General features: G+C 46.9%; 8 protein-coding genes, 1 long non-coding RNA gene and 1 pseudogene across 22 annotated transcripts; 4 read left to right on the top strand and 6 right to left on the bottom strand.

Moving 5' to 3' along the window:
- Positions 1 to 159,016: 159,016 nt before the first annotated feature.
- CC1H1orf94 (chromosome C1 C1orf94 homolog) lies at positions 159,017 to 195,690 on the bottom strand. The gene is made up of 7 exons (XM_042952466.1): positions 194,542 to 195,690; positions 176,549 to 177,237; positions 173,456 to 173,716; positions 172,248 to 172,423; positions 167,889 to 167,966; positions 163,626 to 163,822; positions 159,017 to 159,457 (listed from the first exon to the last, which is right to left on the bottom strand). The coding sequence occupies exons 1-7, from the start codon at positions 194,868 to 194,870 to the stop codon at positions 159,382 to 159,384; spliced, it is 1,806 nt and encodes a 601-aa protein (XP_042808400.1). The 5' UTR covers positions 194,871 to 195,690; the 3' UTR covers positions 159,017 to 159,381.
- Positions 195,691 to 268,042: 72,352 nt separating this feature from the next.
- Positions 268,043 to 808,888, top strand: CSMD2 (CUB and Sushi multiple domains 2). Its single transcript, XM_042948549.1, is given in 72 exon segments — positions 268,043 to 268,055; positions 268,809 to 269,025; positions 315,164 to 315,276; positions 409,318 to 409,512; positions 422,506 to 422,713; positions 491,857 to 491,969; positions 505,836 to 505,913; positions 510,952 to 511,039; positions 511,741 to 511,865; positions 521,170 to 521,291; positions 538,488 to 538,591; positions 541,706 to 541,818; positions 558,732 to 558,914; positions 582,200 to 582,526; positions 586,638 to 586,832; positions 596,400 to 596,538; positions 597,551 to 597,738; positions 598,512 to 598,700; positions 598,908 to 599,024; positions 605,505 to 605,720; positions 607,142 to 607,330; positions 612,096 to 612,265; positions 622,026 to 622,182; positions 623,957 to 624,148; positions 629,038 to 629,164; positions 652,215 to 652,417; positions 657,463 to 657,654; positions 663,157 to 663,295; positions 667,250 to 667,437; positions 678,355 to 678,549; positions 679,452 to 679,568; positions 682,279 to 682,392; positions 689,155 to 689,250; positions 690,420 to 690,623; positions 690,971 to 691,095; positions 692,047 to 692,143; positions 693,459 to 693,563; positions 698,098 to 698,216; positions 698,735 to 698,804; positions 700,836 to 700,952; positions 704,561 to 704,770; positions 710,032 to 710,220; positions 712,463 to 712,640; positions 714,027 to 714,172; positions 722,557 to 722,637; positions 723,126 to 723,239; positions 732,966 to 733,154; positions 736,059 to 736,205; positions 738,724 to 738,912; positions 744,787 to 744,972; positions 746,051 to 746,245; positions 747,921 to 748,094; positions 749,158 to 749,331; positions 754,876 to 755,049; positions 758,004 to 758,192; positions 771,383 to 771,556; positions 776,019 to 776,201; positions 779,975 to 780,151; positions 781,365 to 781,544; positions 781,979 to 782,152; positions 786,713 to 786,886; positions 787,224 to 787,297; positions 790,840 to 790,951; positions 791,522 to 791,701; positions 798,630 to 798,695; positions 799,390 to 799,551; positions 801,039 to 801,151; positions 802,540 to 802,627; positions 804,047 to 804,127; positions 804,329 to 804,544; positions 806,837 to 807,006; positions 807,008 to 808,888. Coding segments are annotated over 72 exon segments (10,860 nt in total). The 3' UTR covers positions 807,050 to 808,888.
- Positions 473,065 to 474,179, bottom strand: HMGB4 (high mobility group box 4). Its single transcript, XM_042954177.1, has one exon. It carries the CDS (start codon positions 473,667 to 473,669, stop codon positions 473,088 to 473,090), a length of 582 nt encoding a protein of 193 aa, XP_042810111.1. The 5' UTR covers positions 473,670 to 474,179; the 3' UTR covers positions 473,065 to 473,087.
- A 16,127-nt stretch (positions 808,889 to 825,015) lies between the features above and the next one.
- ZSCAN20 (zinc finger and SCAN domain containing 20) lies at positions 825,016 to 851,700 on the bottom strand. 7 transcript variants are annotated; one of them, XM_042951270.1, is made up of 8 exons: positions 851,629 to 851,700; positions 843,086 to 843,606; positions 838,216 to 838,402; positions 837,688 to 837,764; positions 837,323 to 837,407; positions 833,291 to 833,977; positions 831,211 to 831,639; positions 825,016 to 830,425 (listed from the first exon to the last, which is right to left on the bottom strand). In XM_042951270.1, exons 2-8 carry the CDS (start codon positions 843,494 to 843,496, stop codon positions 829,170 to 829,172), a joined length of 3,132 nt encoding a protein of 1,043 aa, XP_042807204.1. In that variant the 5' UTR covers positions 843,497 to 843,606; positions 851,629 to 851,700; the 3' UTR covers positions 825,016 to 829,169. The 7 variants fall into 7 exon arrangements, with proteins under 7 accessions (XP_042807204.1, XP_042807210.1, XP_042807206.1 ...); XM_042951276.1 differs by having other exon boundaries at positions 831,211 to 831,636; XM_042951272.1 differs by having other exon boundaries at positions 851,633 to 851,692.
- Positions 851,701 to 881,914: 30,214 nt separating this feature from the next.
- PHC2 (polyhomeotic homolog 2) lies at positions 881,915 to 997,896 on the top strand. Of its 4 annotated transcripts, none has more exons than XM_042949479.1 (15): positions 881,915 to 882,373; positions 944,285 to 944,497; positions 947,099 to 947,257; positions 948,290 to 948,367; positions 948,802 to 948,966; positions 950,844 to 950,996; positions 952,122 to 952,434; positions 966,419 to 966,819; positions 967,071 to 967,236; positions 984,922 to 985,124; positions 986,839 to 986,968; positions 987,813 to 987,927; positions 991,882 to 992,023; positions 993,150 to 993,426; positions 996,500 to 997,896. In XM_042949479.1, exons 2-15 carry the CDS (start codon positions 944,339 to 944,341, stop codon positions 996,652 to 996,654), a joined length of 2,616 nt encoding a protein of 871 aa, XP_042805413.1. In that variant the 5' UTR covers positions 881,915 to 882,373; positions 944,285 to 944,338; the 3' UTR covers positions 996,655 to 997,896. The 4 variants fall into 4 exon arrangements, with proteins under 4 accessions (XP_042805413.1, XP_042805414.1, XP_042805417.1 ...); XM_042949480.1 differs by having other exon boundaries at positions 881,917 to 882,373; positions 950,910 to 950,996; XM_042949483.1 differs by lacking the exons at positions 881,915 to 882,373; positions 944,285 to 944,497; positions 947,099 to 947,257; ... (4 more) ...; positions 966,419 to 966,819; positions 967,071 to 967,236 and adding an exon at positions 971,565 to 971,702.
- LOC122225847 lies at positions 892,286 to 893,540 on the bottom strand (annotated as a pseudogene).
- LOC122226402 lies at positions 952,359 to 954,440 on the bottom strand. Its single transcript, XR_006205613.1, has 3 exons — positions 954,097 to 954,440; positions 953,803 to 953,994; positions 952,359 to 953,103 (listed from the first exon to the last, which is right to left on the bottom strand). It is a non-coding gene; the product is annotated as an uncharacterized LOC122226402 (long non-coding RNA).
- Positions 997,897 to 1,016,540: 18,644 nt separating the features above from the next.
- Positions 1,016,541 to 1,018,828, top strand: A3GALT2 (alpha 1,3-galactosyltransferase 2). The gene is made up of 4 exons (XM_042948548.1): positions 1,016,541 to 1,016,644; positions 1,016,824 to 1,016,913; positions 1,017,195 to 1,017,332; positions 1,018,141 to 1,018,828. The coding sequence occupies exons 1-4, from the start codon at positions 1,016,541 to 1,016,543 to the stop codon at positions 1,018,826 to 1,018,828; spliced, it is 1,020 nt and encodes a 339-aa protein (XP_042804482.1).
- A 3,966-nt stretch (positions 1,018,829 to 1,022,794) lies between these two features.
- ZNF362 (zinc finger protein 362) lies at positions 1,022,795 to 1,062,923 on the bottom strand. 2 transcript variants are annotated; one of them, XM_042951402.1, is made up of 9 exons: positions 1,062,812 to 1,062,923; positions 1,048,979 to 1,049,104; positions 1,043,581 to 1,043,644; positions 1,043,140 to 1,043,386; positions 1,038,668 to 1,038,989; positions 1,037,685 to 1,037,909; positions 1,028,540 to 1,028,618; positions 1,028,270 to 1,028,428; positions 1,022,795 to 1,024,602 (listed from the first exon to the last, which is right to left on the bottom strand). In XM_042951402.1, exons 2-9 carry the CDS (start codon positions 1,049,014 to 1,049,016, stop codon positions 1,024,486 to 1,024,488), a joined length of 1,251 nt encoding a protein of 416 aa, XP_042807336.1. In that variant the 5' UTR covers positions 1,049,017 to 1,049,104; positions 1,062,812 to 1,062,923; the 3' UTR covers positions 1,022,795 to 1,024,485. The 2 variants fall into 2 exon arrangements, with proteins under 2 accessions (XP_042807336.1, XP_042807335.1); XM_042951401.1 differs by lacking the exons at positions 1,048,979 to 1,049,104; positions 1,062,812 to 1,062,923 and adding an exon at positions 1,047,253 to 1,048,001.
- A 58,847-nt stretch (positions 1,062,924 to 1,121,770) lies between these two features.
- On the top strand, positions 1,121,771 to 1,152,769 carry TRIM62 (tripartite motif containing 62). Of its 4 annotated transcripts, none has more exons than XM_042951669.1 (6): positions 1,121,771 to 1,121,858; positions 1,122,389 to 1,122,822; positions 1,134,639 to 1,134,734; positions 1,139,593 to 1,139,849; positions 1,140,674 to 1,140,789; positions 1,150,476 to 1,152,769. In XM_042951669.1, the coding sequence occupies exons 2-6, from the start codon at positions 1,122,415 to 1,122,417 to the stop codon at positions 1,151,024 to 1,151,026; spliced, it is 1,428 nt and encodes a 475-aa protein (XP_042807603.1). In that variant the 5' UTR covers positions 1,121,771 to 1,121,858; positions 1,122,389 to 1,122,414; the 3' UTR covers positions 1,151,027 to 1,152,769. The 4 variants fall into 4 exon arrangements, with proteins under 4 accessions (XP_042807603.1, XP_042807602.1, XP_042807604.1 ...); XM_042951668.1 differs by having other exon boundaries at positions 1,121,786 to 1,121,858; positions 1,122,373 to 1,122,822; XM_042951670.1 differs by having other exon boundaries at positions 1,121,831 to 1,121,858; positions 1,122,411 to 1,122,822.
- Positions 1,152,770 to 1,153,433: the final 664 nt, after the last annotated feature.

Below are 1,153,433 nucleotides of genomic sequence, written 5' to 3'. Positions count from 1 at the left end.
TTACATATATCTGATATTTTATTTGCTACTTTCTCAAGTATGACAAACATTTTTCCACACAAATAAGTTCTATACTAAAGCCCAATTTTAATTAATACATAAGATTTGATTATGAGGTGCACCAAACTTTACTCTGCTCATTCTCTCTTGTTGGACATTCGTGTTATTTCCCATTTTTCACTGTCTTATAAACACCTACCACATATGTTTACTCTATTAGCTAAATGCATGCATTCCTACTTATTTCTTTAGAATACTTTCCTAGATGCAGACAAATGGCTTGCAAGTTAATATACATTTATTAATTACCCTCCAAATTATCCTCCTATCAGCAGATTATGAATACCCTTTCCGTAGCACCCTTATTAAGCATTATCTATCTACTTACCACAGAGTATTATCATTGCATTTAATCTTTGCCAGGTTTCTAGGCAAACAATGTTATCTCATTGCTTTAATTGGCTATTCTTTGATTTTAAGTGAGGTTGAACATTTCCTTGACTGCATCGATTGACTCTTCCCTAGTCATTACTCCGGTCACAGTTCACCTGTGCTGGCATGAAGGCTAGACTAGGTGAGGGGGCGGGGCATTTCTACTGCAACTGACAAACAACCCAACTAACATAATCGAAAAGTCCAAGGGTAGAAAAGCCATATTCAGGTCTAATTGGATTCAGGACTCAAAGGATATTTTCTGGGCTTCATTTGTCACTGTCGTTTTTAGTTCTGGCTTCTACAGTGTTCAGTTTTTTGGTCTCGGGATCATTATGGTACCTCTGTGGTGGTGGCCATGGCAGAGCTTACTCCTCTCAGCATCAAGCAGAGCTGGCAAAAGCACCTGCCTCTGCCTGGAAACCCCACCCAAAGCCTCAGGCATGCCATTGGGTCTGAGGGCTGAGCTACCAATCCCGATCCAAGCCTGGGGAGGGTGGGGCTCTCATTACTTTGGATCTGGGGCATGTGTTCTGCCCTTAGGACTAGGGGTAGAGGCAGCCTCATCTGAAATGGACAGGGAAAAGGAAAATGGGGAGTCCCAACTGGACATTGAGGTGCTATTACCACTTTGGAGCAAAAATAGGAAGCTTCTACCACAGAGGAAATAAATTGCCCTTCTCTCTCTCTACCCTCTCAGATTACCTGAAGTCATCAAGGACTCTTTTCCTAACATGTATGGCTCTTGGCTGGCCATGAACAGAGAGTGGCTAACCAGCCTCGTCTTCAGTTTAATGCCATGTAGTATATATTTATTGATTATATACAATAGGCAAAGAAATAACCATGGTGCTGGAGAGGAAGGAGGAAGATACCAGGGTTTCTTAGACATGGTCTCACCCCTTAGTGAGTTTTCACTGAAAGAGGCAGACACAAACAGCCATAATTAAAAATGAAATTGAAGTGAGGTCTAAATGCAGGTGAAATGACTCAGGGAGGCTAGATAAACCAGCAGAGGGGGGGACAATCTAGGAAGGCTCTGAAGGGGCAGTGCTTCAACTGAGCCCTCAAGCCTGAGCTGGTTTTCCATAGGTAGAGAGAATGGTGATGACACCCCAGAGCCCACAGCATTCAATATATGGCTTCCAAACCCTTTCTCGCAGAGCTTTGTGCAAATGATGACTTGTAAATTACAGGGAATTAATTGCATCATTTATATTCCCTACAGATCCAAGCCAGATCTGGTCTCAGCCTCTTTAAAGCAAACGGCACGGCCACTTTCCTCCCCTATGGCAGATACTGCTTCTATCGAGAATTTAAGCTCATTTGCACCCAATGCTGGGGCTCAGCCACCCAGATAGGCACTCTGGCCGATGCCTCAGGTCACCAGGAGTGCCAGGAAGTCAGGTGAGGCAGCACCAGGCTGGCCCCAGCTGCGTTCGGTCTGATTCTGATTGGGAAAGACTTGTTAGTCAACAACCTTCCTAATAGTTACTGTTTTAAATTTCTCCTGAAATATCGGCAGGAGAAGGCTGCAGGAGAAAAATGAACCTCGAGAGATTATTCACGGACACAAGGTGCAGCCATGCTCACAGCCATGCCAGGTTGCCCTATCAAAGGCTGCTCTGTCCATTCCCTCTCCCCAGTTCCCATCAATAACCCACTAACAATGACAAATTGCTACATGACATCCCCACTGTGCAGTTGGGGCTAAGCACCTGATGAGGTGTTTGCAGGAAACCTGACTCCTTTCCTTTCCTGTTCCTATTTCATAGAGTCCACAAATATTTATGCAGTGTGCACCTCGGGCCAGGCACATAGCAACCAAGGCTGGGAAGGACCCTCCCTCTGTGATACTTACATTCTATCATTCTCTGGAGGGACACAGACCCAGACGAAGAAAAACAAACTTGCCACTCTGCAGTGACAAAGGCTGCAGAGGAAACAGAATGGGCTGGTGTGAGAGGGATCACTGGGCACTGAGGGAGGGAGACTATGTCCTATTGAGTGGTTAAGGGTGAACCAGGGGAAGAACAGTCCAGAAAGAAGAGATGAGCCAGGAATGTGGGGGATGAGATGAGAGGGTTGGGGGCTGAGCTGTCGTGGGCTGAGGGAGGGGTGAAGCCATGGGGCACATGCCCTCTTCATCATCCTCTCTCTAACCACCACCCCACTTGTCCCCATACCCTCCTTTGCCTACAGGATTCCTCTCTGTCATCCCTCGGTCTGTATCCTCCACACTCACTGACTTCTGGGAGTCCAAGATATTGGGGTTTTTTTTTTTTTTTTTTTTTTTTTTTTTTTTTAAAGTTTGGTTCTTGGCAAAGAGCCAGCGCTATTTCCATCTTGTGTGGAAAATATAGAATTACCGTGAATTATATTGAAAAATTAGATTCATTCACTGCTGTGATAATTTATCTCCCAATCTGTCTCAGAGAGTTAGCAGCTGGTGAGAAAATAAAATGTAATTTAGGCAAAAAAAAAAAATCACTTTTAATCTATGTCTGGCGGGGAGAGAGCCTATTAAGTGAGTTTACTCTTTGCCAATCAGGTGGTTTTCTTTCGCACCCCCTCAAATGAAATGTTGTGACGGAGATTAACGGGTGGCTTGTTTCCTTGGATGGGCCCTGCCGACCGTGGGTTGAGAAGTGAGGCCACACTTAAAATTCAGGGCTTCCTAATGAGGCACTCCTCCCAGAGCTCATCTCCCACGATCCTACAGGACTCGCCCTGCTAAGAGAAGGATACACTTTATAGCACTGGGGTTTTCCATGATAGTCTCTGCTTTACAAAGGAGGAGAAACAGCCCCCAACTTTAAGCCTTATCGATTTAAGGTGTTTGAAATAGTCCTCTCCAATTGGTAATGACGGTCATTTTTCTTCTCCGGAGTGCCTGATTATGTGCCCTGGAATTATCCTGACATCACTGCATGAGTCAGAACACTGAGCTAATCGTACTCTGCCCAGAGTTGAGTCCAGAGCTCCCCGTCTCTGTGAGTCAGCCCTCCCATTAGCAGGCCAGGCAAGGCCACTCGGGAATGGCAGGCTCCAGGCTGCACCTTTTGAGACATTGACCAACGCCCCTCCCCGCTGCATCCTGTAGCATCTGAGCAGGCTTCTCCCGCTCCTTGCAAGGGTCCTGGCCTCCCGGAGCAGATCAGGGCAAGGTTAGTGCAGCCCACCTGCTTCCTGGAGAATGAATTCCCTGGGTGGCAAGGCTGGAGGGGCTGGGTAGCAGGCAGTTGCTGTTTTCCTTCTCCCTAGCCTAGAATCCTGCATCCTTGGGGAAACTGAGGCACTACTGAGCAGGAGTGTTCTGAACTGGAATCAAGAGACTGGGGATAAAGTGGAGGTTCCACCATTTGCATATCATATGACCTTGGTGGGGAGTCTTCCCTTCACTTTACTGGAGCTGCCTCTTCTATAAAGTGAGGAGCCTGAGCAAGATGGGCACATTCCCTTCAGCTCAGAGTTTATTAATCTGTGAATTTGGAATTCAGGCTACACAGATAGGTGCCCAGCTCCACTCTCCCCCCACTGGGCAGAGCAGAGATCTTGCATCTGCATGCAAGCCTACCTGGAGTCCTTGCTCAAAAGACAGTGTCTCAGGTGACTTCAGGGAATGGGGGCGGCTTTCATTTGGGAGGTACCAAGTAGAGGGGCACACCAACTTCTCAGTGATTGCTTACACACTGGGTGCATCTGACAGGATAACTCACTGTGTCGACGGTTGGTTTTCTCCAGGTGACCTAGGGACTTCTCTTCAGCAGCCAGTGGGACCTTCCTGATTGGCAACAGTGACAGGGAGCTGTGGAGGGCCCTTCTAGAAGTCACCTGACCCAGCAGGTGTCACTCGAGACAGAACTGTGCCTCCTCCAGTTCCCTAAACATCTCGACAACTTCTTGAACGTGACCTTTGAGGTCAGGCAAAGAGAGAAGGGTTTGATTTAGATTCAGTTTGAACTGGCAAGAAAGTCAGAGCTGTCATTAGAAATTCCACTGGCCCCGCCTCCTCCCTCCAGCCCTGGTCAGGTTAAAATTACCAGTGGAATATAAAAGCAGGGAGAACGTACACTGGTGCTGTAAAGTAGGCAAAGCTGATGGAAATGTAGGGAGACTTTTGAAACATAGAAGGCAGGCTGGCCAGATGGAAGGAGGGCTGACAGTGCCTGCAAAGGAATGGGCTACATCTATTCACGCATCCAACAAGCACTTACTATATGCCAAGCACTACTCTAGGCATTGGGGATGCAAGCAGGAACAGGAAAGGCACCTTCTTTGTTGTCATGAAGGTTCTGTTCCAGTTTGGGGAGACAGACAGAAAACTAATACATAAAGATGTAAACGGGGTATTTCAGAGTAAGAAGCCCTGTGAGACCTAACGGAAAGAGTGTGTGGGTAGGCAGGGCCAGCCTTTCAGGGGAGGTGAGCTTTGGGCTAAGACTTGATAGATAAGAAGGAGCCAGTCATGCAGACAACAAGGGGCAGGATATTCCCAGTGGTTTCTGAGATGGAAGCAGCCCGAGTGCTGGAGGAACAGAGGGGAGGGCAGAGTGGCCGAGGTGTGGGGAGGTAGGTGAGGAAGAGGGCCAAGAAAGTAAACAGGCCAATCGTGTAGGGCCCTGCAGGCCATGGTGAGAAATCTGGCTTTTATTTTAAGAGTGATGGGGAGACACTGAAAGGTTTAAACAGAATAAATAACTGGTTTATATTTTTTACCAAGCACTCAGTCTATGGAGGATAGATTTAGTGCCCTCCTAAGTTAAAGCAAGAGATCCTGGCAAAAGCCCACTATTATCAGCCCCTCCCCCTTTTCAAAGGGAAGGCCTGAAGGTAAGGGTGGACTGTGGGCGTGTCAGGGGCCTCTACGGATCCGGCCAGGGCTCAGGAAGCATGCCAGAGTCATGGGGGCCTCACTGTGCTGGGAGTCACAAGTGATATCGGTTCCTGACTGGGTCCGAGGAAGTAAGAGCCACTGCCCCATTACTTTGGGACACCTTGCCAGAAACATTCAGACCACCTTTTGGAGCTTCGACAAAGAGTCTCAAAGCATCTGTGTCTCTCCTCCCTTCCTCCTCCAAAATGCAGAGTCTCTAATCACCTAGGACATTTACAGTCAACCTGTTCTTTCCTCTTCTTCTTTCTGCTCAAACCTGACAGATTAGAACAGGGGCCCATCTTGACCATCTCCACCAGAACTGATCTCACCTCTCAATACTGAGTGAACCAGACTTGCCCCCGGAAAGGCAAAGGGGCTGAAAATAACCAGACACAGAGAAAGAAACTAAAGTTCAAAAGAAGGTGTCCGTCTGGGACATTGGATAACAGGTCTTCCTAAATAGTAAAATTACGGGAAGAAGTGGGAGATAATTTTAGACAACTTTTAATATTCCTCTCAACGAGATTCAAAATGTCATTGCATCTATGAATCTAAAGCAGAAGTTCAGCCGTGAAACTATGAAGAGAGGACAAATTAGGACAAACTGGGCTAGAAGACCACGCTGGGCGAGGGTGAGGAGGCTCAGCTGAGAACAGCTTCATGTTTTCTGGGTCTATGGTCCTGGACAAGTTCCAGAACTCATCAATTTCCCATGAATTGGGGATTTAAAATAAAGCTTCTTCCTAGAGCATTGCACATCTTAAACCCGACACTAGCGTAGGATCCATTCTTAGCACGATGCCAGGCCATGGAGAAGCACCCAACACACATTATTCCTCTTGAGAAAGTATGCAAAACAGAATGTGACTGCCTGATGGATAGATCACTCTGAGGACAAAGAACAGCGGGTTAGATTCTGTAGAAAACCAACTGCAGAGTAGAAATCAAGTTTAGGACTCTTCTCTGATTTGAAGGAAAAGTAATAAGAAATGAAAATACTAAGGTGTTTTTAAAAAAAGAGCTATAAGTCACAGGGGCAGTAGATACAAGACAGAGAGAGCAGGTTGAGTAGGTGAAAACAGAGCAAATGAAGATGGATTAATTATTTTTTATAAAATAAGAGACCATTTTATGCTATTTCTGCAAATTGAAAGAACTGACAGCCACAGGAAAGGAAAACGGACTGACTAGAAACATCCTCGTAGAAGTCTTGAATCGCAGAGCAAAGAAAAAAGATTTGCCGAAGGTAAAAGAAATACAAAAGAAGTTTATTACAAAGGAAGAAAATCAGGCTTGCCTTAGATCTCTCCACAAAACCAAACAGCGGACGAGAGGCAACACCAGAAGAAATGTACAATGGAAAATTCTGATTGTCATTCCAGATTATCATTCCTGTGAGGGCAGCAGAAAGGTTTTCTCATACATGAAAAGACTCAGAAGTACACCTCTTATGGGACTGGGATAAAAAAATCACTTGAAGACATGGCCTAATGCTTAAGAAATGAATTAAATGTAGAATTTAAGACTGTGGAAGACATAATTTGAAGAACAGGAAAATAAACTATGAGATGGAGTTAAAGCTAACTGATTATCCTTAATAGCATTTCACAATATGCAAATATAAGAAATAAACCTGAAAATAAGTTACTACTAACTCAGGCTTGCAATCCTGCATTTCTTTTGCATTTTTCTGATGATTGAGCCTTGATTGATGATGTTGAACATCTTTTCATGCATCTGTTGGCCATCTGTGTATCTTCTTTGGAGACATGTCTGTTCATGTCCTCTGCCCATTTTTAAATTGGATTATTTTGTCTTTTGTTTTGCTTTTTTGGTTTGTTTTATTTGGTGTTGAGTTCTTTACATATTTTGGATATTAACCCCTTAGCATATGTCATTTGCAAATATCTTCTCCCATTCAGTAGGTTGTCTTTTTGTTTTGTTGACTATTTCCTTTGCTGTGCAGAAGCTTTTTATTTTGATGTAATTCCAGTAGTTTATTTTTGCTTTTGTTTCCCTTGCCTTCAGAGACATACTTATAAGAGCCAAGATATGGAAGCAACCCAAGTACCCATTGATAGGTAAATGGATAAAGAAGATGTGGCATACACACACACACACACACACACACACACACACACACAATGGAATATTACTCAGCCACAAAAAAGAATGAAATCTTGGTATTTGCAACAACATGGATGAAGCTAGAGAGTATAATGCTAAGTGAAATAAGTCAGTCAGAGAAAGACAAATACTGTATGATCTCACTCATATGTGGAATTTAAGAAATAAAACAAATGAATAAAGAAAAAAGAGACCAAAGAAACCCCACTCTTAAATATAGAGAAGAAATTAATGTTTATCAGAGGGAAGGCGGGTGGGGGGATGGGGAAACATGTGAAGGGGATTAAGAGTACATTTGTGAGGAATACTGAGTAACGTATAGAATTGTTGAATCTCTATATTGTACACCTGAAACTAGTATAACACTGTATGTTGACTATACTGGAGTTAAAAGTAATAATAAAAGGCTATTTCAATTAAAAAAAGAAAAAAACCCTGCATTTCTTTTAAAAAGGTTTTATTGAGGTATAATTGATGCATAACATTACATTAGTTTCAGGTGTACAACATAATGATCTGATATGTATATATATTGTGAAGCAATCACCACAATAAATCTAGTTAACATCCATCACCACAAATAGTTACAAAAATGTTTTTCTTGTGCTGAGAACTTTTAAGTCTACTCTCTTAGCAACTTTCAAATACACAGTATAATATTATTAACTATAGTCACTATGCTACAGCACATCCCCATGACTTATTTATTTTATAATTGGAAGTTTGTACCTTTTGACCCTCTTCACCCATTTCACACGCCCTCCACACCCCTGACTCTGGCAACCACCAGTCTGTTCTTTGTATCTATGAGTTTGGTTTGGTTTTAGATTCCACATATAAGTGAGTACATTTGGTATTGGTACTTACTTCACTTAGCACAATGCCCTCAAGGACCACCCATGTTGTTGCAAATGGCAAGATTTCCTTCTTTTTTATGGCTTAATAATACTCCATTGACATATATGTCACATCTTCTTTATCCATTTATCCATCAGTGGACCCTTAGACTGCTTCTATGTCTTAGCTGTTGCAAATAATGTTTCAATGAACATAGGGATGCATATGTCTTTTTTGAGTTAGTGTTTTCATTTTCTTTGGATAAATACCCAGAAGTGGAATTGCTGGATCATATGGGAGTTCTATTTCTAATTTTTTGAGGAACCTCCATACTGTTTTCCAGAGTGGCTGCACCAGTTTGCATTCCCATCAACAGGGCACAAGCGTTCCCTTTTCTTCACAACCTCACAAATACTTGTTGTTTCTTGACTTTTTGATAATAACCAATCAGCCAGGTTCTTTTTTTAAGCTGAGGAATGGGGGTGATAGAAAAGAAGCTGAACTTTATTAGATTTTTCCTCTTTTCACAAGGAAGTATTGATAAAGTGTTTCTTTTTTGACTTGAAGTAGGGAGGAGCTGGTCATTTTTACATTGGAAAACAAGTTTTCAGGACAAAAACAGGGTGGAAATTTCAAATTCGTCAGACAAAAACAGAAAAAAAAAATGCATTTCCAGAGAGCAACAACAAAAGAGAACAAAGAATAATACACAACCATTGAAAACAAAAGCTTAAAATGACAGAAATAAAACCACCTATTTTTTCATTGTGAAAACAGCTATGAATGAGCTCAGCTCCTTTGTTAAAATTAAAAGACTCTCAATGAAATAATGAATTGAAATCCATCAAGTTTACACCACAGGAAAGTTAAAACAGTGCTCTAAGATGTAAAAGAAAGTGAATTAATGACAAAATGTACCATGTCCCTGGATAAGCAATCTCAACATCTTAAAGATTCAATTTATTTCTAATTAATTCATACATAAAATATCATTCTAATAAACATGCAAATAGAATTTTTTGGAACTTGGCAAAATTGTTTAAAGTTATTTTAGAAGAATAAACATGGGAAAAATCAAAGTAAAAATTAAAAAAAATGAAGCAGTGGAATAAAGGAAACACTTATATTTTTTATATTAAAACATATTTTAAAGGTACATTAATTAAGAGAATGTGTATGGATATGAAAATGAAGATATCACTGCAATGTACTAGAAACCCCAGAACAGATCCACATAAGTAAGGCAGCATTGCATGCAGTTGGGTTAAGAATAAGTTATTCAGCAGTGCCCGGGTGGCTCAGTCAGTTAAGCATCAAACTTCAGCTCAGGCCATGATCTCACAGTTTGTGAGTTCAAGCCCCCTGTCAGGCTTTGTGCTGACAGTTCAGAGCCTGGAGCCTGCTTCAGATTCTGTCTCCCTCTCTCTGCCCCTCCCCCGCTCGCATTCTGCACTCTGTCTCTCTCTAAAGTAAATAAACATTAAAAAAAATTTTAAAGAGAATAAGTTATTCAATACATCATAGTGAAATAAATTGCTAATTATTTGCTAATTAATAAAAAATTGCATCACTACCACATAGCACATGCCTAATTGAAGACCAGATGGGTTAAAAGATAAATGTAAAGGTAGAATCATAAAACAACTAAAATAAAATAAACGTAAAACAAAGATAAATGCTTGCTTGATCTCTGGGCAAAGAAGGGATTTCTAGACCCCAAGAACAGGAAGATAAAAAACACAATAGAAGAAAATGTAGGAGAACCTCATTATACTATATAAATATAATAATAATAATAATAATAATAACTCCTCTTTTTGAAAAAGCCCATAAATGAATCTAAAGGAGAATAAACAAGACTAAAAACTAATGTTTACACACACACACACACACACACACACACACACACATTAATACCTTGACTATATAGAAATTAATATTAATTAGAAAAAATATAAGCACCAAACAGGAAAAACTGGGCAAAATACACAACCTGGTGAATTACAAATAAAGAAACATAAGTGGCCAATCAATATGAAAATCAACCAATATCAACCTCAATAGTAAATAAAGATATTCAAATTCAAGCAACATGTCTATTAAATTGGAAAAGATTAAAATATATACAATTACTGAACGCTTGAATGCTGGAGAAACTCCAAGAAACAGACTCCCTTACACCCATGGGTGGAGGTTTTAGCAATATACATCAAAATCCTTATAAACTTCAAGATCTTGGGTATCCCATTCCTAGGAATCTCTCCTAGGTAAACGTCCAAGGATTTGCACTAAGATTTACCTGAAAGGATGATCTTTACAGCCATTTAGAGGCAGGTCAGGATTGATATAACAAATGTAACACCTATTTATTGAGTACATAAAATGGCCAGGCGCTCTGCCAAGCCCTCCACACACATTATCTCATTTTATCCTCAAACAGCCATGTGAGGTCCTTCCCATCCTTACCTCTGTTTTACAGATGAGGGGGTGGAGGATTAGAATGACTTCAATGCCCAGAAGAGGATGGGTACACATGCCATGGAACAAAATTAATATGAATGTAGTATAGCCATGCAAAACCGTATTTCTCAGAGAATATAAAGGGGCATCACTAAATGCTCACAGTACATTTGTAAGTGTGTGTGTGTATGTGTGTGAGTGAGTGTGTGTGTGTGTGAGAGAGAGAGAGACAGAGAGAGAGAGAGAGTAGGGTACCAAACATGTGCCCACGACTGTGGGGGAAAAACATATATAGAACATATGTATCTCCCTAGGAATGAAGATGGAGGGTGAAAAGAAGTAAAGAAGGGGGATGATGGGGAGGGGACAGGAGGAAAGGGGAGGGGAAGAGGGAGACAGTGAGACAGGGAAGTGGGATGGGTGGAGAGAAAGCTGTGAACAAGTGGTTTTCTCTATCAAGGTTATAGAAAGATGATAATACTAATTTTCTTCTTTTTATTATTCTTTGCCTTCAAATTTTCTTCAGTGCACATGCAATTTTCAAATAAAATAGAATTTTATTTAAGGGGGGCAGATAATTGATGTCATTTAAAAGGTCTTTTTAATAGAGAAACAGGATTGTTTTCAGATTTATAGCTGAGCCCTAATGGTTTATCCAGGGTTGCCAGGTCACTAAAGTTCTCAGAGCTACCTGAGCCCAGAAGAAGAATAGGGCTGATTTATTTACCTTGGAATAATTCTACCCTTTGGTCCAGAGAGACTCTGACTTAAAAGACACTCCTTAGATCACTAAGTCCTCCCTCTGGCTAAGGGTTTTGTTCTGAGGCTGAAGCCCTGTGCATTTTCCAGCTAAATATATATGTCTTGATGTTGCATAGTGATATGTCTGAATGCTTCCAACTCTGTATGCTGGTCTGGATGGAGCTACAAATTCCACTGATAATCTCCTGAATTTCCACAAGCCATGGTTTTCACTAATAGGGAAGAAAATCCAAAGATTTCCTGGTCCCGTCATTGTGGCAAGGTAAGTGGGCTGCGGAGAGAGGGGCTTAAACATAGAAGGGGGTGTTAGGTCAAGTTTGGCTGGCTTCAGAAATGCAGCCACCATGATGACTACCAATGGATGGGTCACAGTACGCCCAAGGCCAAAGCCCACAGCCTGGAGGGATCCTTCCAGAAGGGCAGAGCTTCAGAAATCTTATAGGGGATGGTCATCAGGTCAGGGAAATAAAAGGCTGCCTCCTTCTCAAATAAGGCAGAAGAATACCAAAAAGTCTCCTGCTGGCAATGTGTAGTTCTATTTGGTCTTTAAATTCACCTATTCATTCATTCATTCATCCAGCCATTCATTTGTTCAAAAAACATCTATTTAACCCTTGAAATGTGCCAGACACTGGAGACATAGGGATGAACAAAAACAGATAAAATTCCTGCCTTAATGGAAGTTTACAGCCTGATAGAATTAGATACGCAATAAACATGTACACACATAGACAAACAGGTCAACACTCAAATAATGCAATAATTTCAGAAAAGGCTAAGTGCTCAGAAGAAAATAAAACAAGGTAATGAGATGAAAGTGATTGGAGATCACATTCTAGATGGCCATGGAAGGCCAGGCCAGCTGACAGCCAAGCCGAGATGATTGAGCTGGAGAAGCCAGCCATCCTAGACAGCACAAGACTTCCTATTTCCCCCAGCCTATGCCTGTCCACCAGGCCCATCTCCTCTGGGAAACCCTGGAGGACTTGGCCATGTTGCTGTCTTTTTCCCAGAGCACCCAGACTGTGCCACACAAACCATCAGATACATGTGGGTGGCTACGCACACACAACACACACGCATGTCCTGCCCTTCCACTAAGCTACATAGTCAGTGGGTAAGCTAGGGGTACATCCTGCTGGTCAGTCTACAGCTAAGGGGTCTGAGGTCTTCCCAAGCAGTGTCCCGGCTTCCCTGATGCAGCTGGTCACTGAGTGAAGTCACCTGCATCCCCCCAATGCCTTGTGCTTTGTACATCTAGAACTGAATTCATTACTTTCCCCCTTCCCAAGCCTGCTCTTCCTCCTATGTTTCCTGTTTCGGTGACATCTCAGCATTTGTTTCTTTAAGGATCTGTCTCTGGCAGGATCGATGGTGTGGTTGAGCAGTTTGTGCAGTGCACAAAGGCCAAGAAGATGAGTGGAAGCTGAAACCTAAACTGTACTCTCAGTAATCCAGTCCATCCGGCACGAAGCTGGATTCCCCCAAAGGAAGGGGTGCCTTTCTTTGGCCCAGTCCTGCACCACAGGTTGCATTTGCCAGAGAAGGTAGCTTTTTCCAATTTGTACAAAGATGCCAGCTTGCCAGGCCCCAGCTCTCCCCTATAGTGTGATCTTTCCAGCATATCTTTGTATTTCAAGTCAATCAATATATATATTTAACATTACAATCCACTGGGATTTTTTTAAGTTTATTTATTAATTTTGAGAGACAGAGAGAAAGAGAGAGAGAGAAAGAGAGAGAGCAGGGGAAGGGCAGAGAGAGGGAGAGAGAATCCTAAGCACTCTCTGTACCATCAGCACAGAGCCCAACAAGGGGCTTGACCTCGCAAACTGAGAGATCATGACCTGAGCCGAAACCAAGAGTTGGATGCTTGGGGCACCTGGGTGGCTCAGTCGGTTGCCCCTACAACTTTGGCTCAGGTCATAATCTCGCGGTTCATGGGTTCAAGCCCCACATCAGGCTCTGTGCTGACAGCTCAGGACCTGGAGCCTGCTTCAGATTCTGTGTCTCCCACTGTCTCTGCCCCTCCTCCATTCACAGTCTGTCTCTCTCTCCCTCTCTCAAAAATAAATAAACATTAAAAAAAAAAAAAGAGTCAGACACTTAATTGACTGAGCCACCCAGGCATCCCAGTCAATATTTCTTCAACTACCTATACCTTCTCCAACCTTCAAGATCATTAAAATCCTCCTTCTTCCAGGAAGTTCTCCTGTATATGAGCCCACAGTAACCTCTCTCCAGAAGGCACAGCTCAGGCCTCCTGCACTGCTCTCCTCTCCTTGCCCCTACCTTCCATAAGTGAGTCTTGCCACCCCAACTGGACTGGGAGTTTGCAAAGGCTGGGTTTGTGTGTTGGGCCTCAGGGCCATGCAATGAATAATGCATGGATCCTGGAAACCTCAAACATGCTCCCTCTCCCTGCACATGCCTCTCCACGTGGCACTGTTTTCCAGTGTGGCTTCCGCAGACTGTCTGCACCAGAGTCACCTGTATGTTCCTTGGCCCATGCTGGACATACTGCATCAGAATCCCTAGGGAGTGGGTCCCTGGGCTCTGAATAATCAAGAACCTCTCAGGTGGTTCCTCCACACAGTGAAGGGTGAGAACCACTATGTCAGTCGCATGAAATCTCCAGAGAAAAGAGCACCTTGAAATGAAAGGACCAGACTAAGAGGGACCCTGTGGATCACCAGGTGGTGGTTCACTGTTCCTTGCATCATCCTTACATGTTTCCAGCCCTTGGAAAGAATGACAGATACCTCTGCATGCTTATTGGAGCATTCATTTGTTTGTTTGTTTGTTTGTTTGTTTGTTTAGAGAGAGAGAGAGAGCACAAGTGGGAGAGAGAGGGAGAGAGAGAGAAAATCTTAATCACACTCCACACCCAGCATGGAGCTCCATGCGGGGCTTGATCTCACGGACAATCAGATCATGACCCGGACCAAAATCAAGAATCAGACACTTAATCAGCAGAGCCACCCAGGAGCCCCTGGAGCCTTTTTTTTGAGATGTATCTTTAACTTAATAAAAGCAAAGTCCAGACATCAGAAGAGTATGTAGAATGCTGTAATTTGGTACAAATAGTTAGATGATAGATAGATGGGTGGATATACGGATGGATAGATACAGATGTATATGCACATGTTTGGAGGTGCATACGATATCTCTGGAAGGATACATAAGAAGGTAGTAATGGAGGTTGCCTCTAAGGAAAAGAGCTTGTAGGTTAGGGTAGTTGAGAAAAAATTTTCCTCATATACATTTTATAGCCTTTAAATAAAAACAATAATTGTGCAATATAAAATTTCTCCCATAGTGTTATAGCAAACCATTATATAACGAGTACCATGTGCCAGGCACTGGTTTGTGTGGCTTTACCCGATTTAACAATCCTAAGAAATAGATAGTATGATTCTTTTGCCCAAGTTCACACCAGTAATGACCAAATAGGCACTGAGATACAGGCATTCTGGCTCCAGAGGCCATGCCCTTGACCACTGGGCTGCACTGCTCCTAGGGTCTTCAACCCTGGATTGGTCATTGGGAGAAGTTCGTCTGTACTTTGGCCCTAGCAGGGTCCATAAAGTTCCTGACCCAAGTATTTTCTTCTCTCTCCCCAGCTGATGGGCCAATTATAATGCCAGGCACAGGGCTCCAACCCATGTGTAGAATATCTAAAAGTGAATGAATGAATAAATGAATGAATGAATGAAGTCAATCAGTGAAGCAGGAGACCAGTCAATGGAGCAGGTTCTTTTAAAAAGGTCATTAAAAAGCAGACCTCTCTGACAGATGAGGTTGGCCAGGAAAGGGTGAGGGGGGTTGGCCACGTGGAGGTGGAGGAAGTGTACGAATAGAGGTCAGTGTGTCTGGAGTGCGGTGAGGTGGAGCAGATGACTGGAGAGAATGGTTGGAGAAGTAAACAGGGGCCAGCTCGTGCAGGGCTTTACAGAGGATTTTGAAATGTGTCCCAAGAGCCACTGGCGGCCATTGGGAGACTTTAGGAGCACAATGACTTTCCCAGTTAGGCAATGGGGTGAGGTGTCAGCAGTTGGAAACTGCCCTGCATGACAGAGGCTTGCAGTTCAGAGGCTCGTGAAAAACATGAAGAGGGTTGGGGAGTGATTCTGTCTCTAGCACACAAGTGGGGAGCCCAAGAGGATGCCCAAGAGTGTCTGAGGGGCTCTTAGAAAAGAACATGCTAGAATTCCCTACCTCTAACTTATGTGCTGGCTCTGGCCTCCGTCCATCCCACCCCCGTAGTTGGCCTGGACTTGCCTTTTCTCCAGTCAGAATCTTAGCCAAGAGTTGGCCTTCCAGATGGTGGCCTGATTCCCCAGGATTCTGAGTCCTGGGGCCAGTGCTGGGAGAGGTGAGGAGGCCAGACACAGAGATGTCAGCACCTAACAGTCCCTGATCCTGTGGGGCCAGCCAGGCTTCTGCTGGGGTCATGAGGACAAAGAAAATTGAAGCACATAGTCGCCCAGGGAGGGGACAGAAGAAGTGGAGCCCATCCAGGTCCATGAAGCCCTTCAGCCAGAAATATTGCTCTGGCCTTGGCACTTAACTCACACTTGAGCTCTTCTCAAGGCCCCAGCTGCATCAAAGAGCTGCATAGCCCACATCTTTGCAATCACCTTGCCCAAATCAAAAAGCTGGGACACAACTGTAGGTGTGAGACTCAGGGAGAAGTCAATTCATCTCATTACCAGTTGTGCTGTAAGTTCTGCAGGTACAGAGACACACAGTCTTTGCTTCTGGGACCCACAATCTGTGTGAGAAGACAGACTTCTGAGAAACGATCCTCTGACAGAAGTGATAACAAGTAGAATGACAGGACAGATGGGCAGGGGTCCTCCTGCTGGGGGCAGGGGATCAGGGAGATTTGAGACAGAAGGAAACAGTTGAGCTGTACCTTGAAGGTTGAATAGAACTTCAAGGAAACAGGAAGGGGAAGAGCATCAGAGGCACAGGCAGGGAAAGGATAAGCAAAGTCAAGGAGGCATGGGTGTCCTCATTGTTTCAGAAACAGACGAGCAGAATGATGAAGCCATAGGACTCTGAAGCTAGACTGCTAAGGTTGGGATCTGATGGCCACTTACTAGCTGTGTGAGTCTGGGCATGTGACTTAACCTCTCTGTGCCTCCTTTTCTTCATTATTTAAAAGAAAAGGCAGTAATAATAGTAATAATAGTACTGGCTTCATAGGATTGGAGTGGCAGTTTTGAAAGTTACTATACATGAAGTTCTTAGAACAGTATCTGATGTGTTAAGCACTATGGAAGTAGTGGCTGTTACTATTATTGCTATTGTTGTTGCCATCATCTTTGAAGGGCTGCCCAGGGTGGATTCAAGTGAAGCTACAGGTGGACAAGTGGTCAGAAACCAGAACCGGAGAGGGAATGGCAGAGCAGCAAGCATGTCAACCCTCCACTTCCACGGTGATTCTCCGGAGCAGGCCAGAGGCGCAGTCAAGGGGAGGCTTACACGTGCCGGTACCCTGGACCCATGGAACAGAAGCTCCCACAGAGTCGGAGCCCCAGGTTCAACCCCTGCTCTGGCCGTCTGGTGGGCTCAGTGTGTGCTCCAAAGATGACAGAATCACCCACAAGTGCCCCCATTGGTCACGGGGGCCTGAAGGAGAAAGTGCAGGTGGCTTTGTTCAAACAGGACAAACTCAGGTGAGTCCGAAGGGCAGCCTGGAGGTGTGGGAGAACCTAGCTGGGGTCAGGACCTGCCTGCTTCATACACAGAGCTGACTCCTAAAGGAGATCTGGGAGTCCAAGGGCAGGATCGATGTGGGACACAGCTAAGGCCACACGGAGAGTGAGGACTGAAGCAGCAGTACCCATACCGAAGAGGGAATCCCTGGTGTGGGTCTGAGCCCAGCAGAGGCCCTGGTGAGAAGCAGCCTGGATGCCAGGGCCTGCTTCCAGGTGGGGAGTTCTGTGTGGGCTTCTGTCTCACTGGGAAGGTGAAGCATGTAAGATGATGCCCCGAATGAGCAGGATGCCAGGGTGAAAGCAGAAAACAACTTCCTTTCTCTCACACCTGTGCTTTTAATCTCTGCCTTCCTACCTCTTGGGTGATCTCATAATCTGGGCCAATCACTCCTTTACCATCAAGGCCTCTGGGCACTTTCAGGCACCCAAATTATCTTGTTTGTAGTAACTGAAGTGCCCAGCTCAGTATAATAGTTAAAACTCAAAGCTTTAGTTAAGCAGCCTTCCTTCCTTTCTTTCTTCCTTCCTTCCTTCCTTCCTTCCTTCCTTCCTTCCTTCCTTCCCCCAGCTTGGGCCTCCTTCAGTACAGTAGGGGCAAGTGCAGGAGGGTGTGGGGCTGTGTCCTCTCTTACCCTGCTTGCACATCTCCTTTGCCTCATCCATGCCCAGCAAGCTGTCTCTGATTCCTCCAGGGATAAAGCAGGGAATGGGAGAGAAAGTTAGGGCAAGGCCTTACTAGTCCTGCTGCAATCAGTATGGATTCTCTCTGGGATTGGCTGATGTCTGTGCCAGCTCAAGGACGCTTCTTGGGTAAATTCCTTTTTTGTTGTTGTTGTTTTTTAGCTTTTATTTATTTTGAGAGAGACAGAGACAGTGCAAGTGGGGGAGGAGCAGAAACAGAGGGAGAGAGAGAATCCCCAGCAGGCTCCATGCTGTCAGCACAGAGCCCATCGCGGAGCTCAAACTCACAAAACCGAGATCATGACCTGAGCCAAAACCAAGAGTTGGATGCTTAACCGACTGAGCCACCAGGCACCTTGGGTAAATTCCTTTTGAAGATTGCTTCAGGCCAGTGCTCTCCCTGTCCTTGTGACCCACGGGGAATGTGGCCTCCTCCTCACTGATAGAAGTATAGCTAGTCTCCAGTGCAACCTGCCCTCTCTCTCCTTCACCCCACCAGCCAAGATTTGACCTCTTGCTGTAGATTTCTCAGATGAGTGTCAGACACCAGGTCATCATCTCCCCTTATTTCCAAGGAGCACATTTCAAGATTTCCAAGAGGTCCCCTCAAAGTCCTCTTCCCTACTTGGCTTAAGGTGAGGAAGATGTCCCTCCTGTTCCCATAGGGTGGTGGTGGTGGATGCATGTCACATGGACTCTCTAATAAATCACTCTGGCTCTCCCCCTGCAACATTTCAAACTGGACCCTGCATAACCTTGACCTGGATGATGAGCTAAAGTTCTCAAAACTGGTTTGGCCACCCCTTCCCACTAGCAAGTACTGCATGGGCAGTCATCTGCCTCCTTTCTAGATGGAGAGCTCCTGAGGACAAGGGTTGTGTCTATCCACAGCTATCTTCTCAGCTCTCCAAACTGCATTGGACACTCTGTTGCTGTAGTAGGCAGAATAATGGCTCCCCCAAAATATACACGTCCCAACCCAGAGATCCATGAATATGGTAGGATGCATGGCAAAGGGGTTAAAGTTGATCAGACCTTGAGAAGGGAAGATTACTGGACTTTGCACGTGGACACAACATAATCATGAGGGTTCTTTTAGGTGGAAGAAGGAGGCAGAAGATCAGAGTTGGAGAGAGATTTGAAGATGCAACTCTCCTGGCTTTGGAGTTGGAGAGAGCCCCAAACCAAGAAATGAGGGCAGCTTGTAGGAACTGGAAAAGGCAAGAAAACAGATTCTCCCCTGGAGCTTCTGGAAAGAAACACAGCCCTAATGATACCTTGATTTTAGCCCAGTGGAAGCCGGTTGGGATTTCTGATCTTTTCTGAATGTCTGTAAGGTAATATACTTGTGTTGTTTTAAGCTGCTAAATTTGTGGTAGTTTGTTATAGCAGCCACTGAAAACTAACGCCATCGGTGCTCAATAAATATTGGTTGAATTGTGATATTACATTGGAACGGAAAGTTGTCTGAAGAATGGGGAAGGAAGGAAACACATCTGGAAGGCTGTTTCTTCCAGACCACAGGGAGTCTGTTGAACCATCCCTGGATGCTCTGCCTGCCCACATCTGTAGTGACAGGTGTTGAGGTCCCTATGCTCACTGGTGCTCTCCCACCAGCAGTGCTGGATCCACAGTGCCAATTCCTGGTTTGTGAGCTTCTCCCTTTCCAGTCTGCCTGCAGACCACTTTTTTTCTGCAGTGTTGTTGCTGTTTTTCAAAATTATGAATTAATGTATGCACCTGCTGAATGTTTTCCCTGCAATTCAGAGACATTTATAACAGAAAATAGAAGTCTCCCTGCTCCCAACCCTCATGTTTGATCTTGAGAGATAAATGACTGTTATTTCTGAGGATTCTTTTGGAATTTTTCTACACGTATACAAACATACATTTACATATTTCTTTGTGTATGGACATACGTGCACACAAACACACACACATAAAGTATTTTGACGCAAAATGAATCATGGTGTTCTGCAATACTGTTATGCAAATATTGTTCTGCAATATTGCTTTATTCATGTTAAATCTTAGAGACTCTCTCCTGTTGGTACATATAAATACACTTCATTCTTTGGAATGGTTGCATAGTAGTCCACCGTACTACAATTTCTAGAACTTTTGCCACAATGGCATTAAGGCAGATTGGTGTACAATAAAACAGATTCTTTAATATTTAATTACATTCCCCCAAGACCACACATTCATGGGCATTTTGTGACTTTTATAGACCCTGAGTACTCACCGAAGTACACCCACATTCCACATCAAATATAAATTTTTGTTGTAAAAACTGAAAGGATTTTTATGATTTTTGCTTTTGAAATAATTTGGCTCTGAGTAACTTCATTTAATTTATGGTTGACTACAATTTCTCAGCAATCATCATGCAGACTCAGGAATTCTCACAAAGTGAGACACTGTAACCTGCAAATAGTTTGTTAAGTGTGATGACACTTTTGTGGATATTAAATTTAATAATCAATGAATGTGACCTAATGTTACTCTTCACAGACATTTAAATAAACACTTATTCATTTTTGTTTTGCTGTTTTCTTTTTGTTTTTTTAAGGCCAATGGTAGTCTTTGTCAGACCTCACATTTGTCTTAGGGCTTTGAGAAGATTGCATTTTCTAGAAATGATGAGTAGAGTACCCGAGGGGAAAATAGCCTTATTTCCACTATCCCTTCGTCACTGCCTGGGCTCACTTGTGAGGTGAAAGGGCAGGAGAATTTAGGTGTACCTGGGCAGGAAGCTCACAGGGGTCCCCAAATTGGTATTTCTCAAGGTCTGAGGCAGCAGAGCAGTGTATGAACTGGAATGGGTAATAAAGAGGAACGAGAGTCACAGCTAAAGAGTCAAGGGATATAACCCAGGGTTGGCCTTTTATGAAGGGAGACAGACAGGTCAGGACTTGAGTGGATTTCCTCATCCACATATTCCAATATTGTTTCTGAGAGGCTTATTTTATTCATTGTTATGGGGAGGGTCTCCCTCATTTCCCTCCCAAGGGATGGCCAAAACTTTAAGGCCTGGGGGTTTCTAATTTTATGCTCTGCCTACTGTAAAACCAGAGCAGGCGATGGATGGGCAAATGAGGGGTCTCCATCAGGAGGTAAATGTCCCCATCTGCATAGCTACATGTGAAAATGTCATACTGATCAGAGCAGTAAGTGCTCAGGAGGGAAGGGCAACATAATGACAGAGACAATTTGGCATCTCATTTGATTTCCTCACACAAAAAAAATTAACATTTTTGAAAAGATTGACTTTCTCCATGGAAATTCCTCTCCAATGTAAGCACTTGCTCGATGATGGGCTATTATAAATGCTTATGATCATGAGGATGAGATTTCTATAGCATCAGATGCTGTTATTACTTTGAATGAAATCACTGTGAGGACAATTTCAGGTCCTACAAGCAGCTCTTAGCTTTAAGAAGTCCCTGTGGATCAGAACACAATTTTCATAGCTCAGTAACACAGGCAGCCAAGGAGCTGGGCACAGCCATGGGGAGGGGAAGGAGGCCAAGGGCATGGGATGCTGCGTGACCAAGAAAAGAATCAATGAGATGAGACAAAGATGCATAATCCTGTCTCTGGGGTTGTCCCACCTGGGATAGGGAAGAGATCACAATTTCAGGCACACACAGTATTTACCTAGTTTTGTCTTTATAGACTCTGTGGGACTCCCTGGAAGCTTTTTGCCAGGGTCCATGTATACTCTAGATTTTGTTTTTTTGTTTTTTGTTGTTTTTTTTTTTTTTGGCCATCATCTTCCTCCTGTCTGCTATAGGTCACTGGAAATGACTCCTGCCACCAACAGCAAACACATCCTCTCCTATAGTGATGTTTAAGATATCAATATTGCAACTGCTATCCAGACTAGCCTCCAATTCTAGATCAAGATTGATGTCACCCAGTATCAAGGTTGTCTACCCTGGTGTTTTCTTCTTGTGGAAGAGAATGACTGTGGTTCCCCAATACCTATATATATATATCTTTTTTCTTAGTAAAAGAACTCAAACTTTTACCTAGACATATTGCCATCCATCAAGAAGATTGTGGCTTCCTTGTGGCTACATGTAACTGTGAAAGTAAGTTCTTACCAGTAAGATTTAAGCAGAAATTCTGTGAGAGACTTCAGAGACTTCTCAAAATGCTGAGAGTATGAAGGTAACCCTGCCATTTCCCTTTCCTTTCCTTCTTATTTTGCCCCAAATGCAGCAGATGTGATGGCTGGAGCTCTAGCAGCCATTAAAGACCCCAACATGACTTTGAGAATGGAAGCCACATTCTGAGGATGATAGCATCTTGCTCCCTAATGACACCATGGAGCCACCACACCAGCCTGTGTAAGCCACTTTCATTTTTGGATTTGTTCATTCATTCATTTAAAAGCCAAAGTAACTTCTTTCATATTTATTAAATAAGTTCTTAGAAAACACAAATAGGTGTTATCTACCATAACTTGCAGGATCATCTTCATTGTGTTTAATCAATATATAATTGGCATATAACATTGTATTAGTTTCAAGTGTACAGGATAATGATTTGATATTTGTAGATGAACACCACCATAAGTCTAGTTAATATTCACCACCACACATAGTGACAATTTTTTTCCTTTTGATGAGAACTTTTAAGATCTACTGCCTTACCAACCTTCAAATATACAACACAGCACTGTTAACTCAAGTCACCATGATGTATATTGCATTTCCAGGACTTATTTCTCTTATAACTTGAATTTTTTTAACTTTTGACCTCCTTAATCCATTTCATCCACCCTCCTATCCCCCACTTCTGGCAACCACCAGTCTGTTCTCTGTATCTATGAGTTCAGGTTTTTCTTTTCTTCTTTCTTTCTTTCTGTCTTTCTTTCTCAGAATCCAAATATAAATGAGATCAGGCAGTATCTGTCTTTTGCTATCTGAGTTATTTCACTGGGTCTTTGTGTTTTAAGCAAACTGTTTGCTAACTTATACACAGAAATTGCTGTAAAAACTCCTGGTTCCAAAGCTTCTGGAAACCATACAGTGATAGTTCCCTGAGATTTTTCTCAGTGTCCATGGAAGTCTTTTTATCCTGTATCCAGACAGGAGTTCATGGAGGCAAGTGACACTGGATAATAGATGAGGCACTCTGCTAGGCTTTCTGTGTTCTGATAATCACACCCCTGACCACTCACTCACCACATCATACACCTCTACCCAGTCGTTCCTAGGGTGACTCACACCCTATAGGCTCCTCCACCTCCTATCAGAATAGATCTCTGGTGGACCAGCCCCAACAGTTGTTTGGCTCCGCTTTAGTCTCAGGGTGGATACAGTTCATGATAAAGCCATGAGCCTTATTATAGTCTTTCTCCTGTGAAATATATGTGCTTCTTCATTCCTGACCTTCCTTCAAGGTGGCCTCCTTGAAAGATGAGAGGTGGTGGCTTCTTGTAGGCACATTGGACTTCCCCACCTGGCATCTCATACTAGCCCAGCAAGAAGTACGGCTGTGTGTGGGGGGTACTTTTCCCTGTTATAACTGGGGGAGTTTGCCCTTGGGTCAGTGAGTGCTTCTTGATAGTAACTGTGATAGTTAGATATTTGTTCCACAGGTAATTTCTCCCTGTCACCCCCACCTTTGTGAGAGGGATAGAGTCTCACCCACTGATGATAAGCTTCACCAGGTGACTGGCTTTGACCAACAGAATGTCCATAGAAGTGACAGTATGAAAGGTCCAAGTCTTAAGACAATGTGCTTCAGGAGGCATCCCATGCTTCTGCTTGTCCCTCTGGAACATCCCACTTATGCTATGAGAAGAATATTCTGGGCTCCAGAAAGATACAAATGGAACAGGTCTTCTGTAAATAGCCTAGAGTATAAAGCAGAGGCACCCCAGCTGACCAATAGACCTGCAGGCTTGAAAATCAATAAGTACTGTTTTAAGTTCCTAGATTTTGGGGTGATTTCTTAAAGTAGCATTATTTTAGTAAAAGCCTAGCCAATATGATACAATAAGAAGCCCCTCTTGTGCCTTACAACATCTTTCAAGTTCTTTGGTGGATAAAGACCCTTGAATCCACTAGATGTGAATTCAGACCTGTGAATATGGACAGAGTGGACTCGGGTTCTCTGGGGTCCTCTAACTTTTGATTTCTCTCTATACCAAAAGACAAAATGTGTGGATCACAACTCTTGCCTGGAGGAGGGCCTCCTTCATCTGATTTGTTGCTAGTTCCCTCCAAGACCCACCATTCCCATGTGTTTTCATAAGCAGTAGATTCTTTTCAACCCACTCTCCAACACATAGCTAGAGCTGTCATCTCAGCTGGTCTTTGAACATCTTAACTGATCATGTCAGCCTCATGCTTACAACCCATCAGCGGCTCTCTATAAATATTTAGTAAAAGTTCCCATTTCTTAGCTGAAAGGACAAGGCCCTTCATGATCTGGCTCCTCCCTCCTGGGTCTGCCAGTCCACACCAATTCCACCCCTCTAACTCTACAGAGGACCAGTAGTTCCCAAAGGCATCTTGCCAGCCCATGCCAATGCACATGCCTTCCGTGGCTTGCATGCCCTCCCCTCATTCCCTGGGATGTAACCATCCCACGGTGACAATGATAGGATTGATAGAAAGATGCCAGCAGCCATAGGAAAAGAAAATGAGTTTCTTCAATATAAGTTAAAGGATACAGCTAACTACACAGAGCAAGGGATGTAGCAGTGGGCCCCGTCCAAAAGGGCAGTAGTTAGGATCTAGTTTAACTGCTATCACAGAGAGACCCAAATTCCCAATGCATCCTTCAAACCCAACTCAAATCTTACCTCATCAAGCCTTCCTTGGTCTTATTTGCCACCCACTGCCCAAGCTCTGGGCTCCCAAGGTAACTGACACACTATTGCACCGCTGATCTGTGCAGGTCAAAGAACCAGTCTGGGAGCTTGGGGAGGGCAGGTGATCTGTCATGGGCTTTTTTATTCCCCAGACATTACTTGGCATACTGCAGGTGCTCAGTGCCTATTTTATGAGCACCTGGGCTGATTGGGTTGGGGACTGGGAAAGGTAGCCACCCAACTAGTTGATATGTGCCACCTGTATGACCTGCCATGGACTTGGAGGTATGCCCTTGTAGCTGCCTCCCTGCCTCTGGGCTTATCTCCAAAATGCAGCCAAAGCAATTTTCTATAGCACAGAACTGGCCATGTCACTCCCCTTCTTAAAACTTTCCAAGAGTCCCCATTACTCTGAGGCTAAAATCTTAACCCTTCCAAGTGGCCAACATGGGAGGGTTGCTATACTTAGCAAATCAAATAGGACACCCAGTTAAACTTGAATTTCAGGTAAACGGTAAGTAATTTTGATATAATTATGTCCTGCGCAACATTTGGGACATATAATAAAAACAAACTTGTTTATCTGAAATTCAAACTGAGTATCTTGAATTTTAGCTGGCAACCCTATTTGCAAAGCCTTTGGCCCTGCCTTCCTCAGCATTTTCCATCTTCAATAAGCCTTTGCCCCAGCTCTATGAAGCCCTTCATTCCCTCCCTTTCTTCCTCTGTACTTGCTCCTGTGCAGATCAAATGAATTAAGACCCATAAAGTATTTAGAACAGTCCCCATTCTGTTTGGTTCATGGGAGGAGATACTGAAGTTTTGCTGTTAGTACCCACCCTGTTGGGCACTTCCACCCCACCTCATTGCCCTACGTTGCCAGGCTAGCTCTTACCTATCCTAGAGCAGGCTGGTAATCTCAGATCATTGAGTCTCTACCTTAAGAAGCTTTATCCAACCACACTTTGGACAAGATTGGGAGTATATGCCCTCAAGCACCCGGCACTTACTCTGTCACAGCTCTCATCCCCCTGTGTTATACGTTCTTAGTAGTTATAAGTAGTTTAAGTACTATAAGTAGTTTCTGTTTCTGTACCAGACTGTAACTTCCAGAAAGAAGGGATTGTTTCTATCTTGTTCACATCTCTGCCCTTGGTGCCAAGCACAGCACTTAGAGTAAAGGCAGCGCTCAGTACATCTTGAATGAAGAAATGGCACTCTGTGGCCCCTAAATTATTCAGGAGATGGTTTCCTAGATAATTCAATCTCTTTGTGGTCAAGGTCAAGAGAGAGTCTCATGATGCCCAGTTGGGGTGCCTATTCCACTTGGGGTGCTCATTCCCAGGCTTTGTAGAAAGGAGGAAGAATAGCAGAGTTTCTAGTGGGGTTCTACATCACCATCTGCAAACCATGTTTGACATCAGGAAAGTTACTTCTGCACTCTGAATGCGGTGTCCTCACCTGAGATGTGAGGCCATTAAATCCACATGGACAGACTTGGGGGAGGGTGGCAATTAACTCTGGTCATCCCGGTAAGAGGACCTGGCACATAGCAGGTACTCAGCAAAATGCTGTTCCTCTCTCCCAGTAGACTGACCAGGGCCTTTTTTCTTTAGAGGAAATACAAAGTTTGGAAGTAGGTGACTGACACCTGGTCATGTATTTAAAGCAATGTATTTTGGTTTCAGATCAGAACCAAGAAACCCCACACTTTAAAGATGAGAGAGGGAAAATGTGGACACGAGAGAAAGAGAAAGGCCACATGTAGGGACTTGAGAGAAAGAAAAAAGAGTCTGGCAGCAGCAGTTCAATCATCAAGGTGAAGACTTAAAAGATGATTGATTTTTCTCCTTGATGTCCACGTTTCAAGGGCCTTGTGGGATTCCTCCTGAGAAATCAACTTTGAGGCTCATCTGTTGTACAAAGTCATTTCCTCTGAGCTCTGTCTCCAGTGGCTCCCAGACTCTGGGCAGGGAAGAAACATCAGTCCCTTGAGATCAGTAGCCTGATCTTGGGGCCATCCCTTGCTCTTGCCCTGTAGCCCGATGGTGTCCAGAGCACTGAGCTTAGAGTACCTGGGTTCAACCCAGCTGCCTGGCTCTGTGGTCTTTGGTGAGGAGATTCACCTGTTTGACTGACAATTACCAGATAACCTCCAGGGGGCACCAGTGTGTGGCAGAGATAAGTAGACAGGATAGGGATAAGCCAGATGATAGGGACATGTGTCCTTGGGACCCTCAAAGTTAGCACAAGAGAGCCAATGTTTCCCAAGGTAGAGTGCAAGGAGCAAGAAAAATAGGGGTGGAGGTGGGTACAGAGTGAGAAGGGAGTTGAAAAAGTAAAAAGGCCCACGCTTGCTGGGAGATGGGAAAGGCAAGGGGCAGAAGGTCTGGAATGCCCAAGGCCCAAGTTTATCTATCCCTGGTTGAGGTGGGCAAATCTGGCTTAAAAGTCTAGGGTTAAGGTTGATCAGTGAGACTCTGACCCTACAAGGATGGCATGAGGATTACATGAGGTAGCGAATGGGAAGTCCTGTCACATAGGGCTTGATAAATGGGCTGAGTTAGAAGAAAAATATGAGTCAAAGGATGAAAGAATGAATTGAAATTTATCTTCCCTGCCTCAGAAACATGGATTCTCTGCTGGACTCCTGGACACCTCAGGGCTCCTGTGACAAGTGCAACCAGAGCTGACCTGCCCCAAGCAGCAACCCAAGCTAAGCCTTCCTATCAGCAGCCCCTGAAGTAGTATTGGGCTCTTCATCTGATTTCCTAAGGCAACTGGGACCTGTGGACCAAATCTGACCCAATGTCTATTTTTGCAAATAAAGTTTTATCGAAACACAGTCATGCCCAGTCTTTAACATACTGTCTTTGGCTGTTTTCATGCTACAACAGCAGAGTTGAGTCATTACAACAAAGACCATATGGCCTGCAAAACCAGAAGTATTTATTATCTGGCCCTTTACAGAAAGTGTTTGCCAGTCTCCACATTAGGTACATAAATGTTTGTGGGTGAGGCCAGACTCAAGACTTCTTGTCCTGCTCAGGCAATACCGTCTTTTCCCTTTTGGGCTTTGGGAGACTGCAGCTTGGATTTTGTTGTTCAAATCAGAGGAAAAAGGAAAGAAGGAGAATTTCAGGGCTGGAAAGAAGGAATCGTAGAAAAGACAAAAGGAAGTATGCTGGTCTGACAAAAATTTCTATCCTGCTCCCAAAGTGAGGGGCATCTGGGAAAAGAGGCAAATAGGATATAAAAGTTAAGAGCAAGTTGACTCAAGGTCAGTTCCATCCTTCCCTCTCCTTGCTGTGTGATATTCAGCTGTTGCTTAACCTCTATGAGCTTCAATTTCATTTTCTATAAAGTAAGAATAATAGAGAATGAGAATAATAATTCTCACAGAGTGGGGAGTGATGTCATCAATGTGGCTACATAGATTGTTCCTGAATTTACTTCCCCTCACAAGAAGAATGACTAATACCTATTCAAGAACAAGACACCATTGAGGGAATCCTAGAACACAGGAATGAGGCTGAAGCACTCCCTGCACCACAGAGACCAAGACAGACTTCATTAAAAGGGTAAGAGAAGTGGTTACACAATGACCGCACTGCACCTCCCCCATGCAAGCACAGCCCCATGTCAAGAGGCTTCCCCTGAGCCTCCAGCTCCTCCAGTGGGAGACCCAGGGGGGGACAACCAACATCCTCCCCAGCATTGTGGGTCTCTTTGAAGGAGCCCTTACTCTGATCTCACACCACTGGCATTGAAGGGGAATCTATGGGGCTCGACCACTGAGAATCTGACTGTGAAGGAGAAGTGGGTAGAGGCTTGCAACAACCAGCAAGTGGATCGTGGCAGGCCAGGTTCATACCTGTAGTGACCAAGAAGTAATCCCAACCATGGGCTTTACTCATCTGCACAACCAAGTCAGAGGTGTACTCTGACTAGGGAACATGATGGGGAGCAGATCTGCCTGATTCAGATCCTCAAATGAGGAGTTTTGCTGTCCCTAGAGCCTGTTGTGTGTGCCCATGTCAGACAAATGCTAACTCACAGTCCCAGCCACTGTGGAGAGTACCTTCTGGCCCCATCTGACCAGAAGGGCTGATGACAAGTCCTGGAAGCAGTGTAGCCCAGCAGTCCTCGAGTGGAGAAACAGACAGGCAGAGCTGATTGCCTCCAGCACAAAGGGGAGCATCTGGGAGAGTGTCTATTTGGGAAATTGAGCAATCAGCCCCTTCTCCTCCCACCCAGCTGGGGGAACTGTGATATAACCCCACCCACTGTGAAGAATATCTTCTGGCCTCTTCTGACCAAAAGGGCTGGAAACAACTTCTGGAAGCTGTGTGGCCCAGTGGCACCTGAGCAGAGAGTTGGGCAGGCAGAGATGATAGTTTGCAGAGCAAAGCCAATGACCCTATTCAATCAGAGAACTTGGGGTGTGGGTCAACTTGAGTTAAGACAATCAACTAAGAGCTGTACCAGCTTTAAAGCTGCTTCTCCCACTGTACCCAGTCAGGGAATGTGATCCATAGCCCTACTCATTGATGAATACAACCTTCAGACTATTCTACCAGAAAACCTAACCACAGCACACAGGAAGTTCCATAACCCATTCAATGACCCTATGTACAGTGGCATTTGAACAGAGAGCATAGCCCATGGCCTGCTCCATCTGCAGAGCAGAATCAGTGGTTTCACCTGACCAGGAAATTCATTGTACACTCTGGCCTGATTCAGGTCCCCAAACTGTAGCACTGAGTTGCATCCTGCTGCCTTTCCAAGTCAGGAAAGCTAACTCATAGCCCCATCTAGTACTGAGTATAGTACCCAGACCTGACCATCTAGTAAGCCTGACTGGAGAATCTAGGCAACCTTGGAGCCCATCCTACAACCTCACTTGGGCAGGGAATCAAGCCAGCAGTCCTATCCAACTGTTCTCATCCAGTGGCACACATACACATCCCTGTCTTCAGGGCTTCAACTTTAAACTAAAAATGGTAAAAAGAGACAAAGAAAGTCATTATGTAAGATAAAGGTGCAATACATCATGAAGATATAGCAATTATAAATATTTATGTGCCCAACAGTGGAACACCTAAATATATAAAGCAAACACTAACTGAGCTAAAAGGAGAAATATACAGTAATACAATAATAGTTGGGGACTTTAATATCCTACTCTCAACAATGGATAGATCACCCAGACAGAGAATCAATAAGAAAACAGCAGATGTGAACACTATAAACCAAATGGATCTAACAGACATATATGGAATACTCTATCCAACAACAGCAGAATATACATTCTTCTCAAGCAAACATGGAACATTTTCTAGGATAGACTGTATACTAGGTGAAAAAAGCCTTAGTAAATTAAAAAAGATTGAAATCATACCAATCTTCTCTAACCACAATGGAGTGGAACTAGACATCAATAGCAAGAGGAAAACTGGAATATTTATCAACACATATAAATTTTTAAAAAATACTCTCCCGAACAACCAGTGGAACATAGAAGAAATTAAAAGGGAAATAAAGATTTCTTGAGATGGACAAAAGTGGAAACACAACATCCTAGAACTTGCAGGATGTAGCAAAAGCAGCTGTAAGAGGGAAGTTCATAGCAATAAAAGCCTGTATTAAGAATCAAGAAAGATCTCAAAGAAACCAACCTAACTCTACACCTGAAGGGACTAGAAAAAGAACAAACTGAGCCCAAAGTTAGCAGAAGAAAAGAAATAATAAAGATTAGAGTAGAAATAAATGAAATAGAGACAAAAACAATAGAAAAAAATTAACCAAATAAAGAATTGGCTCTTTGAAAAGAAAACAGAAATGAAAAACCCCTAGCTAGACTAACCTAGGAAAAAAAGATAAAGGATCCAAATGAACAAAATTATAAATGAAAAAAAAATTACAATGGATACCACAGAAATTAAAAGAATCATGAGTCTACTATGAACAACTATATGCCAACAAACTGAACAGCCTAGAAGAAATGGAAAAAAATCTTAGAAACATGCAACTTACCAAGACTGAATTATGAAGAAATAGAAACTCTGAGTAGACCAATTACTAGTAAGAATTGAATCAGTAATCAAATATCTTGCACTGAAGAAAAGCTCAGGACCAGTTGGCTTCACTGATGAATTTTAGCAAACATTTAAAGAAGAACTAACACCAATCCTTCATAAACTCTTCCAAAAAATTGAAGAAAAGGGAACACTCCCAAACTCATTTTATGAGTCCACTGTTATCCTAATACCAAAACCAGAAAATGGTGCTACTAGAAAAGAAAACTAGAGGCCAATATCCCTGATGAATATAGTTGCAAATTTCTCAATAAAATACTAGCAACCTGAATTCATCAGCACATTAAAAATATTCACCATGATCAAGTGAGATTTATCCCTCAGATTCAAGGATGGTTCAATATAGGTGGATCAATCAATGAGATACATTACATCAGAATGAAAGAAAAGAATCATGATCATCTCAATCATGATGCAGTAAAAGCACTTGACAAAATTCAACATCCATTCATAATAAAAACTCTTAACAAATCAGGCATACAAGGAACATATTTCAACATAGTAGAGGCCATATATGACAAACCCACAGCTAACGTCGTACTTAATGGTGGAAAGTCAAAACCGTTTCCTCTGAGATTCAGAACAACGGTGCCCACTTCTACCACTCCTATTCAACATAGTACTGGAAGTCCTAGCTAGAACAATCAGACAAGAAAAAAAACTATCAGAACTGGAAAGGAAGAAAATTGTCTATTTGCAGAGGACATGATTTCATAGAGAAAAATCTTAAAGACCCAACCAAAAAAACTTTTAAGCTTAATCAATGAATTCAGTAAAATTACAGGATACAAAATTATCATAAAAAATCAGTAGCATTTCTCTACATGAACAATGAATTTTCTGAAAAAGGAAGAAATTGATTCCATTTACAATAGCATCAAAACCAATAAAATACTTAGAAATAAATTTATGGAAGGAGGTGAAAGATCTCTATTCTGAAACCTACAAGACATTGATGAAGGAAAAAAATTGAAGAAGACACAAATAGAAAGGCTTTTAACTTTTATAGATTGGGAGAACTAGTATTGTTCTCATCAAAAGGAAAAAAGTTTTTTTTTTCAAAATATGAAGTTTATTGTCAAATTGGTTTCCATACAACACCCAGTGTTCATCCCAAAAGGTGCCCTCCTCAATACCCATCACCCACCCTCCCCTCCCTAAAAAAGTTTTTTTTTCCTTTTTTTTCTTTTTTATTGTATCTACATGAGAAGATGCATGGTAGCTGAACCCATTGTGGTCATCATTTCACAATACATGTAAATCAAACCATTGTGGCATAGGTCTTACACTCATACAGTGATAAATGTCAATTATTTCTCAATAAAACTGTGGGGAAAAAGAAAGAAAAAAACAAAGCCAGCCTTACTTTCACTATCTAGATATAACTACTGTTAATATTTTCAGGTATTTTCATCTTGTTTGAATGTTGTGTCTGTTTCTAATTATCATGTTATGATATATTAAAATTAAAGATAGTTTTTAAAAAATAATAGCAATTTTCACAGGGCAAAATGCATGTGAAGTATTTAGCATGGTGCCTGGTACATGGGAAACATTTATAAAATTCCATTATAATCATTGTCACTATAGACAATACTTGAGATGGAGAAAGGGGCCTCTGTTCCTTTCACTCCCAAGTTCCCAAAAGGGAGCCATTTTTGAGTGTTTGAAAAATAAAAATTTCCCCGAGTACAGGAAAGGCTGTAGAAATTGCAAAGCAGAAGTTATGGTTCTACATATTCTGCAACAATGAAGTACTAATAACTGTCCATCACATGACAAAATAAAAGTTACATCTATGTCCATTTGACTGGTGCCACCTACCCTACCCCAAGTTTTTAAATTGGCCAATGGGCATGAGGTGAGGTGCTTCAGCTTCTCCTCCAGTCCCCATTGCAGCTCCAGCAGGAGGGAGACGTCTGCCCTGCCTGCCCTGTTTGTGCCCATCTCACTGCCGTGGAGAGCTCTTCCCAGGCCTGTCCATCTCGCCCCCCTCCCACAGGCTGTGGCCTCCACATGTGGGTGAAGGATGCTGGGGGAAAGAGTCTGAGATCAGCCTCTCTCTCACCAGCCCCCAGTAGGGTGCTGGTTAACCAGCTCTCTGGGGAAAAGGAAAGAACTCTGGTAGCATTTGCTGGTTTCTGCTGTGTAAATACTCCCACCATGGCCAATTTCACACTGTCAATGGCTTGCAAAATACCTGAGCCAATGTGAGCCAGCTGCACCACATCTGTGTCCCTTCTACCCCCCATGCTGTACTTAGCCCTATTTCTCAGCTTCAGCTATCCTATTTGAGGGCATCTCTTTGCACTGCCTCTGGGGAACACCCTCTTGGCTCTGGAGCTCCCATTGAGCTCTTCCAAAGAGTTTGGGCTATTGAGGCTCTGCTCTTTATACCACCTCTGCCCCTGATTCTGGATGGGTCCATACTGTTCCTTACACCAGAGCTAGCCTCCCCTGTGACCCACCAGCTCACAAGCTCATCCCTTCCTCAAAGGCTCACCTGCATCTCCCCCTCTTCTACCCCACCCAGCCATGACCTTCATTCAATCATACCATTTACTCCCAGACTTGGCTGCAGCCTCCTCACTGGTCTCACCAACCCCAGATATTCTCTCCCCAATTTATTGGGAAGAGAGCTCCCCAGAGCTACCTGAGAAGTCATTTTAAATCCCAAACAAAATTTTATCATCCCCTCCTGCTTAAAAAACCTAAAACATAGAACAAAAAACCAAAAAATTGTTTCCTATCCCCTACATGAATAAAGTGAGGAATACTTTTCATTATTAGAGTGGGCTTTTTGTTTTGTTTTGTTTGGGGATCTTTTTTGGATCTCAGATACAAGAGGTCAAGTTATCACATACACTCCTTGCTCTGTGGGATGCTAATGTCATGATCTATGTAAGACCACTCTTGATTTCATTTATTTATGCGTGTTCCTCTCTCACTAATCCTCTCCTTATTAAAGGCAACTGCATGAATACATTTTGTGTGTATTCTTGAATTCCTATGCATCCTTGGAAAATAAGGATTGTTTTAATTTACAGAAGTGGTACTGTGCTAAAGGTCTTTTTATATTTCCTGTCTTTTCACTCAGCACTGGGTCAACTTTTCTCCACTCTGTCATGCATGCACCTGGTTTCATTGCTTCCAATGCTTTTTAAGAACACCTAGCTGACCTCTTACTCCTCTCCCACAAGCCTTGCTGCTATGTGCATTCCTGTGCACGTCCCCTGTGGACTGATGTGAGAATTTTTCTGGGGAATCGTGGAGTCATAGAGTATATGCTTTCTTAGTCGACATGGTCCCACCACATTGCTCTCCAGTACAGTTGCACAGTCTATATCCCAGCAGCCCAAACCCCATCACCATTTGACCTCTGGCCACCTTCCACCCCCATCCTAAGTTTTTGCCACTCAAGATACTCACTCATTTATTGAAGGTGAGTGTGTTTGGAAACTGTTTAGCCCAATTCCCTTATTTTACAGATTAGGATGCAAGTATCAGGAGAGGGGACACCACTGGCTCAAGTTAACCTAGTATAGAATGGCTTAACTAGGAGACCCTGGGTGTCTTGACAATCCAAGACTTTTTTCACCTTACTCCAGGATCAATTTTGTCCCCCATTTTGCAAGAGTGGACAAGGGAGTTCCAGAATAATGAAGTCACCAACTGGGTTACATGAAAAATTATAAGAGGAAAGAAAAGTCATGGCTCTTTTGACCCTGAAATGATCTTCTTTCCTGGCATAGAATAAGTAAGAGCTGGACATTCATGTCAAAGAAGCCTGGGGGTTGTACTGGGCTCACTCCAAATCATGTAACCCAACAATAGCCAGGGCTCAGATGGCCCACCCCACTGTGCTCACCTGTCATCCAGCACCAGACTGAGGTCTGGATGATTGAATGGGTCTTTTATCAGCCTGATCTTCCTGAGGCTTCAGCTAGGGGTAGTGCATTTAGAGTGAAGTTTGTTTCCATGTAATTGTCAATTACTCCAATGGATCAAAGTGGGTTTGGGAAACCCAAGGCTAAATTTAGAAGTCAGTTTAAGCTTATGAAATTGTTTGGGGACAATAATAATGTAAACAAGCTGCCTCTTTAATATATTTTAAATGATTTTTTTTTCATTTTTCATGGGGTTTTCATCTCCTGTGTCCCCTGTACCTTCAGGGCATCATCATTTTTATACTGAAAAAGGTTGGGATGGAGAAAATGGAGTAGAGAACAAAGTGATATGTGGCTGCCTTCCTTGGGGTACCTTTTCAGGCAGACTAGTCACAGGGCACCCTTAGGGGGCTGTCCCTGCACTGAGTCAGAAAGGGAACTCCCCATCTGGACCCCTAGGTACCCATGGTCTGCATGCCCAGATTGTATCGCTTTCCAGCCTCTGCTGTGAGAGGCAGGAAAATGGTCTTCTTTGGTGCCTGATCTTTATGCAAGAACAGCCACATCCTGCCTCCAAACCTCTGCCTCTCCTTGGCTCCCCAAGTCCACCCACAAGTTACAGGCAATTTAACAGGGAGATCTAATCTCACCAAGACTTCAAGTCTATCCCGCCAGTGCATTCTAACTCTGTTTTTCTCTGCCTGTTCTCAGCCTCCTTTTCCTCCTCCTCCTAAACTACATCACCGCAGAGACCTGTCAGGGATCAGAGGCTCTCCCCCTTTTGGCTTTGGCACTTTCCATTGGAATTCACAATGGAGGAATACAAAGTCTTTAGCCTTTCTGGTAAAATGTAGTACAAAATGACTGAAATCATGGACCCTGGAGCCAGGAAGCCTGGTTTTTATGCTTGCTTTCTGAACTTGAGCAAGTTACTTACCTACTCTGTGCCTATGTTCCCCAGTCAGGAAAATGGGAGTATTAACATGTACCTACCTATTAGCAGGACCTACCTCATAGGCTTGTGAGATTTAAATGTGTAACATGCTAAGACCAATGCCTGGTCAATATTAAGTGTCTCATCAGTGTTTGCCATTATGAGCACGATTGATTTTGGTAATAATGGTGATAAAAATAATGGTGATGGTGATGATCAGCTTCAGGAGGGGAAGAGATTGTGGGAATTGGTAGAATTGATTATATGTGGATCATCTCTCTCCATTTTCCTTGGCACTCAGAGAGTCTATGTGTATACAAAGGAACCTCCAGGAAACACGCTTAAGTTGGCTGGAGTGATGTCAGTAGTAGGAAGAAGTCCTGGACTTGGAGGAGAGTGGAGCTCATCTGATACAAGACTTCTGCCCAGATGGCAGGGATTTTATCTTCTTAGGACAGAGAATTAGCATCCTGCCATATGAGGTGTGCTAGTTTTTCACTACTAGTGAAAATTAGTGTGTCTGATAATGAACAGCATGAGCTCCCCCTGGAAGTTTATCAGATATGCAGAATCTCAGGTCCATCCCATATCTACTCAATCAGATGTGCATTTTTAACAAGATGTATGTATTTCAAAGTTTGAGAAGAACTCTTCTTGTCCAAATGCAAGGGGGTGGATTCGGTGGCCCTCCTATAAGGTCCCATTGGACTGTAAGTGCCATGCTGGCATGGACTGTGTCTGTTTTATTCTCACTGTGTCTCTAACGCTGGCATCACCCTTTCACTTGGTGAGCACACATAAATGTCTGGCAGAGGGATAGATGAGTGAGTAACTGAAGAGGACAATAGGTGAATGCATGACTGCTGGGCTCAGGAGCTCTGTTGGTTTGTTTGGTGTTTTTAGTGAGTAGTGCTGGGATATCCCAGCAGGAGGCAAATGCCTGAAGCAGACAGATGTTTCTGCATCACCTAATTCACCACTGAGATAGAGCGAGATTGGCTTGAGAGACATTCTGTTTTGTGTAGCTGGGCACAGCTGGGGCAGCCACGGCCTGACCTCATGTCTACCACATGTCCCTGCTCTCATCCTCAAGTGTCCCTGACAAAGAACGAAATCAGGTCAGTATGACATGACTTGTTCTAAATGTGTTTGTGCAGCCTGACAGGAGCCTTGAGTCCTCATCGGGGCACTCAGCGTCCAGCCCCTACCAGCACTGGATATGCTTTCCTGGGTGCAGACAATGGTTTAGAGAACTCATCCTTTCCAAGGCTTTGAAAATATGAATGACGTTTGCCTGTTTCCAGGCTTTCAGTGGCTACCAGACTTTCATGATTTCTCAAAGATCAACAAATCACAGTTGGGCAATTATTGGCTTTGCAAGTGTTTTTAAATGCCTTAGCATGTCATTTGTCTGGGCCAAGAGGCAAGGGACAAACATAGTAGCTCAGTGTTTGATTGTAGTGACCTCTTCCTCCTCTTTTGGATGTCTTTTATCCCTACTAATATTTGCTCTAACCTTTACAGTCTAAAGATTATGCTAAAGATCTGTCCAAAGGATTGGGGCCTTGTGTGATAGACCCAAGGCTTTTGAAGATCTGTGGACAGCTCAGAGAGAACCCCGCTGTTTAGGGCTCTCTTTATCTTGGTCCCCGCTGGCCCCTTCTCTGTGATTGCTCAATTATAGGAGAATCTTTAAGAAAGGAGGCAGAGGGGAATGTGGTCAAGGTTTGATGCCAAACAGGGCTTGGATGCCAGCTACTGAGGAGCAGACCAGCAGTGAGTGCTGTTCACTGGGCACAAGGGAATCTACGTCCCTGCACACCTGTGAGTGTGAGGCTCTTCCTCTCCTCTCATCTTCCTCCCTGCCTGGCACTTCTCCCAAGCTCTTTCTCAAAGCAAAACATTCTTGCTCCCACTTTGTCACATGAGTTGGTAAGTATGGAGGACATAATTGTTGCCTACCCCCAGTATCCATTACCACCTCTGCCTTGCTCCTCCCCAATGGAACCCTTAGTTTGTTCTAAATCTACCTTCCTTGTGTTGCCCTGTCCCTCGGAGGAGAAGCCTTGGCTGTAAGTCCTAATGAGTCTAAACCAGTCTTGGCTATTCCCATTTCCACTTCCAGGGACTGGGAATCAGTTCTGGACAGTAAAGTGTAAGGGAAGTCTGCAAAAGAGCTTCTGAGAGAGATTCATTTACTCCTGAAATCACACCCATGGAAAAGAAGGTATTGTCTTTTTCTCAATGTCAGCAGGTCTAGATGGGAGGCATGGAAATGGCTGAGGCTTCGGGGAGAACCAGACTTAAGACAAAGCAAAGATATTTTGGATAGCAGACAGAAAGTATAAAAGGAGCCTGGGTCCTTGATGACATCTATGGGCCGCTGAATTAATCAACCTGGGAGCTGCCCTACCTCTGGACTGGTTGTAATATAAGATAATAAATCTTCTTATTGTCTGGAGCTGTTGAGTTGAGTTTGCTGCAGCCAAAAGTGAAAAAAGCAAAATATGTGATTAGATACAGACATCTCAGGAGGAGCTGCTGTACATCTGTCTCCTTTGCGGTGATTGATCTGAAAAGAAATCCAGTCCTCAGTGTCAAGCTTTATGCCTCCCATAAACACACACACACACACACACACACACACGCACACACACTTCATAGACACTCACACAGATGTGTGTGCCCAAAATCAGCCAATAAATGGAAGCAATTATGTAAATATTCTTATGAGAAGAAGCTAGTTATGCTTAAAGTCCAAAGTACAAGGGCCCAGTTTTGTTCAGATCAAGGAAATGAAGCACCACCAGGTAGGTTTGGTGAGAACAAGCCAATTAAATTGTGGCATTTATTAGCATGTTGTCCTTGAGCGCGGGCCTAATTGGTATAAGTTTATCTAAGAGAGGAATTTGGAAAACATAATTCTGTTTCTAAAACTAAAGCTCATCCTTTTGATACAAAAAGTCCTTCTCTTGCTCGGAGTGCATCCTGTAATTTGAGAAATATACACTGTCTGAATTAAAGTTCTTGTGAGAAAGGTAAAGAAGATGGCACCAAGCCTGCCTCACTGAGCCTCATTCATGCCAGCATGTTGTGGCCCCAGGAGTCACCTTGCATCCATCCATTGTTTTCAGCCAAGCAAAATCCAGGACCTTATACCTGTCTTGGGAGATAGAGACTTGCACACAGGAAATCTATTGTGTAGGAATGGGGGCATGGGAGGGTGTGCTGTCAGGAACCCCTGAAGGGAATGAATGAGGGAGACAGGATTAGACAGAAGGGAAGTTTGAGTTGAGGTGTGGTAGTTGTGTCTGAGATCTCAGCAGATACTACAGGGCACTTCGAAACTAGAGTGGCCCTTCTAAGTTGGCCAGAATTAAGGCAAGGGGATTGGGTCTTTGACCCTACTCACAGATCAGTTATGGGATATAGGCTGTCCCTGGAGAAGGCATATCACCTTGGATGAGGCAGCACCCTTTGAAGGAAGGAGGACACCTCTGAAACCTCTGATGTTTGAGCCATCCACTGCCAACATTCCTGACCTCTTGGGGGAATAAGTGACTTAATCCTACAGGGGGCTTTGGGTGGCACACCACAGCATCCACTACACATCTGATGTAGATATTGGAAAGCGCTGAGCAGAAATGCTCTTACTCTCCCTCTATTCCCAACACCTTCCAGAATGCACATTGTAGGTATTTTGCAAACATTCTTGGATAAATAATGATGGACACGCAGGACCCAATTGAGACAAAGATGAAAGCATCCTGTTCCCATCTTCTCTTCCATCTATTACTCCCTTCAGAGGAATCACTGTTCCCTCCAGAGCTGTCAGGTATCATTTAAATTGCATAGATGTGCTTCAGATTAAGAAAGAAAGGATGACATGGCTCTGGGAGGGTTTGTTCACTATTTGGGAAAAAAGTTTAAGTTACAGCAATTACTGTGTAACATACAACAAAATAAAATTCAGAGGTTAAAGAGTTAAATATAAAAGAATTGAAACCATGAAAAATGTTAGAGAAACATTCCAGAGGGATGTTTTTATAAACTTAGGGTGTTTGGGCCTTTCTAAGCATTACCAAGCATTCAAGCGTTTCCAAACAAAAACAATAAAGGAAAAGATTGATGAATTTGATTACTTAAATAGAAAAATCTTCACTGGGTCAAAATCATCATAAGCAAAATTAAAAGGAAATGACGCAGTGGGGGAAAATGTAATAAACATATATTATAGACAAAAGGCTGATCTATAGGTTACGCTCTCAGAAGTCAAAATGGAAAAGATAAGCACCCCCATAAAAATGGGTAATTGACATAAGTAGGCAATTCACTAAAGAAAAATTACAAATAGACAATAAACATAGAAGAAAACATTCAGCCTCACTGGGGACAAAAGATATGCAAATTAAATCCACAATGAGTATGGGAAATTGGGCATTCTTGTACACTGCTGGAGGGAGTGTAGTTTGGTACAAACTTTTCAGAGGGCAATTTGATAATACCTATCAAAAGCCTTAAAAATGTGCATATAGATATTTGACTTAGTAATTGTATTCCTATGAATTTATCTAAATGATTAAAGCAAATATATGTGCAACTATTAATGTGTAAGTACATTCGATAAAGAATTATTTACGTTAATGAAACCTGGAAACAATCTGCATATTCAACCATAGGCAGTTGGTTAAACAATTTATGGAATATCCATACTATGGGATACTATGGAACCATTAAACTGAAGTTATAGAAGAATACTTAGTGACATGTTTGCAACATATGGATGAGTGAGAAAAGCAGGCTACAAAACAATATAGATAACTCCATAAATGTTGTGTGCCTGTGTGTGTGTGTGTATCTAGAAACATGTACTTTCCAAATATTTATGTTTTACTTGATGGTGAATTACTGATTTTTATTTTCCTTGTGTTTTGCAATGTGTTGTCTAAATCTTCTGAATTAATCAAGAACTACTTTTGTATCTAGACAATAAAATGTCATGAACAAAATAATCAGATTTGATAGAATTAGCAAAATTCATATATAGTGTTGACTATCAGTAATGGACCCCTAATTCAAGGTGAGTCACATTGCTACCTGTCTTATGTTTGAAGCTGAGGACTGATAGCCAAAGAGACACTCACCTGAGTTCCACAGAAGATGCCCAGTGTGAAGTGATTGGTGGTATAAGACCATTGGTGGTTTGAGGGCAGGGATGAGTCCCAAGTATCTCTGTGATCTGAATAGGACAGATAATGAGTTGAATAAAGGTATGAGTGAGTGGCATAATTATTAACCCTGCCTCTACCCCTCCCCTGTCATGTGAAGTTTACTACATATAAAAAGGCAAGCCCTATTCCTTGCTCCTGTGGGAACCAGCAGAATGCCCTTGTCACCAGGGCAACCTGATTGTGAACAGAGGTTGTGGCTCTATGGAGGCCACTTTCCACCTTGGTTCTCTTCCCCATGCCTGTCCTTCCTCTCACTCTTTGCCTAAATCTCAGTCTAGGGACTCTACATCAGTCTCATGGTAGAGAGAATTGATTGCTCTACACAAAGAGATTTTGTGTTAATCTTGGATTGAAGACACAGCCACATAACTCCTGAGGCCTCAAATACACACTGTATTGATCCAGCTTTACTACTGGAACAGAGGGTGAAACTGTAGCTAAGCCTGGGTGGATGGATGGGTGGAAGGGTGGCTGGCTGACTGGCTGACTGGATGAGATGTTACATTAATTCTTATGCCAACCAGTTTCTGGTAAGCTCACTTCACATACACCTGAATTTCATTTAGACTCAAGATTGGATCCTTGTTAGAGTTGATATGATTCTTCTCCATTTTACAGATAAAAAAAAAAACAAAACAAAACAAAAAAAAACACCTGAGGGCCAGAGAAGTAAAGGCCCTTGTCCAAAGTCTCACAACTAACAAGTGACAGAGCAGGGATTCAACCCAGGCCTAGTGGATGCTCAAGTCTTTTCTTCTTCCCACTCCACTATCTCCAAGGAAAAATGTTGGAATCTGTGGTTAATGAGGTGCATGACATTGCCTCATGCAGGAGCTACATCATTGTCTGCCCCCCGTAGGATAGGACCTCCCAGACAATGCAGGCATTTCCTGCTTCTCCATTGCCCCCTACATAACAAATCCAAGCTAAAGTTCCCCATGGATGGCCCATCCCAGTAGCTGGTTTGCCTGCCCGTTGGGAGGAGGGTGGCAGCTTCATCTGGTGGAACCAGATTTTCCCCTGCTTACCAGCCAATTTGCATAGTGACATCTGAGAGACCAACTCTGTGCTGTGAGTCCTCCTGACCCCACAGGCTGCCACAGGCTTTCCCAACGATCTCTGGCTTAGAGGAGCAGCAGCCCTGAGTAGCATCTCCATGGGCATCTGGAGAAGATGGGTCAGTCTTTTGGAGTTGTTTCCACTAGTGGGGTAGGAGCCCTTTGGGGTCAGAGGCTCCTGAGAGGGAGTCGTGCCTGCCACATGGATTGGAGATAGGTCTCAGAAGTCCCAAGCCACAGCCTCTTTGTCTTGGGTGTGTGCTTGGTTTCTACTGACAGGCTTCTGATCCAGTCCCTGGTGTTTCCTTCTGCCTCTAACTCCTGAATCATGGCAGATCTGTTGGCTGGGGTCTTGCCTCCCCTCCACCAAGATGCCTCCATGCCTCTCTCCAGACTTGCCTCATTTCCCTGTGCTTTGAGCCGCTATGTGGGTCCTATGGGCCCACATAGTACATTCTCAGCCTGGCATGATCAGGGCCACCAACAGCTGCCTTATTCCTGCTTCTAGGACCAACACTTTGGGTGTTGACCTTGACTCAGCCCAAAGTCCATTGGGCTTCTGAAAATTTGGGGTTGGACTGCTGGCCCCTCTCTCAAGCCCAAGTAGAGTCTCTGCCCTAAATTACTGCCAGGCAGAGCTCTCATTGAGGCTTTCAAGTGGACAGAGCTGAAAACCATGGCTTTGATTTTCAGTGGGAGAGTTTGGAAGCTCCCTCTTGCAGAGGAGAAGATGGGACCTCCATAAACCTACAGCTATGATTCTGTAGATGAGGGGCCAGGTGATGCACAGTGGTGAATGCCAGGCTGGACTCTACCCTGCAAAAATCACTAAACGAGAATTGGGAATTGGCTTCACAAGATTACACACATGTGCGTGCTTGTGTGAATTTTACTAGAGAGGCTTCCATTGCTTTTATTAACAACCACAAACATCTACTCAAACTTACTGTATCCCAGGCACTCTTCAAAGCTCAGACATATTTAGTGATTTAATCCTTATCACACCCTACAAGATGGGTACTATTTTTTTCCTCATTTTATTCACGAAGAAACTAAGGCACAGAGAGGTTGTGTAACATACTCAAGATCACACAGCCAGCAAGAAATGAAAGGGTATTTGAACCCAGATTTTTCTGATCTCAAATCTATGCCTTTAGCCTCTACATTTTATTAAAGACTCAAAGATATGTGTGTCCCAACAAAGGCTAAGAGCCTCATATGAGGTAAAGAAGCTGAAAAGGTAGAAAGGTACCTTGACTGGGTCACGTGCTGAGCAAGGGAGCATTAGAGAAACCAACATCTACTAAACACTAGCAGCATTCTGTCAGGCCTTTGCATACATTTTTTTTGTTTACTCCTTATGACAACTGAGTGTCGCAGGACTCACAAGGCCCATTTTACAGGTGAGTACAGTGTGGCTCAGGGGGGCGCTATAACCTTCCCATGTACAACTTGCTAGTAACACATGGTGGTCAGAAATTCAAACCCAGACCTGCTTGAATCTCAAAGCAGTGCAGTGTGAGAGGTTCAGTTTGCTACCATTGGCTTGCACACCATGGGCAGGGGTGGTAGCGGGAAGAGAAGGGATCCCTGTTCCTCTTTCCTTGGTCCTGCCCATCTTCTCCCCTCCCCTGCACCTCCCACCTCCGCCCCATCCACCACACCTATCCCTCTTCACTTGCTGGGGATTAAGTTAGGAAAACAAAAATGAAATGAACACTGCTCCACCAACCCATCCCTGGAGACGCTGACTTACACGCGTCTGATGCTCTTGATGATGTTCTATCGATTTCCCCTCTAATTGCTGCAGCTGGATCTATATTCATTTTCTGTCTCAAACTTCTCCTTTGTTGGTTCAATCAGCTAAATGAAGGGCCCATTTCTCTCTGCTCCTGTCCTGAAAAGCCAAAGAAGTTTTAAATGAAGAGCTTTATTCAGAATTCAAAGAGGACAGCAGACTTAAGGACAAAGAGGGTCAGAATTAGATGACTTTTGTTGATGACCTGGCAAAGAGCAAGGCTGGAAAACAAAGATCCAGGAGACAGACCCAGGTGGCAAGAAGCAAAACTATCCCACCTTGAATTCACACACACAGCTGTTTACTCACTCATTCAACACTGTTATGGAGCACCTACCATGGACCAGATCCCATGGTGGGATCCAGAAATCTTCAGGACATAGAGCTGCCCTCACGGGGTTAAATGTGAAATGGATGGTGGATATTAGTCAAATAATGTCATGAATAAATAATTTGTGCTATAGAAAATGTCTAGGTCAACCTCAAGCACTACAGGAAGGAAACTCAGGGAAGAAATCAGAATTAGTTCAAGCAAGATGCACCTTTTTCTTTGATAACTCAGGAAGCTTTTGAATTCCACCCAACTCAAGAGACACGATGAAGGCAGCAAAGTACTGAGGGGGATCTCCAATCTGGACAAGAATTGGTACCATTCTCCCAAGAGCTCACTATATTACAGGGAAGCCGAATGCTGAGGCAACTGCACCTTCTTGCATAGGACCTTGAGAAGAGGGTGCAGTGAATACAAAACCAATCCTCTTCCTTTGTGATTTGTATTTGGCTTTGGCCCTTTGGGGAAACGTGGCACTTTCTCTTGGTGCTCATTCCTGACTGTTCCTTCTTTGCTCAAGAGGATTTGATATTCAGTCCCTATGCTTGAAATCTGACCACACCTTATCTTTCCCACTCAGTCAATTGCCAGTTACTGGCCTTTGCCTGGCCATTCTTCTCTCAACCCTTTAATCATCAGGCCAGGTGAGTATATGAGTTATACAGTAGCATTAATCAGAATAAATTAGGTTATGCTGCAGTAACAAATAACCTCAAAATATCAGTGTCTTAACACAACAAAGATTTGTTTTTTACTCATGCAAAGTCTGCAGCAGGTTTAGGGGCCCTCCAGGGCCATTCCTTCCAAGGAGTGATTCAGGATTTGATGGCCTTCCATCAGTGACTCTGGCATCTCAACACATGTTTTCCATGGCAGGGGAGAGGGCTAGAGAGTCCTTTAGGAGTTTTAACTACATTTCCCCCAAAGTGGCACACATTATTTCTGTTTACAATCTCTACCAGAATTAGTCACATGGCATCACCTAACTTCAAAGCTTCCCAGGAAGAAGAAAAGAATCAGATCTGTAGAAGTTCTAGTAATGTTTACTATAATTTGTCCAGCCTCTGAACAGAGAATTTACTTGCAGACATTCTTACCTGGGGATACAAACTTTCAACCATCATAGCCCAGTTTCTTATATCTCATCCTTATTTCTTTGATGTGACCTTAATTCATGGTCCATATCTGTCTTCTCTAGACATATTTATTAGTCAGTAACTGGTAGGCTATGTTTCAAACTCATGGCTGTCTTCAAAAGGAAAATGCACACATTTTCCTCTACCTTAGACTACCTCCATGGGAAAGCTCATGTGCTTGAAGAAATTCTGTTCTTTTGGGGACAGTAATCTTGGGTATATGAAAGGTAGGATAACTCATGTGTCAGGGTATGGAGTTTAGTTCATGAAGTGAGGCACATATAAGTTCAACTATAAACTCTGCCATTTATTATTTGGGTGACCCTCGATGAAATGGCTTAACCTCCCATTTGCACATCTGTAAAATGGGAATTGTAATAGTACTAACTCAGAGTGGCTACGATGCCAAATGAGCTAATATAGTTAGTAAGGGCTCAATAAGCAGTTACTGCTATTAGTATTATTATAGATTTCTAGATGTCAATATCTAATTAAGAGTTTGATAGTGTGTTTCAGACTCAATGCTAGAGATTCTGGGAAAAGAAGGGGAGGGAGGCAGAAGCACTTGGAGATCTGAGTTTTCTGCAGGCTCCAAATAAGTTGTCAGGCAATTAAGCTGCCAAGAAAGTCAGGATGGTGAAGGTATTTCAGGAATGCACCTCAAGAGTAATGGAGCCTGGAGATAGGGGTCGATAAATTTCTGAGTATAAGGAAGAGGTTAGGGGTATGCAGATGTAACCTCTTTTCTCTATTCTGCAACCTTGAACTTGGGCTGGCTCCAACATTGCTTGAATTAAATATCACCATGCTTGTAAAATGCACAGCACAGTCCCAGGCTTATAGCTGATGCTCAATAAATAATAATTATTATCATGATGATAATTATGATTCTCATTCTATCCCAATAAGTTGGCACATTAAACTGGGAGATCATAACAAAGAAGTAATCTCAAAAGAGACTTACTCTATGAATTGCTGGTCTCCACCCACAGCTTGTTAGAGGACCCTATTCAAAAGCAAAGCTTCCCTTAAGTAAAGTGAGTTTAAAACTAAGAAATGCACTGTTACAGACCCTTGAGGAGCTTATGTTCTAGAAATAGAGTTGGATATGGTGTAAAGACTAAGTGTGTGGAGCACCTTGTCTTATATTGTGCACAAAACTAATATGATCTCCAAGCCTCACAGTAGTCAAACAAAGTAGGTCTTATATTTCCCACTTTACAGATGAAGAGAATTAAGCCTCCATTCCTTTAGTCTTAAAACAAGAAACTTCATTGACTTGCTATAAAGATTAGGCATAGCACCTATACAAGGCATGGAATAATTCTAGACACAGTGATATTACAGAAGATGATGGAGGAGTCTCCAGTCACAGAACATTTCTAATTAGTTGTCTGCCTGTACTAGGAAGGAATATCGGAGGGGTGGTTGGTGACCCAGGAGTCTGACAGCTGGAGTAGCGGATAGGAGAGATGTGTTGAGTGAAGGCACAGGCACTGGAGAAGGATGGGGAAATAAAGGAGGGAATGAGTGAGTGAAAGGGTGTGAGGGAGGTGATATAAAGCATGTCAGTTCATCCCTAGGGAGACAAATCTCAGACCTACAGGGCTGGCCAGTTGAAGCTATTGCAGGGTTATGACCTGGGGCAGATTTCTCCCTGTCCCAAACCTCCACTCCAGCCCCCAACCAGGGTCAGGATAATCCGATGGTCACATCCAACTCCTAGCCTGAGATCTAAGGACTGCCTACAACTTTGGCTTCTTGTATTTTCCTTAAGTCTCCTCTGTAACCAGCCAGATCCAGAAATCAATGTGTGGGGCAACTCCAAGTTTCCCTACAACCTACTACTCCCTCCCTCTGTATTAGTTCAGGGTGTAATGTTAGGGTTCTGCCTCTTATTCCCATTAGCTTCATTCTGGAATGTGATTTGGTACCATCACCTTCTCTGCACAGGCTCTGCTATATGTGCATATCTCCTTCCTCTCTGCTCCTGAATATATGACTCAAGGTGACATATTTACAAGACCACAAGGAAGACTTTTGCAAGAATAACAGAGACACACATTTCTCGTGGTTAGCTGGAAATAGCCACCTGTAGGGTGGACTTTTTGGAAGCCCCTTCAGTCCAAAATTCTCCCTTTTGTCTGTAAAAGTTCTATAAATTCCACCATCAGAGATATTTTATTTTAATTTGGATTAAGCTTCCTTTAAAGTGAAAATATTTCTAATAAGGGCAACATGTTATCAGAGTTCAGGCAAAGTCTTAAAAAGAAGGGCATCTTGATGAGGTTGCCCGTGGCAAAGCCAATAATCAGAACATAGCAGGATGGAGACAGCCATCAGCGTGGACTTCATAAAACCAGGACCATGGAGAGTTCCTTCCTGGCTTGTGGCAATTTCAGGAAACTTTCCAGATTTGCATCATCTCTGTAGCCACCATTGCCTGCAGGCCTTCAACAAGAGTTCTCTAGCACAGACATTAGACAATCAGTACTTCATTCCTGGGGAAAGGGAAGGGTCTTTCTTCTGAACAGAGTGACAGCTTGGCTAGTAGTTTGTGCCCAAGAGATTGAATTGGGACCTAGGGATACAGACCCCTTTCCTGGACTTATCTTGATGATCATCATGATGGTGATGGTGGTGATGGAGATGGTAATAGTAATGACAACTAACACTCACTGTATATTTACAATGTTCCAGTGCCACTGTTTCATGTACTTCACATGGGTTATTCACCAAATACTCAGAATAAGCCTAGAAGGTGGGTACTGTCATTCTCATTTCACAGATGAGGAGGCCGATACACAGAGAGGCAGGGCTTTCCTGTGCCACTGCATCACACACATCCAAGTGTCATTCTCCTTGTGGCCTATGTGAATGGTGCCCCTTGGAGTTGTGCAGGGCACAAATTGTGTGGTCTGCAGTAACTTACCTGAGGTCACACTGCTACTAAGAGGTGGACTTAGAACCAGGAAACAAAGTTCTTGAGTTCCTGTTCTTAAGCACTACACTTGATGAGACTCTCTTCATCAGGGCTTTCTCTTCAGGTAAATGTACTGTGGACATAATGGGTCAGGCAGTAGTTTTTAAATTCATTTTTAATCTTTATTTGTTGTTACAAAGATAATACATACTCCAGCGGCAAATTCAAACATTACAAAAGTAATCAATGCAAAGTAAAAATTCTCCCCCCTGGCCCTCTAAATTCACATTCTCCCCATGGATGTCTACCCTACACACTTCCTCCAATGCCCTACTGACAAGAAATAGGAAGGGAAGAGATGATGCTAGACTGATTTGATTCATATTTGGGAAGGGGGTGTTTATATAGGAAGAGAAAGAAATGAAGCTTGAATTTCATGACAACATTTTGGCACTCACGGTAGAAGTCCCACTTGGATCTCTCCCATCTGGAGTGGTGAGACAGGGATTCATCATATATACAACTTTGAGGAGTATTTTTTTAAAAAGCTTAATGAATGGGGCTTTCAGAGCCATCAAATATCACCACCACCTATTAGACCCCAGCTAGGAGATCGAAGCAAGCATCAGTATATCATACCAAGAGCTACATGGCTTCTGCTCTCACTTTATGACTCCAAAGATTGTGTGGCTCTTTTGAGCACTTCCTTGGCCATAACCATAACAGCAACTGCAGGGACATTGCTAACCAAGGGTCATTCACCCTAAGATAACCCTTCTAATCTTAAAAACATATGCATTATTTTCCTTTATCAAAATGAGATTGTACTATATTTGCTATAGTTTTTCTGCTCGACATACCATTACATGTCATGTGCGTCTCCCCACATTGGGACAAAAATCCTATGCTTCTTTCTAATAGGGGTGTGGTGGCCCTCTGTGCAATAGCACTACAATCTTTTTGTCAGCTTCCTGTTGATGGGTATTTAGATTATTTCCAATTTCCTTTTTTAAAAACAGTTTCAAACAGTGCCATTACAATTGTTCTTACATATATCCTTTCATCTTGCACTAATATTTTTGTATGAAGGGGAATTGCTGTGTCAAAGGATATGCAATTGGCCAGTTTTAATGATATAGCCAGATGGCGTGAGAAACAAAGGAGACGCACTCTAATAGGAGGGTGGAGGCGTAACGGCTTGGAAGTGGTCATGAGGAGCGAGGAGAATGCTGACCTGAGTTTTTGTACCTAAGCAGAATGAGCAGTCTCCACTTGAGAGGATTGCGAAGGCGGCAGTGTCCTCTGGGGAGATTTCATTCTCTGTTAAGGTGGGGAGTGCAAGGACTATTCGGGAAAATGTCCAACTATGCAGGGAAGTCTGTTTGGGAAACAGACTGGGAAGGACTGGCAGGGTGGAAGTGGTGAGGCTGGATCAGGGGTGAAGGAGCAGAGAGCAGTGTGGGGATGAGAGGGCAGGAGGAGATAGAGCCTTGAGGGGAGAAAGGTTTCCATCTATGAGGTGCATAGCCACAGACGACAATGCTGTGAGGTTAGGGGATTGTCTGGCCAGGAAATTCAAATGGATCTCAAGTGCTAGTCCCTGAATGGCACCCAGGGCTTAACGACATTTGCAAAACATAGTTTTAGTACAGTGTCTGTCTTGGGTCTGACTCCCTAGAAATAGAGCCTGAGAGATTCGGATGCAAAATCTCTCATTTGTTGAGAGAGGTCTCTTTAGGAAATCCTGTAAACAAAGGAGGGAAGCAGGATAGGGAATGGGAAAGAGCCAAGAAAGTCTGTCGCCTCAGGGAAAGTTTAACCTTGCTTGACCCAAAGGGTACTCTGGAGTGTCACATCACAGAGTGGTCATTCAGTGAGACAAAGGGGCCAGGTATTTGTGTCCTCATGTCAGCCAATTAAGTCATTGGACACCCTTGGAGGAGGGAGTGTAACATCCCAGGCTTCTCCTGACCAGGAAGTTCCTATCAGCCACAGATGCTATATGCAGAGAAGGTCACAGTTATAAGCCATTAGCTATAGCACTTTCAGCAGTTTAGGGAGAGATGAATGAACAGGTAAACGGATCTGGGAGACCTAAAAGTACTACCAGCCAGGAAGGGAATCTCCAGAGCTCTTGGTCTGAGCAAATCCAAACTGACCTTGCTCTCAGTTGGACTAATCTAATAAATATGCCCTCAGAGACATACAAGCCAGACATAGAAGGGGGGCAGGGTTCACTCATTCCCAGGAAGCTTGCCCAAGAATGCCAGTGGGTGGGAGGACTCAGAATTCCTCAGGTGAATGGCTTGCCAAGGACTGGCTTGGGCACACTTTAGAGGAACATTTGTTTTGTGAGGAGTGGCAGTCTGAGAGCCAAGACTAAAGGCTGGTGCTGACATGGGGCATCTGAACTGGTCGTCATCAGAACTGGCTGTCATTTCAGGGCTGTAGAAGGATGTCCAGTGGATCCTGGAAGATGTGAAGTAAACTGCACACAAGGCTAGGGTTGGATACCCCCTTGGGATGTCCCCCTTGGGAGAGAGAATCCCAAGTAGGCTCCACACTGTCAGCATGGAGCCTGATGTGAGTCTCGAACTGGAACTCAGATCATGATCTGAGATAAAATCAAGAGTTGGATGCTTAACTGACTGAGCCACTCAGGTACCCCTGGACTTAGGCTCTTTCTAACTAAATGAGCTTAAGTGAGTTACCTCACCTCTCTGAGTCTCAGGATTCTCATATGAAACATGGATGAGATCGTAATCACATCACCAAGTGGTTGTGCAAATGATATAGTGAGTATAAAACACCAAGTATATAGTGGATGCTCAATAAATGACAGTTGGATATATAGTTGTATCTTTAAATCAATATTATTGTCATAGTTCTGGAGTGTCTATGTCGGCTCTGTCTTTGCCTACAGGTCTAAAAACAGAAGAATTTCTCCCTGTCTATTCCTCGGAAAGTCTTGCCAAGCTCTGCTTCCTAACTCTGTTGGTCCACCTTGACTATTCCTCATTCATGACTGATTGCAAGAGATTTGCATTTTTATGATTTACCCAGAACAGGAAGGAGATAGGACCAGATGGGACCAGGATTGAGCAGGTGGCTGTGCTCTGGGACGGGCATCCCAAAGAGGTCACCATCCATCCTTTATGTGGTACTGATAGAGGCATGGAGAAGTCAGGCTGGACTCCCACAGGCCCCTGCTTAGGAGGAGGAATTCAGCTTCAAGCAACAGAAAAATTGGTTTAAAGTGGTTTAAACAAACAGGAGTTTGTTTTTTTCACACCACAAGGAGCCTAGAGGTAAAAAACTTCTGGAAATAGCTTAATAGCTGGATGATGTCAGAAATGCTTTTGGTCTTTGAAACGCTCTTGGTCTTTATCTTTGCATTTTGCTTTATGATTACAAGATGGCTGCTACAGCTCTGGACATGGCACCCATGCTCAAGTCAAGAATAAGGATGAAGGGGGAAAAGGGAGAGACTGTGTCAACCTGCCTTTCCCCTTTTATCAGGAAGTAGAAGTCTTCCTAGAACCATTCAACAGACTTCCATGCAGGTCCAGTTGGCCTTTGTACAAGAAAAATTCACTCCTATGTTTCTCCTATACTGTCACACTACTACCACACTTCACTATTGCTTACCAAATGCCCAGGGGCTCTCTCTATACATCAATAATTCCCCAAAACTAGCTAAGTGTCTACAATTTAACTCAATTCTGACACTATCTATATGGAGGTAGCATGAGATGCCACAGGTTAAAGGCTGTCCCACAAGACTCTTCCCTACTATTTTATATGCCAATTCTAAGTCCCAGGTTGGCATCTGTACTTCTAACCAACCAGTCGTAAGTCAGGGTCCCCATGACTCCCTCCTTCAGTTTGATAATTTGCTAGAATGGCTCATAGAACTCAGGGAAACACTCACATTTACCAGTTTATTATAAAATAAAGGATATAATAAAGGTACAAGAGAGCAGCTAGATGAAGAAACATATAGGGCCAGGTGCAGAAGGCTCCTGAATATAGGAGCTTATGTCTCCATGGAGTTGAAGTACACTGCTCTCCCAGCACATGAATGTGTTCCCAACCTGGAAGATCTCCAAAACCCATATGTTAGGGGTTTTATGGAAGCTTCATCATTTAGGCATGATCAATCGTCAACTTAATCTCTAACCCTCTCTCTTTCCCAGAAGATGGGGGTGGAGCTGTAAGTTTCAAGCTTCTAATCATGACTTGATCTTTCTGGTGACTGGCCCGCATGTGGAAGCCCACCAAGAGTCACCTCATTAGAACAAAAGAGGCTCCTATAACCCAGGGAATTCCAAGGGATTTAGGAGCTCCTGTGCCAGAAACCAGGGACAGAGACCACTATATATTTGTTTTTTATTATTTCACAACCCAAATAAGTCTAAAGGCCAGGGCTAATTGCCAGGAAAGCTAGGACTAGTATTGTCACATTTGGATTGGAGACTAATTAGAGATCATCTCCAAAGACTGGGCACATTGTTGTTCTGAACAAAATCAGAGTTCAGTGGGCAAGGAGGAAAGAAAGAATGTATATTGAGTAGGCAGTAAACAGAGTCTGCTCACCTTCATACCAAAGGAAGTCAATCATCAAGACTGTAGATCACAGCAGAGAAGCTACAGCTAATGATGGGTAACATCCGGAGTGTGTGAGGCACATGCCCTCACAGCTCTGCCTCAGCTCCCCAGATCCTTGCACCATTTCAATGCACCCAGGCCAGGGTGTGTTTGTTCCCATCCAGCTCCTGTGTCTCTTTGTTAAAGGGCTGTTGTGGGACACAGGAGTTCATTTGCCTGTGCACACAGACACCCAGAAGGCTATAAACACTAGCTCCCTAGCTCCTGATTAGGGCAGCTCTGAGGTGTGACTTGGGTTGTCTTCAGACCCCCTTACAGAATTAAGCCTGTTACCCTAAATAGAATTTTGCTTGAGGTCACACCTTGCCTGGATTCTTTCTTCATTTGCCCCACTTTCCCACTAGCCTGCTAGATTTTCCTGGAAACCCTTGATAATAAATCACTTTCACATGGATCTTCAGGGTCTGATTTTGGGGGACCAAACCTCACATCCTGTGACACTGGTATGATTCAAGTAGTCTGTTAAGAGGAGCCATTGAGAAAAGGGGGCAGGGCAGGGTCCTAGAAAGGCCTGAGCAGTGTGTTAGGGTTGAGCTGAGCAGGCTGGAATTTAGGACAAGTCTCCCAGCTCGGTAGTAACTGTGGGAGAAAGAAGGAAATGGAGGCAGAAGCTTGGGTAGAAGAATAGGAACAGCATCACAGGAACTAATCCCAGGCCACACCTCCCACAGTCTAAGGGACCAGTTGCCTTATAGCCTGGGTCAGGTTGTGCAGGGCTGGGGAATGAAGATACCAGCCCAGAGATCACGCTGAGCACTGTATGCAAGGAGAGTGATAACTCATGCCACCCCAGCTCACGTCACTTAGGTGAACATCAGAGCGAGGGGCAGTTTTTACAGTGCAACTCCCAGAGCCTCTGTGCTTTTAGCATTGAACTTCCATATACAATTGCATTTGAACAAAAGGACCCACTGTTAAGAATAAAGGTTGAGGGGTGCCTGGGTGTCTCAGTTGGTTAAGCGTCTGACTTTGGCTCAGGTCATGATCTCATGGTCCGTGAGTTTGAGCCCTGCGTCAGGCTCTGTGCTGACAGCTTAGAGCCTGGAGCCTGTTTGAGATTCTGTGTCTCCCTCTCTCTCTGACCCTCCCCCGTTCATGCTCTGTCTCTCTCTGTCTCAAAAATAAATAAATGTTAAAAAAAATTTTTAAGAATAAAGTTGAAAATCATCATTGTAGTTCAACCCCTTGGTTGAAAGCTAGTTTCTCCAGTACTCTAAAATTCCACCTGCACCTGTGTTCCCTGAATTTACCAACCTGATAAGTGAGAGTTAAGGTAAAAATAACATTTCAAACCATGGTTCAAAGAGCCATAAATTCAGAGTGAGGGTCGTTCTGCACAAGTGAGTTATCTTGGGTAATTGAGGTAGGATAACCAAGCAGTGAAGAGTGTGGGCTCTGAGTTCAAATCCTGAGTCCAGCACTCACCAGTCATACTACTAAATGATACTAGGGAACCAACCTCTCTGATCTCCCATTCCCCATCAATGAAGGGGAGGGGTGATAAATAAAATTCATAAAGTAAGACCCATACCTAAAAATTATTTGTTAAATGAAGTCTGTGAAGATCAGTAAAACCTGGCAGAGTGGCTCAGACATAATAAATACAGGCGAGATCCAAAATATTTACCAGCTAATATGGCACTAGTGCCAACCAATCAGCGTGCTGCATTGACCAATCAGAGTAGATCCACTATTCAGTAAGAATGGATGCCTGCCTGAACCGACCTCAAACCAACATCCATGGGTTCTCTCTATAACACTTACAGTAGTTTTATAAATGGTGTCCAGCTAGCATGAACTCCTAAAAAATTTTGTTTTGCTCCTTGCTACAGAAATTCCAAAGTGTTCCAGTTAATTTCTGTATCATAGTCAATAAGGACAGACTACTGTTTTCCTGAGTAAGGGTGACTTTCTGTCTTCCTTTTTCCCTAATATGGGCCTCCAATGACTATGGAGAGGGGGGGATCTGAATCATTGCTCCTCAGTCTTAGGCATGCCCTTGTCTGAACCAGAGCAGTGAGAGGAAGATCAACCATGGGAACATCCCCCTGGGACTCCTTCAGCTTCTGTGCTGGGAAGCCAACATCTGGATTAAACTTCTCAATAAGAACAGTGTGTTTCACCCTGTGCCCTTGCTCAGGATTCAAAGTTTAGGGAGACAGAATCTGAAAAGATGAGCTTTATTCATTGGTTTATTTTTGTACCAAGGCACTGAGCAAAAGGATCCACCAGAAGGAGGTAATTCTCCAAAAAGAAACTGAGGTGTTAGAAAAGGGAGATGCCAGAACATTGGGCAGCAAAGAGAGAGAGACAGACAGACAGGCATGTCAAATGTACAGATGAGTCACTCTTTAATGTTCATCCTCTAAGTTATGACAAGACCTCAATTCACCAACTCACTGGAAACCTTATTACATATACTGTATACCATTCAACTCCATTCATTCCAGTGATGGTGACTGGAGGAAGGCAGAGAGATGTCTGTCACCAAGATTTCCTCCAGGTCCTGCCAGTTCCAAGTGCCCAGGTCCTGCCAGTTCCAAGTGTGATTTCTTCTCTACATCTCTTTCAATTTGTGACCCTCAGCAGCCCTCATAGGTTTCTGACAAATGTCTTTTTTCTTTAAGATACCCAACAAACCTTAACTAAAAGATCATAAATAACAGGTTCCCTTCATGCATACAAAATATGACATGATTAATGGACACTTGTTGTACATATAATAACGATTGCACAGTTTGCACAAAGAAAGTCACCCCAAACTTGTTTCTCTACAATCACACCATGACCTTTTTGCCTCCATGACTCAATGCATTTGTCAATGAGACAGTGTCCTGTCTCATTGCAATAGCCATCTCTTGGGGTGAACATCAAGACCATGATGATGCCTCTTCTTATAGAACTTCCCTGGATCAGTGGTGGGGTCTGAACTAGCTGAGCTGCTTCGTCTGGTCCAGCTAAATAAACCAGGAATGAATCTCTGACTCCAGGTGGGGCAATCAGATTCTTCCAGGAATCTGGAATTTTGAAAAGAGATGCCCATGGGTAGAGATGTTGGTGGAGGAGAGTTTGGTCCATGTATGCTCTCTAGAAAAGAAAATCATAGATCCCTGCCACCAATGTCTCCCAAACTTCTGGGGTCTTGCCATTCTTGAGATTTACTTGTTCATCTCTCCCTTGGATTCCTTGAAACAACCAGACCCCTTACAATAACTGTCTTTTATTTAAACTAATCTGTCCATTTTTGTTACTTGCAACCAAAATAACCTTATTAACACCCTCCCAATTCTCTGTTTCTTCAAAACTGCTCTGCCCCTCTTTCTGTGAAGCCATCTTTGGCTCACATCCCCTGGCAAGCAAAATTGGGCCCCTTCCTCTTCTGTGTTCCCATAATACTTGATGCTCACTTGTGCTGAAGCATTTTGTATACTATTATGTAATTTGCTATGTATTTAGACACATGGGTTTTTCAAGAAAAGAGGCAGCTTTATTTACACTGGGGTCCTTAATGCTGATCTTAGTACTTGCAGCATAATAAGTGTTTATTAAATTCTTCTTGATTAACTGATTAAATGAATGAACAATTAGAGCTAAATTGGAGATAGGCTCCATGAAGAGTTAAACCTTATTCCTTTTGTGTGTGTAGGTGAATGCTGCAGAGCGATGTCGGCAGCAAACCTGCTCCATTGAGCTCACATCTCTGCCACAATGAACTCTACAAGCTGTCAGAATCCCTTTGTCCTATTGGAGTGTCTGTTTATTGCATGTTGCTTAGAATGAAAGGCCATCAGATAGGGGACTAGTGATTCCCTTGGCTGTACAGAGATTTCTTGTTTCCAGAGGGCCTGATCTGGCGGACCTTCTGGCTGTCCTATCGACCTCTGGCTGTCTGGAATAGGTCCCAGAGGAGTAGGGAAGGATGCCTCTCTGCCTGGGTAAGGAGGGCTGACAAGAAGCATCAGAGACTCTAGCCAACTTCTTGTTCACAAGGATTTATTCTGAAAGGCTTCTGAGAGATTCCTGGGTGTGACCCTGAGATGATATTTAAAGACAATTGCATCATGGGTGGACATGAGGCTCCTGGCAAAGTCAGGATTCCAGAACAATTGCTCCAATGAATATAACTCTGACCCAAGCTGCACAAAGCAAGTGCAATTATGAAAAAGCAGGGCAAGAGTGGAGAGATGAATCTGATGCTGATCAAAGTTCAAGCACTCAGAACAACTGCTAACTGAAAAGTTGGGCCACAAGGCCATGAGTTGGGCTTCAACTGAGCTGCAGCATCTATAAGAAAAATGCAATCAGCCCCAGGGGGTTGTATTTTTGCCATTTGGGCACTGGATTAGAAAGGTAGAAACAGCCTGAAAGGATAAGTTCTCTGAACCAAGGACCTAGGCAAAGGATGATTAAAATTATGATAAAATAGTGGTGATATATTAACAGTAATAGCGGTGAACATGCCAGACACAGTTCTGAGGTGCTCCAGAGGTATTATCGCATTCAATCCTCACAATATCCTTATGAGATCAATGCCTCTATCATGCAAAACTGAAAACAGCCTTGGACATTCTAGGACTTGTCTAAGCCTACGTAACAGGTGGACTTGAGAAGTTGACCCAGGCAGCCTGAAACCACATGGAGCCAGCCTCCAGGCCATAGATGCTCTTAGCTACTCTGGGCTCTTTCCTGCCTCAAGGCCTTTGGATATGCTGTTGCCTTTGCCTAAGACACTCCCAACGACTGATAATAATGTAGCATGATGGATACTTCCTCCAAGCCTCTGTGCAGTAAATCTCAAGTATTAGCATAGGTTGTGAGATAGGCCAGTCAGTAGAATTCAGTAGAAAAAGCAAAAAACCAGCCAAGTGTGGGCAAAAATAAACTCTTAACCCTTTTGAAGGGTGTAACAGGACTGGTAGAAAAAGGAATTGGGGGAGAGAATATTTTAGAGAGTGAAAACTAAGGTACAGTGATTTTAACTTATCCAAGGTTACCCAAAAAACAGAATTTGGTCTGGGACAGGCTTATGTTGACCTTCAGTTTCTCCTTTATGGCAGCTACGAAACTGTTATTCATCAAAACCATTTCCTTTTGGGAACCCTTGTGCACTGTTGGTGGAAATGTAAATTTCCATTGTGGAAAATAGTAGGAGGGTTCCTTAAAAATAAGAAATAGAAATATCATATGATCCAGTAATTCTACTACTGGGTATTTACTCAAAGAAAATGAAAACGCTAATTCAAAAAGATATATGCTCTCCTATGTTTATTGCAGCATTATTTACAATGACCAAGATATGGAAGCAGTCCAAGTGTCCATCAATAGATGAATGGATAAAGAAGATGTAGTGTGTGCGTATAGACACACACACACACACACACACACACACACACACACACACACACACAATGGAATATTACTCGGCCGTAGAAAAGAATGAGATCTTGCCATTTGCAACAACATGGATGGACCTACAGGTTATTATGCTAAGCAAAATAAGCCAGAGAAAGCCAAATATCATATAATTTCACTTATATATGGAATCTAAGAAACAAAATAAACCAAACAAACAGAAACCAAACAGATTCAAATGCAGAGAGCAAACTGGTTGCCAGAGAGGAGGGGGGAATAGATAGAATAGATAAAGGGGCTTAAAAGGTACAGACTTTCAGTTGTAAAATAAATAAGTCACAGAGATGAAAAGTACAGCATAGGGAATATAGTCAATAAGATTGCAATAATGTTGTGTGGTAACAGATGATGACTACACTTATTGTGGTGACCACTGAGTAATGCATAGAACTGTTCAATCAATATGTTATACACCTGAAATTAATATTGTATGTTAATTATACTTCAATAATTAACTTTTAAAATACTACTATAGTCAGTTTAGGCTGCTTTTTTATTAAAAAGGTAGCATAAACTGAATGCCTCATCAACAACAAAAATTTATTTCTTACAGTTCCAAAGGCTGGAAAAGTCCAAAGTCAAGGTACCATCATATTGGGTGACTGGTGAGGGCCCACTTCCTGGTTCATAGACAGCTATCTTCTTGCTGTATCATTACCTGGTGAAAGGTGGAAGGAAGCTCCCTCTTCTAAGGGCACTAATCCCATTCATGAGGATTCCACCCTCATGACCTCAGCACCTCGCAAAGAGCCCACTTCCTATTATCATCACACTGGGGATTACTTTTCAACATATGTATTTTTCAGGGACACAGGTATTCAGCCTATAGCAAAGACTAGTGAAATAATCCAGGTAGGAGATGATAATAATGTCTTTGGCCAGGGTGTGGCATCAGTGGTGGTGAGAAATAGTCTTATTCGGGCTTGATTTTGAAATGAGAGCCACCAGGATTGGCTGACAAATTGGATCGAGAGGACAGACAGAGGCATTGAGATAATTCCAAGATGTGGAATTTGAACAGCTGGAAGAATCAAGTTGCCATTTTCTGAAATAAAAACCTTATGAGTCAGGTGCTCTTATTACTCCCATTTTGCTGATGAAAATACTGAGACACACAGAGAGATGAGAAGACTTGTCCAAGGCCAAGTAATAAATGACAGAGTTAGAAGTGGCATCTCAGCAGTTATAGCAAAGCACAGAGGCTCTACCATGACCACATGCCTCCCAAACACCCGCAAAAACCACAGAACCCTGGGCTTTGCCATATATCTTGGTGGCTCATGTAAAATCACAGATTTCCTAAATTTGGATACCAGATGGGGAAACACATTCTATTTATTGCCTAATTTATAAAGGGCTCTAACTTAGCTCAAGTTCTGGAGGCATGCTTGTTTAACAGAGGCATTCTACCCCAATTACAAGAGTTGGAAAGGAAAAAGAATGATGGCTGGTAATTCATAGGCAGCAAATGGGGGTGGGAGAAAGTTTGCCTTGATTCCTAAACTTCCTTATGATTAACAATATTGTGACTCAACAGCACATCCACACACACCCACAAACATTTGCATTTTGGTTTTCCAAGGACAGATGCCGCCATATCCACCATGCTTCTCTTTGAGTAACCAGGGAAATGACCTCTTCATCCACCCAGAGATATCAAGGAGGTGCTTCACCTAAATATTTTAAAAAGTAGAATATTATTCCCCTAAATCCTATTTCCTTCAATGGTGTTAATTCCCTGGTTCCCGTGCCCCTTGAGCCCCTGACCATCTTGCCATTTTAAGCAGCTATTTCCAAATGTTTTCCATCTGCTGGGATCCAGCCATCGCTGCTTCATGAAGGTAACCCACCTTTTCCCGTGCATGACTGTTCCTGATGTGACAATATCTTTTTGGTAAAAAGCATCAAATCTCATGTATAAGTGGTTGGAATTGTTAATTTTGCTTTCAGCACTCTTAAGAGGATAAACTGACCCATAAGACTCCTACAGGAAGAAATAGGTCAGTTAGGAAGAGAAGGGCATGATGGAGGTGCTTCAGGGCCCAGGAAAGAGCACAGAACACCAGAACAAAGTCAGCTGGAGATTTAGGTGAGATGGAGAGAGCCAGGGCTGCCTAGAGTGAACCATTTGTTTACGCGAAGGCCCCAGGGGTCTGCTGGGCTAAATTATGGCTACTGGACGTTTTTGATTTTTAAATAGCTCAGCCCATCTAAATAGGGTGGTGAGTGCTGCCTCCTTCCCTTTCAGATTTCTGTCTTGCGTGTGGTGATGACACTGACTGGTACCATCCCTTGGACCCAGGCACTAAAGGCTTATGTCTAGCCCTCCAGCCCCCAGCTCCTGCCATTGCCTGGGTTGCCAGTGTGGACACCGACCCTTCTCCTTCCCTTTCCCAGCCTGCTTGCTTGGAAATGGGGTAACCTCTGAGGACAGCCACCCCATCTCTCTCTCCAACACCAACTTTATAGGAACTGCAGGAGTGTTGTGAGCAGCACAGAGAAGAGAGACAGACAAATGCAGCTCTAGGTGCCCCCAGGGGAAAGAAGTTACATAATGGAGGTCAGCAGTGAATTCAGGAGCCCCAGAAGAGCCCCAGGGAGCATAGCTGAGAGCCTAGGGGAGGAGCAAGCTTCACTGGGCACCCAGCACAGGGCCTGACAGCAGCAGGCTCCAAAATTCTGAGTGGCAAGTTCAAGGCCTGACACATAGCCGTGTCTCTGAAGCTTGCCTTCATGGTGACCTAGAGTGGCTCTCCTGTTGCAATTTTTTTTTGATTTAGTGAAGTAGTACATTTCATTGTTAAGAAATTAAAGAAGTTGGGATAAAGGGCAAAAAATCCTATAATCTCAACATAAAGACAGACACGCTCACATTTTGATATCTTTCCACCAAGACAACTATGTGTATATCTACACATAAATATATTGTACACAGATGGCTTTGTCCTGTATGTACTATTTTATAACCTTCTTTTTCACTTAACAATATGTCATATTCAGTTTCAATGTCAACACACCTAGCCCTACATCATTTTTAATGACTGCACTGCAATCCTTTGGGTAGGTATACTAAAATTCATTTAACCAACCCCCTATTGTTGGATGTTTATACTGCTTTCAATTTTTTTCCTATTACAAACAAAGCTGTGGTGAATATTGTTGGACATACAGTCTGTGCCCTTGAGGAAATCACAGTGTTAGAATTTGGGAGGGGGATTCCATTACTTGAGTTTATAGCAGGTGAGATAGTGTTGTTTTTAATGATAACACTGATAATATAAGCCACCTTCACTGAGCACTTACTTTGTGCCAGACACTGTGCTAGGGGCATTTACACCCATACATCTGCCATTTGATCTTTACACCCACTCTGTGAGGTTGGAATTATTAATGTCCCTGTTTTGCAGAAGAGGAAAGGAAAGCTTGAAGGAGCAAGTGATTTGCCCAAGGTTTACACAAAGAGTGTGTGGAGGAGACAGGATTCAAGCCTAGGTCTGAAGGCTCCAAAGCACAAGCTGTATACCAAACACTAGACTTTCTCTCGACAGTTACTTGGAACCCGTGTTCCTGGATTTTAGCCTCAGATCCACTCTCTATCAGGTTCACTTTGGAATAATGGAACAGCAATGACAGAGCGCTTGTTAGGTGGTTTGTTCCCTCTGTATACGCACTCCTTCTGCACGGCAAAGAGCTTCTCCCTTTGAGTGGAACCTGTTCCTCTAACTCTGGGGTCAGTGTCGGCCTTTGTGGTTTGCTTTAACCAGCAGAATGGGGCAGATGGGATGTTGTGCCCGTTCCAGGCTTTGGCCTCAAAAAGCCCTGCGGCTCCTGCCCTCGTCTGGGAGCCTGCCTCTGTCAAGTGAACACACTCAGGCTAACCTGCTGGAGGATGAGAGCTATGTGGCTCAGTGGCTCTGTGTCCACACTGACAGAAACTAGCTGATGGGCAGGTGACTGAAGCTGTAGGAAGAACCCCAACCAAGCCCAGCACAGCCACCCACCCAGTTGTGAGCTCACAATGCTGGTTGTTTTGAGCTCACAAGCTGTGGGGTGGTTGTCAGGAAGCAAAAGCTGACGGGTCCCGGGTTCAGTTAGTGTGGGTGATGCAGTCCTGGAGAGGGGGGTTCTAGTGGGGGTTGTGAGCCACGTGGCTGGCAAAGCTTCAGAGAAGAGGTGACAGCTCGCGCGTTGCGGGGTGTGCAATAAATAGCAAAGCCTCCTGAAGCAGAACAGGGAGGTGGGCCTGCATGCACAATCAGATAAACCTCACCGCTGAGGCTGCAGGTTGCCCGAGACGTGTCTCCAGAGCCTGAATTAAGCACAAACCTCCCTCTGGCCTGAAAGGCAGCTAGACGTCATTTACACACCAATGCGAAAAATAAAACACCTGGCAGATTCCCTGGCAGCCTCTCAGGTGTGCCCTGAGGGCTGGAGCAGAGATAAGTCAGATGATGGGCTCCCTTTCAAGTGGAGAATTGGAATTCCAGTCTCGGGCCAAAGGAAAATGTTGCTCCTTTTCCTGCATCTCCTCCCGCAGACCGAGGCTTGGCCCTGAGGCATCCTGTGCCCTGGGAAGTCCTGAAGGAACAACTTTCCTCTACCCCCAGACAGGGTATGTAGTGCAGAATGTTTTCAGGAACCCTTACTCACCTGACATAGCAAGGCTGCTCTAAGCTCTGTCTTGATGGAAGAACTGAGTCAAAAAATCTGCCAGAATGAGTGGTTCAACAAGTCATTCATTCATTCATTCATTCACTCACTCAGTCCACAAACAAACACTCCCACAGGGTCTAAGATGCCCCAGAGAAGCTCACAGCCTAGTGTTAAAAGCATATCTTAAAAATTCTGTGCCTTATCTTAACTAAATCTAGTTGGAAAAGCAGGTGGTCCAGAAGGTGGACCAAGAATGGACCCTTCCTGTTCTGGGTTGGTGTTAGAAGCAGTGAGCGCTCTTCTCCAGCATCTAAAGGAGCCTGGGGGCCTGGAAGCATCAGAAAGGAAAGACGAATGGTGAGGGAGTGTGTCCGGATGCTGAATTCAAGCACTTCTAGGTTTAGGTGTCAACGAGAAGGACAGTAGGGACAAGGGAGGAGTTGCTGAGGCTGTGTTCTTGTAGGAAGCCAATGTGATAGGTTGGAGTCCTAAGAGCACTGTCATCTGGTATTGTGCCATCATAGTAAGAGCAACAATTTTTCACACCTGAAAGAATTTTTTAGCTCTCGTTTGTTAATGCTGTATGGTATTGGCCTGGTGGGAGGTGTTGCGAAGCTGAAAAGGATCCTGCCTCCAGAAACTCATGGCCTGTTGGAACACATAGGTCCTCAGACAAGTTACTGTATTCCAAGGTGATAGACACTGTAATGCAAACAAGCCCAAGATGCCCAAGAAGCAGAGGTGAAGGGCCAGGGCAGGGCAGGGCAGAGCAGGGCAGGCTTCATATTGGAGTTGGGTGAGTAGGAGTTTTTCGATGATAAAGGGACATGTCAGGAAGAATAAGGAATTGAACACACCAAGATGCAGTGGAATGAAAAACATAGAACACTTTAGTGTCCCTGAGTGTAAGATGAACAGGGTTCGGTGGGAAGCAGGCTGAAGCATGGCAAGCAGGAGTCAGGCCACCCAGAGGTTTATGGGCCAGTTGGAGGAGACTGAACTTCAACCTGTGGAAAAATGGGGAGCCCTTGAGAGGTTTTGAGCAGAGAATGATGTGGTCAGAGCTGTCTTTTCAAAGGAGTTCTCTGATAGCTGTGTGGGAGATGGTTTAGAGAAGGGGAAGACCAGGGTGGTTTTACCATTTGGGAGATGCTGAAGGAATCTCGGCAAGAGATGATGGTGGCAGATACAGTGGGAGAGCATTACTGCACAATGCTTTTGGTTTTGCACAAAAGCTCTGGAGCCAACCTCAGGGACTCAAAGCTTACCTGGCTCCCTTACCAGCTGTGTGATCTTGGACAAGTTACTTAACCTGTCTGTACCTAACTTTCTTCATCTGTAAACTAAAAATAATAAAAGCAACTACCTCATAGTAGTTGTTCTATGAATAGCATGAAATGGCCCATGTAAAGCACTTGAACCATCCCTGATACATGGCAAATGCTCATGATGACCGATTATTCTCATTCAATACATTAGACCTGATGATTGCACATGGACAGTGAGTGGAGGGTGAGTCTAGACTTGCTTCTACAGAGCTGGTTAGGATGTTGCCATTCCCAGAGATTAGAAATATGAGAATATTGCAGAAAGTTTACTTCTTCCAGGCCCAATGCACAGAACTAAGCTTATGCCCTCCACTTCTCTCTGAACACTCCTAACAGTGTCTAGGTTTTATATAAGTAGACTAGATCCCTGCCCAAGACCAGCAGCAATAATGAACATCAGCAGAAGTTGTCATGCCTACTTATCCTCTTCAAGCCTCGCAATAAGCTTGTAATACTGAGACAGGTACTATTGTCCCCTTTTTACAGATGAAGAAACTGATGCTCAATGCCACTGCCAAGGAAAGATGGCTAAAAAGGGAAAGATCCATGAGTCTGATACTCAGGTCTTCTGACTCCCAAATCCAGTACTCTTCCCATGACCCCAAGTTGCTACCATCATTTTGCTTCCTTGTGAGCTGCTTGCCAACGTCCATGTGACAGCACAGAGCCCACCAAAGCTCCAAACTGTGATCTTCCTGTCTTCCAGCGATGGAAGGGGGACTTCTAAGTACCAAAGAAGGGGTGGAGTAGGAGGGTGTCCCCAGCTTTGCTTGAGCTTCCATAGAAGGAATTCAACCCCTTGAATGCCCTTGCTACAAGCCTGGATGTCACCAGCAACAGCAAGAGGAGAGAGAGATGTGACACTTAGCCACCCTTTAGAGATTGGCCCAAAGAAGATCAGAGAGAGAAGAAAGAGCTGTGATTCTTCTCTGAGTCCCGTGTTCCAGGTGCCAGACATTCATCATCTCATCGACTGCTCATATCCACCATGACATAATCAATATCATTTCCATTTTTCATACAAGGAGACTGAGAGCCAGTGAAGTAAGGTACCTAAATTCTCAATCATTCTCCTATGACAATCCTGCCTTCAGATGGAGAAATAAGGACATAAACCCTGTGTTAGGGCAGCCTCCTCAGACTGGGCATGTTTTCTTATCAACTCTGGAAGGTATTCTACCTCTAATCACTGCTTTTGTGAGGACAACCCAGTAAATTAAGTACTGTTTTTTGTTTTTTTGGTTTTTGGTTTTTGGGTTTTTTTTGTAAATCAAAATTGCACCAGCATTCTTCTCAAAGCTAGAACAAACAATTCTAAAATTTGTATGGAACCACAAAAGACCCCGAATAGCCAAAGTAATATTGAAGAAGAAAACCAAAGTGGGTGGCACCACAATCCCAGACTTTAGCTTCTACTACAAAACTGTAATCATCAAGACAGTATGGTACTGGCACAAAAACAGGCACATAGACCAGTGGAATAGAATAGATAACCCAGAATTGGACCCACAAATGTATGGCCAACTAATCTTTGACAAAGCAGGAAAGAGTATCCAATGGAAAAAAAACAGTCTCTTTAACAAATTAAGTTCTGTTAAAGGGGCTTTGTGGAGTAGTGGGAGTGGGGAAAGGGGTTTGTTTTTTCTCAGGCTCAATGTGTATCCGTCTCTAGCTTGAAGGAATATTTAACTGGAACATATTAACTGCCAAGAATGTGGTAAGTGCTTTATATACATGATTTCATTTACTACCCCCTAACAACCTTATGAACCAAGTTCTTTTATCATCATCCCATTTTTTAGCTGAGACACCTGAGGCTCAGAGTGGTGGAGGAACCTCTTGCTCCAAAGTCATACAGCCACCCACTCAATGGCAGAGCTCAGTCCATTTTCTTAACTGATACCTTCTGAAGAAGAGAATAACCCTGATAGTGACAGGAGAGGGCAGGCATGGTGCATAGCCTGCTTGGGACATGTGGATCCACATTGGAGTCCAGAGGGCAATCCCTGAGGTTACTTAATCTCTGATATGAGCCTAAAACAAGAGTTCTCAACCTTGTTTTTTGTCCCTGAATGGGGATCCACAAGCTAAGAACCCTGTATCATCCCTAACTGGGCTTCACAGACCCTTGCTTAATAGATGGACAGTGACTGCTTATAGGCTAACAGCATTGGCCTGTGATATGAAAGACCTAAGATTCTGGTCCTACTACTTACTAGCTCTTTGACCTTGGGCAAGGGATTTACTTTGTTTGACTCTCAGATTCCTTATCTGTAAAACAAGGCCAATAATAGCACCCAATGTTCTAGTTACTATTGCTTTGTAACAAACTGTCCCTAAACTTCTTAGTTTAGAACAAGCACTTATAACTTTGAGGGTCAGGCATTGAAGAAAGGCAAGGATGGGAAGATCTGCTTGGAGATTCCCATATGACTGCAGTCATAGGTCATCTGGGGCTGCTGCCATGTGAAGGCTCAACTGGGCTGGGAATACATGGCTGGCAGTTAGTACTGGCTGTGGGCTCAAGGCACAGGTGGGCTACTTCTTGAGCACTTACACATGTCCTCTGCAGCTTGGCAGTCTCAGGGTTGGACTCTTTTTATGGTAACTGAAAGCTCCAAAAGGAAGTCTCCTCCAACAAGGGGAAGCCACACCCCCTTTTTATCCAGGAGCCTCAGAAATCACAGAGTCATTTCCACTGCACTCTGTTGATTACAAGTGAATCATGGGGCATCCAGGTTTAAGGGTAGAGAATTACACTCTGCCTCTTAATGGGGTAAGGATCTTGAAGAGCAGGTAAAACAGGAGGTATTGTGGCCACCTTTGGAAAAAATCATGTGCCAAACTTGCATTATGGAATTATACACAGATTAAATAAGACATTGCATGGAAGGTACCTAAGACAACACTTGGCATATAGAAAGTGCTCATAAAGGTTAGATATTGTTAGTAAATGTCGCATGTTTGTGAGATGTCTTTCGATACATCAGGAGATGGAAGGAGTGAGGAAAGACTAAAATTGGTTCAAAGCAATGACAAAGAAAGATTCCTCCTAGAGGTAGAGTCACTTGACCATTTAGCTAATCAATGGCCCAAGGGAAGAGAAAAGGGAGAGTAAAGAAGTGGGTATCAGGTTTATGCTGGCTGAAGGGCTTGAAGTTTTGGTCAGGGGAGGTGTAATCTGGGAGCCAGGCAGGAAGAGATGAGTGAGGATGAGAGCAGGACTGACCAAGGCTGAGGTGAGTGGGAGCAATGCATCCTGGATTCATGGCGCATGAGAAAAAGAGAAGACAAATCGAGGAAGGAAAAAGAGTTGACCAGGTCTGGCTGGGGGTGCAACATTCAGTCTGGGGCTGCCCAGCTCAGTCCATGGAGACTGGGCTTGCATCTTGGCTGACTCCTGATGACAAGGAAGTTGGTCTATAAATGTGTTCACCTTGGGGGACAGGAGGATCTGCTTCTTGGTTTCCTTAAGCATTTCCTAACCTAGGAACTCTCAACAGAGGGTGAAGGTGGCCATATCTGAATTTCCTGACAAGATTCAAGAAAATACTTCACTGTTTTATTATTGCTTTTACAATAAAATCCAAACTCTGTAGCATAGCCTACAAGAATCATTCGGCCTCTGCTAGCTCTGCACTTTCATCTTGAACACTTCTCTTCTACTTACTAGACTTCAGTTCCGTTGAGCTTTCAGATGCTTCAGCTCTAAACTTCTTCTTGCCTCAGGACCTTTGCACCTGTTATTTCCTCTACTTAGAATGGCCCTTCCTCCTCACCTTTACATGGCTGGCCCTTTTTCATCCTCTAGACCTCAGATGGAATGTCACCTCTTCAGTGAGGGCTGTCCCAATCACTCAATCTAAACTGTCTGCTCCTTCTTATTCTCTTTTAATTTTTAAAAAAATATTTATTTATTTTTGAGAGAGAGAGAGAGAGAGAGAGAGAGAGAGAGAGAGAGAAAGACCAGGGGAGGAACAGAGAGAGAGGGAGACACAGAATCTGAAGCAGACTCCAGATTCTGAGCTGTCAGCTCAATGTGGGGCTCAAACTCACGAACCACAAGATCATGACCTGAGCTGAAGTCAGACACTTAACCAACTGAGCCACCCAGGTGCCCCCCTTCTTATTCTTTTTTAAAACATGATATTGTTTCTTTTCGTATCATGTATCACAATTTTGTGTATTTATGTACTGAACTATTTTTCTTGTTTAGTGCCTCCTTTCCTGCCAGATTGTGAGCTATATGAGGGCAGAGCGATGACTTACTTTCACTCTATATCCCTAGCACCCAGCTAAGAGCCTGGTACTCAGCAGCTATTTAGTTAACTATCAGTTGTGAGAAAGTGTGTAATCTCAGTGTGGCTGAGCTAAGGGGTATGGAGTTGGTTCACTCTGCAGCCCCAAAGCTGGGATAGGTTACAATGTACTAGAATGTCGGAAGTGGTGGAGGCTGTGACCTTTCTCGTAAGAACCTGTGGGATTGGAGGGCTGAAGTAATGTTTGTTCCTGAGGGCCAAGACCTTCTGAAGGTGGCCGTGTATGAAGCCGATCTCCCTCTGCTAGTGCGTTTCTTTTGAGATGATTTTCCACAAGACACTTTGCCTGTGCAGATGAATTAGAGCATTTGCTGATGTCAGAAAATGAAAACCACGTTACCCAATGTGCTATTGCCACCAGGAACAAAGTCTCATTTATACGGACATCACTAGTACACACAGGTTAGGCTGCTCTCCTTGGTTCTGATATGTCCTGTCTTTACACTGTGTCCTCTCAGAAGCCTGCATCTCAAAATACCTGGAAGAACACAAATCCACATGTGCGTGTGTGTATGTGCATGTATACACACACACACACACACACACACACACACACACACACCTGTAGACACAAATACATCATAAACTCATCCACACGCGCTCTCATGAATAGTGAGATAGCAAGACTCATTTGATAGTAGGCATTCTGCTTCTGCTGTATTCGTGCCAAGAACTAGGGTAGTTTAGTCTCTTTATAAAAAACAAAGCATCACCATATTTCCTGAGGTAGGTTGTTTGCAACTCCACAGTTATTTCCCTCCGTCCATGCTGGTGGCAAGGTGAGTTTATACATTTTCCCATCTAGAAGTACAGTCTATTTCCTCACCCTCTGAGTCTGGGCTGATTTTATGAATTGCTTTAGCCAACAGGAAGTGATAGAGGTGAGACTGTACCAGTTTCAAGCCTATATCTCAAGAGGCTTTGAACACTCCCATTTCCCCTGTTGGAAACTTGCCCAGCTGCCACGTGAACAAGCTGAGACATTCCTGCTAGAAGATGAAGAACCACACAGGGCAGAGATGAGCCATCCTAGCTGAGCCCCTTCTGGACCAGTCAGTCCCCATAGGACAACAGGCACATGAGTAAAGTCTCCTGCAAGTCGCCTGGCCCAGCTTGGGCCAGAAGAGTTGTCTAGTCAATCAGCAGGCGTATGAGTAATAGTAAGTGGTTGTTGTTTAAAGTCACAATGTTGGAGGTGGCTTGTTACTTGAAAACAGCTAACAGATACACTTCCTTACATGAAGGACGGAATCTGACCTATTCCTGAAAGTAATATGTCTTTACAAGTCAGATGTCTGTATGGGACCCTGAAGCAATTCTACTACTGATTATAAAGCCCCAGTAGGATGTGGTCAAAGAGCACAAGGAAGCAAGGAGATTTAAATCTGTGTCCTGAACTCTGCCACCAACTGACTGTGTGACCTTGGGCAAGTCACTTGACATCTCTGGATCTTGAGTCTTTTATAAATTGAAAGAGCAAGTTTAGCCTATTTTAGGCCTCCAGGCTCTGACACACATTCTGTGGTCTCATGCTTCGCAGTCTCTGCTACTTTCATCTGTAAAGCAAGAAAAAGATAATTCACAATTCTTTCTGTCTTGCAGGGTAATCCAAAAGGATGAAGTGTTATTTCCTCGGTGGCACCTCTGCTTCCAGACACTTTCAAGAATTTGAGTGTCTATGTAGCAGGAACAGACACCCTGAGATGCTGGCTTTGTGATAATTCACTAGGTTTTATCAACATATGTGAACACACAGATTTTCAGTTAATATTAGAGGCGGAGATGGAACTGATGAATGTGATACCCAGGCAGTCTCCACCACACCTCCTGAAAGATGTGCAAGCATCCTATTGAAAGATGCATCCTGCCCCCACCTTCTTTTCTCTTGGGTTCCACTATAGGTTAATAAAACTTTGTTTGTGAGATTGGTTTCCCAGGCCCAAATAGATCCTGGGCAGGCAAAAACATATCACACCATGATTGTAAGGGAAGGTCGTTTAGAGCTGTTTGCTTGCTTCTGACCACACATAGATCAGCATGAATGTTGAGTGGGGTACAATTATTCCTGTGGACGGTTCCAAATGAACTCTCACAATTTGACTGAAATGGGTTCCGGAAATGGTATTTAGTGAGTGCCATAGACACCAAAAGCTAGAGTCTGGCTCAAGACAGTGTTGGTGACTCAGAAGGACTGTGAGTTGTAGGACAGGATTGGGCATTCCTTGAGAGAACACCAAAATCAAGCCCAGCAGAGAGCCACCAGTCAGTCAAGGACTACGCTACACACCCATGGTCAGTACCAATACGAATGCACAACAGAGGATAAAGTAAGTAGGGAATCTTGTGCAGGCAGTGTTTGAAGACAAGATGAATAGTGCATTGTTCACTTTTTTTTTTTTTTTTGACTGCAAATCATAGAAAATCCAATCCCAAATGACTGAATCTCAAAGAGTTTAGTGAATCACAAAACTGAAAAGGTCAAGGAAAAGGACTGTTTTCAGGCATGGCTTCATGCAGGAGTTGAAACAATGTTACCAGGACCCAGTTTTCTCTGCCCTGCTCTCCCCATGTGTTGTAATTGACAGGATCCTACTTTATGAGAACAATGAAGCTACAAACTGCACTAGATCTTTTATCCTCTACAATATACACTGGGTAGGAAGGGAGAGACTCTCATTCTCTCTCTCTCTGTCTCTCTCTCTCTCTCTCTCAACAGAGTGCACCAAGTTCTGGGTCTGACCCTTGTTGGTCCAATTAGGTCACATGATCATACTTGTACCAATCCCAGTGCCTAAATATTGCATACACTGATTGCCTTAGGATGATGAGGGCTTACCCTGAGACCTGGCAGGGGCCAACCCCATCCAAGCCACCGGAACTTAGACAGAAGAAAGAGTACCTCCCCACAGGAAATTCAGGCCCACAGGCATCCACTGCAGGAAGCTATGGATAGAAATGTGAAATAGAATCAAAAACCTTCCAGGCTGAAGGTCAAAGATTTTCTGAAAATAAAGAGTAAAAGGTAATTGCAGATTGGCAAGGGTCTAGATGAAGAATATTAGTAAAATAAGTGAAATCATGGCTACCAATGAGGGAAACAGGCTTCCTGGAGACCTCCTTATGGATTGGAGGCCTCTGGGATTCTAAGAGTCCAGATCTTCTGGAGGTGGTATCCAGAAGAGGGATCTCCCAGCCCAGGTTGAATAGTGTTAGGCAATACATCTGAAACTGTAAAACCAGTTAAATGGAATTGATGTTTCTAGGGACTAGGGCTCAGAGTAAAGATTAGCTACCACGAAAGGGAACAGGTTTGATTTTTTAAAAAATCTAGACATATTTTAAGGCATAGCAAACAGAGCTCTGATTCTTTTGTTCATTGTGTAGACCCCAAATGCAGCCTGAAGATGCAAAGGAGGTCACATTTAATACTCAAATTACCATAGCTCCAAGCTCCCACCTGCTGGATTACAACATTTATAAAACCGGATCATAGTCTTTACTACGACTCCCTCATACCCTGTCACCTAAACCCAAAGCAGTTCCGATTGTCCCCTGAGTCCACAATATCTCTCAACAAAACAATTCAATCAGCTGTTGGCTTTAGTCCTCTAGCCAGTAATGCTTAAACCTAGCATGTGGAAAAACTAGGGAGGAACAAATATCATGGCATCTCTTCCCTCTGTTTCTTCCATCTCTATCCTGTACCTGGACTCCAGTAAAATGCTGTCCTCCTCCCATAGTTTCTCAATAGATACAAATAAATATAAATGGGTGATGGTTCATTCATTAAACTAATATTTATTGAGTATATAATATAGTAGGTACTTGAGTTTACAGTTTAGTGGGAATGACAGAGAATGAAAAAGTAACGATGTGTGTGGGTGTGTGAGTGTGTGTGTGTGTGTGTGTGTGTGTGTATGCATAACTAGGTTAAGTGCTATTAAAAACCACCTGGATAATAATTAATGTAATCCATCACATCAGCTAGCTAAAAAAGAAAAATCGTATGATCGTACTGACAGATGCAGAAAAAACATTTGACAAAATCCAACACTGATTCATAATAAATACTCTTAGCAAAATAGGAGTAGAGGGGAACCTCCTCAACTTGATATAGAACACCCACAAAAACCCTACAGCTAATATCACACTTAATGGTAAGAAACTAGATGATTTTTGCTAAGACCAGGAACAAGGCAAAGATGTCCCCTTTCACCACTCATTTTCAGTTTCATACTGGAAGTCCTATCTAATGTAATAAGACAAAAGAAAAAAGTGTATACAGAGTGTGAAGGAAGATATACAACTGTCTTTGTTTATAGATGACATTATTCTGTGGAATATCTCAGAGAATCATTAATAACAAAAAACTGGAACTAATAAGAGATTACATCAAGGTTTCAGGATACAAGGTTAACATATAAAAGTCAATTACTTTTATATAGACAAGCAATGAACAATTGGAATTTGAAATTTAAAACACAATATCATTTACATTAGCATAAAAATTAAATAGTTTGATATAAATCTAACAGGATATATATAAAATTTGTATGCAGAAAACTAAAAAAGAATTCTGGGAAAAGAAACAAAAGAAGATCTAAACAAGTGGAGAGATATTTCATGCACATGGGGGGGAAGACACAATATTGTCAAGATGTCAATTTCTTACACCCTGATACATAGATTCAGTGCAATGCCAATCAAAATCCCAGCAAGTTCTTCTGTGCTATAGACAAATTGGTTCTAAAGTTTATATGGAGAAGCAAATGACCTAGAATAGCTAACACGATATTGAGGGAGAAGAACAAAGTCAAAGAACTGATACTACCCGACTTTAAGACTTACTATAAAGCTATGAGAAACAAGACAGAGTTGAGTGAAGAACAGACGAATAGATCAATGGAACAGAATAGAGACCAGAAATAGACCCCCACAAATATAGTCAACTGATCTTTGATAAAGGAGCAAAGGCAGTAATACGGAGAAGGGATAGTCTTTTCAACAAATGGGGCTGGAACAGCTGGACATCCACATGCAAAAAAAAAAAAAAAAACAATGACTCTAGACACATACCTTCTGTCTCATAGCTGAATAATATCCCATTATATATAATATATGTAATATTTAATATATTATATATGTAATATAATATTTCTATATATATAGAAAAAAATCAAGAAAGCAAAAACTCATTCTTCAAAAAAATCAACAAAATTGATAAATTTCTAGCAAGACTTAGAAAAATAAAAACAGAAAAGATGCATCAATCACCAATAGTAGAAATAAAATAGAGGCTATCATTGCAGAGCCTGCAGACACATTAAAAAGATAATAGAAGAATATTACAATTTGGTACTCATAAATTTGACAACATGGAAGAAATTAAGCAATTCCCCCAAAGCCACAAACTACCAAAACTCAGCCAAAATGAATAGACAATCTGAATCAGTCCTGAAACCAACAAAGAAATTGAATTCCTAATTCCAAAGCTCCTAAAAAGGAAATATCCAGGCCCAAATGATTTCACTGGAGAATTCTAGCAAATATTTAAAGAAGAATTTGGACGAATTTTACAGAGCCTCTTCAGAAAATAGAAGAGGAGGTTGGTAAGCAGGATAATGATGCTGAAACCTGTTTCTGTTACTTTGCAGGGCAAAAGGGACTCCATTAAGAATTCTGGGATGGGGAGATTCTCTTGGATTATCCAGGTAGGCTCAGTGTAACCACAGGGGACCTTACAAAGTGAAAGAGGGTAGCAGTAGGGTCAGATTCAGAGAGAGATTTGAGGATGCTATGCTGTTGGCTTTGAAGATGAAGGGAGAGGCCATGAGCCAACATCTTCAGTTTAGCCCAGTGAATCTCCCTCCAGACTTCTGACCTCCAAAACTGTAAAATAATAAGTTTCTTACATTGCTAGTGTTAATGTGTTACAGCAGCAATAGGAGACTAATATGAATAGAAAACTAACACAGGAAAGAAACATTTCTCGGCTCATTTTATGAGGTCAGTATTGACACCAAAACCAAACAAACACAGTACAAATAAAGAAAGCAGGCCAATATTTCTTATGAATTTAGACACTCAAATATGAAAGCATTAGTAAATTCAATCCCACAATGTATAAAAATAATTACATGCCAATATATATTGTATATTACCAATATATGCCATGACCAAATGAGACTTATCCCAGGTATGCCAGGCTGGTTCAATATTCAAAATTCAGTGTAACCCACAATACAAACTAAAAAATCATATGATCATATGAACCGATGCAGAAAAAAGCTTTAACAAGATTCAACACTCATTTATGACAAAAATTCTCAGCAAAATGGGAATAGAAGGAAATTATTTAGACTTGATACAAAGCATCTTCAGAAAACCTACAGTTAACATTATACTATTGGTGAAAGTTTGAATCTTTTCTCCCTCAGACTGGGAATAAGACGTTGGGATGTCCACTCTCAATACTTTTACTGAACAGAGCCGGAAGTTCTGGCCACTGCAAAAAGGCAAGAAAAAGGAAATAAAAGGAATACAGGCTTGAAAAGGCAGACATAAAATAATTTGCAGATGAGATGATCAAATACAAGGAAGACCCCCGAAAATCTTCATACAAAAAAAAAAAACCCTCCTAAAGTTAACTAGTAAGTTCAACAGGTTGCAGGATATGAGATCAAGACTCAAAAAGAAATTTTATTTTTACATGCTATCATACACACCTATGAACACGCAGACACCAAAAACTAAAAACACAATACCTTTAAAAAAACAATAGTTTTGCTCTAAAAAAAATAAATTACCTAAATATAAAATTAATAAGGCATGGTATTTGTCTTTCTCTGATTGATTTATTTCACTTAGCATAATACATTCTAGCTCCATCCATGTCATTGCAAATGGCAAGATTTCATTCTCTTTGATGAAATATTCTCTTTGATTAATATAATATTGTGTGTGTGTGTGTGTGTGTGTGTGTACACACACACACACACACACACATATATATATATATATATATATATATATATATATATATACACATACACATACTTGACACATCTTCTTTACCCATTCATTAGTCAATGGACATTTCGGTTCTCTCCGTGGTTTGACTACTGTTGATAATGTTGCTATAAACATTTGGGTGCATGTACCCCTTCAAATCTGTATTTTGTATCCTTTGGGTAAACACCTAATAGTGCAATTTCTGCATTGTAGTGTAGTTCTATTTTTAGTTTTTTGAGGAAACTCCAAGGAAGGAGGCAGGAAGAGAAGAGAGGAAAGCAAGCCACAAGAGACTCTTAATGATAGAGAATAAACTGAGGGTTGATGAAGAGAGGTGGGTGGGAGATGGGCTAGGTGGATGACAGGTATTAAAAGGGGCACTTGTGATGAGCACTGGGTGTGGTAGGTAAGTGGTGAATCACTGAATTCTACTCCTGAAACCGATACTGCACTGTATGTTAACTAAAATTTAAATTAAAAAATTAATAAGGCATGTACAGAATCTGCATACTCGAAATTACAAAATGCTGATGAAATAAAAATCCTAAATAAATGAAGAGTTGTACCATGTTCATAGATTGGGGTTCAACATAATAAAGATGTGAATTGTCCCCAAATTGACCTATAGGTTTAATGCAATTTTTCTAAAAATTTCTGCAAATATTTTCATAAACATAAACAAGACAATTTAAAATTTATATGAAATATATCAATCTTAGAATAGCTAACCAATCTTTACCAAAAAAAGAATAAAGTGGAAGAAATTACCCAATATTAAGTCTTACTATATAGCCACAGTAACCCAAACAGTGTGGTATTGATGAATAGACAGATAAATCAATGGAAAATAATAGAGAATCCAGAAATAAAGCCACACAAATATGCCTAACTGGTTTTTGACAAAAGTGCAAAAGCAATTGAATGGAGGAAAATAGTCTTTTCAATAAGTAATGCTGGAATGATTGGACATGCCTAGGCAAGAAAATGAACTTCAGCCTAAACTCATACTTTAAACAAAAATTAACTTAAGATGGATAACTTACATGGGGTAAGTAAAGCTATAAAACTTAACAAAAAAACATACAAGGATGTAAATCAAACCATCATGCCTTGTGCCTTAAACTTATACAGTGATGTATGTCAACTACTTCTCAGTAAAACTGGGAAAACAATCTTGTTTCATCTTTAACCTATCAATTTTGTATCTAGGAATTTGCTCAAAGGAAATAGAGAAAAAATGCTTGCATTCATATTTAGCTATTAATAATAACAAATTACTTTAAAGCAACCTAAATACACGGTAGGTAAGTTGCCAAACAAAGTTTATTGCATCCTTACATGGAAAAAATGTGAGGATATTTTCAGGATCTAGGGCTAGGCAAAGAGTTTTAAATTTGACACCAACAGCATAATTCCTAAAATGAAAAACTTGATGAATTGAATCTCATCAAAATTTAAAACTTTTGCTCTGTGAGAGGCCATGTGAAAAAGACAAAAATATAAACCTGGGAGAAAACATTTGCAAAACACATATCTAGGAAAGGACCAGTATCTGGAATATATAAAGAACTCTCAAAACTCAACATTTTTTAAAAATTAGAAAATTAGCAAAAGGCATGAACAGATATTCTACCACAGAAGAAATGCAGATGGAAAATAATGTGAAAAGAGGTTGAACATCATCATCCATCAGGCAAATGCAAATTAAAACTACACGGATCAGAAAGGCTAAAATTAAAAGTAGTAGCAACACCAAGTGCTGGCAAGGAAGCGGAGAAACAATCATTCATGCATTTTTCGGGGAATGTAAAATGGTGCAGCCGTTCTGGAAAACAGTCTGGCAGTTTCTTTAAAAAATACACATGCAATTACCATAAAACCTAGCAATCACAGTCTTGGGCATTTATCCCAGAGAAGTGAAATTTTATGTTCACACAAAAATGTCCACATGAATGTTCATAGCACCTTTCTTTGTAATAGCCAGAAACTGGAATCAGCCCAGAACTTCTTCAACATGTGAACGGTGAAACAACTGTGCTACATAGATAGCATGCAATACGACTCAGCAATAAAAAGGAAAAAACTAGTAATACATAACACAACAGAGATGAATCTCCAGGGAATTATGCTGAAGGAAGAAAGCCAATCACAAAATGTTGCAAACTGTATGAATCCATTCATATAACATTTTTGAAATGACCAAAGCTTAGAAAGAGAAGACAAATTTGTGGTGGCCAGGGGTTAGGAAGGGGAGGTGAGGAGGATGGGAGGGAAGTGGGGGTAGTTATAAAAAGATAGCATAAGAGACCTTGTGGTGTAGGAATTGTTTAGTATCTTGACCATGGTGCTGGATACAGGAATTTACATGGACACACACACACACACACACACAGCATACACAAACAAACAAGTACAACTAGAGAAATCTGAATAAGATTGATGGATTGTATCAATGTCCCTATCCTGGTTATGATATTATACTATTGTTTTGCAAAATATTACTATTAGAGAAAACTTGGTAAAAAGTACAAGGGATCTTTCTTTATTATTTATAATAACTCCAAGTGAGTCTACATTGATCTCCATATAAATTTATATTAGAAAATCAATTAACAAACAGTAGACCTAAATTCAAATGTATCAATAATTATGTTAAATATACACGGATTAAACATTTCAGTTGAAAGGCAGATATTTTCAAAATCGATTATAAGAATCATGGCCTACCTATATGCTGTCTATAAAATATACACTTTAAGGGGCGCCTAGGTGGCTCCATCAGTTGGGTGTCTGACTTCAGCTCAGGTCATGATCTCGTGGCTCATGAGTTCAAGCCCCGCATCAGGCTTTGTGCTGACAGCTCAGAGCCAGAGCCTGCTTCAGATTCTGTCTCCCTCTCTCTCTGCCCTTCCCCCACTCGCACTCTGTCTGTGTCTCTCTCAAAAATAAATAAATGTTTTAAAAAATTTTAAAAAATACACTTTAAATGCAAGGAAATGAATCGTTTAAACGTTTATTTATTTATTTTGAGAGGAAAAGAGAGCACAAGCAGGGAGGGGCAGGGAGACAGGGAGCAAGAGAGAATCCTAAGTAGGTTCTGCAATGTCAGTGCAGAGCCTGATGGGAGGCTTGAACTCATGAACCGTGAGATCATGACCTGAGCCAAAACCAAGAGGCAGATCTTAACCAACTTGGCCACCCAGGAGCTCCAAGAGTTTTTTTTTTAAAGAAAAAGAATTTTAAAAAGTAAAATAAAATAAAGAAATAAAAAGGAAAACAATTTCCTAAGCACAAATATATACTTAAAAGTCACCTGGGTGTCTCAGTAAGTTAAGTGTCTGACTCAGCTCGGGTCATGATCTCGCTGTTTGTAAGTTTGAACCCCACATCTGGCAGAACCTACTTCAGATCCTCTGTGCCTCTCTCTACCCCTCCCCAGCTTGCTCTTTCTCTCTCTCAAAAATAAATAAACATTACAACAATAAATAATAAAATAAAAGTGAATAAGTTTCCTTAAAAAAATAATAAAAGGTGAAGTGACATTATAAATATCAGACAAAATAGACTTTAACACAAGGAATATTATCAGAAATACACCTCATAGGATTAAAATGTCACTATTTTAGGAAAATATAAGAAGCATCAATATACATGCACATATTAATAGGGCTTCAAAATACAGGAAGCAAAAACTGATAGAATTAAGGGAGAAATGAGAAAATACATAATCATAGTTCTCTCTTAGGAATTGATAGTATAACCATATGTATATGGTTAATATATATAAATTTTTATTTAAGTATATTATATATATGTATATGTATGTATGTATATGTAGTATCTGTAAAGTTTTAAAGGAACTACGTGATATAGCCAAACCCTTTGACCTAATATGACAGAAAATATATGATTTCAGTGTTCACCAAGACAGACAATATGTTGGGCCATAAAACAAATCTTAAAGTTTTGAAGTATTGAAATCTTACCAAGAATATTCTGTAACTTAGAGATAACTAATAACAAGATACCTAGAAACCATAAATATTTCCAAATTAAATAATCCATTTCAAATCACAGAGAAGGATAGAACTAGTTCACAATGAATGATAATGAAAACACAACATATCAAAATTTATAGAATGCACCTAAGAGCAGGTGCTTAGAGGGAAATCTATAGCTTTAAGTGCTTATATTTATCTACATGGTCAAAAATCAATTATCTAAAGTTGCACCTTAAAAAGCTCTAAAAAAGGTGCCAGTTTGGGGTAAGATGGACTTAGCACCTACACCCTGCCTCTCCTACTGAATGTGTCTATAAAGCCAGAAAGGATATGTGGAGCAGCTATTTGAAGACTCTGGAAAGAAAACAGTAGTGAGCAGATTGGAGAAGACAAGAATGCAAAGCACAACTGGAGGTGAGTTGACCAGAATTTTTTCTCTTCCAGTATCCCTGACTCAATCTCAACACAGTCTCAAAACTCTGAAGTGAGCATTGGGTTGCAGGAAAAGAGAGCTCCAAGAGAATCACTCTAGCTCTGGATCAAAGAGTACAAAAAGAAATTTCTAATACTCATGAGTGAGCACATAAAGTTCTGGTTTAGTCTCGGGATGGTGGGGGCAAAATCTCATTACTTTCTCACTTGCTATCTATCTATCTATCTATCTATCTATCATCTATCTATTTTCATGTAGCTTGGCCTTGGATGTTGGTACAGCTACAGAAGCATGTGGCAGAGTCAGTTAACTAAAGCTGCAACTAGCTGCCCAGAGAACCAAAGAGTGTTCCAAATCCCAAAGAAGGAGGAACTCAAGAAAGAAATCCCATAAAGTTGTTTGGAACTCTTGGGCTCTCCCTCCAGCTACACATGTATGAATCCAACCCAAACCAGCATATCAAAGACTTTGAGGATTAAACTAACATACAGATTAATATCTGGGTCCAAGACTAGCCTCAAGGTGGCACAAGGCGGTGGGGGGGGGGGGGGGGACACTAAAACAGCACTGTGAAGGCTTCGAAAGCTGAACTGACATTGGAACCACAGTCCACAGAAAGCCTGAACTTGAAGCCTGATGCTAACCAGGTTGATTTGCCTGCTAAAACAATAATATCAGCATCTGCACTGGATTTAAACAAGACTCAAACTCTCATAGTATAATATTCAAAATGTCCAGAATACTACCCAAAAATTACTCACTGTACAAAGAAACAGGAAAATCTCAACCCTTGTGGTAAAAGACAGTCAACAGATGCCGGTCAAGATGGCACAAATATTGGAATAATCTGATGGACTAAAGTAGCTCTTACAAAAATTCTCCAACAAGCAATGTAAACATTCTTGAAACAAATGGAAAAATTAAAGATTTCAGCAAAGAAATTTTGACCTGAAAACACAAATGACTGAAATGAAAAACTCAATGGCTGGGCTTAATAGCAGAATGGAAAGAAGGAATTTGAGAATGTATCAATAGAAATGATCTAATCCAAAATAGGAAGAAAAAAGTTTTTAAAAAGTGAAGAACAGAGCCTCAGGGACCTGTAGGACAAAAACAAATGTCTAATATCTGATGCATGCTGCAACATACTCATTAGAAGAGCAGAAATTCAAAGGATTGACAACAAAATATTAAGAAGCAGGTGGAGCCACATACTCTCCTACATTGCTAGTGGGGTTATAAAATAGTACATCTACTTTGGAAGTAGTTCTGGACATTTCTTATAAAGTTAAAAAAAAAAACTAGCTAGAACTACTCTGTGAGCCACTAATTCCAGTTCTGGATATTTATCAAGAGAAATAAAAACAAATGTCCAATCAAAGAGTTGTCATTGGCAACTTTATTCCTAAAGTTATTCCAAAAATAACCCAAATGTACAACAGTATGAGAATGGGCTTTAAAAATTGTGGTATAGTATAATGGAACATTAATCAGCAATATAAGGGTATGCCACTGATACACACAATATGGATAATGATCATAGATACTATAGTGAGCAAAAGAAGCCAGACACAAAAATTTTCATGTTATACTAGCCCATGTATATGAAATTTTAAAATAGACAAAACCAATGATGAAAAAAATCAGAACAGGTGTTTGCCTTTGGGTTGAGGGTGGGAATCAACTGGGAGAAGATATGAGGGAACTTTCTTGATAGGGATGTGGGTAACACAGATGTATTCATTTGCCAAAACTACACGGCTTATATTTGTTTATTTCAATATACGTTACATTTTATTTTAAAAATAAGAACTATTTTTTTAATTACTAAATAAGACATGAAGTAAGAAGGAGTCAGTCATGCATGGTGGGGCAGAAGTATAGCCAAGGTAGATAGAACAGCATCTGTAAAGCCTAACTATAACAAAATGATTGTTCTGTTGAGAAGGTGAAAGGTCCATGGAGACTGGAACAGAGCTGTTTGGAAAAGAATGGAATGAGAACATTACTGAGTTAGACACGTGCACATCATGTATGCCTGGTTAAGCCAGGATAAGTGGTGTTCATTTTCTCTAAAGCGTAGTGGAAAACTACTGGACGTTTTAGCAGGGAAACATCATGGTCCAATTTGTATTTTTTAAAAGACTACCCTTGCTGCTGGGTGGGGAATAAATCAAAGCCAAGAGCCAATCCACAGTAGCCAGAAGAGTCCTGTGCAGTTGTCTGGATAAGAAATTTGAAAGTCACTGGACTAAAAGTCAGCCACATCAGAGAAGGGAGAGTCTGTTGTTTCCAGCTATGTTCAGGAGATGGAAAGAACTGGACTTGATAAAGGATTGGACATGGGGGGAGGGATGGAAAGAGAGGGAGAAAGAAGGATGGCATCCAGGTTTCCAAGCAAGGAGGTTGAGTAGAAGGTGGCACCATTTGCAAAGGTGTGCGAAACTAGGGAAGGTTGGGACGTGGAGAGGAGGAGGATCCTGCAGACATTGGGACATGTTAAATCCAAGGTTGTCAGCTATGCATGCATGAAGGTTTGCTGTGGGGGTTTGAATTAAAGAGTCAGCAGCCTGGGATGCCACTGAAAGCTCTAGAAATGGATGAGAGCGTGAGGAGAGAGCAAAGGTCCCAAGGTGAGACCTGGGGAACACAGAGAAGACAATACAGAAGTCTGACACACAGCAATTGATCAGAGAAGGGGAAACTTTAGAAGTAGCCAGAGGAGAAAGGGAGAAAACGGAAGAAAGTGATGTCATGGAGAGTGTGTTGAGAAGGGAATAATCAACTGTGTTAAATGAAGCCCAGAGGTCAAGAGTAAAATGAAGCATTAAAGTGCAGGATTTAGTAACAAGGAGGTTGCTGGTAACCCTGCCAAAATCAATTACACTTGGAGCAGTGGTAGCTGAATCCAGACCGCAATGAGTAAAAGAATAACTAGGAATTGAGCAAATATAAAGTATATGTGGTCATCTCTTTCTAGAAACTTTGCTTTGAAGAAGCCGAGAGAACAGGCATGGGAGGTTTGCAAGAAGAAAAGCATGAATTAGGTTTCTTAGTGGGAACTGAGGTACCAGGAGAACCATAGGATTGCTGGCTACTGGTGAAGTTCCTCCTTAAGGCAGGGTGATTTTCATGTGGTATCACTAGGATATTTCTTATTGTGAGTCTCAGTGAAGAAAGGGGTAAATTTAAAAATGAAACAAAGAGAAGATGGTCAGCGCAGATGTGTGAGGTATTTAACCTGCTTGGATGCAGACATGGAGAATACAAATGGCCGAGATCACCTGTAGCTGGAATTTTTTCACAAGAGTATGGTAAATGAAGAAAATTGAAAGGAAGTGAGGCTTTTTACAAGGGGGTGGTTATAGCAATAGACCACAAAGTCTCAGTGATAAAAGAAGGTAAGTGATGACTAAAGGGAACTGATGGATGGAGGGAAAGCATACATGTGTTGGAGGAGGTAAGAATCAATCATTGGGTTTTAGAATGAATAGCACTTGAGAAAGTAAATATGGGGATAGCGTGCAGTCAGAAGGCAGGGTGCTGGAATTATCATTTTGGGGGTAGCAGTACCATTTGGGGTGGATATTTTAGCATCCGGGGGACGTTTTGGGCATCAGTTGTGGAATGGAAGCAAGTGTCATCGGAGGATGAGGAAGTGCAAAACCCAAAGACGGGTGTATTAGTTTGCTAGGGCAGCCATCACACACCATTCAGACTGGGAGGTGGAATTTATTTTCCTAACAGGAATTTATTTTGTCAGCGTTCTGGAGGCTCAAGGTCCCAGATCAGGGTGTCAGCACATTTGGTTTCTTCTAAGGCCTCCCTCCTTAGCTTGAAGATGGCTGCTTCCTCACTGTGCCCTCATACAATTGTCCCCCAATCTTTGGGTTTATGTGTGCCCTAATCTCCTCTTCTCATAAGCACACCAGATGTATTGAACCAGGGCTTACCCATTTTACCTTACTCACCTTGTTCAAGGCCCTATCTTGACAAAGATTCTCCTTTGACCAAACTCTACTCTTCTGAACTCTCTTCTCAAAAAGGTCCTTACTTTTGGGCTTCCACGCTCATCTCTACATTGTCCAATTTTAGCAAGAATCCTGTTAAGTCACTCTAATATAATGCCCCACCTTCAATGTCTGATCACCCTCGCTAACTAATCCAATTGTTCATCCTCTAACACCTCCAGGTGATGTCTGATTACTCTGCCCTGCCTCCAGTGAGAATCCCTTTAGGTTATTTAGCCAGAATCCCCCCGTTGCCCCTGTGGCTCCACCTTAGTGACTTTCTATCCACAGACTTACCCCCACCCACCCTGCTTCTCAGCTATAGGACCTCCACTTTTCCTTGTTGTATTAGGAGTTGAGCTTGATCTCTCTCCCTTACTGCAAAACCCCAGTGTGGCACTCCCTACACCTAGCAAAATAGTCCCCCTGAAGACAGTCTGCCTTAGCATTCTTCAACAAGTGTCAAGAATATATTTTTTCTTCAAAAATCTCCAAATACAGTCACATTCTGAGTTACTGACACTCAGGACTTCAACATAGGAACTTGGAGGAGGAACACAATTTAGCCCCTAACAACGGGGTATCCGATGAGTCATTTAAATGGACCTTAAGGTACTCAGCAACTAGGACACAGAGGAAGATGAAGAGTCAGGAGCTAAGTCTTCAGTGAATGGGGCCAGAAGTGGCCAGGCCAGCAGTGGCAGCAAGGCATGTGTGTGTCTGAGCGGAGCAGGGTATATCCTCAGGCATCAGTCATATTTTTACAAAGGCCTAAGTTGGACAGGATGTTGGGAAAAGAGGCTAAGGATACAGGGGAGTTAGCCAATCAGAGCAGGGGTCAACATTAATGGCCTATAGTGTCTGTGTATGTGGACACATGTGTGTATGGTGTGTGTGTGTGTGTGTGTGTGTGTGTGTGTGCACATTCTATCTATTTCCAGACCACCATTCAGCCTTTCCCATATTCCAAGCAATAACTCTCATTTTCTACAGCCTATGTGGGACATTTTCACCACTTCAGATTGGTAGCTGAAAGAACCACACTTACTCAATGGTAACATTGGGCCATCTGTGAAATGACAGCTGACTCTCCCATTGAACTTTCAAATCCATTTGTCAATTTGTTCCTAGTGAGTAGTGCCCCCAAAAGCTCACACAGTCAGCTTTCTTTCCATTATTCCAAGGACAGCTTGAAGTTAAAGAATCACATCTTGGGATTTGGTGTCTCCGCTGGCCTCTCCCATCAAAAGGATCCAATTAAACTGCCAGGGGACAAAATGCTTTTTTATTTCGTTGATGTAAGGCCAGGTGATTCCTCCCTTCAGATTTGTACATTAATGTTCAAAATAAGAAGTCAGCTGCATGCAGTGGCTTAAACTAATCCTACAAGATACATTTAGCTAAATAAGCATGTGCAAATGCAGAAATTTGAGTTTTGAGCCGGAACATCTGAAGGACAGGATGTGCCTGCACGTTTAGTACATTTTACTCCGTGGAATGAGCCAGGCACTTTACTAAGATGATGCATTGCTGAAGACTGTCTAGAAACAGAAAAATGAACCTGAGCCAGGGCAGGCTCAGCTTAAATAGACAGGAATCCAAAATGAGGACCTAAAGGAAATGGGCTGAATTTGAATTATCTTAATCACTAGGAGGAAAAAAAATCAGTTTTTTTTTTTTTTCAAGAAATTGAATGTGAGACTATCTGGGCTTCTCTCTTTATATAATGATTAAATCATCATGTAAATAATTCTATTTTCATTCATTCAACCAGAATTTTTAAAAACCATTTTGTTTCATGTCCTATATTAGGTGCTGGGAATATTGAAAGGCACAACTTCTCTGTCTGAGGATCTCCTAGTCTAGGAGGAAGACAGACAGTTACAGATGGTATGAGTTGCCATTTGTCAATGGTCTAGACTAGATCCTGACAGGATCCTGTAGACAGGATCCTGGGGCAGAGAGCATCCTGATTTGCAAAGTTTTACTGCATGAGGCATTTTCTAGGAAAAAAAATTGTTTCACACATATATATGCTGCTTTAAAGGAGAGTGGATAAAGCTGTGGTTAATAAAAAGAATATTCATCTAAAAGCTTTTCTGAACTCATGGAGTTTCTTGCCATTATGTATTTTTCTTTTTCTAAAATATAATTTATTGTTAAATTAGCTAACATGCATTGCATACAGTGTGCTCTTGGGTTTTGGGGTAAATCAATGGATATTAAAAGTATAGCTACACCTGGCAGATTAGGAAATATGTTGAAGTTCAAAGAGGGGCTTCAAATCAGAAAGAACTAGGAACCAGGGGTCTAGTCACCAGCGTGGAACCTCTGTTTTGAGGGTAATCTTAGCCCAGTGGAGTACAAGGCTAGATGTTTCCTCTGGTTCAAGGCTGAACCCCCGTCTGGGTTCCAGATTCCATGGCCCTCTCCATTTTAGGAATCTCACTGCTGATTACTTCTTCAATTTGATATCTTCACTCTCTCCTTACAAGAGCTTTGCTCTTATCCATATTCATGCTCAAGTCTCTTTATCTTTATAAGACTATTTTCTGTCATGTCAGTTTCACAGACATTTATTGGGCTTGTGTATGACCTCATCTGGAATATCACGGAAAGACTCCCTGAGAAGGTGGAAGTCGACTTCAGAATAATGAGTAAGGATTAACCAGCAAGCAGAGGAGCAGGATGTAGAATGGGTGTTCCAAGCCTTTCACTTTATCTCCTAAAGTGCTGCTCAAAGTCATTTTTCTCCATTTCCAATACCAGCTGGCACAAACTGCCATCAACTCTTGCGTGGATATTATAATGTCCTCGTAACCAGTTTAACTGCAGTCGCTCTTGCTTTCTGTCTGTCTGGTCTCTACTCTGCAGCCAGAGGGGTCTTTTCAAAACGTGACTCTCCCCAACTTCTTGCCACCTCCAGGCCCCTCCAGGGCCCCAGTGGTCCAGCCTCTGCCTGATCCTCCTGCCTCACTGAAAATCCCTTATTCCCTCACTCCTTCCTCCCTAACCCACACTGGCATTCTGGTACTCTTGTGTTTGCTCCACTCACTCCCATCCTAGGAACTTTTCACATGAACTCAGTCTCAACTCAATGGTAAGGAATTTTATTTAATTTTAAGAGTGATAGGAAGTCTTGGAAGCAGAGGAATGGCTATACATGATATGACTTACATTCCTGAAAGACCAGCCTGGCCACTGTGTGAAGAGTGAGCTTGAGGGAGCAGAGGATGATGCAGAGAGACCAAGAGAGAGGTTATTTCTGAGGAGAAATCATGGTGGCTTGGACCCAGGTGCTGGCAGTGTAAATGGAGAAAAGTAAACAGACTTGAGGATTTATTGGGAACTGGAACCAATAGGATTTGGAGATGGATTCAGTGACAGAGAGTGAGAGAAATGGGTTTCTCAAAGATGACTCCTAAGATTTTGTCTTAAGCGATTGAATGGGAGCTGGTTTCATTTACTGAGAGCCTGTGGAAGGGACAGATATGGAGGCCCACTATACCACCTCTACTGAGCACCTGCCCTTTCCAGCTCTTCTCAGGTTGTGAATTATTAAGGTAATTGGGATGTGGAGTGCTTGATTAGCAAACTGAAAGGCACTCCTTAAAGATGAACTTGAGATGTTACCTTGCTGGCCCATGACACAGCATTCATTTCTATTTGTATATCAGCCCCCTCCTGTCTTTCCTTCCTTTCCTATCCAGCCTAGATCCCATTTCTCATCACTTCAGCCTCTCTCTTACCAAATGCCCTTGCCCCACTCTTCCCCCAATTCAACTTCTGGCAAAACACCAACTTGGATGAATCCAGTTATTGCCTGTCTCTGGTTGCTAAGCACTGCTGGAAATCCACACAGATCGGTGTCACCGTAAATCACTGGTGCCACTCTGAATTTATGGTCCCCAACTCCAAATGGACCCTCAGTGCTGCCTGGCAATCCTTCTCTATTTCCCTTGTCAGCTCTCTCTCATTCTCCATGGTGGCTATTTCAGATTTTAACCATTTCTTAAACCCTACTTCCCCATCTCTCTGAGCAGATGAAGTCCCTTCTACTCTTCACAGAGAATATACAAGGCATCAGAATGGAGAACTGCCTCAGCCTTCTCCCATCAACCTATATTGAGTCTAAAACTATCATTTCTTATCCCTCTCCAGTTACATGTTTCTTCCTGAATCTAAAAGTAATTATTCAGCTGGCTCTTTTTACCTTTTACTTTTCAGGAATCTTCTTTATTTATCCCCATTCTTCTCTATATTGTTCAACATTTACCTGCTCCTTCCCAATGGCATTGAAACTTGCTCAGGGCTTCCCCATCTTAAATTTTTTAGAGAATCTATTCTTCTCTCTATTCTTAACTAGTTATTACCAGATTTCTCTTCTTCCTTCTCATTAAAACTTTTTGAAAATGTTGTCAACACTGGTTTTGTTTCCAATTCTCAATGCCCACTCTCTTCATAAACCATGGAAGTCTTACTTTCATCATGAACTGATCTTCACCATTGTCACCAATGACCTCCATATGGAATTCCAATGGTCACCTTTCAGTCACTGTGTTTCTTAGATTCTCAGAAGCCTTGATGCTGTTCACCACATCTCACATCTACAACTCTCTCTCCCCCTTTGGCTTCTTGAACCACACTCTCCTCATTTTCCCATGACCTCTTAGGCTATTGTCCTGTCCGTCCAGTCTGCCTCTTCTTGACCTGGAATGACAGAGTTATGTGCTGGGATTTATTTTCCTTTTCTTCTAGACCTTAATCTTGGATGCATTCTGTGACAGATTATTTGCAAAAAAATGGTACCAATGATCTATCCTTCCTTATATTTGTACTCTTTTTTATATAATTTTGCAATTCTTCCTATGAAGAGATGGAGTCAATTTCTCTACTTCTTGAACCTAGGCAGGCCTTGATTTTTTGACCAAAAGAATATGGTAAACCAATATTGTGCCAGTTCCGAGCCTGGGTCTCACTGTCACGTGAGCAGACCTGGGCTACCCTCCTGGACAATGAGAGTCCTATGGCCCAGCTGCCTCAGCCAATAGCCAACCAAAGAACTGGTGGGTGAGGCCATCTAAAACCAGCCAACCTCGGCCAGTTTCCCAGCTGACCATAGACATATGAACAAGCACATCTGAGATCAGCTGAGCCTGACCCAGATCACAGAACTTACAAACTCTGGAACTGTTACACATGGTTGTTTTAAGCTATTAAGTTTTGGGGTGATTTGCTATGCAGCAAAAGCTAATTGACAGTTTCACCCCCTTTTATGCCTCAGTGGCCATCTTTATGTTGATAATTTCCTAGACTACCTCTCTAACATAGATCTACCTCCTAAGGCCAAATTCACATTTATACTTACCTACTAGACAATTGCATTTATGCAGCTTTTTATATGGTCCACTTGCAATGCTACACACATTTCTCTTCACTTCTCAACCCCCCTAATGTGGTGGATTTTGTTCATTACTCCATCTTACAGGTGAAAAAATGGAAGCAAAAGAAATTTAATAACATGTGCATGATCCTACAGCATAAATTGGTAGGTCTAGGATTTGCACATGGGTCTTCCGGACTTCAAAGTTGATGATTGCCACCATTATATTGCCTTACCCCACTACTTGCATTCCAAGGACATACCACATTCTCATATCTCTCACTTTACTCATGTACTCATGTTGACTTTTCTTCCTTAGATGGTTTACCTTTCTGCCCTTTCTGGATAACTCCTACTCCGTTTCTCTGGCTTCCCCTCAGAACGACTTAGGTGATCTCCCATCCCCTGCCACCACAGCAACCCCTGCATACTTCTACCTACTATCACTGCATGGTGTCATATTGAAGTTGTGTCTCTCTCCCTAGATTGTGAACCCCTTGAGGACAGGGATTCTGGCCCCAGGAAGGTGTCCAGTGGGTTCCAGACTCACTTCACCCAGCCAAGCACCATGATCCAATATATTCCAAAAGAATAGTTGCTCAGATATCACCTTGGCACAGCCCAAAGTCAGATAAGTAGAACTGGAATACCTAAAACTGCTCCAAATTCCAGCTATTCACATAGAAATGGAAATTTCAGTCTATTTGGCAATTTCTAAGACAGTGGGCCTTAGAATGAACTTTTCACAGACAGAGAATTTGCCGAGCCACTCACCCCAAACTCTAATATGTGGCTTGAAGAGAAACTGCAAGAGATTACAGAGTTCCTGCTCTTTCTGCTTTCTTTTGTCAATAGATACTTTCCCATGAAAACACACTTCTGGAAGGTACTGGAAACAAGCGATTTAAGGAATGGATGAATCACGCTAGCCATATCTCAGGCAATGCAAGATTCAAATGGGTCCAAAAGGGCACTTTGCTTTTGGCAATAATAACCCTCTCGGGGCGCCTGGGTGGCTCAGTCGGTTGGGCGGCCGACTTCGGCTCAGGTCATGATCTCGCGGTCCGTGAGTTCGAGCCCCGCGTCAGGCTCTGTGCTGACAGCTCAGAGCCTGGAGCCTGTTTCAGATTCTGTGTCTCCCTCTCTCTGACCCTCCCCCGTTCATGGTCTGTCTCTCTCTGTCTCAAAAATAAATAAACGTTTAAAAAAAAAAAATAAAAAAAAAATAAAAATAAAAAACCCTCTCTAGGGTGACCAGGGCTTCCCCAGAGACCCCTGTCTCAGAAGCTGCTGTCATCAAGCTGGAAAGAGAAGATGCCATATAGTATAGGGCCATCAATTCCACTTCAGGCATCTTTGATGTGATGAGACAGTGATGAAAAACGCTGCCTTCAGGAGAGGAGAGGCCTTAGAGAACAGAATCTTGGGTTCTAGCAAATGTCTCAAGCAATTAAAAAAAACATTTCAAAGTATGCAGGGCGCAAAAATTGATAAGGCGATATAACATGTCTAGAATACATTTTGCAAAGTTTCTCAGAGAAGCAGCTACCTTTTAAACCATGTACCTTTTTAGAGCTTTCTCTTAAAAGTCCTAGATTCTAAAATTAAGCACATACCCATAAGGAACTATGGAGCCAGTATAATCATGTGGGGCTTTGGGTTAGTTTGTCCTTGAGTTACTGGTGTTTGCATTGTAATAATGGTTTGGTATTATTTTGACATGTAGACGTGTTGTACGTAAGTGGAGAATGATTAGTGATGGTTGCACAATGATGTGAATGTATTTAATGTCACTGAACTATACACTGAAAATGGTTAGCTTGGTAAAGTTTATGTTATGTATGTTTTTAAAAATTTAAATAATTTTTAAAAATTTTTAATAAGTTTAAAAAAAATTCCTGCATATGCCCAATCATGCTTTTACTCCCTTCCAACTGGCTGAAATGGAGACAATCTCAAGACAATCTTTGAGGCCAGTGAAAATATCGAAAATGACAGTCTTTATAAGCATGGTTACAAGTACTAGAGATAAGTTTCTATTGTATTTGAACCACTATACATATCAGGGTCTGTATTAATCATTTATTGCTGTGTAACAAATTGCCCCAACTTATAGTGGCTCAAAACAACACCATTGATTATCTCAAAGTTTCTGTGGGTCAGAAATCTAGATGCAGCTTAGCCGTGTCCTCTACTTCAAAGTCCTTTTCAGCCTGAAATTAAGATGTCATCCAGGGCTATCATCATCACAACCTCAACTGGGGAAGAAAGTACCGGCTCCTAAGCTCACTCATGTGAGTGTTGGCAAGATTTATTTCCTCATGGGCTGTTGGCCAGAGACAGTTCTCAGTTCCTGGCTATATGGACCTCTCCATGGGGCAGCTCACAACACAGCAGCTTGCTTCATCACAGCAAGTAAGCCAGAAGAGTCAGAGAGAGTGAGCAAGACAGATATCACCATTTTTTGTAACCTAACCTCAGAAGTGACATCCCATCTTTTTGCTGCTTTTTGTTCATTAGAATCAAGTCACTAGGTCTAGCCCACACTCAAAGGGAGGAAATTACACAAGATTATGAAAGCCAGGTACAGGGATCACTGGATGTTATTTCTGAGTCTTTCTACTACAGGGTCTATTTGTTATAGCAGCTATCCTAACCTGACTGTTACAAGAAGCCTAATAGATCAGTTTGCAACTTTTGTATTAGTGAGAGTTTTGAAGGTTGTTTGAACATTTTATCCCTTGCATCCTGCATATTCCTGGGAACAGAAGCAGAAGTACTCAATTTCAGGTTATTCATAACCGAAGAGATAAGTGATGACATTTTAAAGAGGACTGAGTTTTCCTGGCATGATTCACAGCAGCATGATGACCACAGATGACCAAATCCAAGACCAAGTGGAGAATTAGTTTCTTCTTACTACCAGATGCTCCATCTTCCCTACACCCAGTGACTAAAAACCATGACAGCAGGATTTTCCCCACAGTGGTGGCTTTGCCACCAAGCATTCTGAAGGGTGTGGCCAGTTCCTGATACTTTGAAAGGTGGAGAAGAGCACATGGGTTTGGCTTTCGCAAACCCTGGATCGAAGAGGGGCTGGCCAGACAGCTGTCAGATGCAAGGATCCTCCCTATGTGTATAGTTCAACTTAATTGCTCATCTGGCTAAGCCCCATTCCTCTCCAGATGTTGTATCACGGCACTGTTGGAATTGCTGCTTTCAGCCTCCTCTCATCACCCTAATTAAGCCAAAATAATAAGGCAACATGTTAGACACGATGATCAAGTTTTAATTAGACTTTGATAAACCCAATGTGAATTTGGTCTCGTCAGGTGCAACATTTTTGACAAGCAGTGAGGCCAGTGAATCATGAGATAGTTTTGGTATAAATAGCAGCCATGGTTTCAATCTGATCTATGTGGAGGGAAGCCAGAGATTGGGTATGTGCATAACCATAATAACCCTTTACATTAGAGGAACACTTTACAGTTTGCAAAGTTCTTTCAGCCCATCGTTACGTGATTGTGTAGGCTGAGGCTCATTTGGCAGCAAGATATCCAGGTCCAGATGGGGAGAAGAAGGAAGAAGCTAACATTTAGTCAGTTCCTAAGACATGCCAGGAACTGTGCTGGGAGTGTCATATATGGAATAGAAGTCAAATGTCTCACCCCAAGTCTCAGGACTTATGAAGTGTCAGGGTGAGAACGCCTACCCAGGTCTGTTCATTTCCTTTGGAGGACTCTCTTCTCCACTTCTTGCAAACAGTCTTCCAAAGCCACCCTGAAAGGCAACCATCACAAAGGCAGAGCCACAGAATTAGAGCTGAAAGTGCCCTTAGAGATAGATACAGCCTCTTCATTATACAGATGGGGAAACTGAGGCACAGAAAGGCAAAGGCATGCACCTTGGTCACACAATGATCCGGTGGCAGAAACAGACAAGAACTTAAGTCTGATACTGTTGCTGTCTCTAATTTGTTTGACTCAGTCTGATTCAACAAATATTTGTTGAACATTTACTACATGCCAAGCACTATTTTAGGGATGTATCAATGGATTCAAAGGGATAATCATTCTGGGTGTTGGGTAACTGAGAGTAAACAATAGATAAGTAAATTATAAATATTTTAAGAAAGACTGAGTGCTATGGTCAAAACAAAAAAAGTGGGGCAGGATAAAGGGGACTGAGAATAAAAGAGGTGGGCAAGCTTACATTTAAAACAGGATGGTTAGGGTAGGTCTTATTGTGAGAGAGAAAGCTTCCTAAAGGAAGTTTTTCTCTTTCTTTCTTTCTTTCTTTCTTTCTTTCTTTCTTTCTTTCTTCATTCTCGAGAATTTACTGAACACTTACTTGTGTCCAGTCTTGTGACAGAGGTGGGCAGTGATGTCAGTAGAACCCAGCCAGTCATCTCTCTCAAGGGTCTCTGTTGAATTCCCAGGAACACCACCATGGTCTGAGGCACATTTTTACTAACAAATGGCATTCTCCCAGCTCATGAGCAGCCAAGTGGCTTCAGTGCTACTAACCACTTCTACATGGCATAGAACATCTGGATGCAGCATGAAAAGTTTGATAGCCAAGCTGTGGTTGGGCATGAAAGGAACAAGGCATTCCCAGCCCCAGTGGTGAGCAGGCTGTTTGTCTGCAGGAGCCTTCCTCTCCTCCCTAATGTACCACACATTGCACCCCTACAGGTCTCTCTGGAAAATGCCCTGCCAAACCTTTACCTGCCTCTCTCCTTCAAAATTTCCCTAGACTGGATCGAAGTCCTGTTTGAAATCCTCGGATGTCAGCTAATTACCCCTGTAGGCTACATGAATTTGGATTTGTGGATTCCTGTGTCTCTTCCAGTCTTCTGGTTGGAGTCTACTGACCCCAGACCATTCATTTTTCCCTCCTACTAATTTGTTGAAGTAGCATTCTAGAGATAAGTGGTCTCTGTCAGAGGCCTTCATGTTACACTATGTGGGAGCAATAATCTTTTGCATTCGGACAGAATTTTACAACTGACAAGGCACTTTCATATCCATCATGTTATTTGAGCCTCACAAAAGTGCTGGATCATTATTCCTTTTCTTTTCCCCAGATGAGTAAGCCTATACTCTCAGGAACAAAAGAGTTTTCCAACATCATACAGCCACTGAAATACAACTAGATGTCCAGTGCTGTTTCTAAAGCCCCCAAACTCCTGGCCTTGTAGACAACATTTGGTGGCAGGCCAGGTAGACAAAGTAGAGGTGGCCCAGCCTCAAGTTGGATGAAAAATAATAAAAGAGCATGAAATCTGGGAGCAGTGCAGTATAGTATTTCCCAAACTTTGATGTGTACAAAAATTTGCTGGGGATCCTGTCAAAATGCAGATTCTGGCTCTAAACGTCTGGGAAGAGCCTGTAATTCTACACTTCTTTAAAACTCTCAAGTGATGCCAATACACAGCTGGTCCTCAGGCCACACTTTGGGTAGCAAGAAGGTGACACAAGCCCACACACCAAGTCATCCTATTGGAAGGAGCTCAAATCCCAGTCCTTTAGCTGACTGTGACTTCAGGCAAGTCTCTTCACCACACCAGAACTCAGGGTGGTTGTTATGTTTTTCCCCCAAACTCAGCAACAGAGAAGTGCCATGGTGGGCACTCAAAGGCCTGAGACTATCAGGGAGGGTCAGGCAAGACGTGCCCTGCACCCATGGAAGGGTGCATATTAGCTGAAATCCAGCCTGCATTCTACTCACCATGTAGCATCCTCTGTATAAGGCTGCATCTACACAAGGGTACTACGGGAATCACTGGAGGCTTCTATACCTTGCCACAATCCTTGACATCTTTATGGTATAATCGATCCATATAATTATACCATCCTTATGGTATAATTGATCTGCTTTTATAAGGTTTGATCTAGTTGTCGGGCTTCTTGTTTACACTGTCTCCTTCTCATTCCAATAATGACCTCTGTGACTTCTCTTCCAGGCCTCTGCTAAGTCCCACCCCCATCAGTAGCTTTGCGGTGGGGTCCATGTTCATTCACTAGCATTCATTCATTCAACAGCAAGTATTTATGCAGTGTCTTCTGTATGCCAGGCATGGCTCTAGGCACTGAGAATATAGTCGTGAGCAAAACCAGACAAAACCCCCACCCTTCTGGAACTGCCATTCCTAAAGGAAAGAGACAATCAAATAATGTTTAAGATAATGGCAGGCAATCATATGCATAATGAGGAAAATAGGCAGGAGGTGACATTTGAACAAAACCTGAAGGAGGTGAAGGATAAGCCTTGTGGGCTGGCAGTGAGAAGTGCGGTTTGGGCAGAGGAACAGTCTCTGCAACAGGTCCTAGAGCAGCAGTGTGCTTGGCGTGACCAACAGAGCTGCAAGAAAGCCAGTGTGGCCAGAGAACTGTGCATCAAAGGGAGCCTTTAGGTCATGTGGAGAACTTTGGGTTTTCTTCTAAACATGATGGGATAACATTTAAGAGCTTTATGCCACAGCCATTGCTGCTGCTCAGTTATGCCCCACCCCTTTGTTTCCAGTTTAAATGTTTTAAGGGGATTGGAACATGGCATAATTCATTCAACAAATTCAACATATGCATCTTGAGTCCCAACCATATGCCAAGCACTTTTCCAGGCCCTAATCTAGGTCCTGGGAGTATTAGCAGTGAGCCAGATAGGTGAACTCCCCACCCTGATGGGGCTTACATTTTTTTTTATTGAAGTATAATTAACATACGATGTTATATTAGTTTCTTATATTCATTTCAGGCACACAACATACTGATTCAACAACTCTATACATTACTCAGTGCTCACCATGATAAATGCACTCATCATCTGTCACTATATGTTATTACTATGCTGTAATATCCCCCATGCTGTACTTTTCATCTATGTGACTTATTTATTTTATAACCAGAAGTTAGTACCTCTTAATTGCCTTTATCGATTTCACCCACCCTCTTACCCATATCTCCCTAGCAACCACGAGTTTGTTCTCTGTATTTAAGAGTCTGTTTTTAGTTTATTTATTTCTTTGTTTGTTCATTTGTTTTGTATTTTAGATTCTGCATACAAGTAAAATTATATGGTATTTATTTTTCTCTGTCTGACTTACTTGACTTATTTTTCTCTGTCTACCCATGTTGTTGAAATGGCAAGATTTCATTCTATTTTATGGCTGTGTAATATTCTGTTGTATATTTACACCACTTCTTCTTTATCCATTCATCTATTGACAGACACTTGGGTTGCTTCTCTATCTTGGCTATTATAAATAATACTGCTATAAACATAGGAGTGCATTTATCTCTTCAAATTCATATTTTTGTTTTCTTTGGGTAAATATCCAGTAGTGGGATTCCTAAATTATGTCAATGGGAAATGAATGTCCATACTGCTCTCTTCCTGCTGAGATCCATATGAGGATGAAGGTAAAGAGACTCTGTTTAACAGAGCCACCTTTCTTTAGATTTACAAATTGGCCTGGAGGTGGGACAAGCCATAAAAGGCTGAGGGACACACTACTACCTACACACAAATGCTTTGTGTTGGTGACTCTTATGGAAATCAAGAATAAGAGGTTGATAACATGTTGGGGTCAAGGTGAGGCAGAGAAAAAGAATAGCCCTGGGAAAGAAAAGCCTGTGGGGCTGACCTTCTTAAGGGACCTGGAATTGACCTTGAGAGTGAACATAAGCTTTGGGAATGCACATAAATTCTGGGAAGAGAAGGAATGGGACAGGAAACAACATTGCTTGTATTTGCATGCATGCACGCAAGCATTCTGCCAAATTGGGCTTGTCCTTCAAGATCCAGCTTTAAGGACCATCCTTAAAAACCTTCATCACTCCTGCCTTCCAACAGATTTCTCACCTGGTATCAGTGCTTCCAATGCCTATTACATAACCTGGATCATAGCAGGCACTCAATATTTGCTGAATAATGGGTAGATGGATGGATGGATGGATGGACAGATGATATCATGCCCACTGGGGTATAGTTTTATCTCAGAGTAGCTTGTTGGCTCCAAGTGTATGTCTGTGGAGTAAGGGAACCTGCAGGTAAGATCTGAGACTGATTAATCTCTTTATTCTATAGCACCTAGACTGTGGCCCTATACATAATAAGAGCCCAATAAGTGTGTGCTGAATGAAAGAAGATAAGCTTTGACCAGAAATATGAGCCCAAGGGTTCAGTTTTTCCCATGAAACTTTAATGCCAAAAAGGATTTCTGCATATGAAATTCACCCTTCTCTGCTCACCTTTACATAATTCAAGCAGCATGTGGTTCCTTGGGGACTTCTTGGACATTAAGTTCCCTCTCAGCAGTCCAAGGATTGAACAGCTGCACTTAAGCAATTACCATTGATTTGTCATCACGAAGGGGGTATGGAAGCAGTGGGAAGAAGGGCATGGAGATGAAAGCCAGGGGACAGAGGGAGCCAGTGGCCGAGAAACACGGGGATTGCAGTTGTGGAGGCAGGGGGCTTGAAGAAGTCAGTGCCTCTGGAAGTACCAGAATGCTGGACAAGGCCATTAACACACCCCAGAGACATGAGAGCCTTTAAGCTGTTTCTTGGCATGCTTGTTTCTTTCCCCCTGATCAGTATCTAGCTCATGCCCCTCAACATCTGCTTGACAAGCACATTTCAACAGGCAAGACAGAAAAGGGAAGAGGTCGGAGAAGCCGCCTTTGTTTTGCAGCGCAAAGCCAGGAGATGATGAGGAAAAGCATCGAGGCACTCTAAGGATGGATGGGAGTCCCCAGGGAGCTGTCAGAGGAGCGGAAAATGGCTCAGACAGGGTTTGCCGGCTCCCCCACCCCCCAGCTCCCAGAAACTCAAGCATTGATGACTGCATAAGGAGAGAGGACTTGGTAAGTGTGGATGTCTGGATAAGAATAGATCAAGGTTGGAGGTGATCAGGAGTGCAGAGGAGCAGCTGGCCAGGACCTTCCAGGGGGAAAGATAATAAATGACTCCTGCAGGGCCCCAGAACTCAGAAAGGGGAAGCCCTGAAAAAAAGAGGATTTCCCTTCCCTGACTCCTTGTTGAAAAGGAAATCCCCTCCAGTGGAGGTAGGCTAAGAGAAGAAATCCTTCATCCCATCCCACTTCATTGTGAATTGGTAGTGCTAACCCCTCTTGAGGACAGAGACACCTGGAGAAAAAGTGGGGAGAAAACCAACATTTAACATCCACGCTGCTCTGCAACAAGCAGCTTCACAGACCTTGTCATGTCAAATCCTTACAACAATTCTCTGAAACAAGTCCAATGACACCCATCTGTAGTTTGTTGAATTGTGGCCGCCCCCCCAAAGGTATGTCCTGTGACCGGTCATTGTGATGTTATTTGGAAAAAGGATTTTTGCAGATGGAATTAAGGGTCTTGAGATGAGACCATGCTGGATGGCAAGTGGGCCCTAAATCTGATGACACGTGTCCCTATAAGAGGCAGGACAGAAGACACCCACACAGTGGGGAAGGCCATATGAAGATGAAGGCAGAAGTTGGAACAATGCAGCCGTAAGCCAAGAAACCGGGGCCACCAGAAGCTGGCAGAGGCACAGAAGGATCTTCTCCTAGAGACTTCAGAGGGATTTCAGCTTTGCTCACACCTTGATTTCATATTTCTGGCCTCCAAAACTATAAGAGAATAAGTACTTGTTGTTGTAGGCCCCTAAGTTTGTGGTGATTTATACAGCAACCATGTTACATACTTCATAGATGAGAAAAATGAGACTCAGAGAGGGTGAGCAACTTCTCTAAGGACACCTGGCTCCAGCAAGACAGTTCTGGATTACAGACCTGTGAGTGGAGCAAAAGATTACATTTTCCAAATAACACCTACAGAAAGGGTCCAGAAAGGCCAACTGAATACACCCCCATAGTCAAAAAGTTGGGAAACACTCTGTTTTGAAAGTTCTCTGTGCTAAGTGTGCATGGTAAAAGCTCTCAGAAACCTGCTTATACATTCTTTCCTCAGCTGGGCTTCCCTTCTTTGCACTTACAACTGCAAGCCTAAGAAAATGAATATTTGGAATTTGTTTTTGACTAATGTCTTCCTCCTGAACCAGACCATAATTTTCCGTGAGAAGCAGGACTATGTCCAATTTCTTACCCGTGGTGTTCCTAGTTCTGGGCCCAACACTTGGTACAGGGCAGGTGCCCATTAATATCTGCAAAATGGATGATCAAGAAAAAATTGTTTAACTTTATTTACTCTAAGGTTTTCCAAACTCACATAACCATTAAATCCATCCCACTGTAGCACCTGAGAATATCAGATTTGGGGAAGAGTGGGGGTATCTGCCAGCAAGTAGGTCTGATGACACTGTTTTCCCCTACGGGAGGCTTGAGTACAGAGCTCTCCAACCAAAGGGTCTCTTGACCCAAGGAGAATATGCTCTCTCCTTGGGAAAGAAACACACTCATGAGGCAATGAAATCCAATGATCAGGTGCAAGGAAAGGATTTGGGGGGTGAGGAGGAACAGACAAAGCAATTTAAAGTCTGTAGGGAAAAACAAACACAATACTAGCCAGGAACATTCTGAAATTTAAAGGAAAGAATAAACAAAAATGACAAATATTGCCAGATATTAAGACGTAATAGAAATCTATAATACTTAAAACTGTTTGTACTAAGACAAGCCAGTTGAGTAAAGGAAAATAGAATCCAGACAGAAATCCAAAAACACACAGGAATTTGGTATGTAATGAATATGGTGTTTCAAATCAGGCAAAAAGGATTCTTCACTAGGAGTGTGAAGACAACCAACTTACCATCTGGAGAAAAGTAAAGCTGGATCTCGTCTTCACTTCTCATGTCAAAGCAAATTCCAGATGGAGCGAAAATTCCAACATAAAAAATAAACCCATAAAAATACTAGAAAGGAACAGGGAAAACTTTTTTTTATGACTGTAGAGTGGAGACAGCCTTTCTAAGCAAGATACAACCTCTGAACTGAAAAAATAAAGAATTGATTCATTTGAGTAGAAAAATTAAACTTTTAGAACTTCAAAAAGTACCATAAGTCAATTTAGAAGTCAATCAACAAACTGGGATGAAAAGTATCTGCAACTCATGTGACAAACAAAGGCCTGGTTTACTTAACATATCAAAAGCTCTTACAGATCAATAAGAAAATGACAAATAACCTGACAGGGAAAAAAAGGACAGAAACCAAACCAAAACAAAACGCAGACAACCCAGAGAAAAAGATCTGCAGATAGCTAATGCTGTAAAGATACTTAAAGCACCTTTTACAGTTAAAGAAATGCACACTTAAAATGAGGTGAGCAAACCAGAAATTCAATACGACACAGTGGCAGCATGGGGTAGGGAAATAGGTACTGTAACGCCTATTGGTGGAAATATAAATTGGTGCAGGCCCTTTGGTGGGGAGTTTGGCAATCATCTATCAAAATGAAAAAAGTGAGCCAGATGCTCAACAGATACAGATCACTGCTGTAGCAGTACTTGGCTGAACCCTGGACAGCCACTCTTGGTGTCCCAAGGCCACCTCTCTTCAGCCAACTAACAGCACCCACATCCCCCTTGAAATACGACCAGCACAGGAGACCTCCCTCTACCCCAGACCATCATGGGATTCTGTGCCTCCTGCATGTACTATCCATGCCTCACCCCATGGGGGTGGAAAGGCTTTGGAGAAATCTGTCCTATCTTTTCTTCTCAGATCCCATTAAGAGAGGGAACATGCTGAGAAATCAAAAAGACTGAAGAGCCTACAATGTGGCTGAACTTTCTTCAGAGCACCAAGAAAGAAGCTTACAGCCAATGGGAGGGAGATCAAATCCCGCAAAATGTGCATTTATGCTTTAACAAGGGTGTAAATTTGTTGTTAACAGATATTGCACTACTTGGCTGCTGACCAAATGATCCCCACCTTGGGAATTCTCTAAGATCCATCACCTGCTAAATAGATGTGATCTATCAAAGAACGGAGTGACCATTGAACCAACTTCAGCATGGAACTAACTTCTACAAGAGGTGGCCTAGGAGTCCTTCATGGTAAGGTATCTTTTTTACAAGCACACTCTCAGAAGACAGTGACAGTGGGAGCTAAGCCCCAGGCTGGCTTCCTTATAGCCATGGGGGGTGGCTCCCCTATGCAGTGCATATGCATCATTGGGTCCCCTTTAACTCTTCTATAAGCCATACCAAAACATCTACAATGTTTTCTGAGAACATTTCCACTATTCCTTCCATAAAGGAATCGTGTACGTCTTTGTCAGTACAAAAAATTTACAAGAAAAAGGCCCATCCCGTTTCACTGCAGGCCAACCCCACCCTAACTCTAAGGGAGAGAAGATCTATTCCCTGAAAAGTGAAAATCTTCAGATATGGATCTTCTCTCAACCCAACAGTCTAGAGCATAAAATTGGGCTTTTGTTTAAGGTTCATCATCCAAAATCTGCTTCAGCATCTGGGCTCCCAGCAAGTATAAAATGGAGCTGCTCTGTTCTAGCCAGACCCCTAACTTACAACCGGGAGGCAGAAACCCATTTCTGGGGTACTTATCTCCATTACCAGCTGCCTTCGACACGTGGAATATAGTCTGCAGGGAATACCCAGCACCATCTCCTGGAGTCCTGAGTCAACCTCCTGCATGAACGCAGCCTCCTGGAGTATTTACAATGATACCTGGAGTATCAGGCATCACTTCCTAGAGTGCTGAGCTCTGCCCTCGGGAAAACCAGGTACTACTTGCTAGAGTCATCAGGTCAGCAAACACTGCATGCAGTGCTATTCTCTGGGGTCCTGAGTGCTCTGCCTTGACTGTTGATGGCTGGCTGTCTGGAGCACAGAGCCCTGCTTGCTTGGAGTTCAGAACACTTCTGTCCTGAGCACTTTGCTGCCAGGGACTTGAGCAGGGCCCCTGAGTACTGAGCACCACATGCATGGACCACGGGGTCGAGTGTGCTGAGGGTTTTGAGTGCTGTCTCTTAGAGATGGGATCATTGTGTCTGGCAGACTGGAAAGGATTTCTACCCCCAGCACTACCCCCTCGTCATGAACCACCACTGTTTCAGACGAGATTTTTTCTTCCTGCCATCTGACCTGATCTTCAGCATATTCCCTGGATAGCTCTAGCCTACAAAACAGTAACATATTTATTGAACATCTATTGTGTGCTGGGCACATGACACATGGAAATCTTGTAGGATTGGTACTAATAGCAGAAGACGGGACCTGCTTCCTTGACCCAGGTCTTGCTCAGATGCATGCAGGGTGGTCTGGCGGTTTTCTGAGTTGCTCAGAGTGAGTTTAGCAGCCAGGATATAGATCTTGGCTGGCTAAGCTCCCAGAAAGCTGAGGACTAGAAAGATGGATTGACTTCATTTCAGGAGAGGCCAGAAGATCTCAGATTGGTTGTGAATGTTGATAGATTGGAGCCCAAGATGTGCCAAGTTAGTCTCAATGTGGATCAGGGAAATCCATACGTGTCCTATGGGTCAGAGGCTAGACTAGGGAGTTCAGGGGCATCCAGGCTATGCCACAGTAGCCAAGACCCTGTCTTTCTCCTGTCTTGGCCCCTGCATTGCCCACTCCTTCCCCCAACAACAATTCAGGCTAGAGTTATAATTAAACCACTCCAAGTCATGATTGCAGATTTTGTCAGGTGCTCCCTAGTAGGTGGCATCAGCAGCTGGCTTGCCTCTGGGCTGCCAACCTGGGCACATGGTCAATGGTTAACGTGGTAAATTTAGTAGTCAGTCTCTGCTGGGGGTCACTTTCTCTCCCACTCCTTCCCCATGCTGATCTATATCCCCTGTGCTGACCCAGGCTTTCTGGAGAAAGATGCCTCCAGGCAGTCTCACACCTGCTTGAGATACGTTGCAAATTGTAATATCAACCAGAAAGTTCTGCAGCCATGAATATCAGGTGAGCCACCTCTCATGGTGTCCAGTCGTAACTAAGCATAAGAGAGCCGAAGCCAGGACACCTGGCTGCAAATCTTAGTCACAGAAAATTGCTTAACTTCTTCATGCCTTAGTTTTTTTTTTTTCCCCACTGGCAAAAGGGGATAAAACTCGGATCTATTTCACAGGGTTGTTATGAAGATATAATGAATTCACATATCGAAAAGCACTTAAAACGATGCTGTCACAAACTGTGTGCTCAATAAATATTAGCTAATGTCGCTATTCACAATGATATGCTGCGTCTCAAACACAGTCCTTCACACGCACCATTTTATTAGATTCTCACAGTGCTCAGAGGCAGGTATTATCATCCCCCTTTGATTATAATATTGAGTCACAGTAAAGCAAAGTAACTTGTCCAAGGCCTCATGTCTAGAAAGCAGGGGGGCTGAAATTGGAACCAAGGAAGTTGGTCCCAGAGACCATTTTGACTCTAACCACTGGACTATGCTGCCCAGCAAAACAGCCCCCTCAGATGGGTTTGTTAGAAGCATCACTGGACACCAGGATTCTTCAGAGTCAGGCAGTCTGCAAAAGTCCCCTTCTGGCATGCCATTCCTTCCTTGTGACACAGAAGGTTACTTGGCTGAGGTCACTACAAGAGTAGTTCTTGGTGTCAGTGAGCTGGCTCCAGCAAGTGCAGGGAAATCAGGACAGGTGTAGGCACTCATAACAGCTAGTACTTACCTAGCACTGAGTTATACACTTCCTCCTCATTTAACCTTCAAACTTCAAGTAGCCCTGTGAATTAGATACATTTTTATCCCATTTTATAGATGATGAAGCTGAGACACAGACAAGTTAAGTAATCTACAAGATCACACAGCTAGGAAGTGACAGAACCAGGACTAAACCCCAGAGAGTCTGACTCCAGAGGCCGTGTCTTAAACACTACCCTAAACTGTGTCTGAAGTTGGCAGCCCAGAGCACATGCCCAGAGAGTTAAGCGTTGGCCCACCAGGACCTCCTACACTTCATCAAAGCCAGAAGACTGGAGCCTGAGTGATCCAGGAAAATCCAACAATCCCAACAGGAGCATATATATGGAACCTGCCAGGAGGTGCAGGACGCTGGTCACCCCTTTGTGTTGGACTAAGATCTGCAGCAAGGAGACTGCAGAGCAGAGGGCTGGGGCCTTAGGAACTGGGTTCTTGTTCCAGATGTGTAACCTACAGAGTATCATTTCCCCTCTCTGAGCATCAGTTTTCTTGTTTGTAAATTAAGATGGCCAGTTCTCTTTTGTTCTGCCACTCTATGATGACAAGAGTATTATGGTCCATTCTGGGAACAGAGATTTGTCATGGGTTGATCCATCTGAAGTTGACACTTCCCAGAGAATGGGGATTACCTCTCTGTCTTCAGAGGAGCCTGGCTGGGTATGAAAAATCTCATTAGCATTGGCAGTTGCTGAGAAAGCAATACCTGTACCTCTGATGCCAGTGGTCCTTCAAGGGGCCCAAGAGGTGGGATGAATCCTGGGCAGCTCCTAGGTCAAGGTTTGGGCAGGATGTAGAAGCTGAAATAGTACAGAACTTAGCTCTCTTCAGGAAATTCAGTGTAATGGGTTATCCCTATGAACGAGAGAGCTCCCCGTCACTGAAATTATGCAGAGACTCATTTTCATCTACAAAGGCCTTGCAGAGGAAGTTCTTTCCTTCCTCAATGGATTCTAGACACACCATTTCTTAACCGTTCATTTACTATCATTTATTCTCTCACCCAATGAATATTTAATGAACATCTACTATGTGTCAGGCACTGGGCTAGGAACAATTGATACAAAGATGAATAACAAAGGTGTACCATAGTATCAGGGGTATTAAAAAGGACTCTCAATCACTGAGTTATAACCTTTTGGTGAGTCATGCACCCACTTGAAGAAAGCTTTGGACATGCACGCCTTCACAATATTTTATATCCAAATTTGAAGTCCACAGGGGAATGAGAGACGGTGTCCTGTAGTCCATGCTTCCAACTTGTTAGCCCCATGCTCTCACAGCTGAGCAGAGATTGGCTAGTGGCCAGTGGTGCTGGGAAGATGGCGGATACATCCAGGTACAAGAGTAAGGAGCTAGAAGGGACGTAGGACAACTGTAGATGTCAGTCACGGTGACCGAATCCAAGCTTAAGAGGGCACAAGACCTATTCCACTAGTTTAGGGTCCAAGAGAAATTAACGTTTCTGGCAGGATGAGCAGGGAAAGATGTTTCAAAAGTATAGGGTAGGGACTAGAGGAGAGAGACTCAAAACCAGGAATTTCAGGAGGAAAACCAAAGTAAGCTTATTCTGGGGGCAGTGGGAGTTGAAATCCCAGACAAAACCAGGCTCCTTCAGTCCCTTGAAGGATTAGATGGAGAGGTCTGGTCAGAGAAGAGCAGGCAGGTAGCCCAATCTCCCACAGAGATTTCTCTGCTTTTTCTCTGCAGAGAGAAGTCAAAACTATTTCTATCCCACTGCTGTTTCCAGGACAAAATCTCTTTCCATTGGGCTTAGTGGGAGGATAGGTCTGGCCACAGACCAGGCATACCGAGAGGGGTAGAACTTGAATGGTCAAAGACTGCCAAGAACCTGCAGAAACACTACTAGACTCCAAGCCCAGGGTCAGTCCATGTCATGTGCGGGGCAGGCTGGGGCCTCCAAGCAGCCATCTCGGGGGCAGTCCTGGAGAACAGAGGGCCTGAGACCTCTCCTGAATAGGCCATAGAGATGGCAGAAAACTAGATGAAAGTTGGGATTAGAGACCTGCCTCCCAGACGGAGCTGACCATTGATTCATCTTCCATCAAGAAGGGATTCAAAGAGCTTCTGTCAGGGTGACGTGGTTCCCAGCACTGGTCTTTCATCATGAAAGCCTGGGGTAGCTGCTCTCATCAGCAGGAAAGCCCATAGCACAGAGGCAGCATGTCTCCATCCACCTCGCCATCAACTTTAAAAAGACACAGCCCACAATTTCCCTCCTACTGAATGCCAGACACTTCCAGCCACTTTGCTCACATATCTCCTACAACTCTCAGATACCATTGTTGTCTTTATTAGCCAGGCGGGGGGAGGGGGGGTGGGGAAGAAAAGGGCTGATATGTGGAGCTTCATTAATTGTCTATGATCACAAGTTAATAAGAGTATAGCTGGGACTCAGACCCAGTCAGTCTGGCAGCTGCCTGGGCAACCCTGCCCCCTCATCACTTGTCCTGACCTGTCTCCTCCAGTGATGTTGCAGGGGCACCTTACGTCATGGCTTTTAACACTTTGGCATTTTGATGACCACAACAACCACACTCTTCTTGGTAGGGATCTGGACTCAGCTTCTGGTTGGTCATCTCTCTGGCTTTCTTGCTCAGATGGCCGCATTAGTTCCAGGCGGCTGGCCCACCTACATTTCCACCCCCACTCTGGCTTCCTCCACATGGAAACTGACACCTCCATGCATGGGTCCTTAATGCCAGGGTTCCTTCTTTGGTGATATTTTTCTCCAAACTTCACAACAGTGCTATTGCTCTGCCTATTCCTCACTTGAGTATCAGCCCACCCATAGCTCTGCCAGCTGGGACACTGGAGGCCGGCCGGCTGGACCTGATGCCATCCACTTTGTCTCCCCCTCACAGTAATCCCTCCCTAAATATCTTCTGATGATGTCACAGGCTCTAAGCCTGAGCCTCATCCACATTTAGTGGATCATCTTTTTCCAAAACTGGTTCTGCCAGCTGAGATTTTCTATCCTCAAATGGTCTGCCCAGGATGTCCAAAAATCTGTCTCTAAGTTAACTGAGGTCTGCTCCATTGCATCTCAGCCCAGGGTAGATCTGGAAGTTCAGCATATTGGCCACCAGGATCCATAAGAGGAGACTGACTTACTGTTCCATCTGGCACATTCTGAACAAGCCCAGGCATTTGGACCCTAAACAAAGGCCATTGTGAATTGTGACTTAACTGTTTCTTCTCTTCTCACCTAGATTATAGTATCCTAAAGTTAGTCTCATACTACATGTTCAAAACAACTAACTGAATCAAGGATTGGATGAGGAAGAGAAGGAAACTCTCATTTACTGGACACCTACTTTGAAAAAGGCACTAAGGGACTGCTATGGACTGAAGAGTGTCCCCGTCCAAAGTCAAATATTGAAGTCTTAAACCCCTGTATGATGGTATTTGGAATGAGGCCTTTGGGAGGTGATTAGAGTTAGATGAGGCCATGAGGGTGGGGCTCCGATGATGGGATTAGTGCCCTTGTCAGAAGAGATACTAGAGAGCTCCCCTCTCCCTCTCCTACCTCACCACTTCTCTTTCTCTCTCCCTTTGTCTCTCTCACAGGCACACACAAAGGAGAGGTCACGTGAGCACACAGCAAGATGGCGGGTGTGCAGCACCCGAGAGAAGAGGCCTCAAAATGAAACCTACCTTGCTGGCACTTTGACCTTGGATTTCCCAGCCTCCAGAACTGTGAGAAATAAATATTTGTTGTGTAACCCTCCAAGTCTGTGGTATTTTATTATGGTAGCCCAAACTAGGATAGGGGCAGCATTCCATCTTCTACCTAACAACCATATAAGGTATTAGGGCAGGTTTCTACCTCAAGCCAGTCTGCCTTCTTCCTTAGTTTATAGAACCCCAATTTGCCTTCTGTATTAGGCAAGTCTAATGCACTTGGGAAGGTAGGTCCCTTCTCCATCCTCAGCTTCTCAAATTTCACCAGAATCTAAAGCTGAACTAGTGAACATTGCCTATAGAGCTTGGGCTCTATAGACAAATTCCCTGACTTCACATCTTACCTCTGACAATTATCTGCTAAGTAGCTTTGGGCACAGTTTTTTAAACTCTCCTGCACCTTAGAAATAGCACGTATTTTAAAAAAAATTTTTTTTAATGTTTTATTTATTTCTGAAGGAGAGACAGAGCATAAATGGGGGAGGGGCAGAGAGACAAGGATTCACAGAATCTGAAGCAGGCTCCAGGCCCTGAGCTGTTGGCACAGAGCTTGACATGGGGCTAAAACTCATGAGCTGTGAGATCATGATCTGAGCCCAAGTGGGACGCTTAACCAACTGAGCCATGCAGGAGCCCTTATTGGGGTTGTTTTGAGTATTTAGTTAGCCCATGTAGGTATTTAGAAGGTGCTTGTTATGAACTAAGTAATCCATAAATGTCACCATTATTATTGTTGTTGCCATGACTGGTAATGGGGAAGTCTCCTGGGTGCTTTTATGCAAGATTATACTCCTTGATAGAAAGGGAGATGACAAGAAAGGCTGCCCCCTTCTTTCTGCCTTGAATTTGATTGTGATATGATTTGTTGCCTGCAGCTGCCATCTTGGGATATTGAAACAGTAACTGAAGACCAAAGAAGCAAACACATAGGTATGGTGAGATAGAAACTTGGAACAGCCTATTTCTAAACTTCTCTTTATTTGAGATAATTTGCCATACTATGCTATTTTATTTTTATTTTTGAGAGACAGGGAGAGAGCAGAGAAGGGGCAAAGAATGAAGAAGAGAGACAGAATCCCAAGGAGGCTCTATGCTGTCAGTGCAGAGCCTGATGCTGGACTTGAACCCACTAACTGTGAGATCATGACCTGAGCCGAAATTAAGAGTTGGACGTTTAACTGACTAAGCCACCTAAATGTTCCACAATTTTTCATTTTGATGTTTTGAGTACAGTTGACACACAATGTTACATTGATTTCAGATACACAACATGGTGATTCAACAGGTTTACATTATGTTAGGCTCACCACAATTGTGCTATTCTTATCCTACTGTACCATTGAGGAAACTGAGGCTGGGGGAGGGCTGGATAATGGTTAAGTAGTTTGCTCAGGATCAGCTAGATGGCAGATCTGGGATTCTAAAGCAAAGCCCAGACTTTTCCCTTAGAACCTGTAGGTCTGGAGGCTTGGAGAGAAAAGTGCATGCCTTAGAGAGGAGGTGAGGGAGGGGTATGCTCTGCCTGACTCTGCTTCCTCTGGAAGAGGTGTATTGGAGCAGGTGCCTGCCTGCCTCCAGTGCCTTGGCTGTCAATAAAACCCCCAGCCTGGCTGTGGCAAGCTGCAGATTCATGCAAATTCAGGGCCTATATTTAGCAGTAATTTAGCTGTCATCAGTCAGAGGGAGAAGAAAAGCCCTCCCCAATGTAATGGTTATTCATATCGGCTACCTACTCCTCCGGTGCCTTATAAATCCAACAGAATTTGACTCAGAGTGGTGGTGGTGCTCTTGGGGGCTGGCTGTCTTGGATTATTTGACCCCCACCCCACCCCAGGCAGAGATGATGGGGCAATGGCCTGAGTACAAAGGGAAGGAAGATTCATATTCATTGGAGGGTGATGATAAGGGAGAGAGATGGAGAAAGATGAGTCAATCGTAGAAATCTAATAAAAAACCTGAAACAAGAAGGATGTCAATGAGTCAGAGGCTGTCGGAGCTGGGAGGGCCTTGGGAAATAAAGCAGTCTAACCCCAAGGAAACTGAGGCCAGGGAGGAGAGCAATTACAATAAAAGCTATCATAATTACCATAATTGAAAGTTTGTTCTCTGTGCCAGGTGCAGTACTGACCGCTTCACAGGCAAGTAGTTACTCGGTCCTCCTAGTAACACTACAGGATCAGAATTATTGTCCCCGTTGTACAGAACAAAGACTAGAGATGTGGAGAGATTCAGGCACTTTCCCCAGGCCCAAAAACAGCAGAGCCAGGATTTGAACCCAGATCTGCCTGATGCCACAGTCATTGATCATAACACTAACAACACTGTGTGATCTTGTCAACAGTTTCAGGGTTAATGTCAGAGCTGGACCAGCTCTTGGCTTGACTGACTCCTGGTCCATTTTTTTCCTGGAAGAAGAAGAAAATGAACATGATAGTGGAAGGGAGAGTGGGTTGCGCTTGAGGTGATTGGAAGCTTGAGGGAAAAAATGAATGTGCTGTTTACTCTCTCTGGTGATGTGTCCATTGGACTTATTTGAGGGCATTGTGGGGTGTCTGGGACTGAGAGGAGAGGCTACTTTGGGAAGGATCGAGGCGGGCATGTCAGGGGAGGCAGGATGAGAGGGGGCTTCAGGAACATGGGCATCCAGTGGGTGGAGGCACCAGACCCAGAAACAGAAGACAATGAAGTTAACTCCACCTACTCTTGCCAAAGTTCTTCTGTTCTCTTGCTAAGGCAGACTAGGCATCACCTCTCATGAGGAACTTCAGGAAAAGAGAGAGTCCTAGGAGGGAGTGAGGTGCAGGCAACACATGTGACCATATAATGGTTGGGCCAGGAGGGAGCCATGTCTCTGCTTGTACAGAACCTGACCACAGACTTCAAGAGAATTCAGAATGCACATCCTGAGCTGGTGCCAGGACTCCTCCGTCCCCCCAACACAAGCAGCCCCTCCAGGACTAAGCACATGGACTCTGGGGCCAAAGTGACTGACTTCAAATCCTTATTAGCTGGCTGACCTTGAGCACGTCACGTGACTTTGCCAGCCTCAGTTTCCTCAGCCATACAACAGGAGTAATAATAGTCCCTGCCGGCTAGGGTTGATGTGAGGATGAGACGTGTGAATAAATGTGAGGCGCTTAGCACCACGCCTGGCATGGAGTCTGTGCTGTGTGTTAGCCATCGCTCTTCACCCTGAGATGCTTTTTGTCTGCCAAAGCAGAAGGTCTATGGGACTGAGCGTGTTCCCTCCGTAAACTCAGGATGATTAAATTATGCCCCAGCTATGCCACAGAATATACACACCACTCAGATAATATGCAAAAAATATTATATTTCTATTCCTCTCCTTTTCTATCATTTCTCCCCACCTCATCCCACCCACCACCATATACACCACCTCTTCATCACTACATTTATCTGGATAATGATAGAGAAATAAATCCTCTGCTTTGTCCTCAAATTGCTCAGGTATCTCAAGGCCAGTTCATCTGGGGATACTTCTGCCCAGAATGACTCTGGCCACACTCCTCTTCTGCCTGCATCACCACCCCCAGCCCAGCCTGCTAATATGCCATGTTCTTCCATGCCTGCCTCATGCCACTTGGTGTCATGGGTCACAGACCATCACATCCCTCCTTTCTGCCCTGAAAGTTTTAGACATCCAGTGTGGCTTCATAGTCAGCACTTTATATTCTGAGCAGCCAACAAGAGGGATTGTCACCAATAACCGTGCTAATGGAGGTAATGGAAGGAGGGAGACTGATGTCTCCAGCTCCTGGGAGGGCTGATAGCACAGGCTTGCTGAGGCAAGCCTGGCTTGAACCCTCCAGCCAGCTGCTAGCTTCTAAAAGAGGAACGCTATGGACCAGGCTGCTGATAGCAACTGCATTTCAGGAAGGAGTCCCGCAATGCTCAGGTCTCGGACATTCTGTACATTCTCCTGCCTCCAAAATGCCTCCCCTAGATTCCCTTTTCAACATTCCTCAAAGCAGAGAAGTGCACAGAGAGTAAATGGTAGCATCCATTAGTGGCTCTCAGTGTGCAACCTTGGGCCAGCAGCATCAGCCTCACCTGGGACCTTGTTAGAAATACAAATTCCCAGGTTCCACCCCACATCTGCTAAACACTGAATCAGAAACTCTGGAGGTGGATCCCTGCAATCTGGGTTTTAACAAGCCCTCGAGGGAATTTTGAAGCATGTTCAAGTCTGAGAACCACTGGTCTAGTCAATAGTTCTCAAACTTTGCTGAATATTAGAATCACCTGGGGAGCTTTTAGAACTCCCAGCAGCCAGGCCACACTCCAGCCCAATTAAATCAGAACCCCTCAGGAGGGGATTCAGATATCAGTGTTTTTTAGGTTCCTCCAGGTGATTCTGATATATGTTGAGCGCTGTGAACCACTGATCTAAATATTTAATAGACAAATCCACAAACAACCTTTTAAAAAATATAACTGTGCTTAGTAAAAGCTGTAAAGACAGTTTGCTTCATGCAGGGAAATCGAGTTTATGCTGCATCTATTGGATCTCAAGACGTTACCGTGTCTATTTTACCAAGGCATAAAGGAAGGCATGTATTTGTTAGTAGCTTGTCCAAAGTTAAAAGCAAACCCCTCATAAGGCAAACTAGTCTTAAGCCAGAGCCTCTGGCTAGACTGTAGGTCTGAGGCAGACCACACCGCATACTGAGTAAGAGGTGTGCACCACTATGGTCTCGACAGCAGCGGTTCCTTAAACTACCTCAGCTCTTGTGTAGAAATCACCAGCAACAGACGTCACATACATGCAACCAGTGAGACCTCAGCAAAGCCAAGATCACACACCAGTCAGGCACAGAGAATAGTTTGTCTACACTAACAACACAAGACGGAAACTGAACTGTAGATGTAGAGAGTGTGGCATACTCTACAAAACATGAGAAACTCATTACCTCTGGCTAGTACCTAAGAATATAAATTAGAAATCTTTAAGCGCCACCAATGGAAGATATGATGTTAAAGGCAAGAAATCAAAATCAGATTAGGAAACAGGACTGAAACAGTGGTTTAGTCCTGGCTGACTTCCCACCCCTTCTTGCCTTGGCTCCTCGACTAGTAAGTTTCAGAGCCAGAATCTGAATCCTCCTCCACCTGATCTGAAGGCTCAGCAGTCAATACTACTTTGGAGGATGAATCCTTAGGGAACAATTCCACACAGGCAAAAAACTTCTGGATAAGGGTATTCATTGAAACACTGCCTACAACTGAAAAAAACAAAAAAACAAAAAAACAAAAAAAACACAGTAACAAAAAATTAGTGACAGTACTGGTAGTTTCTATTCTTACTGAGAGTTCCCCATGTTTCTGGGACACTATGTTAAGAACTTTATACGTGTCACTCTATTTTAATTATATGTTATGGAAATTATCAAAATTTTCTAGTTCTCCCTAAGGCCCAGGTAAGATTGTACTTCTGGTCCCCATTGTTAGTGGGTGGGACCAGGTTATTCTGTCAAGATAGCTGTAAACAGTTGACACATAATTTTTCATCAGCCCAAATCCTTAAGTAACTGCAGTGAACAGAACCACAGTACTACCAATGCCTTCCCACCACCAATTAATCCAAGATGCATATGTAACGTGACAAAAGAATAAACCTTTGCCTTGTTTAACTGAGACTTGGGGGTTGCTTGTTAACACAACATAACCTATGTTGACTATTTCTCTCTCTCTCTCTCTCTCTCTCTCTCTCTCTCTATATATATATATATATATATATATATATATATAAAATTTTAACAACATCCCTGAGTGATTAGTAGTGATTCCATTTTATAGATATAGACACTGACGCTCCATGAGTAAGACCATGTTCTCAATCACTACACTAAGGAAATGGTATATCCACTCCAAACGACTATTTTGAAATGATTAAAATAAATAATTTTAAAGATAATGTGGAAACAGAGAAAGAATATGTCTGATGAAATAATAAATGAAATAAGCAGATTACCAAATGGTGGAAACACTGTGTGATATATATGCACATATAGTACGTATATGAACTAAACCAATAAGGAAATATGCAAAAATAGAAATAGTTGTTGTGTTCAAACAATGGGATTATGTGTGACTTGTCAAAAGTTTCTCCAGTGTTATTTCATCACTGTTTCATTAACAAAACAAATCAATCTTTTTCAAATGCCTGCATCTGCACAATGTCAAACACATGGGTAGAAGGTAAAAAGTGCCATCCATCAGCAGCATGCATCTCTTGCCCAACGTCAGACATCTGGAAAGTCTGAATGAGCCAAATGACTGAATTTTGCATGCTTCACTCAAGATTTTGGGGAGTGGGGAGGACAGATCTCTCTGAATAGCTGGTGAGCTTCATGGAGAAACTGACTTAGGTAGAAATGCTATGGACAGCAATGCCCCACTGAAAAAAAGTATGGGAGGGAGGAGAAAGTCTCCCAAGCAAATTGGATGAAAGATGTTTCTCTGTTCAGTCATCTCTACCTCAGGTCCTGGTGAGAAACATGGTCACTGGGGAGTGAACATTGAGCTGGTGATGGTGTTTGGGTTGTGGGTGCTGTCTAGCCAAGCCCTGCAGACCCTCACCTCTGAATATGGGAAGCTCTGAAGACTGTTTCAACCCACCTGAAGGAAATGATATCCAGGTCAATATTAATCAAAATACAGTGCAGATGTAGCCTCCAAACAGTCATGCCCATCACTCCCTTACAATGGAGGCTTCTATAAAAGTTGTCATCTGGTGCAGTGTGACCACCTTCACCAACACCCCAGCTGGTGCTACTACAAGAGAGAACCTAAGCCAAGGGGAAGACAAGCTGCAGGTTTGCCAGTGGCCTCTCGACTTGGTCTAGCCAGGAAGCTCTACTCAAAGAACAATGTCATCTCACAAGACCAAACCAACTCTCTCCAAGGGGAGTATTAACACCCAGTATATAACAGTAATGGAAGTGGAAAAAAAAAACAAAGGGTGAAGCTGAGATGAGACTGTGTTCCAGTCAACATCATGGTGGAGCATTGGACACACTCTTGCCTCTGGGGCAGATGAGCAGTACTAAATGACCCACTATCATTAATCAGTGTTGGATCTGGGAGGATCTTCCAGTTCTGTGCTATCTTCCATTCCCAAAGTTGTGAGGCTGTGTAGCTGGCCCTAGGATACCTTGTTTGGGAATGTTTCCAAGGGTTGTTCCTATAACCTGGGGTCTACTGGACGGACAAGAATATTTGCTCAGGGATTTAGTCTAGGACAGGGATGCCAAAGCAACAATGGAGGGAAGTGACCACCAAGTTCTGCAAGTGCACTTCCATGCATCTAATTTGTTGATCTAGGAATCAGCAAACTCCTGAAAGGGCCATAGTGTAAATATTTTCACTTTGGGGGCCAAATAGATTTTGTTACAATGACTCAACTCTGCTGTTGTGGCTTGAAGTGAGTCACAGACAATCTGTAAATGTTCACTTAAACATAAAGCTTCACTTATAAAAATCGACAGTGCTGGATTTGGCCTGTGGATTGTGGTTTGCTGTCCCCTAGGTTGGACCATCATGTCCCTCCACCTGACAGTAACACATGCATCTCAAGGATATTGTGCCTAAAGCTAATGAATGCCTTTCCTACACACAAGCAACTGACAATGGTAGTGGAGGGATTAGTTCAGCAGAGCAACGACATTAGTCTCCTGCTAATGTCACCTTCTCCCACTTTGTGGCCTATAAGTCTTTTGCAGTTCCTGGATTGCAGGGACAGCCTGATAATGAGGAGATATAGGGATGACAGAGGGCCCTGCCTCTCCTCAAAACTCCTCTGCATTCTGGGAAAAAAACAACTTCTTAAGGTGTGGAAAGATGGTGACTGTTTCAAGAGAAGAAAATACCATCTGTGAAAATCGTCATCCGATAACATTTTCTTTGCTCATGGTGCTCCTTCCACTTTGCTCTCCTTTCTGTTCCTTGAATCCAGCAAGCCCTCTTTAGTCTCCAGACCTTCACACTTGCTGTTCCCCTTGCCTGGAATGCTCTTGCTCTGGTTCTTTGCATAATTGGCTTATTGTCACCACTCAGGTCTCAGTTCACATGCAACCAGCTCATGGAGGCTGCGGTATCTACAACCCAGCCCTAAGTTACTGTCATATCCCCATCCATTTCCTTCATACCCTTTATCTTAGTCTGAAAGGATCATTTTGAATGTTTGTTTACTTGTTTATTGTTGCCTTTTCTGCTAAATTCTAATCTCCAGAAAGACAAAAATCTTGTCGGTCTGCTCTGCTGTTGCCTCTGTGAGTACCTGGCACAGATTCTATGATCAGTGAATAATTTTGGTTGCTTGAATGACTAACCTCACCCCACAACATATGCAGTGGGGTTGGGGGGAGAGCCAGTGGACCTCCTCTCCTTTTCCTTCTCCCTAGTCATTCAGGATTCTTAGTCTTAATTACTTGGCTCGAATTTCCAGCTTATAGAAGGAAGGAAGGGGTGTGTGTGGGGGGGTAGGAACAATTAACAAGAGATCTACCTTCTTAACAAAGTTTTAAGTGTACAGTGCAGTAGCTAACTACAAACACAATGTTATACAGAAGATCTCTAGAACTTACCTTGCATAACTGGCTTTATACCTACTGAATAGCACTCCCTATTTCTCCTTCCCTTCCACCTCCCTGACAGCTTTCTACTTCTATGAGTTTGACTATTTTAGATACTTCAAATAAGTGGTATGATGCAGTATTTTTCCTTCTGTAACTGGTTTATTTAACTTAGCAAAATGTTCTCAAGGTTATCCACACTGTCACATATGGCAGGATTTAAGAAGGGGGTCTTTTTGAAGTGTGCTGGGGGGCCCACATGGACTTTGCTCACCGGTAAGAGCAGGAGGAATCAGACAAGTGAGGATGTGTGAAGCACAAGATCCCAGAACAGCAGTGGTCCCCCATTGGCCTTTTATATCCTTTACTTCAAGGAAATCCCTTGACTGTGAGTTTCAGTATCCCTGTCTAAGATCTACAATAGCTACCTCATGGGGTACTATTGGGATAAATGAAAGAACATACATGAGGCTAACTTGGTGCAGAGAAACTCCAGAAGCTTGGGGCAGGGCTAGTGTTTTAGGATGCTTCCTTGGTAGGCATATTGACCAATGTCACTTCAGAGGAGTCTTCACATTCAAAGACACTCTAAAGGAATACAGGTTTCATGGAGCAGAAACTTTGTTTTGTTGTTGTTGTCTGCCTAGTGTCTACAGCAATACCTGGCACATAGCAGCCACTCAAGATTCAATGAATTTATTAGTGGAAGCCAAGTGTTCTTACTTGTTGTTAGTCAAGACTGAGAGACTGGAATCAGAAAAATTAGTCTGGGGGCTCCTGGGGGCTCAGTCAGTTAAGCATTTGACTCTTGGTTTTGTCTCAGGTCATGATTTCACAGTTCATGGGATTGAGCCCCAAGCTGGGCTCTCCTCTGACAGCATGGAGCCTGCTTGGAATTCTCTCTCTCCCTCTATCTCTGCCCCTCCTCCACTTGTGCCTTCTGTCTCTCAAAATAAATACAGAAACATAAAAAAAGAAAGAAAGAAAAATTAGTGTGGGTTAACACAGCTCAAACCCTCTGTCCTTAGCTTTTTGTTTTGTTTTGTGAGCTTTACACCCAATGTGGGGCTTGAACTCATGACACTGGGATCAAGAGTCACATGCTCTGCTGACTGAGCCAGCCAGGTACCCCTGTCCTTAGTTTCAATTAAAAGGGAAAGGAAAGGGAAAGGGAAAGGGAAAGAGAAAGGGAAAGGGAAAGGGGAAGGGGAAGGGGAAAGGGAAGGGGAAGGGGAAGGGAAGGAAGGAAGGAAGGAAAGGATAGAAAGAGAGAGAAAAGGAAGGAAGGAAGGAAGGAAGGAAGGAAGGAAGGAAGGAAGGAAGGAAGAGTGTAACAGCATGGTCAGGGCTCAGAAGTATCTTGAACTTGTTCAGGAGTTAACTATAGGATTTAGTACCCTGCAGTCTTGTTCTGCTGGACTATTACTGCACCCTTCCCTCATCTCTCTCCTGTTTGGACTCAATATGTTTCCCAGCAGCAAGCTTTCCATATTACTTTTCTACCATGCTTCACTTCCCCTAGACAGACTCTGGGATTAACGTGGGCAATCCATTCTGTTCAGATGAGGGAACTCTTCATTTGGTCTGATCACGTATAAATGCAAGTAAATTATTCCCTCACAATCAGTCACTCTTTGTCGACCATGTTGAGAGCAGCACTCTGGGCTCGAGCCTCCCCACCTCCTGCTCTGGTGCCTGAGGCTGATGGTAATGGGGTCTCCAAAATCGTTTGGTCCTGAGAGCTGCCACTTTCCTTCCAGGTCAGTTCCCAAAGTGAAGCAATTCACGGTAGACATTCAGGTGTCTAGACATAGCCTAAAGCAAAAATCAGGAACTACTACCAGCTTGGGACATGAGCCTGAACTTTCTTAGCAAGGTTCAGTGCATGGATGAAATTGGGGAGAGAGAGAGGAGAATCCCAGAGGTCATCTTATCCCAGCCCCATCCTAACCAGTCCTCAGTTTGCAAATGTCATGAACCTCTGCCTGGGATGCTTCTTCCACAAGAAAGAGTCTCCCTCTCCTTTTTTTGCGGGGGAGGGACTTAGTTGTCCCTCAAGATTTAGCACAGCTACTTCCAGGAAGTCTTCCATGATCTCACTGAGTCAGGGGTGCATCTTCCAATCCTTGTGCTGGCTCCTAACACAGCCTATAACTCACTATCTCCTCCATTACACTGAGAGCACTCCCATGGCAGAGCTTGTCTTATTCCTCTTTGAACACGAGTGTGTAAAACAGGAACTATCACATATTGGCATCAGTGAATCCACTGGGTTTGAATAAATGAAGCAACTTTTTGAAGATCACACAGCCCAGAAGTAGCAAGGCCTGGTATATTAGTCAGCTTTGAAGTATAACACACAGTCCCAAATCTCAAGTCTTCAAACAACATGCACTTACTTTGTGCTTATGTTGCATGTTGGCAGCTGCAAGACATCTGTGGTTCTACTCAGCTTTGCTCTATGCATCTTCTTATTTGGGACCATAGTGGAAGAAGTATCCCTGTTTGGGATACACCTATTCTTAGGGCAGAGGGGAAGATCAAGAAGCTGACATGAGCCACACATTTAAAGCTTTTGCTCAGACATAGTATATGTCAAGTTCACTCACATTATATCAGCCAAAGCAAGTAACACAGCAAAGCCCAAAGTCAATGGGGTGGGGAGATATACTTCTCCTTTGGAGAATATTTAAGTAGAATGAAACAGTCTGCCACACCAGAACAGTATGACTGCAAAGTGGCCCGTTATACCTACCTTCTAGGTTAGAAGCTCCCTCTCTAGACTTGATCCAGATGCAGAGAAGGAGGCTGGTGGTGAAGAATAACTGGAACACCTTTCTGAAAAAGCTGTGTTTATCTTCCATCTTGATGAAAAATTTGCCATATTCACACCATTGATGCACAAGTAGAACAATGACTTAAGTTGCACATCTCCCATAACCGATTTCATGCATTTTTGGCAGCCATATCATGTCTCAAGGAATCATAAATGTTCTTTCTCCTCCAAGAGCCATGTCCTCAAATTACAATGCTTACAGAAATAAAACACATACAACATAAGCTCAATTCTCTTCCTTTATCTACATTTCTGAGCTACAAAACAACAGGTGATGCAAGAAAGAATTGTCCTGAGCTGGTACCTGCAATGCAAGTTAACATCACAATACTCCCATATGGGAGATGGCATGTATCCTCAAGAACATGGGCCTGACTTTCCTTTTCCTTAAATGCCCTGCATCTTATGGCATATGTAACATCAGGGTATCATTTTGACTCCTCAAGGATCTGGGAAGGAGAAGAAATTCAGAGAAGGACTAATGCCTATTGGCAAACAAGACTCCCAACTAGTGACAGGAAACATGAAAAAAATCTGGAGATATTACTAAAAAATCCAGATTTCTGGAACCTAGAAAAATTGGAAAATGAAGCAAGGTTAGTCTTCCTTCTCCTATGGCAATAGCTGGCTAGAGCTGAGTAATGGTGCCATTGAGCTATGACTATCCCCTTTAACTGGGACAGGAGTTCTTGTCTCCAGATGGACATAACCACCCACAAATGTTGAATGTGTACCTACCTACACATTCTAGCCTGCTTCAATCATTTATAGTGCTTGTCAGGCCCCTGTTGGTACGTGTAGTTTTTAACTCCTTATTTATTAAAAGCCTACTGTGTACTGTTCTAGAAGCTGCCTAGACTCCTTTTTCAGTGGCCTTCCCCAAGATCAATGGAAAAGACTTGTTCTTCCTTTCCAAACTTCCTATTAAATTCAATATTTTGCTGAGGGGTTCATGTAATAACTTTGGGTCCAAGATGAATGATATGCCTAAGGTTCAGTGAATGGTCTTCTTTAGACCATTGATTCCATTCCTCTGGAACATTCCCTAATTATTCATCCATGTTAGCCCTCGTAGTTGAAAGAATATAAATTTTTGGTCAAACTGACCTGAACTCAAATTCCAACTCCAAATCACATCAATTCTCCAAACCTGAGTTTTCTCATTTGTAAAATAGGCATATTAATTCAATCTTGGTGGGTTGCTATGAGGACGGAATAAAAGATCGTGTATGTAAAACACAGATCTTCCATTATAAAATATTCAGTAAATGTTAGCTCCCTTCAAAAATCCCATACACTTACAGTCTTAAAAAATATGAATACCTTTTACATGTAATAATTATATAGAGAGAAAGTTAGCTAACAGATATGAGTGGGAATATTCTCTCAAAGGAATAATGAAAAACTAGGTGGGTCCATCTGTTTTAGGAAAGGAATGCACTATTACCCATAAACACCATGTCATATGATGTGGCCTCCTGTGGATGAGCTAGTTCCCTTTGAGGTTGTGAAGGTGTTTTCTTATTTATCATTTGTTTGTGTTATATTTCTGACTGTTGCACTCTGCTTTATGAAGTTTGTTGGGCAGACATTGTCCTATCTTGTAGATAGAGAAAGTAAGGCTCAGGTGTTCTGGCCAAGACTCTTGGGTGCAAAAGCCAAAACTACTCAGGCTAACTCTGGTCGGGTAATCTAATGAACATGCAAGGATTGACACCAGAATACAGCTGAAACTCACAGGGATATAAACTGGCAAGTCAGGGAACCATGCCATTTTTCTCCTTGGTGCTTCACATCAACTCTCTTTTTTTTTTCTGTCATTATTCAGCTTATAATTGGCCCAATATGACCAGCAGCCTACCTCTATCCCCTATCCTTTTTAACTTATCAGCTTACTATAGCCCAAGGTCGAGTTTCTGTCCTGGAGTCTGAGTTTCTTGCCTTGTTGCTGGAAATAGGATGCCAGGTGGAGGACCCTACATTGGATACTACACCTAAATCTATGAGTTTTTCCTCCCCTCTGGCCATTTTTCATAATATAATGGAGTAAAGGAAATAATCAAAGTGATAATAACTTGGAATTTTCCAGAATTGGTAAAGGAATATATTAATATGTGGGTACATCTAAATACATATTGACTGTATAAGTCATAATTATAAGCATAATGCATAATCTGGGATGTTAAAAATACTGAACAACAATAAACCTGAGCAGAAAGAGAGTAATTCTAGTTAAAGTCCTTGAATTTAGGGGGGTGGAAAACATATATTTTGCCTAATCTGTTAAATATGCATAATAAAATGTCTAAAGTAGCACTAAAAGAACAAATATAGGATATGTAACTTCTATAGTACTTGAGGGATAATGGATAAGTTTAGTAGGGAATCAATCTAAAAGAAGGTTAAAAAGTATGGGGCGCCTGGGTGGCTCAGTCAGGCATCCAACTTTAGCTCAGGTCACAATCTCTCGGTTCGTGAGTTTGAGCCCCATATCAGGCTCTGTGCTGACAGCTTGGAGCCTGGAGCCTGCTTCGGTTTCTGGGTCTCCCTCTCTCTTTGCCCCTCCCCCTCTCACACTCTCTCTGTCTCTGTCTCTCTCTCAAAAATAATACAATTTTAAAAATTTGAATAAAATTTTAAATAAAAGAATGTTAAAAAGTAGAACAGAGTGGGAACAAAATTAAAGAAAAGGACAAGAATAATAGGAAGCACAAAATAAATGGTAGTAGAATAAAGTCCAACTCTGTAAGTGATCCCAAAAAATATAAAGTGACTAAATTTTCCAATTTAAATGAAAAGGTTACCAGAATGAAAACAATTTGCTTCTATACGGTATACGAGTCAGAAAGCAAACAGAAGTAAACAGAAACATTAAAGCATAAAGATGGGAAAAGATACATCATATAAATACTAAACAAAAGAAAGCTGATACAGCCATATTAGTATTATCTGATTAAATAGATTTTATTTTTTAAATGTTTATTTATTTTTAAGAGAGAGAGAGAGAGCACAAGCAGAAGAGGGGCAGAGAGAGAGAGGGAGACACAGAATCTGAAGCAGGCTCCAGGCTCTGAGCCTGAGTTGTCAGCACAGAGCCTGATGAGAAGGCCAAACTCACAAACTGTGAGATCATGACTTGAACTGAAGTCAGATGCTCAACCGACTGAGCCATCCAGGTCCCTTTGATTAAATAGATTTTAATGCAAAAAGCATTACTAGAGATAATAAGAGTCATTTCATATTGATAAAAGTTCAATTCACTAGAAAGACTAAATAATTCTAAACTTGTATGCACATGGTATTGCTTCAAAATAAATAAAACAAGAACAGTCCAGGTTGGCAGTGTTTCTGTTCATATAAAATTCTCAAGACTCTGGTTGGCCTCCTGTGCAACTAAATGGGAGAGCAAGCTATTAGACAAGAGAGTCCTCAACATATCTTTCCTAAATAACACCATGTCTGTTCTTGGATTATGCTGAGATGGGTGAATGGGTCCATCAGTCACATTCCTAGTCTCTTTGGAAAATAGTTGTCCAGTTACACCTTTGGCCCCATTTCCAGAGCATGCTTATCTGGATAAGCTGAGATTCTTCCAATCAAATGCTGTATTCTTTTTGCTTAGTAGTTCCTTCCTCAATTTATTTCTGTCTTCTCACAGCAAGGAGACACCATGTTGAAACTTCAACACTTTGCTTGGAAATCTCCTCAGCTAAACATCCAGATTCATCACTTATAAGTTCTTCTCTCCATCTTTCCATCCAAAAAACATAATTCATCCAAGTTCTTTGCCACCTTATAACAAAGATTGTCTTTCCTTCAGTTTCCAATAGCATGTCCCTCATTTCTGTATGAGAACTCACCAAAAGCATCTTTAACATTCACATTTTTAGAAAAATTCTATTCACAATGATATATGTATTCCTTAAGACAACAGAATCTTTCCTTTCTGAGCTCTAACCAGAATCTTCTTTACAATCTGTATTTTTACCAAAGTCTCTTCAAGGCAATGTAAGCTCTAATTCAACCCACAACAATGTTGAAAGTATAATACATTATAAAGTTCTTAAATCAGACGTAAGAAGTTAAAGAAGCATATTATAAATCCCAGGGTATTCACTAAAAAAAGTTTAAAACACTAAAGTATAGTTACTCAGCCAAAATAGAAATGAAATGGAATACTAAAAAATAAGAGAGAGAACTTTGTATAAAAGAAAGTAAGAAAAAGAAAAAGAAAGAGCAGATGGAACAAATAGAAAAAAAAATTACAAGATGATAAATTTAAACCCAACCATATTGATAATTATATTAAGTATAAATAGTCTATGCACTCCAGTTATAAGACAGAGATTGTCAGACTGGATTTAAAAAGAAAAGATTGGAGCAACATCAGAAAGATGAAGGAATAAGAAATTCCAGCTCTTGTCTCCCCACAAAAACACCAATTTAATAGCGATCCATGGATAAAAATACCTTTATGACGGCTCTAGAATCCAGCTGAGAGATTGAAGCACGCCAGTGGACCACAGAAATGAGAAAAGATGTATCAATACGTGTAAGAATAGTTTTTATTCAACCACATCAACCTCCCTCCCATAACCCAACAACATAAAGGAGCACCAAGAGATATCTATCCCTTGTCTCAAGTTATTCCACAGGGGAAAAAGAAAGTGAGCCTGCCTGTGGACTCTGGCACAATTCTGTCCACCTGTGGACCTCAACACCAGGTCTGCACTCCCTCCACCACCATGGGTTCTGCCACCTGGCCTACAGAGTCTCTGGCTAGGCTAACTAGTGAAGCCCTCCCTGCTGAAGCCATTCTGTAAAAACTGGAAAAGGCAACTACTTCTTCAAATGCTCAGACACCAACAGAACACTATAAGAATCATGAAGATTAGAGAAACATAACATCACCAAAGGGTCAAAATAAAGCCTCAATAACTTACCCTAAAGAAATGGTGATCTAGTAACTGACTAACAAGGAATTCAAAATATTCATGAACTACAAAAGAACGCAGACAACTAAATGAAACCAGGAAAACAATACGTGAGCAAAATGAGAAGTTCAATAAATATATAGAAAACATTAAAAAGAGCCAAAAAGAAACTTTGGAGTGGCAGAATACTGTGACTGAACTTTTAAAAATGTAATAGACAGCTTCAACAACAGACTCATCAAGCCAAAAAAAGAATCAGAAAATTCAAAGACAAATGATTTGAAACCATCCAGTCAAAGGAACAAAAAGAAAAAATAACAAAAAAGAGTGAAGAAAGCCTATGGGACTTATAGTACACCATCAAAAAAAATACAAAAACAAAAACCCCAATATGTGCATTATGGGAGTCCCAGAAGGAGAAGAGAAAGAGAAAGAAGCAGAAAGCTTATTTAAAGAAATAATGGCTGAAAACTTCCCAAATCTGGGGATGGACATAGATATCAGACCCATGAAGCCCAAAAGACTCTAAATAGATTGAACATAAAGAAATCTACACCAAGATACACTATAATTGAATTGTCAATAAAGATAGAATTTTGAATACAGCAAGACAAAAGCAACTTATCACATACAAAGACTCCTTAAAAGACAATTAGAATATTTCTTAGCAGAAATCTTGAAGCAAGGAAAGAAGTGGAATAATATATTCAAAGTGCTAAAAGAAAAAACTGCAAACCAAAAATCTTACACCCAGCAAAACTATCCTTCAAAAATGTAGGAAAGACAAAGACTTTCCAAACAAACAAAAACTGAGGGAATCTTTCACCAGTACCCCTGCCTTACAAGTGCTAAAGGGAATTTTTCAAATTGAAATGAAATAAAGCTAAACAAAACACAAAAGTATAAATCCCACTAGTAAAGGTAAATGTAAAGACAATATAGAATAATATAATACTATGATGTTGGTGTACATATCACTTTAGACACAGGTACAAAAGTTAAAAGACAAAAGTGTAAGAATAACTATAGCCACAAAAATTTGTTAATGGATACACAATGTAAAAATAATATAGAGTTTTTGTGTGTGATTGTTACCAGCTTAAAATAGATTCTTATAACTATAATAAGTTTTATGCAAGCCCATGGTAACCACAAAGAGAAAACCTATATTAAATTAGTAGGTGCAAAAAAAAAAGGACAACCCAAGTATATCACTACAAAAAAAATCAAATCACAAAGAAGACAACAAAAGAGAAACAAAAGAACTACAAAACAGAAAGCAATGAACAAAATGGCAATGATAAGTCCGTATCTATCGATAATGAACTTAAATGTAAATGAATTAAGTTCACAAATCAAGAGATATAAAGTGACTGAATGGATAAGAAAATCCACTTATATGCTGTCTGTAAGAGACTCATTTTAGATTTAAAGACACATATAACTGAAAGTGAAGGAACGAAAAGATATTATATGCAAAAGAAAGCAGGGGTGGCTATACTTATATCAGATAAAATAGCATACAATATGGTATACTTATATACTTAGACAAAACAGGCTTTATGTCAAAAACTGTCACAAAAGACAAAGAAGGTCAATTGAATAAAAGAGTCAATTGAACAGGAAAATAAAATGATTACAAATATTTATGCATCCCACAACAGAGGGCCTAAATATATAAAGTAAACATTGACAGATCTGAAGGGAGAAATAGACAGACATAAAACAGTAGTAGGAGACTTTGATACCCCACTTTCAATAAAGGATAGATCACCCAAACAGAAAATCAATAAGAGCAGATATGAACAACACTATAGACCAAATGGACCTAACAGACATAAACAGAACATTCAACCCAACAGCAGTAGAATAAACATTTTTCTCAAGTGCTCACAAAAAATTCTCCAGGATAGATCACATGCTAAATAAAAAAAAATGTCTTGACAAATTTATGAAGGTTGAAAGCAATTTCAAGTATCCTTCCCAATCACTATGGAATAACAAAATGAAAATGGGAAAATTCATAAATGCATGGAAATTAAACAACACATAATAACAGAGTTTCAAAATACATGAAACAAAAATGACAGAACAGAAAGGAGAAATAGACAAATCCACATAGTTGGATATTTCAACAGTTTTGTTTCAGTAATGGATAAAACAAAGGGACAGAATAACAAGTATAGAATACTTGAATAATGCTATCAAAAAACTGAAAATAAGTGGTATTTATAGAACAATCTTTGCAATACCTCAGACCACACATTCTTTTTTTTACATTCAATATTCACCAAGATAAACCATAAATAACAAATTTAAAACAAATTTAATAACAAATTTAAGAGTATTGAAATCATGTAGAGTATATTCTCTGAATAGAAGGAAGTTAAATGAGAAACTACTAACAAATATATGTAGAAAAACCCATGGATATTGGGGGGGAGGAGCCAAGATGGCAGAACAGAGTGGAAGTTTTTTTGGTGTCTCATATCCCTGAAATACAGTCAGATCAACACTAAACCATCCTGCACACCTAGAAAACTGATTTGATGATTGACACAACAATCTGCATAACCTGAACCACAGAACTCAGTAGGTATGTGGCACAGAGAGGTGAATATGGGGAGAGAGAAGTCGTGGAGGGCAAAGAGCTGTTTTTGCATGCAGAGAGAGGACTGAGACAGGGAAGAATACAGGCAAAGCACCCCTCCCGCCAAAAGCAGCTGGAGAGAAAGTGGAAAAGTGGAAACAGCCGCAGGGACTGAACTAAAAAGGGATAAAGGAGAAAGGAGAGGATTTAAATACCATTAAGACTATAAACAGAGGGAGTCCAGAGTCTGAAACTCTGCAGCTCCATACCTGGCAGTTCTCTGGTGAGAAGGGCAAATTCCCAGAAGCAGAGTGGGGTCCGGGAGTCTTCGGGCCACACGGGGAGTGGCGGTTCCCCTGCTGGGACGACATCTGGTAGAGGTGGTGTTGACCCCCTAACAGGCAAGGCCCTAGTGGACCCGGGAGAACAACCACATTCGTGGGTGCTGGAACAAGGTCGCTGGGGTGAAGCCTGGTGCCAGATGTGTGTTGTGATTTGCCATAATCCCTGAGACGCTGCTGCTACAAAATCGCGTGAACTTTCTCTGGGGCAGGCTGACCCCCAGCCGCAGTCTCTGGGCACCAGCAGCACCACATCCCGTGAACGTTCCTGGGTGTGGTGGGCACCTGGGCAGTGCTCGGTGAGACCATCTACAGAGGGGTGGAGAGGGTCAAAGCTGCAGTCCCTCAGATGTAAGGGACCCGGAAACACAGCCGAAACTAAGATAAAAACTCAGGAGGGAGGTGCTGCCTGGGGCTTGGTCACGGACAGTGTAAAAGCAGGGAGAATACAGAAGCCGAAGACAAAGGACAGGTGTGCAATTGCTGATCCTGGAGAACAGAGTTCTGATCCTAGAGACTGGGTACCTGGGTGACGCCCTTTTCACCGCTCCCGCGCATGCGCATGAACACCTACAAGCGCCACAGCAATCCACCCCCAGTAAGCTCAGCAGCGCCATCTAGTGGAGAAAGGAGCCATTACACTAAGCCCCGCCCAACTGGGCCAACCTCACTCTTCAGACACACAAATCTCCCCGCCTGCTTAGTTTACAGACTGTAAAGTGCTTCATAGTTTGACTTCTAGGGGAAAATGAAGTAATTTCAATCGTATTTCAGTGTGTTTGCTGGTCCATCCATTCAATTTCCTTTCTTTTTTTTTCTCTTTCTCTTTTCTTTTTCTTGAATACATAAAGAGAAAAAATTTATTTTTATTTTCAATTTTTATTTAAAATATTTTTCTTTAATTTTTTTCTACTATATTTTTTATTTTTGTGTAATTTTTTTTAATTCTATTTTACTTCCATTATTTTATTTTATTCTATTAAATTGTATTCATTTTTTCAAATTGTCAAACAATTTTTCCTTTTTTTCTTTCCCCTTTTTTCTTTAATATATCAACACCCAGACCAAAACACACCTATGATCTACCATCATTCATTTGATTTTGTGTGTGTGTGTGTTGTTTTTAATTTTTTAATTTTGATTTTTAGAAAAAATTTTTACTGCATTAATTCCTTTTTTACCTTCAAAATGATGAAAAGAAGGAATTCTCCCCAAAACAAAGAGCAGGAAGACATGATAGCCAGAGACTTAGCCAACACAGATACAAGCAAGATGTCTGAACCAGAATTTAGAATAATGATAATAAGAATACTAGCTGGAGTTGAAAATAAACTAGAATCCCTTTTTGAAGAGATAAAAGAAGTAAAATGATGAAATAAATGATGAAATAAAAAATGTTGTAACTGAGCTGTAGTGTCAAATAGATGCCACGGTGGCAAGGATGAATGAGGCAGAACAGAGAATCAGTAATATAGAGGACAAACTTATGGAGAAAAATGAAGCAGAAAAAAAAGAGGGAGACTAAGGCAAAAGAGAAAAATTTAAGAATTAGAGAAATCAGTGACTCATTAAAAAGGAGCAACATCAGAATCATAGGGGTCCCACAGATGAAGAGAGAGAAAAAGGGGTAGAGGGTTATATGAGCAAATCATAGCTGAAAACTTTCTTAACCTGGGGAAAAACACAGACATCAAAATTCAGGAAGCATAGAGGACTCCCATTAGATTCAACAAAAACCAACCATCAACAAGGCATATCATAGTCAAATTCACAAAATACTCAGGCAAGGAAAGAATCATGAAAGCAGCAAGGAGAAAAAAGTCCTTAACCTACAAGGGAAGACAGATCAGGTTTGCAGCAGACGTATCCACAGAAACTTGGCAGGCCAGAAAAGAGTGGCAGGATATATTCAATGTGCTGAATCAGAAAAATTTGCAGCCAAGAAATCTTTATCCAGCAAGTCTGTCATTCAAAATAGAGGGAGAGATTAAAAGTTTCCCAAACAAAACTTAAAGGAGCTCATGACAACTAAACCAGTCCTGCAAGAAATTTTAAGGGGGACTCTCTGAGGGAAGAAAAGACTAAATAAATAAATAAATAAATAAATAAATAAATATCAAAAGCAACAAAGACTAGAAAGGACCAGAGAACACCACCAGAAACTTCAACTCTACAAGCAACACAATGGCAATAAATTCATATCTTTCAGTACTCACTCTAAATGTCAATGGACTAAACACTCCAATCAAAAGACATAGAGTGATAGAATGGATAAGAAAACAAGATGCATCAATATGCTATTTACAAGAAACCCACTTTAGACTTAAAGACACTTTCAGATTGAAAGTAAGGGGATGGAGAACCATCTATCATGCTAAAGGTCACCAAAATAAAGTTGGAGTAGCCATATTATATCACACAATCTAGACTTTAAAATAAAGACTGAAACAAGAGATGAAGAAGGGCATTGTATCATAATTAAGGGGTCTATCCACTAAGAAGATCTAACGATTGTAAACATTTATGCTCCAATCTGAGAGCACCCAAATATATACATCAATTAATCACAAACATAAAGAAACTCATTGATAATAATACCACAATAGTAGGGGTCTTCAACACCCCACTTAAAGCAATGGACAGATCATCTAATCAGAAAATCAACAAGGAAACAATGGCTTTGAATGACACACTGGACCATATGGACTTAACAGATATGTTCAGAACATTTCATCCTAAAGCAACAGAATATACATTCTTCTCCAGTGCACATGCAATGTTTTCCAGAATAGACCACATACTGGGACACAAATCAGCCCTCAACAAGTACAAAAAGATTGAGACCATACTGTGCATATTTTCAGACCACAATGCTATGAAATTCAAAATCAACCACAAGAAAAAATTCGGAAAGGTAACAAATACTTGGAGACTGAAGAACATCCTACTAAAGAATGAATGGGCTAAGCAGAAGTCAAAGAGGAAATTAAAAAGTACATGGAAGCCAATGAAAATGATAACACCACAGCCCAAAACCTCTGGGATGCAGCAAAGGCAGTCATAAGAGGGAAGTACATAGCAATCCAAGCCTTCCTAAAGAAGGAAGAAAGGTCTCAGATACACAACCTAACCTTATAACTTAAAGAGCTGGAAAAAGAACAGCAAATAAAACCCAAAACCAGCAAAAGAAAGGAAATAATAAAGATTAGAGCAGAAATTAATGCTATCAAAACAAAACAAAACAAAAAACCAGTAGAAGGGATCAATGAAACCAGAAGTTAGTTCTTTGAAAGAATTAACAAAATTGATAAACCACTAGCCAGTTTGATCAAAAAGAAAAAGGAAAGGACCCAAATAAAACCAAGAATGCAAGAGGAGAGATCACAACCAACACAGCAGAAATAAAAACAATAATAAGAGAATATTATGAGCAATTATATGCAAAAAAATGGGCAATCTGGAAGAAATGGACAAATTCCTAGAAACATATACACTACCAAAACTGAAACAGGAAGAAAGAGAAAATTTGAACAGACTCATAACCAGTAAAGAAATCGAATTAGTAATCAAAAATCTCCAACAAACAAAAGTCCAGGCCTAGATGGCTTTCCAGGAGAATTCTACCAAACATTTAAGGAAGAGTTAACACCTATTCTCTTGAAGCTGTTCCAAAAAATAGAAACGGAAGGAAAACTTCCAAACTCTTTCTATGAAGCCAGCATTACCTTGATTCCAAAACCAGACAAAGACCCCCACTAAAAAGGAGAACTATAGACCAATTTCCCTGATGAACATGGATGCAAAAATCCTCAACAAGATATCAACCAACTGGATCCAACAATACATTAAAAAAATTATTCACCACAACCAAGCGGGATTTATACCTGGGATGCAGGACTGGTTCAAAATCCGCAAAACGATTAACATGATTCATCACATCAGTAAAAGAAAGGACAAGAACCATATGATTCTCTCAATAGATGCAGAGAAAACATTTGACAAAATATAGCATCCTTTCTTGATAAAAACCCCCAAGAAAGTAGGGATAGAAGGAGCATACCTCAAGATCATAAAAGCCATGTACAAAAGACCCAACACTAATATCATCCTCAATGGGGAGAAACTGAGAGCTTTTCCCCTAAGGTCAGGAACAAGACAGGGATGTCCATTCTTGCCACTGTTATTCAACATAGCATTGGAAGTCTTAGCCTCAGCAATCAGACAACACAAAGAAATAAAAGGCATCCAGATTGGCCAGGAGGAGGTCAAACTTTCACTCTTCTCAGATGGCATGATACTCTATATGGAAAACCCAAAAGATTCCACCAAAAACTACTAGAATGGATTCATGAATTTAGCAAAGTTGCAGGATATAAAATCAATGCACGGAAATCGGTTGCGTTCCTATACACCAACAATGAAGCAACAGAAAGAGAAATCAAGGAATCAATCCCATTTACAGTTGCACCAAAACCCATAAAATACCTAGGAATAAATCTAACCAAAGAGGTGCAAATCTATACACTGAAAACTATAGAAAGATTGTGAAAGAAATTGAAGAAGACACAAAAAAATGGAAAAAATATTCCATGCTCCTGGATAGGAAGAACAAATATTGTTAAAATATCAATACTACCCAAGACAATCTACATATTTAATGCAATCCCTATGAAAATAACACCAGCATTCTTCACAGAGCTAGAGGAAACAATCCTAAAATTTGTATGGAACCAGAAAAGACCCCGAATAGCCAAAGCAATCTTGAAGAAAAAAACCAAAACAGGAGGCATCACAATCCCTGACTTCAAGCTGTATTACAGAGCTGTAATCATCAAGACAGTATGGTACTGGCACAAAAACAGACACTCAGATCAAAGGAACAGAATAGAGAACCCAGAAATGGACCCACAAACGTATGGCCAACTAATCTTTGACAAAGCAGGAAAGAATATCCAATGGAATAAAGACAGTCTCTTCAGTAAGTGGTGCTGGGAAAACTCGACAGCGACATGCAGAAAAATGAACCTGGACCACTTTCTTACACCATACACAAAAATAAACTCAAAATGGATGAAAGCCCTAAATGTAAGACGGGAAGCCATCAAAATTCTCGAGGAGAAAGCACAAATCTCTTTGATCTTGGCCACAGCAACTTCTTACTCAACACGTCTCCAGAGGCAAGGGAAACAAGAGCAAAAATGAACTATTGGGACCTACCTCATCAAAATAAAAAGCTTCTACACAGCAAAGGAAACAATCACCAAAACTAAAAGGCAACCAACAGAATGGGAGAAGATATTTGCAAACAGCATATCAGATAAAGGGTTGGTATCCAAAATCTATAAAGAACTCATCAAACTCAACACCCAAAAAACAAATAATCCAGTGAAGAAATGTGCAAAAGACATGAATAGACACTTCTCCAAAGAAGACATCCAGATGGCCAACTGACACATGAAAAAATGCTCAACATCACTCATCATCAGGGAAATACAAATCAAAACCACAGTGAGATACCACCTCACACCTGTCAGAATAGCTAACATTAGGAACTCAGGCAACAACAGATGATGGCAAGGATGCAGAGAAAGAGGATCTCTTTTGCACTCCTGGTGGGAATGCAAACTGGTGCAGGCATTCTGGAAAACAGCATGAAGGTTCCTCAAAAAATTAAAAATAGAACTACCCTACAACCCAGCAATTGCACTACTAAGTATTTATCCAAGAGGTACAGGTATGCTGTTTTGAAGGGGTACATGCAACCCAATGTTTATAGCAGCATTATTGACAATAGCTAAAGTATGGAAAGAGCCCAAATGTCCATCGATGGATGAATGGATAAAGAAGATGTGGTATACACCACACATACACACACACACACACACACAATGGACTATTACTCAGCAATCAAAAAGAATGAAACCTTCCATTTGCAACCACGTGGATGGAACTAGAGGGTATTATGCTAAGCGAAATTAGTCTGTCAGAGAAAGACAAATATCATATGACTTCACTCATATGAGGACTTTAAGACACAAAACAGATGAACACAATGGAAGGGAAGCAAAAATAATATAAAAATGGAAGAGGACAAAACATAAGAGACTCTTAAATATGGAGAACAAACAGAGGGTTAATAGAGGGGTTGTGGGGGGGATGGGCTAAATGGGTAAGGGGCATTAAGGAATCTACTCTTGAAATCGCTGTTGCACTATATACTAACTTGGATGTAAAATAAATACATAAATACATAAATACATAAATTTAAAAATTTTTAAAAAGAAAATCCATGGATATTTGGAAATTGAAGCAAACTTTCTAAATAATCCATATCAAAGAGGAAAATCGCAAGATAAATTGGAGAATATTTTGAATAGAATAAAAACCAAAACAGAACATATCAAAATTTGTGAGATGCAGCCAAAAGAGCACTTTAAGAAAAATGTATAGCTTATATGCTTGTATTAGAAAAAAGAAAGGACTAAAATCAGTTTCCTAAACCTCTGTTAAAGAAAATATAAAAGGAAGAACATATTAAGACCAAGTAAGTAGAAGGAAAGAAATAATAAAGAGCAGAAATTTATGAAATAGCCCAAATGTCCATCAACTTATATATATATATACACACACACACACAATATAATACAAATATATATTGCAATGATGTGGATGAAGCTAGAATGTACTATGTTAAGCAAAATAAGTCAATCAGAGAATGACAAATACCATATTATTTCATTTATATGTGGAATTTAAGAAACAAAACAGATGAACACATGGGAAGAGAAGAGAAGGAAACAAACCACAAGAGACTCTTAATGATAAAGAACAAACTGAAGGTTGATGGGGGGAAATGGGTGGGAATTGGGCTAAATGGGTGATGGGTATTAAGGAGGACCCTTGTTATGATGAGCACTGGGTATTGTATGTAAGTGATCAACCACCGAATTCTACTGAAGCCAATATTACACTGTATGTTAGCTAACTAAAATTTAAATTAAAAAAAGAAATTAGTGAAGTAGAAAATAGTCTAAAATTTGAAAAAATGAATAGAATCAAAATATGGTTTTTGAAGAAAATTAATACAGTTGTTGATAAAACTATAGTGAGCTTGGTTGATAAATAAAGAGAGAAGACATAAATTACCACTATCAGGAATAAAGAGGGACTCCCTATGTATCCTGTAGGAAATACTATTAACTTTATGCTAACAAAGTCAACACTTGAGATGAAACAGGCAAATTCCTTGAAAGACAAAATATATTAAACTCACTTAAAAAGAAGCAAGAATCTGAATAGTCTTACATCTATTAGTGAAACTGATTTCTTAACTTAAAGCCTTCCTACAAAGAAAACACACGGTTCAGATGGTTTTGCTGGTGAATTCTATAAAATATTTAAGGGGAAAAATAATACCAGCTTTATACAAGATCTTTCAGAAAATGAAATAAGAAGAAACACTTCCCAAATAATTTATGAGTCCAGAATTACCATGAACCAAACTAAACAAAGATATTACAAGAAAAACAAACTATAGGCAAATCTCATTTGTGGGCATAGACACAAAATCCTTTACAAAATACTAGCAAATTCAATTCATCAATATACAATAAGATAATACATCTTGACTAATTTGGATTTATTCCAAAAGGCAATATTGGTTAGCATTAAAAAATCAATGTAATTCAGCATATTAGCAAAATAAAAGAGAAAAACCCTATTATCACCTCAAGAGATAGAGAAAAATACATTTGAAAACTTCAAGACCTAATCATGACACAATCTCTCAGCAAACAAGGAATAAAAAGGAACTTTCTCAACCTGATAAACGATATCTACAAAAAACTCTCCAGCTAGCATCATGCTAAGTAGCAAAAGACTAAATGCATTACCTCCTAAACTGGGAACAAGGCAAAGATGTCTTCTGTCCCTACTTCTATCCAATTTTGTACTGTTGGTCGTAAGCAGTATAAAACATCTGAAAAAGGATAATAAAAGTTCTAAGTAGAAAATCCTCAGCAATGCATAAAAATAATCCAACCAATACTAATAAGTGAGTCTAGCAAGATCAAGATACAAAATAGACTGTACTTATATAAACTGCCAATATTCAATTGAAAATTGGAATAGAAAAACAATGCCATTTATAGTAACATCACAAAACATGAAATTCTGAAGTATAAATGTAATGAAATATGTTCAGACCTATACACTAAAAAGTACAAAATAAAAACAGAAAGTGAAGAAGACTAAATAATGGAGAGATATATCATATTGATGGATCAGGAGTCAATATTGTTAGGATGTTTGTCGATTTTCCCCAAACTGATCTATAGATTCAATGCAATCTCAATAAAAATCCTAGGAGGATTTTATACAAACTTTGAAAAGATGATCTTAAAATTTATATGGACTTGGAAACAACTAGAATAACAAAGACTATTTTTTAAAAGAAGAACAATAGAGGATTAATATCTATTTTTAAGATTTACTATAAAACTAAATATAAAGATATAGTAAGCAAGGAAATATGGCATTGCATAAGGGGATAAAGGTAGACATATAGATCAATAGAACAGTATGGAAATAGATCCACACATATATGGTGAATTAATGGTGCCATATTAGTTTTCCATTGAAGTTATAACAAATTACCACCAATTTTGTGGCTTAAAACAACACAAATTTATTTTATAGATCTGTGAATTAGAAATCCAACACAGAGATCATAGAGTTGAAGTCAAGATGTCAGCAGGGCTATGAGGTTCTAGGAAAGAATCTGTTTCCTTGCCTTGAGGGTGCCCTCAATCCTTGGCTTATGGCCCCTTCTCCCACCTTCAAATTCAGCAGTGCTGGTTAAATACTTTTCATATTACATCACTCTAACTTCTATTCTGTTTCTTTTTTTTTTCCATTGTTAAGGATCTTTCTGATTACATTGAAAAACCCAGACAATCAGGAATAGTCTCCCTATTTTAAGGTCACTCTATTAGCAAAATTAATTCCACCTATAATCTTAATTACCCTTTGTCATGTTACCTAATATTTACATGTTGGGTTAGAACATGGATATCTTTGGTGGTGGGGGCATTATTCTGCCTACCACATACAGATGCCAAGGTAATTCTATGGGGAAAGAGTAACTTTTTCAACATCTGGCATTGGTACAACCAGATATTGATGTGGAAAAAAATGAATCTGATCATTACCTTACCCCACCCACAAAATTACCTTGAAAAAGATCATACAGCTAACATCAAAATGAAAACTATAAAGCTTCCATAAGAAAATCTTTATGACCTAAAGGAGGGCAAAGATTTCTTAGGACACAAAGGACATAAGCTAAAGAAGATCAGCCAATTGTTTTTGCATCAATGTTAAAAATTTTTTATCTTTAAAAGATGATATTTAAAAAGTCAAAAGAAGCCTCAGAGTAGGAGAAAATATTCACGTGTGTATCTGACAAAGAATTTGTATAAGGAGTATATAAAGAATTCTTACAACTCAACAGAAAGACCAAAAAAATACAATTTAAAACACGGACAAAGGTTGGAACAGACATGTCTCCAAAGAAGATATATAATAGAAATTAAGTACATGAGAAGACGATGGACATCATTAATATCCAGGAAAATTAAAATGAAAATCACAGTGAGATGGATGCTTCTAGACATCCATTAGAAAAGCTAAAACTAGTAAGAGTGATAATGCTAAGTGTTGACAAGAATATGGTGTAATCAGAATCCTCAGATTCCAAGGTGGAGGTTTCTTATGTTAAATGTACACTTAACATACAACCCAGCAATTCCACTTCTAGGTATTTACCTAAGAGACATGAATACATATGTCCATACAAAGATTTGTACTTCAATGTTCATAGCTTTATTTAAAACATCCATTAATTAGAAACAATCCAAAGATCCATCTTCAGGAAAATTACAGTGTCTTCATACAATGGGATATAATACAGCAGTGAAAATGAGTTAGTAACTATTAAACACAATGCTGATTGAAAAAAAGACCAGGGGTTCCTGGGTGGGTCAGTCAGTTAAGCATCCAACTTCGGCTCAGGTCATGGTCTCATGGTTCATGAGTTCAAGCCCCACATCGGGCTCTGTGCTGACAGCTCAGAGCCTGGAGCCTGCTTCGGATTCTGTGTCTCCCTCTCTCTCTCTGCCCCTCCCCTTATCACGATTTGTCTCTGTCTCAAAAATAAATAGACTTTAAAAAAAATTTTTTTTAAGAAAAAAGACCAAGTCACAGAAGAATATATACAGAATGGTGTCCATATATAAGATGCATAAACATATAAATCATTTCTTTTAGAAGAATTATTCTAAAAGCCAGGGAAAAATAAACATAAAATGCAACATGGTGTTTACCCCTGGAAGGGTTAGGAAGGAGTATGGGTTCGCAGTGAAGCATGAAGAAAAAGTCAAAAGTCTTGGCAGTGTTCTATCTCTTATGCTGAATGATAGTAATACAGATTTTTATTCTTCCTTATAAGCATACATTATAATTATTCTTTTTGTATAAATATAACACTTATGTTTAAATTTTTAAGGGGCACCTAGATGGCTCAGTTGGTTTAGCATCCAACTTTGGCTCAGGTCATGATCTTGTGGTTCATGAGTTCAAGCCCCGCATTGGGGTCTCTGCTGTCAGCACAGAGCCCACTTTGGATCCTCTGACCAGCCCCTCTCTACCCCTCCTCCACTTGCTCTCTCTCTCTCTCTCTCAAAAATAAATTAAAAAAAGAAAAATTTAAAATCACACCGCATTTCATTTTTATTATTATTTAAATTCAAGTTAACATACAGTGTAGCTTTGGTTTTAGGAGTAGAACCCAGTGATTCATCTCTTACATATGACACCCAGTGCTTATCCCAAAAAGTGCTCTCCTTAATGCCCATCAACTATTTAACGCATCTCCCAATCCACCTCCCTCCAGCAACCCTCAGTTTGTTCTCTGTATTTAAGAGTCTCTTATGGTATGCCTCCCTGTGTTTTTATCCTATTTTTCACACAACGTTTCGATGACAGAACTGGGACTTCACTGCAAGCCTCTTGACCCCCAATCTCATGGAGTCTATGGACCCTGGGCAAGTGGGAGAGAAGCAGATCTTATCTTTCTGCTTCTAGGTTGAATTTGCATTTTGGGGGGAGGTAGGTAGTAAAGCAACTGGCTGGGAAGACAGCTTTTGCCCTGCTCTCTCCATCACCTGTGGATATGATTGACATCATCTGCCTCTTCTCTCCATCAGGTATCTCCTCTAGGTACTAAGACATTGGACAGCAAATTAGATTCTACACAGGTTAGATCCCCACCACAAAGGAGATTTTCTCCTTCTTACTGAAAAGTGATAGACAATGAAGGTGCTGGCTACCAGCAAATGTTTATTGTATGCTGAGTCAGTTGGGATCTCGGGACCAAGCTCTCCATGAGATGAACATTCCACTGGGCTACCTTCCCTGACCACAGGCAGAATGGAAAACCACCTCTGATATGAAGGAAGGGCTCATGAGGCTCTCTGGAAAAGATTGTGTCCATGTGCCACCCACCCTCCTGGTTTGCATGAGGGGCCATTCATTTGTTGCTCCCCTAGGACTATATTAAAATGCACATTCTTTACCTAGGGCAACCTGTTGGCCCTCTCCCATTAGCACATCTACACTGAGGGGATCAAATCTCTTTACAGGCTGCTCCTTCATCCATTCATTAGTCTAACATTTTTAAGCACCTACCAATTGCAAGAGCTGTCTTAGTGGATGGGGCACAAAGATGATAAAGCAGACAAGGTATCTTTGCATAAGGAGCTTATAAAAGGAGAGAAAATGTATCAACCTATAATTATGATGCATTAGATTTGGTGCTAATTGAGTTTTTACAGAAGAAAGAGTAGGAAACTACTGGCCTTGTCAGAGGAGGTGACATTTGATACAGGGTTTGAAAAAGGAGTAAGAATTCACCAGAGGAAGGGGGAGGTGCAGAGACCCTCTGAGAAGGTATGAGAGGTTCTGGCATGCTCTGGAGGAACAAGAGATCCTCATGGCTGGAGCTTGGCTGTATGTAGGAAGATAATGTGCACTTTAGGAGAGCTATAGATAGGAAAGGAAGAGCTATAGATGGGAGAGGGAGATGATGTGCCCTTTAAGAGACCTGAAGGAAAGAAGAAGTTTGGAATTTAAGTTCTAGGCCAATCATCTTCAACCTTGAAGGGCTCATCTGAGACTTTAGGGGGGTCATGAAGTTATGTGGAAGAAATCAACTTCTTACGTGCACTGACTTTTGACTGTTCAATGAATAAATACTGTCAATACATATGCTACTATTTTTAAATAGAAATAAATTCTACAATGATTTTAAAAATTCAGGTACATTTGAAAGTCTCGGTGTTTTGTGGCATTGTGCATTTTTCAAATGACAATTATGGCAAGTTCAACTGTTGTAATGGGCTGAGGTGCAAGGAGGTGTCTAGGAACATTTCTAATGTGAAAGGTGGGGAGTGATGATCCTCCTAACTGAAGTCTAGGCATTCTCTGAGGCAATGAGGAGAAATAAGACAGTTTTAAATAGTGGAAGGACTTACCATACTTCTGTTTTGGAAAGATTGTATAGGCTCCCCCAGGGTGCAGGCTGCATTACAGAAGGTAAGCCTCCCTGGAGACAGAGCCACCAGTTTAGAGATTCTTATAGTGATAAAATGAGAGATACAGGTGACCTGAGCCAGACAGTGGTGAAGGCAGAAGAAAGAGGCATTTCAAGAGGCATTAAAGAGTCAGAATTGTAGGGGAGGGATGAGTAGGCAAAGCATAGAGGATTTTTAGGACAGTGAAAATACTCTGTACGATATTATAATGATGGATGGATGTCATTATTCATTGATCCAAACCCATAGAATGTACAACACCAAAAGTGAGCCCTAATGTAAGCCATAGACTTTGGATAATTACTACGTGTCATTGCAGGTTCATCAATTAAAACAAATGTACCACTCAGGGAGAGGGGCTGTTGATAATGGGGAGGCTCCCTCTCCCTCTTGCTCTCCCTCTTGCTATACATGTTGGGAACAGAGGGGAAATGGCAAACCTTTGTACCTTTCGCTCAGTTGTGCTGTGAACCTAAAATTGCTTTTAAGAAATTAAATCTTGGGGCGCCTGGGTGGCTCAGTCAGTTGAGCGTCCAACTTTGGCTCAGGTCATGATCTCATGGTTCATGAGTTTGAGCCGTGTTGGGCTCTGTGCTGACGGCTTGGAGCCTGGAGCCTGCTTTGGATTCTGTGTCTCCTTGTCTCTCTGTTCCTTTCCTGATCATGCTCTGTCTCTCTCTCTCTCTCTCTCAAAAATAAATAAAGATTAAAAAAAAAGAAATGAAATCTTTAAAAAATAATAAGTAGAAAAAAATCAGAATTGGTGGAATATAGTGGCCAACTGGATATCGGAAGTGAAGGGGATGAAGGAGTCCAGAGTGTCTCCAGGTTTCCAGCTCCAGTAGTAACTGAGGCCATTCATCAAGGCTATCTGCACTATCTCCTGTAATCCTATGATTAATCCCATGCCTGAGATGTCCTGGGCTTTGCATTTGGAAATCACTAAACTCTGAATTAAAAAAAAAAAAAAAAAGCATGAAACCTTGACCAAGTGTTTCAGATGTAAAGAAGCAAAAGAAGCGAAGTGAGAAGATGTAGCTACTGATGAGTCCTTATAGGGGAGAAGAGAATAAATAACACAATTCACTAAATGCAGGTGAGTGGCCATTGTCTGGGTCATGGCCAAACAAACAGGAAACATTCTGAGCCTGGATGTGACCAGTCCTGTCTATTAACTGCTCCTGTTGCTCCTGGGAACGAATGCACTGTTTCAGGATGATAAGGAGGGTAGTGCTGAAGCTGGGCTTAGATTACATCATGTGCATAATGTTTCGCAGCTGGTAAATAGAGAAAGGTTCAAATAATAACACCTAACACTTACAGACCACTCACTAAGTGTCAAAAACTCCTCAGTTCATAACATGCATGAATTGAAGGAGGTGAAGGAGGTGATATTATTATTCTAATTTAATTCATTCATTCATTCATTCATTCCCAGATGAGAAAACTAAGGCCCACAGAGGTTCAATAACTTATCCAAAAGGTCATATGTGGCAAGTGGGGGAAGCTGGGAAGTAGATCCCAGCAACCTGGAACCAAAACTTGCTGTCTTAGCCACTACTCAATACCCCAAGACTGTCTGTCCAACTCTGAGACTGTTTGAGACACTATGCTTAACTACAGAGCCACACTGCCCTGACACAGGAGGGACACCAGGTATAAGGGGAGACAGTAAAACCAGTCCAAGTTCAGGGCAGTGAGGCCTGGAGGAGTGGGGTAGCATCTGGAGGCATCTTTGCCTGGTGAGTTGGGTCTGTGTTGGCCTCTGGATCAAGAGGACCAGCTGCGGCAGGACCGATGGCCACAGCCTCCTCTGGACAATGGCAGGTGAAGGATTGAGAGGTTGCTTACTTCCATCCAAGCTGGAGCAAAGGTGTGGTTGTGGGGAGGGGTTAGGAAACTGAGAGTGCAGAAGTATGTTGAGACTCTATGAGGACACTTCACAAGAATCAGGCTTTCCGGGTCTCATGAAATTGATTTTATTTCTATGTCTTAAGTTTATGCCAGGATGTAATTTCTCAGTTGAATTCCTTCAACCACTTCTATCTCCAAATTATACTCTCATCCTACTCCTGTAGCCATGCATTCATTCCCACGTGCAAACAGGGACTGCAAGCAAACAACCTTGTTTCCTGGAGGCTAATCATGTTGTCAGCCTGTTGGCCTTGACCAAGAAAAGGAGCACTTTCCTGAGTCTCATAACCTGTGTGAAGTTAGACCTTCTCCCTTAACCATCAGTCACTGGTTTTGTTTTTTTCTTTCTTTTTCAAAATTTCTATTTGCCACATCCCACTTTTTTTTTAACTGTAGAAATTCAGTGACTATCCAAGTTTAAAAAGTACCAGGAACACTAACCTTTACTTCCTGCCTTTGGCCTCAACTCACAGGCTCCATCCAAACTTCAGTGCCCTTGGGCAAGGCTACATCCTACTTAAGACTCTACTTGCCCTGGAGCTCTATCTGATAGAAGCAGCCTCAGGAACAAGCATAGGGGAAGGGGAGTAAGGATACATATTTACTGAACCCCAATACTGTACCCAGCAAACACTAGGCATTCTCTAGTTGAGTACTCACATTTATAAGACTCCATGCTAAGTACTTTACAAAAACCACAGTGGTCTTTTTTTTTTTTTTAATATAATTTATTGTCAAATTGGCTAACTTATAGTGTGCAAAGTACGCTCTTGGTTTTTGGGGTAGATTCCCGTGGTTCATCGCTTACATACAACACCCAGTGCTCAGCCCAACAAGTGTCCTCCTCAATGCCCATTACCCATTTTCCCCCTCCCCCATCCCCTCATCCACCCTCAGTTTGTTCTCTATATTTGAGTCTCTTATGGTTTGCCTCCCTCCTTCTCTGTTTGTAACTATTTTTTTCCCTCTTCTCTTCCCCCATGATCCTCTGTTAAGTTTCTCAAGATCACAGTGGTCTTTTTAAATACAAATCTAAGCCTACCACCTTCCTTCTAAAAACCATTCAAGGATTTCCCACTGCTCTTAAGATGAAGTTCAAAGTGGAGTTCTTACCATGGTCTACAAAGGCTCTCTGTGGTCTAGTCCCTGACTATGTCTGTAGCCTCATTGCATCACCCCCTCCTCCTTCAACAACTATCTAAACTCTGCTACTTAATCTTTGGATCTCAGCTCAGAAGCCATAATATATGGAAGGAAGGGGGGTCCAGTGGTTTCAGGCATGGCCCTTGTAGCCAAGTTATCCGGGTTCAAATCCCAGCTCTGGGCCTGGCTGGCCTGGTTGGATCAAGTGTTCATCAATAAGCCAAGCACTGGCCAAGGTGATGGAATACCCAGGGATGCCTCTGGGGTCCAAGAGTGAAATCAATTTTGCTGTGAAAATGTGGCTTAAAATCGGGGAGAGCGATTCACCAAGGCAAATCAGGAAATATTGCCCCAATAAGAGAAAACAGATGTAGGAATAACAAATGTCCACTTTGCTGTTTTACAGACTGTGAGCACTGTGCTCTCTCTGTGATTCTTGCTTTATTCGTGTATCACACACACTATTATTTAATTTTCTGCCACTCCCTTTTTGTACTTAGAGCCTTATTTTAAAATGAATGTATTTATATCAGTGCTGTACATGAAAAACAAATATTACTTGCCATAAATAGGAGATAATCTTATGTATTTTTTACAGTGAAAACAAAACAATGTTATTAAATTCTAGCTAGAGATGGTGGCCTGCTAAAAATGCTCTGGGATTGTGGCCTTGTTCTCTCTTTGTTAAAAAGAGAGATTATCAGGTGTTAGAGAGGCGTAAAGACATACTAACACCAAACTGAGTCTTTCTCCCTGATGTAATCAGAAAGCCTAAGAAAGAATTGAAAAGGAAATTACTTTCTCACTATGTGATTCAATGTGATGTGATGCCATATCCATACAGCATTGAAAAGTCATTTTCCATGCCACTTGCAATCATCTGGTATACCACCAGTGCTACCTCCTCGACACTTTAGGGAACACTGTCTTAGAGTGTTTGAACTTGGTCAAAACTGTTGAATGAATGGCCAAAAACAGTGAGCCCAGGACTAGTTGGTTATCAGAGAGGGTGGGGAAGCAAAACAGCCAGCGCATTTTGACAATAGGAAATTACTCTTTGTCTAATTGGATCTTTTTGATAAGATAGGAAAGAAATTAGTTTAAGTCCTCTTGTTTCTCTCCCTGCTTCCCACCAGCTTCCCCTCCTATAGTCACACACAGTCATTCCAAACTGGTGGCTGCATACTCGTCCTGATGAATGACCCTTCCTTCTGCCCAGCCAGAAAACTGACCTCCATTCTTGACACCCCCTATTCCTTCATCCCCCCTCACCACGACAATTTCCCCCAGCATTTTCAACCATTTCCACTGTCTATTTTCTAAAATCTGTCCACTTCTGTTCCTCTCCACTGCAACCACTGTATTCACACCACCTCTGGACTACTACCAGTGCTCCCTAAGTATCATGCTGCCTCCTCTTTGCCCTCATTCGCCGATCCACTTTCCACCTATCATCCAGAGTGATCTTTTAAGAAAGTGGCTTGGAGTACTCATTGCCTTTTATTAGGACTTCAATGGTTTATTGAGGTTAGAATAAAAGCAATAGTTAAGTCTTCCTGACTGTGTCCTCTGGACCTGCCTCAGTCTCACACCTCACTTCATCCCACACTGGAGCCTCGTCATTCTCCTTCCCAGGACCCTGGGTCAGGTGGCTCCCAGTCTTTGGAGCCCACACTCTGCCCCAGCTCTTCCTCTGCCTCATTCCTTCTCATCCTTCAGTAATACCTTCCCTTGCCCCCAATACAAAGTATATATGTTTATCATAGGACACCATTCTTTACCTTTATAGCATTTTTCACTGTTTTAACCGTGTGTGTGTGTGTGTGTGTGTGTGTGTGTGTTTACCCAATGTCATTCTCTTCCATCTTACTAAAAGCTCCATAAGAAGAGGGAAGAAATCTGTCTTTCTTATTCATTTTTACATCCTCAACCATTGGCTCAGAACCTGGAACTCATCTGTTTGTGGAAAAGCACAAATAAATACTGTCCATAGAGTAAATAATGTCCTTACTGTCTAAAATTGGCTAAGAGGGAAATGCATTGCATCAGAAAAGGAGAACTTATAAGTTAAGCATTAAGTATATTGAATGTATTTGGTAAGAAATTTGGTAGTTGATAAGGTATAATTATGTGGCTAAATATGTTTAGAGATTATTTGTATTTTATGTTTAGCTGATGGAAAATTTTTTAAACCTGTTAAGTTGGGGAATTCAAGAAAATATGAAGAGTTCATTAAAACATTGGACAAAATGGGCAAGACAACTCAGAGTATGCTACATGTTTACCTCCTTGAGATCACAGGCGTGAAGTGAGCCATAGACATGACTGCATTCCAAATTAGTAGAAAAAACGACCTCACAAAGACTAAACCAGTTTACTTTCCCTGTTCCTTCTGCTAATCACACCAGAAATGGAAAATCCCCCTACAAATGGAGGGGTACAACATGGGGTCATGCTAGCTCCATCTCAGAGAGGAATTGGGTAGAAATAGAAAAGATTTGGGGAGACTGTGACATCATATGGGGATGACACTGAGGGGTAATAAATAAATAAATAAATGCACACACACACACACACACACACACACACACACACATATATATATATAGAGAGAGAGAGAGACTTTGTACTTGGGAACATCTTGAGAAAGTTACCTTCCTGCATGTTTCTCCTGCAAGCATGTGACAGCCAGTGTTAATAAATTAAGGATTTGTGAAACCACATTTCCCCCCACTGTTCTCACCACTACTGCTCCTTGGGAGGGAACCCCATGGGGAGAAGGGCAAGGAAAAGTCAATAGTCTCCACCAGCTTTTAAAAGTCAAATATCTTCTTCCCATTGTGCTGATAAGGCCAATAGTTCCAGCAGACATGAAATATAGACAGGATGGGTTCTGATGCAATCAGTATATTCACAGTTGTGTGTGTAGTCGGTGTATAATCCCCAGGACTTAGAAGTAAGATCACTCTTTGTGAGTGGATCTGTTGAAAGTGTCAATGACAATGAGTTTAACCATTAACACAGGGCCCTAACTATGAGGCCCAAACTAGAGGTCTGTTGGAGCCAACTCTCAAACTTCAATTGTTACATTTTCTGAAATTTTGTGAACTTATTGTTAAACACAGACATTATTAAAAATTAAATTCTCTTAACCTACAATTAAATAAATTTTATTGCACAAAAGATAACAATTCAGAACTCATACTTCCTAATTATTTTACATTTTACTACTATCTATGCTTTTGGGGTTATTTACTTCTATTATATCTGTATAGTGGAAACACTACATAACAGTATACTTACTTTCTCTTCCCCACTCAGGATTTAGTGACATCATGTTGGTGGCTTGAAATTGGCCAAAGTGGGAGTATTTTTACCATGGAAACCAGAAAATGTTAAAAAGCACAACTTGATTTATTGTTTGGTTGATTGTCTAGACTTAAGACGGTGATGGAGAAAATATTAATAATGCAGATTAAAACTTGAAAGCCCATTGTGTCTGCAAATGTCACATTGGGAATGGCACAAAACTTGAGGAGATATTCTTCCAGTATTTGGAAACCATTACCTGGTTCAGCAAAGCAGTCACTCATATCACTGACAAACAAATGGAGTCCCAGCATGCTTTTCTTGTTTCACTTTCATCTTACTTGTTAACGTAAAAGAAAATATCAGCCAACATCCATGTCACCATTCACCAGTTCATTCCTTAGGTTGGCTGTGGGTACAAGCATTCAGCAAAAATAAATGAAAGCATTCTATGAGAATCAATTGACTATATGGAATTTACAAGAAATAGTGTTACAATTACATTATTTGCAAATTGCATGCTACACATCCTTTAGGTCAGTAGAATTTTAACAAATTTATGTATATAGGTACACCATGTACATATCTTTTTGAGAGCTGGTTATTGAACACTGACCAGCACATCACTTGGTACATCCCAAACCAAAGCAGAGGAATGAGCATAAGAGGTCACTGGGTTCTAATCAATGACATTGATAGTATTGCAGAAAGAAATGCCAGTGGAAGGAAGCTGAACTTCACAAACCCCAAGAGGATCCACAAAGGGGAATTTCACTCTTTACCCACTCATGTCCAAGTGAGAGGACATGCGGAGACTGGGAGCAATAAGCTTTAGAGAAATCTTTTCTGCTGGGAAAGCAAAGGCTTCCTCAGATTTCACCATTGTCTACACTATGCTTTCTCAAACTTGGTGCCATTTTGGACCAGATAATTCTTAGTTGTGAAAGGCTATCCCATGCATTGCAAGATATTTAGCAGTCTCCCCCAACTGTACCTGCTAGATGCCAGTAGCACCTCCCCAGTTGTGACAACCAAAAATGTCTGCAGACCGTGGCCCTAGGGGTAAAATTGCCCATGGTTGAAGATCACTGGCTTTGATGAAATATACTTTAATTCCATTCAACTCAACAGTTTTTATCACCTGCTATGTGTGAGGCACTGTTCTGGGCAATTGAGATACATAAATGAACAAAACCAACAAAGGGGCATGCTCTTATAGACCTGCCAGTCTACAAGCCTTTGATGACCCACTGAGTTGATTTTCTCCATCATGCAGTGAGCTCCTTGAGAGTAGAAATTGTGTCTCCAGACCTCAGCCTGTTTCAGCACAAAACCTGGCACCCAGGTTGTTGAATTGGAATGACCCCAATACCTTGGGTGGGTGAACACACTGCCTACCTCTGCAACCCACACCTTGGTCCAGCACTGAGCTCCAGCTGCTCTGAGCTGCTGCAGCTTCCCAGTGTCCTCATGCCCTCTTTCTCTTAGAGATCTTTCTTAATGTGACCCCCTGGCTATATTAGTTTTCTGTTGGTGTGTAAAAACTTACTACAAACATAGCAACTTAAAACAACACCCGTTTATTATCCCACGATTTCCGCAGGTCAGAAATCTAGGCACATCGCACCTAGGTTCTCTGCTCAGACTCTCATGAGTCTAAAATCAAGATGTCAGCTGACTGCATTCTCATCGGGGCCTTGGGGCTCTTCTTCCAAACTTATTCAGGATGTTAGCAGAATTCAGTCCCTTGCTGACTGACTGGGAGGATGGGGGTGTGTGCTCAGTGCCAAGAGGTCACTCTCCTGTCCTTGTCACATGGGCCACTCCATCTTCAAAGCCAGCAGTGGAGAACTTGTCACATGTCAGATCCCCCTCATGCTTCGAATCTCTCTTTGATCTCTTTCTCCAGGAAGGACCTCATCCCCTAAGGGCTCCTGTGAGTAGGTCAGGCTCACTGAGGATAGTCTCCCTTCCTTTGCCATGTGTGTCTACAACATAGCCTAATTATGGAAGCAATGTCCCATGATATTCACAGGTAGAGATAGAGGGGGTTACACAGCATGGGGTCATTGGGGATTGTCTTAGACTTCTGCCTGCCACACATGGGCTCCCCTACTCTCCTCAACCCCTCTTCAACTTCATTACCCCAGCCCTCTTGCCTTTTAGGTCTCAGCTTAGGTGTTACTATTTGATGGCAATAGTTTCCTTTTAACGAGTTATTTCTAAAATCTGTGTGCCATACTTTACATACAGTATTGTATTTGCTTTTCACAACAGCCATATGAGATACGTATTATTTTTATTCTTGGCACTTAGAATAATAATCTAATAATCTTCCAGGTAATCTTTATGTTTATTCCTTCACTCCCTTCTGGTCTCCATTCAAATGTCACCTCCTCAGAGAAGCCTTCCCTGATGACCCTATCTAAAAACAGTTCATAATAGAATACCAATTAATGAATGCAGAAGGGATGGTGGGATGAGTAAATCACCACTTGGCAACCATCATATTAGTAATTGATTCAGGCAGGAATCATCAGTGGATGCTAAAACTAGTGAGTAACAGCTTGATGAGGAGCAGGATAATTACCCAGGCTCAAAATACTTATTAATTAGAAAGGAAAAGATAGTGACTTTATGATGGAGAAAGTTGGCAAACCCTACCTTGACTAAAGGATTAGAGTTAATATCACCAGTAATGGCACAAAGTTACCTTGTATGGCTCCTAATATGATGCACTGAGGAGGACACATTACTTCTGTGGTTTTCCTATTTTATCAGATCTGTCCAAATTGAGGAATCACACTGCAAAAATAACTAGGCTTTAATCTTCAAACATGTCAAGACAAAGAAAGCCGAGCAACTATCCCTGATTAAAGAAGATTAAAGAAACATGACAAGTAAGTGGGAGACATGTGATCCTGGATTGGATCCTGGACCAGAAAAGATAAGGGTTGTTGTTTTGTTTTGTTTTGTTTTGTTTTGTTTTGTTTTGTTTTGTATAGGGTACATTACTGGTACAAATGTTAAAACTTTAATAAGGTCTACAGAATAGATAACCATGTTAAGTTAATTTCCTGATTTTGATAATTGTCCTGTGGCTGTGTAAAAAAAAAATGTCCTTGCTTTTAGAAACTATACATTGAAGTATTTAGGAGTAAAAGAGCATCATATATGCAACCTACTGTTCTGAATAGTTCTGAAAATAAATTACAAAATAATGATGAAGCAAATGTTGGTAAAATGTTAACTTCTAGGGGACCTGAGTGAAAGGTATATTGGTGCTTCCTATACTCTTCTTGTAACTTTTCTGTATATTTGAAATCGTTTCTAAATAAAATTTATGAAGAGAAAAGAAAATATAGTAAGAATAGCTCACTGCCCCATTCTTCATAACTTACTCTGTTTTACTTTTCTGCATGGCCATTATTACCCCTGGTTAGAGCATGTACTATATCTAACTTTGGCAACATCATATGAAGTAGGCACTGTTATTATTCTTTGTCTTTATAATGTCCTCTGCCTGGAATGCCCTCTTCCCCAGGTCTCTGCAGGTCACTCCCTCACCTCTTTCTGGCCTCCATTCAGATGTCACTGGTGACAGCAACGATGTTAATTTCTTCCTTCACTAGAGTACAAACCCCATGAGAGCAGGAGCTTTGTTTTGTGGTTGACCCTCATCGCCTTCCATATAGTAGTTATTCAATAAATATGTGTTCAATGGAGCACTCCATTTTAAAATAGTTTTTAATGTTTGTTTCTTTTTGAGAGAGAGAAAGAGAGAGAGAGAGAGAGAGAGAGAGAGGGAGGGGCAGAGAGTCTGAAGCAGGCTCTGTGCTGACAGCAGCGAGCCCGATGTGAGGTTAGAATCCACCATGATCTGAGCTGAAGTCAGACGCTCAACTGACTGAGCCACCCAGGTGCCCCCGAACATGTCCATTTTAAAGAAGAGACTGAGGAAAGATTTAAGTGTTGTATCCAGGCTTTGAATTCAGGCAAAATGGTTCTAGAGTTACTATTAACCACTCTGTTTTACTGTATCCATTGTTCCAGGAAACACCTTAGCTTCTATGTACTCCTCTACTCTTGAATGTGGGCTGGACCTTGTAACTCACTTCTAATGGATAAAATATGGCTAAAGTGATGGTATACCACTTCCATGACTAGGTCCATTGCAAAAAGTCTGTGACTTCCATCTTGCTAGTACTTTTTCTTGCTTATTTGCTGCCTTGTTGTCAGATGATCTATAGAAAGCCCCATGTGGTTAAGAACCAAAGAAAGGCTTCTAACCAGTAGCCAATCTTGCCAACAAATGCATAAATATTCACTTTGGAAGTGGATACTCCCCACTTGGGCCTTCTGATGCAGCAGTAGCCCTAGCAGATGTTTGAACTGCAGCCTGTGAGAGACCCTGAAGCAGAGGACCAGCTGAGCCACACCCAAGTTCCTGACTGACAGAAGCTGTGAGCCATTAAATATTGTTTTAAGTCACTATGTTTTGTAGTAATCTGTTTCACAGCAATAGAAAACTACTACTACAGCCCTCTGTATCCCCACAGCTATGTTCTACGATTGCAGAAACATTTTAAGTGATACTTATCTATATTTTCCACCCTCCCATCACCCATCCTATAAGCTCTTTGTGTGCATGGAATGGGGCTAGTTTATCATTTTATTTGTGCTTCATAGCACGTTGACTGTTTCATACTTGGAGCTCAATAAATGATTGTCAACAATTATTGACAAGTCCCTCATTAGAAATAAATTGGAGTTGGGTTTATACATCAACCTATGAGTTGGTCAGATCTAAGGACCCACATAATGCTCTTGAATTTTCAAAGCTCGGAAGATCAGCCTAAACTGTGGGCATTCACCAGTCTCCCCTTCCCCCACAAGAGGCCCCACCTATGTGGTCAGCTGGCCCCCTAGATGGTGTCTCTCTCAACTTCTTTAGCATCATAATTCTCGAAGCTGATGTTTGGAACACTAAACCACATGAGAGGACAAAGTGACCTGCCCATCCACCTATTCTGATTAATACACTTTTAAACCTCCGAAGAAAAACCATTTTTCCTCCTTCCTTTACACCAAACAAAGATTTAGCCATAAAATTCCGGCTTAGAGTAATCACATCCTGAATCAATGGCTTCTGTTCTGGGCTTAAAAAAATAAAAGAGAGAGAGCCCTCTAACATGTTCATTTTAATTTTAAAAATGCTATTTTAAATGGTAGGGAGCCTTTTAATTCTCCACTCTGGGTTATAAAAAAATAATAGATAGGCAGAAATGTGTTATTAAAGCTATTTTTCTTGGCGTTCTGGTAATTTAATAAACTGCTGAAGCTAAGCCTTGAGACTTTATGATGCAGCAAGAAGACGACTTGTCTGTTGATTAATAGTTTCTGATCATCCCCCACCCAACCCCCCTGCCTCCTGGGGTGATTCCTGAAGGACAACGGGTGATTTCTAAGGAGTGGAGATTTGGAGAAATGTTGTGCAAAAATGTCTTGTTCAAGAAAGTTAAATCTCCAGGAACATCCACACACCATTCTTTAGAACTTGGGGTGCTAGGGAGCTGGTTGAGGTAGGTCCCAGAAGGTAATGTTTAGGGTAGTTATTTCCATATATAACAACTTCAGAGCATTTCACTCATGTCAAGATCACTGGGGAATGTCTGAGTGTACTCGGGTGCCCATGACGAAATACCACAGACTGGGTGGCTTAAAGACAGATAATTATGTCTCAGTTCTGGAAGCTGGGAAGCCTAAGGTCAAGGTGCCAGCAAGGTGGGTTTCATTCTGAGGCCTCTTCTTTTGGGTGGTAGGAAGCTGCTATCTTGCTATGGGCTCACATGACCTCTTTGTGTACATGTGGAGAAAGATAGCAAGCTCTCTGGTGCCACCTCTAATATGGGCACTATTCCCATCATGAGGGCCTCACCCACATGACCTCATCTAACCCTAATTGCCTCCCAAAGGCTTCATTTCCAAATAGCATCACATTGGGAGTTGGGTCTTCAACATATGAACTTGTGATGGGCACAACCATTCAGTCCATAAAAAGACTATTATTAAGTTATTATTACTAATAATTATTAATATTAATATTAACTATGTTATTAATAATAGTTATTAAATATTGTTATTAAGTCTTCATTACTTGGCTTCAAATGAACTCCCAATGATCCCAAACCTCTGCAGAGCACTTTTCTGTTTTGTCTACTGTCTTTCTGTTAGGCTCTGTTGAGAAGGGATACTAAAGGGAGCCCCAAAGCTGGAGGAGATAGAAGGGGCTTGTTCGTTCTTGTTTGGCTCCTATTCTGGTCAGCATCACCTTAGCAACTTTCCAATAGCAACAGTTGTACCCAGGTTGCCATTTTCTCAGCACTTGTCCAATCAGCCTCACTGTGCCTTCTTAGAACACCAACATCAGTAGGCTGATACCTCCTCCTAAGAGGTCTTTATTCCTACCCCTAGGGTCCCTTCCTCTGAATCCAGACTCCAACACGAAACAGTCCCTGGTTCCCAGGCCCAAATATCTGAGTTTCAAATCCTCAGTGCTCTTCCTCTGGGCTTCTAAGTTTTTGTGGGTTTTTTTGTTTTTTTAATTTGTTAAAACATTTATTCATTTTTGAGAGGCAGAGAGAGACAGAGCATGAGTGGGGGAGGAGCAGAGAAAGGGCGAGACACAGAATCTGAAGCAGGCTCCAGGCTCTGAGCTGTCAGCACAGAGCCCGACACGGGACTTGAACTCACTGACTGTGAGATCATGACCTGAGCTGAAGTCAGACGCTTAACCTACTGAGCCACCCAGGCAACCTTGGGCTTCTAAGTTTTAATAAATCCATCCTCTTCTCTTTGGATGGTATCTGCTCTCTGCAGTTGTTACTTCTGTGTTACCCTTGAATTCTTTTTCTTTTCTTTTTTCTTTTTTTACTTTTTTAGTTTTCCAATTCCTTTATTATTTATTTATTTTTTTGCATGTAATCCTTTAAAATGTAGATAGACTAGCATTTTCTAGGCCTGCTTCTCTCCTTGTAAAGGGAAGCAACTGGTAAATACATTTCATGTATGAGACTGACCTCACTAAGTCAAGTTTCTCCTCCTTTTGGGAACTGCTTGGTTGTATGATTGGGACAAGGAAACCTTCCTTGTTGGAAAGTTTTCTCTCTTTAGAGTCAGCTAACTCTGTGATGGCCGAGAATAGGATCGTCCAACTGTGTAACTCAGCACCTAGCCGAATGCCCAATGTACAAGGCAAGTAGTCAATAAACTCCTACTATGTGATGAATGAATAATTGGATGGATGGATGGATGGACCAGTGGATGGATGGATGAGTGGATGGAAGGATGTATGTATATATGTATGTATGAATAAATGAGTGGGCAGATGGATGGATGGATGGATGAAAAGATGACAGTCTGATTTCAAAAACATTTAGTAGTGGGGTGAAATAATCCTTTTTGAAGAAATGGTGTTACTTCCTTTTTGAGTATGTGAATTAGGATCAAGTTTGGCTATGTGGGAAAGAAACCTATATAACCATGGCTTTTAAAAAGAGTTCACTGTCCTCTCACAGAAGCAAAGTTTGGAGACAGACACTCCAGGGCTGGCCCAGGACCTCCACTATTATTACAGGCTCTCTTCTTCCATCTTCTTGCTCTACCTACCAACTTTATACTGTAGCTTTGACCTCTAGAAATCACACAAAACACTTTGCCTACGTCTCATTTGGCTAGAACTAAGTCACATATTCTGGATGGCCATGTGCCAATCTGAAAAATGAAGTTCTATTACTAAGGAAGAAGGGTGAGATGCATGGTAACTGGAAATCTTGTCATACAGAGGAACAAATAACACAAAACTGAGGATGCCTCCCCAAAGGAGAAAGGCTTGGAGAACCCGAAGTCCTGGAGGATGAGTTTCAAGGCTGAGAGTTGATCTCCTTGCTTCAGAGAATCCCTCCCTTCTGGGGCTGCTTCTCTCCCAAGTCTGCAGTTCACACCTCCCACTTCTTACGACAATGGCTTCACACTGGAAAATGACTTAGTTGTCTGAAAACTTAATAGTCATTAACCGTATGATGTAAGATCCAACAAAGGTCATTCACTCTGGGCTGTCTTAATATAAAAAGGGAAGTGAGAAGAAAGTAGGTAAGAACATTGAGTCCCTTACTATGTGACCTTAAATAAGATACTTAATCACTCTGAACCTTAGTTTCTGCATATGTAAGACACATACTACAGTTATTATGAACATTACATCAGATAATAAAGGTGATGTATACAAAAATTTGCCTGCTCCATTGTAAGTGCTCCATGATTAATAGCTGTTATTATTTTATTAAGTATTTCTGAAGCCCACAAAAACATGCTACTCCTCAACTTTGTTGCTTAAACCCCACACGGACTATCATTAGTTTTGAGATTTGCAAAGAAATGTTCTGAGATAGGGGATTGGGGGTTAGAACTTGAGAACATATCAGATGAGAATCAGATGCACGAACCAGAAGTGCTAAAAGAGTGATCACTAACAGAGTGATCTAACACTCTGAACTGGGGTGGGCATCCTGCTATGTGCTCTCATATATCCCCATAATAACTTCATTACTTTTTGCAGTAACTGTGATCCAATGTCTAAGCTTATAACACAGGGGGGCAGGCACTGTGTCCGGCTCACCGCACATCCCTAAGAGTCTCAGTGAGTATGTGCTAGATGAATGGGATGGAGAGCCGGTTGGAAGGGACACAGAGAAGAGCTGGGAGTTTTCAACCCTCTTCAGACCTCACTGTCCAAATCAGGGCAAGCACTCAGTCTCCCTTTCCCCCATTCCCAACCATTTCTAGAATTCCCTGAGAGGTGAGCAGAGTCAGGGAGTGCAACGCACTGGAAAGGCATTGGGCATTGGCTGCAGCCCTCCCTTAACTGTCTCCTCCTGATAAATTTCTTAGGGAAAAAATATTCCTGGGGACTTCTGGAAATCCGACTCTCAGACATCCTGGAATGAAGGCTTGGACAGCGGGTCTGTGTCAGAATGCAGCTCAATACAATTCAACAAGCATTTTTGACACCCAGCATGTGCCAGGCACTCTGTTAAATGGTATTCTATATACAGTTTCTCTTCTTAATAAATGCTTACTTTTATGCACATAGTTTAAAAGCTAACTGGTGCTAAAAAGTCATGAACGAGGCAAGGACTCCTGTACCTCCATCCCTCCCAAACCCATTCTACTTCTCATAGACGACTCCTTCAACTCTTTTGGCTCTTTATTTTGGGATTTACCTCCACATTTCTTGATAATTATGTGTATTCTACTCTCTGGAATCATCTATTTTAGACATTACCTACTGACTTCCTCTTATGGTAAGTGAGGATTTTCGCTTTATTCACACCTCTCTTCTCACCTCCACCCTTTCACTACAGTCATAAACAATTTTTGATGCAGTCTATATTTGAGCTTTTTATTATTATGACCACGTAAATATTGTCCACTGCCAAGTTAACAATTGTTTCATTTTCCACTTGAATTTACAGCTATGTCTTCCCACCCCCACCAACCGCTATAAAACAACTCTCAGCACAATTTTCTACACGGTCAACTCTGTCAGGATAATCTGGCATTTTCTTTTTCTCCAGCCCCTCGGGCCCACTGTAGACATACCTCCTTGGGTCTCCAGCTTCCTGCTGGACGGGTGGTAGTGGCTTCCCAGGCTCTGCCACATGGTTTTGAGCTGAGACCTTCCTCTTTTATCACCACAGATACCTCCTTAGCCTCCCTCCTGCTCACCTTCCATTGGATACTTGCTTCCCACATTCTGTGTCTTTTTCAGCTTATCTACTTGTCTTAGTGGAGACCATCCTCCCTTAATTTGTTGACAAAGGAGCAAAGAGGTAACATTTTTGAGATTTGCATGTCTGAAAACACCTCCATTCTACCTTTACAGATAAAAATTGAGTTTTAAAATTCTAGGTCAAAGATCATTTCTCATCTAAGTAATGGCAGCTTTGTCCTGGGATCTTCTAAGTTCACCATATTACTGTTGAGAAATCTGATCCCGTTCTGATTCTTGCACATTTGTATGTGAGCGGGCTTTTCTGAAATGAGACTCCTACCTTTATCCCTGATATTCTAAAATTTTACAGTGATATGCCTGGGGGGGGGGCGGTTAGATCTTTTTAATTCATTTTGCTGAACACTGGTCTGGGCCATTATATCCGGGAAATTTTCTTGTGCTTTTCTGCTAATACTACCTTCCCCTTTATCTTCACTATTCTGCCTAGAACTCTTGTTAGCCAGATATCTGGTGTCCTGGATTGATCCTCTCATTTTCTCATGTTTTATCTCCTATAATCCATCCCTGTGCCTTTTTTTAGTTCTCTTTTCCATGAGGTCTCTCTGATGTTAGCTTCCAACTTTCTTTGCTAAAAAATATCAACTATCACTGCTTTAATTTCAAAAGCATTTTCTTGTTCTGATTTTTAAAAATAAGTATACAGCATATTGTCTTATTTTCTAAATGTACTATCTTATCTCCCCAAGAATATTATGGTCTGTCTCTTTTTTGGTTCCTTTTTACCTTTGTTTTGATCCATTTCTTTCTTGTTGGGGATTGCCTATTCCTATTAAGACTCAGGTCTTTTGGAAGCCTAGGTGGCTCAGTCGGTTAAGCGTCTGACTCCTGATTTTGGCTCAGGTCATGATCTCACAGTTATGAGATCAAACCCTGCGTCAGGCTCTGTGATGGGCACAGAGCCTGCTTAAGATTCTCTCTCTCCCCCTCTCTCTCTGTCCCTCCCCCACTTGTGCATGCTCTCTCATTAATTAATTAAAACACTCAGGTCGTTAAAAGTTGATTTGCAGCTTTTGTGATGGACATAATCATAGGATAATTTTTATTGGTGCCTTCAAGTGTTTTTGGGTCAGTTCAGCTTCTCCAGAGGATCTCCCAAACCCCTGCCTCTTGGTTAAAATCTAGGTGCTGGCATTAGGTGGGTATGTGTATTTTGCTTAATCCCCATTTTAAATCTGGACTCTCAATTCCACAATCCTTATGCATGGTGTCCAAGTTTCCCCAGAGAAAATGCCTCCTGTCTGCTATACAACTGTCCATGGCCCCTCGCTTTGTGTGGTCAGGATAGAACCTACCTTCTGCATCACATCCTCACTTTCAACCCTCCCCAGCCCACCTTTCACGGTGTCCAGTACCGGACTCCTACTGAGACCTTCAGGGCTCTGCAGAAGAAAATCGTTTGCTTCTTGTTGATCGGTGTCTTTCAGTGGGCATCTCAAGATGATCTTCCCCTGTTCCACTGAGGTATTTACTATTCCTCTATCCCATTTCTGCTTCCGTATATAGTGGATGGGATTGCTGGCTTCTCTTAGTTTCACTGAGAATGGAGTTCATATGGGTTTTCTTGTTCTTGCTATTTGGGGGGCAATTTCAAGACGGACAGAAACATCTTCACTCCACCATTGTAAAATCACATGTCTGCATTTAAGTAGACATAAATCTATATTAAGTCTACATTCTCTTTTAATCCCCACAACTATTCACATAGCCATTCATAGAGCTGAGGTTTAGAGAAGTTAAATTCTCCGCCCAAGGTCAATGTCGGAAAGTGGCTTAGAACCCAGGTCTCGCCAAAGGCAAATCAATGCTTTTTCTCTTACTGTCTTCTATCTCCAAACACCCTGAGATCAAGAGAGGGTGGTAAATGATGGTCCAACTTGTGGTTAATACCTGGAGATACAATGCCAAGAAGCCCTTCAGAAAAGGGGTCCTGAGTTTGTCAGAACTCCTTGGCAACTAGTATCTTTCAGAGTCCATGGCAAATCTAGACTGTTAGCCAAAGGAAAAAATATATATACTAAAAATAGTGTCCAGCCTTGGGGAAAGGGGCTAATGAACTCAGAAGGAATCCTAGACTCAGGCCACAGAAAAGGGAGAGGGCCTAAGTCCTAAGAGAACTTAGAAGATAAATTGATTTCCAGGTTCCCAACAGGAAAGGCCAGTGAGGCTAATGGTGTCACCCTGTAAGGTCAAGAGTCATGCTCTTGTAAGCACAGGGCTAAGGCTGCCCCAAGACATCGGTGACTTCCAGACCCTGACCTGTCATCGCTGTCAGGATTGGGCTCAGCCAGGGTGGGGTTGATCTTTCAGGTAACTAATAAGATTGGTAATAGAGTAACTTATAACTGATACTGTTGGCCTGTCTCATACGTGCATAGCTCATTTTTTTTTTTGACCCAAGAGTAGGTCCCTAAATTAACTCTCTTTAATGTCATCTTGTTAGAATTTTCTAAAGGATGATCCAGGGGTTTCATTTCACAGACCATCCCTGATCAGGGAGGGCCCCCTGAACCACCATGGGGAAAATGATGGTGTGGCTTTTGTCAGGCTGAGGGGAACCGCTGCTTAGCGATGCCACCTGCCATGGGTGTGGGGGAGTTTAGTATGTGTGCTATTGCCAGTTGAGACCATCATCTCTTCCCAGAACTGTGTCCTCCACATGTGTGGTCAGGATGCTCTCAACACCCTTATTCAAGTCACTGATAAAAGCTAATCGAGATAGATCAAAGGGCAGTGCCATCAGGTTCAGTTTTGTCATTGGCCTGGGGCTTGGCATTGATAGACAATCTCTGGATATAGTCCATCACATTTAGGATTATTCTTGGAATTGATTTCCAGATCAAATTTCCCCATCTTGTATCCAAGAGAGACTTTTTCTGTAAAACAGCCACCTGAGCAGGGTGTCCTTCTTTTATGTCCACTCCTGAGATACATCAGTTGGGATGTTGAGAAGTGAGTGGGTCACCGAAGAGAAGAGTAAGCCCTTCAGTTTATGATCCCTGGGCTCCTGTATTTAGACAGCAGCCCTTTGAGAACTCCGGCCTGTGGTTTCTTGTCATGTTCTGGGTAAATGCTGTGTCTCGTGCGTGGGAGAAATGAGCAGTGGAGAGGACACAGAACATCACAAAAATAAATAGGCACACTCCATTTCAAGCAGCTCTCACTTTTATCATAAAATACAAACGTTCTAAAATTAAGTGTCTTATTTCTATTTTACCAACAACAACAAAAACAAAAATCACTCATGTCAGCTAAATACAGGTGCATAGATGGTTGAGCAGGTGAGTGTGAATATGAGGGAGGTGCATGTGTGGCGGGTGGTGTGTGTGAGGGGGGCTATGTGTGTGAGAGAGCTGGTCAACAGATGAGTCTGGTCTTGCTGTTTTCTATGACCTGGTCGGAGCCTTGGCTTCTCCAACTTCATGCCACACTGCTATTACAGAATCCAGAATTCCAGAGCCCTTAGCCCTGATCCAACGGCTAAAGTAGGAGGGGGGAGAAGAGAAGACCATCTAAAAATTTATGCCATTCCCACTGGAGGAAAAATAGGGGCTATTCATCAGGGGCCCACCAGCCGTCGAGCCAAACCTGGAAGAGAGAGAATACAGTGTCATGATGAAACTCCTGATGTTAGCAGAGATATTAGAAAAAGTAATACATTAATTTTGTGGCTGTCAAGGACTGGGTAGATCATGACAGGCTTGAAGGCTAAACGCGTTAGCATAAAAAAAAAAAGCTTTGGCTCTGGGAAAATAAAATATTAAAATGATCCAATTGGGGGGCAATAAAGAGCTTCTTCTGCCCCTTCCTTAAGGCAAGGAGCTCCTGGCAGCCTGTAAGGGACTGCCTCTCTGGGGCCAGTGCTCCCCCAATCTCTAGGACCACACAGCAGGGAGCCTCTCTGGATCTGAGCACCCTACCTGTGGGCCTAAAGCCATTCTACCTGCCTTAGAGGACCCAGGTGTGTCCTTCAGGAATGCCACCACACCGCAGAACTCAGGGCCACGTCCCAGTGGGAGACCACGGAGTCTAGACCATCCCAGGGCTCCCTGACCCCTTATCAACACCAAACGAAATCAGGCTTTCCATTTCAACACCAGAGCGAGGAATAAGCGCTGAGACGTCACTGAGTGCCTGGGACTTCGCTTAGACCAGCAGGGAAGGAAAAGCCGAGAGCATTTGAGCCTCACCTTCCAAGCGCAGAAATATGCACACTTCCGCTTTTTCTCCCCGGCACCACACTCCCGTTCATACTTCAAAAGAGAGTTCAGAAGCCATCTCCTCCGTGACCCCTTCCCTGACCTCTCCAGATGGAATCATTTACTCACACTTCTGGGATCCTATAGCAATTTTTTCACCCATCTGCTAGGATACTTGGAATGAATGGGAACGGAGATCAGTACAAATCGCAGCGGAACAAATGGCTAGATTTAGTCTAATCCAGGGATTCTCGGTCCCTTTTCAGCTGGGCAGATGCATATTACAGAAGACGTTCACGTTCACCACACCCTCCCATGAATTAATGAAACGAGAAGAGGGAGGGGGTGGGGGAGGGAAGAAGGAATGGGAACAAGCCACCACATTAATTTGTAATGCCTCAGCTGGTATCCAGATCTCTCGCTCACAGTGTCATGGGCAAGCAAGGCTTTGGGTTAGTTAGATTCCCCTTTCGTTAAATAAATTCCAAGAGAGCAGGGACCTTATCTGGACTATTTGCCACTTTATGCCCAGGGCCCAGCCCACGACCTGGCACAAGGGAGATGCCTCATAAACAATTATGCTGGCTCTAACCCCCCCTCACCCCACCCTTTTTTCTCCCTTCCAAAAATCACATTGGAAAAGAAATGATGGAAAGTGATATTATAGGGATACACTGGATTCCACTCTGATTTACAAAAAAGACCATACATAGCCCGTACTTCAGCATTTCATAATTACTGGTAACAAATTACTCAGGACACACCTCATATCGGATTGCCACGCCCCATGAATCTAGGCCATTCAGGTTGGGAACTTTCAGTGGGTTCAACTGTCAAGGGCATGGTTTGGACAGGACGTTCATTAGAGAGCCAGGAGGAGAGGTAATCCCCATGGACTAGAGTGATCCAGGAGTGATTCCTGGAGGAAGAGGAGGAGCTTGAACTGCCTTGCACATGGCCAGTTGTCCTGGTTTGCCTGCAACAGTCTCTACACTGGCATTTCCAGTGTGATTATTCTTTGTGCTCCTTTTAACTCTCAAACTTATTGTTGTTTGGAAGATAAACCATGTGGTTATCCTACCCCGATGAATGCATGCAAACTGATGTGGCAAAGGGAGGGGACCGCTCAGGTCCTCCTTCCCTGACAGCCACCTGCTCCTTCCTCTCCCTCTCCATATGGTTTAGTCTCTTGGTTCGCTTCTTTGCTCCTGACCCTACTTGTCTCCCGGACTACCCGGACTACACTCTCCCTCAGGGCCCCTGCATGCTTCCTGCCCAGCGCCGCCTCTCCTAGACCTGTTCCGCCCAGATGACTGGGAACCCCAGACACCACGGCCCTGCCTGGCGCTCCCTGCATCCTAGCCCACGTGCTCACATTGCTCTGTGATCCCTCCCTCTCCCCTCCAGGAAACACCTCCTCCCTGGCCTCCTATACTCCACCCTCACCTATTCCTTCGCCCACCTCACTAACGCTCCCTCTTAGAGCCTCTGCTGCGTCCTCCACAACTCCCCAACCTCCCTACCTGTAGGAGGCCCAGCGCTCAGCCCTTGGGCTTCATCTCCTCTCGATGCACACATACTCCCTGGGCGATCTCATCCCACCCCGTGCCTTTAAATATCATCTATATGCTAATGACTCCCGAATTTATATTGCCAACCCCAGCCTCTCCCTTGAGCCCCAGACTCACACATCCACCTGCCTGTCAACAGCCCCACTCATATGTGTAACGGGCCTCTCAAATTTTGCATATCCAAAACCAAACTGCATCGACAGACCCGTCTTTAAGAGTCATTTTGACCTTAGTATTTTGGCATTTCCACTTGTTCAATTCAAAAACTGAAGAATCATGCTTGGCTTCTCTCTCTCCCTCCTTCCACATCCTGCATCATCAAATCCTGTCAATTCAACCAAGAAAATAAATACTCCAGATCTTTTCACTTATCTCCTTCCCACGGTCTCTGCCCTAGTCCACACCGCCAGCACCTCTTAGTCTGACAGCTGTCAGGGCTCCTATCCTGCTCCCCTGCACCAGTTCTTGGCCCGTGGTCCAGGCTTCATACATTGTCCAACGTCCTCTTCTTTAGACGGAGAATTAGAATACATCCTCCAAAAGTTAAAAGCGTTAATGGCTTCCCACTGCTCTTTTTTTTTTTTAATTTTTTTTAAACATTTTTATTTATTTTTGAGACAGGGAGAGACAGAGCATGAACAGGGGAGGGTCGGAGAGAGGGAGACACAGAATCCGAAACAGGCTCCAGGCTCTGAGCCGTCAGCACAGAGCCCGACGTGGGGCTCGAACTCACAGACCATGAGATCATGACCTGAGCCGAAGTCGGTCGCTTAACCGACTGAGCCACCCAGGCGCCCCTCCCACTGCTCTTAAAACTCCTCACCGTGCCCACCAGGCCCTATCTAGTTTGGCCCTGCATCCTCTCCGATTCCAATCCCACCCACTCCCTCTCCTACGCGCTATGCTCCAGGAACACTTCCTACCTCAGGGCCACTGCGCTTTGTATTTCTGCCCAGAGAGCTCATCACCTATATATAATCCCTCATTTCATTTAGATCTCTGCTCAGGAGACATCCCTTCATTCTCTCTCTCCTAACCTCTGGCCCCTGACACGTGAGCTGCTTGTTTATTTCGGAATTGTCTATTTCTTCCACTGGAATGAGAGAAGGAAAACCTTTGCCTTGTTCCCTCCAGGAATCACTGCCTAGGACAGTGCCAGGCACACACGAGGTCCTCAATAAACACCTTTTGAATGACCAAATCGCCCCTCTCGGGAGACCGGGGCCTGCCCCCACCTTGCCTCACTTTTCCCATCTCCCTTTCCTGAGCATGAATGTTAGTTGAAGATTTGGTGGGTGGGAATGAGCGGCCGCGTGCTGTCATCTTAAAACAACAAACATAACTTTATGGCTGACCAGCAGGTAAAATGTGTGTGGAATTTTCGGCTAAAATGTTGAGTTTGTGTTGGCTGCTTGCGGTTAAATCCTTCTCATCTGCCGTTTGGGGCACTTCGGAGGAGAAGCGTGAGGAGCCCTGATAAGCAATGGAAGCCCCTTCAGCAGGCCTGTTACAAAGTCAACAGGATGTTGGAGAGATTAGCCTGGGAAGGAGCTCAGGGTACAGGAAGTGGGGGGAGAAAGCTGTAAGAAGATCGCCTGGCCGTGTCCTGTTGTAAACCGAGCAAACAGTAAAGGCGGGTGTGTTATGCTTCACAACCTGCCACCTGCTATAGACAGTGCATCGTCATCCACTACAGCTCTGCAGCTACGTTTCTGCAGCCAGACTGTGGGGCCCAGCCCCCCGACGGGCCTAGAAAAGGGGCCCGGCAGGCCCCAGACCGGCCTCACCTCCACACCGGACCGGTCCGCGACCCACATAGCCTCCTGACAAGCACAGGGCCCCTCCCTCCCCCTCCCTCCCCCTCCCTCCCCTCAACCATGGAACGTAGGTACCAAGAACACACCAGCGAGGCCCGGAGCACTCGCCTCCCCTCCCCGGCAGCTTTCTGGGTACCAGGTGGACTCCCAGTGCGAGTTGAGGACTCACCCGTACGCCTGGGGGACGAGGTACTGTGGCCCATCTCCTGCCATGGGGGAAGGGTCTCGGGGATTGGCGGAGAGCTTTGGAGGTGTCCTCTGAGGGTACGGATAGCTGGGCTGCACAAAGGGGATGTAGCCCAGCAGGGGGGTATAGGAAGAGCGGAAAATCTGCTGTCCCATCTGCTGTGGATTGTACGGTGTCACCTGCAGGTCAGAGATGAGAGAGGGGCTGGGTCCCGCAGAGCCCACTGCTTCCAAACCTCACGGTTCCCAGCTCTAACCCCAACCCTAATCCCAGGCGCCACCCCCCCTCCCCCCAGCCCCTTGTTCCTCACTCATTGTGGAAGGCAATGTGTTGAAACGGCAAAAGCACAGGGCTCAGCTGCTGTGTCTGACTGGCAAGGTACTTAATTTATCTGAGCCTCAGTTTCCTCGTCTGTAGAATGGGCAAACGCTCCCCTCCCCCAACGGACTCCCCTGAGTCCGCTGATATAAGTAAAGAGACTGGCACGTAATAAATAGTACATAAATTTTATTCCCATTCTCTGCCCCACCTCCCTACCTGTTCCTCTGTCAATAACCATCCCCAAAGTCCTTGTCTCTTACTTTTACTGTCAAAAAAAGCTGTTGAGATTTATATGTCCCTGGCCTCTACCTCAGGATCTCAACAGATTCCCAATGCAAGACAGCCCTGCCCCGTGGAAATGCCCGTGACAGGTGATGGAGATGTCCCGTGTCTGCACTGCCCAGTATGGTAGCCGCCGGCCCCATGTGGCTATTGACTGACTACTTGAAATGTGACTGCTGTGAATGAGGAACTGAATTTTAAACTTTACTTAATTTTAATTGACTTAAGTTTAAATAGCCACATGTGGCTAGCGGTTACAGTACTGCACAGTGTGAGTCTGGGAGAAAGGGCACAAAAAGGCAGTGGGATTCAGCTCACACTCTGGAGAAAATTAGGAACTCTGTGGGGTTTCAGACACTACCTGGATCTGACTCCTACCAACGGACACGCCAGGGACCCTATCTGTCTTATCTACTGATATCTTCTCAGCCTTAAGACAGTGCCTGGCACACAGTAACTGCTCAATAAACATATAGTAAATGAACGAGTGCAAGAGAGAAAGAGAGAGGAAGAGGAGGGAGGAAAAAAGAGGCCACTAAGTGTCTGCTTGAACACCTAAAGTGATGGGGAGCTCATTACATGTTAAGCACTACGTTCTACTACTGACAGCTCCAAACGTCAGAAAACTCTCTCTTGGACAGCCATCCTCCTGTGTGCCGAAGGGAAAATTGGGGAAACTTCTGGGCTTCCTCTTTGAAAGCAAGAGTCTGGGGTCCAAGCTGCTCAGGGATTCAGCACACAGACAGCCCTCTCTCCAACACTGCACATCCTTATCTAATTAAAAAAAAAAACAAAAAAACTCACAAAGGCTAGGGTTTATTGAGTGCTTAGGGCATGCCCAGCCCTTCATACAGATTCTCTCACTCAAACTCCAAACAGCCCTGGGAGGCAGGACCATTACTATTCCCACTGTAGGAATGAAGAAATGGGGTTCAGAGAAGTTAAGACCTTGCGTAGTAAAGTGCTTCAAGGTGTCAGAGTTGTAGTGGGAAGCCCCAAGGCATGCCGCTGTACCGCACCTCCACGCATGCTCCCTCTGGAGGCTGGAGGTATGCTCCTCCGTCCTGGCCCTCCCCATGTCTCCCCCAGAGGATACATAGGACTGGGTGATGCTGGACATGGGCACCAAAACCCCAAGATGACAAGCTGAAAGTCAGAAAGGGCCAAGGGCTCAAAGAGAGAACCCAGGAAGACACCTCCCAGGACAGACACCTGCAAGAAAATGGCAGAAAATCCCCCTGGTTTTCTTGGGGGTGGGGGTGGTGGGTGGAGTCCCGGACCTGGGAGGGAACTGACGTGAGAGAGGAGACAGGGGTCCTACAGCTGATACAAGCTTTTTTTTTTTTTTTAATTTTTTTAATGTTTATTTATTTTTGAGACAGAGAGAGACAGAGCATGAACGGGGGAGGGTCAGAGAGAGGGAGACACAGAATCTGAAACAGGCTCCAGGCTCTGAGCTGTCAGCACAGAGCCCGATGCGGGGCTTGAACTCACGGACCGCGAGATCATGACCTGAGCCAGAGTCGGACGCTTAACCGACTGAGCCACCCAGGCGCCCCACAAGCTTTCTTTAGAAAGGTACCCTAACTACATGTAACAGCTAAACACCATACAACGGCCACGTATGCTGCCCTGGAACTATCTCCAGGATACACTCTGCTGACAAGACTAATGTTAGAACAGTGTGCCCAGAAAGCAGCATCTGTACAAAATGTTTGTATAAATAGATACCACTGGAAAGATGCTTGAGGAACCAGCAACAGTGACTCTGACATTTTAAAAAATTTTGTACCATGTTCTTATATTACTTTTTCAGATGCACACACGCCCAGAAGGTCGCCTCAGTGCGAACTCTTTGGAGCTAGGTGGGAGGTAGGTGGTTGGTATCACTGTTTGTGGGGTGGGGGTGACTGACTGAGATTCTGTGAGCCGGACTGTCTCCTCTCTGTTCTTCTTCAGGATGTAGATTCCCTACTGCTAGAGAAACAGTTCTGGCCCAGCTAATAAAGTAGGCTCTACCTATGGGCCCTTCTCTACCCTCTGGAACATTCCAACATACTTCAGGTCAGGGGGGCAGTTTGCAGAGAAAGGGTGGGGCTCCCTGGGGGGAGAAAAGAGAGCCAAGGAGTGTAAGTCTGAGTGCGTGTGTGTCGGGGGGTGGGGGGTCTGTCCACCTGTGTGTGAGGGGCCAAGACCAGCCTGGGGATGAAGAGCAGTATTAGCTTCTCTCCTCACACCCCCGTTTCTGCCCCAAGACTCTCAGTCTCTCTGAACACACTTGTGTGTGCAGCCTGGGGGCGTGCATATGACTATATCTTCATGTGTGACTCTGTGTGTTTGCATTTGTCTCTGCTGCTTTATTTTGATACTGTGTTTTTGTGTATCTGTGTCCAAGAGGCAGTAAACCATGGTCATTGGCAGCATGGACTCTGAAGCTGAGCTGCCCAAGGTCAAACTCCCAATTTTGCCGTCGTGTGATTTTTAAGCAGATATCCGCTACCCACGGAAGCAGGGGTGCCAGATTTAGCAAACAAACAAAAAAAGATATCCAGTTAAATCTGAATTGCAGATGAACAGCACATAATTTTTTAATATCGGTGTGGCCCATGCAATATTTGGAGCTAACTTATACTAAAACTCTACCCACTGTCTATCTGAAATTTAAGTTTAACTGGGTGTCTCGTATTTTAACTGACAAACTGACATGGAAGGGTGTGAGTCCCCAGCCCCACTGATGCTGGGCAAACCCATGTGATTTTCCTTGGCCAGTGGAAAGCGGGTAGGCGCACATCGCCACGTGCTGGCTCTACGCCGAGGCGCTCGGAAGCATCACGTGTTTCCGCTCACCCCTCTGGCACTCCGGTCATCCACGTGGCAGGAGCCAAAGCTACCATGTCTTGGTCCCCAAAGGAGGTCACATGAAACAGGCTTGAACCCAACCCCAGCCCAGCTCAACCAACTCAGAGGCCTATGAGTGAAAAATAAGTATTTATTGTTGAAAGCCTCTGAGGTATTGAGGCCATCTGTTGCCACAGGAAAAGCTAACTGGTATGTTAACTTTGTGACCTTGCGCAAGTTATTTAATCTCTCTGTGCCTCAGTGTCCTCATCTTTAATCTATTTCATAGGGCAGTTGTGAAGTTCGTGCAGGTAAAGCCCTTATCTTTTTTTCTCTCTCTCTTTTAAAGTTTATTTATTTTTGAGAGAGAGCTAGCATGCTTGTGTGAGCCGCTGGGGGTGGGGGTAGAGAGAGAAGGGCACAGGGGATCCAAAGTGGGCTCCGTGCTGACAGTAGAGCCCGATGTGGGGTTAGAACTCATGAATTGTGAGATCATGACCTGAGCCGCAGTCGGATGCCCAACCGACTGAACCACCCAGGCGCCCTGCCCTTAGTTTATGCAGGTTAAGCCTGTAGAGAACGGCTGGCACATAGTGAGGGCTCTGCAGGTGCCAGCTCTTATCACCAAGGGACACTGGTTTGTCTCCACATGCACACTGGCCTCTGTGCCTGTTCTCTGGGGCTAAGGGCGGGCCAGGAAATATATGGCCAGTGCCCAGCTGGATAAAGACGAGGCAGCAGATGTCCTTCTGACTTGAAGGCCTTTGTGGAGCTGGGACAGAGGTGGGCAGGTTGTCTACTCACCTGTCGGGAGTAACAGCCCAGCTGGGGGTGCAGGGCCTGCTGATAGGGCATCCTGGCTGCACGCTGTGGATACAGGCCCTGCAGAGAGAAGGGGGAGGCTCAGCAGTGTGGGGAAAAGGGCTCCCAGCCAGCCAGAGAGCGGTAGCCGCTCAGCCCAAAGACCAGCTCACATGCCTGGATCACCAGCCTGCTCGAGTCCGTCCCACCACACTGCCGGCCAGACCCACCCGCCAGTTAGTCCTGTCCAGCCATCAGGCCAAACAAGCACGACTCACCCCACACAGGAAGCCCCTTCTTGGGCAGGATTCATAGCCCTTGGGGTGAGTATTTAAGGTAAGACCTTGAGGAACCTGATTGCCTCTTGAATCCCAGATCTGCCCCTTGGTGGCTGTGTGACTTTGGGAAAATCACTTCACTTCTCTGAGCCTCTTTTCCCTTGTCTACAAAATTATATGTGTTTGAACCTGGAAAGCCTGTGAAAGTAGCTACATTATTCTTTTTGCTATTTCACCCTTTGTCCTTTCCCCAAACCCCATTCCTGCCCCAAGACAGGAGTTATCGATGTACATCTGTGTGCATGTGTGTGTCAGTTTGCATCTGTGTTTATTTAAACACATCAACACGTGTGCTTCCATTTGTGTCTGCAGCTGCGTGTTTCAGGTGCATTAGTTTGGGTCCCTGCTGCTGTGTGTCTATGTGCCACATGTACACCTGAGTCTGTACCTTATGATGAGGATTGGCCCGAAGATCAATGAGCTAGTGCATCGAAAGGGCTTAGAACAGTGCCCAGCACATAGAGAGGATTCTGCAAATGTTAGGGATTTTTAGCATTTCTCACTGCTCCCCACCCCTTGGAGAAGGTGTCTGGCAGTTCAGCCAAATGCAAAGTGGAATCTTTATTCCAAACTCTGTCTGGGGTAGCCTCAGGCATCCATGTATACACACACACGCACACACACATGCACACACACACACACAGACACCCTGCTTCTGTGGGTAGCGTCAGATCATGGCCCCTCTAATCTCAGACTGCCTCTACCTGCCAATTCAGAGTCATCTCCTCAGATGCTGCTCAAAGCACCCCTCAGGCCAGTATGTCTTTCCCGAAAATTCCAAACCCTGAGATGTTGCCTTCATTCTGGGCTCAGCTTGTGGCAACTATCAAAGTGTTGGTGGCTGACACTGTACCCTTGATGACTTCCTCAGAGCCCATGAGCTCCTCATCAAAGGCTCCAGAATTCCTGACATGGGGCCCTATCTTCCAGGTCCCCAAGTTTACACATCCTCTAAGAACCTCTCCTTGGTCTCTGCTCCCAACCAACGGACACAGACCGTGGTCAGGCCCCTCCCGCCTCCACCAGCCCCTTCATCTGCATCCCAGACCCTGCGGCCAGGGCAACCCCTTCACCATGACCACAGCCTAGTCTCTGTGACCCCGGCCGTGGCCTGACCCTGGACAGAGAAGTCGGACAGATGGGGCTGTTCCAGCCGGCAGCCAGCTCCGAGGCCACGTTCTGTGTGTCCGTCTCCCTCCCCATCAGCCTCGGCTCTGTTATACACAGCAGACTCCCCCAGGCCACCATCCCCTCCACATTGGCCTGGGCCGGGCTACCCCTCGGGCCTGTGCAAGACAAACAGCCACCTTCCTGCTCCATCCTGGATGGATTTTCAAGAAGCTGGGCCACATGCATCAGCATGAGCAACACACTATCTGACTTTAAGGATGTTGCTAGTTGTTCAACTTGCAATTCTGGAAAATCGAAAGCAAGGTAAATAAACACTCATTCTTCTTTGCTTGAGGTCATGGCCTCTTTCCACTCTCCCTCCTTAACTGGGAGCAGCATTCCTTTAGGCCAAGCAGCCCAGGGCACTCTGGAGTTCCTTGGTGCTGTGGACTTAGTCTTTCATGGCTCTGCATCGCTCCGCATCGCTCCACAGTAGGGTTCTGAGCAAATTGGCTTTGGGACCTCATCTTTATTCCTAACGCCAAGCAGGAAAAGAGACTAGGATAGACCGTTCCCTGTGTCTCCTCCAGGTCTTTGGAGTTCCCTGACCCTGTTTCCTAGGAAGACCAGGGCTGAATAATAATAAAAACCAACATCTGTATCACAGTTTAGATTTTTCAAAGCTCTTTCTCACCCATGAACTCAATTAACCTTACAAGCGAGTCAAGCGTATGCTGCTGTTGTGGCTGCTGCTTATTATCATGAGCCCATTTCACAAGTGAGGAAACCAGGGCTCAGAGCGTTTAGCTAACTTTAACTTGCCCAAGGCCACACAGCTCGAAGGCAGTAGATTCCTTTAAACCCAAGTCTGCCGATTCCAAAACCTGCCTTCTTTCTATTAAATCAGGCCCCTTGACGAGCTGTCTTGAAGCTGGATGGCATTATGAAATCACGAGGAGCTGGAAGAAGGTAAACTGCACTGTTCCCCATCACTACCTGGGAGGGTGAGCGTCTCCAGCCGAGGCCAGGAAGCCGTGGAAGCAGCCCTGCCCTGCAAACACTGGCATCTCTGAAAACAAAGGGTCTCTGTGCTCAGGTACGTTCGAATCTCCTCCCTCCAAAAAGTCAGGTCAGAAGCGGGTGTCGTAGCAAGGAGCTGCTATCTCCTCTTTATAAAGCAAGCCATCATGAATCAGCTTTATATGCCGAGACGTGAGTGCACTTAGATTGGATCGGTTTACACTGCATAAAAGTATGCAGCTGCTTCTTTCAGAGGTGGGGTGTGCACACAGGGCTGTTCTTTGATTTGTTCCTGACGTGTGCTGGACTGTGAGCTTGTCTGTCATCTTCGAATGCCCTCGCCTGGCCAATGCTTGGCCTCTAGTCAGTGTCGAGCAAAGGTTTTTGAATTACTTAAATGAATGAGTAAACACATAAATAAAAATGAACACATCGGTGAGTCGGTGAATAAATGCCTGAAGAGTAAACAAGCAAACACAAACATGCAAGGGTGAAGAGTACTGGAGAAGGGGTCGGTGAGTGGAGGAGGGCATGCGGGCACTTCTCTCAACACTGATGTAAGGAGGATCCAGATATGGGACCCGAGTGTGAGGCTTTCGATGACTCAGATGTCGTAAGTGAGTGAACTGGAATTCAGGAGGAGAGGGCGGGCCCTTGTCCTCTTTAGCAAACAAACAAACAAAAAAAGGCTTGAAAGCAAAACATCAAAGGGAAAGAAAGCTTAGCTTCTGTTTAAGATTCTGGGGCTAAGGCTGGTGCACCGGCCCAGAGAGGCTTTATATGGGGCAGAGAAGATCTGCCTTCTGCTCAGGGGACATCTAAGCCATAAGGCTTGCTGCTCTGCTATAAAAGAGGGAATGACACAGGGAGCCAAGGAGAAGTGGAAGGGGAAGGGACACAGAGAGAGGACAAGATGACTTTCAGGTGTCTTGTCTTCTCTATTTGCTCTCTCCATGCTTTGCTGGGCCAGGCTGGGCAGCAGGTTCCCAAGGACCTGACTGTTACTAGTTGGCATGTCCCTCCAGTACACCCACGTGCCGCTCTGGAGAGGTGCTGGGGCGGGGGGCCAGAAGACTAAGTAATCCTAGACACTGAGCGCCTTTCCTGGAGAAGCTGAGCACTACCTAAAGGGACTATTTAAGCTACTGAATTGAACTCAAGTTTAAACCAGAGTGGACATTGATTTGATTTTTTTTCTTCCTTCTGCCCAGTGGGCAGCAACTCTTAAGGGAAATTGACTTAAATAGACAAACTAAAGAAACTACATTTTCCTGCATAAGTATGTTCTGTGAGTAAAATTTCCAATCCTGCTACATGTGTTTCTGGTCACTAATTCCCTTTAGGCTATTAGGCTATGAACCCAAGACTGAAAATGTGTATGCCAGGCCACCTTCACTGGTACAAGCTAAGACCACTCAGATGTCGTTGAAATAAGGTGGCCATACAATTTGGCGTCCACACCAGGGCACTTGAGAGTGAAAGGGCGTGCTTTTAATAATTATGCCGGGACAAAAGTCCTAAACCCGGACTGTCCTGAGTACTCTATAGGACACATACCATCCAGGTAACAAGGAAGCACTAGCAGGTGGGTGGGAAGCTGGGACCACACCATCATCCTATGCTGGGAGGCTAAGCACTTAAACGGCCAAAACTAGCAAAGCAGATCTGGAATACACAGCATAGAGTGAACTGGAATTCAGACAATGGAAAATTTAGAAGTGTGTGTGTGTGTGTGTGTGTGTGTGTGTGTGTGTGTGTGTATACACCACACAGTTGGTCTGATGTGGCTGCAATGAAGAGAATAACAAGTCTAAAGCCTCTTTGTGAATCAGGCTCCCCATAAGCCACAGCTTCTCCATGGCTGGAAGCTGGACAGCCAGACCCACTCACTCACCTGATACTGTGGGAAGGTGGAGTGATTTGTGAACACGGGCGGAGGTGGATAGTTGAGGTTGAGCCACAGTGGCTGGTTCAAGGTTGCTGAGGTCCAGGCTGTGGCAAAGCGTGGGGTGAATACATTCCCTGTGTACTTGAGGTTGTTCTCGTCGGCCACTGTCACAGGTGGGTTAACTGCAAGTCACAGGAGAGGTAGAGTATTTCAGGGATTGGAGAAGAAAGAGGCCAGGACACCCTCAGCACCGTGACTCCCCCAGGATTAACACTCTCAGATGTCAGGTCTTTTAAGCTCCAAGACTCGGGTTCTTCAAAGTTTGGGTGACTTTCCAACTACAGAAAAACATCGTTAGCACACACCTGGCCAATTTGGAAGAAGTGAGAATCCCAGCATGGTCTGGCTTAGAGCTCTTTCTCCATCATTCACTAGTAAAGGAGATGGTTTAGCAAGAAAAAACAATAACCCAGGTTGCTATGGCTATATTTCACCTAGGTACAAAACCAAATTCTTTCAAGTGCTTTACAAAAATCCAGTTTTATACCAACAATTGCTATGTCGTTGGAATTCATTCTTACCAAGTTATTAAAGCAGTCCCCTGGGACATGTACTTGGCAACACCGAGAACCTTATATAGGTTATTGTACCTATATTGGAATCACTTTTTAAAAATCTCAAACATTATTTAACTAATATGGTACGACCCCAAGTTAGTCTGAATGAATGAGATTTGGTTGAGTTGTTCTGGGATATAAATCCTAGGTTCTCTCCTTCTATAATACGTCCTGTGAGCTTATCACAGAGTCAGAGCTGGGACCTCAGTTTCCCCTTATGGGCATCTTTTTTGGGAAAGGAGTTCTGACTGAAACAGTTGTAAGGAGAGAAAGCAGGGACACGAATAATCTCAATGTAGAAATAATAGGAAGCATGGATTTTTCTTGGGCTTGAGCAACTTGAGGGCATATGAGGCACCCTGGCTTCGAGTTGTATTCAAATTGACCACTAATGATGCCCATGGGACCCTGAAAGCCACCTGTATTTCCCTAGTAGTTGTATTCCTGATGAGGGACGTAGGAGAAAGTCATTTCCCCATTTTATGAGTTTAGAAACTGACACCCAGAGAAAGACAGTGACTCAAAGGCAGCCATTTGGCGGCAGAGTTTCTGGATTCCCTTCCTCTACAGATGCTCCCCTGGGCACGCTCAACTCACGTTTCAGCTCCAGCCCGTCCACCTCCATTTTGCTGCGAAGCTTCAGCTGCCCGCTGGAGTTTTTGGTGGCCCCAAGAAACTCATAGAGCAGGTTCTTCTCGGCTGGCCATACAGACTTCGTGGATGGCAGGGCCATGGACATGGAGCCTATTGGGTCACTGCAACTCTCCTCACCACCGGTGTCCTTCCGGCTCTGGGGCCACTGACTGAGAAAGAGGCTCTCTCGACCCTTGGTTGGATCCTTGGTGCTAGGGTTCCATTCTACAGCAGGAGAGAAACTGGGTCAATGGCTCTGGAAGGCCAAGTGCTGGATGCTGGGAGAACCCTCTTGTGGACAAAGTGACAGGTCCTCCCTAGCACACACCTGGGACTCAAAGCACTCTGGGTCCTCTCTGCCAGCCCAACCCAGTCCTACTCTGCTCCCTGGAGCCTTTGTGGACCATTGCCCATTCCAATCTTCCCCTCTCATGCATGCATACATGGATCCATCCACCCTCCATTTGTACCTTCCTCCCTTCCATCCATCCATTCTCCCTTTCTTCCATCCAAACTTCCTTCTTCCCAATTACCTTTCTTTTCTTCTCTTCTTTTATTTTCCTCCTTCCCCTTCCTTCCTTTTTCCCTCCTTTCATTCCTATCTTTTTTCTTTTCTCACTCCCTCTTTTTTTCCCTCTCTTCTCTCTATTCATCCACAGTGCCAACCCTGGATACAAAGCTGCCTTCAGGGGGCCCCTGGTTTAGTGGGGGAGACACACATTCCTGCAGAGCACATGGTCTGCACCGAGGTCCAGCCCCTCACCATGGACTCTGCTCCTGCTGTGCCGCTCGCACATGGGCAATGCAGCCCGCCCGTCAGTGCCGGGCCCTGACCTGAGTCCTGAGGACACTGTGATGAGTCAGAGCTAGACTCAGCCCTGCAGGAGCTCACAACAAGGAGGGAGAGAGAGACAGACCCAGAAATAGCTCCAGGACAAGACAGATGGGGACCGTGAGGTGACAGAGGGACACAGTGGGAGAAGAGGGTGGCTGAGACGGCTTCTATCTGAGATGGTCAGAGGGTTTCCGGAAGGAAGTGGGCCTTCAGTGAGGCCTTGCATGCAGGAGTCTGGAAAGGTGGCACTGCGGGAGAGGGTGTCAGGGAGACACGATGAGTCCCTGCATGGGGATGGGGCCAGGCTCAGGTCTCCTGCCAAATAGACTGAGTGGACTGCCAGCGTGAGGATGCTGCCTGGACCATTGTGGAACCCTCCACACCTGTATTTCCTTTTGAGCAAAAGGAACTCATTCTTCAAACATAATTAGCTATGGTTGAAATTATATACATGGGGGTTTGTTTGTTTTTAAGGCATTGTCTGGTTGGAGTAGTGTTCCCCACTCCTACCCCAACCTGGAGGTTTTGCAGGTCTCCCTGGAGCTTGGCTGGGAAACGGCCCTGGACAAACAGCAGGTGCCCTCAGATCATTCCCGTAGTGGCTGGATCGGAGGACCTGAGCTCCCTGTCACCTGTTGAGAGTGGATCTGATCCTACCAGCTCTTGCCCCCACCACAGTCCAGTGGCCTGTGGCTGAGTGTGGACAGAACTGGGCCTGCCCTCCTAGTGCCATCCCAGCCAAGGAAAGAGTGCTATAGTCTGAGCCAATTTAGGAGAAAATGACATTTTTAGCAAAACATGTCCCTAGAGTCTCTTCCAAGAGTTTCTCTGGTTGCCAAGTTTAGCCCCCAGCCAGTGTGCTGAAATAACGGTACCCACTAATAATAGCCCTTTCCCCAGAGACCCACACACCTGCAGTCTCTCACCCACCTCCCATCGCCTTGAACACACTTGCCACTCACTCGGCTCCAAAGCTCCCTCTTCTAACATCTGTGTACACAGACAGACAGACACACATACACACACACTCCTGCCTGTCATTCCTCCGCCTCACTCACACGTACACAACTACGCACACAAGACACACACATTCAGATGCACTCACACCCGCATTTTTTCTAGCAACCATACTCACATCTGTAAAGTTCCCTTTGGCACACCTGTGCCCACACATCTATACACACAGACACACACAGGTAGCGGGCACGGTGGGTGGGAAAGGACTACCTCCAACCCAGCGGCCCCATCCGTCAGGGAGCTATCCATACATCCTTTCTGGAGAAGGAGATGGCAGGAAAGTCCCACCCTCCGGGCAGGGTTCCACCCTCACACGCACAGCCCATGGCTCCAAAGAGGCCACTGGCTCCCAGAGACTCTTCCTAGGACCCAGAGTCCAGCTTGCTGTCCCCAGCTCTGATTTCTCAGCCTTCCGATAATGCTCCAGAACACAGAACACGCACCTATTTTCTTAAGGAGAGGGATCTGAGCCTTCCCAACACAGGGATCTCAGCTCTCCATCCACGCTCACAGCCTGGGGGTAATTTTTCTTTTGGTTGACAGGGGTATGGTCAACTCTCCTAGTAACTGCTGGCTGTGGGCAGATGCCACTGCCATCAGTCTGCCTTGGAATCGTCCAGTCTGAGTGGCTGGATCAGAAGGGGCACAAGATGCAGAACCTGGGAGTGGGATGGGGGGGGAACAGTCCCAGGGAACAAGTCCAGAGCCAAGAGTCTGAACTAAACGTGGAAGGTTTGCACATTCACTCCCAGGGCCCAGAGCGAGGACCAGTCCTCATGGTCAGAACAGGTACCTTTATCGGAAGCCAGATGACACTGTCTGCTAATCAAATTTCCCTCCTATCTGGCTTAAGGCCCCCATGCTGCAGTGACAGCTGGGGTAAACGCTTCCCTCAACGTACTTTGAGTACCTGGATTCAAAAAATGAACCCGTTACCAAATGTGCCTCTATCTCCCCTCAAAGTGCGCTGGGATCAAGGCCACCACGTTTGCTTAGACAAGCTGTGCCCCATACACGGGCCTCCAGCAGAGGGGGCCTGTGGGTGCAAAAAGCAGGCTGCACCTGGGGCCCGCACCCACCAGAGAGACCACTGCCCCCCCACTCTGCACAGAGATGCCATCTGCACCTGCTGCAACCCTGATTGGCTTGCTGGTAAGTCCCTCCCTGCAGGCTCATCTACTGGCCCTGCTCCCAGGCCCACTCACCCGTCAAGAGGTGCCCCTCCATAGCAGAGTCAGCCTCGGGCTTGGAGCAGATCTTCGCAAACACTGGGAGCTGCCTCTTCTGAGGAGGGAGCTCAGGGAGCTTCTCAGGGGGTGCAGACAGAGGCGGAGGCGGTAGCAGTAGGAATGGGCCCAGCCCCATGGGCTCCCTGGGACCTGGGCCACCGAACATGCTGTTCTGCAAGAAGTCCTTGATGACCCTTGTCTCCTCCAACACCATCTTGTTGTCAGGAGCCTTGGACGTTTCTGTGGACTTGAATGGGAACTGAGCCAGGAGCTTGCCGATCTCTGAGTTAGAGGCACCCAGGCTGTGGCCCCCATCTTCTGTCCCCTTGACACTCTTGACCTTAGCAGCACGCAGAATTCCCGTGACAGTAGACATGACAGAATCACAGTCCGGCCGGCTGCTGATGACAGACATGGCCACCTTCGGCTCAAGAAGCGTATCACCAGCAATGATGGAGGTCCCCGGGTACTCACTGCTGTCCGCCACCGGAGGAGGTATGAGAAGGCAGGGAGCCAGCTGTCTGGGTCCCTCGGGAGAGGTGCCGGGGGCCTCCAGCTCCTCCGAGCTCTCTGTGACCAAAATGAGGTGCTCTTTGGTCAGGCTTAAGAACTCCTGCTCCACCAACAGGGAGATCTCATCTTTATCACAGCTGAGCTCCAGAGCTCTGCAAACGGGTCAGAAAGACAGGCAGCTTTAGTGCCAGCTCACTAGGGGTGGCTCCGTGGCAGGGCCCAGGCCCCAGGGAAGGGGGAGGAAGAAAACATGTCTCCAGGCCAAAGAAACCTACTGTTTTCTCAAGACAGAAAATGGACAAACAGTGGGTTCCCAAGAGGTTTCTACACATGCCAGCACCGAGAGCACAGTTCTGGGAATCGGGACACCTGGGTCCTCTCCAGATACTATGTCTTGCTGAGTGAGCTGAGCCTTAATTTCAATCCAGCCCTTCCTGTTCGCTTGTGCCCAGGACCTGAAACAAGGAAAGACCAGCTGCACAGGGGTCAGGAGTGAGCCGACAGCTCTGAGCGTAGAGGCCAGAGTGCTGGGGCTGAGCGCCAGGAAGCCCAAGACTCACTGCCCCGTGGCAGGGGGAGGGAAGGGACTGTGGAGTGGACAGCTGGACTCATGCCCTGCCTCCCTCACTTCCCCGCTGGGACCTTGGGTAGGTTGCTTAGCATCTTGACACCCTGTCTCCTCATCTGGTTAACAGAAATATCATAGATGTACAAAGCACCGTGGACAGCGTCTGGCACAGAGTAAGGGTGACACGAGGGTGTCTACACCTGTGTCAGCTTGGTTGGGCTCTGGATCCTGGAGTCCATACTGCTGCCCCGTGGCTACCCATGTTTCCCCCCCCCCCCCCCCCCCGGTTGGCATGGCCCTCCAATCAGATCACAGTCTCTGGGCTGAGCCCAACTTCCCGTGGGCAGCTGCAGTTGCTTGGTCCGTGCACTGATTCACATGCATCTCCCTGTACCTACACACTGGCCCCTACCTGCACCTCACACAAGAGGATGGCAATCCTGTTGGCCTGGCTTGTGGCCCAGCCTGCCGCACAAGCATCTTTGGCAAGGGGGCATCTTCCTCCCTGGCACTCCCAGAAGGACCATGACTACCTAGCTTAAAACCATCTGCTATCCATATTTGGTGGGCTCCCATAAGAAGTGGATGAGGTGCTCTAGAAAGAGCATTCTGAAAACTTCTCAGTGCTCTCTCCTGGGAGGTGAAGACAATGAAGGGGCAATGGGGGGGTGGGAATGAAAATGCCTCATGAATGGAGCTCTGCCAATGGGGACATCTGGAGCACACCCCTACTCTCACAGTTCATCCCGGGGGCTCAGTGAGTCCCACAAACAGGGACTATGAATGTTCCCAGCAGGGATGTGGCTTCCTGGTAATGTTCTTTGTATATGAGCACATGCACGCTCACCCGTGTGCAAGAGCAAATGCACGCACGTGTGGGTGTATTTGACGCATACACACGTGCAGGCACAAAATGTCTCGCATGTTCCCACACACAGAACCAGGGGGAAAGTCACTGCATTTGACAGCCAATCAGAATGGACATAGGCTACAGTCCCAGAGGCTTCCTCTGTGCCAGGTATTACCCCCTTCGTTGCCAGGCCCTGATGAGGCCCAGAGGGGTGTAGCAAGGTTGCTGGGTGGCCAGGGTAAATGGGAAACATTGGGAAGAGCTGAAGATATGGGAGTGCCTCACTATTCTAACAACCGAGACAGCCATGCCCCCGGTCACCAGCTGTGCACGCAGCCTCAGCAGACTTAGAAGCAGAGAGAGGTGCCAGGAAAAAGCAGACTCTTGGCCAAATGGGTCTGGGTCTCAATAGGGTGCTAGTGTCTATTTCATGCCAGAGCCCAGAACCTCCAGGCCTCCCCTGTAGCACGGGCGTGACACCTGTACCGGCAGTAATGGCATAGGTCTGAGAACGTGGTGAGGTGCCCGGCGCTGGCTGCAGTGGGAGGGTCCTGGGAGCTCAGGAAGGTGGTGTGGCTGCAGGGAGTCTGGGCCATCTTCCATTCAGGCTTTCTTGATCCTTCCATGCTCTCTTCCCCCCTCCTCTCTGCCCTCTCCCATTCTCTTCCTTTCCTCCGTCCCATGTCTAGACTTTGTCTATAAATAGGCCCCACTCTCACTGCTGTGTCCCTGGGAACAATCAGAATAAAAGAGGCTACCAATCTGGGTTTTAGACCCCCTTCTTCTTCTTCATCATCATCCTCAAAGGGAACAGGTGAGTCCTGAGTCACAGACACCAGACATTTAAAGGACCACTTTTTGACTCTCCCCTCTACAAAGCAAGCTATATACCAATAGATTTTCTAGAAAGACCTATTACAATGATATCAATTTTAAAACATTGTGATAATGGTATTGTGGTTTATGCTTAAAAAAAAAACTGAGTCCTTATCTCTTAGAGATACATACAAAGTGTTTACAGATAAAATTATGTTTAAGATTCGCTTTAAACTTAATCCAGCAGGGTTGGAGGGGAAGATGGCAGGGTCATAGATGAAACAAGATGGCCTCACATTGGCCATCACTAAAACTGGGTGACTGATAGGTACATGGGTTCATCACGTGCTATTTGCTCTACTTTTGGCTGTTTTTTTTTTTTTTTAATACAAGTGTTAGACATAGATACACATAGAAAAAAGTCTCACCACTTACTTAAGGCCAACTCTAAGGAGAAGTCGAGGCAGATTCTACAAGACCCTCAGGACCTTGGGGTCCCTGAATCAAAACCCACCCTCAGAATACAGGCAGAAACTGAGTATGAACCCCTATCCTTACTCTGGATACATCACAGCAGTCACAGACCTCTTAGGAAGCTGGCATCCCCAGAAGGGACGGCACAGTGCCAAGAATGGAGGACCCACTCTGTTGTGGGCCCTCCATGTACCCCTGAAAGGCTCCACTCTGGCTGTGGGCCTTCCACGTACCCCTGAAAGGCTGCCCCCGGGCACCGAGGCTTCCCATGGGCCTCCACAAACCCCTATTTCCCTTGCGTCTGTCATAAATCCGCTACAGAACAGACAGGAAGCCAGGCATCCACGTACATGCTTGAATTTAATCCTCTCCACATTCCTGGGCAATAAACAGCATCATCCCCACTTTATGAATGGGAAAAATTAAGCCTGAAAGAGGCCAAGGACCTTGTCACCTAGAAAGGGTGGGGATGCCAGTGGGTCTGGCTGCCTTTGCTGCCTCCTCCTACCGCATCCGGCTTCCTTTCCAGGGTCAGTTATCCAGCAAGGACTCCTACTCCATGGCTGGGCTTCGTTCCCCAATCTGAGTGCGATCAGGGCCATTGCTAGTTTCATTCCATCACTCCAGCCTGTGGAGGATCATTGCGGTGAATCCTGGGTCTGTCATCCATGGCATTAGCTGTCCCTGACAGCTCCATTTCAGCTGCATGTCTGATGAGCACGTCTTTTGGGTCTTTCGCCAATTTATGGATAGAAATGTTGAAGGGAACAAGCCCAGGGCCAAGCCTTGGAGACACTGCCGGAGACCCTCCCCGCAGCCTGACAGTAATCCTGGCTCAACACTTTGGGGGAATAAATCAATCCAGTCACTATCGGCCCATCTCGACTTCTCCAAGACAGCCTTTATCAAGCACCTCTCTGCAATCAAGATTCATCGCACAGTTACAAGTCCCTGATCAAGGGTCTTCCTACCTGCCCCCTCCACTCCCAAGAAAACAAGATTCATTTGCTCTTGTTTGTTCTAGAAAACTGCACGCCTGCAGAGTTAGGACATTCTCAGAACTCAGATCAATCCATTTCTCTGTTTATTAACCTCGTGTTTAAGCCTTAATTTCAATCCATCCCTTCCTGTTCGGTTGTGCCCACTTAAAGTGTTTATTTTCTTCATGGTATTAACCACTACCACACAGCATCTTTTTTTACATCTTTACTTCCCACAACAACATAACTTCCCTGAGGGCAGGAACTGTATCTTGCTCAGCACAGAGCCTCAAGGTCTAGAGCAGTGCCTGGCATACGACTCCAGTTCATCGAGAATTTGTTGAATCAATGGGTGGACTAGATCATGAACTTACCTTGACATCTCTTGGAGCTCTTGACATCAAGAGCTCTATTGCCAAAGACTTCCCAGTTCCTTCCACTGGTTGCAAACTATCTTGCCTTGGTTCCATTTTCTAGCCCCCATGACTAGCCTGGTACCCCTCTAAGCTGGTCAGATGATACTAACCACATGCTCAGCCCCACCCTAAGAACTCCCCACCTCTGCACAGTGGTCCCACAACAGACCCCACATAGAGCCCGCCTGATCTTTGCAACCACCATGGGCTCCCAGAAAGATTTTTCATTCTCCCCACAACTTTGCTGGGTTCATTGTCAAGTCTGTTCCCCTGCATTTCCTGGAATCTATCTTTTCTTCTCTCTTCCTAAGAAGTTTTGCCGATCCTGGCACCTCTCCCATGCTATTTGCTTTCTCCTTTGAGTTGGTAAAAACCATAAAATCTGCCACAGACTGTATCACAGTGAATCACTCAGGGAGGCTAACTCAGCTCCCGGGCGCTGACAAAGAAAGAAGTCAGGACTGGTGCCGTGGCCCCAGGGGCCACCGCCACTTTTGCGTTGCCTACCTCCAGAAGTGACAGGTGCCTGAGTGAGTGCATCATGTCTGCATTCGCAGGGGACAGAGTCATATAAAAATAAAGGCTATTGACTGGTTGGCACCCCTTCCCAGAATAATGACTAAGCAAGCACACTGTTAGCTCCCAACAGCGGTTCTGTGTACATGATAACACAGAGCAAAGATGAAAACTGCTATTCAGCTGAGCCAGACAACAGAAAAACGCAAGCGGAAAATTGTTAGTGCTACAAGAGGACACCAAAACAAATATTTTCTTCCCACCGTGGCATTTCAGAATGACGACAAACACAGTACCCAAGCCCAGCGCCCAGGCAACATGGCTGACTGTGACTGAAGCAAGTGAAGGGCTCCAGGTCTGCCGCAGACCTGAGCCTGAGTGACGGTCCCTCTGCAGACCGACCTCATTGACTGTGGATGAGGTTCTGACTTCCCTACCTGTCTGCATGGCTGGAGCAGCAGAGCGTAGTGGCCAAGAGCTCAGTCCCTGGAAAGAGTCAGAAACAGGACTCAAACCCTCACTGGTTAATGGGGGCCATACCTTAAGCAAGCTGGCTGACACATCTAAGCCTCAGGTTCTAGGCTCACGAAATACTAAGAAGGCTTAGCACTTAATGGAGAGCTCGCAAACCAGCCAGGCACTGTGCTAGGCATTTTCCACGTAAAAGCCTCATTTTAATCCCCACAACAGCCCCGGTGGGGTAGGGTGGTAGACTGATTACAGTGATACCCCCATTTTATCATGCCTTCCTGTATCCAGGCCCTTTGGTAGACCCCACCCATTTGGATTCAGTAATAAGCAGAAATACCTAGGAATAAATTTCACCAAGAAGGTGAAAGACCTGTACTCTGAAAACTATAAGACACGGATGAAAGAAATAGCAGATGACACAAATAAATGGAGAGGTACACAATGCTCAGGTGTTTAATGTTTAATGTTGATAAAATGTCCATACTACCCAAAGCAATCTACAGGTTCAGTGCAATTCCTATCAAAATGCTATCACATAACTAGAACAAATAATCCTAAAATTCATATGAAGTCACAAAAGAACCCGAATGGCCAGAGCAATCTCGATAAAAAAGAACAAAGCTGGAGGTATCACGCTCCCAGATTTCAGACTATACTACAAAGCTATAGTAATCAAAAGTGTATGGTACTGGCACAAAAATAGACACAGAGAGCAGTGGAACAGAACAGACAGCCCAGAAATAAACACACACATATATGGTCAATTAATCTATAGAAAAGAGGCAAGAGTGTACAGTGGAGAAAAGACAGTCTCTTCAATAAACGGTGCTGGGAAGGCTGGACAGCTACACTCAAGAGTGAAACCAGACCACATTCTCATACTACCTATAAAAATAAACTCAAGATGAATCAAAAACTGACATGTAAGACCTGAAACTGTAAAACTCCTAAAAGAAAACCAGCAGTAAACTCTTGGATAACAGTCTTAGCAATATTTTCTTCATTGTCTCCTCAGGCAAGAGCAACAAAAGCAAAAATAAACAATTGGGATTACATCAACCTAAAAAGCTTTTGTACAGTGAAGGAAACTAACAAAATGAAAAGGCAACCTACTGAATAGGAGAAGATATTTGCAAGTGATATACCTGATAAGGGGCTATTATCCAAAATGTACTGAAAACTCATATAGTTCAACACCAAAAAAAAAAAAAACAAACAAAAAAAACCCACCAAATAATCTGAGTAAAAATGGGCAGAGAATGTAAATAGACATTTTTCCAAAGAAGAATACAGATGACCAACAGACACATGAAAAGATATTCAATATCACTCATCATCAGGCAAATGCAAAGCAAAACCACAATGAGAAATCACCTCACAGTTGTCAGAATGGTTAGTATAGAACAGACAAAAAATACCAAGTTTTGGCGAGGATGTGGGGGAAAGGGGACCCTCATGCACTGTTGCTGGGAATGCAAATTGGTGCAGCCACTATGGACAACTATGGTTCCTCAAGAAATAAAAATAAAAATACCATCCAGCCCGGCAATTCTACTTCTGGGTACTTACCTGGAGAAAATGAAGACACTAATTTGGAATGATATATGCCCCTCTATGTTCATTGCAGCATTGTTTACAATAGCCAGATTACAGAAGCACTTTAAGTGTCCACCAACAGATAGATAAAGAAGATGTGGTATACACACACACACAACACACACACAACACATACACACACAAAGATTACTCAGCCATAAAAAAGAATGAAATCTTGCCATTTGTGACAACATGGATGGACCTAAGGGTATTATGCTAAGTAAAATAAGGCAGACAGAGAACAACAAATACCGTAGGATTTCACTTACATGTGAAATCTGAAAAACAACACAAATGAACAAACAAAACAAAATGGAAACAGACTCATAAATAGAGAACAAACTGGTGGTTTTCAGAGGGGCTGGGGGAGGAAGGAATGGGTCAAATTTGTGAAGGGAATTGAATTAAGAGGTACAAACTTTCAGTTATAAAATACCCCCCACAGCTTAGGGACTGGAGTCAATAATACTGTACTGTAATAACTTTGCATGGTGACAAGACTTATGCAGCCCACAGTCACCACTCCACATTGCCCAGAACAGTACAAGTGGGACACAGAACAGGGCCTTTGAGTTCAAACCCCAGCTCTGTCCTTTCAGCAATTCACTTCCCTTCTCTGCGGGAGGCTAGAGGCCAGGGAGCCAGCCAGGAACTAGGAGGTGGCAGAAGGCAGAACTTGGTGGGCAGGTGAGAGGTTGCAAGTGGGGGTGGGGAGGAGACACCAAAGGTCCCCAGCAAAGAGAGGCCTTCATCGTGGAGGCAGGGGCTCTGGCATACAGCCTGGTCCCATCCCTAGTGGGCACCACCCTTGCTTGACCGAGGGTGGTGGACGTTTCTGGGTCTTCCTGTCTGCATGAGGAGCAGAGACTCATTTTCTGTTGCCTTGGCATATTCATCACAGCACCCAGGATGCCCCACCCCACATGGAGGGAAGGGACACGGCCACCTCGGTCAAAGCTGCCTGTGTCTTCATCCGTCTTCCCTCTCCAGGTGTAAGATTCACTGAACCGCCCTGGGGCTCCCTCCTCATGCACACGCCACAGCCATGCACACACACACCAATCCATGTGTACACACAGACATAGTAGTCATGTACACAAACACACTATAGCCATGTACACATACCCAGGTGCACACACCCACACACGTAGCCATGCAACGACCATGCATACAAGGCATGTGCACACACACAACAACCCCACACACACATGCAAACACATGTACCACATCCATGCACATTTGTGCAAACACACCTCACCCATGTGCACTTTCCACACCCACCATACACATATACACCCAACACACACACACACACACACACACACACACACACACACACTGCCACAGCCTTGGGGAAAACTGGCAGGAAGGAAAGGCTTGAAAAGGAGGGTGGATTCCACCCATCACAACCCAGGGTCCCGGGCTCTGAAGGGTCTCAGTTTGGGGCAGAGGGTCACTTGACGGAGGCTGCAAATCTGCCATCCCAGTTCCTGTGCAGCTGGGTCCCAAAGGTCCCTGGAAAGCCGCTGAGCTCTGTCTGTCTGGGGAGCGCAGGGGGCCGGGGTGAGGGCCTTCGGAAAGCTGGCCTCCACCCGTCCTTCGCTTTCGGGCTGTGGGAGGATTAAGTGAGAAGGTGAATGCGAAGCACTTGGTAAACTGTAACCAGCGCTATGCAAATGTTAGCAGCTCAGACCGACGGAGAGAGAGAGCCAGTGGTGTGGGAGAGCCAGCCAGTGGGCTACAGGCGGGAGCCCTGCTGACCCCGCGCTGCCCAAGGCCCGGGCTGGTGGGGCTGGAGAGTGGCGGAAGTCGCTGAAATCTTGTCATCAGCACCGTGCGGATGGCGATACTACCCGGCGTTAGAGGAGGCAACCCTGTGAAATCCCTCAGCTGCCCCGATGCCAAGCCTGGACTTCACGTCCCTCTCATTTCTTCGCAAGGCCTTCACGTAGACTAGAGCCCATTTTTTCTGACGTCCTTGGCACACACTTACAGCTCTCTCAATAAAGCTCAGTCTCCTTCCTTCACGCGCTTCTTTGGAACACCTCCTTCTCAAAGCTATGTCCCTTTTAAATCTGAGGATCTGTCATCTTTGACCCCCAAAGTACCTGAGAACTTTCATACATATGCACAGGAATCAGGAAGGAAACTGTTCCAAATGCAGATCCCTGGGCACTCGTGGGGGGATGGCAGTTCAGCTGGTCCAGAGGAAGGTCTAGGCATCGGCGTTCTGAGCAGGTATCCCTCAGCTACCTTCTGTTTCCGCCCCTCTTGGTTTTGATGCAAATGAGGTGGGAATTTCCTTCAGATACCTTCCAGCTCCTCCCTGCCTGTCCCTTAGGGCAGGTGGGACAGAAAGCCAAGAAGGCAGAGCGAGACACCTCCCCCCTCCCTCCCCCCCACTGCCCGTGGAGGGGACAGGAGGGGACAGGAGAAGCTCAGAACCACCTGGAAGCAGGCAAGGGCGGGGGCTGGCCTGGGACTGGAAGGGTTTGGGGTGGGGGCACTCAGTGGGCTGGAGATTAAGACAGGAGATGCTGGGGAGTGACTACAGCAGTAAAGGAGCTTCGGCTACGGCTGCAGAGCTACAGAGTGATTCGTATTGTTCAAATTATCTTTAAAACTTTTCATTTGAATCTGTTTAATAAGAGAAGGCTTACCCTAAGGAAGAGGTATTTTTTTAATGTGACTTGGGAGCTGAATTGGAAAGAACGTTACAACAAAGATATTAAAAAGGGGATTAAAACAAACCACCGGTGGCCCATCTCTGCAGGCTCCCACAACCTGCGACACAGCTCCTGAAACCATAAAATTAAATTAAAAAGGGGGACACAGGACATGGGACGTTAATCGTGATTCATCTTCCCTCTGCTGCTCATGGCTCCTGGTGCTAAGCAGACACGGAAGATCTATCCCGATGGGATCCCGGTGTCCAGGAAGGAGCTCAGGTCTCGAAGCCTCAGGGGGTTTCTAGCTCTGCTTCGCCCACTCCTAGCATAGCAGGAGGACTCTGGGCAAGTTGCCTGGGCTCTGAGCCTCAGCTTCCTCATCTGTAAAATGGGAGTAATATTGACCATCTACTGGGAAGGGCTGCTAAGACAACGAGATACACAGAAAATTAAAATATAGAGCCTGGCATATATCAGATGTTCAAGAAAACATTAGTTCCTCTCTCTGCAGCTTAAGACAGAGGAGGGAAAAACCCTGCAATGTCTTGCCTTATTGATATTCTGTCCTTGGGTCACTCAATGCTTCCTCTGATGACTGTGACCCATTGCTTGGATCCTGGCCACCTCTGGGCTTCACACTCTCCTTGCAGTGGCATTTTTATGGTTCATCCATCATTCACTTCCTCATTCATTCATACACACCGCATAGCAGCCACCAAGTGCCAGGAACTCAGCTGGGCACTGGGAAGACAAAGATGAGTAAGACACAGTCCTTGCCCTTAAGAAGCCATGGTCAAGTGGGGGTGGAGGGCTTGTTGCCACAAGGCAGTGTGCAATATGTGCCCGATGATCAGAAACCTCACGCCAGAACCTCACTGACAGATCCCATTGGGATGCTGTGGTATCCTCCCGTTCGGCCGATGGTCAACACAAGAGCTGAGCCTGAACCAACTTTTCCATTCCATCACCCTCATATAAAAGCCATATGGTCCTTAGAGCTAGGGAAGCACTGGTCGTTCCTGATGGTCTCTCCTGCTTTCTCCTATTAGATGATACAAGTTATAGAAACCAACTGCTGTGTTTCCACTATTTGTTCTGGCTGCCAAGAATCCCAAAGCAAAATGCTAGCCTCAGCAGAATAATTTCCATTAGCTGAGGTTTTCTGGTCTAAGTCTCCTCTCGCCATACCATCCTTGATTACTTAACGCCTGTTATTTTTTCTTTGATCAGAACAATAATGGTGATGATGATGATGGAAAATAACTTGGGAGCCCTTATCTTATGCCAGGTGCTGCGTGAGTTTTGCATGCACTCTTTCATCAACCTCCAAAAGAATCCTTTAAGGTGGTTCCTCACTAAGACATTTTCCATGTTTCAGAGGAGGAAAACGGGGCACAGAAAGTGTTAGCAAGTTGGTTACAGCTAAGAAGTAGGCAGGGATTCTAATCCAGCTGTTGCCTTATTTTGTTTTCTGAGCCACCGTTAAACTCTGAGGAAAACGAGAAGGCATACGCTTTATTTGAATTAAAAGGAAGAACATGGAAGAGGGTGGAAGAAAACAAAATGTTGAATGGGTGAGCGGTGAAAAATTCAGAAGATGACATACTTATTCTAGGTTTTTAAGGATGGATAGGATTTCAACAGACAGAGATATGGAAGAAAGGCATTCCTGGTAGTGGACTGGTCTGAGCGAGAGCAAGGAGATGTGTGGCTCATCTTGGTTTACAGAGAGTTTGGAGAACAGCAGGACATGCATCTAGACATGAAGGCAGGGCCAACACAAAGATCCTTGAGGACCAGGTCAAGGGGCTCAGAAGACCATGAGGGGAGCCATGGAAGATTCCTGAGCAACACTGTTGACATGCTTCAGGAATATTAAGCAGATGAAGGGTGAAGGACATCCAGGAAGGAAAGAAACCAGACACGGCAAGATAAGATGTTCTGTAAACGGCAGAAGAGAGACCAGCAGAGAGGCAAGGAGTCAGACACCATCATGAAGACGACTGGAAGAGGGAAGGGGTAGGGGGCCTTGAACCTCTGGTCTGCCATTTCGTGCACTAATTCACTTGACAACAAAGATGGGGGGGGGGGTGTCCACATGACTGGGGTCATAGCAGTGGCTGAGACCCAGCCCCAGGAATCTTAAGGGAGGGAGATTCTTAAGTGTCCAGGAGAAAAGGATTCTAACCTGGGGCCCAGGGCATCTTTGACATTTGCAAAGTATGAAAGGATATAAGGATATATTCTTTTAACATTTTTAATGTTTATTTATTTTTGAAAGAGAGAGACAGTGTGTGATCGGGAGAGGAGCAGAGAGAGAGGGAGACACAGAATCCAAAGCAGGCTCCAGGCTCTGAGCTGTCAGCACAGAGCCTGACACACGGCTCAGACTCACGAACCACGAGATCATGACCTGAGCCGAAGTTGGACACCTAACCAACTGAGCCACCCAGGCACCACCCCCTTTTATAAAAAATTTGTTTAGGGGCACCTGGGTGGGTCAGTCGCTAAGCGGCCGACTTCGGCTCAGGTCATGATTTCGTGGTCCCTGAGTTCGAGCCCCACGTCAGGCTCTGTGCTGATAGCTCAGAGCCTGGAGTCTGTTTCAGATTCTGTGTCTCCCTCTCTCTGACCCTCCCCCGTTCATGCTCTGTCTCTCTCTGTCTCAAACATAAATAAACGTTAAAAAAATTTTTTTAAAAATTTGTTTAATGTTTATTTATGTTTGAGAGAGAGAAAGAGACAGAATATGGGGGGGGGGTGCGGAGAGAGAGAGGAAGGAGTATTTCTGCTTTTTAAATATTTAAATGGATTTCCTTTCTTTTATTAGACTTTTCTTCCTTCTTGGGTCTGGTTCAGAGTGACACCCACCAAAGCCTGACTCTACAGACCAAGTTCTGTCTGACTTGGGGACATGGGAAGTTTCAGAAGTGCTGCCTGAGGGCCTGGAAGCAGCCAGAAAAGTGAACCACATCCAGCAAGCTCCTGGCCACCTTTCTGCTCTCCTCCAACCCCACACAGGATATGCCCTCAGCAGGGAGCTTCCTATCCTTCCCAGCACCTGCAGAAAGCTTTCTGTAGGCTACTCCCTCTTCTCAAGACCCAGCTCAGGAGACACCACCATGGAGATCCTTGCAGTGACAATCCTGCCATCCTCTGCCCCCAAGGGGCTGTCTCTCCATCCTTCATCACACTCACAGTGCAGGGGTCTTGACTTTCCTTCCAGCTCGCCTCCCGCAGCCTCCTCCAGGAAGTTTTCCCCCAGCCATGTGCTCCCACAGCACTGGGACTTCACCAGCACATTAACCGTAATACATTGTGATCTGCCTTCCTCAAGACACCAAAGGTCCCTGAAGTTCAGTCCCCATCTTTCCCACCATTGTATTTGTTTCCACACTTTATCAGCATGCAGTAAGTGCACAATAAACACTATTGAATGTCCTTGCTGTCAGATGTATCTGGGTCCCTCCCAGCCACCGGAGTGGGAGCTGTTTGAGAGCAGGGCTCCTGTCCTACACATCTCTGTACCCGTGGGACCCAGCACCGGGCCTGGCACTGAGAAGGCGGCGGTGAGTGTTTGCTGAATGAGCCTGTAAACGAAGGAATGAACAAATGCTCCTTCTGAGTCAGGGCAATGGACTCAACAGCAAATCCAAAACTCCACTCCGAGGCTGTGAAGTTTCAGTAATGAGGGGAATGAGTGAGAAAGTAATCCTAGAATATGAGTCAGTAGTGGTTTGCCACGATTCTCTGAGCCCAAGTTTAAGTCTAATTAAAAGGTAACTGAGTAAGATTCTGCAGTTTAATGAACACTAGACAGAGTTATTGATTTCTGCCCCAAAGCCCATTTCTCCCGTTTCTTCCCCACCTCAGTAAATGGCACACTGTCCAACCAGTGGCTCAGGCCCGAGAACCTCAGGTTAGCCTGGTCATCTCCGTTTGAGTGTCCCCAAACCACCAGCAGGTCTGGTGGCTCTTCAGAAGACACACTGACTCGCCTGCTTTTTCCATCTCCACTGCACTCACTCTGATCCAGCCACCACCGCCGTGGCACCTCACCTGGACTACTGTGGCATCTTTCCAAGGTCTTCCCACGTCCTCTCTCAGGCCCGCACACCCTCTCCACACAGCAGCTGGAGAGGTCTTTAAAAACAAGTGAATCCGCTCATGCTACACCCCCTTCTTAAAATCCCCCAAGTGTGCCCCATCACACGGAGAATCAAGTCCGAACTCATTACAGTGATGCCCCAAGCAGCCTACACCTTGCCGGCCTGCCTTGTCCCATGTCCCATCATACACCTGCCCCTGTCCCTCTCCATGTTCACCCCCACATCGGGCTCTTCTTCGTAGCTGCTCTCCCATCTGCCTGGAGGCCCTTGCCTGGATTTCACCTGACTGGCTCCTTCTCTGGATCCAGGTTTTACATCACATGACCATCTCTCCTCAGACGACCCTTCCCCCACCGCAATCTATCCAAGGGTGTTTTCCCTTGACTTGGTTTTATTTCCATCAGAGTGCTCTTCGCTATCTGAAATTATTTTATGTGTTCATTTTTATGTGTTTGGTTTCCTCCCACTAGAACACCAGTCCTTTTCACATACTGAAACTATCATACTCTTTTATTTACTTGTTTTGTTTCTGTCCCCTTCTTGAATGTAAGCTCCGAGAAGGAGAGCCTTATCCAGTTCCCGACTCTATCCTGCCAGCACAGTGCCAGGCACATAGTTGATGCTTATTAAATATTTGTTGAATGAGTAATAGAATGAAGGAATGAATGAACTTTAAATGTGTCCACAGAATGAAGCTGACTCTTAGAGAAAAGTAAATGTGGCATCAATCACCATTACCATGAATACAGAATAGAAACAGGGAAGATCCAGTCCACACTAACTGGATCATACTTGGATTACTGTACTTGATTCTGGTCACTGCACTACCACGAGGACCAGCAGTGCAGGCAGGAAACTGACCAAGTTGGCACGCGAGGGGAAACTTAGAAGACCAGAGATAATCAGTTGTAGAAATAAGAAATCCTAGGAGGAACAGTGTTGCCATCTTTCAATATCTAAAGAGCTATTGAGAGAAAGAGGGGATTGATTTAGTTTACAGCCCTAAAGGCAGAATCCAGATCTATGGGTATTAGTTTGATAGAGATAGATTCGGCATAGGAAGAAAACGGTCTTTTGACAGCCAGCATTCATAGTAAGGGAAGGGACTACCTCACAAAATGGTGAGCTTTCCATCTAAGAAAGTGTACAAGTGGATAACCACTTGGCAAGAACCTTCAGGAAGAGATTCAAACAGCAGAAGATGGCCTCCAATATCCCTTTCAACCTTGAGTTGTCTGGAGTTTTACGATATGTAGGGATTGAGTCAAGAAAAAAGATTCTGGCTGACAAGAGTTCTAGAACTTACTTCTCTAGTCACCCTGATAGCAAAAAATATCACCAAAACCAGGTCTACAAATTAAGCTGTGGGAACACTAGCTGAGAGGTATCTTGTGGGCTTGCAGCCATCCCAGAAACATACTGTACAGCTCACTGAATTTGAAATCTGTTGTCTATGTGTGACCATTCAGAACACCTGGCTGCCAAATATTGTAATGATCCAAAAAGATGCTTCCATTTCCAGGGGAACATAGACCACAATATCTATTGCACAGTAGCTAAGAATGAACTTGGGTTTGCTTTCTGAAACTCCATCGCTTCCTAACTGTATAGGGCCTTGGGCAGAGAAACGAACCCCTCCAACGCGTGACCTCATCTGCAAAAAGGATTTCATTTAACAAGCGGAGAGGGAGGAATCCAAACAAGAATGGCGCAAATGTGGTAATTAATGGGGCTCTGTGACAGACACACAGACATTCACCACACTATTCTATTTTATGCATGGGAAGCTGCATAATAAAAAGTAAAAAGAGGGGGAGTCTGAAATAGTACCAACCTCATGTAGCAATTGCAGGGCTTAAAGAAATCATCATCATCATTATTATTACAAGGAATTTTTACAAATCCTAGTTATTACCGTTATTACCGGGAATGTTTAAATATCCCATTTAATCATCCCAACAGCCCTCTGAAATGGCGGTAATCATCTCCATTTGGCAGATGAGGAAACTGAAGCTCACAGAAGTTAAACAAATCCCGCAGCTGGCACAGGGCTGCAACGCGATCTGAAACCCAGTATCTGACTCCACCATCACAGCTGCCTTGATGTCAAGAATAGCTCCTCGTGTTCTACTTGGTAGAGATCTACGCGGTTATGACATCGCTTATGCATCTAAGGCAGTGGTTTCCCAGCTCGGTTCTCAGTAGCAGAATCTTTTTTTTTTTTCTCCCCAAACGCAGCTTTTACTCAGGACTCCAGGAAGCAAAACCCCAAAAAGCCAAACAGCCCTGTCTGAAGTGGGGATGGGGGCCCAGCCACTAGGCCCCTTGATTCGAGGGTGGCCCCTGAAGCATTCGGGTCTGTGAGCATAGTGCGAAAAGCCTGTATTTTGAAGCCAGCAACAGCAACAAAACCCCTGAACTCTGAGAATTACATTTAAGGACAGCCTTCTTTGCATAATGCAGCTTTCGGTTTCCTGTCTCTATCACGTGTGATCCTCATTATCGACTCCGTGGTGGACAAGGCAGGGCACAGCACCCTTAATTTGCAGATGAAAAAATCAAGGCCAAATGGAGTTAAGCAACCGGCCAAAGGTGCACCAGTTCACTTTTTGGCCAAGAGCAGACTGGAAGTAGAGTCTGTCTCCATTAACTCAGTGTGACCTGGCACAGGGGGTGCCATCTACTGGAAATTGCCACTGACCCTTGGTCCACAAAGTGGACAATCAGCTTCTTGGCCACTGAGAGCTAAGCACAGCCCCAAGGGCCCCCTGCCAAGGCCCTGTCCCAGAGCAGATGGCCATAGGCAGGGGAGAGGGGCTCAGTGCCACTGGAGGGCTGGACAGCAGGACTTTGGCTATAGACAGGCCATTCCCATCCCAGCCATGTCGTGCTGAGCACAGGGCAGGATACTCAATAATAGCTAAAGAGCGTTCCACCTTCACCTGCAGCCTGAAAGGGGGCAGCAGGTAGGGCGCACCTGGGTAGTGGTTATACTTCACCTTTCTTCCTAGCTCTTTCATAGAAATCCCTGAAACCAGACACATTTGATAATTGCCTAAATTATCCCCCACTCTAGCATCTCTGAGCTGAAGAGGAGCATGTGTTGGAACAGGCGACACTTAATTATCACTTAGTCTTTAATTAGCACTTAATTATTAACACTTAATCCATCTGTAAAATGGGGACACTAATACCTGCCTCATAGGGACTCTGGGAGGATTAATTAATGTTTGCAGCCCACTTGGAAGACGCCAAACATTGAACAAGGGCTCAGCACTGGCATTAATGACCATGGTGGTTTACTTGCTTTTCCTAATGAGCTCTCCCGTCTTCCTCTCCTTGTGGATATCTGTCCCCAACAATATCTGCCCGCCTTTGCCCTGATGGAGAAACATTTAGCTCTGTGTTTCCCAGACACAGGATTTCCCATCCAGGAAAAGGGCTATTTACAGCCATCTTCCCGCACTTTAATTTTCTATTATGTCCTCTGAATATGTCAATGCCTTCCCAGTAAATATTTTGATGTGCGCTCTTGCAGCGGCTTCTGTGGAGGCTGAATGGGACAGCTGCTCCCTGTATTAGGGAATTCCAGATGTGGTTTTAAACCACCAGACTCATCCGTGCCAATGCGTAGCCTTTGGGGGTTGAGAAAGGGAAGTATCACCCAGTTGCTTCCAGGCAAAGCCACGGGCATCTAACCTTCAGCCCTGGCCAGTGTGGGTTTCCGCCTGTGCAAAATGAAAAATGTCCCCGTAGTGGACTGATAAAGGGGCAACAGAAATCCAGCCCTGGTCTGGCCCTGCACCCAGTAAGTCCAGGACCCAGTCACCTCCCTTATAAAGACTGGACGAAGGACCACAACAGATGGAGGGAAAGTATACAGCCTTTACGGTTTAACCAGACTGAACACTGGGCCAGAACGTTCCCCCAGAAGGCCCCACTTCTGCTCTTCCCTCGTCCCTTGGTGCCAGCTACATAGGGGGACACTCACTCTTCTTGGAAGCCGAGCCCGTTGCCTCTTGGAGTCCCAGTCATGGGGGCAGACGGCTGTTCCTTTGAGGTCCTGGGCTGCAAGGCCTCGGGCAGGCCTTGAACTCTCTTCCAGATTTCGTGGCAAGTCTTGTCTAGGCTGTCTTGGGGTGTGTCCTGGTGGATCCAGATGTATCTGGGGAATGGGCCCAGGGCGGAGGGGCGCTTGGCCACCAGGGCCGAGGATGAAGGGAGCCCATTCCCACTGGCCATCCTCCTCCTCTCTTTCCGGAAGCTCCTTTGTCCACCCAGGGCTCCGAGACAGGGGGACCATCCACCACGGCCCCTCATTCACCGGAAGGGGAGAGGAGGAGGGGCAGAAGCAGGTCAGTTCTGTCTGGCTGTTCCTCCAGCAAGGTGACTGTGTTCAGAGGCCTTCGATGTGTGTGTGAGTGGTGGCTGGAGGGCAAGTTTCTTCTGGGGAGGGGGAGCTTAGTTTGCTTTGTTTTTATTTGCTCTCTCCTGACTTTTGCCCCCCTCCCCCTCTCCCTTAGAAGAAAATATTTGAAAGTCAACAAAAACCAGTAGCTTAGTAACCGTGGAATCCCCCTGAGCTCAGGAACCAGGCGCCTGGGCGGGCAGAATGACATCTGGGAACAGCTGGAGGGGGAGGGCGGGCTCTCCCCACAGTCCCTGGCACACCCCCGTCGTGAGGCGCCCCCGACACCTTGCGGAGCCTGTGGCTCAGCCCATTGTCGCCCGCTAAGCCGCGCGGATGGATGGGCGAGAGCCCGGCACTGGGCACCTTGCTAGGCGCCGTGGGGGCGGGGACCCGCCATCAGCTCCTCAGTGGGGCCTTCCCAGGGAAACCTGCGCACCGCCCGGGGCCAACGGCCCGCCGGCCCCGCCTAGCTCGCCCCTCCGCCCGCCCGCGTCCCAGTCGCCTGCGCCGCTCCGCCGCCCGCCGCCTCGGGCAGGAAGGCCCCCGGGAGTGCGGCAGCCCGCAGCCCGCCCCGGCGCCCCCAGCAGACACCTGCCGCGCCCCCCGCGCTGGACTGCGCTCAGCCTCGACCGGCCAGGGGCCCCCCCGCCTCAACAGGGCGCTGTCTCGGCGGGCCGCGCCGGACGTGGCAGCTTGGGCCTATTTGAGTGTCGGTGGCTCCCACACCCTCCCAGTCCAGCGCCAGAATTCCTCTGTGGGTTTCAAACGCAACGGCTCGGTGCGCGGGCCGCCCCGGGTTCGGTGCCCAAGGCCCCACGGCGGGGTGGGGGTGGGGGCCCGGAGGACCCTTGCTGCTGTTGGAAGTCGAGGGCGCCGCGCCCCCGCCTGGCCCCGCCGCTCCGTATGAAACCTCCGCGCCTGCCTGGGCCCTTGGGCCTCATTTTACCCCAAAAGGCCACTGTGTTGGGAGCTTACCGTGTGCCTAGCGCTGGGCTTTCTGTGTCATATGCAACCTAACAAGCTTGTGAAGTTAGCACCACTGTGCCGCGGGGTCGGAAACCCAGTCTCCGAGTCAGAAAGGGGTGTGTCCAAGGCCCTCTTTCTAGCGGATTCAAACCCAGCGCGACCCCCACCCGCCCCAGGCCTGATGCTGAGCGCTCAGCCTTTGAGATCGACCAGTCCCTCCTACGCTGGGGGTGGAGGGTGGGCAGGTAGGAGTGGTGTCAGGGGCTCAGGTGCGGAAAGAAGGGCTAAGTTAGCAGTTTGCCCCCCAGTGGGCTCCCCCCCTCTCACTGGATGGGCTTCGCAGAACTCGGAGCTGACACAGCACCTTCCCCAGGCTCTCCGACCCCACGAATCATTGTTCCGCCCTGGTTTCACCCAGTAAAGGGAGAACCAGATGACTGGAAAGAAGAACGGATGGGAACAGACCAGAGCTGGGTTGAACCCGGACCCTGCCACCACCTAACTGTGTCACACCAGCCAATTTTTTAACGTCTCCCATGCTCCCTCCTTCCTTCATTTCCCAGTAGTGACTGAGCACCTCCTGCTGGGCGTCCGGGCAGGTGAACAAAGCGTCCTGGGGTCCCTGCTCTTATGGAGCCTATATTCCAGAGCAGGGAGACAGGTCACAAACTAGCATAGCAAGTAAATAAGCACCAATTGCAGATGAAATAAGGGCCTTGATGGAAACTAACCAACAAAGGGAGGCAAGGGAGGGGGGAATGTGGCAGAATTAGATGGATATCCAGGTAGGCCTCTTCGGGAGCTAAGGTAACATTGGAGATGAGACAGAAGGAAGAGAAGGAACCGTCTTCTGTAAAATGGTGTTGATAAATTATTATGAAAACCACATTTCTGGCACATAATAGGCACTCAATAAATATGTGCCGGATGAATTAATGGTATACCATACGTAAAGCACCTGGTGGTACAGTAGGTGCCCAACACACATCCTTGCTGTTTGGAGAAGGCCCGTGTTCCTGGAGATGTTGACTCTCAATTTTGAAATCCGAGCTTCGTTCCCCTTTGATTTTCATTATAAAATTGAAGATGTGCTCCTTTGGGGAAAATTCTGAGGATCTAGACTGAATAAAATTATAGTTAAGAATGTAGAAAACCTTTTAAGATAGTGTATTTAAAGGAAAAGTGATCATTTCTGATGAAATATTAATAGTTCTGAAAATGTCACTCAGTGTTTGTGCTGCTTGGCATTTGGTTGGCTAACACCTATGCTTACAGCAGTACACCAACAGCCCAGCACTGCCCAGGCCACAGGATTCTGGAAAGTTAGCCAGCTCACTCGCTCCTGCTCTTTCTCCCCTTCAGCAGGAGACTAGGCAACAGGGGCTAAATTGGAAAGGATTGCAAAAATAATAACAATAATAAAATGTAGCAGGGACAGGGAATAAAGATAGGGACATGTTTCTTGGAGCACACAGCTGAGGTTTCTAGAAGATTCCGCAAGGGAACACCTGGGTGGCTCAGTCAGTTAAGCATCCAACTTTGGCTCGGCATGATCTCACAGTTCATGAGTTCGAGCCCCACATCAGGCTCTGTGCTGACAGCTTAGAGCCTGGAGCCTGCTTCGGATTCTGTGTCTTCCTCTCTCCTTCTGCCTCTCCCCAGCTTGTGCTCGCTCTTTCTCTCTCTCTCAGAAATAATAAATGAATACACTTAATAAAAAATAGAAGATTCTGCAAAAAAACATAAGTGAAGTAATTAGAAATCGCATAAAACTATGTCCAATATGGTAGCCACTTGCCACATGTGGCTATTTTAATTCTATTTTAATGTAAATAAAGTTAAAAATGGTAGCTGCTTAGTTCCATCAGCCACATTTCAAGTGCCATATGAGGCTGGTGGCTACCATTTTGGACAGCACAGAGAACATTTTCGTTGTCCTAAAACACATAGACTCTAGAACCAGACTACCTGGATTCAAATTCTGAGTTCATGTGTTCTGGCGATGTAGATTTAGGCAGGCTACTCTGTGCCTTGGTGTATTAGTTTTCTAGGGCTGCCAGAACAAAGTACCACAAAATGGGTGGCTGAAACAATAGAAATTTATCTCTTCACAGTTCTAGAGGCTAGAAGTTCAAGATCAAGGTGTAGGGAAGGTTGGTTCCTGGTGAGGTCTCTCTCATGGGCTCACGGATGGCTGTCTTCTCCCTGCGTCTTCGAATGGTCTTCCCTCTGTGCGTGTCTGTGTCGTCCCCTTCTCATAAGGACACCAGTCATATTGGAGTAGGACCCACACTAACGATCTCATTTTACCTTTACCACTCTTTGCAGGTTCTATCTCCACTTCTAAGGTATGTGAGGTACTGAGGGTTAGGACTTGAACATATGAATTTGGAGGGACACCATGTAGCTCACAACACTGGTCTCATCTGTAAAATGGGATGATAAGGAACACCTGCTTGGTAGAATTGTAGATATACTATTACTAATGACTATTTAACACATGGAAAGTCCCTAGAATGCCTGGCACATAAGAGGCACATAACAGTGCTGTATTGGGGCGCCTGGGTGGCTCGGTCGGTTAAGCGTCCGACTTAGGCTCAGGTCATGATCTCACGGTCCGTGAGTTCGAGCCCTGCATTGGGCTCTGTGCTGACCGCTCAGAGCCTGAAGCCTGTTTCAGATTCTGTGTCTCCCTCTCTCTCTGCCCCTCCCCTGTTCATGCTCTGTCTCTCTCTGTCTCAAAAATAAATAAACGTTAAAAAAAATTAAAAAAAAAAAAAGTGCTGTATATTACACTGATTCCTTTACAGTTGATTACATTAAAATGTGTGCTACTGGAGTTTCTAAATAACAGCTTTTGTGCTACGTGTAGGGAGGGAGGACTTTAGCTGTACTGGGGAAATTGCTCTGTGATGGAGGGACAGACTCCAATCATCAACTAAGCCTTTCTAGGCTTGGTTCATTTTTGAGCATCTGCCACGGACCAAGATTGTGTGAGGCGCAGGGCTAGGAGGTAAATAAGACCTCTCTCTAGCTTAGAGACTGTTACAGGCAAGCGAAGGGAGCAAAGCATTCCATAGGTGCTTGGTACACAGCAGATGTGGAGGAAACTGAACTTATTCCATTCTTGTTCAGTATAGGTGGCTGTGTTCCTCCAGCACGTATAGATCTGTGTGCCCGGCACATGAAATGGAGTCTATCACCACTGAACACTTCACTTCAAGCTCTGGAAAAGGGCAGGGGACCAGGCCTGTCTTCAGCACCTTGAGCGGTAGGTTCAATTTGTTTGGACAAATTCTTCAATTACCTGTTACTGCCCTTATTACCCTGGGCAGGTTGTTTAACCTCTGCATACCTCAGTTTGCTCATCTGGGAAACAGGGATAATAAACCTCATAGAGTTGTTTTGTGACTGCTGAGATAATGCAGGTGCACAGCTTAGAACAGGTACCCAGTGGATATTAAGCTATCGTTATTTAGGATTCAGGGATTCTTGCTCTTCTATTTAGAAGCAGGGAATCCTCAGGAAGAAGCCAATCTCCCTCCCTAGTCTCCAGCCCAAACCTCCACTTATCCGGCTTCCATCACTGACACTAACATGGACGGGATGGAGAGCTCATCCAGGTTGGGTGTGGCCTGCACTCTGTGAAGACCTTCATAGGCGCAAAACCGGCTTCCTCCTCTAGGCCCTATCCCTCATCTAACATTTTAAACACACCCACCTCTCACCACAAATATAACTTTTTGGCTGTAAAACAATTTGAAAGGCTTTTTGCCATTTTGCTTTTGAAAATTTTTGGCCATGAGTAATTTATTTCTTTTATGGTTGGCTATGATTTCTTACCCATCTTGGTGCCTACCTGGGAAATCTTGCGCAGTGAGAGAAGTCCAACCTGCAAACTGTTATCAAATGAGATGAAATTTTTATGACTACTAAATTCAACAGTTAATGAAGTTGACATAATGTTACATTTCGCATTTAATTGAATATTTACTGATTTTAATGTTGTAGTTTTCTACTTGGTATTGTGGAGCTAATAAAAACATTCTTAGGCTTCAAATTTTCTTGTAGGCTCTTTTAAAAAACCACAGAGAAACCCCTTTTCTTACCAGGCCAATGATGCCTGAATGGGTCAAGCTGCCCAGAGGGGGGCCCATGCATAGGGAGCTCCCAGGTAAATTTCTTGAGCCATGTATCACAGGGACAAGCCTCCCCTGGACATTGTCCTAGCAACTGAACCTGGCCACAGAGCAGCCAGCCATTTCTAGGACTTTGAAAAGGACACCAGAATGCTCTAGAAGCAATGCTATGACTCTGTGACTTCTGTCTCCCAGCAACATCATCAGCAATCCTCACCATTGCCCAGGGAATATCAGCCCTTATTCTTGCCTCCATTCCTTGCCCACATGTGAGGAGATTGTTGAGAGCTTAGGCTGTGGTAGCCAACATATTTGAATTTGAATTCCTGCTCTGCTACTTACTGTGGAGTGGCTTTACACATGCTTAACTTCTCTGGCATTTTATCTTTCATCTGCAAAGTGGTTAAAACAATAGACAGGTTGGGAGGGGGCGAGGTTCAAATAGGAAAACACAAAGTCTCTCAGCACAGTGCCAGGCTTATGGTGTGTGCACAGTAAAAGATACCGATTATCATTATCAGCTATTACAGTGAAAATGGTAGCTTATGGGATCTCCATTTAAAGCTAGGAACAAGGAAGGAATGGAGGAAATGGAGGAAAAGAATACGACTTGGTAGTGGTGGGAAAGTAAGGTAGCAAAAAAGTCAGAATGCATTTGGCCTTTTGCTTCCTGCTCTGGCTTTCCCGCCAGACTCATCATGACAGGTACCCCAAGAATTTCTGGGGTGGCTTTATGTGGGATCCTTCTCAGCTACAAGCTTGGTGTTCTGCCCTCCCTTTCATAACTTCCAGGCCAGGATGTTGGTCACCAATATGCATTCGTTTAAGATTTGGACTAGCTGAGTGCTGAGATGATTTGAGGAAGCTTTCAGATTAAAAAGTAAAAATTACAGCATTGAAGAATAAAGCAAGAACTGACTCCATCTAAAGAAACCAGAAAGAGTTGCTACTCTCAGGCACCTGAATTGGTCAGAACCACGGAGGTAATAAGGTAATAAAACTGAGTTTCCTTATTTGTCAGCTAAAGCAAAAATGGAAACACGTCGGAAGGCAGAGTTTTTATTTTCTGACAGCAGAAAATACACATCTTCATCTGTGGAGACAAAATGTTTCCTGGAAATAACCCCAAGCATGAATTTATCATGAGTCCTTGTATAAAGGACACTGAGTGACATAGTGGGCAATATATTCAATTCTGTTTTCATAAAGACAGAAATGCCATTAAGTTGGTCAGTTTCTCACATCAGGGTTCTCTGAAGACATAGAGCATAACATTAAATCATAACTCAGAGAAGGCATTTCTTTAAGGAACTCCAATAATGAAGACTAGGGGAGACACCTTTGGGTCCATTCCACAAACATTACTGAGCACCTAGTCAAGCATCCATCCATCCTTCCGGCCAGCCAGCCAGCCAGCCAGCAAAGCTCTACTGAATGCCCACCATGTACCAGGCACTCTAAGTGGCACTGGTGAAGATTGCTTGCAAGAGCTGACACCTGGACCGAGTTCTGAAGGACAAACAGGAGGACGCCAGCCACAGCAGGAGGAGGACAGCATTCCAGGCAGAGGGAGCAGCATGCACAAAGGTCCAAGGCGATGGGGAGAGAGAAAGCACGCTCATCTCAGGAGCACAGGGCCTCCAAATGGCTAGAGCATGAGCGGGTGGGTTGGGGGAGCAGGGAGACAGGGGCTAGAAGAACAGGGAGGGGCAGGTAACGGAAGCCCCTATTCAGAGAATCTAGCAGGGAGCTTGGCCTTCACTCTGGAGGTCATGGGGAACCGTCTTGGGAAGGTGTGGGAGCTGTAAAATCAGGGTAGTGCTTTTGAAATCACTGGTGGCAAAGAGGAAGCTACGTTGGATGGGGCGAGAGCAGAGCTGGGGCACTTGTGATGTGGCTGTTGTAAAGAAACTGGAAAGAAAGACCGGGAGGGCCCTCACTGGGCCCTGGGAGATATTAAGGAGGCAGAATTTAGATGATTTGGGGGCTGCCTGGAGTAGGGACTGAGGGGGTCTGGGATGAGGCCCCAGGTTTCCAGTTCAGGAGCCTGTGGACATGGAGGCACTGAGCACAGAGGCGGGGTGTGGTGACAGGTTAGAGGCAGGGGGAGTCAAGGTGTGAGCAGGCTGGGGCACAGTGTCCTGCGGGACATCCAAGAGGAGAGGATGACAGACACTCTGCAGGTACTAGGGACTCAGACCTTCAGGAGGAGGTTTCTGCCAGAGGCAACTCCCAGTCCACCAGGGTACAGGCGGGACAGGGAGAAATCTGACAATTACAGAGCCCAGAGAGTGCATAAGGGAGGTTCTCCGCCCCCCCCCCCCCCCCCATCCTCTGCCAGCATCCTGGGCCTCAGGAGTGCTGCAGAAGCCTCACTCTGTCTCCTGGACAGGGCCACCTCTCACCTGCCTTTCTCCCTAAACTAGGCCCGGAGCCCTCCTCCTTTCCATCCCATGCTGTATCTCTCCCAGAGTAACCAGTCATGCTTCGTTGTTGAACTCCTTCCTCAATAAACTATCAACACCATGAGGGCAGGGCCTACTGGCCAGGCCTTATTCTTCTTCGTATTTGTTACCTCAGCACCCAGCATGGAACCTGGCATGCAGATTAATGTTTCAGACATGAACAAATGAATGAGTGAGTGAGGAGTAAGCCAATGACTACAGAAAAAAACACGAAGGGGTGGGTAAGGGTACTGTTAGCTGCTGTGACACGCTCCCAATATTTCAGTGGCTTAATGCTGTTAGAGATCATTTCTCAGGGGCACCGGGGTGGCTCGATGGGTTGAGCACCCGACTTCAGCTCAGGTCATGATCTCACGGTGTGTGAGTTCAAGCCCCATGTCGGGCTCTGTGCTGATGGCTCAGAGCCTGGAGCCTGCTTCCGATTCTGTGTCTCCCTCTCTCCCTGCCCCTCCCCCACTCACACTCGGTGTCTCTCAAAAATAAAATAAACATTAAAGAATTTTTTAAAAAGATCCTTTCTCAGATCAGGGTGTTTCCGGTGTCCCTGTTGGGTGGTAATTTTCCTCCACACAGTGATTTGGGATCCAAGCTTCTTCCAGCTTGTGGCTCTGCAGTCCCCAAGGGACCCACATGCTCAGCCAGCAGATGGAGGAGGAAGGATGAGAGGGTTTTATGGGGTTAGCCTTGCAGTGGCTCACACCACTTCTGCTTACATTCTTTTGGCCGGCACCTTGTTTCACGACTTCACCCAACTACAAAGGGGACTGACCGGAAAATATAGCCACTTCTCAGTGACGCTTCAGCACTATTGACATTTTGGGCTGAGGAATTTCGGGGGGTGGGGGAGATCTTCCCTGGGCACTGTAGGATGTTTTGCAGCATCCCTGACTTCTACCCCCTAGATGCCAGTAGCACTCTCCAGCTGTGACAGCCAAAGAAGGTTGCAGACATTGTCAAGTGTCCCCTGGGTGGGGGGGGGGCAATATTGCCCCTGATTGAGAGCAGTGCTGCGTGCCATGGAAGGTGAAGCATGCGTTTTTGAGAGCCAGCTAGCTGGCCATGCTGCAAGGGGCATCCAGCAGGGGGAGTGGGGCGCGGTTAGGAAAGGCTACCTGGGAGAGGCGACACTTGAGCTGAGTGATGACTAGGACCATTTACTCCACACAGTGAGAAAAGAATGGTAGTGCAGTCGGAAGAAACAGCATGAGTAAAGGCACGGAGGCGTGATAGCAGAGCTGACTAGAGCTTCAAGTAGAGACGACGGCCTAGAATAGCCCTTGTCCTGTGCATTATGGCCTCTGACAAGCTGAGGAGAATTCTGCCCTCTTTTGCCACTGATGTGAGCGCTGTCCCTTGCCTTGTATCACAAACACATTTTTCTATAAGAAATGTTAAAATTTGGGGCGCCTGGGTGGCGCAGTCGGTTAAGTGTCCGACTTCGGCTCAGGTCACGATCTCGCGGTCCGTGAGTTCAAGCCCCGCGTCGGGCTCTGGGCTGATGGCTCAGAGCCTGGAGCCTGCTTCCGATTCTGTGTCTCCCTCTCTCTCTCTGCCCCTCCCCCGTTCATGCTCTGTCTCTCTCTGTCTCAAAAATAAATAAACGTTAAAAAAAAAAAAAAAAAAGAAATGTTAAAATTTGGTGGCCCCAGAGGAAGGGCTGACTATGGGCCCTTCTCACTTCCCCCTCCTGGATTCTGTGGTCCATAGCCTCATCACGCTTTGTTCTGGGCTTTTCCTTTCTCAACCCTTGCTGTCACCTTTCCCTGGGAAGCAGATCACTGTCATCTCCACAGTGACAGCCTTGCTCTTGGGAAATACTAGCTTCTGTCTGATCATGTTCATGATTTCAAATCCCCACCCTCCACTCAGACCCCAGGCTTTTCCTTTGAGCCCTTGCCTTTGTAGCCCTTCTCTGCAGTCCTGCTCACCCCTCAACATCCATTTCTGCCCTCACTATTTACAGCATAGGATTTGCCCCACCTCCCACCCCTGGGCTTCAGAAAGCTCCTTCATTTTCTTCTTGGGTCAGAATGAAAATTTCAGGGCATCAAGTCTACAGCCCCTGTTTGAATCAGGCTGAGTTCTCCAGCGCATCAGGTCCTGTTTTCTTTCTAAAATGAACTCTGATCTTATCTAGATATTAAGCTTATCTTGGCGAGTCACTATACTGCATTGGGCTTTTTTTGCAACATGATATCGTGGAGACATCTTGACCCGTGGCTGCCTATTGCTCTGGGGAGAACGGAAGGGGCATGTAGGAAGCTAGCCCCCAGGAACTGGGCTAAGAGCCACACTCTCCTAGGCTACAGGGTGGAGGGTTGTTATCACTTCTTGGACTCCTGCCTCTCCCTTGCCCTGCAAATGTTCCTGAGGCTCCCATCTCTGCCTGTGCCCACATCACTTCCAGCAAAGACTACTGCGGTAACCTCCCCAGTGCACTCCACTTTTCTGCCCTGTCCTTCCCAACTCTTCCCTACAGAGAAGTCAGGGCACATGCCAGGCTGTGCCCCTTGGCTTCTACTTCCTAGAAATCAAAGTCCACCTCTCCAGTATTCAGAGCTGTCTACCTTTCCAGGGTATCTCCTGCTAAAGCAGTCACACTACACACAGCCTTAACAAATCTCTCTTTAAATATATATTCTGACCATCATGCATTTGCTTTCTCTCCTCCCTCCACCTGAAAAGTCCTCTCCTGTTATGGGCTGAATTGTGTCTCCTCCCTTAAATTCATATGTTGAAGTCCTAACCCCCAGGACCTCAGAATGAGGCTATATTTGGAGACAGGGTTTTAAAGAGGTAATCAAGTTAAAATGAGATTAGAGTGGGCCCTAAACCAATGACTGGTGTCCTTTTAAGAAGAGGCAATCTGGACACAGACACGTATAGAGGGGAGACAATGTGAAGACATAGGGAGAAGGCCATCTACAAGTCAAAGAGGGAGGATTCAGAAGGAGACAACCCTGTGGACACCTTGAACTCAGACTTCTAGCCTCCAGAATTGTGAGAAAATAAATTTCTGTGATTTAAGCCACACACTGTGTGGTACTTTGTTATGGCAACACTAGCAAACTAACAAACCTCTTATTTCTCACTGCCTAAGACTAAAATCCAAATTTCTCACCATCCCCTGTGATTCTGCATGATCTGGATCCTGTGCTCTCACCTCCTCCCTCACCTCCTGGGTGTCCCCTCTTCCTCACCTTGATGCAGGCCCACACCCCATCTCCTGTGTCCCTATCCCTTTTGGGGGGCCTTGCCCATGACCCCTGTACCAAAAATCCCTTTCCCACCTCTTGGCATGGCTGTGTTGCTTAATTTAGATCCCACTTTCAAGGTCACCGCCTCGGAGAAGTCTTCCCAGACCTCCTATTTAAGTTATGTTCCCTCATATTCTTTCTCATGGCATCATGAACTTTTCCTTCATTGCATCCTTAATTTGTGATGTTATATATATTTATTTATCACCTATCTTCATCAAGCCAGGGACTGTTCACTTGGGTGTCTGTTCATTATCTAGTGTCCAGTGTCCATCATGTAATCATGCTCAATAAATATTTGTTGAGTAAATCTTCACCTTGCCAAAGTCTCTACCCAGGCCTCAGGGTCCAGCCAAAATCCTACTTCCCTCCTCGCACGAGCCTTTCGATTCTCCAAGTCCCAAGACAAGCTTAGTCTTGATATGTCTCTGGAACATGTCCCTTGCGTCATGGTGATCACCACTGCCATGTGTGTGGGGTTCCCACCTGTGCCCCACATCCTCCCCAGCTGGACTACACACTGTCCACATCTGCATTGCCCACAGCATAGGCTGGCACAGGGCCCAGAGCCCAGGAGGCCTCAGTAAAAATGTACGTGGACCCAAATAGATCAGAGAGGGACGAATACTGGATGAAGTAACTGGGCCATTTACAGGAATGAAAAGTGCGCCCCTGCCCTCCACAGCCCCCAAAGAGAAGGATGACAAATACACCTTTTGCTAAGGAAGGTTTGGGGGCAAACCTCAGTTGTGGGCTGCAGCCAGAGAGCAAAGTTCTGGGGAGGGAGAGTCCACTGGGCTGGAGCCCTAGAAGTATAGAGGGGCCCAGACTCTTCTGCCCAGCTGTGGGCTGCTGGGGAGGGCTGGGTATCTGCCAGCTCTTCGAAACTCGCTGGCAGGAGAGGGGGAAGGCCCAAGCTTTGGAGCCAGGAGCCCACCCCAGGGAAGGCCCCAGCCAATAGCCCCCCAAGGCCGCCACCCACTCACCGCAGAGCCAGTCCCTCTCTCCTCCCCAGGACTGGAGGGAACGCCGAGGCCAGTCGTGGCTGGCTGAGCCCTCTCTTTCAGGGGCTGGGCTTGGACAATGGGAAGCGAAAAGCCCCCTCCCCGCCGCCCCGGGGACATAAAGCAGGCCTTTCACTGTGGAGTTCTGGCTGCTTCGGTTGGTTCTTGGCACCCAGCGAGGCAGCTTCAGGAGGGGCGAGAAAGCAAGTGTCTTGGGGGTGGGGATGGGCCGGCGATTCGGAGGAAGCTCGCCGGCCCTGGGCCACCGGGCAGGCTCCCCAGCTGTGGGATGAGCTCATGCAGGGAAACCGGAACAACTTGGGGTGGGGGAGGAGGGGCATCAAGGAGGCTGGGAGATCGTGGCTTTGGGGAGCAAGTTTTTCGTGGGGAGCAAGGACAAGCATCCACTCCTCCGACCCTGCCCAGCCCATCACCCTCCCCATCTGAGATCGACAACCTGAAAGCCCTTTCCAGGCTCTTTCCCAAAAATTCCCAGGCCCCACGGACCGCAGGCCACTGCCCCCTGGGCTCGCAGACACCCGAGCTCCGGCTTGGCCAAACCCCCTAAGCCCGGAGCGCAGCCTCTCCCGGTGCCGTACGCAAAGGGGGTGGGGTGCTCACAGACTGTTGTGCCTTTCCTCTGGGCGCGCCAGCGGGGGCTTTCCCCACCCCCAGCTTTGCCCCTCCGGGTCCCCTCCGGCCTCCCCCCCCCCCCCCCCCCCCCCCGCAGCATCTCTTCCTCCTCGCCCAGAGTTTGGCGTAGACAGCGAAGGAGCCATCGTGACTGACGGAGGAGCCTAGGGAAGGCGAGACAGAAAGGGCGACCGAGTGGGGGTGGGGGATGGGGTGGGGACCGACGCTGAGCCCTAGGGGGCAGGCGGCAGCGGCGACAGGGGAGAGGTGGGGGAGCAACTCACGCCACTGAGAGAAACTCGCCGGGTTTGGGGCCGTGGCTGGGAGGGGTGGGGGAGAAGAAGCAGGGTCCGGCTATTTAATTTTGAGGATAAATTGTACAAGTAACTCTCGCACCGTCCTTCCACCAACCTCACCTGCCCCAGGCACCCCCCTCCACTCCCTCCCCCACCTCAGCGCACACATGCACTCTTCCCTCCATCCCGATTTTGTCTTAGGGCAGGGGTAGGACCGCACTGAGCCAAAGGGACGGGTCGCCACCTCCCTCCCCTCCAATTCTTAACCCTGGATGTGCGCACGCACACCCTTCTCCTGGGATGGGGTAGGAGGCTATTGCGAATGGGGCTCCTAAACATAGTCCTCGGCCCCAGATTGTAAGTTCAAAGCCACCACCCATGATCAGCTCGTAGGAGCCGTGACTTGGGAAACCGCATCCTTCTTTGGTTACCTTTTCCCAGACAGTATTCCAATTTCCAAACGTGGAAGAGGCTGGTGTGTGTGTGTATCACTGTGTGTATGTGCGCGCGCCTGTGTATGGGGGGGTGGTGTATTAATGGGTAATCTTATAAATGGCAACGAGAGGACTGAACTTAAAAGAAACTGGTCAATTGTAAAACAAACAGGAATAAACAACCCTTTAGATGTAATTTGTGGTTTATCTGGAGGTGGAGGTGGCGCTGAAGAGGAACCCCCACCCTCCAATATTTTTTTCCTTTGCTGCGCCTCCACCCCCAGCATTTGGAGCGATGGAGAAGCGGCTCCGGAGTGATTAATCCGGGGATAATTCACCCCCCCCCCCCGCCCCCCGGCGCGAACCCCGCGAAGCGGGATTGGAGCGAGTCATTTCCGAGAGCGCAGCGCGCCTCTCCCCGGCCGGGCGGACACTTGGTTCATTCCAGCCGCAGAAGCTCAGGGCTCCCGCGTACCGGGATTTTTTTCCGAGCAGAAAAAAGCTCCAGAGCTCTCCTGACCTCCTTTCTCCTCGGCGGCGAGCGGAGCCTCTCCCTCGGCGCTGCCGGCCGCGCCATGCCGCGCTCGCTGGGACGGGAGCAGGGGCGCTGCGGCCGCCCCGCGGGGAGGGCTCGCGGCGGAGCCGGGATTTCGGCGCTCGTGCCGGGCGCGGGGAGCCGCTGGGGCCGCCCGCCGCCGCCGCCAACGCCGCCGCCGCTGCTGCTGCTGCTGGGCTGGGGGCTGCTCAGCGCCTCGGCCGCCGCGGGTAAGTCCGGCCGCGCCGGGGAGCCGCGGCGGCCGCGCGCCCCACCCGAGCCCCGTGCCTACCCCTCCCCGACACGGTCCCTGTCCCTTCCCCCGCTCTCCCCCTTAACCTTCCCCACTCCCAGTCGCCCACCCTCCTGCTCAGCCTCGCTTCAGTCGGCCCCCCATCCTCCCCCCGCCCCCCACCTTCAGCGGCGTCCTCACCTCCACCGCCACCCTCACTGCTACCCCCAGCCCCAGCCGCAACTTGGCCGGATCCGGCCGGCGCGGGGGCCTGGGAGACCGACATCCCCGCCAGGGGTTGAGGGGCACCCGGACCGTGGCTTCAGTTGCTCCAACCTCCCAGCCCCCCAAGGTGCCAGGCTTTTCCCCGATAAACTTTCCTGGAGCCCTCCCCCCACCGCCGCCTCCCGATTCCGGTTGGCACACTGGTCCTGGGGGCTGGAGACGAATGGCGTGCCCCTCCGCGTTTCCGCGTTTGCGGGGTCTGCCCTTCCTGCCCCCGCCCATTTTCTGGTGAATGAAGCCCGCGCCCCAGTCGGAGCCGCCTCGAGACTGCGGCCACCACCTCCTCCCCAAGTGTCCCCCTCCCCCGGCGCTCGGGGCTAGAAGGGGGGAATCAGGTGGGCGCGCGCCCAGGGCCGGGGTCCCGCGCACGCCTTGCGGGAGGGCTCAGGTTGGGGGCTGGAGGGTGCTGAGCCACCGGGAGGCGGGGGCGGCGGTTGTGCCCGGGGGCGGGGGAGGGAGTGTCGCCGTCAGGTTCCGCGCCGCCACATTCCCCTCGGTTCCCACTCCGCGCCAAAGTGCCCTTTCCCGCGCCCTGCTGCAGCCGAGCGCCGGGGCTGCGGCTGCGGCGGCGCGGGCGGCGGGACCTGCTCCCTGCGACCGAGTCAGGGAGGGGGGCAGACCCGGCGGGTGCGGCGAGTCCCGGAACTTCGCGGGTGTTTGGCTGCAGCTGGCGTATTGGGGAAGGCACGCGGACCTTCGGGAGAACCCAGTCTCCAGTGGGGATCACTGGCCCCGACTGGTGCCCTTCCACTTTATCTCCTGCACCCCTCTGACGCTCAGCTCTAGCCACAGCCTAGAAAGTTCCGCGTGCCCGGGTGGGGACGGGTCCAACGGGCGATGCCTGGGGCCGCATTTTCATTTAGCCCAGAGGCTGACACTCACTGGGGGAGAAAACTGGTAACACCTGCTGCCTAGGCCTGGACTAGGAACACCTCCGGCCTGGATCCGTGCTGGTTTTGTTTTTGTTTGTTTTCTTGTTTTTTGGTGTTTTGTTTTGTTTTGTTTTTTTTTTCTTTTCTCTTTTAAACCACCGATTGAACCTCTGAAGGCTTGGCCTCCGCCACTCCAGCATCCCAAGTGCTCCCTTCTTAGAAAGTGCGCCCCTTCACGAGAGAGCTTTCCGCCCCGCTCTGAGTTCCAATATCCAGTGAACCCGTACCTGCAGACAGTCACCACCTCCTTAGCCGGGAATGTTCCGGTTGCTGGTCTGGGAAGGCGGCCCAAGCTAGCCTCAGCTTTCCCATCCCGACTTGACAGGACTTTCTGGGTTCTCGTAAGAGTCATAGCTGCCGACACCCAGAGAGGGGCGCCCGCGATGCGCTCGCCTAGGAGCTCAGGCCTCGCGCACACCCACACCCACTGGGTGGCTGCGCTGTTCACCGCGACACTGCTGGTCACCCAGACTTGCCACATGGGCGGTGGGGGAACCGCTGCTATGGACTGTCAGGCCTCTCCGACGTTTGTCCAGGTGGGGCCCTTGCTCTGGCTCAGCAGACTTAGACTGCTCCTGATGTGATGGAACTGTTTTTCTAGCTAGATTTGTCCCTGCCCCTTGGGCATGTCATGTCCCTGGGGAAAGAAAAGGGCCGACTCACAGGAGCTTGCACACTGCTGGGGGATGCCGCAATCTTGCCTTGTAGAGATCCATTGGATTCCAGCTCTGTGGTCAGTAGAGCAGTGGTGGTGGTGGTGGTGAAATGCTGGGGGGAGGGGGCATTCGTTCTCTGGCGGGCACTCTGACTTACGGTGCTTCCAGTGCATTTTTTTTTTTTTTTAAACCTTTCCCGCATTTTGATGTGCTTTTTGGCCTTGCAAGCAGCAGAGATTTGGAAATGGACTTGGTGACAGATGATCGCAGAGTTTGGCACTTTAGAGAGGGAAGCACATTCATTTTGTGTTCTCTTCACTCTGGTGACTTTAAAAGATGCTCAGGACTGAGCTGTCTCCCTTCCTTGGACCAGGGAGGACTGAATAAAATGAATATAAGGATTTGAAAAGGGGGAGCCTCCTCACCCACCTTTCTTGAGACCTCAACCCCTTCCATGTGGGCCCTGCCTCACACTACGCACGCACCCCCCCGCCCCCACTGCAGCCTCCATAGAAACCTCTCATCAACCTCTCTTAACTGTGGGTCAGTCTGTCTCCCTTCTTCTGTTTCCCCTTGGCCTGTGAACAGCTTAATCTTTAATAGAAAACAAGCTAACCAGATTTCTCAGCCTTAGTGACCTTCTGTTTACCATCCCATCTCTTTGCCTTTATGAGCGTCTTCAAAGGGGTCTTCAACTCACTTTCTTTGCTTCCTCTCACTCACTGCAGGCTGCCTTTTGTCCCTAGGATAGGAATTCTCTAGGAAAGATCACCGATGACCATCCTAATTATCAAATCCATCCTGCTTACCCTGTTTATTTTCCTTTACCTCTCTGTGACTTTGAACACTTTGGGTTACTCCTTTCAAAATTTCTCTTCCTTGGGTTTCTGGGCTACGGTGCTTTGCTGATTTCTCTCCTACCTCTTGGTTGTTCCTTCCCAGTCTCTGGTGGAAGCACTTCTTCCCCTCCTGTAAGTGTTTCCTGCAGTGTTCCGTTCCTTGTGTCTTTCTTCATTTCCTTTCACCACTTTGTGGGTGAGCTCACCAGGGCCCATCCCTTCCACTACCACAGTGAAGCTTCCAGACATGCCTCCTGCGAAGACACCTCTGATATATCTATTGGCTTCCTAGTCCATCGAAACTCTGGGTCTAGACAGCCCATATATCCGACTGACTCTTGGATAACTTCACCTAGATGTTCCCCTTCCAAAGCAAGCTCATTACTTCCTTTCCTGAGCCTCCAGTATTCCACTTGTAGGCTGGTAGCACCTGCAGCCTTCCACTTACCCAGCCCAGAAACCTTAGAGTCATTTTCAATGCCTCCCCTACCAGGTGGCCATCTAGTGCCGACCCTCAATTGCTCTTAGCCTAGCTACTTTTCTCTGGATTCAGAGGCTCTGAGCATTGACAAGGCTGTCGTGCCTCCCATACGCTTACTAAGTAACTCAAAATAAAAGCCATATTGAACTGGAAGTATAAGGAATTCCTACAAACTTCTGATTTTTCCCATGCTGACCTCTTCATTGCTTAAAAAAAAAAAAAATCAAATACCAAATTATTAAAAAAAAAAAAAATTCTCCCTGCTTTGCTTGTTCCCTAAGTGCTTGTTTCCAGAGGTTTCTTGCATACTGGGACATTGATCATACCCAATGTTTGATTATAGTACGAATTGAATTGTATTCAAAGTATTTATTTCTTTGTCTCCTGTATTAAACTATGAGCTTCCTGAAGGCTGGAACAGTACTTTATTTCTCTTGATATCACCAGCACTCAGCTCAGGACCTAGCATAGAATTGGAGCCTGATAGATGGTTGTTAAATCAGTGGATGGTTTTTAAATATTTTTTTTTCTTGGACAGTTTTTTAAGGACTGATAAGGAGGCTAAATCAAGAGTTTTAGAGGGCAAGACAGCCAGAGGTGACGAAGATGCCCTGGTCCCCCGTTGCTCTCCCTCTAGAACAAAATATCACAGATTGGTAGATCATTCCTTAGATTTCAGAATCGATGCAACAAGCCTTTAGATATAACTGTCCCCACACCCCCAAGGAAACTGTCCCCACACATCCCCAAGTCTCCAAGGACTTGAACCGCTCAGTCACCAGAGTATGGATTTGAATTTCCATTTGCAATTGAGCAGCAAGTTTATGGTTTTGAAAAAAGAAGCTGAGCATAGCAGATGATGTTGACCGTATCTCCAGCTGGCGAGAACATTGCTTTGTTGAAGGTGAGCCTGGAATCATGTGCAAGGGGACTAGAGAACCAGATTTGCAGGCTCTTAGATTGCAGGGTTTGGGTTTGTCCAGAAGAGTCCAGCAGGTGGCTTCGGCAGCATCACCTTGACCTGCCTCTGCTTCATCATCATTTTCAGGCCAGCAGGTAATCTGATTGCCCAGCAGAGCCAGATGTTCCTTGTGGGAGAACTGGTTGATCTTCAGACCTCTCCAAGCTCATGTTCTCCACTTGGAAAAGGGGCAAGTCATTCCTGCATTGTGGAAAGGACTAGAAATCCGAAATGCACCAGACGCAGTGCATAACCTAGCTCGTCCAGTGTGCCCATTTAGTGGAAGCCAGGGCTGGAGCGGTAACCCTGAGGACAAAGGACTCAGCTGAGAAGCCTGTGATCCCTCACTGTGGCCTGCGCCTCCCCCCACCGCAGCTACCCCCTAGGTATCCAAGGGAGTAACACTAATAGCTGGTGGTCACTGAGTCTTCATCATGTGCTGGTACCATCTCAAGCACTTGCTTGTATTAACTCAACCATCACAGCAATGTGGTCAGGCTGGCAATATTATTATCCCCATTTTGTAGGTGGAGAAATAGGTTCAGAGAGGATATGTAACTTAACCACATAACAAGTCAATGGCCAAGCCAGGGCTTAAAGCCAGTTTGTCCAACTCTGAATATCTTACTCACAACCCCACTGTTGTTCAACTTCTAAGGGGGCCCAGCTGGCGCTACGCCCCCCGGGGATCCTTCTGCCCAGGCTGCGTGCCTCTGCCCTGCTCTTCCCCCTGGGCTGCCCCCACCCCGAGTTATGCTGTGCTGCTGTTGGCACTCAAGGCCTGGACCCCAGACTTCCAGCCCCTCACCTCATGCGGCGCTGGTCCATGCATCTCCACCATAGCTCCTGTGACTGCAAAGATGTCACCTTGGTCTGCTAGTCCCGAACACCCATCTTGATTGAACTCTGCCATGAACTATCACAATCCCCAAGCTCCCCTGTTGTAAAACTCATCAGAACATATTGGGATGTCTTGTTTAGCGAGGTGATACCTGTTTGTATCCCCTGAAGGTCTGTGAACTCGGGCAGGGCAGTGTAGACCAGACCACAGATACTCAATAAGCACCTGTTGAGAAGATCAGAGGCAGGTTCCCTGGAACCCAAGGCTTCCTGACCCTCAGACTGCCTTCTTGGACATTCCCAAGGCGAAGGATTTATGGGAGTGGGAAGGGGGTGAAGACGCATCCCCTAGGTGGGAGGCAGCCCCAGCCCTTCTGGGTCTTACTGATAGCAGCTGCACTTCAGTGAGTCCGGCTAATGCGTCTTAGACATTACTATTCAATTTGCATAACAATCCAGGCACTTTATCAGATTTGAAGAGACAAAGGCTCACAAATTAAGCAGTTTGGCTAAGATTCTAGAGCAGATAGGTAAAGGAGGCAGGATCAACCCTCAGGGCTACCTGACTCCAGGGGCCATTCTCCTAATTCCTGGAAAGCATTGTCACCGTGCAGGACTTGGTTAGTATTCAGTATGTGTTAGATGCTGCCGCCACCGCCACCGCCCACGGCCACCGCCACCACCACCACCACTGGGGCTGCTGCTACTACTTTGTACACCGGCCTCTTAGAATCGTGAGGGGAAGGGTTCTAACACAGCGCCCCTCTGAGGTGCTGCTCTGTGCATCTGCAAGAGTCTTCCCTCCCCGTTCCTCCTGCTGAAAGTACACCCGGCACTTTCAGTGGGGTGGCCCACTCACCCAACCATCACTCCTCTTCCTGGAGGGGTAACAGGGAGGATCCCGTATCTCCCCCTAGAGGTTGGTTGATGTCACTGATACTGTCCTGGGGCCTTGCTCCTTGAGACCAGTATGGCCTCCAAACCCCTACTCTCTGTCTGCGGCACGATTTTCCACAACAGGGGACCATCTGGATGAACCTGAAAATGGAGGATTATTTCAGGGTCCTCTGCCTCACAGAGACACTGTCTTAGGATTCACTGGCTTTGAACAGAACTTGACTCTCCCTTGGACCCACAGAAAGAAAGCAAAGGGTGGCCTATGCAATGTGGGGTTTTCTCAACCTGAAAATGATGGTGTGGTTCTTAGAACTTTTTCCTGGCTCTTGTAAGGTAAGAGAGACAAGGGAGACTCATATTCATTTTCTTTCTGGACTCTTTTTTTTTTTTTAAGTTTATTTATTTATTTTGAGAGAGAGAGTATGTGCGCTTGTGTGTACATGCCTATGGGGGAGGGGCAGAGAGAGAGAGAGAGAGAGAGAGAGAGAGAGAATCCCAGGCAGTCTCTGCACCCATTGTGGGGCTGGAATTCATGACCCATGAGATCATGACCTGAGCTGAAGTCAGATGCTTAACCAACTAAGCCACCCAGGTGCCCTATTTTCTTTCTGGACTCTTGAGAGTTCAGTTCCCTGGACTATCTTTCCATACCTTTCCTTTAAAGATGAGATTCTGTATCTTTTTTTCTCCTCTCCCACTCGGATACACACTCAACTGTTCGATGTTTGGGAGAGGGTGAGACCCTTTGGCTTTCTCACGTAGCTTCATGTAACACAAAGAATGGTCATGCCTCTGTATACAATCACAAACAAGAGCCTTGGCAAAGCAGTGTATGGGAGGGGAGGGAATGTAATGGAATACCATGCTTTGGGATTGAGGAATAAAATAATTTGAGATAGACTGAGATCATATAGGAAGGAATGAGTTGGGGTAGGATCAAGAATGCTGGGGAGGTTTGGGGAATGGGATGGGTAGGATGTATCGGGGTGGATTGGGATGGATGGTGGAATGGAAGGGAATAGGGTTGAGTGAAATACAATGGTTTGAGGTGGGATTGAGAGGGTTAGATAGAGAGTGTTCAGGGGATTGACTGGTAGGATGGGGTGGGTGGGGTAGGAATGGGTTAGAATGAATTGGGGTGGAATGGGATAGGATGGGAGGGGTGGTATTGGGTGTGGTGGAACGGGACAATTGGGATATGGTAGAGTGGAGGTGAATGTGTCCTGGTGGGATGGAGTGGGACGGGGGTGCATCAGGATGTATTGGGACAGCTTGAGTTAGGTGAATGGGATGGGCTACTGGGACATGTGGGGCGGGCACTATAAGGAAACGGAAATGAGCGAGGGCACCAAAAACTACCTGCTTCACGTTATTGTAGCATCTCCTTCTTCCTCCCCAGAGCTCCTCAGGTTTTTATTTACCTGAATTGTGAAATCCCAGCAGATAGAAAATCCCCATCAGCCCTTGCATCCACTCTTGCATGGATTCTAAAATGCTGGAGGCGCCAATCTCCTGCTCTCAGAGGTCACTCTTCAGGGAGAAATTGGGAGTCCTCTGTGGCCATCACCACGAACCCTATCAGAGAAATATGCCAGGCACATGCCAGGAGCCCCCGTGCAGCCTAGCACCAAAGAAGGCACTGTGTCCTCCCTAAAGCTAGGGAGTGGGGTGACTCTTCCCACAAAAAGCAATTTCCTCCGTGGTATAGGGGTTCACCTCAGTAGCACTCCTTTTTTGGAGAGTCTCCCCATTGGAAACTGCCTTTTACTTTCTACCTATTTGTTTCTGTACAATGTCAGAACATTTTAAATGGAATTGGTTTCTCAGAGGATGTCCATCTTATCCTTGAAAATCATCATCATAAGGAACTTTATGATGCTAGAAATAATGTATATATGGTTACATTACTGATAGCACCAAGACAACTCTTAGAAATTTATTTGAAAATCTCCCATGTGGTCTAGAGCAGAAAACAAGGGCTCCTGTTGTGGCACAAATAGCCTTCCTCTTTGCCAATGTCCAATTTATACTCAATTAAGTGCAATTATCATCCAGAAAGCTCAAAAAAAAAAAAAATGATGTGGCCATCTTCTGGGTTTTCAAATCAGAGGTAGACTAAGTTCCATTATTAAGTAGCTACATCTGTGTATTGAATGGAAGTGAGCAAGCGTGATGGTGTTAAGTTTGAAGGGAGAAAGCAGAGAGTTTGAAATGTAGATCATTTGAGATACAAGTCCGTGTTAGAGAATGCACGGGTGGTTTGTGTGGCTTCTTCTAGGATGAGCAGGCGTGGTCGGGTTGACTCAGCCCTGGGAGGTTTGCCTGCTCGTTGCCTGACTGTCCACTCTCAGCCTGGGTCTCACCTACCACTTACTGACCCTCACTGCTTCCTCCCTCACTGTTTCCTGAGTGGGGGCTGAGTATGGAGAGAGGCGGAGAGATTGAGTGAGACTTGGTGAGGGTGTGTGGGCTTCTGGCACGTTCCTTGGCAATAAGAGGAGGTGAGAGTGTAATGATTCATTTTCAATCCACGTTAAAAAGTTCCTAGCATGAAAACAGCCACCTCCGGGATGGCATCCTCTCCTCCGAGGGACCTGTGTGGCCCTGCCCTTCTGCCCCTCTGTCCCTGGTAGCCCTGGAAGGGCTGACCCACAGCAGATCCACCACTGGGAGGAAGATAGTCTCATGTGCTTGATATATGTCTAGAAATTTGGCTTGAGGGTCAGGAAACTAGTATTCCAGTCTCGGTCGTGCCTCTCTAACTTATGCAACCATGATTTCATCTTTGTGGGTCTCTATTTCCTTGCCTATAAAATGGGGATAATATTACTCACTGTGTCTCTGTAATGCTAGACTTGGAAGCTCTTTAATGAACAAAACAAATAGGACCCGGAGATACTAGAATGGGCCATGAGTCTAAGCCCCATCCAGTGGGAGGTCCTGCCCAGTGGCCAGGCTGGCTTGGCTTCCCAGGGATGCAGACCTTCCGGGTACAGGGGTAGTGAGTGAGGAAGGGTGGGCTTGCTGAGCTTCCTGGCCCTGGTCCATTCTTACCCTCCGATGGACTGTGTGGCTGCTCAGGAAAACTTGGAAGGGAGGGGATAAGCAGTTACCACCCCCATCCCATCAGACATATGGTGCAGCCTTCTCTCTACCCACCCACCAGCCCTGGGGCAGCATCGCTGTGCGTTCAGTCTGGGAGAGGTTGATAGCCCAGGCTTCTTCTTCACTAACACATCCATCCAGAGGACACGCTCTTCATTGAGGCCTTTTAACTGTAGCAAGATGAAAGTTCCAAGATCTTATGTTCCAAGACCACTGGGACTCACATCTCCTTTGACAGTTTGCTCCCAGAAACATGGAAAGAGGAAAATGTTACAGAGGTAGTTTTCCTGAGTCACATGGAAGACACAGGTGCTTTTTGTTTTGTGCCTGTTTGTTTGTTTGTTTGTTTGTTTGTTTTGAGCTCAGGTACCTGACATTGGATTAATCCCACCTTCAGACCATGACACTTTATGATCACCTGTCTATGCAAGGCTCCTCTCTTGTTTTATTTAAAATTTTTCCTTTCTTTATCCTCAATCCCAAGGCATTGCTGCCTTCCTTTATCTGTACCCACCCTGACATATTTGACAGATATCTTGAAATATGCATAGATCCTTATAATGTATGTAAGGTTGTTTAGTGTGTTATAGGTATTTTTAATTTACATAGGTGATCTTGAACTATACATTTCTTGCAGTTTCTTACTTTACTCAGCACTGTATTTTAAAGATCTAGCCCTGGGGCACCTGACTGGCTCAGTCAGTTGTGTCTGACTCTTGATATTGGTTCAGATCATGATTCCAGGGTTGTGGGATCAAGCCCCACATCGGGCTCTGCACTAAGCATGAAGCCTGATTAAGATTTTTTCTCTCTCTCCCTCTACCCCTCCCTGATTGATGCACGCACTCTCTCTCAAATAAATGAATAAATAAAAGATCTAGCCCTGCTCCTGTGTTTGTCTGCTTTGTGGTTTCTAACTGCCGTGTTGCATTATGAGCTGTGTTTCCGTCACATTCTGTATATCCATCCCCCCGGGAGAGACCTTGGCTTGGCTATAACTCCTGGCCACACATGAAACTCTGAAGAACATCCTCATTCATGCTCTCTTGGGACCCTGTGTGAGACTAAGTCTGGGCTATATAAATGGGCAATTGGGATCCTTGAGTTAATATGTTTATTTTCTATGCTGTGCCATAATGTTTTCCAGAAAGGCTGAGCCAGGACCCATTTTGACCCAGAGCTGACAACAGTTTCTGTCCCCCCATGTCATCACCAATACCTGCTCTTGTCCACCTTTCTAATGTGTGCCATCCTGATGAGTTTAAAGTGCCATCTCATCGTTTTAATTTGCATTTCTCTCATTGTTAGTAAGTTTGAGTATCTCTTACATGCTTAGTGGTTTGAGTTTCTTTTTGCAAATTGTCTATTCATCGTCTTTGCCTGCGTTTAAATTGGACTTCCTGTCTTAATTTAGAAAAAATTTTGGTTGATTTGTAGAAGTTCTTTCTATATTCCAGATATTATCCTTGGTTAGTTTCAGAGGTTACAAATCATTTCTCTCAATCTTTCATCTGTCTGTTTGGTTTAGCATTTTTCTTTGGACAGGGATGCTTCATGTTGATGTAGCCAGACCTATCAGTGTTTTGTAAAGGGCAGAAGTTGAGACATGTGAGGACATCTGGGTCTACCCTCTTGTAGGACTGGCTCTCTGTTCAGAGGGTTTTGAGGATTTCCAGAACCTTCCTATCCATACTGGGCTCCCAATTCCTGTGAAAGGTCTCTCTTCTGGCTCAAGGCCCTGTGTTTTCTGAAGATGCCAGCTAAAGGAGAAATTAGTTACCTAATGGGTGCCCTGCTTAGAGAATGGGAGGGATTACTTAGTCTTTCAGCAAGGCATTTACTGAGGATCTGTGCTGTGCCCGACTCTCAGATGCCCTGGGGACATAGACAAGTTTCCTAGCGGCTTTAGTCACAATTGCCCAAAGGTGGAAGCCACCCAAGTGTCCATCAGCGGATGAATGGATAAACCAAGTGTGGTGTATACACGGGCACAGGGGAATATTACATAACCTTAAAAAGGGAGGAAATTCTGACACATGCTACAGCGTGGATGGCCCTTGAAGACATTATGCTAAGTGAAATAAGCCAGTCACAAAAGGACCAATAACATATGATTCCACTTAGATGAGCTATCTGGAGTAGTCAAATCCATAGAGACAGAAAAGTGGAATGGGGGTTGCTGGCTCAGGGGAGAGGGGAGGGGAGAGTTAGTGTTTAGTGGGTACAGAGTTTTAGTTTTGCAAGATGAGAAGAGTTCTGGAGTGGTGATGGTTGCACGACAGTGTGAATGTAGTTAACCAGCTGAACTGTATTCCTAAATGTGGTTAATGTGGTAACTTTTACATTATATATATTTTGCCACAATTAGAAAAAAGGAGGGATAACTGACTTTCCAGACTTGAGGGGACGAGGAAGGCTCCTAGAGCAAGCAGCGTTCTAGCAGTGGGGAGTCTGGAGGGTTCGAGCCGGGGTGTGACCCCTTTGGTTGGCTGGGTGGGCGGGCACAGGCCTCTGAAGGAAGGAGGAGTTGGGGAGAGAAGGCAGGGAGGGGGTAAAGGAATCCTCTTTTTTCTGCGTCCCCCCCACCCCATTGCCTGCCTTCCCAGAGGGAGTAAACATGTGACAGCACTGTCAGGAGTCCAGGAACCCAGCTCCATAAATCGTGGACCATAAATCACGGGGCTGTTAATCCTGCCACCGTGAGAACATCACCAAACTTTCTGCCAGAAGGAATAAAAACAGGAAATCTCCTTACTTGGGCTTGACTCAGCAGACCGTCTGGCGGGGAGACCCTCAGAGCCCCTCCATATCCAGTCACGCGTGCCCCTCCCCATTTCCATCATTCCACCTGCTTGCCGCTCTCTTCCTCCTCGGCCCGTCTCCGTCCCCTTTCCTTTTCCCTCCCTCCTTTTCCTCAGTCCTGTGACCTCCCTGGCACTGTTGTCGTCTTCTTCTCACCCCGTCTTCACCTCCAGTTGGGCCCTCTTCCTGACCTTTGACCTTGTTGTCTCCACCTGACCCCCACCCCCACCTGACCTGGGACCCTCCCTGTCCATGGCCTTTCTTTTAGCCAGGCTCTGGCCCAGCAGCTCTGTCAACAAGGAGGATTTTTAAGGCCCTTGGCCACTGCCATCTGCTTAGGGACAGTGGGCTGCTTGCTGTGGCCCTGGGCTGGGGGTCATGCCTACAAATACCATTTCAAAGCCAGTACCTTCCCCTAAGGACAGTTATAAGCTCCCAGAGGCTCAGGGAGGTCTAAGAGAACAGAGGGGAGGAGGTGGCAGGCCGGGCCTCCCCCAGAGAGCAAGCAGGCTCCCCAGGGGCGAGCTTTGGTCCCTTGGATGCTGAGGATGTGGGGTAGGAGGTGCTGGACAGGGAGTGGCTTGGACAAAGGCTGCAAACTGCAGGCAGCTTCTGGGGCGCGTGGTTTGCCTTCCCCTCCAGCCGCACCGCTGTCTCTGTCCTGGAAGCTGGAAGCTGTCCGTTAGGGAACACTCAGGCCCCTGGCTGCGAGCTGCACTTTCCTCTTCTTAAACCCGGTGCTCCCAAGAAGTCAGTCATTTTGCGGATGAGGAAATGGGAATCGAAGGAGATGAAGTTACGAGCCCCAGACCACACTGCGGGGCAGGGGAGAGGCCAGATTTAAAGCCGGTCTGATTCAGGCCCCTCAGGCGCAACCATCACTGTAGCCCAGTTTCCAGTGACAAATGTAGAGTCCCAGGCCCTCCCCCTGGTCTTCTGAATCAGAGTATCTAGGAGCGGGGTGTGCGGTCTGTATCCCTAACGAGTTCCTCCTACTATTACTATTATGCATCCGGGGTCTGTCTGGGAGCCTCTCAGGCAAACAGCTCCCCAAGTCCCAAGGTGGAGCTCAAAGGACATAGACCTTCAACCACCCACTCCGGCTCACCTATCCTGGTCTTGACCCCAGGATCCCGCAGTGGAAGCGAGCCCCGCTCCCCTCCCCCCGGCCTCGCCCTGGCCGAGGCAGGACCTGTGTCCAGAGGCTGCAGACCCCAGAGCTGACCAGATTTGCGCTGTCAGATTAGGTGGCTTCCTGAGGAGAAACCCCCAAGCTCTGCGGGCAGGCATTTACATTCCCAAACTGCTTGACCCACCCAACAAAGGGCCTGTTGGTGAGGGCTGGCCCGCCAGCTTGGAGCTCCTGAGTCCCAGAGCTCTTCCGCCAGGCCCTGATTTGCTAGGTGAGAAATCAGGGCACTCAGGGGAGTCTTATCCTCTACTTCCTCAGTGTACTAATTCCCATTATTCTAGAGTTAATACTCGTTGAAGAGCAGACACAAAGCACCGAAATGCCATTTTTCCTCGGGCCTTGTGGTGAGAGGCAGCTGGCATTTTAAGACAGAGGCGTTGCAGGCAGGCTAAGGCAGGGTCAGTCAGGCGGGGTCAGGGTGGGGTGAGGCTGGGGTCAGGGTGGGGTGAGGCTGGGGTCAGGGCTTGGTCAAGGCAGGCTTCTGGAGGAAGCTCCCAGAGTGAGGCTAAGGAATTCAGGTTCCAGCCCTCTTACCTTCCTGGCTGGAGCAGGACCGGCCCCCAGGGGAGGGGCCCTGACCTAGCTGAGAGTCTGTCTTCCCTGTGTGGAGCCAGGGACTCCACAGGGAAATCGAGGCAAAGGGCCAGTAGCACAAATAAGGATGCTAAGGCAGGAAGTATAAAGACCCTGGGAGGCCCAGAGATGGCATTCATTTGTGGGGTTGGGGCTGTTAAATGAGTGCCCTGGGAGAAAAATATTCATGTTCAGATGAGTTTGGGAAACAGTAGGCCCTTGGTGTCCAAGGTGTGGCCCAAAGCCTTGCCAGGAAACTTCTTAGAAATTCACCACCCACCTGCCGAATCAGAATCGCACTTTAACAAGACCCCAGATGATTCCTGTGCCAGCGAGTCTAAGAAGCACTAGGGGACCCACTTTCTCAGCACAAACTTTGGAGTTAAGTCCAACACAACACAGATCCTGGCCCTAGTTCATTCTGGGCCTCAGTTGTTTCAGTAGCAGGATGAGGCAAACAGCCTGACCTTGCAATTTCGCCTATACAGGTCTGTGTTTGTGATGGGCCTGGCTCTGAGCACACAGCTCTCCTGCCCCCTTGTCTACGTAAGTCCACGCCCCACTGACGGGTTTGGGTTCTTTTGTTCATGCCAACAGTGTCCCTGGCACCTGAGACGGTGCCTGGAGCATGGTAGACGGTCAGTCTGTGTTGAGTGAATGGAAGCATATTGAATGGTCGTCAGGGAAAGCTCAACGCCTGGAAGAGACACAGTGAAGTTTTCCTTCCTGTTTCCTGTTGCTGCTCCAGATTATGGTAGATTCCCCAAGGTTGCTGAGAGGCTGGGGCAAGGGGGTGGTGGAAATTTTTGATACGGAGTAATGAGATAGCTGGTGTGTGTCAGCCTGTGTTGCAGGAAGATTCTGTTGTCCGTTGTTAGAACTAAATTATTTTGAGGAGTGTTAGCCATTAACACTTTAGTAAAAAATGAGTTGACCAGTCTGGAGAGGTTAGGGTCAGGTAGGGTGGTAAAGGACCCACTGTGTATCTGACACCACTCAGCATCCTCAGGCCTCAGACTGTGAACCTAGAAGTTAGTCTGGCCTAACCTTACTCTTCTTCTTCCTCTTGATCCAACCCTTGTTGGCCTCTTCCACTCAGTGCAGTCCCTGGGGTAATCTGCCCCTGGCCTCGTGCTCCTCTGAACCACAGGCTCTGTCTGGAGACCATTTTCACTGCTGGGGCAGTCTTGCCCCTTGGCTATCCTCAACAACCTTGTTTCTTCCATCACACAAAAATGGAAACTGCATGAACCTTGCCGCTGAATTGGGGCTGGGAAGTGCTACCCAGGAATATGGCACAGGTGTAATTGGCATCCCTCCTCCCCCGAGCCCATAAACACACTCCATTTTCTTCTTAAAAGCACACTAAACAATGCCCCTTCCTTGACTCTGCACCCCTTTCGGCTGTCACCCCCTCTCCCTCTGTTCCTAGCCAGGCTTCCCAGGAGGGTGCCTGTCATTTCTCAGTGCCTGTCATCTGCCTTCCACCCTCCCTACTCCAGGGGAAGTGCTGCAGCCCAGGGCACCACGTGACTTCCTACTTCCCAAATCTAAGTGTCTCTCATGGCCTCTAGACCTTTCTCCAGTCTGGCACAGACTGCTCTTGACTTTCTGTCTGTCCCTTCCCCTTACCATGATCTGACACTGATCATCACTCCCTCCCCACCTAAAGTTGCGTTCATATCAGTGTCTCTAGGTTTTCGCCCTTAGCCCTCTTCTCTGTTGATTCCACATTTCCTTCCTTCCTGGGACTTAACACTGCTGTCCAAATACTGATGATCCCTGCATCCTACGTTTAGGTCTCCAGAACTCCAGATCCAACACCACGCACATGGGCCCAGCACCGCCCCCCCAGCATGCCACAAACCAAATTCTCCCTTTCTTTTGTCACCCGTGTGACCCCACCCCAAGCCATCTCACCATCCTGTGCCCTTTTATGTCCCGACTCCAGGAATTGCCACACTAGCCTTGAATCTTTGTAAACTGGAAATCTGGGAACCATTCTTGAATTCTACCCCCCACCCACCGCCTCTCACTAATCAGATCTTGTGGATTCTGCCTCCCCAATAGCTCCCAAGCCTTCCCACATCTTCTCTAGTGCTGCTGTGACCCGGGCCTCACCCTTTGCTCCTGGACGCTTGGGACCCAGCACTCTGGCAATGGCGGTGGCAACGGTGTGGTCTACCTCATCCTTTCTCGCCTTCCTCCAATTGGTGATGTGCATTTTGGTCAGAGGCAGCAGGGGAGGATTTACCCTCTGGGATAGAGGGGAGGGCACGGCAGAGATCAATGAGGAGTGGCAGACACCGAAGCTGTTGGGATAAGCGTGAGCCTTGGAAGGAGTTCAGGCTGATGTGTCAGTAACACCTGTCCCTAACACCCCCTCCCTTCTGGGGTTCAGATTGATGGGATATAAGGACAGAGAGTGCTAGTTGGATGGAAGGGAAAGGACTGATTCATTTATTAATAGCTGGGCAGGTGCCTGATACCTGTCAAAGCACAGGCTTTCGGGTACATCATGTTGAAGAATATGGCTCAGGGCCTGAGCCCAAGGGGTGCTTTCCACCTCCCACTCTGAGTGGAGTGTGAATCTTGGCAACCAAGCAAGCGCTCAGGAGCTTGTGCAGAGTTAGGGCTGGGACAGGGTCTAAGGACACACTCAGCATCCCCTTTCTTAAGCATGAGAATAATGGGCTTGGTCTCCCCACTGCTTTTATGTAGGACAGAGGACATCTGGTGAAAGCACTTTGCCTTTTAGTTCAATGGTCCTGCCCATTGGTAAAACATGGCCCAGCAAGGGGTGAGGAAGGAGCGGACAAGCAGCAAAACTGCCTTCGGAACCTTCCCTAGCATGGGGTAAAGGAGGCCTCCCTCTTCTGTGTGCTGAGGCTGCCACGGGGTGTGGGGGTGGGGCATGGGGGTGAAGCAAGGCTGCTAAATCTCTCTCCTTTCCTCAACACATCCCAACTTTGTTATGACTGGGGATGCTGACTTCCTCCCAAGAAACTGGGGTTTCAAGGCACTGTTTCCACCAGACAAGCATTTATTAAGAGGGGATGGATTCCTTCCCCACTTTTATTCTTAAAAGACATACGTAACTGCCAGTTATTTTCTGGTCTGTTGGCACTGATCAGCTCTTTCCCAAATCCCCCCACCATGCCCAAGAGCTTACAGGGAGACTCTGCTAGGGGGCTGGAAAGTTCATCCGAGTCCCCAGCTTCCTTCAGGTCTGCCCCCAGACTGAGGAGGGCAAAGCCACATCCACGCTGGAAGCAGACATGCACCCCTTTCTACCTTCTAGCTCTCCTGTTCCAGAGCACGCCCCCGTCCCATATGTTGTTGAGGCCATGAGGCGTTCATTTTTCTAATGGGTGGTGCTGATTTTGGCTCTGTGAAAAGGTGTCTTCTGGGAACTCCTTCTCATTCCTTCTATCTGAGGTTGAGCCTCCCCCCAATTCATCCCCCCAAATGCACTTCATTGCAGTCTCCCCTTTTGATGCAACAGACAACCCTGCCCAGTGGCTACAGTTTCTCATGCAGTAAGCAGAGTTCCTGGGGAAGCCAACATCCCTTCATTCTCAAGCCTGTGGGGCCCTGGGAGGGCCACACCTCCGTGCCACCAATCAGAATGGACAAAGTGAGTGTGACCTCACTGGCTGGGCATAGTTCCAGCCCGAGGCAGACACTCGGCATTTATTTGGCCTGTGCGTTTTTATCGTGGACAAATGCAGTTTCTGTGAGGCTCTGTGAAATATTGAAAATAGCTCGCAAACTCTCATTACTGCCTTTGAAGGCCCACAGGGATCCGGGAACCCCAGGCAGGGGCACCAGTCTTGTCCAGTTCCTGCTCTGTGCCCTCCCCACCACGCCTTTCTTCCTTCTCGAGTTTGGGGCAATCGGAGTGAAAAACGAGAGGAGTCAAACGGAGAGATCAAAATGTCAGCTTCGTTACGATGAAGCTGATTGGACAATGTGGCTTTGGCTATGGGGCCAGATTGGCTTGTTGATACATCACCCCTGAGTGGGAGAGATCTACCAAACCTTTCGCAGGCACTAGGGGACAAGCCTGCTGGGCAAGTTTAGGGAGGTGCCAGGCAGGTGGGGCTGAGCTGAGTGGGCCAGGTTCTCCCCGCCCCCAGACTCATTATTTAGACAAGTTGCTCCCTGGAAAAATCCGTGTGCCTGCAGTACTTTGCCCTCTGGGGCACGGAGTGGGAACTCTCTCCCTTGCACAAGACGGGCCTGGAGTGAGCGTGTGCTGTCCTGCATGGATCCTGCTTTAGTGGACCTGAGCCCAGGCATGTCGGCATCGCCTGCGGCTGAGGGTGGCGGGGCAGGCAGGACCTGTCCCACACGCCTTGAGCGCAGCTGGAGATGCTAGCCGGCCTTGGAACTCTCTCAAAGTCCCTATCCAGACGGAGAGACGTTACTAAGACGTGGATCATCTGGGCTGCTTATCTCTGTGACATACTTAAATAAGAAAATAAATTGTTCATTTTTCTTTTCCCTTCATTGTGTCCTGGAAGAGTAAATGGAGAATGAGCTTCATGCAGGTGAATTGTTAGGCAATGGGGCTGCTGTTTAAAATGCATCCACTCCGGAGTCAGACCTGATTCTCCTTGGTTAACTCCTTGATAGAAACTGATGTCAGATTAGGGCCGGGCACCATACATTTGCTTTGCAGATGAAGGTTCAGAATTGAGTGGAGCAGGTGGGGGATGTTAGGGGAAAGCAGTAGCAGGTGCCAAGACTTTTTCCTTCTTTCCTCTGCCTCCTTCCTTCGCCCCCTTCTTTTCTTCCTTCTAGGCATTCAACCATCCATGCACCCATTCAACCAATTGTACCGAGTTCCCACTGTGGGCTGGGCACTGTGTGCACTTCTGAAACATAGAGCTGATGACGTGCTTGGTATCTGTCTCCACACTTACACCCCCCAAACTTCTATGCTTTCTAATTTATCATTTAAATGCAGTGTGGGGAGTGTCACCATAGAGTTTGGCCCAGAACTGGGGTGGAGGTTATGGGCACAGAGAAGGAGGGCAGGAACCAGCCGGGGAGTATCAGGGAGGACTTCTGGATATACTCTGAAGGTAGAGCCCACAGGTCCAGTGGGAGTCAGTCTGACAAAGAGAAGAACAAACCACAGCTTTGTTACCTGGTAGCTATTGTTGGTAATGGCCTGGGAGGCTTTTTCCCTGGGGTGAATGTGTTACCTGGGCGGGGGGGGGGGGGGGGTGCCCGTCCTGTTCTGCTTCTGACTACGTGGAGCTGTACCCAAGCACCGTGCCACAAGACCCCACGGAGATAAGTTGTATAGTTGCTCCCATCTTATAGAAATGGAAACGGAGGTTTGACGGAATGAAATGACTTGCCCAGGGTTCACACAGCAAGTAATCGAGCTAGGACATTGCCCATGTGGAGTTTCTACAGCCGTTTCCACCACAGTGCACAAACTGAGGATCCCTAGATGAACCCAGCACTAACCCTAATCACAAGCCATTCCATTAGAATAACAATAATACCATTATCTTCATGTATGGAGTGGTGAGCCACTGTGCCAAGCATTTTATAGGTACCATCTAAGTCTTACAATAGGTTTGTAAGATACATGGCACTTTTTAAAAAAAAAATATCTGTTTATTTTGAGTGAGAGAGTGAGTAGGGGAGGGGCAGAGAGAGAGAGGGAGAGAGAATCCCAAGCAGGTTCTGTGCTGTGAGCACAGAGCCCGATGCAGGGCCTAATCCCATGACCATGAGATCATGACGTGAGCCAAAATCAAGAGTCAGATGCTTCACCAACTGAGCCACCCAGGCGTCCCAGATAGATGGTATTCTTATCCCCACTTTGCAGATGGGCAAACTGAGCCTCAGTGGCGTTAATTAATGGCTCAAGGTCACACACGGTTGATAAATGTGAGAGCTAAATTAGAACCCACGGCTGCATGACCCCAGAGCTCATGCTGGTGTGGTGAGCGGAACGTTATTTGCTTCCTCCTCTGTAATTTCACAAGAAAACCTAGAGAAGGGGTCCTTCTCACTTTGCATCACTCTCCGCACGTGTTCCTGTCACTTTCTGGGCCTCAGTTTTCCTTGTCTGTATAGAGGGGACAGTCGTTCCTGCCTGTCTTGACCAGGTGTGAGACGGGGACAGACTCACCAGGGCTTGAAGGGCCCGTTTCATTGGGTTTCAAAGGCAGTGGCTGCTGAGCATCAGGGCTCTTGTCTCCCGAGGGCCGGGTGTTGTTCGAAAAGGCAGAGAGGAGCCGCTGTGGGGCTCGGTGCCAGGGTCCGGTTGTCTGATCTGGTCGTTCAGGTCCATTGTCTCTTGGCTGTGCACCATCGGATCTGAAAGGGTAAGAGCCTCTTTGGAGGCTGAGGGGGCGGCTGGGGCGGGACAGCCCCTGCCTCTCCCCCAAAGGCCACACAGCAAAGCCAGAGGAAGGCACAGAGCGGCAGCTCAGGGACACGCTGTGACTCACGCACTCAGCGAACATTAATGGACCTGGCTCCGTGCAGCGTTGCCGAGGGGAAGAGCTCGCTTTCCGGTGGGGGCGGCACATGGGGACGCACACACGGTGCCCGTGGTGCCCAGGAACCTGGCCGTCCTCCTCGGCGCCTCCCTTTCTCCTCTCCTCGCCCGCTGTATCAAGCCATGAGCAAACCGTTGCCTCCACCTTCAAAATATACCCAGGATCTGCCCCCGCCTACCACCCTCATCACGGCCCTGGAGTCGGAGCCAGCATCTCCTTGGCCTCGACTCCTGTGGATGTTCTCCCCCCCCACCCCCTCCCCCCCACCCCGGTTTCCTGCCTTTCATTCTTGCCTCTTGCCGGCCCAGCAGCTGGAGAGCTGTGAACAGTGTTGGTCAGATCATTCATTCCCCTGCCCAGAATCCTCCAGCGGCACCCACTGCATTCAGAAATAAGTCAAGGGGCGCCTGGGTGGCTCCGTCGGTTGAGCCTCCGACTTCGGCTCAGGTCATGATCTCACCGTCCGTGAGTTCGAGCCCCGCATCGGGCTCTGTGCTGACAGCTCAGAGCCTGGAGCCTGTTTCAGATTCTGTGTCTCCCTCTCTCTATGCCCCTCCCCCGTTCATGCTCTGTCTCTCTCTGTCTCAAAAATAAACATTAAAAACAAATTGAAAAAAAAAAAAAAAGAAAGAAGTCAAGACCTCTCCACGTCTTTGCCCCTGGTTGCCTCCTTCAAGGGGTTTCATCTTTCCCAGACTCTCTAGCAACTGTGCTCTCAGCTAGTCTTGGACACCATGCCCCGGGGTACCCACGGGGCGCAGTCTGTTGCTTTCATCAACTAGCTCGGATGTCACCTCAGAGAGGGCCCCTGACTCCCTATCCACAGTCATACCCACCTTCACTCGCTCTGCCTTAGGTTTCTTCATAGTCCTTTTAGCTGCCTGACATATTACATATGCATTTCTTCCCCACTTCCTGGCTGTCTCCCTAAGGAAGTTCCCTGAGGTCCAGGGGAGGGGCTTGTCTGTTTTGTCCTCTGCGGTTCGTCCAACTCCAGGATGGCGACTCAGATGTCGTAGGGGCTCCGGGGCTACGTGTTGCACGTTGGATGAATGGAGATGTGGAACGCAGGGAAGCCCAGAAGATGTGGAACACACAGACAACTCCAGTGTGGGTGTGGGTGGGTGGGGTCACTGTCAGATGAGGTGGCATGGAGGGTGGGATGGAGTGGAGGGAGCAGTTTTCGGGGGAAGGCAAGAAGCGGGGCGAGCCCTGGCAGAGCCCCCAGATCCCAGAGGGCCTGCGTTGCCAGGAGCAGAGGAGAAGTTCTGCCCAGTAGGGTGTGTCTTGTGTTGTGGCCGAGGTCCCTGAAATGAGCTGGGGCGCAAGGGCTGGTGCGGCCACTCCCCGAGACATGATTGTGAACTGGACTCTGGAGCCAGCAGAGTCCTGCCCTGCAGGGACAACCCGTAAGTCACTATCTGATGTGGCTATTTTCTCATCCTTCGGATGTCAGAGAACAGTGTTGGGCATTCTCAGAAGCATGAGGCTTTAGAGAGACATAGGCTTAAATCCTGGCCCTGCTGGGTGCTAGCCTCTGCTCAAGAGACTGAATAATCTCTTTTGGTCTTCATTCCCATCTCTACAACGAGAACAAAAATCTCTAATTCACAAAATCTTTGTAATGATGTGGTTAGATGATGTGCATGAAACACTTACCTAGGCCTGGCCTGGTCCTCCGTCATGGTTGCCAAGGCAACAAGGCCGGCTGAATCCTGTGGGATCAGGGACATTGAGAGAAACTTGGTTTTTAAGCTCTTGGTGGGGCCACAGGCATTCTCCAGACATTTACTGGGCACCCACCTGTGAGGGGCCACGTCTTTGCTCAGAGACTCTGCCGTCCAGTCTGCTCCTTCCTTTGGGTCCTTAGAGCGCCATGCTCCCCCCAGCCTCTGGGCCTTTGCATGTGCTGATTCATCTGTCTGGAGTGTTCCTGCCCCCTTTCACTTCATTAACCAAGACTCATCTCTCACATTTTGGTTCAAGGTTCATGTCTTTCTCCTGGACCCCTGGTCCAGATCATTCTCATAGAATTGTGTTCCTTGTTCTTGGATAGCTTATCTCAGGTGGTAATTATCCATAGATCAGAGTCATTAATTTGTTATTATTGCTTTCCCTCATAGACGGTGAACCTCAGGAGGGCTGGGACTGTGTGTGTCTTTGCCTGTCCTCTCTTTGGACCATGGACAGTTTCTGGCAGATAGTAGGTGCTCAGTCAATATGAAGAATGACTCGGGACAGATGGAAGTTACATGCACAGCCAGAGTGACCTTGCCTTCCCCCGTTCCCTTCACAAGCGAAGCTGGTAAGATTGAGGGAGGCCCTTCCCCGTGAACCTCACAACATTAGGAGGGATGCCAGTTCTTTTTAAATTTATAACATCAACAAAAACAATAATAAATAACACATACTCAGAGCTGCAGTTGCTCTGCTAAGTACTCTGTAGACATTACTTCATTTAATTGAAACGTCATTATTATTGAGTGAGAAAAGCAAGATGCTGAGAAGTGTGTATAATATGATCCAATTTAAAAAAGATAAACAATGTCAAGCCCCTACTATATATGTAAATGCGTATTTGGGAGTATGTAGGTTTATGTTTGTATATGGTTTTACGAGCAAGAATAAAAATATGGAAAGATGCAAATGAGATTGTTGATGTGGGTTACGTAGCGGTGTGTGTTGGCTAGTGGGTGGTGTGGGTAGGTGAGGGTGGGGAATGAGGGAGAGAAAGCCAAGTGAGAAAAGGAAAAGTAACAAGCAAAATATGCATAATAAGATCATACTTATGTATTCATGCAAGACTATATATGAATTTGTATGTGAAAAGAAATGCAAACGTTGTTCCATCGAAAAAGTATGTGTGCAGGCAAGGGTGCGCCATGATGAGCACTTTCACAAACTGCCTGTAGGGGTGTAAATTGTTACAAACTTACTGGAAAGCAACGTGGCAATACTTTGTCAACAGCCTTGAGCATATTCATGTATTTGGCCTCAGTATTCCACTTTGGAGAACTTACCCTGAAGAAATAACCAGAGTGGCAGTCAACCATTTGTGTGCAAGACGCATAGCATTATTTATAACAGAGGGAAAATGGAAATAAATTAGCCAACAACCAGAGGTGAAACAAACTGTTACATCAAAAAACAAGTTGTAGTAGTTATAGTCTTATGACAGTCCTGTAGACAGGGGCACCCTTATGGTCTCCATTTTACAGATGGAGAAGAGCAGAGGCTCAAGGAGGTGAAGCAGGTTGGCCGTAGTGACCTGGAAAGTAAGTGGTGAGTGGGATTTGAACCCCCATGGATTTGCAAAGACAGAAGAATCCCTACCTCATGGATAGGCTTGTGAACAGGGTGAACATCAGTGGCTCAGGTTGTTCTCCTGGAGGAAATGGTACAGCTCATCCTACCAACCCTTGAAGCCTTGATGCAGGGCCTGCACAATCATAGGGTGTGGAAAGACCCTCAGAAAACTCATCAAAGTGACTTCACTTTCTTTTCTATGAAATAATATATAGGAAGCCTTTCTCCAGTCCCTGACAGAGTTGGTGCTCCCTGTGTCCTATACCTTATACTTCACATGATCATTTTCTATTAATTACAGAAACAGGAAAATGGGTCTTTTTTGTTTTTGTTTTGCTCATCATTCTGATTTCTTCTCTCTGGGTTAGCTTGGAAATTGCTCTCTTGGTGGCAGCTCGTGGGAATGAAAAGGGCCAAATCTTGGGAGTCTGATCTGGGTTTGAATTCTGATACTGCCTCTGAGCAGCTGTGTGACTTCAGACAAATTACTTTGCTTCACTGAGCCTCAGACTCTCCTCCTCCAGAGACTGCCTAACTCAGAGAATTACAGTGTAAATGAAATTAGATGTCAAATAGAAAGTGCCTAACATAGTTCCTGCCTTGTAGTTGGTGTTTATTAAATGTTCCCAATTAGAAGACACATTCTTCAGCTGAGGCCTTGCTGACTGGCACTGGATTGTGAGTGGTTTTAGGCCAGGGTGGACCAGGCCAGACCAGGATGTAAACTGGGGCCAGGGGCATAAGCATCATGGCTGGGGCTTTATCCTGGGCAAGGTTCAATGTGGTAGGTGGAGTAGGAAGGAGAGGAACATGTGGTTACCTGGACCCATGATGGTGCTAGAAGTTACAGGCAAGTTTTAAGCTCTTGTTGGTACTTAGAAGCCACAGCTGATGAGAGACCAATGGGGGAGCCTGGGCATAAAAGAAAGAGGAGGGATGTAAAATTTAGATAAAGACTCATTGTTGAGAGAGCCCAGATATGTCTTGAGTGAAAAGAGCTTAGTAGGCCTTGGGAAAATAGCAGGGTTTTTCAATCACTGTTTGTTTTTCTTGTGAAGTCATTTGATGTTGGCTACCATAGTGTCTTCACCTCCAGAGGATGACCAGGTCCAGGCTATGGGGTGAGATGAAGAGACACAGTTGATGAATGGATGTGTGGATGGTTGAATGAATGGATGAATAGGGTGGATACATAGTAGATGATGGATGAGTGGATGAGTGGATGAGATAGTTAGCCTTGTGGGATGGATGAAGAGACGGTTATGGGGGTGTGGATGAATGCATGAATGGCTAGGATGAAGGATGGGATTGATTGATAGGCTGGTAAAACAGAAGGATAGACGGGATAGATAGGATGGATGAATGGAATGGATGCATAAATGGACAGATGAATGGAGGGATGAATGGATAGATGGAAGTACTGACTTGGTAGAAGAAATGGGATGGCTGAATGAAAGGATTGAGGGAATGGATAATGAGTAGGTTCATTAAGTGGGTAGATTTAAGAGTGTTTAGATAGACAAATGGATAAAAGCAAGGATCCAAGGATGCATAGATGGAAGGATAATTGGATAATGGATGGATCAGGGTTTTCATAATTTATTGTTCAAACAAACCTATTTGGGGGCTGGCTGGTCAAAAGTGGGGATAAAAGCTGAATAGGAGAATAAAATACATCGGCTTCTTAGAGGGACTTCCTGGGGATAGGAAGCTGAACTCCTCTTCATCATTCTCTTATCAATTCCCATGATGTAAGCACCAACATAGACCATGCACATACCTCTGTGAAAATGGGCTGTGTCTTTTCTAATGCACAAACATAGTCTTCATTGACTCTGACATGCAAATATGAGGTATGTCCCACACTGGCATTTACACTCATATGTAATTTTTAATGGAGACTGCCTGTTTGTACTCTCCTGGAAACCAAATGACATTCAGTGGCCAGCAGCCCACACACCCCCAGCTGGGTGGGATGGGCCAGCAGGAAGGAAAGTCACACACACCTCCAGGGGCTCAGGGGCCCTTGCCTTCTTTAATGGGTATGGGGTTTTATTTTTTGTTAAATGAGTATTTATTTCGAAAGCCCCCAGTTCAATGAAACTAGTTACTTGTTCATCAAAGCAACCCAAAGCTAGGGCGCAGAAAAGGCCTTCAGGGTTCTCAGTTGGGCATGAATAGTCTCCAAGATGCAGTTGCCCAAATGCTCAAAGTTCCCTCTTCCCCCAGCTGTACTTCTCTCTCTTGTTTTGCTCTTTATTTTTCTTTTAAGTTAATTGGTTATGACTACTTTTCAATTACTATAGTAGTAATATATACTTAGTGCAACAATTCAAACAATGTAGAAGGGCATATGGTGAAAATAAAACCTTCTCCCTACTGCAGATCCCCAGTCCCACTTACTAATAACTTCTTCTGAATTACCTTGGAAATCTTCAAAACACACGGACAGAAGTATGACACAAGTTCTTTATATCTCACACAAATGAGATCCTTGTAGATACAGCAAATATACTAGTCTGTAACATGATTTTTTTTGGCATCGTCTCTTTTTTGTTTAAGAGGGAGAGAGAGGGGGAGAGTGTGAGTGGGGGAGAAAGAGAGGGAGAGAGAGAGAATACCAAGCAGCCTCCGAACTGAGTGTAGGCTAGATCCCGCGACCCTGGGATCATGACCTGAGCCTAAATCAAGAGTAGGACGCTCCACCCACTGAGTGATCCAGGCGCCCCAATATCTTATATGTCTTTCTGGGTGGGCACACACTAGTCCTCCTCTACCCATGGTTCTGTTTTCCAGGGTTTCAGTTACCTGCTATCAGCTGGGGTCTGGAAGCAGATTATTTGCCTTCTGACAGATGGTCAGGAGGTCAACAGTGGCCTAAAGCTACGTGAAAAATACTTCACTACCCTCCTCACTTGATCTCATCACATAGGCATTTTTATCACCTCCCATCATCACAAAAAGAAGGATGAATGGTGTTCAATAGGATATTTTGAGAGAGACAGTGACCACCTTCACATAACTTTTACTTTAGCATATTGTTATGATCTATTTTATTATTAGTCATTGTTCATCTCTTACTGTGTCTAATTTATAAATTAAACTTTATCATAGGTATGTATGTATAGGAGAAACCATAGTATATATGCAGGGTTTGGTATTATGTGTGGTTTCAGACATCCACTGGGGGTCTTGAAATATATCCCCTGCAGATACATAGGTGGATTACTGTATATTGTTTCACCTTATTCTTATTAATGATTTCATAGTATTTCATAAGTTACCACAAATGACTCAATCAGTCCTTTATAATTTAGGTTTTTTTTCTAGTTCCTGGCCGCCCCAGATAATACTACAGTAAAATAATTGGGTGTGTGTGAGTGATCGCAACCTGAATGGACTAGTCTATAGAATGGATTTATTGCCTCAACAGGTATATGCATGTATGCTGAAGAAGGTGCCAAATGACATTAATTTAAATATTACCAATAGTATTTGAGTGTTCTTGGTTTCTCTACATCTTAGAGCACATCCAAATCAACCCAGATGGTTTGTCAAAGTACAGATTTCTGGGTCCAAGAAATTCTGATTCAATAGATCTGGGGTGGAATAGGTCTGGTGTAGGATTGAGAATTTGCATTTCCACCAAGTTCCTGGGTGATGCTGATGTGCTGGTACAGGAACCACTGCTCTGCACCTTTCCAACAGCTTTTTAGAAACTTGCCAATATGATGTTTCCAGCATCTCATTATTGCATTTCTTTAATTATAAATTCAGTTGAACATCTTTTCGTATTTCCTAGTCATCTTTATCTCTTTTCTTGCAAACTGTTCATGTAAATTACTAATTTTCTATGGCATTGTTCATATTTTCTCTTATTGATTTGTGAGAACTTTCTGAATATGAGAGACATTGGCTCTTTATCTGTGGCAGTGTGGCAAATCTTTTTCCCAGCTTGGAGCTTGTCTTTAGATTCTACGGTTCCTTCCTTCCTTCCTTGCTTGCTTCTTCCCTCCTTCCCTTCCTTCGTTCCTTCCTTCCTTCTTACATATAGAGGTTCTTCATTTTTATGCAGTCAAATTTGTCAGTGTTTTGGCTTTCCTGTTTGTTTTATACTTAGAGAAAGGTCTTTCTCACTCTAAGATTGTGTAAAAGTTGACAACAAACGTGTATTAATGTTTGTTTTTTTGACTTCTAATCTAAACTTAATGGGGCACCTGGGTGGCTCAATCAGTTAAGTGTTTAACTTTAGCTCAGGTCATGATCTCATGGCTCATGGGTTTGGGTCGTCATGCTCTGTGCTGACAGCTCAGAGTCTGGAACCTGCTTCAGATTCTGTGTCTCCCTCTCTGCTCCTCCCCTGCTCACACTCTGTCTCTGTCTCTGTCTCTCTCTCAAAAATAAATAAACGTTAAAAAAAATAAACTTAATGACAAAATAAAATAAAATGGGGCAGCAAATGTTACTATGGCAGTGCCATAATTACTTAATTGAAAATGAAAATGTGAAGTCTTTATATTTCTGAATTAACCTGAAGGGATCTTTTCAGCCTCTTCACCCCTTAGGCCTATAAGAGAGAAAAGAAGCGCCCCTTGATGATTTCGCCCTCTTCAGGCTATTGCTGTAATGAGTTGAGACTAAAAAAAGAAAACAAAAAGGAGTTTGAAGTTTGAGGGCAAAGTGTGAAGGCTGTTTTCAGGCAAACAGATATTTCTAAAGTGAAGGAGGCCTAGAAAGAACCACGGAGGCTGCAAACATGAGGCACCACAGCAAACAAAGCTCCCCCCACTCCCCCTTCTGCCAGTCTGGCTGCCTAAGCTTCCCAGACTTTGATTTACACATCTCAGTCCCTGGGCACGTGCTGCCTTCCACTAAGCTGCAATGCTCCAGTGCAGGGCACTGGAGAAGAAATGGCCAGGAATGGACAATCGTGAAACGTGCCCTTTTGCACTACCCAGAACAACGTATGCATCAATAAACATGGGCTAACTGGTTAAATGGAACCCTCATGATTTTGAAAGGCATGTTTTTTCTATTACTCACACAACTTCCTGTTCAGGGTCCTGGGACAAGGTCCTAGATGCCGGGACAACATCCTTAACAAGGCACTGTACTGGCTTTGGAAGAACTAGCAGTCTAGTGGACAATTAGATAATGGTAACTGATGTTTTTAAAAAGAGAGAGAAAGGCAAATAGAAGGTGCTAGACTGTACCAGGGCAGGGATCATGTCTTACCCATCATTCTGTCCTAGGACCTAGCACAGAACCTGACACTTAGGGTCTCAGCCAGTGTTTGGTGATTGAATGAATGGTTTTGGGGGCAGAAGGGAGGGAGTAAGGAGGGCTGCCTGGGGAGGTAACAGAGGAGGGCATTTATGAGTCTTAATAGGAAGAAGGGCGACAGAGAGAATGGGTCATAAGCAAGATGAGTGTCTGTGGGAGCCACCTGTTGCTCACCAGGGCTCAGGATGAATTCTATAGTGTCCTGTGGCAAGGGTGAAGGCATAGGTTTTATTAGGGGAATAGGGTATTGACAAAGTCACGGTCAGCAAGACACACAGCATGAGTTTGCCACTCTCCATTTTCTCTGTGGAAGGGCGTGCTGGGTTGACCATGGTGCCATGCCTGACGTTCAGCTTGGGTCTGTGTTTCAGAGGGGGGTCACCTTGTCTATGGCTCTTCCTCCTTACAGGTCACGCATGCAAACTCTTTGAAAATCAAAAGGACATTTTATGCCTAGAATGGAATGAGCAGCTTGGTGAATAGACCCAGAGTGCTCACCTCTCCCAGCCCACAGAGAAGCTTGGGCCTGGCAGCTCTGGATGGGGGTCAGCATGAGTCTGTGTCTGCAGCCTGCACCCCACCCCCCTTTCCATGATTCCGGGCAGTGGGCAAGCCCCTCTCAAGCTGGGTGCTGGGGGTGGAGCTGAGGGACGAAGTACAGGATGCTGAGGCCAACTCTAGTCTACTCGCATGCCTACAAGAGTGTCGGGTGCAGAAATCCCTGGGCTGGGCCAGTCTGCATAAATAGCTTATATGAAATAGTCACCTGTTTGTTTGTTTAAAAAAATCAAGGCCATGAACCTCCACTGCTCCACCCCCCGACTCCATTGGAACAGGCAGGAAAACTTGGACTCTAGGTCAGATATAACTTGGTCCTCATTGGGTACTGCTACTTCTAGCTATCTGTGCCACCTGGGGGCAAGTTATTTAATCTTTCTGCACCTCAGTTTCCTCGTCTGTAACGTGGGATTATAATAGCCCCTGTCTCACAGGGTGGTTGGGAGAGAACACGTACTTGAAAACACTGAGCACACTGCAGGTGCTTGATAGTGTTTGTTAACAAAGACAAAACATCAGTTGGTGAGATAAGAGGTGGGGGAAATTGGGGGAGGGGTGCCAAACCCTGGCCAGGAAAACACAGGTGCCATATTACATATATACATTTATTAAGCACCTACTATGTGCTATATCTGGTGGGTAGATACATAAAGGAGAATCAGATGCCATGTCTATCCTTACGTCATAGATAAGATAGCATTGATTTGTCCTTTAAACCAAGAGCCAAGTGCTGTGGATGTATAGAGGTGGGGACCAGGGAGGGTCTTCTGGGGAGGTTGCCTTTGAAAAACCGGCTCAGAAGGAGTTGGGGAGTGGCTTGTATAGCCTGGAGTCGTCAGAGAGGGCATCCTGGGTGAGGAGTCCAAGGACGGGTAGGAGGGTGGGAGATGGTGGGGAGGTAGGGATAGGGTTGGGGGTCATAATGATGCAGGGTGAGTCCTTAAAACCCTCTGTGTCTCTCCCCAGGGACAGTAGCTCCCTGGCTGATCTGCCTGGCTTCCCATTGTTGTCACCTCCATTCATTCTTCACACAGCAATGAGAGAGATCCTAACACACAGGGATCAGACTAGGTCACCTCTCCCCACCACATGCATACAGGTAACACCATCCAGATCGGTCGTGGCCTTGACTCCCCCCTGCCCCCCATCTGCTGTCTCACCATCCACCACTCCTGCTGCATGGTCTACATCCCAGGGGTGCTGGCTTTCTTGCTATTACTTTGAAACCAAGCTTGTTCATTTACACCTGCCCTTTTCTCTGCCTGGAATGTTCTCCCCCCAGATCTTCCATGGCTCACTCTTACTTCCCCTCAGATCTCGGCTCCAGAGTCACACCCTCAGAGGTGGACGACTGCAGATGAGTTCTACCACATCCCTCTATCCGTAGCTCTGATCGTGCTTATTATATTGTCTGCCTATTGTTTACTTGCTTACCTCCGCCTCCCCCAGTAGAAAACAAGCTGTGTGAGGATGAGCATAGGGCATTTGCAGTGCCTACAGCAGGCTTGACCCATAGTTAGCACTCAGTAAAAACTTATCCATTGCGTGAATGAGAGACACAAGGGTGGGTGGAAGGGAGGGAATGGGTGGTAATTAATGTTTATTGAGTTTCCTGTGCCTGGCATTTCACATCCATAATCTCATTTAATCTTCCCAGTGTGCCTGTGAGGGAGCTATTACACTTCTCTTATGCCTAAGGGAGGTGAGGCTCAGAGAGGGTAAGCAGGATGCCCAAGGTCACACAGCCAGCAAGTGGTGGAGCGGGCAGTGAATTCAGTTCTGTCTGACTCCACAGGCTGAGCTTGGTCCTCACTGCTGTGCTGTGGGGCGCTTGCTGCACGTGTGCTGGGAACAGCGAGCGGGCCAGAATGGCTGATGTCCTGGCGTGTGTGTGTCTGCAGGAATGGGGTCAGTGCAGATTCAGTTGTAGCTATGTATTCCAATGCTGTGTGTACACACACGTACAGGCACAGCCTTCTACTCACATATGGGCAATTTCACCAGGTGCGTGCACTGCCCTACCACTCACAGACACAGCACCAGGTGGAAGAGACACTCAGAGCTTTGCCCAGATCCTTCCAGAAGGCCACTGGGGTCCTGGTGGAGGGCAGGGAGCAAGCAGCAGGAGGGCCCATCAAGTCCTCCATCCGGGCTGGTGGAGCGACGGCACGGGAGAGCGGCCTGTGCACCCGTGTACTGAAGAGCTGTGTGCATGTGGCACAACTGTGTGCGAGGCACATTTGTGTGGGTGTATGCATGCACATAATGAACTTGGGTGTTTGCGTCTGGAGATGCCGATGCGCATGTGCCTCTGAATTCTGTGTGCCAGGAGTTTGGTGGCCTGAGGATCTTACTTAGCCTGGAGCCCAGCTCCCAGGTTGCACCTCCAGGGGGTGGGGGTCAGACCTTGACCTTCAAATCCCCCTTCCCCAGTTGCTGACCTTCTGGGCTGGCAGAGTTTACCGGCCAGGCCCCTCCCAGACCACACTTGAGGGCTGGTTTTTCTCTTCTCCAGGCGGCTTTCCGATGACCCAGGATGTGAGCCTGTGCTTGGCAACCATGCCTGGCAACAGCCAGGGCCCAGTGAGGCCAGCAGCTGCACAGAACCGCGGGCTGTGTGGGTCTTTTGGGAGGCGCCGGCCTGGCACTCTGAGCTCCGCAGGATGGGGTTTATGCCTCTGCCTGACCTTCAGGCCTCCTTAAGCACCCAAGACTTCTCTTTCAGGGGAGCCTCTGCCTCTTTGAGAACCTGCTTTCTTGGAGCCAGTGCGGTCTGTGACTTCCAGTTGGAGGAGGAAGGGAGGAAACACACCCTCAGACCCAAGCAGAGCAGCCCTACCCGTGGGCACAGTCTTCGGAGGAAATGTGATTCCTCAAAGCTTCTTTGAGCCTGAAAGGTTTTCTTGCCTCTGTCTCTTTATACTCAGTCTTTCGAGTGCTCTGAGGAGGAGCCTCAGAAGCTTCTAGAGCATCTAGGGTGGGTGAGTCAGGCTGAGGTCCACTGCCTGGGCTTTGTTTACTACCTCTGAGCAACCAACAGTGAGTCTAGAGAAGCCCTCAAACCAGTCTAGACCAAGCTGAGAGTCCAAAGAAAATGTGAGAGAGAGGATGTGCGTGGCCCTGGGGTGGGGCAGAAGTGGGACCGAAGCGGGACCAGGCAGTGGAGGCCGACAGCTGAGGAGGAGGAGGCTGATGCTGCTTCCCCAGATGGATGAACTGAGGATTACAGCCAAGGGCCCATTGAGGTCATGGCTGGCCGCGGCCCGCACAGGAGAGCCCAGGAGCCAGAAGGCACAAGAGGTGGGGAGGGTGATGGCGACACTCGGCCGTGCAAGGCCTCTTTAAAAGCTGGAGGCCTTTAGATCCCCTGAGGAGCTCTCCTCAGCCCCTGTCCTTTAGGACCAACCCTTGAACAACTGTCCCATGGGGACCCTCCACCTTTACTCCTCTGCTCCCCCTGCTGTGCACACAGCAGCTCTCTGCCTGCCCCTTGGGCTGTGAATCCTGCTGCCAGTGCATTCTGAACCCAGTACAGCTTAGCTCTCTCTCCCCCACTGCCTCTCTCTGGATTACCAGGTTAGCTTCCTGCCTTAATCCTGAGAATGGCCATTCCAAGATGCAAATTCCTGGTCCATCTTAAGGTGACCTGGCCAGTACCCCACCGAGAACAAACAGACCATCAAGAGTGGACTTCTCCCATATTCTGTCCCTTTCTTACGTGCACCTGTGGTTGCTCCCCCTCCCCCAACTCCCAGCAAGGTGGGGTCCCTGCTGCCCATCCCAGTTCCCAGACCTCTGGATCCCATCTCTTGTCTCTGGGGTTTGGCTCTTTTCTCCCTTTCACCTTTCCCATTTGATTTTTCTCCTCCACTAGTTTTGTTCTTTAAATTTAAAATATATTCATAGTAAAAAGGGGGCTGTCTTTGGGCCCTGAACTCCTCCGGCCATTGCCCTGTTCTTCTGCTGAAAGGTAAGCGGCTCCTGGTAGCCTGTGCTCAGTCTCCCTTTCTTCTCCATAGCCTCATGTGGGGGCCTGTGTGTTAGGCGCCACCAACGGCCTTTGTTGGGGAACTGCGGGGAGCTGGTGTTTCCTCCTGTTTCTCACACTCCCTCCATCTCTCTTGTTAGTGTTGTCTGTGTCTGCCCCGGATTTGGTCTTTTCCTTTTCTCTCTCGCCATGTCTGCTTTTGTGTCTCTTTTCTATCTGTCTGCCTCCCGTCTGCCTGCGTTTTTCTGAGCCCTGGTTTCTTCTGTCCTGTTCTTTCTAGCTTTCTACCTTCCACTGGGGTGTCCAGCCATGGGTGGCGTGATGAAGGGGGTCCTGGTGGGTCCTGGAGATGCCCCCTCCAGAGCCTCTCCTGAGGCCTGGGCCAAAGCGGCATGGATCTGGCTGTTGTGGGGCCTGGTGCAGCCCCCCATGTAAGGAAATGCCCTCCAGGCAGCAGTGGGGCTGAGAGCCCATCTCTGTGTGGATCCGTGGAGGTGTGCAAACCACGGGGGCCTGGAGCGCCTCCAGTTAGTGTAATTACATTCTTCCTGCTGACAATTCCCACCATGGTCTCAATTGGATGTGACATTCTTATTAAATAACTTCACCAGTAACTAGTAATAATAACACCGTCCTTACTTCGTGACCTAAATTGCTCGATGCTATTTTGGTGAGCGGCCCTGGTGCTGCAGGGCTTCTGCAGAACGGCCTGCCGGATTGCTGCCAGCACACACACACACACGCGCACACACACACACACACGCACACGCACGCACACATGCACACACACACGCGTGCGCGCACACACGGACACGTGTGTGTGCATGACCAGGGCTGACGGAAAGTGTGCCTGTGCTGTTCGTGCACAGCCTACGTGCATGTTCCCTATGAGCACATTCCAGGGCAGTACCCACTCTCCAAACTGGGATAGCCCAGAATCCCAGCCTGACTGTCACCTAGAATGGAGACTTGACTCCCAAAGGATCCCTTGACCCTGTGTCTCTTTCTTGACCCTGCCCCAGCCTCTGTACACTTATATCTGCCTTCCCTGGAGTTTATGCCTGTCTCGGGAGTTTCTGTCCCTTATTTCTCTACCAGGCCAAATTTTATTCATCCTTCAAAGCCCAGTGCAGATGTTGCCTCTTCCAAGAAGCCATCTCTGATTCTGCCATGGTGGAATTAGTCATGCCCTGAGTTGTTCTGCTTTATTTTGTCTGGTCTGGCACTAGGTTCTAATTTTGTTAGCTGGGTATAGGATTGTCGTTTGGCCAATAGACCATAATTTCTTTAAAATCAAAGACGGGGTCATAACCACTTACGATGGTGCACCCACCTAGTGCTGTTGGAAGACCCACTGTTTACTGAATGGAAGTGGATCTAGGTTTATGATGGGGGGTGGGCATTGCTAGAAGCTGAGACTGGTGGTGGTGGTGGGGGGGGGGTCTCTCACAAAGATGGAGTGCTTGCAAGGCCCCTGGTCTGTCTTTGTTTTTATTTTCCTTCTTGACAAAAAATGTGAGATGTTCACTCTCGCAGAACAAATAGAACTGTGACTTCGGTTTCACAATTTATGTGGCTGATTTGGTCTGCTTTTGACAGTTCTGTCGTGTTCCTGACAGTTACAATTTGGTTTCTCTCTGGGACCTCAGGATGATAAGTTGGGATGCCAACTTTGCATTGATCCGCTGGGGGGAGCACAGAGCCCCTTTCGCTTTCTTCCTGTTCTGTGCTCGTGAATTTGGGGTCTGTACAAGCCAGGGGAGGGACAGATGAGGAGATAATAAGGCCGTGAGTATGTGCAGGTGCACATGTGCTGGGGAGTGGGACATCATCTGCATCACCTGACCCCACTGACCACCTGAGGGCATGAACAGTACCCACGTGGGGTTCCCTAGGCCTGTTCCCCACAGCTGCTTAGTCTCCCAGGGGCAAGTCTAAACTGACTCCCTGCCCTCCTGTGCCCTTTCCTTCCTCCCCAACCCACCCACTAGCCTGCAGCATGTCTCCAAAAGCTGACATGAGCTCTTTAAGCAGAGGGGTCACAGCTGATTTCTCTCTGGATCCTTAATGCACAACACACAACCTCAGGAAGCATCAACACATGTGCACTGAGTGCATGATGAATGAACGAATGGATGAATAGGTGAAGGAATTGAATGAGTCATTCTCTATAGCCTGTAGTTTCCCTCCTTGACCTGAGCATAGAATTGAGTCTGTCTTAGATTTCATTCCTAGGTCCACTGCTCACTAGCTGAGTAATTTTGCAAGGTTATTTTGCCTTTGAGAAGCTGATTTTCATCTATAATATCCAGAACAGAATCCAAGCCTACCTGGGTTGTTCTTGAAGTGAAAGGCATGAGGGACCATAGAGGGTGTAGTGGTTAAACCCATGGGCTCTGGACTCAAACTGCCTGGGTTCATATCCTCACTCATCTGCTTCCTAGCTGTGTGACCTTGGGCAGCCTACTTAGTCTCTGTGCCTTAGTGTACTCATCTGTACATGGGGATAATAGTGGTACCTATCTCCTAGGGCTTTGAGGAGGATTTCATGAGGCAAAGCATTTAAAGTAGGGCCTGGCAGATGGGAGCTACACTTGTAGTGAAAATAGCATAACCTATAAACTTGTCGAATTACTGTGTTGTATACCTGAAACCAATACTTCTGTGTCAACTATACTTCAATTCAAAGAATAAAAATTAAAAATAAGGCAGAACCCGGCATATAGCAAGTGCCCAGAACCTGGGCACTTGGATGGGCAACTTGGTGGAGTCCCAGCTAAGATTCAGACATGAAGACTCAGGAGTCAGGCTATGTTCTCTCTAGGGAGCCCTTCTGTTTCCTGGTCAGATGTCTCCTCACCTCTCATGGAAGTTTTAGGTGATTGGCCACACCCATGGAGTTTAGGAGTTTCATGAGGAAGAACTTGAATTTTGAACACAGAGGAGGTTTAGATATATGTAGACCCATGTAATGGGGGGGGGGGGGGCTCCATTAAAATTAAACTGTAGGGGCACCAGAGAGAAAATTCACCATGAATCAGTCAGTGATCAGGGTTCTGCGGCTTGAGGATCAAGAGAAGACAGGGGTTCTGGATCAAAGACAATCAAATACATCTCTAGATGTTGTCAAATGTTCCCCGTAGAGGAGAAAATCACCCCTGGTAGAGAACCGTTGTTCTGCTAGCTTGAAGAAGACAACTCCCTACCCTCCGGAGAGAGAAGTCAGTGGGTGGGAAAACCAGGACAGTTCCTTCCTGCTGCCTAAGAGTGTTAACGCTCCCACACATCCCAGATCAAGGTGGCAGGTCAACACAGGGCTCTTGGCAGTAGTGGAGTTTCAGTGGCCCTGAGACTATTGAGGAAGGGCACAGTGGCTGAATGGGATGGACTGCAGGGTCCAAAATGGTGGCTCGGCCTTCATGTGAGTTAGCAGCCATGTTCTGGAACCCCACTCTCAGATGTTCTAATATAATCAGTCTGGGGTGAGGGGCCTGAGCATGGGGCATTTACAAAGCCATCCATGTGCCACAAAGTTGGGAACCTGCCAATGTAAGCAACAACCCTTACATTCTAGAAATAAATCCCATTTGGTCATGGTGTATGATCCTTTTAATGTTCATTGAATTCAATTGGTTAGTATTTTACTGAGCATTTTTTGCATCAATATTCAGCAGCGTCCATAGTTTTCCTGCAGTATCTTTGTCTGATTTTGGCATCAGATCAAAATCATACCACTGACCTCATAAAATGAGTTTGGAAAGAGTTCCTTTTCTTCAGTTTTTTGGAAGAGTTTGAAAAGGATTGGTGTTTTTCTTATTTAAATGTTTGGTAGAATTCTCCAGGGAAGCCACTGGATCCTGGGCTTTTCTTTTTTTGGGAGGTTTTTGATTACTGATTCAATCTCCTTTTGAGTTACAGATCTGTTTAGATTTTTTATTTCTTCATGATTCAGGGTTGGTAGTTGTATGGCTCTAGAAATTTGTTAATTTCTTCTAGGTTATCCAATTTTCTTGCATATAATTGTTAATAGTAGTCTCTTAAGGATCCTTTTTATTTTTGTGGCATCAGCTGAAATGTCTCCTCATTACTTTCTGATTTTTGTTTCTTTAAGTCTGCATGCTGTTTTCCTAGCTAAGGGTTTGTCACTTTCATTGACCTTTAAAAAAAAATAACCCACAACTCTTAGTTTTGTGGACTTTTTGGTATTATTTTTCTATATTCTGTTTTATGTCTGTTCTAGTCTGTATTATTTCTTTCCTTCTGCTAATTTTGGGTTGAAGGCTTTGTTTTTTGTTTTGTTTTTTTTCTATTTTCCTGGGATATAAAGTCAGGCTGTTAATTTGATATCTTCTTTCTTAGTGTAGGCATTTGTTGCTATAAACTTTCCTCTTGGTACTGATTTTGCTGCATCCCATAGTTTTACTATGTTGTTTTTCCTTTTCATTTGTTTCAAGATGTTTTCTAACTTCCCTGTGATTTCTTCTTTGACCCAGTGGTGGATCAGTGGTATTTGGTTTAATTTCCACATATCTGTGAATTTCCCATGTTTTCTTTCGTACTGATTTCTGGTTTCATTCCATTGTGGCCAGAAAAGATACGTGGTATGATTTCAGTTTTCTTAAGTTTGTTAAGACTTGTTTTGTGACCTAACGTGTGATCTGTCCTGAAGAATGTTCTCTTTGTGTTTGAGAAGAATGTGCTTTTATTCTCTTGTATATGGCTGTTAGGTCCAGTTCATCTATAGTGATGTTCAAGTCCTTTGTGTCCTTGTTGAATGTCTGTCTGGTTGATCTATCCATTTCTCAAAGTGAAGTATTGAAATCTCCTACTATTACTGTATAATTGTCTATTTCCCATCAATTCTGCCAGTTTTTGCTTGATATATTTGTGTGCTCTGCTCTTAGGTGCATATATATTTATAATTGTTATATCTTCCTGGTGAATCAACCCTTTTATCAATATTATAATGTCCTTTTTTGTGACAATTAAAAACATTTTTTAAGTGTTTATTTTTGAGAAAGAGACAGAGACAGAGTGTGAGCAGGGGAGGGGCAGAGAGAGAGGGGGACACAGAACTCGAAGCAGGACCCAGGCTCCATGCTGTTAGCATAGAGCTGGACACACTGCTCAGATTCATGAACTGTGAGATCATGACCTAAGCTGAAGTTGGATGCTTAACCAACTGAACCACCCAGGTGTCCCTTTTTGTGGAGTTTATTTTGTCTGATATAAGTACAGTCACCCCTGCTTTCTTTTGATTACCATTTGCCTGGAATATCTTTTTCTGTAATTTCACCTTTAGGGTATATATGCCCTTATAGCTGAAGTGAATCTCCTCAACAGCATGCATTTGGATCCTATTTTTTTTTTTCTGTTCACCCACTCCATGTCTTTTCACTGGGGCATTTAATCCATTTACATTTAAAGTAGTTGCTGATAGAGAAGGACTTAACTATTACCATTTTGTTAACTGTTTTCTGTATGTCTTGTAGTTATTTTGTCCCTCTTTTCTTCTCTCATTGCCTTCCTTTGTATTTCCTCCCTCGCTCTGCTTCCTTTCTCATTTCCTTTTGTAAGTTTTCTATAGATACTTACCATTGGGATTACATAAAATATCTTATAGTTAATAAGTCTATTTTAAACTGATAATGTCAACCACACACAAAAACTCAACTTCTTTACATCTCTCCACCTAACTTTGTTATCAGTGTCATGAATGACTTCTATTTATGTTTTGAATCAGTAGCACAGAGTTATTAGCAACTTTTGTGCATTTATCTTTTAAATTCCATGCCAGAATTAAAAGCAATTTTATACAATGACAGTATTACAAGAGTCTTTATTTTCTCTATATTTACCTTTACCAGAGAGCTTTATGTTTTCCTATGCTTCTGTGTTGCTGTGTAGTGTCCCTTCATTTCAGCCTGAAGGACTCCCTTTAACAATTCTTGTGAGGCAGGTCTAGTGGTGATGAACTCCTTCAGCATTTGTTGATCTGGGAAAGTCCTTAGTTCTCTATCCTTTCTGAAGGACAGTTCTGCTGGGTATAGTATTCTTGGTTGGCAGTGTTTTCCTTTTAGCACTTTTAAATGTATCTTCCTACTTCCTTCTGGCCTTCAAGGTTTCTGCTGAGAAATCACCTGATAATCTTATGAGAGCTTCATCATATGTGGCAAGTTGCTTTTTCTCTTGTTGCTTTCAAGATTGTCTGTCTTGACTTTTGACAGTTTGATTATAATGTGTCTCAGTTTGGGCCTTTTGGGGTTCATCCTAGTTGTAGTCTCTTGAGCTTTTTGAATTTGGAGTCCATTTCCTTCCTCAGATTTGAGAAGTTTTTAGCCATTATTTCTTCAGATCAGCTCTCTACCCCCATCTCCCTTCTCTTTCTTGGACTGCTATGATGTGTATTATTGGTCCATTTGTTGATGTCCCCTAAGTCCCTTGAGCTTTCTTCACTTCCTTTATTCTTTGCTCCTTTTTTGCTCCTCTGATTCAGTGATTTCAAATGACCTATCTCTGAGTTTACTGATTCATTCTTTTGCTTGAACAAGTCCGCTATCATCGTGAATTTTTCAATTCAGTTGTTGTATTCTTTAACTACAAAATTTGTTTGGATTTTTTTTTTTTATAATTTCTGTCTTTTTGCTGAAATTTTAATTTTATTCATGCATTGTTTTTCTGACTTCATTTAGTTGTCTGTGTTCTTTTGTAGTGCATTGAGCTTCTTTAAGATGATTATTTTGATTTTTTGTGAGTAATTCCTGGATCTCTATTTCTTTAATTTTGGTTTCTGGAGATTTATTTTGTTCCTTTGATTGGGCTGTGGTTCCCTGTTTCTTCATGCGCCTGGTTATTTTTTTTGCTCTGACTTATGCATTTGGGAAAGCAACCACCTCTCTCTATTTTATGTATTGGCCGCATACACTGGAAGAACTTCCCTAGTTAGCCTGGCTAGAGCTTTTAGAGGTCACTCAAAACTTTTTCCAGGGATATGTCTTCTCTGGGCTTATGCATATCATTTCCCAATTAGAGAGGTTTGCCATTTTCTTTCTTAGGAGTTTGCAATTTCTTGCTCCCTCTTGTGTCTGTCTGTGTCACTGCAGGTTCTCTGGTGCTACAGCAAGTGCTGGGCTCCCTTTTGTTCCCTTTGGCTCCCAGGCATCCAAAGGATGTTGGTTCCTTGTTTGCACTCCAAGTCAGATGAGTTAGAAGCTGGTCCCTTGGGCAGTTCCCTGAAAAGCGCTGGACTTATGTTCTACTCTTCTCTTTCTTTCCCAAGAGAGAAACTGCTAGTTGGTCTAGTCTTCTTAATCATGCTGAGCTGTGCTGGCTTGGGGGAAAGGCTATCATGGTTGCTGTGGAATGGCTTTTCTCACCTGTTTTACGAAGACTGTTCTTGATTTTGAGCTTGCCTGGGGTACTGTGACTTCGTAACTGGTTTCTGGAGTTCTCATAAAGACTCTTTGGATCATACATTGTTAAGTTGGTGATTCTGTGGGGGAACAAAGTCTAGGGCTTCTTGTTTTGCCATCTTGCTGATGTCACTCCTCAAGCCCCTTTTTAATAGCACCTCATCCAGGCACTGTCCCCTCTGTCTGTCAGCAGAGGCCACTGGACTGTAAGGGTTGTGAGGGTTGCCTGGGCCCTATACCTGTAAAGGCTTTGCTGGATCCTGCCCGGCAGGATGTGTGAGAGTTTAATGTAAGGTCATTATGCTTTGTCTGACAAGTGCAGCCAGCATGGTCTTCATGCTTCAGGTGAACATGTGCTCTTACCTATTTCAGGGACAGGTGTGTGTGTGTGTGTGTGTGTGTGTGTGTGTGTGTGTTTTAAGTTTATTTATTTATTTTTGAGCAAGAGAGAGAGAGTGTGTGCATGGGAGTGTGGGAGGGGCAGAGAGAGGGAGAGAGAGAATCCCGACTTGGGACTCAGACTCATGAATCGTGAGATCATGATCTGAGCCAACGTCAAGAGTCAGATGCTTACCCAACTGAGTGGCCCAGATGCCCTGGGACAAATATGTTTTGAGAGGACATTGCACCCATGGAATTGCCAAGAGTCAGTGGTCCTGGGTACCAGCTTCACAACCCTGGTAGATGTGACATCTCTGGTTTCTCTTTTGTTATGTATGATCAGACCCACACTTCCGTCTTGGGAGGCACAAGGAGATGTGTACCTCTAAATCCTAAGAATCCATATGGGAAGTGTCACCAGGAGGGTACAAGGAAATGGGGGGGGGGCAGGTTCCCCAGCTTATGCTAAGAGATCTGAGCTAAAAGGTGGCCCAGCCAAGGGACAGCTTAGCTTGCAGCAGTGAGGATGAAACTGGTCCCCACCTCTTCCTTGATGTCCCTCTTTCTCTCCTTTCTATAAATTCCGTGCCCTTTCCTGTTATACACCTGCTTGCCAGCTGCCATTCAACTAAGAGCATTGTTGGGGAAGCTCTGAATGTCTTGTAGAAGGCCCTAGTGAATACCCATTGAATTGGCTTGAATTCTGTCCTTTCTATAGCCCTGTGCTACTCCTCAAGCAAGTGTGTTTCCTGCCAGAAATATTCAGCAACTAGATTCTAGAGCCTCTTGTTAGACTTTGCCTCTTTACAGATTCTCTTTACAGATTCTCCCATTAGAAGGCCCATTCAGTCCTTTGTTCAGCACTTGCTTTTGATTTTTTTTTTTTTTTTTTAACACATTTTATTTTTTGAGAAACACCATGAGTGGTGGAGGGGCAGAGAGAGGGAGACACAGAATATGAGGCAGGATCCAGGCTCTGAACTGTCAGCACAGAGCCTGATGTGGGGCTTGAACTCACAAATATGAGATCATGACCTGAGCTGAAGTTGGACACTCAACCGACTGAGCCATGCAGGCACCCCAACTTTTGATATGTCTTAAAGCCACCCAACAGATGGCCCTGGGAATCCCTGCCCCAGTCTCTGGCATGATGACATCATGTTGGTGTGGCCACAAGAGAAAGAAGCTAGAATTGCAGGATTTCTGGAGGCCTTAAAGGGTCTCTGGGACTCTCATCCACAGAACTCTGCAGAGCAGCCCTCTGGTAAGCACTTGGAGTGCCTAAGTGCCTCTGGATGGGACTCTCAGCTGGAATGAGGAGGTTACTGGAACAGCAGGTGGGTGATTAGGCAGAGGCTGTAGCTGACCAGATTGGAGGATGCCTAGGGTGAGTAAAGGCCACTAAGGCCTGCACTGGGCATCTGGGGAAATGGCCATGGAGATGTCTTCTAAGCAGAAGTATGAGGTCACTGGGGCAGGTTCTGAATTAGATGTTTTCACATGCCCAGCCTCATCATGTTGTTGGCTTGCATGTGTACAGGGGAGGGGCAAGAAAAGATCTGTGATGATTACCTTTTATAGAGATTCTAAGAGGAAGTACATTTCTCCATTACTTCCTGGCACAATTTTTAGATTATCTATCCACCTACTCAGATACATTTTTCTCACAGTTCATTCAAGTTGAGAGAGAGAGAGAGAGAGAGAGAGAGAGAGAGAGAGACGGAGGGAGGAAGGGGAAAGGAATAGAGAGGAAGGTTTTCAAAGAATTAAAATAAAGTCTCTTCTAGGACAAGGTGTGCCATCTTTGTGCTTCCTTTAGGGTGGGGGAGGTGGGGGGGGGGTGGACAGAGCTATAATGGAGTCATGTCCAGCCAAGAGGAAAAGCTCCTTAGCTCTGGTCAGCAATTTTACACATCCATGCTACATCTGGCATGTGGCCCACCCACTATCTTTCCTTCTTCTTCCCTCCCTTCCTTCCTGCCTCTATCCCTCCCTCCCTCCCTCCCTTCCTCTGTCCCTCCCTCTGTCCCTCCCTCTCTCTGTGTCTCTCTTCCTCCCTCCCTTTCATCCCAGTGCATATAGAAGTATATAGAAAATATATAGAAGTATATAGAACATATACTTTCAGGTCTTAGTCTCAGGAGTCAAACAAACCTGTGTTGAACCTCATCTTTGCTGTCTATTATTATATGTGTGAACTTGGGCAAGTTATTTAGCCTAAAGCTTTGTTTAACAGGATAAACAATAATGCCGACCTCTTTGGGATGTTTTGAGGTTTGAAAGAAATCATGTGAGGAGGATGCTTAGTGCTGTGTGGGGCACAAAGTCAGTGCTGGATAAATGATGGCTGGAATTCCTTTATCCTTGTGCTTACTGACATTTGATTCCTTTGATAGCCCTGTTCTGGGCCCTTAAGGATGTGTTGGTGAAAAAGGCAGACAATGTCCTTGGCCCTAAGGAGCCCAGTCTGGGAGATGGCCATGGAAGAAGCACTCAGGACCCCCCTCCCCGGTTCTAATTCTATTGTGAGCTGAGTCTGTGGGCCCTCCCATCCCAAACTGTTTTCAGACAGAGCCACATGAACTGGGTTGGCTTTCTGGGCCTTTAGGGAGTTGGGTCCCCCTGAGCTGTGTATTTGTGAGTGCACTGAATTATAGTTTATTCATTCATTGAACAAATATTTACTGAGTGCCTACCATGCACCAGGTACTCTTATAGGCACTTAAGATGGAACAATGAATAGAACAGAGACTTTGCTTTTGTGAAATGAGTGGTCTAGCAGGAGGACACAGACAATAAACAATAAACACACACAAGTAGACTACATAGGGTGCTATAGAGTGATACATGTTATGGGAGAAAGGAAACTGAATAAGTAAGGGAGATTGGAGGTGTTGGGGATGGAGGTGGGGAGTAGTGATTTTATTAAGGGCTGTCAGGGTAGGCCTCATTGAGAAGGGAACATTGAGCAAAGACTTAAAGGAAGAGAAGGAGTTTGCCTTGTTTTGGGAGAAAGGACTTTGTGAGAAGAGGGAAAAGCAAGTGCAAAGGCTCTGAGGTGAGGGCATGGCCCCTTGTGGGAGGAATAAGCAGGAGGCAGGAATGGCTGGAAAGGACTGAGCTCTGTGAGAGCAGAGATTATGTCTGTCTGGTGCCTGGCAGGTGGTAGAAGTACAGTGAGTATTGGTTGAATGAATGGATCCTTGCTGGCATCTACGTCTGACCTGAGCTGGGCCAGGCCAGGACTGACCTCATTGCTAATTTGCTTGAACAGAGAAGGCTGATTTAAGCTTTCCTTTTTGATAGAAACAATTTTCAAATCACCAACAGAGCTCATATAAAATTCAAATGTGCAATTGGGGGCATCAAAACACAAAGCTCTTCCCTTAGCATGTAAAAAGAGCAGCAGCACATCTGCTGAAGAGTGGGAAAAACAAAATGAAATTGCAGATGACCTTTGAATGCCTAATTTAAAGAAAAGTCTGTATTGAGCCTTCCCTGCAGCTTCTGTGAATCACTGAGTGAGCCATTTGTATTTCCAGCAGATGTCCAGTCTGAAGGTGCTGGAACAATGAGGAGTCAGGCCCTCTATGGAGGAAGAAGAGGCTGCACCCAACTGCTGGTTGCCATATGTCTTGTCATCCTTTTGGCTCTCAGGATGTCTGATTTTGTGTCTTACTCAGTATCTCAGGTCTCCCCACCCCTCATCTCTAGAGAGCTAGTCTCCCACCTGTCCTGTTGAGGACTCCTTGGCTGTTGAGTACTGTGCCAGGATCATCTCAGGGACTCACTCCTAAGGAAACACCCCCCATCCCTCACCCCAGGCCTCCTGAGGCAAACCATCTCAGTGTGGTCTCTGGTTCTGTCTGGTGTAGGGCTGGAAGACACTGTCTCAGGCACTCAAGACTCTGGAGCTCCAATGCACTCTACCCTCACCTCTGCCTCATTAACCCCTTTCTCTCTCTCTCTCTCTCTCTCTCTCTCTCTCGTTCTCTTTCTCTTTTTCTTTCTCTTTCTCTTCCCCTGCTTCTTAATCTCACTAACTCCTTATTTCCTTCTCATCTGATTTAGAAATCCTGGGAGAAATTGGACCTGTATCTCCAGTAGCCTGGGGTCAGGAGAAACAACCACCCTCAAGGACATTGGTAGTTCAGGACCATGGATAGGGCTCTGTGGCTCCAGCAGCACCAACCAGCTATTTATTCACTTGGGTCAGCCTACTCTGGCATTTCTGTGAAAGTGGCCTTGGGAGGCCCATTTTAAGGTTTAGGGGCAGGGGACTATGTGACTAAGAGACTTGACCTTGCTAGTAAATAGCAAAACAGAGTCAAGAGCCTAGGCTCTGAATCTTTCCACTGCACTATGTTCCCCCCCCCCCATTTTTTAAAATTAATTTTCAAATATGAGTCACACAAGGGCAAAGGGCTTGAAGTTGTTTCCCTTAGGGATGAGGACAGTTCCTCTGTGGATGTGTGTGTTATATAAAACAGTAACCATGTGCTTTTAATGAATAGAGAAACAAATGAAAAGCAAAAATTAAAAAAAAAAAAAAGGCACCGATGACAACTGGACATATTAATCTATTTACTCAATAAATATTAGCTGAATGTCTATGAAATGACAAACCCCATGTTGGGGATTTAATAGTGAATCAGATGTGGTCCTTGCCATCATGAGGTGATTAGGCAAGTGGGAGAGACAAAGGCATAAACTTGGCTTCACATATTTTTGATAATTTACTTGTTTCCCAGGTTACATTTTTTCTTCTTTTGGGAAGTACAGTGTGTACAGAATTCCTCATGTAGACTCCCTTCTGATGCTTCACTGTAGTGGGATCAGCCTTAAAAAGACAGGCAATGGGGCAGAAACCCAGGAGTTCCAGCTGAGGTGATGGACACTTGAGTAAAGGCCTTCCCAAGGCAATGTTCTTTGCCTATAAGCATGCTGTAGAAAGAGATGTATCTTATCACATTGGCCAACATAAGCATCTAGCCATGCCTCTCACCCCCCAATCCATCCATCCATCTATCCATCCATGGAGAAGTGGTTAAGATGACAGAATTTGGTACCAGAATGCCTGGGGTTGAATCCTGTGTCTACCATTTATCAGCTGTCTGACCTTGGTCAGGTTACTTAACCTTCCGGGGCCTCAGTTTTCTTACCTGTAAAATGGGAATCATAATAGTACCTATCCAATACAGTTGCAAGGATGGAAAGAGCTTGTTAGCTGTAAAGTGCATGAGAAAGCTCTTCATACAGGAGAAATGTTTAATAATCTGTTATTATTAGACTAAACTCCATGAGGCCAGGGATAGTGCCTGGAACACAGTGGGTGCTCAATACTATTTTTTTAAATGAGTCAGTGAGTGAATTGAGCATTTTCTAAGACCTGAATTTTTATGTGTCAGCCCCTGTGCTCAATCCCCTGAGTCAAAGTCACAGCTCAGGTGTCTTCTCAGCTGAGGAGAACTCAATGCTAGCTCCCTGTGTTTTCTATAAAGACCTGGCCAGGGGCAGGTCCAACCTGGCAGAAGGCATCTGTCCCCAGATATACCTGGTCCCTTGTCTCCGTGCTAATCCAGGGATGTGGTACAACCTGATGAATGAGAAGCTCTGCCATCAGCAATGCAGAGATCCTTTTGCTGGTCCAGGATTCCCTGTCAACATAATAAACAACCCCTGGCTGGTGTTGGCTCAAAATGATGACAAATGAGCTGCCTGTGTATCGCCAGGCAGGGAAAATCATATTTGGAACACAGTGGTGGCTTCTGTGTTAAGCATGTCCAGGAGAATCAGAGAGCCTGGAGGTAGAATTAAGAAGCTGAGCGGCATGGGATTACTTCCCCAGAGCAATTGGTTGTGGTACAGGGACAAGCTTGCTGCCTCACCCCATCTGCTGTGCATTGTTTCATACCTTTTCTGGATGCATCCCCAGCTTGAGAGGAGGGAGACCCTGTTTTGTTTTTATGTCCCTGAGGCACAGCAACTGCACTAAGCTCTTTTCAATAAATCCTAGGCTCTGCCCCAGTGCTGGGTGCAGTGTGGAAACAGGACTATAGCTTTGGAAGTGTGTCCCCAGATGGTGTGCGGAGTCCTCGCAGCCTGGCAGAGAGAGGCGCTTGAGCTTTGCTTTCTCACAGACCTGGGTTTGAATCCCAGCTCTTCCACTTCTACCTGTTTGACCTTGAGTGTGTTGAAACCTTGAGGAGCTTCAGTTTCTTCATGTGTAGAGTGGTGGGGTGGGACGTAATAGTCATTTCAAGGGGTCATTGCAAATGTTGGGGAAATAATGTTGATGAGGCTTGTGAATGAACATTGGTTTCCTTCTCAGACCTGCACAAAAGCACTAGTCTCTCTGGGTTCGTTTGTATGTGTTCTCTGCTCTTCCCCTGGGATCCCATAATGAGGTGTCCCTGAACCACTTGTTCAGTGGAGAGTTAGGAAGATGGGCCAAGTGTGTCTGTCTCTGTATCCCACTGTGAACTCCTTGAGGGCATGGAGCACTTTATACAAAATCCATCCTTCCCATCTCCTCACCCCCATACACAGGTGGCCTGCAACTAAGTAACCCTCCCCAGATTTGCTGAATGAAAGATTGAATTTGCTTGGATCTCTGGGGTTCTTGATAGAATCTAGGGGCTTCCTAACTGGGATGATGAAAATTGCATCTTTATTTTCACTAATTTCCTGTTGAGCCTTGGCATTTCTACCAATGATGAATATAAGCAACAGAGCAGAGCAGTATTAGCAGTATTTATGAATTTGTCACTGATGAAATCACAGGTATTTTCATTACCTGAAAATACAGTTGTTGCAACCATCCAGAAATAGCGTTTATGGTTTGAACTACAGTATTTATCAGGCCCACTGCTAGATCTTATTAATATTGCATTAATAGGGGAGTACCTATATGACCAGATGACAAATTTTCAAAATAATTTGAAAACTGTATTTCAATATAATCGGTTTCCTTTGCAATTCTATATATTTTGGTTTATTTTAAACATCTATTTCATTAAAAACATTTATTTTATTTAAAAACATAATTTGTGGGGTGCCTGGGTGGCTTAGTAGGTTAAGCGTCCGACTTCGACTCAGGTCATGACCTCGAGGTTTATGAGTTTGAGCCCCATGTTGGGCTCTGTGCTGACAGCTTGGAGTCTGGAGCCTGCTTTGGATTCTGTGTCTCCCTCTCTGTCTCTGCCCCTGCCCTGCTCATGCTCTGTCTCTCTCTTTCAAAAATAAATAAACATTAAAAAAATTAAAAAAAATAAAAACATCATTTGTGAAGACTTCATCAAGCTGCCAAAGAGGGTCATGCCACAACAAAGGTGAAGAGCCTCTGGTGTAGGTCTGTGAATCCTTTGAAATGAATGAAAAAGATGGAGGGTTAGCCTCCTGTGTATATTATTCTAGAGAGTATTTCTAGCTTTCATTAGGAACTCCAAAATGGCAAAGAATGTGATCAGTGGCTCTCTACTAGGGGAGATTTTTCCCACCTATGGGACATTTGGCAATGTCTGGAGATATTTAGGGTTGTTACAACTGGGAGGTGCTACTTGGCAAGGCCAAGTGGGTAAGGCCAAGGATCCTGCTAAAAATGCTAGATGCAGAAGACAGCCTCCACAACAAAGAATTATTCTGCCCCAAATGCCAGCAATGCTGGGGCTGAGAAACCCGGGACTAGACTATCACACATATCACAGAGAAATGGACATTTCTCTGATTAAGATCTCTAGGAAGAAAAAAAAATCAATGCACAACTTCGTCAGAAACACCTGTGGTAATTCCCTCGTCCAACCCTAATGCACATGTGCAATGTCTACCAGGTGTTGGTGCAATGTCTACCAGGATTACAGAGAGAGGCAGGGCCCTGGGGGGGCTCTGGGTCTGCACTTCAGTAGGATGTGTGACCTGTTAGACTCGTGCGCAAGGTCTAGCCATTATGAACATCTCTACTGGGCACTTGGTGTCCAGGCAATGTGCTGGGTTCCGGGGATCAGTTTTAGTGTGGCAGAACATGGTCTCTACCCCATGGAACCCACACTTGTCAGGGAAGACACATATGCCATGTGTGACGGTGGAGATGCAGGGTACTGTGAGGACACATGGCAGGGTGTGTGTTTGGATGTGTGTTGGAGTGCGGACAATTCACCTTAATGTAGTGGTGCATGAGGGTCTCTCGTGTAGGGTGGTAAATTCTGACCTGTGACCTAAAAGATCAATAGGAGTTGGCCAGACCAGAAGATGGGGAAAGGATGCTTTAAGGGAATGGCACGTTTGAAGACTCAAGAGTGAGCAAAGGAGCACGGAGCACAAAAGGAACAAAATGGAGGCTGGCTTAGACTGGAGTGCTATTTAAGGGAAAGAGTTGCAAAAAGTGAAGTGTGGGAGAGGGGCGGGGTCTGGCTCATGCAGGGGAGGGGTGTCTTGTGCACCATATGTAAGGTTAAGGGCTTTATCCAGAGGAGCCATTGAAGGAGTTTAAGCGAGAGTAGCAGACCATTTTTGTTTTGTTGAAAGACACAAACTGGGAGAGAGGAGAGAAGAGACCTGGAATTTGGCCAATGGCTGTTGCAGGGAGGGAGGGAGAGTGAGAGGGAGGCAGAGAGGGTTGGAGGGAGGGAAAAAGGGAAAGAGAAAGGAAGAGGGGAAAAGACTGATGGAAGGAGGGAGAGAGGGAGGGAGAAACCTCCCAGGAAACTAGGAAAGGCTCCTCAGAGGAGGTAGTATGTGAACTGAATTTGGAACAGTGAGTAAGTTTTGCTAGGTGTATAAGGAAGGGGAAGGGCATTCCAGGCCAAGCATCGTGAAGGCCTGAAAGGGCCTGGGGTGTTCGTGGATGATGAACTCTTTGGTGTGACCAAAGCTCGTGTGTAGAGGAGAGGGGCTAAGATGAGGCTCAATGCCAGCATCTCCACAACCATGGTCTCTACCCTGCTCCTGAAGGGTGATTGCAGAGGGCCAAAGATACTGTTTGACCCCTGCTCCTGCCATCTGTTCAGACAAGGTGCCCCTGCCAGAGGGCACATAGACAACTGGGCCAGAGTCCAACTGGAGACTTGAGGAGCACAGTTGGCTCTCTGTGTGGCAGGCGAGACAACTTCAGTGGACATAATGATTTGCCCCACATCTGCAGCTCTCCTCTGAGTTTCCTCTTAGGGCGGTTTCATTAATTACATGGCTTCGACAAATCCATATCTCAGCCCAGTGTGCACTCCCAAATTCTAGTCTACAGCCCTAATTGCCTTCTGGCCATCTCTGACTGGATGTCCCACTGGCTTCTCCAACTAAATTTGTCCAAAATTGACCTTATCAGTCAATAAATATTTGCAGAATTGAATTGAATTTTCCTGCCAAACTTCTCAAAAGAGTTATCTCCTAAAAATTATCATTATTTGTGGACAACATGATTGTGTACCTAAAACACCCAAGGGACCCAACTGGGAAATCTTTAGAATTAATAAGAGTTCAGAAACCCAGTTGGATGCAAGATGAATATATAAAAATCAATAGGTTTTCTGTATATCAGTAATAACCAGCTAGAAAAATAAAATAATGGGAAAAGATGTTATTCACTAGAGCAACAAAAAGTGCATAAAATGTCTGGGAACAACCTTAACAAGATGTGACTGGGACCTATATAAAGAAAAGTACAAATCTTTACTGAAAGATTAGCTGGTTTTTATTGATCACTTATAGTGTGTTGGGTACCATCTGAGCATTTAGCAATTTAGCAGGTATTATCACATTAATCTATAAAACCATCCTGGAAGTGAGTGTTAATTTTAAAGATGTCAAAACTAAAGCTTAAAGGGTTTACATAAAGTGTCCATCAAGTATTATGTGGCAACAACTGAAATTTGCACCCAAGGTTTTTGCATCCAAACCCACACTTTTGACCTTTTCCTAAGCCATCTCCCCAATAAGCCATAAATAAATACACAGACAAATGAAGTTGGAAGGTGTTGTCTGCATATTTTACAAAGATTAATTCATTTCACTCCTCCATTCATTCCCACAGTATGTACTGAGTGTCTACAATGGGCAAGTACTGAACTAAGTGGTAGACACAAAAATATGAATGAACTCTCAAGGAATCTACTGATGGAGAAGCCACATAATTACATGTCATTATGTCACCATTGGTGAAGGCAAGGATATTCATAATGAGTGACTGGCAAGTAGAGGAAAAATACATGCCATTGTCTTGCGGGTTCCAAGATGGCTTTTTGGAGGAGGGAAGGAGTCTTAAAGAACCTGTAGTCAGCTAGGTGAAGGAACTGGAGAGAGAGCATCCCAAGCACAGAGAGTTGGGTGGGCAATTAATATTTATGAATTCATTCATTCAACCAACAACACTTCTATAAGCATCTGCTATGTGCCAGGTCTAGGTCTGGGAGCTGGAGATAGAGCAGAGAACAAAATAGCACCTCTGCTCTCATGGAGATGGCATTCTAATGGGAAAGGGCAGGAAATAAACAGGAAACTATATGGCAGTGGGTGCTAAATGCTATGGAGAAAAACAAAGCAGGAACCTAGAGCATCTGTTTTGAAAGTAGGGAAGCCAGGATTATATGGTGGGTGGTCTCTGAGGAGGTGATATTGGACTCCAGAGCTGAAGGAAGCCAGGGAGTGGGTCACCTGGCTACTGGAGGAAGACATTTCTGGACTCAAGGGTTCCAAGGTGGGTGTGTGATGGGCTTAAGGAAAGGATAGCCTGGAGGCTGCATGGCTGATTATGGGAATGAGGCAGTGGGATGTCCATTCGGGGAGGGCTTTGAATGGCAAGGGCTATAGCTTTTATGTTGAGGGAAATGAGAAGCCAACCAGTCTTACTAGAGAGGTCTTCCTGAGAAACATTAACAAGAAAAAGACAGGTAAATGTTGCTGCTTGCAAACTTAACATCTTAATCTACATGAAAAATCTAAACAAAACCCAAAGCACACAGCCAGGTAGAAAACAATATTTGCAACAAATAGAACAAAAGAGTAAAATCTGGATCGTCTAAAGAGTTAGTACAAATTGATAAGAAAATAGTAAGAACTTACAGAAGATCTAAGTACATAAAATTTAGAAAGCTCTGTAGGTCAAACATCCTCAAATTAAAAGGCCAAAACGGCCACAAATGTATATGTAGTATGTGTGATGTCTAGAGGATACAAATATGTAAATCAGTAAGAAAAAATAAACACCACAGTGGAAGATGAGCCAACGATTTCTCCAGATAGTTCCCAAATGGAGGATTTAGAATTATTAGGGAAAGTTGAAAAAAATGTTGAATCTGAGTTATAAAGAGATGCTAAATAAAGCAACATAGTTGTTTTCTTGGGTTTTTTTTTTTTTTTTTTGCACTATCAAGTAGGGAAAAACTTTTCAATAAGATGATACATAGTGTGAGTGAAGATGGCTTGAAGTAGGCATTCGTAGGCATGGCGGTTGAGGACAGAAGTGGAGTATGTTTTCTAAAAAGTACTTGGGCGATCCAGAGCCAGAGCATCACAAATGGTCATACCCTTTGACCCAGTAACCTGCACTCGTGGAAGTATGTCACAGGGAAATCATCCAAAAACAAATGCATGAAGAACAACCCAAAGTGTTTAATTCTCAGGATTTCCTTGGGGCCTGAAATGGGTCTCAGCTGTGTCTGGAAGCCACATTGACTGGAGAGAGACATGGGTGAACGAAGGCAACCCATCCTGGGTACAGAGAAAAAGATGCAAAGGGCCCTCAGGTTACAATCCGTAGCAGCATTCTCTTCTACTGGTCACTAGAAGTGAAGAACAAAGAATATAAAAACATTCATTTGAAAAGATACAAGTACCCCTATGTTCATTGCAGCATTATTTATAACAACCGAGCTATGGAAGCAATCCAAGTGTCCATGGATAGGTGAATGGATAAAGAAGATGTGGTACATATAGACACGGAATATTACTCAGCTGCAAGAAAGAATGGCATCTTGACATTTGCAACACATGGGTGGAGCTAGAAGTTATAATGCTAAGTGGAATAAGTCAGAGAAAGACAAATATCATATGATCTCACACATATGTGGAATTTAAGAAACAAACAAAAAAAGAGACAAAAAGTACAGATTCTTTTTTTTTTTAATGTTTATTTATTTTTGAGACGGTGCGAGAGACAGAGTGCAAGAGGCAGAGGGGCAGACAGAGGGAGACACAGAATCCAAAGCAGGCTCCGGGCTCTGAGCTGTGAGCACAGAGCCTGACGTGGGGCTCAAACTCATGACCTGTGAGATCATGACCTGAGGTGAAGTCAGATGCTTAACTGACTGAGCCACCCAGGTGCCCCAAAAAGAACAGATTCTTAAATGCAGAGAACAAACTTGACTGTTAGCAGAGGGGAGGTGGGGAATGGGTGAAATAGGTGATGGGAATCAAGGAGGGCACTTATCATGATGAGTTCTGAGTAATGTATAGAATTGTCGAATCACTATATTGTATGCCTGAAACTAATAGAACACTGTATGTTTACTATACCGGAATTAAAATAGTAATTTGTTTTTGGTGGGGGAGAGGGGAAAGTGGGTGATGGGCATTGAGCAGGGCACCTGTTGGGATGAGCACTGGGTGTTGTATGGAAACCAATTTGACAATTAAATTACATATAAAAATAAAAAATAAAAAATAAAAAAATAAAAATAATTCTTTTAAAAAAGGTAAAGAACAGGTAGCCCTTTTCTTGGTAAAAATTCAGCATTTTATTTTTTTTAATTTTTTAAAAATGTTTTTATTTTATTTTTGAGAGAGAGAGAGAGAGAGAGAGAGACAGAGCATGAGTGATGGAGGGGCAGAGAGAGAGGGAGATACAGAATCCAAAGCAGGTTCCAGGCTCTGAGCTGCCAGCACAGAGCCCAACGCAGGGCTCGAACCCACGAACCATGAGATCATGACCTGAGCTGAAGTTGGACGCCCAAACAACTGAGCCACACAGTCGCCCCAGAAATTCAGCATTTTGTAGGCTTGAAAGGATGTTGGACCCTTTTGGCATGGACTCCCCACTCTATCAGCATTTCAATCCGGAGTGGCTGCTCTCTGGGTTATAGCTTTCTCAATTCACTAATGAACATCTGATTTCAGGGAGACTTCCTAATGAGTCAGGCTTCTAGCACTATCTGTCTCCGACAGTGCCTGCCACAGAGGTCAGCCAGCCTAATGTGGACAATACCACCACCCCCAACCTCAAAACCAAAGCTGGATGCAGTTACCGCATAAGTGAACATTTGTTCTGGGACTCTGGCCATGGAAAGGCATTTTCCACTGCACTGACCAGCATTTATTCTGTCATCAGACCTTACTAAGTGTCCAGGTCTTATTTATAACAGAAAAAAAAATCCAGAAACAATTTAAATGTCTGACACTGGGAGAATGGTTGAGTAAATTCTAGTTAACCATAGACCGGAATGTTATGCGTCCATTTAAAATGCTGTTTATGAACAGATTGAATATCTTGGGGGAAAAGCTCATGTTATAATGTTTACTGAATTGTTGCACAAGAAAACCAAGAAATGACCTGAATGGCCATCAAAAGGGGAGTGGTTGAATAAATTGAGGTATATCCATGCTGTGGAATATTACACCTTTATATAAAAAATAAGTTAGATATGTATCTACTGGCCTGGAAGATGTCCCTGACGTATTGTTAAGTGAGAAAGCACGTTGCAGAGAAATGAGCTAAACCAGGATCTCATTTTTAAACAAAATAATAAAAATTCTCCCGGAATGTATCCATTTGTTTGTACAAGAGTGGAGAAGGTTGGAGAGGGACATATACCTGCCTGGTCACTTTGGATTGGGTGGAAGGGAGAGAGATAGGAGATCAATTTTTCTTTATATGTCTTTGTGCTACATATATGGGTATCTGTGTATATTACAAATGCACCTTGCCTTTTGTAATTTGAGACAAGAATAATTTACTGAAAAAAGAGCATACAAAATTATATACACAGTATTAGCTCCACAATGTGAAATATGTATGGAAAAATCTAGAAAAAAAATGAAAATATTCAACAGCGGTTGCCTCTGGGAGGAAAGTGAGGTTATAATGCTTTCCCTTTTTTATCCTTGCCTATATTTCCCAAATTTTCTTCAATGAGCAAAATGTATAAATTATTGTTTAAAATATAATGGCTTCCACCTTCTCACTAGTCCATCTTGCCTTTACTTGCTACACTCTGGCCTCGGTCCACCTTGACTCCTGCCTCCTGCCTTTGCTGAAATTTATGTATCTATTCAGCACATCCTTACTGAATTCTAAGCAGTGGGGATACGGCAGGAACTAGGACAAAGCTCCCACTCTCTGCGATCTGCTTCCGGAGGGACCATTCAGATATCAAACTGAGTGACCTTGCCCAAACCGTCATCTGAGCCTGGTCGGTGGTGCTCAACACACTGAGTTACCTTTTCCTGTGTGGAACTGCCCTCTGGTTCTCTTCCTGCCATTCTTCCTGCCCCCTACTGTATCACCTTTCTTGGCCCTGTGTGTGGAAAGGGGCTCTGTTCTGAGCCCCTTCACTTCTTTTTCCATAGCAGGAGTACTGTTTATACCCGGATCCTGAATCAGAAATGGTAGATCTGTGCAGGTCTGAGCCCAGGAAGCAGCCCAGGATGCTGGGGATGGTGGTAAATGTTGGTATCAGTGGTTGTCCAGGACATGGATGAGAGTGGCCTTTAAGGTGTGGTATCTGTAGGGTCTATACTCCAGATGTACTCTGTGCAGCCCCCACGTGGGTGTATTTGCTTATGTCTGGTCTGGGATCTGGGCCCCATGGTCCATCACAGGGTCTAATCTAGAGGAACTAACAAACGAATGAATGAATGAGTGAATGACATAATGCAATGACATCACCAGGTTTTAGAAACATGAATAGATCTGGTGCCTGTACCAGTGAGGGGGAGTTCAGGGGAGTGGATTAGGGGCTCCTTTGAAGCTTTATTTCATTATTATTGTGGCTGAATATTTTTCTGGTTTCTGGGCCACTTATGTCTTATTTTGTAACCTAATTTGTTCAAGACCTTGTCCAATTTTTCAATTATAATGCTTGTTGTTTTCCTATTGATTTGCAATAGTTCTTTGTATATTAAGGCTATTACTTTTGTGCCGAACATTTTTGTATCCCTTTCTCTTTTGTTTCTATTTTTGACATACATATACGTTTTGCGTAAAACTATCAAGCTGGTAGTATTTTCCACAGCTTTTCTGTTCGGAAAATGAGTGAGATAGTTATTTGCCTATGTTTTTTTTTTCTCTAATTATTTTTTGGCTTGATTTTGTTTTAGCTTCTCTTTTCTCCATCTGAAATTTGTTTTACTAGATGGTGTGAGTTGAGGAGGTAGCAGTTCTTTTCCCAGTTAAGTCGGTGACCATGCAAAATGTTTTTCTTTTCTCAATGATTTTTTAATGTTGTCCTATAGGTAGTTCAGTTTTTATGTGTATTTCTGCTGTTTCTGCAATACTATTTCCTGTTCTGCCTCTCCCCTCTTAGACCACTGCCCCACTATTTTCAGAAGCATCATCTGGTAATTCTGGCTAGGATCTTGCCAAAGGAAAATAGTGCACTCACTGCCTTTTCAAAAAATATGCACTGTCTGTGGCCATCTATTTTTCTAGTTAAACTTAGCTATCATTTTACCAAATTTAAAACAGGTCATTGGGCTTTTGGTCAGAATTGCATTAAACTTGTAAATTAACTTTTCAATAACTTTTCAAAAGGTTAATATTCTAAATTAACCTTTCAATAGTTAGTCTTTCCGCTCAAGATGACGTTATGTCTCTTCAATTATTCAATTTTTTAAATCCCTTTCTAAAAGTTATTTTCAGACACTGCCTGCACATTTCTTACCAAGTTTATTTCTATGTAGTATATGCATTTTGTAGTTATCATAAAGAAGAACTTTTTTCTTTATATTTTTATCTGCCACTGGCATATGGAAATGGTATTGATTTTGTAAACTTACTTTGCATTTGACTTCTTTGCTGAGTTTTTTTTTATTAGTTCTAAAAGCTTTATAATTGATTTTTTTGTTTTCGAGTATACTAAAATATCATTTGCAAACCATGTTTTTTTCTTGCTCCTTTCTCTCTCTCTCTCTCTCTCTCTCTCTCTCTCTGTGTGTGTGTGTGTGTGTGTGTGTGTGTGTGTGTCACATGAGTTAGCTCTCTTCCAATAAGCCATGAAACCTCACAGGTGAGAGTAGCATTTCTGTCTCATTCCTGATCTTAATCAGGTGTTTCACCATAAGTTTGAATGTAGGTTACTGTTCTAAAATGGATGCTTTATCATGATAAGGAAATCTTTTTTTTCCTAGTTCCAAGTGCTTATTTTAATCAGGGTTACATGTCTGATTTTATTAAATGCCCATTTAGCATTTATTCAGAAGACTTTAGCTTTTTTTTCTCTTTTTTAATGGGATACTTTGTGTTAAGAGATTTCTCTCAATATTAAAGTCATTTCAGAGATTAACTGTCCTTTGTCAGTTAATCCCTAAAGTGGGCTTTAAAAAAATTAGCGTTGAGTCCATTTATCAGCATCGCAGTTAAGGAGGTGGGTCTCAAGTGGCTGCTCCTGTGTGAATCCCATCTGTGAGTAATCATGTGGTTCGGGCTCCATTCCTTAGTATGTCTTTGCCTTAGTTTCTCATTTGTTCACTGGAGGTAATATTAATCATATTCACCTTATAGGGCTGTTGTGAAGCTTAAACAACTCAATATATATAAAGTTCTTAGAAGAGTGTCTAACCGAACATTCACTAAATAGAAGCCATATATTAAATTATTGGGAATTTACCATGTGTGTGGTATTGAGCTTGGGGTGTGGATTCAGAGACAGGAAAACTCACATATGGTCTGTCTTCTCATTGAGCTTACAGCCTGGCAAGAAGACAGATACTTATGAAATAATCACATGGAAGCATGGAAATTTGCTTCTATGATAAGTGCTATCAAGGAAAGGTTATGGCATCATGAGAACATGTAATAAGGGGATTGAGCTAGTCAAGGAGAGACACTGGACTGAAATCTGAAAGACAAATATGCACAGAAGGTAGGGAAGAGTATTCTAGGAAGAGAGAAGAGCATATACAAAGGTCCTGTGGCTGTGCAGGAAGATAGTATGGCTGGTACAAAGGACTGAGAGAGTGGGGTTTGACTGGACAGCTAGTGGACACTGGGTCTAAGAGGTCTCTAAGAGCCAGATCATGCAGTGACCCTCCAAGGTCTACAAGTGATTTTTCCTTATTGAACAGCAACGAGGAGCCATGGAAGGTTTGGTGTAGGTCAGGGGGAAGGGGAAGTAACCAGATCAGATGTCTGTTTTGAGTAAGACGCCCCTGGCTGCGGTGTTGGCAAGGACCAGAGTAAACATGGTTGGCCAGTTAGGAGGTTATCATGCAGTCCAAGGGAGAGACTGGTATGAGTTGGCAGGAGTGAAGGGGACAGGGTGGTAGATGCCTGTGGGGCTGTGATGGAGAGGAAGGGGCCAGAGGAGAGGGAGGGAGGGGGACATCACTAGTCTGAGCATCCCAAAGGAGATGCCGGGGCTGGAGCTCAGAGGGAAGTCTGGCCTGCACTGTGATGTTGTAGGTTGTTAGCAGGCAAATGGGGAGGTCCTCTAGACTAGACACAGAGGAGAGGTCCCAACACGAAGCCTGGAAAGGAGCCAGAGAAAGAGTAGGGGAAGGAAAGGAGGAGTGGGTGGTGGCATGAGAGGAAGCCTGGGACCACGCTGCTCCAAGTGTGGTCCCCAACCATCAGCGTCATTGTATCACCGGGGGTCCAGTGAGAGGAACAGCCTCTGGCCCCACCAGGATGCTGTCCATTGGGAGGGTCAGAATTCACATTTCAGCCAGGCTCCCAGGCAGTGTGCATGCACGGTGAAGTCTGAGATGTTCTGTTTCCAGAAGGAGGGTGTGCATGACCAACAGCCTTAGAGGCAGCAGAGAGAGAGAGGTCTGTTAAAGTGAAGACCGGAAAATATCCGCTGGACCCATCAGTGACCTTCGCACACCTGTTTGGGTGGATCAATAGGACCTGAAGGCAGAAGTGACAGAGCTGGAGAGTGAGTGGGAAGTAAGAAAATGGAGACAGAAAGTATGGACATATTGTGTTTTCTAGAAATCTGTCAGGGAAGGGGAAGAGAGAGACGGGGCTGGAGGGTGTGCGGTGAGAATTGTTTTCTTAGTGATGGAGTCCTGAGCACACTTAGGATGGGAAGGCTTCATCAGAGAGGAAATGATGGAGCCTGTGTAGCATATATAAGAGAGAAACACGAATCAGGTTCTGGAGGGTAAAATGGGGATGGGATCTGCAGGGCACAGGGGATGATCATGTTTAGATTGGAGCAGGGGTGGCTCCTCCACAGTGAGAAGAAGGACGGCGTGGGGCAGGTTGGATGGGTTTGGAATCAGGGGGACCAAGGGATTCCCCCTTGTGGCTTTGTGTTCTGTGCAGAGCAGGAGGAGAGACAGCAGCTCAGAGGAGGGGCTGGGAGAATTGGGAGCGGAAAATGGAGAAGGTTGCGAATTATCGTTCTGGCATTTGATGTTCCAGAGGAGAAGCCTGCCTTCTGCCCGGTCTGGTTGCTTTTAGTTTCAACTCTCTGAGCCTCAGTTCCTCGCTTCACAGTCATTCTGATGCTCAAGTACAATGATGTACATTTTATCACCTGCACAGTGCATGACATGTGCAAGCTCATGCTCCATCTGTCATCCATCTTCCCTCCCTCTGTGCCACGCCTGGGGTGGCCTGGGAAGCACTTGGAAAAGCGGGTTAATATTCCTCCCGTTTCTCTGGAAGCTTCTAAGAGTTCTGGCCGTACTGATCTGTGCTCTTTCTCTTTCCCAGGCCAAAACTGCACATTCCAACTGCAGGGTCCCAATGGGACAGTTGAGAGCCCAGGGTTCCCGTATGGCTACCCCAATTACGCCAACTGCACGTGGACCATCACGGCGGAGGACCAGCACAGGATCCAGCTTGTGTTCCAGTCCTTCGCCCTGGAGGAGGACTTTGACGTCCTGTCGGTGTTTGATGGCCCGCCCCAGCCAGAGAACCTGCGAACCAGGTACCCCCTGAGCTCATTACCGCAGCCACCAGAGAGAGCCCTGAGAGCCAAGTTCGCTTGCCAACAAAGACCTCTGTTCTTATGGGGTCTGCCCTCAACTCTTAGGCTTTCTTTATATTTCCAAATTCCTTTCTCCAGATTGGAAGTACCCAGTAGGCAGGACTGATGGTAGTGTACTTGGGAAGATAAGATAGAAGACACAAGGGGTTACAGAGAAATTTTTGTCTTTCTATTGAGACTGATTTTGCATGGATTGATGTGTATGTGTGTATATCTATTGGTGTATATTCTTTGCACACATGGAAATCTATTCTCTCCCCTTGGCCCAGCAGATATGTGCTATAGGCTAATAGTGAGTATGTCTCTTACATCCTGTACTGGAAAACCATCAAGATGGATTGTTGGAATTTGCCTTATGTTTGCGTGGGGCAAAGTTCCCACTCTCTCAAACCCCATCCTGGTTATTGGAAGAGAAAACTATGGAGAGCGCTTTCCTGCACCCCATCCCCCAAGCTGTCTCCCAAGGGGGAGAGTTCACATCGAGGAGGGAGACGGGAAGGGAGGCTACTGCTTGTCCAGACCTGTCTGGGATGAAGGTCAAGGCCCAAGAGTCCTAGCACTCCAGGTTTTGCTGGCCTGGTGGCCTGCCATGCTCTGTGGCAAGCCTTGTCTGGGTTCTGCCAGTCAGGCTCTGGGCTCCTCAGGGAGCCAAAGGGTTATTGGTTTACCAGCCAAGCCCTGGGGAGCTCAGGGTGCTAATGAATGGAACAGTAATGATTGGTTTCCTGGCAAGTGCTTTAACTCTCAAGGTTTTGTTTAAAGATGCTTCTGTGCCCTCAGCTTGCGAGCTCCCGGAGCAGGGTCACAAACAACATTTATAGGGAAGCACCAGCCCTCTTCTCTCCCACCCCCTGCACTCTTAGGGCAGCATGGAGGTGAGGCTTCCCAGCCTGCAGCAGGAGTGGGGGCAGCTGGGACCCCTCTGATTAGTAGTTCCTCCTGAACAAACCTGGGCTTCTCCATCTTACCTTGACATTCAGCAGCTTCCGCACACAGTAGGTCTTCAGTGAAAATTTGGGGAAGAGACTGGAGTCCTCTTCACTTATTCATTACACAAATATTTCAAGAGCACCTCTTATGTTCCAGACACTGGCCTGGGTGCAGGGGATGTAGCAGCGAGCAAATCAAAGCCACTGTCTTCACTGAGGCTACATGCTAATGTGGGAGACAGGTGTGGATGTGAATATGTGAGTTTAGAGTTCAAGGACATTGGGGCTAGAGATAAAAAATTGGGAGACTTGGGGTATAACACCATGAGACTGGATGAGGTTGCAAGGGAGAGAGTCCTGACCATCAGATGCTGAGCTCAGGTGACACCATCTGGGGGCACCTGTGTCTACATTTGATGAATGTTGAATGACGTTGAAAGATAGGAAGGCGAATGGGGTACTTGGTTGGGATGTGGACAGCGGAAGGCAGCCTCCACTTCTGTTCCAGCTTTCCTTACGCTTACGTCCGCATGGATGTGGTCAAACCTCTGTTTTCCGATGTTGGGTTTGCTCACTCTGAGAGTGAAGTACAGAAGACCCACTGGAGGTGGGGGTATTGCTCTGGCCCAGAAGGGTGGCGGGGGGTGATGTTGGTAGGGGAGGCCCTGGATGTGTTTCCGGCCCCCACACAGCCCACTCTGGCCAACAAGCCATGTTTGAGGACGAGGCTCCCAGGGTTTGCACCCTCACTACGTTTGCACCCTCACTATCCACTACCTGCTTGGGTTCTCCCTTCCTGTCACCTTCCTGATCTGCTCATTTTAGTTCATTTCCGTAGCCAGGGGCATGTAGGCTTGGCAGAGGGGAAGGGCTGTAAAGAGTGCTGTGCCTCTTGGGGCCCCACAGCCAGAGGAGCTCACTCCTTGGAGGACACTAAGAGGGGATGTGATCCCAGAGGGCAGTCCTAATAGCAGGAAAGAGTGGAATATGCAACTCCTGGAAAGTTTTGGAATGGATCTTCTTTAGGGGTGGGGGACGGGGACAGCAAGTGTGTGTTCGCTGGGGTTCTTGTGCAATGTTTTCATGATTTTGCATGGTTATTGGGTTTTCTTCTTATTCATGAATCAGTTTCTATCTGTATGTTTGTCCAAGAAATCATCCATTTATGGAGATTGTCAAGGGTCTCAGCTTAGAATAAACATATGGTTTCCCTTCTCGACGGGTCTGAGAGCACACCTTCTTTCTTGCATCTGCTCCTGTGTGTTTGTGTTTTCTTTCTTTTTACTCAATTAGTATTGTCAGAAGTTTGCCTATTTTATTGATCTTTTAAACATCCCACCTGTAGGGCTATCAATTTTATTCTTTCTCTGTTCTCTGATTCATTTCTGCTTTCATCTTTATTCATTCATTTTCTTCTTCTTACCTTAGGCTAATGTTGCTGTTTTGCTGATTTCATGAATTGAATTAGTTTCATTATTTCCTGTTTGATAATAAAAACATTAAGAGACATTTTCCCCTAAGTATAACTTTAACCATATCCCATAAATTTTGATGGATAGTCGTTAATTTAGGAAGAGTCTCTAATTGTGGTTTTGTGCCTTCCTTGACTCTGGGATTTTTTTCCCTCAGATTTCCCTCAGATTTTTTTATACTTAAAATGTTATTATCTAGTTGTATTGCATTATGATCAGATGATGATTTCTACTTTGGAGAATTGGTTGGCTTTTTTCCCCACAGCACAAGATCATTTTTTTCTTAGTGTTCTATGAGTATTTGAAAGAACATATGTGAAAAATTCGTGTTATTAACATTATGCAGTTTTTCTAATTTCTTATTTTCTGAATGATGTTTGTCAAGGATAAGCAATACATTTTTTCCCCACATTTTTGCCATTTTCTTATCAATTTCCCTTTTATTACTAAGTTTTTACTTTATATATTTTGGTGCTATACTCTTCAGCATGTATGTTTAAACATTAGATCTGAAGAGTAAACTTGATTTTTTTTCAGTGTAAAAGTTATCTTTATTCCCCCAACTTTTTTGTTTTAAATTCTACTTTGATGCTAATACAATCGCCTTCATAGTTTTTTTTAGGTTTGCATTTATTGGGTCCCCCTCTTTCCCAATTCCTCTGTTTTGAATATTTCTGTCATTATTTTAGGTGTATTTCTTAATACAAAATACCATTGGGGGCGCCTGGGTGGCTCAGTCGGTTAAGCGGCCGACTTCGCCTCGGGTCATGATCTCGCGGTCCGTGAGTTCGAGCCCCGCGTCGGGCTCTGTGCTGACAGCTCAGAGCCTGGAGCCTGTTTCAGATTCTGTGTCTCCCTCTCGCTGACCCTCCCCTGTTCATGCTCTGTCTCTCTCTGTCTCAAAAATAAATAAAACGTTAAAAAAAAATTAAAAAAAATAAATAAAAAAAACAAAATACCATTGGATTCTTACTTTACAACCTTTACTGAGAGTCTATTCTTTAACAGGAAAGCTTAATCTACTCACATTTTTTTGGTGATAACCTATATGTCTGCTCTAGTCTAATATTTCATGCTTTCTGTTTTAAAGTTTTCTTACTATTATTTCCTCTCCTCTACTTTCTTTTTTAAAACATTTTTTTAAGTTTATTTATTTATTTTGAGAGAGAGCAAGAGTACTCGAGGAAGCGTGAAAGGGGCAGAGAGAGAGGGAGAAAGAGAATCCTAAGCAGGCCCTGCACTGTCAGCACGGAGCCAGACCTGGGGCTCAATCCCATGAACCATGAAATCATAACCTGAGCTGAAACCGTGTCTGACATGTAACCGACTGAGCCACCCAGGTGCCCCATCTTTTTCTCTAGTTTCAAGTGCCCGTTTTCTTTGCCTTTGCCTTTTCTGTGATTTTGATTCGACTAGTGGTTAAATTACTTCTTCAGAACACATTTTAAGGTGTATTTCTCTGTCAACATCTTGTCTGGCTAGGCTTTTTTTAAAATCAGGTCTTACTGGCACGGCAACATGTAGAAATTCCTTAGTGTTTGTAGCATGTAGATACCTGCCTCTTTTTCATACTTTCCAGAATGGACATTTATATTGGCTCTTTTTAATATACCTTTGATTATTTCCATAAGAATTTAGGGGATCAGATTAAAGGAGAGTTTAACACATTGGCTTGGTTTGAACTGGAAATTTCCCTCTTGAACTGGAAATTTCTTTTTAGATTTGTATTCATTTGGATGCTATTGTTTTTTTAAAAAATATTTTTTAATGTTTATTTGTTTTTGAGAGAGAGAGAGACCAAGTGTGAGCAGGGGAGGGGCAGAGAGAGAGCGAGATACAGAATCCGAAGCAGGCTTCAGGCTCTGAGCTGTCAGCATATAACCCAGCAGGGGGCTTGAACCCACAAACTGTAAGATCATGACCTGAGCTGAGGTCAGACGCTTAACCAACTGAGCTACCCAGGTACCCCAAATTATTTTCTATTTTATTTCCGTTTTGGATTACTCACTGCTAATTTATAGAAATACAACTGGTTTTCTTATTGTTGGTCTTATGTCCTGTGACCTTGCTGAACTTATTAATAGTTCTGATGCTTTTTTACATCTGTGAATAAATATTTTTGTTTTTCTTTTGCAATGTAGATGTCTTTTATTTATTTATTTTTTGCTTAATTGCACTAGATAGGATCTTACAGTATGATCATGACTAGAAGTGGTAAGACTGGACATCTTTGCCTTGCTTTTGACCTTGAAACACTCAGTATTTCACTGTTAAGTATGATGTTAGCTATAGGTGTGTGCTAGATGCCCTTCAAGGAAGGTGTTTTTGTAAAGGTTATTTATTTATTTTGGGAGAGAGAGAGAGAGATAGTATGCTCGAGTGGGGGGGGCGGGGCAGAGGGAGGGAGAGAGAGAATCTTAAGCAGGGTCTGTGCTGTTAGCACAGAGCCCAGTATGGGGCTTGGTCCCATGAACCATGAGATCATGACCTGAGCCGAAATCAAGAGTCAGATGCTTAACCGACCGAACCACCCAGCTGCTCTCAAATGAAGGTTTTAGGTGGAGGATTTTGGCACAGTCTGGCTGCAGTGGGGAAAATACACTGGATTGGGGGCCAGGCTGGTGACTGCCAGGCCAGGCAGGAGACCGCCGTAGCCTGAGCTAGATCAATGAAGAGAGAAGATGGGCGTGGCTTTGTGTGATGTTAATGAAAAGGCATTGTCCTTGTCCCTGAAGCTAAGGGCAGATTTCTAAGGACTTGTGGAGTGGAAATAAGAAGAAGAAAGAGGTGGAGGATGACTCTGCAGTGTCTGGCTTGGAAGCAGAAAACAAGAGAGATCAGTGTGCGGTAAATTCCAGTCTCCAGTAAAATGTGTTCTCACGGCATAGCCGGGTCTTTTCTGTACTGACGTTTTAATTTATTTGGCTTGTGGAATAGGAGGGCCACCTCCTCGCATGTTGTTTTTCTGTGGCAGGCCTCGATTTATACGCAGGTAGGTTCTACATTTATTAATGCTGTGATCTGTGCAAGGTTTGGCGGCTCTGAGCCTCATCTATAAAGTGGAAGTCACACAGCCCATCTTACAGTGTGGTTATAGGTCAGCCACCTGCTGCAGATCCCTTAGTGCTCCATCAGTGTTAGGTGCATCCTTCCCTGCCTGGGTCCTAGGAAGTTGGACTGCTCTAGAGGGCTTTGGTGACTGTCCTGACATTTCATCTGTGGCCCACTTACTAACTGGACTTTTTAGATCACAGGACTGCAGGTGTGGAGCACAGACACTGAAAAAGGAGTTGGGCTCAGGGCAGTCACTCACTGTGGGTGGTATCACTGAGCATGTGGTAGCCCAGCAGTGGGACAGGACCACCAAGAAGCCTCTAGCAGGTTTCTCTCTGCCTGCGTAGTTCATGGTTTTCTGCGTTCATTGTCTAAAACTTGATGGGCTTAAGTTTTGCAGTCCTGCTGTCTATGCATCTTTGAACGCATCTCTCTTTTCTTCTCTTACTCTAACACCGATCTTTTTTCACCCTATGCATGCATTCCAGCAAAAGGCTGAAGAGTCACCTCCCCACCCCAATCCCCAACTCCCTTTAACCTCACCTTTTCTCCAGCTGCTTGCTCATGGGTCGTGTTATGAGCAACAAGCTTCCTTCCTGGTTAGATTCTAAGCAACTTGAGGCTGAAAGTCAGGGCTTCCATCATGCTTTGCTGTGGCAGAACCATGCAGTGAAATGCACCTCTTGCTGGTGGAGGACATGAGCTTGAGTTGTAGCTGTTCCTTAGCCGCTGGGCATCTGCCACTCACTTTGACTCTTAGCCTCAGCATCCCCATCTAGAAATGGGTGTATCAATATCTGCTTCGTAGGTTGGTTGGTGAGGATTAAAATAGATAATGTGTGTAAACCACTTTGAATTTTGATAAGAGATAAACAAAAGGAATACTTGTATAGTTGTAGCAGAAAATCAGGAAACACCATTAAGCAAAAAGACTCACAAAGCTTCCCCCCACCCCCCGCCCCCCGCCCAAGTAAATGTATAAGTCATGTGGTAGAGCAGTGGTTCTCAACCCCCAGGGGACATCTGGCAATGTCTGGGGACATTTTTGGGTGTCACAACTGGACAGGGGGCTATGGCATCTGGTGGGTCAAGGCCAGGGATGCTGCTAAATATCCTGCCATGCCAGGACAAAGGCCAGGAGCGCTGAGGTTGAGAAATCCTGATGTAGGCGATGGAGGAGTTAAGGCCTTTGGCATCAGACATACTTAGGTTCTAATCCTGTTTCAATGTCAGGGACCTTGGACAAGTGAAACAACCCATCCGAGTCGGAGCCTCAGTTTCCTCCACTGCAAAACGGGCAGCTCTCAGTGGTGCTCTGTGCCGACAGCGGCACCTGGCATCGTTAATGAAGAGGTGCCAGTAGACACACTGCGCATGGCTCGTTCTATATGCAGATGCCATTCATCTCCCAGCGACTCCCTTTCTCTACCAGGAGTTCAGAGCCATCTTCTTGAAAGCATCTCACATTTCATCTAGAGCTATTCACAAGCAGCCACATCCCAGGGTGCCAGAAGGCAGCGTCTGGCTGCTTGAAATTAAATTTACAATAGAAGCTGATCAGATTCTTCTCATAATGGATCAGGGTGGGAAGCGAGAGTAGAAGCTGGTCTTGAGAGCCAGGGAGCCTGTAGGAGTTTGGAAATGAGCAAGAAAAGAACAAAGAGCCTTCCAGATAATGCAGTGTCAGCCCTGCCTGGATGAATTATTGCAACAATCCCCACATCTCTGCTTTGGCACAATTAGATGGCCTTTCCATGCTGGCAGACATCCTTTTGCGTTGCAGTTTTAATGCGGGATGAAGTTTTCTAATGAAATGCAGGCAGACGTAATCTACGGAGACACTGCTAATAAACAGCATCACCGCGTATTGGAGGGTTTATAGAGCGCTGGTGATGACTGCACCAGTTAAGCACAGCTAAACATCCCTTAATTTAGACATTTGGGCTCAAGTTATGGGAAACACTACAACTCGTTCCCTCAATTACTGGCAATACGCATTCTGTCATCTGCCTAAGGTGGAAATGCAATTTAAGTCATTCGGGGCTGGTTGCAGATTTCACTCAACTGGCACTAGACACCTGTTTGGAAGTTGTAAAAAATCCACAAATTTGCCAGATTTACTGTCTTCTTATAAATATGTATCACAGCAGAGGCCCCTGAAGGACCTGTCTTGTTTGGATTCCTTAAAAAGTGTTCCTTGCACATCAGTAGGGCTGTCCTTGGAGAATCTTCTCCCCAGAGTGCCTTGAGAATGTGCTCTTGTGTGTGGGAGGCGGCTGGAACGGCCCATGGGGAGGAGGGAGCATTCTTTCCGTACACAGACTGAAACAGGGAGAGGATGCTGGAAAGGGGAAAGAAGAGATGGTGACGCTGAACACCTCTCATGGGCCAGCCGCCATGCAAAACACTCATTCGTTCCATTTATTCAACCTTTATGGGATGCCTACCAGCAACACCAAGTGTTGGGGATACAGCGGTTCACAATACAGCCTCTGCTTCCAAGGAGCCTACAGTCTCTTTAGGGAGACACATAAATACAGAGGCAATGCTAGTTCACGATGCTACACGCTATGACCGGGGAGCTCTCTGTAGATGCTGATCTATCGGCCTGGAATGCCCTCCCTCCATCTGCCCCTTTGCTTAGTTATTGGTTACGCATTCTTCGAACCTCAACTCACTTGTCAATTCCTCACTCAGGGACTCCTCGGAGATACTCCTACTTCTCAACCTGGTCAGATCCTCCTATGATTACCCTCCTCAGATTACCGTGTATCCCTCCTTCATGGTTTTACATGTGCATATGTGTGATTATTTGATTTATGCCCATACTCCTTGACTGCAGACACTGTTTCTATTTTGCTCTCCATTGTACCTCCAGGGCCTGGCTTTTAGTAGGTGCTCAACAAATATTCAGGGAATGAATGAATGAATGCTCTCTAGAGGAAGGGCATGGAGGGTGGGATGGGGACAGTGTTTTGAACCAAGAGAATAGCGTGTGTAGAGGTCCAGGTAAAATCAAGAGAAGGTGAGGTGCAGGCTGAAAGTGGGTTCATCCTGGGGGAGATTGTAGTGGAGAACTTCGGGTGTGGCCGGGCCAGATCATCAGGGGCTCTATGTGCCGTGCCAGGGAACTTGTCAGGTATTCTAAGGGAAGTGGGGACACCCAAAAAGGATTTAAGCAGGGATTTCATGCGTTATCTAATCATTCAACAGCACCCCCATGAAATGAGCAGTGTTAATTTTCACTGCAAGAGTTAGATAAGCATCTGAGGTCTCTAAGCTACCAGGGGGTTAAAGGAGGAGTGGACCATGGGTCTCCTAGAGCCAGAAAGAAACGAGGCATGTTTTCCCCCACACCAAAATGCTTTCTTACTACATTGGATTCATTTCATTTCCTTTTTAAAAATTCATTCCGTTTTCCTTTTAAAGCAGTTTCTTTAAAATAGTGAAAGTAATAAGCGCTCACTACTATAGAAAAGTCGAGCATTCCAGCGGTGTATAGAGTAAAACAAGGTAAGTTCCTCCTTCCCCAGGCCCCTGTCCCAGCCCTACTCCCAGGAGGTAACTGCTGTTAACAGTTTGGTGTGTGTCCAATTTCTTTTTAAATAAAGATTCATTAAACTGCCCGTGAGGCTTATTGGGACATCCATCAGCCCTTTAAAAATTGTTCTGATGAATTAAGTGTAAACTAATTAGAAACATGGATTCAATTACCCTCGAAACACACAAGGGCTTAATAATTAATAGGAAGAGGGCTTGAGGCCAAAGGCATTATGGATTTTATCAAACCCCTAACATCTGAAAAGTAAATATGTTTGATTCACCCTAAATGCTGGCAGATTTGCCATCCGGAGGCAAACCTGTTGGTAGAATCTTTGTATTTAACCAAGAAAGTTATCTGTGATTTGTAAGGAATCAGCTGAAGTGTGTGGAGGCCAAGGGCAGCTGCGTATTGCTGGGGAAGGCTGCCTGGGACAGGGCAGTCTCTTTCTGGGTTATGGGAGTCAGCTTTGTTCATGATCTTTTACCAGGCAAGTTTGGGGGTCCACTGAGGTGCTTGATGACTTCGCCGAACATTTCTATGGGTCCAGGGTACCTGAGGAACAGTACTAGGCCAAGAAACACTGCAGAAGTCAGTGGGGGAGGGGGGGAGGGGACATTCCATTTATCCCCTTGGGACTATGTGATGCATTAGATGGAATTGGAGGGGGGGGGGTATTGGAATAAATATTTACCTGTTGGGCCGGGTGCCTGATTTGCCCTATGTCACTTAATCTGCAACTTCCCCAGAGGGAAGAATTATTACCTCCATTTTTATTGCTAAGGAAACTGAGTCTCAAAAAGGCTACATGCCTTGGGGCGGCTGTGTTCAAACTCCTAGATCTGCTTGACAGCCGGCTTCACAAAGGTCCACACAACTACACCAGGGTTGAAAGGGGTGGTGGAAGTGGAGGAAGCAGGGTCCGCCTGGCTTGAGGCTCAGGAAGCCAACTGCAGTGACCCACGGGGCAGCCATGTGCTCCATCACCTAATGCCAAAGGGTGGGTTTGGGCAGACGTGATGGGGGGAGGGGTTGGCAGCAGTTGATATAGAAAGCCAGGTGGGCAGCAGTGTCGGGGTCCTGAGCAATCCTTCCATTCACAGTAGGACCCTGTGGTTCAAGGTCAAAGTCAGTTTTTGTGGCAAAGCTTCACCTAGGTTGTTCGCCAAGTCTGCTATTTAATAGCAGCCAAAATTTAAGGCCCCGTGGAGCACGAGTCTCGTGCCAAAAGGCTACACAACTTCACCGCTCCTCAAGATTGGTTCTGCCCCCAGCGTTACCAGGTGTTGGTCAAAGATGCGACATTGCCCCAGAATGGAGTGGGCCACCCCTTGACCCTCATCTTCCCCTTTCTTGCTGGTGGTGGCTGTCAGGGGGTTGCTGAGTTAGGAAAGTGCCCCCTGGTTTATCCTCAACTCTTATTCCCTGAACATTTAGGGCGATAGAAATCACTGTGCAAGGACCCTCGTAACCCAGGATACTGTCCTCAGGGTAGAGGCAAGTTTGGACATGTAATTCTAGTCTTTACTCTGTTCATCAGTAGAAATGGTACCCTAACAAACCACCTCCCAAGTACTGTGTTCCTTGATCCTTTGGAATTAAAATAAATATAAAAGAAAACAAATTGTCAGCTTTTAAGTGAACCAAGAGCCAAGATATTACTTCCTGGTGTGGGTCTGAGCTGCCGCAGGATGTGGTGTCCAGAGCCAGTTGTGGGACAAGGAGACCCGGGTTCCATCCAGCATGGTTCCTGGCTTGCTTGTGATCTTCACCAAGTCCGTCCCTTCTCAGCAGCATCTTCCTGACTTATCAGTTGAGGGTGTAAGTCCCTAAAAACTCCAAAGCTTCTTCCTGCTCTGAAATTGTGTGATTGAGTGATGCTAGAAACGTCTGGAGAAGGATTATAAAATACTCCTGACCTTTTTGGATTATGTCTGCCCTACTCAGGTACTGCTCTGGGATCTCTCAGCACTTCCACCATTAGTCTTTGGCCTCAGGGTTTATTTTCCAACAGCTTGTTAAGCAGTATGGCAGAGAAGGCTTATTGTCCACCATCTCTCTTGTTCTCTTTCCACGGTACAGAGTTGTCTGTGGGAAGCAGCTGCCTAGCCAGGGACAGTGTTTCTCAGCCTCTTCTGCATCCAGGTGCACCTGTGTGGCTTAGTGGTCAACAGGAAGTGGATAGAAGTAACATATATCACTCCCACGCTTGGCCCAGGAAAGCTCCCCTGCGATCTTGTGTTCCCTCTTCTTTTCAGGAGACAGGAGATGCCCGGATGACTATATGAAGTGGGACCCACCACGAGCTACCGATTGAGAAATAAACTCGTATACACGCTTAGATCTCTGAGATTCCAAGCTTTATTGTCACCGTAGCCAGTGTGTTCTTAGCCATTGTAAGCTCTGAGTCTAGCCATTAAGGAATTTACTTTAGAACCTAGAGGTAGGTGAGGATTCTAGATAGCAGAATCTGCATGCCGTCCAGAATTGACATTCGGTCTTATTTGCTTTTGGGAAATGAAGCTCCCGGGACAATCTGGCCTTTGTGCCTAAAAATTAGGCCGTGGATGCATAGTTGAGATATTTTTTAAAGCCGTTTTTTGTGCTCCTGACTTTTGCTGGATTCCTCTTGGCACTACGTGGCTCTGGTTATAGTCCTCATCCCTGTCCCATCTCCTGGGACCCCATGTCCTTGCTCTGCCTCTTACAGGCTGTGTGACTTTGAGGAAGTCACTCCTCTCTGAGTCTCAGGGTCTCTGCCCACAAAGTTGGGGTTCTAGCATCACCTACTTTGTAGGGAAGCTGTGAATATTCAACTACCGTACAAGGTATAAAGTACGTAGAAGATGCTGGACACATGGTGAGCTCTCAGTAGATGCTGGTTGTTGTCATTATTGTCCTTTCCAAAGCTCACATCTTCCAGCTACCTCCAGTGTCACCACCCTCGTCCACCCCCACCCCCATCACCTCTTGCCTTGGTTATCACAGCAGCCTCCTGCCAGCTCTCCTTGCTAATGCCTTTGGTGTCTTCAGCCTATCCTTAATACCAGAGCTACAGGGATCATTTTATTTTATTTTATTTTATTTTATTTTATTTTATTTTATTTTATTATTTTATTACTATTATTTATTTTATTTTATTTTTAAGGAATAATCTTTTAACAAAAATATATAGAAAGGAATAGTTTTAGATTTACAGAATAGTTGTGAAGATTGTACGGAATTCCTATATATGGCTCACCCAGATTCCCTTTTTTTAACATCTCTCATTTGTGTGGTACATTTGTCACAATGAATGAACCGAAACTGATTTGTTATTATTAACCTAAGCCCATATTTTATTCAGGTTTCCTTAGTTTTTACCCAATGCCCTTTTTCTGTTCCAGGATCTCACCTAAGGCACTTTAGGTCCTTAGGTCTCCTTAGGGTCCTTTGGGCTGTGACAGTTTTTCCAACTCTCCTTGTTTTTGATGATGGACAGTTTTGGGGAGTACTGGTCAGGTCTTGTGTAGAATGTCCTTCATTTGGGATTTGTCTGATACTTTTCTCATGATTAGACTGGGGTCATGTGTCTTTGAAAGGAAGACAATGTTTTCATCACATCACATCACATCAGGGGTATACCTACAGTCAACATGACTTGCCCCTGTTGATGTTGACCTTGATTACCTGGCTGAGGTCCTGTATGGTAACTTCTCCACTCCAAAGTTACTCCCTTGGGGTGCCTGGGTGGCTCAGTCAGTTGGGCGTCCGACTCTTGATTTCAGCTCAGGTCATGATCTCACAGTTGTGAGTTGGAGTGCAGAGCCTGCTTGGGATTCTGTCTCATCCTCTCTCTCTGCCCCTCTCCCCCCTCACAATAAATAAGTAAACTTCAAAACAAAACAAAGTTACTCCCCTCTCCATACTGTTCTCTTGGAAGTCACTGTATGCATTTCACACTTGAGGAGTTAGAGGGTTGTACTTCATCTTGAGGGCAGATTGTCTCCATAAACTGTTTGAAATTCTTCGGCATGAAAGATCTGTCTGTTCTCTTCCATTTACTAATGTATTTATATCCGTATGGATCCATAGATAGTGACTTTATACTTTGGATTATAATCCAATGTTGGCTTATTTTGTTGCTCACATTGTTTTAGCCTTGGCCATTGGGAGCTCCCCTAGTTTAAAGGCTCCTCCTGTCTCCTTTGACACTTCCCATCATTGTCAGTTTTTGTTACTGATATTGGTGGTGATGCTGTTTCATCAACACTCTCCAGAGAAATGTGCTCATGTCCCTTTGATTGGAAAATGGTATTAGAACCCAAGATCTGGCTCTGTGTGTGTTCGTTCATTGCTCTTGGGGCATCACTGCTTCCAGACCCTCTTCGCCTACAGAGCGAGGAACTCTCTGTGTATACACAAACCCACATATATACACCTATCTATAAATATTTTTATGTGTATCCGTCTGTGTCTCTGTTAAGCTGAACATGAGTTCATGCTGATATCTCCAACTCTAATCCAGTACCACCTGGATCATTCTGGACACCTTTCCTTGCTTATCTGGAACCTCCTACTCCAACAGTGAGACACCTGGCTGCCACCACCTGACATGCATTTATTGAAGTGTTCAATTGTGGGATGCATGGATAGTGGTACCAGAACTAGTAACCTGTACCCCGGTGGGAAATGACTTTTTCAAACTGGAGCACAGTGATTACACTCAGTTCCTTTTTGCCTTCAGGTTCACAGATTTCACTTGTCTCGAAAGTTACTTAGGTGAGCACCATGAGGAAAATACACATCAGGGAGCACCTGGATGGCTCAGTTGGTTAATCATCAGACTCTTGATCTTGGCTCAGGTCATGATCTTGCAGTTCGTGGGTTCAGGCCCTGCTTCGGGCTCTGTGCTGACAGTGCGGAGCCTGCTTGGGATTCTCTCTCTCTTTCTCTCTGTCCTTCCCCTGCTTGTTCTCTCTCTCGCTCTCAAAATAAATAAATAAAGATTTAAAAAAATTTTAAAGAAAATACACATCAGGGCAATAGTGTGAAGGGTAAGGGGTGAGATTTTAATAGAGTGGCCAAGGAACCTGTGTCACTAAGAAGGTGACTTGTGTAGAAACCTGGAGCAAAGTGAGTTTGGTGTCTCCGCCAATATTCAGATGGCTCTGGGCCACCTGTTTCATTGGGTTGTGTGTCTTCCGTGTGCCTCTTCCTCAGGGCCCAGCAGGTTTTATTAAGGAAATTCAAAGGAGAGGAAGCATGTTTATCAGTAACTTCAGGTGATGTGAAAGACACTGAGGCACACGGATGGCACCTGTCCTTCAAAACCTGCCTCTGACCAGGGTCTCCAGGGCACAGTGAGAAAAGCATTGAAGGCAGTCGAAAGTGGTCTGGCTGGTGAAGTCAGAGAAGTGGTTTCTGACCTCATGATGCCCCTGAGCGTCGTGGAGGCTGGCAGTGTGTGTCTCCCAACCCAGCCAAAGGAGAAAGTGTCTCCACAAGGTTTCTATCGGCGAGCTCCTCTGCACCCGGCAAGGTCTTTATCTGTACCTTCCAGGTTCCATCCTTCCCCCTCCCCTTTGCCCCTTTCAATAAGCACTGGAAGTCTCATTAGGAAGGAGGTCTACACATTTGGCTGCAGCTTCCAACTAGTGGCTTTGTGATGTTCTGGCCAATCAGGAGAGGCACATCCAACTTCTGTCTTCTCCAGCATCCTACAGCCACCTGTCCCAGACAGGGTGGGTCTTAGACATCTATAAACCCTACAAAGCAAAGGAAAAAGGTGACACCTTCCAGCTGCGCTAGTCCAGCTGTATTTCAGTCACAGCAGGAATTCATCGCTGTCCCTGGATGAACTCAGAAAGCTAGAAAGTCAGGGTCCTTGGTAAGTGGGGGAGTTGAAGACAAGAAGAGTCCCTGCAGACCAAAGCACGTGTGGAAATATCCACCAGCTGCAAGGCCCCACCCTCTGAGCCCTCAGTGATGCTCCTCCCCACTCTGTGAGATCACTTAAGCTCCTCAGACACATTGTGTTATTTGCTTTCCCTAGTAATCCAGTACTGGCCTCCTCTTTGGTCCTGGTTCACGGAGGAGAAAGCTGAAGTTCTAAATGTTGAATCAGTGGTGAATGATAATAAGAGGTGACCAAGTTCTCAGTGTTTTCTACCTGCTCTGACTGCCTTCCAGCCATGTAGACAGAGGGGTCCGATGAGGGACAGGAGAGGGGCAACCTGGACACAGAGCCATCAATCCTAAAGGACATGGAGGGATGAAAGGAAACCTTCCAGAGATAGGATTCCTCTTCCACAGTCGACCTCTTCCTCCGTATTGGAATTTGCCTCGACTTGGGCCAAAAGGAGAGGAGAATGGAGTAATCGCCTTCCCTCTGCTGTGCTCTTCCTTCAGCGTTGAACTAGGTGAAGACCTTGACATGGCAAAGGCTTTGTAGAACCCCAAAGGAGTGGGTTCCTTCTATTTTGGAGTACGTAGAAGAGTAAAGATTTTCTTTAATTAGATAGTGCCGGATAGATTTAATTAAAGCTTCAAACCTGCAATTTTCTTTGTTTGATTGATCAGTTGGTGCTGATTGCCTGGAGTAATTACGAAGCGGGGGGGAGGTGGCGTTTTCAAAGTCTGGTGGTGATAAAGAAGCAGACTGAGTCAGCTCCTGGGTGCCTGGCTGTCGGGGTGGATTCTGAAAAGGTTTAAATTGCACGAATGTTTGTTAGTTGTGGCCAAATAAAAAATAAGGTGTCTAAATTACACTTTTGTCTAAATCGTGCTCCTGGCTGATGTGCTTTTGTGGAAAAGTTCCCTTTTACCTCCTTTCTCCAAATGTAATCACGCCCCCGAGACCAGGCGGTATTCTGTTATTTTTGTCTTTCTTTTGTGGAATAATTGAAACACATTGTTGGGAGTGTCTCATAGATGCCTCTTTTAAATTGCTAGAGTCCATGGAGGGTCAGGCGAGAAAGACAGCCTCCCAAAAGCTCTGCATTTGGGGAGCTCGAGGAGTTTTGAAGTCAGGTAGCCCTGGGTTTGAATCCTAGCTCTGTGACCTTGAACAGGTACCTTCTCTTTTCTCCCTGCTGCAGAGAAGAGAGTTGTGGAAAGGATCCAATGAGTCCGTGTTTGTATGTCTAGTGTCTGACCTACCATGGGCTCTCCCTGGATGTCTGTCTCTTCCCCTTCCTGCCTCACTGAGGTCCCCACCATGACAAAAGCTTGGTGAGCTCCTGAAACCAGAGCCATCTTGCTCACCATTACAAAATCACTCCTGGTGTGACAGCCACGGCTGGGTACATGGCAGTTCTCAACAACTACTTGTCCAGTGGTGAGTAAATGAATGAGTACCCTGTGCATTAAGTGACCCTAAAAGTAGGTGGCACCAGTATAGGGTGGAAGAGGTGGCTCCATTCATGAAAGCCTGAGGGGTCTTGGACCCCATTGGACACAGCATCAACAGCATGGCAGGATCTGCCATTTGAAAGCCTTGGCGGGAGAAACTGTTCTGTTTTCTTCTGAATTAGTCAGACAATCCCAGGAGACTGAGGAGGCTACTTCTCAGTCGTGCTCTGGAGGGGGGTGTAAGGGTGACAGTCAAGACTGTGGCAGCACAGAAAAATGTTTGAGTTAAAAAAAAAAAAAAAGCAGGATGGGGCACCCGGGTGGCTCGGGGTGGCTCGGTCGGTGAAGCGTCTGACTCTTGGTTTTGGCTCAGGTCATGATCTCACGGTTTGTGAGTTCGAGACCCATGTTGGACTCTGTGCTGACAGCATGGAGCCTGCTTGGGATTCTCTCTCTTCCTCTCTCTCTGTCCCTCCCCTGCTCTCTCTAAAAATAAATAAATAAACTTTAAAAAGCAGAATAACAACAACAAAAAAAGCAGGCTGTGGAATTGCCAGTACATTCTGTATATCACTAGGTAAGAACATATACTCTGGCAAGAAACACTGGAAGAAAATGCAGCAGCATTAAATCCTTAATACAGGTATTAAGATGGCTGGATTTTGAGTGATTTTTTAAATCCTTATTTAAAAATGTTTCTGTCACATAGTTGTGTTATTTTTACAATAAGAATGCATTTTCGGGGCACCTGGGTGGCTCAGTGAATTAAGCGTCTGGACTCTTGATTTTGGCTCAAGTCATGATCTCATGGTGGTGAGGTCACAGTGGTAAGCCCGTGTTGGGCTCTGCACTGAGGACGGAGCCTCTTGGGATTCTTCTCTCTCTCCCTCTCTCTGCCCCTTCCCCTCTCTTTCTCTCTCTCTCTCAAAAAAAAAAGCATTTTCAATAAACACAAAGTTAGATGTAAAAGAAAAGCAAAAAGCTTCAGTATGTTGTTCCTCACCCATATCCAGAGAAGAGACAGACAGTTCTTCCAAAGGAGAACGACCAGGATGAAGGGAGATTTAGTTTATGTTGCAAGATGGAAATTGAAGGACTTTGAGGTGTTTACTTGGAGGAAGGAGACTCTTAGGAGAGATGATGGCTGTTGTCAAAGGCCCTGGGAAAGGACTCAAGAGCTGACATCAGATGGCCGTACTCAGGCCATGAAATGAAGTGTCAGGACAGCAAACTTCAAACCATTTCCAACACTTGTATCTATCTAGAACTGGGACTCCCTGCTTCTGGAAGAATCAGTGCAAAAGTTGGGCCTTCTAGGGCTGCCCCATTCTGGGCCACAGATGCCCCACTTGAACAGTGGAGTCTGGGATTCTTAAGATCAGTGATTCTCTACCTGGGGACTTGCCTTACCCTCAACCCTGACCCCTGGAGTTGGGGGATTGGCCTCACATTAAATATTCTAGATAGGAGCCAGAGGGAAGGTATATATGCAGTTGAAAAGCATCTTCAGAATAACCAATGCTTTGATTTGTTTCTGTTCAATTTATTTTAAAATTCTAAACGTTAAAGAAGAAAGTGATCCTCTCGTGTGGATCACAAGGGGCCCCAGGGTTTTAAAAGATTGACAAGCAGTGGTCTTGATAGGCACTTTGCAGACTTTAACGTGCAGGCAACTAACCTGGGGTTTTTGTCGAAGTGTCGACTCAGATTCCCAAGGTCTGGGGTGGAGCCCAAGATCCTACAGTTCCCAGTGAGCTTCTAGGTGATGCCAATGCTGGCTTATGGCCTACTCAGCATGATCTCTGAAGGCCTTCCTGGCAGTTCCTGGGGTCCGGGCCCCCTGGAATGGTAGCATATCGGTTGCTTATGTATCAGCGCTTGGCCATCTTTTATAGAGTCTGTTAAACGAAGAGGAACCAAGTAAGAATGAAGACCTAGGCGTGAATGAATCCAGGCAGGACTTAAGAACTGTGTTTTAGTAGCAATAGAACTAGGCATTCATTGCTCAGATTTTCATCTGCACATGTTCATATCCATGCTCATGACCGTTGATCATTTGCAAATAATGCTCTGTTGTCTTAATCCTACTTTTATGGCTAATGATGTGTGTTTCATTCCGATCAAGCGGAGATTTTGAGTAAACATACACTTCTCAATATATTTCCCTCTGATCACGACCCAGGACTACGAATCATTGAAAGAAATCGTGTGTGAGGGAGCAGGATGGTGTCTGGAGCCCATCCCCTAACGGCTGCCTTCTCTGGCTGCTGGCTAAGGGCCTGGCAGGGGTGAGCTTGCTCATCCTTGGATGTGCCTTTCGCTGCTGGTTGAGGGAGACCGTGAGACTTTCTGCATGAATCTCCATGGGCTTGAGGGAGCTGCCAACATCACTGATCACTGGCCCCTGCAGAGCAGTCTCTCATTTCCAGGAATTTATGATGTTTCCAGTTTGATTATTCAGTATCGCTCTCCACTGTCCCCATTCCTGCTCAGCTGCAGACAGCATTGCTCCCCAGATCCCAAGGCCATCCTGCTCCAGCCTGACAGTGGAGAGGCTTCATCCTTACCAGAGGGTGGCTCAGGGCTTAGCATCCTGGGCCCGAGGATCTCAGCACCCTGGACACTCAGGCACCTGCTGTCCTGCAGCGTGCTGTCCCCCTGGCTGGTCCCTCCCCTGGGCCCCAGCTCTCTAGGCCAGGGTTTGGACTCCATTTGACTGACTGTCTTTAGCCCACTTCTCCCAGCAGCCGGACTCTGTTCCTGACTCCTGACTACAAGTCAGACACGGTCCCCAGGGACCTGCCATTCTCCAGGCTGTGAGCCTCCTGCTTCCCTGTGCGCCCTAATCCACCAGGCAGGCTGGTTGCTGAACCCCAAACTTCGATTCTTCCCCCTCCCTTCCATCCTTTGCCCCTTCCCCCTGCCAGAGCGCAGAGGGTATTTCATGAAGCGAGCCAGCAGGGAATGCTGAGGGAGAGGCAATTCCAAGGCAGAGAGTGGGAAGCGGGAAGGAGCAAGGAGGAGGAGGGTGGGACCAATCAAAAGCTGGCTTTGGGACAGTAGTTCCTGACGATAAAAATGAACACATGCAAATATTTATATATATATATATAGTTATATATGTAATTATTTCATGTCTTATTTACATACATGTGTGGTTTTGTATAAAACACACACACACACACACACACACACACACCACACTTATGCACGTATGCCTGGCATTCTTCTAAGTTTGATACGCACACATGCCATTGCATGCTGTCAACAACCCCGTGAGGTGGGTATTATTATTATCTCCATATTATGGGTGGAAACTGAAGGGGGTAGTGAAGGGACCGGCCGAGAGCACTTGGCTAGGAAGTGGCAGAGCCTGGATTTGGACCTAGGCTGGCAGACTTCAGAGATCCAGCCCATAGTCTTAATCCCTATGTCATATTGTCCCGAGTTCCCCACTTGGGCAGAGTGGGGGTTATGGACCCCTGTGAACATCTGATCATAGCCATGGACTCTCCCCTGCCCCCTAAATACACACACAATCATCTAACAATGTGCGTTTAACTCTGACCGGTGGATGCATGAACCCATGAGACCTATCTTTGAGCCCTAGAGCTTTGGAGGCTGTGTGGTGGACGGCAGTAATAATAACAACAGAAATGTATACTTCGTTGAATATTTACTGTGCTCTGGGCACAGTGCTAAAGGCTTTCTGTGCATTGCCTTGTCACTCCTCACCTCAGTCTCGGGAGGAATTCTCACCCTCATTATGCAGATAAGAAAGCTGAGGTTTAGAGAGGTCGAGTCACTGTCCAGAGCTCAAGCATCTCCCAAGCCCCACCGATGGACTTAAGCCTAGGTCTGCTGGCTCTGTGTGCTCTGTAGCTGCCCTGCTGAGGGCTGGGTGGTGCTCTTGTATGCGCAGGGGAGAAACGGAGATTTGGGGGGATGGTTTCTAATGGGCGCCTCTCGGAGATTTTGACCTGAACGCAGGCCTGGTGGAGTCTGCTTTGCCATAGCGGCTTCCGGGCACAACCAGAGGAGTTGCCCCATCTTTGGGAGCAGGAAGACAGCGTGAGGAAGAAAAGGAAGGGTTGGGGACACTGAGGGCAGAGCTGAGCATGGGAGAAGGAGGAAGGTTTGTTCCAGGAAATCTAGAATACGCTCCCAGAGGAAAGCACATTGTGAGGAGAGGAGGGCAGAGGGAGGCCGTGGGAAAGGGGAGGGTTTCGGGGAGCATCCTCTTGCAGAATCGGGTCTGGGCATTGGCTTCTGCAGCCTGTTTAGTTGCCCTGCTTCTACAGAGACTGTCGGTTGTGCCGTCAGAGAACAGGGTCTTAAAGACTGGGCAGAAGCAAGGGTGGGGCTGGGGACCATCAAGCAGGATGGGCTACAGTGGAGCTGGGTCCAGTTGCAGAGATTAGAGGCTGCCCTTGGCTGCCCTGGCCTCTGGGATGGGCCCTCATGCTCTGTCCTCGTGCTCATGGCCCTTCCCTGTCCACCCTCCCTGTCTTCTGTGTCCCTGTCGTCAGCACAGCCAGCTCAAACGTATGTCCTGAAACATGGCCCCAGTAGGACTTCCTGGCTTGGTCATTTTGAAGCATCCACATTAAAGTGACAGTGTCAGAATATACAGGCCACTCTCTTGTTACCAGGCGTGTGTGCCATGGGCACCCTTGATCGATGATGCCACTGACACATGCCACTTGGTAATAAAAATAGCTGAAGGCTTAAGGGTTTATTTGTAGGCGGTGTCCAAAAATGTTGCTGCCTCAAAATGCCATGGCAGAGTCTCAGAGGGCCTGGGTGCTTGCTGGGACTTGTCCCCAGCTCCTGGGTCCCAGTGAGGTCCAAGGCCACGGTAGAATGGCTCTGGATTCGCCAGGGTCAGGAGCTGAGGGTGCCAAGAGCCACAGCTGTCTCACTGAAGGGGAGGCCAGTGAATTCTCCACAGTAGGGTCTTGTCTCGTCCCGGAGCCCCACTGGGGGGATCCCATACCCAGATTCCATACCAGAGTTGGAGAGGCCTATCCCAGCTGGGCATAGCCTTTATTGGCTATGAAATAAAGCCATAGCCCAGGCAAGTCGCCTACCCCAGCTGAGCCAACCATCCCCTCACTGGGACCACGGGGATGTTACTTTTGACTTCTTGGACTGTATGCATGAATGGCAATAATAGTGACAGCTTGTAAGGACTCAGGACTGTGGGAGCCAGAACCAGAGTGTGAGTGTCTGGTGGTGGGGATGGGTGGCTGTTATGGTGAGTTATGGTGCCCAGTGATCTGTTCCACTCACCTGGGTAATATTAATGGCTGCTATGTACTGAGCGCTTACTACGTGCCAGGCACTGCCTTAAGTACTAAGCGTGTCTTAACTCTTTTCAATAGTGCTGTAAAGTAGGTGTTCCCATTTTGCAGATGAGAAAGCGGAGGCACGGGGAGAGTAAGTGACGCGTACCTGTGGTGTTGGGATTTGAATTCAGGCAGTCGGGTCTCTGAGCCCCACTCTTGATAATCAGATGTGCAGAAACATAAGTGGTAGCCTTTGGTGCCCAGGAGAAGCCATGGCTTTGCCGTCTGCTGCAAGAGAGCCTTGATGAGTGTCTGGGTCACCCGAGGACAGACAGGTCAGAGTCAGAGGCCGCCTTGCTGTCGGGTGAGAGGATGGATGCCTGTGAAGGGCCCAGCACAGAGCCTGGCACACTGCCAGGGGCTTTCTCTCCTATGGCACTGCTTTCTTTGGGCCTGGGGTTTCCTCCATATTGTAAAAGAGTTAGCAGCATCTCTGGTCTGCCAGCAGCATCCCTTTGCAGAATCAAAAAGATGCCTCAGACATTGCCAAATGTCCCTGGAAGGGCCACAGTTGCCCCTGCTGAGAACCATTGCTGTAGGGGGTAAGGAGATTCGAGCTTACATCTGCCCTCAGGTCTCCCCCCAACCTACAGGTTACCACCTCTTCTGTGATTAGCTGCCTCTAATTGCTGCAAAAAGCTTGCTTTCCTGGCCCTTAGGGAGGCCGGTGGGTGGGGCCTTTGTGCCTCTGAGCTTCATGGCAGAAATAGGGGTGGGGGCGAGGTGGGGCACGAAGGTGACGCCTGGCTGCAGTGGGGACCCGACAGCGACCAGCTTCCAAGCCTTCACGGCCTTTTTATCCTGCCCCATTAGCAAGATGCATGGCATTTCTGTTACAACGCTTCCACAAAGAATCAATTGAAAAGATAAAAAATATGGCATCTGGAGAGCTTAAAATTAAATTCTTACAAAATACAAAGTGGAAAAGAGAAGAAAAAAATAGAAACAGGGAGCCCCATGACTTGCACAAATCCTACATTTGTTGCCTTGAAGCTGAGCAGCCTGGCTTCAGATGAGAAGGAATCCCAGGCTGCCCGGGGGCACGGTCCACTGGGGAGCTGGGGAGAGGGGCCACCCTTCAGAGCTCACTCCAGGCCGGCTGCCCGCCTCTCCTCCCTGACGGCCTCCCCATCCTCTGCCTCCTGGTCCTTCTTCCCTTCCTCTCCATACAGACGCTTGCTTTCATTATATAAACAGATTCCTATTATAGAAAACTTGGAAAATTCAGATTATCATAAAGGAGAATTTTTAAAAATCAGCTGTATTGTTGCCACTGCAAAGAACCACTGATACACCCTGCCCCACGCACTTACACAGTGAGTTGATCAAAACCGCCAATACTGTATATCCTGTTTTGTAAGTACTTTATTTTTTCCCACTTAATTTGTTCTAGACCAATGGGAGGAATCCGGCTTTTCTGTGGTCTCCCTGTCCCTCATTCTGTCAGCCGTTAGACACCTGCATGAGCCTCCAGTATTGCAGGGGCAGACAGAGAAGGACAGGAATGCCCCGACTCCCCTTGCATGCTCACAGGCTGGAAAGGGGCTCAGGACCACTGATGGCCCAAGGCTTGTCACAGGGTAGCGTCTTTATCGGTAAAGACTTCCTGGAAGGACCTAAGCTGGGATTTTGGAAGAATCAATCAGACTCTCTAGAAGGAGGGACAAGGGATGCTGTTCCTGGGAGGGGGTACAGTGGGAGCAGTGGCTGGGGGGAGGGACCGTTCCAGGCACATTTTGGGGGGATCTTGGAAGGGAGGCTCAGGACTTACATGAAACAAGCACTCAGTCCTGCTGACCACATTGAGGATGAACAGGTGGTTGGAAAGGTGGGTGTGAGGCTGCTTACAGAGGAATTGGATTTTCCTGCAGGCATTGATCTGGGCAATGAGGGTGGGCTGATCTGGGCTGGTGAGGGTGGGCTGGAGGGGAAAGGGCTTGATGCAGTTCCTGGAGAACGCTCACCTTCTGCCTCCGAGGTCCTTGGGGCTACAGCTGTGAGTTGGGCAGCTCCGTTTCGGGGTCTTGCGCTGGCCACCTTGGTCACCCCTGTGGTCTAGACCACCCTGATTTCCTCTTTCCTGCAGCCAGGATCATGCCTTCATTGGCCTGTCCAAACCTCCTCTGGCCTCCTGACATCATCCACCCTTCACTTCTCTGCACAGTCAGGCCCAACTTCATGAGCGGGTGAGCTGTGTGCAGTCACCCAGGGTCCTATGCTTGGAAAGGGCCCGTGTTGGTTTAATGCTCTGCTGTCATTGTCTTGAAATTCCTAATCACTTTTGAATGTGGAGCGTGCATCTTCATTTCGCATGGGGCCCCACATATTATGTGACTGGCCCTACGCGAAGTAGAAGGCCTCATCTCTCATTTTAGCAAGGGCTTCATAGAGGCCCTCCTGCCGCACAGACCTGCCAGGTTTCCGTCTGTCCCTCTTTCCCCCAGGCCACCTTCTCCCTGGCTCTCAGGTGCATTCCCACTTGGACTGTTCCCCACAGATCGTCCTCCTCTGCACCTTGCATTGAGCCTCTTTCTGCTCCTTCGCGTCAGCCTACATTGGCTGGGTTATTACCTTTCTTCGAAATTAAAAAAAATCACTATCTTGCACCTCTACTTGCCCATCCTTCCCAATGGCCCCACCCTCTTCTCCTTCACTTCCTAATGGCTCCCTGAGAAATCTCTGCTTCTTTGTCGGTGTCTGCATCATCGCTGGGGGGTCTTGCTTCTGACCCCCCTCTTCTACCTGGAGATCCCCAGGAGGACCCAGGGGCCTTTTCTTAGCTCACCCTCCTTGCCCTCCAAGCCATCACCTCTTTGGGGCCTTCTTGTACTGGTTCTGTACTGGTCCTCACCAGTACAGGAATGGAATGGATCCATTCCACCTATGCCCGTGGCTTCTAGAAGCCCAGATAGAAGTGGCCCTGTGGCGATGACCTGATGGTTCAGCATGGCAGGGGGAGGGAGGGTTGGGGAGATGTACGCTGGGACTAACACAGATGAGATGGGAGACCAACCAAGTGACAGTCCAAAGGGTGGTGGCTGATGGGGACTCAGACCACAAGGATCTGGGACAGGAGGATGAGGAAAGTGAGAGACACCTCCCAGGACCTGGATGTGCTTCGGTAATCACAACAGCGGCTTCTACTGCCTGCATTCATTCATTCATTCATTCATTCTCTCTCCAGTCACTGAGCACCCATCCGAGCCAGGCACTGAGGGTGACCGTGTATAATGTGTTAATTATACCCAGCCATGTGGTCACCCTGCAGGGGTCAGCAAGGCATTGAGAAAGCAGTGGGGGGACAAAGACACCAATTCCAATTGTTCCCAGATTTAACCTCTAGTAGGAGAAATTAGTAAGTAAACAAAGAAAGTGGTTACAGGTTTTGATAAGCTTTCTGATGGAAATAAATAGGGTGCAAGAAGAGAGACTGGGAGTCTGGTGTGAGTCTTCACAGAAGGGCCCCCAGGATCTGAAGGGCAAGGGGGGTGCACTAGACAGGGAGCTGTCAGGCAGAGACACATTTGGCAAAAGGCCCTGGGCCAGGGAGCGGAGGCCTTTACCAGGCACTGAAGGAAGTCTCCACTTGCCTGTGCCAGCAGTCTGGGCATAGGCTTTATTGGCGGCCAGAAACACCTTGACTTCTGGTGATACTGATGTGTAGTAAAATATCATGAGCCTTCATGACTCAAGCAGTGCCCAGCCAGGCACATTACTGTGGTCATTGCTCATTTTTTCTTGTCCCGCGTGACCCTCCATGCTTCTGTCCCATGCAAGGACCTCAAATATGGGGTGGGGTTGGAAGCAGGGGAGGACTGGGCTGGGTTTCATTGCCTGGGACAGTCACTGACAAGTGCCCAAGAGGCAGAGGGTCCTAAAAGCTGGTTCAGGCTGGGGTTCCCCCAAGGTGGAAAGCAAATTGAGATCTGAGAAGAGTATAGCATCCAGCTTCCAGGCTGAAAAACGCTGGCAGGGGGTGTAGTAACCATGCAATTCGGGGCTGAAGTGTGGGGAGCAGGGTGCTGTCTTCTGAGGAAGGGGGCTGGCCAGAGCATAGTAAGGCAGAGTGAGCAGGGCTGAAGGCCAGGTGTGTGTATTGGGAACCAGGGCAGGGCATCCTGCAGGCATGTGTGGACCTTCAGGGCTGACCCCCACCCCGACACCCACCAACCTGAAGACAGCAGCACCAGCGGCAGTTCTGGCTCCAGACGGGGCCTCGTCAGGTATAAGCGTCCCTGTGCTGCCGTGGGTCCTTCTCATATTTCCATTCGGATCCCACAGCCTTGCAGACTGTGGCCTGACAGCAAATTCCTTCTTTTTCTTTATAGGTCTTCTTTTTCTTCATGAATTTTGTTTGATAGCTGTAGGAATGTAGAGAATTTGTTTTTATATCATCATCGTCGTCGTCGTCGTTGTCATCATCATATCAACCCTTTATACCAGCATCAAGAAGAAATGAGGATCAGAGAGGGGAAGGGTGCCTATGGTCACACAGGGAGTAAATGGCAGAGCAGGGGGAGGCGGCGTCCTGAGTGGGATCAGCTCCTGTGTGACACGGGACCAGCGTGGGGGCTTCCTGCTCTCCCAGCACAAAGGCAATCCTTGGTGAAGGGACAGCACCCCCCGGTACACCTGGATCCCCTTTGCCCCTGGCAGGTGGCTGTGCTCCTCCCTGTCCACCCACCCCCACACTGGTTCCCTCTCTGCCTTCAGGTCCCCGAAGACAAGCCTGGCAGCCTTTCTTGAGTTAAAGGAGCGGGTAGGAAGCTGCTAAGGCCAGTGTCACCGCCAGCCTAGTGCACAGCTCACCTCCCCGCCCCAGCCGCCCCACCCCCCGCTTGCCTGCCAGCGCTCAGATGTGTGGTGCTATAAAAAGCCGAATAGTAATATGCAAATCTCCCTGATTATTTATGGCCAAGTTAGTAAATAAGCCAAAGAGACAAGGTGGGTTGTTGTTTTTACGATCTCTGCAGTCCTCGCAGGAAAATCTACGGTAAGCAGAGTTCGGGTGAGCAGAGTCAGAGCCCAAGGTTTAATAAACACAGGCTAATTACCAGGCACCAGGGACAAACAAGCGAGGGGGTTGTTCGAGGCAGGGCTTAGCAACGCAGCCAGAGGAGTGGGTGAGGGGTGGAGGGGGGGCCGGAGGGCAGGAGTGGGCGGCTGGGTCCTCTCTCCGCCCCCTTATCTCTGGGCCCGCCTCCAGGCGCCCTCTGGGAGGGGCCGGGCTGGCCGCAGTCCCTGAACCTGGCTTTGCGTGCTGCCCGGTCCTGCCAGGAGACTTCAGGCTACCCGGGCGGCAGAAGGGGTGTCAGGACGGAACTGGCTAGCGAGTCTCCGGGAGAGGGAGAAGGGGAGCTTTCTGCCAGTTATCAGCCTGGTGCTGAGGGTGGTGTGCCCCTGGCTGGTTTCCCCAATCGCTGCCGTGGTGGCCCCTGGAAGCTAGGATCAGGATGGAGTCAGGAAGAGAGATGGGCCAGGCAGGGATGTGGGCAGGGGCACTCCGGGGACTTGAGAGCAGAAGCCAAGCTGCCAGGGGCACAGTCAGAAGTCCTGTTGGGCATCTGTCCCCCACTCCCTCCCCCAGATCGTGTGAGTATCGAACGGGAGTGGAGGAGACACTCAGTAGACCAAGTAGATGCCCTAACCGTGGGGCACTGGGTGGGGCTAGTGGCCCCAGGAGCACCGACAGCCAGCAAAGGAAGGTGGTTTGGTGGATAAACACCCCGGCCTCCTGTCCCTTCAGTAGGACGACTGAGCTGCATGTCCTACACCCATTCCCAGCATCCCCTGTGAGATTCAGCATCGTCCTCTCCTATGGGCACCGCATGTGACTAGGACCCCTTTGTGGATTGCCTTCCCTTTCCTGTCTCCGCTTCTCCCTCACCATGCTTCCAGGGGTCAGTTCACAAATAAACCCATCCGTACCCAAATCCTTCACACAGGTCCTACTTTTGTGGAAATCGGACCCAAATGACTATAGCTACCAGGTGCTAAACACTTTGATAGAATTAATTATATTAATAGTTGAGCGCTTACCATGTGCCAAGCACCGCTCTAAACATTTTACTTAAAATAACTCATTGAATCATCCCAATGTTTTATGAGGTGCATCCTCCATCTGACAGAGCAGGCACAGAGATAATAAGGAACCTGACCAAGGTCACAAGCTAGGAACTGGCAGAGTCAGGATCCAAACTCAGGCACTACTAGCTTTAGAGATTTTTTTTTTTTTTTTAAATTTTTAAATCATCACACTAAACTGCAGACCTTTCAAATATTCTCCCAGTACCTCTTCATTCCAGGCCTTATGCTTGGACCTTGGGATCTGGAGATGAACCAGATGTGGGTCCTGACTGTGGACAGCTTTGAGGAGATGGACAGAAACATAAAGGAAATAGACAAGGCAGTGTGGTTTGGAGAGATGTGCTCAGAGCAAGGCGAGTTTAGAGGCAGAGCACCTGGAAGAATCAGGGAAGGCGCTACTGAGGAGGTGTCACTTGAACAAAGTCTTAAAGAAGGAATGAACTGGAAGATGACAGGATGGATGGGGTAGGAAGAGTCCGGGCAGAGGAACAGTGGGTGTGAAGGGGTGGAGTGTGTGCACCGTGGTGATGTTCTGGGAAGTGCCTGACATTCCGTGGCTAGAGAGTTGGGGTGAGTGGACTTTTTGCCTGTATGTTTATTGTTATTGTTGTTTGGGGGTGGGGTGTGGGCCGGTGACTGATGGGCCGAGAGGCAGAGGCCAGATTGTGAAGGGTCTTGTCACCATGCCAAGGGAAGGGAGAGCTCCCCAGGGGACCTGACCATGTTTGCAATGCTTCATTTCCTTGCTGGTGTTGAATCACAGGTGTTCATTATATTTCTCTCCAGGTCTTCTTGTGTTTCTGAAAGATTCTTTGTTTTAAAAACAATTTAGGAAAGTAGAAGCAGTTAGGGGTAACCGAATCCACACGGATAGACCAAAATCATCATCTCCTCCCTGTGGACACTAGTCCTGGGAAGACACCCCAAGGTCTCGTAAGCTTTCTTGGGACCAAGGTGCACAATCAGAGTCGGCCTCAAGCTCTAGGAGTGTTTGGCAACTACTTGTACAGTTTGGTTCTAGGACTCAAGGACACAACTTACTCTTCACTGCGGGTCCTCTGGATTAAGTCTGAGGGGACCTTTTGGATTTAGGTCTCGGTCACACCAGCCACAAGTTGACCATTGTGCCATCTCTGTTCCCATACAAGACATTAAAAATTATGGCGCTAAATGCAATGTGGTGTCCTGGATTGGGTCTTGGAACTGAAAAAGGACATTTGTGGGAAAACTAGTGAAATCAAAATAAAGGCTGTAGTTTAGTTAATAGTAAAATGCCAGTGTTCATGTCTTCATTTTGACCAACTACCATGGTTGTGGAAGATCAGGAGAAATTGGGTGGAAGGTGTACGGTAATTCTCTGTACCATGTTTTTACCTTTTTATAAATCACAGATTATTCCAAAATAAGGAATTTATTTAAAAATTATGGTGGACAGAGGAGGACTGAGAATTGGCCTCTGTCACAAAACCCTGTTCCCAGGAGACATCTGCTCATGGTTGTTGAGAAAGAATCTATGATTGTGATTCTGTACAGCCCACTTTCCTCTTCTTGTGCATTTCTAAATGCCTTGTTGAAACCCAAATATTCCATACGTGTCACAGTTTCCTGATTTTCCCACTTGGTAACTCCTTTCAAAAGGGAGTAAAGGTGATGGTAATACACTTTGCAGAGAGCATTTCACTTGATCAAGAGACTCATCAGAGATTGCCTTGAAATGGCATGCTTTCTTCCTACCTTTTAAGAAGTTCATCTACTAAGGTTGTACTTTCACTTGCCTCTTTGGAAGTTTCTAGAGTAGTACAGACCTGTTTTCCCTAAGGAAGAGAGACCCAAAGAAGGCTTCAAGGGTGACAGAACCCAGCAATGACCCATATTGGACTCCCTATGTGTGCTATTAAATTTAACCTTCTTTGGAGATTTCTTGTCCCCACTTTGCTTGGAGAGACCAAGAATGGACTAATGAGGAGTCAGTCACCCATGGAAGTCACCATAGGAACACCTAGAGATAGTGAGAATCTTTCAGTCTTTCTTAGACAGTGACATGGCAAATTGTGCTCGTTCTAATTGTCCCTGCTGATAAATGAGGTCACTTATGGTATCAATTATTATCCTGCCAAGAGAATGCATATCAGACTGAAACAAATGCCCATGAACTTGCTTATTCTATTAAAAAATAAAGTAATGAGAGATGATTAACGGTATGTGCTCTGAGAGAAGCCACCGGAAGACACGGGCAGGAAAGAAAGGTAGAAATGAGCCTTTTTGACTAGGGGTCAAAAAAGGCTTTTGTTTAAAAGTAGCTTTCTATTGACCCTTTTCCTTTCAATGTCACTTCTTGGAGGAGCTGTCCAGACTCAGTCTCTATATCCTTCCTTCCTGTGAATAGCTTAACCCACTATAACCCAGTTTCAGCCTTACCACTCCACATAGACTGCTCTGGAAAATCCCCACTATTCTACCTGCCACATCCATTGGGTCTCTGGTCCTCCCTTACTAGTCCCCTGGAAAGCATTTGCTACCATTGACCTCATCCTTCTTGAAACCGGTTTTTTTTTTTCCTAACTCCTCTGACACCGCCAACTCCTCATTCACTCATTCACTCAATTTCCCACTGATTTATTGAGCACTTACCGTATGCTAGACGTTGAACATGTAAAGGTAACCAAGATGACAAAGTGCTTGTACTAAGTGGAGCTTATGTTCAAGCAGAGGAGGGTAGACAGTGATGAAATAAGTACATATAAATAAGACATTTGGGTGTTAGGAGTAGGAGGAACATAAAACTGAGCAACCAATGAATGTGAAGACCCAACAGCATCAGGGGGAGTGGTCGGTGGGACTGTTCTGTAAATGTGATGCTCCATCCTTTCACATGGCAGTTCCTCAAATTTTGCCGCTGTCTCCAGGCTTCTGTGTCTTTCTTTGTGTCATTTCACCCCCCTGTAGACGTGGGCCGGACCTTGGGAATCACGGGATTGTCCTGGGTCAGTCCCTGCTTTGCACCAGGGACGATTGAAGATGTCATTCGGAGGGTAAAACTCAGTTCCAAATTCAAGATGACAGTTGTCTAATTCTGAGGCTCAGGGCAAAGAGATGAAGTCCAGGGATAAGGCAACAGTCCTGAACCCAGGGTCGTCGACTGTGATATGAATCACATTCCTCAGAGTTGTGCAATATGGCGGCCCTGAAAAATCCCGGAAGCCAAACTGGAGTTAGAGTTTCAGGCAGACACGGGGGAAAAGAGCCTGAGAGATTGCCTGACCCCCTGCAAAAAGTCCCAGGTGACCAGGCTGTCTCATGGCCTCTGTGGTTCTGTCCTGTCAGGTCTCCAGCTGAGGGATCTTTACTATTAACTACGTCTATGTCTTGTTTGGATATGATAATTTGGGTGGACCCTCCTCTGTTTGCAACCACCATCACTGGTGACCTGTGACTGGCCTTCACGACATGCTTCATGCTGCATAGCTGTGGCCCAGCTTGCCCTGTTTCCACAGCCTAGCCTGGCCCTGGAAACCCACCCTGAGCAGAGCCCCTGGACTCTTCCTGCTCAGAAGGGAATCTCTACAGTGCCCCCACCCCAAAGGCCCTGGTTCTGGAGGCTCCTGTTCATCTTGGTTCCCAGAGTATGGGAAAACAGTGGACATGATTCCCTGTTGTCCTGGGTCTGGCCCTGCCCTCTGACTGTGTCCAAGAGGCATTTCTGGCCAGTTATGACGATAGAGCCCGACCTCCTCCACTTCATGTCCAGCACCTGCCAGAAGTGGGGGTGCAGGAGCTGATAATGATGATGGCTATCATTCACCTGGGCACAGTGTCACACTGGTAAAGTGCTGTCTCTAATATGGAGACCCAGATGCTTCAGACCAGGCTCAGAAGAGGCCCTGATGGCCAACAGGAAGGGCATCGTGGTGCAGGAGCAGGTAGGCGTGAGCCCCTCCATCCTCTCAGTACTACCCCCCTACCTTCTTGCAGATATTTTTAGCATCTTGAGCCTTCCAGAGCTCTCAGAGGCTCCACATGCTCCTTTCCCAGGTGGCCTCAGCAGCTGTCGGAGGCTAGGTGGCCACAAGTCCTCCAGGGGATCACACACTGGCTACTCACTGATATTTGGACAACTGTTGTTGTTTGTGTCTCCCTGGTGCCTGAGAAACAGAAAACGCAAAGCTCTCCCAGGCAGTGCCAATCCTAGTATGGTGCCATCTGTGGGCCTAGGGAGGCCCCAGCTGCCATGGAGCCCCTTGGGGTGGTTCAGACATTAGGGCCAACCTTGATGGAGTGGGAGAAATTCTCATTCTCTCATAGAGAGATGTCACTGGCCTGATTTTCAGGAGGTTGACACAGAGGTGGCAGTCTCCTGGAACACCATGGCCCCTCTTCCTCAAAGCCCCCTTCCCCATCTTCAGCCCACATCCCATCTCCCAGGGCTGGAGAGTTCTCCCTCTGTCATGGAAGGCCAAGCTTGGTCAAGGTTTTCCAGGATCCCCGTGAAAGCAAATAAAGTCTGCATCTGCTAGAAGGCTGAGCAGCCTCCAGAAAAATCCCCTCTCTTGGGGAGACTAGTAATTAAGCAGTCATGGCAAACACATGGAGGATGAACAGCTGGTTGTATCCATTTGTTCTCCTGTCATTGGTTGGAGAACAATTTCATAAATTACATGTGGAGTTGGATTTTGTCTTTCCTCTGCTCATTCCTTCCCCTTTGCTTGAAATGACCTCCCTGTTCTCCTGCTACCCTCCATGACTTTTAGATGATTGGCTAACAATTTATCCTTTTGGATCAGCTCAGGCTGATGATGTCGAATTCCCTGGGCACATTCCTGTCGCTGAACTTCCTGTATTGCATTGTCATTGTGTCTCCAGCAATAGTACAATTAGTTAGTAACTCCTACTGTGTGCCTGGTACTGATCTCTAATGCTGGGCATAGACCAGGGAACCAGATGGAGCAAAATCCCTGTCCTCATGGAATTCACAGGCTAGTGGGGGAAAGATAGACTTAATAAATAGGGATTAATCAAATATATAGTATGTCAGATGGTGATGAGAAATGTAGAAGTGAGAGATCAGGAGCCAGGAAGTGGGGGGGGGGGGTTGTCATCAAAGGCTTTAGTGGAAAGGTGATATGTGAGAAAAGTCCTGAAGAAGAGGAAGGAACCAGCCATGCACATGCGGGGGACAAAATAGGATAGCTGGGGAAAGTTGAGGGAGCAGCAGGTGCAAAGACTCTGAGACAGAAACTTGCCACCTTTGTTCAAGGAACAGAAGGGGGCCATTATGGGCTGGAGTGAGAAAGTAGGGAACACGAGTTGGTGGGTGGTGATGGCAAAGGTTTCCCCAGGGCCTTTGAAGCCCTGGGCTTTATCCCAAATCAAGTGGGACACCTTTAGAAGAGTCATAGGCAGAGAAGTGACATAATATGACTTAAAATGATCATGTCAGCTGCTGTGTTGAGAATAGCCTGGAGGGGACAGGAGGGAAGTGGGGAGACTAGTTGGGAGGTTATTGCAATAACCAAGGCAAGGGATGGAGTGAGGAGGGTGAATCAGGATGGTAGCAATGAAGGTGGTGAGCTGTGGCTGAATTTCTAGGTAAATTAATGGAAACTTCCACTTTTGAGGGTGAACTTCTTGAGGGCCAGGTCCGTGTCTTATGCATTTCTATTCTCAAAACCAAACAAAGTACATGACATTTAATAGGGCACACAATTAATATTTGTTGACTGAATTGTTGATGAGAAATAATTTTTAAATGTTAATAATGGGAACAGGGGCATGTGGGTGGCTCAGTCAGTTGATCGTCCAACTCTTGATTTCAGCTCAGGTCATGATTCCAGTGTCATGGGATCGAGCCCTGTGTCAGGTTCCATGTTGAGCATGGAGCCTGCTTAGGATTCTCTTTCTCCCTCTCCCTCTGCTCCTCTCCCCTGCGCACTCTCTCTCTAAAAATAAAGTATACAAAATAAAATTTAAAAAATGGGAATAAGTCAATCTCTGGTCTCTTTTTGGAACCTGTCAGATCATAGAGCAAATCCTGGGTAATAGCCATCTAGATTTTTCAAGCTGAAGTCTTAAAGAAGACTGCTCAGGGATGGGCTGGATGAAGAAGAGTGGGATGTGCTGGCCTCAGGTGTGTTTGGCTATTTTTCTTGCTGCAGGACTTCTCAGAGCATTTAATACATTCATGCAGATTCCCAGCATTTCATAGTTTGAAGTGCCATGAAGTCCTCCAGTTATTTGTCCATGAGTAAAAGAAATACCTATCAGCTCTACTTGTAAGTAGTTAGGTCCAAATGGCTAAATAAGTACATCCTAACAATTTTATAGCTGTTTGAAAAAAAATAAATATAAATTGAAAGAAAAAATCATATTTTTATTTCATCCTTAAATAACCACAATTACTTGCTAATGGAATGTGTGTACTTGTTGGGCTATATAGAGCTTCTCAAACCTTGGAATCGAATTAGACATCATCACCCTTATAGCCTGTTCCATACTGATTTTCACACAGTGCCTGCTTTGTATCACACAGCGCCTGCTTCATATCACACCAGCCACCAAACACCCAGCTTTACAAAGATACAATGTCACCTCATGGAATGTAGCTTCATGTTGAAGCTGTGAACTGCTTCGAGCTAATACTGTGTGTCCAACAGATATTGAGTGTCACAGATTCCTTTGAAAACTTAAAATAGGAGTGTCTGGGTGGTGTAGTCGGTTAAGGGTCCGACTCTTGATCTAGGCTCATGTCATGATCTCATGGCTTGTGAGTTCAAGCCCCACTTTGGGCTTTGCACTGATGGTGCAGAGCCTGCTTGGGATTCTGTCTCTCCTTCTCTCTGCCCCTCCCCCCGCTGGTGCTCCCCACCCCCTCTGCTCTCTCTCACAAAATAAATGAATAAACTTAAAAAATTTTTAAAATATTCCACATTACTCTTATAAATTCCCTGCAGCCTCCTAGGGTACCGTGGCACACGGTTTGAGAACCATGGTGCTTCTTTGTAGGCAGCATTTCCCAAAATTATTGTTTTCTCAGGCAAATTTACTAACATAACACTGGGTAGTATTCTGTGGAACGTGTTTTGGGAACTGTTGGGATACAGCATGAAGAGAAAATATCCAAGACTCCTTCCTGCAGAATCAGAAGCTGCAGTTCTATGGGAAATACTTCTGGGTGTTGACAGAGTTGAGTGTGCTTAGCATTTGCATTCTGAGCATACAGTGCTGCTTCCTTATTTTTAGCTGTCAGCAGGTGGGCCTGCTATGACTCCAGACTTTGCTTCTAAAACCAGCATGCATCCTAGACAGTGTATATGGAGATTTGGACACCTAGCATTGCTCCCACCCAGCCATACTTCGGACAGGTTTACTGGTCTCCCCAAAATGTATGTACATGTGCAGCTGAAGGCAGCGCTTTGCAAAGCCAGTGGATGTTAGACTGAAATATTTTAGAGAAATCTTTTGGACTTAAGCTGGGGTTTTTCAGCAGATATCTGGCTAATGCCAGGTCATCCTAGTAATGGGGGTTTATGACAAGGACTCCCAGATCTTGGGGCAGCACAAGAACCATCTCTACAGATTTTTGGCTACTGTGGGTTTTAGGGTTTCTGAGACCAGGAGTGTGAGTGGTTTCATGACCAATGTGGCAATAGCATGAGCTCTGTGACCTGCCTTCTTCTGGGCATTTCATTTCCCAGAGAGTGTTCCACAGCACCCCAGCCCATTGGTTGCTCCAAAGAAAAGAAGGATTTATGACATAGACACTCAAAAGCATGGAAAACATATTTTTTTTGCAAGTTTTCCAGTTTTAGAAGCTTTTGATGCAATGCAAATGGGACTTACCAAAGAGAACATGTATCTGTAGGGGTGTATATGTGTGTGTCTGTGTATTGTGTGTGATTATGACTAATGTCCATCAATTACCTGCAAATTACTAGACAGTGCCTGTAATGATAGTTCTGTTTTTAGCTTAATGGTTTATGTATCTAACTAGTGGCTGCTGTCTGGAGTAGGGCTGCTGGCAAATCAAAACACTATTTGCCAAGCCTGTCAGTGTGACAAATGTTGCTTGCATTTACTCTTTTATTCCCAAGGTCAATTGACATGTCTTTTTTTTTTTTTATCACTGCTTGATGTGCTAAGAGCCTTAAATGAGAGCCATCCAATAAAGGCCCAATTTGCTATATTACTGCTTATTCCTGGATAATTCTCTATTAGTTGGGCTCTTTAAGATTTCAGGGAAGAGACACGCATGGATCACCCTCAGAAATAGGGGTTTATTGCAAGGATCCCCAGATCTTGGGACGGCACAGGGCCATCACTTCAGCCTTTTTGGTCACCCTGGGTTTTAGGGCTTCTGAGACAAGGAACACCAGCAGCCTGCTGGCCATTGTAGCAACAGCACGAACTTCATGACCTGCCTTCTCTGGACATATAATTTCCCAGAGGGTGTCCCACAGAACCCCAGCCCATGTGCTGCTCTGAGAATGAAAAGGTCTCTCATCAAATGGGTTGGGAACTGTTGGCATCATCTATTCCTGCCTTGGAAGTTTGCTGTTCACTTATTCAGTTCTCTGAAGAGCACTTTATTTTTTTTTATTTTCTGAAAACTCCTCGCTTAACTCTGTTTACCCAGCATGTCCAATTCTGCTTCACTGACAAACACCCTAGAATATCCTCTGAAGAATAATCTTGTATTCGTGCTTTCCAGGAGAATCTGGTTGTGTCCATTTGTCGCCCTCTGTGCTGGGGGTCCCTGCGACCACCCTCAGCTTCCATGATTTGCTGGGACGACTCACGGGATTCAGCCTATAGCTGCATTCATGGCTTTGATCTGGCACAGTGAAGGACACAGAGCAGAATGGCCACGGAAAACCGTGCACGGGATGAAGTCTGGGGGAAACCAGGCACAGGCTTCCAGGAGTCCTTTCCCAGTGGAGTCGCACAGAACATGCGTAATCACCCCAACAAGGGACTGTGACAACATGTGTGAAATGCTGCCACTGGGGAAGCTTAGTGGAGACTGAGTGCCCAGACTTTTTATTGGGCGCACATAACATGGGCATTGTCCGCCTGGCGTGAACCAAAGTTCCACACTCTCAGGTGTTTAGTGTGAACCAGAATGTGCATACAAAAAACAGTTTAGGCCACTCTTACTAGTTCTGGGAATGGTGGGGGCCCTCCTGAAATCCACATTCAATACCAGTCAAGGGCCAGCCTTGTAAGCTGGCCTTCAAATGACAATAGTCAGGCCTTTTCTGTCCACTCTCTGATGGCTGAATATTCATTCATTCTATATTTGCCTTCATCAGCTTGGCTGCTATAAAAAATGTTCCGTAGACTGGGTGTCTTGTAAACGACAGAGATTTAATTCTCATCTTTCTGGAGACTAACAGTGCAAGATGAGGGTGCCAGCCTGGTGAGGATGTGGTCAGAGCATATCCACAGTCCAGGCCATAGACTTCTAACTCTCCCAGTATCCCATGCCAGAGGGCTCCACCCTCACAACCTCATTTAGTCCTAATTGCCTCCCAAAGGCCCCACCTCCTAATTATCACATACGGGGGGTGTTGAGTTTCAGCATATGAATTTGGGGTGGGAGACACATTCAGTTTGCAACACTAGTGCATCTAGTATGTGTACTAGTTAGTGATACAGAGAAAAAGGTAAACCTCGTCCTTGACTTCAACAGACCTCTCATTCAGAAGGAAATACAGACACATCCCAAGTAATTCAATAAGAAAATCGAGTCATTACATATGGAGTGAATATTGCAAAGGAAAAAGTAATATGCCCTCTGAGAACATTTATCAGGGATCCCTGAGGAAGTAACCTGGGAAGCTAGTGGGAGATGGGTAGGTGACATGGTGGCAACCTGGGTGGCTAAGGGGTGGGGATCAGTGTGTGCAGCCCTAGGGGCAGCAGATGCAAAGGCCCTGGGGTAGAAAGAAACACAGCACATTCAAGAAAAGCGTATAGGCCAGCGTGGTTGGAGGGGAGAGAGACGTGAGCTGAGGCAGAGAGAAAAGCGGGCCAAATAATACAAGGACACAAAGCCTTGAGCCGCATCACCCAAGGGGGCAACCTGTCTGTCTTATCCCCAGTTTATGCCCTGGGAGCCCACAGATCTCTGCTTTCACTTGAGGCCTGGAGCACCAGTCATAGCAGTGTTTATTCAGGGTTCTGCCCCTATCCTCAGAAGGCTGCCTGTGCCCCCCTTTCTCTGAGGAACCCAGAGTAAACCAACTATCTTGTTATTCGCAAATGTCTCCTGATCTGCTGGCCTCACCACATCTAAATTATAGTAAAATCTACATTTTAAAACACTGTGGCAACGAACAACCCTCAAATCTCAATGATTTATCTCACCAAAGTTTATTTCTTGCTCATACTACATATTCACAAACAGCTTGCAGGGGCTTTCTCCTGGGTGGCATCACCCAGAGGCCCTGGCCGGCAGGGACTCAGGATCCCCACAGCCGGTGGGGCAGGGGGATTGGGCAAGAGGTGCACAGGCTCCTCAGAGCTCCCTCCTGGAAAGAGCACACTTGGCTGCTACCCACATATCCTGGGCAAAGCCAGTGCCTAGCCAGGCCTGCCCTCAGCAGTGACGGGGAGATGCCATTCCACTGTGTGTCTGGGAAGACACCAAACCAGGGATATGCTGCCTTCCACAGGGACCCAGGAGAATGCAAATAGATTGACTGGTCTGGAGGTCAAGGACACGTCTCTCAGAAACACTTAAATGTTGAGACACATGTGCCGAAATTTGAACAAGGAGACATTTTAGATGAGTAGGTGGAAGAGATGTCAGAAAGTGCTCTAAAAAGGAAATCGCATGTGCAAAGGCCCTGAGGAGGGGTGGGTTGCTCATCGGAGGACCTGAAGCCAGGAAGAGCGTCCGGGAGAAAGGCAGGAAGAACATTTCATCACTGCCAGTGTTTGGAGTGTGGACTCATGGGGATAATGTGTCAAGTCCGTTTTATTATCAGCTTCAGATTCTCCAGGGGAACTGTATCCCTTTTTGCCTGCACTCTGGGCTGACCACTGGCCCCGCCCTTGACCAAAGAAGACTGGAGGGGCGGAGCCAAGTGGGATATAGGGCAGAGCATCTAGACAGGCTTTGTGGAAGTCCTGGTCCTAATCTTAAGAACCGTGGGAAGCCATTGGTGGATTCTGCACTGGGAGAGTGAAAGAGTGAAAACTGTGGGGTGTTGGACATCAGTTTCTAAGACGTTGGGTCATTCTGGGCATGGAGGCAGAAGCAAAGAGAAGGCTCTCGAGGAAGTGGGGAAGACAGGGTTGATAAAGTGGAAGGTGAGCGTTAGCTTACATGGGTGGCCACACCACCTATTTGCAAAAGCTGTTCTCTGCACACTTGAGAGTCAGGGGGAGAGAGCCCAAAGCAGCCGGGGCACTTGCAATTTTTGCCTTCATTTTTTTTACCCCATTTCTCTGATAAGTCTATATTCCACTCTTTTTTTTTTTAAGTTTATTTATTTTAAGAGAGAGAGAGAGAATGAGAGTAGGGAAAGGGCAGAGAGGAGAGAGACCATCCCTAGCAGTTTCCACACCATCAGCACAGAGCCTGATGCGGGGCTCAAACTCACAGACCGTGAGATCATGACCTGAGCCGGAATCAAGAGTCAGACACTTCACCAACGGAGCCACCCAGGCGCGCCTGGGTTCCACTCTTGAAGGATGCCTCACGCCTTTCATTATGGTCTCTACACTCATCAGATAAAAGATGGGAACGTTTGAAATCTTTATCTGCTTATTCCAGCATACGGCATACAGCGTGGTAACTCTCCGTGACTGTGAGGTCATCAGTTTGTCTCAAATTTATTCAACAATAAAGAGTGGATGAGGGAAGAACGGGCAGTGGGGGAAGGGAGCGATGATTCAACTATCCAGAAGGCTTTTTCACACCCCCTCCCGCATTAGCACTTTTGAGGAATCCTTCATGTTAGAATTTATCTACCAAGGCTGGGAAAGAAATAGCAGAATGGTAAATATCTGATTAGAGAAAATGCCTTGTAAGCCGCAATTCCATATATTGCAAGCAATAAAAACGTAATTGTTTGTTGACAGTGTATATTAGCTATGCACAGCTTGTGTCAATATAGTACTAAGACACTAGGGTCTAGGAATCTTTACTGGCAGCTCAGAAATATCATGGAACGAACTAGGGGAATAAAATCAACAAGGTCCACCCGGTGGGGTGAATGCCATTCCCAGAGATCACTTCACGGGAGAGGCCTTGGAGAGGTGTGAGAGTCCTACATGCAGCTGTCTGTTGTTGAAGGAGGAGTGTCCCTAGACTGTCTGGGAAGGGCACCCAAGGGCATAATTGTGCAGGACATGGGTGACAGGCAGCTGCTGTGAATTGGGCCCATTTGGAGGTGGAGACACCCAGGGCTGGTTGGGATGGGGCTTGGAGATCAGACCCAGATAGAGGTCTGGTCTCACTGGGGGACAGTTTGGTATTTTAATGCCAGGGTCCACTGAAGGCAGCAATCTGTCATCAACAGACATGAATATCTGGGTGTGGGGGAAGGGTATCTGCCACATGGGCATGTTGGAAGGAAGCCAGGAGAGGTGAGTGATGGCTTTGGGGCTGGAGTATGGTTCTGGTGGTCAGTCCTTTTCCAGCAATGACCCAGCCAGTGCTGAGTGTGTGTGTGTGTGTAGTGGGGGAAGGGTGGGGTACAATGTAGGAGAAAGAATACACAGGAGGCAGTGGAAGAGAGGGGGTCTGGCAAAGACCAAGCAGGGGCTCAAGGCTCAGTCTAGGGGGACTGAGTTTAGGTCAGAACTCATGGAGGTCTCAGGTGCTGTCCGGTAGAAACGTAGTGTGAGCCATAAATATAATTTTTAAAAACTTTAAATTTTGAATTCATTATAGATTGACAGGAAGTTGAAAGGATAGTACAGGGGTTCCGTGTACCCTTCCCAGTTTCCCCCAATGGACACATCTAACGTAACTACGGTAAAATATCAAAGCCAGGAGGCTGATGTTACAGTGTCATTTTAGCACCTGTATGCATTCACGTCACCAGCTCTGCAATCAGGGTGTAGACCTGTTCCATCGCCTCAAAGATCTCCCTCGTGCTGCTCCTTTGTAGTCACCCCACCTCCCTTCCTCTCCCCATCCCTTGCCCTTGGCAGCCACAAATCTGTTTGCCATCTCCTTAATGTCATTCCAAGAACCTGATGCAAATGAAATCATCTGGTATGTCATCTTCTGAGATGCACTTCTTTTTTTTTTCTTTTTCCACTTCTCGTGATGCCCTTGAGATCCATCCAAGTTGTTGCATGCATCAACAGTCCATTCCTTTTTCTTGCTGAGTAGTATTCCATGGTGTGGAGGTCCTGCAGTAAAGGGACTGGTGTTGGTTATTCACCTACTGAGGGACATTTTGGTCGTTTCCAGTTTTTGATTATTACAAAAAAAGAAATGCTATGAACAAGTGTGGACAGCTTTTGGTGAGGACACCTGTTTTCACTTCTCTGGGATAAATGCCCAGGCGTGTGATTGCTAAATTGTATGATTAGGGTATGTGTAGACTTTTTTTTTTTTTAAGAAATGGCTTGTTTCCAGAGTGTCTGCCATTTTACATCCTACTGGTAAAGTCTGAGAGATCTAGTTGCTCTGCATCATTGTCAGCATTTGGTGTTGTCGCGATTTTTATTTTATCTGTGCTAATGGTAGGTAGTCGCATTTCACCATGGTCTCACTTTGCAGTTCCCGAATGGCCAGCGATGTCGAACATTTCTCATATGCTTGTTTGCCACTATTTTTAAAACGTTTGTTTGTTTGTTCATTTATTTATTTATATGAGAGAGAGAGAACATGAACGAGGGAAGGGCAGAGATAGAGAGGGAGACAGAGAATCCCAAGCAGGCTCTGCACTGTCAGTGCAGAGCCCCAAGCAAGGCTTGAACATGAGCCTTGGATCGAACATGGATCGATCCTTCGAACAAGGATCGAACGTGATCACAAGATCATGACCTGAACCAAAATTAAGAGTGAGACACTTACCTGACTGAGACACCTACGTGCCCCTTGCTTGTCATTCTTATATCTGCTTTAGTAAGCTGTCTCTTTGTGTCTTTTGCTGCTTTTTCAACTGGCTTGTTAGATCTTTGACTCACTGTCAGTCCTCGGGGAAAAGCATTCAGTCTTTGGCCATTAGGTGTGAGATTAGCTGTAGGATTTTTGTAGATGTTCTTTATCAAGTTCAGGAAATTTCCCTCTATCCTTAGTTTTCTGAAAGTTTGTGTTTTCCATCAAGAATGAGTGTTGAATTTTGTCAAGTGGTTTTTCTACATCAGCTTATATGGTCATGTGATTTTTCGATTTTTGGCCTGTTAACATGGTGAATTACAATGATTGATTTTTTTAACATTTATTTGTCTTTGAGAGACAGAGGGAAACAGAGCATGAGTGGGGGAGGGGCAGAGAGAAGTGGGGCACAGAATCTGAAGCAGGCTCCAGGCTCTGAGCTGTCAGCACAGAACCCGATGCCGGGCTCAAACTCATGGACCGCAAGATCATGACCTGAGCCGAAGTCGGACACCCAACCAACTGAGCCATCCAGGCACCCACAAATATATTTTTAAATGTTTATTTATTTATTTTGAGAGGGGGAGAGAGAGAGAAAGAGAGAGAGAGCAGGGGAAGGGGAGAGAGAGAGAGAGAGAGAGAGAGAGAGAGAGAGAGAATCCCAAGCAGTTTCCTCTCTGTCCGTGCAGAGCCCTACACGGGGCTTGATCTCATGACCCTGGGATCATGACCTGAGCTGAAATCAAGGTTGGATGCTTAACCTACTAAGCCAGCCAGGTGGCCATGATTTTCAAATATTAAACTAGCCTTACATCCTTGGAATAAACTCCACTTGGTTATGGTATATAATTATTTTTATATATTGCTGAATTCTGTTTGCTAATAATTTTTAAGGATTTTTGTGATTATATTCATGTGGGGTATTGGTCTTTAGTTTCTTGATTTGTACTCTCTTGGTTTTGGTGTCAGGGTGATACTGATCTTATAAAATGAGTTTGGAAGTGTTCCTTCTTTTCTCTATTTTTTGGAAGAGATTGTGTAGAATTGGTGTTAATTCTTCTTTATATGCTTGGTAGAATTCTCTAGTGAAACCATCTGGGCTGGTGTGTATCTTTTTTGGGGATTTTTTAAATTACTAGTTCAATTTCCTTAATAGTGATAAGGCTTTTCAAATGATCTATTTCATACTGGGAAACTTACAGTCGTTGGCGCTTTTCAAGGAACTGGTCCATTTCATCGAATTTGTCAAATGTGTGTGTATGATTTGCAGTATTTCCTTATCATCCTTTTGATAGCCACAGGATCTGTTTTCTGTAACCTTTGCCAATTCTGGATATTCGTCAATCTGAAAGGTGAAAAATGAGTCTTGTGGATTTAGTTTCCATATTGTTTTTCATTTGTTGTGTGTGTGTGTGTGAGAGAGAGAGAGAGAGAGAAAGAGAGAGAGAGAGAGAGAGAGAGAGAGAGAGAGAGAGAGAGAGAGACACTGAGCGGGGCAGGGGCTGAGGGAGAGGGAGAGAGAATTTTAAGCAGTCTCCATGCCCAGCACAGAGCCCTATGAGAGGTTCAATCTCAAAATGGCGAGATCATGACCTGAGCTGAAATCAAGAGTCGGAGGTCCAACCAGCTGAGCCACCCAGGTGCCCCTGGTTTCCATGTTTTTAGTATTAAGTATGTGGATCATTTTTCTGTTTTTGTTTATTCATTCCTTTGTCATTTTCCTTTATACTTGTTCATCTTTTTCAGGTTGATTTGTAAGTGTTATTTATAGATTATGAATTCTTTCCAGTTTGTATTTTTCTCTTTATTTTTTTATTTTATTTTATTTATTCAGTTTATTTTGCTTTGCTACATGTTTTTAATTTTCACATAATTGAGTCAACCGATATTTTTCCTTAATGTTTCTGGGGCTTCATGCTGTGTCCGTCAGCAATAGATTGCAAGAGGTAGAACCCAAATCAAACTAGCTTGAGAACAACAAAAAAAGGAAGGATGGATGGATGGATAGAAGGAAGGAAGCAAGCAAATAGAGGATGAATGTTGGCTCGTGTAACCAGGTACTGCAGAGGTAGATGTCTCTGCATGGCGAGATCAAGGATCTCAACAATGTACCATCAGGGTTCTGTCTCTCTTCTTTCACTTTCAGCTTTGTCTGTGTCTGTGTGGGATATCATTTTGTAAAGCAGCTAGGCTCTGGGTAATGTTAAAAAGATGGCTGACAGTCCCAAGCTTACATTCTAATGGTTTACAATCCAAAACTAAAAGACTCGGAATCTGTATATCCTACCCCACGGAAGGACTCAGAATGACCCTGCTTGGGTTTTGTTTCCTCCTTCTTCTCCATGCCTTGACCCAGTCTGTGAAGATGAGGGATATGCCATGATTGGTCATTTGCCCGGTTCTGTGGCTAGTGAGTGCATAGGGTACCCCCACGTAGTTACAGCTCCCTAGAAGAATGATGGTAGAAGGTAGGACCCAAATGAATCCTCTAAACATGTCACTCTTAGAAAGACCTTCCTCAGCATAAGATGATTAAAAAAAAGGTTGTTTTTTTCTAATATGTATGGTTTCACTATTTTACATATAAATTTCTTTTTTTAATGTTTATTATTCTGAAAGAGAGAGAGGGACACAGAGAGTGAGTGGGGGAGGGGCAGAGAGAGAGAGGCAGATACAGAATTCGAAGCAGGCTCCAGGCTCCGAACTGTCGGCACAGAGCCCAATGCAGGGCTTGAACTCATGGACCACAAGATCATGACCTGAGCTAAAGTTGGATGCTGGACCGACCTGGACACCTAGGTGCCCCTACATATAAATTTCTGACCCATGTTGGAAAGTCAGGGAAATGGAGACAGAAAGTCAGGGACAGGGACAGGAGAGAATATGGGGTAATGTAGGCATCTTTTGCTGGGAGCTCTTATACTGGAAGAGAACATGATCTTGAAACTGATTTGGTCATCATAGCTCGATCACTTTCCTTCTCTGTTCCTTGAGTTTATTTTGAATTAATAGGAATCCTATAAGATTAGGATGGTGGGAAGGGCAAGGGCTTCATCTTGCAAAAGGCTTTTCATGGTGGGCATTAACATATGCCTGATTCAACTTGTCTGAACTCAGTGCTTATGATTCTAAGGGACATGTCGGCATCCAGATATTATATGACAATGGGAGGTATAGAGTGGGATCCAGGAGCACCACAGGTATCCCAAACTATTTGAAAATCAAGGTAAAGGTAAACCTTGAATTCCTTCCCAGAGCCCTGTCAGGGGTGCAGGAAGGAAGGGTGAGCCTCAGATAGGAGATGAAGGACAGAGGCAGACAGGGGACTGGCCATCTCACTACATCCTGTGTGTGTACTCAGGTCACCTGTGGGTTCCCAGCCATGGACACCTTCTCTCCTAAAATATGTTCCCAAGCGTTCACTGAAGGCTTCATTATTTTACTTTTTTTTTAACATTAGAAGAATCTTTTACAAATGATTCTTTAGTGCTGAAAACATATTATCTCAGGTTCAACAATTCCTTCCATTTCACCTCTGTTTCTTTTTCTTCACTGAACTCATAGAAAAAAATTTTTTTAAGCATTTTAATTTTAAAAGCATGTATAGTATGGTCCCATTTGTATGAAATTATTTCATTGATGATGGCCCCATCTATTGATCCCTCCATCTATTTGTACGTCAACTGTCAAGAATGGTTATTTCTAGATTGCGTTGGGTTTTTTACTTTTTGCTTTCATCCTTTAAAAATAATAAGCACTTATTTGTATAAAAGCGGTAGACTTATTCCTTTTAAAGAATAAAGTCTGTGATGAGAAGCATCCACCTTCTGCTAATTATAGTTGAGTATATTTTCCTCAGTATGCAATAAATGTTGTCTGTTGACAATTACTAGTTGTAACTTTGTGGTGAAGTCTACCCAGAGCCAGAAAGGGAAGGGACAGGAGAAGACACCCAAAGAGAAGAAAGGAGTAAGAGACCTAACTGAGACAGGTCCTCCAGGTTGTAGGATGGCCCGTGGCTTCCGGAAAGTGGCCTCCCACGTGTCTGTGTCAGGAGACTGCTGGTTGCCGTCACCTCTGCTCCATCACCTCTTTGTCTTTGGACTCCTCGCTTATGCCCAATGTTAGGCTTCTTTCATATCCCTCCCTGTGCCTAAATCAGCATTGTGCATCCAGCAAGCACTCAATAAATGCATAATGGACGCTCACTTCCCAAGGGGGTCATTCTCCCTAAATCGCGCCTCTTTGTCTTCCAGGCTCACAGGCTTTCAGCTGCCAGCCACCATCGTCAGTGTGGCCACCACCCTCTCTCTGCGCCTCATCAGTGACTACGCGGTCAGCGCTCAGGGCTTCCATGCCAGCTATGAAGGTAGGTGCCTCATGGCCCCCACCATGGGGACCTGATGCCTCAGGTCGGAATAGCCGTAGGCGGGGCCAGGCTGCTCTCAGCTGCGGGAAAGGGATGCTTCAGATTCAGAGCTCCCGCCTTCCACAAGGCTGCCTACTATCCAGTAACTAGGTTACCTAAATTGTCTGTGCCATGTTCCCAGGAAACTGAAAATTGAAATCAGAGCTCAGGTGTGGTAATTCATCTTGAGGGCCTGGTAGCATCTATTTCTCTGTCCCCTAAATGCATTTTGTTGTGTTTTTGTTTTTTTAATTCTGTTTTCTATTGGACTTAATTGTCCAAGTTACCTCTGCTTGGTTTTAGAAGTAAGAGAGAGAGAAAACCTAAGGAAAAGAAATTAAAAAAATAAGTAGCGGGAAAAAAATTCTGCTCCTTATAAGGACTGCAAAGAGTCCGTTTTATATCATTCAGAAAAGAACAATCAATTTTTCCTTAATAGCACAGATTAGGGTTTCTTGGTTTGAGTTATGCAAATAATTTCCACTTCTCTTGGCTTGTTTAAATATGGTGTTGGCATTCAAATTAACACTAATATCTTCAGATTATACACTATTATTATTATTAACTTTATTATATTAGTTCAGAAGGTGGTACTTCTAGATCTCTGTCATTTCCCTAGGAAATTTACATCTCATTAATAGGTAATTATGCTGCTCTTGGCTAAGACCACACTGCTATTTTGTGTTGAGATCATTAATAGGCATATTTTAAGACTGCTAATGATAATTAATAGCAGTAATGACATAACACCCTAGTAAAGCATGCCAGTTATTCAAAAACTTTCTTTCCCTTACCTCCAAGAACTTAAAGAATAGGTGATGCTTTCTTGAATGAAGCTATAGCAATATGGAAATAGATATCACCTTTGTCCTGGCTAGAAATACACCATGGAAAAAGGGCAAGTCCTACCTCCTTGGCAAAGCCCACCCCTGGTAGTAGGGGTGTGAGGGACAGAGTCTGATGCTTCAACCTCAGCATTTGAGGACTCCTGAGAAAGGTCTCAATTAGTCTTAACCAAAGGTTCCTGAGAGGCTCTGTAGAAAGTTCTGCATTCCTTAACTGAGGGCTTCTGACATAATTCCAGATCACTTTAACTGAGGGCTCCTGACATAACCACAGTCTCCTTTAGCTGAGGGCTCCTGACAAAAGACTTAAGTATCTCTAAAGGACTCTTGAGATAATCCAGTTTCTTTAGAAAAACAAAACAAAAACAAAAGCAAAAACAAAAAACAACGATCAGTTTCTCCCAATAGCAAGCCTGTAATCTTGGTCATTCTAGCTACATCTTCGCCCTGAATCTTTGTCCCTGAACCCAAAGGAATTCTCTCAAAGTCTGAGTTACAGCCTCTTCAGAAGAGGCCTCTTCAGAAACTCCTTACGGTATCTCTGGTCATGAGTTCCTTCTATGACATACTAGCCTTGGGGAGACTGGCTGTGTTTGGGGACGGTGGTGGAATGAGTCAGTGACACCAGACTTGATGCCTGCAGAGATGCTGGGAAGGACTGACCCAGGGGGACCTGGCTGGGCCCTCACGATGTCCTCACTCAGCAGTCATTGCAGATATTTAGCTGAGGCCTGGATTTTCATAAGGCTTTAGGGAAAAAGTGTCCTATTGATTCCTAACCACATTGTCCCCTCTGCGGAACAATGCCAAACACTTTTCCACCACATAGAGCAGATCTGAGGTTATATTCGCTGAGGCCTTTTAAATCAGAAGTTGTACGTAGCCTGGACATGGAGGGTCTACCCTTGAAATTAGGGCCAAAATTCTGAATGTAATGGATATGTGTATTTTTTTAAGAAAAGGTCTAGAACAGAGATCAACAAACTATGGTCCCCTGGCTAAATCCAGCCCATGACTTGTTTTTGTAAATAAAGTTTTATTAGAATGCAGCTAAGCCCATTTGTTGATGTACTATCTATGACTCCTGGCAGGTACTACAACTTAAGAGTCAAGCTACTGCTGCAGAGATCATGTGGCCTCAAAATCTAAAATATTTAGTCCCTGGCCCTTTACAGAAAACGTTTGTTGACCCTCTGTCTGGGGCTGCACTACCCAGCGTAGTAGCCATTTGCCACAGGGGAATATTTACATTTAAATTAGTCAAACTTAAATAAAATTTACAGTTCATTTTCTCACTCACACTAGCTTCATATCAAGTGTTCAATAGCCACATGGTGGCCACCACAGTGGACAACACTGTAGAGAACGTTTCTGTCATTGCCGGAAATTCTACCGGAAGGAGCTGAACTAAAGCTTCCATCAGATTCACCAAGGGTCTGTGATTCAAAAGAGGCCATACAATAGTGAAAAAGAGTAGAGGCTGGTGGGTCCCTCCTTCTACCTGCCTGGCACAGAGGAGGCAGTGCAGACATGAGAATGCTGCAGGACCAGTGGGCCAGAGGAAGGGCCTGCCCTAGCTCAGCCACATAACAGTGACATTGGTGGTAAGAAGACAAAACCTTGCAGGCGAGGCAGGCAAACCCTGAGCCAGTGCAAACAGGTGGCTGTGGCTGAGTGAGCCCCCATGCGGTCACCCATGCAGGGTTTCTGCTGACTCCAGTCTGTGTGGCTGCTGTCTTTGTGCTGCCTGGCAGAGTGGCTCGTAGATGCGTGTGCTAACAAGGGAGCCACCCACAGAGAGGCCAAGGCTGGGGCTCTCACCAAACCTCACTGATCTGGCCCAGGGACTGGACCACGGGGGTGCATTTGGAAGAGTGTGAACTGCACCGACTTGTGGAACACCTAAAGTTGGGGTGGGGGGGCAAAAAGTGGAGAGGGTGGGAGGAGCCAGTAGGGGCAGCCTCTGCTGGGAATAAACCACGTGCTGCATGCATTCACCACGGTGGCCTGGGCCTGTCTGTCACCGGGCTTATCAACAAGATACCAGATAATCCCACATTTGGGGGTTGACTGATAAAACACTAGCTTCTTAGGCCTATAACTGACTCACTGACCTTGGGCAGAATTTTTGGAACTACCCGGGCCTCACTAGAGGGGGCTGGGGAGACCCAGTAGTCAGAAAGACTGTGAAGATCTGGCTCTCTGGGAGAGAGGTCAGCCCCTCCCTCCATCACGGAGTCTGCCTCGGTCATTTGTGCCAGACAGTCGTAGACAGACAGACAGACAGACAGGCTCCAGCAGAGGAGGCCCCCCTACCAGCCCGGACTGCCCCCAGCCAGGACGGCCCCCTTACATTCTCTAGTCAAGACAGTGCTGCATCCGTTTAAAAGAAAACATCAAACATCCGGGCCCTGCTCTCGGCAGCTCCCTTTGGCTGATGTCCCCGAAAGTCTGCTATCAAAGCGAGTTTGCCTCCTCCACCGCATCGGGAGAGTGAAACATACAGATAAGGAATCGAACCGCTGCGGGGGTCTTTGGAGAAAGGTGAAGTCAGGTGAAGGGTGTCAGCCCACAGCAGCTGCCGCTTCAAGGGAAAGATCAAAAAGGCCAATCGTCTAACCCCTGGGATGACAGGAGATGCTTGATTTGTAATCCCCGGGGACGAGAGTGTGGGCTGTGGCCACGGACCAGAGGGAAGGGGATCAACTTGTATTGAGTGCTGACTGTATGCCAGGCACTTTACATACATTATCTCACTTAATCCCCACGGTGGCCCTGCGGACCGACATCGCTATCTCTATCTTACAGATGTATGAGCTGCGCGTGACTTGAGAGTTTTGTGTTCAGCTTAAGGCTACCTGATGGCCAGAAGTTTTTACGTGGCTTCTCTGGCACTAAAGACTATACCCTTCTGTGCTGCACTCCCTGCCAAACTCTTGGAGTAGGGCAGAGATTGGTGACTCCATTTCATGGGCAGGTAAACTGGAGCTAAGTCAGAGGCAGGGAAGGACACGGGAAGCCTGCCTCAGCTCCAGTGCGCCTCCAGGCTGGTGTCAGGGTCTTCCCCGGGGAGGCAACAAGAGATATGTCCAGAGCCTCTAAGCTAGGGCTGCCAGATAAACTACAGGATGCCCAGTTAATTTGAATTTTAAATTATTCAGATTTAAAAACTTGAATATTTTAAAGTGTAAGTATATCCCAAATATTCCACGGGATATACTTATACTAAAAACTTACCCATTGTTCATCTGAAAGGCACATTTAACAGAGTGTCCTGTATATTCATTTGCTGGCTCTAGTAACCCTTTCTCGGCACAGAGTCCCCAGGAGTACTCACCCCATTCACTTCCCCCTCCTCCTGACCTCCAGATCTGCCCCCACCCCATCCTGCTCTGCCCAGCTAGGGCTGCCCATCCGCTGCAGAGGGTCCAGCCTCACCTCTGCCATTCCAGTGAGTGTACATTTAAACAGCTCTCTGCACATGCACATGAGCACCTGCACATAAATGCAGATCCATACATATCGGGAATTATGCTACGTGCTCAGTTCTGTAATCTGGTTAACGAGGACAGAGTTTTTCTATGTTAATAAAAGTAGCCTGGCTTTGTTTGTCCTTCTTAATGAGTATCAGCGAGGGAGCCATTGTGGTTTGCATGTATCACAATTATTTAACCAGTAGCCTTCTGTGGACACTTAGGTGAAGAACATTCTTGTACATACAACTTAAACCCTCATCTAATTATCTTCTTAGAATAAATTCTTGGAAGTGCAATTGCTGGGTCAAAGAGTGGGTAGATTTTACATTTTAATACATAATTTCAGTGTTCTTAGAGAGGTTATACTGATATACACCTCCACCAACAGCACACGTAGGTCTATCCCTCTGCCCCCTACGTTGCACATTGGTGAGTTTTAAGTCAGTTTCATTGGTTAAAATGGGTGAAAAATGAAATCTCATTTGTTGTTATAATTTGCATCTCTTTGATGATAGGGAAGGTTGAGCCCCTGTCATCACTTACTGGCCTTTTGTAGAGCATTTTGTAAATTGCCTGTCCCACCTCTGCCCATTTTTCTGTTGAGGCGCTAGTATTTTTTCTTATCTTTTTTGTAAGTGGTTTTTGCATATTAAAGATATTAAAGTTATGCGTTTCCTTTTGATGTGCAGGAGCTTTAGTTTTTATGCCACCGGTTTTAAATTAAAAAATTTTTACTTTTATGATCTACCTTTGGTGTCATGCTTAGAAAGGCCTCTTCTATGCCACAATCAGATAAATATTCATACAAATGTTCATCTTATTCTTTTAGAGTTTTATTTTTACATTGCACTCTCAAATCCCGCTGGAATTCAGTTGTGTTTGTCTTAGTTTCTGCGACGGTTTCCGTCCCTGCCCCACCGGTGCTCTGCCTGTCTGTCCTTCATTCTCCCTCTTCGAGTATGTGGAAGCCGTCACTTCTCAGTTTGCCCCTGGTGATTCTCTCCCTGATATTTCGGCCTTGTCTTCAGGTATTATTTCTCCCAGCCTAGTTGCCAGACTTCTCGCCTTCTCCACACACAACTCTCAAAGACTGTGTGGAGATGTTTCTGTCTATTCCAGACTCCTCAGCAGGTAAACAGGAGTTATTATAAGCCGATCAGAAATGTCAATTAGATGAGTCTCTGCAGGTTTTAAATGCCTGATCTTGGTTGCACCTTTGCGTTTTAGGACCATTAATCTCGAGCAGTCCGTCTGACACTTTGGCGAAGGAAAGCCCATCCCTGAGTGCTAAGTCTTAGTCGATCAGATCTATTTAATCATCGAGATCTGAAAACTGGTATTTATTTCTGCTTAGCTAAATCTGTCATCGTGGGATTTCACTATCAAAACATAGGAGGCTTCCTTAAAAATCAGGCCTCTCCACAGATTCTAGAAGGATGAAGGACCCTTATTTTTGCAAATTCCCTGGTAACCATTAAGGGGAAAGGTGGCATAGTACAATGATTGAGACCTCAAATTCTGGATTCACCCATATCTGGAATCAAATCCCATCTCTGCCATTCACTTGCTGTGAGACCTTGGCCAAGTAATTTCATTTCTCTGAGCTCTGACCTCCACATCTGTAAAATCAGGATAAGAATATGCTTCACAGAGCTGTGAAGACTAAGGAAGAGAAGGCACAAGTCCCACGATGTGTTCAGGACAGGGCCTGGCAAATTATCCCTGCTCGATAAATATCAGTGGATTAACGAAGTCACCCTCATGCTAACCTCACTTGCCTGGGACTATTTCAGGAGATGGAAAAGATAATGTCATCACCGGAGGTCACAGCCCCAGCTCTGCCTCAGTCCCCTGGCTCCTGAGTTTGCCTAAAACCCTCATGCTGTGTCTAGTCTACAAACAGACCGTGGCCTCTCTGGGAAAGGGGCGGAGTTGTCCATCACCGTGAGCACCAGGACTGCCTGTGAGGGCACACACTGGACAGGGATGAGGCCTCAGGTCCTGCCACTAGGCGGACCAGAACTGTCCAGGTCAAGGCCGGGAGCTTAGCCTTTTCATGACCTCTGCTCTTTCCATCAGAGAAGGTTGGCTCTAGAACTAAATATGCTCATAACACATCCAGCAGGCTCTATACATTGGGGATTGGACTCATGAACTTGAAAGCTGTGACTGTCTTTGCAGACACACGTGCACACACACGTGTACACTTGCATGCTCACACATGCACATGTGTGCACACACACACGCGCACATACACACACACACCATACACACACACACACACACCACTTCCCTGTATTTCCTTTCATCTAATTCACGTGCCCTGAAGCCCACCCACGAACCACTAGTCCACCTGAAAGAATGATCCCAGAGGGGCTGACATCACCCATAAAGTTGATGGTAGAGATTCTTTCATTCACTGAGCTAATATTTACTGAGTGCCTACTGTGTGCAGTTGCTGATTTTTCAACCGAGCCTCACCTTCACAACCACGGTTTCCCCCCTCTGCCCCCATCCACCCGTACTCCCAAAGGGCACCAGAACAGGGGAGGAGGAGGACGCACTCAATACAGTGTCACTTCTGAAAGAACACCTTCGTGTGCTTTTGCTGCCAGTGGAAGGTCAGCAGTGTCACCCCTGGGGGTCAGATAGACACGTCTGTAGGGGACAGAAGAACAAAGATGGAGGTCCCTTGGGTGCTAGACGAGGAGAGGAGGGTTTGCAGCAAACTTCGGGCCAGGGTGTGCTTTCGTGGCTTTTGGAGGTGGAGCAGGGTTGAAGGTGAACATGACACTGTGCACACAGGGAAACTTGGGTCCAGAAATGGGCCCTCCTGATTTTATTCCTTCCTATAATTAGGCCTGCTGATTCCCCATCTCCCAGTCTCTACCTCTTGGACAATTTCCTCATTCTGAAAGGGTTTCCCAATTCTGGGACATTATGCAGACATTTCAAAATTGGGCTAATGGAAGCTATTCAACTATGTGTGTGTGTGTGTGTGTGTGTGTGTGTGTGTGTGTGTGTGTGTATATATATATATATATATATATATATATATATATATATATATGCAATTTGCACCATTCAGCCTGCTCTGGGCCAGAACAGCAGGCCTGGTGAGGCCTCCTCTAGGGTGGGAGGCAATGAATGTCCGTTTCCTCTGCCCAGGAGGGATGGTGCTTCCTGAGTGAACCTGCTCCATTTCTGATGGCTCTGCCTTGGGAGTTGGAGAACATTCCTTTTAATCAGTACTGTGGAGTAGCAAATTAATACATAGAGATGTGACATTTGAGACAAATTGGGCAGCACGTCTCAATAAGTGGGGAATCAGGATGAATTTCATATCACGTCCTCAATAATTCCACAAACAGTTCATCATGCACAGTGATATTTCCCCCTTTGGGGAAGAGCATTAACATAATTTGACGATGATATCATACCAAACTCTAGTGCCCTGACCCTCCTCACGTCAGTGTGTTAGAAGACACGGTGATGAAGGGGAAGGAGCCTTTTCAGGTGGCCAGACTACCTGCAGGTAAGGTGGACATCCACTTTAGTTCTCTGCCTTCATTCATTCATTCATTCATTCATCATGCATTCAACAAATATTTGCCACAGATGCTCTATGCCAGGTCTCAAGGTAGGCTTCGAGGAATATGCGTGCATAAGGAGCCCCCACCTTTAAAGAGCTCTGGGACCTAAGACTCTTGGAAGGGGGAAGGGCAAAGGAACAGGGGCCAGAAAGTGGTGGGTTCAAATGCTGGTTACCTATGAGAACTCAGGCAAGTCTCCCAACCTCCCTGAGCTGATTTTTTGCCAAAGAGAATCCGTAATGCCCCCCTCAAGGGATTGTAATGAGGATTAAAAGAGTTAATGTATATAAAATGCCTGGCACAGAGTCTCTATTCAATAAATACCACCTCCTTTACTGCATGGAGAAAATTGCTCTCCTGCCTGGTAGGGTCTCTGGAGATCATTGCCTTGTCCCCACTGTGTGACTTCGGGCAAGGCACCGAACCTCTCAGCTCCCTCCTATGGAAAATGGGATAACCCACTCTTCCTTTCAAGAGGAGCGTGAGCATTAGTGAAAAGGTCTGGAAAGCACCTAGCATAACATTTGGCACACAGTTGGCACTCAGTGAAAGGCAGCTCTTATAATAGGGCCTGGTGTGTTTTGTGGGCGTGAAAAAAATTATTTCCCAACAAAGCCTTTGGTCAAGCCTTGTGGGTCTTCAAGAGCAAGGAAGGCCGCCTATTTTTTGTTTCTTCTGTCACCATGATACCTGAGTCCCAGGCGTGGCACGCGACAGGGACATTGCCCTGGTAGCTAATGCTTGTCTCTGCTAATCTGGATCCCTGCTAGTCCATATAGGGCTTCTGTGCAAATTAGCACAAGTGTCCACCCTGAGGGCACACCGCCCTGTGAGCATATGGCTTAATGGAAAGAGGAGAGGCTGGATTTTGGTTCTCATCACCCCTCTGTCTGGTCACCCTTTTGCACTCACTGTTTTTTTTTTTTTAAAGAGCGAGCAAGAGAGAGAGAGAGAGAGAGCGCGCGCACAAGAGGGGGAGGGGGCAGAGAGAGAGAGGGAGACACAGAATCTGAATAAGTCTCCAGGCTCTGAGCTGTCAGCGCAGAACCTGACGTGGGGCCTGAACCCATGAACTGTGAGATCATGACCTGAGCCGAAGTCGGACGCTTAACTGACTGAGCCACCCAAGAACCCCTGCACTCACTTTTTGTACTCAGCCTGAACGACTGCACAAGGGGGCCTTGCCCCAGAGCCTTCCTCTTAAGAGTCTGTAGTCACTCTTGGTCCAACAAAAGATTCAGAAAATCGTTAGATGCTGGGGTGCAAGGATCTCAGGGGAGCTCTCACTTAAACCTTCCGATTGCTTCCAGGATGGAGAGCAAACCCCCTCCAGTCATGAAAGCCCTGGACATCAAACTTACCTCCATCCCCTTCCTCCTCTGACCCCACTGGACTCTTTCCAGTCTCTGTCTCCCCTACATTCCTCAGACTCCTCCACCCACTTCCCCCCTGCACCACCACTTTGTTCCTTTTTTTGTTCTCCTCCCAGTCTCTGCTTAACCCAAACCCACAGGCTGCCGGTGGTGCAGACATTGCCTCTCAGCCCTGGGCCCATCTCCCCCCATCCCACGCATCGCTCATACCTTTCCTGTTCCTCCTTTACCTTCTCCACGCCCACGTGTGCTTCCGGATGGCTGGGACACGCAGGGGAGCGATGGGGAGCACTGAGGCTGCAGGCTCAGGTCTGGGAGGGAGAATCGGCTCCTAGCCCAGCCGGCTAGTAACCGGTGGGGGGGGGGGGGTGACCGCCCCTGTCATAGGAAGACACTGATAATCCCTCCTTCATGCGCGATTCTCACCGGGAACAAACAACGCCTGTTGGGCATTCCTAATGCACTCAGAAAGCAGACATGGGGACTGTTGTGATCTCCGTTGACAGCTGTGTCTAGCCCAGGGTCCGACATGTGGTGGATGCTCAATAAACAATGATTAAATAAGATGGAGTCGACAACAGGTGCTCATCTCGCCCATGTAAAAGACCCCAACAAGGAAAGAGATTCGCTCAAGGTATCTGGGACCGTATTCCGCTGAATCTGAGATACCCTCTGTTAGAAGATATAGCTCGATTTGATGTACCACAGAGAAAGAAAAACATGTTGCCAATTGAAGTATGACATGCTATTGATTACAAAACACATCTCGATTTCAAAGATACTAAAAAATGGAAAAATGCGTGCCCTAGAACCGATGAAATATGGTAATTCCTTAATTGCTTTTGACCACGCCTCAGCCTCCTGTGCAGTGGCTCGTCCTTTTGACCTCTTCCCCGACCCAGGGCTCTCTGATGGTCCAAGCTCTTCCTTCTCAACATTCAGGTGGTGGCTCCCTCAGCCATGTGATCACCTCTTAATTTATTCTCTTGGCTCCCGAGTCTCATTACTTCTCAATTTTCTGCATTGAACTCTATTTAACACCTATTAACACAGGTCTTCAGTTGATAAACGCCCTTTTCGCGGGAGGCAGCAGGATGCCCCAGCCTTGACCCTTCCTGCCATATCTGTGCCCAAGGCGGGTGAGCCCATTAAACCCAAACATGGCTCACCCGGGGCCATTGCCAGCCCACTGCCAGCCCCTCCCATAATGGCCCCTGAGGCACTGGTGGGGACAGGAATGTGGTTTCCTCTGTTTGGATGGGAGGTGCGAGGGCCCGCCTTTAACCACTGTTCTGGCAGAGACTGTAGCTGGATGTTCACATCTGCCTCCCTCCCATGGGTCTGGGTCAGGTGAGCCCATCAGAACTTCTTCCACTGGCCCCTGCCCTGGCGTTTGAGAGGACACATGCCTTCCTACTTCCTCTTCCTTGGGGGGACCTTCCCCCCCAACCTCGAGGATAACACCTCCACACAGAAGTATCAGATTGAATATTCCAATCTCCTCTCTTCCCATTGTTTGATAATTTGGAGGTGAGAAGCTACTGTTCTGGATTATTCTTTCCAGCTCCTCCCTTTAATAGTGTGGATAATTGAGGGTTTGCACCCATTGATATTACATTTTAACAGCAGGAGGGAAAACACCTAGCAGGTTAGGTGGGAGATGCTGATTTCGCCGTTTGGGGGTGGACAGATTGCATCCCTGTCCTTCCGGTCCCATTGCATGAAAGCTGTTTCACAGTCTATCCTCACACGAGCCACAGGATCCGCGCACACCCAGGGCCTCTGAGATGAAGAAAACAAAGGAACCAGCATGTGTTGAGCACCTGTGACGGGCCCAGCAATGCAATGGGAGCTTTGCAGACCCCGGACATCACCACCTCAAGAGCAAGGCCTTGCTAAGATCCGCATTTCACGGATAAGGAAATTCAGGCCCAGAGAGGTTAGTTACCTCGCCTGAGTTTATACAGCACCTAAGGGGCATGCACACCTCTCCACTCTGTGCTGCCTCCCAAAATAACTCCCAGTTGGTCCTCCAAACCCACACATAGGAGGCGCTGTGGAGTCAGGGTGCTGGGGTGTTTCCAAGCCTGCAGTTCCTAGTCTTGACCTTGATGAGGACACTTGCTGCCAGCGACCCTGTCTCATAGGCGATGGCTTTGCTTCCCTGCTTTTCAACCTGCCCTTTCCAGTTCTTCATTTCCTGCTCTTTCCTTAAGACCTTTATCCAGCCATATTTTAGGAATAATGCAGATTGGGTTTGGTAATGAATTCCATTACCGGTAGTGGTTTTGTGGAGTGAAAGAGGGCAGAGAAATGGGCAAGCCAAGCATTTCAGCCTCAGGGCCTCCATACACTCTGTTCCCTTTGTCGCTGTGCCCTGAAGGCCCCGTAGCTTTCTGCCTTGTCTTTGCTTCAGGCCTCTGCTCAGATGTCCCCTCATCAGAGAGGCCTTTCCTGACCATACTATGTAACACAGCACCCCCACCACCCCTTCTCCCTGTCACCCCTTGACACATGATAACGATTATTTGTTTGCTTATTGTCTATCTCCCCTATTAGATTACGAGTTTGGGGAGGGGGGAGGGTCTTCCTCTTTGTTTTGCGTGGTTATTGTTCTTCTCTGCAGAGTCCTCAGCTCCCAGAACAGGGCTTGATGTGTTAGGCACTCAATAAATATTTGGTGAATGAATGAATGAATGAAGTCAAAGGTCAGAAGAAAGAAAGTGTAGTGAGCACCTGTAAGAAATCTTGCCTGGCAGAAGTGTAGACTATGAGAAGCTGGAGTAGCAGGAACTGAGCTGGACGAGGGTTGGAGGCCAGCTCCAGCCGGGCCTGGGAGGCCACAAGAAGGAGTTTGGGCTTTATTTGCAGAGAGGGGCCATCACCAAGGGGTGCTAGGCAGGGAAGTGACACTGTGAGATTTGTACTTCAGGGATAGTGAGAAGGACAGGGGACAGATTAGAGCCTAGGGAGCCATTGGCAGATGGGGACCACTGCCCAGCACAGAATGTGCCTGGACCTTCTTTAGCACTGTGGAGGGTGCCAGGACAAGGGGACACCTAGCCCGGGGCTCATGCCACACTGCCCACGTTCCTTATGGATGGGTATTTGAGCTGCTGAAATAGAAGAAATGCCCTACACATGGAACAGCTTATCTTTGCCAATGGCTTAAACAAAATATGTATGGTATTCCTGTCTGCAGACATTCATGATGTGATTGTAACTGATTGAAAAACCTCACCTCAAGAGTCCTGATGAACACATGATCCAGGGACTGGGATCTCCAGTGTTAAGTGATGGAGATGAAGCCTTAGGGATGACAGCTGGAAATTTTGCAGAGGATTCCGAGCAGGGAGGAAGAGCAAATACATTGGACACTGATGATTGTAACGTTGAATAACATTGCTTCATCTCCTGCCAGGTGCTAGGGACTCTTCCAAGTGCCTTACACGTCAACATTTAAGCCTCACAGCAATCCTATGAAGTAAGTGCAACCATTATCCCCATTTTACTGAGGAAGCACAGAGAAGTTAAGTAACTTGCTTGAGGCCACACAGCTAGTAAGAGGTAGAATGTGGGTTTGAGCCCAGGCAGTTTGACGTCAGCTGGCAAAAAAGAATAAAATACTTTCATGCAGCCGGGATTGTTGGATCAAAATAAATATTTCACGATAATGGAGCACAGTGCCAAGCTTTGTACTTTAAGGATCTAGCAAAAGGAAACAATGTGCTGATCTGGCTATATTCAAATGTGAAAGCTCTACATAACAAAACCCACCTACAATGGAGAGTGTTGAATAATATTACGCCAGATAGGGTAGGAAAGGTTGATTCTTTATATTATATAACGAGCCCAGCCAGGGTGGTAAGAAAGATATCGGGAGTTCACACCAGAGGAAATAGAGTCAGCAAGTAAATATTCAGGAGAGCTGTTCAGTCTTGCTGGTAATCAACGGAGTGTCAATTAAAACAATGGAATGACACTTTATCCCTAGTCAATTAGCTTGAAGACTCTTAGGCGGAAAGATGGTGCTGGAGCAGATACAGAGAAACGGCACACTCACAGTTGCTGGTGGTGATGTAAATGAGTCCTTTGGGAGTCCAATTTGACAACATGTATCAAGAGTCATAAAATGCTCATGTCGTTTGACCCAGTAACTCCTCTCCTGGGAATATATCCTACGGAAGTAATTCAACAGAAGAAGAAAGTTATATGTGTGAAAGTGTTGATTTCAGCGTTATTTATAATGATGAAAAATTGGAAACTGTAAAAATGTCCAACAATGGGGGATGCCTATGAAAATTATGGTCTATCTACCTAATGGATTTATGCAGCCATTTAAAATTATAATAGCATTATTTAGTAATATAGAAAGATGTTTACGATATTATTTTCAGTGGAAAAGCAGAACGCAAAATTGTTTCCCCATATTTATTACAACTGTGTAAAGTAGGTCTTATATGGACAGGGACTGGATGAAAATAAAAAAGGGAAGCACCTGCTGTGGGAGGGCAGTGAGATTGTGGGTGTTTTTGACCTTCCTCTTAATGGCTGCTCTAGTGTTGATTGTGTGATAAAGGGTAAATAGGAGAAAATCCAAAATCAAAGAGTAAACTAAAATCAACAGCAATGACGTCTGGCTTATGTGAAAACTACACAAAGCTTTCATTTGTCTGTGAATAGAACATGTGCCAAACATCACATGGCTCTATTAACAGAAGTATAGACACCGATCTTAGGAGGTGGATACATTCAGAGGAAGGAAACTCACACGATAAAGCAATGATCAGTAGCAAGGTGTTTTTGAGGGTCAGACTGTATCTCCAGTGTTAAGACCCAGCACAGTGTAGGTGTTTGGGAAACATGAATGAGAGAAGTAATTATCTCTAAAGAATAGTTAAAGAGAGGACTTGGAGGTGACTTGAGGATGTGTTACATGCAAGACAAATAAATGTTTATTCTGAATTGTTCCAGAGAGCAGGCAATGTCCATTGCATAGATGTTTGAGAGGTGAATTCCAGCCAAGCCACAAGAAGAAATTCTGCATAGTTTTAATTATTGAGGTAATGAGCTCCCCATCTCTGGAGGTGCTCAAGCAAGGGTTTGACCAATCAAGTTCTACCAGAGATGCCATTAGCATACTTCTCAAATTGGTATGTGTACTGAATTGCATCAATTTAACATTCCATCAATTGTAAGATGCGCCATTATTTTATGCACCACTAAGAAAGAAAAAACACTACCAATTAAACTATGACACACTCTTGATTGTAAAACTCCTTTCAATTCCTGAGCTGTTTAAATGTTAAATGTGGGGGGAAAAAATCAGTGAAATACTGTATAGTCCCAGGGGGCATAAGTGGTGTATTTTGAGTGCCCAAATCTACAGGCTCAACATGCCATATCTTCCAGTCTTATTAGGGGTAGCAGTATTAAAGCTTGTATCTTATATTACTATTTATATCTCTGTATCTCTACATACACGCATACATGAAAGAGAGAGAGAGGGAGAGACAGGCAGGTCGAATACAAGTAGGCATTTTTTAAAAGACAGACCAGGACACTTCACAGACACGCCCTGCTGGTGGCCAGCCACACTAGCTTGTTCCCTAGACCCTAGGTGCAGCATTCTTTTCCTGCTGAGGATTTCTTTGGTGTCAGAAGATGGGCTGAACTGGATAGGGACTTTCCCTAGATGCCTTCTGTAATGAATGGAAGATCTACGAGTTGCTAATTCAATGACTCTGTGATTCTGGAACTCACTACTTTTTTTTTTTTAAATTTTTTTTTCAACGTTTTTTATTTATTTTTGGGACAGAGAGAGACAGAGCATGAACGGGGGAGGGGCAGAGAGAGAGGGAGACACAGAATCGGAATCAGGCTCCAGGCTCTGAGCCATCAGCCCAGAGCCTGATGCGGGGCTCGAACTCACGGACCGCGAGATCGTGACCTGGCTGAAGTCGGACGCTTAACCGACTGCGCCACCCAGGCGCCCCTGGAACTCACTACTTTAATCAGTGATCCCCATCCATTAATTCGATTGACTTTGATCCAAAGCAATTTCTAATCCCTAGTACTGGCCCGGGCCCTGCCAATCAAGCCCCATTAACATTGAGACTGCAGGGATACAGGCACGCAGCTGGCCATCCCCATAAAAACCCTCTACCTGACCCATGTTCCAGCAGCCCCTGGAGCCGCTGCAGCCCTTTGTGACTCAGTAAGCTGTGGAAGGCCAGAGAAGGCATGTCACCTGGGACATTATCCTTCCTCAGGCACAGGTACACCTGGAGCCAGTGCCCACATTGCCCCCTCATGCCTGCCACCTAGCTCGTCTTCCACCCCCTTCTAGAGGTCAGGGTAAAGCAGGAAACAGCCAGGACAGTAGAATGAGCTTGCACTTTGGAACCAAATTGCTCTTGGGTTCATCTGCCATTCACTGCATGTTATCTGGAGAACAGGCCGTGATATCTCTGAACCTCAGTTTTGTCAGCTGTAAAATGGAGTCGATGCCTGAGCTCACTGGAATAAGACCAGGCTCATCTGTAGCCATGCCCAATGGGATTGGGTTTGCCTCCTCCCGTAGATCGTTCCTTGCTCTGGGACCATGTGAGAGTCTTGTAAAGCTTCCGTGTCCATCTTGAATGGATGCTGAGGTGTGGGAAGATTCCTTCCTTTCCTGGGAAATAATGTCTGGAAGGCTGAGCTTTTGGCAGCCCCACCATTCCCAAGGCAGGGAGAATGTTCTCTCGCCCGTGCTGCACCCTCAGCTGTGTTGGAGAACAGCATGGGTCCCGCTCAGAGGCAGCACATGGGCTGGCTGGCTGCTGGTGAGGCTTCTGAGGACACAGACAGAGTAGATTCCTTGGTTTCTTGCTGTTCAGTCAAGCACAAAGAGGAGAAAATGTACCAAACAGTGTAAAGGTTATGAAAACCTAGCTTTTTTGTTCATCCAACCGTCCATCCATCCATCTATCCATCCATAAACATGGCTTGAATACGTACTCTGAACAGGGCCTGGGAAAACACAGATGGGTAAGATCCAGTCCTTGACCTTGGACAACCATGAGCTAGTTGGGAGATGGATAAGAAACCCAATAGCTCTGATGCAAACTGCTTGAGAGATGAGAGTGTGGGCATGGTGGCTGCTTACTCAGGCCCAAGGAGGAGGGCTCCCTGGATGGACATCGGGGTTCCAGACCACCATGTCCTGGAGAATCCTCAGGCTCTGAGTCAGCAACATCCAGGAGCCCCTGAGGCAAGAGTTTGCCTTGTACATTTGAAGAACAGAGATGAGCCCGTGCGATCAGAGGAGACTGAGCTGGGGTAGAGAGTGGTAAGAGGTGACAAAGTCAGAGAGGGAAGAGGGGACCAGATCAGCACAGTCTTATGTTATGGGAAGGACTTGGCTTTTACTCTGAGTGCGAAGGGACCCGCCAGCAGGTCAGAGGAGGGCCTGACCCGACCTACCTTTTAGCAGCTGCTCTGTGTGTGTGTGCATATATTCGAGGAGGGCAAGGGTGGGAGCCAGGAGCCTGGGTGCAAGACCGGGGGGCTGTGACAAGGGCAGCAGCAGTGGAGGGGACGAGAAGCAGGCCTGTTCTTGATGGATTTTTCTGGTGGAGCCAACAGAAGCAGCTGACAGATTGGAGAAAAGTCACGGATGACTGTAAGGGTTTGACAGGAGCAACTACAGCACAGAGCTGCCTCTAACCTGCGGGGAGCAGGCTCGGGGGTGCGAAGACTGGAGATGCGTTGGGTCTGCTGGCCATCGGGAGGGCCCGATGGGGAGGCAGCTGGGTGCAGATGGTCCGTCTGCAGATGCATTGGAGCCTTCTCTCTCAGCATGTAGACAGTATTTGAAGCCGTGGGGTCAGATGAGATGACTTTGAGAGGGAGCAGACTTTGAAAAGAGGGCTTCTCTTTACCCCCAAAGCTGTATTTGCCTGGGGTATCGAGAGAGGGCCCGTCGCCCCTTTCTGCCAGTTCTGTTTCCTGGTTCTTACAGCGGCTGTAGCATCGATTGCTTCCAGAGGTCTGGCCTGCAAGGGCAGTACTGGCCCTGGCGAAGCAGAGCCTGTCCCCGCCCCGGGGCTTCCGGCTCCCTTCCTGTCTTCTGGAAGCAGGTGCCCAGCATCCATGGAACTAGCAAAGTGCTGCTTGAGTGGAGGGTGTCGGGAGAGTGGCAGAGGGTGTGTCCCACCCTGAGGTCCAGAGAGAAACAAGAGAGGCCCCCGTTGCCGAGAAGTCAACGCTCGGAGCAGTGAGGCAGGTCATGTGTGCGTGTGGGTGCTGGGGGCCTGAGCCCTGGTGGAGAATCGCCTGCAGCGTGGGGAGTGGAAGCTCGGCTCTGCCTGGCAGGCACCTACTGCCCGGGGAGCTATGGATTGAAAAATCCATAATGGGCATGACAGTGAGTGATAATACTTGAAAGGAAATCCGCATCGTCTGCCTTCAAAGCAGTGCTTTCTGGAATGTAGGCCCGAGCGCTGTGCTGTTCCGTAGCTATCCTTTGGAGATGTTCCTTGGAGCACTTAGCCAGCTTGCTGCTTTTAGCACCCGGAGAGCAATTAGCAAGATTGTGGCTTGGGCTTGGTGTTGGGCTCCTTTCTAAAGGCTAATCGCTGGTTCACAAAAGTGAGGCCTTGGGTGGGGCCCCGGTTCCACCAGGTGGCTGACCCTGGTTCCAGCGACACGACGACATGCAGACAAACTCAGGGAGAGGCAGGGCTATCACCTGTGTCCCCAAGCCCTGACAGCTATAAGGGAAGAGCTGTTTGGGGTTTGGCAGTAATTTCACGGCTCCGTTCATGGGACTGTGTGCTTTTGACGGAGAATCATTCATTCATTCAACGAATGTTATTGAGCACCAGGCACAAGCTGACATCGTGGACTCGCAGCAGTGAACAAAGCAAACGCCCTCACGGAGTTTGCATTCCAGTATATAGAACAGATAATAGACAAAATAAATGAGTAAAATATACAGTATATAGATGTTGATGAGTGCAAAGCAAACTGATAAGCAGAGAAGCGGGAAAGGACAGGTCTAGGGTGGGGAGGTTACAATTCTAGATTGGGTGGTCAGGGAGGCTCCTTGAGGAGGTGCTATTTGTGTGAAGACTTAAAAGAGGTGAAGGGGTGAGCCAGGAGTATGTATGAGGGAAGAGTGCTCCAGACAGCAGGGATAGCAAGTGCAAAGGCCCTGAGGTGGGCCTGACATGTTCAGGGAGCAACAAGGAGTTGGGTGGCTGGAGGGGTGCCTGGAGGTGGGATGAATAGGAGGCAGAATCAGAGGCCACAGCACCAGGTGACCTACGTTCTGAAAGAGTTTTTCCCACATAGAAGAAAACTCTGAGCCATTCTGCCTACGTTGCCAGTTCATTAGATGAGGAAACTGACCCCAGTCAGGCAGTGATTTGTCCATAGTCTTGCTGTCAGTAGCTGACCTTGTTCTAACACTCACATCCCCTGACATCCAGATCATTCCTTTTCATTCAACTTACTTAGTCATTCAGAAAATGTTTATAGACATTTCACTCACTATTGGAAATGAAAAGTAAACAAAACTGATGGAGAGGCCCAGAGAACCAGAGTGGAGAACGGATGGGCTCTCGTGAGAAGATGCTCACAGACTCTCTGTTTTGACTTTCCATCTGGAAAGGAGCATTTGAAAATACCACCCCCGGGGCTCCTTGTTGGCTGAGTCGGTTAAGCGTCCGACTCTTGATCTCAGCTCAGGTCTTCATCTCACAGTAGTGAGTTCAAGCCCCACACTGGGCTCCACACTGGGTGTGAGGCCTACTTAAAAAAAAAAAAAAAAAAAAGGAAAAAGAAAGAAAGAAAAGAAAAAAAAAAAAAAAAAGAAAGAAAACATCACCCCAGAGCCAGTGGAAGTTGGGATTTCTGTTGCCCAGTTTAACAGGCAGATTTCTGGGCTTTTGACAGTTTTGCCCTCAGTCCACCTCCAGCTACCTTTCCATCTAGAAGTTATTAGACAGAGTTATTAGACCAGGGCTTGGCCTCCAGTGGGAAAAGAAGTGAAGCATGTAGTAATTTGAGCAGGAATTACTGGCACAGTGTAAGGCAGTGAGGCCCCACTGGTGATCTAGAAGCCTTTGCCCAGCCCTTCATGGAGCTCCGAGCCAAGCAGGGGGCCAGGCCTGCAGTCGGCACCATGGCTTTGATGGGGCCGATGGGGCTGCGGGTGGGTAGGTGGATGGGTTAGACGAGTTCTAGAGGAAGCAGAGAGGTGAAGGGTGAGAAGAGGATAGCAGGCCTTTCTGAGGCGGAGGGAGATCATAAGCAAATCATGGAGAGAGTTGGTGTGACCTTGGGGAAGTCCCTGAACTTCTCTGTCTCACTTTCCTCACGTACACATGTGAAAACGGCGGAAACTACCTTGCAGAGTTATACTGAGGATGAAAACGGAGAATGCAGGAATACCACCTAGCCCATTCTGCATGCTCGCTCGATGGTCTATATCATCATGGCCTTCCAGTACGTAGAGTATAAGGGACAATAACCCCCTGTCTGGGCTCTGCTTCCCGGAGGTGGTGCCACCATGGCTGAACCTTAAGTGGTCCAGTGAGCCAAGGGAGTGAAGAAGTGAAGACGAAGGCATTCCAGGCAGGAGGGGTGGCCTGAGCCAAGACTTGGAGGCCAAGGCCAGCATGGCAAGTATGAAGAGCTCCGTGTGGGTCAGTATTCAAATTAATGAATAACAATTAGAAGGTAATGAAGGCGGTAAGGTGACACTGTAAAAACACGAGGGGTCTAGAGCCAGAGGCCTATATGCATGTCAAGGATGTGAGTGTTGTCTGTGGTCGGCAGAAACCTGTGGAAGGGCTCTCAGAAGCAAGGCAGTGGCATCATCAGACATTTCGAAAGGTCACTGTGGCTGCTGAGGAAAGGGTCCAAACCAGAGGGTGGGGGCCCTCCTGGGAAAACAGGTGCCAGGTGTGAGGCCTGAAGCTGAGATAATGGCAGCAGGGTTGGGGATGGAGAGGGGAGGCTGGGGTCGGATCGCACAGGGACGAAATCAGCAGGCCTTGACATTTGATTAAATTGGGGGATGGGGGAGGCAATGAAAGAAAAGGAATATTCAGAGTGTCTCAGGAGGTCAAGCAGTTTCAGGAAAAGACACTCCTAATGGATTTACGAGTTTAAGTGTGTGTGTGTGTGTGCGTGTGTGTAAAGTGGGGAATTGGCTCACAGGATTATGGAGGCCAGGGAGCCCTACGATCTGCCGTCTGCAGGCTGGAGGCCCAGGAGAGCCAACGGTGTGATTCAGTGTGAGTCTGAAGGCCAGAGAACCGGAGGACCTGATGGTACACATCCCAGTCCAAGGGCAGGAGAGGACAAGAGGAGATGGCCCAGCTCAAGCAGTGAGGCCGGAAAAAAAGGTGCAGTTCCTCCATCCTCTGTCTTTTTGTTCTATCAGGCCCTCAACAGCTTGGATGGTGTCCACCTGCAGTGGGAAAGGCACTTTCCACTTACTGAGTCCACCGATTCAAATGCCGCACCCTTCCAGAAACACCCACACAGACACACCCAGGAACAGTGTTTAGTCCGGGCGCCCTGTGGCCTGTCAGGCTGACACACGACATCAAGCATCACAGTGTAGCAGTCAGCACCATGAGAGAGCAGGAGTCACCCGGGGAGAGGCCATCACCAGGATGGGTGCGGGAGGCGGGGATCAGAGCCAAAACCCTGGGGGACACCCGGGGCAGGCAGAGGAAGTGGCTTACACAGAGGGGCCCTTGCTGGGGCCTTGGGAAGACTGGCAGTAAAGTGCACAGATGCCAAGGGGTCAGGGCCCCCACAAGAAGGGGGAACGGCAGTGGTAAATGGGGCCGAGCCTCCAGGAAGAACAAGCTTGTGCACCTGTCTACTGGGTTCTGCCCCAGGGGTGAGTGCAGTTAGCCATGGAGGTCTCCCTCACCCCCGTGCAGGGGGCTGAGGCATGAATGGGAGGCAAGGAAGGAGAGCTGAGCATCCAGACACATCTTCAGAGATGTTTGAATGATAAGGGGGGATGTGGGGCCAAGTGAGCTTCTGGGTTTGTTTGGCTCTGTTTTTACTATAAGAGAGACCAGGGTGGGTTTAAAAGCTGAGAAGGAGCTTGGGATGACAGAGTCCTGTGTGGTTGAGAAGGATTTCCAGAACCCAAACCTGGTGTTCCGCATAGTTCTCCCTGTCGGACAGGACAGTGATAGAGCCCTGTGGCAGACCACTAGAGACTGCCTTCAGATGGACAGAAGCCCGCCGACTCTTTTGCCTTGTGCCCAGGCCTAGCACTGCTCCACCTTGACTCCCAGGAACTTCAGCCCATCCACATAGTGTTCCAGGGGACAAGCAGCAGCTGAAACACCATGGAAGATGGAGTCAGAAACCTGGATTAAAGTCTCAGCCTGGCTCCTCACTAGAGCGACAGGTTTGAGTGGGACCTTGAACCTTTCAGGACCTGCCCTTGCCCCCTTATCAAAATGGGGCCAGTGCTGATACCCGCCATGATTTCTTCACGCGGTGCTTGGGAAGGTTGGACCGGGGGACGTGGGGGGAGGAAGATGGGTGGTCAAATGGAAAGCCTGAGCACAGCTGTGGTTTTTATTTCTCACCTGTGCCCACTTGGAGTCAGAGCCGCTGACTGATGAGTGTGGGGAACTGGCAGCACATTTCAGAATCCTGATTTGGCTGTGCGTGCTTTATAAAGCATAATCATTTGTTGGTTTAAGTGAGATCTCTAGGCTTTTTCAAAGAGTCAAACAATTTATACCCAAACTGCAGCTTGACAGCCAGATTTGGAGATGCGCGTCTTTTTTTTTTTTTTTTTCTTAAGACCACATGTCTTGCTTTTATAGATTTTAAGAGTATTCCATGTTCATGGGAGAAAATGGGGGAGGTGCACAAAAGCACAAAGAAGAAAATTACAGTGAACTGTGATCCGACCTTCTAGATATCACCACAGTTTTAATAGGTTGGTGTTTATCCCTCTGGGTATATGTTTGTAAATGTGTGCATTAAATTGAAATTTTATATATTTATATTGCTATAATTATTTAACTAAACTCCTGTGTTCAAAATTTGAATTGTTTCCACTTTTCCCCTATGATAATGTTGCAATGAAAAATCCCTATACATAAATCATTGGGTGCATCTGATTATTTCCTTAGAATAAATCCATAAGGGCATGGCCTATTTCAAAGACTTTTGGTAGGTGGTTTCAAATTGCTTTCCAGAAAGATTTATCTTCTTGCCAGCAATGTACACACATTTGCTCACACCCTCTGCATCACTGAATATTAATACTTTTAAACAATGTTTCGCCAATTTGACAGGTTAAAAGGGGGGGCAGGGTGCGGTCAGAGGAGGCCAGTCCTGAGGGGCTGCCTGTCTCCCAGCAGCTATAGGAATTACGTCAGAACCCGTGTTTCTCAGGAGTTTGTTGTTCCGTGGCCACTGCCCTGGCTTTCCCCTCACTTACTGAGGACCCAGTGAGTGCCTCTGTGTGTTTGCCCCAGAGTGGGGCACTTCCAGGAGACTGAGGTCAGACCAAATGGGATAATGATGCTCAGGGGCATCTGAGTCCTGAAAAGAGAGGGAGGGAGGGAGGGAGGGAGAGAGAGAGAGAAAGGGCATTTCAGGTGGAAGCAGGCCAGTCCCCTGCATATCATCTTGTATGTACTTCTGGGCTCAGATACTAGAGCCTTCTTTTGGGCATCATCCACACTCTGGAATGCTCTGTTGTCCATGGGACCTGCCTCTTTCTGGACTAGATGGAGACCTTCTGGGGGCAATGAATTAGCAGAGTTTTCAGAGTGTCCATGCTAAGGCAACTGCCCAGCTGGCTTTCTAGAGGATGCTTCCCCTCCCCACCCTCTGTCCTTTCTTGCTATCTCTCGGGGGCCTCTACTCTCCCAGAGTGGGAGAGTAGGGCAGAAGGGAAGTGCCCTGCTCCACCTAGGAATGGTCATGCCTCCACCCTGGATAAGCTGGAGGCCCGTGGGAGAAGAAGAGGCAGAGAGCAGAAACTTCCTGTGTCAGTACTCAAGAACAAACTGTGTGGCACATTCATTTATTCATCCCATCTTGCATCGTGCTGATATTAGGACAAAAATGAAGATGAACAGGACCAGGTCTTTTGATGCTTTCTAGGAGCTCACAGCCAAGTAAGACAGACAAGCTCATAAACCAGCAATCACAAACACAGGGGTGAGGGATAAGCCTCAGAACAGTTTCTTCCAGACAGTCTGGAAGCCCAGGCTGCTTACTTGTCTTCATCTGTTATTTGCACTTTGGAAAAAAAAACAAAAAACAAAAAACTACTCCAGAAGCAGTGTGGGATGGTGAACTGGAGTCGGGGAATGAGAACATTCCCTGGGGTATGAGCAGTTGACCCGGTATAATAAGAGCAGAGGTGAGCAGGGTCTAGAGTCCACAGAATTTTCCAGGTGCAATATGCAGGGTCCTCCCCCACCCCCACCCCAGGAGGCAAGATACTAGCCTCTGAATTAGGGGCCACAGGAATCAAGGGAAGCCTGGGAGGACTGCCCCAAAGGTGCCTGCTTTGGCTGGGACTCAGGATGGGCTTTGTGATGAACCAAGATAAATTAGAGCCTTAAGGACAGGGAGCCACGTGTGGACCAATAGGAGAATCTGGCAGACAGACCAAATGGCTCTCACCTTGAATGCTGGCATCAGTGAGTTGGTTGTGGCTGCCAAGGACCATGTGTTGAAGCCACAGCTAGAATCACTGAGAAGAGTGCATAGATCAGCTAGTGATGTCTGTATGGGGGTAGATTAGAGAAATGTTGGCACGTATGCTATTTTTGTTGTCCATGATCCCCAGGAATCAGGGATGACAGAAAGATCTTGATGGACGATATTGCTGAATGCCAGAGAGGTCAGGGTCGTGATCGTGTGCATGATTTATGCTTGTCTCTGGGAAGCGTGGGTCCCACTGGAATACAGATCTGTGGTTTCAGAGGAGCGGGAGCCATCTGTGGAAGAAAAACTGAACTCAGCGGAGCATCAGGGTCCCAGCCTTGATGACCGGATTCAGCCAAGGCTCCAGTCTTAGGGGAGCTGTAGCATCAGGAAGGGACGCGAGGCAGGAACCCAGGTAGTATACACCCAGCCAACCTGGCCGGTGCAAGGGAGACTCCACTTGGTGGGCTCCCCTTGGCTCATGATGTTGAGCCTGGGGCCACAGAGCTAATTTGGACGCTACCTTCCAATGGCCTCCCTGCCCTATTTAGGACCAAAGCAGGACCTGTGCAACATCATACATACAGGGACTGGATGGGTTATACCTGATCATAAACATGTCATGGATTTCCACCCTCAGATGTGGCCCCATTAAATGCCCAAGCCAAAAATGAACCCACAACCCACCACTGTCTGAGAAGTAGGTCTCTCACTCTCCCTCTGCCTCTTTGCCAAGGCGAAGAGAGCATCCATAGCTGAAAATGCTTCTGTCTGGACTCATTGTCTTTCTCTGGGAAGATTTCTCCATCTCCGATCTGATTAACTTCCCATTGAGAGGTCGTTTTCCCAAAACGGGGACTCGGCTCATGAGTTGTCCATGTCAGTAGGAGAGCCATTGAGGGTAAGTGGTGGGAGATTGGGCCCCTGCTGTAACCTTTGCATGTGCACTGTCTTCAGTGGTAATTGGCGAATGACCACTAACAGCAGGACCTGGGCCCAGCCCAGCAGGGATTGGGCAGAAGTATTTGCTGAAGAAGAGGGAGGGAGAAAGGAACAAGAGCCAAAGGGGAAGTCCAGAGCCAGACAGGGAACCCTCTCTCAGAGCGACGTCAAGCTCCCCTCTGGAAATAATAGAATGGAATAGAATTAAGAGGAATTTCCCCAGGCCACAGGAATATGACCCTACCTCAGACCATCCCTTCTTGAAAGGCCCTGTAGGAAGCTCCATATCTCCTTGATTCTATGATGTACACCCTGCCCTCCTATACTCTACCTTGTAGTTCAACCCTTCTGAAATCAAGACTAATCTCAAAACAGTCAACAAATATGGATCATGCTGTATTTTTCTTTCTTCTTTTTCCAAAAAAAAAAAAATCTCATATTGATGGTGCTTGTCATTACTGATGGCATGCTTCGATCAAGGAAATATGGTATATATACAAAGAATGAAGCTGGCAAATGACCCTTGATTACTAGATAAAATGGTGGCCCCAAATGCTCTTGGGAGCTATCTGGATTCCATTGAAAATGTGTTTAGCATACTTCCATGATCCTTTTAGCAGTTCACAAGAAAAAGCCAACCTAAGGAAACTTGAACAGCAAAGGAAATTTATTGGCTTGGTTTCCAGGGAAGTCCAAAGGGTGGATGGCTTCAGGAACAGCTGGTCCAGTCTTGCCAGTACTCTCTTCATCTTTCACCTCTGCTTCATCCCTTTTAGGTGGCAACAAAATGGCTTCCGGGAGCTTTGGGCTTCCATGATCCTGGGGACAGGATCTTATTTCTTCCAACATCCATATGGAAGAACTGTTATTGACCAGGCTTGCATCATGTACCACCCCCAAGAGAAATCATATTGGGCTGCGGATGAGGTGTCATATTGATGAGCTAGAGGGTAGGCAGGGCATTGTGGTTTGATGGACAGTCGGTACAGGGCCACATGGGACGTAGGCAGGGCACTTCTCTAATGGGAAGAAAGAAATGCTGGGTAGATGAAAGCTACCGCTCTCCACTCTTTGATCAGGCAGAAGGGCCTAGAACCAGAATTCTTCCTCCCGGAGTTTAATCTCTGACCACTCTGACTCTGACCTCTTCTGTTCAAGGAAAGGCTAGTCTAGAATAGCCCACTGGACTGACAGAGGACAAGGAGAGGCAGGGACAGAATATGGCAGTGCTCCAGTGCCTGGCCAGTGCAGCACATCCCTCCCAGGCGGGGGCTGCCTCTGGGCTCATTCCCCACAGAGGGGACCTGAGTGTCTACAGAGAAGGAGCAAAATGTCTAGCGAGGCTTAAGGCAGCCTAAGCTGTGCCGACAAGGAAAGAAGAAGCAGAGGAGAGACTGCATCCTCTGTGAAGATAATGCATGGGGATGCTTAGCCCAGTGCCTGGCACCCGGTGCCCAATCAATAAATGGTAGCTATTATTATTACCCATTAGGGATCATCCCTCAGCGCCTGCAGTCTGGACATGATGGATGCAGGCTGTGTTTGTGTAATGGGGATTATTTATTAGTCACCTTGTAAAAAAGCAATGACAGAAAGGCACAAAACTGTGTTACCACAGAGGGATCTTATCTCACGGAAATCAAAAGCTTCTGTTTTTCCACTAGGAAACAAGAGCTCTTGTTCTCAGAGATTAAATCCAATTCCTCTTTTAAGACCTAAAGGGGAAGGAGGAGATGTAATTCTCACTGATCTCAGCAAAGCTTTTAGGGTAATTGTCCTCCAGTCCCTAAGTACCTGGGACAGGGGTATGCACATGTTGGTGTGGGGGGGGGGTGTGGGGGGGGGTTGGAGGGAATGGGAGCTGGTGAAAGTGGGGTGATTGGTCCCCCTGGAGCTCACTTAGGACTTGGCCCCAACTTCCCTACCCTTCCCTGGTTCAGGGCAGAGACCCAGAGATGATGTTTATGCAAATCCCTTTCTACTGGTTGGGGGAGGCTGGACCACTCTGACCACTCTTCCTCCCCAGCCACTCCTGCCTTCAGCTGCCTCTCCTCCCTCAGTGCTGACTCAAGAACCATTTTATGAAACTGTGACCATCTAGCGGCATATACTATTTTAGAACTACTTTAAAAAAATGTTGTTTGGGGCGCCTGGGTGGCCCAGTCAGTTAAACGTCCAACTGCGGTTCAGTTTATGATCTCACGGTTCATGGGTTCAAGCCCCGCATGGGACTCTGTGCTGACAGCTCAGAGCCTGGAGCCTGCTTTGGATTCTGTGTCTCCCTCTCTCTCTGCCCTTCCCCTGCTCACACTCAGTCCCTCTCTTTCAAAAATAAATACAAAACATTAAAAATGTTTTTAAATTAAAAAGTGTTGTTTAATTTTATATTTTCAGTTAACAGAGGTAGCAAGAATATATTTATGGGGCAGTGCTCATGTAACAATTCTGAGAAGCTGCAAAGTCCCCAAGCATGAGATTAGGTCTTCTGCCAATTATTTGTTTAATGACAGGTTTGCCTAACAACAGTTGAAGACTAAAGACAGCAATCAGTCATGTTTCCTTAAAGAACAGGGGGACATTTTAGATTTATGCAGAGAATAGAAGGAAGTGTACAGATCACTTCTTACTAGCATTCAAAGAGACTTAGTGGCCACTCTGAATATAACATTTATTAAGCACCTTATCTTAATTTAAACTCCTTCAAACTATTCTCTGACAGAAGTGCTGTCATCCCCATTTTACAGGTGAGGAAACTGAGGCACTGAGAAATTCAATAGACTGGGGAGTGTTGAACCCAGATGGTCTGACTTCAGAGCTGGTGCCTGGGTTGGTGCCACTTCATCAGGATGTAAAAAGGGATTATGGTTTTATTCTCCTTAAATGATTCATGTTCATCATAAGTTTTAAAGAGATACAGTAAAATTATAAATACAAAGTGTTTTGTAATTGCGCAGAATTCCACCAATACAAAAGTCAACCGTTGGTAGCATTATGAGACCATCATTCTAGACATCTGGCTACCTAAGGAGATAGCAAGCTAATGAGGCTGCCGGACAGAACGAATTTGAGACAAAAATGGGGCTGCGGCATGCTCTCCATTTTATTTTTACTTTTTGAAAATTGTACTTGAATTTAACAGATGGAAAAAAAATTAAAGAGAAATGGAAGGAATTGTGAAGCTTGAGATAAATAGACATCAGTTCCTAAAACATCTCTCGAAAGCTAAGGACAAAGATTACAGAACACATTGAGAACTTGCAGTCAAGTTTCTGCTCCTGCTTCTGCTTCTCCTCCTTCTCCTCCTCTTCCTTCTCCTCCCTCTCCTACTCCTCCCTCTCCTCCTCCTCCCTCTCCTCCTTCTGGTCCTCCTCCTCTCTCTCCTCCTCCCTCTCCTCCTCCTCCTCCCTCTCCTCCTCCTCCCTCTCCTCCTCCTCCCTCTCCTCTTCCTTCTCCTCCTCCTTCTCCTCCTCTTCCCTCTCCTCCTCCTCCCTCTCCTCCTCCTCCTCCCTCTCCTCCTCCCTCTCCTCCTCCTCCCTCTCCTCCTCCTCCCTCTCCTCTTCCTTCTCCTCCTCCCTCTCCTCCTCATCCTCCTCCCTCCTCTCTTCCTCCTTCCTCTCCTCCTCCTTCTCCTCCTCCCTCTCCTCCTCCTTCTCCTCCTCCTCCCTCTCCTCCTCCTCCCTCTCCTCTTCTTCTCTCCTCCTCTCTCTCCTCCCTCTCCTCCCTCTCCTCCTTTTTGTCCTCCTCCTCCTCTCCTCCTCCTCCCTCTCCTCCTCCTCCCTCTCCTCTTCCTTCTCCTCCTCCCTCTCCTCCTCATCCTCCTCCCTCCTCTCTTCCTCCTTCCTCTCCTCCTCCTTCTCCTCCTCCCTCTCCTCCTCCTTCTCCTCCTCCTCCCTCTCCTCCTCCTTCTCCTCCTCCTCCCTCTCCTCCTCCTTCTCCTCCTCCTCCCTCTCCTCTTCCTTCTCCTCCTCCTTCTCCTCCTCTTCCCTCTCCTCCTCCTCCCTCTCCTCCTCCTCCTCCCTCTCCTCCTCCCTCTCCTCCTCCTCCCTCTCCTCCTCCTCCCTCTCCTCTTCCTTCTCCTCCTCCCTCTCCTCCTCATCCTCCTCCCTCCTCTCTTCCTCCTTCCTCTCCTCCTCCTTCTCCTCCTCCCTCTCCTCCTCCTTCTCCTCCTCCTCCCTCTCCTCCTCCTCCCTCTCCTCTTCTTCTCTCCTCCTCTCTCTCCTCCCTCTCCTCCCTCTCCTCCTTTTTGTCCTCCTCCTCCTCTCCTCCTCCTCCCTCTCCTCCTCCTCCCTCTCCTCTTCCTTCTCCTCCTCCCTCTCCTCCTCATCCTCCTCCCTCCTCTCTTCCTCCTTCCTCTCCTCCTCCTTCTCCTCCTCCCTCTCCTCCTCCTTCTCCTCCTCCTCCCTCTCCTCCTCCTTCTCCTCCTCCTCCCTCTCCTCCTCCTTCTCCTCCTCCCTCTCCTCCTCCTCCCTCTCCTCTTCTTCTCTCCTCCTCTCTCTCCTCCCTCTCCTCCCTCTCCTCCTTTTTGTCCTCCTCCTCCTCTCTTCCTCCTCCCTCTCCTCCTCCTTCTCCTCCTCCCTCTCCTCTTCCTCTCTCCTCCTCCCTCTCCTCCCTCTCCTCCTTTTTGTCCTCCTCCTCCTCTCTCCTCCTCCCTCTCCTCCTTCTCATCCTCCTCCCTCCTCTCTTCCTCCTCCCTCTCCTCCTCCTTCTCCTCTTCCTCTCTCCTCCTCCCTCTCCTCCTCCTCCCTCTCCTCCTCCCTCTCCTCCTTTTCCCTCTCCTCCTCCCTCTCCTCCTCCTCCCTCTTCTCTTCCTTCTCCTACTCTCTCTCCTCCTCCCCCTCTCCTCCTCCTCCCTCTCTTCCTCCTCCCCCTCCTCCTCCTTTCTCCTCCTCCCTCTCCTCCTCCTCCCTCTTCTCTTCCTTCTCCTACTCTCTCTCCTCCTCCCCCTCTCCTCCTCCTCCCTCTCTTCCTCCTCCCCCTCCTCCTCCTTTCTCCTCCTCCCTCTCCTCCTCCTCCCTCTTCTCTTCCTTCTCCTACTCTCTCTCCTCCTCCCCCTCTCCTCCTCCTCCCTCTCTTCCTCCTCCCCCTCCTCCTCCTTTCTCCTCCTCCCTCTCCTCCTCCTCCCTCTTCTCTTCCTTCTCCTACTCTCTCTCCTCCTCCCCCCTCCTCCTCCTCCCTCTCTTCCTCCTCCCCCTCCTCCTCCTCTCTCCTCCTCCCTCTCCTCCTCCTCCCTCTTCTCTTCCTTCTCCTACTCTCTCTCCTCCTCCCCCTCTCCTCCTCCCTCTCCCTCCTCCTCTCTCCTCCTCCCTCCTCCTCCTCCCTCTCCTCCTCCCTCTCCTCCTTTTCCCTCTCCTCCTCCCTCTCCTCCTCCTCCCTCTTCTCTTCCTTCTCCTACTCTCTCTCCTCCTCCCCCTCTCCTCCTCCTCCCTCTCTTCCTCCTCCCCCTCCTCCTCCTTTCTCCTCCTCCCACTCCTCCTTCTTCTCTTTCTCCTTTTCCTCCTTCTCCTTTTCTCCTCCTCCTCCTCCTTCTTCTTTTCTTCTTCTTATTTTTGCAGTATTTATTAACCTCCCTCTTCACAACATGAAGAAATCAGTGCATTTATATTTATTTTAATTTCTTCAGCCTCTTTTTTCTTGGTTAAAACAATTTTTCATCTTTTTGTCTGGCAAGGTCTATAACATTTATATTCTTTTTGTGCTGTCATTTTCACAACTGTGTTATCTTGGCCACATATTTATAAAAGGATTTAACACTCACCACCAATCTTTTTACCACATGTTTTATATTCCAGAGTCATGTATTTTGATTGATCACTTGGTTTGCTGAAGTTCAATCTCAAATACTTTTTGTAAGAATGGTTCATGGATGTCGTGTTCTCTGAATTCCTATGTGCTCAAGAGTATCTGCCTGTTGTCTAAATAGTTAAATGACAGCTTCACTCGCTATATAAATCTTAAGCTGTAATTCTCATCAGAGCTGGATCGGATTGATCTAAGGCTATATAGACATATTTTTCTGTTGTTTAGCTTGTTTTTTTTGCTTGGATGCCCATATGAATTCATCCTTCTTGCTTGAAATTTATTGAGTTTGCCAGCATGTCCTGGAGGTGATTACTGTCCGTAAAAGTTTTGGAGATATCGTGTGCCTTTTGATCTTCAGATTCAGCTTTGTTGATTTCAGGATGTTTTCATTGATTATATCTTTGCATATTTTTCTCTATGGATATATTGGATCTTTTTGTCAATATTCCATATCTATGATCCTCTCCATAATCATGTTTCTATATTTGATCTTTTCCATTTGTTTGTTTAATTTTCACAATTGTGTCCACCACATTACTGATTTGGATTTTCAGACATGCCTAACTCACCCCTCCCCCACCCTCTTCTTCAGTTGCTTTAATGTGATCTTTCTGCCTTTTTCTTTCCCCTGTTCTGCCGGCCTGCCTTTCCTGTTTATCTTATAATTTCCCTTGTTTATCTTATAATTTCCCATTTAAATCCTTGAAACTCTTCTTTCAATTTTCTTCTTTCTTTTTTTAATCTGGAATTTCTTTGACACTAGAGAACTATGTTTTTCTGAACTTCTGTTGTTTCCTTTGATAGTTCTTTCTGAGATACATGTTTTCCATAGCCTTTTACATTATTAATTTCTTCTTTTCTTCTTTTGTTTATTTTTCAAATTCAACTTGTACCTCTGGCTAGTTCCCTACTCACTATCTATTATTTTGAATTGCACCAAATATTTGCTGCAGAATAGTGTGCAGAACTCTGGGGCTTGGGAAATGAGGGATTATGAACTGAGCAATCCTGCATTGCAGGTCAGGCTTTGTAGCTCAGGTAGCCTCCCAGTAAAGCCAGTATTTCTGTTTACCCGGGGTCAAAGCTTCTCTGATGGGTGGTTTGGGAATGGATGCCTCACTTGTCGGCTGCCTTACTCTGCAACCTCCTAGGACAGAGGTGGGGCCATAGCTCATTCAAGTGAACGGCAGCCTGGCCCATCCTTCAGCCCCCTCACCTCCTTTCCTGCTTCTCATGCTGATGGGGCATCTGGATTTCTCCCAGTTCTCCCATGGCTGGCCCGTATTCCGACACCTTGTCAGTTTCATCAGAGATTCATGGAAGCCTTTCGGGTGCTGAGATACTTTATTTTAGGAAGACCTGTGCTTTGCTGAAGGTCTTAGGATGCCCTCAACATCCCCTCTTGTCTAGGTCCAAATTCTGCAGTATTTGGTGAATATGCTTAGTGGCTTTTGGTTGGGAGCATTTCCTATTTCACCAAGAACGCAGGTTTTACTTGTTCTTTTTGTTGCCGTCTGTGGATTTTAAGAGAAATAATAGTGTAAATGCCCTTGCTTGATATTTTTATTTAATTAAAAATTTTTTTTTTGACATTTTACCAAAGAAGTCTTTTGTGGCATCATGGTTGCGTAGAACTCCACGGTACCAATTAGCAACATTTCATTTACTAAAATTCTCTGTTAAGGACATTTCTGTTTCCTTTTCTTCTTTTTGAATATAAACAATGTGGTGATGAATATCCTTGGATATCTGTCCAGTTGCCCTCACCCACATTTTAAAGAGCTGGGGAAAGGCTCAGAGAGGGTAAGAGACTTGCCCAAGGTCAAGAATCTAGTTACTAGTAGGTGTGGGATGGGGCGGTGTTCCAAAACTCTGTAGTCTGTTCCACGGGCCTCTGTCTCTGTTCATTCTAGCAAAGACCCTTCCCGCTACCCACCCTCTCAAATTTTACTGCCTCCTCCGGCTCTACATTCTTGTAGACTTAGCCCCTGTTCTCAGAGGGATTAACTGTAGGAGGATTTCTGTGCAGCTTTTCTCCTGGATTCGCACAAAAGGGCTTAGATAAGTCTTGGCTTATGGGGCCTTAATGGGCCATTAGGGGGAACTGGAGCATCTGGGGCCAGCTCCAACCAGAGGAAGGCATCCAGGAGGCTAGGACATGCCTGGGGAGGTCCTTTCAAAGCCTATTCTTCAATGCCCTCTTGAACAGCACACTCTGGAAGTCTGGGCTGCTTATGTGACCCAGATATTTAGGATTTCTAAAATTGACGATTTACTCTTTGGGGGCATTCACATGCAAATGACAAAAGATTGAGTATCTAACATATACTCAGGGCTGGTTTCAGAGACATTGCACAGGGTGCTGTACTTGGACGGGCCCAAGCTTGGCTTCGTGCCGTGCTGTGGCCCTCCCGAAATTCTTCATTACATTTGAACCAGGGGCCCTGCATTTACATTTTGCACTGGATGCTGATTATGTTGCTCATCCTTTGTGTGCCAGAGGCAGTACCGAACTCTTTTACCTAGGCTAGCTGTGGCTGTCTTAGGGAGAAGCAGAGAAGAGGGTCTGAGAGGCCCCCAGGCTGAGGGTCTTTCAAATCCTGTAGGCTGAAGTCCAGGCAGCCTGGTGTGAGAGCAGCAGCCGGGCAGACGGGAGTACACCTGGACAAGGTGACTGCCCTCAGAGCCCACAGCTGGTCACTCTGCAGAGGCCAGCCATGGGGTTGGGGGGGAGGGGGGGTGGGTCTCAGGGCTGTACCTGAGATGCCCATCTTGCCTTCCTGGACTGCGGTCTGCTGATGGAGGCTTCTAGAAAAGGCTTTGACTTCCTTTCTGTCCCGTCACCAGCAGCATCAGCAAAGAGAAGGAGCCCAGTTTCAAGAATTGTGCAGACAGATCTCAGCACTCCTACTTAGCTGTGGCTGGAAGACAGCTTCCCTCTCCCTGTCCAAGTCTCTCTCTGTCTCTTTTCTGTCTTCTGTTTTATTAGCTGCACAAGAAAAGATTTTTATTACTCAAATGAGCTCTCAGCACGTCTGCTAATACACTCCTAATGGGTTTTAAGACTTAAAAGCAACAGCACGGATCACCATTTGCTTGCTCAGCAAGAATTTGCCTGGTGGGAGGGCAGGATGAGGGAAGGGAGGGAGGCAGGGAACAGGAGATACCTCTGTTGGCCAGACCCACCATGCAAATAAGCTGGGATGCGGTCCCAACGTATTAAATGGATCAGAGGAGCTTCTCGTTCACATGGGCAAATTAGATTAATCAGACCAGACGCAGAAAGAGAAGAATAATAATGCCGTTACTAAGGACACACAGGCACCCGTAGGGACACGCAGGAACTGGACTTGGACTGGAAATCATCTTTGGGCGATGGGTCATGACCTGGCTTCTCTCACCCAGCCATCTAGCCGGGTCCAAATCCATCAGATGATCCCTGTCTTGCCAGCCATCCAGGTCCTTCCTGTTGGGCCTGGCAGCTTCCAAAGGCACCGACGAGGAGGAAATCTGAATTTCTCGGGTCTCAAAGAGACACAATATGGTCTGAGGGTTCAGAGCACTGATGACACTGACCCACTGCATGACCTTGGGAAAGTTCACACCTCGATCACTCTGAACTTCTGTCTCTGTAGGGTTGATAAGTCCCGCCAGAGCTTGTTCTGTGGATTAAATGAGGTAATATTCTCACAGGAATGCCAGACACAATAAATGTTAGCTGTGATTTCCTTCCCTCCTTTTTTCTTCTCTGATTCATAGAATCAGTTCCTGTTTTCTTGGAGTTGATTCATAAAATTCATTCCGTGATCTCTCTAATTTGATCTTCCAGGAGAGTTCAAACCCATACAAACCCATCCCACCCAGAGGGGGCGCCCTTTGAAAATTCCAGTTGTCCGCCAGGAGTAGCCCCGTGGGCAGGTGCCCCGAACCTTCCGTCCTCTCCTGTTCCTCCGTCTCCCTTCTTGGGGGCCTTGGCTCAGCCCTCTTGTCTGCACAGGTCTCAGGAGCCCCAGGACAATTAGGACCGCTGCCAAGACATTCTGTTTGCTCCCCGCATGCTGAGCTCTGACAGCCGATATGCACAGAACTCACACACCTGTCGTGATCTGTGGGCAAAGAGAGTTTTGTGGCAAAGCCACGAGCTAGGAGAGAGGAACTTAAAGCTCAATAGGGCATGGTTTCTCATCATCCTTGGATGCTCTCACATTCCTCTGTGCTGAGTTTTATTTCGGCAGGCGGTGAGTGCCCTGTGTAGGGGCCGGAGGGAAGGGTGGCTGGCGATATAGCCAGGGAGCGTGGGCATTGCGTATTGCTCTGCTTATCAGTGAGCTTGAACATCTTTCCATGTCTATTAGCTATTTGTATTTCCTGTGCATTTTCTGGTCATATCCTTTGCCTGTTTCCTGGGGTCCTTTGAATTTCTTTTCCTTTTTCAGTAATTTGCAGGAGCTGTCAATAATATCTGGGCATTCATTCTTTGTTATGCATTTTGGGCATATTTTCTTCCAGTTGTCTGCTCATCCTTACTTTGTTGATTGCATTTTTCACCTTGTGCATCACCCCGGCTGACCTCAGCGAGGCCTGCACCAGCGCCAGGATGGGCACCGTTACAGATGGCTAGGGTCAGTCACACCTGGGAATAAGAACTGTCGAGTGCGCATCAACAGAAAAATCTCGATGGACCGCTGCTCCAGGTTACTGAATATTAGCACAACTGGACTTGGGGAGTTTTGAAGCATTGCGTTTCCTATTTGCAGTAGGTCAGTTTCTTGCAAAGAAATTGAAGTTGCTTGTGAAGAGAGAGCAGAGGCATGACGAGCTCTCACAGTCCTGCTGGAGCCAGGAACTGAGTATGAATGAAATTGGGGGGACAATACTCTAGGAGCAGGGGCTAGTGAAACAGCTGCCGTGTTTTTCTATTTCCTGAGAACTAAGGTTGACCTAAGGCTCTGGGGGATGTGAAGGATCTGCATAGGCCCAAAGTCTTGATCAGGAGGCCAAGTATAGGCGCAAAATCCCTCCACAGGAGGCCGAGCCGTGGCTTTTGGTCCTAGATTGCCAGGCTGGTGAGAAGTGGTGTTCAAAGGCACTGGGGCTGATGTCAGGGCTCCACCTGAGGCAGCCACCTGGCAGCCTCTGATGGTGACCGCATCACAGTCCAGCAGTTCAAATGGATGATTCCAACGTTGGCAAGGCCAAAGACCCCTCCCCCCCCCCAACATGAATGCCAGTCGGGGGCGGTCGTTCTGTGAGAAGCCAAGACAAACAGGTAGTCCAGGTAGGACCTCGTGGGGAGTCTCCCTGGATCCGTGGTGAGAACTCACAGTCTGCGGCAGCATTTCTTCCCTTTCTCTTCCTCACCGAGAAACACATTTACCAAGCGCCTCGTGTGTTTGGGACTGATGGGAGTTCATGGAAGTATTCCTCCGTTGCATAAACCAGCTGGCTTGAGGTGAAGTGAGGTGAGGTGTGTGAGAAATGGAAGTGGCTTTGGGGAAGCAGTCCCAGGGGAAAGGAAGTTTTAGCTAACAACTGGCTCTTTTTTTATGAATATTTATGTAATATCTACCATGTGTGGTGTATGGGTTGGGCTCTGGAGAACCAAAGGGAGACAATAACAGGTGCATTCCTTCTCTTCGTGGATCTGAGGGAAGACGTTAATCCAGGAACGCAGAAACACACGGGGCCCAGGGGCATGAGGCTCCAGAGAAGGCCATCCAGGGGAACTTCCAGACCAGTGTTTCTTTAGTTTGGCGGGAGCACAGGAGAACTAGATAGCACAGGATTGTGAGTCATGTGAGCCGCAGGCAATGGAATAAAGTCCTCTTTCAAGAGGCTGGGTCAGCCAGAGGCAGGAAGTAGCCCCCCCACCCCCTGCCCCAGGATGCAGAAGTGGGGAAGGGGCAGGAGAGAGAGGAGAGCAGCTTACTGATAGAGAAGGGCCCCGAGGAAGCAGAATGGGCAGAGGCAGCCCAGAGGGGTCCAGGGCCCCAGCGCTGAGCCTCACCTTGGACAGGAGGAGGGAGGACCCTTGGGGAGGCGCTGTGAGAATGGGGACGAAGCAGAGGGAGGGAGGGAGCCATCTGACCCCATCCTTGTCCTGTAACCCAATTTCTAAGTGAGAAAATGCAGAAGTCTCCGAAGTGAAAACAGTGCCCGCCTTCACTCATTTGCCTCTCAGATTTTCAGGCCTCACAGTTTGCTGTGTAATTTAGATCTTTTCTGTACATTTGCACCATTGTGCACATATCAAGATAGAGATACATACATATGCATAGACACAGGCACACACATACACACACACACACACCGATATAGTTATGCTTCTTTATATAAATGTGATAATACAAAATGTACTATTCTGAAACTCCTTTTTTTTTAATGTGCCATATGTCTTAAGAGTTCTTTGTATATTTGTACTCATTCTTTCTTGTGGCTCCAAGGATTTCTGTGCCACGAGTTGGCTATTTTACTGATGGACGTTGAAACTGTTCCCCATGATCTCCGTTAAAAGCAACAGTTGGAATGAGTATCATTTTTCATGCACATCTGTGTGTATACGTGCATGTCTGTGTGCCTACGTAAGAATGTTTATGGGATGGAGATCTAGAAGGGAGATTGCAGGGCCAGAGAGTATGCGGGTTATAATTTTTATATTGTTAATTGTTCTCCCCCAAAGCCATAGTAATTTACATTCCCACCAACAGCCTAGGTTCCCTCCCCTTTCCCAACACTAGATTTTCTCACTTTTTTATATTTCTGCCAGTTGGATTGTCAAATAATGTTATCTCATGTTTTGATTTGCATTTTCCTGATCTTTAACGAGGTACGTCTTTTCATATGCTTATCCTCCATTTGTATTTTTTTTCTCCAGTGAATGACGTGTTCATATCCCCTGCCCATTTTTTTCCCCTGTTGGGTCACTTTCTTTCCCTTATTGATTTGGAGCTCTTAATATATTCTGGCCATCACTGTTTTATCCGTTACACATGTTGTGACTTTTGTCCCCTACTTTCCCGTAACTAGAATTTTAACCTTGTCTTGAGGCCCATTTTACAGATGAAGGAACTGAGTCAGAGAGAGATTTAAGATGACTTACCCAGAGCTATCTTCTGGCTCCCAGTACTCTTTCCACCAGACTGACTATTCCTTTGCAGAGCAGCGAGGCTGTGTCCTCCCCTGGTTCCCAGTCAGAAGGATTGGTAAACTTGAAATCACCGCTAGGGGTGAGCCAACGTCTTACCAAGCTGCAGAGCCTGGTGAGGAAGGGAGACTCAGCTCTCCTCCAGCCCCTTCCATCTCCTTTCTGTATTCCAATGGGATAGTTTCAAAGGTTTACCAGCCCACAGCTCGTGTTGGCTTACAAGCTGCTGCTATAAACAAGAGGGTTTCAAGCTGTGTTCTCTGGATCCCTAAAGGTTCTAGGGTAGTGTACCCGGGGCACCTGGAATAAGGTTGCTAGATCTCACAAACGAAATTAATAGGACACCCAGTTAACTTCGAATTTCAGATAAACAACTAATACATTTTTAGTATTAAGTGTACGCCTTATGTAATATTTACTGATACTAAAAAAATCATTCGCTGTTGATCTGAAATCAGACTGGACTGGGACCATTATTCTACCTGGCAACACTAACCTGAGGAGGTGGGAGAGGTCAGAGCAACTGGGTGGGCTCGGGTCCCCTTCCCCAGCCCCCAGCGTCAACCAAAAGTTGACACCTTCAAATGTCTTAGATGTTGAGATTTAGAAATTTACGGTACAAAGAGATCGAGTGACGTGGTGGAGCTGGGATCCAGCTGTTCCCAAGAGATGAGCCCATGATTTTCCCCATGTGTCCTGAATTGGGGGAGGTCAGCTGTCCTCTTCATGCCTCTCACCGGGCTGGGCAGCAGCAGCAGCAAAGGGGCTGAAGAAGTAGACCTGTAAAGGGCCTCCCACGTGGACAAAGTATAGGGTGAGGGGAAGTGTAGGGAGAGAGCGTAATGTGTGTTTTCTGTAAGACTCTCATCACCTTAAATGGAGTGCATCCACATTAATTCGAATTAAATAACTATTTAATTGGCTCGAACTCCATTTCCAGGGGCTCACAGCCCATGTGTGCATCCTGGGGCCTCTGATCGCTACAGATCTTACATTACTACACATCCTATTACCAGTTTTTGGTACCTGTTTTGAATGTTGTTGTTGTTGTTGTTGTTGTTTAATCACCTTTATTGAGGTATAATTCACACACAACAAAATGCACCAATCTTAAATGTACAGTTGGATGAGTTTTGACCAGTTTTCGTATCCGCCCAACAACATGGCGATCAAAACATAAACATGTCCACGACCCCCAGAAAGTTCTTTCATGTTCCTTCTAGGTCATTCTCCTCCCTCCCCCAACCCCAGGTAACTGATCTGCTCTCTGCCATTTCAGATTAGATTTGTCTTTCTTTGAGTTTCGTATAATAGAGTCATACAGTGTAATCGTACAATGTATATTCTTTTGTGCCTGACTTTTTTCACTATTGTGATTCTGAGACTCATGCTTGCTGTTATGTGTATCAACAGTTCTTTCATGTTTACTCCTGAATGATGCCCAGTTGTACTAATACACCATAATTAGTTTATCCATTCACCTGTTGATGGGAATTTGGTTTATTTCCATTGAAATTGCAAGTTTTGTGCCATCGAAAAGCTGCTCGGAATGAACGTTCCTATAGAAGTCTTTGTGTGGGCATATGTTTTCATTTCTCTCTGATAAGCACCTAGGGATGAAATTGCTAGGCCACGTATGCAGGAAACTGTGTACAAAATTGCTTGACTGTTTTCTGAAGGGGTTGTACCATTTCACATTCCCATCAGCAATGTATGATGGACATCCCCTCAATGTCCTCAGTCTTTTGAATCTTGACTTTTACTAATAAGTGCTTAGTAGTATCTCATTGTGATTTTAATTTGCATTGCCCTGATGACCAATGGTGATAAACATCTTTTCATGTGTTTATTGGCCACTTTTGGTTGCTCAAGTCTTCTGCTCATTTTTAATCGAGTTACTGAGTTTTTTGGTGTTAGAGTGAGCTACCAGATTATTACACATTAATAAATACATGTATATTTATATATACAGAGAGTCAAGGTTCATTTTCTCCCCATATAAATATGCAGTTGATCCAGTACCTTTGGTTGAAAGGCCATTAGATTCTATTAAGATGGAACATGATTGATTCCTTATCAGCCCTTTGACTTCTTCACCTTTTTTCCCAGTTAAGGAATATTTGCTGAGTCTCTGCTACGTGTCACACGTTGTTTTAAGTGCTGAGGACCAGCAGGTGGAACAAGTCCCTTCTCTCATGGAGGCCCTAGCCCAGCGGCAGGAGACACACAATCCACACCTTAACCAAAAGCACTAACAGCAGACCAGGTACTAGAAAGGAAAATAGGATGGGGTCAGGGGCCGGAGAACGGCAGGACATGCTGGAGCCAGGGGTGGGGGCAGGGGACAGCGGGGCTTCTGACAAGGCAGGCTGAGCAGACCCGAAGGGTGCAGGGGGCAGACTCAGCTGTCTGCAGATGGGCATTTTGGAAAAGCCTCATTGCAAACACCCCCCATTGCCTTCTCAGCTTCTCAGAAACCCCACTCTTGTAGCAGGTCCCTCTACAGCGGCCTGTGTCCTGTGAGCAGCGATTTTGCTGCAAGTCCCCTGGGAGTGACCTTAGTCGACTTCACTCCTGCATTCATTTCAAAGGCCACATGTCAAGCCCACTAAGTGTGTTTGACACTGTGCTTGAATCTGGGGAGAAAGAGATGGACAAATAAAGGGGGGGGGGTGGGGAATGGGCCTGAGTTACTGCTTCAACAGGAGCCGGTCCGAGAAGAGTCTGAAAAGCGCTTGGTACACTAGGTGTGTCCTCAGCAGGAAGAGGGGCTCCGTGGAGTGGCTGAGGCAGTGACTGTTCTTGCTGTTGTTAAGCTCCTGGGTTTCACGTAGTGGAGGGAAATGGGGGACAAATAGGGCTGAGCCTAGCAGACATTGCAATCGTCAGACAGGCGTGATTTAAAGCAGTGGAGACTGAAAGGGGGAGGGGAGTGAGAGAAGGACCCTCGGGTGACTCCAGGTTTCTGAATTGAAGGAAGGGGGCTGGTGGTGCCATTGATGGCTTTTGGGGACACAGGAGGGAGAGCAGGCTTGGAATGGGTGGGTGAGGTGATGATGATCTGGTTTGGGGGCATGCTGGGAGTGAGGTCTGCCTGGTAGAAATGTCTAGGAAGCAACTGCACTTGAGGGTCTGAAGCTCACGAAAGAGGTCTGGGGTGGAGGTCAGGCCTCGGGAGTCCTCCACAGAGAGATCACAGTTGATGCCAGAGGTGGATGAGATACTCCCACGAGGTCTCTAAACAAATACTTACCCTGTGTCATGCTTTGCTCCCGGCACTTTGCTAAATGTATAGTATGGTACTTATGACATTAGGTTCTGATGCTCAGCTCCGTGGGTTCAAATCTCAGTGCTCCTTTTTACTAGCCACTCACTTCACCTCTCTGGGCCCCTGCTTCTTTGTCTACGAAACGGTGATGCTAATACTTTTTCTGATAATAATAAGTTTGCCTTGTGGCAGTCTGGTGGGGATTAAATTATTTAGACCCTGCATAGCACTGAAAACAGTTTATGCTTGTGGTCGGTAAATATTAGTTAATTATGATGTTCTTTAGTTCTCTCAGCACACTTAGAAAATAGGGATTAGGATTACCCATTTAACAGAAAGGGGAACTGAGGGTCTGACGGGTCCCTGCCCAAGGTCCAGGAGTCATGCAGGGGAAGAACCGGGACTTCAACCCACCCAGGTGTGCGTGTCCCAGAGTCCACCCTGCAAGACTGCCTCCTGAGCATTCATTGACTTCTTGACTAACTCAGCCCCTCCAGGCAGAGGATTTCTGACACATGGCTGAACCCTTATCACCACTGTGCCATCAGCCTGCGTCAGCTTCTTCCCACCCCCAGCCTGGAGCCAGAGGGCCCAGCCGACTGCCTGTGGGCCTTATGCGTGTTTGAGTAGGACCCCGCTTTTCCTAGCTCCTCCAGATACTTCAGGATCTGATCTTCGCACCTCTTCCAGGAAGCCTTCCCTGACCACCCCAGTTTCTGGAGCCCTCTTCCTCCAGGCACCCCTAGCTCTGATGGCCCAGCCCACTTACTTGGGACACGCACGCACACGGCCCCGGACAACCTTTGTCATCTCGTGGCATGATGTTCTTCTTGTTCCGATTGTGCTATGTCTGAGTCGGGTGCTGTGTGTGTCTATGGCAGGGCAGAGGGAGAGAGGAGCCTTCGAGTCAGTGCTGACAGAAGCTGTTTACTATGCCCGGGGCCCTGGGTTACCCTCCAGGTGGCCTGTTTGGAGAAGAGGGCTAGTCGGGAGCTCTGGCTGAGAGAGCATGGTGGCCGGGGGTTGAAGCCAGGAGAGCAGACTTGGAAGGACTTGAGGATGTTAGCAAATAAAGCACAGAGAGAGGCCAGCAGCTCTGACAGGAACTGGGGTTGAGGGGCTGGCGGAGTCCCAGCGCAGCCGGGAAGCAGGAAGGCAGCCAGCCCTGGGGAGAGCACTGAGAACGAGTAGTCCTGGGCTGGAAGCCTGGCTCTACTTAGTTGCTCGATCACAAGATGCCCTGCCTCCCTGAGCCTCCATTTCCTTAACTGTAAAATGGGTGTGACATTGGTACATCCCTTCCGGGGTTGTGAGAACTTGGTGTGGTGCACAGGGGGGTTACGTGTTACCTTGCCTTCCCCCATCCCTGCCTCCCCAGGGAGGGAAAACTTCCTACAGAGGGCAAGCCTTAAGCAGCATTTGGGAGACGATGAAGGCCCTGGACTGGGAGAGCAGGGGGAAGAGGATATTGCTGCACGGGTCTGAAGCCTGCAGCCCAGGACATCAGCTGAGCCGAGGGCTCTGGGTGGAGAGATTAATGGGCACACATATATGAAGAGGGAAGAAAGTGGCTACTGTCATTCTATGAGTCCCACATGGGGCTAAGGTGGATGTTGTGCCACATCTGTCCTCAAGGAGCTCCCAGTGGGGGGACAGTCAGCCTCCTCATGGGGCATCTCCATCCGGGGTATTTGGTGATGATCAAAGCTGGCCCTGGGACACAGATCTCCGGCCAGAGGGTGATTCTTTCTGCATTGACTGAAGTGGCCTGGCAGCCTGTAAGTGAGCTGAGACCCCTGTGTTCCTTGAAGGTGGGGAATCAGAGAGGCTGCACAGGATGCATGCTGGAAAGAGAGCACAGCTTTGTGTAAGCAGGACTGAGCTGGCAGTGCCCTGAGAACCTTGCCCTCCAGCTGGGGCAACACAGGGGTGTGAGCTGCCCTGCAGAGCTATGGCCGTCACAAATGGCATGCCACTTAATACCCCCTGATGTCCAGAGTGTCTCTTTTTTATCTAAAGCCCAGAGAGGTCAAACAACTTACCCGGAATTGCCCAGTGAGGGAATGGCACCACCAAGGTTCCCTCTGGGGTCCTTCTGGCTCCACTAGTCTTATCTTTCCCACGTGCCCCCTCCTGCCAGCCTTGTGGCTTCCCAACAGATGGGCCACTCCCATGTCTCTGCCAAGCCCCACAGACACAGCTACATCCTGCCTTCCTCCAGAGGAGCCCAGGCAGCCGCAGGGCCTGGCCCACCATGGTCCCTCCTGTCCTCCCCAGCTGCCAAGACACTAATTAGTGGGCCTGGCGTTGTGGACTCCAGCGTGCTTGAGCAATTGTTCCTCGCAGCTTCCCGCTCACCCGTGCCTCCCCTCCAAAGCCTGGCTGCCGGCTATATTTAGCTGTGGCTGCTTGGCGGGGAGGGGTGGGGTGGATGCAGAGAAGGAAGGTTAAGTCTGGAGCTTTAAGTCTGCACACTGAGTTGGGGGGGGGGGGTAGTCAGAGTAGCCTCCCCTCCATCGCTGGCAGGTGCGGCCTCGACACTGTGGTGCTGAGGCTGCTGTACGTATTGGAATATGATGGATGCTGAGGTCCGTGTAAGATAGCAACAGAAATCTTGAAGTCAGACTTCATCAAAGCTGCCTTGTTTTCACTGACAGGCTTTACAATAAGCAAGCATTATACATTTGTACACATACGATACTTTTATATAGTAATGTTATCTGTTGCATACATTGGGGTTCTGTGCAAGGTTTCTTTTGAGATGGGTTCGTTTCCTTAATGAAAAAAAACGTTTGGAAACCGGAAGCTTCAGCCTTTAGTGTCTGGTGGCTCAGAGTGTGGTCCACGGGCCAGGAGCATGGGTACCACCTGGGAGCTTGTTAAAATGCACAATCTTGGGCCCCACCCCAAACCAAGTGAATCAGAACCTGTGCTTTGTAAGATCCCCAGGTGATTCCTCTGCTGTTTGAGAAGCACTGCCTCAGTATAAGTCAGAATCTTGGCGGAGGTGGGGGGAGTGGGAACTCGTAAAATGCAGAGTCCCTGGCCTTGCTCTGTGGGATTCTGAGTCAGGTCTCCTGGAGGGCCCAGGTAATCTCCATGCCTCATAGCCCCCTGGCGATGCCGATGGCCCCTTCTTCTGTTCTCAGCGATGGGAATGTCTGCACTCTGCTGGCAGTATTGTGGAGGCAGGCTGGTGAATGATGTGTGGAATCAGGTTTTCCTGGACAATCTCTTTGTCTCCTTTTCAGAGACATTCTCCCCTAAGGCCCCTGGCCCCAGGGGCTGTGGGATGGGTGATGGCCTCTCTATGTTCAGTCCAGGAGGGAAACACACTCGTGACCACAGCTCCACAAGTCTTCCCTTTGGCCTTGACCATGGACGTATCCTTCAGCTGCAAGGAGAGAAGGGCTAAGACGGCAGACACTCTGGGGACCAGAGGAGGTCCCCAAGAGGAGGCAGCCATGGTCCCAGACCAGATCTGCACGCTCTTCCAGATCACCTTCCATATGACCACTCACCAAGGACTTCGTGTTCTCCTTTCTGCCCTAGCCAGGCTTTCCCACAGGGAAAAGGCCCCCAGGAGAGAGATGATGTCCCAAGGGAGGTGACAGGGAGAGGAGACAGGTGATCAGACCTGCTGGATTATTCACATCCCACAGGATGAGGCCCTGAATATCTTCTTGGCACCTGCTAAGTGCTCAAAAATACCTGTTGTGTATATATGTGTTTACACATACATGTCTACATATATATAGAAGACCATGCCTCACCTGGGTTGTTGCAGGAGCCTTCTAATGAGCCCCCTGCCTCCAGTCTCCCCCATTTATCTCACCCTTCTTAGGGCCTCGAGGCCCTGCCTTTCCTTGTGCTGAGTCCTGTGGCTTCCTGACAATCTCAGGATCTGGTCCACATGCCTCGCCGGATTTACAGGGTCTGGTGACCTAGGCCCTGTCGGGGCTGTCCTAGAGGACAGAACTACTGGTCACCGAGGACCCCAGTCAGAAAGCTGCAGGTCATATTGGCTCTGCCCTCTGCATTGGCCAGTCCTGTCTGTCTGCCTCCTAAAGTCTCTCACATCGATCCCCGGCCACCTCCCGGCCCCAGGTCCCCTCGCCTCTCACCTGGATGACTGCAGTAGCCTCTTAATATTGCCACAGCCTCTTTCACGCTTGCCTTCCTGTGAGCCATTCTTCCCAGAAACCAACAGGTTTGTGGCCAGTCTGACCAGGTCCCCTGGCTCCTGCTGACCTCACGGGCCACCCTCACTGTCTGTGCTGCTACTGTCACCTGGCCACTGTCAGCACTGCACACGTCAGCCCATCTGCCTGGGGGCCCTTCCCGACCTTCACCCTCAGCCCCACCCGGCCAGATTGAATTGTGCCCATTCTTCAGCTCTCAGCTCAAGATTCATCACTCCGGGGGACCCCCTATGATCACCCCTCCAGTTTGCATACTTTTGCTGTCTTCATGGAACTGTCTTGAGATGATACACTTATCGGTGTCATTACTTTATTATCACTTGCCCCCTTTATGAGACTGAGAGCTCCAGCACAGCAGGGACACGTGTGCTGTGGTCATCACTGTATACCCCACACCTGGCAAAATCCGATGCAGAGTAAGTATGCCAGAAATACCCGATGCACAGGTGAAGGAGTGGCTCTAAGATCACATGAGAGAGTGTGTGTAAAAGCCCATGGTACAGTCTCTAGCATCAGACAGGCACTTGATTATTGGCCAATAGTAATTGCTCTTGTTGTTAGAACTCGTCTTGAGCAAGCCTTACCTGATGCCCAAAGGGGATGGAAATTGCAAATAACTGGGATGGCGGCTGCAAACAGCTGGAGAGGGATTATACAGAGCTGAGCGTGGTAAGCTGTAAACAGCTGGGAAGGTGACTGAACAGCTGGGGTCGTGGTGACAGCAACTAGCTGAGGGTGTTGGCTGCCAACACTCCTGAGGACGAGGCCCGCTAATAAGTGGGTCGTGACTACACACAGCTGGAGAGTTGAGCTGCAAATGGCCAGGAGAAAGGACTGCAAACATCTGGGGAGCAGCACATGGCAGGCATGCATGCGTGTGGGAACGGCCTGCTCATCTGCATCTGCCAGTGCAGCACCCTGGCCCCAGCACGTTGCCCTCTCTCCTAACAAAGTGTGCCAAGGACATCCCAGAGGTGCCTCTCGTGGTCCACCGTCTGTGTCGGATCACCCAGGTGACTTCTCTCCATTCTTCCTGTGCTCCAGCCACACCGCCTTTGCTCCATACCCCAAACGCCTTTGCTCCAGCACCCCAGAGGGCTGTGCTTCCTCTGGCCACCTGGCTTTCGCAGGTGCCAGTCCCCTCCTCCTGGAAGTCCTCACCCCATCCTGCAGATCTGGGTTCGGTATCACTGTATCAGGAGGACTAGCTGGGATTCTCCTTCTCCATCTTCCTTCCCTTCCTCTTCCTCAGCGAGGACACCGGTCACTCTTCCTTTGTTTGCAGATACTTGTAGGGTTTTCTGACTAATTCCCACCATCCCTACTAGACTCTAGCTTCTAGAGAGCAGAAGCCATGACCGCACTCAGCACTGGACCCTGAGCACCGGCCCTGAGCGCAGCACACAGTAGGTGCTCGTAAATGTGAGACGGTGCAAGGATGGTTGAAGGAACTGGAGCAGTGGCTGAGAGGGGTGCATAGGTCCAGAGGTCACACTCAGGGGTGAAGAAAATAACTATCATTTATTGAGTGCCTACTGTATACCTGGCCCTGGGCTAAGTGGTCCCCTGCTAGCTGGTGCTCAGGATGCACATGAGTGAACCGCTGTATGTTTTTCCAGAGTCCAAAGGCCTCTATCCCCCTGTGGCTCAGCCACTGCTTTGCTGTGGGAGCAGGCCTGTGAGAAAGTCTGTTAGGAAGGACAAAGCAGGCCTACCGGTGCACACACTGACAGCCACCCACTCCTCCAGCCTGCTTCGGACACAGCAAGGAAGAAACCAACAAGCTCCAGGCCTCAGTTTCCCCATCTTTAAGAGAGTACGCCTAGGCGATGCCTGAGGACTGGGGCAGGTGTGATAGTCTGAGTCTGTGGCTAATTTCTCAGCCTGGGACTTATATTTTCCGTCCAGAACTAGCCAGGCCCTACAAACCAAGAGTGTCAGCCCCGAGACCAGCATCAAAGTGTCTGGCCACTAATGTCCACTGCCTTGGCCAGGAGAGGGTCCAGAGTGAAGGCTCTCCCCTGCTCCGGGTCATGCATTGTATCCACTGAGTCGCCTACAGGAATCTCACAGACCCATAAAGCAGGCACAGAACCCAGACTCTCACAGGCACAGAAAACTACAAAGAGACCCCAAATAATAATAATAATAGTCAACCCTTAAAGCACTGGCTGGATGTTCCCAACTGAGGTTCAGAGAGGTTAAGGAACTTGCCCAAGGTCACACAGCTAGTAGGTGACTGGCCTGGGCTTTGGGCTGAGACACTCAGACACACCCCCCACCAGACACACAGACTCCCCAAAGTAAACACACATGGAACACACATGGGCTTTTTCAGAGAAGCCGACAGCGTGGCCTCTCTTCCCCTCCTCTCCTGAAGCACAGTGAAGGCTCTGCCGGCTAAAAGCTCTGCACAAAGATGGAAGAGGATCTCTCGATAACACTAACTTTCTCTCTCAGAGGTGTTCCTGGTCTCTGTGCCATCCAGGTTGGAAACGAGGCTCAGCACGCCCTGAGCCTGTGGTTCCCTTGGATACTGTACCCATGGTGGGGGGAAGGGCCGGGGCTGTTTCTCCACGGGCCCCTGGCCTGGCTTTGACAGCTGCTTTGGACGGTAGCCGAAATGCCTCCTTTGTCATTGTCCCATTAACTCAAAGATGCCATAGGAAACCTGTTAAGAAAAAAAGCAAAATAGGCCTGCCTGCACTCTGCACCGCCAGCGGCCCTGCCTCCTCCCTTCATTCCACACAGCAAGGAAGGGAGCCCAGGCAGCCATGAGGGGCTCCTGCCGGGCACAGCCAACCTGGGCATCTCACCTGCAGAGGATGGGGCATGGAGTGGGCAGGGGGAACCTGAGCAGAACTGAGCTAATCAGCTAGAGGGATGGGAGCATGATAGAGGGGTGCATGGCGCAAGACAAATGTGGGGACGAAGTCCAGGAGCTTCTAGAAAAAGGATGTGTACCTGTGGCGCTGGTGTAAACAGTGAGAATGGGAGGGGCCGTGGCTGCTTTTAATCCTGACTCCACTACTTGCAGGCTCTGTGGCTGTGGGCCAGCTACTTGACTCTCTGTGCTTCGGCAACGTCCTCTGTAAAAGAGAGATGGCGAGAGTACTGACCTCTTGGGCGTTGAGAAGATTCAGTGGAGATAGCTTCGCAAAGAGCTTGGTGCAGTGCCTCTGTGTCCTCAGCACTGTGGTTGCCAGCTCTGATCACTGGAACGAGGAGGAGGAGGATGCGGTGGGGGAGGGACAGCTAGAAGGGACTGTGCCAGGGGCCAGGGTCCTTGCCAGCCACCTGGAGTTTCTTCAGCTCCTTGGACGTGCTGCTCTGTCCTGGTCTTGCATAGGCTGTTCCCTCTACCTAGAGCCACTCTTCCCCAGTTGTCCTCCAGAGTAATTCCTGCAGTGGGTGCTAAGTAAATATTTTGGGAATAAATGAAAGAAGTGCTCGTATGTCAGATATTAGAATCTTGTCTCGTTAAGCCCTGGTGTTTCTTCAAGACCAGACTTGACACCTGTCTCAGCATCTTGCTGGTTGCAGTCAGGAGCCCAGGTTCTGGACTCAGACTTCCTGGATTTTTTAAAAAGTTTTATTTATTTATTTTGAGAGCGAGAGAAAAAGCATGAGCAGCGGAGGGGCAGAGAGAGAGAGAGAGAGAGAGAGAGAGGGATGGAGAGAATCCCAAGTAGGCCCAAGCTGTCTCAGCTGTCAGCCCAGAGCCTGACTTGGGGCTCAATCTCACTAACAGTGTGATCATGACCTGAGCCAAGAGCAAAAGTTGGATGCTTAACTAACTGAGCCGCCCAGGTGCCACGGACTTCCTGGCTTTTAATCCCATCTCCTTCCTTTGTAGCTGTGTGACCTTAACCTTTGTAGCTGTGTGGCACTTAACCTTCCTTTTCCTCAAGCTTCTCATCCACAAAATGGGAGTAACAACACCATGGCCCTTGGGAGGACAAGCGGGCTCTTATACTTCAATGACTTAGGACAGGGCTGGCCCAGGGTGAGCTCTGGGTAAGCCTTGGCCATCTTGGACTTGATGTTCTGCCTGATGTCTGCCTTGCCCACACCGGCCCCTCCTCTCTTCTCTTGGCTGTTTTGGTGGGTTGTGGAAGCTGCTGTGACTTTTCCTCATTGAGTGTTGGCAACGTTTATGTCTTCACCAAAAAAGCCCCACCAAATAGTATAAGGTTCAAAACAGAAATGAAAGCCATTTTGGTTAGGGCAGGGTGGGGTCTCACATTTGAGCCTTGGTCAGTGAGGCAAGGCTTGCCAGGCCCGATCTGGGTGGCTGGGCTGGCAGCTTCTGATGCCTCCCAGCCCCCAGCCCCATCTGGGCCCAGGACAGCCCCATCCAGGGCATTCCAGGCTGGCTCCACAGGCTCACAGGCACCGGATCATGGCCTGGCCAGGTTGTTCTCAGCCAGATGCCCTGAGAACAAATGCTGATGTTTGTGAGTGTGTGTGTGTGTGTGTGTGTGTGTGTGTGTGTGTGTGTGTGGTGGGCAGTCAGGCCATCCCTGTCCCTGCTCATGGCCTTTCATGCGATCTCAGTCTCTGTTTCTGGACTAATTGATTTGTCTTCTGGTTTCTGGCTTGGGCTAATGGTCTCCTCCAAACTTCAGCCTGCTTGTCTGAGTCCTAACATCCTGCAGGCTCTCACCAGCCCCTTCCCTTGGGGTTGGGTCTGCTGTCCATCCCTCTAGCCGCTAGCTGGGCTTGCTTCACATCTCGCAACCTCCCTTTCCCACATCACCCAGAACTCTGGTGTAAATGCCTCCCCAGGTCAGATCTGAAGGCCCGTGCCTGCTTTACTCACGCTGGACCCTGGCCAGTGCTCATTATGAGCAAACTTCTCTTGAGCCCCCGCTGCCCCAGGCACCGAGCTAAATGCAGCGGGCACAGTGGTGAGTGAGACACGACCAGGAAGATGGACCAGAAAATTACCTGCTTGTCATAAATGGCAGATGATCCAGCTGCTGGGGGAACACAGCAGAGGGAGGAGCCCCAAATGCCAGTCCGAGAGGAAGGTGTCTGAGTTGAGGCTTCGGTCCCACTGACCAGTGGGGTTCTCTTGCCCGAGCTCAGCTGTGTTAAAGGGTTGAATTGGGGAAGGGCGTTTGGGGGACAAGAGACAGGGAAGAGTGTAAATGGAGTTTTGGCGGCCGCTCAGTGGTTCAGGAGGCTGAGGTGCTGGGAGGGCTTGATTTGGGTGATGGTGGGTCATGGTGAGAGTTTGGAATCTAGCCTGAAGACAGCAGCAGGCCACTGAGGGCTAAGTAGGGGAAACTTCAGGGTGACATCTCGAGGGAGGCATCCATAGAGGAGAGTGTGTGGGGTGATGGATGGGGGGTGTCTGAACACTCCTAAGCTGAATCTCCTACTTCCCCATCTCTCACTGCCTCACACTAACAGGGCCTATTTATGCATCTGCCCATTCCCCTCCCACCCCTACTACCAGGCCGGCACACCCCTGGGCAGGGTCCTTCCCACCTGTCTCCTTCCCCCAGCACCCTGGACAGGGCCTGGCCCAGAGTAGCCATGTTCCCTTGGGAACAGAAGAACTGTGCCTTCTTCCTTCCTTACGTAACCCCTCTCCTCCTAACTCCTAACTCGTTTCCTCATCTTCCTCCCTCTGTCTCTCTCTCCCTGAATAATGGTCTGGGCCATGAATGGATTTCTCTCCTGTTTCCCCTGCCTGCTCACTCCCATCCCATCATCTGCCACTTCTTTGCTGGAAAAGCTCTGAACTCAGCGACATTTGAAGAAGCTAAAACGGATGGGTTAAAAGAACCAATGTCAATCGAACCCCTTTTATATGCCAGAAACTATGCCAGGCACTTTACATGAATTACTTCATCTAATTTTGAAACTAACCCAAGGAGGTAGATATAAGTGTCCCCATCTTATCAGTGAGGGTCAGAACAGTTCAAAGCTGCCCAGTGTCACATTGTGGTAGGGCTAGTCCCCTCATCAAAATAAAGGTCTATAGAGGTGGATGCCAGGCCTTACAGTAGGGCAGGGGGAGCGGGATTTAGGAGCAAGGAGTCCTTCCCACGCCACACACATCATGTCCCAGTGATGATGTCCTGTCCCTTCTGCCTTGAGTCAAGGATGCCCGATAGCCCTCCTCTGAGTCTGATTCCTTCCACTCCCCTGCACTGGACAGGGCCCTGAGCAGGCGGGATGAGCATACAGCTCAGGCATGGCTGCAAAGATGGTGTTGGAGCCGGACGAGGAAAGAATGAGGCCAGAGGCCACGTCCCCAGAGGTGTATCGTGGGGTTAAGTCCACACCTTATGCTGGGATCCCCTGGGGGGCCTGAGACCCCTTGTCATCAGTTCCTCCATTTGGATCCATGTCACCATGCCCTCAGTCATCTCTGCCCCCTGCCCCTATGCATGTCTCCTTGCCCCTGTCACAGCCCTTGGCTGGTACAGAAAGCTTTTGTTCTGGACCTCACCGCAGCCGATGGAAGCCCTGAGCCATGCACACCCTGAGCTTCCTCCGAAATTTAAATCAGTACATTCTACTCAGGTGAGAAAGCGACCCTGGTCCCTTGGCTCAGCATCAAAGGGCCTGGAATGATCAGCAAGTTGCTTTTGAAAGAGTAGAGAAACAAAGCATGCGAGGATATAACTTTTAATTTAAAATACTGTGCCCTCTGCCTTTGGGTGTCAGGAGGGATCATGAGTGACATTTGCAGAGTTTCTGGGGTGAGCGTGTGAGGTCAAGCATGCTCATTAGCTGTGCTCAAAGGCTTTGGCAGAGGGAGTGGAGAAAAAAAACCGGTTCCACCAGCTGGGTTTCTCCCTGCTGGAGGGAAGCAGAGCTCAGATTCACTTTGGCATCCCCCAGACAGGGCCACAGCCACACTCACAGAGTAAGCATCCACAGGGGTCACAGTGAAGCCTCAGGAGGAAATCCAAATGGCTCCAAAATGACCTTGGCCCACTAGGGAGGGGAGACCTACAGGTGGCCCCCTTAGAGGTAGCACCATGTGGTATTGTCTCTGCTTGGAGGAAACCAGATTTTGGCTACCCGGAATTTTTATCAGGGAAGGAACCTGGATGACCAGACACTGTGTAGAATTCCCTAACTTAAGGACCTTGGATAGTTACATGGGGTGTGTGTGTGTGTGTGTGTGTGTGTGTGTGTACTTGGAAGGATCCGTAGATCTATTGAATTTCTTCAGATTCTCAAAGGGGTGTAATTTTTTTTTAATTCATTGAGCAATTACTATATACCTGGCACTGTTCTAGGCACTGGGGACATAGCAGGGAACAAAAACAAAATCTGTTTATACTGTAACACAGGAGGCAGAAAGTGACTACGTGAACAACACATCAGAACTATCCTTGGTGGTTTTGTGTGTCATGAAGAGTAAAGCTCAATAAAGAGAATAAAGATGGATGGGTAGTAGTGCTGTTGGGTGTATGACCCTGAAACCATCAAGAGCCCTCGGTATAGACAATAAGTGGATTCCAGTGCCTGGATCCATTTCACCTTCTACAACGCGTCTGGGTACAAGCCAGATGCCCGTGGAAGCCAGGCCCTCAGGTGATGGGGACGGGCCCTGGGGCGACACAGTGACCCCTACTCCCCCCGCCCCCCACCTCCTTGCACCCAGCCCAGTGTCAGGCTTCTGAAGGGAAGTGTAGAGCTTGTCTAGCCAGGGGCGGTCAGAGTGCAACTCTGCACGGTGGAAAGCACCTGGCTTGAGTTCCCAGAGCTGGGTACGTCCAACTGCCTCGTCCCTTGAGAGGTGAGCTGAGTAAACACATCAAGCACCTGGCTTTGTGCCTGGCTCTTGGTGGCTGCTCCCTTCACAGAGTACTCGTCTCCTTGGGCTTGTTAGGGACACTCACAAATAAAAAGTGTCTAAACATCCAAGTGTGCTAGTGTGGGAGGGGCCAGGAGACTCTTGTCCTAAGAAGGTCACTCCTTGAGAAGCTCCCTCTCCTCTCTGGGACTTGGTGGCTTCATTGTGCAATATGGGGGCAGGGAGGGGGTGTTGGGTTCTGAAATTGGCCTGTGGTCCCCTTCCCACTCTTGAGTTCATGTTCAAACACTTGCCAGTATTTTCCTGAGGGCTGCTTCGTGCTGAGCCCTGTGCGGAGATGAGCAATGCTTAGCCCTGACCTTGGGACGCTCAGTCCAGTGGAGGAAATGCACAGTCCAAGCGGCTCTGCCACTGGCCAGCCTTGCTTCTGCAAGGACGAAGTGAGTTACAACATACAGAGCACTTAGAACAGCACACAGTAAAAGACTCCTTGGGGACAAGCCGCCTGACTTAGTCATGCCTGCGTGCCTGGTGCCTGGCCCAGTGCCGGGTCCAGAGAAGCATTTCCAGGAGAAAGGCAGAACGAGCAAAGCGGCAGGCGGTATCTCTTCTGCATGCTGGGTTATCAGTTTCTGGAGCCACGTGAGATTTGTGAGGGCCCATGTGACCCTCAGACAGCTCTCGCAGGCTGCTGTAAAGCTATTGCCAGCACCTGGCCCTGTGAGCCTCCGCATTGTGTTTTTGAGCCTTTGATATACGACGGATGTTTGCCAAGGGAGAGAAATGTTATTGGACATTTTTTTGTGGTTGTAAAGATTACTTCTTGATGAAAACACACACAAAGAAAGACTTACAAGCCGCCCTTAAGGTAGGCAAATGAATGATGTGTGTTTACAGCATCCCAACCATTGCTCAGGGCTGTCAGATCTGTGGCTTCTCGCGGGGGCGGGGAGGGGAGGGGAGGCAGCCCAGTGGCCACGTGCACATGCGTGAACAGGGGACAGTTCTGTGCTGAAACCACAGCGGCCCATTGTTCTGAGCCATCCCTGGACTCCCCTTTCTCCTCTCAGCTTGTCTAAGTTTTTCCTGTAAAAGACTTGGCCTTTTCCTTGAGTTCTGGCCTGATCGCCGGCCCCCCTCCCCAGACTGGAGGGGACCTTGTGCTGGGCACACCTGCCGGGAGCATCCGTCATCTGCCCTGGCACCCTGGGGGCTCAGAGTCTCCCCCCGTGGGAGTCCTGTCTCCTCAGATGGATCCTGAGTCCAAAAGGGCAGGTGCCCTACACTGGCGGCTCCTGGAGGCCTGAGCGCAGCCCCCTCCCTGAATTCGACAGGCAGTCCAGAAAGGGCTGTGGCCGAGCAGGAGAGTGGAACAGACTTCAGGCAGCCGTGTGGGCACTTCCTCACTGTCCTCACACAGGCTGTCTCCTCAGCTGAACCTCGTCTCATTCAACCCAGGACGCCCCTCGGGGCCTGTAGAACTGGGGCAATTCATGGAGTGAATAATGAGGCACATCTTCAGCCTCCTTGCTGGCCCTCCAAGCCATTTCAGACCCCATCTCCTTTGCCAGGAAGCCCCTTCGGCCGCCCTCCCGGTGGGGAGGAATGTTCTCTCCCGGCTGGCTGTACTGTTCCCCTCTGGGTCTTCTTGCTGCCTGGCATTGAGAGTTCTTCCTGCTCCACAGGCACATCGGTGCCCTTGCTGTAAAGATGGGGGCGTGCCAAGCTGCCAGGAAATAGCCCCGGAGCATCCTTAGGTAATCAGTGTGGCCAGGGTGGATCCCTGCAGGGCTGGGCTCTGACTGGGTTGAGCCTGGCCTCTGGTTGAGGAAGGAGCCGGAGCCACGCAGGGCCTGGGTCAGCAGGGGTGGCTGGGAGCTGGGACCTGGGGTTTAGAGGCCAAGATTAACCTACAGCTGTGCAAACTTGGACGGATGGCTTACCTTCTCTGAACTCAGCTTTCTGTCGACCGTGAGGGAGAAGCCTTGAATGGAGACCTTTCAGTCTTCTAGCTGTGGGGCTCCCCCCGCCCGCTCCAGCGTTGTGCCGGGCCTTACAGGGACGTCAGTGGATGGTCGGCAGTCTTCTTGCAGTTCATAGTATGTGTACTGGCTTCTTATTGTCACTGTGACAAACTACTACAAATCCAGTGGCTTAAGACAACACAGATTTATCTTCCTATGGCTCTGGAAGCCAGGAGTCCAAAGTCAGTCTCGCTGGGCTGGAGTCGGCCTGCTGGAAGGGCTGGCTCCTTCTGGAGGCAGGAAGGGAGAGACTGTTTCCGCTTGCTTCCATGGTCACATCTCCTCCTACCGACACTGGCACCTTTCGATTTCATTGTGCCTACCCAGATGGTCAGGACAACCTCCCCGTCTCCAGACCCTGGGCTTAATCACATCTTCAAAGTCCCTTTTACCATGTAAAGTAGCACATCCACAGGTTCCAGAAATTAAGACATGGACATCTTTTGGTGGGGAGATGGGCATTGTTAAGCCTCCCACAGTGTGATAAGTCATAAAACCATTCATCAAATAGTCATCAAATAAATGTATTATTTTGAGCACTGTGCTGTGTGAGTTATAAGGGGATCCTGGCTTAGCCTGTGGGGGCAGTGAGGTCTGGGCCACATTTCCCCCCTCCCTTTTCGCAAGCCCTGTCTGCCATCCAGAAGTTCCCAGTGAGTCCCTTTCTGCAGCCACCCTCCACCCATTCCCCCTACCCCGGCCCTGGCCCTGGCCCGGGCAGCCATGGGGGTCACCAGACTGTAAGAGTGGCTGAAAGAACTTTAAAATGTTTCTAGGCAGCATGTAGTCCTAGATAGACCAGCTTCCCTAGGAAATATCAGTGACATAAATATAAATATTTGTCTCCTGAGCTGAAAGAAGTTTCAGGCTGTAATTTATTTGGTCAGTTGTGCTGGCTCTCTCTCACCTACCCACGTCCTCCAGAAAAAAAAGCCCTTAGTATGTCTGTAAACAGTAGTCCACCTGCCTCTTTGGAAGTCCTCTGGAAACAGGTTTTACCACCAACCTGGAGGGCTCCCGGGTGGGCTATTGAGGATAGTCAGGGTTGGGCTCCCTGCCAACACCGTCCCTCACCCCTCTCCTACCTTGCTGAAGGTACCAGGACATCCCACTTGGACTTCCCAGAGCTTCTGGAAAAGGCAAAGGAGCAGTCAGCCTCCGCACCACTGGGCCCCATGGCGAAACCACAGCCTGAGCTGCTCAGAGCTGGTGGCTCTTCTCCGGCCCGTGCACACACAGAGAGGACATCAGAACATGCCTGGCATTGCACAAAAGCTGAAGCAGTGAGGATCAGGAAAAGGGCCAAGGTGGGTGTGCTGCTGCCAGGGACCCTCCCAGAGCTGGCGGAAGATGGGTCACGAACGCCCATGTCTACGAGGCTGCCTGGCCGTCTCACCTGTGCACCCAGGGCCCTGGGGACCCCAGAAGTCACGGCTGCTGTGGCCTGGGCAGGGCATCCTTGGAGGACAGATATCGATATTCAAACACCTATTAATCTTGGTCATTCTCTCTGGGAAGGTGTCTCTCTGGCCATGCCAGAAGCCTTGAAGGAGAGCCTCCTAACTGCCAGCGACTTTCGAACAGTCCCTGCGGATGCCACAAGGGCCGCCAGAATGATCATGATAATGATCCTGATAATGGTAATCGCTCCCATTTCCAGAGTGTTTCTGCCACGCCAGGCACTGTGCTAAGCTCCTCATGTGCAGTCTCCCAATTAATCCTCCCAGCAGCCTGATTATTACCATCCCAATTTTACTGACGAGGAAACTGAGGCTTACGGAAATAAGCAGTGAAGCAGACGGCCGGTGCAGGAGGGAGGTAGTTATGGAAAAAAGAACGCCTGTTTTGGAGTTATGCAGATCTGGATTAGAATCCAGAATTTGCCACTTACCAGTTCAATGGTCTGCAAACACTTCCCTGCTCCACATCTCAGAGGCAGGAGAGGGCGAGTGGGCACACGCAGGTCTGCCTCCTCTGGGGCCCAGCCCTGCCCCCACGTGCATTTCAGCTCAGTCCCTGCAGGCAAGGAACAGCCTCTGGGGAGGCTCAGGCTGGCAGGCAGGGCAGGGGGTGGGAGGGTGCCAGGAGATCTATAGAACTGCCTGCTCCCAGGTGCTAAGCCTGAGCTCCACCTCTAGTGCCACTCAGTGTCACCTTACGATTCTACCAGGCTGGCCTCCCTTGAGGTACCAGAGACCAGGGGGGAGATCTGAAATGGTGGTGGGATCAGTATCTGCAGAAAGAGATTCCAGAGGGAGAGTGTGTGGCAGCTTCACTGGGGAGGGGGGGGGGGGGTGCGTGGGAGGGAGGGAAGCAGGGGTGAGTTCTAGGGTGCCACCTCCACAACCCAGCCTGCCCTTGCCTAGCTAGAGAGCTTGGTGGCGGGGCTTCCATCACATTGGACACATACACATTTACTCACCCGTTCATGCATCTGCAGAGCCGGCAGAGCATAGGGTACTGGTGCTGGCTGTTGAGTCCCACGGCCGTGGCTTTGCATTTCTGACTCTGTATGAATTCTTGGCGCGACCTTGGGAAGAAGATCACCTAATCGCTTAATCTCTCAGAACCTCACTTTCTGGCTTGCAAAATGGAAATAACAATATCTAACTGACAAAGTAACAATAAGGATCAGACAACAATAGAGTCTGGCATCAGTAAATGCTTGCTAAGTAATTCCAAAATATCTATCTATCTATCTATTTATATATCTATCACTCTGTTTAGTAGAAATATAATGTAAATCTCAAATATGAGCCATGTATGCAATTTTAAATTTCTAGTAGCCACATTAAAAGAGTAAAAAGAAATATTGTTATTAAATCTGATAATATATTTTTTTAGCCTAACACATCCAAAATATTATTTTTTAAAAAATTTTTAATGCTTATTTATTTTTGAGAGAGAGAGTGCGAGTGGAGGAAGTGGCAGAGAGAGAGAGGGAAACACAGAATCTGAAGCAGATTCCAGGCTCTGAGCTGTCAGCACAGAGCCCAACACGGAGCTCGAACTCATGAGCTGCGAGATCATGATCTGAGCTGAAGTCAGATGCTTAACCAACTGAGCCACCCAGGTGCCCCCCAAAATATTATTTTTAATTTTGTGATCCTTGCAAAATATATTGAGATATTTTACATTCTGTCTTCCATGTTAAGTCTCTGAGATTGGATACATTTTTATGCCTATGGTACATCTCCATTCAGACTAGCAACCTCTAAATGTGAGCATTCCATACGGTTCGGTTTTTGTTCTGATCTTCTCTCGACCTATTCTTTCTCCTATGATCTCCCTGACTCGCACAGTTTCAATTATCACCTCTAAGTGCATGATGATGGGAGTGTCTCTTAGGGGGCCTTCTCCAGGGAACTAGGGAACAGACAGGATGTGCACAGAACATGCCAAGAGGGGCACACAACCAAGAAAGCAGGGGTTGGGTGGGGGTGGGGTTAGCAGAGGCCTAAGAAAGTAGCCTCAGGGTGGCAAAGTCCCAGCAAAGCTGGGTGTAGTAGTTATCATCACAATGATCCATGATCACAATTATGGATTATCGTGATTATAAAATTATCACAAATTTAGAAACCTAACACAATACACATTTATTATCTCATGATTAATAACATTAATGCAGTTATCCTGTGGGTCAGGAGTCTGGGCACAGTCTAACTAGATCCTCTGCTCAGGATTTCGCAGGTTGCTGTCAAGTGTTGACTGGGGTGCATTCTTATCTGGAGGCTTGGCTGAGGAGGAATCCTCCTCCATGCTTCTTCTGGTAGCTGGAAGGTTTTGTTTCCTTGCAGCTGTTACTGAGGGCCCCCAGATTCCTGCTGGATGTCAGCTGGCTGCCCCCCTTAATTTCCAGAGGAAGCTCTTGTGTCCTAGAGGATACTTCCAGTTCCTTGTCACATGAGCTTCTCCAGCATGGCCACTGAGTTCATGGAGTCTGCAGAGAGAGTTTGTCTTCTCCAGCCTAAGACAGAGTCCTATATGATGTGACATCATTGTGAGGGTGACATCACCTTTGCTATATTCTGTTGGGTAAAAGCAAGTCACAGGCCCCACCCACACTTAAGGGGATGGTATTACACAGTGGTATGAACATCAGAAGGCAGGGAATTTGGTGAGGGGGTCATCTTGGGGTCCATCTGCCACCTGGGATTTGTGAAAAACTATAAAGGTGAGTAACAAGAGTTCAGGGGACTTAAGATACTCCTCTTATTTGAGTTCTAAGTCAAAGAAAGGGGATGCAAAGATACCTCACCAAACAGGATTCAAAGAACTAGCTCTACTTATAACTGGAAAGGCTGCGCAAAGTGTAGGACTTCGGTAAGGCTAGACTGGAGAATTAGGTAGGGCTGGCCATCTTTCTTCCAAAGGGAAGCCACCAAGGCTGCCATGGTTTACCCACTTGGCCACAAATAGAAATGGTGGACCAGAAGGAGAGAATGGCGTGCTTCCCTCTAGAAGGCAGATTAAATTGGAGCAAAATGCAAGAGTCAGCCCTTTTGCTGTTTAAAATATGGCCCGGTGGATTTTAGGTTCTCAAAAATCGGTTGTGTTTCTCCTCTTTTTTTGAGGAGGAACAAATAAGAGGGCAGGAGATAAAGTCTGGAATGTCCTCTCCTCTGTAGAAGGGAGATAGAGACCTGCCTTCAACAAACATAAATGGAATTTACAATTTTGTTGAAGCGGGAGGAAATGCCAGGCCCACTGCTAGTTAATAACTTCTCACACGTGCACTGGAATTCACAGACTCCCAAACACTTTCATGTCCACTGACCCACTGCATCTCGAAAACAACAAATCAGCAGGCGTGATAGTGCCTGTTTTAGAAATGAGGAAGCTGAAGCTCTGAGTGGCGAAGTGACCTTGCTGACAAGTTGCACAGCTAGACCTTGAATCTAAGTTTTCCAGTTCTCCATCTAGCCCTCCTCCCATTCTGTTATGCTGGCCACAGAATGAAGACAGAATGAAGAGCAGCTCAACCTCTCTCTCATGTCTGCTCAGATTTTTCTGTATTAACCTAAGGGAAAGTTTAGCAAGAACTGCTAACTTAATAGCTAGAGACTATCTAGGTGCTGAACCTGCAGAAGTACACCAAGAATATGTCCCATAAGAAATTAAGAAAATAACCCCATTTACAGTTGCACCAAAAATAAAAAAACACCTAAGAATAAATTTAACCCAAAGAGGTGAAAGACCTGTGCTCTAAAAACTAAAAAAACTGATGAAAGAAATTGACGATGACACAAACAAATGGAAAGATATTCTATGCTCATGGATTGGAAGAATAAATATTGTTACAATGTCCATACTAACCCAAAAGCAATCTACAGATCTAATACAGTCCCTATCAGAATACCAGCAGCATTTTTCACAGAACCAGAACAAACAATCCTAAAATGTATATGGAACCACATAAGACCTGGAATAGCCAAAGCAATCTTGCAAAAGAAGAACCACACTGGAGGTACCGCAATCTGAGATTTCAAAATACACTACAAAGCTGTAGAAATCAAAACAGTATGGGACTGGCACAAAAATAAACCTACAGATCAATGGAACAGAATAGAGAGCCTAGAAATAGACCCATAGTTATATGGTCAATTAATCTTTAACAAAGGAGGCAAGAATTTTCAAGGGGAAAAAGTCTCTTCAACAAATGGTGTTGGGAAAACTGGAGAGGTATATGCAAAAGAATGAAACTGTACTCCTATCTTACACCGTGTGCAAAAATAAACTCAAAATGGGTTAAGGACTTAAATGTGAGACTTAAAACCATAAAAACCTTAGAAGAGAGCACAGGCAGTAATTTCTGTGACATTGCCCATAGCAACATTTTTCTAGATATGCATCCTGAGGCAGGGGAAACAAAAGCAAAAATAAACTATTGGGACTACATCAAAATAAAAAGCACAGCAAAGGAAACAATCAATAAAGCTATGGACAAAACTAAAAGACAACCTACTGAATGGGAGAAGATATTTGCAAATGACACATCTGATAAAGGATTAGTATCCAAAATATATAAATAACATATTCAACTCGCTACCCCCAAAACAAATAATCCAATTAAGAAACGGACAGAAAACATGAACAGACATTTCTCCAAAGAAAACGAACAGATGCCCAAGAGACACATGAATAGATGCTCAACATCACTCATCATCAGAGAATGCAAGTCAAAACTACAATGAGATGTCACCTCACACCTGTCATAATGGCTAAAGTCAAAAACACTAGAAACAACAAGTTTTGGTGAGGTTGTGGAGAAAAAGGAGCCCTTGTATAGTGTTGGTGGGAATGCAGACTGGGGCAGCCACTGTGGAAAACAGTATCGAGGATCCTCAAGAATTTCAAAATAGAGCTTCCCATAATTACTGGATTATGATCCAGTAATTCCACTACTGGGTATTTACCCAAAGCATATGAAAACACTAATTTGAAAAGATATACGCACCCCTATGTTTATTGCAGCATTATTTACAATAGCCAAATTATGGAAGGAACCCAAGTGTTCATCCATAGATGAATGGATAAAGATGTGGTGTATATATACAATGGAGCATTATTTAGCCTTAAAATGTAATCTTGTCATTTGCAACATGGATGGATCTAGAGAGTATTAAGCTGAGCAAAATTAGTCAGAGAGGGACAAATACGGAGAAAGACAAATCTGATTCCACTCACATGTGGAATTTAAGAAACAAAACAAACGAACACAGAAAAAAAGAGACAGACAAAAAACAGACTCAAACTAAACAAACTGTTGGTTACCAGAGGGGAGGTGGGCGGGGGGATGGGTAAAATAGGTGAAGGGGATCAAGAGTACACTTATGATGAGCACTGAGGAATGTGTGAAATTGTTGAATCACGATATTGTACACTTGAAACCAATATAATACTGCATGTTGACTTTATTGGAGTTTAAAAAAAACTTTTAAAATTTACCTTGCTTTGGACGATTGGCCAAGCACTGAAACAATAACCGATGTGGGCGGTTCCCATGTTTTATTATCTAAGAGTGCTTCAACTAGGGTGGTCCTTCGTCACTCAGGGAACTGTCCAAGGAAGACTTGATGTGCTTCTGAGTTTCTGTTATCCCAGGGGATGCACCCTTCAAACTAGCCCTCCTTCCCCTGTCTCAAGGCTTACCCTGCTCCACCAAGGCCCTTCCTCACAGACCAGACTCTGAAAGTGCAGTGGGAGAGGCCCATTGCCCCAAGTGAGGCATTTCTCTCGGGTTAGTCCAAACCACTCTGCATTGATCTCATTGGGCTGGCCCGATGGGGCATTTCTCCCCAACATGGAAGCCTTGACTTCCTGCTTAGCACCTCGGGTGGGGAAGTGACCACATATTGTGCGGGGCACCTGGGTGGCTTAGTCGGTTAAGCGTCTGACTTCGGCTCAGGTCATGATCTTGCGGTTTGTGGGTTTGAGCCCCACGTCGGGCTCTGTGCTGACAGCTCGGAGCCTGGAACCTGCTTCAGATTCTGTGTCTCCCTCTCTCTTTGCCCCTCCCCCTCTTGTCCTCTCTCTCTCTCTTTCTCTCTCAAAAATATATAAACATTAAAAAAGCAACTGTGCATGTATTTTCCTCTGGATACCTCTAGAAGACCCTGTTGAGTGACTTGTATGGACCTCGGCTAGGATTTGACCTGGGGAATCAGAAAAGGAGGAGGTGCGATTGCCATGTTTCGAAAGAGAAAGATGTTGGTAGAAATAGCCATGTGGTGTAGGGGAAAGGGTGCACCCTGGAGCCTGAGTGTGCCCGTGAGTGCAGGTGTGCTGGGTGATTAAGCAAGAGCATGCCTGTGTGTGTTCACACTGGGGTGAGTGTGTGTCCCTGGGTGTGCAGATCCTTGAAATCCAAGGAGGGTATATTCTGAGAACCTGACATTCTCAAATCCTCAAATATCTTCACAGAATATTTCTCCTCTTAAAAAATATCAGTAAAGTGTGCGCTTGAAAAAAAAGGTATTTTGGTGACCTCCTCAGACCTTTAATGATTCCATAAATATAAGACCAAAGCCATTTATAAAATATTAAAATCAATTCTCCACTAAAATAACTCCCCTCTGCTTTGGCTCACATCATTACTTGAGCAACATCCATGTGGAGTTTAAGTAAAGCTTCTAAGCCCGGATAGGATCATGATGAATAATAATGCCACGCCCCTGTTAACTTCTCCCTCAGCCAGGGAAAACACTCTGCAAAATGTTTAAACCTTCCTTTGTGCTTAAAGGTCAGTTCAGCAGCCACACAACTGCCTCCACCACCTGGCGCTTTATGGAAACATTTATGGGCTCCCAGCTGCCTTCCAAACGCATTTCCAGGGACAGCCGTGGGTTCCCCGGGCACATTCTCCCAACGTGCCCAGCCGCCTTTGTAGCCGTCGCCCAAGTATTCGTTCCCACTCAGCCAGCAGTTTTTGCCCTGGCTGAAGCACTTGCTGAAATGATTTCATAAATCATCTTTTTCTTGTTTTCAAACACTCGCAAATCAGAGCCCCCATCAGCTTCCACATCCACTCCTTAATTCACCCACGGCTTCTCTTTTCTAGCTCAAAACCATTACTTCCTTAGACTCCCTCGCTTGCTTTGCACTTCCATTACCAGCCCGGGCAGTTGGCTCTATTTTGGGAGATGATTTTTCACAATAAAATGGAGATTTTCATCACTTCAGAGCAGTCAGTGCAGAAGCCCACAGAACCAGAGACATGGACTGGTCGGTGAGGTTTCTCACTAGCTGACCGTCTCCCTGGCAAACCGGCCCCCAGCATACGTGGCCCACACCTCGGCCTCAGCCTAATTGGGAATTACGGCCTGGGGCAAAGGTTCACTCTATGTGGACTGGGCCTGCAAGGATGTGGAGGTGAGACCAAGGTTGACCTAGAATCACAGTCCTTTGCTGAAATTCCCTGCTGACAGGCTGGCTAGACCCGAGGTCAAGACCAGAAACTCCATGAGGCACCCGGGTGGCTCAGTCTGTGAAGCATGCAACTCTTGGTTTCGGCTCAGGTCACGATCTCGTGGTTTGTGGGATCGAGCCCCGCATGGGGCTCTGTGCTTTGTCTCAGAGCCTGCTTGGGATTCTCTCTCCTTGTCTCTCTGCCCCTCCTCCACCTATTTCCCACACCCCCCTTCTCAAAAAAAAATAAATAAGCTTAAAAAAAAAAAAGACCAGAAGCTCCATGGACCAGGGAACTCCCTGGAAATTCAAAGAGCCTTACGGGTTTCCTCTCCTATAAAATTCAGATCTTGCATCATTTCTTTTGGAAGCTACCCCTGACCGCCCCCTTACCTCTTCACAGCAGGATAGCTACTTCCATGAAGTTCATACCCTTCCCATCACACCTTGGCCATTGGCCCTATTGCTCTGTACTGTACTTACCTGATGACTTCTTTCCTCCTCTGTATCCAGTATTGGACTGTGAATTGAAAGCAAGCGCCGTCCTCCCTGTCCCCCTCGGCCTAGCCTTCATTCTGTTGCTCCTCTATTTGTGCCCTTTATGTAGCTTCTTGCACTGAGGACCAGCTTCTCGGACCTGTGGCCTCTGCAGTCACACAGGTGCCGAGGGCCCCGCGTGTGGCTTCGTGCATTGCTGCTATCTTGAAATTGTTAACCGTTTTTTTTTTTTTAATGTTTATTTTTGAGAGAGACAGAGAGAGAGAGAGAGACAGAGAGCATGCGTGGGGGAGGGGCAGAGAGAGAGAATGGGAGACACAGAATGTGAAGCAGGCTCCAGGCTCTGAGCTGTCAGCATAGAGCCTGATGCGGGGCTCAAACTCATGAACCACAAGATCATGACCTGAGCTGAAGTCGGGCGCTTAACTGCCTGAGCCACCCAGGCGCCCCTCAAATTATTAATCATGTTTTTGAGCAAGGGACCATAAATTTTAAGTTTGTGCCGGGCCCTGAAATTATGTAGCTGCTCCTGCCCGTGTTTAATAAATTGGTGAACAGGAAGTATTTTTGGAGGCTTGGTGTGCCTACGTGTTTAATGTCGGTGTGATGTTAAATGAGACTCCCTGAAGGCACGGACCGCAGTTTTCGAGCACATTCTGATGGCACCCGAACTTGGGCAGAGGCACATCCTTTACCATTGCCCTTACCCCCTGGCCTTGGTTGGGGCAAGTTGGAAATCAGGAGGCAGTTACCTGCACCTGGGAAGGACCCTTCACCCAGAGCCTTAGACCTACACCTGAAGACTGTGTGTTTGTGGCACTAAGCTTGGGAGGCGTTTGTCTTCTGGCATGATTTCAAAGCCAGACGGCAATAAATCCAGGGATGACAGGCTCTGATGAGGCCTCACAAATCAGGTAGGACACAGCACCATAAACCAGAGCTTTCTATCAGGACTGGTCCCAAGAGGACTTCTGTGGGAAGCAGGAGGCGGGGAGTGGGGGCCCTTAGCCCCATGGTTAAGGGGACGAGGATGAGGGGTGAGCCTGAATAGAGGCCAGCTCCATCATGGGTTGGCTTCCATTCAGGCTCCATGAGGTACACCAAAGGAAAGCATGCTGGATAGAGGTACCTGAGCAGGGCCGGCCGTGGGGCAGGTGGGGGTGGGGGGGGGGGCAGGCAGCCTCTGCCTCTGTCCCTGGGAGGTAAAGAATGAGAGTGAGCTTTTCCTGAGTGTTCCCCACGTGCCACTTGTCACAGTGCTGAACGCTTTACCCACCGGTTCCCATTCAGTCTTCCCCAGTCCTGTGAGGGAGGCGTTGTGACGGCCATTGTATAGCTGAGGAAGCTGATCACAGAGAAGTCCATGTCCTGTCCATGGCCACCCAGCTAGTTAGGGACAGAACAAGGTGGAAACCCAGAGGCACCTGGCACTACTCCCTGGTCTCCCAGTGTCGCACCTCACGCTATCCCCACCTGAGGCCAGGAAACCCCTGCGTTCCCCAGGTGGCCTCTGGGGACAGGGGCGGAGCTTTGGATGAGGGGAGGGGGTCATGCACCCATCCTTCTGGACAGGGCCAGAGGAAAATGGAGGTTTGAGGTCCCTATCCTCAGGAATAAAAACAGAAAAGCAGAAGTCTTGATGGGAGGGGGAGGGGCGAGTCCTGGAATTACCTCAATGGGCATCAAGAGCCCGGAATGTGTGGACCTCGAGCATTCTAGAACCTTTGTCATTGCCCCGCCCCGGTTGCTCATTTGCCCATCCAACAGTCATTTCCAGAGGGCCCAACATGTGCTAGGCAAATTTTCTGGGCACTAGAAGTATAGAGATTAAAATATAATTGCAAATATTTACGAGGTCCTGACCATGTTCCAAGGTCTGTCTCAAGCACATTTACGTGCACATTCTCACAACCCTATGAAGCAAGTTCTGTTGTTAGCATGCCCATTGTATAAATGCGTCATAGAGAGGGTAAGTGCCACATCTGTAAGTGACAGAGCTGGGATTTGAACCCAGGCAGTCCTGCTCCAGAGCCTTCTCTCAATCACTGCATGGCACAGCTTCAACTCAAAGATCTTTTTGATCTGTTTAGGGCCGTTGTTCCAACCCCCAAACTTCAGATTAGAACCACCCGGGAGATTCTCAAATCTTCATGCTCCTGGTGACTGCACATGCACAGTGCACAGTGGTACAACCACCACGGAAAGAAAGTTTGACGGTTTCTTAAAATGTTAAACATAGGCCTGTCTCATGCCCCAGTCATTCCACTCCCAGCTGGTACCCCAAGAGAAATAAAAGCATGTGTCTTCACAAAGACCTGTGCCCAAATGTTTAGCACCGAAAACTGGAAAATAATACAAATTGTCCACCAACAGGTGAATGGATAAAGAAGCTTTGGTATATCCATCTCATGGACTATTACTCAGCAATAAACAATGAACTACGATGAGATATACAACAGGGATGAATCTCAAATGAATTGTCCTGGGTGAAAGAAGCCAGACAAAAAAGACCGTATACCGTATGAGTCCAATGATATAAAATTCTAGAAGCTGCAAACATGTAAAGAGTGAAAGAAGGCAGATCTGTGGCTGTCAGGGGGTGGGACGGACAGAGAGGGGGAGAGAGAGCAGCTACACAGGTCATCGGGAAACTCTCAAAGGTCATCAGTACCTTTGTTATCCTGATTGTGGTCATGACTTCAGGAGAGCAGGCATAGGCTAAAATTGATCCAAGGGTGCGCCTCAAATATGTGTGGCTTGTGTGTCAATTATACCTCAACAAAGCTGTTAAAAAAAAAAAAAAAGACAACACACACGCAAAACCCATGCTCAGACCTTGTCTCAGATCAAATAAATCAGTCTTTGGGAGTAGGACCAACACACTGATATTTAAAAAAAAAATCTTTAAATGTTTATTTATTTTTGAGAGAGAGAGAGAGAGAGAGAGAGCATGAGTAGGGTAGGTCAGGGAGAGAAGGAGACACAATCCAAAGCAGGATCCAGGCTCCAAGCTGTCAGCACAGAGCCCAACGCAGGGCTCAAACTCACGAGCCATGAGATCATGACCTGAGCGGAAGTCGGGCGCTTAACCGACTGAGCCACCCAGATGCCCCTATACACTGACATTTTTAAAGCTCCCCAGGGGCCTGCCAAGGCGCAGAGGCGCCCATGCGGCAGGGAGACAGGTGCGCAAAGAGATGGTAAGTGTTCCGAGAGAGCAGGGCTGCCAGACCCATCCTGGGCACCGCTCAGGGAAAGCGGCTCAGACCGGTGATAGCTGAGGCATGCATGAAGTAACCGTGTTTTGAAGGCTGAACAGGAGTTTTCCAGGTAGGGAAGGTGGAGGAGGCGAGAGAGCTTGGTCCAGCCACAGTGGGCAGCGCCAAGGTCAAAGATGCAGAGGGTGGAGGAGAGGACAGCCTCCAAGCAGGAGCATCATGTAGTCCGTTGCCTGCAGCTCGGAGGTTTAAGACACACAGGAAGACACATTCTGCCTTACACATCCTGTAAGGCACAGAGCTCCTGCATGCTCCTGGAGAGAGGCCACAGGCCAGGCCAGGGAGTTTGGCCTTTATCTTCCTTTATCTTTTTTTTTTTTAAGTTTATTTATTTATTTTGAGAGAGAGAGAGAGAGAGAGAGCACGTGCATAGGCATGTAAGAGTAAGCAGGGAAGGGATAGAGAGAAAGAGAGAATCCCAAGCAGTTTCCACCCTGTCAGCACCAGTCCGACGTGAGGCTCAAACTCATGAACCGCAAGATCATGACCTGGGCTGAAATCAAGAGTAGGATGCTTGACCGACTGAGCCGCCCAGGTGCCCCGTATCTTCCTTTACCTTGAAGGTCCCCTTGAGCGTGAGGGAGAAGCCCGTCATCAGGTGATGGCACTACTCTTCCCCCTACGTAGTTCTCCCTGCTGGGAAGGCTTAGGGGCAGCATGGGCTGTGGGAGGAGCTCAATGAGGGGCTTGAAGGAGGAGCGTGAGAAGGTCAGGGGTGTGCTTAAGAGACCGCTCTGGGGGCTGGGTGAGGAAGGCAGAAGAGGGCAGGACCTAGGCTCTCAACTCCTTGATAGCAGAGTCCTCGCTCTTGGGTGGGTGGCTCCCTCTCTTTGCTCCTCACTTCACTTATTCATTCGGCAGATAGTTACCGAGGGCAGCGAGGGCCAGGCACTGCTCTCAGCTCCAGGGATAGGAAGGAATGAAACAAAAAGAAACACCTTTCCCCACAGAGCTTACCTTCTAGAGAACATAAACAACATAATTAGGCTAAGTATGTCAGGTGCTTCTAAATGCTGTTGAGAAAGCACACGCAGGGAATGGAGATTGGGAGTGGCGGGGCTACAGCTTGTGATATGAAACAGAATGGGCAGGAACAGTGTCACTGAGAAGCTGACGTGAGAAGAAACGCTGGAAAGAGGTGAGGGAGTGAACTTAGCTGATCTTCTGGAGGAAGATGGTTCCAGGCAGAGGGAGCTGCAAGTGCAAAGGCCCTGGGGCAGGAGGGGTGAGTGGAGGGAGAGCAGTAGAGAAAAGGGCAAGAAGGTATCATTTGTACGGGGCCCTGAGGGCCATTGCAAGGACTTCAGTGTTTACTCTGAGAGCAGAAGCTGTTGGAGCATTTGAACACAGAAGAGGAATGAATCTATTCCTGCAGGGCTGTTTGTAAATCAGGTGTTTGTCAAATGAATCCTGCTTAAAATCCCCTACGAGAACCCAGCTGACCTAACAGTTCTTGCTTGGAGGTGGCTGATTCCCATGGAGCAGGTGCACTTGTGGAAACATTGCACATGCTTTCTCTAAATTAAATCTTGCCCCACCCTTTCTGGCTGAGAGAGCAAGCCCCCCAGATAGCAGCGCTGTCCACCTGCAGGGCTCCCTGTTCCTCCCTGGGGACTGTGTCCAGGCTGAGCTGTGCCCCTCTTAGAGGTGGATGAGGAGAGAAGAAAGAGCTTGTGAGGGTGATGTCAGGTGGGGGAGGAGTGAGCCACGGCCCTGCAGTCAGAACTCCAGAGCCAAGGAGCCTGCACACTTGCTCTCCAGGCCAAGCCGCACGAATTTGGTCGAATGCTTTCCACTGCAGCCAGCTGAAACAGCTACTGTGCCGTTCACTGAGCACTTACTATGTGCCAGGATCAGTGGTAGGTGTTTGCATGATGGCTCATTTAATTGTCTCAACACTCCTGATTCCTCATCACTCCCATTTTGTGGATGAGCTCAGAAATGTTTTGCAAATGACGGCTTCTGTGTCCACCGGAAATGATCATGCCCCACCCCCACCCCCAAGGGCTCCCATGGCACCTGGCACAGGCTTCAGCTCCAGCACCCCCTCATGTTCCTGGAATTACGTGCTCACACATTTTTCTCCCCACAAGGCTGCGAGCCCCTTGAAGGCCAGGTCTGAGTCTGATCCATATCCCTGCTGCCGATGCCTGGCCTGGGCTGCTCCATAGAATTATAAAATAAATTAATGAATAATTAGGAAAAGCTGGCTGCCAGAGAGCACCAAGGTTCCGAGTCAGTGGTCTGATAACGTCTGTGTGAGTGAATCCAGCTCCTGTGTGTGGATTCTGGGTGTTGAATAATTGAGTGAGGTATGCTAGAGGCAGAGCAGATGTAAGATTTCTTGAACCCGACAAACGAAAGAGAGTTTCGATGCAGAGGAGGTGGGGTCGAGACCCATCCTGGGGGTTCATCCTCTGGGGATCCCTGGTGGGGCGGTAAGGAAGAAGGGGTGGGGGAGGGGTGCAGCTTGGCATAGAGGACAGTGGGAAGGACAGCACAGCACTGGACATTCCAGGAACGACAGAAGGGGGCCAGGCAGCTCCGCTTTCTGAGACCCAGAGGGCTGCTCTCATGTGGTTCCTGAAAGTCGAGGTAGAAGATAAGGCTTCATTTATTCAGTCAACATGCGTCCTTGGCATGGGGATCCAGCAGTGATCAAGACAGTCGCTACCCTTATGGAAGTGACTTCTAGCATGGAGACCGGTCAACAAGTAAATAATCTCATATCAGATTGGGGTAAGTGGCCCACAGGGACAAGAGCAGGGCCAGGGGAGGAGAGCCGTGAGCTGCATCATTTGGGACAGGGCAACATCCAGGAGGACTTCTCTGAGGAGCTGACTCTTGAGCAGACACCTGAGTGATGCAGAGGAGGTCGTGCTTTGGTGGCTGGCGGCCCAGCATGAGTGAGGAGCTGTCCCAGGGCCCGTGTGGCCAGAGTCAGGGACACGGGGGGAGAGAAAGGGCAGGTGTCCCACTGTGTTGCTGTGGCCAGCCCAAAGGGCCTCCTGGGACATGGGTCTTTACGTATTAAACCTGGAAACATCCCAGGCAAACTGGGACTAAGTGGGTCATCTAGAGGCAGGGCATGAGAACAGAGAGGGGGGCAGGGGCCAGAACATGCAGGGTCACCTTTGCGGCTGTGATAAGGGACTTGGCTTTTATTCTCCATTCAGTGGGAATGGAAGAATAATGATGGCTCGTTTTTGATTTAACAAATAACTCTGAGTGCCTCCTCTGCGCATGGACTGTGCTGGCCAGTGAGCAGGGACGAGGTCCACACTCCTGCCTTCGTGGTGTTTTGGGCTTTTGTGTTCTCTCGCGTTGGCAATTAAGCCAGCGGTGGCCCACTGTCACCACATGCCTTCTCTTTTGCATTTTCTGGCCAGGCTCAGGGCAAACAAAGAAAAGCATCCATAGCAGGCCCTTTTCTTGTCCCTCCAGAGCAACAGGACCCCGTGTGCAGACGTCATCTCATTGTGAGGGAGAGGGATGTGCGTGTTATCTGATCCTGTGTTGCGGTCCAGGTCACCCTGAAAATCGAACACTGGCTCACTTTGCGCACTGGAGTGGGAAGGTCACAGGACAGCCAGGGAGGCAGAGATAAGCAGGCGGTTACACTGTAGCATAGTGAACGCCATGGTAGCTGTATGGGCGGGGCCGTGTTGCACCCGCAACAGGGGACATCGACCAAAAGCTAACCTTATCAGTTTCTCAGTGCTGGGTACCAAAATGCCACCAACATAGCAGCCTAAAACACATTTATCTCACGGTTTCCTTGGGTCAGAAGCTTTGGGCATGTCTCAGCTATGTTCTCTATTCAGGGTCACACAAACCTATCATCAAGGTGTCAGCTGAGGCAAGGGTCTTATCGGAGGCTTGGGGTCCACTCCCCAGCTCATGTGACTGTTGGAAGAATTCATTTCCTTGCAGCGGCAGAACCATGGCAGCTTGCTTCTTTAAGATCTTTAAGGAAGAATGCTGCTTAAAGTCTCTGACCACCAAACCCTTGGGCTCACCTGATTTGGTCAGGCCCACCCAGGGTAATTTCCTTTTTGATGAACTCATAGTCAATTGATTTGGGCTTTAATTACATCTGCAAAAGCTCCCTTCACCTTGGCCAAGTATCTTTATCCAATCATGGGAGTGACATCGCGTTGTATTCATGGGTTCCACCCACATTCAAGAGGAGGGGATTATGGGGGTGGGGCCAGGGGGTGGGACTCCTGGGGGCCATCTTAGAGCTCTGCTTATCATACTAGCCATGTAAGGAGTGCCGTACTCACACCAACTCATTTCATTCTCAGGACAATCCCGTGAGGTAGATACTGTTAGTGTCCCCATTTTATAAATGAACAAACTGAGGCAGAGAGAGGGTAAGTGATAAGCCCAAGGTCCCACAGCTAGGAGGAGCCAATGCTTTGGTAAAGCACGGCCTCTTGGAGCAAGGATCTCTGTGACAGCCAGGGAAGGAGGAGGGGGGGAGCCCCCCAAAGTTCCCATCACTGGTTCGTAAAGTGTTGCCATGGAAACCCTGCAGGAAGCATCACTTAAAGAGCTGTTTGATTATTTTTTCAGGGTGGCATCTGCAGCCACATCGCAGCACCAACACAAGCACACACCGTGGTTAAGTTAATGGGTCTGGGGGCTGGCACATGGCAGGAGGTCCGGAAGGTCCCTGGGTACAGGCGCACACTCATTGGCAATATTGGAGTCCGGCTGCAAGGAACTCAGATCTGAGGAACATTCAGGTCCCAGGGGTCGTGGCGCTGCCAGTCTTCACTGACCACGGGCTCAGAGGGACTGTGCCTGTCACTGGCCCTTGCCTCCCACCGACCTGCACTCCTGGCCCATCCTTGCCCTGCTCTTGGTGGGCCTTCTCACCGTGGCCCAGTCTTGGTACCTTGGCCCAAATGGGGAGAGGGCTCAGACAGTGTGCAGTTCGTGGCAGGCAAGCCTGGACAGCAGACCTAGGAAGGCCAGAAACCTGCTCACTAAGCCCCTTCGATGAGTTCCAACTCCCACCATGACACAGAATGTCCTGGACGCTTAATGATCTTATCCCACATCTTCAAGTGAGGGTCAGCCTCTCAGATCAATGAGGCAGGAGGTCCAGGGCTGTAATTATGATGACAGCAGTGACCGAAATGACTGCCACCTAGTGTGATTTCTTGCCAGGCCCCCCGCGAAGGGCTTTGTGTGCATATCGTGTTTAATTGCTCATCTGTCAATTCAGTCAACAAATATTTATTGAGCAGTGACTCTGTGCCAGGTTCTGGGTATCACTAGTGAAACGGTCAGATAGCATCCTGCTTATGGGAACCTCGCCTTCTAATTCGGGGAGACGGAATAAACAAAGCAGAAAAAATATCTGAGTGTGGTAAGTGCCGTGCAAGGAATTAGAATAGAACAGTGTTGCAGAGAGGGCCGGGAGACTTCCTTGGTTTCTGTAGTGAGTGCAGGCCTCTCTCAGGAGGCAACAGTTAAGCAGCTAGTTCAGCAGACATCAATGAAAGGCTGTGCCAGGGAGAAGGGACAGCTGATGCAAAGGCCCTGAGGTAGGAACTGGCTTGGTGAGTGCCAGGAATAGAAAGAAGAGCCCCTGCTGGGCTGATGGCTCGGAGCCTGGAGCCTGTTTCCGATTCTGTGTCTCCCTCTCTCTCTGCCCCTCCCCCGTTCATGCTCTGTCTCTCTCTGTCCCAAAAATAAATAAAAAACGTTGAAAAAAAAATTTAAAAAAAAAAAAAAAAAAAAAAAAGAAAGAAGAGCCCCTGAGGCTGGAGCGTGGCAAGTAAGGAAGAGAGGATACAAGCAGAGGTTGGCCAAGTAGCCTTGGTAGGTCCAGGCAACGTGTGGATTTTACATGAAGGGAGATTAGAAGCCTTTGAAGGCTGTTGAGCAGGGGAGATACATGCTCTAACTTGTGTTTCAGAAGATCACTTTGGCTGCTGTGTGAAGAGCGGCTGTGTGGGGGACAAGTGTGGAATCAGGGAGGCCAGTGAGCAGGCTTTTCGGGGACCGGATGAAGGATGCTGGTGGCTCGTGTCACAGAGGTACGTGGCAGCTGGAGAGATGTACATGGGTGGATTCAGGTGTGGTCACCTGGGCTGGCTCACGGTGTGGATGTCGGGGCAGAGAAAAGGATTCTGGATTATTTCTCGTTCTTGGTCTCGAGCAACAGGTAGATAGAGATTCCATCCCCGCAAAAACTCGAAGGTGTTTTGTGATCTGTGTTTCAGATCTTAAAAAGCAGATGCGCAAATGCCTGACGGATGCTGCCACATGGGTGAACCTTGAGGGCATTATGCTAAGTGTGAGAAGTAGTCACATTCATAGAGACAGAGAATAGAAAGGCAGTTGTCAGTGGCTGCCGGGAGGAGGGATGAGGAGTCCGTGTTTAACGTGTTTAACGGACGTGGAGTTTCAGTTTTGCAAGATGAAAAGAGTTCTGGAGGGGCGCCTGGGTGACTCAGTCGGTTAAGTGTCCAACTTCGGCTCAGGTCATGATCTCATGGTTTGTGGGTTCAAACCCCACGGTGTGCTCTGTGCTAACAGCCCAGAGCCTGCTTTGGATTCTGTGTCTCCCTCTGTCTCTGCTCCTGCCCTGCTTGCGCTTTGTCTCTCTCTGTTTCTCAAAACTAAATAAACTTAAAAAAAAAAAGTTCTGGAGATGGAGGGCAGTGATGGCATCGTGACAGTGTGAATTTACTTAATGCCACTGACCTGTGCACTGACAAATGGCTCAGATGGTAATTTTTACGTTAGGTGCATTTCCCCCAATTAAAACAAGAAATACCAAACAGGCCCAGGATCACACATAGTGGCTAAGACGTTCAACCAGGTTTTGAACTGTGCCCAGTGAACTCCAGACCTGGTGTGTTTAACTGCTGTGTAACTTGTCCCCAGGAACACAGGGTCCAGGCCAGATGGGAGCTCACCCACCACCCCAGGTATGGCTGCTGTGGCAACTGGCTGTGGGACGTTTAAATAGAGAGGGGACAGTAGAAAGCCGACTGAATCCCGGGACTTTGTTTTGTTTAATAATAGCATTGATACATACAAAGAAATGATGATGGTGATGATGGAGCCGATGACCACAACAATAACAACAAAATGACAAAAATGTCAGCTCCCACACCTGGACATAGGTGTGACAAGCCCTTTGCGTGGAATATTTTGGTGGTCCTCACTATAACCCTACAGTGGAGGTGCTTTATAATCCCCGTCCTACAGATGAGGAGACTGAGGCTGAATGCCATGAAGAGACTCGCCAGGGGCCATCCGCCAGTAAGTGGGAGTAAAAATTCAAAGCTTGGTCTGCCTGTCTGGAAACATCTGGTAATGGCCCAGGGTAAGCGAGAGGACTAATTACAGAGGGATAACTGTGCCGCTTCTCAGTGTTCAAGTTTGGGGGGCCAACCTGAAGGGACACAGAGTAATTATTTCCTGGAATGAGCATCTTCTGCACAGGCCCCAGGATGCTCCACGCTCAGCCTCCCGCATGGAAGCTGACACCGCCTTGGCTTGGTGACAAGTCACAGCAAGGCTCGGCACGCTCCCGCCCCGCCCCACTCAGGCGGCACCTCACGGGGTGGGGGGCGGTGGGGGGAGAACAAGATAAAACAAAATCCAGCTGAGCTCCTAATTCACATTCCATCTCCGGCAGCTCCTCGATGATAAATAATTCTGGAATTGGAAATGAGGTGGGAGGGAGGCCGATGCAGATTTGGGCAGTGCGGCTCAGCAGACCTTTCCGCTGGGAGGGTCTTCCTCTCTGCTTCTCGGGGCAGCCAGTGGGGCAGGGCCATGGCGGGCCAGTGGGCACCTTTGCCTCCTTCTGTGTCATTCTCTCTCTCTCTCTCTTTTGGTTGCTATTTTTAATCCTGGTGAAATAGACATAACAAAGTTTACCGTCTTAAACAATTGCATGTGTATATTTCACTAGCATTGAATGTGCTCCTGATGTGCAACCATGCCCGCCATCCATCTCCAGAACTTTTTCAGGTCCCCAAGCAGAGACTGTGCTCATTAAGTCCCACTCCCCTGCCTCCTCCCAGCTCCTGGCAACCACCATTGTACTTCTGTCCCTAAGGATTTGACTACACTAGGTACCTCCCGTAAGTGGAATCATACAGTATTTGTCTTTTTGTGACTGGCTTATTTCACTCTGTGTTATATCCTCAAGGTTCACCCATTGTACAGCGTGGCAGAATTTCTTTTCTCTTTAAGGCCGAATAGAATTCTATTGTATGGATATGCCGGTATTTGGTTTATCCATTTGTCCCTTGGCAGACCCTTAGGTTGTGTCCACCTTTTGGCTATTCTGAATGATCCAGCTGTGAACCTGCCCCCTTCTCCTCTACCCCAGGCGTGACCATGACTGTATGATCAGGGTATTCAGGTAGCTGGGTTAAGTCTGTGTCCCCCCACCACCCTTCCCCCTACGCCTGGACTGGAGTGCCCCATATACCCCTCACCTTGCCTCACTAGACCTCATCCCAGGCCCTGCAGGTTTCCATGGCAACCCCATGTCAATCAGCTGTGAAAGGCAGTCGAGTGCAGCAGTTTGAGTCCTGGTGGTGTTGCTTACCAGGTTTGTGACCTCAGGCAAGCTATTTCATGGCTAGGGTCTTTAGTTTTTTCACCTGTAGAACCTGAGTCATATGCACCAGGCATCATACTAGGTGCTTGGCATGGATTATTCAACGTGGCCCTCACAACTACCCTAAGGAGTAGTTATCCCCTTAGTTGGTATAGCATTATCTATAAAGTTGCCTGCTTGCTAGATGAGGAAACTGAGTCTCAGGGAGGTGAAGGTCTTCCTTGAGGTCCCTCGCCAGTAAGTGGTGAGGCTGGAGTTCTGAGTACTGGGCTTGCACTCTTGCCTAATGCTTTATTCTGCTTCCTGTGCATGGCAGGCACCTGGCACAGGATCTGGTCCATAGGAAGTGCCCAGCAAATGAGGACCAGTCTGATAAACTTTGGGATACGGCCATAGATGCCTTCTGACTTGATGACATCAATCCATCTCCCCCAGAAGCAGAGGCAGAGTTGGCTTTAACAGGCATGACCCTTGTTTGGCCTGGACATTCTGATCTTGCAGCTGGGCTGACAGATCAGATCTGCCGTGCCGGGCAAAAGCATTTGGGATTTGTGCCTGACCTCGGTGATCTGTGGTTCCTGTCTTCCTGGGAAGAGGGTCCACATGTTTTATCATTTCTCAAAAGGCCCAGGATCCCAAAATGAAGACCTTCTTGGATTCCAAGGCCCATGAATCCCAGAAAGAGCCACGGGCTCTGAGCCTTGTGAGCAGCAGAGATTGTGTTATGCCAAAGCTCAGAGAGGGGTCAGCTCCTGGGTCAGTGAGGCTGTAGTCATTACGGAAACATGGCCAGTCAGCACAGACGTGTGCTGTGGGACAGACAGAACCAGTCAGGGCCTGGGGTCATATGAGAGAAGCTGGTCTTAGCAGCAAGGGTGATGAGGTCAGACCACCGAGAATGGCAGGCTAGGCTATGATGGTCAAAAACACCAAACTTTCCACGGCTCAGAAATTAAAAGTTTATCTCCTGTTCATGTGTCAGTCCTGGGCAGGTATTCACTTTCGTGGGGTAGCCCTCTTCCACGTGGTCATTCAGGGATGAAGCCTCCTTGCATCCCAGAGACCCACCATCCCCTGGGGTCTGGCTATCCAGCCAGGGTGGAAACTGTGTGGGGGATTTTACGGGCCTTAGGTCACCTTCGCCCAATTCCATCGAAGGGAGCCCAACTGCAGGGAATCTGGGAAATGTCATCTAGCTGTGTGCCCAAAAGAAAGAATGAATTTTGGTGGACAGCTGGCTTTTTTTTTTTTTTTTTTGCCGCATACAGCCAATTCAACACTTTCAGATGCCTACCGTCTTAGGAAATGTCTAAGGAACAGAAGTAAGTTCAGTAAAGAGGGGTTTATGATGAGTATTCAGCAGCCGATCTCACAGAAGTCTAAGTAGTACATGAAGGTTGCCATCCATCCACTCATTTATTCATTCATTTGTGCAAACCAATAGTTTTTAAGTGTGTTGGCCACTGTGTGATGTGCTGGGATACAAACGTGAAAATGTCAAAGTCTCCCCATGTGGCCCACCTCATCGTGGGAAGAGGGGAATAAACAACAACAAAAACAATAAGAACACATAAAATGATTACATGTGGTGGTTAGTACTCTGTGGGTAACATAAAAGGTGAGACAGAGAATAATTGAGGTTGGATTAGGTGTCAAGGAGGTCTCCCAGAGGAGGTGACATTTGAGGTGACATACGGTGGATGAGCATGAATGAACCATGCAAAGCAAAGGCCAGAGAACTTGTGGGCCAGGGAAAGTTGTGCAAAGGCCCTGAGACAGAAAAGAGCTTGATGTACTTCAGAATCACCTGCCACTGCTGCTGTCATCCTTATCCACATCTCTTAACCCTTTCCTCTGTTACTTTTTCTCTGTTTAATTCTGCTGGTTCTCTAGTAGGACCCCCCAAATTCAGTGGCTCTGTTTCTTCTCTTTCTGGCCTAAGCTCTTAGCAGCCCTTAACACATTGCGGACGATGTCATTCTCAAGGTGTTCTGGGGCACCATAACCCTCTTGGTCCAGCCATCCCTCTTTGTACAATCTTCCCAGGTCCCTGCTCTTGTTCTCTGTGCCTTTGCTGCAGGGGCCTCCCCACCAGCTCCTCATTCTGGGTCTTCACGGAGGTGATTGCAAAGCACCTGGGACTATTTGACTTCCTGGAGGAGAAAGACAATGCTTCCCAGAAGTGACATTTGAGAGAAAGTGACACTCAGGCTGAGTCTTGAAAGGTTGAGTAAAATGTTTGTTGCCAGATGAGGAGGGACAGAAGACTCCTTCACAGAGGGGACAGCAAATGCAGAGATCTGGGAGCATGAAGGGCCCTAATGGAGGAGTCAGGGAAGGACAGGTGACGGGGGTGTGCATGGTTGGTGTCGGGGAGAGAACACCTGGATGGATGTCTGAGTCTGGATAATAAAGGACCCTGAATGCCTTGCTAAGTAAGAAGCTGACCATTAGCTCTGGCATTCTCAAGGAGCCACAGGAAGCTTAAGAAGGGTGACCAGATTTGTTTCATAGGCAGGAAGGTGTAGAAGCAGAGTGGAGGATTGGAGAAGGGAGAGAGGGGGGCAGGGAACCCGCAGAGGGGGCTGGGTGGGTAGGTGGGAGAAGACCTGGGAGGAGATCCGTTTTTCTCAGCAGTCAGGAATGTAAGGCACCAGCATAATGCCTGGCACAGAGTGGGCCCGCAGGTGTCGACACCTCACCTCCTCGTGGAGCTACAGCCTGGGGCGGGTGCTCTGTAGTTTCTGAATGAAAGGTGCATGACCTTCAGAGTGTAAGCACTAGCAGGGCAGGAAGGGTGCTCACCGTTGGAGCCCCAGCACCACAAGGGTGCAGAGGCGTTGGTCGGATGAGTGAATGGGTGTGCGAGCGGCTCCTGTAAGCCAGCGTGCCTCTTGAGCAGCTGACAGTGTGGAATGACAGATTCTCGTCACTTTGCTTGAGAGTGATCAGAGAGAACGAGGCCTGTTCTAGACCCCCTCCAGCCCTGGAGATGCTTAAGGATTTGAGGGTGTGGAGGCCAGAGACCCAACCCATGGCAGGCAGGAATCACTATGGGTCACACTCAGACGCAGGACAAAGGGGAAGGAGAGACTGGAGTCCCAGGATGTCTAGAAAAACTCCCGAGGTTCTGGGTGAAGCTGTGACACCAGGCTGTACGCAGTTAGGAGCTAGAATTGAGAGCTTGTCTCTCTTTGGGAAACAATCCCAGTGATAGTGATCGGGGACATCAGTCCTTTGGAGACATAGTGGGGGTCCATGTGCTCTGGGGCCTCTCACCCCCTCCTTCTCTGAGTGGGGGTGAGAGCAGTGCTCTCCTGGGAGAAGGGACCCAGCTCCTTCTCCGTGTGCAAGGCACAGGACAGCTGCAGGCCAGGTCTGGAGATGGTTGAGACTCTCTTCATTTCACTTGGGGAGGGGAGGGCTGGTAACTTCTGACCCTTGGGCCCTAGTTCCCTGGGGCTGGCAGCAGTCTGGCTTTGCTGTGAACACTGGGTCTTGTCCTGCTGTGCCAACCATGGTGTTCTCAGCTCTGTCTCCCAGCCCCCCATCCTCAGCAGGCTTTCGTATGATTCACCTGTCCCTGCACATACCCACATGTTACATACATACACAAATTTCATATCTCCAGTCTCTGGATGTATCCACATATGTAACACCAGCACACGAGTGCACTCGCATAGACTGTAGAGACACGGTGTTCTTGTTCACACACACACACACACCCTGTGGCGGAGGAAATATAGGGGGGTGAGTGTCGCTAGAACATTAGGTGTGAGAAGAGACCTTGAGTGCTAAGGTTGGAGGCATGGGTGGGGCCAGCTTTTGAAGAACATCAAGTGACATTTGAGGGAGTATGAATCCCACGTGAGTGATGGGGGCCACCAAAGGGCTTTCACAGGGAAGCGACGTGACCCTATCAGCTCTCTGGAGAATGGGCTGGATTGGGGCAAGTCTAAAGACAGAACAGGGAGGAGGGGACTGTCTCTAAGTCCCTGAGAAGAAGGTGGTATGGGGGAGGTGGCCCTGAGGCCTCAGCAGAGGGGTGTGGAGGAGGGATGGATGGGAGAGAGGAAAGGAAACCCCTTCCAGAGACTGACGTGGGAGGTTCTGGTGAGGGCGGCTGGACAGACCAGCCAATCCGGGGGACAGGTGGGTTTGGGGCAAGGACGGGAGTTCACTTGGTCCAGGTGCAGCTGGAGGCATCTATAAGACCTCCACGTGGAGAAGCCTGAAGGTGGTAAGACGTAGGTCCTTGAGTCTGGAGAAGATCTGGGCTGGGACTTTGCAGACAGATGAGGAGTCAGCCACGCAAGGGACAGCTTGGAAAACAGGAACGCGCTATGGGGGCTGCATGCTGCTGGCCACGTGCCAGCTCCTCTACCTGGAATATCCTGCCTTCTCTGCCAAGACCATACCTAATGCCTCTTCCAGGAAACTCCTCCGAATTATTCCTTCCCAGCATCCCTGAGGCTGTGTGCCACTGGCTGGGGCAGCAGAGTGCAGCCAAGGAGAAGGGGGGCAGGGGGCAGGGTGGGGCAGGGCCCTGGGCCAGTGTCTGTCACCTCCTGGGCCCCTGTGTTGTCTGCATTTCCCTAGTTACTTTGGAGCTGGGTAGGACCACTCAAATTCTTCTTCTGTTTCTTTTTTTAAGTAGGCTTCACATTCAGTGTGGAGCCCAATGCGGGGCTTGAACTTACAAACCCTGAGATCAAGACCTGACCTGAGATGAAGAGTCAGACGCTTGACCCACTGGGCCTCCTAGGCGTCCCCAGAAACTATTCTTACTAGGATCTAGGGGAGGCCTGTCAGACCGGCAGCAGACTAGAAGCAGGCGAAGCAGGCCCCTGCTCGGCTCCGTAAAAGTGGTATCGGTCCAAGTGATACCGCCTGCCTGGCAGAGCCACGTTTCTCCTCTTCTGGGTCCTGGGGCCCATCTGCTCTCTCCAGCTACTGTTCCAGCTTATTCTCTTTCTTTCAGCTCTGGCCTCGCCCACACCACCCTGGCAACCTCTCCCAGGGAGCTCCTGAAACTTCTGTGTAATCACATCCCAAATTTATTGAGCATTTGCTATGTGCCAGACACTGAGATAAGTGCTCGGTCTGGATTATCTTACTTAATCCTCTTAGCAGCTCTCTGAGCTGGGCGCAGTGATTATCCCCATTTTATTGGCAAGAAAACTGAGGTGCAGGGTGGTGAAGTAACTTGCTCGGTAAATAGCAAGGTAGGGATTTGAATCAGAGCCTTCTGTCTCCAGGGCCCCCTCTCCTCGCCAATGTGCTCTGCTAACTGTTATAAATTAGCTGCCAACCTGCAGCCGGAGGGCAGGCGAATTCACAGCCAGGTCTGTGGGACGCCAGCACCATTCTCCAAGCCATGATGCTCTGTGCCTGCCTGACCCCGACAGCCTCACTGCCCACCTCGGGGCTTGTGGTCTGCACCAGCGGCCGCTAGAACCACCTCCACAGCTGAGTCTGCATCCCCGCCTCACTCCTGCCTTCCAGTCTGTGCCTGGATGACAACAACTTCAACACAGGAGCCAGGCAGGCCCTGTGAGTGGGGGGATGGCGACCCTGGCTTCCAAGAGGTGCTCTGCTTGTAGGAGACATCTGTCAGAAAGTGTTAGTCACCGCGAAAGCTTTGCAGAAGTGGATCTTTATTTGTTATTTTTTTACGTTTATTCATTTGTGTGTGTGTGTGAGAGAGAGAGAGAGAGCGTGTGCGCACGAGTCGGGGAGGGGCAGACAGAGAGGGAGACCGAGAATCCCGAGCAGGTTCCGCACTCTCAGCACAGAGCCTGATGCGCGGCTTGAACTCATGAACCGTGAGATCATGACCTGAGCCGAAATCAAGAGTCGGACGTTTAACTGACTGAGCCACCCAGGTGCCCTAGATCTTTATTTTGATACATAAACATAGGTTGTTTATGTGTGAGAGGGTGTGTTGTGTCTATTATCATACATGTAAATGCAAGAGCTACGTGCAGATGTGTTCTGGGTTGGTCTGTTTTTATATATGCATGTTTGAATATGAGAGAGAGAGAAGACGTGTGTATGTGTGTGTGTGTGTGTGTGTGTGTGTGTGTGTGTAAGGAGAGCTCTTGAATGGATTTGTGCATATTGGATGTGAAAGTTCACCCGTATGCCTGAGTTACATGTAAGAGATCGTGGGGTCCAAGTAACGAGCTTCTCCAGGGCAGAGACAGTTCTAACTCCTGTAGGGCCTAGATGGGTGGTCTCTACCTGCACAGGGGGCTCCATGAAGCCTTTGGACTTAGGGCTCCAGAGATGAGCAAAACTGAACAGACAAGCAAGAGGCAAGGCCTTTCCTTTCTTACTGTGCCTGATTCTCAAGCTGCCAAATGTCCACCAGGCACCATCTTCGGCCCTGTGGGGGCCACCTGTGGGCAATGGGGCCTTCGAAGCAGACTTCTCAGCCGGCAAGATGGCCCCATGCCTCCCTGCCCTTCTCCACCGCCTCACTGTCACACAGCAGCTAAGGAGGGGGGTGTGGAAGTCAGGTGGACTGGAAGGACGTCCCAGTTGCTAGTTGCGTGAATGTGAGCAGGTTACCCTCTGTGAGCTCAATTTTCTGACCTGTGACATGGGGATCGTACCCATCTCACAGCGTTGTTAGAGGATTAAACGAGAGGGGATTGACTGTACAGTTAGACCACAGAAGTGGTCAGAAAGCTCTGGGCCCACTGATGGAGAGAGGAGGGCTCACAGACCCGCGTGGGGACTCAGACGCAGTGTTTCGTCAGCATCCTGGGGTCACTGTATCTGCCATCTCCTGCAGAAGGCATGGGACATAGGGCGATGACAGTGGGTGCAGAAGGCATGAGACAGGGTGATGACAGTGGGTAGACACCTCCCTTCTCAGTCGAATTCTTCTTAGAAAGAGGGAAACCAAGGGGTCCAGAGTCTTTGGAATATTGTGCCTTCTTCCAGTGGGATGCAAGCTAAATCATTTCTTGCCTTAAGATAAGAGAGGCTGTGAGGAATGCTGGGGATTCCCAGGCCCTGGACAGGGAGCCACATGCAGGCAATGGGGGCCCTGGGCTTCCAGCAGGGTATAGGGGACTAAGGCCCAGCCCTGGGGAGGGGGTTGCAAAGGTTAGGGAAGGTTCAAGGGAAAGCTAGGCCAAGGATACAGCCTGGTGGAATAGCCCCAGCCAGGGAGGGATGATCCCCACTGTGGGCAGCCTCCCTCAGGGTTATGAGCCCCCGTCGCCCTGCCAAGCCAGCTCAGGCCTCCCTGTCTTCAAGCTCCTTTGCCAGGATAGGTTCAGGATTCATGACTTCCTCTCTATGGCTGGGCAGGGCTGAGGGCCTAGCAGGGCTAACCCTAGCCGGAAATTTCTGGAAGTCCCAGCCCACGGGACCCAGGGTCATTCTGCCCCAGCCAAACAGAAGATATATCCTGCTGTAAAAGGCATCAGATGGAAGAAAAACCCTATACCTTTGCCCTTTTATAACATACGCTGCATTCAACTGGAAGTGATAAGTTTAATGCTTTGGTAAGAATTGATCCCACCCCTCAAAATTACTGACCAATAGAGCCTAGGAAACCTCAGGCCATCCCAGCTTCCAGAAGAACATAGGTTTGGCCCCCCCTTGTGCCAAAGGGGGATTATGTCTGTAAAAAAAAAAAAAAAATTCATGTTAACCTGGAAAGTTCTATGTAAATGTCAGCTATCATTGCTGTAGTCATTTTCTGATGGTGATGATTAATAACATAAATAAAACAACTCGGGTTTATCTTATCTTAGACTCTAGCAATTCCCAAAACGTGTTCCATAGACCAATTCAGAAGTTAAGTGTTTCTGAGGGAAAACAAAAAAGGGAGAGGAGAGTTTCTGAAGTTAAATTTTGGAGATTCTGTTTAAGGTTACACAGGTTTCTCTCCTGAAGAACCTCTTGGATAAATTCATGACAATTGGTTTCTTCTAGAGGAGCGCGTTTCTGTAGTATTTCTGCAAAATCGCTTGACCCACGGATGGCTTTTCTCATGGAATTTATTTCCCAGTGTTGTCGGGAACATACTTTGGGAAGCATTTCTCAGCTCCTTTCTGTAGTTAATCAGATTTAGCCCCAAATTGCATCTTTAGCTATTCTAAGTGTAACACTGACCGTATTTTGCAGCATTTCCCACACAGGGCACCACTGATTCTCCCATGCATTGCTATATCCAGACAAGTTTCAGAGTCCCTGTGCTCGGGTGTCGTGGGGTGTGGAGGGCTGGGCGGGGAGTGACGTGGCTCGGGGCCACGGAGATCCACAGAGGCTGATCACGGAGGACCTTGTGCCAGCCTAAAGCTGCTCATCAGAGGGGCTGAGGCTTGCCACCGGCTCTAGAAGCAGAAGGACATGTTGGTGCATAGTAACACAGTCTGGAGCGTCCCTTGGGGAGTGACTGGGGGAAGAAGTGGGTAACACAGTCCACTGTTCCTCTGTAATCCTGCTGCACCTCAAAATTATGTAGGCCCCACCCTGGGAGGCTCTGAACTTCCCCATCCACAGCCTCTCTTTTTTTGTTTAGTGTTGTGTTCTCTAAAGGCAGGGCTACCTCTCTCCTTTTCGTCTTCCCCATTTTTCCAGAGAGATCCCCGGTGCCTTAAGAAGCTGAAGTCATTGATGTGGAGGCAACATCCCCCCTCTGGGACAGGGTTGCCAAAACTGGCAAATTAAAATAGAGGGTGCCCAATCAAATTCGAATCTCAACTAACAAATACTTGTTAGTATAAGTATAACCCAAATGCTGTGTGGGATATACCTATGCTAACAAAACTATTTGTTTCTCTGAAATTCAGATTTGACTGGGCATCCTTTGTTCTAACCTGCAACTCTATTCTGGGGCATAGGATGTGGCCTTTTCAGTAGTGCTTCTAAAGCACGTCAGGTGAAAGTGAGGAGGCCATGGGGTCCTGTGGTTACAAAGTGCCAAGGAGAATTCCACACTGTCAGCCCCTCTGTGGCCTCTGCTGGTGGGAGAGTGGATGCGTGGACAGCCCCAGCTCATCGGGATGGGGAAAGGGGGCCAACAAGGATTTGAGTGGGTGTGGGTCAAGCACGCTGTAGGTCTGGCAGCAAGAGGAACTGTGTAGGGGCCCAGAGCACTGGCTCCATGCTGGGAAAGCAGGCTTGAAGCTGGGGAGATCAAGGTTACCACCTGACGAAGGACACAGCACTGTGGCCAAATGGCGCGAGTTTCATCCCTCGCCCTGATCCCAACCAGCAGTGTGACACTGGGTCACAATGAGCCCCGCTGTTCCTCATCCCCCAGCTCTCAAAAGGGGACGGCCATGGTTCCTCTGTCAGGGGAAGATGGAATAGAACAGCCCAGATAAAGTGCTGAGCGGAGGAGCGCCCGGCTCATATTAAACATCCAGATGGTGACCGTAACTGTCCTTACAATTAGCCATGCAACTCTTTGGCTCTCTCAGTTTAGCTCTTTTTCCTACAGTGGGGTTCATGAATGCCAACCTAAAGAGTAGCATGAAGACTGGGGCACCTGGGTGGCTCAGTCGGTTGAGCGTCTGACTTCGGCTCAGGCCATGATCTCACAGTTCATGGGTCCGAGTCCCACAAGAGCTCTCAGCTGTCAGCGCAGAGCCCTCTTTGGATCCTCTGTCCAGGCCACCCCCCCTGCCCCGCCCCTCTCCCACTCATTGTCTCTCTCTCTCAAAAATAAACATTAAAAAAAAGACTAAGATAAGTCTGATTTTAATGGGGAAGAGTGGAGACTGAACATAGGCAAGCCCTTCCCTGAAGCCAGCACAGTGCCACCTGTTTCCAGGGCCAAACTGAAAGGGAAAGGAAATGTGACTTTGGTCTCAGTCCTCGGGTGCTTACTGCCTGTGTTTGCCCTGCCCACTTCCCACCGGTCACCTCTGTCCAGGGCTCTCACCTGCTTGGTTCACTCTCCTCCCTGCCCCTTCCCATCCTTGATGCCTAGTTAAAATAAATAAATAAATAAATAAATAAATAAATAAATAAATAGATAAATAGATAAATAGATAAATAGATAAATAAAATAAAATAAAATAAAATAAAATAAAATAAAATAAAATAAAATAAAATAAAATAAAAAAAATCGTACAACTGAGCTAAGGGCGTAACTGAATACACACCAGTTCAGGACTGCCAAACTATGGGCTGGCTGCCTGTTTTTTTTTTTTTTTTTAATTTTATTTTTAATGTTTTTATTTATTTTTGAGGCAGAGAGAGAGACAGAACTTGAGCAGAGGAGGGGCAGAGAGAGAGAGGGAGACACAGAATCCAAAGCAGGCTCCAGGCTCCGAGCTGTCAGCACAGAGCCTGACGCGGGGCTTGAACTCACAGTCTGTGAGATCATGACCCGAGCCGAAGTCGGACGCTTAACCAACTGAGCCACCCAGGTGCCCCATGGCTGCCTGTTTTCTAAGTAAAGTTTTATTGACACATGTGTTGTCTGTGGATGCTTTTGCACGACAGTGAAAGAGTTGAATCATTGAGACAGAGACCATAAGGCAAGGCCAAAAATATTTTCTATCTGGTCCTCTACAGAAAAATAGTTTGCCAACCCTGCACTAGTTTATTGCTTTATATATATATATGCTAATATATAATGCATATTCTTATATTTATATTATATACATTATATATATGTACACATATAAAATTCATTCAACACATTCCAACAAGACACCCTCTTCCTGCCAGGCATTAAGTCGAACACTAGATAAATAAAGAAGAAGTCATTCCTGTCCCTCGGGGGAGTCCAGAGATGAAACAGGCACCTAAACAAACAATTACAGGCAGGCTCAGCTCCTGCTTGGAAGCCAGGGTGTTGTAAAGGAATGGATGAATGAGTTGCAACGTCATATGACAAGTGCAGGAATTAAAGCGCAACTAAATTCCAACATAATTCCGTAAGTGGGATCCAAAAATCCCAATCATGTAAGATGTGGGACATGAGATCGCAAAATGAAGAGATGACCGGGGCGGTGATGGGGGGTAGGGGGGACCCTCTGTAGTTAATGGGCTGGGAGTTCCGGGATTCTGGGAGCCAAATGCCAATGGCATTATGCTTGGATGCTTGGATTTACATTCTGTCACGATGTGTTCTCTTGGGATTTTACAGTTTCTACAAGACACGAAGGGTATCAAGGAGGGCTTCCCAGAGAAAGTGACATTTAATGTGGCTTTGAAGGATGAGTAGGAATTTTCCAGATGGGAAATTTGAGAGAAAAGCAAGATGTGCTTAGGGTGCCTGTGGTTTAGAATAGCCATAGTGGAGGGGATAAGATTGGGGGGACCAGGAGATAAAGCAGAAGATGTTGGCAGGGGCCGCCTCACAGAAGGATGGGGCTGCATGAGCCCAAGCTTTAATTTATTCTGACAGCAATGGGAAAGCTCTCACAGTTTTCTTTTTCTTTCCTTTTATTTCTTATTATTAATTTTTCAAATCATTATTTATTCTTGTATTAACCAAGCAAAGACCAGAGGGCCTGCATTCGCCATTGCTTGGTGGTAGGGAAGCCTTTTTGACACACGTGTCCCTGATGGGGTGTGAACAAGTCAGGGCCGTGGTGAATTTGCCGTTCTGGAATGCTCACTCCAGCAGCGGCGAGGAGGTCAGAGTGGGGTGCAGAAGTCCAGGGCAGGGATGATGAGGAACGACAAAGGAGAGGGAAGGCTAGGGCAAGTCTGATTTATGGAGCACAGCAAAGTCCAGGAGCAAAGCCAGGCTTGCTGCCCCCAGAAGTCAAAGTCCAGCCATAAGAAAGGCCCTGGAGATTGAACAGTTCACAGCTCAGACAGGTAAACCCAACGGCGTTAATGGAATAACCAACACGAATAGGTTACTGTGAGTGGTTGTCAATCTCAGTTCCACGTTGCAGTCACCCACATGAACCCAAGCTCTAACTCTGATTCAGTAGGCTGGGGGACAGGCATCAGTATCTTTATGAAACTCCCCACGTGACCCTGATGCTGAAGGTTGCAAACACTGGAAACAAAAGCCGAGAGAACATGCTCACGGTGGAGGGCTTACACCCGGCACCGGTCAGGGAGGGGCCTGACGGGACAGGTCCCTGTGAACTCGTGGGCGGCACACCCCATCTGAGGCCCTGGTGCCCTTGCCTTCGTTTGATTGACAGGCAGCGGGCAATGGACAGGACTAGGCTCTGGTTGACGCCCCAAGACCTCCCCGAGGAGAACGAGTGTAAGTCCTCTACGAGGATGTCTCAGGATACACCAGCCACTTTGGACTCTGTGGAGTCGTCAGTGCAAGCACTGCCTGGTGAGGATGCGAAGGGCTCAGCCGCCAGGCACTGCTGTGGAAACCCAGCCTTCCCCCGCAGCGAGCCATGTGGCCTCGAGTAAATGGCCCGGCCTCTCTGGCGATCATGCTCATCTCCACAAGGGATAACAATAGCATCTCTCTCAATGCGTTGTTGGAAGGATTAAATAAGGTCATGAAGTCATTCAATCAGCTTTTATCAAAGTATTAGTATACATGAGGTGCGGCGTTCTAGGAACTGGAACACAGAAGTGAACAAAAGACACTACAAACTGTCTTTGTGTAGCTTACATAGTACCAGGGTGAGACAAAGAATATTGAATGTATCAAATATGTAGTGTGTCAGATGGGAGGAGAGGAGGTAGAGACAGCGAGTGTACAGGCTTCTCTGAGCACAAAGCACATGGCACTGAGGATAGCACATAGTAAGTGTGCAATAAACTATGTTTACAAGGCCAAACAGCTAAAAGCAAGAGAGTTATAAAGAATAACTAAGATCAGGGTGCCTGGGTGGCAGAGTCGGTTAAGCGTCTGACTTCAGCTCAGGTCATGATCTCATGGTGCGTGAACTTTAGCCCTGCGTTCAGCTCTATGCTTACAGCTCAGAGCCCAGAGTCTGCTTCAGATTCTGTGTCTCCCTCTCTCTCTGCCCCTCCCCCTCTCATGCCCTGTCTCTGTCTCTCAAAAATAAACATTAAAAAATGTAAAAAAAAAAAAAAAAAAAAAAAAGAATAACTAAGATCATGTGTGATGCAGAAGTAGGTACCCAGAAGATAATGGTTTTTATTCCTCCCTCCTCTGACTGCCCACTAGCCCTCAGTCACACACACACACACACACACACACACACACACACACACACACACACACACAAAATGCCATCTCCTTTTTCCATGTTGAGCGTTGTGGGAAATGCAGTCCTTCTCTCTGAATCTTTTTTTCCCAGCCATCCTGCCACTTAGTATCAACCGTATGGCCATGGAGATGAAACAAGTGACTTGATGGAAGATAAGAAATCAAAACATATGGAGGGTGCTTGTCCAGAGAGCATAAATGACTCTTCATTATAATATGGGAACTAAAGTCTCAAATTAAAAATAAAAGAAGGCACAGCGTAGCTTTTGCTGCACTCCAACCACAGAGGAGATTCATTGTCATACAATCACTGAGAATATTATATTGATTGGCAAGAGCCAGGCTTTGTAGAAGGGACAGAATTCCCCACAGCTAATCTACAATGGAATTGTTCAATGTCAGGCACAGCTTTAATAATATTGTTCTGGACTGCGTTGGATGTAAATACCCCACTCTTCATTTTGTGAGCAATCAAAGGGAAGTTTTATAGATGGGAGAGCATGAACAGCTATAATATCTGTGCCAAAAAACACACGGACAAAATCAAAAAAATGAAAGAATGCCTCACCTAGAAAGGCTTGTTGCTTTGTGGCTTATCTCCGATCTCCTCTGTCTGTCCAGCAAGTTGCACATCAGATACATTACAAAAGCCCACACTTTAAATGTTGCCCTTGACATTATTAAAAAATACCAGGTTAGTAAATCAGACTGGAGAAAAAAACCAGACTATTAAATCTGGACAGTCAGGTAATCACCCTTCATCTTGTCGTGGCACCTACAATGGTGGAGGGAGGAAGGGAACTCTGGTTGATTAAGCACCCACTGTATGGTGGGTGCTCTTAGTATCACAGTCCATTTAAGAGTGCTGAACAATGGAGCCAAAAAGACTGAGATTCACAGCCCAGCTCTGCCATTTTCTAGCTGTGTGGGCTGGAGGAAGTCACCTAAACTCTCTGTGCCTCAGTTTTTTGCATCTATAAAATGAGGATAATAGTTATCCCACCGGAATCGTTTTGAGGACTAAGTAAAATACATTTGTAGCCCAGGGCCTGAAACATACCAGGAACTCAATAGCAGGTGTTATAGATCTGGTTTTACTTACTATGCACAACAGCCCTGCTCTAGGTTGAATTGTGTCCCCCAAAAGATCTATTGAAGTCCTAAAACACCTAGTAGCTGTGAATTTGACCTCATTTGGAAATAGGGTCTTTGCAGATGAGGAAGTGAAGATGAGTTCCTTAGGGTGTATCTCAATCCCGATCCAGTATATTGGTGTCCTTATAAAGAGGTGAAATTTGGACATAGAGAAACAATGCCAAGCGAAGATAGAGGATGGGAGTGAAGCATCTATAAGCCAAGGGATACCAGAGATTGCCAGAAAACCACCAGAAACTAGGGAGACTCAAACATTTCCCATAGACTTCTAAACCTGCATATTGTCAGACAATAAGAATCTGTCTTTTTTTTTTTAAGCCACCCAGTTTGTGGTACACTGTTACAGCCCTAGGAAACTAACACAATACCCCCCATGGGAAGGAAAAGTATCCTTATTTTTAGATGAAGAATTGAAGGGCAGAGGTGACAATTACAGCTCAAGATCACTCAGCTAGAGGTGGTTCAGTTGAGAGTGGAATCCACACCTCTCTGAGCCCAACATCTGCCCTCCCGCCTCCTTCACCGTGTGGCCTCTCAGGAGCGGCGCTCAAGATAAAAAAGGAGGTGGTGTTGGGAACGAGCCCCCATTCATCACACCCGAGTCCCAGAGGAGGTGCCAGGTCAGAGTGGTCTGATTACGAACAGCTCATTAAGTAAAGAGCAGTAAGTGTTTGAGAGTGACTTTTTAGAAAGAATCGACTTTTATTTATAGTGACGTTCCAGTCATTAATTTCGAAGGAAGAAAGCCCAAAGCAGAAGCAGGTTCATTAAAAATTTGACATTAGTAATTTAATTAAATTGGGTCTTCGCGACTCGTTGCGGAAAATGGAACGTTAGTTCTACACCAGTTCTCAGCCCATTTCCCCTGGTTGGCTCCCTCCCCTCACCTTAGCTTGCTTTCTTCTCCAAATGTTTACCTGACCCGCCCCTCCAACCCCCTGACACTCACAAACACACACATATCACAGTGGCTGCCTCCGTCGCCGCAAGCCAGTAGCACGAGCTCATGGGAAAGGCCGAGGAGGCGGGATCACGGGAACACCCGAGGAAGCCAGCAGCATGGGATCATGGGAAATGCCAAGCTGGGCTAGTGGACAGGTTGATGGAGGTAATCCTTTCATTTGGGTCATCTCACCCGGTAGAGGTGGAGAATGGACATGGAGAGCTCTTCAGTCCTTGAGATAAGTCTTTCACAAAAACATAAGCCTCTTGAGGGCAGGGACCGGCTTTGTCTAGTTCACTGCTATAGTCCCAGCACAGTAGGCCTGCAATGAGTTTTCGTTGCATGAAGGAATTATTACATGAATAACTCCTCCACACAACCAATTAATGAAAATGTAGTCACGTCCCTACAAGTGCCAGAGTATTGCATTAGGCTCCCAGGGTACACCCTGCCCTCATGGCCCTATGGCCTGATGGAATAAGGCATCCGCCGTTTTCTGAGCACCTACTGTGTGCCGGGCACTGTTGTCAGCCGTGCATCAGCTATTATTTGTAACGCCCTCAGCCACTAGACATTATTGTTCTCCTTTCGCAGTTGAGGAAACCAAGGCTTAGAGAGGTCACAAGGCCACAGAGTAAGACAGAGACAGGGCCAGGCTGCAGAGCCAGATCATGGTGATTCCAAAGTCTGCCATTTCTCTCTACACTATGCTTTCTCCTCCTGGAAGGGGAGGTTAAGAAGAGAGAGGGGCAGGCTTCTTTTGGAGGGTTATAACATCAATGCTGGTAGAGAGGGTCCTGGAAGACAGCAACGTGGTCAGGAAGAGGGCACAGCAAGGGCCTGGGAAGCCCTCTAGAATCCAGGCTGGCCACCTGTACTTCTTTGTCTTTACTTCTCATCCTTGCCACCCCTGCCCTCTTGTTTCAGGCTGCCTGAGCTCCTAGATTATCTCTGGCCTCAGGGTATTTGCACACGTTTCCTCTTCCTGGAACACTCTTTGACCTAGCTAATTCTTACTGATCTCTCAGGATCCAGCATAGATGTCACCTCTTCCAGGAAGCCATCTCTGACTGCCCCAGACTGGGTTTGGTTTCCTGCCTGGTCCCTATCACATCATAACATTTAAGATACCTTTAATTATGCACACTTCCCATCAAGTGTGGACTGGGAGCTCACATTCCCATGCATCATTCTCACTGCGTGCCAGGCTCTGTCCAAATCTTAGCTCACTTAATTCTTACAAGTACCCCGTGGGGGATGAAGGTGCCATTGTGGTCCCTGTCTTGCGAGTGAGAAGACTGAGGCACAGGGGGTTAAGAGACTTGCTCGGGAGCCCGCGGGTAGCAAGCCATCGAGCCAGGATGTGAACCCAAGTTCTCGAGTCTGTACTTCCCATGACCCTGCTCCACAGCCTTTCAGTGACACCTTAGCAAATCATCGCCTGGTGATGGACATGTACTTGGATGGCCCTCTGGGTGTGGCTGTGAGCCGCTGTCCCTGACCTGTGGGGACATCCTGGATTGGTAGGAGGTATGACTTTCAGGGCACAGGCAGTTCTAACTCTGGGGAGAAAGGCAGAGGACTGGGGGAGGCAGGTCAGGTTGAATAAGCGACTTGGGCAGAGGAGCCGCACCCAGCCTCCCTCCTCAGACTGGCAGGTCGTGATGCTCTTGCACCCTCCGAGGTATCCTCTGGATAATGAGGCTACACGCACCGCTGGCCGTGACTGCTTCGGCTCTGGTCGCACGCGGAACATCATATTCTCCAGCTCCCCAGCTCCCCCTTTAAATGGCTCAGTTGGATCAGAGCTGGGGTTCTTGCCTTCCCACTCCACTGCCTGTTCCAATGCTAACGACCCCTTGGACTCTCCCAAACCCGCTGGGTCAGAGTACCCCTCTGGCGGCCAGGGCAGACGCACATGAAAGAAAGGACACTCGGTTTAATGAGCACCTACTCCATTCCATGCTCTGCATCCCTTCCCTGGTCATGAGAGGGAGTGTGGACTCTGAAATCAGGGCAAGCAAACCCAAGAGATTAAAGTGATTTCCCTGAGGCATCTCGAGTGATGGGACAAATGTAATCCACAGCCATGGCTGAGCAGGAGAAGAGGCAGGAAACCTGGATGGCTGGCTACACACTGCCAGTGTGGCTCCTCCTTAATGCCTGACAACTGACAGTATGGAGGGACTAGGCAGCCTTGAGAGGGCCGGCTCGTCTGCAGGAGAAACGAGACCCGGGGGGTGACCCGCCTGGGCGGGTGCTGTGCAGAAGCAGGTGTCAGGTCTCGAGCCCAACTCACAGCCTGTGTGTCTCCCTCTCACAGTTCTCCCCAGTCACACATGTGGGAACCCCGGGCGGCTGCCCAACGGCGTCCAGCAGGGCTCAACCTTCAACCTCGGGGACAAGGTCCGCTACAGCTGCAACCCCGGCTTCTTCCTGGAGGGCCACGCCGTGCTTACCTGTCACGCTGGCTCTGAGAACAGTGCCACGTGGGACTTCCCCCTGCCCTCCTGCAGAGGTAGGTGGCCGGGGAGGGTCTGGGCGGGGTGGGCTGTGACTGGATGGGAGGCGGGAGTTTCCAGTGGGACCTGATCTTCAGTGGGGAAACTACACCATGCACTCCAGCAAGGCCTGGGGTACTTGCTATGGGGAGCACATGTCTGGGGGCCACCAAGGGTGCTCAGGGTCCCCAGCTATTCTAGAGGCTTCTCAGCCTCACTTGACCTTCTAGCCCTCAGGTGTGCACTCCCTCAATCCTCTACCCCTACATCAACAAACTTATTTTTAGCTAGTCTGCCCTTCTGTCTAGAAGAAACATCTTTTGTTTTCCATTACAGAGAGTCTGTCCTGTGCATGGATCTCCCCAGCTGCTTTTGTTCTTACTGACCTCACCCTGGCGATTAGTCTTTACTCTTTCCTATAAATTCAGCCTTCTCCCTGTTTAATGGGGTCTTCTCAGCCTCCAAATATGCTCAAAACCTGTTTACCCGAACAGCCCCCTCAAAACCCACCACCTCCCTTCGTTGCTATATCAGCCTTAGCCTCCCAGCTATGATGGCCCAGTTTATCCTGGTTTCCCTGGGATTTTTCCCATTTTTAGCTCTGAAAGTCCCACATCCTGGAAATGCCCTAAGTCGCAGGCAAACCGGGACAGTAAGTCACCCTCTTCTGAGCCTATTTTTTTTTTTTTTTTTAGCATTTATTTATTTTTGAGAGACAGAGAGAGAGTGTGAGTGGGGGAGGGGCAGAGACAGAAGGAGACACAGAATCTGAAGCAGGCTACAGGCTCTGAGCTGTCAGCACAGAGCCTGATACGGGACTCAATACACGAACCTCGAGATCATGACCTGAGCCAAAGTCGGATGCTTAACTGATTGAGCCACCCAGGTGCCCCTTCCCAGCCTGTTTCTTATTGCCCCTCCACCCCACCATAACTGAGTTTATTTCTAAAGTAATTCCCATTCCTGTAATCTGATGATAAAAATAACATATGATCATTTTTAAATGATCTTATAAAATACGGAAAAGTATAAAGAAGAAACAAAACTTACCCATTTTAATGATGATTTTTCAGGTATTTCCTTCTCATCTTCTAACACACACTGCAGTATGCATATATTATGAATATGTGTATAATTGAGATTATCATGCATGTAGATTTTTTAAGCCACCTTTCAATGGCTGTGACATTGCACTGTAGCATTTCCCCAGGCCACCAGGAACACCTAGCATCTCAAAAGCTCAGTCCAGCCTGGTCTCTCCCCCAACTTCCCATTTACTCCTCTGGAGACTGGCCTTTGGCCCCAATATTCTGCATCATGTTGCCAAATCAGATGGGAATTGCTTTGGCCCTGATATTTCTTGACCTCTCAACAGCCTTCTGCACTATTGACCACTCTTTTCTTCTTGAAACTCTCGTCTTTAAATTGTATGGATCCCAGAACACTCAGATATAGGTCTGGGGGGGATCGTTTCAAGGAGTCGAGAAATGATTGGAACATGTAGCTCCCTTTGGGTTCAAGCTTTGCCTTTCTCTTAGAGGCAGGTTTTCTGTAATTACTATCCAAAGACTAGCTTGAGGAGACAAGCTCCCCACTCCCGCTATAAGCGTATACCCTTTTTACTATCTACACCAGAGGTGGAAAATACTTGGCACATAGATCTCTTCCCTTGCTCCCACTGCAATGGCAGACATGATTAATTGATCCCAGCACCCTTTCTTGAGCTCACACATAGCAGTGAATTCCTTCCTATGAACAGGCAATCCACAACCAGTCAGTGTGAGTTGCCATCTGCCTCCATGTTTGTTTACTCCTCTTCAGCCATGTTGGCCTGTCTTGGTGGAACCCAAGGGAACTAGAATCTCCCTTCTCGCCTTCCTAAGTCTTCTCTTAGGCCCCTTTTCTAACTTAGAATGTGCTTCTCATCACATGATTGGTATCAGGAATGACCAAACCCATCAGGTGAGACCTTGGCCCCTCCACACCGGTGTGTGGCCCTGAGTGGCCAACCACGGCTAGAAGCTGCTGTCTCCACTCCTCTTAGAGCATCCCTACCCGCCCCCTGCCCAGAGGGTGCCACCGTTGAACACTCTGACCTTCCAAGGAGGGGTGTCAAGAGTCGTGACATGATAATAGAATATGAAACCTGATAGTAAATGGAATCAAGTGTTCTAGTTGTGAAACAAAACCCACAATTCTCTTTCCTCCCACAACACTATAAATACCATGCTCTTTTAATATGGAAATGAAAAACAGAGGTAGCCCAAGAATCAGGGGCAGAGGGGCTGTCATGCATCCTGTGCAATATACTTCACGTCAATATCTACCTCAGTAAGGTGGAAATCCACAACCCCGCCCAGTGTCTTCAGGGATCTTCCTCAGCTTCAGCCCTCTCTGAACCTGGAGCTCGACCGCCATGCCTCAACTCCCTGGGTTCTGCTCTGCTAACTTAGGTCAGGAACTTGGCCTATTTTTCTTCCATTTCTTCCTGTCCCGGGGGAAAAACAAAACAAAACAAAAAGGACAACCCACTGATAAAGGTGTTTGCATGCAGCGCAGCCTTTATTGAAGGTTTGTGGCAACACAGGGAGTCTGCATCCCAGCAAAGCAAATGGCTTAAAATGAAAGTCTGAGCAATCATGAGCCTCCAAAGCTTTTGGCCCCTTCTCCCTGGAAGCTTGTCCCTGGCTTCTGTCTTAGCAGCCTTAGACTTCCCTGAGCTCAGACATTGCCCCTCTCATCTCGTTCCAGCCTCCTCCACTTGGTGCCTCTTAACTTTGGCCTCGCTGTGGGACTTGTGTCCGCTTAGGCAGAAGAGTCCCATTGCCCCTTGACTTGCCCTCTCCTGATAGAAGCATCCCTTCCCAGCCAAGCTATGTAGGCATCAGGTGGTATTGTCCTGAACAAAGAAAGCTTTCACCTGGAAGAAACTTGATTGGCTGTGAAAATACTTTTTTTTATTAATCCACTAGTAAAAGATAAGTGATAAGGGCGACCTCCTGGAGGCTTCCGTTGCTGGGTCGGCTCACTGTCCCCAGTCTAATGGCTGTGTGTCAGGGTGTGGGAGGCAGAGTGGACTGGGGTAATGGTGTCTCCCCCCAGCACTCACGTCACAGCAGTGGCTCACGGGTGTGGGGTGCCTTTGTGGGGCACGACTGCCTCCCAAGCCTCTCTTCTTCCTCTTTTGGCCTCTTAGGTGATGACCATTCTTTCCCTTAAATGCTGGAGGGCTCAGCATGGCCTCATCTCTGGGAACATCTTACATCTCTTGGAACTTCTCATCCACTACATGGCTTCTAATTGTTGCAGGGAGGTGGCTCTTCAGTCTCTGTCCCCAGCCCCACCCTCTGTCCTACGCTTCAGGTCCACATGGGTCTCAGACTCTACTCAACATTCCCCGGAGAGTGCTTCAAATGGGGCACCTCGAAAACCTAACCCTGTCTTCCCAAACCTGCTCTTTTTTCTGCCTTCCCTCGCTCGGTGAAGAGTGTCACCATCCAAGGTGCCCAAGCCAGATGCCCCCTGCACCATCAGCCATCGTGCCCTGGTACATTTCCCTCTGCACCAGCCCTCCCCTCCATGCTTCTGCCAGTGATCTGGGGCCCCGTCTGGTAACATCCAGTGACGAGCCGTTTGCCTGTCCCCCGCCACACGCATCCCAGTCCATTCTTTACTGCTGGAGCAAACTTTCTAAGCCACAGATCTGACAGGATCACTTGCTGCTTAGAATGCCAATAGTGGCTCTCCATCACTGACGGGGTCAAGTTCAGATTCCTGAACATGGACAAGGCCCATCCAGAAAGACTCCCAGGCTGATCTTTCTAAGTCCTCTCTAAGTACCTTCCAATTTAGCCACACCAGAGAATGCCCTCTTTTGGAACACACTGGGGAAGCCAGCCAAGGATGTCAAGTGTGGCTTCCAGAAGGGCTTTGGGTCCCAGAGGCTCCCTGGCATCTGAAGGAGATGAGACGTGGCTCCTACTCAAAGACTGGGGGAGCACAGGTGGCTCTCCCACTCTCCAAGCCCCCACGCCTCCCCCGTTCTCTGGGCTTCAGGTCCATTTCTCGTTTCTAACTCACCATGAGCCGCAAGCATAGTCTGAGAAACATCCTCAATAACGCCAGTGAAAATCACGAAAGTGATTTTCCAAACTGTGCTTCCTTAGGAGACCAAGTTGTATGGGAACTGAGGGTGCTCATCATGTGCCCATGCGATGCCAGGAGCCGCAGTCATGCCAGAGTTAACGGTTCATACTCTGGAAGGATTAAAGCCTGTTGGCCTTTTTTCCTCTTGTGTAGAACTCTCAAGGGCTGGCATCTGTGCGTGGACAAACCTCATCCACTGGGCAGTGGTCCGTAAATATTTGCTGAATGAGCAGACGGCCGGATGGGTCCTATCCACCATCAGGATCATGTAAGGCGTACAAGCCCAAAAGGCAAATTCCTGGCCTGGGTCAGCCCACTTGCCCAGCAGCACTGAGTGACACAAACTCTGAGTCCAAGGCGTCCCGGAGCAGGTTGGAGGGCATTGTGTCTCTACGTCAAACAGGAAATGCCACACGCCTGCCCGAAAGGTAGACTCAGTCTGGGGACACGGCCCAGGCTAAGGGGGAGTAGCTGGGATCAGGGGGCAGAGCAGGTGTGAGGTTGACCTCCATCGAGGCCCATCCCAAGGCTGCTGGCACTTTGAGGCTTGGTCTAGCTGGCAGAGGGAAGGAGGCAGGGCCCGTGATCCCCCTTTGCTTTGTGTCATTCTGGGCACATCCACCCTAGGAGTCTCCGAGCTTTGTGGAGCCAATTTGAATCACAAGAAGGAAGACCGTGTGGGTTTCAGCAAAATGGCCCCTGACTTGTGAGGGGCATTGGCCCTGGAGCAAAGAAGGCTGCGTGGGGAAGGAACAGGGTTCAGATGTGCTGGGTGCTGAGAGGCAGGTGGAGAGAAAGCAGCCTGAGCAAGAAATGCTTGGCCTCAGAGGTTCAAGCCAGGCGCAGCGGGCTGTGCCCTGACAGAGAAGGGGGCACTGGTCTGCAGAAGCTCAGAGTGCACGTGTCAAACTGCGTTCCAGATATTGGAGCCCCGAGGGAGGAACCTGCAGAATGTGAGATGGAGGCAGTGTGCTGGGCACGGAAGGAGCATGGGGTCAGACAGGCCCAAGTCAGCTCTGGCCGTCCTGTGCCAGCTCAAAGCTGTGTGTTGCTAAGTCTCCCCGAGTTTCCAAGTGGGGAACACGAGCAGCAGCCTTGAAGGTTACTCATTCACTCAGGATTCAGCAGCTTTTCCTGCACGCCTACTGTGTGCCACCGTAGCGCCGTGTGCTACTGAGTTATGAACTCAATCCTTAGTTGTAAAGTGCCGATTGTTGGATATTTACCATTCTAGATACAGAGAATTGCAGTGACGAAAAGTCAGACCAGATCCATGATCTCGTGGGGTTTACATTTGAGCAGCTGGGAGGCAGAAAACAGATAAAAATCAAATAAACAAATTTCAGATCATGAGGGAAATGAAGCAGCTAGTGACAGGAAGGCTACTTTAGATGGAGTTGTCAGGAGGGGACTCTCTGAGGAGGGGACATCTGAACTGAGTCCTGAATGATAAGAGGGGCTTGTTATATGAAGACCAGGGGAAGGGCATCCCCAACAAGAGGAACAGCTGGTGTGAAGGTCCTGGGGCAGGAGAGAGTTTGACGTGTTAGAGAAATAGAACACAGTCCCCTGTGGCGAAGTTGAATGGGGGAGAGGGGTTGCTATGGTGGAGCAGGACAGGAAGTTCAGGTTTGGTTCTAAGCTCAGGAGGGAGTCAGGGAAGAATTTTAAGCTCAGGCATGGTGCAGTCGAATCTACTTTTTTAAAAAGATCCTTCTGGATGCTAGGATGAGAGGGATTGTAGTGGGCAAGAGGTGCAACCAGGAGGGCCAGTTAGGAGGCAGCTGTCACAGGCAAGCAGACTGGAGATTCTGCCTTTCGGTCAGGGGTGGCCATGGCAGAGATGGAGGGGAGATTGGGACCGTGGTTTGGGGGCATGGCCAATAGTCTTGCTGATGGAACAAAGGGTCAAGGTTGACTCCTAGGCTCTTTCCAGATGCTGGCAGGGTGGGGATGTCGATAACCGAGATGGGGATGACTGGGACAGGGCGTAGGGGGCATGTGCCCTCAGGGGAATCAAGAGCTCATTTTGTCCAGGTAAAGTCTGAGATGCCCATGAGACATCCAAGTGGGGGTATTAATTCTGTGGCTGGGTGGAGTTCTGAGCTGAAAAGAGGAAGGAGAGGGATACGAGACCCTAAGGAGGCGATGCAGATGGCAGAGGGGGTCTGGGAGCCGCAAGCTGGGCCCCTTTGACTGATCATATACACAACATTTAGAAAGCACCACTTGTCATCCAGGCAGTGAGGACCTTGAGTGATTCTGGAATGCACCATGGCTCCCAGAAACCGTTCCTAACTATGGGGTTCCTCTCCTACCACCGGAGTCACCAGTCCCCTAATCACCTTTGTCATCACTGTTGCTATAGCAGAACCATCCAGAATGTGCTCTGGAGTCCAATTACCTGGATTCAAATCCTGGCCTTCCCACTCATGCCCACTAGCTGAGTGACCTTGGGCTTGTTACTCAACCTCTCTGTGCCCCGTTTTTCTCACCTGTAAGTAGTAACAATACACTACTCAACTCATAAGGTGGGAGTGAGGTTCGAGTTGATAAATGTCATGCGTGCAGCATAAGGCCTTGCTCGTAGTAATGACTCAGGGAGCATTAGCTGTTGTGATTCTGACTGCCACGGCCACTGCCGGCTGGCATTTATCAAGCACTAACTATGTGCCAGACCCTGCCCTCTCTAATTTAATCCTCACAGGATCCTCACAGAAACCCCTGGAGGTTAAGATTTTGTTCTTCCTATTCCACATGAGGGAACTGAGGCCTGGAGAGGCGAGGTACTTTGCCTGTGGTTGCACAGCTGGAGGGTAGTGGAGCCAGGATTCTACCCAAGTCCATGTGTCTACCAGCCACGTTCTTGGCCATCATTGTCTGCGACAGACCAGGACGATGGCCTGTGAGCCCTGACAGGAGACTCATGATGACACCGTTACCTCCAGAGCTCCAGCTTGGTGGCCCAGGGCCTGAGAGCTTGATCCTCATAGGTGATCCTCATAGGTGCACCCCCTGATGAGTCCATCTGGCCAGGGACTTCCTGGTCTCCCGTGGTTCCCCCTTGACCCTTCTCAGGGAAGGGGCCCCAGGTTGTTCTGCTGGGCAGATGCCGCTGCAGGTAGGGAGCCAGGGGCTGCCGGGGGCTACTTTCATTCTTTTTTCTTTTTCATTCTTTTTTAACGTTTATTTATTTTGCACAGAGCCCAGCGCAGGGCTCAAACTCATGGACCACAGCATCATGACCTGAGCCCAAGTTGGACACTTAACCACCGAGCCACCCAGGCACCCCTGCGATTTCCTAATTTTAAAAAGGGGTGTCCTTGATAAAGCCAAGGAGAAAGGGGCAGAACCCCAAGCCCCCAGAAGAGGGCACTGATGAGACCGACCCCCCTGCACCCCGCCGCCCCCACAACACTGAGCCACAAAGCATGAGGAAAAGGGGGAGCATGGAGGCTTTAGGGCAGTCACACCCTGGCTCCCTTTGCCTCACACCTGAGTTGTCAGATGTCAGCTTCTCCCCTAGGGCCTATGGGGATTTTTGTTTTCTCGGAGGCGGAGTAGCCTGGGGGTGGACCTGAGGACACGGGAGTGGAGGACCCCAAAGCTCGCAGGCGTCCAAGCTTGTGCACTGGCGCTGGCCTGAAATGCAAGCAGGGGAGGAGCAGGATGGAGGTTCCACCGTCCCTACTGAAATTTGTGGGTCACCAGAGAGTTAGCAGACATCCAAGGGGGCCGAGGGGTAGTTCTCTAAAATTATATAGTTAATTGAAGGAATTTCAGTGGAACTTAGAGTCGATCATAAATAACGTCATAAACTTGGAAGGGTGACTCTCAGCATAACACCTGCACCTTCGAACATACACAACTTAATGGCGGTGCAGAAGGCCCGTTCCCAGAGAAGGAGGAAGTGTACATTAATATTTAGGAAGTGTACGTTAATATTTTAGGATCGTGGTATCAGCTGAGGGTTATATTTTATGGCTCTGAAGTTGTAACCGTGAAATATGGTGCCTTGTTTAAAGTATGAGAAAATCTCCAAACAACTTTTGGAGCATCTTCAATCAACACAGGATGGTTCGGGAGCAAGGGTGTCGGAGAAACCCGAGAGGCAGGCATGACAAAATGTAAAGGTGCCACCTTCCAAGGAGGGGACTGGCGGCTCCCCCCAGAGGCCCTCAAGCTCTTGAGTCCTCAGTTCCAGCATGGTCTAGAAATCATTGACTATCATGAGGAGCTTTGAAGATCTCGGGATGGCTTTACCAGACTGCTTTCAAGCAGGAACATACGGTGTCATGAAAGAGGCCACAGTTCTCATACCTGGGAGACTCACCTGGATTCCTGATTCCGCCCCCCCCCCACCACCCTGCACTGTGTGACCTTAGGGAAATTACTTAACCTCTCTGAACTTCAGTGTCCTGTTTCATTTCTTTGTTCAACAGATGTTTACTAAGTGCCTGCCATTTGAGAAGAAGATTGGCGAATGCCGGGGCCATTTTTATTTCTTTAGAGCTGAGTGGCCTCAAGGCTTCATTAAACCCTTTGCTTAATCCCAACAGTCCTTTGTACTTCCCAGCAGGAGAGTACTGCTCCTGAAGTTCTGGGTCTAGAGGCAAAGGTGTGTTGTTCTGAAAGACATTTCTCAAGGTGAAACTTACAACTCACACCTAGAGCAAACTTCCAAAAGCCCCTGACCATGGAGGCTCCTGGACCGCAGAAGGCACTTAGAAATGGCGATGAGGGGCCGGATGCCACGGAACCTCAGTGACTGAGGAGGCCTGTGCCAGGCCTGCTGCCCACGGACATGGTCCCTGCTCTAGTGGAGTTTACAGTCTAGACATTAGATAAATGGCATAACTGACCAATTAATTTGCGGAAATAATTTGTTATGGGAAAGTATGTCATGCTTTGAAAACATAGGATAGGGGGAAGGGGTTTCTGTATCTGGAAAGATCCTTGAGGAAGTGACACTTAGACTGGGACCTAAAGGCTGAGGAGGGGCCAGCCAGGGAAGAAGGGAGGTAGGGAAGAACATTCCAGAAAGAGAAAATGGCACTTTCCAGGTCCTGGAACAGGGAGATGCTTGATACATCAGAAGAACTGGGAGGAGGCCAGTTTGGTGGCAGGAAAGTAGGCAGGGAGAGACTGGTAGGAGGCAAAGCTCTGTAAGGTCCTTATAAGCCACAGATATTCTATTCTATCCTGAGTGACAGTAAGAGTTATTGAAGGTTCTTACAGAGAGGAGTGGCGTCCTCAGGTCTGTGTTTCCAGGATCACTCAGGCTTCTGGTGAAGAATGACAGGTTAGAGCAGGAGGGATATTTGGAGACAAGGAAAGAGGCCTCATGGCTGTGGTTGACTTGGATCATGACATGGCTTTGAGTGGAGCAGGTGCAAGGCAGATGAGAGGCCCATCAAGAGCCACTTACAAGGAGGGACGGGGTTTGGTCCCTGGCTACGTGTGGCGTGTGGGAGAGGTTGCCCATGGCCCCAACCTCTGGCATGAGACATTGGGTGGATAGCGCTGACAGTCTCCGGGAAGGAAACACCAGAAGGTCAGGTTCAGTGGGAGGAGAGCACCAGGTGGTCTTTGTTGGGCTGAGGCTGACAACAGTGTAGGATGTCTTAGAATTCCAAGAAGAACTACACAGAGGCTGCCGAGTCTCCCCCCACCACCTGCTCCCCTCCAACATTGCCTGCTGCTGTGCGGCCCACCAGGACCCGCGGGCCCGAGCAAGTGGGACAGTGTGGACCCAGGGCTTGCCGCTCTGTCCTGCACTCCTGACACTGCTCCCTCGCCCCCCACTCCGCCCCCAGGCTTCCTGACCCTGACCCTGACTGCTCTTACACAACTTCCTTTCAGGTGCATTTGCTTTTGCCTGCTGATCATTAAATGTCACTTCTTCCCGGGTCTTCTTTACTCCCCTGGAGCCAGAGTTGCTCTTCCTCCTGCTGACTCCCGGCCTCGCAGGCCCCCTGGGCATCTCTCCTGCCCTCTCTCCGTGGGCATCATCACCTGTTTACAGAGTGCAGAGGGACGGTGGAGGAGGGCCATCACCATCCCACAGAACTGCTTCTCCTCTGAGGCCCCTGTTTACCCAAATAGCATCATAGTCCGCCCTGCTGCCCTGTTAGAGACCTCCACGTCCTCTCTCCCTCCTCCTCTCCTTTGCTGACCACTCACAGGTGGAGACTGCGTCCTCTCCCTTCTCCTCAGCCTGGCTCTTGAATCCTTTCTGTTCCTTCTCTTCCTCCCACTGCCGTTGCCATTCATTCAGGTTTTGAAGATTAGACCAACCTCTTCACTATCCAAGTTGGCATATAGAAGTAGGCACATTCTCTTGAAATGGACCTTGATCCGGTAGAATGACATTAACGAGACTAGTTGCGGACCACTGAATAGACTCACCTTGACCTCCATCCCACGCTGTTTCTGCATACCCAGCCGTCTGCTCCATGTCTACACCAGGACATCCCACATACATACTCAGCCCTGGGATCCGAAACTGAACCCCTGCTTGCCTTCCCTACCACAAGGCAGCCCCCTCCTGGGTCCCCTGCCACAGGAGACATTTTCAGCCTACAGATTCTCATGCCCCAAACCTGGAACTCATCCCTCACAACTTCCAAGTCCTATAGATTCTGCTTCCTAAATCTCTCTGAAATCAGTGCTCTTCCCACTGTCCCCATGGCCTCAGCTCAGAGCTCATCTGGCCTCCTCCAGACTTCGGTGACTTTGTCCTACCAAAAGCATCCTGCCCACTCCCGTGATTCAGACCTCCTCCATGCCACAGCCCCAGGGATCTTTCTAAAATGCAAATTTAATCATATCCCTTCACTACCTTTGATTCTCAAGACAAAGGGGAAGGAAAAGGAGAACTTAGCATTTGCTGGGCATCTCCATGCGCCAGCCCCTGGCTGATGTTAGGTACCGTCACATTAATGATCCCCGTCAATTATCACAGCAAACCATTGTTCAGAGAAGCAACGTGAAGCTGCTGGAAATAAATCTCCCAAGGTCGCATGGCTGGGGAACATGGAGCCTGAATTCAAACCTAGACCTTCCTGACCCCCAAATCCATTTTATTTCCAATAGAGTCCACTGCTTCCAAATCTTCTTGGCCATGTCCTCTGTCAGGGGCTCCTTCTACATGTCCATTACCATCACCCACCCTTCCTCTCTCTTTGCTGTCTGATAAGCCATCTAGAGCTACTTATCTTGCACATGTCTTGTGATTTTGTGCTTCTGTGCTTATGACGTCTGTTCCCCTGTTTTCTTAAATGCCATTCCCTTTCTTCTCTCCCTAGGGAACTCCTATCCATCCTTCAAAATCCAGCTCTACTGGCATCTCCTCTGTTAAGTTTTCCTAAATCGACTCACCCACGCAAAGTAACATCTTGCTTTATCTATGTCCTCCAAATATGAACTGTACTCCTGGGAGATAGTGTATTGGTTAAGAGTACAGGCCCTGGAATCGATCTGCAGGGCTTAGAATCCCAGCTCCTTTAGTCGCTATGAGCTGTGTCACCTTTGGCAAGTAACTGAATCTCTGTGTGCCTTGGTTTCCTTACCTGCAAAATGGGAATGGTACTTCACAGGGTCACAGGAAGGATTCAATGAAATATGTAGCGTAGTTAGAATAGTACCTGGTGTAGTGTAGACGCTCAATAATTATTAGCTTTTACTCTTCTTATTCTGCTGCTCCTGGTACACATTTGAACACGGGTATTGCATTTTTTTCTTTCTTTATCAGTTAGTCCACACCTCTAATACAGCATATGCTAAGTGTAGTGTAATCCCTTACTTGCATACAGGCTCCAGGACAACAGGCTTAAAGCTTGGATAACTTCTCACTGTGTCACCCAGCTAGTGAGCATCAGGGAAAGGATTCAAACCGAGGTCTGCAACAATTCAAAAGCCAGTGTTCTTAACTATTCTATGTCAGAGCATGTTTCCCAGATCATTTTTTCTGAATATCAAGTCTCAGCTGGGATTTCGGCTGGAGCAGCGAGACTGCCAGGTTCTGTGGCAGAATGAGTAAAACATGGTCCCTGCCCTTGGGGATTCCTGGTGGAGCTCAGAACCAGAGTGGAAGACAGATGTATGAACAGATCACTCAGCACAAAGTACCGTGTCTGAAGTCGGACCGCTGCTGCGGGAGCCCAGAGGAGAGAGTGGTCACTAAACACTTGGGGGAATGAGGCTTTACCAAGAAGTGGCATCAGAGTTGGATCTCAAAGCCTGAGGAGAACTGCTCTGGACAGAGGGCATCCTTGGCAGAGGGAACAGGGTGATCAAAGACCAGGAGGCCCGACCATGCGGGGCGCGAGGGCAGAGCTGGCCTGCAGACAAGGAAGGGCCAGAGGAAGGATGATGGAGGTCGGGCCTGACAACCCTTTGAGTTTCGCCCCAGGGTGCTGGGTTGAGTTTCACCACATCGGAGTGTTACTAAGATCTGGTGGGAAGAGATGTCCTATTCACCACAGTCGTGACCGTGGAAATAAATGTGGCAGCTGCCTCATGGCAGGGCAGTATATGTGGTACTCTGAATGTCAGAGTTCAAATCCCAGCTCAGTGGTTGTGTGACCTTAGGTAGGTGACTTAACCTCCCTGGGCCTTGGTTTGCTCATCTTTCAATGAGAACAACACTATCTGAAATCCTCAGGACAGGGCCTGGCACATGGTAAGGGCTATGGAAGTGTTTGGTACCACTATTACTAGGCCAATTCAGACTAGGATCTTGGTCCATCCTGCCTGTGCATCACATTCTGGGACCCTCTATGCCTGTCACGGGTGAAGCCCACGAGTGCCAGGGCCTGGGAACCAGACCACCTCACCTGAACCTCTTCTCTTTGCACCCGCAGCGGATGATGCCTGTGGCGGGACCCTGCGCGGCCAGAGCGGCATCATCTCTAGCCCCCACTTCCCCTCGGAGTACCATAACAATGCCGACTGCACGTGGACCATCCTGGCCGAACTGGGAGACACCATCGCCCTGGTCTTTATTGACTTCCAGCTGGAGGATGGTTACGACTTTCTGGAAGTCACGGGCACCGAAGGCTCCTCTCTCTGGTAAGCACACTGTCGCGTCCCCTCCTTGGTCCCCCGGGAAACTGTGGCTCACCCACAGTCTCCTCGGCATCTGGGCCTGCAGTCTGAGGCCCCTTGGCCACATCCTGACGAGTTGATGAGTTTGGTTCTCATCATAATGAAAACTCACTGGACGTTTTTAGAACCAGGGTCCATTTTTACAGAGATTTTGATATCCAATGTGATGTGCATCTTTGCTGAAGAATTTTGTGATGGGCCTTGGTGGAGTAACTTGCACTGAGACTGAAACTGTCCTGGTCTGAGGGTGTGGACACGGTCTCCATGCAATGATCTGAAGTACTGTTCCATCTCTGCAGGGCATATTCAAAGCATCCAATGAAGGGAATAGAATCTTAAGTGGAAATTCCCACTCCCGGGGCCCTGTGAAGGAAGGACAGGGCATTCCGCCACAGTTTCTGATGGGAAGGACTAACCTCCCTGTCGTTCTGGCTTTACTAAAATGCACGGGCTTTTCTGTGGTGTGCCCCACCCACCATGGAGACTCTCGATGATGATGGGTTCAGGAGCGGAGGGATGACGAGACTTATCAGCCCCAGTTGCTGGTACTGTCCAAGATTTAGATGCACAGGACATGCCCAAGCAGGGGCTGGCTTTGGGAAATGTTCAACTCTGGGTGACAAACTTTGAGTGGTGGTGTGGCACTTAGAATATCCTCTCTTATTCTCCTTGTGGGTGTGTTATCAGGCGGAGGGCACAGGGGGACCTGTGTCAGCACACCAGGTGCCCAAAGAAGGATGTGTCCAGATGTGCTTCAGACAAGATATGGCATCTTGCAGACTTCCATTGCTGCACGGGGGAAGGCAGGACTCAGGGCCTGGGGATGAGGGCAGACGAGGTGTCCCTGAGGATTCTGAGGGACTCAGAAAGTGGGTAACTGCAAGAGTCGGGGTAGGATAGCTCCTGGAAGGAGATGTGGCAGTCAGTGTGAATGGGGAGGAGGGGAGGGAGAGGGAGCAGGGGCACATTTCCTGAACACCTCTTTTAGACCAGGTTTCGTGCCTTGTGATGGAAACACCAGTTGTGTAAGACATGGTCCTTTGAGGGTGAGAAAATCAGACAGACCCATGGCAGGAGCCAGTTATGACTATTTCAGAGGCAAAAATGGGAACAGATTCCTTCCACTATGGACTCAGAGATCTGGGGACCAGTGTAGCCCGGAGAACTCAAATTTCCTGGGATGGTGGAAGGCGATCTGACCTGGGAGTCAGAAAACCTTGGTGTCGTAAGCTTGTCCAGTGGACTTGGCCAGATCATTCACTACCCTGGATGGGGGGTTGAGAGAAGCGCATGTGAGCCAAGGACAGACCGCTGTGTGCAGGTGGCTATTCCGTCAACTAGTCTGGGACAGCGGCTGGACATTTGGGGCTACGAGCGGGGATGAAAGCCCGGGTGACCCTCTTCTGCACTGGAATCCCAGTGACCTGGCAGCCTGGAGGCCCTCTGTCCCCCTACCCCTCTTTGTTAAATACCTATTCTTATCATTGTAAATGTAACGCATATGCTTCTTGTAGAAAACAGAGGAAATATAAAAAGGTATAGAGAAATGAATAAGAAATATTAAAATTTTGATATATTCTCCTTTGGCCTTTTTGCTTTGCTTGGAGCAAGCTAGCTGCCTATTTATATATATTTTAATATTACAAAATTCAGATCTGAAAATCTATCTGTAGTTATGTATTTTTAACTTAGCATTATGTAATGAAAATTTTCCCTGTATTATGGCAGATGCTTCCAAAACATAATAGGTGTGATAACAGCATCGTTTATTGAGCATTTATTGTCAGCATGTCCTAGTTTGGTTCTAAGCTCTTACAGCAATAATTTCATCTTTCCTCATAGAAACTTCATGAAGTAGGTAGCATCATTTTCCTCCTCTTACAGATGAGAAAAGTGAGGTCCAGAGAGGTTATGTCACTTGCTCGAAGCCAAACAGCTGATAAGGAGCAGAATGAGGCTTCAGCCCCAGGAGAGTTGGACTTGAAAGGCCATCTCCGTAGCCATGGCAGCATGTCACATCCTGCTCCCTTTGTGAAGGGTCGCCAGGGCTGTGTGGCATGCTCTCGTAAGAAGGACACAGCGTACTCATCAGATCTCTTAGTAGGTCGTTCCCAAGGTTTCACTTGGATGAGCAGATGTCACGATGAATAGCACTGCCGGGTCTGGCTCTTCCAGCCCCAAGGCCTCTTTGACTCACTTGTTTACCCGTGGGCCAAACAGTCTCCCACAGCCTCTGCCCCCCCCAGGTGTGAATCCACACATTGTCCAAACTTCTGGAGTGAAACAAATCTTAAAGACTATTCCTTTTCCTATTAAGTCACTCAGTGGGGGAAGGAATTAAGCGGAGGAAATCGTTAGGGGAGTCATTCAGAACTCTTTGCTATAAGATTAAGTTATAATTATTTATAGGGTTGGTGTCACCATTTCCAGCCAGGGTGCATTTGTTGTTCTAATTTATACTTGCATAGCAATTATGGATAAACAAACTTGGAGGCTCGGGACGTGTGTGCAAAGAACCCACTTTCTCCCCTGCCCCTCTCCTTTATGGATCCCTGGATCCCTGTGAACTGTGAAGCTGCTGGTTTATGAGTTGCTACTTTATATCACCGTGCATTAAGATTTTAAGATGTTTTCTTGAGTTCTGTGCCAAGCCATAGAAAGACTGCAGATCCTGTTAGAAAAGATGAATGTGAACAACTGGGCATCCCTTCACCTATTGAGAAGACAGAGATACCTTCGAGAGAAAAAAATCCACTACCTCCTTTACCAGATAGCAGATTCCCACTGATTCAGGGTTGTGGGTGGGGCATGGAATGTTCCTGACTCAGTTTCCACACTCTCCTCCCCAATGGGCTAAGAGCAGGAGACTTTTAATTGGGGGTTCCGGTTGTTTGGATTTCGCAGGCAAGTAAAATTGCCAAACAACTGAGGAAATGGAGGGTTGAGATATATATATATATATATATATATATATATATATATATATATATATATAATTTTTTTTTTTTAAATTTTGCCAAGTGAGGACATTAGAAAGAAACCTGCCAACTCCTCAGAACGTTATTTCATAAAACAAAGGACAATTCAAAGCCAAAAACGTAGCAGGATATAATCAGTTGGCAGCTATGCGCTGGCGCGGAGGAAGGCAGGTGGGCGGAGCGCACAGAAATAGCGGTGTGTGCCCGGAACCACAGAGCACGTGGTGTGCGTACATCAGCCAGCGCACTGCTTCTTCCTGTTTCCCGGTCCCTGAGTGGCCACAGGGAATCCGGCAGTACACGTCTTGGACAGGAAAAGGCTGTTAGGAGGGTGAGCACTGAACCCTGTAACTATGACATGTTGAGAGGTCCCCAAGTATTTTGGATGTACTCCCTCTGATGTTAATTGCTTTTTTAATTTTCGTTTTAACTTTTATTTTGTGATTGACCGTGAGCAAAAGCTAGGTTTGAACTGAAAGTTACAATCCAGATAGTGTATTTGGATTCCTCCCCAACTGCATGCACGCGCGCGCGCGCGCGCACACACACACACACACACACACACACACACACACATCACCCTTGATACATGCCCCTCCAAGTCACCACCATATATTGCGCCACGTCAACCGCTCTTACGCATATGCTCTTCTGTCTCTAGTTCACTGAACTCAGTTTAGGGACCAGGTACTCTCTCACTGATCCTTCTTGGTGCGGGGGGATGGGGGTGGGCAGCTTTGTTCTGCTCTAAGTCAGTTGGCTCTGTCCTTCATGGAGCCCCATTCCTTCTCCTCAAATGCTAGGAAAAACTCTCACCGTTGCTAAAGTTCCTCATGAGGCCCCTGGACTTTTTCAGATGGCTGGGACTGAGGTGGGTGGTGGTGCAGAACTGGGGTTTAAAAACTCAGTTTTTTATGGCCCTGGGTTCTGTGTCCCTGGAGGGTAGCAGGATCATGTTATAACAAGTACAAGCGATTGCCAGCCCATTATACAGCTGGCCTCTCCATTGTGGAGAAAATCAATGAATTAAAGCCCACCGAGAAGACACAAGAGCTAGAATCTCTGCTCTCCTTCCTCTGCCTCATGCTTGACACTCTCCATTTGAATCTCTCCAGGCTCTTCTTCTGGGGCTACCAGGAAGGAGAGAAAGCCAGATGTCCCCTCCAAGAATAGGAGAGGGGGTCTGTGTATCTTGGCATCTAACTGAGGAGAGAGCAGGTCTGGGAGCCAGACAGACTTGAGCTCAAAACCCTGATCCACCTCTTAATGGCTGTTAAAGCCTATTTACTTGCCTCTGAGTCTCAGTTTCCACATCTGAAAAATGGGGCTCATCACACCAGCCTACAAAGCATGTTGAAAGGGCTGCACACGTAAACTGCTGCCTGGCTCACAATGGAGGTGATACTCCTGGGATGGCGACCAGAGTTAGGGGCTCACCCTTTGAAGGGAAGAGGATAAGTGAGGCGTCTCCAGCAGCCCAGAGCCTTGGTGGCCCCATTCTTAGTGATCCCCCTGAGGCCGTTCTTCCCAGCCTGGCAGCTCAGAGGCCTCTCACCGGGCAGGAAGGCACAGCCTGGTCACCGCAGCTGATTCAGCTCCCCAGGGAATTGCCTGGAAACCCAGGTAAGGAGGACTGGGTCAGACCGGAGGACGTCCTGGCAAAGGTCAGAAGAGAGGGTGGTGATTTCGTTGAAACTGCCTTCCCAGAGCTGCAATTTTTGGGCACGTTGCAGGCAGCATCACCCCTTCTCGCCTGGACCCAGCCCCAGACTGACCAGTTAGCTGCCTCGTCCGAAGAGCGGAAGAAGAGTGGACTGCTGCAGCTACAGTGGCTGCTCAGTGCAGGCTAGGAGCAGGGGACACTTCACCGGGGTACAGGCACAGCACCTGCTCCCCGGGGCCTGCCACGTAGGGGAGAGGGAGCAGAGAGTGTGGAGAAGACAGTCAGGGGACCACTGTACCGGACCCAGAGAGGAGGCCCATCTCTGCCCGGCATCATCTCGCTGCTGCAGAATTCAGTTGGGCCTTCGTCTCTCCTTTGCTCCTTCTCTTTCTCTGCTTCTCTCCTTTGCTAGGTGGCAGTTTCCTCCTATAGCAGGAAGGGCAGGCAGGGCCCGACCTGCACTCAGAATTGAAGCCATCTTTTTCCTGGGGGCTGCCAGAAGTGTGTTTGTGGTGGGGAGGCTGGTAGAAGGAGTCCATAGCTCCTTCCCACATGAGGGGTTTCTGTGCAGACCCTAGAGCCTCTCCACCATCTTCTTGGCTCTCCGGCTGTGGGTCAGTCTCTGCCAGTGATTCCAAGCCTCTCTTCCTTGCCCCTTTCAGTGTACTTGGACTCCCATTCTTAAATTTTTCAATATTTTACTTTAGAGAAGAGTATGCCAGCTGGGGAGAGGGGCAGAGAGAGAGAGAGAGAGAGAGAGAGAGAGAGAGAATCTTAAGCAGACTCCATGCTCAGCATGGAGCCCAATGTGGGGCTTGATCCCATGACCCTGGGACCATGACCTGAGCTGAAATCAAGAGTCAGACGCTCAACTGATTGAGCCAGCCAGGCGCCCCTGGACTTCCATTCTTTATTTGTTTCACTCGGGTCATTTGCAATCTGCCTGTGCATTCTCTGTGTCCCCACCCCCCAAGCCAAGCCCCGTGGACCTCTATGTGATATATTTGCCTCCACCAAACCTTTAAGTAGGAAAGGAAACAAGGCATACTGCAGGAAGCTGCCCTCGGGTGGGAGGAGCAAGGCCCTAATGTGGGGGCTGCATTTGAGACAGACCTCACAGCGTGGGTGCTATCTGGATGTGGGAGGGGCGGAGGCAGGGAGAGCATCATCCCCGGGCTGTAGCCTGGCATCCCACCCCAACAGGAGCTCCCCTGATCCCTGGGATACAGGTCCAGGAAGTGGTCCCAGGATTCTCTCCACTGTGCACCCACCCACCTTGCCTCTGAGCCTACCTGGCCCCTCTGCCCAGAGAACATAGAGGAAACTCTGCTGTACTGTCTGGATTTCCTGCTCCCGGGGCCACCCATAGACCCCGGCTGTTTCTAGAAAGAGAATTTCCCTGGAAAGCAGGTTCAGCCTACTCTCTGGATCCAGCTCTGAGGGTTTTTCTTTGCTTTGTTCCCCTTCATTTTTTTTTTTTTTTTGCTTTTGTTTTTGTAGGTGGAGATACAAAAATTCCCGTCTACTTTACAGACATTCAGTTTGAAAATTTTGCTAGCAACATTCTTTTTCCTCTTTGAAAGACTTTGTTTTAATTATTAGGCATTTTACACATGAAATTTGAGCCAACTAGAACCATTTGATCTCAGCGACTTTTAACTAGATATTTCATTCAGGAGTCATTAGATTCAGATATAATTAGAATGAGAACAGCATGCCAATGGGGATTTGTTAATAATAACTATTCACTTATTTATTCATTCACATGTACTTTATCAAACCATTGGTTTAGATCATTTACATTCTTTGTTACTTTTCCCCTATTTATTTTCGGTAATCATTTATTGAGAGACTTCTATGAACTAGGCTCTCCTAGGTGCTAGGGAGACAAAGACACAGTCCTATCCCCAAGGAGTTGTTTATTCCCTCCACAAATGTTTATGTAATAGCCATGTATCATGCTGGACCCTGGAGCTCACAGTCAGGGTGAAGAAGCAGAATATAATTAAATGCTTGACAATATCATATGTTAGATGCCTTTACTAAAAGGTATAAAGAAGCTCCCATAGAGACTGAAAAGAAAAATGTAATAGTATTCTTTTGGTTCAAGAAATAGATACCCACCTCCAGCTGACTCAAGCTAAAAAGGGAATGTGTTGGCTTCTGTAACTGAAAAGTCGAGGGATTGGCTTCAGGGACTGCTGGATCAAGGTATGCAAATAATATTATCAGAATGTATTTCCCTCCCTCCCACAGCTTTGCTCTCTTATGTGTCAGCTTTCTCAGGCATGCTTTCCCCATGAGGGAGCAAAGGCAACCACCATCAGCTCCCTCCATTCTGCTGGTTTAGCAATCCCAGCAAAAAGGAAGCTTCTCTTTCCCGATGGTTCCCACAAAAGCCCTAAGATGAACCTTAATTGGACCAGATTGAGCCGTGTGCTCAGGCCTCAACACCAGTGTCCACAGAGAGTGTTCTTACTGACCAGGCCCAGGTCACATGACTATCTGTCCTGCTCAAACCCCCTGCCTGGGAGTGGGGGAGGCGTGGTTCACCAAAGGAAAATTGGGTCACTGAGAAGATAAAGTCTTCCTATCATGATGGGAGGGGCTGCTAGAAGGACTCAGATGAATGAATGCCAGAAGGGGTGACTTTTGAATTCAACGCAGGAACTAGAGTTTGCCACTGTCACAGAGCAGGAAAGGACCCTGGTGTGTTGGGGGCATTGCAAGTGGGTGCAGGGTAGGCACAGGGAGAGTGTGGGTCAGTAAGAACCTTGTCCTATGTTCATAAGCTGGGAGGGGATTCCAAAGACTGTAGAAGGCAATGGAAGTGTTCTAAGCGGAGATGTAACATAGTCACTCTGAGTTTTAATTGGGTCCAAGAAACCAGCTATAAAACTTTTTTGTGACCACTCAGCCAAGAGATGATCCAACCTTGAATTATGGCAGCTGTGAAGGGATGAAGAGGATGGGGTGGCACCAAGCCACATCTCAGATGCAGAATCAATTGCTTTGGGAGGTTCATTGGAAAGGAGGAATGGAGACAGGGGAGAGTCTGAGGTAATCCCCAAGTTCCTGCCTAATGACTGTTAGGATTGTTCACCAGCAGAGGGCTTGGGTGGAGTGGGGGATGGTGATGCTCTCTGGCCTCCCCAGGGCAAAATAAGCACAGAGAAGGAAGTTAAGGCCACAGCAAGGAAGGAGATGAGCCTGGATACAGGGACACAGTTGCCCTTGGTTATTGATACACAGTTTTGGGGGGATCTGTAGTGGAGATGGTCAGGGGAAATCAACAGCTATGCCTAAAAAATGGTGTTCGGGTAAATACTGTGGCAAGGCTTTGAGAAGTTATGGTCAGGAACAGCCCGGCACCATCGTTCTCGGCAGTGTCTCCATCATTGCCATCAGCCTTTATCACCAAACTTTCCTTCATAATGTATCCGTTCAAGCAGATTACGTAGGCCCTTCTATTGCCTGACATTGGGCTTGGCATGGAATTATAGTAGTGGAGGAGACAGATACAGACTCTGCCTTTGTGGGACTTCTGGTTTACCTGGGGGAGACCTATACTAATAAAGCCACAAAACAAATATAAAATTCACTCGTGTTGAGTGCCGTGAAGGAAATGAACAAGGTGGGGAATAGTAGCAGTGGGGCCTGATTAAGATAAATGAGCTGGGGAGGCCTCTCTGGGGGGGTCAGATTTAAGCAGAGACCTGACTATTGAGCAAGAGCCACGGCGGGAAGAATTTAGGGACCAGCATTTCAGGGTGGAGGGAATTGCACCTGTAAAAGCCCATCATCACAATGTCCTATATGTCCTTAAACTTCATACATGGGAGTGTCATGGGCCTAATGCCTGTCTTCTGGGGTTTCAGCTTGTTTTAATGTCAAGAACAAGGTAGGGACAAGGTCTCAAGCCGACAGAGATGCTCAGGAAGCAGCTGAGATGGAGCATGACCAAGGCTGCGAACCCAGTAGCACTTGGAACCAGTAGGGGGATGAGACACAAGCACCTGCCTTCCTGTGGGTTCTTGAGGCCCTTGCTTCCCCCTCCTTCCCTGCCACATCACAATTCTTTAAGCCACCCCAAGAAGCTGTTCTCTTCTGATGGAGCCCATGAAATTGCATCTGTTGTAGCCATCAGGAGCCAGGCCATAAATAACCAGCCCTTTAAAATCTCATCTCCCATATCTCCCAGAGTTGGAAATAGCATTCCAAGCCCCACAGCCGAACGGTAGGAAAGGATTAGTGCCCTAGCATGCTGTTGGCAGATCATGTCTGGAGAGTCAGGGCCAGGGCTCCTGCACACTCCACAGAGTATCAGCATGACTTCCTTGCTCCCCTGGGTGAGAACTTGTTCTCAGAAAGAGAACAAAAGCCACAGCTAGAAGGAGCAAGAAATGAGCCGGGGCTGTCCACCATTGGCACAGCGGCTCTGCTAGGGCTTGTGATTTGGCAAAGTCCTGTGTGTGGGAAGCCAAGGTCAGGCAGCTGTCTCACCCCCCGTGGGGCCGACTGCATGCAGTAGGTTTGCACTAAGTACATCGTCTGCACTGACTGCATGCAACAAGTTTGTACTAAGTACATCGTCTGTGCGGGGGCCCGTGCCAGGACTGGGAAGGGCACCAGACAACAAGATGCTCTTTTCGACCTCTCTCTCAAGGAGCTGCCAGATGCCTGATGGTGCCGCTAAGACAGATGGAAGGAGCTGTTCTGGGCCCTTCCAGAGGCCTCTCATTCTGGCAAAACCTGCCTTCCAGAATGACCTCAGTTCATTTAGAATGTTCAAGACCCCATCCCTGGTCTCTCTTTTCATGCTTGGCCATACAACTTTGTGGGACTCCCTCTTGGCCTCTCTTACCCCATGGTTCGCCCTGATTTTACCTGTCTCTTGCTCCTACGATTTTTTTCTGGCTTCCTGAGCCTGACATAAGCCCTTAGTTCGAACCCTGAGCCTGTACTTCTTTCATTCCAGCTTTTCCTCATTCAGTGGCTGGGTGGCCAGTGTGTGACACTCCCAGACTCACCGGGGAAGCAGGATTCCCACAGAAAACCAGCAGTTGACAATCTGATGAAATGACAGATGATCACTGTTGAAGTCAGCAGATCTCATCATCTGGGAAGTGAGAGGGCCAGGTTGGCTTGAAAAGTGGGAGGCTTCCTGGAGGAGTAGAACTCCATCACCTCCAGGAACTTCTCCTTCGAGGTCTTGGACCAGTGGTCTTCCTTGGAGTCCTCTATCGGCATTAATTCCTCACCTGCTTCTCCATGGCTTCTATCCCCTGCCTTCCCCTGAAAACATTCACATTAAGATTATTGTCAGAGAAGCACCCCTCACCCCAAACACTAACCACTTCCAGTGCCAAATCCACAAGATAGGTTTTAGGTCTCCTCTTACTGGCACCTCCGCATTCCCTTACATTGTTGGTCATTTTCTCCTTTTAGAACTCTCTCTTCACTTTATGCTGCTCTCTCTGATGCTTCTTGGGCCTCTCTGACCATTTCTTCTGTTTCCTTTGATGTCCCCAAGACTCTGCTCTTGTCTTACTGCTGTCCTCATCCCCCACACTCTCCCTGGGTACTCTTCTCTGCTCTCATGGCTTCAGGTACCACCTGTTTGTTTAGAACTCCCGAATCTGGCTTCCCAGCCTGGCCTCCTCCTGAGCAGCAAACTGTAGAGCCAGCCACCTGTTGAATATCTCCACCGTGACGTCCACCAATATCTCCAATTCAGCACGTCCCAACTTCACTCATACTTGGCTACTAAAATGGTCAGAGTCTGTTTCCTGTCTTAGTTTATGGTACTCCACTCTACCTAGTCATCCAAGAATCTGGGAGCCATCCCTGTTCTCTGAGGTCTCCCAGTGTACCTCCTGTAACATATTTTTCCATCTTTACTGTCACTCCCCCAGTTCAGCCCATCATCTTTTCTTCTTTGTGGGTTGTAATAGCCTCCTTACTGATCTCCTAGCTTCTTGGCACTCTTCAATTCAGCCTCCCCACTGTTACCAGAATGGTTTAATTAAAATGCATATCTGACATGCTAAGCCTCAGGCAGAAACTTTCAATCATTTTCCATTGTCTGTGGAATAAAATTCCAGCCATTGATAAGGCCCTTTTTGATCCAACCCTGCCTATCACCGCAGCCTCATCTCTTGCCATTTCCTTCTCTGAACTTCATTAACCCTGCAATTCAACACATGGTATAACACCACAAAGGTTTCTTTTTCACTCATGCTACATGACTGCCATGGGTCAGTCGGGAGTGGCTCTGATCCACATGGAAATGCAGGTGGGTGTCCAGTCTCAAGAAAGTTCCACCGTCTTATAGATGTACCACCCAGAGTATGTGGCCTTCCCCGCTGCCATGGCAGGGAAGAAGAGTGGAGAACCTAGCATGGGCTTTTCACTGCCCCAGCCCAGAGAGAGACACATCGCCCACCTCGTATTTCATTGGCCAGAAATAACCACGTGGTCCAGCCTAGCTGTAAAGGAGCCTGGAAACATGATGCACAGATGAAATGGCTGGTGAATCACTATCTCTCTGCCACACCTCATATTTCAGTAGACGTGATGTCCTGGCTCCTGTAAAAAAGCCAGCCCCTCCTTTTATGTTCCAGACCTCATATTCCCCAAAGACTTCCCATACTAAATTCATCTCCTTCTTCTCACATTCATTATTGTTTTTCTTCTCCTGAGCACCGCTAACAGCACAGAGACATATTCTAATATCTATTGTCTAAAATAAAAAAGCCAGTGCACACCAAAAGCCCGTTACTCATGCCCAATCAGCTACTGCCAGTTACTGGAAATGGACCCTTTCTCAGGGTCTACCCCACCTGCCACTAAAAGTGACCTTGATAAGATTACCAGTGGCCTCCAGGTTGCCAAATTCATTGTTGCTTCTCCATTGTCCGTGGACTTGGCCTCTAGGCAACACACGATATTGGTCATCTGTCCTTCTTGAACCATTCTCTTCTCTTGGCTGACATGGAATGACACAGCTAGCTACCTATGGCCACTCCTGTTCTACCTCCTTTTCTGTCTCTTCCACTGTCCAGCCTCTGTCCAGCCCTTACACGTGGACTGCCCAGGGGGTCCAGGAACCCTCCTCTTCTCCATTTTCCCTCTTTCCCAGGTAACCTCAGCAAATCACATTTTGTCTTTCAGCATCATTTTCTTTATATGCCATTGGCACTCAATTTAAATGTCCAGGCTTGAGGAACCTCCTGGGCTCCCTATATCTTAACTGGAATCTGAAAACCTTAACAGGAATCTCAAAATGAACACTTCCAAGCAGATTTTTTATTGTGGTAAAATACACATAAAATTTACCATTGTAATCATTTCTGGATTTACAATTGAGTGGCATTAAGTACATTCACATGGTTGTACGCCCAACACCTCCATCCATCTCTGGAACTTTCTCACTTCAGACTGAAACTCTGTCCCCATTAAATAACACCCCACCTGTTCCCATCCCCTGATAACCACTTTTCTGTCTCTATGAATTGGACTACTCTAGGTATTTCGTTTAAGTGGAATTATACAGTATTTCTTCTTTTGTGTGGGCTTATTTTACTGATGATGTCAGATTTCATCCATGTTATAGCACGTGCCAGAATTCTACTCCCTTTTATGAATGAATAATACTCTCTGGTATATACATATCACATTTTGTTGATTCATTCTTCTGTCCACAGACATTGGTTTCTCATTCCCTCCTCACCCCTAACCTGTCCTCTGCCCAGCCTTCTCCACCTGTCTGCTCCAAAGAGGAAACTGCTTGTGCCCATTCTCTGCCCCAGCATCTCTGGCTGCTCAGTGGCCTTGTCTTCCTGCTTCTGTCCCTCCTGTAATCCATTCTCCATACGGCAACTCGGATGACTGATGTTTATATACATCACATCGTGTCTCCCTTGTTTAAGGCTTGCCAACAACTTCCCATCGCACTTAGAGTAACATCCTACAACAAGACTGTCCGTTACTGGGTCACTGCCCAACTCCTTGACTTCCCTCTATCACTCCCACCCCCTCACTGTGCCCCAGCTGCACTCACTTTCCTCTTGTCCCTTGATGGGCTGAGCAGTCTTCCTCCTAGAGCCTCTGCACTAGCTGCTCCCAGGGCTTAAGATTCTCTTCCTTCAAAGTGAGGTTATTTTTTAAGACCCATCTTTTTTAAATGCAAAAATTAAACTTAAATCTTCTGTCCTTAGAAAGGCCTTCCCTTTGCATGAAATCTAAAGTAACCCTCACTCACTATCTCAGCATCTTGTTTTATTTTAGGCATTTGTCAATACTAGATATTTTCTTGCTTGCCTATTATGTGTGTGTTTCTTTTCTGTGCCCCTCCCCTTCCCCACCACTGCCTGCAGAACCTTGAAAGAGCCTAAACGCAGGTCTTGGCACTTAGTAGGTGTACAAGTTTGGCTTGTTTGGAGGAGAGACATGCTTCTGTCTCACCAGTAACAATGTCCTGTGGCTAATTGCAAAGGTTAACGTGGAGCCTCTCCACCAAATATTTTAAGTGATAACCTTCCTGGGGGACATTTGCAAATTAGCCCTGACTCTTGCTGATTATTCATCCTAAACTCAGTCTGATTAATAATTAATCAGCAAACTGCTTGGCCAGAGCAGGCTGATCAGTGCTAGAAAGGATCTTAAATTATGCAAGTCACTTGGCCAGTGTTAAAAAATAAAAAGCTCAGCAGTCGACAGAACTGGAGAGGTTTGATTGCAATGTGAGTGAGGTAAGGGTTCGCAGTTGTTTGTTTTTCCTTTTTGTCTTTCTTTTTCCCTTTTGACGAAGAAATCAATTAGGCTCAAACTTGCAACCTCAGAGAGAGACTATGTAGCACAGAAATAGAAATGTGTTAAATATCACTTTCTTTCTTTTTTGTTCCTTCCCTTCAAAAGAGTTCTGGTCTGAGAGACAGAGGGTAAAATTAGCCAGTTTGTTAAGCAAATGGGTGTCTGGCACCTGATGTCAGTTTCTGCAGCCACATCAGTTTCAGCTACCCCTTTCACTTCCTCTGAGCGGCAGCACGCTGGGCCTGGCAATAAGGAGGTGAGGGATTTGATGGGCACTGCTCACAGCCTGCCCTGGGGTTGGGGCAGAATCAATTTACTGGCAACCTGTCCCACTAGGAGTCCTTCTAGTACTCTTTGCCTCCTGCCTACAAACCCCAGGGAGACGGGAGAAAAGGCAATCAGAGGGTGATGAACACGTTCGCCGTTCCGTTCCCCGTTGCCAGGTGAACTCGGTGACCGCTGGCGACCCTTCTCATCCTCAGTCTGTAGCCTCTGTCCTCAAAGCAGGCTCTGCATGCGATTTCCTCTTTCTTCCAGATTCCACTTCAGGTCATCGGAGATGTGGCTGACGGGGAGAGTCAGAGACAGCCTGAGGTGTCTGTTAACATTGATCTCTGGGCCAGAGAGAGAAAAGGTGCAGGGATATAGGATTCAGTGAAGTTAGTGCAACCCCGATGCTTGTTAGAACCAGCCGGCCTGGGGTGGGACCCAGGCAGATGTAGTTTGAACGCTCCCCATGGGATCTCTGCACCAAGGTGGAGAACTGGTGAAGCATGCTAGGCTTTTAGGAAAGAGATAATGAAGGACATCCTAGAGTGAAATAAGAAATGAGCTTCTCATGACTTGATTGTCTTCCCCAGACTTGCCTGGATGGTGTTTAGAATGCAGAATCCTAGGTTCTACCCTAGGCGACTACCTCTGAAATTTCTGAGGATGGGCCTAAATTCGGTATTCGTAACCGTTCTCCCAGGTGTTCTGAAGCAGATTAAAGTTTAAGAGCCACACTAGACCTAAACAGAACTTTCCAGAGCAATAATATGGAGGGGGTGGACTTTTGCCCATTATGAAATGATTCATCTTTTCATGCATGGATCCATGTTTTAATTTCTTGGCGTGGAAATTCCTGGGTTGCATTTGGCTTATATGTTTGGTTATGGTTTACCTACCAGTTTGGGCAAGCATATCTTTTACATAAAATGAGGCACATTGACTCCTCAATATTGTTTTTTATTAATTTTTATTAATTTATTTAACAAATGATTTTTGCCTGGGGGGTGCCTGGGTGGCTCAGTCGGTTGAGCATCTGACTTCAGCTCAGGTTGTGATCGCGCGGTTCGTGAGTTCGAGCCCTGCATCGGGCTCTGTGCTGACAGCCCAGAGCCTGAAGCCTGCTTGGATTCTGTGTCTCCCTCTTTCTCTCTGTCCCTTTCCCACTTGCTCTCTCTCTCTCTCTCTCTCTCTCTCAAAGATAAGTAAACATTAAAAAAAAAAGAAGTGATTTTTGCCTGCCTACTCTGTGTCAAGCTCTGTGTTAAGCCCTGCAATTATAATGTTGAACTAGAAAGTCCCAACCCTCTGGCTTTGAAGTCTAGCCTCACCTCCTTGTCTACCTGATGTGGGCCTAAGCAAAGGCTGTCTCCTTTCTGAAAACTTGAGACGTGGTGGTGTCTCTGTCCCCACCCTCTGCCAGGTACCTGCTGCGCTGGCATAAGCCACTTAGCTTCTCTGGCATCCTTCTTCCAACATAAACTCTTAAAGACCAGGAACTTACCCATCATCTCTGAATCCTCAGTGCTTAGCCAAATCTGACAATCCCTGACAATCTGTTGAATAATCAAGAGACTATTTGCCCGTTTATTTGTCTTGACATTCATCCTGTTACCAAAAGGCCCTGAGACCAGGCAGGGTGAATCTAAGTGCCATATGCCTTTCTTTTTGATGGTGGTGAGATGGTGCTTCAGGGGGATGGGGACGCTGAGGTAGGAGGGCCCCTTGATTGCCTCTATGAGCCAGCTGGTTTCTGCACTGAATGACATCACACATCTCATCTCACTGAACCTTTACTACCATCTGCAGGTTAGGTATTTGCATACCCACTTTGCAGATGAAGAAATTGAGTCTCAGAGGCTTAGCTTTCTCTTCCCCTGCGCACTGCCCTCTCCAGCTGGGTTCTTCCCGTTACGTTCCCTCTGTGGATCCTAGGCCAGCCATTCCAGGGGTCACATCTTGCTCTTTGAGCGGGCACTGGTACAGTCCATCTGGCCTCTTCCAAGTCTCATTATCTGCTTCCTTCCTGCCTTGAGGAGTGGAATAATCTTTAAGAGCCACTGTGTTTCAGGCCCTGTGCTAAGGGTGTCACATGCATTATCCCATTTAAATCCCTACAAAGCTCTTGTGAAAGAATGTATCATCCTCCCTGTTTTTCGGGTAGAAAAGCTGACTCCAAGAGGTTAAGACACCTGCCAGAAGTCATACAGCTAGGAAGTGTCTGAGTCGGGATTTGGGCCCTGGCTCTCTGGACCCTAAACCCTGGTCCACACCCACCCCCCCATTCTGTTCCTCTGAGCTCTGATCCCTTTTCTGTTCTGACCCCATCGTTGACATGGCTTTTTGGTTTTCTCTTCTCGAGTCTCCCTGTCCTCTCTGCCCTCCCTGCATGGGCCCTGGTGAGTCAGTGCTGGGTCCTAGCCCACAGAGAACAGCCCTGTCCACCCTGCACTGCTGATCCTCCAGGGATCTCCTCATGTCCCAGGACAGTCCAACCTGCAGCCAGTCCCTGGCCCTTGAATCAAGCATTCAGTTTTGGCTAGAAGTAGACTAGCGTCTTTTGTGTTCCTAGGGCAAACCGTGGAACCTTGGGGGCTGCTCCCCGTGTGGGGGGTTGGGTAATGTGGTTTCTGCACAGCACTTCTCCCGTCTCCCAGGTCTTTCCTGACATTCTGTGTCGCCAGCTCTAGGAAGGTGGAGGATGTCTGTGACAGGCCCATCTAGAGGATGTTTGTCGGTGGAACACATGGGCTAACTCCCAAGTTGGGTGCTGAGCACTCCCAGCCCCATGCTAGGTCTCCAGGAGGCTTGGTCCTCCTACTGAGATGCCCATAGTCCTTTTCCATGCTGCCATGACTCCAGGTGTCCATGGCCCAAGTGGGGAGTAGCAAGGGCTTGGCCTGCTGGACTCCCAGCTCTGCTTCCTGAGCCCAGGTCTGCAGAGAGGAATCAAGTATCAGGGTCTCCCCTCTGGCACCCTGGGAAAGATCCCCAGGACTCCCTGCTCAGCTCTGAACCTCAGGGAAGGCAGTGCAGAGTAAGGAAGAGAGCATGGCTTTAGGAGTCAGTGTTGGGTTCAAATCCTGGCTCTGTTGCCAGTAATCACATGACCACAGATAACTTACTCTCTTGGTGCCTTGCATACAGGTACAAGAAACATTTGCCGTGAAAGACTTTGAACAGGCCCAGCTTCCCAGCATTTAAATCCTGCTTGTGTCCTTTCTCTGACCTTGCATGGCTAAAGCACCTGGAAGGGCCTCCTCTACCCCACGTGCTGCCCCAACCTGCCCCTGTTCACCCTGCCCCCCACCCCCCCACCCCCACTCCACTCCAGCAGCCTCCCAGCCTGTGTGCTGTGCAGACAGGTGGCTACACACTGCTTCCTTCAGAGGTTCCCAGGTGTTGTGGGTCTCAGCCTCTCAGCTGGTCAGTCAAGGAGGCATCTGGGGGCTGGACCCGAACGGGAGGCAAGAAATGGTCATCACACTCTGGGCCAGGCAGCTCCGAGATCCCAGGGCCATTTGGGTGATAGCCTGGAGGGCACAGGGAAAGACCAGGGTGGACAATATGGCTTTGACGCTTTTCCTGAGCATGGTGCTCGGTTTCTGAACATCACCCACCCCACAGTTTTATAAGGCAAGTGATGGGTCCTTCACACTGCTCCCCTCCCCGCTCAACCTGCCGGGAACATGCATCTTGGCGCACAGACTTCCTAAATTCTCATGTACAAACACAACACCGCAGATTCCCCTCCAACAGGATCCACCGCCTCCCCCAAGGTGATTTTTCTGGAACTTGGAGGGTTTTGTTGTTGTTTTATGTATTTGATTATTTACTAATTTATTTATTTTTAATGTTTCTTTTTTATTGGAGTATAATTGACATACAATATCCTGTTTAGTTCCAGGTGTATATCATAGTGATTGGATATTTTTATGCATTATGAAATGATCCCCATGATAAGTCTAGTTACCATCTGTCACCGCACAAAGTTATTACAGTATTATAGACTCTTATTCCCTAGGCTTTACATTACATTCCCATGACTTATTTCTTTTATAACTGGAAATATTTACCTCTTAATCCCCTTCACCGATTTTGCCCATCTCCCCCCCCCCTTTCTGCCCTCTCCCCCACTTTGGTAATCAATAATTTGTTTCCTGGAGGATTTCAGGAAGAAAAGACAGGTACTCTTTACAGAGTGTCAACTCCGGGCCAGGCGTTTACATCGAATCTTTCCTTTGCATCTCTAAGTAACTGTGAGAAACTGAGGCTCCACGAGGTCACATGCCCAAGGTCACAGAGCTGGGAACTTGCAGGTTGATGCCAGGGTCCTTTGCCTTCCAGCCTCTTACCCTTTCTGCCCCTCGGGACTGAGGTAGGGATTCCAGGCTGGGAAGAGACTTTGGGTGTTGGGGAAGGACGCCCCCGGGCTCCAGCCTCGCTCCTGTTTTCCCTTGTGCTGCTTTTGTCCTTTGGGCTGGGCTTGGTTGCAGCTGGGGGCCGGCTTCCCCGCAGCCAGGCTCATCGAGACCTCGTCTGCCACTACCTAGAAGACGCCCTGCGATCACAGGACAGACTGCCGGCGGCCTTCCCCGGTAGGAGAGCCCTGTCACTGCAGACAAATGGCCCGTGTCATTCAGCCACGTCCTTCTCATTGCTGGTCTGAGGCCTGAGTTGTCCAGATAACCCTGTTCATTTAGTGTTGTCTTTAAGGACGCCATGAAGGTCCCCGGGCAGTGACAGCCCAGCCTTTGCCCCAGCCAAGAAGAGACGCAGGCAGGCCCACTTCCTGACTTCTGTTGGCTGCCCGTTCAGCTCTTGCAATTATCAGAATCTGTCAAGCTCCATCAAGTGGCGTTTTTCACATAAAGGCAAGTGTCCCTTAGGCCTGGCTCCGAGCTGCGGATGACATCCTGGATGCTAACGTGGCTTCCATTCTTCCACTAGCAATTTCCTTCCCAATTGTGTCTCCCAGCCCTTGCCCATCGATGCCCTCCTCGGCTCCCCTCAAAACGCCCCCAGTCCCCCAGCTGGTAATTACCCTCCCCCAGCTCCCCTCCAGCTCCCGGTGCCCTGGCAAGTAATTACCTTCCAGGGAAGTTGACAAGTCTCTGGCGACTCCTAGCCCAGCTGGAAAAGATTCATTATTCTGTATCTGGAAATAACCAGGCCCATCAGCACCGGGCTGAGATAACACCAGTGTAAAAGTTCTCTATTCAAGAGAATTAATTAGGATTCCTTATTAAAGATCCCATTAGGCAAAAGGGCATTTTTATCTATGATAGTCAGCTGCTCCTATTTTTCTAAAGCTATAACTCCAAGTTTTTTTTAAAAAAGGAGAAAACCAGGGGCTGTGTTTTCCTCTAAAACAATTCAGTGTCAGTTATGTCTTCATCAGGATGTGAAAATAGATTTTCTCATTCAATTTGCAATGCTTTATCTCTTCAGAGTCTGGTAATGACTCCACTATATCCCTTTAGCAAAAACCACAGCCCCAGATGGGTATTTGGGGAGTGGGACGTTTAGCTAGAACGACTGCAAGAGAAATTGTTTTTTTAGCAACCTGGGCTGGCAGGAAGTGCTGACTCTGCCATGTACGGTCTGTGTGGCTTTGGGCAAGGTACTTAACCTCTCTGAGCCTTACTTTCTTCTTCTCTAAATCTACCTCCCACTGCAGGGGCAGCAGGGGCTCAGGAATACAGTTGACCCTTGAACAACATGAGTTCGAACCGTGTGTCCACTTAACATAGAGTGTTTTCAATAACTACAGTGCAGTCCTGTAAATGTGTTTCTCTTCCTTATGATTTTCTTAACCTTTTTTTTTCTCTAGCTTCTTTTATTTTGAGAACACAGTGTGTAATACATATAAATACAAAATACAGTTGACCCTTGAACAATGTGGGGGTTAGAGGTGCCAACCTCCTGTGCAGAAATCTGCATATAACTTTTGACTCCCCAAACACTTAAGTACAACAGCCTACCGTTGACTGGAAGTCTTACGGATAACATAAACAGTCAGTGAACACACACTTGGCATGTTACATGTTTTTGCTGCTGTATTCTTACAGTAAAGTAAGCTAGAAAAAAGAAAATGTTATTAGGGCAATCATAAGGAAGAGGAAATTCATTTACAGCCCTGTACTGTAAAATATCCACATGTAATGGAACCACATTCAAAACCTGTGTCATTCAAGGGTCAACTGTATGTGTGTCAACCTCTCCGACCAAGCCTTGGTTTCCTCCTCTGCAAAATGGGAGGAAAATCCCTCCTCCAAGGCTCTGGAAGGGTCAAAAATGAGCAAGTGAAAGTACCCCACCTGTGGGGAGCACTCTACACATGTATGTCAAGCCTGAATCAACCTATTTCGTCTTTCCCTCAGAGGAGCCCAGTCAGGACCCCTGGAGAGAGCTGTTCCTCTCCCCACTCTGAAATAACGGAACTCATTTGCCCGCAGCGGGGCCCGGGTATTAACTTCCTGCGTGATTCTAAAGCATAGCTGGGGCTGTGACTCCCGCTCCACTTCATCTAGGCGAGCTCCGTTGATCGACACACTGTGTCCTCCGTGGCTCTCAAAGGAGGCAGTACAGGAGCGGGGAGGGGTCACCTCTTGACCTCAGGGGCTGTCTGCTTTGCTCTCAGCCTGGGACCCAAGGCTCAAAGTCCACCTGGCTGTGTGACGCGGACATGCTCGCTGTAACCCCACAGAGTCTTCTTTGTGTTGTTAAAGAGTAGCCACAGCTAGTTTATCTTCGGAAAGAGAAGAATGGGAGGAATAACAGAATCTGAGGCTTCCAGAAAGTTCTGTACAAGGTACGTTGTTCTGCTGCCTCACCCCACAGATAAGGACATGCGCCCCAGCATCACTCAGCAAGTGCATGGCACAGCCGGGGAGTCCAGGCTTTCTGAGTCTGCTCCAGACCAGTTTCCACCACCTTTGATGCTATCCAGCTACCTGCCACGGCACCAGCTTTTGCCAGACTTCTCATGAGAGAGCCACAGCTTTGTCACTGTGTGTCACTGTGTGTAAGGTCTGTATCCACACAGACTCTCCTTCACACCACATTCTTCTGTCTGCCTGTCCTGACACCCTGTTGCTTGTGCCTCAGTTTCCTCAGTAGAAGAGCCTTATCTTCTGGGTCATCTTCTCACCTTTCCTTCGTATCGTTTTGACCTTGACATCCTCTGTTAAAGCCTCCGACCCCGCTTCCCCTGTTACCTCTCTGACCTCCCTACTCTCTCATCCACTTCTGTAGCCACACTGGCCTCCTTACTGTTCCTCAGACACCAGGCATGCTCTCCCCACCTCAGGGCCTTTGCACTTGCTGTCCCCTCCACTCGGAATGCTCTTCCTCCCAGTCACCCATGTAACTCACACCCTCACCTCTTGCAGGGGTCACCCCTGAGGTCAAAGCCTCAGCGAGGATTTCCCTGACCACCTATTTAAATTTACAAGTGCTTCTTCCTACCTTTAGAACGTCCGTTTATATCTGTTTGTTTTTTCTCAGCTGGATCCCCGCATCTCAGCGTACCTAGCACACAAGGAGCCTAGAATTTGGGGGTCCCGACCCCTCCCCTTGGCTCCATCCCTGGAGGCTCTGTGCAGAGTGTAACGCCCAGCATCCTCATTCTCCAGATGAGGCAGCTGAGGCAAGGAGGTGGCATGTGGCCTCCCCAAGGTCACGCAGGCAGTTAGTGTCATAGGAATGACTGTACCAGGTAATCTGTAAAGGTCGTTGTGCGCTCGGGTTGTTTGAGTCTGTCTGCTGTCTGCATGGTTTGCCCCAGGCCTTGGGGTCTGACTTTACTAGGTGAGGCCTCCCGGGTGCAGCCGTGTTCAACACCCACGTCATAGAGACAAATTGCCCTGCTGCTCAAATGTGTTGCTGGGAGAGAACACAGTCTGGGCTGAGAACCAAGAAATCCTCTCCCCCTCGGCACTCCCCTCCTCACCCCCCACCCCCCTGCCAATTCCCCCATCAAATAATTCCTGATAATGAAGTTAGGATGATTCATTGGTTTTCTGATGAGCGTGAATTCATCATCAAAATCTACATATTTCAATCCCCTGATATGTGCTCTCAGATTCCTAACCTGATTAATATGTAAAGTGCTTTATCCTGTGACTTCACAAGAGAAAACCCAGCTTAGTTTCAGGGGCCTGCGTGGCTCCCAGCCTTGGGGGTTCTGGACGGGGTGGGAGATGCTGCCGGCTCCGTGTTTGGGATGCTAGAAGCAGCAGCAGGCACCTCGGCTGAGAGGGCGTTGGCTGCACAGGGTCAGGCCCTGAGAGGCCAAGCAGTGCAGCTTCACACCCACCGTCTTGTAATCCAGAAAGCCCTGGATGCAAAGTTGTTCGACATTCACAGCCCCACCAACTGCATGGTCCACACCGCATGGCTGGGCGCCTGGAAGAGATGCAGCAGCCCCCCCCCCGCCGAGCCCTTCTGGAAGGCCAGCCAGTATGGGAGCCACCTTTCTGCCAAGGCTATCTAAGCCTGATCCCGCTGCACGGTGTCCCCATGCCTCTCCGAGGGCAGGCTCCAGTTCAGCAAGCAGCCTTGAGCCCACCTTCACCAGCCCGTGGAGCTGGCCTTGGTGCTGCTTACCTCTTGTGCTGTCTAAGATGCCTGCCTTGTTAGACCCAGCCCCTGCCATCCCCTCACCTTGCCCACCATACACCCCCCCCTCCCCCCCCCCCCAGATTCTGCTGGGGCCCAGGCTGCACCAGTTCTAGCCCACGCCTCCTTGGATTCAGACTGTTGCCTCATACCCCCAGGCAGGGCCACCCCTGCTTCTTTCAGCCCCCTTCTTCCCTGACCCACAAACCCAGATGCACATCCACACACACCACAGGACCTCCCACCAGGTTCTGTGGCCACAGACCCCATGTGTGGCTGTCTGGCCAGAGGGCTGTAGAGTCAGACATGAGTTCAAACCTCAGCTCTGGGATTTGGGCAAGGTATTTCACCTCTCTGAGCCTTTGTTTCTTTAGCTTTAAAATAGGGCTGTCAGGAATAACAATTTATCCTACATCAGGCTGTTGTGAATTTCATCCTAGCACTAAGCAGCATGTCTAGCATGTAGGTGAGCATGTCTAGCATGTAGGTGATACTCGGTAATGTCGCTGTTGTTGTCATTCATTGTCCTAGCCACTGGCTAAGGTGAGCAGGTGCTCCTGTTTCTCTGGTATGGAAGAGGAAGCTCAAAGATGTCGAGGTTGGGATGTAGTTAAGGGGAGCAAGGTAGCACCTCTTCTCCATAAAAGTCCCTGGAGCCTCTTGGGAGACAAGGATCTGGGACCCTGCAGAAGATGGGAACCCCCCCAGAGATGGGTCCCCATCAGTGGCCTGGACACCCCAACAAGGTGGTGGTCACAGCAGAGAAGCACTGCTTCTCAGTACATCCTGTGTCTGATGCTGGAATTCTTGCCCCGGTACCAGGGTATTTTCCTAGTTTAGGTTTTTCCAAAAGCAGACCCGAGACAAGGATTCGAGGGCAAATAGTTATGTTTATTTGTTTGTTTGTTTGTTTGTTTGTTTGTTTTTGAGAGAGAGAGAGAGCATGCACAAGCAAGGGAGGGACAAAGGGAGAGGGAGCGAGAGAATCTTAAGCAGGCTCTGCACCCAGCACAGAGCCCAATGCTGGGCTCAATCTCACGACCGTGAGATCATGACCTGAGCCGGGATCAAGAGTCAGACACTTAACCGACTAGGCCACCCAGACACCTCTTAGGACAAGTATTTTATTGGGAGGCACAGGTAACACCAGTAGAAAAAGGGGACGTGATACGGAGAAGGGAGACTATGTATGGTCACACCAGCCACCATAGTGGGGGCCTGGGGCATAATCCCACAGGGAGACTCTGGGCAGCCCAGATCTGCAGAAGCCGGGTCTTAGAGTCATCCCACCCCAGGAACAGGGAGCTAGGGTATTTATATACCAGTTTCTGGAAGTCATCAAATAAGGCTGCTCCTGGGGGATTAGTAGTACCTGGCCCTTCCAGCCTGCTATGCTTGCAGGCAGAGTTGCCTTCCTTGGGGAGAAAATGCCCTCAGGGGTACAAATGCTGTCAGCTGACAGTCAGCTGTCCCATGCTGAAAGATCCAGGATTACAGGTGGGGTACTAACCTGCTACAGATTTAAATATATAAAGACATGGTGTGGAGATGAACTGAAAGAGTTATAACTCTTGGGGCCCAGGCAGCTTACTAGACATGATTTTGGGGAAAGAGCATCTTCCCTAAGGCCTTGAGGAGCCACTGAGACTGGCAAATCCACAGAAACCTGATGAGGGGGTGGTGGCTCTGGGAAGCAGGTGCAGAGGACAGCAGGACTCCGCTTTCCAGGTAGCCCCATTTATGTGACTCTAAGCCCCCTCCCCACACCACCACTGCTCTGACAATAGCCTGGAAACCCCTCAGGACAGGGGGAAGGGTAGACCCAATGTCAAGGTTAGGTCTGGATCTCCTACCCTTCTCAGCAGGTTGTAGTCAGCAAACAAAAGGACCATTTCAGGGACCAGCATCAACTGCCTCCCCCCCCCCCCCCCCGAGGGGCCTTGGAAAAGGCTAGGCTGTCTGCTAGTTTGGCAATTAGCCATTGAGATTTGGAAGATCAGGAGACATGAAACCTATTTTGTAGTCACAGAATGGTAAGTTCTGTGGATTTAGGTCACACACACACACACACACACACTCTTACAAAAACCAATTATTCACTGGAAGGTAAGAGTCTGCTGTCAACATTCAAATATTTTTGGAAAGTTTCGCTTTTTTCTGGCTGTGCATGAAGTGAAGTCAGGCTCATTCCACCAGTTGCAGGCTGCAGGATGAAGTCATCGAGAGCTCATGCATAGTTAAGCAGCAGCGCCCACTTGGGGGCTTTATTTAGACACACCCCAGTACTCACTTCATCACTTTCTGCAACCACCTTGAGGAGTTTCAGAACTCAGCCTGGGGAGAAGGGAAAAGGCTCAGAGTGGGAACAGATTCCTGACCCATTTACTCCTCCTTGTAAAGTGTGTGGGTGAAAAGCTCCATGCTTCGCTCCCACACCCTTCCTCCTCTCCCACCCTCCGCTGGGCAGGCCAGGAAGAAGAGCCCAGGGCCTGGAGTCACATAGATTGAGTCCATTGGGTCAGCCTTGGGCAAGTGCCTAATCTCAGTGTTCTGCTCTGCAAAGTGGGCACAACAGTGCCAGCTGCGGCACTCCAGAGGCAAGTGGGATATAATAGGTACTCAATGAGTTGTACTTTTCTACCTTCCTTATAACTTTACTTCTCTGTGTGCTCTAAGTTCTCCTCTCCCTTCCTCCGCCATCCAGATTGCAGGAGGCAAAGAGAGAACCAGATGTTTCTGCTGATGTGAGGCATGGCTGGGAGGATAGGGTGGTGATCCACTCATAACCATAATGAAGCATCATCAACTTATCACACACCTACTACTACATGACGAACCTCCCATTAATCATTTTTAAGGTGAGAACACCAGCCTCTCACCAGGCCCATCTGCTTGCTCACATCTCCATTTGGTCACTCACCTCCTGCAGAAGCCCCCTAGTCCCAGCATCCCTGGGCCCCCACCTTTTTGCTTCCGAATCATCCGACCAGCTTCAGTGGACAAGACAGAAAGCATAATCATTTTACTGATTGGTTTCCAGCAAAAAAGGAAACGATGTAAAAAGAATAGAGAGTATTTGTTTTTTATTTCCATTACAGATTGTAACACACGTCATTAAAGAAAATTCAGAAAATAGAGAAGAACTGGATAAAGAAGCTCTTATGCATGAACGTTTGACGTATTGCCTTCCATTTTTTTTAGGCATGGCTTTGTCTTGTTCTTAATTTAAAGAGCTGTGTTCTCGCGGCGCGTGTGTGTATATATACCCTTTTCATTATTTACAAAAGCAATTCGTGCTCATTGTGAAAAATTCAAAACATACCCAAGAGTACAGAATAAAATGTTGAAAGTCTTCTGTTTGTCAAGCCCCCACCCTAATTCCATCCCCCCCCCCCCAGACAAACATTAATAATGAGTTGGTATGTAGACCTATCCCTATGCATTTACACACACGTGCACACACACACACACACACACACAAGGGTTAAATGTAAACATGTCACAGCTTGTTTTTATTCTCTTACGTGTGTATGTTAGATATTCATCTATGTTACTTCCTAGATCTGCCTCATTACTTTTTTAACAATTGCCTTCGTACTGCATTTTTCACCATCAGACAATGGTACAGTTAACACCTTCGTGCGTCTATCTTCATGTATGCATTACAACATCTGTAGGACAGCTTCCTTAAAGTGCAGTTTTTGGGGCAAAGTGTATGTTTTTGGGGTTTTTTTTTGTTTTTTTAAATCAGATTCTGCCAGAATACACTCCAAAAGAGCTGTGCTAATTTAACTTTTTCATCAATCATGTATGAGGCCTACATCCTTCCCAAATTAAAATTTTGCTATTTTTATCCATCTCAATGGGTGAAAAATAACACCTCCTTCTTTTTTTTTTTGATTGCCATTCCCCCAGTTATTAGCAGTTGATAATCTCTTCATGTGTTTATGATCATTTTTGTTTTATTTTTTTGAATCACCTATTTATATGCTTTACTCGTTTTTCTGTTGAGTTGTCTGTGTTTTTCCTATTGATTTTTGGGAGCTCTTGTATATTTTGAATATTAATACTATATCTGTGGCTTACTCCATTCAGCCTGTTCTAATAAAAATACCACAGACTGGGTAGCTTATAAACAACAGAAATTTACTCCTCACAGTTCTAGAGGCTGAGGGTTCCAAGGTCAAGGTGTCGGTAGACTCGGTGTCTGGTGAGGACCTGCTCCCTGGTTCATAGCGGACAGCCCCTTGCTGGGTTCTCAGGTGGCAGAAGGGAGCTCTCTGGGGCCTCTTTTGTAAGGAATCCTATCACAAGGGCTCCACCCTCATGACCTGCCTACCTCCTGAAGACCCCACCTCTGAATACCATCACACTGGGTGACAGGTTTCAACATATGAATTTGGGTTAGGAGGACACAAACATTCAGTCTATAGCCATCTGTCCTGTATGTTGTAAATATTTTCTATCAATCACCAACTCGTCTTGTTTTCTTCTTCCTCGCAGTACACATTTTATTTTTATGTGACCAGACCAGTTGATCTTTTTCTTTGTGACTCCTGGGTCTTGCTTGTGTCTTGGCTGGGAATCTTCACACGGAGATTATAAAAATAGTCTCTTTTATTTCTTCCAGAACTCTCAGGATTTCATACTGTACAGTTAGGTCTTTAATCTGTCTGAATTATGTTGTGTGCCAGGTGTGGGATATAGCTCTAACTTTTAGTCCCACATGAATAACGAATTATCCCCAAACCTGTCCATTCTCATTTGAAATGGCCCTTTTATCATAAACTGAGTTCACAAGTATTCATTGTTCTGTGTCTGGATTTTTTTCTTGTATTTCATTTATGCATTATTCTCTTTCTATGCCAGAATCACATATTTTCAATTACCACAGTTTTTTTAAGCCCTCTCTCATTATTATTTTCAAGACATTTTATTGGCAATTCTTGCACATTCACTTTTCCAGACAAATTTTAGAATACGTTTTTCGGACTTCCTCAAGAAATTCCACTGTGATTTTGCTTAGAATCTCACTGAACTTGTAGATTAATTTGGAGAGAACTGACATTTTTACAATAGTGTATTTCCTATACAGGACCACGGTATGCCTCTCATTTTTCAGATCTTTGTTTATGTTCTTTAATAAAATTTTATGGTTTTCATCATTTAGGCCTAGTAAATTTCTTGTTAGGTTTTATTCCTAGGTAATTTTATAGTTTTTATTATTGTGAATAGTGTCATGTTGCCATTGCATTTTCTAATTGTTGATTGCTGGTGAATAAGAAAACCATTGATTTTGTACATTTCTTTCATGACCGACCATCTTCTTGAACCCTCTCTTTATTTAGATCTAGTAGTTTTAAAGTTGATTATTTTAGATTTTGTAAGTTAGACAATCATATTCGCTGCAAGTTATGTAATGTTGTTTCTTCCTTTCCAATAGGTTCACTGGTTGGGTTTTTGTTTATTTGTTTTTTGTTTGGTTGGTTTTGACCAGTGCCCATGGAATTGGAAGTCAACTAACCCCACATTAAGTTTAAACATTATTATCTAGTACTTAAATTAATTAATTAAAATTTAAAAAAAGAGACGAAAGTTGTGGCAGCCTCATGAGTTCTGCACAGGAGAGGCTTACAGGCAAACACAGATTTTTCTAAATACTGTATCCCAGGTCAATACAAATTGCACACTTTCTAAAGAGGTTTTAATTCTCACTTTATATAAGACTGAGAAATCGTGTATTGTCCCTATTAAACAATGCTACTATTTTTAAAAAATCTGGAATGATTTAGAAGGGGCTGATGGATATTGGAGGGACAAGTGCCAAGAAAGGCAACCCCAAGCAGCTCCGTGGCACCATCATTAGATGATGTGACGCATAATTTCACATCCTGATTATTTCGCACTTATACCACTGGCATTTCCTCTATTGTTACAAACCCTTGGCCCCAAAATATTCCATTAGTTGGATATATCACAACCTACTTAACCATTCCTTTCTCTGTGGGCAGTTAGATCATCTCCAGTTCTTCATGTTATAAATATTGCTGTGAAGAACATTGTTGTGTGTAAAGCCCGGTGTTTTTTTTTTCCCTCTCTCTGAATTTATGATTATTTCTTTAGGAGCGATTCCCAGAATGAATATTTTTTAAGACTCTTGATTCTTATTGCCAAATTGCTTTCTAAAAGCATTCGATCATTTTACCCTGCCACTAGCAGTATGCGAATGTCTGAAGAAATGGGACTTTCAAAATTAAAGATTATGAAATATGTTGTAGAGGAAAGAGGATGGGCTTTGGAGTCGGAGATAGTTGGGTTTGGATTCCTCCACTGACAAACTGATCAGATTTAAAAAAGAAAAAGGCTGTTGAGCCTCCATTTCCCTACCTGTAAAACGTGAGGCTAATTCTGCAGTCATACTTGAGACTGCATGAGGACAAATAAGATGGTGCTTGGTGCAAAGTAACCGTAAACATCTTCCTTGTATTTGAACTATTTTCAGAGATTTTTCTTTTCTAACCAGCTGTGGAGACTTCCCCCAAAATGCTTGCTGCAATTAGGAGTGACGTCTGTCCCTTAGCTGAGGCCGGTCTGCCTTGGGGGAAGCCCTTGCCCGCTGCTGTCCACTGGCCCCGGCTGCGCGTTCCAAGACCCGTTCCGTGGAAGAATTTCCCGTGGGCTGACTGCGGGGTCCCGCTCTGTGGTTGGGCCACTCACAAGCCCCGTAAGCATGGGGACAAGAAAGAGCAGCAAGGGCAGCCTTCCCAGTGGAAACAGCGGCCAGGGGCTTCCAGGGAGGCCCTGGCTTCTCTCCTGACTCAACTAACTGATTCTCTCCTCGGACAGTGCACAGAGCAGGGCAGTTATCACCTGCTCACCTTTATGGGTTGTTGGCTCCCACCAGTTCTACCTCCTTGATACCTTTCCAGTTTGTCTCTTTCCCTGCAACCTCAGGACCCCCGACGTCGTTCAGCTCTCTGGACACTGAAGCACCTGCTGCCAGCCTCTGGTATTCCTGTCTCCTGTCCAACCTCTATTCTGGCCCAGGGTGATCCTGCTAAAAGCCCATGTGCCACCTTGCCATTTCGCTGCTGAAAACCTTCAGTGAAGGCTGTTATCCATAGAGTGTAGTTCACACTCTTGGCTTAGCATCTGGGGCCTTCCAGTTGGATATCACTCCCAAGTTGCACATTCCATGTATGCCTCTGTTTATTCAGAGCCATTAATTATCAGGGACCAGGGGGCCTGCATGGCTCGGTCAGTTAAGCGTCCAGCTCTTGATCTCGGCTCAGGTTATGATCTCATGGTTCGTGGCATCTAGCCCCACATTGGGCTCTGCACTGACAGCACGGAACCTGCTTGAGATGGTCTCTTCCCTCTCTCTCTGCCCCTCATCCACTCAGGCACATGCTTGTGTGCTCTCTGTCTCTCTCTATCTGTCTCTCAAAATAATAAACTTAAAAAAAATAAGTATCAGAGATCAGCTAGGCATTGGAGTTATACCTGTGATTTGTTTCAAGCCAGCCAGTCCAGAATAAGAACTGTATTGGCTAATGTTTTCTGTGCTCCTTTCAGGCACTTGGTGCTTGTGTAATCTCTCTTAACCCTTTCAGGAACTCTATGAGGCAGGTATGATTTTTATTTCCCTTTTACAGAGGAGGACACCGAGGCTCAGAAAGTTAACATAAGCTGTCCAAGGTGGCTCTGCTGGGAAGTAGCAGAACCAAGTCCTCTGTCGCTGGAGCCCATGCTCTCAGCCACTCATACATCCCAGTTTCTTTCATAGGTATTATACCTGAGAATTCCCATTAGACTGAACTGGTGGCATCCTCTGTATATACATACCTTGTAAGAAATATGGGCAGAGACTTCACAATCCTAATTAGGAAAATTATAGAACTTGCCACTGACCGGGGGCTAGCACGAGAACTTGGCAAGTTCTCCACCGCCTAAGTGCTCCAGGGCAGCCCACGAGATTCTGGCCTTGAATTCCTGTTCCCAGCACTCCAATTACTGCCTTCTCCTAGTGCCCCATGCATAGGTGGGTTATGACTTCCCAAGAGGTGTCTCTGCCTCTCTTTCTGGACCTTCCATAACCAGCCCTCGAAGGGTGCGTAGTGGCCATTCGATAACCACACTGAATGAAATTGGATTGAATTGAACCAAATTGAATCCAGAAGCAGACATTCCCCAGCAGTGGCTAGGATTTAAGTTCATTGTTGTCCTAATCATCTTGTTGTAGATAACATTGCTTCCTCCATAAGCCAGGCTAAGCACTTAGGTGTTTGAGGATAGTTTATCTTAAGGGGTTTCTGTTCAGACAGGGTGGCTTTTTCTGCATATACCATTGGAAATATATCTGAGTTGTGTGTGTTCTTTGATACAGTTCTCTGATATGCCTCGGAAGTGGGACAATCTGGGCTTAAGCATCATCTGTACCAGTTGTACTGCGACATGACCTTGGGCAAGTTACTTAACCTCTTAGAGCCTCTGGTTCCTCATCTGCCCCTGTCCCATGAGGATATTGCAAGGATTAAAATGAAAAATTGAATATAAAGCTCTTACTATAGAGCTTTATGTGCACAGAAAGATGCACAAGTCATAGTAAGAGCTCACGGATGTTGACAATAATTATAATAATTGTTCTTCTCTTCCTGTCTCTCCTGTCTGTGCTGAATTGCATGGAATGGGGGCAGTGACAGTAAGGGAAGGGTAGAGGGAGGTAATCAGAAGCATGGTCTTCAGGGAGATTTCTCAGTCCTGGGGCCCTAGAAGGAGGAGTTCTCTGGTTTCCTGCCTAGAAAAGTAGCTGAAGGATTTGGAAAATGGAGATGGGATGAGCCTAAAGAGGTAGATGGAGGCCAGAGTATTTGCATTTAATTTTGGGGTTAATAGGAAGCCACCAAAAGGTGTATAGCAGGGGACTGACATGATCAGCTTTGCATTTTTGAAAGAGCAGTTTGGCTGCTGCTGGAGAACAGGATGGAGGAAATGGATGCGAGCACAGACACAGACTGCTTATTGTAGCTGTAACCCAGGTGAGAAATAATGAGGCTGAATTAACACAGACGGTAACAGTGGAGACTGAGTGGAGGGGTGGATTTAGGTGACTGGAAGAACAGAAACACAGAATCATTTGGTTAGTGATCTAGTGATCCTGAGGAACAAAGGAGGAAGAAGAGGAGGAGAGATGGCTCCCAGCTCTTGGCTTAAGTAGCTGGTGGATGGCCGGAGGTGTCCAGGGGAGTGATGGCATGTTAAGTTTCAGATGCCCATGGCATCTAAGGTAGATGGATGTACGGATCTGGAGTTTGGGCAGGGTGTGTGTTGTATATAGATATTTGGGATCCATTAGCAGAAAATTGGGTGCAAGGAGAGAACTTACATTGAGAGACAGCAGGGAAAGAGAGTGGCATATGAAGGAGAGAGGGTGAGAGGATGAGGTGAATACACTGGTAGGTGTGAGCACTCACTCAGGACCCCAGCTCCTCCAGAAGGTGGGTCTGGGCTTAGTCACACTGACATCGGGTGTATCAGGGCATTCTGCTGTCCACTGTGTTTCTGCTGTGGTCATGGTGGCCCTCCAGCTCCCTGCCTGGCCTGGAGTGTGCCCTAAGTATCCGCCTGCTTGGCTGGCCAATAAGCCCCTCCCCTGCCCTGCTTCTCCCCCTCCTAAGGGCTGATCCTCTCTATGAAGATTACAGAAATAGGTAAAGTCCTGATCTACCTGGCAGCACATTTCCCAGCCCCCTCCCCCTTCCACATTCCAAATCCCAGGATATGGAGGGACCTATCTCTACTGTCTCTCTCTGAGGGTGAGACATTCTGAAAATGGTGTCTTGTTCTCAGTTCAGAGGCATTTGTCCTCTGGGGTGCCTCACCCGGGGATCAGATGGGCCCTTGATTGTGGACCCCTGAGAAGCTTTGGAATGTTCGCATATGTGTTAATGCCTTCCAACTTCTTGTCAGCACGGATACTGCTCTGAACTAAACAAATATAAGAGTTTCCAGATCTCACTCTCACAAGACTGCGCTTTAGTAGATTTAGCGCTATGACCCAGAAATCTACATTTCAAATACTCACCCTGGGCCATCATGATGCAACAGGTCGGAAGGCACCTTGGAGAAACAGGACTCAGAAAAAAGATAATGCGAAAGGACCCAACATCTAATCACCACCCCCCATTTTACCATACTGCCAGCATTTCATTTGGTACTCACTACTCCCCCATGAGATAAATGCATCATTATGTGTGGTCTAGAAATAATTTGAGACTCAGACATGCTTAGCAACTTGCCTGGAGCCACACAGCTTGTTACTAGCAGAGTCAGAATTGGAACCCCAGGTCTGTCTGACTCCATTTATACTCCAGCATATCACCTACTGAGAGGAAAATGGCACATTTCTCCAGGTAGTTAAATGTCCACATAGGAAAGAAAGTTTAGGTAATTGGCAGAAACTGAAACAATGGGTAATTGCAGGAGTCAAACCTTGACTCAGCACAAGATCTAAACAGAGGAGCTTTCTGGGGGGAGACCGCTGGAGTGTTAAGTAGGTGCTGGACAAACACTCGTTGGCAGTGTTTTGGATTTGTGGAGTAGGTTGCAATGTGACTGAATCACTTTCAAGCTTGTGATGTCTACAATACAATGTTTTGACGAGATGACTCCCTGAGTCTGATCCTCATGTTTGCTCTAGACTTATATTATTGCATTTGCAGCCATGAAGGGAGAGAGAGAGGGAGAGGGGAAGAAGTTAGCTTATAGTTCAAGGTATGGGTATTCAGAGCTATGGACTCTGAATCCTTTATCCCTCATGGAGTCATCCCTCAATGAGGAGAGAACTGAGGAGACGTGCCTCATGTTGACTTGTTCTGTAAACCCAGGGCATTCATGAGGGATCCTCCTTGAATTCAGATAACTAGACAACTTTTCATATGTGCCCTTCCTGCTAATTCCAGCCCAAAGCCTGGATCTACAAGACAGTAACAGCCAAGAGAAAAGTAGCTATGTTTCATTTCTCTACAGTCTGAATACTCTCAAGTGGGAAGTCATGACCCAGGCAGCTTGAGAGAGAGAGTATGAAATTACATGTGTTGTCTACCAAACAGCCTGTCCTTTGAAGCTGTTTCATTAGACCATCTATCTTAACAAGAGTGTGTTTCAGTCCTCCAGACTCAGCCACCTCTGGTCATCCCATTCCCCTCTCCCCACCAAAGCTCCACCATCGCCCTGTAAACCCCGGTGCCCATATTCAATTCTCAGCCTCCCAACTTTCAAGATGTTTAATCTCAGGCAGGTCACTGAACCTCTTTGCTGGGATTATAAATTGGCACAGCCTTTTTGGAAGGTAGTTTGACAGTAGTGATTAAAATGTAAAAGGTGCATACTACTTTTAGGAATGTATTCCAAGGAGATAAAATGACATACACAAGGATGTTCATTGCAGTGTTATTTATTAGAGTGGGGGAAGGAAACAGTGTATCTCCAACATCAATGGTTCAATAAACTGTGGCCATTTGGCTGATAGGACATATAGCAATTAATTTCAAAGAAATTGGAAAATATTCAAAGAAACTGAAAAATGCTTAATATATTGATATTAAGTGAAACAAACCAACATGCAAAACTGAATATGTAACATGAACTAATTTTTTACATGCATACATATATAATAATCATGAAGAGGAAGAAAAGAAAAAAAGAGGTGAATGGGGTGTTAATATTTTTTATGTTCTTTTATATTTTCTAAAAGTTTTAATACAAGCCTGTATTTCTTTGTGCAGAAAAATCAACACAAGTTAAAATACATTTAGCTCCCACCACCTACCAGATGAAGAACAAACTTCTTAACAGAGGATTTTCATATTGTGACCCCACCCTAATGTAGCAGCTTCATCTTCCTCCACTTCCTGTCATCATCGGCCCCCCACACCATGCCCATGTGCCTTGCTTTAGCCACTCCAAGCTACTTGCCATTCTATAAATACATCATAGCCATTCATCCTGCCATGCCTGCATCCTGCCTGCACTCTCCATCAGAATGACCTTCTCCACATCTTTCAAGAACCAACTCAAGTATCTCCACCCCTTCCTTGACAGTGAATTATTTCTTACTTTTTACTCCTGCAGAACTTTTTATATATATGTAATAGTTACTTATTTAGTGCCTGTCACCCCCCACTTTCCCTTTCTTCAAGATTTTATGGGAACCCCAAGGAGGAAAGACTAATAACTCTGTTTTGGAGAGTCAGGAAAATATTCACAGCGAAGAGGACGTTTGACTGGGTTCTTAAAGAATGAATAGGAGTTTGTCAGGTAGACCAAGGAGCAACAGACATCCCACACAGTTTTGGAACAAGCTTTCAACTGGCAAGTTCTTGTACCTATTCCTGTCATCACCTTTATCTCACTGCATAGTGTGCTGCATGGGAGAATTGTCTATCCCCTCCCAGACAATAGGTCTTCCAGGCCAGAAAATGTACCTTGCTTTCCTTGCCATGTGCAGCACAGTGCCTGACACATGCTAGGCATCATAAATCTATTTTTGTACCAGGGTATGAAGGCATGAAAGTACCAATCCAGGAATTACCTTTCTCCTTGTCTTAGTGCAAATGGGGAAAAATCATATTCTTACTGTCTCTTATCACTGGTTTCAAGGAAAGACTCAAAGATGCTGAAAACACTCTATAAATTATCTGTTGATTTGAACCAAATTGAAGAAGTTGCTCACCTGGCAGCCATTAAGAGGATCTTCTGTAACATTTGGACTTCATTTGAGTATAAAAATTCCACCAATATGAGCTTTGCTTCCCCTTTAAACAACATGCCACAGTTTCAGAATGATGCCTTGGAAATAAATCCTGTTTGAGTAATGTTTCTCTTGGACTCATAAAATCTTTATGGCAATCTTTTTTCATCTCACAGACTATGAGAAGGAAGAGAGAGCCAGAGCCACTGAGCTAGAAGTGGGGAATGCAGTATTTTCTCATATGTGGGTCACACATTTAATGTAAATAGTTTTTAAATGCAAATCCAATACTGACTACACATTAGCTCAAAAATCCTAGCTCTGTCCAAAGTGCTGAATCTGTGAGTACTCTCTGATTAAAGAGTAGGTGGTATGGAAATGATCTATCCGTTCGGATGGAAGGTTTGAATTAAAACATCTAGTAATAGCCATACTAAGGATAACAACACAAATGGCAGCAGAAATGAAACGAGGATGAACAGCTTAGTGCTCCCACTGCAGCAGAGAGAGGAGAGGGCAAGGGCGAGGGAGAGGGAGCAGGAGGGAGGGAGGGAGGGAGGGAGAGAGAGAGAGAGAGAGAGAGAGAGAGAGAAAGGAACAGTAAGTTGATAGAACTGAGCTCTTAATGCAGTTATGCAAAGGAGCACTAAACTGGGAGCCATGCATTAATTCAACACAATTTATTTTAGTGACTACTGTACTGTACATTATACCAGGACATTAAATTAGCTAACTCATAATCTTTGGTCTCCACAAGATCAGCATTTGCTGAACTACTAACCAGCTGTTGACCTTGAGCAATTTACTTAAACCTTTCAAATCTCAGATTTCTCCTTTAAAATTTTGGGATAATAGGATCTCACAAGATTACTCTGCAAATTAACTAAGGTGATGCTTACAATGCACTTTGCACAGAATTTAACATGTTGTAAACTCTCAGTGAACATTACATGTTAGGATCATGCATGGTACATTGTGCTGAGTTCTTTATACCCATTATCTTTTATGCTATCATTTACTCCACACCAGTCACATAGGATAGGTTTTAACATCCCCTTTACATAGGTTAGGAAAGTGAGGCTCAAAAGAATGGAGCTTGTTTACTTGCCCAAGTTCATACAGTTGGCCAGTCATGTGGACAGAATTCAGGGCCAGCACTTTTTACTCTAAAGCCAATGCTCATAATTATGGTGATGGTGGCTAGAGCAGGACTTGAAAACTGTCTGTTCAGAAACCAAGGAAATAAGGCCAATTCCACCCTCATCTTGGCTGGCACTTTTGGAAAGGCACATTCTCAGAGAATGGGGTGGGCACCCAACCCAGGTGCCTGGGTGAATTTTAGGTTAGGGATACTTACTGGTTGATGAAAATGAGGAGGATAAATCCCAACCTCCAGGAGACTAGAGCCAAACTCCAGCCATCCAGAAAGAGTTTAACCAGGCTCCCAGCCCACAAGGGAGCGAGAATAGGGATCAGAGACTGGAACAGACCAGTCAGGCAGATGGGCCACACTTAGATAGGGTGGTTAACTACAAAAGCTGCAGGGGCTAAATTGCACAGGGCACCTTGGATTGGTGGGTGGGCAACAGACTATTTCCAGAATCCATTTGATAATAGAGGAAGAGGCTCATGATGAATTGCCTGCTGGAGACTCACTGGCACCTAGACAGGGAAAGTTAAACCCAAATATACGGCTAAGCTCTAGAGGCTGGGCAAAAGCTGGCATCACAGAAGCCACTGTCTCACATACTCCATTTGGAACCTCCAGCTGAGCAAAATCTATGATTGTTCTGGTCTGTGCCCTGTGGGGCAGGAGTGATGGGGCTTCTGAATTAGTGACAACACATTGCTATTTCTATGATAAGAATGTTCTTTTTCTTTTAGTCCAAGAGCTTATGATTCAGTCCTATAGACTCCACATAAATATATATTCTCTTTGCTTTCCTCCCTGTGGGAAGTATAGGGCTACAAAGCCCAACAATACTCCCTCCTCCCCAAAGCTCTTCAATAAACAATGGGAACTTTGGGCTCCTTTGATTGTAACCAGAAAGGTCACATCTCAGTAGTGTCTTTGGGTCTTGCTTGTCCCATTTGTGACAACCCTGAGCTGTCATGGGGCCTTCTTAAGGTGCCCTTCCAGCTCTGACCTTCCATGGGTGTCTTTTATACATAGGGAGTCATCAGCCATCAGACAGGTAAACAATCAACGAGGGCTGTTCATCGAATTGTGCTCCCAAGGCCTCTGTGTCTGCTGCCTTCCACCCCTGCTGCTGCTGTCAGATCAATGGAGGGACCAGATGGCTATGATGTGTCATAACTAATCCTTTTACAGGGACTTTTCTCAGTCCTTCTCCTTTAAGCTGGGAGGCCATGGGCAACCATGCCCCACACCACAGCAGCTCTGGGGAGGCCCATGTTGGCTTCTGATAAAGGTCAGCAGGGGTGTCCAGAATGGATGGCATGCTGGTCTTCCATTCACCCATGGTGCCATCTGGTTTTTCCCCATTAGATGGGAAGTGTAGTTGTTCCCATCTCATGTACATGGCACTCATGGGGCCTGGACTCATGTTCCACTAAAGCTAAGGTAAGGCATGTTGTGACAGAGAAAGTAAAACAGGAGTTTTCAGTTTATTTCCAATGCCTCACCTTCCTGCAGTAATGGCCTCATGTGCTGGTTCCTGGCTCAGGAATTCAAAGGGTTTATTGAGCAAATACAGAGGACAGAAAGTGCTGAAGAACATCTCTCTTGGGTACTGGATAGTCTATTCCCCTATCTCTTGCTTGTTAATCAGTACACGTGGTCTCAAATGGTCACTCCAGACCCTGGGTCAGACTGACTTCCAGTTTCTATACCTCTTGATTCAAATTATCAAGAGAGAGAATCTGATTTGTTCAGCTGGCTAGTCAAGTATCAACTCCCATCCAATCAACTGATACTAAGAAGGGGCACCCTCAGCTGGGACAAGCATAGCCACAGGAGCCCATCCCTCCAGCGGTGGCAACAGGAGGCAGGAGAGGAGCAGGGTAGCCCAAAGAAGAGGGCATGGGCTGGGCACAAAACCCAAGATGTAGCTTCCTCACTGGTATAAGCTTTCCACCTGCTCTTTGGTCTCCCTCAAAAAAAGTGAAGAAAACTTACTCTTTTCATCCACCTCCTTGAACTAAACAAAATAAGACAAAGGGCCTGGCACTCCGTGAAGAGAACTTGAGAGAAATTTCAGGGTGTCCTCACCACCACAGTATTGTCTGTATGGATTTCATAGTCTGCAAAAGGAAGCTCTGTAAATACTAGGGATTGCTGTGATCATTACAAATCCTCTAAGAAGCTAAATTTCCCAAGTTCTCAGAGTTGTAATGCTTAGGGATTTAGAGATGTAATTAAGAACAGATGGGCCTCAAAAAGGTTGATGACAATGATATGGGGCTGTAGGAAACAGCAGAGAGGATATTGAAGGGAGGTCCAGGACTTTGTCTCCCCCACGTGGTGGCAGAACGCTGCCTCGGGGGAGGGGGAGGGGAGAGGTGAGTGGCCTGAAGGACCTTGGTCACTAGAATTACTGGGTCCAGGAGTTCCTGCCTCCCAGTCTCCCAGAACTGTTGACAGAACCTGTAAACCCACTCAACAGGTTAGAACCAGGCAGTGTGGCGTCAGCCTTGGACCATGGTGCTGTGGCAATGGTTTTCTGCTGTTCTGGGACTGAGGGAGACCAGCTGCAGCTGGTCCATTTCCTCTAGGGCAGCCATTTGCCTTCTGCCCACACATCAGTCTTGCCACAAGAGGGCTTCTGCTGCCTCATTGGGCCGTTCCCCAACACGCTTTAGTTTTTACTCATTTCCCAGTGTTTTTCTCTGATTCCAGTACTTACTAACAGGCATGGAAATACCAAAAGGCAATACTATGTTTTATTTGATCTATTGACCACGGTGGCCTGAATCTACGGTGTCTGTAATGCCAAGATTGTTTTGACCTTCTAAAAGGCAATGAATGTTCTCAGAACCACAGCCAAGCAAACAGCTTAGACCCATCCACAAGCAAGAGTCTGGGACCCTGGGAGTTCCAGGGCATTAAATTGCCATCAAAATTTGACCAGAGTCTTGAAACCCTTGCAGCTATGGAAGGGAAGGAGCAGTGACCCAACAATTTTCATGAGAGGCAATAGAATAAGGATGTTAGAGTCAGAATGCCTGAGTTCTGATACTTGATAGCTGCGTGACCTCAGATAAGTTGCTTAACCTGTCTGTATTCCATCTTCTCACCTGCAAACCAGAGATTATTATAGACTCTGCTTCATGGGGTTGCTATATTAGATGAGTCAACACATGTGAGGTACTTAAAACAGTGTCTGGCATGCAGCACATGCTCAGAGTGGTCTCTCTTGTTGTCAGGTGGTACATAGGCACTCTACCCTGTGTCTTTTACTTTTGTTCTCACAATAACCTTAGGAAACAGAGTTTTGTATTCCTATATGCAAAAGAAGAAATTGAATCTCTGATGTTCGATAAATTGCCCAGGACCACCTAGCTAGTAAATGGTAGGGATAGATTTCTAAAGTGGAGATCTCTGACTCCAAGGCCTATGTTCTTTCTATTCTCTGCCATGGCAAATCCCCATCATGGACTGCCTTGCTTCCCATAATCATACCCCCTCCCCTCCCGTTCCCTTTGCACCCACCCAAGTTAAGTCCAGTGACTCTGGAATCACAGCACCACTTTCGGCCCATGACAACTCTCTGAGCCTCAGTTTCCCTATTTCTGTAAATTGGCACAATCCCAGGGCCCACTGAGAAAGAGAGCAGCAGCCCCTGAGGGCTGGAAACCGGCCTGGCAAAATCAGGCCACTGCTTCGCTGGGAGCTGGCCTGGAACCCACAGCAGACCTTGGTGTTGTCCTGTTGAACATGAACATCAGCATCACACAGGCCGTTCTATGACCATGATGGGTTAAGACAAAAACAGGACTGCTTCATAATCACATCTGAACTCGAGCACAAGCAAGAACATTACCAAGACACAAAGATGACCGACCAGTCCCCTCCCTCTGCATCTTGGCTGACATGAGTGACAGCTGCTGCTCTACCAATTGCAACTTTAGTCCTGCTTCATTCTTCCTGCCTTCTAGATAAAATTTATGAACTACCCAGTTGTAAACATATGCCTACTTTGTGACAGCATCTAATCCACAGCAAAGCTCTACTTCCTTGAGCCCTCCCCAAATCACCTAACACAGGCTTGAATCCTATAGCAGGTCCTTTCCAATACCCTCTTACTGGGACCTCCACGGTTCCCAGTGGCGTGCACTCTGGCTCATTGCCACAAGCCAATAATGCCAACTTTGTTCAACTACAGGTAGATTCCTGGTGGTCTTTGGCTGTGGTTTGGTGGGTGGGATGGGCATCCACACTGCTTCTGGAATTAAATATGGTGATGCTTGAAGAGCACTTAGAAATGGGGCCTGGTCCAGGGAAAGTACCCAATACATCCTAGTTACCAGCACTGTATTTATTTCCAAAAATGTCCCTCTTTGGACAAAGCTGGTGCACACCCATTAACTCTAACCAGCTTCCTTCTTTTCAGAAGTCCATGCAGACACCCTTTCAGGTTTGCCATGGGCACTGAGCATGCCCCATTTGCACTTTACAGACCCTGTCCTCCACACCGCAGACCTCAAGCCCGTAAAAACCTTTAGTACCCATGACTTTTGGGACTGCTGTCTGCCCACTGGGGCTCCGCTTAGAGAACACCCCCTCAGGGTGTTTTGACAGCAAGATGGGTAGAAGGGAGGCCAGGCTGGCAGTGGAGTGATGATCAGGCTTCAGCAGTCCCCTTTCTGCTTGCTGGCAGAGTAGACACTCTACTCTACAAATGGAAGTTCCCTCACCCACTTGCCAGAGCTGCGCAGGCCAGAGGAGTCTGGCCAGATTCTTCAACCCAAATGTACTCACAGCTGCATCCACAAGGGGCAGCCCCAGGGATGGCAGAGTTCTTCATGCCCACTGCTGCTAATTGCAGATAATGCATTAAAAATACAGAGCCACATCTGTTCATTTCAACATGAGTATCGAGGAATTTACGTGGTTTATAATGACAGAGTGTGAGGGGAGGAAAATGCTCACTCTGCCTGCAGACCAGACGCACAGCTGTGAGCAGAGAGCTGGAGGTGTGGTTTCTGGTGCCCAATAAATTCTCTGGATGCCAGCCAAGCCCTTTCTTGGAGGTGCCAAGGGATAGATCCAGGTATTTCTCTGGAAATACTACATTATGTAGCCAGTCAAGCACAGAGTGTGTGTGTTGGTACTCAAGAAGCCTTCTGGGCCAGCTCTGCTGTTTGCAGAGTTCCCACGAGGAGGGGACCGACTACTGCCAGCCACAGGACAGGAGGAGCAGTGTGCCTCTCATGATTCCAACAAGCAGGCACTGAGAAGCTGGCCTAGAGTTTCAGTTCCTTGCCTGCAAAACGGAGGTGTTTAAAGTTCTTGCCTCATTGGGTTTATTAGCAAATCAAATAATTACATCTGGTTCACCCCAAACAGTACCAGGCACAGCATAGGCATCCAATAAATGTTTACTATTATTATTTTACTGCATGTCAAGCATCGTGTAAGATTTTAAAGGGTACCGGGATGAATAAGGCAAAGCCTCTGCCCTTCTCCTCAAGTTTGGGAGACAGTTGATACAATGTGATCTGCAGTGGGATGATGATATGTTACGGGAGCACAGAGGAGGGTGGGAGAGTCAAAGAGGGCTTCCTGGAGGAAGGGCCACCTGACCTGACTCTCATCTGAAGGTAGACGTTTACCAGACCTAAAAGGTAAGGAGGATGGTCCCAGCCTGGAGTAGCATGTGCAAAACCCCTGAGGAGAGTGTCAAGGTATAACATTTCTAGGGGAAATACTGCATAGCAGGGCCTTTGGGTGGATAATAATAAGCATCTATTGCTGTGTAACAAATTTCCCCAGAACATACGGCTTGAAACAACATTACCTCACATGTTCTGTGTGTTAGAAATCTGATTGTGATTTAGCTAGGTCCTCTGGCTCAGGGTTTCTCACAAGCCACAGTCAAGGTGTCTGCCAAGACTGTAAGTCATCTCAAAGCCCAACTGGGGAGAAGGGTTTGCTCCAAGCTTACTCACATGATTGAAGGATTGAGTGTCTCCGTGCTGTCAATCAGAGACTACCTCAGTGCCTTTCTGTCGGGCTTCAACATGGCTGCTTACCCCATCAGAGCGAGTCAGAGAGGGAGAGGATAAGACGGGAGTCCCAGTCCATTATAACTTCATCTCAACAGTGGCAGCTTACTCTTTTTGCTGTGTTCTACTTGTTAGAAGCAATTCACTGGGTCCAGCCCACACAGAGGGGAGAGGATTGACCAAGGGCACAAATGCCAAGAGATGAAGATCATGTGGTCATTTCTGAAGGTACCTACCACAGGCTGCCCTCTGGCCCCCAATGACTCATTCCTCTTTCACACACAAAAACAGTTACCCCGTCCTCGGGTCCCCAAAGTCTTATCCCATGATAGTATTAGCTCAGAGTATAGAATACCATCATCTAAATCCGGTTCAGGTATGGATGAGGCTCATGGGTGTGGTTCCTTAAGGGCAGGTTCTAGAAGACGGTTACTCTGGTGCTATAGTTCAACAAAACCAGAGAGAAAAGTTCTCGGCCCCCATATACCCAACACACGATGGTGGGACAGGCCTAAGGTAATGGTTACAGACATTCCTACTCAAAACAGGGGGAAATGTGAGGCATAAAGCAATCCCTGGTCCATAACAATTCTGAAATCCACCCAGGAAAATACTGGAACTTTCTTGATTACCTTCAAAATCTGGGAATAATTCTCCATGAGTGTTCGCTCCACCTTCTGAACTCTTGGTTTCTCCCTCTGAGTCATTTTTTTTTCCCATGGAAGAAAGCATATATTGAGACTGGGGAGTCCAGTGACCTCTTTTTATTTTGTGCTGACTCCATCCCTCTCAGTCCTTCTTCTGATGATAGTTTTCTCCAGACCTTTGTGGGTCTTCGCTAAACCTGAGATTCACTCTTTACACAGAAGCCATGCCCACAGATTTCTTTGAACAAAACCCTTCTCTACCTTGAGTTTCTGCTAAGGTGACCAAGGAGCGATACTCTGATGCTTCCCAGAGGCCTTGCTGTTTGATCTGGAGGACCTGTGAGACCACCGTCATCTCTCTAAAGGACCTTGTGTGACTGAATGACGCCCTGCTCTTTTGGTCTTCCTGAGGTCTCAACCAAAGGCTGCACAGCCTTACTCTCAGCTTTATCTCCAGACCACCTTTCCCTGACAGCACTGGAAAGCCATTTCTTGATTTTAGTGTCCTTTGCTGTCTTGGAAGATTGAGAGTTTTCAAAACTATCAAGTCCCAGGGTACCTGTGTGGCTCAGTCGGTTGAGCATCTGACTCTTGATTTTGGCTCAGGTCATGATCTCAGGGTTGTGAGATTGAATCCTGCATCAGGCTTGGTGTGGATCTTGCTTAAGATTCTCTCTCTCCTTCCACCCCTCTGCTCCCCACTCTTGCTCTCTCTCTCTCTCTCTAAAACAAAACAAAACAAAACAAAACAAAACAAAAAACAAAACAAAACCTGTCAAGTCCTGACTCCTTTTTAAACAATTTTTCCCTTGGTTTATCTCTTCTCACATAAATGTCAAGAAGAAAGTGGTCAGTGCCTTTGGCACTTTGCTTGGACCTCTCCTTGGCTAGGTTACTAAGTTGAGTGGGCCATGTTGTGCTTTCACGTAACTGCTGACAATAGTGTTGCTAAGCTTTCTGCCACTACAAAACAAGGATCCCCTCCTTCCAGTTTCCATAACATGTCCTTGCTTCCTTTTGAGCCTTCACTGGCAGCATCCTCAAAGTCCAGATTTTTCTAACAAGCTTCACAGAATATTCCCCTAGACTGCCCACTGTTTCCAAAGCTATCGCACATTTTTAGGTATTTTCCATGATACTATGCCTCTCTTGATAACTCAATCTGGATTATCACCTATTGGTTTGTAACAAATTACCCCAAACTGTGGTTGCATGAAACAACAGCATCTATTAGCTTAGTCTCTGTGAGTCAGGAATCAGAAGTGGCTTATCTGGGTCACAAGGCTCTTCAGTAAAGGTGTCCACTGGAGCTGAGGAATGATCCACCTCCAAGCTTATTCATAGTTGTTGGCAGGATTCATTCCTTGTAGGCTGTTTGAAAGGGGGCCTCAGTTCCTCACTGGGTGTTGGCCAAAGCCACCCTCAGTTCCTTTCCACATGAGCCCCTCCACAGGGCAGCTTTCAACATCTCAGTTTGCTTTGAGCAAGCAAGAGACAGAGACAGAGAGAGACCATTTTTTACACCCTAGTCACTGGTACAGAAGTGACATCTTATCACTTTTGCCCTATTCTATTCATTAGAAGTAAGTAGCTAGGTCCAGCCCACACTTAAAGGGAGGTATTACACAAGGGTGTGAATACCAGGAGGTGGGGATCACTGGGAGCTACTGCAGAAGCTGAGTGTGGGTGGCAGTGCAGAGGCAGCAGGGGCTCATGCTGTGTCAGACTGCCATAGGCGATGGGCAACCACTGAAACACTTTCCTGTTGAGGGGGAAGAGTCTTACATCAATCAAGCATCAGAGGAAGGACTGGAAAGGGAGCAATGGGTAGTGAGAGCTATTGCGTGGAAACTTACAAGGGGATGGCCACATGAGCATATTCATGGCATCCCACCAACCCAGAAGTCAAGGCCAGCCTGGAACATCACATGGCCCCCTTCAGGCCCCTGGCTAAGCTTTCTTCTGCTTCAACTGCCTTTTTCTGTGTTGTTCTTCTCTTCTTTAAACCATCCTCTAGACACCAGGGCAGGCACCCTCATTCATAGGGTCCTTCTTACACACCAGCCCTCATTTACTGTGATATCCCAGATGTTTTATGTACTCTCCAGCACACCTAAGGGCAAGTATTATTTTGGGGAGTGTGATTAGAGATACATGACAAGAGAGTGTCATCCCCTTGGTGACTTAACCCTAAGGACCATGCTCTGTCCATGGACCTGATCCTCAGACTTAAAGGCCCAGAAACTGGATTATTTCATTCTCAGACAGTTGGTGCTTTAGTGGCATCTAAAATCAGCTATAAGATCCCAACACAGTTATGTGTTCCAGATGCTAATCAATTGTTTTTCAACTGGGATCAACTCCTCTGTAGGGATTTGAGGTAAACCCAATACATAAATATGCTCATTCCCGTCAGGTTTGAAATCCGTTGGCAGGTGCAGGAGAAAAACATGAGGGTCAGCTTGTCGCCTCTATTACCAATGAAGTAATTGGAACACAGACTTGAGCGCACTCTGCAGCCAAGGAGGGGTGGGAAGAAAGAAAAGGATGGTCAGCTCCTTCTCTCAAACCCAGTAGGCAGATAAGTCTCACTCACTCTTCTAAGTGAATGGCTGGGTTGCAAGAGGGAGAAGAATTCGTCTGTGAGCCCGGGACTAGCAGCATCAGTGTCACCTGGGAACTTTTGAAAATGCAAAGTTTAGGTCCAACTCCCAGAAAAAATGGCATTTTTGGGGACATAGCATTCTGTGTCCAACATGCTCAGAGGTGATTCTTTTTTTTTAATGTTTATTTTTTAGAGAGAGAGAGAGAGAGAGAGAGAGAGAGAGACTGAGAGAACAAGCAGGGGAGGGGCAGAGAGAGAAGGAGACAGAATCTGAAGCAGGGTTTATGCTCTGACCTGTCAGCACAGAGCCTGACGTGGGGCTCAAACTCACAAACCATGAGACGACCTGAGCCGAAGTTGAATGCTCAACCGACTGAGCCACCCAGGCACTCCGGAGGTGATTCTAACATAGGCTCAAGGTTGACAACCACCACTCGAGTGAAAGCTGTTCCACGTGCAAACATGAGACCTGGGAAGAAGTGTCCTTATGGAACATTCTGCCACCCATGCCTACCCTTATGAATCACAGGAGTAGAAGTTTCACACTTTTCATGTTTGATTTTTAGCTTACAGTTGCTCCCACGAGTACCAAGTAGAGGCTCCTGATTTTTTCCCCTCCAAAAAAGAGACATGTCATGGGCTTGATATTTGTTAGCCTTGCCTCTAGCTCTTGCAGACCTTGGAGGGGCTAGCATCTCCTTGTTGGCACTTGGTAGTCTCTGAAGACTCTAGAATGCCCAATAACCAGAAATCAAAGTGGATGTACATGGCTCGCCCTGCAGAAAACTCTGTGGCTTCCCACTGTACTTAGATGTTAAAATAAACTCCTTTCTAAGGTCTGCCCCTCTCCAGCTGCATGGCATCCACTTGCTCACACCTTGTCATTCTGGCCTCCCTTCCCTCCCTCTAATATGCCAAGCTCACTTCTGTCTCAGGACCTTTGCACTAGCTGTCCCACTGCTTGAAGAACCCTTTCTTCAGACCTTGGCATGCCTGGTTTCTACTTGTCCTTTAAATCCAAACTCAGATGTCATCTTTGACCACTGATTTAACGTGCCCTCAACCTCCCTTGTCACTGTTTATCTCATTACCCTTGTTTATTTTCTTTGAAGCACTTGGCACTATCAAAAAATGATCCGGTGTGTTTATTTGTTGACTTATTATCTGTCTTCCCCTCCCTGGAACGTAAGAGATCACAGACCTTGCTGTATTCCAAGCATCAGAACAGTTCCTGGTATATTGCAAGCATAAGATTTACATAAATATTTGTTGAATAAATGAATAAATGAATGAATAAATGAACATAGGAAAAGCTTTAGGAGAGAAGGATCAGAGTGCAGTGATTCAGCCATTGAGACAGCAGTGGGCCCAAAGACTCTGCCTTCCTCTTCCCAAGGGCAGGGGCACAGAGCCCACCTGAGTGGGTCTGGAGCGCTGGCTCCACGCTCCACACCACACTCCTGCCTGCTTCTCCTCTAGCCCACTGACTTAGTCCAGGCTCCCACCTCTCCTCCTCCTCCCCCTCCTCCTTCTCCTCCTCTTCCTCCTCCTTCCCTCCCTCCTCTGTCATTATATTACAGTCATTAGAAGCCTACAGATTCACACCCTCCTGTCGCCTTTTTCGTAAAGGAATGTTAATGGAATTTGTCTTCAGCAGGGGCGATGCAGACTGTTGTCAAAACTATGACTTGGCCACCCACATTCATGTAATTAATCACACAGGAAACCAGAAAGGGGCAGTATGAGGGCTGGGCCCGGCTGTGTGGCAGCCCACTTCCCAGAAAGGAGTGTGGTACAACACCCAGCTGCTACCCATCAGGAGCCCACAGGTCAGGCTGGAAACAACTTAACTGAAACCACTACAGAGGAGTACAAGCCAGGATGGACTCTGCCCAGGGCAGGGATGGAGGTGGTCTTTTCCACCTTCAGGAAGTTACAAAGGAAAGGAAATTAAACAGTTAAAGTAGAGGCTAGAGAGAGACATAAGGCTAAAGACAGCCTCTTCTAGAATTATAAGAAATCAGGCATTTATTAAATACTGTACTGGTTATCTATTGTCATGTAACAAATCACCACACGCTTACTGGCTTAAAACAATACACATTGTCTCATGGTTTCTGTGGGTCAGGAATCCAGTAACAGCTCAGCTTGGCTGTGAGACCTCACAATGCTGCAATCAAGGTGTCAGTGAGGGCTGGGTTTTCATCTGGAGGCTCAACTGGGGAGGGGCCCACTTCCCTGCTTATGTAGTTGCTGCAACATTCAGTTCCTCATGGTTGTAGGACTGGGAGCTTTAGTATTTGTTGGGCTATCGGTCTGAGGCCACCCTCAGCTCCTAGAGACTTACCACCATTCTTTGCCATGTGGGTTTCCTCAGCTTGGCTGCTTCACCAAGCCAGCACAGAGAATCTCTAGAGCAAATCAAGTAGTAAGATGGAGTTTTATATATCATTACATAATCACAGAAGTCACATCTTATCTGTTTTCCTTCATTCTATTGATTAAAAGCAAGTTACATGTGCTGCCCATATTTAATCAGAAGGGATCATACATGGGTATGGATACCAGCAGGGAGAATCATGAGACAGCCACCCTAGAGGATGCCCACCACAGTACCTATTATGTGTTAATGACTGTGCCAAGTGCTCTTATATGTATTACATCATTTATTCACTAAAGCAACCTGCAAGGTGGGCATCATCCCCATTGCACGGGGAGGACTCAGAGGAAAGAGAATTTGCCCAGGGTCTTGCAGACATTAAGATCAGAACCATTTGTACCACAGCACCAAGCCAATCTGTGCAAGCTTAGAGGCTGAAGGATTTGCATCTTTGCAGTGAGGAGCAAGGGCCTGAGGGAGGCAGGGGAAGCAGGGTAGCAAGTGCGTTACAGCTTCCTGTGAGACTTGAGACCAGGAGGAAGGGATGGGTGTGGATTACATGTTGAGAAAGAAGAAAACAGAGCACTTAGGTTTGATGATCTCTGCTTTCTCAATGAAATAGAAAATGAGGACGTCTCCTGAGAGAGTGGAGGTTGGGCTGCAGGGGAAGCAGAGCCAAGTTGGAACAACAACTGTAGGAAACAGGGAATGGGAAACAGGAATCCAGCCAACACCAGTACAAGGTTGCCAAGTAGGATAAAGCTGCTTCCTCCCTGAAGACTTCAAAGGTTGCCTTGGTAGGGGGTACCTGCTTCCACCCCGGCACTTTGTACAGTCTTCACTTTAACTGTGCCTTGTAGTGCTGTCGCTTATGCCCACAACCAACTCTCTCATCAGAAGGAAAGTTCTTTCAGGGCAGGAACCTAACAGTAGTCTGTGCGGGGCCTCCCGGTACCCAGCACAGGATCTGCCACATGTGAGTCTCCCACAAATAGCCTGATTCCAGACATTGAATTTTGAATTCACTCCACTCTATTACCTTCTATTCCCTAAAGGCTCACCCAGTCCTATAAGACTTTTCAAAGTAAGCCTTTTTACTTTTGTTTTGAGAGTACAAATAGCAGTACAGTATGAAGTGTAAATGCATCATGGAATAGGAATGGAGATGGAATTAGGGAAGCCTCTTGCGCGCATAACCCGGTGACAAAAAAGCATTTTTGCAATTTGGCCCAGTCTTTTTGATGTCAAGAAGCCAAGAGCCATTTCAAAATAGTTCGTATCAATCTATATTGATATGAAACGTTGCCCATAGTATATTGTTGCCTGAAAAATAGTTACAGCACAGACACAAAACAATCTGATTTGTGTCAAATTACCAGTTTTGACTTTAAGTGGCAGAAAACCTAATTCAAACTAACTTAGACAAAAAGATGGAATATGTGGGTTCATCTTCAATGAAAATCTCAAGACTATACCCTGATGCCATAAAGACTAACATTGGGGCCCGAGAATGAGGCAAATGTCTCACAACAGCCTCAGGGATATACTATACAGGGCCATGGGATCCCTTGCAAAAGTTCTGTGGTCCACTCTGATTGGACCAGCATGGGGCACATGCCTGTAACTGAACCAATCAGTGTGACTGGAGGACTTCATCTGATCAAGCCTTGGATGGAGGCAGGTGCTGTGAACAAGAGGAGAAGGGATGGATGCCAGGTAGTCAGAAAGGCAACAAATGTCCATGCCCATGTGTGTTATGCTTATAAGCATAGAAAAATGAGTGGGTGGATGCCCACCAAAATTATGACAGGGTTTTCTCCAAGTTGTATGACTTGGGCAGAGTCAAATGTCTGTTTTTGTAAAATCAGTCCAGAGCTTCATCCCCACAAGAGTAGGGATCACCACTGGAGTCTCATCTTGGCTAATGGTACGTAAGGCTTGCTGGAGGAGCAGTTCTAGAATTACTGGAGAAACCAAACCCCCCAAGGCCCACCTAAACTCCAGTTTCTCAATCTCTGCTGGGCCTGAACTGGGAGTGCAACTTGAACTCCAGGCCTTCTGGCCCTCCTGCTGAAGAGAATGGCAGGACTGAAGGACCGGTGCCATGCACCTGACCCTGAGGAGAGTCTTCTGCCCTAGATAACCACTTGCAACCAGGATGCCCTTACCTCCATGACTTCCACTTTGCACCTGGAGACTCCCATCCGACCTGCCCAAGCCAAGCTCTGTAGGTACTGACCTCACGGGCTGCTCTGTGGACACCTTTGCTACCTGTCTCAAAGCCAGCCCTCCCCAGGGTCAGCTTCCAAACCCCAACCTCAACTACCACCCCACTCACTTCCTCCAAGCAGCTGCAGCCACGGCCGCTGTAATGCCACACAGGAGACCAGAGACAGGCAGTACAGTTGAATGACATTTTATTTCTAATTGGATCCGTCAGCCTCGTCCGACTCCATTTTCCCTCTTCGCTGGTTCTTAGCTGACCGTTGGTGGCCCTTGTTGGCCTTACGTTGTTTACGGTAGATTTCCAGGTCCTCTTGGTACTTGGCTCTCAGGAGAGCTGCTCTTTGCTCATATGGCTGCTTTTCAGCACCTGTTGTTGCCGACCACATCTTCCCTGAGGCCTTTGCCACCTGCACTACAGACCAGTTTGGATTCTCCCTCTTCAGCTGGGCATAGTGGTCTTGGCAGAAGAGCAAGAAAGATGATGGGGGCCGTCTGGGTGCGTAGGGGTCCCTCTTTCTCCTCTTCTTCTTCTTGCCACCGTAATTCATCATCTCTTCCTGGTATCGGGCTTTGTCGAGCTTGGCCAGGGCTTCATATTTGGCCTTTTCATGTTTTGAGATGGACCTCCATTTTTCCGAACACTTTCTAGAGAACTCTTTAAAGCTGAGGTAGGTATTTGGCTGCTGCTCCTTGAACTTGTTCCTGTAATTCAGCAAAAAGTGGATGTAAGAAGAGACATTTGCCTTGGGCCTTAGCTGAATTTCTTTTCCCATGTTCATAAGGTCATTTTTTTTTTTCTGGATTCAGTAACTTGGATAGCAGAGACTTCTGTCTCCACACTCCAGGAACAATCTAGAAGGTGCTCTGCTTGCGGTGAATTTTTCTCTCTGAAGAGCTACGGTCAGGAGTCAGCCTTTTCAGTGGTGGTGGCATTATTGAGTCAGAGGAGGGGACTGTGACATCATTCACCAGCCTGCAGCATTTGCATACAGCCACTCTTATTGGTTGGTTACTTGAGGGTCCATTTCTGCTTCTCATGAGCAATGATGGTTCATCCAGACGAGGCTAGGGAGCAGCCACTTCCTCTAGAATATTTCTCCTTGGCTTCCTGGAGGCCACAGGCTTTGCTCAGCAATGGGAGCTTTTAGTCCCTCAGATGTAGTAAAGAGCCATGGGGTCTGCCTTCCTTGCCGTAAGATTGTCAAGATGCCGCATGATCCCTCCACAGTCAGGATGGAAATAACGAACACGAGGAGGTGGATGGCTCTGAGCTGTCATGATAAAATGTGAAGTCTTTCTGTTTGCCTTGAATGGTGGCAGCTCACACCATTCAAAGAGTTTAGTAGTGACTCTAAAAATAATCAGGTATGACAGCCGTGACTCGGTTCCTGTCAGGACAAAGTTGTCTAATTTAAAACCTAAGCATTTGGGCTATACATCTAAATTCTTCATCGCTCTGAAGAACTGGGGGGCGGGGTAGGTGGAGGGAGGAGAACCTTGAGGTTTTACTAATTACACTTGAGTCCATGAAAGTGGGGTCAAATCCTTGGCTTATCAGGAGGCCTCTTTGCTCTCATCTCAGGGATCCCTGTCTCTCAGGGTTAGAGAACAGAGCCCTAATGGCTACACTCAAACTAGCTGGCTTCTGATTTGTTGTGAAAGCAGTTGCAAATATTCTACCCTTCTTCCGGATGAAGGAAGAAAGAAAGACAATAGAAGTGTCATCTAGTGACCTTTGGACACTTTAAGGTCCTTGCTTGGAAGGTACTGGGGTTAATACAACTCTTCGCTGTGCTGAATCGATAGGGCTGGAAAATGGAGCCTCATTAACACAAAAATTAGGGTAAAATAGCCACTAACAGGTGGGAGTCTGAATTTGGGCTGATTTGCGTGACTCAAGCTTGTGCTTCACATGCTGCCTCCTCAGAACTGGTGCCTCCGAGGCCGATGGTTCCAGTGTACGGCTTCGGTTACTGAGCCTGACGAGAAAGCTGCCTAAGACTAGTCCGACCGCACTTACAGTCATTCCCAGGGCTCCAGGACTGACTTCAACATCCATCTTCTGTAAAAGAAATATGAAAATTGGTGAGCGTCCCTAGTCCTGAATTTTATCCCCAGCTCTGCGACAAGGCGACTGGACTACTGACCAGCCCCTTCTTTCCTGTAAGCCTATGATTTCCTATCTGTAAAATGGGTGCTTTGGACTGGCCAAGAAAGACCCTCCGGGTGACATGCTTTAGTTTTATGGCTGCATTTAGGGGCCTGTAAAATATCAGATGCCAGCTGAGGCAGTCTGGGCTAGCGGTGGGGGCAGAGGGGTCTGGCCAGTGAGAACATTTCTCAGCCTAGTTAGCTTTTTGTGCTGCAGTTCTTTTTCCCAAGGGCCACCGCAGGTTGGCTCACCTGTTTGTTGGATTTGAGCTGGGCTACCAAGGGGAATGGGACATAGCTCCTCTCCGAGATGGAAGGACTTGGCTAACATCTATAAATATTAATCAGACTCTGCTCAGTCTCACAAAAACCCCAGAGGCTCATCTGTGCCTCCATTCATGACCTCCTACCCTTCTCATGATGAAAAGATCCAGAAGGATTAACCCCATGATAATCATCTGGAGCCTAACAGATCTAGGAAGACAAGGTGGTGAAAAGTAAAAGCTGTGGCCACCCTTTGGTGTCTGGGCCACACTCTCAACTTGAAGAGATGTAAGGGGGGCATTGTCTGGAGGACCTTAAGCACGGTCAACATGCCTGGATTTCTAAATCAATGCTATGTGTGTTGGTAACTGAGACTTTCCAACCTTCTCCACCCTGCCCTTTTGCCCTGGGAAGATGAGACCACATCAATGAGTCTCATGCCATCTGGCTTCCATTTCAGTTTGGCCAATGGGGACCCCAACAGTAGATCAGGGAGAGAGGAAGGTGAAGTCAGGACATTTATTCTGGCTCCCTCCTCACAGGTTCTCCGACCCAGGACTGAGGTCTTGGCTCCAACTAAGGGTCTTTTCCAAGTGACTGACTCCTTCTAGGTTCAGGAATTGCTCCCTCTGCTTGTCCTCTCCTGCCAAGGGTGGTAAGAGCTCTTTTACTAGCCTCTGAGGATTCTGTTATGCCTGTGGCTTTCCTACACCTTTCCCTTCCCTTTGTAAAGAGCTTCTTTATTAAACACGCCTCAAATTCTTCTAATTTGAATGGCCATCTGTTTCCTACTGGGACCCTGACCGGTGTACCATGTTTCTGGCTTTCCACCATGAACAGCCATGGAGGTGGATAAATAAAGCAAGCGTGGGCACCAGTTCAGTGTCGAGGGTAGTGAGCTTCTCAAGGCCCAAGCACCCAGCAGTCACACGGCCCAGAATGGTCTGCAGGGGCAAACATGCCTGCCAGGGCAGTAGCAGAACAGGGCCAGATGGCCTCAATAGAGGCATCTAACAACACTTGTATTATGAGATGACCTCTAGGCAGGGTTATGGGTCTGGAGAACCAGATAGTAAATATTTTCAACTTTGTGGGCCATATGGCTTCTATTGGAAGTACTCAACTCTACCATTGTAGCTCAAAAGTAGCCATAGACAATATATACACCAATGAGTGTGGTTATGGCCCTGATAAAACTTTACAAAAACAAGTAGTGGGCTGGAGGTCAGAAATCTGCTGACCCTGGTCTAGAGGTATGAGTTCAGTGTTTTCTAACTTGTTAATTGCAGTTTACAATAGGAAATACATTTTACATCATGACCCATTTGTGCACATGCATAGTTCATAATATTTATATACTGCTTAATGTGTGCCAGTCTCTTTTCTAAGTGCTTTACCTACATCAATTGATTTAATCTATAACAACCGTGTGTGTGTGTGTGTGTGTGTGTGTGTGTGTGTGTGTGTGTTGGAGGAGGTGCTATTTTTATCCCCACTGTAAAGATAAGGGTCTCTAAACACAGAGTATACAGAAACAAAAGCTTTATGAAACTATACTTACTATGTGTGTGATATACTCTTTTCTATCCTGTTATAGTTCCTATTTTGTTATTTAAAGTACAACCTGCAGACTGATCTCATGACCTACTTTGGACTGATTTGAAGAACACTATATAGGCAAGCTGAGGGGTTGCTCCTACTTTAGAGACTGTGAGATCCTCTTGACTTAGCAATGAATGATAACGAAGTGGAAAGAACATGGCCTAGAGTCAGGGAGACATGAGTTCAAATGTTAGCTTTGCCGCTTACTAGCTGGGTCTAGCTTGTTACAACCTTATCAATAAAGAGCAATGAGGTGGTAACAAAGCAGTAGGGAGCAATTAACAAATGATGAGAATAACGTACCCAATACTCCCCCCTGCCATGTGGGCTGGACGTAGGGACTCACTTCTAATGAATAGAGTGTGGAAAAGTTCAAATTGTGTCTTTTCAGTGGAGAAAACTGACAGATACCACCTTAATCAATAACGGTTATCTTTCCCCCATTCCATAACCCATGGTCTAATCATGAGAAAATGTTAGACAAGCCCAAATTAAGGGATATTCTACAAAATACTTGACCGGTACTCTTCAAACATGCCAAGGTCTTGGGAAAGCAAAGAAAGCCTGAGAAACTGACACAAATTAAAGACTAAGTAGATTCAGTGTCTCAGTGCTATGGAAGATGTGGACAGGATTCTGGACGAAGAGAAAAGGCATTGGTGAAAAGACTGGAGAAATCCGAATAAAGTCTTCCATTGGGCTAACAGTACTGTACCAATGTTGATTGCTTAGTCTGGATACATGTAGTATGGTTATGTAAGATGCTAATGTTAGAGGAAGCTGGGTGATGGGTCTACAGGAAATTTCTGTACTATCTTTGCAACTCTCTTCTCACTTCAAAATAAAAAGTCTTTCGAAAATCTCCCCAGCTGACAGTAATGTGCACCCAGAGTTGAGATACCTTGACCCTTCTCTTCCAGAAATCTCAGGGCAGATTTGACCCTCGATTGTAGTGGCGTATGATCTTGGCATATCTTCTGTAACAGTGTTCCCCAAATTTGGGGGCATGCTGGAACCATCTGAGGAGGTTTCAAAAATCCCAGTGCTCAGGCCACAAGAAGAAGAGCAAAAGTACCAGGCTTGGGCATCTAGTAAATGCTTTGATGCTTCCTTCATCCCCCTCCTGCCCCTCTTCCAGTGGGGTAGGAATCAGTGACCGCATATGCCCTCTGAGGAAGGTATTTGTGAGGAAGGTATCCTCTTGAGAAAGGATAGGTAGGATAACGGCTCCACAGAGATGTCCACATCTGAAACCCGGAAGCCCATGATTGTGTTATCTACCTTCCATGGCAAAAGAAAGTTTGCAGGTGTGATTATGTTAAGGATTTGAGATGGGTGGATTATCCTGGGCTACCTGGGTGGACTTTATGTAATCACGTGGGTCACTGTAAGAGGAAGGCAGGAGTGTCAAAAGTTTGAGATGGAGATGTGGTGACAGATGCAGAGTATTAGATGCAGCACTGCTGGCTTTGAAGATGGAGAAAGAGGCCACAAGCCAGGAAACGATGTGGCCAGGAGAAGTTGGGGAAGGCTAGCAAACAGATCCTCCCCTAGAGCTCCAGAGAGCACAGCCCTGTAGACACCTTGATCTTGGCCCATCGATACCCATTTTGGACCCCCATCCCCCAGGATTGTAAGACAATCTGTGTTGTTTCAGGCCACTAAATTTGTAGTGATTTGTTAAAGCAGCGAGAAGAAAGGAATATAGTATCTTTCTCATCCAGCTGATGGTCTGTAACATTTCCCGTGCTATTCTTAACCTCTGTTTGTGTTAATAAAGATGAAAAATTTATGCCACCGCTTATTGGATTAGTTGTGGGAGCAAGGAGCATGATCTACTCAATTTTACACACTCTTCTTCACTCACTTGCTGACTCATTAAGTCACTAATTCACTCGTTTGCTTACCAATTAATTCACTCTTAGATTCTTTCAGTTCATTCACTCACTCATTCGCCACTCATGTACGTGCACACATGCGCATAGGCACACACACATCTCAATAAATAGCTGTGAGTTGCTGGATTCTCTGATGGCCACTTATAAGCAGTAATTGAAGGACGGATATTGTCTTAGGAAAGGAGATGGTGGTAGAAAGAGGTATCTGAAATTTCCTGGAAGCCAGACTGGTGGGGAAGGCAGGGTTGTCAGCAGCTAGGCCGAGGCTCTTTGGCATTCGCCTCATGCCAAGAACTGTTGCTCAATCGCATGTGACCATAATATTTTAATAATAATGATGGTAATGCTTTAGGTATATCATTGCCAGAAAAGCCTAGAGAGAGAGATTAATTTTTCCAAGGCCACACAGCAACGAGTGGCAGAGCCAGGCCTCAGACTCTGGTTGGTTTGACTCTTAAGTCCATGTGTTTAGCCTCTACTGGGAGTCCCAGAACTCCTTGGCTGAGGCCAAGGAGAAGAGGAAGCCAGCAAGGAACAAGGCCAAGTATTGCAGGAGGAGGGCAGGTGGAAGGAGCATAAGGTATCTAAATCTCAACACTTAAGGGATTCAAGGGGGACTTTTCTCATTTGGGTTGGTGGATCTCTCATTCCAGATGGATCTGGTCAGTTTATCCACAGTTCGTAGAATGCCCTGAGTTGAGCAGGTAGACTGACCGGGGTAGCCCATAGAACCACACCGGCATGTGCAGGTAGGTCCACATGGAACGTGGGTCCACTACGGAGGACAAAGGCTGGTCAAAGCAGTGGACTAGTGAACAAGTAGACAGGAAATGGGACAGATGATCAGGCACAAGAATGGGATCAGCGTGGTGGGGGTCAGGCATACCTGCTTACCTCTGGCAGGATACAAAAAGGGAGGAGAGGATGAGATCTAGAACAAGACCAGCTTTGGGGAGATAATGCCCACAGTGAGCTGTGGATACCTCTCACAGGCCTTGACAAAGCCACTCTCTTATACCACAGAGTAGGAAGAGTGGTCACTGATTTTTTTTTTTTTTTTTTTTTTTTTTTTTTTTTTTTTTTTTTTTTACAGAATGTGTGTGTGCAGGGGAGGAGCAGAGGGAGAGGGACAGAGAGAATCTTAAACAGGCTCCACACCCAGCCTGGAGTCCAACACAGGGCTCCACGTCACAATCATGTGATCATGGCCTGAGCCGAAATCAAGAGTCAGACACTTAACCAACTGAGCCAGCAGGCACCCTGGTCCCTGATCTTTTTGTTCAGCCCCCTGCCTCTTTCAATCACAATGAACATCTTTCATTTTGTTTGCCTAGCACCAATCCCTCCCTCCCTTTGAGCGCATTCCTTCTTTTGGAGAACGGTCCCAAACAGGTCTAGGAGGGGTCCATTCCCTTGGCTCCAGGAGTGGGCACATAGGCCAGCTGGACTAATCAGAGGCTCCCAGTGGGCTTTTTCTAATTGGAAGGGAAGGGATCTCTGTATTGTTTCTGGAAGTGAAGGTGTGAGGGTGAATCGGAGCTGCTAAGGGAGGCCATGGTTCCAGACTTAAGCATCCGCCGTTCGCAATAGAGAGAATGAAGCCAGCAGACAGAGCATAATAGAGATAGGGCACAAAGAGTGGGGCCTTGTGGCATCTGGGTCCCTGGGTCTAGTCATCCCTGGGGCCAGCTACAGCTTGACTACAGCAGCCAATAATTTCTTCTCTATTCCAGGCTGATTGGATCTGGATTTCTGCCATTTGAAACCAAAAGTATTACCCCAGATGTGATGGAGATGAGCTATACGGGAAGACAGGAACTCTCCTCTCCCCTGTTTGTCAATTCTCTGCTTCCTATCTCCTTCCTCTCCCCTCGACTTGCTTGTGCTCCACCGTACAAACAGTTGGACCTCTGGTTTGTTATTCAGAAAGTATACCTACAACACTGGCACATTGTGGGCCCTTAATAATAATAGTGAATGCACTTTGAGCACTTGCTATGTGCTGAGCACTGTACTGAGAGCTTTTATACCTGTTATCTCTCTTAAACCTCCTATCAGCTCTATGAGGTGGGTGCTATTGTTATCCTTAGCAAATAGATGGGGAAACTGAGACCCAAAGCAGGTCAATTACCTGCCCACAATTAGACAGCTGGTAAGTTTAGATCTGAGCCCTGAACCCAGACAGGTGCTTCCTAGAGCCCATGTGCCTAATCTTACCCCAGACTGCTTTCTTTCATGGCCCTTTGCCCATCAGTCTCCCTTCCTGCATGGAGACATGCCATGATCAAGAATATGTGGCTGTTGTGTCTTGAAGCCTGAGCAGGAGTTTACCAGCATCACCACATCACCCTGAATCATCACAATGCACTGTGAGACACACACTGGGAAAGAGAGGCTCAGAGAGATGAAACAGTCTCCCAGGGTCACACAGCCAATGGGTATGAAGGCAGCATCCAAATCCAGCAGCGTCTTGACTAGGACCCCTTGTTCACCGGCCTACACATCCCTGAAATGTTTTAGGCCATACATCCTCTAGCCAACTGGAGGCTCATGCCCTCAGCCAGGGCTTCAGAGCTGCCAGGATCTCAAGCAGGGCTGGCTAGCTGCCTCCTGGAGGGGGAGGGGCACATCGATGATGCTCAGGCTCAGAATGGCAGCCGAGTGGCAGGCAGAGGCTGGCGTGGGAGGCTCCTTGGTAAGCCATCTGCAAACGTTTCCTCTGGATGAGAAGTACTATCCAAATATAATCCCCAGAGGCCTCTGCAAGGTATAGATGGCTACCCTCCCTGGGAGGGGGACAGGTCCCTTCTCTAACTCATGACTGCCAGTGACAGGTGGAAGATGGACAAGGCTGAGAGAGCAGGAGCTGGTGGAGGTCAAGCTGGGGCTGCCCAAGGAGGAGGGAAGGTGGCTGCCACTTGGAATGGCTACCCTGGGTGCCACAGAGTGCCTTGTCCTTCCCCTTTCCCCTCCCCCCACCCACCCTCCTGCACTGTTCTATCACCAGAGTGGATGCAGGCATCCTTACTTCTCCAGGGAAACCTAGGCCAGGCTACTCTGAGGTCTGCTTAATCCCTGTGTGCTCTGGAAGGTAAGGTTCAAGGCACTGATAAGATCCCATCCCTTCTCCCTTCAGACCAAAGCATGAGAAGAAAATAGTTCACATTTGTGAGGCACTTGCTGTGTGTCAGGCACAGTCCTGGACACCTTATATATACACAAGTTCACAGGACCCCCATTGCACAGATTAGGAAACTGGGGCCCAGAGGTTTTGGCACATACCCACATTTACACAAGTAGAAAACAGCGGAATCCAGACTCAAATACAGGGCTGTGCTGATTCCAGAGGCCCGACCCTTAACCTTTGACCTCCCTAAACCCATTGCCTCTGTGTAGGGGAACAAGACAGGTGATGACCCAGACAGGTGACATCTCCACCCAGGCAGAGACCTGAGGCAGGAAGGCGAGAGGGTCCAGGTAGAGTGTGAGTGTGCCTTGGTCCCCAGGCTCCCACGGCCTGCACCCCGTTCCTGGGCCAGGCCTGAAGGGGCAGGCTTTAACATCTTAGGGCATAGGACCATCAGGTCTCCAGGCCGGATCGCAGGTCTAACTTAGAGCAACAGAGGCACTGGCTGAGGGCAGGGGATGGCTGGCTAAGGCCAGCTAAGGGTTCAGCAGCAAGGCAGGGCAGAGACTGCTCTTCGATTCTGTCCCAATCAGACCGGAGCAGGACGGGGAGTAGGACAACGAATGTACAAGGCACATCACGTGTTGTAAGAGCAATGAAGCAGGGGTGGCAGCGACAGAGGTGCAGACAACGACGCTGGGCCACTCCTTTGCCGTATCTCCTTTGCAGGGCCCCTCTTCGGCAAAGCCAGTGCACGGTCCGATCAGCCGATTGGCCCCGCTTGGGTCACATGGCCACCCTGATCCAATCAGCTGCGGTCTGGGGGTCACGTGGTTCCGGCGGGAAGCCTCATCTTTAAAGGCTTGTGGCTCTGCCTGATTTAGTCGCGGAGACAGAAAATGAGGGAGGCGGGCGTCCCCTGAAAGGTAGTTGAGGACCGGCCACCAGCCCCCTTGCCCAAAGCTTGGCCCCGGGCCGCAACTCTGTCTGCAAGACCCAGCGCCAATCTGCTCCGGGCAGCATCCTGAGCACAGCCTCTGCGCAGAGACTGGAGACGCCCCGCCGCAGCCCTCCTGGGTCAGCCGCTGAGTCGGGAACGCAAGGAACGGAAGCCCCAGGCCACTCCCAGACCTTCTCAAGGTGCCATCCCCAACACGCAAGCCCCAGGGGCGCTCACCCGCAGGTGTTGACAGCCGCATCCCAGGAGCCCTGCCCCTGGCACTCCCGGCCTCAGAAACACGCCCTCCAGGGAGCGGTGCTTCTGGAGGAAAAGCGTTTACCTGATGTAGTTTGTGTGGGTTCCCTGGAGCCAACAATTAGCTGAGCAGGGAAGAGCCCTGATAATTTGTGGAGTTTATTGAGTTGCTTCTGGGAGGAGAAGGAACATTTGCCCACATTGATTACCAGACTTCGCTGATCCTGCCCTGGGGATATGTCAGGACGGGAAGAGTCCCCGAGAAAGGTACCAGCAGCTGCCAAGTGAATGGGGAACACAGTGAGGGCTGAGGGACCAAGGGGCTGGGGCGGCCTGGCTTCGTCTTCGTGGGAAACGGAGATGAAACCCAGCATGGCCTCAGAGGCTCTCCCTACTGTCTCCAGGCTCACCTGCTCGCCTGCCTTTCTCCCCACATATGCCCTCTTCTTTCACCAGCAGGATCTCATTCATTCGTTCGTTCATTCAGGCGTTCCTTCTTCTAGTGAGTGGTATTGACCGAGCCCTTTCCATGTATTAGTTTTCCATGCAAGGTACTGAGGAAAAAACTTAAGTAGTAAGACATGGCTCTTGTCTTCAGAGAGCTCACAGTTTGGGGGGTGAGGCAGACCCCTGGACGATGCTTGGTGAGACAAGTACCAGGGTAGAGGAAGTGCAAAGAGTCACAGATACACGGGGGCAGCCAACCAGATTCTCTGGAGCCAGTGGCTGTAAGATCCCACCTGAAGGTAAGGAAGTAGCTAGAAAAAGGATTGGGGGTGGATCAAAGGGGACGGAGAATTTGGCAAGGAGCTGACCCTCTGTCGAGAATGCTGTAGATGAGATCCATACATAGTGAACCTTTAGGCCTAGGAGTCCTCTGAAGTCCTCCTCAATTAGGATTTTAAGCTTAGTTGATTCCCACTCTCCTGCTAGCCAAGGGGATGTAATTAGAACAGATGCCCCACTATTGAAAGCAAGAGGCCGCTCTTCCTTCCTTCCTTCCTTCCTTCCTTCCTTCCTTCTTTCCTTCCTTCCTTCTTTCCTTCCTTCCTTCTTTCCTTCCTTCCTTCCTTCTTTCCTTCCTTCCTTCTTTCCTTCCTTCCTTCCTTCCTTCTTTCCTTCCTTCCTTCTTTCCTTCCTTCCTTCCTTCCTTCCTTCTTTCCTTCCTTCCTTCTTTCCTTCCTTCCTTCCTTCTTTCTTTCCTTCCTTCCTTCCTTCCTTCCTTCCTTCTTTCCTTCCTTCCTTCTTTCCTTCCTTCCTTCCTTCCTTCCTTCACAAAGCACGGATAATAAAAGTGCTCAGCACTTAGCCCTCTCCACCAGAGCAGCTCCCTGGGGTGGCTGGCACTCCCACGGCCTTGCTAGATCTTCCTGACCGATGCCTTGTGGCACGTGAAGTGCCAGCTGCCTGCAGGCCGTCTCCCACCCCCACCCTCAATGCCCATGCACCTCATGCTCCCACCAGCTGAGTCTTGCACTTTCTGAGAATCAGATGGGTCTGTTGCCAACTCTCTTGGTGCCAGTCATACTTGTTATTGTAATTATGTGATTTAAATTAAACATCACATAAGCTGATGAAATATGAGTGTGAAAGGAAATAGAGTTGCATCTATGGAAACTAAATTGAATGCTTTGGAATGACTCCATGAAGGAGAATCTCTAAAAAGAATTACTCCCTCAATATTAGGTGTGAGTGACTGAGACAGTTGCACCCCATTGGGTCAGTTCCATTGGGGCAGGGACCAAGTCCATCTTGCTCACTGCGGCCTCCCCAGTGCCCCACACAGAGCCTGGCACATTGTAGGTGCTCAATAAATATGTGTTGAGTGAACGTGCTGTAGAAGAGTTAAACATGGTGAGCAATGAACTGTGGGTGTAGTTTGTATAAGGCAGACAGTGTGGAGAACAAAACCGTGGTCAAAGGAAAGACCTTGGTCCTACATTAAATGGATTGACAAGTAAATGTGCATTTAGGTATTTGCACACTATAATGAAATGCTTTAGCTGTGTGTGTGTTCTTATGCCCTCCTCACAAATTACTTTTTACCAACCAACTATGTCATCTTCAAGGCTTCAAGGTGTTAGTAAATGTTTCTGTAAAGGGTGAGATAAATAATTTGGGCGTTGCGGGTTACAGTGTCTGTCACAGCTACTCGACTCTGCCGTTGCAGCATAAAAGCAGACAAATGTAAATGAATGATCATGGTTGTGACCCAATAAAACTTTATCTACAAAAACAGACAGCAAGCTCTAGTTTGCCAACCCCTGTTCTAAGGAATTGATTTGTTCTTTGTGCCAGGCACTGTGTTGTGTTGCTAGACATATCAAGATAAAGGAAATCCTGTCCCAGCTTTTACAGAGCCTGGCTTCTAGTTGAGAGATGGTTGTGAGTTGGTGTATCGGCATGATGGTAAGGGCTTGAGCATGGTGCAAAGGGGTCACAGTGAAAGCAAATGCTTCTCCCATGGGGGCAGGGAAAGAGAGATGTGGAAAGAATGAGACATTTGGTTAGGTGTATGTGATGGGTGATATTTCCCCAGGTAGTCAGGTGGGGTGACAGGAAAGGACACTGTAGATAGAGGGAGTAGCATATGCAAAGGCTTGGAGACATGGAAGAAGCTGGAGCTCGAAGTGGGTGTCACTGGAGAGGGAAGGCATGAAAAAGTCTAGATTTTATGATATTGGAGCTGGTGGGCCTCTGCTTCTGGGTTTCCAGCAAGGCAGGAACTTGGGAAGATCTCCCCGCAGAGTACAGAGATGGACTGGAGGCAGAGGACAGATCAGAAGGCTGACTCAGTAGTCCAGGTGAGGATGACAAGGTTGTGAGGCCCAGAAGACTTGGCCATGGAGGGCAGGAACAGGAGGAGTTAAGAATGATGCTTGGGTTGGGTGACCAGGAGGATGGTGTGGATTATGGGGAGAAAGAACACTGGGGAGCTAGACTGATTGGCAGAAGCTTGGGTTTGTTCAAACAAGCCCCCAAACATCCAGGTAGGTTGCTGGGATTTGAATCTTCATACCGTGGCTCAGCTGCTCAGAGCTGCCTGAACAAGTGAGGTGGGTAGGCACTGCTGAGAACCGGAACCTTGAGATGTCTTTCCAAAGACAAGTCTAAAGACTCAGGGACTCTGGCAGTCCGTATCCAAAAGGGAACTTCATTCATCCTGGGCATTTGCCCGATTCCAGGAAAGTGTGTAACATCCTGGGTTTGTCTAAGGAAAAACATTTGTTTTGACATAGCAAGAATCCTAGGTATTTGGCTAAGGAAAACTGATACTGAAATCATTGGTGATGAGAATGGGTGTGTCAGGGCTGAGTCAATAAAGTCTCACTTCAGAAATGAGAGGTGGCTTGGGCGAGGGAAGTGGGAATCGGTTTCCAGCAAAGGCCTTGGTGTCCTTTGCTCACTACCATCAAGGCATCCAGAGGGTTTCCCTGGTTGCATCGTGGTGCCCTCTCCATCCCCCAAAGAGGAAAGCAGATGGCAGGTGGGGAAGGAAGAGAGTTTGGGAGTGGGGATAAAGTGGCCAGCACCTCCTATATTTCACATTCTCCCCAGCCACCTTTGTGGTTGGAAGGATGGTTTTTGTTCGACCCTAGGATGCAAAGAGTCTTCAACCCTGAGTCAAATCCAGGCCGTGCACATAGCTTAGCTAAGAGATAAAGCCCATAGGAACTGCTCTGGAACACAGAAAGAAGCCAGATGCCACTGCCTGAGGAGTGGTGGCTGGGCAGAGAAGGGGACATTACAGTGGAATCTGGTAGATTTCAGGCTTTGCAAAGACTTCCCATATCCAGGGAACAAGTGGGAGTGGCACCCACTGGCAAGCACAGTGCCTTTTATACAATGTGTGCTTGGTGAGTAAATGAATGAGTGAATGTTCTCCCGAGGATGTCAGTTTTCAGGAATACTGAAATCTAAGGCAGAATCTTCTAGTACTCCCCCTCAGATTACAGGTAGGCAGTGATTCCTTGCAGACTCACTGTTTTCATCTTTGCGCCCCAACATCCTAACTGTAGAAGAAGCTTCTTAAGAAGAAATGCTTTCCATGAAGTCTGCTCTGAGCTGTTCTATTACCAAGAGAAGAACTTAGAGCTTTCTGGAGGGGAATTCAAAGCCACTTTTCCCATAATCAACTACATGCATTAAAGGGAGCGTTTGTTTTTTTGTTCTCCCCAAGCCAGATTCCATTAATGAAGCCCCATTTAACGGAAGTCAATTTACCAAAAAGAAAAAAAAATTGAGTGTAATTGCTTAAATACATTTTATGCTGTACTGCAATAGCAATTTCCTGGGCGAACTTGGAATTCCCAAGGCCCCCCAGAGTGAAGTTAATGTGGACAGAAAGGTTTGGAGGGGAGAATCTCTCTTTGTGTTTCTCTCCTTTAATTATGATTCTAAGAGGGAGCAGAATTAAAGAGGATCCTGGGGGGAAGCGGGAGGGGAAGAAAAGAAACGGAATGGAATTCAGCCTAAACTGTTCCAGCGCCTTCCTTCATGCTTGCATGTATGTAGCAGTATACAACACAGTGGCTGAGTACATAGGCTCAGAGTGGAGTGGTTTCAGTTTGACTGCCACCTCTGCCATTTCATGGCTGTGTGACCTTGAACAAGCTTCTTAACCTCTCTGTGCAGTCAGATGGTACAATGGGAAAGGGCAGACAGAGCAACAAGTACAAAGACAGAGAAGCACAAAAAAGCAACGTGTGTTCCACTACAAGTAAGGTCTTCTGTTTGATTGGAGATGATGTGTGTGTGTGTGTGTGTGTGTGTGTGTGTGTGTGTGTGTGTTTGCACATTTACACGTGTGCTCAGGGAAGGAAGGCAGGCAGGAGTCAGACCAGGAAGACTTCACTAAGAAGGTGACATTTGATCAAGAACTTAGAGGAACTGAGGAGGTGAGCCACATGGACGTCTGGGAGAAGAGCCAGCTAGCAGGTAGAGAGAATGTCAAGTGCAAAGGCCCTGAGGCCAAAAGAGGTCTGGCCAGCTTTGAACCGCAAGGAGACCTGTGTGACTGGAGCAGAAAAAATAGAGATGAGGAAAGGGGGAGGTAAGAGAGGTGAGAACACACTGGCTTTTTTAAAGCCTGAGGCCACAGTAAGGTCTTACTCTAAGGATAGAAGCCACTGGATATTTGTTTTTAATGAACTCTGTTCAGGTCTAATTTACACAAAATAAAATTACCCATTTTTTTCAATGTTTATTTACTTTTGAGAGAGAGAGAGAGAGCCAGAGCATGAGTTAGGGAGGGGCAGAGAGAGAGGGAGACACAGAATCTGAAGCAGGCTCCAGGCTCTGAGCTGGCAGCACAGAGCCCGATGTGGGGCTCAAACTCACGAACTGCGAGATCATGACCTGAGCCTAAGTCAGACACTCAATTGACTGAGCCACCCAGGCATCCCTAAAATTACCCATTTTAAATGTTTTCAGAGCTTTGACCAACATGTACTTCCCACATAACCACCATCTCCTTCAAAATACAGAACATTCCCATGACCCCAGGAGGTTCCCCTAGGGATCCCCACCTGTACCTCTCACCCCCAGCTCTGGCATCTACTAATCTGCTTTCTCTTCCTATCGATGAGTCTTTTCCAGGGTTTCGTATAAATGGAACCGTACAGTATATACTTTTTAATCACCCGATATAATGCTTCTGATAGCTCCCTGTGTTGTCGTGTGTGTCAGTGATGTTGGAGAGTTTCCAGTGGGGCACGGCACCATCTCAGTGGCAGAGTCTGATGTGATGACTCCAACATGTAAGCCCCCAATTATGGGATAGTTGCCAGGAGAACTCTCACATATGCGTTTACGTCCAAGGAGGCAGGAGCAGAACAGAGTAAAGATGTGTAGGCAACACAGGGCCCCAAGAGTTTAAGCCTTGGGGGTGAAGAGTTACCAGGAGTCCTCAGGGTGGGTAAAGGTGTGGGAGAGATGGACAACGGGTGTCCCTCAGAGCTTCTCCAGGCTGCACGCTTGGGGCTAAAGCAGATACTGGGACTGGAGAAGCCTCACTGGCTTCCACTTACCATAGTCGTGATCATGACTTCTCATCCTGCTCTGGGACCCCGGCACCCTCCCCACATCCCATTTTGCAATAAACATCCTTTGGTTCTGAATTATTCAGGTAAATTCTCCCTATTTCTACTTCCCTTATGTAAATAGTCCCCAAGCTTTGTCATTGATACAGATTTGAACTTGGCCTGGGGGGGAAAAAAACCCACAATACTGTTTGTGGCTCCTTAGAAAACTTCAGTGACTCAGACTGTAATAAACTATTTTAAATGGGATCTGGTGAAATACAGTAATTGGTTTCTATAATAGCTCTTACCAATGGTAATATGGGTTATATTATTAGAATTTGGTGTGTGTCAGCATTTTCATTACAGTAAAAACTCAGTTTTGCAGGGTATGAAGCTCCTTGGTTATTTCCTTTGTTTAATACACATTTATGGGCACCCACCATGCTGGGTCTCTTCCATTTGCCCCCTCCAGATCCTCTCTCCAACCTTTTCCACTCTGTTCCATATCTAGGAAGACTTAGCTATAGGGCTGTATCAATATGCTCCTTTGCTTCTGGCTTCTGATTGGGATAAATCAACAGAAGCATCAGTAGGAGGTTGGAGGAGGGGAAAGAGGAGAGTGAGTTCTGGGTTTGCATTTCTTTGCCCCCTCCTAGTGGGACTTAAATGCCCAAGATCTAGGTCCTGTGTGGTGACCCTCTGCATGCAGCCTTCTTTTTCAGGGATAATCATTTCCTCTCCAGGCTCCTAAGTGGTAACAAGCAACAGCCTACTGCCCCATCCCTGGTGGTTTCCCCACTTTTTTGATAAAGAGTCCATTCATTGAACTCCTGGAATTATTCTCCTATGACTATGCCATCTGCTTTCTGTTGGAATCCTGATTTGCCTGCTTTGTACCAACCATGGTGCTAGATGCTTGGTACAAGGACGAAGAATAAAAATGACAAAGAATAAAATAGCAGCTGCCATTTACCAAAAGCTCTCTATTTCCCAGGGACCATGCTAAGGCCTTTTTTTGTGTGTATCATCTCATTTAATCTTTGCAACTCTTTGAGGGAATGGTTATTATTGTCCCCATTTTACAAAGTCACAGAGAGTTGAAGTAATTTTTGTAAGATAACGCAGCTCATCCCTCCAGAGCCCGGTCTTCTCCACCATCAGACTACAATGCCCTCCTTGAGGAGTTACCTTAAGGAGACACCCACCTAGATGATGAATCATAGGTGCTGTGGCATCACAGAGGAGGAAAAGGAAAATGACGTTTCTTGAGCTAATGTGTGTCAGATACTGGGCTAGGTTCTTTGCCCATAGGTAGGTCTCACATTTATTCCCACAGACGCTTCAGGCTGGGCTTAGTACTCTCATTTTCAGAAAGGTTCAGTAACTAGTCCTAGGTCACACTGGTACTAAGTGGTAGAACCTAGATCTGAACCCAAATCTGTGTGGCTTCCAAGCCAAGGAGAGTAGGAAAGGCTTGCCCCAGGATGTGATGTTTGAGGGCTTCCTGAAGTCCTCTCAGGCAACATGGGTGGTGCAGGAGAGAGGGCTCTGGGTGGGTGCATTCCAGGCAGAAAAGGCAAAAATGTTGTAAAGGACAAAGCATGCATGCTTAGGAGATGTCCTCGATAGGGTGTCCCCGCAGGGGTGGGAGCAGGCAGGAGGGAGGTGTGAGGCTGCCGGGGGGCAGGGGGCAGGCATCGCTATGCTTTGTACCTGATTCTTATGTGGGGAGGAAAAGAGGGAAGACACCAGTGCACAGGCCAGCTCAGAGGCTGTGGGGTAGAGGAGGGAAGACAGAGGGGATTCCTGGGGTGCAGAGAACAAGTACAAGGAGGGGGGCTTCACAGCTTAGCCTGAGTGTGGTGGAGAGGGCCAGCACTGAGCAGAGACTCATTCTAGCAGGGGAAAAGGTGGAAAACTTGAAAGGCTATTCTTGTGTAGGCACTAGGGAGCTGCTGAAGGTTCCTGTGCTCCAGAAGGAAGGGTCTGGTGGACTTGGAAGTTGGCTCAAGATGGCAGTTGGTCAAGAGGCTGGGGTAGTGACCAGTGATGGCAGGAGAGATCCTGGTGCCCCACCCCCTGGGCTGGACTGGCTGGAATCCAGAAGAAGCTAATTTAAGGGAGGGGGAACAGACCTAGCACGGATGGGGAGGCGTCTTATGGACGCAACAGGAATAGGGGAGGAGCCAGAGGAGACCCAGGGCCCAAGGAGTGATCTTAGAATGGGCTCTCACAGCACTGAAGGGCCATACTGCCTGAAGTGCCTTTCTATGGACCCCTTGGGGGGTCTGCGGGGCTCACTAGGGGTAGCTGGTCCTGTACCTGGGGGTTGTAGGCTGGACTTTTGCTGGGGGATCAGGGTCTTGGGTACAGGTGGGTATGTGGACATCTGCTGGGAAGGCTGGGCCTCTCTTCTGCCTGTGGTCTGTTGCCCAAGGGAGTGACACTTGTCAACACCCCTGGTGGGAGGAGGGGGTGGGCCTCTGCTCCTGGCCTGAAGGATCCACTGTCTGCACAGCATCTCAAGGCCCCCGGGAGAGCCTGCCGAAGCCGCTCAGGCCCCAGGTTTCTGGAGGGCAGCCTGGGTGGCCCAGCCCTTCCCTCCTGCCCCAGGCCTGGGCAGAGGCCCTAGCACCATGGGAAGTGGGGACAATGGATGCTGGCCCCTGCCTCACCGCTATCCCCGCCCACTTGGTGTCCCCCCAGGTTCACCGGAGCCAGCCTCCCGGCCCCCGTCATCAGCAGCAAGAACTGGCTGCGGCTGCACTTCACCTCTGACGGCAACCACCGGCAGCGTGGCTTCAGCGCCCAATACCAAGGTAGGCGGGGACTGCCGAGCCTCCTCAGCGGGCCGCAGAGATGAGTCCCGGGGAGCTCATCCTGTCCCCAGACTGGGTCCAGCCTGACTGCAGGGAGGACATACGTCTCTTGTCCTGTTCTAATTTGCAACCCGGGGCCTCCACATCAGCAGCTCTGCACCTGCCATGGTGGCCGGCTGCCCGAGACAGTGATGCTGCCCCGGGCTGCCCCTCCCCAGGCTCCTCTTCGAGCCAGACTCGTCATAGTAGTTACTACCGAGTGCCTTTGAAGAGCCAGGCTATGTGCTGGGCACTTGACAAATGTCGTCTCATTTATCCCCCATCATTCCAGAGTAAATGCCATCACTGTCCCCATTTTATGGGCAGGGAAGTAGAGGCTTGGAGAAAATAAGCCAGTTTCCCAAGGCCATCTGAACTCCTGCCTTTTGACTCCAGAGCCCAAGCTCTTAACCGGGAGAGTTTAGCCTACGCTGGTGTAAAGTGGGAGAGGAGCCATACTCCAGCTCTGTTTTGTGTTAGTGTTACATAGAACACGACTGTATTGGCACACCCACGGGCAGAGGGGCCGCAGGAGTGCTGGAGCTTAGGGGTTCAAATCTGCGAAGAGCTGCCTGGCAGCAAGGGATCAGACCAGGAATGGCAGGTGGAAATCGCAGGCAAGCAGATTTGTGCTCCAATCCTGAAGAATTTGCAAACCCAAGGCAGGGAGCTCTTGGGCACTGGAGGAGATCCAGAGTCCACTTGATGTATGGGAGCGGATGAGGGCATCCCTCTCAACCTTGAGTTTACTCGAAGTACACAAAATTTATAAACACCAAGGGTGGGCTTTATAACTTGCTCATTAAGCCCTTAACTACTACCATTTATAGGCTGATGTTGGTTCTGACTGATTCAACAGCAAACTTGTATTGCACACCTATTAAGCATAAGGCCCTGGGGAATAAAAGGAGGGGTGAGTTTGTGTCCTGAGTGAGTGAGTGAGTGAGGAGTGAGGCATATTGGTAGTGTGCACAGAATGGGACAAAGTAGGCCTGATAAAAAGCAAGAAGTGTCTTCCCACGAGGGTGTGCTGGGGTAGGAGCACCGATTCTCAGGGTGGAGCGGGGTGGCTGGCCCCCTCCAACCCCACCTCGCAGGCTGTGGTTCTGGACAGCACCAGCCCATCACTCACCTGGGTGGGGCAGGGGCAGAGTGGAGCCCCTGCCATGAGGCCAGGCTTTCAGCGGGAAACTAGGATAAGAGCAACACTGCAACTAGAAACATTACCTTTAGAATCTGAACCTTTCATAAACAGCCTCCTTTCCTCAGCCACCTTTGAAATATTCACAAAATAAACATAAAAACAGAGTGGCTGGGTGGCTCAGTGGGTTGAGCATCCGACTCTTGGTTGCAGCTCAGGTCATGATCCCGGGGTCGTGGGATTGAGCCCTGAGTTGGACTCCGTGCTGTGCAGTTTCTCATAGAATCTCCTCTAAGTCTCTCTCTCTCTCTCTCTCTCTCTCTCTCTCTCTTCCTCTGCCCCATGCACATGCTCTCTCTTTCTTAAACAAACAAATAAATAAAAATGAAGTAAAAAAAAAAAAAAAAAAAACGAAATCAAAAACCAACCTGATCTGGCGAGCCTCACAAAGCCTCACTCTGAGAGCTTTCCTGGAGGCATTTTTCCACTGCCGATGTTGGGCTTCTGTGAGTGAAGCCCCTGCCGGGATCTTTTCATTGTATTTTCCAAAATAGAAAAGCAGAGATGAGTGTCATCAGTGCGTCTGATTAAGTAGGTGCCAGTGTTTCTACTGTTTCAGGTTCCTGAGGGCCTGTTTGCCATGGTCATAGGCCACAGCGTAAGGCCAGGCAGTGGGCAAAAAGAACCCAGACACGGCAGACTCTAGATCAGCACGCTTGCTGTGCACCAGGCCCTGTACTGGGCACTGTCCACACTGCCCCCATGTGGGCCTCCCCACAGCACAGTGACAAATGTGTTTTTGATTCCCACGTTTTGGGACACCTGGGTGGCTCAGTCGGTTAAATGTCTGACTCTTGATTTTCAGCTCAGGTCATGAGATCATGGTTCGTGAGATCGATCCCCAAGTCAGGCTCTGTACTTGGAGTCTGCTTGGGATTCTCTCTCAGTCTCTCTCTCTCTCTCTTTCTGCCCACATGCATGTGTGTGTGCTTGCTCTCTCTCTCTCTCTCTCTCTCTCTCTCAAAATAAACATTAAAAAAAATACATTTTAATTCCCACGTTTCCGCTGAAGCAGCTGAGGCTCAGAGAGGTTGTGTAATAAGCCCAACACACACAGATCACACAGGCTGTAAGTGGGGAAGCTTGAATTCATTCACAGGCTCATGTGAGTTTTCTGCAAACCCAGAGGGCCATCTCTTAATGGTGTTTTGAGTGCCTTATCTTTCCTATTCAACTGGTGGCTTTTCAACTATGTTTTGTTAATCTCATCCCACTGTAAAGAAGTACATTTTCTATCACAACCCAGTCCTCACATCTATCTATAGAACTAAAAGGAAAATGTCACCAAGTGGTATTTATCCTTACTAAGCGTGATGCACCCTGAAAACTTCCAATTTTTAATGTTAACTGCAACCTGTAAATTAATTTCACAAGGCTATAGCAGGGAAAAACCCACAACCTGAAAACCTGCTTTACTTACGAACTTCTCAAGAGGAGGCCCTATCCTGTCCTCTCTCTGTGTCCCTTAATACAGCCCCAAACGAGGTTGTACATTCATATGTGTCAGTGTTTACAGAGGGCTTTCTAGGTTTCAAGCACTTGGCGTTTATTACTTTATTTAGCGCTAACAGCAAGTGTGTGAAGGAGGAACTACCCTTGGCCCCATTTTACAGATGAGGAACCAGGGTTTCAGAGAGGACTCCTGACCGGCTCCAGGTCTCATCGACATAGTGTGGGAGGCAGACTTGCACCCCGGCAGTATTCGTCTGCAGCTGGCGTGCTTATATACGGGGGCTTAGATATTGTGTTAATAAGTGATTTTACTCTGGGAACTTCTTTTTCTAGTCTTCACCATACTGAGGGCACATAGTGCAAAGCGCATACAGTAATCATTTAGTAACTCAACTGAGGACTCAAGCAGGGTTCCTTGACCTCAGCACTATTGACTTAGTGGTGTGGGTAGTTCTCTGTTGTGGGGGGTCATCCAGACCATTTGGGGATGTTTAGCGGCATCCCTGGCCTCCATCCACGAGCTGCTAGATGCCAATAGCATTTCCCCACAACACACGTAGTCATGATAACCAGAAAGTTTCCCCATGTTGCCAAATGATCCCTGCATAAAAAACCACCCCCATTGAGAACCACTGCCCTGAAGGAAAGGAAACTTTGGAATGACTACAATAATCAAAGTTTTTCAGCTTGTAAATATAGCACAAAAGCATGGCAGAGATAGCTTTTAGTCAGGGGACTAGCAGGAGATAGAAGGCATACTGCCTGGCTTTCACCGAAGAGGGTTTAGTGATGGGACCCTTTACAAAGGATAGGATGGAATTAAGGAACACGCAGGGATGATGAGGCCCTCGGGCACCACGCAGCAGGGAGGGCTTTGCCACAACTGGGAAAGGGCCAGAGGGAGTAGAAAAGGCACTACCTGGCAGAACTGAGGAGCCTGACCACTGCCAACCCACTGCAGGAAGAGGGGGCCAGGAGTCAGTAACCAGAGCAGGAAGAGGGGCTAGAATCAGTAACCAGAGCTGGAGGAGGGAGGCAGGAGTCAGTAACCAGAGCAGGGAGAGAGGGCCAGAATCAGTAACCAGAGCAGAATGAGGAAGCCAGAATCAGTAACCAGAGCAAGAAGAGGGGGCCAGGAGTCAGTAACCAGTGCAGGATGAGGAAGCCAGAATCAGTAACCAGAGCAGGAAGAGGGGCCAGAATCAGTAACTAGAGCAGGAGGAGGGGGCCAGGAGTCAGTAACTAGTGCAGGAGGAGAGGCCTGGGAATCAGTAACAAGCACTGCAGCAAGGACCTGGAATCAGTAACCAGAGCAGGAAGAGGAGGCCAGAATCAGTAACCTGATCTCTCTCTTCTCCCTCTCCCTCAAGTCTGCTGTGCCTCCCATCTGCCAACCCAAAAGGAGCCAGGAATAAGGAGCAGAGTCCTTGCTGTGTGGGCCTGCTGTGTGCCCTGGGAGACTATGAGCCTTCCCAGCGGGACCCCTTGCCATAGCAGTCCACAGAGGTCAGGCTTCTGGCACAGAGCAGACCAGAGAGGTGTGAGGACTGGACCTGGGGAAACAGCAGCACAGGGTCAGCCTTAACAGCGCTCAGCTTTATGGCATTAGAGTCTCAAGTGATTTATGGCACTTCAGAGCTAATAATTACAACCCCCGAACTGTATCGGTGGACAGTTCTTTTCTCAGAAAACAAATCATAAGTTGAACGAATAAACAAATAACCTGAAGCACGGTGCATTCCATTCCTGTCTCGGTCCGGTCAGAATTTAGGGCTATTCCTGGACACACACGATCTTAACTACGACTACAGGGAACCAGGGCATCAGGGCTGTAGTGTGACTGTGCCTCAAGCCGGCTGTCAGAAAGCAGGTGAGCGTGTTGAATTTAACAAGCACTCTTGTGCGACACCAGTACCATGTGGAAGAAGAGAAAGGTGGACATGGCCAGGCCACGCTCTGCTCTCAAGGAGGACAAAGCAGGACAAGTTAAAGAGAGGAACAGGCATAAATCTAGAAGTTGTGGGCAGCAAGATAAGAGCTATAATTGAGGCCCAGTGAAGGGTTCTAGGATAAGACATAAAGGAGCAATTAGTTTTGCTGGAAGCACTTAAAGAAGTCAAAAAAAAATGTAGCGGTGACATCAGTATGGGCCTTGGAGAGATGCCACGCAGACCATGAGGAGCAGTCCAGGTAGAACAGAGGCAAGAGAATATGAAAGCGCTGAGTCTCAGGAACCCCAGACACCTGTGTGCGTCTAGAGCGGAGTTGGTCAAGTACAGCCTGCAGGCCAGATGCAGCCATCTGTTTTTAAAGATTGAAGCAGAAAATCAGAAGAAGAATATTTCATGACACATGACAACTGTATGAAATGCACATTTCAGCGTCGGTAAATAAAGGTTTATGGAACACAGCCTCATTCACGTACGAATTATCTGTAGACACAGTAGTGCTGGCAGGCCAGAGTTGGGCAGTCTGCAGCTGAGACAGATGGCCCACAGCCTAATACACCTGCTCCCAGGCCTTTCAATGAAAACATGTGCCGACTGAGCACGAAGCCTGCTGTCCAGGACACAGGTCAGCAGTGAGGGCAGGGGGTTCTGGGGTCAGAGAGGGAGGCAGGGGTCACACTGTGAAAAGCTGCCCTGAAGACAGGGGATCAGAAGTCTTGAGCAAGAGGGAGATGTGATCACATTTTATTTTAGGAAGATCTTTCATTGCTCTCAGATGAAAATGAGAGGACAATTAAGAGCCTTTGAGAATTTGGAGACTACAAGGATCCAAGGTTTAGGCAGAGGCAGAGGCAGAGGGAGACCAAAAGAGGCCTTCCCATGGTCACTTTCCTGGACTCGTTAGATCCAGGAGTAACAAGGGTGGAGGAAGGAGGCAGAGGACTCAGGCCTAAACCTTTGGTTTCTAGCCTGAGTGAGCGGGTAAAAAAATGAGGCTATTAACCAAGGTGGTATAGGGCAGAGGCAGAAGAGAGTGGATTTGCTTGGGACACGTTGATTCTGGGACTGTTGGCATTTCAGGGGCGGGGTGGGGGGGCTGTCTAGTAGGAAGCTGGCTGGTCTGTCAGTCTGTAGCTCAGACAAGGGTCTGTGCTGGAGAGAGAGATGTGAAGACTCAAGGCAGCATGCAGTCAGAGGCCACCGATCCCCTCTCTGGGCAGGAGACCTCCTCATAACGGTTGTAACTTGAGAGAGGCAAGCCCAAAAGAGTGGTTTGCAAAGTGAGTTCCTTGGAGGCCAGAGGGGTTCTCCCAGCAGCTCTTTGGATAGGGACTGTGTGGGTGGGGCCCCAGGTTCACCCCCCACACCACCAATGTTAACCAGAGCCATTGCTCTTTGATTTGTTTTGCGTAGTAAACATTTACCTAAGAGCGTAATCATAGGCTCCTGCACCAGAAGTGTTTGGCAACCACAGAAATCACGGTTGCTTCCAGTTCTGGGAGACCACTGAGGTTATGTAATCAATCCTTCTGCCTCCGGGCAAGGGCTATTTTCAGTCCTTCTCAGAGCGTTAATTGCTTTCCTGCTTTCTCTTTAAGCCTACAAGGAACGGCAGTGAGAAGAGCCTTTCTTAAATGCCCCCAGTGGTCAATGATCACAACTGGTGAGGGTCTTCCCTGGCAGAGAGGGCAGCACACTGCACTGTTGCCCTGCTGGTCTGCAGAGAGGGAATAATATTAACCCCACGGGCCTACTGGCGATTAAAAGGAGACCCTGTCGCAATATCCGGCACATGGCAGGTACACAGGAAATGGAACCCTCAAGCCTCAGACTCCACCAGTCACCAGTCTCCCTGTTATATGGGGAAGCCCTTGTGCAGTGAGAGATTGAGCTGGCGGCTCTGGCTTCTCAGACTTGGGATCTTTGCTGCCACTCTGAGGTGACGGTCATTGTCAACTGCCTGCCCCCCCCCCCCCTTCAGCCAAATCCTAGCCCTACTCTGCTGTCCCTCCCACTGCCTATCTTGTCAAGTTAACTCTGGTAACCAGCAGTTGGGAGATATTCCACAGTAAGAGAATCGGCCCTTCTGCTTTCTAGAAGTCCAACTCCAGATCTTAATTGTCTGCAGAATAAACTTGTCCATTGGAAACCAATTTGCATTTATCGAGATGCTTTTTGTAGTAACAAACCAAAGCTTCTGTTTTCCACATGAACTTGTCTTTTTCTTGCTTGTGACTGAGTTGTAGTCTCAGACCAGAGCAGAAGTGCCTCAGGCAGCCTGTGGTCCACGCTGAGACTCTTCCGTCCTATTCCTGTCCACCAACTAAGCTGCTAAACCCTTGCTAGCCTCATTTTTTAGGTTCTGTGCCTCCAGGGCCCCTGAACAAATCACAGGGTTGTTGCTACCAGGCTCAGGAGCCCAGAGCTTGGGGTCTATGAAGCCAAGCTTCTAAATTCAGTCACAATGAGCCTGAACTGAAAACATCCTGAACATAAAATACGGCACCCCTCACCTCACCTGCTTTCAAGTGTAACTACTTCCTTTGCCAGGAAATGAATCCAAAGCACATATTCTTCTAACAGTTGGTTATTCATCCACTCAGTCATCAGACTCTTCAAGGGAACTGTCTGTGTGCTGGCCTCTGTCAGTCACAGAACGTAGACATAGGAGTTCGGGGGACAAATAGCTGGGAGAACAGGACATGATGTTGCAGTGTGATACGGGTTTCAACACACGTCTGAACCAAGTCTTGTGAGGGCAGTGACTTCTCCTCAAGGTGTAGACACAACCACAGGAGGAGATGGCTGTTGACTCAGGCCTTTACCAATGAGAGGTAGCCACACAGAGAAGAGGGGAAAAGATGTGCCAGGTAGAGAAAACGGCATTGCCAAGACCACTGAAACCAACAACCGATGGCCATAGGGATTCCTTTAAACATCTTTCTTCTGGTCGTTTTCTCCAGCTGGCTTCTTAGAAGTTGCTTGTGAAGACCACCCTGCAGCCCATTAACAATGGCAAAGCACTATTGTAGAAATTAGAACATGCCCCTGCCTGCCACCTACCATGCTGGGGTCCTTTTCTTCTTCAGGAAATCTAGTGGCCATGAGTTTTGCTGTGATTAACCAAGAGGCCACACCAGCAGCAGCCAACAAAGTACTTCTTAGAACCTTTAGTTGCTTTGTACATCTTACAACCCGTGGCTGCACTGATGAAAACATCACCCAGCATAGTGCATAACCAGCTTCTGAGGAACTGTGCATAATTCTCGTAACTATCCATAATCTTTCAACACCTGCATTCTTGGCAGTGGTCACTGCTGGAATTTTGAGTGTTCTTTCATTGTTCCTGTAGCAATTTTTTGCTCTTCATTAGCGGGAGCAGTGAATTCAAGCCTAGAAGGCACCAAAGCAAAGCACCCAGGCGGTGCCTTTTTCAGCAGCAGGTCTTGTATCATCCAGTGCACCTGTGACTGTTTCTCTTCCTTCCCTTCCACGTCCCTTTTCCCGGCAGCCTTCAGCACAGCTATGCCATCTGAAGCAAAAGCCAGGTGTCCCTTGAACTTTTCTTTTCCATGGTCACCAGTAGTGATTCCTTGAACATTTCTCATTTTGAATCTTGTCACCTTTCCCTCGTAAGAATGTGGCATCATCTTCAGTTACAATAACCTCTCCAACCTTTCGTAAGTCATTGAAGCAAAATAGCTTAAAAATTCAGAGTCCGGCTCTCTTTTCCAAACACCACACCATCAATAGCAGCAGCTTTGTGGGTTCCTTCTGTGACGCTAGAACTTGGAGCTTGGGCTCCTTTAACCTGAAAGTCAGCTTTATCCTGTTCTAAAAGAGTGTACTGAGAGCATTGTCAGCAGTCATAACCAAAGACTTCCACTGGGCAGTGGAAGTATCAAGAGTGGGTACCATGGGCCAGACGGTGGAAATCCTAAGCATCCTGGAATTTCCACTTCTGAACTTTGGATGTATTATTCAAGTAAGGAGATTATGGAATCTTAGTAGAATTCTGTGCCTCCGATTCCTGATTAATCATTCAGGGTTTTCCTGCCCTATATTGTGAGAATGCTCTTTGAACTTTCGTGATCACATTAGAAATGATGCTGCCAATTTGTCTGCCTCCATCTGCAGAAACTGTAGCAAACTGAGCAGTATCTTCAGAAATTATCACAGCTTTCGCCTCTCCCTAAGTTCAGCCGCAATAGCATCAACATGCGACATCACACCTTTTCTGATTTCCACCGGATTAACAGCTTTGCTAATCTTCTTGAAGCCTTCCATGACCATGGAACGTGCCAGTACAGTAGCAGCAATGGTGCTCCCAAGCCTCACTCTTTGTGTGTTGGCAACATCCTGGTCAAAGCTGGTGCAGTGGTTTTATATTTATCCTTCAGGTCAACTGACCTGGCAACAGACACCTCAACTTTTGTGACATCGAGGCTTCCCCAGCTCTGTTCCATATCACTGCTCTTCCCACTGTTGTTTTCCATAGTCTGTACCTTGAAGCATTAGATCTTGGGCATCTGCAGCAAATCTTACATCTTTGGCATAGATCTGAGTGAGATGAGGAGCCAGTGTGCTAGATACTGACTTCATCTAGCAGAGAACTGTGAGTAATGCAAGCATTTGTGCAGGGCTGGTGGCCAAGCAGGAGGCAGGCCCTCAATGATGAGGGAGGGGCAGAGTGCAAGATGCATACCCACCAAGTTTTCTAAGGGAAAAATCAGATTCCGGTTTTGAGGAGCTCATGCCCTACAACATTTTGGGGAATGGTTTACAGAGAGTGAATAAAATCCAAGCAAAAAAGAGTGAGTTTAGAATCCTGAAAGAAAGATATGCATTGGAAATTTTTTCTAAGGTTGGTTGAACTGGGTGTGGTGAAGGAACAGGTGTGGGAAGATGAAAGGATGTCCAGCCATCAGGACAGCCAAGTGGTGGGCAAAGGGGAGTGATCGGGGTTAGTGCAGGGGCTCCCCCCTTGTGAAGGCAAGTCTGGCTTCACAGGGGCGAGAAGAAGCTGCAGGTTCCATTTGCTTCGTGATTCCCAGAGCCTTGGAGACAGGCTGAGCACCTCCCCTCCTCCACTAACAGGTCCTTGTCTCCTGCTAGCTCAGCCCAATAACTCATGCTGCAGACTAGAGAGGCATTTGTATTGCCAGATTCTTCTAGCTAAATGTGTACCATGTGTCCCGCTAACCTTTACAACAGCGGGGAAATGTCTTGTAATTAACCAGAATATAAAGGATGAATGGAGCAGCCTGGCAGTCTCCTGTAGTCATTATCATTCGGAAGAGATGAATGTACCTAGTAAGATTTCCATCAACCAGTTAAAGCCAGCACTCTTCTCTGGGAGCCCTGACTTTGTTCACATACAGTGAAAAAGCATGTACAAGTGTGAATTCTATTTTGTATGTGTTTGTAGCCATGTGTACATGAGTACACAAATGTGTCGTTGAGGGCATGCCCTTGTAGACGCGAATGTGTACGTGTGCACGGATATATGTGCAAGCATGTGTTCATCGGGGGTATGCGTTCAAGTGTAGCCAGCCCCGGGGTTCCATTTTATCTGCAGTGCGTCAACAGATGCAGAATGGTTACAGAATCCATTTTAGAGACTGGAGCTCCAGTGTAATATCATTGGCACTAGACTAGTGGGTGCTCCATGAATGAATGAATGAATGAATGAACGAACAATGTGAATGAATACATGCCAGAAATTCTGTAGGTCCTTGCTACTTTATCCTTCATTTATTTCGTCTGTCAGTAGTGTACTGTGGAGATCTAGAAGGAGAACTGCCCTTGTTCTCTAATGCTTCGTACCTGGTCTACCCAGCTAGTTCTTTGTTGAGCCATTTTGTGGCCGGCTTCCCATGGTGTTCCTTTTTCCCTGATCACTCACCATCTACTTGGTCAAACTGTTTAAAAGACAAATTGGCTATGTATCATTCAGGGTGTGGCCACTTCCTTGGGTTTGCTCAAAAACTGAGACCCCAACATACGGAGGTGATTTCTTGATGCTAACATCTCCAGTGATGTGGATTTTGCCCAGGGCTGAGCCCCAACCAAGGACACTTTCCTGACCCATTTGTCAGCTCCTAGGATGGTGTGGGCCCACTGTATGGGCTCCCCTCCCCAGAACCTGGGCCTGGGCCAGCTGGACCTGGACATACATTTTCTAGAGACTCCATTGTTGGTGTGAGGAATCCTGTCCAGAGAGGACGGCCCCTGCCTTCCCCAGGCTTGTGTGTGGTGCACACAGACAGCATGGGCGACACAGCTTTGAGACCAGCTCAGAGGACTAAGTGCTCACAAAGTTTATGTGTAAATTAAGAAGCTCCCTGAAGCTTTCCAGTTTCCTTTTTGTTCACTTTTTCTTGCCACTGTAACAAGTTCCATCCTGTGGTAGGTAGAAGGAAGGAAACAAGGGAGGGCAGGAGCTCCTTCCTGCTTGGGAGGATGGTGACATTATCCACTGCTAACTGTTGCTCCAGGCGTATAAAGCACTGACCAGTCTGGTTACCCAGCCCGTCTTGGAGAAGACTGAGTAGAAAGGGTGGGCACAGAAATTGGAAGGATTCCTTCTGGAGCCTCTTCCTGAGTGCACCCATGAGAAGAGAGGAAGAAGGGCTCCCTCTTAGCCACCCCTTCATGTCCACATACACCTCATGCTCCCCCTTCAGCAGCTGCAAGGAAAACTCAAGTAGCATTTGGTGCTGGGAATGGCATTCCTGGTGCACTGGTCCCTCCTCAGCTCCCTTCCTCCAGAGAACACTAGGACGTGAAACGAGGCTATTGGAAAGACTCTCACCTCCTTGTTGGCCAGGTGCCTGGAGCCATCTGCACAGACCTCACCTTGAGTAGGAAGCACTGAGTCATGGAGGCCCCACTCCCCACCCCAGCCCCAGTGCTGGGACATCCGGGAGAAGAGCTTGAACTATCCCTACAGTACTGGGACCAGTCCTGTTCTCTTAGGGATGACTGAATCAGAGGAATTTCCCCCCTGCTGCACTGTATTAGATAGGCTTGAATAATGCATGTTTCCCTACTAATACCCTCTGTTTGATAATGGGTCCACGTTAGTGTTCATTGGAAATTTTCCTGCTGGATACACATGGAGAGTAATGCACATTTATAAAAAGGGTTTGAATGCACGTTGGGAAGCAGTGACTCTGTGGTAGTAACTGAATTTGATCAGGCGTTCAGCTTAAGCAGCTTGCCAGGGGACAAACCCTTGGGGAACTTCGTGATGCAGGCAGAGCTGGGGGCTGTCGGGGACGGAGAGATGGGCTCCTGCATGTCTGATCATTGTGGGCTTTAGTTTCAGGACTGGCATGTTACCTTGTATGCAGAGTGAGTACCTGAGTTTTCTGGGCCTGAGCTGGGGCAGGGGAGAGATTCTGGAGGCTAACGGGACCCCTCAGGGGATTGCTCTGGGGCCAGGTCACGAGAGAAGATGCTAAGGTTCAGCCAAGAACACAGCTGCCTCCTGGCTGTGTGACCTATAGCAAATCACTTGAGCCACCCTGAGTCACAATTTTATTATCCATCAAGTAGGCATAGTAACCACAGGTCAAGGCTGTTGAACATATAAGGAGCACACAAAATGATTATCGAGGGCCCACCATGTACCAGGCTCTATTCCAGGCATTGAGGATACACCAGTGAACAAAAGACAAAAATCCTTGCCTTCATGGAACTTACGCAGCAATGCGGGGTGACAAAAAATCATGAAGTAAACGAGCCAGTGTGTTAGAAAGTTAGGGAGATAAAGTAGCGAATGGTGCAGGGGAGCTGGGGTGCGATGTAATTGTGAACAGTGGTCAGAGAAGGTCTCTGAGGAACTGGTGTTTGCACAAAGACTTCCAGGAAAAAGAGGAAGAGAGTCGTGAAGATACCCTCAGAGAAGAGCATTTTAGAAGAGCATTCAACTAGCAGGCTGAAGCAGGAACATGCCTGACATATTTTTGGAACACCAGGGAGGCCTGTGTGGCTGGAGAAGAGTGATTGAGGTTGAAGATAAGGTCAGAGAGGTGCTGGGAGGGCAGATTGGTCTGTGAAGGCCACTCAAAAGACTCTGGCTTTTTTTATACGAGAGGCAAGTTGCAGCTGTAGAGTTTTGAGCGAGATGTAATATGGTCTGACTTATGTATTAAAAGGATCCCTCTGGCTCTTGTGTTGAGGATAGACTATGTGGGGCGGGGAAGATGGGAGGTCACGGCAACCAGGGGAGATGTACCAGAGACCTGGAGCAGGGTGGTCGATGTGGAAATTGCACTTGGGATGTACTTGGAAGGGTTTGAAGGATCCTGATAGATCGTGTGTGGGTGTGGGGGAAATAGACAAGTCAAGGATGCTCATACAAGTAGAGAACTTGAAAGGCATTTAGCCCAGGGTCCAACACATAGGAAGTGCCTGGTCGCAGTTGCCACTACCATTGCTGGATACCCATCTGAGAGGGGCTGGGTCACCTGGCAGGGGCCAGCTGGGAGGTGGCATGGGGGTCTGGGGCACATGCACCCAGCAGTATAACTGAAGATAGGATGAAGCCCTTAGAGGCCAGCAGAATGCCTTGGGGAATGGGGGCAGTCAGACACAAAGGAAGTGGATAGGTTCAGAGGAATGGCCTGGGAACTGTGCACTTTGGGCTCTGGTGCTTTTTCTGTGCTATGTAGCAGACTCCCGATGAGCTGTGGACTGGATTTAGAGATGAGATCAAAACCCAATTCAGTCATGGGGCCACCACCTGGATGAGCCAGGCACCATCTGCCAGTGACCTCCAGGACTCAGCTTCCCCTGGCCACAGTAGGTCAGCTAGTATAGGCTGGGCTCGGCAAAGCTGATTGGCTCTGCTCCCCATGTTCCTCATCCTCCTGGGACCAGCCCTGTCTTCTCCCAGTGATGGCAGGGATGTGAGAGGGCAAGCCTGATCTGGCAGGCAATTTTCAAGCCTTCAGGCATGTCAGGACCTCCAAAATCCCAATGGCCAAACCCAAAGTCAACGTATGAGGAAATAGACTCCATCTTTTTAATGGAAAGAACTATAAAGTCACATTGCAAAGGGTGTGGATACAGGGAGGGTGACAATTTGGTATATCCTCACCCAGAGGCACTTCTGGCTCTGACCCGCCCAAGCCAAGAGAGAGGGGATCATTCTAGAAGGACCCCATCCCCAGTCACAGATAACAACTTAAACTGTTTTTCCTCTTACCTCCTCTCTAGTCAAGAAGCAAATTGAGTTGAAGTCTCGAGGTGTGAAGCTGATGCCCAGCAAAGATAACAGCCAGAAGACATCTGTGTGTAAGTGTCTGCCTGCCGAGCCTCTCACTTGGGGTCAGACCCGCTGGCGCTGTGACCGCGGGGAAGCCAGATGATGCTGGAATGATTTCCCTTCAATCCTGCCTCCTTCCGTCCTGGGTTCTGCACATGGATATGCTGACCTATGGGCCAGTGAGCAGCCCCAGGGTCTGTCCTTTGCCTTCTCCTCCCCCTCCTCTCCCCACTTCCCTCCTTCCTCCTCTTTCTCCCTCACTTCCCATTGTAACTGCAGTCCAGGGAGTCATTACTGCTACATTTCTCTCTTTATTTTTCCTTTTGATCACTTCCACCTGCTAAGACAGTCCTCTTTCTGTTCCTTGCCTGGGAGTCAGTCACCCCCAGCTGGGATCTTGGAGGCTGCAGGGGCCCAAGTCCAGCTCCCAGGGCAAGACCCTGCACCAGGGTCCCTGGATCTGGCAGGGCAAAGAGCCGGCTAGAGGGTAGGCTCCTGTGCTCAAGCCTGTGGGGCAGTGCTGGGGTCTCTGTGCTTGGCCATGGGAAGATTTTGTGTATGGGAACATGTTTCTGCTATTGGTGTTTGAAAGATAAAATCCCAGTGGCTGGGGAATGGGCTGGAATGTCACCCTGGAAACAACGGATTAGAGCCTGTGCTAATGGGCTCTTAGACTAGAGCATAAGAAGGGGTTCAGGAAGGTTCTGGGCCACCCCAGAAGGCTGGACGTGAAAGCACTGGAGATTTTCCAAAGAATCCAGTTTTGTTCGAAGGTGAGTGTAGAGAGTTTTCCCTGGTCTGGGACCCCCCAGAAGACTGGCCTTCTTCTGCTCTACCTCCTCTGCCCTTCCTTTGCCTTTCTGCGTCTCTCTCCCTCCATTTCCCCTCCCTCCTTCTTCTGCATCCTCTCTGCTGTCCGCTCCTTCTGTTTCTCCCCTTAGTCTTAACCTCCTTTCACCTCACCTCTACATGCTCCCTTGCCTTGAGGTGCTGAAAGTACTTCCTGAGAGGGATGGAGAGCAGCCGGTGGTGGCTCCAGAGCTGTGTGTGCAGATGTGGGCAGGGAGCAGGGGTGGTGGGGGGGGGGGGGGGGGGGGAGAAGCCGCGACCGAACTGGGCCTGGCTGTGGCATTTTCTCTGGTCTTTCAAGTCTCCACTCTCTGTCTCTGGGGACCATCAGCTCCAAGCATTCTGGCCTTGATGGCAGAGGGCAGCCAGGAGCCCTCTGCCACCAGCTTCTGTGGTGGGCTAGAGGAGCAGGGGAAGGGGTGCAGAGAGCCAAGGGTTAGGCCAGGAGTCTGCAGAGTAGGCTCCAGCCACGGCCCTGGCCCTCACAGGCTCATTGTTTCTGTAGCCACAGGACAGCACACGAACTGAGGTCAGCATGAGTTCATTTCAGACTTTGCCCGGGAGCCAGAAGCAAACTTCAGGGAAATGGCCCAGAGTTTGGAGAGCAAGTTTTTATCCCAGTGTGTTTTCAGGTGACGTGGTACCCCAGGCACTGGTGTCTCAGGTTCCAAATCTGTGAAATGGGATGCAAAACCTTACCCTCCCTTCTTCCCAAGGGTGCTGTCGGATCTCACATGGGCCATCTTGACCTAGGACTTAAAGAGGTCTGTGAACTAGCTAAAAACTACATGTGGTATTGTGAGTGCATTTGCGGGGGCAGGGGGCGGGGCATGCTTTTCAGTAGCTACTCAGAGGTGCCGGAAGCTCTCTCAGAAAGATGAAGAAATCTTATTCTAACGAAATAATGCAGAGACTCTGGAAAAAAAAAAAAAATACACTTCTCTCTACTACAAGACACTGGTCTCCGTTCTAAGATTTCCTCGGGGAGGGATGGGCACACAGCTCAGCTGCCAAGGAGGCACCACCAAATGTCTGCAGGTGTCCCGCCCTTTGTGTTCTGCCCACATTCCCTGTGGACAGATGTCCTGAACTTCAGGCAAAGAGTGGGCCCCACTTACCTATCCTGGACCCCACTTGCTGCCTTCACGAGGTGGTCCGTGGGCACCACCAACCCCCGGCCACAGCCCTGACTGCCCATGTGTCCATGTCTCCTTCCCTTTGGGTGGGAGGCATGGCTTTTCTGAGTGTGTTGTGGGTTTGGGGGGTGAGGTCCACTTTCCCTTCTCTTCCATCCCTCTGTAGCCAACAGTGAATCAATAAGCAGCTGGTTTTGAATAGGCGGGGGAGGCTGGGATTAAGGAAAGAGAGGGGAAAGCCCTCTTGATGCCATAACTCAGACAGTAAAGTGCTCATTGAGACTTACCTTTGCCTGTTTCCTGGGGAGCCTGGAAGTCCTTGCTCTCAGTCCTCCCAGGAAGACAGGGCCTCGGGGGCAGGGGGTGTGAGCACTTACCCCTGGGCTGGTACCTTCCAGGATAGTGCCTGAGCCTTACTTCCAGGGGGCGGTTTAAGGAGTGGGGGGGCAGTGTTGGCTGCGCATGTGCAGGGCTGTGGTTGGGTACGTGGGTACTGCCGTGGCCTCTCCTCTCTGGTCCAGCTGCATCCCCATCCCAAAGCCTTTGCTCTGTCTGCTCCCTGGGTGGTTTGAGTACCGAGTGATAGGGCAGGAAACTGCTGTACCGTGTTAATGTGCTACCGGCTGGGCACGGTTCCCATGTGGTGGGCGCCGGGGACTTTGGGATGGGTGTGGTCCGTGGGCAGGGGTGAGTGGGCCAAGCCTGAGGAAGGCAAATGCTTAGCTGACAAGTCCTCAGTACCGGGTGGATCTCGGTGAGGCTGGCTTAGATAAAGCACACGCGCAGCTCAGGACTGACATCCTCATCTTCTTAAAACAGAGCCTTTCTGCCTCCCTGGGGATCCCAGAGGACCCGTTGTCTCCTTCCTTCCCATTGTTTGCAGAACACTGAGGCTCCGGGTAGCAGGAGCTTGCTCTGGGTTTGGAGACCGCACTTCCATCTTATTATCCCAGCCTGGAGGGTCCTGGACAGGAAAGTTTTGGAAGGAGAGGCTTAGCAAGGAAGGGGATGGTGTAGGGCTAGTGCCCGCTGGGAGTGGCTGGCTTTACCCTGGCCCTATGGAATGTTGGAGAAAGGGAGGCTGCCCGAGAGGCCTTGAGCTCAAAGCCACACGGCCAGGAAGACACCGGGAGTCTGGCTTGTGTACAGTCTGTCCAGATCCCCAGGTCCCCTTGGCCAGCCACACTACTACTCCAGTAGTACCTGGAGGTTTGAACGGGGTCTACACCAGCCTTCTAACTGTAGAAATGAGCTCCGGACTCAGTGAGTCTAAGATGGGGCTTCACAGGTCCCCAGGTGAAGAAATCCCTTGCTCCCTCCCCCCACGAGTTAGTCTTCCATGACCCCTGGTTATTCTTTCTTCACCACGTCCACTCCCATCCCTTCACATCAGTCCCCACCGCCAGGCACAACACTCCCCCGCTTGTCCCACAGGAACCGGCATCCCCCTGATCATCCTACTGTGCCCTTCCCCCTCAGGACTCTTCAGTGGCTCCCCATCACTTTTAGGATCAGACTCTAACCCCTGAAAAGTCTGACCTCTGAAGCATCACCCCCCACCCTTCCACACCACTCAGCGCCCTCTCTCCTATTCTGGCCACACTAGGCAACCCTCACGTTTGTTTCCATGTCCTCGCTTCACCCTTCATGCTCCTCTGTTTGTCTGAACTGCCATTCCTCTGTCACCATGTGTTCAAATCCTGCTGTCTCAGAGGATCCATGTTAAATGGCACCTCTACTAGGCAGCCTTCCATTCTTTTCAGCAACAGAAGATGGGTCTTCCCTTTCAATCTCCCTGTGGCTGCCACTTTCATCACTTCCCCATCGTGGTTCTGCAGTTTGTTTCTATTTCACGTCTTCACTTGGCTGGCAGCTCCTTGAGGACAGTGGTCATCTCTGACATCTGACTGTTGCATCTCCTGTGGTATCTAAATTAGGGTCTTGTACACACTAGGTGCTCAATTAATGCTTGCTGTGCACTCATGTGCGGGAATGAGTGAGTGGGTGAGTGGGTGAGGACTGGAGCCGTTGCTCATATTGTGGGGCATTGAGTGGGTAGGAGGCACACGAGCCAACTCAGAGAATGTCGCTGCAGACCCCCCGTCATCTCTGTCTTGAGGGTGCTGTTGGGATCATGGGAGTGGTGAGGCCTTGAACGGAAGTCCTCTGGCCAAGCTGTGTGCCTGGCCCCAGCTCCTGGTCATCCCGAAAGCCAGGAATCCAGGGGTGTGAGAGAGTTCCAGCCTCATAAGTATGAGCATCTCGAGAACAGTAAGCCAGCAGGGGCTGGAGGGTTTCTACCCTGTCCACTGGAGACAGGAGAAAACTGTGTGTATCCGCCGCCCCTGACCAGGCTTCTCCTTTGGCAGAGATGACTTTGCACATGGTTGTGTAAACAGAACTTGGGTGCTGGCAAGTGTGAGAGCATCACACCATCTGCCAGAACCACCGCCAGGGCCATCTCCGCTGGTGCCCTTGGCCGGTGGCATTGGACAGGGGGTGCTCTGGTTATTGCTTACTCAGCTTGAGAAGGCGTCTGATGGGAAGAGTTTTCTTGGCAGAAATATCCACTTTTGAGCTAAAGTCCCTGCTTTGAACCTCAGACTGCAGCTTTCTCGTACATTCTTTACCGTTCCTGATCACACATCCACCTTTTATTTAACTTTCTTTGAGTCATTTCTCCATTGGGGGCTGAGGTTGGGAGTGATCATCTCATCTAGAGTCACCACCCCTGGATCCGAAGCACAGGGTGAGGAGGTCACTGGGGGCTGAGGGCCGTCCACCTCTGGTCGCTGGGGTGGGATGAGGGAATGGGGTGGTTGCCGGTCTGGGGTGCCTGCCTCTGATCCCAAATGCTCTTGATGAATTTCACTTGGACTTGGCTCGCAAAGGAATTTGTCAAAAGCACCTCCCCACCTTACATGCTCGTAAAACCTGAGCCCAGGAGACCCCACAGCCCCACACAGCCGCACGGAGCAGGGCCTCATTCTGTCTCTGTGTCCACCCCCCACCCTGAGCCACTGCCCCAGCTGTGCCTTCCTGTGATTACCCATCTCTGTTTGTGCTGTTTTTTGCCTTGTAGTAACTCAGGTTGGTGTGTCCCAAGGGCATAATATGTGTCCAGACCCTGGCATACCTGAAAGGGGCAAAAGACTAGGCTCGGATTTCAGGTAAGACCTGTTCTGGAACTTTCTGACTGCAAGAAGGGTGGGTGGCCTGGTTTGGGGGTGGGGGAGACAGGGGCTGATCTTCTTGGAGATACAAAGCAGAGGACAGTGTGGATTCAGGAACAGACACTTTCTGAGGAAGAACCATGGCCTCTGGCATTCTTTCCTGGGCCAGTCCTGGGAAGACTGCCTGTAGCCTTAAGGAGAAGGGAAGGGCCACAGCCTGCCAGCGTTAGCCAGCACACCTATCGCTGGGGTACAAGAACTGCCCTCATCAGTAATGACGTGACAGCAGGCAGCTTATGTCTCCCATAATCTGGAGATCCAGGGGCCCAAGATGGTGCATCTTGCAGAATTTCTAATAATCAAGGCATCTTCCCATAATCCTCCATTTTCATTAAAGTGTATGGGTATCATCCGCCCACTCTTAGCTGTCCTAATTGGTACTTATCTTAGAGCATGACTGTTTTGCTCAAAAGTCACCTTTTAACTCAATCCTAAAACCATTAAATGGTCCAAAAAAAAAGACGATAAGGAGCAGATGTTCCTTTCAATGGAGACTTCAAGTGATGAAGCAGTGGAGTAGAGATTAAAGGCCAGAGGAGAAATAACGTTTGGTGTGGTACTTCTCTGTGGAAACGGGAAGCACTTGGGTGGGCCCGGCAGGCCCAGGGCTGAGCTCACAGACACGCCTTGTCTCCCAGGTTAGGATCCAGCGTCCAGTTCACCTGCAGCGAGGGCTATGACCTGCAAGGGTCCAAGCGGATCACCTGTATGAAAGTGAGCGACATGTTTGCGGCCTGGAGCGACCACAGGCCAGTCTGCCGAGGTGAGGGCACCCTGGGAAAGGGAGGCCGGCCAGGAGCTGGGCTGCGTGTGCAGGATGGAGCCCAGCTCCTGGTCCCTGAGGTCCAGGCTCTCATCCAGACGGGCCCGCCTCACACTCAGTGCTCCCCAGGCCTTGGGCTCTGGGTTCATTGGCTAATTAACTTACTACATTTAGTTAGCATCTTCTCATATCACGGCCTGTACTAGGATCGGGAGATACAGAGGTGGGGACGAGAGACATGGCCCCTGCCCTGCATGGACCTTACAGTCTAATGGGGAAGACCCATTGTAGCAGGTTGCTAACTCGTTGCACAAAGACATCACAGCTATACCTAGATGGGAAGGGAGGTCACCTTGTATGATGCCACCCCGAATCTCTTCATTATAACACATACACACCCCAAACCCTCCTTCTCAATGCCTTTGTTTCTTTCTACATACTCAGCAATAAACAGACCTATCAACTCTAGAAGAATGCTCTTAGCGAGGCAGGAGCAATGTGGACCATGATATCAGAACACTTCTCCATGGGAATCTTCTAACCCCACACATGGTCGTCTTGTTCTCAAACGCCCTGCCACCCACATCCTCAGCTATCACATGGACTGAGGCTGGCCTGGCCTAGCCCCCATCCCCCAAATCTTAAAATAGTATCCTGAACGTTTTCCTTCACTGGGACAGGACAGCAGCTGCCTGTGTGGTAGAGAAGCCCCTGGCCTCATCCCCCAGGACAACATTAGCTGGCTTTTAATTTTTACTCTCTGTGTGCATCTCTCTTTTGTTTGTGCACATGACTGGAGATGGCTTCTTGGTGCAAGAGTAAGCAACCTCTCTGGAGTTTGTGAACAAAGCCAACAGTTGCTCTTTTTTTATTATTATTTATTTATTTGTTTTAAGAGAGAGAGAGCACGAGTGAGGGGTGGAGAGAGAGAGAGAGAGGGAGACAGGGAGAGAGAACACAGGGCCAAGAATGGGGCTTGAGCTCACCCGAAGTGAGGCTTATGCTCACCTGATGTGGGGCTCAAACTCACACACGGTGAGATCATGACCTGAGCCAAAGTCATCTGCTTAACCGACTGAGCCACCCAGGTGCCCCAACAGTTGCACTTTTGAGTGCCCCTTTGGAAAAGGAGGTGCACCGCCCACCATAAAGTTATATTTTGGATCCTTCCTAGTTTGAGAAGGAGATGCTTGGCCTCTCTCCAGGCTTACACACCAGGATGAAATTTATGCACAGAAAGGGATCCAGGAGAAAGGGCTTGGGTTGGAGCTGAGACCCACTTCCTTTTTTTCACGTGTTGATGAGTGATCTTGGAAGAGGGTCATGAAAACCCCCTTGAAATAAGCCTTAAATGTATTAATTCTCACTCAAGTTTGAGGCAGCCATGAGCCACAATTAATAATGTACTTTTTGTTCCCACTGATCTTGGCTATATTATTTCAAAGATTCCACTTAGCTAAGATATTTTTAAAAGCAAACCAAAGAAGAATCGTTAGGTATAACTCTCAGCTTTGCCACCAGCTAGCCATGGGCAATTTGGCAAATCATCTATTTTCCCTGAGCTTATTTTCTTACCTGTAACTGTAGATGATGGTACCTACCCTGCCCATCTTGTGTTAATGTGGTCAGGTGGAGTTGTGGATATGGAAACATCGAATGAATCGAGAAGAGCTTGACAAGAAAATGAACATCCTCACTCTGGAACACCAGCTCTATAGGGCAAGGACTTTTGTTTTGTTCACTTGCCTTGAACAGGGCTTGGCACATAGTAGGTGTTCCATAACATATGCTGAATGGATGATTGAATTAATGAATAATCAGATAGCAAACACTCCATTTCCAGGGAGCCAAGAAACCAGCTGTGTAGAGAGGCATAGAGTTATCAAGTCTGAGGACCAAGGGAACCTTGGCCAATCTGTTCTTTCAAAACTCCTTTTGAGGAGCCAGAATAACAATGCCTTTAGGCAGTAGTGGAATCTGATCTCTCCCAAGACTTTTTCATTGGTGAAAAACTATTCTCTTAGTAACAGTGGTAGTTTACATGACTTTGCCCGGGGTAGGGAAGGGTTGGTGTTTCAGAAGGAAGTTCACAGTCAAGTGATCCACTTATCTTTTTCTCCAGACATGTTGTGTGGCCCACTCAGGTCATCTCCAGTGATTTTGACACACCGGACTCTAAATTCTCCACCACACTGTTAACTGAGCTTTTGGCTAAGCTTTACACACATCCGTTCTCATTTCCTACTCTGCCCCTGGGAAACGGAGGAAAATCATGGAAAACAAAGCCAGTCAGAACTGCATTCAAATCCAGCCATCACCACTTTTTAGCTGGGTGTCCTTGAACTAGTTTCTTCTCCTCTCTGAATCCCCCGCCACCCCGCCCCCCCCACCCCCCCCACCCCCCCGCCCCGCTCTCTCTCTGCTAAAAGGCAAGGATTATAGACCATGACTCCATGGCATTAGCGTGAGGACTAGACGAGGTGGTGGCTTTGAAAGCACTCCCTGGGAGATGATCCTGGTGTGCCTGCGAGGCTTGTGCACACTAGTGTTTAGTTTCAGTTTAGTTTCAGCGGCTGAGTTCTGTCTGCACACAGCTTCCCCCAGCCTGGGAGCACACCCTCAGCCTCTACGGTTCACAGATTTTTAGAAGTCTCTTCCCTCACGGTCTTGGCCAATCTTCCTGCAATCACACAGCTCAGGAGGCACACAGACTTTGATGTAGATCACAACTCTGCTGCCTATTAGGTTGCTGGCCCTGGACAGGTTCCTGCATCATTTTTAGCCACAGGGCCCTCACTTGTGAATTAAGAAAACAAAACCTCCTCTCCCTAGTGATGGCGAAATTTAAACAAGCCATTTTATGGAAGGTGACCAGCACCCACTGTGGTGGAGAGGGGATTCTCAGCCCAGGTTAGAATGCCACTACCCCCTCCTGTTTTCTCTCTCCAGGGTCATTGGAAAGCAGGAAGAGATAGGCAAACCCTCCTGGGTTTGGACTTGGATGGCCTCCCCTCCGGCTTCCCTGAAGGCCAAGGGCTGAGACAGATATCAGATTCAAGGGTTCCTCTTATTTTGGCCGTTTTGAAAGTTTTTCCTTTAAAAAATTTTCTTGTTTTTAATTAGTTAGAATTACTATCATAATTGTAATATTTTGTTGAAGTTTAAGTGAACCCCACTTTAAGAATAAAAAGGGACAAAACTCTTTGAATTCCAGGATAGCTCCACTAATAAGCGGGTTATCAAAAAGATCATATTCTAAAGAGGATTCACCACTAATAACAGTGGTATTATTTTTCCTCTAATGCATTTAAAATATGATTTGATTTTAAATATTCATTTTCCACACAATTAATTCTACTAAAACATGGGGCCTGGCAAATAATAGGTTCTCAACAAATGTTGAAGGATGACCTGAATGAACCGGTGATTGAAATGAATGAGCAATATAGGACTGTGCCCTCATTTTGAAATTTGAAATTAGGTATTCACAGGTTTTTCTTTTCTTTCAGTCCCACCAAAGAAATAAGTTCCAAAAAAAAAAAAAAAAAAAGAAGAAGAAGTTTCTAATTTGACTCCTAGACAAGTTTGATCATCCAAAGTACACTGAGGTCAACGTGAAACCTACTCATTCTCTTCAGCCCCAGATAGAGGCGGGGTCATAAAATATAGAGCTTGTGGGACTTATTTTACATACAGAGCCCAATATTTAAAAATAAGCTTTTGCAGAAGCCTAATAAATAAAACAGATACAAATGGAGCTTCTTCCATTGAAGTAGGGGAAGGGGATTTGGGGCTTCCCCTTCCCTCTGAGCAGCCTCTAGGCTACCTCAGAGGGACCCTGAGGCTCTAGGGAACACTGTTTGTAAGCCACTAATAGAGCGAAGAGGACCAAATTGACAACCAGGAGACCTGGAGGCCTGGTTTCTTGTGACCACAAATTGGTGTTGACAGAGAATAAGAACTGAGTACCAGCCCCAGATGAGATACAGTTAGTGAGCCATAGAGTAGATACTTGACAGAAAACCATACATTATTTTTTTTCCTGTGTGGAGAAATCAACTATTTGCTGTACAAATATATATGTATATACATACATATATATTTACACTTACTTGTGTATCTGTTTAGAAAAAAAGCCTTTTTGGTGGATAGAACACCTGACTCAAGACTCAGAGACCTAAGTACAAGTTGCAGCCTTGCTGTTAACATACCATATGGCACAGGGAAAATGACCAAAATGCTCTGAATCATCTCCCTCATTCTCAGAAGATGGGAGTGGAAGATGGGAGTGAAACGTGGGAAATATGGCACAAATCAGCGGAATTAAATGCCATGAAAATTAACAGGTGGCTGTCTTCCTTCTTGGTGGCCTTCACTGGACCAGCTTCTCAGGCCCACTCCTTAAACACTAATGTTGTTCAGAATTCTGTTTTTATCCCCTCTTCTCCTGTCCCCTCCCCTCTCTCTCCTCTACCACTCCTACCCCTACCTTCCTCTCCTCTCCTTTCCTTTGTAGTTATTACCCCTAGGTGACTGTGCCAGAATATAGATAGATAGATAGATAGATAGATAGATAGATATAGATATACATATATAGATATATATAGATAGATAGATAGATATACATATATATATGTATATCTATATATCTATGTATATATATAGATATGCATATCTATATATATTCGTACATATGTGTGTATATATATATATTAATGATAAAGCTCCCATTTATTACACCATTTATACTTGTATAAAGCATTGCAGTATGCATTTTTCATAATTTATTTGTGAAGAAAGTGGAAATATCCATATTTTATGGTTAGCTCAAGCTTAGAATGGTCAACCTTCTTGCCCAAGGTCATAAAGCTAATGGGTTGAGCTGTGATTCAAATCCTGACTCCAAAGTCTCTATCCTACTTGAAAATGGCACCTGTACATCCTTTGGAGTCAGTATACTGGATGGAACCACATAGAAGAACACCCTCTTCCCCCACTTTTTAGTAACTTTTATTATTATTTAATTGTAAACTCACAGACAATTTTCAGGAAATGTGCAAATGTACATTCTTTACCCAGATTTAGACAACTAATTTTGAGGAGTTAATGAACAAGAAGGAGGCTGAGAAAGATCAGTCAGAGAGGTAAGAGAAGAGCAAAGAGGCAACACAGAAGCCAACAAATGTGAGTTTCACAAAGAGAGAAGGAGCTGTAGGGTCAGATTCTCCAGAGAGGTCAAATGTAGCAAAGACCAGAAACCAACGCATAGGGTTAAGTGGCTCAACTGAGTGGCAAATGTTTGAAGTTGCCTCTGTGAGAAATTGTCAAAGAAGAACACAGATAAGGGAGAGGGCTAACTTGCACTGAAGCTTCAATTACCATGGAAACCATGAATCTACATGGTAGAATTCATCAATGGCAGATATAAGACTATTGAGGGTGTAAGAGTATTGAGGTCCAGACTGGGTAGTGAAGGAAGGGCCAGGTAGGGATCAGTAGGCAGGGAGAAATGAGGGAACCAGAGGGCTGGAGGGGCCTATGTTAGGACAACAGGAGCATTGAAACCTAGTAACTCTGCTGCATATAGAGGCGACAGGGGAAAGAATGGAATGATGGAGTTCAAGATCTCACAGGTGGACTCTCCTAAGTCCCAGAACAGCAGGCCCTGGCTACGCTCATGGACATGGTTGACCTTGGGCAGGGACACCAGATCTCATGAGGAGGGGCTGGCCTCTGAAAGGCGAAGGAGCCATCTCTCTGTTGAAATCTGAAGGGAAGAAGTAGATGAGCACAAAAGCAGACAGGAGTGCAGATTTGGGGGCTGAGAGAGAGGCTATGCCCACCAGATGTCCTCTGTTTCATCCACAGAGACTAAAGCAAGGTCATCAACTGATAGTGTGGGGAGGCTAGGGGAAGGGTGAGAGGTATGGGGGCATGTAGAAGGCTTAAGTCTTTGAGAAGAGTGTAGAGTTAATGGCAGAGTCACCGGGCAATATCTAGGATTTTTGGGGTGGGTAATCATGAATTAATAGTGGTATCAATCTTCCTATTCATGTGCCTTTCCTTTAGCAAAAGTCTGTTGTATGGGGACAGGGCCTGGAGAATGTAGGTTGAGGGGTTCATCCATGATTGCTGTCATCCAGGCTGATAAAAGCAAAAAGGAGCCAAGAGACTTTGGTGGGTCTGTAAGAAAATGATCATAATGGTGGACTGTGGAATCAAAGTTAGATAAGGACAGAAGAGAGGATGGGGAACTTATGGCTAAAGAGAAAATGTTGGTGTCTGTGGGGTGAGATCTCAGTGAACATCAGAGGAGAGTTTCTTAGGGGGTCCAGCAAACATTTGCGAAAGGAAATACTGGGGGGTGGGAGAAAGCTCTCCACTGCAGAGGGCTGCAGGGGAAACACCAGCCTGGAGAGAAGGAGACAGGCTGCAGTCAAGGCAGGAGGTAGATGGGAGGTTTCGAATGATGTTGCAGCTACCAGTCAGGGTTTGTTTGCCTTGGAATTGGTGCTGGGAACCTGGTTTGAGAGGCCTGGGGAAAGGGCAGAAAGGAAGGTCAGTAGCAGGAGAGGTGGGGCAAGGCAGCATGGAATAGGGTGGGAATAAGATTTGGGGAGAAGACCGAAGATCAGAGGCACTAGCATCTGGAGTAGCTCCCTTTCTGGTGCCTAGTTGTTTCAGTGCCAGAATTGGCTCTGGATCCCGGTGGTATCTCCCTAAGCTCCCCTGGGTTGCTATCTGTATAGCTTAGGCATGAAACGTCCTGGAGAAGTCTCTCATAGAAGTTATCCAGAAGAGCATTTGATGGGAAAAGGCAGATAGAGAAACACAAACATGTGTTTATTCATTTATTCAGACCTTGTCCGAACACCTACCATTTTGCCAGCCTGTGTGGGTGGCATCGATGAGCTGTCCATTTGTTGGTGGGATCCCAGGGTCTGGCTGCTCAGGGGGATGTCTGTCTGTCCACAGACCCCCGACCCTATCCAGACAGCAGAGGGGAAAAGTGCTCTATTCTGAACCTATCTTAAGGTGCCCCGTGTTAACTGTCTGAACATTGTAATATTTAAGCCCTTCAAGCCCCTTAAAGTGGTAAATGCCTTTTTGACCTGTTCTCTCTAATGATCTTCAGCATGTTTCAACAGAATGCAAACACATCTAATTTTCAGAAACAAGTACAGGATAAATTGAGTCTGAAGCTGAGGGCTTTTGAGGCAACAAAAACTGACTTTCCAGAAGAGGTATAAATGGTGCTTGCTAGTGGATCTGTAGGGATTTCCTGCAGGGCTAGGGTTCTAAATCCCCAAGTCCTCTTCGCAAGGGTGGGTGGGATCATGGTTTTGGTTTTGATGGTCTTCTTCTAATTTGGATAGTAATGAATCCTATGTAAAGAAACCAAGGAAAGTAGGAAAAAGATCTTTGGCCTTGAGAAAGGAATGAACATGGCATCAGGAGTCCGACAGTCCCCTTTGTTGAATATTGTTGATGTCCCAGGATCTGAATGAGTCTTCACATCCAGTATCTCATCTAATTTCATCCTCACCATGCCTTGATGAGGTGGTATCACTAGCCCCATTTTACAGATGAAGTAGGATCAGAGAGGCTTTCCAACCTCACCAGGCTTAACCAACCAGCAAATGGATTTAAAATCCAGAAGGCTAAGCTGGTAAACTCCACAGCCTGTGCTCTCCTCCTCATGGTGGGCTGCCTTCAGGCCCAGTTGTCTCGAGTACAGTCTGCGAATCCAAGAGTTTCCCAGCACAGAATTACAGGCACAGTCAGATGTACATGAAGGGAATGGAGTAAAGGGTTCCCCTAGGGCTTTGTTCAAACTTGACTCAACCGCCATTGGAGCTCATGAGAGAAAAGATGCTTCAGGTGCAAGACCAGGGTGAGCCACCAGAAGGAACATCCTTGCTGAAGGCACTGAACTCATAGAGAAGGAGCAATTCTGAACCATGGCCACTTACAGATCACCCTCTGGCAGCATTCGCTCCACTTGATCGTAGCTGTTTTCATACCTATTTCCTCCACTTGCCAGTGGCCCTTCCGAGAGGAGGAGTTGTGTCCTAGATATTTTTCTCTCCCCACACTCTGCCTGGCCCATAATAGGCACTCAATAAATGTTGGAATGAGTGAGTGCAGGAATGAGTGCATGAAATGAGCAGATTAAATATGTCCAGGGGCTGTGGAACCTGCGTCCCAGGCCCTGGAAGGAAGGCTTTCCTGGGAAAGGTTTATCATGGCCGTTATCCACATGCAGAGAGGAGCCCTAGGATATTTTGCCCCATCAGAGGAAACCAGGTTTGACACCACTTTCATTTTATATACTTAAGCTTGTTGAATTTGCCCACTATTTCTTTACTGTTAGGCACTTTGCCTACAATTAGGATAAATTGCCATGTGGGCAGCAACAGAACAGACTCATAGAACTCTTTATTAAAATAGCTGAGCGCTAACATTGAAGAATGATGTGGCCAGAACCAAAGAACACGTTTTTAAAGGAGGCAAACACCTAGGTACAATGTAGTACCTTAACTGTTATCAATCACTACTTAATCTAATTAGTTTAGAAGCTATTTTAAAGAGCTTAATTAGATTAAGCTGTGATTGATAACACTTTATATCTACTTGAGTAGAGCACTTCTTCTAATTCACCTTGAATCTTTATGCTTCCAGTCAAAAGCCTGTTTCAGACATGTGCTGAGCGTGGGGAAGGAATTGGGAAGTACTTGATTAGCACTGAAATCACTCTGGGTGCCCAGCACCAGGCTGAGCTGGGGGCCTTGGCAGAGTCCTTGGGTGCAGACATTCTGAGACCTCATGGGGTGGCCTTGACAGGGACATCCTGAGATTCTACTTCAAAGAGGCTGAGAGCAAATGGGGACACACAGACAGGTCAGCAGTGCAAGGGGTGAGCCGCTTAGCAGGCCCATAGGTGCCTGGGGCCTACCTGGCTTTAAGTCAGCATGTGGAGTACTAGTCCATACCCTCTTGGGGGAGACAAGCTGCGCAATCACAGTAGGGTCAGGCTAGGGAGGCTTGCCTAGCCTGACCATGGAAGCTCATCATTGTCTCCAGAGCAGCAGGTGAGGACACGTGGGGCCTGCCCCTACCCCCATGTTCCTGGAACTGTGACTTTCCTTTGAGCCTGCTGAAAACTGGGGAAGGAAATAGGAAGCAGGTTATATTTGGGAGGGGCTGTATAGACTTCAGGCTCTTCTGGCTCCAAGTAGGAGGTGGGGACGGGAACTAGATCTAGTCTAAACTAAGATGCTTGCCTTTCATCTCCTCTCTGCAGCCCGCATGTGTGATGCCCACCTTCGAGGCCCCTCAGGCATCATCACCTCCCCCAATTTCCCTATTCAGTATGACAACAATGCACACTGTGTGTGGATCATCACAGCACTCAACCCTGCCAAGGTAAGGCTGCGGGGGGAGGATGGGAAGTGTCCCATGGGCAGGGCCGGGCTGGGGACAGTTGGTCTACAAGGGGTTTCAAGCCTAGAACTTGCTTGTGGTAGATTCTCTGCAGGCAGTTCCTAAAAACTGTTTTCATTAAATATCAAGGAGTAAAATGCATAATTGTAAAATATGAGTAAAATATAAAGAGCATCAATACAACCAACAACTGCATAGTCATCTCCCAACTTAACAAAAACCAGAGTTACCTTAGTGATTCATGTCCCTCACCAATCTCATTCCATTCCCTATCCCTCAGGTACCTTGACTGTGTACTTGTTATTCCTCTGCTTTTCTTTATAGTTTGCATGTCAGTGTGTATCCTTAAAAAACATTGTTTAGTGAGCAAGCATTTGGACTTTGTATAAACATAATCATGTTGTATGTATTCTTAATCAACTTTGCTCAAAATTGTGTCTCTAAGATTTATCTATGTTGGTGTGTGTACTTCTGAACCGCTGTATACGTCTCTTCATATGTTTATTTCACATTTAGTTTTTTCCTGTGCAATGCCCTTTGTCCTCATAAATTTTACAAGTATCTGGCCAAAATCCACAAAATAACCTGTTTGAATCTTTATTTTAATTATGACAAAACTACAGATGAACTCGAGAAGAACTGATATCTTTATGATACTGAGTCTTCCAGTCCCTGAGTATGGTACATCTGTTTCCATAGGGCTTCTTTAATGGCTGTCAATAAACTTGTGTAATTTTTTTACACAAAAAAATCTATTTAATCTGTTTACCTCTAGGTAGCTTTATTTATTGTTACTATTGTAAATCGTATCTTTTAAAACTTCATTTTATCCCTAGTTGTTTCCAGTGTTTAGAAATACTATTAATTTTTATTCTTTGATTTTTTTTAACATAGCAACTTTTATAATAATTTATCTGTGAATTATTTGGGATATCTACAAAAGACAAAGAATGATGGTTTCATTTCTTCCTTTCTGATGTTTATACCTTCTCTTTTTCTTTTTCTTGCCCTAATGTATAATATCAACCCTGCAGTATAATATCAGTCATTGTGATTGATGGGCACACTTGTCATTGTTTGATGTTAAATAGATGTTTTTATTTTATCATTAAGTATGATGTTTGCTGAAGTTTTTTTTAATTTTTAGTTTCTTTCTTACCCTAGCTTTCTAATCACTTTTATTGTGAATGAGTGTAGAGTTTTATCAAGCACCTTTCTATATCTATTGATATAATCATGATTTGTTCCTTAATTTTCTTAGGGTGGTGAATGATATTGGTTGATTTGTCTAATATTAAACCAACCTTGCATTCCTGGGATAAACTCAAGTTGGTCTTTTAGTATTATTGTTATAAATGCCTGATTTGCTAATATTTTGTTTGGTAATTTGCTTCTGTTTTGTTAGTGAGATTGGCCTTTGTTTTTCATATTAACCTTGCCAGATTTTTTCATCAGGATACTGTTAGCCTTATAAAATGATTTGGCAAGTGTATCCTCTCTTTCTGTCCTATGGAGTTATTAGCAAAGATTGGAATAACTTCTGCCCTGGAAGTTTTGTGGAGCTTTTCAGCAGAACTATCTGGGTTTGGTGTTCCTTTGTTGGAAGATTTCAAACTATAGATTTAATACTTTTAATGACCAAAGGACTATTAGGATTTTTTTCTTCAGTCCCTTTTAGTAAGTTTTCAAATTTATTGGTCATAAAGTTGTGCATACTATCTCTTACTATATATATTTTATTCCCTCTTTTATTTCTAATTTTGTATCTTTTTAAATAAATATTGCCAGAGGTTTCACATTTTTTATTCTTTGCAAATAACCAGTTTTGGTTCCGTTAATATTTCTTTTGATATATTTATTTTTTACTTCACCAATTTCTTTCCTCCTGTTATATTTGGGTTTATTCTGTTATTCCTGTATTTAGCATGTTAATTTTGATGCTTAATTCATTATTTTTCAAACTTATTTAAGCACCTAAGACTATAAATTTCCCCCTGAGAACTATTTTGGCTACATTCCCACAGGGTTTTATATGTTGTATTTCTATTATACTTTAGTTAAGAATATTTTCCAACTCTATTTTTCTTTTATCTTTTAACCATGAATTTTTTAGAAATATTTCTTAATTTTCAAGTAAAGGATTTTTCTAACTGTCCTTTTGTTAGTGATTCTAAAGCTCATGGTCAGAGAACATTGTAACTGAATCATTTGAAGTCTGTTGAGACATGCTTTTGGATCAGAAATGTCATTTTTCACATATATTCTTTGCGTGCTTAAAAAATAAACTGTATTTTGTAGTTTTTGTGTTCTAATATCTTTGTTACATAACCCTGTTAATTGTGCTTATATCTTTTATATCTTCATTGGTTTTGTCTTCTTGATCAGTCAACTGCAGAAGAAGGCATATTAAAATCTCCCACTATGATAGTAGTTTACCTATTTTTCCTTGAAGTTCTGTCAGTTTTTGCTTTATATATTTTGAGACTGTGTTATTGGACATGCAAGTTGAGAATTATATATCTTGCTGATGAATTGAACTTTTTCAAAAATAGTTATATAATGACTCTCTTTACCTATAGTAATGTTTTTTACTTGAAAACTTTCCCCCCACGCTATCCATCAAGCTGTTGTTGTTGTTGTTGTTGTTGTTGTTGTTGTTTAACAGGGTCGTTTAACAAATCTTTTCTGTTCTCTTGTTTTCAACTTTTTTACTTCCTTATGCTTTATGTGTGTCTTATGTATAGCTGGATTTTTAAAAATCCACTCTAACAATTCATCTTTCAACTAGAAAAGTTAGACCATTTAAATTATACTATCACTTCTATTTTTTAGAGTTACCCAAGACATATTAATTTGCACACTTAATAAAAGCTAATGTAAATAGTAATTTTATGTTCCTCTTGTAAAGTGAGAGGTCTTAGAGGATTTTAATTACTCCCTCCCAATTCATACTCTATGGTGTGTATTTTCATGTTGCCTTTCTTTTCCTCACAAGTCATGATTATTCTTGTTTAATAAAACTAATGTCCATTTAGATTTACTTGCACATTTACCACTTTGTTCACTATTCCTTCTTGTGTATCTAGTCCTTCTCTTTGGAATTTCTTTCTGTCCAAAGTCCATGCTTTAGAATTTATTTTCCTGTTGATGACAAAATTTCATAGTTCTTGTTTGTCTTAAAATGTCTGCTCTCCCCTTGTTCTTGAAAGAACATTGGTATTCACTAAGTATTTGATTCTTGGTTGATAATCATATTCTCTCTGCACATGGAAGTATTCCAATATCTTCTAGCTCCCATTGTGGCTGTAAGCTTATTGTCATCCCTTTGTATGATATTCTTCTCACTGCTTTTATGGTCTGTTCCTTGTCTTTATTGTTCTGCAGTTTCATAATCAAGTGTCTAGTTGTGGATATCTTGGTATTTATCCTGCTTGACTTCATTAAGCTCTTGAATCTATGGATTGTTATCTTTCATTGATTTGGGAAAATTTTTAGCCATTGTCTTTTCAACTGTTTTCTCTCCTTTATGCTCTCTCTATCCTGCTCCTGAAATCTGGCAAAGCATATTAATCTTTCTCACCCCATCTTCTATGTTTTATAACTTGTACCATTTAAAAAAAATTTTTTTTTAATTTTTTTTAGTATTTTTGAGTGAGAGTAGTAGACAGACAGAGTACAAGCAGGGGAGGGGCAGAGAGAGAGGAAGACACAGAATATGAAGCAAGCTCCAGGCTCTGAGCTGTCAGCACAGAGCCCGACACAGGGCTTGAACTCACAAACTGCAAGATCATGACCCGAGCTGAAGTCGGATAGCTAATCAACTGAGCCACCCAGGCACCCCAACTTCTACCATTTTCTCTCATTCTTTTCACTAATTCTCTGTTATGCTGCATCTAATCTCTGTTGAATTCATTCCCTGAAGATTTGCTTTAATTTCAAATAGCACCATTTTTATTTTATGAGGTCCTATTTGTTTTTTTTAAATGTTTTTGATCATATTTTATAGTATTTTGCCCCCTACTCATATGTTTAGACCCCTCTTTAATTCTTTCAGTATGTTACACATATTTATTTTATATTCTGTATCTGTTAATCCCAAATCTGAAATCTTTTTAAGTTTGGTTCTGTTATCTGTCGTTTCTTACTTCTTGCCCATAGAACCACGTTTCCTTATTTTTTCTGTCTATAACTCTTGACTGTGTGGTTAGAGTCATAAACTTTGTGAGACTTCTTTGAGACCTGGGGAGAAGGTGGTTTCTTCCGGAGACAGCTTATTTTCACTTCTGCCCAGTGCCTAGTGGCATTACCAAACCAGAAACCTTTTGATAGTAAATTCTTAGTGTGAAGGTTTCAAACCACCCAAGTAATCTCCACACCCATGTGAAGGCAGACTTACTGTGAAAGAGTCTCAAGGGAAGTTTTCTGTGTGCTGTCCACTCAGTGTCAAGATCTCAGATAAATAATCAGCCTCCAGACCAGCCCAGAGGGCAGTCGTGGCAGATGAGAAGGCAGGCATGCTTGTTGCTCACTCACCCTCACACTAAGGGTGCAGCTTTATTCAGGGGTGTCACACTAGAGTCCCCACCTTGGTGGGTCCTGATCTTTGTCTCCTGTTCCCTCTTCTCCACAAGGCCCTGAAAACCAGAGCTCTACTTTACCAGTCTTTAAAAATGCACTCAAAGCCAATGCCAACTTCATGCTCTAAATCACATTTAGAGTCCCTACAATCACCGGGTTTGGACTCTGAATATTCTTACTTTATTAGTCTGCCCAGGCTGCCATAACAAAATATAGCAGACTTAACAAGGAACATTTTTTTTCTCACAGTTCTGGATGCTAGAAGTTCACAATCAAGGTGCCAGCAAACTCAGTTTCTGGCAAGGCCTCTTCCTCGTTTGTAGATGACCTCCTTCTCATATGGCCTTTCTTCTGTGTGAATCCAGAGAGAGACTTTCTGGTGTCTTCTGCTCCTCTTATAAGGACACCAATCCCATTGGATTACAGTCCTACCCTTATGACCTCATTTAACCTTAATTACCCCCATAAAGGCTCCATATCCAGATTCCATCACATTGGGGGGTTAGGGTTTCAACATATGAATTTTAGGGATATATGATTCTGTTTATAGCACTTACTAATTTATAAAAAGCTTTTTTTTTCCTTTTTAAATTTTACTCAGTGTTTTTAAGTTGTTTGGTCAAGGTGCTTAGGACCACAGTGCGGGGGACAATGGAAACAGATTTCCTCTATGAGGCATTTTATAAAGAAATATTTTATTTCATCAAACCGTTTGATGATGAACCTAGTCAAGGGGAAGGATGCTTCAGCCACATGGGGATGGAGGCTGGCCCAGAAGAAGAACTTACTACCACAAAGTTATTAAGTTGTTGATGAGAAGACTCTTTCTCGGGTATTGTTAAAGATACTTAGCTCAGTCTTCTTTTGCACCTGAAGGTGAAGTGCAAGAGAAAGTGTAGGTAAGGCCTGAGAAGTTTCTGAGAAACAATTTGATTCACCCTCCCCTCCCCTGCCCAGAAGAGCTAGTCTTGGCTGGTGTGTGAAGGTCAGTGGCCCCATATGAGTCACTCCCTCACATGTCCTGCAGGAGGAGGTCACACCAACCTGGGTTCCTGAAAACAGCCTCTCCAAAGGGTATTCCCTCAGAATGAAGCTGTAAAAAAGGATGTTCCTGTCATCTCCATGGGTTCTTTATGAACTTCAGACAGTGCTGAGAATCCCAGAAAGGCTGAAGGAAGTCCCTTACTGACACCACACTGGAGGAGAGTCAGGGAGCATTGAGGGCAGAAAGACGGGGGTATAAGTGGGGCAACTCAAAATCCAAGACTAAAGAATCAGAACTGCCTTCCTGCAAACATCAGGGAAAATGCACAGTGTGTTTCTAACTTTGTCCACTGACCCACAGGAGAGATACAGGTGTGTCCAAGGACTGCCTGTCCAATCCCCTTTGGAGCATTTCCCGCAGCAAAAAGCACAGTCTCTTCAAGTTCACAATATGTCGTGAGATGAGCACTTTTTCATTCATTGACTATAGATATGATCTCTGCCTTTGAGGAACAATACATAGGAGAGAATAAAGGCCTATAAATAAAAAGCTAGAGTTTGGGTAAGTGCAGATGGAGGGGTATTCAGTTCGCTATCTTGGAAAATGTTGGAAGGAGCCACTAACTGGAAGGTCAGGAAGTTTTCACAGAGGAGGAGACATTTGAGCAGGATCTTAAAGGATGAGTTGGCTTGGAAATCATTATCTGAGAGTAGATGCAGGTGTAAAGGCACTGAGATGTAGAACACCTCTCAGAACTGAAAGTAATTCAGCATGTCTGGATCAAGATGAGGATGGGAAGGTCATAGGATCCAGATTATGGTCAGCCTAGATGCTTGGCAAAGAGGCTTGGGTTTTGTCCTGAAACAGATTTTTAAGGGTACAGGTGTTAGACCCTTGGAAATAACGGCAACAGTTATATCTTACTGTATGCATACCATATGCTGAGCACTGAGCTAAGCCTTCTGTATAAATGATTTTATTTCATCCTCTTCACAATTAATTAGGTTTTAAGAGACCCACTTGATGGATAAAGAGCGTGAATTGTGGATAGGTTGAAAGGGTAGGAAACTTAGCCATAGTGCATAGCCGGGGAGTGGCATCACCAGGATTTAAACCTGGTCTTTGTGACTCCACTGCCCATACATTTCAGTGGCTGGGCTATGCTGCTGGATGGAACAAGGTCCCAGAGTAAATGGGAGGGTGTAGGACTGACAGCCCTGAGGTCAGCCTTGGTAAGGATGAGAGTCCTGCTTTCTTCTGAACAAAAGCAATAGCAGGAAGGTCTGAGTTTTTGAAAGATCACTCTGGCAGCAGTGGAGAGGATTCAAGAGGGATACTGGAGGGAGAGAGACCAGTTAGGAGGCAGAAGCAATTACCCAAGTAAGAGGAATGGGGACACCAACCAAAGGCTTTGGAAACATGGAGAGGGAGACAGATTTAAGAGAAATGTAGGGAATGGAATGGGACTTGGTGGCTGACTGGCTGTGAGGATCAGGAGAGAAAGAGGGTCTTACTCAACAATGTATCCCAAGTGACCAGCACAGTGCCTGGCACATAATGATCACCCAGCAAACATTGACTCAATGGACAGATGAATAATGACTTGATACTTTCCGACTTGGCCCAATGGGAGTCTTTAAAAGAAAATGAAACAGGAAGAAGTGTTTTCAGTGGTCAGGATGGAAACATGGTGCATTTGAAGTGCCTGTGTTTCATCCAGTGACATTTGGATACACTGGTTGGACACTGGGTCAGTCTGGGTTCAAGAGAGAGATTTGGGTGTTACTTCATCAGCACATGGGTGAGAATAGAAGCCTAAGGAATAGACAACACTTCCTGGAGAGAGTGAAGAGAATAGGAAGATTCTGAATGGATCTGGGAACACCATCCTTATAGATGAAAGAAATACAGTGCAAGACACAGGAAGAGCAGTGTAAGGTAGGAGAATCACACCACAGAGGGAGGAAGGGTTTCCAACCAGAATATGTCTGACAGTGGTGGTGATGAACAAGTCTTGTTGGGGAAAGTGCTGGAAAGAGACTGTTGCCTTTGGCCTTGGAAGAGGACCTTTCAGTGAAGCTTTGGGGACAGAAACAGCCGTGGGGCAGGGAGTGAATGGGTGGGAGGGGAAGCTCTAGGGACAAGGAGCCTAGATAGCTCTTTTGATAAGTTTCAAGGTGACATAAAGGAAGGAGAAAGGGCATGAGAGGGAAGGAGCGTGGACAGAAAGTTTGGGGCTGCTCAGAGTGTTGGTTTGTTTAGGACATTAGAAACTAGAGCGTGTTTGTAGGCTGAGGGCGGAGCAGGCAAAGAGGAAGAGAGTGAAGATGTAGAAGTATCTGAAGTAAGTGAGAGGCACATAGGACTGAGACGACAGGGTCTCCCTTGCAAGGAGCAGGTGAAGAAGGATGGTGTTAGGAGAGGCTGAGGTTTGCCTGCAAGTGAGCAGAGCGGGACACATGTCCCTGCCTCTCCTTATGGTCATGAGATGATTATTCATCCCAGGCACCTGGGTATCTGTGGATGTGAGGACTCTTCCTGGAATTCCATTCCCCTTCTAGAACCTTTGCTGGCTGAGCTTAAGAGGGAGGAATGTTCCAGTAACTAGGACTCCCCTCCCCCCGCTGCCCTCAGGAGCCATAAAAAGGTCCAAAGAGAAATAAAATGCTCTGGTGTGGAAATTGCCAAGAACCTATGTCAAGACACCAGCATTGATGGAGCACCTATGGGCAGAGCACGAGCTCTGCACCGTGGGGACAAGAGCTTACAGTCTTATTGGGGAGGTGGGTGAATGGTAGGTCTGTACTCAGTAAACTAAGAATAAAACAATTACAAATACCCAGTCCATCTTTCTGGAAGCTTAGCATATTCAAGGAGAAGAGACAAGGCTCAGAGCAAGTGATGCTGGCCTACTCCAAATGGCTCCACATTCTCCCTTTGATTGAGATATCCTTGAGAAATGTCAGCCCCACCTTGGCCACGTGGGCTATCTTGGTCCTTAGAGTCATTCTACCCACAATAATATTCCCAAACTTTGGTTAATCATCAAAAATACCCAGAGAGGTATTTTGAGGCACAAATTCCAGAGCTCTTTGAAGATATGATTCAGTGGATCTGGGATGGATGCCTGGAACCTGTACCTTTAAAGGGTGCCCCTGAGGCTCTGACCAGCCAAGCTTATGGATAAACAACAACCCCCTTGCCTTGCAGCAAAGCGCACAGGGCCCACCCGTCCCTCTGTCCCTCCACTCAGGCAACCCTGGCTTCAGCCACACTGAACTCCTAGTTTGTAGACATACCTGGCCCTTTAAGACCTCTGTCTGGGCACATCCTATCTCAGTGTGCCTTCCTTTCCCCTCCAAATTTCTGTCCCCCTTTGAGACACAGCCCAAATACCCCCTCTTCTGAGAAGCCCTCCTAGCTCCAAGTCTTTGTTCTACTTTGGTTCCTATAGCATTTTATCAGCACCTGTCGTCTGTGTGGGTATTATGTCGTGCTATGTTTAGAATCTCCTTCTCCCATAGCCCATGAGTGCCCTGAAAGCAGGGATGGCATTTTGTTGAGTCCTTCTTCAGTCAGCGTGGGTGCTTGGCAGAAAGGAGGAGCTCAGCAGATGTTTGAATGCGCAAAGAACTGACGGAGAAGACCTGTCTCTGGGTCAGGTATCTCTCAGGTACAGCCCTGCCACGTGAAGCTGGGGGCCTCCTGTCAGGACCTCTCAGTGGGGCCTCCCAGAAGACATACCGATGCCATTTTTGCAGTCAGAACTGAAGCCCAGACCCGCGTCGGTGCCCCCTACCTGCACACATCTACCTTTCTTCTGAAGCTCCTAGGTGTGAACTCAAGACATGATCTGATTTGCATGTGAACCTCGCTGGATGTGAGCCCGAGAGTCAAGCCATGTTCGCTAGAGAGGAAGTAAAAGCAAGGCAGGGGGGACAGAGAGGTGGGAGGAGGAGGGCGGTGGGCCAAGGAAAGGAGAGGGAAAGGAAAGCTCCTGTTATGAACCTCAGAGCCAAAGATAACAGCCTTTTGATGATTGTTCCTGGGGGATTACCAGTATCACTCCCCCTTTGTAGACCTGCAGAACTGAGAAATCACACCCCAGGCAAATGATCACTTGCTGGTGCAAATATCAGGAGCACATTTGTTGGCCCATTTGTTCACTCACTTGTGAACATTCAGCAAACATGTACTCATGCCCTGTCTGTGCTGGGCCCCGTGTGAGAGGCTGGCTGGCTACCAGAAGGGTCTCCCCCAAGTCCCCCAAGCCCATTCCTGGAGTGGGACCCTTTAATGACTTCCTGCAAAACCTGCTAAACCTGATTCCGTGCCTCTTACCCTTGTCCTCACTGTACGTCACCTCTTGGTGTTCCTTTCTTCCTTGACCTGGCTGTGGCCTTGGTGTCCCCCCACCCCCTCCTCTGTTCTTCAAGGCAGTCCCTGCTCCTCCACTGTCCAGGACTTTCTGTGGCCCTCATATGTGCCCCATCCCCATGCGTCCGCAGTGCCAGCACCCGTCACACCACGTGGGGTTTTCCACATGCTCCCGTGTCTCCTCTTCAAGACTGAGGTCTCTCAGGACAGTGGCCATGTTTTGCTTGCCTGCAGCTGCCTCTCCAAAGCAGAGCACTTGGCAAATACATTTTAACGGTTGAATGAATAAGTGAATAAATGAATTCATCAGTCAGTGAGTGGATGAGCCCATGAATGGATGAAAGGCTTTGCTACTCTCAGAGCCTCCAGAATTCAACCTGAGTTAGTGACCAAAGTTCCGGAACCTCTGAAAGTTCTTAGTTTCTGCCCCTGGGCTTTCTTTCCCAGCCTCCACCAAAGCCTCAAGGGTACTGGCGGCCACTCCCCTTCAACTCCCAGGGTTACGGTCAGCCTTCCCACTGGCCTCCCTTCCTCCCCAACCCCAAGAGCCACCTGTCCAGCCGTGATCTGGGCCCTCAGCAAGACCCGGCCAGGAATCACCATGCAGGCTGTGCCCAGGAAAAGGGATTCCCTCCCTTTCATGGAGCTAGTGGTCAAACTGACAGCAGCATTAGTAAACCGAAGCTGGGGTTGGGGGGTGGGGGGGCGCGATCAGCCCTCAGGGGCTCAGAGAAGTGCTCTGAGGCAGAATAGGGGAAGTAGGACTGGAGCAGACCATGGTGGAAGGGAGCTGTAATGAGCTGGGAAGGGGCAGACAATGCCATTTAAGCCTCGGATTTCCTTGCCAAGATGCTGAGCTTAATCCTGGGGATCAAGAGTTGGCACACTTTTCCATGGTGATGAAGCCTTTCTTCAGAACCTGTAGCCAGTAGGTTGTGATTGGCTCTGAACTGGAGAAAATGCCTCCACAGAAGCTTCAGCAAAACAGTTTATTCCCTCATAGACCAGAGGCCCAGAAGTGAAGAGTCCAGGGCTGGTTTCATATTTCATTCAGGTCTCAAGCACCTTCTATTTTTCCCTCTGCCGTTCTCTGTGTGTGGGCTCTTGTCCTCATGATCACAAGAAGGCTGTTCCACCAGGGTCCTCACATCTGTATTCTGGGAAAGCAAGGAGAAAGGTGGGGAAATGCCCTGAGGGCTCTTCAGCTCATGTCTCATTGCCCAGAATCCTGTTGCTTAGCCATCCTTAGCTCTGAGGTTAGCTAGGTTCATTGCTGCACTCCACAGTCAGAGTTCTGTTAGGTACGGGTAAACGGAGGAAGAGACATTGAGTAAGCCACAGTCGATGTCTATCACAGAATCCCCAAACATGAACTAGATCAAAAGGAACTGCTTTGGTTGGAGGAGGGCTCTGCCCACTGTGGCTCCCTCTCCACCTGTGTTGGTGGCCAGGGAAGTACCTTCATGGAACCCTACGGTGCCTGGGAAGTCAACTTGAAAAACCTTGCTCTAGGCCCGGCACACTTTTTCTGTAAAGAGCCAGATGATAAATATTTTAGGCTTTGAGGACCACGTGAAGTTTCTGTTGCACATTCTTCTTTGTAATGGTTTATTTGTTTGTTAAATATTTTAAAATGTAAGAGCACTTCTTAGCTCAAGGGACCATACAGAAACAGTCCACAGGCCGATTTGGCCCAAGGACCATAGTCATCCAGCCCCTACTCTAAGGGATCCTGGGGCACAGAGCTTTGGGTACAGAGTGAAGGAAGGCAGCAGAGGCAGGGAGTCCAGCAGGGAGGCTGTTACAAAAATTCACTCCTTGGACAACACTGTCTCAGGCTGGGTCTCTTGGATTCCAGCTTCCAAAAAAAAAAAAAAAAAAAAAAAGCCTGTGAGCTGTCAGATCCCTGCAGCCTTACTGAGGCACTGGGCACAAGCTGGCAGGCCTGGGGATCCCTGCCCTTTGGGAGGCCCTGGGCAGTGTTCAGGAAGCAAAGACTGGGGCTCCTGGGTGGCTCAGTAGGTTAAGCATCTGACTTCGGCTCAGGTCATGATTTCAGAGTTTGTGAGTTTGAGTCCCGCATCAGGTGATCAGGGTTTGTGAGTTCGAGTCCCGCACTGGGTGAGTTTGAGCCCCGCTTCAGGTAAGCCCCGCTTCGGGTAAGCCCTGCTTCTCTCTCCCTCCTTCTGTCTCTCTTGGGATTCCCAATATCTTTCTCCCTCTCCCTCCCTCTCTCTCTCTCTCAAAAAATTAATAAATAAAATAAAAAATAAAAGTAATGTTTAAAAAAAAGGGAAGCTAGGACTATCCTCCAGAACCCAGGGTGCGCATTGCACATGGCCTTACTCCCATCCCCCACTGTTCCCCGGAAGGCAGCTGTGTGCTGAGGTGATAGTCTCCAGACTCCTTCCCCTTCCCACCACTCCAGGGCCCTGTACCAGCCTCCTGGCAGGTCTCCCTGCCTCCAGCCCTCCCTTCATGCTGAGTTACAGCTTCCCCTCATGTTCACCATCAAGTCCAGACCACCCGCTCTGGCCTGCCAGGCAAAAGCCAACTGCAGACCCCACCAGGCTGCTCTCACCTCTCACCCCTGCCCTGCCTTGACTGCCTTCCCTGCTCTTCCTTCCTAGTTCACTATTCACAGGATCTACTGGACAGAGAGCACACCCTTCTCCATCCTGTGGGGCCCAGCACACCTCCCTCCTCGGGCAGCCCCCTGTCATTTTCCCCTTCACTGCCATCCCCAGCCATCACCATCCTCACCGTGCTCTCAGCATTGGGGTTCTGCTTCCAACCTGCCAGGCAGGCGAGGTAACACTTGGGAAGCAGCTAGCTCGGTGCTTGGCACATGGCAGGTGCTCAGTCACTCTGTGCTAGATGATGGGTTCATCTACTCATAATGGGCGCAAATTGGGTGTCTGAGCTGTATACAAATATGCCTCTTTGATCACGCCTGTTTCACGTGCTGCCACTCTCCTGTCTCAGGAAGACACTTGGCGAATGTGATTGATGTGCATGTTAGTTAATGAGTCATTATAGAATCTCGTCTTTAAACAAAGGCCAAAGAGAGGAGGGAAAAAAATGAAAGCATCAGTACGTTGTGCACTGGGGGCCTGTCCCAAAACTGCAATGTTATGTCTGTTGTACGGTCTACTCAGTGTAATTATCTCCTGCGTTAGGGTCAGATGCTCTAAAATGCAGTTCACATCCATGGCTGCTCTAACCAGTGATGGGAATCATTTTATGGCTCTGGGTTCTGGCCTTCCAAGCAGTATTTTCCCATTATAGACATAATAATCATACCCTGCCTTTTTTGGAGGTGGCTTGGTGAGCCAGTGTCCTCTGCCCCAGGGCTGGCTGCAAGGGGGTGATGGTGGCAAGAATGTGCATCCGGGGCCATTATTCCCTGCAGAGGCCAGGCCCCTCCTCCTGCAGAAGGCACTGCCAGCCTTGGCAGGATTTTGTGTGCCCAGGCGTTTGCCATGCTGCTGGGATTCGGCAAAAGAGCTTAGGGAGGGTTTGAAAGGGTAAGTCATGGTCCCTACCCAGTGGACCTAAGGCCTCACTGGGGCTGCTGTGAGGCAGCGAGCGGCAAAGAGCCTGGCCTCTGGTGGCCTGGTGAGTCCCAGTTCTACCACTTGGCCGTGTGATCTTAGGCAAGTCGCCTAACATCTCTGTGCCATTTGTAAACTGGAGGTATTCATAGTAGCTACTGTTGTGAGTCGATGTGAATTGATGCATCTAAACTGCTCAGAGCAGAGTTGAGCATGCTGTAGGGTCAGTGCTTGTAGTGAAGAACTCTCGTTACAAAAAGATGATCAAAAACTGTGATTAGGTGTCTCAGAGAATCTCCTAGACCAGGGGTCAGCAAGCTAGCGTTGCTTTTTTTTGTAAATCAGGTTTTACTGGAGCACAGCCATACCCATTCACATATATATTATCTGTGGCTGCATTCGTGCTACAACAGCAGAGGTGGGTAGTTGCAACAGACATCATATGCTTAAATATTTACTCTCTGGCCCTTTACAGAAACAGTTTGCCAGCTTTTATTCCACATGGTAACTTGTATGGGGGACTGGGAGCCTAGCAATCTGTCCATGCTGGAGAACTGGGAAGGGTTTGGAAAATGTTCTCTGATTTAGCACTGTCTGAGCCCCTGGCACGTGCCTGGCACATGTAGTGGAGGAGCAGGTAAACAGATCAGTGCCAGTACAGCAGGTAAGTGCTGACACAGAGGTGAGGAAGGGTATCGGAGCACTTGGAGAAGACGGGCCTCAGGGAGGAGACATTGCTAGCGGAGCCCATGGGGAAGGAGGGGTCTGTACAAACCAGAGTCGCCAATGCCCAGATCCCAGCAGATCCCCAGGTCTCCTCCATGTGTGTCTGGCTGGGAAATGGTGACATTATTCTTATAGGACAGGACCAGGGAGGGTGAGAAGGGAAGGAGTTTCCAGCCTGAGCGAATGGTCCCCCAATGATGCCATTGGCCATCAGGGAGCGTGGGGGGCGATCTTGCCTGTCAATGGGAAAACCAGAGGGGCTAAGGCATCCCCACTCACTGTTGACAGTTACCTGCTGTCCCCTCTTTCCTAACGCACCCCAGCCGCTGCCTGCTGCAGGCACACGTACCCCCCTCACACACACGCTGCCACAGCTCAGACTCTCCTGGGTTTCCCACCAGCCCTCAGTGCTGTTGCTGCTAAAACAAAAATGACATGTCACACCTTTCCTCACAAATCGTCCATCATTTCCCCTTGCCTTTAGGACAAAGCCCAAATCCTTAGCATGACAGACAGCCTTTCCTAATCTGATCTTCCCACTTCCTCCCATCACCAGCCTCCACTTCCATCTGCATTAAGCCACTGTCAGGAGTCTCTAGACCTTTGCCCGTTCACCTGCTCCTCCCTCCGCCTGGATGGCTTCCCCTTCCTCATCCATTTAGGTAACTTGGGTTCATCTCCTGCACTCAGCCTGGGCTTCATTTCCTTTGGGAAGCCTTTCTTCCAGCCAGTGGCACTCATCTCCTCTGCCATCTTGTTCTGTGCTCGAGGGTGTACTTATAACAGAGATGCTCCCCACTGTGAACACCATGCCCCGTGCAGAGGGGCCCTCAGAAATGGTGGCCAGGCAGCAGCTGGCCTCTGAGATCCCTGAAGGCACCCCGGGGGTGAGGCTGTGCAAGTCCCCTAGCAGTTTGTGGGTTTGCACAGAGGACACCTGCACAACAAGGAAAAACCATCCATGAGAATTCTCTACTCCTGGGGTCATAGAATAGAACACAAAGAACACCTTCAGCCTCCCCACTGGGAGGGGAAAGTCTTCATCAGATTGGAACCACAGATGAATGGATAAAGAAGATGTGGAGTGTGTACACACACACACACACACACACACACACACACACACACACACACACTGGAATATTACTCAGCCATAAAAAAGAATGAAATCCTACCATTTTCTACAACATGGATGGGGCAAGAGAGTATAGTACTAAGCGAAATAAGTCTGTCAGAGAAAGACAAATACCATATGATTTCACCCATACGTGGGATTTAAGAAACAAAACAAATGATCATAGCAGGAAAAAAAGAGAGACAAACCAAGAAACGGACTCAAGTATAGAGAGCAAACTGATGGTTACCAGAGGGGAGGAGGAGATGGGGAGGGTGATGGAGGTTAGGGAGCGCACTTGTCGTGATGAGCACCAGGTGTTGTGTCGAAGTGTTGAATCACTATATTGTACACCTGCAAGTAATATTACACTGTAGGCTAACTAACTGCAATTTAAATAAAACCTTTAAAAAAATGAAACTGATAAAAAGAGGCCCAGATTAGCCATTAGGAGTGGTGCCTCTCTGTGTCCTGTCTTCATGAATGGCACCACCATCCACCTGTTCGGAGACCCACAAGTCATCCAGAATCCCGTCCCCTCCCTTGGTCCCCACACCCATCCAGTCACAAAGCCCTAAATGTTGCCAGGCCCTGTCTCTCGTTTCCAGTCCCCCCACACCCCCCCCACCTCCATCGCTCACCTAGTTGAGTACAAATGCCTAGACCCATCCTCACCACTCTGGCCTCACTCCCACCACATCCGTTTCCACACGAGCAGCCAGACGGATGTTTTTCTCAAACGCCCATGTGCCCCTGCCACCCACTGTTTAAAACTTTTCTACCACCTCTCCCTCAGGATAAACTCCAACTCTTTGGATCAGGGGAGATTATAAGACCCTTTGGACTTAGCTCCAGGCAAAATTCTCAAGTTCTGGACCTTCTTGAGTCACCTCCTTGCACTGAACCTCCAACCACATCGTCCCCCATAGTGAAACAGCTAGCAGGTGTGCTTAGTGTGTGGACCTTCCATCAACAGACAGTGAACACTTGTTCTAGAATGTCCCATCACTGCCACAGCTCAGGCCCTGTGCCTCTGGCTCCTCGGAATGGTCCTTCCCTCTCCCAGCATCCTCCTGCAGCCTGACCGTCTTCTGTAGGCTTCAAAACCCTCAGCACTACCACGGACCATCTTCCTCCTACCCCCGGTGCAGGCTCTGTGAGCCACAGGCCCCTCACCGGGACACCTATCAACCAGCATGGCAATTCTCAGTGTACTTTCTGTCTCCCCTGCTCACCAAATGCAGGGACCATGCTCACTCTTGAAACCCCACCTCCTAGACCTGGCATATGCTGTGTGTTTAGTAAATATTGTCGAAGGCAGGACTGGAACAAGAGAGAACCTTGTTGAAACCTCCTTCCTGGAACATTCATTTATTCAACAGATAAAAGAGGGTGGAGCAAAGCAGGCAGAAGAGAGGCTAAGAGAAAGTTCTGCCCCCCAGATCCCTGGGGGCTAGAGAGCTGAGATGCCACATGTGGCCTGAAAAATTGACACCAAGTCCAGGGGATTTCTGTGCATTAAAGCATGAAGAAAGAATCTAATCTTCTCACAGGCAGCCAGATGTGCCTGATGTTCCCATAACAGTCCCCAGAATTGGCCAGATGTGCTGTGAACATCTTTGGAAAACATCAGGGGACTCTAGAGACTATGGCCTGAAAAAAAATAGCTCATGCTCCAAGAGGTGGCATGGAAATGCTCAGTTTGGATCAAGGGTTATGTGGGGAGGTGTCGCAGGGACTCTGGGCATCAGGACCCAAGGAGGGAACTTCTCACTGTCCTCACAGCTGTACGCGTGTCTCTTGGCAGCCCCTACCTGCCCCCTAACCCCATGCTCCCTCCCCAGGTGATCAAGCTGGCCTTTGAGGACTTCGACTTGGAAAGGGGCTACGACACCCTGACGGTGGGGGACGGCGGGCAGGACGGGGATCAGAAAACTGTCCTCTACGTGTGAGTGAAGTGGGGCTGTGGTCAGGAGGGTGGGAGCACATGCCCCTGGCCCAGGGGTGCTGGAATGATGCATCATGTCCTTTCTGGTCCCCAGGCCACACCGTGTCAAGGACAGGGGTCCTTCTGTGCTGCTGGTTTCAGCCCCTCTGTTCCAGAGCACTGGCCAAATTCTTGCAGGAAATGAGTATAGAATGAACCATTTCTCAGGGAGCAGGGAGAGTCAAGGTTTTGTGTGCACGCCTGGAGCATTCCACATGATGGTCTGCTTCTGTGTAGACCCTGCTTCTGCCATCCTCCAGCTTCTTCTCAAGGCCATGTCCATCCGTGGCAATCTGACTTCAGACAGAGACAGGGGAAGTGTTTTGCTAACCTCCCGCATGCTAAGAACTATCTGGGAAATGGATGGTTTCAGGGATCTGGGACCACATACACATGATGGCCACATTTCCTGAGCAACGAAAGGCTAGTGTCATGTGGTCTAGTCAAGGGAGAGGGTAATATCTAGCTGTCCTGGGATTCCATTGTGTTGGGTCTTGCGTCTGGTGGGGAGCATTAACTCCTCTTTTGCCCACCACCACTAGCCTGACATAAACATAGGAAAACACTCCTGTTGGTGCATGTGGCCCAGCACAGACAGCCTGATCTTGCTCCTCTCCCCTGCCCAGATGGCAGGGAGAGGAGGGAGGAGGGTTTCATGTACACCAAACATCCACCATGTGCCCAGGTACTGGGAAGGGAAACTTCACATCCGATATCTCATTTAATTTGTGTTATTATCCCCATTTAACAGGTAGGGAAACTGAGACCCAAAGGTTACAAAGCTAGTTGGAGGCAGAACCAGCAATTGAGTTCATGCCTTTTGATTTTAGTCGAGGAGAGCATCCCATGCCATACCCCTTCCCGACCAGGCTAACACCCTCTGCTTTTAATGCTGAAGGAGAAATGGCTATTCAGTAATAGCTTCCCTGTCCAGGAGCTGTTCTGTTCTGGGCCCTTCCCACACCTGCCAGAGAAGATCCTGTCAGGACAGTTAAATGACTCATGACATTACCCTCTGAATCAGGTGACGTGGCTGGGACTTGGAATCTCTTAGGAGAAAGAAATGGAATGTGAGCCTGAAGGACATCCCCTCCCCCCTGCCTACTCCACTGTATTCATCAGGGTTCTCCAGAGAAACAGAACCAATAGGATGTACACAGAGAGCAAGGGATTTATTTTAAGGAATCGGTTCACATGATAATGGAGACTGACAAGCCCCAAGATCTGCAGGGTGAGTCGGCAAGCTGGAGACCCAGGAGAGCTGTTGATGTAGTTTTAGTGCAAAGGCCAGTGGCTCTAGACCCAGGAAGAGCTAATGTTTTTATTCAGGTCCAAGGCAGGATGGATGGATGGATGGATGGATGGATGGATGGATAGACAGACAGACAGATAAGCAAGCAAGCAAGCATTGTCCCAGCTGGAAGTCTGGCAGGCAAAAAGAGTTCTTTTTGTTCAATGTAGGACTTCAACTGACTGGATGAGACCCACGCATACTGAGAGGGGGAATCTGCTTTATTCAGTCTACCAATTTAAATGTTAATGTCATCCAAAGGCACCTTCACAGAAACAGTCAGAACAATGTTCGGCCAGCTATCTGGGTACTCTTTGGCCCAGTAAAATTGAACCACAAAACTAGCCATCATACCCCCTTCCTTATGTTGGTGGATCCTCATCACTCACCTGCCCTATATGTTACATCAGTTCAGTGCGCCCAGAAGGCCAGGATCCCAGTTCTGTCTCCTCCAAAGACAAAATCCCACTGTACTTTGTCATAGAGAGAACCTTCCAAACAGCAGAGCTGAAAAGATTCTTAGGGATCATACAACCCAAACCCCTTATTTAACATGAAATAAAAAAGCCCAGAGTGGCTCAACCACTTGCCCAGGGCCCCACAGCAAATGAATGGCAGATCCAGGATTTACATGCAGGTCTCTGGACCTATGTAGTTTGGGTGAGTTCCCAATAAGGTCTGTAACAGCCCAGGGGCTCTGCCCTCACACTCCTATCTCTTTAGGCCAATGTCAATCTCAAACCTCAGGGAAACACACAAAATGGTTGGACTCCTTTGTTGTCATAGTTGGGTCAGACAGACTCTGCCACCCTAGAGTCAGGAGCCAGCCCTGGCTTAGCCTCAGTCCTTGCTACAGAACGCCAGCACCCTAACCCAGTGATGTCACATGGGCCAGGCTGGTGTACCCCAGGTGTAGCTCCACCCCTATGGCACTCATGCTGCGATCATCATCCCTGCAGCCAACTCAATGGCCCTCCAAGCTTTGAGACCCCAGAATGGAGCAGAGATTAAGACCCGTTGATCCAATCACGCCATCTACAACCAACTCCCAATCTGTGCTGGCGATCTGTCTGGTCTCAGCAGCAAGAGGATGGTTCCTTATGGAAACCCCAGCCTATGCATGGGACTCTGGCTCTACTGCTCTCCATCAGGCTGACCTTGGTAAAGCCACTGTCCATTCTACACCCTGGTCTCATCTGTACAATGGGGATAATGCAACCCCTCCCTCCCTGGCCTACTGGGGTCATTTAATAAGATAATAGATGGAAAATTGTCTTGTTTGGATAGGTTTTGGTAAATGTGAGTTGAATCAGAATCTTCCCCATGCTTAAACTGTTCTTCAGAAAGAATGTGGCCCCAGAGTAACAGTTGCACTTTAAGACTTGCTTCATATATAGAATGGAGAGAGATGTCTCATTCAAAGGAATGGCGGGGTTCCAACTGCAGCAATGGGTTTCTGTCTGTGTCTTTTCTGCAGTACAGTTCACATGAGAGATCGAAGGTGGCAGGATTGTAGACACCCCTTCATTAGATCTGACTACAGCTATTCTGTCCCCTGAGAAAGCAAGGACACAGATCACCCTCCTGAGCCCAGGGGCTAAATCCAAGCCCCACCTGTGGCTGAAGGGGAGAGGTGGTGAGTCTTCCCGCCCCTGGAGCACATGCTCTGGGCTCCAGAGTCAAATAGTGTGGGGCCAGGGATTTGCCTGAGTGGCCAGGGTTTCTAGTCATTCAGTGGGGTGCCATGGTGGGGTGCATGCCTCTAAATCTCTCTCTCCTGACAGCCTGACAGGTACGTCGGTCCCAGATCTCATTGTCAGCACCAACCATCAAATGTGGCTCCTCTTCCAGACTGATGGCAGTGGCAGCTCCCTGGGATTCAAGGCTTCTTACGAAGGTAACTGCTCTTGAGGAGCCAGTACACTCACTGTAGGATCAGACTTGGGGTCTGGATGTGGAATCAGCAAGCCCTGGGTTCGCATCCTGGTTCTGCCCCGCTCTAGCTTCCTGTCTCCTTAGGCACGTTATCCGAATTCTCTGAGCCTCACCTCCTTCATGCAGTGGGTCCCTGGACTGTTTTGAGGATTATCTGGGATAAAGCACGTGAAGCACAGACCACACAGCACCAGACGCATACGTTAGTTTCATCCGCAATTCATACCTGGCTTGTGTAGACCTTTAAAAGACCCCATAAATTTTTGGAGCCTTGCTTATTTTTTTATCTTTAGACTGGAAGAAGTAGCTTCCCAAGCTCCCATATATGGGTCACAGTGATGAGTAACTGCGCACAGGGCTGGGGACACACACACCATTGGTGGCCTGAGGAGGGTACAAATGCAGATGAACTGAATCTACTGAGAATCAGCATTAAGGGAACAGCAAACCCTGGGCCCAGGAGAGACCACCACCATCAGCCTTATGTGCGCCTCCAGACTTCCTATTGATGATGACTGCAGATGCCGATCCCCACAGAAAGGGGAGCAGAGGCCAGCCCCCTGGGCATTTGGTCACATTTCTTTGGTGGCAGAGCCTAGCCCAGCACTAGGGGATCTGATGCATCAGATCCGAGCCCCTGCAAGGAGTCCACACTCTAGTAGTGAGAGGAAAAAACACACGAGCTATCACTGAAGCAAGATAACCTGTGGCAAACAGCCAGTGGGAGCACAGAGAAAGAGGCATTCATCCTTTGTGTGGCATCAGGAAAGGCTCTATCAAGAAAGTGAGCCTTGAGTCTTGAAAATGACTCGGTGGCTATCAGAGAGACAGGGCAGGGGATAAGGGAGAGAAGGTATTTACCCACCCCCATCCAGAGACCTGATCATTCTACATGAGATGAGTTGGGGGAGAAACTCCTAGAGACTCTTCTTCTGCTCAGTGTGTCCCAGGGACCAGGGACCAGGACTTCTTCCTGTACCAGGACCTGTGCTCTGTCTCCAGATTGGGTACACAGGAGGTGTGTTAGTTTCCTACAACCACTCTGGAGAAGGCCCATGAACTGGGGGGCTTAAAAGAACAGAAATGTTTTCTCTCCCTGTTCTGGAGGCCAGGACAGTGAAGGTACTGTTGTAAGAATGGGAAGCACGTGTCGAGGTGACACAGAACAGCAGACAGAGAACACCTACAGGGTGACAGGTGCTGGTGGGTCCACATCCTGTTTCTCTCACTTTCTAGCTCCATGGCAGGTCAGGGAGCCTCTCTGGCACTCTGTTTCTTCACCTGTGACATGGATGTAATAATATGCCCTAGGACACAGGGCTTCTGCAAACAGTAAGTTTGATAAAGGATGTGAAAATAAGAATTGCACAGCAATTATGAGTGACTAGTGAGTGAGGACACAGGTAGTTAAACCAGTGTCTCTTTGGGTACCAGAGTTACATGCAGCTCTGGGGGACAGCGGAGGGAAGTCAGGAGACCCTAATTCAGGCCTCTCTGACACTCAACCCCTTGGAAAATGGGAATGGATTTGGACTCAGAGTTTTCCCCATTTCTGAAATTCTGTGCATGTTCAGCACTGAATGTTTCCAGAAGTGGGGAGAAGTGATCCTGTGCCACCCACGTGCCCTTAATCTGTCCATATTTTATCAATGGCATGGATAAGACATGAATAGCATGAGCCGGAAAGGGACGACAGTATAGGAATCAGCAAACAAGGTGCAGGAAGACCTCGATGGGTTGAAGCAGTTGCCCAAGTTACCAGGATCAGATGCAGTGGGAATAAATACCATGTCCTCTGTTAAGGTTCAGAAACTTAGTGCCTGGAATTTACCTCAGGGAGTTAGTTGTGCTTTATTCTGTTCTGCCCAGGCACCGAGAATTAGGCTTAATTGTGGGGACAGGTAGGGAGAGGGCTGAAGTCAAGCCCAGTGACAAAGGTTAATGGCCCCCTGAAAGTATATTTGGGGGAAGAGTGGGCTCAGGAGAACTGAGAGCTGCATCTAAATATTTGAAGGGTTGTCACGTGGGAAAGAGGAATTAGCTTTGTTTGGTGTGGTTTCACTAGAAAAGAAAGGGACAAAACATTGAATGCCCTGCTATGTGCCAGGACGTTTGTGCTAATTTTCTCAAGGTTTTCAAGCAGTGGTGTGCAAAGACTTAGAGTACCCTCAGGGACCACCAGGGTCGGGGAGGGGGTGCCTAGCAGGGAGGGTTCTGCCGCTGCCTCCATGTCTTCTCCATCCTTCTGTTCCTTCTAAGCCATCTTTTACGAAGGGATTTGTGGCTAAACACCAGTTTGAGAAACTCTGCTTCATCTCACTCAGTGTGACAGCTAGCGGACGGCTGCTCTTTTGTGCACGAGGAACCTGAAACTCAGAAGTGTGGAGTGACCTGCCCGGGGTCACACCAAGTCTGGGACCTGGAAGAGCCGAGATTCGACTCTGTGTTTCTGGCTTCAAAGGCCACGATTTCCCCCTCTACCAGCAGTCTCCAAAGGGACAGAATTTCAATCCCTTATAAAATATTTATGGAAGCCAAAGCTTTGCCCTGGTCAAATGGGCCATAGAGCATGAGCTGGGCTCCTCATTACTGATGGTCAGGGTTTTGCTTGTGAGGTCATGTGTCCTCCCGCCCAGCCCAGACTGATGATCCTGTCACGTGAGCAGCACGCAGCTGGGTGATGAGACTGCAGCAGCAAGCCGCCTGGGCCAGAACAGAAAACCAAAGCCGTCTCAAAACTGTCCTGCCTGCTAGTCACAGACTAGGGGTCAGCAGGACCTCTCCTTGACCCTGGCAAATCAGGAAGATAGTCTGGGCATTTATGTACATGGCCAACCCACCGGGGCCACATGGGCTCTGCTCACAGAGGCATCCGGTTCTGTGAAGAGGGAACAGGCTCGGAAGTGGGCCAGACCTGGTGAATCCTGGCTGGTTTCCGCTGTGGGCCTGGCCAAGTCATAGGATCTGTCTGAGCCTCAGTTTCGCACTCAGGAAATGGAGATGATAATGGTGACCATAGAGCCTTGTGATGAGAGTGAAATGGGGTCACAGAGAGCTCCTTGCACAGTGAGTGGTGCAGAGAGGCACCTTCCCCTGGGCCGCTAATTTTCCCCTGCACCCAAGCCTTCCATGATCGCCACTGTTCCCCACTCCGGGGCGTGTCCTCTTCTGCCGGGGAGCACATGGCTCCTTGCCTGTCCTGCAGGTGGTCTGGGCTTGTGCTGCTAGGCCTGGCGCCGGGTCCCCGCATCCCGCCTGCACTCCGCACCTGGGACCCTCACTCCCCACACTGGCCGAGAATTGAGATGGTTCCTGTGGCCACAGTGTTGTAGGAAACAGAGGCAGAAGTGGCGGGAGGTCACTGAGAGCCTGGAGGCCTCACAAAGAGTCTGTACTTTGTCCATAAGGGAGAAGAACCCATGAATTCTTAAATGTAGGGATAGGCTGGCCTTTCCCTTCTTGTCCCTTCCACCTTCGACCTTTTATTTGAGGGTAGGAGCCATCAGTGAAGGAGTCATCCTCTACTGTGAATAAAGCTGGGTCTATTGCATCCCCTGGCCTCCTGATGTGACTTCCCGTCCTGGGAGCTTCTGCCGCCTGCAGCCTCCTGGGTGTCCACCATCTCTCTGGCTGGCCCCTCGCTGCCCCTGCAGAGCAGGCCCTTCTTGGGGTCTCTCCTCAGCTTTCTGTCCTCTTTCTTCTAGAACCCTCCACAGTTAATTGCATCCATTCCCGTGGCTTCCATCTCAACCTAAACACTGGTGACTTCCAAATCTGTTCCCCATTTGTAGTCTTCCTGTGACACAGTTGATACGCTTCTCCCTCAGACATCTCAAACCCAAGGCACGCACATTAGGCTTCTCGGGCAGATATAACAAGACACCATACACTGGGGGCTGAAACAGAAATTTATTTTCTCACAATTCTGAAGGCTAAAAGTCCAAGATCAAGGTTCTGGCTGATTCAGTTTCTGGTCTGGGCTGTCTTCAGACTGCAGCCTATGACTGTGTTCTCACATGGTCTTTCCTTGGAGGCGGGGGGTGGGGGACACAAGCTCTGTGGTGTCTCTTCTTATAAGGACACTAATCCTATTGGCTTTGGGCCCCACCCCTAGGGCCTCATTTAGCCTTTGTTACTTCCTTAGAGGCCCCATCTCCAAATACAGGCACATTTGAGGTTAACACTTCACCATATGAATGTGGGGAAGACACACACATTCAGTCCATTAACATCATCCAAACTGAGCTCACCATCTCCACCCCCATGCCACACCCCCTGCTCCAGTGTCCCCATGTTGATGAATTGTGCCACCATCCATACCATCACTGGGCCTCACCTCCTCCTCCTCCTCCTCCTCCTTCTCCCTCTCTCATCTCTGACTCAGTTCCCAGATTGTCAGTTCTCCCGCTGCAGTGTCCCAGCCCCTCTGTCACTCCCATGGCTGAGGCCGTGATCACCTCTCACTTGAATGATGGCCCAGTCCTTCTTCTTGGCCTCCCTGACTCTAGTCCTCCCCCACCCACCATCGGCCACACACATCTCAGCGATCTTTCCAGGATCCACATCTGGCAGAGTTCTCTCCTACTTAAAAATTCCTCATGATGACTTCTCATCGCTCTTAGGGTTATCATTCACATGGTATCCAAGACTCTCCATTTACGGTAACTCCAAGCCACATTCTGGCTCCTGTGAACCCACAGAGTGCCCAGTGCCTGGCATACAGCATGCGTTCAGAAAAGCTCTCAGATTAAGGTTTAATGACTTTCTACACAAGCACAACCAAACACCCTTCCTCCACACCCTCTCCATCCCCTCACGGCCCACTTTATCGCCTCTCAGAGCTCAGATGCAAGAGCCAGGCGTTCTCCATTGTCCCCCTGGCTTTGGGGTCAGACAAACTCTGTTTTTAACTGAGTTCTGCCATTGGTTCTGTGTGTGGTCTTAGCCAGTCCCTCCATATCTTTGATTCTGAGTTTTCTCACCTGCGAAGGTGGACTGATAAACAGTGATCTCATGGGGGTTCTTCCAAGGGCTCAGTGTAGTGAGGCTCCCAACACAGGGCCAGCCTGTAAACAGTTAAAAGCCTGCCCCTCAGGGCCAGCCAGAGTAAACAGTTAAAAGCCTGCCCCCTTGCCTGCTTCCCCAGGTCCGCAGCTCCTCTCCCAACCTGCACCCTTGGCCCAGAGCTTCAGAATGACCTCCGTCCCTATCCTAGCCCTCCTTTTATCTGCTTCTGGGGAATTCCATACATGTTAGGCCCCTTGGCTCGGTGATAGGAGGGTGTAGATGTTCCACAGGTGGCATGAGGCATTCGTGGGCAGAGACCACCCTCCAGGCACTCCTGGCCCCATCATCATCAATATGCCCTCTGCCCCAGCTCAGGTAAAGAGAAGCTTCCTTGGGGCCGGCAGGTGGCACTGCAGTATAACCTCCCTCCCCTCATTAAAAGTGTGAGCCCTGGGTGGGAAAATTGGGGGATTTACTTTCTAGAAATTCTTCCAGTTCTGTTTGTCACAATCACAGGTCAGGGTGGGGGAGGGGACTCAGGCTCCATCAATATCTGAGTACTTGGAGCCTGGAACTCAGTCCCCCTCCATGGGGGCAGCCAGCTGTAGGAAATGCATTCAGAGTTGCAATTGCTTTGCTTCCCAGTAGAACAAGAAATATTTAAGGAACAGGCAATTAGCACTTACCAGAAACATTATAAAATTACATACAACTTGCTAACAAGTTTTAGCATCAATCTGGGAGTCTCCTTGCTTCCTGACTCAGAGCCTGGAATCTGGCAGCCTAATGCTAAATCTGGGGATTTGGCTGGCACAGGCAAAGAAGGAGCTGAGACCTTGACCCTGGAGACAATGAAGGAGCAGGGCGGTAGAGATTATACAGAAAGGATGCCCAAGAGCAGGGACCCGTGTTGGAAATGAGGTCAGCTGTGTATTCAATATTATTTAAGCTCCTATTGTGTGTTGCAGACACTATTCAGGACATTGGGGCCCCAAGGACAAGAAGAAAATCTCTGCCTTCACCTAAGTCATAGCCTATGTTCAGTAGAGTCAAGGAAGTCCGAGAAGATGAGAAAATATCAAGGAGGGGCAGATAACGTTGCTTGAGGGTATCAGGGAAGGCTCCGTGGAGGAACAGGTGTCTGGAATGGAGAGTTGTGTAAAGGATGAGAACAAGTTGGTCAGAGGTCCCTGAGAGAGAGAGAACATGAAGTCTGAGAGCGAGTAGGGAGAACACAGGCAAGACTAGCCCTCTGCCTCCCACACCTCCATCCCCTTCCCAAGAACTTAATGCTGCTGGGAGACATAGGTGAACTTCCTAAAAGTGATGGCCTCAGAGCTGGGCTGGAAAGAAGGCCAAGGACAACAGACCGGCATCATTGGTGCCACTCCTTTTTGGACCCTGCCTCACTTCAAGCACAAGGCCATTTTTCACCTCCAGTCAGCTCTATTCAGGATACCTCTGCTTTGTACGTTATCCCCATGAGCCGAGAGGCCCAAACTCCCCAACTTGCCAGGAATAACACTAAGCATGTTCCTAAGACACTCCCTGGGTTTCCATGAGACCCTTAAAGCTTTCTCAGGCACAGAGAGCTAGGGTTTAGCTAGATGCAGGCAGCAGTTGCCCGCTGTCAGGAAAGCCCAGTGGGATCCACGCTGTACCCAAGTCTGTCCTGGCCCCTGGGGGCGGGGGGTTGGCAAACAACAGAGAATGCTGCACCATTAAAATTTGGCAGGCTGCAAGCGGTCTGCAATAAACTGGCATTATGATACTGAAGAGAAAATTGGCAGGAAGTAATTTGTCCATGAGATATGCTCTCTAAATACACGGGCTTTTGCAAATAGCAAGCTCTAGCTTGGGGCTGATGCAAACAGCTTGGAGGCAACCCCAGTGCTCTGTATGTCCACATTTACCCCCTGTCCCTAACCTCCTTCAGCTGTGACATCCCCATGATAGTGTTGTGGAGGAAGGAGATGGGGAAGGAAGAACGTCACCCACTTCATCTACCCACACTTCCACCCAATTTGTGACAGCCTTTGCAAAGAGATGCATGAAAACCCAGATGCACATACAGACGGATGCACTATGCCCCAAGCCTCCTTGTATCCTTCCCATCAGAAGCAGAGAAGTGGAGTGGGATGTGGTTCTAAGGAAATCCATGAGATCTAGGCATGCCCAGGGGTTGTCTTAAGCACCACAGTGTCTCCGTCACTCGAAAGGGGTTTGTGCTAATTGAACAATGGGCCTGGGCCACTCAGTATGTGTGAGACACTGTCCTTGGTTCTGGAGATACAGAGGGCAAAAGGGATGGGACCCCTGGCTTTGAGGAACTGATAGCCTCCAAGACAACCCATAGATGACTCCTCAGTCATGGAACCAGGCTCTTCACGGTGCCCCTCAGACCCTCTCTGTGGTCTCATCTCTCTTCACTGTCACCTCCAGCCACAGTGAATTTCTAACTATCCTCCAGATACTGTATTCTCTTCCTTCATTCCTCCTTCCTGCTTCTTTCCTTCCATCCTTCTCTCTCTCCGCCACTCATCATCCTGCAAATATGTACTGAATGCTCCATCCTTGCCTCCCACTCTGCTAGAAGCTGGTAGTATAGACTTTTCAAAAACAGTCTTGGTCCTCAAGAAATTTTTCATTTAACATAGAGAAATGCATGCCAAAAATGACAGCAATGGAGCCATGGCAGAAAACGGTCCAAAGGGCTGGGAGTGAGAGAGAAAGATCCCCTAAGTCTGCCTAGGTGATTTGAGGGAAGATCCCAGATTAAGAAGCACTTGAGCTGACGCTTAAAGGCGATTCCTCATCTGACAGAGGAGCAGGGGGTGTTCATTCAGGAAGAGAGGACACAGTGCCATGTGAGAGCCATGTGAGAGCCGGCTGGGCTCCACCAGGCACCGGGTGATAATGACTATGGGGAAACACCTACTGGTTACTGGTTACATGCCATGTGCCAGGCATTTTGACAATTGTCTTATACACATAAGTTCATTAAATCCTCAGAACAACCCTGAAAGGTGGGCGTTATTACCATTTCCATTTTACAGATGACAAAAATAGGGCTCGGGGAGAATAGGAAATGTGCAAGATCTCCTACTTATGTCAGGGCCGGGATTTAGATCTCTGCTCATCACCACTGCACTGTTTTGTCTCCCCACAGACCGCTCAGTTTGGGGATGGATAAATCTCAGGGTCAGTGATGGGCAAAGATGAGTCTGGAGTGGGAGGGGGTAGGCAAGATCCTGCCACGTCAAGCTGTTAGGGGCTTAATCTGTGGATTTTAGGCAGCCATGAAAGAATCAATGAACAGGGCATAGTAATGATGGGATTTTTCTTTCGGAGCCATCTCAGCCTGCTTTGCTGAGTACAGAATAGAGGCAAGAGGCAGGGGACCCACTCTCGCCTGATGCCACCATCCAGGTAGAGGGTAGACTAGAACAGTGAGAGAGGGGCTGGAGAGCAGAGGGTGCTGGGATGTTTCAGAGGGGGGCCAGGATGAGGCAGTTAGGCTGCAGGTGGGGAGGGGAAGGCAGAATCCAGGCTGATTCCCAGGTTTCCAGCTTGGCAGCCTCCGTGAAGCCTCTTTGCCTCCCCCACTCCCTCTGAGTTTCCTCCTCTGCTCTCCCAAAGGTTGTGTGGTCAGGTGCACACCTCCTCCCTTGCCCTCATCATTTCCCTTGTACTTAACTTCTGCAGCCATTTGACTGTGACTCTCTAAGGGCAGGGACCATGGGTCAGGCCACTGTCTGTCTGTAGTGCTGAGCATGGCATTTGGCACAGTTTCCACACAGCACCTGTTAGCTGGATTCGAATGTTAAACAGCGTTCTCTGTGTTCCAAGCGCTGAACTGAGTCAATAACGCATAACCAATGCCTGCCTCTGTAGGACTGACATTCCATTGGACAGGAAACAGGGGAGCCAACCTGGCAGCCAGCGGGAGCAGGGGGGCAGAGTGGGTGAATCATTCTGTCCTTCACACCCATCAGACAGTAAGCATCTTGGGGGCAGAGATTCTTGTCCTTTTTTCCCCACTGCTATGCCCCCAAGTGTCTAGAACAGTAGCTAATCACATGAATCTAGGCAGTGCCATGAAGGAAAAGATGGGGAGCCAGGAGAGGCAAGAAAACGGGAACCACATAAGGTGCATGGTCAGGGAAAGCATCTCTGAGGTGGCCTCTTAAGCTAATCCACAGAGTGACGAGTCGGCCACGTAAAAAGGGGAGGAGAGGAGGGGGTAGCCCAGGCTGAGGGCACAGTGACTAGATGAAGGGACAAATGAAGTACTACCCCTTTGGAAAGGCAGCAAGTCACAGCCCAAGCTTGGACCCCCCTTCCTCCTCCGAGTGGCGTTGTCCTTCTCGGAGCAATCAGATGGTGGATTTAGAGAGACATGATGCAATCGCTCCTGGACAGACGTTGTCATGAAAGAGAATTCCAATTTGGTATTAGAAATGGAAAAACCCAGGAGAAGACTGTAAGGTTGATCACAGATGATGGGGATAAAGCCGCCAAGCAAATGGAGAGCAAATACTTCGAGCGGCGAGCCCATCACAGTGGAATTCTGAAGCACTCACCTCATGTTTGCCAGCTTGCTTTTTGTAGGCAAAAGGAGAGAGGGAGGGAGGGAGGGAGGGAGAGAAAGAGAGAGAGGGAGCAAGTCTTATAAAATGGAATTATATTAACCAGATAACAGAAATTGCATGCATGATTTTCTCCAAGTCAAAATTTGGTTTATCAATTTGCTTTTCTGGGCCCTGACATCAGACTGGGTCAGACCGGGAGGGTCAAGGTCAAGTGCCTTTCAGGCAGGCAGAGGAGCACAGGGAGCCTTCTCTGGGAGGGCGAGGGGCCTGGGTCCCTGTGCCCCCAGCAGAGGTTGGCCCTGGGCTTGGAGGGAAGGCCCTCCAAGACAAAGACAAGGAGCGTCTGAGGAACACAAGCCAGCCACCAGCCCCTCTGTCAAACTCTCCAGCCACCCTGCTCTCCTCTTCTCCCCTACACCCAGTCCCGGCCCTACACGTATCCCTCTCCTATTCTGGACCTCTTCACCAAGTACTCTCTTAAATCTGACTTCCCCTTGAGGCTACCATTACCCGGTAGCCCTCTCCTGTGCCAGTCCCCACGAACTTCACATTTGAGAGGCAGGTTTACAGTTCATCCTCCAGTGCCATTCTGGCCATGTGTCCCCCATCTCCCTGGATCTCATGCTGTCACCACATCTGGCTCTTGTCCCCTCCCATCAGTGCCACCAGCCTTTTCCTCTCTACCCCAAGTCTTGCCGTCACCTTGCCTTCCAGCCACTTGACCTTCTCACTTCATAGCGCTGCCCTCTGGCTGCAGCTGGACCTTGCTCTCCAGCACCTCTGAAATCTGAGCTGCACCCAGCCTGCGCCAGGCCCTTTGTCCCCTCAGCTCTCCCTACCCACTCTGCTCCTGATCATCATCCTCCCTTGGCCTCCCGATCCCCCAGCCCCTCCTGCTCCCCCCCCACCCCCCCACCCCCATTAGCCTGAGCCCCGAGGGTAACACCTCCGCCATTCTTGTAATGGGATCCTCAGCTCCTTGCCCCAGTGGCCTTCCCTTTCTCCAAACCCCACCCCTCCATCAGTCTGGAGCCCCCTTTCTCCACTTCTGCATGCACCAAGCTACTGAGCTGCTCGGGGGCGCCCCGTACATGCATCATCTCCACCCTCCTTAGGCGCTAGGTGGCAGTCCATCCAGCCATGATCTTATCCAGCGTGAGTGCCTCAGACATTCTCGTCAATGTTAACTCCCTTTCCCCACAAGCAGGCCCTGTCCTTCAGCAATGATCATGAACCCTTCCTCCACTGGGAAGTAGAGCCTGTGCCATCGCAGGACCTCCTTCATCCTCCCACACCATACCTGAAAGCTTAGTGATCACCTCCTCCTTCCTGTCGTGCAGGAAGGAGCTTCCTGCTGGCTCAGGCTATCCTGCAGTGTGCTCTGGGTACCCTGCCCTACCTGCCCCAGAGCCTCCGGCTGTCATCCCCATCTGTCCTCCAAATCTTCAGTTAGCCATTTACTCTGTGTGTCTGTCTGTTTGCCTGTCTGTCTCCTTCCCTAGCATTTAAATGTGGTTAAATTTCTCTGATCTTAAAAATATGTTTAAGCTGCCTACTTCAAGGCCATGTTCCTCACAAGTTACCACCTAAGCTCTCTCTATTCCTTCACTTCCAAGAAATGGCTCCTTTAAAAGTCATCTGTTCCTCCTGTATCATCTTTCTCTTCTCCCATTGCATATGGCCCCATCACTGTATGCAACCACTCCCGCCAGTATCAGCAGTGACCTCCTTCTTCTAACCTGCTTGTCAGCCCCACCTAAGCTTCCCTGAACCTTCGAGGCTAGAGATCTGCTCCTCGAAAACCATTCTTCTCCAAGCCTCTGTGACCCTGCTCTGCCAGATTTCAATCCAGCATTCCACTGGGCCATCCAGTATTCCTAACTATTCTGTCCAGGACTGACATCTCACTCTCTGTGGGTGGTCACATCCTTCTCATGGCTTCTTTTACCATATGTGAGCTGAATCCCAAATTATGCACCCCTACACTAGACTTTTCTCCTCAACTTCAGACCCATGTAGCCACTTTCTGCTAGATGTGTCCACTTGGAGGTATCACAGTCATCCCCAAAACTCCGCATGCCTTACTGATGACCATACACACCTGCTCTTCTCCCTGCATTCTTGTCTCAGTGAGTGTGCACCCAGGTGCCCAGGCCAAACCCTCAGGCATTGTAGACCCTGGCCTCTCCTTTATCCCTGGTGTGCTCACTCTCAGGATAGCCTGTGGCTTCCTGCTGTCCCACCTCCCAAATCTGTCTACCTCTCCCCATCCGCTCTGTCTTTGCTCAGTCCAGGATGTCACCAAAACATCCCCCACATTATTGTGAACCTCCCACCAGAATGGAAACTTCATGGAGGCAGGGCTTGTGTCTGCCTTGTTCTCTGTTGCACCCCCAGTGCCCAGCACAGTGACTTACACTAAGTAGACATTTGTGTGTTTGCTGAATGAATGAATGATCCCCTTGCCTCCAGAATTGCTGCCCCCAGACCATTCTGCAGATAACAGTCAGGATGATCTTTTAAAATACACGATATGAGGGACACCTGGGTGGCTCAGTTGGCCAAGCGTCTGACTTCGGCTCAGGTCATGATCTCGCAGTCCATGAGTTCAAGCCCCACATTGGGCTCTGTGCTGTCAGCTCAGAGCCTGTAGCCTGCTTCAGATTCTGTGTCTCCTTCTTTCTCTGCCCCTCCTTCACACACACACACTCTCTCTCTCTCTCTCTCTCTCTCTCTCTCTCTCTTAAAATAAATAAACATTAAACATTTTTAAAAATAAAATAAAATGCACAGTATGAAATGCTAAGTAAAATGAAACCCTTTGTTAACTCCCCACTGCCTCCTATCTGCAACCTAGTCTTGTTAGCAGATTATACAGTGTCTTTCATGGGTTGGCCCCACACACCTTTTCCAGCCTCATCTCCCACCAGCTTGTAGAAAATATCTACACTTGTACTTGTAGAAAGGCAATGTGGTACAACAGTAAGAACCCTAGAACCATATGTTTGGATCTGAGATAACTCAGATGACCTTGGATAATTACATGATCTCTCTGGGCCTCAGTTTCCTCACCTTTAAAATGAGAATAACAGTACCTAGCTCATAGGCTTACTATAAGGATGAAATATTAGAATGATCAGAGTGGCTTCCAGCACATATTCAGCACTAGAATTATCAGTCATACAACTAACTTAGTTATAATAACGATTAGTGAGTTATTATCTCTGCTTTCATTGCAATCCTACAAACAGTGTCACCCCTGTGACTTTGCATGGCCTCTTCTCCATCTGAACGGCCCTTCCTCCCCCTTTCTCCCACTCATTCCTTTCTTTTTTTTCTAGCTTTATTGAGTTATAATTGACATATAACATTGTGTAAGTTTAAGGTGTAGAGCATGATGATTTGATATGTGTATGTATAGCAAAATGATTACCATAATCAGGTTAGTTAACATATCTATCACAACACCTCACAGTGTGTGTGTGTGTGTGTGTGTGTGTGTGTGTGTGTGTGTGTGTTGAGAACTTTTAGGATCTACTCTCTTAACAACTTCCAAATATCTGATACCATATTGTTGACTGTAGTCACTATGCTATACATTACATCCCGGAACCTCTTCACCTTCTAACTGGAACTTTGTACCCTTCGACCCCCTTCATCAGTTTCCCCTCCCTACTCCACTATACCCTATCCCACTCATGGCAACCAGCAATCCACTCTCTGGTTTTATGAGTTTGGGTTTTTAGATTCCACGTATAAGTGCGATCACCCAGTATTTGTCTTTTTCTGACTCATTTCACTTAGCATAATGCCCTCAAGTTTCATCCATGTTGTTGGAAATATCAGGACTTTCTTCTTTTTTCTTTTTTATGGCTGAATAATATTCCAGTGGAGTGTGTGTGTGTGTGTGTGTGTGTGTGTGTGTGTACATTTACTACATTTTGTTTACCCATTCATTCATGGGTAGTTAGTTAGGTGTTTCCATGTCTTGGCTAGTGTGAATAATGCTGCAATGAATCCCACCTATTCCTTTCACCTGCTGGCTCTTGCACAGCCTTCAGGCCTCATCTTAGACATCACCTTCTCCAAGAAGCCTTCCCTGATGGGACTGAGCTGAGATAAGCAGTCATCCACCTTGGGCATATATTGAAAAGAAGCCACCAAAATACTCAGTAATTAAGTTAAATAATTTAATGCAGTATTTTTTTAAAGCCAAGATTAATGCAAAATATCTATGATAAAAATGTCAACATTTTAAATAATAAGAAACTCAGATGGCCAGGACTAGGGGGAGGCCAGTGAAGTGAGTCACACAAGTGCTGGGTCAGATCTGATCTTTAAGTTCTGATTATTTTTTTTTCTTTGTGGGCTTGATTTATATGCATTAATTTTGATTTTCTAAAAATGTTAAAAAATAACATGAAGATGTTATTTATCTTGATTGCTGAGGGTTTTTTTGTTGCCCCCTAAAATTTTGTGCTAAAGTTTAGTGTCTCACTCCCCACACTGCGTTTCCAGCCTCACCCTCTAAATTTGAGTTAGGTGCTCCTTCCGGATGCCTACACACACACACACACACACACACACACACACACACACGCACACGATTCTAGCCAAAGAATGCTTTGTTCTGCCAACTCTCAGCAGAGATCTGGAAGCCCTAGTTTTCGGGGTAATATGAATGTGACAGTCAAGAGCCTGTCCATATAAGGCAGTGCATGGGGCTAGCCTGATCAGCCCACAGAAACCCACCAGTTGTGCTAAGAAAATTTTTGGAGAGTCATCCCTGATAGGGTCACGCACAGCAACTTCAGGGACTGTGGCTCCATGGCTCATAATGGTGTCTACGGCAAAGGCAGGGTTCCTTTGGCCTGACGATCCTAGGAAGGTGTCCAACAAACTTCCCTGGTTACTCCAGTGGCCTCTCTTCCAAATCACAGGCCCCTACCGCCCTCACCTCACTATCTGTCCCTTCGTCCATAACTCCCTGTCTTTCCTGTAAGATGCCTTCCTCCCTGGGAACAGCTCCTCCTCCTCTTCTCCTTCCTCCCCTCCATCCCCTTCACCCCTCCTTTCCACTCCATCTTTCACAGCACCAAGCACAGGGCTCCGGAGGAAGCTCCAGGGACTTGGCCAGGACACAGTCCTTTCCTGAAGTCTCCAGGGTCTAACTGTCCTGTAAGGCGGCCAGCCCATCATGCCCCACCGTGCCCGCACCTCCTCCCGCCCCCCCCCCCAAGCTGTCTCAGGGAACCCACTTGGTGTGTGACTCACCACCGTGGAATCCAATGAACTTTAAAGGCATTCTTAGTCATTTGTTCCATTTTACCTGCACCATCTCCAATTGAATTAAAAATAAAATTCGGGAAAGTGCTTCCATGTCAGAAGGCAGCGAATATTGATTCTCACTTAATCTCTGGTTTGGGGAATGGCAGCCAGTAAAGCCTTCTCATTTCATGCTTGTCTTTGCTGCTCAGGAATGGGCTGAGCTGAAGGTCTATCTAGTCATCTGAGCGCGGAGTCAAGTTCAGTAAGCTCCAGACTGAGATCTGTTAGCTCCTGAGACAGGTATCTCATAAAGAATGTAGACCCACCTTCACCGAATGAAAATATCCAAGTACCTAGTGTTCTCTGTGTGGACACAGAGTCTCTGGCATTTGTCAGCTGGAAGGCACATTCATCCCAAGATGCGGTTTTATTTTATTTTATTTTTTTAAGTTTGTTTATTTATTTTCAGAGAGTGAGAGTTTTAGTGGGGGAGGGGTGAAGAGAGGGGGAGAGAAGGAATCCTAAGCAGGCTCCACGGTGTCAGCATGGAGCCCAATGTGGAACTTGAACCCACAAACTGTGAAATCAAGAGTCAGACACTTACCTGACTGAGCCCCCTGGGTGCTCCCAGGATGCAGTTTTTTTTCTTTTTTGTTCTAAAATTTTGCTGGCATTTTATTATTTTTTTTTCAATATATGAAATTTATTGTGAAATTGGTTTCCATACAACACCCAGTGCTCATCCCAAAAGGTGCCCTCCTCAATACCCATCACCCACCCTCCCCTCCCTCCCCCCCCACCCCCCCCCCCCACCACCAACCCTCAGTTTGTTCTCAGTTTTTAAGAGTCTCTTATGCTTTGGCTCTCTCCCACTCTAACCTCCTTTTTTTTTTCCTTCCCCTCCCCCATGGGTTTCTGTTAAGTTTCTCAGGATCCACATAAGAGTGAAACCATATGGTATCTGTCTTTCTCTGTATGGCTTATTTCACTTAGCATCACACTCTCCAGTTCCATCCGTGTTGCTACAAAGGGCCATATTTCATTCTTTCTCATTGCCACGTAGTACTCCATTATGTATATAAACCACAATTTTTTTATCCATTCATCAGTTGATGGACATTTAGGCTCTTTCCATAATTTGGCTATTGTTGAGAGTGCTGCTATAAACATTGGGGTACAAATGCCCCTATGCATCAGTACTCCTGTATCCCTTGGGTAAATTCCTAGCAGTGCTATTGCTGGGTCATAGGGTAGGTCTATTTTTAATTTTCTGAGGAACCTCCACACTGTTTTCCAGAGTGACTGCACCAATATGCATTCCCACCAACAGTGCAAGAGGGTTCCCGTTTCTCCACATCCTCTCCAGCATCTATAGTCTCCTGATTTGTTCATTTTGGCCACTCTGACTGGCGTGAGGTGATATCTGAGTGTGGTTTTGATTTGTATTTCCCTGATGAGGAGCGACGTTGAGACAGGAAACCATCAAAACCCTAGAGGGGAAAGCAGGAAAAGACCTCTCTGACCTCAGCCGTAGCAATTTCTTACTTGACACATCCCCAAAGGCAAGGGAATTAAAAGCAAAAATGAACTACTGGGACCTTATGAAGATAAAAAGCTTCTGCACAGCAAAGGAAACAACCAACAAAACTAAAAAGCAACCAACGGAATGGGAAAAGATATTTGCAAATGACATATTGGACAAAGGGCTAGTATCCAAAATCTAGAAAGAGGTCACCAAACTCCACACCCGAAAAACAAATAACCCAGTGAAGAAATGGGCAGAAAACATGAATAGACACTTCTCTAAAGAAGACATCCGGATAGCCAACAGGCCCAGGATGCAGTTTTAAACAGGGCAAGGCAAGATTTCTCTGAAAGGTCCTGCCTGTGCCACTCTGAGCACTGACTCCTGGCAGAGGTACAGCAGAGCATGTAACGTGGGCCTCTGGCTCCAAGAGAGGTCGGAAGTCACCTTTCGTGTCTGTTTTCTCTTCTTCCTGTCTTTCAGAGATCGAGCAGGGCAGCTGTGGCGATCCTGGCATCCCTGCCTACGGCCGAAGGGAAGGCTCCCGGTTCCGCCACGGTGACACACTCAAGTTTGAGTGCCAGCCTGCCTTTGAGCTGGTGGGGCAGAAGGCAATCACGTGCCAAAAGAATAACCAGTGGTCGGCTAAGAAGCCAGGCTGCGTGTGTAAGTGAGCGGGGAGGAGGCCGCTTTGGGGTCTTCATCAAGAGGCAGGGGGCCCCGTTTCCCAGCTCATTCCAGGGCCCCATCCTTGGGAACCTTGCGGGTCATAACAACAGCTTCTGGTTGGTTTCTTTTCCTCCCAGCGTTGCTGGTTGGGTCCTCCTTTCTGGCAGTAACGTAGACTGTGGCACCGAGAATGATCGATCTTGACATTTGGGGGCCTTCTTCAACATCGTCTTCCCTTCCGTGGTGATCCTTGAGAGCAAGGTAGAGGCCACTGGGGCTTGGCCCACCAGGCTGTGAGCCAGACATTTGCTCCTCGCTCTTGTTGCCGCCAGTGACACCATACAATCAAACCAGGGTGGAAGGGACGGGCAAGTTTGTAAGACTGTCAACTCTGTACCAGCCTCTGCGTACTGTGGGAAACCACAGCCTTGCCAGGATATGAGAAGCTTTCCTCAGATTGCTTCCTCTTGGATTGGATTTAGGGAGGGATGGGTAATCAAGCTGTCTTTGGATTGTTGATCCTTTGGAGTGCCCATCCAATGGAGATAACAAGGAGGCCCTTTTTTCTTCCTCTGGGAAGGTATGACCTTACCTTCTGGCACAAATTGTACTTTAGGTCCTGGGCCTGGTACGATTGGCAAGTGTGAGGGGATGTATACAGCAAAGAGCAGAGCCCGCTTGGTCTCTGTTGAGAAATCAAAGGCTCACTCTCCTCTGGGCTACCACGTCTTCTTCTCCCAAGCTTCGCCACCCCACCTCCTCCGTCTCTTTCCATCTGCTTCTTGCAGGGGAGGGCGGAAGCCTGACCCTCTGATCATTTCTCCCACTGCAGTGGGCTGCTCTGGGTCTCCAGGTGCTACACATTCTAGACTGCACCGCTCCCCACCCCGCCCAGGGCTGGGGGAGAGAATAACCTGGGGGTTATGAGGGAACGTCAGTTAGGACTGAGACTTTGGTATATGAGTCGGTGAGTTTGGGTCATACCTTTTCAAACAGAAAAATCACTTTGTTTTGACAGAGCATTTGTGATGACTTGTGAGTTTGTGTGGAAATTCTTGAAGAGGTTTAAAGAACAAATTGCTCTTAGATATACATCAAATCGCCCTTGGATACACCCTTGTTGCAAAAAAATAAAATTGCATGAAATCTGCCCATCTCTGTGGCTGGATGTGGTTAGAATATAGTGCCCAACGGTGTTGGCTTATAGCATACTGGGAGCCAGAGGGACTGGGGCCAGGAGAGGCAGGGGAGCCTGGGACAGAACAGCCCAGGACCAGCGGGAATGAGGCCAGAGTGGGTGGATGGGGCAGGGCTCTACCCAGCAGGTTGGAGGCAGGGCCTCAGATGGCAAAGGTACAGACTGTGGGAGCCCCAGGCTTTGTGGGGGCTTTATCTCTGAAATCCATTAGATGAAACAAGGCAAGGACAAGTGGAAGAGGGTCAGGCCTCTGGAGCAGACAGCCAGTAGAATGAAGTGGGTAGCAGAGCCAGCTGTCGTCTTAGGACAGGATAAAATTTCCTGCCTCGCAAGCTGAGAGATGTGGGTAGCAGACCACTACCTGAAGGCTGTCACTCAAGTCCTCCAAGAATTTACTGGACTCTTCGGCCCTTAGGAGGAGTTTTAGGAAATCTTTCTAGAACCTTCAGTAAGAGCAAAGGGTCATGAAGTGCTTGTCAGCAGGCCCTTCATTTCCAGGAATGAGGCAGGCAGCCTCCAGTGAGCTGGGCATTGCTTACAAACAGCTGAGAAGGAACAAGGGCAGAGCCAACCTGGCACATGTGGAGCGGTACATTCTGTGGTTTCAAGTAAGGAAGAGGAGCCTGAGACTTATTGATGAGAACTGTGAAGGAGACACTCTGGGGGGCAAGCACGGTATTTCTTCCTCTGGATGGTTCTGGGATGTAGGGGGTTGGCATCCCCAAGGCACTCCCATTGCTCAGGTTTTTCCGGTCATATGGGTGTAACAGAACACAGCTTGAGTCTCAGGGATGCTGGCTTCATGAAGGAGGCCGGAGAGAGCCAGCTGGCCCCCATGCCTTTTTGCACCACACAGCAAGGTCGCGTTCCTATTCCATGAAGTCAAAGGAGCGCCGTCTGTCAGCTCTCCACTGAGTCCCTAGCCCCTAAACTGACACTTCCACAGGTGTCGGGCTTTGCCCTCAGGTTGCTCACAGTCTAACTGGTAGTGAGAGACGGCACTAAGAAGCCCCAGTGCACAGAGATGGCTTTGGATTCAAACTCTGGAGACTTGTTTCTCAGTCCTGGCTCAGCATCATGACTATGGCCAGGGCATCTTCTCTCTGGTTTTGGTTTACTAATCCACCCAATGTGGTAGCATTCTGTTCTGGCTCCCCAAATTCCATACCTCTCTCTGATCGTATCTCTGGAACAAGATGACTATGGCACAAACAGTCCTCACTGCCCACAATGAGTGCTTGGAAACCACTTCCGAAAAGTGGGTCACTGACAGAGCGGGTCATGTACTTTGATTGAGGGACATGTTAAACTGGGGCTCCACTCCTGACCTTAGATCAAACGTGTCATAGTGTGTGATCTAGAAGCATCTCTAAAAATATCAAATCATACAGTCTCTGAATCATATAATGTAGTGATGAAATGTACGTACGAAAGCACCTCTAGCAAAAGTCAGCGTAAACACCCTAAATTTCACCATGCGTTGTCACAATAAATATTAGTACAATATTTAGCAGACAAACCCTCCTTTCCTTCTTAGCATTTAGAAGGAGATTGGAGAAAGAGTTTGATGGTTCAGCTTTCTGTGAACAATTGTCCAAAGAAATGCAAAGTGGTGCCTTGTTCTTCTCTTGAAACATTTTCTTCAAAACAGCTCTTTACTAGGGAATTGCCCTGCTGAGACCATATACACTCTTTCCTTCATGTTTCGAAACATTTTCTGTAGCAAGCAGAGACTTCAGAATCATTCCATTGGCGTTTGAGCTGCCCTCGCGGTAGTAGGTACTCAATAGATGGTCTTTTTCATCTAGGTTTTAAAGAAGATGATGTTTCTCACAATGAAAAGCATTTTGAAAGAAAAGATGAAACCAGCTTCTCTCCTGTTACTCTCTTCCTCCTTGGTTAATTCCCACCTCCAGGGATTGCCGCTCAGAATCAGTTGGAGGTAGTACCACTTTCCACCCACCTGAAAATATTTACTGAGCGCCCATCCTGTCTCAGCACCACATAGTGGATTCGGAGCTGTTTGGCCCCTGCCTAGAAAATGTGCTCAAGCTGGTGTCCTGGTGAGAACACTCTGGCCAGGCTGCACAGTGTCTTCACTCTCCCAGAGCCCTGCCCATCTCACCCCGTTCCTTGCAAAAGAATAGGGAACCTTCTCCACACATGCATCCGGTTATTCTTCCACCACAAGAGATACAATGGGAAGGAAGAGACAAATAACTCTGATGGTGGTGCACGATATTTGATGCTTTGTTGACAGGCTAGCAGAATGCTTCACACTTCATAAGGAAGCCAGGAAACCAATTATCAGTCCATTAGCAGCCACTTGCAGAAGAAGTTTCAAAACAGGCTTCACCAGAGATATGCCAAGACTGCACAAATGCAGGCTTTCTTACGCCATTTTGTAAACCACTGAAGGAAGGTGTGAATCCTAATTGCTCAGTTCCTAATGTATGTGGCGTATGTGTGAAATGGGAAGGCAGGGCCTACTGGGATGGATTCGGTGTAAGTTTTGAATCAGCAGCCAAACCCTGAGAGACCAAGGGGAGGAAAAATGGGTCCTTGGGCACCCAAAGAAAATGTCACAGAGGAACCAGGGCTTAAGCTGGGCCTTGAAGAGTTGACAGGTAAAGGAGGGTGTTCCACACAGGTACGCTTCAGGAAATGGTCTCTTAGTACGACCCTCCTGTCCCTATTCCCCTGAGTTTGTCCCACTAAGCCCCCCACCCTCCCCCATGCTGGACACACACACATACACACACATCTGGACAAAGGAGTGGATGGGGTCATAGGGTCATCTGAATTCGCAACCTCAGCACTATTGACATTTTGGACCAGATCGTTCTTTTGGCGGTGGAGGGGCAGTCTTGTGCATTGTTTTAGCAACATCCATGTCCTGTACCCACGAGAAGACAGTGGCACACACGGCCCTCCCGCTGCCAGTTGTGACAACCAAAATGTCTCCCTCTTGGACATGGCCAAATATCCCCTGAGGCAAAAACCACCCAAGATTGAGAACCCCAAGTCTAAGATACCCTGGACTTATTGAATTCTAAATATGAGGAAATCTGTGTTTTAGCATTTTAAGTGAGGCTATGATTAAAGTCTATAGGATTATCATGGTGAGAAACCTGGGGGTAAAGGAGGATGGCAATATCAAATGTTTTATGTCATTGGGAAGATAGAAAATCTTCCCTACAGCTTTGGAATATTTACTCTCTCATTTTACTGATGAAAACAAAGTTCAAGGAGATGAGGTGACTAGCTCAGAAGTCATAGAACCACTGAGCATTGGGCTGGAATTTGAAGTGTTAATTGACAGAGCAGGGTTCCTACTCCAAACCCCATCCTCTCTCCACTGCTCTGGATTTGCAGAATCCAAGGGCTCACCTGCAGCAGGAAGGACAAAGAAGCCTTAGGACAAAAATACTAGGCCCAGAGCACACAGGCAAACTGTTGGCTGAATTCCTCCCATGCAGTTTCAGAGATTGACAAGCATTAAAAAAAAAATTCGTGAAGGCTGGACCCACGACCCTTGTTGGAACTGTATGAATGTTGTATACCAATATGCAATATACTGGCGCCCAAGCTTTTCCCTAATCTTCACTTTTTCTCATTCCTTCTACCCATCCATTTATCCATCCATCTTTGATTTATTGAGCACCAACTGTATACAGAGTAAGCTGCATAAGAGGATATGGCTGTTCCTGGTCAAATTGGAACCTGGGGGGCCTCTGGGAATGATCTTGCTCATCTGGGGATGGGGTTGAAGGGATAATCTCTTAGTGCCGTGCCCTGTATACTGTGCCGGAACTCGTCCAGGAAGTATCTGGAGCTCAAGGATCAATACTCAGCACAGGCTCGTGGTATATTCTAGTATTTAAAAAGCTTAAATAAATTTAAAGATTTAAACAAGTAAAACACTCTTAATGTTACTTCCTTAAACCAAAACTAATTTCAGACTTGGCCATTTTTGTTCTATCCTTGCTGCTGCACACACATATTTTGTGTGATTTTCGTCGAAGTGAACATATCTCACATTCTGTGCTTTAAAGTTCACATCGTGTTGTGGGTCTTATCACGTTGCTACATGTCTTTCATACTTTTCGTTCTTAGAGCATCTGTGGAATATTCTGTTTAGTGAAGGGAGCCATGACTTAGTCAAACAGTTACGTTCATTTATTTTACATAAAGCTGTGATGAACATCTTCATGCACGTGGCTTTCTTCTTTTTTCTCTTGAACTGTTTCCTTAGGTTAGATTTCCAGGAGTGAGGTTATCAGGCCAGAGCATGAACACTTTTATGACTCTTGACGTACACTCTTACATTGCTCCCCCAAATTGTTGTGCCAGTTCCTAATGCCAGTAACAAAAGTTATGTGATGAAGAATAAGATTCATATAATATGCTGCCTTCCCACCCAGAAACATGACATCTCTGTCTTTCATGTTCATGTGCTTTCACTTTTCTAGATACAACGACTTAGTGGTCTTCTTCATGTAGGTCGTATGACGTATTGCTTGCAACCTTTATCTACATCACCAGACCTCAAGTTATTTGCGTGACCTTTTAAAAAATTGTTAATTTAATAAGTATAAGTTGAATATATCCCTGGTCGACTTCTCTAAAGTGCCAAATGTCATGATAAGTGCTACAAATCCAGAGATGAATCGGACACAGCTCGCTCTGATGAATCACAGAGCTCGCTCTGATGTAGAGATAGACATAATTATGTAAATTAAAGTGGGCTCTTGTGGTTCAAAATTTAGTTTTTCATTTAGAAAGCACTGGTGATACAGACACATTTAGGATCTGCCCCACAAAGATTCATTCTTTTATTTAACACCTATTGGCTGAGTGCCTGTGATGCGGCAGATATCGTAGCGGGTGCTGAACGGGGGAGCAACAGACCGCCTTCTCATGGAGCGTAGAGAAGTCATCGCTGTTAGAACAGTGGGGCCTAAAGGATGGGAGGGCAGAGTGGTGCTCCTGTTGGAACAGGAACATCCAGGGGGCAGCACTGGGTTCTGAGAGAAGCCATGGGGGTCGGGCCTATGCAGCAGGGGGTGTTCAATGGATTCATTGATGCACACATGTGCCTGCATGCATGCACCCCCCATCTGGGTCCTTGCTTTGGGTGCTTCCTAAAGGGGTTGGCCGCTGCCAAACGGATGTGAGTGGAAGAAGGAAGTGTAGGTCCATGGGAGTAGCAACTGGAGAGAGACCGCTGGGTACCCCTGGGCCAGAGGCATGTCCCTGCTGGGCCAAGGGGTATGAAAGTGGCATCAGGATTTCTGTCACAGGAACCTCGACAGAGATGCCAGCCTGGCTTCCCTCCAGCCAGCCTGGGTCCATTCCTGTCTCGAGGGGACAGGAGCACTTGGTGTTTGTAGTCCCTGTGTAGCAACTATCTGCACTGACATGTGGCCACAACGGTGTTGTGTTGGTGTTTTCCTTCCCAATTTGAAGGTACTCTTCCTATACTGTGGGTAGAAACTCTTTGCAGTATTTGATACATGTGTTTTCCCAATCTCTTGTTTCCCCCACTCCTTTATTTATTTCATTTCATTTTATTTTTTTTTCCTATTTTGCATTGTGCATTTGTTTTATATAGACAAACCCTCAATATTTGTGATCTCTTTTCAAAGCTGACAGTTATCATTCTGCCATGGATCTGAGAAGCGGTCTGTCCTATTTTTGGTTATTTGTCAGTAATTTGATTTTTTTAAAAATATAATTTGTTAATCCATCTGGAGTTTATTTAGAGGAATGTATAACGTATGGTCCAAACTATTAAGCAGTTTTCCAACACGATGCATTAAGCAATTCGTTTCCCTTTTGATTTGAGGGAAATGAATTGTTTTATCGCACACTGAATCCTCACATGTAGTTAAGTCTGTTTCTTGAGACACGCTTTGTCCTGCTGCTCTATTTCTATCTCAGCCCCGGCATTGAATAATTTTAATTGTTGTTTTATAATATGTTCTAATATCTGGCAGTGCCGAAAACTCCTCCTTTCTCCGTTAATTATTTTTTCTTTCAGAAGTATTCATTGTTATTCTCATCTGTTTGTTGTTCAAGATTAATTTTAGAATCATTTTGTCAGAGTAAAAAAAAATCCTATTGGGATTTTGTATGTGCACTCCTATTAAACCATAAATTAACTGGAGGAAAATAGACATTTTTATAATACACAGCCTCCCCATCCGGAAACCTGGCATGTCACTCTTTTTGTTCATCTACTTACATTTCTCTAAATATAACAGCTTTGTGGGTTTTCTTCATATAGGTCACATACATCACTTGCTACCTTTATTTTTAAATAGGCAGGTACTTTATTCACTCTCCTCCCACTCCGACCTCAATGCCCTGTGCACAGGTGAAGCCTGTCCCTTTTCCCCCTCCTCTCTGTGACTGAATCCTGGCTTTTCCTGTAAATATATACTCCCAGATTTTTCCAGGACAAGAACAATTTCAAATATCCTTTCCTTTGGCCCAGAAAATATGATTGCAGTAGCTAGGGTCTTCGGAAATTGCCTTTCTCAAATGTTTGGAGCCGGAATCGGGATCAGCTGAGGTTTGAAAGCATCAGCCTCCATGCGGGGGATAATATTCCTGGGCACTGCTTGTGATCAGGGGCATGGGGCTGTAACAAGAGCTGTGTGAACATCCTCTGCTGATGTAATGTTCTGCTCAGTTCTCTAGGCTGCCTTGAAGGCCTCAATAACCCACAGGTGGCCCCAGGAGAGGAGCAGGGAACCTGGGGATTGCTTTGGTCCAAATTTGTATTTCAGGCCAATTCCTAGAAATTCAAAACCAGCATGTAAGCTTCTGGGGCCACCTTCTTCTGTTACCCAGTCCTCAAGAACCTGGACACTGAAGACTTGTGGTCTCACTGTGTTAGTGCTCTGCAGAGTTGGGGTGGGAGGTAGGGCACCTGCTCTGTAGAGGGCCTCCAGTAACCCAGAAGAGTCATTTCCTTGGACAATGTCCTGGTGGGGTGGGAGGCAGGGAGGATCTCTGTCTGCTCCTGCACTGGGGAAGGGACACTACAGTCATGGCTGTGAAGCATTTCAGCACCACAGGGGCAGCATGGGGAGGGTAAGCCAGGGTGGAGGGAAGCCAGGGCTGGGAAAACTGACCCTGGATGAAGGGATGGCTCATAAAAGTGGCTGCCAGCGTTTCCTATCAGAATGTTCTAGGAAGTAAAGTCAACACTTGCCCTACAGGCCAGTGTGGGTCATACATTGCTTTTTACCTTTACTTCTAAATAGGCAGATACTAGTGGAGGAAGGCAGCTTCTAGGTTGAATCAAGTCTTCACCCAGGAGAAGAAGCTCTACCCCTGCAGGGCATCCCTGCCCAAACCAGAAGCTGCAGGATTAGAAAAGGCCTGGAGAGGAAACCAAGAACCAGAGCAGAATCCCAGTCCCGAGGCTGGGGCACACATGGAGTGGATGTGACAGAGAGGAGGGTCCTCAAACTACTGGGCATATGGCTGGGTTGGATTCCTCACAGGCCCACTCAGACTTCACCCCACTGGCTTGAGGGCATAAGACTTCCCTTGACCGTGAGGCAGGTCTGGGCCTGGGCTCAGGACCTGGCTGTAAGAACTGAGCCCATGGAATGAAGGTCATCAGCAGACCTGACTGAGCAGGGTGTGATCAGGCAAAGACTGGATGAAGGGATGGCTTGCAAAGGAGCCGCCAGCATGTTCAAGGAAGTAAAGTCAACACTCCCTAACAGGCCAGTGTGGATCACAAACATTACTTACTATCACTTTATTTTTAAATAGGCAGATATTTTATGGGTGAAGGAGGTGTCTTTGGTGGCCCTGCGCAGTCTAAAATGGGCCCAAATGTAGCCAATCATTAGAATCACTCATAGGCTTTTTAAAATACAGAATCTTCATTCCCAAAAATTCTGATTCAGTAGGACTGGGATGGGGCCCAGGCATTGTAGTTCTAAAACCTTCCTAGGTGATCCAGCTGCTAGGTCAGATTTGTGAGCCACTAACATGGAACATGCACTGTGTGCCAGTTGTTTACAAGGGAGTTTTGCATTCTTGCTGAGGGGTTTGGTCCCCTGTCTAGATGGCAGCCCCTTAAGGCCTGGAGCTATGATATATGTGGTCATATGTCATTGCTGTGAGTCTCACCAGGCCGAGTCTGCCATAACTCGGTCATTGTGACGGTGGTAACCTCCTGGGATCCAAGAAATGTTGGCCTCCATGTTGATACCCAGTGAGGAATGGGATGCAGAGTCCAGTACTCTGACATTCCAACTTGATGCTGCCACTGCCTGCCTCTCGTTTCGTTGGAAGGCAGCAAAACGTGAATGGGCGTGCCTGCTGCACACTGGCATTGTGCTCACGCTGGGAGAGTAACAGGCATGATTCTAGCATGGCTCTTGCTCTCGAAGAGCTCACAGTCTAGCGAATGTGATAAGTACATACTTGTATTATAAAGCAGCGTTTGAATCATTACAATAATAGACATGGCCACAAAGTGCCCCCAGAATGTATAGGAAGAAAAACATATCCCAATTGAAAGATTCTCAGAAGATTCCTTGGAGGATCATAGCACAGGTGACATTTCAGCCCAGTCCAACTCAAGAATCTGTCCAGAACCAGACTGCAAACACAGTTTAGTATAGGGCCCAGTCTGAGTGGTAGATTCCTACAGCTAAGAGTCCTACTCCAAGGTATCTTGGGACCATACCTATAGCTACCTGGGTAAAACGAGGCTGGGAAAACTGATCAAGCTTTAGGGATCTAATCCTGGACCGTGGCCCCTGCTTAACAGTGGGATGGGGTCTATATGCCACCCTCACTTCAGCTTTCACCTGAAGTGGGAGCATAGCTAGCAGGTTCTTTTCTCTGTAAAATTTCCCAAGCTACGTCTATGCTAAGTGTGTTCCTGTGGCCTCGTTGCAGACCCTGCCTTCTCCACTGTGCTCTCCCATGTTTGACTAAGAGAACTATGGAGGAAACACAGAGTTTCCCTGAAGAGGGGCTGTTTTCACAGATGCTGGCTCAAGAGCCAGGGCTTGAAGCTCACTCCCTCACTGAGAAGAAGAGAGACTAAGGACCAGAGAGCAAACCTTGGTCTGGAGTCTTGCTTTGTTGAGCAATGGGCTATGCAAGGGGAGGGGTGGGGAGGCATCCTCAGTAGGCTGGTTGAGACTTGGAGATGTGCTGAACAGGAGCATGTGTGGAGACATACCCATCAGCAGCAGAAGTAGGAAGTGCCTCATATTTCAAATTCAACAAAAATTGATTTTATACCTCCCACGTGCCCAGGCATGGTGCCGCACTCAGTGCCTTCAGAAGCGTAACTTCTACTTCACAACACAGGTGTGATGTAAAAGTTACTAGTCCAATTTTTATACGTGTGGAAACAATGTCAGTGAAGTACAGTAGTCCCCCAATGCCACCTCCCAAAAAAGGTATACAACTAGTAAGTGAAAAATAACAGGCAAACTGAAATTTTTCAGGATTCACATTTGTTCCAATTTGGGGGTGGTGGCTTAGCTTGGCTATGTATATTTTCCAAATAATGTATGATCTGTTTTCAAGATAAAAGCTGAGCCCCAAGAATATAGACTCAGCTTCTTCCCAGGAGTGCAGAGCAGAGATTTTCTTCATGCTTTGTTCCATAAGGTTCTAGACCTATCCTGGAAACCTGTGACAGGAGTCCTCAGCCAGCAGCTAAGGAGTACATAGGACCCTAGTTCAGAGCTTGGCTTTTAATAAGGTCTAAAAGCTATGCTTAGCACCAGGAATGGTTTGGGTAGGCATTGTTCCTGAGGTGTGGCAAAAAGCAGTCATGGCTGCAAGGTAAAAACCCTGGCAATGGGTTATTCCAAGAGTTGAACAAGAGCGGCCAGGAGCGGCATTGTCAGTTTGTGACAAGAACCTAGCCAACCTCTAGGCAGGGTATGGGGAGCAAGTCTAGTAAGGGGAGGCAAGAATTTAGCAATGGTCAGAACCTCACCAGCGAGCTTCACTTTAAGACTCCAGCTCCAAGAGGGGATTGGATTGTGAATGAGGAGCTTAAGGCAAAAGCTACCCCCTCAAGATAAAGAGTACTTTCGTGGAAGGAAATAAAAGTACCATGAGTGGGGTGACCACACGTTCATATCTGCTTGGGACAATCCCAGTTTATATCTGTGTCCTAAAGTAATTATTAGTAGTACCATCTTTCATTCTCAAAAGTGGTCCAATTTGGGCAAAGTATTTGTGGCTACTCTAACCACGACCCAACAAACTTTATGCCAAGAAAAGGACTGGTTCTCAGCTGAACATTTTGGATGCTGAGGGTGATCTCTGAGCCAAAGGTCTATGAAGCACGATGTGATTGACCCCTTCTTACCTCTCCCCTCATCCCATGCCACTCACCCCCTCACTTACTCTGCCCAGACTCACTGCCCCCCTTTCATATCCTCAGGTACTCTAAATTCCTTCTACCCCAGTGGAAAGGGTAAGCTTCAAGTGCAGCTCTCCCATATTGGAATGTTCCTCAGATGGCTGCGTCCTTCTTATCACCTGTTAACTGTCCCCTCCCCAGAGAAGCCTTCTCTAACCACCTTATCCAAAAGGCAGCCCTTCACTTTCTGAGTTCTTCATATCCCTTTTCATAGTGTATTAATCAATTTTTGCTATGGTATCAACAGTCCAAAAATCTCAGTGGAACTGAAACAACAGACATTCATTTCTCGTTCACATCCCATGAGGGCGTAGGTCAGTTATGGCTCTGTGGGGCTTGACTGGGCTCTACAGAGCCTCTCATTCTGAGACCCAGGCTGAAGGACCAGTCTGTACAGAGGGCATCTGTTCTCATGGAAGAAGGGAGAAGCTCAAGAAGATAGGGTGAAGCCAGAGCAGGCACTGAGTGAGATGAACCTGGTGTACAGGTTCTATGTACAGAACTCTATGTACAGTCCTGGTGTACAGAACTCTCTGACTATAGCTAGGAAGGATGGGTGAAAGGTAGGAGGGACCCACAGCACTCAATAGAAGTGATGCTTAGCAGAGTCTTCCAAGTGGACAGGAGGAAAGAACATTTTAGAAAGGGAAAATAGCTGGGAAAGACATGAAGTTAGCCGTGCACACTGCAGGGCTGTGAGTAGTCTAATAGGGCTGGAATGTAGGGTGCAGTGGGGGAGTGGGAGGGCCTTGGGTCTTTGGAGGTCTTTTGTTTCCTTTTGAGGAGTTTGGGTTTTATCCTCTGTGTAATAGGGAGTATTTAAAGAGGTCCAGGAAAGGATGTAACATCATGAGGATTTATGATTTATGAAATTCACTCAGGAGCCAATACAGAGGATGGACTCAAGGGGAGTGAGCTTGAAAGCTAGGAAACCAGGTAGACCAGTGCAGCAGGAAGAGCGCCTTGACTTAATAGTGGCATGATGGGGATGTGACAAGTACAAGAGATATTGAAGAGATAGAATCAACTGAAGTTAGTGGCTGATGGAATATGGGAGTGTGGAAGAAGAGGTTGCTATATTTTGCTTAGGTAACTGGGTGTTGTCATTCATGGAGATAAGGAATGAGGGAGGCTTAGGAAAACAGATAAAGAGTTCAATTTTGGATATGCATTTGAGACGCCATTGGGATCCCCAGCAGACACATTCGTCAGACAGTTCCCTACCCAGTCTGCCGCATGCAGGAGGGCCTGGGCTTCTGGAGTTTACTTGGGAGGCAATGGCATAAAGCTGAGTGGCTGGGCAATGCGAAGAGGAAAACCTATAACTGAGTGCTGGCAGGGCTGAAACATTTGCTGACACCAGCGAACATTCCAGACCCTAGAATCTAGAGGAACCAGGTTTGGGAAAGAAGGCTTTGGAGTTCAGTATTAGACGTATTTAGTTTAATCTGCTGTGGCAAAAGCCAAACTCCTTCTCGTGGTCTGAAAGACCTTGGCCATCCTTTTCATCTCATCTCACGTTCCTAGTAGCTCTGTGGTTCACTTTGCTTCTGCCACAGTGCTCCCCCCCCCCTCATATGTACCCCCTCCATCTGCAGTGATCTTCCTCTAGGATGGCTGTCTTCTTGTCATCAGGCCACATCTCCAAGACTGCCTCCTCAGACAGGCCGTCTCAGACCTCCTCATTGAAAGTAGACCTCCCCCCCACTGCATTCATTTTTTTCCCTTCTCCCGGGCTTACGTTCCATTACAATGTAGATTTCATGAACACTGTGGGCTTGCTTACCTGCCTTGTTGGTTGCCAATCCAAACCCAGAGCAATGTTTGATACACAGCAGGTGCTCCGTGGATACTCAGGCTGGATGGAAACATTGCAAAGACCACAGGATGTAGAGGTCTGGGGATCGGAAGAGTGGTCTGTCCTGGGGGCATACATCTAAGAGTCATGTGTGGGCTGTGGTGCCCTAGAAAGAATGCAAGATAGGAGAAGACAACTCTGAAATCCATCCTTTCATGTTCCAAATTATGAATGTCAAGTAGAGCGGGAGAGCTTTCCAGTGTTGGCAAAGGGGTGGTCATAGCCAGAGGTGGGAAACCCAAGTGTGTGTGATGGAGGACAGAATGGACATGCTTCAGGAATTAGGGCGGGATCAGCTCTGTGGAAGGCCCTGCTCATCTAACTCAGGGCACCAGCACCCCAATCTTGCCTGCCTGGGAGGTGGGGATTGGGCCAAAAAAAAAGAAAAAAGGAACACAAAACCATGAGCACAATCCATGGCCTGTGGATTGGATTACATCCAGTATGAATTTAAGAGGCACACTGTGTGCTCAGGAAGTATGTGGCCAACATTGCCGGCTTATCTCCGTTGCTCCTTTTGGAAGGTGTGAGTTTCTATAAGGCATCCTCAGTATTGTCCGCACAGAGAACCCACACCTTAACTTAATCTTGTTTATGATAAGGGTGAGCCCTGCCTCACTCCTCCTGCACAAGACCTTGAGAACAAGTTCCTCAGGCCCAACAAAGTTAAATAACTTTCTACAGGCTCCAGCACCAGAGATGATGTTAGGGTAACTCCGATGAATATTAACATTATGCTGAGCTTCGGAGCAGGAGGCACAAGAAATTCAAGGGTGGGTTTGTGAAGCCTCTGCTTCCAGCTCAGCTATGGCATCAATCAGCAGAGCTGCCTCAGTTTACTGGTCCAAGGACACACAGTGAAACAAGAGCAACCTGATTGGGCGTCTCCTGCTTGGGCGAGCACTGATGGAGAAAATCGCCCGACCAGGCAAACTGACGCTGCTGCGGATTCATGGGTGCCAGTCTCAGACCTACAGCAGTGCTCAGCCAACATCCATTTGTGCTTCTCCAGCCAGCCTGCGGTTCTCTTCTCTGTGGAAGCTGTCCCAAACACTTGCCACTCCCCTCAAGCCGCTGAGCAGCTCCTGCCCTCACCTTGCCCTGGAGAATGACCTTGACACCACCCTCATGGGCAGTCAACATTCCTCAATTTGCAAATAGCAAAGACACCGAGCCTGTAGGTTATACTCCTTCTCATCCTTCTCACCCTCCCACCTTTTATAACGGAAATGTTAGCTCCTCTCTCCCATCCAAAACCAGGCCCCCTATAGATTATACATCCCATTTAGGCTTTGAATCGGGGAACTTTGAACACCTTTGAGCTCACAGTAAGAAATGCAATTTGGTGCACACTCACACACACACTTACACATAATTGAAACAGACGATTCACCACAGTTCTTACTTTTAACATTTACAGGGCACTCAGATACTTTCCATTCTCTTCCTTTTTTTTCTTTCTTTTTTTTTTTTTTTTGGAATCCAACTCAATATCACTTTCACGACGACATCACTTTTACAACCAGTGTTTAATGGACTGTTCCAAAAATCTTGCTATAGAGTCTTCTTCACCTCGCACCTTCTCGGGAACCTTTGGCTTATATATAATCTGTCCTCCTTGTTCTGTCTCTCCAGCTCTCCCTGTCTGCCAAGTCTTCCCGTCACCAGTTAAACTGCCCCGTGTCTCTCTTAACTTAAAAGTAGAGATCACCTTGCTGGTTCTCTAAGCTGTCCTTTACACCCAGACTTCTCTGACAGCATGTCTTCCCTGCTGCGTCCATTCCTCACCTCCTGCTCCCTTGTCACTGCCCATTCTGACCTCTGTGCACCCCACACCTGGGAACAGCTCTCACCAAGGTCGATGATGAGCCTTGTGTTGCTAAAACACAGGGGTCGCTTTCAGCACTCATCATACACAGATGCTCAGCTGTATTTCAGAATGGATAGCCCCTCCCTCCTTCTGGAAACCACTCTCCTGTTTTTCCTCCTACCTTGGCTGCTTGGTCTCCATCTGCCCTGCCAGCTTCTCTCCATTCTCTTGCAAAGTCCCATGCCGTCTGTCTTTCCTCTGCCAATTTGATAGCTCTGTCATTTGACGTTTCTGTTTTCTAGTCATATTGTACATTTGCAGCATCTCTGTTGACCAGCTTTATTCTTCCGTTAGTGGCCTCTTAATTTCCTTGGCCCATATTTCTATTTTGAGTGTTTATCTTTTTATTGAGTTGTAGTACTTTATATGGTAAACACAGTAAATATTTAACTGTAATAACCTCCAACTATTTCTTCTCCATTTGCTCCTCCGTATTTAGCTTTGTTTATGGTGATTTTTAAAGTCCAAAAGTGTTTCATTTCTGTCATTAAAAATGTCATTTCCCTTATGATTTCTAACTTTGGTGTAATGCTAAGAAAGTCCTTCCCCACCTCTGACATGACACAAATATTCCTTATTTTTTTTGTCTAGTACTTCTGTAGTACATAGAGCGAGGCACGAATCTAATTTTTCCACAACTGGTTAGCCATTTGTCCAAGCCTCCTTAATTGGTCAGTCCGCCTTTGTCCTCCCAGTTTGAAAAGCCCCCTTTGTCATATACTAAATTTTTAGGTGTCTGTGTCTGTTTCTGAACTTTTCTTTTCCGGCTCCATTGATCTCTCATCTGAAGCTAATACAATACAGATTTCACTATTGAAGCTTTATGTCTGAGTTGGCAAAGCCTCCTTGCACTGGGAGAAAGCAGGTGTCATGGCTGAGAGTTTGGGCTCTGGAACTGGTTTGACTGGGTTCACATCCCAGCCCATTACCCACATGCTGTGTGACCGGAACACCTGCACTCAGCTTCTACATCTGTAAAACTTGAAAGTAGTATCCACCTCAGAGGGTTGTTATAAAGGTTAGTGAGTTAAGACATATGACGATTTTGGAATGCCCACTAACACCTCATACTTTAAGAGGAGGTTGGCTCTTTTCACTTGTGTATTACAATTGTTTTAAGTTCTGGAAGAAAAAAAATTGGTGTGAGTCACACCTGGAATTATGTTCAGTTTATACAATGATTTGAGGATAATTGTCATTTTAATTATATGAACTCTTCATCCAAAATAACAGATCAATAGTTTGTCTCCCATTGTTTTTTTAATTTTTTTAATGTTTATTTTTGAGGGGGAGAGAGAGAGAGAGAGCAAGCGGGGGAGTGGCAGAGAGCGAGGGAGACACAGAATCCGAAGCAGGCTCTAGGCTCTGAGCTGTCAGTACAGAGCCCAACATGGGGCTCGAACTCATGAACCTTGAGATCATGACCTGAGCCGAAGTCGGACACTTAACCAACTGAGCCACCCAGGCTCCCCTCCATTTTTTAATTTTCTTTTCTACGCATCAGTAAAGTTTTGTTGTTCTCATTACATAGGTTGTGTTTTTCGTTGTTTTAGGACTGAATTTAATTTGCTAGCAATTTGCATATAGGATTTCTTTTTACACAGTGTGTATGTTGGTGTTTGAGTAGGTGGGTGTGAATATGTGTATCATACAATTTTGTGGGAGTATTTGTATCAAAATTAATTTAAATAGCATAGCTATGATGGTGTGTTTAAAATTTTAAAGTTCTGGCCATGAAACCACCTACTCCTTAAGTATGTTCCAGTTTCCTCAGGTTTTTCCCTTCACACAATTTTGGTAATTCAGAATCCTAGAACCTTTTGTTTAGTCAAGAATTCAAATTTATTAGTATGTTATAATACTATTCTTTTATAATTGGCTTAGCTCCTTAATTTTACTATGCTGTCTCTATGTATACATACCCTCTCTATTTTTATTTCTTAAGTAGATCAGTGAGAAGATTCCTGTTTATTGGTCCCTCCAGTTATTTTTTTCTGTTTTTATCTTAACTTTATTATCCTTTCTTTGATCTTGTTCAGTTATTCTCTCTGTAGCTTTTAAGCTTACACATTCATTTCACTCATTTGTCTATTATTTAATAATGAATAAGGCTATGAATTTTCTGTGAAATACAGCTTTGACCTAATATCATCATCATTAATATAACTGGTCTATGTTGACAGAGTCTGTTCCTTTTTGAACTCAAGGTATTAAGGAGGGCCCTTGCGATGAGAACTGGGTGATGTATGTAGGTGACAAATCACTGAATTCTACGTCTGAAATGAATATTGCACTTTATATGAACTAATTAATACAAGTAAACAAATAAACTTAGTTAAGAAAGGGTTCTATGCATTCTCAAGTGATTTACAGATCTTTCTGTGTTCTTTTATTACTGATTCCTAGTTCATTTGCGCTGTGAACAGAAAATGTGGCCCCCACAGCTTTTGTTTTGTGGGGAAGTTTGTGTAGATTTCCTTGTAGCCTAAAATAAAGTCTGTTTCTGTAATATTCCATGGGCGCTTATAAAGAGGGTTATGTTCCTCATTGCTACACAGTTTCATGTAGCACATACACTCTCAGAGTATTTTACAGGTCCTCTTTATCTTTATTTACTTTTGATTTCAGACAAGTATATTTTTCTCCAACTCTTGTATTTTTTAAAAATAGTTGATTTGATCTGCGTCAGTGCTTTGGGCCATAACATATCATAACTATCATATTTTCATTTTGGAATGTGTGCACCATCCATCTTTTCAATATCATCTTTGGATTTTGTTTTACTTTGTCAGGCCCCCAGTAATTGAATTATCGTTTTGAAAGCAGTGAAGCCAGCAGTGACAACACCAAAAGACAAGATAACAAGAGGGGGGTTTTCAACACGCCCCTTGCGTTTTTCACTCAAGATCCTGTCAAATAACAATCTGATATCACACACAGTAATTAGGCATACACCTGTTAATGAGTTTGCCACCTTTATTATTTTTCAAAAGTCTGAGCCAGGTAAGAGCCCTCTGACTTAAAGGTTTATCCAAGGTCAAGATCCATGAACATAACTACATCCGAATTGGGTAGGCACCTTATCTGCCTCTTTTAACTTGGACAATTGATGGTGATAAGATCCAATGACAACATTTCATGTTTTCCTCATTTTGGACACTGAGAAACAAACTCTATTCTCTTAACGGAAAAACTTCAATGTAACATGCAAACATAATTTTCCAGAGTGAGAGAGATTAGACCTTTCTGGAATGATACATTCTCCCTTTTCCTGTCCTGGCAACAAATCTGAGTTGTCTCTTGGGGTGTTAAGACCGAGCTTTGCAGGATCACATCCTTGTTCTATTAGTGTCTGTTTACAAGCTCATCTCCTTCCAGGTACAAGAAGAAATGTGTCTTGGTAGCTGCCATAGGACTGTTGACCAGAATAAGGATCATCCACGAGTCCGGTGTGATATTATAACATCCAAGGGGTTGATCTTAATATTGAAACTCCTTATTCATGTGGTTTGCATTTGCCTCCACCAGTCCTTCTGAAAATTTGGTTGCACATATAGGGTCACCTGGGGAGCTTTTTAAACCTGTGATGCTCTGGACCCACTCCACCAAATACATAGGAATTTCTGGAGCCTCGGCATTTGTAAATTCTAATATTCTTCTAATGTGAAGTCTGAGCTGTCTTGGCCCCTTTCTTTTTAACCTCTGAGTCCCTTTGTGGAAGCTATGTATCTTATTCCAAAATGAGGATTATAATTTACTGGGATAGATTAACCTGTATACATGTACTATCATAAATAATGTTTGTCTCTTGTCTTTTTTTTTTTTTTTTTTAGCATTTACTTTACATTTCCCCTCTTTATGCTTCCTTGTTGCTTTCCTTTGAATTCCATTTTTTGCTAAATTGACTGCTTTCCTTTTTCCCCTTTGGTAATTTTGAAGATAAGCTACTTTATAGTCTATTACTAATTACTCTTAACATCTTTAAAAACATGCTCTAACCTATATTTCTCTAATTAACCACAGAAACTATATAACAGAGTTTCTTGCAAGATGAGGAAATTAACATATCTCCTTGCTCCAACTTTACGCTTTATATCAGTGTCATCTGCAGTGTTTACCCTGGGGTTTAGGCAGGAGTGATATCGTTTATCTTCTCTTCAAAGGAATATTTGTTACACTTGCATTCTGTTTTAGAACTGTGTTTATAGAAATTAGATTCTTTACTATATGTTTTATTTGCTTCTTACGAATCTTTTTCATTTTATATTAACCATAACTTCCCATTTGAGTTCTTCATTTTGATTCATCTCTCAGTTGTGTAGAAAACATCTTTGAGTGTTTTTTTTAAATGAAAGTTATGTGCATAATATATTTTTTATGGCCTTTGACATTGGGAGCAGTTTCTACTGGCTTTGCTGTTTAGCAACTTGGCTGGGTCACTCTCTTTTCTACTCTAAGTTATTTAGGAACAAATCTGTACTGTGTCTATGAGAAATGCATTAAGGGTGATGGCACAGTATTTTTTCCAGAGCTGACTCAGGTATCCACCTGTTTTTCAGACTTTGGTCAATTCTGTTGCTTTGGGGTTGGAACGGAATGAGGAAGTGAGGCACACGTATTCATGTCCCATCTTTTCAGATGGTATCAAACGTTAAATACAGTTAACCCTTGAATGACATGGGGGTAGGGGCGCCAACCTGCCCTCCAAACCCTGTACAGTCAAAAAAATCCACATATAACTTTTAACTCCTTAAAAACTGAACTACTAATACCCAACTGCTGACCAAAAGCCTTACCGATAACATAAACAGTTGATTAACACATATTTTGTATGGTATGTGTATTATATATTGTATCTTTACAATAAAGTAAGCTAGAGAAAAGCAAATGTTATTAAGAAAGTCATAAGGAATAGAAAATACATTTACAGTACTGTGCTGTATTTATCCAAAAAAAATCTTTTTTGACATGTAAGTGGATGTGTGTAGTTCAAACCTGTGCTGTTCAGGGGTCAACTATACTCATTGATTCATTCAGCAAGTGTTGATTGAGCACCCACCATGAGTGCACCATGCACAGTGGGAGACATTAGGGACCCAGAGGCATCAAACAGACAAGATTTCTACTGTCATGGAGCATATGTGCATGTGTTGGGGAGAGGGAGGGATGGACCATAAACAAACGAGTAAACAAGATAATTTTAGAGAGTGATAGGTAAAGCTACCATATATATCTGGCCAAAATGGTGCCCCTGGAGCTTTGCAAGATGGCAACCCAGAAAAAAGGGTATAAAGAAAAAAAAATAATGTGACAGAGTGATGGAGTGGGGGTGGGGGACCCAGATGATGTTCATTAAATTCTCCTGTGCAACAAACCCATTTGTGCACATGCTTCTGTGATGGTCTTCCCTCTGAAATCATAGCACTTCTCTTTGCCTCCAGTCCACTCTGGTGTGGTTCTCCTGGTAGTCAGGGCTCATGATTTTTCCCCTTGTCTTCAAGATCGTTGGCCTTGTTGGGTTAAGATTCCTCACAATTGGCATTATGCTTGCAGCTGGAGATGGCATGGATTTGGGGGGGGGGGGGCATCCATGGCCAGCCTAGAGGCCCCCCACTTCAATGCTAATGTAGTCGTTAGGACTGATAGACTGATATTCAGCAAATTTTGAGAACACTCCCAAGGACTCCATTAGGCCCAGTGGGCAGTACTATTCTCAAACTGGAAGAAGATGTTGAGGGGTGGCTATGAGCTTGGCTCCTGGAGTCAGATGGCTTTGAACTTGATGTTTGTTACAACTTACTGGCCGAGCAACCCTGGCAAATTACTTAACGTCTATGTGCCTCAGTGTCTTCATCTTTAAAATGGGCTACCTACCAAATAGTGTTATTGTGACAGCTAAATTGAGTAATTGATGACAGTGCTCAGAACAATGCCTGCACTTAGTAACCACCATTAATATATTATAATAATCACTATTAATTATATATTGTGTTGCCTAAAAGCATTTTCATGTCCAGCTCTCCCCTTGGCTCAGACTCTTTCTATACCTCTAAAACACAGAGATTACAAGGGTGAGACTGAATGTGTCTTAGGGACGAGGTTCACTCTGCAGAACTGGATGGAAGGGCTTTGAGTAGCAGGTTGGAAAAGAAATACCTAACATAGAAAAGGGGAAGACTGGTAGAGTCAGGGGAAGGAAGGAGAAACTCAACATAAAGAGTGACCGGTTCCTTTGTTTTGTGTTTGTTTTGCAAGCATGACTTCATTATTATTTTTCACCTGAGCTTCATTATAATTAATAAGCCAAATACTATGCTTACCGAAGTTTCTGTATTATGAACACCAAACATCAACATAAATGTTATAGAGATTCAGATGTTTGTCCATATTATTTCCTACCCTCTTTATACTTTTACATTAAAAAATTTTTAGTATAAGCCTATCTCATTTTTTGCAGTCAGGAAAATTAAATATTGTTTTCATTTTGAAAAAGTATTACCCCAAAACCTATTACTCGGAAACAATTTTTACTCGGGGGCTCATGTCCAGTCTTTATCCACATGTAAATAAATATGTAATAGCTATAATCAGAAGTATACATATAATTTTATGATCTACTGTTTTACTTAAATTGATGCTTAACATTCTTCTTTCTACAGGGTCATATTTATCACTTTAATGATTTCGCTCAAACAGCATCACATTAAAGGCTATAATTTACCACCTATTATTAGGCTCGTATATAGGTTGCTCACATTTTTTCTCTGTAATAAAATTATGTCACTATAAACATCTTTGTCCATGTGGCTCTTTTTCTTTTAAATTAATTCCTAGAGATTACTGAGTCAGAATATTTGAATAGTTTTGTGGCTGTTGATAAGAATTCATATACTCCCTTCCGAAAGGATTATATCAACTTTACTCTGCAACTGGCAATAAATACACATGAGTTTCCACAAAGCCTTAACAATATTGGGCTGTATAATTTTTCTTTATTTTTTTACTTGTGAAATGGACTGTGTTTTCATATTAATTCTATTTTTTCTCCTATGAATCCTGTGAGCATATTCTTTGCTCATCTTTGTGATGTTCTTATACAATTACGAAGACTCGAATTTAATATTGATATTTACCCTTTGGCATATCTGTTGCAATTTTTTTCATTGTATTATTTTCCTTTTTAATTTTGGTTTAATGTTCGCTTGTTTGTTTTTCCATTTATAGCATTTCCCTTGCCTCAGCCTTGTTCCAGGGTCTGTTAGTCACTGGCATGAAAAGGGTTGAAAATAAGGATTTTCAGAAGAGTGTGTCCATAGGGTAAAGTAGAGAGGACAGGAAGAGGGCAAGGCATCCAGATGAGGCACCATGACCCCTGCCCCAGGTTTCTTCCAAAGCTCTGGTCTCTGAGAGACAATGTTTACCCAGCACCTCCTTAGCATACGTATGTAACTTCGAGGTTGCCAGAATCCCCAGGGCATACCTATTATTTTCCCACCACAAGTGTTTAAAGAGGAGAAATGGACTTGGCATACCCAGACCCTGGTTACCAGCCAACGGATCACCACCAGCTAGGAGAAGCTGGGCTCTGTGACCCTACTTAAGCTTGAAGGATGGTTTTTCCCTGATACAAGGGACCAGGAGCTTACAGACACTTCCTGGGATGAGCACGCTGTAAGGGGGAGAGGGGCCAAGAGTAGACCAACTCCACCATGTCTGTGGTTTGCCAGAGGGGCCCTTCCCAGCACCATACCGAGGATGGAGCCAACGTGTCTCCCTCCTAGAGCTCAGAGCCCAGCCAGTCTGGCCCAACCCTGTGTCATCATTTCTTTCTGCTGCTCTTTAGGCTAAAGAAATGTTCCCTGTGCCAACCCTCAGTAGCCCAGGCAGAGTGCAGGGATGCTCACTGACCTCCACCGCTCTTCTCTTACAGTTTCTTGCTTCTTCAACTTCACCAGCCCCTCTGGGGTCGTCCTGTCGCCCAACTACCCAGAGGACTACGGCAACCACCTCCACTGTGTCTGGCTCATCCTGGCCCGGCCTGAGAGCCGCATCCACCTGGCTTTCAACGACATCGATGTAGAACCTCAGTTCGACTTCCTGGTCATCAAGGATGGGGCCACGGCCGAGGCCCCAGTCCTGGGCACCTTCTCAGGAAACCAGCTCCCCTCTTCCATCACAAGCAGCGGCCACGTGGCCCGTCTCGAGTTCCAGACTGACCACTCCACAGGGAAGAGGGGTTTCAACATCACTTTCACCAGTGAGTCCCCGCTCGGTCCTTCTGCACATCAGCCTCTGGGCCTGGTCCAGGGTGCCCCCATGGAGGAGCATTGACATGGGTGGGCCAGCTCCAAGGGCTTTGCAGGGCTGCAGTGCCCCGGCATGGTGCTCCAGCAAGGCCAGGAAAAGCAGAAAGTGCAGGCTGCTGGCCAGGGTGCTCTTTCCTACCACGTGGCTCTCTTTTGAGCATCTATTTCCTATAGGCGCCATATGTAATGTATAACAAGGCTGGAACCTCATTTTTCCCTCTTCGCCTCCCCCTCCTAGAAGGCCCAATTAGAACCAGGAAGAGCCCAAGGGAGATGAAGCCTGTGTCAGCCGTACATCGTTGCCCATCCCACTCCATTGTGCCCCTCCCTGTCCTTGAACACCTGCTTACTGTTGACTTCAGGGAGCCCCAGTGGGGCTCTTGCACCACACTTTGCCCAGTTCCCACCCCCATAGTCAAATCAGGAACAATGGTCCCAAGCAGTGTTTCTGCTTGGAACTGAGCTTTCTTAGCCTTGTTTTGGGGACATTTCCTCATTGCCCCTCTCAGGCCCACAGTCCAAAAGTTATCACCTCCAGTTTTCATACTGGGCCCCTTCTCTAGAAGCAGCTTGAAGCTAAGGGGTAATTCTTTCCATGTCTGTGCCTCCTGGGGTGATAGGGTGGGATGGAAATAGCAAGCTGCCAGTGATAGCAACAAGTGCTTATCAGGTCATAATGAGTTTACTGTAGACCCAGTGAACTTAGCTAATGGCAAACAGTCAAGTGGGGCTGAAGCTGGGTCTGCCTGAGCAATTAACCTCTTCCAGAGGCTTCTTGTGAAATGTAAGCCCCCAATTCACACTTCACTCTATGCACACAAACATTCACATAGTCTGGTACTTTTTTTTAAGAGAGAGTGGGGTAGGGGCAGAGGAAGAGAGAGAGAATCTTAAGCAGGCTCCGTGCTCAGCTCACAACCCATTAAGGGGCTTGAGCTCATCACTGTGAGATCATGAGCTGAGCCAAAATCGAGTCAGACGCTGAACTGACTGAGCCACCCAGGTGCCCCAGTCTGGTACTTTTTGACAGAACTGATCTCCTAGCCCCCACCCCACTCCTTGGCATAGAGGTCTTGCTTCCTTGTCCCGCCTGTCCCTGGGGTCTAGTTGAGCTGAAGACAGCAGGTGCCAAATGGTGGACCATTGGGGACTTCAGATTCTAAGGAACTACCCAAGCTAAAGCCCTTTCCTGATGTTCCCTTCAGCACCTTCTTCAGGATAGTAAACTTGCTAGAAACAATCAGTCTTCTCAGGGCATGCCTCCTCCAGGGATCTGGAGATCTTCCCACCAACCACAGGCAGGAGGAAGCAGAACCCAGTCTGTCTTCCTCAGTCTTCCCAGTCTAGCACTGCCGCTCTAGCTTCTAGCTTATCTACCCTCATCCTTGCTTTACCATGAGATAGTGAGCTCTGGAAAGGTACGGGTATGCACGCATATCTTCCTATCCTCTCTGCCCAGCACAGGGTCTGCACCTGGTAAGAATCAGTAAATATTTACTAAATGGAGAGATCCATGAGTGAGTAATGCCCTTTTTCTCTCCCTGGTAGGAGTAGAAAGAAGGGTAAGAGGTATGCCAGGGAGCCCACTTTGCAGCATGGTGAGGGCTGGAAACTCCGCAGGTTCAGCAGGTGCAGACATCAGTGGGGAGCCTGGGACAAACTGGCTACTGAGTCTCCTAGCTAAACCTAGGAAGTGCCCTCTTTCCAAAAAGCAACACATGCTAAGTCCCCAGGGGTGGGGGGAGAGGCAAAAGGCAGCGGATCTGACCTAAGTGAGGATCGAGCTATTACCTAGCATTCCTCTCCAAGGCTTCTCTACCACTAGAAAAATGACATGCATCTAACACATAAATACTCAACAAATGGGGCAGATCAAAGAGAAAGTACTAACTATGACCCTAAAATCCCCCCACCCAGAAATGATTCTTGCCAGCAAATATTATTGCAGACATCAGATATTTTTCTGTGCATTTATACAGATAGTTGGATGGATAAATAGAAGTAATTGTTTTAAATCCAGGCCCCATTGCTGAATCAGAATCCCTAAGGGGACGAAGCCCCATAATCTACATTTTTACAGGCTTCTGAAGTGATTCTGCTGTAGCTGGTGCAACAATAGTCCATGGACAAGTGTTTGGGGACTCGGACATCAAGCTCCTCGGTCACATGCAGATGATGATCATCTAGGCTGAGCTTTAATCTGCCCAGTGTCAGGGAGCTCACCTCCCAGGTAGCTTCCCCATAGCAAGAGAACCCTGGGAGGTTCCCCTTGTGCTGACTTGAAGCTTGATCCGGTAACAAGGATCAGTGATCCCATTTTCATCCCCAGCGCTCCTCAGAGCTAATCCTTCTGTGGGGCATTTTGAACAATGAAGACGGTAGCTGCTGTCTCCTGAGCACCTGCTGTGTGAGTGCCTCCGTGGCCATCACCACCAGCTGCTCAGCAGAAACTTCAGTAGCTAAGCTCTTTCTACCCCTTCTACATGCCAGGAAACTGAGGCTTGAAAAAGTGCACAGGTAGAACTGAGCAGTATGTAAATCCTTGACTTAGAACCTTTGGGCCCAGATGTTGGAAGTAGCTTCATATCCCTGCATGTGTGCGTCCCTGTGTGCGTGCACATGTGAGCGTGCGCACGTGTGACTGATTGGGTTTTGAAGAGACATGTGTGTCCAGACTTCTGGGCCCCGAGCACCACTCTTCTTCCCACACCATCTTTCTAAATGTCAAAGCAACCTCACGGTCACCGTTGCTAATGAAGGAAGGTGGAGAGACTAAGTCTGGGCTGAGCTGGGCTTAGCAATTCAGTGGGAAGAGTGTTGGGGCATCCGCGAGGCTGCAAGGGATCATCACAGTCGTCTCCACATCGCTTGCTCCCGCAGCTCCCCATCAGTAGGAAGGATCCCTAGCTTTTCAGGTCTCTTGCCTCCAGCAAGATCCCGCAGCCCCCGGGGCCCTTCTGTTTCTGGTTGTGCAAATGTTTCAATCACTAGGGAATTTCAGAGGCTTGCAGATTGAGTTCTTGATTTAAGGGGGCATGTGCCTGTGCCGCCATGGAGCCTGGTCTCGCCTGGAAAGCGCCACGCTCACAACAGCAGGGATGCAGATGGGGTGTGGCTCAGAGACCTGACTATGAGAACCACGGCACCCCTAATCAAGGCAGGCTGGGAACGAGCTCAGTGGAGACCCAGTGGGGAAGAAGGAAGGGGACTCATACTCAGGGAGTACTTACCATCTGTCAGGTGCAGTCCCGAACATTCTCCACTTTCAAATTCATACCAACTTCCCTATTATTTCTATCCCAGAATGACCCTGCCAGCGTATTACTGTCTCCATTTTATAGGTCAGGAAATGAAGGTTCAGCTAGATTATGTAAGTTGCCCAGACCCATGTAACTAACAAGAAGCAAAGCTCAATCAAACCGGCAAGTGCTCTCTTTCCTCTGCCCCATCCCCGCTGCAGTATCAGTTACCCAGACAGAGTGAGAGGCAGCCTGACAACACACAAGGAAATGAAGGAAATGGCTTCAGACAGGGTTGAGTCCAGGGCACCTACTTTATAATGCTTAGTGTCTCTTAGTGTCACAGGACTTGGAGTCCAGCTCATCTGCAACATAAATGATCTCATACTGTCTGAAGTTAGGGATGCATGGAATGGATGTGACAGGAGGAGACAGCCCTGCTCCTAAGCAACGTTGAACCTCAGTTTCCTCATTTGTAAACTGGGGTGATCGTGTCTACTTCCCAGAATCATATGATGTAAATGAACTGCATCAGAAATACTTAATCCACTGCCTGATCGATATATGTTTCTTAGGACGAAATTGGATTCAGTGCTCAGGAAGGCAGGAGATCAAGTCTAACAACCACCCACTTCATGCCCAGTGTGGCTCATTGGTTCTGGGGTACCTGCCTCTAGAGCGTCTGGCTCTCTCTCCAGCGTGGCAGGTTCTCGTGGAAGTGGTGGAGGTCTAGGGTTGACTATCATAATGGAGCTTGTTTTCTTTGGGGGTCCCTCTGCACACCAGCTCTACCAAATCACGTCCTTGACCCCCGTCCCCACAGCCTTCCGACACAACGAGTGCCCAGATCCTGGCGTTCCGGTAAATGGCAAACGGTTTGGTGACAGCCTCCAGCTGGGAAGCTCCATCTCCTTCCTCTGTGACGAAGGCTTCCTCGGGACTCAGGGCTCGGAGACCATCACCTGCATCCTGAAGGAGGGCAGCGTGGTCTGGAACAGCGCCGTGCTGCGATGTGAAGGTATGTGCCTGCCAGGGCTGGGGACTGTGGCTGTCAGCCAGAGAGGGTCCTTCCTCTTCTTTCAGGACCCAGGCCACCCTCTCACCCTCACACTGGGATGGCAGGGGCTTTACAGAACTACTTCGTGTAGAAATTTGAATTGTAACCAGAGATTAAACTGGAGAAATTCTGGGTTCAGATGTTCAGACATCAAAAACACTTCTTTCAACTGGGAGCTCTCTCAGTACCACAGCTCTTAGGAGCCCTGCTTCCAGCTCCTGCCCAGGGGAGCTCCATGAGCCCAAAGCATTGGCAATGCCATGGAACTTCGGGTCTTTCTGGCTGCTTGCCTCTCTCTCCTCCACGTGCTCATCTTCCCCGGTTCCCCGGGACATCTCTCAGCCCTGGCCTTTGTGCTCCTGTTAAATGCTGCCTTCGTACCCTTGGGGTCAGCCTTCAGAAGGCTACAGGCAGACCAGCCAGAAGGAACACAGCTGGAAGCAAGCACGGGGTTACTATGGCATCCCCTCAATCCTGCCTCGCCGCACAGAACAGATTTTGACTTAGTTGCAGAGACCAGCCATCCGTTCTACCAAGCTGCAGGCATTTAAAACACAGATTAAGCTTCTCGAGGGCAGGAATCGTATCGGATGTGCATACCAAGCACAGTGCCTGGCACAGAACAGGCCCCTGATAATGATGGATGAAAGGTGAGTATCCATGGGCCCCTTGGAGGCCCCCCTTGACGGGGGCCGTGGAGGTAGGGGCTGTAGTCCTCTCCTTTCGGGAGCAGAAAGCTTCTTCCTGTCATTTCACGTGGTGGACAGAGTTGGAGACCTAACTGACCTCTTTACGTACCCAGTCCCCAGGCCCAAATCTGAGCACCCTGGCCAGCAGGTGGGAAGAACAGGAGAACAAAAGGGGGCCTTAGAGAAAGCACTGCCCCGGAGGTGACGGGTGGGGGAGGGGAGAGGACAGGAGAGACCACTGACCGCTCAATGCTTGTGGCAGAGGGTCTGGGTTTACAGTGGGCTTTCGAGTCCTTGGGGTGTAGGCTGGAATCCTGGCAAATCACCTTTTCCCTCTTAGCCTCTGCTTCTTCCAGCAAAAACAGAAGGGAGGGGATAATAATAAGATACATATATAAAGGGTAGTTCCTGGCATAAAGTAAGTACCCCAAACTGTTAGCTGTGCTGTCACTGGTTTGTAAGCTCCGTGAGATTGCCCCTTATTCTCCCTCATTCTGTCCTCTGACTTCTTTGGTTGTCCTCATCTTGGCCCATCTCATCCGAGGCATCTTCCCCGCTGTCTCTCACTCTTCCCCGCTGTCTCCCTCCCTTTTCCTAATTCCTTTTGTTTGCCTTGGGCCACTGCTGGACCACTCTATTGGACACTTGGTCTCAACACCATATCATTTTTCTTTACCAGTTCCGTGGCCTTTGGTTCTGTCTCCCCACCTAGATTCTCTTCTGGGCAGAAGCCCAGTCTCCTAGGGTCCCAAAAGCCTGTGGCAACTTGGTCTCAGTGGAGCTGGCCCCCTCTGAAGAGGCAGAAACCAATTCCTTGCCCACCCTCCTGAATCGGGTGCTTCTAGACCCTAGCTCCACCAGTGCAGTGGAATACTCGAGACCACGTATGAATGCATGGGAGAATTGGACTCACTGTTTCATAGGCACAGTCCTAATTTTGAAATTAAAACTATCTCATCCATTCCCTTGGGAGGATGGGGGACCCGGGCGTTCGTGGTCAGCAAGCAGCCAGAAATAGGGGGCAGCCCGTTGGAGAGACTCTGAACTTGGCCCAGGGGAGAGCCTGCTCAGTTTCCTCAGGGTGGTGGGCATTTGCTGCCAAACTAGTTTTCGGGGACCTAGGGAGCGACATAGCAGAGGGGCACGTGAGGGACCCCAACTCAGGTGGCCAATCCCAGACTTAAACCAGTGGAGCAGATGGGGTGGAGGAGCCCCTGGGACCTGGCCTCCCCGTGGCTCCTTTCCCTCAACATCCCAGCCTCAGGAGAACCCCGCTTTGTAATCAGCATCTTTTGTCTTTTCCATTTTTTCTAGTTTTGTTTTTGATTAAGTATCCCCACCTTGTGGACAATTAAATGCAGAAGCTAATGGTCTTTTAAAAAATCTTTTAATATATGCTAAGAGCCACTTAGCTTTTGAGAGGCTATAATGGGACAAGGGAGAAAATGGCGTCTTCTCCTAAATTTAGAAAGAAGGATGATCATCTGGTTGCTCTAAAACGCAAGTCGGCAAACTTTCTTAAAGGGCCAGCGAGGAGGTATCTTTGGTTTTGTGGGCCATATGGTCTCTACTCAACTCTGGCATCATTACATAGACACAGCCTTATACAGTGCTTAAGTGGATGGGCCATATTTGGCCCCCAGGCTGCAGTTTGCTGACCCCTTATCTAGAGAACTGAGGACATAGGGGATCCATATGTTTAAAGCCAGAAATGTACTAAAAAAGCCTTCCAGGCAGTGAAGGCGCCTACACAGGCTTGCCCGGTTATCTGTCCCCCACATTCACCTCTTCCTCGTCTATTTTCCGGAAGAACCAAGTAACCATACCCCATGGGGATAAGTATTTTACAGGTGTCACCTCATCTTAGCCTTGCTTCAGGCAGGAAGTAGGTATAATTGTTGTCCCCACTGGGGTGCAGAGAGGTTAAGTCACTTGCCCGGGGTCCTCCCAGCTTGTAAGTAGTGGAGCCAGAGTTCAAACCCAGACTCTTGGCTCCACTGTTTCTGTATTTGTCTTGAATTATTTCACTACAGAGAATAGAATTTCCACCCTGTTTATGAAAGACTTCAAAGTAGCCACAAATAGGATGAAAAGCAACTTTTCTACTCCTATCCCAGTAGAAAAATAAAACAAAAGGAGACATATTGCCTGTTGCAAAAGGCAGGACACCACATGGAAGCATCAGAAATTGACAGCATAAAACAAAATGACAGCTGTAAGACAAACATATCAGTTATGGCAGTAAAGGTAATTAAACTCCTTATTAAAAGACAAAGAATCTCAAACTGGGCTTAAAAAAATATGCTACTTATAAGAAATACACTGGGGGGAAAAAGGAGATAAATTGATTCTCATTTTTACAGTAATACTTGGTGGTTGTAAAAAACTTAAACAATACGTGAGATAAAGTTCAAAGTGAAAATTCTCATTTCCCAGTCCCACTCCCTAGAGGAAAATGGTTTGACAGTTCGGTGTAAACACGTCCACATTGTTTTTCTCTGTATGTCTGCCAGATGTGTTACTTTTATAATCAGAAAATTAAAAAGTCCTGTAAAAAAGACAGAAGGCCAGTCCTCCCCATTCCCACAAGAGGAATCAAAGTGGTAGCTGTAGCTCATTTAGGCCTCCGAGGAAGAAGTAAGAGGAGTTATTGGGTCTCTAACGTGATCTCACTTAATCTTCTGGTCACTCTTGTGAGAAAGATGCGATCATGCTGTAAGCACGAGAAAGCTGCAAATCAGTGAGGTGAATTGACTTGCCTGAGATCCCCCTGGCCGGTAACATTTGAGCATTTACTGAGTGTTAAATACTAGGCCAAGTGCTTTGCATGCATTGTCCTATCGAATCCTCGTGACAATCCTAGGAGGTAAGTCCTGTTAGTGTCCTCATTTCACAGATGAGAAAAACTGAAGCACAGAGTAGCTAAGTAACTTGCTCAAGATCACACAGCTAAATGAATGGGAGAGTCAAGATTCCAACCCAAGGACTCTTGATTCCAGAACCACCACTCTTAATCACCAAATGAGGTCTGTCTGACCCCAGAGTTCATTCTCCTTTTATTCTGCAACAAAATGGTGGAGTTAGCAGACCACAGGGCAAGGCTTACACTACTTCTTGTCATTCACGCTCGACACCTAGTCACCTAAAACCCCTCTGAGGGCAGTATGAGGGTGGGCATTCCCACATGGTTAGCAACCACTTAAAATTTCTGGAACCAGACCACCCGGGTTTGAATCCTGTCTCTGCCACTTCTTGGCTGTGTGCTTCTGGACCAGTTACCTACCCTCCCTGTAACTATTTCCTCAACCTTGAAATGAGGCTAATACCAGTACCCTCCTTATGGGTTGCTATGAAGGTAAAACATACAGGAAAAGAAACAGCACATGTAGATTGGTGTCCAGCACCTTGTGAGGCTCCCTGAGGACTAGTTCGTCATACTCTTGTGCTCTGTCACTGTTCCCGATTGCTCCTTGCCTGGCACAGCTTTAACCTCAGAGGTCAGGAGAGGTGGGCTGTCCCTCAGTGGGGACCACCAGCCCCTCACCAGAAGCCCAGTGTATTAGTCATTTCATGTCATTGTAACAAAACACCACAGCCTGGGCAGCTTAAACAACAGAAATTTGTTGTCTCTCCGTTCTGAAGCCGTAAGCCCAAGATCAAGGCGCTGGCAGGTTTAGTTCCCCCTGAAGCCTCTTCTTCCTTGGCTTGCACATGGCCACCCTCTCACTGTGTCCTCATGTGGCCTTTTCTCTGTGTGCACATCCGTGGTGTCTCTTCCTCCTCTTATAAGGACACCAGTCCTCTTGGATCAGGGCCCCACCCTGACGATTTTATTTAGCCTGAATGACTACCTGTTTAAGGCCCCCTATTAATCAATTAATGCAATCAAACTTCCATGATTATTTAACACTTTATTTTTAATTTTTTAATGTTTATTTATTTTTGAGAGAGAGAGACAGAGACAGAGACAGAGCATGAGCAGAGGAGGAGCAGAGACAGAGATGGAGACACAGAATCCAAAGCAGGCTCCAGGCTCTGAGCTGTCAGCACAGAGCCCGATGCGGGGCTCAAACCCACAAATCGTGAGATCGTGTGACCTGAGCCAAAGTTGGACGCTTAACGAACTGAGCCACCCCGGCGGCCCTCTAACACTTTATTTTTAAAATATTTTTAAAAAATCAGAATCCTCCTTAGGTTCATACATTATAGTTAGCATGTGTGTTTTACCTGTCTTAATCTGTGGATGTCTACCCCCACCCCTTGCGATTTTTTTTGTTGAAGAAGCCAGGTCATTTATCCTGAGGTGTCTCCTGCACTCTGAATTTTGACAATTATGTCCCTGGGAGGTTCTTTAACATGGTCCTGTGTCTCTTATATTTCCTTTAGTTGGCAGTAGGACTTACAAACCTAATCAGATTTAGGTTCCATTTTTTGACCGGAATATTTTACGGGCAGGGCTCTGTGCCACCATCAGAGGCGCAAATGTCTGGTTGTCTCTCATTTGAGGATGTTAGGAGCCATCAGTGGCCCTTGTCTGGGGAGTGCAGAATGCCTACATGCTATCATTTCATCTTTTATAAGCTGGAATACTTAAAGAAAACTCACCCTCATCAACTATTTGGTTACCCTGAGGTACAGTTCATAAAGGAAAGGCAGGAGAAAAACTTAATTATTTTCCTTTTTTTAGCAGTTTTTATATCAATGAGCTGATTCCCTGACATCTTCTAAAGTTGAACATTTTAAAATATCATTACAGTCCAGTGGATTTGAACATATTTTATGTATTTAAATCCACTGCAATTATTATTCTAACCGATGCTCAAATTGTCCCATCGGCCAGTGGGAGGCTTTTGAAAGTGGCCCAACCTCATCTTGAACATTTTCTGTCCCTCACCTGGAATCAGCCATTTCTCCAAGGAGCCCTGGTCCCTTTTTTAGTGGAAAATGATACTTAAGAGTCTGGGCACCAGGCATAATTATTACTATTGAGTAGGCCCTCGTCTCTAAGGCTTTTCAATGAACAGAGCTAAAGAATCATTTTTTAAACATAAAATGCATAATGGGCTCATTTCATTTCAGATGTAAGAACACTTACTTTTTCACTTTCTTGATGTCATATCAGGACCTGCTCTCATTCCTGCTGAAAATTCCGGCTCCCTACAACACCAGCGTCATTTCTCATTCCCTAACACATACTCAAGAGTCTCGGAATTGAACTACCACCACTGGCAACAGCAATGTGATCACTGCAGATGGTTTAAGTTGTTTTACTTGCAATTCCTCTCATTCCGGGATCCTACTAGGGATGGACAGCGCTCTAAAATCTCTTTCGCTAGTTTCTCCCTGTGGTGATGGTGCTAGCAAGTGACCCCGTACCGTATTCATTTCGTTTACTCTGTTGTTGAGTTTTGAGAAACCACTTATCAACTTTAAGTCTTTCTTTTTAGTGGTGAAAAAACAGTTACACAGTTCCAAAGTTAAACCCCTAAAAGAAGGTATGTTCTGAGAAAATCTAGCTTTTACCCCTTTCTTCTCTACCCCCTTTCCTCCTCCTCTCCATAGATAATCATGAGTTTTTGGCTTACTCTTTCATCGATTGTTAACATGAGTGAGTGTGTGTGTGTGTGTGTGTGTGTGTGTGTGTCCCTCCCCTCTCTTAGCTAAATGGAATCATACAATTACTTTTTAACCTCTTTACCTTGCTTTTTATTCACTTGCTAATATATTCTGGGGACCACTCCCTGGCATTATATAGAATATTCCTCATGCTTGCTCACAGCTGCATCGTACATCTTGTTGATACCCCAGTTCATTCAGTCTGCTCCCCGTTGCTGAACATTTGGGCCCTTTCCACTCCTTTGCTATCACAGATAGTGCTGCCTTGTATAGCCCTTGTATGTATACACGTCATAGTTTGCAAGTGTATCTTTGGGATAGAGTTCTAGGAGAACTGCTGGGTCAGAGAGCGAACACATAAGAGTTTTGCTAGACATTCCCAAATTTCACTTCCCGGGGGTTGTGCTATTTTGCATTTCCACCAGCAAGGTGCTAGAGTACCAGGTTTCCCTTAGCCTCACATGTCATTAAATTTGGGTTTTGCCTATCTTATGGATGAGAAGTCATTTCTCATTGTAGTTTTAGTATCTATTTTGTTAGACTGAGACTGAGCGTCTTTTCAAATGTTAAAGACACATTGCATTCAGGAGCCCTCCCCCGCCTCCTCTGTGCCTGGCACCTGTCACCCTGGCATGTGAAAATGAACCAGTGGGTGTGAAGGACTGAATGCATAGAGAGGTCATCTGAGCATCACATGGGCAGAAGAAGAGGTGAACCAGCCAAAACATTGAAACAACACAGCGGAAAAACACAAAGTGGTGACTAGCAAAGGCAGGATTTGGGTTTCCCTGTTTCAGATAGGGTTTTGTTGAGATTTGTGCCCCGAAGTGGCTGTGTGAGCTACAGCTTTCTGGAGAGTGAGGATATTACAATCCACAACCCAAGAGGCAGGGCCCTTGCTGAATTGAAGCTAGAGTCCCAGCTTCTGCTGAGGCTAATACCTGCATGGAGACCCCAGGGATGGAACAGTAGGCCCACTCCCCTCCACCTCCAAGGTCTCGTGTGTCCATCAGAGAAACAGGGGAACACATTCGCAGGTTCAGGGAGGTGCAAGGATGGATCCGGAAAACTGGGATTCCCCAAGAAGTGACAATCCTCATGTTGCACTTTACTCTCTTGGTATTTGGTATAAATGCTATATTCCTACTTAAGTTTCTCCAAGCCTCAACTTAACTGAAAATGGGGTGATAATCCCCACCTATAAAATGAGGATAACAGTAGTATCTGTCTTTTAGTGTTGCAGTTGTCACAAGAATAATCCACGTTAAGCCCTGACACACAATAAACTCTCAATCCCCGTGAGCTCATTCCTGCCACTTACAGCTGTCTACCATTATGTGCCGCAGGGGGATTTAGAGACAGAGGTCTTGAAGTGAAATCCCAGCTCTGACTCCATTAGTTCTTGATCTCATCTTTTAGCCTACTTAGCCTTAGTTTTCTCCTCTGTAAAATAGGCATAATAACTGTGTAAATGTCGTGTGCCTTTCAATGAGATAATACACATGAAGTAGCATCGTAAGTCATTGGCATGGGTTTCTACTTCTAGTGCGATTATTATCGTTATTATATCTCATGTTAATTAAACTTCCTAATGTAACATTCTATGAAGAATTCTTGACAATTATTTTTAGATGTTTCCAAGAAGTTTATAGAATTGAGAGAAGGAAAGGTGTATATTTGACCATGTTTTATGAGACTGATTACCTAGAGATAAACATATACAATATTGCAGAGATACAAGTGTGGATAGCTTTTTATTTCCTTCCTGGTCCTGTTCAGGGCATTTTTGGCATCTGATAGCTTCATAGCAAGGGATTCCAAAGGAAGCAGAGGTTCTTTTAAAACCGGGAGCCTGCTTAGCTTAGGATCTCTGGATTTATGCTGTCTTCCTAGGTCTGAATCCAGGCTCTAGTTCTTGCTAACACAGGGCTGGTTGCTTAACATCCATAACTCTCTCTTAGCTGTAAAATGCAGAGGATAATAGCGCCACCCTTACAGGGTTTGTGTTTTATGAGGAATGAACGTGACTGTCCGTGTGAGCTCGTGAGTGGCAGTGGTGGCGACAGTGGCCACAGCGTGGGTGTTAGTTGTAGTCCTGGGGAGGCATGTGTATTAGTCTGGGTGGGCTAGGTTAGACTGCACTGACATACAACCTCTAAATCTCAGTGGCTTGAAAACAGGAGTTTCTATCTCACACAGACTACCTGAGCTGCATGTTTGACACTGGTCATCAGTGGCTCTACCCCTCAGAGTCGCTTAAAGGCCCAGCTTGGAGGGACTTCGATCTTGACACGCTGTCACAGTCACTGAGGCAGGAAACTGCAAACCGTGCACCGGTTCCTAAAGGTTCCCCGTGGGCATGACACGTGCTGCTTCTGTCCTCACTTTACTGGGCAAAGCAGTCACGTGGCCTAGCATAGCTTGAAAAGGGGTGGGTGACGAAAGCTGACCACGTGCCTGAAGGAGGAAGACTGGAGTAGCTCTAAGGAGCACCACAAGGACCAAGAGTCTGGAGGCAGGAGAGGCAGTGGTGAGGCGGATGGGGACGGGACGCTGAGGGATGGGCAGAGAGAGACCAAAGGACTGAGATAACAGGCGTGGCAGGATCAGAGGCGTGTCTGGACCACGCAGTGTCTTGTGGAGCCACCTGCCATGAACCTTCCATCCATTCATTTATTCATTCAAGCAGCAATCACTGATAACTGTGTGCCAAGCTCTAGGCTAAATGCTGGGGATCCCAACTTGTATTAGACCATTAATAAGGTCCCTGCCCTCATGGAGCTTATAGTAGAACAGGTTGTGCTGGTGCTCCAAGCCTAGCGTTGGGGTCTGCCCATTGCCCAGTGCCAGACCACGCCAGGCATGAGAAGATTGCCTGGTCTCTGCCTTTGCCACAAGCCTGCTGATTGAGCGAGGAACAAAGTGAAAAACCAGTGTGACCCAAATATCAGCTGTACTTCAGCCCCTCCAGAATGGCAGAGGACTTTGTTTAAAGGATTATTTTTATTTCTCCCCTCCGGCCTTTAATAAAAGTCCAAATGATGTAAGTGGGCCGTATCTATAAAGATCCCAATAGACAGAACTCACAGCTTATATAGTTTACGTAAGTCTCCATAAAAACCAAAACAATACTTGTTGGCAGATATGTTTTATAGAGAGAGTTTTTATCTGTTTGTTCACTTGTCCCCTCAAGAAAACTCCTTCTCTCCCTTCTGTCCCCCAGCTCCCTGCGGTGGTCATCTGACTTCACCCAGTGGCACCATCCTATCTCCAGGCTGGCCTGGCTTCTACAAGGATGCTCTGAGCTGTGCCTGGGTGATCGAAGCCCAGCCAGGCTACCCCATCAAAATCACCTTTGACAGGTACCTGCACCCACAACCTTGGAGGCAGCAGCAAGGGGGTCTTCTAAGGAGTGGTGTGGGAGGGCACCTGGGGTTGAGGGACAAGGACCAGCACCGATGCTGAAATGTCAGCCAAGCCAGAGAACACTGGAGCAAATTGCCCTGGGGAGTGGGGACAGACCACACTGGCTTTGCCCTTGGCCTTGGTCCCACCTCAGTAGTGGGGTTTGTGCTGTTTATGACCAGAGGGGTGAGCAGAAGGTGCGGGTATCACTTGGGATGTCAGAGCCTCTCTGGCTCCCTTACCCCCAAGGAGGGAGAATGGGAGATAGACCCACCAGTCATTGAAGCAGTCATTGGCATCTGAAGAGCAGAACTCTGAAATTTGCAATATGGGAGGGCAGCCTTCCTGACCTCTGACCCAAATCCTGCTCAGATGCCCCCACTTCCCCCTCCCACCCAAGGTGCTTCCGTTGGGTAGAGAAAGTAGTCACCCAGGTTTGAAGACAAACTTCTTCTGTACAGAGCATCCCCAGCCTAGAACGGCAGTGCTCAGACTTTTCCGTGAGAGCCCAATAGTAAATATTTTAGGTTTTGTAGGTCACTTGTGGTTATCTGTTGCATATTTTTTACTTTTTAAAAACATACCTCTATATAAATGTTAAAAACCATTCTTAGCTCTTAGGCCGTCCAAAAATAGGCTAGAGAACAGATTTGGCCCTGGGCTATAGTTTACTGAATTCTGGCCTAGATCCTTCTGACCCCCATGAGTCTAGTCATTGCACCTCTAGGTCTTAAGATAAGTAGTCTTGGTCCAGGCCACAAGGAGGACTAAGAGAGCTGCCTAGCCATGGTAGGAGGGGGAGGGGCTAAATGCAGTAGAGAAGGCCCTTCTGTATCACTATTGTATTTAAATGTCCCAGCCAGCCAAAATCTGATTGTCCTGAAGCCCTGGGTCAGGCAGGGCCTTTTGTCATTTGCAAATTAATAAACCTCGAGTTTCTCAAGAAGTCTACATTTCCATCTTTGGCAGATTTAAAACCGAGGTCAACTATGATACTCTGGAAGTTCGAGATGGACGGACATACTCAGCGCCCTTGATCGGGGTTTACCATGGGACCCAGGTTCCCCAGTTCCTCATCAGCACCAGCAACTACCTCTACCTCCTCTTCTCTACCGACAAGAGTCACTCAGACATCGGCTTCCAGCTCCGCTATGAAAGTGAGTCTTGGCAGGGAAGCAGATGACAAGGTGCTCTCCAGTGGGTGAAAGGACCCAGGACTGTTCCAGCAGTGGGCCTCCAGCTTAGCCCCATCCCCGTGGCTTTCTGTTAGGCTGTGCTCCTAGGGGAGGGGGCACTCCCTTGCTCTCAGCCTCTGTCAGAGCCCATGGGAGCTTAGAGGGGAGCCTTTGGAAACAATGAAAGCTGATGATCTACACACCACAAGGCTTCCTCTGCGAGCAGGTGGTTGGGTGCCACTGTGCCGGGCTCTCTGGGGACAGAGTCTTTGAGGATCGTGAGGTTAAAAGGTGATGGCATCTCCTGCTCACCCTCACCCTCCCTCATCACCTTCTGCATCCATCTCTGGTGCCTCAGTTGAAGAAGATGGTTGTCCCTTCCATTCTTTGTAGACCAACATAGAAAGTCACAATTGAGAGCGCCATGAGGAAAGCCTCATTTTCTTACTCATGTTTGTATCCCTAAGACTTAGTGTGGTGTCTAAACCATAGTGGACACTCAACTTATGTTAATTAAATGAATGAATGAATGAATGAATGAATGAACAAATAATAGAACCAACTTGTTTTCTCTGACAGACAGGTCTTTAAATACCCTCTCAGCAGATATTGACAGCCACGCTTGATGCATGGGTAAATAGCAGCTTCAACTTTCTGTAAATCAGGGCTCTCTCCTCCTTCCCTTTGTGAGCCAGCTGGGGTCTCTCTATGGTGATGGTGAGCTGTCTGTTCCAGCTGTGGGCTCTCTTTTCCAGCTATAACACTGCAGTCAGACCATTGTCTGGATCCAGGGATCCCTGTAAATGGGCAGCGCCATGGAAATGACTTCTATGTGGGTGCTCTGGTAACCTTCAGCTGTGACTCAGGCTACACATTAAGTGATGGGGAGCCCCTGGAATGTGAGCCTAACTTCCAGTGGAGCCGGGCCCTGCCCAGCTGTGAAGGTGAGATACACTGTATGGGGGTGCTTAGGTAGTGGATTCCTTTCCTGCCATGAAAAAAAGGAGCTGGCAGGGGCACTGACTCTCCCACTCCATCAGTGAGGGCTGGGGGTGGAGAGGAGATGGCTCCCAAGTTCCCAGGAATATTGGTTGGGGTGGGGGTGCTCCCCAAGCCACTCCAGTCTTTGACCACGTTCTTCACTCTCGTAGCACTCTGTGGTGGCTTCATTCAAGGCTCCAGTGGGACCATCTTGTCACCAGGGTTTCCCGACTTCTACCCCAACAACTTGAACTGCACCTGGATTATCGAAACATCACATGGCAAGGGTGAGTGGTTAGGCCTATAGCAAGTATTGGGATGTGACCTGGTCAGGGCTCCATGTTCCCCAGGTCGACGTGACCTCCATGGGGATCTCCCTATGTAGTGACCACAGGACTTGTCTGAATTTTTCTCATCAGCAAGGAAACTCCCAGAAGCTTCATATCTCTTTGAATCAACAGAATTCATTCAATAAATATTTTTAAGAATCTGAAATCCCCATGCCAGAAGAGATCATAGAGATCACCCTACCTAATGCAGGAATCTTCTTGAGTTGCTTTCTACAAGATGGCACCACACCATCTGCCTAAACACCCCCAGTGGTGGGAAGGTGGCCAACCCATTTAGCAGATGGGCACCTGCTGTCATTTTTTGATGGGTCTGACCCCTCCTAATAGCTTTTTAAGTATTCCTGAAAATTTTTCCTTGTTCTGTGTCCTAGAGGAACATAGAATACACCTACTCCCTTTCCCCATGTCCCCCCTTCAGAAACTGGACCCAGTGATCCTTTTCTTACATAGCTCAACTGTTCCTCAGATGCCATGTTTTCATATTCCTCACCAGGCTGGAGTGTTACCTCAACTTTCCTACCATGAATGATCTTTGGAAACCCATGTTCAACTTAGGAGTTCTGGTTAAAAATAAACAGTAAATAATATAGTCTTTGATTCAACAAATATTGATGGAATGCCACCCATGTTGCAGACACTGGGGCTGGGAATAAGCAGTAACCAGGCAGACATGGCTTCTACCCTCAGAGCTTATTCTGAAGTTCATCCAGAGTCATGGTTCTTAACCCCTCTGCACTTCAGCAAATATATTAATGCTTAGACTGCACCCTGGAGATTTTGATTCTCTACATTGGAGGTGGAAAATAAGCATCTTTGATTTTAGAACACTTCACTAGTAATTCTGATGCATGCTGTTGAATAAGAACCTCTGTCCGGAAGAGTTAACATGTAGAAAAGCCAAGAAAATTTTTTAAAAGAAGAGTAACTCTTCCAGATATTAAAGTGTTGTTATCGGCTAAAATAATTTTAATGATGTGGTATGAGTGTTGGCGTGGACACACATATCAATGGGGGAATATAAAGGTCCAGAAGTAGATTCCTTTGTGTATGTGTGTGAGTGAGTGTGTGTGTGAGAGAGTTTGTGCACGCATACACACGCACAGTCCTGTGTGTGTGTGAGAAAGAGACAGTTTGTAGTATATAATTAAAGTGTCATTTCCAATCCATTGAAGAGAGGATGGATTATTTAATAAATGGTTTTAAAACAGTAGGCTTAAACACTTGGGGAAAAAAAGAAAAGAAGCAAACAGACCTCATACATTTAACCACATGAATTCCAGTACTAGAAGAACATGAAAATCTAACCTCAGGTAGAGATGTACTATAAAGAGTAACACTGAAAGCAGAATCCATAAATGCAAAAACTATTTAATATTTGATTAAATAAAACTTTAAATGGATTTATGTAAAAATAAGCCATAAAAAATTCAGATAGTAAGTGGACAAAATTAGTTTCAACGTGTATAATCAAATAAAGATTACCAACCTGATGCATCAAAGAGCTCCTAAAAATCTTTAAGGAGAATATACCTGGTCCCTACACCTGTAAAATAAGCAAAGCAATAAGTGCTTCATGATACAAGAAAGAGAAATGAAAGGACATTGACCCCACTCATAATTAAAGAAAGGAAAACTGAACCAGTAATTAAACACCATGTCTTTTTTCAAGTCAGCAGAGAAAATCATAACAGTGTGGGAGACGTTGTAGAGACACAACTACTCTTCTTCAAAGCTGACATTGTGTGAAATGGTTGACACTTTCTGGATAATGGTTCTGTGATGTGAATCGAAAGCCTTCAAAATATACATGCCTTTGGACCCAGCAATTCCTCTTTCGGAATTTATATGGAAAAAAAATAAGTACAACAGTACATCAAGATTCAGCTACAAGGACACCTCCTAAAACACTTTGTTACTTGGAAGATTAGTTAGCTACTCAAATGTCCATCAATAAGGAAATGTTAAATAAACATAGGGTACCTGTGTATAATTATTGCATTATATGTGCAGCCTCTAAAAGGCATAATGTGAAAGAATATTTGAAGACCCACAGAGGTAGTTGCAATATGTTGTTAAGTCGAAAGAGATGTTTCCCAAAAGAATATATTCAGTTTATAAAAAATAAACAAGGATATATGCATAGAAAAGTGTCTGGAAAGATCTATCCCAAGATGTTAGTGCTATTACTCTCTTATTTTTATCTTCTCATTTTTTTCTAGTTTTGAACAATAAACATGTATTACATGTAAACTATACTATTTGTATAAAGAAAGAAAATTTGAAAGAAAAGTAAAGTCCCACCATGTGTACTTAAGTGCTTTCTTTCACTCTTGCCTTTAATAGGCCTGACTAGCTGGGGTTAGGATGACATGGAGCTTCTTGGGAAGACTGGACCCTCCAGGCAGTCAGGGCAGTCAGAGGGCCCGTTGTCCCCTTCTCCCCACAGTATTGTTCCTGAGGAGAGGAACAGAGTCCTTGTTCATCCTGCAGAGCTGTTTCCACCAGGTCTGGGCCAGCATTGGCCACTGCAGGAGCCAGGAGCTCCTCCATGGTATCAAGAGGGAAAGAAAGGTAGCCCCTCGTGATCCCTAGAGGAACAACCCCCTGTAATTTATAGGGCTGTGTGTTTCCCCTTGGCTTTCTATGTGTGTCTTTGCCTAGAAGTCAATGCAATTAAACAAATACTTAATAAATGCTTATTTTATACTTGAACTTACACTGGGTGCTAGGAAAACCCAGAAGAACAAGCCACTCTGGCTTTGCTGCCTTCACGAAGGTTATAGTCTAGTGGTAGAGACAGACAGTCTAATGTACCACGGCTAAGAGCAGATAGGGGCGGGAAACATCCAGAGGCCAGCCTAGAGCTTGGTTAGGTAGGCGTCCTGGGGTTGAGACTTAGGCCAGTCTTCAAGGACGAGCAAAAATCAGCCAGGATGAAAGGCGTTCCAGGCAGAGAATCAACAAGGGGTCACTGATGTATGGCAAGGTCACTTCTTCCTTAGAAGCATTTAAAGGCTTCACCAAACCCTTAGCATGGAGCTCTAAATTGTAAAATAGCTGGCATGATCCTATAGCCCTTGCTCACCTCTCTCAGCCTCCTTCAGAGCCCTGTAGACACTACCTTCTAGCTACACTGAAACTCTTTCAGTTCCTGAAGCTTCCCAGGCTTTCATTGTCCTCTAGAGCTTTGTGCATTGAAATGATTTTCTTCTCTCTGGAACACTTTCTCCCCCTGCACCGTCTCCACCAACCCTCTTGTGTGGCCAGCTCTTCATCTTCTGAACTCACTTCCTTTAATGAGCCTTCCTGACCCCCTTTCTCCAGCCCTGAGTGTGAGTTGGGTTCCCCTCCATGGGCTCCCACATGATCCTGTACTTCCCAGCTCTCATACTTTGCCACACAGTACACAACGTGCAGCTCCATTTTCTGTCTCCCCCTGAAGACTCTCAGATCTTTGAGAGACATGTCTGCCTTCCTTGTTTCCTGCAGCTTCCCCAGGTTCTGGCTCTATGCCTGGCACATCAGGAACTCAAGAAATATTTATATGAATTGAATTAAACTGAACCAAGACCCTTCTCCAGAGGGCAGTGCCTGTAAGAGTGTCTCAGGTTAACAGATCCATTAGGTCACTGACTCTGATTGATCTTCAGCAGACAGAGGAACAGCTGGGGAAACTCTAACCTGTGTGAAATTCAGAATTATTCGATTTCCCAGCCAAAGGGAACGGCCAATTCAGGAGTCCAAAGAACGTGCCCTTGCTGAGACCCTGGAACTGACATTTTTTTAACCATTAAAGCTGCCTGAGAGATGAGTTGAGCAAAGAGAGCACCTACTATGTGCCAGGCACCATGCTGTGGGCTTTGCATCTGCCAGCCCAGTCATGCCTCGCTCCAAGAATTAAATGTCATCTATGAGGAGATGCTATCACCCGCATGTTAGAGTGGAGGAGACTAGAACTCAGGACGTGCTGAACAACTGGCCCAGACCCTCTAGCTGGTGGACGGGCTGTTGATCTAGGTCTGTCGCCACCGCCCCCTCAAAGCCCATGCCTTTTCCACAGCTCTGAATGTGTGCTTCGGCATGGTATCCACATCTGTCATAGGCTCCTGCATGGTGACTCCGGTCAAGTATTGGTTTGTGTGTGCATCCATCACACCAAATCTGGATTCAAGCCCCAACATGGGGCCTCTCTGTCCCTGTGACAATGTCTTCATTTCCTCACAATGGCCAAAAGAGCCCCAAGCAATCAGCACAGCTGGGAGACCTAGGGGCTCCGTCTCAGTTGTTTACTCATCCTTAGAATGCCAGCCAAATGTTTATTCCTATGGAGGGGCTGTGTGTGCACGCTAAAGAACAGAGCGTGGGGCTTAGTGCTTAATCAACTCTTGACTCCCTCTGCTGTGTCTGACCCACTCTCCGCCCAACCCGTGCTCTAGCCCAGAGGAAAGGACATATATTCCACCAAGCCTTTTCCCAAACTCTGTAGACTGAGAATGGTTTCTCATGTGCACACATGTTAATGTATTGAGAGTATAGGATACACGTGGGCACACATACCTGTGTGTCTCCAAAACGCTCACATCCCTCATGCCAAAGAAGTCTCCCCAACCCTCCAGGCGTAATTGCCACTCTTCTTCTATGCCCCCATTCTGGACTCTCACTATTGATGTGTCTGTCTCCTCCACTAAACTGGGAGATTTTTCTCAGGGCTTAGCTCAGGCCTGGCACTTAGTATGTGCTTAGGATCTGCTTCTTTGAGGAAATAAATAGATGCATCTCAGTTGTCTGGGCACAGGGCATTACAAGCTGCATGCCTGGCTCTACCACCTCTGTGGGGCTCTGTTTCCCCTGCCCACCCACCCCCATAGAATCCCAAATACTCTGGGGTCACCAGCTCCTGTCAACAGAGAAGCAAAAATATGAAAACATCTAAACTGTTTTAGAATGAAGAGCTTGGATCCAACCATCATTTATCAAAAGCCTGTCAGTAATTATCTAGAGAAGTATTCCTCAAACTTTTATGTGCCTACAAATCTCTTGGGCATCTTGTTAGCATGCACATTCTCATTCGGAAGCTCTGTGGTAGAGACTGAGATTCTGCATTTCTAACAAGCTTTTGGGCGATGCCCATGCTACTGGTCCATGGACTTTTAATAGCAGGTGGACCCAGCCCCCCTAGTCTACCCAAGCACCTGCCCTTAGCACATCCAAGGCATGTATTCCCATAGGCACGCTGACGTGTGGGTGGGCATGCATGTACACACACACCCACCCACACACAACTGCCATCTGGATGAGTTCAAGAGTTGCTTTGGGTGTTAAGATCCTGCCACCCCATCTTTCTCACCACCTGACCTGCCTCACCACCTGGCCACTGTTATTACTGCCTGCTCTCTCTCTATAGTTTGAGAAGCTAAAACCTTCTCGGTCAACCCCTACAGCCAAACTGCACTTCAGATCCCAGCTCTGCCACCTGCCAGCTGGCTGACCCTGGACAAGTGACTTTATCTCTTTGTGCTTCAGTTTCCTTGGGTGTCAAATGGAGATGAAAATAATCATACTTATGTCATTGGTGGGATTAACTGGGTTTCATATCTTCTCTTCCAATCGATAGGGACCGGCTACAGGGCAACTAAAACACATGGCTTGGTGACACACAGATACTTAGTGCTGAAACTTTAGTGAATATTATTGTTTTTCTTTAGTGCTTTCCAGTCTGCCCCTAGCACATTCTGAACTATGTTCAATATAGCATGTCACTCTGAACTGTAGCTTATTTTTTTTGTTTATTTATTTTTGATAGAGAGACAGAGCACAAGAAGGGGAGGGGCAGAGAGAGGGAGACAGAATCCGAAGCAGGCTCCAGGCTCTGAGTTGTCAGCACAGATCCTGACACACGGCTCGAGCTCACGAACTGTGAGATCATGACCTGAGCCAAAGTCAGACACTTAACCAACCGAGCTACTTAGTAGCTTAGTAGTTTAGAAGTAGCTACAAGTAGCTTAACCCCTAGCTACTTGTTTAATGTCTTGTATATCATATCCCCTTGCACCTACCTGACCCTGGATCCCAGCCAATAGGAAGCACCCATCAAATATACAAATACTTGTTGAAAATTAGTGAGTGAATCAGTGAATGAAAAAAGGCTATGAGGCATTCTCATGGATCTAGCCATAAGTCTCCCTTTCAAATTTGACGGCCATAAAGCAGTTGTCCTTCTCCCTGACTTATGGACAGCGGCGTGTTCTGGTTCATTTGGGTGCATTCATTCCAGTTCACCCGTATGTATCGATTAGTGCATGCTCGCGGTCCTACTCATTGATACACATTCACAAATGTTTATGCAGATCCTGTCTTGCATCTGGGCTGCTTCAGCCATCTCACTTTGTCACCTGGACCCTTCCGGTCTCTTGGCAGGTGTGTTCTTCACATTCCACACCTTCCACCTGGAGAGTGGCCACGACTACCTCCTCATCACTGAGAATGGCAGCTTCTCCCAGCCCCTGAGGCAGCTGACCGGCTCAAGGTTGCCAGCCCCCATCAGCGCTGGACTCTATGGCAACTTCACTGCCCAGGTCCGCTTCATCTCCGATTTCTCCATGTCCTATGAAGGATTCAACATCACCTTTGCAGGTAAAGCATGTCAGGTCCCCTGGGGGAAATGATGGCAGAACATTCTGCCTCTCCCTCTGCTGCCAGCCTCTGGTCTTCCCAGCCCATGGATATCGATCCACTTTCCGATCTCTGGGAGAATGACCTCACTGCTGCAGCAAAAGATAGCTGGGTTAGACACAAGGACAGACCTCCCTGTAATGGGCTGGGAAGCGGGTTTTTGGGGGACTCTCCTTCCCTGAAGGTGTTTAAGATTCACTCTGAAAATCACCTACCCAACTGGTTGGACTAAGAGGTCCCTTCCTACCCTAGTAACTCCTGATTCTTCTCCTGATTTCACTTCCACTGTTTCACAATCCCAGCAATTAAAAAAAAAAAAAGTAAGAAGGGCATTTGAAATTAACATATTGGAGTATTTGAGTATCGTTTGGGGACTTCTTCACCAATGCTAATTTAGTAGCAATAGATATTTATCTTTGTGTTTAGGAACCCTGAAAAGAAAGCTCTTTAATTTAGTATTCAGGGAGAAAAGAGAACCCTTCATTCTTCTTGTCCCAATTACTCCCACCACTCTTGTGCCATTGCTTCCCAGAACCCCCTTCTCATCACATGGATTTCCCCAGGACAGGAAAGAGATATATGGCCTCTAGGAACTGGGACATGGCCAGCTTAATCCCATGCTGTCCCTCCAGCAGAAGCCACCTGCCATGTGCCTGGGCCAGTCTGGCCAGTGGGACATATCCAGCCACTGTGTCTCCTCCCATCTAAGAGACCCTCCTTCTCTTTACCAAATAGAGCCCCAGGGACTGTGTCCCAGAGGGAGATACCCTTGGGGAACAATTGAAATTGTCACTTCTGTGCCACCACTAGAAGTATTGGGCAGATCCCTGGCTGATAAATGCCACCCCATCATGCTTGCCATCTGCCTCAAGTGTCAACGTTACCAACATAGCTTTGAGTGAAGCATTTGGATTCTTTCTCCGGGTGTAAGTTGCCTTCGGCTGGGTCATACATTCTGACCCTCTAGAACCAAGCAGATTGAATTTATCTGGGTCAGTGCCTAGGGAGAGAGAGGCTGGAAAGTCTTCAAGCCCTGAGGCCTGGGGTTAATATGGAGATGAAGGGACAGAGGAGGGAAGGGTCAAGTCATGAGGAACTTCATAAATACTCCCAGGAAGCATGTTTCCAGAAACACTGTGTCCTCTCTCTGCTTGCAGTATGAGGCATTCCCACAGCCCAAAGCGCTGTGTTCCTCACCTCACTGTATGTCTCTCTCACCCCTTTTCATCTTGGGGTCTCTCTTCTATTCTCTTTACCTTTTGTGGGTCAGTGTGCATATATTCTGTATCTCTGTCTTTATCTCTGGCTCCTTACTCCCACTGTTTGTGTCTATATGTTTCCATATTCTGTGTCTGACCCCAGCTCTCCTGCTGCTTTTCCAGAATATGACTTGGAGCCCTGCGAAGAGCCTGAGGTCCCAGCCTACAGCATCCGGAAGGGCTTACAGTTTGGCGTAGGCGACACCTTGACCTTCTCCTGCTTCCCCGGGTACCGTCTGGAGGGCACAGCCCGCATCACGTGCCTGGGGGGCAGACGGCGCCTGTGGAGTTCGCCTCTGCCAAGGTGTGTTGGTAGGTGGTCACGTGCTTTCATTTTGCTTCACTAATGGGGTGGGCCAAACTTTAGTCGATTGGTATGAGGTAGTGAAACACATATGGGCCAAAAGGCCAATAGGCCTGGGTTTGAGGACTGCCTGAGCACACACTCTTGCCTGCAGTGGGGCGTTGGGTGGGAGGCTTGAGCTCCTTGCCAGGCTCTGGAGGCTCTTCAGAGCTCCAGGCTCCAGGGGTGGAGAGAAGTAGGATGATAGCCCAGGGAGCAGGGACAATTGCTGGCTGGCCCTCGTTTATAAAGTTGATGGCTCTGCTTGCTCAGCGCTTGCCACACAGGGCTGGATGGAACACAGGCTAGATAGTGGTGTGCTTACCATGCTAGCTGTTAGCATAGAACCCATGCATCCTGTGAAATCTCGCATGAACCCCCAATATACCCCGTAGCTGGAAGCAGCAGTGACTGACTGAAACAGGAGCCCTGAGGTCAGCCTTGCCTGAGACATCCCCGTGGAGACTGGGGCTCTGCAGAGGACAATTGTAAACAGGCTGGCAAGATGGGCCTGGCTGGGCCTGTATGGTCACACAGGTTCAAGGTCGGGTCTCTGCTCAGCCACTTCCCAGCTGTTAGATCTTAGGCAGGCCACCAAACCCCCTCAGCCTCAGCTTCCTCATTTCTAAAACAGAGATAACAATGTTCAACTCACAGGCTTTATTCCAGTTTAGATGACATAATTTACATAAACCCAATGGGGTGCTGTATAATTATCATCATTCTGCCAATAACCTTTTTATTGTTATCTATCAATAACCAATAACCTCTCACAATCTCAGAGAGCAAACCTGAAGACACATGGATGCAAAATTCCATTTGGATCCATTAAATAATCCCAGAGTTTATCCTTTCTCCTGTAACTACCCCCCCCCCCCCCCCCCACCAACAGCATCCACGCACCCTGACCCGGGCACACATTGAAGCACACACATTCAGACCTACACATTCCCCCATGTACATTCAATTTTTCTCCAGCTACCAGAAACTCATTCCTTCTCCAGGAAAACATCCTCAGCTAAGTAATTCTGGGGGAAATCTTTCTTGAATGGGATTATTCAGGACCACAGATGCACACACTCCTTAAGCTCTTGCCTCATTGATCTCATTACATAAACTCATTCTTTAACTTATTATTCCAATTACTGTTTGTTCATGACATCTCACAATATTTTCATTATTACATTTGTCTTCTGTTTCGTGTGTTATTAATAATGCACGGCAATTATAATCACCTCTAATTACCACCAGCCCTGCAACAGAGCCTCAGGCTGGAGGTATCATGGGAAAGCCCACCCTGAGGATGCTCCCAGTTGCTACATGCACTGTGGGTGTAAATTGGATAACTTAACCCACACAGTGTTACCAGGAAACATTCCCAGCTGTGAAGGAGATGAACAGCTCTGGGCTCTAATTCATGGTGTGATAGGGTGACACAGCCCCTGACCTCAGGGACCCTTGAACTTGATGTGGAAGAGACAGCCCTGACTCCAGAGGACCCAATCTGCAGCAGGAGACATGTCTCTGTCCTTGGGAGCCCTGGTGTGATGGAGAAGAGCAAACCCTCTGCCTCCAGAGCCCCAGACTGATGGATAAGACACAGCCCCTGCCCTTAATGAGACCTCTCCTGATGGGGACGACAGAAGTCGCAGATGCCTCAGTCAGTGGCAGGACTTTCCTGTGCATATGACTGTTTGTTTCTCCGGCACAGTTTGTTTCCATTTATACTTGTGTTTGGCTTTTCAGTGCATCTGCTCACCTCCCCTGTTACTTTGGAAATTCTCCCAGAAGCAAATGTCTTGTCCCTCTACCTTCCTGTACCCTCCCCGGTGCCCAAGACAAAAGCCCTGGCAGGGAGTCAGGCTCTGGTGGTCAGCCAAGGACTGGCCCCATCTGAAGCTACCAGCTCTGTGTCCCTCCTCATAAAGGTGTTGGGTGGTGGGCAAGAGGAGAGGGGCATGCTGAGGCAGAGATGAGCACAGAGCAGTTGTGCTGGAAGCCAAGACCAGGAAAGGTGTCCCATAACATGCCAAAGCCCATGCTTAAGGGAAGCCAAATTTAGGAACTAGGCAGAGGGCAAGAGGCATCAGGAATAACGAGGGTGCCGTGAACACTGGGCAGCTAATGCACACTTCCCAAGAAGCTTCTTGGGCTGTCTGCCAGTCCCAGAGCACAGGCAGTTAAGGCTCCAGATGGAATCAGGTAAGCCACGTAGATTCACCTGGGATAGATGGGGAAAGAGAGGAGGAATAACACTTGTTGAGGGCCTACTATATGCTGACCAATCCTCATATGGTCACTTATTTTATCATAAAATCTCATGTATTTATTCTCTATAGTCTTATACAGATGCTATTATTGCCCAGATGAAGGCAGATGAAGAGGTTCAGAGTGTTGGTATAACTTGGCTGTTCATGCTCATCTCACTGCTCCACAGGCCTCTCCCTAGATGGAGGGGAGTAATGCTTCACCCCAGAAACAATGGAGAGCTGCTTAAGAGTGCTGCCCATGTGATATGACTGAGTAATAATAACATGGCTAAAAGCCTTCAGCACCCCCTCCCCAAATCCCTGCCCTCATCTCAGGGCACCCAGAAAATGTACATGGGGTGCCTGTCCACTGCTATTGCTTTAGTTTTTTGCCCCAGCTCAGCACATTCATTGTGCATATTTGGATACTTTGCAAACAGGCTCTAAGACAAATGGTGGCTGTCTTGGTCAGTTCAGGCTGCTATAAGGAAAATACCATGGGTGGCTTAAACACTAAATATTTATTTCTCATGGTTCTGGAGCCCAAGCCACCCAAGATGGAAGGTGCCAGGAGATTCAATGTCTAGTGAAGGTCCTCTCCTAGCTTGCGGGAGGCAACCTTTTTGCTGTATCCTTACAAGACAGAGACAGGGCTCTGGTCAGTTCTTCATCTTATACGGTCACTAATCCCAATCACATGCCAAGGGCCGCACCTCCAAATACCATCACATTATAGATTAAGGCTTCAACATACGGATTTGGCACAGGATCGTGAACATTTAATTCATAGTAATGGCTTATGTAAACTAGGAAACTGAAGCTGTCCTGAACTGGACAGAACCCAGGGAGTAGGGCCCATTGAAAAACTAAGGGCCTGTTGTAGAACACAGACATGGTCTTCAAAGGTCTAAGGAGCAGCCTGAGGGACACAAGAATATAAACCAAGACCACAAGAGGCTCAACTCTGTATCACAAGTTCCATCTACACTGCCTTGGCCCAGTACACTTCACGCTTAGGACAATTAGGGTTAACTAGGTGGTGCATTGGTCGGTGGCCCATTGGTTGACCTCCGAGCCCTTCCAGCAAATACTGTGCCTAGAATAGGGACACTGAGGGATAGTTTGGAGAAAGCAGACTTGCTACCGTCAACCCCAGAGATTCAAGACATGCTCCAAATTCTCCATATGTCCAGACAAATAATGTGCCTGCCATCTGGACTTGTATTTACATCCTTCTGGAACCTAATTATTTTTAGGATGGTACATCTTCTGAGGTCAGTGTCCTCCATATTCATTCATTCATTCATTTGGCAAATATTTATTTTACAGACAATCTGGGCTGAGCCTTGGAAGTTCATAGATTCATTAAGCATGACCCGAGCCCTCAAGTAACTCACAGTTTAGGTGGAAGATGCCAGCAAGTAAGAAGCAATCAGGGTGCAATATGGTAGGCACTCTGATATAGGGAAGCGCAGGGAGGGGATCTACAACTATTAAACACCCGAGAGAGATAATTGCAGGTTTCTGCAGCCCTGCCCTGCCACCGAGCTATCTCCCCTTTCATCTGCTCATGCCTGCCCTACCCTGGCACTGAGTAGGTGTTGGGCATAGAGAAATGTGACCACATCCCAGAGGATCGACAGTGGAGGAGACGGAAATGTTAACAAATAGGTGAAGTAAAATGTGGTGACTGCTATAAATAAAGATATGGGAGTAATGGGGAAAGAATGACTCATTCTGGAGGAGGAGGAAAAGACTTCAGGAGGAAGGTGTGAATTCATTAGCTGTCAAATGAAACAGGGTTTCAGTGGGTCTATGCTAAAACCTTTTCCAAAGCCTCAGCGGCCTAAAATTCCAGGACCAGGAGGGTTGGGCTCTCAGCCCCCTCCTCTCGGTGAATGGAGAGAATTGATCTAAATGGTTAAGTACCAGATCCTTTATTTTTAAAACAGGGATGATAATTATGCCCACCTTATGGGGTTGGTTGTTGTGACTAATGATTGAAATAATCCTTGTAAAGTTTGGAGGATGCTAGCAATACTTACTCAGTTTTCGCCCCTCTGAGTTTCTATCCTGCCGTCTCTCCTCACTTGACCACCCCCATCCTCCCTGCCATCCTCCTCAATCATTCTGCTGCTGTGATACTGTATGAGCAGGTGTGGAGAAGGGCTGCCTCATGCCACTAAGAAAGTACAGGATGCCTGGTGGGGTAATCTCTATTCTTGCCAATGAGAAACAGACACACAGAATAAGACAGAGAAAGAAATTGGGCAGAATTTCTTTAAAATGCCTACAGATGGGCAGATACTTTTAAAAAACTTTGATATGCAGTCCTATAGGCCGGCAGGCAAATGGACAGAGAAACAGGCATTCGGGCAGATAGGCAAACAACGTGCCATCTTTGTGAGGTTCTCCAGCGCTGTAAGTTGTTTTCCACATGTGGCTGATGGGGGTTAATCTGTGATTATTGTGATTCTCTTTCCAGCTGAGTGTGGGAATTCAGTCACGGGCACTCAGGGTACATTGCTGTCCCCCAACTTTCCTGTGAACTACAATAACAACCATGAATGCATCTACTCCATCCAGACCCAGCCGGGGAAGGGCATTCAGCTGAAAGCCAGGACATTTGAACTGTCTGAAGGAGATGTCCTCAAGGTAAAACTGATAGATTTCATAGAGGATGTGAGTTACGGTATACAAAAGTGTGCTCAGCACCTACTTGTTTCTCTCTGTGTGAATGACCCAAGCTTTCTTCTTCCCTCCTGAGTTCCAGGATATTGTCCTCACTTGCCTGGGAGAAAGTGAGAACCCAAAACAGAACGGTCCGTGAAGGTCTAAGAATGTGACTTTAGAGTTTGCTTAGGACTTGACTGTTCTCAAATACATAGGTGGTAGAGTACGGGTTGACTGCATGATAAATAATAATAATAATAATAAATTCAGTTGGAGTGGCCATTGGGTCAGGTTTTTCATCGTGACTCTGACCATCATGCTGGATAGTGAAGAGCTCATAGATTGTGCATGTGTGCGTGTGTATGTGCATGTGCATTTGTGTAGATACGTGTTTGTGGATGTAGATCCTTCATATATACATTTCCACGTGTGTGTGAATCTGAGTCTATGTGTTTGCTTGGTTCAAGGGACCAGTGTTTGTGCAGACTTGTCTCAGTGTATTTTGTGCATGTGCATCTGGGTATGTCTTGAGGATATGTTTCTGTAGACTAGCAGGGCTGTTTCAGCAGCTCAGTATGCCATGGTGCTGGCCATGTGTGGCAGCAGGGTTAAAGAAAGTGGATTTAAAGAAGTGACGGTGCTTGATTATGGATTGTTATGACACTGAGCACACATACAATTTGTATTTCTTTGTGTGTATGTGATTAATGTGTATCTCCAGTAATGTATGGTGTGTATGTGTGTAATCAAAGCATGGACTCTGGAGAATTTGTCAAAGAGCTGCCTTATTAAAATGGATTATAAGGAAAACCTCACACAGAGTTGTCCATTTTCATCCAATGCGAAGAAACTTTTTTAACTTATCCTAATACAGTTTTATTCCCCATAGCCAGAGAAGTCTTGACATGAGAAACAATCAGAGGTCACTACTCTGAAAAATCCAAAGAGAAAACATTAAGTGATCCCCATCCCTTAGGATTCTCTCTGGATATGATGAATGTACTGTGCTTTTTAAGCAGAGATGATATTCTTGACTCATTCTCTAAGGCATGTGTTTGCTGGGGTACGTGAGTGGGTGTGGGTGTGGGTGTGCACATGCATTTGGAGGGTGTTTCTCACTCTACACTGATTATCCTTGAACCCATGAGGTGACCAGTTGGGACCGGGTATGCCTGAAATAGAATATGTGAAGCAGCCCAGGGCGATCAGGGCACAGTCACTGGCTTTTTTTTTTTTTAATTTTTTTTAACATTTATTTATTTTTGAGAGACAGAGAGAGACAGAGCACGAGCAAGGGAGGGGCAGAGAGAGAGGGAGACACATAATCCGAAGCAGGCTCCAGGCTCCGAGCTATCAGCACAGAGCCCAACGCAGGGCTCGAACCCACAAACTATGAGATCATGACCTGAGCTAAAGTCAGATGCTTAACTGACCAAGCCACCCAGGCGCCTCCACCCTGGTCACTGGCTTCTTAAGCTCTACTTTGCAACCTCTGAGCTCCCCAGACAGAAAAACAGTGCATCTCCTTTTAAGTGAGCAATATACAAGACTTTATAATTTCCAAGGGCCATGTCCTCAGGCATCCCCCAGACCTCACCTCTCTGCATCCATTTGTTCATCATCAACACCAGATCTTCAGAGGATGTAACCGGGGTCAGCAAGGCCAAGGTGATTTCTTCTCTTCAGAGCTGCAGATGGAATTGGTGAAATGCAGAGCCCTTCTTGCATGAAGGTCATTGCCAACCCTGCAGTGAAAAGAATTCTGGAGACATAATTTTCAGGTTTTAAAGGGAATATAGCAGCAGTTCTGTGCGTGTGGCCTGATAGGATCAGCAGAAGGACTCCTTGGCTGCCAGAGGTCACATGGAGTGGCAGCTACCTGAGCCTCTTCACCAGGGTGGTCTAAATTCAAAGAAGCACCTAAGACATGGTCAACAGGTGTGCACACCCAACTACCCTGTCCATGTGGTGTCTTAGGATCAGGAGAGCAGCTCAAATGAGAGAAGAGAGACTTTTTGAGGCACTCAGGGTAAGAAGGGAGAGACACAGGCCATAAAACCCAGGTCAGAGGTCAGGGAGGACTTGTATAGGATGCAGGACCCCAGGTAGTCCTGCAGGGCTGTGGAGAGAGAAGGATGAATTCCTGTTTTATTGGGGGATGTTCCCAGTCTTCAGACTTTGTCTTAGAGCCATCTGCCCAGCTGGTCCTGCCACCCAGCCTTCTAATAGTGGGCTCCGCCTTCTTGCAGATGACCTTCTTCCTGCTGTGCCCAGGCCTTCTGAGTGTCCCCCTCAGAAGGCTGGGCTATGGCTCTGACATGGCAGAAAGGCCACTCATGGGACCCTGAGCCCCCCATAACTCCTATAGAATGGAACCTGGGGAAGGGAGGGCAAGGCACCAAGGGAGATGGGATGGCTTCGTGTCATCCCTTCCTGCTCTCTTTTCCTCAGAATCTGGTCCTCCTGAGGGAGAACCTGGGACATGAACAGGTACAAAACTGTTTCAGAACTAAAAGAAACCCACAGTTTGGTTTCCCAAATAGTCTCCAGAATGGCCGTGCACCCGTGTCAGCCGTAGCGGCACTGCTGTGCCAGCCTGTGACTCTGGTCGTCCTCGACAGGAACGTGTGCAGGAGGAGCCCAGCACACCAGTCAGCTCCAAGAACACCTTGTCCTTGCTGTGCTGGAACTCACCCATCTGCCGGAACACTGGCAAATTCCTCACCCTGAGGCCTTGCCTTTCCCTGCAAAGAAACCCCGGTGCACACCAAGGAACTCCTGACCTGTCACCTCCTCCACCTCCTTATTTATTGCCCAAGATATAATATATCATACATCTGATCAACCTTCCAATCTTTCCATATGGTCTTGTAATCCTGACCCATGGAGTGACTCTTGACTTGCATTTGTGACCCCTGATCTGTGTCTTACCTTTAATTACCGAAAATCCCTTAAACCACGCCCCTATACATACTTCAGCTTGTCTCCCCTAATTACCCGATTCCTTTTATTTTGGCCCCCACCAAAATTTTGATCTGACCTCAGTAAGATAGGAAGGGCCTCTAAATTGCAATGGTATGGAAAGATACCCTCCAGCTGAAGATGGCAAATGAAACACATGTGTATATATGTATATGAAACCATCCCGCACAGGTCCCCACTGAAATGACTAAAAGGATACAAATGCAGGGAAAAGCGCCCTCACCCATGGAAATTAGGCAAGGGCACATTTCACATATAGCTTAAAAGAATTTTCACCAAATGGAATATCCAAAAAAGAACCCACGTTGAGAAAGGGCCTAATCAAAGTATGATTCATGTACCTGAAGTGAATCCTGCCCATGGACTCAGTGCCAAAACCCTTAAGGAAATCACATCTAAGGCCACCTAAGTCAGAGCAGCAGAGCCTGGAGCCAAGGACATGCCATGTACTGTTGGCCTGGACCAGATCTCAATACCACTAGCTCTTCCAGAAGTGTGCTAGGTGTGAGAGACCACACAGAGCCACGATTCCCTCTCAGCAGGGCGCACTGGGCTTGACTTGGCTTCTGTCAGCAAGTCAGATAAAGTAGGGCAATGCCTAACAAAAGTGGTCAGGCTCTTCAGAAAAGAGGCTGCCACAATCACACATGCATACTTTAGCACCAGGAGCAGGAGAACTCCTGCTATGCCCTTTTCTCGCTAATTCCTCCGTTCCCCTCTAGACACCACTGGGCATTTCCATTCTCCTATTTTATTCTCCCTCTGTGATGGTGTGCTAACAAGAAAATTAACGGGATATGTATAAATATTCCAGAGATCAGAAGAAGGGAACCGGTCTGAAGAGTGTGAGCTAATTGCCCCTCTGTAAGCAACAAAGAAGTAAAACTTTAAAAGCTCCTAATTTGTATTCTTAACAGGATTTGAGAGAATATCATATTTATGACACAAAAATAGGCAGTAATGAAAACTGAGCAATCCAAGATGAGGAAAGATTAAATCGAGATGAAAAACAGGATCACCCAATTAAAAAATGGAATGGAGGCCAGGAACAAAAATGGTAAAGCACAGAAAAATGAAATCAGTTTGTTATAAATTTAAGAATTTCTCTCAAGTCTCATAAGGAAATTTAAAAGAGGATTCTTTTATGTTAATAAAATGTACAATCAATCCACAGTAAAACTTTATGTGCCAAATAACATAGCACGAATAAATTAAATAAAAACTGCTAGAAAGGTAAAAAACAAAAATAAAGTTAAAGTCAGGGTGGAAGATTTTAATATATCTCTGTTAGTCTCCGACACATCACCTAGATTAAAAATAAATAAGGATCTAGGTAGCTTGGATAATATAACAATAAGTCCAAAGAAAGTAGGAGAGAGAGACTAAGATTCTTAAAGTCAAAAATGACAGAATAAATACAGCTAAAAATACAGGAGCAATTGTCAGCAAAACCAACTGGTTCCTTGAAAAATAACTAATAAAAGACACAAACCTTGCAGGGCTGATCAAAGAATAAAGAAGCCACAGGTACAGAATTTTAGGAACAGAAAAAGGAACACAGTCACAGATGAGGTAGAGATTATGAAACAATCAGAAAATATTTAGGAACAACCCTAAGCTAAGAAATCTGAAAGCTCAGGTAAAATGGGAAATATTGACAGATAAAAAGTACTAATATCAAGAAAAAATAAGGGTGCCTGGGTGTCTCAGCTGGTTAAGCCTCTGACTCTTGATTTCGGCTCAGGTTATGATCTCACGGTTTGTGAGTTCTTCATGAGTTCGAGCCCCACCTCAGCCTCTGCACTTGTGTGGAGGTTGCTTGGGATTCTCTCTCTCTCCGTCTCCCCATCTGCCCCTCCCCTGCTGTCACACTCTCAAAATAAATAAATAAAATTAAAAAAGAAAAAATAAAAACCTGAATAAACCAATAATTACTTAAAAAACTGGATCCTCGGGCACCTGGGTGGCTCAATCAGTTAAGTGTCCGACTTCGGCTAAGGTCATGATCTCACAGTTCATGGGTTCGAGCCCCGCATTGGGCTCTGTGCTGACAGTTCAGAGCCTGGAGCCTGCTTCGGATTCTATCTCCATCTCTCTCTGTCCCTCCCTGCCCCCATGCACTGTCTGTCTGTCTGTCTGTCTGTCTCTCTCTCTCTCTCTCTCTCTCCCTCTCTCTCAAATATAAATAAAACATTAAAAAGAATAAAACTGGATCCTGCCCATATCCTGTCTCACAGGCCCCAGGTGTAGACTATTTTGCAGGTAAACCGACAAAAGTTCGAGGAATAACTAATCCTGCAATAATCAGACTGACTCAGAAAAGAGAAAAATTAGCATCCATATCCTAATTCATTTTATTTAAATGAGGCAAGTAGAAATATTGATAGCAAACTGAGTGAGGGCCATAGAAGAACAAACTATTGGACTAGTCACTTATCATAGATCTAAACACCCTACATACATACAATGTCATATTGAATCTAGCTGTGTCTGAAAGCAAAAATGACCAAGTGGGATTGATTCCAGGAATGTGAGGATGTGTCAATATTAGAAAAGCTCATGATATTATGTACTAGACAAACCCTATGAAATTGCTGTCTTTGTAGGTCAAAACCAGTCACATATTGGCAACTTCATGTGATTCAACCTAATATCCTAAACAGATTAGAAGGCAAAAGTATGTGATCCTGCCAGTCACCTCAAAACATCACATGATGAAATTCAGTATTCATTCATGATTCTTAAAAAATACCTCAAAACTATGAAGAAAACTTTATTAATCTGATAAAAAGTTCCTACCAACACCTATGGCAAACATTTTTCTTAATGACAAAACTTCCTAAGGATTTCCAGTGAAGTCAGGAGCAAGACATGAGCTCTGTTATCACCACTAGTATTCAACATTTTGCTGCAGATCGAAACCACTACAATCAGATCAGAGAAAGAACAAAGAAACTATCAAAATTAGAAAAGAATTTATAAAATTATCTCTCTTCTATTTAGAAAATATGAAAGACTCAATGGATAAAACATCAGAACCAATAAGACAATTGAGCAAAGTGGCTGAAAACATAAACTAAACTAAACATAAACTAAAATATAATCAGAAAAAAAAAGAGCTCATTCCTAATGGAAGCAAAAACTATAAAACACCTAGGAATAAGTCTAAAAGATGTGCATCATCTTTACTGAGAAAATTATAAAACTTTATTTGGAAGGACATACAATTGAAATAAATGCAAGGAGGTTTCACACTCGTGGATGAACAAAGGATATGGACAAGCAATTCACATAAGAGGAAAGTGGAATTATGGGTAAACACATGAAAAGATCCTCACCCTCAGGGATAATCAAAGACATACAAATTGAAATAAGATAGCGTTTCACACCCATCAAATTGGAAAAAATTAGAATGCCTGAAAATACCAAGTGTTGGCGAAGATACAAAGCAATGAAAGCTGTCATACGATGTCAGAGGGATTAAATTTGTATTACTCTTTGGAGAGCAATCTGGCAATATCTAACAAAGCTGAAAATGTGCCTTCCCAGCAACCAGCATCTCCATTCTAGGCGTATGCCCTAGAGAAACTTGAGCACGTGTGCAGGCAGACATACAGTAGTGTCCCTAGGAGTGTCCACATTGTTTGTAACTGTATGTACAAAGCTGCCCACGTAGTGTGGTTATGTTTAAGCCAGCCATCTTGCTGAGTTGTCGTATTAGATGTAATGGTATGGGTACCTGAAAATATTAAGTGGTACATTTTAATTATCTGCAATTTTTATTTGTCAATTATACCACAACAAAGGTGAAGAAAATAAAAACATCTACTCGAGAAAGAAAAGGGAAAGGTTAGGTATAGTGGATGTGTATGGGTTCTCTCTGATTACTCAGAGACAAATCCATCACCTGTATATGATGATGAACTGGACCATCAAAGCATTCTTATAAACAAACAATATTCTGTTAGAGAATAAATGTATACAAAGGCCCAGATGTATCCCAATTGTAATAAAAAATATAAAAACACACAAAAATCAGTACAGATTCTTACTGAGAGACATACAAAACAACTTGATTAAATGAAGCCAGATGCCATGTATATGGATAGGAAGATTCAATATCATATAGATGGACTTTTTCTCTTATTAATCCATAAATTTTATTTTAATCAGTCAGAATTACACACGTTGGGGAGTTTTGGAGGATGGAGCCGGAGGTCTTTTTTTTTTTTTTTAATTTAAGAAAGCTCATCTTGAGTTTATCGAGAAGAATAAACATGGGAGAATAATTTTTTAAGTTAAAAAAAGACAAGAGAGGACTTGCCCTACTAAATATTTGAGTATTTTATAAAGCTATGGTAACTGAAACAGTATGGGTCATGAACAGGAAAAGACAAATAGGTAGCGTAGTAGAAATAGAAGAGAATAGAAAGTTGACAGACAAAGCCAAATTTATACAACAGTCTATGTGACAAAGGTAGATTTAAAATTGGTGGTGGATGTAATATTTATAGTGTTGGGTTAAATGGCTTATCAACCAAGGAGAAAAAGTAGAATCTTATCTCCTATTTTATGCCAAAATAAATTCCAGGTGGATTTGAGGACAAGAGTACTAGAAGAAAACATTGGTTTATTTATTTATCATAAGTTTATTGAATGCCTCTTCTATGCCAGGCCACACATTCCAGACAATGTGTGAATAAGGATAGTATGGGTTGGTTTAATTGTATGATGGAAAGTCCTACAGTTATTTAAATGCTGTTGGGGAAAAATATGTAATGATTCAAAAGATATGCACATTATATTAAGTGGAAGAGTAGGTTACCATATAGTATCTATAGTTTGATCTTGTTTTTATTGAAAATTAAGGAAATAAGTATATATAAGGAAAGGCATGCATAGAACAAAGCATAGAAAGATCATCTCCAAAATGTTGTGAGCATTGAGAGTTATCTTCTGTGTGTTCTTCTGTTTTATAAGTTTTCTGCAATGAATATTTTATCTTAATGACACATTATGAACATTTTTGTCCTTAATGAGTTAGAATGAATTATGCTTAGAAATTAAGGAAATAATCCTGTTCCCATTACACTTTTATTAATTAACAATTTCTTAATATCATCATATATCCAGTGAATATTCAAGTTTCCAATTATCTCATAAGTGTCCTAATACTTTTTCTTAATTTACAGTTTATTTGAATCAGGATCCAAATAAGGCCCAGACATTGGATTGGTTGTCTCATATGGTTTTTAATCAATGGGTTTCTGCCTCCGTCTTTTTTTTTTTCCTCCATCCCTTGTAATTTATTTGTTGAGGAGGTCAGGTAATTTTTCCAGTGGGACTTTTCATATTCTAGGTTTGCTGAACATATTCCTAGAGTATCATTTCATATATTCCTGCGTCCTCTGTACTTCCTATAAGTTGGAAATTGGATCCAGTGACTTGATGTGACTCAGGTTTGATTTTTTTTTTTTTTTTAGCAAAATGACTCCATAAGTAAGTAGTGGTGTTCATGATATCTGCTTGTTTCTGTTACTGTGATGTTAGCAAGTATTGACGATCAATGCCTTGATCAATTAATTCCAGTATGTTTTAGTGGGTAAAAATATTTTTAACAACTTGGGTGCTGCAGTGAGCACTGGTGAACTGGTGTCATCTCTATGTCTGTTGGAACTCCAGAATTCTCACAATCTATCAGTGGTGCTGTACAAGGAATCTGGAAACAGACTTGAGGCTCCCAGGGGCCTAAACAAATCTCTGTAATATACAGCACTGTTCGCTTAAAGGATGGCTTCTTTTAGAAAGCTTTGCTTCATAAATAGTAGAATGGAAATATTGTTCCAATTTGCTGGCAGCTGGCACCACATCCGGTGCCAGGCACAAATATTCATCACCCACCCATAGATCCCATCTTTGATATTTACCAAAGCACTAGGGGGGTCCTTCACTCAATCACAACTTCTGTTGTTATTTGTACAATTATCTGGAAAGGAGCAGCAACCTCAGAACCTGGGGAGCCAGTTCATTATTCTGATGACTGTTGTCTTTGCTGGTGCTCAGAAGTTCAGGGGACAGATGGGAGTGAGGGAAGCCAGATGCCTGCGCGATTCCACCCATGGCAAGCCCAGCAGGCCCTCGCTGGAGCCCTCATTTTACGAGGCAAGGGGCAGAGGCTGAGCTTGGGGAAAGGAAAGGCACCGTGACACACTGGTCATTTTAATTCCATGCTGCTGCATCCCAGGGGCCATGTCTAGAAGAGTAGTCAAGACAGGCCACTGCCACGGTGGGGTGGGGTCAGGCGGGAGGACTGCTATCTCATCTGGAAGGACAGGATTATTTAGCAATGCAGAGACGTCGGGTGCTTCCAGTGTGCCTGTGTGCAGAAACAGATGGCTTGGGCCTTCAGGCAGCCCCCTCCTTGCCTCCCCAGGCTGCTGAAGAGTAAGCTGGTGCCATATGGGGTTTGGAGGGACAAAGCAGAGCTCCACTGGAAAGGTTAGAACAGCTACCGGTTCCTGCAGACCAGATTCACACTGAGATGGGCTGGGCACAGAACTGGCACCTAGGAGAGACAAGAGGGGCTGATCACTCACCCTGTTACTGGCTCACTGTGCCGTCTACCTTGCATCTGATGCCTCACTGCCCCTCTGACAGACATCATTGGTGCTAAACTCTGGGAATATAGGCTGTGGGACGAGAAACTGTTGTTCAAAATAAGGCCATGCTGACATCAGGTCGGGGTCTCTCCTACATCCAGGTCTATGACGGCAACAACAAGTCCGCCCGTTTGCTGGGGGTGTTCAGCCGTTCTGAGATGATGGGGGTGACTTTGAACAGCACGTCTAGTAGTCTGTGGCTTGACTTCATCACCGATGCCGAGAACACCAGCAAGGGCTTTGAGCTGCAATTCTCCAGTAAGTCTCTGTTGCATCAGAGTGGACGATGAAATCAGGCTTTCCCTAGTTCCGCAGTTGGGGAGGTCTGTCTCTGGGGTATCACCATCATTTTGCAGGTCTGGTTTTCTCTGGCGCACGCTTAGCGGACTGTTTCCTCTAAGACATTGTGCCTGTGCTTTGAGTAAGCTGCCCCTTGGCATACAGCTCTAAGGTTTAACTCTGTGGTTAACTGAGGGTCACAGCATACCTGTTACTGACTAATACTTGAAAAATATGAACGCCAAGGCTTTTAACTAAAGCAACCAAACAAGCCTTTCCTAATCGTGGCATTTATAAAATAAGGTTCAGCTGCAGCCAGATGTAAAAAGTGTGAACGTTAATGTACAATTATGTTATTTTTCACTACTCCCTAAAGAGTTGAATCTTGCTTCTTTCCCTTTTGCATGATTTTTGCTTTGTCTTTTACTCCCAGAGTGTCAAAGACAGAAAGCCCCCAGGTTTGTATGCAGGCCCGTAGTACTTGGGATTACATCCCCACACTTTGGCTTCACAGCCATCGTATTAATTTATTTGAGCTCCTGGACCTTCCCAGTAGATACAAAGAAATGTGCTTTTAGGGATTATTTTAAAATCCAATGATTATCCATTAGCTGATAATGGATGAACACAATGTGATAGATCTGTCCATACAATGGAATGTTATTTAACTGTTACAAAGGAATAAAGCACTGGTCCATGCTACACCATGGATGAGCCTTGAAAACCAAGTGAAAGCAGCCAGTCACAGGAGGCTGCATGTTATATGGACTGTTTATATGAACTGTCCAGAACAGGCAAATCCATAGAGATGGAAAGGAAATCGATGGTTGCCGAGGACTAAGAAAGTTGGGGGGCAGAAATGTGGACAGGGGTCCTCCAGAAGCGATGAAAAATCCACAAGTGGATTGTGATGAGAGTTACACAACCCTGAGAATATACTAAAAGACCGAACGCTTCAGATGGGCGAATGTTCATTATGTGAATTATATCTCAATAAAGCTGCTAGGAAAAAAAAAAACAAAACTCAGTGAGTCCACTCAAGATTCCTCTCGCCTGGGCTTTAGGCCATCTGGCATAGGGGTCTATGCCTGTTACAGCAGGCACATCAGTGGAAGAGAATTAAATAGAGTCACATGCGAATTCCATCTCTGTCATCTGAGAATGTGTGACTTTGGCACCACTTATTGAACCAGGTCATGTTCTCGGTTGTAAAATGCAGATACTTCTACCTCCCTGTAAGACTCCTGTGGGTAACAAATGAGAGCTAACACAAGTAAATTGCCAAATAGTAGGCGCTTTGTAGAAACGCTCTGCGTAAGCCTTCTCTAGCCTCTCTCAATAAAGCGTATTTAAGCAGGACATAATTGAACTTTGAAATATGCATTTGAAGGGACGTTTCCATATTACACTATCCCATCAGAATGCTCAGTGAGCAAAATGGAAAGAGCAGCCTTGCTAACAAAATGCTCTGGGGGTCAAACAAAGGAAATAGGAAGCCCAGACCTTATGTCTGAAAACTATTAAAGGCTGTCCTGGGAGAAATAACTGAAACCATTCACGTGCGGGGGCAGGTGTAGCATCACCTCTGCTGAGCACAGCAGTGTGGTGGCCCCAGAGCAGTGAGACTGCCAGAGGCCAGAGGCACGTGCCTGGTGGCTTCCTTGAGGACGCAGGCTTCAAATTGAGGGAAGGAAGGGAATGTGGTTTCTGCCTTGCCGGGTCTTGCTTACCCCATCTCTCCTCTCGTCGGCAGGTTTCGAACTCATCAAGTGTGAGGATCCAGGAACCCCGCAATTTGGCTACAAGGTTCATGATGGAGGCCATTTTGCGGGAAGCTCTGTGTCCTTCGGCTGTGACCCTGGATACAGCCTGCGGGGCAGTGAGGAGCTGCTGTGTCTGAGTGGGGAGCGCAGGACCTGGGACCGACCTCTCCCCACCTGTGTCGGTAGGAGGCCTCTTGCTCTTTGAGTGACCCCTCGGGTCCCCTCCCAGCCCCATGCTCCCAGCTCTGGTCTCATGAAAGCTGTCCCGTCAGACCCCACACTCCAGCACTTTGGGACTGCCTAACTGGACTGAATCCTCCTGTTCACGGGAGTCCTCGCTTACCCTGCCCCCACTTCTCTGTTCCCTCACTTTCACACCTCATTACACCCGTGTTGCAGCAGCTCAGTCAGGCGGGTGGCAAGCCACCATTGTCACACATTTAGCCAAGTGGGACCACAGCCAAGCCATGCCCTCGGAATTGTAATGCTGGCAACAGAGGAAAGTTGGGAGAGTCAGTTAAGAAGAGGTGGAGCTTTTGCCTGGGTTCCCAGGGTTCTTGCAACACTCAGACTCACTCTGGGCCTCAGTTTCCCCATAGGCAAAATGGGGCTTATGCTCCCTTTCCTGGAGAAAGTTGGAAGAAAGAGTAAGAAAATGAGCTAGCACCTACCTCATTCTTGAGGAAGAATATAATAATGAACCAGCACTTTCTTAAGCCTCTGGTGCTTCCAGAATGTCAGCAGAGGCTCCCTCTAAGCTTTCTCCATGTGTCATAGGATGAGAGCAGTCTGGTCCAGGGCAGAAGTATGAAGTAGGCAGAACCTATCGTTCAGTCCATCTGGCCTTTTCATTTCTCACCACCTACCTCACTGCACCTGTTCCCTTCCCTGCTGAACAAGATTCCCACCCCACTGCTTTGTCCTGCTTCCCCACCCCCAAACACCAGGCCTCTCCCCCATCCCCTTCCCCTTGTGCCACAACCTCGGCCTGTCTGTGCAGTGCTGGTCAATTCTATAAGAACAAGACATCCACTGGGAAAACACTTAAGTACGTACCAAGAGCCACACACCAGAATTGGTGCAGCTATATGTTTGGGTATGTGCAGAGGCAGAGAAGTAAACAAAGAAAGAATAAAGTATTTTTCCCTACCCTTGGGAAGCCCATAGCCTAGCAAGGCAAATAGACACAAAAACAGATAATTATAATACAAGATAAGCACTGTGCAAAGAGTTAGGGCAAAGTGTTGAGGAGATACAAGGAAGTTTTGCACAGACTCAAAAGGATGGGTAAGAATTCACCAGCAGGAGGAGGGTGGGGTGAGGGTTGGGCTTCTGGCCTAGCACGTGTGAGTGCTGAGGGTTTGAACCAGCGTGGTGGACAACGGTAATGGCCAATATTTTTCCCCTAGACAGCTTCATTTTAACAGGATTTCAGCACTGTTGTACAACAGAGGGTCTAAAAGAGAAGATGTTAAGCCTGACAGTGGACAGACCAGCATGGCGACCTCTAAATAGCCTCTCCCTTTGCCCTCTAAGGTTGACCCAGTCTGCAGTCATGCCCCATCCCTTTCTCCCTGCATCCTGTTTTTGTCCCCTTCTTTCCTTCATGTGCTAGGTCCTATGCTGAGCACTAGGAACTCTGAGGAGGGCAGATCCCCGGCCAGCGAGGGGGGGACATATGCATAAATGGATGACAGTATGATGCCACAGGCAAGCTAGAGCAGGCGAAATGCGAAAGGAGATGATTCACGTTACAAGACAGTTGCTTTGCAGAAAGGATTCACTGTAAGGTTCTTTTGAATATCGGATGTGCTGGTTGGGCTGAACTTAGTGGATCCACTCAAGCAGTGCTGGGAAGAGTACTTAAACTTTGAATCTCGGAGGTTTTCCCCATGGAGACTCCCTCAGGCCCCACACAGAGGAGTGAGGCTATGTATTTGGGGTTGTGGGTGTATATGTTTACACACGTCATGTTGTGGTGGACTTTATCACGGTCTAGCAGAAATGACCACTGTAGTTTAAGACATCGCAGAGGCTTTCTTTGTCGATGAGTGGATGCTACAGCCCACATGAGGCAGCCAAGGCTCTAAGGAGGGGAAGAAGGGTGACAACCAGAAAGAGTAGAGTCTCATGGTCTTGTCAATGAATCTGCAGCATGCTGGCCTCTTGGCTCCTCCCAGATGTTGCGTCCGTGAGGAAGAGCCCCCACTGCTGCTGCCTCCAAACACAGGACGGGCTTCTCCATCTGGAATATGGAAGGAAGCTCTAGCCAAGGGCATGGATAAGGTCCTGCCACCTCTCCACTACCCGACCCCCATTTGTGGGGCCAGTCTTCCTCCCCACAGCTCACTGTCCTCTTGCCCACACCCACTCCCCAATGGGGCCCATTCAGCCCTGTGTCCTTCAAGCACTTCCCATCCCAACAGCACACGGGGGGGGGGGGGGGGGGGGGGGGACCTCACAGCAAGGCGCGTGCAAAGGATCCAGTCTCATGAGCAGGCTTACTGGCAGAGCGCCTCCTCCCTGACCATGCCATAGTGGCCCCGAGTGAAGCCAAGGGGCCCATGAAATACTTAATGAAGGTGAAGGCCAGTCTTCTGTCTGCAACCTGGGTCCCATCTTCTCCTGTTTCTTCTAGGATTTTGCATAGTCACTCATTCCCTTTCCTAAAACACTCTTGCAATAATTCTCCTCTTCATTGTCACTCATGCTCCCTTGACTCTGACCCTTGTAGTAATTTTCCTGGAAAGCAGTAAGCGTCCTCATTCATTTGATCATCCATGGATCTCTCCATTCAGTAAACACTTACTAAAACATCTGTAACATGCCAGGCACTATAGCGGCGCTGGATGCACAAATACAAGTAAGACAAGGTCCCTGCTGCCAAGGCGTTTGGTCTTGTGAAGGAGACAGATGTGACTGTAACATGGTTGTGATTTTAAAAAAATCTGCTCCTGTTACAATGGAGACACAAAGGAGGACAGTGGCAACTGTACCTGGGAGGGGACAGGTCACAAAGGTCCCCCGAGAAAGATGTTTTCACATTGTCAGTCCACATGAAGGCGTGAAGAAGCCTCATTGTCCTGGCTCCTAGTGTTCATGAGGCTTGGCTAGACCAAGGGGTGTTGGGAGGGGCCTAAGAAGACAAAAGGAGCCCCTCTGGGGCTTGGACTTCATTCTGGGAAGGAAGGTTTGAAGCAAGCAGTGACCCAGTCAGTTTGCATTCTAGAAAGGTCCCTCAGGTGGCACTGCTGGGGGTGGGCAACTGTGCCACCCAGAAATGGCCAGAGCCTCGGCCAGGACTCTAGCAACAAGGCCGAGGGAGGTCCATGTGACGAACACCCCAGGGGTTCAGGGGCTGGGTCTCGGAGGCAGATCAGATGTGGGGAGGAAGAAGGCCAGAGGACCACCAGCTTCTGACCCGGGGGACTAGGTGCTCCGACGGGGAGTTTAGACCTGATCCCCTGAGTCCAGCTCCACCCTTCGTGCCCCAAAGACTGCCACCAGAGTATACTTCCAGGTGTGTAAAGTTCAGTGGTGTGTAAGGTGACTGGTTCTTCCCCCGGAGAGTCCCCAGCCTCATGCACAGCGTCCTTGGATATCTGACGCTTGACCAGCTCTGCGGCCTTATCTCCCCTGTCGTCCCCTGTCCCCTCAGCCTGCCACACCATGGCCCACCTCCACGGCGTTTGCCCTTTCTCTTTTCCATCTGCAGCATCCTCTCCCTGATGTTCCTCCCCCCGCCCACTCCACCCCTGCTCCTCCTCACGACTCCTCCTGCCCCAAGCTAGGGGAAGTAGCCCCCTCTCCTCTGAGCTGTCATCTGCCACAAATGCACCTCTGTTGGGGCACACTGTGGCTGTCTCCTCCTCTAGACCATTGGCCCTTGGGAGGCTTGTTTTCCTCTGTGCTCCTGGCACCCCACGCAGCCCCATTGCTGGCAAGGCACAGGTTCAAGTGTATGCATCTTTGAGGAGGCTTTAAGGAGTTTGGCCGCAGAGTAAGCTGTCAGCCCTCCACCCAAGGACCTTTTTTTATATGGCTCTATTGAGATGTAATTCACATACCATATACTTGAAGCCCAATGCTTTTTATCTATTCACAGGGTTCTGCACCCGTCACCACCATCTGATTTTTGAACATTTTGTCCACCCGGGAGAAACCCTGTACCCATCAGCAGTCGCTGCCCCCTGCACACTCCCCCCAGGCCCAGGCAACCACCAGCATACTTTCTGTCTCTATAGACTTTTCTGTTCTAGACATTTTATATAATCAGAATCACATAACATGTGGCCTTTTGAGCCTGGCTTCTGTCACGTAGCAAACTGTTTTCAAAGTCCATCCATGTTGTAGCAGGTATCGATCCTTCATTCTTTTTTTTATGATCAAATAATATTCCACCATATGGATGACACCGTATTTGTGTATCCGTCCGTCAGCTGATGGACATTTGGGCTGTTTCCGTCTTTTAGCTATTATGAATAATGCTGCTGTGCGCATTTTTGTGTGAACGTATGTTTTCATTTCTCTTGCATCTATGCTTGGTAGTGGGATTGCAGGGTCATATGGTGACTACGCTCAACATTTTGAGAAACTAGGAAACCGCTTCCCAAAGCAGCTGCACCATGTTGCAGCTGCACCAGCAATGCGCGAGGGTTCCAATTCCTCCACGTCCTCACGGACACTTTTTCGTGTCTGGCCTTTCGATTACAGCCATCCTTGTGGATGTGAGGTGCTATAGCTCATTGTGGTTTTCATCTGCATTTCCCTGATGACTAGTGATGTTGACCATCTCTTCCTGGGCTTCCTGGCAGTGTGCACACCTTCTTCAAAGAAATGTCTGTTCAGACGTTTTGCCCATTGTTTGGGCTGTTTTTCTTCTCATCGCTAAGTTGTAAGGGTTCTTTGTAGATTGTGGATATAAATAGCATTCAGGGACCTTTCTGTATGCTGTGCTCAGTCACCTGCAGGGCACAAGAGGGACTCGGGCACCCTGACAAGAGGAGCCACTGAGTCACTGATGGCAGTGCAGGCCACCCTGTAAAGCTCACTCTTTTGGGATTTCTTTCAGCTGAGTGTGGAGGGACAGTGAAAGGAGAGGTGTCGGGCCAGGTGCTGTCACCCGGGTATCCGGCTCCCTACGAACACAATCTCAACTGCATCTGGACCATCGAGGCTGATGCTGGTTGCACCATCGGGTAAGTGTCCAGGCTGGTGAAGTAACCCCTGCCTATGGCTCAGGACGGTCCTCACCAGCATCATCACCAGGCCACTCAGCTAGTAGCTGGGCCTGCCCCAGAGGCCCTTGCCATCAGTGGTGGTTGCCGTGCCCCCAGGCTTAGGCTGAGGCCTATGGAAAACCTGGAAAGGCCAGTCTCAGCCTCCCAGGACTGCGGTTCAAGTTCAGACAACTCTCTGGCCTCAATGGCACAGTTCCAGCAGAGTAGCTGAGGGCAGAGCTGGAGGTCATACAAACCCCAGTGTGAATCCCAGCCCTGCCACTTGGTGTTTGTAGGACTTTGGGCACAGCCTTTATTCCCTCTGGGTCCCACTATCTCCTGTGCTGTATCGCTTACAGTAGCAGAGCGTCAGGATAAGGCACTTAAAGGAGACAGCACATGCAGTGCACCCAGCATAGTCCTTGGAACATACTAAATATTTAATAACGCTTCTGTGGTTACTTCTCAGACAGTAGTGTCGGCGCAGAGCTGTGTGATCCCAGATTGCTTGCTGTTCTCGGTCTGCGTTTCCTCATCTGTAAAATGAGGACAAAAATGCTGGTGTTTTAGGGTTGTAGAGGGAGTCATTACAAAAGCCCAGCACAGTGTATGGTAGTTCATATGTACGCCCTCAGAATAGAACTTCCTTTCCATACAAGCATCTGACCAACAGGAGTTACTCCTGGGAGTTCCAAAGAATCAGAGAAGAAAGGAACGTCACCATTTACCCAGCACGGGACCTGGCACGTATATTGTCTTATCAATTCTCCACAATAGCCCTGTTAGTACTGATGGTAAGTCCTAATAATGAATGGACATAGTTCTCATTCACATTTTAGAAACAAGAACACTGAGGTCCCAAGAGAATGCACAGTGACTCAGAAAGCTGGGATGTGAACCTAGGTTTTTCTGAGTCTTTACACTATTCACACTGCTGGCCCAGCTGGGCCTTAAGCTATGGTTTAGATGAGCTGTGCGGAGAGGACCCGGTTAGGGGTGCAGGATGAGCAGAGGTCTGAAAGGAGGACTGACAAGACAGCTGGCTGGAGAGGGGGAAGCATGTGGACAAGGAATAGAGTGTGGAGAGGGTTGGAGCATGGCCTGGTCATGGAAGATCTTAAATGCCAGTAGACAAGAGGGAGCTATGGTAGGTTCTTAAGCAGGCTTGTCCCACTGGGGCCTTTTCCAGTGGAGAGAACTCACAGGAAGAAAACCAGTCAGGAGAGGGGCACCTGGGTGGCTCAGTCAGTTAAGCATCTGACTTTGGCTCAGGCCATGATCTCACGGTTCGTGAGTTCAAGCCTGGCGTCAGGCTCTGTGTTGACAGCTCAGAGCCTGGAGCCTGCTTTGGATTCTGTGTGTGTGTGTGTGTGTGTGTGTCTCTCTCTCTCTCTGCCCCTCCCCTGCTCATGTTCTGTCTCTTCTCTCTCAAAAATAAATAAACATTAAAATTTTTTTTAAAAAAGAAGAAGAAAGAAAAACAGTCAGGAGTCTATTGTAGTGACCCAGGAATGAAGGGTTGAAGATGTGCAATAGTGGGGAATCAAGGCAAGGAGAAGCATAGCTAGAGACGATCCTGCCTTAGAGAGTCTTCAGTCAAGGGGAACTGGCTGAACGGATATGTTGCTGCAAGAGGTACATACAGATACTTGTGTGTTTGCTGATGTACATAGGTCCTTAGACTCCATTCAATTAAAATTAAAGAAGTGCACTGTTTGCTATGTGCAAGTTTTTGAGCTAAGCCCTGTGCAAAACAAGGTCAGAAGAGCTCTTAGGGGTTTTGCACTATTAGGAGCACAAGTTAAATGTACAAATTCATCTTGCACATTTCTGCTAGAAGAAGCTTCTGGAAGCACACCTGGTCAGCTCACCTGCTAACCAGAAACCTTCCATGGCACCCATGTTCACAGAAGCTAAACATCTTATCCTGGTTTTCAAGGTCTTCATGACCTCAACCTACCTCCCCAACCTTATTTCCCTCCCTTTCCCTTCAGTGACATCCCGGCAAAGCCAAACAACTGGTGGCTCCTGTGCATATCTTTGCTCATGGCCTCGCTCTGTGCCTCTGTTTCCACTCTGGCCTCCCTGAAATGCCCCCCTTGCTCCAAAGGCTTATGTCTGAAAATCCCCATCCCTCAAAGTCAAGTACATGTGTCTGCTCACCCAGGAAGTCTTCCCGATCCCCTCTCTTGGACTCCTGGGAGCCATGTCTCCCTCTTTTGAACTCTCATTGCCTGCAGCCCGCGTTTTCCTTGACACTGACCACTTTGTGCTATATTTGTGCTCCTGCCTTACCTTCCCAGCCAGAGCTGCGGTCTCTGCCTGATCCATTTCTACAAGTCTCCCAGTTCTCAGCACGGTGCCCCCAGCACCTGGATCCATAAGTGTCAAGTGATGAATGAGTGAATGAATGAATGAATGAATGAAGCAGGAGTCAGGTACAAAGGGACTTATATGACTAGTAGATCCACAAGAGTCCCTCAGTTAATGTTAAGTGCACAATGAGTGAATGAGGAGTGTAATGACTTCTACTTTAGTGTACATGTGTGCAAATCAGAAGGCTTTCCTACCCCGGAACATCATTCATTCATTTATTCATTTATTCATGTAACAGCTGTCTGTCTGTTTATCACATGGCATTGTCTGGGCAGGGTGCTGGCATTGCATATGTGAATGAGACCCAGACACTTTTGGCAAAGAGGAGACATGTGTATGCACAGTGAGACAGAGAGATAGGGATAGGGAGTGAAAGACAGGACAGACCAGAGATGCTATCCTGGAAAAGGTGAAAAAGCTGAAGGATGGAGAGGAAGTTGCCAGGTAGCCAGGGAGGAAAGCTGGTGGGAGGGGAAAGGCCTTCTAGACAGAGGAAGTGACATGATGTGGTCAGGCTCAAGGGCTGGAGCATCAGCTGCGATTTTGTGGCAGGAGGCAGTGGTGGGCAATAAAGCTGGTGGAGCAGGCTGCCGCCCAAGCTTGGAGGACCTTGGAGGCCATGAGGCTGTATTTGGACTTGTCCTGGCATCCTTATGGAGAATGGAGTGACCTGGGGCTGGGATCCCAGTGACGAGGCTGTCCCAGATCGTGGTCAGGATGAGAAGCCTGAACCCTGGCAGTGGCAGTGGGGGGTGGAGAAGAAGGGACGCATTCAGGAAACGTTGAAGTGTTCACACCAGCTGGTCTCACTCTCGTCAGGAAATATGGAAAGTGTGGTTTCTTCTGTTCCCCTGTGTTTTGTTGCATAACATACAATACGTAAAATACACAGAGAAGTGGAAAGACCAGCCCGTGAGCACCCACATGCCTGCCACCTAGGCTCAGCCACTGTGGAGACTCTCCCATACTGACGTTCTCTTTGTTTTTGCCTTTATCCCCGTTTTGCTGAATCACTCGAGAGTACATTGTGGACATCACGGTACTTCATTCCTAAATACTTGGGCACGCATCTCCTAAAGCGGAGGGTGTGCGTCTCCATGGCGCGGTGGCATTAGCAGACCCAAGACAGGCAGCGTGATCCCCAGGAAGGAAGGTTTAGAACAAGGGCCGGAGGAGAACAGAGGGCCCTAGGAGCAGCTGACAGGCGAGCACAAGAAATCAATGATGGAATTCTGGGCAAGGGTGAGGACCGTTGTCACCTACAGGAATAGTGGGCACGGGGTGGGCTGGAGGGGAGACAGGAGGACCCCTTCCTGACCCTCAGGAAGAGAAGATCAAGACAAGGACACGGAATGTCCTCTGCAGGGTGACATAGCAAGGACTATAAAGTCATGGGGGTGTGCTAAATGTGTGTGTGAGGCCCCTGCAATGGGGAACAGCAGGGAGAAGGTGAAGGTAGCTTTGGTCCACCCTCTAGAGAGCTTCTGGGCAGCCCACGGCCTCAAGGGAGCTGATGCCCAAGGAGCAGAGGAGGGCTCCCGGCTGCACTGAGAGCAGCCAAAAGATGGAGATGAGAAACAGGACGCCTTTCCCTTTCTCGTTCGGTCCCCCACCCAGCTTGACTTTTCCTGACAGTGCATGTGACGTCCACACACACACATCTGTGCTCGTGCCTGTTTTCTCTCTCTCTTCTGTCTCCCTCCCCCTCTTCCCTCTTTCTCTTTGTCCCCCTCTCACCTCCTCTCCCTCAGTGCCCCACACAAGCCCTTCACCTGACTAACCAGCAGCAAAGTGAAGGGAATTCATGATTAGACCCTAATGAAGACAAACACAAAAAGCCCTGTTTGTGTTTGAGTCCTTATTCAGAGTAAGATCTAGCTACTACTTTTATTTTGTTAATGCTTATTTATTTTTGAGAGAGAGGCAGCATGCAAGTGGGGGAAGGGCAGAGAGCGAGGGAGACACAGAACTCGAAGCAGACTCCAGGCTCTGAGCTGTCAGCATGGAGCCCGACACGGGGCTCGAACCCACAAACCGTGAGATCCCGATGCTTAACCAACTGAGCCACCCAGGCACCCCTAGTTGTTATTTTTAAAGTGGGAATATCTGTATAGGACATTTCTATATAAAAAATAGACACTTGTTTTGAAAAATTCAAAATGCAGACAATAAAGGAATTTGTAGAGAGCAAAAGTCCCCTGAATCTGACTCTGTTCTCCTCCACACGGCCCACAGAAGAGAACCATTGAGATCAGTTTGTTCTGGTAATTCTTTTAGTTTGTATGCCGATAGATGCATAAGGCAAATGCAGCAAACGTGGTTTCTAAAACAAGATAATCTCCATGCATGGCTCAGTGACTCGCTTTTGATTTACTGTTTAATCCTGTATCATCATATTATTATGTCAATATATAGAGATCAGCCTCATCCCATTTGATGGCTACAGAGAATTCTGTTGGAGGCACAACTATAATTTATTTTTCTACTCCCCTATTAATAAAGTAAATATTTTCAGTTTTTCACCCCAGTGAATATCCTTACACATGAATCTTTGAACAGTTGTCCAATTATTTCCTTAGGATATATTCTTAGAAGGCAAATTTTAATACATGATCTCACATTTCCCTCTGGTCACTGTGGCAATTTACGCATCCGCCAAAAGTCTGCCTCCCTGCACAGCATCACTAGCTGCTGTCAATCCTGTCTGTGTTTCTCAGTTTGACAGACAAAATGATATCTAACTGTGTTGGCTGCTTCCCGTTCTCAGTATATTTTTCCTTGGGGGAGGTTTTTTTCTTTTCCTACAGAGGACTCAACTGGGTTGATTTTTAAATAGTGTATAATTTCAGTGTAGAATTCTTTTTAATCCCTATTTAAAATGTTCTTAAAACTTACTAAGTGGTGGGGTGCCTGGGTGGCTCAGTCGGTTAAGCGTCCGACTTGGGCTCAGGTCATGATCTCACAGTCTGTGAGTCCGTGAGTTAGAGCCCCATGTCGGGCTCTGTGCTGACAGCTCAGAGCCTGGAGCCTGCTTCGAGTTCTGTGTCTCCCTCTCCCTCTCTGCCCCTCCCCCACTCATGCTCTCTCTTTCCTTCAAAAATAAATAAATATTTAAAAAGTTTTTTTAACTTAGTGGTTATGTATTTCATATGATTTACTTGTTATTTTTACTGCATTGCACCCTTTTTACTTTTTGAACTTTTGTCTTATTTATGTTCCATGTATACTTGAAGAAAGTGAAAAGAGCACAGGGTTTTTGTATATTTCTTTTTTTTTAAATTAATTTATTTATTTGGAGAGAGACAGAGACAGTGCGAGCAGGGAAGGGGCAGAGAGAGGGAGAGAGAATCCCAAGCAGGCTCCACACTGCCAGCACAGGGCCGGCTGTGGGGCTCAGACTCACAAACTGGGAGATCATGACCTATGCCGAAACCAAGAGTCGTATGCTTAACCGACTGAGCCACCCAGGTGCCTATATATACATATATACGTATATATATATCTCTTTTCCATCAAACGTATTATGCTCTTTTTCAAACAAAACAGATGATGCGTCCTTATTGTTTTCTTTCATTTTTAACTCTTCCTATTGTCAGCTGATTTGATTTAATTGGCTTTGTTTTTCCTCTAGTGATTTGAAAGTTCTGTATCCTATTTTTTTTTATTCTGCCAGCGATCTTGTGTTTTCATTAATTCTGTTTTCAACAGTATTCATCTTGCTATCCTTTATTTTGGGAATCTTGTTGTTTTCATTTTTATTTTAAGGAAGCTATTCTTTTTTGTTTTCACATTGCCCTTGACAGCTTACTTTTGTTATTTCTATGTATTACCGTCTTGCACCTCCCTGAAAATACTGTTTATGTTCTGTTTTACAATGCCTCCTATTTTTTCCTGCATTAACTGCATCTTTCAGTTGGGCCATTTAATCTGATTAATCAGCTGGATTCCTCTGAGGAGCCAATTCTCTTTACATCCCCAGGGGTTTTGTTGTTCATTCAACATCGAGTTGCAGCTCAGAGCTGGACTCTGGCACCAGACTGCCCGCCACTCTGATGAGCCGTGTAGCTTGCGAAGGTCTTTAAGCAGGCACTCTGGGCCTCTGTTCTCTTAGCTGTAAAATGGTGATTTAAGACAGTACCCATCAGCTAAGGTTACGATGAGGTTAAGTGAGTTAACATATCTAAGCACTTGGAACAGTGCCTGGCATGTAATTCCCAAGTGACGAGAAACCCCTCCTGGAACTGGGAAGGCGGTTCATTTTACTCAGATGGGGCCCCTCGGCAAAGCAGGTTGTAGTTCACCCCTGAGAGTCCCAGGTGGTGGGTGCCATGCTGCTGGTGGGAACAGGTGTCAGGCGGGCTTCCCCTTGGTGTCCCAGATGGGACACGATGTGGGAAAGCCCACAGGCCAATCCAAGGGACCATCCCCTGGGGCACAGACAGCAGAAGGCCTGCAGACACCTCTCCTCAGCCTGCCCTTGGCCCCAGCCGAGCACTGGAGATGATCAGAGGGATCTGTGGTCAACCTCACCCCAGCAAGCCGGGCAAGGAAGGACAGTGGGTAGCTGCAGGGATGGCCCTCAGTCCTGGGTGGGGTCCCAGCAGAAAAATGGGCCCTTCTTGGGTGTGCAGGACAAGCATAGGCTGGCAGTCAGATTCTGTCCTGGAACCCAGGGGCGTCTCCAGCATTTGGTAGGTGTGTTTTCCCCTGAGTACCAAGAATCGGACAGGCTGACCAGTGAACTCCATCCAGGCCTGACAACCAACAGCAGGAGAGCAGACTGTGCTGCACCCTCCATGTCACTCTTCCTTGTGTGGTCAGTATGTAGAACGTGGAATTTCATCCCCTATGGATGAGACGCCTTCTCAGTTTCCAGTGTTGGGTTAGAGTTTCCCCTGTTATAATCAGTGGACCAGCTCAGAGAAAAATTGAAGAGAGGGAAGCAAAGCCATCTGCTCTTGGTCCTGCCCTCTACCTAACATTTATCAAACACGTACCTCGTACCACATTCTTGATCAGTTATTACTATCCCCATTTTACAGATGAGACTATCGAGGCCCAGAAAGGGTGAATATCTCACAATTACCCAGTGATGTGGGCTTCAGACCCTTTCTGTCTAGCTCCAAACTCTTCTCTCGCCAGTCTGTCGTTCTGACCCTGGTTTAGTTCCACTGAACAAAACACACATTGAGGGGCGCCTGGGTGGCGCAGTCGGTTAAGCGTCCGACTTCAGCCAGGTCACGATCTCGCGGTCCGTGGGTTCGAGCCCCGCGTCAGGCTCTGGGCTGATGGCTCGGAGCCTGGAGCCTGTTTCCGATTCTGTGTCTCCCTCTCTCTCTGACCCTCCCCCGTTCATGCTCTGTCTCTTTCTGTCCCAAAAATAAAAAAAAAACACACATTGAACACTTTCTCTGCGCCAGACACTGTGCGGTGGGAAACACAACAATTACACTAAGGCCAGTCTTTGTCTTCCAGGGGCTCACATTCTGTGGGAGGAAATAGTCAAACGAACAGGTCCCTCCAAGACAAAGCAGAGACTGTGAGCAGGTGCAAGCCAAGTTCAGCAATGGAGAAGAGAGAGAGAGAAGGCCTGCCTGGAGGTGTAGAGGCGAGCATTCCAACTGAGGGGAAAGAGAGCGAAGGCACGAACACAGGGCACAATGTAGGGTCTATCCACAAAAGAGTGCTCCCTTGACGTGGCTGGGGACCGCATGGGGGAGATGAGGTTGCTCGGGTAAAGAGGGCTCTCCGCAGGACCCTGCAGGCTAAGATGAGGACTCTAAATGGATTTTTCAGTATAATGAGAAGCCATTGGAATATTTTGAAGACAGTAACGACATTCAGTTCAATTAAAATACTTGGAGCATTTACTCAGTGCCAGGCGTTCTGCCAGGTACTGAGGGTATAAATATAAATAAGAAACAGTCTTTTCCCTTGAAAGTTTCAGTCGTATGGGTAGAAATTTCATCAGTTAGGAATGGAAGTAGAAAAACTGACTAAAGCTGGCTTCAACAGATGGAGGTTCACTTTTCTCTTGGAACGAGGATCTGAAGGTCCCGTCTAGACCCAGGGCGGCCGCTCAGGATGCTGTTGCCTTTCTTCTTGCTGCACTGCCCTCGGCTGTACCCTCATGCTCGCCTGGTTAGCTGCTGCAGCTCCACACCTTGTGTCTGTGTCGCAGTCTAAAAGAAGAGGGGAGAGGACAGGGCACAGATCTTTCTCCTTGGGATGGTTTGTGTATTTCTTCAGGAAGAATCACCATGCTTACAGACGTCTTCCTACACTTTATTCATCAGAACTCGCCATGGATGCCCGGCTGGGAAAGCAGGAAATCAATTTTGTTTCGCTGTTACAGTTTCACTAGTAGAGATAGACGAGTTTTTGGAAATGGAGTGCAGATAGACCGTCCTACAGGGTCTGCTACAGATTCTAATATAATGCGATAAGTGCTGTAGTAGAAGTTTGTACAAAGCACAGCTGAAAAGCATTTGCAAGGATAGTTCCTAATCCCAGGTAGCAGTTGGGGGCAGGGTGTTAGAAGAGGAGCTATTCTAGGTGCATTTGAAAGCATAGTAGTAGTTCGCCATGCAGGGTGGAGGTAACATGAAAGGGAGGAAGGGGTGAATGTACAGAACTGCTTCTGGAGGAACCCATTGTCTGATGTGACATGATGGTATCTCCATTCCTAAAAGAAGGTCACTGGTGGCAATGCCAAGGAGAAATTGGCTGGGAAACCAGGGAGGAGTCTAAGATAACTGTTTGAGAGGCCCTTGCTATATTCAGAAGAACTGCGCCTTGTTTCTGAGTACAAATCTGGCTAGGCTTACAAGCTATATGTGAGGGGCTACATGGAGGGGAAAAGGGGGAAGGGAAAAGAGACAGTCTTCTCCAGGCGTGCTTTCCCTAAAGAGATCTGGGGCCCATGGAGGGTGGAAATGTTGTTCTGGAAGCTTCAATTTCTGCTCTTAATGCTCATATTTGGCTAATGAGGATAGTTTGTTGATTTTTAACTGTAGGGATGCTTTTTTAATGATTAATGCAAAGGGTGACCTGGAAACTCCATTCTTGGCTGTTGGTCACCAAGCAGTAGCATTACCGAGGGGTGGGAGGGAGGCACAGTTTTGATGAACCAGAACCCCTACCCAGTGGAGCTTGTCTTCCTGGGAGGAGCCTGAACTAGACAAAACATCTGGCTGCACCGGAAATCCGGACTCCCTGCCTGCTGTTGCATATCAATCATGGGGCAGCAATCCCCCACTGCGGTCACTGTTGTTCCCCTTCAACAGCAAGTGGGCAGCTGGCCCAGAGGAGGCAGAAGGCACCAGAAGTGAAGCTTCTGTTCGTAGCTCTTGCCAGGAATCGTGGCCGCAGGTTTAGCTGCTTCCAGAAGGTTTGTTTTTGAGCCATGGCAGTAAACCTTCAACAGAGAAGGTCCATGTACTTGCACTACAAGAGCTGACCTCCTGAAGGAGCTGAACAGATAAGCACATACCCGGTGGGGTGTTCCTTTGTCAGGCTTAAGGTTTCAACAAATCAGGAAATCACCAAAAGGAGCTCAGAAGTTTTTTGAAGGAGAGGATATGGATAACCCGGGAGGTGTAAATGTAGATGTAAGTGTGGCGATGCTCTCTGGCAATTTGGTTTTCATGGATCACCTCTAGAAAAAAGAAACACAAATTACTTCAAATCATCCAAGAATAATAATCCAGCTGGGCTACACTGGATGGTTGAATTGGCCTGTAGACATCAAACTGACTGCCAGTTTACCATCCCAAAAAATGAATTCCAAGATTTCTTAAAGGAGGGATTCCATTCAACTGAAGAAACATAGACTTCGTTGGACCAGTATAGATCTCCCCCCCTCAAAAGATAAGGAAACCAGCAAAAAATAAATAAAATGAACTTGTATGATGCCACTTAACACATACCATTCTTGAAAAAGAATCATTTCCCTAAAGAAATAGAAACATAGGTGCGCCTAGATGGTTCAGTCGGTTAAGCCTCTGACTTTGGCTCAGGTCATGATCTCACGGTTAGTGAGTTCGAGCCCCATGTTGGGCTCTGTGCTGACAACTCAGAGCCGGGAGCCTGTTTCAGATTCTGTGTCTCCTTCTGTCTCTGCCCCTCCCATGCTCTCTCTCTCTGTCTCAAACATAAATAAACATTAAATTTTTTTTTTAAAAATGGAAACATTTTCTGAAAAAATTTTACTCTAGTAAACAAAAGAAAACGTAAATGGATTTATGGATAATATTCTCATTGACATATGAGAAGTAGGGATGATTGGTAGCAGAAGATTGGATGATGCAGTGGGGGAGGGGAGATCCTGAGATAGAAGGACAGTGATAGAGGCAAGCAAAGAATGAAAAAGAAGCTGAATACACAGGAACCAAAATCCACAAGAGCAGCATTTGCCTTGTAAAAAATAAAAGCATTCAAGTAAGAGACAAGCTGGAGGATCTGAGATTGCAGAGAAAAACTACAAGAATGTGGAAATAAATGAAAGAGGAGTTGCCAAATGCAAAAGACAAGAGTACCAACCAGGCGGCACATGTGGAGAAGAACGAGGAGCAAATGGAGAAAGGGGTAATAAAATACAAGCTGTGAACAAAGTCCTCTGAGAAGGGGCAGACGATGGACCAGGGCTAAAGCATCCTGGTGAATTGAATGGACTCACTGAGTTCCAGGCAAAACTAATTAGATACAACTTGATGAACAAATCAAACAGTTCCAAGAATAATGAAATCCCGGAAAGCCTTTGGGAAAACACACCCACACAGGTAAGCACATCATCAATCCCCCTCAGATAAACAGTCATTTACCAAAAGCCACCACCACAGAGAATCCAGTCCTCCTAAAATCGCTTCCCCTTAACATCAAAGGCCGAAGCCAGTGGTGTTGTGAGACCCAAGAACCATTGATCCAGCCAGGATATAATATGCACAGAAGACACAGAAAATTGACACTCAGGCTTCTTGAAAAGCTTGCAAAGACATTGCAGCAGGCTGTATGATGGCCCCCAAAGATATCAGGTTTTAATGACTGGAGCCTGTAAACATTAGCTTACTTGGAAAAAGGATCTTTGCAGCTGTGATTAAATCCGGGCCCTTGAGATGAGGAGGTGAGCCTGGATTCTCTCCAGGTGGGCCCTAAATGCAATCACACGGATCTTTATAAGAGGGAAGCAGGGGGAGATTTTATACACACAGAGGAGAAGACAGACACAGAGACTGGAACGATGGAGCCCCAAGCTAAGGAATGCCAACAGCCACCAGGGACAGAGAGAATTATTTCATGGGAATAGTGTCTATGCCATAATAAGGCTAACAGTCGTGGATCTTTATGTAACCTAACAAGGAAACATAAAATGAAATCTGTCGTAAATACAAGAAATTGACAATCATAGAGGACTTTAACACATCTCTTAAGTAACTATAAAAAAAAAAATGTTGTACACCTGAAACAAATATAATATTGTATATTAGTCACACTTCAATAAAAATAAAGAGAACAAAAACAGAATTTGTTTTAGGTGATTTTACCACTTATTGATTTTACACTATGTATCAGGCTCAGTGCCAGGTACCTTTATATGTGATTTCATCTACAATAATTCTCCTAGCAACACTGCTGGACAGATGCCCAGTTACTGCCATTGTACAGACAAGTAAACTGAGGCTGTGCAAGTTCACCTGAGTAGCTGTCATAGAACTAGATTTGAAGCTATGTCTTTGGCTCCCTAGCCACTGTTTCTTTTCCACTGTGTTACACAGCCTCTTCAGGAAGTATGAACCTTTCATGTTATGGAAAACACTTCTTCTAAGAAGGATAAAGACACATCTGCCCCTCACAGAATCCCCTGACACCTCCAGGGCAGGTTCTGGCTAATGACAGTCACAGAGCCTTCATTTACAAGGTGCTGATGATAAGATGGAAACCAGTGCAAGGTCAGCCAGCAAGTAAGGGTGATACACAAGGAATAGCCCAAGGGTGATACACAAGGAATAGCCCAAGTCCTGCATCTGTATGCTTGCCCCAGAATGGAAACTGTGGCCGGGTGGAAACTGTGGTTTCTTCAGTGACCAGAAGCTCAGGTTTATTCTCTTGCTCGCAGAAGTAACAAAAGTATCACTTTTCTATTGAATACCAGCTGGCCCCAGGAAAGAAGAGCCTTTCATTTCACTCTAGACACCAATGCTTGCTTTGGGCTTTGGTCTGTCTTCTCCGCTTTTGCTCTTTGGATGGCGGGATGATTTAATTATTATTGTCTGCTATTATGATCATGGTTTAATTGTTGGTTTGCAGCTTCGTGGCTCAGAAGGGGGCATTTTATAAAACAAGTATTATTTTCTTATTGTCGTTTCCAATGTCACTGAGGATAATTTAGGTTGCCTTCTCATTTGGGGGCAGGAATGATTTCTGACCCCCTTCCCCCCCGTAGCAGCTGTTCGTTTGTGTGCTGTTTTCTCTTGTTGTAAAAAGATCCGCAGTTAGGACTCGTATCTGCAGCATCCATTTGTTCATGGAGTGAACAGTTGTTTGGGAGTACCCAAGGCCCTTTCACATTCGGGAGCCAGTCAGAAGGCAGGTGGAATCAACATGTCAAGATGTTTTTGCGTATCTTTCTAATGTGCAACAGATACAGATGAACCACCTGTAAGCAGCAGGGCATGCAGTATCCAAAAAAAAAACCCCAATGTGTCCGCATTTCCTTGGGACTGAGAGAACTGGGGACCAAATCCCAGAAGCAGGATTTGCCTGCGAAGTACAGGCGCCTGTAGTGAAAATCGAGGTTCTCCTAGCTTTTCATATGGAGACTCTGGTAGAAAACTTCTTCCTGTCATTGAGGCCGAGTATCAATGAACCGTACTGCCTCACCAGCAAAGTCTGGCCGGCTCTCAGTGGCGGGCTGGTGGGAAGAGGTCAGGGAGCAAGGACCGGGTGGAAGAGGCCCTCCCCGGGGCACCCGCTACAGGGAGACTGCGGTGGGACTCTGCAGAAACACCACAACAAAAAGGTGTATGGAGATCCTGGAACAGGGACAACCCCACAGTTGAGGGTGCCCTGTGGTTGAAGCAGGTGGCAGCCAGCTGTGCAATGAAGACCCAGCTCCAGAGAGAGCAGTTTCAGGGCAGCCCCCAGGGGAGTAGGAGAAAGAAGCAGACACCCAGGTTGTACCCCCCGGAAAACCGGATACCAGACTTAAGACCCTGAGACCAACTCGGGCCCCTCCTTTGGTGGGAACTGGGCTCCACGCCCCTCTCCCCAGTCCTGCCCCATCACCATGGAAACTGCTGTCACTAGAATCACAGGGGCCACGCCAGCCTTGTGTTCTGCACAGCTTGAATGATATTACCATCATTGCCATTCCTCTGAGACTGTCTTCTCTCTTGACTTCTAGGGCTGCACCTGTTTCTGCTTTTCCTTCTAAGTCTTAGTCTTAGTTTCCATGGACTTCTCTTCCCCTGCTCATCCCTAAAGCCAGTGTCCTCCAGAACTCACTTCTCTGTGCACATCTCACGCTGGGCGTTGGGCGTGCTTGTCCAGACCCACCCACCTGCACCCCATGCTTTTGTCCTCCTGAAGAACCACTTCTTTCCTGGGGTGCCCATCTCTCTAGCCATCCGTGTCCTCATGCAGGCTCTCTTCCCTCCCTGGCATTCCCTTTTCTTCTCACACTCCTAGTCCACCCCATTCATCTGGACGCATCCTGTTCATCTGGCGAGACTCAGCTCCATTGTTCCCTTCTCCTGGGGGCCTTACCTCACCCCGTCTGCACGAGGTAGGGCCTTCTCTGTGCGCACCTTCACCATAATCCCCATCACACCGTATTTAGGGGTAGGGCTATGCCATATTCCCATCGGTGTCACCAGTGCCTGGTATGCTGGCTGCATCTAATACTTGCTATCTCTTGATTGAATGTGTGACTTTCAGTGTCTGTATGGGTTCAGAGAACCCACAAGGCTGGACTTAGTGAGTGAAGACCGTGGTTGCAGCCTCCCCACATCTCCTCGGTTTGGACCAGGCTGCTAACTCTGGCCTGGAGTCTGTGCGGCTAGGTCCTATCTCTTTGGTGGTGATAGAGCACCAACTGTACAGTTGTAAGATCCAAGGAGCTGGAGGTGGGCAGTAAAGAGAGGTGTCAGAACCCCCAGCAATCTAGGGGTATCTCCCTTAGCACATAGGATTTAAATTGCCTCTTGCCACATGACAGGCACTTGACCTGGGTGAGTTTGGTTGAACTATGGGTGTTCCTGAAACATGGCGAACGGTTCATTCATTCATCAATTCAACCAGACCAAGAGCTTAGTTTGGGCCAGGCCTTGTGCTGGGTACCAGAGATACAGAGATGAATGAGTCACAAACATAGCAGTCAAGGAGCTCGGTAAGATAGGTAAGTCAATGGATGGCTCTGATACAGCAGGAGCACATAGAGGGAGCATCTCTCCAGACTGGGGCCATGAGGGGGATATGGGGAAGCCCAGGAAAAGCTCCCCACTGGGTGAGGGGCACCGACTGGTACACATCAGTAAGGTGGTATATTCGTTTACTGGGGCTGCTGTAACAAGCAGAATGGCTTAAAACAAGAACAGACATTTACTTGCTCACAGTTCTAAAGCTTAGAAGTCCAGAATCAAGGTGTCAGTGTAGCTGTGCTCCCTCTGAAGACTCTAGGGAGCAATCTGTCCTTCTTCTGGCTTCTGGTAGTTGCCAGCAACCCTTAGCATTCCTTGCCTCACAGATGTGTCACTCCAGTCTCTACCTCTGTTTTCACCTGGTCTTCTCCCCGATGTCCCCTCTGTATCTCTGCATATAGTCTCCCTCTCCTTTCTCTTATGAAGACATCAGCCATTGAATTTAGGGCCCACCCTAATCCAGCATGACCTCATCTTAATTTGATTTTATCTGCAACAATGCATTTATTTCCAATTAAGGTCACATTGACAGGTAGAGGGGCTAGAACCTGAGCATATCTTTTTGGCGGAGACAACTCAACCATGGCAGGTGGTGTGAGGGTGCATGGGGGTAGGAACATTCCAGGCAGAGAGAAGCCTCTGAAGCAAGAAGATAAGAAGGAAATGGGTGAAGACTAGAGAGGCTTGGAGGATGGCAGTTGGGGCTCCCGGAAGGCTTGGTGAGGGAAATCTCTGGTGCCCCAGGAGCAAGGTATCTCTATGAAGGACTACTTTTCGCCTCTCTCCCTCCCTTCCCACCTGGGGGCGCCGTGGGAACAGGGTCCTCAAATTGTTTCCAGTATTTCAAAAGCCAAAGAAGACTGATATTCACCTGCACAGGAGCCGCTCAGGCAAGCCTATAGTCTGCTTTGGCCTGGAATTAGCCCTATTGATCACAACCTCTGATTAGCATTTTATAGACTTTGATTTCTATAAGATGAGAAAAAGTCTTCAGTAAGAGTCTTAATAAATGTGGTCAGTTTCGCAAAGCGAGTCTTACCTGGCTCTCATCAAGGATTTCTAATACAAGAGGTCCCCGGCCCCCTGCTACAGCCCCCAGCTACCTGCCCTGCACCTGCTCTTGCCCCTGCCACTATTCTCATCTGGGCAGCAAGAGTGACCTTAAAGTGGAAATCGGATCCTGCCAGGACTCAGCTGAAGAATCTCTCAATGAAACCCAAACTTTTCCCAGACCCTCAGGGCCCCACCCGACCTGGCCTCTGCCTGTCTTGTCTTGGGCCAGCAACAGCTTCAGCGACCTTTCTGTTACTCAAACACTCCAGGCTGGTTGCCTTCAGGGGCCTTTGCACATGCTGCCTTTATGATAGGAAGCGTCCGTCCTCCTACCTCCTTCTCTGCCCTGCTCTTCCCGGGGCTGGCACCTATGAGCCTCTCCTCTTGATTCCACATCACCTCTCCAGCCACTCTCTTGAAAGCGGGTACTCTGTCTCAGCACACTGCCTCCTTCACCGCATTTGCCACAGCTGATAATCTTTTAATGGGTTTGTGTATGTGGGAGTATTGCCCATCTCCAGAATAACTGGAAAATGACACTCTGTCTGTCATCTTCACCATTATCTCCCCGCACCCAGCCCATGGGAGGTGTTTAAATAAATGAATGCAGTAAGAGGTCTGCACCTTCAGCCTCTATCCTTTTGACTGCTGAATTGCATTGTTTCTGCAGGCAAAGGACCTCGGGCTCCCTCCTCTTGCCTCCTGCTCCCACTTCTCCAGACCTCTTCAATGCCAAGCCCTTGACTTTATCTGATGATCAGATCGGCTAAGCTGAATGCAGAGAGCTGGCCTTTGTAATTCATGGTCTCAAAGATCAGCCCTTTAGCCTTGTGTATGATTCACCTGTAAACTATTGATTACTAATAGGGCCTCTGCAGCCCATGCCTGGCTCCGGGCCACAGCCTTTCCCTTCCAGAGGCGCGGGCAGCATTACCAGGGAGAAGAGTGGGAGCACCAAAGTTGGACCCGGACTATAATTATATAATGTAATATTGGCTCACTCTCAAACCAGCCCTTGACCTTGGGCAAGTTACTCAACCTCTCTAAACCTCTGTATTCTCATTTTTAAAGATGGGAATGAAGCCATCTTTACAAGATAAAGATGGTTGTGTGGGCCAAGCACATGCAAAAGTGCTTTGTACACGGTGGTTGTTATATGAACAACCTCGTTTTCTTTCATTTCCACCTCATCTCCATATTCTCTCTGCTCAGCTTCCTATCAGATGTCTCCCCCTGGGATTTCATTCATTCGTTCATGGATTCATTCAGCCATTCAGTAATTCGCCCTCAGGGAGCTCAGTGGGCCTCTAACTCAAAGAGGACAAAGCACAAGTTCCTCTAGCTAATTCCGGAGCCTCATTATCTTTACTCTCTCAGCCCAGCTCTGTTTCCTAGGACATCCTGACGCCACTTGAACTCCAGTGTGGGAGTTGCCTCTCTTCCCAGCCCCTTGACCTCCCTCTGCCTCTGGGTCTTGTCTCATGCTATTAATCCAAAGAAAACACACTCCCTTTCATGCTGTACAGACTTCAAGCCTCATCAACTCCTTCCTTCCCCGACAAGTCCGGCCCAGAGCACCTCTCTTTCCCGCGAGCATGCACAGCAGCCTGCACCGCCTACCCCCTGGTCTGCTCCTGTGGTTGGGGTCAATTTCACAGTGCGTCGACAAACATGGAGAAAGCAGACAAGGAAGGGGGCAGTTGGCACAGCAGGGAGTACACCGGTTTGCTCCGCTTCCTGGGGAGCTCCTTCTTCCTCTTTCCAATCAAGTGCGGGGCCCCAGGCTTCCAGTCTGGTTCCTGCTGAACACCTTGAAGGGAAGCCCATCTGTCTTTACTCTGCCAGAAACCCTCAGAGGAGTTGCCTGCCAGAGGAACTAGAACCCACACAGCTTCTGGTGTGGAGGACCTCCACCTAGATCTGTAAAAGGGTTTGTTCAGGAAATCCAGGAGATTCATTTGAATCCTGTTAGAACTAACTGATAGCTGAAAATAAGAAACACACACATCCAATAAGAAATATGTAACTAACGATTAAATCTCATTCACAATGGAGTTTTTAAAAAATAATTCAGAGGTGCCTGGGTGGCTCCATCGGTTAAACGTCCAACTCTTGATTTCAGCTCCAGTCACGATCTCACAGTTTGTGAGATCAGGCCCCGTGTGAGGCTCTATGCTGACAGCGTGGAGCCTGCTTGGGATACTCTCTGCCTCTCTCTCTCTGCCTCTCCCCCACGCTCTCTCTCTCTCAAAAATAAATATTTCAAAAAAGAATTTAATACAAAGTATGTAAAAGAAAAACATGACAAAGAAGAAAACCATGAAACTTTACCAAATAAGTTATCTACAGTGTTCCTGGCTGGGGAAAATAGCATAAAGATATCAGTTTGCCCAAATTAATCAATACATGTGTGCAATTCCAATCAAAATATCAGTGGGATTTTTTTGGAACTTGATAACTGTAAAGTTCGTGTCAAAGGATAAGTTTGCGAAAATAGCTAAGAAATTTGGGAGGGAGACTGGAATATGAAGAGGAACTTGCCCTGTAAGAATATCAAAATATGATGGGGCACTTGGGTGTCTCCGTCCGTTGAGCATCTGACTTTGGCCCAGGTCATGATCTCACAGTTCTTGAGTTTGAGCCCCACATCGGTCTGTGTGCTGGCAGCTCAGATCCTGGAGCCTGCTTCGGATTCTGTGTCTCCCTCTCTCTGTGCCCGTCCCCTGCTCGTGCTCTGTCTCTCTCAAAAATAAATAAACATTAAAAATAGTATTTAAAACAACCAGAATAACTTTAAAAAAAATAATATCAAAATATGAAATAAGAAAACAGAAGTAAGTTGAGGAGGCATGTTCATAGTACCACAAGAAGCATCCATGTAGACAAAGGAGGAAGGCCCTGGAACTAAGGAGAGCATCTAGAATCGGACTAATGACCAAACCTATAGCATTTCAAACCCATGGGGGGAGCCTGGATTATTCAGCGACAAGTGTCCTCCTTCCCCAGGTATTCATGAGCACCATCCAAAGTTGTCGGGCACATCCTAGGCACTGGGGCCTACCGTCGTGAGTAATACCTGCTCTCACACTCATGAAAACGGTCTTCTAGTTGGGGAGACAGGTAGTAAACAAATGAATAAACTAAGCACGGACTATATAATAAATAGGAGGAAGTAAACAGAGCATTTTGATAGTCAAAACACGGGTGGTAGTGGGACAGGTAGTGGGACAGTTGAGTGTCCATTTGGAAACATAATAAACCTGAAAACCTCAAAAAATAGAACTAACGAAGTCTGGGGAAATATTAAAGTTTTGCTGTCCAATCATTGTGGGAAGGAGCGGATTTGCCCAAGCATAACATGACCCCCAGTATCCTTAAAGAAAAAGATTACCACACTTGATTATATAAAATGAATAACCCCTACACCGAAATAGACACTGTGGACAAAATTTAAAGGGCAAAGAGATACCAGACGCTAGGAGAAAATATTAGCAATGTATGAAAAAAAATCAAAAAGTATAAAAATAATAAATAAAAATTATACTAGAGTTACAGTTAACTGTAAATAGAATTTTAAAAGACAAGTAACTCAATTAAGATGGGTAAAGTTTGTGAAGACATACAAATGGCCAATGAATATATGCAAAGATATGCAACCTAACTAAATTATGTAAACTTAAAACACCAGTGAGATTCCATTTTGGCTTAGCAGATGGGCAAGTATTTAATATAGAACATATTTACAACATTGTAATATCTGATGTTGATGAGGTAAAGTTTAGAGAGAAGAGTCTTATGAATGCTGTTTAGTGGGAATATAAATCAATATGATCACTTAAGAGAATAATTTAGCAGCATTTATCAAAAATTGTTAACTATGACCTATCTTCCCCCCAAAATTCTTGCTACAATCGACTGAAATATTAACAGAAATGTGCAAAGCTACCTGAAGATGGGAGGAGCACTCCTTGCAGTCTTTTGTGAGATAGCAAAATATAACCATGTCCATTTTTGTAGAGAAAAAAAATGAACTGTACATATTAGGTACATAAAAGAGTCTTAAGTGAAAAAAGTGACATGAAATTATGTAAAATATGGTCCCATTTTGGGGGAAAAAGGCAAGTGTGCAACACTGAAAGTCTGGAAGGATATACACCAAAACTAATATCAAGTAAAAAGCTTTGGAGAACAGATTGGTTTGTGTAAGAAAGAGACTTTTTAAAAATTCAGTACATCTATATATTGTTTGTCTTTTTCTGCCTTGAGCATGTCTTATTTTTATAATTTAAAAAGAAATTTTTTAAAGGAGATAGTGATAAATGGATTAGATCCTAGAACAGAAAAAGGACATCAGTGGAAACACTGGTGAAATCCAAATAAAGTCTGGAGCTGAGTTCATAATAATGCACTGATTTGGTTCCCTAGTTGTGACAAATGTACCCGGGAAATGTAAGACATGAACAATGGGAGAGAGAGTGAGAGGTCTATGGGAATTCTCCATATTATCTTTGCAACTTTTCTAGAAGTCTAAAACTGTTCCAAAGTAACAACTTGATAATAAAAGAGATTGAGAGAGAAGAGAGTCACCCAGACTAGTAGTCAAAGTAGCTTTGGCAACCAGAACATTTTGTCCTGGAAGAATTCAGGATTCCTACTCAGCTACCCTGCTCTGGGAGCTCTGTCTGTGGCCTGCAGTCACCCTCCACATGGAAACCCCTGCCTGGCCTCCTCAAATCCCTAGGGATTATCTAAACCAAGCCTATGTGTAGCCAATATCCTGAGTTCTGTTCCTAGAGACCAAGAAGTAGGCTCACCCCTCTCCCCACCACAGCTCTGTCACCCCAACAACCCCTTACTTTTACCCACGCCCACACACACACACATACACCTCATCCTAAGACTTAGTTTTGTAGAGCAGATTTAGTTTCACAGTAAAATTGAGACAAAGGTGCGGAAATTTCCCATTTGCCTCCTGCCCCCACACATGCACAGCCTCCCCCACTGTCCACATCCCACACCAGAGTAGTACATTTGTCACAAATGATGAGCCTACACTGGCACATCATTATCACTCAAAGTCCGTAGTTTCCATTAAGGTTCACTCTGATGTGCATTGTATAGGTTTGGACAAATGTACCATGAAATGGATCCACCAGTATAGTACCCTAAGAGTGTTTCCACCACCCTAAAAATCCTTTGTGCTCCACTCATTCATCCCTCCCAGCCATCTGGCCCCTGGCAAGCACTTTATTTATTTATTTATTTATTTATTTATTTATTTATTTATTTTACCATTTCCATAGTTTTGTTTTTTCCAGAATGTCATATAGGTGGAATCCTACAATGTGAAGCTTTTTCAGAATGGCTTCTTTCACTCAGTAGTATGCATTCAAGTTGCCTCCATGTCTTTTCATGCCTTTTGAGCTCATATGTTTTTAGCACTGAATACTATTCCATCATCTGGATGTGCCACAGTTTATTCGTGCACCTACTGAAGGAGATCTTGGTTGCCTCCAAGTTTGGGTAGTTATGAATAAAAGTGCTCTAAACGTCTGTGTGCGGGTCCTTGGACAGACCTAAGTTTTCAACTCCTTTGGGTAAACACCAAGGAACATGATGGCCGGATGGTATGGTAGGAAGAGTATGTTTACTTTTGTCAGAAATGTCCAGACCATCTTCCAAAGTGGCCGCACCGTTTTGCCTTCCCACCAGCAATGTGTAAGGGTTCCTGTTTCTCTCCTCCTCAACACTTGGTGTTGTTGGGTGTTCCGGCTTTGGGACATTCTAAGAGGTCTGCCCTGGCATCCCTTTGCTCTTTTCATTTGCATTTCCCCGGTAACATGATGTGGAGCATCTTTTCATATGCTTATTCCCCATTTTGTGTATCTTTGGTGAGGTGTCTGGTAAGGTCTTTGGCCTATTTTTAAATCAGAGTTATTTGTTTTCTTATTGTTGACTTTTAAGAATTCTTTGTATGTTGGGGCATCTGAGTGGCTCAGTTGAGCATCTGACTTGGTTTCAGCTCAGGTCATGATCTCAACGATTCATGAGTTGGAGCCCCACTGTCAGTGCAGAGCCTGCTTGGGATTCTCTCTCCCTACCTCTCTCTGCCCCTCCCCTGCTCACACTGTCTCTGTCTCTCTCAAAATAAGTAAAACTTAAAAAAAAAAAAAAAAAAAAGAATTCCTTGTATATCTTGGATAACAGTCCTTTGTCAAATGATGTCTTTTGAAAATATTTCCTCCCAGTCTGTGGCTTGTCTGCTCATTTTCTTCATTTTCTTGACGTTGTCTTTTGCAGAAGAGAAGTTTTTAATTTCAGGGAAGTGGAGCTGATCAGTGGTTTTTTTCCACGGATCATGCCTTTGGCATGTTATTTAAAAGTCGTCCCCACACCCAAGGTCATGTAGGGTTTCTCCTATGTTGTCTTATAGGAGTTTATAGTTTTATGTTTACATTTAAGTCTGTGATCCATTTTGAATTAATTTTTAGAAGGGTTTCAAGTCTAAATTCATTTTTTGCATGTGGATATCCAGTTGTTCCAACACCATTTGTTGAAAAGACTGTCTTTGCTCCTCTGTCAAAGATCAGTTGACTGTATTTACATGGGTCTATTGCTGGGCTCTCTATTCTGTTCCATTGACCCACTCATCTACTCCTTCACCGACACCATACCACCTTGATTACTGCAGCTTTGTAGGAAGTCTTGACATCAGGTAGTGTCAGTCTCCAGTTTCATTCTTCTTCGATATTGTGTAGCTGTTCTGGGTCTTTCACCTCTCCATATAAACTTCAGGCTCAGTTTGTCAATATCCACAAAATGACTTTTTGGGATTTTGATTGGATCTAGGCCTTCTCGGCATCCCCCTCACAGTCTGGGAAATGGATGTGGACTCAGGAGTGATGTTTGGGGACTGTTGTGTGCTGTGGAGAGACGGGTGGGGTTCGACAGTGGCAACATGAAGCTCATAATAATAAGCTGCACGAAAGCCACACCCCACCACCCCTCCCACTGTTAGGGACCCCCCAGTGGGAGGAGCAGACTGGATGGAAGCCGTGCTGCCGGACACTGCTTTCTCTTCCTTCTTGCAAGTCTTTCTTAGGTTTACGACCTTCTCTGACCGGAAGCCCCTGGGAAGAAGGTGCTGGGCCCAGGGTGACTGCCTGCCTCTTCTCTCCGTTCAGGCTCCACTTCCTGGTGTTTGACACGGAGGAGGTCCATGACGTGCTACGCATCTGGGACGGGCCTGTGGAGAGTGGGGTTCTGCTGAAGGAGCTCAGCGGTGCAGCCCTGCCCAAGGACCTACACAGCACCTTCAACTCGGTCGTTCTGCAGTTCAGCACCGACTTCTTCACCAGCAAGCAGGGGTTTGCCATTCATTTCTCAGGTCTGTGCTCACTTTCTGCCCATCCCTCTCCATCTGTCCTGCAGCACGACTCCAGCCTCCCCCACCAAACCCTCTCCAGTGCCTCCTTTCCTCCATCCCTCCCCCACTGTGTGGAGATATTCATTGAGCAGGTGCTATGTGCCTGGGACCCGGTTAGCACTTGTTCAGATATCTGTGCTGAGCTCACTCGGCAGGCGAAGACAGGCAGGCAGCCTAAGAGACACTAACATGCAAATTGTTGAGTATCTGGAGGGCGAAATATAAACTATAATGCTCACCTTGGAACATCAAGGAAGATGTTCCAGGAAACACAGTGTCCAAGCTCAGACCAGAAGCATGAGGGAAAGGCAGTGTTTCAAGGAGGGGGTAGTCGATGATGATGTGGAATTGGAGGTGCCATGGAGTAGGACCTGGGGGCATCTGTGGGTCCCTGTTAGATGTAAAAGAGGAGAGAAAAGGGCATCCTAGGTGCCAAGAGCATGTGCACAAGTAGAGAGGCAGGATAACAGCTCCCAGACGTGCAGGCTGAAGCAAAGGGAGCGTGGAAGGGGGCAGGCAGGCACGAGGTGATGGCGATGTGGGGCTCGATCATGGAAGAGCCACTCTGACATGCCTCACACGCTGGTTCTTAGTCTAGTGCAAATCTCCATAAGGACTGGGAGCCAAACATGAGTGATCTAAATTCGATTAATTATGTACTATAGTAGCCAATTATGGAGGAGCATAACAAAGAGCTACCAAAAATGGGCAATGCTCAACATCCAAGTCCCAGTATTAGATAATTCATGTATTGGTCCTGCCTCCCCCTGTGATGCATCGTCTCATCTCCTCTGAAGTGCCTCTTCCGTCACTCATTTCCCTGCACGAGTGACTCTGCCTCGGTTTATGCTTATGTTTATTATACAGCAGCTGTCTTCATTACCATCTCCTTATTCCACTGTGTGTGTGTGTTGGAGGGGTGGTTTCCATGGTGATTCCGGAGCAAGCCTGTGTGGCACCCCTTGCCACGGCTTTGCCTCCACAGTCTCACCTGGTTGGTATACTGACTAAGGGTGGTTAGGTATATTTGTGGCACCAGTTAGGCTGTAATGGTGTCACAAACCCTACTTCCAGCTCTTGTGTGCATCTGTTTTCTCCATGGAGATGAGCATTCAACAGTCTGTAGGGGAGATGAGGGTCTCCAGGATTATGTTCCTTTATACTCATTAACTTGCCCGATCAACACTCATGCAAGCGTCCAGCCTAGCAAGGAATAGCTCCTTGCAGGGCTCATTGGGAGGCTTCTTACTTGAAATCCTGGCACCCATTTGTCAATACCACAGAGACTCTCTGGGGACCATGGAGTAACGCGGATCTCATCTAAGATTAGGTTCCCACCACGGGGCAGCAAGGGAATCATTTTAGGTCAGCATTTCCCAACATCTGTTCCCTGGAGTTCCATGGACTGTTAATTGATGTTGCCAGAAAAAGAACTTTGCATGATCAAGCAACGTTGAGAAGGTGCTTCGGTCAAGGCAGACCTAAAGAGGCGATCTGTAATTTGGGACCCCTGAGAACTTCTAGTATGCTAAGGCAGGTAAATTCAGAAGGTATCTATCTAGTGGGTCACAATTCCCAAACATATTTCACCATGGATGACTTTTTCCTAGACCATCTCAAGAGACTAGCATTTTACGGGACAGACTTTGGAGACTGCTGGGATATGCTATAAAGGATCCCCCAGAAGTGAGGAGAGAACGCTAAAGAGACAGCTCAGTCCACTCTCCGGGGAAAGGAGGACCATGAATAATTAAACCAGACATGTATTTTTCTCTGACTGTGCCCCAGCTAATGGTTATGGCTGGGGGAAAAAGAAAAAAAAAAAAACTCCTCTTAATTGCACTGAAAATTCCCCCATAGATTTGCATGATCTGACTTCCACTGCACGTGCAGTGTGGCCACATGGGACAGAGTCCCTGGGCACTCTCGTGAGCCGTGCCTTCACCCAGCAGCCCATTCTGCTTCCTCATGCCACTCCCAGCCCGTAGACGTAAAATTCACCCTTCAAGGTTCCTGTCAGGTGCCACTTCCTCCTAATCTCTCCGTTCAGAATAAATTGCTGTGGCCTGTGGCACCCCTAGCACTTTACTTCTGCTTCTTCAGCACATTGTCAACTCCAGACACTCTGCCTTGGCCTGGAGGTGGCCACCTACTTGCCATTTCACAGGCAGCTCTTCGAGAGTCAGGGCCAGGTCCTGCCTTCAGACTCCCCCACAGCGTAGGCCACAGGCACTCACACACTGCTTCCTGAATTAACAGCCACGTGACCACCTGAACACACGAATGGCTGGTTTTCTCTAATGCAAGCGTGTCTTGAGGCAAGCTGTCGGGAGCCTCGCGTAGGTCTGCAGAGAGGGGAGTGGGCAAAGCTATCTAGCCTGGGCTCCAGAAAGGCTGAGACCACCTGGCCCAGGGTCTGGGTGTAACTGAGGTTCAGGAAAGGTCACCTTCCCTGTTGCTGCCATCAGTGAGCAAATACCAGGACTACTCTGGGGAAGGGAGAATGGCTCACCCCATGTTAACTTTATAGTGTGTGTTTGACAGAGGATTGTACAGAAATGCCAGAGACGATTAGTGCAGGCTTGGCTTTATTAAGTAAACACGACTGTGTAACATCTAACATCCTGTCGGAACCACGTGGATCCAGCATTTCCCCGGGGCTTTGCCAAGCAGCTCGAATTCAGGAGCATTCAGGAGAGAAAGTGGGAACAAAGAAGGTCAGGGAGACCCTGAAGGAGAGGGAAGCGTAGTCACTGCCACCCACTGATCCGGCTCCACGCTAAAGCGCTCTGCTAATAATTTTCACGGAAACCTTAGAATATGGTGGCCATTATTAATCCATGTTGCAGACATGGGCTCTGGGGCCCAGAGAGGTTTCTCATACAAGGTCATCTAGTTAATAAGCAGCACAGACTGGATCAAAACCCCCGTGTCTGATTCCCAGACCTAGGCTCTTAATCATTGCACTCTGTCGCCTCCCATATAAATAATCTTTCTGAATATGGTCAGAACAGTGAGCTATTTTTCTTCCAGGGTATCATTTCCATGTGTACAGCACACTGTAGAGCTAGAGATGAAAGCTAAGTCTGTTTTTAATTGGGAAGGAAGAAGATTGATTCTTATTTGACTTTATAAATAAATTCAGTAAGTGTCAGATGGTGATGATTTGTTCATTTATTTATTCATTCAACAAATATTTACCGAGCATGGCTGTGTGCTGGGTAATGTTCTAGGCCCTGGGGAGACAGTTGGAAGCAAACCAGCCGAGGTTTCTGTTCCCACAGAGATGCACAAGTGATATACAATAAAGAAGCAAACAGACGAATTAGCAAGATTATTACAGATTGTGCAGTGAAACAAATGAAACAGGATAATGTGACAAAATTGGTGGAAGGGGGTCAAGATTTGAGCCCAGAAGAATGCGATCAAAGAGGCCTGTCTGAGGAGGTGATATGGGAGCTAAAAACTGAGTGACAAGATGGAGCTGGCCCAGGAAACTCTGTGGCACCTTCGTTCTAGGCAGAAGGGCCAGCAGGTGCAAAGGTCCTGGGGAGAAGTGGGGAGGGGACTGAGTTTGATGTATTGGAAACTTTTACAGACGTGGCTGGAAGATAGTATAGCATATGTAAACAAATGAGCATGCCCATATTCTAATAAACCTTTATTTACAAGAACAGGCATAGAGCCAGATCTGACTGTGGGCCCTAGTTTATTGTGTATTGTTATTGGGTATAAGGTATCAGATACTCTAACTCCAGGCTCGTCCACACAGTCCTAGATCTTATAATGGGTGCTATTTGTGTGTACAGCTGCCCTGGGTGCGGGCTTCTCGAGCTTTTCCATTGAAAAGAGCAGAACAGAGTGCGTGTATATCCACCTGCAGATCTGGAGGCTGTTAAGAGGCTAAAATCTTTTTGAGGCTTCACGTTTTTGCTGAAGAACTAATGTGAATTCTACGTTCTACTCCACAATAAATTCCTTTGGTTTTGTGCATGTTATTTTTCCCAAAATTTTGGGGTGGGGGAACTGACCCTCCAAGCAAATGACCATTGTGCATCCTGTGGCCTCCAGAGCCTCCTGTCCCTGGGTCCGGCTGACCACAGTCTGAACAATGACACAGGTGGGGTCTGTGTAGGTAGCTGGAGCTTGCAGCTGTCCCCGATTCTTTCTCTGGACTTTTTCTTCCATCATGTCCTTTGGTGTGTCTTCTCATGCTGAGTCTGTTCACTCATTCATTCATTCGTTCATCCTTTTATTTATTTATTCCTTCCCTCCGCCATTCATTTGACATTCGCTTTTAGAATATGTGGTCTGTTGTATGTGAAGTTAGATTACCAGCCTGGGAACACCTCCCACATTCCTGAGTTTTTTGAATATTTGATACCTCTCAGCTACGAATATCTATTTTGAACTCTACTTTATCACTTGCTACGAACATCAGACTTCCCTTTGGTTTCAGTCTGATGGGTGGTTGGGCATTTGCCATGCAAGGGAGGACACAGCCTTCACCGGACTCCAGTTCTCCCTGCCCCTTCACACCCGCTGCTCAGTGCTCAGGCAGACCTGCTCCCAACCCGTTGGCAGACCCTTCTGATTGAATACATGGAGTTTAGACTTAATCGCCTTGTCACTCCTGTTGGCAACATGATGTACACAAAATTCAAAGCTTATCTATGGAACAAGGCTTGTGTCATTAAATCGAATTGAACTCACTTCTACAATCGTGGCTGTGTAATCACACCTAAGTCGTGGTATCTCGTGACAGGTGAAGGTACTACTGGTAAAATAGCTGGTGGTCCCCAGTGGCGGTGGAGGCGGTGACAGGAAATGGGGTGAGAACAGAAACGGTGGCACTGTTGCTGCAGCCAGCGATGCCGGTGGGAGGTGACAGATTGTGGCAGTGGCACTGGCGGTGGGCGTGGTGATGGCAGTGAGGGTAATGAGCTGGAGCCTCATTGTCCGGCAGACATCTGGGCAACCCCACTTCTTCTGTTCCCTCATCCCAGTGTCCACAGCAACGTCCTGCAACGACCCTGGGGTCCCGCAGAATGGGAGCCGGAGCGGCGACAGTTGGGAAGCCGGAGACTCCACGGTGTTCCAGTGTGACCCTGGCTATGCGCTACAGGGGAGCGCGGAGATCAGCTGCGTGAAGATCGAGAACAGATTCTTCTGGCAGCCCAGCCCACCAACGTGCATTGGTACAAAGCAGCTGCAGAGCGAATCCTGCCCTCTGGTCCCACCGGTTGTGTGTTCCAGACCCTGTGGCATAAGTGGCAGCTGCCTCTAGAGGCTGGCCGGGAGAATTGGAGCAGCTGAAAGTTGCAGAAAGCCCACAGTTTACCCTGCTTATATGCGCACACACACCCCCTCACATTCACACACTCACACTCTCTATACACGACAAATTCTTCCCTCCCCAAAACGGGCCCCCAAATTGCTAAGCCAGGCATGTCTGCCTCCTTTCTCCCCTGGCTCAGGCTATATAGGTTGGGAAGAAGGTGATGGGTGAGCTCGGGTAGGAAGGTCAGCAGGTTCCCAGATGCCCCTTCCGTTACCTAAAGCACTGGAAGGGCACCCATAGGCTCAGGTATAAAGGAAAGAAGTTTGCCCCTTCTCTGCTCAAGGAAATTATTGGTTACCTGGGTGTCAGATCTCCAGATCTGTCCTTAGTCTTAAAAATCTCCCCATTTGACCCATGAAGAAATGGAAACTCTGAGACTTGCCAAGGTCAGGGAGCTTGTAAGAATTGGGGTGTGAATAATCGTGCTCCCTAGCCACTGGAGACTGGGATGGGGAGGGAGCTTGAAAGGAGGAGAAGACTGGAAAGAGAAATAGAAGCATCCAGGTGCTTACTGCCACATGGCCCTTTTTCTCAGGCAAAGTACTGAATGCATTTATCTCCTGTGTCAACGACAGGTGTTAGAAGAGAAGCGATAGTCCCTGAGTCCCCTTGCTGTGTGCCAGCCCCATACTGGATGTTTTCGTACACAGCCTCATTTGACTTTCCCTACAGCTCTCCAGAATGAGCACCATTCCCTCATTTTACAGTTCAGGAAACTGAAACTTAGACAAATTTGGATATCTTGCCCAAATCACAGGGCTAGGGTATGGCAGAGCCAAGATTCACACCCACATCAGTCTGAATGCAAAGCGTTTCAATTTCCTACCTCCCACACTGACTACTGTGCTGGGGACAGGTCCCAGGGACTTTCTGAGACACAGCCCAGCGGCTTCCACCCGGCCAATGCCCTGCAGGCACCTCTTTCCACAGAGGCTCCAGGGGAGGCTCTGTCCAGGCATCCAAGGACTGGCCTTCGCCGGCCACGCTCTGAGGCTTGGCACTGAAGGGGACACACTGAATCCCGTCTCTCACAAGTAATTGGGAGTGACCCAGGTTACATGGTAGGAGCATGGTGAACATACAGCAGACAGGAAGTTGAGACCTGGGTTCCAGAAACAGCTCCATTCTCAGCTACATGGAGCCATGTAGGAAAGAATATGGGGTACTGAAGGAGACAGATCGGGGTTCAGATCCTGGCTGTGCCATTGACTAGTTCAGTGGCCATGGGGAATCAATCCATCTCTGAGCCTCAGTTTCCTATTCTGTAAAGTGAGAGTAGACATACTTCTCTTGGCATTGTGGGGTGAGGACATAACTAACCCAAATCTCAAGAAATGCTAATTCCCTCCTTGCTTTTCTCTTTCCTTCCTTCCTTCCTAACTTCCTTCCTTCTTTCCTTTCCTCCTTTCTCTGTTTTCTTCTTTTCAGTTTTAGGACTCCCCTCCCTCCCCTGAGCCAGAATCCCATCTGGGAAGGGGAATTCTGGTGAGGCCCAGAAGGGAATCAGATGACCTCTGAGGCCCCTTCCAAATTCAGCTTTCTACAGGGCTGTGATTCCTTAGGCTTCTCTTACAGAAAAGCAGGTCCTGAGATAAGACTGTCCCAGGTGGAGGAGGGGGGCTGCACTGTGTTAAGCTGTTGAGAGCAATAAATGTGCAGCAAGCAGGGCAAAGAGGTTAATTTAGCTTTCATTACCCATTCTTCTGTACTCAGCTTGGGGAAACGTTCCTCAGGCAACAAAATGAATGTCTTTGTCTCTTCGCTCAAACAGTCTGGAAATCCCAGTGACAAGCCCCTAATTTCCAGCTCCCTTGGCAGTCTGCCATGACTGGTCTGGCTGGCCTTGATATCCCTTCATTATAGGGAAAAAGCAAGGGGGGAAAACAAGTATTTATTGAGCGTCATCCCCATGATAGGCACCGGGCTAGACATTTTAGCTGCATTCTTGCAAATGGAATCACCAGGTGGTAAGTTTTGAGCTCAGGTTCTCCAACCACCGAGTCCGGTGGCTTCACCACAGCAAGCTGTGTGGCCTTAGACAAATTATTTAATCTCCCTGTGCCTCATTTTCCTCTCCTGTAAAATAGGGACAATGATAGCACCTACCTCATCACATTGTTTTGAGGATTAAGTAAGGTCATACTACAAAGCACTTAGAACCACGTCTGGTTCATGGTGAACACAGTGTATGTTAGAAGCCATTCTCGTCATTTTTCTTTTTCTTTTTTTTTTTAATTTTATAAGTGGGGAAATGGAGGCCCAGAGAAGGGATAGCTTGCCCAAATTCACAGCTAGTAAGCGGGACAATCAGAATTGGAACCCAGGACTGTGTAACTGCAAGTCCGGTGGCCTTTTTCTCAACTCTCGCCCCACAGTACAGCCTGCCCACTCCTTGGCCATCTGGGATGATCAACCACGTGCTTCCACTCCCTCCTGGGCTTCCATGGTTTGTAAGCTCGAGCCTGGGTCTGCAGGCCAGAACCTGCCTTCTGCTTCTGACTCACAGTAGGGAAAGGACAGGGCATGACTGTGGGTGAGGGGCAGGCACCCTGGATTGGGAGCAAGACCCAGCTTCTAGTTCCAGCCTGCCTTCCCAACCCTGTGGGTCACCTGCTAAAAGGACCAGGCGATGCTAGGATGTTGCCAAGGCCTCATTTAGTCTGCAACAGCTCAGTTGTCCTGCTGGCTTGCCAATGGGATTGGAAAGGGAAGGCATTTCCTTCCTCGGCATACTCCTCAATCAGCTGCAAACAGGAAGCAGCTAGGAGCCTGGCCAGGCCTTGATACACAAATGGCAGAGGGCAGTGAAGCCCACATCGGGGTCCTGAGTGGGAAGCAGGTGCCTGATCAACCGATGCCAGGGAACCATCTGGAGGGGGACTGTGCCATAGCAGAGGCCTAGAACCCAGACAAACTGTGAGCACTTTGGGGGTTGGCAGAAGAACAATACGGGAAGGTTCAGAAACACCCAGACTCACCCCAACCTGTGGCTAACTTAAGGGGGAAACCCCTGTGCCACAAAAGAGTCTCATGCCTGGTGGCCCTTGCTCTAATGGAGGCATCACTGTGCCCCCTTAAAAGGTCCCCTGGGAGTTCAGACTGCCCACATGACCTGCATCAGTTGCTAGGCCATGGGTAGGGTCACTCTCAGGACCAGGCAGTGGGTCCTGCTGTGTTAAGTGCAAGATTTTATCCTGATCACACAGTCTCATTCATGTAACCTCCAGTGCGTCTCATTCATGTAACCCTCTTCTCTAAGAGAGTGCAGGGGAGGAGTGAATGAGACACAAAGCAGACCTGATGAGAGGAACCAACCTTGTTCATAGGCGATCCTGCAGCTGGGGCTGCTCCCCTGCCAGCCTATAGGGAGGAGCACTCCTCTGCTCCCCTGCCAGCGTATAGAGAGGAGCACTCCTCTGCTCCCTGGCCAGCCTATAGGGAGGAGCACTCCTCTGCTCCCCGGCCAGCAATTCCCAGCAGAATAAAATGGGAAAGGGGCATCCTTTGGAGCCAGACAGATGAAGGTCGAGTCTCAGAGTGACTCTGGGCAAGGTCCTTAACCCCCCTGAGTCCCAGCCTCCTCATTTCTAAACGAGGAAGAACAATCCATAGCTCATGGAGCTGTTACGAGATGCAAATGAGATGATGTATGTAATACGCTATACGTCATGTCTGACATATAACAGGTACCCACTTGAGTGTTCTTGGTATTCAAGTTGATACTTGGGATGTACTTTCCATGGGAGGGGAAAAAAACCCACTACTCTTGACCACTCAGGTTTTATGTTCAGCCGTGGTAGGGCTTTTATGGCCCTGAAGACTACTGTTGTTGTTGTTGTTGTTGTTGTTGTTGTTGTTGTTTTGAAAAACCCTGTGGGCATTGATCTAGTGCTTTAAGCCTTACCCTGAGTGAAAGGTACAGCATGAGGCAATAAAACTCAGCTCTGTGACAAGCAATTGGCTGCTCTTAAGTTCAGTCTTGGATACACCCTTGGCTCCTGCCTGTGTGTCACATCTTGGATTTTCTGGCCTCTCCTTGAATGGCTTTCCAGGCTCCGGTGGGCTCACTACTGGCCTGCTCTACTTCAACCTCCAGTTGTGCCCTGTGGTTTTGTTCTCAGACCAGGCCATATTTACAGTCTCGGCCAGATTTCCTGTTAGTGACCCCGTATACTTTCCAGCCTCCCCTTTCTCACACCCTACTGCTACAGCACAGTGACCCAGCCGTTCAGGGAAGAACCTGATTCAGAATCTGGGAAATGCCCCCACAGGGCTCTGGGCAAGCAACTTCTTGTATCGCCAGCCAATTTCCTGCTGCCCGCCTGCTTGAAAGGCCTGTCATCTCAAGCCAGATGGGGTGGGGACCACCATGGCCTAATGGAGCTCCGTCATATCTCCATACAACTGAGGGGCACACATTCTCTCAGACAAGGTCTTCCGGAAAATTGGAAGGTGTCTGCATCCCCAAGCAGATGCCGAAAGCACTGACAGCCAGGAGCCCGGCCACACTTGGCGGGTGAACGTGATTGTGTTTTTCGCTCCTCCTGGCAGCGAGTGACGTGGAACGCGGGATAAACACCCACAAAGCTCACCTGAAAACTGGATGTGAGGCGGTGGAAGGAGACCATGTGTTTCAAATGTCTCAGAGATGAATAAGGGCTCCAAATACTGACTGCTTACTGTATGCCAAATGCTTTAACCACCTCTCCAAAATTTTTACTACCATCCCCAAGGGAAATATAATGTCTTCCTGCAATAGAGAAAGGATGCTGAGGTCCAGAGAGGTTAGGTAAATTCCCTAAGGTCACATAGCCAGGAAGTGGCAGAGCCAGATATTTTGTCTTTGTTTTTAATAATTTCCTGAGGTGAGGGGCACCTGGGTGGCTCAGTCGATTAAGCATCCGACTTCAGCTCAGGTCATGATCTCATAGTTCGTGAGTTCAAGCCCCACGTCAGGCTCTGTGCTGACAGCTCAGAGCCTGGAGCCCGCTTCAGATTCTGTGTCTCCCTCTCTCTCTGCCCCTTCTCCGCTCACACTCTGTCTCTCTCTCTATCAAAAATAAACACTAAAAACTAAATAATAATTTCCTGAGGTGAAATTCATGTAACATAAAATTTGCTATGTTAAAATAAATGCTTCAGTGCCATCTGGTGCATTCACAATGTTGTACAACCACCACCTCTGCTAGTTCCAAAACATTTCTGTCACTTCAGGGTACAACCTTGTACCCATTCCATCCCGCCCTGCCCTTGGCCCCTCGAGCCAGGTTTTAACCCCCCTGCACTGTGCCTTACCAGTGCCCAAGAAAACGTGACCCGGTGAGGGGAAAGTCTGACCCTTGTCTTCCTGTCTCCCCAGCTCCCTGCGGGGGAGACCTGTCGGGTCCATCAGGAGTCATTCTGTCACCAAATTACCCAGAACCTTACCCGCCAGGCAAGGAGTGTGACTGGAAAGTGACCGTCTCTCCGGACTACGTCATCGCCCTGGTATTTAACATGTATGTACCTTTCCCCCGGGTGGGAGATGAGGGGTTCAGAGCAACTAGGGGTTTTAGACCCCGGTGTCCAGGTGAGTGCACGTAGGCGTGCCAGGGGCAGAGTTCTCCATTCCGTGGAAGGTGAAGGAGTCCAAAGGAAGGAAACTAGCATTTATTGGATGTCTCCTGTGTGCCCCGAGCTGTGCTCTGTGGTTTTACACATACTATCTTATTTAATCCTTATGATAATTGATGAAGTAGCTATTATTCTATCTTTTTTTTTTTTTAACCTCCAAAAGTGTAGAGGTTAAGAAAGCAGGGCCTCGCTGGATCCTTTTTCCCCTGCTCTCCTGTGTTTTCCCCTTCTGTTGCCACCTGGCCCCTTCCATCACGCTCCCTAGAGGGGAACAGGCTCAAGTTTTTCTCAGGTTTTCCCCCATCCAGCTCCTGCACGGTCTCCTTCATCCCTCTAGAGGCAAACTCTTCAAAAGAATCATCTCTGCTTGTGTCTCCGTGCTGACCTCCTGTTCACTCTCCAACCACTGAAATCTGGGTTCGGCCTCCACGGTCCCGCTAGCAACTCCGTTGATAAAAGACACCAGCGAACTCCTGGTTGCCGCACAAAATGGAACTTTCCATGTTTTAGCCCATGGCACTTCTCGCTCGCTCCCTCCATCCTTACCCTGCTTTTTCTCCTTGGTTTCTGTGAAGTTCCTCCCTTCTGGTTCTCCAGCTTTCTGTGACTTTGTGGCTTCCTTTTCGTGGCCCCCTTCCCTGGCCAGGCTCTATCTCCAGCCTCTCCCCTCCTCATCCACACTTCCTTCCTGGACCAGCCCATCTGCTCCGATGGCTTCACCCTCCTCTTGTAACCTGGAGACTCCACGCAACCACTGCCCAGACTGTCTTCTGAGCTGCAGCCTCCCATTTCCAACTGGTGGAGGTCTGGTACCCGCAGCAGCGCGTACAGAACTAAGCATATGACTTCTCCCCTCAGAAGAGCTCTCTTCTGACCCCTAGGGAGTGCCGCCATCATGCACCTGCCCTGCTCCTTCCATTAGTGAGCAAGGCTTGGAGCCTGTGCGGCCTTAATTCTCCTCACATTTTCCCCTCTTCTCCGGCCTCCCAGCTACTGCCTTGCTTGAAACCCTTATTATTTCTCAACTAAATTACTACCGTAGTCTCTCCTGACTGGTTCCTCTGCCCCCATCTTCCTCCCATGCCAACCTCTTCTCGAGCCGGCTGTCAAAGTGACCTTGTCTGGCGAAAATGCTAAAATAGCCACCTCATTTTCCATTTGAACATATGATAATGTGCTACTCAGCAGTAAAAAGGAATGAACTACTGATACAGGCAACATGGCTGAATCTCAAAAATACCATGCTGAGCAAAAGAAAACAGATACAAAAAAAGACATAATGTATGATTCCACTTACATGAAATTTTAGGATCAGCAAAATAAGTCTATGGTGATAAAATTCTGTTCGGTGGTGGCTTCTCAGGGTAGGGAGGGTTGACTGGGAAGGGGAACATTCCAGGACGCTGGAAACATCCTGGGTCTTGTCATACGTGTGTCAAAACCGATAGGGTGGTATACTTAATTGCTGATCATTTCATGGGGTGTGAGTTATACCTCGACTTGAAAACGAAGACACAAACAGATACGTCTTTTATTTTAAAATCCTGTAGTGGCTATACCTCCATCCTATAAAATCAGAATGTTGAGGGACACCTGGGTGGCTCAGTCTCTTAAGCGTCCAACTCTTGATTTCGGCTCAGGTCGTGATCTCATGGTTCATGAGTTTGAGCCCCACATGGGGCTCTGCGCTGATGGTGCGGAGCCTGCTTGAGATTCTCTCTGTCTCTGCCCCTCCTCAGGTCCCACTCTCTCTCTATCTCAAAATAAATCATTAAGCTGTAAAAAAAAAAAAAAAAAAAAAAAAAAAACAACTTTGGACTTTTCAGTCCCATCTATCTGGACTCTGCCTACCTCTCCATTCAGTAACCCCCCAACCCCAACCCCATTCTAACCCCTGAGCTCCAGCCAGACTGAACTACCCACAGCTTCAAGACTATTTCTTGCCCTTGTGACTTCACCCCTGCTTCTCCTTTCTTGGCGACTTCCTTTTCTCTCCTTGTCCAACTACTAAGGGTCTCTGCATCTCCCAAAACTTCCTCCAGCTTGGCCTCCATGAAAGCTTTCACTTCCTCCTCCCCGAGGAACTTTGTGTTGTGATCCCATGTGCCTGTACAGACCTCATGCTTTGCTTAGTTGTCTTCCCATCCATCGCTTCCTTTGGCCCTATCACCATCTTGAAGGAGGGGTGTCATCTGACAGATCCCTGTGTCCCAAGCACCTTGAGCAGTGCCCGGCACATTGGGAGTGCTCAGCTAAAATACAATGATGGAAGGAAGGCAGGGACAGACAGAAGGCAGTTAGGAAGTGGCAGAGAGATCATCTGTAACCAACACTGGCTCTCTCCAAAACACTCCCCTTGTGACTTGGGAAAGAGCACATTGGCTAGAAGCTGAATTATGGGAGCAAGAAGACCATACCACCTAGAAGTGGTGGTGTGACCCTGCCGCTGACCCCAGTGCGAGGTGCCATGGAGGAAGGAGGCCGATACACATCTGGCTCCACCCCCCTGTAACTTTCGGATCCCCATCCCATCCCCCTGCCAGCCCAACCCACTTTGTCCTAGAGATGTCACGGTCCCCCTCTCTCTGCCACATGTCTTAGCTAAAGAGTAGAACTGCTATTTCATTCTTAGCTGGGCCAAAAGGAATATCTGAGTATCGCAGCCCGTGGCTCAGCTCTAAACAAGTTTGCATCAGAAATCTGTTCCCAACTCACATTCTGTCATTTTCATCTTTGCACACCTGATTAGTGTCCATTGCTTTGTTGCATACGTACCTAAGACTGGACTCACTGCATCACAGGGCAGACATATGTTCAGATCTAGTAGGTGTTGTGAAACAGTTTTCCCAAGTGGCTGAGCAAATTTACCTCCTGCCCACAGGGCCCGAGAGCGCCAGGGGCTCCACGTTCTCTCCATTCTTGGTATTTCCCATCATTTTCACTCTGGCCAATCCGGTGGGATCAATGACACTGAAGAACTCTAATATTCAATTTGCCAAACTAAGACAGTTTTTTTAAATGGATTTTTTCCCATGCGAGAGTCAAAATAGCCAAGAAAGAGGCATGCTTGTGGGTGCCAGAGTGGGATGGTTGCAAATCCCAAGGAGAGCTGAGAACTGGCTTGGGATAAGGGGACGAAGCCGAGCTCTTCATGAGAATGGACCCCTTCCTGCCTGGGAATGGCTCCCTGGGTGACTCTTTGCTCTTGGAAAAGGAGGTGCAGATAGCACATTACAGAGAACATCAGAGGCAAATAAGTGGACTGCTCTAGCTGACCACTCGGTATGTAGAATTGGTAACTCATTTTCCCTTGTGCGCACAGCATAGTGAATACAGACAACAATATTGTATTACAATCATCAAACTTGCTGAGAAACTAGATCTTAATTATTCCAGCCACTAGAAAGAAGTGATAACTATGTGACGTGATGAAGGGACTAATTGTCACTACTTTGGCAATCATATTACATCATATAAATGTAGCCAGTGGACATGTTACCCTCCTTAAATTTACACAATATTGTATGTCAAGTGCATTCCAATTAAAAATATTTGTGCAGAAAGAGGCTGCTAGATTTTCAGCTCCAGGTTTCCAGACACCAGCTCTGGGACCTGTCTCCTCTGCCCCCATGCCTGACTTCTCCATCTCCTCGCCTGACTGGGAGGCCATCAGGGGGCTTTACCATTTTCCCCCTAGCCAGGAAGTGTCAGGAGTTGGGTGCCGGTGGGGTGACGGGCTCACTGTCTGGGAGGCCCCATCCTTTGGTTGAGAGCCTAAAGCACAGTATGAGCCTTTTTTGACCTTAGTGGGGTGGGGGTGGGATGTTTTTGTTCCCCAGCTTTAACTTGGAGCCAGGCTATGACTTCCTCCATATCTACGATGGACGGGACTCCCTCAGCCCTCTCATAGGAAGCTTCTATGGCTCCCAGCTTCCAGCCCGCATTGAGAGCAGCAGCAACAGCCTCTTCCTCGCCTTCCGCAGTGACGCGTCCGTGAGCAGTGCTGGCTTCGTCATCGACTACACAGGTAGGGCCCTGGTGGCAGAGAGTAGTGAGGGCAGGGCCAGTGAGACCTGGCAGAGGGGAGGGGTAGTGAGGAGGGCCCTGGGCTGGGTCACCAGCAGCCTCCGCCGGCCCTGGCACCACTGAACCTGCAGAGAGCCCCTGCCTTCCCTGCGGCCCTGCGGGTGGTTTAGCCTTTCTCACCTATGTGCCCCAGGCCTTGGAGAAAGTGGGGGGCTGGCATTCTTCTCGCACTTCATTTCTATCTCCACATCTCTGCTCTTCTTCTGTCCTTTTTCTGTGAGGGTCATTCCTTGCTCTTCTTTTATAACCTCTGTCCAGACCTAACAGCTCACAGAGGCTCTGATGTGAGGCTCAGTCTTCCTGTCTTCCTCAAAGTCTCCCACCATCCCGGGAACTTCAGTGCCCACGTGGACGGCTCATCCAGCTTCTTGGCTATACTCTGGCACCCTGTCGTAGCCTGGCCCTTTCTGATACTTCCTGATTCCGACCCTCACCCCTCCAGCTGTCCCATTCTTTTGCTGCCATTGTATTTTGAATTAAGGCAAGCTGAACAGGATAGAGGTCAAAGCAGGGGTCAGCACATGTTTTCTTAAAGGACCAGATAGTCAATATTTTAGGCTTGTGAGGCATATGGTCTCTGTCACAACTACTCAGCACTGCTGCTGGGGTAGCCTAAGACCAAACATAAAGGAACGGGCATGGCTGTGTTCCAAAAAGCATCTATTTAACAAAAAAGCAGGGGCGCCTGGGTGGCTCGTCGGTTGAGTGTCAGACTTCAGCTCAGGTCATGATCTCACAGTTCATGGGTTCAAGCCCCGCATCGGGCTCTGTGCTGACAGCTCAGAGCCTGGAGCCTGCTTTGAATTCTGTGACTCCCTCTCTCTCTGCCCCTCCCCCACTCGCACTCTGTCTCTTGCTCTCAAAAATTAAAACATTAAAAAAAATTAAAATTAAAAAAAAAAAAAGCAGGCCTCGCTCCCTGCCTGGTCAAGAGCCTAGACTGTCAGATGAACTGGGTTCTGGGCTCATGTTTGCTAGTTAGCAGTTGTGTGGCCTTGGGCGAGTTATGTAACCTCTTGAAACCTCCATTCCTTCATCATAAAACGAGGGTGGCCTAATCCCTGCCTCACAGAAATGCTGTGAAGATCAGTGATTCTGTGCAGCCAAGCCCCTGGCCCGGTGCCTGGCACGTCTCAGGCATCCTATAATGTCTAAGCAGCAGCCATAGTAAGAGTGGCTCCAGGCTCTGGGCCACTCCAAGTTCTTCTATCCTGTTATTGTCTTCATGACCTTTTCTTCCTTAATCGTCCCAGACGCCTTTATCCAAATCCTAGATCCACTTCTTGCTTGATTGGTGAGCTTGGCAGGCTATTATCTCTTGGAAGCCATTCCTCCATCTATAAAGTGGTGGTAATAATAATTACATTGCAGAAGGTTAAAATTAAAAGATATTTTATACATCCATATTATATGCATGAGTACAATGCCCAGTAGGTACTGAACACTCTACAGATACTCTAGAGATGATGGATTTTGTTATTGTTGCTCTCAGCCAAGTTCACCCAGGCCTCATCAGCCTGTGTGGACAAATGGGGTCATATTACCAGTTAAAATTTAAAAAGTTTCTGGCTCATGTCCCCCACTTGCATAGTGTAGGACCTCAGCAACCTTTGAAAGTGTTCCTTAATTACAGATTTCTGGCAACTGCTGGGAATAGCTCACATGCGCTCACAAATAACACCAATCATAACAATAGCTAATTTAGCAACTACCAACCGCCAGTGTGGTCCTAAGTACTTCACATCCATCAACACATCAAAATCCCCAAAACTATCACTTGTCTGCTATTTGTCAGGTACGGTTCTAGAAGATACTTCGTGCACAAAGTAGAGAATGTGTTGCTGTGGTCTTCCCTTCCCGTGGGGCTGGCCGAAATGATGGATATTTTGCTGACCTCCCTTCCTGAAGACGCCTGCCATTCAATAAACCTCCCATTCCGGAATCCTCCTACATCAGAACAAACACAGTCACATAGTGTGGAATTCTAACAGCAGCACAACTTAGACTCAGACTGGGACCTGTCACTCTGCCAGCCCCGCTGCTGTATTGTCATCTTCGCTTTTCTTATTGTTCACCTCTTGCATCACACTTACAGAAAGAACAGAAGTACCCTCAAGTCCCCTGCCCCCCTGGCCCTTCTGTTGCAGCCTTGCAAAATGGCATCCTTCATCGCACCCACATGCAAGTGGCTGAGCATGACCAGAAAAAGTCACACAAATGTGGCACTTGGAGCCACCGCAAATGATGTCTTTTAACCCTAGACGAGCATTAGCAACCACCTGAGCCACCTCCAACCTGTCCTACCTGGGGTCTTCTCCCTGGTGGAGATTCCAAAATGTCACCCCACATGTCACCCCATGATGAGATGATCATCATCTGTGGAAACAGTAAGCTACTGGGTAGAAATCACGGTCTCCTGGCTGCAGGCATCTCTCCCCCCATCCCCTCCACTGAAGCCACGGCCTAGAGCCACGCTTTCAGGGCCTCTTTCCCAATGAAGCCCCTTCCACTTTCAGCTGTTGGCCCAAGACCACATCTACAGGGACCCCAGCTCTGAAACACAGCCCCAAGGAGTAAGGCCTTCCAGGCTGCCATCTGAGCCAGCCAAGCAGCTAAGAGGCCAATCACTGGGACGAAGGGAGAGGTGATGCCCACCCATGCACCCTCTGCCGCCTTGTTAGCATCTGTGGTTCAAACACCAAGATAAATGCACATGTTTGGTGCAGGAGGTACCTGGTGAGGCCTGAGGCAGCTTTCCCTCCTTCTCGGGTGGCACACTCCCTAATATTAGTCCCTTCTCTACTATGGCCTCAGCCGCTGGTCAGGCATCCCATTTCGTGGGACCCTTGCCTTGCCGCCTGGTCTCCTCCACATCCCAAGATCTCTGGATTCCTGGAATGGATCTACTCTGCTGCCAGATCCCATGGCCTCGATGATATCCCCCCATGTTCAATATCTTTATGGGGTGGCCTCCATCACTTACTAACAGTATGGCCTTAAGCAAGTCGCCTACCTTCCCTGAGCATCCCTTCCTCACCCATCAAGGAGGGACAGCACACTACATGGAAGAGGTGGTGTGAGGGTAGTGGACAGGAACAGCACCTAGCACAGGGCCCAATGCCAGTAGGTAGTAGGCACATACTTTGATCCACCTTCTCTATCCGATTGCCTTCTTTTCTGTGTAATGGGTATTTCATTTGTTCTGCTCTTGTTTGGAAAAGAGAAGGGTTTGGAGCCTTCCTCATGGGGCTAGCCCAGTATGATGCAGTCAGTACATTTTCTTTCCTGTTTCATTTTCTTTTCAGTAGAATGCAGTCAGTACCTTTTCTGTTTACTGAAGCTATAAAGTGGGAGATGGTGTTCTGCATACATATACGTATGAATGTGAAATATTTATAACATGAATATTGGTGACGTGTATGTATGTGTATCCTATATATGTCTCCTGTCCATGGCAAAGAATTTAGACGCTGTGTTCTGCAAGTCCATAGAACACCATAGACTGAGACGTAGCCCACGAAGGACTTGCACACTGAGGCAGGTCTGAATCCTTAGGAAGAGAAGAATTGGCCTCATCCATCTATATGCCATCTTGTTTCCAGAGGCAGAATGCTGTCTTTCAGAGAGTACTGCCTCCCCACTCTCCCCAGCTGAAGTGAAAGGGGCTTCATTGGGAAACCAGACCTGGAAGTATGGCTCTAGCCTGTGGCTTCAGTGGAGCAGATGGGGGAAAGGTGACCACAGCCAGGATGCCATGAGTATGGGGATTTCTACCCAGTACCACACTGTACCCAGGATGATGAGATGATTTAGGGCTCCTCTAATGCTGAGTATCTGGGTCCTCCTGGGGGCTGTGGCTTCAGGGTCCTGGATTAGAAGATGAGAGGAGCCACATAGAGAGATGTTGCTGGACTTAGCTGAGCTTAGCCCAGTGGCAACCACTCTTTGAGGTCAACCCCTCCTCTGACCAGAGGCACACAGACCAGGGGCCTTGCCCCACATCCTGCCAACTTCCCAAGTGGGAAGCAGAAATAGTGTGGTCGCATCTGAGTCCGGGATCCTTGAGTTTCAAATTGAGAAACCCACTCAGACCAAATTCAGCAAAAAAAGGGTAAAGGGGGAGGGTAAAAATGCAAAGACCTGAAACTCATTCAAAACCAACTTGAGACAGAAAGGAAACTTTATTATAAGAAAAGTAATGGCCAATATAATTTAAGCCAAAAAGTGTTCTGTATTTTAACAGTACACATCACAAAAACCCCCTCTAACATAACACAAAAAGGGAATATATTTTTCATAAACTTCCAAGGGATTGAGATCGGGAAGGGAGAGTCGAAGGTTGAGATTGGCTCCTGTCTCCAGGACCACTTGGTCTCCTCCCTGCTTCATCCTCTTTTTGCAGATCAAGGTCATTGCCTCCGCTAGGGCAAGTATGTCCACCTCACTCTTGACTCTGAATTATTTCCCAGTTTGTGTCCCAGTTCCAAATCCCAAAGGACTTGAAGACTGACCAGGCTTAAGGCAAGCATCCATTGACCAATGTCATGGAATTAGGCTTCTTCATAAGGGGCAAAGGCAGATCATGCATTTTTACTCTTCTGTTCACACAATAGATATTTATTCAGTACCTTCTATATGCCAGACCCTGTTATAGGGGCTGAGAACAAAACAAAGTTCCTGCCTCCATGGACTTCACGTGCCAGTGACAACCAGACAGGTAGACATTTATGCTACCAATGAGATCTTGGAGACTCACCTAATTATAAGGCAGTGATGGGAGAGTTTGTAGGTGTCTCTCTTCAGTTGCTGCTGGAAGGTGGTTGTGATGTCTGTGTCATTCTAGGCAGGTCTTCTAGATGATTCTGAATGCAATCATGTCATTTGTGGATTTTTATAAGACTGCTCTGAGGCGTTCTCATCTGAATTCAGCTACCTGGGTAGCTTTACCCTTTGCTAGAAGGAAACAGGGGAAAATAAGTAGGATCTTGTTTTTTTGATACAATTACTAAAAATGAGTCCCAGAGAGACTTACTGTCTTTCCCTAAGCCAAAAACATTGGAAAATGGTGGTGGTGGGTCAGGGGGAGGGGAGGCGGAGCTTTACTGTCATTTTCCAGCAGGTGTGGTGGCTTCCTTCTGGGCAGGGACAGGCTAGCATGTTCATGCATGAGTGTGGAGGCCACTCACTCACTCAAAAAAATGCTTACTGAGCTCTCACCTCATGCCGCACCTTGTGCTAAATATGGAGGCTATGGCAGTGGGCACAGTGGTCATGGTCCCTAAGGTAACATAAAGGTGAGTGAGGGAAACAGACAACAAATACATAGATCAACGAGGAGTAAGAAGCGGAAGTTAGGAAAGAGCAAGCTGCTGAGAAAGAGAAATGGGGAGTCTGCCTCAGAATGGCAGTTGGTGAAGGTGAAGGCTTTGCCCAGCAGGCATCATTTAAACAGACCTCAAGGTTGAGAAGAAGCCCACTGTGCAAGAACAGGGTTGGGGGAGTGTTTCAGACAGAGGGAGTTTGAAGAAGTTCAGAAGAAGAGTTTGAAGCCTGTGTTGGAGAACCTGAAATAACTCAGGAAAGACCAAGGTTAGCTTCTACCAAAAGGTACTAAAAAGCACCTGTTTTCTCTTTTAAGCCCTTGGCTGGAACACTACGAGCCAAGGAGTTGCAACCAGGTTTCCACACTGCTCCCACTACCACCACTACCAGGAACCACCACTGCCATGGGTCTTTCTTTTTATTTATTTTATTTATTTTTTTATTTAAACTCAAGTTAGTTAACATACAGTGTAGTCTTGGCTTCAGGAATAGAACTCAGTGGTTCATCAGTTATATATGACACCAGTGCTCATCCCAAAAACTGGGTTGCCTTAATGCCCATCACCCATTTAACCCATCCCCTCACCCATCTCCCCTTTAGCAACCCTCCGTCAGTTCTCTGCATTTAAGAGTCTCTTAAGGTTTTCCTCCCTCTCTGTTTTTATCTTATTTTTCCTTCCCTTCCCCTATGTTCATCTGTTGTGTTGCTCAAATTCCACATGAGTGAAATAATATGATATCTGTCTTTCTCTAACTGGCTTATTTCGCTTAGCATAATACCATCCTTGTTTCCATCCATGTTGTTGCAAATGGCAAAATTTCTTTCTTTTTCATTGCCGAGTGGTATTCCACTGTATAAATAAATAAGTAACTGTATACCCACATCTTCTTTATCCATTCATCAAAGACATGAACAGACACTTTTCCAAAGAAGACATCCAGAGGCTAACAGACACATGAGAAGATGCTCAACATCACTTATCAGGGAAATACAAATCAAAGCTACAATGATCACACCTGTCAGAATGGGTCTTTCTTTTTAAATTCAAAATGGAAATACCTTCACTTTTTGCCTATTTTAAAAGTAAAATGTGTTTGCTGGAAAAATGCAGACAATACAGAAGCACATAAGATGTACTCTAAACACTTAACACCTACCGTTACTACCATCCCCTGAAGCACCATTGTTAACAGTTTGTTATCTTATTCCAGATATTTTTTATAAAAATAAAATAATGTGAATTCTATAACAAGGGTTAGAAAACTTTTTTTCTATAAAGGACCAGACAGTAAATAGTTAGGCTGAGCAAACCACATAGTTTCTGTTACATCGGCTCAACTCTGCTGTTGTAATGCCGAAAGAACCATAGACAGTATTTAAACAAATAGGGGAGGTTGTGTTCCAGTAAAACTTTATTAAAAACTTTATACAAAAACAAGCAGTGAGACTGTGGGCTATAGTTTGCTGATCCCTGTTCTATATGAATAGAGATCACACCATATGTACTAATCTGTCATATGGGTTTGTTTTTACTTTGTTTTTGGTTTTTGTCCAATGATAGATCCTGATCATTTTTCCATATCAGTATTCAAAGACTTTTGCAATTCTTTTTAAAGCCTGCTTGTATTTCAGTGGATGGCTGTAATCCAGTCTTTTTAACCAGTTCCTTACTGGTTGCGTGTGCATATTGCTATTTTCAGTGTCTTGCTATTACAGTGTTTAGAAATGTTCCTTATCTATTAGGACAAAAAGAAGCTGGTCCTTTTGCTATTCCCATTTTGGGCTTGGTGTTTATTTATTATTATCGCAATGATATTTCAGTCATTACAGTTTTATCATTCACAGCTGAGCTCTGGTTTGGCTGACTAAAGACCTGATTTTGGTCTTAATTCCACTTCTTACAAGCTGAATGGCTTGGGAAACTCATTTAGCCTCTCTGATCACCACATTTCTCATCTGTAACCTGAACAGGAGCACACCTGGCCCTGCCTGCTGCAGAGGCTATTGTGAGGCACAAATGAGATAACAGATTGGAAAGTACGTTGAAAATTATAACGTGATATTCCTCTGTAAGGGGCTATCATCATTATCATTACCCTTGTCATTTTCATTAATGTGATAATGCTCAGAATGATGAGCTCTTCTTGCTCTGACATGTGAGTAACTATAAAATACAGTCTGTAGTTGTGATCATTGATGTGACTGTGGATTTTCCAAGCCCTGGGGTGTTCAGCCAGTCAATTCAGCATCCATTTATTAAGTGTCCATTGTGTGCCAAACAGAGCCAGCTCCAATACCAAGTTCTGTGCTCATTGCCAGGGTTATGAAGAGAATAGGTAAAGGTTCCTGTCCTTTAGGAATTCAGAATCCACTGGAAAGAAATATACTTATCCAACCTACCAAGATAATGCCACACATGCTATCATTCAGGAAATAAAAACAGAATTCTGCCAGAGAGAAGGCAAAGTACAGGAAACTTGCTCAAGAGAAGGTGGCGTTGAAAAGTGTAGGAGTTTGGGGTGCCAGGGTGGCTCAGTCAAGCATCTGATCTTGATCTCACCATTTGTGAGTTTGAGCCCCACATCAGGCTCTATGCTGACAGCTCAGAGCCTGGAGCCTGCTTCAGATTCTGTGTCTCCCTGGCCCTCTGCCCCTCCCCCACTTACACTCTGTCTCTCCCTCTCTCAAAAATAAATAAACATTAAGAAAAGAAAAAAGAAAAGTGTACGAGTTTTTGCGATATGGAGAAGAGAAGAAAGGACTCTCTGACAGTGTAAAGTTCTGGGACAGACATGCCCAGCTATTACCCAAAAGCACAGCTTCTTATGTGAGGTAGAAGTTTATTCTCCTTCCTATAAAAGAAATCTAGGGGTGCCTGGGTGGCTCGGTCGGTTAAGCATCCGACTTCGGCTCAGGTCATGATCTCACAGTCCGTGGGTTCGACCCCCACATCGGGCTCTGTGCTGACAGCTCAGAGCCTGGAGCCTGTTTCAGATTCTGTGTCTCCCTCTCTCTGTGACCCTCCCCCGTTCATGCTCTGTCTCTCTCTGTCTCAAAAATAAATAAACGTTAAAAAAAAAATTAAAAAAAAAAAAAGAAATCTAGAGATTGTCATCCAGGGATGATGAGGTGACCCCTTCCCCAACCCTGGCTCCTCTTGCCTTTCCGCTCTACCATGCTAGGACATGGTTCCCATCCTCATGGTTATCTCAGGATCCAAGATGGAGACTGGAATTCTAGTCATCATCTCTAAGTTCAGACTACGGGGAAGAGGAAAGAAGGAAAAAAAAGAAGGACTAATGAGCATTCTCTCAGCTGAGTCACTTGCTCTTAGGCAGGCTTTCTAGAAGTCCCACATTTATCCACTTGCCAGGCACTGGACTAGAGCAGTAAATAAAACTGGATAACTTCCTCATGAACCTGCACTCTAGTTGAGAGAGATAGGAAAAAATGGATGAATATTTAGTGCATGAGATAGTATTGGTGCCAGTGCAGAGAAACAAAGCAGAGAAAGGTGACCAGGAGTGCTGGGGAGAGGAATATCAAAAATTTAAATAGCTAGTCAAGGAGGTGTCTCTAAGAAGGTGACACTGTTAAATCCTGAAGGAGCAGAGAGAGAGCCATGCAGTTGAAGAAACATTCCGTGAACAGCAGCCAATGTGGTTGGAACAAAGTTAGCAAAGGGATGATAGGAGTTGAGATCATAGAGTGGTGGGGATTGGGGACAGAAGACCCAGGACTTTTAGACCCATAAGGATTTGGGCTTTTACTCTGAGTGAGACAGGAGACTGTCTGACTTGACTGTGTTTATATCTCTTTGGCCAGATGTAGCTGCTTGGAAAGCTAGAAGATGTAGATTTTAGCTGGTGCCTTGGTAGTCTGGATAAAATCTGGTTTCTATTATTTAAGGATGAAGGGGAGAAGTGGACACTGGGGGGCCCCAGCTAGTTCTGCCCCTTATGAGCTTCTCTGAGCTTATGAATTTCTCTGAGCTTCAAATTAGGTTTGACCGACTTTAATTTGTAAAAAGGACAGATGAAATATAAGACATGGTGACAGTTCCCTGTAACTCTGTGATTCTCAGATAGGTTACCTAATGGCCAGTTCTATTCTGACCAGAGCCAGTGAGCTTAGGGAAAGGACAGGTTTGATTGAGGGGTGAAGGTGACATGCCATAGGACCCATGAGGAAACCACTGAGGTGTCCTCTGCTAGATAAGGGACCATTTTCTGGGTCCCACTTGAGTTTAAATGTAGTAGCATATCCAGGACTGCTGCCCCCTTAGCCATAGGCAAAGACAAAGAGCAGGGCCATCATAGGGCTCAAATGCAAGAGTGGCTGGACTTGGCAAGATGTGGATGCTCAGAGCCCCATCCCATCAGTCAGTGGGCTGACTGGCAGCTGAGCATCCCCTCGAGCAGTGGCTGCTTCATATTGGCAGCCTAAAAGATGCCCAGGTGACAAGGACAGCCTCAGCAAAATTCCTCAGCTATTCATCCCTGAACTCTGAGCCCTTCTGTTCTGGTTCTTTCCTCCTTAAATCTGTTATTTGAACTTCTGAACTTCTGAGTCCACCTGCGAGGGCTGTCAGCACCTTTTTGTGAGCCCCATCCCTAGACCTCCCTGTAGCATAGCCTCCAGGAGTCTAATGGAATCCTGATACTCAGTGGCATTTCCCTGACACTGCCCAGCCATGATGACGGGCCTCTTGACCACCAAGCGGTCTTTGACCAAGGAGGATGAGGAAAAGCAGTGCCAGTGCAAGTGAGAAATTGGCTCCCAAGAGCTGCTCAAGATTCCCAGCTGATGGTGAGGGAGGCTGCACAGTGCCCTTTTCCAGAGATGGGGGTTCCCGAGTCGTGCTCTCAATCGCTCAGGCAGCACCAAGTTCGCTCTCATAGAGGGACAGAGTAGATGCCTGTTAGGTGCATCATGGATGCCTAATTGGAGAGACATATATGCCACAAAAATCAGGTAGAAAAAAATACTACTGTTTTAATAAACTAGCAGGCACCCAATACCCCGATGCAAAACCCTGGAAAACTGTTTAACCCTAGATAAGTCCGGAGGTTAAAGTAGGGTTTCCCTTATGATAAAAATTCTTTATTTGGAATTTAAAAAAATAAATAAATAAAATAAAGTAGGGTTTCCTACTTCCTTCCTAAATCTAAGGACTGGTGCCCTTGCAATCAGAAGTATCTGCAAGGTAGAGATATGACAGCAGTCAGCCTTCCCTGGAGAGAGTGGGTCAAGGAGTGACAGAGGGCCCCTAAGGTTTAGCTGCAACTCGCTCCTTTGTGGATCAGGGCAAGAATGTGGAGGAGGAGAGGGAAAATTTCATTCTCCAAGATGATCTCCAGCCCTAGATTTAGAGACGTTTTCGGACCTGAAGGGAAAAGAACCAGAAATCCCAAATCCCCATATGCCCTGTGGCTAATTAGAGTCCGGGTCTCCTCTTGGCTGTTGCACCATGGAATTAGGCCACTAATGAGTTGTGTGTGTGTGTGTGTGTGTGTGTGTGTTTCTTTTTTCCAGAAAACCCACGGGAGTCGTGTTTTGACCCTGGTTCCATCAAGAACGGCACGCGAGTGGGGTCCGACCTGAAGCTGGGCTCCTCCATCACCTATTACTGCCACGGGGGCTACGAGGTTGAGGGCGCCTCTACCCTCAGCTGCGTTCTGGGGCCTGATGGGAAGCCGGCGTGGAACAACCCCCGACCAGTGTGCACAGGTGGTGGGACAGGGGCGGGAAGGAGTCAGAGGGAGTGAGGGCATGCCAGAGGCAGAAGGGGCTGTCAGCTGGGGGAAGGGAGGCATGGGACATGGTCCTAAGAGCGGGCTCTTTGAGTTCACTGTGAATGAGAGAGGCTGGTAATTCACCTGGTAGACAGTCCCTATCGACATGTCCTCTCTCAGACCACCTAGTGTGCCCACTCAGATAGAGGCCATCATCAGTGGCCCCCAGACATGCCAGCAAGTCGTATGAGGGAGATTGGAGGTTAAAGATAACCTGGGCTTAGGGAAAGTCACTGAGAGATCATATGTGTAAAACTAAGGCCAGCGGGGTGGACTGACTCCAGCAGGGTCTGGCTTAGCTCTGGGGCCCTGACAAGAGACATGGATGGAGTGTCAGAACTTCAAGAGCGTGGTGGCCACCCCAAGTTGGAAAGCAAGGAGGCCCCTTTACCCAGGTGAGAGAGGCTGGCTCTCAGGGCCACCCCTCATAGAACTGGGCACCTTGGATGGGAACAGAAGGTGGCTGGGCCGCATGGGACAGCTGCTCCCAGTGGGGCTAGCCTGGGGGCACTAACTCATGTGGAGACATGCCTGGGGCAGACATCAGCCATGGGGGGCAGAAGGTCAGTCCTAGGCCCCTGTGCCTCCAGGGACCTGTGCTAGTGTTACTAGTTAGGGAGCAGGGTCTGACATGTGCCCAGGAGGGCCCTTGACAGCATCAAGGAAGGTTTCAGGCCACATGCCAGGCCAGGGAGGTGCTCAGAACTCCCCTCCTCCACACTAGCTGCTGCACACCTCAGGGCAGCCTCACGCGGCCAGTGGCTCAGGCTGGGGTGAGCATGACAGCTGATGAGAGGCCTCAAGATCACCTGGCCCTCCCTCTGATTTCTCTTCCAGCCCCCTGTGGGGGACAGTATGTGGGTTCAGACGGAGTGGTCTTATCCCCCAACTACCCCCAGAACTACACCAGTGGACAGATCTGCCTCTATTTTGTCACCGTGCCCAAGGACTACGGTATGTCTATTTATGTTTCCCGACCTCTTCCAGGCCCCCGGGCCCTTCCCACTCGCGCCCCCGGCTCCACTCTCAATTGTATCCACTCCCATTGTGGGAACGGGTAGACCATCTCCGGTACAGGACTCCTGGGTGCAGATGCCATGCAGTGGAAATAAGATACACTGTCGGGTGCGCTCCTGACGTATGTGTGGGAGGAGCACCAGCAAGGCCAGCAGCACAAGGGGATGCAGCTGGGGAGGAAGTAGCCAGGACGGAGGGAAGGCAGGGATGCCGGACACTAGCCAGCACAGCCCACGTCTGACTGGAAGTGCTGCAGATCCAGGCTGACTGGGAACCCAGGGGAGGGTGACCAAAGGGCAGGAAGAAGGAAGGGGTGGGACAGAGCTGGGAACCCCAGGGTTCCACCATCCCATCCGAGACTGGGAGCCTAGCCCAGCAGCTATAGGTAGGGCAAACAAGAGAAAAGCGGGGGGAGGGGGGGGGACAGGCCAGTGTCCTGGGAAAGCAGAAAAACTTCCAGATTCCAAGAGACTCAGACAAAAAGAAGCCAGGCTTGTCGCCTGGTTGGCAGTGGGGACATTTAAGAGTCCTGCCATCCCTGAAGGATTTAGGAAGTTCTAAGGGGCAGCCAGACTGGTTGTACCTGAGCAATCAGGTGACCCACCTGGATACTTTCTCCCTGGATCTCCTCTTTGTAGGAGGAGTAACAACTATTTCTAAACAGGATTGGTGTTGGGTGGGGTAAAGGGCACTGATAAATCCTGACCATCTAGGAGAGGGATGGGGCAGCAGCTGGCTACTTATGCCCAAGATAGGGTGGAGGGAGCATAGGGCAAGGCCTGATGCCACCAAGCATTTATGAAGCATCTCTCAGGGACCACGCACTCTGTTGCAGACGTGAGCGAGACATGCTCCCTGACCTCTGTGAACTCCCCATCTCACCTTAACCTACCGCTCCAACCATCACGCAGCACTCCCACTCCAACCCCTGCACACATACGTGTGTGTGTGTGTGTGTGACGCCAGCCACCCCAGCATACTTATGTGGCAGGAGCTTTGGACCTGTGGACTCACAGTTAGAAAAGTCCTAAAACGTTGTCCAGTCCAATCTGCCACTCAGAACAGAATCCTTGATTAGTGGTGTGCAGTTTGTGCCTGGATTCCTCCCATAATAAAGAGCTCGGCCTTTAAAGGAAGCAACCCCAAGGCTGGTCAGTTTCACTGGGCTGAAACAGGCACACAGAGAGCCAGTTCAAGGAAGGGCAGTGGTCTGTCCCAAGTATCTTGTCTTTGCCAAGGATGCTGAGCCCCGGAATTCGGGGCAGACTTTTGCCTCTGCAACACTGGCTCCAAGCTCAGGTCTCAGCTCTGACTTCCTCTTCTAATCTTCCTTTGATCTCCTACCTAAAGTGACCTGCCTCACTCTATCATGTTTTCCCATTATCTCTAGGACTTAATTTTAACTATCTGAAATTATCTTCCCTATCTCTTTGCTTAAGTGGGCTTTTTACCCCCTTTATTGACTGTCTCTTCCCACTAGAATGCACACTCTGAAAGCAGGAATGTTGCCCATCGTGTTCACCTCTGCAGGAGGGAGGACAGAGATACCCCTGCCACCACCTCAGTACCCATTTTCAGGATTCCACAATGTGCTCTCCCTCCTGCCTCTCCCTCCAGCCCCTCTGGCCCCTGCTCCTCTCCCTCCTACCCTGCTTCTTGCCCCAGATATGCCTGGCAAACTGGTAAGCCAGCACAGGCAGACCACACCAAGTTCAGGCAGATAGCTGAGTTAGAGCTGTTCGCACTGTGGGATCAGTGATGCCAGCCCCTCCAGCAGTGCCTGGAAGAGAGGGGCAGCTGAAGAAATCCCCTGTGATTTGTAGCATGAATAGCCATCAAATGGCAGGGCCCTCAGGCCTCATCCGAGAGGGGCTCATCAAGACCATGGACCACCAGCTTTTCAACCCCTTCCTGGAGTGAGCTGAGTACCCTTTGGGGAACATTCTTAACTTCTGAGCCTCAGTTTCTTTGTCTTTAAAATATGAACATCTAAAAGAGGCACAGTTGAAGATGATACATCTGGCAAACTTGGTACCTGGCACACAGTAGGTGCTTTGTAAATACCATTTTGCCTCTTCCCTTGGCTTTGCCAGAGGGAAATGAGCTCAAGATGTTTGCCCATTCCTTAGACAGTCACTCTTTCCGCAGGAGCAGCTGCTTTTCACCACCCTTATTCCTCTTAACCGTGGGGCATCTTGTATCAAAGGCTGTCCTGGTCAGCAGGATTTCTGAAGAAAAAACAAAGGAAAATACAGGGTCCTGAGAGCACATGGAAAATGGGAGGTGTTGCCAAAAGCCCTTCCATGTCCTTAAGTAGCTGCTGCCACTGCTATCTGGGAAAGGAATGGGGTTGGCCCAGCTCCAGTTCCACCAGGCCTGACTGTTATGTTCAGTCTTCAATGTTATCTTGACCCATGAGGGAGAATGCCAGCTGGCCCTTTCCACCTCCCCACAACCCCGTGCCTGGGGTCTGGCCAGTGTGCTGATCAGCCAGTAGAAGCCTCAGCAAGCAGTCAGCCCCAGGAACCAACAGCTTCCGCGGAGGCTTCCCTGCTCCTGGCCTGCAGCCCCCACACCTCCAGTCCTTGCCCCCAACATGGCGGCCAGTCTTCCATGCTGAGGTCTCCACACCATGTCTCCTTCGCAGTGGTGTTTGGACAGTTCGCCTTCTTCCATACGGCCCTCAACGACGTGGTGGAGGTGCATGATGGCCACAGCCAGCACTCCCGGCTCCTCAGCTCCCTCTCGGGCTCCCACACAGGTACCCAGGGCTTGGCTGGTGTCGGGGATGGTGGCGGGCTGAGGGCATTTCGGGCCCGCTGAAAGGAAAGAGGCCCTGTAAGCCCAGCCACAGGTGGCACCACACAGCTTTGTGTCTGTCGTCCACTGGTGCTTTCTCTACAACACGACAGTCAGCTCCTGGTAGCCCAAACGTAGAAGGGGGCTTGGGAAACTACCCTCACCCCAAGGTGTGTCTACACTGCTGCCCCAAGTGGTGTAGTATTCCCTTGTTGGTTTATTCTTAGACCCAACATGTTTTTCTGATTATAAACATACTGCTTTTTCAATGTAGAAATCTTAGAGGCAAGACAAAATAACTGTATGGAGAATTAAAATAAAAACCACCCAGAAAGAACCACTGAAAGATGGAGTGTATTTTCCCCCAGCCTTTGTATCTACTTAGACTTAATCTTTTGTATATTTTATTGAATAAAACAATGTACATATTTTTATTGAAATGTCCATGGTGAGCATTTCTGTCATTATTTCCTTCTATAATAGGATTTTTTAAATGCTGCAAAACAGTCCATCATATAGTTACTTAACATTTATGTTAAAAAATTTATGCAATGAATTCCCTATTATTGAACATCGAGATTGTTTCTAATTTTTCACTCTCGTGAATAGTAACCCAGTGTATTATGCATACGTCTCTATACACATCTCTATTACCTTAGACTATCTAGAAGTAGAATTGCCAAGTTAAAGGATATGTGCGATCTTAACTTAAGGCTTTTTGTGGGAATCTAACTATATTCTTTCAAACTTAGTTAATCAGTTATTTTAACAGAATTATCAAAATCCCTGATTTTGAAATATGCCAAAATGCCAAACATCCCTCTACAAAGTCCTTGCCACTCTGTTCACCAAAAGTGAGTAAGAGATCATGTTTTATTCTCACAAAAACTAGCTAATTAAGGAAACAAAAGCATCATCAGTTTGAAAAGTGAGAATTGTATCTCATTTCTTAATTTGCCTTTTTTTATTACAAGTTGGGGTAAACTTTTTATAATGTAATTATTGGCCCATGCATTTTTTATTTGTGAACTTACTTGTGAATTGCTGTTGATTTTTCTATTACCATTTATCTTCTATTGACTTAGTAGACCTCCATATTATTCCAAGCTGTACGTATCATATGCCATAAAAACCTCTTGTCTATATTAAATGCTATAAAATGCTTTCCCCTACACTTTGTCATTTGCCACTTAATTTTCTTCAGGGTATATTTTAATGTCAGAAAATTTAAATTTCTCCTGACGTCAAATCTATCAATGCTTTCTTTTATAGATTTCCCCTTTACTTTTCTGCTGATGAAGTAAATATTCTTCTGTGTTTTCTTTTGCTTCTTTTCAGTGTGATTCTTTTGCTTTAATACCTTTGGAATTTATCTTGATTTGTTATTTGTTATAGGGAATCTAACCATATTCTTTCAAATTTAGTTAATCTGTTGTCCTAACAGAATTTTCAAAATGCCAGATTTACATCTATTAAGTTTTTATGAAGTTAAGGATGTTTCCAGACTTTATATCCACGTCTTTAAGTGTCTGTGTATTTTTCTATCTGAATCAAAAAACTTAGTGTAAGGTTATAAAAATGTTTAATATTAGGATAATTTTAAACATATGGTAGTGTAAGCCCCCAAATTTGTTCCTTTCTTTTGAATTTTTTATTGACTGCTCTTCTTTATCTTTTTTATTTTTTTTTAAGTTTATTTATTTACTTTGAGAGAGAGAGAGAGAGAAAGAGAGAAAGAAAGAGCTGGGGAGGGGCAGAGAGATGGGGAGAGAGAGAGAGAGAGAGAGAGAGAGAGAGAGAGAGAGAGAGAGAATCTCAAGCACTGCCAGTGCGGAGCCCAACTTGGAGCTCAAACCCATGAACCATGAGATCATGACCTGAGCCACCCAGGCGCCCCAGACACGTAACCAACTGAGCCACCCAAGTGCCCCTGTTCTTGTTTATTTTTGCTTGCAAATAACTTCAAGAAATATTTTGTCAAGATAAAAAAATTTGCTTCAGAACTTTCATTGGACTTCCATTAAGTTATTGGTTAATTGGGGGAGAACTCACATCTTTATAACAGTAACCCTTCTTCCCATCCAGGAACATGATATGTCTCTCCATTTATGTATCTTTTGTAACCTTGGGAAAGGGGCTTTAATTTTCACTTTGGCAGTATTGATTTTTTATTAACTCTACTCCTAGATATTGGATGGCAATTTTTGTCATTGTTTTTGTTGCTGCTGTGAACTGGTCCCCCCTCCTTCCATTGTATTTTCTAACTGGTCTTTGACAGTATATTAGATGACTGGTATTTTTGGTATAGTCATTTTGTAAAGTCAATGAACCCTCTGTAATAATGCTAACACTGCCGACTGATCTCTCCTGGGCCCTTTAGGCAAGAAGCCATATCTTCTGCAAATAAATTTGCCTCAATACTTTATTTCTTCCTTATCAGTGTTTTTTTTCTTTTATTTTTTTCCATGGCTATTGGTTTATTCAGGTATATGACCCTAAGATCAATGCTGATATTTTATGTTTTAGTAAAAAACCCATTTTATAATTATTTTAAATTCAGCAACACAGGTTATATATATACTATGATGCTATATAATCTCCTGGGTGTCAGAGGTTATATCACCTGCCTTTACTGATTGAGTACTGTATTAGTAGTGACCCCTCTTTTTCCCACCTGGATGAGAGGTTTTGTGTTGTTTCATTTCGTTTTTGTTTTGGGGGGTTTTGTTTTGTTTTGTTTTGTTTTGTTTTGTTTTGTTTTTGCTTTTACTTATCAGTTCTTCTGTGGCCTTTGTTATTTTTTAATTAATTAACTTCTGCATTTATTTCATAATGCCTCTCCTCCTGTTTTTCTTCAGATTACATTGAGCTTCTTATGCTAACCCCTTGAATTGAGAGCTTTCTTCTTTTCCCTGTGTAATGAAGAGCATGTTTACAGCAGCACATTCACTTCTAAGCATAGTTTTGGCTCTGTGCTGTAAGAATTGTCACATCCTATTGTCCTCCTCATTACTTTCTAAATAATCTGTCACCATGTTTTCTTCTTTCTTGCCCAAGAGTCCTTTAAGGCTGCCTCCTCTTTTCCTCCAGGAACCTGAATTTTGTTCTTGTTACATTTAAACATTTGTGTTAATTTCTCATTTTGTTACCACACCGGGAGAGAATATAGCCTGAACCACTTCCGTTTCGGGGTTAAATGAGGTCCTCTTCCATAGCCAAAGACGTTTTTTGTTTTTTTTTTTTCATTCCTTGAGTATCTAAGAAGAGAGTGTGTCCTCTGGACAGTTGAGAGGCTGCAGAGAGACGGGCAGCTCAGGCCCAACACTCACTGCCCGGCCCCTAATCTCAGCCCGCCCCCTGCCAGCGAGGTGCCTGTAGGCCCGGTGGTGCTTGACTGCTCAGAGCTGCAGTTGCCTCGGCTGTAAAATGCAGAGAGGAAAACCTGTGCCTCCTAGAGCTATTTGTTAGAGTGAAATTAGTTTAGTAATAGCCATTAGGTCAATCTTGCTCAATTTTATTATTCACATCCATTCTATCAGTGATTCTCAATGAAATGAGTTTTGATATCAGCACCCCATGTATGCCCACTCAGCCAGGAGTGTAAGTCAGGATTCCTTGGGGTAGGATGCTTTTTCAAGACCTCATGATTTTCAATATAGATAAATAGAGGTATAAATTTAGCTATAAATATAGAAGCATTGGTACAGGCAGAGAGAGAGAGGTATACATTTAGGACCTGTATATGTAAATGTAGATATAGATACAAGAACACATATAGATGTAAAGGACCAATGGCTAGAAAGAAATAAGGATGGACAGATGGGTGGATGCAGATATAAGACCTATAGGTGTCAATATCAATATCCTCAGATCATCTTATTCCTCATTTGGAGAAACACTGATGAGCCACTAACGCTGATGGAAGTAATGTGTCCCTGTCCTGAGGTGTGTTGAAGGAGCAAAAAGCTTGAGGACCACTACTCAGCAGTCTTCATTTTGTTTCTCTATTTGATATATCAAATGTCGTGGATTTTGCTCGTTTAAACATCCCGCTGCAACTGTGATATTTTGTTATCTTCTTGTGTTTCCAACCATTTTAGCACCTGTGTTTGCCTGCTATATCTTTCTTCATTTCCTTGGAGAGTCTTTTTCTTAAGAGGATGTTTACTTACTTATTTTACATTTGTTCTGATATCTGTCATCTGGTTTTGTTCTTTGTGGGTTTGGGGGGCTTTTTTGTTTTGATTTTGCTTTCTTTTCCATTCCTGTCTGACCCCTCTCTAATTTCCAAGGCTTTTTTTTATATGAATTTCTGATGAATGCTATCAGTAAATTATTTATAAATTACGGACTTCTTCCCTCAAGGGTCTACTTTTACATTTAATTTTGCTACCTCATTGACAATAATTATTTGGGCTTAACTGTCTTTTCCTGGTTGTCTTTATCCCTGAGAGTTTTTGATTTCCCTACTTCGGTTCATTTTTTTAGTAGGCTTATCACTGCACTACTTTTCCGCCACCTTGCCTGTATGACTGTGTCTTTCCTTTGACACATCATGTGAATGACAACTTGATTGTAAGTCAAATTACAGGTCACAAATTTCTTTCAAAACTCCTGCCACCGTCCCACTTCATTCCAACAGTTAATATTACAGACAAGTGGAGTCCAACCTGATTCTTTACCCCGATAGGTAACCCATTCTTTTCTCTCTGGATGGCATTCATTTTTTTTTTTAAATTTTATTTTTAAAATCTGAAAGCCCACTAGGATAGGTTGCAATGGAAATCTCTTTTCATTAATTACATCTGGCACTTTGAGAATAATTGTAGTCTGAACCTCAGATCTTTCTTAAGCTTAGGAAAGTTATCTTCTTTCTTAAACTATTTCTTGTCCTTCAGTTTCTCCTATCTTCTCTCTCTCTCTCTCTCTCTCTCTCTCTCTCTCTGTCTCTCTCTCTCTCTGTCTTGAATCCTTGATGTATGCATACTGGAGTTTCTCTGATCTATCTTCCATGTTGCTTGTGGTTTCTCTCATTATTTTCATCTCTTTGTCTTTTTCCTGTGGATTCTGGAAGAATTTCCCCCAACTTAATCTCTACTTCCCTGTTCAATTTCTACAGAATCCAGCTGCCACATACTGGTGATTCTCATTTTTGAAGGCTTTATTGATCTCAGAACTTTCCTTTGGCATGGCTGCCCTCTCTGACTTCACAGATGCAATGCTAGATTTAGTCTTGTGGCAACCACAACTGAAAGTCTTCTCGAGATATTTGCCTGCTCTTTCTGATAGTTCACATTAAAATGTTTGGTTTGATTTCTGAGTGGTTTTCACCCTTAAAACTTTGAGAGTTTGTCTTTTGTCCAGGGATTTTATTATGTGCTTGTCCATGGAGAGGGAGGTCTGTGTTCATCCAGGCTTGGAAGTTGAAATGGGTTTGTGAGAGATTATAGGGGTCCTAATCCACATATCATGCCAGACAATGGGAGGATGGAAACCTAGAGTTTTGTTCTGCTCACATCTGTTAAAGAGCTCCAGACAGTGGTGATAATAAAGACAAGCTTTTTCTTCATGAGTTTCTTTTTGCTTTGGCAGCCAGAAATTATTGGGTCAATGACTCCCAGCCAGGATCAGCCATCTGGGTCATGTGTAAATAGTATGTTGTGCAAAACTCTCCACTCTCCGTGGCCAGTAGTGTCACATGGGCTTTCTGGAAGCATTGGTTGGCCTCAGATGTGCCTCCCAGTGGTTCCATGGCTGGTTCCAACTCCAGCCCTCATTGCAGTGGAGACTTAGCCTGGCTGTCTGCACCCCCAGCTTCCCTTCTGACGGTGGGGTCAGCAGGCATCTCAGGGTTCCCTAAGGCTGTGGAGGGGCACACTCAGCGATGCAGAGTGGCCATGCCACTACCTGCTAAGCCATAGTCCAGTCCCTCAGCTGCCTCAAGAAACTGACCACAAGCAGGACTGCACTTCACAGCTGTAGGTCCAGCTGGTGTTGTCTTCACTCTTGTCCATCTATACCACGTCAAGGAGAAGATAGAACTTTATCTTCTGATATAAAGGCGTCCTGTGCCCATGCAGGTCTTCCTTAAGCTGTGTTATCAGTTGGATGACAATTCGTCTTGCTTTGGTTGTCCCGACATAATTATTAATAACATGCCCATTGACTCTCAAAAGTGTCCTAGTGTGAGCAATAAATTATACAATTGCTGTGGTTATCTGTCATTTTACAGGATCTGGGAATGGCCAGTTACTCTCAGATACTCACATCACCCTCCTTCCCAGAAGCTGATGCCATTTTTCTTTTTAATATCAGTTTTCCAAGTAAACCACCAGTCAGTTTGGTAATGGCCATTCTCCTCATCCTTGTGGGCCAATGTATGTCTGAAAGCTTTCTCCTTTCCAGGAAGGTCATTTAATCTTTCTGATCCTCTCTTTCTTGACCTATTAAATGAGGGAACCGAACTCTTGTCATGTCAGCCTCCAAAGACCATAGGTCAAGGTAAAACCATGGATGCTAAAACCTTCTGCAAGCTTTAGAGTGTAAAGTGTAGTAAAAATGTGAGGTTTTATTTCCGGGAGAGCTGGGATATGGAAGGAATTGCTGTGGGGGGTGGGGGGAGGGGTGGTATGGGCAGCCCCTCCTTCCTGGCCAGGATTTTCTCTCCTGGACCCGCCTGCTGGACTCACTGTCTCCCTCTCCTCCTCGCCCCTTATCTTGGCAGGAGAATCGCTGCCCTTGGCCACCTCCAATCAAGTTCTCATTAAGTTCAGTGCCAAAGGCCCAGCACCAGCCAGAGGCTTCCACTTTGTCTATCAAGGTATGCAGGGCGTGGATGTGAAAGGTGTGAAGACATCTCAGTTCTCTAGTGACTCCCTGCCCAAAGGAACTGGGACTTTTGACCCCTAAGTCTAGGCCTCAGTCTTAGGGTGTGTGGAGGCAGTTACTGATTTGTAGGGCAGTTCCTTGAAATTCAGTTGAATTTAGACACTCATTTACCCAATAGACAATTCTTGGACAAAACTCCATGTCGAATGAGGGGGAAAATCAGACATGGGATGCCAACTCCTGCCCTTCCCCTCCCCCACTGCCTGGCAAGGTCCCAATGGCATTGGGATGACCAGCCCAGGCCTTGTACCTAGACTTTCTCCCATGGAGTTTGGTCTTCTCTACAAGACACAGTAAAGATGTGGGAAAAACACAGACTTGGGATTAAGATGGACATGGCTTTGAATCCCAGCTCTGCCAGTTTCTAACTGGGCACCAGCTACTCCACCCCTCAGAGCCTCAGTTTGCTCACCTCTAAAATGAGGGTAAGCATATTACCTCACTGATGGAGTTAAGAGAGTTCACAAAGTAGTTGACACCAAGCAGGTGATGGATGTCTGTCCCCTTCCTTCCTTACTGGCTTTGAAAGGCAGAGTTGTGGAGCATCCTGACTTTCACCTCTAGGCCCCTACCTCTCCTTGTCCTGAAGGAAGCCCACTTTTCAAGGGCTCATTCATTCCACTGCCCAGGAAGAGCTGTATTCCCCTGCCACAGAAGGATGGCATAACTGGGGCCTGGGTTAAAGGGTCCTGTCCACCATGTGGGCAGGGTAAGGGGAGATTCAGATTCAGGTCATGAGAGTAGAGCCCTGGGCAGAGGCCAAGGTAGGGTGAATGGAGGAATAAAGGCCATTCTTCCTGTAAGGGGATGTGGGACTTCATGGGGATGGGAGGGCACCATTGGGAAGCCACAGAACACAACTAGGCCTAAACTCTGCCATCCATGGTTTCCAGAAGCTGTGCTGCCACCTTGTGTGTCCAACTATGTTTTAGTAAAATCGTCCTTGTCCTGGAAAGTCCCTACCCCTGCCCTGAGAGAAAGTGCTCAGAGCCTCTCGGGGTCCCATCCAGACTGTCTCAGCTCCAGTCCCATTGTGTGTCCATCCCTGAGCCAGTTTCCAGAGGGGTGAGGCCTGCCCCTCAGTGCCCTTGTCCCCCGCAGCGGTACCCCGAACAAGCGCCACGCAGTGCAGCTCTGTGCCGGAACCCCGCTATGGCAAGAGGCTGGGCAGTGACTTCTCGGTGGGGGCCATCGTCCGCTTCGATTGCAACTCCGGCTATGCCCTGCAGGGGTCCCCAGAAATCGAGTGCCTCCCCGTTCCCGGGGCCTTGGCCCAGTGGAATGTATCAGCGCCTACCTGTGTGGGTGAGTGCCTGGACAACCAGGACTCCTGGGAGGGGGTGGCCGGTGACACCCAACAGCAGCCCCTGCCCACCAGAATAACTTAAATAGGGTGTCCCATTCAGGCCAAATCACTAGTCCTGTGGGTTGGGTGTGTAGACAGCAAGGAGGAGGAGCTGGGGTTGCTGGGGGAGGGATGCATGTGAAGGAGGGTTGTAGGGACAGGAGCCACAGAAGAAGCAGGGATGGGGGCCTGCGGGAGAAGCCAATAGCCAGCAAGGGAGGCCCTGAAGGAGTGTTTGGGGGGCTCCCATGGGGTACCCACAAAGACAAGCGGGAGAAACATCTGACCAGAACTGCCTCCTTCCCAGTGCCATGTGGAGGCAACCTCACAGAGCGCAGGGGCACCATCCTGTCCCCCGGTTTCCCAGAGCCCTACCTCAACAGCCTCAACTGTGTGTGGAAGATCATGGTCCCTGAAGGCGCTGGCATCCAGGTAGGGGCTAGGAGATGCCTCAGTCAGGCGGGTGGCTGGGAGGAGACATTTCAACCCCATCCCTGCCCCTCAGGCCAGATGCGGAGGTGAGGCCCACAAGCAGAAAAACGCAACAGCTCAAGGCCCAGAAGCTTCAGGGGGTGTGAAGAGAGAGCTGGGTAATTCAGGAAAGAGGAGTGGCACAGGCTCATGCCATCAGGGAAGCCCAGAAGAGGAAACGGGCCTGGACTGGGATATAGAGATTGGGCAAGATTCATAGATGTTTTTCAGATGGCTTGAAGTCTTCTTTTCTCAAGATTATGGGGGAGAGAAGAGGGGACATTGCAGGAAGGAGAAAGGAGCAAACAGATGAAGCATGGAGGAGCCCCAGACACACACCTAGGCGTCACACCCGCAGTCTGAACTGTAGGAGCAGAATGGGGGCCACAACGGGTACCCAGTGGCGAGAGCCAAGTGAAGAAGGCCCCGGCACTGGGATGGCAACATGGAGGAGGGTCTGGAGCCTGCAAGGGCAACAGAGAGGCAGCAGGTAGAGATTCAAGGTGGGCAGGTCTGGCCAGGAGTGGGCTACTGGCTTATGGCTGCAGGACATCTGCTGCAATCCAGACAGGAAAGTGGGAAAACCCAAGCAATGTTTCAGAGATGGGGAGGAGGCCATTCAAAGTCAAGTATTCCCACTTCCTGAAATTTCCTTTCCCTACTCTCTGCCTGACAAAGCACCCCCACTGTCTTGCAGTCCTTCATTTTACGTTCTTTTCCCCCTCTGGACAATGAGGTTCCCGAGGGTAGGGACTGCTTCTTACTCTTAGCGGCAAGACCTAGCACAATGTCAGGTGCAGACTGACAGTTCCAATAATGGAATTAACTACATGAATGGAGAAGAAGGGAGGCAGAGAGAGACAGACAGACATAGGCTGCCTAACCGACAATTCAATCCCTCTGCCTTCCCAGATTCAAGTCATCAGCTTTGTCACAGAGCAGAACTGGGACTCCCTGGAGGTATTTGACGGTGCAGACAACACTGTAACCATGCTGGGGAGTTTCTCAGGTGAGGTGGGACTTCCAGGGACCTCAACTCAGGGGGCAGTGGTGGACTTCATCATCATCATCATCATCATCATCACCACTGAGATCTAGTTGACATGCCATAAAATTCACCATTTCAAAGTGTACAATTCGCAGATGGTAACTGGATGCATTTTGGTGATTGTATTACAAAATATACAAATACTGAATTATGTCACATCCCTGAAACTAATATAATGTTATGTGTCAATTATAGCTCAATAATAAAATGATAAAAGTGCCACAGTGAAAAGATAGTGTCCAATTCAGTAGTTTTTAGTATATTCACAAGATTCTAAAACTATCACCGCTATCTAATCCCAGAACATTTTCATCACCCCAGAAAGAAACCAGGTACTCATTTGCATGCACTCCCCATCGCTCCCCCTCCCCCATCCCTTGGCAACCACGACTTGGCAACCTACTTCCCATCTTTGTAGATTTGCTTGTTCTGGAAATTTCATATAAATGGAATCCTACAATATGTAGCCTTCTGGGTCTGGCTTCTTTCACTCAGCATAATTTTTCAAGGCTCCCCCCATGTTGTAACATGCGTCAACACTTCACCATGTGGCTAGACCAGATTTCACTTATGCATCCATCAGTTGATGGACATTTGGTTGTTTCCACTTGTTGGCTAATTATGAATAATGCTGCTATAAACATTCATGTAGATATTTCTGTGGGACATGATTTCAATTCTCTTGGGTATATATACCTAATAGTGGAATTCCTGGGTCATGATAACTCTATATTTAAATTGGGGGGGGGGGGGGACTGACAAACTGTTTTTCCAAAGTGGCTACACCGTTACCAACAGCAGACTTCTCACTGAGTGTGGTGTGTGCTTTTGCCCAATGCCCAGGACAATTATCTGGGTCTTTCAGGCTTCAGAATTCCATGTTGCCAAGATAGAAAAAGGAGTCATGTGCACCGTATACACTGTCTACACTGCCTGGATTGCCTAGAGAATTCTACGTGTCAGAGTTATTTGAAGATAGCTGGAAAGGGACCAAACTCTTTGGCTGCCTGTGCAACTCCCTCTACCGTTGGCACATGGCTCTGCCACTGCTCATTCTGCAGAAAGTTGTTTGAGGCCTCCTCTCCCTCGGCCACTGGAGAGCCAGCATTCTCAGAGGGTGCTAATGTAGCAAATTTGTCATGTAGCAAGTTTGATAGTTGGGGAGATGCGAGGGTCTTGGAGCAGAGTGTCAGCAGGTAGCAAAAGCAAGAGGTATGGGAAGGAGCTTGGGGGCCGGGGTGGCTAATGGTGAATGGTCCCTGTTTCCTTGCCCTAGGAACAACCGTGCCTGCCCTTCTGAACAGCACCTCCAACCAGCTCTACCTTCATTTCTACTCAGATATCAGCGTGTCAGCAGCCGGCTTCCATTTGGAGTACAAAAGTGAGGATCCAAAGTTTCAGCTGCGTACAGGGCTTAGGGTGGGGATTGACAGGTATCAAGGACCCACAGTGAGCAGGGGTCACACTGGGGCTGTGTATTCTCCACCCCACGTAAGCCTGACCACAGACTTAGAGGAAGGTGCTGAAGCTCAGGGAAGGTCTGAAAATCCTCAAGACTGCGCAGCCAGTAAGTGATGGAGCCAGGATTCTCACCCCAGTGTCTGCTACTCAGACACCTACGGGCTTCCCCTTTGTCCACACCAGGACTGGGAAGGGAGCACAGTCACTGGCCTCGGTCCAGTATATACTTTGGGATGTAATAAAATAGCGGGTGCTCTCCCCTGGTCCTAAACTCTGTCCTCTCCAACCCCTGGTTCTGTGATTCAACTGCCTTTGAAGTTCTTGTCCTCATTAGAAACTTCACTCCTCTTGCACCAGATTTCTCCCCCTCAGCTCAGAACCTTACATCCTGGTTTCCAGTGTCCCGAAGTGGTCAAAACGAAAAACTTGTAAAAGAGAAAGGCTTGTGGATGCGCCTTTTGGGACAACAAAGACAGAGGTTGCTGGGAGACTGTTGTCATCCTGGGACAGCCTGCCGTTCCCCTTCCCCACTGGGTATAGGAGAGAATAGATAGACAAAAGTACCTGTTTTACATTCATCCAGCAAATAGTTATGGAGTGATTACAGTATGCCAGGTGCTCTGCTGGGTTTTTCTAGGTTTGGGAAAGATCAAGATAGTTAAGTCCTCTCAGAGTCCATTAAAGAGAGGCAGACGTATGGACACAGAAGCGCATTAAAGTATTACAGGTGCTCTCCTCTATGTCCCCAAATGTCCCCAAATGGGAGATCAGTGGTTCGAAGGAGAGAACAGTCACTTCTACCTGAGACAGGTGGAGAGGTCAATGTCATAAAGAAACATTGAGTGTCTACAATGTGGCAAGCCCTGTGCTAGATGCTCACAGATAAGAGGTGAGTAAGACATGGCTTTTGCCCTCAAACACAGAGTCTAGGAGGATAGATGGACAAGGGAGCAATAATTTTAGTGCAACCTAATATGCTAAGAAAGTGCAGAAGAGGGGAGCTAAATCTGGCCAGGTGAGACCTTACAGAAGGGGATGCATGAGTTAGGTGTGGAATGAAAAGTAAGAAATGTGAAAAGGTAGAGTTGGCTTGGCCATCTTTGACAGCATGGGCCCATGCAGATGGAAGCCTCAGTTGGTGCCGGAGGCCTGGTAGGGTCAGCACTGGAGGTTATGCAAATGTCCAGCTGATCTCCAGAATGAATGAGCTTTATCCAGATGGTTGGGAGAGGATTAGTTGGATCCCAGGATGCTCATGGTCTGAAAGAACTGAAATGTGCACCTGATAGGAAAGACCTTGGGCAGCTTGAAGCAAGGACCCTAAGGAGCAGAGGATAGGACACGGACCTCTGAGACCTTCCTCCCTGCAGACCTCAAAGGCTTACTCTCCTTGTGGACTAAAGTATTCTGAGTTTCTTGAATAGTTCACATTTTTTCTTTTATCCTTTTTTCTCTGTTCTGTCCAATTTTGTTTCTTTATTTAGTATTTTAATTTGAGTCCTTAAATGTTCCCTAAAATCTTTTCTTTTCTTTCCTCTTCCAAAGATATACTTTCTCTTGTCATTCTGCTGCCTCATTACCAGAAAAAAAAATTCACCTCTTCTCAATTTGTGGTTGTTGTTTTTGTTGTTGTTGTTGTTCAAGGGAACTGGTAGTTTTCTTAGTAGCTGATGTTTATCATGCATTGTCCTCTGATGGTGGGAAGGGCTGAGGGAAAATTGAGGTCCCCATTAGTATTTGGTGACTGAAATTCCTAAGAGCCAAAACCGTTTTTGTTTTGTTAACCTACTATTCTGTTAATTTTTGATAATCTACAAAGAGGATGCAGAAGGGAAGAATTAACTGCTATTGTGGAGGCAAATGGTTTTGAAGGGTACTGAAAAGTCATATCTACTGCTATGACTCACTTAATGTTGATTTAGTTGAAATGGAAATAGAACAATATGCTTTCCAAAGCAATAGATTGCATATGATAAAATAATTCTTCCTTTGTTGTAAGCATGGCTTAAATGAAGTCAAGCTGTGCAGTGTAATAGAAATTAGAATGGACTTTTCTCTGTCTCCCTCTTTCTTTCTCTCTTGGATTTCACTTTTTTCTCTTACCATATTCTTTTGCTCTTGCCTCCCCCCCTCTCTCTCTCTCTTTGCCCCTACTTCTCTACTGGTAAGTAAGTCTCATGTTACTAAGTGGTAGTCACCCCAGTAAATGCTGAGTTGCATCATACTTGAAGTTCAGGGAGGAGTGGGGAGAGAGAGACAAGATGAAGTACTTCAAATTCAGCTTAATGACTGTTTTAATACTGTCTTTGGGGTATTTAGCCCAGCTGCTGAGATTTGTGGACATAGGCCCAAATAGCCTTCATTTCCAAGAATCACATTTACTTCTTAAAAGCATATATAGGACAGGAATTGCCTCGGGAAGGCGCAAAGGAACTTTCTAGAAGAGTGAGCAGTGTTGTGTGGCTTTGATAGGGGTTTGGGTTATACAGGTGCATGCATTTGTCAAAACTCAGCAAATGTACACGTAAGATCTGTACATTTTGTTATATGTAAATTTTCCTCAGAGGGAAAAAAGCATGTGTAGTTATCTCGTGCACACATCGACTCTCAGCTCTCAAAGTGGAAAGAGGATGAGGATTCATCAGCTGCCACCCAAGAAGATGAGTCTAGTGCTTGGTGGTCTAGGGAGGCCAGTCCTTCCCATTCCTTTTCCACAAGTGCATGGCTCCGTGCAGGCTCTGCATACACATGGCTTCCCCATGGAGCTTGTATCTCCCAAGGGATCTGGGATCTACTAGGAGGGCTATCTATCAGAAGGTATCTAACAGGAGGGCTGAGGCTGCCCCCTCCCAAACTCTCTGGGCCATGCAAGTGCCTGGAATCAGACCCAACCGTGAAGTCTGTTAGCCCTCATCCCTGGAAAACCACACTGCAAGTCTCATGCAGCAACGCATGGGGATTTATGTAGTACCTCTTATTTATTTGTGTATTTATTTATTGCATCTTAAGTGCCCGCACCCACAGGGGGGCCCCTGCAGGGCACAGGAGAGGCATGAAGCCCACCAGTCAGGAGATGCTCTACTCCCATTTGCTGTGGGTTTCCACCGAGAGAGAATTCAAAGCAGGACGAGGATGATTTCAGGAGGGGACGGGAGGGAAGCAGGGTTGGGTCTCGCATGAGCTCATGTCGCCTGTGAGTTTGGCCTCCGCTTGCACAGACCTGGAGTCACACTGGGCTTGGTTTGAATCCCAGCTCTATGGCTTGCTAAGGGCACATCTCTGGGCCTCTTGGCCTGTATCATCACCCGTGAAAAGGGATGTAAAGACTCCTTCAAGGGATGAGATGATGTGTGTGACACACTGGCCCCAGTTCTGCTTGTGGGAAGTCTCAGCAAGTGCTGTCCCAGTGACGATGGTGGGTGGGCAGCGGGGAGGAGGACCACAACGAGGAAGATTAGGATGGGTGTCCTAGCAAAGCGCTGTGTACAGTGCTGGGTACATTATCAGGACCGAATGAGTGCAGATGAAGTTGAAAACTCGAGAAAGGAGAGTGAAGGAGAGTTTGAGAGCCCTTAGAGGTGATCTTGGAAAGGGATGGAGCCAAAATCATGACAGTCCTAGAATGTCCCATGAGAGGGTGAGATTTCATATAACACTCAATGGGGACCCATTTTGAATTGCTGAATAAGGAAGTCCATGATTCAGGGAGAGAGCCTAAGAAACGCCAGTTGCCTGTGAGTGCAGGATGGCCTAGGGCACGGAAGGAGAGGGAGGTTGTGAGGGATCTGGCAGTGAGACAGGGCCGGAGCTGACTGTGAGGGCCAAGCAGGAGGAGACCCCAGTACTCCTCCCAGAAAGGAGCTGGCCTCATCTTAAAAATACAACAGCAGAAACAAGGCAGCCGAGGGTTTCATCTGCTGACAAACTTTTTTCCAGGAAGTCTGTCCCAGAGAGCAGGACTGTCTGAGCCCCTGAAGCGACACTGACGGATCTCTCTCTCATAACTGCCCTCCTCCCTCCTTGCCTTTCTTTCCCCTCTCCCAGTTTCATAGCCCACAGGAATTGTCTTCATAGAGCAAGGAAAGTGGAGGGAAGTTGGGGGTCTGAGAGAAGTGAGGGAGGAGTCTGGTGAAGAGGTCTGGGGGCTTGGAGCCAGGTGGGCATCTCCTGAGCTCTCCTGCTCCAGAGTACTTCTGCTGATCCCAGGGGGCAGCCACATGGCCCACGGGATGCCTGCCTGCCCCAAGGAGCCTCTGTCCAGCCTCTGAGCCATATAAATATTCTGACTTTCTCTGTGCGCTCTGAGGGTTAGCACTGGCCTAGAGGCTAAGAGCAGAGAAAGCACAAATTAGAACCCTTTCTCCTCCCTGCTGCCAGCATCACCCTCTGCCTACCAGTGCACTGACCTGCTGGGCTTGTCCATTCTCCTTTCTGTTTGCCTCTGTCTTGTCTAGCTGTGGGCCTGAGCAGCTGTCCAGAACCCACTGTGCCCAGTAATGGGGTGAAGACCGGCGAGCGCTACTTGGTGAACGATGTGGTCTCTTTCCAGTGTGAGCCGGGATATGCCCTCCAGGTACCTCCCCTCAACACCCAGGTCAGGAAACAGGTATCCCCTGAGATGTGTTGGACCAGCCTCATGCCAGCCTAGCTGCAGTCACCAAAGAACAGGGGAAAGACCCTGAGGTCCCCAGGGACCATTGTCCTTTCCCGGAGCTGTTCATGCAAAAGATGAGCTTTGCTGACTTTGGCGATTTAGCACAAGCCAGCCTCAGAATGTGTTCCTGCAAAGTTTTGGTTTGATTAGACTTCAGGAAAATTTAATCTTCCTTTGAAGGCCATGAGGGAATCTAGTAATTAAAGGAGTCTCACAAGGAACCTTTAGTAATGAGAATTCTTTAGTAATGGCTGTTAATAAGCATCCTTCCCCAAAGTCTCTCACCCTCTGCCTCATCCCACCCCACAGAGGGTTTGTGTATCTTTGTGTATCTTGTTCCTCAACGCAAGGCCCCTGAACAAACCCCCTCTTCTGGGTTGTACATACAATTGTGCCCATGGGGGCAATCAGCCCATCCCTGTTCCTGATTCCTCCAGGGCCACGCCCACATCTCCTGCATGCCTGGAACCGTGCGCCGCTGGAACTACCCTCCGCCACTCTGTATTGGTAAGAGAGCCCCGACCTTTTCCTTTCTTTCATACCCATTTTCTACCAGGGATTTGAGCTCAGTGACATATCGTTGGGATCAAGTTCAAATCAAAAGACAGATTGGTATTCTGAGTCTGTGCAAAGACAGTAGTTTTCGGCTGATGGGCAGCTCTTCAAGGGAGTCATGACTTCTGCAAACCTTCGCCCACCCAATGGAAAAATCACAGGAGACTTGCCCATTTGAAAACACGATGATGGCCATTCGGATTCCAGATAATTGACCTGAATTGTTCCTGAATGGAACCCCAGATAATTGACCTGATAATTGTTCCTGAATGGAACCCCTGGGCAATTGAGCCCTTCCCCTATGACTTTTCATAGGACAGACAGATAAAATCCACTAATAAAAAATGTGGAGGGTTACATGTGAAACAAGAACTTAGCTTGGTTGGGTTTCTTACCCTGTGCTAAGCAATGATGAAGAGATCCATGGATACAAGAAAAGACAAGGTCCCTGAAGCTTCTAGTCAGGGTGAGGGAGACGTGACATTTATCGAGTATCTATTACATGCACGTCACTGTGCTACGAGTTTCCTCACAGCAGCTCTTCAGAGGAGGTATCATTGCCCTCACTTTGCAAATAAGAAAACTAAGAAAAAAAAGAAAGAAAACTAAGGCTTTTAGGATTAAAAAGTGATTGGCACCATTAGGAATGGAAACCTACTTTTCTCTGATGCCCAGCCAATGTAAAGTGCAAATCAAGGCTGACCTTGGGATAAGAAGCAAAGTGAGTGGAGAGAGCATCACTTGGGCATAATGGCATTTCCCTTCTGTGATATCACCAGGGTGCAGGGTTTGGTCACCTGCTCAGCAGTCAGAAATGTGGCCCAGGAGAGGCACTTCGCCCATTACATATTACGAAGTTCTTGCCAAGGAAACCACTCATGGTAACAGCAGCTACAGGCCATAGAGTAGCTGTCGCCAGTTTACTGTGTGCACCAGCCACTGTTCCAAGTGACACAAAGTCCTTTCTGTTGTAACTTAATGACAATCCTGTGACATAGGTGCTGTAATTGGCTCCATTTTACAGATGAGGGAAACTGGGGTTTGAAAGGGTTTAGAACGTGCCCAGAGTCACACAGGAAGTGAAAACATTGGGATTGTGAGCCAGGCAGTCAGCGCCAGAGCCCCCCAACTCTGAACCCGGACACTGTTGCATTCAGGCCTGTTTGTCACCCTCTCCCCAAAATGCCTTTGCTTAGACACTGCAGATCCCTCCCCTCCACCTCTTTCTCTGGCTCCCATAACAAGCTAGTCGCTTGAAGCTGCATGACTGTTTCCTGAAAGATGTGAAAGAAGAGAATGGTTGTCAACTGACCAGGCTGTATTTATGCTCCAGCCCTGCATCTGCAGGTGAAGTCGCCTTGTTGAGAGTGTCAGGTGCCCCAGCCCCTCATGATTGGTTCCCCATGGAATGCTAATCACAATCACTTTGGTTGAGGGCAGAGGGCAGAGTCTGAGGGTGGGCACCTAGTAGGGCCACCCAACCCCATGGAATGTATATTTGTAAAGAGTTTGGCATGGTGCCTGGCACAGAGTGGGGACTCAGTGCATGCTAGTCCCCTTCCTTCCTCCTTTCTCTTCAGTCTTGGGAGAGTTGATTGGACAATGATAGAGGGAGATTTGAGGCATAGTGTAAGAAATGGTCACACTGCTCTTGGAGCAGACTGCTTTTGCTGCATGACCTTGCTAAGGGAACTGACCTGCGAAGGGCATGCTCAAGGTCAAAAGTCATAATTTGGGTTTGTGGACCATTGGGCGGTGCCAGGATGCTGAGCCACCCTTTCTGCACTTACACATGTTCTCAGTTTTGCCCAAGTCTGCAGTTGTGTAAAGAGATAACCTGTAGATTCCTTTGGATTCTCAAAGGCATTTATGACTTGGGAATGGTTAAAAAAGCTGCTGCTCTAAGGGAACATCCAAACACTGACATGGCCCCATATTCTCCTCCATGCTGTCCTAACCTTCTATCTGGTCTCATTGTCACAGCACAGTGTGGGGGGGCAGTGGAAGAGATGGAAGGGGTGATCCTGAGCCCCGGCTTCCCAGGCAACTACCCCAGCAACATGGACTGCTCTTGGAAAATAGCGCTGCCTGTGGGCTTTGGTAAGTCTCCATGCCCAGGCCCCAGTGCGTAAAGTAACCATTCCCTGCAACTGTTCAGCATAACCTTGGCCAAGACAGTATAGCACTCTGCCTCTCTATTTCCTCATCTGTTTGACCTCTCGTACGATTGTGAACATCAGTTAAGAATGGTAGAAATGAATACTTTGGGCACATAAAACAGAGAAAATAATCTTAGGGATGGCCATTATCATTATTATTTGAGTAGTAAGCTGAAATTCAGGACTGTGGAATGAGAAATTACTCAGGGATGGTTGAAAAAGAAAAAAATCTTTTACAGAGACTGGACCTCAAGTTGTGCTTTTAACTTCAATATCCCATTTCTCATCCTAATTAAATTATATAGCCAAGGTCAATATGATATAGAGTTTGCATTCTTTATACGCACATTCTGGCTGGTCTTAAAGATTGGGAGATTTTGTGTGTGTGTGGAGATGGAGTATGCCAGGCACGGGGGTTGACGGGGTGTGGAGGACATCGGTCTGGGTACAAAATTTAATTCCTGATGATTCATTCCTGACTGGGAATATAATTTAACCCCAACATCTCTGTTGGAGAGGTAAATGATTTGTGTTGACGTGGAACTAATGGATCATCTTGCCTGAGTCACTGCCCTGCTCCTAGGGGACAAAATGTCCTGAGGGGATTGCTCCTGCATCTGCCTGCGCTCTCCCACTCTGTGACCTCAGGAATCAAGGCCACCTCTTTGCGTCCTTTACTATTCAGCCTAGAGTAGGTCTTATGATGGAGAAGGGGCTTTCAGGAGAAAGGGATCCAGTTGACCTACTTCAAATCTGTTCTCAGAGGAGGAAAGGGGTTGGTGAACCTTCAGAGGATGGAGTCTTGTATTTAGAACCATCTTCTGGAGGAACCTGGGGACGGGTGATCAGGGTACAAAATGGTGAGGACTTAAGCAGCCTTGGGAAACTCCAGATTTTAGACAATGGGGGAAGAGGAGCTAGGAGACCTTATAGCTCTGCATTCAGACATGGGCCACGAGAATCTCAGATGACAGAAGGATGGAGGGAGTGCAGCATCCAAAGGAAAATGGAAGTTTAAATGAGAGGTATGTCACTGTTCTCTGTAAGTCCTGATGTTCAGCCACCAGAGCTCTCTATCTCAAAGGCCTGGGTGCTTATTCAGCCTCTGCTTATAAGCCCCCTGCGGGGTCCAATCACAGAAGACCTTGCTTTCAAGTGAAGGTTGGACTCCAGCGCCCACCCTAATATGGCACCTGGTTTCATTGTGTAAAGAGCCTCTGAATTTACAAGCTTCTACCACTAGATGGCAGTGGTCATGCCCAGTTCTTTCCAAGCCCATTCAATTCAGAAATCCTGGAATCCTTGAAGAGCCCCTTCAATGGACATGCTGCCCACAGTGTTGGGATGATGGATGGGATGCAGACGACATGTCCAAAAGTGATCATTGTCAAACTCCATATTTTGAAAACAATCTACATGTTCATTATTAGAGCAGTGAATAATGTAGTTGGATAATTCATAAAATGGAATTAATTAATATGTAGTTAAAACCAATGAACTTTATATATCAACAAGGATAGACGTTGAAAAACACAATATAAGCAAAAAAAGTTTACAAAACTATACGTACAGTATAACAACACTTATGTAAATGTTCAAGACAAATAAATCAGACATATATTTAAGAATCTAAAAACATGAACTGAAAGATATCTTTCCAATTCATGAGAGTGACCTTCTATTTTTTTTAATTATTATTTATTTATTTATTTATTTATTTAATATATGAAATTTACTGTCAAATTGGTTTCCATACAACACCCAGTGCTCATCCCAAAAGGTGCCCTCCTCAATACCCATCACCCACCCTCCCCTCCCTCCCACCCCCCATCAACCCTCAGTTTGTTCTCAGTTTTTAACAGTCTCTTATGCTTTGGCTCTCTCCCACTCTATCCTCTTTTTTTTTTTTTTCCTTCCCCTCCCCCATGGGTTTCTGTTACGTTTCTCAGGATCCACATAAGAGTGAAACCATATGGTATCTGTCTTTCTCTGTATGGCTTATTTCACTTAGCATCACACTCTCCAGTTCCATCCACGTTGCTACAAAAGGCCATATTTCATTTTTTCTCATTGCCACGTAGTATTCCATTGTGTATATAAACCACAATTTCTTTATCCATTCATCAGTTGATGGACATTTAGGCTCTTTCCATAATTTGGCTATTGTTGAGAGTGCTGCTGTAAACATTGGGGTACAAGTGCCCCTATGCATCAGTACTCCTGTATCCCTTGGATAAATTCCTAGCAGTGCTATTGCTGGGTCATAGGGTAGGTCTATTTTTAATTTTCTGAGGAACCTCCACACTGCTTTCCAGAGCGGCTGCACCAATTTGCATTCCCACCAACAGTGCAAGAGGGTTCCCGTTTCTCCACATCCTCTCCAGCATCTATAGTCTCCTGATTTCTTCATTTTGGCCAGAGAGTGACCTTCTATTAAGGGAAGAAAGAGAATGGGAGAGAGCAGGAGACATGAAGGGTCCTCAATGTTATAAGTCAAGTCTTTATTCTATTTAAATCATTAGATGCAAAAAAAAAAAAAAAATCACATATGTGTGTCCATTCTACAAAACTTAGAAAGTACAGAAAAGAACATTTTAAAGATTAGAATCCATCTGTAACCCCACCATGCAGAGATAATCGCTAACAGCTTAGTCCTCGCCATTAGAATGTAACCCCTGTGAAGACAAGGACCTGGTAGTTCTTGTTTATCCCTGTGCAGTGCCTAGTGCAGCCCTGATGTATGGCAGATGCTCAGTAAATATTATTAGTGAATCAGTGAACATTCTTCCAGTTTTTTAATACCACAATTAGAATTACATAATGCGTGCTACTTTGCAGTCCGATTTTCACAATTAACATAGTGGACATTTTCCTATTTGCTTAGTAAATATATGGCTTCAATATCATTTTTAATGGTAATCTAATTTTGAGAAATCTCACCAGTAAACAAATGTCAATCTTCCCACCTCCATTCTGCAGAGTATATTAATATGTAAGTCAAGCGCTTAATCAGATCCATTTAACCTGTCAGGTGGTTAGGAGATCTTGATTAATCCAGTAAGATCCCTGGGTATAAACTTCACTGATAATGTATTCTTCTAATTTCTGAATTATCCTAAGTGTTTGAGAAGATACCAGTATGATGGAGTTCATGTCTTTTGATTGGATATAGTTATTTTTAAGTGGTGGCATTTTTAAGTAAAAAGTTTATTTTAGCAAAGCTATCTTTATGCTAATAGTAGGCTTATGAACCACAAGTCAAATATTAGCCCTGAGCTTTGTTTTCAATAAAATGGACTAGGGATAGAGCTCTGGAATGACCAGTGCCCTTTATTCTGAGTGAATAATATATTTTTAAGTTGAATCCTGCCTCAAGACAAAAGACTGGAATGGACAGTAACTCCCAGAGTTGTGTTCTGGGAATCTTGGTTGGGTGGGAAGCCGGTAGTAGGGACGCATGAGGTCTGGCAGGACAAGCTTCCATGAGACCGCATGTTTGAAGCAGGACTCTATTGCTTTGGACACTGTCTGCCTCTGTCTTGCTCCCAGGAGCTCACATCCAGTTCCTGAACTTCTCCACTGAGCCCAACCACGACTTCATAGAAATCCGGAATGGCCCCTACGAGACCAGCCGCATGATGGGCAGATTCAGTGGAAGCGAGCTTCCAGGCTCCCTGCTCTCCACGTCCCACGAGACCACTGTGTATTTCCACAGCGACCACTCCCAGAACCGGCCAGGATTCAAGCTGGAGTATCAAGGTAAAGACAGGGAGTGCCCGTTTGCTCCTGTCCAACCCCTTCTCTTACCCATAGCCACCATCTTCCCAGCCTTCCACGTAGGGGAAAAAAAGAACACAAGAAGGGCTGAGGGATGGGGGGGGGGGGGGGGGGCAGGCCTATCTATGAAGGCTTCCTTTTGATGGCATGTCTCTGTGGCCCCATGAAGATATCTAATCTTCTTTGGCAAGCCTCTTCCAGGGCTACAGGCCCAATGGCCAACAGTTTTCCCTGAGCTTTCCCATCGGGCATCCCTGAGCGTCCAGCCAGCCACTTCCCCTCAGCCTTGGTAGGCTTACTTAGTCCCTCTGGGTCCTCTCCTGTGTGTCAAGCCCAATTGCCTCAGCAAAGCTCCTATCACATGACAGAGGATTCTGGTAACAACCCTAGAGCACCCACTGAGCCTTCACAATGAGACAAGCCCGTTGACTCCTACTGAGGGTTTCCTGACCATGCTCACTGGGGCTCTACCTTGCCGAGGTGAAATCCTGTTATAGGCCCCACCCGTCCTGGTATGCTTTTCCTGGAACAAGCCCCCTCCTCTCCAACCCAGGCTTTCCTGAGTGAGGGGCCCTTACCTGTGGCTGTGCGGACTGCGCTCAATCTGTGTAGCTATACACAGCAGCCTTAAATGGGCCCAACTTCTCCCTCAGATGCTGCCCTAGTGTGACTGGATGAACCATTTGTTCTAACCTCTTTTTCCAGATTCTTTGGACTTTTTTTTCATAATTGTGGACTTTGTTCCAATCTTATACATGCTTATAAAAAAATTAAAACATTACAGATGTTTTTGTGAGTACATCACTGAAGGACAAAATTCTCCCATAATCGCATCTCCAACCCCACCATGCAGAGATACCAACGAAAGCCCCATTTTTTTCTGTACATATATTGATGTAACTATATCATTATATTATATCCAAAATTGTATCATACTATAAGTACTGTTTTGCAATTTTCTTTTTTAAAGTTGATTTTTAATTATATAAGCAGTTCACAAACACACTCACCTTGTTAAAAAGAAAGAGGGAGGGAAGAAGGATGAAAGGAAGGAAGGAGGAAATTAAAGCCTTATGGGTAAGTCCAAGCCTTCCTTGTCTACAGCCTCCAACTCCAGGCCCATTCCCCAGAAGTAATCACTGTTGTTTTAATATGATCTTTCTGGATCTTTTTCCATGTGTTGACATGGAAACATATAACATATGTTATATGTACCTGTGAAAATATGTAATGTTTCGTGAGTTCTTTGGTTGTGTTTCCTATATAAATATATAGAATGGTCTATATACATAACACTCTGATATTAGACTTTTTCATCCCTTGTGAGAGATGAATACTGACCATGGATTCAGGCTTGTCATTTAGGGAAAGGGGTATTCTACAAAGGTGGGCACAGTTGGGTCGGTTACACAGGCACTGCCTCCTTAGAAGGAACGCCAGGGAGTGTGGCTGGGCTTGCCACCACCTGGGACACCTCGGGAGGAGGAGCTGGGCCTCTCACACCCATGAAGTGGCAGGGAGATGCTGTGTTTCTCACCCAGAGAGTGCTGGCCTCCTTGGTAGGAGCAAAGCTGCCCCACCCCAGGAAGCTGTGTGTGAGCTCATCACAGAGGCTGGCCCTAACCAAGAGCACATGTACCTGTCAAGGGCACACGGCTTCAGTGGGGGCGTGAGCTGTCAAATGGGTCATGACACATCAGACGGCCACATTCTGTCATATGATCAGCGCTACCCTCTGGGACACACGCGTGCCTCTCTCAGGTTTCCCCTGTGTCTTCCTTTGCCAGGGCTGCCGTAACAAAGTACCACAGACTGGGAGGTGGGAGTGGGGGACTTCAACAACAGACATTTATTCCCTCACAGCTCTGGAGACTGACAAGTCCCGAGATCAAGGTGTCGGCAGGATTGATTCCTTCTGAGGGCTGTGAGGGCGAATCTGTTCCAGGCCTCTGTCCTTGCCTCTGGTGGTTTGCTGGCAATCTGGAATTCCTTGGCTTGTAAAAATATCACCCCCATCTCTGGCTTCACATCCCTATATGTCTCCAAATTTCCCTGTTGTATAAGGACACCAGTTATATTGGACTAGAGCCCACCCTAATGACCTCATTTTAATTTGGGTAAAGATAGGCAAAGACCCTCTCTCCAAATAAGGTCGCGTTCTGAGGTGTTAGAGGTTAGGACTTCAACATATGAATTTGGGCAGGGGGCACAATTCAACCCATAACACCTCTGACAGGCCCAAGTGCTCTCCCTGAGGCTTCTCCTGTTGGATAAATGCAAGTACTGATGACACTACCGTTGTGACAGGGACGGCTCCCCTGGGGCCTGCCATACACGTTGTGCCTTCACCCCTGTGACAGACATAGCCCTGCCCACTGGGTCCACATGATGGCACCAGACACTCACTGAGTTCCCCATGTGATAAGCCCACTTGTCCCCATAAAAGTTGTGCCCCTGAGTCCCTCCGGCTTCATTGACGTCTCCCCGTAGAAGAGACCTACTACTTCCACAGAGCCCTGGTCTCAAGCTCAGTCCCTCTCACTCCCACCTGAGCTTCTGAGACACAGGCCAACACGTGGCCAGCAGCCCTCTTGTGGCGTACGCATCACTCACACTGGAGCTTCGTGTGTTCAGAAGCCCAGTCCACTGAGGATTTCCCCTTGTTGGGGGGAAGCAAGGCATAGGGCAGGGGGGTTCTAGGTATGCATTCAGAGGCCCAACACCTCCACCAGGAGTGGCTCCAACTGTGTGAGACTCCCAAAGATGGTGGGCCTACCTCCTCCCATTTTACCTTCATGACTTGGTGGATGTTCCTCTTGAGGCTTCCCTCAGGTCACAGGCCCAGCTACTCCCTCAGTGCCTGCCTAAGCCCCACAGACCTAACGATGCCTCCTCTTATGACTAGACTTAACAAGGCCCACTGTTAGTGTCAGAGCAGCTGCTTCCCTTCAGATTTGACCTCGACTTTCACTAGGCTTCTCGTTTGTGATGGCCCCAACCACTCAGACTGGGTTGTCTCTAGTGCCAGAGACCCAGGTCCTCCCACCAAGGCCTCCTAATTTATGACAGGCCCAAATAGGGCCCACATTCTCCACCTACGCCCTCCTTAGCCCCATGGAGCTGTACCTTGTACACAGTCTCTGACCGCTCACCCCAGGTTTTTCCTTTATGAAAAGACCTGTTTCCAAAAGAGCCATCTGTCCCCACTGAGAGGCATTCTGTCAAGCAGGCCCCGGTCTTTGTGGTCCCACGACTTTCTTTGAAGAAATCCAACTCCTTACTCTTTCTCAAAATTCCTTCTGTTAGATACTCTGAACTTCCTAGGCTAGAGTTTTCCTTTCTCCTCTCAGGTAATATTCCCATAAAATTTTTACTAACAACATAAGCCACTCTTACTGGGTCTCTCAGTGTGACAAGCTAAGCTTATTTCATTAAAGCTTCTTGGGGCGCCTGGGTGGCTCAGTCAGCTAAGTGTCCGACTTCGGCTCAGGTCATGATCTCATGGCTCAGGAGCCCGTGTCGGGCTCTGTGCTGACAGCTCAGAGCCTGGAGCCTGCTTCAGATTCTGTGTCTCCCTCTTTCTCTGCCCCTCCCATGTGCGCTCCCTCCCTGTCTCTCAAAATAAATAAACTTTAAAAAGTTGTTTTAAAAACTGTATCTGTTCCCACCATAGTGTCTCCCTGTGGGGCAAACCCAGCTGCTCTCCCTGAGGAGTGCTTCTTTAGGAGAGCTAATCACTCTTTGGGTTCATTTCTGCCTATAGGCCCAACCTCTCTCTTTGAAGCTTCTTCTGCTAGAACAGGCTCTGAGATTTTTGAAAGCAGTCCAAGTACTCTCACTTAAGTGTCTCTCTTTCTGAAAAACCCAGCTCCTTCCACGTGAGAAAGTTCCTATAAGAGACTCTCCCTCTGGCTGCTCCTAGCTTCTGATGTGAAGCCACTCTCTTCTGGCTCCTCACCATTGCTGGGTCCACAAGTTCCCACTGAGGCTTTTCTATAGAGACCCAGTCCATTCATTCAGTCACCTCACTGGGCAACAGGCTCCCTGCTTCTACTAACCTTCATTTGCCAAATTGCCCAGTACCCCTTGCTACTGTCAGGGCCACGTGTCTTCTTTGGCTGACCAGCCACCCCCTCCCACCACAGCCGCTCCATTTTTTGACACAGGCAATTACCTCAATGATTTCCCAGTGAAACCTGCCCGGTTCCTCCCACTGAGGCCTCCCTCAGGAAGATGTTGACTGGAAATACACAACATAGTCACCATCCCAGAAGGAGGGCTCTGAAAATGTCAGCTTCGTGATCATTGTTATTTATGTTGTTATTACATGTAATGAATTCATCCACTTCCATGGAGCATTCATTTGATCTCAACTCCCACTGAGAATTTCCACTGTGGAAAGCTCTGTCTACCCCACTGCCAGTTTCCTGTGTAGGGTGGGCCTGATTCCGGACACAACAGCTGTTCTTTTTCCTGTGGATCCAATTAATCAGAGTCTATGCTCTGTGCACATGCTCAGTAAACCCCTCTGCAACCCCTCCCTGTTGGGACAGGCCTCCAGTACTTCCATCAAGGTATCTCCTTTTGAGTTGGACTCACCTATTCTCAAGGAAGTCGCTTTCTTGCTCTTTGGAGGGACTTCTTTGTATTACAGTCACACATATTCCTTTTTATCTAACAATTCCCTCTGAAAAGCTTTTCTTCTAGTCACAAGATTGACTTACTCCTGCCAAGTTCCCTCCATCTTGAAAGGTTCTAGTTTCTCAGAGTCAGAAAGACCCCACTCAAGTCCTCCCCTGACTGCTTCCTTTGTTTGTGATCTAGAACATGGTTGTCAGGATTAAATGAGATGATCCACATGAAAGAACCAAGGTCAATGCCTGGCCCCAAGCAGGTACTCAATGAATAAGGGTTCAACCTAGCATTGTCTTCCCTAAACCTCTTTCTCCCATGGAGACAGTCATAACAGATAACATTTATTTAGCTCTTACTATGTGCCATACTGTACTATGCATATAATTTCCCACTTAATCCTCACAATAACCATTTTCTAAATAGGAAAACAGAGGCAGAGAAAAATTAAATGTCTTACCCAAAGCCAACAACTAGTAAATGACAAAGGTCCATCGGAGTCCAAGTCTTGGTGCTTCACCATTATGCTTACTTTCTGCTGCTCCTATATTCTGGTTGAGGGGAAAATGTCCAAAGAGAATAAAGTAACCTTCTCTCCTGATCTTTTCCAGCCTATGAACTTCAAGAGTGCCCAGACCCAGAGCCCTTTGCCAATGGCATTGTGAGGGGAGCTGGCTACAATGTTGGACAATCAGTGACCTTCGAGTGCCTGCCAGGATATCAACTGATGGGCCACCCCGTCCTCACATGTCAACATGGCACCAACCGGAATTGGGACCACCCCCTACCCAGGTGTGAAGGTATGTCCCTCCTCATCCCTAGTGACTCCTCCTAAGGAGACTGATCAGAGTACTCCCATGCCCCATGGAAGCACCCATGCTGGGGAGTCCAGGAAAAACTTGTCCATCCTGTTTTCATATGGAAAGGACCCAGCCTGTCTGGGCAAAGAGTCCTAGGCACAGACCTCTGGGCCAACCTTGGGAGGACCTGGAGGAAATGTGGGCCACAGCCAAGGGAATACCTATTCAACCCTTGGGAAACCCAACCCATCAGAAGGGAAGACTCTGTAATCTTTATCTCTTTCCTGAGAGCTACACTTGTATATCCAAAAACTTTTTAAAGAGCTTCACTTATCCAGAGGCACCTAAATCCTAATATATTAGAAATTAAAGGCATCGTTTTTCTGTCATTCAATGGAAATCCATCTAGTGAAGGGCACCTTTAGTCACCTGGTTACTTGGCCCTATTTGAGCCCCTCCCTCTCCCCCTTGTGACTTATTCACCAAGTCTTGATAATTCTACATCCTGATTACCTTTCAAATGCATCCACTTCTCTCTATCTACTGCCTCTGCCTTAATCCAGGCCACCACTCTGATGAGGCTTCTCACTGGTCTCCCAGCCTTCAGTCTTGCCCTCCTCAATCCATTTTTCCAAGTGTAGCCAGTGTGCATCTTCAAAACCATCAACATACTCCAGACACTCCCCTGCTCAGAATCCAGCAAGGCATCCTCATCTCTCTTGGGGTAAATTCCTAACTCTTTTAGGTAACGCACCATGTCCCTCAGGGCCTGGTCCCTGCATACCCCCCAGGATTCTCCACGCTCGCAGATTTTATGTCTGAAGCTGAAATACTTGCAGTCATCCCAGTGTGCCCTGTTCTCTTGCCTCTGATTCTTAGTACATGCTGTCCCTCCCTCATAGAACATCACTCTCCTCTCTTGCCTTGTCTACTTAGCCTTATCATCCCTCAGGTCTGAGTCTAAATGGAAATAATACCAAGAATCCTTGCCCACCCTCACAAGACCAGAGGAGGGGTCCTCCAGTTGTTCCCGTGGCATTCCGTGTTGACAGCGTGTTCCACCCTATGCTGTAAACACCAATCTACTTAGCTGTATCCCAGTGGGCTGTGAGTGCTACAGAGCAAAACCATGTGCCACGGTAACCTTGCTCCCCTTCATTTCCCCAGGATGCGCCTGACACTGACACTGAGTGGATGTCCAGTATGTGTAGGAAAGGGGGTGTGTCCATGCATACCCCTTTCAGGATGCATGTGCATTCACAGGAACTGTATCTTCTGCCTAGAGGCATTGGGATTCTTTCTCTTCGCTTTGGTCTGCCCCCATCCAGATGTCTGCTTGTTGCCTCATGCCAGCCACATGTACTCATTAGTCTGGACCAGGGGGTGTTTGTATGTATGTTTGTTTGTTTGCCCTTTTTTCTCCTCCCTGGTGACTGAATCAGAACATTATGGAGACTTCATGGCCTCTTCATCCCCTTACCCAAAGCCTACATCGGAGTGAACCTAAAATTGGGTGTTACTTTCAAGGGACAGGAAAATAGGGATAGAAGATCATATCTATGCAGCAAATGCCTTCTCTGTGAGCTGAGTACCAAGCTGGATATTTTACTTGCCTCAGTTTATGGAACCACCACCACAGTCCTACATGGGGATACCCTTATTCCCATTTCACAGGTGATGAAAGAGTCTAAACTAATGTCTAGGGCCATCCAGCCAATAAATGGTTTAGCCATGATTTGAACCCAACTTTGGTCTTCACTACAAGAATCCTCATCTCTTAGGTCAAGACCAAATGTACCACTCTAAGAATCTTGAAGCAAATAAAGAGAGAGAGAGAAATACTCCCATAATTTCCTAGTTCATCCCAGCAAAAGAACTACAGCCCTGACTCTGAATTCTTTCCTCCTCTCCATTCCTAGGAAGGGAGAGGGGAGAGCTCCAGTGGGTCCTTCCTGCTGGGCTGGTCTCATCCACAAGAAGAAGAGAGAGTCCAGGGGCTGAGGCTGGCCCCCAGAGGCATGTGCTCTGAAGGTCAGGGGCCAGATGGGGAGTGGTGTGCTAGGACCAATGGGGAAAACCACACATGGTCATCTGCAGCCCCGTCACCTCTACCCATGCCTCCTGACCTCCCTGAGCAGGATAATTTGTGCTGGGTGCCTACACTTTGTAAGGAAGTCATCTGAATTTTCAGGTGGGGGGTGATCTCCCACACTCATCTGTGTTTGTGTCCCTTCCCTGGCAGTCCCCTGTGGTGGGAACATCACCTCTTCCAATGGCACTGTGTACTCCCCGGGCTTCCCCAGTCCATACTCCAGCTCCCAGGACTGTGTCTGGCTGATCACCGTGCCCATTGGTCATGGCGTCCGCCTCAACCTCAGCCTGCTGCAGACAGAACCCTCCGGAGACTTCATCACTGTCTGGTAGGGCCAGCTGCCATGTCGACAGCCAATTAGAAAGGGGTTTTAATTGGGCTCTAAACTGGGGTTACTCATTTCTTTGTTTAGAAAACCAAGAGCTGCATGGTTTTAAGTGGTCGTCCACCTCCTGGCTTTCAAATAAACGTAGTAAATGAGGGCTCAGTTTCAAATTACCTTTTGTGACTCCTGGAAGGGAGAGGAATGGCAGGGCAGTGATTTCCAACCTGGAGTCCCACCTCAGGGTCAGAGGACAAGTGGGTGGGTGTGTGAATAGGAATGGTCATAGCTACACAAACTTTTCTCAGTTTTTCCAGAGTCCAAACCAAAATCCTACATTTACCTAACATAAGCTACCCAGACTAGCAACAGTTTGGGGGTAGAATTCTGTGAAGTCCCACTGATCATCTCCTGCTGAGCCAGTATTGTCCAACACAACATTCAGCAGTAATGGAAACATTCTGTATCTGTGCTGTTCAGTACCATAGCCACCAGCTACAGGTGGCCGTTGAGTACTTGAATGTGTCTAGAGTGACTGAGGAACTGACTTTTAAACTTTATTTAATTTTAATTAAATGTAAACAGCCACATGTGGCTTACTGGTTACCAAATTGACGATTCCACACTGAGTGAGAGTTAGAATATCTTGAATGAATTTTAAAATGGGAAAATGAATTATTAATCAATAAGTGTAGTCTCCTAGACAGTCCTTTCCAAACCACCGGATCTTTGGACAAATATATAATTTAAAAATTTTTTTGTTTGGGAGTTACTGCCATTCTGGGAATCAGCAGGGGATCGTGGGATTCTCTTGCCCAAATTCCCAGGGCTGGATAACCATAATCAGACTGCCCTGGATTAATTTCCAGTTTCCTTTCCAGGCTATGGCTAAGAACAGATAGGAGGGACTAGATACCTTTCCAGGGAAGAAATCCTTTGCCTAGAAGGACAACTGGGGATATCTCTGCTTGGGGACAAGGAAGTGGGGCTGGCATGGATAGTAACATGAGCTTCCTGCAGCTCTTCCTCAGCCCCATCCTACTGCTGCTCAGTCTCAGAGAACCTGTGATAAGACCTGCATCCCTGCCCAGTGGCTCCAGTGGCTTCTTGGGTGAGACTGTTGCCCCCAAGCCCATTATGGAGGCTGGGCTGGTGAAGAATCAGGTGAATGAGGAGTCAGTGTGAGCCTTGCTGCCTCTATCAGCTTTGTCAGCAGACTGAGTTGGGAGAGATTAGAGGGAGGTCTACAGGACATTGGAGAAAGACAGTGTCAAGCACAAGAAGAGTCACAGCCTCCCACTCCAGGTCTCTTTGAGGGCCACTGATGGAACTGGGTGGAGCAGGCAGCCATGGTAACCCATGACATGCCAGCACCTTCTTTCCTATGTGCAGGGATGGGCCTCAGCAGACAGCTCCACAGCTTGGAGTCTTCAGCCGAAGCTTGGCCAAGAAAACAGTGCATAGCTCATCCAACCAGGTCCTGCTCAAGTTCCACCGTGATGCGGCTATGGGTGGGATCTTCGCCATAGCCTTCTCTGGTCAGTATGGAAGCCTGGTGTGAGAGAGGGGCACTATGCTCTTGAATCAGGGCTGCACTTGACCCCTGGCTCCACTATTCGCAATTGTGTGATTCTGAATGAGTTACATAGCTTCTCAGCCTCGGTGTCCTTGGAGTTATAAGACTTCTATGTATTCACCTATGTGAAATCTCCCAGCACGGGGCTCCATACTTGTAAGTTTTCCTCCTTCACACACACACTCTAGGGCAGAGAGGCACATGATGCTGACCCTTGGTGCCAAATCCAAGCTTAGAGGCAGCAGGATGAGGCTTCTCACCCAGCTGGTTCACATTCACTCACTGGCTGGGTTTTCCACTTACTTGTGCCCCAGCATGTCCCTTGGCACCCTCTAGAGGGCTGTCCCACTCCGCTGGAATCCACGGCTTCTGTTGACCTCACAGGAAGTTCTGTGCACAAGTGAAGTCATGGAGAATTCAAGCAGGAGGAGCATGAACAACTCAGGGTAGGTTTGTCCTTATCGGCAGCCAGTTTTCTTCTGAGAGTCCCAAGTTGTGGACCCGGATACTTCCTCATTTTTGTTATAGTGGATATAGCAGAGAAAAACTTATAGAAAGTTCTCTGTGGGCTTGTGTCCATCTATAGAATAATCCTCCATATTACAGTTTGCAGAGCATTACATATATTTGAACTGGAAATCGGGAAAGCTTGACTTTATTCCTGGCTCCATCTTGCAAACACTGGGTTTTATCAGATTTTTAAATTTTTGCCAATCTGGTGGATTCATGAAATAGCATTTCACTCTTATGTTAATGATGAGGTGAGCATCCTTTCATATCTTCATTGACTATTCATGCTTCCTGCTCTGTGAAATGCCTGCTCCCCATAGAGCTTTCTTCCTCCAAGGAGAGAGAGATAACAAACCAATAAGCAGACAAATAAAATCTTTGCAATTTGTAATAAGTTGCTATGAAGGAAACAAATAAGATAGCAAATGAAAGGTGGGGAACTCTGCTTCATGTAGAATAATTGTGGAAAACCTGTTGCGAGGCGATATCTGAGACAAGAACTAAAGAAAAAGAGGGAGGTAGACATGGAGATTGGGGAGCAGGACTGGTGTGGGGGAAAGAATGTCTGCCTTTCTGTAGGCAAATATTAGCTCTAAATAAATTCCTTCCCATATAAGGACTAATAAGTATAAAAGACAAGCACCTTAAAGAGACCTATGAACATTTTTTAATGAGAAAATAGGATTTGAATTGCAGAGAAAAATGCCCTTGAAAACATATAGTTTAGGAAGTAGAAGTAAATTTTGGAAAGCATAGAAGTCTAGACAATATGGACTCCAAATAAGAGATCTCCAAATAAGAGATAAATAAAAGGGGAGCTAAATGTCTTCCCTTCCTGAACAATTGAGTCCTAAAGCTGTTAAATGGGACGAAGCAAAGTGACACCCATGCCTTCAGGGCGTGAGCCAGGCTGGGGTGTCAGAGGGGAGAGGGAGTCCACGCTGCCCAGGGACAGGGCTGGCATGGGGTGTCCAGGCTCTGAGCAAATGGAAGGAACATCCATGTGGGGTAGGAGCCCCAGCAGAATGAGGAGGGTATCCACACTGAGGATCCATCAGAGCCTGGGGTGGGGGATGCAGTGTGTAGGGTACTCATGTAAGGGGGCTATGGCAGGAGAGATGGGAACTCAGTTCCCTACAGGTGACTGATCAGATAAGTGAATATATCAAGGACAACAGGTGTCTCACTGAAAGAGAAGAGGGTTAGAAATATGGAAAGAACAAAAACTAGAATATACCCAGGGAATTGGGTTGGAATTTGAGGTACCAATGTGAGCTATGGTTTTCAATATGTACATACAGATATAGAAGGAAATAAGGGTGTAAACGTGGGTGTGTACATGTACATACATCCCTTAACTCTTTCCACTAAAAGGGCTTTGAAGTAATGACTCCTCAATAGCAATGAACACATCTAGCTCCAGTTACTGGTTTCCAATACCATTTTCACTTGAATGGACCAAAACACCTTAAAGAAATGCTGACTCCAGGACTGAGGCAGAGAAAGTACAAGATGAGCCTGGAACATTTTATGGCAGAAAGCAAGGAACTACTCAAGGAATGATGCAGACGTGACAGAGGGACATAGACACGGGCTTGAAGGGGCTCCCAGTGACCATAATGGGGATAATTTGAGCATCCAAGGAATTAATATTGGTAACAAACTGTAGCTGATTGAATAAACCAGGACACCATGTATATCCAAACAGGTATAAATTAGTTAAACAGTTATTAATTAAAATATTATGAGGAACAGAGTATTTCCATACCTTCAAACTATCTCCTCACATGATAATCGCAAAGGGAAAAAAGAACAGCTTTAGAGTGGAGAAGCCTGGAGGACAGCACCTTACTTAAGTGATCCAGGTGAGCATCATGAATAACAGGACAAACTGAAATCGTACCCCACCAGACTGGGTACAAAGAGAAGAACCCAGCATCCCCTCTGTGATAGTCCAATAAAGATGCACAACTTGAATCCAGCTATGAGGAATGTGTCAAACGTAAAGTGAGGGTAATGTAAAATAGTATTACAGACTAGCAATTAACTGTCATAGAATCTTCAAAAGTGTAAATGCCATGAAGGTCAAGGAAAGACTTTGGGACTCTTCCAGACTAAAAGGACATGACAACGAAATACAGTGTATGATTCTGAACTGGATCATTTTGCTATTAAGGATTTTACTAGGGCAAGTGGTAAAACACTAGTGGACATGGTGACTAGTTGGAAGTACCATATCAGAGGTAATTTCCTGCTTTTAGTGCTTGTATGTGGTTTTTCAGGGTAATGTGCTTGTTTGTTGGAAATGCACACTAAAATACTCTGTGGTTATGGAGCATAATGTCGGTCACTTACTTTCTTCTGGTTCATGAAAAATGTTTTTTGTACGATGCTGCCAACTTTTCTTATACCTTTGTGATAGTTTCAAATTAAAATTTTTATTTACAAGGGGAGCTAGATAATTAAAAAAAAAGTTTAAAAAACAAATGTAGCAGCACAATTAAATTGGCATAAGAATCAACAAAGAGCAGAATCAACAGTGCAGAAAAACAGTTCAGAGATGTGGAATAAAAGCCCAACACAAAGAAGAAAGTGAGCAAATATTTGAAAATTATAGAGGAGAGAATGGCAAATAGATCCAGTAAACAAAGAACATACTGATTAAAAAGTATCTATGACAAAAAGAGCCAGATGGAATAGAAATAATAAAATAAAACTCTTCTGAGATGAGGGAAAAACTGTGCGTATAGAACAAAAGAGCTCACTACATACCAGGAGAAATCAAAACCAGCCTGGCAAGTTTTTCAAATCTCAAGGCTGAAAGGTAGAAGAAATCTACCAGAATCCAGGCTGAGAAAGTTAACTACAGGGAGCCAAAATCAACAATCCTGTGCCTAATTATTCTTGGCATTCAATTCCAGAAAATAAAAGAGGCATTTTTATAGATGTTTAAGGCAAAAGACACTTGGGAACGTCACATGTGAAGGCAAGAGACAGTCATCTGCAGACATCCAAGAGCTTAAAATCATTGTCACCCACATCTCAATTTGAATTGTTCCTCAAGGATGTAGCCACCCACTGAGGAATGAACCAATAACTCAATTCAGAGAAGTTGTATGAAAGGTTAAAATGGAAGCACTAACTAGCTAACCACAGATTTAAGCAATAATAATTGAAAACATAGATTCCAAACAGAATACAAATAATTCTTTAATATTTTTAAGAAATCATTTCATATTAACAAATACCCAAGTAGTTAGAAGAGGTATAGGAGAAAGAAAATATCCTTTTCTCTCATGGGGGTAGAATCAGTAGATATTATTCAATTACTAACTTTGATAATTAGAAAAATCAGGGTTCTGAGTATATATTTTAGTCACTAAGAAGTTAAAAATAGGTTATAGCACTTTTAAATCACTGAAAGAAAAAAAGTAAGCAAAACATAGCTCATATACAAAAGGTGGAAAGCAACGGAAACTATAGGAACAAAGATACAGACAGTGCAGAATAAAACAATAAAATAAAATCGTTCAGTTACTATGGCAAATACAAATTTATCAAAGCCCAATTCCCTATGAAAAACGCAAAGACTCTTAGATTAGGTTAAATAAAATTTAGCTGTATTTTCCATCCGGGAACACTACTAAGGTACAGTGACAGTTTGAACATAAAAGGATGGGTAGTGATGTATTTGGCAAATACAAACAACAATAGCAATCAAAGAGTAGCCTTCAAAGCAAAAAGCATTAAATGGAAAAAGTAGGCTCTTAATATTAGAGAATAACCTGTAATAATGTTTAAAATGATAATCCTGGTGGGAAGATTGCAGGAAGATGCTCCCTTGGTGGTGGGCAGTGTGAAAATGCATATCAAAAAGCTATACACAATGTGATCAGCCACAGTCAAACATTTTTGGTTGTCTGCAGAGCTCGTAATGATCTCCTTAGCTGCCTCTCTCACATGGGCAATTGTCAACTATGTTTGTATATTCTGCCCCACTCCGTGTCCACCGCCAACCCCAGCCACAGTGGCTTGAACCATAGGTGGGCCCTGACCTGACTCCAGCAGAGGGAATCAGGTGTCCTCTCTCGGGAACTTGAAGTTGAACCCAAGAGATTCTAGATTCATCTGCAGAAGAGGGACAATATAAATCCAAGTGCCCTGGATTGCCTGTCTTCTCCTGTCCTTGTAGACTGAGGAATAGAAAGTTCTGACTTGTGGAAAGAAAGTGACCAAGACATGTGGGGAAGGTTTCCTGGGTTCCTGGTGGACCCCAGTTCCTCGTCCTCCACCTTTATGAAGCCTGTATACAAATCCACATTCGCATTCTCTCCTCTCTGAGAGGCTTTTTGTTTTTCACGTATTCTTACCCTGAGTTGATTTGTGTTACTTACAGCCAAGATTTCTAATTAATAATGATCTAGGACCCACCAATCCTATTTCCAGGAATTCTGTAAAGATACGTATATAAAGATATTCCTTGAACTGTGACTTAAAACTGGTAAATTAGAAACAATCCAGGGCACCTATGTGGCTCAGTCGGTTGAGCGTCGACTCTTGATTTCAGCTTAGGTCATGATCTCACAGTTCATGGGATAGAGCCCCACATCAGGCTCTGCGCTCACAGCATGGCACCTGCTTGGGATTTTCTCTCTCTGCCCACATGTCTCTTCATATACTAACTTGGTTTTAAAAGCTTCATATGAAAGGCCAGCCCAGCACATCCAATAGAATGGAAAAGAGTATGTCCAGAAAGAATCCATAAGAGGGTACAACATGCAGTGACCCACAATGGCTGTTGCTGAGCTGGCTACCACTTGTCGTAAATCAGTGAGCCCTCCCCACCAGTTAACATGTTAACCTATACTGGAATCTGATTAAGCTGTATCAGGGCTTCACCCCCAAGGAGCAAGGGAAGTAGGGACAAAGTGAAACAGAGGAGTCCAAATGTCCTCCCTGCCCTTGAGTTCTTTAACAATAACATGGTAGATGTAGTGTGTGCTCTGGGAGGAGGAGGGGTTGTCTGTAAAAGACCGAAGGTCATGCACCAAAAGGCTAACGGTGGTTATGCCTGGTGGTGGTGGGACTTGGGGAATTTTCATTTTTTTGTTTTTCAGTATTCCACCAGCTTTCTGCATTGAGCAGAAATGTGTAATTCTTTTTAATATAATGGGAAATCTACCCCAATCAAACTAGTAACCACAATATATTAAACACTCAGGCTGTGTTTAAGTGAGGATTTCTTGTTACCGATTTTTGTCTGGAAGTTAGGCACCTACTTAGCATCTTTACATGGAACGTCTGATTTCCAAGAATAGATTATTGATGTTCAGTAGGAGATGCTCATACTTTAAAAAGGTCATACGCTTTAATCATTCCTGGTTTTTTTCCTTTTTTTCAAATTTTTATTTAAATTCCAATTAGTTAATATACAGTATAATATTAGTTTAAGGTGTAGAATTTAGAGATTCAACAATTCCTTACATCTCATGGTGCTCATCACGACAAGTGCCTTCCTTAATCCTCATCATCTATTTAACCCATGTCCCCCACCCCCGACCTACCTCTCCTCTGGTAACCATGGGTTGGTTCTCTATAGCTAAGAGTCTGTTTCTTGGTTTGCCTCTCAGTTTGCTCCCTATGTTTGTCTTTTTTCTTAAATTCCACATATGAGTGAAATATGGTATTTATCTTTCTCTCACTTCTTTCGCTTAACATAATACCCTTTAGCTCCATCCACATAGTTCCAAGTGGCAAGGTTCCATTCTTTTTATGGTTGGGCAATATGCCATCATATATATACACCACATCTTCTTTATCTGTTCATCAGTCAATGGACATTGGGGCTCTTTCCATAATTTGGCTGTTGTTGATAATGCTGCCATAAACATCAGGGTGCATGTATCCCTTTGAATTATTATTTTTGTATCCTTTGGGTAAATACCTAGTAGTGTAATTGTTGGATCCAAAAACGTATAAACAACTTGGAAAACTCAACGCCTAAAAAACAAATAATCCAGTTTCAAAATGGGCAGAAGACATGAACAGACATCTTTCCAAAGAAGACATACAGGTGGCCAAGAGACACATGAAAAGATCCTCAACATCACTTATCATAAGGGAAACAGAAATCAAAACTACAATGAGATATCACCTCACGCCAGTCAGAATGGCTAAAATTAACAACACAGGTGTTGTTCAACAGGTGTTGGCGAGGATGTGGAGAAAGGGGAACCCTCTTACACCGTTGGTGGGAATGCAAACGGGTGCAACCACTGTGAAAAACAGTATGGCGGTTTCTCAGAAAGTTAAAAATAGAACTACCCTATGATCCAGAAATCATTCCTAGTTAAAAAAAAAAAAGAAAAGAAAAAAAAAAGAAAAAAACTCATAAAAGATGCATATATAGAAGGATGTTTATCACAGTTTTATTTTAAATTGCAAAACCGTGGAAACCTAAATGGTTAATAATAGAGCATCTATTAAATAAATTCTAGTCAATCATACAACTAAATCCTATGAACTCATTTCAATCATTTTTTTAAGAAATTTAATTACAAGGGTGCCTGGGTAGCTCAGTCAGTTGAGCATCCAACTCTTGATTTCAGTTCAGGTCATGATCCATGGGTCATGGGATCAAGCCCCATGTCAGGCTCCTTGCTGAATGTGGAGCCTGCTAAAGATTCCGTCTCTCTCTCCCTCTGCCCCTCTCCCCTGTTCGCACTCTCTCTAGAAAAAAATTTTTTAAAGAAATTTAATTACATAGGGAAATTCTTGCAATATAAGAGTGAGTGCACAAGGATCAACGCAAAGTACACAACACACTGCAAATGTTGTAAGAGAAAAATATATGTGCAGAAAGTATATACTATAAGAACTTACAGTAAAAGGTTAACAGTGGTTATCTGAATGACCAGTGGAGGACTTTAATTTTCTTCCTACTATTTTCATAGAAAATCTCCTATTTTCTCTAGCAATCATGTATTACATTTGTAATTTTTTAAAGAGAATGTTCTTTTTTAAAAAACATAGCGGGGTTTGGGGTGACTTTGGAAGTCATCCTAACAGCAGCAGCACTGGCAACAGCAGCTCACACTTACATAGCACCAAATTGTATGCCACGTAGTAAACGGAAGCCAAGTTATGAGCCCATATTGGGCTCTGCCTCAGTAACACCATGCACACACAATCCAGTCTCTGCCCAGAGGGATGGTTTTCCATTTGGAAAGTCCACCGAAGCCAGAGATGTTTGGCCAAAGGTCAGAAGGGAAACCAGCTGGCTTTAATGGGCACTCACATGAGCCACACACAGTACTTAGATGCTGAGCAGTGGAAAGAATATGGGATTTGAGAGCAGCCAGACCTGGATTCAAGCCCCCTGTGCCACTTAATTCCTGTATGACCATGGAGAAGTAACTGAACCTTTCTGAATCTCAGCTGCCTCATAAATAGAGTAAGAACGCCTCATAGGGGGACCAGCCATCATGAGAGTTAAAGGTGTGTGAAGGTGCCTGACTTACAATAGGTGCTCAGGAAATGCTTCTCGCCCCTTCGTTCAGTGCTAGTGACCATCACTGACTTCTTAGATGCTCTCTCCTTTTTGTTGGTGTTACCATATGGCTCCTAGGTTTCGCATCAGAAAAAAAAAAAAAAAAAAAAAAAGATGACAGATAAGCGAAACAGTACTTGGCTAAACTTACCCTGTGTACAGATCAATAGTCACTAGGATCTATGTGAATGAATGAGGAAGGAGAAGGTGAGGGATTGAACGAGTAAATGGCTACGTGCCCCAAGAATGGTGTTCTTACACCGGCTTGTCTGCTTCTGTCTTTTCAGCTTATCCACTCACCAAATGCCCTCCTCCCACCATCCTCCCCAACGCTGAAGTCGTCACAGAGAATGAAGAATTCAACATAGGTACCCTCTCCCAAACCAGCAAGGACTGTGCAGTTGAGGAGGGACTGGGTTGGGGTGGGGCTGGCCAGCAAGGCTCATCTCTCCCTCCAGTCCTCGAGAAACAGTAGGCCCAGTGCAAGATGGGTAATGTTCTGTCAACAGAGTCTGCACCAAAAATACCAATACTTCCTTTTAGCCATAGCTAGACAGAGGAGACAGGAAGGCAGTTTTCTTCTGTGATTCAAGTCAGTATGTTTTTGAGAAATAAGTCCACACAAGACACTATAAAAAGTTCCTAGAATGTGGAAACATTCTTAGGCTTAGCAAGGCTGAGCTGTGAGAAGTAGGCAGCAGTTTTCTGGGTCATTTGAGTGGAGTTGAGTGGTTATTTAAATCTGAACATAATGGAACCCATCACTGATTGCCTTGCCTAAAAGTGGGTTGAACTACTAAGGGATGCTCTGTCCAGACTTCTCCAGGGAACCCCTATATTGGTCTCTCTTTGGCAGGTGACATCGTACGCTACAGGTGCCTCCCTGGCTTCACCTTGGTAGGGAATGAAATCCTGACCTGCAAACTTGGAACTTACCTACAGTTTGAAGGACCACCCCCAATATGTGAAGGTAATTGCACGGAGCCATGCCTTTATGGATCTGGAGTTCCTCCAAAACATAGCCTTTGTCTTACTCTTCCCTATATTCTCAGTCCCTGCCCATAAAGAGGTCATTTGGTGAATGTCTGTTTGTTTGAATTAACGATTGCTCTAGAGAGATTCTCTGTCCTACTCTTAGGTCTGGGGCTACAAATTACCATAGTGACCACTTGATCACTTCTATTTCTGTTTTCCTTTGTTCTAACTGGTATTCTCTGGAAACGGCATACTGATCATTGGAAGGAAGAGTTCTGGGACCTTGGGAAGAGGTGGGCTTGCACACCAACCTGGCCCTACTGGAGTGCAGATATGCTCAAGGTCCTGTGTGCTGAACTAGGCAACCAAGAGTTGTCTTCATTCTAGTGTGATGCCTTGACAGAAGATGAATGGCTTCATCAAGGTATCCCAACTAAGACCAAAAACCATACTCTCCACTCACCAGACATCTGACCTAGCACAAGATACTTAACTGTCCTATGCCTCAATTTTCTCATCTCTAAAATAAGGATAATGATATTACTTATGCCATGGACTTATTGTGAGGAATTCAATGGGTTAATGATGTAAAGCACTTTAGAACTATGTCTGGCACATAGTAACTGCCCAATGCGGGCTATTAAATTCTTACTACTGCTTCTGGTACTATTGCTACCAAATAATATTTTAGTAGTCTGTGAAGAAACAGGTCGTCTTCTCCCCCACTTCTCATAAGGCAAGAGTAGAGAGTCTGCAATATAGATTGTTAGTGAGAAAGAAAGAAGCCACAGCCCTAGAACTAAGCTGCCAATACATAGAAAAAGTCATTATCTATGAGTTGAGCTGACCTACCCACACACCAAACAACCAGTCCCCAATAAAAGTGGGCTGTTGCTTTGATCTTGCTCCAGAACCTCCCTGATTTGCTCCAGACTTAGTTTCTCATCTCTGGCTCTGTTTCTGTGTCTACATGGCTTCAGCCTTCTTGGCTTTACTCCTGTTCTCAGCCTCATACTTCCGTCTAGGACTTGATGTTGTACTTGGCTTCTCAAGATGTGACCCTTCACTGGCTTTTTCTTTTTTTAACAATAGCAGCTTTATTGGGATATAATTCATGTACCATGTAATTCATCCATTTAAAGTGTATAGTTTGATGGTTTTTAGTATATTCAGAGCTTTGTAACCATCACACAATTTCAGAAGATTTTCATCACCTCAAAATTAACCCTGGACCCCTCAGCAGTCAACTCCCATTTCTTTCCAGACCCTCCTTCCTGCAGTTCTAGACAACCACCAATCTAGTTTATGTCTCTATGAAATTGACTATTTTAGATCTTTCATATAAATGAATACTACAATAGGTAGTCTTTGTGACTGACTTCTTTCACTCAGCACAATGTGTTCAGGGTTCATTCATGTTGTAGCATGTGTCAGTGTACATCATTTCTCTTTATTGCCGAATGATGTTCCGTTGTGTAGGTACTACATTTTGTTTATCCATTCATCAGTTGATGGACAGTTGGGTTATTTCTACTTCTGGCAGTTATGAATAATGCTGCTGTGAACATTCATATACAAGTTTTTGTGTAAACATGGGTTGTCATTTCTCTTAGGTATATAGCTACCAGTGGAATTGCTGGGTCATACGGTGACTCTGTGTTTAACCTTTTGAGGAATGACCAGACTGTTTTCCACAGCGGCTGAATCTTTTTCCCGCCATCAGTATATAAGGTTTCCAACTATTCCACATCTTCTCTGTTATTATTATCTGTCTTTTAAATTACAGCCATCCTTGTGGTATAAAGGGTGTCTATCTCATTGTGGTTTTGATTTGTATTTTCCTGATGACCAATGATGTTGAGCATTTTTTCATATGCTTACTTTCCATTTCTATATTCTCTTTGCAAAAATGCCTATTCAGATCCTTTGCCTATTTTAATTAGGTTATTTATCTTTTCATCATTGAGTTGTAGGAATTCTTTATATATTCTAGATACAAGTGCCTTATCAGATATGTGATTTGAAAATTTTTTCCCATTCTGTTGGTGTTTTTTTCACTTTCTTTTTATTTATTCAAATAAATGTAATGCTTATTTTTTTTGAGAGAGAGAGAGAGAGAGAGAGAAAGTGTGAGCAGAGGAGGGCAGAGAGAGAGGGAGACACAGAATCCAAAGCAGTCCAGGCTCTGAGCTGAGCCTGGTGTGGGGCCAAACTCACAAGACGTGAGATCATAACCTGAGCCAAAGTCAGACACTTAACCGACTGAGCCGCCCAGGCACCCCAGTTTTTTCACTTTCTTGATAATGTTCTTTCAAGTACAAAAGGATTTTTGTGGGTTTTTTATTTTAATTTTTATTTACTTTGAGAGAGACAGAGAGAGAGAGAAAGTGCATGGGGGGGGGAGGGGCAGAGAGAGAGAGAGAGAGAGAGAGAGAGAGAGAAAATCCCAAGCAGACTGCGCAGTGTGGAGCCCGATGCAAGTCTTGAACTCGTGAACTGTGAGATCATGACTTGAGCTGAAACTAAGTCAGACGCTTAACTGACTGAGCCACCCAGGTGCCCCTCAAGTACAAAAGTTTTTAATTTTGATGATGTTCAATATATATATTTTTTCCTTTGGCTGTTTGTGCTTTTCATGTCATATCTAAGGAACCGTTGCCTAATCCATGGAAGATTTACATCTGTATTTTCTTCTAAGAGTTAATAGTTTTAGCTCTTAAATTCAGGTTTTTGATATGTTTTGAGTTAATTTTTATATATAACATGAGGTAGGGGCCCAACTTCATTCTTTTGCATATGGATATCCGGTTGCTGTGACACCATTTATTGGGAAGACTATCCTTTCCCCCATTGAATTGTCTTGGCACCCTGTTGAAAATTAGTTGACTTACATAAATTTGGGGATTTATTTCTTGATCTTCAGTTCTATTATTTTTTTCTGTAAGTCTATTCTTTTTTTTTTAATTTAAATTCCAGTTAACATACAGTGTAATATTAATTTCAAGTATAGAATTCAATGATTGAACACTTCCATACATCACCTGGTGCTCATCACAAGTGCACTCCTTAATCCCCATCACCTACATAACCTATCCCCTCACTCACCTCCCCTCTGGCAACCATCAGTTTGTTCTCTGTAGTTAAGAGTCTGTTTCTCGGTTTGCCCTCTCTCTCTCTCTCTCTCTCTCTCTCTCTCTCTTTCCTTTTGCTCACTTGTTTCGTTTCTTAAAGTCCACATATGAGTGAAATCATATAGTGTTTGTCTTTCTCTAACTTACTTATTTCACCTTGCATAACACTCTCTGGCTCAGTCTATGTCATTGCAAATTGCAAGGTTTCATTCTTTTTTATGGCTGAGTATTATTCCACCATATATAGCTAGAGAGTGTTATGCTAACTGAAATAAGTGAGTCAGAGAAAGACAAACACTGTATGATTTCACTCATATGTGGAATATGAGTGTGAGATAGATAGATAGATAGATAGATGGCATCTTCCTGACTTGATCATCTTATGCCAGCACTATACTATCCTGATTACTGTAGCTTTGTAGTCCGTTTGAAATCAGGAAGTGGGAGTCCTTTAACTGTGTTCTTCTTTTGCATATTCTAGATCTGTTGAATTTCTAAATTAATTTTAGGACCAGCTTATCAAGATCTGTAAAGAAACCAGCTGGGATTTTTGTAGAGATTTAATTGAATCCATACATCAGTCTAGGTAGTATTGCCATCTTAACAATATTAAATCTTCCAATCCATACACATAAGTTGTATTTCCATTCATAGTCCCTTCAATATATAATTTCCTTTTTTCTTTTGGCTTGTTCTACTCCTTTATACCTCAGCCATTGCCCTGTCCAATGATATCCTAGTCCCTTATGACAAGAATCAGACACTTTTCTATTATTTCAAAAGCATGCCTCTTACCATGGCAATATAGAAAATTTGGTGAAATTCAAATCTAAAACATTACAGTGCAATTATAGAACATCAAGGAAGTTAAAGCCATCACAAAGAAAAGACACATCAGACTCAGCATTATTTGCATCACCAAAAGATAAAATGCAGCAGAAAAAAAATAATTATAAACTCAAATTCTAAACCCAACCAAGTTATCATTTAAGAGTGGGAATATATTAATGAAATCTTCAGACAGACAAGGACTATGTAAAGTTACGGCTTACTAAAAGCATAATTAACAGATATACTTCAGTGCATTAGTCAGGATAGGTCAGGCATATGTTACATTAACAAGCAATCCCCACATCTCAGTGGCTTAACACAACAAAAGTTTATTTCTCCTTCAGGCAAAATTTGCTATAGTGCAGTGACTATAATGCTGGTGACTCAATGATCCAGACTTCTTGAATCTTGTGCTGCCATCTGAAAACTAGGCCTGCTCCTGGATCCTACAGTGCAACAGAGTAAGAGAGAATGAGAGTTGCTTAAGGGCTTTTCACGTCCTCAGCCCAAAGTGGCACACATTATTCTACTCACATCTCATTGACCAGAAATAAGCACATGGATGGAAAGTGAAGTTTTTTGTATGCTCAGGAAACAAAAATAAAACCTAATATTTGTAAAGACTGGAAATATCTACCACATTCATTAAGAAAAAAAAAATGAATACAGGGGTGCCTGGGTGGTTCAGTCGGTTAAATGTCCAACTTCAGCTCAGGTCATGACCTTGCAGTTCATGAATTCGAGCCCCGCGTCAGGCTCTGTGCTGACAGCTCAGAGCCTGGGGCCTGCTTCAGATTCTGTGTCTCCCTCTCTTTCTACCCCTCCCCTGCTTGCGCCCCCTATCTCTCTCTCTCTCTCTCTCTCTCTCTCTCTCTCTCTCTCTCTCTCTCTAAAATAAATAAATATAAAAAAAAAGAAAAAAGTGAATACAGGTAATGATTCAGATGCAAAAAGTGACAATGAGCTAAGAAATCAGTAAAATAGGGTAATAATCTAAACAATACTGACTGTAGTAAACTTAAAAATACAAACACAACTGGACAGATAAATGACATTGGAGAACCTATTTAGAAGAAAGAAAAAGTGAGTTGAGGACCCTTGCTTGTTGAGGAGAAGCATAGATATTGATTAACCCTCTACATTAGTTAAAATACATGTATTAAAAAGAAAGCTTAAATTTATAGGTCATTTTTTAAAAATTATGGATAACCATGGTATCTGTAAGTTCTAAATCCATAATCAAAAATAAAGATAATAAAGATAACTCCATTAATCCAATAGAAGCATTAAAGGAGAAAAAAATTATGGTAAACAGAAAACACAAAATAAGGTAGCAAAATTAAGTGCAAATATATGTGTAACTATAGTAAATATAACTGAATAAAACTGCTAATCCAAAGAGAGAGACTTCCAGATTAAGTAAAAAACAAGTTTAACTATAGGCTTTCCATAAACTTAGACTTGAATATCTTCATCTGCCTCCCTAAAGGAGCTAGAAAGGTCTCACTCATCCCTGTTTGAAACAAAACTTTGAATAAATAGCAAGTACTAACCTCTAAAATCTTGTGTAGTAAAGATAATATTAGACAAAATAGAATTTAAGGCAAAAAGTTTTAAAATAAATAAAGAGGAAATTTCATGCCGATAAACATAATCTATCAAACATATATAGCAGTCATAAACTTTTGTGTACCTAACAGCATGATATTGAAATATATCAAGGAAAAATTGACAGAATTATGGGGAAAAAAGGACAAATTCACAATTACAGTTGTAGATTTTCACACACCTCTTTGAATGACAGACCAAAAATAAGTAGGTACTTATAATATTTGAATGATATAGTTATATCAGTAAGTTTTGCTGCATAAAAACCATGCCAACATTTAGAGGTTTTAAACAATAACCACTTATTTCCTGCAAAAGATGCAGTTTAAATATAAATATCAGATAGACTGAAGAAGAGGAAACGATATACATGCAAATGTTAAACATAAGAAACATAATTTCAGATAATACTGCCAGCAAGGAGTATTACCAGAAATAGAGAAATTGTATAATGACAAAAGAGTTAATTCCATTACAAAAGATATATATGTTATATGCATATGATAAAAGAGCTTCAAAAAATATGAAGGAAAACTGACAGAACTAAATGTGAAAAGTAAAGGCAAAGTACAGAATAAAAAAAGATATTAATGATACATGTATTTTTGAAAGGACTTCTGTCTAGACTATGTAAAGAACTTCAGCAACTCAATAATAAGACAATCCAACAAAAATATGGGCAAGAGACTTGACTAGACACTTTACAAAATAAGATGTATGGATAGCCAATAAGTATATGAAAAGATGCTAAACATCTTTAGTCATCAGGAAAATGCAAATTAAAACCCTAATGAAATATTACTGCACACCCACTAGAATAGCTAAAACTTAAGACTGAAAATACCAAGTGTTGACAAGAATGTGGAGCAAATGGAACTTTTATACATTGCTGGTTGGGATGTAATATTATACAGTCACTTTGGAAAACGGGTAATTTCTTTCAAAGTTAAACATATACCTGCCCTATTGTCAAGCAATTATGCTCCTAGTTATTTACCTAAGAGAAATGAAAACCCATATCCACAAAAAGACTTGTATATGAATTCCATAATAATCCAAAACTGGAACCAACCTAAATGTTCATTAATAATAAACAGAATGAATGAACAAAAAAATTGTTCTGTGATTGCTACAGAGCAATAAAAATAAATGAAGTAGTAATACACAAAACATCATGGATTGAATCTTAGAAACATAATGTTTAGCAAAAGAAACCAGGCACAAAAATAACAACATGTATGATTCCAGTTGCATGAAATTCTAGTATAATCAAAACTAATCTGTTGTTATAGAAATAATATCAGTGATTTCCTGGAGCATGGGGCAGGTCATACTAATTAATTGCAGAGAGGCATGAGAGCAAGTTTCTGAGTGACAGAAAAAATCTATATCCTGATTATGGTAGTGGTTACACAGGCATATACATTTGCTAAATCTCATTAAACCATGCACCTAAGATCTGTGCATTTCATTGTACATAAATTATATTTCAAAAATTTTGAATTTTAAAAAATGAATGAGTTATAAAATACAAAAACAGCCTTACTGATAAATAAAAAGAAGTGCCTGGAACAAAGAGCCACAAAATAATCAAACCATTAGGTAAATTAAACAGAGAGAGAAAGGAGGAATATAGAAAAATAAGAAAGGGAAAATGGACTATAACCATTGAAGCAAAAGAAAATTTTTTAATTATGATCTTGTACAAATCTTGTACAAATCTGTGCCGATAAATTAATGATATGAATGATTTTCTAGGAAGGTATAATTTGGTAAAATTGACCCCAGTAGAGATATAAAGTTTATACTTTCCTAATTCTTTAAAAGAAATAGAGATCAGAGGAAACCCCATTAAAGACATCAAGACTAGATGGTTTCGTGGAAGAATACTTACTAAACCTTCAAAGGCCAGACATCTTGAACATAAGGAGAAAGAAAAACTTATAAACACTAATGCCCAAATCTGATAATTGCACACAAAAAGGCAAACCTGTGGAACCAATCTCATTTGAGAGGGCGTGCCTGTTTCCCCTCAATGGAGGAGTTTCAAGTAGAAAGGTGAGAGCTTCCATTGTGTATATAAACCACAATTTTTTTATCCATTCATCAGTTGATGGACATTTAGGCTCTTTCCATAATTTGGCTATTGTTGAAAGTGCTGCTATAAACATTGGGGTACAAGTGCCCCTATGCATCCTGAGAAACTTAACAGAAGACCATGGGGGAGGGGAAGGAAAAAAAAAAAAAGGTTAGAGAGGGAGAGAGCCAAAACATAAGAGACTCTTAAAAACTGAGAACAAGCTGAGGGTTGATGGGGGGTGGGAGGGAGGGGAGGGTGGGTGATGGGTATTGAGGAGGGCACCTGTTGGGATGAGCACTGGGTGTTGTATTGAAACCAATTTGACAATAAATTTCATATTAAAAAAAGAAAGAAAGAAGGAAAGGTGAGAGCTTCAAGAGCAGATTTGGTACCACCTGGACTGTACCACAAAGCCTAGGGGGAATTAAATATCAGCATACTTCCATGACCTGTAGATATCAGGGTAGTGAAATTGGAAGCATTTCAAAAGCAAGGCCGTTTTAGTCCAAGATGCCATTTTCTTTCCTTTCCCATTTACAAAATAAGAAGGAAGTTCTCCCAGGAGAAGCTAGTTAGTGTCTTCCAAGGCTCCCCCTTTCAGTAGCCTAGCTGGCTCAGTTGGTATAGCATGTGACGCTTGATCTGCGGGTCATGAGTTGGAGCCCCATGTTGGTTGTAGGGATTACTTAAAAAAAAGGGGGGGTGTTGCAACGCTACTCAAAGGAATCCCAGATGAGCTGTGTGAATTCTGGGCCATAGAAAGCATTTTGTCTGTTAGCCCAGACCCAGTGCTGATTAGAAAGCCTCATTTCTGTGAAGGCAGAAGGTTTGAAGGAAACAGAGGAAATGGGTGGAGAGTGAGTAGCTAAATCTCCTCCCCAGACAGCCTCTTCTCAAAATGTAATCCAGGAATTAGTCCTTGGCCTTGCGGTTCCAGAAACTCTCCTTTGTCGGTGTCCTAGAATCCAGCACATTCAGGAAGCCTGTCTAAAGGCACATACACAGCAAAATACCAATTTCTCTGTTTGCAGTGATTGGGATAGTGATTGGGATACTTGCAGCTACTGCCCAGGGCATGTCTCTTTCAAGGTACTGAAGAAGTTGATTCAGTCCTCAAAACTTTACTGTGGAGTCCTCAGCCCAAGCAAATAGAGGTGGATCATACTCAAATTTATTTCAAATAGGATTTAGTGACACTTCCCTGTACCCCCAGGAGAGAGCACCTCCCTGGTTTCCAGGATGTGCAGGGCTCCTCTGAACCAGAATCTTCTCTAGCCTCCCTGGTGACAGACACAAGAAACCCAATCTAGCCCCTCCAGCAACTCCTGTTCTAAGTTCTACATTGACTGTCTTCCTTAGGGTGACATATTTGTCTTTAGATATCTTAATACTACTAATCAAGCCATAGCCAAGCTCTGCTAGTTTCTTCTGTTCCTGGTGTAATTACCATCATCATCTCTACAATTTATGAAAGAACTATGTTGCATGCTTTAAGTATGTTATTTTCTATAATATTACATATATTACGTTAACTAATGTACAATTATATAATGTCGTATAATACAATAACCCTGTAAGGCAGGTGTTATCTTTCTGCATTGGAGGTGGAGAAGCTATCGCACAGAGAGAAAATAATTTGTTCAAGACCACATAGCTAGTAAGTGACAGTATAAATCCAGGTGTGTTTGACTCAAGATTCTATGTACTTACCTCTTCCCTATACTCTTCTTTGTACAAATCAAACCCATTTACTAGATTAACTCTTGGATTTAAGGATGCCTTACTGTTGTTTCTGTATGTATAATCCTCAGTTACTCCAAAGCCCATATCTGAGCTAGGATGTGATCCCAACAACTGGCCTTGCCTGAATCCCAGGAATATAGTACCCTTGACACAGAGTCTGAGGTCACCTCATGCCATGGTGCAGTATAATGATGGGTGTCGGGATCTTGTTTGAATGTGCTCAAATACTCTTGTTCCAGTGGTTGTCTTTTGTGACAGAGAAATGTGTTGGCCCCAGATCCATCTCCATCCCATGTACCTGGTATTTCTCTTTCTTTTTTTCTCCAAGTGCACTGCCCAACGAATGAGCTTCTGACAGACTCCACGGGTGTGATCCTGAGTCAGAGCTACCCAGGAAGCTATCCCCAGTTCCAGACCTGCTCTTGGCTGGTGAGAGTGGAACCTGACTACAACATCTCCCTCACGGTGGAGTACTTTCTCAGTGAGAAGCAGTATGATGAATTTGAGATCTTTGATGGTAAGTCAGTCAAATGTTGAATAGTTCCCTGCTGCAGATAACACAGACCTGCTTTAGAACCTGAGGGATCTGTGCCATTACCTCCATATTAGAGCTTTCCAGAGGCTCCATGCAACATCTTTCTCTACCACAGAAATCCCAATACTTTGGTAGCTGCTGAATTGTATGGACATGGGGCAAAGCTGCTTGTATTGTAGGCTCGTCCTGCTACAGAACCCTTTCCTACTTTAGCACCTCCTCAAAGCAAGTACCTTGAATGTCATTCAACAAATGGATCATAGCAGTATTCCCACATGAAGAATACACTGCCTCTGAAACCCAAAGGAGGGGCCACCAAACACTGTGCTTCTTTCTTGGTAGTAGAAGGGAAAAGGTGTACTAACTTGCTGTTTAATTTGGAGAAAAAGTTTCAGCATGTCCTCAAACCACTGGGGAAATTTCACCCAACTCTTTGTAGGACTTATCTCTTACCCTCTGGAGCCATGTGTCTTACAAAAGCATCTACACTAATTGTCCCTTCTGGCTCATCAGAGGCAATTAATACAACATCATCATATAGAGAACCAATATGCTATATTCTGCAGAATGTCCAGATGGTCCACATCTCTTCATACTATGACAGTGATCAGTAGAATTAACAATGCTCTGGGGCAAGGCCATGAATGTATACTGTTGTCTATCTCATGTGAATGCAAATTGCTTATGATCCTCCTTTCTGATGGGTATGGAAAGAATGCATTGCTAGATCAATAACTTCATTTCATGCAACCAAGGCTGTGATCATCTGCTCTAATGAAGATACTACATCTGGTACGTCTACTGCAAACGAGGGCCACTACTTGGTTAAGTTGATGCTGTGAGGTGGATCTGGGCCAGGATTTCACTTATTACCAACTCCAACCCCCAGACACCTCTATTCCAACAGAGGAGCCAGCGATAGTGCTTCGGGTCCCCTGGTATCAGCATTAATTCACGCTCTGTGTCCAAAATCTTTGGAATACCTGCACATTCCCTTTTTTCCAGTATTCAGTTGCCTGAGGAAATAGCAGTAGGTCTTTAGGGGGGAGGACTGGCAGAATTACTACTATCTATAATTGATAAGATTTTGTAGGGCCCTTTTTCATGGGGACCCAATCTCTCCTTCAGGCAAAGTGTTCTGGAATAAGAAATGGAACCTAGCTCAAGTCTCCAAACTGGGTGAGGCATTGCAACTTTCCACTGGGGTCAGCTTTTCTCACCTTTTTGACTATATGTCCACGATCTGTTTTGTTCATCTATTCATATATTGGGAGGCTGCCTGTCTACCTTGCCCTTAAGAATATCATGTTTTGGGGACACCTGGGTGGCTCAGTCAGTTGGACATCTGACTTCAGCTCAGGTCATGATCTCACTGCTCATGAGTTTGAGCCCCACATTGGGCTCTGTGCTGACAGCTTGGAGCCTGGAGCCTGGAGCCTGCTTCAGATTCTGTATCTGTCTCTCTGCCCCTCTCCTGCTCGTGCTCTGTCTCTCTCTCGAATATAAAATAAAACATTAAAAAATTTTTTTAAAAAAGGGGAGGCGCCTGAGTGGTGCAGTCGGTTAAGCATCCAACTCTTGATCTCAGCTCAGGTCATGATCTCACAGTTCAGGAGTTTGAGCCCTATGTCGTGCTCTGCGCTGACAGCATGGAGCCTGCTTGGGATTCCATCTTTCTCTCTCTCTCAGCCCCTCCCCTGCTCATGCTCTCTCCTGTCTCAAAATAAATAAATAAACTTAAAATTAAAAAAAAAAAAAAGAATATCATGTTTTGTGAGACATCACCATAGATCATGCAGGTTAGGCCCTCCCAGCTACCATTCCAACCTTGCTGCACATTTTAGTAATTATGCAAGCCTCTGCCTGGCCCCTGTATTCTAGAATCTTCTCATCTCCATCAACACCAGGAAGCCCTATTCTATGGCAGTATCTCCTTCCATCAGTTTACGCCAACAGAGGGTAGACAGGTGTTACTCAGGTTGTCGATGATGCTGGTGTTCACCCCCTCACCAGTGTGTTCCTCTTTGCTCTAGGAACTGAAGTATATTCCAGGGCCTCCTGAGAGACATGGTCAGCTAGTGGGTGTTCTGGTCTGATACAATAGACCTATTCTGGCAAGCCATTTCTCTGAGCCTTTTGACCCCTTCCTTCATGGTTTGTCACAGCAGTTCTGATGGCTCTATTTTGTTTAATGCTTTTGCCAAGCTTCCAAGAGCCATCTCAGCAGCATATCAGAACCATCACTCAGGACTATTTCCAGGGCAATAAATCCTGTTATGGATTATTGAGCTTTATACTCTGCCTCCCTTGAACCAACTGATTTTAATGCACTCCCAGGCATTAAAGGTGGGGAAAAAGAAGAGGGAGGGCTTTCTGGAAGAGCCTTGGAAAGGATTATTGGGAAACAATGTTGTGTGTAACATTGAAACATGATGTTTGCATGTAGCTTTATTGCTGTTTATTCATTTAGTACATACTTTTTCTATATGGCAAGCACTGAGCTATTTTTAGTATGCACATGAGAAGTAGGTGGCAAGGTGGAGGTTCCCAGTTTGCAAACCAGCTCTTGCATTAACCAGCTGCTTGACCTTGGCAAGTCTCAAGATGGCAGATAGATTTCATCTCTCCTGCCAACTCCTATAAATTGGCACTGACTTCCTGGAGCACTACTTTAGGGCTCAGGAGGAAGGAGCACCCAGCACAGTGGCTGGGGATGCAGACAGAGGAGCGGAAGTAGACCATTGCACCGGCCCTGACCATCTGAGCCTAATGTCTTCTCTTGAGGAAGGGAAATGGCAGCTGGTTACGTTTCAGGTATCGAATCAAGGTACCTAATCTCTAGCACCCGTGCTAGTCTGTAATTCTGTGTCCCGTACTCTCACCCAGGTCCCTCAGGACAAAGTCCTCTGCTGAAAGCCCTCAGTGGGAATTACTCGGCTCCCCTGATCGTCACTAGCTCAAGCAACACTGTGTACCTGCGCTGGTCATCTGACCACGCCTACAACCGGAAGGGCTTTAAGATTCGGTATTCAGGTGAGTAAAATATAAGGACTCATGAGAAGGGCTACAACCCCTGAGCCCTTGAAGTTGCTCACCCAAAACAGCCAAGTAAGCCATGGGCCACATCCTGGTCAATGGCAGAGATCCTACCCGGGGACTGGCAGCCTGTCTCCTCTGAACCTCTCTCACTACAGCTGCACAAATGTCCCTGGCGGTCTCCACCTCCCCTCTTTTGCCCTTTTCCCCACTTTAAACTCTTCCCTCTCTTCTTTTTGTACTTCCAGCCTATTGTGTCTTTTGGATAAGTTTATTATATATCATCTGATAATGCCTATGAGGTGATCCCATCCCTAACACTGTTGAAACATTAATAAAAGTTCCTAAAAACCGAGAAACCCTAAGATGTGGGTCTCCACGTGGGAAATGTTAGGCAGCAAAGGATGGCCTATACTTTAAGTCCAGGAGGCTTTGTTCTGCTCTGCCAGCCAGAATCATAGGCAGAGGCAGGTCAGGGGCCAAGCCAGGCAGACGGTTGACCAGGGCCGCAATCTACAATGGAGCACAGAAATATCCCTGGAAATGTAATGATATGGAGAAAATGGAATTTATCTGAACTCTTATCATGGGGATTACTGTCTCTGGTTGGAAAGAAAACTTGATAAGCAGCCTGACGCCCATTTCGAAGGGGAGTGGGTCCATGAAATTCTGGCTGGGCTCTGCAAGCTTGGAGGCAGAAAAGAATTACTTGAGACCATGAGGAGTTCCACAGGTGTGGCTTCAGGAAAAAGCAAACCAGATGAAGCTGAGGAGAACCCAGAAGGAGAAGGTTCTTTACTGTCTCAGGGTCCATTTTCTCTGCAGACTGAACCCTAAATTCCTTTCCAGCCACACACACATGAGGAAGGGGCGCTTCCTGACCCCCAAGGTCAGTGACCAGCTCTGTCACAAACCAGCCAAATGATTCCTAGACAAGTCACTGAACCTCTTCAGGCTTCAGTTTCCTTATGATGAAAAAGGAACCTTAAGGTCCCTTAAGGGGCTGGCAGTTCCCAGGAGCTGCTTACACAAAGGAAAATATAGCATGTAGTTAGCAATGCACTGTGATGGATGCTAACCTAGGAACTAAAAGCCATTAAGGAGTTGCCCTTTCCTTGATGTTCTTAAAGACCAATCACAAAAACAAAACAAAAGCAAAAAACAAAAAAACAAACAAACAAAAAAGAGACCAAACCAAACAAAAACCAAACAATCACATGTTTGGTCACAACTGAGTCAGTTGTAATTGGAATACTCACTCACAGAAAATGACTTAAGTACATGGTGAAACAATTAGTACTTCATGAAAATACAGTAGGCTTGTATACTTTGTACCCACATCTGACACTATGATCAAGTGTATTTTATAACTGAGATTCCTGTTCTTGACTGATGTAAACACATAGGTCCGATATACGCAGGACACAGGGGGCAAAGCAGGAGCAAGGAAGCACGTCTGGCCTAGAAGGGCGGTATTTAAAACACCATTTTCACCAGCAGAGGGATGTGGACCTCAAATATGAGACCAGAGGACCTCGCCATGGGGTGGCTGTAGTAAGGGCCTTGGCACCTTCATCCTCCTGTGTCCCGTGCCTGCCTGGGAGACCTGGCCAGAGACTCTTAGAGCAAACAGAGGTACACGTTCCGAGTGTTCCTCTGGCCACCCTCATTCCCCGCCTCACAGAACTTCCTCTGTGGATCGCTGGCAGGAGTCTTTATGGTCAGCACCCTGAGGCAAGGATTTTTTACTGTTTTCTTCACAGTGGTCTTCCCTGTACTTAGAACATCACCTGGCACATAATAGGTGCTCCACGTCTGTTTGTCAAATAAGTGAATGAAATCCCAGTTGAAGCCATGAAGGGGCTTCACTGAAGGGGAAACAGGACCGTGGATTTCATGTCCTGGATTGCCACGGCTCCCCCTCCCCCAACTCCCTACAACAGGAAGGAGAAGGACCATTTATTGAGCACCAAGTGCCCTGCACTGGGCTGGGGACTTTACAAACACAAACCCGTTTGAATTGCCCAAAAACCTATGAGGCAGGCGTCTCAAATCCCAAAACATAGGTGAGGAAAGTGGAACTCAAAGAGCTTCAGTGAGATGTCTCAAGTCACAGAGCTAGAAAGGTCAGATATAGGACTCCAGAGTCCACACCCCTGCAGTCACACTCTTCTGGAACCAACCCCACTGGGGTCTATCTCCTGTGCCTCTTTGGGAGCTGACAGGATTTGAGAGCCTGAGCTCAGCTGCAAGATCAGTACTGCCTCTGGGCCACAAAGGGGACCCAGGGCTTCATGGTTTTTTCTCTTCTTTTCTTTTCTTTGGCTTTACTACACTGGCCATTTCTCAGTATCAACCACTCAGATCTTCCTAAATAGCGGTGGGCCTGGCAGTGGCAGAGACAAGGAGATTGGTGAGGGAGAGGAAAGGGGAACAAAAGGGGCGGCACGTGCAGGAAAGAGCTCATCTATCTTCTGCTTGCACGTGGTCCCCTGAGCCTCTTCTTGTTGTTCAGCTCCCTACTGCAGCCTGCCCAGGGCTCCACTCCATGGCTTCCTTCTGGGCCAGACCAGCACCCAGCCCGGAGGCTCCATCCACTTTGGCTGCAACGCCGGCTACCGCTTGGTGGGACACAGCATGGCCATTTGTACCCGGCACCCCCAGGGCTACTACCTGTGGAGTGAAGCCATTCCTCTCTGTCAAGGTGAGGAGTACCTTGGAAAGGGGGTGCCCAGTGGCTCTGATCCTTCTCACATCACTTGGGTTTGTCCCAGGACCCATCACTTCCAAATATGGGTTTCCTCGTTGATAATTCATTCTTTCAGCGAACGTATATTGAGGGTCCATAATATCTCGAGCCCTGGGGATATACATATGCATAAAATAGTCTCAGGGTGTTCAGAACAATAAGGGAGAAGATACGTAGCCACATAAATGCAAAATGGCAGGGGAAGGAAGTGCTGTATCAGTAGTACAAACAGCATTGTGGGAGCCCAGAGGTCCGATGGGACCTACCTCCCTCTGGACAGCTAGGGAGGACTCCGAGAAGAGAGGATGTTTGGGCTTGGGCTCATAGAGCCGGTGGGGGTTGGGGCCAGGCATTAGCAAGGAAAATATTCTAGGCAACAGCAAGAGCATTTGCAAAACCATGAACCTGGAGAGAGATCGATCACAAGATATGCAGAGCAACTTGGGCTGCCTGAAGCAGTAGGTTGGAGGAGGTGAGGGACAGAGGGAACCAGGGTGGAACAGCGACCATCACCATGTTCATTGTCAGCAGTCAAGCCCATGATATGTATCAGGTAGTCTGGCACATATGAAAGGGATGCATTGCCTTTCATAATTGGTGGGATTTGTTTTCCCTTAAAGCAATATAATTCAGACTAGAGATGGGGGGGGGGGGAACTATGGATAATGCAAAGCATTGCTGAAGGGGAAGTGGGTGGGGGGACGGGTTAAATGGGTGATGGGGATGAAGGAGGGCACATGTGATGAGCACTGGGTGTTGCATGTAAGCGATGAATTACTAAATCCTACACCTGTAACTAATATTATATTACATATGTGAACCCACTGGAATTTAAATAAAAACTTGGCAGCAAAAAAAAAAAAAAATGACCTATAATCCCATCAGCTGAGATCACTGTGTAACATTTCAGCACATTTCCTTTGATCTTTTATATGTTGTTTACAAAAATGGCATCCTCAGTGCACAAAGCTCTTGATATTTTCTTAACATCTGTCACATAATTAAATACACTTCCTCATCATTATTTCCCATGGTCGTGTAGCATCACGGAAAAACTGTCATTTATTAAGTATCATCCTCTTGTTGGTCATTTGAATTCCTGTATTGTTTGCTACTGTGAACAGTGCTGCTGTTAAAATCCTTAGAATCCCATCATTGTGAACATCCATATTTATTTCTTAAAATAAATTCCCAGAAATGAGATTGTTGAACCATAACCTGTGCAGAATCTGCAGCTTTTGACATTTACTGCTCTCCAGAACGTTTGTCTTCGCTTCCACCAGCATGGGAAAGTTGTCTTTTCTGCCATAGTCTCAATATTATGTACTGCCTTAAAAAAAAAAAAAAAGAAAGAAAAACTTTGCCCACCATACTGACAAAAACAGGAAATCACACTGATGTTTGATTTTCCCGTGCTGTGGTTCCTAGTGTGGTGGCGTACTTTTTAGGGATCTGTCATCTCTGACCCTCTTGCCTGTGCCTGAGCTTTCTCAAACAGTGTGTTCCCAGAGAATGGACTGTCCACAAGTGGCAAATGTCATTTGGCTTTGGTCTCCATGTCTCCAGCCTTTCTTCTGAAGCTGCGGTGGGAACCTACCATGCCTCTCATATCTGTTTTCTTTTGCCACTTCCCCAAACTAAACCTCTCTAGGCTTCTGTGTACTCATCCCCATACTACTTTGTACCTGGCCCCATCCCCAGGCTTTCCACTGATGCCCTTCCACTCAGCCATTCCCCCTGAGCTCTCTGGAATCCTGGTTTCATGTCCAACCAGCATATACCTTTGGCCACTACCCAGAGGGCCGTCTTCGTTCTCCCCTCACAGAGACTAGCTCTCTTCTGAGAACACAGATTCTGGGGCCCTTTTAAGCACAGGGTGTTAATCCCCCATTCCCAGGACCAGGAAAGGCCTGGCATTCTTCCAAACCATGACTTTCCACCAACAAATATATCTCATTAGAAATCCTATGCCTTCTAGGGCGCCTGGGTGGCTCAGTCGGTTAAGCAGCCAACTTCGGCTCAGGTCATGATCTCGCGGTCTGTGAGTTCGAGCCCCGCGTTTCAGCCTGTTTCAGATTCTGTGTCTCCCTCTCTCTGACCCTCCCCCATTCATGCTTTGTCTGTCTCTGTCTCAAAAATAAACGTTAAAAAAAAAATTCAAAAAAAAGAAATCCTATGCCTTCTAATTAGCTTTCTCTCTCCTTCCCCAGGCCATTCTTTCCCTACGTAGTCTCTCCCTGAGAGATCGCATTCCACCACCAGCTTCCAATACTTGGTAATTCTGTCCCCACCTCTCCTACCCATAGGAAGTGTTCCTCCTACCTCAGAGTTTGTGGACCATATTTTGGCATGGAGATCAGGTCTCAGACTAGGAAGTTATCCTCTGTCATCTTAGTTATCCACAAGGGAAGAGCCGGACCGCAAGCAGTGAGAAGCAGCCGCCATCTACCTCCTTCACCTGCTGTCTCCAGACTGCCTGACTCCTCATGCAAAATATCAGTGGGGATCCAAGTATTTCTTCACAAAAAGTTCAAGGAAGCAGAGCAGTTAGTTGATCACAATTCGACTAACCTAGTACCACCAAAGGAGTTTAAAGTCTTGCTGTTTAGGCATTAAAAGAGCATCGGGGCACCTGGGTGGCTCAGCTGGTTAAGTGTCCGACTCTTAATTTTGGCTCAGGTCATGATTTCATGGTTTGTGAGTTCGAGCCCCACGTTGGGCTCTGTGTTGACAGTGCGGGGCCTGCTCAGCATGCTCTCTCTGCCCCTCCCCCATGCATGCACGCACGCGCACGGTCTCTCTCTCTTTCTCTCTCTCAAAGTAAATAAAAAAAGAGCTTCATATTCAAGTGCTCCTTATTTCTTCATTCCTCATGTTCTCCTCAGTTCCTCCTAATTTACTCATTCCTTCTGTTTTCCAGTCTTTGAAGTCTTCCATCTTGATATCCCAATCCCCCTGTCTCTGGACAATCCATCCTTCCCCATATCATAATGAAGCTCTGGCCCTGTATCTCTTATTGGTTCTAGTAGCACCGAGGATCACTGTTGGCCAATGTGGATGGGACCTTCCTCTACTTGACTTTTTCTGGGTCTGAATGAGGGAGGTCTGAGCTCTAGACTAGTTACAGAGGTGGGGATGGATGAGGAACAACAGTGCGTACTCTGATTAACTCCCCTCCATCTGTACTAACTCCTGAACTATCAAAGGGCAAACATAGTTTGTAAGTATTGATTTCTTTCAAAGACCACACAAGCTACTCCTACCTCAATAATGTGTGTTCCTCCAATAAACGTAGTGTTGACCCTACTCCTTATAAAACAATGACCACAGCCATGTTGCTGCACACCTTTGTCTCCTGAGCCATCACCTTGAAATTCATTTCTTTGTCCTCTTGTGTTAGCACTGTCATTTTTATATCCCATATCTTACCCCTTCTTGGTTTTCACCCTCTTTCTGATAGAGTGTAGCCTTAAGTAAATTCCTCGTAAAGGGTTCTTGAGAAGGAAATTCTCTGAGTCTTTAAATGTCTGAAAATATCTTTATTTTTGCCCTCACATATGCGTGGTAGGTTGACCAGGCAAAATTCTCGGTTCCAAATCACTTCCTTCAGAAAAGCATTCCATTTGGACATCCATTGCTGCTGATAGGAAGTATGATGATTCCGATTCTCATTCCTTCTCAGGGATGTCCTGTTTTTTTCTCTCTCTGGGAACTTGGAGGAACTTGTCTTTTGTCTTCTGAAATTCCATGATGATGTATCTAAGAATGGGTCTCTTTGCATCCTTTTGTCTCCCTTTCAATCTGAAGACTTGCATCTCTCCAGCTGTGGGAAATTTTCATCTGTGACAGTTCCACCCCTCTGCTTTCTCTGATCTCTCTTTCTGGAACTCTGACCTGTTGGATGTTGGGCCTCCTGCACATTGACCTCCTGTGTTTTCAGTCCCCTTTTCTCATTTTCAGGTTCTGTTTGGTCTATATTCTGGGAAATTTCCTTTACTTTTAATCTCCAGCCTTTCTATTTAATACTTATTTTATCATATTTTTTAATTATTTTTTATTTTTTTATTTGAGAGAGAGAGAGAAAGTGAATGGGAGAGGGGCAGAGGGAGAGAGAGAGAGAGAGAGAGAGAGAGAGAGAGAGAATCTCAAGCAGGCTCCACTCAGCATGGAGCCCAAAGTGGGGCCCAATCCCATGATTCTGAGATCATGACTTGAGCTGAAATCAAGAGTCAGACACTCAACCATCTGAGCCACCGAGGCACCCCAACAATCACATTTTTAATTTAAGAGAGATTTCCCTTGTTTTTTTTTTTTTTTTTTTTTGGTTGTTGTTGTTGTTGTTCCTTTTTCGAAGCACTCTGTTCTCATTATATGAATACAATAAGCCACTTTGACTTCTCAAGACACTGCTAATCAAAAGTTTAAAGATTATGTATCGTCTATTTCCTGAACTGTGTCTGTTTCCTAAAGGAGAAGTCTATTTCCTTTTTTTTTTTCTATTTTTTTAACTTGTTTTATGTTTTTTTTTTTTTTTTTAATTTACATCCAAATTAGTTAGCATATAGTGCAACAATGATTTCAGGAGTAGATTCCTTAGTGCCCCTTACCCATTTAGCCCATCCCCCCTCCCACAACCCCTCCAGTAACCCTCAGTTTGTTCTCCATATTTATGAGTCTCTTCTGTTTGGTCCCCCTCCCTGTTTTTAGATTATTTTTGTTTTCCTTCCCTTATGTTCATCTGTTTTGTCTCTTAAAGTCCTCATATGAGTGAAGTCATATGATTTTTGTCTTTCTCTGACTAATTTCACTTAGCATAATACCCTCCAGTTCTGTCCACATAGTTGCAAATGGCAAGATTTCATTCTTTTTGATTGCTGAGTAATACTCCATTCTATATAGATACCACATCTTCTTTATCCATTCATCCATCGATGGACATTTGGGTTCTTTCCATACTTTGGCTATTGTTGATAGGCTTCTATAAACATGGGGGTGCATGTGCCCCTTCAAAACAGCACACCTGTATCCTTTGGATAAATGCCTGGTAGTGCAACTGCTAGGTTGTAGGGTAGTTCTGTTTTTAGTTTTTTGAGGAACCTCCATACTGTTTTCCAGAGTGGCTGCACCAGCTTGCATTCCCACTTTTTTTCTATTTTTAATCTTATCTTTATGTCTTTCATACTACTGGTTTTCTTCACATATATAGTGATCCTTGATTATTCATATTTTAAAGGAAAGTCTAGATTAATTTTTCCAGGTAGCAGATATGGGCTACCTTTGTTGCGATTATATACAGATATCGTTACCCACTAGGTCTCTCACATGAATAAGAAGTTAAATTGAGTGTGTAGTAGAGATGAGCAGGCAGGGGGCAGATTTTAGGCTAAGAGCCCTTATATCCTCGAATTAAAAGAACTTTACTCTGGGATACCAACTCACACCTTAGCAGCCCTGATTCTTTCAAGGGAGTTCCTATTTTTTTCCTCTAGGAGGAAAGACAACCCTCTCTCCTTTACGTGGGGAACAGATGCCTGAATGCCTCTTCACTGGTTTTGTGGGAAAGGATGGAGGAGAACTGGTCTCACCTGCAGCTTCTCAGCTCCACTTCATTCTCAGCACACTTCTATCTACAATCCATCTTCCGAAGTTTTATTTTAAGTCTCCTCTGCTGCTGACCCTCCCATTTTGCTTTTTGTTATAGGCTCTTCTGCTTTACCAGTCTTTACTGTAATTTTATTAGGGCCTTGGGGGAGAGGAAAGATTAAAATATGTTCTCAGAATACCATCTTGAACCAGACATGCTCATGTTATTTTTTTTCTCTTTGCTAGCTCTTTCCTGCGGGCTTCCTGAGGCCCCTAAGAACGGAATGGTGTTTGGCAAAGAGTACACAGTGGGGACCAAGGCTGTGTACAGCTGCAGCGAAGGCTACCACCTCCAGGCAGGTGCCGAGGCCACAACAGAGTGTCTGGAGACAGGCCTTTGGAGCAACCACAATGTCCCCCCACAGTGTGTCCGTGAGTCCTTGGGCAGTGGAGATGGGCATAAGGAGGGGCTGGGTATGCAGCTGAAGAGATTCCCACAAGGAGTGAGCTAAAAACCCCATAATGAGAGGAGCGCCTGGGTGGCTCAGTCAGTTAAGCATCCAACTCTCAATTTCAGCTCGGGTCATGATCTCACAGTTCGTGAGTTCGAGCTCTGCTGTGGGATCTGCACTGACAGTGCAGAGCCTGGTTGGGATTCTCTTTCTCCGTCTCTCTCTTCCCCTCTCTTGCTCACTCTCCATCTCTCTCTCTCAAAATAAATAAATAAACATTTTTAAAAAACATAATAAAAAAAAAAGCAGGTACTTGGAGACTGGGGATTCAGGGAGCAGAGACAGGTGGATAATGTCATCTACCAAGTTGGGCTTCCATTTGAAATTGCTCTCAAAACATTGATAGAACATTGCACGCTGAGATGTTTCCATAAACCATCACAGAATTTAGGAATAACTTGCTCCAGTTCCTTTTAGAAGGAAAAACTAGCAGAATAGTTGCACAAGTGTCCTTTCATCACAAAACTCTAAAATGTCAGAGGTACAGTTCAGCTTTCAGGCTGGAGTCACAAACTGGCAGCCTACTAGGTCATAACAAGTCTGAAGATACAAGCTTTTGCACTTTGGTTTGATTTTGTTTCTTTGGCCTGTGGTATGCTTTATGGAATTTTTCATTGCTTCCCAACATTTTAAAGTTGGGAGAGTTTACATAAAAATCCATAATTCTAGCTTCTGGTGAAAAATGAAGACCTGACCGAAGAGAACTTACAAGTTTCACATGTAACAATATGTACTGACTAACCTCCACCCACCACCCGTTTTTTTGTTTTTTGGGGGGGGGGGGGGGTTGGATCTGCCCACCCCAGTTTCCTACATTCCCCACCCAGCCCATTTCATTCATTTAACAAACCTGCCTGGCAGCTGAAAATTCTTGAATTCATCATTACTGCATTACAGTCTCCCAGTCTCCAGCTCTGGAGTCTTGCCAGTGTCGTCCATAATTAATTTAATTAATTAATTAATCAATCAATCTTCCTCCCTGCCCCTTGTCTCCCCAGCTGTGACCTGTCCCGATGTCAGCAGCATCAGCGTGGAACATGGCCGATGGAGGCTCATCTTTGAGACACAGTACCAGTTCCAGGCCCAGCTGATGCTCATCTGTGACCCTGGCTACTACTACACTGGCCAAAGGGTCATCCGCTGTCAGGCCAATGGCAAATGGAGCCTTGGGAACTCTATGCCCACCTGCCAAAGTAAGCCCAGGACGGGATGGTGGGCAAGTTGGCCCAGTGCCTCCTACTTGAACTATACCATACATGGGGAAGGGGAGAAAGGAGGTATCACAAGGGATTGCAGTGTACCTCTTTTTGAACTCTCATCTAGAGTCAGGAGCTGGGGAGCTGCCTACTCCTTTAAGGAAGTACTTCTCCGCATCTTATTAAAAAGCTGCCTTTGTCCAGGAGAGCATCCACTAATTCACATATTCAACATTCACGCCAGGTATTATAGAAGTATGAAGATAAAAGGTTGTGACACCTACCGAAAAGAAGCTTATGGTCTGCTGGAGTGGCAGACAAAGTAAGGAAGCAATGCTTATGGGGTGTGAAAGACCTGTAACAGGAATGTGTATAGGAGAAATGGGTATAGCACAAGGGGCAGGCACCTAGGTGTGTCTGCCTTTCCTTCTGCATTGTTAGTTGTGTTTGTTGGTGTCTTCAAGACAGTTTCCAAGGTCAGGGTCCCTGGGGAAGCAACTCTGAGACAGAGGTTTATTATGGAGTACTGTTAGGATTACTGCCATCTTGTGTAAGGGAAGGGGAGGAAGAAGCCCTGGGAAGATGGTGAAGTTGAGCTCTGATGCACTATCAGTGAAGCCCTCAGCTGACCCCGCAGGGAGCTCTGAAGCTGGGATGGTCCTTCAGAACTGCCACAAGTTGGAGCAAGAGGCCTTTATGCCTACACAGTGACCAAACTTGGGGTACAGGATGCCCCAGGAAGAGGGCGTGATCTAGATGGGAGGACTCTGCAGCCAAGGCTGTCTGAAGAGGGCTAGTAGCTGAGGGTCATTTACCAGCAGCTGGGGAGAGAAGTCCTTTGGTCCTAAGTGGGGGTCTAAGTGGCCCACCACAACACCCACTACAATAGGGATAGACTCATAATATTTACGTAATCAATACAGATGTGATAGAGGAAGTAGGTGTTTGTAACAGGGTAAAAGGAAATAGCTTGTCATTGAGCAGTAGAAAGTTTGCGATTGGGTGGGAGAAGGAGTGATATCCTCCCTACACTGATGATTCAAGTCACTGTTGTCTTTATGTATCCAAGTTTAGACCCCACCATGGACTATAACCATGTGTGTGGCAGAGCAGAAGTCACAAGGGTCTTAACAGCTTTATCACCATGAAGGATCTCACATTCAGTGTAGTCTTGGCCATCGGGCCTCATCTCACATGCCAGCCAGTGGCCATCTCCGGTGCCCTATTGAGAAGGAATAGGAGGCTTCTGCTGCACTCAGCAGAAAGGACAAGGGATTGATTGGTAGTGTCTGCCCTGGACACCAAGGACACCACAGAATCTCTGCCTCTAGTGTAGTGGTTCCTAACCAGGGTACATATCTGAACTGCCTGAAGAGTTTTTCTTAGAAATGCACACGCCTGGACCTTATCTCTATAGATTGTGAGACGTAGGTCCAGAGTACAGCCTGGGCATTTTAAAATCTCCTCAGGTGTTTCTGGCCACACTTCCAGTTGAGAATCACTGCTCCAGCTGTAACATCACGCAAGTCACTGCCATGTCTCACATTCGGCTCATGAGTCCCAATAAAGTTAAACAGGTCTCATCTTTGTCATTATTCTTACTACTCAGAAGCAGCCCGTGTCCCTCCCCTTCATGCTGGCTTTTCAGAGTACTTTGTGATTTCTTTTTTAGTCATCTCCTGTGGAGAGCTTCCCATCCCGCCCAGTGGGCACCGCATTGGAACACTGTCTGTCTATGGGGCGACGGCCATCTTCTCCTGCAATTCTGGATACACGCTGGTGGGCTCCAGGGTGCGGGAGTGCATGGCAAATGGGCTCTGGAGTGGCTCTGAAGTTCGCTGCCTTGGTGAGTGACCTCCCCAGATCTATCCTCCTCATTTTTCTCTCCTCAAGGCAGGTTAGAGCTTTCTAAAGTTGATTGTAGTCTTTGAACAGCATCATTCTACCTATGGAATAAAATGCGTAATCCAAACACCAGCTATTGGGCATGCACCATGACTAAAACCCTGAACTTACTTCTCTTGGGGCACCCAAAAGAATGGGAAGAATTTCAAGTCTGATAAGACAAAGTTATATAGTAAGCAAATGACAAAAGCACAAAAACAACCTGGCTTACAAAGGACAAAGTTATGGTTTCCCCCACGGCTAATGCATTCTCTACCAAACCTTAGATTCTAAGGTTTTCTCTCCTCTCAATTCTTTCTTGGAAACCTCAAGTCCAAAGGAGAGTCTCAGCTACACACAGACCTGACAGCGTGGATTTGAATGTCTGTTCCAGACTGAACAGTGCTGCCCTCCCACTGTCTCAGGCTTCTTGTTAGGGATACAGTCATGAATTATTTCCATACAGATTCAAAGAATACCAGTGGAAATTCTAGGAATATACTCTACCCAAACCCCACTCAATAAAAGTAACCCACCTAGGTTAAGTTGTCTGTGTCTCTTGCCACTCAAGGAGAAGGAAAGGTGGGTTTAGCCAAATCACCTGTTTGTGCATAGTCATTTCCAACTCAACTCAGCTGGGCTTTGACTGCCTTAATGTAGACCAGGTGCCCTCCATTCAGTAGATGTTCAGTCGAAGCTACCTGATGAAAAAAAGAGGGAGACGATCCCAGAGGCAGGGAACAGTGATCATTTCTAACCCACAGACAGATACAGAAACTACAGTTCAGAGATGGATGGCCTTTTGGGATTCAACCTTGGGATTTGGGGATGGCATTTCTGTCATGCTAGGATTCCTAAAGCCATTCCTGGATAGCTACTCTCAGAAGGAGGTGGAGAAAATAATGGGTGGCTGGGTCCTTGGTCCTCTTCCTCACCATCCATGTCTCCCCAACCCTGACCAAACCCCTACTCGTCTTGTATAAGCTCCTCTTCAGTTTACACTCTTTCCTCATCTCCCACCAAAGCCGGACACTGTGGGACCCCTGAGCCCATCGTCAATGGACATATCAACGGGGAGAACTACAGCTACCGGGGCAGCGTGGTGTACCAGTGCGATGCCGGCTTCCGCCTGATCGGCATGTCTGTGCGCATCTGCCAGCAGGATCATCACTGGTCGGGCAAGACCCCTTTCTGTGTGCGTAAGTATGTTATCCACTCTCCCTAGTCACGGGCTCAGACTCAACGTGGACTTTCTCCCTTGTCCTCTTGATTAGGTTAGCTGGAGGTTTTGCACGCTTGGGTACTTTTTTTCAAAGACCCAATCATTACATCTCTTGTTTTCAGTTTTGTGTATCATTAATTATTGCTTTTGTCTTCACCATTACCCTCCTTGTGGTTTCCTTTGGTTAACTTGTTTGTTCATTTTCTAGCTTTTGAGTAGCAAATCCAATTCATTTATTGTCATTCTTTCCATTTTTTACTGTTATTGATGTAAGTGCTTAAGGTTATAAAATTTCTTCCAATAACTGCTCTAATCAGATCCCATAGGTTATAATAATTAATGTTTGATTGCTGTTTAGAAATTCTATAATTTGGGTTATAAATTAATTTCTTCTTTCACTGAAAAAATTTTTAATAGTTGTTTTCTTTTAATTTCCAGGCAGAAGGGACTTTTTATTTTTATTTTGTTATTCATTTCTAATATTACTGCACTGTGTGTAATATTTCTACTTCATTGAATTTATCGATGCTCTCTTTATGGCCTAATATTTGATCAACTGTTATGAATGTTTCATGTGCATTTAAGAAGAAAGGGAATTAGGGTATAAAGCTCTGTATATAGTCATAAGGTGTGCCTTGATTATGTTGTCTGTACCTTACTGACTTTTGTCCACTTGACCTGTTTTGTTCCAAGAGGTGTGTCTCAAAGTTTTCTATTTTTAGTGGTCTTCTATCTTTTCTTGCATTTCCTGTAGTTTCTGCTACATAAAGGTAGTTGCTATGTTATTTGCTACATGCTCATTCAGAACTATTATATCTATTGCAAACTGTGATTTTAGCCTTTAAAATGTCTTCTGTCACTGTTAATAATTTGTAGTTCGACTGGCACTGGGCCTGATATAGGGCTTACGAGTCCTTCTTTCATCCTTTTTCCATTTGCCTGGTACACTTTGAGCCATCCCTGTATTTTAGCCTTTCTGAATCTTGTACACAGCAGAGAGTTGGGCCTTACCTTGTGAGCCCATTTGAAAACCATTTCCTTTAATAAGTTAGTTATACTCATCCACATATATTGCTGTGACTTACATGCTTGGTCTTATATCTGTCGGGTTTTATGTAACTATTGTGGGTAAGATATACTCAGGAATTTCTTTCTCTATATGATGTTTTCCTTACTCACCACCCCCCCCCCCCATTTCTTTTGGTATTTAGGGAAGTTTGTAGGCTTTTATGCCCATTTCCTGTAGTCAGTGCACTGACATACCAGGATCCTTTTTCAGTTTGTTCACATTTACAATAGACTTTCTCTAGATACATATCAGGCCATTCCCTGCTCCTCTCTTCTCTTTTCCGAACAGTCTTGCTTTCCACAAAGGCTTGCAACAGAAGCATGAGACACATTTTGCCTGGGTGGCACGTTTGTTTTTCCACTTACACATACTTTAAAGTTTATAGCATTCTCTGTCTTTTGATTATGCTGCAGGCCTGGGCTTTCTACAGTTTTATTCGTTCTTCTTGTTAATCTGCATTTTCCTCGTTTTTTGGATGTAGATGACCACCATTCTTCTCAGCTGCCTAGAAGTAATTTGGAAAATTCTTCACTTTTTAAAGTTCCCTGAAGTGAGCCTTTATGTAAAGTGCAGGTTGTGTTGTTTAATTTTGTAATTCTTCTTCATTTGGCTCTTCCTATATGAGATGGAGCAGTACAATAATGAGACTTATTGAATGAGCAATGCATGAAAAATTAGTCTTAATAGCTACTTAAGTATTAGGATTACACAAAGCAAGACCCATCTCTATTCAGTCACTCTTCCAGAGGAGTCTAAACTAAACATTTGGTTTCATCCAGAAGATGCAAATTCCAGTGCCTTCAAGGAATTGGCACAGAATATACATGCAGAGATGTGGGTTATAAATAATAGGGAATGTTGGAGTCAGAAAATAAATGGAGAATGTCTGCCTAAAGATGTTTAATTTTAGAGCTGGTATGCACTGAAAAGCAGCGTAGTAAGGTATTTAGACACTCGGACCCAGGACCTAGATTGCCCGGATCCTACCCAGAATCCAGTACCTCTTGGACCAACCCCCATTTTATTCTGGAGTACAGAGATGTGGGGAGTACCTGGAGGAGGAAGAAAAGAGAAAAAGAACAAGCATTTATAAGTGATTACCCTGAGGTGGGCACTGTGTTAGCTGTCACCATGTGTAAATCCAAGGTTTCCATATTACTCTCCAAACCTTCTGGCAATCCCATATCTCCTCGGTTAGCTCTCTCATCCATCCCCAAACAGCTACTGCACAATTTACCTCTTCCCTGAACACCCACCCTCCACCTCCTCCGCCTACATTCGAAGCAGATAGCGAAGGCAGATAATGAACCTGGCCTGAAATCAGAGGAGCTGGTTTCAGAGCTCAGAAGAGCCACCTGGAAACAGTGCCCCCAAACAAGTCTCCCGACTGCTCTGAGGATGACAATGGTGCCTACCTCACAGGGTTGTGGGGACTAAATGAAATAATGCAGAGAGACCCCAATAATTATTAGCTGATTAGATAACCTCACTTTCTATTTTGCAGAGATGATAGAAGCCATCAAACAATAACTCCTTCTGCTTCCTGCTTCCCACCCACACATCTATTGTTCTCCCTTCCCTCCTACCTCTGTAGAAGAGTCTCTCTCTCCAGGCCCAAGGCTGTGCCCTCCATTGATTCTCAGATCCCCTCCCTCCTGCCTCCTTAGCGAACTTAATCTGTTTTTAACTGTCTCCTCTTTACTGCTTACCTTTCCTTTCTATTAATTTCCCTCAAGCCCCCGTTAAGTGTTCAAGCTTCACAGAGACCTCTATTTTCCTTCCTAGTGGGGTGTTCTCCACCTCTTCTTTACAGCCTGTACCAATCAGGGTCCCCAGAGAAACAGAGCTATCTGGGGTATCTGACACCTCTTGAGGCTCTCCCTGAGGCTTCTGGGACACTCCCACCCCTTGCTGGGCTTTATTTTTTCTACTTTGCTGACCACCCCTCGGTTCCTTTGCAGGTGCTTTCATGACCTGTCCTTCAAGAGGTGGTACCCCCAAAGGTTATACTACAAAACACTCTTCTCTCACTTTTATTAGTGGTCCTTAGCCTTTGAGAAGGGGCCTCGTGACCTTTTGTGAATCTGGAAGAGGGGTGAATCCTCTCCCAAGCACACTGCACCCACCCAATATTTTGCATATCATTTCCATGAGTTCAAAGACCCTGTGAAGATTGTCTCCCCTCTCCCACCACCTTGCTGATCTGGCAGGGTCCTGTTCATCCATGAGATCCAGTGTAGATGGCATGCTGTTTCCTCTGGGAACCCTCCTTAACCCACTCTCTCCCCTGTGGAGGATAGATGCCCCTCTTCTTTGTGGGCCTCTATCTCAGCACCAGCACACTGTGTTCTAACAGTCTGCTTCCCTGGACTGGGAAGTGGCTCCCTGAGGCTGGAGACCATATCATATTCCTCCTTGTATATCATCAGAGCAGAGCAAGGTACCTAGCACATAGAAGGAATTCAGTAATGTTGAATGAAAAGTAAATGTCTGAATCTATTTTCAAGGCAAACCTATTAATGCAATTCAAAATCCTTACTTTAGAGATACAGAAAGTGAGCTCGGAGTGAATTGTCCAAAGTAAGGAAAGGGCAGAGCTGAGTAGTAAATCCTGGTCTGCTGGCCTCCACAGCCCACCCTCATCCTAGCACACCAGGCAGTCTCAAACCCCTGCAATCCACTAACACATGTGTCCTGCTCTGCTCGGCCCTCTCTGCTAGAGTCAGGGATACTACTGTTGAGATTTACATAAGAGAACTGACCCAGAATGATGCCAGAGTTGGCCACAGCAAAAACTGGGCCCCGCCTCCTGCCTGCTCTTGCTCCCCCATCTCCATTCACACCATCATGGTTTGGGGTGGGCTCTTTGTGGATCCAGTTGTTGGGGTAAGAAAACTTTCCTCATGGTTTCTCAGCCTCAAAATCCAGAACCAAGAGAAAGAGCTGGCAAAAGCATCAACTGAGACTTCAGTCTGAAGAGACTAGGTAGGGTACCAGGCAGGTGCTACAGAGAACTAAGGGCTAAGGAGCAAAGCAGAAACCCTGGCACCCACACATCCATGTGCTCACCGGTCTTCCAGTCAGCAAGTATTTATCAAACTCCTCCTGTATGTCAGGCACTGGTCCCGACCCCAAGGATGTCGCAAGAAACAAATCAAAGAACCTGCCCCCATGGAGCTGACCTTGAGGTGGAGGGAGATAACAATGAACAAACAAAGAGCTGCATGTAGAGCATGTCCGTTACTGTGGAGAAAAGTGGAGAAGGCAAGGGGCCCGGGGAAGTGCTGGGGAGGTTGTTTATTGGGTCATAAGGGATGGCCTCACTGAAACGGTGACATTTGAGAGGAGACCTGAAGATGTGAGGGCAGGAGCCAACGGATGTTCTGGCAGAGGGGAAAGCAAGTGCCAAGGCTCTGAGGCAGGCACTTATTTTCAGGAGACCTCAGAGAGACCAGTGCCACTGCATGGAGGGATCAACTCCAGCTCCAGGAGGAAGGACGAAGCTGGGACAAAGTGGTGACCCTCGCACTCTGGGTCCAGGGCTTCGAGCACTGGGTTCTCCCCCACTGCCCTGCCTATAATTGAACAAATCACAAAATAAAATGGCCTGCAAGGATTCCAGAATATCACCTTTATTACTAATAAAGCCTATGTTGGAAGCCATAGTTTAAAGTAAAAGCCATATGGGGTCTGCTAAAAAAAAAAAAAAAAGCAAACCCAGAATGGGGTGGATTCACAGCATCAGGCAAGGCTGCAAGGACAGCACCTCCCCCGCCCCATTGTTGGGGAGAGCCTGTCTCCAGGGGAGCAGCAGAGAGCACTGCCACTCACAGGCGCCGGGTCCCAAGAGGAAGAGGGCAGAACTGGGCCAAGCATGACTGCTCATTCTTCCCAAATTGCACAGAGAAGGGCCAGAAATTATATGGATTGAACTCCCTTCATCTGGAAGGAGTAGAGGGGAAGGACTGTGCTCTCAACAGCTTTGGCTGAGCCACTGGTCTGGCATGGGGAGCAATCCCTCCATTCGGGTGTAGTTAGCATTGACTCTGGCTCTGTCAAGCTCAGCCAGGAAGTAGGTTGGGCCTGAATCTGCTGAGGGGTAGTCATCGCATCCAGTGATGGAGAGTGGGCATGGGGTACGACAGGGATAGAGGCAGAGAAAATGACCAGGACTGACAACCCGGACAACAGAACTACAGTCCAGGCCTAATGCCTCATGGGGAGTCACAGAGTGATTTCTCTCAAGCTGTCCAAGCTACAGATGTGCCTTCAAGGAAGAAGGTATGTCCCCATGCTGATTTCAGGAAATAAAGGTTTTACAGCTAAGAGACTATAGTTAGACTTAGGCCTGAACTTCACTCATGGGCAAGAGAAATACCAGGTGAGAAAAAGGATGCACTTTAGGGGTATGGAATAATAGGAGGGCTTACCTATTTTCTGTTTTGGTTGCAGCAATTACCTGTGGACACCCAGGCAACCCAATCAACGGCCTCACTCAGGGCAACCAGTTTAACCTCAACGATGTGGTTAAGTTTGTTTGCAACCCTGGGTATATGGCTGAGGGGGCTGCTAGGTCCCAGTGCCTGGCCAGCGGGCAGTGGAGCGACACGCTGCCCACCTGCAGAAGTGAGTCACCATTCTTCTCCCACCTCACCCCCCGTACCGCTACCATCTGTGGGGGTGACCCCGCAGCACAGGCCAGTAGATTCAGTCCTGGTGTTATTTTGATTCGGATAGGGAAAACTGAGGGCAAAGAAGGCTCATAAATGAGGACTTTCTCATCCCCCAGATACAGCCATGTAAGATTTCATCATTGGTTATATAAGCAAAACAAACAAGTTGCACCTTTCAAAACAGAAATGGAAAACAGTCTTCTTGCTTACATTTCATAGAACAAATAACTCATCCTTATCATTTAAAGCCCCATTCTTGACAAAAGAAAAAATCAGAAAACTTAGAATGAAAAATAAAAAGCAAAGAGCATAGGGGTTGGAATGAAGCAGGGAGGAAGAAAAGAACCCAAGAAGCAGAGACTGAGCAGAGGATGTTCTGGCCTCATCTGGGCTACTTAAGAAATAGTTTCTAAAGCATTTCATGGCTGGTCACAATAGTAGGGGCAAATGGATCTGCCTCATACCAGGAATAGCCTGGCAGACTCAGTGACATCTGAGTGGAGTGTCAAAGCAGACAGAACGTGAACGACCCCAGCCCTGACATGGAGCTTGATCGAATCGCTATAGTCATGAGGACACAGTCTCTAGGAGGATGGCTCCTCATTGCAGTATGTGGGGGTGCACGGTGATTGGCTGTGCAGTGTGTCACAAGTCATTTGTAACTGATATTAAAGGACCAAAATTTTCAAATAAATGAAGATGCATCACAACCACCCCTAAAAATAACATCCCTCTCATAACATTTTAAGATGCCATTTTGAGTGAGATAAAGTCTCAGAAAACACAGGGAAAACTTCCATAAGCTGGTGTTGGGCCTTCCTTCGATCATCTGTTCAGGCAGGAAAGAGTTTAGAACTTGGTTGCTTTGGGGTATTGTTATCCCACATCCCCTATCAAGAGCTGTGCTCCATCTCCCCAACATGAGATACAAATTCTCCTGTAACTGCAGCTCCTGCCCCACCAGAGTAACAAACTCAGGACCGGTCTCAGAATCAGAGGGCTAAGGTAAAATCTTAGAAGTCATGGCCTCCAGTCCTGCTCCCACCAGCCCATTGTCTACCCTGACAGAGTGGCCAGTCTAAAATGCAAATCTGATCAAGCCATTCCCTGTTTGAAATGCCTTCCCAGACTTCCCAATGCCCTTACAATGGCACTGTCCTCTGCCTCAGCCTCACCTCTGCACTGGGCCCTGGCCACACTGAACTTCTTCCTTACACGTGCCCTGTGCTCACTCGTCCCCAGGGCACTCCCACACAGTCTCCTCAAATGCGTTCTTCTCCATCCCACTTTGTCTGGATGACTTTTACCCAACCATCAAGAACCAGCTTAGGGGTGCCTGGGTGGCCCAGTCGGTTAAGCGTCCGACTTCAGCTCAGGTCATGATCTCACGGTACATGAGTTCAAGCCCTGCACCAGGCTCTGTGCTGTCAGTTCAGAGCCTGGAGCTTGCTTCAGATTCTGTGTCTCCCTCTGTCTATGCCCCTTCCCCACTCACACTCTCTCTCTATCAAACAATGAATAAATGTTTTTAAAAATTAAAAAAAAAAAAGAACCAGCTGAAATGTCACCTTTTCTTGGAAGCCTTTCCTGCTCCACCTCCTACACTGGGCTAGATGCACTGCTTTGTGCTTCTAGAACATTCTCTGCTACCCCTATCAGAGCACTTATCAAACAAAATAATTGCTTGTTTGTCCTTTTCTCTCTAGACCAACAGTTCCCAACTGGGGATGATTTTATCCATCCTCTGCCCCAACAGGGGACAGATATCTAGAGATATTTTTCATTGTCACACCTGGAGGGTTTCTATTGGCATCTAGTGGGTAGAGGCCAGGGATGCTATTGAACATCCTACAATACATAGTTCTGCCCCCACAACAAAGAATTAGCAGCCAAAATGTCCACAGTGCCAAGGTGGAGAAATTCTACTCTCAATTGAAAATTCTGTGGTATCTTTACTGCCCAGCACACTGCTTGGCATTCGATATATGGCAATAAATAGTGAGAATCAATGCATGTTATGTATTTATTTTGTGACACCAGCCTCTCTGAGCCTCAGAGAAGTTCGTCAAAGGTGGAAATATCTTACATTTTAAAAACTTATCAAATATTTTTTAAAAATACCTATCCTGGGATGCCTGGGTGGCTCAGTGGGTTAAGTGTCCAACTCTTGATTTCAGCTCAGGTCATGATCTTACCGTTCTTGAGATCAAGCCCCATGTAGGGCTCTGCACTGACAGCACGGAGCCTGTTTGGGATCCTCTCTCTCTCTCTCATTCTGTCCCTGCCCTTCCCCAGCTCCTGCGTGGTCTCTCTCTCTCAAAATAAACTTTAAATAAATAAATAAATAAATAAATAAATAAATAAATAAATAGATAGATAAATAAATAAAAATAAATTTAAAAAGTGGTTAAAACACTTTCCAAAAAAGACCAACCCCTGTTGGAGTCAGCTCAGCTGCATCTGTTCTACAACGATCAGCAGCCTTGCTGCACCAGGGATAGGGCACCCAGAGACAAGGAAGTCATGCCCTCAGGGGACTCATGTATTCAAACAACTCACCATCTAGGCTGATAAGGTCAGCAGTAGAGGTTCGTGCAAGGGAACACTGCCAGGGCAGAGGTTAACCAGTCTGGGAGGAGGTGGGAAGGCTTCTCCAGAGAGCTGAGTTTAGCAAGACGTGGAAGAATGAATCCCTTAACCAGGCTATCAAAGTCAGTGATCAGGAAGTACAGCAGCCTGAGGACCAGCTCACCCTCCCAGGCAGGATCGGCTTCGTGCTACCAATTTGTCTGGACATTTTGCCATACTGGGAATGCATGCCTGTTTGGACATGTGAATTCCCGTTTAGAAGCATAAGACAATCTTTGCATCCTGGTTTCTGTGTCTAATTGTCCCCTTTCATTACAGTCATCAACTGCACCGATCCTGGGCACCAAGAAAACAGCCTGCGTCAAGTCCATGCCAGCGGCCCGCACAGGTTCAGCTACGGCACCACTGTGTCTTACCAATGCAACCACGGCTTCTACCTCCTGGGCACCCCGGTGCTCAGCTGCCAGGGAGATGGCACATGGGACCGTCCCCGCCCCCAGTGTCTCTGTAAGTAGATGTCATCGACTCAAAGTGATCACCCATGCAGACTGACGGGATGGCCCATGTCCAAGTACATGTCCTCCTCGTGCGTGTGTGTGTGTGTGTGTGTTACATCACAATGACAGTCACTCTGTCTGCATCTTAGGCCCTGTTGGGTTAGTTTCTCACCAACTTATGCACTCTCTCTCTTCCTAGCTAGAGGACTTTCCTCTTTCTCTTTCCTCTTTGCTGCACTGCTATCCTCTTTAGCCCTCAGGGCGCTCTTCCTTCACAACAGACTGCCTGGCATGACACTGTCTCAAACCTTACCCCTTCCTTGCTTTTCCATAAAAATAACACATGAACCCCTTTCTTTTGAAGGACTGAAGCAGAAATGCCACAGACTCTGGAGGCAGATTGACTGAGATGTGAATTCTGGCTTTGCCCCTAAACAAGCTGTTTGGTTTGACAAAAGTCTATTAAGCTTTCAAGCCTCCATTTCTTCATCTATAAAAATGACCCTAATACCTATTCCATAGAGTTATTAAAGGGTTAAATTAGAAAAGCAGGGGGCATCTGGGTGGCCCAGTCAGTTGAGCATCAGACTCTTGATTTCAGCCTAGATCATGATCTCATGGTTATGGGATTGAGCTCAACATCAGGCTCCACACTGGGCATGGAGCCCGCTTAGGATTCTGTCTCTCTCTCTCTCTGTCTCTGCCCCTCCCCCCGCTCATGCTTTCATTCTCTCTAAAAAAAAAAAAAATAGAAAAGCCATAAAAAGTGCCTAGTATAGTATCTGTTACATCTCCATCAACAATGACTGCATAATTATTATTAGAAAAAATATATGGGAACAACATGCTAAAAATGGTGGGAGAAAGAGGGGAGGTGCTCAGAACCCTGATACTCGGTTACTAACCTCACACATCCACATGAGGAAACTGTCCCTTGACCTCCTGCTCTCTCCTCTTGTTCCTGCAGGTGAATCTCCACTACCCCTATATCCCTGGGAACCATTAATCTACCTTCTATCTAAATATTTGCCTATTCCGGGCATTCCATATAAATATACATGTGGCCTTGTGTGTGTGGCTCCTTCCGCTTACCTTAACCTTAAGGTAAAGTTCATCCATGTTGCAGCACGTATCAGTGCTTCATTCTTTCTTATGGCCAAATACCATTCTAGTGTATGGGTATACTATAGTTATTTATCCATTCATCCGTTGATGGACATTGGAGTTCTTTCCACTTTTGAGCTATTATGAATAATATTGCTGCACACATTTATGCCTGGGTCTTTGTGTGAACATATGTTGTCAGTTCTTTGGGGCATATACCTAAGAGTGGAATTGCTGGGCCAATTATATAGTAACTCCATGTTTGACTTTTTGAGGTTAACTGTTTTCCAAAGTGACCGCACCATCTTACATCCCCACCAGCAGGGTAGGAAGGTTCCAATTTCTCTACACCCTCACCTCCACTTGTTATGTCCATCTTTTTCATTATAGCCATGCTAGTGGGTATTAAAGTGGAATCTCATTGTGGTTTTGATTTGCGTCTCCCTAATGACTAATGATGTCATTAGAAGCATCTTTTTATGTGCTTCTTGGCCATTTATATCTCTTCTTTAGAGAAACTTCTATTTAAGTTCTTTACCCACTTTTAAATCGGATTGTTTGTCTTTGTATTACTGAGTTTTAGCAGTTCTTTATATATTCTGAATACTATACCCCTATCAGATGTATCATTTGCGAACTTCTCCCTTTCTGTGGATTATCTTCTTACTTCTGGATAATGTCCTCCAGTGCATGAAAATTTTTAGTTTTAATGAAATCCAACTTATGTATTTTTTTCTTTTGTTGCTTGTGCTTTTGGTGGTATATTTAAGAAACCATTGCTTAATCCAGTGTAATATAATAGTCCAAGATCATATCATCTGTGAATAGATATAGTTTTATTTCTTCCTTTCCAATCTGGATGCCTTTTATTTCTTTTTCTTACTTAATTGCCCTAGCAAGAATTTCCAAGACAATGTTGAACAGAAGTGGCAAAACAGGCATCCTTCCCTTGTTCCTAGTCTTTGGAGAAAAGCTTTCAGTTTTTCACCATTAAGTATAATGTTAGCTGTAAAGTTTATGTAAATTCCCTTTAGGGGTGAGGAATTTCCCTTCTACTCCTTGTGAGGAATTTCCCTTCTACTCCCTAGTTTATTGAAAATTTTTAGCGTGAAACAGTGTTGGATTTTGTCAAATGGTTTTTCTGCATCTATTGAGATTTCCCCTCTTCATTGTATTAATATGGTATATGACACTGATTGATTTTCAGATGTTGAACTACTCTTGTGTTCCAAAAACAAATCACACTTGGCCATAGTATAATACATTTAATATGCTGCTGGATTTGGTTTACTAGTATTTTGTTGAGGATTTTTGCAGCTATGTTCATAAGGGATATTGGTCTATAGTTTCCTTTCTTTGTGATGTCTTTGGATCAGGGTGATGTTGGCTTCATAAAGTGAGTCAGGAAACATCCTTCTCCTTATGTTTTCAGAAATAGAAAGATTAGTGCTATTTCTTCTTTAAAAATTTGATATAATTCAGCAGTGAAATCATCTAGTCCTGGGCTTTTCTTTGAAAGTTTTTTGATTATTGTTTGGTTCCATTTATTTGCTATAACTCTATTCAGATATTCCATTTCTTCTTCAATGAGTTTTGGTAGTTTGTGAACATTTAAGAATTTGTCCATTTTTGGAGCGCCTGGGTGGCTTAGTCAGTTAAACATCTGACTTTGGCTCGGGTCACGATCTCATGGTCTGTGGGTTCGAGCCCTGTGTCAGGCTCTGTGCTGACAGCTCACAGCCTGGAGCCTGCTTCGGATTCTGTGTCTCCCTCTTTCTCTCTCTGCTCTTACCCTGCTCACACTCTGTTTGTCTCTCAAAAAAAATAAAATAAATTAAAAAAAAAGAATTTGTCCATTTCATCTGAATTATCTGATTTGTTTGCATAGGATTGTTCATGTTCATAGTTTTGGTTTTTTTCCTCTATTTTCTATTTCATTTATCTCTGCTACTATCTTTATTATTTCCTTTCTTCTGTTTGCTTTTAGCTTAATTTGCTTGTCTTTTTCTAATTTATTAAGGGGAAAGGTTGGTTTGTTGGTTTGAGATCTCTTCTTTTTAATGTAGGCATTTGCAGTTATAAATTTCTCTCTGAACACTGCTATTACTACATCTCATGAGTTTTGGTATGTTCTGTTTTCATTTTTGTTCACCTCAAACTATTTTCTAATTATTCTTCTGATTTCTTCTTTGACTTATTGGTTATTTAGGAGTGGTTTTTTAATTTCCATATGTTTGTAAATTTTTCAAATTTCCTTCCATTCTTGATCTTTAATTTCATCACATTGTGGTTGGAGAACATACTTCGTATGATTTCAATCTTTTTAAATTTATGGAGACTTATTTTATAGCTTCACACATGGCCTAACCTAGAGAACATTTCATGTGCACTTGAAAAGAGCATTTATTCTGCTGTTACTACAGGGAGTGTTCCTAGATGATTGTGAGGTCTAGTTGGTTTATAATGTTGGTCACCATATTTCCTTGTAGATCTTTGTCTTGTTCTATGGGGTGGTGAAATCTCATACTATTATTGTTGACTTATCTATTTCTCCTTTCAATTCTGTTATTTTTTGTTTCATGTATTTGGGATCTCTGTTAGGTGCGTATATGTTTATAATTGTTTTATCTTATTGATGGATTGATCCCTTTATCAATATACAATTTTCTGTGTTCTTTCTGTGTTTAACAACAATTTTTGCCTCAGAGTCTATCCTATCTGATAATATCAGATAGCTGGTCTGGATAGCCATACCAGCCTCTGTTTAGTCTCTGTATGTACAGTATATCTTTTCCCATCCTTTACTCTCAATCCATTTGCATCTTTGAGTCTAAAGGATGTCTCTTTTAGACAGCATGTAGTTGGATCGTGTTTTTTATTCATTTGCTAATATCTGCCTTTTATGTATTTAATCAACATTTAGTGTAATTATTGATAAGGTAGGCTTTATATCACCCATTTTGCTATTTGTTTCCTGTGTATCTTATGGTTTTGTGTTTTTTGGCTTTTGAGTTTGGAGAGATTTTTTGGTTCTCTGTTCTATTGCTGTTTTCTTTTGCATTAAATAGATCTTTTCTAATTTAACATTTTAATTTCTTTGTTATTCACTGTGTGTTTCTTAACTCATTTTCTTAGTGGTTACTCTGGAAATTACAATTAACATCTTAACTTATAACAACATAGTTTGTAATAACACTAACTTAATTTCAGTTGTATGCAGAAGATTTGCTCCTACAAAGCTCCCTTACCTCCCTCTCCTTTGTGCTGTTATTGTTATACAAATTACACCTTTAGACATTGTATGCTTATCAATACATATTTCTAATTATTGCTTCATGCCATTTCTCAGACAGAAGAAGAAAGATTACAGACAAACAAAAAAACACTTATTCTGCAGTTTATATTTACCTATGTAGTTACTTTTACCTGTTTTAGGATTTTTTAGTTCTTCATGTGACTTCAGTCCTTTCATTTCAGTCTTCCTGTAGAATTTCTTTATAATTTAGAATTTCTTTCTAGGTTTGCTAGTGATGCATTCTCATACTCAGTGTTTGTTCATCCAGAAATTTGTTAATTCCACTTCATGTTTGAAGGATAGTTTTGCTAACTATAGAATTCTTGGTTGAAAGTATTTTTTTATCACTTTAAACATGTCATATTACTGATATATTTAGGCTTAAATCTACCATCTTATTTTGTGTTTTTTGTTTGTCCTACTCAGTTTCTTTTTTCTCTTTTTTTTATCGGATTAACAACTGTTATAATTCCATTTTTTCTTCTTTACTAATAAGTAAGTTATACACTCTACATTTTAATGGCTATGTTAGAAATTATAACAGGAACAACTTCACTTACCAAAGTCTAAAGTTAATATTTTTCTCTTCTTCCTATATCATACAAGAACATTAGGACTCTTTAACTCCATATGTTTTTCTGGCTTTTACATTATTGTTTTCTTATATCTTAATTGTGCCTTGTTTTTTATTTATTTATTTTCTATTTTTTGTGCCTTGTTTTTTAAAACCCACAATGTATTATTGTTGTTGTCCTGTGCAATTATTGTTTACTCAGATTTAGCCACATATTTGCCACTTTCTTTGCTTTTCATTTCTTCTTATACCTTGTCCTTCCTCATGGGATCATTTTCCTGCTATGTGAAGAACATTCATTAGAATCTTACTTAATGAAGATATGCTGGTGGCAAACACTGTCAGTTTTTGTTTGTCTATAATACATTTATTTGTCCCTCATTTTTGAAAGATATTTCCGGTAGTTTTAGAAATCCAAGCTGTAGCTATTTTCTTTCAGCCCATTAAAGAAATTTCTCTAATACCTTCTGACCTCTTTTATTGCTACAGAGAAGTCAGCTATCAGTCTTTCACTCCTTTGAAAAGTCTGTCTCTGTCTTTGGTGTCCTGCATTTTCCCTAGTTATTAAATGATAATTTAGCTGGATCAAAGTCCACATTGACACATTTCCCTTAGTGCACTCTGCTGGCATTTATTATTAATGAGAAGTCTGCTTTCAATCTAATCATTGTACTTTTTAGGTAGCCTTATTATTTTTTTACCTAACTGACTTTTAAGATCCTTTCTTTCTTGTTGGCATTCTGAATTTTTTTACACTGTGTTTAGATATTTTATTTATCCTTCCTAGGATTCATTAGGCTTCCTAGATATTTTTTGACATCTGGGGAATTCTCAGCTATCAGTTCTATATTGTCACCCCTCATTCTCTTCTTTCACTACTTCTGGGTCTCCAAATTAGACCTTCTTGTGTGATTCTCTGTGTGTCTGAAATTCTCATTCATATTGTTGATCTCTGATAGATTTCCCCAGGTCTCTCCACGTTAGTAATTTACACTAATATTGTCGTTTTTTTAGGTTAAACTAATTTAAAGTTGAGCCAAAATTCTGTTCTGGATAATCAACTATCACTGGGCTTGGTGGGCTTTCCCCGTCTACCTATAAACTTAAGGAAACTTCACTACCTATAAGATCCCAAGTGACTTTAAGTGAAACCATTTTCACTGATATTGCATGATTATCATGACATTATATTAGTGGGCTAACTAAATTTTTACTTCTGGAAGACCAAGTTACCTGTGAATAGGCTTGTGGAAAATTGTAGAGTACCTTATATATCCCCTAATCAACCCAGTCAATGAAAATCAACGGTTCCTTCCAGGTTAAGGCAAACTGTTTTAATTGGTATGGATGTGCAGGGACCAAGGAAAATGCATGACCCGGGTCTATAGCATATGCTACTTCCCTGATAAAGTGCTTTAGAAAACAGTGGAAGTGCCAGAGGCTGGCCGGCCATTACTACAACTTTCATACAACTTTCAACCCACATGGTGTCCTTCTGCTGTAGGACCTAGCGTAGTCTATTAATTGCTGATTTGTATTATTGTCTTTGCTGAATTACAATTTATGCTTTTTTCTCAATCCCCTGTTATATATGTATTCTGTGTAATGCAAGAAAATTTGCTACTATTAGCAGTGCTAAATATCTGTCTTACCAATTTTTATGTACACATTTAAACTTACTTGCAGCTAGGGAAAAAAATAAAAATAAACTTATTTGCAGTTAGAAACTAAACAGCCACTGCAGTGTATCCCATTTGGACACAGGCATGAACATTGAAAACATTTTTAAATGCTTTTATATTTGACAAACTGAGAAATACAACAGCTGTTATTCACCTTCTCTTTTGTTCTTCACCTCCCCGATTTGAATGCAAATATACAGTGAATATAAGTTGTTCCTCTTTATTATCTTACATCCTTTCTTGATTTTCCTTACCCACAGCAGCTGAATGGTATTGACAGTGCTTTATTTTTTGTCACATTTTTATGGTTGACTTTTTCCTCCTTTAAAAGAATAAACCACAGGAAAGGAATAAAACAATAGAGTATATTCTGGTTACTAATTTTACAGATACCCAAGTAGCCTAGATCAAGCCAATGACAAAAAAAAATAATATCAGGCATTGCATATACTGTTTCAGAGATTATATTAGATATTACCATAATTTAACACTGTCCTCAAATTAGCCAAAGAAATATTTTAAAGCCAAATAAGAACATCAGAAAAACAGCCAGCCAACTGCAATCACAGAAATCATTAGGAATAGCCAACGTATATGTGTTCATCAATAAACATGAGCAAAAATGTTATCAGTGTTATTCATAAAAGCCTCAAATGGGAAACAACCCAAATGTCTATCAACAAGACATGGATGAAAAAATGCAGTATATTCACACAGTGATAGAGCAGTCAACCTTGAAGATGGTCCCAATGACCCCCACCTGCTGGTGTTCTTGCCTTTACATAATATCCTCCTACACTGTACCAGGGTTAGTCTGTGTCAACTGGTGGTGTGTGACTCACAAAGCTCTATCATAAAAAACATTTCTATCTCCAACTTGCTCTCTTGGATCAGTCACTCTCAGGGGAAGCCAGTCAAGCCTTCAGATGACTGCAGCCACAGCCAACATCTTATCTACAAACTCATGGAGAATCTTGAGCCAGAACCATCCAGCTAAGCCACTCCTAAATTCCTGACCCACAGAAACCATGAGCGATAGTAAATGTTTATTGGAGCAATTTGTTACACAGCAAATAATACAAATGGTATATAGCAGGGATTAGCAAACTTGGCTCATGGACCAAATCCAACCTGTGGCTAAGACACAAGAATTTTTTTTTTTTTAGAGCAATGTGGAAAAAAACAAGAAACAAAGAAGAGTATGCAACAGAGACTACGTGTAGTCCTCAAAGCCTAAGATATTTACTCTCCGGCCTCTTACAGAAAAAGTTTGCTAACTCCTGGTATATTGCAGTGATAATGAAAGACGTACTGCTAAACATAGCATCGATGAATATCATAGACATAATGTTTAGTAAAAGAAGCCAAATACAAAAGAATATTTACCATATGGTTCCACTTATAAATTCCACTTATAAATTCAAAAATAGGCAAGCTAAATAATGGTGTATGAAGTCAAGATGGTGGCTTACTTTGGGGAGGAGGAGGTAGATAGAAGGCATGAAGGAGCTTCTGAGGTGCTGGTGATATTCCATTTCCTGATATGAATGGTGGTTACCTGGGTGTATTTGCTTTGTGACAATTCACTAACCTATATGCTTATGCTTACTGTGTTTTTCTTTTATGTATGTATGTTTTATTTCCATTTAAAATGAGTTTATTTGAAAAATCATTAGAGAGTTTAAATTGGACAATTTCTAGAAATCCAGAAATTTCTAATAAACTGTCATAAAGTCATTTAAATTATAACTAGAGACTCCATTCCTTGCAGAAGGACAGAATGCATTCATATTATTAAAATAGTATTGCAGAAATATGGCCTTTTGTAGCAACAAGGATGGAACTACAGAGTGTTATGCTAAGTGAAATAAGTCATGCAAAGAAAGACAGACAGATACCATATGTTTTCACTCTTATGTGGATCCTGAGAAACTTACCAGAAGACCATGGGGGAGGGGAAGGAAAAGAAAAAAGGTTAGAGAGGGAGGGAGCCAAAACATAAGAGACTCTTAAAAACTGAGAACAAACTGAGGGTTGATGGGGGGTGGGAGGGCGGGGAGGGTGGGTAATGGGTATTGAGGAGGGCACCTGTTGGAATGAGCACTGGGTGTTGTATGGAAACCAATTTGACAATAAATTTCATATTTAAAAGATAAAAAATAATAAAATAAAATAAAATAAAATAAAATAAAATAAAATAAAATAAAAATAGTATTGCAGAAGAGAGTTAATTATGGTACTTAAGAATGTGACCTCTGAAGTCAATTTGCCTGGTTTTAAGAACTAATTCTACCATTGAATAGGTCTGTGACTTTGGGTAAGTTATTTTTCTTCCCCATGCCTCATTTTCCTCATCAGTGAGATTGAGATTAAAATAGTGCCTACCTTATAGGGCTATCTTAAGGATAAATAGATATATCAGTTATGTATTGCTGTGTAACAAACATCTCAAAACTTAGTGCCTTCAAATACCAAATGTTTATATTTTCTTACAGTGATATAAGTCTAGAATTCAAGGCTTAGCAGGTGGATTAGTCAGAGTTCTCCAGAGAAATAGAACCAGTAAGCAATGGGAGATTATACAGATACAGATACAGGTTTAAGGGGGTGTAGATAGATCTATGTTTTTATCTATTGTTTCACACAATTATGGAGGCTGAGAAGTCTCAAGATCTGCATTTGGCAAACTAGAGACCCAGGAGAGCAGACGGTAGTCAGAGTTTGAAAACCCAAGAAGCAGGAGAGCCAATAGTATAAATTTTAATCCAAGTCTGAGTCCAAAGATAGGCAAAGACTGATGTCCCAGCTCAAAGACAGACAGAAAAAGAGAATTCTCTCTTACTCTGCCTTTTTGTTCTATTCAGGCCTTCAAGAGCTTGGTATCAAAGAGGGCACTTGTGATAAGCACTGGGTGTTATATGTAAGTGATGAACCACTAAATTCTACCTCCTGAAACTAATAGTACACTGTATGTTAACTAACTAGAATTTAAATAAAAACTTGAAACATAAAAAAAGAGATAGATTGGATGAGGCCCACTCACAAATGGGGAGGGCTGTCTACTTTACTCAGTGTGCCTATTCAAATGTTAATCTCATTCAAACCCCCTCTCAGAATAATGTTTGGCAAAATATCTGAGCATCATGTGGCCCAGTCAATTTCACACAATGACATAAAATGAACCATCACAGCAGGGTTGGCTCATCTGTGCCCCACTGGCTCAATTAGGACTAGAGAGTCCAAGATGGCCTCACCTACATCTTTGGGGCTTTGTGCCGACTCTTCTCCTCCCTGTGGCCTCTGTCCATGTGGCTACTCTCTCTAGCAGGATGGTTTAGTCTTCTTTGCTTGGAGGCTGAGTTTTTAGAGCAAAAGAGGAAGCTATAAGATTTTGATTCAAGGGCAGAGGAAATAATAGGTATAAGTGGGAGGAGTAGGATGCATGCACACGGAAGGAAAAAAATTGTTGGTGGCCATCTTTGCAGACAGTGTGCCACAGCCAGCCTTTGGCCACCACGATTCGTATTCTTCCCACATGCAATATACAGCCCCTACCCTCAAGACTTCCAAAGTCATATCCATTTAATTATAATTTAATATATAATCCACAATTATATATTGTGTAACAAATCACCCCAAAGTGTAGCAGCTTAATGCAACAACCATTGTATCACTTCTGGTTGGCAATTCAAGCAGAGTTTACTGGAGACAGCACATCTAGCTACTGAGGCTCAACTAGACCTAAAGATCCAAGATGGAAACTTGTCAGGAAACATGGTCCCAGCTGTCACCTGGGGCATTGTGGTTGTTCTCCACATGGCCCCTGTCTCCATGTAATTTTTTATCATTCAGTAGTGTAAGCCAGACTTCCTTACATCATGGCAGCTGTATTCCAAGAAAATGAAGGCAGAAGCTGCCAGTCCTCCTAATCCACAATATCATTTCTACCACATTCCAGTGGCCAAAGCAAGTCACAGGCCAGCCTAGATTCAAGGGGAGGGGAAATGGACTCCGTGCCTGATGGAAGGAATTTTAAGCAGTAGTCTCTGCAGATAATCTATAGACTGGAACACCTGGGTGACTCAGTCAGTTAAGCATCCAACCTCAGCTCAGGTCATGATCCCACAGTTTCTGGGTTCAAACCCCATGTTGGGCTCTATGCTGATCGCTCAGAGCCTGGAGCCTGCTTTGGATTCTGTGTCTCCCTCTCTCTTTGCCCATCCCCTGCTCATTCTCTCTCTCTCTCTCTCTCTCTCTCTCAAAAGTAAACACTAGATAGATAGATAGATAGATAGATCATAGGCACTTAGAATAGGACTTGAAACACACCAAGACCACAGCGAGAAATAAAGATACCCATGACCTATTCATGCCATCCCTGTGTATGGCCAAAATTCCATCATCAGGGACGTCACTGGCCCAACTCACATTTTATCCCTTTGGCCACCTGTCTGGTTCATCATATATGCTGTGACCTATGCCCTTTTTGGGTACAAGCAGTGACTACAAGGATCTCCTACCCTACCACAAAGTTTAGTCCATCCGAGTCATTGTCATCTCTTCTTGAACTACTGCAGCAGCTCCCTCTTTCTTGCCACACACTGGAATGTTTCCTACATTATAGCTGGAATGATCTTGTTAAAGTATAAGTAAAATCACATCACTCCAGTGGTGTCCCATCATGCTTATAATAAAATCTGAATTCTATGCGATGATCTGGTTCCTAGCAACCTCTCCAAACATGTCCTCCATTCTTTCTTTGCTCAGTTCATTCTGCATCTCTGGCTTTCTTGCTGTTCCTCAAAAACACTAAGCTCATTGTGCCGCTGGGCCTTTACCCCTGATGTTCCTTCCCTCAGAATACTCTTCCCACATATCTTGCATGACAGACCTCTTTAGATCATTCAAATCACTGTTCAAATGACACTTCCTCAGAGAGATCTTCCTTGATCACCTTACTCAAAAATAGCACTCAGTCTACCCCTGAATATCTTTTTCCTGATGGAGCTTTGTTTCTCTTCATAACACCCCTAGAATTACATATTTAATTATTTGTAGTCTCCTTTTTCCACTAGAATATAATTTCCATGAGAGCATAGAAATTCTTCTCCCAAACACATAAAATAGAGCCTAACGCATAATAGGCACTCAATAAATATGTGTTGAGTAAATGAAAGAACCTGGTATCAACTTATGGCAAGAACAATGGGAAGCAAACCCAGTGACATTGACAGCATTGCCCTGCCCTGTCCTGTACATCTCAATTCTGGTATTCTAATCTTTCTTTTTTAATTGACGTATAATTGACATACAACATAATATTAGTTTTGGGTATACAACATAATGATTTGATACTTGTATACATTTGTGAAGTGATCACCACAGTAGGTCTAATAAACATCCCTCACCATACATAGCTATAGAATTTTGTTTCTTGTGAGAACTTTTAAGGTCCAGTTCCTTAGCAACTTTCAAATATGCAATACAGTATTATTAACCATAGTCACTATGCTGAACATTACATCCCATGACTTATTTATGTTACAACTGGAAGTTTGTACCTTTTGACCTCCTTCACCCATTTGGCCCGCCTCCTACCCGCTGCCTCTGGCAACCACCAATCTATCCTCTGTATCTAAAAGCTCATTGTTTGGGGGGTTTTTTTGATTCCACATATAAGTGAGATCATATGGTAATTGTTTTTTCCTGGCTGACTTATTTCACTTAGTACAATGCCCTTGCAGTCCATTCATGTTGCCACAAATGACAAGTTTCATTCTTTTTATGGCTATATAATATTCTGTTGTATTTATACACAACATCTTCTTTATCCATTCATTTGTCAGTAGACAGGTTGCTTCCATATTTTGGCTACTGTAAATAATGCTGCAGTGAACATGGGGTGCATGTATCTTTTCAGGCTAGTGTTTTCATTTTCTTCAGATAATCTGGTATTCTAATCTTATCACTGGTGTTCAGTTACAATTTGGTGTCTCAGGAGAGGGAGCTTGCAGACCGAAGGGGACAAATTGGAGACAATTGATGTGGGCATCTGTAAGATGCAGTTGGAAAAGGACTAGAACTGGCCCTTATTCTGGAAACTATAGCCAATGCAGACAGTCGTAGGGTGACAGATCATCTGTTCTGTCTTATGTTTACTATGTGTGCCACCCTGCTGCCAGAGACACCTTGGGTATGTCCTACGGCAGTGAGGAAATAGAGAGTGGTGAGCACAAGAGGCAAAGAAGAAAGGAAATATATTATTGCATACCTGCTACATGCTGAGCAGTCTCCCACCTATTATCTTATTCAATTCATAAAAAAAAACAGTATTACTCTTCATTTCACAGATATGGAAAATGTATGGCAAATTGAGTAGGCATTGTCTGCTGATGCCAGGTAGGTGTGCCAGCAGGAAGCAAACTTCAATAGATACCCAAGGTTTCTCTTCTTCTCTGCCTGTCGCTACAGAAAGCCTAACATGTTTCCTATGATGATGATCCATCCCTGTGCAGAGTTGCTGACATATTTGCTCTTCCCCACAGTGGTGTCCTGTGGCCATCCGGGCTCCCCACCCCATGCCCAGATGTCCGGGGACAGCTATACTGTCGGAGCAGTCGTGCGTTACAGTTGCACCGGCAAGAGGACTCTGCTCGGAAATGCCACCCGTATGTGTGGGCTGGATGGACACTGGACTGGCTCCCTCCCCCACTGCTCAGGTAAGGAGCCTGGCATGAGGGAGGAGGGTCCCATGGAACACTTGGCTGGTGGGAGATGGATGAGTTCCCAAGGTGTGAGTGTGACAGATGGACAGGAGGGAAGCCAACCTTTTGGACCCCCATCTTAACCTTCATGGGCAGAGAGCACAGCTATGAGAGGTCCCAACCAGACTTCAGCCTTTGGTGGTCTGAGCCCAGCTTCATCCCCTTGGTCTACTCTGGCCAAACGCATACAGCCAAGAGATTACAAAACTAGGGAGGATGCAAGCTTGTGAGGTCCCCCTGTGCCCAGAGTCCTGTCCAGACATTTGTTTCCATAGGTTTCTGGGAAGAGTTCAAGCCTCCCTGTTACTGGGCCCAGGTCCAAACCCACTCCTGTGTTCTTTCTTTCCCTGTTTGGGACTCCAAAGCCCCAGCCTGCTTCCCTTACTTTCTTACCACTGCCTCTCCAACATGTCTTATGTCAAGGCTGCCTAGTGGGATACAGGTCTCCACTACTGCCCTCACACACCAATCTCAGACTTTTTCTATTAATAAATTTGTTTTACTATTAATCTCTATGGGGACACTGACATGTTTTCCGAAAAGCAAATGTAAGAAACTGCCATAGCTCTTATATCCATATTATCCAAACCAGAAGTTTATCTGTAATGTCTTACCAGAACAAAATATTTGAAATTGAATTGTCTCACCAATGACAGAAATTACCAAGCAAAAAAATAGCACCCCTGATCTTGGTCTCCTTTCAGATGAGCCTTCCTGGCCCTCAAAGGGATCTCATAAAGAATGTCACCCCCAAGAAGGTAGTTCCTCATATAGCTTTTTGTTCCCCTAGGAAGCCCCCCTTGAAGCCCCTATCCCTTCCCATGCCAGACCCCCTCTAGTGGTAAGAATCCCAACCTTCTGTTGTTGACTCCTTCTCCTTGATTTGGGACCTCATCCACAGGACATGTAGCTATTCTTGCATTTTGAGCTCCTAGATGATCCTGTCTCCCAAAATTTAGGGCACTGCCAGAATGTTGAACCAGATATTGGTTAGGTCTTCCCAGAAAGAAGAACTTCCTGAATACTGACCACTGTTTCAAAGGGCTGCTGGCTGCCCAGGACAATCTCAGACCTATCACTTATATTACCACCCAGGACTTTGGCCCCTCACTTTTATTAATCTCATTAATCATCCACTTCATGAACTGGGCAGGACTATGTATCAGCCACAGAGACTCCTTTAGCCCAGACTAGTGGAAAGCCTGTTAACCCATTCTGTTTGTACTTCTGGTGGAAGTGACTTGGGGAAGATAGCATGGAAAAGACAGTCATGTAAATTGAATCCTCCTGAGTTATTCATAGAGCAAGTTCCAGGAGGAAAAGGAATTCCAAAGAGGAAAGACAGGCATTTCCTATCCATATGCCTGCCCAAGCATGCATTTGCACCAGTCCCTTCTATGAATCGTCCCTTTGCATAAAGTTCCTCCCTCTAGACACTTCTCTAGGATATTGGGCCAATGGTGTTCTTAAAGCCAATTTTATCTATCTTGGGGATATTTTTTCTCCATGGGAAAGGGAAGTACAGAGTACAGGAGAAAGAAGCCAGAAAGAAAGCCTTGAGCCTCTACTGTCTGTTAGCAGGGATAACCCAAACATACAGCCATTCTCCTGGCCCAAGGCATGGAATCCAGAATCTTTTCTCCTCAATGTAATTTCCCTTCTCTGGAGTTGTGTTAGCAGATGCTGGAAAATGACCTACTTGAAACAATAGTGAAACAGTTCTTATCTAGAAAACCTCCAAACCATTTCAACCCCAATTTCAAAATTTTGTGACTTCCTAAGCATTAGTCCTACATATGAAAGAAAGGGCTCTTCCTTGGCCACATCAAAGGTCAAGGGAGACTAGAAACAAGCTGACTCCCTGGGAACATGAAAAAGTAAGAAGCAAGAAAGGAACCATTAGAGGACATGGACCACCCCCCTCTTTAGGGGATGTGTTGCATTCAGTTGTTTGATCCCTGACCTGAATATTCTCAAGAATAGTTCACAGTCACTTCTCCTGTGTATCCATCAAGGATGACAAACACTTTGGAGATGAGAATCATGGGCAGAGTTTTGCTGGAGATCTCTGAGGACAGGATTAGAAGGGATTATAGTAGTGCTAAAGCTGAGGAATGAATAAATCTTAAATGCTTTAGATAAGAAAATGAGAGATGAGAAGAGTAAGTGATTAGGAAGCAATGTTAGATATACATTGATGAGTATAATATAATTCCTCCCTTCCTGAAATTTATAGATATCATCTTTAGCAATAGCATCTCCTGCCAGTCCTAAGAAATATGCATTCAGAAGTTCAGGGTCAAACTTCTGAGCCTCATTCTGTGTGACCATACACCCAGGTGATGCATAACAGGTTATAAGTCCCTGGGCCATCAGGACATGCAGAGATTTCTAGCATTTGAGAAATACATCAGGTTGTTCATTGCCCACCTCTGCAATGTCATCATCTTCCTGGTATACCTCGTAGAGGGCCAACAGTTACCATCTGCCCTCATGGTACAATAGTCTATCCTAGATTCCTTTCTATCACTGAAACAGAGCCCTAAACACCACAGTGAGGACCATTCTGTCAGAATAGGCTCCTGGGGGGCACCTGGGTGGCTCAGTTGGTTAAGCATCCAATTCTTGATCTCAGATCAGGTCTTGATCTCAGAGTCGTAAGTTCAAGATCCATTTTGGGCTCCAAACTGGGTGTGGGGCCTACATTAAAAAAAAAAAAAAAAAAAGTGAATGCTTTTGGGATGCCTGGGTGCCTCAGTTGGTTAAGTGTCCGACTCTTGATTTTGCCTCGGGTTATGATCTCATGGTCATTAGATCAAGCCCCACATTGGGTTCCATGCTGGGCATGGAGTCTGCTTAAGATAGATTCTCTCTTTCCCTCTCCCTCTGGCCCTCTCCCATTCACATGCATGTGCTCTCTCTCCAAAAAGAAAAAAAAGAAAAGAAAAGAAAAAGAATCAGCTCCGAGGACTAGAGAGTTCCATTCTCAGGCCTATTGTTCAGCAGTGCAGCTCCAGCTGAAGTCAGCTGGCCAGTGTGAGAATTAGTGTACTCACCATCAGAACTGCTTTCAAGAGGGCCCAGTACTGCCTGTTGCATGAGCTACACCCTGGAAAAATTCAAAAGAGAAGAAAATCTAGCCAAATGTGGTGGGCCTTCTTTTTCCAAATGTTTGAGTTGAAGGTTGAATGAATCTCCCTTTTTTGGTAGAGAGCAACATGGGATTGTGTAGTATTCTCAAAGTCTGAAACTAAACTAGAAAAGGAAATAATTCCAAGATTGAGAAAAGACATAAATAGTAAATAGTGGGGTATACATGACTTAAATATTTATTTACTTCAAGAAACTAAATGCTCATTTAGACATTACCATTTGATGCCCACACATGTGGGTTCATGAGGAGATACATTCCACATCATCTTCTCATAAAACTTTTTATTTTTCCTTAATTTTCCTCTTCCTTCCTCACACTTACCATGGCCTAGTCTGATCTAATGATGTCTCCTATACATCTTCATATTATGAGGGGTCCTGGCTCCCACAAGCCTAGATCTTGTGGCTTTGTCTCTTGTTCTGTACCATCCTCCACCTCTTGGATCCTTAGCACTCTCTCAGGTGGATCTATACAATATCAGGACCCAGATAAATGCAGAAATGTAGCAGGAGGCAAGGAGCAAAGAAGGAATGGAATGAGATGGTCTAAAACATTTCAACTAGAATTCACCAGTGTTGCATAATTTGTGAATAGGGAATCCTCCCAGGATCCAGATTCAAGCCAGGCTGTTGAGAAGACAAACCTACACTAAGGAGTTTAGACTTTAACCTGAGGGCAACAGGAAGCCAGTGGAGATATTTCAGCAGGAAAAAAAAAAAAGATCAGGTGTTTGGTGGTTGTTCATTGTCTTGGTTTGAGGATAAAGTGGAAGATGGGTTACAGGGAGAGTTTAGGAGATAAAGACATTAGTTGGGAGGTTCTCACAGTAGTTTGGGCAAAAGGACACTGGGCATCTGAGCTAAGATGCTGGAACTGGAAACAGAGAGGGCACAGAATCTGCAGATATTACAGAAAAGAGGTAAAAGGAAGAAGGAGATGCAGCCAGCTTGGACCACTGACATTCCACACGGGCATGGGCCAGAGGTCAAAGACCTGATCTCCACCACAGAGCCTTCCATCTACTTTCTTCCCTTGCTGTGTGGTCCCCAGGGACTCACCCATGACCTCAGACCTTTGTAGTGTCTGACTTCCGCATAGTAAGATAGGTAGTAAGGTAGTAAGTAAGGTCCAAGTAACTGGGGCAAGGCACACAGTCCATCTTCACCCTCCTTATTCCTGGGGTCCAATATCTTTCTCTCCCGGTTCCCCACTGCCACCTCTTCAATGCTGAAACAATGGGCTTTGTTTGGTTCTGGTCCACAGGAACCAGCATGGGAATCTGTGGTGACCCAGGGATCCCAGCACACGGCATCCGTTTGGGGGATAGCTTTGCCCCAGGCAGTCTGATGCGCTTCAGCTGTGAAGCTGGCCATGCCCTCCGGGGGTCGTCAGAGCGGACCTGTCAAGCCAACGGCTCATGGAGCGGCACACAGCCTGAGTGTGGAGGTAATGTATGTGACCATTCTGCTTTTCCCCTTTGCCCAACCCCGGCTGCTCCTCCCCCGTCTTCCTGTTCCCAAGCACCTGCCCTCACACTCACAGACAAAATACATGGCCCCATTTGAACCCTTGGCCTGGAGGATAATGGTCATCAATAGGTAGTTATCAGTCCTGCCCATTAGTGATCCAAAGATGAAAAGATTCCCTGAGCTCACCTAAGGAGGGAAGAAACCAGAAGGAACTAAGTTTAGCCTGTTTATTCATTTATTTCCCATTTACCTTCAACAATCACGTGCCAAATACTGTAGTAGGTGCTTGGGACACGACAGTGCCAAGACAGACACACCTCGCCCTCTTGGAGTTTAGTTTAAGGGAAGAGATTGTTTAATGAGCACCCAAAGTGCCAAAAGAAATACAAATCTAATTTTTGAAAGACCCTTTAAAGGTAATAGAAGCCCCTCCTGATGTTCCCTGGGGTGGGTCCAGTGGGGGAAATATATTTCTCCACACACTCCTAAATTTCTGAAAATAGCTTTATTTTAAAACCTCTCTCCCCAGAGTCTGACTTTTTGTAGCTGCTCCCTGGATCTCTCTCTGTCTCTCTTTAAAATACAGCCTGCATAGCACTCTCCTAGTTGGGAAGTTGAGTGTAAGGGTATATGACAAAGTGCTGGAAGAGGAAGGAGACCATATGAAATAGTCACCTAGCAAGGAGGGGGCAGGGAATAGAATAGGGACATAGATCATTGCCAGGCAGCACCAAGGGCTCACTTAAGGAAAGAGGCCATTGATTTAAAGTGAGAGTAGTCGGCATTGGCCTGTGTTTTTGTTCAGCCACATTTTGCTCCATAGGTGCAGGCACAGGGTAGGTGAAGTGTTAGGTATACAGTCGGGGTTTTATCAGGCAGCTAAGACACTGGCAGCAAGTGGCCGGAGAGGTGCGGGTATATGCAAGGTGGGGATTATCATGGATCTTGGCTCCTGTGCTGGATAAGAAGGGAGCAGGATTATGAGTGGAAGAAGGGGCAGTGAAAAAGTGGTAGGATCAGTGGATGATAGGTCCCATTAGAACCAAAATATCTCCAGAGAATGAATCCCAGAAGGCATGAGCTGGTCAGAGAATGGCTCTTGACATTGAGGTTGTGGAGTAGTTTTATAGAGCCAGGGAAGACATTCTGGCCCCTGATCAGGGGACCCCTTCCCAGCAAAGGATACAGATGGAGCTAGTGCCCTCTCCCACTTGTCTGCCTGAAGTCCTTTTTTTATTTTTTTTTTAATTTATTTATTTATTTTGAGAGAGAGAGAGAGAGAACACAGGAGGGGCAGAAAGAGAGAGAGGGACAAAGACAGAATCTCAAGCAGGCTCCACACTGTCAGCACAGAGCCCAATGTGGGGCTCAAACTCACAAACCATGAGATCAGGACCTGAGCCAAGACCAAGAGTCAGACGCTTAACCAGCTGAGCCACCCAGGCATCCCTGGAAATCCTGCCTTTGAGGGTGCTTTTGCAAAGTTAGTTTCCATAGGAGTTTGCAGGCATAGTAAGAGGTTTGTAAAGTGTATCAACAGGGGGAGAATTTTGTGCATTGTTAAATATCCACTGTGACCCAGGTCTCCTTTCATGCCACTCAGATCCTAGCATGGACTCATGCACCATGTCAGGAGTGTTCAGAGAACAGAAAGTGGGTGGCTGAGAGTCTGGACCTGGAAGTAAATGCCTTTGGAATAAGTGTGTGTGTGTGTATGATATGTATATGATTCTTCATGACTTTCCTTAATAAGCTCCCACTTACCTTTCAAGGTACTACTCAGATTCCTATCTCCAGCCCCAATTATCTCCTCCCTTCTTAGTGTGTTTTTTTCCTTCAAATATAACACTTATTTCATCATATTTTAATTCAACTGTCTGTAGGTAGGTTCTTAAGATGGACTGAGCTCCTCAAGGGCAGGGGATATGACTACTACTGTGTTCCCAGCACCTTGGAAGCACAAATACTTGGTGAACCCATGGGTGTTAAGGCCTATCTGCTGTGCTCATTAAAAAGGAATCATCTGTAGATTTGACTTTCAGACCACATGAATGTTGTATGTACTTAGTAAAGTAAAATTAAAGCAAAACCTAGAAAACAGCAATCTCTAAATATCAAAATCAAGATAAAAACAAATTAACCTAACTACATATTAAGTTGGTGATGTAATAACCCAGAGAATCATTTTAACTGACTGGAAAAATTGGCATTTGACTATGGCATATATATCCTAAGGATGGAGAGTGGCAATGAAATCTTAAATTGTTTCTAGCAATCAGATCGTTAGTAATAATATTGATATTAATATTCTGAAACTACTTGAAAACAAATTAAAATTTGCCAAGATTTTCAGCATTAAAGAGATATAATATAAAAATAAAGAAGTTAGGGAAAAACTCTTAATCCTAAATTTGGATTAGTAATATCAGCATAAACTCATAATGAATTTTCAATTTACAAGTGTATTGTCCCAGCTCTACCCATTCTAAAAGTCTAGTATCAACAATGATCTCAGTAGCAATGAGTACCCTTAACTTTCAGATTATGGTTTTTGAATCCATTCTCTGTTAAGAGGAACCAGAGCTCTCTAGACAAATGGCTGATTCTAGGACTAGGGCAGAATATATAACATGAACATGACACATCTTGTCACTCCAGGGAGGAATCTACCACAGACAAGTGAGATCATGTCAAAGGAATGTAGGAGCCAACTTGGAGAGGCTCCCCTAGCCAAAGATGGGATAACTTAAGCATCAATAATAGTGGCAATGGGTGGCAACATATAAGTTTTAAATCCATACAGCCAAATGACTATTGGTCACCACTGGATCTTGCTAGGAAACCAAATCATTATCTGACATCTGATTTAAAAAAAAAAAAATCAAGCATTATCCAGCCTTCCTTTATGAATTACATCTTAGGGTAAGCAAATATTTGATGATGGGCAAGTTCTTGATTAAAGAACTCTAGCTAATGCAGAAAGAGTGATAGAGCTAGTATCACCATTTTCTGTCCCCTAATGAAATAATAAATCAACAGTCAGCAATTGCTGCTTAAGTCAGTAAGTGAAACCCAATGGCAACTTTGTAATGCCAGACTGGGTGGACAAGCCTGAACCCAATGATCAGCCTCGCCATCATGAACCAGGAAACAACCAAACATGCTGTGCCCCCTGGTGCAATGCAGTAGGAAAGACAGAACCACCTATGAAGTACCCTTGCCAGGAAGCAGAACTTGACTACAGGAACTGCAGGGGACAGAGCAATAAGTCAAACGATACCTCACTGGTGGAGTTAGCAACATCTGGAAAGTAGGAAACTCCACTGGAGAAATGCCGTGGTTTCTGTACAGATAAATTATAGGAGAGAGAACAGGAGTCTCTGAATTCAAAGAGTCTTAGAGACATGCCCATCAGATGTCATATTTGAATCATGATTCAAAGAAATCAACTGTAAAAAAAGGGGGGCGGGCGACAATTGAGGAAATTAAGGAAACTAAGCTCTGATTGGATATTTGGTAATATTAAGGAATTATTTAAAATTTTAGGTGGGATGATAAAACAGATATAGTCTTTACTTTTTAGAAATTAAAAAAAAAAATTCATTCAGATCTCACCTTGAAAGCAGCATGAGAGACATTTCAATCACAGGGTCCTTATAGGGCACGTGGTTTGCACTCTGGGCCGTTCTCAGTCCCCCGGGTGACACCTGTCCTTGTTCTGGTGAATAATGTGCTCCTCTGGCTTCCTAGTGATCTCTTGTGGGAACCCTGGTACTCCAAGCAATGCCAGAGTCATGTTCAGTGATGGCCTGGGCTTCTCCAGCTCCATCGTCTATGAATGCCGGGAAGGCTACTACGCCACGGGCCTGCTCAGCCGACACTGCTCGGTCAATGGCACCTGGACAGGCAGTGACCCAGAGTGCATAGGTAAGATCCCAGGCCCTCTGGTCTCCATGGCAAGTGGTAGCCAAGGCAGTTGGTCTCCTCCATGCCAAAGAAGGCTGTGTGTGGGAGATTGGGAGGCTGGCCACATTGGGGGACCCACCTCTGAATGATGGTGTCTAATTATTCAGCACAGACTGTGTGACCACCACTGAGCTAAGGGGTTTGCTTTATATACATTGTGCCATTTGACCAGTAGCTACTGTGAGCCCCACTTACATATGACGTGACCAAGGCTTGGGGAGGTTAAGAATATATACGTTTGCTATTTCTCAGGCTCTAGCCTGTTCCTTGGCCATTCTTGTTCTCTTTTAAAACAAACTCCCCAGGCTCAGCCTGATTCTCTTCCCACTTTAAAGCTGCCACCGTCTGCCATCTTTGTGGGTTCCTCTCAGCCTTGGACCCATTCCCCACCCACCCCCAGCCTGGCTCCCAAGCCTGGGATAGCTCCACTGCTCCCCTTTCCTGCTCCCCTCAGGGGCAGGCCCAGACCTTTCTCCTCGGTAAGGATGTCACTGTCACTGTGGGACCCAGAAGGAGGGAAGGGATGAGATAAAGGAATCTGAAAACACGGCCCCTTTCCAAGCCCTAGCTTATGACTTCAAGCTCTGACTAAATCCCCACGTCAAGTTCACTTCTGTTGGGAGGCCAGAGCTCACCAAACCCCACCCTCACTTGATACTGTAACAAAGATACAGCCATTGCAAGGTCACAAGGCCCTGCTTCTAAGCCGCTGACCCTACAGGGGCCTCCTAAGCAGAACAACAAGTAATGACATGCGCCCCTCAGCAGACAAATTGTCCTGTGAGGCCCAATAACACAGTTAGGCTTATCGACCTGAAAACTTCCCTCTCTGGGTGCCAGCCTCATTTAGGAGCTAAGGCCTCTGGGTACTTCCTCTTAGAAGGGGTGGGCTTTAAATAAGGATGGTCTTCATAGCCCAGGTTGCTGGGATGCATAAGAATGGTGTGGGTGAAGACAGTGGGGATGCCTTCGCAGGAGGGCCTTCGCAGACTTGATCAAAGTGACTTTAGAACGGGCAATACTGAACCAGGAGTCTGTGAGAAGACAGGGCATCCCTGATCTGACCCTCTTCCCTCCTGGACATGTGCAGGGAACACCAGGGATGGTACTGGAATGCTGGGGAGAAACGGGGTCTGTACTGAAAGCGAACAATGCTTTATTTCCCTTATCCCAGTCATAAATTGTGGTGACCCTGGGATTCCAGCCAATGGCCTCCGGCTGGGCAATGACTTCAGGTACAACAAAACTGTGACGTATCAGTGCGTCCCTGGCTACATGATGGAGTCACATAGGGTGTCTGTGCTGAGCTGCACCAAGGACCGGACATGGAATGGTACCAAGCCAGTCTGCAAAGGTGTGTCTGAGGGCTGCACATGTGGACAGAGGGCCAAAGAAGATACAAAAGTGAGACATGGGCCTTGAACATGTAGAAGGGAGGGAGGTGACAAGTCAGAGCCCTAATAACATCCTATCATGGGGGGTGTGAGGTGAGGACTGGTCCCTGAACATCTGCAAGGAGAGAGTCAGAGGTACCAAGGTAAGGCCTGGGCTTTGAACATCAAAGGGAGGGCGGTGCAAAGAGAGGAGTGGGTTGTCACACTTGAGGGCATTGTAAAATGCAAAAGGATCCTGGCTCCCAAAGTAAGAGGGGGCATTCCTGATTCTCCCTGCTTAACCCAGAGTCCCAGAGGGTTCAGGGTAGCCGGTGACATCAGAGCTGGGTGAGTGGGGCCTGGTTTCCTAGGATGGCACCAGAACTCAGCATGCTTTGGTCTTCCCCTCCCCCAGCTATCATATGCAAACCGCCTCAGCTCATCCCCAATGGGAAAGTGGTGGGGTCTGACTTCATGTGGGGCTCAAGCGTGACGTATGCCTGCCTGGAGGGGTACCAGCTGTCCCTGCCTGCAGTGCTCACCTGTGAAGGGAATGGATCCTGGACTGGAGAGTTGCCTCAGTGTTTCCGTAAGTTGCTCACCAGGGCCTTTGTGCATCTTATCTGCTGGCTCCTGCCTGTTCCCGCCTCAGAGCTTTGCTACTGGAAGGCCTAGAATAGGTACTGCCCTCCCCAAAATCAGGGGCGAGCTTTGTCAGAGATGCTATTAGAGGGGATTTAAAGGAAAATAAGGAGAATATCCTAACTGAGCTCTGGCTGTGGACACTGTGGAGTGACATTGGAAGGAAATGAAGCTGGAGATAAGGGAAGTGTTTCTTAACATGAAAGGTTGTTCACTGGATAGGATAGTTCCCAAAGATCTGGAAGGGACCCATGCTGGAAATGTACGTGTCTTTATGGAAAATAGCCTGTGCAGAAAAGATTCCTGGAGCATTCATGACTTTTTGGTGAAAGAGTTTATTTCTTATCCACCTGGCCTAATTTTGTCCCCAGGAGCCCGATTCCATCCCATTTTATTTTTATTTTTATCCATTATATATATTCATTATATATAATGAATAAATATATATCCATTATATTTATCCCATTTATTTTTATTCCCTTATTCTTGTCATAGCACATAATTGGGCCCTAGAAGGTTTTGTCGGTGCCCAGGCTTTAGACAAACACTAGGACCTATTTTTTTCTTTCTACTTGGCATTTATCTAATTCTGTAGAAAACTACCAACATACCCATGACATTGTTTGGGTGCCTCTGAAAATTCGCTTCCATTTGGGAAATTTCAGCAGGAACTAGAACCAGCAGCTCAAAAAGTGGATGCAAGAAAGGCAGCATTTAATGCACAGTTAACCCCTCAGGCCTTTGCACACCTTCAGAAAAACATTAGGAAGGTAACAAGTTCAGGGTTGCATGTAGACTCAGAAACCTTGCTTTTCTTCCTAAGAAATAGCCAAATTGCTTTTGAACAATGAATTATGGTCATCATAAAAAAAAAAATGTACCGTATCTGAAAATACAAAGAAGAATGTAATAGTCATCTGAACTCTCACTTCCCAAAGATAACCAGGGTTAAGTTCTTGGCTGTGCTTCCACACCGACCACAAGGCTTTCTTACATAGATAGCAGGAGGTGTGCAGTTTTCTGTAAACGGTTTGCAATCATGCTGTGCTTACTAGTTCACGACTTGTCTTCCCTGATGGGCCATCACCACCTTTCTCCATCACTCGATACGGATCTACACATCATCATGTGTAATAGCATAAAGCATTTCTTTGTTGTAGATACCACAACTGGTTTAATCTTCTCCTACTGGTGATGAATTTAGGTTTCTCCAGTTTTAATCTTGTTAGAAGTCCTGCAATAAATGTTCTTGAGGATAGCATCTCCTCACTCTTGTGGTGAAGCCCTAAGAGAGAGAAAATGCTGAGCCAACAGGCGTGCACTCTCTACGTCCTGACACCTGTTGCCAAACTGTCTTCTAGAAAGCACACTCACACTCCTGCCAGCGGTTTATGAGAATATGTCGTGACTCACATCCTCATTGACAATGGATTTTGCCAATATCTTTTAATATTTACTAGCACAAGAAGTTTTAAAAGGTATCTCATTGTTTTCTTTGGCCTCACATTCCTTATCTGCAAGATGGAGCCGTTCTTTCTTTGTCATCCATTTGTACTTCTTGCTCATTGAGCTGCCTCTTCTGGATTTGGTGACATCTGGTCAACTCGGCCTGTAACTGACTTCTGATTGGTTAGACTAGACTCCCCAGCTTCCATAGAGGATTCTTCCAGCATAGCCTGCTGGTCCTGATTCCATTTTATTTTGGTTATGTTTATGAACCTCTTGACTCCATGCACATACACACGTTCATATCATAGCATCAAGGGTGTTCTTCATGCTTGAAGTGGTATCTTTGGGAGCTTTGCCTTTGGTAGCCCATTTTCTTGTAGATTGCTGGTAAGAAGTCAGATATCTTTATTTCTCACCCACTGTGCTCCACAACATATTTACCACGGCCAAGTGGCTGACCACTGAGGTGTGCAGTAAACCGTGGAATTCTTATCACTGGTTCATACTTTGCATCTGGGCCTCCCGCAGTTCTTGGTGCTTCCTCTTCCCTCCTCCAGATTGCGTCTTTTCCTCCGTAGACCTGCTTCTCAAACCTGGTCATTCTCTTGCTGTATTATTGCAAATGTATCCTCGTAACACCATTCTTCCTCATAGAACTCCCTAAACATGGTCAAGGATTTTGTCCCCATACTGTAGCAGATCAGGATCAACTCATTTTCAGCCTCACCCCCTTTCTACATGTTCCCCAGATCCACTCAGCTCTTTCCATGCTACCTTCTCATTTGGCTGGGCCGCACCCCTGTTTTTAAGAAAGAGCTTCTCAACTTGACTTCTCCCCACCGCCCTGCCACCCCTGATTGCACCATTTCCAAATGTGCAACTTCCACTTCTTCTCCTGAGTATCTGATGCACTTGTGTACTTTCAGTCAATTTTGTTGATGTTCAAGCCATGTTACTGAAAATTGGTACCTTTCATCTTTTACACCCTCCTGTGTTATCTGACTTAGATTCCAAGATCTCAGAAGGCAGGGCTCATGCCTGCAGACTTATTTGGCTCCAGAAACAGCAGAAAATCAGGAGCTGAAAGGTGTTTAATAAATGGTCTTTGAAAGTTAATAGAGAAGGAAGTGAATCTAATTCAAAGCAGAATAGGAATGAGGAAGAAGAGTCACCCTGGGCCTTTAGCTCTGCTCTGATTACCCACATGTGAACTCATCCGCTGAGAGGTCACAGCACATCAGTACATCCATACAGACAACGTTTTACATTTCGCAGTGCTTTGTGTTGCCTCCTCAAGGGACGTTTGCACACATGGTCACATCTGATGCTCACCACGACATATCCTGGGAGGTGGGCAGGAGAAGTCCCTTCTCCGGTGGCTGGTGGGGAAGATGAGGCTCAGAAAAAGGACCTGACATAGCGAGTGAGTGACAAAGTCTAGTCTGAAAACAATCATCGATCCAATTTTCTCTGAAACTCTCACTCAAATTTATAGCTCATGCTATCACCACTAGAACTTTGAAGATAGGAGAAAAGAATAGACATAAAATTTAATTTTTCATTTTAGACTGCTTCAATAAATGGAACTTCAGAGCCGCATATGATCGACATGAGGCCCTTTCTTTTAAGCAGAGCACATCAACAGTGTGAAGACCCATCCGGCTGCTCCCCACGGCAGCTGGTTTGTTCGGGGCTTGGCGATTCGTAGAACTGCCACAGCAAGTGTTTACAGAAAAGAAGTGCAAGTTGAGCGTGCTTTCCGACCAACACGACACAAGAGTGCTGGCGGTCCCCTGGGCCTACTCACACCACACCACACATCACTGGTTGTTTATTATCTTTGGGCTTGATAGCTGTTTCAAAGTATATTGATTCAGGGTGCCTGGGTGGCTCCACTGGCTGAGCCTCCGACTTCGGCTCAGGTCACAATCTCCCAGTTTGTGGGTTCAAGCCCCGCATCAGGCTCTGTGTTTACAAGCTTGGAGCCTGGAGCTTGCTTTGGATTCTGTGTCTCCCTCTCTCTCTGCCGCTGCCCTGCTCAAGCGCTCTCTCCCTCAAAAAAAACAAACATTTAAAAAAATTTTTTTTAATAAATAAAAGTATATTGGTTCTAAGAACAAAACTACAGGTAGAATCCCTCTGTGCTTATTTTAAAAGGCATCAAAATCACTATTGCAGGCAACCCCCTTTAAAACACAGGTCTGTTTCTGCAACGTCCTAAGGAAATAAGAATTTTTAGTAAACTATGTATGCAAACGCTTAAGACAGTGAACTGAAGGGACAGAAGAGGGGCCTGCCTTTATTCTATTTGCTGTCACACAATTTGAATTTGATAATCATTCTCTAGTGAATCTCCCTGATGACCTCAATGAAATGGGCACATTCATACACTACTCGCTGCAACGTAAATGCACACTCTTTGGAAAGCCATTTCCAGTCCACGTCAAGACCTGTAAACACGTTTAAACCTTTAAACATATGAAGTCCTAGAGAATCCCCCTAAGAAAACACTACCAGGGCAAGAATAGCCCTATAACATCTAAGGTTATAATAATAGAAAATACCTAATACAAATGATTAACTATGATAAACTACAGTTACGGCACAACCTTTCATTGCATATGTGGCCAGTTGTGATAATGGTGTCATTAACGTGGAGAGTGTTTACAGGCTAATAAGCAAACAAAGCAAGGTTTACAACACTTGGACATTGGGTTCACAGCCACGCACAAGGTTACATACAGCCGAGCGTAGGCTAGAAGAGAATGAGCATCAAAGTGGAAAAAAAGTTTCGGTAGTGAGTTTTAGCTTATTTTTTCTCAACGTTCTATACTTCCTAGAACATTACTTCACTACTTGGGGGATTATTAACAAGCAGTTTGAATATGGAAAGGAGAGGAAGCACATGGCAGCAGGTGTGAGAGGCAAGTGTGATCTTTTACCCGGGGCTGCCCCCGTGTGCAGAGTTCAAGTAGAACCAGGAGGAAAGCCAGCCTGGGGTGGCAGACTGGGTTCTAGAAAGCAACTCAGACCTGCCTTTCTCCCTTCGTCTTTCCAGCCGTGTTCTGCGGAGATCCTGGCGTCCCAGCCCGTGGGAGGAGAGAGGACCGAGGCTTCTCCTACAGGTCATCCGTCTCCTTCTCCTGCCAGCCCCCTCTGGTGCTGGTGGGCTCACCACGGAGGTTTTGCCAGTCAGACGGGACGTGGAGTGGCACCCAGCCCAGCTGCATAGGTAAGAGGTGGTCTGGGGCAGAGTGTCCCAGCTGGTGGGCATCCTTCTCTCAGGCCCAAGATGATGCCTTTCCTTCCCCGTCTTCAGTGCTCTCATTTGCAAAAGGGAACAAGTCCTCCTCTGAGCTTCTTAAAGCAGGGTGTGATATTGAAATAGCCAGAGTGAACTTGCTGCCGGGGATCACATAGCCCGGGGGTATGACTTGGGTGGAGATACCAACAGGTGGGGGAGGCAGGATCTGGCTCCATTTTCCCCTCCTACCCCTATTTCTCAGAGTGAGCGGAGGCGATGAAAGCTTCAGTGCCCATGTGGTCTGTTTCTCTGTTTTGCAATCCAGACCCAACGCTGACCATGTGCACAGACCCCGGTGTGCCGCAGTTTGGGATACAGAACAATTCCCAGGGATACCAGGTAATGAGGTCAGCCAAGATCGGGCCTTCCTGCCTCCTGTCCCTTCACATCGCTGTCAGCCTCGAAAGACTCAGGGATCTTCCCTGGGGCAGCACCAGTGGGACACAAAACCTTGGAAGCTGGAGACAGGAAGCGCTCTGCCTCTTTGAACCGTGCCACACAGGAGCCCATTCAGAAACAGAAGGCACTTACACCAATCCGAAAACCTGATGTGGGAGAGCAGATTCTCACATATTGACAGCACCACTTCCCAGCAGGCCCATGTAGTTGGGGCGGGTGGTTTTGGAAAGACAGAAATGAGTGAGACAGATAACCTTCTGTCCTCACGGCACATATCCCCTACTCACAGACACAGGGCTTAGACAGAGTGGCAGGAGCGAGCAGATGCCACACGGGAGGCAGGCTCCATGGACACCTTCCAGGAGGATACAGGCTTCATGGACACATCTCAGAATGAGCTTCAAGGAGAAGGAAGGGATTTGGACAGCCGTGGATGGGACGCACAGAATAGAGAACAGGAAGCAGGAAAGTACAGTTGTGTTCAAGGTGGGACGATTAACTGGAGCCCAAGATGTGCCCAGAAGAAATGGCACATTGGGATCCAGCCAAGGAATGTGACGCATTCACTCAATCTGCATTCATTTAACAAATATTTAGCGGCATAACCTCTCCAGGTGCTAGGAATACAGTGGGAACAAGACAGGCCAGGTGCCCGCTCTAGGAAGCTCTCCACTTGGTGACAATAAACAGGATAATTTCTGACAACAATAAGCACTATGTACCATATAATATAAAGGGGTGTGATGGGGTGGGTTGCTATTTTAGGAAGCGGGGTGAGGGAAGAGGCCTCCTGAACTTGAACTGTGGCCTCTGTGATGAGAAGGGCCAGCCCCGGGCAGAGCTGGGTGGGTATTTCTGGCAGAGGGAGCGGCCAGTGCAGAGGGGCGTCAAGGCAGGGGAGTGCTTAGCAGGTTGGAGGACTGGTAGGCGGGCGAGCCAGCAAGTCCAGAGCATTGTGAACAGAGGAGAAGAGACCAGAGAGCTGGGTGAGGTTTGGAAACGGGGCATTGTCTTATAAAGTTAAATATTCACACATGCTGTGACCCAAGAGCTCCATTCCTGGAAACTAACCCCAAAGACACTCTTGCACATGTTACCAAAACATGAGAAAAATTGTGGTAAAGTCACACAATGGTGTATTAGCAGGACAGATGAATGCACTACAGCTCTACGCAATGCAGTCAGGGGGGAGCCCCAGTGGCTCAGTCAGTTAAGCACCCGACTCTGAATATCAGCCCATAATATCAGCCCAAGTCACGATCTCACTGTTCATGAGTTCAAGCCCTGTGTCAGGCTCTGCACCGACAGTGTGGAGCCTGCTCAGGATTCTCTCTCCCTCTCTTCCTGCCCCTCCCCACTCTCCCTCTCTCTCTCTCTCTCTCTCTCTCTCTGTCCATGTCTCAAAATAAATTTAGAAAACTTTTTTTAAAAAAGAAACATAGTATGGGGTGCCTGGGTGGCTCAGTCGGTTAAGCATCCAACTTCGGCTCAGGTCATGATCTCGTGGTTCATGAGTTTGAACCCCGCGTCGGGCTCTGTGCTGACAGCTTGGAGCCTGGAGCCTGCTTCGGATTCTGTGTCTCCCTCTCTCTCTGCCCCTCCCCTGCTCATGCTCTGTCTCTCTCTGTCTCAAAAATAAATTAAAAACATTAAAAAAAAAAGAAAAGAAACATAGTATGGAATGACAAAGGTGGTATGATGCTATTCCAAAAAGATTAAAACTAGGAACAACATCGTTGAGAGAGATATGTGCCTATGTGTGATAGAATTCTTTTTTAACAAAGCAAGGAAATTAAAAACAAAATTCAAGGTAGTAGTTACCACTGAGGGGGAGCGGAGGAACAGGGCAGGGAAGGAGCACACAGATAGTGACAACTGTGTCACTAGCCTTCTAGCCCTTACGTGGAGGGGTGCACTCCACTTAAGATGTACAGTTCCTTATGACAGATCATTTCTGTATATGTTCCACATAGACTTTTGCATGCATCAAATATCACATGATAATTTTTTTAATGTTTATTTATTTTTGAGAGCGAGACAGAGAGCAAACAGGGGAGGGGCAGAGAGAGAGAGGGAGACACAATCCGAAGCAGGCTCCAGGCTCTGAGCTGTCAGCACAGAGCCTGACGTGGGGCTCAAACCCACAAACTGTGAGATCGTGACTTGAGCTGAAGTCGGACGCTTAACCGACTGAGCCCCTCACGTGATAATTTTTGAGAAGAGAAAGCCATGGGCCAGGTCACCTACGGCCCTCAAGGCCACAGTGAGCATTTTTGGTTTTATTCTAAATGTCACAGGAAACCATTTGAAGGTGATTCTGATCCAGCATTTGCACGCTGTGGACAGAGTGAATGATGGGGGTTAAGGAGGGAGGCACCAGACAAGTAGGATGCTGTTGCAGTGGCTCAGGAGGAAGGAAGTAGTGACAGTGACACGGGGAGAAGTGAAGGGGTCGGAGTGGGCTTTGTAGACAGAACCAGAGGACTTGTTGGATTGGAGGGAGAGGCTGAAGCAAAGGGAGGAATCAAGGCTGTCTTGAGGGCTTTGATTTGCACAACTGGATGGACAGAGGTGCCGTTGCCGAATGAGATGATGAAATTCAAGACACAGCAGTAAGGCATGGAGGAAGGGAGTGCAAGACAAGAGTTTCACTTTGCGATTGAATTTGCTCCTGTACGTAATAGGGACACGTGAGTGTTCTTAGCTGGGAAATAGTGAAACCCGAGTTGCAACTTAGGAAGCTGATCTGACCCCGCCATGCCACGCAAAGGGCAGAGGGAGAGACGGAGTCGGTGGCTGCAGGGGTGTAGAGTTGGACAGTGAGGGCTGGTGGAGGGTGAGGATGGGGAAAACAACTGAGCAGAGACTTAGATGGCAGGAAGGTGGCAATTCCATCCGACAGATACTTACAAAGCAAGTGCCAGATGCAGCTATCTGGAGAGAAGACAAGTCTCCCTTCCTTACGGAATGTATCGATTCGTAGAAGAAAGAGACACGCACAAGCAGTGATTCTGTTTCGTGCAGTGTATAAAATGCTTTCAAATCCACCACTGCATTTGAGTGTCACGACACTGTGCTGTAGGTGTGGCAGGGCTGGTCACCCCACGCTGTCCACCAGAAGACTAAGGCATAGAGTCCCCTACAGCCTGTCGCTCAGTGAGTAGATGTGGAAGCCGCAACTCTGATCAAGATCTTCTGATTCTGAGTCAGGCACTCTGTCCGCCACAGCGGAGAGTGATGCTTCCAGTAACAGCATTGATCTGGCTCCGGGGCCTGGGTGAGGGCTTGCGGAAAAGGCGGAGTGGAAGCTGCCTCAAAGGGTAAATAATATTTAACCGGGCAGAGAAGTGGAAGTAGGATGTTGCAGGTGGAGACAGGGGTATGGGTAGGAGCTCGGTCACGCGAAAGTAAGTAGTCAAGCGACAGGGTGTGAAGCATCACTGGGTAGAAAGTGATCAAGGAACCTTCCCTCCTCCCCACAGGTCGGAAGCACAGTGCTCTTCCGCTGTCAAAAAGGTTACCTGCTTCAGGGCTCCACCACCAGGACCTGCCTTCCCAACCTGACCTGGAGCGGAACCCCGCCCGACTGTGTCCGTGAGTGCAGACTTCACCTGCATCCCACGACGGTGCCTCTTGGCAACACGTTATCTCCCCCAGCTGGGCACCCGGGCCGTGCTCAGACGTTCTGGATGACGGGGAGCTCATGACTTCTCATTGGGACCAATACTGCGCTCTTTGTAGTCCTTATCCCTTGGGGCCTCACGGAAGACACTGCCACACAAAAGCCTTTCTGATACTGGAAGGCAATTCCTATGCCTTAGCAAAAAAGAAAGAACTTTCCAGTGGCAGCAAAAACGAACTGCTACAAGGTCAGCCCTCAGGATGAAAGATTGCAGGCTTTTGACCATAATTATTCCTCTTCCCTCAGGAAGAGTGCTGCAGTCCCTCCAGACTGACTAAGCCAGTATCCACATCACCTCCATCGTAGCCATCTGTATAGACATCAAGGCTGGGGTGGAGGGGAGATTTGGGGAGGGCATGCTGGACATGAAAGGGGCCTAGAAAGCAAAGGAAGGGGATGTTCCATCTAGGAACAGGAATGGGCAGAAGGCCTTCTGAGGACCCTAATCCCCCAGGCCCAACACCATCTTTCCTCTCGTCCAGCCCACCACTGCAAGCAGCCAGAGACGCCAACCCATGCCAACGTTGGGGCCCTGGACTTGCCCTCCATGGGCTACACCCTCATCTATTCCTGCCAGGAGGGCTTCTCCCTCAAGGGTGGCTCCGAGCACCGCACCTGCAAAGCAGATGGCAGCTGGACAGGCAAACCACCCATCTGCCTGGGTGAGTGTGCCTGCTCGGTGAACTTCTCCAGCAGGGGAGGCCAAAGGTGACAGCTGAGCTTGGGGGGAAGACGGCAACAGAGAAGGAAGAGGGGCGCCTGGGTGGCTCAGTTGGTTAAGCCTCCACCTCTCGATTTCAGCTCAGGTCATGATCTCACGGTCTGTGGGTTCAAGCCCCACGTCAGGCTCTCTGCCGACAGCGCAGAGCCTTCTTGGGATTCTCTCCCTTTCTCTCTCTCTGCCCCTCCCCCACTCTCATTTTTTCTCTCTCTGCCTCTCAAAATAAATAAATATTTCTTAAAAAGGAAGGAAGAGATGTGATTTCCAGGAGCTGGATCCTGCTTCTGATTTTCTGAGGTATTGAGCCTCTAGGAGATGTCAGTCTAGAGAGGCACAGGGTAAAGCCATCCCAAATTTTATTTTGCTACCTTCTCCCAGGATTATGTGTAATCATTTCCACCAAACCAAAATAACTCGTTACACATAGTATAACCTTGATAAAACAGCACCCACCCACAGATCCCTCGGCATTACCAAAATGCCCCAGACCTCCCTCCCCCTCGTCTTCATTCATTCATTCTGTTTATTGAGCATTATCACCACACATGCCTGTGCTAGGGATAGGGAATTGGAAGGTGAAAGACACAGACCCTGCCCTAAAATAGCTCATGTTCAGCTGCAGAAGACACATTATCAAATATAACCGAACCTTCAGGAACATGGCAATGCACTGAATGCCGTGGGGATGAGGAGGAAGAAGACCAATTCAGCCTAAGTAGGGGAGGAGAGAAACCAGGGAAGGCTTCCTGGAGAAGGTGATCTGAGTCCAGGCTTAATAGAAGGGTCAAGCGAGGCGCCTGGGTGGCTCAGTCGGTTAAGCGGCCGACTTCGGCTCAGGTCACGATCTCTCAGTCTGTGAGTTCGAGCCCCACGTCGGGCTCTGTGCTAACAGCTCAGAGCCTGGAGCCCGTTTCAGATTCTGTGTCTCCTTCTCTCTGACCCTCCCCCGTTCATGCTCTGTCTCTCTCTGTCTCAAAAATAAATAAACGTTAAAAAAAAAATTTTTTTTTTTAAAAAGAAGGGTCAAGCAAGGATAAAGGATCAGTTTGGTGCTGGAACGGCATTAAACTCTCTTACAGATGCTGATCTCACCATATTTCAGGTGCTAAGTAGTCTAAGCACTTTGTGTGCGCTAACTCATTTAATCCTTAACAATCATCCTAAGAGGCAGGGGCTATTCAGATTTAACATATGAGGAAACTGAGACACAGAGAAGTTAAGCAACATGCCCAGGGTCACCAGCTGGTAAAGGAAAAGTGCTGAGATTCAGATCCTGAAGACCGAACTTCAGAATCCCTGTTCCTAAGTACTTTGCAGTTCTGCCCCTCAGGGAGAGAAAGTGTCAGAGTCAGAGCCTTTATCAGGGCCAGAATGTAATAGTATTCTTGTATTTTCACTGCATGAAGTGTTGTACGTTTATTTTACTTATGAAAAGTAGTATTTGTTTTCCATATGTGGTAGTGAACTCTTCTAGAGTACATTTAAGTTCTCATTGAGATAATATAGTCATAATATAAAATTTACCAAATGAACCATTTGTAAGTGCACAGCTCAGTGGCATTAAGTGCATTTACCATACTGTGTGCAACCATCACCACTTTCTCCAGGACACCTTCATCTTCCCCAACAGAAATTCTGTCCCCGTTATCATTTGTCTCAAGATAGTTTTTGATTTCCCTTTTGATTTCTTCTTCAGTCCATTGGTTGCTCAGGAACATGGTATATAATCTCCACATATTTGTGAATTTTCCACTTTTTTTCTTATAATTGATTTCTAGTTTTATATCATTGTGGCCAGAAGAGATGCTTGATATGATCTCTATCTTCTTAGATTTATTAAGAATGTTCTGTCCTGGAGAATGTTCCCTGTGCACTTGAGGAGAATGTATATTCGGCTGCCGTTGGATGGAATGTTCTGTAAATGTCCATTAAGTCCATCTGATCTCATGTTTAGTTTAGGTCCAGTGTTTTCTTACTGATTTACTGTCTGAAAGATCTATCTGTTGTCGAAAGTGAGGTATTGAACTCCTCTACTGTTATTGTATTGCTGTCTGCTTCTCCCCACAGATTTGTTAATATTTGCTTTATATATTTAGGTGTCTTGATGTTGGGTGCATAAATATTTATAACTGTTATATCCTCGTGATGAATTGACCCTTTATCATTATCTAATGAACTTCTTTCTCTCTTGTTACGGTTTTTGGCTTGAAGTCTATTCTGTCTATATAAATATAGCTTGCTCCGCTGTTGGTTTCCATTTGCATGGAACATCTTTTTCCTTCACTTCATTTTCAGCTACATGTCCTTAAAAGTCAGTCTCTTGTAGGCAGCATATAGTTGGGTCTGGAGTTTTTGTTTGGTTTTTGTTTTGTTTTGTCCGCTCAACCGCTCTCTGTGTTTGGATTGGAGAATTTAGTCCATTTACATTTAAAGTAATTTTTGAGGGACCCCTGGGTGTCTCAGTCGGTTAAGGGTTCAACTTTGGCTCGGGTCATGATCTCACGGTTCATGAGTTCGAGCCCCACATGGGACTCTGTGCTGATAGCTCAGAGCCTGCTTCTGATTCTGTCTCCCTTTCTTTTTACCCCTCCCCTGCTCACACACTCTCTGTCTCTCTCAAAAATAAATAAACATTTAAAAAAATTACAGGGGCATCTGGGTGACTTAGTTGGTTAAGCATCCAACTTCAACTCAGGTCATGATCTCACAGTTCATGAGTTCAAGCCCCACATCCAGCTCTGTGCTGACAGCTCAGAGTCTGGAGCCTGCTTCTGATTCTGTGTCTCCTTCTCTCTCTACCCCTGCCCCCACTCACACTCTGTCTCTCTCTCTCAAAAATAAATAATAAAAAAATTTTAATTATAAAAAAATAAGTAATTTTTTATAAGTATGAACTTCCTGTTGCCATTTTCTTAATTTTTTTTCTGTCTGCTTTGTAGTTCCTTTCTTCTTTTCTCACTCTCTTCCTTTGGAATTTGATGAGTTTCTGTAGTGGTACGTTTTGATTCCTTCCTCTTTTTGTGTATCAACTATAGGTTTTTGTTTTGTGTTTACTGTGAGGCTTACATAAAACATAATTATGGCAGTCTTTTAGAGCAAATAACAACTTAACTTTGAGTGCATACAAAAGCTCTACGTTTTTACACTCCCTTCCTACATTTTATGTTTTTGAGATCACAATTGACATCTTTTTATATTGTGTATTCATTAACAAATTATTATAGTTATAGTTACTTTTAACACTTTTGTCTTTTAACCTTTATACTAGCGTTATGACTGATTTACCCACCACAATTATAGTATTAGAGTATTCTGAATGTAACCATCTATCTTTATCAGTGAGCTTTATACATTTATATGCTCTTATGTTTAGATCTTTTCTTTTACTTGAACTCTTACTGTTGAACAATGTGTAGCTGTACATTCAGTGTGTCCATGGCGTGGGGGGTGGGGGGAGGGAATTCAGGAGCCTTCTATGTCACCATCTTGCTCTGGAGTCTCTTCAAGAGTTCTTTATATATCTAGAATATGAGACCCTTATCAGATACAAGATGTTCACATATTTTCTCCCATTTTACGGGTGGTCTTTCACTTTCTTTATTTTTTGTTAAGTTTATAGTACTCTATCCTTTATTTCACTCCTCACCTAAAATGAAATTAGACTGTCAATTTTAAGCTCCACTTTAGTCCTGTATTACATTGTTTTTTTCAAATGTGGGAGGTATTTTTTACAGCCTTATTGAGATATAATTGGTACATTAAACTGCACATATGTAATGAATACAATGCAATTAGTTTGGACTTTTTTTACCTTCTTTTGAAGGTCCTTCAAAGGAAGGTCCTTCTTTTTACCTTCTTTTGATGTCCTTTTGAACACAAAAGTTTTTAATTTTAGTGAACTCCAATTTATCTATATTTTCTTTGCTTGTTTGTGCTTTCATATCATATCTAAGAAACCACTGCCAAATCCAAGGTCATGAAAATTTATGCCTGTGTTTTCTTCTAAGAGCTTTATAGTTTAGCTCTTACATTTAGGTTTATTTTGTGGGGGGGTTTTTGGTGCGGGTGGTTGTTTGGGGTCCAAATTCATTCTTTTGCATGTGGCTATCCAGTTATCCCAGCACCATTTATTGGAAAAACTATTCTTCACTATTCTTCATTGAACTGTCTTGGTACCCTTATCAAAGATCACTTGACCATAAATATGTGAGCTTATATCTGGATCCTCCATTTTATCCATTGAGCCGTGTAACTGCCTCTATGACATCACCACAGGTCTGATTACAATAGCTTTGTAATAAATTTTGAAGTCGGGAAGTGTACATCTTCCTTTTTGTGCTGCTTTTTCAGGATTGTTTTGGCTCTTCTGGGCCCCTTTTATTTCTAGATGAATTTTAGGATTGGATTTTGAAATTCTGCAAAGCAGACAGCTGGGATTTTGACAGGGATTGTGGTAAATCTGTAGGTCACTTGGGGGAGTGTTGCCATCTGAGCTATATTAAGTCTTCCAGTCCATGAACATGGAATGTCTTCCCATTCATTTAAATCTTTAATTCTTTCGAATGATGGTTTGTCATTTTCAGCATATATGTCTTGCACTTCCTTGGTTACATTTATTCTTAAGTACTTCATTGTTTTTGATGTTACTGTGTACTTATATATAAAAACACAAAATGCTTTAGATGCAGTTGAATTTTACCTGTCCCTTCCTGTGTGACCTTGGGCAAGCCTCTTCACCTCTCTGCCCCTTAGTGGGTTTCTCTTCTATAAAATGGAGACAATAATCTCTACCTCACAGGTTTTTTTCATTAAAATGTTTCATGTTATTTACTTATTTTGAGAGAAACCATGAGCAGGGGAGGGGCAGATAGAGAGGAAGAGAGAGAATCCCAAGCAGGCTCTGCACTGGCAGCACAGAGCCTGACATGGAGCTCGATCTCACAAACTGTGAGATCATGATCTGAACCAAAATCAAGAGCTGGACACTTAGCCAACTGAGCCACGCAGGTACCCCTCTACCTCACAGTTTTGAGAGCAGGGGTAAGTGAAATAACATGAAATACATGGCCTAGCATAGATCCTGGCCCATAAAATGCTTTCTCCCTCTCACTCCCTCATCTTATAAAACCTAAGACAATTAAAGGCATTTTGTTCATAAATGTGCTTTTACTGAGTCTTTGTGGAAAGTTTCTCCACAGCCTTTTGCAAACACAAACATAAGCTAACCTCCAGAGTCGGAAGGATTATGCTAAAACCCTGGCCTCCTAAAAGAGACAGTAGGGAGAGTCAGCCCTTCCTTGGTGACAGGACAGATATTTCTGTTGTTTCTGTGTCAAATAAGGAAAGACATTAACATTGGCTGACTGTCACCTCATTTATTTATCACAGACCTATAAGGTATGTTTCAGTATTTGCCCATGTTTCCAATGAGGAGACAGAGACTCTGAGTGGTAAAGTAACTAGTCAAGGTCACACAGCATTCAGTAGCACTACTGGGACCTGAACCTAGACTGTATGGCTCAGGCCCAAAACTTGTGCCTTTGCACATGCTTTTGCCTGTGAGGGCTTCTCAGTCTTTTATTTCCCACACACACAAGTGCTTCATTGAATTCAGTTGTAGACTGATGTGTATATAAACTGCTGTGAAAGGGTTGACAGCCTCAGGCCATGGGCAGCTACTAGGAAGCTCCATAACCTTTTATGATCTCTGAAATTGCTTGGAGAATCATCAGTGAGCCAGTGACAAAAATAATGGTGAATATAACAATCAGAAGGAGGCCCAAGACCAGGTGCCGGATGTGCAGGCACTCGGTGGCAGAGTCATAGGCCTGGGCCTCTGTCACATCACCCACCCTCTTCCAGTCCCTGGACTTCACAGAGTAGCCCAGGCAGCACAAGTTCACAAAGACTATGTTGAACAGGGACCAGATGATGTGATCATGCACAGAGGTTTTGCTGTGAATGTCGATCTTGGTGGTTGCCATGGGATCCAAGCCCTGGGTCACCCCAAGTACAGCCACCTCGTGCTTCTCCTTGAGCATCTCATAGGTTGGGGGGGAAGTGGTGTGGATGCTGGGAAAGTAGGGCTGGGAATTGCAGTTCATAATGCCAGACGGAGCAGCTGTTGGGGGCTTCTTAGTCTTCATATCATCACTCCAAAGGAGGGAAGCACTCCACTGAAACCCCCACCAATGCTCAAGGAGTTCGCTTTTGATTGGTGGAAGGTCCTCCTTGGTGCCAGGCATCTGGGAGGAAAGTAGAAACAGTCCAGGACAGGGCTGTTCAAACTAGGGTCATCCGTAGGGGCATTCGGCAGATTTCTGTACCAGGGTGGGAAAATAACTTTATTTTCCTTTACCCTTTACTGAAATTTAGCATTTCCTTTCATTTGGAATGGAGACAAAAACCCAAAACAGTGTTTACAACACCTATAACTTTGTAACCAGTAAAAATTGCAGAGATTTTCATATTATATTATCATTCTCGCTGATATCGTGAAATATTGCGTATGTTCCTGACTAATGTTCCTAATGAAACATTAGGGTAGTGACTGGACCTGCTGCCAGATCCTGTTACTTAATGCAGTAGTAAAGAATCACATATCTACCTGCATCCTAGTTCTTTGTTTAGTATTTCAATGACTATAATCGATGGAATAGATTTCCCTTTAACTCTTTACGTTTGATTATTCTGAGAGGGGCCCATAGCATCACCAGACCATCAAAGTATCCACTCCCAGTCTAAAGAGGACAAGTCCAAAACAAGATCTCAAAGAAACCATTGACCTAATGTCAGAGAGGTGGCCATTATTTTTCCAGTAGAGTGTAGACCAGAGGCTGAACCTATTTCCCTCCTTTCTCTTTCCCCAGCAGAGGTGCGGCCTAGTGGGAGACCCATCAACACTGCCCGGGAACCACCACTCACCCAGGCCTCCGGTAGGTATGGTTCAGATCTCTGGCTCAAGAAACTGGTGTTGCTTCCTTCACCTAGTTACACATGACTTTCTAAGTACTCAGTGAAAGGATGTGAAAACTGTCTACAGAGCCAAACAGGTTTCCCCACCCCAAGCAGACTTCAGGAGGAAGTGAAGGAAGGAAAGGAAACAAAAACCTCATCCAGAAGAGAGAGCCCAAGCTTTCCAGAAACACATCCAGAGCTTCGAGCTCTGGAGCCATTGATTACCACAAGCCCAGCCCCCACCCCCCAACCCAGTATGTGGTCATACAGACACAAAGACCCAAGTCCTGCCTAGGGAGCTTCCTGGAAATGGTTACATTTTTAATACAGGTATTGTATCTTTCAAAGTATAATGTCCATAACTGGGCACATAACTACAGGTGTGGCCCGACCAGTGCAAGACTATTATAGACTATCATATCCTTTTTCAAACTTTATTCTTTTATGTACCACATTAGTGTGTTATACAAGAAGGAAACTAGATTTGGCATCATATTCAGCTCTAATTCCATTCTGGATCACAAGAGGACTCGAGCACTCCACCGTCCTCCCCTGTGTTAGGTGTCGGGGGAAAACAATCTCAGTGAGTGAACTGGGATCAGCCATCAGGTGGCCGCAATCCTATCAACACATATGTAAGTCCCTCTCATATCTGCTCCCCAATTCCTCTAGTTCCTGGTGATGTTTTTGCCAAGAATTCCCTATGGAAAGGGGCCTATGAGTACCAGGGGAAGAAGCAGCCAGCCATGCTCAGAGTGACTGGCTTCCAGGTTGTCAACAGCAAGGTCAATGCCACCATGATTGACCACAGTGGAGTAGAAGTGCACTTGGCTGGTAAGGAGCAGGCCACCCCCTTGAAAGCCTGGGTGTGGCAGGGGTGGGTGGGCCCATGCCCTCTGCAAGGATGTGTCTACTCTCATTGCGTCCTCCTGTCCTTGTCTGGTGGGGAGCGGGCAAATAATGTGTCTGTTCATTTTTGCTTGCATGATAAAACCACTGGGACTAAAATGAAGTTGTTAGATAACAAACAATAACTTGAACATAAAAGCACTCCTAACTAAAGAGGAAAGAGACCAATATCTCTAAAACTGAACCAAAAATAGGGACAGAGAACTCCCAGAAGCCAAAATACAGACAGACAATAAACAAAAGAAAGTACACGTTTCAGCAGTAATCAAAAAACTGAAAGTAAATACAAAATGCCATTTTCTACTTATCCCACTACGATTTTTTTTTTAAGCGATAAACTTTAGTGCTGGTCAAGGTCAAGTGAAGACACTGATGCGGTAAGGGCCAAAGTATGAAACAGGGCAATTCTAGAAAACAGTTTGGAAACTTGTGTCAAGATCTTTGAAAATTAGTGAACCCATTAATTATATTTCTAGGAATTTTTTTCATAAAAAGTAGCTATGGAGGGAGTCAAACATTTATGAATAAAGGATGTTCACATAACAGGGCCATTTGTATCATATCAAAACTGGAAGGAGAAAATTGTCCAAAGTTAATGAAATGGATGCATTAATTATAAGAGATCTGATAGATAAAATAGCTTGCCAGTTTTGGGGAAAATGGACCTATCGTAGTGCACGTTAAATGTGACTCCAGTTTTTAAAGGAAAAATTATATTCATAAGAAAGAAAGCTGGAAGTAATTACACCAAAACACGAACAGTGGCAATTTCTTAGTGATATCAGGAATGATTGTGATTTTCTTCCTGCATCTCTGCATTTTCCAAAATTTCCCCAATTTTCAATCTTCCTATAATCAGAAAACTAAATCTCTCAGAAAACAAATGTAAAGATAAAGGCATGTGTGAGCAAATGAAGGCACATGTTAATACACAACCCACATGCACTCATATCCGCCCATTCATGCATGCACACACCAGCACAGCTGAGCAGTCAGTTTCACTCATCTGCTTTAAGACACAGTCATAAAGATGTGCACATAACCCCATGTACGTGCCTCCTGCATTCCCACACCCACCGAATTGTAAAACATACTCGTGTGTTAACTGACACATTAACGTATCCAAAGTCCTGTTCACTTTATTCCGCCATGTGCATGTTTTAAAAGGGTCACAATCACAGGCCAGTGATTTAGTGGTAACACACATTTGCACATTCTTGCACATCCTCTCATTCAGCCCACACAAACTCATGGGCAACACTATACTTACCTACTTATGGTTATGCATGGAATGTTTATATCAACATCTACATGTGAAATTTCACCAGGACAGCCACACCCACATCCCCACAAATATGGGTTTGGGGATTTTTCCAGATCTTTAGTCTACTCTCTGAACTTTCTTTTCCCAGGAATTTACAAGAAAGAAGATTTCCATCTCCTGCTCCAGGTTTACCAGATCACAGGACCTGCGGAGATCTTTGTGAATAAGTTCAAAGATGACCACTGGGCTTTAGATGGGCATGTAAGTTCAACAAAATCTGCCCTTGACCTCCCTGTGCCCTATCCCCACCCCTGATTCCCAGATCACTGGCAGGGAATGGGGGAGAAGAGAGTGGAAACTCATAGGATCAACATGGAAACCTGGGGGGGGGGGGGGTTCTTTGGGACGAGGACAGGGAGCAAGGGAGCCCTCGCCTGCTCGTGAAGTGGGTAAAGGAAAAGATAAAGGGACCAGGAGGCTGAGTGTCCAGAGGGCCAGCACATCTGAGTGATAGGGAGTAGGTTCTGATGTTAGAGCAGAAAGCAAGGAACTAGAGGTCAGCGGTGTAAGAGTGAATTCAAGCAAGCTGGAGGTAATGACATGGTGCCGGGACATGGGAAAAGGTGGTGGGTCCCGGGTGACTACCTCAAATATCCACTCACATTTGAGGATGCGGATTACAGATGATTTAGCACAGCTAGAAGACCAAGACATAGGGGAGGAGACACGGCTTCCTTGCCTTCTCTTGTGGGGGAAGACTTAACGCATTCTAGGGCATTCTGAAGGCAGAAGGCAGGTCCACAGTGATGCTCCTCTTCCAGTTTCACAGGAGGGGAGTTGAGCATCATGTCACATATCACACCCTTGGCTTCCCTGTCTTGGATCTTTGATGCTAGAAATGGAAGGCCGGGAAGGAGGGAGAGGTCACAGAGGCCAGAGTAGCAGAGAGCTGAGGAGTCAGGGTGCATCCTCAGGGACAAGACAGCAGGTGGACGACTGTGGATTCGTGACTTTGCTTTTCAAATACATAAGGAGAGGGGCACCTGGCTGGCTCAGTCAGTACAGCATGAGACTCTTGATCTCAGGGTCAAGAGTTCAAGCCCCACGCTGGGCATAGAGCTTACTTAAACATGTAAGGAGAAGCAAGTGGCTTCCCCCAAGGGCTGGCACATCTGGTTAGTTCCTTGGTATTCTTGAGATTATCCTGTGGACCCCCCTTGGATACCCCATTGGGTAGCGAAGACCCGGATGCTTCAATAGCAGTAGTCCAAAAGCCGTGCAAGAACAACAGACCCTACCATGCTGGGAGGGTCGCCATAGAGAACAAGGGTCAAAGGTAGGGAATGGATGGGGCTAGGAGTACAGGCCATGGGCTAGAAGCGAATGGAGCTCTGGAGGGCCAAGCCGCTGGAGCAGCTTAGGACAACAGCCAACCATCAGGCCTACTTCTGTGCCACCCGTGCGTGGTTTGGGGCACAGATGGCGCAGTCCGCCTAGAGCACAGTGGACGGAGGACCCACCTTGGGGATGGAGCAGGAGCTGGGAGGCGTGCAGTAGCCAAACATCCTCAAAGCATGCCCTCAGCTGAGCAGCACACGGGCTTTGCGTCCAATGCCCCCATCTCACTGCCTCTGCCCTCACCCTCACAGGTCTCCTCAGAGTCCCCCGGAGGTACCTTCATCTACCAAGGCTCCGTCAAGGGCCAAGGCTTTGGACAGTTCGGCTTTCAAAGACTTGGTAACTAGCATTGGTCCCCTGGAAGGGTGTGCTCGTGGGGCGGGGGAGACACTTGAGTGCTGGGGCAAGGGATTGACGTTCAACAGCCAGATCCAGGGGTCCTTAACCATTTGGGGGCCATGGCCACCTTTGAGATTCTGATAAAGGCTATGGAATATGTCCCCAGAAACAAGCGCATAGACATAATACGCTCAATCTTTGCCAAACAGTGTCAAGGCCCAGCCTCAGGTTGAGACCCCCAGCTTAAGGGACGTTGGGTCTCAGATACAGCTGCCAGCAACACCGCCCAGCCAGCCCTCGGGCATCACACAGACACCCCCGAACAAGAAGACGTGGGGTTATCAGGAGTGCCTTTACTCACAGTGCCCTTTCCAACCCCGAGCAGTCCCGGAAGATGGTTCTCCCCTAGCTTCTTTACCCTGACTGCTACACATCATTGGCATCCAGTGTCCTCACTTCCTCACTGGCCTTGACCCAGAGCCTCCCGGTCAGAGCCTCAGACTCTAGTCGGAGGAGGGCACCTGGCTTCTCAGAAGTGGTGGAAGGGGAGGCAGGAGGCAGTCATGGGTGCTCAAGGGTCAGCTCCACACATCTCCACCCACCATTCCCAGGGGCTCTGCCTGCCTTTCTCGCAGCTCTGACCTTCAGGAAGCTTCTCCTTGTCTTAAGCAGAAATCTGTTTGCCTGGTTCCCACTCCACACTATTCCTGCCCCAGAGGTATTCTTAGCTCCCCCTTGTGAGCAGTGTGGAGTAAGACCTCTGTCTCCTCCCGACACACGCAGTCCCTTGGTCCCCTGGCCCCTCAGTGCCACACACCAGAGTTGGCCTTCACCGCTGACTCCCTGTCTCCTGAGGCAGACCTGTGCCCTCTTGGAGCCACTAAGCAGGCAGTGTTGCCTCCCCATGGTCTCCAGAGTCCTCCCAGCCTTGTGCTGGGAGGGCCAGAGCAGAGGAGGGGAGACAGTCCCCAGGCTGCTCAGCATCTCCTGTCCCCCACCCCCACCCCCACCAGAGCAGCTCGCTGCTGTTTTGTGTTGTGGCTTCCTTGTAAGCTTCTATCTGATAAAAGGCTCTGGTAGACAAAAGAAGTTTCGAAACTTCTGAAGGGCAACACCCTGGTAAGATTTTATCCTGCCACACGGCTTTAGGTTCTCTGGCAGGTGGGCTCCCCCAGGACTGATGGCTGTCCTTTGCATATGACCTGACGGACTGGTGTGGGGAGTCTTCTCCCCGGGGAATGTCTGAGTATGGGGGGAGGCAGCTGCAGGTGACATCCCTAGCCACGGTCACACCTCCCTCTGGGGCCGTCCCCTCAGATTGTGTGTCTGTGAGCTGAGGTTTATGCTCTGGGACTTTGCAGACCTCAGGCTGCTGGAGTCCAACCCCGAGTCCATCGGCCGCCACTTTGCTTCCAACAGCAGCTCGGTGGCAGCCGCAATCCTGGTGCCTTTCGTCGCCCTCATCATTGCGGGCTTCGTGCTGTATCTCTACAAGCACAGGTACAGGGGAAGAAGGCGGCATGGGGAGAGGGGGGCATGCAGGCCCATCACCCACCCCAGCCCGCCCCCAGCCTTCCCGGCCCCGGAGAGCTGTCATCTTGGGAAAGGAAGACAGAACTTCCTATTCCCTCCCTCTCCCCGTTCACACCCCTGAGCCTCTCCCCCTTTTTACGTTTTGGTCACTCTCTCTCTCATTCCCAGGAGAAGACCCAAAGTTCCGTTCAATGGCTACGCCGGCCACGAGAACACAAACGTTCGGGCCACATTTGAGAACCCAATGTACGACCGCAACATCCAGCCCACAGACATCATGGCCACCGAGGCGGAGTTCACAGTCAGTACAGTGTGCACAGCCGTATAGCCACCAGGCCTGGCTGCCACCGCCGCCGCCACCGAGAGCCCCGCCTCCGGCAGCCGGTGAGAGGGGGCGTGGGAGGCAGTCGCGCGTAGCGGGCTTGCGCCGAGACACGAGACACGTGCTCCCACAGCCGCGTCCAGTGGGAGGAGCCTATGCCCTGAGTGCCGCGGGGCGCCAGAGCCTGAGCGGGGCGCTTCCCTGTGCCCTGTCATTATCCCCGTTAGATGGGAAAACGAGGTAGAAAAGGAATTCATTTGGCCAAGATCACACGCCTAATAAGTAGCAGGGTCACAATCCAATCCATCCAACCCCAGGCAGGCGGACTCCAGAGACTGTGCTCTTAGCCCTTTGGGCTTGGCAAAATATCTAAGCGGAATGTATTAGTGAGGGGTCTCCCGAGAGAGAGGTACGTATACACACATAATACATACCTAAGATATACATACCTATCTATGTGTGTATATGTATATACACATATATGCTTATCTCTGTATAAACATCTAAATATCTATATCCACATAGAAAGATGTATGTATACGTATATCTAGATATACAGAGATATCCATGTAGAGACGCATGTATACTGTATATATACAGAGAGAGAGAGAGAGAAAGATTTAGTTTAAGGAACTGGTTCACATGATTGTGGGCGTGGCAAGTCTGAAATCCACAGGGCAGGCCTGCAGGCTGGAAATTCCATCAGGAGTTGATTTAATCTTGATCCAATGGCCCTATGGAGACAGAATTCCTTTCTCTTCAGGGACTTCAGTCTTTTCTTCTCGGGCATTCAACTGATTGGATGAGGCCCACCTCCGTGGGGTGGGTAATCTGCTTTACTCAGTCTACTGATTTAAATGTTAACACACCCAAAAAATTCCTTCACAGCAACATTTAGACTGGTGTTTGACCAAACAACTAGTGTTTGACAAGAGCCTTGGCAGGTTGACATATCAAATTAACCATCACCTAGAGCATGATAGATGGGCTGACACGATCCCTGCCCGCCTCCAATTCTCCCCTTCCTTCTTTGAGTCCACTTTCTCCTCTAGAGTATTTCTCTTGCTTAAGTCTAAGCTTAAAATTGTAGGTATTGAGATAATTTATGCATGAGATGAAAATTATTTTCAGAATACATAAAGGCAACTATTGAATGCAAATAATTAAATTATTGGGCTTTTCTGCATCCTTTTACATCCATCTGAAACAAACATTTAAAGGAAGAGAAATTATTCCAGAATTCCAGAATTAGTTCTGAGGTTTCATGTCTATGATCCCTGTGTACTTTTTCCTACTCAGAACTCCTACAAATAGAAGCAAAAAAGAAAAGGTAAAATCCTTCCGATGACATAAATCAGGCCTCACCAGTGATCAGTAATGACTCTGAATTTCGAGTTGCTGAATTACTGAACAATATAAGAAAGAAACCAGAATGCCCTCTGACCTGCATATCCCCCCCCCCACCCCAACCCCTGCTCCCTACCTCAGGCTCCACTGGGTCCCCGTGCCTGTGTGCACAGTGTGTCACCTCTGGGTCATGTGCAGTTCAGCAGCCCTCAGCAACACTCATCATGAGCATTCAGGGCCTCTGAATATTCCTCCCAGCCCACAGCTCTCCACGGCGGGCTCTTCTGGCGAGGGGCCCACCTTGTCCTGCCCAGAGCAGGAGCACAGCGAAAACACAGAGAAAGCTGCTCTTGGTTCATGGAGGCAATGTGTGAAAAACCATGTGAACACACACACCCGTCTTTAGAATGAGTAATTAGGTGATAAATTCAAATAATGCCTAAAAGAACAGCTGAAATTAAAATAAGAACCCAAATAGGCAATTCTTGGAGGCCTGTGGGGTCAGTGAGTCAGGGGGCAGGGGAGCAGGGCTGTGCTATGGGCTTTCATGGACCCTTTTCTTCCGTTAAAAAATGTATATTAAGCATGGTACCTTACAACGGTGTTGTTACAAAGCTGAATAGAACTCAGTCCGGACTGATTATTACAGGTCCATTATTATTCCGATTTTGAAAGAATTGGATCTTGAAAACTATTTTCCTGGGCCCCTAAGTGGGCCCACTGTGGTGGCCCCTAGGCATTGGGTCTCCTGTGCCTAATGGGTAAGTCGAACCTCCAGGGGAAGAAGACAGTATTGGGAAAATGTATGTCATGTATGTCCTGCTGTGGGTGTTCCCCACCTATACCCACCCTCGGGTTCGGGAAGATCAAAGGTCAAGGTAACTAATTTCCTTCTTTCCCCTTTATTCCTCTTTGCTTTGCCTCTTTTCTCTCGCCTGTTTCCGCTCCCCACCTCACCCTGCCTGCCCCTCTCATTTACAATCCCCGCGCGATCCGTTTGTCCTCAGTTGTCCAGGGGACAGGCCGTCAGCCCCCTGAGCACAGTGCCCGGTACCCATCTTCGTCTGTCTCTCTGCCCGTGTCTGCTACTGCTGGGACTTGGGTCCTCACCCCGCCACCACCTGCACCCGCCACCCCAGAGAAGACTCCCGCTGGGCCCCGACTTCGGGGCAGTACAGGAAGAGGGGCTGCAGACGGACACAGGAAGCTTATGGATTTAAAACAGCAAAGCATCTTGTGGCTGGGGGGGGGGGGGTGCCGAGCACACACAGACACACATGCCTCTCCTTCATTTGAGTCCTGCGAAGAGACCGCCGAAGTTTAAAAAAGAGAAATGTGTGTGAAAGATGCCCCCCCGCCCTGCTCCCCACAAACACAGAGAAGAGGTGAAGAGGAGGCTGCACGCCCCGCCGGCCCTGTGTGAGGAGGCGGCGAGTGTGTTAGGTGGTCAGTGTGTAGAAACCAGCCGTCCGCAACTGGCTGTTCTCCTGCAAAAGTGACAGCAAGGATTACCCCAAGGGCAGAAAAACATCTTAAGAAGTACTTTGGAAATCAGTTTATTTTTTCCAACAGAATTTTATTGAGTTCTAAACCCAGTGAGTTAAAAAGTCATTCTGGGTCCTAGGCAGCACTGGGGAAGGAAGGGTGGGTCGGGGGACGTAGAGCAGGAATCTGGCCTCGAGTCTAAGGTCAGGTCTGGCTGTCAACTGACAAAGAAGAGAAGCGAGGCTGTAGCCCAGACGGAGATGCCGAGTCGGCAGCATTGGGAAGGTGCTGATACAGCAGAGCAGGCCTATCCCAGTGTCCAAAAACTCATGGCTGCCTTGTGTTGAGTTTCTTCTCTGTGCCTGACACTTTAGGTGTATCATTTCTAGACCTTACAACAACCCAAAATGTAGGAATCGTTATTCCTGTTTTATAAATGAGAAAACAGAAGCCCAGAAAGGTTGAAGAGACGTAAGCCACACCGTAAGTGTGGAGTCAGGATGCTAACCCAGGTGGGTCTGACCCCAAAGCCCACTACACCAGCTGCCAGAAACCCAGGTCTAAAGGGGCACCAAATACAGGGAGGAGCAGGTGAATCTGTATAGTAGGACTGTGGCCGGGGCTGGTGAGCCAGGCAGAGGACCTGTGTGTCCTGTCTGGGCTCTTCTCCCTCCGTCTGGGCAGCCTCAGGGAAAGGGACCTCCTAGAGCTGGTGCTGCCCCCTTGGCCCCCAGCAGCCCCTGGCTACAGCAGACACAAGACCTGGGAGCTCCTGAACGGAAAGAACGGAGTGAATGAAAGTCACAACCTCTCCAGCTCCTTGCGAGAAGATTTGATTAATTCTGAGTTCCACTGTGCTTGGGTCCTTATTGAATTCCATACGAGTATTGTTGGGACACTAGCAAGTTTAGGAATCAAACTGTGGCATTTAGAGCCATTTTCTCTGTCCTTGGGAAGGTCCCTATGGGCTTAAGCACCTGTGCACGTGTGACATGCTGGCCTGAGATGTTCATATCACATACTGAAATAAATCGAAATGGAAGGGAGCGGAGTGGCAGGGACACCTGTTCTTAAACAGATGAGACGATCTGCCTCACGGTAAGAGGGGCCGAGTACAGCGAGAGGCGTCAGTTCCCAGCAGATGGGACTGAGGCTGGCAATGGCGGGAGCCCCGTGCCACCCACACCCGCTCTGGGTCACAGCGTCCCTGGGCTTGGCGGGAGAGGGCCAACTCAGCCACACACACTCACGCATTCATATCTCTCTTTCCCGGAAACAAATGCAGGAAGTTCTTTGGCTGCTCCCTTCCTCCCTTCTTTCACTCCTCCCAGACCAACCAGTGGACTCCTCCACCAGCCCTGCCTCCGCCCCCTCCCCTGTGTCCCCGCAGATGCCCAAGGAGCACATGCCAGGGGGGGCGCCCAGCACTCTGCTGTGCATTACCGTTTCCCACCTCCGGCATTCCTGCACCACCTCCAGAGGGTCGGAAGGAACCGGGGCAGTCTAGGCCTTCACTCGCCATCCACACCGTACACCCACCACCATCCCATGAGGAGGAAAAAAAAAAAAAAAAAGTAAAACAAAAACAAACAAAAAAATCTTTTGTACAGAGATATATTTTTATTATACAAAGTTTGTACAGTACCAAAAAAAGAAAAAAAGGTGTACATTTTTTTTTCATTATTGTAGGTAAACGGTAGTGGAAGCCTTTTTTGTAAATGTAATAAAATGTATAAATATGGTTTTCAGAAAACATCAAGGACTGTAAATATGTAATCTACACACCTTCTTGGCTTGTCTGCAGTATATACATTTAATTTATCTGTCTCTGTATATGAGGCTTCCCCTGGGGTCCTGCATTATGGTACTTTCCTGAATTTGAAAGCAATTTTAAATTTTTTGAATTCAAATAAAATATAAATTTTTGCATTGGTTTCTTACATTCTAATGGCCTTTTTCATGGCTAGGGGGCAAACGTTTCTTGGGGAAGGGAAGGAAAGACACATTTGGGGCCAGAAGCCAAGAGTGGAAATGTGGAAACCTACCATATTTATACAAAAATTAACACAAAATGGATCACATACCTAAATATAAGACCTAAAATATAAAAGCCCTATAAGAAAGCATGGGGGAATGCTTCATGACATCCAATTTGGCGATGCTTTCTTGGATATGGCACCAAAAGCACAGGCAACAAGAGAAAAAATAGATAATTGGACTTCATCAAATCTAAAAACTGCTTCAAAGCACGCAATCAACAGAGTGAAAAGATAACTTACAGAAGAAATATTTGCAACTCATCTGATAAGGGATTGATATCGCCCAAAAAATAAAGAATTCCCACAATTCAACAACAACAAAAACAGACCTGATGTTAAAATGGGCAAAGGGCTTGAACAGACATTTTTCCAAAGAATATATACAAATAGCCAACAAGCGCATGAAAAGTTGCAAAACATCGCTCATCATTAGGGAAATGCAGTCAAAACCACAGTGAGATGCCACCTCACATCCATTAGGACTGTGAGAAACACAGAAAAAGGGGACCTTGGTAGCTCAATAGGTTAAGCATCTGACTTCAGCTCGGGTCATGATCTCACAGTTTGTGGGTTCGAGCCCCGCATCGGGCTCTGTGCTGACAGTTCAGAGCCTGGAGCCTGCTTCGGATTCTGTGTCTCCCTCTCTCTCTCTCTCTCTCTCTGCCCCTCCCCCCACTGGTGTCCTCTCTCCCTCTCTCTCCCTCTCAGTCTCTCTCTCAAAAATATATAAACATTAAAAAAAAAAAAGCCAGAATATACCAAGCATTGGTGAAGACGTGGAGAAACTGGAGCCACGGTGGAGTGTTGGGGGGAACGTAAGGTAGTACAGCCGCTGTGGAAAACAGTATGGAGGTTCCTCGAGAAATGGACCACTACATGATCCAGCACTTCCTCTTCTGAGCACGTATCCAAAAGAACTGAAAGCAGGGTCACAAAGAGACGTACGTACACCCAGGCTCACAGCATTCTCTGCCGCAGCTTAGGGGTGGTAGCAGCCCAAATGTCGGCTGACAGATGAACGGAGACACAAGATGTGGTGTATACACAGTGTAGTAGCCTGAAAAAGGAAGGAGATGGTGACACGTGCTACAACATAGATGAACCTTGAGAACGCTGCGCTGAGTGAAATGACGCAGTGAAATGAACAAGACGAATCCTGCATGAGGCCATAGAAACAGAAAGTAGAATGGTGGCTGCCACGGTGTAGAGACGACATAAATAAAAAACTTGTTTAAAAAAGCATTCCAACACTAGCTGAATACAATTAAACAAGCAATTGCAAATATTAAGTACAACACACATCAGGGGAATGCAAACAGGCATACAAGAGGAAGATACGAAATAAGAGTTTTCACCAAAAAAAAAAAGGACAAACACATCTTAGAAATTAAGACCAAACTGCGAAGTATCCAAGGGACAACAGATTCAGGAAAAAAAGTATAATCAAGGGCATATGGGAAGAAAATTAAAATGTGTAAGAAAACAAAAATCAAATAAAGGAGTAAAAGGTAAGAAAGTGAGATACAGAAGACAAAGATAAACTGATTTACGTGCAGTAGAAATCCCTGAAGAAGGAAACATAAATAAATAGACCAGAATTAATATTTAAAATTATGCTGTCAGGGTCACGTGCTTCAGCTCTGATCTCGCGGTTCGTGAGTTCAAGCCCCGAGTCAGGCTCTGTGCTGACAGCTCAGAGCCTGAAGCCTGCTTTGGATTCTGTGTCTCCTCGCTCTCTGCCCCTCCCCCCCCCAAAAAAATAAATAAACGTTAAAAAAAATGTATGCTCTCAGAAAACTTTCTAGAATTAAAAGAAATTACCGTATACATATAATTAACTTATATGTTGAAAGGCCCACCATGCTCCTGGGAAAATTATCCTAGAATGGCCAGATCTGGGACATACCCCAGTAAGACCATATTTTAAAGGGGGAAAAAAAACATTCTCTGGGCCTCCAGGTTAAAAAATAAGTCTGTGGCAAGAAAAGAAAATCAGGTCATCAGACTTCCTAATAGCAGCACACAGTAAGCAAAACAAGAGAGGAGCAGTGTTTTCAACCAGCTGAAGGGAAAATGTGAGCCAAGTATTATCCAGGCAGTAACTGTTAAGACTATGAAACAGTATTAAATATTCCAGAACTCAGGAATATTTTACTCACGAGCCTTTCCTGAAAAGTCTCCTAATGAGAGGACAGGCTTCATCCAACCAAGTGCCAACTAGGAACTTCAGCAAAAAGGCTGGTATTGAGAAGTGATTATATTGAAATCTAAAATGAAGGTGGCAACAGAGACAGAAGAATAGTATGTAAATGCCATGTGTCTGTCAAAGTGGAAATCGTTTTTTAATGGGAAGGGAAGGGAGAGGAAAGGGGGGGAAGTAAAATGAACCCACTGATGGCCACAGAGAGAAGAGGTTGGAGTCAAAAGATCACCTAAAGAAAGGTTTCTCAAACTTGGCACCATTGACGTTTGGGGTGGATACTTGTCTCTGTAGTGCTTGGCTGTGCTGTGAATTATAGAACGTTTAGAAGCATCCCTGGCTTCTGCCCACTAGATGCCAGTAGCACCCTCCTCCAGCAGTGACAACCAAAAAATGTTTTCGGATATTGCCAGATGTCTTCTGGGAAGCAAAACTGATACACACACACACACACACACACCTTCCCTCCCCTGCATTGAGAACCACTATTATAAAGCTTATAAAATAGTAAGAACCTAAGTAATGAAAAGGAGGATGAAGGGCAGTACATAGGTGTATTAGTATAAAGGAAATCATTAGAATAAAAATATAAATTTTACGAAATATTAATGCACATTTTAAAAGGACCCAAAATATCACATTCTGAAAGAACCACTAAGCAGGACAAATACACAAAGCAAATACAACATAAAATATTATGACAGATCTGAAAATAAACACAGCCATTGTATCACGGCATGTAATTAGGTTTCACTTGTTAAAAGGTTTCAGATGCGTTCACAAAGTAAAACTCAACTCTGTGCTATAATAAGAGGCGTACCTAAAATAAAGTAAATCAAAACAGCTAAAACCAAAGGAATAGGCATATCCTAATGGTGAAGGCTCGGATTAAGGCATAGAATTCAGCCCGCTGTGCTGACCATCCCACAGGTAGGGCATTGGCCTCTAGGACTTCATCTGTGGTTGTCATTGTGTACCCTGCCTTTCAAATGCCCTCTGTGATGAAACTGCTACCATCACTGAACAAGGTGAGGCCTGGGTTCTGTAGGGCCTGGTCACGCAGATGTGGGTGGCTTGCGAATACTTCATCGGTCATCTCGGAACAGTCATGATCTGGTGTCCCTTCCTCAGAAGGTAGGAAAGTTTCAGGGTTCAGCATCCACACTGTTTCAAGAGTGACCCGTGGATTCTCGCAGAGAAGGCCCTGGTATTGTGTTAGCCAAGAGTTGGGAAGGAAGCGGTGTCTGTGAGTGTTCATGAGAGACACAATAGCATGAGGGACCTTGACGTCTAGTTGTTCCAGGGTGAGTTTATCTGCCTCCTTGAGCAGAACTGTAGCCGCTAGCGCCTTAAGGCATGGTGGCCATCCTGCCACCACTGGGTCCAGCCTCTTCAACAGGTATGCTATTGGTCGTTGCCAAGGGCCAATGGTGTGTGTGAGAACCCCAAGGGAGACCTTTTCCACCTCATGCACAAAGAGATTAGAAGGCTTTTCTATGTCTGGCAGGCCAAGGGCTGGTACCTACCCCAAGGCGGCCTTTGTCTCTAGGAAGGCGGCTTAGGCCTCCTCTGTCCAGACAGGGGCTCTCGATCCGGCCCTACCAAGAGATTATAAGAGGGGTCTTGTTATTGCCGAGAATCCAAAAATCCAGATCCGGCAGAATGCTGCAGACCCCAGGAATTCTTGTAACCCCCTCTTAGTTTGGGGCTGGGGTAGGGAGGTAATGATCTTTTTCTGTCTGGCCCTAGAGCTCTTTGTCCATGGGTGAGGAGCAAGCCTAAGTATTGGACTTGCTGTTGGCAGATCTGTGCCTTTTTTCATGACACCCGATACCCTGAGTCCAACAGGAGTTGGAGGAGGGCCCTTATGCCCTCTGTACATATCTCTCGGGTATTGCTGGCAAGGAGGAGGTCATCCACATACTGGAGAAGGGTGCAATGTGTGTCCTCCCTTGGAAAGCTGGCGAGGTCTCCGGTCAGTGCCTCCCCAAAGAAGGCAGGCGAGTTTTTAAACCCCTGTGGGAGGCGCGTCCAAATCAGTTGCATCTGACGCCCTGTGTCTGGTTCGGTCCATTCGAAGGCAAACAAGGGTTGGCTCTGGAGGCCAAGTGGAGGCAGAAGAAGGCATCCTTTAAGTCTAGGCAAGTAAATCATCTGATAGAGCCTGGGATCTGGCTGAGGAGGGTGTACAGGTTCAGGAACACCAAGTGCAAGCAGACAGTCACTTTGTTGATAACTCGTAGGTCTTGGATTGGTCAGTACACTCCTCTCGGCTTCTTGCCTGGCAAGAGTGGGGTGTTCCAGAGTGACTGGCATTCAACCAGCATGCCTGCTTCTTTGAGTCTGGTCAGGTGTTCTTGGATGCCCACCCTTGTCTCTTGTGGCAGGGGTATTGCCACTGTCTCTGCGGTTGAGCCCCTGGGATTAACTACAATGACGAGGGCCCAGTTGTGGGGGGCGCTGTCCTCGGCCCATACAGTGGGGAAGGCAGTTCTGAATTCGGACGGGCCACTTGGTTGGGCCTAGGCGCAGAATAGCCTTCATTTGGATCCAGTCGGAGGCTGGTGCGTCCCATTGGCTCAAAGGTTATTTGGGCCCCCAGCTTTGAGAATACATCCCAGCCGAGGAGAGGGATAGGGCACTCAGGTAGATAGAGGAATTCATGCTGTACCATGTGGCCCCCGAATTCACATAAAAGTCATAGTTTGGCCCCCTACTTTCATTTTGACCATGGGCCCATGGGGGCCAAGAAGTGAGCCCAGTCCCCCTCAATCTGAATCTACTCCTATTAGGCCTATGAGGTCTTTCCTGCAGCGTTCTTCTGCGTATCAGCTGGGTTTCTGGGACTTTCCCCAGTTGGGATATTTATTCTTTCAACATCCTTTCTCCTTGCAGTAAGGCGCACTGATTCCTTGCTAAGGAGGTTCTGGGCCTCCCCCCTTTTGGCAGCTCTCTTGTGCCTCAGGATCAAATGGGTGTAAACGTCGTAAGCCTTGAGAGCCTCCCATAATAATCCCCAGGGGATTCCCCTAGCTTCTGGGCATACTCATGGGCTTCTTAGCCCCTGCTCAGATCCCCCAGAGGAGAGCCTCTTGGTACTGGCAGATGTGGACCGGCGTCTGGAGAGTTCCTGCACCTGGCCAAGGGCGCAATCTGGCAGCTGGTCCGAGGGAGAGAGGACCTGCTGAGTCCAGAGGTGGTGGGGAGACTGAAGGTGGTGGAGTATTGGGAACCGGGGGGTTTGGGGGCAAGATTGGTTCTTCCTCTAGATCACTGGCAAGAATTTGTGGAGGTCGGGACTTCTGTTGACCTTCCTTGGGCTGCTTTGTCGAGGCATCTAAGACCCTAGCCTGTCCCTGTTTGTTGCAGGTAAATCTTACCCAAGGGGGAAGCGTTTGGGCAATCCCTAACCAGGAGTCAATATACGAGAACTGATCAGGGTGACCCGGGTCCCAGATGAAAACACGCCAGACACGGTGAACCGTTAGGACATCTAAGGTTCCCTTCGAGAGCCATCCTACACCAAAAGTGGGCCATTCCAAGTTACATAGGGTCCTTAACTTGCTGGGGGTCGTCTTAATTCCGTAGTCTCCCGAAAACCCCTTTTTTGCTCTGTCACACCCCATAGTGTTCCCGTGAGAAGGAATCGCAAAGACAGAGGAGTAGGGGTGCCCCCTTTAATGAGGAGACCAGTCAGATGCCTATCTGGCCATATCCCAAAGGAACTTAGGTGACAGCCATAGCGGTCTCAGCTTTGTGACACGACTGGAAACTATTCCGATGCCACCATGGGCTGCGTGCCATTCACCACGGAATCGCAGATGGGCCCACTCAGACTCCATGGACTTTTGGGGACCGTAAGGGTGCCCGCGCATGGAGCCACAGAACTGAACTCGGCAGGCAAGCCAGACCCGAGTCGCACACTCACGCTCACATACACACCAGAGGTTATGACATTCCCTCCCACAGAATTCCGACAGGTGAGACCACTTGAGGTCTCCAGGGAGTGATCAGGTCCTGCTTCCACCCCTGTGGGTGGGCTGGACAGGACAGAATTGGGTCCCAGGCCTTACCGGTATCTGACGTCAGGTCCAGGTCGTCACCTGCCAAGTCTCCTCCAGTCCAGCAGGAACGGCGGAGCGGGGCCAGCCTGAAGCCACCGAGCAGGAGACTGCGGAAAATCAGGCAGGGCGCGCCTTCTGCATTGCAATTCCTCGCTCCATCACCGCCTCGCCATTTTCCCAAACTGATGGCAACGGGCCACCATGGTTGGGTTTCCCGGTCAGAGAACCAAATGTTACAGAACCTGGTCTGATCGCCCAGTGGAAGAACCAAGCAGCACCCAGAGATGTTGAAAGGCAGGAGGTTGATTTCACACCAGCGGGCTCAGGGGAGATCACTCTCCAGAGGTCTGAGCCCTGAGCATAAGCAGAGGGAACAATTTACAGTCTGTTACTTCCGCATTCCGCGTTAGGAGTAATTTGGTATTTGGGCAAGCGGGGCGGGAAGAAGAACCCGGGAGGGGGTTCTTAGGTCGGGGACTGGAATTTCCCTATCAGTCCTGTCGGCCATCTTTTAACAGATTTTTCCCTATCAGGAAGGGATATGAAGACAGGAAGGAGGTGATAATAGAGGAGACGGGGTAAGGGGTGGGGAGTGGTTAGGGACCGAAGGTCCTTAGGTGTATTTCCTCCCCACTGCAGAAAGAAGAAACCCAACTCTAACTTCACAACAAAATGCGTTGGCTCGGGGCGCCTGGGTGGCTCAGTCGGTTAAGCCTCCGACTTCAGCTCAGGTCACGATCTCACGGTCCGTGGGTTCGAGCCCTGCGTCGGGCTCTGGGCTGATGGCTCAGAGCCTGGAGCCTGCTTCCGATTCTGTCTCTCTCTCTCTCTCTGACCCTCCCCCGTTCATGCTCTGTCTCTCTCTGTCTCAAAAATAAATAAACGTTAAAAAAAAAAAAATGCGTTGGCTCACGTGACAAAGTCCAGTAACTGAGTGGGCTGTGACTTAGCCAGTATCTCCAGCTCCATTTCTCTGGGATTCCCTCGACTGTGTGGCCGTGGCTCCAGGCAGGCTTTCTCAAGGCAGTAATGTTCAGAAACTCATCTTCTATTCCCACCCCCCAGCAGTTATTTTGTTGACGCAAATCGGGTCACCCATTCCTGATCATCCAATCCCTGTCATCATGAGAATGTCATCACTGCATAGCTACTTGTGTTCCTAGTTGGAAAACAGGCCAAGGAGAATGGGATTATCCCCAAAGCAGGCCCTGTATGGAACCCAAGGAGGGGAAGCCCTGAGACACATGGGCTTCCTGGAAGGAAAAGCTACCTAAACAAAAACTACAGTACTCTTTTTTTTTTTTTATTTTTTTTTTTTTTTTTTTTATTTTTTTATTTATTTTTATTTTTTTTATTTTTTAATATATGAAATTTACTGTCAAATTGGTTTCCATACAACACCCAGTGCTCATCCCAAAAGGTGCCCTCCTCAATACCCATCACCCACCCTGCCCTCCCTCCCACCCTGCCCTCCCTCCTACCCCCCATCAACCCTCAGTTTGTTCTCAGTTTTTAACAGTCTCTTATGCTTTGGCTCTCTCCCACTCTAACCTCTTTTGTTTTTTTTTTTTCCTTCCCCTCCCCCATGGGTTTCTGTTATGTTTCTCAGGATCCACATAAGAGTGAAACCATATGGTATCTGTCTTTCTCTGTATGGCTTATTTCACTTAGCATCACACTCTCCAGTTCCATCCATGTTGCTACAAAAGGCCATATTTCATTTTTTCTCATTGCCACGTAGTATTCCATTGTGTATATAAACCACAATTTCTTTATCCATTCATCAGTTGATGGACATTTAGGCTCTTTCCATAATTTGGCTATTGTTGAGAGTGCCGCTATAAACATTGGGGTACAGGTGCCCCTATGCATCAGTACTCCTGTATCCCTTGGATAAATTCCTAGCAGTGCTATTGCTGGGTCATAGGGTAGGTCTATTTTTAATTTTCTGAGGAACCTCCACACTGCTTTCCAGAGCGGCTGCACCAATTTGCATTCCCACCAACAGTGCAAGAGGGTTCCTGTTTCTCCACATCCTCTCCAGCATCTATAGTCTCCTGATTTCTTCATTTTGGCCACTCTGACTGGCGTGAGGTGGTATCTGAGTGTGGTTTTGATTTGTATTTCCCTGATAAGGAGCGACGTTGAACATCTTTTCATGTGCCTGTTGGCCATCCGGATGTCTTCTTTAGAGAAGTGTCTATTCATGTTTTCTGCCCATTTCTTCACTGGGTTATTTGTTTTTCGGGTGTGGAGTTTGATGAGCTCTTTATAGATTTTGGATACTAGCCCTTTGTCCGATGTGTCATTTGCAAATATCTTTTCCCATTCCGTTGGTTGCCTTTTAGTTTTGTTGGTTGTTTCCTTTGCTGTGCAGAAGCTTTTTATCTTCATAAGGTCCCAGTAATTCACTTTTGCTTTTAATTCCCTTGCCTTTGGGGATGTGCCGAGTAAGAGATTGCTACGGCTGAGGTCAGAGAGGTCTTTTCCTGCTTTGTCCTCTAAGGTTTTGATGGTTTCCTGTCTCACATTCAGGTCCTTTATCCATTTTGAGTTTATTTTTGTGAATGGTGTGAGAAAGTGGTCTAGTTTCAACCTTCTGCATGTTGCTGTCCAGTTCTCCCAGCACCATTTGTTAAAGAGACTGTCTTTTTTCCATTGGATGTTCTTTCCTGCTTTGTCAAAGATAAGTTGGCCATACGTTTGTGGGTCTAGTTCTGGGGTTTCTATTCTATTCCATTGGTCTATGTGTCTGTTTTTATGCCAATACCATGCTGTCTTGATGATGACAGCTTTGTAGTAGAGGCTAAAGTCTGGGATTGTGATGCCTCCTGCTTTGGTCTTCTTCTTCAAAATTACTTTGGCTATTCGGGGCCTTTTGTGGTTCCATATGAATTTTAGGATTGCTTGTTCTAGTTTCGAGAAGAATGCTGGTGCAATTTTGATTGGGATTGCATTAAATGTGTAGATAGCTTTGGGTAGTATTGACATTTTGACAATATTTATTCTTCCAATCCATGAGCAGGGAATGTCTTTCCATTTCTTTATATCTTCTTCAATTACCTGCATAAGCTTTCTATAGTTTTCAGCATACAGATCTTTTACATCTTTGGTTAGATTTATTCCTAGGTATTTTATGCTTCTTGGTGCAATTGTGAATGGGATCAGAAAAACTACAGTACTCTTAAGAAGAGGGGACGTGGGGCGCCTGGGTGGCTCAGTCAGTTAAGCATCTGACTTCAGCTCAGGTCATGATCTCGTAGTCTGTGAGTTCGAGCCCTACATCGGGCTCTGTGCTGACAGCTCAGAGCCTGGAGTCTGCTTCGGATTCTACGTCTCCCTCTCTCTCTCTGCCCCTTCCCCACTCACACTCTGTCTCTCCATCTCTTAAAAATAAATAAACATTAAAAAAAAAGAGAAGGGGGGAAGCGCCCAGCAGTGTCCACCACAGACACTAAAAAATAAACATGCAAAAACAGACTGGGATAATGCAAAGAGAGTCGGGTAGGAGTCCGTGGCTTTCAAATTGAGCCCTGAGAGAGGGCTTCCAGGGAAGGTGGCTGAGTAGGAGGATCCTGGGCTCACCTCATCCCATGGATACAACTAGAAAACACTCACATCAGTGTAAGTAACCCAGAAAATGACCCAGAGTCTGGCAGAACAGACTCTCCACAAGTCAAGGCAGGGAAGAGGCCTCATCGAAGAGGGTAGGAAGGGTGGAGACGCAGTCAGGAGCTAAATGGACCCCGGAGACTGTCCAGGGGACGGAGGGACCTGTGAGCATGGAGGGGAGAGGACCCTGGAGAGACCACACAAGGAAGACGAATCCCCCTAACATTTGGCTTTGAAAACCAGGGGGGCCAAACTTCACGAGTTCTTATCATCAGCGGGACTCAACACCTGGAACTTTAAAAGTCAGTGAGTGGGCTTGGCTCTGGGAAACTGAGTCCCTTCCCTTAAAGAGATAGTACAACAAACAGCCCACAGACATACAGCATAGAAGCAGCAGTTGGAAACACTCCTGACACCTACAAGAGGGAGATTTGTTTACTCATCTCAGGGCGCGTCACAGAGGGACAGTGATCACGGGGAGACTCCTCCAGGAACAAAGGAGCTGGTGGGCATCTGGCACCTCAACATACACCACAGCCACCTGTGGGAACCGGCAGGTCACCAGACTCCCTGCCTGTCTTGCTAACAGCACACCCTGCCCTCCACATTTCCTTGCAGGCCCGCCCCCTCCAGCCGGGCCTCTGCTCCAGGTCCCCTCACCCAACAGACACGTGCAAACCTTGCTAACCCCATGTGTCCCACCCCAGTGTGTTTCTGCAGATCCCCCTCGCCCCCCACAACCCAGCCTGCCTCGGTCTAAGTGGTTGCAGGTACCCTCCTGCAGGAAAGACCGTAAGTGGGAGTAAGAAAAGTAGGAAGCAGTAAAATTGAGTATGTCTATAAAAATCAGTCAAGGGGGACACAAAATAAAAGGATGTAAAGCATGACACCACATACCTAAACAGGGGGGAGAGGAGTAAAGAATGGGCTCAAACTGAAGCGACCATCAATATACTGTAGACTACCATATGCATAAGGTGTTATATACAAACCTAATGGTGGCCACAAATCAAAAACCAGTAATAGATATGCAAAAAAATAAAGAGAAAGAAATCCAACTATATCACTAAAGAAAGCCAGCAAACGGTGAGAGAAGAGAGCAAGAGAAGAAACAGAAAAGAACTATAAAAACAACCAGAAAACAAGAAACAAAATGGTGATAAGCGCATACCCATAAATAATTACTTGGAATGTAAATGAACTAAACACTCCAATTAAAAGACATAGGGTGACAGATTGGATAAAAAGCAAGAGCCATCGATAGGCTGCCTACAAGAGACTCATTACAGACCTAAAGACACATGCATATGGAAAGTGAAGGGATGGTAAACTATTTATCACACAAATGGAAGTGAAAAGACAGCCAGGATAGCAATACTTATATCTGACAAAATACACTTTAAAACAAAAACTGCAACAAGAGACAAAGAAGGACACTATATAATCACGAAGGAGACAATCCAACAAGAAGATATAACAATTCTAAATATTTATGCACCCAATATGAAAGCACCCGCATATATAAAGCAGTTAATAACAAACATAAAGGCAATAGTCAAGAGTAATATAATAATAGCAGGGGACTTGTTAGTACCTCAGTTACATCAATGGATAGATCATGCAAACAGAAAATCAACAAGGAAACAGTGGCTTTGAATGATACGTTGGGCCAGGTGGATCTAACAGATATAATCAGAACATTCCATCCTAAAACAGCAGAATAAACATTCTTTTCAAGTGTACATGGAACATTCTCCAGAATAGATCACATACAAGTCTCAACAAATTCAAAAAGATTGAAGTCATACCATACATATTTTCCAAAGACAATGTTATGAAACTAGAAATCGACCACAAGGAAACATCTGGAAAGAACACAAATGCATGGAGGTTAAATAACATGCAAATAGATCACATATTAGGTCACAAAACAAGTCTCAACAAATTTAAAGTAATTGAAGTCATACCATGCATTGTTTCCAACCACAATGCTATGAAACTAGAAATTGACCACAAGGAAACATCTGGAAAGAACACAAAAACATGGAGACTATCTAACATGCTACAAAATAATGAATGGATCAACCAAGAACTCAAAGAAGAAATCAAAAATTACATGGAGGGGGCTCTTGGGTGGCTCAGTCAGTTAAGGACCCAACTTCGGCTCAGGTCATGATCTCATGGTTCATGGGTCCGAGCCCTGCACTGGGCTCTGTGCTGACAGCTCAGAGCCTGGAGCCTGCTTCAGATTCTCTGTCTCTCTCTCTCTCTGCCCCTGTTCCTTCTCTCTCTCCCTCGCTCTCTCTCTCTCTCTCTCAAAAATAAATAAAAATTAAAAAAATACATAGAGAAAAATGAAAATACAATGGTCCAAAATCTTTGGGATACAAAAAAAGCAGTCCTAGGGTTTATAGCAATGCAGGGCCACCTCAAGAAGCAAGAAAAGTCTCAAATAAATTGAGACCTGAAAGATGAGTGGGCATTAGCCAGGTGATGAATGCAGGGAAGAGGAATCCATGAAGTGGGAACTGCATGTGCGAACATTGGGAAGAGCTCACCTGTTGGAGGAACAGACGGGAGGCCACTGTGGCTGAAGTGTATTAAAGGAGGGGAACAGTGTGTGACAGAGAGCAAGTGCAAAATCATGCACCCGGGGTGGAAAGCCCAGTGACCTGACCTGATTTATGTTGTAAGAAAATAACATGCAACTTTTGGAGCTTGGGTTGAAGAAGACCAAAAAGCAGAAGTAGGAATGCGAGTTAGGAGGTGGCTGCAGCTGACCAGGTGGGTGATGGTAGCCAGGATGAAGGCAGTAGCCATGGGAATGGAGAGCAAGGGGTAGAGTCAAGGTGTCCTTTGGAGATTTAGTCCACGTGAGTCGGTGATTGGATATAGAGGCAAGGGAAGAAGAAGAGTCAGAGGTGACTCTTGAGCAACTGGATGGATGATGCTACTCTTTACTGGGATGAAAAAGAAAGGTTGGAGGGCTAGGAGCAAGCTTGGGGGAAATCGGTGTGGACCTGCTGAGTCGCAGAGGAGATGCCACGAACTAGTTATGCAAATCTGAGCTCAGGAGAGAGATTAGTGGCCATCACAGATGGTGGGTTCCAGGACAAAGGTGGCTGAGCTGCTAAGCTGGAGTGGTCAAAGCCTGCGTGGCCCTCCTGTGGTTGTCTGAGCCCCCCAAGGGGATGACAAGGAAGACTGCCAGCCAGGGGAGGAGGTCTTCGGTGCTTGCAGGGGCACATCCAGGGGGTGGGGGGCTGACACAGGCAGGGAGGGCTACGGGACAATACAGGTGAACTGCAGGGGCACCACAGGAGCAGACTTTCAAAGGACCCAATGGTGGCACGTGGCCAAGAGTGCAGGCCCTGGAGCCAAACTACCGGACTGGAATCAGGGCTTTCCCACGGAACTAGCTGTGTGGCCTGAGGCGAGTGACGAACCTGAGCCTCTGTGGACCCCAAACGGGGATAATAATGACACCACTTCACAGAGGTAGTGGTGAGGCGGAAATGCTGTCATCGCTGGCCCTTGGCAGAGTGCCTGGCCCTCAGGTACTTAATACACGTGAGCCTTTACAGCTATTAGCTCTCAGCTCTCGGTCACATAAATAAGGGAGGAAAAGGACTGATCTGGAGGCAGTAGCGAGGCGCGAGGAAGACACAACCCCGCCTCCCCACCAGGAGGAGCCCGGGCCGAAAGCAGGGAAGCAGCCTGAGAGGGCTGCCCGGGGTGGGGGCAGGGGTGGGGGGGTGGGGGGGGTGGGGGGTTGGGGGGGGCATCCAGAGTAAGGCAGGACCCGGTGGTGCCGCACAGGTTAGGTGAAGAGAGGGGGGTGTTAGGGGCTGATGAGCGTGGAGTAGGACTTCTCAAGGGGGATGGACAGGCCTAGAGGAGAAAGCAAGGGTCTGAAGAGGCGGGCTCAAGAAGACGGCGGCCCAGGGCACCGAGGGATGGTCAGTAACTTCGGCATGTGAGGTTGTGCTGACACATCAGCCTCAGAGAGAGAGTTCAGCTGAGCGCATTGCTTTTGGACGGCAAGAGAAGGCCCAGAGAGGGCGTAGAGCGGTAGTCCCCTGCAGAAGCACACACAGCAATGTGCAAGGGGTAAGAGAACCGAATCGGGCCACTCAGCGCTCTGGGATGGGCAGTGTTGGGTGGACTTTAGCCCTGACTTGGCATACAGATCAGACAAGACGGAAGTTACTGCCTGTGTGTCCGGGGCAGGCCATGAGATCCACCTTCGACGCCCTAGAGTCCCACAGAGACCAACAGTAAATCAACCTTGGAAAGTCCTGACCAGAAGTACCTAACGTTCTTGCTTTTCCTTTGCCAGGAGAGTGGGGAAGATGCCCAATTGTGGTCAGTGGTCTTCCTTTTAATCCTCCTTAGCCATAAAACTCCTAGAAGAAAACACAGGCAGTAAGCTCTTGGACATCAGTCTTGATCTTTTTTGTGACAGGAGTCTGGGTCACAGGAGAGTGGAACAGGGGAAGGATATAGACTGGTGACCCAAACAGTCCAGCCCTCTGTTTCTAATTCGGGAACTGTGAAGAAGCTGCCTCCCGTCTCCCTGCTTCACTTCCCCCTCCACGTGCTCCAGTTCTTGCTCTCCCCGATTCAGCTCTGCCTGCCCCCCCCCCCCACCTCTCCTGGCTGTCTGTCTACCTCACTCGCTGGACACCCAGGACAGCTGACACCTCTTTCTACCTGTTACCCTTCCTATCTCCCAATGTCGACTGCCTTCTCCCCTGACTGTCCCTTTGTTCCTTCTCTTCCCTTGTCTGTTTCTTGCTCTCCCCATCCACACACCACCTTTTCTGACTTGTCCCCCCTCTTCTCTCAATCCTTCCTTTGCCCCTGACCCACCTCCTTCTACAAGCTGCCTGAGCCCTGTAACTATGGAGTTCCTCACACCTTCTCTTCAGACCTCAAGCCCAGGGATGCCCCAATCTCACCTGGTGATTCCCACTGCCAATCTGGGAATTAGGTGCCTAGTCAGGTTCCTGGCGCAGCCCAGAACTCGTGACAACACAGGCACCCAGCAGCCTATTGACACGAGAGCCAACAGAAAGCCAGCCCTGGCCCAGGAGCATCTCTCTGGGTTTTTTCCTAGTATTGCTTTCTCGGTCGTATTAGTCATAGCTAGCTCTAGCTATCTAGATTGATAAAAGTTCTTGTTCCTGCCCGGGTTGGCTGGTCAACTTTCATGGCCCCTGACATTTGTAACTGACCTCTGGGCCCTCCCTGCTAATGGCAAGAACATGGCAATGAGTTGCCTGTGCCCTCTGTCCTGTCTTCCAGGAAGGCAAACCCTGGGGATCTGGTCACTCTCAGAGTAACTGCTAGAAAGAGGTTACATGAAAACATGTCAACACAAGCTGGAACTTCTCTTCCAGGGTGACAATGACTAATTTTCTCCCAGATCTCATCTTTGTCCCCAGATGTGCAGACCATTAGCCCATCCCAACCACTACTATAATCTACATTGGAGATTCTGACTCCTACAGGAAGAAACAATTTCCAGTGGATTCTGATCAAGGCCAAGTCCAAATCTGAAATATCACTCTCTCCCCACCCTCTACCAGTTCACAACCAGAATTCAAGGACAGCAGAATTTAAAAGGCAAAGAGTTGCCTATAACCCACTTCACAAAAATACAGACTGAAATTTGATTAGGAAACTTAAGTGTCTTCAGCCACAACGTCTTCTGGACATTACCAGAAGGGGTAGGTGAAGAAAGGAGGGGAAAGAACCCCCATAGAGACCCTCCACCTGGGCCCTCCTCAAATACAAAGTGTGTCAGCTCTGTTCCTGAACTGGGGGGCAGGGGGGTGGCAAATCAGAAGAGTCAGGCCTTTGGCAAGCCTTCCTTTCTTTTCATCCATAATCTTTGCATCATTTGGGTCCCAGATACCTCAGATTTCCTAGCACAGAGACCCCAGGGGAAATATCAAAGCAGACATGTGGAGATGGCCAGCAGACCGAGGAGCCACCTGTTATGGACAAAAGGCAACGCCCTCATGAGCTCGTACATCCACTCATGTATGAAGAACCACGGAGAACAGTGAAAGGAAGATACCAGTCCAGCACAAAGGGTATGAGATCATGCGCCCCAATCCTCCCCCACAGCCTCAGTGTGTACCCCTGATTTATACCCCCTTTCCTCCATGCTTTGAGTTCAACAAGGAAAATGCCAGAAGAATCCAAAACAGTCTTATTTTTTCTTTGTTTAATCAGAATAATTTATTAATTCATCAGGCCACTGCATCCCAAAATAGGATTTGACCAGGTTTAAGAGATGTACATAACACCACCAAAAAAAAAACAGAAAATAGTAAAAGATAAGGAAGTGAAAACAAAGCCAGACAAAATGAAGTCAGGGATCGATGCACAAATTGCTAACCAAAAGGGCCTGCTCAGTTTTTGGAACTGGATCTTGAACCTCTGAGCCTCCTGGTGGCCAAAATTTATCCCATTTTCATTTCACAGTCACTAAGATCAATCACCAATGTCTAGTTTTCATAAGAAATTAGTTGCTCAAGGAAAGTCCCTGGAGAAAATGCCGAGGATGTGCTGGAAGGGCTTAGCGTGACCTCCAGCCCGGCTTGCCTCACCTCCTCTGTTTCTGGGAAACTTCAGGAGTGGGGTTGGGTCAGGGGCTGCATATATGGTCGTGAACAAGTTTTTCCTTGTCGGCTGCTGTCTATAGGGGTATTCTCCTGCCCTGCCCACCCCCCTTCCCGGTGAAGTTGGAGTGAGGGTCTCAAAGCAGCTCCTCACCATCACCAGGACATGCCCTTGACCCTCATGCTCATCTCCATTGCCTCTAACTTTGCAGAAGCTTCTCTGTGGTCTGTGGATTCCCCAAAGAACTGAGGCCAGGCCATGTTCTACATTGAAGAAAGAAGGGGAGTCCTTTCCCCCGGGGTGTTATATTTGTCACTTGGCACCACAGTAGGGCTCCCTGAGCCCCGGTGACTCCCAAGAGATTCCAGTGCCAGTGGCTCGGTCACTGCTGCCCGAGGCTCCTCTCCTGCTTGGGCTCACATGAATCTGTAATGCTGATCCAGAACCAGCCTTAGAGGCACATTGTGTTTCCTTTTACTCCCTTCCTCACCCTCTAGGCGCCACCGTTATGGAGTCTTTTCCAACAATGAAAATGTGAAAAATAAATGTGACTTCAGAAAGTATTACATAATAGCAGACAGGATCAGAATGGTTCCCATATCAAGGGAATCCCTCACCGCACCCTCATTAGAAACGTGATGTCTGTGTGGACCCTTATTCTACCTGTTCACTGTGTGTAGGTAAAATTGTTCAACTGGATCCTGCCCTTGCCCGTTCTGACACTCTTGACTCAGCTAAGTGGCTCTTAGAACAAAGCAGCTCTCAGCCTTGAGAAGCGGGGAGCCTGAGCCACACTGAGAAGAGTGGCCTCTTCCTCCGGGCAGCACAGGGCAGGGTCACCGGGCGCAGGCTCCTCCCAGGGTTCTGACAGGGACCGGGTGGGAAGTGCACCAGAGGGCAGTGAGGTCCCCAGCGTGGGGCGGGGAAGTAGAGGGAGGTGGAGATAGTTCCAGATTTGCCTCTAGTCAGAGTGACGGAAAAGATGGCGCTAAACACACGGTAGTGGTAGTGGTGATGTCGGGGGAGACAGCAGCAGGAGCCGTGGGAAGCAGCGGCTGCCCCCCTGGACTCCGGCACAACTCGAACCCCTCTCCTGCCAGGCCTTCCCTGACCTCGCACTACATGTAGCACGAGCCTCCAGTCGCAGCCTGGGCAGGGGTTCGACACTGGTGTCTGCTGCTCAGAGAGGACACTAAGGAGCATCGGAAGGAGAGGTGACATCAAGACTGAGAGAAGGGGATGCTTCACCACATTCATTCTGACCGTAGGCTCCACTGGAAGACTGCCCAGTGCTGGGGAACCACGGCCCACTGGAAAATGCCCTTAGGAGGGAGAGCGTGTCTGGGGCCCTGAGTCTGTAGGAGTCTGACTGTGTGTGCCTCACCGGCGTTGTGTGAAGGAGGCTGCTTTGTGGGCCAGTGTGTACGTAACGTGCATGCCGAATGGATGGGCCCAGGCTGAAGATGGCTGCAAGGGGTCACAGTGCGTGGGGGGGAGGGGGGTTACGGGTGGCTAGAGAGGCCCCGGAGTCACTCAGGTTGGACTGGCAGGGAGGAGACCGGGCTCCTAAGAGGAGAGCCCAGGGCAGGAGACAGATCTGGAAGTCCCGGGCACGTACACACTGGGAAGCCAATGCCATCCGCAGCAGCCCCAGGACGGAAGTTCAGACAGCAGCCTGTGGCTTCGCACCACACCCACACCCACTCAGTACTTCAAAGCTCTGCACCCCCGTCCCCAAAGGGGGTTACCCTTCTCCACAAAGTGACTAAACACAAACTCCTTTTTGCAGCCTGGAGGCAGGGAGCTATCCCCGACCGGGGGTGCCGGAATGGGATAAAGCAGGGAGAACCCAGGGCACCCACAGGTCCTGACCGCTGCATTCTTCAGCATGTGAGGACCCGACTGCCTCACGCTCCTTCTCACAGGATGAAATTGTGCCATGCAGCTGGGCTGCAGGACAGCATTCAGTGCCCTCTCGGTGGGAGCACACCAACTCCTCCCACCTCCCCCCCGATCAGCCATGGCATGGCCATCAGAAACACAGCTTCCGCCAACAGGGAAAGGCCCGGGGAGGCAAAACTAGAGGCCCAAGTTCCTATAAGGCTTAACGTTCAGTTCATCCAAGTCTAACCTGAGCAGGACTGACTCCCTGAGGAAAGGGAAATTCTTAAACCCCATTTCCTTCCCCAAAGCAGTATCTCATGGGGAGAAACATCACTGTGGTTACAGGTCGTCCCTGTCTCAACCCCCTGTATCTCTCACCCATATTGTTGCAAAGATAGAAATCCACAGCAAGTGCTTTAATAATAGCTCAGCCTTGCTCAAAGCATTGCCGGTTCAGACCATCCCAGGCCCTCTGCTCTTTAGGGATTCTCGGTTTCCCTATTTGCTAAAAGGAGAATTCATAAAGGAATTTTAGTAGGAAATGTGGTCCACAAAGTGCTTTGGGATCCTCACACCTGAGTTACCTGCCCTAATGCAGAAGGGGATTCAGGAGAATGGTCAGGAACACCTTAGGCTCCAGAGACAGATCTGGTTAAAGCCTGCCTCTGCCATTTTCAGATGCGCCACCAGGCAAGTTACTTGGCTTTCCCAAGCCTCGGCTCTCTCCTCTGGGAAATGGGGACACTATTAGTACCTCTCTCCCGGCACCACTGTGAGGAGGAGATGAGATGATGTGCACAAAGTACTTAGCACGGAGCCTGCCAGAGTAAATGCTCAATAAATACCAGCTACTTTTGCTATTGTTAATAATTTATCAAGGACATCACTGAGGTTCCTCCTCTTTGCTGAGGTCATGGCGGTCTGCTTTAAGCCACTGATTCCCAATTATGCCCTCTCTCGCCAGTCTTAAAGCTCTCCTGTACGGACACACCCCAACCGAAATCCGCCACGTGAGAATTTGCTGATGTGTGCCAACAGAACACGTGTACCTGTGGACAGTGTGAAGGCACAGCGAGGTTTGGACTCACTGCTCAGGACCCCTGATGTACCTCTAAACTCCTACATGACCAGTTTGGCTCAAACACTGATCAAGTCCTCACGTGACAGCAAATATAAGGAGGGCCTGAGGATTGCACAGGGGTTTTTTACAGGAGAAAAACAAATTACACTTAAGAAAAGTGCCTTCAAATCCAGACCCTTAGCATCTGTAATTCACTTCCAAATAACCTGGATTAGGCCAAGATAACTTGCCTGGGTATACACCAAGCTTAAGAATTCGGAAAGCTCCTAGCACACATCTTACGCTCTGGGGAGATTTCAATATGCGTGTATCTCTTTGCTGTGACGGGGGGCGGGGGGCCTCCTACGATGCTTTCCCTCCTGCGTGGGTTCTCCGGTGGGCGCTGAAGTGGGAGCTATTGTTGAAGTCTTTGCCACACTCTGTGCACTTGTAGGGCTTCTCCCCAGTGTGGATTCTCTGGTGAATAATGAGACTGGAGCTCTGGTTAAAACATTTCCCACACTCTCTGCACTTGTAAGGCTTCTCTCCCGTGTGAATCCGCTGGTGAGTAATGAGGTTGGAACGGTCACGAAAGAACTTGCCACACTCAAGGCATTTGTAGGGTTTCTCTCCCGTGTGCACTCTCTGGTGCGTGATGAGCTTGGAGCGCTCACTGAAGCCCTTCCCACAGTCCACACATGTGTATGGCTTCTCCCCCGTGTGGGTTCGCTGGTGGTTAGCCAGCGTGGAGCTCTTACTGAAGTTCTTCCCACATTCAGCACATTCATACGGCTTCTCTCCCGTATGGATCCTTTGGTGACTGATGAGGGCAGAGCTCTTAGAGAAGGTTCTTCCACATTCAGGACACGGATACAGCTTTTCCCCTGAGCTGGTGCCGTGTGGGCCAGAATTCAAGTTCTTGCTGGCACTCTGAGGTTGTTCAAGAGATGTCTCTTCCGTAGAGTTCCCCCAGGGAGCACTGAAGGATGGGCTTTGGCCAAAGGTTTCCCCTGCCTCGCAGCAATGATCAGGATTGCCTCCCACGTGGATTCTCTGATGTTTCAGGAGGTTGGAGCTCTGGTTGAAGCTTTTCCAACATTGCCCACATTTATAGGGCTTTTCCCCTGTGTGGATTCTCTGGTGGGTGACAAGATTGGAGTGATCGCTAAAGCTTTTCCCACACTCAAGGCACCTGTAGGGCTTCTCTCCTGTGTGGATTCTCTGATGGGTATTGAGGTTGGAACGATCGCTAAAGCCTTTCCCACATTCAGGGCATTTGTAAGGCTTCTCGCCTGTGTGGATCCGCTGGTGGGCAATGAAGTGCGAGCTCCGACTGAAGCTTTTCACACATGTGTCACACTTGTAGGGTTTCTCTTCCAGGTACAGGCCTTGGTGGTCGATAAGTTTTTCTAAGTCATCTTCAGAAGAACATTCTTCCCACTGCTCCTGGGGGGGATTTCCCCACTGCCCTTCACCTCCACCTTCATTTTCACTGTCTTGCCCCCAGTCATGAGGGTGGCAAACATCCTCTCCAGTACATTTTGATAAGGCTCCAGGCAAATCCTCAAAAATATCTTGCTCTGAAATCTGGTCTTCGTCCTTATGCCTCATCTCAAAACCTGAAAATACACAGAAATGCAGTTTTCTTCGTTCATTAGTTAATATCTACTTATATATCTTATCTTGTGTCTTACAAATTTAGCTACAATGATATCCTATATTTTCTTTTTTTTTTTTTATGTTTATTTTTGAGAGAGAGAGACTGTGTGAGCAGGGAGAGGGGCAGAGAGAGAGAGAGAGAGACAGAATCTGAAGCAGGCTCCAGGCTCTGAGCTGTCAGCACAGAGCCCGATGTGGGGCTCGAACTCACAGACTATGAGATCATGACCTGAGCTGAAGTCGGACGCTTAACCGACGGAGCCCCCAGGCGCCCCATATATCTTATATTTTCTATCTCACATCTTATGATGTGACTAACGTGAAACTGCTCAAGTTCCGGTGCATATATAAATGTGTGACCTGCAAAGCAGAGAACAGAGCCTGGAACATGGTGACCCTGCCAAGGAAGCCATGAGGCCCAGGCCACACACACAATCAGCTAGTCAGTCTCTCCGGCCAACTTCCCCATCCCTCTACTCAATAAGGAACACCTCCCTCTCCTAGTACATTCCATATAGCCTCTTATCATGAGAAATCGAATAAACTCTGTAATTTACCAAAAAATCCCAGTAAAATCAAGACCTGACTACCTCTCTCATTTGGGCAATTACACTAAGCAAATCACAAATGCTTTTCCTGGTCAATTCCACCCTCTCTTGTAGTTCAGAGGCAAATGATAATGATCCGGCCCCCTTAATCTCTCATGCCTGTGGATTTGGTGGACATCGAATTACTCCAGGCTTACCAGTGTCTGGGGTGTCTGGACACAGGGTGGGAGATTTGAGGCCAACTTCACCTGCCATCTCCTCCCAGGCCTCCTGGTCGTCAGCCTCAGTACTGCTCTGCCCAGACCTAGAGAGACTCGCTGCCTCCCTGAGGGTTCCCATGGCTCTGACCGCAGTCCGTGCCCTCATCAGTGAGTCCAGCTCCTCATAGAAGGGGCAGGTCCCTGGTGGGTGGCTGCTCTTGGCTTTCCGGTAGCTTCGAAGGAGGTTTTTGAATCTGTACCGACATTGCTCCAGTGTCCGCAGGAAGCCCTGTGCACACAGCCGCTCTGCAATGGCCCGGTAAACCTGGCTGTTCTGGTGGCACGTGCGAAGCTTTTCAGAGAATGGGGACTCACTGAGAATGGTCAGGAAGGCCTTGGTCTCCTCGTAGCCCCAGTGCACACCTGCTGTCGGGAGTGAAGAGTTCAGAACTGTGAGGCATAATGAGACTAGCCCAGGTCATCAGGGATCAGGGGCCCCCGTTCCAATACATGCCTAGAACACAGGCAACGGAGAAATTTCCCAGGCACCTGGGGCACCAGCAAAGAATATTCCCTTGCTTCTCAGGGGTGCGCCAGAGCCTCCCACCCCCACCCAATTCTAAGACCTTCCATTAACTCTTGAGTCTTAGTTGAAAAAGATATAGGTGGCCATATTATACCAGGTGACCCCACTTCTGGCTTCAGTTGACTGGTGTGGGGAAAGGCCTGTAATTGGGATCTAAGAGACTTTCTCTATATCCATTCAATACATATCCTCTAGTTTTATTTTATGAACTTTCTTCTGAACAAACAAGGGAACTGAGAGTCCCTAGACAGAAATGTAACTCAAATAATGTTACAAGAGCACCCAACTAAGGATGCCCTTTCCTCTTTTTGGAGGAATGAACAGGAAGTGTTCTGTTCTCAGTTCCTCAGCAGGTAAATGATGCAGCCTGGGGAGGCAGCATCATGGAGAGGAAAACTACATAAAGATGGAGGCAGGAACTCTGGGCTCTGATCCTGACTCTGCCCCTACCTCACTGTGTAACTTTACATAAGACATTCCATCTCTTGGGCTTCAGTGTTTTTCCACTTTTACAATGACGGGGTGTTTCTCAAACATCACTTGTTCACCTATATACTGTTATGATTTCTGTTATATATTAAAAACTTCACTCAGTATATTTCCTTACCTAAATTCACCGTAAAATCACAAGTTGATGTTCTCATGCACATTAAACTTAAAAGTACACTCGTGTGGGGCACCTGGGTGGCTCAGTCGGTTAGGCGTCCAACACTTGGTTTTGGCTCAGGGCATAATCTCATGGTTTCGTGGGTTTGAGCCCCACATCAGGCTCTGTGCTGGTGGCGTGGAGCCTGCTTGGGATTCTCTCTCTCACTCTCTCTGCCCCTACCCCAGTCACACTGTCTCTGTCCCTCTCAAAAAAAATAAACATTAAAAACTTAAAAAAAAAGGAACACTCGTGTAACACTATGACCATCCATACTCCTAGTGACACACTTTGGCAAATATAGTTGATGGGTTTGAACTGCACAGATTCACTTTTCATAGAACAGATTTTTTTATATATATAATACAGTAGTGTAAATGTATTTTCTTATGATATTAACAACACCTTTTCTCTAGCTTGCTTTATTGTAAGAATATACAATACATATAACATGTAAATACATGTTATTTATATTATCAGTAAGGCTTCTGGTCCATAGTTTGCTACCAATGGTCAAGTTTGTCGGGAGTCAAAAGTTGAATGTGCATCGATCAAACAAGCAGAGATCAATACTCCAGCCCTGCATTGTTCAAGGGTCAACTAATACTGAATTAGCTCTTTAAGGTCCCTTAAGTTTTTAAAAGTTTGCTTCTATAACTAAGAAAACTCATTCTAGGAAATTGATCATAGAAGGAAAGAGTAGGAGTTTGAGGACAATCTAAGGAACTTAACACCAGTGGCATCAATCTGGACTTGCGATCCAGTCTGTGCCCTGAACTCAGGGAGCAGAGGTTTGGCTGGTAGGAGAGTTGGAGTCAGGATCCACTAAACCCCCTTGTTCTTACCAATACGACTCTGGAACAGAGCTGGGCCCCCTGGAATCCTGGGCTCCTGGACAGACTCATCAGTGGCCAGGTCATCACCATTACAATCTTCTGCTGTCTCTTCAGGCTCCCAGCCCCCTTCCTCCTGTTCATCCATCTCTGCATCACTGTCCCCCAGCCTGGGGAGCACCACAGCCTCTCCTGGGCCATCGGTGGCTCTGATGGCCGTCCGCGCCCTCACCAGGGCCTCCAGCTCCTCATAGAAGGGGCAGGTCCCTGGTGGGTGGCTGCTCTTGGCTTTCCGGTAGTTCCGCAGGAGGTTTTTGACTCTGTAGCGACACTGCTCCAGTGTCCGCAGGAAGCCCCTTGCCCTCAGCCGCTCTGCAATGGCCCGGTAAACCTGGCGGTTCTGGTGACAAGTCCGGAGCTTTTCAGAGAAAGGAGACTCACTCAAAATTGCCAGAAAAGTCTTGGTCTCCTCATAGCCCCAGTGCACACCTGACACCTTCATGTCCTCCGTGTCCCATTGGTGTTGTTCCTCCCAGGCCCTGGAATCCCTCCAGGCCGATGCCTGGGCTGGTTTTGTTTGCTCATTATCCAAGGTATAATCTGCAGTGTTCCTCTTTCCAGAATTGATAAAGCTCGGACGCCAAAAGCCTGGTCCTTGCTCTCGCTGGCAGTTGATACCTGGTTTGGAAACTGGAGCCCCTAATAGAAAGAAAGAAAAGAAAAGATTAAGTACAAATGACACACTGAGCAGAGTGCTCGTCCAAACTGCCCCTGGAACGGAGCACTGCCGTGCACACAGCTATTCAGACATTCCCATGCCAATTCCCGACATTAATTGACCAGTTTGCTCTGTTCATTTGCTTTCTTTGTTGTTGCTACGAAACATATCATACAAAGAGTGAGTGTTACTGGTCCACAGATGGGCACGTGGCCTAAACTAGCCCAAGCAGAATGAATTTAATGGCTGGAGGAAAGGTTTCCCTCTCTCTCACTCATTCACTGTGCGTGTGTGTGTGTGTGTGTGTGTGTGTGTGTGTGTGTGTGTGTAAGAGACAGGGAGAGAGACAGAGAGAGTCTCTCTCACTAGGAAACTTGTGAGCCCAACTGCCATTGGCATGTATCTTTTGATTATGACACATGATAACTTTAGTGCAAAGCTGACACTGAGGACGGCAGAGGAGAGAAAAAGAACCTAGGGTCTGCCGTGACACTGCGGAACCACTTTGTACTGTGATTGGAGCATGTCCTCCTCTCAACGTCCAAAAACGTGAGAAAATATATTTCCTTATTTTTTAAAACACTTTGCAATGTCTAAAGAAAGGACTGCTGTCCCAACAGCTCCCAGCCCTAACAAAACAGGAAGCCTTATCACAATCCCAGACTTCAGCCTCTACTACAAAGCTAAAATCATCAAGACAGCATGGTATTGGCACAAAAACAGACACATAGACCAATGGAATAGAATAGAAACCCCAGAACTAGACCCACAAACGTATGGCCAACTAATCTTTGACAAAGCAGGAAAGACTATCCAATGGAAAAAAGACAGTCTCTTTAACAAATGGTGTTGGGAGAACTGGACAGCAACATGCAGAAGGATGAAACTAGACCACTTTCTTACACCATTCACAAAAATAAAGGACCTGAATGTGAGACAGGAAAGCATCAAAACCCTAGAGGAGAAAGCAGGGAAAAACCTTTCTGACCTCAGCCACAGCAATTTCTTACTTGACACATCTCCAAAGGCAAGGGAATTAAAAGCAAAAATGAACTATTGGGACCTCATGAAGATAAAAAGCTTCTGCACTGCAAAGGAAACAACCAACAAAACTAAAAGGCAACCAACGGAATGGGAAAAGATATTTGCAAATGACATATCAGACAAAGGGCTAGTATCCAAAATCTATAAAGAACTCACCAAACTCCACACCCAAAAAACAAATAATCCAGTGAAGAAATGGGCAGAAAACATGAATAGACACTTCTCTAAAGAAGACATCCAGATGGCCAACAGGCACATGAAAAGATGCTCAACGTCACTCCTCATCAGGGAAATAAAAATCAAAACCCACTGAGATATCACCTCACGCCAGTCAGAGTGGCTAAAATAAACGAATCAGGAGACTATAGATGCTGGAGAGGATGTGGAGAAACGGGAACCCTCTTACACTGTTGGTGGGAATGCAAACTGATGCAGCTGCTCTGGAAAACAGTGTAGAGGTTCCTCAAAAAATTAAAAATAGATCTACCCTATGACCCAGCAATAGCACTACTAGGAATTTACCCAAGGGATACAGGAGTGCTGATGCTTAGGGGCACTTATACCCCAATGTTTACAGCAGCACTTTCAGCAATGGCTAAACTATGGAAAGAGCCTAAATGTCCATCAACTGATGAATGGATAAAGTGTGGTTTATATACACAATGGAATACTACTTGGCAATGAGAAAGAATGAAATTTGGCCATTTGTAGCAACATGGATGGAACTGGAGGGTGTTATGCTAAGTGAAATAAGGCATACAGAGGAAGACAGATACCATACGTTTTCACTCTTATGTGGATCCTGAGAAACTTAACAGAAGACTATGGGGGAAGGGAAAGAAAAAATAAAAGAGAGGGAGGGAGCCAAACCATAAGAGACTCTTAAAAACTGAAAATAAACTGGGGCACCTGGGTGGCTCAGTCAGTTGGGCGTCCGACTTTGGCTCAGGTCATGATCTCACGGTCCATGGGTTCGAGCCCCATGACAGGCTCTGTGCTGACAGCTCAGAGCCTGGAGCCTGCTTCAGATTCTGTGTCTCCCTCTCTCTCTGCCCCTCCCCCGCTCAAGCTCTGTCTCTGTCTCTCTCAAAAATAAATAAACATTAAAAAAAATTTTTTTTTTAAAACTGAAAATAAACTGAAGGTTGATGGGGGGTGGGAGGGAGGAGAAAGTGGGTGATGGGTATTGAGGAGGACACCTGTTGGGATGGGCACTGGGTGTTGTATGGAAACCAATTTGACAATAAATTTCATATTAAAAAAAAAAAAAAACAGGAAGCCTTTCATTAAAATAAATATTCAAGGTCAGGTGCCTGGGTGGCTCAGTCAGTTAAGCATCTGACTTCGGCTCAGGTCATGACCTCACAGTTCGTGAGTTCGAGCCCCACATCAGGCTCCATGCTGACAGCTCACAGCCCAGAGCCTGCTTCAGATTCTGTGTCTCCCTCTCTCTCTGTCCCTCCCCTGCTTGTGCTCTGTCTCTCTCTCTCTCTCTTTCAAAAATAAATAAACATTTAAAAAATTTGTAATAAATAAATATTCAAGGAAAACTAGATGAAAAAGAGTTGAGAGCTAAAAGAAACTTAAGGATTACCCGGTTCAACTCTTCCCAAAGTTTGTCCTGCTGAACACTATCTTCCCAAGATATCATGGTTTATGTAAAAAAGGAGTTATGCTGTCAGGCAAGGCGCCCACAAGCTTCCCATGTCTCCCCTCACCGACAGGAGGCGGGCCTATCACTGTCTCTTCCACTTTATCCCTCTCTCATGTCTAACCCATCATTCTGACCCAAGCTCCCCAGGGAAACGGTTCATGTTTGTTTAGCTCCCGTGGAGACGCACTTACGAAAACAGGAGTTGGTGCTGGCCGTGTGGGTTTTTGAGCCCCGTGACGTTTACTTCTCACTGTGGTTTAGTACATCAGTCTCATGGGCTCAGCTCACTGGGGACTGCCCCTTGGAGATGGACCCTGTTTGATGCTGCCAAGACTGGATTTCTGAGACAGCCCCAGGAGCATGCTGAGTGTACCGAGGAAATGAGGAAACGACCCCCAGAGGGCAGGCCCTCGGAAGCCAGCCGCCAGCCTCTATCCGGGCAGACCCCACGCCCCATGCTCCACCCCTGCCACCAGTGCTATGGCCACAGAGCGCATGTGTTCTTCCTGTGTCTGAAGCTCCAGACTTCGCAGAGCCCCAAGTCTTAAGGGAGTGATGAAACAGCCTCTGGGAACTGAGTGTACCAGAAACCCGACAACATCCTCCTGAGAGGGCACGGTTTCCTTACCCAGGGACACGCCGTTCCCACAGCTGTCTCCTGGGGGGTCCTTGCAGAACTCCTTCTCAGCGTGTTTGCTGGGGCCCAGGGCTTCCTGTGAGATGTACAAGACAAGGACCTCAGTTGGAAATGGCCTGGCAACGCGACCAGGCCCCGGGAAAGATAACGGACGCAGGGATACCATGTGTGAGGCCAGTGTCATAAGGAGCAGCATGACCGTGGAGAGGCCAGCAGACTGGGGGCCAAGGGCAGAGGCTAATACCCCAGGACATATGTCCTTCTGCTGAGGGCAGGCCACAGAGTGAGGAGAGGGGCACAGGCGCAAGGGCACAGGAGGAGTAAGGACAGGAAGGAAGGGACAAACAGCAGCTTACCTGGGACTCAGCAGTCACCTCCCAATCTCCAACACGCCCCGTCTTTGGGAGGGTAGGGACTCGGGGAGTGAGGACAGCTGAGGAGAAGAAGAAGTCTCCTAAACCCAAGCTCTGGTTCCCAAGAAACCGCCCCTCCCGGGTCCAGCTTTCCAGATGCCATGCTTGCATCAAGCTGGGACTGTCCTGGTATCCCGGGCAGATATCCCCTTTTACTTCCATCCTAGAGCGTCTGGCTCCTAAGCTGCCTCGAGAGATGGGCCGTGTGTAAGATGCCACCTCGCACTCCTATGATCACCACGTGACCCCGGCCCTGGCCTGAACTGGCTGCATGACTCCGTGGGGCACCAACAGCACTGGGCGCTTCCTCTCCTTGCACAGCGCTTACCTGCCTTCCTTCCCAGTGTGTCCATCAGACACCAATCCACCCCCCGTCTTGAATTCTGCAAATCCCTACTCCCTGTGCACCCTTCCTTACCCCCTCTACCCCTCACCTCTCCTCCCAGACATTCCCTGATTCTTGGTACTCACCACTTTCTTTCAAGGGGTGTGGCACTATCTTGGTGTCTAGATGCTCGGGAAGGTCAGGGCATGAGTTCTTCACCCACTGCTTCTGGGACTGTCCCTCAGGCCAGTGATTCACTGGCTGCAGTGGACAGTGCTGAGATTCCTGCATTGCCTTTAAGGACCCAGTCTCTTCTGCACACAAGGCCAATTCCTACACAGACAGTCAAAATTCCCAATGGTCAGTTCAGTAAGACCAATTACGGTAGGGCAGGGAACGTTCCGTGGAGTACAGCTGTGGTCCAGAGGTTAACAGACTCTTTTTAAGATCCAAAGATGACTCAAAGTATGACAGCAAAGCCATGAGACTGACATTAGTCAACAGACCAGCGCTTATACCACCAAATGACTAATGTTTTGTTCAACACAGGGAAGCTATACAAGCATCTCAATGAGGCTGCTACTGTTCCAAACATTTTTGAATCATAAAGAGATAAATCATGTAAAATTTTCATGACATTAAAAACTAATCTCTAAACATCAAAAGTCGATTCATTTTTAAGTTATCAAAAAAAGATAAAAGTTAGCCAGGTATACATTAAACGACAAAAGGAAACATAAAAACAGATACACCAGTAACTGGATATAATTGCTCTAAATATTCCTGCTGAAAGGCATGGAAAATTCAAAAGTAAATGTAAGAAAAAGGAGAGACAAACAACTACAAATGGAATTTTAAAATGTAATAAAAGTATGTGCTGCTTTAGAAAGTCTTATCTACTCTTCAAACACAAGGAGAAGCGAAGAGAAGGCACTATAACTCGAAAGGAAAGTAGAAGTGGCTACTTAAATTCAAGGTCAGGCGAACGAGTACTCAGAGATACAGGGCATGTATATAATAAAAGGGAATAACCAATTAAGAGAGGACAGTACCCACTCAGCATTACCAATCATAAAGCTCATTTCTTATCTGTCATTTGGTTCCAAACTGAGAGATGGAAGAGATGTTATTTCCTGGCCCTAAAACCCCAACAATGGAACAACCTCACTGCATTATAGAAACTTAAAAAAATGTGTTTTAATTTTTTCAAGAGGTAATTTTCAATGCTCACCTGGTTCAAAAATAGAAAATATAAAGGTACATTTGGTGAAAATACCCCATCCCTACCCTGTCCCTGTCCCATCTGCCCAGTGTCTTCCTTCTCCCTACTCTTCCCCACAGGTGACTACTGTTCCGCATCCTTTCAGTTCTTTATACACAAGCATCTATGAATATAGACTCTTACTTCTTCCCTATTTTACAAAAGGTAGCAATTATATACATTGCTCTGAGTCTTATTTTTTGACTCAAAATATTAACATCCACCTTCAGCAACTTAATGAGTTTGCCAAACTTCCAGAACTCCAAAAAACCTTTGGCTGATGGGAAAACTCCAATCCTCACTCAAAGAGAGGGATGTTTATCCTTAAGATATACAGGTATGGGCCCAGAGCATAAAAATCCATTCCAAGTGAGGCCATCCACCAATGTCTTGTATGGCTCATAGGGAGCAAACATGTGCTTATCCGCATTCTACTGTGGTTATTTAAGGAAAAAAACAAATAAATCTCTTTGTTATAGTTACAATCTTACAATCTACAGAGCAACTGCAGGACTAGACTCCACAACAATCCTCACTCCCAGCTCTAGCTCCTCTAACTACTGCCACGCCTATGCAAAGGTTTTGATCCCGTAGATGGCAACTGTAGACAGAAAGAAGGAGATTCAAGTGACAAGGAGAAGGAAAAAACTGGTAGAATATTGGTTGGAGTAGGGATGAGTAAAGAATTCATCAAAAATGCCTGTGCACCACACAAAGCCTGCACATGGATGTTTATAGCAGTTCTACCCATAATTGCCAAAACTTGGAAGCATCCAAGATATCCTTCAGTAGGTAATAAACTGCAGTACATCTAGACAATGGAATGTTACTCAACACTGAAAAGAAATGTGCTATCAAACCATGCAGACATATGGAGGGACTTTAAATGCATACTCCTAAGTGAAAGAAGTCATTCTGAAAAGGCTACATACATACTGTATGATTCCGACTATATGACACTTTGGAAAAGGTGAAAGTATGAAGACAGCAAAAAAATCAATGGTTGCTAGGGGTTGGGGGAAGGGAAGGATAAATATGCAGAGCACAAAGGATTTTAGGGCAGTGAAACTATCTTGTATGAACTATAATGGTGAATACATGTTGTTATACATATGTCAAAATCCACAGCACGTACAACACCAAGAGTGACACCTAATGTAAACTATGGACTTTGGGTGATAAGGACGTGTCAAGGTAAGTTCATCGATCATGATCAACGTGCCACTCTGGTGGGGAATGATGTGCGTGCATGGGGACTGGAGGTACAGGAGCAACCTCTGCACTTTCTACTCAGTTTTGCTGTTAACCTAAAACTGCTCTAAAAAATAAAGTCTGTTTGTTTAAAAAGTGCCTCTGCAGGGGCACCTGGGTGGCTCAGCTGGTTAAGCATCCAACTGTGGCTCAGGTCATGATCTCACAGTTCATAGGTTCGAGCCCTGCATCAGGTTCTGCACCGACAGTGTGGAGCCTGCTCAAGATTTTCTCTCTGCCCCTCCCCAACTCATGCTTTCTCTCTCTCTCAAAATAAACAAATAAACTTAAAAAATATATTTTAAAAAAATGCCTATGCACCTAATGGGGAGAGGGTTGCTGCAACAGGGTGACGACGGAGTCAGCAAGCCAAAACCCACCCAAGAGCACAGCTGAGAGGTCTCTTTAAGGAAAATATCTTGGAGGTCATTTAGCCCAGCAGCGCTGCCTTTTCCAGGTGGTTCTCTCTGAGGAACGGAGTTAGCATACTTCATTCCATTAGTAAGACTTGGAAAAGTCTTCCTTGCAAAAAATGTAACTGAGTCAGGTACCTTGCAATATAAGATCACAAGCATATATGTGGGGGCAGGGGAGCTCCTTTGCTACTTATCCATTTGTTTTGACATCTGTGAGCACTCAGGAGCAGGTAGAAAGTTAAAAAATAAAAATAAAAGTCACAGGAAAATAATACATGATAGAGCACATTCCATTACCTGTTTTTTGGTTTTTTTTTCAATTTTAGAAGGAATTCAACCTCTGCTCAGCTCACAAGGGTATAGTTTGAGAACTTTTGGTCTAGTCCAACCCTCTCATTTTACAGATAAAGAGTCATTAAGACCTTGATTTAAATCAATTCTCAATTAACTCAATTCTGGGTCTCAAGTTCATTTGTTTTTTCACTGCCACTTAAGACGAATAGATGGTTTCTTTAAAAGAAATAATACGGGAGGGTGGGGTGGTATATTAAAATAAGGTACACTCTCTCATACTTAGTTCTATAACTTTAAATCATATGTTTTCTGTGTCTTCAATCAGTTTGTAAAAGAATCCAAAAAGCAGAGGCACGCATGTGGCTCAGTCGATTAAGCATCCGACTTTAGATCAGGTCATGATCTCACGGTTCGTGAGTTCAACCCCACGTCCGGCTCTGTGCTGACAGTTTAGAGCCTGGAGCCTGCTTCCGATTCTGGGTCTCCCTCTCTTTCTGCCCCTCCCCCATCCATTCTCTCTCTCTCTCTCTCTCTCTCTCTCTCTCTCTCAAAAATAAATAAACATTAAAAAATTAAAAAGAATCCAAAAAGCAAACCCACGGACGATAAACCTTTCTTCCCCCAATCTCACATCTGTACAGAGCTTCACCTTTTATGATGCACAGAAAACCCCTGCCATTTGCAAGGGATCTTCTCAATCTATAATTTCCCCCAACAACATATCATTAAATATAACATCACAAAAATTACTGACCGTGTAACAAGGGGAAGGAACAGGGGTATGTTGAGATGGAGGTTCTGGGTGGCTGGCTCAGCCCGCAGCCAGTTCAAGTACTTGCTCTACATATGCCAGCTCCAAAAGCAGGATTCAAAAGTCGTGCCCTAGAAAAACTATAAATGATATCATGGGCCTTCAGTCTCTTGCAAATTGTTGAAACTATGAGTGTTAAATCCACGATGCTTTCACTTCCCTTATCTTGGCTCTACCACTTAAGTTATATGAATTTACACATGTCACTTACCTCTGAGTCTCTGTTTACCCACTTGAAAACCAGTGACATAACAGTACCTACCTCATCGGGCAGCTGTGCTGATTAGATGAGCAATACATACAGAAAGGTTAGAACGGTGTCTGACACACAGTGAGTGCTCAAGAAATGTCAGTTACTGTCTCATTTGAGCCTCATGCCTCAGAGGTATTTTAATTCCCATGGCTTACACATGAGGCATCTGTCGTGTACAGAAAGAACAATGAATTTGGAACCTCAGGATCTGGATTTAGGCTCTGGTTCGGACTCACTGCGCTTTGTGAGCCACCTGACTTTTTGGGCCTTAGTTTAGTGTATACGATGAGGAGGATAATGCTACTTCTGTCTACCTACCTACCTTACTGCCTTAAGCACCCAAAGAGATCACGTATGTAAAAAGGCTTTGTCACGTGTGAAACACAATACAAATCAACTGCACCGTGAATATGGTCCTGAAAGGCAGTTTAGGCAGTGGTTCTGAATGCTGGCTTCAGTGTCAGCCTGCCTGAATTCACATCCTGGCTCTACCGTCTAATGCCGTGTGACCTTGAGCCAACTACCTGCTTTTCTCTGTCTCAGTTTCCTCATTGGTAATATCAGGGTAACGGTATGCATCTCATTAGACAGGATTAGGTGGAAAGCACAGAAGATAGTGTCTGTTACACAGCAGTGCTCAATAAATGTCAGTTGGTCGATGATAACAACAATTATTATTATTACTATGGTTTTGGCAATGATTAATCTAGTCATAGCCCCGCCGCCTCACCCTCTGTCCAGCAGCCTGGACCTCTCGGTGCCAATCCTCCACCAGGGCCACCGCCTCCTCACCACTCTCAGGGTGGCGCGCCTGCACCCAAGCCTGGACCTCCCTGGGTAGGATAGTCAGGAACTGCTCCAGCACCAGCAGCTCCAGGATCTGCTCTTTGAGGCGGATCTCTGGCCGCAGCCAGTGACAGCAAAGCGCCCAGAGCTGGCTGAAGGCCTCGTGGGGTCCGGCTGCATCCCTGTACCGGAACTGCCTGAAGCGCCGGCGGGAAGCCTCAGGGCCTGGGTCGAAGCCCTCCTCCCCAGGTTTGCTCTCTGGTCTCCATGAGTCCCCTTCCAGCTTTACAATAAGGAGTTCTTCGGGTTCCGGTCGGGGAGAGGCCCGGGCCCGGGCTTCCAGGGCCATGGTCATGGCCTGTTCCGGACACCTTGCTTCAGCTGGGCCGTCCTCGTTCAATGTCTTCCTGCATTTAAGGTGTGTACTTCCAAGGATTCCTGGGAGAGGTGATGCTCCCCAAGGCTCTGAAGGCAGAGGGACAAGGGACAACAGACAATGTGAGTAAGAGGACCCCGAACCTTCCACTGCCTTTGCATGGAGCAGGGCTACTCAGACAGGAATAGGGACAAGCAGGCAGACAGACCACAACCTGGCCCCCAAGCTGGCAGCCAGCACACGCTGGAGGAGGACAGTACAGCACGAAATCCTCTGTGATGTGCTGAACGCCGTGTTCTGGCATCGAGGCCTTCACAATCTGGCCCCAGCATGCCTTCCTTCCTCTACACATGCCCAGTCTAACCCTTCCTCAAGTTGGGTTCCAAATGTCACCCCCCTCCACAGGGCCTTTCTCTCCGGACCTTCAGCTTTCCTTTAAGGGTGCTCCCCTTGCAAAACCCCTCTCACTCTACATTCCCTCTTGGCCAACCCATCCATTTGGCATTTTTCACCATCTTGAAACTGATGACTCCCAAAGCTCCAGCCAGGACCCGCCTCCAGACCCCAAATCCAATCATCTACAGGACATTTCCCACTTGACTGTCTATTAGGCGCCTCAAACTCAGTGGGCCCCAAACTGAATTCATCATTTTCTCCTACAGACCCGTCCCTCTTCTGGAGCTCTCCATCCAGCCAAGGCACCACTTTCTATCAAGTTACCCATGCCAGGGGCACCTGGGTGGCTCAGTCGGTTAAGCATCCGACTTTGGCTCAGGTCATGATTTCATGGTCTGTGAGTTCAAGCCCCATGTCGGGCTCTGTGCGGACAGCTCAGAGCCTGGAGCCTGCTTTGGATTCTGTGTGTGTGTGTCTCTCTCTCTGCCCTTCCCCTGCTCATACTCTGTCTCTGTCTCTGTCTCTCTCTCTGTCTCTCTGTCTCAAAAATAAATAAACATTTAAAAATATTAAAAAAAAAAAAAAAGTTACCCATGCCAGAAACCCAGGGATCACCTTCCTTCAACATCCCCCATATCCAATTCATCACCAAGCTGTGCCTCCTGGCCTCCTAAGCATCTAGACCCCCAATGCTGCCACCTCAGGCCAGAGAGTCGCCATGCTTTTCATTGGATCAGCCTCCTAACTCATGTCCCTGCCTTCTCTCCTCTCACCCCAACCCAGAGTTCTTCGCACAACAACCAGACTGGCTCAAAATCTGACCAGGTCACTTCCTGCTGAACACCCTTGGGTGACCTCCCACATCCTTCACAATCAAGTGTGAACCTTGCCCAAGTCTCTACCTCATCTCTTTACCATGTTCCACTGGTCAGGGCACTCCAGCCACACAGCTTGCTGCCCTTGGAACCCTCCTACATGCTGTGGACCATCTCCTTTAGGAAGTGTCCTCCCTTTCTTCACCTAGCTAGGTCTCAACGTCAATTGTATTCTTTCCAAGAGGCCCTCCCTGTGCCCTGAAACAAGATTCAATCCTTCCTATGCCACAAGCTTCCATGCCACCTACGTTTCTCTACCACAAACCTGATCATGCTCGATTATAATTATCTTACCCACTAGATCATAAGCTGACCAGTACAGTGCTCAGCACACAGAGGCAGCGCTCGGTAAACAATCAGCTCAGTCAGACAACAGTCAGCTCATGATGGTGATGTGTCATGAAGCAAGGGTTATAACTAATCCCCTTCTGCACACACTAGATTTTTAAATGACCTTCTAGCTCATGTCAGAAGGAATTCTTTCCTCCTTTCTATTTCTATCTCTGTCACACTTGCCACTTTCTATGTTGTATTAGAGGGGAGTGTATGTGTGTGGCCCCAGAGAGATTACGGCCTCACTGAGGATGAGGAACATAGTTTACCCCTTCCCTCCTCCACCCCCACAACAAGCATGATGCTACACACAGGAGGCTCTCCGAAAACACTTATTGAGTGGACAACTGGGATTGCTTCTTTGACACAAGGAAGACTCTGACAACACTTGTGCTGGGTGATCTGGAAAAATGAGCTCTTTGTGTCATTCCCAACAAATCTAGATGACATAAAAACACCCACTCAAAGGAAACTATCAGCTCCTTCTAAATGGGAATGACACAGCCAAATTAAGAGTGGAGAGGGGCTGGTATTTAGATTTTAGGCCATCTGACTGGACTCTCCAGGAACAAGGCAAGGGTGATGAAAAATAAAGACTTGTCCTAAAGACCTCTACATACTCAGGGAGGAACTACGAACACAACTCATGACCATCTGACAACTTCCTGCTTGTCCCTCAGCTACCAGGTCAATGTCACCTCATCTGTTAAGAATTCCTTAACATGCCTTTGTCATGCCCTGCCCCATTCCCTGCTTTCCCAGAATCACTTCTCCAGTCCTGTATTCCCAAAGCAATTGGCACATGCCTCTACTATAAAGTGGTATCCTACACTGTTGTAGTTACCTGTTCTTACCTCTGACCATTAAATTGTATTATTAGGGCCAGGACTCTATCTTACTCATTTCTATATCCATAATGCCTGATAAATAGCAGGGCCATTGGAAGTGTTGTTGCCTTTAATTAAAATGGTAAATCCAGTATCTCGAAAGCCTATTGGGCTATGGAAAGTCCATCATTTATATTAAGCTAAAGAATGAACTTTTCATGAAATTTCTTTTTTAGTCACAGCCTTAATCACGCACTAGTCCAAAAGCATTTGTGTCACTCTCTCACACAAGGACTAATTCACCAGTCATTTACAGAGTCCCACTATGTACCTGCACTGTACTGGTATCTACACAGCCAACAGTAACTGGGAAAGACGGTTTGTACCTTCATGAAAGTTACTTTCTAATGAGAGAGACCGTCAATGAGCAAGCAAAGAAGTTTGTGCTCCTGCACAGAGAGACTAACACTACAACAAAATAGGCAATTAGTAGTCCCACCAGTCCCAAAGCCAAGAGCCACAGATAATAGGTATTTTCTTCTGGGAAGACTTGAAAGTTCAAGGGTTAGTTTCCAATACAAATCTGACATTTGCAAATGACATATCAGATAAAAGGTTAGTATCCAAAATCTATTAAGGACTTATCAAACTCAATACCCAAAAAACAAATAATCCAGTGAAGAAATGGGCAAAAGGCATGAACAGACACTTTTCCAAAGAAGACATCCAGATGGCTAAAGAACACATGAAAAGATGTTCAGCATCAATCATCATCAGGGAAATACAAATCAAAACCACAATGAGATACCACCTCACACCTGTCAGAATGGCTAACATTAACAACTCAGGCAACAACAGATGTTGGCAAGGATGCGGAGAAAGAGGAACTCTTTTGTATTGCCAGTGGGAATGTAAACTGGTGCAGCCACTCTAGAAAACAGTATGGAAGTTCCTCAAAAAATTAAACACAGAACTACCCTATGATCCAACAATTGCAATACTAGGTATTTATCCAAAGGATACAAAATATCCTTTGTATCCTTTCAAAGGGGCACATGCACCCCAATGTTTATAGCAGGACTATCAACAATAGCCAAAGTGCCCAAATGTCCATCGACTGATGAATGGATAAAGAAGATGTAGTATACATATACAAAGGAATATTACTCCATGATCAAAAAGAATGAAATCTTACCATTTGCAACAACATGGATAGAACTAGAGTGGATTATGCTAAGTGAAATAAGTCAGTCAGAGAAAGGCAAATATCATGATTTCACTCGTATGTGGAATTAAGAAACAAAACAGATGAACACAGGGGAAGGGAAGCAAAAATAAGATAAAAACAGAGAGGTAGACAAACCATAAGAGACTCTTAAATACAGAGAACAAACTGAGGGTTGCTGGTGGGGTGTTGGATGGGGAGTATGGGCTAAATGGGTGATGGGCATTAAGGTGGGCACTTATTGAGATGAGCACTGGGTGTTATATGTAAGTAATAAATCACTGAATTCTATCCCTGAAATCATTACTATGCTATATGTTAACTAACTTGCACATACATACATATATGTGTGTGTGTGTGTGTGTGTGTGTGTGTGTATATATAAAACAAATACAAATCTGAAAGCTTTTCCTGCTACTCTCTTAGATAGGAATTGCAGCCTATCCCCAGAGGGAGATCAATACAGTCAGCAAATGGCAGGGCGACTTTACACAGAGCTGGGAGAAAGAAAGGACAAGGGCATCCCTCAGTCCTAAGATGACCAAGAATGTCAGGGCCACACCAGGATCAACAATCTCAAAGAGTACCCATCTCCTGAGTGCCCATGAGGTGCCAGGTCTGATGCTACGTGCTCTACATTCACAATCTCACTGAATCCTCCTGGCAAGCAAGTCAAGCGTCCTTAGTGTGGAGTTGCACTACACTGATCTCTAACTTACGTGTATTACACTGCATGCAAACACCAGAAAGAGAGAAAAAAAAAAAAAAAGCACATAATTTAAATGGTGCAGCCAGTTCTGTTCGCTCTGTGTCTATTCCAGAATAAGCAGGATTTTCCTGGTCCCCAGGTTGGTCTGAATTCCCTCAAGCCTCTCTCTCCAGAGTATGAACCGAGTGTGCTTCATACAGCAGCATCCCTAAACACAAGCCAACTCTTTCATCTGACATTCAAACAAGAAAACCCAGCTGCGCTGGTTAGCTTATTGAAAGACAGCATGTTGGTTTCTAAATGGCTCCTTGCCAAAGGATTTTCAAGCTGACTGTGATTTTGGGCTAAATGAGATTTCCCAAAGTCAGAGTGCTAACTTTAGAATAGAATTCTCCTATAAAGTATGAGTCCACTATATCCTCAATTTACATATAGGGATTTGAGCTTCTGTGAAGGGACTCACTTAAGGTCACACAACTAGGAAGCAGCAGAGTTGGGACTAAGCCAAGATACGTTCTTTCCAGTCATTTTTCTTAACCGCACCACATAGATTCCTCTAGGTCTGCCAATCACCCAAACCCCTGTGAAGATGGGAGGAGAGTGGAAAGAACATTAAGGCAGGAGGAAGCTAATCAGGGTTCCAGTTCCACTCCTGCCATTATTAGCTGTGTGACCCTGGACAGGTCATGTGGACTCTGCAGCTGCCAATCAAGACTGAAGCTTATAGGAGCACCTGTGATGGCTCAGTTGGTTGAGCGTCTGACTTCAGCTCAGGTCATGATCCCACGGTTCGTGGGTTCAAGCCCCACTTCAGGCTCTGTGCTGACAAGCTCAGAGCCTGGAGCTTTGGATTCTGTGTCTCCTCTCTCTGGCCCTTCCTCACTCGTGCTCTGGCTCTCTCTGTCTCTCAAAAATAAATAAATGTTAAAAAAAAAAATGTTAATAAAATAAATAAATAAAAGACTGCAGCTTACAGCTTGACCATACTCAGCATTTGGCCCAGATTCCCCAATTAGTATGATGAGAATAGAGCAAAGGGGCAGGAAGACTCAAGTCAGTGGCTACAAATTTAAATGGCTACAGGGGCCAGGCAATGTAAATTGGTAAATGAGTGGAGCAGGGGCTGTGACGAACTACATAGCACCAGAGAGAACACTAGCCAAGTTCCCAGGCCGCCTACTTTTTTCCAAGAGAAGCTAGAACTCTGGCTTTTTAAATATTGGCAACCAACTCAAAAATCGTTTCAAATACCAGGACTAAATAGAGGATGATGATAGGCTTCTGTCATCATGGGCTGTCGTCACTTTACCACCTTTCAAGCTAAATACTCTGAAAGAGCTCTTCCACCATCTAGGAAGACCTAGAAAGCGTACTGATTCCCCTAAGCAATGAGGGATAGGTATTGACTGGGTCAGGATCCCTTTACAAATACAGGGAAGAAGCTAAGGGGCCTCCTGGCTCCTGGGGTATTGAGTATGGATGTGGACTTAAAAGCCCACCCACTGAACAGTGGGATGGTAAGAGAGCTGCCCCAGTCCCATGGGAAAGGCCAAGACTGGTCTGTGACTTCCAAAGAAGAAACTAGGAGCCCCCAAAGGCTAGCCAGTGTATTTGGCTGATGGTCCAGGCTACTGCTTAAACATTTAAGGGTTTAAACCAGGGAGAGCAAATAGGCTTCATGTAAAGCACCAACTTCAGTCACTGTGCTAAGGACAGAGTCCTTAGCATTGTCCGTGTCAATATCTGAATCCCATGTCAATATGTGTTGCCACTAATTAGCTATGACCACCAGACACAGGAAGAAAAAGTGGTACCACACATTCTATGTATTTGCCATCCCTGGCTTAAACTCCCATTGGTATTGAATCAGCATCCAGCAAAGACAGCCCTGACAGGCAGGAAAAGACTAAAGCCTCATGTCCTTAGAAATCCACTGGAAGAAGCAGTCTTTAAGACTGGCATAAAAGGGGCGCCTGGGTGGCTCAGCCGGTTGAGCGTCCAACTTCGGCTCACGTCATGATCTCACAGCTTGTCAGTTTGAGCCCCACATCAGGCTCTGTGCCAACAGCTCAGAGCCTGGAGCCTGCTTCAGATTCTATGTCTCCTTCTCTCTCTGCCCCTCCCCTGCTCACGCTCTGGCTCGCTCGCTCTCTCTCTCTCTCTTAAAATAAACAAACATAAGGGGCGCCTGGGTGGCTCAGTCGGTTAAGCGTCCGACTTCAGCTCAGGTCACGATCTCGCGGTCCATGAGTTCGAGCCCCGCATCGGGCTCTGGGCTGACGGCTCAGAGCCTGGAGCCTGCTTCCGATTCTGTGTCTCCCTCTCTCTCTGTCCCTCCCCCCGTTCATGCTCTGTCTCTCTCTGTCTCAAAAATAAATAAACGTTAAAAAAAATTTTTTTTCAAAATAAACAAACATTAAAAAATTAAAAAAAAACTGGTACAGCAAAGCTCACCCTGGATGGTCACTTTTCACACATTCATTAAGTATTTACCAATTTACATGATTTACATCAAGTATTTACTATCCTGGGCTGGGCAATGAAGAAATGGCGGTGACTCAGAAACTGTTCCTGTCCTAGATAAGCTTACAGTCTAGTGGAAGAGACCAAAAAAAAAAAAAAAAAAAAAGTCACAGATAATTACGATCAAAAGTGGTAAAAGAGGTCTGTGAGAACTGGGGTTGGGGGCGGTGACTTAATCAGCTTAAGGTAAACTGAACAAAGTAACACTCAAGTTGGTTAGCTGGTTCTCCGAAGAATGGTTCTCTTGTCAGAGAACAGTGGGAAAAAGTGTACTCTAAGCAGAGAGAAGAGCATACATAATGGTGGAAAACCAAACAGCGTCCCCAAGAAACGGAAAAAAACAAATAGCATGGGGTGCACAAGATTCGGCTGCAGAGGGAGTTTATGAAAAGTCTGGACTATCGGGCTAAGGTGTTTGGACTTAATTCTACAAGTGATGAGAAAGAAGGTTTTTAAGCAGAAGGCACAATCAGATTTGTGGGTTAAATAGGTGACGCTGACTACAATGTGTTTTTCCAGGCTGGGGAGGTGAAAAGATGAAAGCCTTGTGCAAAAACCCTGACCAGAAAAGGGGCAGATTCAGGACACATAACAGAAACTGAAAGGTCTGAAGATCCCTGGCTGTGGAAGAATGCAAGAGGAACCAGAGCGCTAAAGTGGACGAAGGTGCCATTCACTTCCATCGGGCAGAAGGGAAGCGGGTGCTGATTTGGGGCAGAACACGATAGCCAGTCCCACCTACTGGGTTCCAGAGGTCACAACCATTAGAGGAAGTGTAAGGGGATATCAGATTTGCTACGTCTGTCGAGGCGGGCGAGTAGAGGCTGGAACACCATTTTTAAGGTCGGGCTTCAAGCTCCGGCCTTTTTCTCTTCATCTTGCCAGGGCCCAAGAACCGTCTATGCTTCCCTCTGTGGTTTCCAGACCCTTCTAGGACTCTGCTACCTCCAGAACCTCTCTCTGTCTTCTCACCTACATACCTTTCTAGAACCGTCTTCGCTCCCAGGGCCTTCTATCTCCCTCCTCATCCCCGACCCCTCTATGACCCTTCCCATCTCCGGACGCTCCATCCTCTGGCCGCCCCTCACCCTCACCCCCCGCCCGCCAAGAAAAGCTGCTTTCTCCCCTCTCACCTTCCCTGGCCCTCTAGGACACCACCACCTCCTAAGCTTCCAGCCCAGAGCCTGAGTCTCAGCTGCCCCTGCCCCACCACCCGGACTCACCCACCGAGACACCCACTTCACAACAGGGCGGAAGTGCTCCGGGGTTCGCGCAGGGAATGCTGGGACGCGGAGTCCGATCGGTGCCACCCGGGAAGGGAGCGTCTAAGACTGCAACTCCCAGAAGGCACCGCGCGAGCGCGAGCCTCCGTTGGCTGCCTTCCCGATATCCTCAGCCAATAAATGTGTCATCTGCTCCCGGTCCCGGGCACCGGAACAAATCGGAACAGGGTCTATTCGTGGGGGCGGAGCCTGTCGCAACCCTGGTCCTTTCCGCAGGTTCCGAGATCATGGCACCGCCCAGTGGGCGGGCCCTCAAGCTGAAGGCGAGGGGGTCTGCTGCCGGAAAGACGCTAGAGCCTGTGGGCACCGGAGAGGTGAGAGCAGAGTTAGGGACAAAGAGGGTAAACGGAGGTGACCAGACTGGTAGACAGGAGAGAGTTGGACAACTGTAGGTTCCATCTCCAGCTCACAGTAAAAGTTAGATGACTGGGGGGGCGCCTGGGTGACTCGGTAGGTTAAGCCACCCACTCTTGGTTTTGGCTCAGATAATGATCTCACCGGTTGGTGAGTTCTAGCCAGCATCTGGGCTCTGCGCAGAGAGTGCAGAGCCTGCTTGGGATTCTCTCTCCCCCCTCTCTCTCTGCCCCTACCTCTGTTCGTGCGCTCTCTCTCTCTCTCTCTCTCTCTTAAAATAAAAAAAAATTTTTTAATTAAAAAAATTAAAAAAAAAAAAAGAGCTACATAACTTGAGATGGATGGTGAACCTCTGGTTCTTCTCCTGTAAAGTGAGGATAATAATAGCACTCGTTGGCTGGGTTTTTGTGAGGCTTCAATGAGATAATACACCTAAGACAATTAAATCAGGGCCTGGGTCCTAATAATACACAGTGAAATGTTTAGCCATTATTATGTAAATCAGTTAGTACAGAGCTTGGCACTTCTGGGTGTTGGAAAAATGTTAATCATTATTTGAATAATAATAATCAGAATAATTTCAATATAAATGCAGTCGCTTTTTAGCATTATGAATAGGTCGGGATATGAGCAGTCTAATAGGGGGGTTGAACATGTAGGGTTTTGTAGTCAGGCATGGATCCAAATCCCTACTTCCTAGCCGTGTGGCCTTGAATGAATTACTGCATCGCTTTATCATTTTTGTGTTTGGTTTTTGCATCTGTAAAATGTGAGTGATATAACAGAATCTACATTGTAGAGTGTTGTATATATTAAACAAGATAACGCAGGTAAAGCATGGTCTCTGGAATCACACTGCTTGTGTCTGAAACTTCTTTCAAATGCAGGATGTTGGCTTTGCCCCTCACTAGTTGTAAAACCTTGGGCAAATTACTTAACCTCTTTGTACCTCCGTTTCCTAATCTGTAAAGTGGGAATTATCATAATGGCATCTACTTAATAGGGTTTGTGAGAGGAATAAATGGAGAAAAGTTTGTAAAGGACTTGGCACATTTCTGGCAGGAGGAGTTTAATAATCATTATTCTTATTTTTTACTAATGGGTATGAGACTTTAGGGAAAGTGACAGTACGTGGAATTTGGCACATGCTCAGTACATGCTGGCTTCTGCTAAAATTAGGGGAACTCTAGATTTTAGTTTTAAAGGCGTAGTTTCTAACGTTCATGAAACATGTTCCAACTTATTCATAGTTAATAACTCATGTGATTGTGCTCAGTGAACATAACAGTGACCCATGCACCACTCCTTGCTATTGAAGTCTTACAACAGCCCCATGAGGCTGGTAGTATTACTTTCAATTTACAAGGAGGAAACGGTGGCTCACCCAGATGAAGTGACCTGCTCAAGATCACATAGTGTCAGGCCAGAATTTGAATCACTGGGCTGACCCCAGAGGTCTCTTCTGGGTCCCACGCTGCATAGGGAAAAGATCACAGGTGGAGTAGGGTGGAGGTTGAGTGGGGAGACAGTGTGTCAGACATTTGAGAGAGTGTCCAGATCTGAACTGGGAAAGTCAGATTTGCGGGGTGAAGGATGGCCGCTTCAGGATCATCTGTCTGGGAGAAGCCTGTGGTGAGGATGTAGAGAGAGAGAAAAACACCGTTCGGACACAAGAGGGCGCCCCTCACCCTAAATCCAGCCTGGAATTCTTTGATGGTTTCCCTTAGCTTTTTTTTTTTTTTTTTTTTTTTTTTTTTTTTTTTTTTAATTAAAGCCTGGGATTTTACAGAAGAGGAAAACTAAGACCCTAAGAGGCCAAGTGCCCTGCATAGTGTCATATAGAAATAATCAACAGAAACTGAACCAGACCCCAGTTCTCTGCTTCCCCATCCACCAAGATTTTTTTCTGTCCACAGTTGTCTACAAGACCCTCTCTGGGCCAGCCCAGCCCTAGGCTCCAAGGATGCAGAGATAAATCAAACTGGTCCGTCTCCAGGACCTGATCTCCAAACTTTCCAGATCCAATTTCCTATTAGTAAATTGGTAATGCTTCCTATTAGTAAGATATTTTTGAATACACACTCTCAACGTGTTATTTATATATAAGGATATGAATGTAGTACATATATAATTGCACAAAAAGCTAACTTTTATTGAACGTTTATAATGCATTACTAGGTCCTGCTCTCAGTGCTTTATACATATTCACTTAACAGTCACAAAATCTTCTGAGCAAGAGTCTAATACTATCCCATACTACAAAGGAGGAAACTGAGGTACAGAGGTTAAGTAACATAAAGCCATATAAAGCAGGCAATCGAGCTTCAGAATAAAATGAGATCAAAAAATAGAAATACATATGAGTTTTAACGTTTTCTTCTAAACCTCCATGAATCATCTCGTGCACCCCTCTTTGGAGACCAATGCTCGAGGGGCCCCCAGGCCTGTGTGGGCCAGTACAGTGTAACCAGTACTTTCGGAAAGGGAAGTGCAGGGGCTGATGGGAACCCACAGGCAGCAGCTTACCTAGGCTGGGAGGTCAGGAAAGGCTTCTGGAGAAAGTTGGTGGCTAAGCTGGATCTTAAAAGATCTGTAGTAGCTCCCCAGAGGAGAGAAATTGGGGGAAAGTGTGTTTCTGGGTGAAGGAGCAGTGCATGCAAAGGCCCAGAGGCAAGAGCACGTGGTGTTCCGGGAGCTCCAAATTGGAGCAAAAGCTCCAAATAGTTTGGCATGGCTAGACACGGAGTGCCAAGGGGGTGGGTTCTTCCTCCCAGTGTTGTTATGAGGCTCAAATAAGACCATAGGTATGACCACGCCTTCGTGTTTTTACTGAGGGAACAGGCGATCAGTCTGCTGCCTCCTGGGCAGCATCCCAGCTTTTCGGTCCTCAGCTGCCAATTCCTCTATAACCCAGATGGCAAGAGGGGCCCCTCTGCCCCTTGAAGATCTGATTGAACTTGGCACAGACCCCCATTTCACAGTTGAGGACTGCTCCCAGCGCTGCCTCCTCTCCCACACCCTCCATGAATTTCCAACTCCACTTCCTCTGGGCTACAGTTTCCGTGACCCCAGCCCCTTCGCCTTCTGCCTCATGTGGGTTTCCATCGAAAACAGAAAGTCCAATTAAGCCAAGCATTTCATGGATTTAGTAAATTTACCCAGGATTTGGAGATCTTGAGATCACATCACATACCGCACGGCCACCTGCCCTCTCCCAAATTTTCTCTTTCAGCTTCCAGAGCCTTCCCAAAGCCTGTGTTCCCCAAATCACCAGCTGATCCTCCCTACACGTGCAGCACCCCCACCTCCCACCAGAAGCTGTGTTCAGTCCCGTGCACCCACACATACCCACTCTCTCCCTGTCAGGCTGGCTTGCTTGTCTTATCCCCACCTCCAACATGCACGCACCCACTCTACCCCAACCCAGGCTGCCCTAGCCTGCTCCCCAGCCACGCCCAGAAGCCGTCCTCTCTTTCATCTTCTTTGAACCACACATGAAAGTCCTCTCTGCGGAGCAGCCAAGCCAGTCCATGGTAGCCAAGGGAGGTGGTGGTGGGAGATAGGCTTCAGGAAAACCAGCAGCAGCACCAGAGGATGGGGGAGCAGCCGGCAGGAAAGTGGCCAGGTGACGCTCCAAGCAGCTGTGTGAGGTGTGCAGGACCTGGTGACTCAGCACACAGTGTGAGCCGGCTGCTTGCCGTGCCGTCTGCCACATTGTCAGCCACATCCTTGCCTGCCTTGGGATCGCGCTTGGGGAGGCAGAGGCACAGCTCCTAGCTGGTAGAAAGGCTGCTCTCCAGAGTAGACAGCGGCTCCCGCACCACCCAACCCTGGTCTTGCCCGCAGTGGGACACAAACACATCATAGAGGAACCTCTTACTCTCCCCCTTCCAACCCCTGAGATCCTGAAGACCAGCCCTGAACAAGGCTAGAGATAGAAGATCCAGGAGTTTCTGGCTTCATGTAGGAGGACCTAGGAGATCAGCAGAAACAGCAGGCAGAGTGGCCCCAAGAGAGTTCCGGCTCCCAAAGTTTTGAGGCAGTGGATCCAGAGAAAAGAGAAAAGGGGATTCTTGGGGGTGGCCCCCAGCTTTTGGCCAGCACGGCTAGTGTGATACCTTGTTCATGTATGTACTGGGGGAACCACTCAAGCCAGGGCTCCACCCAGGCACTGGCACACTGGCAGGCTAAGGAAGCACCCAGAATATACAGATACTGGGGTATCTGGGGACTGTGCTTCTGGGGCCTGCCATCCAGAACAAAGCCTGTCTTCCAGTCTAGCACTACAACCCAGAGACTGCCAAGGCTCCAGAAAGCAGCAGCAGACTGTATCTCCAAACCCGCTTTGGCCAGCTCCTCAAGCCACCCTGGGCAGGGTCAGGCTGGGGACCACAGTGCTTGCAGCTTTAGCTCCCGTAGGCTGGGCAGCCCCATGATGCCTCAGGCCCAGGGCTATGCCCATCCACCCATACCCGCAGATACTGGAGTGTGGCAAGCTGCCAAAAGAAGAAGCTAGAGGCACCCGGGAGCACAGGGCCTCCAAGCTATTGCCAAGCAGGAGGAGTTGGCAAAAGGCAGGGAAGATCTTGGCGACATTCCGGGTCCCCAGCTGCAGTGCCTAGCCTTTCAGAGTCAGGGTTTGCAAGACTGGAAAAACATGCGGAGCCAGCTTCTAAAACTTCCTCTCTAAGGCTGCACAAAGCTCTAAGCTGGCCAGCCTCTTGGGCAGGGACAACTCTACCCCAGAAAGGCCAGAGGGGAACTACAGGCTCAAGCTGTGTGGACTCTCTGGGCCCCGGAAGTCCAAGGCCAGGCTCAGCACCATGTGGGTATCCAGCAGGTTTAGGCTGATCTAGTGCGAGCAGAGGGGCTACCAGTGGATTCCTGCCAAGCCCACCATCTCCAGCCTCAGGCCCTGGAATACTTGGCCCTCCAGACGAGCCATGTGGTTTCCCTGATGTGGCAGCTCCCCAGGAGGAAGTGGCTAGGGACAGGGTATGCACCCCATTGTTGGACAAACCCAGGGCCCCTGTTTCATACGTGCACAGTGTGGCGCTCCGCAGCCGATGGCTGTTCAGCTTCAGTCCCTGAAGCCTGGGCACGGCAGCCAGGAAGCCTGGTTACATCCTGTTAAACCTGGTCAAACCGCTGTTAAGACCCAAGATCTACAGGCTGTGGCAGGAAGCCAGAGCCTCCAGAGCTACGCGCCCCATTAGAGTAGTTCCCAAGTTCAGCTCGAGCAGCTCAAAAGGGGCAGCTGCCCCGGCAGGCAGCTCAAGTCCAGTCTCTGCAGCCCCAGTCCTACCACTGCAGCTGCCTCCATCTTGGTGTGGCCCAGACACAGAGCCTCCAGCCGGAGGCCCTGGAGGGCCCAAAGACTGGCCATTTTCAGCTAGGTGGTGAATGGCAGGTCCAACGTGTCCAGGCGTCACCAGAGGAGGGGCCAAGCACCAGGTCTGAGAAGATGCCGGCCAGCTCCCTCACATTCTGATACCAACTATACTTGACAGCCAGCTGTGTAGACCGGAAGGCAACTGAATACCCAAGTTCCCATCTAGGCAGGGCCCCGAGAAAGCAAGGTACTAGAGGAAGCTCAGGTTGCCCGAGATGTCAGGGGCAGAAAGAAGTAATCAGTTCAGGGTCCAATGAAAAAGCTGCTATAGCTGCCCCAAGCCCCCAGGACTTCCTGGCAGGAGCTGGGAAGATGCTAACCAGCCCCAAGACCTGAGCTCAGGAAAGTGGAAGAGGGCATCCGGGGGCAAGACAGAAGTGGAACCAGTGAAACAGACTTCCTCCACACTCTATGGCACAGCTGCCAAGGCCTGTGTCAGGTTGGTCACCGAGAAGACTGCTGCAAGGAAGGGTGGACTGGAGTCCAGGGGGCAAATCAGGAAGAAGTGGGAGCTCAGAGGTGGCCAGGAGCTTTCCATCACCGGGCAGCTGGAAGCAGTCCAGCCTGCAGTCAGAGGAAGGGATAAGAGTGCTCGCCCATCTTGGCACCAAGCCTGGTCTGCAGAGAAGCAGAATCAGAACCCCACTCTCTCCTCCCTTCCCTTTTCCAGAGGGAGCCCAGACCCTATCCTCCACTTACACACACACACACACACACAGTCACAGCACTGACAGGTATACAGCCCCCAGGGTACCCGGGAGGCTCTGGAAGCAGGGGCAGAAGGCCACAATGCTTCCAAACCACACAGCTTCTGGAGGGTGATACCAGCCTGAAGATGCTTGGAGCCCAGGGTCCAAGAGCCAGAGAAAGGCAGAAGTACACTAGTGGGAGGAGAGACCCATCTCACTTTTCTGCTGTGAGTGAGCAAGCAGGCAGTGTTTCTGAGCACAGGATCTGGGCCTAGAGGTCCAGGATCCCACTCGGCCATCGTCCTCCACCGCAGTACGTTTCACCTCTCTGAGCCTCAGTTTCCTCCTCTGCGCGTCAAGTGTACTAATACTGGCTTGATAAGATTGCTACAAATGACATATGGTGGCAGTATGGCAACACCCCCTTATACTACTTGCTTTCCTCACCCTAGTAGAAAGGAAATCTTGAGTCGATCAGGATTTTTTAAAATGCAGCTGTTTTATTAAGCAAAATAATACATCAAAATGATGCCTTTTTAAACATCTTGTAATGCTCCATGTGGAAGAGTCCAAAAAGCCCAAGAGTTTTCCAAGAAGACCATAGGGGTCCATTCCTGTCCTTCCTGGCCGGGGCTAGGAAGAATGGTCTTCGGGGCCTTGACCTTGTGCACCACCAGGATGGAGTCAGGACTCCAGGGGAAAGCAGAAAGAGGAAATAGAACTTTATGATTATCTCAAAGAGTGCAGTAAACGATTCAATAGTATTCAATCTGATCATTATTTAAAAAATAATAATAATAATAAACTCAGAGAGAAGAAAAATGCCTTGAACTTATAAAAGAGTATTTACCCGGATCTGCAATGCATTTAATTCTTGATGATAAACAGCCTGTTGCATTCAATTTAAAGCCAGGAATGAGGCAACTACAATTACATCCAACATTATAATGGAGGCCTTAGCCAGGAGAATAAGCAAGAAAAAGAACAAAAATTAAAATTATAAAATTGTAAGTGTTTGAAGAAACAAGAGGGTCGCCATTTATAAGATGCTGCGATTGCCCACACAGGAATTCCAAGAATTTCTAGACACAGACTATTAAAACTAATGTTGAGCAAGGATGCTGGATTCTAGATATATTAAAAAAAAAAAAAAAAAAAAAAACGATAAACAAACTTGCTAATACACCAGTGCATTACTGAGAGCCCCAACAGGAAACAGCACATTCAAATTACAAGTTGTCAAAGAGGTTTGTGGGTAAAGAGACTACCACCAGGGGTAGTGCGGGAACTGGGTCTGCAGCTGTCTGTCTCCACTCCTCAAATTATAAGGAACTGTTTGAAGATGTTCATTTTTTCACGTTTTTAACACCTTTGAACAATTGTAGGGCTGTGTCCTACGATTAATAACACCTGGCTATTGCTGGTAATCAGGCAACATTCAGGATGCGGTGACTGTTGCCCATGCATATGCATAGTTGGGTCGTAGCTGTTCACATTATCAGCACATCAACTGAGATACAGATATTCTTGATCCCACCTATTTTAGTTTGGTCGTCCTTTACGACATCTTCTGAAATATGACACTATAATTCCACATTGGAGTAAAAAGTTATTGTACGTTCAAGAAGAGCATGGAAAGAAAGCAGCGGGGGTGCATATTCTGTGTTGGGGAAATAACGTGGGAAGAGCTCAGAGGAGCACTATGAATATGAAGGAATTTGAGGAATGCCACAATCAATCAATTTTTCTTACATTTTAATTTTTTGTGTGTACAAAGTTATATAAGATAAAAATCTGTCTAAATATGTATAAAATCGCTCCAAGTTATAAGTGGTGAGAAAGCATTATGTTGTCATTCAACTGGATCATTTTCCTACATAAAATAATGGTTTGTCTTGCAACTGTTCTTTTTTTTTTTAATTTTTTTTGGCATTTATTCATTTCTGAGGGTGAGGGAGGCAGAGTGTGAGTGGGGGAGGGGAGAGAGAGTGGGAGACACAGAATCTGAGGCAGGCTCCAGGCTCTGAGCTGTCAGCACAGAGCCCATCGGAGCTGGAACTCATGGACTGCGAGATCGTGACCGGAGCTGAAGTTGGACATTTAACCAACTGAGCCACCCAGGCGCCCTGTCTTGCAACTGATTCTTAGACTCAATCAAACGCAGCAATTTAACTATCTTAAACTCATTTTTCTCTTCTTTCCTTTCCCTCATTATTATTAAATAGTGTGTTGGTGGTGGTTAATTTTACAATTTATTGCTCAGATTATAGAATTTCGAGACAAGATAGTAGTCATCACAGGAGGCACCATATCCCACAGATCATGGATTGGCAGCTGGATATAATTATTCATGAGATTTAGGTTGACTCCTTTGGGGAGGAGTGAATATATTAGCGGTTGTATTATACTTGATGGAAGCTTTACTTTGAAGCATAAGTACTGGGAAAAGGGGTTATGTCAATAGACAAGCCAAGGAGTAGATGGTAGTAGGCATTTGTCATTCATTTAGCATCTGAACCCCCCTTCTATGCCTATAAGTAACCATGCCCACCTTGCCTGTAGTGGTTAAGTGCACTGCTTGGGATCTGCTGCTCTAGGGTCCTGGGAGCACTACTGAAATTAGGGAGCCCACATCAACTGCAGCTTCCTATGACTATCCCCAGTCTCACAGAGAGCAGTCATAATAGAGTTTTCCAAAGATGACAGTGTTCCCCTCACTAATGCATTTCTCAATGCTTTTCAGAAAGAGATTGTCTTCTGGGCCCAATCTAGGAATACAGTGAGAAACACAGCGCATATGGAAATGTACTCTCAACCTCCCCCCTTCTGTCTTATACCAAGGAATTTATGGCATCTTAGCTTTGTTTAGTAGACCACTGGTTAGTCCAAGATCTAATCAACCAACAAAGCAAACAAATTAGAACATTCCTGGCCACTCAAACTAGTCTAATGCAATAAAAATCTCTGGTCAATGCATCCATATCGATACGTTCAGTACAATCTAAAATTATGTTGCTTCCTCCTTGGTCCCACACCCTCAGGGCCTGCTTCCACGTGTATTCTTTAGATTTGGACAATATAAATGAGCAGAACATCTTTATTTGCCTCTTCCCTTGGATTTACTTTGTAATTGCCTTCTAGGTATACTGGAATCTGATGCTAGTTATACATCTCTCAACTGTGAAGAGGATGGTTTTCCATCTGTACCAGTTCTGGGCCTGCTTCTTGAATCCACACCTCTGCTCCACATCACTGGCAAGCCAATACCTGCAAGTTATATTCTCTGACTTTCCCGTGAGTGAGAAGAGGTTGGAGGGCAAGAGAGAGCGCCGGGATGTTTCCCCCTCCTTCTCTGTTGGTGGCATCTTCAACACCAGCTGCAATTCTCCCATGGTGCCAACTCCTGCAAGGCAGGCCTGCCACAGTTCCCGCTTCCTCTGGTTGACTCTGGGCCCTGGTTCCAGTAATTACTACCTCTTCCCCTTGTTCCTGCCTCTGCAAGAAATTTGAGATTCTTCAATCACAGTCATAAAACATCCTTAGCTTTTGGGTGGACAATCAAGCTGAGTAGTTAGGATATGAGCTTGAAGTCTCTGTGCCCCTCATGCTGCTCCATCGCACGGCCACTCAGCCTCTAGAGCCTTGCTTTCGATGAGCACTTCATTCCAGGCGACTGGGATTTTCATAAATTGACTCCTTCACCATTGTACGTCTGATCTGTCAGAGTGCTCTGACTTAAAGCTGGGTTTTCACTGCCCTTGGTCCCAGTTCTGCTGCTGCTGGCCTTAGCTTGCACTGCCGATCCCCCAGAAATTAGATGCTGGAGCTGCTGCTCCTTCTACCCTATTACCAAAAAGGGATTCTGCCTTCAGTTTCCCTTTGTTATGGTAACCAGGAGTCTGATTTGGTTTACCCCAATTCCTCACGTAGGAGTTGAGAAGGCCAACATTGATGGGACACTCTGGGATCCTTTCCTGCCTCATTTGGTCAGGAATCTGAGATTTAAGACTGCCTGAGCTGGAAAGGTCCTCTGAGTTCATCTAGGCCAACACCTTCCTTTTCAGATGGGGAAACTGAGACCCAAAGTGGGGAAAGGGATTTTCCAGGGCCGAGCAGAGGGCAGGTGGCAGAGCTGGGATTAGAACCCAGAGTCGTGGGCAGGCCAGGGGAGGGTGATGGGATGGATGGAGTGTTGGTGGGAACAAGCAGCCTCCACTCCTGACCATTGGGAAGTAAGTGAAGCTCTTAGAGCCCAAAAGACCCCTCCCACTATCCCCTTGGCCCACTACACCCCACACACATTCAGAAGGCCGGGGTCTCACCATCACTTCCTTGGGAGGTGATGTGAGGAGTTTATGGAAGGAAGCTGAGGTCAGACTGATTCTCATGTGGTAGCTCTGGGAAGAAGGAGAATGGAGAAAACAGCTTTGCAAAGAAGTGAAGTGAAGTGAGGTGAAGTGAGGTAAGGTGAGTTGGGGTGAAGTGAAATAATAAAATAAAATATAATATAAAATAAAATGAAATAGATGCCTTTGCTTTGGTCAGGGGCCACTTTCTGGGGGTGCCTTCTTTCTCTCTCCATTCACCCATCTTTCTTGCCTCCATGTTCTGCACATCCTTTCTCCCCTACTTTCTCTCCATCCCCTATCTCCACTTCCTCTTTCTCCCCCCACCCCCCAACACTGCCTAGGCACTCCTGTCCTCCTGGAGGACAGACTTCTGATGAACCCAAGTGACCACCTTCTCTATGAGTTGTTAACTGGTCAACAAATATAATTTCTACTCATAACCAGTTCTTAGTGATTTCACTGCATAAACAAGTAACGTCAGGGGGCGCCTTGGTGGCTCAGTCAGTTAAACAGCCGACTTCGGCTCAGGTCATGATTTCACGGTCCGTGAGTTCAAGCCCCGCGAACAGCTGTGCTGACAGCTCAGAGCCTGGAGCCTGTTTCAGATTCTGTGTCTCCCTCTCTCTGACCCTCCCCCGTTCATGCTCTTTCTCTGTCTCAAAAATAAACATTAAAAAAAAAATGAAAAAAAAAAAAAACAAGTAACGTCACTGGAATTCTAAATAAAATGAAGAGATGTTCGCTAGACAGCTCCACCACCACCAAATCAAATGGCTTTTGCTTGCCTGAGTTCGCTTCAGTTCTTGTCCCAACTTTAAATACTTTCCTCGGAACCACCATTTCTCATACCTTCCTATATGCCAGGCATCCTGAGAAGCACATTAAACAATATCAGCCCAGAGATGTTTTATGTCCCAGAATCCCCCTTTTGGGGGCTACCTAGAATCCTTTTTAATAATAAAAGTAACTAACAACATTTGTTGAGAACATACTGTGCCAGACACTATGCTCTCTTTCCATCCTCATGACCCAGTTTCTTTATGCTTTTCCCTCACTTTCTTCAGATGCAAAAATGTGGCCCGAGGAACTTCAAATGGCCTATGCGAGGGCATCCCAGAGGCAGTTAGTTTCTTCCTCTGTAAAAGGTGAGAATGTCCTAGTTACCACTCCCCATTCGGGTTTTCAGGGACCATTGGGGTTTGACTGTGAGTTCCTTTGTTGTTATGGCCTTTGTGGCTTTGCTGTTTTCAGGTGTAATTCCCAGCAGCCCTGGGTAAGGATGCCCTGTTTCCTGTTATTTCAGACATCACAAGGGCAGAGGAGTCCAAACAAGGGCTATAGAATGAGGATGGAGATACTGATACACAGAACAAATGGGAACCCAGCCGAGGCAGCTGGGCTACTCCATTGTCTTAGCTGAGGTCCTATTGTGTTCAGGAACAGAAATCAACACAGACTACCCCGGGCATATTTTGTTGGGAAGATGCAGGGGTATCTCATGGAATCCTGAATCAGCCAGGCCTGGGGGAGGACTGAAGCCGGGGGGGTGGGGCAGTCAGAGACCTTCTAGTAGTTTCTCTTTCTCTGTCATCTCTGCTTCAACTTTCGGTTCTCTCCTGAACAGCCATCTCTGCTTCCACGTTTTCATGGCTGACAATGGTCACTCCATCCAATGGGAATACCAGGCTGAGCTAAACCAAAGTCCATTTTGGAGGGTGCAGAAGCCCCATCCCCTCCTTGCCCTAGTCACGTTTCCCCCTCCCATCCATTCCCACCACCCACCACATCTGCTCCATGTTTCCCCCCCACCTCACCCACCCCACTCCACATCCAAGATCTACTGTGGGAGCCCTGAGGGAAGAGAACCCAGCATCTTCTTTTCTCAGGGACTACCGAGAAATCCCTTTCCATATGGTTCCCTGTCTGTGGTGTGACCTTGCCAGGATGCTCTGCTTGGGGATGAATGGCCTTCGCTACAGTTCTGGGGAAAGAGGCGAATAACAGGGTGTTATAAGAGTTGTAGGAGACGAGGCCAGGAAAGTCATTGAAAGAATTTTGGCAACTCTGAGTGAGACAGGGGGTCATCATAGGGCTTTCAGAAGAGGCGTGACACAATCTGATTTCTACTGTAAAAGAATCATTCAGGCTGCTATGATGAGAGCAGAATGGGTGAGGGAAGCAGTGGGAAAGTGAGAACAGAAGTATAGGGACAAGCAAGGAGCTATTGCAAAAATGCAGGTATGAGAGGATGTCAGCTTGTACCATGATGGCCAACCAGAGAGGAAGGAAAACATGGTTAGATTTTGGCTGCATTTTGAAGGCAGAACTTGCAGCCTTGACTGATGGGTTTGAGGGGGGATATGAGAGAAAAAGAAGTCAAGGATGGCACGAAGACCATGGAAGAACAGGTTTAGGGAAAATAAGAGTTCGACTTTTGAAACATTGAGTTTAAAATGATTATTCTCTTGGGGCTCCTGGGTGGCTCCGTTGGTTAAGCATCCGACTTCAGCTCAGGTCATGATCTCACAGTTTGTGGGTTCAGGCCCGTGTCAGTCTCTGTGCTGACAGCTCGGAGCCTGGAGCCTGCTTTGGATTGTGTGTCTCTCTCTCTCTGCCCTCTCTCTCAAAAATAAACAAACATTAAAAAAAATTTTTTTAATAAATAAAACGAGTATTCTAGGGGCACCTGGGTGGCTCAGTCAGTTAAGCATCCAACTCTTGATTTCAGCTCAGGTCATGATCCTAGAGTCATGGAATTGAGCCCTGCCTGGGATTCTCACTCTCTCTCTCTCTCTCGATCTCTCTCTCTCTCTGTCCCTCCCTCTGCAAACTCTCTCTCTCTCAAAATAAATAAATACACTTTAAAAATAAAATGACTATTAGATAGCTTAGTAGTGATGGCAAATTATGTAAAGTACTAGCTAGGTTAGGGGTGTGTGTGTGTGTGTGTGTGTGTGTGTGTGTGTGTACGTGCACACGTGCACACACACGCACAGGTATATCATACTTAGACCTGGTTCTGTCTTTTGGTGGCTGTGTGATCTTGGCAAATCACCCAGATTTTCTGGAATGTAGACCCCATCAGGCCAACTTCTCAGGGCGTGGTGTTTTTAAAATATGTCTATAATTTTTTGACACTACTCCTAACCACAGGCGAAGTGTAATTCCTCTCCCTTTGCATATGGGAAGACCTTAGTGACCAACTGCTAACAAGCCAAATGCACAAGTGATGTAACGTGACTTCCAAGCCTAAGTTAGAAAAGCTTCCACCTCGCTCTCAGTCTGGCGACACTCACCCTTGGAACCGAGCCACTCTGTTGTGAGAAAGCCCAGGCCTCACGTAGAGGCCACATAGGTGTTCCAAATCACAGCTTCAGCTCATGCCCCAGCATCCAGTGCCAGACGTGTGAGTGACAGGGCTTCCCGATGGTTCCAACTGTCCTTGCTGATGCCAAGTAGAACAGAGACGAGTTGTTCCTGCCAAGCCCTGCCCAAATTGCGGGTCTGTGAGCAAAATGAATGTGGTTGTTTTGGGTTGCTGTGTTCCACAGTGATAGACGGCTAAACCAGTGAGAGTTGTGAAAGCATTTTGTACACCAGAAAGCCATCTACAGAAATGGATCATTAGTCAGTGGACATCCTGAGCTCCTCATCTCATGACCTCAGCTACAAGTCCTTCTGAGCTGGGTGTCATCTCGGGCCAGGCTCTGATTCCTTCCGGCAGCGGGTAGCATTACACGTGACATCTCAGCCATAATCTGGCCCCAGGCCTCCTCTCAAGTTCCCCCTAACATCAGCTGCCCCCTTTGCTACCACCCCCATAGAACCCCCTCAACACACTATATCCAGCTATGTCTCCATGCTTTTTCTCATTCTTTTCTTCTTTTTTTTTAAGTTTATTTATTTATTTTGAGAGAGAGAGAGGAGCAGGGAAGGTGGAGAGAGAGAGAGAGAGAGAGAGAGAGAGCGAATCCCAAGCAGGCCCCACAATGTCAGCACGGAGCCCGAAGTGGGGCTCGATCTCATGAACCGCAAGGTCAAGAATTGGACGCTTAACTGACTGAGCCACCCAGGTGCCCCATCTCATACCTTTCTTCTGACTAAGTAACATCTTCCTCCTTAGGCTCCAGGGACTTACTTCACCAATCTTATCCAAGGGAGGACCCAAAACCTTCCTGTGGGAAAGAGCCTCTTCTCACATCTCTATTGAGATCTGAGGGCCACTTGCTAAAATATGCAGGACCCGGTGCCTCTCAGCAATACAGTCCCAGTGGATGGGGGAGCGAGGTGGAAGGGAGCCACCATCACCTGCCAACGGAAAGGGAAGAGAGGGGAGGAGCTGGAACAATCTGTGTGAGTTTGGGACAGTGATTTTTGAGTGATCAGATGGTCTCCAGCTCCCTGTTAAGTGTCTGCACCAACTTGTGTTGATTCCCAAACGTACCTCACTTCCGTTCAAGGAGAAGTCCTTTCCCACCACAGCCGGACTGTTCTGCTGACCCTCAACCCTCTCCACACTCCTGCTGAGCTGACTCATCCTTCAGGGCCTGATTGCCACCGCCGCTCCCGCCAGGCACAGCTGTTGTTGGCCACACCTGCAGCCATGCCTCCGGGGTCCTGGGCAATGCCACTGCCCCTGCTTGATTGCAGGCCACAGCATGCACAGGAGGCTATCGCTTCTTGGGGGAATACCTGAACACCGCAAGCATGCTTTGTCAACGTCTTCCCCTATTTTGATCTGGTGCCTGGACCTTCCTTCCATGCCTCCCCCTCCCACACCCAGGCCCGGCAGCACTCTGATCCAGGAGCCTCCCTCTGTGTGACAGGGATAACCTGGATGCTCACAGACCTCATCAGCCTGTGGGAACGAAAGAGACCACGATATCATTTGGACACATATGTTCCTAATTCAATACTGCGTCATCCTAACCGAGGTAAACTGCAAGGCTCAGAATCGTCACAAGCTCGCTGTGCCCTTGGCATCTGGGGGAGTCCCAGCATTGCCCCATGCATGTTTCTGCAGCGGTCAGATCTGTTGCTTTTGCTGCCTCCTCCGCTCTGCCCTGGACATCAGTGGGGCAGATGTTCCCGTGGCAGGGCTTGCCCCTGAACGTCTCTCAATAGTCTGTCGGACTGCTGGTCAGTGCGTGTGCCCCGCATACTACCTCTTGCCTCCATGGGTTCCTTTCCCTCTTTCTTCTCCCCCAACCCCGAGTTGTAACAGAGAACACACAGCTGCCCTGCCGGATTCTACATCCCCCAGACTTCCCACAGATAAGTATGGCTATGTAGCTGTGGTTTGTTGTCAATAGGAGGTGAGCAGAAGCGATGTGGCAGCTTCCTTGGCTTACCCCTGGGGCTGTGGACTCAGAAATGGGAGCCTCATTTTGAGAATAGTAGCATCAAGCCACCAACCTGGGTCCCAGATGACTCTTTGGGACAGAGCTGGCCCTGCCAGCTGTGAACTACTCATATCTAGACTTTTCATGTGAGAAAAATAAACTTGCATCCCATTTAAGTTAGCCTGTATCCTAAGTAATAGAGTATTGACTCAAGAACAGTCAATCTGTAGGCGTCCAGTCTAATTTAGATCCTCTTACACCCCTTTATGGCACCCTGTACTTCTCCTTCAAAGCACGTATCACAACTTGCAATTAAATAATTATTTGGGTAATGTAGTGTTCGCTATCGATTGCCTTCCCAACAGCTATCTCCCCTCCCTCCTTTTTATCTCATGGAATCCCAATGTCATTCAGGTATTCATGGCTTCCTCCTTCAGACTCATGCTGCATGAAAAGATGAGAGTAAGCCCATCAGATTGTCTCTCTGAGATTTTGAAGTAAGAAACAAATAATAATGAGAGGGAGCGGCAGGGAGTAACGAAGCAGGCAGATTGCGCCCTTGATGACCTGTGCATCGTGTCTGCTGAGGATCTGCAGCCACCTGGATCCAGGATCATGTCCCCATTCTAGTCTCTGTTCTTGATCTTCCCTAGACAGCCTCTAAAATGATCCCTAAAATACACCATCTTTCCCTGGGCTAACAAGAGTGCCCACTTGTTTCTCATAACTGAGCAGGCCTGGATAAAGCGGTAACTTTGGGCAAATGTATTTAACAAAGGTCTCTGAACACCCACCACGTCCTAGGCACTGCTGTACTCACTAGGGGTACTAGGGAGAACAGATGGGCCACCTAGAGCATCTCTCTGAGAAGCAAAGTCAACTACACTCCTCTACCTGCTTAGAATTCAATGGCTTCTGGTTGACCTCAGAACAAAGCCCTAAATCCTTACGGTTTACAGCCAACCTTGCGTGATACAGCCTCTGTCTGTCGTTTGAACCTCTATCCTGTTACTTTACCCCTCTTTCCACTTACACCAAATCAGATCACTTTCAGGCCCCCCGGTGTGCAAGCTTCCCTCATGCTTGAAGCTGTTGTACTTACTCTTCCATTTACTCGAGTGTGGTAAGCAAAGGTACGAGGCAAGGATCAGGATGGTGATGAGGATAACAATGATACTACCACCTGAGCACTTACTTGTACTTTGCATGTATTCTTCTTAGTCTGGATAACAATGTCACAAGGTAGGTTCTGTGTTCCCCATCTCACAGACGAGGAAGCTGAGGCTTCGGGAGTTCAGTAACCGGCTTCAGACCACACGCTTAAGTGGTGGCAAAGCCAACATTTGAAGCCAAGCCTATATGACTCCAAAGGACAGGCTGTCTAGGCCAGCTGTCATCTCTCTACCACTCTTTCGAGTTGAGCTGCTGGAGGCGGACAGGCTTGGGTTGGAATTCAGGACTCTACCACTTTCTGAGTGGGTAGCCTTGAGCAAGTTACCCAATCTCCCTGAGCCTCAGTTTCCTCATTTTACAAATGAGGCCAGCAAGAGAACCCACCTGAGAAGGTCACAGTGGCGTTAAAATGAAAGCATGCACGTTAAGCCATGCCCTAGACCAGTGCACTTGGTAGATACCGTTTCCTTATCACCGTTATTACCTTCTCCACTTAGGCGAGTAGCTCTCTCCTTCTCCCTGTCCAGGTTAGAGCCCTGCATCTTGTCACAGACACGGCCTAAGAGCTGCTTCTCTGCCAGGCCTCCTGGGGCCAGGCCTGCACAACTCCGTGGAAGGAAGCTTGGGCCCGCGCAGGAATGGCCTGTAATTGATCCCAGTTAGAGGTGGACAGGCCCTGTCCTCCTCGGCTGGGGCCTCAGGAAGCAGGGCGCTGCCTGATTTATGTCCCTGCTGCACCGAGGATGACCTGGTGACCTCTCTACGTGTCCTAGCATCAGACAAGGCCATAAAACAGAATTGGTGTTGCACATTTGTTCCTATCGGGGCCTACTTGTACACTGGTGCACCCAGCTTAGGTCAGTCCCCTGCAGGGCCCTCCCCAGGAAAGGCTGGTGTGTGTGGCCGCTCTGTGCGGCCGGGCCACCGGAAGTTCAGGGACGGTGTACAGAAGGGAAATCACAATCTCATATGTTTTCATGGCTTCCGTGACCATCCTCAGTGAAAGACACCCAATCCACATCCTGAACCTCCAGCTCCCCCACACCCACCCCGGCCTCAGACCCAGTCTCAGTGACCTGCTGGACGCCTCCTCCTGCACATACCAAAGGCCTCATCTGAACTCATGGTGTTCACCTCTCTGCTGGTTCTTCCTCCCTCATCTGTCGGCCCCAGAAGCCGACACCTGGGCCAAAGAAGTCGCTTCCTCCCTGGCCTGGTGCAGCTTCTTTGCACAGACTCCTTGATAGCTCTGACCACACCATTTTGTGATTAGAACAACTTACTGCAGCCTTCGCCATTATCTGTATCTCTGTCTCCTCCAATAGACTGTAAAGTCCTACAGGCAAGAGACCACATTTGATTCATCTCTGCACCCCAGGGCCTAGTGTAGAGCCTGGCACAGAGGACCTGCCATGAACCTTTGATGAATGAATGAGTGAATGGATGGATAAATAGATGGATGGATGGCTGAATAATGAGCATAGATGGGTATCTTTCGAGGTAGTTTTCAAATAAAGAACAGGGCTTCTGAGGAGGGACTCCCAAGTTCCCCTGGGAATAGTGTGATTAGATATCAGCATCCTACAGCCAGATTAACCTTAAAATTGCATACTCTGAGCTGTACTAGGACCTCTTCCATATTCAGATGACAGAGACCCAGAGAGGTTAAATAACTTCCTGAAGGTGAACAGTGATTTAGTGGCAGAGCCCCCGGATGAGCCCCCAAACTTCCTGTCTCCACTGTCTGCAGCCTCTTCCTCTCTTTCCACGTGCTGACCTTTAGTGAGCTCTTCATGAACTCCAGAGCTTGGCTTCCAGAAATAGAAAGCAGTGGGTCTTCTGGACTATCTACAGGGTTTTATTACCAACAAGGTGATCCATGGCAGAGAAATTGAGATGAGCTTCTCAGAATTTGCAGTTCTAAGAGTAGCATAGGACTATATGACTACATGGCCCTTATCTTCTCTGAGCCTCAGTTTCCTCGCCTGCAAAATGGGAATAAGAATAGGATCTATCCCAGCATAATGCATGTTTTTCACTTTAGGCTCTTGTGATAGGTTGTATTATTATTCCCAACTATTTGTTGAACTCTCAGTAAAAGGGTTATCCATCTCTGACCATAGCAATGAGACTCACAGTGCTTCTCTGTGGGGAGGGCTATACCTCACTGCCCCCTTGGTGTCTGCCTAGGCCATTCGCTTCCTTTGGCCAATGGAACATGAATAGAAGCTACATATGCCACATCCCAGCAGACGCTTTAAGAGTCATTGTAAGACTCAGCCACGGCATTTTCGCTTCTGTCTCTGGAATGATATAGCGGCCACTCCTTCAGTCTGAGACCCAGAATGTGAACACATATAGAACAGGACCTCAAATGACCTGCTGTCATGTGGCGTAAATAAGAAATAAACCTTGTTGTCGTCAGCTGTTGAGACTGTGGGGTGGTTTCTGCTGCATAGCCTAGCAAATGCTGACTAGTAATCTTTTGCTTATAATCTAGACAGACTCGTTTGGGACACCTTAAAACAGAGGGTAGAGTTTGCCGCAATGATATCCATAAAAGTGCATCAAATCCTTGGGGGTCCTAGAGCTAAGTATTAGGCAGTAGTCGGATAAGCTGCCATAGTAAGAGGCTTCAAAATAAAAGTCTTAAACAAGGTACACATTTACTTCTTTCCTAAAACAGAAGACTTAAGTGACTGGTCCAGGGGGGTTAGGAAGCTCTGCTGGGTGAGGTCACCCAAACATCCAGTTTCTCTCCAACCTGCATCCCCTGCTACCATCCAAGATGTTCTCCTCATCTGTACCATGTCCACATTCCAGCCTGCAGGAAGGAGGACAGAGAGAGCCGGAATGACCAGTGCTCCTGGTCGTAAGGAGGTACAGAGAATCTGCCTACATCACTTCTGTTCACAGGCCCCTGACCAGATCTTCTTTATGTGGCCATAGGGCACATGTGATACAGGGCACGGGTGTATATCACAGCCAGTTTCCAGCCAAATGACCATGAGCCCTGATGAAACACAAAGGGGACTTTCTGTTAGTAGAAGAAAGAAGGGGACAATTTGGTGGTGTTTGGAGCGGGCTTATGTAGGCTCATGAGAGCCAATCACATGCATTGCCCCCCTTCCAATTCCTTATTCATTGATATGACTTCTTGAAATCAGCCTTGGTGGGAGTATTTACACCAAAGAAATTGGCAAACACTACCAATGTGGACTTCCCTCCACCACTCCCAACCGGCCAGAGAACCTGTTATTAGACATTTTGCCAGCATGGAGGGTAACAGATACTGGCAGGCAATTACACTCTCTTGCTAGAGTTGGGTCCCTTTTTCTTTCTTTCTTTCTTTCTTTCTTTCTTTCTTTCTTTCTTTCTTTCTTAATGTTTTATTTATTTTTGAGAGAGAGAGAGAGATAGAGCAGGGGAGGAGCAGAGAGAGAGAGGGAAACAGAGTATCTGAAGCAGGCTCTGTGCTGACAGCAGAGAACCTGATGCAGGGCTCAAACTCACAAACTGTGAGATCATGAGCTGAGCCCAAGTCGGATGCTCAACCGACTGAGCCACCCAGGTGCCCCTGGGCCACTTTTTCTTGGTGTCTCTGCTGGCTTCTCCCACTCCCAAGCAGCTTCCTCACCTTCTGCTCTACAAGAAGTCCTCCTTGGTTCAAATTTGGGAGTACAGCTCATCTTTCTTGCCTCTTCCTAGCTCTAGATTGCCTGTCCTGGGCCAGATGCCTATGCCTGGGCTCCTCAGCTATGTCAATGGGTGGAGGGGCTGGGTGGGGATCATACCCAAAGCTGCCTTCAGAGGGGCTGTGGGTAGAAATGACCCCAAAGGCAGACACTGTGCGTGGCTGAGGAGCGAAAGTTCTTTCTCTGACCCTACCACAGAGTTTGGGTTGTAGGAGACCATCCTTATCCAGTTTGTCGAATATTCCTCTTTATTGTGGTAAAATACGCTTAACATAAAATTTACTATCTTAGGCATTTTTAATTGTACCATGCAGTTACATCAAATACATTTGTAGTGTTGGGCAGCATTACCACCATCCATCTCCGTATCTCTGATATTCCTTTTTGTACCTCTTGTGACTAGATGGCCCAGTTTGGTGAAAGATGTACTTGCTGAGGTAGCAGAGGCCTCTGGCTGAGGGACAGCTGTTGCCCTATATCACAAGGTCAGTGATTTGTGGTATAGACAGGACGGCTCATGCCCTCTCTCAAAAATAAACTTTAAAAATGTAATGAATGAATGAATGAGTAAACAAATTAAATTAGTTAACTTCTTTAAACTTCACCTGTAAACAGGAAGGTATTTAAAATATCTAACTAGTAAAATAAAATAAAATAAAATAAAATAAAATAAAGTAAAATAATATAAAATAAAACAAAGTAAAATAAAATAAAGCAAAGTAAAATAAAATAAAAGAAAGCAAAGTAAAATAAAACAAAACAAAATAAAACAAAGTAAAATAAAATAAAATAAAACAAAGTAAAATAAAATAAAATAAAATAAAATAAAATAAAATAAAATAAAATAAAATAGAATAAAATAAAACAAAATAAAAGTCTAACTAGTGAGGCAGAGGCAGGAACACATCAGAAAACATGCCCAAGTGTTTAAGCCAAAGTTCTAGAGTGGTGAGTATGCTGGAAGTTCCTGATGTGCTTGGTATTAACCTTTTAGTTGCTGGATGGTATAGAGGTCTAGGGGATCCCAGGGAAGAAACCAGGGTGAAAAGCAGCTGGAGTGGCACTTAGGGGAACTGAGCGACAATCAATAAAAAAAAATTTTTTTTTTACTAAGTTAAAAAGCATTTGAGGCTGTACTGGTGTAAACCAGCTAAATGTCATCCCTGTCTATAAAATGGAGGAATTGATACCTAGTTGATCAAAAGGGGTGCTGGGGAAAGGAACATCAATCATCCCTGTGACATGCTAGGAGAGGCAGGCCTGAGGTAAAAAAAAAAAAACAAAACAAAAAAAACCAAAAAACACCAGAAGTTCAGAACATACTAGAACATACTAGAACATACTCCACCTTCCTGTTCCCATCCCAACCCCTATCCCCAAGACACAGAGACATATCCTAATAACCAGCTCCAAGTGCGTGTCAGAAATGCAGCTCAATTTGGAAAGGGGTGTCCATGTCTGAGGAATTGTGAATATAAAAGAATAGAGCAGGACCAGGTGGCAGGAGAGACTGGAAGATTCTTCCTTAATTAAGGAGAGTTAGAAATAGGGGTCCCTCCCATGAAAGGCCTGGCCAGGTCTCCTCTAGTGTTCAAGACCCTGACCTCTGTGCTCCTCAAGTTCTTTGACCCAAAAGCTCAACGTAGGAACAGAAGCAATTTGGCCCCAAGACTCCAGACCTGAATTTGCTTCTCCCTTGAGCTGCCCTTGAAAAACTGATCTCTTGAACATGGAAGACACGTTGTTGGAGGTACAGCCTGTCTTCCAGGCAGCGGGGAAAACAAGAGATGCCTTACATCTGACTTCAACACAAAGAGAAATTTATTATCAGGATAGAAGATGTGTCACAGAATCTAAGGTTAGGGACAGCATAAGGAGGCAATTAGGACCCTCAGCATCCTGAAAAAATCAACCATGAGCTTTGCTTTTCTTTCTTGCTGCAGACTGATTTGCTCTTTTTCCTAATACGTATGATAGAAGATGTCCATTGCCAACAGCTCCTAACATCACCTCCATTCAAGAAAACAGCCAGAGGCAGGCAGCAAGGCTTTAGCTCCCCTCCAGGGTCTTGAAGGTGGGATGTGATTGGCTCAGCTTGGGTCAGTTGCCTGCCCCGACCAATAATCTGTGGCCTGGAGCGAGGGGCAGAATCACAGGTGTGTTTAGCTGTTCTCTTCCTGGCTCTGTGGTTAGGGGAGAGGCAGAGCCATTCCTAGAACATGGATACACAGGAAGCAGTAGACAAAGGTACCTTCTACATGTGATTTGTCCGATGTCACTTAACTAGAAAATGGCGAACGAAATCCAAATGATTCCTTTGTTCTTTCCATTATGGTCCGTTTCAAGGAGCAAATGAAGGTAATTAGGCTGGAGGGACACCAGAGGGGAAGCCCAGAGCTTCAGACTCCAATGAGAGTTTGGAAGGCAGTGAGTAGAGCAGTGTTTCCCAATCCTGGCTTCCCTGTTAGACTGTAAACTGGGGAGGACTGTGGATGTCTAGCATGGGTCCTGGCAGGTAGGCGCACTCAGTGATTAATGAAGGAAGGAAGGGAGGAAGGAAGGAAGGAAGGAAGGAAAGAAGGGAGGAAAGGAGTGAGGAAGGAAGGAAGGGAGAGGAAGGGAGGGAGGGAGGGAGGAAGGACTGTGTTTCTAAATCACTTGTACTTGGGTAAAAATAAAGATTACAATAGTAAATAACATTTATTGAGCACTTAGTATTTTGAGATTTGGCATATACTAAATAATCTGCCATCAAATCAATAAGCTGAATATTATTATTACCTTTTATAGATAAGCTACTGAGGCACAGAAAGATGAAGTACCGACAGGGTCACCGGTTAGTGGCAGAACCATTGCAAATCTAAGCAGCCTGGCTCCGGAGCCTCCGAGTGCAACCCCCGCATCATACAGCCTCTCAAGATGTCAGCAGCCCACCCCAGACCTAAAGAATCAGATCCTCTGAGGGAGGGACATGGGAATCTGCATTTGAACAAGTTTCAAATAGGTGGTTCTGATGCACAGCCAGAGTCAGAATGCGGATCTAAAAAGTAGCAGCAAGCCTGGGGCTGCGTGACTAGAACAAATAAGTCTGCTTCCGGGATTTTCAAGTTTGTCTGATCATGTGAACATGAGGCCTGCTGAATAATGTTGACGGATTGTGTCCTCTTTGTGAGGGGAGAACCCAAACCCAGGTCAATCACAAAGAACCTGTGAGCAGAAGGCCAACTCAGGAGACCTGCCCATGAGACATTTTCTGAAGGGGCTCCAGCCACTGGCCACCATCCTTGGAACTCTGTGTACCTGCCTAGTTCCTGGACTTTGATCTCCCATCTGACCTCCTTCTCACCCCTGCTCTGATCTGACAACTCCTGCTGGGTTGACCCCATCTCTGACCCCAGCCCGCCTGGGTTTTCAGTCTCACTGCTCCAGGCTGAAGTCTCACAGGATGACAGCCTGAGGCAAGACAGTATTTGCATCGGCCACCAATAATGGGAGCAGGATGCCACCTCTTCTAATGATGTAATGACAAATGGAATATTCATGTTAAAAGAACTGTGACCTTCAGGGTGGAATTCGGGTAATCTCAAACCAACTCTGTGACCATCACTGAATGTGGAAGGTTGAAATAGAAATAAACAGGCCTTCATCCCAACTGAAACAATGTTCTTTCACTCATTGAGTAAATGGCTACTGAGAGCCAATTCCATGACAGTTTCCCTGTCAGCACTGGGGACAAAAAAGATGGAGTTTCTGTATGCCTGATTCTGCTGTGGCATCCAGAGAAGGTGATGCGTCAGAGATTAACCAACAATTGGTCCAAAAGAAAAAAAGGCTGCAAGATTGCACTTTCAGATAAGGGATGGCTCTAGCTTTGTCCAAGGTTTGTCAATGACGGGATCTGCCTATGGAAGTTTGGGGAAGCCAGTAATGAGCCTCAGACACAAACACCTTTTAAAAACCTAGATCTATCTGTGCACCAGACGTTTAGACCCAAGGGGTGGGTAGCCTTCTTGGTAGGCATCAGAGAGGCTCAGGATTGGGGCTTCGGCTACCCCATTCTGTTCTTGGCGGTCCTCTAGTTTGATGTGGAATCCTCGACAACTCATCTTCCCTCTCTGCACCTCAGTTCCCTCTGACCATTTCTGTCCTCTCTGAATGCCCAGCTGCCCAAAGAGTATTTGATAAATGTCTGTTGAATGAATGAATGAATCTCTAAAGTCTCTTCTAGCTCTGGTATGGTGAGTCTATGAGCTGGAGACATCTCTGGGAAAGAACGAGATTGGCCAAAAAGAAAAACTTTCTCATTCCTATGGGACCCATGGTCACCCTCTATTATTCAAATATGATCTGCCCCTTATGGACAACCTCCCCTTTCTCTTCATCCCCTTCCTTCATTTTTCATCTCCTCTGCACATATTCTTGTGGGTTGAATTGTGTCCCTCAGAAAAGATATGTTCAAGTCCTAACCCCCTCGTACTGGTGAATGTGACCTTATTTGCAACTGGGGTCTGTAGATATAATCAAAGTAAGATGAGGTTATACTGAATGAGGGTGAGCCCTTCTCCAAGAGAACTGGTGTCCTTACAAGAAGAGGGAAACTGGGACATAGACACACAGGGAGAGCGTCATGTGAGGGTGGAGGCAGAGATTGAAGTAATGCATTACAAGCTAAGGCGTGCCAAGGATTGCCAGCAGCCACCAGAAGCCAGGAGAAAGGCATTGAATAGATTCTCCCTTCGAGCCCCCAGAAAGAAACTGACCCCGCTGAGACCTTGATTTTGGACTTCTGCCTCCTGAATTATGAGAGAATCCATCTGTGTTGTCTTAAGCCACCTAGTTTGTGGTTTATGGCAGCCCTAGGAAACTAATATAGGTCTCCAAGGCCGTTATTTGGAAATCACGCCACTGATGCATGTTAACAGAGCCCTAAAAAGCACCAGCGGCCCTGACAGCTCTCCAAATGTTCACTGCAGATGAGTCATCGTTGTGCCTATTGTGGATCTCTGAAACCAAGAAGCCTGACACCCCCGTGGGAGAAGGAAGAAGGCCTTCCATACTGTTAGTTAGCAGGAAGAGGATGCTGGGGGTGGAGAGGAGGGTTCCCAGCTGCTTTCCTTCCCCACTGGGGACAGCCCCAAAAAGGGGACTATCATCCCTATTAAATGTCATTGCCATTCACTTTCAGTCCTTCAGTAAGAGTATGTGGAACACTTATGGTGCTGGGTGTTGCTGGGCACTGGGGGAGAGCATGTGCCTGTGGATGGGGGAGGAATCCTAAAGAAATAGAACACACATGCCGTGAATTGTATGAGCCATGCTAGAACAGGGGTGGGCTTGCGGTATGGTGGGTGACTGGCATGGACTCGAAGATCGGTCCAGCTTGAATCCTGGTCCCGCCACCGCCTTCCACTGTGACCTTGGACAAGTTACTTCATCCCTCTGGGCCTTCGTCTTATTTTAAGTATTAAATAAGATGATGTATATAACACAAGACCAGAGTAAGTGCTCAATAAATGTTATTTTCATTGTAGGAGAGCAAAGATATTCACCAGAAACAGCTCAGTAAACGAGCAAGGTGATTATGATCAAGCAGGACCCCATCACTTCTTGCCAGACACTATCTGATCAAACGCTCAGAGCAACTCCGAGAGGAAGTTAGTCTCAGTTTACAAATAACACAACTGTGGCTTAGGAATGTAAAAACTTGGCCAAGCTCACAGAACAAGGACAAGTGGCAGAGTCAAGGCTCAAACTAGAGTTCTTAAGCACACATTCTTATTCCTGGGCAATCTTTATTTACAAGTCAGAATGGGGAGGGCAGCCTAGAGCATATAGTTGAGGGACAGAGAGAGGGCCTAGGGCACTTTGCTTAAGGCTGTGGTTGCCTCAAAAGTACATTGTTTGTACTGGACTTACATGTTTATTTTGTTTCATTAGCAAATACATTAGCAATACATTTCATTAGCAAATATAGGGCATTCCAAGCACTTTATGTCAGTAACTCATTTATCCTCACAGGAGACTCAAAGGTGGGTACTGTATTATTCCCATATTACAGATGTGGAAATTGAGACACAAAGAGGTTAAGCAACTTTTCCAAGGTAGGGGAGGCAGGACTCACACTTGCTTCTTTAGCTCCAAGGGACTATGCTCTTAACCATTGTTCTATACAGCATTATCTTTTGGGGTGGTGGTGGGTCGGCTGCCCAAGTGTATATGCCGGGGGAAGAGGGGCGAGAGAATTAACACCCCCCACACAAGCCACCCTTTGGTGCTATTGCTGCAATAAGACCATGAGTAATTTGACCCTATAAGGTGAATGGCAGGATGGGGGCTGTTTAGCCCTGGGATTCTCTGAGTCAACAGCTTTTCATCCCTGCCCCACTTCCTGAAAACTCTTTGCTCCTCAGCTTTGGAAATCCTTTGAGCACAAAGAGCTCATTTCCTGTGGCCAGGAAGGACGGACCAGTGCCTGATGACAGCTCATCTCCCTCATTAAGGCGCTCATAAAAGTGTTTCAAGGAGCCTGACTTATGGCTCCGCTGTTTGTCAAGATCCCCTTCTGCAAGGAGCCACTCTGGTAATTTGGTGCTAGGAGATGTGCAGGAGAAACCAGCTCCTTTGAGTCCAGGAATTATTTATGATCCTAAGAAGAGGGAATGTCATTGGAGAGATAACAAGCCTTCACCAGCACAACAGACTGTTTAATATGCTACGAGGGATGGGGGGGGGGGGGGGGCGCGCAGCTTCAACATTTCAAAGCTAGCCAGGAAACCTGGAGAGATTCTGTACATGGGGGCTGTCAGTTCCTATGAAAGCTCCTGGGGCAACAACAGCTAACAATTATGGAAGTTTTACTGTGAGCCATTTACTTGTGCTAAATGCTTTTTATATGTTAACCCATTTAATTCTCACGCCATTCCTGTCCTATTTTACAAATGAGGAAATTGAGGCACAGAGGGGCTAAGTAACTTAGCCAAGGTCACACATTAGTGAGTAGCCAAGTCAGGATTTTATTCCACATAAGTCTGCCTCCATGGTTGTGCTTTTGAACACCAAACAGTCACAGCTTAGGAGGAAATTAGGTTTTAAATCAGCCCAATAAGATGAAATGTACATATATTCAAAGTTACTTTTAATAATCCCTTAAAATGCCTATAAAGTTTAGCATATTTGATTTGAGGCAAATGGCCTTGTCCAGTAATCAGAAAGCCACTGAGCTAACCTAAAGGGAGGAGCAGAAGGAAAGTCCAAATGCAGATCTAATATTTTTAAACTACTCTGCCTTTAGGCAAACTATCAAATCCCTAGGGGTAAAAATCAAGAGGCAGGGAATTATACAGTGTACTTCCTACCTTGCAGGGGTGACTCTGTTCTCTTTTAATATTTAGCCTGTGACCTTAACGCATATCATTTGTCACTTGCTATTTTGCTGGCGCAAGAGAGAACGTAGTCACATCTTTTTTTTTTTTTTTAATTTTTTTTTCAACGTTTTTTATTTATTTTTGGGACAGAGAGAGACAGAGCATGAACGGGGGAGGGGCAGAGAGAGAGGGAGACACAGAATCCGAAACAGGCTCCAGGCTCCGAGCCATCAGCCCAGAGCCTGACGCGGGGCTCGAACTCACGGACCGCGAGATCGTGACCTGGCTGAAGTCGGACGCTTAACCGACTGCACCACCCAGGTGCCCTATCGTAGTCACATCTTAAGAGGAGAGGTGGGAAAGTTCTGTTCTGCAAGTCCAAGTCCAAGCCTAAATGAAATGAACCTGGTGCAACAAGATTTCATGAGACTAGTTTGGAGCCAGATAAACCTAGTTTGAACCTAAATCTGCTATTAACTAGCCGTGTAGCCTTGGGTAATTTGCTTAGCTTCCTAAAGCCTCAGTTTCTTAATCTGTAAAATGGTCATAGCAATAGCACTGCATTGAGAAGATTGAATTTAAAAGTTTATAAAGTAGTGAGTTTGAATATAAATCATAGTAATTAAGTACTAGCTCTTAATAGCTATTTGACCTGAGACAGGTCATGTTACCTTTCTAAGCCTCATTTCTCCTCATCTGCAATAGGGACATAACTTCTCTGCCTACTAACCTCAAAGGTCTTTGTAAAGAAACACTAAAGCACTGTACAAGGGTTGTGTGAGTATCTGCCAGACGCTTAGTATACCTGGAATTGTGAGGAGGTGCTGGGAGACCCCTGCTGGAGAAAACAACTCAAGAGAGTCCTGGCCTGAAGTCAGAAATGGGCTCAGACTTCCACTTTTAACATTTGGTGTGGCTGTGTGACTTTGGGTGAGTGACCTAGCCTCTCTGAGCCTCCACTTTCCCTTCTATCAAGTGGGGTTAACAGTACTGACATCTCAAGGTTACCCCGAGAATCATGTCCAGCAGAAAAGTGTTAGGCACGTGGTAAGCGCTCGGTAACTATTTGCTGAGTCTGAATCCTTCTGAGAGGAGCCAAATTCAGCCCCTCTCCCTCCGCAGGGTGGGAAAAGTGCACGGTGTCTCCGCACAGAATTCAGGTAGTGGAGATGCTCCCGCGGGGCCACTGGGCTCCGGTGCCTCCCCACTCCCCCGCCCTCCCAGCCGTTGCCATGACCACCGGTTCAGGCCCGGAGCAGCACCTAGGCGTGTTCGCCCCAATCCCCGCCTTCCAGAGTGACCATTGGCTGGAACGGGCACGTGACGCGCGCTGGTATGCTAATATATGGTAATCGCCCCCCACGCCCCTCCTCCCCGGGCTGTGTCCGAGTAGCCAGCAGGGTGCGCGGCGCCGAGCCGAGGGGGCGGGCTGAGGGGCGGCCCCCGGGAGAGAGCGGCCAGGTGGAGGAGGAGCGCGAACGCGACCGCAGGTAACGGGCGGGCGCGTGCGCGCTGGGGCCGGCTCGCGGCGGACGGGCAGCGCGCGGGGCACTCGGGCCGCCGCGCTGCCGGCTTAACCCTTTGGGCACCCAGCTGTCACGGCCGGGCCGGGGCGCGGCGGCCGGGTCGGGCCGCGCGGGGCGGGGCACTGCCGTGGGCACCGCAGGCAGGCGGCGGGCGGGCGGGCGGCCTGACCCGGGATCCGCGGCGCGGGGCCCGCGTGGGCACCCAGCAGTCCGGCCGGCGGAGCGACCGGCCGCGGCGCGCGGGGTGCCGGGACCCAGCGGCGACCAGGGCTGCGGAGCAGCTGCGGGGCCGGCACTTGCGGCAGGCTGCGGGGGGACCGGCTGGAGCACCGGCGCGCGCGCGCGGCTTCTCCGGGGCTGAGCCCCTTCCGCGCAGAGGCCCGCGCAGAGGCAGCCCGTGGCCTGGCGCGGCCTGCGTCCCCTGAGCTCGTCCCACAGAGTGTGAGGAGACCCTGGGGTCCGGCCTGACCTCGGCGTCCCCCACACAGCCGGGCCTGACAGCCCAGCCGCCGGCACTTTTGACCCTGAGTCACGCTGGGGCCCCTTGTGGGACGAAGGCGAGATTGGTGCTTAGGGGGCACCGGCGGAGGGAACTGGGGACTGTCGGTGCTGGGAGGAGAGGACAATCCCCTAAAGAAAAAGCAGGCCCCAAGATTTGCCAGGTTTGAGAAGGAGGGATGCCCAGGAAAGGCACTGGCCCCTTGTTTTCTGTGCTGGGTGATGACCTGACACTCATGGGCAAAGGTCACTGCCGGACACCTGGATCGGGTCTGTCATGTCCAGAGGAAGCGGCTGTTTTGCGTGAGTTTCTAACAAATTTCTTATAAGGCAAGGTTTAAATTCATCTTTCTTCCTCACCCTTCTAGGTCTGCTACAGAAGTGTGTTCTTTTAATTATCCACCCCCCCCCTCCCCCAACCACCACCAGTTCGCTAAGATCTGTGGCAGCTTTAGGCTCACGGTGTCGTTTAGCTTGCACTACAACAGAAATGGTAGGATGGACCATGTGCCACTAATGTTAAGCTTGCCCTGGGAGCTTCATGGAAGTGTGTGGGTGTGGGTGTGTGTGGTGTGGTGGTGGGAGGGGGGGAATGTTGCTATCATCAATGGGGATGAAAAACTGGCTAATGTGCCAGATATATCAATAGAATTTCCTTTATGAGTCTAAAGTCGTTTCTTCCAAATCGGGGAAAAAAACGGGGCTACACATGAAAAGTACTAGGAACCAATTTGATTTTTGCAAGTGCAAATTGTACTTTCATATTATTCTTGATGTCTTTCATCACAGAACAACAAACATTTGCTATATGCCAGGCACTCTGCTGTGCCTTGTGCTATGTCTTGGGGATGCAGAGATGAATAAGATAATTAGTCCTTGTCCTCAAAGAAGTAGTGGGAGAGACAAAATTGCCAGTAAAAGTGATCGCATAATAGATGTGTATATAAAGAGCTGTGGAAACACAAAGGAGAAAACAATTAGCTGTCTGAGAGGGTCAGAGAAGGCTTTCCAGAAAAGAACATGTTTAAGCAAGATCTTGAAGGATGAATAGGAGTTTGCCTTGCAGAGAAGATTGAGAAGGACAGGAAGGGCAGCCAAAAAAGAGGAAACAGAAGAGTGTGGTATCTCTAGGTGATTGCTTTATATTGCGGCCATGGCCTTTTCCCTTTCTCAATGAAGTAACTTCCCAAAAGTAATCTAGAATTTCTAATTGCCACTATAATTTTCCTTCTTATTGTTCTTCCTCTTATTTTCCTTCGTATTGTTCTTCCTCCCCACTTTTTCCCCTCATCAGTTTTTCTGAGCCTCATTCCATACAGCAAGAGGAAAATACAGGCCATAACCAGGGAAGCAATGCTGAATGTCAAATCTGTGAGGTCAGATTTCTGAGACCTGAGGAAGTGAGTAATAAGGTCACAAGCTGGGAGGATCTGGAGCAAGAGAGGATCTGGCCTGTGATATGGGTCAGGACAGGCAGTTCAGGACTGAGACCATGAATCATGCAGGAGTGACAGAGTCCTCTGTTACACGGTGCCAGCTGCAGAGGACAGGGTTAGATCTGACAGCTTCAAGCAACTATTCAGAAAAGGACAGCGCCGTCTCCTCAATAGAATATTTCCAGCATTTCCTTCTTTCTGTTCTCCCTCCCTCCTTACTGTTACCCTCTTTTGATCCCATTTTCCATCCATGATGCACTTTTATTGGGCCTCTTTTACTGAGGGCTTAGCTACCAAAGCAGAGAAATCCTGTTCTGCTGCCTTAGCATCCACCTCCAGAACTATAAATAGTCCATTTTACCTCATAAGCCATCAACTAGCCAGCCTATTTTTACTTCCTAATCATTTGGAAATAGCGATGATGGGCCTAGCGGTGGTACAGTGGGCATCCCCAAAGCTCACCTAATGTTCGAATCAGATAAAGGCCTTTTAGCCTTGTTTAAACCAACATTTATTTTTAGAATGAACAGTGGTGAATTTTTGGCAAATCCCCGGTCTTGAACTGTATTACAGAGGAAGCGATGTAAAGAGGTGATGTGCTTAATGTGGACTGTTAAGATGGACAATTCTGTAAGTGCTAGAGAGTCACGGGTGCTATTTAAGTAATTTTCTCGATCACCATGTTTACTGAGCACCTGCTTGTGTGCAAATTCTGTGCTGTATTTGTGGTTTGGAAAACACAGGAAAATGAGAGAGGTGGTGTAGTCTGGGAATTATTCTCTGCTAAACAAGGTTTTGGATCCCAGTTCCACCAGTTACTTGCTATGTGACTTGGACAAGTTAGTTGACTTTGTTTCTTCATCTGTAATAATGCCACCCACCTCATGGAGTTGTGAGGATTAATGTCAAGCAGCCATTCAGTAAGTTTTCAAAGTGATGAAACATGCGGTATTATAGAAGCTGAAGAAAGAGAAAGATCATTATGGACTATGATTCCCAAGGAAGGCGTTTTTCAGAGGCATAGTGAATTTTGTTCTATAGAGAGAAGGAGGGTGGAAGGAATTTCCAGATGGGAGAAATCATGTTTATAAAACACAGGACTGGAGTATGGTAGAAAGTTTTCAGGGACCAATCTGGCAAGATCAAAAGGTTTAAGTAGAGAAGTTCTAAGACTAGAAGTGTTGGCTGCAGCCAGATTTTAACAGGCATTGAATACTGAACTAAGGAGTTAGAACTTTATCCTGTATGATGGAAAGTCTGAAGATGTTTGGTTAGGGAAATGTGGGGTCATGAGAGTCTTTTTAAGAAGAGTCTCAACAACAGTGTGAAGAATAAACTTTAGTAGGGATGGGGTGCCTGGATGGCTCAATCGGTTAAGCGTCCGACTTCGACTCAGTTGGTGATCTCATGGTTCGTGAGTTCAAGCCCCGCGTTGGGCTCCATGCTGACAGCTCAGAGCCTGGAGCCTGCTTTGGATTCTCTGTCTTCTTCTCTCTCTGCCCCTTCCCACTCATGCTCTGTCTCTCAATAAATAAACGCTAAAAAAGTGTTTTTTTTTTAACTTTAGTAGGGATAGAAAGAGAACTGCACAACCAGCTAGTACATTATTTAAGTAGTCTAGGTGTGAGGGGGTAAGGAATTGAATTAGGGTGGTGGAGTGAAAATAAAAAGATGGGTTCAATAAGTATCATAAAGGAAACATGAACAGGACTTTATGACTGACTAGATACAGAGGTCAAGAAACAAGGAAAAATCAGATCTAGCCTTGAAGATGGTTGACAAGATTAACAGAGATAAGACAAAAAGGAAAACCAGTTTGGGGAGAAGAGGAAATGCTAGGTGCTAGATACCTTTTTTAAAAATGTTTATTTATTTATTTTGAGAGAGAGAGAGAGAGAGAGAGCAGGGAGGGGTAGAGTGGGGAGGAGCAGAGAGAGAGAGGGAGAGAGAATCCCAAGCAGCCTCCACGCTGTCAGTGCAGAGCCAACTTGGGGCTTGATCTCACAAACCATGAGATCATGACCTGAGCCCAAATCAAGAGTCAGACGCTTAACTGACTAAGCCACCCAGGGAGTCCACTAGGTGCAAAATATCTTGAGGTGATACTGGAACTTACAAGTGGACATGTCCCATAAGTATTTGGAAGTGAGAGACTTATGCTCAAAACAGAGAAGTCAAGGAGTATTGTGTATAGAAGATGATAACTGAAGCCATGTGATTAACTTGGCCCACCAGTGGTAGCAGCATAGAAACAGAAGTATGGAGGACCAAGGGCTAAAGCTTGAAGATTGCCCACATTTAGGGAGGTAGGAAGAAGAAATGTAGTCAGTATGGTAGGAAAAAAAGCAATATCAGAGAAGCCAAGGAACCATCTTATTTATTCATCCAACAAATGCGTTCCCTTTGTGTACCTGAGAGATGCGAGACTGAGTAGACATTCTGTTGGCCATGAGGGCGCATATCACCGAAGTCAGAAGAGAGGGTTTCAAGCTGGAGGAATTGGTCACCAGTATGAAATTGTACAGAGAAAGTGGGAAATGCCCATTTCATTTAGTAAACAGGGGGTCATTAGTAACTTTTTGAGAACAATAGCTTTAGTTCTCGCCCATGGCTGGTGTTCACCCATGGGCGTGGCCACAGGGATATTAAACACCAGAGTGAAAAAGATGTGCCATGAGATGTGGTTAGGAAATGGGGACCGCAGGCAGATCACCCTTTGTATGCTTTGTAAAAAATGGGAAAAGAGAAGTAGGAAAGCGGTTAGAGAAGGCAGAAGAGCCAAGCAAAAGATTTGATCTTCCTTGTCTGCTTCATTATTTTAGTTTTCTTAAAACCTCAGTCTCATGCTTTCATGTCCTTTATAGCAGTTCAGTAATTCATTTCCTAAACTTACTGCTCTGACAGTTACCTGCGTATTTCATTGAACAATAATAGATCAGCTACCACTTATTGAGTGCTTACTATGTGCTAAACACTTTGTATACGTTCTATTCATTATCCCACTTAATCTTCACAATACTGGATTACAACCATACAATCTCTCGGAAGCATGGAGAGGCTAAATAAATTGCCTAAGATCACACAGGGGATCTGGGATTTGGACCCAACTCGGACTCTAAAGCTCTTCTAAAGGACCATGCTGTAATAGTCCCTGAAGGCAGGGCCAGCTTCATGAGTGTGCAGCCTATGCAACCTCTCGGGGCCCTGCATTTAGAAGGGCATTCTCCTCCCTGCATCTCCTCATTTGGTTTAATGCTCTGTTGTTGTTACCTTGAAATTCTTAATATTTTTTTTTAAGTTTATTTATTTATATTTGAGAGAGAGAGGAAGAGGGAGGGACAGAGAGAGAGGAAGAGAGAGGATCCCAAGCAGGCTCTGCCCTGTCAGCACAGAGCTCAATATGGGGCTCAAACTCGTGAACCATGAGATCATGACCTGAGCCAAAATCAAGAGTTGGACGCTTAATCAACTGAGCTACCCAGGTGCCCCTTAATAATTTTTAATGAAAGCCCTGCTTTTTCATTTTGCACTGGGCCCCACAAATCAGGCAGCGAGTTCTGCCTGCAGGTATTGATACTTTGCCTAAAGCAGGAAAAGCATGTTGTGCTGAATCCCTTGTTTTGCTTGTGTAGTGTATCTAAGTCCTTGTTGTGTCATGGTGCACGGTCACATTTTCCTGTGGGCTTCTCACTTTAGATTCCTGATGGAAAAGGCAAAGGGGGGATATTTTGAAGTTCAAGTAGATAGCCAGTAGGAAAATAGAGAATAAAGAGGCAAGGAACTATTTACCCGGAATGGCTCCTGGAAACTCATCCATCGAGTCTTGAGAGTATTATTAGGTAGAGTTATAGTCCTGCTGCTGTCTTTACTCCCAATTTAAATAAGAAATGAGTTCATTTCTATTCCTTTTGTAGTCAAATAGTCCCATTTGCTTGTAGGAAGCTATGGCGACCGTTTTTAACCTACTGAAACAGAAATTGGGGTTGAACAGGTATAATACAACTTGTCTGCCCTGATCTGATGTCTTTTTAGCCAGGCTGATGCCTCCCCTGCACCCCCATACCAGGGACTACCCAGAAGCTGTGAACCATGCAGCCCCATTTACCTCATGTGTCTTGAATGTCCATGTTCCACCCTAATCTTCGTCGCCTGCTCTATTCCTTTATCTACCCGTATGAATCATGGAAGCCAGGAAAACTTAATCTTGGATATTATCTCTTATTTTTGGCTTTACAGTCATTACTTGGCACTGACACCAAATGAAGTTTTTCTGGTCCTCACGATTATTGCTCTCTCAAAAAACAACTTTTCCTTACCCTCTTGCTCCTCCCACTCCCGGTCCCTCTGTGTAATCATTTGACCAGTACTGACCAAGTCCTTATAGCACTTGATGCTAGCTGACCACCTGAACAGGTCCCAGCACCAGCCAGCTTAGATCCTTCTGTGGAGGATATCAGACAAGACTGTGATTGTGTTGCTTCCTCCCATTACCTGTGTCATTCCCGTTCAGAGTGCCTGTTCTCACTTTCTTTTTTGTTTTTTAATTTTATTTTTTATTTTTAAATTTTACATCCAAATTAGTTAGCATATAGTGCAACAATGATTTCAGGAGTAGATTCCTTAGTTCCCTTTACTCATTTAGCCCATCCCCCCTCCCACAACCCCTCCAGTAACCCTCAGTTTGTTCTCCATATTTATGAGTCTCTTCTGTTTGGTCCCCCTCCCTGTTTTTAGATTATTTTTGTTTCCCTTCCCTTATGTTCATCTGTTTTGTCTCTTAAAGTCCTCATATGAGTGAAGTCATATGATTTTTGTCTTTCTCTGACTAATTTCACTTAGCATAATACCCTCCAGTTCCATGCACATAGTTGAAAATGGCAACATTTCATTCTTTTTGATTGCCTAGTAATACTCCGTTGTATATGTACACCACATCTTCTTTATCCATTCATCCATCGAGGGACATTTGGGCTCTTTCCATACTTTGGCTATTGTTGATAGTGCTACTATAAACATGAGGGTGCATGTGTCCCTTCGAAACAGCACACCTTTATCCCTTAGATAAATGCCTAGTAGTGCAATTGCTGGGTTGTAGGATAGTTCTATTTTTAATTTTTTGAGGAATCTCCATACTGTTTTCCAGAGTGGCTGTACTCCTGTTCTCACTTTCTACTCCCAACATGGACCAGGTGAGCCTAAGAAAAACTCTTTATAGTTTTAAAGAGATTTAGAGTATAACCCTATGGCATATGTCACGAAACAAAGTTTCAATGGCCAGGTGTTCTCCATGGTCTCCTACTTGTGCTGGTGGTATAGTCTCCATAAGGTCCTGTAGTAGTCATCTGCTGCTGTGTAACAAATTACCACCAAATTTATCAGCTGAAAGCAACAAACATCTCTATCTTTTAAGAGTCAGTTCAAGCATTGTATCTCAGAAGCATTTCCCAACTTGCTTTTAACGAATTAGTATCCTTACTCTCTGGTCTTCCTTTGTACTTTAACATGTCCTTATAGCACTTACCACAGTGTTGTAATTGCTAGGCACCAGGTCTTCTTCATATCCGTAGCTGCAATTCCTCAAACCATTCCTTGAACATAGCTGATGCTCAATAAATAGTTGTTGAATATGCTTAAAAATAGCTTATACCTTTATATACTTTCTACTCTAGAAAACTTATATATACTACCAAGTATTTAGCCTTATGCCCTATGATAAATATACCCTTCTTCATCTCCCTGTCTAAAGGCTCAAGTGTCACGTTGTTGAAGATGTAAAGAAACCATTGTATATGTCAAAGACTTGTTGACACACCAACTCACCTATTCCAGGGAGGACTTGTTGAACTTGTCTGGGTTAAGTCCCTGTTCCGTCCATACTCTGAAACCAGTTCTGACCTTTGTAGGAAATTGTATAACAAGCCCCTAGCCCAAAGATACTTGGCTCAATAACAAAGCCAGCATTGGTTCACTATTTAAATATTTGACTATAAACTTTATGAAGGCAGGACCTGGGTCTGGCTTATTCACTGCTGTATTCCCAGCACCAAGTACTATTTGATGCTTAATAAATACATGGGTGATGAATTAGTGGCACTCCATTCTTGAGTCGCATGTTCCATTCCTGTTATCCAGGTCCCGAACTCTGATCACCCAGAATCTTAGGCCTGAGTTCTTCATTTCATATGGCCCATTTTGTCTTGCTCCTTGACTCTTCTTTTCCAGCTCCTCATCATAGCTGATCTTTGTGAATTTGACCCCTTATTCTGAATTAAGGTTCCTCTTCCTGTCTTGATCTTTCTAATAATATTGGCCAGATGCCCTTAGGAGACTATTCTTTTCTCTACCTATAACCAGAAACTGTATGTGTTGAAAAGTATTGAACTGAAGAGAATTCCATTCAGATTTCAAAAGAGAGGAGACAGGCCCCTTAAGAAGTGAATTTTGGCCAGAAACCAAATTGTAAAATTTTGTGAGTCTGTTAAACTGATTAACTTGTAAACTTAAGCAATTCAATGCAAATTAATTTTTATACCAACCAGCAAATCCAAGGAGGGGAGGGAATTAAGTGAGTGTGTAAATATGGTTGCCAGGGAGACTTTTCCTGACAGAAGAGAGAACCTCACAGGAATGTATACAGGCCCAAGAAAGCAATGTAACCTGATCTTTCTCTGTTCTCTTTTTGATGGGGGAAGAAAACAATGTGGAAACCATGGGTACAGATAAGGGTGGCTTTAGGCTCTTCTAGAGACTGGAGGAGTAAGTTCTCCTTCTTGAAACAGGGCTGAGTAGTAGAGTTTTCCAGAGCAAAATGACTATTACAAGGCACCTATTCCTTCCGAGGAAACTTCTGGAAATGTAGAGCACTGAATCCATCTCTGAAATAGCATTCATTCATTCAACACATGTTTATTAAGTACTTTCTAAATGGCCCATTGCCCAGATGGGAATATGGTTATAAGGATTGATAATAGTTTGAAGGTACTGTATCATATCTAGTGGATGGTCTTAAATTTTTGTCTAAATAAATTTTTTGAAATAGAAGGTAATATATGGACCTAAATATTTAATGCTTTTTAAATTTTTTAAATGTTTATTCATTTTTTGAGAGAGAGAGAGACAGAGCGTGAGTTGAGGAGGTGGAGAGAGAGAGGGAGACACAGAATCTGAAGCAGGCTCCAGGCTTTGAGCTGTCAGCACAGAGCCCAACGTGGGGCTCGAACTCATGAACGTGAGATCGTGACCTGAGCCAAAGTCAGACAGTTGACTGACTGGGCCACCCAAGTGCCCCAATGCTTTTTTTTTTTTTTTTTTAAATAACATTCTTTTTTTTTTTTTTTTTTAAACATTTATTTATTTTTGAGACAGAGAGAGACAGAGCATGAACGGGGCAGGGGCAGAGAGAGAGGGAGACACAGAATCGGAAGCAGGCTCCAGGCTCTGAGCCATCAGCCCAGAGCCCGACACGGGGCTCGAACCCACCAACCGTGAGATCGTGACCTGAGCTGAAGTCGGACGCTTTAACCTACTGAGCCACCCAGGCGCCCCAAAAATAACATTCTTTTATGTTATGTCATGTTAGTCGGTTGAGTGTCCGACTCTTGATTTCTACTCAGGTGATGATGATCTCATGGTTCGTGAGATCGAGCTCCTCATAGGGTTCTGTGCTGACAGTGTGGAACCTGCTTGGGATTCTCTTTCTCCCTCTCTCTGTCCGCCCCCCCATCTCTCTGTCTCTCTCAAAATAAATAAATAAACTTAGAAAAAATAAAATTCTATCTGTAGTAAAAGCATGAGCACAAGTGTATTTTCTGCTATTTTTGTATTCTCAGGTCATTGCTCTTGAGAAAAACCTAACGTGAAAATTGATCCATAAAGCCACACCTCAAGGTGGATATTCATCTAGTGACAGTGTCATCTGAATTGTAGGTATAGTACCAGTTAAGGACAAATCCATCTCCTAGAGAGCTACAATCCAAAGAGACCCTAATATTTTAGCTACAAATGATGGGTGATTTGAGGTCTAAAATCTTGGCTGTAAAATGCATTTGGGTTGAAATGTGTAACACTGTCACATATCTGAGGCCTACCCTTCAGCGTCTCCCCATGTACTTTAATATGCTGGAGTTTTGTACTGTGTATGGTGCCTTTCAGTGGCCAGCAGAGAGGGAAGTAGAGGGTAATGGTTAACAGCATGGACACGAGAGCCAGACCGCTTGGGTCCCAGCTCTGCCTGTACCACTCGTTCACTGGAGCTTCACAGCTTTCTTCAAGTCCTTCCCCGCTCTGCTCCAGTCTCTTTGTGCACAGAGAGGATAATAATAGTACCTAGCTGGAAGAAGTATAGAATTAAACAGGTTAATACGTGTGAGGTGCATAATAAGTACCATGTAAGTTGTACCTCTTATTACTTCCTGTGTCCTCCTAGAGAGTAGGGTTGATTCCATTTGAAGGAAGAGCCAGTTGAGATGTATAGAGGTAAAATTTCCCTAAAGTTGCACAGTAAGTTTGGGCTCAAGTTATTCTCTTTCTTTCTTTCTTTTTTTTTTTTTTTTTTTTTTTTTGAGAAGGAGTTTGCTTTACTGGGGGGAGAGCACTGTACATGATCAACAGATGAAGGCAGCCCAGTGGGCATCCTGCACATCACACTCAAAAAGGTACACAGGAGGTTTTGCTAAGAAAGATCAACTGGAACATGGGTTCCTCTGGGTAACTTCCCCAAACTCATCCCTCCTAGGAGCTGGGACACTCCTGACCATTTCCTTGAAGGCAAATGTAGTCATTACAGATGGAGCCCCTCAGGGGTGCATTCTTGTTTTTTATAAAGAACATTTTCTTTAGATTTTTTGAAATCTTCATTTGTTGTTTTCATTCTATATTCTCTCAAGGCCATCAGACCAGCTTCTGTACAGATTGCCTTGATGTTGGTCCCAGAAAGGCCATCTTTAGCCATGATCAAGTCATCCAGGGCCGCATCATCGGCCAGCATCATCCTGCTTGTGTGGATCTGAAAGATGTGCTTCTTAGTCTTTTCAACAGGCAGGGGGAACTCAATTTTCCTGTCTATGTGGCCTGGTCTGACAAGTGCTGGATCCAAAGTTTCTATTCAGTTTGTGGCCATGACTTTCACAAGTGAAATCCATCCAACTGGTTCAACAGTTCCAACATTGTTCATTGAATTTCTCTCTCACCGCCACAATTTGAGGCATATCTTTTTGTTCCAGTGGCTTCAATTTCATCAGTAAACATGATGGATGGTGCATGTTCTTCCACAGCTCGAAACAATTCCCGAATGAGTTTGGGCTTCTCACCTAGGTACTTCTGAATCAGTTCAGAGCCAACCACTCTTAAGGAAGTGTCTGAGGCTTAGTTTGCTACTGCTTTGGCTAATAAGGTTTTACCTGTGCCAGGTGGACCATAGAGAATGACCCCCTTTGGGGGCTTTATACCCATCTCTTCATAATATTCAGGATGAGTAAGAGGAAGCTCCACAGGTTCCTTAATTTCCTGGATTTGGTTGTCCAGCCCCCCAATGTCAGCATAGGTTTCCTTGGGGTCCTTTTCTACCTTCATCACTGTGACCAAGGGATCCGTGTCATCCATGAGCATGCCTATGATGGCATGCACCTTGTGGTTGAGCAGGACTGAGCAGCCTGGCTCCAGCAGATCCTTGTCTACAAAGGAAAGAATGCTGACATTGTGTACTGTGGGCTCAGATTATTTTCATTCTTAATTTAGCCCTGAAGCTTTCCATTCTACTTAGTAAGAGAGACAGAAAATGAGAATTGGAGTAGGAGAGACGAACTTGGCTTTGGGAGCATTGTGAAATAGGGATTATTTCCCAAAAGATGCTGGCACTACAGCATACGAAAATGAAGTTGTCTTCTCAAAGGCAAAAGAGTGTAAGAAATGGTTGGGAACCATATAAGACAGGGGATGTCATACAGGGGCAGGCCTGTCGTATGTTGAGCCCCAAATTCTGTCTCTGATCATGATAACAAGGGACAGTTGGAGGGGGTACTGTAGCTGCCATCCATGATGGGATCTTCTGGTTATAGGGATGGACCCACCCATCCCTAACTGTCTTAGGGTCCTGCCTAAGGACACTAAGGCTAGTTCACTCAAGGATTTAAGCTCTATTTCTATTTTGGGTCTTTAAAATCTGTTCATTTATTCAACATTTTTAAAACTCTGTACCCCCATGCTAGTAGCTAGGGATGCAAAAATGACTAGAACCCAATCCTGGCACCCCAGAGGTTTATAAAGGAAGACAGATGTGGAAATGTTGATTATGGTATTGTACTTAGTGCCATTAATAGGAGTATGGGCAAGGTGTTTTGAGAGCTTAGAGGAGGGATCACTTAATTCTGCTTAGAAATGTCACCTTCTAGAGAAAGTGACATTTTAAATGACGACAGGAGCATAAGGAGTCCTCAGGTGGACAGTGTGGCTCAGACAGGAACACTATGTACCAAGGTGGGGTGTTTGTGTATGGGAGAGCAAGTATACTTGGAGAGTTCCAAACATTCTGACATGTTCAGAACAAAGCGTACGAGTAGGGTAGTGGCAGAAACAAGGCTGAAAAGTAGGTCAGCAGCAAATACAAAGGCTTGGCTGGCCAAGCTAAGGAATTTGGACTTACTGCGCAAGGCCCTGAAGAGCTATTGGAGCACAGGAGCAGTGATGGGGTCGGGCCTGCCTTTTGGGAAGATCAGAGCGGCAGTGTGGAGGGTGGTTTGGACTGAAGTGAGACCAGAGACAGAATCACAGGGTTAGAAGGGTGCCTCTAGTTCCACTTCTCATCTCCTGCCAGTATTTTTACTGTCGAATATATGTACTTGTTCCTTCAGCCCAGATTTATCAATGGCATGCCAGGTACAGGGCTAACTGCTGGAAATTCTAGAAGAAACCACACACAACCCTGCCTTGGAATTACTTACAGGGTCTTACTTGTCCTAAACAAAAGCTTGCTTGTGTTTTTAGTCCTCCTTGTCTACCTTATGCCTCACCTTGGTCCCAGGGCTGGTGTCCTGTATATGAAGATGAGCTGTATTGTGCTGGCCTTGTCTATGCTCATCATGATGTCCCTGTCCCCATTATAACTCCTCTCAACCTTCATCTCTCCTAAGCACAAAGCTCTCATCACTTAATGAATTCCTATGGAGAATGAATCGATTACATCCCCTTTTTAGACTTCTGCTGTTTAAATTCTTAATTTACTCTCATTTCCCCAAACGTCAGGCACTCTACGTTAGTGCTCTTAGTCACATATTAAACATTTCAGGCCCTACTTCCTATCCTTTACTAGCTTACAAAGTCCTTACTCTCTTCATTCTTTTTTTCTTACCCCAAGGACACAGATACCAGAATTGCAGACTGCGTTACTTTCCATGTTTTTTCTTTTTTTCTTTTTCTTCTTATTTTATTTGAGAGGCAGGGTGTGTGTGTGACCAGGGAAGGGGCAGAGGGAGAAAGATTCTGTCTCTTTGAAAGAATCTTTTTTTTTAATTTTTTTTTCAACATTTACTTATTTTTGAGACAGAGACAGAGTGTGAGCAGGGGAGGGGCAGAGAGAGAAGACACAGAATCTGAAGCAGGCTCCAGGCTCTGAGCTGTCAGCACAGAGCCCTATGTAGGACCTGAACTCACGAACCATGAGATCATGTCTTGAGCTGAGGTCGGACACCCAACCGACTGAGCCACCCAGGCGCCCCCTCTTTGAAACAATCTTAAGCAGGCTTCACACTCAGCACAGAGCCCAACGCGGGGCTCAATCCCATGACCCTGGGATCATGACCTGGGCAAAAGCAAGAGTTGGACACTCAACTGACTGAGCCACCCAGATGTCCACCCCCCACCCCTCACTACCACGTGCTTTTTCTATGTGGCGTTAATGCCTTTCACCCATGAGATCACAGTCCCCAAAGGAAAAACTCCTCCCACTCTGAAAATCAGGAAATTGAAGATGAGAGGATATTTCCACTGCAATAGAATAACAGAATTTTGTTAGGAATAGTAGTATTTAGTCCATAATAATACATTGTGATTATGGTTTATTGAGCACTTATTACATATGCTAATTGCCATGCTAGAACTTTACATGAATTCTTATTTAAACCTTAAAGCAACTCTGCAGGGTAAGAACTCTTATGACGCCTATTTTACAGATGAAGAAACAGGCTCAAAGAGGTGCAATGATTTGTCCAAGGTCACATCATTAACACATAATAGCGTCAGATCCCGAACTTAGGCCTGATTCTAGAAGTGCATTTCTTCACTACTGTGGAGCACAGAGTAAAGGTGCAGGGTCTGAGTGGAGGTACCTTGGCCATCAAGAGTGAGCCAGTTGTCTTCAATGTTTAGCCATAACTGCAATCATCAAATCTAGTTCTTGGTTCTTTTTTTCTTTTGTAATTTTATTTTATTTTGGAGAGAGAGAGCATGCTCAATCAGCAGGAGAGGGGCTGAGGGTGGGAGAGAGAGAGAGAAAGGGGGGGAGAGAGAGAGAATCTTAAGCAGTCTCCACAATCAACATGGAGCCTGACATGGGGCTCGGTCCCACAACCCTGGGATCATGACCTGAGCCAAAAATCAAGAGTTGGTCACAGAAGACTGAGCCCCCCAGGCGCCCCTCTTGGTTCTTACTAATCATTTTAATAAGCTATTTTATTTGGATCATAATGGCACAGTAATTTTCTAGTAGCAGCCCCTCCCTCCAAAGTTGTGATGTTTGTCCTAATTTTATAGATTTGACTTTGTATGTTGGCCCTACAGAGATGTTATAGTTCATGACAGATGCTATGCTCATAGTTCTGAGACCTACTTCAGGTGAACAGACTGTGCCTTGGCATATGGCTGCATATTCTAACAGGTTTGTTGTAGGGACACCTAAATGTCCTTTTAAAATTGTTATATATGGGGCGCCTGGGTGGCTCAGTCAGTTAAGCATCTGACTCTTGGTTTTGGCTCAGGTCATGATCTCACGGTCATGAGACTGAGCCCCAAGTCAGGCTCTGAGCTGAGTGTGGAGCTTGCTTGGGATTCTCTCTCTCCCCCTCTTCTCCTCCCCCACTCACATTCTGTCTCTCTCTCTCAAAATAAATAAACATTTTTTTTCAATGTTATATATGTTGTAGTTTCCACACAACCTCAGTCTACCCCCAGGGATGGGTATAGTAGGCTGAATAATAGCTATCCAAAGATAATTAGGTCCTAACCCCTGGAACCTATAACTGTTACCTTATAAGGAAAAGAGGTCTTTGCAGACATGATTATGTTAAGAATCTTGATATGGGGAGATTATCCTGGGAATCTGGGCAGATCCTACCTCCAGCCATAAATGTCATCCTAAGGGAGAGGCAGAGGGAGATTTGACAACAGAGATGAGGAGGCAGTGTAAACACAGAGGGAGAGATTACAGGGGTGCAGCCACAAGCCAAGGAATGTGGACAGCTGCCAAACTCAGAAGAGTCCAGGAGTGGATTCTCCATGAGAATCTCTAGGGGGAGTGCAGCCTTGTCAACCCCTTGGTCTCAGCCCAGTGAGACTGATACTGAAATTCTGGCCGCCAGGACTGGGAGAGAATAAACTTCCGTTGTTTTAAGTCAGGGGTTTTGTGGTAATTTGTTATGCTAGCCACAGGGAACTAGTGCAATGAAAATGGTCACTTTTTGTACTGCTTAGTTCATTTAGAGGGCATATACCATGTCTTAGTAAAGGTAACAACCAACTACTATAACATGAATAATAATAACAATCGTTTCAGCAGACAATTGTGCAATGCTCACTATGTGCCATGTACTATTATACACATTTGGGATGTATTTACTCATTCAATTTTCTTTCTTTTTTAAATTTTCTTTAATGTTTATTCATTTTTGAGAGAGAGAGAGAGAGAGAGAGAGAGAGAGAGAGAGAGAGAGAGAGAGAGAGATGGAGTGCAAGCAGGGGAGGGGCAGAGAGGGAGAGAAACACAGAATCTGAAGCAGGCTCCAGTCTTCAAGCTGTCGGGACAGAGCCCGAGACAGGACTCAATCTCATGAACTGTGAGATCACAACATGAGCCAAAGTTGGACACTTAACCAACTGAGCCACCCAGGTGCCCCTACTCATTCAGTTTTCATAACAGCCCTGAGGGGAGTTCTATTACTGTCTCCACTGTAAGTGGGAACATTGAAGTACAGAGAAGTTGGGTAACTTGGCCAAACTTAGGTAACTAGTAAGTAGTAGGGCTAGGACCTGAACCCAGGCAGTCTGGCTCCAAAAGTTCATGCTGTGAAACATCACCGCACCTCACAGGAGTTTGCACGTGGGAGGCGTTCAACAAAGGACACTGTGACACTGTCAGTCCTCTGGCCACTTCCTCTCTCCACGTTTTCTGCCATGTTCGCTGCATTTGCCTTCCTCCATTTGTTCTTCCTTATCTTTAATGTCTTGTCTCTGTTTTTTTTTTTTCTTTTTATAATAGCCTTGTGTGGTTTTGGTATCAGAGTAATCCTGGCCTCATAAAATGGATAAGAATTTCCCTTTTCTGTTTTCTGGAAGAGTTTATATAGCATTGGTTTTATTTCTTTTTTGAAATTTGAATTCACCAGTAAAATCATCTGGGCCTGGCATTTTCTCTATGGAAAGCTTTTAAACCAAGAATCTGTGTTAATAGAAAAAGAGCTATTCAAGTTATTTCTTCTTGAGTGAGCTCTAATAGCTTGTATCTTTCTAGGAATTTGTTTCATCTAAGTTGATTACTATATTGGCTATAGGATCCTTTTAATGTCTGTGGGATCTTTCATTCTTATTATATATGGCAATTTGTGTTTTTAATCTCTTTTTTCCCCTAGTCAGTCGGATTAGATATTTATCAAGGTTATTGAATTTTTTCAAAGAACCAGCTTTTCATTTCATTGATTTTTCTCTATACTTTTTCTGCATTCTATTTCATTGATTTCCATTCTCATCTTTATTGTTTCCTTCCTTGTGTTACATTTCATTTGCTCTTCTGTTTCTAGCTTCTTAAAGTGGAAGCAAAGATGAATGATTTGAGATCTTTCTTGTTTTCTAATATAGGTGGTTTAATTCTATAAATCTTCCTCTAAGTATGGCTTTAGCTATATCCCATAGATTTTGGCACGTAACATTTTTGTTTCCATTTAGTTCAGAATATCTTCTAATTTCCCATGTGATTTCTTCTTTGACCCAGGAACTATTTTGAAGTATGTTGTTTTGTTTCCACATATTTAGGATTTTCCCAATAGCTTTCTGTTACAGATTCAAGTATAATTTTGTTATGTTCAGAAAATGTAGTTTGTATGATTTTAATTCTTTTAAGTTTATTAAGACTTATTTTATGATCCAGAACATGTATTCTGTTGTTATTGATATATATATATTATTTGGTCCTCTGTAATGTGTCTTTTTTTCCCCTCTGGCTACTTTTATTTATTTATTTTAATGTTTGTTTATTTTGAGAGAGTGAGAGAGAGACAAAGCATGAGAAGGGGGAGGGCAGAGAGAAAGGGAGATACAGAATCTGAAGCAGGCTCTAGGCTCTGAGCTGTCAGCACAGAGCCTGGTGCGGGGCCTTAACTCACGAACCCGCTAGATCATGACCTGAGCTGAAGTCGGATGCTTAACCAACTGAGCCACCCAGGCGCCCCCTGTCTGGCTACTGTTAAGATTCTCTTTTTGTCACTTAAGCAACTTGATTATATTTCTTGGAATCATTTTCTTTCTATTAATTCTGTGTGGATTTGTGCTCCTTGGATCTGTGGATTTATAGTTTTCATCAAATTTGGAAAATTTTTAGCCCTCATTTCTTCATTTTTTCCCATCCCCTTCCTCCCCAGATCTCTTTTCCTTCTAGAACTCCATATTCATGAATGTTAAATTGCTTGCTATTGTTCCACCGTTCATTGGTGCTCTGTTCATTTTATTCTGTCTTCTTTCTCTCTGTGCTTCATGTTGGATAGTTTCTAAGGCAGTGTCTTCAAGTTCACTGATCTTTTCTTCTGAAGTTCCCAATCTATTGTTAATCTAATTCAGCATATTTTTACTTTCAGGTGTTATATTTTAGGCTCTGGATGTTTAAGGTCTTTTTAAAAAATCTTTCTCTTGTCCTCATTTTCCTCTACTTCTTAAAGATGTGGAATGTATTTGTTAAAGGTATTTTAATATCCTTTTCTTCAGGCTCTTTTGTCTCTGTTATTTCTGGGTATGTTTTTATTTAAGTTGTTTTCTCCTGGTTAACAAGTTTCTTTACATGCCTGCAGATTCTTTTTATTGCATACTGGACATTGTTAATTTTATATTCTTAGCTGCTATATTTTGCTGTGAAATATACTTAAATTACCTGGAATCATTTTGATCCTCTTAGGGACTGCTTTTATGCCTTGTTATGAGGGTCTAGAGCAGCCTTTATTCTAGGACAAATTTAGCTCCCACTACTATGGCAATACCCTTTGAGGATCTAATTCCTTATGTATTACAATGGCTTTCTACTCTGACTGATGTGAACACAAATTATTTCCAGTCCTGTGTGAACTCTGGGAATTATTCTGCTTACTCTTTTACAGTAGTCCTGAATAGTTTCCTCTCACACATGTACAAATCTCTGCTCAGCCAAAGACTCCAGGGAGGCCTGTCTATAGATAGATCTGTGGAGTATGTCCTGTCCCTCCTCTTCTCTCTCTCTGTACAGCACCATTATCCCTGGCGCTCTGTGGTACAAGTTCTAACCACTTGGCCCCCTGGATCTCTGATCTCAGTCTCCTCAACTCAGTGAGCTCTGTTTGGGCTCCCCATCTTTATACTACTTCCTGGAAACCACCTTCAGGCAGTAAGCTGGTACAATCAAAGGGCTCACTTTGTTTCTCTTTTTTCAGAGAGCATAGGCCTGCATTGTTTATCGATCAGTGTCTGAAAAACATTGCTTTATGTATTTTGCCCAGTTGTTTAGTTGTTTAAGGCAGGAAGGTAAATCTGATCCCTGTTTTTTCCAATTTTTAGTGAAAGTCTCTAACATCTTTTCTAGGGACCTTACATGTTGATAGTAGGTTTTTTTGTTGTGTTTTTTTTTTTTTTTAAGGAAACTTGGGTCACTTCAGACATGGCTTTTGAATAGTTGAAAAGTAGATCTATATTTAAAGTAATAGTCAGGGCGCCTGGTGGCTCAGTCGGTTGGGCAGCCAACTACAGCTCAGGTCATGATCTCGCAGTCTGTGAGTTTGAGCCCCATATCGGGCTCTGTGCTGACAGCTCAGAGCCTGGAGCCTGCTTCCGATTCTGTGTCTCCCTCTCTCTGCCCTTTCCCTGCTTGCTCTCTGTCTCTCTCTCTCTCTCAAAAATAATAAAACACTAAAATAAATAAATAAATAAATAAACAAACAAACAAACAAATAAATAGTCATACATCTAGATAAATCAAAAATAGGGTTTAGGAAATCTAAAGACTGATTCATTGTTATTAGGATGGCAGGAGATCAAAAAGGGATTTCAAAATAGGGCTAACTCTACCCAGATGGTGATTTACTGAGGTGCCATGGTTGTTCAGGGCTGTATCCAGTTACTGAGTCTTGGCTTACAAGGGTTTTAACTACCCTACCATCTATTTAAATTCTTTCTTTGCTAATGTTTAGTTTATGCCTCACCCCAATATTCAAACAAGAAAGAAACACTCAGAACCACTGAGAGAGAGATCAAAACCATAGTGAGACAATTGAAGCAAATGCTAAGTGTTTGAACTGTGGAATCTCCACCCACTACCGACTGTCTGACCTCAGAATTGATATTTCTGTCCATCCTTGCGGGCCACATTAAAGTGAGGCCAATGACAACAGTATATCCTTAGGCTAAGGGCAATAAATCAACCTCAACTGTTAACTGTGTGAGAGAGACAGAGACAGAGAATATGTACAAATATGCATGTGCACATATTTAGCATTTGATTTGTGCCAGGCAGCTCATTTAATCTTCATAATAACCCTATGGATTTGGCTTTTAGGTATTACATATTAGGTATTCAGTGAAAAGGCTGAGATTCAGAGACACCAAATGACTTGTGCAAGTTCACGATGCCATACTGCATTACCCTCAGTGGCACCATAATTCTGTTGTCAGTAGACCATAAACACAACCTGGGACCATTCATCTTGCAAGTCTGTACTCTGGGCCACAAGAGGTATTATAAGACAGAATTGGATAGATAATCACAGTGACTTTCATTAGAAAAACAATTCAAAGTTCATAATTTACACACAGTGGATCAAAACAATAAGGCAGTGAGGGCAGTACATGATTTTTTTTTTAAGATTTATTTATTTTGAGAAAGAGAGAGAGAGAGAGCACAAAGCAGGGGAGGGGCAGAGAGAGAGGGAGAGAAAGAATCCTAAGCAGGCTCCTGCGCTATCAGCCGAATCCAACAGCAGGGCTTGATCTCATGAGATCATGACCTGAGCCAAAATCAAGAGCCAGACACTAAAGCAACTGAACCACCCAGGCGCCCCCAAGGACAGTACATTATTATCTATATAGGCCAATTTAACTGAAAAAGACCGGTATACCTCCAATACCTCAAAGACCAATATTTTAGTTTGAGGTTGTAGTTACTGTTATTAGCAAAGCCCAACAGTGTTTGCAATTTTGTCTTTTAAACTTATGATCATCATAAAGAACCTTCACATTTGAGATTGCTACCACGGAATGTTTTTTCTGTGGTTGCTTTCCAGCTGTGCCATGTTGTATAAAATTCTACATCGAAGTCATAATTTTATCTACTTTGCTAGCAATTTCCTTGACATAGTTCATCACGATGAAGCTACCTCAAGTTCCTGCTCTAATTGTTTTTTCTACCTATGCCCTGTCTAGTGTTGGTAGACTGGCTATATTTCAAGACTTTGCTATTCAATAGTAGGCTCAATAAATACTTGTTAATTTAGCAATGCTAGTTATTCTATTATTCATTCTATTTCTGGTAAAACCTTGATTATAACTACTTAAAAATCCATACGTAAAGTCCCTGATGATAACCCCAAGTTTCTTCCATAAAGACATAAAAGCCTATACTTTGGCTTGTGGCTAATTGGATATTAGTGCCTTACTTTTGAAGTCTACAGCAGTTTTTAAAATTCTGTTTTTGAATTTGTCAATGAACATGCTATCCTTCGTATACAAGGTTCTGGTGCATCATGAGTACTCTTTTGCTTTTTTTGCTTTTTTTTTTTAGTTTATTCATTTTGAGAGAGGGGTGGGGGCAGAGAGAGTGGGGGGGGAGAGAGAGAGAGAGAGAGAGATTACCCTAAGCAGGCTCTGCGCTGTCAGCATAGAGCCTGATGCAGGGCTCAAACTCACAAACCACAAGACCATGACCTGAGCTAAAACCAAGAGTTGGATGCTTAACCAACTAAGCTACCCAAATGTCCCTCAAGTTTTGGCTTCTACTATTAGAGATAAGTTGTACTGAACCAGAGCATTTGCCATTTATCTAGTATGGTCTAGGCAGGGTATCTATATCTGAGTAGTGTTAGTGAGGTTTTATCCAGTGTGAAATGTGCTTACCTCTTAAAAGATTAAAGGTATAACTCTATCAGGCAATCAACCATCGTGCTTTTTATATACAAAATGAAGAGTCAGGATTCACATCTTGTTTTTTTCTTTCTCTTCACCAAAATTTAGGGTGAAGCTAGTAGTCATTCAATAGAATAGAGATGATGTTAGTGTTTGTGTGTATGTACATAGTAACACCTTGACTATTAAGTGGCCATATACATAATAGTTATGAGGAGGACCCTTTCTGGTATTGTATCTTCTGACTGTAATAAATGCACGTTAGTTCTAATAGGTTTTTGATATATTCCTTAAGATTTTCTACAAACACAATTATGTCATCTGCAAATAAAGACAGTTTTACTTCTTCCTTTCCAAGCCTTATGCCAGTTTTGCCCTGCCTTATCTAGAACCCCCAGAATAATATTGAATTGTCATTCCCAATTTTAGAGAGGAAGCATTTGGTCTTTCACTAAATACATATGCTGTTCGCTATAGGTTTTTGTTACATGTCCTTTGACACACTGAGGAAGTTTTTCTATTCCTAGTTTGCTGAGAGCCTCTAAGATTGGGTATTGAATTTTGTCAAGCGTTTTTTACTTCATCTATAGCGAAGATCAAGTGACTTTATTTCTTTATTCTGTTAATACAGTGCTTTGCATTGACTGATTTTCAAATGTTAAATTTTTTCATAATATAACAAAGAAGTAGAGATAGTCTAGTACATATTCTGTGCATTTGTTGGATTTCTGGCAAATTGTAAGGTAGTTTAAAATCTCTGGCCTTATTCCCTAGTCGTCCCTCAATTACAAAGCTGTGTGTTAAAGACATAATAATCAACGATAATACACCTTTTTGGGGAGAACAGTGATTATTTGAAGTCTTCCCAATTTGTGATTTAAATATATTTTAGTGAAATCTGAACTAGTGCAAGGAGAATACGGTATTTACACTGGCTTTCTGACCATTTACTTCTCCCTTAGTTCACAGAAAAATAATCTTGATTCTTTTGAGATCTTCTTTTTTAAATAAATGAATATACTAGGTAATGAAACTAACAGGTAATATGTAATTGTTAAGAATTAATTCGCTGTATATTTAGAAGTTATTTTGGAGTGAAAATCGTAATAAGCAGAGTTTCCAGGTGAAGAAAGGCTTGGTTGTTCATCTAGTGGTAAAGAAAAGGAAGACCCCCAGACTTGGTGCCTTGATTTATCATGCTTGCTGTTCAACTATGACCATAATATAATGTTCATTCTCTTTACAGGAAGGCATTTTTATTGTTTGTTACTAGGTATTACTGGGCCTGTTTTGTTATAGCGACTGCTATTTTGGTAAAGAAGGCATTTAAATATAGTAAGAGTGATTCATCCCCCCCCCCCCCCCACTGCCACTTCAGTTCTACAAATGGAAACAGCACTGAAGGGGACATCAGCTGATTTAGTCTTCCATTGAGGTTCTATTTGCAGAGCCCACAATCGCTAAAGGCTCAGTCTGCCCGCTACCTCAACAGACCTTTTATACAAATAAAAGTGAATCAAGCAGACAAGTGAATCGGTGTGTCTGGAACGTGGGCCTGCAATCTCACTGCCCTTCTCATGTGTATAGCTGCATTTCCCAGGCGTCTCTGCACACACACTGTGCGTGGGGTCAAACCCAATCAGGTGCTCTCATCATCTCTTTTACAGGATGGCCCTCTTCAGCTTCGAGAAGCAGCATGACCTGTTCCATTCAGCTGCTCTCAAGCCCATTCTTTAGCTTCTTCTCTTATGTTCCTGTGGAGTGAGGCTCTGGGCTTGTCCCGCACATGCTCCCTAAGAGAGTCATTCACAGAGCCAGTCTGCTCTCTAAGGGGAAGCAGTGAGCCAGTGAGCAAAGAGATGACGGGTTGCACCAACCAGAGGGGACGAGTGAGGCATATTAAGAATTATATCAGTGCAGTAATCTCACAGGGTCTTGACTTGAGCTGGTATGTTTTTCCTGGAAATTCCAGTTGATTCCTGGCATTCATTTTTTTCTATTTAAAGGACTGGGACAGGTTTGATTCTCTCCAAACCATAGAAACAATTAAACAGCAGAGGCAATTAAGAGCCTTATTGACCGGCACCATACAGAACTACTAAATATGCAACAGACAGACCTTCCAGGGGAAATACATGAGGTTGTTATACTAATGACTTTCCCTTTGGGTATTCTCTCAAAATATTTTTATTTAGTTTGCATGTGAGAGATAATATAAAGTCATAAGGATAGTTTACTATGGAGATTATGTGGTAGAAACCAATCGTATTGTAAGTATATGACATTCTGTTAACAGAATTCTGTTACTCATTTATGTGGGTAAATTTCTGGCTATTAGTGATCAGTTCTGTTCAAGAAATGCATATTATGAGTCATCTACCCACTGGTGATGGATGAATGTTACTCCATTCTGGGTGGCCAAAAAGCTGAGAAAAGCTGTATATGAACCAAGCATGGAGAGAGGATAGAATTAGGAGAGTACAGACTTCTCTGCTAATCAGTGATAGATGGGTTGGATCTAGAAATGACTGGTCTGAGGTGGCCAATTACATTTATCTATAGGGAAAGGAACTCTAGTTTATTTCATAATAAAGTTTTTCTTACTATAAAAGTAATATGAAAAACGTAATATGTTTTCATTATAGAATACTCAGCAGGAAAAAAGTGCACAAAGACAAGAAAAAAACCATTGCTATCCTACCACCCCAAAGTAATGCTGTTAACATTTTGTTTTAGATCCTTCTAGTTTTTATGAATACACATATATTTTTTACCAAAAAATATCTTACCATATATGTTCTTTCATAAATTACTTTTACCATCTTATTGTGAACATTTTTGTTTCATTAGAGTATTCTATTATATGAAGGTACAGTTACTAATCCTCTTCTGATGAGATTTTAAGTTTTTTATCTTTCCTCTCATGATGATCATCCAGGTAGCTAAATCTTTGTGAACACCCATGAATATGTTTTTTAAGTTTATTTATTTTGAGAGAGCACAAGCAAGAGAGGGGCAGAGAGAGAGGGAGAAGGAGAATCCCAAGCAGGTTCTGTATTGTCAGCACAGAGACCAATGTGGGGCTCGATCCCACAAACCGTGAGATCATGACCTGGGCCAAAACCAAGAGTCAGATGCTTAACCAACTGAACCACCCAAGTTCACCCAACATCCATGAATATTTTCAAGAGAAATTCATAAACATCTAATTAATGGGTCAAAAGTTGTATAAAATACAATGGTTCTTGATGCATATTTTTAAAATTTCCCCCAATTTATGCATCTGTCAACAGTGAGTGTGTGAGAAAAGTCTGACCTTTAAGTTGCACATAATTGAACAGTATCAAACTATTTGTATTTACCTACTTGTATATACTTGCACTCTGACAAAATCATCAAAGTTGATACAGTTTTCATTAAAAAAAAAATTAAGTAGTTTTCATTGCTTTAAGTATTCAGCTAATGTCCTACCACAGTAGGTGGGAGACAAGGAAAGAGATGAATTCCTGAAAATCTAGTTGTTCTCAGGTGCCTTCAAGCCCGAGGATGGTAATAAAGAAGACTGGAATTTTATCTTTTTTGTCCTAGGTCCTCGATAAAAGGGGGTACTCCTTAAAAACAAGAAGGATCTCTAATCTTAAGGGTGCCTTGCTGGCTCAATTGGTAGTGCATGTGACTCTTGATCTTGGGGTTGTAAATTGGAGCCTCATGTTGGGTGTAGAGATTACTTAAAAATAAAAATCTTAAAAAAGAGAGAAGGATCTCTAATCTCAAGAGCTTACTATCTTGTTAGGAGAGAGGACCTATATGTGCAAACATCATGCAAATAACAAATTCACATAATTCAAATGGTTATTTTCTTTTTGGTTAACATTTTAAATATGTTATCCCTTTTGCTTACAAACAGAATCTGACAGAAAGTGACCAACTTGATTCCCTCCCTCCCCTCTTTAAAAGTCATCTGTTGTTGGGGCACCTGGGTGGCACAGTTAGTTAAGCATCCAGCTTCAGCTCAGGTCATGATCTCAGGTTTGTGAGTTCGAGCTCCACCTCAGGTTCTGTGCTGACAGCTCAGAGCCTGGAGCCTGCTTTGGATTCTGTGTCTCCTTCTCTCTCTGCCCCTCCCATCTCTCTCTTTTTCTCTCAAAAATAAATAAACATTTAAAAAAATTGATAAATAAATAAAAATAAAAGTCATATGTTGGCTTCCCATCATGCTTAATCTAGGAACTTTCATTGCTGGTAGTGGTAGCCTAGATAATTAGGACCAATGAGGAGAATTAGAAAAGTTGAGAGAACTATTCTTGTTATTTTTTCTTAAATGTATCAAAGAGCTAACAAAATAGTAAGATAGTACTGCACTGTAATCTAAGGTAAAGCAAGAACCTAGAAGGCAAGGTCACCACTCAAAGCCTCTTTTTCTCTGAAGGCATTTGCTAGCCTGGAAGAAATACTTGTGAAATAAAACTGAGTTTTTGGTAGCCTTATAGGGCAAGGGAAGCAGGAATCAAAACCTAACATTTAACCTAGGTAAGAAATCTAATAAACCCTCCCCTTCTTTTAAGCTGGGAATGTAAAGAGTTACACCTTCAGAATGACAGTAACCTGGAAGTAAACCATCCCTGGAGAAGTTCAAATTTGTGTCACTTAGGTGGTCCATGGAACTGCAAACTTTTAACTTAGCCCAGAATGGTTCCATACTAGTAGTGTCTTGGGGAGCCTGACAGAAACAAAGGAAAATCCTTTCTAAAGGATGGTGCCATTATCCTAGGACTCAAGTTAATTTTAAAATAATTTTTTCAAGTATAATAACCAGCAATCAAAGATAATAAAAAATAACAAGATACCCTGAGTAATAGCCAACAGAAATAACAGACAACACAAGATCCCACAAAACTTCAGATATTGCAATTATGAGACAAACTATAAAACAATTTTGCTGACTATATTTAAAGACATTGTTAATTTTTGTAATATTTATTTTGTGTGTGAGGAGGGGAGGGGCAGAGAGAAGGAGAGAGAGAATCCCAAGCAGGCTCCATGCTGTCAGCATAGAGCCCAACATGGGGCTCGATCCCACAAACCATGAGATCATGACCTGAGCCAGAATCAAGAGTCAGATGTTTACCCAACTGAGCTACCCAGGAGCCACTAAAGAGATTTTTTTAATAAGCTTGAAAATATCTGCAGGAACAGAAATCTATAAAAAGCATTTTAACAGATTTGAAAAAGAACTAAATAGAGCTTCTAAAACTGAAAACTACAATAGCCCAAATTAAGAACTCAGTGAACATATTTATTAGCAGATTATACACAGCTGAGGAGAGAACTGAATGATCTGAGGAAATTATCCAGAATGCAGCAGAGAAGATAAAATGATAGAACATATACAAGATAGGATATTTGAAGAGGTAATGGCTGAGAGTGCCAAACTGCTGAGTTCTAAATTGCTTCTTCACACTTTCTGAGGCTCTCATTAAAAGTGTGTTAGGTCTTCTTATTCTATCCTTCATGTCTCTTATCCTATCTTGAGATAGGATTTATAGAGATAAAAGGTGTTACTTCAAAAGAATAAACATTTTCATTTATCAGAAAGATATAAGAATTTTAAAATTATATGCACCCAATAAAATGGTCTCAAAATGCATAAAGCAAAAAATTTGCAGAACTCTGAGGACAAAGATAATTTTATAGTCAAGATATCTTGTTTACTTTCTCTTGTATATGCTATAACAAGCATATACAAGCAGGAAGAAAATAATACATAAGATTTGAATAACAACAAATTTCACTGATGGACATAATATAGAACACTAAACCTAACAACAGCAGAATACATAATCTTTTCAAACACACATGGAAAATTTATAAAAATTGACCTTGTACCAGACCATAGAGCTAGTCTCAACAAATTCTACAGGATTAAAATCACACATAATTATGCTCTCTGACCACAGTATAATTATACTAATAAGATAAAAGTGACTGGAAACACACACTGTGCCATAAACATTTAGAAATCAAGCAGTATACTTCTATATAAACCATGGGTCAAAGAACAAATCATAGTAGACATCAGAAAATGTTAACTGAATAATGAAAAATATTATGCATAAGAACTCCTGGGGTATAACTAAAGCTGAATTAGAATTTTATAGCTTTAAACTCATCCATCTCAAGAGGTTAGAGGAAAAACAACAAACTAAACCTGAATAGAAGGAAGGAAATCAGAAAGACAAGAATAGAAATGAATGAAATAGAAGATATTCACAGAGAATTGGCAAAGCCAAAGTTGACTCTTTATGAAGACTAGTAAGATTATAAATCCTTATAAAGACTGATCAAGAAAAAAGTACACGAATAACCAAAACCAAGAATGAAAAAGAAGACACTTCTGTAGATCCTACAGACATTAAAAAGCATACATTTAGGGGCCCCTGGATAGCTCAGTCATTTAAGCGTCTGACTCTTCATTTCGGCTCAGGTCATGACCTCATGGTTCATGGGTTCGAGCCCCAAATTGGACTCTGCACTGACAGCATGGAGCCTGCTTGGGATTCTCTCCCTCTCTGCTCCTCCCTTGCTCACATGTGTTTTCTCTCTCCTCTCTTTCTTGAAATAAGCATTTAAAAAATACATTTATAAAAGAATGAACTCCAATTTCTTATTTTGTGTGTGTACAGTCCTATGTTATCTAATCCCTGCATTCCTCTCATTTTATGCCAATTGCTCTCTTGTCTACTATGCAGTTGTCAAACACGGCCAAGTTTGTTTCTATCTTAGAGACTTAACCAGTCACTTTTTCTAGGATCCAATGACTGTCTTCTTGTAATTTGAGCTCAATTTTAATTATAACATCCTCAGAAAGACCTTTCCTGATCATCAGTCTAAAGTAACCACCAGTCATTCTCTGTCACATTTCCCACTTTTAATTCCCTAAACAGCACATAACACTACCTGACCTTTTAATTGTTTGTTTTTTGCCCAAATATAAAACACATGAAAGTAGGAATTTATCTTGCTCACCACTCTGTCCCAGAGTGCACACAGTAGGTGCTCAGTAAATATTTGTTGATTGAAATACCATCTCCTGATTCAGTTATGGAAAGGTAGACTGGAGAAATAAGGTAAAAAACAGAAACAAAATGAAGAAAAACTCAAACTAAAAACCTATTGTATGCAAAAATATAGCATAAAAAAAGAAAGAAGAGACAAAAATGTGCACAATGGATTGAAAGAGAAGAAAATACCTTATATAGTACTGTTGTGTTTCAAAAAATTCTTAATTGGAGAAAGGAACTAACTTTATTGAGCTCCTTCTTTGGAGGAGGCCTAATTTCCAGATGATGATGTTTCTTGAAAGGTTTCAGTCCTACTTAGAGCTACAACCAAAGTAATTTTCCTTTTTTTCAACCACTTTCTAGGAAGAAAAGGGAGCAAGTTTTTGTTTTTGTGGAATAATACTTGCCCAGGACTCCTGGTACTGCTGTTCAGTGAGACAGATTACTAGAAAAACTCATTCTGGAGGGAAATCATGAGTTTCAGGGTTGTTTTTTTTTAAGTTTATTTATTTATTTTGAGAGAGACAGTGCAAGTGAGGGAGGGGCAGAGAGGGAGGGAGGGGGAGTGAGAGGAAGAGAGAGAGAGAGAGAGAGAGAGAGAGAGAGAGAGAGAGAATTCCCAAGCAGGCTCTGCACTGCCAGCACGGAGTCTGACGCAAGCCTCAAACTCATGAATTATGAGATCATGACCTGAGCCGAAACCAAGAATTAGACACTTTAATGAACTGAGCCACCCAGGCACCCTAGAGTTTTGTTTCTAACAGGTTAAGAGTGAGAGGCTTTTAAACATCAAGTAGAAATGTTGACTAGATAATGGGATACATCAACCTAGAACTCAGAGGAGAGGTCTGAGCTGGAGGTCCAAATCTTTGATGTACAGGTGGTAATTGAAGCCATGGGCGTGGATGTGCATGTCTAGAGAGAGAGAATAGAGTATGAAAAAATGAAGTTCTAGGGATGAACCTTGAGAAGCTCCAACATTGAATGGTCAGGTGTTGGGAGACAAACCATTGAAAGAGATTGAGAAGGAATGGCCAGGAGACCATAGTTTCATGAAAGCCAACATGGGACACCTTATCAAAGAAAGAGGATAGTCCACAGTGTTGAATGCTGCTGAGGTGTCAAGGAAAATAAGGAATGAAGTTGGTTTTTTGATTAGTGACAGTAAAGCCTTTGACCTCAGTGAAGGTAATGTCAGCAGAGTGGTAGTAGAATCTGAATCAGTCTTAGTTATGCAATTACAGTGCCCTTGCATACAGTAGACACTTGATACATTTTTTAATTTGTTTTAGTGTGAAGTGTTTAGTTGTACAAAACAATGCATAATATATATGTGTAGAGTTTAAAGACTATAGCATGAACAACATTTACTGATTGTCCAAATAGAGCTTTAGAAGACCCTTCTCTGGTTGCATCTACCTTCTTCCTCCATCCAGAAGTATCATTCGACCAACCATTGTAATAAGTATCCCATGCTTTTCTCTAATGGCTTTACCAAGGATGAATGATTTCCTAAACAATATACTGTTATTTTTACAATGTCATTTTAGTTTTGACGGCTTTTGAATTCTGTGTAAATGGAATCCTACTGAATCCATTCTTCTGGGTCTCACTTCTGTTGTTCAACATTATGCTTTACAGATTTGTCTGTAGTGATGCATGAGACTGTACATCATTCATTTTTACAGATGTATACTATTCTATTGACTACACCACAATTTATTTTTACATGCTGCTTTTGATGGAAATTTCCAGTTTTTTGCAATACCAAACAAATACGGCCATGAACATCATAATCCATGCCACCTTATGAACTTATATGTAAGAGCTTTTCTTGGATGGGTGTATACATACGAATAGAATTTCTGGGGCATGGGTTATAGGTCTGCTCAACTTTGTTGTGAAGTACAAACTGTTCTCTGAAGTGGTTGTATGAAGTTACACTCCTGCCCTCTCTTGGGAGAGTTACCATTGCTCCAGATCCTTCCTAGTGTTTGATACTGGCAAACTCTAAGATCACTCAGTATTATGGGTATGAAACTTTATCTCATGATGGTTCTAATCTGCATTTTTCCTGACCATTAATAAGGTGGGAAAATTTGGATGGTTCTGGGCCATGCACTATTTCACAAAAGAGGAAATCCAGTTCAAGACTGTTGTCCATTTTTCGCTGTTGTATCTTTTTCTTATTAATTCATAGATAATTTTTAATACTTTGGATACAAATTCTTTTTTGGTTATGTCTGTTGAAAATATTATCTTCAGTAGAAGGCTTGAATTTCACTTTCTTTATGATGTCTTTAATTAATAGAAGTGTTTAATTTCAACGTAGTCAAATTTATCAGTCTTGTTTAAAAATCTTTTCCTACTCTGAAGTCATTATGGTTTTCTCCCACATTTTCTTCTACAAGTCTTATATTTTTGCCTTTTCCACTTAAATATTTAATTAACTAAAATTAATCTTGGGGGTTGGTATGAGGTGGGGAATCAGTTTGGGGTGGTTTTTTTTTTTTTCATATAGACACCAGCACTATTTAATGACCTGTCCACCCCTTCTGTATTGACTTGATATACTCATCTGTCATATAATAAGTGTTCACAAATGTATGGATCTGTTTGGGGGTTCTCTGTTTGGTTTCATTCAGTGGTATGCTGGTAAATGTTTCACAACCAGCTCTGCTCTCTCCTCCCTGATACCTACAAAAAGCCCTGATTTGCAGCATTTCTTGATTTTTGTGGTCTAAATCCTCCCGCTGGTCATAGTGGGAGAACCAACATAATGTCACAGAATGCAAAAGTTGGGAAGAGATGCTAGCAATTGGTTCCCAAGAACAATTTATCCCAGGGCTAATATACTTTTTAAAGAAATTTTTAAATGTTTATTTTTGAGAGAGAGAGAGAGCAGAGGAGGGGCAGAGAGAGAGAGAGGGAGAGAGAATCCCAAGCAAGCTCTGTGCTGTGAGCACAGAGCCCGATGTGGGGCTTGTCTCACAAATGGCAAGATCATGACCTGAGCTAAAACCAAGAGTTGGATGCTTAACTGACTGAGCCAACCAGACGCCCCTCATACTTTTTAAATTACTGTACCTTGATATCTGATGAGGCAGTTCTCCCCAGATTGTCCTTCCCTTCAAGCGTGATGTGCCTATTCTTGGTCTTTTGCACTTTTCATGGAAATTTTGAAACCAGCTTGTCAAGTTTATTTTTTTTTAACTTACTCGGATTTATATTGGAATTACACTTAATCTATGGGCTGATCTGGGAATAAATGAAATTCATATAATACAGAGATTTCCAAGTCATGAACATAGTATATGTCTCCATTTGTTTAGGTCTTTGTGTCTTTCAGTGAATTTTTATAATTTTCTCCCATAAGTGTCTTGTATACCTTTTGTTAGGTCTATTCCTGAGTGCTTTATATTTTTTCGTTCTGATATAAACTGTTTATCTTTTCAAATTTCATTTATAACTCTTTGTTGCTAGTATATAGAAATGTAATTTATTTTTATATATTAACTTTACAGTCCAAAAATTTTTGCAAACTCTTATTCATTCTATTTAACTGTAGATTCAGTTGGATTTTCCATATACACAATCATGCAATCTATAAATGATGGCGGTTTTGTTTCTTCTTTGTATGAGTATTTTTACTCATATATTTGAATTCTTTTTCTGCCAGAACAGGGTGGCTGGGACAGCCAGTACAACATTAATAAAGTGATAGCAGGCATCCAGTCAGCTTTCACCATAAAGCATGGTATCTCAGTGCATACTTGTGCAGTTAAAAGCATATTGAGGATTAAACTGAGAGGTGTGGACTAGAAAAGCTATAGCTGCTTTGAAGAAGCAAGGGCTTTGTTGTTTCAGGAAGGTTCTTGATGGACATCCTGATATCCGGACTGAAAAGACTTTGCCCAAATAAGAAAGGCATGCCAGGACAAGAGGAGGAGAAGAGCAAGAACAAAGGTAGAAATGAGCTGGGAGTACAGGTGGCAGAATAGGAGGCTAAGTGATTATAGTTCCTTTTGATGAAATCAGCAAATCCTCTCGGCTTACCCTTTACGATATATTCAGAATCAGACCCCTTCTTACTACTTGTATCGAGGCAGCCTATTGCCAAGTACCGTTATCTCCTGCCAGATCTCTGCAAAAGCCTCCTGGCAGCTCTCCGCTTCAGCCCTTGCCCCTCTACCGTCTGTTCTCCATGCAGCAACCAGAGCGATACTTGGAAAATGTAGCTTAGACCATGTCACTCCTTTACTGCCAGCCGCTAATTGCTTCCCAGTTTTTTTGGAGTAAAATCCAAAGTCCCTGCAATGGCCTACAGGGCCCTAGATCAGTGCTCTTCAACCTTGACACTACCGCCATTTGGGCCAGATAATTCTTTATGTAGGGGCAGTCCTGTGCATGATAGGTGTTCAGCGGCATCCCAGGCCTCTATCCACTGGATACCAGTAGTATCCCAGCCCATGGTTGTGACAACCAAGATATCTCCGGACATTGCCCAATGTCCCTTGGGGGGTAATATTGCCCTCGGTTGAGAACCACTGGCCCGCATGGTTCAGTGTACTCCACTCAGCTTCTTTGATCTACCTTGGCCACACTGGGGCTTCCCTCTTTTTTTTTTTTTTTTTTAACTTGACTCTTCCTCAAACCTACATGAAGCATGACCTGACCTTAGGGCCTTTGTGGCAATTCTTCTCTTTGCCTGGGACACTCTTCCTCCAGATAACTACATGGCTCACTTCCTCCCTCATTTGTATCGGGTTTCTGCTCAAATGTCCCTAAAAAGGAGGGTCCTTCTGTGACTACCCTGTATAATAACAACATTCCCTCCCACCCCAGGACCCCTGTCCCCTTGATCCCACTTCATGTTTCTCTAAAGCATTTAACACTGCCAGATATTTGTTTTCTATCTCCCCCAGCTGGAATATACACTCCACAATGAAGGGGCTGTGTTTTGTTCACTGCTGTATCCCCAGTGCTGAGAATAATCCGGGGTGCATGGTTGATGTTCAGTACTCTGTTGAATGAATGAACGGCGATATTGGGGTAGGCGGGGCCAGCGCCCACTGGAGGACAGCAACTCTCACATTAAACTGCATGAATTCTTTCCTGAAGTTTAATTATTAAGGGACTGAAGGAAAAGCCAGTGGAAGTTATAGATTTAAACAGCATCCTAAACCAGTGGGGCTGGGCACGGTGAATTAGAGAAGTGACATTAGCTTCTAGAGGGAAAACCTGTGAGAACAGAACAGCAGTTCAGCCACATTATGATGAGGGAGCAATCAGAACACAAATGAACAGAGAGAGGAGAGACCCGACAGGTAGCTGCCAGACACAGAGCGCCCTGCCGTAACTTAGGTTTCACCGGGACACGTGCCAGCCGTGCCACATTTCCTAACGAAACCCACACCCTGCACGCCGGTCCCGGCTTTCCGAGCCTCCCATTCACGTTGCTATTATAACACCCGCACATGTTGTTCCTCTGTTTCTGCAGCTTGTTCTACCCCACACAAGGCCATGCGAACAGTCTCACTCAAAAAACTTGAATCATAGCGATCACTTCTCTTTATGAACAAATCTGCAAAGGCTCTGGGCCTCCCTTGAAGGCCAGATGTTAGTTTGGCCTTCAAGTTTCTCTTACTACCCTTCCCACCTTCTTTCCCCTCCTATCCTGAGGAAATGGGTTAGTGTAGGAACACCTGCTATTGACATTTAATTTACATTGACCAGCCCTCTTCCCAAACACTAGGGTGGTCTTTTTCACGTTAGGGAAGAATTTATATATGGACCGGAGGCCTTTCATTTCCAGACAATTTCCCCAGTGCTGTCATTATTTTTTAAAATATAAAGAAAAATAATGTAATGATCCACTGCTGAATCTTTTTTATTCACACAAAGCAGGGGCAACATCTGATGTTACTCTAGCCTGGATCTTTTCGGTTGGTAATTTGTCTTCTCGATCTTTCCATATCAACGCGTACAATTCTGATGAACTCCTAACTGGTACAGAGTGTTCTGGCGTGTGTGTGTGTGTGTGTGTGTGTGAGAGAGAGAGAGAGAGAGAGAGAGAGAGAGAGAGAGAGAAAGCATGCTAGTGAGAGAGCCTGCGTGTTCATGCGCGAGTGAGCACACGAACTCTGGAACCAGACTGTCTGCTCTGCCACCTACTGTGAGACTTTAGACAAGCCTCTTAACCTCTGTGAGCCTCCTCTTCCTCATTTATAAAATAGGTAAGTAGCAATACCTATCTCAGAGCTGTCCCGAAGATTAAATGAGATCGTGCGTGTAAAGCATGAGAAACTGCCCACCACATAGTAAGTGCTCAATAAATATTAGCGGTTACTATTTTCACTGTTATTATTTCTGGTGTTTTTACCATTTCTACTGCAGCACTGCTGATGAATACTTGGTTTGTTTCCAGGTTTTGGCTGTGACCAACAGTGCTGTAGTGAACATTGTGGCATATATATCTTAAAATACCTTGGGAATGTATATCCAAGGGTAAATTCCTATAAGCAGAATTGTTGGCTCAAATGGCATGTGCTTTAAAATGTTGATATCTCTTGCCAGATTGCCCTCCAAAAAGGATATTCCAAATATCATTCCCACCAGCAGTATAAGAAATGTATTTACTCACGTTATGTCAGCCTGGGTATTATCAAATTTCTGAATGTTTGCCAGTCTTATAGGTGTTAAATAAAGAGCTGTAAATCAATGTTTTTTGCAGCTCTTTAAATATTAGTCAGGTTAAACATCCTATTAGAGGTTTCTCTCATAATTTTTTTGCAAGTGACGGTGAACTGTTTATTCATATCCTTAGTAGGAAAATAAACAAAGTTAATTTTGTTTTTCTTACTGATTTCTATGAGCCCCCAAGTCTTTATAAATAAAAATGTTGGCAATCAATTTTCAGAAACATAGTTACTGTGGAAAATCAGGTATTACTGAGTTAGTTACATTCATTTACTATTACAAATATTTTAAAGCTTCCTCTTCCACATCACTGCCCCACATATATCCTGAACATTCCCACCTAAAATTTCTTGGGGTCAGTGCTGTGACTTCTCTTCCTGTGTTCTCTCATCTCCCCTAGTCCCCAGCAGCATCTGCTTCTTTGCCAAACTCAATGACTGGTAGAGGGGTCTTGCTATAGAAATTTCAAAAGAGTGGACTGAGTCACAATCCTAAGACATAAGCCACCCATTGGGCCTTGTAAGCCTTAGAAAACAAGAAAAGGGATCCAGAGGCTAAGCAGGCTCCCTACATATCTCCAAAGGCAGCCATGTTTAAGTCCATTATAGCAAATGGAAAGATTGGCCTGTTTGTGAGGCATTGGCCAGGAAAACTTGGCCTGTAGGGCTCTGTGGAACTTTTCTAAATGGGGAGAGTGATGATGATAATGTGACTACAGTGTAGCCCCTCATGGCCCTTGTCAGCTCAGGGTCCAAAATAGGAATGATTGCAGTACCTTTTGTGAGTGCACCTCCTGGGCATCCTGCCTGTTCCTCACAGCATCCCTTCAAGGGTTGCTGTCTCCATTTTAGAGATGTGGAAACAGTGACTCACTGAGGTACGGCACCTTGTCCTAGGTCACACTGGAAGTGGATGGCTGAGGTGGGTCCATCCCAGGCCTGGGTAGCCCCAAAGCCACTGCACCACACTGCTTTGCTCCACTGTTCACTTTGTACATCTCCGGCAGAATTTTTCATATTTGGCTTTGCATTATAGCTCCTTAAATCTATGTCTTGTCATCCTTACAATACCGTCAAAGCCTTCGAAGGCAGAAACGGTCTTTCTCGCCTCCCTTCAAGCAGCACTAGGGGAGGTGAACTAGACGGGGCAACTTGCCCCAAGAACACTTCGTGGTCAATATCTGAGTCAGGAGTCGCGGGCTCTGCAGGAACTGACCCAGCCATCCAGTGCCTCCCATCTTGATGTGCTTTCTAGCTCTGCAAAATACCAAATAGTTCCCAGAACCATTGGAACAGGTATTTAGGAAACAAGGAATGCCTCCAGCCCTGGGTCAGCAGGTGTCTGGATGCTGTGGGCCAATGTGGACAAACCTGCACCACCAGCTTCTGAATGACCAGGACTTGTTCAGATGGAGAAGGAGCACCCTTTCCCTGAGGTTTTCATTTTCCACCTCTGTTTTATGCTAAGAATATTGTGATGTTTCAGCCCCGATACTTTAAAAAAATACAGACAATTTGGAAAATAAAGAAAAGCAGAAACAAAAAAATAAAAATCAGCTGTGACCATACCACCATAGGCAGCCATTATTAACTTTTGGTATGTTTCTTCCCATCTAGCTCTCCATCCAGTAACATGTAATTCACAACAATGGGATTATATCATGCATGTTACATTCGTAACATGCTTAGCCCCCTTCATTTTGACTGGTTAACAGGAATCTAGTGAAAGCTTTGTTAGAAGAAAGGCCTCATCTTCCTCTTGCCAAGACTTAGCAGGATGGAGGTGGGGTTAAAGCATAATTACACTTACTTAATACCATTTAACAGTCTGTAAAGCACTTCACATCCTAATGGGGGAAAAAACGTAGTCTTGCTCATAGCGCCGAGGCGAGATCAGAGTCTATGTCTGCACGCCAGCCTCAGAATCTTTCCACCACTGTGTATTCCAGCTGTCCACCATGCTGCAAACTTTCAGGTTTCAGGAGGAGAGAGAGAGAGAAAGCAGGACAATTATAAGTAGAGCTAGAAGATGTAATGGCAGGGCCAGACGGGGTATTGTTTTTAATTGCTTTTCTATCTGAGGCATTCTTTTCAAAAATTATTAACTAACTTCTGAATATGTTTTACATGCATAGGGAACAAAACTGTAAAGAAACAAAAGGGTATACAGTGAAAAACAGCCCCCTCCCGCCCTGTCTCCCAGCTGCCAAGGCCCTCGACCACCTAGTTGCCCACTGTGGGGCATCACTGTTAGTTCTTGTGTGTCCTTATCTAAAGCACTCGGAGTTCAAAGGACAGGAGTTCACAGAGGTTATCAAGGGTGAGAAGAATGCTCTTCAGTATTTTCCTTCATCACATCAATATCCTCCGCTGAGGTCATCTGAGTAACCAGGACTCAAAACCTCCAACATAGTCCAAATGGAACCAAAGTTCCTCCTTCCAAAGGCCACTATGGATAATGTCAAGTCAGGGTGAAACCACCACCATGGAAGCCACTGCAAGGGAAGGGAGCAGAACCTCTTCTGCCACTGGAGTAACAGCCTCGGGAAGGCCCAACCGAACCTGGACTAGTCTCAGCATCTGGGGACCAAAAGGCTCATCTGGGCTCTCCCGTGGGCCTTAACTTTACCTTAGCTTTCTGGGCTGCAGTGTTTGACCAGGTAATCCCCGAGGCCCTTCCTTCTCTGACCATGTAAGATTTTTTTTTTAAGTTTATTTATTTTGAGAGAAAGAGAAAAAAAAGCGTGAGTGGGGGAGGGGCAGAGAGCAAGGGGGGAAAGAGAATCTCCAGCAGGCTCTGCACTGCACCATCAGCATGGAGCCCGATGCAGGGCTCGAACCCACGAACCTGGGGACGCCTTAGCCTGGATTGCTGTAACATAATACCATAAACTGGTGGCTCAGAAAGAACCAAAATTCATTTCTTACAGTTTTAGAGGCTGGAAATCTGACATCAGGGTGCCAAAGTCATCAAGTTCTGCTGAGAACCCACTCTGGGTTGCAGAGGCCAGCTTCTTGTTTCCTCACAGGACAGAGAGCCGAGCAGAGGAAGAAAGTGCTTGCCAGCTCTTATAAGGGCACTCTGCCCCCTTAGGAGGTCTGCCCCCTCATGACCTCATCAAATCCTAATCACATTCTACAGGCCCCACCTCCTCAGTCAGCCCATAAATGGGGATAACTTGAAACAGTGCTTTTCGGGGCGCCTGGGTGGCGCAGTCGGTTAAGCGTCCGACTTCAGCCAGGTCACGATCTCGCGGTCTGTGAGTTCGAGCCCCGCGTCAGGCATCTGGGCTGATGGCTCGGAGCCTGGAGCCTGTTTCCGATTCTGTGTCTCCCTCTCTCTGCCCCTCCCCCGTTCATGCTCTGTCTCTCTCTGTCCCAAAAATAAATAAAAAAACGTTGAAAAAAAAAAATTTAAAAAAAAAGAAACAGTGCTTTTCAAGTTTTAATATGCCTATGAATCAGCTGGGAATCTTGTTACAGTGCAGATTCTGATTCAGCAGGTCTGGGGTAGGGGCCAGGATTCTTCATTTTCAACCTGCTCCCAGGTGATGTGATCCTGGGGCGATCCTGAGGACTTTGACTTGACTTGCATAGCAAGGACCGAGCTGGCCTAATGGCCTATGACTGAGGGACTAGAGACTGTTCTAGGGACCAAGCACCTGGATGTTTGGAGTAAGGATTACTCTGAAGCCGAGCAGCTCCTGGAGAACCGTGGCATCCAGTTTCCTAAGATTCTTCTCTGCTGGAGAAGGCTGACATCCTGAGAGCTCTATGGTGTGCCAGGCACCAGGCTAAGCCTCTGTCTCACTCCTCACAGCTACCCAGTGAAGTCGGCACTGTGATCATCCCCATTTCACAAATGACGGCATGAAGCCTTAGGTTAAGGTGCTCAAGGTTACACAGCTGGTAAGAGGCAGAGCAGGCATTCCAAGCCAGACCCGGGGCATCTGGCTCCAGCCCCCTCATCTTGCCGCTTGAAAGGAAAGAGCAGAAGGGTGCTCTCGGTTCCAGCCTTAGAGGAGAACACCGTAGGATTGCTGTGGCGTGTTGCCTCCTCCTGTGTGCCTGTGGGAGGCAGACGCTGCTGGCTGTCAGCTCAGAGCGTCTCCCCCAAGGAAACACGTCTCCACTCGCAGACCTATCCTCAGCATCGGATTTTCTTGATAACTCTTAAGCGGTTCTGACTGCAGTAACAGCAGTCATGGGGTAGGAAGGCTTCTTCCACAAGACTTCTCTGTCCCTCAACAAGAGAGTTCCTTGGCTGGGAAAACACTCAGATTGTGTTATAGGAAGGCCATGGGCCTTAACAGGCCACATCCATTTTCATTTACCTTCTGAAAGAAGATTAAGGAGAAAATTCAATTTTGCCTAATGCCTCCCCCAAATGGCTAATTTATATGCTAATTAGCAAGATAAGAATCGATGAAACTGGTAATCAATATGATATCCAAGGCACCCGTAATGAAATTCATTTTGAGATACACTGCCAGTGGAAATGAAGCAATTACGCAGAATAAATGGGGCAGCTCAGGGAATAGGGGCTCCATATTGCACTTGACCGCATTATTTCCCTTCCGCCCCTCCCCTCACTCTTTCCCCACCCCACTGGAATCAACTGTCCACTCAGATCCTCTGGGGTTACACACACCGGCTTCTTCCTCCCTGAATACCCGACCCCGCGTTATCCCTGTGGATTTGTGGTCCACCAGGGGAAGTGGAGCTGGGGAAATTACAGTCTGAGAAGGCTAGAGGTATAAGCCCTGGAGGAAAATCAGATGCTAAATAGGAGTTTTTAAGCCACGTAGAGAGTCATGAATAGCACTTTACTCCCATACTGGCTGGGGTTGGCTTATAGCTTTTTAGTTCTAGAGCATAAATATTTAATATGGCCCAGATTTTCCAGAACTGTCCTGATTTCAAGTATTTTGTCCCATCAGACCATATATCTAGTGATGGATCCAGTGCGAAGTGGACCATGCTGTATCTACAAGATTTAGCCTGACCCTAGGAAGTCTTGCCTCAACCTGGACATTTATTCCAGGGTTTCTGATTGTTTTTCTTTTCTTTCGTGTCTGTGTTGGGGGTGAAGGGGGTATGATTACAATCATCTCTGGAGATGAGAGGCACAGCATTACTCATTTCATACTTTTCAACCAAGATAATTGAAATTTGTCTTTTATCCCAATATCTGCCCATTAGAATCACCTGGGGAGCTTCCCCCCAAATTTTATTATGAAAAATTTTACACATAACAAAAAGTTAAAAAATTATACAGTGAATATAGTACATGTATTTAGGTTGTACAATTAACATTTTTCCAGATTTGCTTTATCACATATCTGTCCCAATTATCCATTCATCTATCCATTCATCAGCCCATCTTATTTCTTTGTTCCACATTTCACAGTAAGTTGCAAGCATCAGTATACTTCACCCCTAAACACTTCTGGCAGGCACGTCATTAACTAGAGTTCAATATGGGTTTCTTTCTTTCTTCCGAGGTGAAATCTACATACAGTGAAAAACACAAAGCTCAAGTACACATTCTATAAGGTTTGACAGACAAGCACACCAATGTAAAACGACCCCCTCTCAACATTTAGAACATTGCTGTCACCCCATGTGTTCTCTCATGCTGCCTCTGCACTAGCTCCCTACCCCTCCTCCCACCCCCCACTTACAGAAGCAACATCCCTCTGATTTTTTCCACTATAGATTAACTTTTCCTAGGGCACCTGCGTGGCTCAGTTGGTTAAGCATCCAACTCTTGGTTTCGGCTCAGGTCATGACCTCACGGTTCATGGGTTCGAACCCCATGTCAGGCTCTGCGCTGACAGTGAGGAGCCTGCTTGAGATTCTCTCTCCTTCTCTCTCTGCCCTTTTCACATGTGCAGGTGCATGCTCTCTCTCTCTCTCTCTCTCTCTCTCTCTCTCTCTCAAAATAAATAAATAAACATTAAAAAATAGATTAATTTTTCCTGTTCCTAGAACTTCATATAAATGGAACCACTCAGACCATACTCTTGTGTAAGGGTTTTTTTGTCATCTAGCATAGCATTTTTGAGATTCATCCATTTTGTTGCCAATATCAATTGTTTGTTCCATTTTATTGCTGAGTAGTATTCCACAGTATGGATATACCACAATTTTTTAGCTAGTATCAAGCTGCTAGCAACATGTTTGTGAGAGTCTTTTCAGACTTTTTTTTTTTTTTTGAGAGAGAGAGAGAGAGTACACACACATGGTCAAGTGAGGGAGCTTCAGAGGGAGAGAGAGAGAGAGAGAGAGAGAGAGAGAGAGAGAGAGAATTTTAAGCAGGCTCCATGCCCAGTTTGGAGCTGGATATGGGGTTCAGTCTCACAACTGGGAGGTCATGACATGAGCCGTAATCAAGAGTCCGACACTCAACCAACTGAGCCAGCCAGGCGCTCCATGTACATATGTTTTTATTTTGCTTGAACAAATTCCTACAAATGGAGGTAGATGTATATTTAGTTATAAGAAACTCCCAGACCATTTTCCAAAGTGCTGTGCTATTCCTGGGGAGCTCTTTAAAAACACTGCCTCCACCCTAACCCCCCGAAATTCTTAATTAATTAATTGGTCTGGAGTGGGACGCAGGCATGCGTATCTCTGACATGCTTCTCTGGTGGTTCAAATGTACAGCACAAGGTACAAGCCACTGAAGGTTTAGCAGTTAATGCCAGATGATAGGTACCTTTGGGTACCTATAATAAATGCAAAAAAAATCAATTTCTTATTTTTATTTTGAAAGGTGGCTTCCTGTTGCTGACCTCTTTTTTTTTCCTTTATTTAAAAAAATTTTTTTTTAATTTTTTTTTTAACGTTTATTTATTTTTGAGACAGAGAGAGACAGAGCATGAACGGTGGAGGGTCAGAGAGAGAGGGAGACACAGAATCTGAAACAAGCTCCAGGCTCTGAGCAGTCAGCACAGAGCCCGACGCAGGGCTCGAACTCACAGACCGCAAGATCATGACCTGAGCTGGAGTCGGCCGCTTAACTGACTGAGCCACCCAGGCACCCCTAAAAAAAATGTTTTAATGTTTATTTATTTTTGACAGAGAGTGAGACAGAGCGTGAGCGGGGGAGGGCCAGAGAGAGGGAGACACAGAATCGGAAGCAGGCTCCAGGCTCCGAACCATCAGCACAGAGCCCGACACGGGGCTCAAACCACGAACCATGAACCATGAGATCATGACCTGAGCCGAAGTCGGACACCCAACTGACTGAGCCCCCCAGGCACCCCTCCCTTTATTTTTATTGCTATAAAGACGTGGGCATGATATAAGATGATCTGGACATTGCAGTGCAGACTTCAGAGTAAAAATATCTGCTTTTTAACCCTAGCTTTGCCACTTTGTAACTGTAGAGCTTGAGCAAGTCAGTCATCAGTTTCCTCTTCTGCAAAATGGGGTTTATCGTATGTATTCCAAGGTAATCATAAAGGTGTCGGACTCAAAGAATTTTCTGAAATTCACTATAGACCAGAGTGGGAAGAGCGTTTTCCAACCCTCCAGATGAGTTAAGATTCCTTAACTCTGCCTTTCAGAACAAAGGCAGGTTTGACAATTTTGTGGTTTTGTTTTTGTTTCGTTTTGGGGTTTGTTTGGTTTTGGTTTGGGTTTTTTGGGTTTTTATTTTTTGTTTTTTGTTGTTGTTGTTGTTTTTTGGTTCTATAATAAATATGGCTCTGGATGGTAAGGCTGTGAATGTCAGACGTTGGAGAGCTGTCACTACTTTCCTGTAATGATCAGAACATAATCATCTCTGTCTTACAAACATGTAAAAGCCACAAGTCAATGAAATAGGGGTTCTGAACTGGTTTTCTATCCTGATGGTAACTTAGGCTGATCCTTCTATGCACTGTCCCTGTGTAGCCAACAACACCTTCCCAAGACTGCTGGCTAGAGTTCGTATTCAGAGAACAGTGAGGAGCTATCCAGCAGCTGAGGTCACAGTCTTTTCTTGCCTTCATGCTGGATTACTGAGCATTGGAGTCAACAACAACAAAACAAACTACTGAAATCTGATTCCTACCATCTGAAGCCTGGGCCATTCTCTCAGAGGAGACAGGCCTGGACACTCTGTCTTCTGAATCCACTTTTCATTGTTCCAATCCAGATCTGAGTGAGCTAGCACCTGGACCTTACAGAAAGTCGGTATGCGTGGCTCCAGGCAGTGTTTTATATCAAATGCTCAGTGCTTGCTGGGAAAACAAGAACGACAGAAATATCTCTTTAAGGGGTCTTATGAGTGGTGTGGCTTCTCTCATTGTTCAACCATTTGAATGAGGATTTGCTGGTTGGCATCAGGAAGAATGCAGTGGTAAACAATGGATTTTCTCATATAAGATAGGCCAGCATGGGCATAGATAAGACTCTTAAATCAGGCTAGAAGTGCCACATTTTAGCTCCTTTTTGAACAAGAAGGCTGTGGAGGATTCTCCTTCATGTCCTCCCCAGACAACTACTAAGAATGCGGTGTTCCTTGCCTTCCCGGGAAGGTAGGGTTTGCAGAGGTTGCTCTGGGCTGCACTTATCAGTACAGAAATCCAGGGTGAGGGATGGTGGCTAATGAGCCTCTTTTCAACTTTTCGGCCTCCCTACGTGTCTATCTGTGGAACCTGCATGCTTTTGTTAGGGGGTACAAGGCAGAGGCAACGAGGGAAAGAGATCAGATGGCCGGCTATCCGAGGCATGTGCCTGTCTTCAATAGCCCCCTTTTGGGTTGGTTTTATTCTGTAATGCGTCCCCTGAGAAGACAGACTAAGCAGCCTGGGTTACCCTGCAATTTCTCCAAACTATTTGCATGAAATACTGCAGGCAAAAAGCCCAGCCCCTGATTGGCTGTTGCTAGGTAACAACATAATCATCAGGAAATTAGGCTGTCCTTTTTTTTTTCCCCCAACCCAGAGTATGTGTGTGATTGCAGCGTTGTGCAGGAAGAGAGAGGGAGTGAAACAAAGAGAGATAAATGGGATGGTCTTGAAGGCGGGGACACCACAGCCACAAACCTGCATCCCACGGTAGGACAATCTGCTTTGGGTTGGGCTCTTTACTCAGTCAAGCCAATATTGGTACCTTTTCTTTTTTTATAAGAATGACAAAGGTAGCAGGTTCTGCAGACAGCAGGAACAGAAGCTATGGAAGCAACTTTGACATTTGAAGTGATTTTTAGAAGCAGGATGTAGTGCTTAATATATGAGAAGGACTCCAAGTGAGGATGAATAAATGAATGTGTCTACAGAACGTGTGTAGGCAGATAAGAATCCATTAGCATGGCTATAGAGTGCCTGCGAGGAACAGAGCGTGAGAATGCGCATGTGAATGAGGCGTGTGACAGAAAAAACAAGCATGCTTTACAATGTGGAAGGAAGGCCCCTAAACTGAAGTTCAGAATTGTGTCTGCTAAAACTCTACCAGTGTTTACGCATGTGGTCCTTCTGTTATTCAGCCGGGCAGTCCTCAGCCTACCTCTCCGCCTGGTTAAACTTGGCAAGTGGATGAAGAGTAATATAAAGAGAGCAAATCTGTGTGTGTGTGTGTGTGTGTGTGTGTGTGTGTGTGTGCGCGCACGTGTGTACACACAGGTGTGTGTGCATGTGCATTTGTGTGTGTGCACGTGCACTGAAGCACCTAGTTCATTTTCAAGGTTGTATCCTAGCATAACAGCATGTGGCCCCCTGACAAGTATACAGCTACACCTGGACACTTCCCCTGGGTAATAAATATATGTGGAGACCATGAGGGCTTTCCTTTCCCTCCCTGCTAACCCCAGATGGCTTTCCCACCCCTAACCTCCCTTATCTTGTCCTCCTTTTGAGTTCCCTAGCAATGACCCTGCCCTTACACTAGACCCCCAGTTGCCATACTGCGTACTTCGTTGGCTTGCTACAACCCGGGCAAACTAATTGCCTTTTGCCATTCATTGTCTCCCAGATTAATGACTCCTCCTGTGTCTGGTTGCCCATAGCCTCCTCTGAGATTCCTCTGCGTACTCTCTGACCTGTCTTTCCCTTCTATCCCTTCCTCAGCCCAGCTTCTCTGGGCTCCACATCTGACTTTTTAGAAGTCATTGAATCTAAATGCTAAAACAGAAGCACTGTCTTTTTTTTTTTTTTTTTTTTTTTTTTTTTGGCCTGATCAAAGGAGGTAGTCCCTGGAATAATGCAGACAGGACCATTTTGTAGCAGTGGTAAAAATACACAAAGTTATCAGGAGCAAGACAGAATGTATGCCAATAACTAAGATTCACAAGGGAATATACTCCCAACCTCACGGGCCCCACAATGACTTGCTGCCTCCAGTGGGTGAGCCTAATGAGACTCCAGCCTCCTGCTCTGGCAGAAAAAATTTCTTAACCCAATTTACAGCGGCTTGAAGCTCCTCTCTGAGTACATGCACTAGATGGAATGAGGCCGGTGCTCTGCAGAGCAGCCACGCCCCGTATGCAGATATAACAGATATTCTTCAAGACGGTTGTTTTCAGAGTGTGGTCCCTGGACCAGCAGCCCCCGAAACCTCGGGTGGGGCCCAGCAATCTGTTTTCCAAACCCTCCAGGTGATTCTCACGTATGCCAAAGTTTGAGAATCACTATGGACCTGAAAACTTGCACTTTTCGTAAGTTCCCAGGTGATACTGACCATTCTTTGAAAACCTCTGCTATAAAAATAGAAACCGGGGTAATGTATAATTGTCCTTCCTTCCACCTCACTAGTCCCCTCCCTATTGTCACAGTCTCAATCAAACCCATCCTTAAAACTTATCCCAAATGAAACTTCTAACTGATTCCACCAAAGGTGATCACCTTACACCTTATTACATGTTTTGGGATTGGCAAACTAGGGCCCACAGGCTAAATCCAACCCACAACCTGTTTATGTAAGGTCCCAGAGATAAGAATGGCTTTTACATTTTTAAATGGTGGGGGGTGGGGGTGGGTAGGGTGATGGTTGAGGATCAAATAAGAATATGCAACAGAGCCTATATGTGATCTGCAAAGCCTGAACTATTTACTATCTGGCCTTGTACAGAAAAAGTTTGCCTACTCCAGTTATATTATTTATTTATGTGATTTTCTTATTTCTCCTCTGAAACTGTTAACTCTTTAAGAAGAGTCAATATCTGAATCCTCTTTGTATTCCATTCAGTACCAAGCACATAATGGTTGTTCAAAAAACATGGGAAGAACGGATAGATGGACTGTGGTTGGGTGAGCTATTTGGGTGGTTAATTAGCGCTCTGGAAATCCAAAAGAGATCAACTTTCCTGCTTAGCCACTCTGTGGCTTCCCCATCCATAAAGTAAGAACAATGGTTTCCACCATCTTGAGTAGATGAGGAGAATCCAGAAGTTCATACTAATGGAACTTATTCCTTTCATTAGTAACCAGAATGATGAAAACCATTTAGAAGCCATCCTGCAGCTTGACAAACAACGTTCACATTTAGAACATTCATAAATAACATTCGTAAATGGAAGAGTTTAAAAATAAGTAAAAAGCTTAAAGTTGCGGTTGTATTTCTGGCATCCAGTAAAAGATTTTCATGGAATCATGTGCCGGCAGTGTTAAAAGAGATCGGGGAGGCAAGGCTTCGCGCATCACACCTGCCGTGTGTTTGCTCCGCCTCTGCCTGCGCGGCTCCACCCACTGGAAACTCGCTTCACAAAGCCGCCCACACGGTGCCTTCTCACAACTCCGGTTGTTAGCACGTGCTTTTCTCTGTTGAGTTGAAATCTCCCTCCTGACAACGTCCCCTCTGTAGTCCTACTCCTGTCTGTTCTAGCTATCAGAATTAGCTACCTACGTTTCATAAATCTGCGAAGAGAAGTAGTGTACAGTTATATTTGGCTGGAAAGAGTGGAAGATCAAGGGGGATCTACCACATTTAGGTCATTTTCCCCTACAAACAGGGACAAAACAGGTTGGAAATAGAAGAAGCTGAAAGCCAACAGGTATGCTAAGGGAGGAAAAGCAAATGTATGGGTAGAAAATGGAAGCGAGCATAACATTCCAAATACAACAGGAAGCAAAAGGCTGGTGGTCACGGGAGATCATAGTCTGACCACAGACGTGCAGTATGTTTCTGCTGGAGAGGAATGTTAATAGCAATTAGAGGCCATTATTTGGGACAAATGAGGGAAAGAAGGCCCCAGAGCTGGGCCCTGGGGACTCCGGGATTGCTTTGTGATTCCAAAGCTCTGAAACAGCTGCCAGGACAAGTTGCTAGGGCAGAAGCAGAGCAAGAGAAAGCCTCTTAGGAATGGCTGAGGCTTCTAAATGGTGGGCTGGGCCACAGTAGTGAGGGCCCAGGGAGGGGACTGTCCCAGGGAGGACGAGGACAGGAGGAGGAGCGGAGAAAGGAAGCTTAAATCTCCAATTGTATGCCTGTGGACAATATAATGTAGTCAATATTAACCCCAACACCTTACGAACTGATAAATCAATCATTGCATGAAACATAGCTCTAAGAAGAATGTTTATTGATCACTTACTTTCTGGATTTCTAAAGCACTTTTACTGCACAGAACTTGGTGTCTTGTGGGGAATTTATTAATCTGGCGATAACAGTCACTAACTAGCTTCCAGTCTCTTGCTTCCCCCTCCCTTCCCAGCCCACATCTGTACATGAGCGCACGTGCATGAACGCCCCTCTCCCACATGCACGTACACACTGTGTTTAAGTCTACCCTGCTTATCACTTACTTCCCCTGTAGGTGGGCTGTTTTTCTTGTTTTTCTTTTCTTAAGAAGAAAATTCCTAAGATTTGAAAACAGGGCTTTACGGACCCTGGGGAAAAGCTGATGATCAAGCCTGGACTAAAAGTATGTGCAGTAATTGCAAAGGATTAAAAACCCCAAATTTTTAGTCTTCCTGCTCCACTTTTTCACGGCATTCACCTTTTACTGGGACCCACTTAATAGCTTTATGGTCTCAGGTGAGTTATTGCTCAGAGCCTGCTTCCTCGTCGGGACCCACCACTCTAAAACAAGGTGCAAGGACCAGGCAAAGACAGGCTGATAATTATTAAATGCCTATTCCATGCTGCACACTGTGCTGGCTGCTTCGCTTGCAATTTCTTATTTACTTTCCCCACTACTTGCAGATGAGGAAACGGAGGCCCAGGGAGGCGAAGTAACCTAAGAATTCCCAACAAGGGCAGAGTCAGGAATCAGAACAGTGTTCTCTGAATACAAAGCTCCTCCTCTTTCTTCTGAATCTTGCTGCCTCCCTGGCACCCCTCCTGGCTCCTGGTGGGCAATCAGGAAAGGGAGGTGTCCTTCGTCCCTTCTCTCCAAAGGACCTTGTGGCGGTTATTTTTGTTTGGTCTCACTTTTCAATTAAATAGTTAAAGACAATTTTGTAAACACTGCTAACAGGACCAGCTGTACGTGAAGGTAGGATAACCCGAGAATACTTCTGAATGGGAAAGGCCTACAAATATTAGACACGCCCCAGTGACTACTCCACACGCGATTTCCGGGCTACAAGGCAGACTCCCAGAGAGTCAGAGTTGACAGGTTTGCCATGGAGTGACCTCCCGGCTTGCGACGGTGCTTGCAAGATGGTCTGTCAGACAGAAGGAAATAGGAGCCAAGGCACTTCATAAGAACCCACTGGCCCAGACTGGCCTAGACTGGAGTCAACACAAGTAATTCTGCCTCTTGGGCGGGGACTTGCAGCCCTGGCTTCAGATCCTACACCTGCCATTTGCCAATGCCGCGGCCTCAGATAAGCTGCTGGACCTCTCTGAACCTCGATTTTCTTGTGGGAAAAATGAGGAAATAATCCCTGTGTTATAGGGTCGCTGTCAGGAATACATGAGACAAAGCCCTGTCCCTGAGCAATAAATGGCAAGAATTCTCATTTCCCAGGACCAGTCCTAAGACCACTGGCTCCTAATGGGTAAAAGATCACTTACGTACAGAACAAAAGCCTTCGTAACAGACTAACAGGCAGTCTATCTCTTCATAATCTATCAAAGTCCATAAAGCCCCATTCCGGAAACCCCTCTAGGGGCTATAAAGAGAAACTCTAAGGAGGGAGGCTACACTCTTGGAATACATTCTGGGGGGAACATGCCCAGGTGAGAGCAGGAAACCAGGACACCCAGTATAGTCTCCACTTTTCCAAGGCACTCTCAACTAGTGTTCCTAGAAGTAAGCAAACCCCTACCCCCAAATGCCACACAACACTGGGTTAAGTGATACCAACCTGGCCCCAATAGATCTGAGCCATGTCCCAGTTTGGAGGAGCAGAAAAAGAAGAAAAAGAGGAAAGAAGGCTAGTGAGGGACTTACAAACAAATCTCCATGACCTTGAACAATTATTTTGAAAGCCTGGCCGTTGTCCATGATCCTGTGCTGACTTAGTTATGCTTGTTAGGAAGCAGCAGAGGCACAAAGACCAGCCTACGTGCCTAACTAAAGACTGGCCTAACATCAGGCCAGTTCAAGGCTGAGGTGGAACTTAGAAAATGTCAAGTCCTGGAAAGTAAAGGAGTGTGTGTGTGTGTGTGTGGGCCTGCTTTGTAGAGAGACTTAGTATGGAGAAATTTTGTTTTCACTGAGGTATAATTAAGACAGAACATTGGGGGTGCCTGGGTAGCTCAGTTGGTTAAGCGTCTGACTTTGGCTCAGGTCATGATCTCGCAGTTCGTGGGTTCAAGCCCGCATCAGGCTCTGTGCTGGTGGCTTGGAGCCTGGAGCCTGGAGCCTGCTTTGGATTCTGTGTCTCCCGCTCTCTCTGTCCCTCCCCTGCTCACACTGTCTCTCTCTCTCTCTCTCTCTCTCTCTCTCTCTCTCTCAAAAATAAAGAATAAAAAAAAATTTTTTTAAAGATAGAACATTGTATTAGTTTCAGGTATATAACATAGTGATGTGATATTTGTATATATTGCGAGATGATCACCATAAGTCTCCTTAATATCCATCAGCATACATAATTACAGAATTTTTTCTCCTGTCATGAGGAATTTTAAGATCTATTCTCTTAGCAACTTTCAAATATACAGCATAGTATTTGTAAACTACAGTCACTGTGCTGTACAGAGCCTCCCCAGGACTTCTTCATTTTGTAACTGGAAGTTTATAACTTTGGAGGGATTTTTATAGAGGTCTTTTTTATGGCCTTGGCTTCTGAGATTTCTATGTACAAATCCCAGGAATGCATAGCTGTACTAAGGAAAAACAGGGAAGAATTGCCTGAAGGAAGAATTTACTATGTCACCAGATACCAAAAAAATAAAAAATATTTTTCAAACTGTGAGATTACTGATGGAAATAAAAGTATCTTTCCTCTGGAAATAGTCTTCTTCAATTCTACCCCAACTTATGCTCTTTCCAGCCTGTGCCACAAACCACGTGGCTTAAAATAATAGAAATGTATTGAGATTGTTCTGGTATCAGAGGGTCTGCAGGGCCATGCTCTCTCCAAAAGCCTTCCTTGCCCCTGCCTAGCTTCTAGTGGCCCCATGGGTTCCTTGGCTTGGGAAAGCCTAACTCCAATCTCTGCCCCCACCTTCACATGGCTGTTTTCTCCTGCATATGTCTGTGTCTTCATATGACATTCTTTTCTAAGGACACCAGTCATATCGGATTAGGGGCCCACCCTATTCCTATATGACCTCATCATAACCACTTACATCTGCAATGACCCCATTTGCAAATGAGCTCACATTCTGACATACTGGAGGCTGGAACCCTCACTAAGCTTTTTGAGGAGGCACAGTTTAGCCAGTAACAGGCAGCATTTGAGGTGGGGGGAAAGGACGTGGACATCATGTGTGATGGCTAGCTAGGAAGTTAAAGCAATGGAGGCCTTAAGGCTAGGCACCACCTGAACAGAATCATTGGATCCAACTTTGTGTATGTATTTGTCTTTTGAGCAACCAGTAGAATAGCATTTCTATTTAAGCCCTGGAATCAAAGTTCTTACTGAAGAACCCTTAACAGTGTCAATAATAATGAAAATGTCGATGGTGATGATGATGATGGCAGCTACCATTTATTGTTTGTTAAGTACAAGGCATGGTTCCAACTGTTTACATGGATTAACTCACCCAATACAGCAACCTGCAAGATGGCATTATTGTTCCAGTTTATAATTGAGCCTGAAGCCTGAGGTCCTGTAATTTGCTCAATCACACAACTAGGAAGCTGAAGTTCTTGGGCATCACAGTATAGAGGCTGACTTTCTTTCCATCTTATGTTCATAAGGAGCCTTCTAGAAAAGCTACCCTTAAAAAAAAAGAGAGACATGGGGCGCCTGGGTGGCTCATGGTTGGTTCATGGTTGGTAAGGTGACCGACTTCAGCTCAGGTCATGATCTCACTGTCCGTGAGTTCGAGCCCAGGCTGGAAAGAGCCTGCATTGGGCTCTGTGCTGACAGCTTGGAGCCTGGAGCCTGCTTCAGATTCTGTGTCTCCCTCACTTTCTGTCCCCCCACGCCCCACTCATGCTTGTGCTCTCTCTCTCTCTCTCTGTCTCTCTCAAAAATGAATAAACATTAGAAACAATTTTTTCTAAAAAGAGACAAAAATTTAGACAGGTAAAATGGACCATGGTTCTTTTAAAGAGGGATTTTTAAGTGTAACTATGATCTGTGACCAATGATGAGAAATAACTTATGGGATCCTCACAATTTGAGGTGAAAGGAATTGTTCTCCAAATCCCAAATTGGCTTCGCAACCTTGCCGGTTGTCACATGCTTACTGTTTGCTAAATATTGCCCTCAGTGCTGTACGGACACTCGATTTAATCCATATAACCGCCCCGTAGGGATATATGATCTCATTTTACTGGTAAGGAAATTCAGGCCCAAAAGATGACACAATTTGCTCCAGAATACACAGCTAGTGTGTGGCCTGGTTGGAACTTGAACCCACGTCTTCCTAACAAAAAAAGGTCCTATGCTGTTAACCAATATGCTATAGGTACCTTGTCAGCCATGTGGCTGATGTGTAAATATGACCTTGCCACCGAACGGGCATCCTGTAAACTACAGCCTGTGGACTAAACCCAGCCCACCACCGTATTTGGTAACTAGTGTTTTATTGGCACACGGCCACACACCACTTATGACTTGTCTGCGGCTGCTTTTGCAGGAGCAGAACTGAGTAGTCGTGGCGGAGACCGTATGCCTGCAAAGCCTAAAATATTTGCTATCTGGTCCTTTTCAGAAAGGACCAATCCCTGCCATAGGAGATGCAGGCATGAAGATGCCCCGTCTTAGAACAATGGGACTAAAGCTGCCTGGGTCTAGACACACTCATGCTTGTGCCTCAGTCCCATCTGCACCTGCATAACATGGCTTACCCATACGTTCCTTCCAAGAGAAATCAAATCCTTCTTTTTCCTCTTCACATGCTTCAACCAAGGAGCATCAGCTTGTTACAGAAACTCTTTTTTTTTTTTAATGTTTATTTATTTCGAGAGAGAGAGAGAGAGAGCGCGTGCACGTGTGGGGTAGGGGCAGAGAGGTGGGGGACAGAGGATCTGAAGCAGGCTCTGCGCTGACAGCAGAGAGCCTGATGGAGGGCTCGAACTCACGACCCACGAGATCCTGACGCGAGCCGAAGTCAGAAGCTTAACCAACTAAACCACCCAGGCACCCCCAGAAACTCCTGATACAGTCTGGTTTCTATAAGTTATGAAGAAAACAATGAGGTTTCAAAAAAAGTCTATTTAAATTTATGTGGCTCTGTTTCACAATGAAATCATTCTATTTTGATTGCTTGGGCTATGTGATCCATTTTAATTTCTCATCCTTCATTTCTGTCTTTGTTAGCAGCCATTTATTTACTTTGGTTTCTAGAGACACTGAAGGAGGCCACATGCGGAGGATTGGGGAGAGAGAGGGAACTTTTTGAGGAGATTTGAGCTGAATCCATTTGGACTGCTTCCAATGTATCAGTAGCCTCAGACAGCTGCCAGAGGCATAATGAGACTGGTGTAAATCAGGATACTTATGTTAATGCAGCAGCTCAGAGGTATAAGGCGGTCTCCCCCAGGTCCCCTAAGTCTAGAGAGCCTGAACACTTTGCTATTATTGACTTAGACCTCGGTCAGAGAAGCAACTATAGAGAGGCAGAGCCAGAGCAAAGGAACACCATCACCCCCTCAGCCGGCCTTTCAGACTCTGTACACAAGCCACTATAGGAATAATAATACCAGCAGCCTTTGTGGGGCAGACTAGACCTCTCATTTCCTGTCAGTCTCCGATTCCATTAGGAAAAGCTCCCACCCCACTTTACCCCAAGGGCTTTAGGGTCAGGATTTGGAGAGCTCTGTTTTTAGTATCTTTCTCCTCCACTTCCCTCGAAACTCTGCCACAGCTGTAATCCGCAGCAAATGGATTTCCCTGACCCTGGGGACAAAGGCCTAGTGTTCCCTAGACTTGGTGGCTCCTGGCAGGGCAGAACCATCAGTATTTCTCCAGCTGCTGGTCTCAGGCCCTGTGGGCGGCGGAGACCTGTAATAAGATCACTATCCAAGCCTAGTCCGTTTGGCATGTCATTCAAAGCGGCCCCTTGCGGTCGGGAGAGGAGAACTGACTAAAGTAGGAATCACAGCCTTCAGAGCTTGGGCTCACCTAAAACCACACAGTGAGCTGGAACCCAAAGCAAAACAGACTTCCGGTTCTGGATATTGGTCATCAATCAGACTTGGCTGTGGTTCACAGTGGGTGTCCATAAGGATGGTGGCCTTGGGGAAGAAATAAGGAACTAGTTAGAAGGAGGAGAAGGGAGGAAATCAGAGTAGGAATTAAACGGAAATTGAATAGGGGTGTAGAAGGTGCTGAAAGCTTAGATGCTATGAAAGTTTAAAGGTTCAGATTTTCTAATATGAGGCCTCAGGGTTGGGGGCATATAATGAGAGTCCACAGATCCCTTATTGCGACTCCAGATGCCTCGTTTGCATCCCACAGACCAGAGCTTTGAGGCAGAGAGAAGTCAGGGGTGGGTAAACACTGAAAGCTTGGGTTCAAAAAGAGGAACTCTATTAGAAAAAGTGGGAATGCTAACATATCGGTCCACGCTTTCTAATTCCACTGTTTCTCTCCGACACGAGTTCCCTTCTACCAGGAGACCATTGAGAAAGTGACATATGGCAAGACCCTAGCTTCTGATTTCTCCTCAGGGTCAAACTCCAACCCTCTGATTGAGTAAATCCCCACCACCATGAGTCTAGTAGGTTTCTGGGTGTTCCTTCCTTGTCCATGCTACTGGAGGAGAGTCAAAGGAGCCATAACTCCTTGAGTGAGCCACTTCCCTGAAAACTGGGCTTCAGTTTTTACATAGCAAAAACAAGGGAGATTATGGTCGTGTCTGATTTCTTAAACTGGTTGGTGGGTACATGTGCATATTATCTTTTATGTATGTATTAGAGAGGGATGGATTATTTTGTAAATATAAAACATGTAATAGACATAAATAATCAAGAGTTTAAATTCAGTAATCTCAGTTCCTTTCTACTTCTGAAAGTCTAGTATGCTCTGAGAGGGGCTTTGCCCAATGCCACTGAATAATGGCCCAAGGTGAGACTATAGGCAGAGTCTCAGAGGTGTAATGGGAAGAGCTCAGGCCCAGTTTTGAATCCTAGTTCAGTGATGACCTTAGATAAGTTACTTAGATACATTCCTCACTGACAAAATTGGGAGAATAAAACCTACACCATAAGGGAGGTCATGAGTATATGTAAAGTATCGCTTGGGGCGCCTGGGTAGCTCAGTCAGTTAAGCATCCGATTCTTGATCTCGGCTCAGGTCATGATGTCACAGTTCATGAGATCGAGCCCAACATCGGGCTCCACGCTGTCAGTGCAAAGCCTGCTTGGGATTCTCTCTCCCTCTCTCTCTGTCCCTCCCCCTCTCATGCCCATGTTCTCTCTCTCTCTCTCTCTCTCTCTCTCTCTCTCTCTCTCTCTCAGAAAATAAAAAATAAACTTAAAAGATATAAAGCATTTCTTATATTGCTGACATGTAGTAGGTGCTCAATAAATAACCATAGTAGTATGGACACTCTTGGTGGCAGGTGCAGAAATTAAATCACCAGTGGTGTATGTTTTAAACTAGTTTGGGAGAATTCTTTGAATGCAGTAGAAATTAAGCTGAGCTTTCAAATGAGAAGTAGGGCCAAGTGTGGTGCCTTTCAAAGAGTTCTATTTAACATTTATTGAATGAAACATCAGGTCTATATGGGAAAATATGATATGACCCCTGTTCTCCAGGAGTTCAGAGTTCAGTGGGGAAGACAGACACAAAAGCAAATCACTTTCTTGCAATACTACATTATGAGTGCTAGGAAAGAGGTAAGCACACAAAGTGTTGTGGGGAAGCCATCCAACTGGATGGCTTAATGGAAGATGTCAGGACCTAGATCGAAGGAAGCAAGAGAAGTGTTGCTTTGAGGTTGCATTGAGTGAGCGTTTCACAGGGGAGACTCAAGTTGTTTTGAAGATCAAGTTGGTTAATTGCAAAATGGAAGAGAGGCATTTCGGGGGAAGGGAATAGCATGAGTAAAACTACATTAGTAAACAGGGAACAAGGCATCCAAACCTTCAAGTTGTTTGGCATGTGCTGGGTGAGAGTGTAGTGTGGAAAAAGGGTGGGAAATGAGGCCAGGGAGGCAGGCAGGGTCAATTCGTGGAGGGTTGATCTGCCATACTCAGAAGCTTGCTGGGGAAGTCGTGTGGGCCCAAGAACAGAAGTGACTCAACAAATGATGCAAGGACAACAGGAATGTCCACATGCAAAAGAATGAAGTTGGGAAAACCAGTTTGGTGGTTCCTCAAAAAGCTACACATAGAATTGCCATATGGTCCAGCAATTCCATTCCTATGTAATTCCCAAAAGCGTTGAAAGCAGGGATTCAAACATCAATGTTCATAGCAGTGTTGTTCACAGTAGCCAAAATGTGGAAACCACCCAAGTGTCCATGAACAGATGAATGGAGAAAATGTGTTTACATATAACGGAATTCAGCCAGAAAAGGACACACACTACAACAGGGATGAACCTTGAAAACGTTGTGCTACATGAAATAAGCCAGACGCAAAAGGACAAACGTTGTATGATTCCACTTACATGAGATATCTAGACTAGACCAATTCATAGACACAGAAAGTAGATCAGAGGTTACCAGGAGCTGGGCAGGGGGAAGAGGAGAATGAGGAGTTCCCGCTAAAATACTGACAGAGTTTCTGTTTGGGGTGGTAAGAAGTTCTGGCGGTAGATGGTGCCAATGACTTCCCAACATAGTGAATGGCAAATTTGATGTCATGTGTTTTTTACCACGGCTTAAAAAATGAAAACGAAATAATGTTGTGCCCTTACCTCATGCTATATACAAAAGTTAACTCAAAATGGATCGAAGGCCTACATTAAGAACTACAACTATAAAACCCTTTGAAGAAAATTTAGGCGTAAATCTCCATAACTTTGGATTAGGCCGTGGTTTCTTAGATATGGCAGCCACCAAGAAATAAATGAATGAATGAATGAATGAATGAATGAATGAATGAATGAATAAATGGGACTTCATCAAAATTAAAGAACAGAAGAAATCCTGAGCACGTTGTATTTGGTGAAAGAGAGCAGAGCCCCCAGACAAGAGCAGTAGACTCACATCATGGAAAACAGGCATAGCTCTTTTCTTCTTCACATGCACCGTGTTTTTTTTTTTTACAAATCGAAGGTTTGTGGAAACCCTGTGTCAAGGAGGTGTATTGGCGCCATTTTTCCAACAGCATTTGCTCACCTTGTGTCTCTCTGTCACATTTCGATAATTCTTGCGGTATTCCGAACGTTTTCATTATTATATTTGAACGACTGCAACCTCACGATAAAACTTTAACAGATGAAGAATTGATTCTTGTGGATGAGCAAAGAACGCGGTTTCTTGAAATGGAATCTCCTCCTGGTAAAGATGCCGTGAAGATTGTTGAAATGACAACAAAGACTTGAGAATAGTACATAAACGGAGTTGATAAAGCAGCAGCAGGGTTTAAGAGTCCTGAACTCCAATTTTGAAAGCAGTTCTACTGTGGGTAAAATGCCATCAAACAGCATCGCATGCTACAGAGAAATGGTTTGTGAAAGGAAGAGCCAATCGATGCAGCAAATTTCATCGTAGTCTTATCTTAAGAAATTGCCCCAGCCACTCCAGCCTTCAGCAACCACCATCCTGACCAGGCAGCAGCCATAGACATTGAGGCGGGACCTGCCATCAGCAAAAAAGATTACAGCTCATTGAAAGCTCAGATGATGATTAGCATTTTTTAGCAATAAAGTATTGAAAACTAAAAAGGGTTTTTTTTTAAGTTTTATTTTTTTATTAAAAAAAATTTTTTTAATGTTTATGTTTGAGAGAGAGAGAGACAGTGTGAGCAGGGAGGGGCAGAGAGAGAGGGAGACAGAATCTGAAGCAGGCTCCAGGCTCTGAGCTGTCAACGCAGAGCCTGACTCAGGGCTCGAACTCATGAACCATGAAATCATGACCTGAGCCAAAGTCGGATGCTTAACCGACTGAGCCACCCAGGCGCCCCACATTAAAAAAAAAAATTTTTTTATGTTTATTTTTGAGAGCGAGAGCAAGCCAGGAAGGGGCAGAGGGAGAAGGAGACAGAGGATCCGAAGCAGGCTCAGCATTGACAGCAGAGAGCCCGATGCAGGGCCTGAATCCACAAACTTTGAGATCATGACTAGAGCTGAAGTTGGACGCTTCACTGACTAAGCCGCCCAGACACCCCTCAGTTTTTTTTAAGTTTATTTATTTATTTTGAGACACAGAAAGAGCACACATGAGCGAGTGTGAGCAGGGGAGGGACAGAGAGAGAGGGAGAGAGAGATCCCAATCAGGCTCCGTGCTGACATAAACCATGAGATCATGACCTGAGCCGAAATCGAAAGTCAGACTTAACTGACTGAGCCACCCAGGCGCCCAGCAATAAAGTATTTTTCAAGTAAGGTATATACATTATGTTCTTAGACGTACTGCTATTGCATACTTAATAGACACCTGTAGGGCATAAATATAACTTTTATGTGCACTGGGAAAACAAAAAAGTTCATCCCACTCCCTTTATTGTGCTATTCTTTGCATTGTGGTAGCCTGGAACCAAACCCACCATGTCTCTGAGGCATGCCTGTATAAGGTTAGAAAGTGAAATGGGGCCGAGAGATTAACTCACACACATACACCACCACCACCCCACCAGGGTGCCCAATTTTGCAGGTTAGCAAACTAAGAGAGAAAGACTGCCTTGCCCAACACCATACAATGGCAACAGTGGGCAGGTTCCCAAAGCTGGCAGTAACCAACTTCTAATTCCATGCTCTGTCTCCTTTAGTACATTGCCTCTCCTAGGAGAACCGAGCCACTGGAGAAAGTCCAGAGGGATGGGCTGGGCACTGTCCATCTCACAGTCATGACTGTTTATCCAGCAGCAGCGTAGGTCTGGGCTTCATAAAGCCTGAAGTAAACCCTCCTCCGCTGTCCATCTATCCCACTGCACACATACCTTGCGCCTCACTCTTCTGAACACTAGCAAATATTGTCCCCATCACTCATTTGGAACTCGGCATACGGTAGCTAATAATATTTTTATCTTTGAATATGTATCTCCTGCCATATCTCTACCTAGCAGAGCTGCTTAGTCCAGAGTTAGTGGACAGGCTTCGAAAGATTCGTTAAGCTCTGCAATTGTAAGCACATTTTTGTGTTTGTGCATTTTTTTGTTTCTGGGGCAAAAGGCCTTAGGGTTCACCATTTCTGATATGCCTACAAAAGTGAAAACCTTAAAGTGAGGATCCACATCTTCTACCTCTTTTCTATCCCCGGTCCTTAGCAAGAGCACCCTGAATGTGGTAGATGTTCAGTAAATGTTCAGATTTGGGGGGAATTAGGAATTTGTTGATCGCAGAAGGTTCTAGAAGTGACTGAGTAGAAGGGGGGATAGGGCAGCTTTATGCTGTGAAAGCGAGAAAGTGTGGGTTCTGGCAGCTCAACTGTCACTTCTCCTTTTAAGTGTTCCCTCATCTCCTAGGCAGTCTGTCCTTCCCTCCTCTGCTTTGCGTGAGTGAGTGAGAGAGAGCCAAAGAGGGAGCATACACTTGAAAGATAGCAGTAGCTATCAAAAGCCTGAGCTAGAACAGGGAGTGCCAGCCAGAGAGATGGAGGGAGAGGGCGGGTACACGCACTATCTAGAGCACGCCTTGAATGAAGGCAAGAGAATTTGCTGGATCAGGACGGGGTGGGGTGGGGGAGAGGAGGCTGTAGATCCTCAGACAGGAAGACCATGAGAAAGAAGAGAGAGAACTAGAGCACTGGAGGCAAGACAGGCAGCGGCAGAGTGAGGGCAGTCATGGGCAGGACAGGTGAGTGGGGTCAGGACACTGTTGGGAGAGAGCAGAGGTCAGGAACAGGGAGAGAGAGCTCATTACAGTAAAGCAGAGCAACCACTCAGGATCGATGGGACCTGGGTAAGTGAGAGAGGAGGGGGAGGGGGAGACGCATGCACACGTTCCAGATTGTCAGAGAGAAAGAGTCAAGAGCCAAAGCACAATCCAGGTGAGTGTGATCCTCCCCAAGGAGGAGGATGGGGCCAGCACCAGGAAGCACAGATATGACAGAGGATAGGGACAGGGGAGCAGGAACAAGAATGGGAAAACTGAAAAGCCAGGGGTTGGGGACAAAAATTAATGAGACAGAAAAGGCCAGGTGGAGGCAATGGGGGCAGAAGCCAAGAATGCAAGAATGAAGAGAGAAGGGAAAGGCTTGTTTAGCAGCAGAAGGAAGGAGACAGGCAGGCAAGAGAGTTCAGGAAGCGCGTTGTGTCTGTGTCCCCATGTTGCTAAGTCTCCCTCCCCAGCATGGGGAGCAGTTGCTGTCCTCGCCTGTGCAGTGTTTCCATACAGGAGGGTCTTTAGAACTTTGTCCTGTTTTATTTCTCAACAAGGATCGAGTACACTCTGTGCACGAGATCTGCCCTAGCTGCTGCAAAAGGAAGACAAAATAGAGCTGAGGCTTGATCATTTGGGATGTGTAGATTACCCTATCCTTAATTTGCTGTGGCTGCTGCCATCTTCTCAGTTTATGTTTTATGGTTATGAGTACTTCCACTGAGACCTCCTAGAGCGGAATGCAAGTAGGAACTGAAACCCAATTCTGGTCAATGCTTTGGGAAAGGGAGGTGAGGCATCTAACTAAAAGAAGACTTTGGGATTCTATGGGATCTTCCATGTTTGAACAGTACTCTGATTTGTGGGTGGTGATCCTTGAAATTTCAAGTGAGCCTCATCTCTACAACTAGTTTGTCAGTTTCCGCAAGATCAGAATTATGCCTTCTACTCCTTTCTATGCAGCCTACCTGTCCCTCCTTAGAACATAAGATATGGGGGGGGGGGGGGGGTAGCTGAGCAGAGCCCTGGAAATACTTGTTGACTCTGCGGTTTCAGTGATTCCCGCATTGTTGTTTTCATTATAAGAATCCTTGACAAGTGATGGCCATAATGAGGCCCAGAACTGAGTGTAGCTCTGGACAAAGGGAACTCATGGACAAGGGCCCTGCCCTGTGGCACTAAATACAGACATGCAGGGACACCGGGGTGGCTTAGTCAGTTAAGCATCCAACTCTTGGTTTCGGCTCAGGTCATGATCTCACAGTTTTGTGAGTTTGAGCCCCGTGTCGGGCTCTGTACTGACAATGTGGAGCCTGCTTGGGATTATCTTTCTCCCTCTCTCTCTGCTCCTACCCCGTTCACGCTGTCTCTGTTTCTCTAATAAATAAATAAACTTAGAAAAGAAAAGAAAAGGAAAGGAAAGGAAAGGAAAGGAAAGGAAAGGAAAGGAAAGGAAAGGAAAGGAAAGGAAAGACAAGACAAGACATACAAACATTAGGGAAAATCACTGCTCAAGGACCCAGGTCCTGAGTGCTGTTTGCAGGTTGCTGTCCTGCCTTGGAAGCCACAGGCCTCCGAACTTCAACTTGCTGACTGCCAACTGGGAGTGGCCTGGATTTCCTTACCCCCACATCCCTGCCTTTTAGCCTTCACCCCCACTTTGTTCAGCTCACTGTGAAACCCACCCAGTCAGAGGTTGACAGCCTCCAAACTGAGCGGCCCTGGGAAGAAGACAACAGGACATTAATGACAATTTTAGTTTTTTGTACTAATCAATGCTCTTGTTAGTGTGAAAAATCATATTATTTCTTCCATTTATGAAACTGGCATACTCTGCAAGCAGAGAATTCAGTGTTTGTGATGGGATGATGAGTGTTGTTTTTAGATACAGGAAAGAATAGGCAGAAGGAAAAGTTCATATATAGAAATGAGAATTTTAGGAATAGCATGAAAGAAGAAAGAGGGGAACTCGACCGCAGATCTGGGTCTGCCTTCCCCACCACCCCTCCTTCCTTCCGAGCCCCCCATCTCCCAACACATGCTTCAAGGGGATGTGTAGATTTCCCGTTCTGAATCCAGATCACAGGGTGGTCCCTGAGGGAATTTCTGGCACTCTTTAGTGACTGGAATAGAAGGTTCCAGGAGGCTGTGCCAGTTCCACCTTGGAAGGGGACTGCTCTATTGGAACCGGACTGGGGACAGTTTTAATAACCACAACAACAGCCAATGTTGTGGAGCATGGAGTATTTGCCTGACACTCTACTAAGCACTTTGTGTCATTATTTTACTTTGTCCTCCTAACCAATTCGTGTATTCTTACATCTGACAGATTGAGACAGAAGGTTGGAGAAGTGTGATTTGCCAGCGTTTCCCTTCGAGTAAGCGGCAGAGCCAGGACTCAAACCCAAGTCTTTCCGGTCCCAAGGCCTGCAGTTTTAACCACACTGCCTAATGTAGCGCCATGCTCAGTGTTAGATCAGAGAGCACTCACTAAATACTTCATCAAGAAAACAGAGACTCCAAACACACTGGCAGCTCTTCTGGCCTTGAAAGACAAAACCAAATAAACACTTCGGCTTATTTTATTGCCTCCTGATCCATCTCTTTCTCCCTCTGTTCTCTCCAGACCTTTAATCCCATTTCTTCCACTGATCGGCTATACACATACAGACAGATAATAAGCACTGTGCTGCTCAGTTTCTCCATCCCAAAGGTGAAGAGGTAGATGGGGGGGGGGGGGGGGCCGGGGACGGGGTGAGAGATGACCCCTAAGATGACCGCCAGGAAGGCCATTGTAGGAAATCTACCTCTGTGCAGATTTCAGCCCCTCCAGCAGAAGGAGGGAGTGCCAGGTCATACACTTCAGAACCAGGCAGATCCGATTTCAAATCTCACCTGGCGAACCACACCTGGCCGTGTCCTTCCGCGGGCAGGCGTGTCTCAGGCCTCATCACCCTGGGCTGATGGAAAGCCGGTGAGTATGTGCGTGACCTATAGGAAGCATCTGGTTGACATTTCACTTCTGTCTCTTTGCTCCCAGCATCCGCCTGCTCTTCTGCCCTCGGAGCTCGCTGACCGTGCCAGCCCGCAGGCCATGGAGAATGAGCTGCCAGTCCCCCATACGTCCAGCAGTGCCAGTGTCGCCAGCAGTGCCAGCAGCGGCTGCAGCAGTGGCAGCAGTGGTGGGAGTGGCCGCCCTGCCGGGCCCCAGATTTCTGTGTACAGCGGCATTCCTGACCGGCAGACCGTGCAGGTAAGATTCCGGCTGATCTAGAGATTGTATTCCTCGATCATGTTGGGGTTAGCTGGGAGGACGTGTTGGCATGGTCTGGGGAATAAATGGGCATGGGAGGTAGAGTGGGCATTGGGGAGTGTGTTCAGGGATATATGTTGAGGCACAGTTAGAGGAGATGTGACGTGAGATGGGTCCAATCAAGGAGCTTTGGGGAGAGTGGGAGAACTTCTCAGACCTGGAAAATCCCTGTCTCACCTGGTGATTCAGATCCCAGAGTGCTATTTGGGATGATAGGCAGGTGAAAGTGTAAAGGGGGTGTGGGGGTGGGGACAAGTAAAAATAACAAGCAGGAGAAATGATTGGGAGCTGCTCAGCCACAACCTCGACCCACTATCTGAAGGACCGTCGCCCTGTAACAAAACTTAAGTGTCTGTGAGGACAAAAAGGAACCCCAAGGAAATCTCCCTAAAGGAGCAGTTTGCAAAGTGTCTCCCGGGTGATGTGTGCCACAAGGCCTCCCGGGTGATGACACATGGCTCCAAACGCAGTCGTGCCCACGCATCGCCATCTGCTTTGGTACCCGCGCTGCGAGGATCACGGCAGGCCTATCTTCTCCTCCAGCTGAAAATGGTTATCAAGCACACTTCCATGGTCAAGAAGACTGAGGCTCAGAGAAGGTAGTAACTCGTCCGGGTCAAGACGAAAAACAGCACAGTGTTTGAGGCTCCCAGATAAGACAGACGGAAAAGAGCATGTACAGCTGACAAGTGTTTACTCCAAGTAACTTTGCTCATCCAGCATGGATGTACCAGACCAGTGACCTCATCCTGCCTTGGCCCTGGGCGCAGATTAGAGAGTGGAGGAGGGGCCGCAGCAGACTGTGAGAGCATCTGAAGACACCATCAGAGACTCTGGAATCTTTCCTCTCCCAGTTACCTGCCTCCCACGGAATAAAAGCACATTTCCCACACCCATCCTTGCCGCCCCCCACACTAGCCTCCTCCCGGCCCCTCCGATCATGAGTGTTTGAGAACAGTTCCCAGCATCCCACGTCGGGACATGCCATCCTCCCAGCCCTCATCCCATCCCCGGGTACAAGGAATATGGGGTTTCTGCTCCGGCAGATGGAATCACCCGCGGTCGTGTTGTGTACCCAAGCCAAACCGTTCAGGGTCCCTGCCGTTTCCACTCCCTGACACCAACCCTCTGGTGAGGAAGAGCCACAGTATCTCTCCGCTGCTGCTGCTGCCTGGACTGCGGGGGGTCCAGGAGATCAGGAGTCCAAGGAAAATAGAGAGGCATAGGTGAAAGGGAGAAGAGGAAGGAATTCTGGGAGAGGACAAGGAATAAACAGAACTGAGGGGAGAGAATGCTGAAGGAGAGTGGGACCTGAAGAGTTGAGATGGGGTGGGGGAAATCAGGAGACCCCAGAGCCCATGAAGAATCCGCGATTATCAGCCTGGTTTTACAGTACCCCAAATCTGAGCCCACGAATGGTTTTGTCCTAGAGCCACCGACCCTAAAATCCACGCTGAGCCAGAGTGGATGCTTGCCAGTTGGGGGCAGGAGCCAGGGTTGGGGGAAGCCCCATGGCCAGGGAGTTAGCAGAGTTAAGGGTAGCAAGAGGGCCAAAGCCTGGCCAGGACCCTCGTGGAGCATCAGGCAGCAAGAGATGGCAGGAGGGTGACCAGGTAAGGAGGAAGGAGGAGAAATGTCCCTGGGGCTTAGGAGAAGAAGACAGAAGATCTCAGGGCTGGAGGAAAGACATTCCCTTTTCTCTGTTCCTGGGGGTGAGGGGAGGCTTTGGGGGGCTGGGAGTGAAGAGCAGGGAGCGGGATCAAAGGCAGCCTTTGTCATTTCCTAGAGACGGTGGCAGGAAAGAGGAGCAGCAGTAAAGCCAGGTGATGGTGATGGTGGTCAGAAAGAGGGACCGATGGGGAGGGGGAAAGAATACAAGAGAAATGCGTCATCCCTGTGGCTCTGGTCTGCTCTCCAAGACCAAGGGGACCTTCTGAGGGACGGATAGGACTTTACAGGCAGCTAGGGGGCAGACCTTGGGAGGCAGCCCCAGCTGGGAGGCTGTTGCCCTTGTTTTCATTTGGCTAGCCGTGTTGCTAATGCTGGAATAGGCCCCCCTTCGGACCTGCCTCTCTCTCCCCTACCCGCTTCCCTTCTCTCTGCTTTATTGGGCTTCGGTTCCCCTGCTGTCACCATCCAGTGTCCCAGTCACCCAGATCTGAAAGTGGGGAATGACTGGGAGGGGGGCTGCCAAACAAGCCGGGCACGGGACACAGTGTCACCGGAGGCTTACAGGACCCCCTATCTCCCTGTGCCGCACTCCCCCCCACCCCGCCCCACTACCCAGAGCTGGTCAGAGCATCACTGTGCTGCTCTGACTTTCCCCAAGGGGGCTGAAGCAGGAGCAGGTGGATTGGAGAGGAGCACAGGAGCCCAAGATGTGCAGGACAGACAGACGAGGCAGAGGAGTGTAAAGTCCAAAAGGCAGTTGCCTTCCCGCCTCCCTAGGGCAAGGGGCTAGGCCCCAGGGTTGTCCTCTGACAAGGCCTCGTCATGGAAGGGGCGGGTCCGCAGCGAGTCCCCGCGGCTCTCCCCTCCCAGGTGATCCAGCAGGCGCTGCACAGGCAGCCCAGCACGGCGGCTCAGTACCTGCAGCAGATGTACGCGGCCCAGCAGCAGCACCTCATGCTGCAGACGGCAGCGCTCCAGCAGCAGCACCTCAGCAGCGCCCAGCTCCAGAGCCTGGCGGCTGTGCAGCAGGTGAGAGCGGGCCTGGCGGGTGGCAGAAGCGAGAGGGAGGGGGAGCAGGTGCCGCACGCGCTTCCCCGGGCCTTCTCTTCCCCTGGCGAGTGGACAGGATGGTCATGCTCCTTTGCCCAAGAGAGGGTCCGGCACCTTCCCCAAGTTCCCCCGGGCCCGTGAGTGCAAGGATAGAACTCTCTGGCCGCAGGTAGAAGGGCTGGGGGGACCCCTCCTCCCCGCACCACCACACCACCGGGAGGGGCCGAGGGTCCACGGGGTTGTTCACAAGAGAAGGCCGTGGCCCACCCAGCTTCCTGTCTGTCCTTGGTGGCTGAGAGGAACTCATTCATTCATTCATTCCTTCATTCATTCAACAAGTTTTATGCACCTACCACAGTCCATGTCAGACACTGAATACTGTGCACCCCGTCTTCTCAGAGCTTAAAGCGGGGTGACAGCAAGTAAACAGAACCCCAGAGAGACCAGGAAACAGAATACCTAAGTCTCCGAGTTGTGATAAGCACTCCGAAAGAGGAGCAGCTCGCTCTGACTGAAGAACAAGGAGGTGCCCTGGACTGGGTGGCCAGGGAAGGCCCGTCTGCTGGGTGATGGGAAGCTGACCCTGGAAGAGTGAGAAGCCAGCCACAGGGAGGGGGGCAGGTTGGATGTGCCAGACAGCACGTGCACGACTCTCTGGCGGAGTCCGGGAGCCCGATCTGATAGAGCCGGGTGGAGCAGAGGGCTTCAGAGACCTAGGAAGATGGGTAACAGTGATAGCTAACGATTTGAGTGCTTATGTTAAATGCTTTGCCTCGTTTAATCCTTTCCGCAATGCCACAAGGTAGATTCTGTTATTATCCCCACTTTATAAAGAGGAAACTGAGGCCCGTGCTTAAGGTCACACGCAGATGAGGTAGAATGGGGGTTTGACCCTAGGCGTTTGACAACTGACCGCTGTCCTATAGTACTTCCTAAAGTCCTTCCTTTGAGAGCTCGGGGACTGATTGGGGGAGATCTGGGACTCTAGCGATACAAACTGTTCTTTTCTAGGCAAGCCTGGTGGCCAACAGACAAGGGAGCACTTCAGGCAGCAATGTGTCTGCACAGGCCCCAGCCCAGTCATCCTCGGTGAGTAGGTTGGGGAGCCGCAGGTAGAGCCCATAGCTCTGGGACCAGGTCCTTCCTCCTTGCCCCAGATGCTTGAAGGCTCCCAGCCCCAGGTGGTAAATCCCTAGCCGTGTGCAGTCATGGCTGGAATCTATTACTCTTGCCAGAAAAAGAAGCATTTGCCTCTTTCTAACCCTTCAGTAAGTCTCTGTCCTCTTTCATGCCGGTGTCCAGGCTCTGTGTTTACAGTTCAGTCTCTCCCCCGTTGGACCCTCCCTGCAGCTCCACATGTAGGCCAGAGATGGGGCAGTGCTGAGGGGCCCAGGGACCAGAGATGGTCCTAGAGAAGGCCGAATCCACCAAGGAACAGAAGACGGGGAAAGAAATGGATGAGGGAGGCACAGAGGTTACCAACAGAACTTCCTGTTTCCCACTGTGTGTGTCTCTCCCATCAGATCAATCTGGCAGCCTCCCCAGCAGCGGCCCAGCTCATCAACCGGGCACAGAGTGTCAACTCAGCGACAGCCTCAGGCATCGCCCAGCAGGCCGTGCTCTTGGGTAACACGTCTTCTCCGGCCCTGACTGCAAGCCAAGCGCAGATGTATCTAAGGGCACAGATGGTGAGTACCCAGCCTGGGCCACGGCTCAGGTGGGCTGGAAGGACAAAGGCAGACAAGTTGGGAACTAGGAGGCTAGAGAGGTGGGTGGGAAGGAGCACCAAGGGACAGGCAGCAAGAGGTAAGGGGTGGAATAAATAAGAGGGCGCCTGGAAGGCTGAGTGGGAGCTTTGGTACAGGCTCAGTGACCCAAGGACAGGTGGGGTTCCCGGCTGAAATAGAGAAGGTTGCCCATGATGCCTCCTTTCCTTCCCTAATTGTCTTCTTCTTCTCAGAAACTGCTCCCCCAAATTAATTAGGGTAGAAAATGCAGGGGCTCATGCCCAGATGGCCAGTACACTTGGTCACTTAAGATAAGCAAACGCACAGACATCCAGGTACTGTACAAAAATGGGGTCTTGGCCCCTGTGGCCATCCTTGTAGGGACTGGCCACCGCTAGCTCAAGAGCCAAAGGTGTATTCCAGCCCAAGTCATGAAAGTGGCATTCAGCTCCAGGACATGCTGCTGCCTCCACTGCTCTCCCACCTGGGACCCCATGCCCATCAGGTCACTCTATCACTCATTAATTCAGCTTGTTTGAATGTGTAGAATGTGCTCAGGACGGTATCAGCCCTGGACGTGCATACCTAGAATCTGTCCTTTATACCTGTCCCTAAGGGATGCAAAGGTCCTTAGGAACCTTATGGGTTCCTCACATTTAGAAGAATTTCCAGGGAAAACAGCAGCATGCTCCCCAGGAGGCAATACCTTCCAGCTCTGTGTTGGGCTCAGATCACAGACTCTGATCTCGTGTCTCCCATCCTGAAGATTTCTCCCTTCAGCTCCTTGACATGCCCTCCTGAAGACAATACAGTCCTACCTGCGCCCCCCCTCCCACCTCCACCACCACTACCACTTTGCTTCTGTGACCAGAACTTGACGCTTGGAGCTTTTCTGGTCCTGACCCAGCACTTCCTTTCTTGACTCTGAGTTCATTGTTTGTGGACGTTCCATTCCCAGGGAATAGCTTCATAGACACACAGTATACGGAACAACCTTCTACTTCCTAGGGAACGGGACGGCCGCAGTGTGACACTGCCCAAACCTGCCCTTGTCTTCAGTTTACTCATTCCCTTGTCCTCCTCACCTGCCCCAGCTGGAGTCCTGAAGCCTGTCTGCCTCCCTCCCCAAAGCAGGGCACGCAGGCACAGAGGAGTAGACATCGACATGCCTCTCGGAGGTCTGGGGAAAGCAGCCTGTGGGACACCAGCACGTCCACATGGGCACCAAGCTAGGCTCGCGGGGTGGAAGTGTCATTCAGAGAGCACCAGGTAGCCTGTACCCCACGGAAGGAGAGGCAGACATGAGTATGGCTCTGGGCGCCCTGGTTCCTCTACCACTGTTGTCCCTGCACACCCCCTACCAGAATCTAAATTTGGCTACAGACTGAGAAAAGAACACATCTAATTTGATCCCTCGTGCAGGGGAGTCCTGTTCTGGCCCAGACGTGGAGTCAGGAGTGGGTTAGACCTGGAAAGAGGTCCTAGGGCATCTGTGTGCGCCCTAGGTCCCTGCTCCCCAGGATGCTGTGGAGAGAATGACTTCAGGGTGTCCCGGGAATGTCGGCCCCTCTAGGATGAGCTCCTCATGAGCCGCTCCAGAGGCTTCTGGAGTAAACCCGACCTGCATCCCCAGACTGGCTCTCCTCCACCCTCCCCTTCACTGCCCAGCCTGGATCAGGACTCTACAAGCCTCTTGAGACTTTCAGGTGGCCCCCTTTGGACTCTTTCCCTGTCCTGCCTCCCTGTTTCCCCATATCTGCTCCCTGGCTGAACCGTCCTGTCCTGTGGCTGAGCCCACATTGGGCAGGTAAAAGGCGCCTCGTTTCCTGTGATTCCAGGCCCAGCCAGGTAACCTGGTGCAGGTAGCTAGGAGCCTAGGCGGCACTGTTCCTTTGTCCCCTCAGCTCATCTTCACGCCCACGGCCACCGTCGCTACTGTGCAGCCTGAGCTCGGCACTGGCTCCCCCGCCCGGCCCCCCACCCCCGCCCAGGTGAGGATTCCATGCTGGTGGGAGGGCAGGGGGGTGGGCACCTCCGTAGAGGGGTACTGAGACTGGGTATGGGCACAAGGCCTGGAGGAGCTTGGACTCTGGAAAGGTTGGGATCTTCTAGGAAAGCCGGGGGAGACAGGACATCCCGATGCTCCCAGACTTACTCTACTCCTTAATGAATTCCCTGTTGAGAAGGCCTCAGCCACCCTTGGCTCTGTTCTGTTCCCTCACAAACATAGATCAGGAGTCAGAGCACAGCATACTGAGGCAAACATGGCTGCCAGTAATGGGTGGTCATTGCTAGCTTTCTACCTGACACCCTCCCCATTATATCTTCTGCGTTGCTTTTCAAGTGGAAAATCCCACTCTGGTTATACACGCTAGCACCTCTAGTTTGGGGGAAGATGGCATGGAAGAGGGAGCAAAGATAAGTCCTGGGTCCCCACCTTCTGCTGGGAGCACACAGATACTGCTGTGGCTGTAAAGATTCTATGGGCAGTGGGGCAGAACCCCCCACCCCCACCCCAGCTACAGAATTGGAGAGCGCTTGGTAGCCGAGATCATCAGATTTGTCAGAGCAAGTCTGGCACAGCCTCCATGCGTCCAGCAGAGGGCACCAGGGGCCAGGTTGAGTAAGCGCACGAATCCTGGCGTAAACCTTATTTATTCTGAGGACAAGATAATCCTTTGCCTGGTGGCTGTGCTGGTCAATTAACTTTCACTTTTGCCCTGGCCTTTTTGAGTGTGGGAAGCCCCATGCCCCGCTGTAGCTGGGAATTCTTTCTAAATGCAATGCAGCCCATCCTGATAGTTTGGGGGAGGAGAGGAGGTAACAAGGGAGAGAGAGCCCGCCCCAGCCTAGACAGTCATCCCTTCTCAGAATTCCATTTCTTCTGCCGGTGGATGCAATCACTAGCACTCTTTCTTGTCCCCTTTAGAAACTCTACCTGCTCCTGGTTCCTTTTTCAGCCCCTAACTCATTTTCTCTCTTTCTCTCCGATTTTACAACCCACTATCCTGTATAGCCATTCCTAGGTCCCTCCCTAACTCCTTCCCTATCTTAACTGTGTATTGCCGTTGCTCCTACCCACCTTCTCTGGACTCCTATAGACCCCTCTTTTCCAGGTACAGAACTTGACCCTCCGAACACAGCAGACACCAGCTGCAGCAGCCTCGGGCCCTACCCCCACTCAGCCTGTCCTGCCCAGCTTGGCCCTGAAACCCACGCCAGGTGGTAGCCAGCCTCTGCCTACCCCGTCACAAGGCAGAAACACCGCTCAGGGTTCCCCCGCAGGTGCCAAGCCTGGCATAAGTGACAGTGTGATGGAGACACTCAAGAAAGGAGATGGTAACAACGGTGTGCCAGGGAGCATGGAGGGCCGGGCTGGGCTCAGTCGGATGGTGCCCGCTGTGGCTACCCACCCCCTCGTCGCACCAGGTAAGGGCTCCAGGAACAAGGATCCTATCCCTGAAAACTCAGGAGCACTATGGGGTAGGGGAAAACTTCCAAACGTTCCTTTTTCCCATGGACGTGCTAAGATACCAGCCCCATGTCTCTCTTGCCTCTTCCAATCTTGAGAAGTTCACCGGTTCCTGGTTCTGTACCAGGCCTCCTTCTAGCTTGAGAGAAGGAAGCCACATCATTTGGAATAAATGAGTCCTTCGCGATGGGCTTGAAGGTGGTGAATCTCGGAGCACACAATCATAGCTCTCAGCCATGAGAGAGCGGAGGTTGGCAGCCCGACTATTTTGAAATTCTCTAAGTGTCAGCAAAAAGGACAGGGGCCAGCCAGATGCACGTAAGAACCACTCAGGGAGATGAGGAAGTGTGGGAAGTTGATTTTCTCATCATTCAACAGACATTTGTTGACTAATCTCTGCCAGTTACGTTGCCAGTTCTGGAAGTGCAGAGATAAATGAGACTCAGGCCCTGCCCTCCAGGGAGGGCCCTGTCTGGGTGGTAGACGAGCACTGTGAAGTACAGTGTGGTAAGCGCCGTCATATCCGTGAGCTCTGGATACGCGGGAGCACAGGGGAGCCATCTAGCTCTGGGGAGGGGATCCCAAAAGGCTTGCCAATGAGGGCGACACTTGAGAAAAAAAAAAATCTAGAAGATTAAAAAACAACAACAAAAACCAGATTACTTGTGAGGCAGAATCTGTGGGGGGTTGGGGGATGACTCAGCATTCCCTGAGGCTAGACCTCTCTCCCTGCCTGCTAACAGACTCCCAGCCTTGCCTACCGTAGGCAGTCTTTCTTTAGAAAAGCTGCAGAGAGGGGCACCTGGGGGGCTCAGTCGGTTAAGCGTTAGACTTCGGCTCAGAACATGATCTTGTGGTTGTGGGTTCGAGCCCCATGTCGGGTTCTGTGCTGACGGCTCAGAGCCTGGAGCCTCCTTCGGATTCTGTGTCTCCCTCTCTCTCTCTGCCCCTCCCCTGCTTGCACTCTGTCTCTCTCTCTCTCAAAAATAAATAAAGATTTATTTAAAAATTTAATAAATAAATAAACATGAAAAAAAATTTTTTTAATTTTAAAAAAAAGAAAAGAAAAGCTGCAGAGAGCCTAGACTTACCAGTCTAGGGAATCAGACCAAGCTGTTAGACCATGGAAGTACATATGGTGAGAGACCACATGGCTTTGCATTAAAAAGAGAATCACCCTGGTCACACCCCTGAGGTAACCAGTGACCCTTTGTCCTCATCCAGACCACTTTACCGTCCAATCTCACCTGCATTTTTTTCTTTCTTGAGAACCTATGTATGCTGGTTACTGGATTAACCAAGATGGTCAAAATACACATCCTTACCTAAGCGAGTGTGCAGTCAAAAGGAGGGAGCCAGATATATAAGCAAATCCGTTCAATTTCATAAATTCTATTATAGAGTAAGTCCAAGGTAGGTATGGGCACACATGGCCAGCTCACTGCCGGGAGGATGGGCCAGAGATCCTGTCCCTCGGAGAAAATGGCACATGAGTCTTGAAGCATGAGTAGTTCACCCTACAGACAAAGTCGGGGGAGGTAATTTAAGACAGAGGAAAGCACAAGTCCAATGTCATGATAGTGAGCAAGGCAGAATCTGAGCTAAAGTCCTTTATTTACCTTTTTGAGGTTTCAAGGACAAATGGTTGGTTAATCTCTGCCTTCTGACAGTCACTGCTAAGCTGAGGAAGGCAGCCCCCAACCGAGGCCTCACTGCCCTGTGATTCCAGATGTTTCTCACCGGCTGGCATTGCTTTCTTCAGAGGTTAGTCCAGCCTCTTCTTACAGAGAAACAAACTAGGCTCAAAGGGTAAAGCCTGGAGATCTTATAATGAGTTGACAGCAGCTTGGACTAGGGCAAGGACCCCAAATCACCACTTCACCCTTCCCATTCAAACTACAAACTCTACTTCCTGAGAACCCCATTCCCACCCAAGCCAAAATGTAGCCTCTCCCCAGATCTAAGCCAGCCCCCTAGATTCTAAGGACCCTTCAAAAGCAAGGCCAGTTCTTGAGTTCTTCCTAAAGGTGCTAGGCAACCCCGGAATCTCAAGAAAACCAGGAAGAAACGGGACCAGCACTGATAAAACATCTACTGTATACTAGATTATACACTAAGCATTTTTTTAAGTTCATTTATTTATTTTGAGAGAGAGGAAGACAGCGTGAGTGGGGGAGGGGCAGAGAGTGGGAGAGAGGATCCCAAGCAGGCTGTTCGATCTCATGAACCATGAGATCGTGATGTGAACCAAAACCAAGAGTCAGATGCTTAATCAACTGAGCCATCCAGGCACCCCCATACCCTAGGCATTTTTATGCACACCACCCCTTTTAACCTTCAAAAGAACCCAGTAAAGTAGCCATGTTTATCCATTTCGGGTAAGAAGACTAACCCAGAGAAGTTGCCCAAGAACTTACTACATAAGCCACTCAAGGTCACATAAGTAGTAAGTGGCAGAACCAGGAACCAATTCCGTGGCTGGCTTAGCCAGATTCTGCATTTTTTAAAAAATGTTTATTTATCTTTGAGAGAGACAGAAAATGAGCAAAGGAGGGGCAGAGAGAGAGGGAGACACAGAATCCGAAGCAGGCTCCAGGCTCCGAGGTGTCAGCACAGAACCCGACGTGGGGCTCGACCCCACAAACCGTGAGATCATGACCTGAGCCAAAGTTGGCCACCTAACCACTGAGCCACGTGGGCACCCCCAGATTCTGTATTCTTAATCATTAAGCCATATTTGCCTCTTTCATTTCTTATAGTAATTTGGGCCTTTCCTAGGCCTTTCCTATACCTGATCCCAAGCTCACAGTCTGATGGTTCTAAATTCTGCAATTTACAGAGTCTAGTGGGAGGCTTTCTTCTCTTGAACCTTGTAAAGGTGAACACCAGTGAATTACAGGCTGAGGTCCAGGGCCTCAGGCATGGCCTGGGATTAGGGTTATGTGTGTATACGCAATACAGAGAGCAGTTGTTCCACAGAACTTTCCTATGGAGCAGCTGTGAGCCGTATCTAGACCACACAAATCGGTGGGCTTTGCATGGTTCCTGCCTCCTACCGGCCCCTCCCATTCTTTCTTTCTCCTTCTACCCCTTCCTCTCTGTAAGCCCTTGGTTCCACTGCCCCACCCCCACCTCCTAAATGGAAGGCAGTGAGGAGGGTTAGGATGCCCTGGATCCTCTCAGGGCCTCTGGAACAAAAAACGAGATGGAAATAATCCCTATGACCTGGTGGGGGCAGCCTGAAGCAGCACCTGCCCTGGGTCCTGGGTCCCCAGGCAGAGGTAACTTCTGGCCTCCTGCCCAGCCAACCCACTGCAAAGGAACGGAGGGATCAGAGCATGTGCGCATGCGTGTGTGTGTGTGTGTGTGTGTGTGTGTGTGTGTATGAGAGAGAGAGAGAGAGAAAAGGGGGGTGGTAGGTTTTGTTGGTTATTGGAGCATTTTCAAGCTGGCTGGCTGGTTGCCCCCAGGGAGAATAACCAGTGGAGACCTATGGTGAGGGGCAGTGGGGGATCATAGCGGAGAGGAATGTGTCCCCCTGGGGGCCGTGTCCTCCCAGAACAGGCAAATGCTATAGTCCCAGCTGGGACTGCTCCCACTGACAGCTGTTTGGGGGCAGAGCCCCTCCCCCATGGCTCCCTGCTGTTCCTGCTCCTGTCACCTTGGCAACCAGCTTCTTTAGGATCTGCAAATAGAAAAGGTCCCTTATGCCCTGAAAAGGGGTGGGTTGGTAGGTGGGGGGAGGGGAGTAAGGGGTGGAGAGCAGAGCCTAAGAGGTTGGGCTTTCTCGGAAATTCAAGGATGGAACCAGGGAGGGCAGATGTGGGGCAGGCGGCAAGGTCCAGTAGGCCTGGCCTCCAGGGAAACCGAGTCCTGAGGGAGCTGGCCCACAGCAACTCACAGTAGGCTTGGTTCTTGGAGTCCTCATTCTAGGGGATAAACCCAGGACCTTGGGTGCACACTCAGGCCCAAAGGTGAGGAGAAAGTTGCTGACCAGGAGATAGATGCTGTGAAAAAAAGAGAACTGACAGATCGTGGAAAATTCTAGACCTTTTTCCCACAATTGTGCTCCAGATGCCAGGTCTTTGTTCTGTCTCCTCATCTCTCCTCAGGTCTCATCAGAGGAGAGAAAATTCTCTGCTGGGAAGGCCTGCCACATAGCGGCTTTGTTTCATCACAGAGAGGGGTTTGTGTCAGGGAATAGTGATTTCTGTCTGCCATAGGCCTGACAATGTGATGCTTGCTGATTCCAGGACTCTTGGGGACCCCATTTCTCTCCCACAGCAGCTGCCAAACTGTGAGGTAGACACTTTTACTTAGAGAATCCAATAAAAAACAAAATATACAAGTGGGCTCATTATCTAGCTGGAGTCAAAATTTGCAACAATTTGATGTTAAATATCGTGCAATCAGCCACGAAGGTCATTTCTACTATCCACTGTAGGACCAAATTTAGATTACCAAGAAGTTCCTCTTATGTCAGGAGAAAAAATCTAGAGGGTATCAGTGGAGGAGTTTTATAGTTTGCTTAACATACCTCATTGTGGGTGTGCACACATGTGCACGCTCACGTGTGTGTGTGGTAAGAGACAGAGACAGAGAGACAGAGACAGAGGAAGAGAGTACCAGCTGTGATACACAAAGGGCCTTGGAACTGTTGAGCCTTCCTTCTTTCCTGAAATCCTTCACCCCTAGGCTCCCGTCTGATTACTTCCATGGATTGTTGCCAGCAAATAGTAATACTTACCAGCTAATGAACAACGGTGTCCCAGGCACTGTACGAAATACCTCACCTACATACCTCATTTAATCCTAACGGTGATTATTCCATTCCCCAGATGAACAAGATATGGCTCAGAAAGACTAATTAACTGTCGTCCCCAAATAGTTTCTCTCTGTCTCTTTAATTGTTGAGTTCAGCTCAATAAATACTCATTTAGCACCTATTATGTGCCAAACATAATGCTAACCATATGGGAGTTGCAGAGATGAACAAGAGTTTAAATTCTAATTGGGGTTGTGGAAATCTGAGCTGTGCCTGAAAAATGGGTAAGTTTCAAGAAGGGAACAGAAGGAGGATGATCTCAGCTGGCACTGGCAGGCACCTAAGCCCAGAATGGCCGCGTGTGCTTGTGACCATCTGTGCGTGTAGGTGGGGCCTGCCCCTCCCTCCTTTTCCCTTGCCCCACTGCCATTAGCTGTGGGACTCCCAAAAGACTCAGCCCTGTCCTCCTGGTGTTTTACTCCAACACTTACCCCCTCAAGGAGCTTGTCTGTTCTTACATTTCAGACACCTACCACCTGTCTGCAGGTGACTTCTCAGTACGGTCCATCCCTGTCTTTCTTCCCCCTCCCTATAGAGTTCCTGTCTACAGGATATTCCCCCTTGGATATCACCCCACCTGCATACACAGCTTTAAAATTGACAGAATTCGTAAACAAAACAAAAGCAAAAACCTGGATGTCTTCCTCTTCAGGAGGATCCCCTTTCCCAGTTTCCCGGCCCCCACCCATAGCCGTGAGCTACTCTTATACCCCAGGCTCACGGTCTCAGGGTTATATTGACTTCATTTTCTTCTGCCGCAGAGGCAGAGTGTTATAATGGGAAAAGCATGGGCTTCAGAGTTAGATCTGGTTTCAGACCCCAGCTTCCCCACTTACTAGTTTTATGACCATCATCAAGTTACTTAATCTCTGTAAACCTCAATTTCCTCACCTATAAAACAAAGATGACTGCACTTCCCACAGGCTGTAAAGATGAGTGCAGTGGGCTGCAGAGGTGACCAGCACAGAGTAGGCTCACGACAGATAGGAGCTCCCTTTCCCCCTCAGTCCCACCTTCCATCACCACCCAGCTCATCACCAGGCGTTGATGATCCTTCCTCTGTATTGGCTCCCTGCTTCACTCCAGGCCTGCTGCCTGTAAAAGGCTCAACTGATGGTCAGGAATCCCTACCCACAGCTGCTAGAATCATCTTCCTCAGAGACTGTTATTTCTTTCTTGTTCAGAAACCTTCACTGTGTCTTTGTTTCCTACTTTATCCATTGCAATGCCTAGCCTGTAGGAGGGACACGATAAATAGCATGTTAATGACTTCTGATAAAACTGACTCTGACTCCATGGGGGCCGGCAAGACCCTCCCCACATTGCCTGATGAACCACTCTAATCGCTCATGGCTTCCTTACACGGATCTCCTGCCTCCTCTCCCCCACTCCTACCCTTTTGTGACTCACTTGACCTGTCACGTGCCTTTTACCTCCCTGCCTTCTGGTATAACACTCCCTCGTCATTGGCCTTCCCTCCAAGATTACCTCCAAAGGTCTGAGCAGCCTCCAACCACTATTCCAAGGCCAAGGCTTGCCATTTTCCTTGGTGCCTACTGACTTGAATTATTCACTTGCCCATCAGCATTTTTGAGTGTTTGTTGTGTGTAAGGCGCCGTGCCTCATTTGTCAAGTAAAGTCAGTTTTCCCTTAACGCACTGCATTGCAGAAGCCAAGTGGAAACCAGTCTCAGTTCTTGCTTGTAAAATGGGAACACTGCCCGTTTGCTTCATAGCCTCATTGTTATGAAGACATGAGATTCAGATTACAAAAATGCCTGGAGAGGTTCAAAGCAACATGCAAATAGCAGATCGTACTTGAAGAATAGCTTCCATCTGATAAGCATCTACTAGGTCTGAGCAAAAGCAGTAGACCTTTTTGTAATTCAAACATAATATTCCAGGGCACATGGGTGACTCAGTCGGTTGAGCATCCGGCTCTTGGTTTAGGCTCAGGTCATGATTTCACGGTGCGTGAGTTCGGGCACCGTATTGGGTGCCTTCGTTGACCGTGCAGAGCCGGCTTGGGATTCTCTCTCTGTATCTCTCTCTCTGCCCCTTCCCTGCTCACTCATTCTCTCCCTCTCTCTCTCTGCCTCTCCCTTGCTTGTGCTCCCTCTCACTCTCTCAAAATAAATAAACTTTAAAAAGAAACTTAAGATTCCATGTGATGCTAACATCTACTCTATGTGGTATATATTACCACTTACAGAACAGGAAATCAAGATGCAGGGAGGTTAAGCAATCTAAGGTTGCACAGTCTCCAGGTGGCAGAACCAAGATGCAAACCCAGATCTGACTCTAAAATCCACACCGTTAGCCAGGTACCCTGTACTGCCATCCCTCTGCCAAGGGTCGGGTCGGGGCAGAGATGCAGCAACCAGTTTCTTTATTAATGTTCCAAGCGGCCTTATAAGGAATTCTGCTCACAGAGGATATTTGGTAGTTTTGCCAGACGCTGCAGAGCGGGCCGAAAGACATCAAGGCACAGGCAGGCCACCAGAGAGTGCCCCAGCAGTTGGCAGTCCTGTTTTTATAACCTAGTTTCTTCTTACAGGGAAACTTCCCTTAGTCTCCACTTTCCCCCTCAGACTCCTGGTCCTCAGCACCAAGGAACCACATCAGAGAAACTTCGTGTGGCTGCAGCTTTAGGTTTCTCCAAAAGGAGCCTCCGTGTCTATCTGTGTGTGCGTGGAGCTCTGACTCTAACGTCAGCCTCAATCTCAGTTACCCTCGAGGCCTGATCCCATGAGATCTCTTCAGAGAGGAGCAGCCTCTGGCGGGTGCTAGCATAATCTAGAAGCATCCTAAAACTGCCTCCTCTTCTGGCCCCTCTTCTATAGAGGCCCTGAGTTCAGCTGTACGGGATGCCCTACAGGTGCCTGAATGCACCAGGGTATCTTAAGGCTCCGGGTCCCCCACATGCTATTCCTTTTGTCATCTTCTTAACTCTGAGTCATCTTTGTTTTTAAATTTTTTTTTGAAATTTATTTATTTATTTTGAGAGAGAGCATGCGCGCCAGTTGGGTTAGGGGCAGGGAGAGAGAGGGAGTGAATCCCAGGCAGGCTCCTTACTGTCAGCGCAGAGCCTGACATGGGGCTCGAACCCACGAGCCGCGAGATCCGCGAGATCACGATCTGAGCCGAAACCAAGAGTCAGACACGTAACCGACTGAGCCACCCAGGCGGCCCTTAACTCTGAGTCATCTTAAACGTTGTTTCTGGGAAGCCTTCTCTGCTCTCCTCAAGCTGAATCCCCATTTCTGTGTTCTTGGTATCCCGTGCTTCTCTCCTATCGTCACATTTACCAAGATACGCCGAGTAAACATCTCTTTTACTAGACTATAGTGTATCCTAGGAACCATGTTTCAGCCAGCACCAAACATAGTACTTGCTTTGTAGAAGGTGCTTGCTAATGTTTGCCGAGTCAATGAATGGTTAAAAGCATCTCTTCATTTTCTAAACCGTGAAGAGTAGTGGGCAGCAAAGAATTATGTCATCCTCTCTCACAGGCATCCCTCCCTCACCCAGAGACCAGGTAACTCCAGTAACTCTAGTCCATTATAGCAGAGTCCTAGAAAAATAAGTATACAAGAAAGCCTGCAACCCATGAGGAGATGTTCAATATATTTTGGGACAAGCTTCCATATATTTTGGGACAAGAGTCTCAGCATTTCTGGGGCAGTGAGCTGTTTCTTGCATACTTGAAGCCTTGAGATCAATAGAGATTAATTATTGATGAATTCTGACAGTGGATGCAATGAAGGGGGCCTGCCCGTAATCCCTCCTGCCTGGGGGACCTTAATCCTCTTGTTGCTAACAACCAACTGGTTTGGGAGCAGTGAATTGGCCTCTTGAGATTCTAAGCAGTGTTCAAGGTTAGAGCACCAGACGGGAAGATGAGCATGGCCTAGAGTCTCTCCTTCTAGCTTACATTTGACCGCAGGACACGGCAGCGCAAAGCAGAGAGACCTTGGTGTAGCTCAGAGAAAGGGAAGAGTCCCCCTGGCTGTAAGTCCTCTCTCTTTCTGGGCTCTAATTTGTGGAGGCCCTGGGCCTGCCTCTCCCATGCTCCATAACAGAAAGGGCTGATGGGGCCTTCCAAACTGATGGGGCCTTCCAAAGTGGTGGTTGAGGTCCCTTGGAAGCAACCCGTTGTTCCTTAGGAGCAGTGGACTTCACAGCAGGAGGGGATAGGGGAGCCACAATGGGTGCAAGGGAGAAATGAAGCTACTGGGCATTAGGAAAAATTAAGAAAAGAAAAAAGAGACTTCTGTACCTTAACATTTCATAAACTAATATGCCCCATCCTAGCTGTAGGGAAGAGGGGCATGGCCTGCTCCAGTATCATGGCTGCAATCAGATATTACCCTCGCCACCCCACACTGAGTGGGAGGGCATGGCAGAGGGAGAAGCATTCATTGATCTTACCGTGATCACCAGCAGACATTCGCTAAGCATCTCCAAACATCTGGAGTATCATGTCAGACAATGTGGAAGGTGAAAGACACATAAAAATAATCCAGCTAAATTAAAGCACATATCTTTTAAAAAAAAAAAAAAAAAATTTATCTATTTTTGAGAGACAGAGCATGAGTGGGGAAAGGGCAGAGAGAGAGAGAGACATAGAATCTGAAGCAGGATCCAGGCTCTGAGCTGTCAACACAGAGCCCGACGCGGGGCTCAAACACTCGGACTGTGCAATCATGGCCTGAGCTGAAGTCAGATGCTTAACCGACTGAGCCACCCAGGTGCCCCAAAAGCACATCTCTTAAATTAAAAAAAAAAAGAAAAGAAAAAGAAACAGAAACAGAGAACATGCCTTTGACTGAAAAGGATAGTTGGATAGATAGGAAGTACACACACAAAAGAGTAAAAGTATTGCCGTTTCATTTAATCTAGGACACCACTGATTGTGAGGTGTGGCATTATTTTACTAAACTCTAAGGAGGAAAAACACTGCCATTGAACCAACAGCAACCGCAATACGCATGCCAATTTAAGGGATGTTATGTTAAAATGAGAAGGGGAATAAGAATCAATTTTTAAGGGGCGCCTGGGTGGCGCAGTCGGTTAAGCATCCGACTTCAGCCAGGTCACGATCTCGCGGTCTGTGAGTTCGAGCCCCGCGTCAGGCTCTGGGCTGATGGCTCGGAGCCTGGAGCCTGTTTCCGATTCTGTGTCTCCCTCTCTCTCTGCCCCTCCCCCGTTCATGCTCTGTCTCTCTCTGTCCCAAAAATAAAAAAAATAAAAAAAGAATCAATTTTTAAGAATCAAGGAAATATGTATACAAGATAGTACATGTTAAATCACAAACGAATCCAAACAAACAATAAAAACTTTCAGGAATTCTGAGGGGAAACCCATAATTGAGGGTTAAGGCAAAGAGGGAGACAACAGGAGCTGAGCCTGAGCCAAAGAAGCTTAAGCCTTGGATCACTGAAGCAGAAGGAGGGCATTCCAGAAAATGGAAGCACTGAAATCAAAGCCAAGCAGGCACGTTAGGATATGACGTTTTATGGACAGCGAGTAGAGCAGTTGGGGTGGGTTGTGAGTCAGTGCAGGTAGGTAGTGAGCGGGGGTTGGACAGGAAGAGGGTCTTCAATAAACCAGGGTGCTGCTTAAACTAAAATGATCTGTGGGTTTGTATCCCTCTCATCCATGCTCTGGTTCTGAAGAGGAAAAGTTCTGTGGAACAAACAGAGTCCCACCATGTTGTCATTCATTCATTCATTCATTCATTCATTCCCCAATACTGATTGAGCATCCACTAAATCCAAGGTTCTTTGGATGAAACAAATGAATCCCATAAATTCTGCCTCTGAAAGGAGATAAGTCATTTACTGAAATAACTATGAAATAGGTATCATCATTACCCCTTTTAAAGATGATGACACAGAGGTTCAGAGAGGTCAAGTAACTTGCCCAGCAGTGTACTGCTGGTAAGTGGCAGAGCTAAGATTCAAATCCGAGCACTTTGACTCTAGAGCTTATCCTTGACCGCTGGACATGCTGCATCTCTGAGGGCCGTGCAAAGCAGAGAGATCTTGGTGTAGCTCAGAGAAAGGGAAGAGTCCCTTGGCTGTAACGGCAGGGAAAGGATGACGAGGGTTTGATTTGTGTGACACTCGAAGCGGGATGAGACAAAGCACAAGTTCTGTACAGGGGACAGTGAGTAGTAGATTGCTCTGATGAAAGAAATAATAAAAATTCAAAGGTTGTAATGAGATCTTGAATGCCAAGGGCTTTAGACAACAGACAAAGGAGGATCCCCGATGGCTTTTAATCGGGGGTCAGATCTGTGCACTAGGAAGATTAACTTGTAAAAGAAAGATTACCTGGCAATCCATAAGATGGATTATAGAGAGAAGAAACAGGAATCAGAAAGACCAATTAGGAAGTCATTGCAATACTTTACATAAAAGGACTTTTGACCCAGGATAATGCCAGAGCTAAATCATGGTCTTTGCTTTTTATTAACCTCAAAAGGTTACGGGTGTACACTCCCCCAAAATACCTCCGGTCTTTGATCTGTGAACTTATCTACGCCTTCATGAGCCTTGTTTCCATCCCTAGCATACGCTAGCATCATCTGTTCTAAAACAATGCATCCAGTTTTCCAGGAGCAGCGTAGAGGGGAGAGAGTGGGCCGGACGGGGAGGCCCTGGGATAGAGGGCCGCAGGCCGGTGGTCTCTTTTCCAGTCTTGTCAAGCAAACGCGTATTTTCCCTAACTGTACTCTGTGCGCTAGAGATCTAGAACCCTTTTCCTCTCGAATCTTCTCGCCACCTTATAAATCCCGAATTTTCAACTACTTTCCTACGAGAGCCACCCTCATCAGATTAGAGCTGGGAGAGACTCATGCGCTCACCTTGCCCAAACCTCCTGTTTCAGATAAAACTCTGAGTCCCTGAGAAGGAGCAGGACGCGCCGTGGGCCACACAGCCAGGGAGTAGCGGGACACGCTACTGATGCTCGGCTCCCTGCCCTGCACCTGTGCCAGCTCTCACCTCACAGGGGCAACCCGTGGAGCGGCTGTTCCCAGGGCAGGAATTTGTGACTTTGTACTGAGAGACAGAGAGGTTTGCTTGCTTTTTCAGTGATAATGCCCATCCTTCTACAGGTCTTTTTGGCCCCTCGAGCCTAACAGGGCACCACGTGGCCTCTTTGGTACCTCTCTGGTGCCTTGTTGACCATCATCTTAAAAAGTCCTGATTGTTTAGTTTGCCTGATTAACAATTCTGATTGTTAAGTTTTGTGCCATTCAATGTGGAATTGGGAGACAAGGATAAAGTTGGAGATGGGCAATTTATAATCACCAAATAAATGCCTACTGGCAATTTTCATCTGGATGTTCCACCACCACCCAAACCCAGGAAGTTTCTCTAAAAGCCACATTGCCTTCCAGAGTTTCCCTCTTCTGTATTCACTGTCATCCAGACCATAGCCTGTGGGCTGTCCCTTTTACCTCTCTCGGCCTACACCAGTCAGCCGCCATGGGCTGCCTTGTTTTCCTTTAACACCTCTTGTTTCCCTCCCTTCCCTTCCCTTTCCTTTCTCTCCCTTCCCTTCCCTCCCCATCCGTTCTGTTCCATTTCCTTCCATTCTGAATGGCATTCTCCTTGGAACTCTGTGTTGGGCTGTGATGAGATAGTGTGTGTAAATCGACAAACTTTAAGAAAGAAGCACCCCCCCCACACACACACACACACATGCTCTGAAATCTGTTTGCTTTGCACCTGTAAGGATCATAGGATCCTTTTAAAATGTTAGCTTAGGATCACAAATTTGCCTTTATCCTTGTTGGATGGGAACCTTTGGTTGTAAAAATCCATTTGTGAGCTTCCAGCTGTGACCCTGTGTATTTGTAAGACACAGCCCCTCTCTGGTGGCTCCCCTCCAGCTGCAGAGCCTTTGTGGAGGGCCACCGTGAGGCAAGACACATTCAGCTGAGCTAGCTGCCCTCATGCTAGGCTCGCCTGGATGCTGCTAGACAGAGTGAGGAGGAAGGACAATCAATCTCCGAGCTGAATTTCTGAATCCCTAGTGTATACAAGGCATGAGCTAGACGCTGAACAGATTACTAAAAAAGTATAAGAATCCTCACCTCCAAGAGAGGGCCTGGTTAAAATGGGAGAAGAAAAGGCTAGTAGCACATGACAACAAATGAATTCCAGTTCAGGACAAGAAGTTTATTTCCTTAGCACCCATCTGATGTCAGGCATTATTCCAGGCTCTGGCTAAAGAGATACAGAATAGTTTCTGACCACAAGGAGTTCATGATCTCGAAGGGAAGGGAGCTAAGAAGAACTTACAATGCACTGTGATACACGTTCTTATGATAGATGTATAAGTCCAGGATGCTTTGAGAACCGAGACCAAGATTGAAATCATCATTTTAATTATAGCTAGAAATGATTGAGCACGACCGTATGCCAGGCACTGTGCTATGAACAGTATGTCACTTGTTTTTCTCATTATATTCACACAGTTTTTTTCTCATTTCATCCTTACCACAACTTTCTGGGCAGGAACTATTTTTATTTCTGACTTATAGAGAAGGAAGCCGAGGCCTAGAGAGGTTAAGCAGCTAGCCCGAGGTCCCTCTGTATATAACAGAAGGAACCAGAAGTCCAGCCCCCATCTATGTGAATTGGCTCTTCCTGGAGGAGGCCCAGCCTGAGCAGAGCCAGAGGGTGTGAATGAACAGACAGAGCTGGGCTGGGCGATGGGGGGGCCACACAGACCGTAGGCTGGGAGGAAAGCGAGCCAAGGGCACAGAGGAGAGAGAGCACACGGCACCCTGTAGAATCCAGTGTTCCTCTGACCAGCAGGCATGGTCCAAGAAGGCTTCACAGAGGAGGTGAGCTTTGCTTTGGGCTTTGAGGGGCAGCCAGAGGGAACAATGTTGCAGCACAGGAAGAAGGCGAGGAAACAGAGACAGCTGCGCCGTGCCAGTGGCCAGGCAAGGCTCTAAGTGAAAGCTGAAAGAGATCAAAGCAGGAGACCTTGAGTTTGGGAAGCCATTGTGATATGGACGTGGGAGGGGCACAGTTGGGGACACAGCAGAAGATGAGGTCAAGCCGTGCCCCCTGACCTGCTCTTTCCCCCCTTCAGCCTACGCTCAGCTGCAGCCCCACCAGCTTCTCTCGCAGCCGTCCTCCAAGCACCTGCAGCCCCAGTTTGTGCTCCAGCAGCAGCCACAGCAACCAGCGCCACAGCAGCAGCAGTCACGGCTCCAAGCCCAGCCCCAGCCCCAGCTCGCCTCGGTCCCCCCAAGCCTGGCCCCGCAGTCCAGCCCCGAAGCCCATGCCATGCCACTAGGCCCAGTCACACCCGCCCTGCCGCTGCAGTGCCCCACGGCCAATCTGCACAAGCCTGGCAGCGCTCAGCAGTGTCACCCTCCCACGCCAGAAGCTGGGCCTCACAATGGATACCCTGAAGGCCTGGCCCACACCCCTCGCAGGCTCCAGCATGCTTCGGCTGTCATCTTACAACTGCAGCCCGCTTCACCAGTGGTGAGTAAGCCAACGCCAGGGTCCGAGGAACAAACGGGGAGGACAGCTCGGGCAATCCCACAGCCCCCTTTTGGATGTGTTTTTGTCAAAGTCCTCTCTGGGTGTTCCAAGAAAGTAAAGGGGCCCCTCCCTAATTTGGGGCTGGCTGAATCTTAAAGTCCTCACCTGCTACCCCAAATCCTCAGAAGACGGGGCGTATCCAACGATGTAGAGGCAATTTATGGGATGATCTCTGTCTTGTCCCTTAACAGCCCCAGCAGTGCACCATGGATGACTGGAAGGAGGTGGTACCTGGGGAGAAGAGTGTGCCTGAGACTCGCGCTGGCCCATCACCACATCCCCAGGCAATCATCACGGCCATGCCTGCAGGCCTGCCTGCCCCCAAGAGCCCTAGTGTCCAGCAGTCCCCAGCTCACGGTATGAAGTGGGGCGGGGCCCTCGAGGGAGGGGAGAGAGTTGGCTTTCCTTGCCACTCCCTGGCACATTTCAGTTGGGCGTCTGGCATGGGCGGGTAAACCATTGCAAGCCCACGAGGCAACAAGGGAGCTGGGTAGGTGGAAACAGAGAGGGGGAAATGGGAAGATGAACCAAAGCTAAAGAAAGGGGACACAGAAGATATAAAAGGATAGAGAAAGGAAACTTGAAAGTTCTAGACCCAGACTCTGAGACCTACATGTCACTGCTGTCAGATATGTTTGCATATCCATATGCCAAGCTGAGGGTTCAGGCAGGTCTCCAGTTGTCTCAGTTCTCTGCTTCATTTGGTAGGAGAGGGAGTTCTTGAAATTGGAAATATGACAAATGGCTGCCGTAGATCAAAGATACGACAAATGCCTAGGGGGAGCTAGAAGGAGATTCAGAATGAGTTCAGCTCATGGAAAGCATCTTTGAAAGAACTGCCCAGCTCTGGGATCCCCAAGAGTCTGTGAGTGCCCAGTGATAAGTGGCCCTTCTCCACGACTGGGTTTCAGTCAGAGGATCCCTCTACCCTGATGGGAAAGTCACAACATGATCTCTGCCTTCACAGAGGTCCCTTTGCCTTCCTTCCCCTCCCTGCTGGTGTGCACAGCAGTCTTGGCCCGGATCTGTGACATTCTGAGCAAGTCAAGGAGGCAGTTCCAGTCATCAGACTAGGTGTGCCCTGGGAGCCGGGGTAGGGAGAGCCAAGAGACAAAGAACATGGGAAGTCAGGAGGCAGAAATGAGAAGAAAAGCACTTGGGGACAGAGTAGGGGAAAGGGCTATGAATGTCCTAGAAGGAATAGAGGATGGGATCAAGGAAAGGAAAAGCGAAAAGAATGTGGAGAAAGAACATCAGGAAAATTAAAAGACAGGAAGGAGGTTATCCGTTCTCTTGGCACACTTGCAAGAGTAAGGGGTTCACCAATTTGAAAAGCAGCCCATTTCACTGTGGAATCGCTCTAATGATCAAAAAGTTGCTCTTCAAATTGAGCCCGAACCAGTTCTCCTGGAACTTCCACTACTGGCTGTGACTGTCTCGTGAATTGTAACAGAGTCCATCTCTGGCAGTGTCTGGAGACAGTTACCATGTCTCTTTCCCCTCCCTCCCATTGAAAAAAGGAAAATCTCCAGGCTTGCATAGCTGAGATCTTTTGCTTTTTTTTTTTTTTTTTTTTTTTTTTTTTTTTTGTTACCCATCCGGTGTCAAGACCTCCCATTCCCACCATCTGGTCATTCTTGTTTAGCCACATTCTACCTTTTCATTAATTATCCCAAAGTGTGAGCCCCAAAATTAAGCACAGTAATTCCAAACATAAAAAGCCACCAGCCATCATAAGTTGGCACCTGGGCCTAGCTTTATAAGCCTTTCAAGGGGCAGGACTGTTTCCTATATCTGCATGGTATGGTAGGAGGGAACTGACATTTGTTTGAACACCTATTGTGTGCCAAGGACTGTTCCAAGATTTTCCTGAACTCAACTCATGATACCCCTGGGAGGTCAATATTATTGTTCCCATAATTCAGAGGAGGGAGTAAAAACCTGCAGAGGGTCAAGGTCCCACTGCTATTAAACTGCAGTGCCCTGACTCTGGCTCCAAGTATAACTCCCTCACCTTCCTTCATTAGCATGATACACCCAGAGCCCCACATTAGCTCCTCGGATGCAGGGGAATGACACCCTTGGTTCACCGAGCACTGAATCACCTGAATTCCAGAGGGTTGGGTTTGGGGTTTATTTTTCAGTTTGTTTTTGAGGTTTCTTTTTACATGGGCTGCTATCATTCCAGGTCTCCTCACTCTCAAACTTGTACAATTTATATTTTGAGCCAAAATATAGTTAATTATATCTGTTAAATGTTATTTTGTGAACTCAGCCCATAGTTCCTGCCTAGCCAGAACACAGTAATAGTTAATAGCTAATATTTACTGAGCCTTCTCTGCCGGACTTTTTGTGTATTTCCTCATTTAATCCTGACAGTAACCCTCTGCGACAGGAACTTTTATCATCTCCATTTTAAAGATAAGAAAACAGAGGCACAGAGAGGATAAGGGAAGGGGCAGGAATGTTTTATATCTGAATTTTGTTATTCATTATATTAACTCTTCTGCTTAACTTTGCCACCTGTAAATTATATAGCATGTTCTCTTTGTCTTTAACCAATTTTCTGATAGAAATATTGACTAAGACCCGACTGAGGACGCATGCTCTGTCTGCAGGTTGGTGATAACCTACATTCTTTGTTCAAGTACATCTTATCCCACAACTCCTAAATGAACTGACATTTGCCTAGCTTTCTCTATCTTCTCTATAAAGCTCTCAAAAATCTCTTTCTGAAATCTATACATATCACAAGCATCCTGTTCCTGAGGTACTGTCTCTTGAGAGAAGTAAGCTTTGCACAGTGGAAACTATTGTCAACCACCCAAGTCTTAAATATTTATCAATTCTGTATATGTTTGCATGCCTGCTCCATGCAAAGCACTGTGGGATGGGAAGTAATATATAGAGAAATAAGGTCTGTACCCTACGTTCAAAGAGCTTAAGTTCTGCTGGGAAAGATGAGAAATGCACAGGAAGGAAACATACAATAACAACCAAAATGTGCTAAATGCCATAGAAGGATTATGTGTAAGTGCTTTAAAAGTTAAGAGGGAAAAGTTACTACCACGTAGAGATTATCAGGGCAGATCACTGGGAGGAAGTGGCGTTGTTCTAGAGCAAGGGTTGGCAAACTACATCCCAAGGGCCAAATCCATCACAACACAAGTTTTTGTAAACCATTGAACAATGGTTTTTACGTTTAAAAAGTTTTTTTTAAGAATCAAAAGAATACTTCATGATATGTGAAAATTATATGAAATCTAAATTTCAGTGTCCATAAAGTTTTATTGGAACACAGCCACACTTATTCATGTGTGTCATGTGTCTATGGCTATGTCCTGCTACAACAGCAGAGCTGAAGAGTTGCAACAGAAAAAGTATATCCTGCAAAATCTAAAATATTTGCCATCTGGTTCCTTACGGAAAAAGTTTGCTGACCATTTGTTCTTGAGCCCAGAGTTTGAAGGATAAGTGAGACCTAGACGTGCAGAGGTGGGGAAAGGGCAATCTAGGAGGGACTAGAGCAAGTAAAGTCAGGGAGGCAGGAAAGTAGAAGTCGAGTATTCTATCCTATGTTACCTTTGTTTATAAGTGTAAGAAAGGAGGTTTGAAAATTCGAAGAAAAAAAAAGGAATAAGGAAAAGAGGGAGTGAAGTAAACAGGGCATATAAAATAAATGTAAGACGCAGGAACAAAGAAAGGGATGAGGCCTGAAGGAAAAAGGCAGTGGGAGGGGAGAATACGAATGCCAAGAAAGGCAAGAAAATGGGAAAATGTTGGGAATAGAAAGAAGTCAAGCATGGAGAAAGAAGTTCGTGTCATCTATTCCTGATAAAGCTGGGGGGCGGGGTGGTGGGAAGTGTTGAGTCACCGTTGTACATCTTTGGTATCCCCTGCAGCTCCTAGCGTTATCTACTGACTAAGAATGTGCTTGCCACGACAATTCAGTTTAACTCAGTGTGGTTTAGGAAGAGAAGAAACATTTATTGGGCTCCAACTGTGTGCCAAGCACTGCAGGCAATTTGTGTAAATGTCCTCACTTAACCTTCACAGTAAGCCTAAAGAGTAAGCATTATCCCCGTTTATGGAGGTGTAACTGGGTCACTTTGGTCATTACTTAACATCTGTGATCCTCAGTTCCCAGTGGGGAGAATAATGACTACTTGTAGGGTTATTGTGAACCCTAAGTGGGAATGCGTGCGCGTAGGGCTTGACACACTACTGCTAGTCGTTATTATTATTGCTCCGAATTGGCGGGGCGGGACTCCACAGTCCACCACCGCACTGGGGACTTCCGACGGGCCGCGCGGCGCTCGCCTCCCTAAATCGAAAGCCCAAGTCCCTAACCCGCCGCCGGGCTCGAGGCGCCTTCCGGAGGGCGCGGGGCGGGGCCGGCGCGGCTGCACAAAGGAAACGCGCGGCCCGGCTTCCGCGCCGGCGCCCCGCCTCCCTGAGGCCCCGCCCCGCATGACCCAGGCCCCGCCCCGCGCCGCGCCCCGCCCCCGGCGGAGGCGGCCGCGGGAGCCCTGCCGGGACGCGCCGCATTGTCTCCGCGGCGGCTGCAGCCCTCGAGCGCCCGCCGCGCGCGCGCAATCCGGCCGCCGCCCGCGCCCCCGCCCCGGCCTCGCGCCCCCGCCGCCCTTTGTTGACGCCGGCCGGGCCGGTGCGGTCGGATGCGCCGCGGCAGCCCCGGGCCCCGGCTCGGAGGCTCCCGGCGGAGAGGAGGCGGCCCGCCCGGGCCCGGGACCCCGTGCGAGGCGGCGCCCGGCCGAGGGGCTGCGTAGGCCCCGCCCGGCCAGGCCCAGCCGGGCCCTGGACAGGTCAGTGTCCGTGGCGGGGGAGGGGTTCACGCCAGGAGGGGGCCCGCGGCCCGCGCTCGTCGCACTGGAAGCCGGGCACCGCCCTCCGGTGCCACTCCCGGCCCGGGCCTGCTCGGCTGCCAGGCCGTGCCAGCCCGCGACTCTCGCCCTCTCGGCGCCTGGGAGGTGCCCTTTGCCTCCCCCGTCGCCGGGGACCCTGCCTGCCCCGCACTCCCCCGGAAGCCGCTGTGTCAACCTGGGCGTGCCGAACGCTTCCGTGTGTCCGCGCCCCTGCCCCCGGTCCCCGCGCACCCCACCCCCACCCCCGTCCTCCGGGGACGGCCATCCACCGGGGGATGGACCGGCCGTTTAGGGCCAAGGCTGCTGCCGTCCGCCGCGCTCTGTTGGTAGGGGACTGCTTCGCTTGGAGGGCCTGCCGCTTCGCTGGAGAGTTTTGTTTTTAATCTAGTTCAGTCTCACGAGGTTTTTAATTGGATGGAAAGGGACAAGCTGTTCTGTGTCTGTCCTGTCTTCCATTTTTAGAAGAGCGTTTTCTCCCTTTCTGTGCCAAATGAAGGTATACTGAATTGTGGATTCTTTACATGAAAATCGGGATTTGCGAGATTCTGTTTAAATTGAAGTCCGCAGAGAGGGGAATAATTTGCCCAAGGCTAGGTTGCCATTAGTTTAATGATGAAGCTACCATCTGAACTCCTGGCCCCTGACTTCTATATCATTGGATACCACCAGTCAGTGCCAGTGATCCCACCTCTTCGTCCCTTCCCCACTCCTGCCTTCGATACCTAAACAGATTTCACTGACATACTTTCAGTTCTGATCAACTTTCCTTTCCTGCCTACTCCATAGCCAGAATGTTCCCCTTCTTCCAGTGCGGTCTACAGACACACTCTTTTATTCTTTTTCCTGCTCTACAAATCAGTGACAGCTTTCCCCTTAGATGTCTCCCATCCTAGGGCTCTAATCCCCTCCATTAGCATATTGGGCCCAGAGGATCCCTTGTTGTGAAATAAGCAACCGACCTAAATCCACCATATGTCCCCGATTTTTCTAGGACAGCCCCAATTTAGAATCTTCCATTCCATTGTCTATCAGCCCAAGTGTCTTGATTTTTGGTTTAGAAAATAATGTCACTTTAACTGTATCAGACCCTGCTGTCCTGGCCTTTTCCAGCCATTTGGCTCTGGGGCATAACTGGGTAATCCAATTATCATTCACCTGGGATTTTTCTTCTCCTCCTGAGTCAACCCAAATGTTGGAACTGCCAGGATTCCTAGATGAGTCTGAAAATGACAGGCTAATGAAGGAAAGAAATTCCTTGTTGCACCTATATTTCTGCCTCCCTGCCCTCCCCATCTTTTATTCCAGTACAGGGCAGCAGACCTGTGGCAGTGTCTGTGGATTAGGGCTTAGGTTTAGGTCACAGGGATGTAGGGTCTCATATCATTCCACTGTAAAATAGGAAGAAAGTAACTAAGTGTGTTGATTATAGGGCAGAAGGTTCTGTCGGGAATCTTAAGATGCCTGCACAGCTAAAGTAGTTTTGGTTTCACCCAGATTAACACACTTTTATTAGGCTCCTGCTTCATGTAAAGCCTTGCCCTAGGCACTGTGGAGAATATAAAAGTGATTTTCCCACGTAGCCCCCAACATCTGGATCTGTATTGGGAAATATCCACCCTTTTTGAATCAGCTGATAAACTGTTTCTCACTGTTTCTGTCCCTAAATTCCAGTCCCTGCAAGGCAGGAACCAAAGTTTCTGGTTTGGCTCATTCCCAGGGGCTGGCTTGTTTCACAGAGGGTCCAGCAGATGGGTAATGGTGCTCTTTGGGCACCTGCCCTTTCCAGGCACTCTGCATCATGGGAGCCCTGCCCACCCAAGATCTGTTTCTAGGCTTGTCTACACACACTGGGAAGGATAGATCCCTTTTCCCCTCCAACCTTAATCTTGAGAAAGTAGGTGGTTTCTTGGTCTGTATTTCTGTTGTTCTTGAGTTGGTTTCTCAGTTACCCAACTGTGTTTTGCTTGAGCCGTCTCTCCTGTTGTCACTCCTTTTTTTTTTTTCTTTCCTTTTTTAAAGCTGTTGTTTTACTGAGATGTGGCACATAGATGCTTCAGGAACATTGGTATTTCATCATGTACTCACTGCCCAGCTTTTTCCAGTTCTCTTCCAGGTCCTGACATAATTTCTAATTTACCTTTGTCAAGCACACTCAACATCTATTATTTCCACTTCCCTCAAAGAAAGGAGGAAACTCCAGCTCTTCTTCCTCCTGTCCCTGTAATGATTCTCCTGGCTGTAGGCCTCGTCAGCTATTGCTTTTCTGCCTTTCAGTAGAGGATAACCTTTTAGGAAGCTGTTGTTCTGTTTCTCTGGACATAAGTCCTCTGTCACTGACTTTCTAGTCTAAGCTGATTGAACCTGAGACTTCTGTTCCTGCCACCAAGACCCCCTCCCCCATCTATGACCCTGTGCCTGTTACTCACTCTGGCTCAGCCCCAGAATCCACTCTTTTTCAGACCACATCCTTCTTCCTGCCTTACTCATTTCCTGTCTCAGATACTTGGGATCCTTTAGTTCTGATCTTTCCAAGGGAAAGAGAATAAACTAAGAGAAGAGGAATACATGGATAGATGGTCTTATAAACTTGAGCTGTTCTTTCTCTGGTCTTACACACTCTCACATAGGCTGTCCCCTCCCTAGGTTTTCTTGTTTAAGAAAAAAAGAAATGATGACTGTCTCAGGATTAAAAACCCCCACATGTGAGTTCATGTCTTTTTGTCTTTTTTTTTTTTTTTTTTTTCTACTGTTGTGAATGTGGAAAGACAAGAACTTATCCTCAGACTCATCCTCTAAGTTTCTGCCCTCCTTTGGGCTGTGGGCCTCAGGCTAGCCATTTGGTAACCATTTGCCAAATAAAGTTCACCCACATCCTATCAGAGTCCCTTGCTGGATCAGTAAGCCAAAATAAAATTTAAATTTACAAAACTAGGGAGTGCAATGGTGGTTCGAGTTCTGATAGTGCTGCCCCATGCTAGTAGGCTTTTTACCAAGGGTTTTATTTCCCCCCTCTTCTTTGAGTCATTCCAAGTTCATATTAAAGTTTCTCCCAGCTATTCAATGTCATTTGATCTCCAGACAGACTTGGTCCCGCCCTCAAAAAGATTCTCTTCTGAAGAGATACATCTACTAGAGAGGAGAGTCGGGAAATGAAAATAAGGAGTCTCCATGAATGATATTTTCTCTTTTATTCCCTTTGTTTTGAGCCATTTGGCAACTGGAAGATGAAGATGATGACTTTCTGTGGTCAGGAGGAATGTCACCAAAGTGGCTGGAGAGAGGATGCTATTGTGTTTTCCACCCCCGTGGAAAAGCAGGCTGGGGACTGCTGCCTTATGCAATCTGCCCTCCTGAGGCCTTTGTGCCAGTAACAGAAATGACTCTCTCTGCAGTGACTTGGCACCTTGTTTGTTGGAAAACATGGCTGGACTACCCCTCAAAGTGGATGTATGAACGTGTGTAGCTTTAGGTTTTAAGAGCTTCTATGGCATGGTTCAGACTATAATGTGAGTCACCGTTTAAAGATTCTGCTGTGTTTTATGTTAAAAAACTAAGAAGTGTGCCTATTTAAGATTACTGATTCATCTCTCGAATAGATGCAGTTTCATTTTGAGCACTAACTTCTTTCAGAATTTCACTTGGAATTACTAGCTACATCAGACCACTGATTTGAGAAACTCAGAGGCAGACCACCTTGAATTCAACTTCATGACACTTGAGGAGTGGTTAGGAAACTAATCAACCATTTGTTTATCCAAGACAAAAACCTTAAAGATTCTGGATTTTGTCCCATCAGTAACAAAAGTAGAGAATGATAGACGCAGCCAAGCAATGGGCTGTTTTATAGTTAAGCAAGAGTTATACAGTTATGAATGTTAGGGTTTTTTTAAAAAATTTTTTAATGTTTATTCATATTTGAGAGAGAGAGAGAGTACGAGCAGGAGAGGGGCAGAGAGAGAGAGAGTGAGAGGAAGATGGATGATCTGAGGTGGAAGCAGACTCTGTGCGGACAGCACAGAGCCCGATGCAAGGCTTGAACTCACGGACTGTGAGATCATGACCTGAGCCAAAGTCGGGTGCTTAACTGAACCACCCGGGCACCCACCAATGTTAGTTTTTGAAGATAGAAGGTGTAGTAAGAACCATAACGCATAATTTAATACATTGTTGTGTGATTCATCCTAAGATCATCTCAGCCAGCATGGTAAACTTAACAGGTTTTTTTTTTTTCCTTCCCCTTCCAAATTATTTATAGTTTGTGAAAAAGGATGTGCTTTTCTTTCAATTTCCAGATAATTTTTTTTTTTTTTTTTAGTTTAGATAAGTCTAGAAGAAGAGCACATTCTTTCTGCATTGCCAGAGAAAGGATTGTTATTAAACAGGGATTGCCAGTTCTGACATAAGTTCAGATGTTGAAGAGTATTGCCATTTACTATTAGGACAGCCTTTAAAGCAAATATCTGTTTTCTGGATGATTTTCTTCTCAGCAGAGAAATTTATTATAGCTTCTCTTAAAAAGAGATGACTGTCAGATGGAGTGTCCTAACCAGCTCTTCCCCAGTAGATTAGAAGGACCGGGCTCGACACTGAAGATCGAGACTATTGGCAAGAAAATGAGAGCTCATGACCACCGGGGGTTATTGTTAAGGCCCTAGCTGCATGGCTGTTATGTCTCAAATACTATATAATTATCCCTAGTTACTGATATCTTGAGCGTATTTGAAACCATCCGTATGTGACCTAAATCCATACAATCCAAATCTATATTAATCCAGTCTGTACTAAACCATGTTTAAAACAGTCAAAGCAAATGACACTTCAGATGGAAACAAAGTTAATACCAGTCAAATACTGTTTTTAACCTTCTTAGGTTTTTTTTTTTTTTTTTTAATTTTTTTTTTTTTCAACGTTTTTTATTTATTTTTGGGACAGAGAGAGACAGAGCATGAACGGGGGAGGGGCAGAGAGAGAGGGAGACACAGAATCGGAAACAGGCTCCAGGCTCCGAGCCATCAGCCCAGAGCCTGACGCGGGGCTCGAACTCACAGACCGCGAGATCGTGACCTGGCTGAAGTCGGACGCTTAACCGACTGCGCCACCCAGGCGCCCCTCAAATACTGTTTTTTAAAAAAATCGATTAAGTCTATATTTTCAGGCCTCCAGTGGTCAGTATTAATCTGTTCTGTCAGCTGATTGGTAGGATAGGAAGGTGATTGCAGACTTGGACAGTGGTTTCAGGAATGGAGTGATGTTTTCCAAGAGCAGAAATGATCGGGAGGATTGGTTTGCAAGTTAATATCACCATCCCATTATATAGATAAGACAGCTGAGGCTTAGCTTTTTCCCCCTCTCTCTGTCTCCCTCCTCCTCCTCTTCCTCCTCCTCCTCTTCTTCCTCCTCCTCCTCCTCTTCCTCCTCTTCCCTCTCTTCCCTCTCCCATTTATCTAAGAATATTAGTGCTCCTGCACTTGGTGAATAAATAAGCATATCAGGCAACATAATGGCCTTTACTTTTATCAACCTGAAAATTATTAGAGGATTCACTAAATATCTCTAGTCGTTTGTGTGTCTTTTTTTAACAACTGGATTTAACAAGAAATCCATCTTCCATAATTTTACCTTCAGCCTTTAACTTCTTTCCACAGGCTAAACTGCCTTTGTAGTTTAGTTGCTCCAAAGTTATCTTTTCTGGTTTCTGGGGTTCTGCACTTCTCTGTGATACCCTGGGACTCCTTACGAAAGAACTGTGTACAAAGGGAATGTAGTGAAAGAACTGTGTACAAAGGGAACATAGTGGTTGTCTCATCCTTTGGATTAATCACTGTTGAAGGTGAATTGAGACCTTTGGTTTGCCCCGAAGTCAAGTGCATTTCTGTTATGTTGTAGTCATTGTCAAAGTGGAAGTAACTTTTTTCCCTGAAGCCTGACCTCAAAAGGACAAGGACTTGACACCCTGAGTAGCCCAGGGTGTCTGAGGAACATGAAAGGTACCTGAGTTTGGGCCAGTGGGAGAATAACTCTGCCCCGAGGCTACACGAAGCCAGGCTCTATGAGAGCGAGATTAAGAGATTAAGGCGGGTTTCCTAATCTCTCAGGTTTCAGTGGTGTTAGCCCTCCTGTGGCCAAGTCCTGCCTGATCCGTGTGTTGTCCCTGCATTATCTTATTGAATCTTTACTGCAGCCATGTGAGACAGGTCTAAGTACCCATTTTACGGATAAGGAAACTAAGGCCTAGAGTAATTTGTCCAGGATTACAAACTAGGATTTAAGCCTAAGGGCTTTCTGATCCTAAAGACTTAGCTGCCTTGTAGCACAGCTTCTAAATGTGATCAGCGCCACATATCTTACATATAAAAATTCTATTCGCTGTAACCTTGTAAGATAGGCAGTGTGATCCTCTTTTTTATAGACGGAGAGACTGAGGCTCAGAGCAGGTACCAAGTGCTCGCAGCTCACAGGTAGTCAAAGGTGGAGCCAGAGGATGAACCCAGAGCCAGAGTCTTCCTCTGCCATGCTGACGTCCACCTCCTGTGATCTTGAGGTCTCTCGTGCACAGCCTCTCCCACTGGTTCCAGACATTTGGTCTTTTGAAGTCCTAGCATCCGCCAGGGAGCCGTGATGGGAGAGTATCTGGGAGCCTTCGGCCTCCGCCTTGGATCCCGCGACAGGTAGCTGCGATTCCCAGGTGCGCCGACCTGTCCTGTGGGAAGTCACCCCTTGGCCCTGCAGGTGCTGCTGCCGAGTCTGCTGGGTCCGTGGGCCGGGAAGCCGGCCCTGCAGCTGTTCGGAAACCCCCGTTGCTCCCGCTGTCCTGACCTGTATGGGGGAGGGTGGCTGTCCGCTCCATTGATTCCTGCCTTCATCGCCGGGGGTGGCAGCTTGGAAAACATTCAGCTGTTTACAATTCAGCTTATGCACACTGTGGCTGGGGATTGTGGGTGAGTCAGAAGGGCCGCTCTCTCGGCCTGTGTCCTGAGAGACAGCGTGAAAGTCAGCTGTATGGTAATGGCTGCCAGGGAGGAGGAGGAGGAGGAGGAGGAGGAGGAGCCCTCCCTAGCAGATGCCTGGGCCGGAGCCGCTCAGCCCGGATGCTTCAGGTCTGAGGAGCACGTCTGCCCTCCGGTCCTCTTAACCCGGACTCAGCAAGGTCGTTCGGCCGTGTCACTGAGAGCGGGTGTGGGGCTACCCGGCTCAGCCTCCCCTTGCGTTCTGCCGGCCGGCTTCCCCGCAGGAGTCCAGGCGTGGACCCAGAGCCTCGCCCTCCTGCGACTGCTCGGCCAGGGGCCCCGGAGCCCCCTGTGACAGGAGCCCCCTGTGACTCTTCCCCTGAAAAAGTTACGAACATTGGGCATTGGTGCCTCCTGCCTTGTGATACTCAGAAGACCCCCGGGGTAGGAAGGGGCCTGCGGTTTCCCCGTGACTAAGAGCTCCTTTTGTGCATGTTTTAGAAGCTACTGTCTTCCACATACAAGGCAGCCACCCTTGCCTTGGTTCTGAAATGCACACTTTTCCCCTTCTGGAAAATTCAGATGCTAGACTCCAGTCCTGTGTGATCTAGTGCCCATGATCCAGAAGGATCACTGTCCACTCCCACCCTTCCCACCAAGCCTGCTGTCCCGAAATTGGGAGGAAAGCTGTCTGCTTATCTGAGTGGCTCACAGCAAGGTGTGAATGACCACAGGTGTCTATTTACATTTTAAAGGTTGTTAACCAAATGATTCTCTTTAATTGATGGACTCGTGAGGTCCCAGGATGGAGCCATCGTCCTCCTTCTCTTGCCCCCTTGCCCTTTGTCCCCCCATCTACCTGTGTCTGCCCACCCCTTTCTCCCTCGTCACCACCCCCCTCCCCGCCACTTCAGTTTCCTACTCCCCCCCCCCCCCACCGTGGGGCGGTGGTGGGGATGCCAAAAAACGTGTTTATGAAATATCTGACCTTCCTCACTTTCAGAATGGCACCAATTTCTTTACTTCTTTCTTTCTGAATAACTAAAGAGACTGTAAGAGTGGCTGGTGGGGTTTTCCGCTGCCCTCAGCTTACTGTGCTTTGTTACTACCCACCAGATCAGCTGCTGTCTGCCTCCTGGATATGGTTTCCCTGGGCGTTCACTTCGCAGGCGCTCCACTCGGGCTCTCTCTAGAGCAAGCGGTTCTTCAGGAATCCTGCTGTCCCCCATCCTGGCCACATGATTAGGCCTGCTAAGCTGAGGCACAGTGAGCATGATTTCAGAGCCAGGGGCATGGAGAGAATGCTCTCTGTTGTATAAGCAACCTTGTTTTGCCATTTGTCGAGCAGAATTTGCTGCAGGCAAATGACCCATGTTATCACCTACTTTGCTTCCTTAAATTCTTTATTAACTTCATTAGCTCTTACTCCTGCTGCAGTCAAGCAAGGGTAGTTAGAAGTCTTGTAAATTAAAATACTCCTCCTGTCTGGAGAAGATAGAAATGAAAGCCACGGACCACGCTGAGGGGGCAGGAGACGCTCCGCTTGCCTTCCATGTCCTCTGAAGCAGGTCTTCAAGGACTTGCTTTAGGGGCACACAGAATGAATAGCCAGACCACCTGATATGCCCATAATAACTGTTAGTACTAAGCCATGTTCCAGCATAACTGATTTTTGTTTTATCTGCACACGTGGAGAACATCAGACTTAGTTCTAAAATGACCCAGATTTCGCATAGCTGTGGCCATCCAGACCTCTGTCTTCAGTGGGCAGGAGAGCTCAGCCTCTCTAGACACCTAGTGACTGCCCCTGAGGCTGGGGCCATTTTTATAGGAGCCTCCCAGGCTCTGCCTCTAGAGGTCATCATGCTTTCCAGATGCCTAGAGCCCACACCCATGTTTCGAAGGGGCCAAGGAATCCAGCACTCCAGCCTTCAGGACAACTTAATGCCCCTTCTTGCTGAAGAAATCCCCACCCTAACGGGATGAAATGGGCTAAGGAATAACTCTTGTTCTTCGTGACCAGGTACCCAGAAATGCCGCTCCTATAGGAGGCACTGGCCTAGCTACTCTCAAATCATTATAGCCTCGGAAAGTAATTTACAAATCTCAGATGGTGTCAAGTTCCCTGTCTGAGACTGAGGAGACTGGCGAAGACTGAGACCATGGGTTCCAGATGATCCAGTTTAACAGACATTAAGTAGCTGTCCTATAGCGGGCATGGGTTAGTTCCTGAAGATACAGAGGTAACAAGACATAGCCCCTGCCTAAAGAAACTTGCTCTGCCTAGCACAAAGGACGAACCCCAATGCAGATAATCTCACAAACAGGCTGCCGGGTGGTCCACATTTCTGCCAGAACCTATGAATGAGACCAGAATTGAGAGGCAACCTAGAGGTTGAGACCTACATAATGTTAACAACTGCCCCAGAACATATGTGCTGTTCATTCCTATCTGCATACTTGGCCCTTTGTGGGCAGCTTCATTAAAAGACTAGATTCTCCCTCCCTGTCCTGCCTCCCGCCCCCAACCCCCCACCCCCAGCCCCACCACCCGCAGCCTGTCGTGCTCACGGCATCCTGGCCTCCACCTTTCAGATTTGGGTGCCTAGTTGTGTATAATGGCTTTTGAGACCTGTGGAAATCTTCAGCAGCACCACCAGCCTCAGGACTGGTCAAGAGAATTGAGAAAGCAAGAATTCCTGAAATAGAGTCTTTCTTTCTCTCTATCTTTTATCTGGCCGCAGGGCCGGCAGGACAGGTTTCTGCAAGTTTCACTATTAAGCTGCTTTCCCTCCAGCAGGCTGCAGAGCAGTCTGGGAGAGCGGGAAGCAGATTAAATTAATCTCAGAGTGCTGAGCTTGGCAGGGGGTGAGATTGTGTTTGGTCATTCCAGAAATAGCCCAGACTCCTTTGTTCCTAAAGCAGATGAGGAGGCCTTGGCCCACAAGAGGACTGCCAAGCAAATAGTCGCAAACCTTTGTATATTCGTAAATCGCCCTCCCTCTGTCCCTTGGCTTCTGTCTCTTCTGCAACCTGCCCGTTATAATGGGCAGTGATAGCTTCTAACGTTAGGGTGAAAGGGTTTATTTGTTTATTCTCCTGCTTAATAAGATCCTTCTTTTAAGACTGAGATTCCAAGAAGCCTTTGCTTCCCAGAGTTAAGCATCGGCTCTGTAGACTCGGAGCTACTGAAATGTATCTGTTCACTACTGTATTTGGCGTGAGGGAGGAATCTGACCTCAGGAGTTCTGCCTGCACCGCCCCGTCTTGCAGTGCTCCGGTGCACATTAATAGACACTGCTCCGAGACACAAGAGGGGAGGGAGTAGTGGTGGGGGAGGGAGAAGAATCAGGCAAGGATGGAGAGATCCCATAAAAGGAGACAAGGTATCAGAAGCAGTTTGGTGATGAATATCTAAAGAGCCAGAGGTGGGAGTGACCCCAGAATTCAAGGAGAAAGGAGTACTTCCACAGAGGAATTATAAACCAAAACAAGGGAGTCCTGTGGCTCCCTCCTCCTGTGCTCTCAGTCAGGAATGTGACCATGTTTCAAAGAAACAAAACAAAAATCTTAACCAACCCCATCTCCTAGATCAGTGCGCTTGAGTTTTCTGTTGGTGTTGACTGGGTCCCTGACTTTAAAGGATGTAAACAGAGAACACCTAGGATGCTGATGAACTTGCAGCCTTTCGTGGAAGGAATAGAAGAAGCAGAGGGCTTTTGGCCTGAAGGAGAGAAGATAGAGTGTGGTCGTGAGTGATACGCTTTCTGACACCAAGAGCATTTCGTGAGCACTTCTAGTGTGCTGCTCTGTCGGGGGATTATCTCCTGCGGTCCTCATAGCCACCTGACACTGTAGGGTAGGTGGTGTTACTGTCCTTAGTTTACAGCTAGTGAGAGAGCTAGTCTCAGAGAGACCACGACTTGCCCCTAATTCGTTTGAGTGATAAAGACCAGTCTCTAAGCCAGGTCTAAGCCTGTGTTTTTGCCCATTATACAAATGCAATTGGCCTTCTTCTGTATGGTCTTAAGGAGCAGAAAGGTGGGCAGAAATTAACAGGAGATAGATTTTTGGCTCACAGGAAGGAAGAACTTTTTAACCGAACTGCCCGCACTGGGAACAAACCACTCCAGAGGTAGTCCGTTCCTTTGCCATCCAGAGCTGTTCAGACAGATGCCCCAAAACCACTGGGTGGTGGGAGTATTACAGAGAAGGTTCAAGCATTGGTAAGGGAATGAACCAGACTTTCTAATCTTGTGATTCTGTAATCTGTAGTTCATTAAAGAAGTCAGGAAATATTTTACTAGGCTCTAATTAGATGTAAATTGCCACCATCTAAAAATAAAATGTTAACTTCTATAGTCAGCTCTATATTTTAACAGCATTTATTCATCAGTTTAAGTAAAATACATGTTTTCTTGCCTATTTAAAATATTAAATAAAAGAGAAAATGTAGTTCTGTAAACGCAGGCTTAAATATTTAACATTTAAAAGCAGAGAAATTTAATTTGATTGATTTGATTTGATTTGATTGACCTGGTCCTCCTAGTTATCCATGGGCGGTTAAGAAAAGATTTTTTGATGTAGTTCCCAAACACCTTCATAGTTTAGAGAGGCGAATTCCAAAGGGGAAAATTTTCATCTCTACAGTAAAGTCAAAGCTATCAAAAACTTTTTTTTCAAACGACTATAAACACTTAAAGGAATTTTTCCAACTTGCTGGTGTGAATGTGTCTCAAACAAAAATTAATTTTAAAAAATCTCATCATTCATATCTCTTGGATGGCTCGTGCTCAGCTCTGAAATTTATTATAGTTGAATTACTGAGGTCTGATTAGTGAAGGCATGTGTCATAGTCGATTCTTTTCTATCAAAAAAGATTTATCCTGGTTTATTGAGCATTAGGACTGCTAATAATAAAATGAACCAGCTATAAACCTTTTCTAAAATGTGTTTATTTTTATTTCTTATGCTACATATCAGACTCTGAATTCCTGTTCCATGGTGAGATTTTCAGTGTTTAACATGAAATAAGAGCATCGACATACAAAGTTTTATGCAAAAATTACTAAACTAATGTACTGAAATCGTTTTTCAAGAATGTAACACACACAGGCAGGGTTACGCTTAATATCAATAGGCTTGTTGTAATAAAGAAATGGCTTTTTCTTTCTCTTTTTTTCTTTTTTAGGAAGTTCCAGGTTACAGGCAAATTCAGCTCACACAGTTGGTGTGGAATGGGCCTGGGAAGGGGGCGGGGAGGGGGCTGCAAAAGTGAGGTAATGAGGGTCTGTACCTCTAAATCATGGAGCAGCTCAGGAGAGGGGCCGACAAAGTGGAGAAGAGGAGGGTCCCCTGTGGTGTGTTCTGTGTAGGCACCTTGACACGCTTTTTACAGCACGCTGTCAGGTCCTTCAGAGGAAGGCCAGCAGGCCCGCAGGGGAAGAGACCTCAGGAGGGGAGGACTCTGGTTGGCTAAGGACTGGACTGGATGTGGAGCTGAGAACAGGGAAGGGGCTTGATCAAGAGCACAGGACCAACAGAAGCAGCATAGAGCCCCCCACCTTGGGGGAGAAATTGAATGCAGGTGTGTCTTAATGCGTGACCCCCAATAACCAGCCTCTTATGGATAGCACCGTGTTCACTTGGGGCTCAACCCTCGTGTTCCCTTTGTGTTCATCTCTGGGGTTTGTACTTTGACCTTTCACAGGCTGCTTAAAATCTAATCCTTTTCCTTGGAAAACTTTATAGAAGGTTTAACCTCTCTCCCCCAGACCCCATCACACCCCAAGCCCTGTACCTAGTGCAGCTTTTCATCCTGGTTGTAGTTATCACCTTAAATACATTCTCTCCCTTGAACTGAAGATTGCCTTGTTTGTCCAGATCAATATTGACTGAGGTCTTAACTCCCAAAAGAGAATTATTATCTGTTTGACTTGGTTAACTATTCTTAGCTCAGTTGGGAAATTAAAAAATACTGCTAGCTGATTAGCTGCCTGGTTGCAGGACCGATTATAGTCCCACTTGGTGGTGTGTCCATCAAACCTGCCAGTTTTAAGTGGGTCATTGACAGAGGGGACTGCTTGCTTTGCATTGTCGTTTGGCTCCATGGAAAAAGCCAGGCACATGCTGAGTCCCTGCCCTTCCTTCTGCTGGTCTGGACCCAGTTCTGACCTCCCCTGCTTGTGTTTTCCTACTCTCCCCTTGTACAGAGACAGGGCAGGGCATTGTTCATGCACTGACCGACCTCAGCAGCCCCGGCATGACCTCAGGGAACGGAAATTCTGCCTCCAGCATCACCGGCACTGCCCCCCAGAATGGTGAGAATAAACCACCACAGGCCATTGTGAAACCCCAAATCCTGACGCATGTTATCGAAGGGTTTGTGATCCAGGAGGGGGCGGAGCCTTTCCCGGTACGGACTACTTCTTTTCCCCTCTTTTTTTTTTTTTTGTTTTTTTTTTTTTGAAGTATATTTTGGATGTGTATTAGAATATTTTTACATTTCCGTGTAAAATGTCCAAAAATGTAAACAGTTTGCTTTTTCCTTGCTAATTTCCCCCCCGCAAAAGAATGTCAGAGCCATTTTCTTTCTAGGATTGAGTGTCTTCCTAAGGTCCAGAAGGGATCCGTGATTAGGAATAATTGGCAAGGTCCCTTGGTTAGAAGTTATCCACACACAAACTCAGCCATGTTCCTGCCTGGTGATGTGTGACCCCCTTAGTTAGAAGGGAATTCACATTGGGGTGTTGGGGGAAAGATGATGGGTTTGGGGAAATGAGACCTCGTTCAGTTTTGAATGCCAGAACCTCTGAATGGCAAAACTTTAGCTAATTAGAGAACAAAAGGAAACCGTAGAACAAAATTTTCAGGATGTGAAGAGAAGAGAACAGGGTTGTAGCCTGAAGCTTCTTTTCTGGTGACAGAGCCTTGAAAAGAGAATGAATGAGAGTGAGGGGTACTTTAGAAAGGCCACAATCCGATGTCTCCGATGAGAGCATAAGACCAAAGGGAAATATAAAAGAATCAAGAAAATGGCTTGTTAGAACAAAACACCCACAGCTGATTCTGTGCGGTGTGAATTGGTGAAGACAGGTGATGCTCTTATACAGGTGGGAGGAGCCCAGAGCCAGGTGCACACCGGCCTCTCCTGTGATGAGATTATCTGGCTGTTAGAGAATACCATCTTCATGGGATGCCATCTGCCTTCTGCTCATTCTTCGGGTCCCTGAGTGGTTGGAACAGTCAGCAGAAGACTCTAAGCTTGATTGACTGAGCTGGCTGAACTGCCCTTCTAAAATGCCAGAAGACAAATAGGTTCTTGTCCTCTTTCCCTCTGAAGGTTGTTCAAGGCCTGTGGCAAAGAAATCTACCTGGAGCACCTTAGCTATAAGTAGCTCCAGCCCTGTCACGTCCCCTCCCTCATTAGACTAGGTCTTGGCCTTGGTCTCCTAGAGAAACACCAGAAACCAACCGATCTGACAGGGCGGATGCAGATTGAATGGCTCCCCCACGGCATCGCCCCAGAGATCTAGCCACCAGGTTGCCTGCACAGAGGCAACGAAGGAAGGACCAAGAGTGAATAAGCCCGTCTAGATCCTGGCAGCCACACAGGGCATTTGCTCTGTGGCCCAGAGTCCATTTCCTCCTGCTCTCCTCCATGGCTGCCTGTGTCTCTGGCTTGGGTAGAGCAGCTGTAAGGTGGGGAAAAGTAGGAAATGAAAAAATGGTTGCCGAGTCCCTCTAGCGTCATATATATACTCACACACACGGCCTCGGCTGTATTCCTGCCCGGTGACATGTGAACCCTGGGTCCTGGCAGCTTCGCTGGTGGTGATTTCTGCCTCCATCTCTGCCCCTCACTCACTTGGAAGAGTAGGTATTTTCCTAACCTCCTAAGCCGTCCTTTGGTCCTGGATTGAAGCCATCCCTGTACTTGGGGGACAGTTGGCATCTTGCCTCCTGAGCTGCTCAGCAGAATAGGGCCTTGAGCAAGGCACACTTGGATGATGATGTGGAGGCTGGCATCTGCACCTAGATGCTTTATATTTGTAATTTTGATGAGGCTGGATAACAAGGCAGTGTCTCCCACCTAACCCTCATGGCCTCCATGTCACCTTGTCCTCTAGGTGGGACGCTCGTCCCTGCTGGTGGGGAATCTCAAGAAGAAGTATGCACAGGGGTTCTTGCCTGAGAAACTTCCACAGCAGGATCACACCACCACCACTGACTCTGAGATGGAGGAGCCCTATCTGCAAGGTAGGCCTCTCACACCCCAAATGCCTTCCGATTTGGCTGAGCTGACCGGGAAGTAGACAGGGCCACAAAGGCAGGCCTCGCACACTTCCTCTAGCCGTATCCGTGGAGGAACCCTGGCCAGAGAGTGGGTTAACATATCGATCTACCAACCATTTCCCCCGGGCCCTGCCCCCTAGAAAACGAAAGAGGGAAAGTCCCTGCCCTCGGGGAACTGTTTGTCCCCCGCCTCTCCCCCAGCCCCGCTCTGGCCATGCACAGGATTCCAAGAGTTGCTTTTCCTGTGGGAGTCGCTGGCAGGAGGTGGGAGTGGGCAGGCAGGAGTGCCCCTCCCTCGCTGCCTCGGGAGCCGGCCCTCGGGCGCCACAGTGGCCAGGCGACGACTGCACTTGCAGCAGGAGCCACTGACTGAGTGGGGGCTGCGTAGGATACAGAACTCCTGGGTTCTGTGATCCAGGGCAACAGCCGACCAGACGGGTCACGGTAGGGTAGGATAATTCCAGATCAGTTGTGACAGCATCCAGAGTATTCCCCACGAGCCTCCTCTCTTCCAGAGGGGTGCTGATTCTTCACCACCTGTGTTTGCCTCAGGCTCGTAGCACTCGGACAGAAAACCTGTTAGGTGTCCGGGGGTCCGTCACCAAACACCACTGCTACTGGCCAGGGTGGAAGAAACGTCTCTTCCCAAACCAGCGGCGAAAGCAGATGGGCATTTTCCAAGCCAGACCACCACTGCATGCCACAGCTGTGGGGACATGAGGAGGAGGCAGAGCAGAGAAGGGAGGCCTCGTGGGGTCCTGTGGGGGTTGCTCGTCTTTACACTTACTCTAGTTTCCATACTTTCCAGAATCCAAAGAGGAGGGTACTCCCCTCAAACTCAAGTGTGAACTCTGTGGCCGGGTGGACTTTGCCTACAAGTTCAAGCGTTCCAAGCGCTTCTGTTCCATGGCCTGTGCAAAGAGGTGAGTGGCCTCAGCCCTGTCGCTGTGCCAGCCCTTCCGCCTCCTCAGGATCGCACCTCGTGTCGTGTCCTACCTCCCTTCAGCGATCGATCGTCCATCCTGGGAGACCCTAGGTGTAGCTTATCTGCATTCCGTCTTCCTCCACCTGCCTGGAAGTGGCACCGTGTGGCTAATCCGCCAGGTCCTGGAACCCAGAGCTCGAGTGAGCAGCCCCAAGTCCGAGGAGAGGAGGCAGTGCTTCAGCTTGGCTGTCCCTCCTGGGCCCCGTTGAACCCGTCCTCTTTCCCTGCCCTTGGAAGCTACTGTCCCCATCAGGCAAGCCCTCCAACAGAGGCTTCGCGCCAAGCCGCTGTGCTCATTGTAGATGTTCTCTTTGTGCGCTTCACCCAGCGTAGACCGATGATCCTAGTCAGACACAGCGTCGTTTACTGCGTGCCTGCCACGTGCTAGGCGCTGCTCTAGGCAGTTGATACGCCCTGGGTCATCTGGTCTTCAAAATAACTGTGAGGCAGACATAACTGCTGTGCCCTTCACACGCGCTAGGAAACTGAGGCATAGAGGATAAGTAGTTGTGCCGAGCGGCATAGTTGGGGAGTTAGACCCATCTGACTCCAGAGCCCTATGTGGTCGCCATACCACGGCAGAAGAGGCACCGATCCCAGAGCCCTGGACCCTCAAAGGAATAGAACTCTCTCAATCCCTAGGCAGAGAGGGGCTCCGCATGCCGGCTGGAATAAGGCTGTCCTCAGCCCTGTGCTGGAGGTAATCAGGGTACCTCTGTGAAGCTCTGCCAAGCTACAGGCATATCTCATTTTATCATGCTTCCCAGATACTGCGCTTTTTACACATTGAAGGTGTGCGGCAACTCTGTGTCAGGCGAGTCCATCGGCACCGGTTTTCCAACAGCATTCGCTCACTTCTTGTCTCTGTGTCACATTTGGGTAATTCTTGCAGTATTTCCCTTTTTGTTATTATCACATCGCAACGATCAGTGATCTTTGATGTTCCTGTGATTGTTCTGGGTTCTGTGAACTACTGCCACATAAGATGGTGAACTTAGTAAACGTCATGTGTGTTCTGAGTGCTCCACCAACCGACCGTTCCCCTGTCTCTCCCTCTCCTCAGGCCTCCCTATTCCTTGAGACACAACAATGTTGAGATTAGGCCCATTAATAACCCTACTGTGGCCTCTAAGTGATCAAGTGAAAGGAAGAGGCACAGGTCTCTCACTTCAAATCAAAAGCTAGAAATGATTAAGCTTAGTGAGGAAGGCATGTGGAAAGCCAAGATGGCCAGAAGATAGGCCTCTGGTTCCAAACAGTTAGCCAAGCTGTGAATGCAAAGGAAAAGTTCTTGAAGGAAATTAAAAGTGCTACTCCAGTGAACATGCAAATGATAAGAAAGCAAAACAGCCTTATTGCGGATATGGATAAACTTTGAGTGGTCTACATAGAAGATCAAACCGGCCCCAACATTCCCTTAAGCCACAGTCTAATCCAGAGCCAAGGCCCTGACTCTCTTCAATTCTGTGAAGCTGAGAGAGGAGAGGAAGCTGCAGAAGAAAAATCTGAAGCTGGCTGAGGTTGGTTCATGAGATTTAAGGGAAGAAGCCATCTCGTTTCATAAAAATGCATAGTGAGGCAGCAGGTGCTGATGTAGAAGCTGCAGCCAGTTACCCAGAAGATCCGGCTACAGTAATTCAGGAAGGTGGCCGTGCTAAACAACAGATTTTCAATGCAGACAAAACAGCCTGTTATTGGAAGAAGACACCGTCTAGGACTTACGTAGCTAGGGAGAAGTCTGTGCTTGGCATCATAGCTTCAGAGGACAGGCTGACTGTCGTGTTAGGGGCTAATGCAGCTGGTGAGTTGTTGGAAGTTGAAGTCTATGCCCATGGACCATTCTGAACATCCCTTAAGAATTATGCTACATCTACTCTGCCTGTGCTCTGTCAGTGGAACAACAAAGCCTGGATGACAGCACATCTGTTTATGGCATGGTTTAGTAAATATTTTAAGTCCACTGTTGAGACTTACTGCTCAGGAAAAAAGATTTCTTTCAGAATATCACTGCTCAAGGAGCCTGGGTGGCTCAGTCAGTTAAGTGTCTGACTTCAGCTCAAGTCATGATCTCATAGTCTGTGAGTTCAAGCCCCACGTCGGGCTCTGTGCTAACAGCTCAGAGCCTGGAGCCTGCTTTGGGTTCTGTGTCTCCCTCTCTCTCGCCCCTCCCCCCCCTCAAAAGTAAACATTAAAAAAAAAAATACAGAATGTCACCACTCACTGAGAGTGCACCTGGTCACCCACAAGCTCTGATGGAGATGGCAATGAGATTTCATGTTGTTTCCATGCCTGCTAACAAATATATCATCCATTCTGTAGCCCATGGATCAAGGGGTCATTTTGACTTTCAGGTCTTTTTTAAAAGTGCATTTTGTAAGACTCTAGCTGCCATAGATCGGGATGGTGGATCTTGGAAGAGTCCATTAAAAACTTTCTGGAAAGGATTTGTCATTCTAGATGCCTTTAAGAATATTCAGGATGCATGGGACGTGCTCAAAATAGCAACATTAATGGAGTTTGGAAGAAGTTGATTCCCACCCTCATGGATGACCATGAGGGGTTCAAGACTTCAGTGGAGGAAGTCCTTGCAGATGTGGTGGAAATAGCAAGAGAACCAGAATGAGGAGTGGAGCCTGAAGATGGGGCGGGGTTGCTACCATCTCGCGATGCAACTTGAATGGATGAGGAGTGGCTTCTTATAGAGGAGCAAAGAAAGTAAGAAAGTGGTGGGTGGAATCTCCTGGTGAAGATGCTTGTGAAGATTGTTGAAATGACAAAAAAAGGATTACATAAACTGAGTTGATAAATTAGTGGCAGGGTTTGAGAGGATTCCCAATTTTGAAAGCAGTTCTGTGGGGAAAATGCTATCAAACAGCATTGCACGTGACAAATCGTCCATGAAAGGGAGAGTCCATCACCATGGCAGACTTCATCGTTGTCTTATTTTAGAAACTTGCCCCAGCCTTCAGCACCCACCACCCTGATCAGCGAGCAGCTGTTGGCATCGAGGCGAAACCCTCCATCAGCAAAAAGGTTATTTATGACTCACTGAAAGCTCAGATGATGGTTAGCAATTTTTAGCAATAAGGTATTTTTTTATTTTATAAAATTTTTTTAACATTTATTTTTGAGAGAGAGAGAGAGAGAGAGAGAGAGAGACAGAGCACAAGCAGGGAAGGGGCAGAGAGAGAGGGAGACACAGAATTAAAGCAGGCTCCGGGCTCTGAGCTGTCAGCACAGAGCCCGACGCGGGGCTTGAACTCACAAACTGTGAGGTCATGACCTGAACCGAAGTCGGACGCTTAACCAACTGAGCCACCCAGGCGCCCCAGCAATAAGGTGTTTTTAAATTAAGGCACGTACTTTGGTTTTTTTAGACATAATGCTATTGCATGCTTAATAAACTCCAGTGTAACGTAAACCTTACTTTTATATGCATCAGGGAACAAACAGAAGTCATCTGACTCTCTTTATTGCGAGTCCTCTCTGGAACCGACCCCGCAGTGTCTGTGAGGTGCGCCTGTACCTCCCAGCAGGACTGCAGGCAGCTGTCTTCTGGCACCAGTGACGTTCAGTGTAGACTATGTCGGCCACGAGTTCTTCACATGACCTGAGTTGTCATGTTGAGCACTTGCCACATGTTAGCTCATGTCACTGTTGGACCGAGTTCAGGAAGTGAGCCGTCTCATCCCCAGCTCCAGATGAGGAAACTGAGGCTCAGAGATCCAGTGGCTTACCCAGAGTCACACAGCTAGCAGTCAGTGGTAGACCCAGGATCGGCGCAAATAGACAGACTCAGATGTTGCTGGAGAGCCCGGCTGCTGTCATGCTGCCCGAGGCCCGTACTCCCCATGACTGTGCTCTGACTTCCGTCCTTCCCTGACTCTGGCAGGTACAACGTGGGGTGTACCAAACGAGTGGGGCTTTTCCACTCGGACCGGAGCAAGCTTCAGAAGGCAGGAGCCACGACCCACAACCGCCGCCGGGCCAGCAAAGCCAGTCTGCCACCACTTACCAAGGATACCAAGAAGCAGGTGAGATGCCGGCTTGACACAAGTCCCCGCCAACTTCCCTTCTTAACAGGCCCAGGACACCCGCATGCCTTTCCCCCTGCTGACTAAGTATACTCTGTTATGTCCTCATTTCTCACAACCTTCTCAGGTCCCTTAAGCGGCCCTTGCATTTGGACCCATGGATGCTTAGGGGTGGTTTCCCTTGCCCCTTCCTCACCTCTCCCCTTCCAGTTTGCTTCCATCCTTCTGGGAGCATGGAAGTGGGGTCTCCTCTGCCTGGCCCTGTGAAGAGACAAACCGTCCCGGTTATCTCATGTCTCGCATGGAGGGCGGGGTGGGGAGGCAGCCTATACCCTTTCCCCCACATCTCATTGGTTCTTTTTGTTTTTTTTCTTAATGTTTATTTTTGAGTAAGAGAGAAAGAGCATGAGCGGGGGAGGGACAGAGAGAGAGGGAGACACAGAATCCGAAGCAGGCTCCAGGCTCTGAGCTGTCAGCACAGAGCCTGACACGGGGCTCGAACTCACGAACTGTGAGACCGTGACCTGAGCCGAAGATGGCCGTTTAACCAACCGAGCCACCCAGGCGCCCGTCATTGCCTCCTCAAACACAGAGCACTGAGTTCTTGAAGCCTCTACCAGGACCATGGGTATTCATTCGTTAACTATTTTGTAGCCCCAGCCGTATGCTGAGAGGCGCTGTAGCGCTGTGAGGCACTAAGGCTCTAAGTCACCCTGCGGGAGCCCACAGCCTAGTGGGACATTTCAGAACCTGATGTGTTTTTGCTGCTTGTTGTCATAAACCTCTTTAAGACTGTGAGGAAAGCTGCCATCCAACATGCATATGCCCAGGAAATTCTCCATGCTGTTTCGTAGACCACACCTGAAACCCATAGAGCCCTGGTTTAAAACCCCACATCTAGAAGAAACAACAGACATAGAGTCAGGTCATTGCCGTGCAGTGCGGTGCACGTGCCAGTACTGGGAGGACCAGAGAGGGGACAGCCCGGAAGATGCTTTGATCTAGGAATTCAAAGGTATATAGTCGTGGACCAAGTAGAAGGAGGACACCACTTGCTTTGCCCGTCACTCTGCTAGACGTGGGTGGTTCTCCCATCAGGAAGCCAACCGTTCTCCCTGCCCCCCAGCCAACAGGCACCGTGCCCCTCTCGGTCACGGCCGCGTTGCAGCTGACACACAGCCAGGAAGACTCCAGCCGTTGCTCGGATAACTCAAGCTATGAGGAGCCCCTGTCACCCATCTCAGCTAGTTCGTCCACCTCCCGCCGGCGACAAGGCCAGCGGGACCTGGAGCTCCCTGACATGCACATGCGGGACCTGGTGGGCATGGGGCACCACTTCCTACCAAGCGAGCCCACCAAATGGAATGTAGAAGATGTCTACGAGTTCATCCGCTCCCTGCCAGGTAAGACCCCTGACAGTCCCACACCTGCCCGGGATAGCATCGCCGGGAGAGAGGGAGAGACCTCCCCTCCCCCGACCAGGAAATGACTCAGTTGATGACTCAGGCTCACGAACGGGAGTGCAGAGATGAGTCAGTGAGGTTCCCGCCTGGAAGAGTGTACTTTCTAGTTCAGAACACAACTGTAAGTTAACTCCTGTGCCTGTAATGAGGTGTATTTGCTGCCATGGTGAGCCGGCTGTGTGAAATGCAGAGGGGACCGTGAGTCGACCCCGTGTCTCTCCTGGGACAGAGTGTGAGAGGAGCCAAGTGGAATGTAGGCAACCTGTCAAGGAGAAAGCCAGCAGAGGACTGTGTGAGCTGGAAACCGCGGGTGCGCAGGCCTCGGCCAGCTAGAGAGATGGCACCAGGGGGGGCGTGTGAGCAGAGGCGCACAGATGTGCAAGTCTGCCGCGTACCCAGGACTGCACACAACCCTCGCGGGGAGTGCACGTGGTTTTGAGGGCTACAGTTTAGAAATAAACCCTGGAAGGCAAACCTCACGTTATTCGCAGATGCTCTCCGTGGGATCACACAACCTCTCTACTGTTGTTTCTGCCCAGTCTCACCCAGCCGCTGGCCACGCCAGGTACAGAGGGGCTGCCACAGGCCTGGGACTCCAAGCCTGGAGTGGAGATAGCGGTTGAGAGCACAGCCTTGTGTGTCAGGACTGGGCTCGCATCCTGGCTCTGCCCCTTAGCTCAGTGTGTTAGTCATCCGTTGCTGCGCCCCCAGAATATATCCCCACACAGTCACTGTCGGGAAGGAATCTGGGAGTGGCTCGGCTGGGCAGTTCTGCCCCAGGGCCTCTCACAAGGTTGCGATGAAGATGTGGCTTCCCTGGGGCTGCGGAATCCTGTTCTGAGGTGCCGTACTGCCCTGATTCTCGAGGAGGGTATGGCTGCTCACAGCGGGTGTCAGTTCCTCTCAGTATGGGCCACTCACGCTTGGGTGTTCCCAGGATGTGGCAAGCACTTGCCCCACAGCTGGTGGTCCGGGACATCAGGTGGAAGCCTTGGTGCCCCTTTTGATCTAGATTCCGAAACCATGTGGTGTCACTTTCACACTGTCACACCGGTCGTAAAACCACGTGGTGTCACTTTCACACTGTCACACAGGTCGTGCCTGCGGGGCATAAAAGGGAAGCCAGGTTGATTTGGAGCTGTCTGAGGGCTGATTACCATAGTTCCCCAGTCACTGGCCCCAGTGATTCATGTCCCTCCCTCAAGTAGACCACCCCCACCCCCACCCTGACCCCATAGGCCTCATTCCATGACAGCAGGGGCTCGAAGCCCAGGATCTCAACCAGCGAACTCAGGTCCAGGCGTGGAGGAGCTCCTGCGGCCGGTTCCTCTCGATCTGAACACCCGAGAGCTAGAGACACATGACCCGTCTCCTTGCACAAACCCCAGATCTGGCGGGACAGGCACAGGGTCACCGCAGTGGGCATGCTTGTTCAACAAGGGGAAAACGGGGGATACAGGAGCCATGGCACTAGTTCCGAAACCTAGCACGGACACATGTTGGCATTCCCGAATTAGGACTCAGAGCCTAGGGGTGACTTTCTTTCCCTTTCTTGGTTCCACCCTCTGAGTCATCCTTTCTTTCCCATGAAAGGCAGCCTGGGCTTTCAGCAGGGGCGTTTTCTCAGCCTGTTTGTACTGCTCCTCATTTTCTATGACTTCTGACCCTTTCGGTTAGAGCAGTGTCTGTGCGAGTACGATTCTCTTAAAATCTTTGTGGGCTTCCTATGCGAGTTGTTGGGGTTCACTCCATTAGACAAAACCCATACCCAAAAATGCTCCAAGGTAAGCCTTCCTCTCTGTCGGCTTCTTCTGAAGCTGGGGGACAGTGCCCCTAACCTCTCAGAAGTTCCGCTGTTGAATGGCAAGGATCCGTGAGGCACGCCCATGACATCCTTAGAGAGCCCTCTGAGGCAGCACCTTCATGCTTCCAAGGTCTTAGCGAAAGATTGATCACACCCTCAGTTCCGTCTCTAGCCCGTGTCCCACGTCCTGGCTTTGACCTCTGCCTAGAGACTACCTTGTAGTTTCAGCCTCATTTGCTGTCACAGAGGCTAGCGATTTTCAAACCAGCCAGTCCTAGCTCCTTGATGTGGAACAGTTCTGCCTTTTCCTCGCCTCTCCTCAGTTTCCTGTGCACAGCATCAGACACCAGGCGAAGCCTCTGGCATTCTGCTGGAAGCGTCCTCAGATTGCTCAGTTCGTGAGGCACGTTAAACTCACCGCGTGACCCCCGGCGGCAGGGCGGCCACATTTGCTCCGTTTTTTCCGATTTCCAGGAACAGTTTCTTCACTTTCCTCGAAGCCTCACCCAGTTTCCTCACAGGCCATCAGACTCCCGCCGAGCCTCGAGCCTCTCTGAGTGTCTGAGACGCCTCACTGACTCCTCACGGTCCTTCCAGCTGCCGCCTCCTGGCCATGGAAGCACCCCTCTTCCGGGAACCGAACTTCATTCGTTACCCCAGAGCGTAGTGGCTGCTCCCCCGGGTTCTGTGGGTCGGGGATGCGGCTTAGCTGCACAGCACTGGCCTGGGCTCTTACGAGGCCTCCATCAGGATGGCAGCCAGAGTGCAGTTGTCTGGCTTGGAGCCGAAGGACCAGTTCCAAGGTGCCCCACTCAGGCGGCCTCAGTTCCTGTCCACCTGGGCCTCTTCGGAGTGCTGCTCCAGGGTCCTCACGATACAGTCGCCAGCTTCCTCCAAAATAAAGCAAGGTGGCAGCTGCTGTACCCTTGGTGACCTAGGCCTGGAAATCACACGCGGTCACTCCTGCAGCACCGTGTTGCTCTGCTGGGTCCGCCCAGTCCATTGAGGGGAGGGTCCAGTGAGGACACACGGGTGAATGAGGAGGTGGGACCACTGGGGGAGGCGCTTGGCCTCTGACGGCAGGATGGCCTTCCTCGAGGTGCGGGGCGGCCGGGAGGGTTAGACGAGATCATACGTCTCCCGCGCAGTGACCGCCAAGCGCGAACGCGGGAGCTCAGGGTGATGCGGTCCTTGGTGGTGTCCCCTCAGGCTGCCAGGAGATAGCAGAGGAGTTCCGCGCCCAGGAGATCGACGGGCAAGCCCTGCTGCTGCTCAAGGAGGACCATCTGATGAGCGCCATGAACATCAAGCTGGGGCCGGCCCTGAAGATCTACGCACGCATCAGCATGCTCAAGGACTCGTAGGGCCGGCCGGAGAGCCAGGGGTCTGGCCCGGGCTCCTCCTCCCGACTGAGCAGAGCCAGGTGGACGTTCCTGAGGGGCCCAGAAACGGGGCCAGTCGGAGGGAAGGGCTCTCCCTGTGGGGCGTGGCTGGTGAGGAGGGCTTGGCACCCCCTCAATGGCTCTCAGGGGCCTTTCTTTCTGTGGGAGGGGCAGAGAGGTAGGTGGCGCAGAAGATGGGGCTTTATGCTTGTAAATATTGATAGCACTGGCTTCCTCCAAAGTCCCAATACTCTAGCCCCGCTCTCTTCCTCTCTTTCTGTCCCCCATTTTCCAGGGGGCATATGGTCAGGGCTCCCCAACCTGAGTTGGGTTACTTCCAAGGGCAGCCGTCAGGCCTGGATAGAGGCCTCGCGAGCCCTTGCCTGCCTTCCTCCCGCTTCTTTCTCCAGGCCTGGCTAACTCTTCCGTTGCCAGCTTCTCCCCCTTCAGCCCGTTTCTGAAGCAGCCAGGGGCTCTCCCCCTTCACCCTCTGCAGGTGGAGCGAGAGAAGCTGGGCCCGGTTCGGCCACGCCCACTGGCACAGACGCCTTAACGCTGTGTGTGTGACTGGATGACTGTGTAGGAGCCTGGACTGACAGATGGGCCCAGAGCCACCCTCTGGCACCTCCAGGTGTTCTGTAGCAAACAGCCACTTAGTGCTTTGTCCTGGACTCCACTCAGCCTCAGGATGGGGAATAGAAAAGGAGGGCAGCCTCTGTGCAGAGGGTTTTCCTTTCCAGAGTGGGCACGCTGTCTCCGAAGCCCTTCCCACACTGTGAAGTCCCCCCGACTGCCCTGCTGTGCCACGAACAGCATTAAGGGAGCTGCTGTAGGCCGGGCGGGGCCTCCTGGCCTGCCCGCCCGCCCGCCCCAGGAGCCCCTGAGTGGGGGCCCAGAGAACGTCTGAGGGCAGAGAAGAGCCAGGGTGGCGTTGCCGCGAAGAAGGCAGCCTTGGGCCTCCAGTTCCCACACTTGTTTGCCTCTGGAACTTGCTAGCAATTTGAGCTACCTGCGGAGGAGGCAGGGCAGGAAGGGCGAGGGCCTGCCTCTGACTTGCCCTGTCCTCGGAGGCTCCTGGGGGAGGAGCGGGGCTCTCCCTGGGAACAGGGTGAGCACCTTTCTCAGCTTGTTCTATTCCCCACACACACCCCCAGGCAGGGTTGGAAATGAAGGACTTTTTTAACCTTTTGTTTTCATTTTTTAAAAATAAATCTGTAAAATCTGTTTCTTCTGTGCCTTTCTCCACTGGCTCCTTTTCGTCCACAAGGAGAGGGGTGGTTTCCTGGGTTGGGGGAGGGACGGCCTTAACTGGACAGCACGCCCTCCGCGCTTTGCTGGGGCCCGGTCCGTGGTCTGAGGGCGCCCTTCGTCCCATTTCACAGGAGGAAGCTGACACGGCCTCTCTTTCACCCTTGTCCCTTGGAGTGGGAGGGTCCAGAGCCCCTCAGCTCTGAGTCCCCCTCCCCGCTTCCCGCAGGGGAGACGCAGTGCTCTTGGGCCAGGAATAACCTGGAACACCTGGGGCAGAGCCCAGACTTCCATCCCCAGGCACACACCCTCGGTTGTTGCTGCGCAGTGGCTCCGTGTCCGAGAGCCCTTGGGATGGCTTTGGTTCACTCGGCAGTCTCTGAGCAGTTGTGGGATGTTGGAACAGCTAATTATTGGAGGCTTTGTCCTCGCGCAAGTGACACCTAAGTCTTGAATGAAGAAGAAAGGGCATTCTCGACGCAGGTGGCTCTGCAAAGGCATGGGGGGGGTGGGGTGCGGATGGTGGGACTCGAGCTGAGCTGGCCGGAGAGGCCCCGGTGTGTGCGGCCAACAGCGGCTCGTGTGGCCCTGTGCCTCCCTGAACCAGGCCTCATGGAGCGCAAAGCAGCCCCTGCCCTGCCCAAATGGAGCTGAAACTCCCTTATGAAACTCCTGCGCCTGACCTCCTGCTCCTTCCAGCCTCTGGGTTTTTCCTTAAGGCAGTGCTTCTGCTTGTTTAAAATGTGGGTTTGAGGCCTGGGCCCCAGCACACTGAATCAGTCTCCAAGGGTGGAGCCCGGGAAGATATGGCATAATAACTTATAGGAGTTTGATACCACCTCTTTGGAAAGCCAGTTAAATTGTAACTACTACCTGGAGGAGAAGGAGAAGCCGACTTATGAGTTTGATTACCCAGAGGCCGGAGCCCCGACTGGAGGGGCGGCTCTGCCAGGGCCAGGCGGGGCGGAACCCAGGGGAAAGCGGGAAGGTGCGGGGAGCCACCCGGTGGAGGAATGCAGGCCCAGCGGGCAGGTGCACTGGGGCCCCGTGCGGATCCGGACAAGCCCCTTCACCCCAGACCCCCATTTTCCCTTCTGGGGAAAGTGAAAACCAGGCCTCTCCTGAATTTGTTCTTCATGTGTGGTGAAGGAGGAAGACACTGAAACTCCTCAAAGGGGCCATGGTGAATTCGAGGGCACTGACACAAGCAAATACTGTTGGTTTTGTTCGGGTGACAGGCCCCACCTGTTGTAAGTTGGAAGGGTGCTTCTTTAAATTTTTTTTAAACATGTATTCATTTTTGGGAGACAGAGAGAGACAGAGCCCGAGCCGGGGAGGGTGAGAGAGAGGGAGACACAGAATCAGAAGCAGGCTCCAGGCTCCGAGATGTCATGTCAGCACAGAGCCTGACGCGGGGCTCGAACCCACAAACAGTGCGAGTGTGACCTGACCTGAGCTGAAGTAGGAAGCTTAACCGAGCCACCCAGGCAACCCGAAGCTTGCTTCTTTAAATCCATAGGGAGAGCCCCTGCTTGCGAAAGCTCACGGTAGGCCACTTTTACCAAAACCCTACAGCAGTACCTGTTTCCACTAAGGAAAACAAATGCCAAGAGGGTTTTTGTTTTATGAAAAAAGGCAAAAAGTGAAAATAGCCTTTGCTTTGCAGCAAGCTGCCATAGAAGCTCATGCAGTGCTAGGCCCTTCCGGGGACCGGGGACCCGGGGACCGAGCTCCTTCCGGAGACCGTGCTCCTTCCGGGGACCTGGGACGTGTGGCATCTCCGTCCCCACAGCTCTGGGAGCATCTGTGCTTTGTCTCCATTTATTTTGTGTATCCGTTAGCAAGGCGACAGTGTCCTAAGGGAGCAGAAAAGCCCACCATGGGTTACCCTTTGGATCCAGGAATGCCGAAAAAAACTTTCCATATGAAGTAATGATTCAATTAAAACTTCACTTTTATGCCTTTTCTACTGAGGGCAGTTTTCATAAAGAACTCTCTTCTTTCAGATAGGAGGAAAACCTGTATCCGTTCCTGTTTACGCTTTACTCAGAATTTTGAAGACTTTCTTGATCATGAGCCACGGTTTAAAAAAAAAGGTCTCCCGCTCTCATATACATACCTAAATATAGATCTCTGAAACAAAAATTTCATAAAACAATACCTACCTTTATGTGCAATACATTCTAATATTTTCTTTTCAATTCTCTTCCTGTTCATACGTTTAAATCTTGGTCTTGATCCCTGATCCACAAAACTGATTTCTGAGAACTTGCAAACTGCACTTTTAGAAAACCCTGCCCAGTGTAAACTTTCCAAAACCCTTCCCTATCCCTATCTTGTGTGGCTCTTACACTGTGCTGGGTGACCGGTGTATGTACCCCATTTTATTGTGAGTTGTCCAAGGTCACAACCAGGTGACCAGTGCCCTTGAGATCTGGCAGAACAGGATTTTCCCTGGGCAGCAAACACCTTAGCGGGACTCACAGACCATAGTCCTCTCCCAGGGCTCCAAGATGCTGAAGAGAGGCGCAGGGACCCCCCAAGGCAGGTAAGAGAAGTCAGTACAAAATAGCTCAGAGCCTCTGGCCAACCAGAGCCGGCGTGCCTCAGATTCACCTTCTCCCAGGTGATTGGCCCCAAGGGGGTTCCCAGCCCCCACCCCATCCTGGGGCCAGTTTCCTCCAGCAGGCACCGCCCCCAAGGGAGTCCCCCTCAGGGCAGTCCGTCCCTGCTGGCTTCTGTGGGTGTGGTTTCTGACAGATGGCCTGCAGCTGCTTTGTCCCAGTCACCAGGAACTGGTTATTTCTCCCCTGGCTCCAAGCTAGAGGGTTCTTCCTGGCAGGCTGTCCCCACAGCTTCTAGACATGGCTCTCAAGGAGAGACTCAGGTGAGTTGGGGACACTGCCAGCATGTGGGGGAAGATGGGGCAGGACAGCTGAACTGGCAGAAATCCACCCTGGTGGCCAGAACAAGGCAAGGAGGAGGCACAAAGGCTGAGCCATGGAGATCCTGGGCAAAGGAGACTCTGACAGGGGACATCACTCAAGGGGTAGAGATGGTCCATGGGGCAGAGCTGGGCGGGCGCAGACTGCGTCCTGGGAGACCTTGTGGCTCCTGGGGGAGAGTGGGGTTACTCCCCTGGCTTCCCTGAACTCTGAGCCCCCTTGGTGAGCGAGAGAAAGGCCTAGTTCTGCGTCCCCTGCCATAGCCAAGACCTCTCTCTAGTCCCACTGGGACTGACCGTCCGGAGTTGAAATTTGTTCCCACTTCAGAACTAATGCTTGTTCTTTAACCCCTTCTTGAAAGCGAGGAGGTCGGAGAGGTTAGAGCTTGGAGTGGGCTTGAGGGACCACTTTCTGCAGGTGGAGGGGGGGCGGAGGGGGTGCCTTTGAAAATATCTGAGCAAGCCATGTGGAAGAATGGGTCAGGCAGGGGCCCCTGTGGACTAGGGTTCCCAGCTGGGGCATGGGAGGGGGCGGCAGGAGCTGGCAGGTGCCCACCCGGCCCTCACCCGGGGCCACTTGGGGCCCGCTCTGCCTGGCTGCCTTGGCTGAGGTCCAGTGCCCAAGATATGCATCAGCTTGCCCTACCGAGGTTGGGGGTTGGGGTGGGTGCCGGCTAAATGAGTCAAGGTGGTGAAGGCTGAGAGCGGTCCATTCTAGCCTTTTCTCGCCCCTGCAGCGCGGACAGGTGGTGTTTCCCAGAGTGTACCTCTGGGGTAGCATTGCTTCCGGGAGCCAGCTGCAGCCCGCCCTCCCGGAGCTTGGTGGGGCTGGTGTGTGCAAGGGGAGAGAAAGCTTCCTGCAGGAGAGACACTGACCGGGGGGAGGGGAGGCAGGGGGGATGTGAGGTGCCTTGGGGGAATATTAACCCAGCCAGAGACCGTTGGGAGAGGAGCGTTAAGGTTGAGCTGGGGCCAGGTCAAAAGGTGCCCCAAATGCCACGTTCTGGCTTGGGAATCAGACCTAAGTTCAAACTCAGCTCCACCGCTTAACCAGCCGTGTGACCTTGAGCAAGTGATTTAATGTTTCTGAGCCTCAGTTTCTTCATTTATAAGGTGGAGATAATCATGGCATCTCCTTCAAGGGACCGTGGTCAGACCTCAATGCGATACGGACATAAAACACTCGGCAGGCAGAGTGCCTCAGTAAATGTCTGAAGATATTTGTAGAGTGCAGACTTAACGCTGAAGCAAACAGAGTCTTGAGAAAGGAGTCACAGTTTGGGAAAGAATGAAGACAAGGAACCTATTCATTGCTTCATTTAGTTTACTGAACAAATATTAATACCACCAACCATGAGGCAGGCTCTCAAGTTTGGCCCCAAGAAAACAAAAGGTAATAGAATGGCCCTGCCGCCTGGCGGGGCAGAAGTACAGAGTAGAGTTTGGCAAGTGCTTGAGTAGAGGTTTGCACAGGTGCGGAGGAGCATATGGCAGCAGGTGTTGGAGGGGGAGGTCGAGGAAGGCATCACGAGGAGGAGGCTGGGTGTAGAAGAATTTTCTGGAGCTTGGTGATGGTTGATAGCAAAACAGCAATGTGGGCAAAGATACAGAGTTGGGGAAGACACTAAGTCATGGCAAGTTTAAGGAACTTCACGGAAAGAGATGGGGCAAGTTAGTAGACAGTTACAGGAGTCCAGATGAGAAGCAGGGGTGGGGAAGAAGGAGCCTGGGGCTCTGGTGGGGAGGTGGAAGCAAGAGAATTTGGTGACGAAGGGCTCCGAGGAGCGAGGAAGTGGTCCCACTTGGGTAACTTGGGACCCGTCAGAGAGAACACGTGGACATTACGATTGCATTTACCAGGATGGAGGAGACCTGAGTGGGGAGCAGGTTTCTGAGGAAAATCCAGAGTTCCTTTTTGACTTAAGTTTGAGGCACTTAGGAGACATCCAAGTAGAGAGCCCAGGTGGCACCAGTGCCCCCGGGGGTCCTCTGTCACTGTACCTATGATGCCCAGAACAGTCCCACCAGAGAATCCGGTTCCAGGATGGAACTTGATGAACTACACCACACAGTATTATAAGACTTTTGGTCTTTTTCCTATGCTCCAGGCATAGAACTCCTAAAAACCTTGCAATTTCCTGAGTGATAGGACTATCTGTTGTTATTCACAATGAGTCACATGGTGACTTAGGGTAGGCCCCTCAATTGTCTCAGGATGGGACTAACCACCTGAATGGCCAAGTTGACTACACACTTGGAACTTTCAGCCCCACCCCCGACCTCCAGGGAGGGAAGGCAGAGCTGGAGACTGGCTATAAAAACTCCTGAACAGTAACGTTTAGAAACTTTCCGGGTTGGTGAATGCATTCATATGCTGGGAGGGTGGCCCATTCCAACTCTGCGGGGCCAGAAGCTCCTGACCTCACTCTATGTAGCACTTCCTCTGGGTGTTCATGCGTACCCTTTATAAATAAACCAGTAAAGATAAGTAAAGTGCCTCCCCGAGTTATGTGAGCGGTTCTGTGAGCAACTTATGGAACACGAGGAGGGGCTTGTGGGAACCCCTGAGTTATGGTCAATCAGCCAGAAGTAGGGGTGGCCCAGGATTTGCAACTGGCTTCTGAAGAGGGGGCCGTCTCACAGGACTGCGCCCTTGACCTGTGGGATCTGGCACTAACTCCAGGTAAATAGTATAGAAATGAATCGAATTGTTGGACCCTCACTTGAGGCTGGAGTACTGACTTGGTTGTTGGTGTTGGAAAACACCCCAGAGGGTGACTAGAACGTAAGGGGAAGCTGGACAAGAGAGGAGTATAAAGAAAGACATTTTCCTCCCTTAGATAACATTAAAAAACAAAATTCATCTGAGTAAATCTGAAGACCTAATTGGGTTTATTTACCGATTCATGAACCAGGCATCTTCTCAGCAGATAGAAAGGAGCTCCGAGGGGCCGTACAAAATGGAAGGCTTTTGTACGCAAAAGGGGATGGAGGAAAGGAAGCTTCTAGCTAAAAGTGGACTGTTTCAGGGTACCTGGATGGCTCAGTCAGTTGAACATCCAACTCTTGATTTCGGCTCAGGTCATGGTCTCACGGTGTGTGAGTTTGAGCCCCACGTGGGGCTCTGCGCTGACAGCGGGGAGCCTGCTTGGGATTCACTCTCTGCCCCTCTCTTGCTTGTGCGCACTCATTCTCTCTCTCTCTCTCTCTCTCTGTCTCTCAAAATAAATTTTTAAAAAAGCGGGCTGTTTCAGGTAAGGTCACTTTCCTTTGGGGGAACGTGGGGGGTCTATCAGGCAGATAGTCTCACTAGTGCTTACCAGGTAATTCTAGACTGACTGGTTAAAAGTTACATTCCTGGGAGAAGGTGAAGACTGCAATCCCCTTTGGTGCCAAGTCTTGGCTTGCTGACAGGGGGCTTCGTGTGAGTGCCTCCATTTGGGGCCCTGTTGTTTCTTTTTTAACACTTCCACCCCCTTTTGATCAGACTCTCAGTTGAGTTGAGAGACATGTCCAAAGTGTAAAAAGTGCCTCTCTCCCAGCTATCACTCCCAAGTTCTCCCAGTTTTCGCTGATCCTGTGCACAGGTCATGACCTCAGGATTACATTTGAAGTTGATCATTCTCTTCATTCCCCTGTTTGATGTTCCAGTCCCAGGAGATCATTTGCTTGGTGGTTAGGGGCTTTGAACGTGCATTTAAAGTTTTTGAGAGAGTACAGTGCCCCAGGGTTACTCCTATGATTATCATAAGCAGGATACCTCTCCATATCTAGAGTGCACCAAAGAGCCACGGTCCCCAAGACCCAAATCAATCAAAATCAAATAAGTCAAACAAAGACCCCATTGAAGGAGTCCTCTTTTTAAGCCAAGTGGCCTGCTCAGCAATCTTATGTAACCTTGTTTCAACTTCCCAGAAGTGTTAATCCAGGTGCGGGAGGCGGTGTTGACCACAGCACAGATACCTCCTTGCTCAGCCCAAAGTTAATCAAGGGCTGTCCTATTGTCAAAAACCACCTTGGCCAGAGAGTCTAAGGACTTTCATTGGGCCACCATTGCTCTAGCACAAAGCCATACTTTGAAAGTTAAGAAGAGTGTGCTGATCACAGCCTCATTTGTATTCACTCCCAACCAGGGAGGTAGACACCTAAGGAACCAAATCCTGAATCACAAAAGCCTCCTGGTAGGTCCTTTCTAACTTGATGGTGTAAATTTAGGGGAGTTGACCCACAGGGTGCCTTAGTTTGTTGGTGAACAGTTAGGGGCACAGCTAACCCGTTAGGTAAGAGTCATCGCCTGGTTATGCACCAACCATGTAGGCATTCATAGGCCCAAAGGAAGATGAAAACCGCCCCAGACATAGACCCTGTGGGAGTACTGCTCCCGCTAGGGTGGCTCTGTGAATGGAGTCCACCACCATGGACAGAGCAGAGTTTTTGAAAGCTAGCAGTCTGAAAGGTTACCTCCCTTTAGCAATGGCCTGGAGATACAGATGCTGGTGCTCTCTTTCCAGGCCAATGCCAGCATAAAGGAAAGAAAAGAACAAAGGGTTTTACATTAAAGTAGGGGGTCTCCATCTGGCACCTTGGGTGGATGCGGTCTATCTGGCTGTCAGCCAGCTACTTCTCTTCCTCGTCAATTTGATCTGGAAGTCTCCAGCCTCTGCACAGGACCAGATGTCAGGTGGAGCCTTCTTTAGCTGTGCAACGTGTACCCAAGGTTCAAGTCCCTAAAGGTGGCTGCCATCTGGGTAGCGAGGTGGACCTGGTATAGTCCCTTCCAAGGAGATTCAGGGCATTCTCTGTCCTTGTGACTCCCCGTCAGAAGGGTGGGAGAAACTTGGAAGCATCTGTTTGGAGAGTCAGAGCCAGATATTTCAGGAAACTAGAAGAATTCCAGGTCTAGTCCAGTTTACAGGCACTTAACAAAACCTCAAAGACAATACACAGGATTAGAATCTAGTATCTACAAAGGGACAAACATAATTTTTCTCTCTACAGTTACCTCCACTTACCAAATATAATCACAGTAAAACTAATTTGTTTGCATTAAACCGGCTTGATTATATAAGTGCGTTAAGAACAGTGGCTGATTGACCGTACAAGTCCTTAAGACTGCTTTGTTGGAACTTTTCATAAGGAATTTCAGACTGAACTTTTAAGTCTTTGAGATAGGGAGCCAAGCCAAGGGCTCCACAGTAGATTTTACCTAAAATACCTACAGTTTGGGTGAATTCGTATCCATCAAAACCTCGGTAATATAACCAATGCTTCCCAAGGTGTCTTATTACAAGGAGAACCAGATTCACAGAGAACGTATGCAAATAACTAGCTATATTGCCATGAAAAAAAAAAAACAAAAAACAATAGTTTCTAAATTCTGGAGGGATCAGGTCAGAGAAAAAGTAAATGTTTCATCTTTGTTTACAAAGGTACACACTTTACTGAATTGCTGTAAGTCATGTAGCCTTGTCAGATAAAAGGTTTCCTTAAATACAGAAAAACAAAACATTAAGGAACCAGAAACACTTCAGACAAAAAGTCAGAATAAGTTACAAGCATCCTTCCTGCTCGTTCTGTCCCATGTAATCAATACTTGTTCTGCTTGAATCAGTTTTCCTATTAGTTCTGGAGATTTTTACCCATTTCAGTTTTATGATCTTAAAGTTGTAAGAAACCTGTACTGAATCTCCTTAAAGCCGAAGCACTTTTGCAAAAGCATCAGAGTGAAACATACCATCTGGGAATGACAAAAGGCTCGAAAATGGCCATTGCTAAATAGCATTGAGAAGGGAATTTGATTATTTCTGTAACATACAACATTTTAAGATAATAGCCAGGATTGTGGCTGATAGCATGACACCAGGACATACCAGATTTCCAGGAGTTTCACATAATTTCTGGAACACTTGCATACCTGCGCAAATACAACATAAGGAAGGCTTCATATTACTTATTTGACAATGCTCCCCATGTAATTTAACATGTCAAATAAGCTACATCAGTTTGGCCTCTCTCTTTTTATAAGGAGAGAGAACAATTCTTTTATAGTTTTCCACAGATCCTGTGGAAAATCTCAAAGTTCCTTCCAGGTCAAAAAGACTTCCTTCAGCATTATATTGTAGGGGGAGGAGGAAAAAGTTGGTAAAAGGTCTTAAAAATACTTGAGCAAATAAGATCACAGGTTATTGGGGAGCATTAACTTGGTTATCTATTTAACCATGACAATTAGAGACTCTAAACAAATACAGAGAGTTAAGTTGTAAAACAAAAAAGAGCTCTTTGCCCTTCTAATAGGGAAGGCTTGGTTCTCTTAAGCAATCAAAGATCTGATAGGAAACACAAGAAATTATTTTGACAGGCCACAAAAATCTTTGTTCTCTAGGCAGATTACTTAAAGGTAAAGAGAAAGCTCTGCAATCTCTTAGCAATATCTTATCTTTCTTTTTTTTTTAAATATCTTTCTTAGGCCAACAGTCTAAGAGAAAGGATCCCAAGCAGGCTCTGTGATGACAGCACGGAGCCCAACGCAGGGCTTGAACCCAGAGATTGTGACCTGAGCCAAAATCAAGAGTCAGACAAGCGACTGAGCCACCCAGGCGCCCCCGATTTTTTAAACTTCTGTCCACTCCAATCTTAGCCATCTTGACCACACATAAAATCCTTTTCCCAAGATTCCTTCTCAACAGACCATCTGCAACCTTCTTTTTTACCAGATTTTGTCCTGTTTTTCCTCTTTCCCATTCTGAATAACCAGCCTTACTTTTAGGACAAAATAACTTTCTTTTCCCTCAACAAAAATGCAGTTCCATTCCTCATATCTTCTCTTACCGAAAATGTGCATCCTACTTTCCTTTCATACAGAGAACTTTCTTTATTAATTTCTAGTAGTTTTATTTTCCTTCTGTTAAGAATTAGAGTTGACCACGGGTGCCTGGGTGGCCTAGTCAGTTAAGTGTCCGACTCTTTTTTTTTTTTTTTTAAGTTTTTTATTTATTTTGAGAGAGAGCGAGAGAGCAGGGGATGGACAGAGAGAATCCCAAGCAGACTTCAAGCTGTCTACATGGAGCCCAATGCAGGGCTTTAAACTCACAAACCAGGAGATCATGACCTGAGCTGAAATCAAGAGTCAGATGCTTAACCAACTGAGCCACCCTGGAGTCCCAAATTTCTGATTCTTGATTTCGGCTCAGGTCATGATCTCACAGTTTGAGTTCGAGCCCCGCGTTGGGCTCTGTGCTGATAGTGTGGACTCTGCTTAGGATTCTCTCTCTCCCTCTCTCACTGCCCCTCCCTCACTCTTTTGCTCTCTCTCTCTGTCTCTCTCTCTCTCTCAAAAATAAACATTAAAAAAATTACAATTGACCCTCAAACAACATGGCTTTGAACTACATGGGTCCATTTATAATGGATTTTTTCTCAATACGGTACAGTATTGTAAATATTTTCTCATCCTTATGATTTTTGAAATAACAATTTTTTCCTCTAGCTTCAAGAACACAATATATGATACATATAACCTACAAAATATGTGTTAACCTCAGTAAGGCTTCCTGTCAACAGTAGGCTATTAGTAGTTAAGTTTGAGGGGGTGTCAAAGATTATATGCAGATTTTTTTTAACATTTATTCCTTTTTTGAGAGACAGTGTGAGCAGGGGAAGGACAGAGAGGGAGACACAGAATCTGAAGCAGGCTCCAGGCTCTGAGCTGTCAGCACAGAGCCCAACCTGGGGCTTGAACTCACAAACTGAGATCATGACCTGAGCAGAAGTCAGAGGCTTAACCCACTGAGCCACCCAGGCAACCCAATTATATCCAGATTTTTACTGCAAGCGAGGGTCAGCGCCCCTAATCCCCACATTGTTCGGGAGTCCATTGTATGTACTTTGCTGGAGTTTACATTTCAAGGAGATAGCCCACACCGGAAGAGGAGAGTCCCTAGAGAAGACCAGGTAGAACATTTACACCTCGAAGGCACAGGGAAAGAATGCGAAACCCTCCAGGGACGCTTGTTCCCCAAGGTCAGAATTTTTACAGTACCTACATGCCTTTTACAATGAATAAGGGTCAGGTTAATTGTTACAAAGAATGAGTGGACTTTGAATGGTCTCGAGAGCTGCATTTCTGGTCTTGCAAATATTTGTGGGATAAGGACAGTTGCCTTTAACTGCTCTGAGAATTGTGTTGCATCTTGAAGGACTTCCAGGGGCTGACACACCCATGCACCTACGTTGGAATGTTTTTCTTTCCCTCTGAGTACATTCAGCTTAAAGGAGAAGGTCTAAAAGAATTCCTATCTGGCTCGAAATATCAGCTCCCTTTGGCCAAGTTTATGACCAGAGTGTTATTACCTCCTTTCAAATATCTTGTCAGGTTTCAGTCGGGACAAACAGTAAATATTTCTGGCAGTAGAAAACGATCCTGCAAACCCAAGAGGCACCCTCAAAGAAGGTGCAAAAGATATTATCTTCACAAGATCTAGAGCCCTTCCCAAAGATCAAGAACAATGGCCTAGATTTGGAAAGGGAGGGACAACGTGCAAACTTACTTTTTTTTTCTTTCTACCAAATACTAAAGAGATCCAGGAGAGCTGACTCTGGTAAGAATATTCTCAGCTTCAGGTGGCTTCTTCCAGTCTTTCCCAGGATCCCACTTGCAAGCCCTGAGCGAGGTTTAAAGTAGAGATTGTAGGGGCACCCGGGTGGCTCAGTAGGTTAAGCATCCAACTTTGGCTCAGGTTGTGATCTCCCAGTTCAAGCCCCACATCAGGCTCCTTGCTGACAGTGTGGAGCCTCCTTGGGATTCTCTCTCTCTCTCTCTCTCTCTCTCAAAAGAAATAAACTTTAAAAAGATAGCGATTGTAGCTCCAGTATCTACAAAATATCTACCAATATCTACCAAAATTAGTTTTAATTTTATTTTTTAATATTTTTCATGTTTGTTTACTTTTGAGAAAGCGAGGGAGAGAACATGAGTAGGAAAGGGGCAGAGAAAGAGGAACACAGAATCTGAAGCAGGCTCCAGCCTCTGAGCTGTCAACACAGAGCCCGACACGGGGTTCAAACCCATGGACTGGGAGATCAGGACCTGAGCTGAAGTCTTAAATAAGTGATCTCCTCTAAATGGAATGTTCTCTGGGGCACCTGGGTGGCTCGGTTGAGTGTCCCAACTTTTGATTTTAGCTCAGGTCATGATCCATCCCAGGGTCGTGGGATCAAGCCCTGTGCTTGAGGTTCTCTCTCTCCCTCTGCCCCTCTCCCCCTTGCTCACATGTGCCCTTTCTAAAAATAAAGAAAATTTTAAAAATAAACAAATAAATAAGTGGAATGTTCTCCAAAATGGCAGTTGTAGTTCTAGGTTGCTTGAGTAAGATTTTTGCCATTTTGTAGGTATCTGTAGCTTTCAGCACTGCAGTTCTTAGACACAGAATAAGTCAACAGACTGGAAGATGGTGTGCTCAACTCTTGTAATTTAAAAAAAATTTTTTTCGTGAACATTTATTTATTTATTTTTGAGAGAGAGAGCAAGAGAGCACGAACGTTGTGGGGGAGGGGCAGAGAAAGAGGGAGATACAGAATCCGAAGCAGGCTCCAGGCTCCAGGCTCCGAGCTGTCGCTGTCGGCACAGAGGGGCTTGAACTCACAAACCGCGAGATCGGGACCTGAGTTGAAGTCGGACGCTTAACTGACTGAGCCACCCAGGCGCCCCTCAACTCTTGTAATTTAAGAATCCCATTAGTAGTAGTAGTTATTCTTTTTGAGCCAAGCCTTTGGGTGTCTCAGAACCAAACTAATACTTAGAAGAGATGTGCTGCTGGATTGGGAATTGTGTGACGCTTTACGGTGTACCTCGTTGCCTGGAGGTTTTCTTGAGGTTGGCAGGTGACCTACTGCGAATCTTCGCCTAACCTAACAGGAAATTTTGGGTTAAGTGGCAAGTGTTCTAACAGGTTTTAAATGTTTGACCCACGCCCACCAATTTGGGGAGCTTTTGAGATTCCCATTAGCAATAGCCTTTACCTGATGGACATAACAGAGACCAACAGTGACCAAAGAAATGGGACTGTGGGCACCAGCGGTAACCTGTGGACTGGCCAACAAAGGGCCTGTGTGCTCCCCCCAGCAACTCCCAGTGTGGAAGTGGGGCCTGGGGGGAGGGCTGAATCACAGACCCCGGAGAACTGAGTCCAAACAGATGGGGACTGGAGCTGCCACCGGCAGTTCCCAATGTGGAATCTGGGGACAGAACGGAAGGTCTGGGGTTTCCAAGAAAATGGGGGTAATTCACACTAAACCAAGGACTAGGGGCTTGGGTTCTGGGTGGAACTGTCTGTTAGCTCAAGCTGACCAGCCCCAGACTGGAAAGCCAATTGGATCAGGAGGCTGATGCAAAGTATGTGAGCTCAGAACCAAGGGGACCATAACCCTCAGAAACAGCGAGAAAGAGAATGCAAAGGGTTCGAGGTACCACGCCTGTGTTCCTCGTTGTCCCCAGAGCCTCCAGAAGTCTCCTTTGTTCCCGTCACCGCCAGCAAATCTGTTAAACAAAATTCAGTGGAGTAAATGTGAAGGTCTTAATCGGCTTTATGTAACGATTCATGAATCGGGCGGCATCTCATCTCGGCAGATACAAAGGAGCTCTGAGGGGGCTGTAGAAATGCTTTTCTAGGCAGAAGAGGTGGGAGGAAAGGCAGTTTCTAACAAAGAGTGGACTGCTTCGAGCAAGGTCACTTTCTTTTAGGGGAAAGTGGGGGTCCATCAGGCAAGTATTCTCACTAGTGCTGACCGGGTAATTCCAGACTGGTTAAAGGTACATTTCTGGGAGAAGGTGAAACTGCATTTAGCGACTCCATTTGGGGCCTATTGTTTCTTTAACAAAGACAAAAGTAACACCTGCTCATTGTACAGCGGAACATGAGAGAAGTATACCCAGCAGAAATCCCCTCTTCCCTCTAATTTCAGCCCCCCAGTAACTGGTGCATCTCCTTCAGAATCCGTGCGTCTAGTAGCCACCAGCCCTACGTAGCTACCAAGCACTTGAAATGTGGCTCATTCCAATTGAAATGTGCTATAAATCTAAAATATATACTGGATTTAGTACTTAGACTTAGTATGAGACAAGAATATAAAGTATCTCCACCATTTTCATATTGATTATATGTCAAAAGGATATTTTGGACACAGTGGGTTAAATTAAAATGTTATTAAAATTAATTTCAGCCCTTTTCACAGTTTTTTATGTGGCTACTAGAAAATTTTAATTTATATATCTGGCTCATGTTGTACTTCTTTGGTTTCTTTTTTTTTTTTTTTTTACTTTTTTAAATGTTTATATTTATTTTGAGAGAGAAAGAGAGAGCATGTACGAGCAAAGGCGGGGCAGGGAGACAGGGAAAGAGAGAGAGAATCCCAAGCAGGCTCTGTGAATGCTAGCACAGCCGGATGCGGGGCTCAAACTCACCAACCATGAGATCATGACCTGAGCCAAAATCAAGAGTCGAACCCAGGCACCCTTCATATTGTACTTCTATTGGATAATGCTTTTCTAGATCTTTCCCGACACGTTTATGAAAGACCATGGGTAGGCATGTCTGTAAATGGGGGCTTTCCCCTCATAGAAGTGAGATCAGCCTCTATACACAGTCCTGTTATTTCCTTTTCCACTTAACACATCGGGACCTCTTTTCCAGAATGTACATAGAAATCCACCTCATCCTTTTCACGGGTCCTGTTGCTTTCCACGGTATAGGTGTGCATAATTCACGAATCCAATTCGCCACTGATCAACACTGGGGTTTCCGAGACATCCATTCACTCTTTCAAACAAAGCTATGAGACCATCCTTGGTCTACCCACCGTGAGTCTCCATTTCTAGAGGCGGGAAAGCCGGGTCAGGCGAGAGCACTTCGAATGTGACCGCCAAGGAGTCAGATTCTGAAGGCTTCTTGGACAGGGCTGCGAGGTTTAGACTTTATCTTGCAGGCAGTAGGAAGGCTTAAAACTTGTTTGGTTTGATTTTGTTTTTCTAAATTGCTAACTGTGTATCTTTCCTGCATTAAAAAGCCAATATAAGCACATTTTAAAAACTTGAAAAAATAAAGGGAAAAAAAAGCCCTACTATAACTTATTGCATAGATACTGAAGTTTTCCTTTTTAGTCTTATTTTCTGGTGCACGTTTTAATTCCTGCTAAATTATCATCATACTGCCCAGGGGCACCTGGGTGGCTCAGTCGGTTAAGCGTCCAAATTTGGCTCAGGTCACGATCTCATGGGCCGTGAGTTCAAACCCCTCATCGGCTTCTGTGCTGACAGCTCAGAGCCTGGAGCCTGCTTCGGATTTTATGTCTCCCTCTCTCTGCCCCTCCCCTGCTCACACTCTGTCTCTCTCTCTCTCTCAAAAATCAACATTTTTAAAAATTTAAAAATAAATAACAATAATCATACTGCCCATTGATTTTAGAACCTGCTTTTTTCATTTACGGTTTCTGCATAAGCATTTTTCCACGTGACCACGGAGTCGTCAGAAAAAGGTTATTTAGTCGGTGGGCTGGCTGTTAGGGCCTTTTCAGCAGCCCGCGGAATGAATGCCTTCTCCCTGGTGCTTCCAGTCAGGATCCAACCAAGCCCAAGTGCCCCTCATATAAAGGAAACACACACTCCTCCACCAATCCCAGCCTCTCAGCCCCATCCGGTCGCCCCCATCCTCCTCCTTCCTTCCAGCCACACTTCTGGAGAGTCAACCCACGCCCCTGCCTCCACCACTGCACCTCCACTTACTCCTCCACCCACCCCACCAGTCAGGCACTGTCTCCTTTCCCAGCAACCCTGGCCGGGTCCCTTTAACCTTGACCAAGTCCTGCCTGCCCCCTTGACAGCCCTCCACCACCCCACCACCAACGCCCGGGTTCACGAGGGCTAACAGTAGCCCGGAACTGCCTTCCTGCCTCCAGCCACGCTCCCTCACCCCTCAGGGTCCAGGCTCAACTGTTTAGCTGCAGTACTTTTTTTCAAATAAAAATCTGCATCGGTCCCTGGAGGAAGTATCTTTCAGGGCTCTCTATGGTCCTCCAGATGAAGCCCAGCCCCTTAGCCTGGAATGCAGGGTGATCTGGCCCTGGCTTACCTTCGGCCTCACCTGTCCCCGCTCCCCACCTGCACTCCACCCTGCAGAGTGACCCGTAGTGCCATGCGCACCCCACATTTTCTCTCCCCTCTCACTTCTGTACATTGTTGTTTTCTTCTCATAGACCTCCCTTCCCCGCTGCTGCCTTCTTTGCCCGGATAACTTCTAATCATTAGAAGCCACCTCCTCCAGGAAGCCTCCCCAACTTCCTCCCCATCTGTCAAGGTTCAGTTGCCACCCTCCAGTTTGCCCTCCTAGCATCTTGTATTTCTACTGATGACAGCCTTTACTGTGCTGTGTTCCATTCATCTGTTTGAGGTCTGTCATCTGACCCATTTCCTCTCTTCCTGGCCATCCACATCTTCCTGATTCCATTCCCTGAAGATAAGGTCTGTGCCTCGCTCACCTCTGAATCCTTGACCTAGCAAGTGCATGATTCTGAGCTTGTGCCCAAGAAATATAGGGTGGAGGCATGCATAAGCAGAAACTAGTGAACATCTTGATGGATAAACTTTTTGCATCCTGAAGATGATCTCTGAGCAGACTCTCAGAAGTTGGGGTGATTGGATTAAAGGGTAGGAACAGTGAAAGCTTCAATCCCCATAGCTAAGTAGCTTTCCAAAAAGATCTAGCAATCTTCACTCCCACCAGCAACTGTAAGAGTGCCTGTCTCACTGTATACTTGAAGCATGGCTAGTTTTTGTTGTTTTGTTTGTTTTTTTTTAAAGCTCATTTTATAGGTAAAACATGTCACCCTGTTCTAATTTGTATGTCTTTGGTTACTAGTGAGGGTGAACATTTCCCCATAGATTTGCCTTCTAAATGTATTTCTTCTTGGATGTTTGGTCATGTGATGTGGACACTGTGAAAGCAGGTGGGCATTTTATAGGATGACTTTGGGGGTTGTGTAGGAAGGGGATGGAAGTTGATGCTTCAATGGTCCTGGTGGGGGATGTACAGGCAGGATCACTGTGGGGCCAGGAGTACCACAGGGGCCCGGGGGCGGGGGGTGGGGGGGAGGACATCCAGGAGGCGAAGTCAACCCACCCTGGGGACTGACAGCAGATGACGGGGGCGGGGGTGAGACAGAGGAAGGGGTTGGGGTGCAGTCAGGTTCCTGGCTTGGCCAACTGAACAGAAGGAGGTACCATGTGCTGAGAAGGTGCACAGGTGGACACAGGCACACAGACACCACTACAAGACCCCTCTCCTATCTACTAGCTACGTCTGATGAGGAACAGCCAAGTCGGGTCGCTGAGAAGGCAGGGAGGCAGGAGCGTCTGATCCGGCAGGCTTGAGAGAGACCAGGGGAGCCAGACTTTGGAAGGATTTGTAGGGCAGAGAGTGGAGTTGGAAGGTTGTCCGGGGATCATGAGGGTCTGTTCAGGAATAATGACAATTGCAACTGAGCTAGAACTGTGTGCAAGGCCTTGCCCTAACTGCTTAGTGTGTATCAACTCACTAGCCATCTCAGCCCTCCGAGGGAAGTATTCTTATCATCCACATTTTATAGATGAGGAGACTGTAGTGCAGAAGTCCAGAACCTTGCCCAAGGCCAGACAACTTACAAATGGTGGACTGGGATTGGAACCTGGGGGTCTGGCCCCAGTGTCCGTGCTCCTCACCAGGCAGTTCCAGCCTTTCGGGAGACATGGGCACACAGGAGGGGTGGGGGATACTGGATGAGATCCCCCAGAGGATCTCGACTTTGGGGGCCCTTCCTGGATGACCCCCAACCGTGGCCACACGCCAAAGCCGACCTCCTCCGAGCAGGAATGGGGCTTCTGAGCTCTGCTGGACGTACCCAGCCCAGTGGCTGGAGCCACTGTAGACGCGTGGCCCCTGACCACAGCCCACCCCCCACGCAGCCCCTCAACTCATCAGTGTCAGGCAGTTCTCAACTCCCAGTCACCAAGCCACAAACTTCCTTGCATCCCCTCCCAGTCTCTTCTCCTGTCCAAGGCCAGTCCTGTCCCCTACCCAGGCTAAGCACCCCAACCTCTAATATTATCGTCCTCCAAACCTGCCCAAGGTCATGTCCCGTTGCACTGCTGGGAAAAGCAAAAGATTATGTATCCAAATATTCATCAAAAGGGGCCTGGTCAGGTAAATGATGCTCTATCCAATAAATGGTATATTGGGCAGCTGGGGAAAAGGGGGGGCAAGCACTTCAAGTATTCAGAGGGGATAACCGCAAAGATAATGGTCAGTGGAGGCAGTGGAAAATGCAAGATGCAGAGCGGCATATCTACTGTGCTACCACCGATCGGGGGAGGGGAGGAGGGAGGATTTGCCACCATATTTATATTTGCCTGTATACGCACAGATCACCTCTGGAAGGAGGCACAAGAAAAGAGTAGTGCTGGCTCCCCTCCATGCAGAGCAACTGGCTGGATGGGACCAGGAAAGACTTTGCACTATATATACTCTTTTGTACCTCTGAATACCTGTACCATGTGAAAAGAATATATTTGTATCCAAAAATAAATAACCTGCAACATTAAAATTACATAAGCAATTTCTCATGTGTATGTGTATGTATAAATGAGTTGCTAATGCCCTCCCCACCACCCAGGACCTGGAAGAGACTCTTCTGGTTGCTGATCCTATTTGCACTTGGCCTCTTAGGGCTGTACCTGTATGGGCTCCCTGTAATCAGGTACAACTCCCTTCCCCCAGCCCTCAACGTGGGAACCAGCAGGGTCGGGGCCTCTTTTAAGTGCCTCCTTGAGGGATGGTGGGCGATGGCTATCTTGGCTGCACACTTGTCCTTGTGGGCTCCCCCTCCTTGTAAAGTGCAAAGAGAGAGGGCCCCTCACTGCTGCCCCCACCCCGCAGGCATCTGGAAGTCCTCATCCCCATGGGTGTCTGCCCTTCTGCCAGAATGGCCCTGCTGAGAGACAACTTCACGGGTCTCTTGCATCCCTGGTAAGGAGCTAACACCCACATGCCCTAGAGAGCTCTGCCTTCCGTGTCCCTGCCCTCCACACATCCCTCACCCTGGCAGGGCCAGGTACTCCTCCCAGGGGCCCCATCAGGTCACACATCTCCCAATCCTCTGTGTTGGATCTAAGCTAGGGACTTCTAGGGGCGGGGGCTGGGTGGGACCCATTTGTGGGGCCCTAGGGTACGGCACTGGGGAGGTGGCGGTGACAATGCACCAGACCAGTGGATGAATGGACCTATCTCTCCATCCCTGTCCCGGCCAGGGCCCGGCCTGAAGTCCTGACCTGTACCTCCTGGGGGGCCCCCATTATTTGGGATGGCACCTTCGACCCAGCTGTGGCCCAGCGGGAGGCTCTGCAGCAGAACCTCACCATTGCTCTGACTGTCTTTGCTGTAGGCAGGTAAGGCCTGGGGAGGGGAGCGGTGCTGTTCAGGCAGGGAGTGGAAGGGGTGTGCATGGGCCGCAGGGATGGGGCACAGGGTTCTCCCCGGCCGCAGGATCCCAAAGCGAAGAGGGAAGCAAAGACAGCACCTCTTGTCCCAGCCTCCAGGGGAGCAGGCAGGACCACCCTTTCCCTTTCCCTCCTCCCTAGACACCGGCACCATGGAGCCCACCCAGCACAAGCCCCTACCCAGGGACCGTCCTGACCATCTGCGTGAGGAACTGTCACAACCTCAGTGATGACAACAACGGCTGTTATTACAGCTTAAGATTCTGTGGGCAGGAACTCCCGAAGGGCTCCGAGCTGCTCCCCCATGAAGGGGCCTCCCCTGGGATGGCCGACTGCTGAACACGGGTGCGGCACCTGTCTTCACGATGCTGTCCGTGAGGCTGTCTGGGCTTCCTCACGTCGCCGCGGCATCACGGGTCCAGGCCTTCGTAAGCTTTAAGCTTCGAAGGCTCAGAGCCCTAACGAGGCAAAGGCTAACGCTGCCGGCCGTCCCAGGGCCAGCACGGCCCCTCTGCCGCGGGACCCTGTTGATCCAGGCGGGCACTGGGAGCCCACGGTCAAGGCAGGGAACCCAGGGCTGCGAAGGCGAGCGATCTGCAAGCCTCTGCGCCCGCCTTGAAAGCTGCTGCGGCTGGAGGGTTGCGGAGCTCCGGAGCCCGTGGCTGCAGGGAGCCGGGAGCCCGAGCCCGAGCGCGGCCGGGGGCCGAGGAAGGCGCCGCGCTCGGGCTGACCCGCCCCGCCCCACCCCGCCCGGCAGGTACCTGGAGAAGTACCTGGCGCGCTTCCTGGAGACGGCCGAGCAGCACTTCATGGTGGGCCAGCGCGTGGTGTACTACGTGTTCACCGAGCGCCCGGACGCCGTGCCCCGCGTGGCGCTGGCCCCGGGCCGCCTCCTGCGCGTGGAGCGCGTGGCCCGCGAGCGGCGCTGGCAGGACGTGTCCATGCAGCGCATGCACACGCTGCACGAGGCGCTGGGCGGGCGGCTGGGCCGCGAGGCGCGCTTCGTGTTCTGCATGGACGTGGACCAGTACTTCCACGGCGCCTTCGGGCCCGAGGCGCTGGCCGAGTCGGTGGCGCAGCTGCACTCCTGGCACTACCGCTGGCCGCGGTGGCTGCTGCCCTACGAGCGCGACGCGCGCTCGGCCGCCGCGCTGGCGCCGGGCGAGGGCGACTTCTACTACCACGCGGCCGTGTTCGGGGGCAGCGTGGCGGCGCTGCGCGGGCTGACGGCGCACTGCGCGCAGGGCCAGCGGCGGGACCGCGAGCTCGGCCTGGAGGCGCGCTGGCACGACGAGAGCCACCTCAACAAGTTCTTCTGGCTGCACAAGCCCGCCAAGGTGCTGTCGCCCGAGTTCTGCTGGAGCCCCGACATCGGCTCGAGGGCCGAGATCCGGCGGCCGCGCCTGCTCTGGGCGCCCAAGGAGTACGCCCTGCTGCGCGACTAGTCCCCGACCCCCCGCCGGCCCGGGAAGGGGGGCCCCTGAAGCCGTCGGGGCGCCCCGGAGGGCAGCGAGAGCTTGGATCGAAACAGCCCTGCCCGCCTGGCCGTGGGATCGTAGCGGTGGGAGGAGGAGGCCCTGGCCTTTGGGGAGCTAGCTGTTCTACAGGAGGGAAAGGTCCCTTTCCTCCACTTTCAACAGCCACCGACGAAGCACCGCGACAGTAGCGCGCCTCCAAGCTGCCCTTCACCTCTGACCTTACTGGATTCGGCTGATGCCTCCTGCAGAGCTATTTTAGCCCTTCCCGCCCCACCCCCCAAAGCCAGCCCCCAACCCCCTTTTTGATAAGGAGACTGAAGCACAAAAAGGGAACGTAAGTGCCTAAGGCACAGAGAAGCTGTGAGTCTGTCTGGGCAGCAGCTGGAGAGCCAGGACTGGCTCTCACTCCAAAGAGAGTAGCTTCTGGGTGAACAGGAGAAAGCTGCTGTCACAGAAAGAAACATCTGAGTCCTTGGCTTTGCTCCCCCCGCCCTCAAGCAACTTTGTACGTATTTAAGTAATATTATAATAAAATTATTTCAAAGGTATCCTTATGGCCCTCTCTCCTGGACAGTGTCCACAAAAAGGACATTTCCTTGATGCGGGGCCCATAGTCTGGGCCTGGTAAGTTTCCTTACTCGTGGCTGCTATCTAGACTTTTCATCCCCGGGTGGGGGGCTGCGGGGGGGGGGAGTGGGAAACACAGGCTCTGAACAGCAGGTGAAATCATCAGGCCCTGCAGGAAAGGTGGTTACGGGGCCAAGGAGACAGGGAAGGTAGCAGCTTGGAAGCCCCTGCGCTGTCGTCTGACACTTGGGGAAACTGAGGCCCTGGGAGGGTGGGATTTCACTCCAGGTCTCCCGAATCCAGTATGCAGTGTTCTCACAGACATTGCATTGTTATGAGCCTCCACTGTTCCCAGGAAGGACAGCAGTTCCAGCGTAAATCCGTCCTGATGGTTTTCACAATCTGATCATTTTTACAAGCGGGTTCCACTTATTGATGATGTGAAATAAGAGATCTCTCCCCTCTCAAACGCAGTTCAAAGCTCCCCACTGCCTCCCACCCAAACTGGATTAGCAAAACCCGGAAGGCGTTTTGGACTCTGGTTTAGATAAGCACAGGCCAGCTGTACCTTAGAACAGGTTATTGCTTGATGGCTCTGAGCTGGCACATTCCTTCCTCTCCCTTACCCTGCAGCATCCCCCGAGGGCCACCCACACCCACCTTCACACACACCCCGTGGCCATGAGAGGCCTGAGCACCAGCCAGTAAGATCTGCTTCTCTTCTAACTCTGCGCGTGACTGTGGACAAGTTCCTCACCTTGCTGAGCCTCGGTTTCCTCAGATTTGTAAAGCGGGGGTGCCCATCACCCTCCTTGCGGAGGTTGTCGTGATGCTGCAGAAAATGTGACTCGCCTTCTCCCCGTCCTTGCCTGTCCCTTCTCCACCAAGTTCATGGAGTCAAAGGCTTTGCCAAAAGAATAGCCATTTCCTGTTTTAAATGATGGCTGGGTCAGGGGTTTCCAGGTGCTGGACTGGGACAGCTTCACACTGTGGGTAGAGACCTTCCGGAGGACAGGGAAGAGTCAAGGAAGATGCAATGTGGAACAACCTCTTGGGAGTGTCTCCCTCCTTTGTCTTACCCAGAGGCCCATGGGGGGACATTAGAGGGACTTGGGGCAGAAGCAGGAATAACAAGGGCGGATAAGCTTCTTCTGCGGCCACTTCCATCGGTGTCACTGTCAGTCAGCACTGTCCTCAGCACCCAGGCCGGGGCCCTCAGAGACAGTGGAAGCTCCTGAGAGCTTCCAAGTGAGGAGGTGAAAAGCTGCCAGTCCTCCCAGTCCTCGGAGTGTCGCTTCTACATGCAAAATCTTCACCTGCCCCTGCTGCCCCACCCTGCCAGACCAGCTCAGATGTCATCCCCAGAAATCCCCAAACACCAGCAGCTGTCTAGCCAGGGCTCACTGGTCATAAGGGATTTAGATACACCGGGGCCATGTCAAATAATAACAGTAACAATTACACTCACTGGTACTTAGTATGCACTGGGCAAAGTTTGAAGCATTGGACATACATTGATTCATTTAATCCCCACATCCACCCTATATGTTGGTTGCTGTCATTTCCCTCATTTTACGTATGAGAAAATCAGGCACAGAGAGGTTAAGTGACTTGCCCGATGTCGTGCCACCAGCAACTTAAATTCACTGATGTGAGAACAAGCAGGAAATCAAACCTGCCCGGAAGATGGAGATCCAAAGTCAGGAACCGAGTCTGACACAGGCTCTGTCTAGGTCTTCTCTGTCCGCCTCTGCTTCTGTCTGCCTCTGTCCTGCTTGTGTGTGGCCCAACACACATCCCTACCCCTGGGCCACGGGCTCTTCCAGGCTCCTGAACTGGACCTCTTCCTAATTCACGGACTGGAAAATCTGATTGGAGAGTCAGCCGGTGGTGTGCTGGCAAATGTTTAGCAACTGGCTCCTCCAGGAAAGAGAAAGCCCAGATTTGTAGCCTTTGCCAGTTTCTGTTGTAGAAGCCCCACCATGGCCGATTCAACACCACCACATTCACCGAATGTGGAGTCGGCCACGTGTGTGTGGTGTGCACAACCCACTCATGAACCAGGACAGCCAACGCATCCCGCTGGCACCATCGCTACCATCGGTCTAAGACTTCAACGGCTGAGTCAAATGTCCGCTGCTGGCCACTCGGTTGTGGCTGGGATCGGGTCAAGTGATGCAAACATGGCCGCCAGAGCTCACCCCTTAGCACAGCAGGCTGTGGGAGGTCAATTTCCGAGAACGCCTTGAGGCCCGTGAGGTTACCGAAGACAGGTTCCCGGCTACTCCATATCCATTTACCCCTCCTCATGTCAACACATCTGGTTTCCTTTTGGGGAGATGTACTACAGATTGGGGTTTCACCTGATGCTCCAGGCCTAGAGCATGGGCTGTAGGTCTAAGCCAATCAAGTATAGACATTCTGGTCACGGTGATTGGTTCAGGGATGGGACCTACCCCAGTCCCAACCAGCAAGACCCAGATATTTGCTGGGGCTTCTAGAAGAGAGAGAGGCTTGACTGCAGGAAACCCTGCGGGGAGCCTGTGAGGCTGGAGCCTGAGGGTGAAACCAGCTCTTAGAACAAAGCAAAGTGGAGAGCTGGAGACACAACAGTGAGCCCTGAGGCTGGCCTGACTCCCGCACTGTCCTGTTATGAAAGCCAAAACATCCTTGTTTGGGTTGGACTTTCTACACTTGCAGCCACGTCTTGACTCACAAGGCCTGTGAGGGCTCAGAGTGAATTCCTGAAGGTGAGCTCCATGGTGACTCTTGGTAGAGTCACTTCTGTCTCACTCAGAATGCCCCACAGAGGACCAGCCTTGATAAACTCTGGGGTCATTAATTCCTGCATTTCCCTCCTCCACAATCAAAACATTGACCCACGTGGGGAAAGTGGATTCAAGGGGACTTCTTGGTTCCTTCAATCACGGGAATCGTGTCCCAGTCAGGGCACTTGCGGTGGACCCCCGAAGATAGGCAGGGTACTGGGATGTGGCCACCCCCCTACCTGGGAGCGGGGGCTGGGAACCCCACTGGACCCCACACATCCAAAAAGGCTTCATTCAGAATGAGACAAACCTGGGTGAGACGTGTGTTCCTGCCACTTAATTACAGCATGATCCTCGGCAAAAACAACAATGAAACAGGAACAAAAAAAAACCCCTCTTGGTTTTCTGCCTCCTTCATAGGGGGCCACAGGGTGCCAGACACCGAGCACTTGGCTCAGCAGCTGGGGTGAGGCCAGCCCACGGGAAGGGGCCATTTCCCTCCTTCCCCAAGTCTGGGGGGCGGGGGAGGGGAGAGGAGCAATGGAAAAGTGCCCCCCAGCCCCGCCCTCGCACGGAGCACGCTAGACACGACCGCCACCCAGGTGCAGGTACAGTTTATTCTTCACAACAGAGAAATACAAAGAGCAGAGGGTTTGGAATTCTTTGTCTCTCGCCCCATGTAGTGTCTTCCCCCACACTGGATTTTTATTTTGCTCCCCACCCCTTCTCTTAAATAGAATGCAAACCTGTTTCCTGAAGCATCGAGGGGCACCTGCCCTCACCTCCCTGCCACCAAGATGCAGACTGAGAAGCCGACAGACTGTTTTCTCTTTTTTAATAAGGTAACTAGTTCTAAATATGGTGGCCTGGAGGTCCCATAGAAAAAAGCAAATGGGGTGTTAACAGTATGTATGACAGCGTATTTACAGGGTAGTAACATGCGGACAAAAAGCTACAATACTGAGTATCCGACGACGCAAGTCAAACAAAGGGGTGGGGGCTGGGGCAGAGAACCCCATGGGAAAAAAAACCCCAGGAAACGTTAAACTGGTAAATCAATGGCGAGTTAAGGCTTAAAAAGTGTATAAAAATAACACAGTTAATATTCAAAACGGAACTCCAGATACAGAATATATAGATGAGTTTCTGTCTAGTTTTTTTTTTTTTTCCCCGGGGGATGAAGGGGGGCTTCTCCGGGCTCTGTACATAGTTCCTATATACATGGACACGCATGGCTTTCAGATCGGGGTGTGTCTGTGGGGGCTGAGGGCAGGGTCTGCTCCTGGGACCCTCCTCCCCGAGGATCCCTTCCCTGCCGAGGGGCCTAGGGCCTGGACTGGGGATTCCCCCCTTCATGACAGGGAAGACACATAACCCCTCCCTGGGCACTGCCCCATCTGGAGGAAATTCTGGAGGGGGGGGTCCTAAGCCTAGGCCCACTCCCTCCCCACCCCCCTGCCCACAGTCTGGGATGGTGGGAGAGGTAGCCAATAGGTTTCCTGGCCAGCACCGAGGTAGACTGGGGTGGTCTTCAGGGCAGTGGAGGGCCAGGTCTTACCCAGCCCACCCTCACCCCATTTCCCTGGGCCTGTGCCCAGCCCAGCCCAACGTTGCACCCTTTGGTCCTGCGGATCTCCCAGCCCCTCTCCTGTTTTGCCTCCTGAAGCCTGGGCAGCCCCAGGAGCTGCCTCATCCCTCTGCTCAGTAATGCCCAGGGTGTAGCCCGAGAGGTTGGAGCTGGGCACCTAGGGGTGAGTGGCTCACTCCAGATGCTTCCTGTCCCCTCCCACCTGGGGGGGGGGGGTCCCCTTTGCAGTCCAGGAACCCAGGCCTGAGCCTTCCCTCAAGACCTGAGGCTGTGGCAAGAGAAGGTCCCACGCTGCCCTCTGGTTCTCTGTGTCCATCTGTCCGATTCTTTTAATTTCTCGGTCTTAGCAGCACCAACTTCTTGGCCAATAAATATCTTTTTTGTTATTTCCAAAACAAACTTAAAAACAAAAACAGTGAAGCAAGTGGAGGGTGGGGAACAAAAAGAAACCCAACAGAGAGGTTCAAAGTGCTCTGAGATCGTCTTTGGATGCCACCAAAACAGTCCAGAATCTTGCAGTTGGCCTGGCCGCCCCCGGAGCTGGACCGGGCAGGGCTTCTGCAGCCCAGGCTTTCTGGAAGGTCAGGAAGGTCATGAGAGAGCTCGGCTGTTCCTGGAGGGCCCCTGGAGGAAGCTGGGGCCTGGTGCTGCCTGGGTCTGTGTCTGCCAGTGGGCAGGGTGGGGCGGCGCCTTGGGTCGGCTCAGATGAGGGAAATTCGCACCGGGATGCCGGGGGACTCCGTCCTCTGGGGCGAGTGATGGCTCACCAGGTGCTCCACCACCGTGTGTTTGGACATGTGCTTCATCAGGTAGGTCTCCTGTGGGCAGGGGTGAGATTCAGAACATGCAACCCTTGGCAAGACACGCAGGGGAGGCTGCAGTTCCCACAAGTGGCCACGGGAGGGCTCCGTGGTAGGTGGGCCAGCTGGTGGCGAGCAGCCCGGCTCTAGGCCATCAGGTGGGCAGTGAGCATCGGTTCTAGCGATGATGCTGCAATGCCGCCACGTGTGGGTGGTGGCCCATTTACCAGACTGTGAGCCCACAGCATGCCAGCTGGAGAGCTGGCACGCACCAGGCTCATCCCTCAGAAGTGCCCACCTGGACCTCCTGAGGACCAGGCCAACTGGCTGCACCTCAGCCTGTCTGGGGGATCGAGCACAGCCGCCCCCATCTGGCCGGTGCTCCAGGGAGGGAAAAGCAGGAGGCCTTGGTCTGAGCTGGGTCCTGCCACCTCGTAGCAGTGGAACCTCAGATACGTCATCTCGTATGCCCAAGCCTCCTCTTGAAGGAACCACCTCAAAGGGTCGCTATGGCAGATAGAGCTCCCAGCACGCGGTAAGGGTCAAGGGGACTGTTCCTCCCCCAGTCTCTACTCTGGATTCCAGGCGGTGGTGGGAGCCCCGGCCTCTGCAACCCCACCCCCCCACGCAATCCTCCCTTGGGAAGAAGCCGGACCTGATAGGACCGGTGACTTGGGGAAGCACAAACTGGGCATGCTCGGCTCGTCCCCTGACTGTCCCCACGGCTCTGCCGAGTCTGACCTGAGGCACCCACAACTGGGCGCGTGAGGGGACCCACGGGCTCACCTGCAGGCCCGGAGGCTCTCACACTCAGGTGGAAGGAAGTGGGAATACCTGGTGAGCCACCACTCGCCCCACAGGACAGTCCCCCGGTCTCAAACATCACCTTGCTCAGAATCAGTCATGTAGAGGAAGCCCTCAAATGCGGTGGCAACAGGCTATCAAACACCACCAGAGGGAAAGCCTCAGCAGCACGCAAACTAGGAAACTACTCTTCAGTGAATACACTGCAAAGAAAAAAATGACCCGGGTGGGGGCAGGGGCACAGGGTGGGGATCAACAGACTAAAAGATATATTGACAGGGTACAATGTAGGGACCTTCCTTGGATCTTGATTACAAAATCAGATTGGAAGTAAACAAAATGCTGGCCTAATTCAGGAGACAGAAAATGTGAACGCTGACCGGGTAGCTGATGGTACCAAGGACTTAAGGGAATTGTAAAGATACTGTGAACATGTTAAAAAAGAGGAGTCCTGATGTTTAGAGACAGAGTGAAAATTTTCAGATGAAACAACATAATGTCTACAGAGACATTATAGGGACAGAAAATAGGGATATGGATGAGCCAAGATTGGTTGATGGTTCTGGGGGCTAATGGGAACGTGGGGGTTCACTCTTCTAAAATGTTTCTTTTATGTATTAAAGTAGTTTAAAATTCAATCCATTAAAATGTTTTTTGGGTTTTTTTCCTTTAAAGGTTTGTCACTGGGGCGCCTGGGTGGCTCAGTCGGTTAAGCGTCCAACTCTTGATCTCGGCTCAGGTCATGATCTCACGCTTCATGAATTTGAGCCCCGAGTCAGGCTCTGTGCTGACAGCACGGAGCCTGCTAAGGATTCTCTCTCTCTCTCCCTCTCTCTCTCCCTCTCTCTCTCTCTGTCTCTGCCCCTCCCCTGCTCGCTTGCATGTGCATTCTCACGCGCTCTCTCTCTCTCGCTCTCAAAAAAATAAAATAAACATTAAAAAAAAAAAAAAAAAAAAAGATGTCAGGGTACCTGACTAGCCCAGTCAGTAAAGCATGTGACTCTTGATCTCAGGGTCCTGAGTTCAAGCCCCACATTGGGCATGGAGCCTACTTAAAAAAATATCATGCCAACTATACTTTACTTAAAAATAAATTTAAAATAAAGGTAATTATTCTTGTTCTAGAGAGTCCAGTCAGGCCCAGTTCTAGAGAGTCCAGTCACCGCAAGACAGGTGAGCTGGGACACCCCCGCTGCCCCCAGAATTCAGACAGACTCCATCTAGAATCTTACTCATGGACGCCTGTGGTCCCTCCCCTGGGAGCAGATGTGAGGAGGTGGGTGTCCAGAACTTGAGGCCGACACCAGCTGACGGTCAGCCGGCTGAGTGGGGCTCCTAGGTCTCTGGGGTGCCCTGCCTCTCCCCTTGGGGCCCTTTCCCTGCAGGTTCTGCCCTCTGTCTTTCAACTCTCCTCTGCCCTTTGAACTCCAGAGAGGGAGCAGTGTCATGAACCCAGTGCTCAGCAACCACAGGCCTGGCTGGCACCTGCCATACTCCTCACCACCCGACGTGTGCCCCCTCCAGTCAGTGACCTCTCAAAAATATCCTCCCGGACAGTCCCCTCCCCCCAGTGGCTTCCCATTCTACCTGGCAAATATCCAAACTCCCTAACAAGGCCCCACAGCCCCGTGTGACCTAATCCTCTTTCAGTTCCTGGAAACTGCCACGCTTGTTCCACCTCAGGGTGTGCTCCTGCTTCGAAGTTTCTCACCCTCCTTACCCTTCAAGGCTTCATTGAAATATTACCCCCTCCCCTGACCTACCCAGACCTACGTCCCTTTCCCAATTCTGTTCTAGCCTCCCTGCTGCTTTATCAACCTGTGTTTCCTTCAGACCAGTGGTTCTCAGGCGGAGGTGACTTCACCGCCTGCCCCGGGACACTTGGCAACGTCTGGCATTTTGGGTTGTCACAGCCTGGGGAGGGACAGCTAGTGCACAGAGGCCAAGGATGTATCTAACATCCTACAATGCACCAAACAGTCCCCGAGCACAAAGGTACCCTGCCCAAATGTTAACATGCACCGAGGATGAGAAACCCTGCTTACAGCAGTTACCATAATTTGTCATTCCATATTTATTTGTTGGTTACTTGTTTAATATCTGTCTCCAGCAGTAGAGTCCAATCTCCCTGGGGGCAGAGAATATGTCTGTTTGATTCATCCTGACTCCCAATAGCCTGGCACAAGTGTTCAGTAAACACTGAGAGAATAAATCATTGTATTAGCGGATGTTTATTAGGCACTGGCTCTGCTGGCCAACAGCCCTGTGAGTTGAGAACTGTTACCTCGTCATTTTACAGATGAGGAAATTGAGGCTCAGTGATCTCTGTCTGGATTTGCATGGGGGTCTATTAACCAGAATATCTGATTAGCTGGAGACGCACACACACTCAGGTGATTTGCCCAGCCTCCCTCTTCTTGCTGAAAGGCCCTTGCTTAGGGAAATTCCCACCCAGGGACGGAGGGTTGGATGAGATGACCTTTCTGGTACTACTCAGGCCTTTCCTGAAATGATGAAGCTCTGGGCCGAGCCACTGCGCCCTCTCGTGGCCACGATGGGGGTTGTAGCTTGCCCAGTGGGGAAGGCCCTTCCCCGGCTCTGGCTCTGGAGAGCAGGGTGCCTGGCCCCCCACCACTGCCTTCAGTGTTCCGGGGCCTGGAGGAAACCAGGCGGCTACAGGCCGCCAAGAGGCTGGAGGCTCGGCCCAGGGCAGCCAGAAACAGAACTGGGGAGCCGAAACCCTGGCTCTGCCACTCATCGTGATCTCGGGGAGTCGCTTCCCCTCTCTGGGCCTTGGTTTCCTTGTCTGCAAAGTGGGGAGAATCAAGATGGCTGAGGCCACGGGAGAGGAAGAGGTCCCCCGAGGACCCCAGGCACTCACCGAGGTGTAGGCCCGCCCGCACATGCTGCAGCAGTAGGCCTTGGCGTGCTTGATGGCGTGGGCGGAGAGGTGGATCTGCAGGGACGCGGAGTCCGAGTAGGCCCGGTAGCAGTTGGGACACTTGTAGGGCTTGTCCTTGTTGTGCTGGCGCTGGTGAGACTGTGGGGAGCACAGAGGGGTCAGGGGCCAGCCAGGGCTCCCCCCAGCCCCACCCCGGCTTGGGCTCCCTTTGCAGGGGGCCAGGCAGGCAAGGGGCAGGCGGGCACTCACCTGGAGGTTGGAGAGCTGAGTGAAAGCCTTTTCGCAGCCAGGATGTGGGCACTTGTAGGGTCTGTCGCCTGTGTGGATTCTGCAATGGGCAGTGAGGTGGAGTCCCTGACAGATACCGTGGGCCGGCTCCAGCCCCCCAGGCCCTTGGATGGCCTCCACCATATATCTGACTCCCAAGCCGCCCTGTCTCCATTCCATACACTCCCCAGAGAGCCCCAGGCAAGAGCCGGGGACTTCACAGGTACCCCCTTCTCCTTCCTCCTCTGGCCTCCCATTGCCGGTCTGTAACCAGAGCCCTCCTGCTCCCCACAGCTCCCTGCTGAACCCCGCCCACCGCCAGCGCCCACTCAGAGACCCGGCCCAGTCCCCCAGCCTCAGGGGCCCACGTTGACTGCTTTCTGCCCCTCTCTTCTTAAAAACCCACCTACAGACCACCACTGAAAGAACACAGATCCACAGCTTTGCCAGGAACGTGCCTGTCCACTCTGTCTCTTGCCTTCAGAAGGAAATGTCTCTGACTGGCCCCCAACTTCTGTCCCCTGCCCTGTCCCCACATCAGATTCATGTCTGGGATGGCTACCTGGTCACCCCCAGCTACCGAGAGAATGCAGGACGGGGAGGCCCGGCAGTTCAGCCCTCTCTGTCCTTCCTGTGAACCCTCTGTCCCCTCCCACTCCTGGGTTCTCATCCTGGCTGCACCAGCTACTAGCTGGGTGACCCTGGGAAAAATCACTGAGCCTCGGTTTCCTCATCTGCAAAATGAGCATAAAAATATGACCTCACTTCACTTTGTGAAGATTACGTTAGATAATAGGTGTTAAGGGGTTTGGCCAAGTGTTGGCACAAAGTCCGCACTCAGTCAACACTTGCCAGTATTACCATCATTCATTCATTCATTCATTCACTCAACATTCATTACGCTGGGTAGCTCTGTGCCAGGGACCACGCTTGGTACTTAGAATGAACAAAACAGACAAAAAAACCACTGCCTCATGGAAACAAACAACAAACATGAAATAAGTAAGTAAATCCCACATAGAAGGTAATAAGTGCTGTGAGAAGACAGAGAATAAGGTGGGGGGGAGCACGGATGCCGGGGGGGTGCGGATTCAGTTTTAAACACGAGGTCAGGGTGGGCCTCACTGAGCAGGTGACTCCAGAGTGATGACTCAAAGGTGGACGGCTGGATTTTCTGTTCAGGTCAGTGGTGCTGCTCGTGCCTGCCTGACAGCCCAGGGGGCCCAGGTGAGGACGGAGGTGGGCCCGGACAGGTGCGCAGACGCCCCAGAGCCCCATCTTCCGTGCAAGCCCTCCGCCATCAGCCTGAGCTTGTCTTCAGTCACCTGTTCTGGCAAACCCTCTCTGCCAAGTAGGTGGGCCGTGAAATGCTGGCCGTCCTGAACGCTGTTTGCCTAATTTGCCACCAAGCATCAAGGGAAGGGAGAACCCAGCCCTGGCCACACAGTGTCCCTAATGCCCCAGGCCACCTCACCGAGGCGGCTTGCTCTGCCCATCAACTCATCAAACAAACTAAGGTCCCTGTCCCAGCAGGCCCCATGCTGGATAGGCTTGAATAAACAACATTCCCCGCCATCAGGAAGACATTGGCTGCCTACCGTGAACACGGGAAGAGTCCAGATTCCTTAGTGTGTCATTCAAGGCCCTTCATCGTGTGCTCTGGCCTCACCTCCCTGCTCCTATGCACCCTACATCCTGGTCCAAGATCCATTTCTCACCCGGCAACCTTGTCTGACTAATGATTCTGCCCACCAAACCTGTGATCCGGATGCATCCTCAGTACAGGGGCCACTCCCCTCCCTCCCCTCCCCGCCCACCATCTCCTCTACGCAACAGGGAGGAGGGCAAGCACAGGGCCCAGGCTCAGATGCCAAGGCCAGAGCCAGTTCACAGGCTGCACAGAAACCTGCCAAGTGGAGCTGGTTGGCCCGATTTTGAGAACCCCATTCTACCTGCACATTTCTGGGTGTCATGTATCTGGAGACATCATTCCAACCATGGCACCCTGTCCCTACAATGGAAGGACCTTAAGGGCCATCTGGACTGACACAACCCCTCCGTTCCATCCTCCCCTCACCCCCTCCAGGGCTGGGGAATTCATTCAGTTGGGGTCAGGTGGCAGAGGGGACTAAGGGACCCCAGGGCATGTGCTGATTTTGTCTTAACCCCTCCAGGGCTCACCCCAGAGTCCTTGCCTCCCACCGCTCCTCTCCCCCGCCCCCAGCCTCTGGCCCCACCAGCCTCCCCGACTCCACTAGACTCCAAGCTCCTCCCTTTATCCAGGCTGCCCCCTCTTCCGGGCACACTCTTCCCCAGCTAATACCCAGTGAAAACCCACACTCCTGTTCTCAGCGTAAAAGCCCCCGATTGGGCGGCCTTCCCTGAGCCCCCACACCAGGCCTGGGCCCTGCAGCCCACCCCCAAGCAATGTGTATTTTGTCACTGCCTAGTCACTGTTTCCTGGGCTGCCTCCTGAGGGCAAGGGCTCCCCTGGTCTTGTTCACCAGCATCACCCCAGGGCCCAGCCAAGAGGACCCTGTACATAGGCAGGGACTGAATCAAAGAGGGTTTTCTCTCTGATGTCGGTCACTGGCAACAGTAATATGCTCAACATAGCCAATGATGTCCATCCTCAGATATAGGATGCAAGTATTTGTTGACTGACTGCACCCTCCAAAGGTCCTTCCTCAGGGCCCCAGCCAAGCCCTCTGGAGTGGGAAAGCCCCCTGTGGCCTCCCAGTCCCAGTACCACAGCTGCCTGGCCTCCTCCCTGGACTCCCAGCAGCAGCCTCTCCCTTCCTGGCCTCCACCACAGCAGCAGCGCAGGGATCTGACCTCGTCATGGCCCTGCCTGGCGACCTCCACTGTCTCCCCCTTTTCCAGGACAGAGTCCAAACCCTGTGACCCAGCATTCAAGGCCTTGGTTTCCAAAGCCTCCCCTCCACCACTGCTCTCCCTGGCAGGGAGTCTTTCCGACTTTCCAGTGAGCTACGCACATGAAGACACCGCCCCCCCCACCCCCCCCAGCAAGCGTCTGAGCCTGTGCTCATGCTGCCGCCCCTGCCGGGAACACCTCCCCCGACTCCACCCCTGCTCAGTTCCAACATCAGACTCCTGTCTCCGCAGGGCATCTTCTCTGTAGGGGAGCACCCAGCCCGCTCCCCACATGTGCTCACATGTGAGGACCACAGGCAGCGCAGGGGGGCCGAGCTGAAATCAGTGCCCCTGGACCGCCGCAGCCCCCCACCCTGGGGCCCCGAAGACTCGCCCTGCGGTAGCTGGCACCTCCACCCATAGGAGCTTCTTCCGCAGCCCCTTCCTCCCTGTGACGCACGGGCTCCTGGGGGATCTGGGCTCAAATCTCACTTCTGCCTCCTCGTAGCACAGTGACCTTGGGCAAGTGACTTTGCCTCCCTCAACCCAGTTTCCTCAGTCCGAAAATGGCGATAATAATATGGATTGTAATGACCGTAAGGATTCAGTGACTTCTTCAAAGGGTGTTCATGAGATACTTTCTATTTAAGATAAACAAGTTATACAAACCAACAAGAAGAATTTATTCAATGTTTAAATAAAATTATGGACAATTCATCAGTTCTCATTTTTTCTTTTATTTCCCAGGTAATAAATTACACTGAACGACTTCAGCCGGGTGAATGCTTTGGAACTAACACAACGGTAGGGTCAGCACAAGTTAACCTTCCTTGAGATGACTCACTCTCTGTGCCACTTTTCAGATTCGCTACCTCTTCTTTAGAAACACAGCTTCACACTACAGGAGGACTTCGTATGGAAACACCCGCCTCAGGGCCAGGCACACGGGCGTCCTGGACAGACTAGTTGTGGGTAGAATTTGACTACCGTTACGATCATCAGACTCGAGAAAAACGGAATGACGCCTACCCCTGCCACCAGTATGCCTACCCCGGCACACGCACACAAACATCACATAGCTGAGAAAACAAATGCAAACCGGTCTGCAGCCTGAATAGACAAACACATCCGGTCACTCGAGCCTCTTCCTAGACCTCACCTACCCACTCACAAAACGGGTGCGATCCCCGACTTTTGCCTTGTAAGGCTGCAGGTACATGACCTCACACTCGTGCTAACTGCTGTCGCAGGTGTGACAGATGCCATTTTTCTACGCTGACCAGACTCTCTGCAAAGTTCTGCTGACTTTCTTTTGAAATACATGTGATTTTTATTATTTATGGGGTCACCCCTGAACTCTGGACTTCTGGAACACTCTGCCAGCTACCTGTGTTTCCTTACTTGTTTTGTCTTCCTTTCATGGAAGAGAGCCCCACCAAAGTGCTTCAGCACATCGAAACTACGTTGCCCCCCAGAATGCTTCCAGGCACATCTTTCTCCATACCCAGAGTCATCTTGTTCAACCTGTTTCTAACTCTATTTCTATTACGTAACCAGGGCTGGTTCAGCCTTGGACGTGACCTTCTTTTATTCCCCTCATTACTGGCATCACCCTTGGAAGATGGATTTGATTATGTGCCTTGACTGTCTGGTTTTCTATGGAGGGGCAAAAAGCAGGAAAGAGTCTCTGTGGAACGGCAGGAAACAAGGAACCTGGAATCTGGTTGCTTCTTTGTGTTTAGCTTTTTGTTTGTTTGTTTGTCTAACGGATTCTGGAACTTGTATTCGGGACACCCACCTCTTTGTCACTGGGTGAGGACACATCGGTTTAATTATATGTGTCACTGTCTAATGACTAACAATTTGTCTCTAATGTTAATAGGACCCTCTTCTATTGCTTGTTTGGTTTCCCACCATTATGCACTCAAATCACTCGAGGAAAAAAAAAAATGTGTGTCCTTGGGAATGGAGAGCAATCCCTGGATAAGGAACATCAGCAAAATCCCCTCCTTCAAAGGCCTGTGAAATTTTTGTTGCTTTTTTGGTCACGGTCTTGATGAGTATTTTAAAACAAAGGTTTACTTCTGAAAAAACTAGGATTCCTCCTAATTATCACTACTTGCTACTGTGTTTCTTTTTTTTTTTTTAAGTTTATTTTTGAGAGAGAGAGAGAGACAAAGCATGAGTGGGGGAGGGGCAGAGAGAGAGGGAGACACAGAATGTGAAGCAGGCTCCAGGCTCTGAGCTGTCAGCACAGAGCCTGATGCGGGGCTCGAACTCACGAACTGTGAGATCATGACCTGAGCCGAAGTCAGACGCCCAACCTACTGAGCCATTCAGGCGCCCCATTTAAAAAAAATTGTTTTTGGAATGTTTATTTATTTTTGAGAGGGAGAGACAGAGCATGAGCAGGGGAGGGGCAGAGAGAAAGACACAGAATCCGAAGCAGGCTCCAGACTCTGAGCTATCAGCACAGAGCCCGAACCGGGGCTCAAACTCACAGACCGCGAGATCATGACCTGAGCTGAAGTCAGACGCTCAACCGATTGAGCCACCCAGGTGCCCCATTACTACCAAACCAATGCTCATACCTTACCTAGGCTGCCCACCTTGTGCCCTAGCCTTCTCGAATCCAGGCCCCCAATCAGAATAATGTTATCAAAGTATCTTTTACACCCAAACGCTCTTGGACTTTCCAGATGGCCACCAGGCAACACCAAAGAGTTCCTTCCTTCTTTGCTCTACTAAAAGAGGGGATGCTCCAAATGATTGAGCGTTTTGTATTTTCTGTATTTTTAATTAGCCAAACACTAGAGCGAGGGCTGTCCTATGAAGATACTACTGTAAGGCAGCTGGCAAATCAAAAGAAGAGATGGCCAATCTCCCTGCATTAATTTCATATTTTATGTGCATATATACATACAGAAAATGTATTATACACTTATATTCATTTTATATGTATGATAATATGTAACTTATACGATTATACAGTATATCATACAGAATTATATATGCTATATAATATAAATATATACATTTGGGCAGTTTTTAAAATGGAGACCAAAAAACAATAACTTATTTTCACGTACAATAAAAATCAAAAAGACATGTCCTTATGAGCACCAGGTGTTATATGTAAGTGACGAATCACTAGGTTCTAATCCTGAAAACAATACTCCACTGTATGTTAACAACTTGAATTAAAAAAAAAAAAAAGGTTTTGTTCTACATTTAACTAACTACACTTACCAATTAGTGACAGTTATAACACGTCTTATGAGATAAATTAAAAGAGTCTGAAGATGGGTCAATGCCCTTGCTGCCTAAAATCTGTTCTTAATCTTAAATATTGATCATGCAATATATCGTAATAAAAGACTACACTCTCCTCCACTCTGACATTGTTGATTGTTACAATAAATGGACCAGAGTCATTTGGTCTCAGCAACAGATCTGAGGTCCCCCTCACACCTGCCAAAAGACCTCTGCTTCAGGTCTGAAGTTGAGTCTTCGAAGAAGACATCAAGAGATTATGGGCTCAGTAGAGGACTACAGCACACGCACTTAGTTCTTTATGCTCCAGAGAACAGATGAATGGGCACAGCTTCCAAACGGACACCATCACCTCGAGCAGACACTGTGTGAGGCCAAGCCAGGGTCCCAGAGTCTTCACTCCAGAAGCAGGCAAGTTGGCAAAGCAGACTAACCACCCGAGATCAGCAGAACAGGAATTATGACTTTGGACGGAATGAAAGTGATTTAGTTGGGGTTAATTTCTATTTCCTAAAGGGCATATGACAAAACCCATTTCTTCTTTGATCTACCTCTAATCCTCAATTTAAGCTATCTTTGAACAAGGAATAAAATACTCAGACCGGGGTGTCTGGGTGGCTCAGTCAGTTAAACGACCGACTTCAGCTCGGGTCACGATCTCACGGTTTTTGAGTTCAAGCCCCACGTCGGGCTCTGTGCAGATAGCTCAGAACCTGGAGCCTGCTTTGGATTGTGTCTCCCTCTCTCTCTGCCCTTCCCCCACTCACACTCTGTTTCCTTCTCTCTCTCAAAAATAAATAAATATCAAAAAAAAAAAAAAAAACCTGCTCCGACCAACTGCCAACAATTTGAGACCATTTGCTCTTCGTGACCATTAGTTTGGTAAATAGGGCCAGTAAGCTGGGGCGCCTGGGTGGCGCAGTCGGTTAAGCGTCCGACTTCAGCCAGGTCACGATCTCGCGGTCCGTGAGTTCGAGCCCCGCGTCAGGCTCTGGGCTGATGGCTCGGAGCCTGGAGCCTGTTTCCGATTCTGTGTCTCCCTCTCTCTCTGCCCCTCCCCCGTTCATGCTCTGTCTCTCTCTGTCCCAAAAATAAATAAAAAATGTTAAAAAAAAAAAAAAAAAAAAAAATCTGTCCTCCTTCCCAACAGGATATAATTGGGTAAATCAAATTTGTAACCACCACCATGCCAGAAATGTCACATTTGAAGACAAATTTCATTTAATTATAGTATTAGATTACTATAAGCCTGATAGTAAAACACAAGGACTGTCCTTCACACGTGGGAATGTGGACTCCCTAAGGCTCCAGGAAACTGGACCAGATCTGCTCCCTGGCTTATGGAACCCCAGCCTTCAAGGTTACACATGAAGTTACTCCTGCCAGCCCGAAACGCCAACGCACTGGGTTGGGGGGGGGGTGTCTCCAAAAACAAGGTACCCTTTCCATCACAGGCTGTACAGGCACAACCCAACAGGTGAACTGGATCCTTCTAGGTTACTGATCTTAAATAATATCATGAGGAATTTTTTCACACACACAGATTAAAAGGAGGACGTTTTGTGAAATCTGACGGAAGTTAGCTCTCAAACCTTAGTATCGTATACTCTAACCAGCAGGACTTTCTTTCTTCATCAGTACCTCGTTACTCGTGCCTGTGTCCAGAAAACTGGCCAAACTTTAAAAAATAATCAAAGTAATGACAAAAAATCAGAAACCTGCAGAGAGAAAGTTCTGTGGTCAGATCCTTATGCCTCAGGAGGCTCAGGACCGGGAGAAACCATGGATGCTTTGTCCTACTGGCACTCTGCCATTTGTTTCTTACCATCAAACCTACACATTATGCCTCCGAGTCCAAGGAACAGACAAAGCACTCTGTGCCCCGCGATAAAGCACACAAAGGCAATGGATGTGTATGAATAAATCATAAAAAGAACAACAATTTTTAAGAACCTAAAAATAAAAACTAGGGTCTCTCTGTCTAGCATCAGATCAGTCCTCAAAAGAGAGAACATTTGAGCACTTCCTGCAAGTTACAAGCTCCACACAAAAACATTACCCCTGACTTTTACAAAGCAGATAGCGGCCAACCCATAGCAATGCTCACAGATGCTATCACCAGGGGAGAGAGAACCTCTGTGTTTCTTCCCCTCTGAAGAGATGAACTGCAATCTTGGTGACCTTTGGTTTGTTTCTCTAAACACCTATGGTGTTTTTATTTGGCGGGTGGATAGTCAGTCTTTCTGATGTCTGTACTCCCCTGCAAAAACTGGTCTTTCCTGAAAGCATTTGTATTTCTGAATCTCTCTCTGACATGCTCGACTAGACTGTACGCCTATAAGGACAGGGAGTTTTGTCTGTTTTGTTCATTGCTGCGCTCCCAGAACCTAGAATCATGTCTGTCTTATGGTAGAGGCTCTGCAAATACTTGTCAAATGGATGAATCACATGACCTATAAAAGACAGTTCTATTTATTCCACAAATATTAAACAAATGCCCAGATGCTTATTACGTGCCACACACTGGGGATATGGGGATGGAGGGGACCAAGCCCTTGCCTTCAAGAGCCATCAATGTATTTGGAAGTTGGGAAAAGAAGCCGGCAAGGACGAGACAGCCTATCGCTACCGTGATGGGGATGCGTAGGGCCTGTCGGGGCGTGGGGAGGCTGGACTGAGAGATGGCTAGGAGAGGCCAGAGAAAAAGGATAAAGATGGGGGAGGGTGTTTCAGGCAAAGGACATAGCAGATGAGACACGGTGGGAAGGGTGGCATAGTAGTGACAGCAGAAGCCAGTGAGGTCCACAGAGGTCATATCACCAAAGGCTTCAAATGCCAAGTAAAGGAGTTTGGTCTTGACCCTCGGGGCAGTGGGCACCTAGAGAAGGTCCTTGCCCCTCCTGCACCAGGTCCATGCACCCGGCGCAGGTGCTGAGCTGAAATCGGCTGCAGGGGGTGCAGCACCAGGCGGGCCACTCACCTGGTGTGCTGCTGGAGGTGGGAGAGCTGTCGGAAGGACTTATCACAGTAGGAGCAGTGGTAGGGCTTGACGCCCAGGTGGATGCGCAGGTGCTGGGCCAGGTAGGAGGCGTTGGCAAAGGACTTGGAGCAGTGCGGGCACTTGTGGGGCTTGGCCTCGGTGTGTGACTTAGAGTGAATTTGCATCTCAGACTTGGTGAAAAAGGTCAGCGGGCACACCTTACACCTGTGGGGTAAGAGGCACGTTCACACCTGGGAAGACGGCCGCCGCCACCACCCCCGCCCCGCCCCTGCCCCCTACCAGTAAGCTCAGGGCACCTTCCACGGCACCCAGACCTCGCACCTGGGCACAGAGCTTCCTTGTGAGGAGCCCAGGGGTACAGGCTCCCAGCCTGGACACCCTCCAATCTGGAGGCAAAGGCTCTTCCCCCAGGGGCCCATTCCCAGCAGTGGGGGAAACGGTTTCCATTTCCCAGGGAAGACAGGCCTGGCAATCCTGGGAAGGTGTGCCCGGGGCCACATGCCCTAACTTTGGGAGTAAGAAGTCCTCCCAGCTGCACATCAGAATTATCTGGGGAGCTTTCAAGAGGGGCTCACTGGCCCTCTGCATGTCCGCCCTCCAACCAATTATATCAAAATTTCTGGAGGTGCTGCCCTGGGATTGGCATTTTCTGAGTGCTCCCCAGATGATTCCAACTTGAGGGTCGAGAGCTTGAAGGGAGGAAGAACAGGACTCCCACGACACCAGGTTGTGGTGAGGTTGGCCTCTGGCAACCCTGCATATGCATGGGGGGATAGCCCCAGCCTGCCTGTGAATGGGCTGTGGGTGGGGCTCACCAGGAGACCCCGCTCCTCTGGACCTGGCCCCTACCCTCAGCCTCTGCAGTCCCTCTTTCCAGCCCCAGCTGCCGGGCTCCTAGGGCAGCCCTTGGTGTGAGCCTCCACCCCACGCCCACGTGGACCCCCTCCCGCCAAGACCCCCACCTGTATGTCTTGCCCTCCTTGGCAGTCTCGCCCGAGGCCAGGATGGGGTAGGGGACTACGAGGACGGGCGGCCCCCCTGGGTTCTCCGCCTTGATCTTTTTGCGGCCACGCTCGGACTTGGGGGGGCCAAGCAGGCCATGGCCCTGGATTGTCTTGATGGAGTCCAGGAGGGGGGGGCTGGTGATCCCTGAGATGAGGGTGGGGGACGAGGCGATGAGGCGGCTCTGGCTGGTGGTGGTGGGCGTGGACGGGGTGCTGGTCCCCGTGCCTGCACTCGACTCGGACGTGCTCACAGCCGGGGTCCGGGAGGAGAGCCCCAGACCTGTGGAAGACATGGGGTGGGGGCAGCTGCAGAGGCCTTTCTAAGCACCCCCACTTCCCTTCGTAAATCACCCCAGGGGGAACTAAATGAGAGGCTGTGTGTGTGTGTGTAGGATGCCTTAGTTGGTAACAGGCACTTTGGAAATACTTCAAACTGCAGAAAAAAAACAAGCACACAGATGTTCACTACTGTGTTATGTGCAATAGCAAAAAGCTAGAGGAACTGAAATGTGTAACATTAGGGAAGGGGTCAATAAATTGTGATCAGTTTTCTCTACTGAACATTAAGTGTCCATTAAAAAGGGGGTTATTATGGGGCGCCTGGGTGGCTCAGTCGGTTGAGCGTCCGACTTTGGCTCAGGTCATGATCTCGCGGTCTATGAGTTCAAGCCCTGTGTCGGGCTCTGTGCTGACAGCTCGGAGCCTGGAGCCTGCTTCGGATTCTGTGTCTCCCTCTCTCTCTACCCCTCCCCCGCTCAAGCTCTGTCTCTCTGTCAAAAATAAATAAACATTAAAAATAAATAAGTAAAAATAAAAAGAGGTTATGTTTGTAAAACAAAATATACACACAAAACAAACAACAAAATGGCCTACGTATGCACAGAAAAAGTAAGTAGGAGAAGATGTACCAAAAGTGATGTGGATAATGCAATTAGGAGTAATTTTTTTTAAAATGTGTTTTGTTTTGTTTTATTTTGTTTTTTTTTACTTAGCTATACTTTGATTCTTTGACAATGAACTTTTTAAGAAACTTCTGTGATATATATATAGGAGCGCCTGGCTGGCTTAGTTGGAGGAGTGTGCAACTCTTGATCTTGGGGTCGTGGGTTTGAGCCCCACACTGGGTGTAGAGATTACTTAAAAAAAAAAAACCTTTAAAAAAGGGAAAAGGAAAAAAATAAAATAAACTTTTGTTAATAAAAGTTATTCTTTTAAAAAGGAGGGGACTACAGGGGCGCCTGGGTGGCTCAGTCGGTTGAGCATCTGACTTCAGCTCAGGTCATGATCTCAAGGTTTGTGAGTTCGAGCCCCAGCATCGGGCTCTGTGCTGGCTGCTCAGAGCCTGGAGCCTGCTTGGGATGTTGTGTCTCCCTCTCTCTCTGCCCCTCTCCCGCTTGCACTTTGTCACTCTTGTCTCTCTCTCTCAAAAATAAATAAACACTGAAAAAAAGGGGGCGGGGACTAGAAACATTACAATACCAGGTTAAACAGACAAAAGATGAAAATGGTATCTATTGCATGACTAAAACATTGCTTCTTTTAAAAAGAAACCAGGAGCACCTGGGTGGCTCAGTCAGTTAAGTGTCTGACTTTGGCTCAGGTTATGATCTCACGGTTTGTGAGTTCAAGCCCTAAGTCAGGCTCTGCGCTGATAGCTCAGAGACTAGAGCCTGCTTCGGATTCTGTCTCTCCCTCTCTTTCTGCCCCTCTCCTGCTTGTGTGCATGCTCTCTTTCTCTCTCTCAAAAATAAAGACTTCTAAAAAATAAAAAATTTAAGAAATAAAAAAGAAACCAAAAATCTACGCATTGAAAAAGGTAAGCTCCAGAGATGGACACATGTTTGTGTCACCCACTGGCAGTGGAAGGATACATCTATCACCCTCAGTGGAGGGCTGTTTGGCACAAGCCATTGATGTGTCAATGTACCCAACTTTTTAAAAAAAAAGTTTAACATTTATTCATTTTTTGAGAGACAGAGAGAGACACAGCTTGCATGGGGGAGGGGCAGAGAGAGAGGGAGACACAGAATGTGAAGCAGGCTCCAGGCTCTGAGTGGTCAGCACAGAGCCCGACGCGGGGTTGAACTCACAAACCGTGAGATCATGACCTGAGCCAAAGTCGGACGCTTAACTGACTGAGCCACCAAGGCGCCCCTAATGTGCACAACTCCTAGAAATTGCCCGCAAGGAAATATTTGCCCATGAGCACAAATGTCTGTGTACAGGGACCTTCCATATAAAATTCTGCTCAGACAAAACTGGACACAACCTGTTTGTCCTCAGCAGGGGCTGTGTAAAGAGATGTGGTCCATCCTCACTGTGAAGGACTGGGCAGCCACAAAAACAAGAAAGACGCTGTGCAGTGACGGAGAGAGAAGCCCGAATGTGCCGTTGTCAGGTGAAAAAGCAAATCATAGACAGTATGAACCCATCTGTTTAAAGGCACACATGCCTAAACCTCATATGTATGTAATAGACAATACATATGTGTGTGTAAATGTACAGGAAGAGATCTGAGAAGACGCATCCAACTCAATTTGTGTATAAAAGATGGCTCACTCTAGGGAGGAAGAATACTTTTCTGGCAAAAGGACATTTCCATACTTTATCTAGCTGCTTCTATATTACTTGATTTTTTTACCTGGTGAATTCATCCATTTTTTACATCTGTGATTAAAGGATAAAACAAAATAAATTATAGAGAAAACATATGAAAATGCCAACAGTAGTAGGACTAGGGCTAATTTTTTCTCCTTTCAGGTTGTCTGCGAGTTCTCAATTTTCTGCAAGGACTATGCGTTACCTTTATAATTAAAAAAAAGCATTAAATATGCTTATGATAGAATGCTTATGACAGCAAGTTAAAGTCATGGGTACAGCCCTACTACAAGCTCAGCAAAATACGCACACATATTAAAAAATAAACAAAAAAGATGGAAAAGGAAGGAAATGAACCAAAGGGCTCTCTAAGCGGCTGGGTTAGGAGCTGGGATTATGAGTGGTTTTTTTCCCTTAGTTTTTCTTTTTTCCAAATTTCTTTTAATATGCTTATATTACTTTTTTAATATTACTTTTATAATGAGAAAAATAAATTTAATAAAGTCATAATAAGGGGGGAATGCGCAGAGTGTCACTGGGGCCTCAGGGAGGCTCACTGGGCCCCATAATTCCTGGGCGTCTGAGAGGAGGGGGAAATGAGGAGAGAGGCACCCGGCCGTTGGTAGGGGTGAGCCAGGGGAGGAACAAAGGCCTGGCTGCTGTGGCCTCCAGAGAAAGCCTGTCCACCAGGCTCTGAGGTAGGCATCAGGCAGACCCAGCCCCGTGACAATGCCTCAGGATGCCCCCAGCACCCCAGTCCCAACCCACTCAACACTGAGCTCACCTCTTTCCCCCACCCCCTCCTGTGATCCCACTTCCCTGGCAGTGCCTGGGATGCCCCCTCACTTCTTCCTGCTCCTCACCCCTATGTCCAGTCTAGCATCGAGTCCTGTCCATTTCCCTCAACGTGTCTCAGATCTGTCCCCTTCTCTCCATCCCCACTGTCACTGCCTGGTCCAGGCCACTGCCCTCTCCTATAGATCTCCCTGCCTCCTTCCCTCTCACCAAGCCAGTCCCTACCTCGCAGCCAGACTCAGCTTTCCAACCCAACTCTGAGCATCTCCCTCCCCTACTTATAAATCTTTCACGGCTCCCCACTGACGGAGGGTAAAGTCCCAACTGCAGGGGTGGCCCACAAGGCCCTTCACATCTGGTCGGCTTCCTCTCTAGTGTCAGCAGGACCAGCTAGAGCCAAGGGACTCTAGAACCCACATGGGCTCTGAGGACCCACACCGCCTGTGTCTGCCTCCTACCGACTGTGCAACTCTGGCTCACTTTCCTCATCCGTTAAATGGAGAGGTTAGGGTGCACACGAAAGTGCTGTCTTAGAAGTCAAAAATGGTCGACTGTTCAACCTAATACTAGCACTACCCACCTCACAGGACTGCTGGGAGTAATAAAGGCACACTGCTGGCTATACGCAGGTGCTCAACTGGAGTCAGCTGCCATATTGTGAGTGTAGTCATTGTGATGTATCATCAGCATCTGGCCCTTCCACCCATCCTACGCTTGCTTTCTACACACACACCCGCGTAGCACGTGTGGTTCCCTCTTCCTGCTTCGCTTCCCTCATCAACAGCCAACCTTTCCCGGCACATAAACCCTTCCCCCTCACCCACAGCGGGTCTGGTCAAGGTTCTTCTCCGGATTCCCTAAGTTCCCTGGCACTGACCCGCCCCCGTCCTGTCAATGTCACGCGTAGGGTGGGGTGGGGGAAGGCTGGGGCGGGGAGGGGAGGGTTGTCCTCCCAGGCTGGCCGGGGCCTGGGAAAGGCGGGCTCCCTCAGCCCCGCCCCGTCCTCGCCGGCCCCGCCCACTCCCGGCCCGCCGTACCTGTGACGGTGCTGGTGGCCGGCCGCGCGTGCAGCGCCACGTCGGGCTGCGGCACGGCCTGCGGGTGCAGCCCCGGCACCTGCTGCAGCTTGGGCAGCGACATGACGGCTTGGCTGCTCTCGGCCGGCGCCGGCGGCACCAGCAGCGGCTGCTGCGACGAAGCCGACGTGGGCGGCAGGTGAGGCGGCCGGATCTTCTCCGCCATCAGCTGCTCCTTGATCTTGTTAATCAGGACCAGGTTGTCCAGCTGCGGGCGGGAGAGGAGAGGCACTGAGGGGGTTGGGCCGCGCCGGGCCCCTTCCCCGGGCCGCCGGTCCCCCGCGAGCCGCGAGCCCGGAGCCCGGAGCCCGGAGCCCCGTGGGCCGGGCCGAAGCCCGGGGCAAAGCAGAGCAGCTCCAAGAGGGGGAGGGCGGCCGGAGGGCGACGCTCGCTCAGTCTTACCTGGCTGGGCATGGTGGGAGGAGGGGGCCAGAAGTAGGGGTTGTTAAATCGAGGCTCGGCCATCCTGCGGGGAGAGAGCGACTGTCACAGGGACCCTCCCCAGCCGCCTGGGGCGAGCTCCCGTCAGCTATACCCACTCAAGTCTGGCCCCACGTCTGGGACCCCCACCTCTGCAGGACCCTCACCCTGCAGCAGGGCAGGCCCCTTACCAGGCCCGGGCAACCACGTCTCCAGGCTGAGAAGTCAGGAATTCAGTGTCTCCCTCCGTGGGCCCCAGAGGGCAAAAGTCAGAGACAGGCCAGCTGTGCTCCCAGGTCCCCCATCACCCCAATGCCCGCAAACCGATCCCCATTCCCCAGAAGGGCCTGAAGCTGCAGAGCCCCCCGTGAACCCATGGATTGATTCCCACCCCACCCGACAGAGACACACTGGGGAGTCTTGGGGCAACTTCGTAAATGGCCACAGAACGGAGGCAAGCACCCAACCCTGATCCCTGCCCTTCTGACCCCTGCCCCTTTGAGTGCAGACAGCCTCATCGGAACATGGGGGGCATCCTGGGTCATCAGATACAGCCTTTCTGAAGGGCAATTTGGCAAGATGGTTTACAGAGACCCACAGGATTACTGCCCTTTGACCCAGGAAATTGTACCTCTGGAAAGTTATCTTCAAGAAGCAAGCACGGGCACGTGCAACACTTTACCTACAAGGACGTGTCCGCACACTGTGCTTAAGGAGGGGCTTGAGGAGGCTGGCAGCTAGGGCAGTTGGGGGCTCTTCAGTAGAAGTATGTGACAGCCTATCTGGTGGCCCTCACTTCTGGCAATTTCCTTGGCAGGCTGTGCAATTAGGCCTTTCACCCAGAGCAGTGTGAAGGATGGGCCTTCAGAGCTATCTTACTCTTCCAGAGGGTTCAAGTCTTCCTGCAACCCTAGAGTAAGTCAAGAAGTGACTTACAGGGACCGTGCTGAACGGAGTTTTCCATTAGGCCTTACTCCCTATCAAAATTCTCTTATTTATCTTGCTCCTACAGTAATTACTAACTAAATACCTACTGGTATTGCTGTTTAAATGACTGTTTGACTGTCAAGGCCAAAACGAAATGCCTTCCACCTCATCTCCTGGTCTTAGAAGCCTGAGGAGCCCCTACCAGAATGGCAGGCAGAGGGGTTTAGGAGAAAATTCTCAATACAATCTAATCTCAACACTTTAAGAAAGATCTTTTACATAAATTATCCTTGTAATCTTTACTTGAGAAATAGGCACGGGAGGTATTATTACCCCATTTTATAGGTGAAGAAACTGAGGCTTGGAGAGAGGGGAAGGGACCTGTCCAAGACCACAGGCTAGGGTACCAGAGTCAAACTAGAAAGTGGATTTGCTCAAGCCCTTTCCTCTGGGGAGTTCGCTTTGCAACCCCCCAGTCCTTGGTTGAGCAAATCTCATATGCAAGTGGCCTACACAGAACAACCTTTGCCCTTTCACTCCCAGCCTGGGGGCTGGGTAGGGTCTGAGCCTGGCCAGGCAGAAGGTCATAGTACCCTCCTCTGGGGTGGCTGGGTCGGCCCCTGCCCTCTAAGGGCCCTCCTGCTCCCTCTATCCGCAGACACCAAGCTGCCCCTTCCCTCCCAGCCCAGAACAAGACACACTTCCTGCCTGGAGTTCTCCCTGACTGTTCCAGATCCCTTTCTCAGAAAGACCTCAACACAAGAACAGTGAGGAGGCTGCCATTTACCAAGTGTCTACCCTGTGCCAGGCCCACTGACACTGAAAGGCAGGTACTCTCATCATCCCCATCTTACAACTGAAACAAAGTTCAGAGAGGTGGAGTGACTTAGTCAAGGTCACACAGCAAGTAAGTAGAGCTGAGATTCCCCCTCTAATCTGCCTGACTCCAAAGTCCAGCTGATTAGTCCCTTAGCTGTTCAAGGGAAAGACAAGGCATCCTGACTGCAGGCTTGTGAATATGCCCTGTCTTAGGATACAATGCGCACAGCTTGGGGGCAGGCACCCACACATCCAGAAGCTGTCCCTCCCAGCTGTCGTCCACCAGGGAAAACGTGAAGGGAACTGAGCTGAAGAGCCTGGGAGAGGGGGCTCCAGGCTGGGGCGGGGGAAGGGGAGCCGAGAACTGGATACACCTGCCTCACTCATCTCAGCATCCCCAGCAGCCAGGCCTAGAGGTGACCAACAACAGGAGTTGTATGACGGAATGAATACATGAAGGAATAATAATCAGAACTCAAGACAGCCACATACAGTTCGACGGTTGACAAAGCTCTTCTGTACCCACAGGCCTTCTCCTCAGAGCCCAAGGAAGCAGGGAATAGTCTCATCCCCATTTCACAGAGGGAAGCACTTTGCTCCAGGCCACAAGGACGGAGGCAGCACTGCACCGCCAGGTTGGGCACTGGCTCTCAGAGCCTCAGTTCTCCTCATCTGTGAAATGGGGTGAAGCAGGCTGCTCTGCCTCATTCCTGCCCTGCCCCACCCCGGCCCAGGGCTCTGCCTACCGCATCAGCTGTACCTTGACATTTCCTCCTTCTCTTCAGCTCAATGCCAAGTTCAGGTTTCCCAAAGCCCCTCCCTGGCTAGGGAGGTATGGGGAAGAAGGTGGCTGGCCTAGGGTCCCATGGCTGGAATAGAGCAACCTCTCTGCTACTTGTCTGGCTCCTGGCCAGGCAGGGATGGCCCCTCGCCCTGGCTTGGCACAGGCCCACAGAAGGGACGGGTCTGACCTGGGCCACTTAATCTGATCCCCGCAGTCTCTTCCTAATTTCTCCTCATCCTCCTCTGGCTGGTCTTAAGTAATTTAGTGATTCAGTCTGTGACCCTTGCCCTGGTGTATACCTACTGTGTGTCAGATGCAGGGAAGGCAGGCAGGGGTGGGGGGGGGCATTTGCTGAGCTCCTACTGAGTGTCAGGAACACTGCTAGGAGCACTTCAGGAGTAGCTCGTGTGAGCCTCCCAGAAAGCCTGTGAGGTGGGTATCCACCTCTGCAACCCTGGGACCTACATGACATGGCAGGCCGTCGCAAGAGGCGAGTGGGGAGGGTGGCTAGGGCTGGGCTAAGGTGCTCAGACCTTGTCTTAAGGGAGGGGTTTTAAGCAGGAGCAAGACTGGTCAGGTGTGTGTTTACAATAGGTGGACAGCAGAAAGGCCTTCCCAGCAGGGGCCACAGCTTGAGCAGAGGCATGGAGGTCTGAAAGGTCAAGGCAGGTTCGAGTCCATGAGCAGCCACCTTCAGGCACCAAAAAGAGAGCTGGAGAGGGGAGGTAGTGGGGGTACGGAGTGCCCACTGAGGGGCTGGGCTGGGATGCTGGCGGGGAGAAGGCATCAAGGGAGTGTGCTGGGCTGGGGAAGCAACAGAGCTAAGGGGCCTGAGGTCAGAGGGCGCAGCCTGAGGGCCGGGGCAGGGGAGAGGAGATGGGGGCAGGGGCAGAGGAGCCAGGTGGGCTGCGGCTGAGCATTCCCGTGGGGACAGGCAGAAGAGACACTGCTGGTGGTCGGACAGGACGTGCACACCAGGCTTCAAGCCCCAGAGAGAAGCCCAGACTGTGCTGTGAGCCGTGAAACACCGAGCCCTGACCCTTACAGTGGGCCAAGCACACTGTCACTTCGTTTTTCTGGCTCTAAAAGGTGAAGAAAGTTGGATGGGTGGATGAATGAAACACCTAGAGCTGCTTCTGTCAACAGCATCCTGATGGCAGCCGGCCCATCTATCCATCCATCTGTCCATCCATTTGTTCTGGATACGTTCTCTGGGCCACACCGGGACCAGCGCTGGGGATCCTGAGGCAAACGGGAGAGTCCTGCCATCCGGGAGCCCCAAGCTAAGTGGAGGAAGCAGACATGTGACCCCTCAAGCGTCTACCAAAGAGAACTCTCACCTGAGACCGGCTACATGCCACCGAGGACCTTCACGTGGTCCAGGCTGACCTTTCATGGCCTCACGCTGCCTCAGCCCTCTGTGAAGCTCTGTGTGCTGTGACCCTGGGCTCCTCATCTCAGCGTCTCTCACAGCTCCCACCCGCAGGCCAGGCTTTTCTCTCCCGCCCACCTCGTCCCTGAGTGGCCCATCCACTCTAGGATTTGAAAACCCAGCCAAGCCCCAAGTCTGCACCCCCAGACCAAGCCTGCCTCTGGAGCTCCGGGCCCACCTTCCAACTACCTCCCTTTTGCTGTCTCGTGGGCTGAGAGACTTGGTCTTCCCCTAGGACGTGTACCCCCGTAGCCATCCCCGACCACCCAGATGCTCCTGCCACAGACACACACGGGTCCCCAACACGTCCCTGCCCTCCCCTCCCAGCTCAGATCCACCACAAGCCGCATCCACGGGACTGCATTTCCAAATTCTCCCTCAAATCCACCCACTCCTCTCCCCGAGTCCTAGCTACGATCACCTCACCTGGACCAGGGAACAGCCTGCTTTGTTTAGAGCCCAATGTACCTGGATTCAAATCTCGGCTCCAACTCACCGGCTGTGTGATCTTGGGCAAAGCACTTGCTCCTGCCCCTCAAGTGAGGGATGAGCAGCCCAGAGCCAGGGACCTGACCCAGGATGGAAAAAAGGATCAGGGAGGACTTCCCAGTGGAGGTGATGCCTGCTTTGGGTCTTAAAGGGTAAGTGGGAGTTAGCCAGGCAACAAAGGAGTGGGGAGCATTCCCGGCGGAAGCAGCAGCCTGGGCACACCCCCAGAGGTGAGAAGCAGGAGCGCTGTGTGAGGAGAGCTGAGCATTCCAGCGAGGACTGGGAGAGGGGGGAGGAGGCTGGAGCAGCAGTCAGGACCTGACCTAGACGGTCGATTCCTGAATCCTAGGCCTGGAGTCTGGACTCGGAGCAGTGGGTGACGGGGCAGAATCTGTGGTCTAGAGAGACCCCTCTGACCGCTGCGTGCGGAAGGGACTGGAGAGGCCAGGAGAGGGGCAGCAGGAGGACACCCGTCAGGAGGCCCCTGGAGAATGGAATGGAAGTGAGAGGCATGGGCCGAGCTGGGCCAGGGAGGAGAGTGACCGAGGAGGCCTGGCTATTTGGTTGGAGCTGGAGGCCAAGGAAGCATGCAGGTCGCCCCCCACCACGTGGCCCAGGAGGCCCTCCGGACACCCACGCAGACAAACATGGTCACAGGAACATGCAGACAGCACCAAACTCGGACACACATGACAGACACAGACCTGTAGTCCCACACACGGACAGATGGGGACACAGAGCAGGAACCCACAGCTGCCAAGACAGGTGGGTGCTGTTACAGGAAGGGGAGTGCACACGGCCCCCAGGGGAGATCCAGGGGGAGGCAGTGAAGGCACTTGAAGTTGGGATGAACACAATTCCTTAATCCCCGCCCGCAAAGAACAAACCCCTCATTGACAGATTTCAACCTGGAGTCACAGGTTCCTTACCTAGAGTGTCCTTTCCCACTTGGTGAACTTCTACTCATCCTTCAAGACCCAGCTCAAGTGTTCCCTCTTCTACGGAGCTTTCCCTGAACCCCCAGTCAGTCACTTCCTCTGTGTTCCCAACAGCACCTTGTATATGGGAATAACAATAACAATAACAATAATAATAAAATGGCAGCTACTATTGATTTCAACACCTACTATGTGCCAGGCACTGTGCTGAGTGTGTCATATGCATCATGGCACTGAATCTTCCCAATGATCCTGTGAGATGTGCATTTAACAGAAGAGGAAACTGCAGCTCAGAGAGGTTGACCAACCTCCCCAAAGTCACACAGCTAGCAAGTAATGGAGTTAGGACACCACCCAGGTCTGGTCCAGCACTCCAGTGCCGATTGGTATGCTTATCTGTTTCCCTGGGTGACTTCCCTGCCAGACCACGAGCTCTTCACAGGTATAACTAGTGCTCATTCATCTTTGCCATTCCAGCACCTAGCCCAGAGTGGTCTCAGAAACTCTTTGTAGAATGAAAAAACACAATAATATTGACTACCTTTTCTTGAGCACTTACAGTGGGCCAGGAACTGTGTCAGGGCATTTTTACAGCCATTATTTTACTGGGGCAATAGACCCATGATACAGATGAGGAAACTGAAGTCCAGAGAGGTTAAGTAACTTGCCTGAGGTCACAGAGCCAAGTCTAGATTTAAAACCAGATCTGTCCATGACCGTTTCCCAGGAAGGTGGCCCCTGAGGCCAGCCTTGTAAGCTCCACAAAGGGGCACTGAAGAAGGGGTACACCAGGTGGCTGGGGTGGTCCAGGTACAGACAAACAGACACAATGCAGACAGGCAGCCCAGGGTGGCATGTGACTAGCCTTGCCCACTGCAGGACAGCAGGGTGCGGTTAAACAACCCTGTCCCACCCCCATCCCCAAACCATCCCACAGGCATCAAAAACTGAGATCTGCCCAGACCCCATGGCCACAGAGGAACGAGCTCCCAACAAAGCAAATGGGAGAGAGCAGGACCCAAAACGGTCCGGACACTATGATTACAAGGAGGCAAAAATAAAAACCTGCGTCAGAAAAAGCAAGCTGCAGGGAACCACACCCAGAGGGAGGGCTGGGAGAGGTGGCTGGAGCTGATCTGGTTTTTGTCTTTGTTTCTCTGATTTCCAGAGTCTCCGTAATGCTGTTCAGTTGCTTTTATAATGAAAACAATAAATTTATTCTCAAAGAAAAGACAGAAAACTGTTGGCAGCTCAAGGCAGAGGGGGAAGAGACAGAGGGTCTGGAGGCACGGAGGGGCAGGGGTGGGATCAGGGTCAGCTGGTGGTAGGCACTCAACTGACCACTGCGTGCCAGGCCCTGCACCGCCCCGTCCTCCAGGAAGGCATGACCTGGTTGGCAGCGGTGGATGTCAGCAAGGGCTACCCAGCAGAGGTAACATTCGCTGTGCACTGTGAGGCTGCTTTTAGGATTCTGCAGCGTAGGGAAAGAAGGTCTCCAGCACCTTCTCTGCCCGGGGCCAGGCCCTCTTCGGCTACTGCAAGAGTCCCTTCACTGGTTTCCCCACCTCTACCCACACCCCCCATTCCACTCTCCTTCTGCAGTCGCTGTGAGATTTCTAAAAGACAAAAGCAAATCACAATATTCACCTCCTTAGAACCTTCCATAGCTCCCTACTTCCCTCCAGACAAGGTCTGGTTTCCTGGGGCCTTGTTTGTCTGGTCCCTGCTGACTCCGTGGCCTCAATGGCCACCTTATACTCTGCCCAGCCAGAGAGAGATCCCCTAGTGCTCCACTTCCCTTCTTACTTCCTCACCATCAGTCAGGCTGCCCCCTCTCCCTGGAACCGTCTGACCTCCCCACTTCACTAGCTAACTGCAGATTATCCTCAAGCTCCAGCTTATGGACCACTTCCTCCTGAAAGCCTTCCAAAACTGCTCTACCTCTATCACCTCCTGGGCTGTGTTGGGAGCCTCTCCTCTGTTCCCTTTGTGCCCTACACATCTATCATCAGAGCACACATCCCTGTATTTTCTGTCTGTGTTCTTGTCCATCTCTGCTGTTGGACATGCTCTCTGTCAGGGCAGAATCATGGCTGGGTAACTTACCTTTTAGGCCCTAAGAGTACCTGATAAGTGTTTGAATGAATGAATGAATGAATGGATGGATGCTCAATGTGGAGGCAACTGAGTGTTATGGCCTAGATAGAGGGAAGTCCCCTCCCCTCCCCTGGCACTAAACTCTGTTCCCTGTTTCCTATATCTAAGCCCTATCTTCCTAATTGGTCTGAGAAGGGGCTATGTGTGCTCTGTAAAGGCTAGCAGACCAAAAAGGATGTGAACAGCTAATAAAGAATAGTTCTGCTTCCCTGGCAGTGAAAATGAAATGAGGTTCACCTCTTAAAATAACAAAGAGAAATAAGAAAATGATAATACGCTATGCTGGTGAGGGTATGATGAAATTGGCACTTCTATGCGTTATTGGTGGGAGTGCAAATTGGAACATTTCTAAAAACAGTCTGGCAATAACGTGACAAGAGCTCAAAAAAATGTTCAGACTTCCTGGCCTAGTGATCCCATTCTTGGTCATCTGTCCCTAGAAAATAGCCCAAATATAGACAAAGGTTTATGTACAAAGCTGTTTGCTTCAGTGGTTTGTTTTTGGTTTTTTTTTTTACCATATTGAAAAACTGAAAACAGCCAAAATTTTAAACAATGGGAGGATGGCTCTGTAAATCATGTTACACAGTGACATAGTCTACAACCATTAATAACGGCCAGTGTTTACCGGCATTGTAATGACTCATTTAACTCTCATATCAACCTTACAAGGAACTGAGGCACTGAGAGATTAGGGGAGCAGATTTTCTAAATTGTACGGACGGACGGAGCAATGATATCCATATAAAAACCAGGTACTGAGAGGAGGGAAGGAAAAGCCAGAATGCTAACAGTGACGGTGCTTCCGGCTTGGGGTGAGAGCAGAAATGGCAGGTTTGGACTTACCTCATTTCCCTATTCTGACTTTTCTGCAGGGTAGTTACGTGACTTTTTAAAAGGAATATTAATAAAACTATAGGTTCAGCAAGCTTAGGCTAAGCAACACAGCCCAAACCCTGCCCACAGCTCCACTAGGATTCTGGCCTCAGGCCCTGCGGGTTTACCCAGGAGGAGAGAAGGGCTAGGAGAGGGCCAGGGGCTTGCTCAAGGTCCCACAGTGAGCCTCCAGCCACACCCCAGACCCCAGTCAGGACACAGAGTCAGGAAGGGGCTCCCCGTCCTGGGTGGAGGCTTCGGAGGGGAGGCCCAGGCCAAAGCCTGCCCAGGTCACTCACTCCTGCTTGAAATCTCTCTCGGGTTCCCATCACTTTTGAGGTATGGTTCAAAATCCCCAGCACAGAGGCCTTTGCCAGTGAGGCTCTGCAGGCCATATGCATCCCAACAGGTACATCCCCATGGCCTCCCTCCTTCCAGCCCCACACCACCACCTGCAGTTCCCCCAAAACAAGTTGCTCTTTCATGCCACCGTGCCTTTGCACAGCCTGTGTCCTTCCATCATCCAGCGAAAGCTGTGCCAGGTGCCCATCAACCACCAGTCAGCTCAGGCGTCACAGCCCTAGGGAAGCCTTCCTGCTCACCAGCCCCCCCCACCCCCCACAGCTGTATTTGCAGCCTCTCCCCTGAGCTCCCACAGCCTCCTGGGCCTCCTCCACCACAGCACTGATCCCACTAAGCTAGAATTGCCTGGTTCCTTGTCCACCCAGTCCCCGGCGTAGCTGTGAACTCCCTGAGATCAGAGCTTGGGTCTGGTTCTTAGTTACAACCCCACACCCCAACTTGGCCCCACAGCTCACCTGGCTCTTCTTTCAGGTCTCAGCTAAAGGTCACTTTCAAACTCTCCCTAGCAGAAAGTAGATTACCCTGTTATCCATACCCACAGCCCCCTGCATTCTCTGCCATCTCTCTATCAAGCCTCTGGAAACTCCCTCCAGTCGTGACTCGAAAGGACAGGGCCACCAATGCAGCCCCAGAGCCAAGTGCTGGCCACACAGTAAGTGCTCAGGTGCCTAGTTCATGCTAGGTGCTCAATAAACGTGCACTAAGAGAGAAGGGCTGTGCCTGAGAGAGGAGGGGTCTGTCCACGTGGGCTCTGAAGACTGAGGGCTTTGCCAAGAGAGCCAGAGGGTAGAGGAAGAGGATTCCAAGCAGAGGGGCGGTGTGCGCAAAGACATGGAAAACTGGCTAGCTTCCCAGGGTAGCTAAGCGTTCTCAAACCTGCTCCCTGCCCGAGTGGCAACAAGCTGATGCTGGGGCTCAGGTGAGCTATGGGGTGGGGGCGCTCCTGGGAAGATGCGTTCATCCCATCGAGGGATGCACGAAGATCTCATGAAGGCGGGACTTACTAAAGGAGGAAAGCAGAGAGGTCAAGAGAAGCCAGGGAAGGGCAGGCCAAGGAGTAAGAAGTACACATGCAAAGGCCCAGAAGCAGGAATGCACAAAGCATCACGTTTGGTCTGGCGTGGGTATGGTGCAGGAATTTGCAGAGGAAGAAGGGAAAGGTGTCTGGGGCTGTTCATAAAGGGCCACAGTTCCAGGCTGAAGTGCTTGGATAAAAGGCCATGGGGAGCCATGGAAGGTCTCTGAGCAGGGGAAGGCCACGGTCAGGGTTTTCAGTGGACAGGTTATTATGGGGCCAGAAGGATGGTCTGGGAGGGACAGGCAGGAGATGGTCTAGGAGAGAGAAGCTGAAGTTTGCCATCTTCCCAGCTTGAGACCCCCATGCGCTCCAAGTTGGCCTCTCACGACCCCTCTGCCCTCCATGTGCCCCCACTCCATGCAGCCCAGAGTGCTGAGCCCAGCTGCTGGGTCCCACCCTGCCTCCAAGAGCCAGGCCAGCCTAAGGAGCTCGTGCCTGGGAACTTCCTGTGGGGACCGAGGCTCCCGAGGGTCCTGGATCCAATTAGGCTGGGTTTCCGCAGCCCCGCAGGGCTGGAAGGGCAGTTTTCACTGAGGGAGGGACGGATCCGCAGAGAGAGAGGCTGCTATCTGTGCCCTGGTCAGTGGTAGCTGGGACGCTGCCCTTCCCCTCGCAGTCCCTCCCACTCCCTGCCCCACCCGCTCTCCAGTACCAGCCACCCAAAGATACCCAGGGCAGTTATACTGTCTGGGAGCCTCGGTGCCCTCATTTATAGAACGGGCCAGGTTCCCCTTCTCAGGCAAGAGAACCTGAGGTTCTCTTTCATGCCACTGTGCCTTTGCACAGCCTGTGTCCTTCCATCTGGGGCCATCACCCAGCTGGAGCCCTGCCAGGTTCCCATCAACCACCAGTCAGCTCAAGTGTCATGGCCCTGGGGAAGCCTTCCTGCTCACCGCCCGGCTGTATTTGCAGCCTCTCCCCTGAGCTCCCACAGCCTCCTGGGCCTCCTCCACCACAGCACTGATCCCACTAAGCTAGAATTGCCTGGTTCCTTGTCCACCCAGTCCCTGGCATAGCTGTGAGCTCCTGAGGTTAGTTACCCTTCTGCTGGCTTAGAATACATGCCCTTCTCTGCTTCCATCTCCCCTGGGGACTCCCAGCTCCCATCCCCACACGGAACTCCTTCTGCCGGCGTGAAATGACAAGAAGAAGAAGTAACTGAGCCTGTGTTCCATGCCAGGCACTGTCAGACAGTTGACAAGCATTTCTCTCAGGCTCCGAACGACCCTGTGAAGTAGATGCTGTGAGCATTTTGAAACACGACACACATTCAGAAAGATGCTAAGAACATAGACGAACAACTAAATGACTACTTAGAAAACACACACCCCGGGCACCCAACAGGCCCCGACCCCATGTCCCTTCTCCCATCCCCTGAGGGCCCCGCCCTCCTGGCTTCTACCCCAATCTCTTCCTTGTTTGGAGTCAAGAATGGGGCTCCGGCCCAGTCACACAGCTGATGAGGGCAGAGGGAGCTTGAACCCACTGCCGCCAGCTTGCTGTGTGACCTTTATAAAACAGAGTTTCAACGAAATCACAGTCTGGGTTCCTGGATCCTCTGAGGGACAAATGGCAACTCAGGGGCTAAAAGCAGTTTCTGTACAAAACAGCCCGGGTCAAAACCCCAGCTCCGGCCCTTGAGATTGTTACCAAACTGAGGATGACAATGGTATGTCCACAGGGCTGTCGCTGTCATTTGGAGTTCGTAGGTACCCAGTCTTGAGAATGGTGCCTGGTGCAGTAAGGGCTCTGTAAGCCTTAGCTATTGTTGTTCTGTTAGGTTCCCTAAGGCGTAAGGGAGCCCTTCCCAACATTCCAAAGACCCACATGGAAATCTGACCAACCAAGGAGGTGAACTGGGCTGCGGTGGGGGGAGTACAGCAGCTCAGGCAGGCTTTTAGGACCCCTAGGGGCTGCTCCGCCGACTGCTGGAGAGCCAAGTCTGGGATTAACTCCAAATGGGAGAGCCGAATGCTGAACCCCCCAGGCTCTGGCCTGGTCCCCAGGAGCTTTCTAGACGGGTCCTAGAGGTCCCAGGCTGGGAAGCCCTGGCAGGTGGTCACAGCCTGTTCTCATGCTATGCCTCAGGATCCCCGGCGGGGGGGGGCGGGGGGGGGGGGTGCAGGCAGCCTGTGGGGCAGGTCAGACAAAGCACAGGCCTGCAAAGAGAGTGGCCCTAAGCAGGGCAAGTCAGCAGAGGGTTGGCTGGTCAGAGAAGGGTGGGGAGGGCCCAGGCTAGACACCTGGAGAGGGGCAAACAGGCCGGGGAAGACCTACTACAGGCCCTGCCACACCAGGCCCACCTTGCCCTTGCCCTTTACACCCTCCCTTTATATCACCCCCAAGGGATGGTCTTGGGGCCATCACCTTCTCCATGTTCCTTGATTTCCCACTTCATGGTCTTTGCCCAGGCCATTCTCTGGCCAGAATGCCCTTTACCTGGAACACTGCAGCACTCCCTCCCAGAAGCACCTCTGCCCTGCATACACCACAGTAAACCTAAAACCAAGAAGTTACAGGGAAGCATAGCTTCCCAGAGAAGTATTTCCTTCCTAGCATTTGCCAAAATCTGTAATCAATCACCATCCGTGTGCTCTTCGGTGTAATGTGGGTCTCCCCCGCGAGGGCAGGGACCACATCGACGCTCCTCACCTCTACCTGCACCAGCATCTAGCACACGGCCTGGGATATAGTAAATGCTCAAGAAATACCACTGAACCAAGGGGAGAAGCTGAGCTGCCGGCTCCACCGCCCCAAGCCGATCCAGGCAGGGCATGGGTCCACACGCCAGTGCGAGGGTACACCTGAGGGCTCGTGCGCAAGGCCCAGGATGTGAGGCTACACCTTCGTGGGTGGAAACGAGTGTGTGCCTGCAAGATGTACCTACATGTAAGACACACGCGTGCCCAAGTATGCCCGTGTGCAGATGATGAAGCTGGTGTGGGAACGCACATGAGGGACAAGCTTGCAGCTACGCATCGTTTCCTGGGAGGGTATAGGCGGGGGTGGTAACCCTGTGAGTGGCGGGAGTGCATGTGTGTGTGTGATGTGTGTGTACCGTGTGTGTGGATGTGCACTCCAGCAGACGTGCCTCCTGAACTGCTGGCTCCTGCAGGCCCGGTTCGGGGTATGTCTGGTGGTGTTTCTGAAATAGCAGGGGAGCAGCCCAAGTTGGCAAAACCGGGCAGGCGGAACACGTCAAAAACGGTAGCGAGGGGCGCCTGGGTGGCTCAGTCGGTTCAGCGTCTGACTCTTGATTTCGGCTCAGGTCGTGACCTCACGGTTGGGAGATCGAACCCCGCATCGGGCTCCACACTAAGCATGGGGCCAGCTTGGGTTGGGATTCTCTCTCTCCCCCTCTCTCTGCCCCTCCCTCTCCCTCTCTCAAAATAAATAAATAAACTTAAGAAAAAAAAAAGGGATGGTAGTGAAATGGTTGATGGTGTGATTACGTATGAATGTGCATGTTTAAGTGTATCTGGGGGTGTGCCCACCCCAGCCAGGTACCCTCCCCCTCATCAAAGAACTTGAAATGGCTAGTCTGTCCCCTCAAGGAGCATGAAACCTTTGCCCAAAGCTCAGAGAAGGACCCAGATGGTGGGGGCCCATCTCCCCCAGCTGTATCCTATAGCTATATGGATGAAGCAGGGACAAGCCAGGACACTTTGGGCCCCAGAAGCAAATCCCTTGGCGTTCCCTACACACCTTATCCACTGAAGACACCACTTGGTCCCCTCCCCAAATCCTACCCAGTCTCCAAAGCCCGGCCCCAGCCGCAGGTTCCAGGAAGCCATGCCCACCTCTTCAATCCCACCCAAGTGCCAGGCGAGGCACCGGGCCCCTTATGGGGCCTGTACATCCAGGAATGTGACCCCTTTATGGATGTAAAGAGACGGGCACTAAAGAGGGAGCAGCTTCCCCAACAAGCACTGTTCCTGTCCTTAAACCCCAAGCCACATACTGTGGCAGCCTGTTGGCACCTGGGGAGCAGAAAGCGTGCCACGCAAAGCATTGTAAGGTGTGTGTGGCCTTGGACAAGCCCTACCTACTCCTCTCCCTTCCTGCTTTATTCCCCCAGTGGACAGGGTGAGGTTTGCCTGGGTAATCTGTGAGGCCTACCTCTCTCCAGTTAGTGCATGACTTTAGATCTCAAATGATTCTCAAGGAATTGGGTACATAAACATCATCAGAGGGAGACTTTCTTGGGGCTACGTGGAGAGAGAACTGTCCTCTTTCCCCGAGTACACCAGGCCTGTCCGATACCCTGGGCAGGTGCCTAGCACAGTGCTCCAGGCACAGGAGGAACTCGGGACCCATGCTTTGTACACACTCATTCTTTCACTCGCCCGTACATTCAGCACCATGCACCAAAGCTGTCTGCCCTTCAAGGAGCTCACAACTCAGTGGGGAGAAAAAGGCTGCCAAAGTCATGAAATCACAAGGTCAAAAGCACTGGGACTCCATAACGCTAACATCACCACCCAGTTGTTATTCACAGGGGAAGCGCAGCACTTTATACTTTGTAGAGAAAATCTTTCTGGCAAGGACAATTTGTCTGACAAGAAGAGGCTGGGGGCGACCCACCACTCCAGCTGAGATCAGAGGCCCTTTTGTCAAGGATGTGGGAGGGGGATTATTGCTCTGTGCAGGGGCGGGGAGTGTCGGGTGAGGCTGGACTTCCCTTCAATAGCTGTAGGATTCTAAGGAGTCCCAGAGTACTGGGTTCAAATCCTGAAATGCCCCCACCAAGGTCTGTGGACTCGGGCAAGTTACCTAGTCTCTCTGTGCCTCGATTTCCTCATCTGTAAAATGGGGGTGACGACAATGAGAATTTAATACGTTAACACTTATAAACTCTCGGGGAACGTGGCCTGATCCAAAGGAAGTACTCTGCACGGTTAAATAAGTAAGGCAGAGAAAGTCCTTTTTCTAAGATTCTAAATCCCAGATCAGAGCACACGAAGACTCCAAGTGTCAAAGGTTCTGAGATTGGAAGAGACGGAGATTCTCAGATCCCATGATTTAATCACCTCGTTATTTCCTAACAACAGCCGGGAGCCTCCCGGGGGAGAAGAGGACAGAGCTCAGTGTCACTTCATCTCCCAGGCGCTGCTCTACACGCAGGGCCACTGCCACACCTGGGCTCCTGGCATTTCTTCACCTCCACTAAAGCCCCAGCCACACCGTGCTGGAAACACCTACCGACTCGCCTGCGAGGGGCTGAAGCATGTTCAGCAGTGTAGACAGGCAAGAAGTGCAAATGAAGAATAAATGAGAAAGCTTCAGATACTGATAAGGGCCACAAGAGAAAGTGGTAAGGTGCTGACGTGACAGAGTGGGAAGCTATTCCAGAGCAAGTGGTCAGGGGAGCCCCTCGGAGGAGGTGACATCTGAGCAGAAACCTGTGAGACAAGAAGGTGCTGGCCATGCAAACATTTGGGAGGGTTCTAGGTGGAGGATAGGCAAAGGCCCTGCCAACAACCTGTAAATTCAAGGTGCAGAAAGAAGCTGGTGTGGCGGAGGTGGTGGGCCTGGGGAGGGGGTGTGCAGGGGGGCCGAGGGGCTCCAGGCAGGCCCAGACCACGAAGGGCCTTGTAGGCTCACAAAGAACTTCGGATTTTTGTTCTTTGAAATGCCCTGGAAACACTGGAAGAATTTCAGCAGGGGCACGACAAGCCAGGGCAGGGTGTTCAGGGTCCCCATCTCATTTCGCTCATTTTGACGACATCATGATGGGTTTCAAAATCAAGGCGGGCTTAGGTTGGTGATCAGCAATCCTTACCATCCAGGTCGCGTACACTGAGTTCCTACAACATAGCCTGGCCAGGGCTTGGAGACAGCCCAGACACTCTTGTCATCACTCCCCCAAACCCACAAGAGATTCACAGTGTACCTCATTTTAAGGATGAAGAAACTGAGATTGAAAAAGGGGAAGAATGTGTCCAAAGTGACACAAGCCATGTACCACCCTGTGCAAACTGTAAAGTCTGATTCACAAATGGGACTTGGTCCAGGACCTGGATCCACCATCATGATGGTCTGTGGAACTAAAACCATTGATATTTTTAAGGCTCCTCTTCACCAAAAGACCTTCCCTGTGACACATGTAGGCACCCACGAATACTGCCCTATGTTCCACGTACCTGAAGTCTCATACCTCTTCCCCATTGGCTTCAGAGCCCGGGAAGACTGTACTTGTACCTCACGTGGCCATCCAACCTGTGCTGGGTAAGCTGGGGACTGGATGGATGGAAGGATGGAGGGATGGACTACCAAAATGGCCAACCACTAAACTCACAAATGGATAATGAAAAGAATAAAGGGATGATCTAGAAAGCCAATGAACAAATAAACACTGAGAGTAGTGGAAGGAAGGAAGGAAGGAAGGAAGGAAGGAAGGAAGGAAGGAAGGAAAGAAGGGAGGGAGGGAGGGAGGGCTGGCTTTGCTTTACAGAAAGGCAGGGCAAGGAAGTATCTGCCCAGGAAAGGGCAGGCCAGGCTAGCTTCAGACCCAGTCCACACCTCACCCACACACAGCTTCCTTTCCATCTGGGGCCATCTTGCCTCCATTCCCCAAGCCTGAAAATAGCCTATTTCTCAGCCCCTGGACAAACCCACGTCTCTGGTGAGGTGTTGGCCATTACAGTACCCACTACCCCATCAGCAATCACCACCAGCAGCAATCACTGCTTCCCAGGGCCCAGTGGAGCCTAGCAGAGGGTAGAGTGGTTCACTCTCCCTCTGTGTGTCTCATAGAGGAAGGGAGACAGGAGACCAGGGTTCTGGTCCTAGCTGGGACCCAAACTGCTGGGTGACTTCAAGCCACTGGCTTCCCCTCTCTGAGACCAGGTGACCTCTCGGGGCCTTTTCAGCCCTGACATTCTATAGGGTTGGGGCCTCCAGATTTTTACACAGTCGCTGGGTCAGCAGAAGAATTTGAGAGACCAAACACTAGAAGGTAGGGGAAAGTCTTATCTACAAGCACCAAAGTCCACCTAGAAGCCTGGACAAGGAGTCTGGAGGCTTGTTTAAGCCCTCATCTGCCACTGCTTAACATCTCCAAGCCTCAGTTTCCTAAATTTTGAAATGGGGTTAAATATCCCCACCTCGACAATTTCAACCCAGGTGAGTTTCGGGGAGAGCCTGATGTGGTAACAACCATGTACCACACTATGCAAACTGTAAAGTTCCATTCATAAACCAGGGTTACCATGGTCGGTTAGCGGGCAGTGAAGGGTGACGTGCTGTCCTACTCCAGTTCAGTACTGTCCAAAATGATTCTTCCAGCAGTCAGGGCCTCCACAGAGAACAGTGGAGAGGGCCCAGAAGTGGGAGCCTAGACATCTGGGTCCTATCTCAGCTCTCCTAACTGGCAGTGTGACTTTGGGCAAGTCACTGCCCCACTCTGAACCTCAGTTTCTTCATCTGAAAAACACCTAGCTTGGGACCCTCTGGCCCAGGCATGCCAAGTTCTGCAGCCCTGAACCCCTAACCACCACCCCCCATCCCACCCCGCCTTCAATCCCTGACTCTGCCCTCAGGGAGCTCACATTGTCATGTGGAGACAAGATACAAACCAGAAGTTGAGAACTAGAGGGGTCTCCCCTCCTGGAGATGCTGGGACAGGGGCTAGAAAAAGGCTCAAGGTCCTTCCTGAACAAACTTTCCCAAAGAGGGAAAGACCAGGCCCAACCTGCCCTGGAGCCTTGGACAGCGCCTGGGCCTGGCCTTCAGACCCTCCTGTAGCCTTCAAAGCCAGCAGGCTCTGACCTGTCCAGCAAGATACTTCAATAACTTTGCCCAAGTCCAAACTACCTCCCAGAGAGGTGCCTTCAGAGTGTGGACAGAAGTAGCAATAAAGGGTAGGAGGACCACCACGGAGAGGCTCAGACTAGCAAACCAGTGCCCCCCACACACCGACCAGCCCTCTCCTGCCCCTCCCCTCAGATAAAACCCACTGGGGCCCCCCCTAGCCTGAACCCTGACAAAAGCCCACCACCCCGGGGGGTATGTGTCACCAGATGCCACCTCCAGAGGCCAGGAGGCCCACCAGATCAAAGAAGGGGCTCTCTAACTGCCAACCACCAAACACCAAACACACTGCCGGAGGCTCCAGAAGCCACCCCAGCGCCCAGGGCATGATTCCTGCCTACAAGGGGGCCCCCTGGCCACCCATGAAGGAGACACCCCCACATCCCCACACACACTGCTCCAAGGCAAGACAGGGGAGAGCAGGATTATTTCCTCATGCCAGGGGTCTGAGTTGGAAACCGTGGGCCCATTCAGAGCCCCTATTGCCATATTTGCCAAATCTGTGGATATAGTTCCTTACAATGCCATTTTTATAGAGCCTCTTCCAAAAAGACATTTCCTGGTCCCCCCAAGTCCCCATCACCAACCCTCCACGTGCCCCCCGCAGCTCTGAGGAAACCGGCAGTTAACTTTTTCCCAAAAATCCTGCAAAGGCGGCTGCCTGGGAGGGGGGGGAGGGGGGAGAAATGGGCCGCGAGATCCTTTCGCGGCATTTCACCGCCTTCCGAAAAAAAAAAAAAAAAAAAAAAAAAAAAAAAGCTAAAAAAAAAAAAGAAGAAAACTTTCGGAGTTAACTTTAAATTCCCAGCCCTCCCCCCAAATCGCCCAGCGGCTTCCTTTTTTTTTTCCTTTAAAGTGCAATTGCATTGTGTCTCACCTCCCCGAAAGGCTCGCGGCTCTCGCCAAAGAAAAGGAAAAAAAGCCAACCCTTCGGGTGCCCCCTCTGCTTCCAGCCGCCTCTCCCACATTCTCAGACAGTTTTATTAAAATTTTCAGACAAAAGAAAAACAAAAATGGCAGCCTGGCTTATTTTTAAAACAGGACAGGGACGCCATATTCTGCAGATCTGCAAAAAAGGGGAGAAATCCGGCACTGGCCGCTCCACCGGGCCGGCTGCAAAGTGCGCGAACCGCGCCGTTTGCAATCCGTTTATTTGCATTAAGCCCCATGAATCATTGTTTACCGGAGAATTGCAGCAGGTTTGAATAGCCCGGCTTAAGAAAACACACACACACACACACACGCACACACACACACACACACACACACACACACGCACACGCACACACTCGGAGAGCAGACCCAGACACGCCGCCGGAGACACTTCCTACCCGCGCGCCGCCGCCGCCGCCGCTCCGGGCCGGGCCCGAGGCGCAGGCGGCCCCGGGCCCTCGGAGCGCCCCGGCCCGCGCTGACAGCGCCCGCGCCCGGCCCGCGCCCCAGCCCGCAACTCGGCGCAACTTTCCCGCGGGCGGGCGCTCGGGCGGGCGCCCGCCGCCGCCGGGCCCGCTCCCCGCGCGCCCCGGGCCCGCACGGACCTGGCTGTGCTGGCGGCGGCTCCGGGACGCGGCCGCAGCCCCGCGCCCGGCGGCCCTCGCAGGGCCGGGCTGGGGCTCCGGCTCCGGGCTCCGGCTCGGGCTCCGGCTCGGTGCGGAGCCGCGCGCAAACCTTCCGGGTCGCCTGCTGTTCACTTCTGGGTTCTGCAAGCGCCGAGGCGGCGGCGGCGGCGGCGGCGGGAGGCTGGGTCTGCAGCGCCGCGCGGCCCCCCGTGCGCTCGGCGAGCCCCCGCGCCAGGCGCCCGGCTCCGGGGGGGCCGCGTCGGGCCCCCGCCTCTCCGGCTGCGCAGCCCGTCCGGCCCCGGGGGCTCCCGCGAGTGGGCAGCGCCGGGCGCGGGCGACGGCGCGCGAGGGGAGGGGGCCGGGCGGGGGGCGGGGGCGGGCCGCACGCTGGGGGCCCCGCTCGGGCCCCGGGGCCTCGTCTCGCGCTCGCCGCCGCTGCCGCCGCCGCCGCCGCCGCCGCCGCCTGGCAAAGTTGCGCCGCGCCCCCCGCCCGCGCCGCGCCCGAGGCAGAGCCACAAAGGAACTCCTCGCCCCCCTCCGCCCGCCAGAGCCGAGCGGGGAGGGCACCGGCGCCGGGCCCTAGGCCAGCCCCTTCCCCAGCGCGGGGGCTCCCGGGGCCCCGGCGGCCGCGGCCATTGTCCCGCCCAGGCCGGGCCGCCGCCTCGCCGCCCCCTCCCGGGTGATGGCGGGCTGGGGACCCGGGCCCGGCGGGGCCAGGCTGCCCCTGGGGGTCTCCTGCGCAGACGGCAGGCCGGAGGGGACCCCCGGAATGGGTCCCCACGGCTGGTAACCAACGACGGTGCTCAAAATCCAGGCTAAGATTTTTTTTTTTTTTTTTTTTTTTTTAAGAGGCGGACATGGGGATGGGGGCAGAAGTTTGTACTGGCCGGGCCACCCCTCCTTCTTTAGGTTCCGGCCCTCCCTGGCCCTAGGCCCGAGCCCCCAAGGGGTGGGGCCGCCTGAGGCTGTCAGCGGTTCTTCTCGCAAAGTCTGTCAGAGGTGGCACCGGCTGTCCCCCAGCTCCAGACCTTCGAGCCATCTGTGTGTGACTCCTCCTCCCGCCTCACCCTCCCCAGCCAATCAGTCACCAAGTCCTTCGGATTCGGCCTCCCGGGCTGTGTCAGCTTCCAAACTTCACTTCTACCTGAGGAGGCGGCCAGTCTCTGGGTCCTTTCACCGACTCAGACTTCTGTGACACTCAAAGCCACCCAGCCTCTAGGCCAAGAGGAATCAAGGCTGGCCCTGTCCTCAGGGAGCTCCCAGTCCCCAGGGAAGGACACACACACACACACACACACACACACACACACACACACAATCACCTGCCAGTTGTTTAGTTGTTTGCTGGTCCTCCTGGAAGCATTCCCAGTTGGGTGAATAGTGACTGAGGATCCACCATTCCACGCTTTCCTGGTTGGCTGGAAACACAGCCATGAACAAGTTGGACAAAGTTCCTGTCCCCATGGGGAGTTCAGTCTTGTACAGGGTGTCAAGGCTGTGAGCAACTAGAGGACCGGGCCTATGTAGGCCATTTGTTTCCAAGCCCCAAGCCCCAAGCACAGTGCCGCACAGAGGAGGGCACTGAACAATGTGGCAGGAATTAGTTGGAATTATAAAGCCCAAGGAGGGGGCAGGGAGGGGAGGAGTGGAGATGACACAGAGGAGGCCACTCTTCCTCAGCAAGGGGGAGGTCTTCTGAAATTAGATATAGGGTGAACCAGGAGGGGAAGAAGGAAGGACCTTCCAGTGTCCAGGAAAATGGGGGCGATAAAAGTATCAACTCATTGCTGAGAAGCTCAGTGCGATAATAATTAATAAATGGAAAAGGATCTCTCATGCAGAAGAATTCAAAATAGTTTATGGAGATATTCAAGGAGGGGGAGCAAACCCTAGGCTCCTAAGGTGTAGGCTGCAAATCGTGACTTCCTTCCAAAGTGCACGGTATGGAAAGGGAGGTGAAAGGAGTAACTTCACATTGGGGAAACCTGACAGCTACTACCATAGCCAGGTGATCAAGGCCAACACCAACAGCCACAAACCATGTTTTCAGTAAGTCACTTGATATGGCATGATAAAAGTGACACTTTATGTCTATGGTCTTCCAATAACCTATATAACGCCAGTCTTGTCATGACAAAAAACATGAGACCAACTCAAGTAGTAGAACGTCCTAAAAAATGCCTGACAGGGGCGCCTGGGTGGCTCAGTCGGTTAAGCGTCCCACCTCGGCTCAGGTCATGATCTCATGGTTTGTGAGTTCGAGCCCCACATGGGGCTCTGCGCTGACAGCTCAGAGCCTGGAGCCTGCTTCGGATTCTGTGTTTCCCTCTCTCTCTGCCCCTCCCCCACTCATACTCTGTCTCTCTCTCTCCCTGAAAATAAATAAACATTCAAAAAATAAAAAATAAATGATTAATTAAAAATGTTAAAAAATAAAATTAAAAAAATGCCTAACTGATACTCCTCAAAACTGTCAAGGTCATCAAAAACAAAGTGAGTCTGAGAACCTGTTACTGAGAACCTGTTAGGCCCAGAGGAACCTAGAGACATACAGTTAAATACCCTGTGGTCTTGGAACAGAAAAAAAGACATTAGGTAAAAACTGAGGAAATCTTAATAAACTATGGATTTTAGTTAATAATAATGTATCAGTAAAAGCATTCATCAGTATTTGTAACAAGATATGATAAACACAGTAACATAAGATGTTAAAAATAGGGAAAACTGGGTGGGGGATATATGGGAACTCTATAGTACTTTCTCAATTTTTCTATAAATCTAAAACTGTTCCAATAAAGTATAGTGCTAATAAGAAAAAGAAATTCCTAAAAAAGTGTACTAACCCACATTGTTGTTGATGCCGTTGTTCAATGAAATGATGGTTGGTGAAGCACCTAACACATTCTAAGGGCCCAACAAATGTTATTATGTTGCTATTATCACCATCATTGTCATTCTAGGCACCTGGAATAGCACGTGCAAAGGCACTGGAGTTTAGGGTGAAGAGAGAGATGGGGGACAGAATCCTGAAGGCTTTGATTGCTGAGTTGTGGTCTTTATAAGGGATTTATGTCCAGAGAGTACCATAATCTGGTCCATCTCTGCCTCACCAGCCTCCTGTCTAACTACCTGGAAAGCTATGCTCCAGCCAGCCAAAGTGGGCTGCCATCTTGGTCCTGGTCATCTCCCTTCCGAGGCCTTTGCACATGCTGTTCCCTCTGCCTGGGACCTTTGGTCCTTTTCTCCCCATGTCTTCAGTCTCTGGCAAACACCCACTTGTCAAAGCTCAGCTCAAACATCACTTCCTCTCTGAAGTTTTCTATTTATTTTGAGAAAGAGAAAGAGGGCAAGAGTGAGAGTGGGGCAGAGAGAGAATCCCGAGCAGGCTCTGCCACTGAGCAGGGCTCGAACCCATGAACCGGTGAGCTCGTGACCTGAGCCCAAATCAAGAGTCAGACACTCAACCCACTGAGCCACCGGGCGCCCCTCTGTGAAGCTGTTCTAGATCGTCTGCACATGGAAAGAGGCACTTTCCACTGGTTCCCAAGAGCACCATGGTCGTCTGGCCACACTGCTGGCAAAGCACTTATCATGATGCGTTAGAATAAATGTTTGCTGAATGGATGGGCAAATGATGGGGTGGACTGCAAGCCCACTCTCATCCTCTCCAATTCTTCAAGCCCTCCTCATTCTCTTCCAGGAAGCCCTCCACCGTGGCCCTCTTCTTTAACTTTTACAGTTTAGCCCCTGATTATATTCTAACTACTGTGCGCATAAGTAGCTGTCCCTGGCATGAGAATAAATTCTTTGAGGAGGAAACCATGTCTTCCATGTTCTGTTTTTTCACTCATTCACGCATTCAACAAGTATTTACAAAGCACCTCTTCTATGTCACAGTTAGGGTCCCAGGCACTGGAGAGGCAGTGCATAAGGTCCAGGCCCGGCTCTGATAGAGCATCAGTTAGGATTATTAATTAGCCAAGATAAGCCAGATTACACTGCATTGCCAAAGACCTCTGGAACCTTAGTGACATAAGAGTGGTTTCTTTTTCTCTTGTGCCACATGCCTATCCTGGATCCTCTGCTCTAGCGCTTTGGAGACCTAGGCGGACGAGTCCCCGCCATCTTGAAGCTGCACCCATGGAAAGAAACATACGACCGATTTAGTTACCATGGCAGGACACTACAGACTGGGGAATCGTGCGCCATATTCCTCCGCTTCAGCCCGGAAGGGACACACACACACACACACACACACACACACACACACACACACACACACCAGCCACCTCTCCTCACGCCCCATTGGCCAAGACTCATCACGTGGTCCAGCCCAAGTGCAAGGGAGGCTGGGAAGTGCGTCCCTCTGGAAGGAGAAGAGGAACGGACTTTAATTTAGGGAGACAGATTGTAACAGGTAGTTACGCAGATAATTATTTGTCTCATAAGAGCTGCAAAAGAGAGATTTGGGGTGTCTGGGGAGTGGATAAGAGATCAGGGAGAGCTTCTCAGAGGAAGGGACGTTTAAGTCGAGACCAGGGAAGAGATGGGAGAAGAGCGTTTCTGGTGAAGAGAAGAACTATGTGTGGAGGTTCTGGGGCCCGGAGGAGCTGGCCCTGCTGAAGGGCCACAAAGGACAACGGAGCAGCAGTGACTGAGGGGGACTGCAAAATGACCCTGGGGCTCCCTGGCAGGGATTTAGCTTGAGAACAATAGGAAATCGTGAGGAGGCAGGCGTTAGGCAGAGAAGTGATGTGATCGCATTTCGTTTTAAAAGGTCCATGTGCCTGCTGGGGAAAGAATGGACTGGAATGGGCAAGGCAGAAAACCAGGGAGGCCAGTAGGGAGACTTTCAGAGTCTCCCAGATGAACAGTGGTGGTGGCTTTAGCAGAGATGGAAAGAAGTGGACAATATGTGGGACGTATTAAGGACTTGGTGACGGATGTGGGGGGTTGCAAAGCAGCAGGTATCCAGGCAACCCTCAGACCCTGCGACTCCTGTCATGCTGAGCACAAGGCTGGCTTCCCAACATTACATCCCCAGCTTGCTCACAGTGAGACCTCAATACTATGAGATTTCCATCTTCCTGTCCTTACCCTCCACGCTAGCCAGCAGCCCCCTCCTCCTTCAAACGGGCTGTACCTCCCATCAGAACTAAACCAATCTTGGGGCACCCGGGCAGCTCAGTCGATTAAGTGCCTGACTTGGGCTCAGGTCATGATCTCCCGGTTTGTGAGTTTGAGCCCCCCGTCAGGCTCTGTGCTGACAGCCCAGAGCCAGCTTCAGATTCTGTGTCTCCCTCTCTCCCTGGCCCTCGCCCACTCACATTCTGTCTTGCTCTCAAAAATAAATAAACATTAAAAAAGAAGGAGAAGAACTAAACCAATCTCAAGCGTCAACACAAGCACTTACTAATCGGACGCCACAGGAGCCCCTGGGAGGGAGGCTGGCAGGGATGTTATCTCCCATTTCACGGGAGGGGAAACTGAAGCCCAAAGAAGGAAAATGGTCGGCTAAGTTTTGGGGTCAGGCCTGCAGCTGATGCCCTCCAACCCCCGGTCCAGAGCACCTGGTTCACAGTGGGCACTACGTGGTGTTAGCTGAGAGACTGAGAGTAGGCATGCGAGCTCTCTGCCCATTCACCCTCTTCACCTTTGTTCGTTTTGCTCCCTTCAAGGGGGCTGTGGAGTTTAAGATGATAGATTAGGTTTAAGAGTCCAGTAAGAGCTGGGTTGAACCCTGGCTTGTCACTTATCAGCTGTTAATTGCAGGCAAATTTCTTCCTCTCTCTGAGCCTCAGTGTTGTCCTGTGCAAACTGAGAGTGCTGACGCCTACTTCACAGGGCAAGTACCCATGAGATCATGGGTGAGGCCGTGGCAATGCAGCTACCTGAACTTCAGGGACCCACCCCCCTCCACCCCTCTGCGGGGAAAAATCTTCCCTGAGAACACCAGCCCACGCTCCCCCACACTTCCCCACCCCCAACAGGAACTTCTCAAGCCCTTCAGTTTGTACCATCCAAGTTATAACCCGGAGAAGGGTCATTTAAATCCCAAACTGGCCACTCTGCCTTCTTAAAGTGGTGGCACAACTCATACTGGGGTGAAGCCACATCTCTCTGTACTCTCCTTTCCGTTTTCTGCTTGTTTGTTTGTTTTGCTTTTTGGGTTTTGGGTTTTTTTGTTTTTTTGTTTTTTTTTTGTTTTTTTGCTTTTTTGGCGGGGGAGAAGGGGAGGAAAAACTTCTGCTTCCTCTGGAAAGACTCTGAGTATTTGGCCTCTGTTAGCAGAGATATTAATGGAGGTTAGGCTACACCAAGGCTGTCTGGGAGCTGAGCAGGAGATGGAGACCTAAATTGCTCTACATGATGAAATGACAGGGATTATGGCCCCCAAATGTCACATGGTCTGGCCCCTCAAAAAGCCTCCATCCTTAACCAGGACTACTTTTCCCCTCGGCCACTGTGCTCCAGCCATGCAGGCCTCCTGTGGACTCATGGAAGGCATGCTGATTCCTATTGTCACACAGCCTTTGCAGTACCCTCCTCTTGGCATGTGCTCCCTGCCTGACCATACCCACCATGTCCCCAATCACCTGGTGAACACCTACTCACCTAACACACCATGGCTCATAGCCACATGCTGAGGGGAGCCTTCCGTTATTTTCAGGATGCCCTCATAGCTCCACGGACTCAGCGGTTTTTGTACACTTGCCCCAGCTGTGATTCTGCATTCAGATTTCTAATCCCATGATTTGACATCACACGATGAACTGGGTACTCAATACATATTTGTTGATTCATTCATCCAATAAAAAATAAATGAGGGGGGTTGAGTTTTTGAAGGTGAGGAGGCTCTGAAAATGAACAAGCTGAAATAGGTGAGCATTGTCCTGAGATGTGGGGATGATTGGTGAAATGGGTGAGCCAGCGGAGAGGGGTGACAGTGAATAGTCGACCGCAGAACTTGTCGAAACAGAAATATTACTCAGTTTTCTGCCCTTTGCGTTGCCATGACACCGCCCCCCCCCCCCCACGGTTTCCTCCAACCTTCAGGAAAATGAGCCGCATGCTGGATGTTTGGTTGGCACTGGGGTGCCCAGATTGTCCCCGAGCTGAGAGGAAAAACAAGCAGAGGAGAGAACGCAAGGGCACTGGGAGTAGAAAGCAGGAGCTGTAAGTGATCAGGACTTCATAAGTCACTGGAACTTGAAGAAATCTTGGGGATTCCACACGATGTGAGGGAGGAAATTCTAGCAAATTTTTGTTTAAATCTCAAAGGACTCAAAATCTGGGCTTTAAACACAGAAAATGTTGTGACTGATTAGCAATGTCCATCATGAGCAGTGACAGCTAAGTACATAGACCAGCCTCATGCTGGGGCCCCCAGGTCTACCATTTAGCTTAGTGTTTGCTCAGCCAGAGCACCAAGACTATGTCTTACCTGTTGTGTCTCTACCATTAGTAGTGAAATGGGGCTTGTAGAATGGGGGGAGAGGATGGGGGAGGAGAGGGGTACAGCAGAGCCAGAAACAGGTCTGAGCCCCAACCAGGCAGGGCAAGACATGTGGATCCAGGTCATGACTCTGGTAAATCCCTCGATGAACTGGGGCAAGCCACCTTGCAATGCTGGGCCTCAATTTCTTCCATTGCAAAGTAGGTCAGTGGAACTTGTGGCAAGTTGTAGGTGAAAGTCATGACTGCTTTCAGATCAGGCACACGGGGTTCAAGTACTCCCACTAGCTGTAGGACCTAAAGGCATCTCGGTCTTCTCATTTATAAAAAGGAGGGTAAGAATCCTTAATTCACAGGACACTGTGTCAGGCTTAGAAATTGTATACATTACCATTTACCAAACATTTATTATAAGTGAGGCATCTTGCTGGGCTTTTTATGGGCATGATCTCACTTGGGGAAGGCACAGTGCCCAGGACCTGGCCAGTTCTCAGGGAGCGTTAATTCCCCATTTCCTATAGGATCTAAGGAGTTTGTGGGTATGGAAGGGCTGTATTATCCACAAATCACCTTCAGAAGGTGATGGCAGTAACTATTTACAGCCCTTCCCCCCAACTGCTCCAATCCTCCAGTGATGGGCTGTCACAGAAGATCTGGACCCAGTTGTCTTTTATGACTGGCCCGAGGGCTGCCAGAAGAAAAGGGCAAAAGTGCCATAATGAAAGGGCAGACAATTACCTTCCCTTATAATTACCATTTGCAGTAATTAAATAATAATAGCCTTTTGTAGGCCCTGAGAACTCAAAGCAGCCCACATGGATAACATCTGGTTCTCTTCTCTTCTGCCAGGAATTGTGTGCCCACAGGGACAGGATGGGGAAATTGAGGCAAAGAAAGAAATAAAGCGAGCCATCATCCTATGCCGTACACCAATCAGGATGTCGGAGTCATGAAAAGATCTTTAAAGAAGTGACTCAGACTGGCAGACAGCTGGGGGCCTGTGTTTGGGGTCCCGGCTCCAATGCTCACAAGCTGTGTGGCTGTGACTGGTTCACTTACCCTCTCTGGGCTTCGTTTTTCCCATATGTAAAATGAGATGGAACCAACACTTGACCAATAAGTCTGTTGTTCTAGGCTTTATTCTATTCATGTATAATACTAAGGAATTCTTTTGCCACTGGGTTGCAAGAGCTAGAAATCCATCTCAGGGTAGCACATAAGCAGAAAAAGGTTACTGGCTCACAGAATCCAAGCCATGCAAGAAGCAGAGGTCTTGGGAACAAGTGAACCAGGGTCAAGGACACTTCAGGCCTCCCTCCTCTCTGCCTCCCTCATATACCAACTTTATTCTTTCTCCACTTTTCTGCCGAGCGCACCAACAGCTATACTAACCTGAGGTTTAGAGCTTCAGCCGCCTAATGGACTCTGCTCTCATTGGCCCTGCTTGAGTCAGGTGACCACCCTGGGGCCAATCAGCTGCAGCTAGTAGGGCAGCGTCTATAACACCCCTGGCGACTGATAGGGATGGAGTGAGAAGGGCGCCCACAAGAGGTAGGGGGCACTGGGCAGGCGAAATAATAATTATTCACTAAAGCGAAATTCTTGCCCAGGGCCTGTAGAAAAGCGAAAGAGAAGTGTCACAAAACCAGAGCAATGGTATAAATCACCAGGAATACAGAAATACTGAGAGGCTTGCCTGGGAGGGGGCAGGGGAAAGCTGTAGAGGCTTCAGACAAGAGCTCGCTGATCTGTATACCCAGTCCTATTTGGGCACCATTCTGTATGCTTCAGCAACGAGGGGAGATGCAGTCTCCAGGCTTCTCAATGGCCTGGGGGAAATACTCCATGAGTGCCCCCCGTCGGTGGCACTCGGTGCCTCCGTCCTTCGTAGGGGGAATGCTGCAACTCTTATTCTAACCAGGTGGTTCCAGTGAGGACTGGACGTCAACGTGACCCAAGCCAGGCCAATCAGAATTCTTCTTCCCGCCTTGGGCACCTAAGGCAATGGTCTCAGAAGAGACCGTCCAAGAGAATAGAAATCCCCTGCTGAGAGGGGCAGAGTCCAGGGAAGAAGGCCCTAGGCAGCATCCCCATGCCTCCACCCAGCCCCCCATGCCTCCACCCACCCCCCAGAGTGCAGCCTAACTCCAAGTCCCCCTACCTTGGCTTGGCTGTGATGAGCCAGTCGAATTCCCCTTGGGCAGGTGTGCTGGTTTTCTAGGGCTGCTGTTAACAAGGTAACACAGCACAAGAACTTAGAACAGCAGGAGTTTATTCTTTCACAGGTCTGGAGGCCAGAAGTCTCAAATCAAGATCCACACTGCCTCCTCAGGTTCTACAGAGAAATCCCTCTTTGCCTCTTCCAGCTTCTGGCGGCTCCAGGAATCCCTAGGTTTGTGGCTGCATCCATTCCCCCTTTGCCTTTGTCTCCACATGGCCTTCTCCATCTGTCGCTTATAGGGTCACCTGTCATTGGATTTAGAGTCAACCCCATACCCCACAGTGATCTCATCTCAAGATCCTTAACTTGATTACACCTGCAAAGATCCTTTTTCCGAATCAGGTCACATTCATAGGTTCTGGGGGTTAGGACACAGGGGTTACCATTTAACCCTCTATGGCGTGCTCTGCCTTGTGTCCTTGTAACCCACAGAACCCTCACTCATATGTGCCTTGGCATTAGGCATGGATTGATACCCCGCCCCTTCCTCCCCCCACCCCGTTTTTTCCGGTTCTGGACTCAGAACATTTGAAAAACTAATTCTACCTCCTTTAGGGGAATGTGATCCTTTTCTGAGCCTCAGGGTTTGTTTCTTACCTATAAACATGGGGCTAATACAATATATCCACAGAGTTATTGAGTGGATTAAATGAAATGGCCCACAGAAGACCCAGTCTCACCATTTATACTCTCCATCCAGCTGGTCTCCTGAGCCCTGGTGGCGGACAGAGAACCCAGGTCCTTGCAGAGGAGTAACCACATGACGCCTCGTTCATTCATCAGGTTCCCTAGACCCGACAAAAGCAAACTTCTGCAGAGCTGAGGGCTAGTGCCTCCTTCCAAGTCTGTTGGCCCCAGAGAAGGACAGGAATCCGAAGGCTGACAAAATGAGGTTCACAGTCACATAGGAAAATCCCAGAGATCAAGAAAACACAATATTGGTAGCTGCTCCCCACCCAGTCCTCCTCCACCCTGAGTGCCAGGTCCCACACTCAGTTGCCCTTGACCTCACTTCAATCCTCAGTACAACCTATGTGGCAGCTCTCGGGATCCCCATTTTACAAACCAAGTTGCTGAGGCTCAGGGAGATGTGGCAGGCCCAGGTGAGCAAGTGAACGGTGGGGCCCGGTGGGACCCCACATGCTGCACCTGTGTGCACCACGTTGCCTCAGCAAAGCTCTCCCCCTGAGTGTCTCCTCCCCACGAGCAGTAACATCGAGGCCCTTAGAAGCCCAGCGAGACAACCTTCTGAACGTCCCTCCTCCTTCAGACTTTGTCTCATTCACAGTTGTACGCTAAGTGGCTACAATAGTGCCTGGCACAGAGCTGGCACTCCATAAATATTTGTTGAAGAAAATAATGTGGGTAGAGAGGGCATTCCTGCGGTTAGTGCCTCAGGGAAGGGATAACAGGACAACACAGGTAACAAAACCCTAGGCCCTGACATTAGACATATGACTTAAGAGAACATTTGATAATCCCTGAGAGGGCAAAAGACACCCCTTCCCGCCCACCCTTTCCTACCCTGGAGATAGGAAAGGCGGAAGGAGAATCAGAGGGGAGGGAGAAACAAAGCTTAGAATGTTCAAGAGCCCCAGAGAAGGGAGCCCCAGATGGGTCTTGGGATCTGGAAACGGAGGCCCACGGGCACCCCATATACCTGGTGCTCTGCACACACAGACGAGGAGGAAATGCCTGCAGCTTTGTCCAGGCAGGGAGTGGAGCAGGCTGGGAGGGGCTGAGGCGACGGGGGACCTGGGGCAGGGCGGGGTGGGGTGCTGGGAGGCCAGCCTTCCTGAGGCTGGGAGCTTACAGGAGCACAGAGGTCTCCCATGTGCTACCCCGGCTGGAGTTCATGACCCCGGGGTCCCATCCAGCTGGCAAAGTCTGCAAAATGAGATAATGTTTGTAAAAGCACTTTGCAAATCGGATACCGCAGATCGTTTACCAGCTCCACTTCTCAATCCATCCCCACCACCTTCTAATCAGTGGGAAGCCTTGATTCTGACCATGGATTGATTTTCAACCCTGGTTTTCAATGTCTTAATGAATTTTTGTCTTTTTCTGAGTCTTCATAGGTACGATCGTGGGTGTGCCTCTAGCTGCTTGCTGGATCCGATTTTAAAAGTTTGTCCTTATCCTATTTAACTTTTCAGAGCATATGTTGCCACTGACCACTTCCTCCTGGGGAAATTCTTACCTCCCAGGACTTCTGTGACACCACTGTCACTTAACATTCCCTCTGCCTCTCTGATTACTCCCGTTTGTTTTGCTGACTTCTCTTCCTCAGCTAGGTTTTTTTTTTTTTTTTTTTTAAGATTTTATTTTTAAGTCATCTCTACAGTCAACATGGGGCTCAAACTCACAACGCCAAGATCAAGAGTCACATGCTCCACTGACTGAGCCAGCCAGTGGAGCTCTTAAATCTTGGTCTCAGCTAGCTCTTAAGTCTTGGTCCCCCAGGGTGCCCGGGTAGCTCAGTCAGTTAAACACCAGACTTCGGCTCAGATCAAGATCTCGTGGTTCGTGGGTTCAAGCCCCATGTCAGGTTTTGTGCTGACAGCTCAGAGCCTGGAGCCTGCTTTGGTTTCTGTGTCTCCCTCCTTCTCTGCCCTTCCCCTGCTCGCACACGTGCTCTCTCAAAAATAAATAAACATTTAAAAAGAAATTAAAAAAAAAAAAATCTTAGTCTCCCTAGGGTTCATCTTTGGTTCTCTCTTCTCTGTGTAATTTCTTCCACAATCAGTAGCTAAGTATGCTTCTCAGTTCTTTTCTTGCCTTTACCACATATACCACTGGGTCCAGCTGGGTGCAGCTGGGTCCAGCCTCACCTGTCTGTTTGTCGGTTGGTAAACATCCATTTTGAAATAATTTCAAATTTATAGAAAAGTTCCAGTAACGGCACAAGAAACTCCCAGATATCTTTTACCCAGGTTCACCATTTGTACACATTTTGCCTCGTTTACTGTTATTTTATCTCTAAACATGTATCTTCACATACACACAATACACACCCATATGGAGACATCCTGCCCCTTTTCACTAAATATTTCAGGGTATATTTCCTAAGAACAAAAGTAGTGTCTTAAAGAACAGTAAGGGCGTCTGGGTGGCTCAGTGGTTAAGCATCTGACTTCGGCTCAGGTCATGATCTCACGGTCCATGAGTTCTAGCCCCACGTCAGGCTCTGTGCTGACAGCTCAGAGCCTGGAGCCTGCTTCCCATTCTGTGTCTCCCTCTCTCTCTGCCCTTCCCTCCCCCCCTCATGCTCTGTCTCTGCTCTGTCTCTCTCTCAAAAATGAATAAACATTAAAAAAAATTTTTTTAAATAAAGAACAATAATACAATCATCAAGCACAGGAAATTTAGTATTAATATGATTTTCTTGTCTAATCCACTGTCCATGTTCAAATTTTGTCAGTTGTTCAAATAATATTCTTTATAATTATTTTTTCCCAGTCCAGGATCCAATCCAAGATGATGCAACGGTTTTATTTTACTTATTTATTTTTTTATTATTTATTCTTGAGAGACAGAGAGAGACAGAGCATGAGCAGGGGAGGGGCAGCAAGGGGGAGACACAGAATCCGAAGCAGGCTTGAGGCTCTGAGCTGTCAGCACAGAGCCCGACATGGGGCTGTACTCACAAGCTGTGAGACCAAGACCTGAGCTGAAATCGGACGCTTAACCAAGTGAGCTACCCAGGCTCCCCAACGCAATGATTTTAACTATCGTATCTTTTTAGTCTCCTTTAATCTGAAATAATTCCTGAGACTTTCTTTGTCTTTTTTGACCTTGAGATTTTTGAAGATTCCACGGACAAGTTATTTTGTAAAATGTCTTCCAGGTTTGGTCTGTCTGATGTTTCCTCATGACCAGAATCAGATGATACATTTTTGGTGGGAATACCATTGAATGTCTGTGTCTGACCTAGGGCATTTGACCCCCCAGAACAAATCTGTTTTAAATTAATACTCCCCTCTTCTTTTTTTTTTTTTTAATTTTTTTTAATGTTTTATTTATTTTTTGAGACAGGGAGAGACAGAGCATGAATGGGGAAGGGTCAGAGAGAGAGGGAGACACAGAATCTGAAACAGGCTCCAGGCTCTGAGCCGTCAGCACAGAGCCCGATGCGGGGCTCGAACTCACGGACCGTGAGATCATGACCTGAGCCGAAGTCAGACGCTTAACCAACTGAGCCACCCAGGTGCCTCTATACTCCCCTCTTCTATATGACACAATCATTTTCAGAAGTAATCATGAAATGATATGAGTGATAATAATGGCCTAGAAAAGAAACACAGAAATACCACTAAACTAAAAATATGAGAACATATTTTTTAAAATTATAGTACACAAAAGGAAAACACAATCGTTAATAGTGTTTAATTACATAAGAATAGGGAAGAAAAACGTATCTGTCACAGAAACGCATAACAACCGTACAGTTCCTGTTTTTGTGCCTTAACTGATGTAAATTTCTCAGGACTTCATCAGATTCCACCTTATTCATACGTTCATGTTCAACAGAAAATGTAGCCAGGTTTGTAAATCTGTCTATTCACAACTGATCAAAGAATACTTTTTATTACTGTTAACTATTTAGAAAAGTTTCTTTCATATGAATCATCAGATATACGATAGTTAGAAAAAGTATTCAACACAGGGGCAAGTTTGGAAGAGACTCATAAAAATCCTTTTCACAATAAATCCAAGAAATTGCAGTGCAGCTCCTGGCTTTGTTTCTTTGGGATTGATACTGATTCAAACATCTCTACTGTCAAAAAATTTTCCACTAAAACCCATTCACCAGAAAATTCATTCGTCAAATATTTCTATTATACTTGGTTAAAAACAACAACAACAACAACAACTTCCAAAGTTTTTCTTCTTTTGCAAAAACAGACAAAATGGCTGAAAACTAACATTGTTTGATCCATTGTCTTTCAAGTGTATCCAATTCTTGCTGAAAACGGTTGCAAGCATCCAAGCATTTCCCTTTTATTTCTCCTGGCAGAGTAAGACCGGCATCTTCTGTTGCTCCTCCCCGCTCCCTTCTTGGAAATCTGATTATTTTTTTTTTCTCTGTAAATGTCCACTTCCCTACATGTGTTGCTGCATAGTTAATGGACTTCCCCACAGTTTCTGTCCGCCCAGCCTTCAAGAAGCAGTGTTAAAGCTGGATATTATACCGTCCAGTGATCAAGGTCGATCCTGGCTGATTCAAATATTTTTGTGTCTGATTGACCTCACCTAAAACTTCACACTTGATAAACTCAGGAGAAAATAGTCATGTTCGGCAGAGAGCACAATCGGAACGGATCCTTCTTTGGATCACACGGTTCTTCAAAGGCTGAGGTTAACTTTTCAAACATCGTCTCCGGCACATGCACAGCTTCGTGTGAGCAATCATTTTGTCTGGGAAAGCCTTTTCACTGTTCCTCATTCTGCAGCATTTCCCATCAATGAAGCGAGGCTGAAAAGAACGACTTCATTTTTTCTAAAGTTCCAAAAAATGTCACGCATGGGAAAAAGACCCCAGCTAGTTACACAGGATGTCAGAATTAAACTGACTGGGGCTTAGTTTCTTTGCCATCGCTCTGCTCCCATTGCTTATTTTGAGTCCACTATTTGAACACGGGATATGCAGTTGCTGGGGGCGCGGGGGCGGGGGGTGGGGGGGTTGGAGGCAAAAACTGCACCAGTTAGCTTGAATGGATGAGAACTGAAATTAACTTACTCTGAAAAAAGAAACACATTCTGCAGAATCCACATACACCGGGGCCAGCTGTGTAACTGGGAATTTGCCAAATAAACTCCACGTCGATCCCAACGTTTATTAGAACATAAGTGATTAAAATGTGCTAATTTGAAATACGTACCCGGGTATTTGTGTATATATGTATACATATACACATAATTAAATATATACCAAATATATACTTAAATATATAGTTAAAACTCAAAGTAACAGCAGCAGTGGCTTAGATGACTTCAGACAGGGCTGCTTCATCACCAAATTGCTAGCACATGGTGATAATAAAAAAGAAATCAATGTTAGCCAGTTTCACTATTTTAAAATTTTAGAACACAATTTATTCCTTACTGCCTGCATGCAGGGCAGTGAGTCCCTGCCCCACAGCCACACCCTTGATATGCCACTGATCCAGGGCATAATATCAGGAAGCACACATGTCAACTCTTCCTGATACTGGCCATGTTAGCTTTGATCTCTTGGTGAAAGTAGAAACCTTTGTAAAGTTTCCATGTTTCCCTTTTTAAGTAGCATGGGAGAGATACTCTGAGACCACATTAATATCCTCTTGCTTGTGAGCGTTTACCCACTAGTTCTACCATTCTTTGGTGATTTTCTAATTCTTATTCCTTCTATATTTAGTAGATGACATGTTTTCTCTCTTTCTTTCTTTCTTTCTTTCTTTCTTCTTTCTCTCTCTCCCTCCCTCCTTCCTTCTTTTCCTTCCTTCATTCCTTCCTTCCTTCCTTCCTTTCCTTCTGTATGGACTCATAAATTATTTCATTCAACAGGTTATAATCCATTATTATCATTTATTATTTTGACTTTCAGATTGTCCCTGATTTGGCCAGTGGGAGCCTCTTCAAATTAGCTCCTGTATCCTCTTGATATGTCCCATCGTTCTTTTGAGCACTTCCTTACCTTCTGCTGTGTACCAATATGTATAATGCATAGCAGTATGTGTCTGTGTGCCAATATGTATGTCAGTACCAGGAAAATGACCCAGGGTCCCCCAAATGGAATGTTGGGGACCCCATTGGGGCCCAGTGTGCAGGATCCTGCCAAGAATACTGGTGCAGGGCTGAGGCGCCTGGGTGGCTTGGTCAGTTGGGCATCCGACTTCAGCTCCCTGAAGATGAGGTCATGACCTCACAGTTTGCGGGTTTGAGCCCTGCATCGGGCTCACTGCTGTCAGAGCCTGTTCGCTGCTCTCAGTGCAGAGGCCACTTCAGATCCTCTGTCCTCCCCTCTCTCTTCCCCTCCCCTGCTTACTCTCTCTCTCTCTCTCTCTCTCTCTCTAAAATAAATAAACATTAAAGAATATTGGAGCAGGAGAGAGCAAATCTGAGATCTCCTTTGGATTTGGGCTGCAACACCAGATACTATGTTAGTAGTACTTGATCATGGTGCAGCAGGACGGATTGGGGGATGTGGGTGTTTGTTACCTGGCTCACGGTGATTCTCCCAGTACTAATTCATCATGTCTGTGTTTCCCATGCCCTCAACCAACAAACGCCATTCGGAAAACCACTCCTCCTGTACTCAGCTACTCGGACTGCCATGACAAAATACCATAACCTGGGGGCGCCTGGGTGGCGCAGTCAGTTGAGCGTCTGACTTCAGCCAGGTCACGATCTCGCGGTCCGTGAGTTCGAGCCCCGCGTCAGGCTCTGGGCTGATGGCTCGGAGCCTGGAGCCTGTTTCTGATTCTGTGTCTCCCTCTCTCTCTGCCCCTCCCCCGTTCATGCTCTGTCTCTCTCTGTCCCAAAAATAAATTAAAAAAAAAAAAAAAAAAAAAACGTTGAAAAAAAAATACCATAACCTGGGTAGCTTAAACAGCAGAAATTTATTTTCTCACGTTCTGGTGGCTAGATATCCAAAATCAAAGTGCCAAGAAGCGTTGGTTCCTGGTGAGGACTTTCTCCTCAGCTTGCAGGGAGCCACCTTCTCCTCATTCTCACGTGGCTTTTTCTCTATGCGCACATGAACAGAGAGCAAATTCTGATGTCTCTTCCTCTTTTTTTTTTTTTAATTTTTTCAACGTTTATTCATTTTTGAGAGAGAGAGAGAGAGACAGAGCATGAATGTGGGAGGGGCAGAGAGAGAGAAGGAGACACAGAATCCAAAGCAGGCTCCAGGCTCCAGGCTCTGAGCTGGCTGACAGAAAGGCCTGATACGGGGCTCAAACTCACTGACCAAAAGATCATGACCTGAGCCAAAGTCAGACGCTCAATGGACTGAGCCTCCCAGGTGCCCCTCTTCTTCTTCTTATAAGGACACCAGTGACCTTATTTAACCTATGACCTTATTTAACCTTATTTAACCTCCTTAGAAGCCCTATTTCCAAGTGTAATCATTGGGAGTTAGAGTTTCAACATGAGAATTTTAGGGGGACACAATTCAGTCCCTAACATTTTCCTTTAGTTCTGGCTCTATGCTTTTATACAACCCTGCCTTCCTGGCTGCACTGATTGTCCGAGGGGCAAGCACCTGACCTAAACTTGACCAATCACAGCACCTCACTCTCCTCCCCTATGTGGAATAGTCCACCCAAAACACATGACTCAGACTGACTTTGGAAGAGAAGTTATCTTTCAATTTAGAGCAGAGGTTCTAAGCTTTTTTTAAAAAACGTTATTTATTTATTTTGAGGGAGAAAGGGAATGCATGCACATGTGAGCAGGGCAGGGGCAGAGAGAGAGAGAGAGTGAGAGAATCCCAAGCAGGCTCTGCACTGTCAGCACAGAGCCCATCTTGGGGCTCCAACTCACCAACCCTGAGATCGTGACCCGAGCTGCAATCAAGAGTCAGCGGCTTAACTGACTGAGCCACCCGGGTGCCCCCGACAAGATTTTTTTTTTATATATAAAAAGCTAAATAGTAAATATTTTCAGCTTTGGTGGGCAAGGGGGTTATGGTCTCTTTCACAATGATCAATTCTGTGCTAAATTCTGCCCCTGCAGGTGAAAGCAGCCAAAGATGATAAATGAACAGCACTGGTAGCATTTGCTCTGTGGCAGGTGAAGTTTGCTGAACTTGATCTACAGCATAGAAAAATGAATATGTGTTCATAATGCAGCTTCCTATTCAAATCCTGGCTTTATCACCTGCTAATTTTGCAACAAAATGTATATTATTTAACATCTCGATGCCTCAACTTCCTTATTTATAAAATATGGACAAATAAGTATTTTGTATGAATCAGGCCGGGTGATGCTAGCTGCTGTAATAAACAGCCCCAATATCTCACTGACTTGGTACAACAAAATTCTTCTGTTTGTCATACTCCACTGCTGACAGTCAGAGGCTAGCGGTGCGTTATCAGTTCTGCTCTGTGAGGTCATTCCGAGACCGACGCTCGTGCGGTTCCATCATCCTTAACACGTGGCTTCAAGGTTGCCCTGTCCCCAGCCCACTGGCAGGTTAAAGAAAGAGAGCACAAAGAAGGCTGTACTGCCTTGAACCAGAGATCATTTCTACTCATTCCATTGGCAAGAGTTAGTCCAATGGCCCCAGCCAGGTGCATGGGGACTGGGAAATGAAATTCATCTGTGGGTCCGGGAAGAGGAAATGAATTCGATGAGAATCCAGCCAATCTCGCCAGGGACTCCAGGTTATCATGAGGATTGAGTCAGAGAATTCTGTAAAGAGAACAGTGGCCCTCATTAGCACTCAATAAAGGTTAGTTTTGATTATCACTGAAGCTAGATGGGGGAAAAGGAAGGCACTTTTTTCCTTTTTGGTAGTAGAGCCATATCAATGTCATCTGAGAGCCGCCTGCAGTTATGGCTCATATGAGTGGGGAAGGCCAAGCACGAGGAAGAGATGCTGACACAGAAGGAGAAGCCAAGGTGAGAGTCCTTCCTGTTTGCACTAAAGCACCTGCTGTAATCAAACCTGTCCTTCTCTAGTCTTGGTGGGTCTGCAATTAATAACAACAATAAGGGGAGCCTGGATGGCTCAGTGCATTAAGAGTCCAACTCTTGATTTTGGCTCAGGTCATGATCTCATGGTTCCTGAGTTCAAGCCCTGCGTCAGACTCTGCACTGAGAGTACGGAGACTGCTTGGGATTCACTCTTTCTCTCTCTCTCTCTCTGCCTCTCAGCAAGAGCTCTCTCTTGCTCTCTCTCAAAATAAAGAAATAAACTTTAAAAAAAACGTTAAGAGTAGCAAACGGGGGTGCCTGTGTGGCTCAGTCGGTTGGGCATCCGACTTCGGCTCAGGTCATGATCTCACAGTTCATGAGTTTGAGCCCCGCATCGGGCTCTGTACTAACATCTCAGGGCTTGGAGCTTGCTTCTGATTCTGTGTCTCCCTCTCTCCCTGCTCCTTCCCCATTCATGCTCTGTCTCTGTCTCTGTCTCTCTCTCTCTCTCCTTCAAAAATAAAAACATTTAAAAAAAAAAAAAAAGAGTAGCAAATGTTATATGCCAGAAAAGTTCTTAGACACCAACAATTTTCAAACATCAGCCACAACCCATGGTAGTGAGAGGGGCCATGAAGGGATTAATACCAATATTTTAAAAAATTTTTTACATTTTTTTATTTTTGAGAGAGAGAGAGAGAGCACGCGCACGCATGCAGCGGGGGAGGGGCAGAGAGAGAGGGAGACACAGAATCCGAAACAGGCTCCAGGCTCTGAGCTGTCAGCGCAGAGCCCGACGCGGGGCTCGAAACCAAAAATCGTGTGATCATGACCTGAGCCGAAGTCGGACGCTCTAACCGACTGAGCCACCCAGACGCCCAGGTACCAGTATTTTTTAATAAACAAAATAGATTAGACTAAACTACAACAGAAATTATCAGAGTACATCACACATAGTAAGGGTAAATATTGTTTTATGACTTCTGTTTTATATTATGTGTGTACCGGGTTCTGAAATAAAAGAGCTTTCTGATTGTGGGTTACAGTCACAGCCCTAATTCACTGACCCTTCCCAGCAACGCAGGGAAGGAGGTGTCATTATAACTCTGTCTGTCGTGTAGATGGGAAGACTGAAGCACTAAGAGGTGCCCTCACTTGCCGGAGGCTGCATGGTAGAAAATAGCATAATCAGTGTTTGCTGCCCACAGTTTGGCTCCTGAGTCCCACTCTAAAATCTACTCTGTATCTTTCTAAGAAATCAGTACCTTTCCTTTTGGCTTAAGCTTCTTCAAGTTGGGTTTCTGTGCTGTGCAAACCCAAGAGTCCTAGCCAATGGAAGCTGGGAGGGGAGGGTGTGGGACGGGCCCAGGAGGTGGAGAGAGGAGGCCGGCTTCTAGACTGGGCTCAGCCCAGAGACCTTCAGCAGGGCACCTCACCTTTCCCAGTCTCTGTTTCCCCCTCCTGGGAAATGCAGACAGCAACAATATATCCCTCAGAGGCTTTTGCCAGGAAGAAGCGAGATGACCTAGAAAAGCACCTGTCCTCTGTCAGGCTGGGCATACGGGCGCAGGAAGCGGGTGTGCAGGGCAGGGACAGCACCTATAAAGATGTAGGGGTGGCATTGAGCACAGTAAGGAGAGATCAACCAGCCACAACTGGAGGATGGGAGGCCAGGCAAAGCATCATGAGTGTCAAAGGCCAGGTGAGGAGCATGGATAGGATCCACTAACCCTGCATAGTCCTGGGAGGTTCCGGAAGGGTGAAGAGGGAAGTTCCCCAGGGTCCTAAGGCACAGACAGGCATTTCCGGTCAATTAAACTTGAAGAATACACAGCATGGTACCTCCATCCCAGGTGGCCAACAGAGGAAAATGGAGTCAAGTATCTCAAACTTATGACTCAGGACGGGTTGGGAGCATGAGGGGGTTGAGGAAACCCAATGTCCGACCTTGGCTGAGGCCTCCGCAGTTCCCAGGGTTGCACGGCAGGCTCCGTGCAGAGCAGGAAGCCAGGAGCTGCTCCAGAGGGCAGGCAGCTGTGAGGCCTCCTCTGGGAAGTCACCCTTTGATCTCCCTAGCAGCCGAGGGGTCCCACTTCCTGCATCCCAGAATGCCTGGTCCAGAAGGGACCTCAGAGGTCATGGAACCCAACCTCATTGGACAGATGGGTCCAACGGAGCCTTGAGGGGAGCAGGCCCCCACCAAGGTTGCACAGGTAGCCAGTGGGTGACTGGGGAACCTGCGTGGGGGGCCACTGTGCTCACCCAGGGCTGCCTCCACTCCTCAGTGTTCCTTCAGCTTCCTCCAGCTCTGCGGGAAGCAGGCAGGGAGGGTCTGCTCCTTCCGATCCCTCTGCTGTGGGGGGTCCATTTCCTGTCAGAGCTGAGTAAGTTCAAAGGCCCCTGGAATGGTGGGGGAGGGGCCTGGACAGCACAGGGCAGGGAATGGGTCTTTAAATCACAAAGACTACTTTATCTTTTGAGATTTTAAGTGGACAGATGCCAATTTCCTAACATCCTTTCTTCTGATGTGGCCCCGGGCAAAAATTATCACACGGGGTGGCGGCAAGGAAACTGAAGGTATTTGAGCCCCTACTATATGCTGGGCTCTGTGCCAGGTGAATCTTTCATAGACATAACAAGCCTCCGTGGTAGAGATCGGTTTCCTCATTTTACAGATGAGGAAATGGAGCACAGTGAGGCGAAGTAACTTGCTCAAGGTCACACAGCTAGCATTTGAACCCGGGTGTCTCTGATTCAGGAGCCTCAACAGCATTTCACTTCAGGCCACATCAGTGCCCAAGGGGTTGCGTTCTGGATAAGCTGAGTTCCACCTCTGTACTAGGGTTCTCCAGAAGAACAGAAGCAATGATAGATGGATAGATAGATAAATAGATAGATAGATAGATAGATAGATAATGGGTAGGCAATTTATTATAAGGAATTGGCTCACTATGAAATTATGGAGACTGAGAAGTCCCATGATTAGCTGGATGTAAGCTGACGGTGTAGTTAAAGTCTAAGCCCAAAGGCCCAAGATCCAGGAGGACTGATGGTATCAGTCCCAGGCTGAGTGCATGAGACCAAATTTCCAGTTCAAGCATTCAGGCAGACGGTTAATTTTCCCTTCTTCCACCTTCTTGTTCTATTCAGATCCTCCACGGATTCCACCCACACTGGGGAGGGCAAGCCGCTTTCCTCAGTCTACCAATTCACATGCTAATCTCTTCCAGAAACACCCTCACAGACGCCCAGGAATAACGTCAAACTAGGTATCTGGGCGTCCTGGGGCCCAGTCACATTAATGCAAAATTAACCACCACAACCGCTCCATCCATTTGTTCTACCACCACTGGCTAACTGTCTGGTAGGCGCTGAGTGCTTTGGGTACAGAGATAATGAAACGAGACAGGATCTCTTCACCCTCGCCGTGGGCCAGGCAGCGTTCTACGGATTTTACACAAAAGATCTCATCGAATCCTCGCAACAATCATGCGAACTAGAGCCTAGCGAATATCCCTATCTTACGGGGAGACACATTGAGACACAGAGACCGGAAACCGTGCACTGTGGTCCCACAGCTAGGAAGTCATGGAGCTGGCAGTCAAGCCCCCGGAGTTCATGCTGCCGACCATTGCACCACACTGCCGTGTTGCACCTCCTGAAACTCAGTCCCCTGGGAAGACAGACGTGACTCCAGGCAATTATAATAAAGTGTGAGACGGGATGGGTGAGGGAAGTACGGGGCATTGAGGGCGTGCAGAGGAAGGGCACACACCAAAGCCAGCTTCGGTGATCAAGAAAGCCTTCTGAGAGAATGTGACAGTGAACCCAAGGCTTAAAGAGTAACTCAGGGGCGGGGCACCTGGGTGGCTCAGTCGGTTAAGCCTCTGACTTCAGCTCAGGTCATGATCTCACAGTTTGTGGGTTTGAGCCCCACATCAGGCTCTGTGCTGACAGCTCAGAGCCTGAAGCCTGCTTCAGATTCTGTCTCCCTCTTTCTCTCTGCCCCTCCCACACTCCTGCTCTCTCTCTCTCTCTCTTTCTCTCAAAATTATATAAACATTAAAAAAAAGAAAAAAGACTAAGTCAGGGGTGCCTGAGTGGCTCAATCAGTTGAGCATCCAACTGAATTTTGGCTCAGGTCATGATCTCATGGTTCGTGAGTTTGAGCCCCGCTTCAGACTCTGCTGTCAGGACAGAGCCTGCTTCAGATCCTCTGTCTCCCTCTCTCTCTGCCCCTCCCTTGTTCTCTCTCTCCCTCTCCCCCTCTCAAAATAAATAAATAAACATTAAAACAATTTGTTTTTTTAAGAGTGAAAAGTTAGGCCGAAAGGAAATGGGTCCCAGGCAGAGGGAGAAACATGGCGAAGGGCACAGCATGAAAATTGAAGGAAGGGCAATCTGACTAGAGCTTGGAGCCTGGAGGGGAATGTGGAATGGTGAGGTTTGAAGCTGAAAAGGGTAGGAGGGACCAAGGATCCTGAAGGGCACTGAGTGCCATAGTAAGAAGTTTGGGTTTATCCAATAAGCAATGGGGAGCTGAACTGTATGGCCCTGGACAACTGAATTTTGTCCATTTTAAAATGGACAACTGTCCATTTTACCTGACTGCACTTCCGTTTCCTTATCCATAAATTGGGAGTAAAAAGACTGTACTTTATATGCCCATTGAGTGGAAGAGATGAGACAATGCATTTGTAGTAGGAAACTCCCAAAAGTTAGTTTCCAGGCTCCACCACCCCACAAATTAGGAAACAAAATGTGCAGATACAGCTGAACAAGTAAAATGCCGCAGGAGCCAGGGGCTCCCTGTGTGCCAATAAGGAAACTTTGAGCAGCAAGGAACAGAAACTCCAACTAGATACAATTTAATCCATAAGAAGTTCGTTTTCTTACATAACAAAGGAGAGAAGTTCTAGAGTTTGGAAATTCAGTGGCTCAATGATGTCTTCAAAGAGGTGTCAGCCTCCTTCGCATGTTGGCAATGTCTTGCCTCATCATCACAAGATGGCTGCAGCAGTGCCTGCCATCACACATAGACATGACAATGTTTAGTGAAGAAGGCATTTCTTCCTATCATCTTTAAAGGTAGAAAACTTTTATTGAAAACTTCCCTATCAGACTTCCCCTCAGGTCCCATTGGCCAGGATTGGATAGCATACTTTTCACTAAGCCAATACTGCCAAAGGGAATGTAATCATCATGATTGGCCTAACTAAGCCAGGGCTGAGAAGGGGCTTGTTCCCTGCGTGCTTGTCCTCAATGCGGCAGGACCCAAATAAAATGAGCCTTTCCAGCAAGGAAGAGGGAGGACTTGATTTGGTCAGACCATTAGCATTATTTGGGTCCAAGCTCTGGATGATAAGATTAACTCCATTTCCCTACCTGCTTAGATTCAGGTGCCAAGATCAATCTATGACCCCTGAGATCAGGATAGACCGAGCCCAACGCCCTGAGCCTTAGAAACTGCCTCAGTAGGGCTGGGGGAACTGAGCTATGTACCCTGTGTCTCTTGGGTCCAGCTCAGTGCCTCTGGCAGAAGCACTTAACAATCCACAAATATTCATTGAGCACCTGTTTTGTAATGGGGACAAACAATGAGCAAAACTCACTGAGGGACCCTGTGAGGGCAAGCTCTTTGAGGGCACGGTCCCTTACAGAGCTTGTCCCCTAGCTGAGGAGACCATGAAATAACCACACAGGTGTGTGTGAAGTGATGGCCAGAATCGGTCATGGACTGACAGTCACTGATGCTGTAAGAGGAAACAGCAGGGAGACTTGACCCAGGCAAAGTGGGTTGAGGACTTTGGATCTGGTAGGTGTCGTTTTGAACCCAGGCTGGGCCACTGACTGGCTGTGTGACTCTTCAAAGGCAGTTTGCTTGACATCTCTGTGCCTTACTCTCATTGGGAAACAGCAAAAAACATGGTAACCACCCCCGGGGATTGGTAGGATAACTAAATGAAACAACGTGGCCTCTCGGACCACCCATCATACAGTAACTAAGAAACCTTACGCCGTCAACAATCCAGTACAGCGGAGGGGCCGAAATTTCCGGCTCAAGCCAGAGTGCCTGTGTTGGGAGCCCGGTTCTTCCCCCTTCTAGCTGCGTGACCTTGAACAATCGCATCATCTCTTTGTGTCTTGGTTTCCCCATCTGCAAAATGGAGCCAGCAACAAACAGAGGTGTTGTAAAGATTACACAGACGACATATAAAGAGCTCGCAGCCCAGGCCTGACGTAGGGTAAGCTCGAGAAATGTAAGCGAGGCTATTATTAGTGTTGTCTTGTTGTTTTGAACTTCATCACGAAAGCAAATGTGAAAACGTGGTCGGGTTAGCGATCTTCAGTCTAGCAATGGCAAAGTCATTTTTCTTGCTGATATTTTAATAATAAATAACGGCGCGACCCGTACAGCTACGAATGTTAAGCATCCCTGGGCTTGATTACATCTAGATTTTCCTCCGGAGTACCGGCCGTTCCATTTCTAGCAGCAACACACCTTGAGCAGCAACCATTGTTAGGATAAACAAAGCAAGAGCCAGCCAGCTGCCGCAGGCTTCCAGACTGCTTCCAGCTTGCAGTTTGTGTCTAACCAATCGCGAGCTGCCAGATGCAAATTGTGTTTCCTAATTGATCCATCAAGCTCTGCGCAGTTCTGGTTATGAAAACTGGGCGCTGTGGGAGAAATGCCTGCGCGTGCAAACACTTAGCACCGGGCCCAGCGGACAGTGAGTGCTTGGGGAACACCAGCTATTGTTTCTAATATTACGTATCCCCGAGATGGTGGGAGCCTTGGACTCCTGTAAGCTGGAGGGAGCCTTCGCCAGCTCTGCTTTCTCTTCCCTTTGTAAGACCACTGAAGCTTCTGTAGCTTACGGTGGTAAACTATAACCACACCTACCTCAGGGGGAGGCGGTGAGGACTACAGGAGTTAGCGCAGCCTGTAATGCGTCTTGTCTTCTTCGGAACGGCACCCGGTACAGCGTGAGCACTCAGCACCAGATAGAGGAATAGCTAACACTTACCGAGCACTTAGCAGGTTCACTTCCCAGATTTAATCCTCACAACCTACCAGTGAGGCAGGTAGGCATTAATATCATTCCCATTTTACAGGTGAGGAAACTGAGGCACAGGAAGGTTAAATGGCCTGATGTATGTTACACAGTAAATTGGCACATTAGCTGCTATGCTTGTAGGATTTTTTCAAAGTAGAGCGCTAATCTGGAGAGTCAGTAGAAGCACAGGTATGCGTAAGAAAACATAATAGCTTGTGCACAGGAGAAAAGGCCAGCAGGAAAACACTTCAAAGCGTAAATCGTGTTTGTCTCTAAATGGTAGGAATATGAGAGGGGGGCGAGAAGGCGAGGTGTGAACCAGGGCATCGACTTGGCGGGGGGGGGGGGGGCAGTTGGTGAAGGAGGCAGGAGGTACAGACAAGCGTAGAAATGACTTTGTGAGGGGTGCCTGGGTGGCTCAGATGGTTAAGCATCCTCCTCTTGATTTCAGTTCAGGTCACGATCTCACAGTTCATGAATTCGAACGCCGTGTCAGTCTCTGCGCTGACAGTGTGGAGCCTGCTTGGGATTCTCTCTCTCCCTCTATCCGCCCCTCCCCACCAGCTCTCTTTCTCTCTCTCTCCCTAAGTAAATAAATAAACTTAAAAAAAAAAAAAAAAGGAGCGATGACTTTGTGACTAACTGAACACGTGTGCAGGATCCATTCCTTCATTCCACAGATGACGGGTCCCCGGAGCTGTTCTAGGAACCAGGATAGCACAGGGCAAGTAAATCCCTAAGCTCATAGAGCTTCCTTTCGACTGGAAAGAGACAGATAATAAACAAGTTCGCACATGAGGAGTCAGACGTTAAGCGTCCTGGAGAAAAGCAAAGCCAGATGAGGGGGTAGCGAGTGCCAGAGTGGTATGGAGGGCACTACAGACAGCCTCCCCCCTCTTTGGAAACATTGGAGCAAAGTTGGAAGGAAATGAGAGAAGAAGCCCTGTGTGTATCTTGAGCAAAACCATTCCTTGCGCAAAGAATAGCCGTCCCAAAGGCTTTGTGACAAGAGCATCTCGGTGTCGTGGCGGCTGGAGAGGGGGAGGGAGGGAAACAGCAGTGGAGGGGATCAGGGAGGCAGGGAGGCAGGGAGGCCAAACGAAGTCGGCCATTGTCAGGACTTGGACTGTTACTCTGAGTGAGACGGGAACCCGGTGGAGGTTTCAAGCAAGTGGCCGGCTTGACTTCCATTTTAAAAGGATCACGGAGGCTGCTGTGTGGGAAATAGACAGGGGCAAAGTTGAAAGCGGGGTACCGGTTGGAAGGCCTTTGCAATAACCCGGGGGATGGATAACAGTGGTTTCGGAGAGGCAGGGTCACACTGAGCACATTCAGTATTGGGTTCCGAATGTGCTTTGAAGGGAGGCGTCAGCAAGGGAACAGCAAGAGAGGTCGCGAGTGGGTCCAAAATCTGTGGCCTGTGCCAGTAGGAGAAAAGAGTCGACATTTTCTGAGAAGGGGAAGGCCGCCCGAGAGCCAGACATGTGGAAGGCAACCAGGAGTCCAAGCTGGCTGTGTTAGGTTCGAGATACCTTTCGGATGCCCATGTGGATGTCAAGTAGACAGGTGGGCGTGCCAGAAAGACGTTCAGAGAAGAGGTCCGGGCTGAAGACAAAACTTCGGGAGTCATCAGTGGACAGGTGGTATTTAAAGCCCAAGAACTGAATGAGAAGGCCCAGGAGTGAGTATCACAGAGGGGGACATGGTTTGGAAGGGAAGGTAAAGGGTTCACTTGTGGACACAAGAGTTTGAGGTGCTGTTGGATGTCGCAGAGTGGCGGGGAGTGGCTCGGGAGGCAGTCGGGTCTAGAGACCGAGAGCCCAGAGAGAGGTGCGGGCAAGGGAGAGACAGAGGTAACTGAGGTCCCAGCAAATTTATGTAAATGAAAAGCAAATCTCTACACACCTGAGCCCTTCTCCCAATTCCCAGAGTCAGGGCAAACAGGTGTCAATGCAGGTGTTCCACAGATTAAAACGGGAATTTGAACCTGCAGGTGAAATCTTCAACCCTGTGTAATGTGAGGGAAACACCCTCAGGGGTGAGGGGAGAAAAGAAAGACTCTGCCCTTCTCGGTTCTAAGGACCATCTGTCTCTCCAGGGCACCTGGATAAAGGACTCCTACGAGACCTGGAGGAACAGACGGAACAGAGATAAGGGTTGTACAGCTGGGAGTAGGAAGGTGGCTCTGATCATCTATTGCTGCATAACAAGTCACTCCAAACTGGTAGTATGAAACATTTTTTTATTATGCAAATGCATTCCGGGGGTCAGGAATTCGGACAGGGCACAATGGAAATGGTTTGTTTCTGCTCTATGATGTCTGAGGCCTCAAGCGGGGAGACTATGATGGCTGGAGACTGGAATCATCTGGAAGCTCCTTCACTCACATGTCTGGCTCCTGGTCTTGAATGGCTGAAGGCTCGGCTTACCTGGGAATGCCACCCAGAGTGCTTAGACGTGGTCTTTCGGTGTGACTTGGGCTTCTTAACAGCATTGAGCTCTGAGCGAGAAGGTCCCAAGAACCAGTGTCTAGAGAGAGCCAGGCAGAAGCTGCTAAAAAGCCCAGGCTCAGAAGTCACATATTGTCACTTCCATCATATTCCATTGGTCAGAGCAGCCGCAAGCCCATTCAGATTCAAGGGGAGGGGACATAGACCCAGCTTTCCATTAGCAGCACTTTTTTATGCCATTTGCAGCCATTTTTTTGGTAAGTTTCATGGAGATATAATTTACGTAGCATATGATAACACTCATTTTAAGTATATGATTCAATGGTTTTTAGTATTTTCACCAAGTTGTGCAATCTGTCACCGTAATCAATTTTAGAACATTTTCATTGTCTCCAAAAGAAACCCTTTAGTGATCACTGTCCCCAGCCCTCTGTCCAGTCTGAAAAACTCTAATCTACTTTCTGTCTCCATAGATTTGCTCTTTCTGCATGCTTCATATAAATGCAATCATGTATGTAGTCTTTTGTGACTAGTTTCTTTTATTTAACATAATGTTTTTCAGGTTCATCCATGTTGAAGCACGTATCAGAACTTCACTCCTTGTAAAGACCAAATACTATTTAATTGTATGGATGTGCCACATTTTGTTTATTCATTCACCAGTTGGTGGACATTTAGGTTGTTTCTACCTTTTGACTCTTTGTATACTGCTACTATGAACATTCAGGTACAAGTTTTGCAGCCAGGGTTTTTTTTTTCAAGTTTATTTATTTATTTTGAGAGAGAGTGCATGCGTGTCAGGGCGGGGGGAGGGACAGAGAGAGAGGGAGAGAGAGAATCCCAAGCAGGCTCCACGCTGTCAGCGCAGAGCCTGACGTGGGGGTTGAACTCATGAATCACAAGATCATGACTGGAACTGAAATCAAGAGTCAGACACTTAACTGACTGAGCCACCCAGGTGCCCCGGCAGCCAGTTTTTTGTTTTTTGTTTTTGTTTTTTTTTAAACCACCACGGATCCATAAGCAGGACATCCGGGGATGGTGGGTCCCAAACAGGATCTAACATGTCTTAGCTCTATGACCTTCAGCAAGTTATCCTACATCACTGAGTTTCATCTGCAAAGTAGGATGATAAAACGCCCCTGGATGGGTAAGGATTAGTGAGCTCAAGGGTGTGAAGTGACTTTCAGAATGATAACCAAAGAGATGCCGTGTAAAAGAGCCTAAAAGAGCCCACTCAACAACACTCATTTTCCTAGTAACAGAACCTTGATTTTGGTCAAGCATTAAGAAGCCATCTGCCTCCTAGATCTGGACCCTTCCACTGCCACAGACAAATTATGATCACTCTAAGACAATCACAATCATCCATTGCCCTCTCCTATAAGTGGTTTTGGAATGGCCCAGTGATGCGGTCCTGGTGAATGAGACAAGAAGAGGTCTACTTGGAGTACTGTAAAAAGTGAGTTTCTTAGCCCTTAAACAAGAGGTGCAAAAAAGAAACTATCCGCCTTTAGTAAGATATTATCATCATGTCTTCTTATGAAACCACACAGCAATCGGCCTGCGAGTGTGATAAAATGTGAAAATTGAAAGCAAATTGATGTCAGCTTTGAGCTATCACTGGAGATGCCCTCCCTCTGGATGACTTCTTATGTGAGACAATAAATATTCCTCAGGCCACTCGTGGTTGGGTTTCCTATAACTTGCAACTGAAAATATTCATCCTCAAACATATATCAGATTCTATCTATCTATCTCCCATCTACTTTCAGAGAGGATTAGACTTATTTTACAATAAAAGGAGGGAAAAATCAAAATAAGGGTAAACAAGGGAATTGACGAACGAAGGGGGACTGCTGTCTCTGACATCATGGCATATTAAATACCCTTAATAACTGTCCTGATAAAGACAGCCAGAGTTATTTTAAATATGTATTTTTAGGGGCGCCTGGGTGGCGCAGTCGGTTAAGCGTCCGACTTCAGCCAGGTCACGATCTCGCGGTCCGTGAGTTTGAGCCCCGCGTCAGGCTCTGGGCTGATGGCTCGGAGCCTGGAGCCTGTTTCCGATTCTGTGTCTCCCTCTCTCTCTGCCCCTCCCCTGTTCATGCTCTGTCTCTCTCTGTCCCAAAAATAAATAAAAAACGTTGAAAAAAAAATTTTTTTTTAAATGTATTTTTAATTGAATCAGTCTCTTAAATTCATTGAAGTCAAGGAAGACCAAAAATTTTGTAAAGCCCAATCATAAATAAATAAAGCATATGATATGTCAGAAGGTAGTAACGTCTGGTGAAAAAGAACTCAGGGAAGGGAGATCAGAAGTGGATACAATTTTATTTTTTATTTTATTATTTTTTTTAAAGGTTTGTCTGTTTTGTTTTGTTTTTTTAATTTTTTTTTCAACGTTTATTTATTTTTGAGACAGAGAGAGACAGAGCATGAACAGGGGAGGGGCAGAGACAGAGGGAGACACAGAATCCGAAACAGGCTGCAGGCTCTGAGCGGTCAGCACAGAGCCCAACGCAGGGCTCGAACTCACGGGCCGTGAGATCATGACCTGAGCCGAAGTTGGACGCTTAACCGACCAAGCCACCCAGGCGCCCCGTGGATACAATTTTAAATAGGACCTCAGTGAAAGGGTGACATTTGAGAAGATACTTGAAAGTGATGAAGGAAATAGCTATATGAATATCTAAGAGAAAAATGAATCAAGTAGAGGAAACAGCCAGTGCAAAGAGCCAGTGGTGTGCCTACGTCCGGAATGTACAAGGAATGACAGAGAAGCCAGTACGGCTGGAACTAAAGAAGTGAAAGAGACAGAAGATGAAGTAAAGGACATAGTGATGAATACAAAATTCTGGGATTTGAGATTATCATTCATTCCATCGTCTGCCAGCTTCTATTATTTCTATGGCTCTTATGGTGCTCCTATCACTGCTTCTGTGTAGAAGTTGCTCTCAGCCTTATTGTATATTCTGTGAAGATAATTTATCTTTTTTTTTCTCCCTCTGGCTTCTTTTAAAATTTTCTCTTTGTCTTTGGTTTTCAGAAGTTTTGCTATTATGTGTCTGAATTTGGTGTTCTTTGTATTAATTCTGCCTAGGGCTCATAGCGCTTCACACATCCCGTGACTTGATGTCTTTCTTTGCTTTGGGAAATTCTCAAATATCATCTCTTTGAATACTGTGTCTGCTCTATTTTCTCTTTCTTTCCCTCCGAGATTCCGATTACAAATTATTTGAACGTCTTCACTGTGTTTCATTTGTCTCTTGTATTCTTTTCTGATTTTTTTCATCCTTTAATCTCTCCTTACATTGGTATGGATGGTTTTCTTTTGGATTATTTCCAACCCACCAATTGTCTCCTGCATTGCATCCAATCTGCTATTAAACCTATCTATTGGGTTCTTAATTTCAATATTCATATTTTTAAGTTATAGAGTTTCCTTTAAATAATTTTCATAGTTTCCAGTTCTCTGCCAAAATGCTGCATCTTTTCGTTTCATTTATTGATCGTATTAATCACTTATTGAGAAATCTGCTAATGCCAATAGGAGGGTCTACTGTGGAACTCTTTCTGTCATATATCTGTATACGTTTTCTCTTGACTTTTTTTTTTGGTCAATGCTTGTCTCCGTGAATATTTGGTAATTTTTGATTAAATTTTGACATTGTGGATGAGAAATGTAGAGAAAATTCGAGGCTCTGGCTCAGGTTCCCTTCTTCAAGAAAGGATATACCTTTACTTTTGTGTGTGTGTGTGTGTGTGTGTGTGTAAGAGAGAGCAAGCAGGGGAGGGGAGAGAGAGCAGGGGGGACAGAGGATCCAAAGCAGTCTCCTCGCTGACAGCAGCAAGCCTGATGTGGGCCTCGAACTCATGAACCTCAAGATCATGACCTGAGCCAAAGCTGGACCCTCAACCAACTAAGCCACCCAGGTGCCCCTATACATTTAGTTTGATGGGGAGTAGAGGCAGATCACTTTAATGCAATCAGAGATTGAGCTGGTTTCCAGTATTTAAGATGGCTGGTCTATTTCTGATTGGCTCAAAATTACAAACTGTGAAAAGTGCTGTGAAGGAGGTAACTAGAATGACAGAACAGAGAGTAATTTGGGTTGGGAGTGAGAGATGGATGCGGTTAGCCTAGAGCGTTCAAGGAAGACCTCTGTGAGAGATAACACTTGAGGCCTGATGTGAATGACGAGAAGCAGACAGCCACGAGAAGATATGGATTCTTCCAGACAGAGTAAGCAGCAAACACAAGTGCCCTAAAGGGGAAGTGAGCTTGGCAGCTTTGTGGAATGGAGAGAAGACAGAATGACATTACAAGGTAGATAAGGGTCAGGTATTAGAAGCCCTGGCAAAGAGTGTAAATTTCATTCCAAGTGCAGCAGGACATTATTGAAGAATTTTATGCAAGAGTGACATGATCTGGTTCACATTTTTGAAAGATTATTTGGCTGCTATGTGGAGAAATATTTAAGGTGGGGGGGGCAAGAATTGAAGCAGAGAGACCATTGATAAGACTATATGCAGAAACCCTGGTGAGAGGTGATGATGGCCTGGACTAAGGTGGCAGTGCAAAGGGAGAGAAATCGATAGTTTGAGATATATTTGGGAGGTAGGATTGATTGGGCTTTTGCTGGGTTAGATATGGGGTGAGGAGGGCTTGGACAATTGGGTGGATGGTGGAGCCATATAGCACGATGGAGAAGTATGGAAAGGCATAAGTTTGGGAGATAAAAGTTGAGTTCATTTTGAAGCCTTTTACACGCCATGCAAGTGGCATTGACTCGATGTCTTTTGGTTGCAAGTGTCTAACTGGCTCAAGCTAAAAAGGGAGATTGTTGGCGGACTCTTTGGGGAAATACAGGCTCATGGACGGCTGGGTCCAGGTCCTCTGCCATCAAAACACACACACATGTTTCGATCTCTCTTTCCCTCCTCTTCTGCCTCCCCCTCGCCCCCTCCTCCCCTGCCTCTTCTCCTCCTCCTTTGCTGGGGTGATTTGACCTGGTGTGATTGCATCACCAGAGAAAGTGTCTACAGCAGGAGAAAAGACAGCCATCCTACAGCCAGTGCTCCTGTCACCGCTGTCTCCTGTTTCGTCTCTCATGCTGTGTGAGGTTATCTACCTATCTTTCTATCCCCCTGGGAACAGCCTGGACACCCCTTACGGGTCGGATCAGACCTTCTTCCCTCCGAACCCCTAGCTTAGTGAAATGAAAAATGAATTGACTTTGGAGTCAGACACCTGCATCCTGCCAGGCTCCGACATTTAGTAGTTGTGTGGCCTTGGACAAATCACTTAACTTTTCCTCATCTATAAACCAGTGATTAGAAATGTATAACCGGGTAGCGTATGGGGATTAAATAGGATCTTGAAGAGAAATGCCTGGTACAGCTCTGATTCTCTGCATGTTCATAAATGAGGATATTACAAAGGTTGTTGCACCTTCCTGGGTTAGATCTTGAAGAAACGGGTGGGGAGGTGTGAAGCTGGAGAGCAGCCTGGCAGCAGGGGGGAAGCCAGCATGGGGCAGGGGGCGGGAATGCCTGACACTTGCGTGGTTTCCTCGGCCAGCCCCACCCCAAACCTGGCCTCGGCCCAAGCCTGCCTGGGGAGGACCGTCCCCAGGTTCCCCACCCACAGTCAGGAAGGACGGGCCCTGGCCTGTACCCCACTCCTCTGCCTGCGGCTGGGGTTTACCAAAGCCACACACATTCCTGAGGGATTGATAAGATTCTGGAAGCCATGCCCACCACCCACTGCCTACCTCGGGCTGGATAGGAGGGGAGCACTAGGCCCCCTGCCCTGCACACAGTAGGGGCTGACTGCCAGCAGACCCATCCCCCCCGAATATGCACGCCCCTGTCCCTTTTGCACAGAACCACCTAACAACACAGCTTTAAGGAACCCCAAAGAGCCCCCAGCACCCTCCTTCAGCTGACCTTGGCTCTGCCAATCTGGTGGGGCCCCCACCACAATCCCCACCAAACATCATCAGGTAGGTTCATTCCTTTCCTCCCCACAAAACTCACAGATTTTACAAACATGCTCAGGGGTGCCTGAGTGGCTCAGTCGGTTAAGTGTCTGACTCTTGGTTTCGGCTCAGGTCGTGATCTCATGGTTTTGTGAGTTCGAGACCCACGTGAGGCTCCGGGAGCCCTGGGCCTGCTTGGGATTCTGTCTCTCCTCTCTCTCTCTCTCTGCCCCTCCCCCACTCACACAGTCTCTGTCTCTTTCCAAATAAATAAATAAACTTAAAAAAAATTTTTTTTCAACATGCCCAGAATCCTTTGGTGTTAGGGAGACTGTGCCTATAGTGACCCATCGGTGGATGAATGTACCTGTCACCCACTGGACATCTTCACCTTGATTATGGCTCCGAGGATTCTAGGTATGTCTGGGATGCCAGGAAGGAAACCAAGGGTCTTGCTGGGTGCAGGACCTGGTCCAACCACGACGGGGGGGGGTGAGAGAGAACAGGGCGGGGGGCTCTTCGCCTCTGGGGGCTCTGCCCTGACTCCCTGACTCCTCAGTGTGACCTGGGGCAAGTGGTTTAACTTCTTTGAGCTTCTATGACCTCATCTGTAAAATGGAGATTGACAATAAGGTAAGTGAGGATTAAATAGAGTAATGCTTGTAAAGAGTTTAACGGGAGGCTGGTGGTAGAGTAAGCAGTCTATAAAGGGAGCTGTTATTGCCATTGTCAGTAATAGACAAAGGAATAAAAGTCTGTAATCCTGCCTTAGCTGTGGGGCCAGGTTGGTTACGGAAGGAAATTCAGACACCCTTCCTCCCCCTGACTCGCTTCCCCCAGGGGAGACCCGGGACCTCACTCCCTCTTAACCTGCCCACCGCACCTCCCCACTAAGCTTACAACCTGGGGGCCTGGGCCCAGCCCTCACCTTCTGCTCAATGCCCAGTCTGCCTGCTGACTTGGATGATTCATCCTGCCTCCAGGCCATAGTCATGCCCATCAGAAACCCATTTTTCTGGTTTCCCCTCCTGAGCCAGGGGCCTCTTAGGCGGTGCCTTGCTCCTAGCTTAAGGGAGGGGTAGGAGCCCTGAGTGGAAAATCAATCTTCCCCTTTCCCCCTCTCCAGATCCGGAATCTAGGGGGAACTGAGTGGCAAGAGGGGAGATCAGAGAAGAAACAAGGAAAGAGACAATCTCCTTTCTTTGCCTGATTTAGGTCTAGAGCAGCTCTGGACTCAGGTTGTACTGAGTGGGGGTGAGGGGGGCAGGGAGGAGGGGAGAGGTCAGCCTACAGCCATGATTTCCCACTGCTGGGAGGGTCCCGGAAGTCCCCCTAGCACCTCAAACTGAGCCCAGTGTTAGCAGAACTTTCCTCCTGTCCCTGCCCTGGCCGTCCACGAAGTCTCTCAGGTAGAAAACTCAGCCAATGCTTCTCATCCTTCGCCAGGTGCTGGCCCTTTCAGAATGTTTCTCGTTGGTCGCCCCTGCATACAGGTCCTTCCTTACGCCCTGGTGTGTGTCCTCATCAGCAACCTCCCCAAAATGGATCTCCTCTCCTGCAGTCTACCTCGACATAGCCAGCCCAAAGGGGATCTTCCTTAGACGCTGAAGGGGTCAAGCATGGGGACAAGCCTGGGAAGGAGCAAACTTGAAGGTGACAATGGGAGCCAGCACTTCCCTCTGGTCAGCCAATGAGCGAATGGAGGTAGGAGTTAGGGACACCTCCCTATGCCAGGCTACATAATTCTTCTGTTCGCTTTTCCTTCACCATGTCTTGTGATGGTGGGTATTGGTGGGTCCATTTTACAGATGAGGAAGCTGAGGAAACTGAGGAGGGCTGAACCCAACCTACAGCCAGGAGGTGACAGAGTTGGATATTAAACTCCACTCTGACTTCAGAGCCTGATTCTCTTCACTGTTCAACTGTCTCTAGAGACCAGGGGGAAATCATTCTGTGTTGGGGAGCCCTTAGAGTCAGTGAACCAGTTTCCCGAGAAGCTGTCTTAAAGGGTCTTTGCAGGATGTGTGCGAATGTTGGTCCAGCTCCTGACAGGCCTGTGTCCTGCCATAAAGTGAATCTTGCCCACTGCTGCCCTCCACTGACCAGAGGCAGAACTGCTCCAGTCTCTTGGGAATCTGATTTCACAGGGGACTACGTTGCCCAATACCCCGGACCCTGAGAAACCAGGTGGTCTGAGGTTAAATCCCTAATATACAAAGAGCTCTTAAAAACCAATAAGAAGGGGCGCCTGGGTGGCTCAGTCGGTTAAGCATCCAACTCTTGGTTTTGGCTCAGGTCATGATCTCACAGTTCATGAGTTCAAGGCCCCCATTGGGATCCGTGTTGACAATGCAGAGCCTGCTTGGGATTCTCTCTCTCTCTCTCTCTCTCTCTCTCTCTCTCTCTGCCCCTCCCCTGCTTGCTCTCTCTGTCTCTCAAAAATAAAACACAATTAAATAAATAAATAAATAAATAAATAAATAAATGCAGTAAGAAACAAACGTACCCAAAAGATAAGTAGACACAGGATGCAAACAGGCCATTTCACAAAAGAAAACATTCATATAGCCAATAATCAGATGGTTAACCTCATTAAAAACCAAAGAAATGGAAATGAGAACAAATGAGGTGACATGTCCCTCTTTTAGGTTAGAAATTGTGAATGACCTCTGTTAGCAAGAGTTTGGAGACATGGGCACTCATATTTGGTAGAAGTGAGAAGTGGTATAAACTTTTTGGAGGATAGTTGGACTATGTATAAAAAACACTTTTGGGGCGGCTGGGTGGCTCAGTCGGTTAAGTGTCTGACTTCAGCTCAGGTCATGATCTCACAGTTCGTGAGTTCGAGCCCCGTGTCGGCTCCTTAGGATTCTGTGTCTCCCTCTCTCTCTGCCCCTCCCCCACTCATGCTCTTTCTCTCTCTGAAAAATAAATAAACATTAAAAAAATTATTTAAAAAAACATTTTCATGTTCACATTTTTGACCCAACAATTTCACATCTGGAAATTTATCCTAAAAATGCAAAAGGATCTAGGTTTAAAGATGCTCGTTTCAGCAGTGTTTATGGTTCATTCTCTTATAGAGGAAAACAGGAAGCCACTAAAAATAAAGAGGTAGGTTTGGTCATGTGCATGCTGACCACATTCACACACTTGTGTAAACGGTATATTTGCATGTGAGTATGTAATTAATATCAAGATTTTATTTAAAAGGTTTATTTATTTATTTTAAGAGAGAACGAGAGGGGGAGAGAGAGGAAGAGAGAGAGGATGCCAAGCGGGCTCTGGGCTACCAGCCCAGAGCCCAACTTGGGGACGGAACTCACGAACCGTGAGATCATGACCTGAACCAAAATCAAGAGTTGGGCACTTGACCGACTGAGCCACCCAGGTGCCTCCCCAAATCAAGATTTTTTAAATAACAAAGTAAATATTTTTTACATAGATATTCATGGCATACCACTGAGTGAAAAACAGATTGCAGCACAGTTAAAATACTATGATCCCACCTACACCAAGTGTGAGGGTGTCTGAAGTGTGTGTGTGTGTGTGTGTGTGTGTGTGTGTGCACGTGCTCGAGAACATAGGGATTTATCTTGAAGACTACTGCTAAAATCTTAATGGTAGCTACTTTTGCATAATAGGATTAAACTGGAATTTTACTTTCTCCTAACTTACTGTTACAGTTTAAATGTTAACAATAAGCCCGTGTTATTTCTATAACAAGATCAATAAAGCTGTCTTTATTTATTTAAAAAAAATTTTTAATTTATGTTTATTTATTTTTGAGAGAGAGACAGATAGAGTGCGAGTGGGGGAGGGGCAGAGACAGAGGGAGACACAGACTCTGAAGCAGTCTCCAGGTTCTCAGCTGTCAGCACAGAGCCCGACGCGGGGCTGGAACCGTGAGATCATGACCTGGGCCAAAGTCGGACGCCCAACCGACTGAGCCACGCAGGCGCCCCTGTTTTTATTGTTTTTAATGTTTATTTATTTTTGAGAGACAGAGAGAGACAGAGAGACAGAGAGACAAGCAGGGGAGGGGCAGAGGGAGGGAGACACAGAATCTGAAGCAGGCCCCAGGCTCTGAACTGTCAGCACAGAACCCAACACGGGGCTCAAACACGTGAACCATGAGATCATGACCTGAGCCACCCAGGCGCCCCTAAAGCGGTTTTCATTTTGAGGGAAGAAAGCAATCAGAGGGTCTTGCTTCCCCAGGTGGTGGAGCCCAGTGCTGGGGAGGCAGGGATGACACCACTAGGAGGGCATGCTAGGGGGCTGGGACATTGACGGGGACACAAAGAGCTTGGCCGGATCTGCTGACCCACCGTGCAGTTGTCTGGACCTAGTCCTGGCCCGTCAGAGGTGGAAGGACCTGATCGGCTAACACCCTCACTTTGTGGCAGGAGGTAGGGAGTAGTAGATGGTGGCTCAGAGAGGGCTAGGGACTTGGCCAAGGTTACACAGCAAGCCAATGCCGCATCAGGCACCAGAACCCAGGCCTTCAGACCCGAGGCCAGGGCTCGTTCCTTGCTGCTTTCGCTTCATCAGGTGGATCTGAAGGTCAGAAGTGAGGCCACTTTTAAACAGCATGTTTCCACAGATGCGGTGCCACCACCGATTTGCTGTGACAACAGTTCTCTCTGACTCAGTTTCCTCATCGCTGAGCCAAGAAGTCGCATCTTTGTCACAGGGCCTTCACCGATGCTGACCAGGAAGCTGAGTTGCAGGGGAATGGGGAGAGGCCTCTTCTCTGGGGCCCCATGGCCTCCCCTCAACCCTCCCCATGGGTCTCCCTGTCTCCCGTAGTGATTCACTGACCCATTCTCTACACAGCCCTCAAGGGATGCTTCCAAAACACCACTCCCCGTCCCTCTGCTTGGAAAAGCTTTCTGCGGGTCTCCACTGCTCTCATTCAAGGCCCTCAGTGATGTGGTTCCAACTTCCATCGGCAGCCTCCCATCCCTCCCCTCCGGCCCTCCACTAGGGTCACATCCCATGTGCTGACTTAACATGTCTTTTTATCTCCCTGTACATTTGTTTATGCAACCCCCTTTATTTAAAAAAAATTTTTTTGAAGGTTTATTTATTTTTGAGAGAGAGAGAGAGACAGAGTATGAACAGGAGAGGGTCAGAGAGAGAAGGAGACCCAGAATCCGAAGCAGGCTCCAGGCTCCAAGCTGTCAGCTCAGAGCCCGACGTGGGGCTTGAACTCACAGACCTCAAGATCATGACCCAAGCCAAAGTCGGAAGCTTAACTGACTGAGCCACCCAGGCACCCCAACAACCCCCTGTATTTATTATCATATCCCTGCCTTCTCTGGGTGGGTACCTTCTGCTCATTCTCTAAAACCATCTTAAATAAGTGTCCCCTCCTCCAGGAAGCCTTCTTTGATTCCCATAAACATTTTTAGTTTTTAATTGTTTTAAGTTTATTTATTTATTTTCGAGAGAGACAGAGACGGTGTGAGCAGGGGAGGGGCAGAGAGAGAGGGAGAGAGAGAGGATCCCAAGCAGGGCCCGCATTGTCAGCGCAGAGCCTGATGCAGGGCTCCAACCCAGGAAACTGTGAGATCATGACCTGGACTGAAATCAAGAGCCTGACACTTAACCGACTGAGCCAACACCCACCCCCCACAGGCATTTTTAAGAAGCTGCATTAAGCTACTCTTGCCTGCTTTCCCATCACTTTCATTACCACACGTTTTCCCTTTGCTTCACTTTTCTTATTTCACATCTTTGAGTTGATTTTTTTTTAAATCCCTTTTCTTTGTTCCCTCAGCTAGTGTGGAAGTTAACTGCACAGCACACACTTAAAATCAAGAGCTGAATAAAAATGCCTCACCTTCTTTCTTCCAACCAATACAAAATCCAACGTTTTCAACCTATCTTATAATTTTTATCTTTTTTAATGTTTATTAAGTAATCACTACTTATTTAGACTCACGCACACATTTGCCAATTTCTTTGTTCACTATCACCTCTTCCTTCCCACACTTTCCATCTGGGATTTTTTCCCTAACGTCTCTATTGAGGTGTAATTGGCAGAAAATAAACTGCACGCATTTAACGTGAGCAGCTTTGATAAGTTTTGGCCTATGTACACACCCATGAAATCATCACCACTATCAAGATAATGAGCATCACCCTCAAAAGTTTCCTGGTGACTCATAATTTCTCCTTCCCTCGGCTCCCTGCCCCACCCTGTGCCGAAGCAACCTCTGATCTGCTCTCTGTCACTCTAGATTGGTTTCATTTTCTAGAGTCTTATATGAATAGACTCACACAGTATGTACTATTTTTTGTCTGTCTTCTTTCACTCAGCATAATTATTTTGAGATTCAACCATGTGGTTGCATATCTAGTTTATTCGTTTTATTGCTGAGGATATATATCCATTTCGTTGTAGGGATACATTTACCTGTCGATTTGGGGCATTTTATTTATCCATTTACCTGTCGATTCAGGACATTTGAGTTATGTCCACCTTGGGCGATTATAAATAAAGCAGGAATGAACATTTGTGTGCAAATTTGTATACAACAAATGCTTTCGTTTCTCTTAAGCATCTGGGAGTGGAAGGAGTGGGTTTAACTTTAGGTTTAACTTTATGAGAAACTGCTAAACTGTTTTTCCAAAATGGTTGTGCGCTTGACATTTGCACCAGCAACGTAAGAAAGGTCTTTGGTGGCTTCATGTTCTTCACCAACACTTGGCAAGATCTTAGCCATAACCATACGTGCGTAGTAGTATCTTCTCGTGGTTTTCCTTTGTGTTTTAATAAGGACTAATGATGTTGAACATCTTTTTATTTTTTTAATGTGTATATATTTATTGAGTGAGTGAGTGAGTGAGTGAGTGAGAGAGAAAGTGCAAGCAGGAGACAGGCAGAGAGAGAGGGAGACACAATCCGAAGCAGGCCCCAGGCTCCCATGGGGGCTCGAACTCACGGACCACAAGATCATGACCTGAGCCAAAGTCAGTCTTAATCAGTCGCTTAACTGACTGAGACATCCAGGCACCCCAGTCAGACATCTTTTTATATGCTTATTTGCTAGCCACATCTATTCTTTGGTGAAGTGCCTTTGCCCATTTTGGTGGGGAGCTCTGTGTTTTCTTAGTGCTGAGCTTTCAGAGTTCTTCATATTCTGGATATATGTGATTTGCAAATATTTTTTCCCGGTCTGTGGCTTGTCTTTCCATTTTTGTAACCGTGTCTTTCAAAGAATAGGTTTTTCTCAAATTTTATGAAATCCAATTTATCCCTTTTCTCTTGTGTGTTGTATCCAATTTTTATTTTTTCCTGTGTGGTATCCAAGAAATCTTTGCCTAGCACAAAGCCCTCAAAGAATTTCTTCTCTGTTTTCTGCTAAACGTTTTGTTTTTAATGTTTTTATTTTTGAGAGACGGAGCACGAGCGGGGGATGGGCAGAAAGCGAGGGAGACACAGAATCTGAAACAGGCTCCAGGCTCTGAGCTGTCAGCACAGAGCCCCGGCGCATGGCTCGAACTCATGAACCATGAGATCATGACCTGAGCCAAAGTCAGATGCTTACCCGACTGAGCCCCCCAGGCGCCCTTCTGCTAAACGTTTTATAGTTTTATGTAGTACGATGAAGTCTATGATCCATTCCACGTCTTGTTTTTGGTTTTATGTTTTGCCTGTGGATATCTAATTGCTGCAGTATTATCCCTTGAACAGATCATCCTTTCTCAACTGAATTGCCTTCACATCTTTTCAAAAATCAATCAGCTAAGTGTGGATCTATTTCTGGAATCTCTATTCTGTCCCATTGATCGGTCTCTCTTGCAACCAATGCCATACTGCCCTGCTTCCTGGACTTTTATCGTAAGTCTTGAAGCCAAGTAGGAGAAGTCCTTCAAATTTTGTCCTTTTCTTTTCTCAAAGCTGTTTTTCCCATTTTAGGGCCTCTGTATTTTTATATACATTTTAGAATTAGCTTGTCAGCTTCTACACGTCCACACCCACGCCTGCTGGGGGTTTCATCAGGATTCTGTTGCGTCTATGGATGAATTTTGGGGAGAATTGACATTGTAACGATATGGAACCTCTAATCTAAGAACATGGTATATCTGCCCATTTATTTGGTATACCTTCTTTAACTCCTCTTAGCAAGGCTTTGTAGTGTTCAGGGCACAGGTCTTGCACATCTTCCATCTGATTTATCACTACGTATTTCACATATTTTATGCTATTGTCAATGATGTTTTTAGTTTCTGCTGAGATGTTGTCAGTATATAGAAATATTCTGTTCAGTGCCCCAAGAATTATATTTTCCACGCTGGCTGGTGGGAATGGCATTATTCCTGGGCTACGTGCAAACTCTGAGAATAGTTCCCTCTAATCCTTCTGGGAGGTTCTTTCCCCAGCCCTGGATCATATCCTCACGTGCAGATTTTATCAGTATTCAGTACCATGAGGCTCTCTCCTCTGGTATTCTGTCCTGCAAACTTCTGCTTCTTTGGCCAGCTTGAGCTCCCAGCTCCATCTAGGGACCCAGGGTGTGCCTCAGTCCTGCCTCCTTGCACTGTGGCCTGGAAACTTCGTCTAGGTGGTGAGCTGGGAAAACCGTAGGGCTCCCCTTGTTTGTTGCCCATCTGGAGAGATCCCTGCCCTTTGTCCCTGACCGTCTGATGCCTGGGGAACCACTGTTTCAAATATTTTGTTCCGCATTTGGATTGTTCCAGGTAGGAGAGTAAATCTGGCTCTTGTTATTACAGCTTGGCTGGGAGAGAAGTCTTTCTCCTTCAGAGTATGATTTTCTTCCTGCTAAAGTTCATCCTTTATAAATTCTTTGAACAAAAGTCTGAGACCAGATTGCCTTTTCTCTCATTCTGTGGGTATGGAGAACTTTCTTTATTTCACATTCACCCTTCAATGCGGGTTAGCTAATGTAGGATTCTAATTGTTTTTCCGATCACTCTGGAGCTATTATTCGACTGGCATCTATTGCTGCTGATGAGAAATTGGCTTCAGGCAGAATGTCATTCATTTGCAGATAATCTGTTTCCTCTCTGGTAGCTTTTCAGATTTTTTTCTTTATTGTGTTTTAATTTCTCTGCAACATGTCTAGGAATGAAAATTTTAAATCCTATTCAGAATTCAGTCTTTTTCGGTTTAGGGGCTAATTTTTCTCCATGTATAGAAAATTTTTCGCCATTATTTCTTCAAATGCTGTTTGCTTCTTTCCTATTTTCTCCTTCTGGAACCACTAGTGGATAAATGTTGGAGCCTCTCATTTTCTCCACCATGACTTTAAATTTATCTCCCCTATTTTTCATTCCCCTATAATATTAGCTGATTTGGGGGCACCTGGGTGGCTCACTCGGTTAAGCGTCAGTCTTCAGCTCAGGTCATGCTCTCACGGCTTGTGAGTTGGGAGCCCCGCATGGCTCTCTGTGCTGACAGCTCAGAGCCCGGAGCCTGCTTCGGATTTTTGAGTCTCCTTCTCTCTCTGCCCCTCCCCTGCTTGCTCTCTCTGTCTCTCTGTCTCTCTCTCTCTTTCAAAAATAAACATTAAACATTTTTTAAAAATTAGCTGATATTTACTGAGCACTTACTTTGCTCTCCAAGTACTGTAACTCATTGAGGAGTGCCTGGGTGGCTCAGTCAGTTCAGCATCGGATTCTTGATTTTAGCTCAGGTCATGACCCCAGGATCGTGGGATCAAGCCCTGCACTGGGCTCTGCACTGAGTGTGCAGCCTGCTTAAGATCCTCTCCCTCTGCCTTTGCCCCGCACATGTGCACACTTCCTCTCTCAAGAAAAACCCAGAAAGGGGCGCCTGGGTGGCTCAGTTGGTTGAGCGTCCGACTTTGGCTCAGGTCATGATCTCACAGTCTGTGGGTGCGAGCCCCGCGTTCAGCTCTGTGCTGACAGCTCAGAGCCTGGAGCCTGCTTCCGATCCTGGGTCTCCCTCACTCTCTGCCCCTCCCCCACTCTCACTTTGTCTCACTCTGTCTCTCAAAAATAAATAAATATTAAAAAATAAAATAAAATAAAACAAAGAAAAACCCAGAAAACCAAAACCGAAACAAAACCATAACTCATTGATAAGAATTGTACTAATTTAATCCTAATAGGAGCAGCATAAGGTAGGGACTAGAACGCCTCCATTTTACAGATGGGAAAACTGAAACACAAAGAGCTTTAAAAACATGACTGAGACCTTACAACTAGTAAGTGGCAGAGCTAAAATTTAATCCCAGGCAGGTGACCTCAGAGCCTGTGCTCTCCACGCATGTTCTCTATGACCCATCATTTAATTTCATCCTTTTGTGTCACTTCCGTGCTGCATTCTGGGCCGTTCCTTCAGATCAATTTGAGTTTCCTGATTCCCTCTCCAGACTGTGTCTCGTCTGCTTTTCAAAACTTAGGTTGGGAGGGGCACCTGTGTGGCTCAGTCAGTTGAGCTTCTGACTTCAGCTAGAGTCATGGTCTCAGAGTTCATGGGTTCGAGCCCCACATCCGGCTCTGTGTTGATAGCTCAGACAGAGCCTGGAGACTGCTTCGGATTCTGTGTCTCTCTCTGTCTCTCCCCCCGCTCACACTCTATTCCCCTCTCTCAAGAATAAGTAAACATTAAAAAAAAAATAGGTTGCATTTTTAAATGTTTTTTTAATGTTTATTTATTTTTGAAAGAGAGAGAGAGAGAATGAGCAGGGGAGGGCAGAGAGAAAGGGAGACACAGAATACAAAACAGTCTCCAGGCTCTGAGCTGTCAGCACAGAGACCAATGTGGGGCTTAAATTCATGGACCCCGAGATCATGACCTGTGCAGAAGTTGGACACTCAACCGACTGAGCGACCCAGGAGCCCCCATACGTTGGGTTTTTGATAGTTCATTTCTACCCTTTTCTGTTTGGTTCTTTTGTCACAAGCTCTCTTCTTACCCTATACCTTCTAGCCTTCGTTGTATCTTTTTGAAACATCCTCCCCAATTGTTCTATGGCCAGAATTTTTGGCATGTGCACCACTCAAGTCTCCCTTCACTACAGACTTGTCCTCAGCGACCAGGAGTGCAGTTAGCTGACAACCTCCGGCTTTGTGCCTCCAGGGTCTGCCTCAGCTTTTGAGCTGAGGCCACGCTCTTCCTTAGGCAGTCCCCAAGCAATGACGGATGATGAACAGGATGCTAGAGTCATGCCATTTTTACTCACCCTGGGACTCCGCTAAGGGGCACATTTTGCTCTGTAACTGGCCCTCGGGTCAGCCAAGACTTTGCCAGATCTGCCTCTCAGCTGAGGATCTCTCTGCCCACCCCCTTTGTCCTTGGGAGGCATCATCCCTCAACACTCCCAGCTCCATCCCGGCTCGGACATCCCTGGATCGCTAACACTGCATGCAATTTACCCGAGTTGTTTCATCTGCTGGCTTTGTCTCCCGGAAGTCTCTCTCCTCTCATACTTTGTAACGTTTTGCTCGTGGGAGGTGTTTTCTATGGAAGTCCCCTGTGCCCCAGATTGCAGAGAAGTGCCATGGGTAGCTTCACAAGAAGCTCCATTTAGTTTAAAGAGTTCCACAACAAATGTTATTTTCATTTCTTGGCAAGGTTTCCCCCAGCTACCGCCACCACCACTGTATCGTTAATGCAAACTTCGTCCTCACACCCACACTAGGGCGGGCTGATTGCAGGTATCCCCGCTCGATCCTTGCCACCCACAGATCTTGCGCACAGGTAGATATTTAAGTGTATACTTGTTATAGTTTATCCACCATTTCCATTTAGAGTAGGAGGTGAAAGGGGCTGTGTCCTCACTGTAGTAGGCTGTGCTTACGGAAAGAGGCCCAAGAATCCACACTAAGGACGTATATTCTGTTAGCTGCGTTTCTATATGATTGGTTTCCTTGGTCACCCTATTTTTTACGTATTTATTTTAATGTTTATTTTTGAAAAAGAGAGAGACAGACAGATAGGCAGAGCATGAGAGGGGGAGGGGCAGAGAGACAGGGAGACACAGAATCCGAATCCCCCTCCAGGCTCTGCTGACAGCAGAGAGCCCAACGCAGGGCTCGAACTCCCCGACCGCGAGATCATGACCTGAGCCGAAGTCAGACGCTTCACCGGCTGAGCCACCGAGGCGCCCATCCTATCTATTTTTTAAACTTTTTATTTTGAAATAATTATAGGTCCTTGGGAAGCTGCAGAGAAGCCGCCCGTACCCTTCCCTCTTTCCCCCAACCAGGAGCCTGTGTTTTCAGCAAGTAGTCAGAAGTGGATGCAGGCTGTTGCAGGTGCTGTCGGCTCCCCACCCTATCCCCACGCCTCTCCTGCCAACAGCCAACTGCTGGCATCTGCCCCTAAGCAGTGACTCGCACCCCAGCTCCCTACCCCTCACATGGGTGATTTCGGAGGCCCGTGTTTTGTACCACTGCCTAGAATTCCCCTGCTGGCATAAGCAAACTTTGAGAACCAGCTGTGATAGCTGGCTTAATAGCGTGTTCTTCTTGGATGCTTTCCTTTCTCTCTCCACTTCCTACTTCTCTCCCAGGGTGGTGGATGCTTCCCCAAATAAGCTAATTCAACTCGAGTCCTTGTCACAAGGTCTCCTGAGCTAGGAAAGCTTGTGCCAGCAATGGTGCTCGGAAGCAGGTCCTTAGGACAGGATTCTAAAACTGGATCACTGGCCGGTCGGTGGGAATAACACCCCATTGTTGATAGACCTTGACATGTAGAGAAGCCCCATTATAAGAACTCTCAAGGTGCCTGGGTGGCTCAGTCAGTCGAGTGTCTGACTCTTGATTTCAGCTCAGGTCATGATCTCTCAGTTTGTGGGACGGAGCCCCACAATGGGTTCTATGCTGACACAGAGGAACCTGCTTGGGATTCTCTCTCTCCCCCTCTCCCTCTGCCTCTCCCCTGCTCACACTCTTCGTCCCTCTCTCAAAATAAATAAATGAATAAATAAATAAATAAATAAATAAATAAATAAACATTAAAAAAAAAAAACCTTTAAGGGGCGCCCAGGTGGCTCAGTCAGTTGGTGTCCAACTTCAGCTCAGGTCATGATCTTATGGTCTGTGAGTTCGGGCCCCGCATCGGGCTATGCACCGACAGCTTGGAGCCTGGAGCCTGCTTCAGATTCTGTGTCTCCGTCTCTCTCTCTCTCTGCCCCTCCTCCACTCATGCTCTGAGTCTCTCCCTCTCTCAAAAATAAACACTAAAAAAATTTTTTTAATAAAAAAAAAACCTTATAAAATAAGAACTCTCACTTGTGGTAAACTTGAGCTAGGCTACACATGTCAGGAGATATAATGGTTTATACATTCTCTGCAGCATTTGAGAGGTGTGGGGCAATGGGAATTAGAAGAACTGGTGGAGTTTGTTGGTTGAGAAGTCCCATTGACCGGAGGAAAGAAGAAAATGATGAGCTCTAACTAGCCAGCTACCAGTCTAGGGTATGGCATGAAAGCCAGAAAACCTCTATGACAGAACATCGCCTAAGGCAGACACCTTGAGAGAGGATACTTGCCCTTTTCAAGACCTACTCCCATGTTCTCTTGTGACTTCTAGGCCAATCAATACCAGGACCAGGTCTCAGCATGGCACCACTGAGGAAGTACTCTCTCTTCCCGGAGAAATGGGATTTTTACAGAAAGAACCACAGGATCTGGCTAACAGGTGCCAAGAGAAATCTGGAGAGCAGGCCTGGGAATGGATATTGACAGTATTAATTTGGGAGGGGAAAGGGAACGGAGGACTGGATTGGGGAAGAGTTTGTAAACATGAAGTCACTCTCCTGACTTCTGGGTCTATCATCCTGGCAGGGGCACCTGGCGCTGGGACAGCTCCCTGGAACTTGAGGGGGGATAAAAAAAAAACAACACAGGATCCAGGGTCCAATCAGGAGACAGAAACCACAGCACTAATTTAAACAGAGCGAATTGGGGGCGCCTGGGTGGCGCAGTCGGTTAAGCGTCCGACTTCAACCAGGTCACGATCTCACGGTCCGTGAGTTCGAGCCCCGCGTCGGGCTCTGGGCTGATGGCTCAGAGCCTGGAGCCTGTTTCCGATTCTGTGTCTCCCTCTCTCTCTGTCCCTCCCCCATTCATGCTCTGTCTCTCTCTGTCCCAAAAATAAAAAAAATAAACGTTGAAAAAAAAAAATTTTTTTTTTTAAAAATAAATAAATAAACAGCGCGAATTGAACGTATAGTATGGTTAAGTAGGTATGATGCTATTAACTAGGTTAGTGAAAAGGTAAGAAGAGAGAACAAGAACTAAGTTATCACAAAAGTACCAATTACAGCAGAAGATGCCCTGCCCAAGGCTGGTGAAATAAGGTAAGAGGGTGAAGTTACCAAAATTGAAAAGTTTCAAGGAGAGATTCCAAGAAACTGAAACTCAGGCTTCTGGGGAGGGGCACTGAAGTGTGGGAACCCGCAGGCTGCATTGAGCTGCTGCTCAGGGAAGGGACTGCTGATACAGGGCAAGAACCTTTGCTAGGGGGACGCTCACAGAAACAGGAAGCCAGGGGCCCCTGGGTGGCTCAGTCAGTTAAGTGTTCGACTTCGGCTCAGGTCATGATCTCACAGCTCATGAGTTCAAGCCCCATGTTGGGCTCTGTGCTGACAGCTCAGAGCCTGGAGACCACCTCAGATTCTGTGTCTCCCTCTCTCTCTGCCCCTCCCCTGCTCACACTCTGTCTCTGTCTCTCAAAAATAAACATTTAAAAAATTTTTTAAAAAAGAAAAAAGAAACAGGAAGCCAATAGGAAGAGCAAATCCCTCCTCCCTGCTTCAGCCTGGTCAACTCCCTCTTGCACTCCTAGGGACAGGGCACAGCGGGGAGCAACGGGTGAATGCTGAATGCGATTTTCAATTTTCGGAGCCTGCTCCAACCCTACACAACACATCATACAAGGGTGGGTTTGGTGCTAAGAGGCTACAGCTTAACAAGTGACAGAGAGAACAGCTACAACACAGGATGTAGAAATCCATGAACTGCTACAACTTGGAAAGCTTCCAAGAGGTGGGGCCCGCTAGAAGAAACATATTATTGAAAACCAGAGGACCCTCCAGCTGAGTATGTTCCCAGTATGCCCCTTTCACTGGAGTGGTAAGAAATGAGCTGGGATGTGAAGGGGGTGTTGGCATCATGGAGCAGCTCAGTGGTGGTTGTTCTTTCTAAGCTAAGTGAACAGTTGGGGAAGCTGCTATGGGACTGGTCTCCTTAGTGTGTGTTCATGGTGACAATGGGATTCCAGAACAGCAGAGGCCAGGTGGCAGCACTCGACCATCAGAGGCAAGGTGGATGGAAAGTCTACCAAGGGGCCCTTACCCACAGGGATCTGAGGGATAGCTAATAGACCCTAGGGTTCCAAAGGGTGAGATCAATGGGCAACCAACAATGGTATTATTGACCCATATAATTAAAACCTATTAAGAGCATGTGCTTTGAAGGCTGATGTGAGCCATCGTAGTGGAAAATTGCTCTCTCTCACCCATTTTCCATGCTTCAGTTAGTCCTTAGACCAAGAGCCTATTGTTTGAAGGAAAGACTGGGTTCCTTTGGGAAAGGACCATGCAATGCCAAGTAAGTATATGCAGAACTGCTTTCTCCACTCTTTCCCCAAAAGGACCTATGGCCATTTATCCACACTAACTGTACACTGGAGAGTGAAGAATACCCAGATGTTTCTATGGTTTTTGGTAGTATATATGCTTCTAGGAATTTGTCCATTTCTTCCAGAGTGCCCATTTTATTGGCGTATAATTGCTCGTAATATTCTCTTATTATTGTTTTTATTTCTGCTCTGTTGGTTGTGATCTCTCCTCTTTTATTCTTGATTTTATTTATTTGGGTGTTTTCCTTTTTCTTTTTGATCCAACTGGCTAGTGGTTTATCAATTTTGTTAATTCTTTCAAAGAACCAGCTTCTGGTTTCATTCATCTGTTCTACTGTTTTTTGGGTTTTGGTAGCATTAATTTCTGCTCTAATCTTTATTATTTCCTGTCTTCTGCTGGTTTGGGGTTTTATTTGCTGTTCTTTTTCCAGATCTTTAAGGTGTAAGGTTAGGTTGTGTATCTGTGACCTTTCTTCCTTCTTAGGAAGGCCTGGATTGCTATATACTTTCCTCTTATGACCGCCTTTGCTGCGTCCCAGAGCCTATGGTTTTTGAATACAGGATCTGGGCTGACACTAATACCAGGGTATCCAGGACATGGCTGTCCTGTTAAAATGGGGACATTTGGAAGCAAGATGACAAATGGAGTCTTGGCCAAAGCCCATCCCACAGTGGGTCGTTGGGTCTGCAGACTCTCCTGTGATCGTTTGCCCGTCCCCCAAAACTGGGATGAATAAACTTAGCTGAAAGAAACCTCACATTGGTTTCTTGATCTGTACAGAAAGATCCATAATAGTAGGAAGGTGGAGTGGAAGCATCTGAAATTGCACCCATACCCCCAGACAAGGTGGTTAATGAGAAATAATTCTGCGCTCTGTGGTGAATGGCAGAGATTAGCGCTTCCCTCAAAGATTTGAAGACTATAGAAGCAGTAGTCCCCATGGCATTCCCGTTGAATTCAGATGGGCCACTGCAAAAATAAAAATGAAAACCACACAAACAGATTATGGTGGGTGATGGTGCACTGCAGAGACTTAACTGAACAGTAGCCTCAATTGCCATTTTTGTGCGAGATGTGCTGTCTTAAGCAAAACAGATCAAGATAACCTCTGGCCCTTGGTTTGTAGCAACTGTCCTGGCAAACGCATTTTCCTCCCTCCTCCCCCGCTCATTTTCAGGAAGGAAGATCAGAAATAATTAGCACTCACTTGGGATGACGGCAATATACATTCATGCTTGTGCCTCAGGGCGATGCTAACTTTCCCAGTCTGTCACAGTATAGTACCTCCCGTTCCTCAGAACCTCATACCGCTTCTGAGAAATACTATGTCGATGAGATCTTATGAATCAGACTTGGGGAAGAGGAAGTAGCAAGTCCTTTGGATGCCCTCTAAGACATATGCGCAAGTGGGTAGGAGACAAAAAGATTCAGGGATCTGAAACAACAGTAAACGTTCTAGGGGTTCAGTGATCTAGGACATGCAGAGACATCCCCTTCAAAGTAATAGACAAGTAATTGTACTTTGTGTCTCTTATCACCAAGACAGAGGCACTCAGTGGACCTCTGGATTTTGGAGACAACCTATATCTCATGTGGGAATACTACTCCGAACCATTTATCAGATGCCATGGTGATAGAAGTAGGTAAAGACACATATGGAGCCTTTGACCAGCCCAGTGGGAGGCTTCAGTGCAGACCCCTAGGTATCTGAAGCAAGAATATGCTTTCTGGAGCAGGAAACCATTCAGTATTTGAAAACCAACTCCTGGTGTGCTGTGAGATTCTGATAGAGACTGAGCAATTGACCATGGGAGACCAACTGACCATGTGGCCAGAGTTTCCCAGGGTAAGTTAAGTACTGTCAGATTCACCAAGTCATAAAGTCAGACAGTTGCAACAGCAAGGCATTGTGGGATGGAAATGAGACATTCAAGACCAGGCCTGACAGGCCCAGAGGTCACAGAGGAATTACACAAGCAGGCCAGACCCCACGTGGTGACCCTATTTTCACTGAAGCCTCTCCCTCAGCTCACAGCTATAACTCATGGGGGATTCCTTATGACCAGCCACAGAGGAGGAGAACGCTTGGGCCCGGTTTATGGGCAGGTTAGCCCCATAGGCTAGTAAAAGACACAGAACAAAACACAACTTTTGCTGATCTGCAGCCCCACTCAGGGGTGTCCTGCAGGAGAGTGGAAAGGGGACATTCTCCTAGGAGGCAGAACTTCAAAGAGCGTCTCAACTTGATGGAAGCCATACGTGGCCCAACGGCACGGGCTCCCTCTCACCAAAAGCGATCTAGGTGTTACTGCTACTAAATGTCCAGCCTGTTAGAGCAAAGACTGACGCCATGCTCTTGATATGCTATCACCCCTTGAGGAGAGCACCCAGCCACGTGGTGTCAGGTGAATTACAATGAGCCCAACCGTCACGGAGGGGCCATGATTCTTCCATGACTTCATGAGATTTGTACAGGTTTGTCTTCTCAGTCCACAGCGTCTTGGCTAGCATTACTCTCTGAGGCTCCCAGAGTATCTAATTTATCATCACAACATTCCCGCCCCCCCCCCCCACCGCCGCCCGTGACCATGGAGGACGTGGTCACATGACCGTATTATCCACTGGTCCTGCTATACACCATATCAACCAGAACCAACCATACTAAGAAGATGTTGGAATAATCACTTGAAGGTATAACCAAGGCATCAACTTACAGACAGGGTTGACGTGTTGCCTGAAGACATATTTCTATACTTTGAGCCAATAGCCATTATATATCTGCTATTTCCCTGATCAGTAGAATATACAGGTCTGGAAACAAAGGAAGTGGCCTCTTTCACCTTTGTTCTCACTGTCCTGCTTGATAAATTTATGCTTTCCACCCCAAACCCTTAAGCCTAGAGATCTTAGTTCTCAAAGGGCAGGGGGAGAATGCTTCTACCAGAGGATACAATAATGTTTTTTCTAAAACTAAAATCTGCAGTTACCCGCTGTGCTAGCTGACTTAACAGTGCTGCATTACAGCGCGCCCTCCCCTTCCCTGGATCACTTTCTCAGTGTTGCTTACGCTTCCCAAATAAACTATTTTCACTCCACTCCTTATCTCAAGGTCAGCTCTTGGAATAACCAATGCTAAGATGCATTTGGTTCAAGGACCAGGCTTTGAAAAGCAATGAGTTAGAGAGTGAACTCATTTGAATTTTTTTTAAAAAATCTCTCTCCCTTTCCCTCTCTCTCTCTCTCTCTCTCCTGCCAACTCCTCCTCCCTTGTGTGTGCGCGCACACACACGTAAAACAGGTGAAAAGGTCTATAAGGATATAAACAAGTATTGATAATAGCTCTTTCTAGGTGGTGTAATCATGAATATTTCAACTTTCCTTTTAATTTTTCTCTGTGTTTTGTTCTTCTGCAGTAGCAACTGTGTATTAGCAGCTCTCTTTAATTGGCAATTAGGAGATTATTACCGACCTCAGTGAGTGGCAGGGAGCAGAGCCAAGCTGTCATGGCTGATGAACGGCAGGGGAGGGTGTGGGGGGGGCAGGGGATGGGCACCTGGGTGGCTCAGTTGGTTAAGCGGACTTGGGCTCAGGTCATGATCTTGAGGTTCTTGGGTCCGAGCCCTGCGTTGGGCTCCGTGCTGACAGCTTGGAGCCTGGAGCCTGCTTCGGATTCTGTGTCTCCTTCTCTCTCTCTGCCCCTCCCCCACTCGCGCTCGCTCTCTCTCTCTCTCTCTCAAAAATAAATAAACATTTAAAAAATGTTTTTAAAACTTTTTTAAGGCTGGGAAATGAGGTGGGAGCTATATAGGTGTGGGGACCGTGGACAGTGCTGTTTGAAGAGTAACTTGAGTGTGCTCACGGGCTGAGGGAAAGAGGCCAATGCTGACAGCGGAGACACAAAGACAGTGGAGAGGGGGATAATTGAAGGAGTTGGGTCCCAGAGGAGGTCTGAGGGGATTGGACCTGGACCCAGGTGGAGAAATTCATTTTGAACAGAAGGCACACTTCACCCTCAGGCGAGGGGGAAGGAAGTGAGGACGAATAAAGTTATAAATGCATTGACTTCATCCATTTGTTTATATTACACTCTGCCTCATTTCACAGAGGACTTGAGGTATTTCTATAGCTGAGTTGACAGGCTGAAGGAGACTGGAAGTTGAGAAGTCCCCAGAGAGGGGCTCTATTTATTCTTCTTGGAGTGGAAGGCAAGGTCCCCCACAGAGAAGGGAGCAGGGGCGAACCTGCAGGGCTTGAGAAGACAGGCAAGGGTTTGGCATGGGGAGGGGCTCCACTGGATGGAGCTGAGGGCCCAGATCTGGCCCAGTTCCAGGCTGCACACCATGAAATCTTCTCCATCGGCTCTGGGTGGAGAAGCCTGTGCCTCCTACTTGGCCTGGCTCTGAGCGAGTAACTCACCCCTCTGAGCCACAGTGTCCTTATCTGCAAAGGGGGAGAAAAACAGCCAGTCTGGATGGCAGTGGTGAGGATTAAATGAAACCACGCCATGAAACACCAGGCACAGCGCCTGGCACACAGGAGAGGCTCAGTTAATGCTGATTATCTTGCCCCTCCTGCTCTGAGTAAACCTGAACCCGAGGTAGGTATCTGCATGGAAAGGGACATGGCTGTTGGTCCTTGTCCTGGTGGATGCCGTTAAACACAACAATTAAAAAAATGTTTTTTTAATGTTTATTTATTTTTGAGAGAGACAGAGTCAAGCGGAGGAGGGGCAGAGGGAGAGAGAGGGAGACATAGAATCTGAAGCAGGCTCCAGGTTCTGAGCTGTCAGCACCGAGCCCGACGCAGGGCTCGAACTCACGAACCGTAAGATCATGACCTGAGCGGAAGTCAGACGCTTAACCGACTGAGCCACCCAGGCGCCCCTAAACACAACAATTTTAAATACAGCCCACTCGTTATTCATGGTAGCTGGGTTCTCTAAAGTTGCCATAAAGATTGAAATAGGGAATACTGACTGAATCATTGCCCCTTGAGGAAATACAGTGTTAGGTTCCTGCGAGCCTCCGGCCACATTTTCATCAGCCAATCAATGCATAACCTTGTTTTATGTATGTTTCTGTTTAAAGACACCATATCTAATATGCACTGTTGATTCATTAATATTGAACTCATGGCCAACAGCACCGTAACTGAGGCCGGAAGGAAGCTCATCTACCACATGCACGTGTTTTCTCCCTAAGGCTCAACACGGCCCTCCTGGGTTTAGGAACTGGCCAGCATTTCAGTGCGACCCTCAGGGGCCAGTTTAAACAGTAACATCACCAACAAAGCGCACAAAAATGATGAAAACACGGCACTGAATACACCATGACAAAGACACTTGTTTACGGTAGGAGGGCTGAAACAAGAAGGCAGAATATCCCCTGGTCACCTTGTTGGAGCTCAGCTGAGAACACGAGTGTCAGACAACTCGCAAGGGTCAGTACTCTGCGCGTGCGTAGATCCTTAAATGACTGCAGAAGTTCCTCAAGTATTGATTTGGGGTTACGGATAAATTTACAAGCAGGTACATTTGCAAATAAGGAAATCATGAATAATGACATTGACATCTGACTGTGTACTTATTTTTTCTGATTACAAAATTAAATAGTAAATACAGCTACGCATACTATGTAAAAGTTCAAGTCCCCTCCATTATCCTGTCCCATAGATAAACACCGCTGGAACTCCTGCAGAGTTTTACAGATTTCTCCTAGGCAGATAATGCCTGTGTGCATGCATGTGACTGTGTGTCTGTGTCTGAGTGTGTGTGTGTGTGTGTGTGTGTGTGTGTGTGTGTGTGTGTGTGTTTTCCACTCAACAAGAGCTCTTGGATAGTTTTCAAAACAACTTTTTTTCCTGAAATTATTTTTCAGAGTATGGATGGAAACAGTCGGCATATGCCCTGCGGTCAGGACCTCCTAGTCTTAGTTCAGACCCCTTGACCGCATCAAGTTGGGGAAACAACTGTCCAGAAAGAGCAATGGCTTGCCAAACTTAACCATAACCAGCAGTCTGAGTGTGGTGTTCTGCATCTTAGTGGAGATGGTGTAAGGTCAGCAGAAGAACCACTGGAAGGGTAAAAAGACGAAGCAGGAAAGCACTGGGAAAGGCCAAGAAACTGACTTATAGCCAGAGAAGACCATATTCCCCACACTTGGGAAGGGGTCGCAGCTACAGAGCAAGAGGAACTTAGCTACTTGAAAAGATTCAGGCAGTAGCTAACATAGTATCAGAGCTTCTGAAAACAGCTACGGGATAGCATGGGCTAGGCCAAGCTGCTGCAAGAAATAGACCCGAAATACAATGGCTTCTCCAAAGTGGACGTTTATTTGTCTTTCTCTAGTCCACGTTGGTGAGTGGTTCCACTCCGTGTCGTCATTCAGAACCCAGCCTCCTTCCTTATTTTTGCTTTGTCAACCCCTTTGAAGCATTATGGAAGCTGGGTCCCTGGCACATCTGTGTTCCACCTCGAGGGAAGAGGAAATGGAGCATGGCAGAGCAAAAGCCCCAGTGCCTTAAGCACTGTTTCTATTTACGTTCTATTAGAAAGGACTTAGTCACAAAGCCACGCTCATAGCAACTAGGAAGTGCGGTCTCCAGCAGACCAGCTATGTGGCCAGCTACTATATTGCTATAGAAGAAGGGGATAGATTACATGTGGGATAACTGAAGCCCATCCACCTGTCATCAAGGCTTTTTTTCATTTCGCTTCAAATGCTTCAATAATCTATACCTCGCCCTCCTTACAAAAAAATATTGGGGGTGCATATCAGTATATTATTTGGGATTCTTTTGTTTGCCAAGTGACAGCACACAATTATTAAACTTGCTTAAGCAATAAGGTGGGCCACCTCATATATCCAAAGGTCTAGGCTCTACTTCAGAGCACCAGCCCTTCTTCCCTTGGACTCCCCCCACCTCAGTCATGCGTTGGCTGCATCCTCAGAGTGGGAGCAAGTAAACTGTGGCAACTCCGAGCATCACCACCAAACACATCCACAATCAGCAAAGGGGGCAGAGTGCTTTTGGAAGGGAAGAGACCCTCAGCAGAAGTCACCTTCCCACCATAGGCTTGCCCTCTGGTTTTTCAGGCCAGATCTACATGTCCGAGCCCAAAGTATCACTGGCAAGAGGAATGCAACCACCACAATGGAGTTGGACCAAAAGGGACTTAACTGCCAGACTGGGCTGGGGTCATCCTTCCCTTGGTCACTTGGGGAAGAGACCCACCTGAGCAAAATCAGACTCCGACTGCAAGAAAAAGTCTTCGCATTAAGGTACCAACTTGCTTCTGGCACCGGACCGGGTAGGTGGTCGTGTGAGGGAGGGAACGTAATGTAAACAGCAGAGAAGTAAATTCAAACTGTTTCTTAAATTGTACCTCAACGAAGTTTAACTCCAGTGAAGACTTTTCTGGAGAAGGCAGAAAGTGGGGAGCCATGCTCCATTACTAAATTCCATAGTGTCTATACTCTCAATACCCTATAGTCTTCTCTCCTTCCCCAATGTCATGGCCCCAGTTCAGGTCTCCTGCCGGCACTATGACAACAGTGACCTAACTGGGGCCAGTCTCTCTTCCTGCAGTCGACAATCTTGCTGCTGTCATTCAGCTACACACCTTTACCGTGTACCAAGCACTGCGCATGTGCAGACAGATCAGAAAGAGTCCCTGCCTTCTTCACCTTGCTGCGGGCATCTCCTTGACTCCTTGACACCTACATCAGACCAAGTCATGCCCCTACTTGAAAGCTCAATGCCCTCAGGAAACCCTTTACCGTGACCCTCAACACCCTCCACTCGTTGCCTTCCCCTCCCCAACCCCAACACTGCAGAACTACTTGGACTTGCCTCAAAGTGCCTCTCTTTTCACGCTTCTGTGCTTTTGCATAGGCTGTCTCCTCTGTCTAGAAATCCCTTATCCCCTCTCCATCTGGCATACAAGATAAGGTCTCCTATTACTCTCTCCTCTCCAGCTCCACCCTCTCTCCCACCCGCGGCGCGCGCGCGCGCGCGCGCGCGCACACACACACACACACACACACACACACACACAAATATAGCACTCCGGAAATGTTTGCTGAATGGAGGCAACTCATTGGGTCAGACAGTAGCCAGCTCCTCCAAGCACTCCTTAAGAAAGTGAAGAGGAAATGTTGAACTTCCTCTAAGCAAGCAGGGCATTTCTCTCGAGTGTATCTTTACGTTTTATGCAAAAGTTGTGTTCTATAGAGATTACACGACATATCCTTGTTTGTTTTAATAAAACGTAATTATTTTTCCCAAATCTTCAAGTCGATGATCCAGAAAGATGCTCCTTGTTTACTCGTTATCCTCTTAAATTAGCTGTCCTTACCCGCCGCGGGGACCCTAATGAGACGTGCCTCTTGTTCCGTGAGCGGATCCTGAAGGAACAGCTGGGTTTCGGTCCCCGGGGGAGTAGGGGAACAGTGGGGGCGGGGAGGGGGTCCGCAGGCTGGAGGCCTGGCCCCGCCTCTCCTCTCCCCCGCCCGCCGCAGGGGCGGAGTCGCCCGGGCCCGGCCCGCGGGGGCGGGGAGGGAGTCACTGCCGCCGGCAGCTCGCGCACGGCTGGTTCCGGGTTGAGAGGCTGCGCTCGGACCGGAGCAGTGGCCGCTGAGCCGGCAGGGTAAGGGGCAACGCCGGGCAGGGTCTTGGGGCCGGGATCGGGCAGCTGTGCGTGCTCGCACCCCTCCTCTCCTCTGCCACGCACAACCGCGGCGCAGCTGGCTTCCCCCTTCCCCAGAATTCCCCATCCCAGCTTCTCCCCCTCCCCCCACTGCACCCATCCCGGGATTTCAGCCCCCCTAAGGCCTCCGCCCCCTCCTGGATCCTCTTCTCCCAGCGCCCACCCTTTCAGACTGTCCTTTCCTCTAGAACCTCCTTGCCAGAGCCCCTTCCCTCATACACCTACGACCCCCACCCTCCAGCACCCATCGCTCCGAGTCACCCACTACCTCGAGACCACCTTTCTGGACTCGCATGCCGGCTAGTGTCTACCCTGCACCTCTTCTTCGCGTGCCCCCCTCCCTCCCGGACAGGCCCCCTTCCTTCTCTTGTGGCTGTTACTCCTGCCTCTCGCCACCTGCTCCCCGCACCCATCTCTCGGTGCTGCCCCCGACAGCGCCGCGCTCTCTCAGCAGCCCCCCTGCATCTCAGGGCCCCTCTCCGCCGCCCCCAGCGCCATGGCGTGCAGCCTCAAGGACGAGCTGCTCTGCTCCATCTGTCTGAGCATCTACCAGGACCCGGTGAGCCTGGGCTGCGAGCACTACTTCTGCCGCCGCTGCATCACCGAGCACTGGGTGAGGCAGGAGGCGCAGGGCGCCCGCGACTGCCCCGAGTGCCGGCGCACGTTCGCCGAGCCCGCGCTCGCGCCCAGCCTCAAGCTGGCCAACATCGTGGAGCGCTACAGCGCCTTCCCGCTGGACGCCATCCTCAACGCGCGCCGCGCCGCGCGACCCTGCCAGGCGCACGACAAGGTCAAGCTCTTCTGCCTCACGGACCGCGCGCTGCTCTGCTTCTTCTGCGACGAGCCCGCGCTGCACGAGCAGCACCAGGTCACCGGCATCGATGATGCCTTCGAGGAGTTGCAGGTGAGCAGCCCGGCCGGCCGGAGGCGGGGGCGGGGGCGGGGGCGGGGCCAGGGCCGGGCCGGGGGCGGGGTTAGGGCTGGGCCGCGGGCTGGGCCAAGTCAGAATTGTCACGGGGCGGGGCCGCCGGCAGGGTCAGGGCCCTATCAGAATTAGGACGGGACGGGAACGGGGCGGGGCCGCGGCGAGAGGGCGGACTGTTGGAGGCGGGGCCTAGGGCCCTCTGCACCCGGAGGGGTCTGAGACCGACTCTAAGTGGGGGTGGGTCCGTGGTTGGGGAGAGGTCACCCACAGGGTGTTACGGCTGGGACAAATGAGATCAGAGCTGGCCCAGGTACGGGCTCAGGGCAAGGTTGGGGACGGGGAAGGATCAGAGCTGGGCAAGAGCAGGGCCACTGTCAGGGCCCATGCGGCCTGGACCTGGAAGCAGAGACCACAAATGAATGCTTCGGGACAAACAGACGAGAATGGGCTAGACAGGGGGCGGGACTGCATCCGGGAATGGGTCAGGACTATTTGGAGTAGCTGAGGGATCGACTTGGGGCACAATGGGGCAAGACTCAATCAGGTGTGCACCAAGACCTTAGGGGACAGTACCAGGACTAAATTGTGCTGGGCAAGTCAGAGTTAAATCTGAGAGAGAGCCTAAGTTATGGTCATCCCCAAACTTCTGAGAGGATGAGTTTGGGTACCAAGAGGATGAGTTTGGCTAGGCCAAGGTGTCTGAGGGGTTAAAGATGGGATCAAGTCCAGATACTGTAAGAACTATTTTGGGTTTAAACCAGGGGCCAGGTTGACAGTGGGAACAGGACTTAAGACTCAAGATTTGGAGAATAAGACCCTAAGGTGAGGTGATTCAAGAAAAGGGAGGGGGATGGACCTCTAGGAGTCTCCAAGAGCTTTTGATGACCTCCTTGGCCTCATCAAGACCTTTGAAGACTAAATGAAACAGTATATGCAGGGGTAAGCTGAGTTCAGTCAGCCTAAGACTATAACTGATCTCCCTCAAACCTTCCCATTGAAACAGACCAACTCCTATTCAACTCTCAAAGCCCTGCTCAAATGTCCTTTCTGTGTAAGCCTTCCCAAGCTCCCCCAGCCAAAAGAGGGGAAAAAAAATTGCATTAGAGCCACATTTCCGTAAATATCTTCTGTTAATAAGTATGATGTTTTAAAAAGTAGTGTTCCAAGATCAGGTATATTGGGAAAATATAGTATATTATCTCTACCTCCCTTGGAGGATTCTTCATGTACATTTTGCATATTAAAGGTTTTGGAGAAATCTTGTAGAAAACATACCCATTTTACTGTGTTTAATAAAATGGCACCCAAGCTTATTTCAGCCTGGAAGCCTAGAATCTTCTCAACCTAAACTGTTTCAATCCTGCAGTCCCGTTTCTTTGGCCTTGACCAGTCTAGCACACAGTTCCCAAAGAGCAGGGGAAGTCTCTTATTCATCATATCTATGGCCCCAAAGCCTGGCACATCAGTACATATCAGTAAAGTTTGAATAATAAATGACTAATTCTGGCCTGAGCTGGCCCATACTGTGGAGCCTTTAGAAGCAGAAGATTTTTCACTCAAACATTTTTTGAATATGCAGTGGGCTAACTTGGCGGAGACTGAGCTCCCTGACCCTTGAGATGCTTAAGCAGGAATTAAATAACTACTTTCCCCTATGTTGTAGGAAGCCCCCTCCCCTTATGCTTATACATAAGTCTCTGTAAGTCAACCTGCACTTAGTAGATACCCATGGATGACCCTTGGCCTAGGAGAAATGGTCCCATGTTTACCACCCTCCCCGCCCTGTTCCTTTCATCCCCAAACCATTACTGACTCCCTCCCAGTCTGGCTCTGTGAGGATGGAGAGCAAGAGCTGGGGGCTCTGGGAGCTTGCACAGGCTGGCATGGGCCCTCCACCTCCAGAGTCTTTTGTGCCAGGCCCTTGTAGCCCCACCTCTCCATCTGCGAGGTCCCATAAATGGAGGAGAGAACCTTTGACATAGCTTGGTGCAGGTTGTGGGGTTTGAAGGGAGTCTGTTTGAAACTATCTGTCCAACCTCATCCTTATAATAGATATGGAGACTGAGGTCCGGAGAGGTTAATGTAACTTCCCCAAAGCCACACTATCAGACAATGAGAGCCAGACTAGAAAGCTCAGCCTGCCCCAGGCCAGATCCCTCCTCCATCACTCAGCCTCTCCTCTCTCTGTCTGACTTTCTCGCTGGAGAGCCCTCTGCCTTCTGAGCCTGGGTTCCTCTGTTTGCAAACCAAGAAGTCAGAACTATTGTGTTTTGGTTTTTTGCAGTCCATTCCATGTCCTGGGGAATGCAGGAGAAATTAAATATATCTTTTCTCCAAATGTTAGTGAAGCACTTTTACTCCTGAGTGAAAAGAACAGGAGGGCCACTCAGCTACCTTCTAGTATGTACTGTCCTGCGGTCAGATAGTCTTGGGTTCCAAACCTTCCTTCAGCACTGCTAATGTGTGACTCGACAAGTCCCTTCATGTAAGCCTTGATGCTCTGGCCGGTACAATGGGGTCACAGTGATTCTTTCCTACCAGGATTTTAGGAGGCTGACCTGAGGTGGGCCTGCTGTTTGCAATGCTTGGCACAGGGCAGGGGCTGGGTCAGCATGCATTCCCATCCCTTCTCCTTCTACCTGAGAGAACTCATGTACCCAGCTGGGCAAATGTCCAGACCTGCCTTCCTTGCGAGAGAAGGAGGCCTTGCTTTGGTGCCTCCTTTGGGCTTGGCAAGAAGGTGGCAGAGAAACATCCCTGCCCACTGGAGAGGTAAGCTCCTGGGGGAGGTTCGGGCCACTCCTCACCCCACCTGCCTCTCTCTCCTTGTGGGGAAGTGGGGCTCATTAGTTACTTGTGCGCTGGGAATGAAGCTGAGCCTACCCAGCACACCCTCTCCTCTCCCAGCTGCTGGTGGTTCTGTCCCACGGTTCCTAGAACCAGGGCTTGGGCCCCTCTCCTGGAAACTAACTGACTCAGAGCTGCCAGGGCCTTGGAGATCTTTTGGTGCAGCCCTCACTTGACAGATGGAGAAACGGCTGGCCGAGGAGGAGGGAGGGGACTTTGCCCAAGGCCAGAGGCCAGAGGAGGCTGTGCCTGGGCTCAGCTGGACTCTCCTCACATCCCACCTAGCGGTTGGCCTGGAGCTTTTACATTTATTATAAATCCTGGAGGTAACAGAGCAGAAAGGTTAAGAATTCTGGCTTTGTACTTGGGCAGCTTCAATCCTGGTGCCACCATTTTCTGGCAGTGGAAACTCAGAAAAGTTATTTACCATCCCTCATTGACAGCAGTGGGGATGGATTAAATAAGATGACATTTGTAAGAACTTAGTACTGCATTCAGCACATAGTAAGCACTCAATAAATGACAGCTCTAGCATGTTAGGTCATACTCTGCACTATTGACATTTGGGGCCAGGTAAGTCTTTGTGTGCAAGGCAATCTTGTGCACTGCAGGATGTGTAGGAGTATCCCGGCCTCTAACCACTGGATGCCAGTAGCACTCCCCCCCCCCCCATCCTCCCACCCCCTACCATGCTGTGACAACCAAAAATGTCTCCAGACTTTATCAAATGTCCCCTGGGGTCAAAATCATCCCTGGTTGAGAACCCTGACCTAGAGAAGCCCTAATCGGCTTTCGAGGCTCAGCTCAGAGATCACGTCCTCTGTGAAGCTTTCCCTGACCTGCCAAGCAGAATTGCTTTGAACTTGATTCCAATATGGGGTCAGATCCTGGCATCATCATTGATGAGCTATGTGTCCTTGGTCAGGTCACTTCACTTCTCTAAGCCTCCACCTGCTCATCTATAACATGGGGATAATATGGCCTTCCTGGGAAGGGTGTTCTAAAGGTGAGGGATCAAAAGTGCCTGATACTGTGCCTGGCACAGAGTAGTACACAACCATTTTTAGATATCTTTATTGTATCTGATTGTAAAATTAACACAATAAAGAGAGTTATATAATGTAAAAGTTAAAGTCCCCCCATAGTCTCACCCTATGGAAAAGCATGATTAGGTTTGCTTTGTAATTCTTCAGAATTTTTATTGTGTGAATAGCATGTGAGTGTGTGTATACATGTGTACATGCGTTCCCCCCTTTTTTTCTTTTCACTGCTAAGCACTGGACCGCAGAGCAAAAGGGAAGGAGGGATCCCCATCTCAGAAGGGTTTGGGGCTTCTCAGCCAATACTCATTGGGCCCTAGCCCACTGCCTGGGACTATGCTAAGCGCTTTTGTTATATTACCTCATTTAATCTTCAAAACACCCCGTCAAGTGGGTGCTGTAATTTGCTGCTTTTACAGATAAAGAAACAGGTTCAGAGGAATTCAGGGCCTCGTTCAGTCACCCAGCTGGGAAATGGCAGAGGCAAGATTAGAAGCCAGTCTGACTGGGCCACTCATGGCCTCCAAGCTGCCTCTGAGGGCCAGGTAGTTGTCCCCCCCGCCCCTCCCCGACACTGCCTGTCTTTGTATTTCAAGTAGTCAACACAGGGTCAGGCTAAGGACACTGTGCCAGCTGATGCACCGAGGGCAGGTGGCTGGATGTCATCTTGGTCAGACGTGCATCCGGCTCTCTGGCCTGAGACCTCAGCTCCCATGCCTCCAGAGAAGGGATCGCATTCAGTCCCAGCCACCCCCTCCAGGCCTCATGTGACCACTGGAGCCTTTCCCAAGGCCTCTGTCATGCCAAAGGAGACGGTGCTGGATCAGCCTTGGATGGGAGCCCTGATAAGCTGGGCGTGGTGACCCAGAGATGCAGCCACAGGGGGACAAAGAGCAGGGTCAGGGGACAGGGTTCAAATCCTGACTCCAGCTTCTTCTAGCTGAACGGAAGGTACTGCCTTCTCTCATCCTTTCCCAATGTGGGAGAGTAAGACCCAGACCGTCCACTTGACGTGCAAAGAGGGAGAGAGAGTTGCTGTCTACCCAAGCAGGTAACAGATGCGAAGTCACTTTATTTTGTGCCGCGGACAGGGTGTTTGTGTCCTGGGGAAGCAGCCTCTGCCATTACTTTTCCCAGGAGAGGACAGGATTTATGTACAGACAGCAGCCTCCACAGGGGCGAGGCTGGCAGTGAGTCAAACCCAAGGCTTGCTGTTGGCATCTCTGCTTCCCTCCTCACAGGTGTCTGTGGGCCTCCAGGAATGCCGTGTTCATCCAGGACACCTTGGCTAGGCACAGGCCACAGTGTAGAAACTTGAATTGGTGGGGGGGGGGGGGGAGGGGGAAGGGCAGGACATTTATTTTACAGAAAGCAAAGGATCTGGTAGGGAGTGACAACAATGGAAATAAGAACAACTCTAAAAAAACACTAGCCAAAGTTCGTCAGGCACTTGTTGTGTGCTAGGTGCTATTATGGACAGCAAATCCTTTTTCCTTTCCCTACTCCTTGTGTGGGACTGGGGCCAAGCACCGTTTCACAGATGAAGACATGGAAGCTGAGAGGGGCAGTGACTTGCCCAAGATGTAGTGGGTGTGGGAGGACGCGAGACGGACGTAAGTAGGAGCCACGAGCCGGGACTCAGGCTCCGGTCTGTCTGGCTCAGAGCTCACCCTCCTCACCAACATCCTAACTGCCTCAGGGAGCACCCGAGTGGGGAAGGGCCTCAGAAACCACCCAGCTCCATCCCCTCCCTGCCTTACAGAAGGGGACACTGACTGCTCCCCAGACTCAGTCCAGTATTTACATGGCATCATTTACCCTCTGGACTTTGAGCTCCACTTGGACACTTGGGATGGGTGTGGAGGGTTTGAAGAGGGGTTCCATCTTGAATTCAGGGATTCATTCAATAATTCCTCCCGTCATTCCTCCTGCTGGGGGCAACTGAGGGCCAGGCCCCATGCTGGGCCCAGGAGAGAGCTGTCCCCTCTGTGGTTCTGGGAGACAGGCCTTTAAGCTTCGAGGTCACGTCCCAGGCTCCTCTGGCTGTCACGGAGAGTTGTCCAGGCCTCTGTGAAGCTGACAGTTGAGCGGAGTCCTGAGATCAGAGAAGACATTACAGACAGAAGGAATAAACACACCCACGGCCACCATCGCCTGGGTGCAGAGTGTCAGGGGCAGGTTCAGTGCTTTGGCTGGCACGGTCACTTAATCAGAGCAACCCTGTGAGGTGGGTCTTAGTGCCCTGTTAACAAGTGAGGAAACCAAGGCTCAGAAACTGGGTCTACTGCCACATAACCAATAAGTGTGGCTACAACTGGAACTCGGACTCAGGGTCTCAGACCAGGGACAGGCACGGAGGCGAGCAGGTGGTTAGCTGTGGTTGGAGGGAAGGGTGTATGGGGCGAGGCCAGAATGGGAAAGTGAGGTTTGCCTGGCTCAGAAAGGAGTGGGCCACCATCCCCCACTCCAAGGAGCTTGGATTTGTTCTCGAGAACAAATGCTAGGGATTTCTCATCTCGAGATGCTAGGGAGCCAGGAACAGGTTTGAGCTGGCCGCTGGGGCCTGGTCAGGTCTGCATTATGGGCAGTGTGCAGTTGGAGGACTAGGAGAGCCTGGGGGCAGGAGGAGCAGGCCAGGAGGTCTTGAGAGAGACTGCGGTCGGTTGGGTTGGTTGGTTGGACCGGGAGGACCGGGGCTCAAAGAGAGAGGACATACAAGAGTTCAGAGCTGTCAGGAGAACAAGAGCATCAGGGGTTCTAGGCATAGGGGAGGGATGGGGGAGAGGAAAAAGGAGAGGCAAGTTCAGTTTGCCATGTTAAGATTTCTGGCGTCCTTGGGTCACAGCAGGAGAGGCAGCAATACCGGAGCTCAGAGGAGGGGAGGGGCCTGGGCACCTGCTTGTGCTGACACCACCCTGGCCCAGTGGCTCTGATCCCCATTTTACATATTAGGCTCTGAGAAGTGGGCCCCGAGAGCGGAAGAGGTGATCTGCCTAAAGTCACACAGCCGGGATTCAAACTTCAGGTTTTTCTGATGCCAGAGCTCATGCTGTCTCCACTGGGCAGCTCAGCTGGGTGACAGGGATGAGAAAGGTCCTTGAAGCCGACAGGAGACGGCTTCCGGCAGCAGCTTTGTTTTCTAGGCTGGGGTGACCCCACGGGAGGGGAGATCTGGCCTTGGGAGCATATGAGCCCTGGCTCTCTGTCCTCCCCACAGTTGCTGCCCCAGTCCTGGCCTCTCCAAACCTATGGGAGCCCAGAGCCTCTCAGCTGACATTTGCATAATTGTCCACCAGCCCTGACTCTGCTCCCTGTCCAGTGGAAGGGGTACAGAGATGTGGCTCTGCCCTCTGACGTTTGTCCCTCCTGACTCCCCCCTGCTCTGATGGGGCCTTCAGAGTCCACCTCCGCCAAGCTGACCTTCAAGGGCTCCTCCACCTCCTATTCGGGCCCCAGCGAGCCCCGCTGGCCTTTCCAGCTCGTGACTCCACCCACCTGTCCATACCTAGCTCCCATCATCCCCAACTGCCCCCCCCCCGACTTCCTGCACACCACCATGTGTGCCCCTACCCGACTAGTCTCTCCACCTGGGATGCTCAGGCCCCACCCAGGAGATCTGAAGGAACCCTGCCCATCCGTCCATCTTCCCTGGGCTTTCCATCAGAAATAAACCCTCTCCTGGCCGCTCTGCCAGTTCTGACTCCCTATTTCACATGTAATTGGGATGATTATGATGAGGGTGACAACAATGAAGAGTGACTGAGTACATCCTGTGCGTCCTGTCAGGTTATGAATTAAGTGACCTAATCCTCCCGACCACGGAGCCGGCACTGGTATTAAGCTGCACTTTACAGATTTGGAAATGGGGCCATGTGACCTTAGGCAGGCTGTCTGACCTCTGTGAGCCTCTATTTCCCCCTCCGTGAGACAGAGATGATAAAGGCACGAACCTCATGAGGTTTGTTGTGAGAATTAGGTGACCTGTGCCCCATGAGCCCAAACCTCGCCTCTGCCCTTCTCCAGAGCTATAGTCCTACCACTCAAGAGTTTATCAACAGCTTCCTGTTTTCTGTCTCACTTCTGCTGGCAGTCAGTTTTCTGGTTGGTTCTCCTCTGTCAAGCTGTGTGGCCGTGGGTCAGTCAGTCCTTTTCCTCGGACCTCAGTTTCCTGTTAAAGAAATCTGGAGGGTTTGGCCAGATGGTTCCTGGTGCTCCGCATCTGTGCTGAGACAGTAGCCACTGGTGACGTGTGGCTATTGAGCACTTGAAAATGGGCAACCCAATACCTCCGTGCAACTGAGGAACTGAGTTTCAGGTTTATGTAATTTCAAATCATTTTCATTTTAATAGCTACACGTGGCAAGTGGCTGCTGTATTGGACAGTGCAGGACAAGACTGAGAGATAAGGCTGGAGAAGAAGTTGGAGCCAGTGGTGAAGGCCTTGAGTGCCATGCTCGGGCTTTGTGCCCGTCTTCCCAGACAACATGGAAATCCTGCAGTGGGGTAGGAGGGAGAAGCATGGACAGATCTGTCCCGTATAGCAGTCACTCCAGGGGCACTTGGAGAATGCAGGGGCGGAGAAGAGCCTAGGGTCACAGTCCAGAAAAGCAGGGGTGAAAACCAAACCAGACGCAGTGGGTGTAGAGAGGAGAGAACAGATTGCAAGCCAAACCTGATGACTGATCGCATCGGTTGGTGGACAGTGGCAAGGATGACTCCTTGATTTCTCGCTTGGATGGCAGTGGGGGTGGGGGTGGCCTTCACTGAGATGGGTCCATGGGAAGAGCAGCAAGTTCGGTCTATTCCAGCATTCTCTGCCATGGTAACGTGTGTGTCTCTGTCTTCCCCCAACTCATGTGCACCCTCCTGAGGCATCATGGGTTGGGACTTGTCCCTCATCCCTCTGCCTGTTGCTGACACAGCACGATGTGGGCCCAAGGAGGCCTCCGCACGGGTTTGGAATGAGCAAAGGAGCGTTCTGTTGTCCTGGGGTCCAGGAGGAAGGGGCAGGCCTGTTCCCCTTGTTCCTCAGCCCTGGAAGCAGGGAGTGATTTGTCCAAGTTCCTGGGGTGCCCTCAGCAATGTGAGCAACTCCGCCTCCAGAGCAGTTTTCTGAGACTCTGAGAAGCCGCTTGCGGAGCTGAGTGTCATGTGGACCCGAGTCTTAAGTGAACCCATGAGGACACCAAGGCAGGGGATCGGCATACCCGGCTCATCCCTCCGATTATCTGCGTGTTAGCCACATCCCAAGCCGGCCAGACCCGGGACTGTCAGGAAGGGCCCAAGGAGCGATCATTCTTTGCACTTAGGTGAATGAGATTTGTCTGCTCCAATGACTCAGATGCGCATGGACCTGTTAGGAATGACTCTTGGCCATTCGTAACAGACACCTGACTAAGCAGCTGCAATTAGATGGTACGCTGCTTCTCTCTTGTGCTTCTCTCTCCCATAAAATGTGCCTGGAGGAAAGGCCCCCGGGGCAGCGGTGTGCTGGAGCCAGCTTGCTCTAGTGCCTGTGAGTTGACTGTGCCTGGTGACCTCACATTGATCCCTTGAAATCAGCTTTGGTGGGAGTATTTACACCACAGAAATTGGCCAACACTGTAAATCAGGGCTTTTTTTTGGGGGGGGGGGGGGCAGCTTCCTAGCTCATCCCTGAGCAGTGCACCCCACAGTCATCAGGGACCCAGGCTCCTTCCTCCTCCTACCCCTCTGGTTTCAGCTTGCGACTTCCGTCTTTACCCGAGTGCCAGCCATTATGTTCTGTGTGAGCTTTCTGCCATCACAGCCCAGGCCGCTCCTGGCTTCCTGTCCAACTCCTGTTTCCGAGGCTGGCTCTTCCTCACCCTGTGGCTGTGTGTCATCTCAGGTGGCAGCTCAGAGGAGAAAAGCCTTCCCTGACCACCCTACCCCAACTCCCCCCTGCCCCCCACCGCCCCACCGTCCCACACTGCTTTATTTTCTCTAGAGCACAGACTATAATCCTTAATTACCTGGTGGTTTTGTTATTTCCCTTACTAATTATCTCTCTCCCCCACTACACTGGAGGAGCCCTGTGGGCATGGACTGTCTGTCTTGTTCTCTGCTGTATCCCCCGTGCCTCAACAGTGCCTGGATATAGTAGTTGATCAAATATTTGTCACGTGAATAAGGGATAGGAAGCAAAGGTAATTTTGTTTTCTGCATTCTTCCTTTAGGGAGGCATCATGATCATCTTCCCATGTTGCTACCTAGTCTGTAAAGTTAGTCGGACTAGATGTTTTCTGAGGGCAATGAGCTGAGTGAGTGGGAGGGAGGCGAGGGTGAACAGGTAAGTCAGCTCCCTGGCATCGCTCGCAGTGCAAGGTGACTGGGAAAACTGGGCCCTGCTCAGAGGCTTTCATCCACAAAGCAAACTTCCTTGAGCCCCATCTTAGTGTCGGGCTGTTGATGCACGCAGGGGGTAATAGAGCGGGGAATAGTAAGGGCCCCCCCGTTGGACTTGGGCTAATATGGGGATGGATGCACTAGGGACAGACAGGAGGACTAGTTACGATACAATGGGCTAAATGCCCAATAAATGCAGACAGCTGGACCTGTACTGGGGATGCGCACCTCAAACCACATTCATTCATTTGACAAATATGTATTGAGGCCCTACTGTGTGCTGAAAACTCTTCTAAACACCGGGGATACAACAAGCTGGACAAGACTCCTGCCCTCATGACAGTCACATTCTGTGGAGGAGACGAGCAGTAACACACTGTCGAATAAGTGAGCAAAAGCATCTTGGGCAGCAGAAAGTGCTAGGAAGACCACATAACAGGATGTGGGTGTAGGGGATGATGCTGTACGTGGGGTGGCCAGGCAAGACCTCTCTGAGGAGGCGGCCTCTGAGCTGTTACGTTAATGACACAAAGGGACGGGCACCAGAAAATCTGAGTAGAGTGCACTGGCCAGAGGAGGCAGCAAGGGTGAAGTCAGGAGGCTGAGACCAGCCTACGATGGAGCAGCAGGAAGAAGGCCACTTTGGCCGGATGGGAGTGAGGGGAGAAGGGCGGTGGAGACAGCCGTGGGACTAGCGTGAGGCGCGTCATTGAAGCAGTCACCCCCAAACTCAGTGATCGAGATGGAGAAGACTTAATGCAATTTTTAAAAAAATCAACATGAAAGCAAAAAGCCCCATGATGAACAAAATATCAACATTTTAAACAAAAAACCAGATCACTAGCAGTGTTGTGCTGAGCTATCCTGGAACCTGAGGCAAAGGAAAAGTCAGTACTGCTGATCCTGTCCTTATCTGAAGTTTCGAGATGTTGTGTTTTATGGATTTTTTGTCGCTGTTTGTCACGGGCGTCATTACTATGGAAGACGTGTCACCTCATCTCGAGATGATGGTCTCCAGAACCAGACTGCTTGAGTTCCAATTATGGCTTTACCCTTACCTGCTTAGCTGCATGCTTTCAGGCCAGTTTCTTGACCTCTCTGTACCGATTTTAACGTCAAAAAATGGGGCTAATAGTGCCTACCTCTGTGTCATTCCGAGGATTAAATGACCCAATGCAAGCAAAGGACTGAGGACAGCGCCTAGCCCACACTGGACGCGTTAGCCGTAACAGCGGGCAGTGGTACAGCCTTGGTACCCACGGAAGGATTCTAAGCGGGGAGTGTCTGCCGGCAAATCAGGCTGGGGCAGAATATATGTGGAGGCGGGTTGGAGACAGGAAGACCACAAGCTCCTAGGATGGCTAGGGAGGCGGCTGTTGCAAAACTCCACGTGAGAGATGGGAAGATGAAAGCAGCCTGGATATTGGGAGACTTGGGGGTTACTGAGCTGTGCGGGGAGGAGGATGTTGGGCCAGGTCTGGGGAGCGCGACGGCGGTCGGCCCCGGCTCTGGGTCACCCATCCCCGCCTCGTGTTGTTCCAGAGGGAGCTGAAGGAGCAGCTTCAGGCCCTTCAGGACAGCGAGCGGGAGCACACGGAGGCGCTGCAGCTGCTCAAGCGACAGTTGGCAGAAACCAAGGTGAGCCAGGCCTGGGCGCAGGGGCGGGTCCTGCGGGGTGGGCGGGGCGTGGGGGCGGGGCCGTCTAGGAAGAGGGGGCGGGGCGTAAAGGTGCCAAACGTATTCTGAGAGGGGCTGGGGTGGGGGTGTGGAACGGAGGCTGGGGCTCACCTGAATGTAAACGGGACAGGACCCATTCCCAGGACTGAGGGCAATGATTTGGGCTGGTGCCTGGCTTTAAGGGTAGGGCTCTTTCTCCCTTCCTGCCCTGGGTGGAAGGTGAGGTGGGACCAGGGACCCTCAGGAAAACTCCCAGTCCTGCAGGGCTGGGAGAATGTACCTGGTCTCTTTTTCCTCTCGCCTTATTAAACACGCCCACCCAGGGGCACCTGGGTGGCTCAGTTGGTTAAGCCTCCCACTTGGGTTGAGGTCGTGATCTCATGGTGAGTGGGCTTGAGCCCCAAATGGGGCTTCGGATTCTGTGTCTCTGTCTCTCTCTACCCCTCCCCCGCTTGTGATCAGTCTCTGTCTCTCTCTCTCTCTCTCTCTCAAGTAAATAAATAAACATTAAAAAAAACAAAACCACGCTGGCCCATTGCCAGAGGAGCCAACCCTGAGTATGGGCCCTCGAAGCCCTCCTGATGATTTGTGACCCAGCCTTTGTATCATCCCCCCTCTTAAACTCGGACAGTGGGCCAAACCCTCTAGTCTCTGGCTGCGGTGGTTTGAAAAGAAAGGCTTCTTCTTGACCTGAGAAGGAGGCCCTGGATTCTGATCCAGCCACTAACTCACTGTGTGACTTTGGCTAAACTGCATACTCTTCTGGGCCCCCAGTCTTCCCATCTGTAATGGAGACTCTGCCAAGGTCTTTGCAGCCCTGAAGTTCTAGATCCCGTGGGCTCCCTCTGAGTTCCCCCCACAGATGTCTCACCAACGGGACAAGGCTTGCTTTGATTTCTGCCCTTTCTGGGACCAAAAACTGGCGGCCAGGCCCAGCTGCTAACCTCTACAGTGATTTCAGCCTGGCCCCACTCACTAGCAGGGGTGCAGCTGCCGGCAGCAGCTGGAGCAGAGCCTTAGGAATTTTCTGGGCCTCTGAGGGGTCAGCCTGGGGCCCGAAGAGGCCATTGGAGATCCAGATCTGTGCCTCGGCTTGGCCACCAACTCGTGTGGGGTCTTGGGAAGGTCATGACAAACATTTCTTCAGAGAACATTCTGGACTGCCTGCAGGCAGGACCCTCAGCAGGCAACAGATGAGAACAGTTAGAGGACTCTAGCCTATTTGCCTCCCACAGCCTCAGTTTCCCCATCTGTCCGGTGGTTCAGCACCTCTCAGGTGAAGAGAAGGTAATGGAAGCCTCTGTGTGAATGAGAGCGGAATATTATGGTCTGGTTTTCCCCCCAGCAATCTCTTCTCTCCACTCCCCATTGTTTTTCTCCACTGACCTTTTCCTCCCCTGCTTTCCTGTCCATCTGTCTACCTCTGGGGGGTCCTGTGGGGCCAGCTCCCCCTCCAGTTCCCCCAGCCCTGCTTCCTGTCTGGACTGGGGTGTTTATACAAGAAATGCCTATGGATGCTTTGGAGGTCATATTTCACCTGGTGCCTGACTCGGCTTTCCTGCAGAGCTTGCCCCTCCAGTGGCCCAGCCTGAGGGCCTGTCTGATCTCCCTCCCCAGGCCCAGTGTTTTCTTTGGTCGGTCCTGACCAAGTGACGCATTCTTGGCAGGGTATTTTTCTGAAGCAGCCCCAATTCCTCCAAGCCCCAGTGTATTCCCAGGGATGTGGTGGGCTGGGGTACGGGCTACTTTCCCAGCCACAGCACCAGAGGGACTGGGGGTGGGGTGGGGGTGGCTCTGCCCTAGAAAGAAACTAGAATAAACGGGGCACACCGGTTGAGTGGAACCTTTCTCTGTGCGGGTAATTGTGTTTCCCATTCATTGTTTCACTGAACCCCGCGGAATGTCATCTCTATGACAGCAGGACTCCCCAGAACCTAGCACAGTGCCTCCCACACACAATCAGTAGTTGTAGAACAAGTGAGTGTGTGCGGGGGGTTGGGGGGGAAGCAACTTTTGATGGAGGAATGTTATCTCCATTTTATTGGCAAGGAAACTGAGGCACAGAGAGGTTGAGGAACAAGCCTAAGGCATCACAGCTAGTAAGTGGCTAGTTGGCAGCTTACTGTCCAGTTTTGTCAGAACCTAGTTCTGGCATATTCCAGGCATGTGCTGGGGTGTCCTCAGCAAGATCTATGGCTTTGTGGTCAATAGGACAGGTAGGCTGGGAGGGGGGAGGACCTTTCAGGGACAGCCTTGAATCACGTGTGGTGGCTGGCTGTCACTCCGATGTTGTTCTTTTGAGCTGACCTCTCCCTGCCTGTCTCCCTTTTCCTACCCATCTTCTTTCGTCCTGGAGACACTAGCCCGTACCCTAAAAAGAAGACAGAGTCTGCACTCAACCTCTGCAGAGCAACTTTTTGCAAGACTCTTTCCCCCTTCACCTCTCAAGCAGGTTCTGACTGCCAGCCTGTGCCAGGCCCTGGGATGGGCACAGGAAGCGCAAGGCTGAAAAAGACGTCATTCCTACCCCCGGGGGGTTCATCCACTAGCTGGAGCCACATAAAATGTGAGACTGTGTATTAGGAATATTTACAAAATGCTCTGGAGACATTTAACTATTTAACTGCCTGAAAAAGTTAGGGAGGATGTCACCGAGGAGGTAGCTTTCAAGCTGGGTCTTGCAGGATGAGTAGGAGTTTGCCTGTTGAATAAAGAGTTTGTTGGGGGTGGGGCCCATTCTAGGCAGGTGTAATTACAATGCAGTGGCACTAGAGAGGTGAGCTGGGGTCAGATTGAGGACTCTGAATGCCAGGCTAAGGAATCGAGTGTTTTACTAGTTATCAAGGAGCCAAGAAATGTTCCTAAACACAACATTGGCTTTGACCCACTTTGCACATCAGAAGGATCACTCTGGCAGTGAATTTGTTGCCAAAGACCCAGAGTTGACTTGCGGACTGAGAGAGTTGGATGGGCTGTAGGATCCCAGGAGTATGTGTAGTTGAGGCAGGTGGAAGGATGAATGTGGTGCTCAGGAGACACTCAAGACCATGGCTAAGGACACGGGAGCCATCCTCAAAGCCATGGGGTCAAACAGGAAGGAGGCCATGTAGGTGAGAATGGAAGGAGCTGGCCCAGAGAGAGCAGCCATAGAGGTGGGAGGCAAACCAGAACCTGCCGCCGGTAGAGGGTGGCCAGTGCACCAAACACTGTCATAGAGGGGTTGAGAAGGAGCCGGAAGGGGTGGCCGTGGGATTTGGGGGTCCTTGGAGGGCAGCAGCAGATGATGCAGGAAGGGCAGGCCCCGTCACCCCCGCCGTGACCCGCACAGAAGCCTCAGGGTGCAGGAAGGGGCTCCGGGAGGCCACAAGCAGCCTGGCTGTTCATCCCCAGCTTCTCCCCCGCCCCCTTTGTCTGCCTGGCGCTCTGGGTGGGCATGCGCGGGGAGGCTGGCCCACTGCCAGCACTTCTTCCTGCTGCCGCGACAGGAGGGAACTGGCCCTAATTGAGCCTTTGTTGAACCTCCCACAGAGTCCTGGGCACTGAACACAGCGGGGTCTCTGACTCTGTGAACTCCCAGCCAGAATCCCACAAAGTAAAATTGCAGGGGCAGGTCCCACACGCTGCTGCTGCCTGGCCACACTTCTGTATCCCGTGTTGTCCTGACTCCGGCTGCTCCCCACACCCCCGGTTGACATCCTGCCCCTCCTTCGGGCCCCAGCTCAGAAGCCATCTCTCAGTGAAGACTTTTAGGGTGTGCCTGTTAGAATGGATCCCCTTTAATAACCAGGCTCTTTTTCTGCACTTCAGACAATGGCGTGCATTTTGTGAACATGCCCTTGCTTAGTCTTCACCAGAACCCTGCGACATGGTTGCGTTACCCCTTTCACAGAGAAGAAAACAGGCTCAGAGACATTAGGCAACCGAGGTTTCCACAGCTAGAGACCCAGAGCTGGGATTCTCACCCAGGCTGGTGGGTACCAAAGCCTGCGCCCTGCACCGCTCAGGCCCCTCCTGAGCCTGCCAATGCCCGCGGGAACAGAGAAATGTGCAAGTCCAGTCTTGCCTCCTGTGATCGTGGCTTTTGCCTCCAGCTCTTGTTTTTCAGCCAGGGGGTCTCAAGGATGAGCGACCGCCAAGGTTTGCCCGGCACATTGCAGTTTATAAAGCTCTCTGCCATCTGTGATCTCCTTGTCATCTTTGCTTGAACCCCATGTGTGATTTTTTAAATTTTAATTTTATTGTTTGTTTGTTTTTAAGACTCCATGCCCAACATGGGGCTTGAACTCACAACCCTGAGATCAAGAGTCTTATGCTGTACTGACTAAGCCAACCAGGCACCCCTGAGTGATTTTTTTTTTTTTTTTTTTTAAAGAAAGACCTCACTGTATCCTGGACTGAACTCAGCGTCTTTTCCTGCCCCCCTGTTCTCCCCCAGCTTCTCTGTCCCTCCCACCCCCAAGCCAGAAATCTGGGCATCATCCTCACACCTTTCTTTCCTGTACCCCTACAGCCAGCCTGTCAGTCACCGGGGCTAAAGAGACTGCCCCCAAATGTCTTTCAAGCCCGCAGCCCCTCTAGTGCAAGCCTCAGTCACCCAGAGCACTTCATGAGTGTCCTGATGGGCACGTGGAAGTGTGTGCCATCCCCGGCCATGCCAGCCTGACATGCCATTGCACTTTAACAGCTGCCGTTCCCACCACGGAGTGTGCCCTTCCCCACCCTTTCCTCTCGCCGTGCCAAGGCTCTCGGTTTCCTCTTCTCTCCCAGGGGTCACCCCATCTGCTCCCCCTGGCATAACCCCTGATGACTGTCCCCACAGTCTTCCACCAAAAGCTTGCGGACCACCATCGGTGAGGCCTTCGAGCGGCTGCACCGGCTACTGCGCGAGCGGCAGAAGGCCATGCTGGAGGAGCTGGAGGCGGACACGGCCCGCACGCTAACCGACATTGAGCAGAAAGTCCAGCGTTACAGCCAGCAGCTGCGCAAGGTGCAGGAGGGGGCCCAGATCCTGCAGGAGCGGCTGGCCGAAACCGACCGACATACCTTCCTGGCTGGGGTGGCCTCCCTGTCCGAGCGGTACGTGCCCGCCACCGGCTGCCTTCCCCAGACGGGCATCCCGTCCCCAGCCTGTGTGGGGAGATGGCCCTGGAGGCAGATGGGGTGGTTAGCAGAGAATTCATTCACTCACATCTTCATCAGACAGTTATGGGGCATTGGCTGTGTGCCAGAGCCTGGTCTAAGGCTTTCTGCGTTTCTATCGTTCTATATGTAATAAGTAGAATCATAGAATATTACTTACAGTACAATGTTATTTATGTTATAGTACAAGTACATATTATAGTCTTTATAATAACATTGATATTATTGATAATAAATAATATTTATATTATTATAATCCTGTTAGCTCCCTTGCTGTCATCTCCATTTCACACGTGTAGAAACAGGCACAGAGAAGCCACGTCAATTGGCCGAGGCCCCTCATCTAGTATATGACAGAGCCAGGATTCAACTCCAGGTCTCTCTTGTCCCATCGCCACCGTTAGAAATAATAACACTTAATTATCGGTCGGTTGATGATCAATACTGACAGCTAACATCACGTATTTGGTGTTGACCGTGAGCCAAGCACAGTGATAAGCATTGTACATACATGACGCCATGTAATCCTCACCACAAGCCTAGGAGGCAGGTGCTATCATAGCACCCATTTTAAAGATAAGGAAACTGAGGCTAGGAGAGGTAGGAAGTGGCGCAAGCAGGCACTTGAACCTGGGGCTGGCAGACTTTAAATACACGGCCTTGCTCCCTGTCAGCTGCCCTGAAGGTGGCTGTGGGGCCCCCCGTGTGTTGGGACAGAAATCCGGCCCCCAATGCAGCCTGCTCTCCTGCTTTCCTTCCAGGCTTAAAGGGAAAATCCATGAGACCAATCTGACTTACGAAGACTTCCCGACCTCCAAGTACACAGGCCCCCTGCAGTACACCATCTGGAAGTCCCTGTTCCAGGACATCCACCCAGGTAAGGCCCTTCCTGCCAGTTACCAACAGGGCCAACGAAGAGGCGAGGGTTATCCTGGGCAGGAGCTAAGTGGGGGGGGGGGGGGGGGGGGGGGGGTAACATCCCAGCCCAGCTGCCTGCTCTAATCACTGCCTGGGGGCAGGGCAGAGGGATGAGAAGAGTTTCTTGCTGAGCACCTACTGTGTTCCAGGGCTTGTGCTGGGCACCTGCGTAATCACTCAGCTCAGTGAGTCCTCATACAACCATGAGGTCGGTTCCATTAGTGTATCCATTCTCCAGATGAAGAGACTGAGGCGTTGGACAGTTCATTCATCCATCCTATACATTCAGCACATATCAAACCCCCTGCTTCACACCACGTGCTAGTCTAAGTGTTGGAGATGTAGCCGTGAGCAACACAGGCAAAAGGTCCCTGCCTTTGTGGATCTTACATCATAAGGAGAGAGAAAATGAAAGTAAATAAGTAAATTCCATAGTTCATTAGATAAGGATAAAAGATAAGGAAGGGAGCGAGGGGATGTTGAGGTAGGATAGAGATTTTAGGTGGAGGACCCAGTTAGAAGACCTCACCGAGAAGGAAGCATAGAAGTAAAGGCCTGGGGGCAGCTGGGAGGCTCACTCAGTTGGGCGTCTGACTCTTGATTTCAGCTCAGGTCGTGATCTCACAATTTGTGGAGCTGAGTCCCACACTGAGCTCTGCACTGACAGTGCGGAGCCTGCTTGGGATTCTCTCTCTCTCCCTCTCTCTCTCTGCTCATTCTTTCTCTCTCTCACTTCCCCGACTTTCTCTCAAAAATAAATAAATACTGAAAAAAAAAAAAAAAAAAAAGAAGTAAAGGCCTGAAGGAAGAAGGAGAGTGCTTCATGCAGGTTTCTGAGGGAAGAGTGTTCCTGGCGGTGGGGAGAGCAAGTACAAAGGCCCTGAGGCAGAGCAAGCCTGACATGTACAAGGAACAGTGAGGAGACTCATGTGGCTAGAGCAGAAGAGAGTAGAGGTGAGGAGGTCAGGGAGGCAGCAGTGGCCAGCCCGTGAGGGCCTACAGGCCAGCGTGAGAACTTCAGATTTCACGCTGAGTGAGATGGGAGCCGTTGGAGGGTTTGGGGACAGGCAGTGACGTAAGCTTAACTTCCTAGTGGCTCCCTCTTGCTGCTGGGTTGGGACCGGACTGAAGGGGATGGAGGGTGGAGGCTGGGAAACTGTGGTGGAGGCTACCACAATACTGCAGGCGAGGTGATGGTGGCTTGGAGCAGGGTGATGGCAGTGGAGGTAGAAAGGAGTGATCAGATTTAAGATATATTCTGAAGGGAGAGCCGACAGGATTTGCTAACGAATGGGAGAGAACTGGGGTGGGAGAGAAAGAAGACAAGGAAACTACAGCGATTTGGGCTGAGGTGCCTGGAAGGACAGAGCTGTAAGCGTGTGAGGTCTGCAGTACCGATGAGATGTCCAAGTGCAGGTGTAGAGAAGGCAGTTGGGATGACACGTGCAGTACAGGACAAGGGTCAGGGCAGTGTCGGCATCGCATGGACAGTATTTGATGAGCCTAGGTGAGATCACCTAGAAAGTGAGAGTGGAGGGAAGAGAGATGAAGTCACTCTAAACTTTGGAGCCCTGGGGCACTCCTAGAGGTTAGGGACAGGAGGGAGACCCAGCCAAGAGGACCAGGAAGGAGCAGCCAGAGAAGTGGGAGGGGAACCTGGGTGAGTCCTGGAAGCCAAGTAGAGAGTGGCTAATGGCAACAAAGGCCGCTAAGCCAAGTGAGAGAACCCGGAACTGACTGTTCTCTGGCAACATGGAGGTCTTCAGTGACAAGAGCTTTGGTGGAGCCACAGGGGCCTAAGCCGGATAGGAAGCTGTCCGAGAGAAAGGGACATGAGGCATCTGGGTGGCTCAGTCAGTTGATTTGATTTGGCTGAGCATCCAACTTGGTTTCAGCTCAGGTCATGATCCCAGGGTCGTGGGATCGAGCCCTGCATTGGGCTCCAGGCTGAGCGTGGAGCCTGCTTGGAATTCTCCCTCTCTCTCTCTCTCTCTCTCTCTCTTCACCCCCCACCCCCCGCCTTCACTCATGCTTGCTTGCACACGCACTCCTCTCTAAAAATTAAAAAAAGAGACAATGGGAGGGGAGCGAGTGGAGACAGTGCTTTCAAGGAGTTTTATTTAAGGGAAGGAGCGAGAAGGCGGCAGAGGCTGTTGAAGGTGGGAGAAGTAACAGCCTATCTGTGGGTGATGAGAAAGACCCAGTGGCAAAACCGAGGGTGCAGGGCAGAGAGAGGTGCTGCAGGGACAGCCAGGAGTGGGGTCTGCTGCTGCCTCTTCTGACAGCTCATCTTCAGGAGCCCAGAGGAGAGAGAATAAATGGGCAGCGGTGGGAGCTTGAGGGAACTCTCTGCCCATAGCCTCCCCTTTCCCAGCGAGGTAGGAAGCAAGGTCATCCGCTGAGATGATGATGGGCGAGAGGAGGTAATGGGAGGTTTGCTGGGAGAGAAGGTCTGAACAGGTTTCTAGTAGAGTGAGTAGACCCTGGGACCCGAAATCATACAACCTACAAAGGCACCACGTCCTTTAGAGGTAAGACAAGGATATAAAGGGGAATCCTCCCTCAGAGGTCGGCACTATTATTATCCTCATTTTTTCAGATTAGAAAGCAGGCACAGAGCTGTTAGGAACAGATGTCTGAACCGGGCGCTGAAGGCTGATGGCTTTGCCACTCCGGGAAGGCTGGGGCCTGGTGGTGCCTCCAGACTGTCCCCAGTGTGGGGAGCTGCATGGGCAAAGGCAGTGGGGGAGGAGCATGAATGAACCCAGGATGCTCATGATCGGGCCTTCCAGATAGGGATGGAGAGAGGCTGAAGGCACCACTGAGCGTGTGAATGCTGGACAGGGATGGGCGGTTGGTTCCCTGTAGGTGGCTGAGGACCACACTTGATGTATCAATACTGATTTCCCAGGAGTGAAGGGACAGCTCCTGGTACTTTTTTTTTATTAATTTTTAAAAAAAATATTTATTTTTAAAAAATTTTTTTAATGTTTATTTGTTTTTTGAGAGAGAGAGGGGCAGACTGCAAGCAGGGGAGGTGCAAAGAGAGAGAGACAGAGACAGACACAGAATCTGAAGCAGGCTCCAGGCCCCAAGCTGTCAGCACACAGCCCGACGTGGGGCTCAAACTCATAAACTGTGAGATCATGACCTGAGCCAAAGTCAGACACTTAACCAACTGAGCCACCCAGGCACCCCATTCCTGGTACTCTTAAATCTGGATCTGTGCCTAGTCTGGGGAAGGGCGCATTTTCCAGCAGACTGGGGGGACTCTGGGTTATCCTCTTGGGGTCCTTCTGGCCTCTATGTGCTCCTAGACGTGGAGGGACCTCCACACTGAGACCCAGCAGGATGAGGGCCACACATGGGTGAAACAGCATAACTCAAGGAGGCAAGAAGCGCGTCCCCCACCATTGACCCAGGGCAGCCCCTCGGGCGGCTGGTCTCAGGAGCTCTATCTGTCTTGGCTACCACCCGCTGCGTCCTTGTGACAGCTTAGAGAGGCAGTCCAGGCACCTCGGCCTGACGATCCAGGCCCTATAAGACCTGCGCCCTGCCATTCTCTCACTCTCCCTTCCACATCATACTCAGCCACACCGAACCATCTTCTGGTCTTAAATGAGCCATATTCTCCCTCCTCCACTTTCACACATGCTGCTCCCTTGTGCCCTCTACACAAACCTCAGGCTTTGATGACTAACTCCTACTCCCCTTCATGTCTTAGTTTATAAACACCTCCTCTGGGAAGCCTTCCTGGGTTTCTTCAGGTAGCCCTGCACTTTTCTGATCTCATTCTTTTGTCAATGTGTGTGTAGCTGTCTGTGTTGCTAGACTTTTAGCTCAGGGTCAGGCCTGGGTCTAATTCATCACCGTAGATCCCTAGAGCAGCCAGCACGGTAAATGTTTGTGGAAAAGTAAATAAAGAAATGAATGAATCCGAGTCTCAGCTCTGCTACTAGAATAAAGTAGGTACTCAGTAAGTATTTTTGAATGGAACTTGCCACACATCCTGAACAAGTCACTTCTCCTCTGAGCCTCAGTTTCCTCCTCTGTAAAATAGGGATGTTAGCCCCTTCCCAACTCCCTCACAAGTGAGTAAATGGATGTGGGAACTTGCTGGTTGCCCCAGAGCAGGGTTTCTCAACATCAACACTATTGACATTTGGAGCTGGATAATTCCTTATTTAGGAGGCTGTCCTGTGCATGATAGGATGTTCAGCAGCATTCCTGGTATCTACCCAACTAGATGCTCCCCTCCCCAGTTTTGACAACCAAAAATGTCTCCAGACATTGTCCAATGACCCCTGCGAGGCAAATCGCCCCAGTTGAGAACCACTGACCCAGAGAAAACTGCGTGGAAGAGGGGCTGAAGGAGCAGTAGTCTGTGCCCTGAACATCCTGCCAAGGATAGCGGTCCCTGGGGAGTTCAGAGACCCGTGACCTGGTTAGCCAGGCCCCTTCCTTTGTCTGTAGGGCCTGTGAAGTCACTATGGCTCCTCCGCCAGCACCAAGGCCCTTTATGTCCAGATGGGAGGGGCAGGCGCCCCCAGGGAACTAGCCCATGGATTCTAGCAGCTTCCTGCCTGCCCTGCTTCCAGTTTGGGCTTCCTATTGGGTCATCTGAGAACTCCATTTAGCACCTGTCACTCCCCTTGCTTTGGAACCTCCACTCTCTACCCACCACCCACCCCCTGTCCCACCCTTCAGCCGACATTGGAAACCCTCCAACTGCCTGGCCTGATTGTTGCTGCCCCCAAGCACAAACTTTCTCCCCAGCCAGACCAGGTGGCCTCTGCTCCCAGGACACCAGACACTGCCTGCCTTCTTTGCTTTTACCATCTGCCTCTTCTGGGCGGCTCGCCCCTCCCCCTGCTCACCTGAATGCAGTCATTTGTGGGTTCCAGCGTGCTCACCACCTAGCTGTGTAGCCCAGGGCAAATCACTGCCCTCTCTGGGCCAGTTTTCTCCTCTGTAAAACAGAGATGGAGAAGATGTGATTTATCTCCCAGCCTAGGGATAAGAATTAAATAAAATTATCTATTTGTGATAATAATCCTGGAACTTATTAAGAACTTGATACTTGTTTATCATTATTATAATGACAAATCAGTTGGTTCCTCAGTCTTGCTGAGCAGGCTTTCTGGAGCCACACAGAGGAAAGAACACGGTGTGACAAGGCTTTAACTCAAGTTCCAACTCTACTTCCACCCCAAGTGGCAACCTGAGCAGGCCACTTAACTCAGAGAAGTCTCCTTGGAGCCTCAGTTTCCTCTTCTGGAAAATGGGATGGTAACTTGCACTCCTAGGGCTGCTGTGGTATTCCCATGAACCAGTGGGTGTGAACGTGTTTCTCAAATGCCAGTATGGCGCAGAGGGGGCCGAAGAGGTGGGAGAACTGGGGCAGCAGATTATGTAAGGGCCTGGCCAGAGGAAAGAGCTGGCAGCGTCTCCTGTCCTATCAGGCTTCTGAAGGGTCAAGCCACTGTCCTTGAGAACAAAGAGGAACCAGCCATCTGCTGCCAAGTGATAGTACTTGACTAGGGGGTTTCTCTGCTGCTTGGGCCTGTGATGTGTGGTTGAAGATGGCCAGAACACATTTTCCTGGGGCCTCCACAGTCCATGCCCGCCCTAAATGCCTTTGACCTCGAGGTCTCAGGCTTAAATGGGCTGCTTCAATACCTGCTTTTTGTTTTTATAAAACAGTGTGTCAGGACCTAGAAAAGAGCTCTGATCTGTACTATAGTGAACCCCAGGGGACTGGTTTGTTTTGCTGAGGTCTGGCACTTCTCCCAAGGATAAAGGATGGGTGGAGGGATTGCCAGTCTCCACCCCGGACTGACGTCTCAGAGCGGAGAAAAGGTGTTGCTAGGCCCCCTTCTAGGTCTGTCTGTGGTCTGAAGGCTGTTACTCCTGCCAGCCGTCGCCTCAGGGAGGGTGGGAAGGAGGCCTGGAAGACAGAACCTCTGTTTATGAGGAGATGGGAGACCCTGGAGGTGGACCCCAGCCTGTCCTTTGGAGTGTAAAAAGCTTCTGAGAATCAGGCCACGCCCTATGCCAATAAGAATACCAGGCCCCGCCCCTAGCCCTGCCCCTGAGATGTGGAACTCAGCACCCAGTTATCAGGCCCCTCCCCCACCTAGTCCCGCCTCTACTGCCAGCACTGCCCAATGAACAGCAGACCCCGCCCCTAGGCCCACCCAATGAGTGGCGGGCCCTGCCCTCACCCAGTCCCCTGGGCTTCCAAGCTGAGGCTCCACGCCCAAGGAGCTGGCACTCTACGTAGTCAGGATTTCCTCTGCACTGCAGGCTCATCTTTGTGGGCCCAATCTCAGAACCACTGAGAGCCCACTTGGCTGCCTCCTGGAGCGCCCTCCCCACTCATCGGTGGCACTGGAAGTGGCCCACGTTGCCCCACATTAGGCTTGAGAGTCTGGGGCTGAGCCCTCCATCTGGTGTGCTAGTGTCTCCGCCCCTCCCCCGCCCCGTCGCACGGTCCTTCTGCCCTGAGCTGCAGTTCCTGCCTGTTGCTGACCTCCTAGATCATCCTGAGCACCACAGGCTCCCGCGTGGCACTCAGAACTGCCGCTGCCCACACCTTGGCTTTGTGCGTGCTCTAACCCTTCCTCTGTACACGCCTGAGTGTGACCCGCATTCCACAGCCGGGAGGAGTGGCCCATCTGTGTCTAATTAGATTTTTCTTTCCCTTACCTCCCTTCACACATAACTTCCTACACCTCCCTCCCACCTCTCACCTCCTGACCCCACTGTGGGAATTCCTACATTCCATGTGGCAGGAGCCTCTGGTTCTGACAGGCTGCCCTGTGACCGCTCGGACCACAGGGTAAAACATATGTCCACTGATCCAGTGTCTTCCTTCCCCTGACTCCCCCTCTTCCATGTCCCTGGATAGAGAATTGTGATTCCACTGACTGACCCCTCTATTCACAGGGCTAATTGTTTCCATGCATCCCTCTGAGTTCAAAGAACAGGAAAGGAGAATGTAAAATGCAAAACTAAATTTACTCCTAACGGAGCTCGTGGAAAGAGCTCGATGTAAGTCAACGGTCAGCTTTGTTAGTGGCCTTGTGAACGGGAGCACCAGTTCAGAAACTGGCTGTTGCTCCCTGTTGGTGACCGTTGCCACCACTGAGGCGTTTTATTTCCGTGCATGCGTGCAGCCAACAGAGGTGATAGAAGGAGGGGGTAAGGCTCCAGCCACGTGTAGTCATGCTCCTGCTTCACCAGATAACGAAACCGCCAGAGAGCAGGATGAAGAAATTGTTCGCTCCTGGGTACTGGCAGCAGGATTCCTTTTCCTCACCCTTCCTCGCCTCTGTCTTGCTCTGGCCTGGAAATGGTCATCCAGGCTCAGGAAGGCCACTTCCAGGTTCTCCATCTTCTGGTTGGGCATCAGCTCCGTCACGGAGGAGAGAGTAAATAGAACCCTTGACATGAGAGTGCATGAGACTCTGAGAGCCAGACCTGCTAAGCCAGTGTGGCCAGCCCGGAACAGGATGACCCAGCCTGTGCCACCTGTCCACGAGAACACAAGCAAGGGCCAGTTTAATTTGGTGAGCCTTTCTGGAAACGCTCACCATGCCTGTCTCTGTGCTGGGCACCGGGCGCACAAGGGACAGCCTATCTGCATGGTACACAGCCCTTACCCTCCTGGTGCAAATGGTGCAAAAAGATGTGGGCACAGAAGACAATACCCCTTATACAACCAGAACACAAAATTAAGGAATTTCAGAAGAAAGAGCAACCAGGGAGCAACCACCTTCCTGTGGGCAACCAGGAAGGCTTCTCACAAGATGGGCCCTGGAGTTGAGCCTCATGCAGAGGTGATTACAACAAGCAGGGAGGAGGCAGTGGAGGGGCAGTCCGGGTGAAGGTGTCGGGGCTGCGTGTGGTGGAAGTGACGTGTGACAGGTAGAGCTGGGGCTGGATTGCACATGACCTTGCTTAGTCCTCGCCCTGCCTTTGAGTGCTGGGTGACCTGAGATTAGTCACCTCTCCTCCCTGGGTCTCATTTTCCCCATCTGTCAAGTGGAAGAGTCGGCCTAGAATCCATGGTTTTCCGCTTTTTCAGACCTGTCACCTACATTTCATAACAAATAGTTTGCAATGTCTCAAAGGTAATAATAACCTTTCCACAACTGCACTATGTATATAAACTTGAGAGACGTATATATACAGGTATGTATATACATAGTCTGATGACAATGTAAAGGAAAAATAGAAGGAAATGATTTATAATAAAATATTGTGTATGCCAATCTGTACATGCTCACTCACAGCCACAGTGGAAAACATAATGAAGCAGTCAGGTGCTCACACCGTAGATGAAACACGACTGTGCCTCACATATGGTCCACAACAGGTAGGTTATATGAGTCAGTGGCATTTTTCTCAGACATATACTTTCCCGAAAAGTGAACAATTCTCAGCAAAGTTCCAAACAAACCAAGTTCAGTCTCCCCTCAGTTTACATGGTAGTAATACTCAGTCTGTTAAAACTGTACAAAATGATTTCCTTCCCGGGGCACTTGGGTGGCTCAGTCGGTTAAGCATCCAACTTCAGTTCGGGTCATGATCTCCTGGCTTGTGGGTTCAAGTCCCCCGGTAAGGCTCTGTGCTGACAGCTCAGAGCCTGTAGCCTGCTTCGGATTCTGGGTCTCTGTCTCTCTCTGCCCCTCCCCTGCTCACGTTCTCTCTCTTTCTCTCTCTCTTTCTCTATCAAAAATAAACATAAAAACTTTTTTAAAAGATTTCCTGTTTATACATAAAAGGGAGTTAAGTTGTAATTTTAGGTCATTATAAAAGTGATTTTTCATCCACATGATTGTCTGCTTGAGCATTTGAAAATTTATGGGTGGCAAAGGGGTCGTGGGACTTCCCTGTGCATTTCATTCAGGGCATTTACAAATTTTTTTAAATTTTTTTAATGTTTATTTTTTTAATGTTTTTTTTTATTTTTAATTTTAATTTTTTTAATGTTTATTTTTGAGAGAGAGACAGAATGCAAGCTGGGGAGGGGCAGAGAGAGAGGGAGACAGAATCCAAAGCAGGCTCCAGGCTCTGAGCTGTCAGCACAGAGCCCGACCCGGGGCTCAAACTCACGAGCTGTGAGATCCTGACCTGAGCCAGAGTCGGATGCTTAACCAACTTGAGTCACCCAGGCGCCCCTCATTCAGGGCATTTAGATGCATGGATCCCACCTACTGAGGAAACCCACACCCCACCCCACAGATTTCCTTATCCCCCAGTCCCAGGGTGATTACCAGCACCTGGGATAATCTTTAAGCTCTCTCAGTTCTGAAGTTCCCTAATTCTGGATTTCATTATGGTTTACTCAGCAAACTTTTGTGGGGTGCCCACTATGTCCTTGCCCCAGGCATTGGCAACGAACAAGCAGCCACAGCTTCTGCTCCCCTGCAGCCAGGCTTAAATCTGGAAGGACTTCAGCTATCGCCCTTCCATTTTACAGAGGAGGAAGCTGAGGACCAGAGAGGGCAGGCATCACATGTGTTCAGCATCACACAGCCTCCTGGGCACCAACCAGAACCTGGCCCTCGGGGAGACACCACAGAGTGGATCCCCAACCTTCTCTCCACTTATCTTTCCTCCCTCCTCTGCCCCCTGCAGTGCCCGCCGCCCTGACCCTGGACCCGGGCACTGCCCACCAGCGCCTGATCCTGTCCGACGACTGCACCATCGTGGCCTATGGCAACCTGCACCCACAGCCGCTGCAGGACTCGCCAAAGCGCTTCGACGTGGAGGTGTCGGTGCTGGGCTCCGAGGCCTTCAGCAGCGGCGTCCACTACTGGGAGGTGGTGGTGGCGGAGAAGACCCAGTGGGTGATCGGGCTGGCCCACGAGGCGGCCAGCCGCAAGGGCAGCATCCAGATCCAGCCCAGCCGCGGCTTCTACTGCATCGTCATGCATGATGGCAACCAGTACAGCGCCTGCACCGAGCCCTGGACGCGGCTCAACGTCCGCGACAAGCTCGACAAGGTGGGCGTGTTCCTGGACTACGACCAAGGCCTGCTCATCTTCTACAACGCCGACGACATGTCCTGGCTCTACACATTCCGCGAGAAGTTCCCGGGCAAGCTCTGCTCCTACTTCAGCCCGGGGCAGAGCCACGCCAACGGCAAGAACGTGCAGCCGTTGAGGATCAACACGGTCCGCATCTAGGACGGCGCAGGGAGCCCACAGGGGCCACCTGGGCCACGGCCACCAGCAAGAGCTCTGCCCAGGGGACAGAGCCCAGGACTCCGGTCCAGTGTAGCCCCCACACCCCGTGAGGCCTCGGGCTGGGTGTTTACCCTTCAGCCTCCATTTCCCTTCTATATTGGTGGTCATGCTCCATGATTCTTAAATGCCATCAGCATTGGTGTCCTGTAGTTCTGACCTTGATGGGGAGGCAGCTTTGGTCCCAGGATGTGACATGGCTTCTCAGGGCGGCCCCTGCCCAGCCCTCATCCCCATCCTCTGGGTGGCGGGGAGGGGGAGCTTCTCCCTGTCTCTCTCCTGCCCACATGCCCTGACCTCAGGATGTGTCAAGAGTGTTGCCAGCAGTTGGCAGCCTGAAAGATACATGAAACCCACTTATGCTTCCAGGTCTAAGACTTGCCTGGCACCCCACCGTGGGCCATTTGACCCTTGATCCCAGCCCACAGTGGACACAGGCTGTAGCTGGTCCTAGGGTTCCCGAGAACCACCTCTCCTTCTACCTCTGGACCAAGAGCTTTATGGTTCCTGTTTCTCCCACTGACCTGCAGGTAGAGATGATGCTGTGGCCTGTGGGAGGCACCCGGTCACTGAACCCACGTGTTACGGTCACTGTGCCATCAACTTCCAGCCCGCGGGTCTAAAATCAGGGTGATGGCACGCAAGGCTGATGCAGAGCCCGGTAGCCTAAAAGCAGCTGCAGGACACGCATCACTGGGTGATGGAGGTCTCCAGAGGCTTAAATAAGGGTCCAAACCGGCCTCTGTGACCAGGCTTAGGGTGTGGGGAGGCTGAGGGGAACAGTTGTCTCAGGCGAGCACTGGGACAGGCTGTTGGCTGGGACTTCCCATCAGGCTTGGCGTCTGTCTCAGTTAGGATCCTGTTGCAGAAAACAAGAGCTGCTTTAGCTAGTTTAATTTGACAGCATTTATTATCACATCCCTGATTTGCAAAATCATTGGAAGGGCTGGAGGAGCAGACTCCTTGCTGAATTTCCAGGAACAACTTGCGGCTCCCACCTGCAGGAAGCCACTGCATCAGGAAGCTGCTGACCGCAGAACTGTGTTCCCTCCACTGCTGGCCGGGCCGGCAAATTGGTGTCCTGAGGCTTGCCTCTGTCCCACTCAGTTTAGTTCTCAAATCCAAATCTCTGTGAGGGATACTGTTGGGGAAACATAAATCAGATCCAGAACTTTGGCGGCAAGGGTGCCTGGGAAACGTAGTTTTCTTTCTTCTCACTGCAGCCATGCAAAAAGGCCCGGAAGGATGTTTAGGTGTTGAACAAGCCCATCCACAGTTTTTGTCACTGGAGTTCACCTCCAGGCCTTGGCTTTGAAGCAGCAGAGCCTCCACGTGTCCTGCTCCGTGGCCCTGTCCCTGCCCGAGGGCAAGAGCCCAAGAGGTGGATCTATCCGCAGCACTGGCCGAATGTCTCAAACCTTCACTTCGCTCTCTAGTCCTGGAGCCTAGATTCTGAGCTTGTGGGGTCCCTGACCACCCTCATCCCAAAGGAGCCAGACTAGCTGAACTTGGGGGGCTCCCACCTCACAACTGCTGCCCATTGGGGTCCCCCGTGGGCAGGAGGAATCCTCATTCTCACCTCACCCCTTCATCTACCAGAAGCTGGGCCACCCCCCAGCAGTATTTTTATTTTAAATGTTTCCCATTTTGTGAGTTATGAATTTGTATTAAATTAAAGTTACAGAATGTCAGTGGTCAGTTCTATTCATTTTGACAAAGGCCTGCCTTTTCTGTCCCAGGTGGTATTCATGTATTAACATGGCTAATCCACAAAGCAAACCTACTGGGTATGTAATATGCCCACTTTACAGAGGTGGAAAATGAGGTTCAGAGAGAAGACATGACTTGCCCACAGTCCCAAGTCCATGCTGGGAAGCAGTGGAACTTGGATTAGAACAGAGTTCTAGGGGCGCCTGGGTGGCTCAGTCGGTTAAGCATCCAACTTCGGCTCAGGTCACGATCTCACTGTCCGTGAGTTCGAGCCCCGCGTCGGGCTCTGTGCTGACAGCTCGGAGCCTGGAGCCTGCTTTACAGTCTGTGTCTCCCTCTCTCTCTGACCCTCCCCTATTCATGCTCTGTCTCTCTGTGTCTCAAAAATAAATAAAAACGTTAAAAAAATTAAAAAAAAAAAAAAAAGAACGGAGTTCTAAAGCCAGCACTCACATCACAACTTACTTGTCAGGGAAGACTGGCAGTCTGCCTGGAGGAGAGGGTCATGGCAGCCTTGAGAGCAGAGGGGAGCTCATGAGACAGTGCCATGGTCTCTTGAATTCTATAAGAGTGCCTGGCCTTGAATCCGAGCTCCATTGCTGTGTGACTTTAGAGAAATGGCTTAGCCTCTCTAGGCCTC

The sequence above is a fragment of the Panthera leo genome, chromosome C1, assembly GCF_018350215.1.
Source record: "Panthera leo isolate Ple1 chromosome C1, P.leo_Ple1_pat1.1, whole genome shotgun sequence".
NCBI lineage: Eukaryota > Metazoa > Chordata > Mammalia > Carnivora > Felidae > Panthera > Panthera leo.
Note: the sequence above shows the minus strand (reverse complement) of the source record. Positions and strands in the feature narration are given on the sequence as shown.

Coding starts and splice junctions, on each gene's coding strand:
- CC1H1orf94 (XM_042952466.1), bottom strand. CDS start 194,870: ATGAGGGGCCGTGGTGGATGGTCCCCCTGTCTCGGAGCCCTGGGTGGA. Junction 173,717..176,548: donor GGAGGGGCACCTCTTGACGG/GTGAGTGGGCCT, acceptor CTCCTGCTGTAG/AATGGAACCCTAGCACCAAG. Junction 167,967..172,247: donor CCACCTTCCCACAGTATCAG/GTGAGTGAGTGG, acceptor TTCTCTCTGCAG/GGCCTGTATCCACAGCGTGC.
- HMGB4 (XM_042954177.1), bottom strand. CDS start 473,669: ATGAACATGGGAAAAGAAATTCAGCTAAGGCCCAAGGCAAATGTCTCT.
- ZSCAN20 (XM_042951270.1), bottom strand. CDS start 843,496: ATGACCATGGCCCTGGAAGCCCGGGCCCGGGCCTCTCCCCGACCGGAA. Junction 838,403..843,085: donor TCCAGGCTGCTGGACAGAGG/GTGAGGCGGCGG, acceptor CTGTCTGTGTAG/GAATTGGCCTTGTGTGCAGA. Junction 833,978..837,322: donor TGGGAACGGCGTGTCCCTGG/GTAAGGAAACCG, acceptor TCTTTCTATTAG/GGGCTCCAGTTTCCAAACCA.
- PHC2 (XM_042949479.1), top strand. CDS start 944,339: ATGGAGAATGAGCTGCCAGTCCCCCATACGTCCAGCAGTGCCAGTGTC. Junction 966,820..967,070: donor TGCAGCCCGCTTCACCAGTG/GTGAGTAAGCCA, acceptor GTCCCTTAACAG/CCCCAGCAGTGCACCATGGA. Junction 967,237..984,921: donor CCAGCAGTCCCCAGCTCACG/GTATGAAGTGGG, acceptor CCCCTTGTACAG/AGACAGGGCAGGGCATTGTT.
- A3GALT2 (XM_042948548.1), top strand. CDS start 1,016,541: ATGCCCTCCCCACCACCCAGGACCTGGAAGAGACTCTTCTGGTTGCTG. Junction 1,016,914..1,017,194: donor ACGGGTCTCTTGCATCCCTG/GTAAGGAGCTAA, acceptor TGTCCCGGCCAG/GGCCCGGCCTGAAGTCCTGA. Junction 1,017,333..1,018,140: donor ACTGTCTTTGCTGTAGGCAG/GTAAGGCCTGGG, acceptor CCCGCCCGGCAG/GTACCTGGAGAAGTACCTGG.
- ZNF362 (XM_042951401.1), bottom strand. CDS start 1,047,317: ATGGACAGATGGATGGATAGATGGGCCGGCTGCCATCAGGATGCTGTT. Junction 1,043,645..1,047,252: donor GTTGACAGAAGCAGCTCTAG/GTGTTTCATTCA, acceptor CTCTCCCCGCAG/GATGGCCGAGCCTCGATTTA. Junction 1,028,429..1,028,539: donor CTCAGCTCTCCAACCTCCAG/GTGAGTGCCCGC, acceptor TGCTCCCCACAG/TCTCACCAGCGCCAGCACAA.
- TRIM62 (XM_042951669.1), top strand. CDS start 1,122,415: ATGGCGTGCAGCCTCAAGGACGAGCTGCTCTGCTCCATCTGTCTGAGC. Junction 1,139,850..1,140,673: donor GTGGCCTCCCTGTCCGAGCG/GTACGTGCCCGC, acceptor CTTTCCTTCCAG/GCTTAAAGGGAAAATCCATG. Junction 1,140,790..1,150,475: donor GTTCCAGGACATCCACCCAG/GTAAGGCCCTTC, acceptor TGCCCCCTGCAG/TGCCCGCCGCCCTGACCCTG.